This window comes from Lodderomyces elongisporus, chromosome 1 (genome assembly GCF_030384665.1).
Source record: "Lodderomyces elongisporus chromosome 1, complete sequence".
NCBI classification, from domain to species: Eukaryota; Fungi; Ascomycota; class Pichiomycetes; order Serinales; family Debaryomycetaceae; genus Lodderomyces; species Lodderomyces elongisporus.
This window is the reverse complement of record NC_083673.1, coordinates 730,423-1,579,246: the sequence shown is the minus strand read 5'-3', so window position 1 is coordinate 1,579,246 and position 848,824 is coordinate 730,423. Positions and strand designations below refer to the sequence as shown.

The window sequence follows — 848,824 nt, the reverse complement described above, 5'->3', positions numbered from 1 at the left end:
ACTTTATTTTGACAGATGTGAAATATAATGACTTTTTCCATAAAATGTTTTGATAATTTTGTACCTCATTCTTACAGAGACCGAATGGACAATTTCGGATTTAATCGCAGATAAAGCAATATGCGGGGTTCTATAGTTGAGTGGAAAAGAGAGGGAAAAAAAATATTAAAAAAAATTAAAATTAAAAGTGGAAACAAAAAGTAAATTGAATGAACGTGTATTCAACCATTATGTACAAATCATATCATGTTCATAAACCTTGTAGTATTGAACTACTACATTCAATTCCTTTCTTTCTTTTTTTTTCTCAAAACTCCGCACATATGGTAACAGAAGTATATATGGAAATTGTTTGGTTACTGGATTGAGCTGCAAATGAATGACAATTTTTAGCCTGCTCAGTTGTCGTCCAAAATTGTTATTTCCCATTTTCCATTTTCCATTTCCCATTTTCCATTTTCCAATTCCCTTTTTCCATTCTTCCTTCTTTTCTCTTTTCTACATATTCTTTTTGTTTCTTTTTTGCATCTTTGAAATTGCATCGAAAAGAAGACTGGGCCTGAGCGTTTAAAAAAAAAGACAGAATTCATTATCTCGATTTGTAGATAAAAAAAATTCACGGATATTCCCCTTTTGGAGTAACGTGGATTTGTAGGCGTTTGTTTGTTTGTTTGTTTGTATGTGTGTATCTCTCTCTCTGTCTCTCTCTCTCTCTCTTTTTTAATTTTTTCAATCTGCCATATTGGGATTCCCTTTGATTCCGCAACGGATAAATTGCAAACACTGTTGTAAAATGCTAACTATCCCAATGAGGAAATTTCTGTTCTAAAATTTATCCGCATTTTTTAACTTTCAACATTTACTCTGTAGGGAAAACTTTTTCTGAAACTTTGTAGGTTGCGGATAAACTTTTTAACAGTTTGAGAAATACATGGATAATATTGGGGCGGGGGGAAGGGTATTTCTTTTTTGTGTTCCCTTCAGAAGATGTGTTATTTTATTATCACGTGCATATCACATGGTATAGACAAGTTACATATAGATATATATATATTTCTGTATACTCTATAATTAATCGCACTTAATGGACACAGTGAAAGAAGCAGTTTGATTGTACCTATCTATTCTTCCACATCTATGTGTGCATATATATATGTACAAATACTGGCATGCATTTTCATGTAAAGTATGCATCCAAAAATTAAGATTGAACTTTCAATTCATCTTGGATACCCTTTATATTTTTACGTGTAATTTTTGCATATTTTAAAACCAAACTTGTTCTCGCAAAAAAAAAAAACAAAGAGGCCAAAAATAAGGAAAAGCATAAACACACACAGGTTGCAAAACCTATACAAATGTATTATTGGATACCTCTACACCCTAATCTGAGGATTACATGTCATCAGATTCTGTTTGAAAGAACCACTGTATCAAATGCAACTTTTGCGTTTTTTTTGCTTCCCGAACAAACAGGAAAGGAAGAAGGAAACAGAGCAATTAAAAAAAAAAAATAGATGAGAACAAAACTATACCTGACTTATTCCATATTTATCAAAAATCGCGGTGGAAAATAAAACTTGTGGTACAAATTGAGCCTAGTAAAAATAAATTACGTAATCCAACTGTTTCTCTCGCTCATTCCCTCTCTCTTACACACACACACGCCTTTGTCTCCCATCAATTATGGGTAAATACTCAATACATATATTTTCACACCTTTTACACAGTTGGTCATGTTGAGATATGAGAAGTTTACTAGTCAATAACTAGTAAATGGATTCAAATTGTATAGGCCACATGGTAGGTCACTAATCAAGTAACACAAAGAATTTATTAACTATAGCTCATATAATAAGGATTTTGCTTTCCCCCCCCCCCCAATATTTCTCCACTTTGACTGGTTTACATACTTGTACAAAGTATGGGCATGGCAAAGTGCGCTTTAAACACGCGTGTTACAGCCACGTGACTTGAAACTATATCTTGATTATCAATAGTTCACGACATCTATTATATATATATATATGTATATATATATATAGTAAATAATTGTTTCCCCTTCTCTCTACTCCATTTCTAAAAAGGTTGATGAAAAAACATACCAAAGAGAACTACAAATTACAAGTGTTTCAAGTGGAACACAAAAATATAACATTGAAACCATAACCACATATTCACCAGCACTATAAATAAATAAATAACAAAAAGAACAAGCAAACAAGCAAGCAAACAAACAAACAAACAAACAAACAAGCAAACAAGCAAATCAACTAGATTGAAACACGTGCTACTTGCTTTGTACACAAGTAATCGACCAGCAGCTTACCAATACCTTAAATCATCTTTTTGGTTTCCTCAACTGGCTCATAAACCAAATCTTTGTAGTTGGGGAAATGAGTAGCGTACCAGTACCAAACCTGACTCCAAGGGTATGATGTACTGTTCACTGCACCATTTGAATACCAAGAAACACAACCACCGAAAGCTGTACCAAATACACTCTTTTTTATCTCTTTTTGTATGGTGGTGAACCAATTATCATATGCCTCAGGTTTAACAACAACCGACTTTTTCTTACCTTGAAGCACCGGTTTGGCAACCTTTAAATAATAGTCAATACCATTTTCAATAGCCATAACCACAGATGAATGACCAGTAATGCAGTTTGGACCACCAATAATGAAGAAATTTGGAATCTTTTTAACCAACAAGGTACGGTACGCACTGACTCCATCTTTCCATACATTGGCCAACGACTCTCCGCTCTTGGTGAAAACTGGTAATGTAAAAGACTTGGACACCTTGTACCCAGTACAAGCAACAATAATGTCAGCAGGAACAAACCTTCCATCAGTAAGAACAACTCCATTTTCAACTACTTCCTTGATACCTTCATTTGTAACTTCAACTCTTGGATCATTCAAGCTCGGGACATACTTGTAATCCAAAATCAATCTCTTGCATCCAATCTTGTAGTCCGGAATAAGTTTGTCCTGAATTTCTTTGGGGACATTACTCTTTACATAATTAATTGAAGCTGCTGTGTTGGAACGACGGAGAAACCTAGAGACGAACCCATCTCCCTTAAACAATGGGAACTTCATCTCGCCAAAGAAAATGGCAAAATAACGAACAAAAAGCAAACCGTAGTAGTTGGAACACAATAAACCATAAAGCCAAAACAAGACTTTTGGGATTGGCGGCATGATATAATGTTTTGATCTTGCAATTTGCACAATGGAACCAACATTATACTGTGGATCATTCAACAATGGTGGAACAACTTGGTTTGCAGAACAACCATTACCAACTACAACAACTTTCTTGCCTCTGAAATCAACCGAATGGTCCCAGAGAGCCGAATGCATATAGACTCCCTTGAAATTTTCCAACCCTTTGGAATTCAATTGGTTAGGATAAACCAACTCGCCGGTACATCCAACAAGAACCTTGGCTTTATGCTCCAACTTTTGCCCAGTCTTGACATTGTGTGCATACAAAGTCCACAAGCCAGAATCTTCGTCAAAGACGCACTTGTCGATATATATTTGAAACTTTGCCTTTTCTCTCAATTTGAATTGGTCAACAATTCTCAACATATATTCCTCCATCTCGTACTGCGGTGGCTGAACTCTGCTCCAGTTTGTGGTCAACGCAAACGAGTATGAGTACCAAAGAGCCGGAATGTCGGAAGCACAGCCGGGGTAGGTGTTGGCGTACCAAGTACCACCAAAGTTGTCGTGTCTCTCAAAAATCACATAATCAGACTCTTTTAAATCCTTTTGAGTCTTGATTGCAGCACCAATACCACCAAAACCAGCACCTATAATGGCAACTTTGGAAGATGAATAAAGAGTTGGCAATTGTTCATTGATGTTATGCCTTGACGTTTCCTCTTCGCCTAAGATACCTTTAGATTCCTGGTAGCTAATTCTGAATTTCGAGGGATTCTTATGAGATTCTTTTGTTAAAGTGATTGTTGACATATTTAAGATGTGTAATTTGGTAGCAGCAAGTAAGTATATTAAATAGTCAATTTATCTTGATAGAGTACGCAAGTAAATAATCAGATGAGTTGGTTAAGAAGCAATAATGTCTTTGATAGCAATTTCATAATTTGCTAGAAATAAATGGTTGATTGAAGGGAGAATGTTGGCGTTTATATATTCACACCATGAACCCCCCCATTTGTTGACATTACTTCACTTTAACATTTAAGTTTGATGATATAGAATTATAATTAAGAAAAAAATTAGTGTACCTCAATTCTCCACAAGCCCATATATGGAATGCCGGTTATGAAATACCGGGTATAATCGCAAATAAAGATATTTTAGAGATATTCTTTTTTGTGGGGGGAGGAGGAAGGAGGAGGAGAAGGGTGGAGATTTTAACAAGAAAGAGCAAAAAATAAAATATAAAAAATAAAAAAAAAAAAAAAATAAACTTGTCAAATAAAACAATAGAATCAGCCACTAATTCTCTCTTTTTCTCCACCCCCCTCTTTTTCTCACTTCCTCACTTTCCCAGAACGCTACCCCTCAAATTGTTACCCCAATCGACTATACCCAACTGTTTGCCCCCCCCAATCGACATCCCCAAACCCAATATTCATAATCAACTATTCCCCCATTGAACCGATTCCTCAATAACTTACCCCAACCAAATTCTCCGATCTATAAATGCACGAGCAATCTCCCGCAACTGACAATTTCTTGAAAATTCTCCTGCAATCAATCACCTCAAAAACCTCTAAACTCAAACCTCAAGGCTTTTTTCTAACCCAAACCTTATCACCCCCACAAGCACCAACCAGCTCTGTATAGATCGATTGATTGATAGATAGATAGCAAATTACAATTTGCAGATAGTATTTACTCCGAAATACCTAATTTCTGATGTATGCATGTGTTTGTGGGTGTGTTTCCTTTTTATTTGTTTATTTATTAATTTTAGGTTATAATTTTGAAAGGGGTAACGGCTTGTATTTGAAAAGATGATAGAATTAAAAAAAAAAAACCAGCCGGTATAAGACACTTTTTAAACACCTCCACTTCGGTGAAATAATCCTTTTTCACGATTTTTTTTTTCTTCCTTTTCTCTATCGTAGTGACCAAAAGTGTACCTTCAACTGCTATTTCGAACTGTAGGATTAATTATAACCATCAGAGAGAAACTCCGATCTTTTTTTCCATTCTTTTTTTTTATTGTTGTTGTTGTTGTTTTTGTTTTTCTTCCCGTGTTCTGGTTTGAAACTTTTGGAAGCTTCAGTTTTTATACCGTTATTGATATCTTCATGGCTAATAGTATTGTTACCATGTTTAATTCTCCATAGAATTGAAGAATACATTTTATTCAAGCCAGGTGTGGCAATTTTCTTCTACTGCAATACATGTCCGAGAAAATTGTAAATGAATAAACGTTTGACCTTATTTCGGGCTCAAAAATCTCATGTCAAACACATCAGATAATCCACTGCATGCCATATAGCACGTGACAAAACAATTCAGACACGTTTCTATTTTATTTCCATATCATTTAACCTTCACTTTGATCTTTCCTTGGACTTCACTTTTTCCATCCAAACTTTGTCAATGCAGGATTACTTGCCGACTTATTGTCTTCCACGTTTTTTGATAATCAATTGGAACAATAGGAGTGACAGCAATTTTTATATTCTTCTTATCAGCGACCCAAAACACTGCCAGCTTCCTAAAATAGGGCTGATAAAGTTGGCATGTCTAGGTGTTTGCGGAAATCGTTTGTTAAATGGACCATCATCCAAGTTATTCAAGAGCAAGATTCTTAGGTTGGTCAAGAGATAGTTTTTGCAGAATATTTTTGCGCACGTGATCTCTGCACTTTTCTTTTTTACTTTTTTTTTTAATGGTTTTATTTTTTGTGTTTTTTTGTTTTTCATCGAAAGCAACAATGTACAGTTTCCTTGCCACAAACTTCAAAATGCCTTCTTCATTAGTCAACTCTGTGTATGTGCTTGATCTAAATCAAAGGAACCATACAATGTACATTTTTTTCCTAATCATAACCTTTTTTTTTTTTTGGTTGAAACAAAACATTTATTTGGTGGCAAAAAGACTTAGAGGCTAGTGTAAGTTTAATATGGCTGGAAAAGTCTACATATTTGATCTCTTTGTGCATTACATAATGATTATGTAACACACAATACTTTATCTTACATAATACGATTATCGCAACATTTTGTAAGCAAAGCTTGTTTAGGGTTTTTCTGTTTATCAAAACATACATATCTATCTTAAGCAGTGCGAGAGCAGCACAGACGTGGGTATAGAAGAGATATAGAAATCAATCCACTTGTCATTATTGACATACTCAGCTCTTACCTGTCTATTACTTGTTATTGATACACTACATATTAAATGAGTGGAAGATAGAAGCACCACTGATCGATACCAAAAGAAGATAACCGGTTTTTATATCCAACATTAGACAAATTTATATCATCTTGTTTTTTTTGTATTTTTTTTTTTGCTTTTTTTGCTTTTTTTGCTTTTTTTGCTTTGAAAAGATTACTTTTCACAAGCTTTCATTACTATATTATTTTGCATTCACATATTACAGTATAGCATATATACGGAATGTCTACAAGGCTTACCCCACTGCATTCCTCCCCGTCTCCATCTTCGCCTCCGATTTCGAGTTTGCGACCTAGAAAGAGGCACAGAGGTGATTCAACAAACAACTCAATCATTGAGATATCATCAACCGGGACCTCACCACAACAATCTCGTATAAGTAGCCTATCACACCCACAAACGATTAATTTGCAAGACTTTATCCTGGAAGAAAGGAGCCATGAAGGCGGCGGCGCACACGAAAATGGCGAAGACAACGAAACTGATGTGAACGATGACGATATTGAAATAGTTGCCGTCAGCTCAACACATCCAACTACACTGAGGTCTTTTAGAAATACTGTATCGACTCTGATACCACTGGTTTCTTTAGATAATGACACGTTCCCAGAATTTGTGAACAGTATACCGTCTCATAGACGAGATTCCAGTCGAGGCAGTGTTGCACCCAATGAACATTTACAAAGAAGGAGACGATTGAGAATGAGAAGGAGAAGAAGCAATTCCAATAGAGAGATATTTGTTGACGATGATATTGGAGACAATGGAGAGATAGTTTTTGACGACAACAACGATGGAGAATCCAATATTAATGATAACGATGAGGACGAGGATGGCAACGACAACATTGATGGGAGTGTAGTTGACTTAGTAAATGACGACAACGATGAGGACGACGATCTACAAATCACAGAAGTTAGACAAGTTGAGTATCCCCAAAATAATCAGTCTTTTATCCACACGCCTGTTGGACCATACCATTTTCAAGCAGATGAGACAGCGGACCCCCTGGCATGGGGTGCATTTTATAGGCAACATGGACAACACGGGCAGCACGTCAGTGTTGCTAATAACTCGAGATCAATGAGAAATACTTCTCCTTATTATCTATACAGCCATTCTCACCAGCCTACGAATACTCTATCCGACCCAGAAACGTCTCGACTATCTATTCCATTTGTGACAAACCAAAACCAAAACCAAAACCAAAACCAACAGCCACCAGCGGCAACGCTGCAATCTCGACAACAGCAACGACAACAACAACAACAACAGTCATCACTTTCTCGGCGACATTTACAACGTTCGCACTCTCGAAGGCAACATACCTTAACAGATCCTGATTACGTCCCGCATATTGTACAACCAGGTCAGGGACAGCCGCAGTTGCAACCGCAACCGCAACCTAATGCGCGTCGCCATTTTCATTTACCAAGCCTACAAAGATTTAGTGAGATGGTTATGGGTGACTATATCTCAGATCGTAATCGTTCTCGCCATCGTATGATGAGAAGTGCAAATGGAAGAAGGATCCCGCAGATATATAGAGAATTTATGTCACCGTCATGGCCACATTTGGCTCGATTTGAACATGAATTGGGGCGCTATGCAGAGTTTGAAATGGGATTTGGACTACAAGATGATATGAGCGAAGCAGAACAAAGTATTTTCCAAAGGATCGAGGAAGATAATAACCGAATTCTAGATGAAAGAGTGCAAAGAGAATCAGACTTTAATAAAAAATATTTGAAAGAAAAACAAGAAGCAGTGCAAAACGAGCAACTGAAAGGTACACACACCAACACCATCAAACCTAGTGAAACATTTGTATGTGAGCTTTGTGCTATAGTGCTTGGTGAGGGAGCCCCAGACGATTTCAAAAGCGACCCTATATACGACGAAAATTTTTCAATGTACGTGAAGCAGTATAAAGCACAAGCCCCATGGTTTTGCGTGCATCCGTTTACCCAGGTGGATATAGACTTGAGCAAACGGGTTTTTGTTGCCAAATGTGGTCACACATTCTGTGGACGATGTGTGAAGAATATCGGAAACAGGCCTTCAAGGGTAGCTAAAAAGGGCAACACCAATGTACTAAGCGTAAAGAATCCGGATGCGTATCAGCCCAGGGTATGTCCAGCTACAGACTGTGGTAAAAAGTTTACTGCCAAAGCATTTACTGAAATATACTTTTAATTCTTGGGAGCAAACTCAAAATAATATGTACATTATGGAAAGAAACGAAAGAAGACTGCAAAAAAAGAAAAGAAAAGAAAGAAAAAAAAAAAAACAAAGGCGAATCGGAACGAAAACAAAGAAGGAGCAGATAATGGAATGGAAAAGTTTAAAATAAACATCTTGTTATTTAAAGCTTCACGCTATATTACCCTCTGGCCTATAAATACGCAGTATTATTTCATAGTTCATTACTTTTTCAATACCAGCCATAAGGTCAATAGTCAAGAGATGCACGTTGCCATCATATCCATCTTCTCCAGTTAATACCTTTTGTACACGATTGCTTTCCCCGTACTCTCCTCCTGCAGAACTTTCCATCGTCTCGTTCGAATCTCTTGTTTGTATTCCAACTTCTTGCAACTCTGTCTCATGGGTTCCAAGTTCCTGTCCCAAAGCAGTTCTTCCTTCTAAAACTTCCAGATCCTCAACTATCCCCAGTAGGTAGTGGAAGATCAATTGCGTAGCAAATATAGCCAAATCAAATGCGACTATTTCAAATCGCAGCAGTGGAAGCTTTTCTCCGATAAACATAACATTCATTCCTCCATACAGGTACTCGTCTCCAAAAACTCCTACTTTTTGCGTCCTTACACCAAGGAGCAAATGCGATAAAAGACAAAATAAGTTTCCCAAGAGTAAACCTCTCAAACTGATCTTCACCATTGACCGTCGGTGTTCTCCACTTAGCAGCGCATTCTGCCCACTCATACCAAAATTTTGAATAATGTGATGTGGATCAATGGCTTTTATGCTTAAATGTACGACATATCGTATAATGAGCTTGAAAAAGGAAACATCCCGTAGGTATATAATGATGATGAGAACAACTTCAACCACTTGAATCGAGGATCGAAGATCGGATAAGAAATGCTTCTTACGTTTGTATAGCACACTTCGATTATTGCGTATTGTTTGATATACTGTAGGGTACTGCTGTGTATTGAAAGCTTGGAGCTCAGCCTCCAAACTTACATGCGAGGTTGCCATAATGAATAAATTGAAGGTCTAATTGATGGATTAAATGTTAGCTTGTGAAATTTAATTTCAATTTTTGGTTTTAATTTCAACTTTGTTTTATAGTCGACCAGGGTACATTAATCTTTTTATTTGTTAAGATCAGGACAAAAATATAGTACCAAAAAAATGGCAATAAACGGGGAAAAAAAGTGGAAGGGGGGAGGGAAAAGAAGGAGGATGTGAGGAGTTCCACTTTTATATACTGTTTTGCTTATATGTATAAAGATATCTTTTAAACCAGTTGATAGAAAGAACTACCGATTTTCTTTTGGTTGTAGCAGGTTTCACAACTAGCAGTCGGAGGTGCACCGCGCAATTATAGTATATACCGTACTGTTTTAATGTCGTGTCGCAATTTGTTTCTTACACAGCGTAAATAGCAAACACTGCACTCATATATATAATAAATATATATACATCTTTATATATATATTTTATATACATGTGTGCAGAGAAGTGTATGAAGAAAATTACAGTTCCCTCCATTAACTACCCGAAAAACAATACTTTTTGAACAATTTAAAGACCAGTTCAATAATCAAGTAATTGGATAAATTTTCAAACACTTTGTTGTATAGAATCATTAGCAAAAGAAGTGAGAAAAAAAAAAGGTTGGTTAGAGATATTATGGGATGAAGAGGGTGTGGAAAGTAGAAGGGAGACGGAGAGACTTTAGAAGATGGGAAAGCATTAATGAAAGTAGAATGATAAACTAACTATTTCCGGGTATTGAATGCAGCAACCAAATCGCCTCCAAGAATTTTTATTTGGTCAAAGACTGCTTCTTTATTCAACTCCACCTCATCTGCACTCTTTTCATCTTCTACTGGTGCAACATTCAATCCAGAGTTGACTCTGAATTTCTTTCTTCCCAAGGTCGACGGTACGAACAAACCGCCAATGACATTTTCATTCTTGGGACAAAGACCAGTAAACTTCTTGACCGAAAATATTATGCAGTTACCGAATTTGTCATTCAAATCCTTGACATATAATTGAATAGGGTCGTACTTGGATTCCAAGCTACTAGGATATGATGTTAATGGCTGAATCAAGTTTTTAAATGTATTTGGAGGCAAGACACCCGAACTGGTTGTAAGATTTTGTGGTTTAGCTTGGATTGTGAAGTCATAATCCTGCAACGCTGGAGTAAACAAAAGATCCAAATTGTTTTTGCTTATACCTTGGGTCTTTAGCAAGTTAAGTGCAACTCTAGAAAGTCCTGTTAATCGAGTAGCGATTGGTAATGTCAAATTACTCGACCAAAGTATACCCGACGGATCATCTTTAGTACCAACAAATAGTTGAGTCTTGATTCCGGACGGGTCGTTTTTTCTAATCTTGTTAAAGTTCTCCTCAATAACTCTGTAAGCCTGAATGGTGAGCTTGTCACTCAATTTACTATCATCTTCCGCAGTGGATTTGACCAAATCAAGAATAAGTGGTGCTTCTTTCCAATTCCAATTGGCCAAGAAATAAAGGGTTTGCAAAAACCCATTCTCAACTGAGTTTGGAATAGAATATGGTGCAGGATCAACAAATGATTTCAAAACAAGTAATTCAACCAACTCTTCATTAAAATGGGTAAGCAACAATTGCGAATCTAACCAGAGTTTGAACAAACGAACCGTCGGTGAAAAGTATTGGAAATGCTGCGCGAGCTGTGAAATTGTCCTGTTATGTTTAACTGCTCCTTGGTAAGCTCTCACAAAGCTCAAGTACACTTCTTGTACCAAAGCTTTCTGTTTTTCAGCATTAGACACTGCTCGAAGATACAACGTCTCATCTCTTTCCGTCAACACTTTTAGCCTAAAACCGTAACCTTCCGGAGTCAATATGTTCAATGCCGTAGTATCTTGATTGAACGGCACAGATTGGTCTTGTGTTACGAAACTATTGTAACCAGTATTTTGTAACTTCTCGCGTAATTGAAGCAATAATGCTGATTTTACCTTCTCAACTGCACTGATTTCATCTGGCCATCTAGAAGAAATCTCAAATTGGACGATGCAATCATTCCAGAAGTCTGGGTTGGATACTGCAAATGGAACCGGTTGCAAAACCGATGAATATCTCAACGACAGCGAAGCAGGCAATATACTCTTGACTCGCAAAGGTAAATCCAAATTACTCAAATTTTTTGACAAGGAGTCAAATGCAGTTCTCAATGCATTATAGCTCACCAACGAGTTTGTAACCTGGTTCGATGCCGTGGGCAATAATGGTACAGGTAATCTTTGCTCAAAATCCCCAACATTGGTACCAATCAACTGAGAAATCTCTGACGACAAGTGCAAATCAAGCGCATACTCTATAATCGAAACAATGATGGGGTTTTTGGTAGTTATTGACCACACGACACAATGATGAATACTACTATCCTTGAACCTCCTTAAAGAAGCCTTTTGACCCCAAAACAGTCTGAATCTCGCACCTTCCTCTTTTTCATTGTTGTTTGGACCTTTGGTGACCAATTTATCGACTTCGTCTGGATTCACTTGAAGACCAATAACAAAAGTATCACTCAGGTAAGTTGGTTTCCTCTTTGCAATGGAATAAGTTGTCGTTGGTTTTTCATTCTTGATATTGATATATGATACCCTGTTTCCCAAAGCATTCTCGAGAATAGTGTATAGCTTGTAGATGACAAAATTGTCAAATGATATAAATTTGATTTTCTCTGTTGCGCCAAATTGATCGTGTACATCTTCCGGTATATTCACTGTCAAGACTATATCATATCTCAAAGGTTCAAATGTTGATTTTTGCAACAAGATTGGATCAAATCGATCGCGCACAATATCCGTGAGCAAACTCATGGTTTGCACTGCTGTGTTTTGCAATGCGTCATATGATGCTGATGTCATCTTCCAAAGTACATTAAGTTTGGTATTTTTGTCAAAGATTGTGGGAACTCCAAAACCTTCTGGTTTGTACTTAGCAGGTACATTCTCTCCTCCTCCACCTCTTCCGATTTGAGAAGAGAAAGACAAGTAGCCTTTGCGTAAATTAGTTGTGGCAAGATACTGAATTGCACCTTTAAACAATTGGTATGAGGAGAATCCACTCATCAAAACTTTATTACCATTGACACCGCCTCCACTGAGCAATGCACTGAGTAAGATTGCAAACTCAAAATGTCCAAACCCCCCGTCATTGAACGATGAATTAAATCCACGCTGTTGCAACCATAGTCTCCCTAGTATACAAGCGTCTTTGAATGCCTCTGTTGACTTTTTCATTGCATACAAATACTTAAGATAATAGTCGTAGGATGATTGCGTAATGATGCTTGCATTATATATTGGTGTTGCTGGCAACTCTAGCAAGTCGGTTTGCACACGAATACAATTCTTATCGGGAAGTAATTTCTTATGATCAAACACACCAAAGGGGAAAGCCGCAATTAAGTTTATGGTGTATTTTGTTTTGAAAAAAATCAAGTCCTTTGGGTTCTCTGTCTTGATACTTTCAATTCGCAATACTGGATTCAATACGTCGTCGTTGAGGTAATGGTATGAGATTTTCACTGGCAAGTTATTTTTCTTGGTCAATGACATCAAATGATCAGCAAGGTATGCCAAGTAAAATGCTCTTTTGTATAATGCTCTATAATTTAAATAGTCCTTGGGTTGAAACATCTCCTTTGGCATTGTGACTGCCATCTCGATACTTGAGCCTTGATTAATACCGGTCTTGAGACCATACGATCCCACCAAGGATACTTCATCGGGTGTCTTGTACAGAAATTGGTATTTTACATTAGTGGGTTTTGGGTCAGGAAATGGGATTGCAATTTTCTTGGAATTGAACAAATGTTCAGCTTGTTGCAATGTCAAGTTTTCGGTTGATGGTATTTGTTTTATGAGATCATGTAAACGATGCAAGACTTTTTCCATTTTCTCCTCGTGGTGGCTCTTTACTTTCACTTCCTTCAACAACTCATCGATTTGAAGTTTGAAAATGTTGGACTTGAAAAGCTCTGCTGTTTCTCTAGCCATCTGAATATCCTGTGCCGTGAGCTGCTTTTTTTGTTTCTTTGTTGGTGGCTGGAGTGATTTTTCTTGCGCCTGATCGTCTTCCTCATCATCATCATCATCATCGCCATCGCCATCGCCATCTTCATCTTCATCTTCGTCTTCGTCTTCATCCTCCATCTCGTTATTATTATTATTATTATTATGATTATGATTATTATTATTATTATTATTTTTACGATGACTATCTCCAACATGGTGTCCATTTGCTTTAGCTCCATTCATGTCTTCTTCCCTATCTGAGAACGCCGTGAACTCATCTTCCTCTTGTACAGCCCCATCTCGCTGTTTCAAACCAATACTTTCTTTTGAGTTCTCTAGTGTTCTTTTGCCCATTATATCAAATACTTCGATGGAAACAAAAAAGGGTGGGACTCCTTAGTATTCAACTCTCTATGTACAAGTGAACAATTAAACTTATTATATTAATACAGTAAACTATGAGAAGGAGGAATGGATATAAATCTTGTTGTTCCTTTTCTATATTCCATATAATAAAAGGTTTTCTTTTTTATTTTTTTTGTTTTCCTTTTTTTTTTCTTTAAAAAAAAAAACTATTAGTGATGCTCAATTGTTTACCCTAATAACCTCTTTCAGATAAAACGCTTTTCTTTCTCTTTCTCTTTCTTTCTCTTTCTTTCTTTCTTTCTTTCTTTCTCGATGGAAATTGTAGAAAAGGAAAAAAAAAAAAAACAAGAGAGTACGAAGCTTTGTGTTCCAGTACTACAGTCACACACACACCGACACATTCACACCCACTCTCTCCATTGCTTGTTGTCCCAATAACTCAAATTTGTCAGATGGAGTTGCTACCAAGTGTTTCACTCTTTTTTTTTTTTTTATTTCTGACACTCTTTATGTTTTTTTCTTTGTACAAAAGTACACTACCCTCAAGTGGGTCTCCATCTCCTTGTGTTTTGCAAAAATAGAGAGAAAGAGAGAGAGAGAGAGAGAGAGAGAGAGAGAGTGTGTGTGTGTGTGTGTGTGTGTATGTGTAAATGTGTATGAATGTGTGTAAATTTATCTGAGTTTGTGCGTGTGTGCGTGCGAGTAAGAAATTGACTAGTCCCTGCTTATACGACAGGCCCGCTGCAACACTTCTCTAATCCTACGCGTCAACAGTAACTTGACATTACATTTTATATTTTTCCATACTACCTACCCCCCATACGACCACCTCAGATTTTAAACAGTAGTGACTGGATAACAAGAATATTCCAAACTTTTTCTTTCTTTTTTTTTTTAATTCTTTTGTTAGGTTCAATTGAGCAAAAATGTTTTACTCAGAGGAACTTGGGCTTCCCAGAACAGATCCAAGTCGCTGGCGGCTCCGTACCGATCCCCTTGGTCGAGAAACATGGCACTACCTCACTTCAAATGAGGCTAGCGAAGAGCCTCAGTCAACGTACGAGCAATGGTTACTCAACTCTCCAGATTTTCCAACACCACAGAGCTCAACACCTCAGACAGCAGGCGAGGCCGCTGAAAAGGGCGCAGAGTTTTTCAAGCTACTCCAACTTGACAATGGGATTTTCCCGTGCCAATACAAGGGCCCTATGTTTTTGAATATTGGATACGTTGGTGCCCACTATTTTTGTCAAACTCCAATACCAGAAGCTTTCAAGATTGAGTTGATACGTTATATTGTAAATTCGGCCCATCCAGTCGATGGTGGGTGGGGGTTGCATTCGGTTGACAAGTCAACATGTTTTGGAACTACAATGAACTACATATGTCTCAGGCTATTGGGTCTTCCCTCCGATCATCCAGTAATTATCAAAGCACGGAAAACATTGCACAAATTGGGTGGCGCCTTAAGGAATCCGCATTGGGGAAAGGCATGGCTCGCAATACTCAATCTCTATGATTGGGAAGGTGTCAATCCAGCGCCACCAGAGTTGTGGACCTTGCCATATGCACTTCCAATCCACCCGGGAAGGTGGTGGGTGCATACAAGAGCCATATATTTGCCATTGGGATATCTTTCTGCCAACAGAGTTCAGTGCAAATTGGACCCTCTACTAGAGCAATTGAGAAGCGAGATATACCTACCAAGTCAACTTCCTTATGAAACAATAAAGTTTGGTGATAACCGAAACAATGTTTGTGGCGTTGATTTGTACTATCCACATACAAAGATTCTAGACATGGCCAATTTCTTTTTGAGCAAGTGGGAAAAATTAAGACCACAATGGCTCCTAAACTGGGTCAATTCCAAAACCTATCCTTTAATTGAAAAAGAATACAAGAACACGGATTACTTGTGCATTGCCCCTGTTAGTTTTGCCCTCAATGTTGTAGTGACCTATTTCCATGAGGGTCCCAGGTCAAAAAACTTTGCCGGTTTGCAGCGCAGAATGAATGATATCATATTTCATGGGCCACAAGGTATGACAGTTATGGGTACCAACGGGGTGCAAACGTGGGATGCCGCGTTTATGGTGCAATATTTCTTTATGACCGGACTTGTAGACAAGCCTCAGTTTCAAGATATGATTAGAAAAGCCTATTTGTTCTTGGTGCGGTCGCAGTTTACTGAAAATTGTGTTGAAGGAAGCTTTAGAGATCGAAGAAAAGGAGCTTGGCCTTTCAGTACCAAAGACCAGGGCTATACAGTAAGCGATTGCACTGCTGAAGCGATGAAGGCCATTATTATGGTGAGAAATGATGAAAGATTTGCTGATATTAGAGACGAGATCAGAGATGTGGATTTGTACGAGGCAGTCGAGGTGTTGCTCCAAATACAAAATATTGGCGATTGGGAGTTTGGTTCATTTTCCACATATGAAGGTATCAAAGCCACTTTGTTGCTCGAAAAGCTCAACCCCGCCGAAGTGTTCAATAATATAATGGTGGAATATCCATATGTCGAGTGCACGGACTCGTCCGTTTTGGGCTTGACCTATTTTCACAAACATTACCCTGACTATAAACCTGAGTTGATTCAAAGGACAATTGCTAGTGCGATCCAGTATATTATTGGTGCTCAAGATAAGCATGATGGGTCATGGTATGGATGCTGGGGTATATGTTACACCTATGCCTCGATGTTTGCATTGGAAGCACTTGACAGTGTTGGTATGCACTATTCAAATTCTGCATCGGCCAAACGTGGGTGTGATTTCTTAATATCCAAACAATTGGAAGATGGTGGCTGGTCCGAATCCATGAAATCTTGTGAGACACACTCATATGTTAACGCTGAGAAATCGCTTGTTGTACAAACAGCGTGGGCATTGATTGGTTTGATTTTGGCCAAGTATCCACACAGAGAACCTATTGATAGAGGGATTAGGCTCTTGATGGACAGACAATTGCCGAGTGGCGAATGGAAGTTTGAAGATATAGAGGGTGTATTCAATCACAGCTGCGCTATTGAGTATCCTTCTTATAGATTTTTATTTCCCATCAAGGCTCTAGGTTTATACGAGAAAAGATATGGCAAATCCTAATAAATTATTTCACATAACGAACAAGCGATGAACGAAGTAAAAAAATAAAATAAAATAAAATAAACTGGGAAAAAATGTACTGTTTAAAATTAGCTGAAAAAAGAAATAGAAAAAAGAAATGGAAAACTATAATTAGTCGTAACATATGTATTTCAAAAGTCGTTAAATAATGGTTCTATTAGTAAAAAATTATAAAAATGTTTCAAAATAAAGGAACCCAAACTCCCCCCAGAGCGGATTCAATTATTGATAATATGATAATGATAATAAGGAAAAAAAAAATTAAAAAAAAATTGACAAAAATGAACAATAAGCATGAACAACTGAACAACTGAACAACAAAATAACAGCAATAGCAACAAAAACGGAACAAAAGAAAGATGAAGATTAATAGAAAATCAGTAAGTTGGACTTGAATTGGTAAGTAACCACCACTCCCATTCTTTGTAACAAGATGAGAATATAGTGATAATTACTCACTTTTTCTCCACACAAAGTAACATTCACACACACACACACACAGACTCTCTCTCTCTCTCTCTCTTTCTCTCTCTCTCGTCCCATTGTGAGTACTAGTTGTTACTCTTCCAATCTTCTTTACTCCTTCTTGGTCAATGGAAAGACATTTGCGCCAAAGTATGAGTTTTGCTTAGTGGCAACACCCGCAAAAGCATTGTAGAAGGCCAAAAATGCAGTGATGACGCCAAAGACACCACCAACTTTGGTGCAAACAACTTGTCCCGTGTAGTCACCTACGGCCAAAAAGATAAATGTGATGGTCAATGAGCAAAACAAAGTACAAAATGCCACCGAGGTCTTAAATGTCAACAAAGTAAGCATGAATGTAAAGATTGCCCAGCCCGTTAAAAAGATACCTGCGGCCTGGGTCAATTGTGCTGGATCGTCGGCATAAGCTGCTCTGATACCAAAGCTTGGAATGTAAATGGCTCCCCATGCCAACCAAAAAGCACCATAAGAGGTAAGTGCGGTACAACCAAAAGTGTTTCCAACGAAAAACTCCCAAATTCCTGCCAAAAACTGAGCCAAGCCACCATAGAAAACAGCCATACCGAGCACAGCGTTTGGCACGGTGATACCACCAACACGTGCGTTATAACAACACAAGATAAAGGTTGTGATACCAAACGCACAAAGACCCAAGGGACCTGGGTTTGCAAAACTGGTCTTTGGAGCAGGTGTGAATGGAGATTGCACGGTGAGTGGATCCATCAATGCCGCTTGTAATTCGTGTCTGTAGATTTTGAGTTTACCCAAAACCACATAGTCTCTGGCATCATTGCCTATTTCGACCCTTTGAATTGAAGAGTCCTCTGAGTAGGCATCTTTTGAGTGTGACGAAGTTGCTTCAACCATTGTGTATTATTGTGAAAACTGATTAGTGCTTTATGTTGAATGGTTTGGAAATTTAATAGTAGTTTTGTTCTTTAATTTTATTTTTTGTTTTTGTTCTTGTTCTTGTTCTACTTCTTAAGAATTGAAACAGTTAGAAAACAACAGTAATAACGACAACCAAATTGAAAAAGTATAAATTGAATATAGAAAAAAGAAAAAGGAAATCCAGAAAAAAAAGAAAACAGAATGAAGATGGATATGAAGTTGATCTTGGAGTGGGAAAGTCTGGGTGTTTTATAGATGGTCTTTTTTAAAAGTTCGACATCAGTATTTTAGTGGGAGATATAAAAGATGGGAAAAGCGATGGGAATGGCGGGGTATAGGGTATTATTTTCTTTTTTTTTTTTTTTGGATACCATTTGGTTGCAACCTTGATGCTGAAATCTGCCCCTTCAATATTATCATGGTAATCTAGTGAAGATCTTTGGCAATTAGATTAACAGGACTAAGTTATTTTGTTTACTTCTTCTTCTTGTTGTTGTTGTTGTTGTTGTTTACTTGCTTGTTTTTTTTTTAGTTTGTATCCCAAATAAATTATCAGGATACGAATAACGCCGTGTGGGTATCATCCTCTTCACTTTCTTTCTTTCTTTCTTTCCTTCTTTCTTTTGTTTCTATTTTTCTTAGCAGCTACTGTAATTATAAGTGTGTTATTTTATTTTTCTTTTGGATTTTGCAACTATTTCTTGAGAAATAAAAGAGGGGTTTAAAGATGCGCCAGCTGTAAAAGTTGCTGTTGTAGGTAGTGGTAGTGGTGGTAATGAGGGTAGTATTGGTGATGTTGGGAATTATAATTTCGATAATGGTGGTGTAGATGGTTGTTTTCTTTTTTTTTTCTTTTTTCTTTGTTGGTGGAGAGTGGGTAGAGGCCAAAATTATTACAATTGGTGAGCTTTTGAGTAAACGTGGCTACCATCTTGCTCCGCACTATGTAAATCTTAACTCCAGTTTTCTTGACCACCTGTAATTCATTTTATTTTTTCTTCTACGGTATTGAAAAGATAATATTTTGTTAGCTTGAACTCTTTAAGATTCTTTCCGGTTGCTGAAGATACGGGCCTTCTTTTTTTTTTTTTTCTTTGTCTTTAGTGACTATTTATTTGCTGAAAGTAATAGGTTTCTACACATCAACCTGCTGAGACTAGCAGCGTTGTGCATGTCACAGTGAGAAACAACTGGGAAGGTGGCAAAGAAAAAAATAATTGTTGAAACGCTTTTGTGTCACCTTCAGCCTTACCTAAGCAAAGGGCTGCAACAACTATAATTTTTATTTTTTTTATTTTTTTATTTTTTTATTTTTATTTTTTTTTATTTTTTATTATCTTCGTCTTTTTCGCCTCGGCAGACATGACTTGGACTTAAGAAATGCCATTAGGACTTAAACTAGCTTTGCTTAAGGAACAACAACATTAACTGATCAAGCAACCTCTACAAAGAAAGATATTGCCGAAAGAAAAAAGAATTAATGGTGGTAACAAGAACAATAGAACAATGAAAAAAAAAAGAAGAAAGAAGACGTGAGAAAAAAAAAGTGAGTTTGTGAAAGTTAGACAAGTTGGAAACTCATATAACCAACCTCGGAGTTTGTCGCACATGTTTCTTTCCTCCTTTGCTTGTTCATTGGCTATCGTTTAATAAGGTGCGCCTGAAGTCTTGGACCTGCGCTAAACTTTGATATTTGAGCTAAAAATAAAAGCGAAAATATAAATAAAAAAAATAAACAAAATTGCAAAACTACAAAGAAGAAATTGTATCCAACTATTTTTAATTTTTTTTTTTTTGATCTTTTTTTTTTCTATGACTTTTTCTTTGAGTTGTAATAGATGCTGGTTGTGGTGGTGCTGGTGGTGCTGGTTGTGGTGGTTTTGTTGATGATGGTTCTAATTGTGAAAACAAAATGGATTGTATTTACCTTGAAAAGGCAATACCAAGTCTTTTTTTTTCTCTTTTATTTTTATTTTTCTTTTTCTTTTTCTTGTTTTTCAGCTTTCGTCTCTTGATCTCAAATATTTTCTTGTCTGTACCTGCGAGTAAATGTCCGATGCACCCACCTACTGTGAGAATTTATTATTGATGGTCCTGGTCACTTCGGTAAAAGAGAGTTCATCACTAGTTTATCCCTCATTTAAAGTGGTGTCATAAACTCCTCAAACATTTATACAAAAATGTTTATAAGATATATACCAAAAAAAAAAAAAAAGGAACAAAAAGAACTAATCAAAGATTTGGATTGAGTGATCACCAACTAATATGCAGCCTAATATTTGCAAGAAAAAAATAAATAATGGAGACTCGGTGATCTCCAGTATCCCCTTGAACATTTGTTTGCTTGTTTGCTTGTTTAATTTGCCTTTTATCAGTTTCCGCTTTGTCTCAACAAAATTCAGCTTAGTTTATCCTTTTTCTAATCATAACCACTTGTCATTCTCCATTTCCTTTTCTCTTTTAGTTTGTTGTCGACAGCCTGACACTATGTAGATAAAATTACGTTCATACTACAAGGCAACAACAATAGCAGTGAAAATAATAATAATAGGAATAATAATAAAAGTAAACTCCGGAATCAAGGACATGCAAAGTCGAGATCATAGATTGGTAAACTTCTGGAATGTTTTGCTCTAAAATTTCCCATTATTTCGTAACCACTAACAACACGAACTCCAGCACCCACCCCCTCTTATAATCACGTGACCTCCTGGATGTAGCATAAGAAATTAATTTATGGACAAAAAAAATGTTAAATAATTAAATAAATAAAAAGAGAAAAAGAGAAAAAGAAGGAAGGAAGAAAAGAGGAAAAGTCCGTTGGGTGGGGTTGGTTTGTGGGGACCACCTCTTTGTCCATCCACTTGACTTTTTTTTTTCTTTCTTTTTCTTTTATTTTGGTAATACTGTCCTTTCAAAGAAAAGCGCCGTTTCGCCTCTTCGTTTTTCCCAATTGAAAACCCCCAATTCTACTACAAATATCTCTATTGCGGTGCTAGTCGGAGTTTTGAAAAAGATCTCCATTTCCAATACTGGAAGAAATAGATAACAATCTGTGCCACTTAGTAGTGTGAATAAACGAGGAGAAGCTAGAGATGAAAAAGAAAAGAAAAAGAAAAGAAAAAGAAAAGAAAAAGAAAAGAAAAAGAAAAGAAAAACCCTTTGTATTTGGTTCACTGGTACACTAGAAAAGTTCCACAAGGATACTTGAACTCATTTCTTGACATGAATCTTCCATGATTGTAAACACTTTCTTTCAAATCTTTGAGAACTTGTCCACTATTGTGTATTGAATAGTCCACTTGTTCTATTGATTCTTACGGACAATGCTATTCGGCACTATCATAAGTTGCGTGATTTTGCAATTACAAATTACTAAATCTAGTGTAGAATATCACCAACCATTTTTCTGGCTGCACTCAAAATAAAAGAATCCCCAAAATGTGAAAACCTGCTACTTTTTGATAGTCAACCATAATAACCAAATCAAATATTTGTTTGTTTGTTTGTTTGTTTGTTTGTTTGTTTGTTTTGTTTGTTTTTTTTTTTTCAAATCGCGTCAACTGTTTCCTTTAAATTTAAAGTTTCATCTTAAGGGATGACCATTTGCAGCGAGCGGCTAGTTTATAATATCCAACGACCTCAGTTTTAAACAAAATCCATAGGTGGTGGTATTATGACTGGTTCAGGTAACGATGCAATATCGCTGAATAACAGCTTCCCACAAAAATCTCCTTGTTTTTACTCACCACTATCGAGATAACCAGATTCCAAAAAGCAAAAAAAAGTAATCTGATATGTACCAGAATACGCAGACCGCATACTAGACTTTCTGGGATACTCATTAGTTTTCAGTTAAGATTTCAGATGAGACAAAGGTTGTGGCGCAGGACAGTTCCGATCAAGGTGACCAGGCTCTCCACATCTAAAACACTTGAACACTTTCTTAGAGACAAATGTCTTGGGATTCACAGGAATAGACTGGGTAGGAAAATCCATCCTCTCGTGTATAATGCGTTGCATATTTGTCAATGTAAAATCTTCCCAGCCAGTGCCATAAATATCATGATAAGCTCTAATGTATTCATCAACAGGAAAGCCTTCCTTCTTTAAAATCGCCAAATATACAATTAAATTGTAAGTTTCAAAACTAAACCGTTGTGCAACATTGATCATTACACGATCGTAAGCATTTTCCAAACTATCTATCGTTGAGCCTTCATTTTGCTTCCACGCACCTGTAAGAAGGTCATACATGATACTTATAGCAAATGGAACTGTAATGACTCCGTATATTGAGCGCAAATGCAAATACAATTCACGTCCAGTGCCATTAAACCTATTTACATCTCGAAGCACATAGCCACTTGCGGCGTCTCTAAGGACCAAATTGATAATACGATCAAGTAGGCGCATCGCATCCTTTCTGGTAGCATCATCCTCTCCCTCGATAAAAGATATCTCCCCATTCTCCAAATACGGAATCAAGTCAGGTGAAATCTCGTCGCATACATCTTTCAAAATCTTATGCCATTGAAAATAGTTAGCTGTTCCTGTGAGAAGTAAGTCGCCTGGAAAGTATGAGCTAGAACCGATAAAACCGCTCATGACCAGTTGCAAGTACTGTACTCGCCTTGTCATTTTAAACTACTTCTATGTTGTTATCGCAATATGCTAATTTCATAAAGCTGTAAAGAAATCAGAAAAAGAAAAGCTTGTGGGAGGGGGGGGTGGTAGCGAAAACACCTCATTATATATTTTCCATATTCCAATTTTTTATTTCTCCCCCTCCCCCCCCCCCCCCCCCCCCCTCCTCACTCCCTCACTCCCTCACTCAATTCCTCTATATATACTCGATTTGCATGATCAATACCACCTGAAAGTTCTTTTTATGTTATCAACGTTTACTCATTTAATAAAACTTTTCACATTTCTAGGATCGTTAATTTTTTGGTTCACTTCGATTACTAATTAATGTCTATTCACTTTTTCCTTTTTAGATCTTGTCATTGTTCGATCCAGTCCTACTCTTTACTATTAAAATTTACTCTTTACTACTCAAATTTACTGCCTACTACTCTTTTCTACTCTTTCAACTTATTATCCTTTTTTGCTTTTTTTAATTTTCATTTTTTATTTAGTTTTTGAACACTTGGGTTACCCATTAGATCCCTAACCATATACTATATGCATATCTAAGCTTAATACTAAGAGTGTTTGTGTTTTTTTTTCTTCCTTGTCCTCTCCTCATTTTCCAGCGGCCTAACAACGCCAATAAAGAAACAATACTTAATAGATTACAAATAATCCGTTTCTTAGTATAAAATTGGTTTCGCCAAAGATGGAGCAGAGGCGCGCGCCCGTGCACTTGCCCGTGCACTTCCCACTTGCACTTGCACACTCACATTTGCACACTCACATTTGCACGCACGCGGATAACGCAAGTGTTTCAAACAGAAAGTTCAACGCAAAAAAAAAAATTGGGCAAAACGGTAGCCACGAGCTTATCTTGAAACGCACGTATTTTGTATCCGTTGTGACAACTTCCTAGCATATAACATCAACATTAGCTAAAACGGAAGTTTAAAAACCAAATATCTGAATACACAAAGCATAAAGCATAAAGCAGAAAGCATAGCGCAAAAAAAAAAAGGAAGCTCTCTTTTGAAAACGCAATAACAAATGTCTGTGAAGATTACCGATAGGAAACAAGCGCTTGATTTGATAGTCGACAAATACGACTACTTCTTATTTGACTGTGATGGAGTCATTTGGCTTGGTGATCATCTATTACCATCGGTTAGCGAAACCTTGGAGTACCTCAGATCCAAGAATAAGACAATCATCTTTGTCACGAATAATTCTACAAAGTCGCGAGAGGACTACTTGAAGAAGTTTGAGAAAATGGGCATCAAGAATGTGAATAAGCTGGAACTCTTTGGATCTGCTTATGCTACAGCAATATATATAGACAAGATTCTCAAGTTGCCCAAGGACAAGCATGTGTGGGTTTTGGGAGAAGAAGGTATTGAGACCGAGTTGAAGGAAGTTGGGTACAAGACGCTTGGTGGAACAGATGCCAAGTTGGAAGAAGACGGGATCAATTTCAATCCAAACAATCCCATCTTGGATAACTTGGACTCGCAGGTGGGTGCTGTGGTGTGTGGGTTGACATTTAAAATCAATTATCTCAAACTCTCCATGACGATGCAGTACTTGCTCAAGGATAACAAGACGCTCCCTTTTATTGCAACAAATATTGATTCTACGTTCCCCATGAAGGGTAAGTTGTTGATTGGTGCAGGTTCGGTTATTGAGAGTGTTGCATACGCAAGTGGCAGACAGCCCGATGCTATATGCGGTAAACCCAACCAGAGTATGATGGATGCTGTTAAAGCGCAGTTACCGGGATTGAAAGAGAACCCAAAGCGAGGATTGATGGTGGGGGACAGGTTGAATACCGATATGAAGTTTGGTAGAGATGGTGGATTGGATACGTTATTAGTGTTGACAGGAATTGAAACCGAGGAGAATGTCAAGTCGTTGAAGGCAGGCGAAGCACCAACTTATTATGCTGATAAATTGGGTGATTTATACGAATTCACTCACTAGAAAGAAGGGGGAAAAATAAAGAAAAAAAAAAAAGAAAGAAGGAAAAATAAACATATAAATTGGAGTACTGGTATTGGCCAGAGTATTGTAGTGGAAGATAGATTGATAAAGATTTATAAATAGATTTATACACAAATTGATAAATGTATTGATAAACGTAACTAGAAATATTTGATTAGGCACAGGAATAAAAATAGAAATAGAAATAGGGATAGGGATAGAGACATAGACATAGACGGAGATAAAAAAATTAAAAATAGTTTTTAAAATTGTTTGGACTTGTGAACAAAGAGATCTAGATTCGAAATTTCTGCACGGACCTCACTTCCCTCCTTCTCTTCTCTTTTCTTCTTTTCTTCTCTTCTTTCCTCTCCTCCCTCCCCCCAAATGACGTCATGTGCCAATGTGTCAAATGTTATTGTTTCTCGTTTAGATTAAATGTGCTCGTTTTCCCTTTTCTTTTTTTTTTCTTTGTTCTATTTCTTTTCTTTTCTTTTCTTTTCGCTTTGGTAACGAATTGTTGAAGGAGAAGATTGCCAATTTCCGTTCCCACGGAGAATAAATAAAATGGTCAACCCGATAGTAAACCAAGAATGAGCAATAAAAAAAAAAATGTAGCCATCTATAATATCAGCCATAAGCAAGCAAAGTTTGCAGCGTTATTGGTTGATGGAGGTTTATTGTTTTCTAGTTGTTGTTGTTGTTGTTGTTGTTGTTGTTGTTGTTGTTGTTGTCGTTGTTGTTGTCGTTGTTGATGATTATTTTTAATTTTCTTCTTTCCTCCCATTCTTACTCTGTTATTCAAACAACCCTAGAGAGAAAGAGAGAGCAGATAACATATTCATTAATTTTACACTGGTTTAATTTTTCTTTTACAACTAACCATCGGTATCAGCAAATCAACAAACCAATTTTTGTAATACTCGGCATTATGCTTGATTTGTATTTTGTTTTTTTTTTTTTTTGCTTTCTAGCTGTGCCTACGACCACTTTATATATGTATATGTATATATATATACATATGTATGTATATGTTTAACCAGTTATATTCTTCTACGCACTTTGTCTTTTACTTTTAGTATAGGTTGTTTTCATTACCGCAATATTAATTTTTTTTTCTACTAGGTGACACTTGTTTGGTAATATCTTACCAACACCTTTGTTCCTTTCCACATTCACTCTCTTCCTCATTATATATTATTAATTTACACTTCAATGGTATTACCTTGAGACTAACAAAATGAAGTAGACCCAAAAGAAAAAAATGAAATGAAATGAAAGTAAAAATAAAAAAAAGGACAGTTTAAAAATAAAACAATATGGAAGAAGAAGGTGTGGTGTTGGTGGTAGTAAACCACAGTGTATCTTGGTTCTTACCAAAAACCCAGATTCTTAATGAGAATATGCTACCAACTGTTATGGTAATATAAATAAGCACACATAAATTAAAATAAGGGAAAAGAAACTCTGTCTCTCTCTCTCTTTCTCTCTCTCTCTCTTTCTGTGTGTGTGTCTGTGTGTGTGTTTGTATGTATATCACTCTGTATATAGTCCTGTGTGCGCGCTCTGTGACATCATCATACGAAATGCAAAGTTGGAAGCTGAACAAGAAATTTTTTTAATTTTTTAATTTTTTTTTTTTTTTTTTTTGAGCCCAAATAAAAAGAGAGAGAGAGACAGAGAGAGAGAGAGCGAAGAAAAAAATAAAGAATAAAAATAAAAAATAAAAAGCCCAAGACATCATCAACAATATTTACAGTTACTTCCTGCTCCCACTATTACCACTCCTACTTTTTAACCACGAGCTAAAAGCAACAAGTAGAAAGCAATATCACAAATACAGAGAACATTTGCCACGCTTTATCTTAGTGACTAATCAATAACACAACTGGCCCACTTTAGTCACTGGATACACTGCCGCATTTCAAACATCATACTCATCAGTTGAAACTTTTACTTTTTTTCTTTTTTTTTGTTAGAAAAAAAAATAGAATTCATTTGTCTGTGCTTTGCCTTTATTCCTTTATACCTTTATACCTTTTCCCTTTTTCCCTTTTTTTGTTTCTTTTAATTTTTTTTTTTTAGTTTTTTGTTTTTTGTTTTTTGATATTCACTTGGTAAAATTAGCTGAGGAATACAAAATTGGTCTAATCCTTTCCCCTTCCACCTTTTCAAAACAAAACTACAACCATCCCCAATTCTTTGTTGTTGTTTTTTTTTTCTTTTACCATCTCGACCGTCACCCTTTACACTTTACAGATCAAGCCCCTTTTCTTCCCTTGCCATAACTTTCCACAAACCACTTCTTTGAGTTTTCGTTTTGGACACCATACCCACGCAATTGTGATTATATCAGATTATTTTCTACCAAGTTGATCAAATCTTTCTTTTAATATAATATCATCGCAGGAGAAGCAGCAATATAGGACCACAATACCAGTTGAAGATACCAGAGGGCAAAATAAATAAGTAATTAACTATACTACAATTGGATCCAAACACAAGTCATCATTAAGACACTTTAACACACATAAGTGCCTAAACTGATACAAACACAGATACATATAAATTATACCTACATATATACATATATATAATGGCACCTACAGCAGAAAAAGAACAAAAGTTGAAAGACTCCAACTTGGTTGATTGGGCGGTGTTTTCGGAAATCTTACAGATGGATGAGGATGAAGAAGGGTTTTCACAACAATTGGTGGAAACCTTTGTTTCCCAAGTCGAAGAGACATTTGACACCATTCAACTCTACTTGAAGGAAAAAGATTTGGAACAGTTGAGCTCAACCGGCCACTTTCTTAAAGGATCTGCCGCTGCCTTGGGTTTAACCTCTATAGCAAGCCAGTGCGAAAGAATACAAAACTATGGCCACAAGCACAACTTTGACGACTTTCAATTACCAGCAAATACTCAAACACCAGATTCCAAAGAAGGCACGCTGAGCTTAAAAGAGAAACGGAGAGAAATTGACGAAAAAGTAGCAACCGTTACCTCAGACGAAGTCAACCCACACGACCACAAAACTCCAAAGGAAATTTCTACATCTTCCAACGGCGATGCTACTCTAAAGGATAAAAACACAGACAAGGACAACAAAATTAAGCAACTGCCTGCTTCAACAACAACAACAACAACAACATCACCACCTAAAACTGACCCTAAGACAAATGTTAAAACAGACGCTAAAACATCTTCTAGTATACCGGATGAGCTGAGCGATGACTTCTGGATCCTATTGATTGAAGATGCATTATCAAAGGCAAAAGATGGATTTGTCAAGAGTAAAAAAGCATTAGATGAATTTTTTGAATAGATTAAATTGCACACTTCCTTCTTTTAGTATCTCTGTTTCAATAACAATACACTTTTAATTAACCCTGTTGAAGTCCATTTTCCTTTTCTTTTTCTTTTTTTGTTTTTCCAAAAAAAAATATTAAAAAATTGGAAAAGAAAAATAAAAGGGAAAATCAAAGGCAAAAAAAAACATTTGCAACCAGGAGCTCTATACAAAACCACATATCGTCTTAGATTATCCTATTTCGTCTCTGCCGTCTCCTTGATTCCCTTTTCCTCCCTCCCCTTTCTTTCCTCCATTCTCATTCATTTACTAAAACATATCACCTCCTCAAAAATCTATCTCCTCCTCCTCCTCCTCCTCCTCTTTATCATCATCATTATCAAACTGTTTGTTTGTTTTTTTCCATTCTTCATCTTCTGCATTTGTGTACAGCATCTCAAGGGTGTTGCTTTTCAATTCTATTCTTTAAAATGCAAAACTGCATATACTCGACGTTGTAAGGAATCCATTTCCTTAAAGGTGTAGGAATGTATAGCATCTTCCCAAGCATATTATGCGAGCCATGAGGGTTGAGCAATTTATCGCATTGCAAAACATCCCACTCGTTATCAACACTCAAGTCAGGGTTAAGGAGTTGAGGCGTACTTTCTGATTGCGAATTGTCCACATAATAATCGCAAGTAGCAAGATCAACCACCTTATCAGGCTCGAATTTATTTTTATTGTTCATATTCATTGGGACAAATGTAGTAGAATCAACAATACTCTTCAGCTCATAAAAGTCACCTGGTAACAAGCCATCAAACCCGGATTCTACAAATTGTAATCTGTACCCATCTGGCAAAAAAAACGAGTTGGGAAAATGATACCATTCCTTACCCATACAAATATTCACCAGGTCTCCAGGTATAGATGGTAACTGTGCTAATTTGTAAAACACTTGTAAAGGAGCAGCATAGTTCTCCACTAAATTAAATATTCTAAGCACTGATATGGTAAACAACAACAAAACCGTGGCAATCTTTGCCACAAATTGCAAGCGTCTAGCCACAGATATTTTCTTTAAAACGTTGAATACTTTGGAAATGAAAATTGCCGCCAGGATTGAGACCAATGGATAAATAGGGTACATGAACCTTTCTTCCTTATGAGGTTGACTGAAAAAGATTGCATACCAAATAATCAACTGCAAAGAGACAAGCAATGAAAATTTTTTGAGGTTGGTGAATACCGGGTTGAACAAGGTTCCTGCTATGCTCAAGGGAACAATGGCATGGAAATTTAACGCCATATTCAACACATAATATGTCCATGGTTCTACTCCAAATATCTCAGGCCCTTCACCGTCGCCACCAAATACATTGTACAAAACAATGTTTGCAGGAATAAAGACCCACTTTTGTAAAAAATAAGAGTCAATCAATACCACGGGAACCATAATCGAAATTGCAACCACAAATACACTTACCAAGACCGAGGGACTGGTACTTTGTTTTGCAATTCTTGCTAAAATGTATAGCCCAATCGGAAGACCCAACGCCAAAGCAAAAGGCCATCCCAAAATTCCACCAATAAAGTAACATCCAACGGCCTTTATCAAATTTCTCTCTACGCTCTTATTCTGAACAGATTTTGTGGCAGAGAGCAAGTACGAATTCGCCAAAAGCGTGGTTTGCAAAGCCAACGAACTAGGTAATAGTGCAACACCACCATGGCTCATCCCGGGACTAATTGTGCTCAAAAAAATGCACCAATTGGCGACACTGGTAGAGAACTGGTTCATCGTGACGAAAAACTTGAGCTCGCATAAACTAGTGATACCTGCAAGCGCCACGATCCTAACGGCGTAGAATATATTCACAGGTGAGACACCAGCCAAAAATTGACAAGCTTTGCCAACAATATAATATGGTACTAAGTAGGCGTATGATCTTATGGAAAACTCTGGCGAATATTCCCATGTCTGCTTCCCAAAGCCTCGAAGTAGTAAATTCAATGGTTCCCAGTAGTTAAAAGTCTCGTCGCAATCCCCAATGATCATGTACAATGCAGAGTATAGTCGAAAAATCACATTTAGTAGGACCAATGCATACTGCAACCGTGTTAGCTTCGTCATTAAAAGTTGAAATTTGGATTTGAGTATACGCTTGTATATATTATTATATATTATTATATAAATTAGCTAAGAAGACAAAAAAGAAGCGAATAATTACGTGTGTCAAATATCAGGTACCATGTGAGAGGTAGGTTTGACTTTCGCAGTGTAACCAGAAGCGCAATACGTGTGTGATTATCAAGGACAATATACGAAAAGAGAAAAAGAAACAAAAATCGAAAATCGAAAATCGAAAATCGAAAAAAGATAATGGAAAAAAGGCAAAAGAATAAATATAGAGTAATACTAGCTTCACCTCGGTAGGTCTAATTCAAGATGCATTTACCCAAACTTATGGGATTCTAGATGTTTGGAGGTGGGCGTAAAAGTACTGGCAAATGTATTTTGGCTTTTGGCTTTTGGTTGTTCTTATTGTCGTCGTTGTTGTTGTTGTTGTTGTTGTTAATTGTTGATTTTTACTTTTCCCTTTTCCCTTTTACCTTTTACCTATTCCCTTTTCCTCTTTCCCTTATCCCTACTTCTTTTTCAATTACGTACAAGACAATAATATTTGCAACAAGAGTAAAGTAGTGGTAATAACCTTTATCTGGCATGAAAAACAAAAGTTCAATTACATGATTGACAAGCTGCCGTCAAGAAGCTTCTATAAGTGAAATTCATTTCTCAATTTGTTTCAAAATTATTGACTAAAACTGGTTTATATCTAACAATCGTATATTCGTACTCCGCTCGTGAAAAAAAAATTGTTTCTCTTGTTTTTCCTTCACCTTTTAATCCTCTGTTTCTTCTCAAAGCTCCTCCAGCTTCTTCTTCTTCTTCTTCTTCTTCTTTTTCTTCTTCTTCTTCTTCTTCTTCTTCTTCTTCTTCTTCTTCTTCCCCTCCTCGCCTTTCTCCGTCACTATACAAACCTTTTCTGACCTCCTTCATATTCTTCCCCTCGCGTCATACTTTTGTCCATTATAATCAAATATCCTTGGAGTCAATTCCAGCAGTGTACTTTGGAAATCTAAACTTGGATTTGTCGTTATACACCTCTTTGTCGAGCTCCTCGATAACTTTAGGATCGGTAGCACTTTCTCTAATAAGCTTCCTTCTCTCGACTTCGGCAAAGTAGCGTCGAGCCGTGTTTCTGTCGTCCTCTGCTAATAATAATGGTTCAAGGTGGAATCTTGCCCATCTTTTCTCCCTTGTTAGCTCTCTTTGTTCGCTTACTCCAAGATAGTATCTGTAGAAACCAAACGACATTACTCCAAATATACCCCAGAAGTATATCGAGGCTCTAAAACCTCTCAGTGGTAAGTTTCTCTTCCATTGAATAGGATCGTAGCCTCCAATAGGTGGTAAGTCTTGCATTGTAGTGGTTAAAGCGTTAGTGCTGATTTATCGATAATAATATTCAGATGTATTGGGATAACAACAACCCTTTCTGATGAACTGAATCGGTCAAATACTTGAGCGGTAGCGCTACTTTTTGTCAATTGGTAATAAAATTTTCCGTTACTACAATTGGTGAGCGAACACTAGCGAGTAGAGCTGTATAAGGCTTTCGGACACGACCAGAATATTTGCAATGCATTACAAGTTCAACTACCAAAAAATTAGATAACTAAACAGGACTAAACAGTACTAAACAATACAAAGCAAAGAGTTACAAGTTCTATTTTACACACATTCTCAAATCTGCATCAAACAAACATTTTTTATTACGTTGTTATTTATATAAACGTTTAAATTTCTCCATCCATCCTCTTCCTTTCTCATTTTATTTCTCTATCTTTCTACACGGGTGTAGCACATTCCCCAGAATTACTTAATGTCAAACACGCTCTTCAATTTCTTGATCAATAACCAATCATCTCTTGAAACAGTGTCACGGAATGCAGGATCTTTCAAAGTGTCAATTGATTTACGTGAGATCAATGAGTACAAGTTATCGGTCTCGTCAACATGACGACCCCAAGTTGGTTGTGCCGACGAAGGGTTTTCCAATCTCATAGCAACACCAGCGGCAGTCTGACCCTTTTTCACGGAATCAGCAGGTTTGTGATTCACCTCTAATGAAGTCACTTTACCCAAAACCATGATATTTGGTTGCTTGGTAACTGGGTCTTGACGAACGGCACAGATAGGAGTACCTATACGCACGGCACCCTCAACAACATCAACACCAATAATCATTGGGTTTCTCTTGTTGATGATTTGAATAGTCTTCAATACACATGGTAAAACAGCATACTCCATAAACTCCTTTCGACGTTGTTCCAACAATTTGTTCTGATAAGCAGTGAATGCATCAAACAAATGGTAAATAATGTCGGCATTGAAAATCTTGATGTTTTGCTCATCTGCATAATGCTCGGCTTCCTTGTCAACCTTGACATCGAAACACAACATTACTGCCAACTCTGGAGCCTTATCCAACATTGTGACTGCTTTCATCACATCTCTCTTGTAAACTGGACCCAAACCAATCGACATAACTGGAATCTTCATATCCTTAAGGAAATCTAACAAGGCCTCCAAAGATCCCAATGTAGATGCTTGAACAACCACACCTTTACCAGACGTATCAACAGAATCTAACAACCCGGTCAAATCGTCCATAACCTCTTCCATCATTTCTTCTTCATCATCGTCTTCACCAACAACCAACAAACGAGATCCAGCAACTGCTTTCTCCAAATCATTTGCAGCAATCTTGACACCCAATGCCGCCTTAACCTCTTTGTGATGCATATATTCTGACTTGATACGCAACTCCCTCGATGGTGGAGGCGTTAACAATGCCCTTACATTTGTGGCAATTGGTCCATTCAAACCGCATAGCACAATTCTGTCCCCCTCTCTTAACACACCATTGGACAACACCACATCAATTGTGTAACCGAAACCTTCAACAACCTTGACTTCCAAGATTGTAGCCTCCAATTTAGACAAGTACATCAATTGCTTCGACATTCTCTTTTGTGTCAACTCCAACAACAACCACAACAAATCTGGAACACCTTCTCCAGTGACTGCCGAGGTAGGCACAATAGACACGTATTTCGACATGTTCTTGTTTTGGAAATACAATTCAGAGTTCAATCCTTGCTCTGCAAGTGCCAACTTGATCTGTTCAAATCTGTTGTGGAACTCTTGTTGAACTGATTTTGATTGCTGGGCAAACGAATCTCGGAAAGAATTGTTTGGAATCTCCTTCCAGTCATATAACCTATCAATCTTGTTCAAAGCAACCACGAATGGAGCCTTACGGTCTCTAAGCAATCTGATGGACTCAAGAGTTTGTTGCTCAAGACCGTGCATAATATCAATAACCAAGATAGCAATATTACACAAGGAAGAACCACGCGATCTCAAGTTGGTAAAGGACTCGTGACCTGGTGTATCGATGATAAGTAAACCGGGGACTTCAAATAGTCCTTTTTCGTATTTGGCCATAACTGCAGTCTTTTGCTTGATAGCCTCAACAGGGAAATACGTAGCACCAATCTGTTGCGTGATACCACCAGCTTCACCACCTTGAACGTTGGTTTGACGAATTTTGTCTAATAATTTAGTCTTACCAGTATCGACGTGACCCAAGATACAACAGATAGGAGAACGCAATTCCTTTTCTGGTGCAGCTTCCGTCTTTTTGGAAACTGGTGCAGAGCGAGATCTTGATGTTTCTTGTTCTTTTGCTGTTGCTGTTGCTGCTTGAGCGGCGGCTTGAGCGGCAGCGTCGGCTGCTTCCTTCTCTTCGCGTGCACGCTTTTCTTGTTCGGCAATAACTGCTGCTGCTGCGGCGGCTTCAGCTTCCTTCTTCTTCCTCTTCTCATTCGATTCTTCACTCTCTTCAGGAGCGGCATTTGCTGCACTTTCGGAGTCTTCTTTGGTTTCAGCATCCCAGCTTTCAGTAACCTCGTTGTCTTCCTCAGCATCGTCATCCAAAGCCATTTTCTCCCAATCATCAACAAATGCCTCCTCCTCTTCATCATCTTCAGGCTTCTTCTCTTCAACAACCTTGCTCTGTTGAGGTTTCTGTGTGAATGTCTTTGGCTTAGATGACTTTTTCTTGGTGTAAACGACCTTCTTTGGTTTTTGTACTTCTCCCTCGTTGCCCTTTTGCAATCCAGGAACAATAACGTTTCCAGCTTGCAAAAGTTGAGCACGACGACGTTCTTGCAACTTCTTTTCTTCTTTTTGCTTCTTTGTCAATAACTTACCTTCTGCTTTCAATTGCTCCTTCTTCAATCTGTCACGCTCCTTCTTTGCAGCTTTAGCGGCTTCCTCTTTTGCGGCTTCTTCTGCTGCAAGTCTTTCTTTTTCTTGTATACGCTGCTCTTCTTCCTCTTCAAATCTCCTTTGCTCTTCCTCGAGTTGCTTTTTCAATTCCAATTGTTTCTTCAAAGCAGCGAGACCAGCTGGAGCCTTCTTACCTTTCTTTACTGACTTGGCCTTCTCTTCCTTTTGAGCTTCTGCATTTTGCGCAGCAGCAGATTCAGGTTCAGGTGTGGCTGACGCCGATGCTGATGCTGATGCTGATTTGGCAGCTGCGTTTTGCTTGTTTGCCTCTTTAATCTGCTCCTTTTGTTTTGCTTGTTGCTCCTTCTTCTTCTGGGCCAACTCCTTCTTTTTTTGTTTTTCTGCTTCCTTCTTCAACTTTTCCTTCTCTTTCTTGGACAAAATTTTTGGTACGCCATCGGAATCTGCTTTGCTCTTTTCCTCTTCCTTCTCGGCTTTCTTTTGCTTATTTTTACGAATCGATCCTAAAAAGTCTCCTGCAATATCATCAGCTGAGGCTTCTTGAGGTGTGCTTGAATCAGCGCCATCTGCTTCGTCCTTATTAGCGATTTCTTGAGATGGTGAAGATGAGCCTGTTTCTGGAGTTACACCAAATTCTTCAGCTTGTGGTTGCTCCCCCATATCCTCATCGTCCCAGAAGTCTCCTCCTGCTTTCTTATTACCCTTTTTACCCATGATATAAAAAAGTTGTCTATATTAGGTTCCTTTCTTTTTATATATCTCTCTAGCCTTTGTTTTATTCCTAATCAATAGAGCCTATCCTGCTCTATTTAAAAAATGTCAAGGGGAGGGGAATATAATGAATTGAAATGAAAATTGAAAAAAAGAAAGAAAGAAAGAGAAAAAAAAAAAAAAACTGACTTTAATGAAGTACCTATAGGCAAGCAAAACGTATGAAAAATTTCATGGAACAAAATCTAAAGTTGCATTTTCTCACCAAAAATTTTTTTTTTTTACTTTTTCAGCGCGCATCACACGACAATCGCTCCAATATTCTATTTTTTTTGTTTTTTTCATTTGGTTCTTCTTCATTTTACTTTGCTCTCTCCCTCTCTCTCTCTCTCTTAGCTTATACTCCTAATTTTGAAGAAGGTTGTTCTACTTCACTATTGTTTTGTTAGTAAATTAAATCAACAAATACTTCAAGATGACGACCGTGGAAAAAATCAAAGCCATCGAAGATGAAATGGCCAAGACGCAAAAGAACAAGGCCACATCTTTTCATTTGGGACAACTTAAAGCCAAGTTAGCGAAATTGAGAAGAGAGTTGCTCACCGATGGAAGTTCAGGTGGAGGAGGTGGAGCTGGTATTGGGTTTGATGTTCAGAGAACTGGTGTAGCTTCCATTGGGTTTGTTGGTTTTCCGTCGGTTGGTAAATCAACATTATTGTCTAAATTGACTGGTACGCATTCGGAAGCTGCAGCATACGAGTTTACAACTTTGACCACGGTGCCAGGTACCATCAAGTATAAGGGTGCCAAGATCCAGATGCTAGATTTGCCTGGTATCATTGAAGGTGCTAAGGACGGTAAAGGTAGGGGTAGACAGGTCATTGCCGTTGCACGTTCGGTCAATCTCTTGTTCTTGGTGCTAGATGTGAACAAACCTTTGCAGCATAAGAGAATTATAGAGCACGAGTTGGAAGGTATGGGTATCAGAATCAACAAGGAGCCGCCAAATATCGTGTTAACAAAGAAGGAGAAGGGAGGTATCAACATCACCAACACAGTTCCTCTTACACATCTAGATAATGATGAAATTAGAGCCGTCATGTCCGAGTATAAGATTAATAGTGCAAATATAGCATTTAGGTGCGATGCAACCGTTGACGACTTGATTGACGCTATAGAGTACAAGGCCAGGAAATATATACCTGCTATTTATGTGCTAAACAAGATCGACTCTTTCTCGATAGAGGAGTTGAACTTGTTGACCAAGATCCCCAACGCTGTTCCCATTTCATCTGGAAATGGATGGAATTTGGACGATTTGTTGGAGGAGATGTGGTCGAAATTGAAATTGGTGCGTGTATATACCAAACCCAAAGGTAAATTACCTGACTTTAACGAGCCAGTGGTGTTGAGGAGTGACCGTTGTACAGTCGAGGACTTTTGTAACTCGATTCACAAGTCCTTGGTCGACGATTTCAGGAATGCGCTTGTCTATGGTACCTCAGTGAAGCATCAGCCTCAAATTGTGGGTCTTGGCCACGAATTGGAGGACGAAGATGTGATTACAATTTTGAAGAAATAAGATGAGCTTTTTTTTTAGGGGGATGGTGTCTTCATTATATAGAGTTGTGTCGGTTTTTCTTTTCTTTTCTTTTCTTTTTATTTTTCTTTTTCTTTTTTTTTTTCATTCATTAGTTTTAATGACTTTTTGCAATAAATTCAATGGATCGAGACTCTTATCATTTGTAAGTGAAGCCTAATAGACACCATTGTAGGGAAAGAAAAATAGTGGAAACGCTTCTTAGTTGTCAACATATACAATCTCCTATATGTAGTGTCTACACCGCATTAAATACGGTTGCCATTACTACATTCCTTTGACTTGCACCTTTGCACCTTTTCTGGTAGGAGAAAAAGAAAAAATTTTCTAAGTAGCAGAGACACGAAAAAAATAAAAAAAAAAGTAAGAAGAAGAAGAGGAAGAAGAAGAAAAGAAAAAAAAAAAAAAGAATAAGAATAAGACAGGAAATACGACTTGATCTCAGTAACATCAACCGTAAGTTCACTTGGTTCCCCTACTTAAAAAACTTGAAAAAGAAAATAGCCAATCCAACCTTTTGAGTCCTCTTGAATCTACCAACGTGAGCGACCCAGTAAAGAACAGTGAAAACAACTTTTTATTCCAATCCCTGTTCTTTGTTGTTTTTTTCTTTTTTCCTTTTTTCCTTTTTTCCCTTTCCTTTACTAATTTGTTAGTTAGAGGATAGCGGCTCCGTGTGTTTTTTTGAGATCCTATTGTTAATTTTCATTAATTTTTTTTTTTTTTCTTTTTCTTTGCTGGTTTCTTTTACATTTCCATCCTAATTTCTTTCACCATTAGTACACAACACACGAGGAAAGAAGATGAGCGTTCTTCCAGCTGAGGTTCATGCAACTTTGACCAATTTATTGCACAGTCTTCTTTCTGACAACGTTTCAAGAAACGAAGCTGAAAAATCGCTTGAACTGGATTGGTCAAGTAAGCAAAATGTCGAACTATTACTTGTTTTCTTAGCAGAACAAGCGGGTCAGGGAGAAACCGATACCATTAAGGCATTTTCAGCGGTTTTATTCCGAAGAATTGCCATCAAATCACCCAAAGAGCTCACGAGCGTTACCGATAGAACTATTGGTGTTATTAGTGATCCAGCAAAAGCTCAAATTAGAACACTTTTGCTCCAAGGGTTTAGCTCGCCCCAGTCCAATCCTGTGAGGCACAAACTCTCGGATGCGATTTCGGAAGTGTCAAAGGAAGATTGCTCGCCACCAGGCAGTTGGAACGAGTTGATTCCTGCTTTGTTTGCAGCATCCAAAAACCCAGACCCAAGTTTCCGAGAGTCTGCGTTTAGAGTATTCTCCGCAACTCCAGAATTAGTTGACCATTCGTATTTGAACGAAGTGTTGCCAATTTACAATGCTGGATTTGAAGATGAAAGCGATGATGTGCGTATTGCGGCGTGTGCGGCATTTGTTGCATTTTTCAAAGAATTGCCCAAGAAAGCATGGCCCAGCTTGTCCCCATTATTGCCCAACTTGTTGAATTCTCTTCCAAGATTTTTGCAAAACGGACAAGACACGGCGTTGGCCTCTGTATTGGAGTCCTTGATTGACTTGGTCGAGTTGGCACCGAAAATGTTCAAGGATATGTTCCCCACAATTATTGATTTCTGTGCCGCTGTATCCAAAAACAATGAATTAGAATCGGCTACCAGAATGGCTTCATTGGAATTGCTCACTACTTTTTCAGAGGTGGCGCCAGCTATGTGTAAACGTACACCTTCTTACACGGAGCAAATCGTCCTCATTACTTTGTCGATGCTCACTGAGGTTTGTATTGACGATGACGATGCCGCTGAGTGGAACAACAATGATGATACTGAGGATGACGATGAAGAGCCAGAGTACGATGCTGCTAGACAAGCATTGGATCGTGTCAGTTTGAGACTCTCTGGCCAGTCCATGGCAGCACCATTATTTCAGTATTTGCCATCTATGATTCAGTCGCAAAATTGGAGGGAGCGTCAAGCAGCATTAATGGCCTTGTCCTCGGCTGCAGAAGGATGCTCCGATGTGTTGACTTCTGAAATACCCAAACTCTTGGATATGGTCTTGCCCACTATCAATGATGAGAATTCTAGAGTTGAGTATGCATGTTGTAATGCCTTGGGTCAAATGTCCACAGATTTTGCTGACATTATTCAAAGAACTTCAGGTGACAGAATATTACCAGCATTGATCTCCAAATTGACAAACAAATCAGTGCCAAGAGTGCAAGCACATGCTGCAGCTGCATTGGTAAATTTTTCTGAGGCCGCATCTAAGGAGATCTTGGAACCTTATTTAGATGATCTTTTGAACAATCTATTAGGTTTATTGCAATCTCCAAAGAGGTATGTGCAAGAGCAAGTCTTGACCACTATTGCCATAATCGCAGATGCTGCTCAAAAAACATTTGTCAAGTACTACGATACCTTGATGCCACTCTTAACCAATGTCTTGCAAACTGATATGGGTGACGAGAATAGACTACTCAAGGGAAAATGTATTGAGTGCTCTACATTAATTGCATTGGCTGTGGGTAAAGAAAAGTTTGAGCCTCATAGTCATGGTCTTATTCAGCTTTTTGGACACTTGCAACAAACTGCGACACAAGACGATGATCCAGTGAAACAGTATTTGGAGCAGGCTTGGGGTAGAATATCTAGGATTTTGGGTAAGGACTTTTTGCCTTATATCCCTTCCGTTTTACCACCTTTAATGGTTACAGCTAAAGCATCGCAGGACATTTCGTTGCTTGAAGAAGATGAGGCTGAGGAATATAGCAATAATGAAGAATGGGAAGTTATGAACTTGTCGGGCAAGTGGATTGCAGTGCACACTGCTGCATTAGATGACAAAGTTACGGCTATGGATTTACTTCGAACCTATGCTATCCAGCTTAAGGGTGATTTCTTTCCTTGGGTGAAGGAGATTGCGGAGGACATTGCGTTGCCTGGCTTGGACTTTTATTTGCATGATGGGGTTAGAGGCTCTGCTGCATTGACGCTAGCTTCTTTGTTGAGATGTGTTGTTCTTGCAAAAGGTAACGATTCCCAAGATGCGCATCTTCTTTGGTCAAAGATTTGCGATAAACTCACTGAAGTTTTAAAATCAGAGCCTGTTCCAGAGTTACTCGTTGCTTACTACACGGCTTTAGTTGAGTGTATAAACTCGTTGGCGGCGAACTCTATATCTTCCCACCAATTACAGGAACTAAGCACCACTATAAATACAAATATGGTTGAGATTAACGAGCGTATCAAGGCCAGAGATAATGAAGACGATGAATACACAGAAGATGTTGAGGAAGACGAAGAAGAGTACACCGATGAGGAATTGTTGGACGAGATCAACAAAGCCATTTCTGCCATCTTTAAGAATGCAAAAGCCAGCGCATTGGAAAATTTTCAAGGCTTGATTCCAACTGTCACTACATTTATCAACGACGAAAACTCAAGTTTGAAGTTGTGTGGGTTATGCATTGTATGTGACCTTTTGGAGCATGGTGGTCCTAATTCAGCCGTTTTCCAAGATTCATTCTTGGGTGTTTTGAGTAGCTCTTTGGCTTCTCCCCATGCTGGCGTACGTCAAGCAGGCGCATACGCTGTGGGTGTTGCAGCTCAGTTTGGTGGCGACAACTACGGTAACTTTTGCGTCAGCTGCTTGGAACTCATGTTCAAGATGTCGAGTGTTCCCGATGCACGCGCTGACGAGAATGTACATGCTACCGAAAATTCCATATCGGCAATTGCCAAAGTACTTCATAGATACTCAACCATGATTCCTAATATTGACACATTGCTTAACCAATGGATCAATTTGTTACCGGTTGTACAGGATGAAAGCGCTGCGCCATTTGCTTATGTCTTTCTCTCGGAGTTGATGGACAATAATCATAGCGTTATTCAACAAAATGTGCCAAAGGTGGTTGATTCGGTGATTCAAGCCTTGGCTCATGCGGCAATCTCGGGAAATACCGCAAACAAAATTGTGGCTTCTACAAGGCGGTTGTTGGGCTCTATCCCTCACGAAGAAGCAGTTGCATTGCTTCTGAAGAATCCTTCAAACATGGACGTTGTCAACAAATTCTTTAGCTAGCGTAGAATGTAGCTTAAATTTTTTTTTTATTCATAGCATTGTGCAATATACAATTTTAGACAATTACTTTAAAATCCTTTGTTTGTGTTGTTTGTATTGTAGTTAGTTTTTTCATTCACTTTGAAATTTTTTTCAAACTTTTCCTTTAAATATATCGAATGTGTTTTCGTTAAAAAAATAAAAATAAAAAAAAAAGAAAGAAGAAAGAGAGAGAGAAAACAAAAAATAAAGATATAGAGAGGGGGGAGAGGTTATCATCGCTTTCTTGTTTGAAGTTCTGCAATCGTAATTTTGAACATTGTGTGCATCCAACGATCTTTTTGTTTGGAGTTGAGTTGGGGTTTAAAGTTAAATCGTGATCGAGATTGAGATCAGACTCTGAATCAGGGTCAGAATTGAAATTAGAATTAAAAGTAGAATTGAAATCATATGCGCGCAGATTTGATCTCTCTGGAACTTTTAAGACCTACGAATTTGTTGACAGTCCCGAAAATAATATTCTACACCGCATATTCCGTATCAAGTTGAACATTCCTAATTTGTCTTTTTACTGTGATATTCAACAATGTCTACTCACGGAGACAATGAAATGACCCCTACTTCGTCTTCCTCATCAGTAAATAGTAACATAAACATACATAATGGAAGAGTGAAAAGAAAATCACTCTCTACGATTGAATCAAGTGTGACTCGACTCCTAGTTTCAACTAAGCATTTACTCGAGAGCTTGACTCAATGGGCAAGACAGGAGGCTGATGACAAGTTTGTTAGTGATGCTTATGTCAAGTTGGGAAATGACTTCCGAGCTGCGACAAAGGCATTCAACAACACCGGGATCGATGTTTCTGATCTTGGTAATGTGCCACAAGAATTAAGAGTTATATTGGAAGCAGCCTTGGGCGAACCTCCGTCTCAAGAGAGTTTGGATAGATTTTTGCCGGATATTAGAAATATCATTGTTACCTTACTCCAGAATCTCAAACTAAAGCAGAACAGGGCAAAAGCTATTTCTAATGAAAAGATGATGAGAGGGTCGATGGAAAGCTCCTCGTCAGCTGCCGAGTCCAACTCAATCAAAAATGTTGCTGCACCTCGCGATCATTCAGCAGAACAAGCTTCATCGGACACTAGCGCAGAAGGACGAGCGGCAATGAGAAAAAATAGGTACTTGTCTCCATCAGGTGCTGGTGATCAAGCCGATGCATTGACACGGCTACAAAACAAGGATGCTTTGCAACGGCGTGCAAGTAAACGTTATAGTGCTTATCAGTATGCAAAGCTCACCAATATATCCAATCCAAGTAACTACAAACCTTATGCAGAACTCGTTCCACCACCACCGCCTACTCCGCCCCAACCACATTCAGAACCACAACCACAACCACATTCAGAACCACAACCACAACCACATTCAGAACCACAACCACAACCACATTCAGAATCACAATCACAATTACAAACACAAACACCTCCCCAGTATTCGACTTTTGATTTGAACCCAAATTTGAGCTCTAAATCAAATAATATTGAGACAGGTTCTGCATCTATATCTAGGAATGTTCCATCAACAATACCGATTCATGAACATGCTGCCTCTGAAGGTGAAATAAATGTCTTTTTACAGATACATTCAACAACCAAAAAATGCCAATTGACTGTACCCCCAACTTTGGCTTCTATAAGACTTCAGTTTGTGGAGAAGTTTGCTTATTCGCCAGGCTCAGATAATTTTCCCGAAATTTACATCCAGGATCCTGCAAGCAAAGTATTCTACGAGCTTGAAGAACACTTACTATCCGACGTTCGTGTTGGATCTCTTTTAAGTCTAAAAGAAGACGAAGGAAAACTGAAAAAAGAAGAGGAAAGAGAAGAGGCGATGGAAAAAGAAAACAGTAAGCAAGCAAATGCATTGAGTGAACTCAACGCCAAATTTGAAAGCTTGTCTCAAAAATTAGGGGATATCAGTAATGACTTGGTTACCAAGATTGAAAATATAAAGTTATCAACAGATACTCCTATTTCTACTAATTCTGTTGCGGCTTCCAATACGGCATCTTTGTCTCCACCTTCATCTGCCCGCACTATAGGCGGTGCTTCGGACTCAGTTCATGGCGAGAAAGGGTCTAGTAGCTCAAACACAACGTCCATTTTGAAGAAGGAGCTTTTCAAGGTCGACAATGAACTAAGATCAATAAAACATTTAAACCGTTTATCACATGAGTCGTATACCAATACTTTAGCCTCGGTCCTTGGTAAGATGAAATTGTTGCAAGAAGCTAATCTTGAGTCCTCGCAAAGCTCAAACAGGCTATACATGGAATCTTGTCAGTCCAAGTTATCTGATGAGTCAGACAAGCTCTTAACCAAAGTTGATGATTTGCAAGATTTGATGGAAGAAGTACGCAAAGATGTTGCTCAAAGAGGTGTAAGGGTTGGCGAAAAGCAGCTTAAGTACATTGTTAAGGAAATACAGGATGCCAACAAAACCTTGCAACAGATGAGCACCTACATCACTAGCGAAAAGTCGACATGGAAAAAAATCTGGGAATCTGAGTTGGACAAGGTTTGTGAGGAGCAGCAATTTTTCAATTTGCAGGAAGATTTGACAAGGGATTTGCAAGATGATTTGAAAAAGATTCAGGAAACTTTTGATTTAGTAGAGCAGTGTTCAATCGAGCAAAGTAGAAGCGTATCGTCCAAGAGGAATAAAGTGGTGGCGAATATACCCATCCCCGAACCTGGCGAAAGTCTACATAACATTAAGGACCAGGTTCTAGTTGATATTATACAACTCAAGCCTGATCATGAGAGTAGGGTGGAAGCGATTGAGCGGGCGGAGAAGTTGCGCCAAAGGGAACGAGAATTGGCAAGAAACGATAAGTTCCAAGAAGAGTTGGGTGATTTTGTCGAGGATGGCAAGTTGAAAAAGTCTGGAGGAATTGAGGAGATTGAAAATATGCGAAAGCAACGAGACCAGGAAAACTTGAAGAGCTCTTTCGGAATCATTTAATGGTATGAGATGGTATAAGATGGTATAAGATGGTATAAGATGGTATGATTTTGCTTTTCTTTTTAATGAATGAATCAAAGAAGTGAATAAATGAATTAATAAATAGTAAAATGTCACATAGCAACTATACTTAACGTAAGTGTGCGATTGCTGTGAACTATAATTCGTTACCTTTGCGAGCTAGTACCAGCGAATAGATTTATGGTAGAAGGAGTGTATTCCGATAATGTGTTTCTGGATCTGACTACACTATGTTTATAGTAAAGCTCTTAATTTGTAAGGTGTAAGGTGTAAGTTACCTCATACCATCCGTTAGTGAAGGGGTTCGGAGTGGACGTCACTCCTTCCGAATATTCGCCGAATCGCGTTATAGTTGTTATGACCGTAAAATGTGTATTTTATCGATGTTCTCTATATATTTGACTGAGGTCTAAGATGCGACTTCTGTCTGCTACTTATATTCTGCAGTTTACACTAGAAATAATTGAAGTATCAGAGCATCCTTATTTTGGGTCTGACTCCCATTTCTGCTTTGTGGAAATATGGGCACATTGCGTCTCAGTTGAGTCGCTATGAGACAATTTTCCTCCCCCCCCCCCTCCACGAGGGCAAAGCTATGCGTTTGAAGATTTGTGGGTATTTTGAGTCTGTGGCGCTCGTCTCCCCCACCCCCACATTTGCTAGAAATGTAGGGTTAAAAACAATAGTAACATTATTTTGCCTAAGCGGAGGTGCCACCGCAACTTACACATTGGAAGTTCCCATATGGAATGAAATGTTTAACTACTATAGAAATCTGCGTGGAACCTTGTTGTCACTCGGGCATCGAAAGAAGTAGGTTCGGCACAAGCCTTGCTTGATTTTACTATATGGAGTAACCTACAACTTCTTCAATTATTACCTTGGAGTTTGAATTTGTCAATTTCAACTAACAAGTGTATCACCTGGGTGTAATTTGATTTTGACATTGCATTGTACACAAGTATTCTTCGTCTTTGTTGTGCATACTTTCCAATAACCAATTTTTTTTTTTTAGTTTGCTATCATTTTTCTTTTTTGTATATAGGATGGGGTCGATTCTGAAGTTTTAGTGTGACTCCACCTCAATTCCACGTTTAATGTGGCCTTTTTCATCAGGTCAATATAATGGTAAATCGGTCTTGACCGAACTTTCAATAAAATTCATTCGTGCAATATCACGTTCTTCTCTGAAACAAATTAGCATACTTCTTTACCATCACTTCGGATTTATTAAGCTTTAGTTGTTCGCCAGAGGAGGAGTATACGTGCCCATTCTTTATGAATACCAGTCCATCTCTAACCGCCCCACGGACACTATAACATTTTACTAATTTGTGGCCAAATTTTCCGCAGGCGGGACATGATTTGGTTGATCTAAGTGCAGGTTTCTTTGGTTTATCCAACAAGTGGATATGCGTTATTCTTTGTGTATATGTAACACTCACTGCTTCCCATATCTCACCAAAAGTTACTGCCATCTTCATAGCCAAAACCTGTTCTTGAGAACATTTCTTTATTAATTCAAGATGGGCCTTGATTTCAAAACCGTCCAATTCAACAATGGTGTTTATTTCTTGCTCTTTGGGTCTAGCAACTCTAACTATTGGTTTCATATAAGCTATAATTTGGTCCATAATTTCTTCGAGTTCTTCGAACAACATTTTAAAAAGTTGGACCCAAGTGATTAAAAGCAACTCTTTGCTTTCTTTCGTTCTAATGAAAACGTCCATTTCAGCGCAAATGGTTAGCATAGTACTCTTCGGGTCCCAACCCAGATGTATCACATCACTAATTACATCAATGATATCAATATTCTTGTCATCGATGATAAATACTTTCAATAGTGAGAATATAAGGTCGTACCTAATAGGTGATGATAAAAAATGCTTTAATAATTTACATGATGAGCGGACCACCATTGTTAAATCTGGTTTGTTCAACGATAGAGTTGCATCTAGTAATGTATCTCGTATCAAGTAGTCTGGAATGAAATAGGTGTGTTTATACCATACCAACCTCTTAAGCCAATAATAGAAACTGTCATAATCATCTCCTTTAAAAGTTGGGAATTTTGATTCATCAAACTTTTCTAACATCAACTCATCTGCCATGGACTTATTTAACTTTAAAGCTAAAGCTGTATAGTTGGCTATAAATACTTTTTCCACTTGTCGACTTCGGTATTGGATGTATGGTAATTCATTTGCCCTATCAGCATCGGTAAACTTTTTCCTGATATCATTGATATACGCACATGTTTCCTCATATCCTTCAACCATGATTTCTTGGAGGTCAAAATACTGGTTGTTAAGAGAATAATCATGTATGAATGTGGGTTGTAACATCATTTGTGATTCCGAAATTTCGTTAGGTCTTGTGATGCTTTGTGATGGGTCTCTAATCAATTGGAAATTGGAGTATGAGTTCATTTGGGCAGATTCACTCTCAGTGCTTGACCTAGTACTTGGATTCATCTCGATTTGCAGTAATTTCTGTACTAATGGTCTTAATGATTCGATTGCGTCACGGACCTCATTTGTCAATTGAGTAATCTGGTTTACCAAACAGGAATTACTGGGCCTGGTTGCATCTACTGTCGAACAGCTTTCATAAATCATACTTTTCTCATTTAAAACGTCTGTACTATCCATTGAACCAAGTCTATATCAAGTTTTCGATTGTATTTTGACTGACAAAAATCTACGTGTATATTGATGTGTGATCAGGAATTTATTTTATTTTTCCATCTATGATAATAAATTAAATTAAGTGTCACGTCAATTATCCCACATCATCGTTAACTTTGACGGCGCTGTGTTTATGGGTCAGGACGAAGTTAGCACTTTGTCGGTTTTGTGTCTCATTCGCGGTTGGGAAAACTTTTTTTTTTTTTGGACAACAGGTCGTTTCCCGTTAAAATTGTTATCACAAATATCCTGTTGTATGGCGACTAATGGCTGGTACAACTATTTTGTTTTCCGGCGGTGACAGGCAATGGTAGTGCCAAATTGAAAATTTTGGGTTCTTGTGTAAGTTCATACAATGTCTCATAGGATTCGGGCGAGGTCTAAGCTATATTAAGTTTGTAATCACATCACAATCATGAATGATTTTCTCTGTTGGGTATCAACTTTGTGCTTAATAAGCTTTCAGCAATTTTACCGTATACCGGCAGAAGCGAGTCTCCGGCACAACGTACCATACGGCGTAGTTTGATAGAGTTAGTTCTACCTGTAAATGATGGGTTTATTGACCGTCTCGTTACCATGATTCGGGTATATGTGAACTCAAGGAGTGGTTTCCCTGTGTAATAGTATGGTCGAAGCATCTTCGGCTTACCATCGACAGTAGTTATCTGTCTTTTTCCAAGTTCATGCCTGTGTTTGTTGTTTATTGGGTTATATGCACGTTCATGACCGTACCAATACCAGTTCGATAACTCCACCCACAATGACACCAAAATGTCACATAGTAAATATACTTAACGTAAGTGTGCGATTGCTGTGAACTATAATTCGTTACCTTTGTGTGCTAGTACCAGCGAATAGATTTCTGGTAGAAGGACTGTATTCCGATAATGTGTTTCTGAATCTGACTACACTATGTTTATAGTAAAGCTCTTAATTTGTAAGATTTAAGATGTAAGTTACCTCATACCATCCGTTAGTGAAGGGGTTCTGAGTGGACGTCACTCCTTCCGAATATTCACCGAATCGCGTTATAGTTGTTATGACCGTAAAATGTGTATTTTATCGATGTTCTCTATATATTTGACTGAGGTCTAAGATGCGACTTCTGTCTGCTATTTATATTCTGCAGTTTACACTAGAAATAATTGAAGTATCAGAGCATCCTTATTTTGGGTCTGACTCCCATTTCTGCTTTGTGGAAATATGGGCACATTGCGTCTCAGTTGAGTCGCTATGTGACACTCCTAGTATAGTTTTTTTTTCATTTTCTCTTCCTTATTTTCTGTTGTTGTTGTTGTTGTTTCTTTATTTAGAAGGAAACAAGCAATACAGGGTAATGGTTTACATCCAGCTATTGTTTGGTTTATGATGTGCGCCGTATCGTCTAGTATACATGTCAAATACAGCAGGAAATGGGTCGTTTTTACTCAAGACGATGGTCTGTTTACCCGTCAACTTCCCCTTCACCAAATTTGAGTCTATTAATGTCACAAGAAGGTTTTCCACGAATTGAATATCCTTTCCTGTAATTGGTATAATCTTTGTATCGAGACTTGAGGGACAGTTCATGAATTTCCAGATGCGTTTTAAATAGTTCCTGAAAATCAAAATCTCTGCACCATTTAATAAAAGCAATAGGTTTTTGTCCTTGAGGTAATCACGATGGTTGTTCAACACCAATTTGAAACTGTCGTAATCTCCCTTTGCAGTAGCTCTGAATAATTGCTCGTAGATAGACAAGATTTGTACAGCATAGCCATTCCCATTTTGCAACCGATGAAAAGTTGCAAAATTTGGCTTTTTACCAAGCACAAGGCTTATGGGTAGAAGAAGTTCAATGATCATGCTTTTATTTTTGGGACTAGAAGTATGAACAAGACACCATTCCAAATGCGCAAAACTTTCCAAGAGCTCATATTTCGTTAAATAGTACCTGGCAAGGTAGAATCTATATTTCAATTGGTCATTATGCAGAAAATCAGTAATCCTGAGACTGGTGTTACTCATGTTGCTAAAAATGTTGCGGCATAGTAGTGGGTTGTCTAGTTTCCAATAGATATAGCATAAATTGTTTCCTAAATATAGCATAATAGATTTTTTGTACTTGTTGGAGTCGTTTACTCGAATGTTATTGAATATTTTCAATAGCACGGCCGCCAAATAGTTTAGTCGGTATTTGCCGCCCTTTTCCTTGCCAAACATCTGTCGATCCAATTGCAAGGCCCATGGTAGCACCATTGCAATTGTGGCTTTGATACTATGTGATAGGAGCCATCCATACGTATTGTTGTTGAACGCAACCGATAAATCATTGAGGAATGTAGTGTATAGATCAAACGAGCTCAATACAGACCATGGATCCATTAGTGTGCAAATATTGATAAAGCTTGATACGACAGAGTCAAACGCTGGCCATTCTTCGCCGTATCTGGTTGTGAATGAATGGGACTTGCTTTGTTCAAATGATTCATTATATATAGAGACGATGTATTTGTTCTCCAGAGGATTGAGCGAAAACAAATTGGTCAAAGTTCGAATCCGGTCATCATCATTATTCAAAGTATAGGATGTGTCAATTTCATGAATAAACTGAGAAATACTCATCAAACCGGGGCCCAATGATAGTAAAAAAAACAAAATGTTGAGACGGGTTTAAAGCAGAAAAGAAAATGCAAAAGGTATGCTTTTGGCCTGTACCATAGTGGAGGGGAAACCGATTTTTCAGAAAAGCAAAATCATAAAACAAAAAACAAAAAAGAAAAAAGACGAGAGAGAGAGAGAGAGAGAGAGAGAGAGAGAAAGCGCACAAGCCGCACTTTGCATCCGTCTTTTTTTTGTTGTTGCTCTTTTTTGTTGTGCGTACGATCCATTCCATCACAAGCTTCTCTTTTCTACATGAGTAAAACCTCCTTTCTCATAAAAGCTTATACATCTCTTCTTATTATTTTTTTTCAAGAAGAGAATTTGAAAATCATAAAATACACCTCATAAATTATAGATCATAGATCATAAATTATAATTCATAAATCATACCGTTTTAATATGACCGAGCTCCAACAGGTCACATTCACGCCGGACGTACTTGCCCGTATTGCTCCCGATGTATCACTCCAAAGACATTTGGCTGTTGGTGTTAGGCCGAATTTGAGAAATGTTAATGAATATAGAGCTATAGAGTTTGGTGACAGCAAAAGTTTGGAAAATAGTTCTGATTTGGTGTTTGGGTCTTCGATCCTAAAGAGTGGTACAACTACAATAATAAATACATTGAGTTTGCTGATTGTGGAGAACCTCAACACTGGCTCTCTGGAACAGCAGAAGTATGCCACCATATATCCGCAAGTTGAAATACTACGGGGTAGGTCTGGTGCACCTACTGAAGAAGAGATGATTCTCAGTCAGGATCTTTTTTATTCCTTGAGGCACTGTCGTGTGATTCCAGCTCTGGCATTGAGAATTGACAATCTAGGTATCTTGGTAAAAGATGATGGTGAGCATGAAGATAAAGATGAGGATATGCAAGATGCAGAAGAGAAGAAGTCGGTTGGTGATCAAATTTTGTACCCTGACTTGGATGAGTCTCAATGGCAATATATCAACCTTTCGAGTTTGCATTCCAAGAGCCTTTCGTTTGCGGTTTTTCTGAGTATTAAAGTTTATCTGAGGGACATAAGCACGAATTCACTTTTTGATTTATGTTTTACTTCTTGCTTGAAAGCTCTTCAAGGGTTATCGCTTCCGCGTTGTTATGTCGACGACGCGCTTAGTGCCAAAATCTCTATTAGATCCCGGAAATCGAATGCTCGTGGAACCATGGAGAGTAGTCGAGGAAATGTGAAGTTGGATTTGCGTCAGGAGATGCAAACTTTGTTGCAATTGAATTTACCGCCACATACGGTGGCTAGTAATTTCGGTTTGATTGAGGATAACAACGGGCGAGTTATTATGTTGAGCGATTTGGAAGGAGAAGCTGAGGAATCCACAGTGTTATCGAGAATCTCCATCATCAATAACGACAAGAGTATCAACAAGATAAGTTTGGTGAGCAATGGAGCAATCACGTTAGATTCGTTACGAGAAGCTATTCACATTTCAAAAGCACGCTCAAAAGTTGCTTAAAAGTTGCTTAAAAGAAAGTTTTCTTCAATCTATAGAACTATGTTTACTCGAGTGAGTTGGTGGGGGGGGTATCCAAGGGTATTGAACCAAATGTTTTTGTTGAGGTTAGGCACCTACATTATTTTTTTTTTGAAGTAGAGTCTTTGGTTTAGTACTATCTTACTTAGACACTCCTTTTCATATGATTATGTATAGATGAGATAAGTAAAAGTACAAAGCAAATAAGTATATTCTACGTTGTATGAAACTAGATCAATTGTATTGGTTGTCAATGCTAATTATTCAGATTTTTCTCTGTAGTGTCTTGGATTTCATTGTTTTTTTGCTGCTCTGATATTTAGTCGCGTCTCGCACTAGCAAGAGTGGCGGCGACACAAGAATCTACGATGAAAATTGTCGCGAATCCTCCTGGATAGAGCGTGAGTAAATGTCGGTACCTGTCTGTCTGTATGTGTTTGTCTGTGTGTCTGTGTGTGTTTGTTTGTGAAGTCACGAGCAGAAGCATAAGTAGATAAGTATACAACAATGTTGAACAATATGAATTTAGAACCAGACAATTGGAAAGACAAGGATTGCAGTGATAAACTTACATCTGCACCATTACAATCATCATCATCATTATCATCATCACCAACAACAGCAGCAGCAGCAGCAGCAGCAGTAACACTAAATTCAGCTTCATCATCATCATCATCATCATCCACTGTGGATTCACTTAAACCTTTAAATGCAGATATGCCACCTATACAGGGAATTGAACAAAACAGTAACGACAGCAACGTTAACAACGTGAACAACGTTGACAACGTAATTACACAAAGTATGCAAACACTGGCACATTCTACAGGACTTGAATTTAATAATCGCAATGATATTCTTGCAAGAGATAATGCAACGGATGCTATGAACCACCGAGATGGTGAGGATGAATTGCGTGAGAAAAGAGATGTTGTTAGAAAACATTTGCATAATTTTGAGTGGAAAATCGGAGATGAGTGCTATATTGTGGAGGATGAATATTTGTCACGTTTTTTCAATTTGGAAACTTCTTCTTTTACCAACTTGAAGAATGCACTTGGTCCTGTCAATTCTCAAAGATTAGTTGATAGTTCAGGACAGTTATACTCTGAACAAGACGAATTAATAAAGACTGTACCCATCCCACAAACAGTATTTGATTGTTTATCAGCATGGTTTGGTATCGTGGGGCAACCAGTGGTTAGATCAATGATTTTTAACCCTGAAACGGGAAAATTGGAGGTGGAACGATGGCCCATTGTGTTTTTCTTGCACATTCTTGGCAAGAAACCTCAACAACTGCACTTTCGAAGTGGCAACCCTCGCCATCTTGGCCAATCCGATGATCAGCCCATTGTGGTTTCATTTTCTAGAACTCAAACATTTACACAATTGGCAAGATTCTTAATCCGATACGTTGCAAAGACAAGTATAGATGTTACTGACGATGTGAGGCTCTGGTTCTTTACAGATTCAAGGGAGGAAGAATTTACACATCACATAACGGTTGCAAAATTTGTTACTGAGCTTGAAAACAAAAGGTTAGTATTGCCGGGGATATATGACAAGACTTTGGAATCTGAAGGAGTAGTAAAGCCATTGTACCATATTCTTTTGGAAGTTAGAGACAAGAAACCAGGCGCCGGATTCCCAGTTGATACCTTTGTCAAGCAAAATTTAGAACTGCCAAATGAAACTTCTCGAGATGGAGTGGGACGCATGGGGTTTTCCAACTTGGGAAACACGTGCTATATGAACTCGGCTTTGCAATGTCTCCTTCATGTTCCTGAAGTCAATAAATATTTTCATTATGGAGTATATCGAAAAGAACTTAATGTTGACAATCCACTTGGATATCACGGAAACATAGCCAACTCCTTCGGAACCTTGTTGAAATCTGCATTTGACCCATTAAAGCACACCTCAAGTATACTGCCAAGGGATTTCAAGCTGACTATTGGCAGATATAGTTCTGTGTTTTCCGGATACCTCCAACAAGATTCTCAAGAGTTTCTCAGTTGGCTTTTAGATGCTCTTCACGAAGATTTGAATCGTATCAAGGCCAAGCCATATTGTGAGAAGCCTGAGCTCAACGATGATGAGATTAGTGACTGGAATGCAATAGTGAGGCTTGCTGACACATGCTGGAAGCAGCACTTGCAGAGAAATGACTCGGTAATAACCGATCTATTTACTGGTTTGTACCAGTCGACGCTTGTGTGCCCCGATTGTAACAAGACTTCAATTACATTTGATCCATTCAATGACTTGACCTTGCCATTGCCTATAAGCAAGAAATGGTACCACACTTTTACCATTGTTGATTTGTCGTCACTGAGACTACTTCCTACAAGGGTGATGCGGTTGGAGGTAGAGTTGCAAAAGACATCAAATTATGATGCATTGGTTGCATATTTGGCAAAGTACTTGAAAGTGCCTCTGTCTTTTTTGTTTATATATGAGCTTTTCCAAAATTCCATATACGCTGATTTTCAAGCAGACTACAACAAGAATAAGTTTATGCCGATTGGTGATATAATCAGAGATGCAGACGACATTTTGGTGTATATTATTCCTCATGATGTTGAAAATGATATTATATTACCAGTTTATAATGCAGTTGAGGATGAGGACAAACTGTACCAGATGGTGCACTACTTTGGGCTTCCGTTGTTTGTCACATTGGACAAGTCAAATCTTGCAAGTTTTGGCACGATCAAAAGAAAGCTTTTAGAAGTGAATTCTGCCTTAACCTCTATCGATCTCGTTGACGAGTATGAAAACCACAGGCAAAGACAAGATAATTTTGTTGCGAAAAGTTTATACCAAAAGCTGGATTTTGCAAGCAAGAGTGTGACAGAAGATGAAATGATCAATAGCGGCGAGGAAACTGATGACGATAGAAGCAGGAGTGAAGTTAATGGTGAGAGTAAGGGTGAGAGTGAGAATGGGTATGACAGTGATGTATCAATGGCAGACCCATATGTTAGAGCCGATTTTGGGTTTGATGTGTTGTATACAAAAGAACAAAACTATCGACTGAGCTCATATTTGCGTAATAGAGGCGGAATGGGACATGAGAGCCGCATGAAGCTGTCAAGTATTGTTGTTAATGTACCACTTCATAAGCCAAATATTAAAGATTTCAAAAAGTTGGTAAATACATTACCTGAGCTGAAGCGGAAATTTTACCTTCACGAGGTTAATGAAGCTCGTGGTATCGATCCACGAGAAAAAAGCCCTGTGCTGCTGTCAGAGACTCAATTGCAGACGCATTCGCAAACACAAACACAAACGCAAATGCCAGTACAGACTGATACTCAGACCCAATTGTTGGAGCAAGAGCTGGAGCAAAATAGTTTTCCACTAGTCAATCCTAATGAGACAACACAGGATGATTACGTCGTGGTTGAGAGAAGTGCAACAGGCGATGAGGAGAATACCGAACAAGGAGTCACCAACCAAACATCTTTTAATCGTCCTCTTCTACCTGAGCGAGTGCAGCAAATGTCTCAAATAAATCTGTCTGACGAAGATACCGAAAGCGAAGTAAATCTAGGCAGCTTATTTGGCTCAAGCTCAAATCTTCCACTCCCAAACTCTTCATCTTACTTTGACTCGACCAAGCCTTCCAACATCAATTCGCCAATAGAGATGAATGCAAATGAAATTGAGGTTAACGATTATTCAAATGGAAATTTAGTTGATGAGTATACTATCTTGGTATGCAAATGGGATGCTGAGGTTTATCAAAAATGCTTTACCAATGAGAACCCCATAATCTCGTCTAATTTGTCTTCATTGCCACAATTGCCCAACAAGGAGTTGGAACAAAACAAGGCAAAGTTCGAACGTCAGAGGAAAAGTAGAATATCATTGGCGGAATGTCTAAAGTACTTTAGCACCCCGGAGCTTTTGGGTGAACATGATTTGTGGTATTGTCCAAGATGCAAGGCTCATAAGCGTGCCACAAAAACAATCCAGCTATGGTCTGCGGGAGATATCCTCACTATTCATTTAAAGAGATTTCATAGTGCTCGTGCATTCAGCGACAAGATTGATGTTGTTATTGATTTTCCGATACTGGGCTTGGATATTAGCGATTTTGTTTCAAATCCAACAATTAAAAAGGAAGACTGTGTATATGATTTGATAGCTGTTGACAATCATTATGGTGGCCTTGGAGGTGGTCATTACACTGCTTCGGTAAAGAACTTTTGTGATGACAAATGGTACTATTTCAATGATAGTCGTGTTACGGAGATTAGTGACCCTGAAGAGGTGATTACGAGTGCCGCATACTTGTTGTTCTACCGGAAGAGGGCACCTAATGCAGATTTGGGAGGTGATAAATTATCCAGCATTATCTCTAACGAGGCGGAAGCGTTTAATAGTATGAAGGTAAGAAAGGAAGCAGCTATAAAGGATGTTGAGGGTCAAATTGAACTTTTTGCATCTGGATTGAAATTGGGAGCAGATGATTATGAAGAAAAATACGAGGATAATGAAAATGAAGAGAAGAAAAGTTGTAATTCCGATAATAAAGCATCTTCTAATGCATCGTCTACAAGCGATAGTGATCGAAATCAAGACAGAAATGACTATGAAGATGACGATGAAGAAGAGGAAGAAGAGGAAGAAGAGGAAGAAGATGATGATGATGATGATGATGATGATGCGACGCCTAATTTGAGGAAGCAACGCATTAACAGTAAGGATTATGGTAGTCTTCTGCAGATGAAGAGACAGAAAACGAAAAATTTGAGCACGCTGTCTAAACTTGAGGATGATAGTCCTGTTTCTGTTGAATTTGCTGGTGACACTCGTGATGCTGATAAGAAAGCCGTATAAACAACGATGCTCTATAGATTTTGCTACAACAAGAATTCAATGATAAGTGTTCATTTCGCAAATACTGTGCCATTACTAGATCTATATATTATGATTGATTCTGGTATCCTACTTGTAAAAAAAAAAATTGAAATAAATGATTAAAAAATAAAATAAAATAAAATAAAATAAAAATCAATCTGTTCGTCTTGGAATGTATAAAAACGAAAACTAAAAATTGAAATTAGATTTATAGTAAGCATTGACAAATTTCATGGCATACTCACTAAAGTTCCATCTCACGCGACGTGAAAAATCTCAAGAACTCAATTATAAGGCCCCGTAGTCCAAAAACATTTTAATTACTGAACGCTTATTCAATATTTTCTAAACTTGCATCTTGTGTCAGATCAGATCACTTGTTCAATTATTAAATAAATTATTGAATTACAAGATACCCGAAATCTGTACATGACATTACTTAGCGATATCAAGATTTCAGAGATTTCAGAGATTTCAGAGATTTCCAAGATCTGATGTATTGCAAGATTTTGTTATGCCGATATAACAAAAAAAAAAAGTGCATCCATACCTCAGAGATGTTAAGTATTGCACTAAGGGTTCACTTCTCAGCTTGGATCTTGTGTAACTTAGATTTTGTGTCCTAAAAAATTATATGTATATCACGTGATTTTGGTAGCAGATTGAGTTAACGGAAGTTAAAGACTAATTGACAGAATCGAGAGAATGGTAGTCGAAAATAAAGGAATTGATTGCACTTGCGTCCTAAAGCGGATATGAAAAAAAAAAAAAATTGTGTAAGGCACTTTAAGTGAGGTAAGGGCATACATAAGTGTACCCATACGAAAATAGGTAACTCAATTTTGTTTTTTTTTTATCATATCACATTAACGTTTTTCATCGTACATTTATTTGCAATTCCAGAACAAAAATAACAAAACAGAATCTTCCCCTTTTTCTTTTTCTTTTTTTTTTTGTAGTTAAAGAAATGAAAGGACGAAGGAAATAAGCATTGAACAAATTTTTTGGTATTATCGTAATTCCAATATTTTGGTTCTGTTTCTCTACAAATTGAATTAAAGAAAAAAAAAATTTCAATTTTGAGATATTGACTCCTCGTTCTAGAACTAGAGACTGCATGTGTCTGTGTAAAGAAGTCAGACATATTCTACTAATAACGAAAAAAAAAAACAACATGACAATCACTTTCTCTTCATCAAACAGAGCATGTGAAATCGAAAGAAGTGCAAACATCTTCTTATTGCTTACATTCATTTTGTTCATTCATTATTTATTTTCTTTTTATTTTTTATTTTCCTTCTCGCATGGACGAAAGGATCTACATTCCCAATTGGGAAGCACTGTTCACCTGTTTTTTTTTCTTCTTAAAATAAAAAATAAAAAAATAAAAAAAAATAAAAAAATAATAAAAAAATAAAAATACAATCACACGTTATCTCGCACCGCTACATATGGTAGCTTTAGTATTACTTATAAATCTTTGGTCTCTCATTGGTTGCAGATAAATCTAAAACTTAGATTGCAGATAACCACAAACAAAAAAAAAGAACAATTAACAAACATAGAGTGGGGAATCTGGGAAATGCAACAATATAACGCTGCTGGCTGCCCCCAACCCTACCTTTGTTACAATAGATAACCACTATAGCAAGTAATAGTAATCAAAGACAATAGTATCTCCACTGCGACATCCGTTTGACCTTTGAGAGCTGCAGTAATAGTAATAACAGTAATAGTAGTAATAGTAGTAGTAGTAGTAATGCTAGTGCTAGTGCTAGTGGTGTTGATGTTGGTGCTGGTGTTTGAACATGGTTGGCTCGCTCGTTTCCTTTTTTTGGCTTGAGTGGAGAACGAGGGCACGTTTCAACTATAATGTTAGCACAACAATAAAGTAGGTGCAACGGAGCAAAACGCACAGCCGCTGCTCCTCTCTAATGTTCCGTATTCTCCCTCATGCTCTCGACATTTGTAAATCCCAAAGTCTGTGGTCTGTAGCCTACAACCTACAAATTTAAATATCTAATCAGTTACATTGTCACCACTAACTGCCAAAAACAAGACCTTACTTAGTGTCGGATTAACCCTGACTCAATATTGGACTCAATTGTGGATTGATCCAATTCAATCGTATTGAAGTTCGAAGATAAATTAAAAAAAAAAAGAAGAAAAACTTCCTCTAAAAATGTAAACAAAATTCATTTTTTCTTTTTTTTTTTCATTTTTTTTTTCATTTTTTTTTTTCAAAACAAAAATCAATCACGCTCTTGTCCGCCCTCCCCACTCCTCCTCATGCACGTTATCGAAAACTCTCAATTTTGAAATAAATTTTCAGAAATGCTAATCTTTTCCACAACACCCATTCTTTGAAAAAAATTGGATATCTCTGAAATTTTCAAACTCCAAATATTTTCCTGTACTCTTATTTTCTCTTTCTTCCATCTTCTTTTTCTTTTTCTCTTTTTCTCTTTTTCCCTTTATTCTTTCTTCTATTCTTCACATTACTTCACCGCTTGATCAAAAGACTTTTACTTACATTCATTCAGGCTGGAACTGACTAGAGCGGGACTGAAGAAAAATATTACTACAAAGAACTTTATATACTCGATAATTGGTAATACCAAGAAATCCCACTTACTTACCCTTTCCTGATTTTTAGAACAATCCTAAAACTCCTCCTCCTCCTCGTCCTTGTTCTTATTTTACAAAATTTTGTGCTGTGACAGCAATTGATTTCAAACTTTAGCATAATCAAAACATAAAGTGACATTAAATGGGTCCAGCTGCTGTATCCTCTTCTTCCTACTTACCACAGAAAGAATTTGAGCATTACAATGTTTACAACTACGACGAAGTGCCAGAAAACAAGTCTTGGGCATCCTCGTTGCCTGTAGCCAAAGGGTTGTACAACCCTGAGTTGGAGAAAGATGCTTGTGGTGTTGGTTTCACTTGTCACTTGAAAGGTAGCCCCTCCCACAAAATCGTGTCGGATGCAAGAAACTTGCTTTGTAATATGACACACAGAGGTGGTGAGTTGAACCCCAAGGACGGTGATGGTGCTGGTTTGTTGAGTTCAATCCCACACAAATTTTTGAAAAGAGAATTCAAATACCACTGTAATGTCGACTTGCCAGAAAAGGGTCAATATGGTGTTGGTAACTTGTTCTTCAAAAAAGATGACGCTGTTTTTGAAAAATCGAAAAAGGCTTTTGAAAACATTGCCGAGTCCTTAGACTTGAAAGTCTTGGGTTGGAGAAGCGTGCCTCACGATTCTTCCATCTTGGGTCCAGCGGCTTTATCCAGAGAGCCTTATATCTTGCAACCAGCAGTTGCCATGAAGGAAGTCTTGAGTGAGACTTTGCTGGAGGAAGAGTTTTCCGCCAAATTTCAACAAGAGTTTGAAAAAAGGTTATTCATCTTGAGAAAGCAAGCTTCGCACACTATTGGTTTACACAATTGGTTCTACATTTGTTCGCTTTCTTCCAAAACCATTGTTTACAAGGGTCAATTGGCACCGAATCAGGTTTATGCTTACTATCACGATTTGGTTAATGCTGATTACGAGTCCCACTTTGCCTTGGTTCATTCAAGATTCTCAACAAACACTTTTCCATCTTGGGACAGGGCTCAACCTTTGAGATTGGCTGCCCACAATGGTGAAATTAACACACTTAGAGGAAACAAGAATTGGATGAGAGCAAAAGAAGGTGTGATGAAGTCAAAGTTGTTTGGGGACGAAATGGACAAGTTGTTTCCCATTATTGAAGAAGGTGGTTCAGACTCTGCTGCATTTGATAATGTTCTTGAATTGCTTGTTGTTAATGGCGTTGTTTCCTTGCCAGAAGCTGTCATGATGATGATCCCTGAAGCATGGCAGAATGATGAGTTCATTGACCCTAAAAAGAAGGCATTCTACGAATGGGCAGCCTGCTTGATGGAACCATGGGATGGACCTGCATTATTCACTTTTGCTGATGACAGATACTGTGGTGCAAACTTGGACCGTAATGGTTTGAGACCTTGCAGATACTATGTTACCGATGATGATCGTATGATTTGTGCTTCAGAAGTTGGTGTAATTGAGATTGAGCCAGAAAAGGTTTTGCAAAAAGGTAGATTACAACCGGGTAGAATGTTGTTGGTGGATACTAAAGAAGGAAGAATTGTTGATGACAAAGAGTTGAAGAGCAAAGTCTCCTCGAGGTTTGATTTCAAGAGCTGGGTATTGGCCAACATGATCACCTTAAACGACTTGACCACAAAGATCAAATCAAGAGGCATCAACATTGAAGGCTCACCAATGGACACTTCAGTGACAATTCAAAAAGACCCAAGGTTGGTTGCTTCGGGATACTCCCACGAGCAAGTCTTGTTTGTGTTGGCTCCAATGGCTGAGGGTAATGAAGCTTTGGGCTCTATGGGTAATGATAATGCTTTGGCTTGTATCTCCGAGCAACCCAAATTGTTGTATGAATACTTTCGTCAGTTGTTTGCTCAAGTGACCAACCCTCCAATCGACCCAATAAGAGAGAAAATTGTTATGTCATTGGAGTGCTACATTGGTCCGCAAGGAAATCTCTTGGAAATGAAACCCGACCAATTAAACAGGCTTCTTTTAAAGTCTCCAATCTTGGACAATTCAGAATTGCTTGCCATCAAGAATATTGAAAAAGTTTACCCAACTTGGTCTGTTGCCAACATCGACATTACTTTTGAAAAGAGTAAAGGTATTCAAGGATACACTGACACGATTGACAAGATCTGTCAAGAGGCATCAAAGGCAATTGCAGATGGCAACCAAATCATTATTTTGAGTGATGTTTTAACCGGTGCGGAGAGATTGCCAATTTCAGCATTGATTGCCGTGGGTGCAGTTCATCATCATCTTGTTAGACAAAAGCAGCGTTCCAAGGTTGCTTTGATCATTGAGACTCAAGAAGCTAAAGAGGTTCACCATTCTTGTTGTTTAGTTGGGTATGGTGCCGATGCAATTAACCCTTACTTGGCCATGGAAACTTTGGTAAGAATGAGACATCAAGGACTCTTGAAAGACACCACTTTAACCGACGAGAAGGTTATTGGCAACTACAAAAAATCCATTGATGCTGGAATATTGAAAGTCATGTCCAAGATGGGTATTTCCACTTTGGCATCGTACAAGGGTGCACAAATCTTTGAAGCTCTTGGTGTCGATAACTCAGTCATTGACAGATGTTTTGCCGGTACAGCTTCAAGAATTAAAGGTGTTACATTTGAGTACATTGCACAAGACGCGTTCACTTTGCATGAGAGAGGTTACCCTTCGAGAGATACTGTGAAGCCTATTGGGTTGCCTGAGACTGGTGAATACCATTGGAGAGATGGTGGTGATGCACATATCAACGACCCAGCAGCAATTGCCTCTTTGCAAGACGCTGTTCGTAACAAGAATGAAAAAGCATTTGACGCATATTGTAAAAAGGAGAATGAAGCTGTTCGAAACTGTACTTTGAGAGGTCTTTTGGACTTTGATTTCGAATCATCGACACCAGTGCCAATTGACCAGGTTGAACCATGGACCGAAATTGTTCGTCGTTTTTTTACCGGTGCTATGTCTTATGGGTCTATTTCAATGGAGTCACACTCGACTTTGGCGGTGGCAATGAATAGATTGGGAGGTAAATCCAATACCGGTGAAGGTGGTGAAGATGCTGCGAGATCACAGGTTAGTGAAAATGGTGATACCATGAGGTCTGCCATTAAGCAAGTTGCTTCTGGTAGATTTGGTGTTACATCATACTACTTGGCTGATGCCGATGAGTTACAAATCAAGATGGCTCAAGGTGCAAAACCGGGTGAAGGTGGTGAGCTTCCGGGACACAAAGTTTCCGCTGAAATTGGAAAGACAAGACACTCGACCCCTGGTGTTGGTTTGATCTCGCCACCTCCACATCATGATATTTACTCGATTGAAGATTTGAAACAACTCTTGTACGATTTGAAATGTTCAAATCCTAGAGCCAGAACTTCAGTGAAGTTGGTTTCGGAGGTTGGTGTGGGTATTGTTGCCGCTGGTGTTGCCAAGGCAGGTTCGGAGAACATTCTTGTTTCGGGTGGTGATGGTGGTACTGGTGCAGCAAAATTGACATCCATTAAATATGCTGGTTTGCCATGGGAATTAGGATTGGCTGAATCCCACCAAACATTGGTTCTTAACGATTTGAGAGGAAGAGTTGTTTTGCAGACTGATGGTCAATTGAGGACAGGTAGAGATATTGCAATTGCTTGTTTGTTGGGTGCCGAAGAATGGGGATTTGCCACAACACCTTTAATTGCAATGGGTTGTATTTACATGAGAAAATGTCACACTGGTGCATGTCCAGTTGGTATTGCCACCCAGGATCCTGAGTTGAGAAAGAAATTTGAAGGTACACCAGAGCACGTTATTAACTTTTTCTATTATATGGCTAATGACTTGAGACAATTTATGGCCAAGTTGGGTTTCAGAACCATTGCTGAGATGGTGGGTCGTGCTGAAAAATTGAAGGTGAGAGAGGATTCGCGCAACATCAAGAATGCCAACCTTGACTTGTCTCCAATTCTTACTCCAGCACACACCATTAGACCTGGTGTCGCTACTCATTGTGTTAGAAAGCAAGACCACAGATTGCATGTTAGGGTTGATAACAAGTTGATTGATGAGTCAGAGATGACCTTGGCAAAAGGTCTTCCAGTTACCATTGATTGTGATGTTGTCAATACTGATCGTTCCTTGGGAACAACTCTTTCCTACAGAGTCTCTAAAATCTTTGGGGAACAGGGCTTGCCGCATGATACTATCCATGTCAATGTTACTGGTTCAGCGGGACAGTCGTTTGGTGCATTCTTGGCGTCTGGTGTAACTTTGGAATTGGAAGGTGATGCTAATGATTATATTGGTAAAGGTTTATCTGGAGGTAGGATTATTGCTTACCCACCAAAGGAATCCAAATTCAAAGCTGAAGATCAAATAATTGCTGGTAACACTGCATTTTTTGGTGCGACATCTGGAACTGCATTTATTAGAGGTATTGCTGCAGAGCGTTTTGCAGTTAGAAACTCTGGTGCCATTATTGTCGCTGAAGGTACTGGTGATCATGGTTGTGAATATATGTCTGGTGGTAGAGTCGTTATCTTGGGCTCTACTGGAAGGAACTTTGCTTCAGGAATGTGTGGTGGTATTGCGTATGTCTTGGACATGGCGCAAGATTTCTCCGATAAGGTCAATAAGGCAAACGTTGAATTGTCACAGGTTACTGAAACCCAAGAGATTGCATTCTTGAGAAACTTGATTGAAGACCATCGTCATTACACGGGTTCGGAAGTGGCTGATCGTGTTTTGAATGAATTTAGCAGATACTTACCAAGATTTGTTAAAGTCTTGCCATTTGACTATAAAAAGGTTTTGGAGAAGGAAAAACAAGCTGCAGAAGAAGCCAAGAAGAAAGAGTTGAGTACTTTCTTGAAATCAATCAAAGAGGATCCCGAGTCCGATGTCACCAATGGTGAAGCCTACAAGATCAAGCATGGTCATGTTCATCGCGCTCACCGTAATGAAAAGGAACCAAAAGTTGCTGATGTTGAGGATACAATCTTTGACAATGATTTGGAGAAGAAGGCGCCAGCTAAATTGGACAAAGTGAGAGGTTTTATGAAGTATAAGCGTAGGAATGAGAAATACAGAGATTCCAAGGAAAGGACAAAAGATTGGAAAGAGATGACTTCGAGATTGACAAAGGATGAGTTGCATTACGAAACAGCTAGATGTATGGATTGTGGTGTTCCATTCTGTACTTCTGATACGGGATGTCCTATTTCCAATGTTATTCCAAAATGGAACGAGTTGGTGTTTTACAATAAATGGTGGGATGCGTTGCAAAGATTGTTGATGACCAACAATTTCCCTGAATTTACTGGTAGAATCTGTCCTGCACCATGTCAAGGAGCTTGTGTTTTGGGTATAAATGAGGATCCAGTCAATATCAAGTCTGTTGAGTGTGCAATTATTGACCATGGTTTCGAGAAAGGTTGGATTAAGCCAACACCTCCCGAGCATAGAACCGAAAGAAGCGTTGCTGTTATCGGCTCTGGTCCAGCTGGATTGGCTTGTGCAGACCAGTTGAACAAAGCTGGACACTCTGTTACTGTTTACGAGAGAAGCGATAGGCCAGGTGGGTTGTTGATGTATGGTATTCCCAACATGAAGTTGGACAAGGGAGTAGTCAAGAGGAGGACCGATTTGTTGGCTGCAGAAGGCATTGAATTTGTTTGCAATACCACTGTTGGTGAGGATATTACTGTTGAAGAATTGCAAGCTAAATATGATGCCGTTGTATTTGCTGTTGGTTCCACCATTCCAAGAGATTTGAAGATTCCCGGTAGAGAGTTGCAGAACATCAACTTTGCCATGCAATTGTTGCACAAGAACACCAAGGCTCTTTTGGAAGATCAATTGGCAGACATTCGTCAACAACTTGAAGGTAAACACGTTGTTGTTATTGGTGGAGGTGACACTGGTAATGATTGTTTGGGTACTTCGACTCGTCATGGAGCCAAATCGGTGACCAATTTCGAGTTGTTGCCACAACCACCTGCCACGAGACCCAAGGATAATCCATGGCCGCAATGGCCAAGGATCTTTAGAGTTGATTACGGTCACACTGAAGTCACCACTCATTACGGCAAAGACCCTAGGGAATACTCGATTTTGTCCAAGGAGTTTGTCGGTGATGACGAAGGTAAAGTTAAAGGTATCAAAACAGTTAGAGTTGAGTGGAAGCGTTCCGACCTGGGTGCATGGCAAATGGCGGAGGTGCCAGGCAGTGAGGAGTTTTTCCCTGCAGATGTTGTTTTGTTATCAATGGGTTTCATTGGTCCGGATGCCGATAACTTGAGCGTTGCTAAAACCAAGAGAGGAACAATTAATACAGTTAATCCTAATGTCTACAAGGTGGATGAAAATTCCAACTTGTTTGCTGCGGGAGATTGTAGAAGAGGACAGTCTTTAGTGGTTTGGGGTATTCAAGAAGGTAGACAATGTGCAAGAGAAGTTGATGAGTTTTTGATGGGAACCACTAGATTGCCAGGAAACGGATCTGTTGAGCAAAGAAATTATAAATTATTAGAGGAGTTTGCTGAAAAGGTTTAGATTTACAATGTGATATATATATATACATTATTATTATTATTATTCTTATCTATATGTAATAAAAAGAAATATCGTATACAAAAAAAAAACTTTGGCTTCTTTTAAATTGGTATCTTTTAGTATTGCTATTGTTGTTGTTGTTGTTACCCTTTTTTCGATTGGCAAAAAGAAAAAAGGTTTTAGTGAAGTAGGAGAAGAAGTGAAGCAGATTCTTTTTATAAAAAAAAAGAAGAGGAGGTTGAATAAAGTTTTTGCTTTCCACTTTCTATATGGCTTGTTGGTGTGCGTTTTCCGTATCAGACATGAAAGCGCAAATATTTATAATGTGCGCAAAATTGAGGTAGATAACTAAGCAAAAAAAAAATGAATATAGTAGCTTCTCTTGCTTCGTTTCTCTTTTGGGGGTTTTTTTTTTTGGTCTTTTTGGTTATTTTTTATCCTCTCTATTTGCTCAATGTCGAAGGAAACAACTGTTGTGCATGAGTTAGTAGCTCATTTCCTCAAAGAGAATAATTATGTTGATACCCTTGACCAATTTGAAAAAGAGCACGGTAAACAAATAGTATCCAATGCGCTTAATGAAGTGGAATCACTTGAGCTGATTGTGGAGGATAGACTCAATTTCAATCTACTTCAGGATAGGTTGAAAAATACATCGATTGATACTGGAATCTATGAGGAACTTCCAGTTGGTTTAAAGCAATTAGTCTCGGAAAGGTTTGAGAGTTGGCCGGTGCCTTATCCTCATGTTCCTCATGCTTTGGACACCAAATCCTTGATCATTTCTAGTGCGTATGATCCATATAATGGAAGTGTTTATTTTTCCTCGAATGATTCAAAGATTATTATTGTGAAGGATGGTGTAGTGGTGAAAACAGAGAGGTTTCTGGAGATTGTGAAGAAAGTCTTGGTTGTTGACGAGACGAAAGTTGCACTCATTGGAATGAGCGGGACAATGTACTTGAAAAGGAGCGGTTCACTTGAGCTGGTCTCGGAATTTTCTACCGGATCAAGGTTCATTGTTGATGCACAGCATATCAAGTACAAGGGAGTAGATTATATTGTTTTGCTAGCGTGGAATAATGTGTTGAAGTTGTTCAAAATTGGCAATGGCAAAGGCAAAGGCAATGATCAGAGTGAGCAAAGTAAGCTAGTCTCGGAGATGAAATTAAACCAACAAGGAACCTGTTTCAGTGTGGTTGAGTACCAAGGTCAATTGGTTTTGGTGTTGGGAAAACTTGAGAGCACATTGCTTGAAGTCTATACCTTGCAAGACGACACGGAGTTCCAGTTGAGGTATAAGATCTCCATAAATGATGCTGAATTTACAGCATCGAGTTTCTCTCCGCGGTGTATTATAGTAACCCCAAGTAGAGATTTGGGAACAGTTCCATTGATAGCAGTGGCCACGTCCCACGAACCGTATATGAGAATAATAGTTGTGTCACTTATTGAGTTTGGTGCCGCTTCTTCTGCATCAAACTCTATTAGTCGAAACCAGATTGTTCGAAATTTCAACACATTAGCGCCTCAAGATAAGTTTTCGCAACCTAAAATTGCGTGGCGGTTAGAGAAGGGAAGAGAGAATGAGAATCAAAAAGAGAATGAGAATGTGGATAGGAAAAGGGAAAGGGATGTGTGTGGACTATGGGTTATGGGCGATGATGGGGTGATGAGGGGTTTGGATGTTGTTGAGAGCAAGGTTGTAGTTGAGTTGAAAAGAGAGGATCTGGCGAAACAGAACTCGATTGGCCATTCTGGCAAGATCAGGGAGTTCATTGCGTATATCGATGAGAAGGGTGGTGAGAATGTAATTTCTGCAGGATTGGATCGTCAAATAATCCGATGGTCTATTGAATAGAGAAAAAGAGAGTTGGAACTTTTTATTTTGATACACTTTAATTTTCATTCAATATACTTTAGCTTTATATATCTTGAGTTTGCTTACCAAATAGATGTAGGAATTATGAAATGGAACCAATAGAATAATATTGATGTTTGGTGTATGTATGTATGTATGTCTACATACATACACGCACGTGACGACCTAGCAGAGTATAGCTTAGTTTGTAATAGATTCAAAGTTTTTACCTTTATATATATATATATATATTGTATTTTTTTTTATTGGGAAAATTGTTGGGTGGTATGCAACGTGTGTGTGTATGTGTGTGTGTGTATGGGACTAAAAAAAAAAAAATATGGAGCAAGTTTTATCCTTGTCCGTACCTTTTGATATTCAATGTTTTATTTTTATTTAGAGTTTTTTCTTACCTCGGCTATTTGGAATATTATTTTGTATATATTTTTATAGTTACACTTACACTTTACACATGTGGTGCGGACATATGAATAAACCCCTCTATTTTCCTCTGTATTTTTCACACACACACACACTCTCTCTCTCTCTCTCTCTTCTTCCCCCTCCTTCCCCCTCGCGCTCCCCTAGCGACCTTCGTTACCACTTTGCACTTCTCACCCCAACCGTTGAATATGTCAGTGTATGTATGGACGTATTATGTAATATATATATAATATATTAAATAAAGTATTATATAAAGTATTATATATAAAGTATTATATAGCAGAATGAGTCCAACGGTTGTCTAATATGTTGATGAGATTGGAGGCAAAGAAAGTAAGTGTTGTCTACTTAAAAAAAAAAATGGAACAAAGCCACATCATTTTCATTAGTTTTGCCAGAAACCAGCAAGACGTGAAATCCCCCGGTGATTGCTACAAATGTACCATGTATATTCGCTTTTCTTTTGCTTCTCTTTTGCTTCTCTTTATTTCTCCGCCTCATTACCCTTTTGTTCCTGTTTTTTATGATGTAATTTTGATCGGGGGGGGGAATACAAAAGGGAAATTTCAAGTTTTATTGGGAGTAGCTACCAACTGCTTTTTTACTCTTCTTCAATTTTATTTTATTTTTATTTTGTTTTTTTTGTTTTTTGTTTTTTGGCTTCTATTCGGGATCTCAGAATCTTTACACCAAATTATTTTTATTTTATTTTATAATTATTTTATTATTATTTTTTTTTAGTGTGTGTCCCTTTTTCTTTGTGGCTTCCCCACAATTTGTAAAGATTTTGCACTTCGAAGAAGCGTCCGAGGATAAACAAATAAAAATAAAATAAAAAAATGAAGAGGAAAAAGAAGAAACAAAAATAAAGAGGAAGAAAAAAGAAGAGGAAAAAGAGTCGTCCTTAGCTCTTGCTTCTATATACGGAGTGTGTGTCAGAAGACGTCATTTGTCGGTTACAAGGAGCCAACTTGCATCAAAAACTTGCTTTGAATCTCTTCTTTCTCTTCTACTTGCTTAGACACTTTATATTGTTTCTGCTAGATGATATCTGTTTCTATCTTCAAAGGTTTGTACATATCCATTTTCTTTGTCTTTCAATCTTTCCTTCCTTTTCCTCCCCCTCCCCCCACTCACTCACTCACTTAGTCACTGGTTTATAAAACGGTGTATGGAATTTTTTTATTATTTTATTTTAATTATTTTTTATTTTTTTATTTTATTTTTTTATTTTAATTATTTTATTTTTTTCCCCCATTTGATATTTGCCATGTCTGGATAAAGACCTGTGGATCCACAGAATATTTCACACGCTCATTTGCACTGATTCAATCTTCTTTCTACTTCTTCTTTCTACTTCTTCTTTCTCTTCCTCTTTCTCTTTCTCTTCCTCTTTCTCTTTCTCTTCCTCTTTCTCTTTCTCTTCCTCTTTCTCTTTCATTTCCTCACACTTTGTATCCATATCCACATCAAATCGTCTTTATCAATCATTTGAATAGACTCTACGACCAAGCTTACCACCCTTCACCCATTTCTTTTTTTATCAGATACGGGCTACCCAATTTTTTTCTTTTGCTTTTGTTTCTATTATTATTCTTCTTCCCCTCCCCCCGCTCCCCAGCCTTTACTCCCCACAACATTGATCTTTGGCGGTTCCTTCCTTTTTATTTAAATTTTTTTTTTATTTTGAAAATCACTTAATCGTATTTAAAGATATATATATACATATATATATATTTCTATTTCCCACAAGGCAGTCAAACACAGACTTTTTATTTTACCTCGGCAGTAAAAAAAAAAATACCGGCATTTAGATTCACCACTTTATCTAGTCAAAACATCCTTAGCCACACAGATCATCATATACAAGCACCACTTTCACCCCCACCACCACCACCACCACCCTCCCTAGAGCAAAAAAAAAAAAACAGATTTCATCATCGCTATATACTTTTACAAGATGTCCCTTTCTCCAATCGAAAAAGCTGCTTCTGGTGCTTTGGCATCGGCTATTGCCAATACGTTGGTTTACCCATTGGATTTGAGTAAAACCATTATCCAAACCCAGGTCAAGAAGCACAACCACAAATCGGCAAACCCCGCAGGCTCTGCAACTTTACCGAGCCCACCGCAATCAGAAACTTCCGACTTTGAAGACTCTATATTGAAGGATTCCCCCACCAAGGATAAGGATAGCGGCGAGTTAAAGTACAAAAACACAATCGATGTCTTGAGAAAAATCTACCAAAAGAAAGGAATTCTAGGCTGGTACCATGGTTTGCTTTCCACCGTAGTTGGCACCGCTGCTCAAAACTTTTCCTACTTTTATTGGTACTCCATTGTCAAGAAAGTATACGCCAATATCTACAAAAACATTTCAAACCACAAACCAAGCACCCTTACAGAGCTATTCCTTGGTGCAGTTGCCGCAGCAATATCACAATGTTTCACCATGCCAATCGGTGTCATAACCACACAGCAACAAACTGATAAACACCACAAGAACTTTGTGCAATTGATCAAAGAAATCTTGGACCAAGATGGAATCTCAGGATTATGGAGAGGATTAAGAGTCTCTTTAGTATTGTGTATCAACCCCTCAATCACATACGGTTCATATGAAAGGTTGAAGCAGGTGTTATATGGAAGCAAGGAATTCTTGGGACCTTTGGAAAGTTTCTCATTGGGTGTGTTGGCCAAGTCCTTGGCAACCGTAGCAACCCAACCATTGATTGTCTCAAAAGCCATGATTCAAAAGAAGGCTAAAAGCAAAAAACCAACAGATGCAACCGCAACCGCAACCGCAACCGCAACAACCGCAACCAGCAACAGTAATCTCGACAAACCACCCAAAAAGGATGAAGAGGATGAAGATGATGAAGATGAAGATATCAAGTTTGACCATTTCACCGATGCATTAGCCCACTTATGGCACACTGAAAAGCTCCATGGTCTTTATAAAGGTATTGCCCCACAATTGTTGAAGGGTGTCTTTGTCCAAGGATTATTGTTTATGTTTAAGGACCAAATCGATATGCTGTTCCTTTATTTATTATCCTTGATTAAAGGACAAAGAAAGCTCGTTAAAGGTTGATCTACTAAGGAAGTATGTGCACAACTTTATCGCAACTCATTGTATAGAACTACACAGGTTACATTTATTGATAGAAGCTTAGAAGTTTAGAGATTTCAATTGTTTTTTTTTTCCTTTTTTTTTCTTTTCTCTTTGGTTTCTCTTTGGTTTCAACTTTGATTATTAATCTCCAAGGTTCAACAAGTGCCAACCTTTAAAGAGTGTTCACTTCCATCTGTTCCCTTCTTTTATCATGTGATTAGCTATACCTTATTATTGCTTTGTTAAAAATAAAGAATAAAAAATAAAGAATAAAAAATAAAAAATAAAAAAAAATTACGAGACAGTATCAAACAATTGGAACAAACTCTCCTTCACTCGAGAGCTATTCAAGTTTTACTCAAATTTGCCCATGTTTGTCCATGTTTGCTCATGTTTGCCCATGTTCATCAGAATATTGCTCGCTGCAAAAACCCTAGTCTTCTTTGAGCATACAATGCCTATGTACCGTTTTTCACTATAGCAATATCATTATTATTACTACGAATGCAATTATAAGTTCTGATAATTTTATCTAAATCGTACCTTATCTTGCTTCAAACTACATCTAAAATGAATGTGTTTCAAAGTGTACAGGTGGCTCATGTGACTAAAAGTTTTTGTTCTTTTGTCAAGATCCTTGCAAATACAAAAAAAAAAAGAAAAGTATGTAAATAAACAAATAAACAAATAAGTAATTAAATAAGTAGAATTTTTCATTTGTTTTACTGAAAAGAAAAACGAGTCAATTTTTAGCTATTACAAACCTCAAAATCTAGAGTTGCATATCGTATTAAAAAAGTTCTTTTTTGTTGTTTTTTGTTTTTTGCAAAAAAATGCAATATAGGCAAATACATATAGAATGATGTTGGAGAGAATGAATAATAGAAGAAGAAAAATTAAATAAACTATACAAGCTTGACTAGCTTACCTTTTTCCTTTTTTTTTTGTCTTTTTCATTGTTTTCATTTCCTTCAATTTCTTCATTTCCTTCATTCCTCCTTACCCTCTCACAAGTACACTATCCATTAAAAGTCCTCAAAGAAATGTTGGTATGGGTCCTCGACTCCGCTTATTCCATAATCCAAATCCTTGTCCTCGGGGTATCGATCAAATTGCGAAGTATCACCCACTCCCGAGGTAATCGGCGGCTCGTATGGTGTCTCGATATCCCTTGATAGTAGTCTCTCCCAAATCACTTCTTTAAACCATGGATGGTTCTTCACATCACTGGATCCTCCTTGCAAATTACCTAATCGCTGAGTCAAATCCTTCACAATCAATTTCTGCAAAAGATCTAAAATATCAGGTGGCAAATAGTCGGGATATGTTATCGTTCCATTCAATATATTCTCATACGTCTTCATAGGTGTTGGGTCGTAGAATGGCGTGTACCCAGTAAGCATCTCAAAGATTAATATTCCAAACGACCACCAGTCCACTGATTTGTTGTAAGGCTTTGTCGCTACAACTTCAGGCGCAATATAGTCTGGAGTACCACATAGCGTGTACGTCACATCTGCGACTTCCTTGGCAAAACCAAAATCGGTCAACTTTATGTGTCCATTTTTATCAAGCAAAATGTTTTCGGGTTTCAAATCACGGTAAATAATGTCTAAATCGTGCAAATACTCAATCGCCAAAAAGGCCTCGGCAGCATAGAATTTGGCCACCGGCGTAGGGAACCGTTGCGACTTTCGCAATAACGAAAATAACTCACCCCCTTCAATATAATCCATAATCATAAATAAGTTGTGGCAATCATGGAAGGTACCCCACATTCGAATGATGAATGGATGCTGGGCAAGCTTGAGCATCCTTCGCTCATCATTCGTATGCTCAACTTGTTTCATATTCACAACCCTTTCTTTCTTCAACACTTTCATGGCATAGAATCGCCCATTGTGTATGGACCTCGTCAAATGCACCCGCCCAAAAGATCCAGTTCCCAACGTTCTTAAAATTTGAAAATCGTTCAAACTATACTTGCCCTTTGTTGTGGTATCTCGATATGCATGTCTAGATACTTTTTTACTCAAATTCGTTGAGTTTGGTGATTCTTTTGGTATATTTCCCTGCATCGTCACATCAGCGGTGGAAGTCTCGTTACTGTGACTACTGTTGTTTGCGGTAGTGGTGGTGGTAGTATTACTGCTACTGATATTATTATTATTATTATTGTTGTTGTCGGGCACAGTGTTACTTTGAACTCCGTTTCCCAGTAGGTTTGGCTTTCCTGAGTTATAGATTTGGTCGTACGGCCGTCCTGCAGCTCGACTAGAGCTTGATTCGTTCATTGAAGCTATGTCTTGGTCTTGTATCCCTTCCATCAATATTTATCAAGGTAGGTGCGATGGGTAGTGGTGGCAGCTTTTGTTTATGCTCTTATTCAAAATCAAATTAATTGATTAATCAATCAACCAATCAAATAATCAAACAATCAATACAACAGTTTATCAATATATCGATGTATCAGTGTATCAGTATATCAATCAAGAAAAGAATCTTTCACAATGTAGTTTTCTTCCCTCTTTGAAAATTGTTCTATACTGGTAAAAAAAAATTAAAAAAGAATTTAGAAAAAAAAAAAAAAAAGAACAAATCTGGTTCTTTTCAAAAGTAAAATTTTGGAGTGGCCCTCAACTCCATTTTCAGGAAGCGTATATATATTTCCTGTTGTTTGTGGGCCGAAAAAAAAAGAAAAATTATCTTTACACAATAGAGATTGTTCCGAGTGAGAAAATGCACAATTATGAGGTCATCTGCTAGTAGTAATAATAGCATTAACAGTGGGAAAAAGAAAAATTAAAAGGAAAAAAAAAAAAGACAAAGAGAAAGAGAACGAGAGAGAAAGAGAAAGAGAACGAGAGAAATGGAAATAGTTTAGCTCAACGGTAACGGCAGTATTAACAAGTATACTATTAATAGCGTCGACGACAAGTTCGCTCAAAAGTATATACATTATAGTAGTCTCACAAAGCTCTCGTCTCTTTTTATTATGTTATGGTTACTCTCCAGAAGGTGAGTTGGAATATTTGCAAAGGAAAACCTCTACAAGTTGGATTAGAACTACTACAACAAAGAGTGAGGACAAAAAGCCACCAACTTTGTAGCATCTAACGACATATCCACATCGTCAATTGCAAACAAATACACGCAACAAATGAGATATTACTTTGCTCCGTAACATAGTAGACGGAGGAAATTGCGTAAATTGAAATCCAAAGTTCACGGTATAGCTAAAAAGCAGAAAAAGCAAAAATAAAAATAAAAAAAAACGAAAAAAAAGTAAGAGAATATAAGTATATATTTATACATAAATAGAAGAGAAAAACAGAAAAAATTACAGAGCCTAAAAGACTGAAAGACTGAAAGCCTCGCTTATACTTTTTTGCTTCTCTTCTAGACATCCTCTATGGATTCTGCAGCACACGTCCCGTGTGGACGTACGGCAAAGCCTTCTTCCACCTTCCATTATTTCATCTAATTTTCTTTCTCTTCATCCTTTCTGATCCTTTTCCATAAGCATCGAGAAAGTTTTCTATAATCCTATTCTTACTTGAAAAACAACTGCAATATATATTCTTTGGTATCATTGTCCCAAAACCACCAAAAGGTATCACTCATTGTTCCTTCATCCTGAGGCTTATCGATTTCGAGGTCATTCGGTAGCACTATGGCTATGTTTTCATAGGGTTCGGCTGAGATGACTAAAACTTGGTTTTCATGTTCTTCCTTTTCGTTTAAATCTTCACTTGGTGGAATCTTTGAAGCAACGTACTTTGCAATCAGGTTCTGGTTTCGCGAACTAAGCTCAAAGTATGACATAAATCGATGCAACGGTTCATTTGTAGCTACTATATTGGGAAACTTGGCAGATACTAGAAAACCTAGCTTCAAAGTCTCTGGATGCTGTATTTTAACCACTTTAAATTCAGGCTGACCAATCTTTTTCCAACTTCGCTTCTCGACTCTACTTATGGATAGCTGTTCGCCAATTTTCTGTTCGTGCTGCTGCTGCTTGCGTTGCCTCTCGTCTAATATTCGTCTCCTCTCCAAGTTCAAATGATGCTTTCTACCTCCTAAATGGGATATGTATGAGGCTTCATTGTTGTGTGTCGTGAGACAAAGCTTGCATTCCAATAAACCCACATGGTTTCGAAACACATAAGGGTCATTATCCAAGTCCAAGACGTGGGTGGCTAAAAGTTCCTTTACCCTTCTCTTGGTGCTGATGTTGGCATCCTCTTTGCTCGCAATTCCTCCTGCACCCTTTTTAGAGTTGACTCTATCAGAATAGTCCATAACGAATCTTTGCTCAGTATAAAATACCTTTGCTTCTTTCCGTTCAGTGTTTAACTGGAAATCTTGTAAACAGTGGAAGTTTTTCTTTCACAAAAATAAAAATAAAATAAAAAAGAAAAACTAAAAAAAGATAAAAAGATAAAAAAGCAAGAGGGCTGGCAACGATGTGGTGTGCTCTTGAGTTAAGTTATACAAGATAGTGGTAAATTCACGCTTTGAAGCATCTCGTTGTTACTATGACTGCTTACTGCGGCGCTAACTAGAAATTCAGTTCTGTTTTTTTGCCTATCTTAGACGCGTTATTTTTTTCTCTCCCGCACACCCTCCCGGAATCTCATGAAATCCACTTAATTCAAAAAGGAAAAAAAAAAGAAAAGTATACAAGGATTAATTAGTGTTTTTCTTTTTGAGCATTCACCTTGAACAAAGTATCAATCAAGCTTGTGTTTTTTTTTTCCTATTTTTCTTTTCTTTGTTGTTGTTATCGTTGTTGTTGTTGTTGTTTTTATTTCTTCTACGGTTGATTAATTCAGTTTAAAAACCTTTTCCATCTAAAACAGTACCAACCCTGGAAAGATCAAAATATTAAAAAATGGACTCGCCTTTGAACATTGGAGATTTAACAACCAACTCCATTCAACAACGGTTGAATGATACTCATATCAATGCAATGTACTCGACAGAAGTGAACTCTGCTGTCCATGCGGGCACAAAGATGATTCAATTGACCATCCGGCTTGGTGAATCTTTGGAAAATCTTGAGAACACTGATACCAATATTACCACTATCACTGGTAATGTAACAGAGATTTTCGTACTAAGAAGGGTACAAGATTCGTATGTCAACGTTAGTCAGCTAATCAACATTCTTCAGGAACTCAAAATACTTTCGAAACAGCAGGCAAACAATTTCCTCAAGAATAGTGTTTTGTCGAGCCTAGAAGCCAGTATTTCGCTGTCGCACAATAATAACAATGCCATTACACATAATCACAACAACATTAGCAATAATAACCATAATCATAACCATAACCATAGCAATAACAATAACACCACCATTTTCAACAATAGCAGCAACTACCACTACAACAACAACAGTAATAGTAGTAGTAGTAGTAGTAGTAGCAATAACCAACCCAGGATTCTCAATCTTGAAAACCACGAAAATTCTGCTGTTAGAGGTGTATGGGTCCCATATGATATGGCTGTCAGGATTGTGTTGAAGTTTGATCTTTACGACTTGACAAAGGAATTATTTCTTATTGATGTACATGACTATGATTCCCTTCCAAAATATAAAAAAAGGGTTTTAGATACTGATGCTGAAGATGGCGGGTTCAACACTTCCATTGGGTCTCCGTTGAAGAAACAGAAAGTTGGAGAACTTCTGATAAGCAAAGTTCTGTTGCAGAGTAATGTTTCTGGAATCCCAGCTACTAATATCCCCGAAGGAGCTCAATTTCTTACCCATACTTTACCACCTTGCATGATAAACGATAGTCAATTGCATCTTGTGAATGCAGTGAAAGGAGTGTATGGTCGTGTGTTTAAGAAAGATGAGGAGCTTGCTGGTGGAGTCTCCCCGGAGGAGATTCAAAAGGAGTTTGCATCGTTATCTGGGGATTACCGCCTTGAAAATTTGAAAGATATACCATTGGATCAAAAGGGCCAAACTGCGCTCCATTTTGCGGCAACTCTTGCCTCGCTGAGTCTTGTTTCGTCTTTGATCACTTTAGAATTAGTATCGCCAACCAGGGGTAATGATTTGGGTGAGTCGCCTCTAGTTGCGTGTGTTAAAGTCACCAACGCAATGGAAAATGGGAATTTCAGCGATCTTTTGAAAAACTGGTTGCATTCGAATATCTGGTTGCTCGATAATGGGAATAGGACCATTTTGCATCATTTGGCTTTGCAAATTGGAGGAACCGATAGTTATGTTTTTTACTCTTCTGCACTTTGTGAGTATATTTACCAGCAGGGAGGGCCCATATTGAAGGCTTTTAAGAAATTAATCTTGAATGCGCAAGATGAGCATGGGATGACAGCATTGCACATTGCAGTTGAAAGGGAAGATAAATGGTTTGTGAAGTTGTTGATGGAAATGGGTGCAGATGCTTCGATTCCAAATAAGTTGCATATCAAATGTCTGGATTTTGAGATTTTGAATGTTGCTGCTGAACTGAACTACCAAGAACACATTTTTGATTTGGTGCGCACCCATCAAGAGATATTGGATGAGCAGACCCTTATAAATGGTTCTGTTCTTCCTGAACCCGAGGAACCAGAGCAAATATCAGTTACTGCTACCGCTACCGCTACGAGCACTAGTGGTAGTGGTAATGGTGGTAATGCACTCGCAACTAAAAATGATAACGATGAGAGTGGTAATGGTGGTAATGCACTCGCAACTAAAAATGATAACGATGAGAGTGGGAAAGGGTCGTTTGCGTCCAAATTGTTTCAGAACCTCCAGCATTTACTTGCAAATACTGAGCATGAATACTCGTCGATACTTAATTCCAAAAAGGAACACATCAAAGCGTTGAATCAGGAGTTACACGATATAACAATAGTAACCGCAAACAATAGGTTTCAAACAAAGAAGCTTGCCGATAACCTTGCCACTTTGGACAACCTCAAGCTCCAAGCTGCAAATGTCGCTGATAAAATAACCATGTCGAGACAAGAATCAGCTGGAGGTAACGAGATACCGTTCAATGAAAATGAGCACTATGATGCTGATGAGCCATTCTTGATTAAGCCTCTTTTCGATAGGCTTGCTGAAAACCAGCTGGTAGAGGAACTTAGAAACGATGAGTCTGTTTATAAGACTTTGCAGCCAACGAATATCTTGAAAGCTCGCATAAATGCATATAAACGCATGAACGAAACACTTGAGCAAGAGTTGCAGAGCCTTACGGATTATAGAGAGCTTACCTCCAAATTCAAAAATGTGGTGAGTATTTGCACCCACGTTGGAATCAATGATGTTGACGAACTTTTAGATGGGTTGTTAGAAGCAGTAGAGGGGCAGTAGAGAGGTAGGATAGGGGCAGTAGAGGAGCAGTAGAGGAATGGTTGAGGAATAGTAACGGGACAGTAGAGATTTAGCTTCTTCTTTTTAAAATAAACTTTACGTATTTTTTTTTCCGTCCAGAGCAATGATTAAGACTTGTTTCGTAGACTATACTAAACCCTCATATGTATTTAACGAGTTCATGATACCCGGATCAAGCTTCGCCAACTTTGTAAAGTCGGCCAAAGTTATTTCGTCTGTATCCTTATTCTTATTAAGCAATTTGAACCATTTTTCGGATCGAAGCTCAGGTGTCTTTTCATCATCCGGTAAGGACACCATAGGACCAATCATTGCGTATGTTGCACGAACAATCGGTAAGATATCGCTATAGCGTAGCCGTCCTGTCTTTCTGTAATCATACAATTGGAAACTCCACTTGATTTTCTGTTGTTCACTCCCTCGGCTCGCAATGCTCAATGCAACTATAAACTCTTTAAAGTCAATGTATTTCAGGCTATCCAAGTCAAACACCTGGAATAAGTAGTGACAGTATTCGGTTGGGTCGCCAAATGGAAAAAATTGTTTATAGACTTTTGCAAACTCCTCTTCTGATAGTTGTCCCGAAGGGCAATCTCGTAAAAAACCCTTGTACCATTGCTGAAGCTCTCGTTTGTCAAAATAAGTTGCGTCCCGAAGCTTTTTCAAGTCTTCTTTTGATAATTTAGAAACTGACTTTCCCATTTCTGTTTAGTTCTTCCTTCTTTTATATATTATGCTAGTGCAGGCAAAAATCTGAGGGAAAAAAAAAAAAAAAAAGAAGGAAAGGAAAATAAAGTAGAAGCAGATAGATATGATGGTGGGTAAATAGTACGTTAATTATTGATGTAGATGGAAAGGTAAACGTTGAATTCAAAGTTGAATTCAATTTTGATGTAGCTATAAATTGCTTTGTGAAGTTGTGTTTGGGTTCCTTTCGCGCTGGCTTTTTTTTTTCTTTCCTCTTTTTTGTTCTCTCTATCTAGTCAGCATGTGTACGTGGTGTGTATATTTGTGTGTACATTTGTGTGTACATTTGTGTGTACATTTGTGTGGGTATTTGCGGGCGAGTGTGTGGGGCGTACACATACACTTCACTTTGCTTCTCTCGCACTGATTTAAATTTCACTGTATACCTACCACGTCTACACTTTATTTCTCTTAGCCAAGTTGTGAAGTTGAAAAGTTGTAAATCTTTACAGTGCCAACAAGAATACTAAGATGATGTCCAAGAACTTTAGGTTCTCTGTGAGAACTTTTACAAACACAACAGCACGTCTTGCCAACTATGGAAAGCCGCAGAACCCACCTATTGATCCAACATTGCACATGAGAATCTCCCCTATTGAAAGGACAGGAGAAACTATCGACGTGAAACGTGCTAGATTAGTATACCAGTCAAGAAAAAGGGGGATCCTTGAGAGTGACTTGCTACTCAGCCGTTTTGCCAAAAAGTATCTCAAGCAAATGACCATGGAGGAGTTGGATGAATACGATAAGCTTTTGGACGAAGCCGATTGGGATATATATTACTGGGCCACGAAAAACTATGACACAACTCCATTACCAAAGAAGTGGGAAGACTCCAAGATCTTGAAGCTTTTGCAGAAGGAGGCAGAGAACGAAGAACGTGTCATTTTGAGGATGCCAGAGTTGGATGAAGGTGACTTTATAAATGGTGGGAAAGAGACCAGTCTGTCTGAAGTCAAAAACTAAAGTGAACTGCAAAAGCTATCGAGGAATGAAACACGCTTTTCTATATGTATGTACATATATGTAAATATATATATATATGCAATATATGCATATATAGCTATACGGATGAATGCAAAACATGTATGAGTAATTGCTAAGTATTTACTAGGCTTTGCAAAAGAATACAATTGCAAAAACAAGAAGAAAGTGGCAATTGGCTTGACCTTGAAGTCTTTCATATTCCAGAATACTGGGATACTCTGACATCTCTCTCCCTCCCCCCCCCCTTTCTCTCTCCTCAAGAGTTGAGCTTACAAAGTGATAAGAAAAGGAATTAAGTAGTGAAATAAAAGTGGTCTAGAAAGAGGTAAAGAACAAAAATCTCTTTTTAAGTCTTTAACAAGTATTAAAGTCAAACCTATCCTTGTTTATACTGATTGAAGCAGTTTCAATAAAATTTATAAACTCGTGGTGTTGGTTTAAAACACCAATTTAAAATTATTTCAGAGATGTTCTGAATTTGTTTTACAGAAATATAGCGCATCTTTTTTTTTTTTGGATGACCTCTTCTCTCTCACGTGATCTCTCTCGCATGGTAAGAAGGTCGGAGTGCATCATATAATTTTCTATACCTTTTATATCTCGATATACTTTCAGATTCAAAATTATCTTCATCATGTCTAAAAGTGCGGTTTGTAGAGTTAGTTTATTAATCTACTTGATTGTGTCCATGCTATAAGGACGGTATTATCTTGATGACCGGATATTTCTGACAAACTAAATTTTTTTTTCAACTCAAATTCGACCGAAAAATAGAAGAAAAAGTAGAGGAGAGGAGAAAAAATACAGTTCTAATATGTAATTTTTGCAACCAAGTTTTCTTTTTCATAACCAGACAATTTCCTATACTATCACTAAGTTGACGATTTCTTTTCTTCTTTTTCTTCTTTTTATCCTCTCTTTTTTGTATCCAAAGATTAAAGCTTAATAACTTGCTAGGGAGTGTTTATTAGATTGTGTGTATATGTGTGTGTGTGTGTGTGTGTGTGTTGTATGTTTGTATGTATAAGAAAAAGTCATTTACAATTCTTTGCTATCTAAAGGAAATCGCTTCTAAGAGAGAATTTCAGTCAGTGTGAGGAGGAAGTGCGAGGAGAAACATTCCTTTTTTTTATCTTTTTGTTAATCGTTTCCCCCCCCCCCCAACATTATGGCGTGGTGATTTTCTAGCGCGACAGCCACGGGAAAAACCACCATTGGAGATAACAATTGCACAAACTCAAGAGAATCAGACTCAGACTTAGATTCACACTTTCAAATACGGACACACAGACACACTCAGGTACAATTACAATTAAATATACAATTTCATATATACGCTCATCAATTGGATTTGCCAAAAAAAAAAGAAACAACACAGCCACAGAAAGTAATAACAACAACAACAACAACAGTAACAACAATGGGTATTGACCGAACTGATATTCCCGAGGAACTCAAAAGTGACAAAACTGTTACATCGTATATTCAAAGGGCAGCCGAGCTTAATGAGATCGAGCCCGTGATAAGTTTTTATTGCAAGATATTAGTTCTTCAGCATATACTAGACAAGAAATTGCACTTGCAAAGCAAAGCAAACGAAGGATTAACAATCAAGCTCTTGGAAGATACGGAGGCGACAAAGAATAGCGAAGAGGATGAGAACTTGAATACAGTGTTGAAGGATAAGAATTTGTCTTTTGGAGTAGTTTTGAAATTTGTTTATGAGTTGTTCAATTCTTGTCTTGCTGGGTTAAATCACTATACAGCAGAACAGAAAGCGCCACTTTTGGCCAAGTTTAAAGCCACGTTGGACTTTTTTGCATTGTTTGATATTTTCAAGAACTCCGAGGATACTCTTGAGTATGCCAAGTATACGGGAGGCAAGATAAATTCGTGGAGTGAATTTGAGCAGTTGAATAAGCAAAAAGTCAAGACATTGAAGTACCATATGACCAGGCTTATTAAGAATGAGGTACCGACTGTATACCTGGCTCCTATAAACGATGCTGATTTAGAGAAGGAGTTGGATGATGAAATTGCCAATTTAGGCAGTGACCAATCATTGCCTTCAACGCAACTCAAAGATGAGGATAAGTTTGACGAAACAGACGAAGCGGATAACGCAAACAAAAAGGATGAAGGAGAGGAGGGAAATGAAATTGGAGCTCACGAAGGGAGTCTTGAACGACAAAATAAGGCTATAGAGAGCAATGATGATTATTCTACAAAGTTGCCAGCACCTCCAACACTGGACTTGTTAGGCAATACCCATAGTAGCAAAGACACTTTTCCAGGTGATGGTATTAACGACGAGCATGATACTGGTATAGGTTATGGCGATAGTGATGGAAAAGAGGCACATAATAAAGGGAATGAACCAGCGACAAGTCTTCCTGGTGTTCCCCATTCTCAACCTCGTGATGACGAAGATGAGAACCCATTTGAACTACCAGGGGCACCAACATACCTACCAGACCAAGATTTGCTGAATATAAACAAAACCAATGCGATCCACGTGATTCCACGTCCGTCATTAGAAGAGTCACGAAGATCTCTGAGCAATGCAAAACCTACTCCTAGAAGGACTACTCTGGAGCAGCTGCTGGTACCTCAGAGACACCAAAAGCATATTACTAAGGAGAACATTAATGAGATATTGAATAGAGAAGAAGCCATTGCAAAGATACAAAAGCATACGAAATTTGCAAATTCCGCTTTGCAATTTGATGACTTGGGCGAGGCCGAGAAACAGTTGCTTGAGGGAATCGAGTTATTGCGCGTGTTAAGGGCACAGGAGCCAGAAGATTAATATCTTTGCAAAAACCTTTATTTCTTCATTTATTTTTTACTCATGGGCATTCTCCCCCTCATATAGTCTTAATTCATTTTCATCATTTTCATCATTTTTAATTGAACATTCAATTACTGTCAAATAAATAGCGCACTTATAAGACATTACTCTATGTATCTCAATATGTAGAAACACATTTGACTCGTAATCAAAGTTTTTCCGTAAATTACCGATTCGGATATGAATCCCTTTTTTGTATGACCGAACGCGGGGTAACGGTAGAAGCAGTGGATGCAAGGCACGGAAAAAGTGCTGACTGGGACAAACAACATGAACCACAGGAAAGAAAGAAGGAAAGAAGGAAAGAAAGAAAGAAAGAAAGAAAGGAAAGAAAGAAAGTGCATTTAAAGTTCGACTCCCTTAGAAGTACTTAGTGAAGTTGTGGTTATTGCCATTAGCGGACTTGCTGTACTTGATTAGGTCTGCTTCCACCTGCAACATGTAAATTCTTTATTTGCTATTTCTCGACATTATAATTATTTTTTCCCCCATAATGTTTTAACAGCTACTGATTTATAATGAACGTTGCTTCTTCCCTCCATCCTTTTCTATCTACTATGGTAAGCCATATGAAGAGCCCATCTAGCAAAGCAAAGCAAGGTAAAGTGAAGTAAAGCTGGGTAAAGCCTCCCCTTCCTTTTCTCTGCGCGATCCAGCATGCATTGGTGTTGCAATGTCAATAACAACACGACTGCAATTTAATGCGAGACACAGCCAAGGTCAAAAAAAGAGAACCGAAAAGAAATTTTTACTCCAGAAAAAGACATATAGGGATTAATCAATAATAAAAAATAATAAATAATAAATAATAAAATAATAATAATAATAAATAATAAATAAAAAATAATAATAAGAACAAGACAAGCATTGTTGACCAAAAGAAAAAAAAAATATTTATGAGTTTGGGGAGAGGGCCAAGTCAACAAGAAAGGGAAAGGCAAAGCGGAAAACAAATTGGTAAACAAATCATTACTGGTAAGTACTTGAGTGTTTTTATAAAAAGAAAGTCGGAAAGAAAGAGAATAAGAAAGGAATTACCAACGAACGAGTAAACGAACGAGCGAATCACCAAAAAAATCAAGAAGACCAAACGGTATCCGATAAAAAAACACACAAAAAGCAGATTTTGGATTCTATCAAGCGATTCGAACAATAAACTAAAGATCAAGTTTGCGGACAAAAAAAAAAAATTCCCACTTCTACTTTTATTACTAATATACCACTAACTTCACAGCCCCAAAAGCTTTGAAGTACTCACAGCCCCAAAGAATCCACAGCCTCAAAGCACTTGCAAGTGTCAAAAAAAAAAAACAACAACAACAACAACTACAACCACACATAAACCAAAAGAAAAGCGATAATAACAACGTGTTGTACTCGCCTGGTTTATCTTTAAAAGAAACTGTCCACTCATTGATACACTGCATGAAATCTTGAGACCATGAATATCGTCAAAAACAGAATTTCGTCGAGACAGAGTTCGCCTTTGCCAGGTGATAATGTGTCAAGGATACCCAGCAATGGCACATTTGATACTGCCGACCACGATGGACTTTCGCCTGAGTTAGTACCCATTGTTACCTTGTTGTCTTCACAGTCACATAGAAGGTACCATGAAGGTATATTCATGTTGTACTACGACTTGAATGGCGATGGTAAGCCAGCAGATCGTGAATGGAAGGAGATATATGGTATTTTGACCGGTAACCAGCTTGCGTATTGGGACGCTGCAAACTTGGCGCAGTTCAAGCAGAACCCCGAGGCACTACTGGAGTTTTCAGCAAAGCCAAACTATTTGAACTTTACCGATGCCATATACAACGCAATGCGAAGTTTGCCAGCTGCCAAACAAAACTTGGATAACGTCATCATTGTATCTACAACATTGAAGAACAGATACATATTGCAGTTCAAGTCTTACAAAGACCTCACGTATTGGTACGCTGCATTAAGATTGTCGAACTACGAGTATAAATCTCTACAGGAAGCATACACTGGCGCATTGCTTTCCGCACGAGGATCAAGACTTTCGGATATTAGAACGATTTTGGCGGAAAAAAGATTCGACCACGAGGATTGGGTTAGTTTACGATACGGCAGTGGTATGCCCTGGAAAAGGTGCTATGCTGTTGTTGAGCCATCGACATTGAAAAGAAAACAATTCACTGCAGGAAGAATATTGTTCTACGAAAATGAACAGAAAAAGAAGAAGGGTCTTGTGGCAGTGATAACAAACGCAACAGCGGTTACAGCAATATACCCACAGTCTCCCCAATTGATCGACCACTCTACTATGCTCAAGATGGAAGGTTATATCAATTTCATCTCGCCGTCCTTGTCTACAAAAATCAGCAAGAAAAGTGCCGAAGATTTTAGAGAAACTTCAGTGTTTCTTATGCCTGAGCAACACTCTGCAGTACCAGGCTTTGATACTTTGATTCGTTTTCTTATACCTCTATTGGACTCGTTTGGACTCTATGGCCGTCCGAAAAGATTGAAAGCAAATAGGAGCGATATCGATTCGTTGTTATTTGGCTTGCCCACTTTGCCCCGAGTGCATTATTTGGAGTTACAGGACGTGTTGGACTTGATTGAAAAGAGCGATTTCCTTCAATGGAACCTAAAGGCATGGAATAGCAACATCCAGTCAGTTTTGAAGGGCAAAATTGATCGTGGCTACGAGGGATGTGGAAGTCAACGAGGCTATACTGGTGCAGTCAACACTCTCAACAGCCCCGTTTTGTCCAGCTCTCCTAGAGTAGCGAGCGGACAAGCTGCTAGCCAGTTTCCTCCTGTCAAACAAGTGCCTTCGAATTTGTCACAAACCAGTTTCCCTCTGGGCTCTATGAATAATGATCAATATTTGAAAGATGGCGGAAAGGGGTTTGGTAAAAACTATAATGACCTCTCTGTAGGTACTAATCGGGATGGCGAAAGGTTGAGAAGCGGAGAGACGTTTGGTGCTGGTGGTGCTGGTGGTGCTGGTGGTGCTGGTGGTGCTGGTGGTGCTGGTGGTGCTGGTGGTGCTGGTGGTGCTGGTGGTGTTGGTGGTGTTGGTGGTGTTGGTGGTGTTGGTAGTGTTGGTGGTGCCGGACTATTAGACCCACAACAGTCAAAGCAACATCACAAATCGATTCAACTTGCAGAGATTTACCAAAAATATTCTGATTTAAAAACACCTTCTGACGATTTTCAAGGAAGAAACGAAGTTTTGAATGGATCAGAAGAACAATTGATTGAAAGCGAGTTACCAAAGAGCATGCGACAGATGGATTTGAATGCGAATGTGAACTCGAATAAGAATGCTTATCCAACCAACGACGATGGTTTATTTAGTGATGATGATGATGATGATGACGATGGCAGCGATTACAACAATGACGATGTTTTGGCAAACTCAAGTGATAACGCGAAGAACTCAAATAGATACTCAAAAACTACCGATTCTTCGGCAAGTTTACAAGTTCCCGGATTCCAGGAGCGGAATATCAGTTACTCGTCAGTTGTTTCACCCATGGCCCAATTTAATGATTTAAGAGATCAATACAAAAATGTCGAACCAAAGCAGGTACCGTTTTATGGTCTTGGGTCTGAGTCGCCAAATCCACTGCCTTCTAAAGATACCCAGTTTGGTGGTAGAATTGGTGAAATTGGATCAACACTGTCCTTGAAGACACAGGAAAGCGATACAAATTCATATACAAACACCGATCGCTCAGGAATCGCATCTACTGCAGCTGATGGAAGGAAACCTTTGCAAAATAACGCAGCAGCACCTTACCCGGTCAACAAGCCCAGATACATTTCCTCTCCAAACTCGTCCCAGAACAATGTGGGACAATTTTCTTCTAATGTATCCGAGCAATCTAAATTGGCACCTCCTAGAAATGAGTTGCAATACCCGGTTTCACCCAGTGCAAACCAGAAAAATAAAACCAGTAATGTTTTGCCTCAAACTGGCCAAAACATGGGCTCAAGCAATTATAACCTGTCACGCCCAGCGAATGCTCACCAACAACAATTGTATTCCCAATCGCAACCAAAATCTCACCCATACTCTCAATTGCAATCACAACAGCAGCAACCACAGTCACAACCACAGTCACAACCACGACAGATGCAAATGCAAATGCAAGGAAACACAAACTACCGCCCATACCATAGCTCGCTGCAGAATTCATTTCAACTGGGTCAAACTGCACCAATTACGCAAACGAACTCACAATACTCTCAACCAATGTCCACTAGACCTGTGCAACAAGGTATTGCTCCTGCTTCTGCTAGTAATCAGTTTGCACTGCGGTCTGCACCAAATCAAACTTTGAATTCCTCGCGTATTCCTCCACACGGGGCTCCAGCAGCAGCATTAGCAACTTCATCGGGCGTGACCCCGCAGCAAGGTCTGTCAAGTCACGGACGCGTACAGGGACAGGGAGGACAAAACTTTTCAAATATGCCTCCTTACCAACAGCAAAGGGCTAATCATCTGCAACAACGCATGCAAAACCAAGGCTATCAAAATGGCGTTCCACAAGCTAGCAATCACGGTCAGCACCACCTTCCAGCAGACCCAAATCTTCGTGGTTACGATGATCCCAGGTTTATATATTCGTACAATGGATCTACAGAGAACGTGTATAGGAAGCCTCCGCTGCTGCAAAGTTCTTCATCAGAACCTAGACACCCATATGCGCAAAACAGCGACCAATTCAATAACGGCAGCGTAAGGCGATACTGAATACATAGAGAGAAAATAGAATGAATAAGGAATGGAAACAACCATCTTCCCTCCCCTTCCCAACCTTCCCATGAAGAAGAAAAAACAAAAAAAAAGAAAACCTACAACACACATCTTTTCTGCTTAATCTTTTTTACTCTTTACTGTTGCATTGTCATTTACCTATATATAGTTCTGCAAACATAGTTTAGGTACAAGTCCCATTTTGTCAGTTTTTGATCGGTTTGTACCAGCCATTTGTAATAAACGGACTTTACACCACCCGTCTTCGAATTGCTCCATGATCATACATTTGTCTCCAACTTTTATTGATAACTCGTCAGGAAGCTGGCTCTGGTAGGCTCGGGTTACCACATAGACACTCTTATCATACGCATCGACTTTATTCTTAGCAGGAAACTGTGACAGATCGCGAGAATCCATAAAGTGAACTTCTCGCCCTGTAAAATCATTGCTGACTGCATCGCCTTTTCCTTTCAGTTTTCCTTTTCCATTTTCTTCTTCTCTTCCTCTTTCTTGCTTATCATTTTTGTTATTTGCATCTATTTCATGAGCCATAAAGTTATTCTTTCCTTTGGTCAAATGAAACTTTCGAAGCAGGGTGGGACTGGTAGATGTTGTGTTGGTTGATAAGTGTGGCAAGGATGTTCTTTGTTGCTGTACCTCGACATCTTCTCCTGCTTTTGAGTGTCGTTTGTCTCTTTTTGCCCACATGCTTAGACGCTTGAAAACCCCCTTCAGACTGTCGATGTTGTCGATGTTGTCGATGTTGCTGCTGCTGCTGTCGTTGTTGTTATTGTTATTGATATTGATACTCGCACCATAGTTTAATGGTTTGTGGTGCAGATACAGTTCAAGGTCCTTTGCCGTCTTTAAGTAGTTTGTTGGGGAAAACAAGTCGGCATATGGTTTCTCATTACCAGTATCTGTGCTTTGTTCTGATTTCTCAACAAAGTCAAAATTAAATCTTTTAGGCTCGCCTTCTATCCTAGTTATATTGGCAGATTGTGTTTGTTTGCGCAATCTGAGAAAATACCAGAATCCCAAGGCCATAAAAAATATAACAAATATTGCAATGGGGACGCCAACTGCAACCCCAACTTGTGTTGATTTTGATATTGGCATTGTTCCATTTTGCAATTTCTTTGAGTTCTGCGATGCATCTGCTGCCAAAGTTTCAGCCAAGTTGTTCTGATTCATTTCTTGAGACATCGTGGGTTGAGCTCGAGAAGTCTCGGTAGTATAGTCCAGGTCAAATTTGTTTATATCGGTAGTGGGTTGGGTATCACTTTCAGGTGCTATGGTCTCAATCAGCATCTGCAGCAGCAGCTGTAGCAGCAGCAGCAACAACACTGCGACTACTACGTCTTCTTCCGTGGCAACTGTGCTAGTTTCCAGAGTAGCCGTACTTCTACTCGACAACCATGTAGGCTCATCACCCAAAATTGCTGTTCTCCTTATCGTTGTTGTAATCATTTGATTGCGATTATTATGGTTGTTATGGTTTTTGTTGAAGTTGTCCTTGTCTATTCGTTGGTTCTAATTATGCAAATGTAAGCTTTCAGTGCAATCAGTGAAACCTGTGAGATCTACAAATCCATGTAATCAACATTCTCTGTAAGCTAAATGTATTTTATATGGAAAATCATCGCTAGATATACCCATAGTCCAGTCTTTTGAATTTGTTTTCGAGTAGTTTGAAAACAGTTTCAAAGTATTATACTCCTAGTTTACAAATTAATTTGCATGTAGTTGGCAGGTGGAAGACCCTCTGCTGCAAAAGTGGTTTTGTGTAACTGTTTCACATTTCCGTTTCAGAGCTTATTACCTTTACACATATGTACATACACACAGACATACACACACATATACACACACACATACACACACACATACACACACACATACACACACACATACACACACACATACACACACACATACACACACACATACACACACACATACACACACACATACACACACACATACACACACACATATTAACACTTGGAAATTTTTTTTTTTAATAGAATGGAAAGAATTGGGTGCAAAGCATTCTCCAGACCTACATACACGTATAAAGTTTTGTATTATATTTGCACTGCTTTATCTCTTCTATCAAAAATGTACGCCTATAACGGTAAGATAGTATCGTTCTCAGCCTGTTCCAATCTACTGCGCGGCATTTCGCACTCCTCACTAGTCAAATTCTCCCAATAAAGACGGAAGACAAGCCAAGCAAAAATGCAGCCAATCAATGACCCAAATATAATATCAAAGAAGTGGTGCCTATAGTCCTGGGTTCTGCTCAATGCTATGTATGTAGCCAATAATAGCGGAAGTGCGGCAAGGATGTATTTATAGACACTTTTGGGGCAATTGGATATTAACCTGTACTGTGCAAGGATCCATAGCGTCAAGTACGCAAACGCAACAAAGCTTATGGAAGAATGACCGGATGGGGTCGATCTCAATCCATCAAGCAAGACATTTGCGCCCAACGGCGCAGAACACGACGAAATATCCAAGAGCTTGTCGCTGTTCAATTCAGGCTTTATCCCGCATCTAGCCAAAAAGTCAGGCCTGGGTTGCGCTATCCAGTTCTTTAAGATATCTGTGACAGTTCCCGTTACACTAATTGCAATTGCCAACCCCAAAATAGCCACTTGCAATGTATGTAATGCATCCTCCTTTGATTTCGAACGTAAGTACACTTTTGAAACAGTGACAGCTGTAATGACAAATGACGGCACAAGTGTAGCCAAAGCTATACATTGCATGCCTGAGACTCGCTCCTCGACTGCGTAGGGGTGTTGTATGCTCAAATCAGATGGTGAAAACTGGCGATTGAATGGTTGTGCATGTTCAGCTATAAGGAAGAAATATGCAAATAAAATGCAAGCAGCAATCCAGTCTGGAATATAGTTCTTGAACTTGCGGCTTTGTACATAGCCTTTAATCTCAGATGTCAGTAAAAATACCATTTACGTTGAGATATTAGTCTTCTTTGTCTTCTTTATCTTCTTTATCTTCTTTATCTTCTTTATCTTTTTTAACTTCTTTGTCTTTGTTTTTAATTTCCCACAGCGCTGTGGATAATTGGTTATTTTGTTTTTCTGACACCAAAAATGCAAGAATTCTAATTCTACAAACCGCGATTTTTTTTTCTCCTTGAGTTACAGTTGATTGATTCAAAGTTGTCAAGGTACGACCTTGTCAAACCAAAGAACAACGGTATTTGAGGTGTACAAGTTGCGTTTTGATACACTCTCTAGTCTTTGCAGTTAAGTAAATGTGATTATACAATTTGCTCGAGGCTTCCAATAATTACAACTACAAATACAATTTAGGTCTTTGACTCCAATGTGCTTTCTTTTCTCTCCCATAGCAGCTTCTATTCTTCAGATGACTTTACTGCATATCCAAGTGGAGATATATATATGTGTACATAGCAATGTAATTGGAACCACGTACAAGGACCTGAAAATTACCCACTTTTTGTCTCGTCATTCATCTCACTTATGCAATTAAGGTGAATTGATGATGATCTCATTTATTTTTATCCAATTTATCTGTTCTCGATAAATATCTTCTACGATTAATTAATTAATTAATTAATTGCTTAATTGGTTGATTGATTGGTTGATTGATTGGTTGATTGATTGGTTGATTGATTGGATGACTATCAACTCTATGTATACAGAAAAATAACCAGTTGAGTACCAAAAAGTTTCTCATTGCACAGAGCTCGAGTGTAGTGATGACTTTATTGGGCAGGACGGCATCTCTTCACACCCAAACCTTGGTTTTCCTGTATATTTCAGCATTTGTTAAATGCTAAGAAAGCAAGAAAGAAAGAAAGGAAAAAAAAAAAATTTGTTGATTCTTCGTGTCGTGCGACCGCCGCCAATTTCCAGAACCAAAATCTCAATTTTCCCTAAGAATTTTTCACACAAAATTTTTCAACGACTTGGCCTCAGGGCAAAAAAAAAAAAAATATTAAAAGGAAGAAGAAAGCGATAGGATATTCTAAACTTCGACTTTACGACGTTACGATAACTAACTAAACATACAACATGCCAGTGGATCCAGAAAAATTAGCTAAATTGCAAAAGTCTACCGCCAAGAAGGTTGGAGGATCAAGAGTCAAAGCAAAGAAGGGAGTCAAGACCGAACAAGATGACACCAAATTGATTGAGACCTTGGGTAAATTGAAGGCTACTAAGATTGAAGGTGTTGAAGAAGCTAACTTTTTCAAAGACGACGGTAAGGTATTGCACTTCAACAGAGTTGGTGTGCAAGGTGCTCCAGCTGCAAACACTTTTGCCTTCACTGGTTACCCACAAGAAAAGAACATTACACAATTGATTCCTCAAATCTTGCCTCAATTGGGAGCTGAGAACCTTGAGATCTTGAGACAATTGGCAGAGCAAATCCAAGCCGGTAAGAACCCTAAAGATTTCGGTGCTGCTGGTGAGGCAGGTGCCACTGAAGAAGCTAACGAGGACATTCCAGACTTGGTTGACCAAAAATTCGACGACGTGGAGTAAACTAATAGCGGAGTTTGTTGATGTTGATCGTATTGTGTGTAAAAGACAAACACGATAAGGTAGAGATACAGATTTGATCGATACTTTAGTCATTTTAGATACTTGATGAATTGTTCAACTCAATTAATGTTAATTTTATTTTGCCATTTTGGCGTTGAAATGCCTCAAAATTAAAGTGATTTTTTTTTCTTTGTTCCTCTCTTTTCATTTCTTCATTTATATCTTTTTGGAAATAGGCACTGGGAACTATCTCAAATTGAAGCAATTGGTTTTCTTCTGTTTGTTGCAACTAGACATAATTAGTCTCGATAAGTTTTTCATCGATCGATACATTGTAGTTCCTTTGATTCACACACGATGTTTCTTGAACACGGTTTTATGGTTGACAAATTTCTCTTTGCAACCAGCATAAGCCCCCCTCTCCCCCATTTCTCTGCAACTGTGAAGAGCAACAACTTACAAACGTATGGTGGTCAAAACAACGGACGTTTTTATTCTGGAGCTTCGAATACAGAGCCTGCATGCGACCAGGTCGGACTCATACACGTACCTTAAATCCCATATACAAGTAAGGCGAGAAACATTACTCTTTTCAAGACACGAGTTATAGATTCTTCAAAGCGGTTTGCCATAGTAAAGACCTGTTAAACTTACTTGTCTCCACCAATATTATTTTTGAATTACAAAGCTACAAATACGATACTTGATGTGTGCTAGTTCATGGACCCATCGGGTAGTAGCCGAGAGGGATATAGATTCCTTCTACTTATAACTATATCAATTACGGAAAAGTCCGAATAGTCCCGCTTGAATGGCCTATTCTGGATACACGAATATTACTCCTCCCCCACCACTTTTCGCAGTTCAAATCCTTGAAATTCACATACTTGATACATTGCAAAATATCGCAAACCTTTAAAACTTCAAAAAGATCAAGAAAATAAACCACACAATCCACAAAACAAGACTGGTAGAGCACAAAGCTTATACAAATCAATGATACCAGTTACCAGATGATAGCAGAAGCATTTGAAAAGGAAACAACACAATATAGCACAACGAAAGAAATGATATACCACGCATCGCTCACGAAATCGGTACTCACGAGGTGCAATACTGCCTCATTTGTCCACTGTCCTCGCCAGCTAAACCACCAAGACTAACACCACCACCATCATCATCATCATCATCATCATTATTATTATTATTATTATAAACAACTGACAATAGAATTTCCGTTCCTATTCGAAAATCTATTGAAAAACTGATACACCATAAGGACAGTTTTCATTATACCAACCAAATTCTAAGTAAATAATCCCACGCAATTGTTCATCATGAAAATATCAAGGCACAACAAGGGTGAAATGATCAACGGATCAGTATTGCATGAGCTAAAGCTCTGGGAATCAAACTCGCTTCGGAAGAACAACAGCTACTCAACTGCTCTATATGCTTCTGGAAAATAGATAACGAGTAAACAACACAAGATATCCTTGCAGCACTCACATCAAAGTTCGTCTGATAAATGATGTTAGAAATTGACCTACCGTAAACGCACATGCAACTAAAATTCCTCAACAATGAAACAGAGAAAAGAACAAATTTTTTTTACAAAAGCTAAACTCACGGATATTGCCACACTGCAGCACTACACCATGAAACAGTTGTTGAATTTCTAGTCCGTCAATGTGAGTTGAAAAGTGATAACATTTCCACTCCACATGAGGTGTGAATATAGAAATGTAAATATGATTTAATGCGAAAAGTGATCTACATCTAGATGATGCACTGGCATCCCTCAGTTCGATAAAATGCATCGACAAAGAAATTATCGAATGTCTTTGAGCCATCCATACTATTAGAAAGACCTGAAACTCGTTTCGGGAACCGTACTAGCAAAACGTTCCAAATATCAGAAAATTACCAATTGACTACCAACACCAAAATATAAAACAACAACCATGATATATCTAAATGAAAAAATGCGAAAAACCTTTCAGATGAACTGTACACTTAAGCTCATACCCCAAATCGTAAATCTATATACAACGAAGTACTACTTGCATTTTCAAAACTATAATATATTCCACAATCTTAAAGTAATTAATTTCCCTTCAACTTAAAATTAAAATCATTTGTAACAAGAAAAACTTCTATATGTCACCTGCAAGGCAACAATTAAAAAAATAACATGATAGTATATAAGAATAGTTTGATGAAAATTATTCACATGTAATTGCATATTTAAAACTAACCTCTAAACTTTATGAAAAATAATTTGTTATCTATAAAAGAGGAACAACTCTATTTCGAACAAAAAAACAAATCAGTCCCCAACTCTATAACTGCTGCAGAATTAGAACGAACAACCAACTCATCTCAAAAATGTACAAACCGAATCATCACAAAACAACAACTAAATTGCAACGTATTAAGTAACCCAAAAAACAAAATAACCAAAAACATAAAATAGAATTAAAAACGAACTGATAGGAATTAAAGTTTCCAATTGCAAAATCACAACTATGACATCGTCATCATAATCGATTTAAAAACTAATTCAAATAAATTAACAGCTTAAAATTCAGCTGCATATCAATCGCGATTCATTCAAGTACTAAATATTTAGATTATTATACAAAAAGCAACGAATTATTCAATTCAAAAATGATGACATTTGGAGAGAATTGAAATACATTAAACAACTATCTTACAGTTCATTGATGTTTCCTAACTATCTCTCTTTCTAATGAAATAAATCTATCAACTTACTTAACATTTACTTTATTTTCACACCGTTACCACCCATGAAAGCATCCAAAATCTTGATAAAAGATTGCTTAAATAAACGTTTCCAATTCCAAGAGACATACTTATCTTCAATAGAAGTTATGATATAATGCAACTGTCCAATATCAAATTGGGGAACCCACATTTCAAAGAAAAGATAATAACTTTAAAACTATAAGTTCAAAGTTAATTAGTCAAATCGCCTTGTTTGGTATTCTGAGTAAATAAACTATTTTATCAACAAGCAGCTTCTAGATAAATATGTTGCTGATTGATTTTTCAGTTTATCATATGTATGAACAGAGTAGAATTTTTTGTACTTTAAGCCCCTACGCAAAGATTCAATAAATGCATAATTTTGAAACTCAAAGCTAATGCAAAATGCATAATTTACTCGAATTTATGATCGATGGGTTTATAATCCAATAAATATTCTACCAAAATATTCAATAATTTCTTCAGAGTTAAGCTTCAAGGGTAAATCCAAAAATATGTTGAAATCACACGGGGATACGGATACAAAACGAATGAAAAGCAAACGCCTCTTCCAAGAAATTTTCCATAAATGAATTATTTTACTACAGAAATAAAATTTTTGCTATTCATGTAGGTTAAACATTGATAATTAATGTGAAATATGTTGTATATGAAAAGGTTAGTATTTCCTTAAATTTATATCAGTCTCTAATTATTGCCTTCAAGAAATACTTACCTTCTTTCAGAATAGTTGCAGAGATGATTGAGCCTACACACCAGAGGTAGAAACTTACGAGGTATTTGTTTTACAACTGTCAATCATACCTCGTTTTGTAGCAGATAAAGATTAAGTTATAAATATCAATTTTTTGGGAGGATTTGAGATTCTCAAGGACTAGAAGTCCTTGCATTTACCGAGATTGGTAATTGTGTTGTACTCGTATTAGACCTACCATCTGCTTCTGGTTGTTTTCGATTTAAAAGTGGACTTCTCAACAGGTGCATCCTTCAAATTTCCTAATTACTTGTATGTTTGAGCACTACTATAGCTTGGTTACTTTGGTGTTTAGAAATACTCATAGCCATTAAAAGAAATATTTGGTTAGTTTCGAACGTGAATAACTGTGTGGTGCTCGAAGTTTGTTTACTTACAGCAAAGTTATTTATTTGCTTTTAAGTGGAGGTATATTGGTAATTAATAATATGAAAAACTTCTGGCCTGCGCGTGTTTCTGTGCTATACTTTTCGTTGTGCTTACAGCGTTGAATTCATTACTATCAACATTTTTAATTATTTCGTCTCACTGTTTGTATTAGGCCCTTAACAAGTTTATGTAGAATGGAGAATTGGTTATAAATTGTATCTCATGATTTTTGCTGTGTAGTTGCTATATGGTGGTCAGAACATCTGAAATATAGTTGTTTACTTCAGGGTTGATTGAAAGAATCGGTTCGTAATTTTGGTGTATATGGAAGGTTTGTATCTTATAGGGGGTTTATCATTCTCTGTTTCCAGGTACTCAGCTTAAGTGTTGGTGAATGTATTCTAAAGAGCCTCTTTTTATTGCACAATCTCAGGCAACTTCGGTTTGTCTTGTCTAGATTGAAAATTTGTAAATCGAGATTCTGAAATTTAACTCGTAAATAGATCGTATTTTATTGGCAATAGAATCGTTACGAGTGTAAATGCAATTTGCTTTTTGATTAAGTTTCTGCCACTATTTTCAGATACGGTATTGTGTTACACAGCGTCTGAAAAGAAATAATTGTTAAATGGGTTGTAGCACGAGCTATTTGAAAAAAAACATGTGTATTTGTTCTTAATCGAATGTCCCAAACTTAGTTTGTTGTCCAGTTCAGTATCCTTTGGTGAACAAGGCTCTTGAAGACATCTGAGAATTAACATCACTATTTGGATTTGTGTTGAATAGCTATGTTTATTTGTATTCTAAGCAAAGCTAATAAGGTATTTAATTTTGAATGAGTGGTGGAGAATCCTAAAAAAATTGCAGCCGGCAAAAGGAGTTCAATATGCTACATTTGGTTTGTTAAAAAACTCTTGCAGACGTGAATTTCACAAAAGAGAGTAAATTAGATGACAGAAAAGGAAGAAAGATATACTTTGAAAGTGTCAGAGAAAATACCAGAAGCCTAAGTTTTGGTCCTTGAAGCGTTCATGCAGTGATTGATGGTTTCAAGAACGAATTCAAGCCTTAGTAGCTCTTGTAGCAAGATTCGGGACATGAGGGCGTTGTGTGTTTTTGTAATTGCAAAAAAACTATATACCAAAAAGATTTTTTAAAGGCATTCTATAAAATTATATAGATGGATTAATAGCATTGATCATATCTATGTCCCTGTTGTAATACATAACAAGCATTTTATACTTAAATATGACACTGCGCTGCAAGTGAGCTCGATAAATCCAAAGACAATTGAAGGGTTGAAGGCTAAAATGACTGAATTATCACCACCGGTGAAAATAGTTGGGGTGAATAAAGACATATCACAGTAACAAGAGCCGTATAAATGGCCTCTTTAGAATCAACAACAACTTAGCATTGAGTTTAATGATAAAGATGAGCGAGAATTGCATTTTAAGGTGGATGGGAGAGTCATGAAGTATCCTATCAGGCGAATTGACACCTATAATTACATGATCGACGAATACGAAACTGTGCACTGCACTGATAACATTATTGGAGATTCATTGAAAGAAATGCTCCACCCTTCCTTTGAAGGCTCGGAGACGTCAGAAAGTGATATTGAATATTTTGTTACAAAGTGCAGTGCCATCACCGAAGTATTTTATGTCAAGGGTGGGAGTCCGGGAAGGTTGAAGTCCGAACTCCATGCACCTGTTCGAATAAAACTTCTGGATGAAGATGCAGTCTGGAGGTGCAAATCAGTTCCGCTAGGTAGCAAAAGGTAGGCAGCTGTTGAGATCCTATCGGAAATGTTGGCCCACGGGCAACTAGAGTTCAGCAGTGCCGTTTACCGGAATCCTTGGTTCTTGATACCAAAGAAAGATGGTAAATACCGAATGTTAATTGATTTACGAGAATTGAATAAGCATGTGGAGTTGGAAGGTGGTCATCCGCAATCAACCGAGGAATTGACTACGGAATTAAGCGGTCGGCTGTTTAACACGCTTATTGACGTGAAGAACGCTTACTTCCAGGTTCCTCTTGATCCGGAAACGAGTGATGTGACTAGTTTTAACAGTCCTTTAGGACTATTGAAGTATGCAGTACTTCCCCAAGGCTATATCAACCTGGTGAGCAGATTTAGCAGTATCTTACAACGAATTTTAGCTCCGGTAGCAAAGGATGTGTTATGTTTTATGGGTGATATAGCTATATCTGTGGACCGAAAGTGAACGAATGGACGGAAGCACTGATGAAGCAACATATGGATGTTGTATTGAAGGTTTTCGCCTTCTTGCTGGAGGCAGGACTCAAAATCAATCCTGCCGAATTGCGAGCAGAGGTCTCAGATTGCAACTTTCTTGGCTAATCCTTCACGTCAATAAGTGTGTTAAACAAGTGACCGCGCAATTCCATAGTTAATTGGTTAGTAGTTAATTGAGGATGGCCTCCTTCCAACTCAACATGTTTATTCAACTCTCGTAAATCAATCAACATCCGGTACTTACCATCCTTGTTAAGTATCAAGAACTGGGGGTTTCCATATACAGCATTGCTGAACTCAAGTTGTCCACGAGATAACGTCTTTAATAAAATCTCAAAGGCTGTTAATCTCTTGCTACCTAACGGGATTGATTTGCACCTCCAAACTGCATCTTTATCTCAAAGTTTTACCCGAACAGGTGCATGGGATTCGGACTTCAACCTGCCCGGACTACTACTTTTAACATAAAATATTTCAGTAATATCACTGCACTTCTTAACAAAATATTGAATGTGATCCGCAGATGCTTCCGACCCGGAAAATGCAGGTTGGAGCATCTCTTCAAAAGAATTTTCAGTGATGGCATCAGTGCAGTGTACAGTTGGACATTCGTCGCTCGTGTAATTTTTGGTGTCGATTTCTATGATAGGATACTTTATGACTCTCCTATCCACCTTAGAAAGAATATCGATGCGCAGTACGATACTATATCATACGACTGTCTCAATTAAGGTGCTCAATTTGGTATTGATCACTGATGCAAAAGCCAGTTGTCCGGGTAAGCTTGGCCAACATTCGGCAGGTCCATATCGAATAAGAAGGATAAAGAGCAGAGCTTCCTATCCTCAAAGTTTGAGTGTAATTCTCATCAGACGGTGTTACACCAGAAAAAAATGATCAAACCCTTCGTCTCTAGGTCTCTTGAACCATGATTCCTCATACCCGATTTCCACCTTCGTAAGTACCGATCTCTTCACTTTGTCTGTGTGAAAGAGGGGGGGGTTGGTGGTGCGTGAAACAATCCAATCCACGAAAACGGACTTGTGGAATATCTAGAAAACAAAAATTACATAAAAGTAACTTTCTTTTCTCGGAAAATTAGTGAGTACTTATAGTTTACGTACTATCTTCAGTGTAAAAATTTTTTCAAGCCAATTTCTTTGCACTTTGCAAGTAATCATCTCACCGAATCATCGCGCAAAGTAAAGCTTTTCCAACATATATGAACTGCCATAATTCTGTGTTTCATTCAATTTTTGGAAAGTTTTCCCGATTGTACCACATCAACAGTGATTATTTTGCCGCACACTTCGGCAGTAGTTGTCGTTTTAGTAAGACTTCTATTTTCGGTAACATTTGGTATCATTTATGAGATTTCCACCCAAGAGGGAGTGAGATCTTCTCATTCGTAAGCTCTTTGACGTTATGGGAACGGAAATGATATCTTTACATTCGTGTATTTTGTTTTCAGCATATCCCCTAGCTTGTCTTTTGGATAGGGTCTCTCGATCATATTTTATACTGGGTAGTGGACAACTTGATGGTCATTGCTCCTGCTAGGGACCACCATTTTGTCATATAGCAATGTCACTCTTTGTTAGTGTGCGACTGCTGTGCATTAGTATTTCCCTACCTAGCTCATTAGTACCAACGATTATACTTAACTACCAATTGACTATATTTGAAGGAAGAGAATTTGTATACGATTGTATACTGAGTGATTCAATTGTTTTTTCAAATGTAAGGTGTAAATTATCTGACACAATCTGTTGAGTGAAAGCATTCGGCAGTGTGGCCATTCTCTGCGAATACACGGTAAATTGCGTCTAACTAATGGTAACGGATAAAATTTGTATTTATCGATAATTCTATATGATTTGAAAGTAGTTTGAGATGCGACTCCTTATCCTCTAATTATGCTCTTCTTTCTACACTTAATTGTATTGTCTTCTGCCAAATCTGTCCATTTTTGAGTATGGCACGAATTCCCCACTTTGTAGAAATATGGGCACATTGCGAACAAGTTAAATGTTGCAATGTGACATTTGGTGTTCTTCAGCCCGTGCCAGGGAGAACAAAAAAAAAAAAGAAAAACAATTATGTTTTTAATGTAAATTTTTTTGGACATGTTTGGCCATAGTCGTTGTTCATAAGTCAGTAATATGGAATGGTGAGAGCCTTTCTCTAATTACGGCTTAAGCGTGTGTTGTGGGTGTCTAACGTTTCTGCTAAGCTGCTGTCTTAGTGTATGTTTGTGAATGTATTTCCATTTTTGGATGTTTGCTCAACTAACCAAAAGGGTTTTTCCAAGTCTTATAATACGACATGTCATCCATAAACGCAATTCACTTTTCTCAAAGTTTTTGGAAATTGTCATGACTCGCGAAGGTGTTTTTGGTCATATTTAGAAGTATGTTTGTTGTTGTTTCTTTCTATTCTTTTATATTCTTTTATATTCTTTTTCTATAACTGTTGGCAATGTGAAGCACGTTTCCATTTCGAACGAAACTGTTGCAAAAAAAAAAAAAAACAATAAAAAAGAGGAAATAGAGAGAAAAAATTTAAGGTGTAAGAAATTTGAACAAGACCACAAGATTTAATAGATCCAAATTAAAGTTAAAGGCTTCTGAACAGTGCAAGAAAAATAAATATTGTGGTTCTGCCCAAAAAAGATACTGGGATAAATCTGGCTACTACCCAATTAGAGAAGTAAGTGTATTAAAGTCATACAGTGCGTTTTGTTTTTATAGCAGAAGCGCCCCACGCCATCTCGCTTTCCATTTTTGATTTTTGATTTTTGACTTTGATTTTTGATTTTGATTCTCTTTCTCTTTCTCTTTCTCTTTTATATTTTTTCCAAATTTCCTTCGTATATATCAAAGATGGACATTTTGTTACTGGAAATTAGTTGAAGAAGTGTCTAATGTCTAGACTGGTAACATGTAAAATTTGTCTCTGATCATGTGATCAAACACTCTGTTCGTTTTTTTTTGTGTGTTGGGCTGAGCATACCCCTATTTTCATCTCAGAGCAATCTGACCCATCTCGCTGTCTTCCCCCTATTTCCACTGTTAGTAATTTCTTTATTTTTTAATTTTTATTTTTCGGTATATACATTTATTTTGTCTTACGTCCGTGAGTGTGGGGCGAAAAAAAAGGGGAAGAGAAGGAGAAAAGGAAAGTAAGTTTAGAATAAGGCGTATGGATGAGGCGGGATGGATAACCCAGATCCGAATTCCCCTATTTTGGCTTCTTTCAAACTTTTACTTTTCAGCCAATGCAGTTTTACAAAAGTCTATATAGATTTAGCTTCAAGAGTTTACAGGATCGGTGTTTACTTATATACGTGCCAGGCACTGTCCATTATGTGTGTTCGTGTGTGTGTGTGTGTGCATGAAGGTGCTGCTAGTGGTGTTGAGGAGAAGGGAGTTGGGGGGGGATTTGAGGTGGTGTTGGCCCAGACTTTCTTTGGAAAAGGGTTTAGCCGAGGAAAAATTGGCAACGACAGAGAACGGGAAATGAGCTAGAAAAAGGCGAGGAGGGGGTAGAGAGAGGGGGTAGAGAGAGGGGGGGGTGGTTAAAGAGAGAGAGAAATAGAGAGAAAAATAGAGAGAGGCTTGTCAGCTGCACATTTATTGTTTTTTAATTACACGCATTTGGATGCAACCATATGTATGTGATTTAAAACATTATGATTCAGTAGAGATTCTATCATCAATATTGATGGTTTTACTACCATTATTCGGGGATACAAAACAAGGGAAAGGTACAAATCACACCATCTGATCAGTCTCAGTCAATTCCCAAGACCTGTGATTCTTGGTAAGTTGCACTTGGTTGTAGATCGTTGTAGGTTAAGTTCTGGGTTATAAATGGGTCAGCCGAAGTTGCGTTGAAAAGGGAACCAGAGATAAGAGATAGGACATTTTTTAGTGAGACAACAACAACAACAACAACAACAACAACAATAGGAGTTTATCACCCACCCACCAAAATTTATTTATTTATTTATTTATTTTTTTATTTATTCCATATCGTTATTTTATATAGTTTATTTTCTTATTTCTATTTTTTATTTTTTAGTTTTTGTAAATTTACATGAGCTCATAGCCACGCTCGAGTGCAACTTAAACTAGAAGAATCAAACAATAAAAAACACCCGGGAAGAGCAATCTAGACTCAATTTACACGAGACAACTTTCACTTACTGATATCTTTGAATAGTCTCAATTTGTAGAATCTCACCAACACCAAAGTGTTACATCTATCGCCACACTTTTCTTTATTCAGCTCCATATCGAAGTCCAACACCCAGGTCCGAATTTAGAGATAGATTTAGATTTAGATTCAGCTTCAGCTTCAGCAGCAAACACAACCACTACCCCCACACACTAAATTATAAACATTACTATTTACTTCCTTGGGTATATTGTCGTACTACCAATATCACCTCATTCAATCAGCACAAGGTTCCCCACATCTACACGCTTGAACGCTTGTACGCTTGAACACCCCACACTCCACACTCCAGCCTTTGATTCGGTATTGAACGAAAGCTAGCGAGGATCTTGATAAAAATCAATAACCTGATACTTTCCAAAGATTGATTGAGAGATAACTTTCTAAGCACCATGGAGATGATCAGTGCTGAGTCAATTGACTTTCATCACCATTTACCACCATATAGATCACTATTGAACCCCAATGCAAGATATGACTACAGGTCTCACCAATTGGTTCCACTAACCCAAAACGATTTGAATTTACTACAATCTGTGTTTCGTAACAACAGGATGACCAATACTATGAATAATAATAATACTACTACTACTACGACGACTAACAACAACCAATACAAGAATAAGAACAAAAATACCATCTTTACCAGAAATAATAGGCGAAGAAATGAATCAAAAAACACTAACCTGAAAAGTCAGACAGAGGAACACTCTACTTCTAATGAACATTTGAAAATGAAATATAGGTCTTTGCTCAACGATGTTGGTCGAAGTCTTACCCTCAAATTGAGTAACAACAACCTTCTTGGAAATGTTAACCAAACAACTTCTTCATCTTCAGCTTCAGCATCATCCTCCTCCTCCTCATCCTCATCATCAGGGTCGTTATTAAATTCCTCCACACCTCTGGGTGCAGGCGGATACGGGGCACAACAACAGGGACAAGGGCAAGTTGAATCCATATCGAGGTCAAGCACCATATTTGCCAACCATTTTCTTTCTAAATCTTCAACTTTAAAATCTATACAAATCCCACATCGAGCTCCAAAAATCAAGCATGTTACCGAGTTGCCAATTGAAATCTTAAACTACATCTTTCAGTTTATCGACAACAAGGAAGATTACAAATGTTGTTTGCTCACTTGTAAGCTATTTTACCAGCTAGCCAAACCTTACTACTACGCAAACTTGTCGTTTTCTTCGACCTTTCGACTTGCTCAGTTTGTGACATACTTGAGATGCAACCCAGAAGTGGGGCAATACGTGTTGACTATCGACTTATCCGACATAAAGCCGGGCCTCGATGAGAATGAGGAGTCTGCAATTGGAGAAGCAGACGAGCATAACCATAACCAAAATCACAACCACAATAACAACCACAATAACAACCACAATATTAACGGGGTAGGAGAAGGTGCGAATGCAAATGAAGCCGAAAACATACCAAACCCTTCTTTGTCGTCTGCATCTACCAAACCATTTGGCCATAACAGAGTCTTGGCTGGCTGGAGAGACTGGAAGTTTAAGAATAATCCTTTATACACAGTACACCCCGCACCATTGATGAAGATTGCCTCCTCGTCACAAATTTCCGTGGTTTCGTCCAAATCAAACTCTTCGCATAAGTCATCCTCGTCATCATCACCCAAGAGATTAACCAAGCCCTTCAAGTATTTCAAGGCACGCAAAAGAAGCAAGTCATTTAGCGGATTCAATGAAAAGAATTCGGGTAAAAAGACAAGGCCACGGCTCGAAGTCCTTAAGTTGCAAATGGACGATATCTCTAAATCTGCCAGATTTGCCTCGCCGCCGCATCCAACTATTAACAAGTTTTTGCTCAATTATGCCAGCTCGAAAGATGTGCCAGTTGGATATGTGGTGCACATAATCAACTTGTGTCCCAATGTAGTGAGCTTGAATCTTGGTAATTTATCGTTGTCCACCGACTATGAGATCTCGCGAAAAGTAGCATCCAAATTCCAAACTTTCGACTTGCTAAACAACTACCCTCGTGATTTAGTCCACCGGATTGACCAGTGCATGAATTTCCACAATGGTGAAGCTGATCCAATAGGTGGAACATCATCAGCTAACGCCTCCACAATCAACGGCAAAGACAATTTGAGACAGATTCAGGGCTTTAAAAGCTCCTTTTTCAGGTCCCGGCAAATGAATGTATCCTCGGCATCCTCCGTTTACTCCATGACGACTTTCTCAAAGCCAATAAGAAAATACAATAGCTTGTTGCCTCCGCTGCCTTCGATGATTGCGGACATCTCATATTTGAAAAGAGGAGATGGCAAGGTTTTCCTTTCAGATTTGAATTTGAAATCAATCAATCATGACTATTTAAGGAAAGTTGATGAGCATGAGATTTTGTCGGCAATTGCAACTGTACACGGTAGGCGTGGCCGTTATCACAAGGCTTTCCAATCTTCGTTGGCAGGCGAAGAAGTGTTTGGTGGCTTGCTGTACTTGAATATGTCATCAATGATCTGGCTCAATCGTCTGATGATTGAAAAATTTCTTATCAATTTGCTCACGTACGAAACTGCATCAGAAGAAAGCGATGATCATTTTGGACAAGGGCTTAACAGCCAGAGTTTTGACGACGACAACTACACAAGCGGGGCAGATTCGTATAGCAACAGCGGTAATGGCGAAGGAAGGTATAGCCCCACAAAAGACTCTCGTTTGAATTTGGTGATTGACTTTTCAGACTCTGGAATGTACAAGAATTTAATATGGGCTCAAGAGATTGATTTGAGAACAGAGACGGGATGTAAATTAGCTAATCAAATCATTCGCAATGAATTATTAACCCCACAAGAGGAGGAGCTTGCTAGAGAAAGGGAAAGAAGAGGAAGAATGGGCGAGAACTACCTAGCATGAATACATAGATCTGTATAGCAAGATCAACATGTTTTAATCAATTTTTTGATACTCTTTATTTCTCTTTCCTCTCCTTTTCTTTCATTATCATTTTGGGTGCCAAGTAGCAAAGTTCTCCTTTGTTCTGTTCTGTTCTGTTCTGTTTTGTTTTGTTTTCTTCATTTCCATTAGAACGACTTTTCTACAGACTTCAAAAGGAGTTTTTTTTGTTTTGTTTGGAAACAAAATATAACAACAAAGAAGGATAATGTCCCAGTCTTCAGGTCATCACAATTTCATGGATCAGCCAGACCTAACCTTATAAGAATAAAAGTTAGCGGCGACCTCTAACCGCAATGGTTTTTAAGCTGGAGTCACGATATCAGGATCTCTCCCAAAGTCATGCTATATTCATCTAGGTAGCGTCGAAAGCTTAAAGCATCTGTAGCACATATGTTAACGCTAACTAAACGATGACATTAAACATTCAACACACCATGGTTACAGAAGAAGAAGAAGAAGAAGAAGAAGAAGAAGAAGAAGAAGAAGAAGAAGAAAGAAAAGAGGTTGGTGCAATATTTTTCTCTCATCGACAGAAATTTTTTATTGTCGCATTAGATTCTCTGAACTTTAGAAAGGAGTCAACATCTGGTAGCAACGACGCTACTGACGTACTTGCATTCTTTTGAAGCACCAAACGGAACAATTAGAGCTTCGATTCAACCATATGGAAACACGATCTTTCCTTTCGATTTTTTTTTTCTTTCCTCTTTGCTTTTTCTCACAACAAAGACTAATTGTCCAGAGCTATCATCAATGTCGAATCTATCTGCTCAACTTAGTGCATTTAAGAATAAGATCAAGAGCGGGCCCTCTGTGGCAGTGGCGAGGAAAGCCACGGCTCCGAAACCAGATACTTCGTCTCCATCTAATAATTCACCACATATTAATGGCGACACATCAACACCAGCATCAGCATCAAAATCTACGACAGCAGCAGTAGCAGCATCATCAGGGGAGATGGGGTCATCAAAGAGGCTTTTGCAGCCCGAATCACCCGCAGAGCTGTATAAGCGTCAAAAAATCACACATAACAATGCATCTGGATCTCATTTATCCACACAGTTACACCTTGCCGTGGAGTATATCAAGGAGCAGGATCATCCAGTCAGCATTGCCGAACTACAATCTATGCTTGCTGTGGACATAGAACATACGTTATTACCATTATTAAAGGAAATTGATCGAGTAAAGTTCACTGGAAGAACTTTTGAGTATGTGTCGCTACACAATATCAAGAGTGCCGATGATTTGCTTGAGTTCTTGAGAAAACAAACTACATCAAAGGGTATCTCAGTGAAGGAGTTGAAGGATGGATGGAGCGGATGTGTCCAAGCAATAGACAAATTAGAAGCCGAGAACAAAATATTGGTGTTGAGGAACAAGAAGGAGAATGCACCGCGACTAGTATGGGCAAATGCAGGCGGCGAGCTTGGCACTATAAGTGACGAGTTTAAGGATATGTGGGTAAATGTTAAGCTTCCTGACCCAGACTCCTTATATCAAAAGCTAATAGATCAAGGCTTGAAACCAACTGGCGCCGATCCAGCCCTTTTGAACAAACAGCCACAGCAGCAAGAGAAGAAGCAGAAGAAAGCTCGGAGGGGAAAGATTACAAATACCCATATGAAAGATATATTGAAAGATTATTCTCAACTAATGTGAGACAAAACGTAGTAGACTGGCTGAGAAGATGTGATAAAGGGAAGAGATGGAAGTAATAATAATGCAATAGTAAGGCAATAGTAAAGCAATAGTAAAGCAAGGCAAAGTAATGTAAAGCATTGAGTGAAATAGAAGGTGTAGGAGGGGCTTGACCTCCATTTTTGTACGCAAGGTAGCGGCCGCGCGTGTGTAAGGAATTTTTTTTTTTTTCTTTTTTTTAAGAAAACTATAATATCTCTAGATATATATGTATATATATATACATACCTATATTAAAAAAAAAATGTTGATCAATTGTGTGTTCCATCACAACATAGATTATAGATCAAACACACATTATATTCCAAGATGTCCAGTATGTATACACGAAAACAAAGTATAATTTATATGATAATAATGCTTTGAGATGCTTAGTAGCAGGAACTAACCATTATAAAGCCGATTTCAACGCCGTGGCAACCGAGTTTTGCAAGTTCTACTACAACCAATTCGACTCCGACAGAACACAGTTGGGTAACTTGTACAGACCAGAATCGATGTTGACTTTCGAAACCTCACAACTTCAAGGAGCTAGAGACATTGTGGAGAAGCTCAGCTCATTGCCATTCCAAAAAGTTGCACACAGAATCTCCACTTTGGATGCCCAACCTGCTTCTCCAAACGGAGACATCCTCGTGATGGTCACCGGTGAGTTACTCATTGATGAAGAACAAAACGCTCAGCGTTACTCACAAGTATTCCATTTGATCCCAGAGGGCTCATCATATTACGTGTTTAATGATATTTTTAGATTGAACTATTCTTAGACAACTTTTATATATATATATATATATAGAGAACTGCTGTGTATTGAGTGTATTTTTTTGTCTATATATATATGTACATGCATATATATATGTCTACATATATACATACTAATACAAGCTGAATCTAATTATTGACATGTTAAAGCTCGGGAATTGTAAGGAAAAAAGCTCTATATTTCAAAAGTTTTGGCTGTGCAAGTAAATAAGAAAATGAAAAGTCTGACTTTTAGCATTTTCTTTATGTACGGGTAAGTTAAGTAAAGTATGGTCCATAGTGGGGATAGTTAGATGCTACTGCTAGAGGCACGAATCAAAAATCCACGATTTTCTTCTTGACATACTAGTTGTTGGCTACATTGAAAGCAATGTGAAAGGAAAGAAACGAAGATGAAAAAGAAGAGATTGAAAATTCTGAAGGTGTACTGGGAGGAATTTTACTGCTCAAGACCGATAAGTTCTCGTCAGATTTTGTAAGCAATGTTTACCGATCTATTACGGTTTGTAAATTCGTTCAACTTCCTTTCTCTCGTCGTTGTCGTTTTCGTTGTCTTCCCCACACACCCACACGACTGACGATTAGTGTCTACCCAAAGCAATTGTCACTAGTTGCTAGTCATCTGTTGCCAAATATAACATCATTTCTTTCTTTCTTTTGTTTTTTTTTTTTTAAAACCGAAAAAAAAACTAATACACCCCGATCAGTATATAAATTTCTTTTTTAATTGTTCGTCACTATGAGCGATCCCAATCCGGTACCAAGAATCCCTCCAAGACCAACTTCGAGACAATCTAGTAAACCAAAACTTGCTAACAACTTAACGAGCGGAGAAGTAGAGCAGGTGGATACAAGCAAGGTACTCCCAGTTCCTACCGAAACGAGTACATTACCTGGTAGTCAATTGCTGCCAAATAATGATATGGATGCCTTAGATAGAACGCATTCAACTCTGGCCAAGCAAGGGGAAAATCCAGACTCTCCAAGCCAAGAAGCACCTGAGTTGAGCAGTTTCAGCAATCCAACTGGATTTGATAGAGAAAGTACCGATAATCAAATAGAATATGAAAATGATCTTCTTGAAACTGATGAGACCGAAACAGATATCGTGAAGGAAGAAAAAGAAAAAGAAAAAGAAGAAGAAGTTGAAGAAAGGGAAGAAGAACCAGAGGAAGAAAGAGAAGGAGTAAAGACGAGCGCTACAAATTTATACGAAGTTCCTGCTAATCGTTCGACCTCAACATTAACCTCTAGTCACACGAAAGATACAAATAATGATAAGGACGAAAGCAAGAAAGCTAAGGCAGAAATAGTTTCCAATTACGACGAGTCAATTGTGCCACCTAAAAGCCCATCTCAATTGATTGATGCCAATTTGACTCAATCTGCAAACATGCCTATTATACCAAGAAGACCACAGAAGAGAAGCTCTTCTCTGTTTAACAAGAACTCATTGGCTCTGGAGTCATCAACAAAATCTTCACAGGAAAACCTTATGCTGACTTTGACTAAGGAAAATGCTATTACTGACAATAGTAAAGACACAGAGCCAGACTCGAACATTGTAACTTCAGCTCAAGATGCAAAGGACAACGAAAAACAAATTTCAGATGATGAAGTATTAGAACCCGAATTTCAAAGTAACGACCTTGTTGCTCCAAGAACTCTGATCCAGCTGGGACCTCTAAAGGACTCTGAACAACAAAATATCGCTAGGGCTGTTGTTGATAATGTTAATAATGTTGATAATGTTGACGATGATGACGATGAAGAAGAAGAGGAAAATGAAAAGCCCATTTTAACTAGCATTACCCAAACCTCTTTCCCCAGCAAGATCCAGGAGGAGATCGACAGCCCCGTACCTAAAGAAAATGAACTCGGCGAAGTGGATAAAAACATCGAAAGGGATAAAAAATTGGATGCAGATTCAAAGTTGGAAACTTTGCAGGAAATTGAACCCAAGAGCAGAAATATTGAGAATGAAGATGAGGATAAATATGAAATTAGCAAAAGATCTGCTAACCGTAATGATTCTCAAGAAAAGATCGACGGGGATGTTGGCAATCATGATTTTGGAAAAGTTGATGAGAATCTCGCAGAGATGTCTGAGCTACTGAAATCTGAATCTAAATCTAGGGAAGAACAACTACAACTGAACCAAAAAACAATTCCCGTAATCCCAAGAAGACCTGCTAAAAAGGATCTGCAACTGGAGAAATCACAGAAAGCTCCTCCTCCACCAAAGCCTAAGAAATTATCGAGTAGAATTGCAGCTTTCCAAGAGCAACTCTTTAGTAATCCAAAAGCTAGTGACTCAAATTCAGATGAGAAACAATCTGCGGCACCAAGGGTACCACATTTTCAGAAATTTCAGGGACAAGGTATCCCATTGCCAGGATTGATGCGTCCACAAGGCGGTCTACCATTTGGGAAGCCAACTGCACGAAATGAAGAAAGGGGAACGGCAAAGGCAAAGGAGGAGGAAGATAAAGAAGACGAAGAAGGAGCAGGAGGAGGAGGAGGAGGAGGAAGAGAAGAAGAAGAAGAGGTAAAGGCAAGAGCCATTAAAAGTGTTGCGAGACGTACAGTGGGTCCAAGGGGTAAAAAGTTACCGAAATCCGTTACTCAAACTAAAATTGAACGTCTGAATCCACGGGAACCAGAACTGGGTCTGCTTTGGAAATGCAAGTTTGTCAAACAGGTTGAATCAAATACATCCGCTGTCAAAGAAGAATGTCAGAAAAATGATGAACAAATACATGACGATATAATTGATCCTAGCCTCAATAAAGAAGTGATTAGTAGTATGGATGTACCAGAAACATCACGAGAAAATCATGATGATCTTGTTGAAGACCCAGTTAACGTTGAAAAGCAAGACGAAGAAAAGGAAGAAGAAAAAGAAGAACAACAACAACAACAAGAACAACAAAAAGATGATGATGATGAGGAAGAAGAAGGACAACAACGAGAGAAGACAGGAACAGACGACGATGTTATCGAAAATAGCATTACCAATACCACCGATATACATACTGAGCAAGATCCGAGCTTCACACAGTCTGACGACTCTTTGGTCAGTTCCTAATCATGTAAACTTATAGTCAACGTATAGAAACCATTTATATATATACGTATATATCATCTCCTCATTGTACTTGCGAAAAACAAGTAAGAAATAATAAAGTTGCAAAATAAGTTTCAAAAAAAGTTGCAAAAAAAGAATAAGAAATAAAAAATGAAACAGAATTGTTGGTTGCATTTAAGCCGATGTTATGAAAATCGTGGTTTATATTGGTAGACCGAGTCCGCACTTTGCAGCAGACTAATATTCTCGCTAGAGTCAGGCTCTTCTTTAGCTGATTGCTTTTCCCCATTATTACCATGTTCATTATATAATTTGTTTCTGAGATTGTTGACTCTTGCAGTTATCTCATCTTGTCCGAACCCTTCATCCTCAAGCTCATCTTCGAGTTCAGCACATTGCACCTCAATTCTCCTCAAAACTTCACGCGAAAGCAAGCTAGATGTCGCCTCTGCTTGATTCTTTTCGAGCTTGCGTTTTTCTTCATTCCATGCTGCCTGCTTTTCCTTGAGCTCTCTTGCGGTGAAGTGCGCCAAGTTTTGGCTATCATTTGAGAAATTCTTTTGTACGTAACCAGATGATCCGGAGCCACGATTAGTATGAGAGGTATGCCCAACCACCATTCCTATTGAGTACCGAAAACCGAAATCGAAATAATACACCTCCTCTTTTTCTTACTATCCAAGTATAGCCTGAGATCAAAAGCGATTAAGGACGCGTAATTTTAGTAGATTTATGTGAGTCTATGTGTGTAAGTGTGTCAATTGAGTGGGGACGGGGGGGGGGGGGGGGGGAGGGGGCTAGAGATGGAAAGAGAGAGGGAGGAGAACAGAAATTTCAGAGATATATACGCCTCGCGTATCTATTTGCGCGTTCTTTTTTTTTCTCTTTTTTTTTTTATTTTATTTTAATTTTTGGAAAAGAGGAAATTTTGTCTCAACAGGAGAGTGAGAGAGGGACCTCCTCTCTATCTCGAACAATAACAACAATAATATAATCCATCAATCCTTGAAAATATACAGCTCACAACCCTCACCATCTCCCACCCACACCACATCTTCTTCACTCATCCCTTTTACCTTCCTCCTTTTTTATTATTTTTTTTTGTTCCCTCCAGTTCAGACGACGGTGCCCCAAATGAGGAGCAACGTACTTCAAAAGCTCTCCAGAAATAAGACTAAGATTGTGGTACTATTATGCGTGGTGGCATTATTGGCTTATACAGGAACATTTTCGGTATCAAACTATGATTTGAACTTAATCAACGATGAGCAAGAGCCCAAGTCAAACTCGTTTGTGAAAGTTCCTGGAGAAGATCAAAAAGACTACCAGCCATTAAAAGGTCAGTATGTGAACTCGAACCCAGATTCAAAGTCGAACTTGAACTCGAACTTGAACTCAAACTCAAACTCGAATTTTAAACAAGGACAAGCTGATCTGCGTGTTGAAGAAGTGCATAAATTCTGGGCCAAGATCTTCAAGATATACGATGAAAACAATATGGAATTGGGAGACTCCTCAGATAAACTTATTGAGTATACCCCTAAGGAAAACCAAATCGATGAGCCAGGAACAAAGAAGGCATTGCTTTCGCGTGCCAAGATCTCCGATGAAACAGTAGCTGCATTGAAGGAGAGACATTCGCGCGTTGTCAAAGGTCTCCCAGAACATTTGAGTGAATTGACGTACAAGAAAGGTACTACAGGTGTTGTCTTTATAGGAGGCGGTAAATTCTCGTGGTTGACGTATTTGGCCATTCTTGCATTGCGAGAAACTGGCACAAAATTACCAGTGGAGGTGGTTATGCCAGATGTACTGGAATACAACGAGGACAAACATTTTTGTGAGAAAATGTTACCTGAACTTGGAGCCAAGTGTTTGGTGGTTACAGAAGTCCTTGGAGATTTGGCAGTGAAAGATCGAAGCTTCAAGTCTTATCAATTCAAATCTATTGCGTTGGCCATATCTTCCTTCCAGCACATCCTACTTCTTGACTCAGACAATATGATTATTTCTAACCCAGAGCTCATATTCAGAAGCTCCCTTTATCTGACATATGGTATGATAACATGGCCCGATTATTGGAAAAGAACGATTTACCCCAAGTATTACGAAATTGCCGATCTTGAGGTAAATGAAAATAAACGTGCAAGAGTTAATAGGTTCCCACTATTTGAGCCAATCAACGACGAGAATGGGCTCTATGTCGAAAAGGGCGACCCTTCAGTTCCATTCCACGACTTGGAGAATGCTGTTCCTGACCTATCCACAGAGTCCGGGCAATTCATCATCAATAAGGGAACGCATGGCAAAACCATTCTTCTTTCATTATACTACAACATCTACGGGCCAAAGATCTTTTACAAGCTTTTCTCTTTGGGTGAACAGGGAGAAGGAGACAAGGACACATTTATCACTGCCGCAGCCGCCCTCAAACAACCACACTATCAAGTGAAGTCGTTTATAATGTCGCCAGGTTACTTTGACGATAACCATAAGTTCAACGGAGTGGCAATGGCGCAGAAAAACCCACTTGTTGATTACGAGAGGTTCCAAGACTTGATAGTTAAGCCATTCAAAAATGGCGGAGAGGTAACGCCTGTTGCAGACCAGATTGAAAGCCTTAATGTTTATGCAGATGACAAAAATGACCAATTCGGTAGCTACAACGGCATACCTGTATTTGCTATCCACTGTAATCACCCCAAGTTGGACCCTATCACTTACCTTTCAAGAGAAGATTTGTATGACAAGTCTGAGAACAAACTCAAGTACAGGCTCTACAATAAGATGAAATACAACAAGTCAATTGCATCTGGTAACAATGGCGCGTCTCAAAACCTTGAAATTGATTTCGAGTACGAGCAATGGTTGCACATCCATGAAACTTTATGCTTGAAAAAATACGAGTTCCAATATTTCAAGGGCCAAGACATGGATCAGCTTTGTGAATTTGCAAAGAATCAAGTAAACTGGTTAGCTCCTGATGAAACGTCCATGTAAAACATGTTAATAATACACACGCACACACACGCAATCTTGTAATTCTTTCTGTCTCAACTTTTTTTTTACTATTATTATTATTATTATCTCACTCTCGCTTTTCTTTCTGCTTATTCCATTTTTTTTGGTGTTGTGGGTCCATATTATTTCAAGATTAAAAAAAAAAAAACATAAAACATAAAACAAACAAAATCTAACATGCAATGTATTGACTAGACTAGGTGGACTAAGCTAAAAGAGACGAGGTTAGTTGTTGCATGGCTTCTATATCGCATGGGTTCAACATAAGAGATCGCTGAACATCACGCACCGTGCCTCCCTTTTTCATAGCCTCAGCATACTCATCCGCGGTAATCTTACTATCACCCAAATCAACAATCTTCTTTGCGATTCCACTATCTATATTTCTCCATATTTGATAACTCGAGGGAAATAAGAAGGCAGATCTGAGCCACGCTTCATTATAAGACTTGTCTCCTTCCCGTACACTAATCTCCTCTAAAATACGTGGTATATCACGACGTGTATCAGCAACAACCTCGGCTAAGCTCAAGTTTGATAACTCTTCTTTGATAGCTTCAAAGTATTCCTCTAAATTTTCCACTACTGAAATGGCGCCTAAAAGCACCACAAGTAGAGACGAAGATCCATACTCCTCTATATGTGCAAATAGCTGATCAACAGCGGCTTGTTTGCTCTGTGGAGAATCATGTGCATACAACATCTGCGCTACTAATGAAATTATTTCTGAGGATTGTGCATGGGAGTCCACAAGCACTCTTAGTTGCAGAACTGCATCCTCAAACTTCCCTGTAAAGTAGTATGCAAGACCTAAACAGATCCTTATATTTGCTTCCACCACAAGTGACTTTGACTCAAATTGCTCAACCTCTTGAACAATATCAATAACTTTATCATATTCCTGAAGACCCAAACTGATTCTGGCCATTTGACACTTACCGATTAAATAGTGCTCAAGAACATCAGAGTCTTCGGTTTCCTCATACATGGACTCATATAAGCTACAAAGCTTTTGGCACATCTCCAAAGCCGAATCATAATCTTTACACCGCTCTGCACTCTCAACACCGACTCTCAAAGCCCTTAACTCCTCAGGGTAAAGCTTGAGGTACTGATGCATTGCTTGGTTGCTTATACTCAATTCTTGAGCAGTTTCGATATCCTTTGGATTAATTGAAGTTTTTGCTTTTGAAGTAACGGACATTGCATACAAGAGTTGTGCTACTGCTGAACGTCCTTTTGACACCGTAAATGCGTGGGTATACTGCGCTTGAGCCTTGTTCAAATCACCTGAAAGCTCTTCTATCATGGCGTTTCCTAGCCAAGGTTGAGAATCTTGCGGAGTAACCGATTGTGCTCGCATAAAAGTCTCTTGTGCAAGCTGATAGTCTCCATGTTTGAGATAAAGAACTGCAAGGTTAACCCAAATACCTGCATCTTTCACCTCAAGGGACATACCTTTTATGTAGCAATGCTGAGCAATGAGAGGCTCTGTAAAGCTATACACATTCCCTAAAGCAATCCAAAAGCTTGCATTGTTGGACTCAATCTTTATCGCATGCTTCAAGTGCTTGATAGAAGCTTCGCGGTGTTTCTCAATTTTGTTATGTTGAAAAGACTCCAAATATGCTAATCCTAAATTGTAAAGTGCTGTTGCTTTCATAGCACGGTTAGCTTTCAATGGTAGGTGCTCAAGGCCCGCTGCGGCAGCCAAAACTACAAGCTTTCTTATTGCTTGTACCTTTTCTTTCGAGTTAGTACTAGTATCAGTAGTGGTAGCAATACTAGTACTAATACCATTAGAAGAAACACCAATGGCAGTGCAAATATCTTCAATGGAAACAAGATACTTTTCCAGCAAGGTAGCATCATTGTCCCATCCGCAATTTTTGAAAATCTGCAAAACTTGAATCAATGGCTCCGCTTGAATATACTCTTGAGCAATGGAAAGTACCCGTAAGATATCTCCAAGACGCTTCCAAGCTTTTTGTGAAGCTTTGTTTAAAGCTAACGATTGCTTTACAAAACCCAAAGATTTCAAAACAGCGTTGATTGCACGGCCAGTAAAGCCGAGTTGTAGAAACTTTTCGGCATTCTCAATATTGGCCTCGTAGATGGCACTTAGGATACACTCTTCATTTGGTTGTGATTCCAAAGCAGCATAAAGAAAACTTAAACCTTCGTTAAACTCTTTCATTTCGCACAACACATGGCCCAACATATATTTCACAGTCCACGAGTCCCCGTTATCAATGGTTAGGGCATGTCTAAAGACTTTGCTAGCTGCCTCGAGTCGGCCACAATTTGAATATGCTTCTCCTAGCCCAACCCAGCTCGCAAAGTCATTAGAATCTATCCGAAGAGCGTTTTGGAACCACTCAACAGCTTTAGCGTCATCTTGATCATTCAAGGCTCCACTGCCTAGCACCCTGTACGGCCATGCAGCATCTGGGATACCTCCTCGCATAATCAATCTTCTGGAATGTTCACTTGTCACCACTCGCTTTGCAAGCACTTGCGCCACATCCCATTCATTTTCAGCAGTAGCATGTTTCACAAGGTATCTTGCGGCCTCAATTTCGTTGGGATCCAAATCGAAAGCTTTGTAAAAGCACTTTTGAGCTCGCTTTACATCATTAAAGCTCTCGGCAAACAAAATACCAAGAAGCGTATATGAAGGAGCATACGCATCGTTGTCCTTTAGTGAAAGGATCAAATGCTTATAACATTCTTGCACTTGCTTTTCCGCCATATAGCTTTGTGCTATTCTCCAGTTTGCAATTGCTCGCACTTCTCGACTATGCAAGTCTCCTCCAACCACACTCTCAATAAACTTTTGTAGACCAGATCGTCCCTTTTCAGTTTGGCCCAACTTCACAAGACACCAACAATACTCAGATTTAGCCTCCAAGTTATCCGGGTGCTCCTCCACTACAGACTCAAGAATCGTGCGTGCTTCGGTTAGTGCCCCTCTTTCGACGCAGATCAAACCTTTACCAACTTTGGCTTCAACATTTGTCGAGTCAGATTCCAAAATCTTATCGTACAATTGAAGAGCTCGACTAAAATTCTTTGGTGCTTCATGGTACGTGTAAACGACAGCTAAAGAGCACAAGAAATCAATCTTGGTTTTTGGCAAGTCTAAACCAAATGTCCTTTGCATTTCTGCTAGAAGCCTGATTCCATCACGACACCTTTCTGATGCGGTATTATACTCACGAAGATGGATAAAAAAATGTATCAAAATCCTATTCGCAAGTACAGATTCTTTTGCCTTTGAATACCCAGTAAGCATAAGGTCAATCACCTCATCCTGCGGCATATATAAGGAGCTGAAGTCATTATTATCGTCATTTTCATCATCATCCACTAGCTCCTTAATTTCACTCAGTTCTGGCATTGTTTTTGATATAACAGATGGGTTTCTTTTCTGTTCTCCACCAGGAAAACTGAGCTCTTTTATAATTTTTTCTTTGTTGAAGGGCGAAATGTCACTCATCACAAATGCAAATAGAACCGGACCCAAGCTTTCGTTTTGAAACAATTGTAAATACTCAATTACAAACTCTTCGTCCAACATATCCAAAGATGCGATATCCATCCAGTCAAAGTAAAGATTCCAACAAAAAAGACTCTTTGTCTTGAGTAAAATCATATCCTCTACACTCTGTCTGATATCCAGTATCAAAGTCTGCTTTTCTGGTGACACTTTTAAAAGCTCGTACTTGAACTTTAAACACTTTTCTTTGTACTTCTGCCTCAATCCATCGTCATCGCAAATGTTTAAAAATGCATCGTATAATTCAAGCAAATCTGCTTTATTGTAAATTGACCACGCAAAGGCATCAAGTTTGGCTTTTTGGTCCAACGATAGAGTCTTTCCAAACTTTACACGTTCTTTAGACACTTGCGCAACCACATCCTTCTCAATCTGTTTTTGTTTGAAATCCAATAATTTCTTGTATGTGAAATCAGGATTTTCAATCGAGGTGCCTATAAGATCTCCTAGCTTAGTTCCAGGCAATATCGACCTTAAATAAAACTCAAATAGTTGATCATTATCCTTAACCTTGTGAGCATCCAAGTACTCTCTAAGTGTTTGCAAGAGATCAGCTATGGAGATCCCTTGATCGATATATATCTTACAAAGCGAAGTTAAAACATTAAAAAATGTTTCATAGTCATCTGAACTCTTGCTCAACTGTAAACATCCTTTCCAAGCTAACACGTTTGTTTCTTCAATCTGCGTTGCTTTTCGAAAAGATTGCATCGCCTTGGCCAAGTCCCCTATCAATTGATAAGCTTTTCCTTGGAAAACATATGCATAATATGACTTTGAATCTATTTTTAGCGCTTCGTTAGCATACTCTAGAGCCTCCTCCGGATCGTTCTGCTCCAATGCCCCCTTTGCTTGCTTGAGAAAGCTTTTGAGGGACGACATAAATGTAATAATGATGTGATAGAATGTGTAACTGGATCAAGAAGACTGGTGTTCCATAAAAGGAGTTTCTAAATCTGCAAATTTGAGATTCTGAAAATTCGATAGATTCGATAACTTCGATAAATTTGAGAATTTGCTGCAGTTTAGTGTTTTAGTATTTGCGCAACAAAAATTAATTTAAAAACCAAAAGTTTGGATAGTATCTGAGCCGCACAGTTATGTTATACATTTTTCAATACGTTAGCCCAAACGGATTGCTTTCGCTTCAAAATTTGATTGATACCTTCTGTCAATGTTAACGAATACACAAAACCTCTAAAAAGGTTATACAAAGAGTTGATAATGAGTATACCAACAAAGGAAAATTTTAAAAAAAAAGCTGGGAAGAGAAAACCGAAGAAAAAAAAGCTAAAGGAAACAAATATGAGATTTGAAAAGCGTTAGCAACTGGCAATCCAAAACATTTGGGTGAAAGTTCAGCAAAAAATAAAGAAAAGAAAAAGTGATTTGAATCTTGGGTTAATAAACGAATTGGCAACTTTCTTGAAATTTGGCTTGCTTCTATCCAATTTTTGTTCTCTCTCTATGTTTATTTTCTATATATTTTTTTCTTTTCCTGCTTTTCTTTGTACAAAAGTTTTGCAACCAATTTTGATTAGTATTCCAAAAAAAAAAGACAGATAAAAAAAAATACATGGACGTATAGGTAGAGATGAATGAAAATAACAATGAAGCAACCGAAGCTCAACTCTTTGCTACTGCCGTAATCCACTGGCTTTCAGAGTTTGCACAGAGTCCAATGGGTTCAGAGTCTAGATGGACAGTTTTAATGGATGCAGATGTTCTATATAAAGTATTCAGATATTTTATAGTGGGTGCACACGCTTCAGCCCACACTGATATTGATGCATCAATGAACATTGATGTCCATAAACATAGTGATACACACTATTCAAAGTGTCAAGAGCAAAATCACAATACAGAAGCATTAATCCACAATCTTAAAGGTACAGCATGCGACAAAATGCAACACATACCAACAAGAACGCTAGTACAAATCGATGCTTTGAATAGTCTTTTGCATGCCCATTTGAAAGCGAAAGTGCAAATGAATGCCCTTCCCAACTTAGATCTCTACAAACTTGTTTTATTTAAAGACTGCAAAGAGTTGGTTCACTTATGTCAGATGCTATTGGTTCTTGGCACTTATACATCCAAGGAGGCTACGTGTGGGCAGTCGTACATGGAATTCTTGACGGAAGAAGATAAAGAAGTCATTACAAAGCACAATATAACGCGAAATGTTCGCATGCAGAGTCATACAGAGTTGGGGCGAAAATTTCCCATCCAACCACATAGTAACTTTCAGAAAATGGGGTCCGAACCAGAACTCGTTCACGATAGTACCTCTAACAAAGGGTCCCATACTATTACCGAGGACGAGTACAGGGCGTTGAAATGGGAGAATGAGGTCTTTGAAAAGGTTATTGCTAACATGTCAATGAGGAAATCGAATTCCTCACGATAAAAACATATGTATATATATACATATATATATACATGCTTTTATTCTACTACTACTACTAGATCTAGTTAAATCTTGCAAGTACAGGTTTCAACACATCTTCATTATCATCAGCATCTCTTTCCATTCTCAAGCGCCTGGCTCTTGCCTCTTTTTCGTTTCTCAAATTCTTCTCGATCCTCAATTTCCTTTGATCAATAACATTCTCCCTCTTTCTTCTCAAATGTCGCCTCAATGCTGAATTTTTGCCCTTGACATCAGGCTTGACCTCCATCTTGTTTGCACTATTGGCATCACCACTAGCGCTTAAATCAGAAATCTCGCCCGGTTTCAAGCGGATGGATTTTGCCCGCTTATCAACAGTTCCAATCATGTTTGGATCAATGGATATGGAATCAGCTGGTAACTTGTTGAGCAAGGATCTAACCTCTTGTTCTTGCCTCTGTTTAGCAGATTCGTATGGATTGATCTCCAAGGCATCGAAGTTGGCTTCACCAGCACCAGGCACAATAAGCGAGTTGAACCCAGTTTGATGGCCAACACCAAGTATATCCTCAAATGGAGCAAACTTTACTTTGTCTACTTTTGAACCCGGGATTAAATGGTTCATATATGGGTCCAGCTGGTGTGCGCCTTTGAAAAGATCTTTCCATATGGTAACATGCGAGCTCCAACCAACTGACAAAAGACCCGTATCGGAAATGTCGAGCGAAGATGCTGGTGTTTGCGTGTAATAGTGGTCCAACTCTTTAAATTTACGCAAATCCCAAACTTTCATGGTTTTATCTGCTCCACTAACAACCATGTATTTACCTTCCCTATCTATTGCCAAGTCTCTAATCGGACCACGCGATGATTGCATCTTCACCAATGGTTCGGGTGCATTGGGTGACCATAAACTCACTTGGCCATTTCCATGGCCCAAGTGCATTATTGCATTCCAAGGGTTTTGCTTCATCGCCAAGGTGGGCCCCATTTTAGTTCTCAATTCGCTAACCAACTCACCAGTGGAAACATCGTGGTATTTCAAAAAACCCGTATGTCCTGCCCCAACAAGCAAAAAATGGTACGGTAAAAAATCAAGCAATGTGGACTCGATATGCTGTTTCAACCTATGGAGCTCTGTTCCTTCCTTGTCATATATAAAGGTATACTTTTTCTGTGCAACAGCAAAGTATTGTTCATTTTGCAAGTATTTCACCGCATGTACTGTTTCATTAAGATGCAACTCACAGTTCAAATGGCCAGTTCTCCAATCCATTGAAGCAACATGACCCTTCTTACCCCCGAGTAACAAGTCCCTTCCATTCCTAGAGTAGTCAAACTGGTACGGTCCAAACTCAGGTAATTTCAATTCAAATTTTTTCCGAGCAGTACTTGCATCCACAGCCTTCACAATTTCATCTTGTTTGAATTTGAAGGTTTTTTCCATGGGACCATCGGCCTCCAAGAACCCAGCCTCTTCAGGCAAAAGGTAGCTGGTCCCTGCAGCAGCAAGCTTAGCCTCTTTTTGTTCCCTATTTATTCGCTCCAATTTCGAGTTTAGTTTCTTGTCTTTAGAGAATTTGTGTTTTCTTCGCAGCAGGCTGCGGGCCACGGCGTTGCCGGGCTTTTCGTTTCTGGGTTCTGCCATGAAAAGAGGGATATGTCGAAATGAACTGTGGTGCGATGTGGTGTATACTCTGTGTTTATTGGGTATATTTTCTTTCTTTTTGATTAAAAAAAAAACAAACAAAAAAACTCAACTGCAATAATCCTTTCAAAAGCTGAAGCACGATTCTTAGTTGTGTAATTTTGTAGTCGTGATGATCATCACCAAGAAAGAAATTTATTGAAAAATAGGGTGAAATGTTTCTTAGCGCGCAATGAAGAAAAGAAAACAAAAAAAAAGAACAAATATTGCGCTACCCATCAAATTTATATATATATATATATATATATTTTGTTCACCATTCATCGCTAATCACAACCTTAAGCTTAAAGATGTGTTTGTTTAGAAAGGAAGAAGAAAAAGAAGAAGAAAAAGAAGAAGAAAAAGAAGAAGAAAAAGAAGAAGAAAAAGAAAACAAATTTAAAAGAAGTACACCTTTATAGGTTTATGATATCTTTGAAAAGTATCGCCATAAACACTAACACTGAATTGGAATTGTACCATAGAGTATATCCCCAACATCTTTTATAATATATATAGATATATATCAACAGATTGATGTCAGGAAAAATCAACAAAAAAAGTACAAAAAAAGAAATCTGATCAGCAAGTGAGTATTGAAATGCTTGCAAAGGAATACTAAGAATTGAAACTCATTTGTTATACTAAGTAAGCAATTATTGTAATTGGAAAATTGATAAGATGTGGTTCTTTCTTTCTTTCTTTCTTTGTTTTTTTTTTTTGGTTGGTCATACGTTTTCCAATTTAATCAACCAAATTTCCGTCCCCAAGCTCTTTCCCCTTTCTCTGTGCTTTGATGATGATAAATATCTTGGTCACTGTTTTCTCCAACCTCACCTCATTTTCTCAGCACACTACGCCGCACCCACCCTTTCTCCAACTTTCTTCTATTTTTTTTCATTTTTTTTTTCCTGCGAAACTCGTCCCGCCATTAGCAAGCCCCTCTTCCCTACTCTCACCCCTTACCCTTACCCTTCTTTCCCCCCCTCTCTCCTCCCTCCTCCCTCCTCCCTCGTATCTCTTCCGTCACTGATCTTTCCCCAACCACTCCTTTAATAACCCTCACTATATTGCTTACTTTTCTATTCCTTCCGTTCTTTCTCCTTCCCTTTTTAGTTTTTTATTTATAAATTCTCAAATCCCGCCATTAAAGTAGAACCAAATGTTCAAAACACGTCTTTTCTATAAATCATTTCCACGGCTATTCCACCGCTCAACTCAATTGAACGCATCGGGACCAAAAAAAGTTTTACGCTCGAGCATCATCCCTACACCCATTGGTATCATTACTGGTGTTTTCGCAGGAACAGTTTTTGGCTATTACTTGCTCGACTCTCGGTCCCTGATCCACGAGAAAGTCTTGTGTCCACTTATTCGTACTTTAACCGATGCCGAACAGGGTCATAAACTAGGTATTGCCTTTCTTAAGTATGGGTTATACCCCAGATTGCTCGACGATGGTATAAACGACCAAAGTGATGTATTGGGTGTCGAAGTGTTTGGCCACAAATTGAAGAACCCAATTGGGTTGGCTGCCGGTTTGGACAAGGATGGTGAAGTTATCGATCCACTTTTCAATTGTGGATTCTCGTATGTTGAAATTGGTTCAATTACCCCCGAGTCACAACCAGGAAACCCTAAACCAAGATTCTTTAGATTGCCAAGGGACGATGCTGTGATCAATAGATACGGATTCAACTCAACGGGACATTTCAATGTTATTGCAGGCTTGAAAGTGAGGTTTAGCAGGTTGTTGGAAAAATTCCAGCAAGGACATACACCCAATGAACATCCATTCTCCAACTCTTTTCAACAAGGCAAGATATTGGGTATCAATTTGGGTAAAAACAAACATGGCGATGAAATTGAAGATTACGTTCAAGGTGTATCGAGATTGGGGCCATACGCAGATGTCTTGATTGTCAATGTCTCATCTCCCAACACTCCAGGTTTAAGAGACCTCCAGAACGAAGCTAAGCTCACAAAATTGTTAAAGTCAGTGGTTACTGAGCGTAATGTATTGGGCACCAATTTGCTTGGCGCAAAGCCACCCATACTTGTCAAAGTAGCACCCGACTTATCAGAACCCGAGATTGAGTCAATTGCTAGTTCAGCTGTGCAAGCAAAAGTAGACGGTATCATATTATCAAACACAACTATCCAAAGACCTACAGATAAACTATTAACCACCAATTCCGACTTGGTCAACCAAACCGGTGGACTTTCTGGTAAACCTTTGAAAGAATTATCACTTGCTGCATTTAAAATACTTCGAAAGCATACAAAGGGAACCGGTTTAGTCTTGGTTGGTTGTGGAGGTATTTCCAGTGGTAAAGATGCTTTGGAGTTTGGTAAGGCCGGTGCTTCATTCATTGAACTATACACTGCTTTTGCTTACAAGGGACCGGGATTGGTTGCCAAAATAAGAGACGAGTTAGCTGCAGAATTGAGAAAAGAGGGTAAAACATGGCAACAACTAGTCGACGAGAACAAATAAGTATAACAACAACAGGAACAACAAGAACAACAAGAACAACAAGAACAACAACAACAACAACAAGAACATATAAAAAGCGGACTACTACTCAGTATCTTTTTTTTTACCGAGTCTTGCAAGATGAACAGCATGTGTGGGACTTTGCACCGTGTACAGAAAAGTACAACAAATTTCAAAAATATAAAAAAAAAAACAAAATTAGGAACAAATAAGAAACTAAAACTTATCGAGCTTCAAGACATATTGAACAACGCCAATATTTTGTAGTCATTTTTCAACAGCCTCATGGTTTTTTCTCTCAATCTCTAAAGTCAGAGCAAAAAGATTTTAACTTATTCAATAATTTATTTTTTATTATAAAAAAGAAATGTAATATAAAAGTTCTGTGAGTAGACTCTTTCAAAATCAACAAGAAACTGTAATGCTCATGATCAACATGGCGGCCATATATATTCTATACATATGTTGGCAGAAAAGAAAAAGTTAACAATACATGTAAATAGTTCTCTTATGTCAATAAAGTGTGGGTATAAGAAACTCAAAAAATAATAAAAAAATGATTGACAAATATGAACCAAAGCTGAATGTTGAAGACAAAAAAACAAAGTGCGTTCATAAGATCTGTTGATTTTCCTCATAACTGATTAGCATTTATTCGACCATCCAGTGGCCAATCTTTTGTTATTTACTTTCTTTTTTTTTTCTTCCTTTTCTTTTAAAAAAAAAATAATAGTAAAATGAAGAGCTTTTTCCATTTAATTCTTGCTCAAAGTCCGCCCAGCAGACTCTTATTGCTTCTTAAACTTCCTCTTTCCTCTTTCTTTTTCCTTTTCCTTGTCCAACTTGTCTTTGTCCTTGTCCTTGTCCTTGTCCTTTTTTGTATGGTGGCTTACATTTCCAAAAACAATGGTCACCTCACCATTTGCATCAGTCTTGACATGTGTCTTTAAATGCTGTGCTAAATTGTCCAGCCTTGAAAACTTTTTGTCACAGTATTTGCATTCGTATGGGCGAATATTGGAGTGTACAGAGCGTATATGTCGCTTGAGATGTTCTGATCTCTTAAACTGTTTTTCACAATTTGTACAAGGAAAGTTACCTTGGTTGTTTTGCACTATAACTGCTCCGACTGCCCCTGCCCCGCCTGCTTCATTATTGCTATTATCATTGCTACCATTGTTATTATTACCTTCATCAACATCACCGATATTGTCCCCACCACCATTATCAACTCCCTTTTTCCCAACATTAAAGTTGCCGCGTGGTACACCAGACAATTCTTTCTTCGTAAGGATGACGGTTTTTCTATCAGAGGTAGCTGGGTCAAACTGTGCGCTTGACGTTGGAGAGATAGAAGGTGAGTTTGTTATTAACGACGAGGATGAAGAAGAATTTCGCGTTCCAGCCAGCTCCTTTCTACTTGTCTCTTGGTGAAGACGCTGTGGTTTGTTTTCCTTGGTACTTACACCGACACCGGTTGTAGCAGCAGAGCTTTTCCTTCTCTTTTTCTTTTGTTGCGATGATTTTGTAAGAGAACCGCTTTCAATTGTTTCTTCAGATTCATTGATGTTTTCAAATTGGCCAGCTGCGAAAGTAAGCAACGAAGCTTGGAATGGGTTTATCCCTTGGCTTTGCAAAGCACGATATTGGAGTTCTTGCTCCTCAAGTAGTCTACTTCCAATAGATTGGTTCGTATTTGCTGATGCCACTGATGATGATGATAATGATGATGATGATGATGCTGCTGCTGCTGCTGCCGATGCAGATGCAGATGCAGATGACAACGACGATGATAAGGCAGTTGAGGAAGAGACACCAGAAAAAGATGCCAGATTATGACTAGTAGATTGAATGGAATTTCTTCTGGTCCCCCCTCTGCCACTGTGCATTCCATTCGAGTATGAATGCGAACGGGCTTTAGTGGGTCTAATGTTCATATTGTTGGGTCGCATGGTGGACGATTTCAATGATGATGATGGTGATGATGTTAAGTTACCACTATTTCCTAATTTAGAAATGACCGAGATAGGGTCAATGCCTTGGTCAAAATGCTCTACACCTTGCATTTCGCTAAAGTCATTCTCGCCTCCAGTAGCCGCGTTGGTACCATCGTTTGAACCATCGTTTGAACCATCGTTTGAACCACTGTTTGAGGTACTGGTCATGGCACCACCGGAAACATCATTTATAAAGTCTGTGTTGTCATTCGGCCAGAAAAAGTTATAGTTAAAGTTGAAGTCAAACTGAGAGGCGGAAAGACTTTTCGCATGTGATTTTGCATTGGACTCTAATGCTGGTGGAGGTGGTTGATTCAAAGGAAACTGTGTATGCATTGTCCACAGTTGAGACCTTGGCTGTGTGTTTTGAGTTGGAAGTTGTACCAACGGTTGAGATTGATCATGTGGTTGGTATCCCTGTTGCGGTTGTTGTTGTTGTTGTTGTTGTTGTTGTTGTTGCAGTAATTGTTGTTGCATTTGTTGACGTTGCAAACTACTATTCATGGTATTCTGATTTACACCAAAGACTGTGGTCAAACTAGGTGAACTCACTGACGTAGTAAATCTATGATTGACTAGTTGGCGTGGGTTTACTGTTGTTTCGGTTGGCTGCTCATCTGGATTTACATAATAGTCCACGCTGTTTCTTGTGGAATTTGCAACAGCAGCAGCAGCAGTGGCAGCTTCGATTGCATTCAAGTCCAAATTGATCAATCCAGTATTTTCATTGATTGAGACAGGTAAACTCGAGTTTTGAGTTTGAGTTTGAATTTCGGTTTGATTTTGTTGTTCCATTTGACTTTGCATTTGCAGCTGCAGGTATTCACCACTAGTGCCTGCATTAGTGAACTCGCCAACAAAGTCAAAATCAGGTTGTTTCAAGTCTTGAAAGTAAAATTGTAGCTGGGGTTGCTGCAGTTGGTATTGATTTGATCCAAACTGATTATTGCCCAGAATGTTATTGGTAGTTGCATACGCTGCAGTAGAAGAGACAGAGCTTGGAGTTCTCAAGCTAAGCAGTGTTAACTGATCAATTGGTAATGTGCTTGAATGTTGTCTCATCTGTTTGGGGAATTGCATATATTGTTGGACAGTTGGAGTTACAGGAAATTTGGAGTTTTCAGGCAAGTTGTTGATGCAAGCGGAGTGTTGTTGCTGTTGTTGCTGCTGTGACGATGAAGTCGAGGAGGCAGAGCTTATGGAAGCATTTGGTGTTGCAAAATAGCTGTTCAAAGAATTGTACGAGATGTTACTTGGTAAATCTTCTTCCAAATCAATCAATGCATTTGTGCTAAAGCTGTTGATAGAATTCTTGTTGCCTGTTTGCACAGAGTTGGCAGCTACTCCATTCTGGTACTGGTACTGGTGTTGTTGGTGCATAGGTTGCAGTATTTTGGCAAATGTCCTTTTAGTTTGTGATTCTGTTTGTTCATGGTGGTTATTTGGGCTCTGACTATGGTTTTCTACATTTGAAGAGCTGGAATTGGGATTGTCGACAATGGCTGTGCTCAAGTCTGTATCCACCACAATGCCTGGCTCAGTGGCCAATGTCGAGTTTGCTGATCCTAAATTGTAGTTGGTTTTGAAAAATGTCTCATTATTCAAGTCTAGAACAGTATCACTACTGACTGGTTGACTATAGGAGGATCTTCTGTCCGGGTGTTGTTGCAGTTGCTTCAGCAGTTGTTCTTGTTGTTGTTGTTGTTGTTGTTGTTGGTTATTTAGTTGCTGATGAGATGCTACTTCGTCAATTGGGCTATAGCCAATATTCATAATAAAAGCATCGTCATTATTTTGCTTGTTCTCTTTATGTGCTGATGAAGTGTTATTGGGAATTGTTTGGGATTTAGGTAATGTTGAAAGCATTGTCAAAAAAAAAATATATATATAAGAAAAATAAGGAATTTGTGGATAATAGCAATAGATTAAAATTCACTTGAAACTCAATAGTGTTTTGAAGTGAGTGCTTGAGTGTAGTTGTATTTGTCAAGAAGACGAGTCAATCGACAAATTGAAACTTGTCTGAACTGTTAGTAGGTGAATCAAACTGTTGAGTTTTTGATCGTGTACGGTTTTGTCAGTTGTTTGAGATATGGAAAAGGAAGTGGAAAAGGAGAAGGAGGAACAGAAGGTGGTTCCTGTTCTGTCTTTTGTTTGTTTTTTCTGTTTAAAAATAAATTTGGCTCTGGATAGTGCCAAGTAGTTATGAAGGCAATTGTTGTGTGTGTGTGTGTGTGTGTGGGGGGGGGAGGTGGTGGAAAATGGTGGAGAGTGGTAAAGAGTGGCAGTATCTATGTGTACTCTCTTGTCGCTAGCACTGATTGGTGAAAAAGGAGATATCTAAATAGTGGTGTATAATCTTGTTGGTTTCAAATCTGTAAGCTCTGAATATTTTATTCTCTTTGTATAGATTGTTGGAAAATGTGGTTGCAAGATTTGAGTGATTTTTCGATTGTATATGAATATATTTATATTCACTTCCACACAAGTACCTCTTTAAGTCCTCGTCTTTTTGTGTAGAAAAGAATAATAAAAAATAAAAAATAAAAAGAACAGATAAAGAATAATAAAAAAATAAAAAACAACAAAGCAAAAGTGTGTGGTATAGATCACATGTAGTTTATGTACAATGGACAAAGATAAGTTTGTCTGTCTGTCTGTCTGCAAGTAAGTAAGTAAGTTAGTTTGTGTGCTTGTGTACATACACAGTATTTTTAGTTAGTTAAGCTTACTATATATTGGTTTTGTGCTCTGTTGTACTCTAGTTTTTTTTTGCTTTGTTAATTGTTGTTTTTTTCATTTAAGTTTCTTAAATAAGAATTAGGATACACGTGGTAGCGTCAATACATATACACATATACACATAAACTCTTACTTTTATTTTATTTTATTTTATTTTATTTTATTTTATTTTATTTTATTTTATTTTATTTTATTTTATTTTATTTTATTTTATTTTATTTTATTTTATTTTATTTTATTTTATTTTATTTTATATTTTTTATAAATGATAATAACAAGTACAAATCTTATTTGTTCAACCACGAGTCTTTCGGTATGTGCGTTTGCTATATACCATACTGACTATATACTTTGTACTCAATATTTGTACACACCAACCAGAAACTGTTTTGGGGGCAATAGGTAACCAATTGATTAGGCTAGTGATTGCAATAATGATGCTGATTCTATAAATAAGTTGTAACAAAGGTACCACATAACTGGAGAAGAGAAGAAGAAAAAAGAAAATGAATAACAGCAACAACAACAACAACACAAGAACTGAACAACACAAGAATAGAATTGAATATAAAGTGGCTAGAGACTAAGTCACTCTTTATATTTTTGTCTGCAGCCAATCGGACTTAGTTCGCACACCAATTGAAGCATTCAGACAAAATTTTGTGTTTTTTCTTAAAAATAAATAAAATAAATTAAATAAATAAAAATAAATAAAAATAGAAATAGAAAGGAAAGACAATTAAGAGCAAAGAGTTACTGTCTCCGACAGTGTCTGTGTAATTGGTTAAAATTAGAATTAAAGAATTAAAAGAATTTAAAAAATATAAAAAAATATAAAACATGGCAGAAAAAAAAATAATCATAATATTACTTTAGAGTCCATGTCTGATGATAACATAGTCTCTATATTTTTACCTATGTATGTGTGTATCTATGTAGGTGTGGATGCACATACCTTGAAGAAACATAATAAGAATACTGCCACTCTATTCTACTTTTTTTTCAAACTCTAATTCTTTGTCTGTCTGTTTCACTCTGTGTGTGTGTGTGCGTGTGTGTGTGTGTGTGTGGGGTGGAAATATATAGTGGTAGTGTACCTTGCTACAAACTTCTTTGTTTCTGAGCTGTTTGGGGTAGAGTCTAGACTCTAAGAATAAGAATCTCTTGGAACAACACGAAACATCAACAGCTAACAACGTTTCCAGATTTTTGCCTTAAAAAAGAATAATTAGTATTGAGAGGAGAGAATCAAAATGAATTAAGGATGATAGAATATGATGGCTACTCCAGTGTCTACTCAACTTGAACTGAAACAAAATTATGGTATACTATGTACATGTGGAAAAGGGCCAAGTGTTTGAGTCAATCACATCTTTGCCATTGCCATTGCCATTGCCAATGCCATTGCTATTTTTTTTTTAATTCTTTATATATATTTTTTAATTTACTTTTCGTTTGGCAATTGCTCGTGGTTCAATTAGTTTCAGATTAAGATTTTTGAGCTTGAGTCGACATTTTCTAAATACTCTATTACACCACACATTTGTATTTGTTTTACAATCAACTATAATGTCTTCAAAAGTAGAGTTACGAGTGCGAGGCAAATCGAATATATATAGTTTAAGCTTGAAACCTTATAGGGAAGAGGACCCCCCCCCCCCCACCCCTCTCCTTTTCTTCGTTCCCTCCCCTCTTCTTCCCAATTTTCCAACAACTCGTTGAGGTGTGGGAAGAGGGAAACAGAGAAAGGAAAACAGAGAAAGGAAAAAGGAAAAAGAGCGGATTTACCATTTTCTCATACTCTTGCTTTCCGCAAGTCTCTGCTTATCTTCATTTGATTTAACATATTATCTTTGTTAACCTGAACACGAAAAGAGACAACCAAATGAAAGAAAAACAAAGCAAAAGAACAACAACAGCTGTAGAGAATTCCCGCGGTTTGGAGATTTCACAAAATTACTCAACACTATTCTACAATCCAGTTGATCAACACTAGAAGTTTTATCAAAAACCTTAATCAAATCAACAAAGGCTTAAAGAGCTTGCGTGGCTTTCCTTTTCCTTTTCCTTTCAACATTTTTTGTGCTTTCGTTTTTTGCTTAATTCCGAAACAGACGATAATCTGAACATTTGGTTTTGATTGGCGTTGGGACGCAGGACAAGTGAACAAAAGACTATAAATGGTAGCCACACACTTTTTCATGACTTTTATAACAAAGAGTATTTGCCGTCATTCCCTAACTTCTGTAGTCCGCCGAGATGTGTGTTTTGTCAAGAGACATAGTTGTTGCACAATTTCTATTTGCCACTTCTTCTTCTTCTTTGCTTGTTTTTCTTTTTGTTTCCAATTTCAATAGTGTTGCGGGTAACAAGGAACGAAAAGAATCTCAAATCTCGCTCTTATCGTGAATGCGCAGCGACAAGATTTGATAAACATGTGTCTAATTACCTTTCCTAAATAGGTATACATTTAACACAATATGCATTGTACTGCGAAAATTGAGAACTATAATGAAGAAAATTTAGAAAGATTTGATGTAAGCTTTTCCAATGCCAATCCACAATATTTCTTCTACTTCTTCTACTTCTTCATTCTCACTAGTCTTTGTCTTTGTCCTTGTCTATCTAGTCCATTGGTTAACTTTTGAAAATGCAGGTCATTCGAAAAAGTTTCAGAACCGTAATAAGACACAGGACAAGGAAAGGTACTCTTTTTTTTCCATCAAACACTCCTCAACAGAAACTATCCAATTTTCAAACAACTTTTCCCAACATCCACACACACACACACACACACACACACACACACACACACAGTAAGAGTGAGACAAAAAGATAGAAGATGGTGTATCCATACACATACTTTCTCAATTCTATTTTATATTAACCCCCCTTCTCCCCTCTCACAAAAAAAAAAAGAGTTATCTGCTGATTGTCAACAACTACTCATCTGAAATTGATTCTGATTCTCCGTTCCTTTCTGATCCCCGCACAGGACTGTATCAAACGTATTCTGCTAACAGCTTGTATACAACAAAATACAACATAGAAAACTAAAAGGTGGGGGTAATTAGAAGGACAAAGAAGTAAGAACAGAGAACCAAAAAAGTAAGAAAGCAAACAGAAAAGGTATAAGAGAGAGGAAGAGAATGAAAATCGAAAAAAGGAAAAAACACAAATCTTTTTTAATCGGCTTAATCAGCAAAAATCTTGGTTTAAACCAACTTTAACGCAAACATTCACAGCTCTCTTCTGCAACTTTCTCCTTACTTTCTCCTTACTTTCTTTTTCCAACTTTTACATCAATACAACAATTAAATGTTGTCGAACAAATAATTAAACTCATTAACCACTCTATAGCTACAAATGACTGTACATTCACCAAAACAAGACACCTTTATTTTTTTCTTCTATAAGGGAAAGAATTTCTCTCTACACCCTAGTCCCCACCCCTTTGTCCTGCCCTGTCCTGTCCTGTCTTGTCCTGTCCTGTGCAAATCCCTTTTTCTCTTTTACAACTCTTTTTAAAAGTTTTTAAACTCCCAGAAATTAAACCTCGTGATCAAGCATAACATACCTTTCGAAACCTATTTACTTTTTTTTGGATTTGGTTCCACCACCATTACCAGAATGTGTTCCATCTTGCAATAAAAATAATCCACTTCGTGTAATGGCATCACGAGCAGCAGAGTTTATATGTTTGAACCTGTCAGGCCCCAAGTGGATACCGCCAAACCATCTACTAACAACAACAATGACATTCCAAACATCCATCATCTGGAGCAAGTGCAAAAGCCTGCCACCCGCTGCAGTCTCACCATCGTCATCAAAATCCTGATACCGCGTACCACTATCTTTGTTTTGAATCCGCCAACTAGAAATATTGTGTGTCGCTTTAGCAATCTTTCTGTCACACAACAAAGTATCCAAATACCCACGTGCTTCATCCAAGGTGTTGGCCACACGGACATATGCAATGAAGGTCGAATGGCGATCAACTATAGGTTCGGAAGCAAACCAACCCTCAGTATAGTCTATCTGCCGTTGTTTCAGTTCTTTGACGTTGCCATTTCCATTTCCATTTCCATTTTCTTTGTAGTTGTAGTTGTAGTTGTAGTTGTCATTACTGTTACTGTTATTGCTACTCCGACTTTGACCCTCTTGTAAGCCAATACTTTGTTCCTCGTCCTCCTCTTCTCGCCGCAGTTCCCCCAGTGTCACTATGGACGCTTTACCTGTATTTCTCATCGCAGTTTGATTCTGTGCCTCCATTTGATCACGTTCTTTTACATACTCATCAAAAATTTCTTGTAAACGAGTCAATAATTCAAAAATCACTACTAGACCAGGTTGGAATGTCTCATCTAAAGCTCCTTGAATCTTTTTTTCCAAATACACAGTATCCGTAAACTTCCTCCCCTCACTCGTGTTTTCATTCTTGACAATCAATTGCAACAACTGCGGTTTTTCATCAGGGTAAAGGATGGGAAAATTCAATTGGAAACTGATCGATTCATGATTGGGTACAGAAAAAGCATAAATCTGTGGCAACTCATGTGTCACAGAGTCAGGATATATGGACACAATTGCACTAATTTCATCTTCTAACTCTTGAACCGTCATTCAAAAAAATAATGTTGATTTGTTCCGATCTCTTGATTGATACAAGTTTCTGAGCTTGAAAACGTCTACCAATATTTTGGCGTATTCTTCTCTCTCTCTCTTTCTCTCTTTCTCTCTCTCTGTGTGTGTTTTCACTTTTTACCAGATCAAGTTTTTTGTGCTGCAAAACACAACTTAACTATTGGTCAAACTTCAACTTCAATAGTCAAGTCCAACTCATCAAAACGAATTCCGCACCATCACATCACTTGTAACTTCCAACTACCACAACTACAGGTATTAGCATTAGCATCAGCATTGAAAGCAGCGTTACAATCAGCATTAGCATAAGCACAAGCACAAGCACAAGCACGAGCATTAGCATCCGCACCCGTGACTCTTACTTCTGCTGCTGCTGCTTTCTCAGTTATTGACGATTATGACACTGGCGGAAGAACTCAAATTAGAGGGCAATAAAGCCTTTCAACTCAAGCAGTACAAAAAGGCGGCCAAGATATACCGTGACGCAATCCAGTTGGATCTATATAATCCCGTCTTATACTCGAATCGAGCACAATGCTTCTTAAACCTACAAGATTACGAAAGAGCTTATAGGGATACTGTATCCGGCTTGAATCTTAGCGGCAATCAAACGAAACAATTAACTATAAAATTGCAATATCGAAAAGGTTTAGCACTCAAGGGTTTGCAAAGATGGGCAAAAGCAAAGATTGCGTTTGATGATGTTCTCAAGTTGGATCCAAATAATCAAGCAGCGAAAAACGAGTTGGATCAACTAGCAAACATAGCTAGTGATGCTATTGAAACTGAAACTACTACTGCTGCTATTGCCGATAGATGCAAAAATGGTGATGAACTGCGACAGGACATTAATATACAAGTGGAGAAAGTTGATACATTACCCCAAAAGTTTACTGATTTATTAAATAATAGACAAGCCTCGGAAGAAAAAAAACAAGAGAGGAAAAAAGAGGAAACATTACCACAAGTTTCAAGTCCAAGCTCTGCTGAGTTGAAACCCACTTCAATGGCAGTTGAAAGGGAAATCGAGAATATATTTGGCACCATGCGAAAACCAAAACCAACATTAGAGGCAAAAGTAACCTCATCTTCAACAGCACCAACTAGACCTCCTATACTGCATAATAACAATTCATCACTGCCTTCTTCTTCCTCTTCTTCTTCTTCTTCTTCTTTTTTTTCTTCCAACAATAATAAATCTAAAATTGCGAGCTTTGATGATTTGGATAAACTGCCCTTGAAATTATTGAGTGCTTTGAAAAACCTACCCCAGACAAAAAAGGCAAGTGCTTATAGATATGTACTTAAGCAGGAACCTCAAACGTACCAAACAATGTTCTCACAAGCAGGCATCGAGACTGATTTTTTGCAATTCTTTCTCGAGGCATCTGTATTCAGTTTAGGGAACGAAACTAGTCACCAACAGATACAGATACAGACACAGACACAGAAACAGCAACCGGAACAGCAAGGGCAGGTGGAGTTGATAGCAAATCACATCAGACAATTTGCAACATTCAAAAGATTTGATTTGGTCATGACTATGTGCGATGATGATTTGAAAAATGTCTTGTTACAAAAAATGGAGTCAATTAATCCAGAAACTGCATCTTCAATTAGCCAATATATTGTATAAAAAGTAGCGAACAAACCAGCATACATATATACAAATATACATACATATATACATACAAATATACATACATATATACATACATATATACATACATATATACATACAAATATACATACATATATACATACAAATATACATACAAATATACATACATATATACATACAAATATACATACATATATACATACATATATATATGTATATCACTAGGCGTATTTCGTTGATAACCAGCTTCCAAAGTAAACTAAGTTCTACTTTATAATTGGTATTATTAAGTATTATAATTATTATTAAGAATTATAACTATTATTAATTATTACAACTATTATTAAATATTCTATCTACATCTAACTTTCTAAGCCTTGGTTAATGCTTTAATCAAATCATTCTTTGCTTCCTCAGACAACCCTTCGGTAAACTCTTTCACGGCTGCCACGGCTGCTTCTGGGTTGGTCTTCATAGACTTCATAAGGTTTGAAAAGGTCGATTCGGCAGTTAATTCGTCGAGCCTCTTTGTCAATTTGGAGTGGTGCTCTTCAATCCAGGTACTTACTGCCTTATCATCATCATAGTCAACAGCAGGCATCCAACTCTTGAGTCTAGCAACTTTTTCCAACTTGGTGGCGTTTGGTGTTTGCTCACCAATGAGTCTCAAGACATACTCCTCATTGAGTCTTCTACGAAGTCTCCAGAAAAAGAATCTTCTTGCATTGACCCATTCCACCTCTTTCCTAATGACACCCTTGGCCAACATTCTTCCCGATCTATCATGCAAATCAGCAAATTGCACCGAGATTTGCGCATAGATTGGAAGCAATGCCTTTTCACGAGCCAGTATCTTGGCAGTGACTGTAGCGTGCTCCTCAGAAGACAATTTTGGATCGCTCAACTTGGACTTCAATTCACTATAAGTTGGGTCCAACCTTTGCATAGTTGCCAATAACTTGTCACGACGGTACTTGATACCAACCATTCCCTCTGGCTCCAAAACACCAGCTCTGGAATCAACATCGGCATACATTTCCATCATATCAGCATTGATAGTTGGATCAACAACAACCCAAGAACCACCTCTCAACTCACCATGGGGTGGGATATAAGTGAAGATGGGTTGTTTAAAGTCAACAAGCGCATCAACAATGAATGAACCATACTTCAAAACCTCATTGTACATATCCTTTTGACCACCAGAGAAACCTCTCCAGTTTGCGAAAATCATCAATGGTAATTGCTCACCGTTATTGAAATCATTGATTGCTTGAGCTGTTTTGAAAGCTGAGTTGGGGAACCAAACTTGACCAGCTTCTTGAACTAAAACCTCATTCGACTCTGGGTTTGCTGGATCTGCAGGAATCAAGTTTTCAATCATTCTAGTCTCAACACCAATAACACCCATTGGAATACCTCCAAGACGAGCTCTACCAACAACAACACCTTTAGCCCAACCAGATAATGTCTCTTGGAATGACCCTTTGTCAAAGAAACCAGATTCAAATTCACCATCAACTTCCTTACCTTCAAACATCCATCTAACGTTGAATGGTTCATTGCTTGGAGGGTAGTATTCGATATCTCTGTCCCAGGAGTCCTCGGAGTCAAGGATTGGAACTGGCATTCCACGTTTAGCAGGAACAAACGACAACCATTCAAGAATTTTTTCAACACCTTCCAAGTCATCGTTGGCAGTCAAATGCGAAACACCATTCTTGTACATGATTTGAGTACCACCAAGTTGCAAGTTAGAGGAGTAGACTTCTCTTCCCAAAAGCTTGTTGATTGCCGGAGCACCAGTCAAAATAATTGGCTGCCCTTCGATTTGAATGGCTCTTTGTCCAAGTCTGACCAAGTACGCACCAATACCAACCGATCTACACGTGACCAAGGTGATTGTAAAAATATCCTTGTATGCACGCGATGTAGCACCAGCAATCAAACCAGAACCCTTAAGACACTCAACACCCAAACCGTCTTCGGCACCAATAATGGTCTTGATAACATGACGCTCTTGTCCATTTTCAACAACACGTTCAGTAATCAAAGTATCACCTCTGCCATCTTCATCGATTGCCTTCTTGGCTTCGGGTGTCAAATACAAGTATTTGAATCCCTTTTCAGGAGCACCTTCAGTGTTCCAAGCAACTTGGAACAAAGGAATCAACTCTTCAGCAACACCAATTCTCGCACCCGAGTTGGCTGAAAGGTAGATTCTAGGAATTCCCATCTTTCTGGCCAACTCAGTACACCTGTTGAAATAGTTGTCTTCTTCTGGACCAAATGAACCAATCTTGAATGTGATATCATTAGCAACAATCACAAATTGACGTCCGCGAGGATATTCTGGTGTCTTTGCCGTGACCAAGAAACCAACCATACCAATCTTGTTGGAGCCAGGGTCTCTCAGCAATGCGGTTAATCCACCATTGTCGTCTGGAATCAACTCTTGAGATGTAAACACATCTGCTGGTGCCTTTTTACCATGTTTCTTCCATTGTGAAACAGCTGCTTGACGGAAAAGCTCTGGGAAATCGTAGACATATGTTGTACCCATATTGTGTGCTTTATAACGCTTTGGTTGCAAAGATTCCTTGACCGGGTAGGAAGTTGAAATAGGTCTCAAATGCATTGGACCAGGTTGGCCAATCGATTTAAAAACCCAGTTACCCTTTGGATTCTTGACCTCCATGTAAAGATCGGACTTGACAACATAACCAGAAACATTGTTGATGATTGCACGGAGTGGGAATGAATTACCGTTTTGGTCTGCACAAACAATTCTAATCTCAGCACCGGTAACACGCAATCTCCACAATCTTCTACCAAACCTCTCAAGGAAAGAAGCAAATGCTGCTTCAACATCAGCTGGTTGGACATTGAAAACGTTGGAAAAGTTGATGAAAATGTGGTTCAAATCCGAGTTGGAAGTATCAATAACCTCCAAAGAGTCCAAGATATCACTCATCAATCTATTGGATTCAGCAATCAAATATTCAGAAATACTGATATCATTCTTGATAACACCGGTTCTGATAATACCTCTAGTGAAAAATCTCTTATCAGATGGGGCAGCTTTACCAACGGCTTCGTAAACGTGGATGTTTCTGTTGTTGGTAAATATTGGCTTAATGTCGAAATTGGATAATCTTCCCAATTCCAATTGGAAAGCCAATGCAGGCTCAATGTGTCTAATAACCTTGTTTTCGGAATAGTCTGGACCTGTAAAGGTGTAGTATTTTGGATATGAACCAACATCATGGGCAAAGACAAATGATACACGACGAACACCAGCGGCCAAAAGTTCCTCCTTATACTCTGCTGTGATTTCATGCACACGAGCCAAGTACTCTTCTTCGCTCAAGTATCCATCGATGTTATTGACAACAATATTCAACACATTCAACAACTCTGGGTGGGTCTCGCTAGCTTGGAAAGTAATTCCATCAGTTGGCTCAATCTTCTCCAAAGCAGCACTCAACATCTCCTCGACATCGTCCAAGTGGCGGCATGGAACTAATAAACCAGTTCTTGTCAAGTGCTCAGTCTTTGCATCAACGACAAATGAAAGATCAGATACTGATGCGGCATGCTTCATAGCGGTGCTTTCTTCCTCAACATTTGGTTGCATAATGGTGTTGAACCTCGAGTTTGAAACATTCGACAACTTAAATTTCCATTCAATGATTGGCAAGCGGTCATGGAAGTGGTATTGAATCTCACCCAACTCGTAAGCTCTATAAGAACGTCTTACATAAACTTCTGCAGCGGCAATGGCAACCCACTCATCAGGGTTGACGAGGAACTGAGACAACACGTCAAAGACAACGTGCTTTGAGTCGACAACTTCTTGAATGATTTCCAATTTAGGTTCTCTGTGTTTGGCGTAAATCTCGCCATAAGAAGTTTCCAAAACAGAAGATCTCAAAATGTGCTCCAATTGGTCGGATCTCTCTTTAATAGATGGCAATGAGCATTGGATCAAAATTTCTCTAGCCTTCAATGCAACCTTGGAACATGCTCTTGAATCTAACAAAACCAATTTCTTTAATGCATCACGAATTGAAAAAGCAACAACTGAGTTTTCAAGCAACAATGGTTGGTACTCTTCCAAGATGGCAAGAATCAAATTGTTCTTTGCTGAAACTCTAGAGTGCGACAAAAGAATATTGATAACCTTTTTGAGGTCGGATTTGTATTCATCCCTCAACTTCAAGACAATATCGTCTTCCCTCACCTTTTCACCAAGGAACAAACTCTCGACATCGTAGTAATCATTAATCAAAGAGGCAAAGAAGTCGTACTCGTGTTCAACCAATCCATTCTGGTATCTTGTGGCAATACTGACTAATGGAGCCACTGTGTCCTTCATTGAAACCTCACTTGATTCTTCGACTGCCTTTTGAATCTGTTTTAAAATCTGGCGTGCGGGGAAATCAGCACCTCTGGTTTGAGTTCTCTCAATTAAAGCAGCCAAAGACTCGTTTAATTTGTGTGGAATTCTTGAGTGTAAAGCAGAAATGCTCAGTTGCCATTCTGAAAATGGTAATTCCTTGTTCTTCAATACTTCAACAATCTTCTTCAAGGTGGAGTTCATAATCACTTGGTTATCGTAACCTGCCAAAATGTTCTTCAACACATTTGAGTATTGAGTAAACTTGTGCACTGGTTTGTTACCTCTAACATTTGGGGCACCCAATTCAGGGAGTGTACCTTCAAAGGGTTTGGCGTGCTTCACTTTGCTTGGATCATCCAAGGCCAAAATTGCAAGCATATCACCAGCGTTAACAGTTGAACCTGGTTGTTGTATCAACTGCACAATACCGTCGTCTTGAGCAATAAGAGGCATACACATTTTCATAACTTCCACTTCGGCATATGGTTGTCCAGCACTAACATGGTCACCACTTTCAACCAAATATTTCACCAACTTACCTGGAGAAGGTGTACGCAATTGAGTTGGATCGCTTTCAACTTCCAAAAGACAAGTCTTGCCATCAACCGATAATCTTGTACCAGCAGCATCTTCCTTCCAGTACACAGCGTGTGATTTACCACCAAATGCACACAATAATCCACCATCGGATAATGGACGTGCTCCAACGGTACATCTTGATCCATTAAGGAATAATGTATAGTGGTCTTCTGACGATTTGGTTGCAGTAAACTTGTATCTTTCTCCCTCGTATATGAATTCGACAGGGAAAATGGTTCTCAAAAGGTCCTTGTGTGGAACTTGCCCTCTTTCCAAAGATTGAATGTATTCCTTCTTTTCTTCATCAGCTTGAATATGAGCTTTTGCAATGGCACCACACACAACAGCAACAAAACGTTCTGGTCTTTCTGCAGTTAATTTCTTGGTGATCAACTCATCCAACCATCCAGTGGTGATCTTGTTGTCTTCAAAGTCTGGAGTTTCCAACAACTTGATAAGGTATTCAACAGTAGTCTTGAAATCACCTCTAATGCTCAATTCTTTCAATGCAACAACCATATGTTTTCTTGAAGCTTGACGGTTTTCACCGAAAGCAAAAATGTGACCAAACTGGGAATCTGAAAAGGAATGGATTGAGGACTGGTTGGCAACAGAGAAGTAACCCCAAACGTTTGATGACGATCTAAAATTCAATTCGTGTAATGTACCACCACTTGGTTTGAAACCTTCACCTGGATCTTCTGATGTGATACGGCAAGCAGTACAGTGACCTTTTGCTGTTGGCCTACGCTGGCTAATCAAGGAGTCTTCGGTGCTAAATTCGAAATCAATCTCGGTGGCCAAGTGTGGGTCAGCTCCATAAAGGGTTCTAATGTCTCTGATACGGTGCATTGGGATACCCATAGCGATTTGCAATTGAGCAGCTGGTAAGTTGACACCAGTCACCATTTCCGTAGTTGGATGCTCAACTTGCAAACGGGGATTCAATTCAAGGAAATAGAATTTGTCATCCTTGTGCGAGTATAAATACTCAACGGTACCTGCACTCACGTACCCGACAAGTTTACCCAATCTGATGGCTGCATTTTCCATTGCAGTAAAAGTTTCCTTTTTGGCCACTGTAACGGGAGCCTCTTCAATAATCTTTTGATGTCTTCTCTGCACTGAACAGTCTCTTCCAAAAAGGGAGATATTTGTTCCGTATTGATCTGATAACAATTGCACTTCCAAATGTCTAGCATCGCCAGCCAACTGCATAATGAAAATGGGTGAACCTGGAATCTCGTTCTCAACTTGGTCGTAAGCGTGCTTAAAGTCTTCGGCTCTTTCAACTTTTCTGATACCTTTACCACCTCCACCTTCCGAAGCCTTGATCATGACTGGAAAACCAATTTTTTGTGCCTTTTCCAAACCATCTTCTGGGCCGGTACAGCAACCTTTAGAGTAAATCTCGTCACTAACGGAGACCAAACGAGTTTTTTCATCAACCTGCACTTCATCAACGCCTGTACCTGACCATGGGATACATGGGACATTGGCGTGTTGAGCAACTATTGTTGACGAAATCTTGTCACCCAACGATCTCATAGCTGAACCTGGAGGACCAATAAAGACAATCTTCTTTGGTGAGGCTGCCAATTTTTCGGGCAACAATGGGTTTTCTGAGGCGTGTCCCCAACCAGCCCAAACTGCATGGACGTTTGAGTTTTCGGCAATTTCAACAATCAAGTCGACATTGGCATAGTTGTTGTTGTTTGTGCCTCCGGGGACTTCGACAAACTGGTCTGCCATTCTGATATATTCTGCGTTTGCTTCCAAATCCTCTGGTGTTGCCATAACGGTGAATTGGATGGCTCTTTCGTCTCCAAATGTCTCATAAGCCCATTTTCTGACTGATCTGATTTCCTTGACTGCAGCAATACCGTTATTGGCAATCAAGACCTTGGTGATCACGGTGTGACCTTGGTGTGATTTGACAAAGTCGGTGACTTTGGATGGTTCTGCTTCGGTGACTGAATTTAGACCCAAGAAATGTGGTGCCAACGTACTGTGTAGAGAGGCATAGTCCAGGGAAATGCTCGGCGATGGTGAAATGTTTGACATGATGGAAGATGATGTGCGTTTAGTTGAAGGTGATATGTGTTTAGTAGTTGATGATGGTTTTAGTGGTGATGTGGATTTTGATATAGGAGATGATGTCGGAGTAGCAGAAAAAGAAAAGAAACGGGGTGTTCTTGCTCTATATCGGAAACAATTTAGTAAAGCTTTGTGTTTTGGCTTGATTATTCTACTAAATGACTTGTTAGTATACCTTCTTGTTAACCATAGGAATCGCATGTAAGAGCTTTAATGAGCTGACAAGAAGCAGCGGAGTTAATATATTTTGGAATGAAAGTTGTAAATAGATGTAGTGCACAACAAAAGAAAAAATAAATAAAACAAAACCCCCAATTAGTTCCACTGGTTGATGAGATCTCTTCGCCTACTGCTCCCGCGCTTACGGCGGGTATTATCTTCCATTCCTCGCACTGACCCCAACAAAAAATAAAAATTGAAAAATAAAAAAATAAAAATAAAAGAAAATAAGAATAAAAATAAAAGGAAATAATATATTGGGTCGCGGTAGTGTTTACACTAACAACACGAGAAGTCCCGCACTATGCAGGATGGAAGATCCTCGCCTTAGCACCAACCAGCGCCAACATTGGCTCTGAAACGATGTTGAAGAAATCAGTTGAAGAAATATTGGAAAAAGTAGTCGGTAATTAACCATTCTGACTATTGATTTTGATAGTCAGTTTGGCTTATTCCCGACTAGACAAGGTCTTTTTTTACTCTTCCCCTATCCCTCAATTATTGTTTCCTTCTCATCTCTTAATTTTATTTTGTAATTTGTATTTTGCATTTTTTTATCCTCTTCGTTGCTGTTCATGCAATTGTCTGCTCTGGAGTATATTGAAAAGGTTGTAGACATACCTGTATATATGTGAAACTAAACAAACGAGTAGATATTTTTTAATTTCTATGTTCTCCACTTGTATATAGATTCAATTGGAGTTATGTGGTGGTGAGTAGTTGGTTCTATTCCTAGTGATACTTGAACAAAAAGGAAAGAAAAAAATAAATAGGTTATACTCAATCTGAGACAGGGGGAGGGTTGGGGATAAGAAGAGGGGTATGAACTATTGTATTATAAGTAGTTTCTCAAGTATACTGGATGAACTCAAGAGATGAAACTTGTAGGAAAATTCAAAAAGTGTATCTCTGGTTTTTTCAAATGAGTCTCTCGGTGAGTTTATATATATATATGTATATATATATTATTATATGCTACTGGCAAGGAGAACTAAATAAATGTTGTAAATATCTGTTTAGTAGATACACATTGCTAGTGAATGTGGTAATGTAAATTTTTTTTTGGTTGGTTGGATGGACGGATCGTTAGTTGCATGCGTCTGCCACAATTACCCTCCATTATATTTCTTTATTTTATCTTTTATTTTTTATTTTTTTATTTCTGCTCTAACGTATACAAATATGTGTGTTGCCAGTATGTGTGTGTTGCCAGTGTGCCAGTGTACAAGTGTACAGGTGTACAAGTAAACCAGTAACAAAAGAAAAAACTCCGAGCATCTTTGTGTAACCTTTGAACAAAAAACAAAAAATTCTTGCAGCTCGATGTCCCGAGGAGGCATGTCGCCAACGAAAATTAGCACAGCATTATTTAGAGCAAAGAACAAAAAAAAAAAGGGAGAAAGAAAAAAAAAAAAAAGAAAAAAAGGAAAATGAAGGGTGTAAAATGTCTGGATCTTATCATGTATATCCCTCAATATGATATGATTCACTACGTTCTTACAAGTAAACGTTGTTCTCAAGTTGTTGTTTTTTTTTTGCCCGTTGTCCTACCTTTCTCTAAGGTATCTTGTAATCTTCTGTCTCGTTATCTGGGTTTTCCCCTGTGCCAAAAGTTCGCGCTCCTTCCTTGAAAATGTTGAGTTGATGAAAAGTTCCTGCATGCAGAACAAATTTTTTTTTTTTTGGCTTTTTTGGCTTTTTTGGTTGTTTTTTTTTTTGGCTCAGGTTTTTCTCATTCCCAAACTCCGAGCACAAGTACTCCTACTTGGCCACCAACTTATTTAATGTCAAAAGTGTTGGTTATAGTAGTAGATGAGGTCATTGTTGTCGTCACCACCTCTGCATTTGCATTCCTTCTACTGGGCCAAAGGATGTTTTTCCTTTTTTTTATCATGGTCGTGGGCTTTGTATTTGCCAGATAAAGAATATTGTGGGACAATTTTACCTAACTACCCATTAAGAAGAAAGAAAAATTTTTTATATCAAGGACTTTGACCTCAACCTCTGTTGAATAGACTACTAGAATGTAAAAACCCACAACTAACTAACTACCATTTTCTAATCTACATCCTCCTTCTTCATCTTCTTCTTATTCATCATTTATCTAGCATATCAACATGAAAATAGCTTATCTATGTGCATGTGTGCAAAATGGAGTTAGAGAATTAGAAAGAGATTTTGAGAATGAAATGAAAAATGAAAAATAAAAAACAAAAAATAAAAAATAAAAAATAAAAAAATTTTGTTGTGCGCGCAACCATCTGTGTTGGGTACCCTGTGCTTATATAATCAATTCCACCAAACATTTGAAATCTTTCTTATACTGCAAAAATCCATTGGCAAGGCGGCTATCATAAATCATGGCTCAAGAAATCTCAACAACCCCATTCCCCTTTCATGATTGCATCAGTATGGTTTAGAATATAGACAGATAAAACTAAAGTAGAACAAGAGAAAAAAAAAGAAAGAGAAAGAAGGAATTAAAAGAAAAGAGAAAGAAGGGAAAAAAAAAGTCTAGGGACAAAGGTGTATGAATTGCCCTAGACACAAGCACAATCATCCTCTTTCTCTTTAGATATCCGCTAAAAGCCTCTATATCTTTTAAATCATTGAGCTACCTCACCTCCTATGTTCGTATCTATACACCAATTCTCACTCTTTCTCACTAGACTCTATTTATAGCAAGGGCTCAAACTTGGGAATGGTATGTGCATGGTTACTTGGCAGCGAATCGGTAAGTTGCATAAAATTGTACCTCGTTATCGGTGCAGGAACAGCTCCTTCAAAACTACCATCAACCACCGGAGGTGGCAATATTACTCTTTGCAGATGATTCAAGGGAAAGGTACTACCACTACTAGTAGTAGTAGTAGTAGTAGTACTAGTACTACTGCTACTATGGCCACCAGCACCTCTGTTTAGACCTGAGATTGTACGGTGATTGTTCGTTGCGTGTCCGGAAAAGAATTGAATAGGCACCGAGATGCGTGTAGTAACAAACAACTCCACCACATGCCCATCGCCCCGAAACGCTCTTTCCAACTCCATGTCTGTTTGTATGAGCTTATCTTTGTGCCGCACATCTAACACAACATCATTCAACTTCAAGGCTGCCTTGATATTCTCAACAAGCTCATGGAGCCTAGGCGTGGCCGAGTTAATAGCCGGGTAGAGAAACTCCAAACACCGATTTAAAAACCTTACAATCACTTGCTTTTTATGCTGCTGCTGCTCGTGAAGATCCGATAGTGCTATTGTACTTGATGATCTTGTAGATGTCAATGGCGGAGTAGGGGTTGGTGTCCGTGTCTGTATATTATATGCATGTTTCTGTGAATCCTCGTGCACAGAACACATAGAGTTATTAACTGAATTATTCATTGATCTCGAGACACTGCCCACTTCACAAGAAGTTTGGAGCTTAGTAGCAACCTCAGCTAAATCACTCAACGACGAAGCACTTTCACGCACGACATTGAGAGCCAGACTAGAATGCTTGCTCAATAATGGATATTCTCGCACTATTGAAGTATGCAAAATCTCCGCCAATGGCTTGATCACTTCATCAAATCCAAAATCCTTCACAATACCACCCAATAGTGTATACAATGAAATAACTGCAACTTCATCATGAATCACATGTGCCATTTTAGGATCGAGTTCTCTAAAAAACTTTGCCAACGTTTTTTCTTGCGAAAACTTGTTCCTCAAATACTCCAACGACTGCTCATTAATGTTTTCAAACGATATTTCAAACACGTATGCAATGCACGCCGCCATAATCAGCTTACCCAAAATCTGAAGACTATGCGTCCGACGGTCGGTTAAAGTATCATTGCATGTCTTGGATCTCTCAATCTTGTTCATTATACTCATCTTGGCGGCATCTGTCACGTCATCCTTTCGCAACATGAGGTTGGATAACGGCGGTAACGTTGGCTTTGTCAAAATATCAATCGTGAGCTTGGCACCATCATTTGGCGTATATCGCTTCGACCTATCATAGTTAACATCGTACACATCTTCTTCATTCTGTACAATCTCTGACAAAAACTTGCTCTCTTGAGATGCACTATTGTTATTACTTTCTTTGCCAAGTTTGGCCTTCTTCTGTACATTTCCATTATGCTTTCCGCCGCCATTTGTAGTGCCATCACTCACAATTGGAGAGCTACTTCCACTTCCACCTCCACTTCCATCTACTTTCTTATGACTTCGTTTCCGATTCCTTCGAACACTCTGTACTGCCGCTCGCACTAGTTTATCAAAATCATCGACATAAGCCGGGCCATACAGAAACTCTATTCGCAAAGTCTCGGCAACTCTTCGAATATCCCGCTCTTGCTCACTTGCTTTCCGCGAACTCAAGTCTAGCGTATCGATGAGTTCTAGTCTTCTTGCACTAAACCTTTTCCATAGCCTATCATCGTAAAAGTTTAATTTATCACGTATAGCCTGAGTCACACCCAGCTTAGTCGTCTTTTCCTGTGCATGTTTTTGCTGATAAATATTGCTGGCGACGGTGTCGTTGCTATTGCTATTGCTGTTGCTACTGCCACTACCATTACTACTGTTGATCTGGTAGTTGTTAAATTGTTGTGTCGGTATAGCATTTATGGATTGATAGGCTCCATGCATCACTTGTGGCTAAAAAAAAAGATGATATTTCTTTCCAATTAGTTTATTTTGTAAAATTTAAAAGGTAAATGGAGGAGTTGCAAAAAAAAATAAAAAAAAAAACAGAAGATGGGAAAATTTGGATCAAACGAAATGGATAGACCTTTGATTCGGTATGACTCCGACAATGACTCTGAATCAATCTGTTTCGACTCAAATTTTGGAAAACGAGAAAGCGAGCGAGAGTACCCAAAAAAAAATAGAAAAAAAAAAAAGAAAAAAAGAAAAAAAGAAAAAAAGAAAAGACTCATAGTATGGAAATATTTGTTATTGATGTATGGTTGTCTTCTGAGTGTGCCCCAACAAAAGAAAAGTAAAAAAAGAGATTTGTAGCCGAATATGAATCATCATGAAAACAGAATTGAAGAATCATTATTGAAAGATGTTGTGAACTGTTCTAGAGATAGAAAGATAAAGTAAGATTTGTTTTGGTCTCTATGCTGTCTTTTAAAAATTTTCAGGAAATAGATTTCACTTGAATAGATTGGTAGTTCTGTGCGATAAGTTTGTTGGGTAATAAGTAGCAGCTTAAGTTGGTTTCAACTCCGAGAAGACATGACTCTTGCCTCTTGACTCTTGCCTTTTGACTCTTGCCTTTTGACTCTTGACTCCTTGTTTTCCTGACTCTTGACTCTTGACTCCTTGACCCTTGACCTGGGTCACTATCAATTTTTTTACTTCAATTTTAGTGCGAAAACGAAGCAAAAAAAAAAATTGAAAATAACAAAGAAAAAAAATGACAGTGAAATATTTATTGAGAAATTTAATTGAATAATATTGGCAATGTCGCTACCACTCATTTACTTTTAAACAAATAGGTGCTACCAAATGCTTTGACAAAAATACAAATGTGTTGACAAAATTCTGATTTCCAGTTACTAATAGAGTTCAGGGTTGTAATGTCTAGTAACATGTACATATAATGTAAATAGACAAGGACCATATTTTTCCATAACCTTATATGCATGATGGAAACTAAAGTAGTATACTTGTGGGGCAAATAAGGAACTCTACAATGAAATAATTTGCATTGTAATTTTGAATATTTTTCTTTCACCAACAGTGTTGTAGAGTATCAAAAACAACAACTACAACAACAGAAACAACAAAACAACTCAACTCTATGAAAGATGAATGAATAAAGCATAGTGTCAAATATAACTGATGTAGAAGTCAATGTTTTCTTTTTTTCTTTTTTGTTCCTTTTTGTTCCTTTTTGTTCTTTTCTCTAATTTTTCTTTTCTTTTCTTCTTCAACCAGAGCTAGTGTACAAAGATCGCTATTGTAGTTTAGCAAACCTATTGAATGGCACTCTCGCAGCATCTAAAGCACAAGCAAAAGACAAAAAAGAAAAGGATTTTCGTACAAATTGTTTTACAAAAACTGTACCTCCATTTTAAAATTATCTAGCGACGGACTCAGGTAAAGTGTCATTTGTTACTTGTTAATGATGTGCAACGTGAGTAATGTGGTAGTATTGTACGTATTTATTAGTAAGGCGAAAATAAAGGAGCACAGTAGTTATGACTAATTCGGCAATTCTCTCATGCTAACCGCGATGGCTAATCTAATTCTCTTTTTTTTTTCTTTTTTTTAATTTTTTTAATAAATTCGTTCACATATTGCGACTTCGTTGACCCGACCTTCGACGCCAAATTTATTTCAGCTTGGTCAGGAACACACTTGTGGTCTGTGTGATGAGTTTAGCTATATTGAATTTGTAACGCTTGAGTATTTTCCTAGCCACATTATTGCGTATATATATTTAAAATATATGGATATATATGGATATACCTAGTTAAGTATCTGCTATGACTCAATATTTCTTTCTTTATTCGCTTCCTCTAGACAAATTTAGTTTCAAATAGCCTTACACAAAGGGCTGGAAAACGGATATCCAGTATAAACATTCCTTACCTTTTGCTTTATTCTTTTTATTGTTAATTTTTATTTTTCTTTAGCCGCCGTAAGGTTATCTGGTACAAATCAAAAAATTTTCACACAAGTCGTGCACTTGTCCTCAACTCTTTCCGTTTCCTCTCTCCCCCCAGCCCAATTCACATAAATACCGTCCTTTTGACTCAATTTTGTTGAAATTTTTCCAATTCTCCTTTCTTTTTCTCTTTCTCTTCTTAGTTTTTGTTCTTAAGAAAATTATCATTCATTAATATTCACATACAAATAATCAATTACAATGTCAAAAGGAAAAGGTATGTCTTTTTATTTTTATTTTTTTTTTTTGAATCGTCATTTAATTGGAGAACTATAGTGAAACTCAAAAGAAAGTTGTCCACTATGAGTAACGCAATAGATTGTTTTTAATAATCTGGAAAATTCGTCATCAAAAGAATGGAAAGTAAAGAAGAATGTATTGTACTAACACCAACAACAACCATATAGTTTTACTTAGTTACTCAGGTGGTTTGGATACATCCGTCATTGCAGCTTGGTTGATCGAGCAAGATTACGAAGTTATTGCGTTCTTAGCCAACATTGGTCAAGAAGAAGACTTCGAAAAGGCTGAAAAGAAGGCACTTGCGATTGGATGCTCAAAATTCATTTTGGCAGATGTTCGTAAAGAGTTTGTTGAAAAAGTGTGCTACCCAGCCATTCAAACAAATGCCATCTACGAAAATACCTACCTTTTGGGTACTTCCTTGGCCAGACCAGTCATTGCACAAGCACTTATGAAAGTTGCCGAGGAGAATGGCTGTTTTGCTGTGAGTCACGGTTGTACCGGTAAAGGTAATGACCAAGTCAGATTCGAATTGAGTTTCTACGCCTTAAAGCCAGACGTTGTTGTTATTGCCCCATGGAGAGACCCTAAATTTTTCAACAGATTTGCCGGAAGAAAAGATCTTTTGGACTATGCAGCTTCCAAAAACATTCCAGTGGAACAAACCAAGGCCAAGCCATGGTCCACTGACGAAAACTTGGCACACATTTCGTTTGAGGCAGGTATCTTGGAAGACCCAAACACCACCCCACCAAAGGATATGTGGAAATTGACTGTTGACCCAACCGATGCTCCAGACAAGCCAGAGTCTTTCTCTGTTGTGTTTGAAAAAGGTTTACCAGTCAAATTGATTTTGGATGACCAGAAAAAGACAATCACCGACCCTGTCGAGTTATTTACCGAGGCAAATGCCTTGGCTAGAAGAAACGGTGTTGGTAGAATCGACATTGTTGAAAACAGATTTATCGGTATCAAATCTAGAGGATGTTACGAAACTCCAGGTTTGACCATCTTGAGACTTGCACACATTGACTTGGAAGGTTTGACTTTGGACCGTGAAGTTAGAGCCATTAGAGACCAATTTGTTACTCCAACATGGGCCAAGATCTTGTACAATGGTATGTACTTTACTCCAGAAGGTGAATACGTTAGATCAATGATCCAACCATCACAAAACACCGTTAACGGTACCGTCAGAGCTGCTTGTTACAAAGGATCGGTGACAATTTTGGGAAGATCTTCCGAAACCGAAAAATTGTACGACGAAACAGAATCTTCTATGGATGAATTGACTGGATTCTCACCAGAAGATACCTCGGGATTCATTGCAGTGCAAGCCATTAGAATTAAAAAGTATGGTGAAGCTGCTAGAGAAAAAGGTAAGCCATTGGAACTTTAAAGTAAGATACAGCAATTTTTCTTTGTTAATTTCGTGATACTTTTTTTTTTAAAAAATTTATATTGGCGAAGAGGAGCGGGGAAGGGAGGTGGTCAGTCTCTCTTCCCACTTCCCATTGGTTTTATTTGTCTATAAAACCTTTTAATTCATAGTTTGTATAATATCTTGGCCTTTTTGGAGGTTTTGGCTGTGTAATGCTTCTTTGTACAAAATTAATCTTTATTACTATTATTATTATTATTATTATTATTACTATTATTTATATACTTTCCTTCCATTTCCGCAAGTCCTCTATAAAGAGCAATGGCTTTTTGATACTACCAGGAATGCTTCGTTTCGCCACTTGGTTTGACAAACTCAAATTGTAGTGGTCGTTAAGATGTTTGATCCATAGATCCACTATTTCAATCGCAAGCACCTTATCATCTGCAACATCTTTGAGCATCTCTTCCTTGTGCTGGGAATAGTACCATGCACTCAACCATATGACTTTGTTGAACATGGGGAATCTAAACTTATTGGGCACTTTAGTAACACGCTCAATATCATATATCTTGAGCTGCATTTTCATATCCCTTAGTGTGAGGAAATTGCCTCCAAAGACTATCGAGTCTTGCGGGGTATGAACACAATGAATCCAACCGCTTGGGATAATGAACAAGTCACCGGGTTGCAAAGTGACTTTGAAACCGCCTAGCGGATGAACTTTTCGTTTATTGACAACTTTGCTATACTCTGGGAACCAAATAATGTTCTGTTTTGGTTCCATACACCACAAAGTGTAAAGAGCAAGATTATCATCTGTTGGAGGATAAAAAAGAAATGTCTTGCACCCTTTCAAAACATAGTAATAAACTGATGTACCGCCAAAGTCAATGTGAAAATCAGTAAAACAATCCTTTACCGACATTAAACAATATTTGGTCACTTTGCTCCGTTCTTGCTCATCCTTGGGGTCCCATACTTTGTCCACTAAATCCAAGTCGCGCACCATTTGGGGCCGAGTAAACGACGTGCCCAAGTTTTGAACACTTGAAATCTCCAACGATATCACGTTCCGTATTCGGTCTCGATATTCTTGCGCTGTATTGAAATATTCCTGCCATTGGGCCAACTTCCAAGAGGGAGAAACTCCTTGTTGTGAAATCACATCCATTACCTCAACAGGGGTATTTGCACCACAGCATTCAGTAATATAATCAATTGTAATTTTATTTCGATCCAAAGGAAGTTTCATTCCAACAATATCCAATTGAGCTTTTGGGATAAGAATCGGTCTTTCCATTCCCATTTTCAATGCAAATCCCTTTGTTAGTGTGGAACTTATCTCTATATTGGGCACGCTTTTCAATTCCAAAAAACTATGCAAGTGGTGATGGCTCTTTTTATCAAGCGCAATAGTCTGACCTTCATTGAGTGCCACATAGTCGACCGAAACTCTTGTTCTCTTGGACTGTCGTTTCAAAATCGATGGCCCTTTTAGTCGACTGCAATCACGACAATGGTAGGCTACGATAGACAGCACTTCATACTCTTTTAGCTTCAAGCATTGCGTGTGAAACCACTGTTTGCATTCTGAACATTGGATCCAAAGAACCTTCTCCGAATCTCTATCGGTACAAATGGGACATGTGTCTGTAGCTTTCATCATTGTTGAAGAGAAATAGAGAGATACCTTTTCAATGAAGAAAGAAAATTTTCTTTTTTTTTTTCCTTCAAGGTCCTAAATCCAAGATCCAAAAACTAATATCAAAACCAAAGAGAACAGCAACACACAGCAGCTTACTGATCAGTACATTTTTGATCAGTTGATCGTGTAGAGAGTTGGTTCTAGTTCAGCTGGAAGCACAGACAAATTGGGTTTAGTAAGGTAAGGTACTCTTGAACGAGTTTGTTGATCGATGCTGTAATTCTTTTTCAGTTTGTTTACCGAAATGTGGGGAGGAGAGAGAGCAGCGAAAGATTAGCTTTCTTTCTTTCTTTCTTTCTTTCTTTTTCTTCTTCTTTGAAGATTTTTGATTTTTTGATTTTTTGAATTTATTTGAAATTTTTCTTTTTTCTCCTTCTCTTCTATTTCGCACAAGTCTTTTGTCCTCTAAAAGCAAAGCACTCCACAATTTATTTCTTTATCAAATAGAATTCCACTTGTATCAACGACAATACCAAATTTTTATTTTTTTTGTTTTCATTGTTTCTTTTTTCCTTCCAATTTCACCTTTCACTTTTCTTTTTTCTTTATTGAATTTTTATTTCTTCTTCAACACCACTTCTATGTTATTGCGGAAGTCTTTTAGTACCAGGATCAAGTTCATATACCTTTGTAGAAGGTACTCATTCGTAGCCGATGCTGTGAACGAATGTCGGCAGCAACAAAAGTTTCTAGAAGAGTATAAAGTGAGAACAGTGTTGGAGCAACCCATCGTGCACTACTCAAAGAAGAATCTCCCACATTTCCTGGTGAACGAACTATATAATCAATCTGCGCGTCTTTCGCCATCTTTCATCTTACAGAATGCCAGAGAGACAATCGAGCAATTGTTGGTGTTCAACGCTCGCAGGTTAAAAGAGTTTCGCAAACTTCCTTACTTGGCAATCTTGAACCCTTCCATTCTGGAGAACTACGATGTATATTTAGAGCTGATGAGCAAGTTGCTAAATGCCAGCTTGTATACCCCACACACTTTGCAGGAGAATAAAGATTTCGCTGAGGAAGTTTTGACAAAGTTTATTGAGGCACATGCCGATACCTTACCAAGTCTATCCAAAGGCTTTAGGGAAGTGGAGAACTTGTTGACTCCCAGCCAAGTCAAACACTTTTTGGATAACCACCTTAAAGAGAGGATACGAATGAGACTTATTGCGCACCAGCACATTGAACTTACGAGGTCTTTGAACAACCCGGAAACATTTGTTCCTGGAGGAAAGTATAATGGTGTGATTAAATTGCTTAATGTGTTTGATGTGATAAAGAACAATGTGGAGCTTGTAAATGACATTACTATGTTGCAATACGACCAATCAGTAGCCGTCGAAATCGATTCGAATTTGAAGCCAGGCAATACTACGGGCTTGGCAACCACCACCACCACCACCTCCACCACCACCAACACAACAAAAGAAGGAGCCGAAGCAAGTCTGAATGGGGAACTCTTGTTTCCTTATATTGAATACCATCTTGACTATGTTTTTATGGAATTGCTTAAGAATTCATTCCGTGCACATATCGAAAACAAAGTTTTAGACCCCGTGCGAATCACCGTATCCATTACCGACTCCGACGCAAGCGGCATGGAAATTAGAATTAGGGATAAAGGTAAAGGGATTCCGACAAAGGAGCTAGACCATGTTTTCGACTATTCATTCACCACATACGAAGGTAACGAAGGTGAAGGATTCAAGACTTTAAATGTTCCTCCTGAAGAACTAGGCGGAGGAAAGAATGTTGCTGGTATGGGATTCGGATTGCCATTGGCAAAGCAGTACATTGAGGTATTCAACGAGGCAGTCGAGGGGCTGCATACATATGAGGCTGAAACAGGTAAGAGACGATCAAAGGGTCTGTTGAGCGTGCAAACTTACCCTGGATGGGGCACCGACGTCTATTTAAAGACAGCCAATATATAGTTCTCATTGGCTATGGCTTAATAGACCTTATTCATGCTACGCCATACAAGTAGTCTTTTTACAATCAATGCCGACCATGGAGTACTTGCGTGAATAGGTATCACGCTATCCAGAATAAACTATTCTTGACGCATTTTTCAGTCTTTTTTTTTTTAAAAATATTTTTTTAAATATTTTTTTAAATATTTTTTATTAATTTTTTTTTCTTTTTTTTTTTTTTTTGAATTATTTTTGTAAGTATATGTATCTTTTTTTTTTTTTTTTTTAATTTTTTTTTTTCACCTTTGTTTATCAACACAACAAGTTATTCAAATACAGAAAACAAACCAAGATTTTACGTCTTTGCATCATAATTGTTATCATTGTAAATACAAACACCAACACTAGTATTTCCACATTTATAACCACTTGCTCATAGCAACATCGCAATCAGGCACTTTAGCCAAGAAAGGAAAAAGATAACGAAAATTTATCAACTATAGTTGTCTATTATTTACCTACATAAGGATGGGGGATGTATATATCGTGTTTGACAGCATCACCACTTGCGACGACACGAATACCTATATTTCAAAAGACTCAACCGAATTGATATACCTTGCATGGTCTGTTATTGATGTTGCATCATTAGAGGTGTTGAGTTTTCAATCGACTTTTATAAAACCCCTGAATACACCAATCACGCAATTCTGTACCAGGAAATGTAACTTGACATGGGAGCATGTGAGAAACGCGGGGTCTTTTAAAGACGCGATTGACACTTTGGATACTTATATGAAACTGGAGATAATTGGGGAAAACAGAGAATTTACATTCATAGTCCTCGACGACTTCAAGTTGAAAGTTCAAGTCTCTAGAGAAGCTCGTGATAAAGGAGTTACACTACCACAGTATTTGCAGTTTCCCCGATATTTCGATCTACTGAAAGAGTACCTCAAATGGCAAAAACACACTGGTGAATATAAACTTGGGGATTCCAGTTTCAGTGCCAATACCAACGCCAGTATTAACGCAGGCTCAAATACGAGTGCAAGTGCAAGTCCACTGTTAGAGGAGATGAAAAATGCGTTGCAAATCGATGACACGTCTTTGAATGTACGTGATGAGAAACTAAGCAGTAGTACCGATAACAGCCATGAAGAACTGTTTGAATCAGTAAAGTTGATCACTAAACTTGCAATCGAGTTGTTAAAAAAAGTTTCAAAAAAGGAGCAAGAGAAGGAAGGAGGAAAAACACGGGAAGGCGAGGAGGAAATTGAAGAGGAAGAGGAAGAGGAAGAGGAAGAGGAAGAGGAAGAGGAAGAAGAAGAGGAAGAAAGTCAACTGCATGATCATCCGTTCACAAAACCTTATGATATTGCCCAGGATATGAAATCTTTTCTTGAAGAGCGGTCCGAAGTTCTATATCTAACTTCTTTGCCAAACGGAACTACGCATCTGGAATTAGAATATTGGTTTACCCAGTATGGGGGGCGTCCTGTTGCATTCTGGAAACTAGGCTATTTAGAGAATGCAAACACTAGTGGCTCAATCAATAGTAATGACGGGTTTGCGGTATTTGGTAGCCACGAGGAGACGATGGAAGCATTAAAAATGAACGGGAAAGTATTGAATGATGTAGCTATTGAAGTGCAGCCGTCGTCTTCCAAAATCCTTGATGCAGCGGGAGATTTGCTTGTACCGTTTCCATCTTCGAAAAATCGTCCTCGTCCCGGCGATTGGACATGTCCCTCATGTGGGTTTTCAAATTTTCAAAGAAGAACACAATGTTTCAGGTGCTCCTTCCCAGCTTCGAGTGCTGTTGCCATACAAGAGTCGATGCATACGAAAGCCGTGCCGGTGGCGTCTGGTAACCAATCTGCAAGCATAGAGAGCCGAAGAGATCCCAACGTGGGAAGCTATCAGGGTTTGCGCGAGCTGCAATCCAATATGTACACCGATCAAATCGAGACCAAGTTGGCAGAGTCCAAATCCAGCTCACCAGAACGCGACCCAGCACACAAGAGCACCAACAGGAATGGTAGTACACCCTCGATTGGTGTTACAAGTAATAACAAGAGCTTTTCAACGAATGCAAACACGCAAAAGCATTACAACAATAATGTACCCTTTCGCGCAGGTGACTGGAAATGCAACCTTTGTCAGTATCACAACTTTGCGAAAAATATGACCTGCCTCAAGTGCGGTGGGGCAACCAAGCCAATAGTTGATTATAATAATTTGCAAAGCACAAACTCAATCCATTCGGTCAACTCCACTGCAGCAGCAATAGCAGCAGCAACTGCTAGTGGACAGCCTTTGAACTTGAACAATAACTTGATCCATTTACATCAACAGCAGCACATCCATCAAAATTTACGAACTAGAGCTTTCCCACACCAGCAACACCAACAACACCAACAACACCAACAACACCAGCAACACCAACAACACCAACAATTCAATCACAGTTGTCATTACAATAATCTAAACTCTCAAAGTTCAGTCCTTCCAAATAATGTTCCCGTTGGTGCACCATTACTCAAAAACACCATTAGACACGATTCCAGCTACACAAATACACCGGGGGCTTCGCAAGCAGATTTATCGAGAATATTGATGCACCAGCATTTACAAAAACACAACAGGGAAAACTCACCGGCTCTAAATGATTACTCAAGAAATGCCGATAGCTTGAAAAATTAGCAAATGGACCACTGGGTAGTTTAATTGAATATATAATTTGTAATCTTTCAATATTTTTTAATTCACTAATTTAGGTTTTGATACTCCCAAGTATGACGAGTATGATGAATTAAGCATATCGAGGCATTTGTAGATTCAGTGACTTTCTTTTTTGTTTTTTTTTTTTGTTTCTTGTCTTTATGTTTTTGGTTTCTTGTCTTTATGTTTTTGGTTTCTTGTCTTTATGTTTCCTTGTCTTCATTAGTGGTTAAAATATTCACCTATTTACTTCCTCATTTTGTATTGTAAGCGCGTACAAAAGAGGTGGGAGGGAAGGGGGATTGTGTTGGCGGGTGGAAAATTCATTTATAGGACACGTCAAAAAATTAGCAAAAAAAAAAAAAAAACAAATTACAAACAAACATGGAGATCACCAGAGAGCCAGAGAGCGAGAATGGAATTTCAAAGACAGATAGTTGGAGAGTCAATTGCAAGTACAAAAACAGTTTACAAAAGTGGGTTTAATATTCTAATTGCCATTGCACCTTTAACCAATTTTTAGTAATACACCCAACGATGACGGCTAACAAATATTCGGTTATCTTGCCAACATACAATGAGAAAAGAAACCTTCCAATCTTGGTATACTTGTTGAACAAGACTTTCACTGAACATAAGTTGGAGTGGGAGGTGATTATAGTTGACGACAATTCTCCTGATGGCACACAAGAAGTGGCCAAGAAACTCATTGATATTTATGGCTCAAAGCATATTCAGTTGCGCCCTCGTGCCGGAAAATTGGGGCTTGGAACAGCCTATGTACACGGATTACAATATGTCACTGGTAATTTTGTCATTATCATGGATGCGGATTTCAGTCATCATCCTGAAGCTATTCCTGAATTTATTGCTAAACAGAAAACCGAGGATTACGATATTGTCACTGGAACCAGGTATGCAGGAAATGGTGGAGTTTACGGATGGGACTTTAAGAGAAAGTTGATTTCAAGAGGAGCCAACTTTTTAGCCACAGTTGTGTTGAGACCAAACGTTAGTGACTTGACGGGTAGTTTCAGGTTGTACAAGACAGATGTTTTGAAAAAAATTATTGATGTTACCCAGTCGAAAGGGTACGTGTTTCAGATGGAAATGATGGTGAGGGCAAGAAGTTTGGGGTTCACCGTGGGAGAAGTGCCCATCAGCTTTGTTGATAGGTTGTATGGTGAAAGTAAGCTAGGTGGAGACGAAATAGTCCTGTATGCCAAGGGAGTGTGGGCTTTATTTACCAGTGTTTAAGCACAGTCTTATTTTAAATTCCGTACAGTTTAATTTTCTATCTTTTTAATAGTACAAACAACGTAATGCCTGAGAGAACTGTGTACTTGAATCAAATTGACAGTTGTATACGTATGTGTATATGCGCATATCCAATCGATATATAGATATATTACATATATATATATATATATATATATATATATATTCGTATATGTACTTCAGAACACACTGGCCTCTTTACTGTAGCTCAATGAATGTGTTTTTCCACCTTAACAGATGTGAAAAAATTAAGAGACAATTAAAGGATTGACGTAGGACAGTGACCTTCGAGCCAAATTTAGCCTGGGGTGAGCGGAAATTTTCAAAACTTGAATGTTTCTTTCTCTTTTTTTTTTTTTCTATTTTCAGACGCGAGTTCATCACCCAACTGGAAGAAAGCTACCGCCGTTCTTAAACTTTATACTTCAAGTTTTAAGCTTCAACCCTCAACATACATTCATCCATCTCTCCGTCCATTTCTTTCTTCCTTTTACTTTTTTTTTATTTTTTATTTTTTTTATTTTTTTCAATAATAAAATTTCCATCAACAACACCGATCGATGGCAAAGGATACGTATTTGAAACGAATACTTGGTGAAAAAAGCTTAGACCGTGTTAAGCACACAAAGGTGCTAATGGTGGGAGCAGGCGGCATCGGTTGCGAACTATTGAAGAATTTGATTTTGTCCGCGTATGGTGAAGTTCATATTGTGGATCTCGATACGGTAACACTTTCCAATTTGAACCGTCAATTTCTATTCCGCAAGAAGGACATTGATAAATCCAAGTCACTTACGATTTCACAGGCAGTTGAATCTTTCAACTATTTTGGCACCAAACTTGTATCCTATCATGGCAGTATTATGGATACAAAGCAATTTCCAATTCAATGGTGGGAGCAATTTAGCATTATCTATAATGCTCTAGATAATGTTGAGGCAAGACAGCATGTCAACAAGATGTGCTTGCTTTTGAAAATCCCTTTAATGGATAGTGGAACAGAAGGCCTCAAGGGAAACATGTATCCCATTTACCCTGATTATACCGAGTGCTATGATTGTCAAGCCAAAACACTGCGCAAAACCTACCCTGTATGTACTATTAGATCAACGCCATCGCTTCCGGTGCATTGTATAACCTGGGCAAAGGAGTTTCTATTCAAGCAATTGTTTGACGAAGAAGAAATCGACATTGGGGCAGGCCAAAAAGGAGGTCTCAACGATGCAGATGCAATTGCGAAAGAATCGGACAATGCTGAGGAAATCAAGAACTTGACCCGAGAGGCAAACGAATTAGCTGATTTGCGTAAAACGGTCACAAGTGCGGAAACAGACGAGTTTGTATCTCATTTGATTAGAAAAATATTCATCACTGATATAGAACGTTTAGCACTGATTGATGAGCTTTGGAAGTCAAGAAAAAGACCAGTTCCTTTGGACTACACAGAATATGAAAGTTCTTTGCAGCGAATGTTACACAACCAGAGCAACAAAGAGGTTGAGGATGAGAACGATGTCGAAAACTATGACAAGAACAATGACAAGAACGTCAAGCATGATTCTATCTTGAGTGCCGACACGAAAAACTGGTCGATACTTGAGAATTTATATGTGGTGTACAAATCAAGTCAGAGTATCCAGAAAAGGATTTGTGAATTGAAAGAGCCGTTTGTATCGTTTGACAAGGATGACGAAGACGCGATGAACTTTGTTGCCGCGACGTCCAACTTGCGGTCACATATCTTCCACATTGGTACCATGTCCAAATTTGATATTAAGGAAATTGCTGGTAATATCATTCCTGCTATTGCAACGACCAATGCCCTAGTTTCCGGGTTCTCAGCAGCCATTGGCACCAACTTTTATAAATTCAATCTTGGAAACGAAAAGGGTAGGTTCAACTATGAGGAAATCTGCAAAAGCGCATATACAATGGCAACATCGCTCACACCTCAGCTGTATGTGATATCATCAACAGTGAGTGGTCCTCTTGCTGGGTGCCCAACAGAGGCAGGCACAGCTAGAGGAGTATTCAAAGTACGAGACAGCGATATGGGAAACTTAACTCTCAACTGGTTACTAGAACAATTGAAGGTGAGTTATGGCTACTCTAGGGATTCGATTTCTATACAAGCAGGGAAGATGAAACTTATTTACGATATTGATTTCGACGACTATGTCGAGGCCAAACTAAAAGATGTCCCTGGGTTCCAAAACCAGGCATTGATATTGATACAAGATGACGACGACCTCCTTGAAAAGTTGGAACTTTTGATTAATGTTGTAGATCCGGGTCCAGAAGGAGATTATAATGGCATTGTTCTGACAAAACTACCATCAGTTGTCGTAAACAGAATTGCTTCTTCCGAAGATGGGGCAAAAGAGTTGGAAGATAGTGATAGCGATGCCTTGGAAGTTATTGAAGACCAAAACTCTGGAGATTCCGATATTGAGATCATTGAAGATACAGACGTAGAACCAAACTTGAAGAAACGAAGGATTGCATAGGTTTAGATATATACTTATATTTATATATACAGAATACTTGTGGATTCAATTGTAAAGAAAAAACAGAGTGTAGTGTTGAGTGAGTAAAGCCTGAGTAAAGAAATTAGTTTAAACTATTCGTTTTTTTTACCAACTAGCTTCACCATTAGTTTTCCGTTAAACAAGAAAAGCCCCTTCCCCCCTCCCCCCCCCAAAGCCAAAAAAGAAAAGAAGAAATAAGGATTCGAGATTTTTCTAAACTGTAATTGCAGAGCGCAAGACGTGCATCTTAGTTATTCCTCTTTCTAGGTTTTATCAAACACTCACATTTAAATACATAGCAAAAGTGTAATTCAAGTAAAAGTAGGACAATTGACTTGAAAAAAAAAAGACTCAAAAAAAGGCTTGTTTTTTTTTTTCCCCCTTCTTTCTTTTTCTTTTTCTTTTTTGTTTCTGGTTTGATCAGTGGCTCAAGATGGATTAATTTGTACTTTAGTAAACAAAACCATTCTTTTAATCAAGTTAAGTCGTCTTATGGGGAGTTTTGAACATACCTTGCTACTGCTAAAGCGTACTGTTTACTTGCTACCATTATTGTGTAATACTGAATGTAATACTGTGTACTATGATACATTAGGGGGACACCAGTGTAGTGTCTCGTGCCTGAGCAATCTTTTTACACGACCTTTTCTTTTCTCAGTGGTCTCGAACATCATTATTCTCAAATCAAGGTTCATTTAACACACACACACACATATTAACATCCAACACCCAACTTCACGTATTTCTTCAACACTTTCACATTTTGTTAATCAAAAGTTCAAGCAATAGCTCAAGAAGTTTACAGATTGCTTTTAGTGTTGACGAATTGAGGATAGATAGATATACAACTTCACACACACACAAAAAAACGTATATATATTTTTATATATATATTTCTATTCATTTACATTTCAATAGTTTAATTACCTTCAATTGGAAAAAAAAATTTCATACAAGGGCACAGATGTCTTGGCAAGCATACACAGATAACTTGACTGCTACTGGCAAACTCGATAAAGCAGCATTGTACTCGAGAGCAGGTGACTCATTATGGGCTCAAACTGGATCATTCCAATTGCAACCAAACGAGATTACTGAGATTGCTAATGGATTTGACAATGCTTCCAACTTACAGAGTCATGGTTTACATGCACAAGGTCAGAAATACTTTTTGTTGAGAAACGATGATAGATCGATTTACGGTAAGCACGAAGCCGAGGGTTTGATTTGTGTTCGAACCAAGCAAGCGATATTGATTGCTCATTACCCTAGCGGAGTGCAACCTGGTGAAGCTACTACCATTGTTGAGAAATTGGCTGACTACTTGATTGGGGTAGGATACTAAGTGTTTGCAAACCTGGATCATAATTTGAACCTGTTATACCATTGTTTTAGATTGTGGAAATGAAAGAATAAAAAAATCATTTTCCTCTACATTTTTTTTTTATTTTCGTAAAAGCAAAAAGCTTTTTGTATGATCAACACTTGTATCTATCCATTTATCTCTAAGAGAAGCTGTTCTTTTTTTAAATTCTTTAATTTTTTGCAATCTTTTTTAATTCCATTTTTTTAACTCTTTTTTTTTTCAATTTTTTGTAATTTTTTTTGCCTTTTTCATACATCAATTGAACAACCAACTGACTCTTGCTTGCCACCATCAATGCGGCACGCCAAGTTCTGATATTTTTTGGTGTTTTTTTTTTATTTACTTTTTATTCAATTTTTTTCAAGTATATCTAAATCAAAATGCAATTGTTCAACCATTGCATTTGCATCTTCGCTGAATAACAATTCCTCCAAAATCTCGTTCACCATCTCATCTTAGAAGTGTGCCATGTTTGTGTTTATGCTCCAACTTGTCTTTTTAGCACCCAGAAGAAAAACAAAATAATAGGTGAGGCTTACCTAAGTTAGATCAGAGTAAGGGATAGCTTATAGTTATGAACATGAAAAAAACCCAAACAAGTTATCGATTTGTATAATTCATATATTTCATCAATTCAAGTAGTTGAACATAACAATGAAGAGAATTTATAGGTGAATTGTACTATCAAGTTGTACCAAGGTCATAGCAGTTGTCAATTAACCAATTCTCAAGACTAATACTGAATCAATTCAAATGTATACAAATAGAAATATTGATATATATGTAGATAAATTGACCGGATGAGAAGAAGGAGAATGAGAATAAGAATGAGAGGGAGAAGAAGGAGGATTAGACAAACTTATAGAAAAAATCAGGGTTGGTGATCACATGACACAAAATCTAGCGCGCAATTTATGCTCCATATTGCCGCGTGGGATCCGTTTGTTCACCGGTCGTGGCTTTTTTTTTTTTTTGCTTTTCTTGAATGAATCTGTCCCTGTCCCTGTCACTGTCCCTATACCTATCTCTTTAATTTTCTCTTTGTTCTGCCAGTTTGTTTTTTTATTTCATTTCTTGTCTTCTCTTTTAAATTCTTACCCTTCCTTTTTTTTCTGTTTCTTGTTCTATTTGGTTTGTTTTGCGGATTTAGCAAGAGTAATGATATTGATTGGAGAAAGAAGCCTGATATATTTGTTGAAAAAAAAAAAGAAACATGCCAAGCACAAAGGTAAGAGATAAGGGCTCTTGGATTTGACAGAAGTTAGGTCTCTTGACGTCATAAACTCACTATTGCTAACCGCCTTTTTAAAGAGTCGAATGACTTGATCATGAGCTCTTTCTTGTATGTTAAGAAAAAAAAAAAAAGAAAAGAAAAGAAACAGTAAGATTGATAGAGAGAGAGACAGAGAGACAGAGAGAGAGAGAGAGCAAAAGCAATCGAGAGAAATGAGTGTGGAGTCCAAGAAAAAAAAAAAAGAAAAAAAAAAAAAGAAATTGCGAAAGGCTTCTCTTCTTCAATTTGAAATTTTTCATTGGGTCAGACTATATCCATTAAACTGTACATATATAAGCATCCCTTTCTGTCATCTTGTTTGACATCTAAAGCTATACAAAGTCCGAAAGGAACTTTATAACCTATTCATATTCTTATATATATTCATATATATATTCATATATATATATATTCAGACATATCACCAATTGTCAAAGGGTAAATATCTACACGGCAATCCACTATTCCAATAGCATTTCATTTAGTGCAAAAAATAAGCAACATTTATAAAACCAAATCCACCAGAAGTCACAATATAGCATAAAACACAATGATGAAACACTTTCCAACAAACAACTTGTTGCTATTAGGCCCATTGTTTGTCATATGTACTGATTTTGCAGTTACAAAGTTTTCACAGAGCGGTGGACCCAAGAAGTTAGCAAGATCAGGAGGCTACCAGTCCTTATCACCATCGTCATCCACATCATCAAACTCACCTATATTCACATCCTCATACAATCCCCGTGCTTACAGGTCGAGTTGGGTACAGGATTGGGAAAACCCACGTGACGACTGATTTCGAATAACAGCATAGTTTTGAGACCAAGTTTGAGTTGGAGTTTGGACTGGTTCTTAATCGATATGTTTTTTTTTCAAATCCCACCCTTCCCCCATCTCCATTTTTACCATTTTTTTTCTTTGCATCTACATTCATTAAAACTGAGGAAACCGGTGATATCACACCTACTCCTTTCATATTCATTCAGTTAGGAATTCATTCATTTAATTAACTATTTATCCTTACATTCATTTAATTAACTATTCATCCTTACATTCATTGGGCTTCCTTGCTGGTAAAGGTTGCTTCTCAATCGACTGCATGCCTATTAATTGGCCTTCAATATGTATATAATTACACATATCTACAAGTTAACATATATGCATGTATACATAACTACATGTACACACATCCACACATCCACATCTATATATATATACATATATTTATATAGTTACACAATTTGATTAACTAATAAAAATAATTAGCATTATGATTTAACAATTAACTACTATCTATAAAATAATCCTGATGAGTAGAATAGCCCATATATCTCTATATACTTTGTAATCTGCTATCATTTGTTTAATTAAATGAAAATTGTTTTTTTAAAAGAGTAGTGGTGTTTACCCATACTGTATTAGTCAAAATCATCTAGTCCTGCATATACATCTCTTTTCGTGCCATTTTGTGGGTGGTAGTAATCAATTTTCACATAATTTTTTATTGGCCGCGAAACAATCGAATCCAAACCAAAACGACAGAGAGAGAAAGAGAAAGAGAAAGAGGGAGAGAGAGAGAAAGGACTACAGTAACAAGCTTCAAGCTCCCACTTATTGCCAAAGCCCGTTGTCAAAAAAAATAGTTGCTTCTACCACAGTCCATTATTTATAACAACGTCTACGTCAACGTTTAGATACACATCCATACCTGAAACAAACCACTATGCTTAGCAGACTGATACAACTCTCCGCCAAATCTCATGTACGTGTCTTGAGCCGTCAACACATTTCAAAGAGATTCAACTCATCACACAGCGACAACCACCACGATGATCACCACGGACACGGACACGCAACTGCAGAGGAAAAGCCCTTTGAAATCACCATTGCCAAAGTCTTTGGTCTTGCAGCCATCTTGGGTGGGTTAATCATGTACAAGAATAAAGATTCAACAGACTCTACATTGTTCAATTCACAATTATTCGAACAAGTTAGCAGTGGACAACGTGACTCCGCAAGAGCAGAGGCATACGAGAACAGGTATAAGGTTGGTTTTATGAAAAGCTTCATCAAGGACAATGGAGGAGAATTTGGAGAGCAAATGTACACCAGAGCCAAGGGCGATGACATCTGGAATTACACCGTCATCCCTGCCCACTCTCCATTTGGACAGCAAATTGGTGCCGGTATCAAATTGAATGAAGTAGGACCTAGAAGAGAAAGAGCTCCACGTTTTGCTCCCCTTCAAAAGACCGAACAGAGCTGAGGAGTTAATTTTGAGAAAACGGATAGAATGTTACAACCACAACAACCACAACAACAACAACAACAACAACAACACCATAAAAGGACATCGTTATTTCTTTAGCAATACATGTTGATTTGGAAAAGAAGACATTAGGGCACTCAAAATCATGGTATTTTGCAATGTCAACGTTTGTACTACTCTAAATTTGTAAACAATTTGCCAAACTCTAGAATTCTGTCTAAGCCTCTTGAAAAAACTCTGGAGCTCATCAAGTCAAAATTCTGTTTTTTTTTTTTAAAATAGACAAACATGCACTCCATTGAATCCTCTTTTTTTTATAGTACTTTGGTCATTTTCCAGCTCCTTCAATAGGTGTTCTGGAAAAAATAATGGATTATTCTGCACCTCTCCTTTACAAAGTACCATTTTTACATCTGCACACTCATATTAATACTCAAACTCAAACTCAAACTCAGGCTCGCACTCTCATCCACACCACCAATTGCAATTCCAAAAAAAAAACAACAAAAAAAAAACAACTCAAGAATTTGAAAAAGAGGGACTGAGAGAGAGAGAGAGAGAAAGCGATCGCTAATTGATATACCTAAAGCTTATACACCTCAAGCTTATACACTTATAACTAGATTCTTTCATTATACGAAATATAAACATGGTTCAAGCACACAACAATCCATGGGCCAAGCGTGATGCTTGGAGATACGAGGGCCAGTTTAGTCGGTACAACAGATTCAGAAATGCATTTCCAGGTTTGGGTATAGCTATTGTTGCATTTAGTGGCTATTGTCTAGCTGAGAAGTTCTTGTTCCCACCAAAACACGACGATCACCACGAAGCCGGTCACGAAGAGCACCACTAAGGAATACCAACACGTTTTAACTCGGAGTTTTAAGCTTTAAGTATTAAGTTGTTGCTGTTGCTGTTGATATAATCCACTTTTTTTTTTTTAAAAAAAAAGATCTATCGCTGCTCGAAACTTTCAGCAAATCATACAATTAGGTTTAACTCTTTCGTCAAGTTTATAAGTTTATCTTGCTTTGAAGAAAAGAGAGAGAAGAAGGATAAACGTTTTTATTATTACCTTGTACACTTTGCAATTTACACATTACATTATCGTATTTTGAAATACATGTATACTTACACATATATTACTTCTCCAAGATTCTCTTCATTTTCATTTCTATTATATACAATGCTCGACTCGTTTCCTCATGCGTCTTTTGCTGGACTCTGCTCCTCCTCTCCTTGCTGACTTTCAACTCCCTCTGATGGACCAGTTTGCAAAAAACTTCAAATATACTCACTTGTGCTGCCTCTACTTCTTCTCCACCCATTGAGCCAGCTGGTGCGTTGGATTTACTTCTGTTAGCTTCCAATACTTGTGTCTTTTCAGATGCAATCTTGACCCAGTCATCGATGTACTTTTGTTCAGTGGTCAAGTTCCAGTCCAAGTGAGTCGATTCGAAAACGGCACCATGCATTACACTCTCTTCCTTGGCCACATGGCTCTCCATCTCTTCAGCCATTCGCAACTTGTAATACTCAAACCTTGCAATGTCGTAAGCTTCAAAAACATCCTTCACTTCAGGGTCATTTTGCAAAATATACATTGTACGTTGAACAACCGACTCACCATCCAAAGGCTTGTAAAGTTGCAACATGCGTGACCAATCGCATTTACGCAGCACCTCGTCTCCACTATTTTCCACTAAAGTCTTTGGACGAGCATTTTCCCATGGGTGTCTCAAATGGAAATAGTCTCTGATTTCATCCTCGAGGAATTTCAACTTGGGAATCCTGTGAATCTTACGGTTCAAATTACCATTTTCCATCTTGCTTGCGCGTGTTTGGTATAACGCGGAAAGCGGTCTCTTTCTATCACGTTTTTTGAGCTCAAATTGATCATTTCTAGGGTCTTTGTTTTCCTTGCTTTGAATGTAAGGGACTTTGATAAGATTCTGTTTGGGTGGGTACTTGGCAACAACATCAAACCACAATGGTTTTCGTTTTAGCAACCCGCTCAAGAGATATGAAGATGCTCGTGAGACAACATTCACAGCATCGGTCTGAATCCTCATATTCGTGATGTTTCTTTAATTTCTTACAAGGGGACAATGATCTCCTGTCTTCAGTCTTCAGCTGTGTTGTAAACGTTGTTTTTTGCAAAAAAAAAAAAAAAAAAAAACTGATTTTGAAACTGAAACTGAGACTGAAAATGAAAATTTTTGGAAAACAACTTTGTGCACAGATTATTATTACTTTTTTTTTTCCCTCCCTCTTTCTCTGTGTATTACTTCTCTCTCTTTCTGTCTCTCTCTCTGCCTCTCTCTGCCTCTCTCTCTGCCTCTCTCTCTTCGTTTATCCATTACTGCACATTTTCCCAAAACATTTGCAACTTGAAGTATATAAAACCAGATATCACAGAAACTAGGAACAAGAAACTTCTGATTTTTGACTTACAAATTGTTGGCCCCATTGATTGACAAAAGATGATATGAATATCCTTAGACGAGCGAGGGCACACAGGGATATATCTGTGATAGAAAAGCCATTGGAAACTTTTGTCAAAAGAGTTCAGCTCGAGCGACTGCAAAACATCAAACCTTCATTAGAGTGTATCGACAAACTCATAGATGATAATTTAGCTTTCTTGGTTAAAAAATTCAAACTTGAGCCAGTTTATGACCAGTTTGAGTTGAGGCAACGTATATGGGATAAACTAAAGAGGAGCAAAGTTTCGGTCGATCCAAAATTAGTAGCTAGGAACAAACACTTTGTTCCACTGGATATTCTTTTCACTCCACAATACAATAGGTTTATGAAGGAATTATATCCACTTGATTATCATCATCAAGATCAACAACATCAACATCAGCAAAATCACCATCGACAATTGCAAAGTCATCTGTTGTTTCAACCTCGACAAAGGAGTTTTGATTTATTGTCCAACCACCAGAAGTACACAAGAATCAATCATGAGAAGCTATACCAACGATACTTGGATCTTCCAGCGCCAGCGCCTCGACATCTTCCTCACGATGTTCTCCAGGACTTCATAACCAGGTTTGCTCTCAATAACAACCGTTTTGTCGGTAAAGGTTATTTGTTGGATCGTAAACTACGAGAAGACCATGACACGTTTGTTCGCACAATTATCGCTCAAAACGAACGACGAAGGGAATATCGAAAAATGGTACAGAAAGTTTTTAAGGACTTGCGCAAATCGGGAATTGAAATTACAGAGCAGGAACAAGTGAGAATGATGTATTTGTCATACTTTAAGGACTCAGCAGCAGATATCTTATCTGGCATCGATTTTGAGTCTCCATCCAAAACCATTACTGATGAGAAATTGGGGTACAGGAAATTCACATTTGTCGAGTATAAGCAAATAATAGAAACTATTGGTGAGAGAAGCGATATTTATGGTATGCTTTTGTTTTTGGCAACAAGACATGATCGGTTTGATGTCATTGAAGATATTCTACCACGAGTTCAACTTGGCCAAATATTGGGCAAGCGAAATGAGGAAACCGATTTCAAAATGATTGATTCTGCACTTCTTAATTTGCTTAATTATTTTACCCACTATATCGATAGAAAAGATTATGTTACGTACTTGGCGAGAACAATTGAGGAAATAGCAAAACTTGAGGTTGCTAATGATAAAATTATCGAACATTTGCTAAAAGTGTTGACAATCTTGGATGTTGATAAAAACATCATAGACAATTTACGAGAGACGTTGGAAGTTGGTGAAAATCTTAATGAGACACGAGATATGCCACAGGAATGGCTTTATATATATACCAAGCTAAAAGTTCTTTGTAGCAAGAAAAACTAGTGAAGAAATATGGTTTTCTTTTAAAAGAAAATGAAAAAAATAGATAAATAATAATATTAAAGATACTAACGATATTATGTCTTGAATTTTGCTTCTCTTTTTTCTTTCCTTTCATTTTTTTTTTGCAGTGACTTGTTAATTGTCACTTTAGTGGTTATTTCTTCCCAATCCAAATAATGAACTTCGTGGTGTGGCAACAAAACTTTCAAAAACCAACAAGATCAACAACAACATGGTGACAATACCCATGAGCAAAGTTGAATTCATTTCAGCAAAGCAAATCATAATGATAATGATGGCAATCGGTAATCTCCATGCAATTCTAGCCTTTTGACCTATGATGAACAAACCTGGTTCGTCTCTACTTTTTTCAATCAAACCGAGAATAAACATGCAAAACAACGAAACACCAATACCGCCACCATAGAAGAAAGCCAAGGCATACATGTTGCGTTCTTCTTCCAGTTCCTCTGCTCGTTCGTGCAACTCTGTTCCGCTGTGTTTCTTTGTACTAGTATTGTCTAGAGCGCAGAGATCACCACCAGCATCCGCAGCCAAGACCAATGCTGCAATCAATGGGAGGTGGGTGTAAATAAAAGTTACGGCATGCCATCCACTATGACGCAAAGGATGAACGGCTCGTTGTGAAGTACCTCCGTATATATAGAGCCAAAAAAGACAGTATGCATCGGCAATCAAAAAAACACCACGGGCGTATTTGGCACTGAAACCCACACCCAAGGAACCAGTGGCGACAACTTTGTAGAGAAATTCACCAATTGCAATGGTTACGAATGTGCTGTAACGCTCCACTATGTGCTCGATGTTCAAAGCTGTTGACGTATTAAGTTGTAAAAGTTTCTTTGTCCATGGATGATAAGCAATTATGTAGCAAATTTGCTCGAGCGCAAAAAATACAAATGACAATGCAATCTTCACTCGAACAGGTACAAATATCACTGCCAACCAGCACAATGAGGTTACTAAAAGTGACGCTGAAAAAAGTATTTGTTGTACTCTATGCTCGGGGACATGGAAGGAATAGACCACCAATGAAACTGCCAATGAAAGTCTGCATAGCATATAAGGTACAATAACTACGGCTGCCTTGCTGTAGCTCTCCAACACTCCATAGTGACTGTTGACATACAATGTAAGCAAACATATGATCCAAAAGATGTAGAGCTTTTGGCTGAGATCTTCATTGTAGTAGTAGTTGATAAAGTCTTTGATATCTGACCAAACAGTCCAGATGGGGAAAAAGAATAATACGTATTTCAACAATGCCAAGCCACCTGCGTCCTCAGTAGCCTCACTTGCAAGGTTGGCAATCAAACCCACATATAAAAGGTCAAGAAACAATTCCAATCTACTTGATGTTCTTTCACCCTTTGTGCGAAACAAAACACCATCCTTGAAGTAGTTCAATGCATGTGGCTTTATGAACCAAAAGCTATCTTTTGGGGGTTTAATGTATTGGAACTCAATGTCTCCAAATTTACGTATGAATTCATCCTCGTCTTCGCTATCAGCAAGTTCCTGGTTAATCTCGGGCAAGTCTGAGGCATTCGTGGCACCCGAGCGCGATGGACGTACTCTCGAGCTATTTTCTGATGCATGTGGCTCCAAACCGTTACCAAGCCTGGCCTCCTCATCGCTTTGCCTCTCAAAGTGCTTATTGAGCGAGTTTTGGCTTCTTGTTTGGGAGGATGGACCGGTATTTATTGAGGACATATGTAGTGGTGACTGAGGTCAGAGAAGAACAGGTCGGGTAGAATTGAAAAGAAGAGGGATGTCAGTAGCCATTCTTTGAAGCTATATATATATATATAACAGTACACACATATATATATATATGTATCTTTATTTATTTTTAAGTATATACACCACTTGTGACTGTATTATTTGCCAGTTTGAGGTGGCTATTGTTCTTTCTCTTTCTCTCTCTCTCTTTCTCTCTCTCTTTCTCTTCCTATTAATTATTTTCTTGTTTGGAAGATTGGAGATGAAATTATGGGAGACATAGAACATTCAAAATATCCAGCAATAATTTTCACAAAGATATGTAGGAAATGTTAAGTCGACTCAAACTTGTGGCGTTTTGAAACATATATACTGGCCTTGTATCCTTTTTGTCCTTGTGATTAGTTTGTATATCTTACCTCTAGTGGTAATACCAGAAATTAGTAAATAAAACACATATTTTGATAAAAGAGGAAAAGCAGGATGGGGACAAAAGAAATAGAGAAGCAAATTAGTAAAGCATTAGTTACTGCCGTGGCATGCATGCACCAGGACTATTACACAGAGGTTCTTCATTAACAACAACAACAACAACAACAGCTGCAACTAGAACTAGAAACTGCAACAGTTGTGATATTTCTGTCACAAAGCCCACTACCACTACGATGCCACATATCCGCTTTTAAGGGTTTTTTTTGGATGGTTCGTTCAGAAACTCGGTATCGCCAGAACAAATGAATACTTCATACAAACTGCTCATCAATAACAGTTTGAGTTTGTCAAAAAGAAAACGTGTAACGCATACTTTGTCATTTGTCAAAAAGATTGGGTGTCAGACTAGATTTGAAAAAATTGTTAAAATTCCCTACCTCTATAATAAAAAAGAAAAGCAATGAAAAGAACAAAACATTGATTATATAAAAGAAACAAGACAGACTTTGTTTTAATCTCGACTGGTTATAGATTGTAAGTGTACGTTATCATACTTCTTTCCGAAAAAACACCTACCTCCTACCTCCCCACCTTCTTCCCTCACACCCTTGTTCTTATAATGTAAGCACATGTAACGAATGTCTCAGCACATAAATTATAATTTGCACACTTAGAGCATATATAAATATATGTATATACATATATACCTTCATAGATGTTGATGCTCCAATAACTTCAAGGTAAGAGGGGGGAATACAATACAAGAATGTGAAACTGTTAAGCTGTAACGACAAAATCAATCTTTCCCATTCTACTCCCCGTGCTTATCACATTTGCTCAAAGTGCAATGTTCTTATTGGTGGAATCTATTATTTATTAAAAAAAAAAATTACATTACCTTTTACAATTGCAAAAGCTAATAAATTCAACGGGCTCCCAACACAATATTAATAATTGCACCTTGAAAACAAACGACTAACGAGGAAAAAAAAAAAAAAAAAAAAAGAAAAAAATTTGGATGACATAATGAAAGCGATGAGATTACCTAATGAATTACAAAGCATGTCGGACTAATTAATCTTCAACAAGAACAGATAATCATTCACATCTGATAGCAGTCATCATTGACAACAACAACCACAACCACCACCACCACCACCACAACATATACATTTACACCAATTAGAAGGATAAGCCACAGATAAATAATAGAGATAAACAACATTATTCGAAATTAAATAGATACCAGCATACATATTTGTAAACGACTATTAGATTGAGCAAGGTTTGATTGAGAAATTGATTCATTGATTGGTTTCGGCACACGTACAGCAACTTCTTAAAAACGCATCTCATTTTTGAACTCGATTTTCATTCATTTGTCAACATTTTGCACCAAATATTATTTACGAATAGATCATTACTTCTTTTTTTTTTTGCCTTCTTTTGTTCTTCACCTGGTCTTTTAATTAATTTTCACGCTATAAATGTCGGCCTCTGAAATCAAACCACCAAACGATAAGGAGGAAGCTGAGAGTAATAATAATTACAACAATAATAATAATAATTTTAATAACAACAATAATAATAATAACAGCAACAACAACAACAACAGTAATAATAATATCGGTGATAACACTAATAATAACATTAATAATAACATTAATAATAATAACAACACTACTAAGGATACTAGTAATGATAATAATGGGAGCACATCTGGCACAAATAATTTTCTGAACAGTTTTCAAAATCAAAAGCCAAACACTCGTGGCAATGATCATCAACTACAATACGAAAACACATACCAGCATCAGGACCAGCTTTTACAAAACCCCAACGATAAGCACCACGAGTCCATTAGAAACTTGATTGCATCAAACTTTAAACAATCGGGTAATGCTTCTGGTATTGGCTCAACCTCAAAAACCAACTTTGGATCACGCAATACGGGCAAGCAAAGTACACTAGACAAACAAAGTACACCAGGCTTGAATAGAAATTTCCAGGACTATAATCCACCTTATAGCTCAAACTTAAAGCCATCCAACCTTAATTCGTCATTGGCATCACTGTCGCATGAAAACCCAATGTACGCACATCGCAAAAAATCAAATTCAATCAGTAATGGAGTGCTAGCACATAACAGAACTTTAAAGAAAGTATCTTTCTCAAACTTTAACTCGGGCTCTGCTTCCGCAGAGAACCACTCGCCAAACTCCTCGTCGATATCCTCTTCAAATATATCATTTGAAAATTCAGACGCCGAAGATTATGACGACGACGACGACGACCACGACGACAATGATGATGATGATGATGATGACAATGAGGAGGAGGAAGGGGACGACAATGACGACAATGACGACGGTTTCAATAATCACGATAATGATCGAAATAGCGAAGCTTGTACTCGTAATTCGAAGGTCGGAAACGCAAGAGATAATAGGTCAAACAAATTACTGTCATCTTCTGCCCCTGAATATGAGGCAGGCGACGTTGTGCTACGTAAACCGGATTTCCAAGGTTCAGATAATAGTTCTCAAAAGTCGCTGATATCGAAAAGCCCTACTACAAGGGCGGCTCTGCAAGGCCAGTTCTTTTTGAGTAATTCTGCATCGCCAGCAGATATTACTCCGAATTTGTCCCAGACTTCGTTGTCCAAAAAAATGCCCAAAACCGAAACCAAATCCAAATCCAAATCCAAATCCAAATCCAAATCCAAACAACGCGCTCAACGACATAGTTATGGAGGGGAGAAACTTGCATTGTCAAAATCATTAGATTCTACGTTGTTGGAACCTTGTGATTCAAATAGCTCTACAACTTCTTTACTTCCCGAGTTCAACAAAAGACCCTTGACAGATACGCCTATTGTTTCCAATATGGGCTCGCCAATAAGTAGAGAACTCTATAGCGACGACTATGATTATGAAGATGATGAAGGTGAAAAAGGCGAGACTAACGAAAACAACAACAACAACAACAACCAGAACCACAGAGAAAATAACGAAGAAGAAAATGGCAACAATCCACGTGCGGTATCGAGCAAAGAGTCTGAATCACAAGATTCAAACATTACACAGAGCGAGGGAAATAGAGTAAAGCGTATCTCGCATTTGAATCTTGCAGAACTTAACGACAACAAATCTCCGGACTCCTCTATTTCAGAAACTGAATCTTTAAGTCATGCAAGAAATGCAGCTGCTCATGTGGGTGCAGCACTTGCAGGGACACAAGATGCCACAATAAGCACTGGTATCCGGAGACCTAGTTTTGTTCCTGGAGGTTTTGAGACTGCTTCACAAGGATCAAAACATAAGGGTCCAAAAGTTTCAATAATGGAGCCAGACGATAGGTCGGGGCTGGTGAGTCCAATGAGTTCTATTTCGGAAACTCAAAAGAGAAAAATTGCTGAGCAAGAAACAAGGGAAAAGGATAGAGAGATTGAGCAAAGGCAACTAGATATTGAAAAAGAACAGGAACGTCTTAAGCATGAAGGAAAACGCATGACATCGGCAACTCCACCTGAGAATAGGTCGCTTACAATGAATAAGGAAATTAAAGACCATTTGTTGAAAGATGTTCCTGCAGACATGAAGGAGCAATTTGAGAAAACACCATCGATTGAGAAATTGAAAAATTTGCTCATGACCAAACCGCCACCTTCAGCAAGAAAGACATATACTTTGAACATCCCAGGTCAAACATCATCCAAAACATCGCCAGATGGTAAAATTGCATCAGTTGATGTTGGTTCGAAATTAGTCATTGTTATGGTTGGATTGCCTGCAAGAGGAAAATCATACATTACAAATAAATTAACGAGGTATCTAAACTGGCTTCAACATGATTGTCGAGTATTCAACGTTGGAAACACAAGAAGGAAGAGCAAGTTAAATGCAGGACCCGAGAAGAACCCGCTACCAGACTCTCATACTCCAACGGAAGCTCAATCACCAAATCAGCATCAAGTACTGAAAGGTAGTGCTGGGGGTGCAGCAGCAAGAGAAGGAGAGACAGCACCTGTGGCTACAGAACATGATGCGTCATTCTTTAATCCTGAGAATAAGGATAGTACGGCATTGAGGGAAAAATGGGCAATGGACACCTTGGAACAATTACTCGATTATGTCATCAATGGAAGTGGATCTGTGGGAATATTTGACGCAACCAATTCCACCAAGATGAGAAGAAAACGTGTGTTGAAGAGAATACAAGAAAGAAGTGGAGGAGAGTTGAAGGTATTGTTCCTTGAAAGTATTTGTAGTGACCCAAGCATCATTGAAAGCAATATTCGTTTGAAATTGAGTGGGCCTGACTATAAGAATATGGATCCCGAGTTGGCATTGAAGGACTTTGTTGGTAGACTTCACAATTATGAAAAAGCATATGAGACTATCGACGAAGAAGAAGAGAAAATTCCAGGGTACCAATATATCAAGATGATTGATGTTGGTAAGAAAGTTGTCAGTTATAATATCCAAGGTTTTCTTTCTTCCCAAACTGTTTACTTTTTGCTCAACTTTAACTTGTGTGAGAGGCAAATATGGATTACTCGACATGGAGAAAGTAAAGATAATCTAAGTGGTAAGATTGGTGGAGACTCGCATTTGACAAAGAGAGGATTGAAATTTTCAAAAGCTTTGGCCAAATTTATGAATTTCCAAAGACAGAATTTTAGGAAACAACAATTGGAGAGGTTTTCGTCGAGATTGGAGCTCAAGTATAACTCTATATTCAATGAAGATGATGTGGCGACATTAGATATGATACCCAATGAGCCCAATTTCTGCGTGTGGACATCAATGCTTGTTAGGTCTGTTGAAACGGGTCAATACTTTAATGACCAATTGTATTCAGTTAAGCAGATGAGGATGTTGAATGAACTTGGCGGTGGTAAATATGAAGGAATGACGTATGATGAGATTCAGAGGAAGCATCCGAGAGAATTCGACGCTAGATTGCACAATAAGTTAACATATAGGTACCCTGGAGTAGGAGGGGAGTCGTATTTGGATGTCTTAACCAGGCTAAGACCGTTGATTACCGAGCTTGAAAGAACCACTGATCACTTGTTGATTATTTCACACAGAGTAGTGTTGAGAATCTTACTTGCATATTTTTTAAACTTGGATAAGTCCGCTATTTGTGAGCTAGATGTTCCCTTGCATACTTTGTATTGTTTAGAGTCGAAACCATATGGAACCGATTACACAATGTACGAATATGACGAAGCTACTGATTGGTTTGTCAAGGCAGAGCCTGAGCATCAAAAGAATTTCAAGGAAGTTGGCGTTGTCTTTAGAGAACGTAAGTACTCCATTGTTCCCACGGCCCCACCTAGTCGCAACAGAATTGCTAGCCATGCAAATATTGGTGATCAATTGCACAATTTGAGACATGGACATGGTCATGGCCAGACTCAAGATCACAGTCATGCAACTTCAAACACCGCGTCTCCAGTTTTAGATCGTAGTAAGATGCAAGAATTCAATAATTTGCGCAACAGTTTTGCGTTAGGTTTACCTAATTCGATGCTGACTCGACCCACTTTGCTGGTTCGAGATGGAGATGACCAGGCTATAACTGCTAAGAATTTACAAGACTTGAAAAATTTGGAAAAGTCGTCTAGGAAATCAAAAGTTGTTGACCATGAATAAAAGACGTGATCCACGTGAGTAGAGAAATTATGTACCTACACCTGTATATGTATATTGATGAGCATATGTACATGTATGTTTGAATAAAATTTTGTTGTAAAGCTTTCGTTTTTCTCTTTTTTTCTCTTTTTTTTACTCTTTTTTTACTTTAAATTGGGTATTTTTTTTATGAAAAAAAAAGAATTGATGCATCACTTTTAGATGTTTAGCCAATTTGGTTTGCAAAATATATTGTAAAGATATTGTAAAGATATTGTAAAGATGTCGCAAAGATGTTGGAGGCTTCATGTGAAAATTGCTCAACAAAAGGTTTAAATTGCAAAGGTTCCATGAATCTTTCGCGATTCAACAATTTGTTTCATCAAAGAAATAAAAAAATAAAAGAGACTGATGGCTACATAATTAAATGTGGAGAGTTTTGTTACCATATTGATGATTGTGCTACGGCATTGAGCGTTACTTTCGAAAGAATTGAGATGGCCACTAGTCTGTTGCTGATAATTTTGGCGTTTTATGTTCACATTACTCAGCATTATCTACTAAGGGGGGATTATACCCCAAACAGGGAAAAAAGCGCATTCCTCTGACGATTATTCAAACGGAAGCATGGTAGCTCTCTGGCATAGATATGTGCGCATCGCACAATTAAAACTCTAAGGGTTTCAAACGATAATCTCCGCGGAATTTTCGTTTGCGCTTAAAGTTTCCAGCCAAAAAAAAATTATTTGGAAACGGAATTTGACGTATTTTATTAAAAACTGTGTACATATATATATATATATATATATGTGTGTATGCACACAATTTTTGATTCCATCTTCTTCCTTGTGACATGGCATTGGTGACCAAGGCAAAATCTAATTAAGGAGAAGTAAAAAAAAAGAAAAAGAAAAAGAGCAAACACTCCAATTTAAAACTAATACTTTTCCCTCACTTCAGATGCTGCATAGGTTTATCAGAGATAGTTTTTTTGGGCGAACCGTTTATCACTTGAGCCACAGGAAATTTTTCAGACATCCTGAAGAGCAAGAAGATTACCAAATACCTGATTTTTACTATCCACATTGTTGCAAAGAAAAAGATGTACCGCAAAGCAATAGCAAACGTCCTGTTGGAGCGGAAGGAATGCTGGAGCCTGCATCTGTTCTAGGTCAAGGGAGCAAGCAGGCTTCAAGCTCATCTCTTCAAACCGTTATAGCGCCACAATTTGACAGTGAGCTTTATAACAGCAAAGAATATATTATTGTTGATTGGAATGGACCAGATGATCTTGAGAATCCTCGTAACTGGTCGTGGTATGCCAAGACATTTTTCATTGGCCAAATATCACTCTTGACGATGGCGGTGTATATGGCATCCGCTTTGTATACGCCCGCATACCCAGATATGATGGAGGAACTAGGTTGGAGCGAGGTAGAACTATCACTTGGTGTTTTCTTGTTTGTTTTAGGTTATGGAATAGGCCCGCTTTTTTGGTCGCCTTTATCTGAAAACGTTGAAATGGGAAGAACATCGATATACATCTTTACTTTATTTATTTTTGCTGTTTTGCAGATTCCGACTGCCCTTACTACTACTGTAGGTGGATTTTGTGTCTTGAGATTCTTAGCTGGTTTTTTTGCTAGCCCTTGTTTATCCACTGGCGCCGCTAGTGTAGCAGATGTGACACATCCATGGAACTTGCCTCAATCATTGTCGGCCTGGTCGCTTGCTGCTGATGCGGGCCCTTCATTTGGGCCTTTTTTTGGTGCGATATTGACAGTGAAGGGAGGATGGAGATGGTGCTTTTGGTTTATCTTGATTGTTTCGGGATTTGTGTTACTTATTTTCATATTCTCCTTTCCTGAATCTTATGCACCAACATTATTGGCAAGACGAGCCAAGAGATTGAGGGCCATAACGGGTAATGACAAGATTACTAGTGTTGGGCTATTGGAGAATCATCACAAAAAGTTTAAAGAGATTGTTGTTGAAACATTATGGCGACCAATAGAAATTACTTTTATGGAGCCCGTGGTGTTGCTCATTGATCTTTATATTGCTTTGCTTTATTGTGTTATGTACTTGTTCTTTGAAGTATTTCCAGTATATTTTGTTGATAACAGAAATTTTACAACCATCGAGTTGGGGTTGTGTTATTTGGCCTTGATTGTTGGTGTATTTATTGCCTTGCTGTTTTACATCCCAGTGATGCGTCATTATTTCACAAAACCAATCATTAGGGGAGAACAAGTCTACCCTGAGGTATTTATTCCACTAGCGATTGTGGGAGGAGTGTTTCTTGCTGCTGGATTATTTATTTTTGGTTGGTCAGCAACAACATTCACTCATTGGATTGGGCCCTTGGTTGGAATAGCGATTGTCGGAATTAGTGTATTGTTATTGTTTCAAACGTTATTAAACTATTTGGGATATTCATTCAAGACCGAGTACCTAGCTTCTGTTTTTGCGTCAAATAATTTGGTGAGATCTATTCTGGCTTCTGTGTTTCCTATATTTGGCAAGGCTTTGTTTAACAATTTGTCAATCAAGGGCTATCCAGTCGGATGGGGTATCAGTGTGGTTGCATTTATTGCATTGGCAATGATTGCAATACCTGTACTTTTTTATTTGAATGGGCCAAAGTTGAGAGCGAGGTCTAAATACGCTAATGATTAATGTGTATAGAGATGGTCTTCAACATTTATCAACTTTTTTCATTTAATACTTTATTTATTTATTTATTTATTTAACGATGTGTATATTGACTTTAGAAACTAATAGAATTTTATTACAACCTAGATACTCGTCGACTGTTTCTGTCAACACACCTTCCGCGTCTGGCCCCCTCCTGGCCAAACCATGAGATGAAAGATTATTAACCGAATCAAAGGCCAAAAAAAAAGAAACAATTAACAACCTCCAAATGTTTTTTTGAGATCTCAAATCTGCTTAATTGGCGCCAATTTGAAAAAAGAAGCAAAAGGAAGAACAGATTTTGGCCATGAAAAATCTGAGATCCAGAGCAAAATTTTGGATTTTGTGTCACTTAAAAAACGAGATCCCATACAAACTTTATGTACTGCGGTATGGATTTTTCTCTCTTATATCTCGAACACAAAATCTTGGAACTCGGATCTCGCTTTGGGTGCTAGATACGACCGTTTGAATACACTAACCGATCCCGATAGATCCCGGTCGATTCCGATCGATCTCAATCGATTCCATTCGACACTTCCAATCGAAATTAATCATTATCAATGATTACAAGTTTTATTTTGTCTTTTCAATTTTTTACATCTTGTTGGTTTTTATTTTCAATTTAACAAAGGATAAGACCTTTCAAGAGATTGAGAAGATGGTTGGAGTCATCAAGCTTATTTGCTACTAAGGAATTGTAGATTTTTGAAAGAAAATGAATACTACTTCAATACTAGATTGCACTGATTAACAAAAAAAAGAAAAATTGTTTTGTCGGATTTCTAGCCAAAAAAATTTGGATCGATTTTTTTTTATTACTACACTTTTAAATAAAAGAGTAAAGAGTCATACTGCTCTGCATTTAAGTAAACCATTTTTCAGGGAGCAATCGAGATTTGGAAAAAAAATGTAAGAAATCAACAGCCCATGAACAATAAAGAAACAAGTACAATCCGTTTTTTTTTTTAATTCTCACTCTCACTCTCGCTCACTCACCCACTACCGCACCCTTATCTACTCTACTTTTTCCTTTCTATTCCATGGGTTGATATATTGAAAAACAGAAATAAAAACAGTTACCGGTTAATCAAACATTTAAGTGATGATTGCAAATTTTAGATCAGATGTGTGTGTGTGTGTGTGTTTTCACTCTGCTGCAAGAAGCGCCAAATAACTGCATTTTATGGTAAGACCTGGTACATCAATGCAGAGTTTACGTGCATGAATTTTGGTTTTCTGGTTTTCTGATTCTTTTTTGGTTTTCGGTTTAGGTCAACGGCTTAACAGCTTGTAGTTACTTTATCGTTTAATGTTCCTTCATTTCTTTATTTTAATCTCCTTTCCTTTCGATTCCTTTCCTTTCCATTACAGCAACCGTTTTATTTTTTTTTTTCAATTTAAGGGCTATTGCATATAGATAGCGATGGAACCCTGTGCAGGAACAATAGAGGCAAAAATTTGGTTGCTTCTACTCATATATGATCCTTTGGTTGGGGGGGGGGGGGGTGAAAAATAAGTTGTGAATTAGCTGCAACAAGGATAGTAAAGACGGGAAGGGAGAGAAAGAAGGTAGATGAAAGAAATGGAAAGGTGGACGACGGATGGTGTATTTAGATGTACTGAAAAAGTATATAATTTGTTCGATAAAAATGGGTTGGTTTATATAAAATTACCGTATTTTTGATGTCTTTGTCTACTCAAATTCAATTTCAAATTCAACAACAACAACAACAACAACAACAACAACCTACTGGATGACACATAGATTTTTGAGAGACAGCTTTGTTGCGAGATTAGTATACCATTTATCTGGTCATAAGTACTTTAGACACCCAGACGAGAAAGAAGATTACATCGTTCCAGAAAAGTATTATCCTGGATACTTTGAAAAAGAGAAGCGTGTAAGCGTTGGCAGCACTTCAGTTGTTGCTGGAAGTGACGATTTCGATCGTACAAAAGTTCAAGATGACGAACCGATTGAGTCTCAGGAGCCACAAGCACAACAAGAGCAAGAGCAAGAGCAAGAGCAAGAAGAAAAAGAAGGAGGAGGACAAGCACCTCGTGGTGTGTTGGACTCCCAGTCGTCAATGTTGACAACTGAGACCAAAGCTAATTTTACCAATGATGGCTACATTATTGTTGACTGGGAAGGTCCCGATGATCCAGATAATCCGTGTAATTGGCCGTGGTATGAGAAATCTTTTCTTATATTGGAGATTTCATTGTTGACCACTTCTGTATATATGGCATCTGCAGTGTATACACCGGGTATTGAGCAGATGCAGCAAGAGTTGGGATGGTCTACGGTTGAGTTGTCGTTGGGTGTTTTCCTATTTGTGTTGGGGTACGGCATTGGACCGCTATTGTGGTCACCGTTATCTGAGAATGCCATTTTTGGAAGGACTTCAATTTATATTGTGACACTATTTGTGTTTGTTGTATTGCAGATCCCTACTGCATTGACTCAAAATGTTGGTGGGTTTTGTATTTCGAGATTTCTTGCTGGTTTTTTTGGCAGTCCCTGTTTGGCTACTGGTGGTGCAAGTGTTGCCGATGTGACACATCCTTGGAATATACCCATATCTTTAGCGGTGTGGGCTATTGGTGCTGTAGCCGGCCCATCTATGGGTCCGTTTTTTGGCTCAATCTTGACCGTTAAAGGTGGGTGGAGGTGGTGTTTTTGGTTTATAATGATTATTTCTGGATTTGCATTAGCCGTTTTCAGTTTTTTGTTGCCCGAAACATATGCACCCACATTGTTGGCCAGGAAGGCCAAGAGGTTGCGGGCCAAGACGGGTAATCCCAAGATTACCAGTGCTGGAATATTGGAGAATGAGCTGAAAAGTTTCAAGCAGATATTGATTGAGACATTGTGGCGTCCAATTGAGATTACGGTGATGGAACCGGTTGTGTTGTTGATTGATATCTATATTGCCATGATCTATAGTATCTTGTATTTATTCTTTGAGGCTTTCCCTATATATTTTGTTGAGAATAGAGGGTTTACCTTGGTAGAGCTTGGATTGTGCTACTTGTCAATTTTAGTTGGTGTTTTGGTAACGGTTGTTTTTTATATTCCATTGATCCGCCACTTGTTTACCAAGCCGATATTGAACCATCAGCAAATATATCCCGAGGTGTTTATCCCATTGGCGATATTTGGCGGGTGTTTGCTTGCAGCAGGACTATTCATTTTTGCATGGTCGGCAACTACGTTTACGCACTGGATAGGTCCTTTGATAGGGGTGGCGATTATTGGTGGTGGTGCGTTTCTTATGTTCCAAACGCTTTTTAACTATATGAGTGCTTCGTTCAAGACCGAGTATATTGCATCGGTATATGCGTCAAATGATTTGGTGCGGTCTAGTGTCGCCTCGGTGTTTCCCATCTTTGGCTCTGCCTTGTTCAATAATCTAGCTATTGATAACTATCCTGTTGGGTGGGGTATGTGCTTGATAGCATTTATTGCAACAGGAATGATAGCCATCCCAGTGCTATTTTATTTAAACGGACCAAAGCTTAGGGCTAGGTCTAAGTATGCCAAAAGTGGATGAACCAAGGTAGTGAAAAAAAAATAAAATAAAAGTCGGTTCAAATCTGTATTTCACCCACCTGATCAAGCAATATAAGAACAAAAACAAAAAAAAAGAAAATTTTTAAAAAAAAATGCGTTTTTGCAACCGTTGGTCCTTACATGTCACGTGCGATATCGAATACTATTGTTGTACTATTTTTTTATTAGAAAGGATTTAGCATTGTGTAAGGATGTGACTTTATATTTATTTTATTATTTTTATTTTTATTTTATTTTATTTTATTTTTATTTTGGCTGAAATTCTTTCGGTCGACAGGCTCACGAATGTCACTACAAACTTTTACTTTTCTTGTATTGTGTCTCTCATACAATTTATATATATTGCCCAACGGATAAACTCTGAAGCCAATTGTTGTGTTCTTAGTATTTATTGTATAAATCTTTCTCTCTCCTCCCTCCAAAAAAAAAATTAATTAAAAACACCCAGTATTGGGAGGCTGATGCCGGGTAAAGGGATAGGTTTGAAGTGAAGTAAAAAAGAAGGATATTCATATTCATAAGACCTAATTTTTGTATACTTTAGAGCTTATAATTCAAGTTCCTTAACTTTGAATCTTTTTCTTTTTTTTCCTCTCTTTACAATGTTCTATGCTTTCTAGCTGATACTTGATATACCACCAGCAAGTGCATTTCAATATAATCTTTTAGTGACTACTCGTCTCTCTTTTTTATATTTCTTCTAGCAAAAAAGTTTTAGCTTAATCTTTTGCATCTGGACTACACACTATGATTACTAAGCTAGGACATGTGTTTACACTTGAGATAAAACAAAAAAAATAAAAGTAAACTGTTTTTAAAAGGATATGATAATAATAATGATAATGATATAGAGAGCAGCAAGCAACGATAAAGAGAGTACGAATAGATTGTTAATTTGTAATTTGTGTGTCTCTGTATCAAATTCATGGTAGCGTCGGCTGAATTAGTAATGGAAAAAAAAAAGATTAAAGGAAAAAGGAATTTGAAAGGAATTATTTTTTATTTTTTATTTTTTCTGTTGGTGAGGTGACGCATTATTATTATTATTCTCCCATGATATCCGATACATGGAAATTGAACAAAAAAAGAAAAAAAAAAAAAAAGAAAATGGAAGATTTGAAAGAAAGAGGGAGAGAGTGAGAGAGAGAGCAAAAAAAAAAATAATAATCCCCAGGAGGCAAGTTGGCGTAATTTAAAATTGCCATTTGAATTTTCATATCCTCCAACATTCCCTTCATTTTCTTCTCCTTCTTCCTCTTTTTTTTTTGCTTTCCTGCTTTCCTCCTCTTATTCCTCCTTCTTCTTTTTTCACATTTGCTCCATTCCTCAATTGACAATTAGTGCTTGAAGGAAACCCCCAATTTACACTTGAATTGAGAAATACTATATACCTGTGCCTTAACAACACCTAGACACACTAAAGTAATAATTACACCACCCTCCTCCCTTCCCCTCCTACACTAGCCATTAGCAACAATTGATCTCTTAAAAAAAAAAGAGAAAAGATCATTAGAAGCCGGAAACGTAAATAACCAAACAAGGATTAAGCAACTACAGTTTACCAACAACTAACTGTATACATACCTAAACTTGTCTATCTCCCCATTTCCAGATTCATATTCATACTCATATTAATATTAAAATAAAATTAAAATAAATTGAAATGACTGCATTTGGAAAATACTACACCATTGTTATTCTTGGAGCCAGTGGTGACTTGGCTGCCAAAAAGACTTTCCCAGCATTATACGGATTGTACAGAGAAAAACAATTGAGCCGCGACTGTCAGATTATTGGATACGCTAGATCAGACCTTAGTCCAGAGAAATTCCACGACAAGATCTCTCAACACCTCAAGGGTGGAGACGACGAGACCAAAAAGGGATTCTTGAAGCTTTGTACTTATGTCAGAGGCCAATACGACACCGACGAAGGCTACCAGAAATTAGAAAAGAGATGCACAGACTATGAAAGTCAACACTCTGATGAAAGACCAGAAAGATTATTCTACTTGGCCTTGCCTCCCTCCCAGTTCACCGAGGTATGTGAACACATCAAAAAGAATGTCTACCCAAAGAAGGACAATGGTATCATTAGAGTGGTTATCGAAAAACCATTTGGCCACGATTTGAAAAGTGCTAGAGAATTGCAAAACTCCATTGCTCCCTTGTTTAGCGAAGAGGAAATTTACAGAATTGACCACTACTTGGGTAAGGAAATGGTGAAAAACTTGCTTGTATTGAGATTTGGTAACGAATTGTTTAGCGGCGTTTGGAACAAGAGCCACATTGCCCTGATCCAAGTCAGCTTTAAAGAACCATTTGGAACCGAGGGAAGAGGCGGCTACTTTGACACCATTGGTATCATTAGAGACGTTATGCAAAACCACTTGTTGCAAATCTTGACTTTGTTAACCATGGACAGACCCGTCTCTTTTGATCCTGAAGCAGTAAGAGACGAGAAAGTGAAGGTATTGAAGGCATTTGACACTATTGACGCCAATGACGTGCTCGTGGGACAATACGACAAATCAGAAGACGGCAAGAAACCATCATACTTGGATGACGAAACCGTGGCCAAGGACTCAAAATGTATTACTTATTGTGCAATGGGTATCAAGATCCACAATGAGAGATGGGACGGCGTGCCAATGGTTTTGCGTGCTGGTAAGGCCTTGGATGAGGGTAAAGTGGAAATCAGAATCCAATTCAAACCTGTTGCTAGAGGCATGTTCAAAGATATCCACAGAAACGAATTGGTTATCAGAGTTCAACCAGACGAAGCCATCTACTTGAAGATCAACTCCAAGATCCCAGGTGTCTCAACAGAAACATCATTGACAGACTTGGACTTGACATATTCAAAACGATACTCCAAGGATTTCTGGATCCCAGAAGCCTACGAGTCCTTGTTGAGAGATGTCTTGCATGGCAACCACGCCAACTTTGTAAGAGACGACGAGTTGGATGTATCCTGGAAATTGTTCACGCCGTTCTTGGAGGCACTTGAAAATGATCCAAACTTGAACTTGGAGAAGTACCCATACGGATCTAAAGGACCAAAGGGGTTGAGAGATTTCTTGACAAAGCACGGTTACGTCTTTAACGAACCAGGTAGTTACCAATGGCCATTGACTGAGCCAGATGTCAAGGGAAAGATTTAGAGAAAATAAAAAAAGATGAAAAAAGAACAAAAAAACAGAACAGAAATAGACTTTTGGAATAACACCAATGAAGAAAAAGTAAATGCTTACCCGGAAAAGAGAGCCTAAATTTAAGAAAAGGAACAAAGAAAAAAAAAATAATATAGTAGAGCAACATATAGATATCTTACAGTTTCTCAATTTTCACAATTTTCACAATTTTCACAATTTTCTCATTTTTCCAACTCTCCACCTACTTTCCTCTTTTAAACTAACCATAAACAATTTACAACTACCAAGCCACCTCTATTTATTTTTTTAAAAGAAAAAAAAATTTTCAGATACATTTGCATTACAAACTCAACAAGTGCACAGAAGTTGTTACTGAGGTTAAGAAATCAAGGAAAACAAGCATTAAATATCATGATGAGGATCTTCATCTTCTCATAAACAAATGAGAAGAGGATAAAGAAAAAGAAAAAGAAAGACAAAAAAATTGATTCAAACCAACAAAGTTGACAGATTTAATCAGACATCCAAAGGAAGGTCGATTCGGCGGTCACCGACATACATGAATTAGGTTCGTGTTGTATGCTACCGAGGAAACTGCGAATGTTATGGTACGTTTTCATCACCTTAAATCTGTCAAAATTGCAAGAAAAAAAGAAAAAAAAAAAGAAATCAATTTCTCCTCTTCATCTTCCTCCTCCTATTTCTCTTCTCTTTATCCTCCTTCAATGATGTTTTTAAAAATTATTCTCCTTGCTCACCTCAATTCAAAAAAGTGAAAAAAACAAAATGTCTATTCACTTCCCCTTCAGTTGCTTTTGTTGTCGTTTGTAAAACACCACCACAAGATGGATACTTATTTTAAAAAAAACCGATCCTACCTTGCGATGAGTATCCTCCCACAAACCTTAAAAACTTTAATCATAACCACATCGAGAACGCATCAAAGATGCACCTCAACTCACAAAATCATAATCAATGTAGAAGAAATTTTTTTTTATTTTCTGATTCAATTTGAGCAAAAAAGATGAGAAAAGTTTGTTGATAGATCAGAAATGTAGATACTGGCAAGTATAAGCACACTAAGCCCGTTACACCCAGAAGGTGTAACAAGGAGAAGTGGCAGGTATTTGTCGTTGTCTGTATAAAATCATAGTCGAATCAGACTAGGAAAGAAGTGAACTAAAATTCATCATCTCAAACAAACCCTTCTCTTCATCTTCTTCACAAATGAATGAAAAAAAAGCAGAAAAAAAAATTTAATACATTGACTGTATACTTTGTGATTGTGGTAAGATCAAAGTAATTATATTGGAAAGTATTGTGGGTGAGTTTGGTTGAAATGAACTCATTGTATGGAGCTTTAGCTCCATCAATTCAGTTCACGACAACCTTAGGTTTTGAACTTGGTGATTGTGGTTATAAGAAGAAAAAAGTAAAAGAAGAAGAAGAAAGAGATGAGAAGAGGGATCAAATTTTTCTGGTGAATTCGAGCATTTATATAATTTTTTTTTTGCTCACTGGATGGTATATAATGCGATGGACGGGAGACTTATATGCAGGTAGAGAGACCATACAGACAAATATTTTCAGTTTATAAGTTTTGTGTATAACCTCACTGCCAGCACTGATTTTTGAAGTTCATCTCTAAAGAGGGAAAAGTTCCACGATTTTCCATCTGAGCTGGCAAGTTCAAAGCTAGGACCAAAATCTGGTGATCCATGAACAGCAGCAGTTCAACATGAACATTTTGACATTCTGGAAAAATGATTTTGAAAACATTGCTAGCTGTCTCTTTTTTTTTCACCAATTCACCAATTCACCACCTCACTAACTTATTTTTTCATTATTTACTTCTTTATTTATTTACTCTTTCCCCGACTCAGCACTCTACTGAAAACTAGAAACAAAGATTACAATAAAAAAAAAGAAACACACTAATCTAAACTCAACACCTAATCCAAGGCTGGTCCAATGGCCATGATTGCAAAATTGTTTTTATTAGCCTCGTCTGTATTGTCAATGTAAAATTGAATCTTATCTACAATTTTTTGCTCTTGAATCAAGTTTTCATTCGTCACATCACTTGCAGTTCCGAGATCTATAGGACCGTTTCGCCTTCCATCTAGTTCATACAAGTGATTGTCTTTGCCCTTTATGAATGAAATGAAATGGAATTCAACATTTGCTCCCGCCTCGGGTGCCTCGGTTTGTCCCTGTGATCCGTAATTCTCATCCAATTGAATTCTGCGTTCCAAATCTTCAATCAAAAGACTGGTCTCTTGAACGGATTTATTTGGACCCAAATTTGCAGTAATGTCGCTTATTATCAGATTGGAAATGTTCAAGTCAGATGGGAGGTTCGTGAGAATATGCAAAAGCGCATATAAGCCACATCCATTGCCAATGGTTTGCTTTAACCAGTTGATGTTGGGGTTGCTATTGTCGTAAACTCTTTTTTGTTGATCAGTTTCCTTCCTATATGACTCGTACCCTGGAGTTAAAGGAAATAACAAAATAATCCCAGATATTGGTTGTGGTAAAAATGCAATAAGATCAGGGTCCGTTAACGAGTAGACATCATGGAACTGCAAGAGTGGCGAGAGTCCCAACTTGTGTGCGAGATCAGAAAAGATCTGTGGATTAGACTCGAGTGGAATCACCAGCTTGGAGTCAGACATTGATGAAAAAAAAAATAAATTATACTAGCCAATTGAAATAATAAAACCAAAGAAAATAACTGTCCTATGGGTTTAAGTAATACAAAGAATAAATAAGTTTTGACTATTGAACGTTATTATCTAGTAATTGAAAAAGTGCACATGTGTGCATGTGTGTGTGCATGTGAGTGAGTGAGTGAGTGTGTGTGTGTGTGTCAAGGGACATGAGTCTCACATCTCACATAATAATAGTTGATGGCGGGGAAAGTTAAGATATTTAGTGTCGGAAAAAAACAAACGAGAATGACAACAACAGATTGTCGTGAATTACCTTGACTAAAAATATATCCTTTTTTTTTTCTTTTTCCCGCGACAGCGGTGAAAATCATCAACAAACCATCAACAAATCATTAGCGAGAGATTTAGCATTACTAATACACACATCGTGAGCTACGCGGCGTTATTTTTTGCAGTCAAACGACATAACAAACCATTAACCTAGTCAGTGAATACCACATATTAATACGATAGCTTTACTAGTCATCATTATCATTACCATTGTCGTTACCATAATCACTTAATATTGCCCTAAAAATAAAAGCTTCTCTCGATGAGAGGAAGGTCATACTATGCCGTAATCTCAATCTTATGGCTAGTATGCCTCAGTATTGTCTCTATATCTTATTACGTGCTGCCACAGGACCCTTTAGGAAATGAATATAATAGTGGAAATAATGAATACGTCAATAATCACAAGTCTAAGCTTTCCAACTACTGTCAGGCTTCAAAGATTATTGGCGATTTATTTACGGGGATAATCATTGCTTCGTTTTCATTCATTATAAAATTCATTTATCAATTAATCTTTGCAGCCACCTCAAGTTTTGTGTCATCAGCCGGCCTGATGTCATCCACTCCTATTCAATCACATTTCTTGACATTTTATTATCCAATAACGGAAGAATTGTTGAAACTTGGCTTAGTATTGTACCACGGCACAAAGGCATCATATCAATTAACACCTTTTGATATATGCCTCATCTGGGCTGGGTATACGCTACCTTCTTTAAGAGTATACTTGTACAGTCCGGAAAACTATGTTCAACATTATGCCAAATTTTTGCAGTATTACAACTTGTGGCTCAACCAGGACGCTTATCGGAATAGATACAGTGTAGATAATGACCAGGAAGTAACTGAGTTGTGGAAGACAATGCTTGTTGAAGGTAAAGTAGAGCCAAATGCTTTAGCAAGTGCAGGGTCAGGCAAAAATCAGTCTTTAAGGCACTCGACATCGAGTGAGGACTCTGGAAACACGATTATTAGTAAGATAGCCAGTAGGAAGTTGAGTTATAAAGTCTTGCCATCCGAGTTCAAAACAACTCGACAAACTGAATTCAATACATTGAGCCAAACAGATGAGTCAGTAAGATCATCAGTTGCTGTTATACCGCCATGTCCTGTTGATATTGCTCCTCCTTCTGCAGCAAGGCGGTTGTCATTTACAGAAGATGGCGGTGTCAAAAACTACAAATCGTGTTCTGATTTAATTCATAGGCTATACTCAGTGTCCCCTAAAGACACCTACCACTTAAATACCGCAGTTGCGATTGCTACTTTTGAGGATTTCGACGAGAATCCTCCACCAAAATCCATGGAGGGAACTCATTTCCCTGATCTAAAGCTAGCGGGACTAGCTAGAGATCATATATTACCTGAGGTGGAAGAAGTTTATGAGAATATTGATGAACTGCCGACAGATGTGGAATCATTGAATGGCCATTCTAGTGACAACGACGAAACTGAACCACAGTCGCAACAACAATCACAAAATAAATGCAACAGAGTACATTACACGAAAAGACAAATACTCATCAATCTTATAAACAGGTTGGCATGGCTTTTGCCACCGTTTTTACCAATACAGTCAGATATCAATGGTGCTGGTGTTACTTCTTCATCTTCTTCATCTTCTTCATCTTCTTCATCATCTTCTTCTTCATTCTCCACACCTTTCCCCCCTGACACTGCTATCCAAGTCAACGAGCGGTACCCTTTACTAAAGAGCAGTCTTTCGCACTATCGTCTAGGTCAAGAGCAACACGCTGATCTCGAAAACGGTACACATCTCATGCACAATGTTCAAACATTCCCCACACATACGAGCGGGTCCCATCGGGTTTTCCATTTCCAAGCGTTTATGTCTTACTATTATGACCTCTCACTTAGTCTGGTGACATTGGGATTTAGTCCCGATGCATGGTTCATGAGGTATGGCCAATTGATTGTTGATGCCTCATGGGGGTGGGTGCTTCTTGACGAGTTAAATTACTTGGTTTGGCAATTGCTTACTTTTATAATATTGGGGTTCTACGTTTTAAAATGTCCTAGTGATTTGAACACTGACATGATGCCCATTTCATCATGCATAGGTGTTCTTTTATCTGTGATTGTACCCAAGTTGTTTAAACTCAACTTTTTACATAATTGCATGTACGAATTTGATATTAGATTGGTGATGATATGCGAACTGTTGGTGAATTTGGGAATAATAATTATGATTCTAATTTGTCTATTTCTATTCTAAACATTTTAATAAATATTACACAATTGATCTCTTTATTTTTTTTATTTTTTGCTTTTTTAATTAAAAAAAGCTGTATGAAAATAAAAAAGAGCCTTTCTTTCTTTACTTATTCAATGATTTTCTCCTCACTTGGCTTAAAATTGTCTAAAAATTTTGGATTGATGTATGAAAAGTCTTTCATGTAAAATGTTTGCTTCAGAGATAAGTGACTAGCGTGCTGGTGTGGCGTAAACTCCATCTCGGTGAAGTCAGAATCAAAGTTTTCAGCTAATATAGGGTCGGTGATGATAGGCAATATTGGAGGTAAGAAATCATCATCATCATCATCATCATCATCATCATCATGTTTATTATCAAAGCTGTCAATAGTTTCCAATTTCCTCCAGTCAATGTGGCGAAAAAAATTGTGTTTTTTGAATCTTTCCCAGTCTTCATCGACATTTAATCTCTTGTTCGGGTCAACTTGCAATAATTTGCGTAATATATCCTTGGCATCTGTGCTTAAGTAAAACGGAAACTTTAAATTTTTCTTAAAATTTTTAATCTTTTGCAACACCTTGTCTGCATTCAGGCCGGGGAATGGCGGTGAGCCTGTAAGCAAGTCGAACGCGACGCATCCCAAGCTCCACCAATCAACAAGGTAATCGTATTCTTGGCCTTCAATGACTTCGGGTGCCATGTACTGAATTGTACCGGTCATCGAATTTAGTTTCTTGCTGGGGTCATCAGAATCTGGCGCAACTTTGCTCAAGCCAAAATCAGTCAAGACCAAGTCACCTCTAGCATTCAACATGCAATTTTCTGGTTTCAAGTCTCTGTAAATAACTTTGACTCTTGTGTGTAAGTAGTGGAGTGCCAAACTGCATTGTGCAATGTAGTAAGCGGCACTTTTTTCACTCATAAACTTTTCCATTGACAAGTGATGGAACAATTCCCCACCTTGTAAGTATTCTAGGATGAGGTACAACTTATTGTTGTCCTGAAAAGCATAGTATAGCTTGACAATGTTTGGGTGATTGACAATCTCCAAGATTTGTTTCTCACTAAGTGTACGTTGATAATTTTTCGCGTGCAATTTAGGTTCTGTTGTTGGTATTGTTGTTGGTATTGTTGCATTTGGGTCGGATTCTGGTACGTCGCCCTCATCTTGGTTGATGATAAGTGATGCCTTTTGTAGTTGTTTCAGCGCAAAGAGCTTGCCAGTACGTACTTCCCGTACAAGTAAAACTTTGCCGTATGATCCTTTCCCCAAGACTTTTATTGGCTCAAAATCAGTTAGTTTGGGTTTATAAATGGGAGCTTGCAGAGCCCGAATACTCTCTGTTCCATCAACAAATGTAGTGTTATCTATCACCAAGCTTGAGGATATAAAGTCTTCTTGTCCAATTCTGACCTCATACGAAGAGACTATTGAGGATTTGCGACGCGGTCTAGCAAAGGGTGGTCTTTGGCTAGAATCAAGGTTAGGTACTTGCAATTGCCGTAGGTCGCCATGTATCCTGATTGGCGCGCTCTCAGTAGGATAATAGTCTCGAACTGCATGGTTCTCGTTGAATCTATCGTCCTCATCACCTTGATCTTCGTCTACTTCTGGTATATCATTGTTATTGTTGCAATTCTTATCGTTGATGTCATTGTTTAAATCCTCAGTATCGAGTAGCTTATAGTTGAGTTGCATGTCGGGGTTATGGCGCAAACCTAGACTCAATTTGGATATACCATTTGCAAGCAGCTGTTGTTGTTGTTGCTGCTCGTAGCCATCCATATCAAATATATCGGCCATCTTGTATCCCGTTTAAAGTGCTAGTATATATATATATATATATATATATATATATATATATATGTAAATGTAAATGAATAAATAATTTAATAAATAAATTTATATGTTTTATGTGAAGAGTTAACTGCGAGTATGTTGTATCCGTATATGAAAAAAGTTGTGATTATGTCGAGCTTGTATCCTATTCTTGTTTAAATGGTCGTCATGGTTAGAATGTGGTGCAGTTCCATTTGAATCGGGCCCCGTGTCTACTCTTACAATTTATTGTTTAAAGCACCAACTTAAAAATCCTCGCAATATCCTTTTTCCTTCTGTTGTATAGTCTTTTTCTCTCTTCTTTACCCGCAACTCAAATTTAGAATGGAAAATTTCAAAAATAAAAAAATAAAAAAAAAATTAGAATTTAAAAATCCAAGACGCAGCACCGCAAGTCTCAGGTTAAAGCATGAGATCACGTGTTCACTTTGTTGTATTCCTGCTACTTCTATGCAAAATGTTAACATTCTGCATCACTCTATGTAAATACCGGGCCACGAGAATAAAGAATGGTTGTTTAGATGCAACAAGGAAAGTTTGGATTGAGTGAATGATGAAAAAAAAAAAACCAGAATGAACATGTAAGCAACAGTGATTGTATTGGAATTTTTTTACATTTTATTATATTAAAGCTCTTTGAATCGACATAAAGTCAATTACTAGTCAAGAGCACTTGTTTCCATAGCTGCTTTTTTTGTTCTTCATTATATTGCAGAGTTATATAATAGTGTTACATGATAGTGTTACATTACAGGCATTATATTTTATTATACAATAGCATATTCATGTCCTCCTCGGCCAATGTATTGCATTGCACATTTTAACGTCACTAAAATTGAGCCTTGATATACAATTTCCGTTTCAATTGCACATAATCCAAAAGCAAAGCGTCGCTGTTTATATAGATTTCTTGTGCTTGTCCAAATGCGTTCTTCTCACCTTCCGATAATGTTGGTGTGTATATACTAATGGGACTTTTGGTCTTTGTTGGACTTGCGGCTGCAATCGAGTTTGGTCTATGCCCACCAATACAGTCCTTTAATACAATAGGCTTCAAAGCTGGATCGCGAAAAAATATGCTCAACTTGACATCGTTAACGTTAATATCCTGTCGCTTGGTCATAATTTTAAAGAGAATAACGTTGATGAGCTCATTGATGTTTCGAAGTTTATCTTTTCTAAGCTTGATTGCAATGAAGTTTGCAGACTGGTTTAGTTGTTTACCATCTAATAGCAGTATCAGCAGCAGTTGCAGTTGCAGTTGCAGTGGCAATTGCAAAGGTGTATTGTATTCTTGAAGATAAATGTTTAGTTTCAAAATGGAATCGGCTTCAGAGGCGGGAGTGCTATGCACCAGATGTGAGCTAGGGTAAGCCGATGGCGGACCTGCAATCAGATGTCTATTACTAGCTTTTTTGCTGTTGCTTCTGCTTCTCGTGGGGGTAGTGTTAAAGTTGGTGTTACTGGTGTTACCAGTGGTACTGGTGTTACTAATGTTACTAGTGTTACTGGTGGTACTGGCAATATTAGAGTGGGAGCGGAGGGTTGAGCTTCGTCTTGGCGCAACTACAGACGGCTTTGAACTTGGGTTTGGTTCCGGGATTGGCATCACTACATCATTCGGGTATTGGCCTGGAGAGGAAACTTTTACTTCTGGAACTGACAGGTATCCATCAACAGAGCTATAGCGCTTCTCGCTTGACTTGTTTCGAATGGATGAGTTTGTGCTCTTTTCTCTTTTTGGGGTAGACAATGTTGTTGGACATGGTCGAGCTGGTGATCTAATAGGGATACTTGTGTCAAAGGAGTCAATTGTGGTGTCGTATACAGTAAAAGTCGAGTCATTGATGTCAATTTTTGAGACATCAATGAGATCAGAGTTATTGTTGGAAGGTGGGTAGCTTGACTGTGGAGTGTTTTGAAAAATATTATTTTGTGGTGAAAGTGATGAGGTTTTTGAAGATAAGGAAAGTGTCTTGATTTGTTTCTCCGAAAGGGTATCAAATCTGTTTAGTGCTGGAAATACAAATGTGTGAGTGGGCAGAGTCGTTGGTGTTGTTTGAAACTTCTGTGTCTTGTAAACAGTGCGATTAGTTTGTGGTTGTTGCTGCAATTCACCACCATAATGTTTTTTTAGGTCGTTTTCTTTTCCCAAATCAGTCAATTGTTTGCCAGTCGGCAGTGATTTTGTTGTGTGTCGTCCAAACATGCCTGATAGTCTTTTGAATATTCTTGAGGGTGATTTAATGTTTGGTTTTTCCTCTAATAATGATTCATTTTGTTGCTTCAAAAACGGTGAATGGGGTTCAAGGTAATTTGGTGGTAGACTCATGCGTTTAGTAGGAGTCTTTTTGAAATCAGTTTGGGGTGTTTTAAGCTCAAACATTGGTTCCTTGCAGGTGCTTATAAATATTTCATTTGTAGGTGTTTTTGGCGAAGGTGGTGCACTTGGTGTTTGCGAAAAGCTTGCACCATTAGCCATGGGCGTTCGCAATCCTGTTTTTAGAGGACTATTGTTGGTGCTGGGTTGCCTTTGCGGTTCTTTCATATTCCTCGTTGCTGATTTAGTAGTGGTGGTGGTAGTATTATTATTGATATTATTATTGATATTGTTATTTTTGTTGTTGTTATTATTATTAGTAGTAGTGGTGGTGGAGGGAGCAGTGGGTGATGTAGAGTTCACTGAACTCGGCAGATTTACTGAAAAAGTCAGTAGCCGATAAGTAAACTTTTGATATTTGAGGTTTTGGAGTTCCTTGGTATTGGAGCTGTCCAGGTCAGGCTCTTCGGGTAGTTCCAATGGCGGTGTAGTGTATAAGCTCATTGGCCTTGATCTGGTAGAATTATGAGGCTTTCCTGCCATATTTGCAGAAACCGTTGACATTTTAAATTAAGGTTAACCTTCTTCTTGTTAATTTTGAGTTTTCTTTTCTTTTCTTTTCATCCAAAAAAGAAGGATGAAAAGTTAAAAAAAAATATAAAAAAAAAAGAAACGAGAATCGAAAAGGAATCGAAAAGGAAACTAAAAGCAAAAGGGAAGGATCTAACCTTACGATAAAGTTGAGATGGTATGTTAAAAGTGGTTCGTTGATTTGGGAAAGGAAATGTGGTGGGAGTATATTATTGTAAATGTGTAGTCGTAAAGATTAATGTACTTTCCACAAGAAATTATTCCTTCTGTCTCTTGTTTCTTGTTTCTATAATTTGCTTTGAAAACAAAATAAGAAATAAGTATTTATCAACGGTGCTTTAATCGTTGAAGGTGTACTTTGGCCTGGGAATATTTTAAGGAGTTGTAGATTTGTGGTTTCACCCAAAAAAAAAAAAAGAAAAAAAAAAAGAATAAAATAAAGAATAAAATAAATCTTTGAAGAAAAAAAAAAGGAAAAAAAAAGAAATAAAGAAAAATAAAGTGAATGCTTAACCCGTGTGGCTGGCTTCTTGATTTCAGGTAAACTGATTCAGCTGAAGAAATAAAAAGTAGGGTGATAAACTATACTTGAAGTAGATTGACTGATGAAGAAATTTATTTTCTTTTCCTTCCTTTCTTTTGATTCTCTATCTTCTTTCTTGAGTTTGTGGATGTGGATGTGGTGGTGGTGGTGGGTAATGGTGGTTGTTTTCAAAAATAAAAGAAATGTCACGGACCTTTAAATGGAAATTATTCTTACTATCTTCATCTATTTATTATCAGCTGTTTAGTAAACTTTCTCTTCGTCTCCTCCCATTTTTTATTGATGTTTTTCTTCTTTTTTTTAAATTCAAGATGAAAATCAAAGACCAGATTTCGTGTCCAAGGGGCTGGAAAGTATTTTGGTGGACCGGAACTAGGTGTGATTTCATTTTTATTTTTATTTTTACTTTTATTTTATATATATATATGGAAGACCAAGTTCACCGGAACTGCAAGTGACTACAATATTCATAGAGGATTGACTGAGAGATCACCGTACCGAAATAGAAGAAAACAAGTAGTATGAGCTGAAACTCAAAGAAAAAATATCCATCCCCACAAAGTAAGAGCAAGAGCAAGAGCAAGAGCAAGAGCAAAACAAAGCAAGAGCAAAACAAAGCAAGAGCAAGAGCAAAAGAATTGGAAAGGAAAAGATGACAATGAAAGTAGGAAGCGTCTTTCTGCAACTGGTGCATCATTGTAGATCCATCTTGTAGCTTTATGTGCATCAGAGTGCTTACGAATTTGACAAAAATCTTTCCTTGCGCAACTCCTAACCCTTTTTACTCTCACTACAAGAATATTGTCTTCATCACTGATTGTGACTAGCATAGCAGAAGAATCGCCAAACAAAATGAAAAAAAAATATGCAAACAGAAACCAAAACAGAAACTAAAGCACTTATAATTTCCCTTCTTTTTTTATTTTTATTTTTTGGTTCATCCTGAGATATATTACCTCTCTGGTATAATTCCGTGAGTGGTCAGCTATTAGTTTTGCAGAAGAAAGAGTGATAGAGATAAAAACAGAGTCTTTGGGAAAGGGGAGGGTTTGCGTCAACATTGTGACTGGGACTATCAAGTATGAGGAGTTGCAAGAATTAGTTCTTCTTCTTTTTCTTCTTCTTTTTTGGCAAACCCTTTTAATTCTCTGTCTAGTTCATCTCTTTTCTCTTTTCTTCCCTTATTTCTTTTTTTTATTTTGTTTCTGCTTTTATTTCTGTCTCCAGGCTTAGCTCAGAATACTTTACTAAAAATTGGAAACTTTGCTTAAATTTCACTTCTATCTGCTTCAATCAACCTTGAAATCAACCTTGAAATCAACCTGGAAATTGACTTGCCTTGACCGGAACTGCCATTCTCTACTTTTTTTTTTTTTTGGACGTTTGGAGGGGAAAAAAAGGGATTCTCGTTTTGTGCAACATAAATCAACGATCGACACTTTTCTTTTCTTGAGTGGGAAAATAAAAATAAAAAATAAAAAAAAATAAAATAAAAAAATTAAAAAAAATAAAATAAAAATAAAAAATTAAATCGCTCCATTTGTTCCTTTCATATTCAAATCACATTCAACTACAGGAACAGCAACTTTCAGTAGTAAAGTCACCAGCTATGATGTTCAGACCAGTCAATGTTTATTTCGTGACTACTAATAATGTGTTACCAATCTCTGTTCTCTAACTCCAACTATATTTCTATTTCTGAAAAGAGAGAGAGAGAATAATCAACGAACAATTACTACTTTTAGTACCAGTCTCTCTTAGTGCTGGTTCCAACTTCGCTTAAAATTTCAGCGCTAGTGAATATAACCCGCCTTGTTGATTTCAAACAATTAGAAGTTGAAACAGAAAACTTGATCCGAATAAACAACAAAAGAAGAAGAAGAAATGGTGGAGAAGGAGAAGGAGGAGGAAAAAAACATAAAGGACCATATCTATTGTTCTCATCAAAACCAAAACTCAGCGTAAATCTAGAATTGCAATTATTCGCAACCATTGCGTAGATCTTACCTTCCGCTTCTGTTTCAGCAGTGCCAAAGAAAAAAAAAAGAACAAACAATCAAAAAAACACGAAAAAGGTGAATAAAACTGCATCTAATGCTAAAAAAAGAAAAAATGGAAAGGAAACTGGAAGATTCTCCTTCTGCCAACAAAGCAAACGACGGACAGTTTATGTTTTTTTTTTTGGTAATAAATTCTCAAAGTGAACCAAAACAAAAGAAGAAAGAAAGGAAAGAAAGAAGAAGAAGAAGAAGAAGAAGAAGGTTGCGGGGCGAAGGGGTGGAAATCCAAAAAAAAACATATATATATATATATATAACAAACTCTTACATCACTGTATATGTCAAATAATGCCTCTCTTGCATTTTAAGTTTGCTTGCCGCCTTTCACCTGAATTGGGCGATTCGTTTCATGTTTTTGGACAAAGCAAAGCAGAAAATGCTTCAATAAAGAAACTAGAGTAATAGCCAATGGAACTAATAGACAAAAAAAGAAGAAGAATATATATGTATTTATGTATATACTCATTTCAAAACTCTTTCAAAAGTCAGCAATTCATTTCGACATCATCCTCCCCCCTCCTTCCATTCCTTATCTTTTTGCCAACTTTCCAACCATTCATGAACAAAATGGAAAACAAAAATGGAAAAAAAAAATTGATAAACAAAATTGAAAATTGAAAATTAAAAATGAAGGTGAAACGCAAATCGTTATTAACTCCGCAGAACATTCGGATTTATACATTCTCTCTCTCTCTCTTTCTCTTTGCTATAAATCTTTTATATGCCCATGTTGTATATTTTATAACACAACATTTTTACTCAAGCAAGCAAAGCTTGGTTTTAACCACCATCATTATTAACAATTTTAAAAGGGTGGTTGATTACTTGTATTAAGCCTATTCTTTTTCTTTTTCTTTCTCTTTTTTTTTCTTCCTCTCTGTGTCACCTACATATATATTTATATACAAATCTGCTTACCCAAGTTAAAGAGAAAGCATTCGGTAGTTGTTGAGAATGTCTCAGCTGTAGACTTTGTTCTAATTTTTCATCCCGCCACGATACATAAAACACAAACCAAAGGAAAAGGAAAAGGAAAAAGAAAGGAAAAAGGGTGGACTCATGGCCGCTAGATGCGCCTAAGTATTCCATTTTGTGTTGGGAAGGAAAAAAGGAAGAAAGAGGCGGGGTAGTGCGAATTCTCGCCGCGATTGTGCCTTTGCATATCCATGCGCGTGCGTACTGTTGGACCAAAAGATAATCCATTTTTTCAAAAAAAAAAAATCAAAAAAAAAAAAAAGAAGAAAAGAAGAAAAAACATATTACTATTATTAAAGATTTAAATACTATTATGTCCTACAACTTGTTTAGATTATATAGCTATAGATATTAACCAAATTCATCATTGACTAACTCCTCTGCTATATCTTCTCATCAATTTTAAACTGCACTTGCGTTGACTCTTTATATACTTCAACAACGCATCATCATCTAGGAAATCTTCCTGGTTGTTGCACATGTTTGCAACCAGTGCATTTGCCTCATTATCACCATGCAAAACTGTAAACAGATAACGAGACCCAAGTGTATAATCCTTATATATCTTATAGCTCAACTCGCGTTTCAAATAGTCCAACGAATCCAATTTGCATTTATTTACCTTCATTACAATTATATCATTTGTCTGATTGTGCAAGAATATTTTGAGCTTAACAAATTCACCGCAACTCTTTTGCTGTAAAGACAAAACAGAATCAGACACAGATAACTCTGGCATTGACTTGAAATGAGACACAGCATGTTTTAATGAATCTTTTTTATTTCCGACATTCTCTGAATCTTCTGTGGCAGCAGTGGCAGTGGCAGTAGCAGTAGCAGCCGGAAAAACACAATTATTTTCACCACCGTTTGTGTCCTGTTTTGCACCCAACACTTGCGAGTTTGGTGTTTGGAAAACCAGTGAATTTGAACCTCTCTTTACTGTAAATGGCGGAATAGGATCTATGCATTGTTTGTGGTTCTTTTGTGGCAGTGACAAAGAAACTGAAGCTGCTCTTGACTCGGGTGTTGGAGTAGCTGCAATTGCTGGTAATGGAGGTGTAGTATATGCCGAAGTAGAGTACAAGTGCAGATTCACATCTGTAAAATTCTTGGTTGTTGGAGATGGCAAACTTGGTAGTGGGATTGAAGAGCAGCTCATTGTCTTTGGACACTTGCTATACTCTTTTGGTGATGTATTGGAATCCTTGGTTGGTGTTGTTAATGCACCCATGCTCTGGACAAAAGGAGACTTGTCATAATCAACAACACTAAATAGTTCATTGTGCATCGACATTGGTGTCAAAGGTGTACGCATTCCAGCCAGACCCAAACGACCATCCTCACTAGAACAGTGCAAATCATCTTCCTCACCAAGAGTATTGTTATAAGCCGCATTACCAACTTTTAAGCTATTAACCACATCGCCATCAAAACAGCTTTCAGAATCACTTTGAATTGAACTAAGACGTTTAGTTCTAGAATATGATCGTGATGTACTCCTTCTAGTGCTAGATCCAGGACTGGCTCGAGGTGAAGGCGTTGGCGAAGAGGGTGCACATTCACAACCAATATGTTGCGATGTAGAATTGCTAAATACCCTAGTCTTGCAATGCATACATCCCCCAACTATTGGTGTAGATAGTTTGTTTTCAATAAGATACGACTCTCTTCTGGGAAGCTTTGCCCCTTCATCCTCACGATCATAGCCTTCAATCAAGGAGGTGTAGCTCGTAAGCGTGCTTGAACTTTCCGAGGATACCATCCCCATCACTCGAGAATTGTCTTCAAAACTATTTACACTCTTAGTTGGAGTTGTTTTCAAAATATTTGGTGTGTCAGAATTGTTAGTGGCAAAAGCACCAGAAGAAGAAGCAGCAGCAGTGGCGACATTATTTTCATTAGCAGAGTCGGTGATTGCAGATTCGGCAAAAACTTTAGACATTTTATAAACTCTATTTTTCACAGGTGAGTGTTGAGTATGCTGAATTGTTTCCTCCACAAGGGAAAGAGGTTTGCCACTTGAATCACTAGAAATTTGTGTCGAATTCAAATTCAAATGTATGGGTTGTAAATGACTGATATTATTCAGTAGCTGAGTTTGCATTTGTCTTTGCGGCAGTCTGGGAGAAAATTCCCCTCTGTTTATATCTTTTGTCGCTTCAATCAACCTAAATGTTGGTGACAACCTGCTAAGAACAACCAAAGTAGCTAAATTATCATATGGTGTTTCAAACTTTATTTTTGCTTGATCGATAAAATTGGCAACTTCGTCCCTTAATTGGCCATGTTTTGATTGATGGCACATTTCCAAAAGTGCTTGCCAGTACTGCTCCAAGTTGCTGTCGAAGCTCTTCAATTGGGCTATATCCAATGACGTGACTCTTTGTTTTTGGTTATTATTGTGGTTATTGTTGTGGATATGGTTATGATTATAATTATGAATATGGTTAAGAACCGTATTATGTGAGGGTTGCAATTTGGGAAGCTGTGGTAATTGTGGTAGCAATGGCTCGCCCTTTCCGTATTTATGTTTATGCTGGTGTTGTGAGATGCATGATGCAAAAGCAGCCAAGTTCTCGTATGTCTTGCCCACAAAAATATACTTTGTGTTGTACGTCATTTTGATGCAGTGCCAAATCTTATTGGTCCTTGAATCGTGACATGTTGCATATACGTGGCATTCTGTTGGGAGATGGAATCCGCTTTCCAGATTGGTTAAAGTTATTGACTCATCCAAGGTATTAGTTTTGCATTCAACTTGAGGTGCAGCTCCTTCTGCTACATCATTATTTTCGCAATCTTGCAACCATTGTTTTGTAATTGGATTCTCGAGATCGTTCATGGCTATTTTCATATACGAAGCAGGGACAAGGCCAAATTTAGACTCATTATCCAATTCGCACACTTTTAACCAACCATCACCTTGCTTTTCCAAGAGTTTGAAGAAATCTTTGGGCTGCATTGATAACTCTACATCGGACTCGGCTTGGAATTCGAATTCGGACATCAAAATAATCTGTCTCAGCTCTAAAGTAGCCGCAACCGTAGCCGGAGCGGGTGCTCTTGGTTTAGTTTCCTGAATGTGTGTCAGCAGCAAAAGTGCATTCTGTGCATTCTGTGCTAACTCAAATTGTTCATTTGTTGTTAAAGGGTTGGAAATGACGATATTCCGCAAGTTGTTTTTGGCCTTGTGGTTTTTGGTTTTGAAAATGCTTGTTGCAATCATGGTGCTATGCGTCGTTATATGTTGTGGTATTTATTGGGGTAGGGGGTGGAGCCGGCGGTGCAAAGGGGAATATAAAAAGGAAGCTAAGGTAATGAAACGAAAAGAAAGATAAGAGAAAGAAAAAAAAAGAAAACACCAATCAGTAAAGGTCGTTAGCAAAAGGTTGAAATGATCTGATGTGGTTGTAACAAAAAAAGAAAAAAAGCAGGTTTCGTGAGAAGTGAACAAGCTAAATGAGAAATGAAATCCCAAGCGGGTTCTTTAAAGTTAAAGATGAAACTTGAATATTTGAACTTGAAGTGAAAGGGTATAAGTGAGGCAATCCAAACAACCAAAAATAATAATAAAAATAATAAACGAAAATAAACAAAATCCACAGAAAATGGTCAAAAAGTGCAAAAAAGAAAAATAAAACAAATGTATTCAAGGGAATGATTTCCTGGCTTTCTGTTTCTGTATTTGTTTACTTTGGTTGTTATACTGCTAAAATGTTTTGATCCGAAGAAGAAAAAAAAATTGGAAGTGCTATGACTTTTGACTTTTAAGTTTGATTTCAAATTTTATTCTCAACTTTGGATGTTGATCTTGATGCCAAATCAAGAAAATTACTGGAAAATTGGACAACAATGCTAGTAATGATAATAATACTAATGATAATATTATTATTATTATTATTATTGTAGTTGATGCCGCTGTCGTGAAGAAAATTGTGGATGGTTGGTGGATTGAGTGAATTGTTTTGTTTACAAGCCAATTGGATATAGCTAAAAACAATATTATATATGTCTTTTATGAAAAGTGGAAAAAGAAAAGATGTAAAAAAGAAAACAGAAAAAGCAAAAAAAAGAAAAAGAAAGAAAAAAATATTGCAAAATCTCAGACTGGTTAATTTCTCGAAAGATTTCTACGTATATATAAATTATATTGGTATATTCCTGCTATTACGTTTTCTTTCTTTCTTTCTTTCTTTTTTCTTTTTTGTTTTTTCCTTCTATTGCTTTAGGATTGCTTATGATAAAATGTTTATTATAAATTGTGAAGAGCAGAATATAAGGTAGATTATTGCAAGTCTGAAATTTAGCAGCCTCTAGAGCCACTCCCATACAATGCTGAATTGTGCTACTACTACTACTACTACTACTACTGGTTCTGTAAAAAATGGTGTTGTTGTTGTAAGAGATTAATTGAACAAAAATCTTGCAAAAAAAAAAAATTGTGAAATAAAATAAAAGAAAATGCATAAAGATGTCAAATGCACTAAAGTGAGCCCATAACATTACACAAACACAAAAGCACTATCGCAGCTCTATGCATCTTGTGCAATTTTTATCAACACTAAAAAAGAAAAGAAGCAACACATGACACAAAACTGACACAAAACATGACACAAAACGAACAGAAGTAGAAACAGAGAGATAACACCAACTGGTGACATTGTTACACAAACCCATCAACCGAGCTTCAACTTCTTACTTCCACTGCTGGCATGGTGCTACAGTACAATATACAGCCACTTTCATTCCTGACTTCCATTGCTTATATTTATAACTATCCCCATACAAGCTCATTCAGTCCCACTATTGTCAATATTATTTATTCTCGTAAGCTACTGAAATTCCACCACTTTCAAATAAAACTCTGTTTTTATCTTTTGTTATTTTTTTTTTTTTTAATTTTTTTTTTTTTGGTTGTTTTCCCTTCTCCAGCAAACATTATCTCGCCATGAGCTACACCGTATTGCACTTTGATGCCTACTTCTTTTGCTTTCTCTATTATGGTATATCAGCAAGCGCAAACATTGGATTGCATGAAATAAAAGCAATCCTTAATGAAAGTTGTAAGATGCGCTAACCCAGCTCCCCCTCCCCCTCGCCCTTCCCAACCCCAACTACATGATATCATTTGTTTGGAAACGAAAGTGAAAAACAAACGGGAAAACGATGGAGGGACTGTAACTAGCAGAGTTGTTTTTCTTTATTTTTAGAAACACGGTATATTGGCTTTATCCAATTAGCTACTCTTGACGCATTTATTGTTGATATCTATTTTTTAAATCACTTTTGTTTTATTTTTTTTTCAACTAAAGTGGTTGGAAACCAATACATATTGACTATGCTTTTGCAAAGAATTAGTTAAACGTATCATGGTGAAGTACAGTCATAAGAAAGCATTAGATTACAACCACTATCAACACAGAAGCCCAAGGAGTTCTTGTCTTGCTTCTTCTTCTTCTACTTCTTCTTCTTCTTCTTTTATATTCTTTTTTCTTTTCTTTTACTCAATAGTGGCCAATTGTGAAACCTTGCTTCTTCTTGCTCCCTGAAAAGAACAGATTTATACAATTCTTCAAATACATTTGTGGGTTGAGTAGAATACTACTACAAAGTATGGCGAGCAACCATGAACACAACTGAACCTAACCTGGTAAAATGCAAAAGCAAAAAAAAAAAAAGTAACTCTTGTTGGTTCCCTATATTAGATTCGCTTGCATCGTTTTCAGTCTTTTCAAATGTTTCTTAACCTTGTGTTCTTTTTTGCTCATTTAGCAGTATTCACCTCGCTTGCAATTGATGTTAGACATAAAGCAGGCGAGTCTCGTTATATTCACACATATACGAAAACACACATTTTTGGATAGAATATATTGTTCCAGCAACAAACATAGTTCCACAGACGTGAGATAAGTGATAGCATAAGTAAATGTGCCAACTGAAATCATATGAAATCAAAAGAAATCAAATGATTGGACAACTTATTTTCAAGGTAGATTGCGCTTATGTAGGCTTGAAATAAAGAAATAAAGTCAAATCTAATATCAGTCTACTTGATTGTTGGTTTGTTTGTATTTTTCTATTTTCTCCCCTTTAAATTTTTGGTAGCTATAGACACATTGTTTTTATATAGCTCAAATGGGCAAAAAAGTGCAGTTTGTATGCTTCCAAATATCAAAGGTCAGCAAACAGCCCCCCCCCCCCCCCCAAAAAAAAAAAAAAAGTGATCAAGCTGCACCACAGTCTCTAGTTGAGCTTAGTAAATTTGGAGAATAGTGTTGTAGTCCTTACTTTTCTCTCCGTTTTCACATGTCTTGCTACATTCAGGCATTTGCAAGTAATTTTGTTTCACTTCCAACTTCCACCCCTCCCTCATTCCCTCACAAACACATACACAAGCACACATACACACAATAGAGCGATTCTTCGTCAAACTTGTTTATTGTTTGCATGTTTTTGCTTCTTTTCTTTCTTTGTAGGCTATACGAACACACTTTTCATATTTGCACTTGCTCTTTATGTGGCGCCAATCTTTAGCAATTGTTGTCCAATTGTTGCCCAGAGGCGGTTTAATTCCAGCTATTGACGCCTCTGGGCCGCGGGCCAACCACCAAGCCTATCGCCAAAAAATATAAAAATAAGGAAAGAGAAAAGAAAAAAAAAGAAAGAGATAATCACTATGGCTATCATTACTAATACTACCTCTGACAAAATAGTGTGGAAGATCTTTCTTCCGTGCACTTGAAATTCTGGACCCTTTTGTTTACGGAAATTCCTCTTTGCTTTCATCTACAAAACGTTTTGATGAAGAAAGAACAAAAGAACAAAAGAACAAAAGAAAGAACAAAAAAAGAATGTAACGCAAATTCTCTTCAAGGTGTTAAAGATTAGGATAGTTTATGGTGTTTCTATTAGATAAATTTCGTAGTGGGAATATTTTTGTTTTCTAAATCACTTGTACAAAAATATATTGTGCTTCGGGTCGGTTTTTCATTACGTTATTGTGGTTGGTCTCAAGTCAAAAGACCTCACACAATCCTGACAATAGCACAGAGGTAAATTTGAATGGTGAAGAAAATTGACAATTGAAACCAAAAAAGGCAGACGGAGCGGATTTTATGCAGAGCGTCTATTTGATTTACTGTGTATTCACAATAACGTTGTTGAACCCTTCTCTCAATCATCAATACTCTTCGTTCCCCTCGATACTCCTCCACCTCTTCCAATCTATTGTTCCAATACATATTCATCTACTGTAAAGACAAAAAGCAGAAAGCAAAAAGCAAAAAACTAAAAGCAAAAAACTTAAAAAAAAAGAGGAAAGAAAAAAACAAAAAGAAGAAGAGAAAGAAGCTCGTTTGCAATACATAACGGTACAAGAATTATCTTCACCTTGGTGGTCAATCGAAAAGCCATAAAGTTATTGTGTTGTCTTTCTTGTTGTTGTTTTTGTTGTTTTTGTTGTTGTTTTTTTATTATTTTCTATTTTTGAATCCAATACTTGGTCAAGAAGGCTTTCCGAAAAGTACGCACAAGCATAGTTGTGAGCGCACGTTGAGGTACTTTTGGACTGCATCATTACTAGCTTTGACTCAGTTTTTTTTTTTTTTCTGGATTGCTTTCTTTTCAAGTTCTGGACTGTATTGGTTTGATTCCCTGCTCCAGCCACTATGATTTTCCTGTGGTACAAGGTTATATCACTGCAGACATCGTTCAAGCACACACCATATGCATTCCATCTTTTGTTTTTTTCTTTCTTTGCATTTCTGCTAAAAACTACAACTCTGCAACTTTTTTGCAGCTGTCACAGCAACATCCATTGCATCAACTGCACAACCTTGTATGCTAAAGACTTTTTAAAGTGCAAACTGTGTCGATCTTTACCTTTTAATTTCCATTTGCAGTTGCATTTGCAAAACTTAGCCTAGCTTAGTCTAGTCTTTGGCTAACCTTCGGTTAAGCTCAAAACTTTGCAATTTCCGAAAATCGCGGTAAGAAACAGGAATGTGATAAACACATTTGGAATGAAAATGGCATTAACAATTAGTGTATGTTATTATTTGGCCCTTCGTTCCCATTTTTCTTCTTTTTTTTTCCTTGCTAATCTATTCATCTTTTTCTTTTTTTTTAAAAAAAAAATTCATTTCCTAAGGGAAAGCACAATGTTAATCAGTTTATATTAGGCTTCATCAAGCTTTTTGATCTTGTAATTATAGAGTGGTATCTGGCTTTGTTCACGTGACTTTACTGATTCACACGCTTTACCAAATCAATTCATCTTCCAAACTCTTTTTTTTTTCTATTTTATTTTAGTTCATCTTAATTGTTTCTTATCTTCTTTTTTCTTTCTAACCGGCTCTAAACTTTACTACCGGCAAAACAAAACTATTGAAACACAGTGATATTACACATTTCGCTAAATGTTTCTAGTATAAAGTGACATACCCTTTTTGAAAAAACGTGGTGAATCTTGCCAGTTTAGGTTCTTGTTGTTGTTGTTGTTGTTGTTGTTGTTTTTCTTTTTTGTTTCATTCCTTTTTGAGTATGAGATACAGAATGTATTCCAGAAAACACAACATACAAAAAGAAGAACACATCTCGAAGTTACCAAAAAGAACAAACTTGATTGGTTGAAATATTGCAGGTTGTGCAAACACATGACAAGTCAAATACACATCTAAACGTGTCATATCACTATAACCTTTGCATTATTTTTTGTGTCCAGACACCGGAGTTATGAAACTTGGTTGATATAAGTTCCATTTACTCTTTTTATTGCATTCAATGCTTGTTTGAACAAACAGAAAATAGACAAACAGACTAAAATAAGATGTGAATCTACTTTTTTTTCATTTTAACCACTAGACTTTATCAAGAAAGAAATAAGATTGGGGTGTTCATTTGCTAAGCAATAATGCCAACACTAGCAAGCACCAAAAAGAAAAATAAAAAGAATTTTGAGATAATGAGCTCAAGAATAAGAACAAACCAAAATGTTGAATAAAAAACATCTGACTTGTGCATAGGATTTCCAACCTGATACTGCAACCTCCCATTTTCTTTTATTTTGCGTTCCACATACTGCATTGCCAACTCCATGCATTTATGCAACGTCAAAAACTAAACAAAAAAGAAAATTGAAAAAATAAAGAAAAATTTAAATAAACCAATTGAGCAAAGAGGTAAAATCAAAGGAATAGGAAAAAAGAAAGGTCTTCTTGACGTATATGTACGATTTAGATCAAACATGCGTTTCCGGAATCAACATTAAATAAAAATGAGGAAAAAAAAAGTATTGGCACGTCACAGGACTTTTCTTGCTACATGAATGGTTTGGAACATGATTGATGCACATAACAACTTACCTTCCCTCTCTCCCTCTCTCCCTCTCTCCCTCTCTCCCTCTCTCCCTTCTCACCACCAAAAGTTCAAATACGCATAAAAATCAGATCATTCAAGAAGGAACGATATATCCTTAGCGAGCCTAGAAGTAATGTTGCCATATTCTTAAATTATGTCTCTTTCCCAGTGTCGGCATGATGGCAAGAATTGTCTGATACTAAATGCAATGTTCCCATTGTTATTTTATTTCCTCCTTGTTTTTTTTGCTCTGTTACATTTATATATATTTCATATGTGTCAAATATGGGAAATAAAACCAATAATGGAAACAACAAAAGATAATTGACAAAAAAAAAAAAAAGAAAAAAGAAGTTGCAATTTTAGCATAGAGGTTTCAACTGCTTTAACAAGTAAACTTTTTCCGCTCAGACAAAACACGGACTTCTCCGTTGCTTCTTTAAACTTATAGAATTGTCAATAGTTCCGTCGGAAACACACTTTAGCATAAACAGGGTCAAAGAAGAGTAACTAAAACTTTTTTAAAATACTTTCAAAATTAAATAATAGTAGTAATACACATTAATACAAAATTGAATCGCCGTTATTGGTTTGTACGTCTGCGGTCAAACATTTGGAGGTAGTGGAGCCGGAAGGGAGGGAAGAAGAAAAAGACTTGCTTCTGCTTTATTTTCTGTTTTAATTTTTTAATTTTTTAATATTATTTTTATTCTTATTTTGTTCTTGTTATTATCATTTTATGGTTAACAAGTTTGACTCATGAGATCCTTAAGGCCACTTCATCATTGAATCTTAGAAATTCGGTAATGTTGAACTTTACAATATCAATATTCTCATAATTGTTCAAATTGGGCAATTTGATAAAGAGCTTTGTATAGTATACTCTCTGCTTCACTGAAATCTTAAGATCCTGAACACTCTTTATCTGCGCCTTATTCAATATAATGGCAAAAGTTTCGTTATTGAAATTGGAGATCTTACACTTGAGGTTTTGAGGCGGGGTGCGCGAATCGCCACCATTGCCACCACTGCCACTGCCGCCACTTGTACTTGTACTATTTACGCCATTTCCTTTAGTATACACAAAGGGGTTGTTTGATCCCATCTGCTGATGGTTTGGCGCTAAAGGAATCATACCTTGGTTCAGAGGAGAAAATGGTTGAGGATGTGATTTTTGACCCGATGGTGAATGTTGTTGTTGATATTGGTACTGTTGTGGAGGTATTGGGAATGTCTTGGGGGAATGCTTCAACGGAGACTGTGAAGTGTTGACTTGTGGTGGAAGCCCAGGTTTCGGGCTATAATGCATTTTGGGCGAGGCAATATTCGTGTTAATCAACTTTGGTGATCCTTTTGGTGGTGTGCCATACATTGGGTGGTTGTAAGGACCGGGTGGCACCATCTGAGAGGATTGGTGTGCTGTTTCCGGCACAGCAGGATGATGATGATGATGTTGTTGTTGTTGTTGTTGTTGCGGGTGCTGTTGCTTTTTAATTGCAACCGGTGTAGTTGACGACGCCGTTTTTTGACCATTCAAAAATGGATTCAGAGTCATGCTAAACTGTTGCAGCTTGGGTGTTTGCGTGAATGAAGAATTGTAGGCAGAATCGATTGAGGTATCTGGTGTACTCACAGGAAGTTCTCTTATGGGGGCCGCATCTGTTGGAGAAGACGATGAATTACTGCTAAAGGATGTTGTGTGTGCCAAACTAGCCTGGCTATGTTTTCGACTATTTTGGGCATGAGCTCCTTGCGTTGGCACACCTTGATTTGTCGCTGACTTTGAATCGGATCTATTGAGGCGCGGACTATTAAGTTTCAACGAGGGCTGCCTAGCTGAGGAAAAAACATGGGATGCTTGCTGGTAATTGTTGTAGATATTTTTGGACTTGCTTCTAGCTGGCAAATCTTCGTCGGCCAACTCGGTTAATTCGTCAAGATCTTCCGCCTCGTGATCACCATCAATATCGCTTCTATTTTGCTTCTTCAATTCTTCTTCCTTTGCCTTTGCCTCTCTTTCCAACTCTTCCTGTAGCTTGAGCTTCTTCTCATTGAAATCTTTAACTACATTGATTGATCCTGGAAGAAGTTTTTCATTAATCTCGTCATTGCTTAATATAGTGTCATTTTCCTCTCGGTGAAGAAGTTCCTCCTCTGAAATGCAAAACCCGGGCAAGTCCTTATAATCAGTGCTAAGCCAATCTACTAGCTGCTTTGAGGTTTGCAAATATTTGTTAAGGATGAGTTTATTAGTGTAAATGTTCAAATCATTGCATCTCTTCAACAACATTGTAACCTCTTGTAACTCATCCTCAATTCTAGCTCTTTGTCTTGCCTTTTCATCTACACTGTCATTATGGCTACCTTGGTCGTTATTTCTGTCGATGTTATTGTCTTTGTTATTGTTTTTGTCATTGACGTTATTACTGTCATTACTACTGCCAATAGCAGTTTTCTCTTCTTCAGCATTGGTCAAAGATTTTGTATTCGTTGGAATTGGCTCGGGCAACTTGGGCAACTTTAAGGTTTTCGCATCAGCGCTATCTTTTTTTCCAACATTCTCGACCAAATCTAACAAGTCAATATGTAAGTTATAGAAGTCTTGATAGTATCGACAAACGTGGGCTGTGGACTTGTCGCTGTACTCTATATCTAAGCGATACCAATATCTTTTTTTGTAGAGAAAGAAATTTGGTATTGAAGCTGATGTTGGATACGCTCTATTGTTGATGGTTTGGAATTTGGACTCGACTTTGTTGAATTGTAGGTCTAGGTACTTGTGGTCATTGATGATACTATACGTGTCTTGCGAGTGTAGCCAGTTTAAGGTGATTGGATGCACTGGATCGTTAACTACGATATCGACATAGGAAGCTGGTATTAAGCCTGGCGTGTGTAGTCTATCAATGTATTTGACTAGGATCCAGCCGTCCTTGGGTGTTGCCAATAATTTCAAGATATCACCAGTCTTTATGCTCAACTCATTTGAAGATTCTGCATTGAATGGGAATTTTGCTGCAAGAATTATGTTTGACTTTAAATCGGTTGTGATTTCTTCCTTGGTCTTGGGCCCTGAGATCTTAAGCGTCTTGAATGTTCTGGTTAGACCTTGCGCTTTGGATGAATGTTTGTCGCCGAGCAGATGGTCAGTATGTCGTTGTTGTTGTTGTGGTGGTGGTGGTGCTACTGCTGTTGTTGTTGCTGCTGCTGTTGAAATGATCATGTTATGTTTGCTTGGGTCAAAAGTGAGAGTGTTGGTGGTGCAAGGTGTCGGGTGATAAATGAGTGAGTTGTGGGAATGTGTAAAGGATACAACCGTTGTTTTATTCTCGAGTATTGTATTCTAGGTTTCAATTGACGAATCCTGGTGCAAAATTGTTGGATGGTGAGATTTCTGGAATGAACAAATGAAGGAAGAATAAAAGAATGTGTGATATTGGGTTGCTTTTTTCTTAAAAAAAAAAAAACTCTTGTGTATTTGTTTGTATACGTCAAAAGGCCGCTGAGGTCTATCTGTTTATTTGTTTGGGTTATCTCTTGAGTTATCTCTTGGGCTATCTTTTAAGAAGATGATAAAGAAAAAGAATGAATAAGACAACAGATTTGATAAACTTGTGCCGTTGGGATTGTGAACAAACCAAAAAATAAAAATAAAACAAAAACAAAAAAAAATATATAATTAAATAAAAACAAAGTTTAACTTCACCCAAATTGTAAATTTAAGTGATGGAAAGATAAAAAGATTGATAGGTTGAAGATCTCAAGTAGATTGAAGAAGATTAAAAGATAGCAAAGAGAAAGGAAAAGAAATCAAAAGAAAAGAAAAGGACCCGAGTATTTTTCACTTACGGCGCGTTCGTATTTTTGGTTTGTTTTTTTTCAAGATTAGTTCAGGTTCATCTTTTTCTTTTATTTGGCCCTTTTTTTTAAAAAAAATTTGTTTTACGATATAAAGTTGTTGTGTATGGGCATTAAGGTGATTGTGATACCATTTGGGAAGGATTTTCACCTTTTTCGGTAACCGCCTTTATGTTGAAGAAAGGTAAAACCAAAAAAAAAAATAAGAGTGTATATGTATCTTGTCTATTTGAGTTGAAAGAACTATGGACATTTTGAGATTGTGAATTAATGAAAATAAAAAAAACAACAGCAGCAAAATAAAACAAAACAAAACAAAACAAAAACAAGAATGGACACGTCGTGAATTTGGTATTTGGTGTTTTAGCTTTTCCATTGTTTTGCTTTCCTTAGCTTTTGTTTTTTGGTTCGTTTTAGTTTCAATACTGCATCCTTTTCCTCGAGAGTTAGTCAGCATTTCACTCCTGTCTTGTCTCTTTTCTCTTTTCTCATTCACCACTAACCACTGACCATTCCTTCTTTCATCACTTTTTGTTCATACCCAATAAACTATCATGCAAAGCATAAATAACGACATATTTGTTCTTTTCTTCAAAGTGTTTAGCCCCAATAATACAGATGTTTGATGTTGTTGGTGCCTCTTTTCCTTCAATTTTGAAATGAAAAAAAAAAAATTGTGTTAAACATTTTGACGCGTCTCTTCTTAAATTGTTCCTCTTTTGAGTGAGTGAGTGTGTGTGTGTGTAATTTTTTTCTGTCTCTTCTTTCATTTTTTTTTTGGGGGGGGGGGGGGGGCAGAAAAGGCTAAATAATCTTTCATTTCCCAAAACGTACAAATTCCGCTCCATATTTTGAACGCGTACAAAATGTTTGATTGAATAGGGGATTACCAAATACCAATAAAGGTGTGTTTATGGTTAATATGAATGGCCAATATGGTGTGTACGAAAATGACCAACCATCACTGGGTCAAAGATCAAAATAAACAAAAGTTGCAAAGGAGCAATAAAGAAAGGAAAAGAGAGAAAAAGAGGAGAGAGATAGAGACAAAGGATTGCCACTTCTTTCTTTAATAAAAACTTATTGCTCAATCCAATATAGAGCAATTTGGTATTGTTCATTGTAAATAAAAAGGTGCCAACTTGCCAGATAGTGTTTACCTCTCCAAACTTCTCCAAACTTCCATCAACGTTTCCATTTTTGATTCCTACTCCTTCCTTGTACCATAATCGATATCTCACTACAATGTATATATCTTATATTTGAAAAAGAAAATAAATAAATGTGCCCATCATGCGAACCAAATAAATCTACACGATGTATAACAATCAGATTTGTTGGATTATTAACAATGGACAAAAGGCTCTCACACCCCTCCCTTATTACAAAATAAAGGACTCAATTTCCTTCCGGCCATTTTTGCTTAACTGAACAGAGGTATTAATCAGTCTCGCTGGTAATCCAGAAGTGAGTTTAATATGTGAAGAGCAAAAGAAGAAGGAAAAGAAGGAAAAGGAAAAGGAAAAGGAGAAGAAAGATTGTAAAGAAAAATTTTTTTCCTTTTTTGAATTATTGTCCTTTGCCTTGTTTCCTTTCTTTTTTTTTTTTGTTTCTTTCTTCACTTCTTGGCTTCAATTAGTTTCATCTCTTCACGCACTCACCCACGCATCTCATCTTTTACATTGGTAAACTTCACACGACCAAAAGCAAGAGACAAATAAGTCGTGCAATTTGGCTCAGGTCGGATAAACTATATTCCATCAAGAGGAGGGAGAGGGGGAAGAGGAGCAGGAGAAAGGAAAGAAAGGTTCATGACCATCTAATATAAGGCTAGACCTCATTTCTTTTGGTTTAGACCTTGTCATAAAGAAAACTAAAGCATAGACTAGTGTTTAGATACATTAGAGCATACAAGAAAGACCTCAATGTTTAGTTTCCTTTCTTTTTTATTGTTTTTTTACTATTAAAAATTACAAAGACTTACTAAATTTTACAAAACAAACATAATAAACATAAAGCTGGAATCAAGAGCGCAAAAAAAAAAACAAAAATAGAAGGGGACAGAATGTCGAGTGCCAAGTTCAATAATATTAGCCAAAATTGTAGAATGCAAAGAACCTACTCTCTCTATATATATCTCATTTCGCCAAAAAAAAAGGGGAAAATTGAAAATATTAAAAAATAAATTAAAAAAATAAGGACCAATTACGAAACCACTTGAGACCTTGACCTTGACCTTATTTTCAGGGGTACCGATACTTTTCTTGCCTATAACAAATGCCCTCTTTCTCTCCCTCGTGGGAGAAATGTGTGTTTGTTTCAAACAACATTCCCATTTGAAAACCAAAGCAGTAGAAAAAAAAAAAAAGAAAAAAAAAAAGAAGAAAAAGGAAACCAAAAGCAACTGTTTTGATTAATTGGTTACCTCATTTTGTTTTACGAACTATTTCCAATTTTTTTTTTTCTTATAGTCTAACCAGCGAGAGTGGGAGATTAGTTCGAAGACTTATGTTTATCCATATCTTCCATTTTTAATTTGCTTATTCATTTTTTTTTAAGAAAAATTGTTTTGGTTAATCTTTTCTTTTTTTTTTGCTTCGATATAGGGCAAAGTTAGCTCTGAGCTGGGAAACGGTTTGTAGCATTCTTTCTCAAAACACTTTGTCTTTTTATGGAATAAGAGCTATTACAGAGAAAGACAACATTAGATTAGGAAAACATTGGCATTACCCGCCCTAACAAATCCTAGTAACAAAATTCATATTCAATGATTGCACATCCTCATCCCTCGCCAATAGTTATTCTGCATGTATCTGCCTCTGAACTTTTCTCTCTCTGTCTCTCTGTCTCTCTTTCTGTCATGTTCTATTCAGTACCCAGTAGAATAGCAATCCAGTACACTAAGCTTCAACTAAATTAAGAGTTTATCCTCCTGTTTCGCTCTTTTGTTTACCTTGTCGTTTTGTTCATTCTGTAACTTTGCATTCCCTCTTCGCATGCCACAAAATGAAAAATTCCAAGTTCTTTTTTTTATTTTCTTTTATTAGTTTTGTGTATTTTTCATTTTTTCAATTTCTTTAATTTTTAATTTTTTTTGATCAATTTGCACGACTCATGGAAGCTCAAGTAGACATCTAATAATACAAACTTATTAAACCTTGTGTGCCTTGCAGTATTAAGCGCGGTTCAGCCAATCAACAAAAAAATAAAATAATAATAATATATATTTAAACATATATACATATAGATTATAAAAATTAAAATTAATATTAAAAGTGAAATAGAAATAGAAATAGATTTAGAATTAGAAATAGAAATAGAAGTTGAAAGTGAAAAATTATTGATGGTTTTCTCTATAGACAATGCTTATTCTACAAGTATCCTCCGTTTCCCATTTTTTTTCCCTTTCTTGTGTCGGTATGGTTAGATGTGTTTTATATCAAGAATAGTTTTTTTTTCGCAATAAATATTGATAATAACAATAAAGGAGCAAAAAAAAGCTCTTACACATATACACACTTTTTGTGAAACTCTATTGTGGGTTCCTATGATTCTTGTTTGTGTGTATGTGTGGGGTGAGTGGATGCATTATCAGTTCAGCGTATACGGCATTTGGGAGTTTTTCGGAGAAATTTTGCAACTCCAACCTATTGTCCAGCAAGGTAAAAAGTGCTTTCAACAATGTTCATGTACTAAAAAAAAGTTGTTGTTTTCTGGGCGGTGTCTGGTCCTTAAATCCGGAAAAAAACCTATTTCGGGAAATATAGCGATGGTGAAAGCTACAGAAACATCGACAACGAGTTTTGCACGGCACAATTTTACTCCAATCACTATGGCGTAAATTGCGCAAACAAAGCAAACCGGATTGATATGGGTAATACTTTTATTTGCAAATAAACAGAATCGAAAACAAATGGGGGAGGAGGGGAGGAGGGGGAAATAGAATAAAAGTATAGAATAAATAACCTATAAAATGGACGAACCACCAAAAAAAAAATTTCACCTGGCCTGGAGTGACTCGCTTTTTTCTTTCCGCATGGAGTTGAGTCATGTAAGCCCCTTATCTCTTTGGTAAAAATGCGTCCTAAAAAAGTTTTGAGTAACCGAATCTGCTTTAGAACTATTATCATTACCATCACCTCTTTTGTATTCAGCTCAAACTGAAATTGGTACACAAACTATCCTGGTGTGTTTGTTTGTTTTTTTTTCTTCTTTTCTTCTTTGTTTTTTTACATAAATATTTGCATATCTACATATTATTGAGTCGATTTCATTACTACATTTCTTTTTGGCCCACAAAAACCGGCAAAGAAGTCGACGCCCTGTTGATCTTTGGCAATGCTTATTATTTATTTGTCTGTCTGTCTGTCTGTTCGTTTGTTTCTTTATTTCCAATTGCAACTTTCTTTTCTTTCTGTGGTTTTCCTAATTTTTTTTCCGAGAAATGTCTTTTTATGGTGTTTTGGGCATCGATTGATTCTCGTAAGTAAGAAAAGAAAAGGGTAGAATGTGAAGTTGGAAAGCTAGTTAAAGTGAAATTTACAACAACTAACCAGAATACAAAAAACCACGGCAAGTACTCATCTCTGCTCAGTTAATTCCGGTCGGTTTAATTTTGGTCTTTAGACTAGTACTGCTATAGCTTGATGGACTAATTTAGACTAGGTACCCTAAAAAACTATAAACATTAAAAAAAGTAACAAAGTAAAAAAAAAAATAATAATGGAGCTGGACAGAACTTAGGAGCAAAATAGGAAAAGGGCCAAAAGCAAAATTTACAAGCCCAAGCAAAGTCAATGTACATTGCCCATTGCCCATTGCCTTTGCCTTTACCATTGCAATCGACATGACAACATGTCAAATTGGAATTTTTTATTTTTTGTTTCCAAGCCAAGGCAGGGTCTAGGATTTACTAACCGTTTCAAAAGCAGACGCAGAAGGCGCGCGGGGAGGGGCGGGAGGAGGACGAAGAAAAGGCGGAAAGGGCGAGAGAGAGAGAGAGAGAGAGAGAGAGGCGAAGAACTATGATAGGCACACACACACACATACACAAACCTAATCATCCACTTGTGTCTTCAACAAGTATTGAGGGATATTCCAATTTTTTTTATTTTTCTAAAAGAACAAATTAATTCTGCGTTTGGTAAGGAAAAGGGATCCTTTATCCAGCATGCACACACCGTACCCAAGTACCCTACAAACTCCATTACAGTAGTTAGGCTCTGGTCGGATAAAAGCCGTCCGAACATCCGTGCTGCACAATAATGAATTTATAGTTGATGTTTTTTTTCTTTTTTAGTAAAAATTTTTTTTTCCCTTTTCCACAATCAACATCACCATTTTCCATATTCCAGCAAAAATCCACCAGGCTAATACAGCTACTACTAGTATTACACGTCTTGCCCTGTGAATAAAACGTTTGCTATAAGCAAATACCCTAAATTGCAAGAAAACAAAGCAAAAAAAAGATAATAAAAACAATCTGTACCCCGGGAGTACCGACCAGACCACATTCCACAAAAGAAAGGGGGTAATAAAAAAAAATATTAGATTAGTTTTCTTTCCTTCTTTTGTTTTTGGTTCTGTTTTTGTTTTTTAAATTTTAGTCAACAACTTTCAGGATAGATGGTCTTATCTATCTATACGAGAACTCTCTTGTGTTAGTATTCCATTATAGAGCCAATTGATCACCATCTCCATTCACCATCCTTCTTTTTTACATTTTTTTTCAATTCTCATCAATACTATTGTTACAATTATTGCGATGAGCAAGATATCTAATACTTTTCTGGAACTGAAAGTCCGCAAGTATCATTGAAAAGCAAACAAAAAAAAAGGACAATGGGGCTACTAATGAGATGGGTGTCAAATAATGAAAAAAACAAGTTTTTCAAAAAAAATTTTTTATTCATTCTTCAATTTTCAACATTGTTCATCAACAACACAAAAAAATTTAAAGTAATTTCAGAGAGTAGTCTTACGTAGCTTTACAAGCAAAAAACAACAAGGCAGGCTGGGACAGTCTGCAAACAATAAAACAATTCTGTTCAAAATTGTGTTGTCCATCACATGATGTCATGTTCGCGTTGAAGGTTTTAGTGCTATCCTTTTTTTTTTGGCCTCTTTATTTTTTTTTTAGTATAAAAAAGCTTTAGACTAAGTGTACTTTGACACAATAGAATGCGGGGTTTCTCGGCAAGAGGGGCACAAATGAGGGCTTGCTACAGAGACAAAAACCGGGAACAAAACTGAAGAGAAGAGAACATAGAGGGAAGAAGAATAGAGAGGAAGGAGAACAGAGTGGGAAGAAGAAGAAGAAGAAGAAGAAGAAGAAGAAGTAGAGAATGAGGAGAAGGACACGTAGACCTGTAGATGGATTTATGCATTTTTGTGTAGTTTGTGGGTCCCCCATCTCTCTTTCCAGCTGGCTAGACAAGATAAGACAGGACAAGACAAGTTTGGATAAACAAGGACCCGTAGACCGCCAATCAATCAATTAATGTTTTTCTTTTTCGTTCTTTCCACGCTGACTTATCGAATTCCACTTGTGCTGTACGCAAATCTCCCACAAAAGAGTTAGCATTGAAATAAAGGATTTAAGCTGTCCTGAATTATTTTGAGTTGTTGCTGTTGATGTTGAGTGGAACAAAAATGTACTGGCATGCTTTGATGAGTAACACACACGCACACACACAAAGTGTCAAATATTGGTTTTTGAAAAACATTAAACAAAAAAAAAAATAAAGAAAAGAGTGGCAGAACCAAGCCTTATCTCTACAATGCCATGTGTTGGAGGGGTTGCTGGTGTTGAGTGGACACACAAACAAGTTCAAACGGCATTTTGAAAAAAAAAAAGTATAATAACAAACAAACAAACAAACAAATCCTATTCTCTATCTCTTTTAATATTAACCAACCTTTGATAAACTATTTGTTTGTTTTGTTTTTTTAATTTTTTTTATTCAGAAAATAAAATTTTTGTTCATATTTTTCTTTTTCTTTTTCTTTTTTTGTTTTCAATTTTGTTCACAGTTACCGAATTCTTATAGTCTGAAGCTCGCAGTTTGTAGCCAATGCATGCTTGGGCAAAATAAAATGTTTGAGAGTGAGGAGTAAAGCATCTAATGGCAAGACAATAACTTGCTGATAAAGAAATAGACAAGTACTCCTGCTGCTGCTGCTGCTGCTATTAGCTGCGCCAAGCGGGTAAGATATAGTGAATAGTAAATAAAGTTACATATGTATAAATGTGTGAAAAACATATATGGACTGTGATGGTTTTTAGAAATGTTTAAATAAAACAATATTAAAAAAAGAAAAGCATGTGGAAAGAAGATAAAAGCGCTCAACATACAACCTCTTCATGTACCTCTGCACCCATATTTTGCTTTGCTTTGTTTTGTTTTGCTTTGTTTTGTAATGTTTTGCTGTCTTTCTCTCTCTTTTTTTTTAACTGCTCTTGTTTTGCAATCTGCAAGACAACAGGGTTTTTAGCTTTCAGCTCCTACCTTTCCATAAAGCTTCCAACCTCAACCTCTTCAAGAACATCTGTGAAAATTAGGGGTATAGAGTACAAAACCGCTTAAATGCATACAACCAAATGAATGTGTATACACATATTTGGGAGCCGAGAGGCCAGGGCGACAAAACCAATATCAGGACACACTTTGTAGCGCGGTAATATCAACACCACAACTAGAACTACACTTAGTATTACACTTAGTACTACACTTGGTACCACCTCCACTAGAATCACCGATTACTATTTACCAACCACCATTAGTCCAAGAATATATATCTATAATACCAAAGATATCAATAAATAAATTTTAAATTGAGTTATTAAAAAAAAAACAAGAACGAAACAGAAATTGGTACAAGATGAAGTACAAGACAAAGAGGTGAATTGAGAATAATGGACAAAAAAAAAAAGAGTGAAGATATAGAGTTATATCGGGCGTTTAATTTTGGCAAAGCAAGACAAGACAAGACAAGACAAAACAAGACAAAACAAGACAAGACAGAAAATTGCGCTGCCGTCATTTTAAACCGAGCTTTATTAACAATCCAACCATAATAATTCCTTAATCTTACCATACATGCATACTCGATATTGCTACTGCTGCTGCCTTTATTAAGAATGGTCTTACACAGTAATGGTTGTACTACATCCCAAAATAGAAATGCTCCTAAAGCCCAAAGAAAAAATGAGAGTAAAATTAATAAATTAAAAAAAAAAAATTAAAACGAAGAGAAAGTGCCAGTGTGGAGTCCACTCCATCATAAAAAAAAAATGTATGTCTGATGTCTGATTCCTTCAGTCGAACCATCCTGTACCTAATAGTATTCATCTTTCCCAACGTCACCAAACTCTTATATTAAACTCTGTTTCCCTTCCCTTTCTTGATTTTTTTGCTTCTTTGGCTAATTCGGCAAAAAAAAAAATTTTTTTTTCAGCAGTGCCCTTGCTCATCTCAAACTGATTTCGAAAAAGGAAACGAAGAATAATAAACAAATAAATTAAACTCTCACCAAGCCTAATTCCCAATATCATTTGCCACGTGAGGTTATACATAAACAGCAAGACAAAGAAACAAAGAAAGAAAGAAAGTAGGAAGAGCCACAAGAGCAGCACAAACAATATCAACACAACAATCAAACGGTCTTCCTATCGATTATTATTTCTACAGTGTAGAAATATAGAAAAAAAAAATAATATATGTGTATATACATACAAAAGACTGTCTTAACTGGCAAAAAGACGCAAATAAGCAATGAGCTGACAGTGTCTTATCGAGTCCACTTTGTGGTTGTCTTGTGCTGTAGCGACACGGACCTTACATCATAAGCATTGTACTGTACTGTACTGTACTGTATTATACTTTTCTATACTGTATTGTCTGGTATTGTATAGTATTGCATTGTACGAATTTTTCAGCTTCCGTGTTTTTTTTTTTTTTTTTCAACAAAGTATTTTGCACTAGTGTCTGTCCATCTTCAAGCCACCCTCCTCCACTTCAACTCTCTTTATTTTGGAACAGAAGACACTTTTGACCACCATGCATTCCCAACTTTACACCCTACCACTAGGCCCATACTATGCAATACATGTAAAATGTTCAAGAGGTTTGTGTTAGAAAAGAATTTTGGGCAACGACACAAATTTTTCAACTTTAAGCAGGAAGATCGAATGCATTCTTTTTTTAATTCCTTTTTTAATCTTTTTTATTTTTTCCTTTATTTTTCATTTTTTATTTTTTTTTTCTTTATTCCACTTATTCTTTGCACTTTTTGGTTCCAGTACCTTATACAGCCTCAACCACAGACTCAAAGGTAAAGGTAATTAATTAGTAAACAAAAGACACTTGGTTAGAAGGCTCTTGATTGTGTATTTGCTGCTTTGAGACTCTTTATTCCAAAAGGCAAAATTCACAAATGCAAGGTTTAATTCTGATAAGCCAATTTAGCAGCAACAGCTTCTCTTGTTCTATTTTTTTTTTTCAAGTCAATACTGGTGGTGGACCCCCTCCTCCTCTTCCTCCTCCTCCTCCTACCCATATATAAATTGGAACAAACATCATCCATTTTCAAAAAGCTATTTAAACTTACATAAACTACCCTAAATCCCTACTCCTTTTACCATTACTCAAACATTCACCCTTTCCTTTTCCATTGCAATTTCTTTTCTATTTTTTATTTCTTTCACTTTCATTCGGTTTACTTCGCTATCCTTGAGTGTTCTTTGGTATTCTTTGGTATTCTTTAACACTACTTGGTAATATTCGTTTCTTTTTCACAGACCCAAGCTACACACAATACTAATTGGCGGCTCATAATTTTCCCATTCAGCTCATTCTTTCATTTCAAATTCATCGGGCACCACATCATTAGTTTAATAACTATTAATTTTTTTTCTTTTTTCACTTTCAAGGGGAAAACCACAATCCAAGATTCCATGCAAAAACCCTATTCACTTTGTAATTGAATTGAGCTTAAGTTTTCTCAACAGATTACTTGTACTAGCAATTGCCTTGAAATTGACAACTCCGCTCATTACCCCTGCTTCCCCTCCCTCTACCCCACCACCTACCTACAAAAAGTCAATAGTGAATGTTATCATCGCTTTTGAAAGCGCATATGGATAGTTTGCACCACAGCCCATCATCTTCGCCATCTTCTCCAGGAGCTGACGATACAATTTGCTTAGATACCTCAATTGCCAACTCCTCCTCGCCTATCAAACCTTCGCCCAGCATGAATGCAACAGTACAAGCACTGGTACAGGCCAACAGAACCATATACGACATGGCAAATACCATGGCAAATACTATGCCAAATATTGATTACTATCAGTTGGACTTGGGGGCATTTGAGCAACAACAACTACAACAGCAGCAACAACAGCAACAGCAACAACAATTACAACAATTGCAAACTCAGATACAATTGCCGCCACAGTTTCAACACCATCACGACCTCCACCCACAACAACAACAGCAACATCAGCAGCAATTGCAATTGCAATTGCAGGTGCAATTGGACCAAAGCCAACACCAGTTGTCGACTTTAGATGACATGAACAAATCTCAAAATCTCACCACTTTGTTATCGACTTTACCTCGCCCGCCACCTATAAATATGGATCTACCGTCAAGAGCCTCATCAAGGATGTCGCAAAACACAGTTAACTTTCAAGGTCAATATTTGGATTCCAGACAGGTAGCACTTGATAACGAGCAATACGAGGTAACAAAACCTTACTTTGAAGACTTTCAACAACAACCCTTGAGTCAAGATTTGAGCCAGCTTTCAACCTTTCTGCAACCAGAGAGTTCTGGTCCCACACAACCTTCACATGATTCTTTGTCCTTTAGCAGAGAGGTTGCCAGAGATGTAAAAGGAGAAGAAGGAGAGGAAGAGAAAAAAAGAGAAGAAAAAGTTATAGATGCACCAGCGGGAGAGGAAGAAGGATCATTCACACAGCCACAAAACTTTTACAACCTCAGCGCCGTTGATCCCAATAATAGCTTTGTTTATTCCGTTTCAAATCAGTCTTTTGAAGGTTTTCACGATGAAAGCCAGCAATACGATGAAGAAGCGTTCAATGTATTTCAAATTGCAAATGCATCGATGGAGTCTTTACCTGTCAATAACCAGTTAAGAGGAGGTTTACACCATCAAGATTACCAACATTACCAGCATCACCACTACCACCCGCACCATCTCAACCAGAGTTTCCAATACCACGAGAATGTGCCCAATCACTACATACTACAAGTTGATGAGGCTTATGTTCAAACTAATTCACCACATGCTCTGGGCTCCCTCGAATTAACTCCCTCAGCCCAACGACAACTTTCCTTACCAAATCAAGATAGTTCAGGAAACTTTGATAGAGGTGTTGATGATGATAAAGATGAATTTATACCATTATCGTCTTCATCATCTGCTAATTTTCATTCCAATTTCAATTCTACACCGGTGCCACGTAGTACCCCTTTACGTCACGGCTCTCTTCCAACAGATACTCCATCCAGTAACCAGAGACCTCCCTATGCCAAACATTCTACTTTACACTCAACTCCTACATTGTTGTCGAGTCAGCACACGAATCGAATTGTCAAAAAGTCGTCCCTCTCAAGACTAAACACTTCTTCGAGGAAAAATTTAAACATGTTGCTGCAGTCATTGATAACACCAACAGAATCAACAACTTCTTCTCCCTTGTCTAATGCAGCGTTTAATCGATCATTGCAAAATCTAGCCACAAACCCACCTACATATTTGCAACAACCACAATCATCTGCCCCTTCTTCCGCTTCTTCTTCTTCAGCACCAGCATCAGCATCAATAGCTGTACCAATACCTGCATCAATACCTGCTTCTCTATCCGCACCGGCATCTGCAATTCAACTTCAGCATCCGCAACTTCCACACGCAGAAGGTCAGCATCCCCAAACACCTCTTCAGCTTCAGTCAGCAAGAATACCTTCGGATTCGTCAAACTCATCATCCACATTTTCCCGAGGCTTACCTGTGACAAACATATATCGCCACAATGAGTCTGACGGTTCTTCGAACTCGTCTTTTTACTCAGAGCCTTCATTGTTGGCACGTAAGAATGAGGCAAAGAATAAGGATTTGGGTACAAGAAATTTGAGAGCAAGAAAATCGAAAGCAAATTTGAAAAGTGCAAAGGAGGGCGTGAAAAAGGAGGTAAAGAATGTGCAAGCATCTTCAAAAACTGAACGTGCTTCGAAAAAAGCCGGTGCAAGTAAAGACAGATTAGCTAATGGCAACGTAATTGATAAAAACGTCAAAGGTGAGAGAAATGAAAAGGAAAAAAATAACGAGGAGGAGGAGCGGGAGGGGGAGCCGGAGGAGGAGAGGGCGGTGGTGGATGTTGTAGTAGATGCTCAGGAAAACTATTACGAGTCCTTTGATGATGATCCCGAGTATACCACCACTTTTCATCAGTCTTTGGACAGGAACCTGTCGATTCTTTATGACAAAGCGCAGCGCGCATCACAAGAAGGTAACGATAGACCCAAGAAATTTACTCGTAGAAGGTTACTACCTCGTTCCAAGAAGGGGTGTTGGATTTGTCGAATCAAACACTTGAAGTGCAACGAAGTCACACCCTCGTGCGGTGCCTGTGATAGATTTGGCATCACTTGTGATTATAGTGACACTAAGCCGGAGTATGTAACTAATCCAGTGTTGAGAGAAGAGAAATTGAAGGAGTTGGCAATGATAAGGAAGAATTTTCAAGCGCAAACCAGAGTTCCCAAAGGAAGAAAAAAAGCAAATTAATTAGTGAATTTTTCAGTTCAAACAATGACACCACAACCAGCAAGTACTTGGCTGCTTCATCGACTTGGTGTCGTTTTATTCGTATACATTTACATATATACATATATATGTATGTATGTATATATGTATGTATGTATATATATTAGAGAGTTATTTTTTTTTTAGATTCAGCGTGATCGCTGCTTAGCGATTGGTGCATTGAAAAGTTTTATAATAGAAGAGAGATTATTAAAGTAAAAACCACACGTAGGTTAAATAAAGAAAGCTTGAAAGGAACACGGGTGTTGATAAACTGACTTGTGCCGTATTTTAGGAAAAAGAAAACATTTGCTTTCAATTTGTCTTTTTATTTGTATCTAATTTATTGATATTTATTGGTATTTCTAGAAGCATTTTCCTTTTCTTTTCTTTTCTTTTGTGTGCTAATGCTAATTTTGGCACAGGATTTAATTTATGTCGTATTACGTCTTTACCACTCCTTCAATTTTTTATTTTTTAATTTTTTTTATTTTTTATTTTTTTTTAATTTTTTTTATTTTTATTTTTCTTCTTCTGCCCTGGCGAGAGCCCTTTATGCAACATTGCTAAAATTGTTGGCTAAACTCTGCCCTTTTATATTTTTTTAAATTTATTTATAATTTTTGACGAAGAATTACATCAACAAAAATATTTAGACGAAACCAACCACATTCTTGAGCTAGACGAGAAGATGTTCAGTCATTTCCTTTTGAGGCGGTTACCAGAACACTTGGTCATTTGCATCGAATGTTTTAGACGAGAATTTAAATGCCATAGAGTTAGTTTGCGGTACTAAGCAATTAAAAAACAAAAATAGAAAAGAAAGATCAAAAGATTAAGAGAATGAAAGAATGAAAAAGGAATACTTGAATTAAAAAAAAAAAACAAAGAAATAAAAATAGTATGGTATGACATTATGCCTCTATACCGCAATTTGCAAATAAATTGAAGCGTGAGAAGCTAAAGCAAAAAACAAAAAAAAGAAATGGAAAGAAACAAAGAAACAAAGAAACGTACAAAAATCATAAAATTCCGCTCAGTGATCTTTACAATATCGTTCTAGAATCTTGAATAAAAGAATGGATGAGTTCTCAGGATTTCCTTGGTGTTCAAATCGCATAAAAACAAATAGAAAAGCAAAAAAAAAAAAAGAAAGAGGAAAAAAATATAAAAATCCGGTATATTATTTCATTACTTATTCCCATTCGCTAACTGTAAGTTTCTTATCGATGATAGTTTCCATCTCATTTCTAGTAATTGCTCTAGTTCCGTCCTCGTCCGATAAGCTCTCAGATGTGGCATTTCCGTTTTCTAAAATATCATGGACATGGAATTTATACTCCACCATCGACACCATATTACCGGTAAAACCAATCCATGGCCCATCCAATGGTTCAAATAATGGTGGATACGTATAATCAGTGAACTGTTCGCGCTCTTCATCGAGAGTAGACTCTCGTCTTCTCGATGATTTACCCTTTGTTCGCCCCTCAGCATTTCTTCTTTCAGCACTCCTTCTTTCGGTACTTCCATGATCACCCTCGCCTCCTCCACTCCCATCATAAAGAACTGTACTTTCACCAACCGGTGCCTCATTTATATCATCTCCATCAACACTTGTCTCATGGTGATCAATCGCAGCTTGATTCACCGAAGTTTGTTCGCTATTGTTTTCACTTGAATGGAACAGTGTATCATCATTTTCAAAGACTTTGTCAAAGCGAGTCGGATTGAGAATAGCTCGTAATGCTATAAAGTCGGTTAATGGAACATAGTATTTTTCGAAATTGTACCAGACACAGAATGTAGCAATAATTGTGGGAACACACAATACAGAAAGTATTATAGCGCTGTCCAATGCCAATGTTCCGCACATAAACAATTGAAATATAACCAATCCAAGAATAACTCGTCTAAAAATCATTGGCCAAACTTTAGCAGTGGAATGTGGAGGATGGACAAAGTTGTAAACAAGCTGGTACTTGTATACAAAAAGCCCAAGAATGAAATAAACCAACCCACAAGTGACAATCTTTGTGGATACAACTGAGTAAATAAGAATGATCATAAAGATCATTATATGCTGCGGCTGATTAATTCCAAAGTCAAAAACTTGCGGCGTAAAGTAATACGCCCTATAATCCCTTGGGGTTCTCAATATCAATTTCTTAAAGAAGAATAATTTGCCCAAAATGTTCAAAAGGAGAAAATCGCTTACTTGCAACAACTTTACCGGAAACATGGTTACCCCTTGCAAGAGAATCAAGTCAACATAAAACAATGACATCCTTCGCAAGGATGTTGCCAATTGTGTTGCAATTTTTGTTGTGTCACTAATGTATGACATGTAATCCCAAAATGTTCCTGCGGCAACGTAGATCAAAAACAAGTTAAAAAATATAAAGAAAAAGTTTTTTGACAATGTTGACAACTCAACCTCGCTGTTGGAAGAGTAACCCTGATGTTGTGATAAAAAACGGTAGAAATATGGAAACAGGATATTCAAAAGTGTAAACAATAATGGTGGAAGAATACCTGTAACAAACGTGGTCAACCACTTTGATCTGCCAATGAAATCGCCAAGTTCTGGCCAGAACTTGCTAATCGTTTTCAAGTCAAGCAAAGATGTTAACGGAATAACTAGAAAAATAATGAAACCATAACTCAACACTATCATGAATGTGATCAAGTATGATTTAAGAAGTTTTTCGGAGTACGTAAGTTTCAAATTTGGCCATATAATATCCTTTGGTGCCGGTGCTAAGCTCACAATAAGCTTGTATACTCTAGGGTCGAGAATTGTTTGAGCTGCCATTTGCGCAGAAGCAACAGAGTCCATGGTGATGAACGCTGATGGAACTTGCTTAAACTCTTGGTGTTCTTTTGCATTGATGGTCGAAGTATCGGCATCAAACTTACGACGAGTCGCTCTGATATCATCATCCACCGACATCAACTCTTTCGAATAGTTGATTATATCGTCCTCAACATTTTGTTTATCTAATGGTTCGCTCCAGATTGGATTCACAGCTGGAATACGTTGTTGATTAAAAATGTCAATGTCTAACCTGTACTCAGAGGCATATGAGTATTCCAACTTTTTGATCAAATTTTTCCTCTTGTTTACTTCTTGTTGAAGAGGTGTCCAGTCATAGATCATTTTAACATCTTCAACTTTACCAATCCCCAAATCTTCAATAAATTGTTTTAATTTTTCTCTCTTTAGTAGCCTCTTTGGTATACCGTCTAATCTAATAGTTCTATCCGTTATCGAATCCTGCGACGCCAAGTACTTTTGTCTTGTTTTTAAAACTTTATCAGTAAAATCGTAGAGATAGTAGAAAACCACGATGGAAAAGACATAGGTGAATATCGGGTACACCCACAAGAAATGTGGGAAATCCTCATGGAAATCTGGGGGTTTAGTTGGCTTTGACTCCAGTACGTCGTCCTTATCATAATTCCCGGTAAAGTAGTAACGAATGGGGCTCAATATCCCCACTGAAAATATTGCCAAAATGAGAAAAATTCTTATCCCCATTTTGAAGAATGATATAAAGACATATGCATCCAACCCGGAGTACGATAGTATTTCGTCATCTGTGAGCTTGTAGATAACTTTCAACCAGCCAAATAAATTATCCGGTAGCGGTTTCAACAGCTTTGTACCTTGCTGGCGCAATGTTCGAACAGCATAAATGTGTGGCCACCTGTACCTCATTATGCAAAACAATAGGAATAACGCCACCCCTGATATTGTGGTCAAGACAAGTTGAGTAGTAAACACCCTCTGCGGTCCAGCTGTGTGGATGGGATCCGGCCCTTTATTATTACCAAAATTGGAGTCAACATAGTCGCCTTCGTCTATAATTTGCCAACCGATTCGCAATACACTCTGCAATTTCTCTGAAACCATGGTTTCCAAATGTTTAGTTGATGCAATTGAATGTGAATACTCAAAGTCAAACACAAACACAAACACAAAAAGAGACCCACACTTGATACAGAAGTAAGGCTTCGTTCAGTGATATATGTGGACTGAGACTTGTGGCTTTTAGATGAAGTGAGCTATATATATATATATATATCTGTGTGTGTGTAAATATTGTATTCTAATTTGTAGTCGTATAGCAAAGTTGACTGTGATAATTTTTTAGTGAGCGTGTGTGTGTGTGTGTTTTTGTTACCGAGATCAACCTCGTCTCAACTGATATTTCTATTTTCTCTGTCGCACATATGTGTACAGAGAGATACACCCAAACAATCGCTTTACTCTTTTTCTCTTTTCTCTTTTTTGCTCTCTTTTTCCTTCCAGTTCAATTCAGGTATTTTCGGAGACGCGCGCTTTTGGAATTAAAAAAAAAAAAAAAAAATAAAAAAGAGAAAGGAAATATATTTGCGCGACAGAATATAATCAGCTCTACTTTTGCAACCAAATTCCAAACATTCCAGCAAAGCTTTGAGACTAATTCAGCCAACCAGTTCTTCAATCAATGACATAAATAAGCAGCATAAGTGAGTATGAGAAAGAAGGGTTGAGATGAAATAAAAACATAAAGCAAACATGTGTACATATACATATATATATGGAGGTCTGTAACATCAATAATTGAACTTTGATTTTCGGATGCTTTTGATATTGAATGCAGTTCATTTTGGTTTAGTCCAGTTTAGTTCAGTTCAATCCAGCTTAGTTCAAATTTTCTTTTACAAGGAGCTAATCATATTGCATCATTCAGTAGCAAGATGATTATTTGAGGAAGAGAGGGAAGAAAACGGGCGCCGATTATGAGAACTTGAAGAGAGAGAGAGGATTACGAGAATCTGATAATAAGAGAAATGGATAGCATAGTGTGGCAGGGAGTAGCACAGAAGCGCAGAAGCACAGTAGCACATTATTAGCAGGACAAAAAATTTAAGACTAAGCCTTGCAAAACTATATTGTTGCAAGAATACCTAGTGGTTGTGCTCATTAACATTCTCTTTTCCTTCTTCTTCTTCTTCTTCTTCTTCTTCTTCTTCTTCTTCTTCTTCTTTTTCTTCTTCTTCTTTTTCTTCATTCAACCATTGCTGAAGCATTTGGGTTGGAATGCGCTAACTACTACTTGATGTTTGACCCTTCTCCCAAAGAAAAAAAAAAGAGACAAAAATTTGAGAAAGGAAACTTCTTCACCTTGCTGGTATACAGCAAACTCCTCTTATCCCCGACCCCAAAACCAAGAAGAGAGAAAAAAAAATAAAAAAATAAAAATAATAAAAAAGAATTATTACACAATGAAAGAGAGATTTTCAAGATAAAAAGCAAGGAAACAAAAATATTGTCTCTTTTGAAATTATAACCAGTTTCAATAATAAAAATAACACTATAGACTACCGCACCATACTTTATTTCAAAACCGACACTAAAATTGATACAGTACCCTTTTTTAAACCCCATAATCAGGCTGACCCATCACTTGAGTAGTTGCTAGTCTTTATTACGATTAATATTATTATTAATATTACTATTATAATTACCGCTATCACTTTTATTTTTTGTGAGTGTTGGTGTGTGTGTGATTCATTCTGTTACATTTGTTTTATTGCATTTTCATTGTTATTGACATATCCAATGAACCTTGGTGACCTGGATCCTAAACCCCAATGATAAGACTGTCAAACGGGGCCAACATATACAACAGGGGGTCCTCGTCCATAAATACGCAAGCGCAATTATCAAATCTACCCGGGCCACTGCCCCAGTCACAATCACGGTCACGGTCACGATCAAGACCAAGACTACCAACCTCTACCCCATCTGCAACAACAATTTCGATTGCATCAACAACGATTACTTTCCCCGAGTCTTCCAACCGAGACTACTTGGATGACGAACTTTCATCTATCTTGATTAATAGTGACCCTCTGGAATGCAATGAGACTTTTTCCATTTTCCTAAAATGCATCATCGATAACATCTACGTCGATACCGACAACACGCCAACATACCAGGACCTCAGTTTGTATGCGCTAAGATTGTTGGTGCTGAATATGTTTCTGAGAAACTATAAATACTGTGTTGGGAAGATATTGGCACTTTTGGAGACTTTTGCAGCAATCACAGAAGGAAGATTGGCTCTGTCTAATATTGGCATCAACACTATTTCCTCTTTGACAACAGCAGGAACCGAACATGATAATGATAACTATAATGATAAGGATAATGATAAGGATAAAGTAAGGTATGAAAGCGAGTGCTTGAAGGAATTCTTGTGCATCACATTGCTCTTGCTTTTGAAAATAAAGAATAGTACAAATGAAAAGGATATTGCAGATAATGCTAGTGGACTGAGTGGTGCTTCGTCTACTAGTACTGATACGTTGGATATTATTAGCATAGAGGAAGTATTTACCACGCTTCAGCAAGGCAATTTTTTCTCCATTTTATGCTACTTTATAACAGTACAAATTAAAGCAGTTGAGCAAAAGCAATCATCGTTTGTGATTTTAAAGTTTGGATGCGATTTAATGTTTGAGTATTTGTATTACATGGAAATTCTTTCGTCAAAGGAACTTTTGCTCCTCGCAAAGAGCGATAACAAGTTGGTGGGAACTACTATAAAACATTTACTTTCGTCTGAGCTGTTTAATGCTTATGACTTGGATAGTGATGATGAATTCCACGATGAGAGCCGACTTATTGCTTATGAAGAAATGAAACTCTTGCTACTTATCAACGAGCAGTTTTTGATGAGTTCATACTCCACTAACTCAGCGAATACCAATAAAGTATTTGAAGAGCTAATCCATAATCATCAAGATGCAAAGTCGAACGTCAACAATATTGTTGGGTTCATCAATCTCTTGATTTTTCATTTGAATCGAGAAGAGTCGCAAATAATCAAACTTTTAATACTCAAATTCTTGTATTTGGTGTTCACCACTTCCATGACTGCAAAGTTGATATATCGAAATGATTTGAAGATTTTGGTTGACATATTTATTCGTGAGTTGGATAATCTTATGGAGAAGGATACGATTCTAATTTTGACATACCTTCGAGTCCTTTATCCAATTCTAATGTTTTCAGAGCTAAACGAGTGCGGCAATTACAAAAGTGCAGATTTAGTAAATGTATTGGGCTACATCATCACAAACTCTGAATTGAAGCGCGAACGAAGTGAACATACCTTGATGCTGGACTTGGCCACAAAATGTATGAACATAAAGTGGTTGAAAAAGTCAGCATTGCAATGTGAAAGAAAAGTGGAATTACAAAGAAATCCGTCTCCGTCTGATGTACGCCCCAACTCTAGTAGCGGTTCTTCGGAAAGCAATTCGCCTGAATCTGAACAGCCACCTGCATTACCACTCTTTACGCGAGTTGCCTCAATGCGAACGTCAATGAGATCTGATTATCATAAGCATACAACGACGCATAATATCCTTGAAAGAAAGAATAGTGAAAAGAAATCAAAGCCAACATCACAAACTACTTCCCCAAATCTATTTGAAGAAAATAACAACAACGTGTTTCTCGCCCAATTTTCAAAACATGCAAATATTACAACAAATGAGACTTTTCCTTTTGAAGAGTCTCCACTATCAGCAAAAGATAAAGATGAAGATACGGGGCCAACCACAGATCAGGACCATAACCAAGACCATGACTATGATCAAAAGTGTCATGACACAAACATTTTGGATTTACCCAATGAATATCTTACATCCAAGCCATTACCCAAATTGCCCGTGCCGCAAAAGCTTCGTCATCAACTTTACAAGCTAGATGGTTCTGCTACGTCTTCTTCTAGCTCGATAAATTCAGACTCGTCTATAAAACGAAAAGCTTTAAAAAAGAAGGCTCCACCCCCACCACCTCCTCCTCCAAGAAGATCCAAATAAGAAAAAAATGAAGTATATAATTAGATTATTAGTTTGCAATAACGGTTGTAATTGCGATTTAATTTAGAGCACATTAATTAGTAATTGAATATTGAAAAAGGAAAGGAAAAAGAAAAAGGAAAGGAAAAAGAAAAAGAAAAGGAAAAGGAAAAAGAAAAAGAAAAGGAAAAGGAAAAAGAAAAAGAAAAAAAGATCTTATTTATTAGTTTGTCTAAATTGTAATATCTTCTTTGAAGCTGAGAACATCATCAAATCGCAATCCGTTGATCTCCGTTTTTTTATACGAATCCAATTCCTTTTTGAAAAGTTCTTCTTCCAACTCTTCTTCTTCTTCTTCTTGTTGCTCATTAAAATCGCTGGATGCCACAAGAATCAAACCTTGACTGCGAATGAGTGGAATCAACTTTGGGACTAGCTCTAGCAAATGCATAGAAGTTATGAGACCAAACAAGTTGTTGCTAACTGTGAAATTGACAGCTTCTTTAATTGAACGAATAATAACGTCCTGACGGTTCTTCAGACGCATTAAGTAGCGTTTTTCTTTCACGCCTCTCTGGTGGATCAACATTCCATTAGTGGACCTTTTTTCAAACTTACCCAACTTGCCGTTATAAGTAATTCCATTCATGATCAAAAAAACCGGGAAATTGGGCTGTTTCCAGTTCAAGATTTTACAAATCAAGGAATTGGAACTAAGGAAAATGATGGATCTAGATGCCGAACCTGGGAATCTTCGCTTTGATGGTTCCATGTGTTTAAAAACATCGTCCAAAGTAAAGTCAATAAAAGTATTGAGATTTTCCTTGACATTACTAACAAAGGGCAATGCCTCAAGCTCGTATGCCGATGGAAACACAAGCTCCAAGTTGAGGTTAATATCGGGACTCAAAACATCCAAGATAATGTCCAATGGTAGATATATGATGCGAAGTAATTTTTTGATCAACTGAATGTCCTTCACTGTCATTGCTGAAATGTCACTTAAAACCTTTGAGTAGTCAAATAGCTCATCGGTGACTGAAGTCAATTGTTCAAGGGATAAGTTTGGCAAGTACAAGTCTATCTTTTCTGTAATCGCTATTGCCCAGTGAGGGCAAACAACTGGAGTAGCGTCATTGAGCAAGCACACCTTGATTCGAAGATACTCTCCTGATAAAGAAGTCGCGGTAACAATTGAAGATGAAGGAACCTGCAGTACTGTCGAAAGATGTGCAGCTCCTATTGCACCACCACTACCAGCACTGGCACCAGCACCAGCAGTTGCAGCAAAAGAATTTGAAGCAACATTACCAGTAACATTACCCGTAACATTACCAGCAATATGACTAGCATTATGACTAGCATTATTCTTAGGTGATAAAAAGTTTTTTGGTGAGAGTCCGCCAGCCGCATTCAACTTCAATGCATGTTTGTTATTGACAAAACTTGTTGAGGATTTCCAATAAGTATCAAATTTAGAAGTTTCGAGTAATGTACTTGAAAAAGGAAAGATAATCTGAAAATTGAATCTCAACAGCCCGATATTTCTTAATCTCAAATCGAAAAGTGGAAGCTCAACTGAAGTTACCTCAGGTGAAGTAGTGTCGATATTGGAGAATGAAAGTGCTGTGGTTTTAGCAATAAGTCTAGTTCCAAATTTAGGGAAAATCTCAAAATCAATGCGAAAATCAGTTAAAGAGTCCACATCTGTTTGAAACACACAAGTTCCTCCACCATTCCCGGCTTTCTCTTCTAATGGCAATAAGATGTTTCTCGGCACAATATCAGAATTGCTTGAAGTTAGTGTAATTCGTCCAGGCTTCAAGTCGGTGATAGTGTTGTAAAGCTTGATAAACTCCAGATCATCATGTGGGAAAACAAGCTCAATAAGAACTTTTTGCTCCAAGAAATTGTGTCCATATCGGCGCAATGGCAAGATAGGAGGTGGCAATTGTAAGTCTGGTATGCTGTCCACATTTTGCTTCTCAACTGGATCACTGTCATCAGAGTCATCTTCTCTATTCGTAACAGCTTCAGTACTAAAGTCGCTACCATTAGTAGTAATTGTGCTTATTCCCGTCATTGGAGTAGTTTCTCCAATTTCAGCTCCGCCAGTAGTAATAGAAGAAGAAGAAGTACTTATTGCTGTTGTTTGTGGGAAATGCAATTGCAGTCCACGTCCTTCCCCACAAAGTCGTTTATCGTAGCTCAATAGTTCATTTATCACTTCAATATGTCCTTCCAATACAGAGTAGTACAATACATTAAACCCATCGCCATCAACAACATTCAATTTCGCACCATACTTGATCAATTCCTGAGTAGTTTTCACATGACCCTCGGATGCTGAATAGAAAATTGGTGTCCATTTGTTGAACCCATCTAGCTTATTCACCTCTGCGCCATATTGAATAAGTAACTCAATGAGTTTGTAATGACCGGCTCTAGACACTACATGCAAAGGCAAAAGACCCTCCACATCTCGCTGGTTAACTAACATTTTCATCAAATTCTTGGATGATTCGTTTGAAAGAAGGTACTCCAAGATTTTATAGTCGCCAAATTTACAAGCATAGTTTATTGGAAGATATTGGAGGGTATCCTTACTTGTTTCGGGAAAGGGGTTTGAACCCGATTTTACCAAAATCTTAACAATGTTGAGGTAGCCGTTTTTGATTGCCAACAAGAGGGGCGACATCGAGTCGTTGTCCACATCATCTATATGTTCTTTTGGAAATGAAGAAAGCAAAAGCTCAATAAGATCTCCTCGGTTGTTTTGAGCAGCGTAATGCAAACAGTTTCTGCCATTGAAATCCCTTCGCGTTAACAAGTTTCTAACTTCCAATTGGGTCAAGTTTTTCATCATGTACTCGACTATAAAGTTTCGTGAGTGGTTGATTGAGTCATTTAAATTAACAACTCTAACACCGTTGTTGATGACTACGTGGGACTCGTGGTGTGAGGTTGGTGCTATTGAACAACACTCGTGTATGATTGTCTTGTTGTTGTTAAAATCGTCGTTGATTATAGTAAAATCAACGTCATAATTGACAAGGTTGAGAAACGATTCCAAAAAGGAATCTGAAATTTTCAAATTCGCAATCGACAAGAGGAAAATCTTGGACACTTTGGACTTGACAATGGTGTTAAATCTGGTATCTGAAGTACTTGCTAAGCTAGAACCATTGACTTTGTCAATCCACCTGGCCAAGAGCGACATATCGGGATCCTTGATCGTGGCAATATTGACAAAACTTGCATAAAGCTCATCAACTTCATTGTTTGTTATTGGAGTACCCCCAATGGAAGAATGTCTCACAAATTCTGATTTCGGTTCATTATGGTTGATCAGCTTGTCAACATCGATACCTTCTTCTTTTAACAATATACTGGGCAGGTGCAGCAGCGAATTAAGCGCATACAGACTGTAATTGTTCAAGCACGTATAGTCACTATCCATAATGCTCTCTATGTCAAAGAGAGACTGCGTAACCAAGTCACTCAACTCATTGATTTCATTTCTGTGGAACACTGGTTGCACACTAACAGCAGTGCTTATGAATAATTCTTTTGTGTGCGATTTCGACCTCTTGTCCCATTTTTTAACCACTTTTGAAAACCCAGTCTCATTTAGTTCGATAAATTGTTGAAGCCTTATTAGATCTTGGTGGAGTTTCTTGAAGTTTTGATACAAATTGAGGAAGGATATCGAGTTGCGAAAGTCTGAGTTCATAGCTGATGATACCGCTGATGCTGATGCTGATGCCGATGCCGACGCTGATGCTGATGCTGATACCGACGCTGATTTTGACTTTGGGTCTGCTCCGCCGTTGTGCTGGTAATGTATATAATTGTACAATTTCCCAAATAGTTCATTTTTTTTCAACACCAACAAATCTAAATTCACTGCTAGGTTCGCTTGCTTTTCCAAATAAAACGAATTGACCTTGTCAAGTTCTCTTTCAACACGGAAAAAAAACGTCGCTTTGTTCTCCTTCAAAGCACGTTGAATATCGGTTGCACTTTCTCCACTAAAATTTGCCAAGAAGGCCGAGCCATTATTATCTGCATCCGTGCCATCACTTGCGGGCGTGGCTAATTGTTTGATTAATTTTTTGAGAGCCTTGTAGTCAATAAAGTGTCCAGAATATTCTGGAAGCTCTAGTTGTCTAGATGCAAGATATTTACCATACTTCATATTTGAAAAACCAACAGTCCGTTTAAACGATTATGTATGCCCAAGTAGATGATCTGAGTTTAAGCAACAATCTTGTGAAGGAGAAAAAATAAATTAAAATAGAAAGGCAATTGAGGATGTGGTAAAAGAAGAAAAAGAAAAGAAGAAGAGGGAAAACGGATGAAATATATCAAAAAAAGTAATTAATGATTGGTAGTGAATAAGTTTATTTGTTCAAAAAGCATATTGTTCAGACCTTGAATTTTGCAAGAAAAACCGTATTGTAGCATATTTATTTATTTATTTTTGTATCTCTTTTTTTTTCCGCTACTTATTCAGCTTGGAGTTAAATCGAGATAAAGTGAGTGAGATAAAGTGAGAGAGAAAGAAAGTGTGTGCGTGTGTGTGTGTGCGTGTGTGTGTTGAATGCCACACGTGGACCCATGGCTACCGCGTGTGCTAATCTGTTATATGCCAATTGTTGTTTGTATGCCCCCACCCACGCCTTCGGCCTTCATTACAGTCTCAAAGTTTGAATTCCAAACTCGCTTCTAAGCTCCTTCAACATTTTGTGCTTCAGAATCTTTCAAGGTGAGGTATAAATTTATTGCGCATTTCCCACTTTCAACTTATAATAATTGATTACTTGAATGTTATATAAACCTAAAAGATACGATTTTATCGATGCTCTGACTATGAAAGTATCGATGGCAAACACCAGAATTTAAAATTTGACACTTGACTTGAATGTGCATTGAAATTAACACTAGCACTTACACTTACATTTTTCACATTAAGCTTGAAGATGTTTCACAAGAAACCAATTCTTTTATTCTAACCTAGCTACTTTGCATTATACTCAATTTAATCCGACTTAGCAGCAGTAGAAGAACCATTACTCTTCTTGGCTTCATCGAAGTGCTCCTTGAACAAATCAGCGTTCTCCTTGTTTCCAAATCTAATTGCCAAGGTTTGAGCTTCTGGCTCTCCTTCAGAGACATCTGCAGTGACGTTGTACACCCATGATCTATCGCTTCCAATATTTGGTTTCAATTCGTAATCAGGAGAGATCAAGTGGTTTGCACAAATCTTTAAGGTCTTGTCTCTTCTCATAACAATTCTTGTCTTGCCTGTTTCTTTGTGCTTCAAGAACTTGACATCACCGGTACCTCTTTCCTTCCACTCTTTCAGGTCAGCGTGGAATCTGAACAACTTGGCGCGGACTTTGTAAACAACTTCTTCATCTTCTTCGTTGGTCTTCACATCAACTTTTTTGTCTAATTGGATAACTGGTGTGAATTCAACATCAACCTCTTCCTCATCGGCTTTATCGTCATCATCTTTGTCATCTTTCTTTGAAGATGATTCTTCGTCCTTCTTGTCGTCAGGTGTTGTAGTAGTAGTAGTAGTAGTAGTAGTTGGTTCCTCCTTCTTCTCCTTCTTGGCTCCAAACATGGAGAAAACGTTGGATGTTGGTGGCTTTGGCACACTTGATTCTTCTACAGAGGTTGGTTTTGTTTCTTCAGCTGACATCACGTAAATTGGTTATCTATGGTGAGTTTATATTATATGTTGTTTAACTTCTCTTTTTTTTTATCTATTTCCTGAAGTTGAGGGTGATTATTATAATGAATGCAAATTTTTGATCTCCAAGTCTGTGATTTTGGTTATGGTTTTACTTTTTTTTTTTTTTCTTTTGTCATTTTCTTTTTTATTTTTTTTTCTTTTGGCTTTCCCTCACCCTTCTTCGTCTTCGTCTTGTCGTCTTCTCTTCTTCTGTTTTTTTTTTTTCCTTCTTCATATTTGATTCTCACTAAAATTTTGTAAAGATTACGTAAGGACAAAGGCGAATATATACTACAACATTGTAGAAGAAAAGAAAAAAAGGGAAACGAAAACGAAAACGAAAGTCACAAGACTATAGGAATTGCAAGGTACACTTTTAGACATATAAAAGTTTCGTTGTACAAGTTCCCATCGATATTGTTACAGTTGATTTGATCAGATGCGGCTAATTCTATATGTATTTGTTCCTATTTACACCGTCTATAAATTCAGTTTGTTCTTATTTAAATTTTTTTTTTTCTTTTTCATTTTATTTAGTTTATAACTATTATTGAATTTGTTTTCTTGTTTTTTTTTAAAAGAAAATAAAGAATAAAGATTCTTTAATGTCTCTTCCTTTAGGTTCAGCCATATTTGTTGTTGTTTTTTGTTTGAAAAAAAAAATTTGTTCACAACCCTTGTTCTTTCTCTTTTGCTGTTGTTCTGTGTGTGTGTGTGTACTTTCTTTTTTTTCCTTGTTCCATTTATTTGGTTCTGGTTAAGACTGAGTTGGTCAACAATTCCAAAGCACTACGAGCATCTGACTCGGGTAATTGTCTCAAATTCTCCAATGCGCTCATGCAGTACTTTGTTGCCATTTCTCTGGTTTGTTCCAATCCTTTGTACTTTTGAACGGCATCTCTTGCAATCTCAACGTCGCCTGGTTGATTGAATTTTCTGGCAATAAGCTCGCCCAATTGCGGTTCTTTTTTCCATGCAAAGAGAATGGGTGCTGTTGCAAGACCCAATTTGAGGTCAGCTTGACTTGGTTTTCCAAATGTTGCATCTGAGCTTGTGTAGTCCAACATGTCATCAACAATCTGGAAGCAGAGCCCGAGGTTACGACCAAACTGATAACAGTTTTCTATAATGTCGTCTTGAGCGCCACTCAAGACTGCTGCTGCTCGACACGATTTGGACATGAGACTTGCTGTTTTCAAGTAGGTCTTGTGCAAATAGTACTCAAAAGCTGCTTGCACACTAATGTCGTGGTCAACGACATCACCCTCAACAGATGATGATGATGATGAAGAAGAGGAAGAGTGAGACGAAGAAACAGTGGTAGTTGAGGCTGGGGACACTGAATATTCGTGTTGCTTTGTAGGTACTTTTCCCGTTGGCTCGGGAACTCTTTTCAATTCGCCATCGTTATTGATCATGTTCAGTTCTTCTTTGCTGCTCATTACAGTATTTTTCAATTGCATAAATTCACCTTCGACCAAGTTGGCAATGGTTGTACTAAGCAACTCAATCACCTCGGGGTTCCTTAGTCTTGCAATGGCAACCGATGCTCTTCCCAATAAAAAGTCTCCCGCCAAGACAGCCATCTTATTGGTAAAGGCAACGTTTCCGCTAGGTCTACCTCTTCTGGAGTCAGAAAGATCAATCACATCGTCGTGCAATAAACTGGCAGTGTGTATCATTTCGACAATCTCGGCGAGTCTTCTTTGTTTTGGTAATATGCCATTCAATTTGTCAATTTCTGGCAACTGGTCCATTGGTTTGCTTAATGGGTCCAATATGATCTTGGGGTTGATTCCGTGCAATATGCGCAACGGGCTCAAACTGTCGTCGACGCTGTTGCCTGCAATGGACTCTTGGCCATACTGAGGGGTGCCTTTGATATGTGCTTGTTGAGTAACGTCGTATTCGTCAATGGGTATTCTTTGGCGTTCCAGACGAGGTATCTTCAGTAAGGCTTTACTCAAGATCAATACGATCAATGGTCGAACGTTTTTCCCTTCTGCTTCAAAGTAGTATGAGCTCACTCTGTTCAATGTAGGGTGGCCGGAGCCTATGAGGTTGGCTATTGATTTTGCCAAGTTGGACATTTCATGGCTCACGATGGAGAAGGGGTCCTGAAACTTGGAAGATGATGTTGGCGAGACTAACTTTTCAGCTGTCTCCACTGCAGTCTTGAAGGAACTATTGCTGTTTGTTGAGTATGAGGCTCGAGCAAGGTATGACGGTAGCGACCTTCTTAATAATCTAGAGCTCATTCTGGGCGTTTACTCAATGGTGGTTGGTTATAATGGTTTTCCTCCCAGTTCGTGTATGTATGTATGTATGTATATATATATACAAGTGTGTGTGTGTGTGTGAGAGAGTATAGAATACCAATTGGATATCAGCGTATAATGAGGTAACTTTCCACTTCGGAGAGAGGTTTTTGTTCCTGTGGTTGCTAAAAAAAAAAAAGTTGAAATTTCTGTTGTTAATTTTTCTCTTTCTCTTTCTTTCTCTCTTTCTTTGCTTGTTGCTTTGAATCTATAAATAAGTATATATAAGTATATATATATTTTTTTTTTCTGTCTCAAGAATATTGCACTGTGATTTCCAACTTGTTCTTGCGAGTATTAGGACAAACAAACAAAAAAAAACGCAAACAAAAAATTAATAGAGAGAGAGAGAGAGAAAATAATCACCAATGAGTGGAGCTCAGAGTTGGATCAATAAGAGAAAACAGGTTTATATTTATCCATACGCCCTATGAAACTGTTTACTATTGCTACCTTTTTTTTGTCTTTCTTTTTTTCTCTCTCTAGAATAAATCAATTTACATATATATATATGTGTGTGTGTGTTTCTTACAGTAGTTCAGATTTTTAGTTTTGGTTCGTATTGTATTGTACATTATTGTATTCTTATAGCAATTCCATCATTTTGTTTGAAATGGCTGCGAAATAATTTTTTTTTTTCAAACTCTTAGCACTACTCTAAACAGACCAACAATAATCTAAGCATAAAAACAAGGGAAAAGATGGGAGAAGAAGAGAAAACATAAAGGCATTGGAAAATTAGGTCAACACTTCTCGATGAGGTTCATACATATTACTTGAGCAATATGTTTCTAATCAACCTAATCCTATTCTTTTTTCTTTTTCTCTGTCTTCTTTTCTGTCTTGATCTTTATTTTCACCAGTATATATTTTGCCAGAGGGATGCACTATAAGGCGACTAGTAAAAACCTTAATAAGCAAATTGATTATGGAATGTTTAAGCCGTGGTCCATTACTAAAGGCGAAAACAAAAGTAACAGCAAAAGTGAAAATCCTCCAAAAAAAAATTAAATAACTAACTAATTAAATAAATGAACAAACAAACAAACCAAAAAGTAATAATAATAAATGAACTTACACGTCAATTAAGAAGTTGATTGATGTTTTTTTTCTTTCTTTCCCCTATACTGTTTGTCATTTTTTTCAAGTTAATGTGGACTCACCCTTCCGGATCAAACGGCGTATCGAGAAAGAGAAAGAGAAAGAGAAAGAAAAAGAGAGAGAAGTGGAGGGGCGAAGTCAACGCTCAGCCTATTCTTGGAAAGTCTATGCGCTCTTCTTTTCCTTTTGACGCAAAACAGAAAGAAAAAAAAAAAGTCAAAACAAAACACAATAGCAGTACCAGCAACACCAGCAACAGTGTTGTTGGTAGTGTTGGTTACTTTAGAAGGATATGTCTCCATCTGGTCTCTTTCTCTATTTTTTTTTTTGCAAAGTAAGACACTAAAAACAAGATAAAATAAGACAGAGCAACATTTAAACACGTATGGCGTTACAGAGAATTGTTGTTGTTTGTTTGTTTTTTTCCCTTTTGTCGACGCAGCACCTGTTATAAAGGCTGATGCAGCGCCTTGTCCTTCTCCCCCCCCTTCCCCTCCAAAAAAAAAAGAAAATTTTATCTTTATAATTTTTATAATTTTCTTTTTTGTCAACTTTTTCTACTGCGAATGCGTGTGCCGAAAAACAAGAATTTTGCACCAAAACCAAAGACTTTTCAAATATTAGATACCGTATATACACGTATACATATCTAAATGTATGTAAAAAATTTACAGCGAAATTTTTCGTCTTTCACTTTTTTTTTTTTCAAAAACTCGAGAAAAACAATAAAGTAAATACGTAGATACAAATATATATATATATATATATATTTCTTTTCCTTTTCTTTTCTTTTCTTTTCCTTTACAGACTCCACATTTTCATTTCTTCTTCTTTTATTAGACGTGAGGTGTAAATAGAATAGGAGCCATTGATTTCAATTGATATCTTTTAACTACTCAATTGATCTTCAAAACAGGACTTTTTCTTCTTTTTTTTTTTTTGAAAAAAAATAAACCCAAAAGAAGATGTTGAGCGACGTTTCTTTCATCAAAACACCCGCTGGCAAGCCTCAGCCTCCCAGTTCTAGCGAATCCGGAGTTAAGACTAGTGCCTCACCAACGATTAACAATGCACCATTACCAGCCGACGGGCCAGGATCAACATCGTTTTCAAACACCATCTTGTTCTCGATCTTGACCTTGGTACCCGCATACGTCTCGTACAAATTGGGCCTCGGGTTCAAAACATGGGTATTCTTCTTTATCGTGTTGGCTATTCCCATCTTGATGGCCTACTGGTCAATCATGTCGACTTTTTCACCAAGAATTAATGAAAAAGTAAAGTATCCAAACAGACCCATCTCGTACTACTTGGAATACCATACCCCCGAGTTGAAAGCCAAGTACCAAGATTCAAACAATGGACAAGGTAAAAAAATACCCATTGAAACTTTCCAGGAACTATACTTTGACGGCAAAGTCTCATTCAAGGGCGACTGTTTAGACGTTATGGAATACAAACACGACTGGGCCAACTTTAGATTCACTTTGGGCTTGTTTAGATTCTTTTTGTTTGGTATGATCCCCGAAGTTATCTTCCACTCCCAATCACAAGACGAGGAACAAGTTAGAGACCACTACGACAGAGGCGATGATTTTTACACTTGGTTCTTGGGCCCAAGAATGATTTACACTTCAGGTGTCATTAGCGACAATACTAGAGAAGAATCATTGGAAGAATTGCAAGACAACAAATTGAAGGTTATGGCAGAAAAAATTGACTTGAACGAGGGCGAATACGTCTTGGACATTGGTTGTGGATGGGGTACATGGGCTACCTATGCCTCCTCGCAATACGGCGCAAAAGTCACCGGTATCACTTTGGGTAGAAACCAAACCAAATGGGGTAACACCTTGTTGAAGGAATACGGCGTCTCACCAGAACAATCCAAGATTGTATGCTGCGACTACCGTGATGCACCACCTTCAGGTAAGGCCAATGGCAAATACGACAAGATCACTTCTGTTGAAATGGCCGAGCACGTTGGTATCAGAAGATTAACTGCTTACTTGGAACAATGCAGAGATGCATTGGAAGACGATGGATTGTTCTTTTTGCAATACTCGGGTTTGAGAAAAAACTGGCAATACGAGGACCTCGAATGGGGTTTGTTTATGAACAAGTACATCTTCCCAGGTGCAGATGCATCCACTCCATTGAGCTTTGTTGCCAGCTGTATGGAATCTGTCGGTTTTGAGATTGTTAGTGTTGACAATATCGGTGTGCACTACTCTGCCACTATTTGGAGATGGTACAGAAACTGGATAGGTAACAAGGACAAGGTTGTTAACAAGTATGGTGTCAAATGGTACAGAATATGGGAATTCTTTTTGTCAAGTTCCGTTGTTGCCTCAAGAAACGGTACTGCCACCTGTTATCAGTTTGTCTTGCGTAAGAACATCAACTCATACAGAAGAGTGGAATACGTTCCACAACAACAAGGTCTTCAAGGTGCTATAAAGGGTAATGGAACCCACACCAGCAAATGGGCCAAGGAGTTTAACAACTACTACGAATAGAGAAAGTGTTCAAAAAATGTGTGTGTATAAACATTTACATACGTATATATATATGTATATATGTATATATATTTGTGTGCAAATTCGAGTACAAGCGAAAAAAAAGCGAGGAGCGGGGTTGGGGAGAAAAAAAATAGAGAAAAGGACAAGTGGAAGTTTAGGAAAGCATCAATTGAGGCTGTTAGAGGATGATTTCGGTAATAAAAGTGAGATAAAAGTTTTGCAAAGTAGTTATCATTGGCTGAGAATGGACAAGTTGGAAGCCAAAAAAAAAAGGAGAAAGAGAAAATAATAATAAAAAAAGATGAATGGATGAATGAATGAATATATTTCGAGAATCAAAGAATAGATGAGAAGGCGCGGTGTATAGAAAAGATTTGAAGCTATATTTATAGAAAGAATCAACTTTTTTTTTGTCCATTACGTAGTCCCATAGATCAACGGTGTAACGGTCTTTAATTCTAAAAAGTTTGAATTTTCTTATGGAAAAGCACATCTTTCAACTATTCTTGAAACGTGTCGGGCATATATTCAAAAGTACCGAAATAAAAAAAATTAAACAACAACAGCAAATCAAGAGAAGGACTGCTACTTCTTCTTCTCTTACTCAGATTTATAATTATTATTATTATTATTAGTATTTTTTTATTTAAAAGAGAGAGAGAGAGAGGAAACAAATAGAAGCGCATTTTCCATATTTGGCAATATATATCGGTAGTTTATCTATAATTTAACTGTCGGCATTTTCCGTGGACTTTCATGATTCAGAGTCAAAAATCATGCACCATCAATCTTTCCCCCGTTCCTAAACACGTCATCCTACTTGCGACCCGGATGAGTGGAACCGATATAAGAAACGCACCAGCGCTGAATTATAGGGTCACATTTCATGAACTGATATATATTAAAAAGTGACGCAGAGTTTGTTTCAGGGTTTTTGCAAAAACAATCGCATGTACCGGGGGCGAGGGGAGGCCGAAGATGAAGGGCACGGTAGGACGGGACAGGGCAGGGCAGGACAGGGCAGATGAGAGGAGAGGAGAGGAGAGGAGAGGAGAGGAGAGGGCAGAGGAGAGGAGAGGAGAGGAGAGGAGAGGAGAGGAGAGGAGAGGAGAGGGCAGAGGAGAGAAGAGGAGAGGAGAAGAGGATACGGTGGTTAGTGGTTGGTGGTTGAAAGAGGTGAAGGAAAAAAGGAAACGGAAAGAAACGAAACTGTTTGAAGTTAGGTTCGAAATTGATACATTCTCTCTTTTTTATTTTTGTCTTGCTGAAGAAAAAAGTAAAAAAAAATTTGGAAAAAGTTATTAAACGAAATGGATACAGTCTTGCTGCATCATGATCCGATTGTTTGCTGGAGTCAAAGGAGGGGGGGGGTTTGAAAAGCGAAATACTCAAACTTATGGTTTTAAGTATAGACCAGAAAATACTGTATTATAACCACGAGGGAATTATCAATTACCAATTAGAACCTTTAATCTAATACTATTATTACTACTATTAGTATAATTCTTTTTTTTTTCCTGGTAATGTTCTATCTTTCGTAGCCGATCTACGCAGTTGAAGAGCCATCACGTATTCCATATATTCCCAACATAGTCTACCCATTGATAAACGGTTCTTGTTGTCTAATGTTTAAAGAAAAAGCGCAAAAAATATATATAGAACTGCTGTGGAACAGCGAAGCAAAAGGATATGGGCATAAAAGAAAACAAATAGCACTTGGTAGAGAAGTTGGAGGAGTCAAAATAAAAAAGTTTTATAGGAAAGAGAAATCGGTTACACAAAGCTGGAAACAGATGAACCTCGGTGACATCCGTTGGTGCGAATGTGAAATTTTCTTTGGCTGAGATAAGGGTACGCCAAAGACTAATAGAGGGCGAGAGAGGGCGAGAGAGAGAGAGAAAGATACCGACGAACTCATTCTCTTTGTGTGTGTATGTATATATACATTTTCCAATTTTTTGTAATTATTGCTAAGTAAAGTAGGATTGAATTAAGGCAAAAAAAAAACAGTACTTTGCTGTAATTCTCACTTGCTGATTAAAGAAGAATCAAAGGCAAAAATTCAAGTTTGACCTTCTCTTTGCCAGCTAGCTGTTTACCAGATATTAGCAACAGAAAACCATTTGCCGTGGGTTGAATAAGCGTGGGTTATAAAAAAGGAAAATCCGGGGTAACATTTTTGTATTTTTTTTTATTTTATTTTATTATTTTATTTATTTTTTTATTTAATTTTAATTTTTCAGCGTAGTAAGTGTTCATTTGTTTGTATGTTGAGCCATCATCCCTTGTGAGCGACTATCTGTCTCCCGCTGTGTGTGCTGGAACTAAAAAAGAAACAACAAATATTATACAATGTACATTGGCAAATATAGCCCATTCATTTATTTTTTAATTTTTTTATTTTTTTGGGGAAATGTCCGCTATTTGCAGGGAGTAAGGATTTTGCTCTTAACTATAATAGCACACACAAGCAACAACAGCAGCAGCATTATATCCAATTGTCGGTGATTTACCTCCAATAATATTTCTCAAATTTAATTGCAAAGGGTATAAATACTCGCTACATTTCTTCTCCCTAAAATTTCCACCCCTTTTTCCTCCTCTTCTTCTTCTTCTTCTCTTGCTCTTCTTTTCTTTTTCTCTTTTAATTCTTTCCATTATTCTTTTCAGTTCCAGAATACATCATATTATCTATATACTCTATTTTGTATTCACCTTACAACAATAATGTCTTCCCCATTCCCAAAAGTTGCAGATAAAGTCAAGGGCGTCCAAGTCCTTGGTCCAATCCCAGATAGCGCCAAACACATTTTCACACCAGAGGCATTGGCCTTTGTTGCCACATTACACCGTGGCTTTGGCAAGAGAAGACTCGAGTTGTTGGAAAACAGAGCCAAAGAGCAAGTCCTTAGAGACCAAGGTAAATTGCCAAACTTTCTTCCAGAGACTGAACACATTAGAAACGATCCTACTTGGACTGGCCCTCCATTGGCTCCAGGTTTGATTGACAGAAGATGTGAAATCACCGGTCCAACCGACAGAAAGATGGTTATCAATGCTTTGAACTCAAACACTGCCACCTATATGGCTGATTTCGAGGACTCTTTAACCCCAGCTTGGAAAAACTTGGTTGATGGTCAAGTTAACTTGTACGATGGTGTAAGAAGAAACTTGACGTATGAAACCAATGGTAAGAAATATGCATTGAATTTGGAAAAAGGCAGACACATTCCAACTTTGATTGTTAGACCAAGAGGCTGGCACTTGACTGAGAAACACGTTTTGGTTGATGGTGAAGCTGTTTCTGGTGGTATTTTTGACTTTGCCATTTACTTTTTCAACAATGCTTACGAGACTTTGAACAGAGGCTTTGGTCCTTACTTTTACTTGCCAAAAATGGAGCACCACTTGGAAGCCAAGTTGTGGAATGACATTTTCAACTACTCTCAAGACTACATTGGAATGAAGAGAGGTACAATCAGAGCTTCAGTGTTGATTGAGACCATCCCTGCAGTGTTTCAAATGGATGAGATCATTTACCAATTGAGAGAACATTCAGCTGGTTTGAATTGTGGTAGATGGGATTACATCTTTTCATACATCAAGTGTCTTAGAAACCACCCAGAGTTTATCCTTCCAGACAGATCGCAAGTCACCATGGCAGCTCCATTCATGTCCTCTTATGTTAAGCTCTTGGTGCACACCACACACAAGAGACAAGTTCACGCTTTGGGTGGTATGGCTGCTCAAATCCCAATTAAGGATGACGAGGCAAAAAACAAGCAAGTTTTGGAGAATGTTACCAAGGATAAATTGAGAGAGGTTACCTTGGGCTGTGACTCTTGTTGGGTTGCACACCCGGCATTAGTGCCAGTTGTCCTCAAGGTGTTTAACGAACACATGAAGGGACCAAACCAAATTGACTTGCCTCCAAAGGAGCCATTCAAGCCAATCACTCAAAGAGACTTGTTGAGCCCATTTGTTCCAGGTGGTGTTATTACCGAAAACGGTATCAGAGCCAATATCATCATTGGTATTTCGTACATTGAGGCATGGTTGAGAAACATTGGTTGTGTTCCAATCAACTACTTGATGGAAGATGCCGCTACTGCTGAAGTGTCAAGAACACAAATCTGGCAATGGGTGACCCACGGTGCAAAGACCAACACCGGTAAGTTGATCACCAAAGACTATGTGAAACAATTGTTGGACGAAGAATACGCCAAGTTGACAAAGAGTGCCAAGCCAGGTAACAAGTTTAAACAAGCCTTTGCTTACTTTGCACCAGAGGCACTCGGAGAGAAATACTCTGACTTTGTCACTACTTTGATCTACGATGACATCACCACCATTGGCAGAGCTATCCCAGGTGAGAAGTTGTAAGTGAAGTTATTGAGAAGGACGAGGCGCGGTGCGCTGAAGAAGGGGAGGAGGGGCAGAGAAAGCGCGGTATGGAATGCGGTAAAAGAAGAAAAAATTGTTATTTTTTTTTTCATTAGTTTCATTATACGAGAAAAGCTTACCGGTTTAACTTTTCACGAGAATGTCTATCACTTTCATTTTTTTTTATTTTCCATATAGTTTGACTATTTATTATATAGTACATAAGAATAACGGATTTTGAGATATAACTCACAACACACACACACACACATACACACACAAATATGTATATGTAAATATATATATGATAGGCGTGTGTGGTGATGGGCAGTTTGTAGTTTTGCATTCACGAGAGCATCTCTATTTTGGTTTTCTGTTCTAGTTTTCTGTTCTAGTTTTCTGTTCTAGTTTTTTTTTGTTCCATAATATTGAATTACTATATAACTTTCATTTTATTTTTGCCCCTTGATATCTACTTTCTGGCTCGATGAAATCTTCTCCCTCGCAGTACCCTTGGCACCTCTGGCATCAAATTCCCCATTATTTAAAAATACCGGTGCAAACTTGAGTTTCGTCAAATATTCTTCACACTGAGCTTCTTCAGCAAACATTAGAAACTGCGTCAAAAATTTTAACGAAACTTTTTGGTAGGCTTCGCAAATAGAGCCAAGTGCCAAGAGTCTTACTTTATCATCAAGGAAATTGGAAATCATATGCAATGCCAACTGCGTCGTTTCTAGATCCTTGTACTGCGACAATTCTTGGAAAAACAGGTAGCAATTATCAAGTAGTTTGTGATTGTTGCATGTGAACAATGTAGCAACTAGCTTCAAATGGTCCGAATCCTTTTCATTGACCTCGTAACTATGGTACTCTCGCAAAACCATGGTTTTCAATTTACAAATCTCACTATTGTTTTTTGTAATCATCATGTATATAATCTTGTAACATAGCATCTCAGCCTCCAGCGAAATGAATTTGTTGGAAAGCAAGTGGTTGGATGATCGTCGAAGATGATAAAGGTACTTTAGTTGAGTTTGACACTGATTGAATTCGCCCAAATCGTTATGCTTGATCGAGAATCGAGCATTCTGTTCATAAATGTATACAGTAAATTCATTTTTGATATGCTGTACTGTCAAGTCCTGTCTTATGGACTTTAACTGATTCTTGATATAGTCATAAGCCTTTTGTGGCGATTCCATCTCACTGTACTTGTTTTTAACAAAACCAATGCTTTGCTCCAACACTGATTGCGGTCTCACTTTAGCTGGATCCGGAGCTGAAGTAAGTCTCAAGTAATCCTTCTCAAGTGCCAAACACGTTCCAACAAATGCACCATTGCTGTCCGAGTTTGCGAATACACTGGTATTGTTAGTAAAAGTTGCACCCTTGTTGGCATTTTCAAAGCGCTCAAGACGCTGGCGTTTTCTTTCTTGAGAAATAAAATCATCATCTCTCTTGTTTTTTGCATTTACCGCCGCGTAGGATAAACGGCTGGGCTGAGATAATGAAGTATCGGAAGCAGAAGCAGAAGCAGAGGCAGAAGCGAAGAAAGTAGGAGAAGTGGGAGAATTAGACATAGATGCATTTTTCGATTGCTGTTGATAGAAACTCTCCAGTGGTGCAGTATCCACCACATACTGCGCATTGAGTTTTGTTGTTCGGTCTCCGTCAAATTGTGCAAACTCATCTTCCTTTGTAATCGCTATTTGCTTTTTTCTCTGCTTCTGTTTCAGTTTCAGTTTCAGTTTCAGTTTCGATTGTAGGTCTAAGTTCAATTCTTGATCGTTCTTCTGCAGTTCTCCAACAGTTCCCAGCTTTTGGCATTCAAGCTCAAGTGGCCCGCCACCGTCTAGCTCAGGTATTTTTTGCACAGCCCAATTGTTGGTCCATAAAAGTTCTTCTCTATATGCAATTTGTAACAATGTCCCCATTTGCTCTTTGGCAGTTGATTGATTATCTGGGTTGAGTCTTGATATACGCGCTAAGCTTTGTTCCACAAATACTTCAACTGAGCGTGGAATTGAAGAATTGGTTGGTGAAGAGCTACCTACCTGGGGTTGATGAGAGCTTTGCTTTTCAATACCACTCACGTTCATATCTAAATTGTTTTCTAATGTTGGTACTGATACTGATTTGTTAGTATGTTTAGATTTTGCATTTTTCAGTTGTAGCTGCAGTTGCAGTTGCAGTTGCAGCAGCAACAGGGTCAAAGAGTCACCAGCCAAGTTCAGTCGACGTGGAGGTGGTCCGCTTTCTTCGCGATCTTTACGGGAAAGCTTATTCAAGGTTATTGTTTTTGGGCCTTGTTCAGTAGTATATGTAGAAAATTCATCCGTGGGAGTTGCTATATTTTGCTGCATTCGTTCTGCGTACCTTAGATCTGCTGGACTATTTAAATTGTGCACTCCATTGTCGTAGGGTTGTTGATGATTCTGGTTCTGATCGTGATTGTGGTAAAGTGGATTGGTAGAGTTCGTTTTGCTTTTGTCGTTGTCGTTGCCGTTGCCGTTGCCTTTTCCTTTTCTTTTGCTTTTGCTATTGTCCATTAAATGAGACTTTCTTTTTTTTCCTACTTTAAGGCTGGTTGGTTGTACTTCATTATAATATTGGTTTGGCATCTTGTCAAAAAGCAGCAAGTTCAAAAGAGCAATGCTATTAAAAAAAAGTAGGAGTGAATATTGTAGTAATGAAATTTTAGTGTAAAAAGAACCGTTCCTCGTTGTTGCACTGTTTAGAAATAACTCAAGTTTTGATGTTGCAAAGGAAGGGGGGGGGTAATTGCAGTATTTGGTCTTATGATATTTGTATCACAACGATTATCGATCTATTAAGAAAAAAAACACAATAATCAACTTCTTGTTATATTTCACTGCAAAAATCTTATGTCGTCTCCAACTGTAATGTGTGTGTTGTGAGTATCGATGACAAAAAAAAAAATCCTTGATATTATCCTGATACCAGCTCTGCTCAAGTTTAGTTGACCATTGATATTTCTCTCCCTCGTTTCGCACTTGTCTCACCAAAATATTTACAAAAAAACAATCCTCAAGATCGCTTTCTCATTCTCCATTTTTTCTTTACCCCTTTACAAGGGAAAAAAAAGTGTCTAGTTTGAATGTAAAGCACTCATTCCTAACACACTCCAAGTATCAATTAGATGTTCAAATAGAATAACAAAAGTACAGAAATTATGTAGGAAATGATAGAGTTTCTTTTCACAGTTTTTTTCGTTTGGTTTTTCTTTTTTTGCTTTTGTTTGTTTAATTTACTGACTATCAAATTTAGTTCAAAGTGGTATTGGCATCCCACTATTTATTCTTTTACATAAAATAATAATTCCTTCAAAGTATTCACCAGCCTTTTCTTTAAAATCGATTTGTTGATAACCTTTATAGTAAAACAATAGTGTCAAATTCATCAAAACTAAAACTAATATGGCATTAGTAAAATGGATGTTTTGCTCAAAAAGCCCATTAATATTTGTACATCGATAACCTCGCATCTCTCACATATCTCACATCTCCATCTCTTAACGTACTGAACATGCTCGTATGCTCACACATGTCGGTGCTCTCAAATATTTGATCAATACTCTCTCTCTCTCTCTCTTTATTTTTCAACTCCCGGACCACAAAAGCGGTACTCGCCCCTCCCCCTCAATCGAGTTCTTGCAAAAAGAACAAAAAAACAAAAACGAAACTGTATCAGTATTCAACCAACAAAACAAAAGACAAAGGCAAAGATCAAGCCAATACCAAGCCAATACCAAGGGCAATTTCTATTCAACCAGGACCTGAAAATTTGTTCTATCAAATCCCAGTTTAATTTTGGGTCACATTCATACTTTTATATATATATATATATTTTTTTTTTATTTTATTATTTATTCCCGAATACTTTTTGAAATCAATTACAGCTAAGCTAGGTTACCAAATGCAAACCTTGTGGGTTTGTACGTTATTGTTTTGATTTACACTGCAAATGTCGCTGAAATCGTCAATATTCAGTACCAATAATCTCAATGCCCTGTCAAGACCGTACGGGAAGAAACCTTCACTGCTGAGACCATCTAGTCCTTATATCAATAATGCCAGCAAAAACACTATTTCTAACCACCACGAACACGTCCACGACCTCGGCGACTACCAACAACAACAACAACAACAATCAAAAACTACCATGCCAAATGCCAATGGGAAAGCAAAAATATCGAGTAAGTCCACACCCAATATATCCAACGGCAAGGATTCAACTGCATGGGACTTTCAGGAAATAATAGACAACTACGAGCACACGTACAGCTTACCACCAATATTATCTCCAAAACTTCCGAGTTTCTTCGAAAGTAATGAAACTTCATTTCCCGTAGGTACTCCCGATGATACTAATAGGAGTATCAAGAGATTAAAAACCGATAACAAGAATAACAGCTACATAGATCTATCTAAAAAGCCTCAAAGCTCAAATGCTATGTCAAAAAAATCACAGCCCTACACAAATGACGAAGATCAAGAAATGAGTCTGAAAGAAGATTTGAAAATGGAACGTCTGAAATCAAACAATAGAGCCAGTCTGCAAATTGAAGCTGGAACTGCTAATCTTCAAGACGAAGAATTACCTTTGTCAATGTTGTCACCTACTTTACCAGCGATTTTTAATAATCTGAATAGCCTGGAGCCAGCGTCACCTAGACCAACAACAACAACAACAACAACAACAACAACAGCATCGAAAACAAGACCAACAAAACTAGCTACTACTAAGAATAGTAACAGTTATAGTGAACGACAAATGAGAGAAGTAGTACAGAACAATGAAAATCACAAGGTGACTAGCAAGGACGAGAATTCAACTACAAAGGAAAAGAAGTATGCATTCGACAAAGACGCAAATAGGACTCAGGATCCACTGACCAAGATTCAAGATACTCACCAAACAAACAAAAAGAAACTAGAAGCGAACAAGGAACAGGATACCATGAGCTCAAACACCATAATAGCCCAGAAGGTCTCAAAACCGTCTTATTCAAAGGTTACAACAGCAGCAGGTTCGATCCAATGGATTAACAAAGTATATGATATTTCGAATCCTAGGTTTCTTGTGCGAATTGTTTTATTGAACAAGGTCAAGTATCTGAGACATTTTACTATTCCCCAAAAGGTGCATCCGCTGGACGGAGGCTATGGAAATGACGACGACGACGACGACGACGACGACGAGGATAATGATGATGACGATGATAATGATAGTGATCCAGTTAATAATCATCGTCATAATAAGAATACCAAACTTGATGGTGATAATGCAACCCAAGATCAGCATGTCAAAGCCAAAATGGAGGATATGCAGAATATTCATGGTGGTCTGAAAATAAACACAGATTCTACACCTGCTGATTCTGTAGCCTCTCCAAATTCAGTAAATGGCCAAAGCAAAATACCAGTTAGAAAGCGACACAAAATATATATTGAAAATGATTCATCTGACCTGGATAGTATACAACGGCCTTCTACGTCACGCCAAAAAAATAGTAAAGATCCAAGTCCAGAGCAAGAACAATCCCGTGCTTCATCAAGTAGTCTGAAAGACGCTTCAATTACAGCAAAGGCAATGGCAGAGCTTGACGAGGAGAGGCGCCGTTTTGCTCGCTTCAGACAAGCCAAGATGAAAGAAATTGAAGATATCGAAAGAGCAAATAAGGAGCTAGAAAAAAGATTGAAGCAAAGAGAAAGCGAGTTGCGCGATGAAAGTGAAAGATACCGACAACAACAGCAGAGTGCAAAAGAGATTAATATAACTGCACAAGGTTCGAACTTGAATTATGGCGAGAAACAATTATATCACAATTCATATATTGACGTATCAAATACTCAGCCAAACCTCAACTTGAGCCTATCTGAAAGTGAAACTTTGAATAGCAAATTGAAAGATAGGAGAGGATTTTGGCAGAACCAAGCCAAAAATCTTGCTTCACAATTTGGTACCCACAACCAATCTAGACTTTCTGGTTTGGTAAAGGATGCGGAAGTTATTACCCGCGTTTGTTGTATGGTTGATGTTGTATTGATGCAAATGGTTGCATGCGATTATGACGAGCGAAGCAAGATAGTTATGCGTGTTTTACCAAGTGAGAGATCGTGGATGAAGCTTGATACTGATGTAATTGAGTTTATCACTCAGATTACAGAGACAATAGAATATTTAAAGCCCGTTACTAACACCAAGACCAACACCAACACCAACAAGAACAACAAGAACAACAACAATTATAATCTACATGATGCTAATAGTGCATTAATTTTGAATTTCCTCAAGGTAATTCGATGTCTACTATACCAGCTTAGAGCTTTACTAAGTAAACACATTTGCATGATTCTTACAAGGGTCATTGATGATTACAGATTAAAGATTGCTAAATCTAATAACGATTATGCATTATTGAAAAAGATAATTGAGCTACAAGTACAGGAACGGGATTTGAAAACACTGCAAGCCGAACTATTTGCTAATGGACAGCCAACATTCTTGAGCTCTACTATAGAGTTTCATTTTCCAAACACATGGAGCAAAAGAAGCTTGGACATAACTGAGGTGCTGAGATGGGAGCGTGAACAGGCTTACAGTCAACAAAATTTGAAAAAACTGCATTTAAAACCATTGTGCAAAGGACAATGGGGTGATGGCGGTTTATTTTACTTGCCACTAGGACTATATTCGAGCTTAAGTGAGATGAGTAGTCTCTTGTATTTGATTACCCGAGAATTTATAGAAAAATGGAACCAAATGAATCTTGAGCGGGAGAGATGGGTGCTATATAGGTTACAATGCGGACCTCCAGATTAGAAAGCTTTACAATAAAATACTTTTCATTTCTCTTTAATCTGATTTTAGTCTCCAGTTTTTTTCTTTTCAAAAAAGCAAAAGCAAAAGCAAAAGCCAAAGCGAAAGCCAAAGCAAAAAGAAAAACAGAAAGAAAAAGAAGAAAAAAAAAACCATTAGATTGTTTGTCTTTCAAGGTTTTGGCAAGTTTTACTTCTAATTTTAATACTCTTTCATGCGAGTTACACTCTACATATACGGATTGGATGCTACAGATAGTATATATAAATATATATACATCTTCAAAACTAATTTATCTAAAGACTACGGAATCCTCACATACTTATCCTTATAGATCCAGCTATTCCCAATACTTTTGACACCGAAAATCTCAGCGCATCTCAACCATGCAGCTGCTTTGGGCAAATCTTTCTTTCTATGTTTCGATTTTGTGCTATAGATTTCACCCAATTGTTCCATTGCATCTATATTACCCATTGAGCCAGCTTTTGACAAACACATTATGCCGTTTTGTTCATCAGCCTTGGCAGTGGCGTGTGTGGCCGCACTTGACGAAGACGAAGATGATAGGGACGGGGAAGAAGATAAAGACAGGGAATTGCCCCAGCAGTTATACAAGTAAAGTCCTAGTTCGAAATAGCTCTGGGCTGTAATGTCAGATTTGCTCTTGTTTGCCGCATTGATCTTGTTGATTTGCGATTTGTTCATCAACTTGAATGAATGATATAATGACTCCGGATCCGTTCCATTTCTATAGCAGTCTGTAGAAGCTGTATTACTGAGGTTGGAGAATATCAATTGGCTCAAATCTTGTTGCTCCAATTTGTTCAATTTCGAAACAATGGCGGCTTTGTAAGACAGTGTTGACCCCGGCGCATCATCATTTTTATCATCATCATCAGAAAAAGAAGACGAAGACGAAGACGAAGAAGATATCGAGCCTATGAGGATGCATTTGGATAGCCATCTGATGGCTGATGCATGATTTTGTTTTACACCTTGACCATATTTTAACGCCATAGCATAAAGGTACATTGCCTTTGGGTAGTTATGAGGTTCGTTGGCTGCAATTTGTAATTGGTAAGATGCCTCTCGGTGCTTGTTAAGTGCTCGCAACTCCATTGCAATCACGGTTCTAGATACGGGGTCAAGTTCATTAGTGGATGCCGGTGCATGTGGGGCATCTTGATATTGATGTTGATGTTGATTATAATGTAGAGGATGACTATGATGATGATGATGATGTTGTTGTTGTTGTTGTAGTGGTAGGCTTGAACCCGAATTAGACCGGCTTGAGTTTGGCGAAGTGTACAGCAAGTCCAGTGATAACCTCTTTTGACGAGAGCTTTTCTGTGTATCAAAAGTAGAAATTGTCTTGACTGTCTGGTCTGATGATGATCTGGAGACGGAATGAGGTAGGAAATGGTGTTTAAGAGGCTTTTCAAACAGTAATATCTGATCATTCTCGTTTTCTTTAACTGTTAAGTATTCCATCTCGCTAATGGGAATACTTGATGTAGGATTGGACTGGTATTGGAAAGGTATAGGGTTTGCGGTGACAAAGGATGAGGTGTCTGTGATTGTTCCAAGTGTTTGAAGTGAATCTGATGATGACTGAGTTGAAGTCAAGGACCTACCACCCAAGCGATCATTTCCAGACAATAGCTGGGTCTTATCAATGACAATATTTGATGATGATTTTGGAATGGGCGTTTCCTTTAACAGTGCCATTTTTGATCGAATCGTCTCCGTCGAGTTGTTTGTGTTTCCATACACTGGATTTGCAGCAACAATCTTAATCTGTGGCTCTTTTTTTGAGTTTAGAATTGGCTGATTTTGCAACCGATTGATGTTTGAGGCTTGCGAATGGTTTCCGTACTGGTTTTGGTAATTATTGGAAGGGCCATCTTTATTGCGGAATCTCAGATTTTGGTTAGTGTCCACGGGTAATCGCCGACCATCCCAAGGTCGACTGTCGAGGCTATCTTGTACTGTATTCTGTATTGCATTCTGCAGCTGAAGGCGTTGATTCTGATGTTGCTTATGTAGTTGAGGAGTAGCTCGTAAGTTTCTAAGCGCATTTAATGTATTCAAAGGCTGCTGGTGGTGGTGGTGGTGTCGTTGTTGTTGTTGTTGTTGTTGCTGTTGTTGAAGTGCCTGAGATAGAATAATATTATTACTATTATTGTTACTATCATTCATTCGACTATCTCCGTTGTAATAACTCTCTCTTCTGGTTGATCTAATTGATTCATTATCAAAGTCTAGCCTATCAAGAAGTCTCTCGTTTGTGCTCACAGAGTCAAAGGAGTATACGCTATCTCTATCGGAAGTTCGAATCAGTAGTTGATCATTCATGGTGCGTAGATATGTATAAAGAATGAAACCAGAAACGCAAAAAAAATAAAAATAAATTAATGGTAATGAAACAGGAATAAGCAAAGGTGGATTCGATTTCAGAAAAAGCAACCAATGTTGATGTGGTCTTCTCAAAGTAATTCTACTCCATATATATATATATATATATATATATATATATATAGATAAATTGCTTAATTAATGTGTAAATATGGATATAACTAATCCTTTGTGGTTACTTTAATCAAAAGGGTATTGGAAAGATAAAGTGAATTGTAGGTGAGTTTTTACACCTCCTTTCTCCTCTTTGGTAAGAAAGTTTTAAATTGACATTGTTTGTGTTTCAAAATGGTGTGGGAATATTTCTTAAAAAAAAAAAACAAAAAAAAAAAAGAAAGCCAAAAAGAAAAAAAAAACTACCCTTTGTGCAGTACGCGTCAGCTCAAAAACCCCCTATTATCAGGATCTCTTAATTTTCTCTTTTAATTTTTTATTTCTTTTTTTTTCTGTAATAAATAATTAATCACGTGATTATATCAATTAGGCTATCTTTACACTCGGAAAAAATGGTAGTAGCTGGCTGTACTTGACATGCTTAACAGAAAGAGTAGCTTTGAAATAGTGTGAGTGGAAGAACGGGAAAGATAAAGGGAAAGAATAGAGCAATGTAATGGAAGGGAAGGGAAGGGGGGGTAAATTATCTTTAAAAGCACTTTGGGTTTGAGGTAACGACTTGTAAAGGACTTATTTACTTCAAAAAAAAAATAATAAAAAAAAAACAAAGAAGAAGAAGAAACAACGAAAGAAACAAGGAATTCACAATATTAGAGTTTGTGAAGCACTCCCATTATAAACATCCAAAAATAGAAACTGTAAATAGAAATCAACATGTGGACTATACAAAATCTTCTAACTTAGCCTCCTTCCTCCTACCCCCTTCACCCTTTCCCCATCACTTTTTTTGAAGCAGCTGTTTCTCTTTCTGGCGACACCCCTCCCTTCCTCCCTCCCGCCACCCTAACTCGGCACTCTCTCTTTTTTTCGTCATCATTTGTTCTCCCGTTATACTTCAAAATTTGTTGTAGATGATTTGCCTAAAAAAAGTATTTGAAAGCGTATATTCAAAAACAAATAGAGTGAGCAAGTGTTCTATTGATGCAAAACTACTACAGAAAAAAAGGCAAGAACAAGCAAAAAAATAACAAGCTACAACAACAACAACAACAACAGTAGATGATGGGGGAAGGAAGTCTTGTTACAGTGTTTTTTCCTTTAAACCTCTCTGTAGCAGTCTAATGAAATAAAAAAATAAAAAAAAATTGATGCAAATAAAAAGTTCAATCAATAAAAAAAATGTAAGAGAATTGCTTAGAATTGCACACCGCCACACGTGAGAGAGAGAGAAGGAGAGAGAGAGAAAGAGAAAGAAAAGGACAAGCAAACCTAGCAATACTAGTATAATAACCAGAACTAGTAGAAGAAAATATAAGAAGCAAAGGAATAATAACAACCACGACTAACTACGACCACTAATAAAAAAAATAATTACCTAAACAATAGAGAAAATCTCTTTTTTTACAATCAAAATCACACCTTAATCACCCCCCTTTTTTCCCCTTCCTTTTCCGTCTCTTTGCACATTAAAAAAATCAGAATAGCCTGATTTGTTTGGCAGACACATTGACCATCACATATCTATTTGTCAACTTCAAAGAAGAAAGTAAAAACTTGAATTTACTTGGCATCTTTATCAGTGGTTACCATCGTTACACTATACGATTCAAAATTCACTAACACTGATTTTCAATCTCCAAGCTCCATCTTTTTTTTTTTAAAACTATATACAATTTTCCAAAAGAATGGAATCTCTAAGAGATATATCGACAGGAACCGCGCCAACTAGTCTACTAACAGTTGGTATATTAGCATTGAGTTTGGCCTCGGGCGTCATCTTTTATAAGCTATACAATAAAAGTCGAGGCAAAAAAAAGGATGTGTACACCATTGGTATACTATTTCTCATTATTGCTTTCAATATCAACCTTTGGGTTTTTCTAATATGGTTCTTCAAAAGCGGTGCAGTCAACCAGTGGAGTATATTCCAAGACTCGGAAATCATCAAAACCATGCAAAGCCCACTCCACGATGAAATTCAAATGATAAAATATAAAAAGTTTGAAGTTCCCGGGTTCTCGTTCAAAAACCAAGAAGATGCCTTACCCTTGAAGAACAAAGAGCAAGACTCATCGAAAAAGAAGCAAGGACAAGGACAAGGACAAGGACAGGATGAAAGTGAGGAAGAGGATGATACAAATTTCCAATGTGATACCATCAAAATACAAAACAAGGCTCCCATTGAAGCTAGTGAAGCGTTCAATTTGAATCGTAATAGCGACCTACCACATTTGAGGAGACAATTACTTGAGCTATCACGATCGAATGACGTGTACAAATTATTTTTCCAAGATGGTGAGGATGAACTGGAGGAATCTATACTCAAAAACAAATGGTTTAAGTTTTGTGGCTCTGCAATCTGGATGAGCAAATACCAAGTTTATTTCATGGTCAACAGGATCGTCTATACAAAACTGGGTCAGCGAAACAACCCAACAATATCTGTTCTTTCAGCCCAAATATTTGATAGAAATTGGGCCGAATTAAAGGATTATCAATTTCCGGTATTGGACATTCGGTTCCCCACCATTTTACCACACGATATAGATGTGGGTACGAGAGATGAAAAGGTTGTTATCGGGAGCGAAGATCCAAGGATTATCCTAAAAGAGTACAAGGACGACGAATCTGGGAAGTTGATGCAGGAGCCAATAATTGTATTTAATGCGCGAAGAACAAAGATCAAATGGAGTCGAGGTATGCACATCTACCAACCATTTAGTGATCTACACAAGATAACTTTGCTATTCATTGAGGATAAAAAACGAAGCTTTATTGAAAAGAATTGGGCACCATTCATGGACTATGATGCAGGCTCAAACCCATCCAGCTCGCGCTCGGGATCCGCTTCGGGTTCTGCCTCAGGTTCCGGCTCAGGTTCCGGCTCAGATTCGAACTCAAACTCCGATAGTATAAATTTTATATACAATTTCAACCCACTAAGAATCATCAAATGTGACACCAACTCGGGTTTGTGTCGCAAAGTTTCGGGACCCCAGTTTAACCAACTAGATGCTAATGACAATGCAGGAAAGCTCCGTGGAGGTACCAACTTGGTTCGCATCCCTTCTTCTATTCTTCCTGAGCTGATCAAGTCCAATAATCGAAAATATTGGTTTGGAATTGCTCGTTCGCATAGTAAAAACTGCGGATGCTTACATGAACTATATCGTCCACATTTCTTCATAATGTCTCGAGACCTTGAACGTGAGTCTTCATACGAATTGAATTTTGTTAGTTCATTGGTTGATTTTAATATCAACCCAGAGACGTGGCTGGGTGACAATAGACGAACATGTTCAGATGGAAAATCGGTGTTGATTCCCAACTCCATTGCTTATTGGCACACTGATCAGAGTGGTCTGGGGGTATTTGGCGGAGATGACGTTGAAACCGAAAGAAAATTGGATTATATGGGTATAACATTCAGTGAGGCTGACCGAACTAATAAATTGATTCATGTTCGAGGTTTATTGGGATACATACAGCAAGCCTTGGCGGGTCCAGAGGTAGAAAGGAAAAAGGGCGAAAAGAAAAAGGGGAAGAAACAGGAACATGAAAAAGGCAAAGAGAGCGACTATTTATTTATTGAAAACAAATTGCTTGCAGAGTGTTCGACGTCGTTGTCTGCTCAATACTGTGACGCTTCAGAGAAATTATTAAGCTGGTGAAACAAAAAGATAAATGGAGCGGAAAAAAATACACGAAAGCACATAAATCGAATTTTATGAGTAAGAGCATGGTTAATTTTATCTGATAGGTTTTGTGTATATGTGTGAATGTATACTTGTATGTAAATAATTATTTTTTTATTTCTATGTCTGATTACCTGCACCAAAATATCCTACTAGTGCCAACCAACAAACTTATAGGTTCTTATTTTTCTCTTCTCTTCTCCTCTCTTCTCTTCTTTTCTTACTCTTATACAGAGTCATCCTCTGGCGGCATGGAATTGCCTCTCAAGGTCAATGGATAATGGCGTTCTTCCTCATCGTTATTGTCATCATCACCGGCACCCAATCCCAATTTGAATCCAACATAGTCATCCGTGTTCAAACCTTCCTGTGCTTCTTGTAAACTACCCAAATCTCCAGGAGTCATCAATCCAATTTTAGATCTTGGTGAACCTGGAACAGATAACGGTCTTGTCAACTTCAAATTCGATGAGTTATTGAATGGGTTAGCCCCATTCTTGAACTTGTCAGGGTATGCTCTCTTCAAACTCAATTGTCTTGCCTTGATGTACTCCAAGCCCATTCTCTTCCAGTCCAACAAGTCACTCAATCTCTCGGTTCTGTTTCTTTGGTTGATTCTTTGTCTTCTTGTCTTTTCACAGAAATCAAACATGTAATCAGTCAATTGGTCAATGGACTCGTCTACAGACTTCATTCTACGATCAACAATGTAGATACCATAGTCACTAGTGTTTTCAATCAAGTCTTCCATATAACAACCGAATCCCGACAAGTTTGTTGTAATGGATGGAATACCCATAACGGTACACTCGGCTGGAGTGTAACCCCATGGCTCATAGTATGACGGAAACACACCCAAATGACAACCACGAACAAATTCGTCATAGTCCAATGACAAGATTGGATTGTTTGCATTGAGAAACTCTGGGTGGAAAATAATCTTGACTCTATCCTCAGGACGATTGAACAATTGAACACGTCTAATCTGGTTCAAAATGGGGTCGGTGCTATCGTCAATCATATTGTGTGTCACAATTGGTGGCAAGCCGTCTCTCTTCAAGGCATAGATTCTTCTCTTCAACAAAACACGATCAGCTGGCTTGATTAATTCGTCAATGGACGGTACTTCGTTTGACTTGTCACCAGAAACGTGTTCAATGTTTGGGTATCTAGCACAGTGTTCAAAAAGACGATCACCAACTTTCTTTTGCACTTCTTCAATGGTAGATTCCAATTGCTTAATAACAGCTTGACCTTTCAAAGTCTCAACTGTATATGATTGAGTCTTTCCCGGCATAATAATGAATGCGACAACCGTCATTTTGGAACCGCTTTCTTTCAATCTGTGGTTCAACCTTGCCAAGGATTCAATGAAAAAGTCACAGCCTTTGTTTCTAAATTCATATCTACCAGCAATGAAAAAGTACAATGTGTTTTCCAAATCAAAATCGTAGTTTCCATAGAAATGACCCTTGATAAACTCATTGATCTTGGCCTTTTTAACCGCGTGCAAGTTTTGAAACTCGTGTACTGCTTGGAATTTCACCACATTCAATCCATTTGGCAACACGCCGTCTGGTTTTCTCTTCAACAAATGTTCACTTTCGAAAGCGGTAATGTGCGACACAGTGGTAAACACGTCAGCAGAGTGGGTAGCTGACCTCTCAATGCAATAACGGTGGTAGATACCTCTTTTTCCAGCTTCAGCATCTACATCAAAGTTTGCCAAGTTGTTATAAAAGTCTGTTGAGCCTGCGCAAAGATATCTTCCCAACAAGGTGGCGTGGGTGGTGAAGATGGTTGTCACGTCGATTCTTCTTTTGCGGCACAATGGCAAAGCGACACCGGCCAACCATTCGTGGAAATGGGCAATTACTGCTCTGTCTCTATCATTGTAGACCAACTCTCCCAAGAACCAAGCGACAATGTATCCTAGCAAGATGGCTTCATTGGTTTCAGAGTCGTGGTCTGGGGTTGGAATACCGGCAACGTTCCAAAGGTCTGCTTTCCATTCATTCAAGAACCCACCGGCAGACCAAATGTCAAACAAAAGAACCCGTGGAGCTCCTTCAATCAACCATCTACCGTAGAGCCATCGAATACCCTTGCTGGACATGGAGTCCAATGTCTGCTTGATCAATGGGTCCTTAACAGGCAACTCCTCAACTTCAATCTGTGCGGAGTGGTAGTTTAAGGGCCCAAGTAGAGTGTAGCGTTCTCTGTATTCTGCCACGGTGATTGGTGCTTTTGATTTTAGCACCGAGTAGATACCACCAACTTTGTGGGCAACCTCCGTAGCCACTTCAAAGAGCAAGTGGTTAGTAATGTCTCTAGTCATTGTTGTGTATAAATTTTTTTTTCTATTTTCTTCTTTTCTTGCAATTGTGTTGGACTAAACTTGAGAATGTGTTTGGTGTGTTTGTTTATAAAGCGATAAAGAGTGTTGCTTTATGGATGTACTGCTGTATGTATATTTTGTAGAAAAGTAAATGTGCTGGCCAATCCCAAAATTTTCTCTCTAAAAGTTTGTTTGTGGGGAGGTGGAGGGAAAAGGGAGAGGGGGGGGGGGGGAAGGAAAGAAGAAGTGGAAGACAGGTGGGCAGGTTAAGTTAAGAAGGGAATATGTTGAGTTGCGTGGATATGCAGTGCTAACTAATTTCTAAATTGGAGGAATTGAATCTTAGATATTGACAAATTGCAAACAGCCGTAACCTTTTACAAGACCTCTTCCAGAGTTTGATGAAATATTGTGAATATTGTATAACAGGGTTAAAAAAAAACAAAAAAAAAAAGTAGAACTAGAAAAGAGAATTGAAAAATGTGTAAAACACAAGTTCTTTTTATATAGAAAAAGTGTAATAGGTGAAAATATAAATTGGTGGATATAATAATCAATTTAAACCTCCTTACTAAACCTAGCCTCCCCACTCCCCACTCTTCACTCCCCGCCCCTCTCTTTTTCCTTCTCCCTCCAGCAACAAGTGGATGGGAAGATTAAATACTGTCGGTTACTTGTTGAGCGCAAGTGACTGATTATGTAATACTCCGTAGTAGTCACTTACGATGGTGGAGGATCCTCCGTCCACGCCTTTTCCTCCTCCTCCTCCTCCTCCTCCCTCCTCCCTTCTTCTTACTTCTCTATCGCCATTTTTTGTACTGCACACTTTCTTTTTCTCTCTCTCTCACTTCCCCTCCCCACTTCGCCAATTCCCCAAACGAGAAGAAGTTACACAGAGTCACAGAATAAATAAATAAATAAATATAAAATAAATAAATAAAAAGCAAAACAACATTGGTTCAATAAATAAATTTGTATATGTGGAATATAGAAGGAAAAAAAAAAAAAAAAAAGATTTAATAGTGTGTGGGGTTAGGGTTAGAGTGGAAATAACCAACAACAAAAGGCTGGCAAAAAAGCCATCGGATTATTTCACTGCAGACATTGCACAACTTCACACCTCTAAGTCTTCTTTCTCTCACCTACAAGCAAACACTTCTTATCTCTTACCTCTGCCATTATAAACAAACTCAGGAATAATTAAAATTGGGAAAGAAACAAGCATGACTTGCAAGTTATATTTATTGTACTACTAAAGTTATATTGGCAAGGTGAAAAAATAAATTAAATTAAATTAAATTAAATTAAATTAAATTTAACAAAATAAAATAGGATTTTTTTTTTCCATCTCTTGTCACTCGACTCACATTATTTGTTCCGTGATCGAAATAGTTGCTGACTTTAAAGCCGTATGTGTAGCAAAAACAAAAAGGAAAATGAAAAAAAAAAATTTGTTCTTTTCCCTTTAATCTATTCTGAAAAGACCTGTTAAGTCAGCTGTTTGGAAAGTTTACTTCTTACTTACATTTACCAAATATAATTAATGGCCCAAGACTATCATTGCCTACTTTTACATTCTCGTGGAATATTGCAGAGCAAAAAACAAAAAAAAAAAAACAAATAAAAATTAAATAATAAAATAATATAAAATGTTAATTAACAAAAGAACAATCCGGCATTGGCACCTTATTGCACGAGACACACCAAAACGCACCAATCACTCCACATTCCTCTACAATGTCCACTGACTAAAAAAAAATTAATAAAATCTATTGAGCTACCAACTGTATTAATCTAAAATAAAAATAAAAATAAAAATAAAAATAAAAATAAAAATAAATTAATTAGTTAATTAATTAATTAACTTTTTTGGGCACTCTAATTTCCATAATCAGCTAATTTGTTTAGTTAATTTTATCACATATATTTTACTTAAAAAAAAGCAAGGTGGGGGGGGGGGGGGGGGGGCGAGCAAAGAGGGTGACGAGGGTCGGAATAAACGTAAACAAGCCAACTCCGAATTTATTAAATTATCTTTCATTTCTTTTTTTTTTTTTTTTCTATTTGTTTTATTGTATTGTTTCCTTTTTTTTTTTAATATTCCAAGTCTATAAGAAAAGAAGAATTACTATACCTCTATTAACTCATCATCATCATCGTCATCTTCTTCTTCTTCGGAGTTTGTATTGGCAAATGTCAATGGCTGGGCAGTCTGTTTGAGATCAACATTACCAGGACCAAACCATTCTCCATCGCTATCTCCATCCTCTACAATAGCATCTTCGTCGTCATCGTCATCGTCACTTATTCTAACGAGCACATCATTGGCATTAGCACCATTGCTCTCGCCGCCCTCTTCACCAAACCCAGCTCCTTTCAAGTCTTTACTAACAGTCAAGAAAGTCAACAAGTAATCATTCTTTTTACCAACATTCACCACATCCTTGGCCACCTTATTCAAAAACCTTGACAAGAGCTTCAAGGATGCACGGAACTCAAACTTGTGCATATGCATATAAGTACCATGTTGGATAAGCAAATTCCTGATCCAGATCAAATAAAATTCCATATGTGGAGATTCATGCTTATTGAGCAACTCGCCAATAAAATTGAGCACACGATTGACATAGATTATTGGAATATCCTGACAAACTAATTTTATGTCTTGCAATGGAATATTCTCAATAACCCTATGCATAAGGTATACTTCATTAAGACGCAACGACATAATTAAGGCAACAAGATACTCTTTCTCTTTTAAAGACTCAATAGTAGCCTCGGGGGTAATATCAACATCCAAATCAAATGGATCAAACACAAGTTCTTGATTCACAGAGTAAATTAAAAGCCCTTCTGTAGTTGCTGCTGCAAAAGCAGAAGTTGTAGGAGAAAATTGCACCGAAGTAACTCTAACAGCTTGTCTTGTTCGACGCTCACTTGGATCTCCACCACGCTGTGATCCAGGAAGCGTATTGTCCATCCTATCCTCTAAATCACTATTCTCTCCATTTCTATCGATAAGGTCGGCATTAATCCCAGCATCAGTAATCTTGCTACTATTCAATTTTTGCAACGTTCCATCAATCGACATGTTTTGCGAAACAATAAACCTCTTTAGCAACACTTCATTATCAATATCATACATGCAGATTGAGTTATTGTTTCCAGCTGCTAATAATGTTAACCCATCAAACGAATAAACAATAGTATCAAAGTATTTACCACGATTCGAGTTCTTACTAACAAATTTATCATCGAGATACCTACCACTAATGATATCTTTACGACCATCAATGAGATGCAACTGCTTAGCATCCTCAATGTCGAAAATAGTAATATGACCATCCAACGTCGATACTGCAAGTTCTTTACAATCAGGACGCATGGTGAGACTAAGAACATCGCTCGAGATTTCAATTGGCTCAACCGTTTGGTTTCTAGAAAAAATATTCCAAATTCTAACCGTTTTATCCCAAGATGCAGACGCCAAGGTAGAATTCTCTTGACCAAAAGCAAGGCAAGAAATAGGTCCCTCGTGACCAGTTAATGAGTCCAACAACTGACCGGTTTGCACTGACCACACATAAATTTCAAAAGTATCCTGCGAACCACCAACTACAACTTCACCACTAGGATCAACTGCGAGACAATTGAATTGTACCCTTGATGTAGCAGTGAATGTCTTGAAATTTCTAAACCTAATTAAATCGTATGCTCGAATTGTACCATCTAATGAAGATGAAAACAAGACATGGCCCTTCTTGGCAAATTGCACCTGAGTTACTGCTGAGGTATGCTCAGTAAATGTCATAAGACAGAAACCAGACGCAACATCCCAGATCTTGATCTTACCATCATCAGATCCTGTAACTACCCTGGATCCATCTGGCGAGTAGCACAACGTGTTCATCGCGTCAAAGTGGCCCTGCTGTTTGAGGATATATGACTCGGATTGCCATTCATAAACCAAGAGTTGGCCAAGTTTCGATGAACCAAAGGCTAGCCATTCTCCAGTCTTGTTTATACTAACAGTATTGATTGTGTTTTGACCCATACTCAACAGTTGAATAAGATTAAACCCATCGCTGATTTCATAGATTCTAAATTCACCATTGGAAAAGCCAACAACTAGCAAGCTAGACAATGGGTGGAATGTAGCACAGTGAAGTTTTCCATCACCATAAAAAAAATTCTTTTCCGTAATTCGCCACTCACGTTTATCTTCTACTTCTTCTTCTTCTTCATCCTCTTCATCGCTAGCTGCTTCAGGAGACTCGGTATATTCCCATTTGAATAAAGCACCATCTTTACTCACTGTAAATATGATATCGTTGTCCTTGCTAAAAAAGGCATTAACAACATAATCCCTATGACCTGAGAAAGTACGAGCAACATCACGATCACTTGACTGCAATGAGTAGATTCTAGCAGTCATATCCTTACTTGTGCTTATAAAGTATTTAGAATCCTCTGACCACGAGATGCTCAACACATCATCGAAATGGCCCAGGTATATTCGATGCCTCACAAAAGGTGCAAACTGTCTATCCTCTGTAAAGTCTGGAGTTTTCCAGACTTGAATGAATCGACCAACAGCAACTGCAAAGTATTTGCCGCATGGACTGAAGCTGATATTGTGGACTTTTGATTTAAAATTGAAATGATGCAAAACAACACGCGAGACAAAGTTGACAAGAATTGCCCGTCCGTCTTCGTCTATTGAGATAAGTAATGTGTTTTGTCTGTTCAACGCAAGACATTGGATGTTCTTTCTGTGCTGGTAGTTAAAAGTAAAGGATTGTGATTTGATGAGGTCAAAGCAGGAAACTCTATTCCCAACAGGAGAAAGAAGTTTGGTTCCATCTTCTGTATAGACCAAGTTACCTCGCTTGTACACAGTTCCTAAAAGATTCGAGAACTTGAAATCTGACTTCATTGTTGCTCTGTATTAAACCAAAAGAAAAGGGCAACGGAAACAATAATAAAGGAAAAAGAAAAGAAAAAATAGGAAGGAAGGAAGGAAGGAATGATTGAATGAGGTAAAGGAAATCGTTGTGTGATGATGAATGATATACAGGTCTTCTCTTTTTTGCTTGTATTTCTTCTTGTTCTTCTTTCTTTCTTTCTATACTACTCACTCTCACTCTCACTCTCTAATTTTTCAGATCTTTGCGCAGGAAAAAAAAAAAATTGGCGATGGTCTTCGCGCTCACAAAGTTCAATGAGCTAGAGTATACAATGGAAGTTCTGGAAACATTTGGTTTTTTTCTTGTTGATTCTTTTAAATCAACAAGATTGAATATTACTACGCTAGACTATACTAGACCAGAGAAACCAAAACACAGCAAAGATGTCTGGGAATCTCTCAAGTAGGATTATGAATATGAATTTCATGCAAAAAGCTGATACACAGAAAAAGAAAGACCAGCGACAACAAGATGAGCATGCATCAAAAATCAAGGATACTTCAGAGTGGGAACTACCTAATCTGAAGCATATACTCAGAGTAGTATCAAGGCGACCCCGGGTAGAGTGTGTTGGGTATGGTAATATAATGAGTGATGCCAATTATTTTGCATCAAACAGGCGGCGGTCATGGGGCGGATCGTTACAAGTCGAAGAGGTGACGAGTGATAATCTGGAATTGAGCTCTGGCGGCGACTCTAAACCCAAAATCAATAAGAGGAAGGAAACTGGAAAACTGCAAGACCTTAGTTCTTTATGGCGTAAACGAAAAATAGACGATTCTGAAAACGGATTGAGTGGGAAGAAACGTAGTCATAGGAGTTAAGATGGGATGCTATAGATGTTGGAAATGGTAGACAAGAAGTAGGAAATTGAAAGCAAGATTGGGGAAAAGACATTTTTATATGATAAGACTTTAGTCACTTTACAAACTTTTGGAGCCAATTTTTTAATTTTGTATTTTTTCGTTTTTGTTTTTGAATTTTATGGGTTAAAAGTTTTAAAGTCTTTGGTTTATTCCTTTTTTGCGCCTACGCTTCGTATTCACAATAACCTTGCAATGCTTCTTTGTCTTTTTTTTTTGTCCATTTGAGAATAGAGGGTGAAGTACTAAAGATAAGGCAGCTGTAGTTTTGTAAGTTCAAGAGGAATATAGAATGCATTAATGGTTACAGATTTATTTGAATATATTTACATATATAGCTTAATATATGTATAGATATATAAATATATAAATATATATATGTGTGTGTGTGTGTATGTGTTTATATATACATTTATAGTACCTCACTTACTTCGAGGGCCATATGGAATATGAATTTTATATCAAGTATCTATACTGTAGTACATTGGTTTATCCGTACCAAAACCTGGTGGTTGGTGCTCAATGAGTGATTGCTCAGAGCAGAAACAAAATTAGACAAAGCATGGCTTATACTGGCCATTCGAGTCACTCTACAGTTTGCTTCCTGAATATCAAATATAATTATTGCCACAAAAAAAGAAAATAAAATTAAAAAGATTGGTAGAGCAAGACCGAGAGAGAGAAAGACTTAAAAATAAGAATTAAGAGAAAAAGTGTATGGTTGCTTATCTCGTTGCAATTGAAGGGGAGGGAGGAAATGGATGATAAAAACCGAGAGCAAGGCTAAGTTATTGGCAATTGAGAGTTGTCAGCAAATAAGTATTTATACTGGTACCTTCCTCCCCCCCCAATTAAATTTATAAGTACGAATGGTGAGACTAACAGTTGGATACAAACTGTTTGGTAGACTGTCTTTTATTTGTAGCCCCTTCTTTTGGTTTTGCTCTTTCGTTCTTGAACAACTTAAGCTTCTTCCTCTTCTTTTCCTTTTTTTTTTTTCTTTTGCAAATCTGTTTGTCAAATTGATCGTTCCTGAAGGTAGCTCAAAATTTCATGTTTCCGTAACAAATATTAACCTATTCTACATGCACTTGTTGGCCAAACAAAACAACAATAGCCACACACACACATAAACAGTCTCCTACATACTCTTCCTCTCTCTTTTTTTGAGATTTCTAACACAGACACGTTGAGATTTTGACAAAGAAGCAAAAGTTAAACAAAAAAAAAAAATACAAAAAGGAAAAGAGACAGAGATAGAGACAGAGAAGGAACCGAAAATAGCAAACGCAAAAAATTAAACGTACAAATTCACACTGGACCGAAACATAACATCTCTGAAATTTCATCTTCAACCTCTTTTCTTTTCCGTTTTTTTTTTCGACTCCCACAACAATAATTTTATCACTTCTTGAGGAAACGGGAAAAAAAATTAAGAAAGGAAAATAAAAGAAAACAAATTTCTTTCTAGCTTATCTTCTTCAATTGACTCAAGACCATCTGAATTTTCAATTTCTTTTTTATTTTATTTATTCATCAATTGACTCTAGTGAGACTTATCCTAGCAAATTATGGCTGACGTACCCGCACCAGATGCCGGTGGTGGAGCAACCAACGTATGTATATGTAGAGATAACTAGAAATACGATAGGACGAATCTGTTTCCATCAAGAAAAGTTGAATACTAACAGAAACAAAACACATCTTGTAAAGCCAAATGAAATGTTGGAAGCTCCTCATCAAGTTGACATTGAACAAAAGATATCACCTCAGGAAGCTTTAGAACCAGAAAAGGCTAAAGCAAACAAAATTGCAGAGAGGGAAAACGAGAATGAAAAACCAAGAGTTGTTGATGATGGCTATAACAATGGCATTCAACGCTCAACACTCGATCCAAAAGTGCAGCAAAACCAACACCAAAGGAATACCGCTGCACAGCCACAACAATTGGGTACCAGTGGAAGTTCCAATGGTTACGACAACAATGGAGGAGGAAATAAATCTCAGTATCCTTCACCTCAAGTCGACAGCCATCCCTCTCCACCAATTGGTGCTGCTGGACAACAAAAGAATGGAATTCAGCAGCCATTTGCACCGATCCAGGGGCTTAGTGCACCTAGAACTCCACCTCCCCAACAGGCGCCTCCTCAAGTTCCCCAACAGGTTTCTCAACAAGGAAAACAAAGTAATGGTGTTCCTCCCCAAGTACCTCAACAGGGAGCCTCGCCACAAGTTTTTAGACAACCACCTCCACAAGCGCACCCACAAGCTCCGCCGCAGGTACCTCAACAAATCCCACCTTATGTAGCTCAACAAGCACATAAACAAGCACATCAACAAGCACAAACTGGACAAGGCAATGGCGCACAACAGGTACCTCAAATTTCACCGATTGACTCGCGCAAGTCGGCAGCACCACAGACTCAACGTACTCCAAATGGAATTATTAGTCCCGTCTCGTCCACTACTGGTGTTGAAAAGCAAAGAACTTCAGACTCATACAAGTCCAGTACTAAATCTGTCAATGTCAATGTCAACCCCGAATCGACAAAGACAAGCGAAACAAAAGAAACAAAGGAAACAAAAGAGATAAAGGAGATTGAAGAAAAAAATGATTCACCTCTTGGTATCAAACAAAGCACCGGTAAATTGGTGCCTAGTGAAGATTTTGACATGTCTAATGTCAAAAGCAAACCACCTCCTAGGAAACCCGAGGACCCAACTTTTAGAGGCTGGAAAGAGGTTGGTGGGTACGAGGCTGATGATGCATTGACGGCTGCCGATGAATCGGTTGACTTGTTATCCAAAGGCTCAATCTTTGACCAGTACTTACCAGCAGCACTCTATGGAGACTGGTACCATAATGCAGGTTTCCTCATTGTTGGTGGTTTGTTGTCCTGGATAATTGGATGGTTTAGATTTTCGGTTGCTCCGTTATTTTTTGTTATGGTTGCTTTTGCCTTGGTGTATAGAGCTTCAGTCAAAAAATACAGAGGAGTATTGAGAGAAGCTGCGCAAAGAGAATTTTCTGTAAAACACATTGAAGACGATTACGAGACTATGGACTGGTGCAATTACTTTTTGGAAAAGTTTTGGTACTTTTTAGAGCCTTCAATTTCACAGATTGTGTGTGAACAGGCAAATCCTATTTTGGCTGAGTCGCCTATTCCAGCTTTTGTCAAGTCAATCTGGATTGATAGCTTTACTTTGGGAACAAAGCCACCAAGAATTGATAAGGTGAAAACATTGATTGGTACTGCGGATGATGTCGTTGTTATGGACTGGGGATTCTCTTTTACTCCAAATGCCAACGTCGACGCTAACAATAAACAATTGAAAAACAATGTTAATGAGAACATTGTTGTTAAAGCAACAATCTTTGGTGTCACAATCCCAGTAACAGTTGCTGATGTCTCATTTAGTGGTGTTGCAAGAATCAGAATGAGGATGATGTCTTCTTTCCCACACATTGAAACGGTTAATGTCTCGATGTTGGAACCACCAAAGTATGACTTCAACACAAAACTTTTGGGCGAATCTTCATGGTGGTGGGAAGTGTTATCTTTTCCCGGTTTGTATCCTTTGATAAATGAAATGGTTAAAAAGTATGTTGGCCCTATCTTATTTGATCCAATGTCTTTCCAATTGAATGTGCAGCAATTGTTGGCTGGTAATGCATTGGACTCGGCAATTGGTGTATTGGCTATTAATGCAGAATCAGCAAGAGGTTTGAAAGGCTTCAAGACTCTCGGAAACACTTTGGACCCATACTTGACATTTGGATTTAGAGATAAGGTCTTGGATAAGACCAAAGTCATTAGTGACACCAGCTCTCCTGAATGGAAGCAAATTGTTTACATTCCTATTTCATCATTATCGGAGCCATTGACAATCACAGTGGTTGATTTCAATGATTTCAGGAAAGATAGACAGGTTGGTGCTGTGCAATTTGATTTGGAATCCTTTGTTGATAACCCACATCAACCACACCTCACTGCGGCATTCTTGAGAAACAATAAACCTGTTGGTGAACTTAAATTTGGTATGAAGTACATGCCAACATTGATGCCAGTTAAGCAAGCCGATGGTGCTACAACACCACCACCAGACTTGAATACTGGTGTTGCCAGAATTGAGATTGTTGAAGCAAGACACTTGAAAGGTGGCGACAAAGGTGCGTCAACCAGTGCCGAGCTTTACTTGGACAACGAATCTGTTCTTCAAACTCCTGTGCAAAAGAACACAAACACTCCAGGTTGGGGCGCATCTGTTGAACGTATTGTTTTTAATCGTGCCAAGGCCAAGGCCAAGGTTATCCTTAGAGATAAACATGGTAAACCTGTTGGTCAAATTACTCATAGTTTGAATGAGTTGATTGACGCTACTCAAGTAGAACTGACTTGGTTCCCATTGAGTAGAGGAGGTGAGATTAGAATTCAAACTACTTGGAAATCGGTTGAGATGGAAGGCGCTAGCGGTGCTGGTGGATACACTCCACCTATTGGTGTTGTTAGAGTAGGAGTTGAGCATGCGGAAGATTTGAGAAACTTGGAAACAATTGGAAAGATTGATCCATATGCAAGGCTCTTGGTTAATGGATTTGAGCGTGCTAGAACTGCTGCTGTGGATTCATCGTTGAATCCAACTTGGAATGAAATCCACTATGTTAGTATTTCATCACCAAACCAAAAATTAACTATTGAAGTAATGGACGTTGAAGCACACTCGGCTGATAGGACTTTGGGCTCATTCGATGTTAAATTGAATGATTTCATACAAAAGGACGAGTTGGGTCAATACATTGAACACGTTGATAAAAAGCAGAGAACCTCCAAATTGATTCACAAAAAAGGTCCAAAAGGTTCAGTGACTTATACTTTGTCGTTTTACCCAGCATTACCTGTTATGACTCAACAAGATTATAGAGATGAAGCTGAGGAGAAGAAGAAGATTGAAGAAGAGAAGGCGAAGGAAGCAAAAGAAAATAAGGGCAAGCCTCCCAAGGATGCCAAAGACAAAGAGACAGAAGCTGAGAAAGAGGAGGAAAGCAAGACAGAAGAAACCATTGATGATGACGAGCAAGATGAAGACAATTATAGCCAGAAGCTTAGATTGGGTCTTGATGAATTGATTGCATACAAGAGTGGTATCATGGTGTTTGAGATTATGGAAGGATCCATCAGTAAAAGTGATACATTCTTGCAAGTTTATTCCTCGAACCAAGGTTATCCTGACTTTATAACCAAAGAGCTCAAGAAGAAGCAGAGCAAGATTGAAATCACTGGTGATACTGTAATTACTCAATTGGAGTGGGCAAAGACATGTTTCCGTCTTGTTAAGAACCGCGATGACAATCGTGTTGATAAATGTATTGCTGAAACTACGATCCCTACTTTGCAATTACTCAAAAATGGAAGTAAGCAACCAATGACTATTGAATTGGGAGAGAATGGATCCGGTAGTGCCTCATTCAAGATTTTGTTTTCTTGGATTCCACTCATCTATAAATCAGGCATTCCACCTCAAGATTCTATAGACAACTCTGGTATTCTCACGGTTGAAGTCCTCAATGCGAAAGGTTTGCCTTCAGCTGATAGAAATGGTAAATCTGACCCATACATGAAAGTGCATCTCAATAGTGAAGAAGATGCATTCTTGAAAACAAAGACCATCAAGAGGACACTTGAACCATCATGGAATCAGAAGGACCAAGTTGAGGTTGCTAACAAGTATGATTCAGTATTGAAATTTGTCTGTTGGGATTGGGATATGGCCAACCCCGACGACTTGTTAGGTATTGGTTATGTTGAATTGAGTGCTTACGATATGAAAGAGGGTTCAGTTGAAGTGGAGATTCCATTACAAGGTGAAGAAGGCGAGCCTGCTGGTACAGCATGGGCGAAATTGTCTTTTAAGCCAGAATTTGTTCTAAACGTCAAACCAAAGTCACAATCAGCAATTGGAACCGTTGGCCATGTAGGAAAAGGTGTTGGTAAAGGTGTTGGTCATGTTGGTAAAGGTGTTGGAAAGGGTGTTGGAACGGTTGGAAAGGGTGTCATTGGTGGGGGAATCAAAGGTATTAAGAAAGGATTGCATCTAGGGAGCCTGAAGTAGGTGAAAAGGTTACATCTGAGCTATTTCTTCCTTCCCGTTTTTCCCTCACTTTTCCTCACTTTTTAGGTCTTTTTTTCGATAATTACTATTCTTTTTTGTTTTTAGTAAAATATACTTTGTAACTTATATATATATATATATATATAACAGTTTTTTTAAGTTGACTATAAATATTATACTACCAAGTAAATTTAAAAGAACTGGACTGGAAAGTACTCGATACTCAGTTAACGACTGGTCACGACTACAAGTTGTCACCAAGTATGGACACAATGTGTATGGGTAATAACCATGTTTTTGTACAACCTATTATTGCAGTTTGTTCTCAGTTTGAAAATGTAAAATTAATAATTAAAAAAAGAAAAAGATTTTGAAAATTGAATAAAAAAATAAAACCAAATGTGTTTCCATAATAAAACTCATCTCAACTTTTGTGTTGTGAGATGAGCTACCTTTTTCTTCCAAACACACACAGAGAGAGTTTGTGTGAAAAAAAAAAAAAAAAAAAAAAAGAGAGAGAGAGAGAGAGAGAAAGAGAGAAGAAGAAGAAAAAAAAAAATCTCTATACTATCGCGAATTTTCGAAAAGCATCTCCTTTTACCACCAAAAAAAACAGTTCCTCTATACTAATTCTCCCTAATCATCTCTATCATCATCATCATCATTACCACTATCATAATCTAAACATCGTCATCGTCAGCACTACACCTAACCATGGATATCTCCAAGCCCGTTGGTTCGGAAATCACATCAGTTGATTTTGGTGTGCTATCAGATGCGGAAATACAAAAATTATCAGCCAAGCAAATATCCAACCCCATCGTCTTTGACAATTTGGGACATCCAGTAAATGGTGGTCTCTACGATCTTTCACTTGGTGCCTTTTTGAGAAATGTTTGTGCTACTTGTGGGTTGGATGAAAAGTTTTGTCCTGGACACATGGGTCACATTGATTTACCTGTGCCTGTTTACAACCCTATGTTTTTCAACCAACTATATATATTCTTAAGAAGTTCATGTTTATACTGTCATCACTTCAAAATGAATTGGCTTGAGGTAAACCTTTTCAAGTGCAAATTACAACTTATCCAATATGGTTTGTTGTTGGAATGTGTAGAATTGGAAAATATTTTGCCCTCTGGAAAATCAACAAAAGGAAGTATTGATGAAGTTGAGGAAGCAGAGGAGGGCGAAGGAGAAGAAGATGTGACAGGGGATGAAAAGACCAGAAGAGAGTTGATGGAAAAGAGAGAACAATTTGTGAAAAATGCCATTGCTGATGCATTGCGAGATGGTAGAACAACCCCTAAAGGTGTCATTACTGCATCAGTTGGTGAAGAAAGAAAAGCAGTCATTCACGATTTTTACAAAAGATTACTTGCCAGACCAAAATGTAGCAACTGTGGCATGTACTCGCCAAGCTTTAGGAAAGATGGGTTCACCAAAATCTTTGAGAATGCATTGAATGATAAACAAGTCTCAAACAATAGAGTTAAAGGCTTACAGCGACTCGATATGATTAGATCTAGCTCTGTTGGAAAAGAAGCTGTAAAAAAAGCTTCTAATGCTAGTGATATACCAAACATTAAGCACAAGGGTGGATCTAAGTACATGCTTGCATCTGAAGTTAGAAATATCATGAGGGCAGTATTTGAAAAAGAGCAAGCTGTTTTGCAAAAAGTTTTCCATTCTAGACCTTATCAACATGAACTTATTAAAGGAGACATTTTCTTTAAACAAGCACTTGTTGTGCCACCAACCAGATTCAGATTGCCTTCTAAATTAGGAGACCAGATCCATGAGAATGCTCAAAATGAGTCTCTCTCAAACATTTTGAAAACTTCGGCACTTATTAGAAACTTGAACGGTCAAATCTCACAAATGTACAAGGATAAGATCAGCGGGGAGCAGAAGAAAATTTTGTTCAATAGACTCATGAACTCGTTTGTTACTTTGCAAAATGATGTTAATGCATTTATTGACGCTACAAAGAACCAGAATGCACCAGCCGGGAAAGTACCTAATCCTGGTATCAAACAAGATTTGGAAAAGAAAGAAGGTTTGTTTAGAAAGCATATGATGGGTAAGAGAGTTAATTATGCAGCCCGTTCCGTTATCTCACCAGATCCAAACCTTGAGACCAATGAAATTGGTGTCCCACCGGTGTTTGCCAAAAAATTGACATACCCCGAGCCTGTAACGGCACATAATGCTGCAGAATTAAGACAAGCAGTCATTAATGGTCCGGACGTTTGGCCCGGTGCAGTTCAGATCCAGAATGAGGATGGTAAGCTTATCAATTTGACAGGAATGAGTGTTGAGCAAAGAAAAGCTTTGGCAAACCAGCTTTTGACACCCTCTGGTAATGCTCCAATTGTAGGTAAAAAAGTTTACAGACACGTTAAGAATAAGGACGTGGTGATTATGAATCGTCAACCAACATTGCATAAAGCTTCGATGATGGGTCACAAGGTTAGAGTCTTGCCAGGTGAAAAGACATTGAGATTGCACTATGCAAACACCGGTGCTTATAATGCCGATTTCGATGGTGACGAAATGAATATGCACTTTCCACAAAATGAAAATGCCAAAGCCGAAGCCTTGAACTTGGCAAACACTGATAGCCAGTATCTCACTCCTACTTCGGGTGCTCCTTTGAGAGGTTTAATTCAAGACCATATCTCTGCAGGTATCTGGCTCACAAGCAAAGATTCATTCTTTGATCGAGATACTTATCATCAACTAATCTATGGTTGTATCAGGCCAGAAGATGGTCATACAACACGTAACAGAATTATCACTGTTCCACCAGCTGTATTTAAGCCACAATTTTTGTGGACTGGTAAACAAGTTATTACCACAATTCTTCTCAATATCAAGCCTAATAATGTTCCCGGTGTCAACTTGATCTCTAAGAATAAGGTCAAGAGTGAGTATTGGAGCAAGGATAGTACTGAAAATGAAGTCATTTTCAAAAATGGTGAATTGTTGTGCGGTATTTTGGACAAGTCCCAATATGGTGCTTCACAGTATGGTATTGTCCACTCTTTACATGAAGTTTATGGGCCCGATGTTGCAGGAAAAGCATTGAGTGTGTTGGGTAGATTGTTTACCAATTTCAACACCATGTATGCATTGACATGTGGTATGGATGACTTGAGATTGACCGAAGAAGGTAATGCATGGAGAAACGATATTTTGAAACAGTCTGTTGATATTGGTAGAGTAGCAGCAACCGAAGTAACAAATTTGCTGCAGGATACTCCAAATGAAGACAAGGAGTTGAGAAGAAGACTTGAAGAGATTTTGAGAGATGACTCCAAATTGGGTATTCTTGATGCTATTACACAATCCAAGGTCAACACCATTACCTCGCAAGTTGTTTCCAAGTGTGTTCCCGATGGTACAATGAAAAAGTTCCCTTACAATGCGATGCAAGCAATGGCCTTGTCTGGTGCCAAGGGTTCGAATGTCAATGTTTCTCAAATTATGTGTCTTTTGGGTCAACAAGCCTTGGAAGGTAGAAGAGTACCGGTGATGGTTTCTGGAAAGACGTTGCCTTCATTTAAGTCATTTGAGACCGATGCTAGAGCAGGTGGTTACATCAAGCAAAGATTCTATTCTGGTATCAGGCCACAGGAGTATTATTTCCATTGTATGGCAGGTAGAGAAGGTTTGATTGATACTGCTGTGAAAACTTCGAGATCGGGTTACTTGCAGCGTTGTTTAACTAAACAATTGGAAGGTGTGCACGTCAACTACGACAACTCGGTGAGAGATGGTGACGGTACCATGATCCAATTCTTGTATGGTGGTGATTCCATCGACACTACCAAGAAATCTCACATGAACCAATTCAACTTTTGTTTGGAAAACTACGATGCATTATTAGCCAAATACAATCCTGGTGATATGGTGGATAATTTGGATACTACTGAAGCTTTGTCGTACTCTAAGAAGGTGAGAAAGTCATTGAAGAAGCAACAAAACATTCCGCATTATGAGCAAACAATAAAATACGACCCAGTGCTAAATGTCTACAACCCATCTAAATATCTTGGTTCTGTCTCAGAAAAATTCCAAGAGAATCTTGAGGCATTTGTGGACAAGAACCCAAATTTGTTTGCTCAAAGCAAGGAAGAGGCCAAGACCACTAATAAGTTAACAGAGAAGAAGTTTAGAGCTTTGATGCAATTGAAATATATGAGGTCCTTGGTGAATCCCGGTGAGTCTGTTGGTATTATTGCGTCTCAATCTATCGGTGAGCCCTCTACTCAAATGACGTTGAATACATTCCATTTTGCAGGACACGGTGCTGCAAATGTCACTTTGGGTATTCCTCGTATGAGAGAAATTATTATGACTGCTTCAGCTTCGATCAAGACGCCCCAGATGACATTGCCAATCTTGAACGACGTTACTGATGAACAAGCTGATGCATTTTGTAAATCGATTGCAAGAGTCGTTATGTCTGAGTTTGTTGATAATGTCACTGTTACTGAAACCACTTCACAAGATGCTAATGGTTCAAACAGTCGATCATACATTATTCGCTTGAACTTTTACACTAAAGACGAGTACGAAGCAGAGTACGACATTAGTCAAGAACAATTGGAACAAGTTGTTACTAGTACTTTTATCCATGCATTGGAAGCGCAAATCGTCAAGGAAGTGAAGAAGCAAAAGAAGCCTGAATACATGCCAACTGTTGGTAAATCAGCAGGCAAGACCGATATGGAGACTGTAAGTGGTAAGATTAAAGAATTGAGTGATGGTGAAGATGAGGATAACGAGGATGAAGATGAAGATGCAGAAGAAGAAGGGTTGAAGAATAAAAAGAAACAACAGGTGTCATACGATGGTCCAGATGATGATGAAGTTGAGACCATGAAGAGGGCTGAAGAGACCAGTGATGAAGAAATGGACGAAGGTGACACTTCTTCGTCTGATTCCGACTCTGACTCTGACTCTGATTCTGACTCTGATTCCGAGGATGTTGATATGGACAAGGACAACAAGAAAAATGAGTTGTCACGTCAAGCTAAAGATCGTCAGGCTGAAGTTATTGCTCAACACAACATGGTTGCGCAATTCAATTTTGATGACGACAATGGGGAATGGTGTGAGTTTAAGCTTGAGCTCAATGGTAATGAGACTCAAAAGTTGTTGATGGTCAATATTGTTGAGGAATTGTTGCGTAAAACCGTTGTGCGTGAAATTCCACATATCGGAAGATGTTTGCGCCCCGAGCCCGATGCGGCAACTGGTAAACGTGTGCTCACCACTGAAGGTGTCAATTTCAGAGCCATGTGGGACCAAGATGATTTCATCAATGTTAATGCCATTACTTCGAATGACATTGCTTCCGTGTTGCGCACGTATGGTGTTGAAGCCGCAAGAAACACTATTGTGAATGAGATTTACCGAGTGTTTGACACTTATGGTATCAGTGTGTCGCCACATCATTTAGAGTTGATTGCAGACATGATGACTCGTGAAGGTTCATACTTGGCCTTCAATAGACAAGGTATTGATTCCTCAACATCGAGTTTCATGAAGATGTCTTATGAAACCACATGTCAGTTCTTAACAAAGGCTGTCTTAGATGGCGATCGTGAAGAGTTGGAGAGTCCTTCGGCAAAGATTGTTATGGGTAAATTGTCAAATGTTGGTACTGGTTCCTTTGACGTTTTTGCTCAAATGCCAAAAATCGAACAGTAAACATTTAAAATAAGTAGGGTGTATGGGTAAACAATTTCATTTTTTTTTTAAATAGACTAAAATTTATATAAAATAGAGAAAAAACAAAAAAATAAAAGAAAACATTTAAGGATATAATCAGGGGGATGAGTGATTGTAGATTCTGAGCTTCAAACCTTTTTTGAAAGCTCTTAATAATGGAGATGTTTTTTCTATTCTGGAAATATGACATACTTTTTATTTATTTATTTATTTATTTATTTATTTAATTATTTATTTATGTATTTATGTATTTATGTATTTATGTATTTATGTATTTATGTATGTATTCATGTATTTATTGTTTAGTGTTTTGCCCAACACTGGTTGCAAACATTTTGGTAAGAATGAGTTCTCCACCACGAGAAGTGTGCGGTGTGAAAAAAAAATTCGATTTTGAAATTGTAACTAAACAACTGATAAAGATGAGGAGATGGTGCATGAAGAAATAAGGATGAGGATGGAAGGAGGGAAGGAGGGACAAGAGGTATACGAAGGTAAGCTTAAATTGGACAAAAAAAGAGGGAAAATCAAAGAGGAAAATCAAAGAGGAAAATCAAAGAGAAGAAAAAGATAATAGGCATATCATGAACATAACGATAACGAAAGTACGTTGGTTGGGCCAATGATAAATCTTATCTATTTTTGCAATTAGATACCTAGGGAAAAACATGCTTTGAATGGGTTTGTTTCAATTCAATGTCAACTGTGTTTGCTTACTCATGTATCTCCAGCTGGGTCTTGTTTTTTATTTCTATTCTTTCCTTTTTTTTGGGAAGGAGGGGGAGAGGAAAAGCTTCTGATAGCGATTTTGTGAGCTTGCATCAAATCCGGTAACCAACTCCACATATACAGCATGTTGAGGAGATACACAATATACTTTAGTATTGTGTATCTCTACACATTGTAAGCAGCTATAATGAGACTCAACACAAACGAGATTTTGAAGCTTGGCTTGTCGAATAACAATTGTTTAACGTCAACTCTTTCCTTGCCAATGGTGAAGATGTAGTTCCATGGGATGGTGATTATGTTTCTATTTTCCAAAAACTCCAAAAGAAAGAAGGAACTTAAGGAAACAAAAAGAAAGACTTGTGATAACTTACCCAAAATGATACCGAGGAACAAACCGGTCACTGAACCAAGTGTGAGTTCTTGATAGTTTAATGCACCATTGAATCTTGATTCAGTATAGCCAGCGGGGTTAACTTTGACGTCGTTGGAAACTTGTTGTCTAGGAGTCAAAATGGGCTGATTGTGAGCTGTTGCTACTGCATCATTGTAGATGGTTCTTGATAAACTGGACATAAGGAGGAACGATGCACCAGCACTGGCAAAAAGCAATTTGAATACTGAGGTTCTGGAGCTTCCCTCTTGTTGTTGGCCATAGCGTGAACGATAAGCTGCTTTGGCGATGGCAATTGTTCTTGCACTTGCTCTTGCTCTTGTTGGTGTAGTTGTTGGGATGGTAGAGATGGATCGAATGGTAGCTGGTAGGGTATTTGTTGGGGCGGCGCGGTTTGTTGGCAGCAACAATGAAAGTGTTCTTTTTGATGCAATTGAGCGGGCTAATAAAGTCTCGAATATTTGTGGTCTAAACATTTGGTTGGAGTTAGATGGTAAGGTGGGAAGGAGGGGCAGGGGGAGAAGTGAAATCAAGTTATATATGAAAAAGGAAGATAATTAATAATTGATGTGTTTGTTGTGATTACAAATATTTAAAGTATTGAAATGAGATGTTGGAATTGAAATTGGAATTGGAATTGGAATTGGAATCTTTATATTATAAGCCGGGGATTGGTATTGTGTTGTGGAGATAGCAATTGAAGACCCAACGTATGAGCAAAAAAAAAATAATATATATACATACAATTATCCGGATGACATATGTTCCATAACTCGCATTAAAACCGAACAAAAAATATGAATAAATAAATAATATAAATAATATAAATAGGTAGAGTACCCACTCCAAATAAAGAGTCTACAGCATAGTCCGTGAGTTGTTACATCGATATCTACAGCTACATATTTGTATATATTTGTATACATTTGTATATGTTTGTATACATTTGTATATGTTTGTATTTCTATCTATGCTTTGAGTGACTGCAATGGCTTCTTTGATTACTAGAGATGAGAGAGTAATGGAAAACAGAAGAGAAGCTACATACTTGGCAATGCTCGTGGTGTTGCTAAGGTTGACTATCTTTAGAAATGCTAATGATTTGGTTATAGCAAAGCGATGAGTCTTAATCTTCCCCAATTCTGTCTTGTTGGAAGAGAAACGGGAAAGAAAAGAAAAAAATTAAAATTAGAAATTCGAGATATTTGTAGAATTGTAGCACGTGACTCCTTCTCTGTTTTTTGGGAGAAGGAAAGAAACAATGTATGAGGTTACTGGTTAGTATTAATATTAAGACTAGAAAGTGGCAAAGTGTGTGACGAAGGAAAAGACGGAGAAACAACTGCGGGAAATATTTCCAAAACAAGCAAAACTTTACGGCTAGTTTTTATATATATATATATATGTATGGATGGGAGGGAAAGAGGGGGAAAAAATAAAAAGGAAGACGTGTGTTGTTGTTTTTTTCTTCTCAAATATTTGTTCTAGGCTTAATTTTTTTTTATAAAGAAAAGATTGTGGTTTACAATACCACTCTCAACCATTGAAAATGTGCTAAAGAGATGTTACAATAGAAACTATTTTGGCCATAAGGCAAAAATGGCAAAAATGGCAGAAATGGCAAAAAGTGGCAAAAAGAAAACTACGAGCTAAACTATTTGCACTGTCCATACAAAATAATCTCAAGGTAAAAAAAAAAAAAAGGCAAATTGATTGCATGTGCACTACCATACAATTCTTTCATAATAACCAAGGAGCGTATACTCTCTTGGGTAGGTGGAGTTTTAAAGATGTGAAGAATTTTGAGCGTATATTCTATATTGTAGATTATTTCAGCTTATATAAGATATTACAAATTTTAATAGCAAAGATTATATAAGGCTCTTTTCTTGTATCTATTTGCACGTACTTTTTTTTTATTCTTTTATTTTTTATTTTTTTTTTTTTATTTTTTATTTCATATTTTTTTTTTCTGGCTCTTTTTTTTTCCCCTCTAGCTCCTTACTCATCTTTCCTCACAGCCATTTTTTTTTTATTTTTTATTTAATTTTATTTTATTTTTATTTAGTTTTTTGTTTGATTTTCCACGGCAAGCATCCCCCTTTGTATTGGAATCACACATAGTTAGAGCAAGCACATACAATAATCAAAAGCCTTTTGAGTTCAGGTATATAATTCTAAGATTTCCCTTTTGCCTAGACATATTGAGACACATATTCTTTTTCCTTTCTCTTTCTCTTTTACTCTTTTACTTTTTACTTTTACATTTACTCTTTTTTTTTTCCGCCCTCCCTTTTCCACCTATCCCTTACACCTAGATAGTCTTACAAAAAACACTACCAAGTGTAAAGCATCTACTTACCCATCTTCATCTGTAATCTAAGAAGGGAGACTACAGTTTCATTACTAGTGGTCTACTACTTTCAAAGAATAGAGATTGAACTTTATTTACGTTTCTTTTTTTGTTTTCTTATAAAAAAGAAAAAGAAACAAAAAGAAACAAAAAGCAGAAAAGTTGCTTGATAGCACGGTAAGAAGCAATATCTTAGGATAAAGCTGGTCCTAGAAATTGGCTCAACCCAATATCTTTTTTTTTGCTGTGGCTTAATAGAAATTTATTTTTTACATTTTTTTTGGTTCTTTCAATTGAGAAAAGGAAGCAGAGTGGTGGGAAAGAAAAAAAAAACTTTGCAACCAAAATAAAGTGCCTCACTACACACAACTGCAACACCCTGTTTTTATTAGTGTTCCGACACGCTATATATATCGCTGATACTGGGCCCTCTAGTTTTAAGTACTTTATACCAACAGCTTGTTCTATTTTTATTCTAAGAGGTCCTTTATTTTGTTTTAAAGAAACGAGATTCTTTTTGCTGCTTTCAAAGTATTCGAAAAGGAAAAAAAAAGAAGAAGAAAAATAAATAAATAAAAATTAAAATTAAAAGAATAAAGTGCTGCAAAATTTATCCAATTGATCCAAAATCAATAAAAAAAGAGGAAAACAAGTGTGTTGCAAAGTTGATAATTTACAACCAAATCAATAATGAACATGTTTCAACAACAACAACAACAACAACTGCAGCAGCAGCAGCAACTGCAACTGCAATCTCTGTATGCGCACCATGATAGTTACGCCTCAAATTCAATGAATTATGCAAATGTCCCTACTCAGACACATATGCAAGGACTAGGGGCGGAGTCAATGTTCTTCAACCCCAACACTGCACAAGAAATTTGCCCTGGAATTTGGTTGGGACCATACACTTCTTTGCTCAATGATTACCAGCCGAATGGAAGCAGCTCTAGTTTTTTGACGGAAAAAAATGTCAAGATGATCATCAATTGCGGTTCAACTATGCAATTTCTCGACTTGGTGGAAAACTCGCCAAACGTATCTATATCTTCAGACATCATCATCCTAAGCTTGGACCCTGCGTTTGACTACCAGTCGGAATTGATTAAAACATTCAATACAAAGTTCAATCGAGTATTGCAAAACTATTTACTGTACTTTTATACCAATAACCCAGTGCTGAAAACCCTGATCCACAGTCTACCCCAATCACATGACCTAAACTTGAGCTCCCCAATTCTATCCGGCTCCAATTTGAAAATCCAATTCTTCAAGATTATCAGATTGATTTCATTGTTTAAACATGTGTTCAACCAAGATTTACAAGTATTGTTTCTTTCAGAAACTGGAAACTCAAACTTATCTTCCGGACTCTGCATTGCCTACTTGATGGATACATACAAGTATAACTTGCAAAATAGCTTCAAATTGCTACAACTGAAGAGACCTACAATCAGTGAATTGAGAACAAGCTATTACGAAGATTTACTAATTATTGAGAACTTGAAAAAGTTTTATTTGGAAAACATTGAATTGAAACTGCAGAATCCATCTTTGTTGGTGAGTAAGTTCAAGAGAGGGCAATGCGACATTGGCCAGGATGGACAAGATGTCGATGGTGACGACGACAATATGAGAGACGAAATATTGGTAGGAGCAGGAGCTGACAATTTTGGAAGAGGACTTGGAAGAAAACGGAGATTCCGTTAAAAAAAAAAAAAGAGAGAGAAACATTTTTTGAAAAATAAGTGCAACGCAAGAGGAGGAATGATATATGGTGTCACTTTGTCATTTTGATAAAACCACTCGTCTTATCCTTCTCCTCCTCCTCTTCTTTTTTTTTCTCCCTATATTTTTCGTTTCTGCACCAATTCCATTATAGTTTTCACCCTTTTTCTTTCAACACCAAAAAATCTATTTTTTTTTTTTAATTTGTCATAGAAATTAAAAAAATGAAGAGACGAAAAAAGGAAGCAAGGAAACTATTTTAAACTCTTTAATGAAAATATTAAATATATAAATTGTATAATTATTCACCATGAAATAAATGTATCATTATTAGCCAAGGTCTTCCATGTCAAACCCTCCTTCAAAACAAACATTGAAACGTAGTATCGACATCTTCCAAAAGCAAACAAAAAAAAAAATGAAAAAAAATAAAATAAAAGAAAGTGACCTTGAGAATCCTATTTTACTCGGGCACTTCCAACCCTACTCTGTTTGCAGTACGGTTGACATTTTCCTGTTGATCCATCATCAAACCAGGGTTGTACCTAACAAGCAAATCAAAGTATTCCCTTTGGTTTTGCAAATACGTGGCGACATTCTGTAAATTGTTCAATTCGTAACTCAGGTTGATACCTGGTTTGTCGTCGACTATATTGTTTAACAATTTCAAATCCTTTAATTCTGTGTTTTTCTTGCCCTCTGGGTTTGCCGCAAGCTCTTTTAGTTTAGCATCCATTTCGTTTGTCAGTTGGTTCTGTTTCTGAAGAAGATGCTTCTTGTATGTATATAATGCGTGGAGTTTTTTCGTTTCTTGCTTCGAGTGGAGTGCAAGATTTTTGTTTTCATAAGTTAGGAGCTCCTGTGAAATCTTGCGGTAGAGCTGCTTGAATGTTGGGAAAGTCTTTTGAGCAATTGTCATTTTGTCAAAAAATAAAAGAAAAGGGTATATATATATATAGGAACGAAAAAAAGTAGGTGGGAGGCTAATAAATTAACACTGATGGTTGTTAAAGGTTTGAATGGGTACTGGTGGTTTGTGTAGATGATATTGAAAAATGCGGTGCAGGCAAAGCGAAATGGAAGGATGAAGAAGCGGGAAAAAATGAAAATGTCGTGGTATATTTACGCGACAACCAAGTCAGAGAAAAAGAGAAAAAAAAACTATCACGTGTATTGCTGCACATGACCTTACCTGGCATATTTACAATCTCTCTTTGTTATATATACCGTGCAATATCCAATTTAAAAGTGATACTTATACAAAAACTTTCCAAGAAACAGGGGTAAAGAAATTAAAAAGCTTTAATATCAATTCTCAAATAAATTAAAAGTTGAAAAAAGGAATAAGAAGAGAGAGAAAGAACAAAAATAGGCTATTCAAACCAAATATAAAAGGAAGAAAATTTCTTCGTCTGCTTATTAAGAGAGTAAAAATTTCAGAAGAAAATCTCCTTGAAACAATTTTGCAGTCAAAATAATGCGAAAAAAGTAAAGTTAGTTGTAATTTACAGTACTCTAATTGTCCTCTACATGATTGATAACGTGTGGAAAGGTTCTTCTCAATACCAATCGAGAAAATGAGCCAACCGACGCTTCTACAAACAGTTGTTCTCACCAAGATGGTTATAAGAGTTTTTCACTTGGAGTCTTTGTTTCTTCTCTACATATTCAGTTTCCATCTCTACCTCTCCTTTTCCTTTTTTTTTGTTTGTTTGTTTCGGAATAAATATTGTGTATACCCGCGTGGTACAAAATCATCCTAATTTTGTATCATCTAGTAGGTTATATATATTTCAGTTTTATTTTGTTCGGAGTTTATATATAATAATTTTGACCAATCACAAAGCTCTATTACGTGTCAATACTCGAACAAAGTGTCTTCATCCTCAGTAAAGTTCGCACTTTTTTCGGAGTCGAAAAAAGAAAACAAAGATAAAAGAGCTCTGTGTTGTGTATTATTGTACGTAAAAAAACATATTTTGTCTCTGTCTTCGGTCCTAAAAATAATGACATACCAATTGGTAGCGCATACTAACTATAGAGCCGACTTTCTCCTTTTTCTTTTTCCTTTTCTTTTTGTGTTTCTTGCTTTAATTTCTGTTTATAATTTTCTCTTCTTCTTCTTCTTTTTTTTTTTTTAATTATTAATTATTTTTTTCTTTGTATTTTATTATATATTAGAAATATATATATATTTTTTTTTTAATTTTCTGAAGGAAAAATCTCAATCAACAGAAGCTCATTGTCACCAACACAACTGTTACTACTTTTACTTTTTTTTTTTAATACTACTACCACTTCTCTTTAAACCCAATACCTCATCTTCACCCACCAACAATTGATCCATACCATCATGCTTAGAACTGTTGTCAGACAAAGAGTATGTTTCTTCACACACACACACACACACACCAATCATTATAGTCTAATTGATGCCGAACTTTATTTGATTGAAGTCTTTTTTTTTTCTAATTATTTCCAAATGGGACTACTCCGAAGTTTATTTTGCAAAAAAATTGACATATGAACCTTTGGTAATTCAAGTGTCAGCTTCATTCTTATTTTCATCTGTTTTCTTTTCATCTTTGGTCATTCCGTCTTCTTTCTATTCTATGATTGTTCTTTTTTCTTTGAAGGAGAAAGGAAAGCTGGAGAATGGAGACTAGAGATTAGAGACCAGAGACTGGAGACCAGAGACCAGAGGCGGATGTGAGCAAAAAGAGTAAAACTTCTCGTCTCATTATTGTCTGTTCAAACGTTATTATCCATGGTTCAAGTGCATCTCTTCCCTAGTATAGTACTAACAGTATTAAAACTTTTTAGACAGCTATCCGTTCATTAGCTACATTTGCATCTCCAGAATCCGTCTTGCCTAAAAAATATGGCGGAAGATACACAGTCACTTTGATTCCAGGTGACGGTGCAGGTCAAGAAATCACCGACTCAGTCAAGACCATTTTCAAATCACAAAATGTTCCTGTTGATTGGGAAGTTGTCGAAGTTAGTGGTGTCGCTGACGGAGCAGGCCACCACGGTGTCGACGAAGCCGTTGAATCATTAAAGAGAAACAAAGTTGGTTTGAAGGGTATTCTTTACACCCCAACTGACAAGTCAGGCAAATCATTGAACGTTGCCTTGAGAAAAGAATTGGACATTTACGCTTCATTGGTGTTGATCAAAAACATTCCTGGTGTCAAGGGTATCTACGACGGTATTGACTTTGCCCTTGTCAGAGAAAACACCGAGGGTGAGTACTCTGGTTTGGAGCACCAATCATACCCTGGTGTCGTTGAATCGTTGAAAATCATGACCAGATTCAAGTCTGAGAGAATTGCTAAATTTGCTTTTGACTTTGCCGAAAAGAATAACAGAAAATTGGTTACTGCCATCCACAAGGCCAACATCATGAAGTTGGGTGATGGTCTTTTTAGACAAACCGTTAAAGACGTTGGTCAAGACTACAGTGGTATCGAGGTCAACGACTTGATTGTCGATAACGCCTCCATGCAAGCTGTTGCTAAGCCACAACAATTCGATGTCTTGGTCACTCCTAACTTGTACGGTTCCATCTTGTCCAACATTGGTGCTGCTTTGATTGGTGGTCCAGGTTTGGTCCCAGGTGCCAACTTTGGTAGAGAATACGCTGTTTTCGAACCAGGTTGTCGTCACGTTGGTTTGGACATCAAGGGTAAGAACACCGCTAACCCAACCGCAATGATCTTGTCTGCCGCTATGATGTTGAGACACTTGGGCTTGAACGAACAAGCCGACAAGATCTCCAAGGCTACATACGACGTAATCGAGGAGGGTAAGGTTAGAACCAGAGACATTGGTGGTAGTGCATCAACCACCGAGTTCACTGACGCCATTATTGAAAAGTTGGCATAAACAACCAAGTGGATGCATTATAGGTGATTTGTGAGATTTTTTTTTTTCTAGATAGAATTCAGAAACATTTCAATAAGAGATATAAGAAAACAAGTAAAAGAAAAAATGGATTGTAAGAAACTCTAGTTGAGATATGTATTTTTTTGAAAGCAGAAAAGAGGTGGAATTGGATTCATTGAAAAATAAGCAGTATGAAAAAAGGAAGTTTAGAATGCGGAGCACGTGAGACACCATGCAGTAGTCAGAATAGAGCGTAGCAGCGACGGACGGAAGAAAAAAAAAATTTACAGAGAGGAGGAAATGGAGTAAAAATCTAATTTAGTTCGATTGACTCCTCTAATATGGAGCCAGTAGCCTATTCTTTCTCACAAACAGTCGTTTCTTCAAACATCCTTTTTTTTGGTTCTTTTTCTCTTTTTCTCTTTTTCTTTTCATCATTAATTTTTTTTTTCTTACTTTCGTTAGCATTATCCATTCATTCAAAAGATTTTAATACATTACCACAGCTATACAAGAGTCTAATGCTCATTCTCCCACATCTGTTGTTGTTCTTTTCTTTTTCCTACTCTCATGATATCTTGATTTCTTGATTTCTTTTGTTTCCTGTATTTTTTTTTCGTCGTTCTCGCTTTCTCACTTTCTCGCTCTGTCCACCAACGACCAAAAAATTTCGCAATGCTTTAATATTTCACATACAGATTATATCTCCTCCTCCTCCTCCTCCTTTTCTTCTTCTTCTTTTTCTTTTTCTTTTCCGGCTTAACGGTTTCAATCGTTCAACTTTTTGTATACTAACCCCATCAGGGAAAGATAATAGAAAAAGTTCAATAGATTCACTTCACTTCACTTCAGTTTATTTCATTTTTTAATCATTTGAAATTTACGAAAAAAAAAACCAACCAACCAACAAAACCTTTTACATCCAAATTTATACATTCATATTTAGATTTTTTGTTCAAGTTCCATCATGTGTGACGTTGTTTTGGGATCCCAATGGGGAGACGAAGGTAAAGGTAAATTAGTCGACATCTTGTGTGATGACATCGATGTGTGTGCTCGTTGTGCAGGAGGTAACAATGCCGGCCACACCATTGTTGTTGACGGTAAAAAATTCGATTTCCACATGTTACCAAGTGGTTTAGTCAACCCCAAGTGTCAAAACCTTGTTGGATCAGGTGTGGTTATTCATGTTCCATCATTTTTTGAAGAGTTAAAAAACATTGAAGAAAAAGGGTTGCACTGTCGTGACAGATTAAAAGTTAGTTCAAGAGCTCATTTGGTGTTTGACTTTCACCAAAGAACCGATAAATTAAAAGAAGCTGAATTGTCGGAGAACAAAAAGAGTATCGGTACTACCGGTAAGGGTATTGGTCCAACTTATTCGACAAAAGCGTCCAGATCAGGAATTAGAGTCCACCACTTGGTGAACTCAAACCCAGAAGCATGGAATGAGTTCAAGACTAGGTACATGAGATTGGTTGAATCGAGACAAAAGAGATATGGTGAGTTTGACTATGACTACGAGGCGGAGTTGGCAAAGTATGAGAAATACAGAGAGGAGTTGAGACCATTTGTGGTTGACTCTGTTGAATTTATGCACGAAGCCATTGCCCAAAAGAAGAAAATTTTGGTTGAAGGTGCAAATGCACTTATGTTGGATATCGATTTCGGTACTTATCCATATGTCACCTCATCCTCAACCGGTATTGGTGGTGTGTTGACTGGTTTGGGAATTCCTCCAAAGACTATTAGAAACATCTATGGTGTCGTTAAGGCATACACCACTAGAGTTGGTGAAGGTCCTTTCCCAACAGAGCAATTGAACTCCGTAGGTGAAACATTGCAAGATGTTGGTGCCGAATATGGTGTCACTACGGGAAGAAAGAGAAGATGTGGTTGGTTAGATTTGGTTGTTTTGAAATACTCAACATTGATCAACGGTTACACTTCGTTAAACATCACCAAATTGGATGTCTTGGACAAGTTTAAGGAAATCCAAGTTGGTATTGCTTACAAATTGAACGGTAAGGAGTTGAAGTCCTTCCCTGAAGATTTGATTGATTTGGGAAATGTCGAAGTTGTTTACAAAACACTTCCTGGTTGGGAACAAGACATTACCAAGATCAAGAAGTACGAGGATTTGCCAGAGAATGCCAAGAATTACCTCAAGTACATTGAAGACTTTTTGGGTGTTCCTATTCAATGGGTTGGAACAGGTCCTGCTAGAGACTCGATGTTGGAAAAAAAGATTTAGAGAAGAAAAAGATAAAAAAAAAAACAAACTACAATTAGTGATCCACTTTTTGCGGCGATAAGGGAGAGAAAAGGGGGAAACTAGATATAGTTTGATATTTCGTAATTTTTGTTTGGTTTTTTTTTATGTTGTTTTTGTTTGTATATTCATGGATTGAATAATTCTATAAAAGAAAAAGACAATTTTGTAAATTTTTGTGAAAAAAACAGGAACTTGGGAAAAAAAAAGAAGTGTGAAGAGAAAATTTATACCCTATTTTGTTTCGTTTTGTTTTGTTATCTCACTGTATCTCATTTTATTTGAATCTTATTTGAATTTTATTTGAATCTTATTTGAATTTTATTTGAATCTTATTTTCAAAGTAGTGGTATCTGATTTGAACAATTTTGTTTACAACGATGACCGTTGAGTAAATAGTGAAGCACGCGCCGCTACCATTGTCAAGTTAATGAAATGGGTAGAGTGGCGGCTGGTTTGTTTCCAATTCTTGCAACCACTCCAAATCGCATATTTCTTACTAGAATCAAAAGTATTGCTTTTTGCCTACAATTATTCAATTTTGTTTACTACTTCTTATATATATATATAATTATCTGTTTTTTTCTGTCCTTTCCCATTGACTTGCTGTATTCAAAAATACCACTTTCTATTTGACAATGACCTATAAGCTTAGTTCTACGCTTTCTGGACATGACCAGGATGTCAAGAGCTTGGTTAGCACCATAATTCACGAATCGCCAGCTCTTGTGTCAGTTTCAAGAGATTCTACAACTCGAACATGGAAACAACCAAATACATCCACCAAGACAGCTTCTGAAATTGTATTTGTCTCTCCAACAAAGTCATTCCTAAATTCGGTTGCCGTAATTTCATTGCCACAACACCAAAACCACCAATTTATTGCTAGTGGTGGCCAAGATGCAATGATTTACCTTACAGACTTAAGCGAGCTCGAACCCCACGGATTAGACCAAGATGCCAAATTCCAGTTGATTGGCCACGAAGGGAATGTGTGTTCGATGCATTTTGCACATGGCGAGTTTGTGTCGTCGTCATGGGATACGACTGCTATTGTGTGGGATCTTGAACAGTTCACTCCAAAGTATGTGTTGAAAGGTCACGAGTCTTCAGTTTGGGACTGTAAAGTGCTCAACTCGAATCAGTTTTTGACCGCTTCGGCAGATCGGACAATCAGATTGTGGAATGCTGAACACGAGGTGCTCAAATACATAGGCCACACGGATGTCGTAAGGAAATTATTGGTGTTACCCAATGGCAAGGAATTTGTATCATGTTCAAACGATGGAACGATACGTATTTGGAACTTACAAACAGGGGTAAATGTCAAGACTCTCTATGGCCATGACTCATTTGTTTACGACTTGGAGCTTTTGCCCAATGGCAATTTGGTGTCAACAGGAGAAGATAGAACCGTAAGAATATGGGATTTAGGTGGAGGGAATAATGATGCATTACAAGTCATTACGTTGCCTTGCATTTCGGTATGGACAGTGGCTACACTTTCAAATGGCGATTTTGCTGTTGGTGGTTCCGATAATGAAATCAGGGTTTTTACACTAAATGATGAACGAACGGCAACAGAAGATGAGGTATCCGAATTTGCCAAAGCCGTGCAATCCGCATCAATATCTGAACAGTCCCTCGATGATTTGAAAAAAACAGACATTCCAGGGATAGAGGCTCTTTCAAGGCCTGGTAAGAAGGAAGGCTCAACAATTATGGTGAAGACCCCCGAGGGCATGATTGAAGCGCACCAATGGTCTGGCGGACAATGGCACAAGATTGGTGATGTGGTTGGAGGAGCCTCAAATTCAGGATCAAAAAAGGAATACCAAGGCAAGCAATACGACTATGTGTTTGACGTGGATATCAAGGATGGCGAGCCACCTTTGAAATTACCATACAACCTAAACCAGAACCCATACGTTGTAGCTGAGAAGTTTCTATCCGATAATGAGTTGCCTGCAACCTATACTGAAGAAGTGGTACGGTTTTTGGAAACAAATACCGCCGGAGCTAGTTTAAATGAAAGTTCAGTTGTTCGTAATAACAACCAACCTGGTAATGGTAGTGGAAATGAAAGTGAATTAATTGGACAGCAATATTTGAATGATCCATATTCTGATGCTTACAATAGGAAACATAAGCAAACAAAGAGCCCTGAAAAGATAGCCTTAACTTCAATAGTACCCGTTAAGACCTATATTAATTTCATTGACTTTAAAAAAGAAACCCTTGTGAATGGATTGAAAAAACTCAATCTGGCACAGGAATCACATAAATTGGGCGAAGAGGAAATATGCGATATCGAGAGAATTTTGGCAGGAAATTTCACTTCAACCGACGCTGTGACTATTGTTACAAAGTATTCAAAATATATCATAGAGAACTGGAAACCTTCATCTGTCCTTATTGCATTTGATTTGTTGAGAGTTGCCCTTTCAAGAATCACAACAGTGGATCTCCTAAAGTCCACTGCAGTTGCACACGATTTCTACTCCGAGCTTTCGAGAGGATTGGACATTGTGGATTCTTCCAACCCAGCGCTCTTGATGATGATTGTCAAAGTACTCAGCAATATTGTGGGTGACACTTTATTCCTTCAACTGTTTATCGATCCAGTGGGTGATAGCGAGTTTGAATACAATCCGATATTTAAGGAGTGCTTGTCAAGAATCTTGACTCAATTCGCGAAAATAGATACTGGCCACAAATTGTACAGTTCGTTGCTGATCGCTGTAGCCTCATTCATATTTGACTTATCCGTCTACCAAATCAAGACTCCTGGCTTGCTTAAATTCAAAGGTGACGACAAAGATTCAAGAATGGTTTCCGGTTTCACCGATGAGACAATCAATAAAATAGTAGAGTCCTCTTCGGAGGCGGCTTACAGGTTACTTGTAGCGTATGGAAATTTCAAATTCGCTGCTTCAGGTACTGCAAGTTCTATCAAGACTCCATTGCCTGAATGGGTGGAACACGCAGTTAAGATCTACTCATCAAAAAACGAAGTCAGATTTGAAGAGTTGGCAAAAGACATAAAGGCATTATAAATTTTTTCTTTTCTTTAGATAAAAGAAAGATGGTAAAGCAAAAAAGTAAAAAAGTAAAAAAGTAAAAAAGGCAAAAAGGCAAAAGTGTGTTATTTCAATTTAATTACTGGACAATAATAGCAGTACATATTTACTCTAGTTTTGAATCTAACTGTAGAACAACTCCGGCACCCTATTACTGTATTGCACCAACTTCTCGGCAGCATTCACATTCAAGTTGTCACTTAACTCAATCACTGAATACACTTGCACCTTTGTGTTCGATGAACTATTGCTGACCTTACCCACCACTTCATAGAACTTGTTTGATTGTAAAAGACTCTCGTTGCCATCTTCAGAAGTTGCAGCTGTCAAATCTAGTGTTACCGGGCCGTTGCTTGTAAGTATAGCTGATTGCAGATGAGCATCAAATGACTCGCATTTTCCAATTACGCGCACGAGTTTGTTCTGGTTTGCTTGCAAGAGTGTGGCATCTATTCTTCTCGTAGTTGCTTCCATAATTAATAATAAAAAAAAAATCAAAGGAAGATTTATATCAAAATGTGGTTATTAACAAGAAAATTGTTTGAAAGTTTCCTTGTGTTTTTGGGTGTAACTGAAACTGTAAGTGCTTGAGATTGATTGATAATGTTTAACAGTTCAAGTGTTTTGGTGCTGATTAGTTGAAGCGTCGAAGAGTTTGCACGCGTCTCAAAATTTACAAAATGTGCGCGCAAGTGGGTGGATATACTAATTCTCGCACTGGGATATTTTTCTTCTTTTCTTTTTTTTTTCTTCTTTTCTTCTATTTTTTAGACATACAGGGAAAGAGTGATGTTACTGATCAATCCTCTTTTATGACATGAATGCAAAATAGAGAGATATGAGTTTGGAGAAATGGAAAAAGAAAAAGAAGGACTGAAATAAAAAAAAGTACTGAATAATGTTCTTACTTTGCTATATGCGAATGAAAAGTTATTTGTCTAGTATATTTTTAATTACATACAAATATACATATAACTTATCCTAACATGCTTCTCTTTCGGCCTCGAAGACGCACTTCTTCGAGCCTTTTCATAGTCTCTGCGTATTTCTTTTTACCCGTCTTTTTGAATTCACTCAACTCGTGTGCAGCAGTGTAACCTTCTAAAAGCCAGGTGTTGTACAAATCTGCATAATCAGAATGGGTACTTAGAATTGCCCTCTCAAGCACATATAAATCAACTGCTTTGTCTTCAGGTAGGCCAGAGAAGGAAGATAATCCGAAATCAATCAACGCAGGCTGCCACTGTGTTTTTTCCAAAACCGAGGTTGGCTGTAATATAATGTTCGATGTGGTCAAGTCGCCGTGTATCATATCATTCATATGTAGACGACCTATAAGCACACCTACTTCTTTACATAGCTGCTGCACACTTTCGTCAGTACATTTTCCTTTATTTTCTGTTTTGCCATCATATTCGGATCTTTCCAAATACCAGAGCCAGTTCTTAAAAGAGCTTATAGTTCCGTTGGGAAGACTCTTTCCGAGATGCTCCATCCAAATAATCCCGTTGGCGAAATCACACAGTATTAATGATGGACATGGTATGCCCAATTTATTCAATTTGTACATAAACTTGGCTTCACCTGAAGTACGGGATTTCGTGATTTGTGCATCGATCTTTGGATGTCTGTAGGGCTTTGCTGGGCGATATTTGATTATAAATTCAGATTTGTTGGTTAGATGCGGCAGGTTCGAGTAAGGATGTGTCTTGGATTCAAACACCAAAGCTTCTGCACCTTGAGAAATGATCTTGAGATCAATGTTAGGTAAGTGTTTCTGTAATTGCAGTATCAAGGGCTCTGTCATGACTGCGATTGTCACCAACGTAGTTTCGATGCCTGGAATATATCTATTACAGTGAAACGAATTTCCAATGCTCGATGCTTGATAGTCGAAAATTTATAATTGATAAACATTTGTGTCTTACTCTTTAGTAGAGACCATTAGCGCACATGACATATCATACTTCAGACATCACACAAAACCCGAAACCGTAAACCCCCAATACCCAATACCCAATACACAATACGCAATCCCAAACACTCCACATATTCCCGAAAGACAACGGGCTTACATCAATCACCAGTAATAACGTTTTGCTTTACTTCATTAAATTGACTTGTCACTTTATTATACGTAAAAGAATCAATGACAGCTGACTCAACCTCCTCATATATAATTCCACCTTATCTACTCGATACATGCATTGGGCCACTATTACAACAACAAGTGGCTGAATTTAGCAAGGAGTTGAGCATTGAGAACGTCATTGATCCCAGCTCCCCATTCTACTCCAATGTTCCGGAAAGTTCCAACATATCTCTGCTCTCAACAACATCATCAACAACAACAACATCACTATCATCATCATCATCATTAGCGCCAACGACAATGAGAGTACAAAAGAACGAGCTTTTATTTCACACTGATCCACTTGTTAATGAGACGATAAAAGAGAAATTGATAAACAAGTTATCAATCATTGGAGTACTCGGCAACAATCCTATGGAATTCAATAGATTTGATGATAAATACCTTTTGGAGATGTATGAGATTTTCAAGCCTAGGATATTAGTGATTGATTCCGAATTAGAAGAGGAGGAAATCCAAAAGGATCCCATAGATGGAAAACCAGTTCAAGTACCTCGGTCTGTTTTTGCCTCTGAACAAATTGGCGAGATTAACTATAAAGGCATACATAGAGGACCAGAAAAAAAAGTAGCAACTACAAAAGAAGAAAGAAATCACATTTATAATGATACGTCTTATTATGCCAACGAATTAAAGTCAAAACCTTTGAAAGTGCTACTTAATAGGAATGAAGCTTCAAAACCGCTGCTGGTAAATGAAAAGATTTTGGCTACATCTGACGGTTCAAGATATTTGACATATCAATTGCCTACAAAATGGTCACCTCTCATACCCAACCCTTACCTCAACTATCTAAAGATGAAATACCATTTGCAAGTGACTAATGAAAATGGGTTTGCCACAATCAAGTTGAAAAGAAAAGGAGTTAACGGGAATAAAGAAACTCCAGAAGCGAAGGGAGGGGCTGATTTTGTGGATGATAAACACATAAATGACAGCTGGTATTACAATTTTATATCGGATGCACCAGTAAAATCCACCCAAGGGGTTTTTTACTACGAAATAGAAGTGGAAAATGTTCTGACGCAAGCTACTAATTTCCAATCAATAATTCATACAATTGATCCTTCCATGAGTATAAACTCGTCACTAGATTTGTTTACAGGGTTTACGAAAAGGCATATTATTTATGATTCCAATAAGGCCGTTTCAGTAGCAAATGACAAGCACGTTAAGAATATGGACTTGGAGAAGGTCAAACATAATGTCTTGTATGATATTGCAACTGAGGGGTTTAGTGTTGACGAGTTAAATTTGCTTCTTGGAAATAAACCAGGTGAATTAAAAGGCACGTTTGCCATTAATTTTGAGGATTCAAAGTTTTACAATTCAATGAAAATTTCCGATTCCTTACTGAGATCTCATATGATGAATATGAATAGGAGACTAAGCTCTACAGGACGAGCAAATCAGAATGTCGATTTGGACGAAGGTAAAATGTTTTTGGGAACAGAAGTTAAGACCGAGGTTTTTGAAAATTCTTCAACATCGAGCAAGATCCAAAAGTCCGATGTTGTGGGATGTGGAATCAATTTTGTGGATAAATCGGTTTTCTTTACCTTGAATGGTGTTTTGGCAAAGGTCATTACAGAGAAGGAATTGGTATCAAGTACCTCACCTGTGAATGATTTGTTTCATACTAAAGAGCCACACTCGTCATATCCTATCGAAATATACCCAATAATTGGTTTCCAGTTAAATAAATTGAATGAACTTGACAATTTGGGAATAAGCGACGCAAGTACTAGCAAAGTGATTACTAATTTGGGGTTTAAAGAGTTCAAATTTGATATCAAAGATTACATCAATAAAGTTAAGCTTCAAAACCAAGTGGATATTCACTTATCACAACTTGAGAAGATGAGACAGAAAAACTTCAATGGACAGGAAAACGCAGATTTAGATTGTGCAGTAGAAGACGCTCTATTGGGAGGCACTAGCAATTCAGATGTCTTGAACAAGATGATTAAAGAGTATTTAGTGTATCGAGGCCACACAGAAACCTTGAGTGCGTTTGAAAGTGATTTAAATGCCACTTCTTCAATACCCCTTTTAAAGGAATCGACTCAGCAAAACTCAACAGATGAAAAGGAGGATTTATTCAACAAGACCAATGGCAGCGAAAGAATACTTTATAAGAATCTTATTTTCAAAAACAAGTTTACTCAAGTATATGAATTACTAATAGCCAACAATGGTGAGTTAAAGCTCGACAATTCTGCACAAGAACTCAAGTTCAATTTATGCAAACTTGATTATTTGTATAAATTAAGAAAGTTTATTACTGCAAAATTAACCACTGAGAAATCATGGGAAAAGATACCAACAACGGCAAACAATCAAAATCACGAAAACCAAGATAGAATGCAAACTTTTTACGACGAAGCTGTGAGTTGCAGAAACAACATTTTAAACGAGTTTTCAAATGACTATTACAGAGCGATTATTGATGAGCTCACTCCACTTCTATTTGTGCAACTGCAAGCTGGACTTGACAGATTGCCAAGAACTAAGAAATTATTGGATGACTTTGAAAGTCAACGCAACGAGATGTTTGATTTAATAAATGAGATACTATTACGTAACGCTGGTTCAAAGAGGAAATCTTGTCTCGAACAAATATTTGAAGGTGTTGAGGTCAATATCAATGATCAGGCACGTGGTTTTGGTGATGGTCGTTTCACATTAGTGAATTTAGATAGAGATTATTATAACGAGATTTAGCAAGAAGAATAAATTACTTATAAACTGATATTAATTATTTGCATGTGTTTGGATAGACAAGACAACAAAAGAAGATATATATGTTAGATATATATATAACATATATATAACATATATATAACATATATATAACATATATACAACATGTATAATGCCCTTTTTTTATTTTCAACAAAATCAACACTTTTCCAATTTGCAGTTAACTAACAATTGCACAATTGGTGAAGAAACTCACCTGCTTGTCCTTTTGATTCCGCTCTCATGAGACTCTCACCAATTAAAAAACCATCAACATTATCTTCATATTTATATTTCTTGACGTCGTCGACCGAAGTTATTCCTGACAACGCAAGAATCAAGACATCACCACCTCGGCCATTCTGACTTCCCTTGGCATGCTCGACCAACAGACTTGTAGTGCCGAGATCGACATCAAAATTCGTCAAATTACGATTGTTGACACCTATAATCAACGGCTCGTTCGTTGACCCTTTGTACGTCAATTTCAAAGCTTGCTCCAATTCTGGACCATCGTTGACTTCCACTAGTGGTATCATGTCCAACTCTAATGAGTAACTGTATAATTCTTGTAACAACTCTTGATTGTTGAGCATTTTTACAATGAGTAGTACAGTATCGGCACCGGCTAATCGAGCCTCTAAGATCTGGTACTTGCTGAAAATAAACTCTTTTCTCAAAACTGCAGGTCTCTTGTAATTCTCTATGGTTTTTGTTTTTGGTCCATCTATAATTTGTCGAATCAAAGACAAGTCTTCTAAAGATCCTTTGAACCAATTAGGTTCGGTTAATACCGAAATTGTTGAGCAACCATTTATAGCATACGTCAATGCTTGAGAGCCAGCATGCGCACTCACATTAATATCGCCTTTAGAAGGACTGGCTCTCTTGAACTCCAGTAGAATCACCGTTTGCTTAAGAGCATCTTGTGTGTACTTTAAACGTTCGTAGAAATTTATGACTGGCGGAGCTGCTCCGAGGGACAAGGCTATTTCCAAATTTTGGAAAGAACGGCCAGGCAAATTCTCAATTACTTTATAATCTTCCTGTCTCTTATCATATATTGTTTTTAAAATGTTCTCGCCCTTGGTAAAATTATTAGCAGATCGAGTCTTTTTTGCTTGCATTCTATATGCCTCGTTTTCTTCCCAGGTGCCGCCAAAGATGCCCAATAGATTGTCAATCATAAGCTGGCCAGATTCTGTTAAAATAGATTCAGGGTGGAACTGCACACCTTCTATAGTATACTTCTTGTGTCTGACTCCCATAATCACATCAGGTTTTGTTTCAGTAACTGCTGTTACTTCCAAGCACTCTGGCAAAGTCTTTTCGCTTCCTGCAAGAGAATGGTACCTTGTTACCGCTACAGACTGTGGTATATCCTCAAACATTCCCTTGCTGTCGTGCTTAATGGTGGTGGTTTTTCCGTGAACAATCTCTCCGGCATAGGAAACATCACCTCCAAAGACATGGAAGATACACTCTTGACCCATACAAACACCAAAAATGGGTAATTTACCTTTAAAATGTCTAATGACATCACTGGAAATACCAGAATCCGTAACAGGATGGCCGGGACCAGGTGAAATGAATATGATATCTGGCTTGATTTTGTTTTCAATGGTTGCAATATCGATCTTATCATTTCTGTAAACATCAACTTTTCCACACCTTGGCGACTGGTGAAGGTACTGGTACAAGTTCCAGGTGAATGAATCGTAGTTATCAATCATAAGCACATGTCTCTTGATCGCCGATGTCCCCACTATAGCATTACCAGCAACAGCTGCAGTTGCGGATGCATTTGCAGTTGACGCTTTGGTTGTATTTTTTGTCGAGATTGTTGTCATTGACTCGTCTTGGTTGTGGTTGAGAACTAATGTAAGCATTTCATCATTACAACTTTTGGACCATAATATTATTTTTTTTTCAATTCAAACTGATCCCGCATTTAAATTTTATTTTTTTTTTCTCTGTTTCCAGTAGTTGAGTCATCGTCGGCTACTCATAGTGCCCATAGAACGAAGAGAATCAAACTTACCAAGATCTCTACAGTTGATGTAAAAAGTATTCTACACACATCTTTACAAACATCGAGGAAAATAATATGTATTGTATTTTATTGCTTTTGGTTTATTTTCTCTATTTAAACGTGTTTTTAACTCTAATTATAAAACTTTTGAATCTATGAATTTTTTTTTGTTTTTCAATCTTGATTTTGTTTTCAATAAAAATCTTTTGCCTCTTCCTTATTTCAGAATTCGTACCTCTTACTTCTTATTTCTTATTTCTTATACGGGCACTGATGGGTTCGTAATTCAACATATTGGTTGAATCAGTCTCGTATTCAACTCCGCTTAATAATGCCGAACTAATAAACTCTAATACCAACATAAATAGCGAGGAAAGCATAGCCAAGCAGTAGTTTGAGATTGAAACTCCAATGTCTAACCAAGAACCTTCCGTCCTCACCAAGAAAAAGAAATTCAACGACAAAAAGTCGCTCGTGGAGATAATCAAAGTTGAGATTGTAAACTTTTTAATTTCCAATTGGTGGTTCATGACGCCCAAACATGTAGAGAGCAAAGCATACGGAACCAAAAGCTTGATCATTAGCAATGCCCCCATCGCAAATGGATCAAATATCGGGATCAACCTGTAAACCGAGTCTAAAGAGAACGTCGAGATTGAGGCAATGTTTCCTGTACCAAAAAATGCAACCTGGAGAAAGAAAAAACCAATAATGGCTATCCGTATAATTTGAAGCCAGTATCCTTTTGGTAACGATCCTGTTTGTTCGCGTGCCAAGACCAATTCTTTATGAGGGATTTTGAGCAACTCTTCAATTGTGAGCCACTGAAGCAAGGTCAACGAGAACCCAACGTAAAACAAGAGTTCGAAGGATATGGTGAAAATGATAAATGTTGGAACAAATGTGAGGAATATTATCAACATTCTAACTCTATAGTTCTTTGAAGGGAAACGCAGGTGTAAGAGTGGGAGTATTACCAAGGTTGAAATAAATGTAATCCATCCTATTATTTGCGAGTGCAATGGCAATCCGTTCCTGGCTTGTAAAGATGAAACCGAGACGTTTGTGGCGTATAACATGATTGGAATAGCAATAATTTGGCCCAAGATCAAAGCTTTTTGCTGCGAATTTAAGTAGATTTTTCGCAAGATCGATTTGAATCCCAAAATTGCAATACCGAGTGAGATAATACCACCCAAGTCAATCAATAATAAGTTTTCCACTTTAACAGGGTCAAGATTGGTGAATGTGCACATAAATAAGCACGTCAAAAACCAAAGAGACTTCATCAAGCCTGATATTTTTTCCGATTTCAGAACAAATACTGGGTATATGCCAATGATACAAAAGATGATTGAAAACATCACACGCTCAAAAAATCCGTATGTGATACCTTCATACATGCCAATGAAACAGGTAAAGATCATAAATTTGGTTGATAAAGACACACCATGAAACATCTCGTTGATACCTTGGTAGAGAACTCGACGTTCATTAATTATTGTGTACCAGAAATATAATGGGAAAATAGTGTAAAAATAGTAGTTGATTGGAGAATCTTGATAGAATAACAAGTAAGCCATTGAAGTCCCAAGTACGATAAAGAATCCCATCAAGGGCACTGGGTTGTCCATTCTTCTGGTCTTATTATAACTATTAGTTTCTTTAGTTTCTTTATTTTCTTTAATTTCAGTTCTTCTCTCTTTCTCTTCCTTTTCGTTCCCAATTTTTTTACTCTTTTTACCTTCAATTTGCAAATGCTGGTCTAAAATAAATAATTTTAAAAACAACATAAATGAGAAAATGATCCATCCAACAAATCCAAATGTTACAATGGTCTTGAGTAGCGCCCAGTTGTATGTGGTTAGGTAATTGAGACCAAGAAGCGCTTTTTTCATCAATTCCTCGATCGTTTCAATTGTTAGTTTTTCAAGTTCTTCGTATTCACCTTTACCTTGTTCTTCTTCTTCTTCTTCTCCTCCTTCTCCTCCTCTTTTATTCGCATTTGCACCATTGCTCAGTAAAAGTTCAATCAAGCTTTCAATTTCCTTTTGGTATTCCTGAATTGTTTTTTCCTCAAATGGCTCAAAACCTTTAAAATTGTATTGATGTTCGCGAACCTCACGCTCCTTAACAATGTATTGCTCAACAATAGCCAATGCATTGGCATAAAGAGCTAAAGATTTAGTTTTGGCATCTGCATCAACGTACCCGAGGGGCAATTCTCCAACAGAGTTTGCAGGATAGTTTGCACCAATCAAATACGCCATAAGCGATGCAATATCGGCTTGGTTAACATCATTTCTTACCAAATGGTTTAATCTCCAGGTATCAAAATAAGTCTCTTCAAATCCACTGTTTACTGGATCTTGACGACGCAATTGTTCCTCAACATTCTTTAAGCCATTCAAATGAACAGGCTTCTTGATTCCAGCACCCCAAGCAATCAAGGGAGTTCTGGTATTATCTGGGTGTCCATCTCCATGTGACCCAAAATCGGACATTCCATGGTCAGCTGTAAATACGAATGCAGTGCGGTCATCACCAAAAAACTCATTTATTTGTGGAACAACTTTCTCCAACATGGTATCAATGTACTCAATGTTCTCATAGTATTCTGCTGAGTATGGACGATAAGCATGACCCGCGGTATCAGGACCAAGTAAATGCAAGAAAAAGACATTCCCATCTTGGTGCAATTCATCGTGTAGAGTTGCATTTGTAGTTGAATTTTGCAACAAATCATCGAAATGCTTAAATACAAATGAATCAAGTTCAATCGAGCTCTGTGTGAAATCTTCAAACTCGTGACCATACATACAAACATCTATCCGCCCTGGAACAACGCCATCTCCATACGCAAACATTGGCAAAATGTCGGGACTTCCAAAGGAATAAGTGTGCTTAGATTGATTAAAGAATGAATCGAAGTTCACAGGGTTCTCTTTCCATCCTTTAGTTACCGCGGAGACGTCTTCGTAAAAACCAGCAATCATGGCAACGTGACCTGGGCGAGATTCTGTTGGCATACGTGTCTTTGAAATGCCCCAAGTCCCATTGTTCAATGCCAAACTTCTCAAATATGGTGCCAAATACTTGGTTTCTCCAGTTCTAGGGTGCCTCAATTCCTGGAAAGTCTTATCAGCCCTTAAACCGTCTCCAACAATAAGAAATAGTCGTTTAGCTGGTGGATCATAAGTAGAGACGTGGTGGTCCATTCCGTGCACCAACGGCAGCACAAAGTAGATATCAAAGATTGACCATAAGTAAAAAAAGTGAAACAAAACTCCAACAGTGATTAACAACCACCTGTTTCTGTCCATTTTTTTTTTCTTTTTTTTTGTTTACTTAATCCAAGGTAAAAAGTGAGAGGAGATGTTTGATGAAAACAACAATGCAAAATCTGCTGCAATAGGACAAAGTTGTTAACGTGCTAATTCCTGATTCGACAAGTGTACTTAATAATCGATTGTCCTTTGATTTCGAATATTGTATTCTTGAAGAACCTGTTGTTGTAAAACGCGTGTAGCAAACAATGCTACCATGAACCAACAAGGTATCTAAAAAAAGAATTTGAAAAAAAAAAACAACAAAACCGCGGCTTCTTTTTCTTCTTACGATTAAAAAAAGATTTACGTGTCAATGTGAAAACAAGGTGGAATGAACGTTTTGAGTATCAACGATGGTTACAGAGAAAATACTGAATAAATTTCGGAGCTTAGCTCTTTCAAATTATGAATATATATATGTACTTACCAATATGCAAAAAAAAATTACATTGAAATTGAATGCATGCTCAAGTCCAGTTGAGATCATTCTTTTTGTATATTCCAATCCAATGACAGTTCTGAGCGTAGAGGTTCATGGTTTGCAGAAACACTCGTAAAGCAGTCTCATATTGTTGCATAACTTCCAAATCTTGTCTTATGCACATGTTATAAGTATTCAAATTAGTTAAACCAGAGGAAATGTCATTGATAAGTTCAAAAAACTGTGCATCTTTTCCCGTCCTTTCGTATTGGTACTGAACAATCAATTGCTTATATGCCAAAAAAGATCTTTGATAATCAAGCATCGAGGCTACGTATCGCTGCCATTTGCTTTTGGTTATTGTAGTAGGATCGAAGTTGGCCATTGGCGGTTTTGGAGCCATCAAATTTTGGACCTCAGGCGATGCATGTAAGTCTAGCTCGTTCAATTTTTGCCTCTTAGTCCCTGGGGAAACAGGAGTGTGACCACGAACAGTGGTTTTGTTTATTGGGGTTGACAATGTTTCTGGCTGAGATCTTCCATTGCTATAAACAAATTCTATCTCCAGTGGTTGTAATTTTCTATGAGCGTTCACTTTATTGTGTACTTTTCGACGGCCAATGTCGTTAATATTATCGTGATCGTGATCGTCGTCGTCGTTCATGTAATTGTTATTGTTATTATTGTTATTATTGTTGTGTCCTTCACCTTTATCATGGTCCCGCTCAATTGGCAAGGATTCGCGCAATTCGTGTATATCCACATCTTCAAATTCTCGGCCTAAGTTTTCACCAAGATTTTCCATATCAAAAGCAGAGGGAGTATCGGAAACAGTGAATTTTTGCCGCTTGTGTGCCAGCATAGAGGGTGACTTGGCAGGTTTCGACAAGGGAGAGATTTGAGGATGTTGATTAGGTTGGGTTTGACGATACAGTTGCAGCAGCTGCAGTGGCAGTAGCAGCGGCAGAGGCAGAGGCAGAGGCAGAATCAGTTTAGGCGGCTGGAGCTTAGACGAAGTCTTGCTCTGGTCTATGGGCTTTCGTGATGTCGAAACCGCACTAGCCCTAGGTGGTGGTTGTCGAGTTTTAACATTGAACGGGACATACTCATCATGCGAATCATCCGATAAATTAGTCAAGTCGATTCGAGTTGTTTCCGGAATATCGTCACCCTGACTCAACTTGTTGATTTTACCAGTTTCATTTAATTTATACCCTGATTCAAAGTGAGAATTCAATGGCACGATATTTTCTTTATCCCGACTCACATCCACATCCACATCCACAACCACAACCACATCCCCATGTAAGTCTGCATCTACATCCGCGTCTAGCTCCATGTTCCCTTGTGCTTCATTGTCTTCAACGAAATGGTTTGGTGTTTCAAGAATGGGAAACTTTTGATCATCTAAACGATCAAAGTTTTTTCTACTTTTATGCAGAGCCGACGGCAGTTGCTTCGTTTCTTGACGAATTCCTCGTTTTGCGTTTTTTTCAACTTTTTGTTGCTTTCTTTTGAACTTGTCCTCACTTCCAGAACTAAAATCTCTCTTGTTTGAATGTTGCTGTAAATTTTCCGGATCTTCACTATACAAACCATGCGCTCGTCTCAAAAACTCATTTGCAATTTCTGCCGCTTCTATTTTGCTTCTCCTTGCTTCCTTTGCTGCATTATATCCATTATCACAGTCTTTATCTGGATTTGTTTCTGAAGGTACATCTCGTGCTAGAGCTGGAGCTGGATCTGGTTCTGAGGAAGACGATGACAAAGAGTCAGTTTCTGGTTCTAAATCTGGCATATTTGGTTTCTTGTTACTCGACCTAGTGCCCTCTGAACCATTTTGATCTTGTCGCAGTAAAGATTCCTTTCTTGTTTGCGAGGTCTTGCCCTGTGTTTTCTGCAGCTCATCAGTCTTCTTAGCCATTCCTTCATCCTTTTGCTTTTGCTTTTGCTTTTGTCTTTGCGATTCCTTTTTTCTTAATTTTGCCTCTGCCTGAACTCGTTCATACATTTCCTGTTGTAAACGCTCCGCTTGTGCAGCAGCAGCTTTGGCTGCTTGTCTTTTTTGTTCCTGTGACTTTTGGAAAAAATGGTAATAGCTATATGTGGATGAGGATTGCGATTGAGATTGCGACCATTGTTGATGCTGGCCTGTTGTGTAAGGGTTCCCTCGAGCACTACCAGAAGTGGACGAGCCCTGTTCCCAATGTCTGCTATGAGACTCGCCACTAGAGGCATAGTTTTTTGTACTTGTATAGCTATAATATTGAGATGAGGCGTGATAGTTTGTTGTAGAGGAAGCTGTAGAAGATGTTTCTTGGTAATTATTAGAAACTTTGTTTTCATGATGGGCCCTGATGATTTCGTAAGCAGTGGTTATTTCTTTAAACTTTTCGTGGTGAGCTTGCAATGGCGTTTTGTCGGGATGATATTTCAAAGATAACTTCTTGTAAGCCTTTTTGATTTCATCAAAGGAAGTCGCAGGGGAAACTCCTAAAGATTGATAATGAGTAAGACTTGGCATAGACATGATCTATCAGAACGAATGATATTTGTAGATCTTGCACACGGTCTTTTGTTTTTTTAATCTCTTGTCACTTATTTGCAATACTGCTTTGCAAAAGAGCAAATCGAGTAAATTATAAATGAAAAGAAAAATAGACTCTCCACTATGATTGTTTTTTAAAAAATGATGAGTTAGTAACCGCTCCGAATATGCTGTGTAGTACCTCTAGGTCAGTAACTAGAGATACTTAAATCTATTTGCAAGAGTGGATCTCTCTTTGTCATTATCTTTTAGAACAATAAAACGCGAACCTCTATGTTTTTGATTCCTATAGGAAGCAAAAAATTTAAGGAATTTTTTTTTTAAAAAATAACACATATACAGAATTGAAAAAGAAAAAGAAAAAGAAAAAAAGAAAACATATAAGAAAAGGTGTCGTCATGCTTTGTGACAGAGTCTTAATGTTATCCTTTATAGAAGCCCATTGACCCGAGATTCTATATTTTAGTAATATAAGATTTGATAACTTCCATTGTGAAGAAGTGGAAAGGAAGAGAGGAACAGGTTGAAAATGAGAGGGGAGAGTTGAAAAGAGAAAAATCTTTAGATTGGTGATTTAGTGGATTATTGGCAACAACAGTATGATAATACGACGGTCTTTTTTCCCCTTTTTCTTTAACATGCCTTGATTTGTCTTCTTTCTATTTGTTTTGTTCAATCTTGTTCAATTTTTTTCAATTCTGATCTATAAAAGTCAAACACTATAATAATTCAAGTTTTGTTGTTGTGTTTCTTTGTTTCAAGTTTCTTCTCTTCTTTTTCATCTTTTTACCAAACTCTATGCAACTCTAGTCTTGCTTTATGTACAGAAACAAATTTAGATCATGATAATTCGTAATCATCAATCTTATTTCTATACTTGAGCAAATTGCGTTTGATCTTTGAATTATCAACCCATGTCAAGTAATCTTCCAAATTCCTTGTCACTAAATACGCAGGGTCTGTAATCACATTGGGCCCTACTCTTACATGTCCCTGTTCAACAAACTTCACTGCGTCGGTTAATGTCTCGGCCATCTTGAGTCGACACATCACAACACCAATCCGCCTTCGACAAAATGCGCTCACGGTAATTTTATTTTCAAGGTCACTTATTTTCGATTTGGTAGCCAACACCCCCATATTGTATAGTTTTTCTAGTAATAATTGTTCATGCTTGATGCGGAATGGGTCTGTAGCTTTGAGCAAGGATAACTTGTTGGCAAGCTTTCGCACATCACCACAGATCTTGTTGTACTTGTGATAATCTTCTCTATTTTGAATATGGTATGTTCGCATCACCTGAGTATCTCGATGCCCTTGGTCTTGCTTCCACTCTAAGAAGTCGACCTTTTTAAGGAGTTTTTGCTCATGATGTTTCAACGCTCTAACCATTTTTGTTGTATAAGGTGTGGTATAAGGTGTTGTAGTCGTAAAAGGTGTGGTGTATGATGCTTTAGATTATGCTTGGTGGAAAAGGGAAATTATCTTTTGAAGGAGATGAGGTTAAAGAAATTAAACGTTATGTATGAGAAAAACAATACTGGTAGCACACATTTGTATTTGTATCTGAATTTAAATTTGTGTGTGTGTATTTGTGTGTGTTTTTTTTAAGGCTCCTTCACTGTTAATTTTTTTTTTGTTGTTCTTTTTTTTTTTAATTACCTTTTCCTTTCCTTCATTTGAGTCTCTGTTGAATAATTTGCACCAAATTCGAGTTTGGAATTTTGGTGGTTAACAAATTTTCCAAACAGAGCATAGTCAAACCTCAACCGTTTTTGCACATCACAATTTTTTTTTTTTTAAAAAAAAGGAAAACATACACACAATATCTGAAACGCAACACTTTATCCTTAAGTTTCCTACACCCAAGATCAATAATGAATGTATTGAAAAGTATAGGGCGGGTTCATGCTCGTCTGTTTTCATCTACAGCTAAATGTTTATCATACATTGGTGAAAGACCTATTAAGCTAGCAAATGGAGTCAGCATGTCTGTTGAGTCGATCCCAATTGAATTTTGTAAGAAATTCACAAAGAGAAACGAAGTGTACAATTTGGATAGACAAGTTGTCGTACAAGGTCCATTAGGCTCAATCAAAACCGCCATTCCCGATTTCCTTCTCGTACGACCAGACCCAAAGGATCCTAACAGCATTTCAGTGAGAGTGAAAAGGACCAAAGACAAAACACAGAGATCATTATGGGGCACTATGCGTGCGTTACTTCAGAATGCTGTAACTGGTACCACAGAGGGTCATTTGTCTATTGTCAAATTTGTTGGTACTGGTTACAGAGCCATTTTGGAAAAAAATGAAAAGGGTGAAGATATTGTGGCCCTAAAATTGGGTTTTCCATACACACCAAAGATTAAAGTTCCCGCAGGATTGAAAGTCAGCACTCCTAACCCAGCCAGGTTGGTGATTGAAGGATGCGATAAGCAACAAGTGAAGTTATTTGCCGCAGTTATTAGAGAATATAAGAAACCAGAGCCATACAAGGGTAAAGGTATTTTTGTGGACAATGAGACCATTGTGCTAAAGGAAAAGAAACTTAAATAAATGGTGATCTTGGTAGTCAGTTGGACTTGGATAGAGAGATTGACATGTATATACAAAGAAACGATATCGACATAAACTTACAGTTGCAAAAAAAAAAAAACAAAAAAGAAAAAGACAAAGAAGAAGATGTATCGTAGCAGCCATTTGGTCCTTTCTGAGCAGTAATAGTAGTCCTACTTTTGGCTGTACCATTCTATATCTTGAGGTGTGTGTGCCAAAACACACACAAAAAAAAATAATAATAATACTAAATTTCTCTTCTGCTGTTTCTGCTGTTTCTGTTTTTTTTTTTTCTGTTTTTTTTTTTTTTCTCGCTTCCTTCTTCCTCTGTTCTCACGACTAAAATCAGTTTGACAAATATCTTCAAATTCAACTTGAAAAGCTTAAGCTTAGTACGAAAACAAGGCAGTCTTTTCTTTTTTTTTGTCATTTTTTTTTCAATTCTATTGGCTGACGATTAAACCAACACAGTCATTACGACCAATACCAATAACAATACCAAAACCAAAACCGATTACTACTACATAGTATTAGACCCATGTTTGGTATTTCACTGTTGAGGCTACATAATAACGTGCTTCCGGCATTTCAGCAGTCGGTGAGAACGGCTGCTCAAATCACATCGATTCACGCAGTCACATCCATCAAAACGGCACCATCTATCAAACAACATACTGTTGAACAAGGTAATGAAAGGAAACAGCTTCTTTCCCGACCAGGCTTGTTTGGTATCAAAAGAGGTATGATTACATGGTTTACTCCTAAAGGTGAGCAATTTGCTGCAACTGTAATTGAGATTGACTCCTGTGAAGTGATTGGACAAAAAACACGAGATCAACACGGATACGATGCGAACATCATTGGAACTATTGACAAATTAAAGAATTATCCAAGAGAAGCAGAACTTAAAATGTTTGAAGAAGCAGGAGTTTCGCCAAAACACAAGTTTGGGGAATTTAGAGTTCTTGACACAAACAATTTAATTCCCGTTGGAACTGAGTTGAAGGCTGACTACTTCTCAGTGGGACAAATGGTGGATATCAAAGGTATTACCAAAGGTAAAGGTTTTGCCGGTGTTATGAAACGTTGGAACTTTGCTGGTAACAACGCAACACACGGTGTTTCTAAAGCGCATAGAACACCAGGTTCCATGGGTGGTAACCAGAATCCAGGTAGAGTTTTACCAGGGAAAAAGATGCCGGGTAGAATGGGATGCGACAACAGAACTGAGTTCAACAAAGAAGTGCTACATGTCGATGGCGATGCAGGTCTTTTGATCGTCAAAGGCAATATACCAGGTCCAAACAAGAGTATAGTGAGAATTTCGGATGCCCTCAAGTTATACGGAAAGAGGCGGTTCCAAGTATTATCATAAAAGAATCGATAGGAAGGTGAAATTTTCCTTTTTGATGAAGGAGTTTGGTGAAATTGTTTTCGTAAGGCTGTAAATAGATATGTACTGCGAATAAATATGGAGTGGCATTAAACAAAAAAAAGTTTTTTGAGCAATGTAGGATAAACAGTCTTATCATTTCAACAATGATGTGCCTTATACATCAAACCTTATGCCTTGTAGCAATCGACAAATAAGATGTATACTTCATCCAGTCTCTGACATTAGTTGCATCTAATCTCACATCACAGGAAAAAAGTACAAATAAAAAAAAAACCTAATAAGAGTTTGCTCGAGAACCACATTTTTTTCAAGTTACAAATCACCTAACTTGTTGACCCCAAAAAAATGTGCTTAAAAAGCAAAAAAAAAAAAATCAAAACTAAATGATAAATATTCCAAAAATTAGATAATTGATACACCATTTGACTAACGGGAGACAATTCCCGGATGGTTCTGGGAAAAGGCAAGAACCATGTTCGTTGGAATTGATCTCCTGGCGATGAAGAGGGAAAAAAAGGAGAAAGGAAAGGAAAAAGAGAAGAGAAGAAAAGAAAAAAAAAAGACAAAAATTGAAGTTTATGTAATTTGTTTTTTTTTGGGGGCTTCAGTCGTTGAGTAAAATTTTTGATTCTACACACGAAGAAAGAAAAAAAAAATAAAAAGAAAATGTATGTTTCTGGCGCTACCAATCACAAAACAACAAATAAAAACCGTTGCAGTTTTCACTCTCCTCAATTATACGTGTTTGCTAGTTGTTGTTGTTTTTTTTTTAATTAATTTTTTTTTTCCATTTTTTTTCCATTTCTTTTCTATTTCTTTATCTTGTTTTTAATATAATCTAGCCTATACACTGTAGTCTACAAATATAGTGATTTAGCGGTAGTGGCGGTAGTAGCAGAAGCAACAACTGAGTCAACACCACCATCTCTCCACCAAAAGTCGATTCTAATCATCATCCATCTCAGAAGGCCTAATCAACCCACCAACTTGTAAATCTTGTTCTCTTTGTTTCTTCGCGCTCTCCAACTTCTCGAGCTCCTTGTCCTCGGCAAACAAGTAATCGGTTGGATCACCACCAAATTGCTTCAATTGCACAAGGAAGTCTCTCAATGTAGCTTTGAACTTGTTCAAGTCGTTGTAGTTTGAAGTCAAGACCTTAAGGAAACTGGTCAACTGGTCTGGCTGCAAGTTATCAAATGCACTAGAGAGTAATTGCGAAAGGTATTGTTTAAGGAAATCGGAGTTGGACGTTCCTTGGGGTGCTTGATCTGGGGTGTACAAGGGGTACTTTATCACACCATCTTGCACAACATGGATCAACTGTGCCAAGAGTTGTGCTTGGTACCTAAATCCTGCTTTGTGGTCAGGTTGGGTAAAGACATAAAATGTGTCTGACAAAATCTGGAAATAAAAGTTCTCGTAAAATGCCTTTGTAAATGGTGTATCACCAAGCTGTTCAACATTCTCGATCAAATCTAGTGTCAAAGATAAACCATTGTCTTCGACTTCTCTATTGTTGTGCTTGAATGCCCACAATGCAGCATTGATCAAAGATTGGAATGCATCACCTGATAATTGTAATAAACCTTGGAATGACCGTGCATTGATCTCTTTCAAAAGTTTGTAAAACTCGACTCTGTGTTCGGGATACTCGACAAAATCATTCTTGATCATGTCCAAGGTACACTCAAACACACTCTGCAAAATCAAAACAACGCCATCGGGAATCATATGTCCCACTTTGGCTGTCAATGCAGTTAAACATCTCAATACTTCGGCATCTCTTGCATCAGGAACATTAGAACTATAGTCATCCAATACAGCGCCAAACAATGGTTGAGTTAAATCTCGTACAATCTCTTCCAAATTATCAGCTTGATTAATATAAGTTTCAATCATCTTCAAGATCTCCTTCTTTATGGTACGCAAACCTCTAACCTTTGGTGTCTTTGTTGCAATTATTCCATCTTTTGCTACTGCATCGGATATCATGGACGAGACAGCCTTATAAAGCGACAACATGTCAACATACAATCCACCCAACTGGGAATAAAATGCAGGTCCCAAAGCCTTACAAACAGCAACGTTGGTCTTGATAATATTGGCAATAATCTTGACAGTTTCCGTGTTTGTTAACAATGTGGGATCTTGACCAGCTTGCTGGATAATCGCTGACCATGCCATGTTTGGCAACGCCATCAAATCACTCAACAATTTCTCTCTCGCAGCCTTGTCATTTTGTGCGCTAACAATGATACCACATGCCTCGTAAAAAGTGTGTACCTGTTGTGGCTGCAAGTCTTCAGTGATTGATTGAATTTCTCTGATAATCTCATTAATAAATGGTTCCCTCTCAGCTTGTTGGGTAACAACAAAGTGCTTCTTACACTTGTTTGTAATCTTGATAAATGTGTCACAAGCCATATCCTGAACACCTTCGTGCGTCTCGTGCATAAATTCAAATAATTTGTTTACAACAGTTTTGAGAAATTTCCAATGAGCTTTTAAAAATCTGGGGTATTGACCAACAATATACATGATGTTTGACGCAACAACAGCCTTGTTATCTTTACCTCTCTTCATTTCGGTAAGTGATAACAAATCCTTAATGACATTGACCAAGAATCTCTTTTCCATATCCTCATTCATTGCCCCTGATATCGAGCCAATGGCCCAACACAAGGTGTTGATATTTTGCCACGACCATTCTGATTCATCGATTTGACGAGCCAACTTCTCAATCATAATTTGTTCGGTATCAATGACATTCAAGTGCGTCAAATAAACCAACACTTCTCTCATGGACTTGTACAATTGAATAGTATCACTTTCCTTAACAAATTCACGTACAATTTCACCTTCATCGTTTTCAACAATCAACACTTCTTCGGGTCTTGCCATGTTTTCGATAATGACGAGTCTCAATTTGGACAAAACCTCAGCGTATTGATGTTGTCTCAAAGGGAATTTGGCCAAAAGCGCTGGATCTGGTGCACCACCCGAAGTACCGGGTCTCAATGAGCTTCCATAAGTCAATTGCATCATCGGACTAAGCTCATTATTTGGCAACTCCCTCGTTTCTTGGAAAAGCTGGTGAACAAATACTTGCCAGAAATCCAAACATGTCTTGAACAATTCTCTTTCCTCAATTCTTGACAATTGAAGCAAATAAAAGAGAGCATTTTGCAACAACTCTTTGGCTTCATCATGCTTCTCTAAAATTGCCAAATGGTTGCTCAAGTAGGTGCATAAAAACATTGCCAAATCTTGCAAAAATGATTGGTCTGCTGAAGAAGCAACTTTATAACTTTCTTTCAAGTTCGAGGTCAATGGCACAATTGTGTAAATTTGGTCCATTGCATTTTTAAAGTACAACAAGGTCTTTTCATTTGCTCCAGGGAGAGTGTTAATCTCTGTTAAACACTTCAAGGCAATTGCTCTGGTGTCAGCTGGTGCAAGGAACTTGGACGATAACAAGTCCAACAAATTTGTTTGATAGATGTAGTCAACTGGGATCCATTGGATATACCTCAAAAGTGCATTCAATGTTGCAATGATCAAAGATGACTTTGTAGTCTTGTCCAACACTTCATAACACAATTTGAAGATTTTTTCAAATTCGTTTCTCATACTAGTTTTCAACAGCTGGGCTTTGGCTTGGGTTAATTGATCTTGGCTATAGTCAAACACTTCTTCACTAAGCAATTTTAAAATAATCATATTGTTCTCGCATACATTGAACGATGATCTAGAACTTGCCACAATCTCGGGGATAAATTCTGGCCAATTGTGTGGCCATTCTTGTTTTAAAATCGACACCAAAGTCAAGTCGATTTTGTTTATGAGTGCTCTTTGGGTTTCAAATTCCGCTTCATCATTGCACAATGCAATGATCATATTCACGACAAAATTTCTAATCCCAATTCTTTCTTCTTCAGGAATTGTTTTCCATCTGTACTGGATTAATTTGTTTAGGCACGAAAGAGCGATATATTTCGATTGTGAGTTGTTTGAGTTGGACAAGATATTGTCAACAAACTTCCAAGATTCAGGGTTCTCTTGAAATTTGTTCAATACTGCCTGGGCTTGTTTCTGGTTTTCACCCGAACCTTTGTAAAAGGTGTCTACGGTTTGGTCAAAGATGTTGATATCCAAATCTGTTGAGAAATCCAAGATAGACTCCATGTTTTTTTTATGTTTTTTTTATGTTTTTTTTTCTTTCAATTATTTCGATTTAGTTTGAGGAAACCAATTTGGTGATCTGGCTAGCTTTGCAGACAAAAGTAGAAGTTAAAGGCCTTTCAAATGGGTCGATTGGATAAGAAAAAAGTAGTTGTAATAGTTGTGATGGCAGTGGATGGCGGTGGATGACAGTGGATGGCAGTGGATGGCAGTGGATGGAAGATGTTATTAAATGGCCAATGCGCGTTTAAATTATAATACTATGTGAAAGGCAAAAAAAAAAGGGGGGGCAGGAAAACTATAGACCTAAATGTATTGAGAATTGATTAGGTTTGCAAGTTTGGTAATAACCTTTCTAAGATTTGATAGCTGTAGACTTGTATCGGTGAATGAATGTTTTATATAAATATATATAAATATATATATTTTTCCCCTTTTACCAATGAGGCTGTTGTGTTTAGTTGCTTATTTTATGTCTCTCTTGTTTTCTTGTTCTCTGTTAATTAGAGGGAGGAAGAACGTGAGGAAGATCAATGAGCGTTAAAATAGTGTAAAAGTGCGAGTAAGATCGAATGAACCCGAAAGAAAAAAACAAAAAAATAAATGAAAAGAGAGAGAGAGAGGGGGGGGAGAGCGAGACTGACAGAAAAGTTGGGTGGATGCGTGAAAGAAGGAGTGAAGAAGTGAGGAAGACGCAGAGATCTCTCCTTCTATAGAAAAAAAAAATGACAGGTAGTGTACTTATGCACAGAACTGGTAAGAGTAAAGCGGCTTCCTAAGAACAGCATTTCCCTATCTTACGCTTCCCTCCCTATATTTTTCATTCCTCAACAAAAAAAGCAAAGAAAATGGTAGGAAATGGTGATGATTGTAGATGATAAATGAATATTTGTAAATAAATTTGTAGATAGAAATCTATGTAATTACAATCACTTAGTGATCAAAAGATGATTTTAAGATTAAGATTTGCCTTGGTGTAAAAATAGTTTACTTTTGCTAATATACAATTAAACCCATTACATTTATATATATATATGAAAGCAGACATTTTCTTTGGTTTTGCAACCAAAAATTTTGATTTAAAAGACAAAATTTTAAACAACAACAACAACAAAACAAAATGATTCAAATAGTTGATCATGTTCATTATGGATGGTTAGATACATTGTTTATCAATATTAGTGTTGCGGATCAAGACGAACGCAACTTACACGATGAATTTGAAATATTCTTCCAAACCAATCTTTGTCATAAATCTACTAGCATTATATTGGTGCTCATGCAACCAGATTGGAGGATTTTCAATTTTGTTCAATTACAGACTTTATTGTTGTGTGGTCACAATCGTGTTGCAATTACGTACCTCAAAGATACTGTTGCATTGCATAAATCACGATTAAACACGATTGTTACTACAGTGGACAAAATGCATGATATGATGCATTTGGAACGTGAATACTACTTGTCAAAACAACAATTGGCCTTTTTAATGTTAAACTTTCCTGGCCTTCTTGACCAATTAACACAAGGTTGCAAGGAAGAAATAGACATTCATAAAGTAGAATTGGCTTTTCTAACTTTAGTGTCAAAATATCCTTCAATCAAAACAATTAATCTCAAAAACTTTGGGCTAGAGAACAATTAGATAAATAAATACTCATTGTGTAAAGAGCTCGAGTAACAAAATCATGATAAAATAAGTAGTTTGTTTATTCAACCTAGATATAAATCGCAAGTTTAGAGATTAGTTAGTGCTCACAACTATGCTTAGTGGCCCCATTCGGCACTTTTTATTTGCTGGCAAATGCAACACCTTTGGAGATGTTTCCCTTCAATTGCTCAACGGCAACCTCCAACAATTTCTTCTCGTCAGCATTGACTTCATTCAAAATGTCATACTTAACTTCTTGAATACCATCTTTACCAAGAACCACTGGCAAGGAGAAAAAGTCCAAGCCGCTAACCAACTTCTTAGCCTCCTCGGCACCTTTAATCTTGGAGTCCAAATTCAAATAAGTACATTCAACAATTCCCGATTCACCACTAACAGCCTTCAAAATACGTTCAGCCAATCTGTAACCGGCATAAGCCATTGACAAAGTAGCAGAACCTGCACCATTCTTGGCTTGGACAACTTCATCACCACCAAATTGGACTCTGTGGATCAAAGCCTTCTTTTGCTCTTCATTCAACTCGTCATAGTACTTTTTTGTCTTACCAAGAGAGTACAATGGAACAATGGTCTCACCAGAGTGGCCACCAACAACTCTAACATCAAAGTCAGTTGGCTTGGTGTCAGTTGGGTACAATTGTGAGATAAAGGTGTTGGCTCTAACAATGTCCAAGGTAGTAACACCAAACAATCTTGCTGGGTCATAGACACCCTTCTTCTTCAATGTCTCTGCAAAAATTGGAACTGTAGAGTTAACTGGGTTAGAGATCACCAAGACAAAGGCCTTTGGGCTATTTTCAGCAATACCCTCAGCCAAACCTTGACAAATGGATGCATTAATGTTGAAAAGATCGTCTCTGGTCATACCTGGTTTTCTTGGGACACCTGCTGGGATGATAACAATGTCTGAGCCTTTCAATGCCTCAGCCAAAGCAGTCTTGTCCTCTTTTGAAGAGGGCAAGTGTGAAGAGGTTTTGGAGTTTGAGTTGATGTGACCCAAGTCAGCACCAACACCTGGCACATTGACAACATCAAACAATGCCAATTCATCAACAATTGGGTTCAATTTCACCAACAAGGATAATGGTTGACCAATACCACCTGCGGCACCTAAGACTGCTACTTTAACCATTGTGTAAAAGAATAAAAAATTAAAATTCTGTTTTCTTTTTTTTTTTAAAGATGATGTGTGAAGTGAAGTTCTTTTGTTTGAATAAGTTTTAAAAAATATATAAGCTATCAATTGGTATCAGCTTATAATTATTTTCTTGTAAATTTTCTATGAAGTTGAAAAAAAAAAAATAGAAAGGGAAAAGGAAGGCAAGAAAAGAGTTGTTGAAAAAAAAAAATTGGAGTGCTACTTTTCTGTACTTATATATAAATTACAATTGTTTTCTACTAATCAAATCTCGTGGAGAAATGTTGAACGTGTGGGTTGATAATCCTATACTGTGTTATTTATTTAATTATTTATTTAGTTTTGCTAATTTGTTTTTTTTTTATTTTTTTTCGTTAGTAGTTTAAAAAAGATTGTTACACAAAAGTATGAAGCTTTCGACTTTCCCCATATTTTCATTCATCCATCCACGGTATTGGCAAAGTACCGAGCTACCAAAATTAGATTATATAATACTAGTTTAGATATATTACTAAATACTTATGTAATAATATGAAAAGTCAAAGGGGTCAAAGGGTAAAAGGTGAGGGTAAAAGGGTATAAGGGTAAAAGAGTGAATGGGATAGAGTTGATATTTAAAAGGGGAACAAGTATAATCTCTACTGTAATTATTGGAACAAGTACCAATAATTGTTAATACTCTCAACTCTATTATCAATTGGTTCTACTATCGAGTTTTGGAGTAGGTGTGTGTTATATTTTATGGTTTTTGTCTCTATAATTCTTTTTTTTCTGTTGTCAATTATTTTTCAATTTCATATCCCGGAAACTGCCGTCCCCATACAAATTATTTCACAAGATTCTCCGGGACTTGAAAACTGGGGAGTTAGTACAGGGTGGAAGGGGGGGGGGAGGAGGAGGAGAAGGAGAAGGAGAAGGAGGAGTAGTAGGAGGGCTTGCAAGAGTGTTGATGAAGAAGAGCGGAGAGGAATTTCCTAGAATTCATAACCTTTACTCTAGAGCAACCAATGAAACCTTGCAAAAGAAAAAAACAAAAACAACGGTAATAACAACAACAACATCAACAACATCATAGTCAAAATTGGCAAGAAAAGCGAAAAATATAAATAGCACTGGCGTGTCCTTAATCATCTACTATGTCACTGAACATTGTGTTCAGAAATTAATCATAATTGCGGTTAGCTGAACTTAGAATTTGATACTAAACCAATCAATCAAAAAAAAATTTAAAAAAAAAAGAAGAAATGGATAAAAACGCAGATAAATGTACAAAAAAAAAAGAGAAGCTATAGACAACAACATAAGTTTGTCTGAATAACGTTGGAGTTATTATTCTCTTTTCTAACAACAAACTTTTCTGTTGTTGTTAGAAAAAAGACAGACCTTTTGCTTTATATACAGATTGTAAATCCATCCCCTCCTTTATCTTCCTTCTTCCTTCTTCCCTCTGCCTCTTTCTCCCCCTTCGCCCTCCCCACAATATAATGTTGATTTCGGTGCAGTACTCTTAATTTCAGTTATATTAGTGTGTAAATTTTTATTTTGTTTTTCCAACTTTCACTTCTCCTATCCTGTTAAGGAGAATGCAAAATTTCGCCCATTTTAGTTTTGCATGTTCCATTAGTGGAGACATTGCTACCAAATGGAAATTGTTTCATTTTTTTTTTTTTTTTTTTTGGGTTTGGCAAATTTGTTAGTCATGCGACTTTTCAGCTTTGGAATACAGCCCTCCAAAAAAAAGGAGTAAAGTAAAAATTAATGAAGTAAAGTATTGGGTAAACCTTTACTATGCGATGTAATCAACACACCTCAGACACCTGTCAACAGTTACATATTGCAAAACCTACCAAAATTTTTTTTTTGTGTTTGGATGTTTGTCAACATATTTGTGAATGGTTATAGCTGATGTTACTTTTTGGTGTTCTTCTCTATACCAAAATACTTCCGGCGGGGTTGTCGCACCATTTATCGGTAAGATTATGACATAATTCCGTGCAACTTGGTCAACTATTTCAAATACAAGAAAAAAAGAGAGAGAGAAAGAGAGAGAAAATCAATAACGTCAGGTTCTAAAAGAAAAGAAAACAAAATAAAACAAAACAAAACAAAACGAGACGATCAATCAATCAAACAAATCCAACGAAAATTAAATATTTCAAACATGGGGCTGGCAACATGTAACATTCACTAGCATGTGGCGGATCCTTTCGAGTAGATCTTTTCATTTAATCCTCTACCACCACCACCACTACTACTACTACTTTTTTCTCTTTCTTTCTTTCTTTCTTTCCCCACTTTTTTTTGTTCCATCTCTGATTATGTGCAATGAGGATGTAGAATTCCGTGTCTCCAGTCCAATAATTTTATCCTATTTACTTGTTTGCGTTTCAGTGTAAACTATTAAGTAGATTACGAGTGCAACATAGAACTTGGTCGTCATTCCTTAGAGTCATCCATCATCTCCATCAATGTGTTTCTACACATTTATACATTTGTAAATACGTATGTGTATATATAAGGATAGATAACCTTCTTTTTTTTCCAACGCATCTTAGTCAATAATTTATGACCAGAATCCATCATCCATAACCCATAACTTTTTTCAGCTATCTTTTCCATTATCTCAATCTTTTCTTTTTCCCCTCCCATTGCACACACACACACACACACACACACACACACACACACACCTTATTCTGAAAGCCAATATTATTATCTGTTATTATCAGCATCACCACTTTCAACCTTGAACCGTTACTGGGAAGAAGGTCACTTACAAGCCAAAATAAAATATAAAAAAATATATATATATAAAAAAATTAAAAAAATTAAACAAAACCAAAGTAAGAGAGAAGGTCCAGGATATCGGAGATAGTGAACACAAAAACCGTCTTAGTCGACGTCATACAACCTACAGATTTCGGGGCATTGCTGGAGATTGAAGAACCACATTTTCCTTTCCTTTTTCCTTTAATTTTCTATTTCTTTTTTTTTTTTCTTTTTCCTATTTTCCTCTTTTCTTGTTTTCTTATTTTCTTGTTCTTTTGAAAACATACCCATAAATATCAACTAATTTGTCCAGTCTAGAGTACTTCTTTTTCATCATTGCAAACCATCCATCTTTACCTTTGTTTTAAAGAGTTACATACACAGTACAATTTTATTTTTACTAGCTGCACCAACATCTACTCAAACATTACACACTAAACATCAAATATTAAACATAGTTCATTTAACAGTGAAAGAACGATACTCGACAACATGTCTTCTTCTTCTTCTTCTTCTTTTTCTACATCCCACAAAATGCCGCAGACGTTAGTTGAACCAGCTTCTCCATACGACGAATCGTCACCATTATCACCATTATCACCAACCGCCAAGTCCACTATTCAGACGGTTCCTGTATCACCTGGAAACACCGAGTCAAGTGCTGCAGAGGACTATACACCCACCAACAATAACGGACTCCACCCAGGATCAATTACCAATAGGCATCGCAGACAATCATCTACAAACTCTAGTGATGATGACCCGTACGCTTTGGCTGAGAAATACTATGGCGACCACAAGAAAAAGACTTTCAACAAAAACTCACCATTATCTCGAGTTAGAACATTTAGTACTTTCGAATCTAAAACATCAAGAAAGGAGTTTTTGAAGCAATTAAACGAATACAACGGAGTTTCGGGCTCTATTAGAGAAGAATCTGAACCTTCTTCTGGTACAGTTTCAAAAGCCCCTTCACCACCGGCACTGGCACCCCCACTTCCATCGATTAATGCTGATGCTAATGATAATGATAATGAGAATGATAATCCTAATCATGGTGGGGATAACAGGCAAACCAAAAAAGCCAATTTTAGTTTGAAAATCTCCAAAGATAATAATGTTGACGACGACGACTACGACGACGATACAGCTTCCGAGGGCGATGTAGACGATAATGGGGAAGCTGCACGGGAATTGTTTGGGAAAAAGAAACTATTCCGCCAACCACCCATAAGGGAAGTATCCCCAGACACAGCAACTCCTAGGAATTCCGGAATCTCTCAGGACGATATGACATCACTTCAACGAGAGACGTTTGACCATGTCAATGACAATATCAAAGAAGTCGATGAATTCAACAAACATTTGGATAACCACACGGTGCACACATTAAAGAAAAAACCATCCATCGTGCCTCTTTACGAGCATGGCGACAATATCTCTCAAGAGTCCATCAAACTGAACAACCGCATCAATTTGCGCAGGGCTTCAATGGATGATACAATGTTGCGTCCCAAAAAATACTACATCAGTGACGTCCAAGATACTATAAAGGAATTATTGGCAAATGAAGATACAGACAATAATTGCCAAATCACAATTGAAGATACAGGACCAAAGGTGTTGAGATTAGGTACCGCCAACTCCAATGGTTATAAACAGGCATCCGTACGTGGAACATACATGTTGAGCAACTTGTTGCAAGAATTGACCATAGCCAGTAGATTTGGTAGACACCAAATAGTTTTGGACGAGGCGAGATTAAATGAAAACCCCGTAGCAAGGATGAAGAGAATTATTTCCACTTCTTTCTGGAAGAGTTTAAGTAGGAGTGTTACTGCAGAGAATATTGTCGATATGTCACGGGACACAAAGATCAAGGAACATTGGGTCGATGAAGATGGTAACGTCCATGAGAACCAGGAGAGTCACAGAATTTATGTTCCACATGATCGAAAAGATCAATACGATTTTTTCAACAAGATTAAAAACTCAAGGAAAGATATCCACTTAGATGTTCAATATTTACCAAAGAAGATTGATGCTGATTATATCAAATCGATCAATAAGAAACCGGGACTTCTTGCACTCTCTGCAAAATCGAACCCCGAGGATCCTGCAAATCCGACAAGTTGGCCATATGTTGTTCCTGGTGGTCGTTTCAATGAACTATATGGTTGGGACTCATACATGGAGACCTTGGGATTGCTTACCGATGTCAAACCTGGCCAGAACTTGGACCATTTAGAGCTCGCAAGGGGTATGTGCGAGAATTTTATATATGAGATTAAGTACTACGGCAAGATCTTGAATGCTAATAGATCGTATTATTTGGGAAGGTCGCAACCTCCATTTTTAACAGATATGGCATTGAGAATCTTTAACAAGACCATTGAGGTAAGCCCCGAGTCTATGAATGATGCTATAGATTTCCTTAGAAGGTCAACGTTATCTGCTATCAAGGAGTATGAGACGGTATGGTGCTGTGAACCTAGACTCGACAAGAAGACGGGTCTATCATGTTATCACCCAGAGGGTAAAGGAATCCCACCTGAGACGGAAGCTTCACATTTCGACGCGGTATTGAAACCGTATGTTGAAAAGTACAAGATTACACAGCCTGAGTTTATTGAGAAATACAACAATGGCGAGATCAAAGAACCAGAGTTGGATGAGTACTTTTTACATGATAGGGCCGTGCGAGAATCTGGACATGATACATCGTACCGTTTAGAAGGTAAATGTGCTTATTTGGCTACAGTCGACCTCAATTCGTTGTTGTACAAGTATGAGAACGATATTGCATTTTTGTTGAGCACATTTTTCCATGATCAATTGGAAGATACCGATGGCAAATTGCATTCTTCGGAAATTTGGATCGAGAGGGCCAAAGAAAGGAAGCAAAATGTCGACAAGTATTTGTGGAATGAAAAGGACTCGATGTACTATGACTACAATGTTTATGAAGAGAAACAGGAAGATTACGAATCAGCTACAACTTTTTGGCCATTATATTCCAAACTTGCTTCTGATGAGCAAGCTGCTAAATTAGTGCATGATTCCATCCCCAAGTTTGAAGAACATGGTGGTTTGGTGGCTGGTACTTTGAAATCTAGAGGTGAAGTTGGTTTAAGTAGGCCATCTCGTCAATGGGACTATCCATTTGGATGGGCCCCACAACAGATCTTGGCATGGATCGGATTGGTAAATTATGGCTATATGGGTGTAGCAAGAAGATTAGCTTACCGCTGGCTATTTATGATGACCAAGTCTTTTGTTGACTACAATGGTGTCGTTGTGGAGAAGTATAATGTCACAAAAGGAGCTGTGCCACACAGAGTTGATGCTGAGTATGGTAACCAAGGGTTAGATTTTAAGGGCGTCGCCACTGAAGGTTTTGGTTGGGTTAATGCGTCGTACTTGATTGGATTGACGTTTTTGGATCTCTATGCTCAACGTGCTTTGGGAACATTGACCCCACCAAGAGTGTTTTTTAAAAACATGCATCCAACACAAAGGAAAGGATACGAATAGGAGGAGAGGGTCTTTTGTGAAGTTACAAACGCACATCAATTTTTTCCTTCAGTTTTTTCCTTCTTTTATTTACACCTCCTCATCACCATTTCGTTGTACAGTTCCTGCGTCGTATCTCACTGTGTTCCTTCCTTTTACGTATATATATATATATTTATTTTTATATATTTATAAACCTTATAGATTGATTACAATTTATAATTCCATTGACGAATACTTTTCCTTAATCTGTTCAAGTAATGTATAGGTTTTCGTTCCAATTTTTTATTTTGCTTTTTTGCTTTTTTGTTTTTTTGTTTTCTTTGTAATTTAGTATTTTTGAATTTGATTCTGCTTAGCTTTTGGAAATTGAGGCGCGCGCGGCGAGCACTAATTTATGCTTATCAAGAAATGATGTTTTTTTTCTTCTTTCATAAAAACAACAACAACAACAACAATAAGTATAGTAATAATAAAACAATAATCATTGACCAGAATATAGAGTTACATCAACCCGTGTTTTTCTCGTTTACACATCCGCACTTTTGCTGTTATTCTTTTTCTTCTTCTTTTATCTTATTTTTCTTTTTTTTTCTAGAAGAAGAACAAGAAAACTACAAATACATCCCCAACCCTCGGAACACGTGCTAGATACTCAAAGACTTACCATCAAATGTCCGATGGTACTGCTCATAATAGCGATTCTCGTGATGGAAACAATGATGATGATGATGTTATTTACTTGAATGTAGATTTCAGTGGTCCTGCAAGTTTGGAAGAAGATGGCGGTGCAATTAATCACGTGCAGGATCTTTTGGATGAACAAAATGATGTGAACATGGCTATGGCAGATAGTTCGGAAGCTGACTTGGAAGATGATTTGGAAGAATGGGAAGGATTTGGTGAGGATGTTGAAAAGGGTAGCGACCGACGCAGCAGCGATGATCATGTCGAAGAAAATGATAAAAGGAGCGCAGAAAGCGTGGAAAATACAAAGTCGAGTGTCAGAAAAGGATCGGGGGAACCAAGTCGCTATAGTCGAAACGACGTCAATGGTTGCAAAGATTCTGAAGGCTCTATAGTATTGGAAGAGTCTGATGGTGCAAGTCTGGATGAGAGCATTGGAGATGTCGAGGGGAATCTTATTCCACCGGCATCTCCAGAGGTTGTTGAAAAAACCAGACTGTTTCTTAAAAAACATGGAAGCGTGAGATTTCTTGAAACCTATCTACCTACAACTGCAACGGCAAGTGATATCGTAGGTCTTATATCCAAATTGGGGTTTGTGTTGAGGCAGCAGTCATATATGGAAGATGATAACAGAAACATTATGGAATATGTCAAGATATTACAGCATGCAATGACAAAAGTGAGTGCTGAAAGAGATCGACTACCAACTGCAAAGACTTTTGAAGATGCGTTGGATTTAATTCAAAAGAGTCACAAGATCTTGGTGATCACGGGGGCAGGGATTTCAACTAGTTTGGGTATACCTGATTTTCGATCCTCACAAGGTTTTTACTCTATGGTACAACATTTGGGACTAAGTGATCCACAGGAAGTATTTGACTTGCTCATTTTTAATTCTGATCCAAGCTTATTTTATTCCATAGCCCACATGGTGCTACCACCGGAAAACACATTTAGTCCGTTACATTCCTTCATTTATCTATTACAGCAAAAAGGGAAGCTATTGAGAAACTATACTCAAAATATTGATAATTTGGAGAGTTATGCCGGAATCGTACCTGAGAAGATGGTACAATGTCATGGGTCATTTGCTACTGCGACGTGTGTTACATGTCGAAACACCGTTGCTGGCGAAACTATTTTCAAAACCATAAGGCAAAAGGAAATTCCATATTGCCCTAGATGCGAGGCAAAGAAAAAGAGCATACTCAAGAAGAATGATGATTACTATTTTCCAGAGAGTTATGGAGTTTATAAGCCTGATATCACATTCTTTGGCGAAGCATTACCTTCGCGGTTCCATGATTTAATCAATACAGATATCTCCGAGTGTGACTTGTTAATCAGCATAGGTACGTCTTTAAAAGTGGCGCCTGTGGCAGATATCGTTGATAAAATTCCACAAAATATTCCTCAAATCTTGATCAATAGGGATCCAATTGACCATTGCAACTTCGATATCAGTCTCTTGGGGTATTGTGATGATGTTGCGGCTTTAATATCGCACCGTTTGGGTGATGATTGGAAATTACCTCACAAGGATTTTGATATAATCCGAGGTAAAGACGGTGAGAATTTGACAGTGCGATTGATCAATTCGCAGTTGCGAGAGTACAAAATCGAAAGCAATGATGCTGAGCAACGATCTAAGGAAGAACATATTGCTGAAGAGCACAACATGAATGTTTAAAAGGGTTCAGCTGGACTAATAAACCCTAATTTTGTTTCACACTTCTAATTTTCGTTATTAAATAAATATATTTATATCTCTCTCTTTCACACCTTTGAATGAATATATATATATATATATATACATAAGCCGAAAGGAAAATTGAAGTGGAAAGAATAAACAGCGGTAAGTTTCAATAAAAATAATTTAAGGCCATCCAGCGTAAATACATAAGGTATATAACGACAAAATGTCGTTTGTATAGAAATGCTTTATAGATATAATGTGTTATTTTCATAAAATAGTGGATCAAATGATTGATTTTTTTTTCTAGCACAATCTGGTAAATTATAAGATGTGATGCGCCATCTCGAAAACACCAAAATTTCCCGCGATTCGGGACTACAAATAGTTGTTGCAAGTTATCATCTCAAGAGTATAATAAAGAATACATAGTTTGGCGTGTTCCATTGGGGATATGTCTTTCTCAAAGTATTTAATGTTACTGGCTAGTCGAAAGGCAAACCCGGGAAGTTTATATAGAAGGTGTTTACACTGTTCCAGAATCACACTCAATTCAGGAAAACCTGAAGAATTAAAAACTTTAACGACAGAAGATTACGCCAGGGGATCAACAGGTTTACCTTTGCTTAATTTAAAAAGTTCAAACGACTTTAACAATACAAAAGAGGCCAATGATATTAGTAATGACGTGGATACTTTTAAACTAGATACAGAGAGGCAAGACACTGATGAGACAGAAATCATGAATTTTGACAAATTGACACAATTTATTCGAGATGCCTATAACAAGTCTGAAAAAACCGCAAACGCAAACGCAAATGCAAATTCAACAGCAAAATCAACAGCAAATACAACAGCAAATGCAGCAGCGGTAGCAGGGGTGAAATCCAGAGTAGATACAGATACATCCGGGACATTTGCAACTAATAGTACTGGAAGTGGTTCCAAGCAGTTAAATGTAAATTCATTGTTTGCGGAATATGAAGCACATTATACAAATTCTGATAGCCTGGCTTCTGCGCGAGGATACAAAGACAGCTTGCGAGTTCAAGGTACCACTCTGAAAGTTTATGAAGAGCTAGAAAGCCAAAGCAAGGATGCCTTAGGACCCACTCTCGATTTTATTGACAATGAGCTCAAAAATTCTTGCGAGGTGAACGAATACTATCTTAGTTTATTGAAGAATGCGAGCGTGCAGATTGATAAAGCTAGAGACAAACGAAATTTGAATGAACAGGTTTATCTTAGGCTGGTTCTTGCTTTGGATAGGAAACAGTGGAGCGACAAACATCAGGCAGTGGTTGATCAGATTGCCAAACAAAGCTTACTTTCACCCAAAGATCCTGTATTGAATGCCATTTCTCTTCCAATCATTACCAATCACATTTTCAAAATTTTGGGTTTCAGATTTTTTAATGGAGAGTTGTTAATGTCACTTTTCCATCTATTGAAAGAGAATGTCTATTTGCACACATTATGCTGCAATCAGGAAACATACAATCAAGTGCTAAAGATATGTTGGATCTATTATGGAAGTGTGGATCTCTTGCAGTTTGAAAAAGTCTTTGTCGAGATGAAATTCATGGGTTTCCCCGGAGATGTGTCTACTTGCAATATACTCAAAGTGGTAATTGATCAGTACAATGCTATGGCAAGAGGAAAATCCGTGCTCAACAAGTTTGGGGCGAGAGTTTTCACAAAGGACGACAATGCTAGAATTGATTTCTTCACTAGAGAATTTGAAGCACAAAGATTGAAGATTATAGAATCAAGGACATTAGACTCTACGGTAGCAAATACCAGAGCTAGATCGTTAGATTTTCTCCACGGAAATGATGTCAGGAAACAAACTTATACGTAGAATAAGAATACTTGTAGGATGTTAAAGTAATCTGTATATAATTTTTTTCCATACACCAATATATGTGTGTGTATATATATATATATATATATACGTATAGACAAATATATATTCTTAAGTGAGTATGTATATATATCTTTTTTATCTTTTTTTTTTTTTTTTTTCTTTCTCAGTATATTCATGTAAATCCGGTTAAAAAGAAAAGTAAAGTATGGCGGTACTAGAGGTCTTCAACTATAACCCTTATACACGACCTTGGATTGTTTATCTTCAAAAAAAAAAAACAGTGGAGACTATACTCTACTTTCCGTTTGCAAGTCTAGAAACTTAATCAACAAGTTCTTTGCGTTATTTTACAAACTTATTCAATTTGCTTCGAACAAGTTACTGAAATTATAATAACAAAAGATAATTTGTAATTTTTAACATCTTGTTTTCATATTTTGCTTAATTTTTAGAAAGAATCCTTTTTTTTTTATTTTTCGGCTATTGATATTAGAGCACCATGTCACAATTTGAATCGTTTCTCGAGAGCTATTCAGGGGGGAACTTTCCTCCAACAGATGCAACTGGCTTCAGTCACGACGAAAGGCAAGTAGGTAACAACACAATGAGTACTTTTAATAGCAACAGTAATAATGTTCACAACATCAATACCAATACCAATACCAATAATTATAACAATAACAATAACAATATGAATATTAAGCGCGAGGAGATTGACGAGTTTTTGAACAGTTCGGTTGATATCAAGCGACAGCTTTCTCAATCATTCGGAGGAGGAAGCGGAGGATCTACACACCATGGGGGTGTATCGAAACCCCAATCTCGGCGCAGCTCAGTTTACATCAAGTCCCAGGAAGGAAGCGATGCTGAAGATAATGAAGGTACCGAGGAAGACAAAGAACAGGGCAATGAAAGAAAGAGAAGGGATAATATCAATGACAAGATTCAAGAGTTATTGACACTAATACCCAGCGAATACTTTGCTACACCAGCGACAACTACAAACTCCGCAACGGGTAAGGACGAGTCCTTGATGAAGAAGGAAGCAAGTCCCAGCGCGGCTTCTCCCACTGATGACGATGTGAATAATACAGTAGCCAAAACCGGAACGAAGGATGGTAAACCGAACAAAGGGCAGATCTTGACGAAATCGGTTGAGTATCTACAAAACTTGCAGAATCTAATTGACGAGAATAATCGGAAGGAGGTAGAACTTATTATGAAATTGGAGACGCTCAAGTTGAAGAAACGAAACAATGGGAAAGTCCAGGATGGAGTTCCCATTAGGATAGGATACACCAGCGCGGAACGTGCCTTGGGGGAAATCGGCGTCGGTCCTTGCTCAGACGAATATTTCAAGAGTGTGCTTGTGAAAAGTGCCAACTCAAACAAATCTGGAAGGAAGAACAGCATTTGAGCAAAGCAAGAGCAAAAAGATGGGTTAAACCAAAAATTATTTCTTTTACGGGTAATCTTGACTTAAGTTAAGAAAATTTTTTTTAAGAAATGATGAAAGGATAAAACAATGGAAGGAAGAAAGGGAGGTAGAAAGGAAGGGGAAATATGATGATAACACAATAATTACTAATGCTAGAGAACCACGAAAGGAAAATCTACAACAACAACAACAACAACACAAAAACAATTACAAATCAAAAAACAACGTCTATATTTTAAAAAAAGAAATTATGATTTAAATGAATAGTGTCCTGTGTCCTGTGTCCTGTGTTCCGTGCCCCGTGTTCCAGAGCCTATTTCCTTGTGCTCTTTTATGTTTAAAAAATCATTCTTGTGGTTTCTTTATCCTTCCTAACCGTTCCAATGCATCTGCATTATCACGCAACATATATGCTGGTAAGTACCCATCGTTGTTTGGAAGTTTAAGTTTCGGATTCGGTACCGTTGTATCGATTCCACCTAGGCTCGTATAGCCCAAGTCATACAATTTACAGTACTCCACATCGGTTCCAATAAGAAAATCCCAAACTTCCGTATATTTCCAATCTAGAATAGGATGTATCCGCAAAAACTTTGGCCAGTCGTGGTCTGTGAATTGTTCTTCCTTAAGCGTACCGCCAAATGGATCGGAGTATCTGATACCCACAATCACAGATTTAATGTTAGTGTTGACCTCAGATAAGTAGTGCTCAAACCCTTGTTTCATAGAATCTTTTAATATAACGGGGTTCAAATAGTAGTATTCTGTAGATTGTTTGATGAAATCTGTTAACTGGGGAAAAGGCTTCTCGGCATTGACATACACGGAATCTAGTCTATAGTCAGCTGGAATAATTTCGTTGTCGTAAAAGTTGCCATTGTTGTGAGCGGTCAAGTACATTTTAAAGATCGTTGCCATCAAAAGAATTAACATCACGAGACAGTCTTTGCCCCCATTGTAAGAAATTGCGATTTCTTGAAGCCTAGAGTGGTTTGTTAGTATCATGCACGATATCACAGTTACACAATCATATTTGATTCACATCCAAATCCAAATCCACTTTCACTCCACTTTCACATCCACTTTCACTCCACTTTCACATCCACTTTCACATCCACTTTCACATCCACTTTCACTCCACTTTCACACGCTCTCCACTTTACTTCTTGTGTCATATACTACCAACACATAGTCGCCATTTTTTCTTCTCATAAAATACATACCCATGAAGATCAATAGAATTTTCTAGTCTTTGTATCGTTGCTTTCACTTTCTCCTTAACTGAATCCCTTAGTTTTGAGTCAAACATATAACCGGTGTGTCTACTTGGCACAAAGCCATGAGGTAGTTCATCAGTAAGGAAAGCCAGTACCAAGTTGTAGCATTCTTCACATCTCTTGAAAAAGCCTTGCTGTTGCGGGGTAATCTTCTGACTTGTCATATTTTGAATAGATATATGATTTCAATTATTCTTCTGACTGTGTCTCTTATGACTTTTAGTATGAGGGAAGTATAAGTCTGAAAAAAAAATGATTGAATAAAAAGAAGTGTTTGAATTAAACCCCCTGCACCAAAGATGTATATCGGAAATCAGGTTGAGTCGGTCGGAAAATTGGTTTGCGCTCAACAGTCGCAAATAGAGACTCAATTGTTTCGTATGATTTTCTACACACCTAAAAAAAAAATGGAAAAAATAAAAAATATTTGTGGGGAGGACGAAGAAGGAGGGGAAGGACAATACTTAGACTCCGCGCTCGGCTCTACAAATATTTTTCACCTCAGAAATTATTTGTATCGCTCCTTCGACAGAAGAGGTGTCAATGGACTTTTCTAGCAAAGAAAAATTTATTATTATTTAGACGTTACATCGTTGAGAAGCCGTTGGTTTCAGTCAATATGCAAAAGATTTAACTGAACTGAAGTATTTTGCTATTGTACCTAAATTTTTTTTTGGAGTCTTTATTTTATTTACATTATTAGTTTTGACTTTATTTCCATTCAATTTTTTTTTTCTTCAAAATCTTCTTCTTTCTTGAATTATCTATATTATTGATCTAGCTAAAACCACATATTTGAACAAAAAGAGAAAAAAAAGGAGGGGGAGGGGGGGGAAGGCAAAAGAAAGGATTCAAATCAAATACAAAGAAAAGGGGGACTATTTTTAACTAAAAAATTTGGCCATAGATTTTTTTTGCTTTTCCTTTCTTTCCTTTAAACGAGTCTTTACATCTTGCAACCCCTTTTTAATTGCTGCGTCATTCGGCTCCAAAGACAAAGCTTCTTCAAAATACTTTTGCGCCAGCTCTTCGTCCTTAGCCAAGAGGTATCCTGATGCTTTCCTGTACAAACCTTTAACCTTTGATTTATCATCAAGATCATCTGTCTCAAGTGCAGCGTTTGCGGTTCTAATGGCAGTTTTACCTTGCTTCAACTTTAATGCCACCAATGCCGCATTTAAATTACATGAAATTTTCAACTTGTTTCTTTGCAACAAGTCTGCTTCGCTCAAGTCATCGGGGAAATAGTCATCGATGTAACCAGATGCCTTGGAATATTTCTCTAAAGATTTCTCCAATTTTCCTTCCTTGAGAAGCTTAGTACCAATATCTTTCAATTTGCTAATGGCATCAAACACCGATTGTGGATTTTTCACATCAATATTGTCATTGTCTTGGAGAACTTCTTCGTAAACATCTCCGGTACCATCATCTGATCCAGAACCTGTTAATTGATAGTCTTTTGGCAATTGACCGCAATCGGTAATTTTCCATTCCTTCAAAGGCTTATCACCAGAATCTTTCTCACAACGCTCCATTTGGCGCACAATCGATTTACCTTGAATAACTTCACCAAACACGACATGCTTACCATTCAAATGTGGGGTGGGTACTGTGGTTATGAAAAATTGAGACCCATTGGTATTTGGACCTGCATTAGCCATCGACAAAAGGAATGGTCTGTCATGTAACTTTTCAAAGTTTTCGTCTTCAAATTTCTCCCCATAAATGGACTCACCACCAATTCCTGTCCCGTGAGTGAAATCACCACCTTGACACATAAAGTCTTTAATCACTCTGTGGAATATGGAGTCTTTATATGTCAATGGCTTTCCGGAAGTGGGAGAAACACCTTTTTCACCAGTGCATAGTTGTCTAAAATTTTCAGTGGTCTTGGGCACAATATCGTCGTATAATTTGAAAACGACACGGCCTTTTGGTTTCCCATCGTATGAAAGGTCAAAGTATACCAAACTATTTGTGTTTGCTGACATTAGACTTGAAAGTGTTTGTATTTGGTGTCAAGAAGAAAGACTTTAAATTGTGGATAGTTCTTTTCGGACCACCTATATACAAATGTAGATATACGGAAATATATATATATATATATATATATAAGTATGTATGTAAAACGTGTGTCAGTGTAATATATACTTGTGTAAAGTTATATGTTTCTTTATCGAGCGCATCGCTACCAAAGAACTTTCCAGAATGTGCCATGGAATAATATGATTTCATGTGCTGCTTACGTACTAAACCCAATCTATTAAAGGGGATAAGTGAAGAAGAGAATGGGACTAGATCGAAAAAAGTGATACTCTGGTTCGCTTCTCTACTTTCTCCTCTTTATATACATACATACAGGCGTGTGTATATATTTGTATATATTGGTATATATATGATATATTTGCATATGTGGGTTTTGTGTATTTGTGTATCGTTTGTTTTCAAACCTTGATACATACAAAACACTCAATATACTATTAGCTTTACATCACCCAGTATTCATGAGGAATTTCGTCATCTGAATCTGTATTCTCGCCTTCATCAACAAAAGCCTCTTCTTCATCTACTTCAGGATCTTCTTCAATATCATCAACCTCATCGACATCATCATCATCATCTTCTTCTTCAGCTTCCTCTTCTTGATCAAGAAGCATGCTATCATTATCCCCTTCATCCTCTGAGTTTATGGCTTCCCTTCTGCGCGACCGCTCGTAACGCGACTCGTCTTCTTCAGTAACCTCTTTCTCTCTACCGTTTCCAACACCGCCAGTACCTCCACCACTGCCAACACCTCCAATTCCATTGTTCAAATTATCCGGATTTAGATGTAGTTTCATCGCATTATTTTCAAACTTTTTGATACTTGTATCATTCTTATGCGTATCTAACTTCAACAAATAGCTTATCTGGAGGAAAGCCGTCCTTAGCTTTTCAAATGCTTCATTTTCCAGCACAATTTCCATCATATTATGAGAGAGACCATTCTTGTTAAATTTCAGTAAACGTTGTTCAGTAAAGTTATGTAATATATCAGTTATTGCATGCGTAAATCCATAGTCGTGAAGGTACTGAGCTCTGTCAAATACGGTCATTTCGTCCACAGCAGCAACAGCAGAGGCCGCAGCTTCTTTAGATTTATGAAATTCCAGATTTCTTCTCTCTAAAAGTCGCTGACGAGTAGGGTTGAATCCGTTTCTCTTATTTGCAATCGACTGATCTACAGTCTGATAAACTTCGTATATATCATAATCATTTGGATCATAGTACCCAACGGAAGATTTCCAAGTGAGATTACCAAGAATCCAACCAATAGATAGTTTGATAGAATTGAGGTTATTAGCCATGCGCAATAACTTAACATCAACTTTATTGTTACTACCCTTATTGCCATCATTGCCTTTGAATATTTGCTCAGCAGGTTGTTTTGGTAACTTGAATCTGAGGAATCGTAACCATACTCTCAAAATGTCATCACTAGGAAATAGCTCCTTCTCAAAATTTTCAACATTAGTGAACAAATGATCCTCGGTAAAATTTATGGCATTAATATACTTGACATAATCGTCATTGAGTAGTAACTCCGAAAGAATCGAATCATCAAACCAATCGGCCATATCTTTTGAGGATGGCAAGAATCCACGAACATTGACAAGACTTGCATAAACAAATTCATTCCAACCAAGCAACGACTGATGATGTGAAGCAAAATTCGTGCTATTAGTGTTTTCGCTTAATTGCTGTTGATTTATGGTATACTCCGTGGCGAATGATTTCTTTAATATTTCACACAAGGGAGGCGAGCCACCGGTAAAGTTACGCAATATCTCAAACGCAACAATCTTTTGTTGTATTCGAAGATACTGGATTTCAGATGCAGTATCTTCAAGATCATCACTCGATAATCCAAAAGATGCTTTCTCAAAAATGGAGCTTAGCGGAAGATAACTGATGGCTTCTTTCTTATTTTCGGCAGCTTCATTGAACATGAAATTCTTGATCACTTGTAATACTTTGAGTTGGACCACATTATTCTGACTAATTTCTTCAGCTGGCCACCTTTGAAAACTTTGCTCTGTATAGTATGAAGAGTTCAGGTATATTGTTGCCAAGCTTGACAAAAAATTTTCGTAACCAACAATCTTGTATCTAAAAGAACTGAAATCTAAAATTAGGTTGGCAAGCAACCCAATACACAACACTTTGTCCTCAACCATGCGCTGCTTAGTTTGTTTCGAACTAATATAATGTTTGTCATTATTACCACCAACGCTGTCGCTGTCGCCACTGCTGCTGCTGCTGCTGCTGTTGTTGTTGTTATTATTATTATTATTATTATTATTATTATTGTTGTTGTTGTTGATATTAAAGAGCATTTGTAGTTCCAGATCTATATTCTCAAAAAGATGAACAACCTCAAGTAAATCTGTAACAAATCCACCTGCAGCCATTTTCACATTGGTTTTCAGCACCAACGAGTCTGATTGAAACTGCAGATTTTCATCAATGTGACCCGTAATTAGTAAGACTTCTGAACTGATCGGTACCTTGCTCTCTGGTTCCGATAAAATGAAACTTTGAAAAGCATTGCATTCAACAAAAAAGGTGCGCATAGTGGAAACGGATCTTGAAATTGATCTGAGAAAGTAAAGACAATTGGTGTAAATGGGCGAGCACATAAGAGCACAAATGGCACCAAAGTTTTTTCCAAGCCATGTTAAATCCCTCTCTGGAAGCACACGATTTGATGAAGAGTTTTTAGTCAAAGACTTCAGAAGTAAATATGTCAAGTGCAATTGCTGGCAAAGAAAATGAAACGTATCAAATATTTCAAAGATGGTCTCAGGTAAATCGTGAGCATGAAATTGCAGGTAGCTAAAGATTTTATGGCGGCAATCTTCGCGATCACTCGTGATAACACTCAATAACAATAACGAGTCAGCTAACTCTTGCTCATGAACACCATTTTGGATGTTTGTAAAGTTCACCAAGAACTGACCATGCTTGGACTGCATTTTCAACTCCTTCAAATTTTTTAAAACCAGACTTTTTTTAAATGAAGATATTGACTTGTCGATGATTCTGTGATCCACATTTGTTTCAACAAGACGGTCTAATACTTTCAGACTACTTACTGATAAATCTGCTAAAATACGTGTAGCGGATTTTAATCCTATTGGCATTGTATGTCCTTTGTGAAAAATAAGCGCGGCACTACTTGGTCGATGCGTATCAACCCCGTTGAGTTTAGCAGATTCTATATGGTTAACCTCAAGACTAGAAATAATACTCGGAAGTATCTTTATTTGGTTTTTTAAAACTTGATTTGGGGATATAGAGTTCAGGTCTTTCCACTTATCCAATAGCATAACCAACAAGTTCAACACAGTCCATTTTACAGCATTTGAGTTTATTCTGAGAAACATTAGTAAAGTGAGGTAGACGTAAGGATGAATGTAAATGATGTTATTATTTGTATGCAAGTTCCCATTGGCGCTGCTGCTGCTGGAGCCGTTGCCGATGCCATTCTTTGTGTTATCTGTCGCTATATTGGCCTCGTTTCTGTCATTGCTCCAATTTATGGCAACTATTGGCAGGTAATCAGACGATTCATAATGCAGAAGGATCTGAACTACCCCTGTGATAACCTGAAGCAATAGTTCAAACGAGACTTGCGTGTCTATTTCCGTCGCATTCAATTCAAAAGTAGGTAGTGAATCTTCTTCAAAAATGGCTTTTTCACGCTCTCTATATTGATTCGCTTGACTCTTTTTCAAATGTGTATTAATTATGGCAATACAGTCAATATTTAAAATACTGATTAAAGCCATCAATACTACAAGTTTGGCATCCTTATTCACCGATGACTGCTCTTGGGCTTTTAAAGCCAAAGGTAACAACTGCAAGGCTTTTATGACAATCCGCGGTGAAATACCATTCATATTATCGTTGTCTCCATTGTTGCTGTTGCTGTTGTTGCTATGATTGTGGTCTGTCTCAATCAAGATAAGTGTGATAAATCTCCATATAACTTTTGCATCAAGGGGGTAATTTCTCAAGTTGTATAAGATCAAAAGAGTATCTAAAGAAGACTCCATTAATGAACAAATACGAGCTAAAATAGCATGATCTCTGAAGTTCACTTGAGTTGAGCTCCGTTTCTTCCCCAGTAGCAATTTAACTTGTTCTATACCACAAAAAAGTAAATCTATCAATGGGCTTATCGCATTCTCTATTTCTTTGATGGCTGGTGCTACAGAACTGTCACCTAATTCATCTACTTCGCTAATATGAAGGCAAAATATGTTGAGTATCACTGCTAGGTCAAAAAGTATTTCTAATAAACTGGAATCCTGTATTGTCTTATTTTCCTCAAAGTTCTTTACAGATTTGCTAAACGTTGCCACGAGAGTTTTTGTAAATGCTGAGTTCGTTGCTAGCTTGTGTTTGAGTTCATTGTTTCCTATAATATCCAGTCTTATTTTGATAAAGTCAAATAAACGCTCGTTGTTGCCCTCATCAGCCTCGTTCGTGACAATATCCATGGGCATACTGTTTGTTGCTATATTTATAGTTGTTGTGACTGTTATTGTTGTAGTTGAGGTTGTTGTTGTAGTTGAAGTTGAGGTTGTAGTTGAGGTTGAGGTTGAGGTTGAGGTTGTGGGTGTGTTTATAATTGTAGTTGCTATTGTGGCTGAGAACCAAGTGATGTTTAAATTTGGTTGTATTTTGACAGAAACTTAAGTTTGTTGCCCACACTTTGTGGCAGATAAAGAATGATAATGATAGCGAGTGAGAAACAAGGATATAAACGTCAAGAGAAATAGTACAAGAAATTAAAGGGGGTGCGGTTTACCTTCCATTCATTTTCTGTTCTCTACCCCTCAAGTTATCTCCCCAACAACATTTTCACGATCTTAAAGAAGTTTAAAGTAAGAAAAAAAAAACAGAAACACAACACGAAGACGCCAAAGTATAAGATTAGAGAAGTAAGATTTATTGGGTTCTGAAGCTCCTTGTGTCTGTATCGTTAAATATAATAGAACATTTATTAAAGCTTGGACTATTCAGAAAAAAAAGACAAAGACAACAACAACAACAAAATATAAATACAATAAAATGGGTCAACTGCTTAATGAACATTAAATCGACAGAATTGGGTAACATCTAATGCAATACTAAAACGTCCAAGTAATTTAAATTTTACTTCTCCAATGTTTTTGTGCTTCTGCAGCTGGTTTCCCGCGTTTTATATCTTCACTGACTCTTGTATCAGCTTCAACTCGCTTTGGAATGTATTCGAGAACTTCTGCAAGTTTATCGTTGTCTTCTAACTTAACAACACCATTCTTATCTGCAATTATGTAATCTCCGGGATTTATGGTCAAGATTTCTTCCCCGTCATTTGAAGCATCTTCGATACTTGCTACCTTGACTTGCAAGGGGACATTAACACCCACGACTTTGACCAATGGCCCTGGTGCACTTGTTCCCACACCATACGACCAAACAGGATACTTCAAGTCATTATGTTCATCCAAATCTCTAATGCGTCCTAAGATTACAGATCCATTTGCCTTTCTATATTGTGCACGTGTCGACATTAAGCCACCATAAAGGGCATTATTAACCTTGACATATGGTGCATTCACAGTCTGCAATTCCAATGGAAGTCCAATCATTACTATAGCATCTTCAGGAACTTCATCAATATATGCTTGTTTCACTGCTGGACGTGGGTCAGACTTTGGAGCGTAAAGAACTGTATATGCTTTGCCACACGCTGAGCTAGTTTCGTTGGGTACTGGTGATTGGTTGACCAAGTTTGGTATAAATCCACCATTTGCGATTCCGGCTTTATTCAAAGAGTCGGAGACATCACATGGTGTGAACCTCGAAAGGAACAGAACAACTTCTTTGGATGTCAATTGCTTTGCAGTGGATGGAATTGGTGGCATGTCGAATTGTATGTATCCAGTGGAAAAGTATGGAAAGAGACAATTTTTTTTAGGTCGTTCAAGTAAGGTTTGATGTGTTTGCTTTTTTTTTGGGTTTTTTTTTTGTTTGAAGAATATATTACTTGTGTCTAACCAAGTCTAGTCGAAGTATATGCGATACTAACTCCTGGCGTTCATTTTATTGTATGTGTATATATATATATATATATATGTATGTATGTGTGTACCTCAAAATTGACCCCGGATTTTTCCAATTTCTCCAATTTTTTTTTTATTATTTTTTTTTTTTTTCTTTTCATTTCTCTCTTCTTTCTTTTGCCAATCAGACAAATTACAACTACATGTTTAAAGCTTTTCTATTTCTTCTTTTTATTATTATTTTTTTGAAAAAAAAATCCATATTTAAAACTCTATTTACCATTCTACTGACTAATCATCTATGCTCAATCTCTTCTTGAGTTTGTCAAAAGTCTCTTTATTTACTCTTTCCGGTCCATCTGGTGCGCCATCCTCGATATCATCAGTCATTTTCCTCTCCTTCGGGACCTGAACCTTGTGTCCAACTTCATCTGGCTTTGTCTCATCCTCAACCGGAACCACATTCGTAGGAACACTATATATAGAGCCAAGTTCAGCTAAGAAGGTTGGTTTGAGTTGGTAGTCTCCAATAATGGTACCGTTATCAACTTTTGGATCCTTCAAGTCCCTCAAAATTGCCGTCAAAGTTTGCGGATGAACCATAGTTTTTTGCAATTCATGCTGCAGATTGTGTAGGTGATTAGCAGATTGACCCATTTGTGCCTTCACTTCCTTTTCACCCATATCATACTGAGCCTTTCTGGATCTTAACTGCCGCACAGCAAGAGCATTTAAATCGGACTTTGATAGTTTGTGTTCGTGTGTCTTGATTTGTTTACCCAACTTGTTAATAGAGTCAATAAAGCTTGGCTCGTAAGTTGAAGTTCCTAGCTCATGTGGATCGCCGCCGTCCTTACCTTCTGGTACTGTTTCTTGAGGTATTTGTTGCAGTTGCGGAAGTTGCACTTGTGGTGAGTTGAGTTTTTTATGCAAGTACGCAGGGTCAAAGGATGTTGAAGTGTTGGCACCAAATGCAGTTTCAGGCTGCTTGTCTTCAACATGTGTTGGTGCAGTGCCTTCAGAATTTGCTCCATTTAGAGGATATGATGTGTTAAGATGATGCAGTTCATTGCGAAGCAGTGATTGCGTTTGAGGTACTTGCTGCTGGTGCTGCTGCGGGTGCTGCTGGTGCTGATGAAGCAAGGGGTTTGCATTTGTACGATGGATTGGCTTTGTCAAGTTCTCTGATGCCGTCTTGGACAAAATCCTACCCGACTGTTTAGACGCAGAGGATCCCATGATGTGACTCGTAGTTTAATTAGAGCAAGGTGCTTCTGATGCTAAATATTTACTTTTCTTTTGCCTTTATATATATATATATATATGTATATATATATTTGCGTATATATATCTTTCAAACTTACTGCGCGGGAAGAAGAAGAAAAAAAAAAAATAAAAAACAAAGAAACAAATGGTAACTGCTGTGAATATAAGATCCATTTTTCATTAACAGAGATCGCTAGATATACTTTTTATCACATTTGAACATATACATATATATATACATATATGCGTAACTACGAGAGATCCAAGGTATATCAACTCTTGTCCTTTTTCTTCTTTTCCTTTTCCTTTTCCTTCTTATCTTTCTTGTCTTTTTTCTCTTTTTTCTCCTTCTTTTCTTTCTTTTCTTTTCTTTCCTTCTTGTCTTTCCTTGGTGAACCTTCGTCTTTGTCTACCTTAGCCCTTTTCAAGATTTTACCTTCCTCTATATCTCTACTCCTATCTTCTTCTTCTTCTTCTTCTTTTTCTTCTTTTTCATCATCTTCGTTTTTTTTTCTTTTCCCACTTTCTGCCATCAAACCGTAGTCTTTTTGACCATACCCTGTAGGAAAATGTCTCATTCTCAAACCTTCGATTTGCGGTACATCTTTTCGTGGCACAACCGCCTCTTCAAAGTTTATTTCAGGAATCTTTACTGTTTCTCGAATATTGTAGAATCTGGAAATCTTATACGATGTTGGCCTGAATGTATCGCTTTTGCCCGCTTTGAAGATTGTGTGCTTTTTATCTTCATCATCGTCACCGCTTGCAGCCTGTTTTCCAGCTGTGACTTCCTCACTTATTTCAAAAAGATGATCATTTACTTCAAAAGCTTCAGCTTTTTTGCTTTTCTTAAATGATATGGGCAAAGATTTCAATTTGTGAATTGGGAAGCCTTTAGGTGTTTTGATCAACCATACTTCTTTGTCGTTGTCTTTGATTTTTGGTAGTTTTTGTGAAGATGGTGTGCTAATTTTGGTGTAATGTTTTGGCGGCTGAAAAGACACGTCTTCGGTACCTGAATCCTCTAAATCAGAATCACCAACATATTCATTGGATTTATAGCTTGACTTGCCCATGGCTTGCAGTGTTGTAATTGTATTGAGTAATTCCAATGATGATGAGTAAAGCTAACTAAAGGCTAGAGGTATGCTATATCACTGGAGTTTGAAATCATCGTGCGAAGAGTTGATCAAAAAAAATTAGCCTGCACATAAAATTTGTATCAAGCGCTAGTATTGAACACTGTAAAGAGAAGAACAATCAAACACAAACAAACGAACGACAAAAAAAAAAACAACAGAAAGAGAAAAAGAAAAATGAAGGAAAGTAAATATAGGTCACCAGAATTGAGAACAACTCAACCTTGGTATAGAGACTGACATCTGGCGACTAGCTCATGAAAAAGAGATTGTCAATGGAAAGTTGTACCTTTTTATTTTTATCTTTATTTTTTTTGCTAAAGTGTACATCATTCCAAGATAAATAATTAGAATGCTCTGAAATTTTTTTTTCAATCAAGACACATTGAAAAACTAGTCCAGAATACCATTGCAGTTGAGACAAGTGTGAAAAGGGTTTGTTTCTACTTATTTTTTTTCTACTCTTTTCTTTTCCGTTATTTATCAAGAGAAATAAAAAGTTTAATCAAGTATATTAAACTATACGGGTATAACTATTATGTTACTATACATTTATAATATGTAACCTTCGAAAACTTGTTAAAAATTGGCAACGTGGAAGAATCTGAAAAGGACAATAATAAAAAAATTGAAATATGGCAAAACAAACAAACCAAACAAAAAAATAAAAATCAAACAGGGAAAGAATGGAAGAAACCAATCAAGTTATCAAACGATACAAGCAAGGAGTAGAACATGGGCTCTTTTTTTGTTCAATTACCAACCAAAAAGAGAGAACAACAAGTTGAACAATATTTGTTTCAAAATGCTTTCTCTCTTTTTCTCTGTTTCTCTCTCTTCTTTTTTTTTTTTTTTCGCAGCCGGAAGAGTGTAAGAAATAACCAACATATGCAAGACCATGTTCACCCAATTTTTTTTTTTCTTCAACAATTTCTTACTCTATATCATTAATGAGTCAAACTCACCAACTCAATGGTTAATAAATTCTCAATTGATTGTTGTTGCTCTTTTTTTTTTTTGTTTTTTTTTTTTACTTGAATAATCTCAATAATCTCTTGAAAATGCTCTCTCCGCTAAAGAGGTCGCCATTGTTAGTCTCTGGTGAGAATGAAACTGGAAGACTCAATTGCACCAACAACTTAACGTCGTAACCGGTTCCAACAGGACACTTGGTTTGGTTGGTTGGGTTGTGGTACAAGTCCCAGTCGCCGGTAGCATTGGCAGGGATAGTGCTGTTCTCCAAGGCCCTTCTAGCGAATCTGGATCTAGATTTGGAGGTGATGTTGCTAGCAGATCCTGAACTGTTTGAGGAAGAGTTGGAGTATGACAAAACTTCCGGACAAGCCAAAAAGTTGGTTGAGTTCAAGAAAGTTAACCATCCATTAGTGATACCGAAATGTTCACTTGCAGAGCCATTCTTGGTGGTGACTTCCAATTGGTGGGTCTTGTTGGAAACAACAACGTCGGTGATTGATGAGGAGTTTGAGCCATTGGTATTTGGCAAGTTCAAAATGTAACCCTTATCGGCTTCAATAGTACCGAAAAAGGCCTTGTCATCTGAACCCAATTTGATGGCAGTACCGTTGAACTTGACCAAGTGGGAATTGAATTTATCACCCTTGTGGATTGCAATCAATGAAAAGGTTGGCGATGAAGGCGCAAAGTATCTTTTGGCCAATGGAGCAGCCTCAACTTGTAAAAGCAAGCAGTAGACTGCCAACAACAAAGTAGAAATGAATTGCATTGTGATTTTGAAATCTGATTTAGAAAAATTTAAAGATGTAACTTCGTATTGCAACTATAACTAGTGGTTGGAATAAAGAAGAGAAACAAAAAAAGGAAAAGAAAAAGAAAAAGGAAAAGAAAATTACAATGAAAGAAGTTGCAAAATTACATTTAGAGAGATTGAAGCAAATATTTATACACATTTGGTTTCGGATGTATAGGGGAACAATAAATTGTGGTTGACGGTATCTTCGAGTAGCAATCAAGATGCAATTCAGTTTCGGGGGATACCACATCGCCCCGATTTGTATACTTTCCGAACCTACTACAACCCAAGTTTATGGTGGTTAGACAATTATTGAAGAATTTCAAAAAAAAAAAAAAAAATAAAGAAAAAAAAGCCGAATGGCAATGTTAAAAAAAAAAGTTAAAAAATTAAAAAATAAAATAAAAAAGAATTGCATAATGCTTATAGTTTTACACCATTAAGCGGTCCAGTTGCTGATGCTAGTACTACTGCTAGTGTCACTACTGTTGTTACTGTTACTGTTGCTGCTCCTTTTTTTTTTTCTTTTTCGTCTTCCAAACTATGTTTATGTACATATATAGATTATTTCATATTTCTATCTATGTGTGTAAACATAAATTGTACAAATGTTTTTTATATGCTGCTTTGGTACTTTTCGATTAGGTAAGCGAGATTTGTGTCATCGAAATGCACGATTTCTCATCCGAAGTTGGCGATGGGGGGAAGTAGATACCACCACTAAGCAAAAGAAAATAGAGAAGAACAAATAAAACACACCCACAAACACACCCACACACATGTATATCGAAGATTACCCTTTAACCCCCCTACCCCCACCCATGTGCTCTACCTCAGCAACGCTAAAGAGCAAAGTTAGAGAAACTGACCTTGTTCGTTTCTCAGTGGTAGCCGTAGCAACTAGTCATTGCAAGGTGAAAAAGAATTTTAGTTGCATTTGCTACTCGGTTAGAGCAGCTTATATTTGGGTACCAGTGTATATGAGGTGTATTATTCCTCGTCTTCTTCTTCCGACTTTAATAAAGCAATAGAAGCTTTTCGAGGAATCGATGCTTTTGTAAAGCCTAATGAAAAAAATCACAAAGAAAATGAAAATGAATTGTAAAAAAAAAATTGAAGTGGAATGAAAAATTCCCTCACAACAATGCTAACTAAACTAAAAGGCAAAACCCAAAACCAGACCTTCGCCTTGCTCAACAATATAGAAAGCACCCTTTTTTTTGTTTATTTTTTTTTTTTTTTACAATGAAAAATAACAGGAATAGGAAATGTTGAATAGCGAAGTTTAGAAGAAATTTAGGGGTACATAGTTGATATCAGGCGAATAAGACAACAATCAAAAACATTACACAAGTAGTTTGTCATTTTCTCAATTAGTGTACATCTCATCCCTAATAGGATAATTAATTGCTATCACAGTTTTAACTCATTCTACTTTCTATTTCCATTTCCATTTCCACTGGCGACTTCCTTCTTGAACGATCCAAATTGAAAATAGTCTTGACAATATAAAAAGTGAAATATAACATTTTTTTTTTCCAAAGCAATGTGATTTATGGTTATGAGTCTGGAAAAGGTTATACCAAGACTGAAGCCAATGGGTTTGTTAAAAGTTTAGATTGAAGAAAACCAATTCCAAAATAAAATAAAATAAAAAAATGAATGTAAAAGTAAAAGTAAAAGTAAAAGTCAGAAAAAAGAAGAATTTATAACCGACTTTGTTAGGCGCTAAGCTTAGGACCGAATCAAAGGCAGCAACTATAGCGTAGGAAGTTTACACTCTCTTTACAGACCATACGCCCCTATCCCCCATCCCCCATCCCCCTCCGAACCACATTTTTCTTACCCCAACGACATGTGATTGTTCATTAGCAGAAATTTCGAAATCTTTCGATATCTCTTCAGATTGTTGTATATTGCTTCGTTAAAAAAAAGAACTAGAGAAAAATAAAAAACCCCAATATCGGGGCCTAGTATGGAATGGTTGGGTATCTTTCTAGTAGCTATCAGGTCTAGACCATGGCGACTTCGGCTGAGATTACACATACTATACAAATAAAAGACAAAGCATATACCCTGCCAATATATCGAAAAGAAAAAAGAGAACAAAAAAATAAAATACACACACAACTTTATTATTCGCAATTTGATTACGATAGCAACAAAGAGATGGAAACTTAAAATTTTAAAAAAAAAAGTAAAAAAGAAGAAGAAACAGTAAGCAGATGTAAACCTGTTCCACTACTCCGCCTATTACTCTCTCTGTGAATAATTTAATTTTCAATTTTTCCAATTTTTTCAACCTTCTGTTTTCCTCTTCCAAAAGTTCTATGATATCATGAGCTATTACAAAGTCGTGTACATTGACTAACCAAGTAGTGTACTTGAAGAATACCAAACCAAAGAAACATGAAGAAGAAAAAAAATATAAAACGTTTTTCTTTTGTCAATTTGTTGCACAATTAATGATATGACGTCATTTCAAACAAAATAATTAAACAAAAAAAAAACCACCAAAAAAAAAGAGAAGAGTGAGAGAAAGATAAGTAGCAAGCACGTGATAAAGATAAACATGTGCACGTGATCAAAAGAATTTTGGTAGAGTTTATGTTGCTTCCAATATTTTTTTATTCTTTTGTATTTTCGCGTTTCTTTCCGATATTCCTCTATTCCTAACAATTTATTTTCATTGGTTCGGCCGAGGTCTTTAATCTATACCGTGAGTTTATATCACAAATAAAGCTTTGTACGAAAGTTTTAGATCCAACCGATATTGAAGAACACAAATTAAAGAACCGGTTCCGAGTCCCATAATTGCGACACAAACGAGAGGACCTAGGAACGTAGATACTATAGTCAATTTTAAACTCTATAACTGATATTAAATTACAATGAATGAACAAAGAGAAGACAAAGACAAAAACAAAAGCAAAAACAGAAAAAAAAAAGGAGAGCCAATTTTTCATAAACTAATACAGCGCAGGAAATACTGCAAATTCAACCGCTAGTGAAGAAATAATTTATAATAATAAAATGTACTTCTGTGGATAAAAATGGAGATAAGAAGGGTGTATGTTAATCAAAGAAGAAGAAGAAGAGCAAAAAGATCAGTAAACTATCCCAACGCGGTGTGGGATGGAATAACCAAAGAGACAGAAAAAAAAAAAGAAATCACAAACTAAACAGAGAATGTGTAATTGTTTGTTTATCAATTTATTTTTCATTCGTTGTTTTTTTTGTTCTACATTGTCAAGGATATTCCTTTCTTTTCTTTTTTTCTTTTCTTTAAATAAATGTACAAGATGAAATATTGTAACAAGTAGTAATAGTGTAATCACGCTTACAATTCGACACCTGGTGGACAGTTCAAAGCCTTCTTCAATGAACCGTAGATGGTGAATTGCAATGAGGTCAAGGTACCAACCATAACCAATCTTGTTGGCAAACCAGCGAATGAACCCTTGAATCCCAATTGCTTGGCCAATTGACCCAACAAACCAATGGTGGATTGACCTGGAGCCTTCTTGGTCTTGTTCACCTTGGACAACAAAGTGTCAGCTGGTTGAGAGACAATGGCAGCAGCACAACCGGCAATGATACCAGCACCCAAGTTAACAGCGGTTTGAGCACCGTTGGACAATTGGTTCTTTGGGGTTGGGATAGCAGTGTAGATGGCTTCGGCAGCTCTTTCAAAGACCAAAAACTTAGCAATGTTGTATGGAATTTGCTTGAACAAGATTGGTGTGAAACCATTGTAGAATGAACCAATACCTTCTTCCTTAGCGATTCTTGAGAAACCACCAATCAAACCATTGGCAAAAGTTGGTTGGGAAACCAATCTGATTCTGGTAGCTTCCAAAGGACACAAAGCAATATCAGCAAAGAATTCAGCCAAAGCAGATGAACCAATGTAGATGGAGTTCTTGTATTGTTTAGCAGTGTCGTAACCCAAGAAGCCAATAAATTGTTTCTTAAAGAATTCGTAACCACCAAATTTGAAAGCACCTTGCATGGAGTAACCCAAGACAGTTGGGCCCAAACCGGTCAACAAAGCACCAACACCCTCAGTTTTGATGATTTGCTTGAATGAACCAACCATACCCTTGTTGTAAACTTGTGGGTCTAATTGGATTCTGGTCTTGACGACATCAATTGGTGTCATAGCACCGTGGGTAAGACCACATCCCATAGCACCAGCTAAAGCAAACTTAGCATAGTCGGTGGCGGTATATTCAGGAACCTTTGGCACAGAAACGGCAGACATTATGAGTTTATGAATAGATTGGATGAACCTGTACTCGTTGGATGGAGAAAGAAAGAGAAAGAAAGAGGAAGAAAAAGGAAGAAAAAGAAAGAGAAGGGAAGGAAAGAAAGAAAGAAGGAAGAAAAAAAAAAAAGAGGGCGAATAGTCAGAACGTCAATGATTATAAATTTTTTTTTTCCCTCTTTTTTTTTTTTTCAGAGGAGAAAGACAATGCTCGCAGGAAAACGTTGTTGATTTCCCAATCTCTTTTATTTGTGTCTTTTAATTTTATTTTATTTAATTTTTTTATTTTAATTTTTGTATTTAATTTTCCTCTCTCTCTATGTAGTTCAAAACGCAATAAATATGTGAATTTCTTTTGTTACACAATTATCTCAAGTAGATTCACTAATATTGAACCGTACATAGATATAAATGTAGATGTAGATAAAGGGCTTTCGAGTATTTTCGGTGCACATATCCACGGTAATGACAAGCACACCCACTGGTCGATATAATAATATATAAAAAAAACAACAAAGAGACAAGTCATTGGTTGTACTAGAAGACGTTGCTCAGAGTGTTACAAAGAAAATTACTTCTGCATCAAGCAAAGGTCTTTCAGATATGTATGTATGGTATATTTGGTACAAGCAAGTGTGCGTGTAGTTCCCAAAACCCTTGGCGTGGGAAACGTGGAATTTTCGACCCGGCTGCAAATCGAAATTCGCTTTTATTGATATCTCGTTCCGTTCTGTTCTGTTCTGTTTTGTTCCGTTCTGTTTCGTTTCGTTTTGTTTCGTTTTGTTTCGTTTTGTTTCGTTTCGTTTCATTTCTTTTTTCTGTTTTCTTTTTTCAATTGTGTTTCACCGTGTTTTACCATAGCACATTGTAGTATTTATTATTTAAATTATTTTCCTTTGTGCGCATTTACTTTTTGCGCATTGTGATTGGCTACCGCGTCATTAGCATTTAAATAAAAGTTCCCACAACTTTTCAAATTCCTATTATACTGTTTTTTTCTTTTTTCTTTTTTTTTTTTTTGAGGGGAAGGACTTATTTTCTTTGTCAGTTCATACTTCAATACCACGATTCCTGCAACATACTTGGTTGTTGGTTAGTTTAAATATGTTTTGATATTTTCCCTTTTTTTTTTTGCAGCTGCTGTCTTCCAACTTTAAAATATAATCAATTTCGTAGTAAATGTTAGCCTAAGAATTAATCTTGAATAATAAATTTTTATGTACTTTTCTTCACTTTTCCACACCCGGAAGATCTAGGAGCTCGGAACCAAAAGGAAGAAGGCCAAATAGAAAAAAAATAAAACTTAACACCCACTACTACCACTACTACTACCACTACAAAACAAAATAAATATATACGAAAATAAAATGGAGTTGCAACATGTTGTGAAATACTTGCACATTTCATAGGTGCCATTGATATGATATAACCTTTAAATTTTGTATTTTTTTTTTGGCTCTTTTCTTTTCTTTCTTTTGGCGTCAAGATACATTCAAATTACACTCTTTATGTTTAGTTTTATATTTTGTTCAATTGATTCTTGTATTTGAAAAAAGTATATAGTGGTAGAGAAACATTCGATTGATTTTTTGCTGATGAGGTTGGGGGAGAAAAAGGAAAAGGGAAAAAGAAGGGTAAAACAACCTGAATGATGTATCACCGGTTTATATCCTGTACCTTCTTAGCATATAAAAATTTATACTCTATATACCTGCTTTCTGCACCTATTCATTAAATAGTTTGGAATGCTCAACAATCATTTGATATGGACACCAAGCTTTGCCAACTCATTTCTATTGCTCATTGCTGCCATAGCTGCTTTTTGTGAACTGCGTTGCTTCGACCTGTCGATTCCATAGCCCAATTTGACACCATTAAGTAAACACACTGAATGGAATTCCAGACCAACTTGTTTATCCTCATAGTTGGCCTTGAGCTGTAAAGGGCCAAGAATAGCATAAAATGTATTTTTAGCCAGCATATCAACATTCTCAAACGTAAGCGGAATCGTGGGAATGTTGGAAACATTGGTAATAGGATCAATCATAAATTGCTCGTTGATTTGCTGCTGAGATTGTTGCTGGTATTGCTGTTGGTATTGTTGTTGATGGTGTTGTTGGTGTTGTTGGTGTTGTTGGAAATCGGGAAATCGCAGCTCATATGTAAAGGGGTACAGTTGATTGGGACTAGCATTTACTGACTGGCCCAGGTATGCATCTGGTGCAATCAAATTACCAGGCTGAGCATGATGGTTCATTTTCGGTAATAATGGCAGACCGACTTCTTCAACAACTGGATACGAGTTGTGTTCAGCACCTAACTCGTTTCCCTTTTTGAGGTTTGGTGATATACAAGTTTCTGATGCCGAGGAGGTCTGTGGGTATATAATTTTACCAACCCCAGTACTCCCATGCTCCACTAATCTTTCTGAATTCTGTACATAGTTTCTTATAATCATTGTAAATATTTGCGCCACTTTTGCCTTGTCGCCTATAATACCCATCGCGGCTTTGTCTTGGGCCTCATCAAAATTATTCAGCGATGTACCTAGACCCAATATTACGTTATCCAATGAAATTTGCACAACAAAAGGATCACTCTGAATTTGAGTCACTCGCAAATCCAATTCCTTATAAGACAAATTATTCAAATTTGTAGCCAGTCTAAACAATGATTCAAGTTCAGCCATGGCAACCTTTTGTAATGGTTTCTCCGTGCCAATCAATTCGTTGATAATAGGCGCATACAACTTTTTGACCCACTCGCGTATCGAATCCAAGCTGTACTTTTCCTCTTGCAAACCAGCAATATATGCCAAAAACACATTACTCATAATGTCTATCTTTTCATCAACATCGGCCTCTTGTGAAAGATTATATTTCAACCAATCAATTAAGTTATAACCCATCGCAAACTTAGCAAGCAACTCTCTGGAAGTTAGTCTCTTTTGCATGTACAACAAATTTTCCAGATACTCGTCCTGTAGTTGTTCATCCAAAAGTTCAAACAATATCATATTCAATATATTTTTCCCACGCATTGCTAGTTTTGAATTATGGGAATTATTGAACTTCATAGGGGGCAGCTCTACAAAGTCAATAAGTTGTCGATACAGTTTATCCGTGGTAACACGTATTAGCAACTTCTGGTCTTTAATCTCTGGCAAAATTGGAGGATATGGGAGCAAATGTGCCTCATCGATTTTCACACCTGTAGCATATGATTTCTGTTGATCCACGCCCGACTTTCCTTCCCAAGGAACAATCAGCATAAATTCATCAAGTGCACGGTCATTCGTTGTCATGTTTTTGAAATTCAAATCACACAACTTTTGCAATAATGTCAACTTCAGTGACTCAAATAAAAGTTTCAATCTAATCGCAACCTTCAATTGCGGGGCAAATAGGACATCATTGAGGCGATCAACTGCAAATTTCAGAAAGTTTCCTTTCCCATTTACTCCACTAGCAACTTCAATCAATTGCTTATATCTATCAAGCGTTGGTGTCAATTGCAATAACTGTTTGAGCGAAGCTTGGATTTGTGAGATTGTGGCACGAAGTCTGATGAGTTCATCCACTACGTGTAAAAGACTAGTGCTGTCCAACACAGCTAGCTCATTCTTTGTATTTTCATTGTTGCTCTTATTTGCATCCTTATTTGATTTGATTGATTGATTACCATTCGATGTAGACATTTTGTCAGATGAGATATGTGCAGTGTGACTAGGTAGGGAAGGGGGGAAGCAGGGTAGACAGGTAGGGCAGTAAAGAAGAGGTTAAAGATGAAGCTTTAGATACGTGAGTATATTTTTTTGTTTTCCACAATTGGGTTCCAATCTAAAACCAGTTGTGAACAATGTAGTTTTTAAATTCAGATAACAAGTATCACCTGAGCAAGAAAAAAGAAGAAAAATTTAGTGAGAAATTGGATCAGTTGAATCTTTATTATAAGTATAGTATTATTGATTTTGGAAAGATCCGTTTGGCTTGCTTTTTTTTTTTCTAGAAATTGTCTTGAAAGCAACAAGAAATGATTTCGAAATTCAAGGGTTGTTGCAGAACTTTTTTGAGAATACCATATTGCGCGTTCTTTTTCTTACATTATTTTTTTAATTTTTTATTCTTTTTTGGTTTTCGTTTTCTTCTCTCAAAAGCACAGAGTGATATTTAGAATCCATGAGCCAACTAATGAATGCTAATTACCATAGTATCTCTTACTTATCAAAATCACCAAGGTAAAGTTTTTACATGTAAAACCAATCAAAGCCAAACAGAACACAACAGAACAAAATAAGGAGTAGAGTAATGAATTGATATATATATAATTTACATAAAAAAAAAACTTAACAATTTATAAATTAAACAAAAAACAGTAAATTCTAAGCTATCTAGTATCTATACTTTACAATATCTATTTAATCTTACCAAACTATTATTGAGTACCTCACCAAGCACACATACTCTCTATTTCTTTATTTTTTTGGCCTCTTTTTTTTTGGCTTTTGCTTCTGCAAATTTTGGTATCTGATCTTTTTCCACAGTTTGTTACGTGCTTGGAAAATATGAGCCACTGCTTGCGCCATTGGGCTCACTTGCTATAGGTCTCAGCAAACCACCCGCACTTGCATTTGCTGCCACGCCAACTGTATCAGGCGACTGGTGGTTTGGTGCAGTTCCTGCTGCAGATGACGGTGGCTGATTCTGGTATTGATGTTGTTGTTGTTGTTGTTGTAGCAGCAGCAGCAGAGGCAAATGCAGTGGTGGTCGAGGAGGTGCAGGTGGTGGAGCATTAAAACCACCGGTCCATTTTTGCTGTTGAGGTGGCAATGAAGAAGCTGAAGTATATATTGTCTGATTGTGACCTTGTTGTTGGTGGTGTGGCTGGCGTGGGGGATACGCATTGTTCCCTCCTACTTGATGAGAGTGTGCCAACTGCGAGTCATGTTGCGAATTTTGATTTTGAGCAACACTTGGTACAATGGACGTTGATGAAGAGTTTAAATCACCAATGCTGCTTGTTCCAGAGTTCAAAGCATTTGGAGCAGGAGTTGCTTGATTAGAGAACCCTTCGCTAATAGTCGGAATTGACCCAGCAGAATTGTTGCCGAACCAGTTATTTCCGGCATTGTTACCTGTACCAATCCCAGCACCGCTAACACTGCCTGCACCACCAAAACTATTTGAATGCGCAAGGGTCGAAGTTGTTGGAATTTTACCCGAGCTACTAGAATTGAAATGGCTCAATTTCCGATTGCTTCCAGATATAGAAGTACCTGCACTACTTACAGTGGGTATGCTGCTAGCACTTGATCCGAGAGTCGGAGCACCACTCATGCTTGTGCCGATAGATCCTGAGTGCTGAATCGGACCACCACTACCAGCTGAGCTGACTGATGTTCCATGTGGGTAGTGATCTGATGATGAGGTGGATGTGGATGTTGAGCCAATAGAACCGTATTGGAGTGAATGATTTGGTTGCCCTTGAGGCATCGGTGTAGGGACAGCCAGAATAGGTGCTTGGTTTTGTACATTGTACTGTTGTGGTTGGTAATGAGTTTGATATATATCTTGAGTATGCGACCCTACCGGAGGTTGAAAATTAGGTTGAACAAACTGGTTGAACTGTGGTTGTTGTGGAATCTGGTTTGAGCTGGAAAACTGTGATGGACCGTGTGGTGGCAAATGCGGCTGCTGTTGCTGTTGCTGCCGCTGGTTTTGATGATGATGATGATTATGTTGTTGTTGTTGTTGTAGCACTTGTTGCTGCTGTAGTTGGTGCTGGCCGTGTACAAAATAGGGATTGTGATTGTGCGCTGTTGTGTTATTAAAAGGGTACCCGTTGCCTCCTGTATTTTGTTGATGGTTCCCAAATGGATTGATAAAATTCACATCTCCGCTATTGTCGTCTTCTCTCTTTATCAGCTGAGTTTCATTAGCAAAATATTGCGGCGAGCCTTGGCGCTGATGCATTTGTTGCTGTTGTTGCTGGTATAGCAGAAGTTGTTGCGGTTGTTGATTTGGATTTTGAGGTGGTGCATGATATTGAGGCTGCAGTAGCAAACTCTGATTGAATCTATTATATCCTTGCTTTTGACTGAAATAGTCGGCACTATTACCCACAGATGTTGGTAGTGTTGATGGCATTGGTGGCTGCATCGAAGACATGTTCTGCAACTGATAATTATTATCAAGAAAGTAGAATGCCTCATCTTCAATGGGTACTTTACCACCCAATGAACTGTCCTTTACTGCATTCCACAATGCCGGAGATATCTGCACATTCCTATAATCCGACTCTGAAGGACGTTGAAGTTTCCCATTCATAACTTCCTGTGCATTATAATAACTGATCAAATGAACTGTTTGCTTCTCGTCTCGGCCATGCAAGTTTAAAGCTTTTGTCTTTGTAGTGAGCGACAATGTCTTTTTAATCAAGCCTTGGTCTTTGAATACATACGAAGTCACCAACGGACCACTAAGCAAGCTTTTCTGGTAATCAGTAGTATTGGAATTCCCATATGCGTTAGCAGCAGGAATGGAGTTTGCTGGGATCATGCTTTGTGGATACAGCGAAAGCAGTTGTTGTTGGTGTTGGTGTGGTTGGATGTGGTGTTGTTGTTCTTGACCACCGTGGTGAATACTAACTTCACTTCGAGGTAGTGGATGTAACAGTTGTAGTGCTTGTAAAGGGGGTGTTCGTCTTTGAGAATCCAATGGATCAACCAATTGTTCTTGGCTATTGCTGTTGTTGGCGCCAACACTGCTTGTGCTTGTTTTCCGCTTCTTCTTTTTCTTATCATCTTTGTCGTCTTTTGTGTTTTTATCTAGTTCGCGATACACCAAAAAGCGTCCCAAGATACGCGACGGCGACCATGCAGTTCCATCTGTCCATCTCTTAATCCCAGAATGTTCTTCAATGAATACAAACACGTTTCCCGACTGTATCAAATGTGGTCTTTCCTTTTCTTGCGGCCTTCGGGGTACTAACTCTACTTGCTTGTTCAAAGCCTGTTGTATAACCAATAAAGCATCTTTGGTAGACCCAATGTAGCCATGATATGTCGGCTGTATTTTTGTTGCAGACATACTAGGTGTTGTCGAATATGTTTGTGCGACTAATTTAAAAATTATTCCGGTTTGTTGTCTCAGTTTAATTTATTTTTAATTTTAATTTAATTTAATTTAATTTAATTTTTTTTTTCCTTTTGGCCTCCTGAGTTTTCGCAGCCGCTGTGTGATTAAGTGTGTTACTTCAATACACTTTTTGAAACCAGCAAAAAAAAATAAAAAATTAAAAAAAAAAATTTAAATAAAAATTTTGACAGCTTTGAAGTAATAAAATAAAAAGGTTTGTAGAACGAACCAAAAGAAAAGAAAAAAAAGAAGTTTTTGAAAACTCAATTGTAGGATGAAGTTGAAGACGTGACGAGGGTTTTATATGAATTTGTCTTTCTTCTTTCTCTTATTCTTAATCTTATTAGAATGTGGCGAGAAAGTAATAAAGCAAAGGAAAAAAAAAAAAAAATAGTTCAACCCTAAGCTTTGCTTTAAATTGATTGATGTAGCAAATATGTATCAAAAGCAAGTATATGTTTTGAACTTAATTAGGGGTAAGTTCAAAAGTAGAATGGATCTAGTGGGGTTTGTGATGAAAAGAAAATTGCCGGCCTTCTTGAGAACAAGGGTTCTTTCTTGGATAATTTGTCTATTTCTGTTTTATTCCTTTTTTTTATTTTCTTGAAAAAAAAAATAAAAAAATTAAAATTAAAAATTCAAAGTTGATAAAGTAATATTGGTAATTTAGTTTTTGTGCGCCGGACCAAAACCTCGGTGCTGCAATAATTTTTTTTATTTTTTTAATTCAATTGCAAATTTGAAAAAAAAATGAAAAAAAAAATATAATAATGATGATGAAAATATTGATAATAATGTTTTAAAGAACAAAATTGGAAGGCGCAAAGGGAAGAATAAACAGCAATTTATGGTCAATATAGAACCCTGTAAATACCGGAATTATAATATTTGGGGTATGTTACTGTTTTGCTGTTTTGCTGTGTTGATGTGTTGCTGTGTTGCTGTCTAGTTATTTTGTTCTGATTTATTGGCAACAATTGTTAATTTATGTGGTCCCAATTGATCAAGAATAAATTGTTTTGTGGTAATGACTAAATTGATATTGGTATATGTATGCAAATTGTGCTTGTGCAAAATTTGGCCCTATATTTCCACTTGAAATGTATGGTCTATGATTGTTTAAATTTCTTGACTCTTGGAGGAGAAGAAAAGCAAAAAAAATAAAAAAAATATAGATAGTGGTAATAAAAATATACTGAAATCGGAGCCCCACTAAATGTGCGTCAGTAAGCAAATAAAATATGTGTTGGGGGTGATGTAAGCTTTGCAAATATATTCAGCGTTTGGTTTAAAAAAAGCAAAAAAAAAACAAAAAAAAGCTGTATGAAAAAGTGTAAAAGTGGGGATATGATGTTGTAGTTGAAATTGAGGTTGAAGTTGAAGCTAGTGTGAAAGTTGATTTGATGGTTCCTGTATCAGTTTCAATTTCAATTTCAGTTTCAGTTTCAGTTTCAGTTGCTGTCAAAGTCAAAGTTAATGTTGAACTAAAGATATGAAGGTTTCTTTTAAATAGTCAAGTGGTTTTAGTGAACTTTGAGCTTGTATAAATACCTTTAGTTCTAGTCTATTATCTTATCAGGTAGTTTCTATGTCTTTCCAGTCTCTTTTTCTGCTATTTCTTTTTTCCTTGAAAGGGTAAAATTCGTTTGCAAGGGTTGAGTTTTTTCACCGTAATGGTAAACAATAATACGTGCTGAAATGCAGAAAAAAAGAGGGGGGAGGAGGTATGTAATTGAACCTGTTCAGTATTGCAAGCTGCTGACGCGGTGAAATAATTGCAAAAAAGAAATAAAAAAGATAACAAAAATTAAAGAAAAATTAAGCTAGCTTTTGTTGGCTTGGTGTTGTTTTTAATTTTTCAAATTTTTATTTTCAGTTTGTTTTATTTCCCTTGAGCCAAAAAAAAAACCTTGTCCTTTTATAAATAAAGTTGCAAATAGGGTAACTCTTAAGTTTGATGTTTATTTGTTGGCTTCTTTTTTTTTTCCAAATTCGGTTTAAGCTTGTATGTGTGCTTGTAGTACTTTAAAGTCGTATGATCCAAGAAGGTGATGTAAAGATATAACTTGTTGTAAGTTTATATGGAAATGATATCGACGACGAAAATAAAGTTCTAGGGTAAAAAGCACTGTGTGGATTGTAATGGATGTTGCAATAAACCAAAATTAAGAATAAAAATTAAAAAATAAAGATAAAAAATGAAAGGAAAACTCTTTCTCTGATTGCTCTGTATGAGTACGTTTATTTTTCTTTCTTCTTCTTTTGGGGGTAATCAAACTTTCTTGAATTGGACTGCTTGTTGTTGTTGGTGATGAATACAACTAGTGTTGACTGGTTAATGCTCTTGATATGTTTGATCTTGCCTTCTGCTGTTCTTGTTGCCAGCTGAGTGTTAGTTGGTCTTTGTTTACTACTATTATTATTATTATTATAATTATAATTAGTTTCTTTCTTTCTTTCTTTCTTTTGGGGGGTAGGTAGGTTTTTGTATTATGTTATTCTAAGTGTCTGCTGTGTTTTAGCTAGACATTGTCTTGGACAAGAAACTTGGGTTGGAGACGAGGACAAGTTTAGCTTTAAGATTTTTGTTTGTATATACTCCAAAATCTGTACAACCTTTCTTCTTTTTTTTTTCTTGCTTCTTTTGTTGATTTATTTGGGTCTTGCCAAACAATAAGTGTAATCAAAACAAAAGAATAAGCAAGTAGGTTGGATTGATGAATGAAATACAAATTGATTCTGAATCCTTTTTTAGTGAAATCTTGAGCAAAAAGTAGGAGTCGTTGTGGTTGCAATTGGTTGTATAAGGATTCACCAGTGGTTTCTGTATATCTGTCTATCAGGCAAAGTCAAGTCAGGTCTGGTCTGGTCTGGTCTGGTCTGGTCTGGTCAAGTCTGGTCAGGTTGAGCCGAGTCAAACACAAGGACTGTTTTGTTGTCAATGATTATAAGTATATGGATGTATGTTGTTTATAGTTCCAAAAGCTTAAAGTTTATTTATTTTCCTTTTCTTTTTTTGTTCTCCAATTGAGGATTCTGTTGCCGATACTTGCTTGTATTTAAATACTGCAAGGGAGGTGGAAAGGTGGGGTGGTGGGGAACAAAGGTGTTAAATTTGGACAAGCAGTAAGCAAATTAAGTAGCCACTATAGAAGGTAGTTGTAAGATTTCGGATTTATGATAGACCTTTGTTGAAGGTTGCCTCTATGTCTTAATACCCAAAAAAAAAGGAAAAAAAATTTTATTGCCCTTTGCTTTTGCTTGGTATCTTTCTTTCAAATAAAGAAGGATAAATAAAAAACAAAACAACAACAACAAGTATCAATGGGAAAGATAAATTGTTGAAGAATAGGTGAAGTGAAATAAATAAAAATAGTGAAAATAATACAAAACAAAAAAAAAAAAAAAAAAAACTAGGAATCCCAGGTTTATCGTAGCTTTCCGTTGGTCAAACAATTGTAACCAAGTTTTGTTCGTTTTTTATTTATTTATTTGTTTGGTTTGTTTATTTTTAATTTTTACTATTTCTTTTTCCTTCTGGTATCTTGTATTAATATTTGGTTTCCCTTTTTTTCCTAATAAATTTAGCCCTATATTTTGCTGGTAGTGGATGGCGGAATCAAAGGATCAACAATGGACGATAGAGTTACTGTGTTCTGGCTTTGTACTAGAAATGTACAAATTGCGTTTACTCCTGTGTAGTTTAGTAGCAGCACCAAGGGTGTATCGTACCAGTACTTTGTTTCCTTGTTTGTTTGTTTGTGTGGTTGTGTTTTTTTTTTTTCAATTCTATTGAAAATAAACAAGAAGAAGAAGGAACAAGATCTGCTTATTGTATGTGTGTCAGCTATTCTTGTCTGATGTTACCACACAGTACTTGTTTGGGTCTGTTTCTATTGGTTTGTGTCTGTCTGACTGTGTATATACTCTCCGTCTGTTTATACTGTCTGTCTGTGTTTTGTTTCACGGAAAGCAATGGAACGACACCCACTTGTGTATGATTTAAAAAACCTAAACTTTAATTTAGTGGTGGAGGAGGAGGAGGAGGTTGGGGAGGAGCAGAACACTCAATTGTGTGTTGGTGTGTCTTGGTGTAAAGGCTTTGGCTGTAACACTTTCTCCGTCTCTTAACCTTTTAACTCAAGAAATAAAGTTTGAGTTTGAGTTTTATTATTTTTTTGCCTTTTTGGCTATTTGTTGGCTATTATGGCTCATTTGAAAAACCTTAAACCGTCCTTTCCTACATATTTATATATTTCTATATTTGTGATATACACATATATTGGTTGGTAGGCATTTCAAGATGATGATGTGTGTTGTGTATGATAAGGACAATAGACAATAGAGTGTACGTCATATATTATTAAATTATTTATTTGGGGATGGGAGGAGTAAAGTAAAGGGAGTAGGGAGTAGACCTCCATAAACTTTTGTTTTTGTGACAGTTTTCTCTTGTAAGGACACACAAACACATACACACACACACACTCTTTCTCTCTCTCTCTCTCTCTCTGTCCTACTCATCTTCTTCATATGCTACAGTACTGTCTCCGCCTCAAACTTGTATACTACAAGTGATTTCACATTTCCGGTCTCGTTTCTGCTAAGGGTCACAACATGTAAGTGGTGGTGTTACATGACTTGGGTCTGTGCATAGTACAGTGAAAAAGACATTTACACACACACACACACACACACTTTGGAAATTCAATGTATTTCAAGAAATACCAAAAGTTACATAATCATTCTTCTTCTTCATCTTCTTCAATTAAGAATGAAAACTTTTTTTATCAGAATTAAATAAATAAAAAAATAAAAATTTAAATTAAATTTCAAAATTGAATTTTTTATAAAATTTGAAAGCGAGTTGAAATATATGCGTAAGTGCTTAAATGTACAAAACTAAAGCAAAAAGAAGTGTATGCGTCTCAACTCAATTGATTACGTAATTTGACTTGGACTGTATATGAAAATAAGGTTTAGCCATCATATGGTAGCTAAACCAAACCTTAATATGTCGAATGATTAATGTAAAGAGAAATAAAAAATGAACCTTTTTTAACTAAAATTTAATTTGGTTTTTTTTTCTTAGCCTAGAGCCTTCACTTTAACTTTTTTTAATTTGCAATTTAGTACGAAAATTTCAACATTTACAAACTTTGCATTATGTGCTTATAGCATTTAGTGCATATAATAATATTTTTTTAAATATGCAAGCAATGTTAATATATATCATGAATAATTTCTCGTCAAAGGATGAACCAAACAGAAGAGAAAACACCTTATCTTGATATTTGAGTGGCAACATCAACTACAACAACTACAAGAGCAACAAGAACAACAGTAGCAGTGGCAACCACTAGCAAGAGTAAATGGCAAATGGTGGTTGGATACATCATTTGTATCAACTATGTATCATACAATTGTTCACATTTCCGACCTTCCTAAATGCAAACAAGAAAGAGAACCACGAAGGAGAGAAATAAAGAAAAAAAAGATAATAAAACAATGCATACTTTCTAGTTGTTCTAGACAATACTTGACTCAGCTCAAACTAATACTCATGCTAATGCTTTTCTTTTTTACTCTTTTACTCTTTTGGTTTTCTACTTCAATGTTTTTGGGTACGGATACGGATCTCAGATCTGGTTACATAGCAATTAGCTACCACTACTCTCTAAATAAGTATATCACTGACTCAGTATATATAAGATATATATATGATATAATACTTCAATGCTGCAACCAAAATAAATATTTTGTGTAATGTACTTCTCTCTCTCTCTCTCTCTCTCTAAAGATTGTTATATTATTAATTCTCTGTACTGCCGCTTTCCCCTTTCTTCTTGTTACTGCTTATTTTTTTTTAATTATTCTCTCTTTCCCCTCCCCTTCCCCTTCCCCGTTTTAAGGTAGTGTGCATCGTACTAAAAAGAGAAAACAAAATAGCGCGATTTTCTTTCTTTTTTGTTTTTTTTCATTAATATTTTACTACAAATTTTGATTTATTATTTATTATTTTTTTTTTTACAAGTTGTTTATGAATCAATCAATTACTAGACATTATCCCCGTTTACGCTACTACCCCTCTTTTTACCCCCCCCCCTCTGCTCTTCTTCTCCTCACTCTAGGCGGAGTTACGAACAGATGACAATATCCATGACTTAGCAACAGTACTTGACTCTATCTACCTCTACAATTACTATTAATGTAAAACTAGTGAAAAGATTCACATATGTATATACTGCCAAAACACAAGGTACATAACACACAGATTGAAAAAAGGATCAAAAAGAACAAAAATTATTGGTCATCTGTTTTTTTTTTTGTTCTAGTAATTTTTCTTCTCTTACTCCTTTATTTTGAAGCTTTTGTCATAAAACCAAGTAGACTAGAAGCACTTGCACTGTAACCAAGTTTTCACTACATGTGTGTGTCTTATACTACTACATGTGTGTCTTAGACCCACTGCAAGGAAGAAGAAGAAATAGAACATAAAAATAAAACACATGGTCCAGAGTCTCTTTTTTGCCCTCTGTTGTTTATACTCTTTTTACTTTTACCACTACCGACATACAATATAGTAAGACTATAACCACTAAAGTACATTTAAAATTATGTTTAGGTAACCAGAATACTACAAGGTCCAGCATACGGAATACCGTGTCTCAAAATTAGATATACAGTGTGCACTAGTGTTTACTAGTGTGTATTAATAAATATATATATTTTTTTATTTTTTCATAGGAACAGAGGCGGGGACCAAAAAACACTATATGGCACAAGGCTACCCCCATCGAACGATTAAATACCATTTCTATTTCTATTTCTAATCCTTGTATACCAATTAACCTATCATAGCCTCTGTCTGCAGTGCTGTAAATCTAATCTCTTACAATCAGCATCAACACTAAGCTGGAACTGCTACTTTTTGGACATATATCTTCCATTGATCATAGCAAGTAAGAAGTCATCACCATACTTATGAATCAGCATGGAGGCGAGACGAGGCGAGGCGAGAGGGGACGATGAGACTCCTCCTCTACAAGTGTAACAAAACTTGTGCTTACCCACCAACAACACCTTCTAAAAGCAGAAACAAAAATAGTAAACAGAAATATATTGAAGTGAAAAAGTATAAATAAATAAAAAAATAAAATTCATTACTAGATCCGATATACATATATATATATATATGTGTGTAGATGTAGATGTCCTTTTGTAGTAATATATTTAGATGCCCTTCTGTAGTGCACCAACGTTTGTGTAATAGTACAAAATGGAAAATCACCGTGGGAAAAACCCGAGAGAGTTTAAATTAGAAATAAAATAAGGCATCTTATGTCCAGTGGGTTAACTTGATTATTAGTGACTCAATAATACAAGGTCTCAAACCACATCGGCAGTATAAATTTTGGCTTTTGACCTTCTCTTTCTCTCTCATTATATCTACTTGTATATGCCCAGCCTCTTATACATCTTTACCTTCCAAAACACCATAGGTATAAATACTTGGTTTCGGCTGATAGTTGTACTACTTATCTATTATTTTTACCTTGTCATTGCCAAATGGTGTAATGCAAAAAGGAAAAGTCATTCTGTTTTGCCTTCTGTTCCCATCCTCTCTATGTATATGTAATATGTATACATTGTGTTATGTTTCTGCATATCTTGTTGTTTCAACTCAGAGTACATACTTGCAAAATAAAACAAAGACCAAAACAGAATACGAACTTTTATTATTTTTTTTTTGATTCAAGTACAAGCCAGAGATTATGGTTTTGATTTGCTGTAGATAATGTTTCTTAAACGTTGTTGTTGTTGTTTTTTTGTCACACTTCATCAACAAGAGAAAAATTGAAAAAATATGAAAGACTTACACCCTCTTTCCAACCATCTTTTTTGCCCTTGATGTTTTAAAAGTACAACCGATTCATAACCAAGAACCTTTCCTCAATATTTTTTTGGGGTTGTTTGGGCATTTTTGTTTTCTTTTTTGCTTGAGTGCATCCATCACCAGATAAGAGCTGCGTGTTTTTCATCTGAAAAAAAGTGAAATAGCAAAAGAAAAAAAAAATGGTCCCACTATTTCACGTTCATCTTCTTCTTCGTCTACCTCTCACTGTTGATAAAAGAGGGAAGGTGACCGATGATGGAAGGAGATCCGGTCTTGTGCTGAGTTACAAAACAGAAGGAGATACGATTTGGTGAACGACCATACTATAAAAAATAAAAACAGAGCAAAAACCAAAAAGTTATTACAAAGGTTATTACAAAGGTTAATACAAAGTAAGAGTTGCACATTGGATGCAAGAATTTGCCAATTTTTCATAACTCCGTGCAAGCAGTTGGCACAAAAACATCATCAACAACAACAACAACAACAACAAAGAGATGAGTGTCCCCCACCCACACCCAACAAATATGAAAGAAAAAAAACAAAGAAAATCGAAAACAAAAAGAATAACAACTTGAAAATTGTACTGGCTCAACTAGAAACTACATATACTCCTCTACAATGTGGCTATGCCAAATGTCTTCTGCAAATATATTCCTTTCGTTTATCTTCTTTTTTTTATTTATTTTTCTGTTTCTAATCTAATTCACAGTGTGCAAAAAAATTTGATTTTTTTTCGAGCTCGAAAACATAAATTTGCTGTGCCTCGATAATTTGTGTGGCAAATGCATTGATTGGGAAACTAAGGCATATTTAATCAACAAGTCAGTGTGGATTGCACCCAAATATATAAACCACACTGCGCACTCAGACTCTACCAAGAAGAAACTCAAAAGAATACAAAATACACAAGGTACACCACCAAACAGCCAACTGTGCATTACCTTTAATTTGAGAAAAATTAAAAAAAAAAAAAGCTTTACCTTTACCTTTTAAGGCTAACATTGGACAATACCCTTGAAAGAATTAAAAAAAAAAACAACTACTTATAAACCAAAATGGCTTTTTAGTAATTCATTTGTAAGAATAGAAAATATGTATGAATTGGTAAGGAATGAATTGCACAAACAGAGGACTAAAGTCAAAAAGAGCTTAAAAGGAGGGAAGGAGACACGAAATAAAAAAATTAACCAACTAAATGCGGGCAAGGTTAAATAGCGGTGATGTGCCAATTACAAACACAGGTCTTAAAACCTCTCAAACTTCCAAAAAAGAAATAAGAATTGGACTAAAGAAAAAAAAAGCATAAAGTAAAAAGTAAAAAGTAAAAAAAAAAACTGAGCTGATGATTGATGATTCTAACACTGGCTTTAGCGTAGCTTTAAAACACGGCAGTACATGTCCAATGAACCCATTAGTTAGAGATTTGGATGGAAAGCAAAACTATAGGCAATGCCATTGTAAAAGAAAAATAAAGAAAAAAAAAAAGTAGACAAAGAATAGCAGTGACTGGATTATGGCAACAATCATACTGAGATCTAAGTATGAGTGAAAACCAATCTGTTTTACCTTTTTTTTGTTTCTTTTTCTAGATACAACAAACCTCTTACCTCGAAATAAACTACTAGATGTCTACCATATGCATTCACTACTTTATTATGTTCCGTCCTCTATCTCTTATCTCCTATCCATTATCCCTTATCCCCTTTCTCATGTCTCGTGTCCCTCATTTACTGCGCCTTGGTCGCACCTATGGTTAACATTTACCAAGTTGCAATCTCAAACACACACCATACATAGAAGGTCAAGGTGTTCTTTGCTATTTGTTTTTTGTTTATTGTTTTTCATATTTTGAGATTTGATTTAGCTTTTCCTTCAATCTGCATTGTGAATTAACTTCAATAGAGCTTCCTCTGCAAATAAACTTCTGCTATCTCTCATTCCCCCGCCTCTCTCGCAAAATACAAACTTGTATGTCAAGACTACTAAGTATCATTTAAAACTACAAAAGTGTAAAGTGTAAAGTGTAAAGAGATTAAAAAGCAAAATTTAAAGATAGAGGAAAGAAGAGAGCTAGAGAATGGGTGTGCATTATTACCCTGAACATAGTCCCCTTAATATGTTAACTTGAGCACAGTTATGAGAAGTGCAGCAGAAGATTTAATTCACCATTCGAGCTTCCATTACAACTATTTGTTTTGTTCTTCTTCAAACACTCTCCATTCTTGGAATGTCACTTATCCGCAAATACACTTTTAAAATAAGAAGAAGTAAAAAAAAAAAAGAAACAAACAGAATAGCACGAAAAATCATAAGACTAAATGATTGTGCGGAATACGAAACCCGTGACCCTAAACACACACACACACACACACACCCCTCCCCCGCGAATTCCGAGAATTGGAACAAAACAGAAGCCGAGAAAAAATTAAAAATAAAAAATATTAATGGAATTCACATATCCGCCAGCAAACTCTCAATCCCGCAGAAACACCTCCCTCTTCCGCCCTCCCATTTCCGGTTGCCACCATCAACTTTTTGTTTTCTTTGCTCTTCAAATAAAGAATTACCTTGCTTTACTTCATTTTGCTTTACTTGACTATGCTTTGCAACACCCTGCTCTTTTCCAGCTCTAATATTACCGATTCGACATTGCTCTGCCTTACCCTTTCTAGTTTGGCCTTCTAATCTTCGGAATTCTCATACTAGCGATTCCCTGAGATGCAGCTTTCTCTAATTAACCCAAGTCACATTTCCGAAATATATAATAATAATAATAACATACATGTTCATTTATATATATATATTATTGATTACTTTATTTGGACCGCACAGACTCATTCTACATTGTTTACATTTGACACTCTTATCTAGAATATATCGTAATAAGGGTGGCACATACATCTACTCTGAAAATCTCCTTAGTCTTCCACTGAAACTGATGTATTTTGGTTTGTTTTTCCAATTTTTTTTTTCTCAGACTATAAAGTTGCAAGAGGTATTTGCAACGGAAGTATGTATCATTTGTAAGCCATAATGAGCCTTTAAGCATATGAAACAAACGCACTTGTCAACTGTAACCCAGGAAAAGAGAAAAAAAGGACATAATGCATAAGAAAGTTGTAACTATCGAGGGGAAGTTGATTTGCCAAAGGGAATTAGAAAGCAAAAACAAAAACAAAAACAAAAACAAAAACAAAAAGAGTCTTTAGGACACCTGGAAAGAAAGGCGTCTTAGTCCCCACTTGAGATGGAAATGTGATTGTATCCAAAAGTAGATAAATACTATAAACACTATGAACCCAGGCTATTTTTTTTGCAATTTTTTTGCAATTTTTTTTTTTAATTGTGCAATTGAGCAAGTATGAAAGTGTGGAATTATGGCAATAGGAGATATACACTTTATTGGAGCAAAGAAGAATGCAAGTGTTTGTTTGGCATAGTTGCATTATCACGTACGCTAGAGACCTTGAGGTATACTGCAAAAGCCATAATGTATGCTCTATCTAAATACTAATCTGCTAGCAGAATTAGACTGCAAAAAATAGAACACTTTATGGAAATGTGCTTCCTTTGCAGTACACTAAGAAGCATTTTTTAAAACCCAATTTACATTTCCTAAAAATTAATGTCTCTACAATTGCAGAATTTAAAAAAAAAAATTAAAATTAAAAAAGATTGAAATAAACTGTCTAAAAATGAATGTTATTACCTAACAAAGGAGGCTTGGAGAACTCGGCATATATGATGGAAATGTGAAAACAAATTATTGTTTTTTTTTTTTTGAACACTTCGATAAAAGAAAATAAGAGAGAGGAAAAGAAGGCAAGCGTGTTGATAAGAAGGTAATGCGTTTTTGGTACTCTCAATTTGAGCATCCTAAAACTGTTGTCGTGGTAAAAAAAAAAAAAAAAACTAGGATCTCTCACAGTCAAAGCATTCAATCGTGAGCATTAACAAATCTATTCCTTTTGTTTTTTTTTTTTTTGTTTGAAAATGAATGAAAAAGGAAAGTGAAAAAAAAACCAATTTTTTAAAAAAACACTTACCAAGAAAAAGAGAATAAAGAACGAAACAAATTTATCACCATTCATTGGTCAATAATTACTAAGTTTTATTTTATATTTATTTTTATCGGAAAAATAAAAAGTAACTACTCTAACTTATACAGTTGTAAACCAACAACAAATAAAAGGAAAAGGAAAAGGAAAAGGAAAAGGAAAGGAAAATAAAAAAAAGACAATCAAATTGTAAAACGATAAATGAACTAAAGAAGTAAAGATAAACGATGCAAAGTATTAAATTATTTGTTTGATGACTAATGTTTTCCATTCATTATCATCATAACATTTTAGGAATAACTGTTCCCACGCGTAAATTAGTTGATTTCCTCTTGGAATCTTGATAAAGAATTAGTAGATCCATTTCCACCAGGACCTTGACCCATGACGTACTGCTGCATAATCAGATGTGGGTTCAATTGCTCGGTGCTTGTCCCAGCACCAAATGGTTGCTCTTGACTAGTTGCACTATCGTTGTAAAATTGATAGTTTGCAGGCAGAGCATAGTCGGTGGTATTGTAGTTGTTGCTTCTCAGCGTTGAACGTGGATGATTCATATCGTCACTTGGAAGAATAAACGACTCATCGTCATAATCACTTGGATGGAACTCATCATCCGAAGAAGACGCATTGGAAGGAGCATCAGAGGCATTATCATTATAATTTGATGATCCTTGCGTTTGATGTGATTGTTGTGATTGTTGTGGATAAACACCAGCAGTAGTATTGGTAGTAGGTACTGCTGATGCTGCTGCTGCAGATCCTGTGTCCACACCCACACCCACACCAGCGCCCATACCCCGATCCTGACTTGGACCCGTGGTTGCACCTACAGGCGCAGAATTGGAAGCAGCAGTTTGTTCACCAAATGGAGATTGTGCATCCTCTTCAAAATTAAAATCATTTGCATTTGCCAATGGGTGGCCGTAAGAATTCATCCTCGTGTGTCTAGGATCATATGGATGTTGTTGCTCTTGTGTCTGGGGTTGCACGGGAGACTGTGGGTCATAGTAGAAAGCACCTGCCGAGTTATCACCACCAGACATCGATGAAGTACGTGTAGACTTACCAAACATCATGGAGTTTCTATTTGTCCCCGAATTTGCTGTAGTTGCATTACCCGAAGAACGAAAGACTGAATCCAAGTTATTTGCATTGGTAACACCGCGGTATTCAAAATCGGTTGTTGCAGTGCTTCCTTCATCCTCATGGTTGCGGCGACCACCTTGCGGTGTGGCTCCATACGTTTGGTTTTCCAAATCACCAGTATCATTTCTTAATCTTCTAAATGTACCAATTGCACCAGCACCAATGCCAGCCCCTGCCCCAGCCCCTGCAACACCTGCTGCACCTGCACCAGCAGCTGCACTACCAGCACCGGCACTTCCAAGCAATTTAGTATGGTTCCCACCGTTAGCTCCAGCTCCATTACCTGCGCCAAACATTGATTTCAACCAGCTCAATTTTGATTGTTTCATGTTTTCATTGGCAGAGTCATGGAAGATGTGATCATTTTTGTCGTCAAACGAAGTGTCTTCTTCCTCATCGTCGCCGTTGGCGCCATCAGTGATGGCAGCACCACTATTAAAGTCTGGTGATTGGTTAGTGATGTTTCTTCTTCTACGTTTTTTGAAAAAGATAAAGATCACTGCCAAACATGCAATGAGGATAATACCACCAATCGAGCCAACCAAGCCTCCAATCAATTTAGAGTTTCTTTCAGCGACTGATCCAGTGTTGGCGGATACTACTGCTGAGGTGGGTATTGCAACTACTGTGGTGATGGTAGTATCGGCATTAGTAACAACCGATGTATATGAGGAGGTGAAAGAAGTGAGTTTGCTGTGAGGGCCAATAGAAGTTGTCAGGCTCTCATCGTTTGATGTTGTGGTGGATGTTTCACTTGTAGATGTTGGTGTTGTTGATGAGGAAGTGGTTCTTGTACGGCTTGATGAAGTGGTTGTAGCAGCAACTATCGAGGAGGAGGAGGAAGAAGAAGACGATGAAGATGATGAAGAGCGTGAAGAAGAAGAAGAGGACGATGAAGAGGATGATGCTTCTGATGATGAGGAGGAACTTGATGATTCCGACGAGCTCGACGATGATGGTGATGACGATGATGATGATTCTGGTTCTGATGATGAAGAGAAACTTGATGACTCTGGTGTAAACAGTGACAGTGAAAAAGATGATGATGATGATGATGAATCGGTTGACTCAGTCAGTGTTGCAAATTCCAGGGATGAACTTGGAAAAGAGCTGGATGAAACGCTTTCTGATGAACTTGAACTTGAACTTGAACTTGAAATTTCAGTGGAACTCTCACTAGAACTTGAGGATGAAACAAAAGCACTTGAGCTCTCGCTGCTAGTCTCCGAAGATGTGCTCTCGAATGTAGATGATGATGAAAACGTGGAGGAGCTTGACATTTCACTAGAAGAAGATGAAGAAGAAGAAGGAGGCGCCAGTGATGAAGATGAAGGAGTGGACTCACTTGCTGAGGAGGAAAATGATTCCATCGACGATGATAATGATGATGATATTATATCTGACAGAGAATTTTCTTGTTGCAGTTGTGAAGATGACACAAAGTCTGATGAAGATGAAGATGAAGATGGAGTCGAATTTGTCTCGGAGGCAGATGTTGGTGATGGTGAGTTTGAGCTCAGTGGGTCAATCACCGCACTACTTGGCTCGACAATCGATGTCAAGTTTGAATCCATGCTTGAGGAGCTCAGGCTCGTTGTGGGTGTATCACTGGTACTACCAGTGCTGCTACCAGTACTGCTAGTGGTGCTGCTAGTGGTGCTGCTAGTGGCACTACTTGATGTTGGTGTTGCTGTAGTTTCAGAGTTATCTATCGACGTTGATGACGAGGACGACGGCTGCTGCTGTTGCTGCTGCTGCGATGATGGCGGTGTTGAGTTGTTTGTCTCCGTAGAAGATGTGGGTGGTGTTGTATTTAATGACGACAGTGTGGAAGGTGATGAATTGTCGGTGGTGGTGGAGGGTGGTGGTGTTGTTGTTGTTGTTATTATAAAACTTGCACTACTGTTTATACTACCTATACTACCTATACTTGAGGAAGTAGGAGTTGTTAGTGGTGTAGTTTCTGTTGGTGAAGAAATTGTATATGTATTTGAAATTGTATTTGATGGAAACTGCGATTCTCCTTGACTTGAACTATGAGTTGTAGTTGTAGTGGGAGATGCAGACGAGGAAATTGAATTAAAATTAGAATTTAGTGTCTGTTTTTGTGAAGTATTTTCTGTCTGATTTTCTGATGTATTATTATTATAAGTAATATTATTTTCAGTTTGTGTGGCAGACAGTTGTGATGCGAATGGTGTGGTATTTGTTGCTGAATCGTTATCAGATTGGATATCTCGATTTTCTAGCGATGCCGAAGAAGAAGAAGAAGAAACTTTTGTAGAAGATGGTTTCAGAAAATTGGAGGCAGATGATGAAGAATTTGAAACTCTTCGAAACAAGGGTTTTATAAATGCATTATTCGATATGCGAAAGGAAAAGCGAAAGGGAAAGTCGTTTCTATTAATGAATTTCATCTCTTACAAATAGTCCTTTACTTACTCTTTTTCTCCTTCCCCCCCCCCTTCTCGTTGTGTATTTGTGTCTGTGTTTGTGTTTGTGAGTGTGTACAATACACTTTACTAGTTAGTATTGTGTATTGTGTATTTTAGAAAATAATTAGAAGAGCAAAAAAATATTCCACTTTTGTGTAATGTTTACCTATCTCTAATAATAGTCGAGGCAGACACTAACAGTCTGTTCTTGAAATTTTAGTGTCTGACTAATTTTATCTTGTATATATATATATAGATAACGGTAACAACGATGATGATGTTGTTGTTGATGTTGCTGTTCCCACCGTTACTTGATCTTTCTCTTCCTTTGTATTTGATGAGGTGATAAACATACAATTGATGATCGACTATCGGTCGAAGATTCTCTGTATTCTGTTTGTATGTCTCCTTCCCCTTAAATTTATTAGTTCACTATTTTATCCTCTTATTCTCTATTATTGTTTACTTTTCAAATTGAATATTAGTCGTAATGGTGATATGGATGTATAAACCTCAGCCTTGCGAATTGTTGCTTAACCTCTTTATCCACTATTAACCAACTTCCCTCTACTTTATTTTATTTTATTTTTCTTTTATTTTGTTTTCTTTTCTGGTCCAGTTTCCAGTTCCAACTTTTGTTTTCAAGTTAAATCTTCTGTTGCTCTATGAACCAAAAAAAAAATATACTTGGTTAAAGTATCTTACTCGAAATTGTGTAGTTCCTCGGTTTATCTATCAAAATTACTTTTTTTAGATTTGTTAAATGTGACCTTGTTAGTTGGAAATTAAGCCCACGTTGGGTAAAGGGTTCTTTCCTTTACTTTGCAAAACAGAAAATAAAATAAAATAAAGGAATTAAAAAAAATAAAGTTAAAAAAAAAAATGTCGGGAATTAAAGGGTGTGGCTACAGTGTCTGTCTGATTTGAAGTTCCTTCTTCAAAATTATTTTCTTTTGTTTTCTTTTTTTTCTTTCTCTGTTACTCCTCGAGAAAACAGACACACAGACACTTTTTGAGTTTTGTGTACCAAGGAAGTAGAGGAAATGAGCAACACTTTGTTTTTTTATTAAAGACTGAATTCTCTGTCTGTCTGTTTTGTTTTTTACTTCCATAGATTTTCCACTCCTTTCAGCTTTGTGTCCAATTTCACTTCTCTCTCTACATTGCTTTCCTTTCCTTTGTTGCTTTTGTTGCTTTGTTATATACTAATTGTCTGCGTCTCCCACCTTTTTTGAAATTTGGGGGGACGAGGAAAAGGTAAGGGGGAAGGGGGGGGTAAAAGCGAGGAACAAGAAAAGATGACTAAAAGAAGTTGAAGAAGAAGAAGAAGAAGAAGAAGAAAAAGATGATGATTTGCGTTTTGTCTCTTCTAAGGAAAAGGGCCAAGGACTTTCCCTTTCTTTTTTTTTTAACAAAAATTTACTTTCAACTGTTGGTACTAGATGACTGTTGTTGATGATGGTGATGTTGCTTTGGTATCCTTCTCCACTTTGTTTCTCAATATGGATTGAAAGAAAGATATAAATAAATTAATAAATAAATAAATGAAAAAATTACACCAATCTTGATCTATTCTTAGATCTAGGGATAGCAGATCTGTTTTCTATTTCCTTTTTTCTATTTCCTGTTTCTTTTTCTAAGTCCTTTTTGTTCAGTTAACTATATGGCTCTGCAAGATATTTGGCAAAGTTCGATAAATTTGTCTTTGTCAAAGGACAGGAAATCCTTTTTTGGGAGTTACAAAATCAAATCTCGAGATGCGCTTTTCCATGGTAAAATTTTATATCTGCATATTTCTTCTTATTTCTACTTTTTCTCTCTCTTTTTGTTGTAAAAAATTTAAAAATTATAAAAAAATAAAGGCAAACAGCAAAAACATTTAGTGTCTGATTTGATCTCATTATTTCAGACACAAGAAAAAAAAAGAAAGGGTAAATTTTTATAGCTGAGAGAATAGTCAAGTAGAATGCTACTTGTCTCTAAAGATTCATAATTGTCGCAAAGCTTCAAATTTTGTAGTGGAAGCAGTGTTTCAATGGTTGTAGGTATCAATTAAGTAAAGTATATGACCTGTTCCGTTTAAAGTCTTGGATAAGCTGTGTTGGACTATGTGTGTGGGTGTTGCGGCCAAAAGATTTACTGAATAATTTGTATACCCTTGATAATTACAAATCAACTGTTCTATGTCTGTTTGCATTACTTTTGAATACTTGGTACCTCTTTTCAACTTCACATTTCATCAATTGTGAGATTTGCAAACCAAGAAACGAAAAAAAAAGAATGGAACCAATTAGTGTCTGAAATAGCAGCTATAAAAGTGTCTGAAAATGCAAAGTGGCAAAAAGAAAGAATTGCAAAATATCAGCAGCTACTACAACAACAACTACAACAACAATTGCAATTGCAAAGAAATACAAGAAGAAGCTTTACTATGCAGCTCATTTCAATTCCGTTCGGTTAAACCTTCTACTCCTTCGAACCCACCCACCCTTATCCTTTGTCTTGTCTTATATTGTGTTGTACAAAGTTATATTTTTTTTACAAAGTTTATATGTTTCAATAGATCAACAAAAACTATTAAAGACGATATGTAGATTATGGATTATATTATCGATCACCAGTACTAGTTTCCGTTTTTTTTTTATTCTGTCCCGTCCTGTCCGTCCTTTATTACTCTTTTTTTTGGGCTTGATGTCGTTGTTAAAGGAATACAAACGGAAAAGACAAGGGTGGTTTTCTCTCAATAGATGACATTCCATACTTGTGTTGCGAATGTTCCAATCACTTTTTACTTTTTATCTTTTTATCCTTTCTCCAATATTAGAAATATACACTGATTATTTAGGGCTAAATCACCTGTTGTTATTGTTATACAAATATCGGACTTGGCATTGCACAGCTCATAAATTAATATGCTTTTCTTTTCGGTTTCAACACACAGAGAGAAAAACAGAGAGAGATGGCTCTCCCTTCTTTTCTCTCTCTTTCTAGAGTAAAATGATCTGAAGAGAACAGGAAATGAATTACTTGAGTTTATTTTGTATGAAACCACAAATTATGGCCCATACAAAGTTTACTCAGCTTGACCTAGGCTATCCATAAATACTGAAGTTATATCCACTTGAGAAAAATGAATATTCATGGGAAATTGACGCCGTTAAACGCTTTTTCTTGTACCCCATTCCGAACGTTCTCTAGTATGTACTTTGTGTGTATATTTGTATTTGTGTGTCTGTGTCGCATAACTCAAACTGCGACACTGTACTGTATGACACTACACTAAACAACACTAAATTACTATGTAAACTTTGTGGTATTTCTCTCGGTTAAATATGAGATTTCATGTGACAGAATTATCCCCACACTCACAAGGTAGCAAAATTAAAAATAAATAGAAAAATAGAAAAGTACAACCCTCCATTTGATTACCACCAACTTCCTCTCCTCCACATACTACCCTCCACTCACCACCACCAACTACAACAACAACAACATCATCATCATCACTCACCAACACATATACTATTATCCTCAACACACACACACATATATATAAATATATAAATATAGACACACAGATATTGTAAACTTCATCATGACGGTTGCTAATCCCAAACTACACGATAATACAATGGCCTTGTCCCTCCTCAAGGTATATCGAGCCAATCGATCATTGCTACTAAACACTGCATATATAGTGTTAATTACCGCAGCATTCACTGGTGCTGCAAGCACCGGTGGAAAAAACACACCCTCATCATCCAAGAATGACAAGTCGGATAAACAATTGGAACAAGATGTAAAATCCAAAAACAAACACCCAAAATTAACACGCCAGGCATTTGATCGGTTATTCAAGGCATGCGTCCCTTCGTTGGGCGACAAAAGTGTGCTCTACCTCTTGGCTCATTTGGTTTTGCTAGTCATTAGAGCAATGCTCACCATCAAAGTTGCCACATTGGATGGTCAACTAGTTGGCGCACTCGTCTCAAGAAGACTAAGAGTATTTAGCAAATACTTGCTCGCATGGCTTTTCATTGGCATACCAGCATCAGTAACCAATGCACTTATCACATGGACTAAATCCAACTTGAGTCAAAGCCTCCGAGAAAACATGAACAGATCCATCATCTCGGAATATTTACCAGATAATCTAGATGCAAACTACTACTCCTTGATCCACTTGAGCGGAAACAAAATCAAAGACCCAAACCAAAGAATCACCACAGATGTGTCAAGATTGGCATACGCACTAAGTAGTTTACCAGGCCAATTATTGAAACCTACATTGGACTTACTCTTGTGCGCAAGACAATTGAGCAAAAGTGGTGTAGGTAATGGCGAGGGAACATTGGCATTGGGTATTCTTGCCCACTTTTCAACAACCATTATAAGATTCTTTTCTCCGCCTTTTGCCAAATTGGCTAGTGAACGTGCAAACTTGGAAGGCCAATTAAGATCAGCACATTCTAAGATCGTGACCAACAATGAGGAAATTGCCTTTTTGAGAGGACACTATCGAGAATTGGACTATATTGACTACTGCTACTACACATTAGAGAGATTCTCCAAAGGCGAGTACTGGAAGAAAGCCATCCACGAGATTGCACAAACCTTTATTGTCAAGTACTTTTGGGGCGCTGCTGGCTTGGTTTTGTGTTCGGCACCAATCTTTATTGGCAAATATATTGGCGAGGCCGATGACAAGAACTCTGCCGGAAACTTTATCACAAATCGGAGATTACTTTTAAGTGCCTCAGACTCTTTGGATAGATTGATTTATGCGAGAAGATACCTCTTGCAAATTGTTGGCCATGCCACAAGAGTCTCTGACTTTCAAGATACTTTGGCAGATGTAGAAAAGAAAAAGAAAACAATCACATCCAATGTCAAATTTAATAACGATGAAATCAACTTTGACAAGGTCAGACTACTCACTCCGGCAGACGTTACATTGATTCCCTCACTCAGTTTTCAAATCAAATCTGGAGACCACTTGCTTATAGCAGGGCCCAATGGTTCTGGTAAATCCTCATTGTTTAGAATGCTTGGTGGGCTCTGGCCAGTTAAAGAAGGTGTCATTACCATTCCAACATCAGATAATATGTTTTATCTTCCACAAAGAGCATACTTGGTTCAAGGCTCGCTTCGTGAACAAATTTTATACCCACATGCACCAGACCAACAAAAGAAATCCGATGACGAACTTAAACAAATCTTGCGCGTGCTTAAACTCGACGACTTTGTAGATCAACTAGATGAGGTCAAGAGCTGGGACGAGGAAATGTCTACTGGTGCACAGCAAAGACTTGCAATGGCAAGATTATACTATCATGAGCCAAAGTTTGCTGTTCTAGACGAGTGTACCTCTGCAGTGAGTCCCGATATGGAACAATTCATGTATGAACATGCACAAGAGTTGGGTATCACTTTACTTTCTGTTGCACATAGACCTGCATTATGGCATTTCCACAAGTATTTGCTCAAGTTTGACGGCAAAGGTGGCTACTATTTTGGACCTTTGGATGCTGATAAGAGATTGAAATTAGAAAAGGAAAGAATAGCGTTGGAGAAAGTATTGAGGGATATGCCAGTGTTAAAGGAGAGATTGGCTGAGTTGAAAAAAGTTTCTCAAGTACAACACGAAAAATATCGTCACTAAGTAGATGGAACTGCCTTTTGCGTGTGTATGCTTTTTTTAAAATTTTATTTTTCTTTTTCTTTGATCCTTTTCGTTTCGTATACTGTTTACTCTATTAATTTGTTTTAGTTCCAGGAATGTTTTATTTTTTTTGTTGTTAATTTTAACTATAATTGTACTCTATTCACACTCTATTTATCTCTCATTATACACCTTGTTTCACCAGCTCTAGACAATAGCCTGCTGTGCTTCTATAATGTATACGTATATATATATATATATATATATATATATATAAGAACTTTTTCATCACTTGGTCAACAGTGTTTCTGTAAATTTTCCATCTTGTAGTAGTCCAGTCATAACTCTGGGCAAAATCTCCACTTGAAATGCTTCAAAGGGAAAGCTTTCACCATCCACAGATATGTAGTGATTCTTATTTCTGTTACTCACACGAGGTACGCACCTATAAGCCTTAACTTTTGCGTGTAGGACATTCTCATCATCAATGTGTTTGCCTTGTTCAACATTTAATAGGATTGAGGTTAGGCTCAACATCGATGTAGTGTGCGTATCAGTCACAATCATGTCCATATAACCATCGTTTGGAAGTGCAGCGGGGAAGAATTGGGCATCCAGTGATACATAGGGCATCTTACCCACATACAAAATATTGAGGTTTTCAGTAGTTAAATTTGGTAGTGTCTGCCACGTCAGCGGAAGAGGCTGGTCAAGTGACGGATAACAGAGTTGAAGGTTTTCTTGCGTGACTTGAGGAAGAAAACTATTGCTTGTGTGATCTTCTGAAGTGGTTGTGGTACCATTGAAATCGTCGCTACTGCTACCATTGACATGGGCCGCGGCAACGTTTGTGCTCTTGATGCCAGCTGCTTCTTCATTATTTTTTTGTTTTGTTTTTGACTTATTATCGGATTGTGACAAGTGTTGCTCAACATGCTGAGCAATGGCAGCTTTATCCCTTGTCCAAAACTCAACGTGCAAATCACATGGATAGGTTGCATTGGTCAATACTTTCTGAGCCACACCAATCTCGAATCTAATTGCGCCAAGCCATCGCAAATGCTCGGTTCCTATATCAGAGTCAGCAATAATACCATAACACTGACTGAGAAATGATAATTTTGTTGTCGAGCCTGATGGGCTGTCTTGTGTCTTTTGAGTAATTGCCATCAAGTCCATTTTGGATGGCTTTGACTTGAGCATCATCCAGGTGGCTATCTCGGGATACTTTGATCCGCCTAGAGTGCTTAAACTAAGTGCATTGCCTGATCCACAGGGTAACTGCGTAATTATAAGGTTATTAAAGGCTTCGAGTCCTTTATCGGGACGCTGGTATAGTCCGTTGATGACTTCATGCGGGATACCGTCACCAGAGCAACATACAACAACATCGTAATCTGACAATTTTAATTCTCTTGCAATATCTGTTGCGTGACCCGAATACTTTGTTTCTTGGTATGTTATTTTACATCGTGCAGCTTGTAGAATTGGTTTAATGTGGTTATTGTATATTTTTGTACCTTTTCCTTGGCCACCGTGTGGATTGATTAGTACGAGCACGCGTGGCTGTTGCATTACTGGGTAGTGGTAAGCTTTGTTCATTATATGGCTTACCAAGTTTTTGGCTTCACCATTAAACTTTGGTTGCAGCGGCTTGAAATTTTGAATCTGGACATTGATGGTATTGATTGTTACTTTAGTGGCTTTGCTAGAATATTCAGGGTGATTTGGTGTGACATATGTAATTGAAATTTCATCCGATCCATCGCTGTGTCCTTCGCTAGTGGAATTTTTCTGTTCCACGTACAATATGCACTTGTAAGCAATAAATTTTGGTATTGGGGCATGATGACTGGATACTGAAGATGGTCCAAAACCAATGCAGCTAGAAATTCCTCCAAAATAGCCACCATTTGTACTTTCCTCTTCTTCTTCTTCTTCACCTCTTCCTCTTCCTGCTTCTCCTAAATGCTCTCTTGTAGGTGACGAAAGCTGAGACTTGCTTTGTTTCCGCAGTTGTATAGCCGAATCTTGTTGGTTATTGATAACCACTCCTTGTGATGATAATGTAGCCAGCACAACGTCAATTTGTCGATAAAGTAATTGCTCCGAAGACATATTTGTGAAGAATCCAACAAACCGCAAAACCCAATGTTTGAAGAAATGAACAGTTGTAAAGAAAAAGTGGGTGATGATTTGATATGGTGGTTTTGACAAGTAGTATCTAAAACTAGACATATTTTATTTAATTTTCTCTTTGGGGAAAGGAAAAAAACGTAAAATAAAAAAATATAAAAAATAAAAAATAATAAAATATAATAAAATATCAAAAATCAAAAACAAACAAAATGTATGGAAGACAAAAATTAAAATTTATATAAAAAAAAAAAGAAAATAAAACAATTGCCTGTGTTTGTTATACTCTATATTACCCTGCAAAAAAGTAAAGTAGAATTAAATCACCAAAGATGAAAAAAACATAGACGAAAAGTGAAATTGATCAATGTGTCAAAGTATTGGTAGCTAAGTCCAGTGAAAGAGGCCGATGACTGAGAATAGTGGTTGTTGGACTTTGTGGCCGAATACTGATGCGGTTTTTGTTTCCTATTATGTTCCAGTCCGACCAAGGCTAATGAAATGCAAACGAAAAAAAAGAGAAAGTAAGTTTGGGATACTTGTACCTATATATATATATATATATATATATATGTATATTCATTATACTTAGTTTTGTTTGATTGTCCTATATTTTACAAAAATGGTACGTGTTTATGGAGACAGAAGCCCAAACTATTTATAGAGGCGCGGGGCAGGGGGAGGGGGAGGGAATGGGTATTAGCGTGTATTTAATACGAGGTGATAAGAGTAGTAGGGTTGGCTTAAGGTGAGAAATGGAGGAGGAGGGGGGCAGCGGAAGGCGAAGGGAGAGAAGGCAAAAATTTGGCCAAGGCGAAGCATGGAAGGTTATTAAAGCCAGGTTTGGTAAATCCTTATTCTCTTTTTCCATTTCTTTTTTTCTTTTTTGGTTTTAGTTTCTTAATTTTCATTTTGCTTTTTGTCTGTTCAAATTTATCCATTTATCTCATAACCTTATGGGCAATACGTTTTGTTGCTCAAGGTAAAGAAATATGTTGAGATCGTATACTTTTTTATGATTTGTTAGTTCAATTGTCATTTCGTGTGTTTTGACTGTTATAGTAAACTCTCTAACGCGTCTGCTTTATTTGATAAAAATTTTTATTTTTTTTAATGCCGATGGAGTTTTACGTAACACTAACCCCGAGGAAAAAAGTAATGGAAAAAGAGAACGAGAAAGAGAAGGCGAGTGTCTGTGTCTGTGTCTTTGTCTGTTTGTCTGTTTGTCTGTTTGTTATCTCGTGAGCTGTAGTGGTGATGGGGTGGGGGCGAAGAAAGGAGGCGCAAGGGAGGAGATGGAACGAGCACGAAATTGCAAGTCCACCTATTTCCGAGAAAAAAAAAGAAAGTTAGTACCAGAATATTACATTGCTGCAAATAGGGAAAAGTGTCATGCAAACCAAATGAATTCTCCTTATCAAAGTGCATCAACCTGAAATTTAACGTGGAGGGGAGAGGACTATGGAAAGCTATGGATACTTGGTATGGCTTATATTAGTCCAAAGCGATTACAATGAAATCGATACAGTCTAAGTCTAGTGTCAACGATAATGATTGCTATCTATATATGCAAGATCCTTTTGTTTACTCAAATTGAATTGCTCTTTCTTTTTACCACCCCACAAAAAAAAATGAATATGCAAAAAGCTAAAAACAAAAAACTAAAAATTAGAAATTAAGAAAAAAATAATAAGAAGCAATTGAATGGAAAAGCAAACATCACAATCAAATTTTACAATGAAACAAACAAAAAGAATCATAATGGACAAACAAGAATGACTATCCTGAACCTAGGGTACATATATATATATATCGTGTGGATTTTCCATAGGATCATTTAATTTCTTCTTGCGCACTAGAATACAAGTTCAAAAAGAAAAAGGATAACCGATTGTTGCAACCACCAATCCTAAACTTTCTTTGTTTGATCTTTCTTTCCATTTTTTTTTGCTTTCACAAATTAAACAACCAATTTTCAAGCTCTTACCTCCTTCTTTGAACCAACCCAAGTTTAATTCCCGGCCCCCCTCCCCAAAAAATAAAAGCATTTTCACCAAGATAAAACCATGGACAAGTTAAAACATTTTGTACACAAGCTTGATGGTTCAGAGACTTATTCCAAACGCGATTTGGAAAAGATTGCAGAAGCAACAAAAGTGCCCAACGCTCCAACGGCTCCCTTACAAGTGCAGATCTACTCATTCAACATACGTAATGCTACAAGCAAGTTAGCTGAAGGTGAGAAACCTTGGTCGGATAGAAAACATGGCGTGATTTCTCTCCTTAAACAAGGAACTTCAAATGCAAGCTTACCAACTATTATTGGGTTGCAAGAGGTTCTAATTGAGCAATTGACCGATATAATCCACGGATTGGGTCCTGGATGGACATATTTTGGTGTTGGTCGAAATGATGGATCGTCTAAAGGAGAGTTTGCACCAGTGATTTACAACACGCAAGACTGGGAGGCAGTGACTTCCAATACTTTTTGGTTGAGTGAAACACCTGGTAAACCAAGTAAGAGCTGGGACGCTGCCTTGAATCGTATTGTCACAAATGTGGTGTTGAAGAATAGAAAAGTAGAAGGAAAAACAATCAATTTCTTCAACACCCATTATGACCACAAGGGTAAAGTAGCAAGAGAAAAGTCCTCACTTTTGATTGAGAAATTGATGAAAGAAGCACCCGCTGGAAACCAGGTATTGACCGGTGACTTGAACTCAGAATTGAAAGACCCAGGCTACAAGACTCTTGATGCTTATTTGAAGGAGTCTGGGAAACATGCAACAAAAATCGAAGGTGACAGACGCACATGCACGGGATTCAAAGGTGATGGAGAATCAATTATTGATTTTATTTGGACTAGTCAAAACATTCCCATTTTGCAACACTGCACTATAAGTCAAGACTGCTGCGGATGTTTGTGTAGTGACCATCGCCCAGTCATTGCCATTATTGAAATCTAGACATCAAAGTATAGAGTTAAAGTCAAGAAAAATAAAGACATTTTTTGTTTTTTTTATAATTTTTTTTCTTTCTTTCTTTTTTTGCTTTTGATTTTAGAGTGACATATCGTTTACATCTAGGATGATTTACAATGTGCAAATGTAAGAAATTAGATGATTTATTTTCTATTTGTTTGTTTGTTTGTTTCATTGTTTTCTTTTTTCGTATAATCGTAAGCATTTATTTTTCGTTTTATTTTTTTTTTCATTTTTCTTTTTTTGGTTTGGTTCAGTTTTTGGCAGCCAAAACTCCAAGTTTGTTGACCATGCAGTCATTTCTTCATTACATCTGTATTCATCAGCTTTTCTTTGCTCTATTTGTTACTCCACCTATACTACGGTATGTTTGTGCTCTCAAGTTGCTTCATTACAACGATGAAAGTTTGCAGTCTACTTTCCACAAGTTAACTTCTCTTGACATATTCCACACATATTTCGATACGGAGATTGCACTTACCGCCAAAGATTTGTCCACCACAAATATAATACACATTGGGTCGACAAACTCGATAATATTTAATGAAAATATACTCAACACTGAAGACATGCCAAAATATATAGAGATTTCATATTCTAATGCGTCTACATCGTTGTCTCGCCAATTTGTAAATCAAAGAGCAATATTGGAATTGAGAGATTTGACCTCATTTACATGGACCCCACTAGGCGATTGTGTGACAAATTTTGCCGGAGATAAAGCAACTTACAAACAATCATGGTCTTTAGAACTAGATGTTGGGTTTGATTTCCGACTTGGGATAAGTGAGTTCTTTATCAATGCTGCACCGGGTGTAAAAAACGAATTTTTGGTGGGAAAGGGTGTAGGAGGAAGCTATTCGTGCGACTTGAAACCTGGTAAAACGCTACAGTTTGTGATAATGTACCAAAGGTATATGATCAATGGTGTAAAGCATAGATCTGTACAGAAAAGCACGAGAAACAAAGTTGTATATGGAGATTGGAAATTATTTGATGCATACGAACAAATTGCTAGAAACGAGATTCAAATCGCTTGTATAACCAATCCAAAGTATCTACAATGCAGTAGTATTTAAAAACTCTAACGATTTGAAAAAAACAAATGAGAAAAAGAGGGAGGGAAAAAAAAATATATACTATAATAAATATATAAGAAAAAGAGATGCAAACTGGTACTTTTGTTTCAATGTATTGATTGCTCTTCGTCTTCTTCGATTCCTATACATTACTGTTTACAAAACCTCTATTCGTCATCTTCCAAATCCTCTCCGCTCAAGGTAAATGGCTCTGGCACTGGTGCCTCAGTGATGTTCAATTGTCTCACTGTCTTGATGAATTCAGCCTTTTCCTCTGGTTTTGTGTCCTTCAAAACAATAATTCCTCCGCTGCCTTTAAACTTTCTAATAGGTACAAATCTATCATCCTTTATAAAGGATACATAATTAGCTTGTTGTGGCAAAACTCGCGACAAATTCTCAATCTTGTAGGCACTCTTGGTGTAGCGAACTGTGGCTGGTTGCTGCAGTGCTGGTTGGTGAGAGCCCAGATCTTCTTTGCCCTTGTTGTTCTTGCTCTCCTTTTCTTTCTCGTCTGTGCTTCTACCATCAACGCCTTTTTTCGTGTCAGATTCTTGCAGCTTGGTAGTGGTGATATTACTCTTCTTACCCTTTTCTTCCTTCTCGTCAACATCCATCACATGTTGTCCGTCTTCTTCATCTTTCTTGGATTGCTTCTGTTTGGCTCTGGTCTTGGCCCTTGCAGTAGTTGACAAAACAGCAGTAGCAAGCTTATCAGGTTGCTTCTCCTTCAGCTCTTCAATCTTGGGTGGATATTGAAACAACTCAGGGTTCGAATGGCAGTTTAATTCAAACTTGGGGATTTTCAAGTCGGAACCACGAACACCAATTATGGAAGTCGGCGAAAAGGATAAAGACAAGAAATGAGCCAATGGAAACCAATACCATGATTGAGCAAATATTGCCAACCCAACAATAGCGCCTGCATTCAAAGTCGTTGTCTGGGCATTCTCTAGATTAATTGTGACATTTCTTCCACCTGCATCAATTATACCTTGCGACAAAGTGGCACCAAATTTGGCCAATGCATCCTCATGCTTGTTTTTGATTGTGTCAGCATATTGAGTTGTAAATTGTTTTACTTTAGGATAGATAAATTCATTTTGCTGAATCAAAATCATTGCAGACGCCATCATGGCACCTTGTCTCACAAAATCAACTGAGTCCTTGGTCAATGGCTCAAGGACCTCTATGGCAGGCTCGTAAGCTCTTCCAGCACATGCAATACCCAAAGCCAAAGCAGTACCATACCTGACATGTGGGTTGTGTGACTGAGACAACAATTTAACCAATTGAGGGGCAGCAGTATAATCACGAATCAAAACAAAACCCAAGTTCATCACTGAAGCTCGTCTCACGTCATCGCTTGGATCAGACACAGCATAATGAAGTAATTTCTTGATTGCTGACTCGTTGGCTGTACCGGCAAATGCTAAACCGATAGTGAATGCACCACCATATCGCAAGATCGAAGACTCTTGTTGCATCAATTCGTCAATGATAAAGTTTGCTTTATCTTCACGTCCATATTGCACCAACGCAATACCAATAGCTAAGCCTCGAATGATATTTTCATGCTGAGTCTCTAGAGCATATGTAAGCATGTCACGAGTGGCTGCTTCATCTCCTGCACCAAGCTTAACCAAACCCATACCCAATGCAGCAGCTTGAGCCGAAATTGCAGAGTCGGAATAAAGAACAACTTTCAAAGACTCATAGAGCTCTTCTGATCTTGAGCCCATACCTGCAACACCAGCACCTAATGAAGCACCATGAAGTTGGATATCAATGTCGTTTGAACCTGCAGAATTACCATTGTTATCAATAAATTTTTTCAAAAATGGGGTCACTTCTCTTCCATGACCGGCAAAAATAAGCCCCAATGCAAAAAGAGATCCACCTTTAGTATGTGCGGCACTCGACGAACCAGGAAGGTATGGCTTTAAAATTGTACGACCTTGTGACAAATTGCCCATGTGAATAACTCCGAGTGCGGCTGTTGCGGAGAACTTTGACCAGTTTGTAGCTCTACCCAACCATTCCAAGTTCTTTCTAAAAAATGAATCATCTGTGGTTCCTGCATGCATGTATCCATTAGCAAATGTCACTGCAGAATGGAACACTGAGCTTCTACCATCAAGCAAGTTTTTCGTCTTGTTCAATATAGTGATATCGGTGTTATTATTTCTGTAAAGAAAAGTATTGTCAAAATCACACGTTGGCACACCAGAAAGAATGTTCAACACCTTGCGTGTAATCACATTGTCCGAGCTTGAATCTGTCGATAATGACTTCAAGACAGCGTCTAATAATTGCTGGGTCGCAGTATGAACCAAATCAAACGCCACTTGGTATGCTGTTAATTCCTCACTCTGTGCAATCAACTCCTTAAACAACTTTGTAGCCAATTCCGAATCGTTCAACTGAACTATGATTTTCGTGATTGTGAAAAAGTCTTGATGTTTTTTCAATCCCAAGAGTAATGAAATTAAGGAATTGAGCACTTTTGTCCGAAAACTTGGATTTTCAATGGTTGTGTTTGTACATTTCAAAACGTAACTGATCAAGCTCAATCCAGTCTCTTCATTCTGTGCAATTTGATCTTTCAATATAGACTCAACCAAATCTAGTCTGTACGCCTCCAATGCTATGCCGAGTGATAATTTTACCTCATTGGCATTAAGACATTTATCCAACATTCTTTCGTAGATAGATTTCAATCTTGGATCAATCACCACTGCTGAATCGTCAAACTTTTTTTGCGATAATGAGTTGTATAAATTAATACATTTGCTAACAATCGTCTCCATATATTGAGATTGCTCATCGACGTTGAATTCGTCACCTGCGTAGAGCGAATATTTCACAGATGCATCAAAGTCACCCAAATTGTAGTATACTTTTGAAATGACCAAGGCAGCAAGTGTTCTCTTTTCAAATGACTCGTCCTCGTATAATTCCTCTAGCTCGGTGATGCTGTTGGCAATTTCTGCCCATAATTGATCCACGACTTCGTTCAAAGATGACAATGCGTATGTCTTGACGCTCGTGTCTGGCTCTGTTAAGAGCGCCATATATGGAGCTGCTGAAACCAACGCCATTCTTGTATATCTATGTATATATATTTATATATATATGTATTCTCTTAATTGTAGTTAACTTCGTTTATTCTAGTTTCTAAAGCTTGTAACTCTTGAAATCAAACAAATTCAGTATACTGCTGGGGTGGTAGAAGTTCCTTTTAATTGTGTGTGTGTGTGTGTGTGTGTATATATATATATTTTTTTTGGGTTCGTCGCAAAATCAGCACCGATTAAATGCTGTCTCGCTTTCTTTCTCTCTTGTTTTATTGTTCTTCTTAAAAGAAAATCTGTTGCCACCAGATTTTGGAAAATTAAATTCAACTTCTCCAGTTTAAAACACTCGTGCGGTTTAAAGTGCGCTACCAGAAATCTTTTGTCAGTATATAATATTTTGTTGCAAAGTACAACAATACACGAAATACTTGTTTCAACACAATCTGATTCTACAAAAGAACCGAGCTGATATAAAAAATGGCAATTGGACGTGAATCGTTAATGAAAATCGAAATTGCTACTCCTAGTATTATTTAGTTAACTATTTAATTATTTAATTATTTATTTATTTATTTATTTATTTATTTGTATATATATATATATGTGGAATTAAAACTGGGAAAAAAATTGACAATTGCTCAAGGGTACAGAAAAGTATAAACAAGATTATTAACACAATCCACTAATTCTAATACAATAGACGAGTAGCAATCTTGTATGGGGTCTGTTCCAATTGCTCATACAAGGACTTGATATCACTGATATCGACATCTGAAATGTCTGCCATCAAGTATGCAATGTCGCCTTGTGAGTCACTAAATTGCTTCTCAATGTTGTGGTTGGATAAAATGTTGTTGACTGTCTTTAACACACCAGGAACATTGTGGTGGATGTACAATACTCTGACGACATTTTGTTGGTCCAAATCCAATGGTCTTAACGAGACCTCTGGGAAATTGACGGCACCTTGTGTGGTACCCTCATTGATGTATTTGGTTAAAGCGTTGGCCACTTCAACACCAATAGCAGATTGTGCTTCTTCTGTTGATCCACCAATGTGTGGAGTCAAAATCACATTTCTAAGTGAAGTCAATTCGCTAGCCCATCCATTCAAGTCGTCATTAAACAAACCTTCACCATTCTTTGCTGGTTCGTGTGGGTACACGTCCAATGCGGCACCAGCAATCTTACCGGCATTCATGGCTTGCACCAATGCTGCGATATCAACAACTGTACCTCTGGAAGCGTTGATAACATACGCGCCATCCTTCATAGCGGCGAATTGAGGAGCACTCAACAAGTTTTTGGTTTCTGGTGTGGCTGGCACGTGCAAAGTAACGAAATCGGCTCTCTTTAATAATTCGTCCAAGGTATCAACTTGTTTGGAGTTACCAAGAGCCATGATTGTGTTGACGTCATAGTAGATAACATTCATACCCATTGCCTCTGCAAGCACTGACAATTGTGAACCAATGTGACCATATCCCACAATTCCCAAGGTCTTGCCTCTAATTTCCCAACACTTGGCACTGACTTTGTTCCAAGTTCCAGTGTGCATCTCGATTGATCTGTCTCCCAATTGTCTGGCCAATGTGATAATCTCAGCAATGACCAACTCGGCAACAGATCTTGAGTTGGAAAAGGGCGAGTTGAAGACTGCAACACCCAACTTGGCAGCAAACTCCAAATCGACTTGGTTTGTTCCAATACAGAAACAACCAATAACCACCAAGTTCTTGGCTTGTTTCAAAACCTTTTCGGTCAATTTGGTTTTGGATCTGATACCAATGGCATGCACATCCTTAATCTTTTCAATCAACTCATCTTCTGGCAAAGAAGATTTGTAAAATTCAACTTGATAACCTTGTCCTTTGAATATGTTAATGGCAGTTTGGTTGACATTTTCCAACAACAAGATCTTGATGTCACCAGTTGAAAATGGTTTCAATGCCTTTGTTGGCTTTGAAGGGACATACTGGCTCAAGTATGAAGTGGTTGGAGATGTGGAGACAGCATTTGGAGAACCAGAAATGTTCATGGCCTGCTGAAAAGTATTAACAATCTGTTGAGGAGAAGACATTTCCAAAAAAAAAATAAGATATATATATATATGTATATGTATATGTATATGCTTTGAAGACCAATTATTAAACGATAAAAAGAAAAGAGTTACCTAATGTTCAAATCTTTTTTTCTTTTTTTCAAGAATATAAAATATGAATAATGTTGTTCTCTTTATAGAAATAGGAATAGTAAATATATCACTTCTGCTTCCTCCTCCACTTCTTCTTTCTTTCTTTTTATAAGATTTATTTTGCTTCTTAATTGTTGTATTTTTTTTTTTTTTCTTCTGTAAAAATTTATGTGGTGAGTAATAGTCTACTCAGTTACTTCTTGGCCTTTGTCGGCGACGTTGGTGACGCACAAGAAACTAATTTTTTTTTCCGGTACTTTTGAACGAGAAGTAAGTAAGAACTAGAGAAAATATGAGAGAGGAAAAAAAAGAGTGTGGCAGTAAAAAGGGGAGGGAGGGAGAGATGGAGAGAGTGTGTGGGTGTGTGTATGAATATAGTGACAGGTCACGTGACATCACCTAAAATTCAATTAAAAAAAATTAGAAAAGAAAAGAAAAAATTTTTCACATTTTCTCATCACAATGACTCAAATGCAGTTTTCCATTTTATCCTTTACTATTATTATGTAAATTGATTTTATTTTTGGGGGCTATTCTAGAAGTAGCAAAGACTTATTTAAAAGAGTAGACCTTGTATGATTGTATAAATCAATAGCTCCTCATCGTTCGCTAGTTGACAGTTTTTTGCTTTCTTGTTTTTTTTTGTAATTTCTTATATTCGAAAAGGGTAGGGCTGTAGAGTTCCTTATCGTAATTTTGCAATTACTGATTAGATAACGATCGTTTCTGACTTCTCCAACATGTGTGTGTGTGTTTCTTTTGGTGTTGTTTTTGTTTTAGTTTTTGTTTTTTTGAATTCTGACTCTGTTTTGAAAAAGAGCTACGCAAAGATTTGTATGTGTGTATATACAAAGTAAAACAAATGCAACAATTTTTTTATCCCGTTTTTTGTCCTGTTGTTGTTTCTCAAGTCCTTTCTTCAAGCTTATATCTTACACTAAACCCTGGGGTTATGGTTTATTGAACTGATAGCCTAATTACAATTCAACAAACTTCGTATACAGAAAATAAATTAAAAAAGAATAAGCAAAGTCTATTGGTTTGTGAAAGATTATTGATGATTGGCTATTGGGTAAAGAACCATATTGAAGAAAATAAAAGAAATTGGTCAATGTTAATAGTTCTCAATTTTTTCTCCTTTTTTGGCGCAAAAACTACAAAAAAAAATAATAATTAATAATAAAAGACTTTACGATGCCTTTGTAAGAACTGTGAAAAGTTAAGGTACATCAGGGTCCGATAATCATTGATATTGACATCTCCTTTTCTTTTGTCCCTCCATTTTGCATCAGTTCCGATTGAATGCTGATATAGTATCTACGTAATATGAGTGTATATCCACTTTTATTCTTTGTTTTTTCCTCCTGTTCCTTTACAAATAGGTTTTTTTGTTGTATGATTTCAACAAGGATAATTTTAAGTATTGTGAAAAATAATGTTGTATTCAAAAATATGCTCTAGAAGAAGATTGCTTTCACTACAATGTAGGAAATGGGAATTACAAAGACAAACAAGAAAAAAACAGTAAAAAGCAAAAAAACCAAGTGTATTCTGATTTGTCTTTGCTTGAATAAACCAATACAAGTATAGTAATCTTGTGTCTCTCTATACGTAATGCTATATAGTAGTATATCCAAGTGAGAGTTCCTAATACTTGTAGCCCTCAAATTGTTAAGCGGCCGTCGAGAAAGTACAAATGTTGGAAATCAAATTTTTATTTTTTTTTTATTTTTTATTTTTTTTATTTTATTTTATTTTATTTATTTTTCCAAACAGATTTTTCGCTGTTTTGGAAAGTATAACACATGATGCGTGTTGTATTTACAATTCAATGTTATTAATTTATGTAGACGAATGTGATTTTGACGAAGAGAATATATCAAACATACCGTACCTGAATGTTACAAGTTTAGACGATATCCTAATGTCTTCTTCTTTTAGTTTCCTTTATTTTTTTTTTCTTTCTTCTTTCTTAAAAGATCAACATAAAACAAGCCAACAAGCCAACAAGATTTCTCAAAATAAATCGGGATTCTCAAGATATAGGTGGTTCTTGTTTTTTCTTCCTTTTATTGGACCTGAGCTGTTGCTCGATTCTATAATCACATCACCTTTTTGACTATTTCCAACTTTTCCACTCCACCATACCTCCCCTACCTCCCTACCCCCCTTCTACCCCCCCTCCAAACATCTCTGTCCATATTTGTGCCCATTTAAAAAACTTGGCAACCAAAAAGAAAAAATCTCAACGTACGAGATGTCCCGTTTCAATTCAGAAACATACAATACTATTGATATTGAAAACGCGTCATTTAATCAAAATAATGATGATGCAAGCATAATTAATCAAAGTACTGGTAATTACCTCACATTGTCCAGCTCGCGTCAATCTGATGACCCAGCTGTTAACCAAGTAAATCAGAGTCTAAGCAATATCAGAGTCATTTGTCGATTCAGGCCAGAGAATAGTGCAGAGTTGGCCAGAGGACACTGTATAGCCACGTTTCCAAACCCACAAACAGTGGCTATACAAGGTGCTACAACCACAAACCATTTCACTTTTGATAGAGTATTTGAGCCACATGCTACACAGAATGACATTTATTTATTTTCAATTGCGGATATAGTTTCGGATATGTTTGCAGGAATCAATGGAACAGTTATAGCGTATGGCCAGACTGGCTCTGGAAAAACATACACAATGTTTGGAAATCAAATATATGACAACCACGACTATGAAGAAACCCATGGAATCATTCCTCGAATAGCCCACGATGTTTTTGAAAAAATTGGAGCTAGTGATAATCGAACTGAGTATACACTTTGTATCTCATTAATGGAGATTTATGTAGAACAAATCAGGGACTTACTAATTGACAAGTCGGATAAAGAAGAAGAGGAAGCAAAAGATCAACGGCAATATACCATACAAGAAGATAAAATCGATGGCATTGCCGTTAGCGGTCTAGTTCAAAAAGAAGTCTTGGACGAATTGCTGTTGGCGAAAATTGTCAACCAGGGATTGAATAAAAGACAAACGGCAAGTACTGGGATGAACACGGAAAGTTCACGATCTCATACTATATTGCAAATCCAATTACGACAAACAGATACTGTAACAGGGGTATCAAAACGATCGGTATTGAGCCTTGTAGATTTGGCGGGGTCGGAAAAAGTCCGCAAAACTGGAGCACAAGGCCAAACTTTGGAGGAGGCAAAGAAGATAAACAAATCACTTTCTGCATTGAGCAATGTAATTAACGCATTAACAGATGGGAGATCAACGCATATCCCATATCGAGATTCCAAATTGACTCGCATTTTGCAAGATTCATTGGGTGGGAACTCACGAACCTCACTAATTATAAATTGTTCGCCGTCCTCGGTAAACGAATTGGAAATACTTTCAACATTGAGGTTTGGTGCTCGAGCCAAGGCTATCAGAAACAATGTCCATGTGAATACTGAAGTAAGTCCCAATGCTATAAAGAAGAAATTTCATCATTTGGAAAAAGTAAATGTCCAGAACCAACTCTACATTAAGGACTTGGAAGACGAACTATCGCGATATCGACAAAGTCAAATACGGCCATTATCTTTGTCTAATGATGAGTTTGACGTGCTGCTGTTATTCTCTGGCACCAATAGTGATTCCATTTATAGCATCGACTCTACAGTAAGAACTGTTTCTCCTCGACAATCTGTTGCCAGGCTAAGCAGAATGCCATCAAGACTACCTATACCATCATCGCACATATCCTTGGCAAGTACATTGCGACCCACTTCCGCCAACTTTAACCGGCATTCAATTGCAAAAGTCTCGGTTGATGAAGAACTTGAACGACGCGATCGTAAAATTCAAGAGTTGGAGAATGTGATATTGAGTATGAAGATGCAAAATGTTGCCAATGCACACCAAGAAGAAAGCAAGTTGTTTTCATTAGAGACCTCGTTGCATAATATTGTTGCTAAGCTTAATGAAGCCGAGCTGGTTAACAATAATTTGAGAAAACATTTATTGATTAGTGAAAAAATCATTGAGAGCCGTGACGACAAGATTAGCAAACTTAAAATAGCGTTGAAGGATCAGCAATTGTTGATATCAAGGGAAACATTGGCGTTCAAGAACAGACTAGGCGACATATATCTGAAATTGAACGAAATGAGTGTTCTGAAAGAAGAAGAGATGAAGCAAAAAGAGTTGAAAACGCCGATTGAGTTGAATGAACAAAATGGGCTAAGCAAGACCAATAATGGAAAAGTTGGCGATTCCGCAATACATGGAGGAGTTGATGAAACTGAGTCAGCATCAGAGAAGACGATGGTGATTGCACCAGAACCCGTTGCTAAACTTAGAGGATCGCGTTTAAAATCAGCTAATGCAACAGATGATCAAGAGACAATATCGAACTTTGAGCCAGAGCCTGAATTTCTTGACATGTCGTTTGATTCTTCTGTCAATAATAATTCGCAATTCACAACGACAGAGCATCTGTTAGTTGACGACACTATAACCACCGATACATACAAAAGCATAGGCACAAGCACAGACAAAAGTACTGAGGAAAGTACTGAGAAAAGCACAGACAAAAGCATAGGCACAAGTACAGATGTAGGTGCAAATGTAAATACATCAACCAGTGCTGTCTCTGATTCCAACGCAGCTTTTATGTCTCGCGAATTTGCGAAAGAAGGATTCTCGATCTATTCCTCAGAAAAGCTTGACGCACCAAATGAGAAAGATGTCTTTACTGGTTTCCATCAAGAATATGTTTCCATTAATGAGTTTTTAAAAGAAAGTAGAAGAAGGTCTATTATGTCTACGAGGAGTGTTAGAAGTGCCAAAAGTGCCAAAAGTGTCAAAAGTGTCAAGAGCGGTAGGGATTCAGGACTAGGTAAGCTATCCTTATCGCCGTCATCACAGCAAGTCAATAACATTCAAGAGAATGACACGGATGAAATTGAAACATCGGGAATGTTTCGTGATGATAATAATGATTATAACGATTTCAATTACAATCATAATTGCAATGGAGATAATAAGACCAAGCAAAATGTGCCATTGGCTAAGGTAAACAAGAATGGAGAAAAACAACATCACAAGACTGGTCTTGGAATAAACTTGAGGCTAGGTAAATCTGTAAAGACTACAAGCTCATTAGGTTTATTCCAATAAGAGGAAAGAAATTAAATGCGAGATTGGGATATCTGGCAAATCAATCTTTTATATTTTGTCTTTTCACCATTGTTGTTTAACAAATCAAACACATTCTCTCTCTATGAATTTTAGTAATAATTTTTAAATATTGAACCATCAATTATAAGAACCTCTGATTACTAGTAGATATAATTCTTATTTTGTTTTGTTTTTTTAATTTTGTTAAAAAAATTAAAGAACAATCTAGTATCAATTGTTCTTGTTATGCAGATTGTTATAACAAAGAAATTTATATATTTCTGCTCAGTATGGTCTTTCTTGAGTTAAAGTGAAAAACAAAAAAAAAAAAAATTATTAAGAGTAGAGTGTATGCTCTTCACAATTGAGTACATTGCGAGAATACTACACATGATATTTAGAAGCTTATTACTTTTGAAATATATATATTTCATAATTTTTGTTGCTGCCAAAGAAGTTTATAAAGATGGTACTTACGACCAAGTACGAAATTTGAAGTTTGGTGAAACACCTGTTCACTCGTATACTTTTGCCAATATTAAACAATTTCAGTATTCAAAGTTTTGGCTGTCGCTTGCTGCAAAATCCGCGCTGCATACCAAACATAAGAATGCAAATACTTTTGATGTGACTGTGCATATAAACGAGACTAACACAACGTTGATACCAATCTGGCAAGAATTAGACAGTTTAAGAAAGAAGAGTGGGGAAGTAGTACAGTTTTATGAATTTGACCCCGGCGTTGAGTCTTTGGAATCGTTTTCAACCATTATACCAGTTTCCGGGTGTTTCACCATGCGGCGCAATAGTTATCAGACATTTGGTAATGAAAGTGGAGTAAAACTTGCAAATGTGGAGGCCGGTAAGGAAGGACAAAAAGGTAGAGAAGAAGAAGGAAAAGAAGAAGGAAAAGAAGAAGGAGAAGAAGGAGAAGAAGGAGAAGATGGAGAAGAAGGAGAAGATGGAGAAGAAGGAGAAGATGGAGAAGATGGAGAAGAAGATGGAGACGAAGGAAAAGAAGAAGGAGAAGATGAAGGAGAAGAAGAAAGAGAAGAAGAGAGAAAAGGAGTTGAAGAAAGTGAAAGTGATGATGAAGAGATTGACACGCCAAGCGCGTGTAGTATTTCCCACATTGAGGCCAGGGAAATCACACTTGATCTGCTGTTTGGACTTGCCTTTAGTCTAAAGTTGCTCACAGCAACCCTCGGCTTTGACTTTGGCATTGATGGACTTGGTGTTAGTTTTGTATTAAGCAACACCGTGACATGTCGAAGTGGTCCTGGTAAACTAACGACCGGGAATGGGACAGATTGGACGAGTGAAATCATTCAAATCCAAAAACGGTTACGATTTGTCTCTTTCCCCAACGCTCGATATCGAACTGTGGCTTGGCATAGAGCTAAAGAGGGCTGGCAAAAAGACCTGCGCGCACAAACACCTTGGAGCAAGTTGCACACTTTGTGGAAGTTCCCCAAAATGGGGTTATTGTTCTTTAATTTAAATGAAATGAAGTTTGAGAAGCTGTTTTGTGAAAGTCGCATTGAGCATTTGCAATGTCAAGCGCTTCTTAATAGAAGTTGAAAGTTGTTAATATCGAGCAAAGCCAGTCATTGGGAGATATTGTTTAGGCCATGTATTAGATAATTAAAAAAAAAATAACAAAAGGATAATCATAAAGCAAAAGATTCAATTAATATTAGGTATAAATTAGTATTATTAAAATAAACAGGAATAAAAAAAGGGAAGAAGGAAATTAGTAGAGAAGAAGAAATAAAGATACAGTTGTAGTAAACGAATTATACAAAAACAAAAAATCTATACCAACTCGAGTGTATTGAAGAAGTACCCATTTGATGATTTTTAGACACCTCTTTTTTTTTTCTCTTTTGGTTTTGGTTTTGGTTTTGTTTTTGGTTTTAATTTTTGAATTTAGTATTGTTTTCTTCTTATTCTTTTGGAGTTTGGTACACCTTTTCATTTATCTCTCATTTTATCACATACAAACACTAACACACACTTTTTTTATTCACCGCTGTGTTTTTTCTTTTTCTATCTCCTCGTTTATTTTCAATTGGAAGTTGGCGTTGGAAAGGAAGGAAGGAAGGAAGGATGGTGGGGAAGGGTCGTAAAGTTTTATATACTTACTTGTATGGCGAGCTTAAGGGGCGAAATAAAAAATTACTTGATTTTTTTTTTTTGATTTTTTTTTTGCTTATTTCACATTCTGTTCCGCTTACCTATTAGTTGGCTGAACATACGGCTGTGTACAAGACGACCAACTCTAATGCAGCAGTTCTGCCGTCTGACAAGGTTGTGTCAGTGGTAATGGTGCTTGTAGAGTAGTCACCAGCTGGGACGTTGACAAAGATGCTGGAGACATTTGGAGCAAGTGTTAATGAGCGAGTTGCGTCGTCATCATCATTGTCTTCTTCTTCTTCACCAGCGTCATCGCCACTTGATGCACTAGAAGTAGCTTCACTTGAAGCTGGTGCAGTGGTTGTTGGGGCCTGAGTTGGTGCAGATTCTGAGTTAGAGACAGATGCCGTGCTTTGTGACTCTTGTGCATCGCTAGATGGAGCTGCTGTGGCATCAGCACTACTGGTAGCTGCATCTGAGGATTCGGCTGGTACACTTGGTTGAGAAGATGGTGCAGCGGCATCAGAGGACTCATTACCATCAGTAATGGCAGATGCAGTGGCAGTTGTAGTTGCTGAGTCAGAGTCAGAGTCAGAGTCAGTTTCGGCGTCTGAACTTGTTTGTTGTGCATCGGTAGTGATTGGCACGGTGGTGGTTTCATACTCTGTAGTTGATGTTAATTGACCATTGGCGTCGGTCCAAACGTAAACAATACCGTTTATGAGAACTTCGCCTGGCACAGTTGTGGTTTGAACAACTTGAGGTGTTGATGTCACCGTGACTGTGGTCTCGTATGAGGTTGTGTCTTCGTCGGCGGCTTTCACCATCGAGTTTAATGCCAACAAAAGCAAGGGTGTTAATTTGAACGAATGCATTTTACAAGTGATAATTGATTTGTGCAGAATATGCGGAGTGGTGTGGAAACTGTATGTATGTATGTGTGTGTGTGTGTGTGGGGGATAGGAGGGAAGGAGAAAGTGAGCTCGACCTAGGGAGTTTGTTTTCTGATAATTTTTTTGTTCTTCTTTGAAGAATTAAAGTTGAATGGTTATAGACTGTAACAATTGTTGGTTGTGCAGTTTATCTATTCTAATTGTTTGGTCTTTAGACTCTAGTCTTTTCTATTTTTTTGGGGGTGGAAGTTGGTTATATAGATAAGCGATTGCAAAAAGACAAAAAGAAAAGGTAAATTTGTTTGCAAACAAGGTGGTGAAGATGAGTATTAGTGGTATCAAAAAGGTTGAATGAACTGAATTGTAAAGCTATGACCAAATAAGTTAATGGAAAATGAAAAGGAAATGGAAGAAGAAAGAAAAAAGTTCAAAAATATACTGGAAAAGTTCCATAGCCAGGCATGTGGGAAATCGTATAATTATATATACAAATACATGCAGATATATGAAAAGTGAACTATCAACACTTTCTTTCTTGCAATCCTATTTTCCTTTCCCCCCCTCCCCCCCACCTCTCCAAAATTAAAAAGATAAAAAAAAATAAAAATAAATAAATAGAGATTGAATTGGTATTATTTTCTTTGTGGTACAGGCTTTCCAGATTAGGTGAACTGTTTAGCTTTTCTTTTAACTATTATGCTTTTAACAATATGGGAACATGTTTGCCTTATGTGGTTTTTCTAGAGTATTGTATTGTATTGCTACTTCTTTTTTTGATAATTATTTACGGTTAGACAATTTGATTATTTTGATTATTTTGATTATGTTGAATGTTTTCGCATTTTGCATTTTGCATTTTGCGTTTTGTGTCGGGAGCTGAATTTGTTGATATTTTTTTTATTAAAATATTACACAAGAAGAGAACAGAGAACAGAGAACAGAGACAAAGTAAACAAAGTAAACAATACAAGAATACAATATCATTCACGAGTCTTTTAATTTTGCTTGGGAGTATAAGTGTGTAAAAGTTTGGATGGGTGAGCTACTGACTGGGCAAAGAAATTTGGTGAAAAGAGGGCTGCACAGTCCGTGAGAAATAGCTTCTCTCACTCACTCTTTTTATTTTTATTTTTATTCTTAATTCTTTTATTAAAAATTACTTGTCCTGTTCTTCTTATAATTATCATCAGAATTGGGTAAGGATTATGCTAAAAGGGGGTGGATGAGCCAGTAAATTAAAATACAAAAAAAAAAAGAAGAGAAATAGAGTGGAATGAAAAAATATGTACGTTTTGTTCTTTTTTCTTTTTCTTTGTTTATCTGCATAGTACTTTCGGGGGAACAGCTGTTGATGTTTGGTGAAGATGAAGAGGATGACATGTTGGAATCTACTATTCCTCTTGTCAATGATTCTATCTAGTTGTCTGCTTTTGATTCTTATTTTTCATTCCTTTCCTTTCCTTTCCTTTCTTTCAAATTAATTTAAGCGCTATGTTTTTCCAGTGTGCTTGCAGTGTGCTTGCAGATGGAAGCTGCGCAGATCTGGATCTTATGATTGATTGAAGTGATGGTCTGTCTTTGCAACGTACCAAAGGTTAAAACCGAAAGATTAGGACAAAGTACAAAAATATAGAAACAATAGAACCCAGCAAGATATAGAGAGAGAAAACTGTGCTGGACATAACTAGCTGATAAGTCTACATTTATGGCTTATTGAATGAGGTGACAAGAAGAATTATAGAAAAAGCAAAAAAGATTAAAAAATAATAAAAATAAAAATAAAAAAAATTAATTATTTTATTCAGGACCAGCAAAAAAAGAGCAAATAGGAAGCAACAGTACCAACTCAATTCAAAAGAGGGAAAACGTTTTAGAGTTATGGACATCTTAAAGGATAGACCCAAAGTCTGTAACCTTTTTTTTTGTTCTGTTTGCTTGTTTGTTTGTTATTACTACAGTTGCAATCAACTCCAATAAACCAACGAAAAAGAAAAGAAAAACAATTTTGGAAAACCATAACCACAACCACAATTACGACCACGTGAAGTAAATAATTTTATTTTATTTTCTTGACCTTTGGATGAAAATATGTGCACTCAAGAAAACTCACAGTTGGTACGCGTTGAAGATGAATGTTATGGTTTAAGTTATGGTTATGATTAGTATTTAGTCAAGAATTTAAGTTCTTTCTTGTTTTTTGGTGCTTGGTGCTTGTTGCTTTTCCCGTTTGCTATCTGTATTTCCATATATATATATATACATTTTTAGTATGTGTATGTGTATGTCTCTTGCTTATACAAGAGACCATTCTTTATTGAGGCTTTGGGTCCATCATGAAAGGTCTTACTTTTGGTTGTGGTTGTTGTTGTTGCTGTTGTTGTGGTTTGGGTTCTGGTTTGTGTCAACTTTGAGAATCAAAATAAAAAGAGACACAAAACCAAAAACAGATCGTAACCAGCAGTGCATCATCTCACATCGCCAACTGAAAGGAAGAAAAGAAAATAAAAATTAAAATAAAAAATTCATCACCATCAACAATGCTTTTCACTTCTCAACAAATAGCACAACAATGCATTACAATAAAACTACGACCTATTGCTATGGTTTACGAGCTATCACTCTTTCCTTTTTCATTTTTTAATTTATTTGCTTCCTTTAGTGTTAGTGTTTGTTTGTTTGTTTGTTTTTCCCTTTTCTCCTTTTTCTGTGATATCTACTAGCAGTGTGCAAAATCGCTAGCTATATTTTATAAACACTTCTACACTTGTTCTCATATCAGATAACATTTACTTATACCTTTCTTTACTTTGTTTTTCGAAGTCCTATATTCACTGAATTAAGAGTTAAGGCTTCCTTTCTTTTCTTTCCCATCTCTTTTCTTTTATAATTTTTTTTGTGAAAGGTATATACCTTGGTGAGCAACTGTAAACACCACTACAACCCAAGCCAAACTTCCTACTCAAATTGTGTTCTCCTTCTTTTTTTTAAAAAAAAAAACATCACCAGAAAAGATTACAGAAGCCTTTTGCAATTGAACGCGTATTCCGCATTGAGACAAAATGAAATTTACACAAAAAGCACAAAGCTTTCTATGAGTTCAAAGTGCGGAATACCTTTACCATTTGGAGAATTATCACCATCACCCATCACCCATCACCACAACTACAACTACACACAACGCAACCAGAACCATAACAACTATTATTACACTGACAACTACGAACAACAACAATTATATTCCACATTCTGCTCTTTTTTTTTTTCTAATTCTTAAATTTTTATTGGCACATTGCTTTTAAATGTAACTGCACAAACTTCTATCTCATTGTTGTTACCAAATATATTCTCTCCATCTCTCTCGCATAGCAAGTGGTACATTCAAACAAGCAACGCGTTTCTTTATCTTGTACATCTTGTTCATCTTGCTCATCATCTTCACTTACTACATATCCGTTAACGCACTCCCACTGATATCCGTTACAAGCAGTGAAATTTGTTGTTCTATTCTTTTCTTTCCAATGCATATTGCAACTAAGCATCATAAGCTTTCAATGATCGACGGCCACGTCATATATTTTGAAAGAACATTTTCTTTTCCTTTTTACTTTTATCAGATTCCATTGAATAGAAAAAAATTACTCAATAGTTGATAGAATTTACCCTATTTCCTATTGTTTTTGTCTCACCAAACACCACACCCTAACCGGGTGAACACCAACAAGTATACATTTTTATACTTTTGTAACATGTAAATATTTATTTATCATGGAAAAAAAAATAGTGACATGGTTACAGTGACAAATACGTTACTACTACTGCCAACACCACCACCACTTTTATCTGCAAAGAAACTGCGACAAATTACAAAACTTAGAGCCACACATCCAGCCAACTATTCTACCAGCCATGTGTCTAATAAGCCCACACCCTACAAGAACAATTTAAAAATTGCCTCTCAACAATTACTTTCACATGTCAAGAAACCTCGCTAGCTTCTAATGGCGGATAATTATTCTGCCTGCCTTCTTGTCTGCCATCTCAGTCTTTTCTTTTTCTTAATTTTGTACTTTCTGTAATTTTTAAATTTTGTGTTTCTACCAGACTAGAGTTTGTGCGCACCAAAATCACCATACATCAAACCATCAAAATCAGTTTATCGAGCCAGCCTTCTCCATACCTCTTTTGACACATTTCTTAAAATGATCAATAAAACGCTTGAAAATGCGATGACAGATAGTTTGTTAAACGTCTATTATGCACAAAAAAGAAAAAGAAAAAACTGAAAAGCAATTGGAAAAAAAAAACAAAAAAAGAACAAAAAAAGAAACAAAGACGGAAATGTTCCAAAAAGAAGTAGTCGTCTACATTGTTTGCATTACGAAACGAACGAAGAAAAGAAAGAACAAAAGAAAGAACAAAAGAGAGAAAGGAAAAACTGCTTTTGAGTTTCGGCTAGATTACGAACAAGTAAATAACATCTTTTTTTTTTGGCTCAACGTAGCTGATTCAAGAAGCTTATTGTTAACACGACAATATACATGACTTCATTGACTCCAAATGCTATCTATATATATATATATACTTATCAGTAGATGCATCAACAAAAAATTGGAATTTCCTCCTATCAAGTGAGGGAGGGGGACTGGTAATAACAAGAAACCAACGATGAACAATCAAACAGATTTCTCATTATGACTCCCATTTGAATTACCTGTCCCCAAATGTCAACCATGTAGCAGAGTTTGAATTGTAGAATTGGTGGAAGGAAGACAGGGAGGTAGAATACACACATTATAAAGTCAGCGAGCTTGCGGTGATGCCAAAACAACAACCTCACACAGGAATTTCTCAAACACCCAAATGAAATTATTGTAAACACCACAAACATCTTGGTGTGGACACTGGTAATATAAACAGTCCATATGTTCAACCTAACAAACTTGAGTGTTTGTGATTTACCTTTGTAAAGCTATAACACGCAGATGTCTCAAACAATCAAGCTAAAAAGCACTTTAGTCCCGAAATCAAAACTCAAAACTCCAAAAAAAAAAAATATTGAAAAAACAAAAACAGACAAGCAAGCAAAGATCCAACATTGCCAATATATTACCCAGAGGTTCTGGTCTTGACATTTTCAACACCCTTTTCCAACCTTGGGAATTCGGTTTGTAACTTATCACCAAGCACTTCTTGCAATTTTGCAAAACCTTGCATTTTACCTTTCAATCTGGCATTCAGCTTCGCTGAAACCTCAACAAACTCTCTAGTATAAATATCGGGGTTTCTTCCATCTTCAACATACGAAATAACATCAATAGGGATCTTGTAATCTTCAATCAGCTTAGGATCGACGTTCGAGAGATGTTTAAGCTGTCGTGTCAACTGTTGCATCTTGGACGAGAGAGCCGCGTTGGACTGAGGCGTACCCTGATTATCATGGACTAAAATTCCAACCTCAATGAATGACTCAATTATATTCGAGATCTGATCGGCAATCTCTATCAACTCTTTACTACTGTTATCATTAGGCACTAGTTGTGTTGTGGTCATTCTTGCAATGTCTCTTGTTATTGCTTATGAATACGACTGATTGATTAACACTGCTTTTTTAAGTGACAACAAGTTTAGAAGAATCTAGCGAATTTAGTGTATGTTAATTTTGGGCAGTCGCAATCAAGAATCTCACCCTGTTTCTTTCCCCCTGGTGTGTGTGACTCTAATTCCTTTTGATCTTTTGATTTTGATTTTGATTTTGATTTTGATTTTGATTAATTTTTTTAGTTTTCACTTCTTCCTACTCCTCCTCCTCTATTATTCTTACATTGGTGAATCTAAAACTTTTGTAACCCAAAAAGAAAAAAAAAAAAAGAATGAAAACAAAAACGAAAAAGGTAGCTTCTTAGACAACCAAATAGAACAGTGACAAATTGCAGCCTTTATTCTCTTGGAACGATAGGTATATCTATACATACATATATACACCATTGGATATAGAACATCACACAGTCTTTGCGAGAAAAACCAGTGCTCTTGTTGGAAGGGACCAAGATTCAAATATACTCTTTGACTTTACTTTATTATAGTGTTTTTTTTCTTGTTGTTTTTTTTGCAGTTAAACACATCACATTTCCATAATGTTTGTCAAGCTAAAATATAATCGAGCTAAATATGCAATGGCAAGAAGCCAGAATCCAGATATTTTCAGACCATTCCAATTCCCCATAGAGTCTCCGCCATCTAATAGTAGTCGAAAACGAAAGCGAAAAAGTCAGCCCAAAGTGAAAAAAGAGTCAAATCAAACACCCCCACCATTAGCTCATAATGCTGAATCTTCTTTGAATGTGCAAAATTTCCAGCAAAGTAAAGATACTTTGCTGAAACTCCCCAACACACATTATCTGACCATCCCATTAGAGGAATACTCGTCAACACCATTCACTTCTAGTCAGAAACCTGCAAAACCAATCTCCAATTACCAACACCAATTCCAAATAGTTTCACCTAGTCCGCAACCAGCAATACATACTGCGAGTCCCACCCCAACCCCTTCAAATTCAGCACCAGATGTTGTACCAGGTTCAGCACAAGATTCTGCACGAGATTCTGCACGAGATTCTGCACGAGATTCTGCACCAAGTTCTGCTTCAGTTCTTGCTTCCGTTAAAGTTCCTGATACAACTCCTGCTTATACAACTTCACCGATTCTGACTCCAAAGCCTACAAAGATTGTTAAATTCAACTATAATACATCGACTAACCAGATGCAAAGATCTCAAAAGTCTTACAATCATACAATAAAGCTACCGAGTGATACGTACCAAAAATTGAATTCAACCATACTTAGCAATACCCCGTCTCCGGTAAAATCTAAGACATTATCTTCAAAGAATTTAGCACTGGAAAGTATCCGAGCATCTAATTTCCAAGGAGAGCAAAGTCCCACAGCCACGCTGCCGTCCACATTCACCAGCCCTCCTATTAACACTACTACCGCTGATACTGCCACTACCACCGCTGATACTCCCTTTTTTGCCACTTCATCAACTGATACCACTACAAAGTCACCCACAAAAGTATGGAATGATAATAACAAGGTTGATCTAGAGTCCCGAGAAAGTTCTGATGCTAATGTATATGCTGTTTTGGGAGCACAACTCATTGGTGAACAAGATCAGGAAACTATCAAGAGTCTAGAAGGACAGACTCAGAGCGAATTTCGCAACACTAGTAATACTCAATTGGGTTTTGAGTCGGATGCACAACCGAAACTCGAAAACAACACAAATTCAGAATCAACAAGACAACTACTGCTCTCAACACTGGTATCCCCATCGCCAACGGTAGTCAACCCCGATATTAATGACGTAAACAATAAGAATAATAAGAATGATAATGATGGTGGTGACGATGTTGCAGCAGGTCCAAACACAAGTACTGCTGATAACTCACCAGTGGTAACAATTAACGCACCAGTACCACAGAGACCAGTTCCGACTGTACAAGCTTCTACCGCTGACTCCAATTATTTATCGTCGAGTTCATCGCGCGCATCTCTCTCAGCTTCAACAAGCCCAACCAGTACTCCATTGCCGGTACCCTCATCAATGCACACTAGTCGACATTCGTTAGAGCCAAACTTTCAACAGACTCCTCAACAGACTCCTCAACAGACCCCAAAGCCTACATCGGAACATACATTGGAATCTACATCGGAATTTTCACCGCAGTTACGTCCTAAATCCTCAACTCCATCGTGTGAGAATGCATTGGATGAGATGTTCAAATACTCTGGCTTTATCAAGGAAGCAGTTGGAGCTAGGAAGGGCAATTCCAATAAAAGTGGTTCTGAACGAAGCAGTAGAAATTCGGGACGAATTGGCTGCAATAAAGATTGTCAACCGTTGGTGGGAGGCACTACACCCCGTTATGATATCACAGCTCGTGGTAATGTTGGTAGAGATCAAGATCGTCTCCTGTCTTTAATGCAAATTGATGTTGATTGGCTCAAGGATACAATCACTGTTGCAAACAGATTGAGCTTCTTGAAGGATGTTTACAAGACAATTCAAAGCGTGAAAAGACAAAAGACAAAAGAGAAATAGTTTAATATTTTCATAGTTAAATAGTTAAATAGAATCTTGAGTAAGAATTAAGCAGCTAATCTTTTCTTCATGGCAATAGTCTCTAAAGTTTACTTCTTACGTGTGAAATATCTCATGCAAGTTTTATAACCCAGTTCTATTACAATTTTATTGTTCAATCAATTTTCATCCCTTTTTTTTTGTTTTGTTTTGTTTTGGGTATGTCGCAAGTAAACAACAACTTGCTGTATGTCAATCTATAATAAGGCCATGGACAAGAAAGTCCTTTCAAACGATAAATATCGAAATAGAAAGTTGAAAATTTCCAACTAAAGCTACAACTATTGTAAAGAAAAACATTGGAGAAAGGAAAAAGATGATGACGATGATGATGATGAGGATGAAAAAGGAGAATTGAATTTTTGTAAAAAATGAGAGAATATAATTGAGACATTTTGAATAAATAATCATATACATATAGACACAATGATTAGAATATTTAAGACCTGCATATAAACGAGAACAGAAAATGATAAACTCGACTACCATCAAACTCAACTTCAATAAACTGCTATAATGCAATAAATTACAAACACGCAATCTACATCAAATCCAACCAAAACATAGAGATTCAACTTTACTAAAGCATAAGATTTTACAACTGACAAGGATAAGTTTTGAAAAGGAAAACCAAAACAAAACAAAGTAAAATAAAGCAAACAAGAAAAAAAAAAGATTCCTTTGTTCAATTAATCTTTCGTTCTTTTTATCATTTTTTTGACCAATATCATTGTCTTTACAAAGCACAAGAAACATCATAGTTTATCTGGTCTTTAACAATTCACTAGAATTACCCCTCCCCCCCCCACTTTTCCCCTTTTTACCCTATTAAATTGCACAGCAGGAGAGTTATAAAATATGAAGCCGGTGGTGTCTACATTTCAAGCATACTGTTGCTTTGTCACATCTGCATTTGGCATTGCCATTCTTTCAGTCATTGGTTACTTGTTTCAAACGAATAGTGAATCGTTTATGGGATCGATAAATGACCCCGAGGATGGACCTGCTGTTGCCAAAACTGTGTTTGGTGCTGTATTTGTGTATATGGCTTTCTTTGTTTTTTGTGGGTTGCAGATATTGTTGATCAAGAGACAGTCGAGGATCCAATTATGATGAAAAAACACTAGAAGTGAATGCACAAACTGATACTTATTCTAATACATATATATATATATATATATGTTTGTTTGTTTATTCTGAGAGGTAGAGTAATATAAAGCTAATAAAAAAAACACATTGAGCTGGACCAGGTGTCTGCTCCGACATTTACCATCACTAAACCATACTATGCATGTAAAATACCTTTCTTTGATAACTTTAGTCTCTATTTAACTAGCTATAGCTTGGGCACGCTCTCAATGCCTTCTTTCCAAGTATGTTCATTCCAATCACATATCTTAATAGCAAGATTTCTCGTGCTCATAACTTCATCCTTTGTGGCCCCATTATTCAATGCTCCCTTCAAGTATCCTTTTAGTTGCGGATTGGTCTCTTGAGGCACAAGACATGCCACTAACACCAACGACGTTTTCTTATCGGTGAGTATTTTGTTGTAGCCAAGCAAGTACGCATAGATGTGATTGTTGACATAATACCACAAGTCAGGGTAGGCGTTAAGCATTTGCTTTCTAATCTTTTCACTTAACAGATTGGAAAATACTGTGTTCCATAACTTTGAGCCTGAAATAAGATTGGACTTGACTTGTTTAGCATTAACCGAGTCAGTGGTGATGGAACCAACTAATGTGTTTTTAGTCATGGTAGGAGATGGCGATGGCGATGGCGATGAGGAGGAAGTACTTGAGGCGGTGTGACCTGTACCATTTTCATTAGTCAATTTCTGCTCACCATTTGTAACTATATTAATTTCAAGACCTCTTTTATTTGAATCGTCAACAAGCCGACTGGGTGTTGCTGATTTTAATATAGTTAACGCATTGATTACCTTGGGCAAACCAACCATGGACGCTAGTTTTAAGCTCACTTCTTTCATTTGATCAACAATCAACTGTTGCTTTCTTCGCACGTCTTCGCCATTGGTGTATTTGAATGTTAAAGGAATCTTTTTATAGTACGTATAGGGAATCAAAATATCTGGTAATTTGACACCGGTGGGATACATCTTCACGCACCGTTGGCTGGACAATATCGAATCTTCTGCAAGTTTAAGCATGTATTCATTTTGCACAATCATTTCCTCGTCGCTGCAAAAGTCGAGCAACTGCTGTCTCAAAGCAAAGTGGAGGATAGCTGGTATATCATCAGTCAAGTTCAACTCGAGCAATGTCGCGGTAGCCATTAAAAACCATGTATCATGAAGATCGGGGTAGTGATATGCTAATCGGAGCAATCTCTCCGGTGTGAGAACAGTCATTTCACGATGTTTTGTGTATAAAGTAGTAAAGAATATAGCACAATTCAAAATAAGGTAAAGCTTGTATAACTTGTCCACAGTTGTATAGTTGAAATCAGCTATCGTCTAAACAGATTGTGCACTACTATCGTGAAGCCTCGGTCCTTTGTTCAAACACAGTGTATGTGTGTCTGATATTTATGGGGTAGAAGTCTCTACTTTTGTGATTTGTGTGAATTTGTACACGAATTTCTTATTCTCATTTTTAATTTTAAATTTAATTTTTTTTTTAGAAAAACCAAAAAAAAAAAAAATCACAAATCAAAATTCAAAAAAAGGAAGAAAAGAGGAATCCGGGGTAACCGTTGAAACAGAAACCAATGATTGGTAAATATTTAAAGGCATAAAGCCAACACCAACTTATATAAGTATTTTCATGTTGTTTTTATTTTGCTTTGTTTTTTTTTTTAAAAAAAAAGAGAATAATATACGTAATTTATCTTAAAACCACTAATGTGTTAGTGACCAAATCTCTATATTCCCCATTAACTAGCTGCTACAATTTAGCTACGCCTTCTTTACCATTCTTCCATTTTACACCACCGCTCCAATCACATATACTAAACACTAGATTTCGAACATCCTCCAACTCTTCCTTTGTAGCACCATTATTAACTGCGCCTTTTAAATGTCCTTTCAACTGAGGGTTCACATCCTGTGGTATTAAGCAAGCAACCACGCAAAGCGATGTTTCCTTTGCAGAGATAATCTTTGTAAAGCTAAGCAAAGGTGCATACACGTGGAGGTAAGCAAACTCCCATAAGTCGGGATATGCCGTTGCCATTTGGTTCTTAACTCTTGCGCTTATTTTTCCATAGACTTTTTGCCAAAAGCTTGAGCCCCTAGCCAAGTCCTGTACTATTTGTTGTCTATTGATAGATGCCTCAGATACTGGGCCATTGATTGTGTCTTCTGAGTTATCTTCAAAGCTCGTGCCGCACGCATCTTCACTGATAATGGATGCCGATGGCATATATCCTGGTCTAACAATGCATGGTCTTTCTGGGTATACACCAGGTTTAAGATTTGAGGGTGTCACAGTTTTCAATATCATCAATGCATTGATTGCTTTGGGTAACCCACTAAGAGCAATACTTTTCAAAATAACTTCTCTAAATCGCGAAGTCAACTCATCCTGCATGTGATGTATATCTTCGTTTTTGGAAAACTTGAATGCAAGTGGAAGTTCTTCATAATAGCCATGAGGAATTAAAACGTCAGGAAGATTAACACCAACAGCTGAGAGATCCTGGTACTTTTTTGCCGAATTAATTGAGTCCTGCGCAAGCCTTATAAGGTGATAGTCTGTAAGCAAACTAGATGATGAAGTGCCTGTGGGGGAGGGGTCTTCAAGTAATTGCTGACGTAATGCAAAATGGTAGACTTTGGGGATCTCCTGTGGCTGGTTAACAACCGTCAAGCAAGCAGTAGCAATGAGGTACCAGGTTGCTTTGAGGTGTGGATATTTATATGCAAGGCTAACTAATCTTTCTGCTGTTAAGATGCTCATGATGAATGATGGAAATAGGTGGGACGGGAGGAAGGAAGGGAAAAGTAAAGTAAAGAACAAAGAATATAAAGGCAAGGATGAAAAAAAAAATTATTATTTTTAAAGTGTGAGTTGTTCACGATGGATGGTTTGATATATGAAGTGTTGAAGAAAAACGGATGTGTGGATTTTGATTCCTGACTCCACTTTTCCAAAGCAAAAAAAAAAAAATACAGAATCATGATGTATGTATAATAACGAGACGTTAAAAAAAAGTGCTTGTGTGTGGGGGAGAGAAAGAGAATGAGTGAGAGAGTGAGAGAGAGTGAGAGAAGAAAAAATATCAGCGACAAGACAAAAATGAGAGCTAGAGTACTATTTATAGACAAATAGATCGATTGTAAGACTTACCTGTATACAAAAGTTAAACCATCATTTATCATCCCTATACTCTATTTATCATTTCTAATACTTGATCGTATCCAGGACTTGCCTATACTATCCTTTAATCTTTTGCCTTGCTCGCTGTTCCATGGTCCCATAGCCCAAAAATGCAGTAAACTGCTGAACACGGGCGCAATCTTTGAGTTAAACAACCGAAACGGAATCGTTTGATTCAGAGAATATTGTCTCGGCAAAGTATCACTAATCTCTTTTGTAATTTCACTTACAGACTTTTCTTCCAACAACTGTTTGAGTCGTATCAGATCTTCCATTTTGGAGTTTTGTTGACGGTTAATATAATCCTCTTTCTTGCTTAATACATTCTCCCATGGTCGCATCGAATCGTCTATAGGGACCCAACGACTTTGTTTTCTCCAAATATCAGAACCAACCATTTCCCTGATTCTTGACACAGCTCGCTTAAAGGCAAACTTTTCATCGTCTCCGGTAAAAACTTTAATATTTGCATAATTGCTTTTTCTTGCTACACCTTCTCTATAATTTTTTTCCTCGCTGTAAAACTCGGTATTCTCTTGATCATATGAGGCAATATTAGGCCTATATGGATTCTCCATAGCAATGGCAGTTTTGGCAAACATTTCTTCATCTTGAACTTCTAACCTATCCTCGTTCCCTTCAAATTTGAGATGGATCTTTAAGTACTCAATGAATTTATCATCCTCAACTTTTAATGCGTCGGGAAAGAATAAGTAGTCAACATCAACTTGGGACCTCATAAAAAACTGACATCGCGCTTCATATATGGCATCAAGCAAAGTGATAAACCTCCGTGCCTCGTTCTTCATTTTCGTCGTCATAATTGGTACATTGTCAAGAATGATTGTTCTGTACTTGGACGCAATGGTGATGTAATCGGATGCCGAGGTTAAACCTTGACATATCTCTTCAAACTCCAAATAACATATAGTGTCGTTGTGGAAGGTGAGTGGGATATGAGTATCTCGATTGTAAACCGTAACTTTTGATGGCCGACCTAGTTCCTTTATAGGTTTGGACATCTCCAGTGAATTTGGTGATATACCCAAGGCTTTAGTTTTGATCATTGTGTCCCATTCTTTCTCTTCGTTTGCATTATCCTTTTTCACCACCAAATATGGTTCCTGTGTAGATTCGCTAGCAAAATATGTACGATAATCTTTTCCCGACTTCATGTCAATAGAATTACATCTTGAATTCAAAATTCCCACAAAGCTTTTGAATTTGAGCTTGTGGAATTGTGTAGAGTAAAGCTCTTCGGGGAGTTTATTGGAAGTAGCAACCAATACCCCACCCAACTTGAAATAGAATGTAAACAAAATCTTGATTATATTGGCGCTTGCAATATCAGGTAGCACAAACTCATCAAGCATCAAAATCGTATTTTTCTGTATCATCTTTTGTGCAACTTCATATAAAATAAACTCATTCTCCATTGTATATTTAGAGCTATGTTTCTGGTCTAACGAATATTTATCCATTGTTCTGGATCGGTGTTGTTGGATTGTGTGCATTTCATTAAACACCCAAAGGATAAAATTGTTATAATGCCATCGCATTTTGGACTTGTGCGGTAACGACGAAGCAAATATATCCATCAACAAGGACTTCCCGGACCCTACATCGCCATTGATTAATAGTCCTTGCGGTGATGCGAAATTGCGCAACTCTTCTTCATCAGTCATAAATCTAATCATTGACTTTCTCTCCTTTTCTGGTGATTTTCTCAAGTACCGTAGGGGCAGTTTGGCATAACGGTCATGCTCTATTTGTCTCATTTCGATATCTCGTAAGATGAGACTCAATCTAATAGACAATTCCTCTGGCGGTGTATAGTCAATGACTCGGTGGTATAGTTTTTGAAACTCTTTCATGACGCGAAGCTGAGACTCGTCTTTTTCCAAAAGTCCCAGCAGAATATAGTTTTGGTAGATCACATATGGGTCAGTGATTGCAACGGATGTGCTGTTGGGCAGATGTTTAGGAAAATTTTCTTTATTTGTGGCAGTAAGTGCATGTGATTGTGGGTAAAGGGGAAGTCTACCATCAACTCCTTGAGTGCCACTTCCTAATATTGCTATAGAATAACAGCCACGTTGAAGGAATACTACATTCCAAAGTGTTGGAACTCTCATTGCAATATCAAGTTGGCGAAAATTCAATTTGACCCAAAAGTAAGAAGAAGAAGAAGAAGAAGAAGAAGAAGAAGAAGAAGAAGAAGAAGAAAGGAAAAAGGAAAAAGGAAAAAGGCAAAAGGCAAAAGGCAAAAAGAATGTGTATCTTATTCTGGTTGTAATAGCTATTTTTTGCTCCTCATTTTTATTTTTTTTGTAGCTTTCCGCTTTCTCTCTTGATTTTTCGTTTACCCATTTGATTTCAGTAATCTCTCTCTTTTATCTATTTGATCTACATTACACAAAAAAAATAACACAAGTTTTAGCAGAACGCTTCGTTGACATTATCGACATCGGAATATTCATGTACAAAAGAGCCAAAAAAAAAATGAAAACGAAAATGATAATGAAAAAGAAAAAGAACAAATAAATAAGTAAATAAATAAATAAAGCACAACAATAGCTATAACAAGAGATCACCTGACTACTTGACAAAATGGAAACATGAACTAAGCTTTATGGAGCTATTAAGCCAAAAAAAAAAAATAATACAAAGACGCAAATGTAGTATATTTTTGTTAATTTTTGTTTATTCTTGTTTATGTTTGTTTATTATAATTTCATTTTCATTTTGTTGCCATTCGAGCAAATTTACGTTCCAATGAATTTGATAGCCCATTCATCTCTTCATCGGTGCGACCATATAATTCAAACCACCACTTGACGTCGGCAGAATTAAAAAACACTACTCCGTTATTCTCACTATTATTGTTAACGACGTCGCTATCCTCGCCATCAACTGCGAATTCGCCAATCTTTGCTTGTATTTGTGCTTGTGTCAGCTGGTTACCTGCATATAAAGGGTTTTTAAACTCTTGCGGTCTTGAGTTGAAGTAGTCCCAAACTGAAACTGTAGACTCATCAACTTTATAAACTTGCCTCATTTCCCTCTCCGAGTCGCACAAAAACGACCCATATTGGCACGAATAATAATGGTAAAGCAACCTCTTCAAAAAACGTGAATTAAATTCAAAACAACTGGGCTTTTGGCGGTATATCTGATAGATGCAATCAAGGAATTGATGGAAAACTGGTGACCTTTCGCTACTGCCACTATATGTGCTTGATGAAAAAGATATACTCGACAGCGTCTTGTTTGAAGCCAGATCCTTAATAAAGGAATCACCAAACTCGTCTACTGGAAAATTTGACAATCCATTTTGTGCCGTGTTCTTCAAATCGCGAGCTGCTTTGGCTGCTTTTTGGAAAAACGATGACACGCTAGCAGCTGCATTACTAGAAAAGTCGGCGAGTGGTTTACTGTCCAACATTGTGGAATTTTCAGGTAGCAACTGTGTTTCCAACAATGATTGACCCCCAGTCACCGATTCAGATTGTTCCAATTCGGTATGGTTTGTATTAGTAGTACTAGTAGGAGTAGTAGTACTAGTACTAGTATTGGCGGAGTTGGGACCAGGGTACGTGTACTTTTCCTTTTTTGTAACAGCGCCTATGCAGCCACCATGATCAGCCCTTGTTTTAAACTTGAAACCAAAACTACCCCATTCCTTCTCAATAAGAATCATAAACCCCCTTGTTGTTCTATAATACGGGTCAAGGCATAGTTGCGCTAGTGCAGATACTTGTGAAGTCCTATCCCAACCATCAGAACAATGAATAATCACATTTGTGTTGTTTAAATGAATGGATTTGATTATTCGATCAACCGATTGAAGGATAATGGAAAGTCTATGCAACCACTGGGTCTTTGTTAATGCCTGTTGAAGCGCAGTCGAGGATGAACCATTTAGTTGCTTCATCAGCCGGTGTTTAAGTTGCTGCTGTTTTTCTCTTTGTTTTTGTTCTTTTTCTGTTTCTGTTTCTGTTTCTTTTTCTCTTTCTTTTTCTTTTTCTTCTTTTTTTTCATTTTCTTTTTCTATTTGGTCATCTTCATGTTGTGAGGACACCTTTGACGATTGATTTTGTGCCGGCAATAGCGACGCTTGAGGCGGCAGATATTTATCAAGATCATTAAGTATCGTAGTCAACTTATTCAAAGAGTCTCGTACAACATGGATATTATCAATGTTACAAAATATTTTATCCACTTGCCTAACATGTCGCGTGGTATTTAATGAGTTACCATTTCCATGTCCATTGTCTTTGCTATACGCATCGCTATGCAATTTTTTGTTTCTGTAATTGTCGACATTTTCGGTACCAGCTCCCAAGGCATGTTGAGCCATCGCGTTGGTGATTGGTCGAAGGTCAACAAGCAAATTACGTTGTGGCTGTTGCGACTGGTACTCGACATCACTATCGCTGTCCCTATCATTATTCTCACTATCCTCAGCTGTTGCTGCGATTCTTGAGTTTCTCTCCAACTCTTGCGAGTGGAAAATCTCTCCAATTAACTTCTCGTCTTGTATAGATCGGTTCTGCAAATTGAGACCAACCAAAGGTTGCGCACATCGAGCAATAACATTCCCGTTAACATTACCCTTGTGTTTGTACACCACGGCAGGAATTCTTTGCTTTGATCTAAACTTCCCAGCATGTTTCAAGACATTATCGGATATTGACCCGGGAACAATCATATACCGCGGATACGAAGGACAAAATTTGTAATCTTCATTAATGTTTGTCACCTGCCAGAACTTTCCATCTTTGGGTAGAAGTCCTAGCCTGTCGTATTCTTCAAAAGGGTCATACAAGTCCCAACCTTTCACTGGTAGGTTTTGTTCAATACTATTAGGCACGTACGAGTACGCATAGAACAGTTTGAGGCTATTGTTGTTGTTGTTGTTGTTGTTGTTGTTATTGTTGTTGCTGTTTTCAACCTTGCTCCTCGTGATCAATGAGCTCATCTTATTAAACACCTCACAGCATATCAAGTCATTTTTGAAATCAAAAGAAAAGTATGTAAAGTCCTTACATTGCAATCTAATATGCGAAGCACTATAATTGTCAAACCCTTCAAATTTCGGGGCTGTAGAGCCTATACTTTTCCGCAACGAGTTTGACGACGAATGACGGTCGTTACTATCATTAGATGGGTTGTTATTCAACCAAGTAGATCCGCGAGCTTTCGATATTCGTTCAATTATTGGATAGCATATCCAGATCTCTTTTTGTGGTGGAGGCTTTTGAGCCACTATTGATGATGGTGTGGCAGAAGTATTAGAATTAGTTGCTGTATTAGTACTAGTACTAGTATTTGTACTAGTATTTGTATCGGTAGTGGGCGATTGAAAAGTGAATACCAAGTGATACGACGATAAAATGAGTGTTCCCAAAATATGCAGCCCCCGTCGATTCAACACAACATTGTTGACTGTAAACACTTTCTCCATATCAATGACGGCAATAAGTCGATACCTGTAATATCAATCTCTGAGATAATTTATATAAATAAAAGTGTCTATAAGTAGGTCTTAATGTAAGTGATGCTTTGTGCTTTGTTCTAAACCCAGGACCCAGACTTTATAAAGAATTTTGCTGTATTTGTCGGATAGTGATGGAGAATTGTGGAGAGAAGAAAAGGAAAAAAATAATAAAAAAAATAAAAAAAAAAAAGTAAATACTGATAAGACTGCGCAACCTAAACTAAGCACTAGACGAAGCCAAGCACAACTTTGGTACTTCCTCGCATCAGAGATACATTGATAAGATTGTGATACAGATATAGTTTCGAAAATTGACAATATATATCTCGAAGAGTAATATGAAAGTAGAGCTCGGGTTTAAACAGTGTAAAGATAAAATAAAAATAAATGAAAAAAATTCAGAAAATATATAATAAATTGAGGAAAAAAAAGAAAAATCAGAAATTCTAAAGTAAATGCAAAGTCAATATATATATTAGCTTTTTAAATATCATTCGTATATAGAAAATGTAATCCATCTAATTGAATCCTTCATATCTGTATAGTTATCTTATAATCCCTCAAACTTCCTGATTCCATGCTCATGTTTTTGCATATTCCTCAATTGCTTTGCAGTAACTTTCTTCTCCTTTACTTTTTGTTTCTTAAATTGGGGCACCTCTTCTGCCTTTTCTTGTTCCTGCAAACTCTTGTTATTGTCATCTCCATCATCTTCTTTCTTTGATGGTTTAGTCAACTTATTGATATCTATCAGTTTCTTTTTTGGTTTGGTAATGACCTCGGAGAAATCTCTTCTCTTTCGTTTGAATGGTAGAATATATTCTGATTTCGTATTATCTTTATTTTCCTCATTTCTTGTACTTCCATCTGTTCCAACTGGAATATCTTCATCCTCTACATCTTCCCATTGCTCTTTGTCCAGTAATTCTTCACCATCGTCATTATTCTCAGAATCAAAATCCACAGAAGATATATCTGAAAAACTTTCCTCATCGCTACCACTATCAGTTCCACTGACACTATCTTCTTCTTCTTCTTCCTCCTCTTCCTCCTCCTCCTCCTCTTCTTGGTCATCTGAATACCTGTTTGACCAAATCTTCAAACTATCCATACCAGCAGAGATCAACCTATAATCATAATCAATGTCCAATACGCCAACCTCATCAACTGCGCCTGATTTACCACGTGCTACAGAATGTAACCTCGTCTCTACCACTCTACCTCTCTTGTAATTTACACGATGTAAAAGCCCCTCGCTGTCACCGCACCATACTGAACTTGCCATTCCATTCTCATCGTCATTGTTCATGGTTGGTACGATCGCGTCAATGGATGCGGTCTTGTTCACTTTAATCCTTGTCAATTGATCGGCTAATTTGTTTTTAGAATTCTTCCAAATGGTGATTATACCTTCGCCGTGACTCACCAATACCGTATCGTTCTTGTTTTCGCTCAATTCATCCGTAGTGTATGACATTGCTAATAATTCGTCTTCTTGGTCATCAGATTGGGTAATAATTCCCTTTCGTATATCAATGTGTGATAAGGTTGTTGAGCCCAAAGTGAGGTAGTGATATGGTGATACTGCAGGCATGCTAAGAATATGGTTGATAGAGTCATCGTGTGCCAGTTCGACTTTGAATTTGATTTTGTTTGTTCCGCCCAAGTTTGACGAATCATAGACCAAAACATGGCCGTCCTCGGTTCCAGACAAGAGGAACGGATGTGTAGTTGAATGACACAATTTGGTTAGTTTGTCCTTTGCGCTTGAATAATCAGCAACCACATCTACTTTCCCCACGACTTTACCTGTCTCTGTGGCAGCCTTCTTGATGATATTGTCGGTACCACAAGTATACAAGTAGTCTCCAAGGCAATCGGTCCTAGGGTCAAAAATTGCATGTCGACATGATCCCTTGTGCCTTTTTGTTTTCCAATTTGTCTGGACATTGACCAGGTCTTCGCCTTTGCTGGGCACATCCTTGATATCATTGAATGTCGTCCACCATTTACTCTTCAGTTGCGATACCGATTTGTTCACGTGTGTGATTGTTCCAGCCTCGTAAGCCTTTTGCTGGCGTTCAATGGCTTTTTCTCTATTCACTTGTTCAAGTTCCTCTAGCTTTTCGCCATTATATGAATTGCAATAGAGATGACCTGTGGCAAAACCCGAGATGAGCAATGGCTTTGTGGGATGAGCCGCAGTAGTGAATAACGGGTCAGTGAAGTTGAGTTCCAAAATAGGAGCTACCGACGATTCTAATACGTGAGCAGCATTGGAAGAATTATTCTTTTTTTTACCCATAATTCGTAAGTGGATAATAGTAAGAGAGGTTGAGGTTATAAAGATGATAATCGGATTTGAAGCCAGTTGATGAGCATTGGCTAAATTTCGAGATGGTTCTCAAAACGCGATTTTCGCACTCATTTTAATTTTTTTTCTATTATTTTGTTTTTGAATTTTTGAATTCTTTTTTTTTTTCCTTTTTTTATTTTCATTCGTACCTATATGAGTGAGTGCGATGGTGTGTGTGTGTCTGTGTGTGTGTCTGAGTGTGTGTGGGTTTGTGGGTTTAATCAATCCTTTAGCGTTGTGAGAAGATGTAATTGAATATCATGATTGAACTGGCAAAATACACACCATTAAGCTGCCATAAGTATTTTATAAAGATATATCACAGAATCAGTTGTTGTTTGCTCTTACTTTTTTTTTTTGTCTTCCTTTTCAAAAGAATGAAAGAATGACAAACGACACTAGAAGAGTATGAGTTGCTGAATCAGCTGTTAACTTTTTTTACTCCTCTACCTCTTTCTCCTTTTCCTGGTTCAATACTGTTTTGAACTCGATTTTCTTTTCTTCAATCACTTTTTTCAACTCTTCGATCCGTTTGAAATAAACCACATTGGCTAAACTTTCGGTGTCTCCAACGCCATATTTCGCAAGAAATCTTTTATACAAATCCTTCAACTGGTTCAATGTGTTGATTTTGATAATCTTCTCTTCTAGTCGGGTTGAGATGTGGTTTTTCCACTCGTCAAGAATTTTAGTTATTAGTTTGGGATCGGTCTTTTCCAAGTCTTCAATTGTAGCAATTTTGTTAATATGAAGAAGTTGTGATATGAGTAGTGTGTCCCGTAGTGTGTAGTTGTCTGGATTAGTGATCGATGTACTCATTATGGAATTATTCAGGCAAAACAAAGGTGGTAATATCAATGATAATGACAATGAAAAAAAAAAACACAAGCTCTCTGTGTAATCAAGTTGTGACTTACTTTCAATTGGACCCAATGCAAGCTAATCTAATCTAATCTCATTTATTTTCTAAACCGAAAGCGAAGAAAAGTAGGAATCAAAAAAAAATAATAAAAAAATAAAGGAAAAGAAAGACAAAGTGTAATTTTATTCACTACAGGGCAAGGTTGTGATGTAGAAGAAATATTCTCTATGCTTTTTTGTTCCCGCTCTGTCACTTTCTATTCAGTTAGATGTTCAAATTGTTGTTTGGTGTTGGTTAAAAGAACTTTTTGAATCGAGTAATACCGCGTGAATCACGATTGTATTAAATTTATGCTGTAAAGTTTGTTTACCAACTACGCATCCAAATTTTTTTTTTTTAATTTTTTTTATGCATTTTTTTTTGTGAGTAAGTTGTTTTGCAGCCTCTTGAGTATTGAAACACCGCCACTGATTGGTTTTGCAAAGAATACAAACATCTATATACATGCTAGGACAGAGAGAAAGGAAAGAGCTAGGAATTAGCAGGAGTGGAAGAAGCTTCTATATCATATCAAATACTGTATCTTTATACATATTTTTTCTTTTTCATGTTCTTCTTTAAATTTTGTTTCTTTTTCTGTTTTGGATGAGAATTGAATCATTTAAGATTCTTACTTCAACTAAGGTTTTGCACTCCTTCAACTTCTAGAATCTAATGTAAATTGAAAATATAGCTTTGTATATAAGAACTTTGCATTGTTTTTCTTTTTTTTTTTTGGTTTTTGGGGAAATTGGAAATTGCATTAGTCTTTGATGTAAGCTACTTTGTTTGGAGACTCTCTTTGTTTATCCTGTTTGGTCATGTTGTAAGGTTTACGTTTATTGCAATTGTATCTCTGACTGTAAAGCATGATATTTTTTGAACAAAACTACACGACCATAAAATTATTTCCTTTTCTTCTCTCTTTCATCTGTATGACGCTACCAAGTGTTGCTTTAACACACACAGAGATAAATTTGTTCACTCGTACACGCCTTTTCGAATTCTACTTTCAACAATTGCACCACTTTTCTCATCTCTTTTTCTTTCCTTCGTTTCTTTTCCCTCTTCTTCTTCTTCTTCTTCTTCTTCTTCTTCTTCTTCTTCTTCTTTTTCTTCTTCTTTTTCTTCTTCTTTTTCTTTTTTAGCTCTTTGATACGAATGCATTCTATTCACTGCACCATTTACTTTGGAGATGAATGAGTGGAGGGGAAAAGAATTGCTAGATCAAAGAATTCTTTCTATTCGAAAAATATACCTCATACTGAATTATGCTTTTTAATCTTTTTTTAAAAAAAAATAAACCTATGCATATTTTATTTGGACCTTGATTTTTCGATACAATTTTAATCCTTTTTGTTTATACCAGTTTTTTCTTTTTGCTCTTTTTAAAAACAAGAAGAGAAACGGGATGGAGAGGGTGATGGAGTAAATTTTTATAATGAATTTCAAAAAATTGAAATGTAGATGAATCCTGCTAGAGAGTACAGGTTTGAGATGAGTGTTGGAAGTAGATAGTTTATGAAGCAGGAAAATATTAGCTTCAATTCTTGTTGTAAGAAAGAAACAAATTAAGAACAATTCTTTTTGAATTGCAAACCAGCAAAAAAAAGCTCTTGTAACCATAATGTCTGTGCAGAATTAACTACTCTGCTCATAACACTCAACACTACACTACACTAGATAAACAATGAACGGATATAAGCCATGCTCACTTTGAGCCAATCAAAGCGCAAGGAATTACTATATAACGAAACCGACAAAAGTACAGCAAATCACAAATAACAAATGAAACTAGGTGTGGTTTTGGTTGTGTAGTCTCTATGTGGAATATACATACCTATATTTCTGTTTGATGTAAAAGAATTAAACAACTACAAAAAAAATAACAGCAAAGTTGAGACAAAAGACACCTTTGTTTGCGACAAACCAATGGTGATGAAAATCATCTCATTGGCGTATGTGGAAAAACCAAAAGGAAAAAACAGTACTACAAATGAATACATTTACTGGATCCTTTGTGCCATATCCCAAGTCTACTACTACAAGAGATACATGGAAGGATGTTGTTCGCTTTGTAATTAATTTGGCATATGGTGTTTGCAGCAATGAAACATCTTGTTGAAAGTGTGTGTGTGTGTGTTTTTTTCTTTTCATTTTTTATTTCTTGGTTCTTGTTCTAGAATTGTTTTGAAAGACAATTATTCGTATCGGCAATTCCTTTAAACTAGGGCACAAAATTGAAACGACAATAGCTATTGTTAATACAGAATATGTGTAAAGGAAGGAAGGTAAAGACATGGAAGAAGGGCAACTCAAGTCCATCTCCTTTGCGTCTCTTGGTTCAACATATGCCAAGTGGTTGACAAAACAAATATTGACGATGTTGAATAAGTGATTGATGCCGTATATCGATTACAAAAATGCAGTACAGATTTATGTATTGAGCATTTAGATAAGCCTCGTTTTCTTTTCACTGTTTTTTTTTTCCAACCTCATCTCTTGGCCCTATATTAGTCCTTGGAGTATTATAGTCTTATGCGGGGATCGGAATTACTGCTAGCAGAATGAGATATGGTTACAGTACGATATGATGAAAGCCAATGCCAAAAGACAAATCAAAATTAAAAAAAAATAATAAAAAACAACCAACCAACCAACCAACCAAGTAACAAATTTCCTACAAGTCGTTGAAACCACCTTACTTGCTTGCTTCTTTCTTCAACTATTTTGCTTCGGATTTTGAGCAAACGGAAATTAATTTTTTCTTTTTATTTTGTTGAATTGAAATTGCATCTCAGTGCAAATCTCCAAAGTATGAAGGAAAAAAAAAACGCCAAAAAAAAAAACGCCAAAAAAAAAAAATTCTGGTTTTAGGTGTAACAGTTTGAATGATTTTTGTTCAACATGCAAAGACAGTAAAATTTTCGTCAATTGTATGAAGAAAGAAACAATCAACTTAAAACAATCGAACAATAAAACAATAAGACAATATAAAACATCAAAAAACAAAATCAAACAATAGTTACAGACCTCACGCCAGCAATCTGCAAATACTGTTGTTCTTTTTTTTATTTTCTCTTTTTCTACAATATATATATTGGTGTTACAAAATTGCTCCAACTTCTTTTATTGTTCAAAAAAAATGCATCGCTAATATCCCGGTATTTGTGCAAATTGTCCTTTTGTTCTTTGTGTGAAGCAATTGTTAAAACCAAAGAGCAGAGCAAGAGGTTTAGACCAAGACAAATGTAATTCTCGACTTTTGGAATTAATCTTTGCTTTTTGGTTTTTTTTTAATTTTTGTATTCACTTTGACCAATTAAACAAGAGGTAGTGTGCTCCACACGGCGTCAGATTTTAAAAGTGGGAGTGGAAAGCTTAATATTGTGGGTAGGATGAATTACAATTAAACTCTAGAGTTCATAACCCATTGATAGAGGACATTGACGATCATTGAAAGACAATGCAGATGTCGACGTTGATGTTTGTATTGTCTACCCATTACGCCCCTACCACTACACTATGGAGACACTGCATCCCCCTCCCCACACACACACACACACTTACACACACACATACTTACACACACACACACCTCGTATTAGGTTAATCTAATTGCATCGTTCGAAATCGATTCGAGACTTGAGGCGGTTTGTAAGGCGAGTTAAGGCGGGAAAAGCTTGAAAAAAAAAAATTGAAAAATTCATCAACAACAATGTAAAGCACTTTTGATTTCTCTCTTTGTTTTTTATTTTCTTTTTAAACAGGGCAATAGACTACATGTGCTTGATTGAAGGCAAACACATTTGTTAATGGAAGCACTTCTATCATTATTGTTCCAAGATTGCTGTTTTTATAATTTTAATTTATTCTTTCTCTCTTTCTCTTTAGAGAATACTGGAACCTCAAGCTTCCACTGCATATGACACACTTCTACAAAAGCCAAAAAAAAAAGAAAAGAAAAGAAAAGAAAAGAACCAAAAGCTGAATAAAGAGTATACGGTGACAAAGAATTGCATTTATCAAAAGATCATTAATTCATTAAAGTGGTGTATACCTGTATATATATGTTCTATATTCTATATTCTAGAATACAAAGGGTCATTATAAAAAAAAACGGGGTTTTTTCTCTTTATTTCGTTAGATTCGTTAAGACATTTTCTAAAAAATAAGAAATTTAGTTTTGAAGGAAAAGAAATCATCATTCATCATAGTAAACTGGAAAAGTAGGATTCGTAAACATGTAGGTATTAACTCTCAGAAATCAGTAAATGAAAAGCACCGACTTTCCAAAACTTTCAAACTGGGACAAGTAAACCCATTTTCCACTCTACTGGGCACAACCCCAGAACCACTAAATCCCCTCTTTTTCATCATCTCGTTACTCTTTTCCTCTCTCATCAACCTTGGTCTCATGGAATTTCGACTATTATTCAACATCGAGTAATCAAAATCACGATTCAACTTTTCTTCAATCTTTAAAATCATTGTATCGATTTGGGCATCGCTGGCATCTTGCTGTAATTTCAAATTATCCAAGTCATAAGTAGAGCACCACCCACTAGCCTCGAGTTTTTCCCTGGTCTTGACGTATATATCATTCATTTGGATTTTTTGCAATTGAAGATAATTTGAATAGTCGAGAAGATCATCGAGATTGGTAAATTCTTCAATAGAGTTGACATGGTGGTGAGAAGCCAGGTTCATATTCATATTCAGGTTGATATTGTTGTTAGCCAGAGTTGATGATGTGCTTGTGGGAGACGTTGATGTCTCAGTGTGTGCAGTTGTATGATTTACACTAGAGTTTAGCGAGTCAAAATAACTCTGTTCCATATGCGTCATTGCCTCTCTATTTGAGTCGAGATTCTCACTAATGGTGATTATTGGTGAGGTTAAAGGTAATGAAGAGAATGGTGGCGGTGTGATTGGTGATATTCCATGGTAGCCTTGACTTGCTGCTCTTGCTCTTTTGGCGCGAAGGATCGAAGTGAGCGAGGATGTAGTAGATGTAGACGAAGATGACGAGTGTTGAATATGTGGTTGCTGCAGTTGCAGTTGCAGATGCAGATGCAGATGCAGATGTGAAATTGATGCATTGGAGAATGGATTACTATATGTTGTAGTAGTGTTACCATTTCTCAAGTTTAAGGTCTTCTCATCCACTTGCAAAGGTGTCAATGTGGATCTTAATGGTGTCGGGTTTGCTGTGTTTGAAGTTGCAGTTGCAGTTGTAGATGAAAACTGAGAAGGAGTAGTGTTGGTAGTGGTGTTGGTTGCTGCTGCTGCTGCTACTGCTGCTGTTGTTGTCGGTGGTGGTGGTATTGCTAGTGGGTTCAAGTTTGGAAATTTCGATCCGGTTGGTGTAGTGACATTACTTGACGAACTAGTGTTGCTGCTCAGACCAAGTGAAAGTTTTCTGATCCCGTTTGTCAAGTTTTTCAATTTCTTCAATGGACTTGTTTTTTCATTAGATGTGGAGGAAGCGCTGGTGTTACCACCTGCATTTGTTGCATTGGTTGTTCCAATGTTTGCACTTGAATTGTTGGTGCTATTTGCTATTGTATTTGAGTTGAATGATGCAATCAGTGCAGGTAGAGTTGGGATTGAGTTTGAGCTCAAGTTGTGACTAGAGTCGGTTTGCTTGATTGATGAAGTGGAGAGTGTTGGGAAAAAGTGTAGACTTGGGTGTTGCAAATGTGAATTCTTTAGCAGATTCAGGTGTTGGTTCAGTTGTTGGTGTTGTTGTTGTTGTTGTTGTTGGAGTTGAAGCTGGAGTTGAAATTCTTGGTCAATGAGGAGTGTTGGTGAGTCCAATGCATAGTTTGAAAAGGATGCTGCGTTATTCTTGTATATTGGTGTAAACTCTTGTGAAAAAAGACTGTGGTTGGAGCTTTCCAAGTTGTTGTTAATATTATTGGAATTATTAGTATTCATTGTTGTAAAGGTTTGTTCTTGGCTTAGTTTATGTGATAGGGTCATGTTGGATAGTTTGTCGTCATTTGAGTTTGTATGTTGATGCAACTGTGGGTTTGAAGCTGTGGATGGTGATTTCAAGTCTTCAATGGCATCAGGCAAGGGTGGCAATAAAACCTCTTGTGGAGGGAGATGCAGGCTTTGTTCCAAGTTTGATGTGGATACAGATGGTGTACTTTCAATCTGTACGTTATTTGACGATGAGTCTAGACTAATGTGGCTATTGAATTTAATCTGGTTTGTTGATGTTTTCGGTGTTAGGTTGTTTAGACTTGCAACGCTAGAGACTCGTATAGGTGTTTCAGCACGTTGCTGGTGTACTTCTTCCCTTTGTTCTGGTACTGGTACTGGTACTGGTACTTGTTCCAAATCTATTTCTGGCTCTGGTAAATGTGTATTAACAATTTGTTGTGGTATGCTAGTGATAATTGGCAGTGTTGACTGCTGCAAAAGGTGGTTGTTTACCCCCTCATTGTTTGATGTTTGCCTCCTAAGATCTTCATTTTCTTCTAGGACAATACCTAGTCCGCCAAAGTCACTCATTAAACTAGAAGTAGAAGAATGGTAACTAGGTTCTGAATGTTATGGTAGTAGTAGTAGTAGTACTTAGGTGCTTAGTGCTGTGTAAAAATGAAGAATAGCCAAAAACAAAACAAAAAAGGAAAAGAAATTAATATAGTTGGAAATAAGAAAGATACTGGGTATACCAATGTATTTATTTGATACTTTGTGAGTAGAGGTCGCAGACTAAAAGGAACAAAAGGAATTAAATATTGAAAATTGAAAATTGAAAAAAAAAATAAAAATAAAATAAAAGAGAAGTAAAAAGGAGAGTGAAAAAAAAAAAAAGAAAGGAAAAAAAAGAAAAAAAGAAAAAAGAAAAAAAGAAAATTCAATTGATAACGTAAGAGCCGCGAATAATCTGATGTAATGTGTGAGTGTGTAGGAGGGAGTGTGTCGAAGGGGGGGGGAAAGGTAAAAGAAAGGGGATGTCTGGCTGTGAGTGTGTAAGTGTGTGTGATGCTAGTTGATAGTGTAAGTTATCCTTGTTTGAATAAATAAGTGATTACAAAGTATTATACTTTAGGAGAAAATGTTGGGAGATGTAATGTAAGTAGGTAACTAAGTAAAAAAAAAAAAAAAAAATTTTCTTCTCTTAAAGGAAAAGAGATGTGGGTGATGGAGTGGCATTGGAAAAGAGTGGTTGATAATAAACTATGGATTCTCTTGCCACTTTCACTCACTCTAAATTTTATCAATCAATCTACCTACCAATCTACTTATCTATCAGGTATATCTACCCATCTTGTGCTACTGTGTGCTGCTGTGTTTTGCTGTGCTGTGTTCTGCTGCTCAATATTACAAAGTACAAGCAAAACTCTGTTGATGGGTCTTTTCATTCATTCATTTATTTTGTGTAATCTATTTTATATTTACTTTTGTGTTTCTAAAGTATTAACAATTTCCATAATTAGCCAATTCTACATCTCTGCATCTCCTTTTGCATCTCTACATTTGCATTTGCAGCTGACTGAAGTACAAAAACTAAGAGCTTTAGCAGAAAAGACACAAGACACACAAAAGTGAGTCCACTTTTTTTAATTCTAATTTTTAATTTTTAATTTATTTAATATTTGTAAGATATTATATAAGCATTTATTAGTATACTACTGGTAGCATAAGGTCGTGCAAACACCAGGACATTAAAGTATTTACTAGCAATAGTGCACGACCTATACTTATACATCTCTATGGAACATATACCAAAGTATATATATATATATATAGAACAGTATCACAACCAATTGTATACAAACATTAATAAATTATCATATTCAAAATACAACATATGGAGAAATAGTGTGTATGAGTGTGTGTGTGTATGAGTGTGTGTGTAAGAAAGATATTTTGCAATAATTACGCCGTATTAGCCTTATTTGTTAACAAAGAATAAGTTACACTCTTATATTTTTTAACCCTTCCTCTTTCTTTTTGCCTAACTCTCTTTCTCTCTCACTTCTCTCACTTTTCTTAAGCTAGCCTCTAGAACTTATTATATTGCTTTGGTGAAAGTTGTTATACTTCATACAGAAAAGAGAGTGACTATCAACAACTGAAAGGGTTGTTCATATTACCACAGATCCAAATATATATATATGGGGAGGGAAGGAGGGTTTTACTGCCTTTTTTCATAAAGAATTAAAGGAACACATATGAAATAGTTCTAGAGTCACATGCATTGATGATGATGATGATGATGGTACTGCTTCTGCATACAAGCTTTTTTGCCAATTGTGTAACAACTCTTCCTGTCTCTGTGTGTATGTGTCTCTGTGTGTCTCTCTCTTGATAAAAATAAAATAATAGTACAAAACAAAACAAAATTACTATAAATTAATACTACCAATAATTATTATAAGTTAACAATTGCATATTTATATATATATACAAAAAAAAAGAGAACTGAGCCTAAATCTAGATCCCCGAAGTATCACAAATCTGTTGTCTTTGACTTTGACTTTGTCTTTGTTATTGTCGTTTGCCCTCCTGGTTTATAGACACAAACAGTTGCAAATAGTGGAATAGGACTGAAATCTATATTTATATACATATATATATATATATATGTCTAAGCACTAAGAATAGAAATTAATTATATATATATATATATAGAAATATATATATAGATCACGTGCGTGTAACAGCTTACAGTTTTTTTACACTTTTTTTAAGTTAAAATTACTCTATACGGAACTAATTACGTTGGCAAGTGGGGAAGGAGAAAGAAGAAGAAGAAGGAGAAGGAGAAGGGGGGCGGTGGCAAAGAGGAAGGACTGTGTTATGAGGTCTATACCAACGGTCCTCGTCAATGTAAGTATAAGCAAGTTACCTCAAGAAATCAAAAGAAAAGAAATAAAAGAAATCAAAGAATAGTTTAAAGGCCAAGCCAAAAAAGTGTAGACGAGGCTAAGCAACGATGAGTAAACGAACTACCACCATCAACAGTACTGTACTTTACTTCGCTAGACTAAAGAAATCCAAAATTAGGCACTTTGCCACGCTCCTTATGTTTTTTTTTTTCCCCGCTTGTGGCTACGTCACTGTTTATACATTTTTAATTGACCGTTGTTTCAACAGTTATAGTTGCAATAGACAATGGAAAATGAGTCAACAACTAACTAGCGATTATTGGCAATTAACCGAGTATCCTGATTGAAGTGGCTTTTAATGTGAGTTGATAGTAGTTTATCGAACTTCCCCCCTCCCTCCCTCCAGTATCCGTTCATCATCTCTCTCTTTCCCTCTCTTGTTTCTCTCGTTGTTTCTTTTTCATTAGTTATAATTTTTGAACATCCTCGTGGCGAGTGGTGGGTGGTGGGGGGTGGTAGTATTAAGCGAGATTGCAGAGCATAATTGATTAATTCACGATGGCGCATTTGTGATTTGTGAATTTTACATACAAATACATTTAAATTATTTTGATTTTTGGTTTTTGAATACCTAAACAAGAGAGAAAGAGAGTGGTTGTTTAGTACACTATTGATTCTATCTGCTATAAATTCCAGTTTCTTAGGTTTTATTTTTTGTAATTGCAATTGTAAATGGTTATACACGTCGTTTTCCTAAAAGTAAAAGTAACAAAATGTCCAACACACACAAGTATCGGCTCGGTCTTGATGCCATCACTCTATACAGTCCAACAGTAAAAACAATTACAGTATAATTTTGTTTATATCTACTATATCTTTTGCTTTGCAAATTTTTCACCTCTTTGCATAAAACAGATTGCACCACAAAGTACCCAAACAAAACAAAGTAAAACAAAACACAAGACAAGACAAGACACCAAAAAAACAATAGCTTTGCAAATGTCGTTATGCATTTGGTTTGGTCCTATAACTTTAGTTTTAAAAAAAAACATAATAAAAACAAAATAGAGACACCAGTATAAGCTAGATACATAAAATGAAATGTAAGGAGCAGAGAAGACCGAATACAAAAAGGTAAATATATAGAAAGAAAGAAAGAAAGATGGATTTTAAAGCTGGTTCTAGATTTACTCTACCTGCTCAAAAGCATATAAAACTTCAATTTGATCTTTAACCAAATATTGGGTACAACCTACCATTCTGCTATAGTTTAATGAGTAAACCAAAAAACATAAAAGGTAATAAAAAGTGAAATATATATATATATATATACAAATGATTGATGAAATAGGGACACCTTATTTCCTCATACTACCACTACCCTCATCCCCCCTCCTCCTCATCTTCATCCTCAATAAGACTGCGAAAATGCCGTAAGCAAAACTAATTTTGTAACCCAACTGCATCCATCTTGACTATGTACTCAAGATAGAATCTTAAGCCATGAACCAACACAACAAAAAAAAAAACAATCTTAAAAAAGAAAATTAAATTACTTGCAAAGATTTACTCTTTGCTAATTTCTTTGATTCCATGTTCTATTCTGCTTCTTGCTCTGCTTCTTATATTAACTACTTTATTACTTACAGGAATATCTTATTCTTTTTTCCTAGTCCTTACTTACTAGGCTAAGACTTAATCAACAACCTTGCTATCTATAGCCCTAGCTTCTCCTTCCTTCTCCTCTTCTGGTCCAGTTTCAGCTTCTCTCATCTCATTCTTTTCTTCAGTCACATCAACATCTTGCTCTTCAGCCTCAGCTTTAGCTTCCCTCTTGGCCAACGAAGCCATATCAGGCAACTTGTGATTGGTTATAAAGGGAACCGCCAATGTAGTAATTGCAGCAAATCCAATACACATATAAAACACATTAGTAATACCCTTCATCATTATAGTCTTGACAAACTTCTGAGTAGTTGGATCCAATGTCTTGATAATGGCATTCGACGACATAATACTAGACAACTCCACATTGCCCAACCCCTCTATAATCTCCGGTGGCGCGGTTGCCATTGCCTTTCTAAAATTATTCTTCAATGAGGATGTGTATACGGCATCGGATAACGTTGCACCAGTAGCAGAAAGTATACAACGGAAGAAATTAACAAAAATAGTCGTCATAATCGTACCACCGGGCGTCTTTGGTGCTTTGATCTGTGCCGACATAAGTGCTGGTTGGAACTGGAGCCCAGTAGCAACACCAATAAGAATCAAGAAACCAACTTGCTGTGAAAACGAAGAATCTACTCTAAGTAATGCCAAAAGCCCAGCACCAATGGGAGCAAGTACACCAGAAACAATAGCCCATGGCTTAACAAACTTTAGTTTTTGAATCATTGCTCCCGAAACAATTGAAGAAATCACCACGGCAATAATACAAGGAAGTAAATGAAGTCCAGCTCCAATGGCACTTGCATCACGAATAACTTGGAAATACACGGCAGCATAAATCATCACACTGATAAATGCAGTGAAAATACCAGCAATCCCAAAACTTGAAGCAATAATCTGCGGAGTCATAATGACATCAGTAGCAATCACTTGGTTCTTGGAAAATCTGAAATTCCATATGCAAAAACAAATGATTAAAATGGGACCAAGAACAAAACACGAAATAACTGCACCGGAATCCCACGAAAAGTCAGACGATCCAAAAGTCAATGCTAAAAGAAACAACACACATCCGGCAATGAGCAAAAACGTACCAAAATAATCAAACTCTTTCAATTGTTGGAAATAGTTACCCTTGGGGGTAGGTGGACGGAAAGAGTACAAAAACACCACTAATGCCAAGCCACCGACTGGCAAATTAATATAAAATGCCCATCTCCAAGTAACATGAGTAGTAAATGCACCACCAATCAACGGACCCAATACTGACGCAACAGCAAAAGTAACCGACATGATAGCCATACCAATTGGCCTTTTGGGAATAGGCACAACCTCAGAAACAATAACAAAACTTAAACCCTGAATACCTGCGCCACCTATACCAGCAAGCACCCTTCCACCTATCAAGACATTCATTGTAGGTGCCAAAGCACACATAAGCGAACCAGCCTCAAATATAATCACTGCGGCAACCATGGTCCATCGCCTACCAAAAATAATTGACAATTTACCAAAAGGTTGAATAAACACCGCCATTGTTAATAAGAAACCCGAAGAAAGCCACCCAACATTCTCAAATGAATTGAATTTGTTACCAACAGTGGACAAAATTGTTGAAACGATAGTTTGATCCAATGCGAAAAGGAACATACAAAGGAAAAGCGAGACAAAACAAAGCACAAGCTTGATACCGTGAATGTACTGGTCTTCTCGATTAGTTCCATCACCTGCATCTGATTCCTTAAAATGATTGTGACTCTTTTGACTTTCAATATCAAGAGGCACTGGTCCTGCTTCTTTTTGCTCTATAACATTGTCGGCAGTGGTACCCGAGGACGAGGTTGAACTAAATCTGGATGATATAGAATCTTTAGTCATTACTTGTTCTATTGTGTTGTTAATTTTGTTGCTGTTGTTATTATTGTTGTTGTTGTTGTTGTTGTTAAAAATGTGTGTATTGTTATATGTATGTTTATGTTTATGTTTCGTTTTCTCGATCTTGTTCTTGTTCTTGTTCTTTGTAGTTTATTGGTTTGTGTTTGCCACTTTCGACTCTCTACAACCCTAGGTTAAGGATTCAAAAGACAAAGAGTTTAAAAAAAAAATAGAGGATACTTCATGTATTTATATGTTTTGAGATTCATCATTTGACATGAAACGCCATATTATGCAAAAAATCTATGAGTTCTTGTGCCGTGTAGAAAATTCTGAGCTAAGAAGCGGCTCGGAGTTAACGAATCGCAAAAGAAATAAAAAAATTTGTTAGCAAAGAACGGCTTTACTGGAAATATATACCTCACGCAACACCACAAAGCCAGCCGTGCGGATTTAATACAAAAATCGTATCTCGCACCAATCTCTTGCAATACACTATATGACATACTATTTTTGTATATATATAATTTTCCGAGATAGTATATAGGCATGACGGAAATAGTATATTGAGTCTTTTATTCTGGAATGACGACACTATGGGGAATAGTTGGAATACATGGGGTGTGTTTACAGTAGCAATTTTTGTTTTAGGAACTCGACGCGGACCCGAACGTGGCTTTTTCATCCTTTTGCCAAACAAATAGTAAATAGTTCATACAAATAAAAGCCAGTTTTAGCAAAGGTAAGAAAGAAAAAAGAAAAAAGAAAAAAGGAAAAAGGAAAAATAAGTAAGAGTCATAGACCTGGAAAGAGGCTTTTGCACAATAATTTTGTGACAGCTGAAGAAGCAAACTGTTTAATTTTACACTTGTGAGGTCGAGTATTTTACAGTTGTTCCGATAGACCGTACAGTTTGAGCTTGAACCGTTTTACTAAGCAAAGAGAAGAAAAAAAAAGAAAAGAAAAGAAAACACTTAACAATGCGAGAAGACTTACGGAAATACACAAACGCGCACATAATTCCGAATCTGGGATATCTTCCTTTTAGACTTTAGGAGCTATGTTTTGTTTTGTAAAATGATTAAAGGTATAAACTCGGTAAAGAAGAAAAACCCTTGAAGGATTCTTGCTTGGGGATAAAACAGAGTAATCTTATACAAGAGAAAAAATACTAAATTAAAAGGGTGGATGTAGTGGTTTGTGTTTTCCTTATTTTGTACTTTTTTGTTGTCATTCCCATAGGTTAGTAAATAGAGCAGAAGAAGAGTGTATTTTATAAACCTAGCTTCTCATTAATTCATTCAAAGCATTATTCCTACCCTCCTCCCCAACACCTTAACTAGTGTATTCTCAATCACAGGAGACATATTACACCAGCCTGAATCATATTGTATACTTATTGAAAACTCTGGCTTTATAAACAGAACATTATTGTTTTGCTCACGCAACAGGTAAACAAAGCAATAAAACAAAAAAACAAAAAAACAAAAAAATAAAAAAATAAAAAGATGAAAAAGCTACCCAGATTCGTGTAAGTATATATATTTTATTCTCTGCTTTTGCATTCGCTTTCGCTTCTATCAATCGTTGTAACCGTGCTGAAATATCAATAAATCGCAATCTTCAAGTTTGTCGTAAACCACCTTACCTTTCTTTTTCGCGGCATCAAACGTAAATTCCATAGGTAACAGTTAACATCGCTTAGAAGTTAAAGATAAAAAAATTGTTCTGGTATCAACAGAAGCAAACCATATTTTCAAAGTCAATTAGTCAATTTCGCATACTTTAACACTTCCATACTTATAGTTCGGTGCTGAACATTTTATCGTTTTCCCACCTTATCATCACACAATCATTTGCCCCCTGCCCCTTGCCCCCCTGCCTCTTCGCATCAAGTTTTTTAGACGAGCTCCTTTATTCGTGAGATTTCGTAATTCCAGAAATTCTTCCTCATTGGGTCATATTCATCTCTAAGCATCTCATACTGCGTAATGCATTTGTCGAATTGGTTCTTCTTCATAAATATCTTGGCCAAGAGCTCGATTGCAAATGTACTCTTGACATTATCTTGCTCAAAATCGGCAAACCCATTGGCAAATACTTCTAATTCACAGATATCCCTATCGAATTTGTCGTATATTCCATTTAAATAATCCCACGAGCTTGCGTTTTGAGGACACTCGGTGATTTTGTTCTTCACATACTCAATCTCCTTTTCAACCAAATCTTCACCATGCATCTCATTGCTATCATCTGTTCTGTAATCGCTAAAGTTTAGGAAAAACCGATGAGACCAAGCACTATTATTCAACAAATCTAGTTCAATACAACTATTGACAAACTCATGTTCTTTTACATCATTGAATAAATTAAACTTTTCAACCAACCATTTCCGATACGACCATACATGATGATTTTTGGAATCAGAGTCTAACATCGCCGCCATTATGGGAAACTCACGATGAGGATCAAATTGGACTTTCCGTTTAACCTCTTTCTCGTCCGCATTCTCAGCACTATTCTCCTCCATTGCTATAATCTCGTTGATAATCAATTGTCGATAGTTCCATATCTGAAAGTTTTTTTCATTGTCCAAAGCAATTTGCTCACACCAGTCTAGTTCATCATAATAATTGGTGTTTGGTAAATTCTTCAATATATTATATCGATATATCCATGTTGTATAATGCGATGCTAGTTTTTCAATACCCAATTCAGTAATATATTTGGCTCTTGGAGAATATTCATTGAGTTTCATAAGCGCAAGAAGCGTACCCATCACTTCTTTGTACTCTTGATCGTATAAAATTTGGCATAATTGCGGCGTTTCAGTGTTGAGACTCACCGGCTCAATATCTGAGTAATCAAATTCAGTCATTATTCAAAAAAATAAAAAGTGAAAAAGTGAAAGAAAAAGAAAAAGAAAAAGAAAAAAAAAAGAAAAGACAAAAGATTGAAGATTGAAGATTGAGCTTCTCAATAGATATCTATTGCTCCTAATGTGATTTGGTTCCAGTGATTGATACACATGCAACTGTGCCTTTTGATCTTTAATCAAAAAGTCGCTCATCATTTTCAAATGAGAAACATATACATGTGGTAGTGCCTTTGCGTCCGGGGAGTGCGGCCCTCTATTCTTTTCTCTCTCGTTTTTTACTGTTGACAATTCTTCAAAACAATTAAGTGGTTCTGCGTTTAAGGGAAAGAAAGTATTTGTAGAACCAGATGGAAGAAGGAATATCCTGGAACTTCTTTCTATAATTAAGCAGTAACTCATATCCACACGTCCCCTTCTTTTAAAAACACAATTGCTTTTTTCAATACTTGTGCATGCATACTTGTTAACATATCATTACATTCATTGCTAAATGCAAAACAATATATAACAGATCAAGTTCCTATCACCCTTTTTTTTGTCCAGCAACGGTTCATTCAAAATTTTTGAATCTTTTTCTTTTTGGTTTTTTTTTTCTTCTTCTTCTTCTTTTCTGCAATGCCAAATAGCTCGTACTTTACAGAACGAATACAGCCTATAATAGTTCTCCTTGCTGCTTGTTTTGTAATTCACACTTTTCTCAAGCTTATTTGCGGTCGACAGTCTCAATTGCCAATTTTAGTTACAACCTTTGCTTTTACGAATATGATTTCTCGTACTTCGACATTTAGATCGCTAGTGCTTTCTACTCATAAATATTTATCAGCATCTTCATCTGCAAAATTTAGCACCATTTCGCCTTTGTCATCATCATCATCATCAGATGGTTCAAATACGTTTCGTAGTTTGTCGCATGAGGACAAATTAGAAGTGTTGTCTGCAGTTAAATCATTAAAGGAGTACAAGAGAAACTCCGAGTCCGTTAATGAGAGGAGAAAAAAGCTATTTAAACTACTCGACTCTAAGCAACAAAACTTTGCCAAGGATGTTGGCTATGTCAAAAAGTTGAACAAAATCGACTCTGCAATTGTTGAAAACTATAAGCTTCTTGATCACGTAGCTGACCACGCTATAGCTAAATACGGCATTACGCAATCTGATTTTGCATTGCTTGACCAGTCCACCAAAAAGAGTACTTCAAGTGGTTCCAATTATCGTGTCATCGAGGCATTGGCACATTATCAACGTGACTGGCCACCTGGTCATGTTAGCTTGGAACTCTTGCCCATTTTTGAATACATTGCATCACAATTGGAATTGCTTATCATACCAGAAGAGAAAAAAGATACCGTTTTGGTGTTCCCTGGAAGTGGCTTGGGAAGATTGGCTTATGAGTTTAGCAAAGGCGGGTATGGTGCGGTATATGCCATCGAAAACTCCGGCTTGATGAATGCATTGGTTGACTATAATTTTGTTGCAGGAAAGCACAAGCAGGCAGATACATACACTGTTTATCCCTATATCCATACAAATTCAGATTTCTATACCACCGAATCGCAGTTTAGAACTTTTAAATATTCGCCTGTTGGTGAGGAAAAGAAACCCGAGGCTTTGCACAATGTTAATCAAAATTTCCTTGAGTTTGAAATACCTGATAGAGATAAATACAAGAATGTTGTTATTGTGTCTGTGTTTTTTTTGGATACTGCAGAGAATTTGTTTGCATACTTGGACAAAATAGAGAAATTGACAAAACCTGAAAATGGAAAAAAACATAGTTCAGGAGTACAACGCGGGTACTGGATAAATGCAGGACCATTGAAATATGGTTCTGCGGCACAAGTAGAGTTGAATGCTGATGAATTGGCCGATGTGCGTGATAAACTTGGGTGGGTGACTGCCAGCTCTGTTTACTCTGTATTTGACCCATTATCATTGGGCAACAAAACTGGCGTTGTGGGTTACTTGACCGATAAAGAGAGTATGTGGCAAGGGTATTACGGCCTAAACTTGTTTACAAGCTCTAGAAAGGAAAATAAATCATATAGAGATAACGAGTTATAATCCGAAATTGAAATTAAAGCTGAAATTGAAATTAAAGTTGAAACTAGAATTGCCTACTGAATGTCTTGTTTTTCTTTTCTAATTTCTTCTCCTCTTTTTTATTTTTGCCGAATCTTCTTGCTTGATGATGAAAAATTAGAAACAATTATAGTAACAAGTGCCTTTATTATTTGGATATATCTGATCCTTTATTGATCTGGACTCTCTTGTCCTCACCACCACTAATGAGTCCAATTTCGCTATCCCAACAAACATCAAATATTTTACTCTTTGTGCTGCCATCTTCTCGTGTAATTGTGTATAATGATTTGTCAGCTCTGATATCCCACACTTTAACAGTACCATCGTGTGAGCTGGATGCAAACATGTTGGAGTTGTGGGGAGAAGCGCTAAGACCCACTACAAAGTTTGTGTGGCCAACCAACTTTGTATTGACAACCTCTGAATTTGTGTTTGATGCAGAAACTCTTGGGTCATGCAAGTTAATGTGACGAGCTGAGGAACCCGTTGCTATTAAGTTCACTTGAGGTAACTGTAATATAGACAACAACGAAAACCCAGTGGTTCTGGTATCAACGCATCTCAGGGTGACCAAATCCCATGTCTTGATAGTATGATCCTGCGATACAGAATAACCAACTGTAGCGTCTAATTCGTCAAAGATCACACCCTCTACAGGCTCGGTATGGCCCAGTAACAAACTTAATGGAGAACGACGTCTAATGGTTGCATCCTGCAAAGCCAATTTCCTTCTCTTTTTGGATGATGTGGAAATCACGTTTGAGTCATATTCGGGAATGGAAATCTTTGCCATATCTTTATAGTTTGTCGACCAAAAACCGACATTTAAGTCGTAACCTGCACTCAATATACGCTTTGTTTGTTGGTTCACAGCAAGATCCACCACTGGAGCCTTGTGGCCTTCCAAAATGGCCAATGTCTTACCATCTTCAATCTTTTCCATGTCGTTATCGCCGTCATCACCTTCATTAGCTTCATTTTCCTCCTCATCTTCTTCGTTTTGATCAACTACACCTTCGTGTGCTGTCTTCCATAACCTAACCTGTTGATCATTCCCACAGGAAACTATTCTAGTTGGTGAAATCCATTTAACAGATTTGACCGCTGCCGAATGTCCCATATATTGTTTTTCCACTTTTCCCGACATATTGTATGTTTTCACTATACCATCATACGAACCACTCAATATTTTCGGATTAGTGATTGTTAGTTGTGATGATGTTACCGCAGACAGGTTTCTGTTGATTGAATCAAGCGAAGAGATCCAGTCATCATTTTGAAACGAGGCCTGAAAGCTTGGAGGAAGGATTGCTCGAGTATATTCAATTGTGAGAAAGGCTTCACTGGATAACCCGTTACGTGTTAAATAGTCGGATATGGAAGTTCGTAAAAGCTCGCCATTTATAAGAAAGTTAAAGGGTACTGGTTTTCGCTCCTCGTCGTCTTCACCTGATTCAGATTCTAATGCCTTTTGAGTTTCAAGCAAGTGATTCACGATCTCAGATAAACCATATCGCTTCAATGTAACTGGAACATAAAGCGGAGTCTCTTCAACCTTTAGACTTTCATCGGACTCGTTGGTCGTGAATTTGATTTTGATCTGGTTCTTATCGTCGGACATTGTAATGACGGTAGATGTGCAAGATTGTCTATAAACGAATAGTTGGGAGAAAAATTCGGTATTGTTGCCAATATTATTGTTGACTAAAGTTTATGTCTTTCCTCAACGATATGGTCTCAAGGTCATCGTGAAACCCGAAATTTTCCAAAAGGAGGCACTCATCTCAGAGCAGAAAAAGTCGCTACCAAAGAGGAAAAAAAAAAATCTACTTTGCTCGCATCAAACACGAGAAGTTTACGGAAAATGAAGCAAAACAAAGTAAAACAATGTTAAACAATGTTGAACAATGTTGAACAAAGTAAAACATACTTTCTGTTGTTTAGACTCTATATACATACAAAACTTATTTTGTTGTTTTTTTGCTTTCAACTTCATTTATTTATTCTTTTTGTTTTTTGTCCTTATTTTATGTATCTATTTGCTCATGATATTTAAAGCACCTCCTTTTCTTATTTTTTCCTTTTCTTATTTTTTTTTTTCAATTTTTTTGGGCCCAATTTTAAAATTCTCTCTTTAGGTCGCGGTTTTTTTCCATCTATCTCTCTCAACAAAGTCGTTCTTTAAACCTGGTAAAGATGTTTTAGCAACGAGTTTGCTGAAACTTCTTGCAATTAAGAGTCCCCAATTTGCCGACCTGACAAGATTATCCTCAGTCGAATTCAATTTCCTCATTCGAGACAATATAGGCAGTCGTCCAATCATAGAAACGGAGTGACATTGTCGTGAAAGCCAAGCTCGTTTTTGAAACACGCCAAAGTCTGAGATATAACCTTTAGTGAATAAATTTTTCAATGCTCTTTTGATTCGTTTCCATCTTCTGGCTCTGGTAATTCGTGGTGGTGGTAGAGACCTCATTCGGTTATAGATTATGTTTCTGAAGAATGTTTTTTTTATGGTTCTTTTCGTTTCTTTTGGAGTTTCTCACAAGAAATACAAAGGGTCTTGCAAGAAAGATTATTGAAAATATAGCAATCTCTGAGTAAAAAAAACCAGTTTGATGTTTCTTAATATCTTCCAATGTTAATATATGATGATACCAATAGAAATTGAAATGGTTGTAATTGTTGAACTAAGTTTAACCTAAAAATTTAAAAAATTATAAAATTATAAAAATATAAAAAAAAACATGAAGAGAAAAAATGAAAAAGAAAAAGGAAATCCCGAGAAAAAGTCAAAATTATGTATGTGTCTACAAGAAGGTAAGGACTTTGAATAAGAAATGGAAACTAATTGCTTTAATATTGCCATCAAATAGGTTACTGTTGTTGTGTGGTTTGTTTGTTTGTTTGTTTGTTTTTTGCAATTTGAATCTCACCATATCAAAATATCGGCAAAATCAGAGTATATAGTTTCAACTTTCCATTTTATATTTACCTTTTTTTTCAAAACATTACACTGCTAAATCTTGACATTTGTAACAAACAAAATCAAATTAGTTACAAATTAGTTAAATATCATATATCTTACTTTAGGTTCTCGAGTATATGATATAAAATGTTGTTGACAAACTATCACAGACTTGTTCCGATGGAATCTTGTAAGTTATCTCCTTCTTTCGCAGCCAAAAATAGGCTTCGCTACCAAGTTTACTGTGTTTCTTTTTTTTATTATTATTTTTTTTTTTTTTGTTTCTATTTTTTTTTCCTTTCATAAAGCTTTTCTTCAAGGCTGAATTTTTATATTGCAATGCGAGTGGAGGAGAAGGAGTCAAGTGATGAGATGAAAAATAAAATCCTTATCATTTTATACCTCTTTCCCGCTTCTCCCTCTTTTTTCCTCTTCTTCTTTCTTTTCTTCCTATTTTTTTTTCTTTTCCTTTCTTTTGCTGGTGGCATTATTCCCCTCCCATCCTTGTAAGCAAGTACACACCACCTTCTTTCATTCATTAATTTTCTTTATAATCAATGTCAGACAATCTTGAAGACGTTCCTATTGAAGTCTCAAAAGTTTTCGACACCATCTTGGTGTTGGACTTTGGTTCTCAATATTCCCACTTGATCACTCGTCGTTTGAGAGAATTTCAAGTTTATGCTGAAATGTTGCCATGTACCCAGAAAATCTCTGAATTGTCATGGAAACCAAAAGGTATAATTCTTTCAGGTGGTCCTTACTCTGTTTACGCAGAGGACGCTCCCCACGTTGACCACGATATCTTTAAGCTCGATGTTCCTATTTTGGGTATTTGTTACGGTATGCAAGAACTCGCTTGGATCAACGGAAAAGGTGTTGCAAGAGGTGACAAGAGAGAGTATGGACCTGCCACTTTGGATGTGAAAGACAAGAATTGTGCTTTGTTCAAAGGTGTCGACCATTCACAAGTTTGGATGTCCCACGGTGACAAGTTGCATGCATTACCAACCGGGTTTGAAATTGTGGCTACTTCAGAAAACTCTCCATACTGTGCTATCGCAAACGAAAAGGACCAAATTTACGGTATCCAATTCCACCCTGAGGTCACCCACACCATTCAAGGTAAACAGTTGTTGAAAAACTTTGCAGTTGATATCTGTAAAGCCAACACCAACTGGAGTATGGAAAACTTTATTGACACTGAGATTGCCAGAATCAGAAAGTTGGTTGGACCAACTGCTGAGGTTATTGGTGCCGTTTCTGGTGGTGTTGACTCAACTGTTGGAGCCAAGATTATGAAAGAGGCTATTGGTGACAGATTCCATGCCATCTATGTTGATAACGGTGTTATGAGATTGAATGAGACTGAAAGTGTTAAGAAGACATTGGACGAAGGTTTGGGAATCAATTTAACTGTGGTCGATGCTGGTGACTTGTTCCTTAGCAGATTGAAAGGTGTTACTGACCCTGAAAAGAAGAGAAAAATCATTGGAAATACATTTATTCATGTTTTTGAAGACGAGGCAGCCAAGATTAAACCACATGATGGCTCTGAAGTTGAATATCTCTTGCAAGGTACCTTGTACCCTGATGTTATTGAATCTATATCATTCAAAGGTCCATCACAAACAATCAAAACCCATCACAACGTTGGTGGTTTGTTGGAAAACATGAAATTGAAATTGATTGAACCATTGAGAGAATTGTTTAAAGATGAAGTTCGTCATTTGGGTGAATTATTGGGTGTTCCTCAAGATCTCGTTTGGAGACACCCATTCCCTGGTCCAGGTTTGGCTATTAGAGTTCTCGGTGAAGTGACCAAGGAACAAGTCAAGATTGCTCGTGAAGCTGACGCAATTTTCATTGAAGAAATCAAGAAAGCTGGTTTGTATAGACAAATTTCTCAAGCATTTGCAGCTTTGTTGCCAGTGAAATCTGTTGGTGTTATGGGTGACCAAAGAACCTACGAACAAGTTATTGCTTTGAGAGCTATTGAAACTGTTGATTTTATGACTGCAGATTGGTTCGTATTTGAAGCAGCATTCTTGAAGAAAGTTGCATCAAGAATTGTCAATGAAGTTGATGGTGTTGCACGTGTGACTTATGATATTACTTCTAAACCTCCTGCTACTGTTGAATGGGAGTAAACAACTTATGTATTTTTATAAAGACCATTCATCTTCTTTTAAAGAAAAAAAAAATAATAATAATAATAAAGAAAGAAAGAAAGATGGATAGAAAGAACGAATGAAAGCAAAAATTCTAAAGTCTAGAAATAAAAGACAAATAAAGTAAATATATAAATGCCTAAAAAAAAATACCAAATTATAGAACTTCGATGTCAAAAAGTCTTTGTCGTAGAACTGTTGCCACAATGTAATCTTCGTCGTGTGATACACTGAGATGAAATTCGTCGTTCTCTACTTTGAAATTATCATTCCAAATAAATGGTTTACCGTTATTGTCATGATATCGATACCATTCATTGAAATTGAACTGTTCTTGCTCATTAGGAGTCAATGTCTTGAACACCGCTTCCTTTGCGGCCCAGGATCCAGCTATGTATTGTACTTGTCTTTCGTTGTTCATGTTTTTGAATCGATGGGCTTCGTGTTTAGGATGAAGTATCCTTTGTGCCAATCGCACGCTAAACGCAGGGTTTTTACTCAATAATCTTTTAAACCGTGACCTTTTTACAATGTCGACCCCGATCCCTAGTGTAATCCCAACCTTTACCATATTTTCATATACCCGTATTCCTTTATCAACTGACAACTGCTCCGTAGCACTTTCGTGTACATATATATCTATATATATCTGCGTGTTTGTGGGTAATTCTGTGGGTGTATATGTATGTATCAAATAAACTATGACTCAACCGCTCATCACTTCGAAATGGTTAGCGCGCCGCGGCGGGCGGTTGAAAATTCAATTCGAACCGTTTATAATTTTTTATTTTTGAGAAAATGTAATTTTAGTGATTACCTACCAGTCACCGTGTACACACGCACAGAGACACACGCAAACATACACGCAAACGCTTATATCACTTGCATCCAAGGGGTCAAGTACAGTTCTCTTAAAAAAAATAAAAAAACATAAACATAAACATAAAGAACAGAATGGCATCGTCTATTAGTGGGCCCGTACCGTTGCCTCAATCGAGGTATGACTTAAGTAGCTACTGGGGCCGTGTTAAGCACTGTGCCCAAATTTCGGATCCCACAATGCTTCTCAACACCCCAAAGGACATTGAGAATTCGAAAAGGCAAATTTGGGACTACAAGAATGGAGTCGTGCCTTCAATGACTCCGGAGTTGTGGAGAGCAAAAAAAGTGTTGGATTCTACATTACACCCGGATACTGGTGAAACTGTTTTCTTACCTTTCAGAATGTCTTCTTGCGTGCTATCAAACTTAGTGGTTACTGCCGGGATGCTTACACCCAATTTAGGAACCGTGGGGACCTTATTTTGGCAAATTGCCAACCAGAGTTTGAACGTGGCAATCAATACCGCAAATTCCAACAAGTCTCATCCACTCACCACAAAACAAATTGTCACAAACTATACAATGGCTGTCACTGCCTCGTGTGGTGTAGCTCTTGGTTTAAATTCACTTGTACCCAGGTTGAAAAACATCAAGCCAAATACCAGAATGATTTTGGGAAGATTAGTACCGTTCGCTGCTGTAGTTTCTGCTGGTATTGCCAACGTTTTTTTGATGAGGAGCGAAGAGTTGAAGAAAGGAATATCCGTGTATGATAAAAAGGGTAACGAGGTGGGCAATTCCAAAACTGCTGCATGGTATGCTGTTGGTGAGACTGCGGCTAGTAGGGTTATAAATGCAACACCAATAATGGTTATTCCCCCTTTAATCCTAGTCAGATTACAAAAATCAAGACTTCTCAAGGGCAAATCGAAAACAGTTGAAACCTTGACAAATATTGGACTCATCTTTGTCACATCATTAATTGTTTTACCATTTGCGTTAGCTGTGTTTCCACAGCGTGAGACGATTTCCACGTCAAAATTGGAAGACAAATTTCACCACTTGACTACTAAAGATGGCGATAAGATTACTGAGGTAGAGTTTAATCGTGGGATTTAGAGATGTTTTAATTAATCGGCTTCATTCATCTTCATCAGAGATTGTGTATATAGTCTATTGATATCAATATTTTTTGTTTTCCTTCTTCTATGTTGCTTCCCTTTCAATATTAGTTTCTTTTTTTAAATACCTTTCTTTCATCTCCTTCGTCTTTGACCTCAATACTTTATTACCAAAACTTCCATCCAAGGACATTTTCAACTCCTAAATCATTCTCTATTTCCAAACGATTTTTATATCCACAAAACTTTGTTAATGAGAAAAGAAACTTTTCAGATTCTTGACAATCATCTTCAAATAACATTCCAACACCTTTACCGCCCAATGACGTTTCAAAACTCTCAAAACCTTCATTTTCGTATTCCTTCATTGCATTGTGGATAACAGACTTGTCTATACTCTCGTCTACCAATGTAATTGCACAGCCTCCACCTCCAGCGCCGGTCAATTTTGTTGCTCCGAGATTATACTTATCACTAATGATCTTTACCGTCTCCAAAGCTGGGTGTGATACACCTAAAGCGACGAGCAAACCGTGATTCATGTTGACCAACTTGCGCAAAGTAGCGGTCTCTTGTTTGCCAAACTGAGGTAGGTGCATAACTTCATATGCCTGTTCTGATATAAATTCAACTGCATTCAAAATGGGGTTCGTGATGTCTGGAAATTCTTTGGTCAATTCTCCAACACCGGCAACAAGTTTTGCCGTGCTCTTGGGTACTTTAGTGTTTGTCAATAACAATTTTATAGGAGGAAAATCTCTAATACTCGATCTCAAAGATGATTTTGTCGAGTTCAATATCCTTTGGTATTTCACTGCGCCTCCGTGTGTCGCCACTGCATTATCAATACCTGATGGGTTTCCGTGAAAACATTTTTCACCAATTAGTGACCAGTTATCTATAAAGTCTAGTTCAGGTATCTCAGATTCCAGAACATGGTCGTGGTTAGAAAGCTTGGGATCTTTTATCCAATTACCTAACTTCGATAATGCCGCTGAAAGACAAACCGCTGTGGACGCCGAAGAACCCAATCCTGCTCCTATCGGTAATGTAGACCTCACCACAAAAGTGTATCCTTGCAAATCTTGACTGCATAGATTGGTGTAAAGGTATAAGAAACAAAAACAAGCGATGTAGTGCACATTATCATCAAGATTTCTTAACAAGGGAGATAAGCTGTCAACTATTTCTGGATCAAGCTCTGCGGGAGGTTGTGGTTTCCCATTAGAGTCGGCTTTTACTTTAGCTTTAATAGTCTCCCAAGGTATACTTGAAATATCCCAAGAATGGTCTAGCCCTATGTCAGGAAACTTTAATCGCACCATGTTGGAGTCGCCTGTTGATGGAGTAACTAGTAGAAAACATCTCAAGCTAAGGGCAGCTGCAATTGCTGGTTTGCCATATACAGCGGCATGCTCCCCAAATATTATCACCTTTCCCGGTGCACTAACAACAAATTTTAGTGACTCTGCTATTTCAGTCGCCATAAAGATAGTTATCGTACAGGTGCCATACACTGTTATTATCAACTTGAGTGGTTGCAATTTTCCAGTTTTTTCTTCTAGTACCACTTACTCGCGACCTGAAATAAAAAAAAAAAAAGAAAAATAGAGAGAAACTGCAGAAAAGAAAAAATAGAAAAAAAAAAGAGGAAAACAAAGCAAAGCAAAGTGAAAATGCGCTAGCGAAAGAAAACGATGCACTTTGGATTTCGAGCGACAAAGAGAAGGACAAAGCACAACTTTCAAATACATCAATTTTTGAAATTAAACTTAATCCCGGAGTTATACTTCTAAGTCATTTTTTGAATCAACCAATTTCAGAATAGAATTAACCAAAAAGAAAAAGAAAAAAGAAAAAGAAAAAAACCAAGGAATATTATCTATAATTGACCGAGACGACAGGAAGAAGCATATAAGTTATTTGAGCAAAAATAAATGAAGCATGACTTCTAATGAATTAATATCTAAAATTGGTTCAAGTTCCGGTTCTGGAAAGACCAGTAAATTACCATTGAAACCAATCCAGCCGACGCAATACTGGACATTTGAAAATGCGCTAAGTTTAATTAAACATTGCCAAGATCCATACATTCTGGAAGCCTTGAATGAGTTCTTGCTCTTATCACAAAATATTATTACAACTCCGTTGCCATTTAAGAACGATCCAAATCACTCGAGTAAAATAAACTCTAAAACAAGGGAGATTTCTATAAGAGGGATTCTCTACACAGACATTACCGAGCAGAATATCAAGGATGCCGAGGAAATCCGCAAGATTTTACCATTTGATTTGGACATGAGAGAAATTGTGCGAGTCATTTCGCAAACATCCAAAAAAGTTCCTTCAAAAAATACTTTGCTGTCATTTGATGGTGGTGCTAGTAACTATATCAAGAGCAAATTAAGCGACGACAAAGAGCACAGGGATCATGCTAGGAGACTTACTTTATACATTTGGAGTATTCTACGAGAACAGAGGATCATCTTGAAAATTGCATGTGAATTGTTATTCAACAAGACTGATGAATATGCTTCGACTGTCATTCGCAATTTAGGCAAGGAAATTTTCTTGTCCAAAGATTATATTTCATCGTTGATTTCGTCAATTCAGCTGACTATAGAAGTATTGCTTACAGGCTCGTATTTAACCGGAAGGTCTGAAGATGTGGATGATACTATTGCCAATGAGACTGTATTGTTTTGCATTCAATCATGTAAAATCTTGTTTGAAGTAGCTCTTCAAAACCCACTAATTGATAAAGAAAATGTAACTGCGTGGTTTAAAATATTGAAGAAAACAGATTTTGGAGTTGCACTTGGCCCTAAACTCAAATATCACGAATCATATGAGGAATTACAAGCACTTTTTTCAGCAATAACAATTGAGTTTTTGGATTTGGAAAATAGTTATGATTTTGTCTCAGACGAAAACCAACGCCTGTTGTCATTTGTGGTGGACCCAAATGTTTTCAATTTTATCAATGATATCGTGACGAGCAGTTATTGCACTAATTCTATGATTATGTTTGCTTGGAAAATTATATTGTTGCGCAAATTTTATTTTTACCAAGAATTTCCAAATGCGCAAACATCTAGAGCTTTTGAAAATGTTTTCTCAAATTCTCAGATGCAAATTGCAATTGCTGATTTGGACAGCAAACTAACAACTTTAGAAGTTTATTTGAACTTGCAAAGAATCAATAAAATTTTGTGCCACGACAAGTCGTATCTGGCGGTGCTTTCTACTGTTATCACCTCGTCAATGCCGTTACTAGAGCTCACTCCAGAAATATCAGATTGTATTGCAAATGTGATGCGCAACTGTCCAAATGATGTCATTGAGAGTTTTTTCACTAGTGAAGCTACAACTGATGCTATCATCTTATCTCGAGCCAAATTTCCTTTACTCATCTCGCCTTACTTGAAATTAGCCTCCATAAATGGCAATTTTGCCTTGCACGAATTCAATTACCTCAAGTCTTATATACAAGATTTTGAGAAAGATGAGTTTGACAGAATCTACCAAATTGACGACCTGGATCCCAACTTGGTACGCATCAAGGAGGATGTGTTTGTGGCACCGCCATTTGAATCAAACAAAAAGATGACTATTTGTTTGGAAACAGGTACCAAAGCCAAACTTTTGCCCTCTAGCAAACCTGGTACGGTACTTGTCACATTCCTATACCAATACAATGGATGGGCATTTTTAGGCAGAGTGTTGCAGAATATTTTGAAACTAAACAAAATAGATCCTTTGCAAGAAGTGGTTCTAATTGACATTCTTAACTTAATGTACAGTGTTGCTGTTGATAACACCGATGATGGCACTGAATTGATTTTGGAGGCAATGTCTGCTTACACTGACCAAGCTGATGTTGTTGAGTTGATTTTGAGGCTTCTTGAGCTGGCTTTACGCGAAAGAAATGTCAAGTTACTGACGACGATAGTTCGCTTATTAACAAGCTTGGTTCCATTTGCATCTGATAGAATATGGTCACACTTGCGAAAATCGTCATTGTTTGCTGTGGAAGGAGGTGAAGGTAGAGCGCGGGCTATATTCAATGCTATTGAGCTGGTCAATGGCAATTACTCATTCTCCTTGTCCATAATACAACTTGCACAAGCTTTGGTATCCCAATCCATAAGCTTGAGCATAAATTCGTTGAATCTGAATATTAGGGAACAAATAATGACGAATATCGTTAGCCATTTGATTTTTCTTTTTGAAAATTTCAGCAACTGCAGATTCAATGTTTTTCTGGAAAGGTTGGAAATGGGAGTTTTGTTACTCGATATTTTCTCGACAATATTAACAACCACGTATGGTATTAAAAAATTCGATCAAGATTACAGCAAAAAAGGAATTGTGGGCCAAATTTTTCACACAGCTGCAAAATCAATCTTGGATTCCTTTTTAGCAGTAGATGTTGACTGTGCTAGCTCTGCTGCTGCGCCGATATTGAATACTTTAGGCAACGTGGCGTCAAATTTGGATCTGTACGAATTGGCGGATACTTCTGGATTTTGGTATGACACCTGGATCCGCTGCTGCTTTTCATTTGCGCAGTTATTACTCGACTATCGTACATACTTGAACTTGGAGCCATCAGCACTTGAAAAGGCACTCTATCACAAAGCCGCTGATCTTGTTACGATATTTGCCACTGTAGAATCATATGGGAAAATTGTGTTAGATCTTCTTTCAAGTTTGATTAAAAGTGGCAATTGGAAAGGAAAAGAAGGAATTTTCGAGCCGTCATTGCTTTCTCACCTCGGAACATATAATGCACAAATATTAAAAGATACAGTTGCTGCAGGTCTCAACAACACTTTTGACGACTACAAGATGAAAATCGCAATACATGATTTTATCTGCGCGGTAATGACTAGCAATCAAGAAGGGCTTGTTGTATTTTTCCACACGGGTAAAGATGCATTCATCACGACAAAAAAAGATGGCACTGACAAAGAGGGAGAAATAGTTGATGGAAAGGAAAAAACTTTGGGTCAAAACAATAACTCCCTTATTCAGTTATTAAAGAAAAATGTCAGAGAGATGAAGTATTACCCAAATTCCGTCAGCATTCATTTGGTCGATGCACTTGCTTTAGCGTGTAACTCGTGGACTACTGTAAGAGAATATAAGCATGATGACGAGTTTATCGAAAGCTTGATTGACCGGATTAAGCTTCAGATCACTGGTACCCCAACATCGCCCGAGGCATTCATCAGTCGGTGCTATGAAATCAAATTAGTTGCAAAGATTGCAGATATCTTGGCTCTTTATTTGTTCACCACGAAAAATGAAAAATGCGGGAAAAAAATAATTGATTTTGTTAATTCTGATGACTTTGTTGAGATTGCAGAGAAAAAGTTTGTAATTACGCATTACCAACCTACACTTTATGCAAATCTTCAAAACTCGTTCGAGCAAGCATTTCCCAATCTTGAACTTTCCCAATTTCTCAGTAAGCCACCAGCTAAGCGAAATAGGATTGGGGTTAATGTAATTTACAACTTGGCTTTAATGGATGAGTTTTTCAAAAATGAAAAAGATTGGGTACTGATTAGGGAGCAACTCATAGCTTCAAGTATAAACCTGCAATTTGTCACCTCGCAATTGGAAAGTGCCAAATCTTTTAGTGTTTTGATAACTAGTTTTTGCAGACGCTATGAGGGAGCATTTAATGAGCAATTGTTGAGTTTCGCAAATTTTCTTTTGTTAACTAATGTTAAAGAGAATAATTTACTGGATCAATTCAAGGAAATATATTTCGAGAGAATCGAGTTATCGTTTTACTTAATCTACTCCTTCTTTGTGACCAAAGATAAATCAAAGGTTCTGGACATTGATGTTTTTGATGTTATAAAGAGCTTGAGTTATTTGCTTTCCTCGAGACTTCAAGTTCAGTATCATCATCATCATCATCATCAAGAAACCTTGTCAGTTGAGGATCCAGTGCGTTCAAAGGAACTTTACAGGTTATTACTCAAAACAATATATTCTGCGTTGAGTCTTATAAAAGACAATATCAAAGTGATTACAGATTTTCTGAGTGTTTTTGGTGACTTGTTTGACTCAATTGTGATCAAGGGCATCAGACTGTTATCATTCGATATTCAAAATGAGGTTTATTATGCGCGTCTGGGAGAAGGCAAGGTTAACAAGTTGAAAATTGCATCAGCATTTGAAGATCTACAATTGATCCTCTCGATATTAAAAGTGTTTACCGGCCTCAAGAGTCATGGGGTGATCCTCATGCAAAAGATTGTGGAACTGATTGATGAATCTAGTACCGTAAAGACTTTGCTTCATATTTATGCAAACTCATTGTACCCTGAGTTGGATGACGAGTTTGCTATTGCGCAATTGAGCTTGGAATTTTTACGACAATTGATGTCTATTCCAGCACTTGCTAGAAGCATAGTCTCGGCTGGTTTGTACATTGCACTATTGGAAAGTCCCGTTTCTAGAGTGTTGCGTAATGGAGGAATGTCGATTACTAACGAACCCAAGCACTACCATCTTTGGGTAGATGGACTTTTACCAATTATAATAACAAACATTTCTGCTGTGGGGCCATCAATTTTTCCTGAAGTATGTGTTGTTTTAAGATTGTTGAGTAAGCAGGTTGAGTATGCACTAGGTAACTGGGCAAGAGGGGAAATTTCTACGGCCGCTGTTGCGGAAACAAGTCAACTTTTAGTGATATATGACCTTTTGAACTCGGTCGAGGTTACCGCTGAAGTAAAAATCAGTATTGGCGATTTTCCGGGCTTGAACACAGAGGAGAAAAGGGAAGAGTTGGTTGAGAGCTTGAATAATTTAACAAAGCATCCGAAATACTTGAGATCACGAATTGCTAAAAGTAATCCACACCAGGTGATTGATGATGATGTCGTGAATAACATAGTTGTTTCTATTAGAGAAATGGCAAATACACTTAATTAGAGATTTTGTGTGAGGAAGACATACGGAGAATATAAACCAAATAGTAAATGAAAGCAAAGCAAAGCAAAGCAAAAGCAAAATAGAGCAAAGCAAAATAGAGCAAAGCAAAAGCAAAATAGAGCTAAGCAAAAATATATAAAGTAATAAACCAAATGAAAGTGTAGTTTGTAAATTTTTATCATATTCTAACCACTAAAATTTATGCCTTCGGTTTGAAAAAATAGCTTCGATTAGTACCTACAGGGAACGCGGCATCAGGCTGCGCTGGATTATTGAGCTCCACGTTGAATTTCTCAACATAACCGGGCGTTTCTTTTAAAGTTGTATTTGTAATTGCCGGAATTTGCTTAATCTCACTACCATTTTTATTTCCCAGAACCAATTGTTTCCAGCTATCATGACAGCCTTGAACAATCTCCAATGTCTCGTTTGCATTTTTATACTTTCCTTCAAATGCAAACTTATTCTCTGGCTTTTCATCTGCCAACTTGTAATCCTTAAACCACTGTTTTGTGGCCTCGAGCAAGCCCGGGCATTTTTCTCTCAAATCGTCAATATCGTTGACTTCTGAAGCCAAAGAATCCTTGATATCTACTACAATTACCTTCCAGTCTAGCTCGCCATCGTCAATCAAGGCCAATGAGCCCAAGATCTTAACTCTTTTCACATCACCGGTTGAAAGTATATCTGAGCCAATCTCGCACACGTCAAGAGGATCATTATCACCAAACAAGTCATAGTGTTTTTCGGTGGGATCCTCCCATGTTTGAGGAAATGCGCCATAATTGTGGATATAGCCATGGTGTGGAAACAAATTCTTTACAAAGCGAACTTTGCCGTTTTTGGAATCCTGGACTATAGGGTTACCAGGCGCATTACGCAGAATTTCAAACTTGGCATTGGACCAACGTGGGATCTCACATACAAAGTTTGCTTCTTTTGCAACAAGATCGAGGCCGAGATCAATGTCATGGAAATAGGATATGATTTTGCCTGAGTCCGTAGTTGCGTAATTTGCATATGTCGCCGTGTATTTTGTACCTTGGTTTGTAGCTATAACTAGCGGTGCCGATTGGGGAGTCTTAATGGTGGTCTCATTTGGCGAAGATTCAGTTGTAGAGGCAGCTGCTGTAGAAGAAGAAGAAGAAGATGATGATGATGATGATGATGATGCCCCAGTGGTATGGTTAAATCGCAAGTGGTTGTTCGTCATAGATAGTCTCGATAGAGCATGATTATGTGAGTGCTCATTAATATGTGTTAAAACTCCCTTAGGCATTGACTTTGCCATTGACATTGTCATTATTCGTCTGGTAAAGAAAGATCTTATTGACATGTTGAAGCGTCTAAATAAATAATGTGGGGAAACAATAATTCATAAAATTTATCCGTTATCTGGGCACTATGGAAAATTCATTTGTGAGAGGGAAAAAGAGACATGAAAAATCGTGCCTCGGTTTCGAATTCAAGAGAAAAAAAAAATAAAAAAAATAAAAAAAAGAAAAAATAAAGAGCTATATATGTGTGTGGTAGCATTGGAACGAATTTTAATTTCAGCGACCAAATATACATTCATTGATTATCAATGGTCGACGGGATCAAGATGAAGAAAGAAGTATAAAAAAAAGGTGTTGCAAAGTATCATCAGTTGTTATATACGTAGAAATATATAGTATGAAACTTTACATCCTTAAAAAAGAAAAATGAATGTCAAGGAAAGGACGGGGGGTGGGTGAAAGAAAAAAAAATGAAATCTAATAAATACAAAAATACATGCAAAAGTATAAAAGTATGGAAGTTTGAAAGTATGAAAGTAAAACAACAAATTTTTTATAAGAAAAGCTGGTGTTCCTAATTTGGTGGCTTTCCATAAAAAACAATCTTGCCCTTGTCATTGAAACCTGCATTTTCATCGCTGATGTCAACAACGTCCTTCAAATTCTCAATTTCGATGGCTGCCAAGTTCATTGGGTCTCTTGGGATCCAGACTCCAGGACACTGTGCACTGATAGCAGGTGCGTCGTATGCATGTTTATCATCGGTCACCTCGGGTTCAATATTGTACAGTGCAGGCAAGAGCTTTTTTGCATGACGGTAATTGAGAAACACATCGGGACGAATAAACCTCACCAAGAAATTATCGCTCTGTGTGTACTTCCTATCACGATCGGCTAATAATGGCACCGCTGTAATCTTCAAATCATCAACATTGGCCTCAGGGTCACTATTTTTGAGTTCTTCCTTCACTTCGAATGTAAACTGGCGTTCTCTTTCTTGTTCATTCTCGTATTCTTTTTCAAATTTGGCATCGTACTTTTTCTTATACTTTTTGTTTTCCAAAATTTTTGATGCAAACTCGGATTTGCCAGAGAAAGAGGGAGTGCTTGAAACACCATCTAAAGCCCTCATACAGTCTAATGGAACCACAGTAAGCAACTGGTCAAATGCTTGACACATGTGAACGTTGATAAACACCGTTGCCACAATACCAACAACTTGCAAGACTATAGGGCCCCATCCTTTACCAACTGCAAATATACCAAGCATACATACTTGACCAATGTAAATACCGGTAAATGTTTGTAGCAATGCTCGTGGGTAGTGCTGACCACGTGCATCTGGTGAAGGAACAAACACATAAGTGAGGTTGTACATGTACGCAATATAAACAAGGAAAAACGCAACACATGCAAAGATAATGATCAATGGTGAAATAACAGAGTATATTAAAGTGATACAAGCCAACTGTGTAAACAAGGGGAAAACTGTACCCCAAGCAACAGAGCCCAACCCACTAAACCTGTTCCATTTTTTCCTCACGGTGTTATCCAAAATGTAACCCAAAATGTAGTAGAGGAACAAACCAACTATTTGGAATAATGCACCTCCTGCAATTGTCAAGCCCTGCAACATCAAATATGATATGTAGAAATTGGACGAAAGAGGTAATTTGTCTGCCAAAATGCTCATTGCTGAGGTTGGTTTTTCAATGATCTGGGTAACAGTGGCTGTGGCAGAAGATGCTAAAGCCGTAACCAAGAAACCATTAACCATTAAAAATCCAAAGTATGCATTTTGAGTGTACAACTCGATAGTTTGTACTGATACGCATCCGGAAATCTTTGCCATGGCACGGATAAACATGGGTAAAAGCATCATCAAAATAGATAACATTGCCGTTGGCAAAATACCCGTAACCAAACCGTATAATTGTTTTGGTAACCTTTCAATCCATCTGAGCCAGTGTAACTTATTTGTAAGGTATGTGAAATTGGAAATCACACCTACAAATGCAACCGGGATAGCCCAAAATATGATCAACGCAACAATTGCTGCAAATGCCAAGGATCTTCTAGTAATTCTTTCCCACCAGAATATACGCATATTTAGCCAATTGATGTCACCAGGCTCGTATCCAATATATGCGGGGCTCATCCTCATGGGACCATGACTTACAGTAGATTGGTATGCGACTTGAGCATAATATTGATTTTCAAACTCAACAAACACAGAATTGTATGGCTTCGTGCGTCTAAATTTCTTTTGTTGTTCTTTAACTTCTTTATTCAAGATTGGTATCTGTTCTTGACACCATCTTATAGTGTCTGTTTTTGCCGAAAAAAACCCGCCTGTTCTTGTTCTTGGACGCTTGCTTTCTGGAACGTATGCACTAATCTCATCCTCTGGTTCAAGCTTTATACCTTTTTTATCAGCCTTTCTCTTGGCCTTGACTGCCATTTTAAGCAATTTGTTTTCGGCATTCTCCAATTTAGTAACTACTTGTGCTCGCTCGTCAACTTTATGCTCCAAAAACCGCGATGTTCTGGCAACGTATATCCTCTTGATACCATTAAACACTTTGTACAATTGTTTTTCGTCTAATAGTTGGTCAGGCACGCCTTGGAACAACACGGTTCTCGACGATAATTTCATTGCATACTTGGGCGACGACAAAACGACATTTTTTAATGAATTATAAAAGAACAATTCCCTGTAAATGACAAACATAACTGCTCCATACCAAAACCAGCCAATGAACACGTGTGCATAATATCTATGTTTATCCTTGACATTTGCAATCGACAATTGATCAAATCCTTTGTTACCGTTTCCGTTGGCTGCATTGATTGGAAGGAGGACAATCCATGTCAACAAGCCAAACAAAAACAATAAACTAAATGTTCTAATATATCGCAAGAAAAAGTACCCATCCAAGCCAGATTGCTGTATAATGAACGAATCGTGTTTGTTCAATAATGCGAAAAGCCAAGTAAACGGATCGCGAGGAAGAGGTTTTGGTCTCTGATCTGCTGGCACGAGGTCTGCTGGTAATGATTTGGGACTATATGTTCTTCTGAATTTCAATCTTAAAAGAAGGAAACCCGTGACAAAGCACGAGAATAACACAATGTTTGCCACGAGCGATGACACCACCGTGGACGTGGACTGACTACTTGTAGCAACGGCCATGGTGATGTAAGTTTATCAAGGAAAAAAAAAAAAACTGGTGAAACGAACGTAGCTGGTGGAAACAAAAATGATGAATATAAGGTACTTTCAGCGATGAAAGGGAAAAGCAATTGCAAAAGTGAAAATAAGAATATGCTTTTATATATGTGTGTGTATATGTATATGTATATGAAAAACCAAAAAACCAAAAACCAAAAAAGAAAAAAAGAAAAAAGAAAAAATAAAGTATTCCTAATTTAATGAAATGTTTGGTATATAGTTGGTAAATGGTCTCAATTTTCCATATATTTGTTTAAGCAAACTCCCTTGAGTTGTAATGTAACAATCTTTTCCCGCTTTGTTTGTTGTTATGATCTGTGCAAAAAAAGAAAAAAACATTAAGAATAAAATAAAGACTTGTGATGATGAAATTCTGAAGGGTGTCACCAGAAGCAATTGTTTACTTTTACGTTTCTGACACACGTTATATGCAGTTTTTTGTTCGGCGGTGACACTTTTACCAAAACATAAAAAAAATAAGCGCAAGAAAAAAAAAAAAATATTTCACTTTTTAAATTTCTTTTGTTTATGTCACGTGACTATCTGATGAATCAGACGTAGCCGCTTACAGTTTGTAGTTTTTTTTTCCCCCTTACAGTTGCGTGAGACTCTAAAATTCTATTTAAATAAGTTTTCCATATACTCTGTTGATCTAGTTGTTGATTCCATAGTTGTTTCTGTTTTTTTTTTGTATTTTTTTTTTTGCAGGGATTTGTAAAAAAATAGCTCACTAAGTTTCGAACTAGCTGATGATATGCGCTAGTGGTCAATTCCTATATCTGCAATCAAGCAATTTTGAATTGATTCAAGTGGATAGTTTCAACAGAATGTGAATGCTAGTGGCTCTCCTATTTTATAAATATTTAATTCCCTTTCTTTTTCTTTTTTTTTCTTTTTTTTTGTCAGTATTTGACCTAAAGTGCTCGCGCAACACGCATGCACATTTAACTCCAAAAAATTTACACACAATTGAATACAATTGAATACGCTTATATAAATATACATATTTAACGAGTCGCCCCTTTTCTCTTTCTTACAAGGAGATACCAGCGTCCATTGCAACAACTGTACCAGTCAGTGTCGCTAACTTAGACAACAACACAAACTGTGCAGCACACTCGTCGATATCGGTGATCTTTTTTATGGGCGAGCTTTCCACTGCTGCGTTTTGTCTTTCCTCGCTAAATCTCTGTCCCCACTCTGTTAACAACATACCTGGGCAAACGGCATGTAATCGAACCTTGGGTCCTTGCGACTTGGCCAACATTTTTATAAGGTGGATCAAAGCTGCCTTGCTCACGGCATAAGGAATTGATGAGCCATAGCATATGCGTCCAGCAACAGAGGCACTAGCAATAAAAACCCCACCATCCTCATTCTTATCAAAATACGGCTTGGCCGCTTTGAACAAGTAATAGTGTGCTTTGACATTAGCTGAAAAAGTCCCATCCCAAAGTTCCTCGTCCATTCCTTCTAAATCAGAATAGTCGACAATTTTGGTCCAGCCGGCATTTGAAATGAGAATATCAATACCTCCCAACTCTTGAACAGTGATTTCCACCAACTTGTAAAGGTTCTTGGTATCAAAAATGTCTGCTTGTATAACAATTGCTTTGACACCATATTTGGTCTCAATCTCCTTGCTCAAAGTCTCTGCACGTTCCTTATTGTTAGAATAGTTTATAGCGATATTGACACCCTCGGCAGCCAATTGGTGAGCAACTGCTGCGCCTAAACCTGCACTTCCACCAGTGACCAATGCGTTTTTTCCTTGAAGATTGATCATTAGATTTGCAATAAGATATTCTTTATTTCTTTCTCTCTTTCTTTCTTTCAATTTTTTTCAGATATCTCTATATGTTCATGTGTGTTTTCGTGTACACTTAATTCGAATCAATGGTATCTAGTGGTCAGCATTTTGAATTCCGTATCCCTTAATCAGTCGCGGCTTAATTCCGTCTACTGGGCTGAAACGACACACGCAAGAATAAAAAAAAAAAGAAAAGAAAGAGGAGATTAATTGACGATTTTCGAAGGAGGTATACAACAGATCAGACAATATAGAAGACATAATTTACATGTTTTTGCGACACATTCTAAATTTGCGACACATTCTTAATTTGCGACATTGTTTGATGACAGAAGGCAAAGAAAACAAAAGAAGAAAAAAAAAAGAAATTAAGGAATGGCGAAAGGAGAGGGAGAGGGTGTATGTATGTATGTATGTATGTTGCGAGAGGTTGTAAAAACTCCATCAGTTTATTAGACAGCATCATATATATATATATATACATATATTAATAATCGTCAAATCCACCCTTTATTTCATTCAGGAAATTATTTCGCATAAGATCAGAGAGTACTCTTATTCAATAAACTGAAGACAATCATTAATATCATCATAATCATTACCTGTACTGTTATTACCAGATTATTGTTGCACTGGAATAAAGAAGACAAAGCTTTGCCCACATTTTATTCACCACCACTAAACAAGAGTGAAAGTTTTGACAAGTTGTCAAAACTTTTTAAAACTTCACACAGCATCTAGCGTCTACAACCCAGTACAAACTTTTCTATATACGCACTATAAAATACAAGATGATGTCAGCCAGCTTTCATTGGAAACATCGCAGCAACGAACAAGGTAAAAATCCGTTGGATAAGTCAGCTATGCCATCTTCAACACTGCACTACATGTCGACTAATAATAGTACTAATAACGGAACTGGTACTAGTACTAATACTAGTGGCAGTAGCAGTCACTATACCATAGCGCCACGAAGTTTCTCCGAAATGGTACCGTCACAACAACAACAACAACAAAATAAGAAAAGAAAACGTTATAGTGATGATGATAGCGAAACCCATAACGAAACCCATAGCGAAAACAACAATGATACAAGCCAAGAGCAATTCAAACCTCACAATCATCGTGATCAAACTGCCTCTGGGCTACTGCACTTGCAACAACAACAACTGCAACAACAACATTCACTGCTGCTGCTGCAACAGTTGCATTATTTCCATGGCAGTTCCAAAACAAAACGTACCAAGATCCCGAAAATAATTGGACAACCCCTCCCCACCAGTCGACTAATTGAATCGCTCGATAAGACACATTTAGAAAAATTGCTTCATTCTTTAATTGACATCCATCCAGAACTCAACAAGACCATTCAAAAGATCACTCCAAAACCTTCATTGGAAAATCTTCTTCTGATACTACAAGACAAACATGCTCAACTTATCGACCATCTTCCTTACAAATGCAGCGAGACGAGCGACTACTCGTACTTGAGAATTAAGCCGTATTTGCAAGAATTTCTTTCGTGTTTAGAGGATTACGTCCTCTACTATTTGCCCAGTAATAACTATAGTGAAACCAAACACAAATTGATTCAATCACTTAAATTTATAGACGAAGCAACGAGCACGATTCACAAGTTGCCCAATTTTACCAATTCTGAGTATCAGTATATGAGAAACCTTACTTATGAACAATTAATCAACTGCTGGTTGATCTTGGTCAACCAAGAAACGAACTGTGATACTGGCAATGGCCTTGACTACACGGAATTTCACAAGATTGTCGAAGAATTGGATTTGTTGGAAAGCTTAAAACAACATGGTGTGCAAAGTGGCCAGGAAGGGTTCAGTAAAGTGATTGAAGCCGTGCAAAATAAATTGGGACAAAATCAAATTTTGCTCAGCCGCCAATTTGGCATTGATTATGGTAATGACATGACAGTCAGTAGCAGCAACGGTAATAGAAGTGGTACTGGTGCTGGCTTTGGAGGTGGAGGTGGAGGTGCAAGTAGAAGTGGCAGTGGAAGTGGAACCAGTAGTAATGCTTTAAGCGACATGATTACTGTTGATTACTCACTGTATTCCTTGTCAAATCGTTCTGTATAAATTTTTTAATATTCATTTGCATTGTTTCTTTTTTATTTTACATAAAAATAGATTTCTTTTCTTTTTAGTTTAATTCTTTGTTTGTGTTGACGAGTGTAAATCCTTGCTTCTGTAATCACTGTGGAATCCTTTTGGGCCAAGCAATGTAGAGTTACAAAATATCAAATACATTTTAGAAATAATAACATAAAGTAATGGGTATATATATATTGATTTATATATATATTATATACTATTTACATAGACGGAAAAAAAAAACAAATTACTTAAAGGAAAAGAAAGGTAAAAGAGGTAAAAACACAAGAGAGGCAAAGACAAGCATAAAATGATAATAAATAAAAACCAAAAAAAAAAAAGAAAAGGAAAAGTAAAACAATAGGAAAAGATCAAATATTCTTTTTGAAAAAGAAACAAATCTTTCAATAAATAAACTATACTTTACCTTTCTTTTACTCACTTTACCTTTCTAATCACTTAATAGTAATCGTTTCCTTCGTACTCGCTGTCGCTAATATCGTAAGCGTCGCTATCCTCGTCATAATTCGAGATGCTATCCAAATCATAGTCAGCTTCATTAAACTCCTTAAACCGGTTTCTTTTCACCTCAACATCATCGGGTCCATTCAGAATGGATGCCGAGCCATCAACACCCCCTTCAACAGAATTTGTAAATCCGCCACCATTGGCCATCCTTTCGCCAAATACCGCATCATCGTCGTCGTAGTCTATTGCATCGTCCCCAACTTCTTCGATTTCTTTTTCTTCTGCTTCTATTTTCATCTCTTGCAAAATATCAAAACATTCACTAAGTAATGCACATAAAGCACCTTGGCCTTCAGGTACTGTTGTGTCAACGATAAATTTACCATCTTTACGTAAATTATCAATCGAAGCAAGCTTGAACTGGAACGGGTACAACTCGCGCAAATTGTTCACACCATCGACTCTCTTTAGCTCCAACAAGCACCTCTTAACAGTAGAGAGTTGGTTATGGATTGGTGTTAAACTTTCACTCACAGGTTCACTACTTTCAAGTAATTTATAAATCACTGAATAACAACGACGTAATAAGTAAAGCACCAATAATTGATATTTCCTCAATTTACCCTTTGGTGTTTGTTGTACCAACTTCATCCGCTGCTCATCGATGGATTTGAGACTTTTTTGGTAATTGTACAAGTCTGTTTCTCTTAATGTCCAACGTCTGGTGATTAATAGATTTTCCAATGTCAATTTAAGCTCCTGGAGCTGCTTGTAAATCAAATCGTACTGTTGTTTTAATTCAATCAAAGAACCCTCTTTTCCTTCTCCATCGTCCTCGATCGAAAGGTTGGCAAGTGATAACTCCTCGTCGTGCATTTGCAAATCTGCGAGTAAGTTTTTGCAATCATCAATCAACCCATTTATAACTGGTTGTATGGAATCCAATTGTTTTTCATCGAGTACCTCAGAACTATGAAACTTACCGTCACCTTCATCTCTCAAGTTCTCAACTTGTTTCAAGTCTTGCTTCAATCCCGAAATCTTGTCATTCAACTCCTGCTGTCTTTCGGAGCTACCGATATCTTGATAATCAGTGAGTAGATTCAATATTTGCTGTCGAATGTTAATCAATTCATGGTAAGTGGGTTCTAAATCCAGCGGCACATTCTTGAAATTGTCAACTAGCTCTGTGTATAGTCCCTCGCATCTATTCAATTTGTTTCGCAACAATGTCTCTTCAATCTGGTGACTCAGTAGTGCTCTTCCATCTTTCATTTCTTCATCTTCATCTTCAAATTTATCCTGGCTTGTGACAATGATGTCTCTAATCTCTTCAAGTCTAGTACCTACAGGTTTCAAGTCATCCATAGTGTAAACCTTGCATTCTTTTAAATGCGTCAACAATTTCATGACTGTACTCAAACTTGAATATGTTGCCGGTGCAAATTTGATCAATCCACACGTAACAAAGCACAAGCTCAATAATTGGAAGTTGTCATCAATGATAAGATCATTACCATTGGGGATTTGCAAAGTGATTCCTTTCAATTCCTCGTCTTTTCTTGTCAATTTCAACTCATTTATTGTGTTTAAAAACTGGTCGTAAATCTCATAAATCTGTTTTGAGCTAATGTATTTGGCCCTGTTGTTCTTCAACGAAAGCAATGTTTTGTACATGGAAAATAACTGGTCATAAATTTCTCTTTCAAATGATGGAACCGAGGAAGATGAGGATGATTGTTTATGAAAAGTGCCGCCGAGGGACACACTGGAGTTTGCATGTGACGAATGTTTGCTCAAGCTAGCAAAGGCAGAAGTGGCATTATTTGAAGATGACGCAGAGGGTGCATTTTGTAGTGCTGAGGTATACGAAGCAGGGTTTGATGAATTCATCAAAGTTGAAGAATTTGATTGTAATCTTTGTGGATTTGACGACGGACTGAGAAGATCAGAGGGTGTACCAGGTCTTGAATGTGGAGTGACTAGTCCTGAGTTTGTCATCAAAACAGGAATAAAGAAATTTAAAAAGAAGAAACGGTGTATTAGACAATTAGATGTAGTAGGAAAGTCTGGGTTTCTAGCTGTGTGAACAAGAATGTATGGGTATGTTGTGTGGTAATAGCTATTGGTTGCTATATATATATATGTGTGTGTGTGTGTATATATATAAATGTGTGCCACAAGGGTAACAGGATATAAATTTTCTGGGGTGTGACCGGAAATGAGTCTCTATCTATAGCTTTGTCGCTGTCTTTAGTCACTGTCGCAATTTCAATCTCTACGGTGAGTTGTGTTTTATTGATTTTCTTTTTTTTTTTTTTTTTTTTTCTGAATTTTTTTTTTTTTGCTTTCTTTCCTTGACCTCCTTTTGAAGGTAACTGCTCGGAGAAAATAGGAAAGTTTGCTTTTCCCGCCTTCCGTGCGCATTCCTAATAAACAAGGTTTTTACTCTTACCACTATTACCACTATTACCACTATTACTATTTAAACAATTATCATCATTACCACCACTGTTAGTACTGATACTACTAGTAAAGGCTTGTGATGGGTTCTAATGCAGATAATTTGCATGTAGGTGTTATCAAGCAGAATAAAATCATATTTTCAAAGTGAAGGCGGGGTCATAAACAGAAAATGATGTGAAAGGAAGGTTGGTAGAAATATATATCTACCTAATATACAACATGCATAAAGGTCATATGATTTGCACGCAAGTATTTTTACAATAACTAACTAACTATATATATACATATATATATAAATTGTCTCTGCCGTACAAGCACACGCATATATACATATACACAAACATACCTTTTTATATCAAATCATCAAAATCATCCTCGTCGTCGTCGTCGTCATCTTCATCTCCATCATCTTCATCTGCCTTAACTTTAGCATCCTGTTTTTTCTGTTCATTTTGTTCGTTTTGTCCATTTTGCTCGTTATGGTTGATTTGGTGATTTTGATCCTCTAAGCTATTACTATTACTATTATTATTGTTATTATTATTATGTTGTTCATTGACATGCTGGTCGTTATTAATATCCACATCCTCCATGTCGTCATCATCATCATCGTCATCTTCATCTTCTTCTTCGTCGTCGTCGTCGTCTTCTTCTTCCTCTTCTTGTTGTGCCAATTGAGCATAATAAGCTGCCAATGCATCTTGAGCTTCTCTATCCTTGGCTTCTGACGAAATTCCTAAAGCTGTACCGCCAGCTACACCAGCACCAAACGAAGAGGATGATGCACCTCCATTTGTTGGTTCTGGAGTTGGCAATACTGAGGACGCATCTGTAGTGTTGTTTTTTCCCTCTCCTTTTTCGCTTTTGATTTGTAAAGCAGGTGTCCCATCTTCGTTCTTGATGCCGCTAGTCATAGTCGTGTCTTTTTGTATATCTCCTTCTCCTTCTTCTGCTGCTGCTGCAGCTGCTGCTGCTACTGCTACTGCTACTTCATTGTCTTCTGGTTCATCTTTTACATAATCGACACTTTGTTGCTTATCAACGGTACTTGCAGTGTGCCATGAAGGTAATGCATTTTGTTCCAACTTTTGTCTTCTGCGCTCTTTCTCCAATTGCTCACGTTCATAATTCTCATCGTTTGCGGTGATTGAGACGTGCAATGTTGCTTGTGATCTTGCTGTAGCGTTTTGTAAGGATTGTGCATATGATCTTGATTTGGAGCTGACACGGTTCGACAAGGTGTATTGTGCTGTTGATGCTGATTGGGCTGGGATAGCCTGGAGTAAACTGCTTTCGAAATCATTGTCTTGAATTTTGTATTGGATCTCATCGATGATTTTGAGGTATTTGATGATGGGGTCTATTTGGGACATCAAGTCTTCCAACTTTTCTTGTTTTGCAATTGCTTGTTGTGAGGAGTCGTCTTCAATGAGGACACCTGAGCATACATCGCAAACAAACTCTGTCTTGTCCTCACTTAATAAGCTTATGGCGTCCAACTGTGATATTTTCTTGCCGCATCGTGGACACATGTATCCTTGTGGGTTTCCGTAATTGGACATTTCTTCTTTCAACAGGTTGACAAGGGTGTGAACTTTCCATTTTATCGAGTCGATAGCTTCGGTGATGTGGATGTAGAAGTAGGTACGAGTGATGTATTTCTGTTGGCCGTTATCTTCTCTTTGGACGTGTCTCACGAGTAGTCTATCTTCGACTAGTCTGTTGCACAAGGATCGCAACTCTTTTCTTTTGATTCCAATTAGATGTATCAAGTCGTCCTCGGATAGGACTGAATGGCGCAATACGGCATCAAGGATGAGGACATATGGGATACTGTAGAATCCTCGACTGACAAATCTGATGAGTGACCTAACTGAGTCGTCCATCAAAAAAAAAAAAGAAAAAAAAGAAAAGAAAGAAAAGAAAAAAAGAAAAGAAAGAAAAGAAAAAAAGAAAATGATAAAGGGATTGAAGGTGGTGGTGGTGTGTGTGTGTGTGGTACAAGTGGGAAAATGCAAGGAAAAAGGAATTTGGTGTAGAATTGAAATAAGGAAAATGTAGAACTTCAAAAAAATGATGCAGTATCAATGAAAGTGTGGAAAATATAAAGTTGGAATTTAATTTTCATCCTCTTGCTCTTGTTCTTGTTTCTGTTTCTGTTTCTGTTTCTGTTTCTGTTCTTTTTTTTTTCTAGTAGTAAAATCTTACCATGGTCGTGTGTGTTTTCTCAAAAAAAAAAATAAAGATTAAAATTAATAAAAAAAGAAAGAAAATATTAGTCACGTGATTAAACCGTATTTCGATTCTAGCATTTTTTTCATCAACTGTCTCTTTATTTTTAAAGAAACAAAATAGAGTAATGAATATTCTCTTCTATGTCTTTTCTTCAATGTGCAATAGCAACTGTTATTTGATTAAAAAGTATTTGAAGAGAATCTATTATGAAGAAGATGGAGGGAAAGTGATTGAGTTGGATTAGCCAATTAACCAACAAAGAGAGAAACTTGATGTTAGTTTTAGAGTTGAACAAAGACGAGGAAAGAAAGATGGTTTATGGTAACTAAGGAGAAGTGCAAAGAAAAAGTTATGTGCTATATACTCCTTCTTTTCTTGAGAAATGGTGGGGGGTGGGGGATATGAGGGGTTAGAGGAGGAAAAAGGATAAGGAAGAATGATTTCCCGTTAGATGCGATCAATACGGCAAACAATATCCAATGATTGGGAAGAGAAAAACGAAAAAAGCGTTGATGTTTAAATTTCAAGTGCCGGTTAGTTCACTTTCTCTGTCACTCCTGTTCACATTCCCTATAGAGTAAAATACCATGCATGCCAGATTGAAAGTAAAGTAAAGTAATATACATATGTACTTAAGATAACTTAAGAAAACAAAACATATAAGATAACTTAAGAAAACAAAACAGAACAAAGAGCGGAAAAGCGATAGAAAATAATAATAAAGAAAGTGTCAATGAAAGGCGCGTCCTATGGTTATAAAGAACAATGTGGATTTGGGCTCTTTGGCTATAAAGCAAAGTGGTTGCAATATCTCTATCTTTATCTCTCTTTCTCTCTTTCTTATACAAAAAGCAATATAAGCAAATAGAAAGAGAAGGAAAGAGAGAAAGAGAGAAAGTTCACCACATGATTCCAAACCACCAAAAAAAAAAGAAAAAAAAAAAAGGAAATGGAAGGAAAGGAGAGACAAAGAGAGAGACAAAGACAGAGTGTGTGTGAGAAATATAACGCGTTTTTGTGTAATTACTTCAAGTACTGGTGTAGAGTGCCTCCTTTTTTTAATATTTTTTTTTATTTTTTTATTTTTTTTTTTTAGCAATGTGTAAATTTTCATTTATTGTTATAATTATTAATAAAGTGGTAGTAACATATATTATAATAATAATAGCACGCGACGCGTCAAAAGAATATTTCGAATCTCGAGGAGCAGGGAGCCGTTCTCTCCATCAATTTACATTTTATTTTATTTTAATTTATTTTATTTTATTTTATTTTATTTATTACGTGTATACTATCCGAGCTCTACCAATATCATCTATTGAATCTTCAATTGATCAGTTTGTTTTAAAGCTGTAGTAGTTGTAGTACTTGTAGTGGTAATGGTTTTGCTTACAGTTGTTGTTGTTGTTGTTATTGGTGGTGGTGGTGAATTTGAGCTGATGCCCACTCTTTTCCACTATTCCTGCCTTTTCTCTTTTTTTCTCTCCCCATCTACTTGTGTGCTCATTTGCCTAAGTTACGTGCATTGGGAAAGGATGTGACGTGTGTTATTATTTGTTTCTGTGTATTTTCTTACAACAAACGGAATAAGGAGAAGGAGAAAGATGAAATTTATTTTTTATATTTATTTATTTTTTATTTTTATTTTTATTTATTTTTATTTTTATTATTTTATCTTAACCAGTCCTGCCTTAGCCATTGTGGTTGCAGAAGCAGCTGAATAGGTACTAGTAGCAGCGGTAGTAGTAGCTGTCACTGATAAAGTGGAGAGCAATGGTGTGTTCAATCCTGCTTCTTCTTCTTCTTTTCTTCTTCTTCTTTCCTCTTTCTTCTTCAATCTTCATAACCAGAATTTCAGATACAAGTGAAAGCTAATCATCATATATACCACGCAATCTACCCGCATCCTTATCTTTTGCATTAATTTTTTTTTTCCTTTTTTTTTTTACTTTCTTTTTTCTAAAAAAAAAACTTCGGCACGATTTGGCAGAATCTACAAAAAAAGACAAAAGGAAATAAAAAAGGGAAAAAAAATTTAAAAAGTTGACATCTTCCTGATACATCTTCATTTCGACCTCCACCCTCCACCTACATATATATATATATACAGATATATAAATAAATATACGCAGACAGAGCTTGCCTCAAAGCTTATCACGAAACAGGCATCGCCAACTACATCGCCAACTACATCGCCAGCTACATCGCCAACTACAGCTACTGGCCAGTTTCAACCCTTTGGCTACATATATATATATACAGAAAGTGTGTGCAATAGAGTAATAAGATAAAGGGGAAAAGGAAACACAGAGACACACACATACATACATACCCACATTACAATGTCCTTCTCCTCCGAAAGGTACGCGTCAGGTAGAGTGCCTTTACTGGACTCAACAAACTTCTACCCCGATATCTTCTCAGAACCAGCAATTGCGTCTTCTTCCTCTACTTCTTCATATTCACATTTACACTCACATTCATACTCATCATCTTTTGCTAATGCATCCTCCAACCCCTCCTACACAAGTAACACCACAACCACAAAAACACCTTCAAAAAACATCAATAATGGAAAACCATCCTCAAACACCCAGACTCCACTCTCCAACAACAACAACAGCAGCAGCAGCAACAGCAGCAAAAGAGTCACACATAGCCAAATCTACGATATCTTCAACACCCCCTTGAAATCAGTACACTTGGACCCAACAATCATCTCCAACTTTGATCAAAACTGCTTAATCAGAAACACATACCTATCGCCTGCACTATCTTCACCCCAACGACAAATAACAGACTCTGCGGAAAACACACTGAACTTTCCACTACAACTACAACTACAACCGCAATCTCAAACACAAACACAGATAGAGGTACAACCACAAACAAGTTTAGCGCCAACCTCACCAACAAAGAATAAAAAACCCAAGAGTGACACTACCACCACCACCACCACCACTACTCATACCCCATTCAGTCTCTACTCTGAGGAAAAACCACCCTACTCCTACGCTACACTCATTGGTATCTCCATACTATCCCATCCAGAAAAGAAACTAACATTGGCAAATATTTACTCATGGATATCAGACACTTTTAGATTCTACAAAAAGGAAGAGGTGGGCTGGCAAAACTCAATAAGACACAACCTATCCCTCAACAAGGCATTTGTTAAAGGAGAAAAGTCCAAAGACGGCAAGGGCCATTTCTGGTGTATCAAACCAGGATACGAAGAACAATTCCTTAAAAGCAGAAGCGTTAAAAAATCATCGTACCATGAAGTGATGGACCAGATCAGCTACGCAACAAAGATAAATGCTGCTATAGCAGCTAAAAAGGCTGCCGAGGCAAAAGCAAAAGCAAAAGCTGAAGCTGAAGCTGAGGCGGAAGCTAAATCAAAAGCAGAAGCTGAAGCTGAAGCGGAAGCGGAAGCTAAAGCCGAGACTAAAGCTGAAATGGAGTCAAAGTCAAATACTGAAACAGAAGAGACAAATGCAGGTGCAAATGCAGGTGCAAATGCCAAGAATGCAACACTAAACAATGCTAATACTGTTACTCCATATATAGATGGAAAGAAACGTAAAGTGAGGCAGAAGGAACCAAGAATACCAATCACGCTTTTATCATCACCTACATACGGTGACAATCAAAGTGTTGATAAAGATGATGCGAATGACAATAAACAAGATGATCATAATCAAGGAGGAAGAAAAGAGGAACAAGAGGAAGAGGAAGAAGAGGAGGGAAATCTTACAGTGCTTGATCCACCAATAAAGAAATTCAAATCTCAACAAAACACAAAGGATGACGATATCGATTCTGCATGGCAAATATTATCACAAACCGACCTGCCGATTAAACTACCACCTATAACGCTGCTACCTGAAGTGTCTTCGACACCGCAACTAGATAGTAATCCTCGATTTATCATTAATGACTCAGAACTAATGATGCAGAATTCACCAGAAAAACCAATGTTGGCAGAAAAAAATCTCACATATACTTCATCTTTTAGTTGTAATTCCAATTTTGAACTATCGCCATTGAGAACAAGTGAAACCGGGCCATTATTGGAACCACTCACACCTGCAAACCATTCAAGGTCGGCCTCAGCGGCTGGAAGCACTATATACAACCTGCATTATCATCAGCAACTGCAACTGCAACATCAACAACAACAACTGATACATCATAGTCTTCAACAACATCAACAACAACAACAACTGATACATCAACAACTGCAACTGCAACATTATCATCAACATCAACATCCTCAAGTCTTATTGCACCATAAATCGTGGACACCAAAATCAGTGAAGAAAAACCATGCGCAAACACCATTGAGAAATAGTATAAGAGCAACGGCTGTGGCTACACCACAAACTAATTCAACAATGAAGAAGTTTTGGAATAGTCCTTCGTACCTTGATGACCTCTACTTTAGTCCATCACTCAATATACAATTGCAATATTCGCACCAAACAATGCTACATCCATTAAGCAACAGCCTAGGAAGTAGCATCAACACTAGTGCAAATGCAGGAGCGCAACCATATCAACCAAACAACCATCATAATAGCTATCTACAACATTCGCGAACATCGTCAAGCACTGGTGCTTCGTCACACTCAAAGTTGAGTAATATAACAGGAACAAACTTGGCCTCCTACGATGATGATGAATTGGTTATGCGCAATTTAAATCATCCACAATTATCGATTCATCTGTCGCCAATCTTGAAGCGTGCGTTTTTAAGTGTTGATGATGAGGGTGATAATAAAGATGCCGAAGATGTTGAAAATGGGAACGTAGTAGGGTCGCGCAATAAGAATTTAATTCAGGATTTAAGGAATTTGCAGTAATAAATTAAAAATATATGGAATAATACATAGGTTAGAAGTTCAAGGGTTTTTTCAAATGTAAAATATAGATTTTTTTGATATATATGTATGTATGTGTATGGGATATAATATATGGGTAAATTACAGACACCAAACTTGTAATCTCTATTCGAGAGAGAAAAGAAATGAAAAGTATGTATTGACTAATCTGTAGAGGCGCAACCTCGACATCCACAAGTAACACACTCCACATCAACCTTGTCAACATCCGTGCTTTCTTCTTCTAAATCTTCCTCTTCGCCTTGGTCATTTTGATCATTTTGATCATTTTGCTCACCATTGGCATTCCCGCCTTTTTGTTCCCTTAGCTGTTTCCTATTCTTTCGTTTCAACAATTCAACTTTCGGCACTCGACAAACACAAACTGCTCCATTCCCTTGCCCCAGTCTATTGATGCACCCTAAACAACACAACTTTTCATATCCCCTCTTGCCCCACTTATTCAACAATTTCTCATCTACGTAATCCTGTACTTTTAACCACTCAAACAACTCTGGAGAAAGCTCGCCCTCGTCATTTTGTTGTTGAACAAATCGTGTGCAGTTATGCAAAAGACGAGTAATGGGCCATGTCAGCGAGATGCGTGATAGTGTGGTCTTTGAGTCTAGTGGTTGCAGTTGTGCATGTCGGAGTTTTTGCTTGTATTGATTTATGGTAGGAGCAATTTTAGAAAAATCCGCAGGCGGCAGACTATTCTTCTTTGGTTTCTTTGTAGATTTCGGCATTATTGAAGCTTGAAGTGATTGGTGTGCTTGTCAACTGGTGTTGGGAAAACAATCACAATGTTTTGAGTAAGGTTGTCAATTTTTATTTGTGATATCGCGAGATACTGTCTTGCGCTGCCGCTACTTTACTGCTGCACAGGGATTTTTATTTGGCGAGGGGCGCTGGAGGGGAGAGAGAGAGAGAGAGGAGAGAGCGGAGCGTATTAACGTAATAAAAAATCCCCCAAAAACGAAAATTAATAAATGACAAAGAATGAATAAAAGTGAACCATTTAGTTTTCAAAAAATAGAAGTAGCATAAATACTATCTCCATCTTTCTTTCCCATCGCTTATATAACAAGGTTTTGAAAAATTGAAAAAAAAAAAAAAAAAAAAAAAGAATTTAAAGTTTTTTGCATTTGGTGAAACTAAAAAGCATTGAGGCCATCTCAGAATTTTTGTACATCAAAAAAGAGAGATTGAAACAGACACGGAGAAAAAGATAGAGAGAGAGAAGATGTGTATGTGAAGTAGCAAAAAAAGAGTAAAGGAAAAAAGAATTACGGCAACTGCAGGATTTGAACCTGCGCGGGCAAAGCCCAACTGATATCACTGTCAAATTGCAAAGCACAATTTATTCGAGTCAGTCTCCTTAACCACTCGGACAAGTTACCTAAATTCCGTAAATTTTTATTACTCAGTAGTATGTATCAAACTTAATTCTATACACCTTTTTTTATTACAATTTTTGATCAAGGTTTCTTTGTGAAAATTTTCAAAATGTCTTGATTTCTGGTTCTGAAGTTGTAAGAAAAAGATGTTTATGCAATATATGGGCTTTTTATTTTCCTTCTTTATTAGATTCTTCTTTGTATAGAATATTCCCAAAAAAATTTCTTCTTCACATGGGGATTGGACAGTTACCGTGTTTATTTTTTTTATTTCGTAAAAAAGAAAGTGGTCATAGATCACAGATTCTTCAAAAACCTAGCTAAAAATTGATGTCCTTTGAATTAAAGGATCATTGCAGAATTAAAGAAATGTGCCAGTGACAAGTTTCTTTTGAGCAATCAAATAGTTTATAGTTTTGGCTTGTAAGTTTGTTTTTTGTTGATACTTCGATTTTGCTTTCCGTAAAGCCAATTACTAATTTTTAGGCACAATTTCGGAGCAAAATTAAAAGATATTTAAACAGGAGTTTACAAGTTTTTCCCAACAACAACAACCACCACAACAACAATAAACGAAAAGAGAAATAAAAGTAGGCATACCTATCAAAGATCGTAAACTCATTCATAAAGGTGAATACTCACATTGGTTTGTGTTGTTCCTTTCCCCTTCCAGTATATAGAGAATGTACCAAACAGGAAGAGAAAGATTGTGTGCGGGTGGGCGATAGTTGCAAATTAAAGAAAAACAAAATAAAACGGAAACAAAAAAGCAAACAAACTTAGAGCTTCACAACATGGACACATATTTAAGGCTGATTTTCCCTTCTCATATATGCGTATATATGTTTATGTATATATTTATATGTTTCAAGTCCACACCCATATACAATTATTAACCATGTATTTTGCGATAAAGAAACAACAATTCCATTTTTGGAGCCATTCCTCCAGGTGGCATCATGCTTTGAAAATATATTCAATGTACGCACTTTCTTAAGTTTCGGTACTTCTTCACCGTTTGTCGCCCTTTTTTTCTTTTTCTTTTTTTTTCTTTTCTTCGGTTTCTCCTTTTGGATTTGCAACCCAAACGGCATTTAATGTTCCATTTTTTTTTTTTTTTTAATTCTTATGTTTGTTTATATAAAAATTGCTTGACAATATCTCAAACTACAATTCATTGAACTTGAGTCCACCATTCATATAAAAGTACCATCTTTTCACTAATTTCAATAAACAAGACCTTTGTTTTTCGTTTTTCTTTTTTCATTTTTACTTTACCTATCAATATCAATATCTCCTCCTAATTAAACAACTCCTGAAAGCAAGCATGGAAGAATTGAAAGCTTATCGTCCAAAGACGAGTCCCGAGCTTGACCCATCAACGCTCTCCAACTATACTTGCTTCACAGTGAAACTCACCACACTTCATTTCGATATCGACTTTGAAAAGAAGATTGTATCGGGAAAAGTCAAATACGACTTATTGAACAAATCGGAGACGGATCATGTCGATTTGGACACCTCTTATCTCGACATTACCAAAGTTAGTATTCAAAACGAATCTTGTGATAATCAGTATAAACTACATTCTAGAAAAGAACCACTCGGGTCAAAATTACACATCCTGATCCCTGCATCTACTCCGAAAAATTTCCAACTCGAAATAGAATTTTCAACAACTTCGAAATGCACTGCATTACAATTTCTTGATAAAGAAGCAACAGATGGGAAAAATCACCCATACCTCTTTTGTCAATGCCAAGCAATCCATGCTCGTAGTCTTTTTCCTTCATTTGATACACCGGGAATCAAGTCACCATACAAGTTCTCAGCAAAATCTCCATTGAAAACATTGTTATCAGGATTGCTTATTAAGGAGGATAATGAAAACAACACTGTTTACTTTGAACAACCAGTGCCTATACCCTCGTACTTGGTTTCCATTGCGCTGGGAGACATTGCGCGGACATCAATTGGCCCTCGTAGTGATGTGATGACTGAACCTGTTAACTTGGCCAAATGCAAATGGGAATTTGAACGTGATATGGAAAACTTTATCCAGGTTGCTGAGAAATTGATCTTTGAATACGAATGGCAAAAATTTGATTCGTTGGTTTTACCAGCAAGTTTTCCCTATGGTGGCATGGAAATTCCCAACCTTTGCCAATTAACACCAACATTAATCTGCGGCGATCGCTCTTTGGTCAATGTTGTCGCACACGAATTGGCCCACTCATGGTCGGGAAACTTGGTGACTAATTGCTCTTGGGAACATTTTTGGTTAAATGAAGGATGGACAGTGTATCTCGAGAGAAGGATCCTCGAAGCCCTCGCAGTGATTGAAGCTAAACAACAGGGGAAAGGTGATAAAGAGGCACATTATTACGGTGAACAGGTGCGTCAGTTTAATGCAATCATTGGCTGGACTGATTTGGAAAATGATTTAAAGTCAATGGGCGATAATGTTGACAAATATTCTATATTGGTGCAAGACTTGAAAGGCAAAAAAAAGTGCCAAAAGAAAGATGAGAAAGAAGATAACCAAAGCAATGCTAGTCCGGATGATCCCGATGATGCTTTTTCAACAGTGCCATACGAAAAGGGGTTCAATTTGCTCTACTTGATTGAAAAGATTGTGGGAAAGGAAAAATTTGATCTTTTCATTCCTGCTTACTTTAGAGAATTTCGTTTCAAATCGCTCGACACTTTTCAATTTATTGACTATTTGTTTGATTTCTTTAAAGAAGATGCTGTTAAATTGGACCAAATTGAATGGAAAAAGTGGCTTTATGAGCCCGGCATGCCACCGATCGATCCCAAATTTGATACCACCTTGGCTCAAGCGTGCTATGATTTGGCAAAGAAATGTTATCAGTACGCATTGAGCGAAGATGACGAAAACGAATTTACACAGTTTAAATTAGTTGCAAATGAGATAAATGATTTCAGTCCAAGTCAAAACATAGTATTTCTTGACACATTGATTGCTTATGAAAAAGTTGCTGGCTTTTCATGGAAACAGCATAAAAAAACATTGAATCGTATGGCAACATTATACCACGACCAATATACAGAAACCCTGAATGCGGAAATCAAGTTCAGATGGTTTTACTTACAAGCTACAGGAGAAGTACTCGATTTTGAAGTTGCAATGGGTGAATTCTTGGGCACCATTGGTAGAATGAAATTTGTACGTCCCGGATATGCTTTGTTGAATAAAGTCAACCGCGAATTGGCTGTGAGATATTTCCAGAGATTTGAAAACAGGTACCATCCAATCTGCAAGGCCATGGTACGCAAGGATTTGCAACTAGATTAAAAAAAAAAAATGTATGTAAATCAGAAACAATTAATAGATTAAATAAGTAAATGAAAAAACAAAATGAATATAAAAGCATTGTTATGGCTACTCTTGTTATCATGGGTAAAAAAAAAGGATTAAAAGAGGCGTAGCACAAGGGCCCTTTTCTTTTCTTCTACTCTCTTTTCTGTCTTTTGTGTGTGTGTGTGTGTGTGTGTGTGTGTGTGTGTGTGTGTGTGTGTGTGTGTGTGTGTGACTCGCGCGGTTTTTCTTTTCTTTTTTTTTTTTTCGTTTTGAGAAAAGTAACTAAAAAGTTTCACGACACGTCGACAATTTTTTCCTGTCTCTTTTTTTTTTTTTTTCTTCTCACAAAAAAAACAAACAACATCAACAACAATAACAACAACCAGAAAAGAGAAAAGTGACAGAGAAAGAGAGAACACAATCTATACTTTGGTTCGATAAGACTTCTCACTCTCTCCCTCTATAATTTTATATACAAATACACATTCTTATATACCTTCTCTGAATACTTGAGAAAGGAGATTGAAACATAAAAAAACAAACAAACATTTAATTATCACCTCATACTTTCAATCTGTACAATCAGTACAACCTGCTCCACTAGTTCAATCTTTTTTTATTTATTTTCCAGACTTTATCTTCATTGAACTCTCACACCCTCCAGAACAATGTCACAGTATTTAAGCTTAGCAGTATGTTGAATTCAAAAACTAAAAACAAGAAAGAACAAACAAACAAAAAAAACAATAGAATATAGAAAATGAGATATAAAAATAGAGAATGATTATGGAATTCTTAGAAATACAGTTTTTTCTATTTTCAAATTATCTCTAGTCAGATGCATACTAACAATCCACTCCCCTTTCATAGCAATTTGGCAATGTGCAAGAGAGATTCAATATAGACAGACTCAAGTCTGACTTTGCGTCAGTTCAGCAAACAATTTCGAAGTTGCGTCCACCTCAAGAGTTTTTCGATTTCCGTCGTGTTTCCAAGCCAGCAAACTTTGGAGAAATTCAACAAAGAGTAAGCTATAATTTGGGTTATTTTTCGGCCAATTACTTGACTTTAGTAGGTGCATTGAGTGTTTACGCTCTTGTGACCAATTTATTGTTATTGTTTGTGTTGGGTTTTGTCATTTTGGGTGTATTTGGTATCAACAAGTTGGAAGGCCAAGATTTGACAACCCCATTTGGTAACATTACAACTTCACAGTTATACACTGGCTTATTGATTGTCGCTGTACCTTTGGGATTTTTAGCGAGTCCAGTGTCAACGTTGATGTGGTTGATTGGGCTGAGTATTGTTGGTGTTGGTGCTCACGCAACAATGATGGAGAAGCCTATTGAAACCGTATTTGAAGAAGAGGTTTGATTTTGGCTGGAGTTGTAATTCGAGAATTGAAACCGACATTGACAAATAAATAAATAAAGAAAGAAAGAAAGAAAGAAAATACAAACGAACAAACAAACAAACAAACAAACAAGTAAATAAAGAAAAGAATATTGATTTTGAAGTTTTTGTCTATAGCTAATATAAAATATCAATGTAGCTGGAGCAGAAAGGCAAGTGTAGCAGGACTGGGCAAGGAAATGTGCTATTACTAGAACGCGGCTGTGGTTTGAAAAATAATGAAAGAAAACAAAAAAAAAAAAAGCAAAACGGAACCACGAGTGGTGCAAGTCTCCCAGATTGTTAAAGACTTTGAAGTCAAAATGATCTGTTTTGTCAGCTTTGCTTTTGTAGTATTGAATGCTCAATCAGATAATAAAAAAAAGGAAAGAATAATTACAAGACTTGGCAACTACGGTTCTATTAGTACAGCTAAAATGCTAAATATGTATTAAACATCAACACAATCGAGCAAATGCTCTCTTTTCCTCTAGCTATTCTATACCGTCATTACCGATAAAATATCGGAAAACAAAAATACAAAAAAACAAACAGCTGAGAAAAGTGGGCAAACTCCCTCCAGATTCTTAAAGTACTCAAACTAAATTAGATACCCAACTTAGTTCTTCTCCAGTGTCTTCTCTTAGCATTGTATCTGATTTTGTTATCAGTTCTAAGTCTGATCCATTGTGGCAATGGTCTGTTTTGTTTTTGAGCCTTAGCCAATTTTTGCTTGGTCCTGAATGATTTTTGAGACTAAAAAAAAATAAAGAAAAAATGTTAGTAAATAACTTATAAATTGAACAAAAAAAAAGGTTGCAACAAATTCTAAAACGATGAATGCAAAAATGGATTTGAAATTAAATATATATCCACATCTGAAAAAATTCACACTGTTCTAGGTCGGAGTAGGTCTAATGACTTGATATCAAAAGAATAAAGAAGCTGAGCCATTTTATCCTCTCAGACATACACATGGTCATATTGGCTTTAAAAAAGCCAACTTTTCCTGAACTCTCCTCCCTTGTATTAGTGCAAAAATAGAATGATTCAAAATCATCATCAACGGGCAAAAGCCAATACTTTACACATTTCATGCGATTGAAATGCGAAAAAGGGAGAATAGAAGGCAGCACATGCAAGAGGGTAATAAAAGATCAATAGTCAATCTTCTATATTGTAAAGTTCCTAAGTTACCGCTGAATTTAGATCATGAACAAATAAATGGCCCCTTAGCCTTCCACATGATGATTATCCTCTTGTATTTTCCTTCAAAAAATTTTTTCTTGCTGGTAATACATTTATTTCATTCCATTTAGATTTCAATTTCAATTTCAATTTCCATTTCCATTTCCAATCCATAATCATCGTTTAAATCAATAAGCCAATAGGCACTTGTTGTCAAAAACCCATATCTTCTTTGTTGTACATACAGGCATCTTTGGTTCTGTTTTGGTGGTGAAATACAGTCTAAAACCTTGTGAAGGAAAATTTTCAAACTTCAGATTTCAGCCCAGAATGAAAAAGTAAAAAAAAAAAGTGGGAAAAAAAATCATTCTCGCAGCTAGTCATTGAATTTTTCCCATCCTCGAGAGTCACGTGATAATAAAATTCTTTTGTCAGTCTAGAGAGAGAAAGAGAGAGAGAGAGAGAAAAGAAGAGGAAGAGAAATACACTTGTCTAATTTTTTTTTTCAATTTTGTGTCAAGAAAGAGGGAAATCTGCGAAATTGAAAAATTTCATACTGGAAGAGTTAGAAGAGGTACCTGTTTTCAATTTATTTTACACAGTTACCATTTCCACAACCACCACCACCACAACAGTAACAACAGCAATATGACCAGAACCTCCGTTTTAGCAGATGCTTTGAATGCCATTAACAACGCCGAGAAGACCGGTAAGAGACAAGTTCTCATTAGACCATCATCAAAGGTTATTATCAGATTCCTCACTGTTATGCAAAAACACGGTTACATTGGTGAATTCGAATACATTGATGACCACAGATCAGGTAAGATTGTTGTTCAATTGAACGGTAGATTGAACAAGTGTGGTGTTATCTCACCAAGATTCAACGTCAAGATTGGTGACATTGAGAGATGGACTGACAACTTGTTGCCAGCTAGACAATTCGGTTACGTTATCTTGACCACTTCAGCTGGTATCATGGACCACGAAGAAGCCAGAAGAAAGCACGTTTCTGGTAAGATCTTGGGTTTCGTCTACTAAACGGGGATATTACACTAGTATCATTACATACATAAACATTGTACAATATACACCACGCACATAATACATTTTTATAGGAACTTGCTTGGAAGATACTTGCAAGCTCTACAACGTAGACTTTAGGATGCAAGAACATCATACACCCGTCCATCTCTACATAAATTCTGTTAATCATTCTTCTTATGTTACATATGGCTTGCCGTATGCAGCAAGCTGTTTGAACTTACCTCTAGTTGATTGTAAGCTACCTTTGTATAATGGTACCTATCTTTCGGTGGAACGTAATTAGGGCTTAGCCCTAAGTGTCGTGCGACACAGTGGCGCATTTTTTTTAATCCATATTTTCTCACTCTCTCACTCTCTCTTTCTCTCCAGATTTCCGACATTGAGGATACCCACGACACTCGATGAGACTAGGAAAAAATCGTGAAATATTTGATAGTTCCCTCCGGTAGATACTTGTTACATCAACACATATAGACCATCAACACAACATGTCAGCTGGTATGTCATTACAATAGAGGAAAGTACTGAAGGAACAAGTGAATTGCGAGAGACCATGTAATACCACCAAACAGATAGTGAGAAAGTAGAATAGTGAAAGACTTAAAGACTTCAAGAGTGAAATTGAGTGTGAAAGAGTAAAATACAAGGAGAAAGCTGAACAAGTAAACAGAGTGAGCGGCTACTTTATTCCAACTACAAGGGCTCTCAAGATACAGAAAAAAAGTGGGAGGGGAGTAGGCGTCGTCACTCCTATGGACCTACTATTTTCTTTATAGAGATTTTTTTTTTTGGGAGTGGCAGGGGGCAGATGCCTATGCTATTCTGCAATAATTGGCATATTGTTACCTATCTTTTTTTTTGTTTACGAGTCGTTCTCCTTTTCTTTTCATGCTTTTGCAATCACGAACCTATTAATTCCATTGATTGAGATAAAAATTAGTTTTTGGAGCATCGTCAGATGTATAAATTGAGGGTCTTTAAGTTTATGCAGAATTTATTTTAATCTTCTTTTCAGAGCTTTGGAGTCTTTCAAATCTTAGTGCAATTTTATATCATGGTTTAGTTTCGAGTCTCTTTACCAGATGATTTCGAGATAATTACTTTATTCACAAGTGTTTGAGTACTTTAAACTGGTTCTTTTTGATTCTTTTCAAACATAATCAATTTTAATGTCATTAGGATAATTTACTAACTTTTTTTTTTCTTTTTCAAATAGATCGTTCCCAAGTTTTCGGTGTCGCAAGAATTTTTGCTTCATTCAATGATACATTCGTGCATGTCACTGATTTGTCCGGTAAGGAAACCATTGCCAGAGTTACTGGTGGTATGAAAGTCAAGGCTGACAGAGATGAATCATCCCCATACGCTGCTATGTTGGCTGCCCAAGATGTTGCTGCTAAATGTAAGGAAGTTGGTATCACTGCCGTCCACATCAAATTGAGAGCTACTGGTGGTACTAAGACCAAGACCCCAGGTCCAGGTGGTCAATCCGCTTTGAGAGCTTTGGCTAGATCCGGTTTGAGAATTGGAAGAATCGAAGATGTTACCCCAGTTCCATCCGATTCCACCAGAAGAAAGGGTGGTAGAAGAGGTAGAAGATTATAGTTGTGCTGTTCTTTTTTTGCTGCAGAACTATTCTTCAACATATCTTTACGACCAAATTTTTACCCCTATAGCCATCATCCTCATAATGTATTTTAGTTTTAATATACACCCCTTATACTGTTAGCTATATCATTTCTCTTGTTCCATCAACTCGACTATAATCATGAAAACGACGTGAAATGTTGTCTCCTCTATTTTTTTTTTAGTTCCTTGTTTATTTTAATTTTTAAACCTTTTCTTGAAAACATATATCCTAAAATAATGTTAATTACATCATACACAATCGCTCAACGCTATTACACAATAAATATGCAAACGATACAATATTGAAGCTTATGGATTTTAAAAAGAAATCTATTTTGAAGAATGAAGAGGAGAGAGAAAGTAGAACAAAGATATGACTGTCGTTGAGATGTTGTTTATTGCTGCAAAAATGAATTGAACCATGAAACAAGACAACTTTCCTTTCCAAGAACAAGAGATTTAGCATATATCAAGAAACACTTTTAAGTTGGAAAGAGAAAACAAACAAAAAAATTAAAGTGTCTCTTTCTTAGCCTCGCAACTTATCCAAACTATTCTTTAAAGATTACTGAAAACTCTTGAGGTAGAGAATTTTTTTTTTTTTTTGGTTCAAATCGTATTGAAAGAATTAGATGCATTGATTAATACCATCACCAACACTGTTTCTCTTTCTTCTTTTCTTACAAACACAAGTTGCAACACGATGCTCCATATAAATTAGAGACACTGCTTAGAAATGGGCTGATGAGAAGTGAAAATTGGAGATGGTGTTCTATATAGTTGTTAGCACTTTCGCTTTTCAATACCCAATAGAGTTCAAATGTGCAAGCTAATGGTTTGCTTGAGGTAAATGAATTAAACAAATAAAGGGGGTGGGATGGAGAGAGAAAGAGAGAGAGAGAGAGAGAGAGAGAGAAAGGAACTCTAGAAATTTAACACCCCTTTAACCAATTAGTTTTTCCTATTCGAGTCAAGAGATCCGAGTCTTTTTTTTTTAATCTATTTATTTATTTATTTATTTCTTTCTTTCCTCAATGCAAGATATGTGATATGATAAGAAAAACAAGTTGAAAGTCCCGTTCCTATTACAATAGATGTCAGTTTCTATTTTGCGTATTAGATATCAAACATGCATACAGTTTACCAAATTGCTTATCAGTTACCATTCTTTGGTCTCTAATATATAAACATGGTTGATCTTGCCGTCCCTCGATTGAGAGGCAATAAGCAGTGGTTTTCAAAGTAACTGTACAACACAGTATACTATACAAAAACACATACAAAATAAAAAGAGAAGCTAGCTTTGTTCAATAAGATATGAATGAAATTTTATTCTTTACAAGTCTTTTGGCTTTAGTGATTCTTTTCAATTACAAAGGAGCTAAACATCTTTTTGAAACAAAATTTGGACAAGTCATTTCCCTTTGCCAGAATACAAAAGGCACTGCTGGAGAAAACAAGACAAGTTATGGCAATGACAATGGTGAAAATAAAGCTAAAAAAGGTTCGTATGGTAAGAATGAGTCTATTCCTAAACCAAAACCATTGATGATAACCCCAGAAGAGGTTGCGCGCTATGATGATCGACCATGGAGACCGTTTAGATGGCCCTACCATCAAACAATGTCGATTTTTAAGTTAGACATGGATCACTGGTTGGACATGGACAAGTACTATCAACATTACATCGACGAGAAGAAACGTATAAGGTTGACGTACGGCAAGGAGAACTTTGATTGTTTGCCGGAAGGGTACGATGCTGCTGTCGAATTGATGGAGACAGTAGTTGACCATATGATTTTAAGATACCCATTGCTTTTTACAGTTTTGAAAAACGGCGAATGGACAAAGCAAGGTAAAATTATCAAGAATGAAATAACTCAAGAAGTACTTGACATGACCAAACCATTGAAGCAAGATCCTTTGGTGTATGTTTCTAAACTAGCAAAAGAAGACTTTTATGTTGTGAAGCGCAATGAATCAGATGGCAAACACTATTTAGTTGCAGCAGCAGTTCCATTTCCAGGTGGTTCATTTGGAATCAATCAAAAAATTGGCAGGAATCTTGATGTTATCCATACTGATGTTCCATATTACGAAACCAAGTTGAAGAAATCAATGGAGCGTTGGTTTGAAAAAATGAGACCTGAGGACCCAGTGGAGAGGGCTAGCTGGTATATCACATGGGATACCAAGCTTAAAGTCAATAACATTTACCAAGTTCCCGAGTTTAAACCTAATTTGGACCTTGAAATTAAAGATACCGATCCACGTGAATTTAATGTACGTGTTGAAAGACAGACATTAAGGCGTTTACCTAAATCGCAGGCTATAATTTTTACAAACCATCCAGTCTTTTATTCCATTGAAGAGATGAAGGACGAGCCAATGATTCCATCACTTTTAAAGAAAATATTGTACGAAGGGCCAGAGGACATTTTAAAGTACAAAAATTTTCAAAAGATACGTGATCACTTATCTCCTTACTTGGATTCCTTGATAAAGAGGCAATTGGAATTGGGTATCATCAATGAGGACACTCCATTAAAGACTCAACCAAATTATCCGTTTGCCCATTGGGTGAAGGATAATTTGAATAGAAGCGATAGCGAAGGGTGGACCAACCCAAGCCCGGTTTATAACAAGTCAGATCTAAAGACCAAAAGTTTCGACCCAAATAAGCTTGCCGGAAATGAGTAATTTGCATTAGAGGTTGCTGGATGCCGGGTACTGGGTATTGGGTATTTGGGTATTTGGGTATTGGGTGTTTTGTGTTGGCAGTTCATAACAGGCAGTTGGTTCTTGGAGGTTGAAAGATTCAAAAGAATATAGATGTATAAAAAATAAATGGATTTCATCAAAAAAAAGAAGAAAAAGAACAACAACAACAACAACAACAACAAAATAAAGTCAGCGACAAGAGTGAAAAAAGAAAACAACAACAAAGTGCTTACTTAGGATTCCGTATTGTAAGTTTGTATTTGAAATAAACTCTTTTTTAATAATATAGTCTTTCGCATTCAAGCCCAGATATATCTATAGGGCTTTGAACAGAGCATAAATTACGGTCTGCATAACTGCCTAGTCTACAAATGGGCTTTGTACCTAAGTTGAACTTACTTCAGATCCACTTCACATTGACTGCAATAGTTTGATGAACAGAAATAGCTTGAGTATAAATCCCAGAATTGTCAGAGAGAAAGACGCTAAAGGAAATTAAAAAAAGAAATATAATAAAAAAAAAAAACTAAATTTTAAATACGGAATTCTCGCAATGCGGAAACGGAAGATCTGGGGTGGAGGGGGAGAAGAAACACAAAAGTTTCATTTAGGAAGGAATCTAAAAAACTAAAACTCCTCTGAATAGGCACACTCTGGTATAATCGAGAAGAGATTTCATATTTGACCAAAGAAAGAGCATACGGACTTTATATTTTGACATAATCACAATATCAAGCTAATTGGAGGTAAGCAGTATAAGTTTTTGAAAGAAATTCATAATTTTGCATATATTGCTCCACTTGGAAGCTTTTGGATAAATTGCTATTCTAGAGGGAGGCTTTAACCCAAATAAGTACAAAGAGGAGATATTCATTTACTATAGTAATTGGTAAATTTATATGTACTTTGATACAATTCATGAAAGCACAAGTAAACAGGTGGTGGAGATTATTTTTCTGCAAATTCAACTTGGCTCAATTTCGTACAATTCAACATAGCTCAATTGTGTTTAAATCACTACAGTTTCATCATTATCAAATAACTTTAAGAAGCTTGAAATAAGTTTTAATAAGTCTAAATTAACTTCCATTCATATTCTTTGAATTCACCCATAAAACTGTACTGAATAGAATAGAACAGAATAGAATAGGATATACAAATATATATATATATAAATATATATATTGTTACATATAGACTCAGCCAAAGAGAGATGCCCGTTTCAACAAAGCTAAGGAGCTTGATTCCGCCGTTTTCACTCAAAACAGTCATTGCATGTCTATTATGGTATACAGTTTCATCGGTGACATCTCAACTAACCAAACTAATTTTGACCAAGTTTACTTATCCATTGTTTTTATCACAATGTCAATTTTTGCTCGGCGCCACTTTGGCATTCTGTCTTATCACATTAGCAAGTTGGTATCCCTCGCTTGAGGAGTGTTTTCCCAAAGGTAGTCTTCCTGCGCAAAGTCGTCAGATGGAACCTATTCTATCACTCGCCATGTTACTCAAGATTCTTCCCCTTGGATTGTTCCAGTTTATTGGGAAATACTTGTCACTAAGTGCCACATCTTTAATACCGTTGGCAACCAACTCAAGCATCAAGGCGTTGAGCCCAATGTTGATTGTCCTTGGGTATAGGATTTTCTACAAAGTTGTGTTTCCCTTCATTACTTATGCATCATTAGTACCTTTGCTAGCGGGGGTTGTGCTCATCATCTCGTCCGATTCGGGGACAACTGGTTTGTTTATCAACGATAATAATGAACTTGATAGTAGACACATCAAGGGATTGACCTTTTGCCTCTTGAGTACAGTTGTTTTTGCTGCTCAGAACATATATGGTAAGCAATTAATTACTTGGGATAGCGACTACAAAATTCATAACCCAGCCTCCTTGGTGTTGAACACGGATCCATCAAGACCGTCTACTCCTATGCCATTTTCAATACACGTGGAAAAATCAACCACTCCAGTTGATTATTTTGATTCAAACATCGGAGCAAAGAACAATCACAACAACAACAACTACAATAACAATAACAACAACAACTACAACAACAACAATGATAACAACAACAATGATAACAACAATAATAACAATAACAATAATAACAACAAGAATAAAAATAAAAACTTTTTGTATGTACGACAGAGAACCAATTCACTTCACTTACCATATTCAACCTCAGATCTTACGTTGGATGAAATGAAAGAGAGCCACCTACTTGGATCACCACCAAGTGCACAGAATAGTAATAAAAATCCTAGCCATTCTTCTCCGTTTCCTTCATACGAAAACATGGCGTTGCAAAACAATACCAACGTAAACAATCCATTTGCTTATTTCATCAACAAGTTTGAATTGCATAAACTTGCCAAACCAGACAAGATGACAATTATTCTCTACTGTTCGTTAATCGGGTCCTCATTTTCCATAGGTGGGTTTGTTATGAACGAGTTGCCCAAAATGTATCGACAATTTAGTGATACTGAATTTGGTATGGAAGACACAATAGATACAGCTTCGGAGTTTCTAACCATTATGGTACTCATCTTTTTGGACAGTATCTCTCATTTTCTTCAAACGCTTTTGGCATTCCACCTTTTGGGTTCTATTCCGGCATTGTCATACTCAATTGCGTCAATGTTGAAGAGGATAGTGTTGATAACGATTAGTTTAATTGTCACCATAGGCTACTCCACCACCACTAAAGCTACCACTGCCATTTCCGCCACCAACTCGGATGATGGCGATCCAGTTGCAGTCATTGCACCTGTGCCTGGGAAAACTCACGTAAATATGCTTACCCGACAACAAGTTGCAGGTCTTGCACTTATCGCCATGGGATTATATTGTTATGACAGATGGGGGTCGCGAAGTTTAAAAAGTAGATAGATATTGCTTAAGTACAATGATTTAGAATAAATTTATAAATTTATAAATTTATACATTTTTGAAAACGTAAAAAAAGGGAAAAAGAGAAATTTTTATGAAAAGTATATAGAATGTCTGGAGGCTAGAATGCCCAGCTGGGACCTAGTTGTGAACGAACGAACAAATATTCATCCATTGCACAACCCCAACCACGCCCGCATTTTCCGTGACTAATAAGATCCTTCTTTCTTCGAAGAAAAAAAAAGAGACCACTAGTATTACTTTAGTATGCGTTGTAGAGAGTAACAATCGTAGTGAATAAGGTTCCAAAGTCCAACTGTAAAGTCTTCTTTCAGGAACAAAGAAATTGCCACCCTACAATAATACGCATACGTTGTACAATAGAGAAGAAAAGAAGAAGAAAAGAAAAAGAAAAGAAAAAGAAAAAGAGGAAAAGAAGTTGAAGAGATGGAATAAATTTTCATTGAAATTTTTGAGAACAAAAATATCATCGACAAAAAAAAAAAAAAAAAAAAAAAACAAAATTCAACAGACTTTGGAAAGCTTCCCATTAACAACTAATTGTAAGCTATGTGCAGGACATATAGAAAAGCCGCAAACACGTTTTCCAAAGCGGTTTTTTGAGATAGAGTGATTTAAATTTCACAACGTAATTGCTTATCAAGCTGAACCTCGAATCAATTTAAATTAAAGTTACTTAACAAAATGAGACATATTCAGTTGGCAATTATCTTATTTTCAATTATTACAACAACCTGCGCCCTTGGATTTAATGGGAAATTGGTTAATATTCCTGAAAGAGTCTCAGATATACCAAAAGATGTAACGACCAGCGCCAAGATCCCCAATATCCAGAATTTGGCTTATCGTACCAGGGTAGACTTGTATAGCCTCAATGATTCCAAGGATACAAAAAGTTTTAAGCCACAGAGGGCACTGGTGGATAAAAACAACAATTTTATATTTGAAGGACTAAATGAAGGCGAGTATCAATTGATTGTCAACTCTTACGATGTTACCTTCCATAACAACATCTACAGGATCAAAGTTGGCGATGATGAAATAATAGCTTTTGAAAATCCATTGGGATATGACAGTTATAATACTTCGTCAGCTACAAAGATCGATCATGACAAACCACTTCAACTAAGGTATAAAGAAACTAAGCAGTTCTACGAGAGGTCAGGAGGAACACTCGTGGATATGGCCATGAACAGCCCTTTTGGCTTTATATTCAAAAACAGAATGTATACTATCCTATTCACAGTGTGCTTGGCCATTATGGCTGCACCATATGTATTGCAATGGATCAACCCCGAATTAGCCGCCGAGTTGAATGAAGCGAAAGTTCAAATGTCAAACGAGAGACAGGGAGGAGAGAGCGCAAGGAGAGGCGCCATGGGCCAAGAAATACCAATTGAGAAAATCGAGAGTAACCAGAACTATGCAAGAAGTGGCAAAATTAGTAAGAGACGGCCGTGATCAAAACATGTCTATGTATTTGTATTGCAATAGTAATTTGACAGTAAAGTTGTCCATTAAAACACTTGTATTTGGTCCTTTTTTTATTTTCAATTTTGTTTTATTTTTTTTTTTTCAATTTCAGTTCCTACTTTTCATATTTTGTATTTTCAACACTATTCATTCTAGAAATGATAACGTATATATCTTTTGACCATTCAACTCTCCTATTTTTTTTTATTTTATTATTATTTTCATTCCACGAGCCCGATTTTCCTTGTATTCTTAGCTTTCTTCAATGCTCCATGCCTAACGTGTACACTCTTCCAGTTGAATCGCCAACAACTAGCTCAAATCTACCCCTGATTAGTCTCTCGTCCTCATCTACCTCGGTTCTTTTCAAAAATTGCAAAGCAGTGATATCACCCTTCAAATGGCGTAACTTGATTTCTTGTAATAATTTCAATTCCTGCGATGAGGGGCAGTCGAGCTCAAAAATTTTGACAGTTTTACCATAGCCAAAAGCAATATAGTCCTTAGACCAATAGGGTCGTTTTTGGCTACCAAATCCTTTGCTTGTACTGTAAAAAGAGTCCAGGTCAACGCCGAAAACTACAATGATTTCCTTATCGGAAGCTTCAACCTCAACCTCAACCTCAACTTCAGCCTCAGCCTCAGCCTCAGTTCCAACCCCAGTACCAAACTTGCTATTGCCCCCACTATTAATATCAACAACTCCTTCAAAAATAATGTCACCATTAATTTCAAATACTCGTAAGTAATGACTGCAGCCATTGTCTTTGGTCAATTTCAGGTTAACAACAGCAATATTTCCATTTTCATTGGACAAGGCTAACTTGTAATTCTCACCAGGAACCAAAAGTGCATTGGGTGAGACCAAGGTGCGAATATATCGCAAGTGCGCCAAGTCCCATACCAAAATAGTACCGCTTTTATCAATACTAACAGCAATTTTGAAGCTCTTGCTTAAAAGTACTTGAACCACTGCACTCACGTGTCCTCTCAATGTCGCTTTCGCATTTAATGAACATTTGGACCCAAAACTATTATATTCCCATGCAACAAGAAGCCCATCCTCGTCTCCAGTGAGGAACTCACCTTGTCCGATTGCTGCTACTGCAGTTACATCACATTGATGAATATCTTTAAACAAAGCATCATTGACCAATATCGATCCTCCCAAATTACTCGAACTCGGCGCTTTTCTTATAAGCATATGATATTCCGATGAAATACAATTATGGCGACCAACCCATCCAGATTTCCTAGTATCCCCTGACATAGCGGATAGAAATTCAAGTTTGCAAATAGGGGCTTTTAGTTTTGATTCAAAAACAGCCTCACGCTCTTCCTTTTTTGTCCACTGTATAGCGCTAGTATATTCGCTTGGCAGGTTTAAAACCTCTTTCTTAGGGTGTGATTTAAAAAATATTTGTTTTGGAGTTTGACCAAAATTATTAATCATTCCTATTGCTGCTCTTTTCTCAATTTCATTTTCAATATTATCGATATCTATAGCACCATTATAAGAAGCATGATGAAAAACATTCAAAGCTTTGACTGCTTCCAGTCCGCACTGTTTGCTTCCAAAAATTAAATCGATCCATTCATGCAAATGAGCTGAAACATAAGGACTCTCCAAGGCTTCTCGGTTCTTTTTGATGAATATATGCGGCTTACCTTCGGCCCATGGTGGTAGCTCCACATCGTTTACAATGTCGCCATTTTGAGAAGCCCCAAATTCATACTCATTACTGTTTATAAGAAACTCAGGTAAATAGTAGAATTCTGGGATCAATTCTCTCACATCAGTGGAATTATCCTGCGAAGCTGAAAGCCAAGCTTTTTCGACCGATTTAAATAACCTATCAGCGTGATCAAATTTTCCACCTTGCAAAAGCAAATAAGACTCAACAAATGGTTTCATTCTTATCAAAAACGAACTAACAATCATTGCCGAGGAATAGTGGGTACCATAATGGAAAGGTGGTACCACTTTATCGTCTAAGCTACTTAATGCATCGTATCGCTCTTGAAATTTGTAGGATCGCTCTAAGCTTTGCGCCCCCATTGGTTTAGAGAGGTCACGAAATGTTTTTGCATCTGAAAGATTTAATTTTGCGCTTGTGTAATTTGCAATTACCCAAGGAAACACAGGATACTGTGTCATATCATTATACGTACGACCAGCTAAAGTGTTTAAAATCATTAGGTAATAAAAGTTTGAAATTTCTCCCCGAACCCATTTTCGAGTCGCCAAATTAAAACCATTTTGAGAGCCACCGGGGCTGGCAAATGCAGATATCAATCTTGCGGTCAAACTTCCATCGTCATTAGTCAACGCATCAAGAAGATCTGGCATTTTACCATTTCCAGTAGCATGTGCTTTTAATTTCCCATATAGCAGATTGCGTTCTTTTACAGAAACACAAGTAATTAGCACACTTCCTCCATCGCTGAAAAATGCTTCAAACGCATTATCTCTAAAAAGAAACAGCCTCTTTGAAACAGCACTTAATTGGTCCAAAGACCAACTTTGCACCCCGTGAGCACTATCACTGCTGAAGATATTGTTGTTGCTCTTATTTGACGTGGAGTTTATATCGGATTGAGAGTTCACTAACCTCAAGACTGGATCTCTCTGTTCAATTGGTGCTTCGTTTACGTCTATGACATTACCATCTTTAGTAATAAAATAGTTTTCAATCAAATACAAATGATATTTGCCCAATATCATTAAACTTTCGGTGGGAACTAGACCCTTTACCTGACTAACGTTCCAAAGTGACATTATTTGATCGCCAAAGAAAAGCGCTCTGCATACTCTACGATTTCGATCTTCAAATGATTCATCGTATAGCTTCGGCCCTGTGCTGCTTGTAAAATCATCACCAGCATCAGTATCTTCCTTAATCTTGATCTTATTATTATTCTTGTTATTGTTATTGTTATTGTTATTACTGTTCATACTAGTAGTGTTCTCATCCTTTCCACCCAGTTCAAAATCATGAGACCCATTGTTGCTATTTGAGCGAGAGTGAGAAGGAGAATCGGAATTTCCAATGGTATTGAGAAGAAATGGTGATTGCAAGTACGACTCTTTGCTTCCAGAATCACCAGGCAAATCTATTTTCTCGCTCTTGTTATTCGCTCGATATTTTTGAATACCAATAAACTCTTGATAATTCAAAGGAAGATCCTCTGGATACAATAGTTTCCTCATGCGCTCATCATTTTCAATATTGCCAAGCATATACGTTGTTGTAGACGGCACTATTAGGTAGAGCAACCTTGTTGATTGTTTTTTGCGGTCCCAAAATCCCCTGACAATCCTGATTTCGTCATCATATGAATCTTGATTAGCCCGCTTCATTCTTAAAATTTCTGATTTGACAATTTGTGATTGTAGTTTTTGCGAACCTTCTTCAAAGTGAAGTAAATACATATCATTTTCCCTCACAACGCCTCTTTGAAATGCCACTTGGATCATATTAGACACTCGAAGAAAGTCTATTTGAGAATATTCCGTGATTAGTAGATTATGGATTTGTTGTATATTCCTGACAAAGGGTGATATTTTCTTTATCCTAGTCAATGTTTCGACATCATTCTTCAGAACCAAATCTTCAAACATTAAAGCAAACAGTCTCATATCACCATTCAACATTGCAAGTCCATCAATCATTGCCTCTTTTCGAAGAAGGAATATGGAGCGCAAAATTGCAAAAGACTCTTCCAAATGCAAGTATTGATCCTTGTATTTTGGAGAGGCAAGACATACTCCAAGGATGAGAATAACAACCTTTGCAAGCTGCAAACCAGTCAGGTTTTCTAAACTGGTAATGGTTTGTTGATGAAATAACATAGTTTTCAAAGTAGTACAATAATCATCGTCAGGTGTGGAATTGGAGAGTTCGTCAGTTTCGTAAACAAATTTCAAAAGATACTGTACAACGCATTCGCCCAAAATGTTTTTTTTTATATGAGTGTTGGACCCGGGAAACGATTCAAAAACCAAACATAGACATGATATGTATGCATGCATGTCGTTGAGAGACAACTCATATTTAGCTTTGTATAATTCTTCATAGTAGCCACTTATTATCATCCGTATGTTGTTCTCGAAATAGCGGCCTTTTGGTAAGTCAGTAGATTCCTTGAGAAATTCTCTTAAAAGTGGAAAAGTTTCTGCAATGACAAGATTAAATAGTATTTTTCTTTTAAAGTCTTGCATACTCTTAAAAATGGGTTCCAAATCAGCACTAGACAATTGCAAAAATAATGCATTTGCCATCAAATATATCAACTTGCTAAAAGTCTCTTTAGCACAAACGAGATCTTCTCCTTCATATCTTGTAAAACTCAATTTCAAAAGACACAAAAGATCTAAGCTTTTTTCTATTAGAATAGTGATGGAAAACATCCATTCCAATAGCATCGGCAGCTGCGCTAACCAATTGACATATTGCTCAACAGCGTAAACAACTTGGAGTTCTTTGATTTGACTGGAGTTTTGTCGAGAACCCAGTATTGGAGTCGGTGGATTGCTTCCCAACACGCTTAGCCGTGAAAGTGGAAGAGCAAGGAGATCATTTGTTAGCAGGATAAATTGCGGTATAAAGAAATCTTCATTGTTTTTAGTTTTTTGTCGAATGCTTCCAAGGTACATATCATTCTTTCCATGTTCTGTGTTTGGTAACGCGCTTTGAAACACACTCTTTAAAACAGGCTCATAACTCCACCATTTGTCAAGGTATTGTGCCAAAACCGCTTCACCATGATGGTTTTCAAAAAATTTTTCAGTGATACGCCGTCCATGTAGTCTTAAAAAGCGAGCCAAAAGTTTAATCGCAGAGATTACAACTGCTCCATCAGCTGTTTTGAGTAAAAGTATGATCCAATGCATTGTTATGCAGCGTGATAATTTCTTCACGATTTTTGTAGGTGTAGACGGAGAGCAAATGAAGCTCGTTAAAGACTCTAAGGCTTTGACTGCACACTTTAATGAAGAAGAACTGTTGTGTTTGTTAGACTTTGAAGAAAGTACAAACGCAATGTACGATGATAACGAAGCAGCAAAGCCGGCGGACTGGTCCACTTTCAATAACGCACTAATAGCACCTTCAACGCGCGTTTCTAGTATTAACGAAAACTCAGCATCGGTAGTCAGCTTCATGAATTGAATGAATTTTGCTCCAAACCCTATTTGCTTCAAAACAAAAATATTGTACAGTGCATATCGCGAATTGATCAACAGGCCTTCAAGTTGGGCCAAGACAAAAGCCATGTAGCTTGCGTTGCCAAGAAGCTCAAAATCTAGCAACAAGTTTTTTAGACAGTTGTGGTTGAGCAACATGAGATCATGATTGTCATGAATCGGACCATCAACGTTAATGAGAGCTAAAGTATTGTCATTAATAAGACCACAAAATTTAAAAAGAACATCAATGAGCCCCAGCAGATCAACTTTCATAGGTGAATCAATTTCAGCTTCAACTCCAAGTTGATATTTACTCTCACTAGCATGCAAAAGCGTGCTTTCAGTAACATGCTGCTCTGAAACATAATGATTAGAGTTTAGCCTGCGAAGTACAATTGCTAGCAACTTATAGCCGCCTCGATATTCAAATTCTTGTCGTATTTGCCAGCTGGATGCAATAACCTTAAGTAGCATGACCACACATAGATAATGAATTGAGTATTCAATGTTCGAATTGGCTACTGAAACATCATGTTCTAATAACTCAATAAGTATTTGGGAAATGTCTAAAGTGTACAATGCTCGATAAATGTTGGTTGGAAAGTGCATGGTTAAGTTCATGGAACGTGATGGTTTCTCAACAGGATTCTTTTCATCTTTAATTGTACTAGCAAACGTCAGTCGCAAGTAATCGTCGCTATCAAAAAGAACCCATTTTGGATCAATTGGATTCAAACTTTTTAATAAGCAATTTCGATCTTTAAGCCAGTCCATAAACGTGGACTGCAATTTGATACTAGCATCTGTATTGTATTTTCTGTCTTCGAATTGATTGTAACTTTGTTGATGTTGCGTGCGCCATTGTGGTTGCAGCTTAGATTTAGCTTTAGCTTTAAAATTCAGTTGTGTTTGTAGTTGAGGCTGCAGTTGTGGTTGTATTTGAGGCTGCAATTGAGGTTGTGATTGCGGTTGTGGTTGCGGTTGTGATTGCGGTTGGAGTTTCACATGTGAAAGTCGTCTATACGAGAGCGTTTTTGCAATTTCCACATAAGAATTGTGGTCAAGACGTTCAACCAACTTGCTGATGTTATATTCATCTGCAGTTCTAGGGTCCCAAGTAAAACCGGGGCCCATGTAGAACAATGTCAAAATCCATTCCCAACTCAACTTGCATTTTAGTACACAGCAAGTTCTCATTATCAATTCATTATCAACAATTTCACTCATTGTGTTTGTGTTGTTAGCGTCATATAAATCGTACATCATATTGTTCACGTTATTTTTAGCATTGTTTTCTCCAACGGAAATCTTATTCCAATTTGCAAACTCTCTTGAGAGATTCGAACACGGTACGCTTTCACAATATTGTCCGTTTACATACAAACTCAATGTCGCACTTTCGTAAACCACTGCAAGCTGAACAATATCAAGTGTTAGGTTCACTTGACGGTTGAAGTTGAACTGTGAGCGGGATCTTGTTTTTAAGTTTGCAATTTCAATGATTATTTGATTGAAGCCTGAAACACAAATACTCAAAGTTGTATTTGACTGCTCTGCCGTAGGATACGAACTTGTTAGCGTAAGAATTGTTGTTGAAGACCCATCAGATTCTTCGTGTTTGTTCAATTTGAGCCACAGATATATTGTGAATGCATCCTCCAAACCTTTTTGAATAGGAAAGTTGACCTGCAGAGACGATATCAGCATATACGGGTACAATCTCGAGTGTTCGTCACATAGTTCAATTATGAGTTGCAAGATTGTGAACTTGGCAACAGGATTGGATGTCTCACGCAAGAAATGCAACATGGTGCGAGTTCGTTCAACAGTGCAGCCAACTTCAAATAGACAAATAATCATTTGTTTATAATGCTGGGCAATTGTCTCCATTGCGTCTTCCTTGTCCTTGTCCTTGTCCTTTTCCGTATCCTCGTCATCGTTTTCATTCTCATTTTGGCCATAGTCTTCTTCGTCTTTGTCTTCATTTTCCCTTAGTTCTTGAAGTTGAAAGTTATCGGAGCTGATCAATTCGAGATACTTTCCAATAAGCAAATCTAGGTAACGAGAGTTTTGAATCTTTAATGTCACATCAAATGACATTGCCAAAAGAATTTGATCTAATGCTGCAACATTTGTATCATTGTTTTCACCTTCCCCGTTCAAAATAGATGATTCCAATACCACTTTTAGATTAAAGTCAAGGTCATCTGGTTGATTATTAGTGGTATCAATGTTTGTATCCAAAACGTCTTGTTTGAAATCATGATCCATAGCTTACATGTATAGAATAAAAACAATATAATAGTAGGTGTACATAAACAAGTAGGTATATGTATGTGTATATATTAGTGAAATGCCGGTTCTTTCACGATTGTGCCAGAGACAAATCTTGTATTAAATTCATGCTTTAACAGAGTTTGGTACTCTAAGCTCGATGTCGTCATAAAGTGTCTTATACATCGGAAGCGGGGGAGCACCGGATGGTAGCGCAAACATTATAGATACACATCTATATACACATATACACATCTATATACGCATATACTCGATATGCCGGGGGGCAATAAAGCGGAGACGGCGTTTAAAGTTTTACGAGAAAGCAAAAAGAAGAAAAGAGAAGGAAAGAGAGAGAAAAAGAATGTAAAGAAGTTAGTGGGTAACGAGTAATACAGGAAAAGCGGGGAAGAACTCGGACAAAAACAAGGAAAGCGTAAAAAAGCGTAAAAAAGGGTAAAGAAGGGTAAGGAAGGGTAAGGAACGGCAAGGTAAATTCCTAAAAAAAAAGAGCATTTTAGAGCTTGAGCCCATCAAGATTAGACACAGTCTTTTTTCATATTTCCAATGAAGGAGACATCAGAAATCTTAAATTTGAAAGGCATTGTTCAGTGCTTACTATATCCTTGATGTAGCTGACGAATATTAAATAGTATTTTCATATATATATATATATATATATATATATATGTATATATGTTTGTAGATCAACAAAGTCTAAACAACAACCTGGATTTCGAAATCTTCCTCTAATTCTGTATCTCGAACGCTAAGTTTCAAATCCAACTCTTCGTCATCAAAAATCAATTTGGCGCGCAGTGCTGCAGGTCCTTTAGGATCCAAGCCTTTACTATTTAAGTAAAATAACAAAATGTTTTGTAACTTTGTGGCTGGTGTCACATTGCACATAATCCGTTTATTGTCTTTTCCTTTAAGCCCAATAGCAAATACTCCATCATCTGCAATATTTGAGTTTGAGTTTGAGCTTGAGTTTGAGTTCGAGTTCAAGTTTAAGTTTGAACTTGGGTTTGTATTCACATTCGTGGCAGTATTTTGACTTTCCAGCACATCTTGTAGTACATCGTCTTCCTCGCTACTAAGATCCTCTTCCTCTGCTTCTACTACTTGCTCTTCTGCAGCAGTCTCATTCATGATAAAATTGTCAGTTGGTGTTGTAAACTCAGGGTATACCTGTAAGAAATTAGTGCTGGATTCTTTAGGAATCAAAAACACCAGCATCATTGTGGGAGGTATGTCCTCAATTTTCTCAAGTGCCGGATTAAACAGGCCACCTGGTAAAGGTATTCGAAGTGTACGAGGAGTAAAAAATGAATGGATAAGCGTCTTCCCCTCTACCCAAACTAGCGCACTCTCTTCATAATTATATCGTTGTAGCAAAATAGGCGGAAGTTGACGTGCATACGTCTTCCGGAAGAAGTCTACCGCTGATTGTAAGATCTTGTCAAATGATTTGAGACCTTTGCATCCAAGGTCTACTTGAACAGTCAAACCTTCGGGCACGGGTAGTTTAGACGAAACCCGTATTATGTATTTCCTTTTTCTTTCACTTGTCATATCAAAATCATAAAGGTCAGTTTGCAGTGGTGGAGTTTCAGATCTCAACAAACTGGTGCTGCTAGTTTTTGCTGGTTCGTAGTATTCTTCATCAGAGTCCTCTAATAGTGTCTTCTCTTTGGTATCTTTAACGGCATCGAGTTTAAGTTCTATCTCACGTTTAAGCAGTTCTTTATCAAATGAGGAGACACGCAGTGGCAGCAGCAGTTGTCGTTGCCGTTGGTGTTGTTGATGTTGATGTAGTTTTTGAAACAGCGGCAAATGGCTTTTCTCCTGTTGTAATTCATGTGACACCTTCTCAGTTTTCGTTGGCTCAACTTTAGTTATGATTTCCTCTATCTCGTCAACGCTATCACTCTTCAATACTACTTGATTGTCGTTAGATTTGTTTTGGTGTGAATCTTTAGATTGATTTAGTTCAAGTTTACGTAAGTTATTAGGATCTCGCTTTGACGTATATTCAGGGCTGTTTGATGGCTGATGATTCAACGCTGTTGTTGATTTTGGGTGTGGCACACCCGCTTTCTTCTTTTGCAGAAAAGACCCACCTAAACAAAAGAAATCATCATCAAATACAAGCTTTCTTTTGCGTTGAGTTCCTTGTGCAGACTTGGACGAGGTAGAATGGCCAGCAGAAGTATTTTCCTCTGTTTTTGGTGTACTTAGGTCGTTAGAGCTCATCGTTACCGTGATTAAAGTCTGATGTACAAAGTTCGAGGGGTTCGCGAATTCTCGAGAAAGCTTTTATTAGCTAGGCCAAGCTAGTTCAAAATAAAACGAAACTAATTATAAACAAATCAATACCTCTCCCCCCCCCGCCCCTCCTCAAGAAAAATGAAAGTCAAAAAAAAACAAAAAAAACAAAAAAACAAAAAAAACAAAGCAAATACAACAAAATTAAAACTAAAACTGAACCGAATAATTACGCACACGGACCCATTACATGGTCCAAGGTTGATGCGACTACGAGAATTCAATGTTCAGAGCGAACAGAGCGGAAAACTTTAAGAGCAAGTGCCTAACAAATTATGGCAACAACTCACTTCTTTACGAGGTTTTGAAAAAATATAAAGATGATTGGGAAAGATATATTTATCTTGTGGACGAACATTTGGTCGAGCGATTTGCAAAATTCTCATCAAGATATCATCTAACTTTTGCCAATGACATCGAAATCAACAGCATCAAGACTAAACAGGTCGATGAAATCTATTTCAATGCTCGTTTCAAGTCAAATTTGAAAATTAATGTGGTCATTGAACAAGAGGTGAATGAACACGAAAGAATATTAGATACACTTGAAACCATAAAAATTGCCGATAATGAAACAATCAAACGATTGGCATATGCAACTGCTGTGGGTGGTTGTATAACATCTATGCAATGGCTTCCCGAGAACCTTAAAAACTTTACAAGTGGAAAAAACACACATTATAATTATCTTGCAATTGGTGTGATTAATAGCGGCACTGAACTGCTTGAAAGAAAACTCGCTACTAGTAGAGAGATTTCAGTATTCAACAGCACTAAACCTTTCAAGAAGAAAAAACTTGAATCAGCTATCCAATTATGGAGGTATGATACCATCACAAATCAATTTACACTTCAACATATTATTATTACTCTGATTTATGGAGCAGTATCTGATATCAAATGGGCGCCCGTTTGCTCTAAATCGGAAGATATAATAGGCACTCTTGTTGCAACGTTTAAGGATGGAACTATTCGAGTCCTCAAGATTCCACATTCGCTAGCAAGGTACTCAGTATTGGCAGAATCATCCTTGACATTCTATTCCGACAAACATTCAAAAGAAGGAACCATTATAAACTCGAATTTAACTTGTTTTGCATTTCACGAAGAGGGTAAAATATTGGCAGGTACTGCAGATGGGTTTTTGATGGAATTTGAATTGTTTGAAACTGGTGCCGTGGAGAACGGTCCTTCATTGCCGCCGGTGCCTAATTACAAATTTTTTGTTTCCGATGGACCAATCACTCATATAGAATCGATGAAAACATTCTCGGGCGAGACAATAATATTGATCAATGGACAAGCGTTTCGAGGGACCGCTTTCATGTCTGAGAATCCAATTCAAGAAGCCTACTCCCCAGTGCATGAAAAGTCGAATGTTAAGCCCACATACAATTGTATATTACAGGATGTTTTGGTTGCGTATAATCTCGAGCTTGCAAAAATTCTCAACTTTAGGTCGCTTCAAGACGGCGCTGTTGAGATTATTAGAGTGAGCTCGCACATTTCGGCATGCAAGATGTCTGAGGTATTGGGCCATCCGTTTATGATTGCAGGAACTAGTGCTGGTGATGTAATATTGATGAACTACGCGCGAAAGCTATTTTCTAGGAGAGGCAAGAACAAGGTTCTTCAACCGTTGAAATTGTGGAAGCTCACGTGGGATACAAAAAGCCATTCTTTATCTATAAAGGGCAACTACGAACGCATTGAGGTTGAAAGTATTATACCAGCATCCTTTATGCCTCAAGAGGTTTTAGTCAATTCAGTTGCATGGAATGAGAATGCAGTTGGTTCATCGATATATGCAGTAGGTACAGCTTCCGGGCTACTAATAGTTGAACGTCTCGACCCAACGACGCATACATAGTTGAAGGGAGTTAGCAAAATAGTGCAGAAAATGGCAGAAAATGGCAGAAAATGGCAGAAAATGATGGAAAATGATGGAAAATGACGGAAAATGACGGAAAATGCAACGATGCAAAGACTATAAAACGTAGATAGTGAGACAAATATGGATAAAACAGAAAAAAAATAAAACGGTGTGCTGCCCTTACTTAGTACTTTGGAAATGCAGCATCAATATCTTCCGACCACTTATTCAAACCCCCAATGATATCCTTCGCATTTAAATACCCAGCTTCGATCAATTTTGCGGTTGCTAGTTGGGAATCGTTGCCGAACCTGCAGATTACATAAAGCTGGTCAGCCTTTGTAATATCTTGAGGCAAGAGCAGGTCTATTTTATCGTTATCACATTTACTAAAAACCAGCGGCCAATCGAGGTTGATCGAACCTGGTAAGTTTGTAATCTCAAACTGCTCCTTTGGTCTAACATCAATCAAAGTGTGTTCTCGAGACTGCGAGTTGAGCAATGATGAATATTCCTGCACTGTGATCCTGTACTTTTTTTGAAGTGGTGGATTCTTTTCGTCTATATGCCCACAAAATGATACATAATCAATACTTCCATTTTCTACCATCTCTTTAGTAATTTCTGGCCTGTCTCCGCAAACTTTACATGAAGACTGTTTTGGTCTCATTTTGAAAGTTTTCATTTGCTGTAATGGATAAGCAGAGTATGATGCAAGAAACGGCGTAAAATTCTCTCTTGTATAGGTACCCGTAAGTAGTTTAATGGTCTCCATGGCCATGGCAACTCCAACAAGTCCTATTGCTGGTCCAATGACTCCTCCATCAGAGCACGAAGTTATAGAGCTTGGCTCGGGCGCCTGTGGGTAAAAACATCTATAGCAAGGACCTACTTGGTCGTAGTTCAAAATTGTCAATTGACCTTCAGCCCTCAAGCCCGAACCGCTAACAATGGTCTTACCGAGTAAGACACATACATCATTTATCAAGTATCGTACGGCAGGATGGTCGGTACAATCTAATACCAAGTCGTATTTGTCAATGATTTCAAATGCATTAAAAACTGTTAACCTTTCGGGGTAGGTCTCCACTTTAACGAAAGGGTTCAAATCTTTCATACTTTGTTTTGCAGACTCACACTTGAGAATACCAACCAGGCTAGACTTGTGAATGATTTGTCTATGTAGATTACTCACGTCAACTGTATCATCGTCAATGATGCCTATCTCACCTATACCAGCAGCGCAAAGGTACTGCAAAGCAGGCGACCCCAAACCTCCTGCACCAACCACCAAAATTTTGGAGCTTCGTAGCTTTTTTTGAGCATTTAAGGATCCAAATTTGGGAACTATCATCTGCCTGCCATACCTTTTAAATTCTTCTAGTGACAAGGGTTCTTCATTTACCGAGTTGCTTTGTTGAAGTGAATGGCTACAAGATTGATTGTATCGCAGAGTATGCAACGATTGCAGTGCTACAGCTTTGAGCTGTTCATTTTCATTTTCAAGTTGCTGGATTCGTTGTAGTAGCTCCTCTTTGGACAAGTCCGTCATTGGTCTTATTTATTCACAGGAAAAGATAATCACGACTGCAAAATTTAGAAGATTTCCGTGAATTTTGCAAGGTAAATAAGAAGGCGATGCGCAAGTGTCACTTAGCGACTTAAGTAAGCCGCATTGTGCCATTATTTCTGTGAAACAGAAATTAGTGTCATTACCAATTATTCAGGATAATAGAGAAACAAATGAGTTAAGTTAATATAGAAGAATATAAATAGAGAGTAGAAGTTTGCACTTTAGACTTCTATCAAATTGTGTAGAATTATCGATAAATTACATATTTTACGGTCACAACAAGTTTAACGCAAATCAGTGAATATTGGTAGAGAATGGCCACTCTACTAATTCCTTTCACTTGAGTATTGTATGAGACAATTTACTTCTTACACTTAAGCACCGTACCATAATCATGGTAAAAACAGCTATGAAATCACGTAGTCAGAATATAGCCATTTAGGTTGTAAATAGAATAGCTGATACTAGTGAGCAGGTAGCGAGATTCTAGTGCACAGCAGCGGCACACTTATGTTGATTAACGCTGCTATGAGACAGGAAGGGGTGAAGAAAAAAGAACAACATTGAAACAAACAAAGAAGCAGAAAATGAAAGCGGCCGAATAACTACAAAATTGGTCACGTCATGAAGGACAAAGAGTATGTGAAAACAGTCTCAAGTAAGAAAGGAGCCTACGTTAAAAATAGTAATTGGCGTAATATCAACAATTATAAGTAGAAAGTTTACTTACCAGCTCTGAAGACATTTTTTTTTTTTTTGGTTTTTTTTTTTAACCTTCTTCTTTTTCCTAACTATACAATTTTTTGCTTGACAAAGAAAGATTTCAAGTGGCGCAATTGGTAAACACAAGTTCCAACCAAAACCACAAGTTGTACAATGGACCATTTAATAACTCTAGAGTTGGTAGATTCACTTTGGTCCCTGAATGCAGCCTCTCTTTCTCTCATTTGTTCTTGTTCCCAATGGATTTTGTTTAATTGATCGTACAAGTAATTAACTCTCTTTGTCAAGTTTTCAACTGAACGGGTTGACTTGGAGTCAACATAGTCGTGACTAGAGCCTTGTGCAACATCAAAGAAAATCCGGTGCACCTTGTTTCTTGTGTTGTCATTGTAAACTGGAGTTAAGCAAAACTTGTGTTCCCCGGACTCCAAAGATGTGAATGTAAACTCTCCATCGGGAGAAGATTTTTGATCAATCACTCTGTGGTCATTGTCAAATGTTTCCTATATCATTGTTAGTATAATAATCATTGGTGTAAAATATAAGCATTTGCATTCCTTGTCTCACAAAATAATACATACATCGATTGTGATTTGCACCTGTAAGTTTTTGTTCTTAAGATAATCGTTTGAATGATCATTTTTTTCATAAGCGTCGATTCTACCAACGACTAACGTGTCCTCTTGCAATTCCTCGAAAAAACATTTCGTTTCACCGGTTTTCACGTAAAAGTGCAATGCATTTGTTACATGAGCAAGCACCAAAAGTGCAATAACAAACTTGTTTGACAATAGTGCTAGCATCTGATTTTGTTGCAGTTGTTGATTTTTGAAGGTGTCCTTTTTTTTTGTAGAATCTCAAATGTCACCGTGATTCACAATTTGTCTCAACCTTCTTCCTTTCTCCTCACTGATTTGAAATTTTTCGGCCAAAAATTATTTTCAACTCCAACTAATGAACAGGTAATGTGTTTGCTACACAAAATAATAGTAGTAAAAAAAAAAAAGAAAAAAATAAAAAAAAATATATAAAAAAAACACAAAGATTCCTCTACACACGCGTTATTGATTTCAATTTTCTTCTTACTTCTTCCATAATGTTTGCTTTGTCTATTTTACCACAATACTTTACTCTACAAATATTATTGTCCAGTATACTTACACACCGATGCAAGAATCAATCATCCTTTTCGTTTGTTGACGAGTTTCTTCTTAACATGTTTCTTCATCTTCACCTTTCGTTTCTCTTGTTTGGCCAACTTGGCTGCTTCTTTCCTAGCTTTTTTCTCATCCTTATCTTCGTGCTTCTTCCCTTTCGGTTTGGCTTCGTCACGATCTTCCCAGTCCCCATCATCGTCATCCTCATCATCATCATCATCATCATCATCATCAGCAGCATCCTCCCCCTCCTCATTGTCCTCATGTTCATCATTTTCATCGCTGTTGTCGCCTTCATCATCACTACTTGAGTTACTGTTTATTTCTCCAGAATCATCTTCATCTGTATTCAAAGAGTCATTGTGATTATTACCCAGAGGATTTGTAACTTGCTTGTTCGATAAGCTACTCGTTACTGGTTCCTCATCATTGAGCAAACTCTTCTCCGTCGAGATAAGCTCTTTCATAGTATCAATTTTTCCCTCTGAAAACTTTTGAAAATCTCGCTCGTCTAACTGGTTCAAAGACCTCACGAGATGTAGCGAGCGGAAAACTTCATCCTCCATCTCTTGCTCAGTTGTAGTCTTTGGAGGCAAACTCTTCAAGTACTTTTCCAAGCTTGCGTCATCGCTTGTATCCACACCCAACTGTTTATCGGTAGCCGTTACGAACCCAAAAATCTGTTTCTCAGAATATACTTGTATACCACTCTTTTGAAAAAAATCATTAACGTTTTTTATGTCCATCCTCAAAAAGTCGAGTGCCATTGGATGATCCGGCTCGACCGACTGCGACACGTCAATTATATATAACTTGTCATCGTGCACTATGGAATTATATTCACTTAGATCAGCATGCACCAATCGACAACTAACGAAAAGTCTTCGAATACATAACAACATATCCTTGTAAAATCTGTAAACCTCTTCTTGGCTGTTGAATAGGTAATCTTTAAGTTTCGGCGACGGCTGACCATCTCCTTTTGTTAAGAACTCCATCACCAAAACGTGTGATTTGATTACATAAGGTTTAGGGCATGGCACTTGACTTTGATATATTCTGTTTAAATTACGAAACTCTTTTTCGGCCCAAATCTTGACCATTTTCCGGGGATTTCCTTGGTCTTTGGAGTTTCGAAGTCTAAAATCTCCATCAACGTATCGCTTTCGATCTTTAAATACAAGAATCGAGGTCTTGAAAATCTTTACTGCAAATTCTATGTTATTTTCGGGGTCATCATGGGTTCCGTGATACACATTGGCTTCTTTTCCCGTGCTTATACATCCGTTGATCCTAGACATGAGATCAGAATTGAATATCTTGCCCAAAAATCGAAGAGTTCGCGGGTCAAGGACTTGTTCAACTGTAGCTCTATTTGCACGGTCCTTGGTTATCTGTGGTCCCTTTTTGAATGGTTCGGTCTTGATCTTATCGGCATATTTTGTAACAATTGCTTCTTTCTCAGATGCTCCACGAGCAGCATCCCTATCGGTAATATTGTTGCTACTGCTTATAATGCTATCGTCATTGCCTTTGCCACTCGAAGGCTGCTCTTCAAAAGAGTCGTACTCAGAATCCAGATCCGAATCAATACGAAGCCTATCCATTTCTCTGTCTGTTTGTTTGTCAATCTTTCTTTTCTTTTCTTTTCTTTTCTTTTCTTTTCTTTGATTTTTTTATTTTGTTCCTTTGAATATCGACTTTGACACAATTTAATAAAGATAAACGCTCTTTTTGTTGTTTTTTTTTCAATTACTCTGTTTCTTTACTCGCGATAATACTTTTTTATTGCAAGATGAGGTTGCAAAAATAAAGAACAAAAATGAAGGAAAAAAAAAAAGGAAGAAGAAAACAAATTATTCGGGAACAGCTCTAAGCTAGACCGCTTTTACTTTTGATTCTCTCTCTCTCTCTTTTTTTTTTTTATTTTATTTTTTTACTTTTTTGAAACCGATCAAATCAAACATATAAACAAACATAACAATTCAAATTCATTCTTTTTTTTTTAAAAGAAAACAAAACCTAGTAGAAGTAAATAACACTTCACTAGAGTATAGAACTTTTTGTGAATAAACGACTTATTCTAAATAAACTATAAAATGACACTATCAGTTGCCTTACAGCGCTTGCTACCACAAGTATGTTTTCATCTTCTGTTTTTTTTTTCCCATATCTATCTATAATATGTTTTTTAAACGAAAAGGATATTGAAATGCAAGACAAGTTTTTTAATTTTTTTATTATTTTTTTTATATAAAAAGAGAATGCTTTGCTAACAAACTCCTTCATTTAGAAGTTCTTTGGTGTCCTTCCTTTGTTCATTGGAGTTGAAGTCATTTTGGGAATAACCATTTTGAACAAAGTCAGTGGATTATATGGAATATTATCCTTATTAACAGGTCACCCAATAAATTTTCTACAATGGCTTTACAACTTCCTATGTATTTTGCTGTTGCCAATATATGCCTCGGGGTTGATCAGTTTAGAACACAAATTCAAGAGTATTCGCAAAGTATCGCTTGCAACTATTGTTTATACTGTCGATACCATTATTGGAACGTTTTACACTATTTATTTTATATACTTTTGGTTTACAGAAGAAGATAATGATAACACTGGATATACTGGCGCCGGAAGTGCTGCTAGTTCCGCTAGTGCCGCAGGCGACGCTGTTGCAGCAGCAGCAGCAGATGCAGCAGCTCGAATGTTTTCGAAAAGACTGCCATCATCTTCCTTTTCGGAGGACACTTCTTTATCGCAGTCTGCATCACAAGGAAGAGAACTCTTTTTCATTTTCACTACAACAATTCTCACTGCGGCTGCGAGGTTTTACTTTACGCTCGTCATGTTGAGTTTCACGAAGATATTATTGAAGCAAGCATCAACAGAGTTGAGGTATAAGACTGTGGGGAGTGCAGCGGGCGCCAATAGCGAGTCAGATTTCATGATTGAAGATTCCCAAGAAGAAGAGGAAGAAATAACGCATACAAGTGGAATTTTGGGCGAAATTTACAAGTTCATGTATGATATTGAAATAAGGGCCAAGGATTTACTTGACGAATTGTTGAACTAGAGTTTTGAATAAAAATAGATTGAATGGTAAAAGTTGTTCCAATTTGGCCAAATTTGACAGCTTTGAATAGCCCATAATTATTGAGTTAACGATCAATCTTTTATTAAAGTTTTCTCATTCTTGTCTGTTTTTTCTTCTTCCTTTTCTTTTTGCATATACTACGAACCTCAATGTTGTTTAACTTTTAAAGATTTTTTGTCACAACTTCATTTTCTTTTTATTTTGGGCTTTTTTCTTTTTTTTTTTTCAAAATAGAAAAACGGATATGCTATACAAAATGCTCTCCGGTATTCTCTTTATGTCCCTTTATGTCTCTTTCCGTGATTTTCTAATTTCGAATTTAACGGATATGGAACAACTGCTACGAAAGCAATAACAGCAGCATCACTAATATATATACATACCAATGCGTGCAGACAAGGCAAATATCGGCCTCATTAAATGTCACCAAAAGAGATGTGTAGATATGAGTAGAACTTGCATTTTATTTTGTTTTAATTTTTTTAACGTGTGGGGGGGGGGGGGGGGGGGTGATGACTTTGATTATTCTAAATTTGATTTTCGTTTCTTTCGAGTTTGTATAACGTAACATGCGTTCAGAAATAGTCAGTTATGTATTTATATATTCCATGGAGTTTGTGCATTTAAATATGCAGCAAAATGTGGAGATCAGCAACCAAGAGTAGAAACCAATAGACACAGTTTGTTTTCTTTTCTTTTCTATTTTGTTTTTTTTTTTCACCCACCAAAACAATCCTTTCAATTGATAGAATGGGACAATCATCTAGTAGTGAGAATAATCATAAAACTTCAATAAATTTACAGCTATCGAGGGCCGAGGTTAATGAGTTGTTTCAAGCAAGATGTCTACAATTGCTTACACCAAAAACGTTAAGTTTTGTCAAATCTTTTTTGAAGCAGAGTTCGAATGATCCAGCAGCAAGTACACATTTATCATCAGCAAGGGTAGTCGAATGGAATCTCAATGGTTTTGAAGTAGACTCACGGGCTCGCGATGAACTCAAGGCGGCTGTCAATATACTATTTCGTATAATGAAATACATTGGCCAATTCCCATTTCCCAAGTTGAGCAGTAAAGACGATAGCGAGATCATATCTTTAACAGTGCAAGAGTTTGTTATAGCATCGGTATTTATTAGTGGGCGCTATAGGAAGCTTTTTGGCAACGATAATGGTGAAATTATTTGGAAATTCTTGTTCATTGCTCTTTCCCACCAATCGGATATGAATTTTTTCGAAGATGATCTGGATCACCTGTTTACAATTCCACTCAAATATCCTATTGAAGATGGAGACAGTATTGCTATTAAGGCGCAGAAAGTTGATTGGGGCGGTTTGGAGATTATAAAGAAGTTGAGCAATTTGGATATGAATCAGCTACAGTTACAACCAAGCCTCTTTCTAAATCTTACTACATTATTTTTGCTCACAGAATCTATACCAAATCAAAAACATAATAAGATGCATGACCAATTTGTTCACAACTTGACGACATGGAAAGATTTTCGCAAGTACTCTCTCGATTTGTTAAGATATATGAACAACGACTTGTCTAAAGATGATTTGAACAGTCAAACTTTGAGCTGGTCCGAGTTTTCACTGGGAATGAATAACTTACTTGCCCCATTTGTTGAAGTCAATTTGAGAAAAGTTGTTGAAAACAATGTATTGAACATTTCTTTACCGTTTTTTGAGACATCAGCAAATAGCAAAATGGATGGTACTGGGGATGAAGTTCCAAATGGAGCCACAACCGGAACCAAAACCACTATGAAAGAAAATGAGGGAGCTGGAGTTGAAGCTCAAAGTAAAGAGGAAACCAAGGTAGGTAATGATGTTGAATCGTCTTTTGGATCTAAATTGGTTTCTATTTCGCTAATTGCTTACATCTCATCCATGCTCCGAGGAATAGGAAGTACAATTGAAGTGACAAGATTCAACGCGATAAAGCTTTTTGCTGGTCTGGAAGCTGGGTTCTCGATAAGATCTCTTGAAAACAAAATATACAAATGGCACGCTCCAACTTTGCTATTTGTTAGCGGGAAAAGGATTAAACAGAGGACCATTGATACCAATCGTAGATATCAAGAATTTGACGAGACGTATCCCAAATTTTTTCAAGCAAACGAGGATTTGTTAAAATCATGGCAATATACCAATGATCGGATCACGTATTGCGTTCTAATTAACCAGCCTTGGCAGAACTCCAACAAGAAAAATTTTGGAGATGAAAAATCTCTCATACTCTCCCTTGAACCTAGAGCTGACTACTACACGAGTTTACACAGTGAAATTCTTAAAGGACAGCTGATATATTTCAATAATTCTGGTATGGGGCTCGGATTTGGAAATGCACAACCATTGAACAAAAGTAATAATAAAAAGTATTACCCGGGCGATGTTTCTTTAACCATAGAATCCAACCTAGAATTTGCTGTTTTCCGCCACTTAGGATCTCTGAGCACCAATGCCACAACTTACTTCAACAGGTCTAGACTGCCAAGTACAGTAGCCCATGAAGATTTTGAGGACCGATTTTTGATCACAGATTTGGAAGTCTGGGGTATTGGATCAAAAAAAGAACTAGAGGAGCAGCAAAGGCAGTGGAAATGGGAAGAGCAACAAGCAGAAGCTCGCCAAAGTGTGAATATACGTAACATGGGTGAGGAAAGGGCATTTTTGGAAATGGCTGGGTTGGTGGGAAATAACGGTAGCGGCGGATCTTTATAACTATTTAGTTGCATTTTAATTACATTTTAGTTACATTTTGGTTCCACTTTAATTGTATTTTGGTTGTATTCTGGTTGTATTTTGGTTCCACTTTGGTAGGATTTGGTAAGATTTGGTCGCTGTGCCACAAAAATGAAAATGTTCTCGGAGGATGAGTGCGGGTAGTTAATAACAAATATACGTTGAAATATACATATATATATTTATATAGATAAATATTTCCGTGGAAGGTGCGCGATGAGTATAGAATCTAGTGGAATTAACTAACCACTTGGCTAAATACATCATTTTACTAAAGGTAGACCTGTAAAAACAGCAAATGGCAAAACAAGACTCTACCAAGAATAAGGCGGGAAAGCCTTCTAAACTGAACAAGGATAGCAAGCCAGCTGTAAAGCCAGTTACTGAAGACGCTAGATTCAAATCTGTGCACAATGACCCTCGTTTCAAGTTTCCAAATTTTAAAAACTTAAAGGTTAAAGTAGACGACCGATTCAACAAGAAGGAATTGAAAAAACTTAATGCAGGTGCTTTGGGTAAGAGTGTTAAGATTGACAAATATGGAAGAAAGTTAAAGACTAAGGATAATAATTTGAGCAAATTTTACGAATACGAAAGCGATGAGGATGGAGATGAAATCCCAAAGGAAGGAATAGAAGAAGGAGAAAAAGAGGCAGATGAGAGTGAATCAGATAGTGAATCAGAAAGTGGTAGTTCTGATGAATCAGATGATGAGTCAAAAGACCAACCTCTTTTGAAGGGAAAGGAAAAGAACGATGTTGATGCTCTTGCAGAACAAATCAGGAAAGAAGAATCGGCATTAGACAGAGCAAGAGGTGAAGGATTAGGTACTTCTTCATCTTCAGAAGAAGATGACTCATCTGACTTGTCATCATCATCGTCATCGGATGACGAAGATGTCGCTTTCGAAGAGAGTGAGTCTGAGATTGAATTGGAGGAGACAAAACCAGAGGAGTCAGATCCCACAAGCTCATTTGCAGTTGTCAATATGGATTGGGACAATTTGCGTGCCGAGGATTTAATGGCTACTTTTGCATCATTTGCACCAAAAGGTGGTAAAATTGAGTCGGTTACAATCTACCCATCTGAATTTGGTAAAGAGCGGATGCAAAGAGAAGAAATAGAAGGGCCTCCAAAGGAATTGTTTAAAAACAAGAAAAAGAAATCCAAGTCCGGAAAAAGATCTAAAAATGGTTCTGATTCTAATTCTGATTCTGACTCTTCAGATGAGAGTGATTCTGATTTGGATTCTGATGTCGATATAAATGATCCCAAGCAATTGGAGAAAGTGACAAGAAAATTATATGAGCAGGATGATGGAAAGGAAGATTACGACAGTAAAGCTTTGCGTCGATACCAGTTGCAAAGATTAAGGTATTATTATGCAGTTGTTGTTTGTGATTCAGTGTCCACATCACAAGCAGTTTACGAGAAAGTCGATGGCACCGAGTACGAGTCAACGGCAAATATTTTCGATTTGAGATATATTCCTGAAGGCATGGAATTTGATGATGATGAAGCAAAGGACAGATGTACTAAAGTACCGTCAAAGTATCGCCCCGACTCACGATTTGTTACTGATGCGTTACAACACTCCAAAGTGAAGCTCACATGGGACGAAACGCCAAAAGAGCGTTTGCAGTTGTCGTCAAGACCATTATCGCAAAAGGAAATCGAGGAAAACGATTTCAAAGCGTATTTGGCCAGCGATTCCGATGATGATGGAGCTAGCGATAGAGAAGCTACCAAGGCTGGAGATTTGAGAAGTAAATACCAAAGTTTATTGGGAAATACGTTTCAAAGATTTGGAAAAGAACATAAAGGTGGCGATGGTAGTGATGATGAAGATGATATTGATATGGAAATCACTTTTGATCCAGGCTTAAAGGATGCCAAGGACGAGCAAAATGAAGAGGAGAAAGAAGAAACCACGATAGATGCATACAAGAGAAAAGAAAAAGAGAGAAGGCAAAGGAGATTGAACAAGTTCAAGGAGCAAAAAGAACAGACGGAACAAAAAAAACAGGAAGTTGTATCCGAACGTGACCAAGGAAATGGCCGTTTGAGGAACAAAAATAAGAACGCCCTGAAGATCCATGGAAGTGACAATCAATCGGAAGAGAGCTTTAGAGATGATTTGAAGAAGGATAAAACAAGAAAGGGTAAAAAGTCAAAACTGAAAAAGGGAGCAGCAGCAGCAGCAGCAGCAGCAGCAGAAGATGATGATGCAGAGCGCGATAATTTCAAAGCTGATCTTAGTGATCCAAGATTTAAAGAGATTTTTGAGAGTCATGATTTTGCCATTGATCCATCTAATAGTGAATTTAAACAAACAGAAACCACAAAAAAGATATTGCAAGAAAGAGCAAATAGAAGGAAACAGAACTCAGCTCCACAAAAGTCGGGATCTCTCAAGCATCAAGGGTCGAATAAACGAAAGGCTGCTGATGATGGTGGTAATGAGGGAGCAGATATAAAAGCTCTAGCTGCAAAACTCAAGAAAAAGAAAAGTAAACAATAGAGAATCCAATCCACGTTTAAGTGGTTTCCCACATTTTCTCTCTCCTGCCGTTTTTCTTTTTCTTTTTCTTTCGCTTTGGTAAGTAATATCTGACTGTTTTACATTCAATAATTTCAAATGCTTCTCATTTGTTTAATACAACTGAAGCTCAAACTACATACAAAAACGTTACATTCATCTATATAGAATAACAACTAATTATTAAATAGTTAAAACCTATATTTTTTTTAGAAAAAAGTAATTGAATAAAAACAAATGAACAAATAATTAAACAACTAATTAAACAACTAATTAAACAACTAATTAAACAAGTATTTAAACGATAACTCTATAAAAAACAATATAAAAATTTGTTCCCCTAATTGTCTCTGTTCATTTCTTTCTTTTTAAAGATAACTTAGTTCTGCTTCTAAGCTCTCAATCTGGCGAGTCAAGTCTTCCCGCGTTTTCTGTTGCTGTTGTAAAACATAATTCAAATGGTTCATATAAACCACGGATTTATTCAAAATGGCAGACTTGTTAGGTTTGGTATCCTTGACCTTTATTGAACCAATCAAGTCACTAAGATCATTGGATTCTACGCTATTTTTCCTTTGCAAAGTTTGCACTGCACACAATTGGGGATTTAGTAGTGAGGGCGGCACTATAATACCAAGCTCCTTTATACGCTCTTTTATCAAATCACGACGTCTTCGTTCAACTGCATTATGAAACTCTCTACGCCTTTTTAATTTCTCCTCCTTGGATAATTGTTTCGTCGGAACCGAGAGGTGCGTCGAGTCTCTCGTAGATGTTGATTGGCTGGATTTTCCTGGTACAGATGTGCTTAAAATTGACGACTGCGTTGGAGGAGGAGATAGTGCACCCCAATTCTCTTGCTTAAAACCATGGTTTGGGATTGAAGTACTCATAGCATTTGTCGGACCAGGGTCATATAAGTTAGCACGATAAGTGCGGTCGTTTGGTGGTGGTGAGTTTAGATATGAGCCACCATAGAAATCAGGCGATACATAAGACAGTGGATCTAATTGTGGAGATAGGTATGTATTATTTCCTGGCTGTTGGTTTGAGAGCAGTTGTTGAGGAATTTGGGCTGCATCTGAATAAGCTCCAGGTCCACTTATACTGCCATGTCTTGATATGTTAGGACTAAACATGTTTGAATTTGCAGTATTTTGGTCAAACCCTCCGTGTTCAGCTATCGATCGCAATGAGTTAAAGTGAGCGCCTGCTTTGTTAGGAGGTGAAAAATATTGCGGACTCAAATATGATGTGTCTTCAAAGTTTTTACCGGGAGATATTAGTTCATCAAGATTGGTTGAGTTGATAGGGTTGATATATGCCTGTGAACTTTGGAGCAAAGGTGATATTGGCTGAGGTGAAGAGCTTTGTTTGGCGCTCGCTTCAAATGGGGGCGAGTTTAGTTGTGGACCTAATATTGCTTGGGAAAATGCCACGTCGTCCAAAAATGGCTCATTGGTAAACGACCCTGGGTTAGAGTTTAAAAACTGGTTGGAGTCTGTAGAAAATTCCTGTTGAGATTGCCTAAATTGCTGAGGTTGTTGCCTCTGAATTGGACGTTGCGTTTGTTGAGGTTGTTGAGGTTGTTGAAATTGCTGTTGTTGCTGTGGTTGCTGTGGTTGCAGTTGCTGTGGTTGTTGGTAGTTCAGGTTTGCGCGTTGTTGCGGTTGTTGACTATATGTGAATCCCATGGGACTAAGGTAATCACCTCCAGCCTCAAACGTAGACTCATTGTTGTTTTCCAATTGTGCATCTAAATTGGTTTCGCCAAATTCTGCCAGTTGTTGCATAGGAAATCCAGAAACAGAGCCAACAGCGTCAACAGCGTCAACGGCATCAACAGTAGCAGCAGTAGCAGCAGTAGCAGCAGTAGCAGCAGTAGCATTAGGAGCAGTGGTTGAAGAAGTATTTCCAAAATTATTGTCATAGACATTAGAACTATTTTGCGTGTCATCGTAATCGTTAGCGGAATTACTTGAATTGTCGAACTTGAGCAAATTGTTTTTCCCGTCATTACTTGTGTAATTCAACTCATCAATCTCAGAGCCCGGTTTATTGATATCAAAATTAAAATAAGCTTCAGTATTTTGCAATTCATTTTCCAGCTGCTTATTCGTGTCCTGCGGTGACTTATTTTCATTTAGGTCCAATTGCAAAGGGTTATAAACAAAGTTTGGCAAATCGTTCAAGTTCTCTTCTAATGCATTCGCAGAGTTGCGAGCAAAAGTCCGTTCGTCAACGGAAGTGAAATCAGAAGGACTATCTTTTAAGAATTGATCCATTTTAATGTTGAAGGCTTTGCAGGAGATTTATGAGGTAAATATATAGTTGAATAGAGAGAAGGAAGAAGATATTTGAAAAACGAAAAACAAAAAAAAAAAACGCACACACACACACGGAGAAGGCACTTCTCGAATCTTGTAGTGAGCAATTAAAAATTGAGGGTGGGCAAATGTAACTCAAAACCTTCCTTTGAGTGGTTAATGTGGATGAAAGCGTAGTGAACTCTATTAAATAGGGGTATTTTCTGTGTTGCCGTTGTCGTTGTTGTTGTTATTGTTGTTGTTCGTAATTGGTAAAGGATCTTATAAGGGAAGGGGGTGTAGTTTAGGCGTTCTGACGTATTTTTGGCGGAATTGGTTCACTTTATTTATTTTCCTTTCTTTTCTTTTCTTTTTTATTTTTTAATTTTACCCTCGTTTCCAAATATAATTATTGTATCAACATATTCCTAATATAACCACAATTTTTCTGCAACGGATATATTGTTACTCTACCAACAGCTAGCGGTTCTTTATTGTTTTTTTTTATAATTATCATTTTTTGATTCTTTACTTTGTCTTTTACCTAATTCTTATCAACACAACTGGCAACTTCTCTGATATATATATATATACATATACATATACTTCATTATATCTGCATAGTTTTGCCTTATTATTATTATTATTATTACTACTACTACTAAAACTGGAGCGGAAACTTGAATTGGAACTGGAACTGGAACTGGAACTGGAACTGGAACTGAACCATCGTATTTACTATTCAAACTAAGGCCTTTACTACCTGTCGAATAATACATTAATTGGAAAACAAAACAAAACAAAACAAAACAAAACAAAACAAAACAAAACAAAACAAACAAAAATAAATAGAGAAATTACATTTACCCCATGGCCAACGGAAACACAGAAAACATATTTCGACAACTGTTTCAGAACTGGAACGCAAGAACTACATATTCTACAAACTCATCTAGCCGCGGCAATAGTGGTAGAGCACAGCCGATTCTTACCGAGTGGTCTGATTATATAAAGCTGGGTACGAACGACTTGTACAGCAGGCTTCCAACATCGGTGCAGGATGCGGTATCAAGCAATAGCGCTTCTGCGCCAGCACAAGAACCATCATGGTTCCAGCTATCGCGACTAGAACGTTTGATTGGGTTTGGGTGCTGTTTGGGTGCATCAATGCTTTGCTTTGTTTTATGCTTCTTTATGTTCCCAGTATTGGCTTTGCGGCCACGTAAGTTTGGTCTTTTATGGTCTGGCGGATCATTGTTGTTTGTTGTTTCCTTTGGTGTGTTGCAAGGACCTTATAGCTACATTGGCCATCTCTTGCTGCGGGAAAGAATCGTATTCACAGTTGTGTTTTTTTCATCTATATTGTTGACTATTTACTCAAGTGTGGTGCTAAAGAGCAGTATCTTGACAATATTCACAAGTATTATTGAGATTTTGGCTGTGTTGTACTACACAGTGAGCTATTTCCCATTTGGAGCTTCAACATTAACTTTCTTTACAAGTTATATAATGGGCTACGTTGGTGGACTCATTGGCGGGTTTTTGTAAAGCATAAGTTCATACTTTTGATTAATATATATATATAGCTAGGCTAGTATTAGACTATTAACTTTTTCTTCTCAATGATTTCTTTCTTTGCACTCAACTCTATCCTTTCTTATAATCCGCAATCTACTAACTTGCGCCTGTTTATCCACTTCGATTTACTTTTTTGTCTTATTATTCATTCATTCTTTCTTTCTTTCTTTCTTTCTCCCTTGTTTCATTAGATTTACAATTTCTCAGTTTCATATTGTTCCAATTCTTTCTTCAATTTCTCATGCAACTTGTTTAGCTTGTCAAAGTTTGTTTCTTGGGCAGGCCAGCCAACACCCAATCCTGTTTCTTCATCTCTCTTAGGAATCAAATGGAAATGGACGTGATCGACCACTTGGTGAGCAATTCTTCCATTGTTTTGCAAGATATTGTAACCTTCGCCCTCAGGAGTGTTATTGTCATCCAATTTCAAGACATGTGTCAATTTCTTAACCACAGGTAAGATGTCACTCAAGTATTCATCTGGAATATTGTGTAGTTTAGCACCATGGTATTTTGGAATAACCAATACGTGACCTTCAGCGGTTGGTTGAATATCCAAAAACGAGTAGCTCAATTTGGTCTCGATAAGCTTTAATGAGGGAATTTCTCCCTTGATGATTTTGCAAAAGATACAAGAAGCGTTTGATGCTGCCATTGTTATGTTCAAATTGTGTTTTAATTTTGGTGATAAGCCGGAAGTGGGAGTGGTGTGTGGGAAGAGAAGAGAGGGGGTTGGAAGGGGCGAGAAAATTATTTGAATTGGTATTAGTTGACTTGGAAAGTCCTTTTGCAATAAGTGGTATGTGTCTCCTTGTTTATTTCAAATAGTAAAGAGGAGTTGAAATGTATTTGCGAATTGAAGGAGGTGGGGGGGGGGGGGGGGGTCAGATGGCGCTACCGAATGCGGTCTACTTGAAAGTGGGGGAAAGGGGACGGAAGGGAAGCGAAGGGAAGCGAGGGGAAGGAATAGGGAAGGGTATGGAGGAAAAGCGTGGAGTTTCGTGTAGTGTTGTGTAAAGGAGTAGATATGAAGAGAAGCAATACATGTACCCGTTGGTAGTCTCTTTGCTGTTATAGGTGTGATTCTTGTTATGGCCCTCGCTGTCTATGGGCAGTAACTACTTTTACCTCTCCTTTTCCTTTTGGGATCGTACAATTAGAATCCGATACCTCTAATGATACTCTTCTCAACTCTAAACTCTGCTGTTTGAAATCTTATCAATACATTCCAAAAAGGAATATTTAAAAATGAATGGATAAATCTGTAGAACCATTATTAATCTCACACAAGCACGAAACTGCTTTATCTTTTCATCAAATCAATAATATCATGTCAAAGGATAGATTGACATTTTGTATGTTTGTGTGTGTGTGTGTGTGTGTGAAAGTGCAAAAAGCAAAGAATAGTAAAACAAAGGGATAGGTGATATGAGAAAGACATAAAAATGTAATTTTTTAAAAGAGTTTTTTTAAAAGAACTATAGAATCAAAAGTAGGGTAGAAGTAGGAAATACTGAGACTATTTATGGTAACTACTAAAGTCCCTTTTGCTGACAATAAATGATGTTGGAAGCAGTATCTGTATCTGTATCTGTATCAATACCTGCATCAGTATCTGTGTCGCAAAAGTTTTGGTGTCATTAAACTTTCATACATTTAAAAATGAGAGCAAAAAAAAAAAAATAAAGAAACAAAGCATGATTAAAACTCACGACACTGATCTGACTTTTTTTCTTCGTTGTGTGGGACTTTGGCGCCAACGCACTTTTGTAATTTCCAGTTTGCCATCAAATCGCCAAAATCTCATAATTGCCTTTCCATTTCCTTCTTTTCCCAACAAATTATACACACACTTTTTTTTTTTTGTTTTCGTTATTCAATTTTTATTTTAATCTTGTTTCATCTACAACTCGTTAATAATTAAACATAATCCAACAATGGCTGGTGAAGAAGATAAAAAACAGCATTACGACGCTTCAGGGGCGTCTGCCGTGGACGACAAAACAGCCACGGCAATTTTGAGAAGAAAGAAGAAAGATAACGCCTTGGTGGTGGATGATGCGACTAACGACGACAACTCTGTTATCACAATGTCATCGAACACCATGGAGCTCTTGCAATTGTTCCGTGGTGATACAGTGTTGGTCAAGGGTAAAAAGAGAAAAGATACTGTGCTAATCGTGTTGGCTGATGACGATATGGAGGATGGTATTGCCAGAGTCAATCGTTGTGTACGTAATAACTTGAGGATAAGATTGGGAGACATTGTTACTATTCACCCTTGTCCTGATATCAAGTACGCCAACAGAATTTCTGTGTTGCCTATCGCTGACACTGTCGAAGGCATTACTGGTTCCTTGTTTGACTTGTACTTGAAACCATATTTTGTTGAAGCTTATAGACCAGTTAGAAAAGGAGATTATTTTACCGTAAGAGGTGGTATGAGACAAGTTGAGTTCAAGGTTGTTGAGGTCGACCCCGAGGAAATTGCTATTGTGGCCCAAGACACTATTATCCATTGTGAGGGCGAACCTATTAACCGTGAAGACGAGGAAAACAACTTGAACGAAGTTGGTTATGATGACATTGGTGGATGCAAGAAGCAAATGGCACAAATCAGAGAGTTGGTTGAATTGCCATTGAGACACCCACAATTGTTCAAGTCCATTGGTATTAAGCCACCAAAGGGTATCTTGATGTATGGTCCTCCTGGTACAGGTAAGACCATTATGGCCAGAGCAGTTGCCAACGAGACTGGTGCATTCTTCTTTTTGATCAATGGTCCGGAAATTATGTCGAAGATGGCTGGTGAGTCTGAATCCAACTTGAGAAAGGCTTTTGAAGAAGCAGAAAAGAACTCTCCGTCTATCATTTTTATTGATGAGATTGACTCTATTGCACCAAAGAGAGACAAAACCAATGGTGAAGTTGAAAGAAGAGTTGTGTCGCAATTGTTAACACTTATGGATGGTATGAAGGCAAGATCCAATGTTGTAGTTATTGCTGCCACCAATAGACCAAACTCGATTGACCCAGCGTTGAGAAGATTTGGTAGGTTTGACAGAGAAGTCGACATTGGTGTACCAGATGCTGAAGGTCGTTTGGAAATTTTGAGAATTCACACAAAGAATATGAAATTGGCCGATGACGTTGATTTGGAAGCTATTGCTTCAGAGACGCATGGTTTTGTTGGTGCCGATGTTGCTTCATTGTGTTCTGAGGCTGCTATGCAACAAATTCGTGAAAAGATGGATCTTATCGACTTGGAGGAGGAGACTATTGACACTGAGGTCTTGAATTCGTTAAGCGTTTCTCAAGAGAATTTCAGATTTGCCCTTGGTAACTCCAATCCATCTGCTTTGCGTGAAACCGTTGTTGAAAATGTAAACGTTACTTGGGACGATATTGGTGGTTTGGACAACATCAAGAACGAGTTGAAAGAAACTGTTGAGTACCCCGTCTTGCACCCAGACCAATACCAAAAGTTTGGTTTGGCTCCAACCAAGGGTGTCTTATTCTTTGGTCCACCAGGTACTGGTAAGACCTTGTTGGCAAAAGCTGTTGCCACCGAAGTTTCTGCCAATTTCATTAGTGTTAAAGGTCCTGAGTTGTTAAGTATGTGGTATGGTGAATCTGAGTCTAATATTCGTGATATTTTTGACAAGGCTAGAGCTGCTGCTCCCACAGTTGTGTTTTTAGATGAGTTGGACTCCATCGCCAAGGCAAGAGGTGGTTCTAATGGTGATGCTGGTGGTGCTTCCGATAGGGTTGTTAATCAATTATTGACCGAGATGGATGGTATGAATGCAAAGAAGAATGTTTTCGTTATTGGTGCTACTAATAGACCAGACCAAATCGATCCTGCTTTGTTGAGACCAGGAAGATTGGACCAATTGATCTACGTTCCTTTGCCTGACGAACCAGCAAGATTGTCAATCTTGCAAGCACAATTGAGAAATACTCCATTAGAACCTGGCTTGGACTTGCAAGAAATTGCCAAGATCACCCACGGTTTCTCAGGTGCAGATTTGTCATATATTGTACAAAGATCGGCAAAGTTTGCTATTAAGGACTCTATTGAAGCACAAGTTCGAATCGACAAAGCCAAAGCTGCTAAAGAGGCCAAGGCTGCTGAAGCCAAGGGTGAAGACGTCGACATGAAGGTTGAAGATGCTGAAACCGAAGCTGTGGAAGAGGAAGATCCAGTTCCTTACATCACCAGAGCTCATTTCGAAGAAGCAATGAAGACTGCAAAGAGATCTGTTTCTGATGCTGAATTGCGTCGTTACGAAGCATATGCTCAGCAATTGCTGGCATCTAGAGGTCAATTTGCCAACTTTAGATTCAATGAAGGTGGCAGTAGTGCTGATGGTTCTGGTGCTAGTGGTGGTGGTGCTAATTCTGGCTCTGGTGCCGCTTTTGGCAGCGTCGAAGAAGAAGATGATTTATACAGTTGATTAAGTTTGATTCGCAGAAGCCAAATTTTTGGATCAAGTAAAGCTAAATAAAATATAATAAAGTATACTAAAGTACTTGCTTCCTATCAATCGGTGTAATTCTATTTATTTTGTGTTCTATACTATATTTTGTAGTGCAGTTCATCAACACCATCCATTTTTTTTGGCAATCTAACAGCAACCCCGAGAGGATAAATTTGCACATTGTTAATATCCCACACACCTTCTTTAAAGTAGATGTCTTTCTTTAAAAACTCAATAATTTCATCCTTATTATCAGCAACTAAATGGAATGTACTTCCAGCAAATTTGGTCTTGGATTCATCCGTATATATAGCACCAGCTGAGCGGACTGGGTTGGGGACATTGGCTGGAATATCTTTCACATGCTGAGCACGGACTTTAGAACGATCAGCGGTGGGCAAATCAAAGACAGTGACTAAATATTCTGTTGACATTGTTCTATGGAAATTGAGTAATGTGGTAGCTGTGGCTTTGTAAGTCTTGGAGAGTGGACGATATGTTGCTCTGTGAATAAATGTTCTGAGCATGTAGGATTGATGTTAGCGTCGTACGAGACAAGGGTTAATCTTTACCTGTAAGTTGTTGTTGTTGTTGTTGTTGTTGTTGTTGTTGTTGTTGTTGTTGTTGTTGTTGTTGTTGTTGTTGTTAGTTGTTAGTTGTTAGTTGCAAATGAAAAAGGTATTTGTGGGGTTAAAGAGGTGAGCTTTTTTTGAAAACTTGTCGAGCGAATTGGATTGCGCAAAGACTTTGGGCCGTGTAAGTGAGAGAGAATGTAAATATGGGGGAAACACAAGTACGATAGAACAAGTTGAGTAGGATTTTTTTTTCCACCCTTTTTTTTTATCTTTCATAATCTATTCTTTTTGATCTAATGATAAGTAGAGTCAACCACTTCATAGAGTATCAAAATAGTTATTTTGCATTTTCTAGAGGTAGGAAGTAGCTGGTTCAATAAAGATTTTTAATTTTTTTTGTAGAAAGAAGTTGAGGTTATTGAGTACATTTCTAATTCGATATCATCTGCTCCGTATTCTTTCCACATTGCTTTCGAGAGTAAACAATATCTGGATGACACTAAATAGCATCTAAAAAAAGTAAAAAAACAAAGACAAAAACAAATGGCCTTTCTAAAAATATGCCTTTGCAACTCTTAGTAAAATTGTATATCAAAAGTTTAAAACTATTCTTCGAGATCATTATTGGTGACTTTTATATTTTTGGTGTAAGAAAACTGCCTAACCTCGCAAAAATGCTTCTCAAGAATTTGAAGTCGTTGAATATTTGAAAAGTGAAAAAATCACAACTGCGAAAAGCAAAAGAAAAAAAAAAAATTGACAAAAAATGACAAAAACTGACAGAAAAAAAAAAACTGCCTTGGTCAGCTTCTGATCCTCACCACGGAAGATTTAAAACGTTGAAGTCACTGGAATCACTGAAATCACTGAAATCACTGGAACCACTAAATACGCAATGTCCAATATACTAGAGAAGTCTTTAGACGACATTATAGGAGAGAACAGGTCTAAGAGACGATCTGCTGCCCCACCTCGGAAAAGAGGTGGAAGAGGTGGATCATTTTCATCTAGAGCATCGTCGCTGCATTATCGATCTTCCTCGTATGATAGACATCCATATCGAAGACCACCGCCAGATTCGTCTCGTCAAGAGGCTGATGTTTATATTCCACGCTCATCTTCATCATCTTCGAATATTCCACGTGATGTTCTTCAATTGGCCGGTGGTAGACCAACCTTGAGACTTCGAAACATTCATCCCGAGCTCAATGGTCAGGATTTGAACAATTTATTCAGCACAATCAACGATGTTGATTTCATCAAGTTTGATGATGAAAATGATACTATTGCTTACATTTGTTTCCAAAATGACTGTGAACGATCCAATACGGAAGCGATCGCGAAGTATGATGGTAAGAAGGCTATGGGCCAGATCTTGGGCGTAGAGAATGCAAATGTCGTGAGCTTGGCAGAAAGAATTACTTTAGCACCAATTAGCGAACGAATTCGTGCCAGATCTAGATCACCTCCACCAAGAAGAGATGGAAGAGGAGGAAGAGGAGGAAGAGATGGAAGAGGAATAGCGAGAGAAGACAGAGGTGGTCCAAGAGGAGCCAGGGGAAACAGAAGTGGAAGAGGTGGAAGAGGTCCAAGGGGTCCAAGAAGTGGTAACAGAGGCGACAGTAACATTGGTGCCTCGAAAAAAACCGCAGAAGACTTGGACAAGGAGTTGAATGATTATATGGGTGTCAACAATGGAGAAGAATCTAATGGTGGAAAGAACACAGAACGTAATGGAAATGCTGAGGGTAGAGAAAGCAATGGTCAAAACCAAGATGGGATGACTTTGGATTAGGGTAAAGAGCAATCATATTAAGTGATTGTTTATTTGTTTTATGTTTTATGTTTTTCATTTGTGGTTTTTTTTTCCCTTTTGTTTTTTTTTCAAGAAAAGAGTAAACGAAATCGAAATACGAAACCAAAATACGAAACCAAAATACGAAACCAAAAAAATTAAAATTTTAATAAAAGTTGTCTGATGTAAAAATTATTAATAAATGAATATAAATTTGTCAAGTTTTCAACAAGTTCAGCTTTGCTCAGCCCATACCTTGGGTCAATTCAACCATTGAAACATAAATGTTTCTTGTCTTTCTTCTAAACGTCTTTCCATAGTAGAAGAATGGAATAATTCCAGCAATAGTGACAAAGTCAATCACCGCTAACGCAATATAAGTGTTTGTTGTACCTGAGCCATCTAGCCAGTACGAGCATGCAAATGTAAACACACAGGCCAAAGTGTTATTGATAATGGAAACACCCACCATTCCTTGGATAACAATGTCGGGGTACGCGTCCATCAAGTATGACATCGCAGTGTCACCAATGGAGCCCCATCCAAAACCTATGAAACCCAATCCAACATAAATACATTGCCATGGCCATTCTTTATCTGCACCAACTCCAAACATGATTAATCCAACTGGTGATATAATCAAAGTGATGAATAACAAATAAAGTCTATATTCAGGTTCCATTAACCCGCCATGTCTCTTGGCAATCCAAACGACATGCTTATCGGACAAGTACCCGGACATGATACATCCAATAACGGCACCAATAAGGGTCGCCACATTCATCACTGCCACGCCGGTTCCAGACTTGCTCCATGGTGGATCGTAGAAAAATGTATCCTGTGTAGTAAGGAAAAAAGTCATGTATGCGTCTTGCAACCCCCAAAGAAGGCCAGATAGCCAGACTGCTGGTAAGGTGAAAACTTTAAAGTAAACAACAAATCTCTTGATGTACTGCTTAAATCCGTAACCCTCCAAGTATGGAGCGGGGGTGATGAGTGCAATACGTTGACGGTAAGATTTCGGTTTCTCTGCATGGCTTTCGTCGTCAATCTTGATGACTTCTCTGGAGGTTTCATGACCAAGAAAACCATGTGCCGATTTCAGCTTCACATCTTGCAGCTTTTGCTCTTGACCACATCTTGAGTTTTGATAGAGGAATGAATTCTCTGCATTTTTTTCTTGCTCTTGCTCTTGCTCTTGCTCTTGCTCTAGTTCTTGTTGTTCTCCGTCGATTTTATCCTTTTCCAATTCATCTTGGCCAAATGATTTTTCGTCAATGACTTTGGCCTCGTAGATTCTATTGTATAATTGTCTATCAAACACAGTCTCTTCGCAGCCAAAATATATAACAAATACAGTAACACCGCAAATGATGGCACCCATCCAACCGACCCAACGGAATGAAAGATGCAATGAGATAATATGCGCGATCAAAGGGCCCAAGAACGAGCCCACAGAAGTGGCCAAGATATACAACGTCAAAACACTTCCCAAATCCTTTTGGAAGAAAACATCACTCAAGCTTTGTTGCACTTGAGCTTCGGCACAAGCTTCAGAGATACCAACAAACATTTGAGACCAAATGGTATCTGCAGTTCTTCTACTTAATGCAAACCACACACAGCCCAAAGTTCCACAAACTAGACATATCAAATAAGTGATACGTCTGCCGTATAATGATGATGCTGGTGCGAAAAATAGACATGACCAGCCAATGAAGATGAACAAAACACCGGCACCAGTATTCATTGCATCATACGAAATTCCGTAAATCTCATTGAGTGAATCTTGTGCTGCGCCGGCATCATTCGACGTAGCTGCGGTTAACGCAGTAATGAAGGACAAAAGGATCAAATGCCAAATCTTCCTCGAGTTTGACCAGTTCAAGGGGTCGTTTGGAGAGTCGGTTGGCTGTGGAAGTAAAACAAAGCCATTTTTGTCTCGCTTCAAGGATTTATTTGTCTTGATCGAGTCATCGTCTTCCTTTCTTCCAGTAAGGATGTTGGTGGTACCGGGAATAAACGTATCATCATAATACTCTGCCGGAACGGTGTTTCCCTCCCACTCAGCGGTTGAATACTCCATTGATAAAGTTAATCTATGTCTGTTAATATTATAAGGCGAATAGGTATTAGAAGAAAGCTGACTTATATTTTTTTCTTGTTGTTTAGGTTCGTTTAGGTTCGTTTAGGTTTTTTTGGTGTTCTTCTCTTATCTAGAAAAGAAGATATATATGAATGAATAAATATACTTTTGGAAAATGACTTGTATAAACTGATATCGATGTCAGCTTGACATCGTGTGACCTTTACTTATGAAATACTGGGAAGGAAAACTAATGCAAAAAAAAAAATAAAAAATTTCAAAGAAAAATAAAGCAATGGTGAAGAAACCTATTAACCTATCGATTGCGTTGTATTCGTGTTAGTGGTATATTGAAGTCTTGTTGATGGTTGTGGTATAAAACTTTAGGTGAAGTACTGTGTTGGTGTATAACGACCTTGTTTTGCAGCTATCTTTTTAAAACCTTCTTTGATCTTGAAATGGGAAGAAAAATATGTCAAAAGAAACAATAAATTAAAAAAAAAAGAAAGTTAAGAAAAATAAAAAAAGAACCAGTTGAATCCTCTTCTTGGCTTTTTTTTTTTTGGTTTGTTTCTTTTATTTTTTTTATTTTATTTATTTTTTTTTTTTTGCTTTTTGCTTTCTAAAAAAAGAAAGAGAAAAATTTTTCTTTCCTCACTCTCTTTTTCTTTTAGATGATTTCTGATTGTTTGCTGTCGTTAGCAAGATAAACTACGATAAGCAAATTAATTATTAATTATATATAGATTTGGAATACGAAATTTCAGTTCATTGAATTAGTTAAGTAAAAATGTTCATTATAAGTACTCATAGTGTACATATGCATACATACATGTATGTATATATATATATATATATATATATACTTGGAAACCTGTAGCATGACTCAGTTATCATACTGCTGTTGGTGTTCTGATTGCTCCCTTTGCTGCTGCTGTTGCAATTGCTGAGTCTTTTTCCACTCCAATAATGGTGCCAATTCCTCAATCTTACCCGACTTGTGTAAAATGAACGAATGCTCTAAGAGTTCATCTGTAGTGGCTCTATATCTCACGTCAACGCAAAGACATATCGATAAGAATTTCTTGATTGAATTGCTCAAAAGCTCTGGTTTCTTCAATTTCGGTGTTCCATTTGTCGCGATTAGATACAAAGCTTTCAATGGCTCTTCATTCAAATAAGGCGGTTCACCTTCAATCATCTCAATTGTCATAATACCAAGCGACCACACATCGACTTTCTCGTCATACTCCTTCTGTTTAACAACTTCAGGAGCCATCCAGTATGGTGTCCCCACCATAGTAGCCCTCTTATTTCTCTGATCCGTCAATTTAGCACAAAAACCAAAATCAGTAATCTTAACATTACCATGTGCATCCAACAAGACATTATCCGACTTGATATCACGATGAATGATATGTTTCTTGTGCAAATGCTGAAGCCCTTTTAATGTCTCAAAACAAATTGTAGCAATTTGCTTCTCACTCAATTTGAAATCATTATTCTCAATGATTTCCGTTAATGACCCACCTTCCATATATTCCATAATCACCCAGAGCTCCGTTTCCTTGCGTAAATACGAGTCTAGGAAGTTGACAATGTTTTTGTGTTGACTATCTTTCATCACCAAGATCTCATTGATTATAAGCTCTTTTCTTGGCTGCACATTCAAATCCATTTGCTTTATCGCAATTTTTTTTCGCTCGGAGATCATCTCGGCCAAATATACATTACCACTTGCACCTTGGCCAGCTTTCTCGATTATCTTGAATAATGGCTTAGGATCTGCGCTATTCACAACAGTTTTCAATTTGGCAATGATTTGCAAGTCATTGAGCCTCTCCCTCTCTTTCTTTAATTGCTTAGCTGTTTTGATCGGAGCAGGGCCGGTAGCTGGTTGAGTCACTGGTGTACCAGCCTTTTTGGGCTTTTCAATAGCACTTTGTTCTTGTTGCTGCTGCTGCTGCTGTTGTGTTTTGGGTTTCAAATGCAATGGCTGAATTGGTGAATCTCCTAAAGGATTGAGTGGTTTAGTCACCAGGTGCGCTGCTCCCGCTGGACCTTTCAAAAGAGAGTCATTGTAAGCAGAGGATTTAGTCTCATTGTAATTGTAGTCACTATTGTTGTTGTTCAATTGCTTTTGAGGTAATAAGGATGTCTTGGTAGGCGAGGTTTTGCCAGTTGTACCATATAGATTGATCTTGTTGAGCTTGACATCAGGGTGAATGTTTTGATTAGCCAATTTGTTAAATGAGGAGTTAGAAGGAGCTGATGATGAAGGTAGCGTTGGAGGGGTTTGTTTTGGGGCAGCAAAAGAAGATTGCTGCTGCTGCTGCTGTTGCTGCTGCAGTGATGTTGAACTAAATTGTTGCTTCAACAGACTTCCTTGCACATTTGAAGAAGAAGAAGAAGAAGAAGAGGCAGAAGCAGAAGCGGAAGCGGAAGAGGAAGATAACGATGATGCTTGAGGCGGAGGCGGTGGTGCTCGTCTTACTGGTATTAGATTATCTTCTTTTTGATGCGATGGCGACTCCTCTGCCTTGCTGAGGATATTGCTCAATGGCGAAAAGTTTTTCTCTTGTGCAAAAGTAGATTTGTTGTTTAAAGATGACGATGAGGATGCGCTAGTCAACTGCTGCTGTTGCTGTTGTTGTCTAGAAGGTGGTTTTGGTGCAACTCTACTTGGCTTGAATTGTGATGCATTGCTTTTAGATGGTGGTTTTGTCCATTCTTGTAAATTGGAGTTGTAGTCTGGAGCTCCCAATACCCTGTCGCTATTGTTGATCATGGGTGATCCCATGGGTGTCCCATTGTTGGATCCTCCGTTGATATCTGAATAAAACTCCAAAACTTCAATCACTGCCACAGGATCTTTTTTCCAATCTTCGTTTGTGATTTTAGAGTGTTGCAAGAGACTTTTCCAAGTCTCTGGTAAGCCAGTGAAATTTCCACTAGCTGGATCAAATCCAACGTGGACTTTATGAGTGAAATTGATGGGGCCAGATACATTTGCGCTTCCTCCATTCAATGTTGAGGAAGTAGTGGAAGATGATGCTAAAGAATTATTAGAACGTATTTTGTTATTGCCATTGAAACCACCACTTCCAATTCCATAGTCATTTCCATTGCCATTGCCATTGCCATTGCCGTTGCCGTTGCCACTATTTTTAAAGTTGAAACCCAATGATGACTGTGATGAAATTCCATTGGAGATAATTGACGATGACTGGCCGATTGGCACTGAGGGACACTTGGCTGCAAATGCATCCAACCAATCAGAGTAGTCGTTGCTATGTTTTATTGAAATTAGGATGGGTTTGCCATTGCTTTTCGGTACTATTTCAAAAGATTGTGCTGTTTTGTTGTGGCCAGTTTGCGGTTTCAACTGTATTGAGCTGATCAAGTTCAAGGGAAACGACAAGTCGGGTATGGGTTTATCTATTGGACTTGGTTCTGCTTTGTAAAAATTTAACGTTCGATCGTTGATATTCATAAATCGTTTGTTCCATCTAAAGGATGTGAATATACCATCGTCTTTGACGTGGACCCAGCCAGATTGACGTTTGTTTGAGCTGATGTTGACTTCTATTGGTCGTGGGGTTACACCAAATGGCAAAGAGGAAGAGTTTGAAGTTATTGCAGTTGGTGCTACTGTTGTTGATGATGTTGATGATGATGATGATGATGGTGGTGGTAATGATGTTGATGGTGTTGACGATGACGACACAAAGTTGGTTGGTGCCAGTATACTGTTATTCAGTACATTTCGTTGAGCACCTGTGAGGTGTTGGCGTGATTGTGTTGGTGGTGGTGGTGCTCGTCTATGATTTTTGAAATCGGACGTGTAGACACTAGTCATATTTTCTTAATGGTGGTAGTGTACTAGTTGTTGTTGTACTAGTTGTTGTACTAGTTGTTGTACTAGTTGTTGTTGTCGTGGTAGAAGTAGTGTTGGTGGTCTAGCAAACGCAGTAAATGTCAAAGTCTAAATCTAAATTTGAATCTGAGTTTGAAATTACAAGGTAATGTAATCGGATTGGTGATAACCTCTTCTTGTGGAAACCAAAAAAATAAAACAGATAAAGGAATGTCTTAGGTACTGTTGATGTAATTTTGGTGGATATATTGAGTTGTAAGAAAGAAGAAAAAGAAAAATTACTCGTCTAAGTCTCAAGAAATTAGCACTGATAGTATTTAATGTATGTAAATATATCAATATGTATTTGTATTTGTATTTGTATATGTGTGTATTTTGAACCAATATACTATAGCTATAATGCAATTAGGAACTGTATTCAAAAAAAAGAAAAAAAAAATATTATTCAATTTGGTATTAGACTTTGTTTCTCATAAAGGTCCTTTTGTGTTGCGGTAAGCTGGTACGCTGGTAAGTGACGGGTTTTTTTTTTGTTGATTTTTATTTTTATTTATTATATTTTATATTTTCTATTTACAGTTTGTACATCTCTTCTCAGCATGTATATATATATTATTTATACAACTTTGAAGTTGTTTTGAAGAGTATGTAAGACGAGTGTTTATAGTTGTTATTATATTCGTTTTGGTTTCTACATAAAAGGAAGAATAGAATATTTTATTTTATTTTTCTCTAGCACTTTTAGCTCTTCCATCTCTCTGTACATGAACGACTACTACTTCTCTACCTCGCCTTAGTTGTTCATCTGTTTCAATTACTCAATAATTCTGTAGTATATTGAAACATTTGTTGAAAACAAAAGTAGACTCTATGTTTCACACTCACACTCACACTCACACTCACCCTCGCTCAACACTATTGTACAAGTTTGTGAAAATTCGCCAACCATTTGAGTATTCACAAAAGAGCCGTTTCTCGGTTGTTTTTTTTTGTTTCTCTCACATTCTCTTTAATACATATGTATATATGTATATATACATGTGTGTGGGTGGGTGGGTATGTGTTTTGCTCTGAAAGGGGGGGCAGATTGGTGGGATGGGCATGCCATGAGCACACAAATTGGTGATGTTCGTGTAAAACCTTATTGTTCTTTCAACCACAAAGACAGAAAAGATAGAAAATAGAAAATAGAAAATAAAATAAAATAAAAAAAATAAATTTAAATTAAATAAAAAAACAGAAAACAATATTTTTATGTGTAAAAAGGATTGGAGTTCATAATTGAGAGGAATGTGGAAGTGTTAATGCAAAATAAGTTGGAGGGAGGAGTGGGAGGAGAGGACAGGAGATAGAGATAGAGATGGTGGGGGTACAAAAAGAGAAATTTCACATTAACGATAGCATACAGTTCATTCGAGAGAAGGTTACGATGTTATGAGGAGGAGGGGAGGGGAGGGGGGAAAGGGGGGAGAAAGAATCCCAAGGGTTCTCTGTCAGAACATTGTCACAGACTGTTGTTAATTATTATCGCCTACTTGTTGCAGCTTCTGTTTTGCTTCGCATCTCTTACTCTCTGCAACAACAGGTGACACAGTGTAAAGATTCTGCTGAGAATATCCATCTACTGCCAGGATACTCATCATCGGCACCATCATCATATTCTTGTTCCTATTCCTGTTCTTCTGTCTTTTGTCTTCTGTCTTCTGTCTTCTGTCTTCTGTCTTCTGTCTTCTTTCATTATTTGTTTCATTTTCAACAAAATGTGGAACAAGCTATAATTATACTCTATTAGGAATACTGAGACGCGTTTGTATCATTTTGTTGCTTAGTGCACTACAACCCATTTATCACAAATGCCTTTTTTTTCTCCCCCAAATTCTGAGCCACAAAATCAAAGTATTTATCTCATCAAAAAACAAAACAAAAAGAAAAAGAAAAAAAAACCGCCCCAAAAGCAAACGAAGAAAAGAAGTGAATAAATTCCTTGAAAAGAAAAGAGAAGAAGAAAAAAAAAGATATACATAAGAAATTCAAAGTGAGAGAACAAAGTGGCAGAAGTCAAGTCAAGTCAAGTCAAGGCAAGAAACGGTATTCTGGATGACAGAATGCAAGGAACCTCAATGATGAAACCCTGTTGACTAAGCCTTTGGCAGGAATGGGGTTAATCATTTTTTTTATGTTAAAACCCGTGCATTTAGATGACTTTATGAAAAATCCTCCTAGAAAAAAAGCCCATCTATATTAATGTAAACATAAATACAAGTATGTGCCTCTCGACATTACCAATCTTTATTTTGCTCTTTCTTTTGTTCTCCATTCTTTTTAGAAAACAAAAATTTGCACTCTAGTTGTTATCTTTACTTGAATATCCTTCTTTGCTTCATTTCCCGACAAAAAAAAGTAAAAAAAGTAAAGAAAAAAAAAATTCACAAACTTCAAAGAGAGAGGAGTAGACTAAAGCAAAATACAAAATTGTAACATGTTGATACAGGACATTCATATTAATAATCACATCTAACAGCTGCTTCTGCTACTCATTTCTTGAACGTTGTGTAAAAAACAAAAAAAGCTTGAGAGAAAACATTACACTTTTTTTTTCGTACTGATAAAGTTGCACCAAATAGTGCTCCAAAGTAATTACAAATACACTCACGTGACAAAGCCTCTGTGTTGATAGACGATTGGTGGAGAAATATAAAAATAAAAAAAAAAAGTAAGAAATTGGGGAGATGGTGGTAGTGTAAGTGAGGATATAGAAGGTACAAGTTCACCCACAAATCTAATTGTTCTTTTAAAAAAATTTTTTTATTTTATTTTTCATATATATATATTTACATAACAATCATCTTCTTTTCCTCTTTGAATCCTTGACGTGTAATATAGTTCCCAACGCACATGTGATTATTCAATCAACCATTTATCAATCATCCATTTATCAATCAACCATTTATTAACTAACCATTCATTGATTAACCATTCAACAACATTCGCATTAATAATAGCATTAATTGTTTAGCCTTTATTTTTTGTTTTTTTGGTGGCTATGCATAAATCTTGTGCTTCTTCTTTTTGCCCACACGTTTTCGGCAATTTAGGAGGAAATAATCCTTTTTTATACTACAATTACGTCAAGAGAAGCAACTAAGCGCACCAAAGTTTTAACAACAGCAAAAACGAAACCAACATTCAAAGTCAAACTCAAAGCCAAAGCCAAAAAACCATAAGCACAAACTAACAACAGAATATAAAGAAAAACTTGATTAGGAATAAACCAACTTCTTCTTCCTTTTTGCTTTCTTTCTTTTTTCTTTTTTTCTTTTTCTTTTTCTTATTCTGTTTTTTTTTTTTTTTTTATTTTTTTATTTTTTTTTTTACTTTTATCATTCACAGGTCTTCAAAGTATTAAAAACTCAGCACAAGTTGTTATCCTTCTCCACAAAAAAGTACTGGTTTGTTATTGGAAGTTGTGCTTGCGTGCTCGTGTCGATGATACTATTGATTTTGCGTCTGGGTGGTAGTATCGGGTTTATTAATAGTATTGGTAGTAGTATATGTAATAGTTTTTCCTGCAGCAGCATCACCACCACCACCACCACCACCAGCACGCAATTTGCATTAAACCACCAATTCCGCAAGTTTATCAATACCTTTGCATTCAAAACAGTATCAGGCCACTCGCACCACTCAGGCATTATCGTTGACAATACAAACACACCAATGACCTTTGAAGACTATGACGCAATGAAATACAGAAGATGGATTAATGTCGATGTTGAGAAACAACAGAATAAAGACGACCCCAACATTGATATCGACATCAACATCAACATAAATGTTGATACCAAAAATAGACACGGTGACCATGATGCTCACGACGAGAAGCTGAGGTTTTCCGTTATGTCATACAATTTGTTACTACGACATTATATGTGGCCACATGTCTACCAATCACTACCCCAAGAATACCTCGATTGGGACAGTTACCGATTTCCATTAATCAACAAAACTATTAAGCAAATGAATTGTGATATCATGTGCTTTCAGGAAATGGAATATTTCCTATACAAAAAATTCTGGAGCAAACTGTTTCCCACGAGTGAGTACGAAAGCTTCTTTATCCAAAAATCATCTATAAACCAGTCAAGGAGCAGCGAAAAAATTGACGGAGTGGGGATTTTTATCAACACCAAAAGGTTTCAAGTTTTGGATGAAAGAAAGATCAACTTTGCAAAGCTAGTGATGAAACACCAAACAAAATTCCAATTCACAAAGGACTTTGTATCGAGATTACTACCGAGAAACACCGTGGCTCTTATACTTAAATTACACGACAAATATACAGACAAGATTGTTTATGTGACAAACACTCATCTATACTGGTCACCCCAGTTCAATGATGTCAAGGTCCTTCAAACAAAATTACTTTTAGCTGAATTGAAAAATTACATCAAGGAAAACTACAAAGACGCTTCAGTAATCTTTTTAGGGGACCTAAATTCAAACTTCAATTCAGATGTCTACCGACTATTGAGCGAAGGTCTAGTTGATTTTACAACTGCAAAATCATTTTCAGGTAAAAATTATGGATTAGGCAACGCACTTATTGATCACAATGGCAAAATTCAAAGTCCATTCAACCTATCAAGTGCTTACCAAACATTAAAGGATACTAATATGCTCAATTTCACCAGTTTTGCACCATCATTTGCTGATGTCCTAGATCACATTTTTGTTAGTGAAAATATTCATGTGCACAAAGTGATAAGCGGGGTAGACAATGATTATTGCAAAAACCTACCAGTTAGAGGGTTCCCCAACGACCAATTCCCATCAGACCATATCCCAATAGCTGCAGAGGTAAGTTACCGATACTAACATGTGAAGGAATTGTAATAAGAATTTATAGAGCAATATATATATGTTTGTATATATGTTTGTATATATGTTTGTATGAGGCGACATCGAGACGTGGGTCGTGTGCGTTTGTAGAATTTTCTCCCATCATCAACACAGCTTCCATTTCTCACATACAAATAGATACATCAACATAAACACACACACACACACACAATCTCTTTCTCTCTTTCCCTCACTCTCAACGATCGAAAAAATTCCGAAGTGATCAAAGAATCAGCAAAATACAGTTTTAAAGAGTAAAATTCAACACTAAAAATAATAAACAACAACAACAACAAAAACAACAATACAAATCAAGACGTATCGAAAGAAATAGAATTTAATCACGTTTTTACAATCAAATTTTCTTCTTCTTTTCATTAATCCTTTTGGTTTCTTTTCCTTTTGTTTTTTATTTATTTATTTATTTTATTCTTTGGGGCATTGGATTTTCCAGCAGCTCATTTCAAACTTTGTTTTGTTTTCTCATTCCATCGCTTTTGTCGCAATAGGTGCTGATTTCATCGCAAATAAGAAAGACAAGAGCATACCAACAACAAACCAACAAACTTACAAACAGCTTAACAAAACAAGCTTAGAGATTTAGCTGGATCGGCTTTGAATAGAGACAATTTGTGGAAAAGGTAATTGCTCTATCATTGCCATTGTGATAAGCCATAGTCCATAAGCCATCAGATAAAGAATAGAGATCAAAGAGAAACATGAATTTAGGGAACAAGTTTCAGCACTCATCACAAGTCCAGGGCCAACCACAGTCTAATTTGCAAGCTCAACAAATATTGTTGCAACAACTTCACCAGGGCCAGTCCAATTTACAACAACTGCAAAACTCTTCTCAGCAACAGCAGCCACAAAACACGGGAGGAACTGGATTGGGAGCAGGCTTTCAACCGAACGAGATCTTCAATGATGGTTTAAACCAAAACTTGTTTCCAAACAACTTTCAAAGAAATCAATCGTCTTTGCAACAGCAACAGCCACAGCCACAAGCACAAAACCAACAGCAACAGTTTTTTCCGCAATTTCTGCATAACCAAAGCAACCAACTGAATGCAACGGCACATTCATTGATTGGCGGGATCCTGCAGTTACAGCAACAACAACAACAACAACAACAACAACAGCAGCAGCAGCAGCAGCCATACCAGTCAAATCCTTTGTCGCGCCAACTCCCACATCTTCAACAACCATTCTTTGGCCAGCAGCAACAACAACAGCAGCAGCAGCAGCCACCACAATTACAACAACAAAAGCAACTCTCTCAGCTCTCACATCTTTCGCAGCAACAGCAACAACAACAGCAGCAACAGCTTCAACAGCAATTGCAGATGCAAGCTGGTCAATTGCCAACAGTGAACTTGAAAAATAACATCCCTAATGGTCTCGCCAATAATTTGATGGTGGATACACCAAATACGATCTATTGGCAACATCAAGAACAGCTATGCCAGATATCACGAGCTACAAAAATACCGCATTCATACGCTAGGCAATATGCCTCAAACTCACGCAAATTGAAGAATCCATATAGCGATACCAAGTCTATAAGTTTGGTCGAGGCCACCAGAGCAATGATTGCAAGTGCGGAAGAGGAGGAGGAACGACAAAAAAGAAGTAGCCTGGCCAATAGCGATACACCACTTGCATCAAACTCTGCACTACTACATAACAAGAAGGTATCGCAGGAATTAGACGAAGACTCAATGGAGGAACAGCGTATGAGATTAAAGACTAAAGGTAGGCAATTGTGGTGTCAATTGGATCTAAGTGGTCAAGGCTTAGTTCAGCTCTCACCCAATTTGTTTCACTATGATTTTCTTGAATCCTTATACTTGAACAATAACAAGTTGACATCGGTGCCACCAGCTATTAGTAAATTGAGAAGTTTAAGAGTTCTTGACTTGTCAAATAACAAAATCAGCGAACTTCCTTCCGAGCTTGGGCTTTGTTTTAATATAAGATTTCTCTACTTGTTTGACAATAATATAAAAACCTTACCCAACTCGTTTGGTAATTTGATTGAACTTTTGTTCTTGGGGATTGAAGGAAATCCAATAGACATGAAAATTGCGAACATAATTGCCGAAAAGGGAACAAAGGAACTCATTGCTACTTTGAGAGACCAGCAAACTACGCTAAAGACACCAAAGCCAAGACCGTGGTTGAAGGTGGAGGATGATGGAGAAATTGTGGATTCACACGAGGTGTATAACCAACAGGATAATGACTCTTCTTCCAATCTGTTCACCATGCTTTCGTACAATACATTATGTCAGCATTATGCCACACCTAAGATGTACAAGTTCACCCCATCTTGGGCTTTGAATTGGGAGTATCGTAGAAATGCATTGGAGAAGGAGATTTTGCAGTATGGCACAGATATTATATGTATGCAAGAAGTTGAAACTAGAACATTTACAGAATTTTGGCTCCCGCTTTTGTCACAAAAAGGTTACAAAGGTTTGTTTCTTAACAAGACCAGGTCTAAAACCATGAATGAAAACGACTCAAAGAAAGTTGACGGTTGTGCAACTTTTTACAAGGTGGACAAATTTACATTGGTGCATAAACAAAACTTTGAATACAATAGTGTTTGCATGGGTTCCGAGAAGTACAAAAAGACAAAGGATATTTTTAATCGATTTATGAATAAAGATAATGTGGCACTAATCTCGTATTTACAACACAAGGAGACTGGTGAAAAAATATGTTTTGTCAATACACATTTACATTGGGATCCAGCATTCAATGATGTCAAGACTTTACAGATTGGTATACTTTTGGAAGAGTTGCAGGGTATAATCAAGAGATACCAGCATACCTCGTCAATGGAGGAAGTGAAGAACTCATCCCTCGTCATTTGCGGTGATTTTAACTCGGTTAAGGAATCTGCCGTATATCAATTATTCTCCACGGGCTCCTCACAAAGTCACGAGGACATGGCTGATAGAGATTATGGCAAATTCACCGAGTCGGGTTTCCACCATCCGTTCAAGTTAAAGTCGGCATATGAGCCAGTTGGTGAATTACCATTTACGAATCTTACACCAGCGTTTACTGATAATATTGATTATATATGGTATTCAACGTCAACATTAGGTGTCAAAGGTCTCCTTGGTAAAGTTGATGAAGAGTATGCGTCGAACTGTATTGGGTTTCCAGATGCAAACTTCCCATCAGATCATGTTCCTATTTTAGCCAAGTTCCAGATTAAAAAATCTGCACAGGGTCGTTGAATGGATGAGTGAGTGAGTGAGTGAGTGAGTGAGTGAATAGGTGACAGAATTATGGAGGAAGCGATGGAAGAAGAGGGTGTAAGAATATGATAGTTGTGTAGAATTTTAAAGATTAAAGAGAACCAAAAAAAAAGGTTTTTGTAAGATTTGTATTTCCTTCACCAAAGACTCCTTTATAGTATGATCTCGGACCGATTTTGTGTCTCTGAGATTCCTCACAGATTCCGCTGGAATCTCGGAAAAATTGCACAGTGCAGCCTCTTTTTTCTTTTTTTTTTTTTTTTTTTTTTTCCTTCTTTCTCCCAGTATTTCCAGCACCAATAGAGGTGAGGTGAGCCACGAGGCGCGTGGGGGATCGAGAAGAAAGAGGGCGGAAATGGTGGAGGGTAAACAAAAGATCTTCCGTGAACAATATGCTTAATGGTATCATTGCACATTTTTCAACAAATTATGTTTCTTCAATTTTCTATATTCTATTTTCTGTTTTTCTGTTTTTCTTCTTTTCCTTTTTCCTTTTTTCTTCTTTTCTATTTTCTTTTTACTGTAGTTTGCTTTGCAATTGTCATTTATTTTCAAGACATCTTTCGAATTTCTTCTTAAATTCTATAAGGAACATAACACTTTAGGTTTCCTTTTTCTTCTGTTTTTTCTTGATTTTTCATTTTTCGTATTCATCAACAATGTCACTTCTCATTCCTACTCAAGACGATTACAAAGATGCTCATGGCGATCCAGCTCAACAAGAAGAGTACTACAAATTGTGGGATAAACTTAGATTGGAAAGGAATTCCGATGGTCAATTGAAGTATCCGTGGGATTTTGAAGTTGTTCACGGCTTCTTTAAGCAAAGTGACCCAAAAACTGACGATTTAAACTTCAATTATGCTACTGACCATATGGGTCGTTTGAAATCGTGGCCAGCAATTATTTCTGAGTTGGTTGAGTTAAACAAGAATGCTCCAGATAACGTTGAGTACAAGTTGATTTTTTTGGCAAGACACGGAAACGGGTACCATAACGAGATTGTGACCAAATATGGTCTTGATGAATGGAATAGAGAATTACATAAATTGGGCGAGTATAACGGTATCAAATATGGACCAGATCCAGAATTGACCGAGTTGGGTTTGGCACAAGCCAAGGAAAATCATGATTTATGGGAAAATGAGTTGAAAGAAGGTGCTCCAATACCTAGTAAATTTTACGTTTCTCCATTACAAAGGTCTTGTAGAACATTACAGATCACCTGGGATGGGTTAAAACCAGAAGCGAAGCATCCACAAGTGCTCGAAAAGATTAGGGAGACAATTGGAAAGAATTTGTGCGACAAAAGATCTCCAAAGTCAGTTATAGACGAAAGATTTGGCAAATACGGATTTGAAACTGAGGGCGGTATAGTCGATGAAGAGGATATACTTTTCAAAACTGATAAGAGGGAGACGATGATAGAACAAACTTTAAGAATCATGGGTTTTTTACAAGATTTGTTTAACGAAGATTGTGATAAAGAACTGGGCAAAGTAGATAAAAAAGAGGCCGAGGAGAATATATTTATTTCAACTACTACCCATGCAGGAACCATTCGAGCATTTATCCTCGCCATTAACCATCGTAATTACACGATACCCACTGGTGGTATGCTTCCAGCAGTTGTGAAAGGAACAAAGAGACAATAATGGAGTGCCCTAAGTAGCAAACTTCAAGTTATAAAAAAAAATTTATAGATATTTTGAAAAGGACCCTTTTAAATTAGAGTAGCATCTGTACTTTTTGTCGCCTAATTTTTCCTTTTTGTTTTAATATTTTCATTTTCATTTTTTGAATGTCTGAAATCGGAGGGTGAGTGGATATAAGGATGGAGGGGAAGGAAGGCTATTAATAGAATATATATATATATATACAACTATATATAAATTAAGAACACATATTACACAAACTTTGATGTATTACAGAGGAAGGATTTCAAGATTGCTCTTGCCTATTTAGGACATCAATAACTCCACCGTGCGTATTAAATTCTTATCCTCGGAGATGGGGCACGAGGAAACCCTTTTAATCACTTTATCGATGTTGAACTGTATATATATATATATATTTATATCTACATGCAACAAATTTGGGAGAAATAGTAGTGATTTGTTACTATTCTGTCTACGTGGATTGAAAAAGAAAGTATACACACACAGAGACACATACACATACCCATTTTGGACAGCTAAATAGTGTTTGTTCTGTTTTTCTTTGTTTCATTTCCTTCTTTAAGCCTACCATTAGATAATCCTGAGGCTTAGGAACTCTCAGAATTTTTAGCTGTTTACGAAAACAAAATATCTACTTAAAGGGCTTTTCATTTCATTTCTTCCCTTACCTTTCCATTTATTTATTTTATTTTTTTTCCAACAATTCAGATTTCTGAAAAATCCACATCTTTGCACCTACACAATCCGCATCAGCTTTTGGTTCAATCAGTGTAGGATATCCTGTGTTTGTTAGGGCACCATTAAAAGGAAATTGATATTTATAAAAATACACATTTAATCATGAAGTTAATCCACGTGCTAAGCATAGCGGCGACTGTAATGTACCCTACAACAGCATTTTGGCCCTTTGATTCGGGGGATTCATCTTCTTCATCGTCAGCCACAGAAACAACGGGGGATAACTCGCCAACTGCAACCTCATCTGGCGATGGTGAAGCATGGTATCAAACATTGTTAAGCGGGTTCGGCATAGGAGGTGGCGATGAAAGTGGAAGTAGTGCTAGCGGCTCAGCTACGGAAACAGGCGCAGCAGCTACCGATGACTCAAACCCATACGCTCCTTACAATGCGACGTGCCCTTCTGGTCCTTTACTTAGAGAGGCTACAAAGATCTCAGATAACGAGGAAAATTACATTGAGAAAAGACATGAAATTACGAATGAAAATTTAATAAGCTTCCTCAAACGTGCCGACATTTCGGGCTTTGATCCGGAGTCATTTGTCAATGATAATGCCGATGAGCACAATATCACAATAGGCTTAGCGTTTAGTGGAGGTGGATATAGAGCAATGCTTTGTGGGGCAGGACAGTTACTCGCCACGGATGGTCGATTTCCAGATTCCAACGACCACGGGGTCGGTGGGCTTCTACAGGCAGCTACGTACTTGACGGGTTTATCTGGTGGTAACTGGTTAGTAGGGAGTTTAGTGATGAATAATTGGCTTTCTGTGGGTGATATCGTTAATGGTACTTCAGACATTTGGCAACTTGAAGACTCGATTTTGAATCCTAGCGGTATTCGAATTGACAAAACCATAGCTTACTATTATGGCTTGCGACAAGCAGTGTTAGCAAAACTGGGTGCGGGATTTGATACATCAATCACCGATATTTGGGGTAGAGCACTTTCGCATCAATTTTTTGAAGATGAAAGTGGCGGTGAAAATGTTACATGGTCCAGCGTGCGTAATATGTCACACTTTGAGGATCATACAATGCCGTATTTTTTGGTTGTTGCAAATGGGAGACAACCCAATACCTTGATTATAAATGAAAATAGTACGGTGGTGGAAATTTCTGCGTACGAATTGGGATCATGGGACAATTCATTAAAAGCGTTCACAGATGTGGAGTATTTGGGATCCAGTGTTGATGGCGGCAACCCAAACAATTCCAATGTTTGCGTGAAAAACTTTGACAATTCAGGCTATATTATGGGCACATCATCATCATTGTTCAACCAAATTGTTCTTCAGTTGGGTAATTATGATATAAACAGTGTTATCAAATCCATTTTGACCGATTTGTTGATGGACTTAAGTTACGAGCAAGCTGATATAGCTGCATATTCGCCAAATCCATTTTTTGGGTCACCATACGGGAACTCATCCGATATAGCTAACAATGATACCTTGTTTTTGGTGGATGGTGGAGAAGATCTTCAAAATGTTCCGTTTTATCCATTGATCCAAAATACTAGAGATGTTGACGTAATTTTTGCCTTTGACAATTCCGCAGATACTGATGATGCTTGGCCCAATGGAACATCCATTATGGAAACATACAAAAGACAGTTTTCTGTTCAAGGGAAGGGTACGCCTTTCCCATTTGTTCCTGATGTTGAAGGTTTTCTTGATGAAAATCTTCATTCGAAACCAGTATTTTTTGGCTGCAATGCTTCGGAGTTGGATAGTTTGATTGCATGGCACGGAAATAAAGACATCAATTCAACTGATGTGCCACTAGTTGTTTACATTTCAAACTTTAACCAGTCGTATTTTTCGAACTTTTCAACATTTAAGCTTTCCTATAAAGATGAAGAGAAATGGGGCACTATACAAAATGGCTTTGAAGTGATGTCGAGGAATAATTTGACAGATGACTCAGAGTGGCTCACTTGTGTAGGATGTGCTATTATCAGAAGACAGCAAGAACGATTTGGCCAGGAGCAAAGTGATGATTGTAAAAAATGCTTTGACGAGTATTGCTGGACTGGAGGCCCATCAAAAGCGGCTGCTGTTTCAAGTGTAGGCCAATTGAGCGAAATTACAGGAATAAATACTGATACGTCATCTACAGCCACGAGTACCGCAACCTCAGGTTCAGGTTCAGGTTCAGGCTCAGGCTCAGGTTCAGGACCAAGCTCTTCATCGAGCTCTAGTTCTACTTCTAGCAAACACAATGAAGGATTGCCGCTCAATGCCCCATCATCTTATATTTTGGTGATAGCTAATTTGATTTTTGGAGCCGTTATTGCATATTTATAGATGTTTCTTTTTTCCTTTGGTGATGCTTTTGTTTTCTTTTCTTCCATTATTACTATTACTATTATTATTATTTTAATTTTTTGTTTGTCTAGGCTTAATTATATTTAATTCTTTATTTCCTATCATAATGTGTATACACATACTTGTCTACAAATAAATTGGCACAAACACACACATATATGTATCGATGTATGTATCGATGTATGTATCGATGTATGTATCAATGTATGTATCAATGTATGTATCATTGTATGTATCAATGTATGTATCATTGTATGTATCAATGTATGCGTATATGGCTGTGTATGTATAAACTAGTAGTTGGGAGAACTTCTAGATTTGGGTCTCTTGAATTTTGCGAGCGCGACCTCATCGGACAAGGGCATCTGAAAATTTAAATATTCATGAAAGAGAGTATAATGCTTATACAATAAGTATTTCTCATCCTATCTCTTTCTTCTTCTTTTTTTTCTCCATCTTGTAATTTTTTTTTTCAGACAACACAGATCAAGATCTATCATCAAACTTAAAGTGTTATATAACCCACATAAATAGACAATGGTCAAGTCGTATAGTAGATACGATCAGGAAAAGGTGTTTGGTGTCATCACCTCACAATCAAATATATTATGGCTACCGCCCAGCGAGACCCAGTCGTCAACATCAGCAGGAAGAGCTGTAACATCTGGGTTAGAAGAAATATTAATATGGGATATCAAGACGGGAGAGCTTTTGCAAAGATTCAATGATGGATTGACACCGGGTGCTTCAAACTCGAGCACTACAGTGGCTCCCAGTCCCGTTACACACCTCTGTTTCCATCACCCCACAAATTTGATTGCAGCCGGGTACGCCGATGGTAGTATCAAGATATGGGATGTAAGTTCGCAGTCGGTGCTTATGACATTTGAAGGACACAAATCGAGTATTTCACAGCTCAAGTTTGACCGAAGCGGTACTAGATTAGTCAGTGGTTCCAATGACGCAAGCATTATACTATGGGACCTTGTTGGAGAATCAGGATTGTTCAAATTAAAGGGCCACAAGGGTCCCATTTCTGGTGTGCAATTTTTATCACAAAACGATAGCACAAATGATATTGATAGTATGGAAGACTATATCTTGAGTAGTTCAAGGGACGGAATGATCAAGTTGTGGGAATTAAAAAGCCAACAATGTATAGAGACTCACATGGCTCACAGCAGTGAATGCTGGTCTATGGCGGTGAATGGAACGAAGGACACTCTTTTGACAACAGGAAACAAAGACCAAGTAAAAGTATGGATTATTGATCTTGCACTTGATGACGGGGAGAAAATTACCGAGAGAGGCTCGTTTGAAAAGCAAAGCAGGGCCCGTGGTAATGAGATACATTTCAAGAATATCAAAAAAGGTGGCATTTTAGTAGAGTTATTTGCCATACAAAATGCCGATAGAACCATCGAAGTTTTTAGAGTACGATCAGAAGATGAGATGAAAAAAGGTATAAGTAAAAGAATGAAAAGATTAAAGGATAAAGGCATGGATGATGAAGAGATTTTGCAGTCTATACGAGATTCTGAAATCAGTATGCTTATAACACAATTTGCAACAATTAGGGCCTCTTCAAAAATCCAATCCTGCAACTGGGCCGGTACTGGAGGGAAAAAATTGGATATCCTTATTTCTTCAACAAACAATAGTATTGAATACGACTCTTTAATCACACCTGAAAACTTGAAGAAAGCGCAACCTACTGATGTACAAGCCAATAAGCTTTATCTGATTGAACAGTTGGGCCACAGGTTTGATATTAGAGCAATGGACATATCACCGGAGGATGACAAGCTATTGGCCACAGCTTCAAACGGGGAATTGAGAATATGGAACACCAGAACGTACAATGTGATACGATCCTTCACATTGGAAGGTGGGTATGCCTTGTGTTGTAAATTTTTACCTGGTGGCTCGTTGGTTGTTGTTGGTTTCAAAAATGGAGATCTCGAGCTTTATGATTTGACTACTTCATCTTTAGTAGACAGAGTAGAGAGGGCACACAGCTTGAATACAGGAACAGATGATAATAGTGCCGCTATATGGTCCATGGACTTGACATCAGATGGGAAAACATTGGTCACAGGTGGAAATGACAAGTGTGTCAAGTTTTGGAATTTAAAAGTTGTTCAAGACGTTGTCCCTGGAACCACTTCAGTGATCAATAAACTTAAATTTGTACACACCCAGACTTTGGATTTAAACGAAGATGTCTTGTGTGTTAGAATATCGCCGGATGATAAATACCTTGCTATATCTCTTCTCAACAATAATGTCCAAGTTGTGTTTTTGGATTCATTGAAACTATATCTCACATTATTTGGCCATAAGTTGCCAGTGCTATCAATCGATATCTCGGCTGACTCGAAGTTAGTTATTACATCTTCAGCAGATAAGAACATCAAGATTTGGGGTCTTGATTTCGGTGATTGCCACAAGTCAATTTTTGCCCACCAGGACTCGGTTATGAATGTGAAATTTATTGGTACTTCGCACAATTTCTTTTCAAGTGGTAAAGATGGATTGATCAAGTACTGGGACGGGGACAAGTTTGAGTGCATTCAGAAGCTACCCGCGCACCAAAGTGAAGTATGGTGTATGGCCATTAGTCGAAATGGGTTGTTTATGTGCTCAACATCACACGATCACTCGATTAGGCTCTGGTCTGCTACTAGCGACCAAGTCTTTCTTGAAGAAGAGCGTGAAAAGGAGTTGGATGAGATGTATGAAAACAAGTTGCTTAGTCAACTTGAAGGCGAGGAACCTGCTCACCCAAATAATGGGGGTGAGGACGGTGAAGGTGATGAGGAAGGTGGTAATGATCAAGTTGAGAGAGTGACAAAGCAGACGATGGAGACATTAAAGGCTGGTGAAAAATTAATGGAAGCGCTTGACTTGGGTGTTGAGGATCTTGAAAAGACCAAACTTTATGAATCGCAAGTAAAAGCTGGCCACAAGGATGCAGTTCGGGAAACTCCAAATGCTATCTTGTTGGCCTTGAACATGACGGGGCCACAATATGTACTAGATACACTTGTCAAGATCAAACCTTCACAATTTGACGATGCATTATTGGTGTTACCATTCTCTTATTGTCTCAAGTTGTTCCAAATGATTGAGATTTGGACCAACAAGGAAAATATTTCAAAGAATGTCACCAATCTTTCGCTCATATGCAGGGTTTTGTTTTTCGTTGTTTCCTCAAATTCGAAGGAATTGATCAGTCAAAAGGATCCAAACTTGAAGAATCAGTTGATTGCTGTTAAGGAACAATTGAGGTTGAATCTTTCCAGGACTTGCAAGACGTTGGGTGTCAACACCCAAGGTCTTCGCTTTTTAAAACAACAATGGAAATTGACGCATGGGACTGAATTTATTGATGAAGAAGAGCAAAGAAATTATGAAGACAAGCGAGCCATCAAGAGAGTCTATCAAACTATTTAATGCAAGTAAACTTTTAGACAAGTTGGTCTATACAGATATACATACATACATACATACATACATATATATATATATATATATATATATATATGAACTATTTTTGCCCTTTCCCCTATTAGATTATTCCTCTTTTTGTTTGATTTATTTCAGTTTTTTTCTATCTTTACTTTAAACTCTCCTTAAAACTAGTGATTATATTTTCTTGATCCTGATGTTTGTATGATTACTACTTGTTTTCAAGGAAATATGAATTGACTCTTTTTCTCTTTCCATTATGAAGTCGTTAGTGCATCTACTATTTCAATTCGCTAGATGTTTACCTAGCCATTAATGATTACTCAGTCTAGTAATTTTTTCTTTCAAATTTTTTTTTTTCTCTTCTTTTCTTCTCTTATTATATATTAATAAATATATAAATATATTTATTTATTTATTTACTTGCACTTTAATTTTTTTGCCTGTTCGCTCATAGTCCAAAATGTCGGAGCACCAAAAAAAAAAGAAATATCAATACTATTCACTAACTTCTATTGTGTACATACACAAATTTTAATTTTTTAATTCTTTTATTATTTTCTAGTAATATTATTCTTATTTATTATTTATTATTTATTATTTTTTTTATCACTCGTTCTAACGAAAACCACTCAGAGCTATTAATTACAGAAAAACAGCCAAAATCATCACGGCTGAAGAAAGGGTTACCAAGAAGAACCATCATCATTTGTCTTAAACCCCGTGAGCAGTATCAAAGATATACTCTTTATTCTTTATTCTTTCTATTTTCTTCTCTTTCATATTGTTTCCTACCTTATTTGTGTTGAAGAGGTTGGCATAATTTGTTGAAAGTTCTTCTACGCATCCGGATCAACCCCATCCAGAGACTAGTTTAATTGAGAAAATTGCAAAATGAACATCAATAATGTTCAACAACAGCAACAACAACAACAGCAGCAGCAGCAGCAAGGTGGCAATGGGAATGGTGCAAACTTCGGCAGGGCAACATCTTGGCAAGGGATGTATACCGGCGAGGAGAGACAACGGGTTGTGCTGATTATTATGAATACTTTATCGGACTTGCACGGTTCAAACCCTAGTTTTGATTTTCAACGATTGACCAAGATGGCTCAGGACTTTGAAAAAATTGTTTATGAGAAATCTCCATCTCGAGAAGAGTATTTGAAAGCTATTAAGCTGAAGGTGAATCAGCTCCGACTCCAAAAGCAACAATTGGGAGGCGGTGTTGCCAGCGGTACCGGTGGGGGTAATACTGGCGTTGGAAATATTGTTGGTGGAACTGCAGCGCAAAGTCTTCCCCAGCAACAACAACAACAGCAGCAGCAGCAGCAGGTTGTGCGTAATAATTTCAACAATAACGGTAACGGTAATGCCAACATCAGTCAAAATGCACAGTTTTTAAATCTGCAGGCCCAAGTAAGTGCTCAATCCCAAGCACAAATTCAAGCACGTCAGCAACAACTTCGCCAAATGGTCAACAAAAACCAACAGAACCAACAGAATCCCCAGGGCCAACAGAATGTGCTGATGCAGCAAAACCAGAGACCGCCTCAACAACATATGCCTCAAACGCAACCACTCTCTCAGCAACAACCACAACCACAACAGCAACCACAACCACAACAACAGGTGCGTGCTGGAAGTGGCAATGGCAATACTGCCGGGACCCAACAAGTGCCACCACAGTTGCTTCAGCTTATACGGAACTCACCTATTCCTCCTCCATTACTTAGCAAGATCCCGAACTTACCCAAAGGCATAACTACATGGAATCAAATATTTGACTGTATCAGACGTAAAGTCATTTCGCAGGATGTATTGCCCTTGATTCGGGATATCCATTCAACGCACATGCAACTCGTGATGCGCCAGCAACAACAAAAACAAAGTATGACCAATAATCCGAATGCCGTGACTGGAAGTGGAGGTGTTCCCGCAGCAGGAACCACGCAAATTGGACCAAATGCTGGTTCCGTAGATGCAAATTCATTGCAACTTTCTGGCAAGCAAACCAATAACGTAAACAATGTGAACTTGGGTAATTTGACGCCTCAACAACGCGAGCAATTTCTCCAAGGACAGAGGGTCTCTCAAAACCAACAAACTTCGTCCACTAATATTCCACCAAGTATGATGATAAATGCGGGATTGCAGCCACAACAGCAGCCACAATCAGTTCAGCCCACTCCAACAATGTCTTCTCAGAACTTTCAACAGCAAAAGCAACAGCAGTTCCAGCAACCTGTTCCTCAAGTACAGCAAACTCAACAGCTATCACAACCGCAGCAGCAACAGCAGCAGCAGATGCGCCAACAGCAAATCTCTCAACAAGCACCACCACCACCACCATCACAACAACAACAACAACAGCCGCAGCAACAGCAACAGCAGCAGCGACCACAAAGCGTACCACAGCCTCCACCGCAAGGTCAGGTTGGTCAAAAGCCTCCACAGTTTCAGATTACTCCACAGGATTTTGCAAAGTACTCGAATGATGCTTTAGCTGTTTTGAGTAGACTACAACAACAGAAGCAAATAGAAGGACAAATTGATAGCAATATGAGAGATACGTTTATTCGGAAGTACATTCTTCATCAAAAGACCCAACTATGGAAACAACACCAGGCTGCTCAGGGGAACACAGGTATGCTTGGTACCAATACGCAATCTCAAGCACCATTACAGCAACCTCAACAACCTCAACAACCTCAACCTCAACCACAGCCTCAACCACAGCTTCCGCCCCAACAGCAAGGACCACAACAGCAGCAAAATATATCTGGTTTTCAAGCTACCGCCCGTCCTTCTGCTCAATTTAATCAAGGAAATCCGGCATCAATGCAAAGCAATGTGCCACAATCTCTGCCTATGATGAATAACAATAACAACAACATTGTTAATTCCAACAATATGAATCCCCAGTTGAATAATAACGCTGTCATCAACCCTCATTCCTCACCTGTGATGCCTCAACACGCTATGAATCAAAACGTTGTTTCTGGTCCAGTTCCTATTAACCAACAGGGAAAATCATTGAACGGAAGGGTCGGTCCAGGAGGCAATATTGGCGTTGCCGCACTATTCCCTCCTTTAACGGATGAGGCCAAGCTTCGATTGAGACAGCTTATAGAAGAAGTTTCTCGGAATAATGTACTTTTGAAGGATGTTACTGGGCTTCTCTCCCAAAAAGACAAGACGAATGTTCGCAATGCGATGAATAGCATACAAGAGCAGTTTGGTAATGTTGATTCCATCATAAGTTATTTTTTCTTGCTTACAAAAAATGCAGAGGGTACTAAGAGATTGATTCAAATGAAGTATATGACCAAAAACATACTTGAGAATTTACACCGCGGCGTCTATTTAGCTGCTCCAGATTTATTAGAAAAGCTTCGAAATCAATATGCAAAATATTTTGATTATGTCAAGGAGCAGATCAATTTAAGACGTCAACAAGTTAGTGCCAATGCAAATGTTGGTGCAAGTGCTGTAGCTGATATGTCTCACCAATTAACACCTTCTTTACAGCCTCCACCCGTTAGACAAGTTCCTCAACAACTACAACAACAACCACCGCCATCATCACAGCAACAACAACAACAACAACAACAACAACATCAGCAGCAACAGCAACAGCAGCAGCAAGGTAATATTCTTACTACCGCTGCTAGACCAAGTCAGCCTTTCCCAAATCAGAATCCGCAATCATCACCGCAAATGTTTACACCTTCGTTACCACCGGCAGGATTACCACCGCAAAATTGGGCTAATGTACCAGGTGCTAATCCACTCATGGTGAACATGCAACAACATCCACCACCACAGTCCCAGCAGCAACCAAATATAGTGCCAAATACCTCGAATGTCCCTATTTCCACGATCCCACAAAAGGTGCCTGCGCCGCAAAGCAAGGCCAAGAAACCACCTCCAAAGAAGAAACGGACGAGTAGCGCTACAGCTGCTACACCTAATGCGTTGGCCTCTTCGATTAAAACTCCGCATAACGTGAATACACCCCAAATTCAGACATCAGGCCAATCACCGCAGACAAAGACTACTCCTTTGGGAGGATCTAATGCTGCTTCAGGTACAGTACCAACACCAAAGGCTACATCGAATGGTTCTGGTACTACTGTTGGGCTTGGTGGTGGTGCGACGGAAGCTACTACTTATGCAACAGCTCCTGAAATGGACATTTTTTCATCGTCGAGTGATCTGATTCAAAGAAAGGAACTTTCTGTAACTGATCCTGTACAGTTTTTTGCAGAGACAATGAAGAAGTTGTTGAATATTGAGCAAAATAGTGATGCAAGTGACCCAGATGAAACAGAGAAGTTCAAGGAAGAGAATGATTCAGCAGCAGTTCTTCTCGCCATTACTTCAAGTTTCAAACAAGTGCGCGGTATTGATGATATGTGTGTGGACAGTATCTTCTAGAATTTTCAAGTTTTACAAGTTTTACAAGTTTTACAAGTTTTTCAAGTTTTTCAAGTTTTTCAAGTTTCTCAAGTTTTTCAAGTTTCTCAAGTTTTATTGAGAAAATTACTTTGATTTATATGGCTTGGAAGGTATATATATATCTAATTATACAGTTGTAATCAATAACATTTAATCAAGTCTTGTAAAGTCGAGTAAGGTAAAAGTAGAGATAAAAGTGATATATAATATTAAAGTTGATTTTTGAAGAGATATGGAATAATGGGTACAAGAAAGTTGAAGTTAACACTACCAAATGTGATTGAGAAATACTCTCCGCATTCAATTTCGTCATCCTCTAGAAAGAGATTATACCGCCATCAATCCACTTTTATTTAAACACATAATGGCACCATTATTCGATCCCAAAGAGAAGCAAATATCAGTAGCATTTGTATGCTTGGGCAACATGTATGTAATACTAGTTGAAGAGAATAATACAAATTTTTGAAAGGATTGTCACCTTTTTTTCGTTTTTGTTCTTATTTTTTTAAGTCTTTTGAAAACTTGACAGTTAACTAACATTTCTTATTAGTTGTCGTTCGCCCATGGCAGAGGCTATATTTAAACACAAGGTGCAACAGTTGGGATATTCTTCGTATTTCAAAAATATAGAGTCTTTTGGCACTTCGGGATGGCATATAGGAGAGTCGCCAGACTCTAGGTCTTCGAGAACATGTCGTAAGCATGGCGTTCCTGTGAATCATTCAGCACAGCAAATCAGCTCAAAAGACTTTGATAGATTTGATTATGTAATTGGTATGGATGAGAGCAATTTGAGCGATTTGAAATATATGCAGTCAAAGAGTAGTAAGGATAAGGGTACACAAGTTGAGTTGTTTGGTAAATGGAGAAGTAATATGGAATTTGATAAGATTGTTGGTGATCCATACTATGGAGGAAACGATGGATTTGAATATAATTTCAAGCAAATCAATCATTTTGCCGAGGAGTTCTTGAAGCAAGAAGTAGGAACATTAGACTAGTCAAGTGGTAGTAATTGTCAGTAAGTGTTGCTATAAATATATATATACATATATATATATAATTCATTTACTTTATAGAGAATAGAATATACAGTAGTAGTAATAGTAACAACAGTAATAGTAACAGCAGCAGCAGTATCAATAGCAGAAATAAAAAAAAAGAAAAGAAAAGGTCAAGGATACAATAATATCACTTTTGGAGTTCAATATATGAAGTTTATGGCATTTTTTTTTCTTTCATAGAAAATCAAAAATTGATGATTTTGCTGATTTTGCTGATTTTGCTGATTTTGCTGATTTTGCTGATTTTGCTGAATTTTCTGATTCTGCTGGATTTGCTGAAAGGTGCTACTGAATGGTAGTGGATGGTAGTTGTTTTTTTGGTAGAGTTCTCACCATCAATTTTTACAACACAAAATGAGCCTTTGCAAAATTTAAAGATTACCTCCAACTCCCCACTTCACACGTCCAACACCATCTTTGTAGTAATCTCGACACCGAAATAGGAATATAAGCAAAAGAAGATTTAACTACGCAGAGGAGACACTGTTTACACCATGAGCGCGAGGAAGTTACAGCACGAGTTCGATAGGCTAAACAAGAAGATTGCGGAAGGGTTAGCTGCGTTTGAAGAAATCAAGGGCAAGATTCAAACTTGCGAAGTGCCAAGTCAACGCGAGAAACTCGAAAATGATCTCAAGAAAGAATTAAAGAAGTTGCAAAGGTGCAGGGATCAATTAAAGTTATGGCTTGGTGATAATGGTATTAAGCTAGATAAAAATTTGTTACAGGATAATCGGTCCAAGATTGAACAAGCGATGGATGACTTCAAGGAAGTTGAACGAAATTCCAAGATTAAGCAATTCTCAAACGAAGGGTTGGAAATGCAAAAAGAAACACAGAAGCAGTCGAGATTTGGAGATGTGGCCAAGGTTCAAGAAGCGTGTGATTATATATCTGATATTATCCAACAGTTGAACAACCAGAACGATGAGTTGGATCGAGAATTGGAGAGTTTATCACAACAAATGAAGAAGAAAGGTGGTCACTCTTCGACAACCCTGGCAACTATTGAAGATATTAAGTATAAAATTGATCGAAATAATACTCATATCGACAAGTTGGAAGGTGTATTGGAAGATTTAGAGAATGACAGATTGGACCCAGCAAAAATTGATGATGTTAAGGATGACTTGGATTATTATGTTGAGATGAACCAGGATGATGATTATGTTGAGTATGATGAATTCTACGATCAGTTGGAAGTTGCTGACGATGACGATGAAAATGACATTGAAATAGAAGGAAGTTTAGCACAAATGGCTACTGAGACGATTGAAGAAGAAGAAAGAAAGAGGTTGGAGTTGCAACAATTAGGAACTCAACAGTCGGAAGCTACAAGGGCAACCCACTCTGCTGCGTCTCAGACCGCAGGTACTACAACGGGTGCATCAGCTTCTGCATCTGCATCTGCATCCTCCGCGCTGTCGCATCCTCACCATTCTCATCACCCATCCTCCCATAGTGGAAAATCTTTATCTGTGTCTAATGAGCCACATTTGCAGGGACATGTATCATCAAGCAGTGGTGGATTGCACAATACTGCCAATGTTTCTGCGGCGCCAGTGAAGAAATTGAGGCATCAAACATCAAATGTCGCTCTTGCACCGGCACCACCACCTCCAATTACTAGTGGTAATTCGTACTCTAATGTTATAAAAGCTGCACAGGCTGCTCAGTTAAACAACAACAACAACAACAACAACAATAATAATAATATTAATACTACTACTACTAGTAGTAGTAACAACAATGGCAGCAGCAGCGGCATCAATGCTGCAAACGTCATTAGTGGCGGAGGAAACACTACAAGTCACACTAGTACACCTATTGTCAATAATAATGTACCGCTCGCAACAGCCTTGGCAAAAAGTGTTAACAATAACAACAATACCAACGTTGCAACCCCGGGCAAGGCGCAACCTCCTCCCGGGTTAGCGCATATTGCTTCTGCTAATAACGTCATCAATAATATTGCTAGATCTCAGTCGTCGTCACCGCTTCCGAGTCAAATTAAACTTCATAATCTTAATGATGGCGAGTTGTTGCGAAAAAAAGTGTCTAATGCATCTCAGCTGTCTACTGCAACCAATAATACCACTGGTAGTGCAACAAATGGTGATGGCACTGTGTATTTTGGCGACTCTATTAATCAGTTCACCAATGTTGCCAATAGCCGATTACAGGATCCGTTACCGTTCCAGTCGATTAGCAATCTTTTGGAGTCGTCCTTGTTGAATTGTCCGGATTCTTTTGATGCAGAGAAGCCGAGACAATATACACCAAAGACTGTGCACCCTTCACTGATTGATTATCCACAGGAGCCCATGTATGAGTTGAATAGTGTTCACTATATGCAAAAATTTGATGATGACTTGTTATTCTGTTGTTTTTACTATGGCGAGGATGGATGCATGGACAATTTTGCCAAGTGGAATGCTGCCAAAGAGTTGACTAAGAGAGGCTGGGTATTCAACGAGGAGTTGAGTCAATGGTGTCTTAAAAGTACTGGTAAGACAACTGGTAAAATAGGCAGATCTAGATCATCCTCTATAGCACCTACTGCGCTTGCAGGTGGCAATAGTGCATCTGATCAGTCTTTAACAGAGAACAATGGCGGAGGTGAGAAGGAGATGTATACAAAGTATTTTGATGAAAAGACTTGGTTGATTAGAAATTATAATTACCAGAAAGTATGAAGAAATAGGAGGTTGGTAGATATAGAATAGGGCGGATAAAAGAATAAAAGAATCAAAAAATAAAAGAATAAAAGAGCAAAAGAACTCTAAAAAAAAACGTAACTGTTACTTGACTTTGAAGTGAGACTCAAAAATAAAATAATAAAAAAAAAAACTGTAGTTGTAGTTATAATTGTATTTACTATAAAAAACAGTTGTAGCTGTCCAATTTGTGCAAGCCAATGTATGTGACCCCATATGTATAAAGCTGTTTTTTTGTTTCAGAAGTTGTTTATATTTTGTTAGTTGGTGTTTCAGAATATATATAGTTTGTGTCTACGCGTTTGAAACAACAATAGAATAGGAATAAAATAAAATAAAATAGTATAAATAAAATATGTATAAATTATTGTAGTATAAATTGATGCACTGGTGTTTGTAACTGGTAGCACACAATGTATTTTTTTATTTTTTATTTTTTTTTTTATTTTATTTTTTTTTGACTTTATTTTTAAATGCTTTTTGATATATATAGACGAAAAACAAACTTTGGATACGAAGTTGAACAAACTGATGAAATAGACCATGTACCTATCCCACTGGAAAGAGAAGAAAAATTCATGTCTATTTTTCATTTTCATTTTCTTCAATTTATTTATTTTTTTGCAACACGCCCGAAAATTGGATACCTGAGCAGTTCCTTTTTGCTTTTGAATCAAAATGTTGCAACAACCAACAACAAGTTAACTTTTGTATACATTTAATCTACTTTATTGTTTGCGTGCGCAAAGTCAAAAAAATAAATAAGTAAATAAATAAAAATACATAATAAGAAATAAAAAATAAAACATTAATTTATATTCAGTGATTCTAGACGTGCATTGAGTTAAACACCTCATGGAAAGGGTAAGTTTTTAGTCCCAGAATGTGTGCTGCGTGCCTTTGGCATCTAGTCAGTGCAAGTAACAATTAGACACAAAGAAAGGGAAAATAAAAATCAGGTGCGGATGGAGACTGGGACTGGTACTGGAACTGGGACTGGGACTGGGACGAAGGCTGAAGACTGAAGAGTAAAAAGATTTGATATTAAGACCAAATCGAAAGAAAATATGGCAAAAAAGAAAACGGCGAATAAAATCAACTATGAATTAGTAAACATCGATTATTTGCAGGTACCGAGATATTACAAAAGGTAAATGGTTTTTCAAACTGTGTTTTCCAAAGTAAATTTTGTTTCTTTTGTTTCTTTGTTTCTTTGTTTCTTTCTTTCCTCCCATCTTGTAGACTAAATCCAGTGAAATGGAATGAAAAAGACATGGATGGTTTACTCCTTCTGAAAGTATGGAACATCACACAAGTATAGGGGGCTATTGACAACCTTCTCCCTTTCCTCCTTTTTTTGTTCAAACTAGTGCTCTTTATATTGGCATACTTTACTATCGTGATCATCTTCTATTTTTACATTTTATATATTTATGATGTTTTAATTTTTTTAATTTTTTAATTTTTTTAATTTTTTAATTTTTTTAATTTTTTATTTTTATTTTATTTTTTTAATTTTTATTTTTATTTTTTATTTTTTATTTTTTTGAGAGTGCATATTTGAAGTTTGCAGATCCACATTTGATGATATCACTCCAAAGAGGCGGTAGACGAAGAAAGACAAAAAGACCAAAAAAAAAAGACAAAAAAGAGAGAGAGACACATCCTTAGATCTTTTCATTCACCTTGATTCTTCAGCTTTTGATCAGATACCTTAGCCTTATATCATCTGCTTTACCATTTGTGTTTTCCATCTATATTTTTTTTTTGTTCCGTTGAATGACCACCAAAACACAAGGAGATACCAAATATTTCACCAATACGCACTTTCCAACCCCTTACATTTGTACCTTACAACTTTTTAATTGATTTGATTTGGTTTTTTTTTTGTCTTTTTTTTCATTTTGCTCCTTTATCTTTTCTTTTCCACTTTTGGTTTTTATCATTATTTTCATTTTCATTTTCATTTTCATATCCTTGTTTACAAAACATCAGTAATCATAGTACCATGCAAATACTACAGACAAATGTATTCGAAAATCCCATTCCCAGCAACTTGTTGTTAAAAAGAGATGACAGTTCTGCTAGTTCCACAAGCACGAGTCCTTCTTCCACTATCACATCCAGCGATTCTAGCGCATCAAGTACATCGACGGGATGTCCAGTCCTAGGAGATTGTGTGTGTCCGAATAAAGACGAACAATGTGTACAAGTTGCAGCCACTGAATCTAGGTGTGCTTACAATAAATGCACCAAGATTGCAAGCTCGCTGAAACTAAACACCGGAGGAGTCGTTGGTGGTGTTATTGGTGGTGTGGCATTCATTGCCTTGGTTGCATTGTTCTTGTACTACTTCCTTATATATCGCAAAAAACACCCTTTGGAATTGGATGAAACCTATGATTATGACTATGAGTATGGCGATGAATATTACGACGACGATACTTTGGATGTCGACGGAGTTGGCATGGGTGCAAATGGACTCCATGGTGGTAGTGGTGCTGGTGGTGCTGGTAGTGGAGACCAAATGAGTGAAATTGCGTTGAAAAGATTAAATTCTGATCGGAAAATCCTGCAAAGAACCGATTTCGACCAGCTGAGTCGCGATGACGGATCGAATGGTGATACCAGGACAATTGGCGAGAAGAATTTATCACCAACTAGTGGGAAATTTAATACTAACAGTAATGGAGCGATGGGAGCCTTGGGAGCCTCGGGAGCCACAGGTGCCACAGGTGCCACAGGTGCCATGAGAGCCACGGGAGTAACAACTACTCCGTCTGCAGCAGGTGTTGCATCTCAACATCCACGCCCGCATCCACAGATGAGAAGAGGAGTGGTGAACAATCCAAGAAAGAATATGCGAAGAGTATCGTCGTACGAATCATTTACAAAACCCAGTGCAATAAAGCTGAAATCGAAACAACAACAAATATTAATGGCTCAGCAAAGACGAGCAAGACAGAAGAAGATTATACAGCAAGCTAACCAGCAGCTGCACCAATTACAACAACAACAACAGTTGCAGCAGTCGCAACAGCAGTCGCATTTGGGTCCAAATGGACCTAGTGGAGTGGATGATATTTATATGCAGCCATCAAATAGAAACTCTGTGGCCACTTCATTCTCCAATGCGTCGAATATTCTTCCTATTGCTTATATTGCTGGTGTCACAGTGCGGCCGACCCAGAAAAACACTCAGTCATTATATTCTTATGACTCGGACTCAATATTTTCTGATTTAAATACCATTGAAAATGCAAGTATTGTGAATGATGTTGTAATGGTGGGAAATAACCCCAAGCAAAGCAATGTGGACACTCATGAACCACCATCTCTGCATACTTCTCAAGGCCAACAAATAAATGGACCTGCAACTATGACGGCGATAAAAGCACAACCAAGACTAGTCAATGTGGATCGAATAGAAGAAGAGGAGGAGGAAGAGGAAGAAGAAGAAGAAGATGATGATGATAATGATTATAATGATTATGAAGGAGGGGAAGTTGTTGAGGGTCACTATGGTCAAAACTTTGGCAATCGCGGAACTGTGCAGGGATCGCAGAATATTATTCCGGTGAGAATAAATACAGTGACAGCAGGTAATGGTGCAGTTGATACGGACGATAGTGATGTTGATTCTGATATAGGTGAAATAACGCGTGCAACTTCTGTCAGGAGGACTACGAACAGTGCAAGTAATGCAAGTAAGGATACGCTAAAGAATAATTCGTTGCAAAACAGCAATTCCACCATGTACAATCGAGAGGTTATTATGGGAGCAAGTGGCAGTGACGATAATGATACGAATAGTGCATCGTATCCATCGATGGGAATGATGTCATATAATGAGAACAGAGACAGAGAGTCTACACGTGTTAGAGATAGTGCGCTTGATAGAGATAATGGATCAACTGTAGGGTCCTTTTTGTTTGATGTTGAGTTTGATGAGACACCACAAATACTTGCGCCAAAAAGAGTTTTGAGTAACCTTGAAGATGATTTCGAAGATGATGCCGCACTGAGGTCGAGTCCGTTCGCTGATCCGTAATTGTTTTTACATTTTTCACTTTTCAAGAAAAGAGAAAAACAAATATATTTCTTTTGGATAGGTATATTGATGACACTGTAATGTACTTATTCCTTTTTGGTTAGTTGTAATTTAGGGTTGTTTTTTATTGTTGTTCCTTTTCCCTATTTTTTATATAAATCTCTTTTTCTTTTTTTCTTTCTTGGTGGTTGTTCTATATTTATTCCTTGAAGAGAGTATAAGCAGACGCAAAAGAAGATTCCAAAACAAAGCTAAAAAAAAATTAAAATGGAAGAAGGAATTAAGCAAAAGGAAAAAGGTGAAAGGAAAAAGCTCTGATTTCTGATTCTCAGATTTATTTTGCAAAATAATTTGGTGAATCAAACAATAATTCCATTAAGTTAATCACGTGCACTGACGCTAGTTTAAAAATGGTGCTTATTGGTAATGTCACGTGTGCACTTGTAAGGATAGACTTTCCATAACCTTCTTTTTTTGCTCTCTCTCTCTCTCTCTCTTTAAAATTTAAATTTGTACCGGAAAACATGAAAACGAAGAAAGAAAAACCGTTGGGAGTATTGAAGAGAAAGAGGAAAAAGGAAAACGGAAAAAGAGAGGAAAAAGCGGTAAAGGAGCACAAACTGCCGAACATGTATAGCAGGTTAAACTCACTTTTTTTTTTAAAAATTTTGGGCTCTTTTATCTTTTGGTGAAGACACTTTTTATTTTCAATATACGGAGGAGACATTGGGTATTGGTATGCCACGCTCTTCCTCCCCTCCCCCCCCGCCCCCAGTTTCTTTCATTTCATTGGTCAATTGATCTAGGAGGATTCATTAGTGGAATTGGTTCAACAGCACCATAATTGTATTTTAGAAACAGTCTGTTATCGTGAAAAGAATTAAAAAACTGTATTTTCTTTTGTACCCTTAATTTTAGTTCCCAAAGTTTATTTGCCTAGTTGACCATGTGGGCTCTGTTTGATCATGTTTGCTATGCGCAATCGATGAGTTAATATGCGAAGAAAAAACTAAGACAAGAAGTTGCAAATGGTACTGGTACTGGTACTAGTACTGGTGCTGGTGCTGATGTTGGTAGTAAAAAAGTAGAGAAAGAAGAAGAAAAGAAAAATTTACAAGTAGAAGTTTCTTTACGTCATTATAATTGCTCTTTTGCTTATGCTACGGCACACACACAATTAATTAGCAATCCTGACTCTATACAATATTTGAACGGAAAAGGAATGGTTGATGTTTGTTTCCATTACCAACAGCCATGTAGCTAAGCGAAGGCACGGACTTCATAAGTAGTGTATTGTACTGTATTTTACTGAATTGTATCGGACTTTATCGTACTGTACCATACTGTATTGTACCATAAGGAAGTGTTTTAAAAAAAAACCATTCTGTTGAGGCCATTGATAAAAAATAAGAGAGAAATAAAGGAAAACAAATCGGAATCCGAAACTGAAACTAGTAAAAATATTCTTCAATCCATGTTGTAACAATCTTGGTTAGTCTCTATGACCAAAAGAATTGTTTCAGTCTTTTCCTACAAAAAACTCATATTAATTTCTCCCCCCCCCCCCCCCCCCATAGTTGCTCATTAGATTGTGCGGGTATTAAAATTTTGGGTCTTTTTTTTTTTGGGGGGGGGGGGGGGGGGGGGGAATTGAATAACTTGTAATTTATTAATAATAACTATGATTTTTTTTTTATATATAACTTATTTTATTTTATTTCATTTTTGCTTTGGCCAGTATCGAAATTTTCCAGCGAGATCGCTTTTACTCTAAATATTTCCCGTTACTTCCATTTTGCCTTCTTTCACTCCTTTTCCCTTCTCTTTTCTTCTTTTTCTTCTTCTCTTCTCCTTCTTTTTTTCATTAACATTAACCTTTTATTGAATTTTGGAGATATATATATATATATATACATACATACATACATACATATATCCATACTCAATTTCAATAAAAAATAATTTATACCCAATCAACTACACCGAGTGCTATATATCACACAACAACATAAAAAAAATGGCTCCATCTATTGACGAATTATCAGTCAGCACCATCAGAGGTTTGTCCGTTGACCAAGTCAATGCTGCTCAATCCGGTCACCCAGGTGCTCCATTGGGTTTGGCTCCAGCTGCTCACGCTCTTTGGAGAAAAATGAGGTTTAACCCACAAGACCCAAAATGGATCAACAGAGATAGATTTGTCTTGTCCAATGGTCACGCTTGTGCTTTGCTTTACTCACTTTTGGTTCTTTACGGTTACGACTTGACCGTGGATGACTTGAAACAATTTAGACAATTGAACTCAAAGACTCCAGGTCACCCAGAAAGATTGGACACTCCAGGTGTCGAAGTCACCTCGGGTCCATTGGGTCAAGGTATCTCAAACGCTGTTGGTATGGCTATTGCTCAAAAGCAATTGGCTGCTACCTACAACAAGCCAGACTTTCCAATCTCCGACTCAAAGGTTTACGCATTCATGGGTGATGGTTGTTTGATGGAGGGTGTTTCTTCCGAAGCCTCCTCATTGGCTGGTCACTTGCAATTGGACAACTTGATTGCCTTTTGGGATGACAACAGAATCTCTATTGACGGTGACACTGCTTGTGCATTCACTGAAAATGTCCCAGAAAGATACAGAGCTTACGGATGGCACATTTTGGAAGTTCCAGATGCTAACACCGATATCGATGCCATTTCCAAGGCCATTGACGAAGCCAAGACCATCAAGAACAAACCAGTCTTGATCAGATTGGTTACCACAATTGGTTACGGTTCTAAAGCTGCCGGTACCGGTGGTGTCCACGGTGCTCCATTGAAAGCTGACGACTTGAAGCAATTGAAGAAGTCATGGGGTTTTGACGAAGAGTCCAACTTTTACATCCCAGACGAAGTTGCCAACTATTTTGCCGAAAAAGTTGAATCAAACAAGAAGGAACAACAAGCTTGGGAGAAATTGTTTAACGAGTATAAACAAAAATACCCTAAGGAAGGTGCTGACTTGCAAAGAAGATTGGAAGGTAAATTCCCAGACGGATGGAAGGACAACATTCCAACTTTTACTGCTAAAGACAAGGCTCTTGCCACCAGAAAATTGTCGGAAGGAGTTTTGGACTACTTGTACGGTGTCCTCCCAGAATTGATTGGTGGTTCTGCTGATTTGACCGGTTCCAACTTGACCAGACCAGAAGCTTCTACTGATTTCCAACCACCATCAACCAACTTGGGTAACTACGGTGGTAGATACATCAGATACGGTGTCAGAGAACACGGTATGGGTGCCATCATGAATGGTATCGATACTTTTGGTGCTCACTCTAGAACATATGGTGGTACCTTTTTGAACTTTGTCTCTTATGCTGCTGGTGCCTTGAGGTTGTCAGCTTTGTCACACCAAGGTGTCATTTGGGTTGCTACCCACGACTCTATTGGTTTGGGTGAAGATGGACCAACACATCAACCTATTGAGACTTTGGCTCACTTTAGAGCTATTCCAAACTTGTCAGTTTGGAGACCAGCTGATGGTAATGAGGTTTCTGCTGCTTACATTGCTGCTATCGAAGCCGTTGACCATCCATCTGTCATTGCCTTGACCAGACAAAACGTTCCACACTTGGAGAACTCCAGTATCGAGCAAGCATTGAAGGGTGGTTACACTGTATGGCCAGTTGAAGACGGTAAGCCAGACCTCATCATTGTGTCTACCGGTTCTGAAGTCTCAATCTCAATTGATGCTGCTAAATTGTTAGCTAAGGAGAAGAACCAAAAAGTTGCTGTTGTCTCTATTCCAGACTTCCATACTTTTGACCAACAACCAATTGACTACAGATTGAGCATTTTGCCAGATGGCGTTCCAATCATGTCAGTTGAAGTATTGTCAACCTTTGGATGGTCAAAATACTCCCACGAACACTTTGGTTTGAACAGATTCGGTGCATCTGGTAAGGCTGCTGATTTGTACAAGTTCTTTGGCTTTACTCCAGAAGGTATTGCCGAGAGAGCTGAAAAGACTATCCAATTCTACAAGGGTAAAGTTGTTGGCTCACCAGTCCACACTGCTTTTGAAGAATTGAAGTAAATTTTCAGAGACTGACGAATAGTATTTAGGTTTTGTATTAAATATATTTCAATATATTCAATACATCCAAATTACATATACATACATATATTAATATATTTTTTTTAGATGAAAACAAAAAAACAAAAAAACAAAAACAAAAACAAAATTTATTTAATCAAGTATCGTAGTATATTAAAATCGTGCATATTATGGTTGAGTATTTGATATTCTACTTTACTTGGATGTATCAACAACATATCGACCAATAATCTTACCTTGTTCCATTAATTTGAAAACTCTTTCAAGCTCACTCAAGCCAACTATTTGTATAGGACATCTGATCAAACCTCTTGCAAAGAAATCAACTGCTTCATGAGTATCCCAATTTGTTCCCACATAGGAACCCTTCACGGTGATTTGTCTCAATACTGTGGGCAATATTGGTATTTTAATCTTGGCCTCTGCTGGTAAACCAATAAGCACCACTGTGCCGCGAGATCTAACAAAGTTGATGCTTTGTTGAATTGCAGCTTCAGAAGTGGAGACATTTAATGCTGCATGAGCGCCTCCGCCACTTCCCGAATGTTGGTGAACTTCCTTTACGACATCAGCACTTTTTGTGAAATCAATGTATACTTCTGCCCCTAAATCCTTAACAAACTTTTCCTTCTCGTTCGGCTCACCGCCACCATCGATTGCAATAACTCTCAAGCCTAAGGCTTTCGCATACTGCACGGCAAGCGAGCCCAATCCTCCTGCAGCACCGGAAATAACGACCCATTGACCAGGTTTCGCTAGTGATGCTTTTAAGCCCTTGTATACCGTTATGCCCGCACACAATATTGGTCCCACAGCAGGTAGATTTATATCACGTGGTAATTTTGTTGCCTGTAAGGCGTCAACGATGCAGTATTGCTGGAATGTGCCATTGATATGCACACCCGAGAGCCGAGAGTCTGCGCAAGCAGTCTCTTGTGATTGCTGACAATGCTCGCAGGTACCACACGTGTGATTAATGAGTTTGACACCAGCAAGGTCACCGATTTGCCAGTTTGTGACATTTGAGCCGAATCCAACAACGACTCCCGAACCTTCGTGGCCACCTACGAGTGGGAGATTAGGTAAAGTCTTGCCAAACTCACCTTTGTAGACGTGCAAGTCAGAGTGGCAAACTCCCGAGTAGTGAATGTTCACGAGAAGCTGGTTTGGCGCAGGTTTGGGCACGGGAATGGACTTGTACTCGAGTGGACCATTTAGAGTGGAAAAGATTACTGCTTTTTGAGTAGTTGGGATTTTAAATCTGTTCATCTTGGCCCTTTATTAAAAAAAGAATAAAAAAAAAATAATAATAATAATAGATGAAGAAAAAGAAAGCAAATTAGAAGGTGAAAACGATGATGAATAGTGATAGAAAGTGGAAGAAGAAAAGAAGTTACTTATAGACTCAATTGTAAATACAAGATTAAAGAGAAATATCGAGGTATTTTATAAAGAATTCTATACAAGGTATGGAATAGAGGGTGTGATATGGTTAGAGTACAAGTTCAATTTGTGGGGAAATAGGGGGGGAGAAAGGGGGGGAGTAAGGAAGGGTTTAATATGTAGGGAAGAAGATGGGGTAGAGAAAGGTGGGGTGAAGTGAAGTGGAGTAGAGTAGAGTAGAGTGAGGTAATGATAAAGTAGTATATAAGAGGGGAAGAAACTGGTGGAATGAGCTTATCTCCTTTCGGAGATAATGGCAGATTAAACTCATACGTCTGTTGATGGGAGCTGACTTGTCTGGAAGGTCATTTTGAGGGGAAAGGATCAATTATACCTTGATTCCTCTTTGGTATGGTAAAATTGAAAGATGGAAAATAAAAAACAGATGGTTTGTAATATATTCTTGAGAAGAAACTCGGTAAATCTTTGGCATCAACAGTGGAGTATGAATAGTATCTTTATTAACAATTTTTTGGCTCTCCTTTTGACGTAGCGCATGAATTGCGGGGAAGATGAAAGAGCTGGAGGAGCTGGAGGAAGAGGAAGAAGAAGAAGAAGAAGAAGAAGATTGATTGAATAGCAGAATTAGATTAGGAAAAAGAAGCACAATGTGTGTGTGTGTGTATGTGTGGAGTGGGGAGGTGAATGAAATGGGGAGATGAGGAAAATAAGAAAGGTGGAGAAGAGTAAAGGGTTATGTAACCTAATTGGTAAAAACTCACCCACATAATTTTGCGAAAACCAATTGGTTTTGCTTATTCCTTTTTGATCATGAGAATGGTCCATACCTATCAACTCTATTGCTTCTTCCTTAATAACTTGAGGGAATCTTACCAAAAAACAGAAATGACTTGGACTTCGAAGTCTTTAGAGTGAAAATAATATCTGAAGCAAAAAAAAAAAAAAAAAAAAATGTTGATGATGAAATAAAAGTGAAAAACAAAAAAAACAAAAAAACAAAATAATTATCGTAAACTAAAAGAACTATTGTCGCCAAACCTTTACACCTTAAATTTTAAATCAATTAATTTTTATTAATTTTTTTTTTTAATTTTGGCCATTTACCTTGATTTTTCTATTTCTTCAGTTGATTTTTGTTTTGAAAAGCTGTAAAGTGATGGGTACTGAAACATTTGCAGGGAAGGTCCAAGTGGTATGATTTTAGATTTTGTTGGTTTGTTTTTGCTGCGAAAAAAATAAAAATCAGCAACAAAGCAAAAAGAAAAACATACATAAAAAAAAAAAGGCAAAGACAAAGACAAATAAGGACAAATTAGACTCATTGGATTAAGAAGACAACAGAAGGGAATAATACCTCAACTACGCTCATACAATTCCCTTTTTTTTCGCAGCTAGTCTTGACATCAAAGGACCAAGTGACTAAGTTCTGTTACATCCAATAGTGTAACACTTATTACCACTATCAACAATACAATCCATTTGAGTTTACAACATTTCTTTTGTATATAAATATATATATATATATATATGACATTAACAAAACTACCGAAAGATGGAAAGGTCGCTGTACTAGGAGCTGGTATCCTGGGTCTTACATTTACATATTTTTTGAGCAAGTTAAGACCAGATTTACATTTCACAATCTATGAAAAGACTCAACGACCGGGAGGATGGATGTTTTCGCCAACATTGCACGTCAAGGATACCGGCGAGAAAATAATGCTTGAGAAGGGTCCAAGAACACTACGCGGAGTTAAGGATGGAAGCTTACTTATGATTGATATCTTGCAGAACTTGGGCCTCAAGAATCAGGTAGAGGTGATTAACAAATCAAGTCCAGCTAACAAAAAATATATTACTGATAGCCAGGGCGAGATAGTTCAAGTGCCAAACTCAATTGCAAGCACAGTCCAGTTTTTAAAACAGGTGAAGGCTTTCGACTGGAATCTTCTCAGAGGAATTGTTTTTGAACCTTTTGTCAAGCCCTACAATGGAGATGAAACTGTTGAACAATTTTTTAAGAGAAGGTTTAAAAGTACAATAATTACGGACAACGTTGCCAGTGCAATAATGCACGGAGTGTATGCAGGTGATATTGGCAAACTTAGTATCAAGAGTATTTTGCCTGCATTGAAAGAGATTGAACATGAATCTGGCTCAATAGTAAAGCATGTTTTGCAACAAATACTTAAACTGAAGACAAAGCCCAAGCCCAAGCTTAATGGTACAACAAAGGATGGTGAAATAGACAGTAAACAAAAAGTACAAAAACTCTCGGAGCTATTGCAAACCTACGAACAGTTGCTTTCACCGCATGCTAATTTACTACTGCTACAGACGCGGCTCAAAGATTACCCAATGATCAAATTACATGATGGTATGGATGCTCTTCCCAGACATTTAGCGCAATTCCTTATCCAAAATACAAATACCGTGATTAAGTATAATGCACCCATAGAATCATGCGATCCAGTATCGGGACTTGTAAATGGAGAAAAGTTTGATCATATACGAAGCACCATCAATACCCATAGCTTGGCCAACTCCTTACCAGCAAACAACCCATTGGTCCCACAGCTAAACTCTATTCAGTATGTCTCAATATTTTTGACAAACTTGTTTACACGGGAGCTGCTCTTGATACCGCAAGGAAAGCCGGGCTTTGGTTTCTTACGACCACGATACCGCAATGTTTCAAACAACCCACAAGCTCTATTAGGCACGATTTACGATTCAGACATTGAGAATCATGTGCAAGGTCTCTTTAACGATAGTAAACCAGTTCGCAACAAATATAACAAGATTACAATAATGATGGGTGGCCACTATTACTCGCATTGGAGCATCCCTTCGAATAAGTTGAATCTCAAAATTGTTGAAGATGTTTTAGCTGAAAAGTTGAAGGTTGATGTTTCGAGGTTGAATGTTAAAGCTATTACCATCAGTGAAGGCAAAAGGGATACGGAAATCGATACAATCAAGGATAATGATTTGGTAATAAGCTATAGTTTACATTCACAATGTATCCCTCAGTACAATCTTGGCTATCAAGAGACCAAAGAAAAAGTCCTTGAGATATTGAACAAAGAGAATTATAAACTTTCATTTGGAGGTACTGTATTTGCTGGAGGTCTTGGAGTTCCTGATTGTGTGGAAAGTTCACTTGTAGACGCATTGCAATTGAAATGAAATATTGAATAATAAAAACTTTTCATCTTTCGAAATATTCTTCATCTTCCTTCCCTATTTTTTCCCTTTCTTTTTCTAAAACAATCTTTTCGATTTTTATGAAGCAATTTCGATCACTTTTTTTCTGTTCATCTAATTAAGTCGGTCATTCATACAGTGGTAACACTTCTTCTTCTTCTTCTACTTCTAATTCTTCCTCCTCCTGTGCTTCTTCTTGATCACCATTTTGATCACCATTTTGATCACCATTTTCATTATCAGTTTCAACTTTATCCATATTTAGATTCTTTCCCCCGCTTAATGCATTTGCCACTACTTTCGACTCTTTAAGAGCATAACCAATCTTCAACGGCCTCTCAAAAAATTCTTCCTCTTGTAATGACCGTAATGCTAATTTTGCTGATTCCACCAGGCCAAATGCTATGAATGCATAACACTTGTATAATTTAATTGAGATAACATCTCCGAATGCTGAGAAAAGTATGTATAGATTGTGCACAAGGGATTGTTTATTCGCTTTGTTATCCAAGTTTTTCACGAATAGTGTGTGGGATGGCTTGAGGTTGTTCAAATCCAATTTAATTTTTTTGCTGGGGGTAGTGGTGTTGGTGGTGTTGGTGGTGTTGGTATCGACGTCGGTGTCGTTGTTGTCACGAGGTCGCTTCTCTGATGTCATTATAGGCTTTGAAAGTACAAATTGTGATGGGTTGTGGTGCCGAGTTTTAGTGATGGGCTTAACTGCTTAGTTCAAAAAGGTCCGCGAACTAACTCGCCGATGATCGAGAATTTTGAGTGTGTCCATATACAAATTCGCAGCCAATACCCAAAACCAAACTAACGCCAAAGAATTGATGCCAAAAAAAAAAAACGATTCAAATCAAATCAAAACAAAACAAAATAATAAAATAAAACCAAACTCAGTATTGATTGAATAAACAAATAAAAAAAAAAGTGATTTCTAATGAGTATCAGATAATTATTTTAATACTATAAAGCTTAAAACTAAGGATGTATGGTAATTCTGAATGAAATCGATTTGAACATTTTTACCATTCAAAGCTTAGTCACTAGCTATACCTTGTGCAAATCTACACGTTGAACTAGGTTGTACAAGAAGTGGAGGGTTGCAATAAAAGTTTCTTGAGAGATGGGTTGGGTAAAAACATGGACACTAAACAGAATTTGGGAGAAGAAGGAGGAATCAAAGGCAAGTTTGCCTTGTAACTACTCTTCTTAATTTTTCCCGCATCCTCTAACGATTGCATCAGCATCTTCTTTTATATATTATGGTTCTGCATTTCTTATTGCAAATCCTTGGTAATTAATTAGGATAATATACTCCCTCTTCCCACTTATATTGTTTAGCAAACGCTTTATTCCAGAGACACTGTAGGTGAAAGATATGTAGGTTCTAGTCGTCAATTATAAAACCGAGGAGGATATATGAATTGGAGCACCAGGTGCAAAAAAAATAGAAGAAATTACCAAAAAAATACCAAAAAAAGAAAGAAAACTGAAATTGGTGCAAGTGAAGGTATATCCAAAACAATGTGGAGAGAGAGAAAGCGAATAATGATAAATAAAAAAAGAGAGGCGAAGATCCAACAAACAGCAATCTAAAGACAAAGACCAAAGGGCGGTGGAATCACAAAGTATAGATAGCTAGTGTGATTGTGTGTTCTTGTGCTCTTATGTTCTCGTGTGCTTGTGTGTTTTTAGGTGGGTTGATGAGAAAGATGAAAGCTGTGCGTCTCTTTTCCAAACTCTTCACATTGTTTGCCCCGCTCATCCGTGACAGCATTTTCTGGAAGGAAAGAGGGGGGCGGAGGGGCGGAGGAGGGGAAAAAAAATCTGATGATGTCACAAGTTTTGTCCAATCTTTGCACATTTGTTGAATATATATTTTTTTAATCATACACACTCTTCTAACCATAGATCCATGATATAGATACATGCTATTTTATCGGATATAGATATGTATATACCTGACCCTTTTCTCTTCATAACAGTATACACAATTCACATGTATGAAAAGATAAGACGCCTTGAAGATTTAAAAGTAGATTGCTAAGCTTATGAATTGATTGGAAGACAAAGAAGAGCAAGAGCAAAGCAACAGAAAATTAAAAATAAAAAATAAAAAATAAAAAGTAAAATAAAAAAATAATAGTAATAATATTACAGAAACATATACGCACAACATCAACATATATATATACATATACATACACACACGAATTCATTAATACAGCAATACCCAAAAAAAAGGAGGGAAAAAGAAACTAGCAACGCTTTAGAAGTATAACCAAGCCACACTTTGGAAACCAACATTCCATTCCTTGTTTTTTTTTTTCTTTTTCATTTTCCTTCAATTGTTTCTTTTTGTTTTTTATACATATATTATATTGAAGACTCTATATTATCCAAGACAGTTCCAAAGCATACTTTGTACTTTGCACTCCATAACCCAATAGTAGTATAGAGGTCTATTACTTACACACAAACTAGAGTTTCCACTACTTAATTGCATAAAACTTTTAAAGAACTTGCTATAGACTTTTATTTTGCCATTACCATTACAACAACTCGAGCAAATTTACCACCAACAATATCACAATGAGTGAATCACCGCAAATAAGTGCGTCTTTGCTTCGTTTGAAGCTATTGGATGCTTTGAGAGGCGGCGACACTTTGAAGATTGACCTGATTGTTAACGAACTCAATTCGTCAAAAGCAAATATCCACAACCAAGAGTTGATCCAATTGAAAGAAACTATATTACACTATGCAGTTCAAGTTGCCAGTTTGAGCACAATCCAGTTTCTTATTCAAAATGCTTCCAAATACGGGTTGGATATCAACTCACAGGACCCTGAAGGCAATACCCCTTTGCATTTAGCAGCCATGGCGTCTAGACAGGATGTAGTCAAATATCTCTTGTCGTTGCCCGATATCAACGACACCATCGTGAATTTAAACAGAAACCAACCTGTGGAAGTTGCAAAAGATTTAAATCTAGCACAATTGATGCAGTTTGAAAGAGCAAAGTTTGTTGAGAAGTCAGCTAGTGACTTGCGCACCTATTTCAGCAAACGAGATTTCGATAACTTGGAAAGGTTATTGGTGTCGAATCCAAGAGCTTCTGAACTATTGGATATCAATGGAGCAGACCCCGAGACCGGCAACACTGTGCTCCATGAATTTATCAAGAAAGATGACTTGCAAATGTGCGATTGGATCTTGAAGCACGGCGGAGACCCATTCAAGCGCGATAAACGAGGTAGATTACCAATCGACCTAGTCAATTCTAAGGACGATGCATTACGCAAACTTCTCAAGGCTGCATCCAAGGACCAAACTATTATGGACCCTGTTGCTGCAACAAACGCCGCTGTGAAAACCGGTAGTGCGCCAGTCTATAAGGGCTATCTACGCAAATGGACTAATTTTGCATCAGGTTACAAGCTTAGGTATTTTGTTTTGGACGAACACGGAATCTTGTCTTACTACGCAAACCAAGATGATACTAGTAATGCATGTCGTGGATCTTTGAATCTTGGCTATGCGACTTTGCATCTCGACTCCTCGGAAAAAATGAAGTTTGAAATTTACGGTAAGAATGGGCTTAGATGGCATTTGAAGGCGAACCACCCTATTGAAACTAATAGGTGGGTTTGGACATTGCAAAATGCAATAACTATTGCGAAAGATAACCTCAAGAGACGACAAGGAGTGAAAAGGGCTCCTACTACTAGCAGTACTTCTACCTCGGTCTCATCTGGCGCAGGTGCTGGTGCAGGCGCAGGTGCAGGTGTCGCTGGTAATGCTATTGGAAGCAATTCACCGGAAGAATACTCATATGATGACAGTGAGTCAATCGAAAAAAAGAGACACCGTCTCAGAATTCCTGGAAGACGTAAGCATAAACGCAATGCCAGTCAAGCGTCAAACGCATCAACAGGTGAGCAAAACTTATCCAGGGCATCAACCGTCAAGAGCAATCTTAGCCACACTGAAGCACAGCAAATTACAGGTTTAGCTCCTCTCACAAATTTATCGGACTCAAAGGCTACTAGAGAGCAAACTCCTGACATCAATCACAGTGCACACGACACAGATAATGAGAATTTTGATTACGACGCCGACGAATTAGAAGGTGACGATTATGATAGTGACACTGAAGCATCAATTGACTTTGAGCAACTCAATGACGAGATTGCAACAATTAAGAGATCTTTGCAAATTGAATTGGCATCTTTGTTGGAATTGTTTGAGCGAGTGATGACCAGTGAGACTTTTGAACCACACACTAAACAAGCTGAGGTATGCATTGTTGGTAAGAATACAATCAAGGCTGTTCATGAACTTGTTGGAAAGTACAATTTAATTGTCGACTCGAGAGATGGTAAGTTGAAAAAGGACTTGGATAGACAGCACGAGGTTAACAAGCTTTGGGAAAAATCTATCAGGCAGTTGGAAAACGAAGTCAAGGCCAGAGAAGATAAATTGGCCGTTTTCCAAGGTCAAAGAAAACAATTGAGAAAATACTTATCTGGTGGTAGTGCCATTGTCAAATCAAGTGGAACCATTTCACCAGCACCTGGTGCTAGATCCAGTGCTGGTGTTGCGCCAATTGCTAAAGGTGAAGTGTTGGAAGAAAGCCCAGTCGATGAGGATCAACTTCAACAAGTCGATCACAAACTTGACGAAGTTGTACATCATCAAGGTGAGCAACAAATTCCACAAAACGTCATTGGAGAGTTATTGGGTGAAGACTCTGACGATGAGTTCTTTGATGCTGACGAATTTGAAGAAGAAGAAGCGGAAGAAGAAGCGGAAGAAGTAGAGGAGGCAAAAGAAATCGGTGACTATAATGATGATGCTGGTGCAGGTAATCTTGAACCACAACATTCAAGAGCTTCTATCAACCAAGATTTGCCAGTACCCGAAGAAAATACCACACAAGATAATTTAGAACAAAAGCATCAAGCCGTGGCCCCAGTTCAAGAAAGCAGAAGTCACCTTGAAACAGAGAATGGTCAGGGCGGAGTGACTGGAGACCAAAAAGATTTTGCTCCCGTTGGTGCAGCTGGTGTAGCTGGTGCAGCTGGTGTCGCTGGTGCAGTAGCTGTTGGTGCTTCCCATAACAATGATAGTGTTTCTCCTCGTAATGAAACATTGCAAGAAGAAAAGGTTACTCAAGACGCCGTACCACAGCAATCTCTGGTACAAGCACCCCCACCTTACACTTCATCTAACGAACCACATCAGTCAACAAATGAGAAACAACAAGAGGCTCAAACTTTACCGAGCGACGATGGCTTGAACCCAGTCCAAAAATCTATCAACCATCAGCTTCATCAAGAAGGTTCATTTTTGGGATACGAGAATCCGCCACGAACCAAGCTTTCCATGGATGAAGATAATAGACCAAAGGTTGGTTTATGGGGTATCTTGAAATCAATGATTGGTAAAGATATGACAAGAATGACTTTGCCAGTTTCATTCAACGAACCTACTTCATTGCTTCAGAGGTTGACTGAGGATATCGAGTACAACGATCTATTGAACATTGCAGCAGGCTATGACGATTCCACATTGAGATTAATTTATGTGGCAACTTTTGCTGCTACTGAGTACTCTTCGACTATTGATAGAATTGCCAAGCCTTTCAATCCATTATTGGGTGAAACTTATGAATACGCAAGACCCGATCAAAACTACCGATTGTTTGTGGAACAAGTGAGCCACCATCCTCCAATCAGTGCATGTCACGCATTGTCCCCAAAATGGGATTATTACGGAGAAAACGCTGTTGACTCCAAGTTTTCTGGTCGATCATTTGATTTTAAACACTTGGGTAAGATGTTTTGTGCGATTAGACCCGATAACGGAGTTAAGGACAAGAACGGGAAGGTTGTTGCTGAGGAATTGTACAGTTGGAAAAAGGTCAATACCGCTGTTGTTGGTATTATGATTGGTAATCCAACAGTTGACAATTACGGTAAGATGATTGTAACAAATCATACAACGGGGGACACCATAACAGTTGATATGAAACAACGTGGATGGAGAGCTTCTTCGGCATACCAATTGTCTGGACAAGCTTTGGATCGTAATGGTGTTCCGCAGTGGGCCATGGGTGGTCATTGGAACTCCAAGATTTTTGCGAAAAAGATTACCAAGGAGCAACAAGATGGAGGAAGTAGCGCCCAAAGGAAGATGTCGATTATTGAGGACCCTGATAAAGGTTCTGCAAAATCCACAGACCCATTTTCAGGGGCCAAGTTTTTAGTCTGGCAAGTTGCACCTCGACCTAAAGTTCCATTCAATTTAACAGCATTTGCGGTTACTTTGAATGGACTTGATGACAATTTAAAGAAGTGGATTGCCCCAACTGATACAAGGTTGAGACCAGATCAAAGAGATATGGAAGAAGGAAATTATGATCGCGCAGCCGATGAGAAACATAGAGTTGAGGTTAAACAAAGGCAAGCTAGGAAAAGAAGAGAAGAGAAAGGGGAGACTTACACTCCGAATTGGTTTACAAAGAAAAAACATCCAGTCACAGGCGATATGTTTTGGGATTACAATGGCAAATACTGGCCAGAGAGAAAGAACCATAATTTGGCCAATGCTGGAGACATTTTTTAAAAGAGTTCAGTTTCTAAAGCTGTATAAGCTCGATTTCTGTTTTTTTTTTCTTTGAATTTTTTTCTTTTGGGTCCCTGATTTTCTTTTTGATCCTTGTTCCTTTCTTCCTTTCTTCCTTTCCTGTACTTGGATTTAATTAAAATGTTCTAGAATACAATTTATATTTCTGTTTTGCGTCTTGCTGTTCTTCATAGAAAAATAATTTAATTTAAATACATAGAGATAAATTAAAGAAACAAACAAATCAAAGTAAAAGATGAAAAAATAAAACATTAAATTATTAGCTTATATTCTTTAAATAACTGTTCTTTAAATAAGTGTCTTGAAATAAACTCTTCAGTATCGAAGTTAATAACGAATAAATAAAAATTACAAAAACGGAAACAAGCGCTCTAAATGTTCAAATGTCGAATTCCCTGTATCCCATTGTGATATAACGAAACATCATCACTTGATTCATTATGAGGTATATCATTTAATGTAGTTGCAAATCTTGTGGCGGATGTATTTTGTGTTCGAATAGTGTCGGTACTCATCTGTTTGAGTAAAGGCAACCTTTGACTAAATGAGGCTTCTTGAGTTACTAGATTGCCCAATGCATCGTCGTCTTCAAGAGTAGCATCATTTTCATGATCATAAGCATCATCATCACCATCATCATCACCATCATCATCAACATCATCATCGTCACCATCAGAAGATTCGTTGATTTCATACACATCCGTAGCGTTGGGATCATCGGGTGCCAGTGCAGATATCAACGTGTTGGACGTTTCACTTCTTCTGGAAGACAACGCCTTATTGTTAAAAGAGATACGTGTGTTGGCTGACTCTTGTTCTTGCCCTTGTCCTTGTTCTTGTTCTTGTTCTTGCTCTTGCTCTTGCTCTTGCTCTTGTTCTTGTTCTTGTTCTTGCTCTTGCTCTTGTTCTTGTTCTTGTTCTTCTGCGGCATTTATTTCGGAAGGTACAACCTTGCTTACATCATTATCTTCATTATCGGAGATACTTTCGATGGCACAGCTTGAACCTGAGACACTTACAGCATCTGGAATGACTGAAGATGATGCCGGAGTCTCAGTAGCAGTATGATTAATCGACGATGACGATAAGTTGTCCAGTTGTATACTAACTTCATCAGAAGACGAAGAAGGTATTGTATGCGGAGCAGAAGGGCGCGAAAGCGGATCGGGCGATTGTGATGATTGTAGAGGAGATATTAAGTTACTGTTAAGTGGCAAGGATGATGGCGATGACTTATGCAAAAACGAATTCGAAAGGCTGTCCTTGATACTCGATTGTCTTCTTTGTGTTGGTTGTAATGAGGGAAAAGTTGTTGAATTAATGTTGATAATTTCATCAATTGTCGAACCAGCATCGCTTAGTGACTGTTGTTGCCCACCAAATGGTTGTCTTTCATACGCCGGTGCAGGCTCGTTTGGTGTAATCAATTGTATGGAAGGAACACGACTCAAGGGGTCCTCAGCAATAGATAACGTTCTCGTTAATGGTGATGATGGTGTAGATGTGGCTTCTTCAAATGATGGCAATTGGTCACCGTTGTCGTAAACACTACCTTGATCCCACTGCTTTATAGTTACACCATTATTACTATAACTCGGAGTATTGAATATAATACCATTATTGTTGGAATTCTTTTTGTTACTAACGATTGTACTGGTGATGGTATTCTGGTATTGATTACTGGCATCACCAACACTGATATGTCTAGGTGTGCTAATATCAAGTTCATCGTATTTGGGTAGTTGTATTGAGCCTTCATTACATTTCGAACTAAGCAAGATCAAAGGGGTATCAACAACAACTTCATAATGATGCATCTTGTAATCATCTTTTGGATCCGGTTTTGAAATTCTAAAGCACACTTGTAATCTGTGGTTGATCTGTATGTGTCTGTAATTGGAGTCCGGGTATAATGCTCTTGATTTCAAAGTATATCCATTCTTGATATTTTCTGGAGGTGAATGTTTCAATGCTAATTCATCAGTAAGAAATGATGATGAGTTGGGACCCGTCAACTCATGCGGACCAATCTCATCTACATTAGTTAAATTGGTCTCAAGTGCCCCAATAACTGGCGAAGAAGGGTTGAAAAAACCGCCATCCGGAATATTTTCTTGGACTATGGAGGCTTTACGAGATCCTGGAGTTGATGATGCTGCCGAAGAAGCGGATCTGCCACGCTCATAGGACTCATTCGAAGTAGACCCCGTCATCATTGATTTATCAGCCTTTGTCGTCAAAAAAGGCAACGCTATATTGATGTCCAAAGGCGATGCAACCATTGTTTTCTTTTCATCCTTGTTATTTTTTTTACGTAAAGAGGACTTTGTTTCTGCTCCTTTTACTTTTCCATTTCCGGTACCAGTTCCAATATCATTTTCTGGTTCATAGCATGAAAAAAGCAAATTGTTTTCTGGGCATTTAATCACTTCTTCTTTATAAGGGTCGCAAAAAGTGTTTGTAGATTGTTTGCTCTTAGTTTTCAATTCACACAAAGCAACCACTCTTTCTCTTACCTTGTTCTCTCTTGCAGGGTGTAAGCAGTAAGGATCTTCACTATCATAGTCATATTCTTTAGCCAAGTTTTTGGATACATATGTAATCCTTTCTAGTACATTGAATTTGATACGTTTAACAATGACATCTTTGACGAGTGGCACTAACTTAACGTTAACGACATGCTCCGAGCCTAAAGACACATATTTTCGTGGGAAAGTTATGATATAGTGCACAGAGTCATTCCATACTCGATTGACATAAATAGGTTTATCAGCTATTGAGTTGGCAAAATTAGGCGGTGTCCGTACCATGGGTAAGTTGTACGAGGCATTAACCTTCAATCTCCGACTCAACTTATCACTTATCTTGTTGAAATTCACCAGTAAATTGTGCATCAAACTGCCATTTATAGATACAATTGATGCGGGAATATGTTCTGGAAGTAATACAGGCAACAAAAACACATAAAGACCAGCTCGGTGTGTTTCAGGAATTGAATTCGTATTAGAATTATTAAAGGTGGAACTAATATTATGATTTGTATTTGAGTTTGTGTTTGTTATTGAGTGTGATGAGTGTGAAGATATTGCTGATTCTGTCAGTGCATTCTCAGCCAATTGTTCCTCAGACGAAAAATTTCCCTTCAACGAGTTATTCCACTCGTGAATATTAACTAGTTTGTATTCCCGTGTGCGTCTGGCCAAGTCTTCAGGTGCTATTCTCTTTACTCTACTTTTCAGTTCTCCTGACAGTGTTCCATTATCAATGTAATAATCTGCATTGTTTAAGCTAGTTGTCCATTCCATAGTTCCAATCTCAAACTTTTCTTTTGAATGCGAGCGATTATATGGATCTGAATTCGGCCACAAGATTTGAGTCACGGATTGAAATTTAATGCTCAAGTCTTTCACAGTTGTTTGGTCTTTTGTCAACTCAATGATGACGGCAAATGTGTGTGGAATTGGATTCTCTGAATCAATTTTAGTGCACAAATAGTTTGGCGAGCTAAACAGCTTCATCCTCTGGCGTAATGAGTTGTTTGGCTGAGTGAGTTTAGTACCTTCAGTGCCATCAATGACTTCTGTTGGGTTAGACGATGATAATGATGGAGCTTGCGCTGATTGCAGTGGTTGCAGCAGTTGCGGTGTTGAAATAGATATAATCGATGATCTTCGACTACCTGAGCTATTACTATAATTATTAGCGGTATCTTGCAAGAATGAGCTGGCTTCTCTTTGTTGACTACCTCCATTCTCCACATCTTCATATGTAAAGCTTGTAGAGCTTGCTGGGGGTAGGTAAATACAATCGTTTGAATTTGACACGTAAACTCTAATAGATTTGGAGGGTGACCCTTGCAACAATGTCTTTATTGGTATTGGCATTTGCAAGCCCAAGTCATGTAGCTCATTGAGTAATTTCTGCAGCAATATTTGGGTTGACTCATTGTGAAACAAATCTTTAGATTTCGATGATTTGAATATGCTGGATGGAGATAGCGCTCGTGCTGCGTGGGAATGCGACTGTGAGACTGAGGCTGAGACTGAGGCTGATGTTGACGCTGAAGTAGAGACCGATCTAGATCTGGATCTGAGGTTTGATCGACTGAGGTGTAAATGTCCATGTGACGACGAGTTAATTGCTGATGAGTCGTTCTTGTTGTTGCTATTATTATTGTTATTACTATTATTGTTATTATTGTTATGACTGTTTCCATGGATGAAGGAAAATGAAGTGGATCTTAATCTTGAAGATTCTCTTGGGGGAGTTATTCCCTTAATAATGTCCTGTCGAACATTATTATCATGATCGAGACTAAGTCGTCTAATTTTCCCTCGAGAATGATCGGTTGCATTCTCGGTGTGACTTGGATTTCTGTGTGGGTTGACTTTGCTTTTTAGCTTATCAAAGCTGAAACTCCCATGCATTGTGAGAATGGTGGATTTCTTTGTTGATGTTAAGTACTGGAGAAAAAAGAAAACTGGTTCTTGAAGATTCAGGCTAGTTAGTGTGTGTGTGTGTGTGTGTATATGTGTGTGTGTATATGTCCTTTGGGGAAGGAAAGGAAGGATGGAAAGAGTCAAGCAAGATAAAAATCTGTGGTCAATAGTTTTCACTAAAGTTGGATAATGATGGTGATATCACTGCGATATAGTTTGATAATGATTTCTCATAAAACTGGGGAAGCTGTAAGAAGGGAAAAGAAGAAAATTGCAAGGATATTATTTTGTATTTCGAATAGCACTATTGCTGGTAGTAAATGTGTTTTATTTAAGAAGATACCAATATTATATAACAGTGTACCTTTCCTTTATTTTTAACTTTTCTTTCTCCTTTTCTTATCTTTGTCTTTTTCTTTTTCTTTTTCTTTTCCTGTTTCGTTCTTTCTCTTTTTCTTTCTCTTTTTCGTTCTTTTTATTATTGATTACTTATTGTGTATTGTTTATAATATGATATTTGTACTGTATTGTACTTTTCTCTTCCCTTCTTTTGATTTGGTAACCTTAGGGGGAGGTGTGTAGTGGTTGGTTGAATTATAATGGTATATACTAAGGAGGGAGGTTACGTGTTGAGAATGTATCTAGGCAATAAGCGCAAATAATTTGTCACAAAAAACAAAAAATGAAAAACAAAAAAATAAAATAAAATAATAAAAAAAAAAGAAAACAAGAAATCCAAGTGGTGTGGTGTGGTGTGTGTGGGTGGTGTGAAATGCAGTGAAGTGGAGTAAAGTAAAGCGGTGTTGGAGTGCAGTGGAGCGAGAATAGGGGTGGATATAATTATAAGACACTTTTTTTTATTTCTTGCACTCTAATTGAAGAATGCTTTAACAAATAAGTGATAAATGATTGATAAATGATTCCAAAACTGTGATGGTGAGTATACAAATCGAGGGGGGGGGGGGGAGGAGTAGAAGAAAAATGGAAAACTGGTGGTGTGGGTGATACTTTTTCTTGGTAGTTTTTTTGATCACAAATTGTAGATTTGTAGATATGATTCTAAAATTGCAGTTTAGGTTTCTCTCTACTTTATATTTCTGATACCTGTATGTTGAAGGGCAAACAAGGGTATATGGGAAAGGGATGGAGAAATAAATGTGTTTGTCCTAAAGGTTGAATGTCCCAACGTCGAGATTTATTATAAAGTGATGTAGCAAACAAACAAAAAGGATGCGGTAGTAAGTAGAAAATCTAGAAGACGAAGAAGAAGAAGAAGAAGAAGAAGAAAAGAAGAAGAAGAAGAAGAAGAAGAAGAAGAAGAAGAAGAAGAAGAAGAAGAAGAAGAAGAAGAAGAAGAAGAAGAAGAAGAAGAAGAAGAAGAAGAAGAAGAAGAAGAAGAAGAAGAAGAAGAAGAAGAAGAAGAAGAAGAAGAAGAAGAAGAAGAAGAAGAAGAAGAAGAAGAAGAAGAAGAAGAAGAAGAAGAAGAAGAAGAAGAAGAAGAAGAAGAAGAAGAAGAAGAAGAAGAAGAAGAGGAAAAAAGTTGTAGTTGTGGTTGTGGTTGTGGTTTTGGTTGTAATTGTAAATGTGCGATATATCTCAAGGGTTTTGTTTCTATACTCTCTTTTTTTTTGGCCCAATGCAAAGAAGATTATCATAAGCTAGAAGAAGTCTTATCAGTCTCAGTCTCAGTCTCAGTCTTTGTCTGTGCCTACTCCGCCTATTGTAATCTCCTGTTGTCTTTATTTTCTTTTCTAATCTTTTACACTTTGTTTTTGATTTCGAGAGAAGGAGAGAACCTTATACTGAACTATGGACAACTCGAGAGATACTTATTCGTTTGAATAAATAGAAAAATACACCCATTTTCTTCCAAACAAATTTTAACTACTTTCAAACCCTCATAACAACTCTTTAGTTTCTACATGTATCATATATCTTCATCCCTTGCTGGTATATCTATTGTTACTGTTGTTTCCTTTTTTTTTTATTATTCTTTACTCTTTAAAAATAAAAGGATAGCGAAAAGGTAAAAAGATAAAGATAAATGTCCGCTTCATACAATCTTGGCCCTAAAACCACAGTTACAGCCCACTCTTCTGTCTCTTAGGGAATTGTCCTAACTTCCCTTTGCATTTCTTCATATTCAATATCTTTAACTTACATAAAACAGAGTCATCTTATGTTTTACTCTTTGATTTTTTTTTTTTTTGGTTTTTCCATTTCCGGTCTTTTTTTTTGTCAATTTAGTAAGCATGGAACGAACGGAGAATGTATCTTCCTAGTATCAATGTTGAATATCGTTTTATGGAAATTTCAAAGCTTCTATGCTTTACAAAGAACTGTTGACTTCAACTAAAGAATACTCATTACCCAGCCCAAACCTTATGTTTGATCTGCTGTTGCCGTTCTTCGTCCCCTTCCTCCCTCCCCTTACATTTCAAGTTTAATCACAATTGTTCAATGACAAACAACTAATTTCCAACTTTTGACTCTGTACAATGGTGTAGCTCTTTACCAACTGTTTGTCTGTGATATAGTTCTCTCTTTCTATTTTATATTTTATATTTTATATTTTCCAAAATTAAAAAAAAGAGAGAGAAAAAAAAAATTCATCAAAACATATATCCTGGGCTATGGCTCTTAGCACGGTGTACATTAATATATTGTCGCTTCCTTTACTAGTTTCTAATCTGATCTTTGCTGGTCCCAGGTCCAATGATCAACAAAAAACATTCTTTTTTTATTTTTTTACAAATACATGATTTTAATTAAAGAAACAACTATACTATGTTTTATAGTTCAACTTCTATAATCTTTTAAACTATTTATCCTTTATATCATACACCTGTTGTCAAATGTAATTTACTCCAATGGCAAACACGTGATTGCTTTCTTTATCTTGCTCTACCTCTTCTCATACTTTTTTTTTCTTCTTCTATACTTCTTGTTCTTTACTCTACTTCGTCATTATTATGTGCAATCTCTTCATCGCCAAGTCTTTGCAACACAACTTGGCCGTATTTTGTCAACTTGATGCTTTCACTCACATCCAAATCAAATAAACTTCTTTTTGGATCCCCCTTTGCACTCTTAACTCCACCATAACTCTCAGGTAACTCCTGTTTTGGCAACGTTTCCTTTAAATCCCCGTGATTCAATACTTGAAACTTCTTTAGCGTCTCGGCACTAATCACTCCAATAGTCTTGAAAAAAGTAAACACCCAACCCATGATCAAGGGAACATTAATAAAGTACTTGGTACTCAACAACTCGGGATAATTTTGTCCAAAAATCTCAATAATCTCCTTAGTCGCAGCTTTCATCCCAGGATCAATTCTAAACATCGAAACATTGTTATAATCATGAATCTGCGCAATCTTGTGGTTCTTGGAATCTGTAAAGTCAACAAGCTGCAAAGCCTTCTCCATCAACCCAATTCTCCAACGTAAAAACTGACTCCCTGGAAGATTCTTGCCTCTATTGTTACCACTACTGCTGCTGCTGCTGCTGCTGCTGTTGCTGTTGCTGCTGCTTTTAGCTAGTCCCTCTCTCTGTCCATCGTCTGCACCCTCGCCAAATTTTTGAAAAATCTTTTTGGGGCTTTTTAAATTACCATAAAGATTCCATGTAATAACATGGAGATTATCATTACCCGAAGCAAACTGGGTGATAACACCCAACTCATTCAATTCCTGGTGAAACTTTTCGTCAAATGCAGCATGTAATGGCTGAAATTCATTTCTCCAATTAAACGTAGCAATCAATCTCTTTGTTGCCAAGTCCAAGTCATAGTTATCTGCCGCAAGAAACTTTAACAAAATCTCATTACGCTTGGGGATATCAACATACTCCAAATCATCAGAATTGATCCTATATCCAAATATTTCATCATATGCTGGATTTTTTGTCTGCTTTAAAATATCAGGAACAGACGAGATAAGTTTGGTAAGTTTCTGAGCCTGTTCATCATTCAATTTGGTTGACTTGATGGTAGACTTTACATAGTATTGGGGGTTGTTGCTGCTGCTGGTGGCGCTTGTTGGGCTGGATCCAGCGGAATTAGCTGTTTGAGACTCCACGCTCTTATCTAGGCCTGTCTTCAGAGTTGAGTTCAGAGCCTGATTGTGTTTTTCGGCCGTAGTTGCAGTTGCAGTTGCACCTGCATCAGCTTTCTCAATTGATAGATTCTGGATTCCCTCGTCTACCTCAGGCATGGTTGATCAGTAGTTAACAAACAAGGATAAACAGAAGAAAAAAAAATAGGGAAAGTTTTGTAAATGAGCTGAAATGCAAAGTCAAACAATTGAAGCTTTTGCAAGGAGGAAGAAGAAGAAGAAGAAAAAAAAAATTTTAAAATAATATTGAACAGGAGAGGCTGTACTGTTTCAAAAATTGAAATATGGTTAGGTTCGAAACTAATTAATCAAAATCTAATATATATGTACTGTTGTTGTTGTTGTTGTTTTTTGTTCTATTTTTTTGTACTCCTTTCTTCGGGAACGTATACGGAGATATCGCTTTGCTCTTAAGGAAAACAGCTGATACGGCTTCTCTATCTAATAAGGATTCTTTAAAAACGCGCTAGTTGGAAATTGAATTTGGTCTTTCCTTACTTAACTTGTTTGTTTTTGCAATTTTTATCCTTTTACCATCTTGATTTCACAGAACAAAATTTACAAAAACAAAAAACAAAAATAACACTAACAGTACAAATGAAAAGGGGAAGGGAAAAGAAAAAGGAAAAGAAAAAGGAAAAGAAAAAGGAAAAGAAAAAGGAAAAGAAAAAGGAAAAGAAAAAAAAGGAAAAACATCTATTTCTCATTAAACGATTTTAAAATCATCAACTAGCTCAGTCAACTCAGAACCACTAACCTTTAAAACATTCTCCCTAAATTCACCTTTCAATCCTCTCTCGGCAAACTCAACAGCAATTCTACCCAAATCACTAGCTTCGATTGGTTGCAATAATGGAGCAAACCAAGTTCCTTTACAAAGTTTGCCAAACTTCACTGCCCAATCATTACCAAAACCCTTTGACTCGTTTCGCTCACCAAGTAAAACACCAGGCTGTAAAATTATCGTGTATGGGAACTTCAAGTCGATTATGGCATTCTCCAATTCTCCTTTTGTCTTCATGTACAAAAAAGGTGACTTGGCATTGGCACCATAAGACGAGACTAAAACACATACCTTGGCACCTGCTTCTTTTGCTGCTTTAGCACTTTCGTAATTGATGCCATAATCAATCTCTTTAAATTTCTCTGCCGATCCAGCATTGGCTCGAGTTGTACCAAATGCAGAGATGTAAGCCAAGGGTGCAGGTTCAAGATTACTTATAGCTTGTGGCCATTTGGACGAGTCAGTCTCAACAATGGTATCAATGCGTGGTGACTCGGTGGTACTAGCAGTGTTGGCAAACTCTGGCTTTCTTCTAGTAACAGTAAAAATCTTGGAAAAATCTTTTGAGGTTTGGGCAAATTTGACAACTTGGCCACCAACCAATCCAGTGGATCCTAGGATAAGTAAACTGTTGCTCATTATAACTCTAAGTCAATTGATATGTGTATGTATGAAAATATGAAAATATGAAAATATGTAGAAACAGATGGATGATTGTGTGTCTTTATGTGGTATTTGTGTGTATGAAGAGTTGGAAATGTGGTTATGAAGAATAAACAAAATTATACATATGTATATATATCATGGGCAATATACCTTGTAAGCAAGTTTATGATATGCTAAATGCGCGATCGTGAGGTCATCTTCAAGTACTGTGGCAAAGTAAGCTTTAAAGGGAGTGCGTGAGAATCGTGACAAGGCAATGTAAAATTTACGACAAAGAAAGATTGATAATATATATATATATATATATATATATATGTTTTTCCTCCTCCACTACAACAATAGAAACAGAAGAAGAATGAAAAGGACATATACATCGATTTATACACTGAATTTTATAGAAACAACAATTGTTGAACTATAGTTCTCACATAAAATTCTCCTTTCTCTTCTTCTTCTTTGTATAAAAACAATAAATTTTCAGTTTTCATTTAGGCAGGATGTAGTTTTATTTATTCTTGCCATGCTTTTATATTTTTTTTTGCATTCTTATTAACACAAGATATCTACATTTCTTTATCCACATAGAAGATTATGCTTCTACTCTGTTTTTTATTTAAAAAAAAAATATTTTAAAAGAAAAGAAGTAAAAAAATTATGTCTTGCTGCCTGGAACCAATTTGAATGATAAAATATCGTTTTTGCCAACATCCACAGTATCCTCTTCTCCAATCTTCATACCACCTACACCTTCAATGGCGGCGATGGTGACATCTCCCATGATTTTTCTTGCCACTGAAATCACCGGTGTTCCCCGTTTCACCAAGATACAATCGCGAAAGACGGAATCTCCAGAATTTCCTGTAAAGTTGTTTATATGTCTCACTGGATATACTGGAACCAACTCCAACAACTCCGCGGCAGCTTGTAATAACTGCACAACTCCAGTTGAGCCAAATCTATACAATACCAAATCTCTAATGTTCTCTATTCGGTTCATGAGTTTTTCATCGACATCGCGCAAATTGGGGTCATCTGGTAAATCTTCCTTTGTATCCACAAATTCCGTACCTGGATCATACTTTATGAAATTTTGTGCCACAAGTTTCCGCAAGAACACCTCTGTAATTGATGAGCATAGCACTGCCTTGCTTTTTGGGTATTTCAAAATGATTTTCGATACATTTTTATCGGCATCGGGATGGTCCATTTTGTTTAATGATAATACAGTGGGAAATTTCACCTCCATAAATGCACGCACAACATTTTCCAACATCTCGTCATCCCAATCTTGCAAAGGGGGTAGGTCTGGAATGAGGTCCAATGCTTGTCCAATAAGTTTCTTGTTAGCCACATATCCACCCAACTGTTGTCTCATGGTCTCTAATGTCGTTTGTTTTGTTGCAATATGTCGCCTCTTAACTGACCCCCATCTTTCTTTTAAGTTACCCAAAATCCAATAAAAAATTTCATTTTGTAACCAGTCAATATCATTTAGTGGATCGTAGCCTCTTGTCGCTTTACCCTCGGCATCAGTCGTACCACTTGCATCAACTATATGGATAAGGCAGTCTGCCTCAGTTAAATCACTAAGAAATTTATTTCCCAATCCACGGCCAAGGTGCGCATTGGGTACTAATCCTGCAACGTCAAGTAGCATAATGGGCACACCTCTTTTCCCGTTGCGACAATAGCCATAATTAGGTTTACATTTATCCTGCTTGCCAAATCTAGCACACGCGCAATCTATCTCAAGGTACCCAGTGGCTTTATTTGGATCTATGGTTGTGAATGGGAAAGCTCCGACTTTGGCATTGGCATCGGTCAATGCATTTAATGTGGTGGATTTCCCACTCGATGGTTTGCCAACCAAACCAATAACAATTTCCCTTCCCATAACTAGTTTCCATGCACTAGAATGTCAAACCTGGTTGATATAAGTTGGTTTCAATAAAGATGGTGCTGAAGAAGAAAGACAATAGGGATAAACCAAAAAAGAAAAAGAAAAAGAAGAAGAAGAAGAAGAAAGACTAAAATATTCAAAAAGAGGATAAAGAAAAGAAAATGGTTTATGTTTGATCCAAGTTGCAATTTTTCAGTCCAAGTGCGATAACAAAGTGCGCGAGACTATGTATGCCGAAGAGAAAATTAAGCTAGGCTAAGTCAAGTTACGTTAAGCTGAATTTTGAGTTGAGTTGAGAAAAAAAAAGATTGTTGTGAGTGATGACGTGATGGTAGCGCCAATGTCTGTTGTATAGCTTTCTTGATCGAAATACCTCTACTACGCTGATATAAAAAATTGTTTAGTTTTGGTTTCTCTTTGGGTTAATGAAGATTAACCTTTTTTTGAAGAAACAAAAAAGAAATGTAGAGGATGTGGATGGACGCAAATGAGGGAAAAGTGATGTTGAGTTAGAGCTTAAAGTGGCTATAGCGTAGTATGTAAAGCTTTTAGTATCTAGCAAGCTCCATCTGCTGCTAAATCTTATACGTGGCAAACAATGCAAAATCGTCGCTAATTCATGGACTATAGTTTTTTATAGCTATTTTCTCCCTAAACTAATCAAACATTCCCATACACCAATATCAAATGAGTATCTTTTACATTATTCCTATCACTTTAAACAACAACAATTGTGAAAAGTATCAAATTATGGAAAGAAACAAATTATGAAAAGAAACTCCGTTCACCAAAAAAAAAAAAGGACAAAAAAAAACAAGGCCCCAAGACCTGTATATAACACTCGCTAAAGCCTCCTGCTCCTCCTCCTTCTCCTCCTCGTACCTCCTCCTTATCCCCCCCTCCTTCCTCTTTTTTTTTAATTTCTTTGCAAAAGAGATTGTGAGTGCGAGTGCGAGAAAAAGACAGAGCGTCAAACAAGCAGATATAAACAGAACAACAAAATTGATTGTACATCAATATCAAGCACCACACTTAAATTCAAATTCAAATTCAAGTTCAATTACAGATCTCAATTTCAATTTCGATTTTAATTTCAAGTATAGCTGCACGTTGTCCAACATCCAATTTAATTACAGTCTCAATCATATTTGCAAATTAACAGCAGTTTTGAAAAAATGGCATTAGGAGAAACCATTACACAGAACGTTTTTGGCGGTCTTTCCAACGACTTTAAAAAGAAAAACTTTTCCCTATACGGACAATGGATTAGTATATTCACGATATTTCTATGCATTGCCCTTGGTATAGCCAACATCTTTCATTTCAATCTTGTGATTATTTTTTCAGTAATTTGTATTGTTCAAGGATTGATTGTTATATTTGTCGAGGTTCCCTTTTTGTTGAGAATCTGTCCATTAACCGACACTTTTACGAATTTCATCCGTAAGTTCGACGGTAATTTGCCACGCTGTGGGTTCTACTTGTTAAACGCGGTGATCCAATGGTTGAGTTGTACATTGCAGGCAACAAGTTTGATTGTTGTTGCCATTTTCTTTACTCTTGCGAGTGCATGTTACGCTTTGGCATATGCAAAGAACCAAGAGTATTTAAAGAGTTCCATAGATGTGACTGGTACGGGACAAGGCGGTGCTTTAGAAGCTCAAGTTGGTGAACACGTGGTAAGAAATGTGTTATAAGAGGAGTGAGCCAGCCAGGTACTAGAAAGCAAGAAAGAGGGCAATGAGAAAAAGATGAAAGGAGGAAAGAAAATATGGATGTGGATGTGGATGTGTGTGTGGATATGTATTGCCCGTGTGAGTCAAATATGTATGAAGAAGTTCTTATTACTCGTTCTTTATGCAATAACAAGAACGGCCATCAATAGCACTTTATAAATACATCTGTATTTAACTAATTGTAGTAACTTTAAACCATTGATAATGTAAATACATGTTGTTCATTAATTCTTTTTCAACCATAAAATCTTTGACAGTACTGTTGCAATGGTTTAGATTTTATTGCCGCCAGCGCGAGACAAAACAAAGAAACAAAATAAGAGAAGAGAGCAAGAAAAAAAAAAATGAGATTGCAAAACTAGCTAATATTGTTGAATTTTATCACAGAAATCGAAAAACACTGGTGACATTACTTTAAGCCAGAAAGAATCATTGCTCATTTAAAAGAAGAAAGTTGCAAAAACAAGCAAAGAAAGAAAGAAGAGAACAGAAAAGAGAACAGAAAAGAGAAAAGAAAAGAAAAAGAAGTAATATGTCTGTGGATGATTTATACGTTGAAGATACTTCGAAACAGAAACTCAAAAGACACAAATTTTCGTCAGAGCCAGCTTCAACTTCGCCAGTATCCTCATCTAAAACAACTACTTTGGGATCAACTTCAGAATCAACCTCAGTCTCAGCTGAGGCAGTAACTTCAAAGGAGGAGGCCTACCATCCAACTACTGTGTCTCTCAAAATAGAAGAAGTCACTGATGATCCGGATGAGCTCATTGACCTCAGGGGCGAGGGACGGTACTTTGGTGTGAGTGACCCGAAGAAAGAAGGTCCCATCTGTGATAATTGCCATAAGCGGGGTCACAAACGTGCCAACTGTAAAGTTGTTATTTGTCACAAATGTGGTAAAGTTGGCGATCATTATGAAACGCATTGTCCTACGACCTTGATATGTTTGAGGTGTGGTGAAAAGGGACATTATGTACTGGAGTGTAAGAGTAAGACTAGGAAACGACAATATTGTCGTACCTGTGATACTTTTCAACATGGTGATGAAAACTGTCCCACCATTTGGAGGTCTTATATCACAAATCCACAGTCTAGGGCTATGGATGAACAAGGGGAGAGTTCTGTATTGCCTGTAATTTGTTGCTACAATTGCGGATCAAAAGTACATTACGGAGATGAGTGCCCCGAGCCTAGATCGTCAAGGGTGCCAAATTTGGGCTCAGCATTTAGTGGAAACAATCTACCTAAACGATTGAGACCTTTGTATTTCTTGGGTTTGAAAAGAGATAGTGGCTACGATGAGTACGATCCGCTGAGAAGTAGACATGATTATGGCACCTATGATTCGTATGAAGCACATAAAAGGCCAAGTAGGGGATTCTATTCTTCAAATGGTGGAAACCTGAGCAGAACAAGTGGTATGAACCTTGGTGGCCACAGCATTAATCAAGCTCCTTCACATCATAGCTCGGGATATTACAGCAACAGCAATAACAACAATAGAAATTTCAGACCTAATGGTCCTTCTTCAGTTAGACGCAACCCTGACTCTTTACCAACGCGTCCCCGTACTTCTGGTGGAGTTGAGAATAGGAACTTTGGAGGTAATTATGCAAGAGATTACAACAGTACGGACGATCGACGGTCTGGCAGTCTGTTTCTGAATGGAAGTCATAGTTTCAAGGGCACGAATCTGTTACCAAAAGGGCCAACACGGTCCGGCACGATTAAAGGGAAAAAAGATATACTGCTGCTGTTGTTGCTGCTGCTGCTGGGAACAATTTCCAAACCTACAAGGTCTGGGTTGATTGAGGGTAGTAAGAATAAGTCAAAGAAAAATAAAGTAGTGTTTCCAAGATACTAAGAGATTGAAAAAAAAGAAAGAAAGAAAAATAGAAAGAGAAAAGAAAACAAAAAAAGAGAGACACGATCGCCAATTCAACTTTTTTAAATTTTATAGATAGATAGTCTGCATTGCCTAGTATTCATTCTGTACTAATACTCAAAATAGGTCATCACCAACAATTTAATATTTTTTTTGTGTGTAAATAAATGTGTTTATACTATTTTCTCTTATATCATCAAAGACAAGTACTCACAGTCACTTCAGCAAGATCTTTTTACTTTTGGTTTTCTTTTGGTTTTCATTTCTCCTTTCCCTCCCATCCTCGTGCACTCACTTTTCTAAGCCTTGTTTTCAAGTAAGTGTAAAACGCTAGTGAGTCCGTAATGAATTTCGTGATGTATGATTCTAAAGAATTCGTCATTCGGAATGAAATGAAATGAAATGAAATAATGAGATTGTTTAGTACTGCATATGGCAAAAGTTATCTATTTGATCAGTAAGCCATAGAAGCAATACACACAGTGCAGCAAAACAAAGCACAGCACAGCACGGTGCATTATATTAGAAGCCACAACAATAGAGAGTGACCTAGAACTGATGAAATTGTTAGTTGCTAAATCATATTGTTTTTTGTTGTTGTATTTTTTTTTTTTACTTTCCGCTGCTTTTGCCGAAATAAGACTTTGTAGTCAAATCTTCAAGAATTCACCAGATTATGGTATAATTTTTTTTATCCTTTTCTTTTTTTTTGGCCTTAATGTCCGGATCGAGAAACGGAAGCAAATGGTAGTGAAAAAAAAAGCAAAAGAATTATAGCGAGCGTGTCTGAGTGTCTGCGTGTCTGCAAAAGAGAGAGCAAAGGCAGCGGCGCTAAGAATTGAAAATATTACAAACCGTTGCCAATTGATTACATTTGTGCCTTCTCCTCACCTGGCAACTTCAAAATAAACAACAAAAAGTATAAAATTGAAGGGAAGAAAGATAAAGACAAGGACAAAGGAAGGAAACACAGACAAAGACAAAGCCAAAGCCAAATATATTCAGAGTCAACCGCAACTTCAAGCTACAATAAAAAATATTAGCACGTCCAGCATCTTTCATAACTAAACACATTACCCTTAGTTCTGGTGAAACCAAGCCACATGAGCACTGTTTTTCGAAAGATCAAGCTGTGTCTTTTAAATCTTTCAAACACTTTTTCACAAACTTTTTTCAAAAACTTTTTTAAATAGTATTCATACTATCAAGTTGTTTCTTGATTAACTAGCAACCATCTACCTAGTTATTACTTTTAAAGAAAAAAACTTCCATTTGTTTTTATATTAAAGTGACATCTTTTTTTTTTACATATTTCAACTTGAGAGGAAATTTCATACAATTTAGCATCAACCTCCCTTCTTTCATTATTTAATTCACCATCGAAATGTTCAATGAAACTCTTCCGGAGTCATGGACACACTATTTCCATTTCCCCAAGGGCAAGACTAAAGAGTACAGTGAACTACGCAACTATACTACTTACAAATACGGTATAATAACTACAGTATTACTTTGCTTTATTATTCTTTTCATACCCATTTATCACTATATCATCCTACACAATTATAGACTTAAATTCCACTTTCTAAAAAGGTTTTATACTAGACTCAATCATTACATCAAACATGACCACAAACCAAACTGTGCACAAGCCACATTTCGAGATAGATTCAACTCTCGAGCAGCGCAAGCGGTCAAATCGTTTGCATTCTATATTCTTTTGCATCTTTCGACAATAACGCAATTGATATTCTGGACAGCTTTTTTGTCGACAATGTCCCTTGTTGATATATATCATGGAGATCTCATCTTTTTAGCCAAGAGGTTGGGCAGAGTTGCCGCGAATTGCATGCCTACAGTCTTATTTTTGACATTGAGACCGTCTCCATTGCCCAATATCTTGTATCTCACGTTGATTCCAATCCATAAATGGCTAAGTCGATTGATTGTTTTGCAAAGCGTTTTGCACACCCTAATATATTTGGCTTATTTTGACTTCTCGCATACCTGGCAAAAAACGTGGAAGAAAGAAAACGTTTACGGGTGGGTTGCTTTATTGGGTTTTCTCGTGATTGTGGTCACGTCACTTTCAAGTTTTAGACGGCGATGGTACAAGATATTTTACATAATGCATTATTCGTGGACATGGATCATCGTTGCTTGCTTACAAATTCACGTGCGACCACAACCCTTCACATTCTACACTTTGGCCAATATCGCCATACTTGTGGGGCAAATTGCATATAGATGGCACCTCACACGTGTCTCGGTTCGTGGCGAAGTCAAAGTAATTGATGTGTCGCCAAACTTATCATTGGTAGAATTCCCCAATAGTCTCATCTCCAAACAGGCAACTGCTCCAGGCGCCCATATTCGATTAACTAATTATAGTTCAAGTTGGATTGTTAGGGTTTTTAAACAAATTATTCCAAATTATCATCCGTATACTTTAGTCTCCTTACCGCAGGATCGGTATCAGAGGCTCATCATTAGAAAGAGTAATTTCCAATTATTTGATGGGCATAAATACCTCATCACTGGAAGTTACGACCCACATTTGTTATTCATCAATTACAAATTATCCAACTCGATTGCGTCGGTAGCAACATCCAACAACTATACTAATAATCATAACAACAAGAATACATCAAAGAAAAACAAGTGGATGCTTTCCAAATTGCATGTTGATGCCAAAAGGATCTTGATTGTTGTTGGTGGGTCTGCTATATCATTTGCATTACCAATATTGCGAGCAATGAATTATCATGGTGTTCCTACAAAAGTTGTTTGGGTTATCAAAGATTTCAGAGACATTCTTGTACTTAATTACTTTGATGGGTTTATCCACGGTGAAGATTTTGAAATATTTGTCACTGGCTCTAATACATTGGATGAAAAGTCAATAACTTTGAAAAATTGCAAGTCCAACCTTAGCAAACGCTCAATTGGTGCATTGTCTGCTCACTATGATTTGGAAAATGAAAGAATCCCGCTTTTGGGTTCTAATGAACAAATAACCAGTTTGAACCAGGAAAATCAGGTCGAGGATGTTGATGTGGGTATCAACTCTGATGAAGAGGCTGATGCCATTGATGATGGCGATTCTGTTGCTTTTACTGATGCTGATTGCACTCATCACACTACGCACATGGGAATACAAACTTCAACACCCCGAAACAGGTGCCCTGACAACTCGGCTGTTTTATTTGATGATATAGATGATGTCTTGGAAAATGATGTATCCCAATTATTAGATAATCGATCTTTGAACTTTGGCTACGGCAGTAGCGGTAGCATCGGTAGTGGCAGTAATAACAACAGCAATGTTAATAATAATCATAACTATGCATATTATGACGAATTCGAAGTCACCAATGATACAATCAATCAACTTCCAAATGCACCACAATCACCACAACAAGATTCACATCTGCATTTGCATACACGCGCTTCTTCGCCTTTACAAGCAAGCTCACCAGCTGTTTCATCTGCACACGTTTCTCGTAGACCGTCCATGAATGAACCATTTATTCCCATATACTCAAGGTCTTCTCCGGCCCAAAGCATTTCCTGGATCTCACAATTTACTTCTCTTACTAGAAAACTCAATATCCAGCACAAGATCTATAAAGGGCGTCCCAAGTTGAATTATAGGTACTACAATTGGTGTATCAATGAAGGATTTACCCAATGTTCTGGGCCCACTTTGGATGAACATAATAATCTTGTATGTTGTCAAGACCTACCAAGAAACAAAGTCGTCGAGGAAGATTTAAATGCCGAAAAAATTTGGGTAATAGGAGCTGGACCAAAACAATTGGTGGAAAACGTTAAGCTTTGGTCGAGTGAAAATGGATTAAAGTTTCATGAAGAAGCATTTTATTCATGATTTTATTCATGATTTTATTCATGATTTTATTCATGATTTTATTGTTTTTGGAGCGAAGAAAGGCCGGAAGAGGGAAAGGGAGGGGGAAGTTTGAGGTGGTTAACGGTTTGCATTTATTTATTTTTTTTTGTCTTCCAAATTATTCCATGCTAGAGTTTTATGTCTATATGTTAGTTTTTTCTTTTTATCTTTATATTTGCATTTACACTTATAATGTATTTACGCTTATGTGTATCTATATATTGTATTTACATTTATGTACATATTGTATTGATTTGCGTCCTCTTTTTTTTTTTTTAATTCATTCAATTTAGTGATTGAAATATGTCACATGGTCGATATATGATTGACATATAATCAACATATGCATGCGTCATTCGATTGTCCTCTTATTATAATCAATTTTAACAAATGGAAGCTCACGCATAAAGCAAAAGCTTTGCAATACGTAGATCATCCTACTTCTTTCTTACTGAGTTCATCTCATCTTCGAAGTAACGACTTCGTTTGATTTCATCCTCAATAGCAGCTTGTTTGCTAATATTCATCTTTGCTGTATCCGTAGCAAACGTCACCCCAACAATGTTCCAACAAACAACCCACCATATCTTGTAAGTATTTCTGAAATATGCTGCATTTTTTCCGTGGTTATATTTATAGGACAATGCATAACCGGTCAATAAAGCAACCAATGTGCCTTGTAACATCCCCTTGAAGCCCGCTTGGTATAGTTGGTTTTGGAATCGTTGTTGTCTTTGCTGCTTGGTCTCGCTGAGAAGATCTTCACTTTGTGGCTCTGAAGTGGTCATTACATATAGTGAAAAACAATGGAAAGTAATCGGGGAAAAAAAAAATTTGGGAAAACAAAAAGAGGAGTGTGCTGAACTTGGGTGTATTTATTTCTTGGTCTTATTTGATTTTGTAAATTGGGTGATTCGGACCTTGCAAAATATGTAGAAATATAGAACCAACCGATAATTTGGGAAACGCAGATAGAAAGATAAATAAAAACTGATGGTGGTTTAATAGAAAACCTAAATGAATCAAATTACAAGTGTTTGATAAAAGAAAGATGGAACTTAATCACTGATGTAGAAACTATTTGAACTTTTTGCTTTAAAATATATATATATATATATATATATATATTATTAGATTGCTCGTGTGATATGCTTAATTGGATTCTGAAAAGCAAATAAAAATAAAAAAAGAGAGAGAGAGAGAGAAAGAGAGAGAAATAAAGGTGTGGTTCATTATTGATGGTTGTGGTGCATCATAGTGCATGGCTCTTTAGTCGGGCTATATAAAAGACTGGAGCAAAGAACGCTAAATGTCGGATCTACTTGTCCTGGGATGACCGACACAGCTGGTGCTACCACGAATACCGCTTTGGGAAATTGGTAAAGGAAAAAATAATCAAATGAATCTTTACAATTAAATTTGAATTTGAATTTGAATTTGGATTTGAATTTGGATTTGAATTTGGATTTGAATTTGGATTTGAATTTGGATTTGAATTTTCCCATGACAAAGAAAATTTTTACTTTCCTTTTGTTTTATTTTGGAAAGGGGTATCCTGGAAAAGAGGGAATTGCTATTGTTAAAAGAAGTGTCGAACTTTTTCTTTTTTTTTTTTTTCGATGTCTTGTTGACTGTCATTTAAAAGGTTTACTAGATTTGAATTTGGTAAGCTTTAGAGTTTTGGCACAATTTGCATATTTTTGAAGACAAAAACTTTTGGTGTAAGAAAATGTTTGCTTCTCTACGGAGGTACACATGTAATAAGTGAGATTCGTTGATGCAACATTTCATACGTTGTTTTTTGCTTACAACTACATTGATGCAAAAAAGAAAAAAAAGAAATAAAGAAAAGATAGGACAGGACAACGTTTAGACTAAATGTTTGAATCTTCAAGTCATAAAGATGTAAAGATACTGCTCTCTGGATAGAAATGGAAACGATTTTGTAACTTGTGTCTGTCCAGTACACAATTGTTAGTAAATAGGTAGCGCGACCTCATTTACTACTACTAGCCAATTTGTAGTTGCACTAACATTCCAAGAAGATACTCAGACATATCAAAAGGGACAGAATTCTGCTGTATTTTTATTTTATTTTTTTTATGCCTTTTTTACATTCTTTCTTACATTTTTTCATTTTTAATTTTATATAAAACACAAGCAAAACAAAAACGAAATAATTTCAATTTGAAGTAAATAGCAAATATCTATTTCCTTTTTTAAAATAACGATTTTTTGAAATTATCAACAGAATGTTCAGCTTGTCTACTACTGTGACGGGGCAAATGCTACGGATGCGTTTTGGCTCTTTACTTCGATGCTCACGTCGTACAGTAAAAACCTCACCCACTGATTGGGAACCAGTCACATCAGTTCCTGGTAATCTACGCACGATTGCACACCAAGCCAAGATGCCGTTTATTAGAAAAGCTTTACTACTGTTAATGCTTGCAATGCCTATAGTATCGTTTTGTTTGGGGTGCTGGCAGGTTAAGCGATTGAAATGGAAGACAGATCTTATTGCCAAGTGCGAGAATAATCTTGCTGCACCGGTCATTGAGAAAATACCACCAAATCTTGATGTTGATGTCATCAGTAAGGAGTTTGAATATAGAAGATTTAAATGCAAGGGACATTTTGATTATGATCAAGAAATGTTCTTGGGACCGAGATTGAAGGACGGTGTCGTGGGATACCTTGTGGTCACCCCGTTTATTCGTTCAGATGGCGGCGAGCCCATATTGATTGAAAGAGGGTGGATTCACAAGGATAAAGTTGTTCCAGGTACAAGATCCAAGGGCTACTTGTCACACTTGGCGTTCCCACAAGGCGAGATAGAAATCGAGGCTTTGTTCAGAAATATGCCTGAAAAATCAAAAATGCAATTCGACCATGAACCCGGCATGAAATTGTTCAACGTGATTGACGTACCCGCCATGGCGAAGCAAAGTGGGTCATTGCCAGTGTATTGTCAGATGATCTATGATTTAAATGACCATTTAGAGTATAAGAAGGGGAATGAAAATGGTACTAATAATGGTGATGGAAAACCACACTCAAAGTTTTGGAACGCGCTATTTTCTTCAGGCAAATCTGAATCTGTTCGAGACCAAGAATTTATTGCCCAGCATCAAGCTGACCACGATGAAACTTTTCAATACCAAGAGTTTCAATTTATACAGGAGGGTGTACCCATTGCTGCCAGACCTACAATCAAACTTTCAAATAATCATTTACAATACCTCATAACGTGGTTTGGGGTCTCAGCAGCAAGTACAGGATTGTTTTTGTGGTACTTGTGGAGAAGCAAAAACTATCAAAGTGCAGAAAAGATGATCGCCAAAAAGAGGCAAGAGATGAAGAAATTTTACTAACTCCACTTTTCCATATGGTTTACTTTTATTCCTTTTTACTAATATTTCATTTTTCTTTTTTTTTTCTTTCTTTTTTTTTTTATATATGTTCGTTTTGTAAATAGCCATTATAATATATATTGTATCCTTGATACTATATGGGTTTATTTATGTATATATTTTCAATTTGAAAAACTGAGTAATCCAAACATCACAACGACAAGTGACAAATCTCCCACGAAAATGCCCAATAGTTCCTTGTATCCTAATAATGTAGCCACCAAGGGTTCGTATCTCAGTAATTGTGGTACAAACATCGATAAGGTGCTGATTCCTTTCAAGATAAAACTCTTTTGGTTAGATGCATGGAATAATCCCAATTTTGTAAACAACAAGTAATAAGTTGCAATGATCACGACTTCAATTGAAGTGAAAATAGTCATAAATCCCAGCAATGGATATACTTCACTCAAGTCACGTACATATGCATGGTTTGATGCCGTGAATGATGGTATGGTGATAAAATGGTAGGCAAAATTGAAAATCGTGGCTAAAATTCTCACCACAAGGAATCTGAATTGCCATAATTGCTCTTGATATGTGTGGTATTTGGCCAAATCTGCTTGGTATTTCATCATCTCGGGACTGATGGATTCTGGAGGTGGTGAGTTTGGGGAGCCGGAAAACATGCTGTCGAAACCACCAAGGCCACCGTTGTTATCTCCGCCACCCATTGAATTGAACATTTTTAACATCTCGGCCATAGGATTGTTTTCACCATTGTTATCATTGTCGCAATTGTGTTGACTTTGTTGTTGCATAATCTTTTGGAACATCTCATCGAGATTGGGCTGCGAAGGATTATTACTGTCAAGACCGCTCAAGTTACCAAGTGCCAGAACACCACTATTATTCACGGCAACATCAGAAATATCTTGAATTTCTGGATCATCAAAGTCTGATATAGCAGATGAGACACCAGTACTAGTTGGTGTCGCTTTTGCTGCAGAAGGAGATACAGATGTAGCATTTGTGCTTGAATCTGTAACAGTGGCAGTATCAGTAGACTTTGTAGCTTTGTTTTCAAGAGCGGACGTGACAGCAGGAGGAGAGACGCTTTTGACAGATGAGCCTTGGCTCAAAATGGTGTTTAATCGATCACTGGCTTTGCCCTGTGCCATCTTGGCCAATCTTCTTTCTCTGAGTAATTTCCTCTTTTCAGCCTCCGTCAATTGCTTATCTGTTGTCTCGGACATCGTGCGGGTGCGTGTGTGTGTGTGTGTGTTTGTAATTGTAATTCCTTGCTATGTGAGTAATCTGAAATGTTCCTTCTTAATTGATGGGCTCAAGGCTGTACACGGGGGGGGGGGGGGGGGGGCGAAATAAGATTGAATACTGAGGCGTAAGGCATAGTGTTGTTGTTGTTTTTTTTTGTTTTCTAATTTTGTTTTATGAAAAACGAAAATTGGTGACTTGCGAGAGTATTCTTGTTACTTGTGTTGTGTACCGTAGAATGAAAGTTCCGCACAAAAACATAAAAAATCAGAAATCAGAAATCAGAAATCAGAAAACAAATGGAAACTCGTATTATAGAAAATATTTCACTTTATTAATACCCCAAACTGCAATTGATCCTTCTTATGAATTTGGAAGCTTCTAACAGTAACGAAAACCGTGCCATTTGCCACACCAGTAAATCCCTTGATGATGGTAATGGTCTTGATATTGTTAGCTCACTACCCAGAAATGATCACGAAAGACGGAGGCGCACAAGAATAATGAATTCGATCGATAATCTCGACTATTTGTTGATAATAGCTACAAGAGAAAAGAAAACAATTGAGCAAGTGAAATATGAGTTAAAGCTAAAACTAATACATGGTGATTAAGAGAAGGAAAGAAAAAGGAGGAAAGCAATTAAATAAGAAAACAAGATGAATATTTGTTTAGAAGGAAATAACAGGACAATGTCATTTTTTTTTTCCTAGCGAAATGGCGGTCGTTGTGAACTTTTCATAGGTCTTCTTGATGACGGTGGTGCCATTGCACTCCTTTTGGAAATCGGGTTCAAGTTGGTGCCACTACCACCGGTAACGATGTTATTATTGTTGTTAATCTGGTCATAAAGTCCCTTCATATAACGCGGAGGCTGGTTCAAATTTGGCCCTGTCTTTGGTGCTTCTCTTGTTGCTCCAATACTTCTTGCAATTGTAGGTTGAGGTATCCGCGATACTCGTCGAAAATCACCTTGGTTAGAAGCTGGCTTAGATACACGATAAGTAGTGTTTTCCTTGATGTTATTTGTTTGACCCCGTGCTCTTTTTGCAACGTCTGTTTTTGCTTGATTTTGTTTTGACTCTTGGGCCAATCTTGCTTTAAGATCTTGGTTCATTCGTTCTGCCTCGTCCAATCTTCTTTTTAATTCCATTACCTCGTCTTTCCTCTTTTTGTCGGCCTCAATTCTTGCCCACTCGTCTCTACTGGGCACAGATGCAAAATCCACACACCACATGGTAATTGAGAGTCCATAAAGAAAACTCGCAAATGATTCATTAAACAGTGACGATATCGCAGAATGAATTTGTTGGAGGTCGCGCATGTTGAGGTCTAGTTCCTCCATTGAATCAGCTATAGCTTTAAACTTTTCAACCATAAATGGTGAGTCCATGGGTAAATTGTTGGCATCAACGGGGTAATGGAAAGGTGACTGCGGGGTGAATTGTTGTTGATTCTGTTGTTGTGCTACACCAGAAGAGCGCCGAGAGTGTCGACGACTATGACGACGTGTATCTGTGCCAGGTGTTGTGGGTCGTGATGAAGACATTTGTGGTGGAAGGGAGAGCACGGGTGGCAAAGTTGGGACAGTCAATAATATTGACAATTTCAATCAAAAATATGTACTCTAACAAATTACGGTTGTAAAAAAAGAAAAAAAGAAGTGGATCGTTAATTCTTTTGTTTTTTGTTTTGTTTTGTTTTTTTAATTTTGTTTTATTTTATTTTATTTTATTTTGGTTGTTTTGTTTTTTCTTCATGTAAATTTTTCCTCTCTATGCGCGTCACTTTTATCAAATCCTTTAATAGAAATCTATTCAAAAGAAAAGAAAAAAAGAAAAATAGAAAAATAGAAAAAAATTGATTCGAGTGAATCATACTTTAAACAAACAAAAACCAAATGTATTATAACGAAATGAGCTTAAACCTCGAATGAGTAAAAAAAATGTATGCAACAAAAAGAACGGCACTTTGTATTATCCCTTTAGTGAACTAGAATATAACTTAAGCTAGATACCAGAACCTTTTTCTCTTTATCTTTTTTTTTTCTCCTTTTGTATGTTTCTTTTTCCACTTTTCCATTATTTATTGTATACAATATATCTTATTAATTTACAATAGTCGGATGATCTCTCCCCCTCCATCAATTCTTCTTCTTACTAATTCCTTTGAAATGTTCGGTTTTGTCATACTTGATACCAACAAACTTACCAGTACCGTCGTATACTTCCTCTTTCTTCAAGTAATCCAATGGAACTAATTTCGGCCAATCGACAAATTGGAACCCATTCTTGAAAATATATTGTAAACTTCTGATATTGAAAAAAAGTACCAACCCAATCAAGAACAAATTTTTAAAACTAAATAGCGAGCCCCGTGGTGAGTAAAGTATTGCAAGGAGGATCAAAAGTGAAGTTCCCATCAAATACGGCAATAATTGAAATATGGGTGCTTTTCTATCAATGAATGGTGATTTAACTGAATCTTGGAAAGGCTTGAACTTACCAAGAAACAAGTCATAAGAGTCTTGTCTGCTTCCATCGGCCAAATTGTTCTTATAGTAACGAGTGACAGAGTTGCAGAAATCATCAAATGCACCTTTATACGTTCTCTTGCCCAACCTAGTGAAATCAGTCTTTAACGCACCGGTACCAGAGTAGGCACAACTTACTGCATCTGCATTATCTGCCCAAAAGTTTTGGAAAAACAAATTGAATTTGGGATCAATTGCTTCAAATGGTTTACCATTGTAAATATAGCCCTGTTTCACCAATTGTGTTTGCAAAAACCAGCGACCAATTGTACCTTGAACAACATTGGTTCTATCCAAGCAATCCATACAATTTGTTCTAACAATCTTGTTTTGTAAACTAATAATTTGCTTTGTAGCAAGATCGATTTCAAAGTAATTATCAGAGGTATAGCCCAAGTTGGTCAAGCGTTCCAACAAGAGCCCAATTTTGTAAAATTTCATTCCTTTGCACTCGTGATGAAAATCGAAATAGATGTAATTAACGTGTTGGCGCAATTTCTCTGGTAAATTCTCCACTGCTTGTTCATAAGCATCCTTAACCGGCTTTTCATAACCCTTTTGGTTGACCAAATTGACAAGATAGTTGTCTCCATAAAGGGCAACTTGTTGGGCAAAGTGCCTTTCAGTTGCTTCTCTTGATGATTGAGAGCTTATTTCCAAATTTGGCTTGTACTTCAAGTTGTTCACTTCAGCCCAATAAACGGGTACAGAGCCTCTTGTTTGCAAAATTGAAAAGACGTGGTTTTCTTCTGAGGTGAATATCTGTTCAGTCTCGTTAAAGTTGGCAACATTTCCGTCAATGTCAATACCACGACGGAAATATCTGGTGCCTGCCCTCGAAGTTGAACGACGAGTTAACAAGGCAAATTGCAAGGACTTGCCATTAAACTTGGTCGAGTGTGATTTAAAGTAACCGTAAATAATTGGCGTGGTAAATTCAAACCCCAAGTCCACGTGGGCAATTGGTTCAGACAAGTATTTGTTCCACCAAAACCTGTCGTCAATTTTAGGGTGTTGATTAGTGAATTGTTTTTGTAATGAGTTGGTCAAGTCATATCTATTATGGATTGAGTAAAACAACGTGGCATTGCGCAACTGTTTATTCAAAAGTTCCAAATATTGCTTTTCTTCCGTGCTGGCACTAGTGTTGGAGAGTTGATTATGGCCCACAGCATAGATTCTGTATCCATCAATGGATGCAATGTCATTACCCAAGACTGAACCTGTAACGGAATGCTTGGTACCAACAATGACATATGCTCCAAGTTTCAATCGAATAAGACCTATAATGCATGAAATGACTTCTGGTTTAGTTTCTTGTGTATACCCAGCAGGGTAAGAGCTTGAGACTTCAATGGTGTTGCCATTATTTGCAATCAAGAGATATTTATTTGTGAGATTATTGTGGAAAATATGAGAGCCATCGCTTGTAGCCGAATGAGTCAATACCATTTTTTTCTTCAATCTTTTTGTTTTTTTTAATTGATTCTAGTTTATTTTGGACTAATGAAAAATGATTTTTTACTGGTGAATGTTATTATTGTGTGATTGTGTTGGTTGGTCTATATATAAATAAATACCAGTGGGGGTGGGCAAGGTGGAAAGAGGGTGGTGAAAAGTGGAAAGTGGAAAGTGGAAAATGTAGATTGTAAATGGATTAATGTGAAAATAAAGAAAATATCAAATTTATAATGGTATTGGTTGTAGTAGTTGATGGTTGACGATCCAGACACAATTTACCCAATTTGGTGTTGTTTTATTATTAATATTTTTTATTTATTATTATTATTATTTTTTTTTCTCTTTGATTCTGTTGATTTTTTTGCTTTCCTGGAAAATTAATCAACGTTTATAACAACGTTCGAATGTGGAAAAATAAATTGAATAATGAAATTAATAGAGAGTGAGTGAGTGAGTGAGTGAGCGAGTGTGAGAAAGAGAATTAGAGAAGAAGTGAACAATAGAAAGGGAAACAGAGATAGTATATACTTAACCATGGTAAATACAATATTAGTAAATTAGGACGATTGACACCGTTGTTGTTGAGAACAATGAATACTCTCTTAGTGACTTGGCCAATTTTATTGTAAAATAAAAGACAACTTGGAGATGAATGAACAAGCTTGTTGATATGCTTGTTGATACCAAATTTACCAAAAACAAATGTCGGAAATAGTCAAAGCTAAAGTGTTTTATTCACAGGGATAATAAAGATAAATTGCACGTGAAAAATAGAAGGAAAGAATTGACGAATTGCTCTGCATTTTTTTTCCTTCCTCTTTTCTTTCTCTTCTGTTTTTGGTTCCTTTTTTTTTTTTTTTTTGCAACCGATGCTGAGTGATTAATAGATATCGTTGAAATCTAGAGTTGTTCTCTACTTTGGTCTCTCAAGCTGAACTAATACAAGTTGGTGTATATATTTGCACACATTTCCCAATACTGTCTCACTGAATTTGGTTGGCATGGTGTAGAAAAGAAGTATGGAGACGGGAGAGACAAACAAAAAAAGGGCAAGAGACGCCAGCAAGTATTGTGCATTGAAGACTCCTTTATATTCTTTTTAATTTATCATTTAAAGAGTTGCAATTTGTTAAGAGTGTTTTGTTTTTTTTGGTTCCCAATGTCAAAACTTTCACTTTATCAATATTGTATATCGACAAAAATGGTGGCAACTAGAGCTCAAGTAATAGTATCTACATATACATATATATATGTGTGTGTAAGTGTCTGTAAGTGTGTGATTCAAAGAATCAAGTAAAGGATTAACTTATATGAGCAATAAAATAGGCAAGTAGAAAACAAGAATATCAATCGATTATTGACACTGGCACCAAATACGAGTTGAATATCAGGCAACAATACCATTTCACTGCAAACAGAAAATGACTGAAAACTATACAGTTTATCAGGTAGATTTAAAACATTTATATGTGATTAATTTTTCACTTTTTATAAAAACCATTTTGTGTGGATAGGTTGCATATGATACTCTTGCAATGCAAATAGTAGGACGGCCAACTAGCTGACTTTTTTGAGACTTCTTTGAGACATCTTTGAGACTACTCTGTACTTTCTGTTACTTTCTTTTAGGATTCTGTTGGTTGAAAACTGTTCACCTTGCCTTTCCATTGACGCTTGGCAAAACAATTAAGGTTTGCAATTCTATAGGTATTCTTGGAGGGGAGGAGCGGAGGGGGGGGGGTCATCTTTCTTATCTTCAGTGGTTCATTGAATCATAGTCAAATGTAAATTCAACAAAAGTTTTAATATGATAGTCACGTGATTACATTTGCCCTTCCTATTTCCTTTCTCCATGCTTCCTTCATCTCTTTCTGCCTATCCATTTTCTTTCTCTCTTTCTTTTTTTGTTTCCTTCTTTTATTTCGGAAGGAGGAACGGACAAAGGAAGTGTTGTTTTTTTTACTTTTATACAATGCTTATGAGTTACACGTTTTTCTTTTTGTAGTTGGAGCAATCATCAATAGTTTTTGCCAAATACTTGTATTTGTGCTTATATAATTAGTTTCAGGGTGTGTATCACCCCCACATGTCTCTACTTGGAGAGATGTGTGTAGGGCTCAATGCCACAAAACCAACAAAACTTCCTCTTGTCAACCAAGAGGACAATATTCTTTACAGCCGATAGTTTTTAGAGCAAAGAAACAAGGAAAGAAAGAAAGAAAGAAAGAAAGACGGGAACATAAAAGAAACAAAGGAAGATCAAAATTGAAAGTGAGCTACCAAAAGGTCTGTAACCAAGATTGACCATTGATAGTTTCGATTTGTGTCGTTATGTCCGAATATTTTTTCAGTATTTAATTCACAAACACTTCCACAGATATATTATACATTTAAAGCCTCGTCTCATTAGTGAATCCATTACATCATTTTTGTCGATTGTGTAGCAACTAAAGTAAATAAACACGGTGGATCTTTCATTTCATGAATTAGTAGTCATATCAGGATCATACTACATTAGCAAAAACAACGCAAGTTGAATGTAAATTTTTTTTTTATGGCAATACCCAAAGAGAAAACAAAGGGGTGTTCTTCTTTTTGAAAATAAAGATGAAATCTTAGACATGGGACCAGATACATTGTAAAGCAAATCAAAATATGCGAAAAAAAGAAAACAGAGGAAGTGAAGTAATGTAAAGTGAAGAAAACAGAGAGTAAATTTTGTGCACATAAAATGTTGTTCTATTCGAAAGGAGGGTAAAATGTGCATCTTGCATTTTGCATTTTGGCATTTGGCATTTTGCTATTTGGCGTATAAGGTTTTGCATTCAATATTTCATATAAATTTTATATTGGATAGGGGAGGAGGAGGAGGAAAAGGAGAGAGTACTAAGGTGGCTTTGTACAATAATAGAATAAGTGAAAAGTCGCACAATACCACCTGAATAGCAAGCTTCGGGGATAGCAGCAGCAGCAGCGGTGGTAGTACTAGTAGTAGTAGTAGTAGTAGTATTAGCAGTAGTAAAAATAGAACACACTAGACCTTTTCCATTGAGTTTTCCAATGACAATGTAAAAGAAATATATTTGTGTGTGAGGGTTAGATGGAGGGGTGGAGAATTAGGAAATGTAGGAAAAGTAGGGAAGAAAAAGGATGGACGAACCAGACAATATCGTTATATATAAACAGCAATTACAATCCACAATTTCCTTCTATTTTTTCAGTTTCCTTTACAATAATTTTTTTTTACCTTTTTTCTAATTTCTTAATTTCTTAATTTTTTAATTTTTGTTCGATTCAACATATACAATAAACAAACTGTCCCTAAACTTAACTTAAACTATACTAATCAATTACTTCACAATGGTTTTGAGCAAGCATATTAATTCCTTAGAATTGGAATCAACTATTTTGAAAAACTTACCAAAGGCCAGATTGGATAATTTGGAATACATTGACCAATACGATTCACAACGTTTGATTCCTCGTTTTGAAATTCCGTTCAAGTCTTCGGATGGTAGTTTGATTCACAAGTATTTAAATCAGGAATTGACGCTTGATGGTAATCCAACATTGAATCTTGCCTCATTTGTCAATACCTGGGTTGACCCAACACAAATTGAGATTGCAGTGGAGAATTTGACCAAGAATCTTGCTGATAATGATGAATACCCTTCATTGATTGATATCCAGGCCAGATGCATCACCATGTTGAGCAATTTATGGCATGCTCCCAGCAGGAAAGATGAGGCAGGAAACAAGATTGTGGACTCCATTGGAACTGCTACAACTGGGTCATCTGAAGCCATTATGTTGGCTGGGTTGGCATTGAAGAAGAGATGGCAAGAAAAAAGACTAGCTGAAGGTAAGGATATTAGTAAACCTAATATCTTGATGGCTACTTGTGCTCAAGTTGCATTGGAGAAATTTGCTGTTTATTTCGATGTCGAGAATAGATTGATTCCCATTTCACCCGAATCAGGTCATGTAATCGATACCAGCAAGATTCGGGAGAATATAGATGAGAATACCATTGGTATTTTTGTCATTCTTGGATCAACATTTACTGGTGCGTTTGAGCCAGTGGAGGAGATTGCGCAACTCTTGGATGAGCATGAGAAGGAGACTGGGTTGGACATTAGAATCCATGTTGATGGTGCAAGTGGTGGATTTGTTGCGCCATTTGCATTCCCCAATTTGAAGTGGGATTTCAGTATTGATAGAGTTGATTCGATTAATACTTCGGGCCACAAGTTTGGTATGACTTCGGTTGGTTTGGGTTGGGTTATATGGAAACATGCCGATTTATTGCCCAAGCAATTGAAGTTCAATTTGGACTATTTGGGTGGTGTAGAGGAGACTTTTGGCTTGAATTTCTCAAGACCGGGTTTCCCAGTGATTATGCAGTACTACAACTTTTTGACCTTGGGTAAAGAAGGGTATGCTGCTGTATTTGATGGATGTATGTCGAATGCTAGATTGTTGTCTGATTACTTGTCTGAGTCCAAATACTTTGAAGTAGTTTCCAACATTCACAAGAGGCTAGATGAAGCTGGTCAAAAGAAGGCATATACAAAGGAATCGCACCACCAATTGTCTGATATATGGACTATTAACCAACAATTTGAGCCTGGTTTGCCTGTTGTTGCATTTAGGTTCAGTAAAGAGTTTAGAGATAAGTACCCTGAAGTTCCTCAAGAGTTGTTTTCAACCTTGTTGCGTAAGCATGGCTACATTGTTCCAAACTACCATTTGCCACCAACCGAAAATGATGTTGAGATTTTGCGAGTTGTTGTGCGTAACTCAATGAGTTTGTCGCTTATGTCCAAGCTTGTGAGTGATTGTACAAAGTCTGCTGAGTTGTTGGTTAAAGCAGCGGAATTTGTGAGAAACTATGACCATACAAAGGCGGACAAGACACTGGAGCAAAGAACCGAGTCGATCCATGAGTTGTTGTTGACCATTGCTTCTGGTGGTACTGCGCAAGTAAAGAAGGAGCAACACGAAAAGACTGGTCATGAATCAGGTAAACACAAGACATCATACCGTGGAACATGTTAAACTGATATAGAAGGTAGCTTTTTCTTATTTATTATTTTTTTTTTTGAGGAGCTGGCTTTTTTACATATACTTGAATAATTTAAGTTAGAGAGATTTGGGTGAAGAAAAGAGAACTTTTTATTTTGTTATTTCTATTTCTTTTTTTTCTTTTTTGTAATATGTGTTGAACCAAAGGGTTTACCTGTAGAGAAGTAGAAAAGGATATGAAGATGTGAGGTTGAAGAAGAACAAGGTGGAAGAATGTATTTAATACTATCCTCTGTCTAAGTAATTCTCTTACTCTATTTTTTTATGACACAAAGTCTGTAAAGGGGAAAAAATTCCGAAACACGGGGCGGGGGAGAGGGGTGGGAGAAAGCAAAAGCATGCGAAAGAAGAAGGAAAGAAAGAAGGAAAAAAATGTGCAACTGTGTACGAGGAAAGAAGAAGAAAGAAGAATAATGGAGAATGGAGAATGGAGAATGGAGAATGGAGAATAAATGGCGAAATGAATAGAGAAATGGTGAGAGTTGTATGAGACCAGTGTTCCTTGCAACTGGAGCAATCTCAGTCAAGGACTACTTCACTCCTCCTTCCCCAATTCCTTCCATTCCATCCCCCCCCCCCCAAAAAAAAAAGAAACCTATCAAAAAATTATATAGTCATCCCTATTAATTGATCTATAAAAGTACGAGCATGGTGGCTAAAAGACAATGTGTGGGTTTGCTAAATTACAAATACAAATACAAATACAAATATATGGTGGTTATATATAAATGTAGCTGTGTACTATCATTTACACAGTTTCAGAGATTGTCCAACGTCTCTTCAACCTTATGATTGCTATTTCACATTTTCTTTTTTTTTTTTTTAATTTAATTTTATTTAATTTTGCCAAATCTTTGCCTTCCCTCTTCTTCTTCTTCTTCTTCTTTTAGTTCCACCTCTTTTTCAAAAGCCCATTCACAATTTAACTCTCTCCGTCTCTCTCACCCGCAAGCTTTACACTTTTTGATTTTATCACTCCATTTCTTATGCGTGTGTTGTGTTTAGTATAGGCATATAGAAATTAGATACATAGATATATTATATTATTGGTGTAAGTCACCTCTATTTTCTTACCTTGAACCTTCCCCTCCTTCTCCCCCCCCCCCCCTTTCCGTTGCAATACACTATTATCATCATCCTTAATAATTTAGTATAAAACCCATCTACAATCTCACAGTTTCTATAATTTTCCCTTTTCCTTTTTTCCTTTTTTCCTTTTTTCTTGTCTCTCTTTCCTTTCTTCTTTTTCCTCTTGATTCTCAAATATCATTTGATTAAGCAGAAAACTGATTAAACATACCATTTCTCAACACTCACTCCACCTCCCTTCCAATCACATACACTTCAAAAACGAATATTTTCTGTTTTTTTATTCAAAAGAGTACATTCAGCTACATAAAAAAAACAAACAATGCCTACAGCTACTACTGAGCAATTGAATGCATACAAGTTCACGTCAGTGATTACTTTACTTCTTTCCATCTATGGAAGCTTGACATACACTGGTATCCCAGAGGGTCACATTTCATTTACTCCATACACCTCCTCAGATTTCCTTCTTTTCATCTACTGGGGTGTTTTGTACTTGTGGCAAATTGTCTACATTGTACAAATTTTCTTCCCTGACGAATACAGAATCTCCATCATTTCTGTTGTCGGGTGGCATTTCCCAATCTTTAATGTCCTTACTTATATTTGGGCAGAGTTTTTCTCATCGGGCCACTTTTTCCTTTCTGAAATCACCTTGATTTTGAACTTTTTCAACATCTTGGTCTTGTACTTTGCACACAAGACCTTTAGCTTGAGACCATTGGGCAACTGGCTATTGATCCACGTCCCCATTGTAGCATTGCCAATGGCATGGTTGCTCAATGCAATCTTTTGGAATGGTGCTGTTTGGTTGCATATCCACAAGACTTGGGGCAGAATCTTGGCCAATGTGTTTATCTGGAACTTTTTGCTTGTGCCAGGCTTTTTCTTGTTGGTGTTTAACGATTGGGCCACTGGATTGGGTTTCTCCTACTTGTTGTTTGCTTTGGCTATTGGACAATTGGAGAATAAGGTGTTTGCCTTGCAATGGATCTTTGCCTTTACTATTGCCGGTATCTTGTTGGTCTGGAGTGTTGTTGCGGCAATTGTAGGTGGCATTAGACTGACTGCCGGTGAAAATGCACCATTATTGGTTGTCGAAGAAGAACAAACGGCATAAAGCAAAAAAGCGAAAACAAAACAAAACAAAACAAAATAAAATAATGGGGAGCTAGAAAAGATGGATGAAAGAGAATATATAGTAAAGAATTATTATGAAGGTGGATTATTAAAGACAAGGTGTGATGTTGAAAAGATTACAATGAAACTGGTTGTGTTTATAGTTTTAACTTTAAGACTTTTGAACTATCTGAATTTATCAAAGTATATGCGTAATTTCCCACCTGAAAAGAAAGAAAGAAAAAAAAAATGGAAGGAAAGATTGTTTTTTTTTTCAATGTCGATTCAGCTTTGTAACATACTCGAGCTTGCTAAAGTAAGCAATGACATCTGGCTTCACTGTTGGAACCACTTTTGGAACCACTATAGGTTCAAAAGTATAACAGACATGACTTTCATCAATTTGTTGAAAAAAAAATAAAGAGAAAAGAGAAAAATTGTAGTGTTTTACTTGATGTTTTCCTCTTTACCCCTAATTTATTTGAGAAAATTGCAGTACCAGGCTCATTGTGGTTTTGTAGCATCTTGCAGTTGAATTTTGTACTTGCATTTTGATAAAATGTTTATAATCGACATGCTTATCAAGTATTGTATTTCTCAAATTTTTTTTCTTTTTAGAATTGGTTTCTCTTTTCTTAGATCCATACAGGTTTTAGAAACATGTTTAAGTCCAGCTAAATCGAAATCAATTTTATAAAGAAATCCATCATTTGTCTTCTACTGGCATCGGTTTCAACTTTTTTAAATATTCTTGTCTCACCAACTCAGGGTGTTCATTTCTGATAACTGCATTATGCAATAGCAAATGTTTATGATGTGCTAGGGAAGCAAAAGTGTCATTGTATATTGTAGTTTGGAACTCTTTGCTTGTGGTATCTGAGTTGCCTATTCCATCGTATTTTGATTTGAGGAGCGCATATTGATGCTTTTCCCTAATCTTGTCTGCCATGTGAGAGAAGCAAAGAGGATAATGATAAGTGCAAAAAGTGTGGTGCGGTGTAGTGTGGTGTGCTAGTGTGTTTTTTTTCAAAAGTAGTTTTATCCCTGACTTTTTTGAAAATCAAGCAAAAGTTTTAGTTTGTGGAGGGGAAGGTTGATGCTATAATTGTTTGACAAGTGTGGAATTTGTATTTGCAAGTGAGATGTGAACTTTAAACTTTCAATAGAGGGAAAATTCAAATCATAAAGATTTATATTATCACGTGATGTCAAATTAGTTATTTATTTTTTTTTCAACGATACCCACTTTTAATCTGCAATTAGAGACTCTTGTAACTTTGAAATAAAGAAATTTAAAAAAGGTTGAAGATATAAAAGTATGCATCCACTTACCCAATGTTCCAATTACTTTTTTGTTAGAGTCATGAATTCTTCAAACAATTGTCTAGTTTTAGAAGCAAATGGATATAGATGTGGGGTTGGGAAGGACAAAGTGAAGGAACTTGCACCCCTCCAAGTTGCTAATTCAAGTTGCAAGATTATTTGAAACCTGCTCTTGTCAAACAATAATTGGTCCACACATTGTCCATTATTCAAAACGGACAATCAAACACTGAAACATTTATATATGTAAAAAGAATTAAACAAAACAAAACAAAACAAAACAAAACAAAACAAAACAAAACAAAACAAAAAGACTGACCAACTCTTTATCTATATCAGAGACTGCTACATATGTTCTGAGCCTTTTTTGTGCTTCCGATATTGTAGTCCTTTGTTCGTTTGTAATGCAACGTTGTCGTTGATGAATTCTTTTTTCATTTTTTATTTTTTATTTTTTGGAATATTATTTGTTTTTGCGTTACTTCATTTCCTTTTGCCAACTCCATCTTGTGGCTTGTTGTGTATTTTGAGTTACAAAACAAAGTTGATGAATCTGCTAACATTATCGATGGAGGGGAGGGGGGGAATTCTACCATTGTACTCTTGAGATGTTACGAATTTTAAAGAAAAGTAAATAAAATTAAAAAAAAGATAAAGAAGAGGGACAAGGAAAGGATTAGCTGAAATCATTATCCAGTACAAGATTTTAAGTAGATATAGTTATTCAAAGGCAAAATTAACAACTTAAAGCAGACGGCAATGGAGGGGGTGCTAGTAACTGTCATGTGGTGACGTATTTGGAAGACTAACTAGTGGACAAAAAGGGTGTTAGGGTTATGAACATCTTTCAAGTTTTTCAATCTTTTTCAATAAAGTTGAAAATATACAGTCTTGGTCTAAAGGAGGAAAAGTGGAGTTAAAAAATGAGGGGGAAAAGAAAAGTGTGCAATGGTTGGTGTCATACGAAAAGCAATGGCATTCTATAGTGCTTCTTACCAAGCTTACCATGATTACTGCTATTGTTCAGTAATACAATTACAAATATTTGTGTATAAATTTAATTTTTTTTTTTTTGATTTTTAATCTGTTTCTGTTTTTAGTTTTAGTATTGTTAATTATTTTTTATTGGCTACTGTTGGTGGAATCCAAGATGGTTGTGGGTTTATAGCGGAATTGTGGGACGATAGATGAAGTTATTTCTATTTTTTGTTTTTGTTTTGTTTTGTTTTTTGTTTTCTTTTCTTTTCAGTTGTAATTGGAGTTTCAAGTGGATGCTGGATGACAGAGTGGCATCTAGCAAGTGACAAGAGATACGTATGGTTTAGGTAATGGCTGGTGTCAAAGTCAGACCAAGCCCTGAAAATGTAAATTTCAAGGCTACTTATATCCTCCGATAACCGAAAATACAGTTATAAAAGTGTAATGCAGTGTAGTGCAATATTTTATAATGCATCCCCCGTTTCTAATCAGTAAGACTGTATACTGAAACAATAGAGTAAGTAAATTGAAAATAAATTGTACGATGAATTATAAATTGAAAAAAAGAGAGAGAATGGGTAGGTCTAAAAGGTGTAGAAGGTGTAGGTGTAGGTATAAGTATACGATGAGTAGGAGGTGTATAGCCATAGATAACAAAAATTGAAATTTCCATTTGCAAATAAAACTTTTTCTGCTGCTGCTGTTGTTGGATATTTTATATATATATATATATTTGGAGGAAGGGGTGGAGGGGGGGAGGCTTTGTACCAACCATATCAAATCATTAATCTCACCAAACCAATACAACAAGCAGCCCACTCCATCCGTGCACCTTTCATCACCTCCAATATTATAATTTCATCTAGACTGAGGAAGTACCCCATATATCAAATCATCTGTAAAACACTAGTTATTTATTGTTTGAACCAACCCCTTGTTTGTTTTATTTTTGTTTTATTATTTAATTTATTGTCAGAGATAAGTAGTGTTCGGTATGCTTATGTCTGAACAGTAATAGTGATATTACTTAGTTTTGTGTGTGAACTAAAGATATAACATTAGAACGTTATTATACTGAGAGTTAGTTGATCTAAAGCTATCTACTCTAAAGTTGTCCTCTAGAAGTATATATCGAGGAGGTCTATCTAACTGGGATCTTGGTGGCTATTTAAGCTCTTCTCAACAACCTCAGAAGACGTAGCACAATGTCTATCTCGGGAAAGTACCGGCTCTCTAATTGGCTAGCGTATATGCAGATCGCTAGTCTGATGCCCAGAGGCGGATAAACTCGGGATGACAAGATGGTACGGTCCTTCAGGTGTTCTACAAGAGGTTAGTAAAGGAGCTACCTATGGGTTGGTAGCGAGCTTAATCACCTCGTAGATGCCCTGTATGTGACATCCCCCCTAGGTTGCTTGAGGAGGAGTTACTAAATGACGGTCCTTGGTTGCCACAAGGGAAGGCATGGACTTTTCGCCAGCATAAGTAAGTTATAAATTTGGGTGTAGCCCAGGACTTAAAATTGGGGGCTGTTCGTTAAAAGGTGCCTTGTGATAAGGCGGTACCCTCTCCGCACCCCACTGAAAAAAAATTTGATAATGTATGTAATTTCAATGGACAATTTTTTGGAATGAATAATGCCCAACTGGTGTCAAAAAAAGTAGTAGGCCATTTATATGTGGCAAAGTAAATGCGCAATTGATTGTAAGCGCTGGATAATTCGTGACTTAAAGGCTGCAAAGTCGGTGATTCCCGGTAATACTCTCTAACGTGTCTGTAATTGATGTCACGAGAGTTATACACGATACCCCGGGGGTCGGGTTTCTTAAAGACAACACAAGGTGGACTGTGGCGATGACTAGTAGTGAGTGCCATCGTACCAAGTCCCAGCAATCCCGTTGTGCTGTTGGTGATAGCTAATTCAGCGGCCATAGCGGTTTTAGAAAGAGGCCGATTTGGTGGAAAAGGAGCAGTCCGGTTGATATTGACTCTGTGCTTATCTGGACGTGCAGGTGAAGATGTGATTTCAAGTTTCTGTGCTTTGTTTTCATCAATAATGTCTTTGAGTGTTTCTGGAGCTGTGTCAGGAGTTGTTTCTAAGTCCAGAGTACTAACGATAAGTTGATGATTTGTATCAGGAATATGTGTAATGGGTTTAAGCGCAGTGGCGGCAATTGGTGTGGGAGTGGTGGGTAAGTCCCGATAACAACGTGGTAAACCATTCCTTAAAAAGTGATGGACAGGAGGACGGCGACATGGTTTACCTTTAATGTTAGGTGGAACCAATTCATAAAAGCTTGAATCGAAAACGTAACAGAAATCCCAATAAGATGTGGTTTCTTTGTGGATTTGTTTGATAACTTTATGGATTGGTTTGTGCAGGAACGCGGTTCTTAAGAGTTGTACTATGACCGTATCAAAATTAGGTCTCAAGTAAGGTAAGGCGTCAAGTTCGCGAAGGAGTTGGAGCAACTCATGATAAGTTTTAACCGGAGTTGTTAAAGTAAGAGCTTTGTCATATGAGCGTTGGCAGTATTTGTCGTACACCGTGTCTGGTACGTTCCAACGTAACATGAAACTTAAGAAGCTCCATAAATGTTTTCTGCGTGTAATTTTTGAGCGAGCAGAGCGAAATTCAGCTAATTCTGACCAGTCGGCACGGTTGCCTGCGTCGACAATAGCTTGATAAAGATGAGCGGCATTAAATTGGACATACCGTATCTGTGGAATGAGGGTTTTAAGAAGTGTTTCCCTAGTTGTAAAGTCCAAATTACGAAGGCGATACCTTGTGTAACTGATGGTACCTATTGGCTTAGTATTTGACTGAGAAATTCGTAAATAACGCAAAAGCGTTGAAAAGCAAAAACGAAAAGGAAACTTGAGGGTTCGCCAGATCCAACCAAATAAGGTAGTCTTTGATTTTACAGGCTTAGCCTGGACTCGTTCATTCGTGTAGAAGATGAGGTTTGAGAGTCCGCGACTGTGGAAATTGTAGACTTGGTGTTGGTTGTTTTTGCTTGGTTTCTTGGTTCTCCTGTTGAAATGCCTTTTGACAATAGAAGAAAGAAGGTTATAGATTGTATTCAACACGGCGAACAGTGTGAAGATAAAGGTGAGAAGCGACCAGTAGTGGAAAATGTTATACCAATTGATTGAAATAAGAACGACTTTCGTAATTGCGTGCCAAAGGAGTGCGATCCAGGAAGGGGCAGTGTCGCTTAATTGGATTCCAGAAACGAGGTCTAAAATTGAAAATTCGGATAGAATACTTACGTCTAAGTTACGGAACGTCGTAGTGAAGTGTTTAGGTGTCAAGGTTTGACTAATTTGATTAGCTAATATTTTACTTGGGTCGTTAAGTGGGACTGTAAAAGTGATATTAGAATTGAGAAACCATTCGAATGGCAAGTGATTGATAAATATGTGGAGAACTTGTGGGCCAAGAGATGGCAGAATGTTTAAAAGAGGTTGGAGCAATGGTCGGGTGTTAGCGTTGGCGCTGACCATAGTGATGACTCCAATAATAAGGCAGATAATGATAGTGAAGCTGTCTGCGAGTTGGCGTAGTGTAGCTACGGACGATGTGTATCTGGTTAGGACCTCCATGTCAGAGATAAGTAGTGTTCGGTATGCTTATGTCTGAACAGTAATAGTGATATTACTTAGTTTTGTGTGTGAACTAAAGATATAACATTAGAACGTTATTATACTGAGAGTTAGTTGATCTAAAGCTATCTACTCTAAAGTTGTCCTCTAGAAGTATATATCGAGGAGGTCTATCTAACTGGGATCTTGGTGGCTATTTAAGCTCTTCTCAACAACCTCAGAAGACGTAGCACAATGTCTATCTCGGGAAAGTACCGGCTCTCTAATTGGCTAGCGTATATGCAGATCGCTAGTCTGATGCCCAGAGGCGGATAAACTCGGGATGACAAGATGGTACGGTCCTTCAGGTGTTCTACAAGAGGTTAGTAAAGGAGCTACCTATGGGTTGGTAGCGAGCTTAATCACCTCGTAGATGCCCTGTATGTGACATTTATTTTATTTTATTTTAATCTTTGTTCCTTCTATTGTTGAACAATAACAATACCACGAAGAAAAACATAATACAATCCTCATCGTCTTCCTTTACTGCTCAAGTATACTTCAGTTTGATTAATTTAACTAGGGGGGGTTTTGATTAGTTTATTCATTTTTTTTCTTTCTTTCTTCTCTCAAATCCATCCAAGGATTGAAGCTTTTATCATACTTTACTCGTATCTTTCACAAACCACGTTACAGTGTTTGACACTTTGCACTGCACAAGATAGGCCCCGACAAATCCATTATCAAAGATACTGTATCTTAACCTTTCAAGAAAAATTAAAATTAATTTAAAAAAAAAAAAAAAGGAAAAGAGTGAGAGCGAGAGAGAGGGGGGGGGAGAAAAATTAAAAGAGAAAAAAACAAAGAAGAAACGAACAAGAAAGAGCACAATCAAACCCGCTTTTTAGTCATCCCCATACTAGACCCTAATGACAATAACCATTAGCTCATCTTCAGAAAGCTCCTTATCAGATTCAACATCAAAGACCAGCCCTGCCTCGTTTATAATGGACTATAAATCTAATAACATGAACCATAGCCAACACCACAATCAAAATCATTACCCCGATAATCAACAAAATGCATCTTCATCTTTGCAACAACAACAACAACTGCAACAACTTCAACTGCAACAACAACTGCAACAACGACCTCCCAGACCCAAGAATGATGATGCCCCTTCAATATATGACCTTATCATGGATGACGACAACTCATCAATGGAAATTTTTAAAATGTATCTGCACAAATCGTATCTACCTCACAATCAACGAATCTCGAATATTGCATGGCGGATTCAGAATAAGAAAATGCTAACTGCAACCAGTAAGCCCATTCCCATTAATATCAATAATAATAGTGGCAGCAACAGCAACAGTAAAGGACGATCAAGGAGTGGTTCAATGGTCTCAAAACCCATGGCTCGGTCCAATTCAAATTCGAAATCAAATACAATAACAACTACGAGTGCAAGCATGGAAAATAAATTGCCCATTTTTGCCAACAATACAAGGCTACTACAAACAAAATTGTCTGACACCAACACAAATACAAACAAAAACAAAAACTCAAACACAAACACAAACACAAACACAAATGGGAATATCAAGAATAAAATTGAAAACACAAATGAAAAAACACCAGAACCCAATATCAATAACCCTAATATGGACGATTTTGATTACGTCGCACATATAAGAAGAATAAGCAAAACAGACCAGCCAAAGGATTTTGCTGATGAGGTCGAGAATGACTTATTCCTCTCCTCGTATATTGGCAACTTGTCCAATGGGATTGGAAGTACAAACCAAAATACAGCACCATCGTCAGTATCGACATCCTCCCCTGCATTCAATAAATTTAAACACCCACAAAATAGTTTCACCACAACTAATACGACAGGCACAAGTGGTAGTGGTAGTAGTAGTATTACGACAACGACCACAACACCGCCACCACCACCACCAGCAGCACCACCAGCAGCACCAGCCTCTACATCATCGTTATCGACATCGGCTCCCTTACTCAAAAGACTGAATAGTGCATCATTAAAAAGAAGGCTGACGATAAATTCAACAACCCCAAAGAAAATCCTCCAATGCACAAACTGTGAGACAAAGACTACACCGTTGTGGAGGAAGTCTAATAACGGCGACCTATTATGTAACGCGTGTGGATTGTTTTATAAGCTTCATGGTGTTTTAAGACCATTGAACAACAAGAACAAAGCAGGAAGCTCTAGCTCGGGTTTGAGTTCTGCTGAGGTTGCAAAAAAGAGAATGAATAATAACGATAGGAAAATTAGTAATGCCAATGTCAATTTGTTTAATGGAATGAATGTGAAGCTGCTGGGAAATCAATCTTTTTTACATCCACATCCACATCCTCATCCTCATCCTCATCCACCACCACAACAACCACCACAACAGCAACAGCAGCAACAACATGCCCCTAGTACGTTACATAAAAACTACATACAATCGCCAGCTCAGCACCAGTTCCATCAGCAATATAATCCAACATTTGAACAACAACTATCTAGGGAACAATTTCATGAACAGCCCCAACCCCAAAATCATCAACAACAATTTCCAAATATGGGACCGCCTCAATCACAAGACGATATAGACAAACTACTTAATATGAACCTTTTCCAGTCAGATTTTACCGATAGTCCTCAGGGTATGTTTCTCCAAGATTTTCAAAACCAGGCATCGCAAACATCGCAAACATCGCAGCCATCACAGCTATCACAGCCTCCGCCAACAAACTCATTTATTTCTTTTGGTCACCCGCAAGAGCATCATCAACTGCACGGACAAATACACCATCATATGGGTAATGTTGACAGCTACGACCAGCAACTGCAGGAACATCAACAAAATCGGTTTCACAATCTGCAACTACAAAATCAAGACCTTCATCACCAGCATCATGACGAGATAGACTTGCTAGAACCAGATGGCGGCCCTCCAGTTGATCCAATGAATGATTTAAATTGGCTACACTTTTGAATTTTCAATTGAAAGAATGCAAATCAAGGTATAAACCCCATATTTATCAAGTTAGGTAAATAACAGATTACTAAAGGCATTGTTAGAACTTATATTGTTGATTTTTTTGTTGTTGTTGTTGTTGTTTTTTGATCTAGTATTTTAAACATGTAGAGTAGATATATAAACGTGCTCTTTAGTACTTGGTATTAAGTAGTAAATTTAATCAATATAACTTTTTTGAATTCCCTTCGATATTTCTTCTTCTTCTCTCTCTCTCTCTCTCTCTCTTTCCCTCCCTTTATACTTTGTTTTTACCACCCCGCATTTTACAGGACGTTCTTTGGTAGCGCTGTATTTTTACTCCTCAGTACAACCCCCTTTTTGTTTTTGTCCTCACCCCTTACACCATTGAGTTTTGAGTGAGACCATGGACCAAACACCACATCGCCTCTAAAAATATTTCAAACTTGTGATATAGGTAACATACTCCATTTTGTAATGCTCTACAGAACAATACACTACTGAGGATTTCCAACCTAAGTAAAAAAAAGTCTTGAATACACATCATCATTCTTGTAATTTTTCACATGCATTGACTTTAGCTACATGTATTAAATAGAATGTCACTATTGAGTAATGATCTTGTGCTACTACTACTAGTACTAGTACTACTACTAATACTACTCCTCAACTACTCCTTTGCTTTTCGGATCTTGAGAACTCCACTTGATTCATATAAATCACATTTTGAAAAAAAAATTACTTATATATCTTTTATTAGATTTCCACTTTTAATTCCTTTTGGTATCTTTCTTTTGTGGGAAAGAAAATTACCAATCACATCTGCTTCATACTTTACTTTGACTCCAAGTCTCAGTCTTTCTTTCTTTTTCTTTTCCTTTTTCTTTCAATTTCATAGCTCAGCTGATTAGTTTTCAATACCTAGCTAAAGTACTAGGCTTTGAAAACCATAAAAGCAAACCTTTTCACGCTTTTGATTTGCTTACATCCAGTTTCATTTAGAAGATAAATAGAAACTATCAAAAGACTATATTAAAAGTTACGGAGGATAGAATGACTATCAGATCCAACAAATTGCGTCGCAAGGTGAATAGTGTTTCCCATAACAGCTTGAGCTACGTTAGTACTCCTGGATTTGATTCTGGCTCGTCACTCAAGAATTCCAATTCGAGTTCGAGCGCTAGCTCCAGCTTCAATTCACAATGCAGTTCCAATTGCAGTACCGATAATGGAAGTGGTACAAGCATCAAGCATAAGGCTGAATTGGAAGAAATTACTGATGAAACATTGGCCAAAGTGGAAAAGGAATTGATGATTGCTGGGGTGAATGGATTTTCAGATACTTCAGGTGCTTGCAATGAAGAGTTTGAGAATGGGCTGATTCGAGGTATTATGGGTAGTATCGAATCTGGGAAAGTATCAGACATCATTATAGAAGAAGAAGAAAATGAATTGGAGGTGGAAGAGAATTCAAATGATGACGCAAAAAAATATATAGACAAAGAATTTGGTGGTGGTGATGAGAAGAAGAAAGGGGAGGAGGAGGAGGAGGACAAAGAAGAGGATTCTCCTTGCATCAACACAGACGAAGAAGTAACCAAAGTTATGGAACAGTCTATGAGGTTGCGTGAAAGTTTTGCAAAGGAGAGGTCTGAGCCTGCATTTAACAATACTAACCGACTTGTATTTGATGATGGAGCAGTGTTTGGAATTGTTTCAGACTATACCAATGAATGTAGTTTACAACTAAACAGTATTAACAAAAATTTGGATGTTTCTAGTTTCCAAAAGTGGCTCGAAAAAGGCTTTGATAATAAGAATCGAAAGAGCAAAAAAGGAAACACGAGTATTAAAGCTAAAGGCATAGGAATTGAAGCACTTAGAGAATTAATTGAAACTATAAATAGTCTTTTCAGATTGGTGGTTGACTTTATATTTTCATTGTTTTCCCTTGCTTTATTTGGAATTAGATTTTGGATCGTTTTTGTTTTGACGTTGAAGGAGTTGGTATTTCAAACTAGTGATGATTTTAAAGCTATAATGAGCAGAAACAACAAAAAGTAACAATGAAGAGATTATATCTATATACAATTGCATATATCTATGTGAAGATAAATTGAAATAAAAAGGATTGGATTTTCTTAATCAATGTAGTTTAATTCATTTGAAAAAATTATATATATATATATATATTTATATATGAATTATAAAAAGAAATCTAAAAAGAAAAAAAAGAATCTAATTATCTAATTTACTTTACCAAATTCTCTTGCCATCAACTTATTCACTCGTAAAAGATAACTTGTTTGCCTGATTTCTTGGACTCTGCAATTGCATCGACTACTAATTTAGCCAAATCCTGGCCTGCTTTGTAGCTGACTTTATTGTAAGGAACATCGGAAATCTTCCCTGTTTTGTAAATCTCCACCAATTTCTCAACTGTGTCCTTCTTTAAATCCGGGTTGGCATATGTGTTTGCAGTTAACCAAAAAGATCTGGTTGATAAGTTCTTAAACAATTGTAATCTTGCATCATATTCAATCTTGGTACCGCCAACAACACCAAACGAGACTAAGGTACCATTTTTGGATAAACTCTTCACCAAGCTTGGGACAGTTGGGTCACTTGATCCATTCAATGCCAATCTGACATTGCCACCATTGGTGTATTTAGTGATATCAAAATCTTCCTTTGTAAACTCGGATTCGTTGATAACATGTTTTGCACCAAGTTTGATCAATTCATCAGTTACCTCCTGTGGTTTACCGTCTCTGATCACGGAAATGACATTGACATTGTATAATGCTTTGGCTAATTGGATGACAAATTTACTAACTTGTGAGTTACCTGAGTTTTGAACAATCCAATCATTGCCGCCTTTGGTGTCCCAGTCGGTGACATATTGGTTCAAGATCTGGTAAGCGGTGGACGGGTTGATGGAAATGGTGGAGGCTTGGTCAACAGAGATGCCATTGACTTTGATCAAATCTTTTGGCTCGGCAGTTGCATATGAGCGCCATGTACCAAAAGATGGGAGCAATGGAATGACGTGGTCGCCAACTTTAAACTCCGAACCTGCATCTGAACCTACGTGTACCACTTTGAAAACACCTTCGTTACCTCCAACACTTACTGGGTCATTTGGTGTGGTACCAAGATCGGTAAAACGTTTTGGTTCGTTGTAACCACCCACAATTTGACTTAAGTCGGCAGGATTAATTGGTGAGGCCAATGCTTTGAGAACCAATTGTGATGGCTTAACGGCATCAAAGTCAATCTTGAAGTTTGTTGGTTTGAGGACATTGGCAAAGTCGGAACCTGGAGTAGTATATGTAGCTGCTGTTCCTTCAACGGTTGACATTTTAGCTTGTGTAAAATTAGTACGTATATAAGTTAGAGTATACCTGGTGATATAAGTATTAACTCTAGATGTTAACAGTAGTGGATTATTGATTGGATTCTTCAATAAATTCTTGAATATTAACATTGGCAAGGGAGAAACGAGGGTTTTTATAGTTGTGGCGTTTATTTTATTTTTTTATTCTTTTATTTTTTTCCTTTTGTGAATTTGTTGCTTCGCGTGCCAAAGAAGAAGCAAGAAAAGAAAAGAAAAGAAAAGAAGAAGAAAAAAAGGAAAAAAAGAAACAAAGGAACAAAGGAACTCTGAGTCAAAGTAATGGGGAGTGTGTGTGTGTGTGTGTTTAGAGAGATGTGAATTGAGCTGCAATGTTTTATCAATATTGCTGTGGTTGCTAACAATTATCCTTAAATAATCCGGAAAAAGAATATTTTAAGAGAACTTCTCTGACTAGTTACATCATCGAGCAATTGCATATATACGTATAGGGAAGAATATGAGAAGAGTGAATAAACAAAGAGCAAAAGCTGTTTGATGCTTACTAATTCGCTTTCGGAGTTTAACAACAATATTTCAAAGCCCATACAACGTGCATATGCAGCTTTACTTCCTTCACCTTATTACCACCACTATTGTTACCACACCCTCATTCACTCTTTCTACTTTTTCTTTTTCATCTTCCCCAATATGTCAATGTGTCAATGAGCGAAGTTTTCTAATTTTTAAATGTGTTCTCTTCTTCTGTGAGTACAATTCCGCACTTCATTTCCGTTCATAAATTCCGTTCTTGATTCCGCTCTTGATTCCGCTCCTACATTTTGAAGCAACAAGTTTGAAGCTAAAAGCTATAAGCAAAAGGCAAAAAGCAAAAGCAAAAAGCAAAAAGCAAAAAGCTAAAAGCTAAGTTGAAAGAAAGGATGCAAAAAGCAAAGAGCTTCTATGTATGATGGTCAAAAAGGATAATAAAAGGATAAAGAAGAGAAAAACTTGCTCAAGAAAAGAGAATAGAAGAAAGAAAAGGTAAAAAAAGGTAAAAAAAAAGAAAAGAAACAAATAAGAGAACAAATTCATATTCTCCTCTTCTATTGTACCAAATACAAATTAATTTTACTGTTTTCCAATACTTAACCAAGGAAAAAAGTAGTTGTATATAGAATAAACTGGTTCTGTTTTTATTTCTTAAAGTAGATGCTGTGGTTAGGAATAAGGCGTGGTTTGTAGCTTTGTATATTCCGCTACTTTTAAAGTTGCAAATTCTTTAATTTTTTTCAGGATATATACTACAATTAAGGAAAAGACTAGGAAGTAAATCGGGGGAAACAAATTGATGAGGTCATTATAAAAGCATTGGGAGAAGCAAATGTATTGCATTCAACATTCAGTAATTCCTCTCTATATTCTTTTTTTTATTTTCCTTATTTTTGCTTCGTCTTCTTCACTTTTAAATGAGATTGAACGGGGACTCTCCATATGCATTGAATAGATTGCTAGAACCAAAATAAAAAAAACAAAATTAACACGTATGACTTATCAAAGCTTTTAATGGGTCTCTTCTCTATTAACACAAACGGTTTCAAACGATTGTTCATCATCTATGACGAAATAACTGAAATCACAAGAAAGGAAGATTAGAAAAAAAAAGAATATTAAGAAAAAAAAAATGGAAAATCAAGAAACTAATAGAAAACTTTAACGCAAAAGTTTGCTTTTTAGAGTGACTAGTGCTGTCTCATGCATTACTATTATTGTGATTACTTTGAAGCATAATTTATTGTTATTTGTTGTTATTTATTCTTATTTGTTGTGCTGGTGGTAGTGGTAGTACTAGTACTAGTAGTTAAGTAATTTTATCTATTCAACTAAATACAACCTCATTTCTCCACTAATTTCAGAAAGTGATATGGTTAAAGAAAAGAAAAAGGAGCAAAAACAAATCTTAGCATTGAACCAAGCTATTTACCCTTTCTCCATATAGGCTTCTCTACCTTTAAATTTATCATCTTACACAAGGTGTACAGTACAATACTTGATGAGCTAATTATGAAAAACCAAAGAAAAAAAAAAAAGGTAAAGATTGTGAGATGAGATGATGCTGGAAATAAGAGGAAAATTCGAAAAGAAGAACAGACATAGTTGGGATATGGTATAAAATTTATCAACTGCTACATATTTTTACATTCCTTCTAGTTGCAACTAACCTTCTTCCCTTCCTCCCCCCTCTCCCTTCCACCTCCCGGTTTCAATTGACACACTTACATTTGACTTTACCGGTAAATGCGTTGGCTGAATATATACGGTTTTTTTCACTCGATTGGACATGAATAATTAGGTTATATTTTTTAGAAATAAAAATTAATTCACAATGAAGAATCGAAAAGAAACAGGGGGTTTATACAAGAGTTCCATAAGTATGATACCATTGCATATTAGAAGTTTGGTTGCTAGTGACTGGTGATGGCTTGTATATATGTCGTACTTTGCAGAAATTTTCTCCGGCATATCCGTCAGTAACCAAACTCCAAAATGAGATGGTCAAAGTTCTTGAAACTTCCTCTGCATTTTCGGATTTAAAATTAAAAATAAAAAAATTTAAAAAGTTTAAAAGGAATAGGTGGCGCGATGGGGCTTTGTTTACAATTTGTACAAATCGGGATATAATTATGGAGCCGCTACCAATGACAATTATACATCAAAAATAAAAATAAAAATAAAAATAAAAATAAAAATAAAAATAAAAATAAAAATAAGAAAAGAAAAGCTGGCGAGAAAGTGATGCTAGTGCAATCAAACCTGTTTTGAGTTTAAAGATGGTTTGGTACATTGAGCCAGATACAAGAAACAATATAACAAGTAAGAACAATGTGGTTAATCAATCTGTGCATAGGTTTGACATTTGCAACGCAGATTGTAGACAAAACAAAAACTTTTTTCCTTTTCTCAAGAGAGAGCTCAAAACTATTTAGAGAACAATTTATATTCTTTAATGTCCCTTTTTCAAATTTTAGTTTTAAAATCCACCAAAATAATTACCAGCCTCAGAAACAATAACAATGATGATGATGATGAGTGGTGATACAAGTCTACTTTTCTCTCATTCACTCTTTTGCTTTCTCTTCTAAATTTTTTTTTGTCAAACAATAAAACAAACCCTTTGACTAATCTTTATACTAAAAAGAAAGTTGCAAAATTACATACAGTACAGATGCAACTACAGGTACAGGTACAGGTACAGAAACAGAGACAGGTCCAGGGACAATAACAAACACCAGTACAGCCCAATTGTATTTATTAAAAAGCGAATGCAGGAAACTCTTCATAAAGACAATACAGAAATTTGAAAAAAGAAAAAGGATCATTCAAGGTTGCTAGAAACAAAAACATACGTCACCGTGGGAAATTCAAATGCTGGGCTTCCAGTATTATTATTTTTTTTTCAGAAATAATAACCACTTCTTCTTTGTATAGTGTTTTAAATGAAATGGAGTGGTTAACAAAATAGGCTAAGAAATAAATGTATTATCCCATTGGTTCAATTGACCAAAAAACTAAAAAAAGAAAAGAAAAAGAAAAAGGAAAAATGATCAAAAATTATTTTATTCAGTTCTTGATATGGTATGCTATTGCCCAGTGGGGTGGAGGGTGATGATTGATGGTGGACATCATCAAAACAAAGGCTGTGGGATATAAATAACTCCGCACTCAACCTTTCCGCTGTTGTTGTTGTCGTTCTCTATTTTTATATATATATATATATATATTTTTATGGAAAAAAACCAAATAACAAAACAATCCGACAATACAATAATACTCCAAGCTATTTTTACATACATATATATATATATATATGCCATTGCCACTCCTTTCGTATATTCAATTGTACTAAATTTTACTATAAAACAACTGGTATATCCATATCGATAGACTAAAAGACCTACCTTTCACCCACTCCCCTTTCTGCCACAACTTTCGTTTCCTTTTCAACAACCAACTTATTCCAGATCTCTAAATTCATTTTCCCCAGCAGTTTTCCATTTCACTCTTCTTGCTCTGCTAACTAAATAAATATATACCTATATATATATATATCTCACGATATTGGACTTCTTTCATATTTCCTTGAAAAAAATAATCATCATTATTATCAACCACATACCATTATTGCAATAAATGGGTCTATTCTCCAGATTTAAAGGAGAAGATGCAAAAGCAAGTTTAGAGACATCACATCCTCCTCGGCCCTCTACTCATCAACCACACATGCTAAACCCATCAAGCATCGATCTTAGCCCTATCAGAGGTACCCACAATCGCACCAATACAGCTACTTCATACAATGAAAGCGAGTTCCTGTCAACCCCTTCAGCATCGTCATACACTTCAGCAGAGTCTATGGCATACCCTTCATCGCTTGTTTATAAAAGAGGTTCTGCTTCTGCTACCCACCCTCATCAACAACATCAACATCATCAACATCATCAACATCATCAACACCAACACCAACATCAGCAAAAACATCAGCATCAACATCAACACCAACATCATTCTCCAAAACAGAACAACCACATACCAACAGCATTGAGGCCAGGCTTCAATATCGATACAAATATTGAACACCACCATCAAGGAGAACGTAAAAGACTTCAAAGTACTCAGCACCTGGTAATGGAAGCAGCTCGTGATCCTCGCACACCAAGCCCTAACTACCATAACTATGACCACAACCACAACCACAACCAGCCTCAAACTCAAACTCAGAGCCCAGGACAACAACAATATACGACTATAAATGGAAGTGCTTTATTAAACAATGTTGCAGCATCACCATCGCCCACCATTTCCCCATCATCTACAAATCTCAACAAAACTCTGCACAAACCTCTGCCGCATCGCAAGCCCCCTGCACAAGAGTTACCACTTGCCATTCCAAGACCTACTACAACAGATTCAACAGGAGGAATAACAGAAACATTGCATTCCTCAGGATATATTGAGCGAGGTTCTTCAAACCCTATTAATGATTTGTCCGTGGATCCCGCAAAACAACGTTTAATGCCAAAAGAACCAATTGATAAACCCACAAGTTTACCTCAGGATAGTATGCACCACGAAATATCCTTCAACAGACAAGAGGAAAACAATATCTCTTTTGGCCCTAGTGATGCATCTGAATCTGCATCTGCATCTGTATCAACACCTGCTGCACCCATAGGCTATAGTGGCTATCAGCAACCACAGAATTTACCCCCTAATAGTAGTACGCTATTGTCTCAGTCAACAAGTTCCGACGAAGACGATGACAACGAAGATGACCTTAGTTCCACTTCATCCTTTCAACCTACTCAACACCCTATGTATGAGCAATGGAGATTATACTACCAGGCATTAGCATTACAACAACAGCAACAACAACAGCACCAGCAACAGATGCAAATGTACTACGCGCAAAATGGTGGGCACATTCCTCCCGGAACATACCCAATGATGAACTATAATCCAATGGCACAAATACCTCCGTATGTATATAATCCTTCAATGATGCAACAACAACAACAACAACAACAACAACAATCTTACAAATATGCAAACACGCATTCGGAACTTGGTAAACCTAATAAAGGGAATACACACAAAAAGGATCATTTAGCTAGCCAATTGGATAATGAGTCTTTGACATTGCATGACAAAAGTGGTATTGCAAACCATCCTGTTTCAAACTCGTGCACTGATACACGTTTGTCGACAAACGACGAAAACTTTCAAAATTCACCAAATGATTACTTGCAAGCATATGAACAAACCAAACAGAGATACAGAAACTCTACAACGGAGCAATTAGTCAATAACTCAAGAAGGTCAACGCTCAAGTCGAATAGATATTCCTCTGCTCCTAGCCATCATTCAGCAGTTAAAGAACATTTAAATAACACAGAAATCCCACTGTTGGATCAACAGCGAAAACAAAATAGAATTGCATCGTTGGAGCCTAATTTTAAACCCAATCCAGAACCCATTTACAACAGGGAAAATGATTATTATGACGACGACGACGATGATGATGATGATTATGACGAAGGTGTAGATGATACACTTCATTTTACCGAAGAACACATTGCAGAACCTCAACAAGGGCAGCAGTCACAGTCACAATCACAGTCACGCGAGGAATATCATGAGCAAGAAGAAGTAAATGGTATTATTCAGTCGACATCATCCATAAATCTCAATTCATCGAAGTCAACTGGTACTCGACAAATATCCGACTACAACAAGTTTCTTTTTGAAGATGATGAGGACGAAAGAGTAGAAGAGGAAGAAGTAGAAGAATACCAAGTAGAAGAAAATCAAGTAGACGGAGAGGAGAGGAACGGAACCGATTGGAAGCACAACAAAGTCAATGAGCCTAAAGATGACAATGAAACAACAATGGTTGTCGAAGCTGCTCTCCCAATTGAGTCACCAAAACTGTTGCTTAAAACCAACAATGAAGTGCTTATCAGCAGAAAAGACACGACATCATCGGAAGCATCATACAATTCAATACAAAGTGAAGGTAATTTCAAAGTTGGAAAATACCTTAAACCCGAACAAAGTCAAAGCCATGGTCAAAGCATTGGTCAAAGTCAAAGTCAAAGTCAAAGTCAAAGTCAAAAGCAGACAACTCAGCAAACTCAGCACACTCGTGGTAAAAGCAACGACAATCGAAAAAAGAGACAAAGTATGTTACCAAAAGGATTCTCTCTACCACCACTGGCAATGAACTTTCCTAATATGTCCATGCAAGATATGATGCAAACGAAGATGAATCCAATGATGCAAATGGAAATGGAAACGCAGATGCAGATGCCTCATGCGGCTCAATTCTCATCATCACTACCACCACCATCAGCAATGGGCATGGACATGGGTATGGGCGTGGGTATGGGTATGCCTTTTCCATACCCATACCTGATGAATCCAATGTTTTATCAAAATGCAGAGTATGGATCTGGTGCTAGAGCAGCTGGAAACCAATCGCAGTATAAAAGACAGAGTATTGCTGCGTGTGATAGTAACGGCATCAATCGTCAATCCATGATGTTTGATCCAACAATGTTTAACAACAAGCGTAACTCCATGCCCATGTTTGGAAATCAGATGCATCGTCAGATGGGTCAGGCATCCAAGCCAGACTTGGATTCAGTAACTATACGAAAGATTGACGAGTTTAAAAATTTGAGGGCTGAAATTGCCAGTGGGAAAAAATCAATGGAGTATAGATTGCTTTGGACTAAGATGTTGATAACCGCAACTAATTTCAAACTATACAAACACATTAATATCAAGGGTGAATACATCTCTATGGGAAACTCGGCGAAGTCCAATAGAGCAGCTTTTGTAAAGTCATCGACTCAACATATCCAAAAAATTATCAAAGAAATTCAAATAAACTCGCAACGTGCAAACAAAAAAAATGGTGAAAATGAAAATGCAAATGAAAATGAAAATGAAAATAAAGATGAAAACAACGTTAAAGTCGTAAAGGATACATTGAAATGCAAAGCATACTTTATATTTGCATGTTTGTTGAAGAACGACTTTTATGATGCCTATGGTGAAGATTTCGATATCAAGAAAAACATTCCACTCGCGATCGAATACTATGAAAAAGTGTTAAGCATTAATCCAAAGGACACTAGAGTGCTCTACAAATTAGGGGAAACGTTTGAGTATGAGTTTGAAGATAAAAAGGATTATGCCGTAGAATATTATATGAGATCGGCACAATATGGTTACGACAAGGCGCTGAAAAAATTAGCCAAGTTTGGCATCAATGTTGAATCTATATAGATGGACAATTTTATAGTTGTTAATTTCCGATTGCATTAACTTTTGATCAAGTCAAACCACACACTCTGTAGTAATTTCTGTATATATCTCATCTACATGAATTTATATTTATGTATTTATATTAATAGATAGATAGAAAGAGATAAGAATAGAGAAAACATGTTTGACAAGTGTAAAGCTTGCATTCTTTGAAAGCAAATATTAGTAACTCACAAATAACTTCTTACAACAAGAAGTCCTTTGTAGTGTAATGGCTATCACGGTTCGCTCTCACCGAGCAGATCGGGGTTCGATTCCCCGCAAGGGAGTTATTTAATAACTAGCTTTTATTTTTTTCCTTCCCTCAATATCATATTTTTTTTATTTTATTTAAAGGGTGAATTTCTACTTTTCTAAAAAAAGAAAAATATTCTACTGAAATTCATGCTAATTTTCATGATAAAGAAAGAGTTTAGTTCAAAATAACGAGTACTACAAGGTATCATCATAAAGGAAAGGAATTGGTTGTTGGTCATTTGAAAGTGGAATTTGATAACTAATTCTGTAATCAAGCGCCTATTGTTGGTGCGGAGCATAAATCAACTACGGCGTTTTCGTTACACAAAAATATTGACTGTTTATATGTTGATAACTTATCAACAAATCATCCAAATCATTTGCTCTTCACTAATAACTGTTCTGTTAAATTTTTTTTCTTCTTTCAGTTAACTACCATTATATATTACATTTTTTTTTTCCTTTCTTTCCTTCCTTATTTCCTTATTTCTTTCTATCTTTGCTTAACTTTTTTATTGTCGTACTACTTGGCCACTCAAAATCAAACATTATTTTGTGAGTTATTCCAAGCATAGCAGGGTTTTGCCAATAGAATATTCCCAATCTTATCATTTGAGAATAGGGAAAGAAAAATTAAAATAAACAAGTAACGTTCGATGTCTAAGCCAAAGGAGATAGTAAACACAAAGGAACGGAGAAGATCAATCGCTCTCCTCACAAGGCCCCTTTCACAGTCACCTTATACTCAAGGGATCCCTTTGTCGCAAGATGCTTCCCCACGAGGCTCTCAAAGCAGTTCATATGTGGCTAATGCTCCATTTATGCGAGGGCCAAGCTCATTATCGAATAGAGATCATAATCTTAGATCCCCTTCGGGGGTAGGGTTAGATAAATTAGATGAGAACAATGATTCCACAATAATGGATACTTCACCGTCTTCTGCCTCGGATATTACATCACAACACCCACCTTCGGCCATACCGTTGGATCGGGGCGACTTGAACAATGGTTTGGATGATCCAAAGTTAATCTCAAAGATTTCAAAACACTTGCCTAGTGATTTTGAAAGCTTAAATCAAGAAGGTGCTGACATCACAAGGGACTTGTATAAGATCCAGCAAGATGCGATTGAAAAACCTAAATTGAGAAGGCACAAGAGCTGTGATAGTGCAACGAGTAGCCTTGGACTGTCTAGGTCTAGAGCAGGGTCGTTTAACGTGCCTGGTGGTTTCAGAAGAGAATATTTAATTCACCAGCATGAGTCTCAGCAACAGCAGCAGCAGCAGCAGCAACAACAACAGCAACAACAACAACAACAACAACAACAACAGCGCCTGCTGTCGCTGTCGCTGCACCCAAGGCTGAGAAGAACACTGATGCTTAGTACCCATCCTTCAGTCTTTAACAATGGCGATAACATGGATAATAATCTGAAACATTTTGCAGATGACTCGTTCCGTACAATGACACCAAACTTTCTCACCAGAAATTTCATTGAGTTTTTAACCATGTATGGCCATTTTGCTGGTGAAGAATTGGAAGATGATGACAACATCATAAATCATTACAAGTTCAACCTCTCGGACGAGCAAACTCCTTTATTGGCTTCTCGAGAACAAGGTGAAATACCAAACTATAATCCCAAGGGCACTGCCACAGACAGAAAAGCTTATTTCTTGCTTTTAAAGGCTTTTGTTGGGACTGGAGTACTTTTCCTCCCACGTGCATTTGCCAATGGTGGATTGCTTTTTTCTATTGGCACTCTTGTTGGCTTTGCCATATTGTCTTGGTGGTGTTACTTGATATTGGTGTATAGCAAGATCACTACAAGAGTTTCAGGGTTTGCAGAAATCGGTTTGAAGTTGTATGGGCCATGGATGCAAAAATTGATTCTTTCATCAATTGTTATATCACAGATTGGTTTCGTTGCCGCGTATATTGTCTTTACTTCAGAAAATCTTCGAGCATTTATTGTTAACGTTTCAAGTTTCAAGACCCTGGAGTTGAACATTATTTGGTTTATTGGTTTTCAAGTATTATTAATCACGCCAATGAGTTTGGTTCGTGATATAACTAAACTTTCAATTGTGGCTGTTCTTGCTAATTTGTTTATTTTAACTGGGTTGGCCACTATACTTTACTTTATATTCTACGAATGGCTCGTATTGAACGATAGCCAATTTGGTCCCAATGTTGAGTATTTCTTTAACGAATCGGAGTTTTCGTTATTTATTGGAACAGCTATTTTTGCATTTGAAGGTATTGGTCTTATTATACCAATTCAGGAGTCCATGATTCATCCATTAAATTTCCCCAAGGTTCTTGCTCAAGTGATAACAACAATTGCCATCACTTTTATAGTGATTGGTACTTTGGGTTACGTGACATTTGGCGAGGATGTCCAAACTGTTATATTGCTCAATTTACCGCAAACTTCTCCGATGGTTATTCTTACACAATTTCTTTACTCGCTTGCTATACTTCTTCTGACTCCACTCCAATTATTTCCAGCGATTAGATTAATCGAGTCAAAGATTTTCAATTTCAGAAGCGGTAAGCTCTCACTTGGTGTCAAATGGTTAAAAAACTTATTTAGAACATTATTTGTTTTGCTCACTGCGTACATTGCATTCATTGGTGGTCAAAATTTAGACAAATTTGTCTCATTTGTAGGCTGCTTTGCATGCATCCCCTTGGTGTACATGTACCCACCAATGCTTCATTACAGAAGCTGTTGCAAAATAACACCAAATTTGACAGAAAATGAAAAAAGGAGGAGATACTGGTTGGGTAATTTAGATTTCCTCTTGGTGTTGATTGGCGGTGTTGCAATGATTTATACTACAGCACAAATCGTAGCTACTTAGAGCACATTTTATAAAAGATCTTATAAAAAATGTCATAGATATATACACATTTATAGAATTGAAATACGTTCCATTACTTAAACGCATCACATAGATAAATGTGATTACTGATAGAAGGATCAGTCTAATCAATATACACTTCTTTTTTCACTTTTCCATTTTTCCACTTTTCCACTTTTTCACTTTTTTAATTTTTTTACTTTTGTTTCTTTCCGTTTTCATCAAAAAACTCTTTAAATGATTTTCTCCAGTTGCTTACTTGCAAAATCACCGATTCATTAAACTTCAATCTCTCTTCGTCCAAACCTGCTCGGATATCCTTCAAATCTTTGATTGTTTCTTGTCTTTTTTTACTCCATTCCGGTACTTTTTCCTTCTCTGCAATTTCATACCTCAGCACAATATTTGCAAATGTACGGGGCATGAAATAATCCAATGCAACACCACCAAACAACAAAGGTGTTATGAATCTCACACCGATATTTCTGTTCCTTGCCAATATACTTCCAGTTAAGAAAGCTGTAAGTATATACATTCCATTGGGTAATATTGGCTCATTAACAATGCTATGGTATTCTTGCTTAATACTACTCCACTCGTTGCGCAATGCCAGTGATTGTGTCCCGAGTTCGGCTTCAAGGATTTGGAATTTGGTATTGAAAGAATGACGAATTTTGCTTGTCCATTGCTCAAGTAATGGTGTAGTACGGATCACCATACCGTCGATAAGAGAAACATCACCGTGTGGCTTGTCATCTTGAGCTTGCTGTGGTGTGAGTGGTTGGGTTGTCCCTGGCTTATTTGCAATTGGTGAGTCGTTTTCATAAAATGAACGTGCCATCGTAGAAGAAATATGAGTAATTGTGCAGTTTTTGTTAAACAGGGTCCAAAAAAAAGGTACGAGAATCAATCAAAGGGGATTAGATGTAATGTAAAGTGTAATACTTTAGGATGATTAGTTTAGAATTAGCGTAAAACTGGTATGGTTTAAGATTTGAATTATGAATGGTAATTCTCGTAGTGAATTTTCGTTTGTCCAGCCCAATCACGGAAAAAAGAAAAGGAAAAAAAATAAAAAAAATAAAAAAAAGGTAAAGATTAGAAAAAAAAACAACTGTTTGTTGCGAAATTCATTGATAAAAGGACAACCTTCACCAGTACATTTACGACAATCGATTATCTTACCAACATCAAATCAAATCAAACAATCTTAATGTGATATATCTTGCGTATATCTGAAGAAAGGACTTAAAAGAAGAGAAAAAAAAAACTGTATATTTTTTATTCATTTTAAATAAGTACTATAAAAGTAACAAACTATTTTTTTCTACCAAACAAACCCTTTTTCTTCTTACCTGTACTATTTCCGTCAGCTCCTCCTTTGTTTGAATCAGCAATTCCGCCAAGCGGTTTAGCATTACTATCATTATAACCTTGAGATACATTTTGATGAAGATTCTGTTGCTGTTGCTGTTGCGTTGGAACTTGTAGATGAATTTGTTGCTGTTCAGCAGATTCGTTGCTTGTTAATGGTGTATCGTTTGTATTTGTCGAAGATGATGAACTATTCATGTGCGGTGGCTGCAAATAATTCGACGAGGATGGGTTTTGTTGATGATTAGAAGGTGGTTGCAATTGCAGTTGCAGTTGCAGTTGTGCTGCTGGTGCACCATTAGGGTGGTTTTGCGACAGCAACATGTTGCTTGACGACTGTCTTGTATGGTTTGGCGATGAGTTCATTTGATTTGCCATGCTCACAGACTTTCTCGCACCTGGCAAGGGCATTCCACCTCTTCCTCCCATATCCAACCCATCTAAGTTTCCGTTGAATTGAGGCATGGCTGATTTACGAGCATTCTTTTTGGCGTTGGGTTTAAATCTGCCTTCAATGAATGGGTCAATTGGTGCAGCATTGTTGAAGCTAGCGGAATTACCAAACAGTTGTTGTTGTTGTTGTTGTTGCGATGGTGGTGGTTGCTTGTACTGTTGTTGATAATCCTTATAATTGCTCATTCCACCTGGCATAGAACTCAACCGTCTTGGTTGTGCTGGTTGTTGAAGCTGTTGAAATGGTTGAGGTTGTTGCGGTTGACCGTACCCATTCAATTGTGGTACAGATTGTTTATAATACTGCATGTTGGTGAAAGACCCGTTCAGTTTCAAGTTTGGGGGAAACTGGTTTGGTGGCATACCACCAGAAGGTAAGCCATGGGGCGGCTGTTGATCAGCATAACCGTTTGGTGCAGGTGGATAGTTTTGGGGTTGCTGGTTATAATATTGTTGCTGCAGTCTTTGCTGTTTTAGGGGAAATGGTGGTGCTTGTTGCGAGTAACCATATTGTTGCGCTGGGAAGGCCTGATTTTGTGGTTGCTGAGGCAACTGTGGCGGTCTTTGCCCTTGCTGATATTGTTGCAACTGTTGTTGTGATCCATTATATTGACTTTGGTCATACTCGTTATAACCAACACTACCATTTCTTTGTTGCTCTCTTGCCAATAATGCCTCTTCTCTTCTCTTGAGCTCCAACTCCTTTTCAAGTAAATGAGGTGGCATATCAACTGCATCAACAAACTCGCCAGGGGTTTGAGCAGAGGTCTGGGCCACAGGAGGATTAGCATGAGCGTTGGGGTGTGCAAGTGAATGTGAATTTGAATGTGAAGGGGTCGAACCAGAGTGTTGTTCAGCAATTGTAGGTGGTTTTTGACTCGCCATCTGTTTTCGTTGATCCTCTTCGCTGAGTGCATTACTGTATTGAACAATGTGACTAAGATCGGCAAGCCCATCCAGGGTCATCACCGAATCTCTATTGTTATAGGCATTGCTATTATTTCTAGCACTGCTTGGTGCCGGAATAGATGGCTGCTGAGTAGGCAAGGACTCTGGTGAATTGTTTTGCAACTTTTGTTTCAGGAACTGATCCTCCAATTGTCTTAATTTTTGATTATACTCTTCACTGAGTGCCTTGTGTTTAGCATCATGCTCATATTCCAACGATTTGGACTTGTTTTCAAACTCATATTGCAATTTGGAAAATTTGTTTTCCATATTCACTATATCTTGTTGAAGAGTTTTCAAATTAGTCTCCAGTTTGAAAACGTCATTTTCGATGCTGATCTTGGATACTTCGAGGTTTTGAATGGACTGAACAAGTTCTTGCTCTCTTTTGGACTTGGTCTGTATTTCAGCTTCCAATTGTTTAGCAGTCAGAGAAAGCGAGGTAACATCTGGGCCCTCGGACGTTTTCCTTTGAAAGAATAATGCTGAGTCGGTGTTAATTTTGCTAAATTGGCACATCATGGAGTATAGATTTTCCAAATATGGTGTGCGAAGGCCGCTATCGTCACTTAGCAAGATTGGCTGTAACAAAAGGAGATCAAGTTCCAAATCATAACGTTTGTAGTAGTTGTAAAATAAAGCTGGCGAGTTTATAAAACTTTCATTGCTCTTTGTCTCGGGAAAAATCTTGACCCAGCTTTTGAGTAAATTGGCTTCATTTTCAAACCCCTTCACTAGTTTGCAATCCATCTTCTTTATCAATTTGAACAACTCATTGATCAAACCGGTAATCAATGGTTTTGTCAATATTTGGTTCTGCAAAAGCTCGGGAAATTCAATTTCAAATAAAACCATCATTGGGCTAAATACTATTCGGGGCAATGCCAATTTCCACTGGTACGTCATGAACTCCTTTGTGTTCCCCGACTTGAGTAGACTAATACTTCCATTGCTGTTTTCCGAAATTGATTGCAAAAGTTTGTATACTTTTTGATAGTTTGGGTTCGAGGTCAATTTACTTGCCAGGCCCGAGCTGGTTCCAAAGTATATACGAGTGTCATTGCCTCTTACTTTGTGGTAAAAATGGTTTGTTGATACTTTTCGCACATCACTTTCATTCATTATTGACATAACACAAACTGCAGACGCAGTGGAGAAACTTGTTGATACAAATGGCTCCAAATTGATGTATCCGGTTGATTCTACCAAGACTAAGGTGTTTGGTTTGACAATATTGTTTAAACCAGAACATGTCGATTGAAAGTTTTGTAAGGAGTTGCAGCTCAATATGACGACATCGTATTTGCTACTGGTTGGAATTTGTTTTAGCGAGCGGAAAGTTTGCGTTGGATTGAATTGGGAGGAGCCTAGCTGTGCAGATTTAAAGAAAAATGGCGATTTTTCATCGACTTTGGCGTCGACTATAGTTACATCAATATGTTTAATCTGCGACAACCTCCATGCATAAAATGCCAAATTTGGATTTGAGCCAACTAAAAAAAAAGGGGGAGAAAAGTATTTGTTAGTAACTGATTAAAACATTCATACACAACCACACTCACATCTACCTATCTATCTATATATAGATGGATATATGGATATTCATATATATATATATATATATATGTGTGTGTGTGTGTGTTTGTGTGTGGTTGGGTAATCCTTCCGGCCATAAAGCTTGTTATTTTGGAATTGGTTTTTAAAAATCTAGAAATTTGATAGAGTCCATCCCAACCTTCACCCCAAGCTATAGGAATAGAAATAGAAATAAAAATGGAATTAAAAATTTGAAAACCTATTCTATTTCTACCAAATCCTCTTAAACTAAGAAGTACTCCTCAGGATGAACAGTAATGTAGTAAACCAGGGGAAGGGGAGGCAAAGGAAATATAAGATATTGCCTATATGTTTGATACTTCTTGTTGATACTGGCTCCCAATGAAAGATGAAGGAAAAGAAGGATAAAATGTAAATGTATATGTATACATTCAAAATATACTCAGCCTCGGTTGGAAAAAAAACAGAAAAAATAAAAAAGCAAACAAACAAACAAACAACAATTCGGGCCCAAAATGAAAAGGAATGTGTATGTACATACTAGCTATGATCTTAAGTTGTTGAGACATTGGTTGGTTGTGGCTATTGTATCACTAAGTCTTTGGCTATTTATATGTGTGTGTGTGTATTTTGTTGTATAAACGATGGTGGTTGATTTTGATTTTGATCAATAAGGTGTAAAAATGGGAAAGGAAATATTAATTTGGAGAAAGAAAAATAAAATAAAAAAATAAAAAAATTGGAAAAAAGAAAAGTGAGAGGCACTTGAACACTTTTAGCACACACTAAATCAAAATGATTGATAGTTTTTGCAATGTGGATTTTATTTATTTATTTTTTGATTTTATTTTATTTTTAATTTATTTTATGTTTATTTTTCCGCTTTTTGCTTTTCAAAATTTCTTCTTTTTTGTTTTCTTTGGGCACTTGTTGTTGTTAATGTTGTTAATGTTGTTGATGTTAATGATGCTATTGTTGTTGTTCTTTTACTCAGCACTGCTTATACTGCTGAATTTTTGCTGCCGGTCTTTTCAAAATGAGAGTTTTAGTTGTATATTTCAAATCTTGTTTGCTATGGTTGAACAACCGTCTTTTTAGCGAATATGTTGAAATACGAAAAAAAAAACAGAAACAGAAACAGAAACAAGCAATAAACTGAAGAACAAGAAAGAGAGAGAGAGAGAGAAGCGAATGTGTTGTTAAGAGGTTGTAGTTAATCCTAATATCTATTAGTCTACTCTATTACCTGTTTTGTTTTTGATTTTGATTTTGATTTTGATTTTGATTTTGTTCATTCTTCAAGACGATGTGTCCCTTACTTTGAAGTTTAGAAGTTGAGACTTAGAGCAAGAGGAACGAGATCTGTTGAGTTACACACTAAGGGTTGTTTTTTTTTTTTGATTGTATTTCATTTTCTTTTCTCCTACGTGTTTTGAATATATAGGCTTAGTAACCTAAATTAGTTTAATTAAACCGCTTTGAACAATTGAAATTTGCACTCTTTCTACCCATGTCATCCATTTAGAACTAGATATGTTGAATACCTTGGAGAAACCAATGCATACATACAGAAGATGGAAAGAGAGAGTGATTGTGTGATTGTGTTGTTGTGTGTTGTTGTGTGACTGTGTGCTTATTTGTTCGTTTGTTGTACGATGTGAGTCAGGGTAACTTAATTTTTTTTGCTAAATGACAATCTTTTTATTTGCTTTTAGAACAAATTTTTCCTCCGCCTCCCTCCCCCTCCAGCCAATTTCTTTAAAGTTGCTTTAAAGTTTGCTTTAACCAAAACATTGAGAGTGTTGCAACTACTACCTATACTCAATGATCTAGTGTCTTTTTGTCAAAATAAAAACCAAAACCAAAACCAAAACCAACACATAATAGAGAATCTAGTTATCTAATTTCAATACAAGTTTGACTTGGTCAAAATAGTGTACTGTAAACATGGCGTCGAAGGAGGATACAAAGAACAGAAGGGTGTGCTTTCCACCAACTATCTATGTGGCTTTGTTTTGTCTTATTCGTTCTGGTATGATTCCAACACTGAAAACTCGATAAACGAAGAAACGAAATTTTGTTTTCACCGTTCGCCCGTATTCCCGCATTCCCGTATTGCCGTATTGCCGCCTTCTCGCCTTCTCGCCTTCCAAAACAGGTTAACACTTGACTCCTTTTGAACCGCAAGCAAAAGAAGGAAGAAAAAACGAAACAAAAAAAGAGGAAACTTAACTGTGTGTCAAAAACACAGCAGGTTTATACAAAGCCTCAAATGTGCAGTTGAAGATTTTAAAACAATATTGCAAATGGACAACTTATGTATTTTGGTTTGCAAAGACACCCCCCAAAAAAAAGAACATATGGAAAATATCCTCCAAAAGATGAATTGAATCCAATACTCTTCTTTGTCTCATCACCATTATCTAAGCCTCGCGTGCCTTGTAGTAGACTAATCACTGACTTGTTAGCTAATAATTACCAACTGACTTGGGATTAAATCTTACAAACCCAAAGAAAAAAGAAAACATGCACCAATTGGGACACGAGCACTTCTGTCCCGTTATTGTTACCAGCAAAGTTAGTCGGCTCCACATTTCCAAAGATCATTCGTTTTTTATTTTTTTTGTTTCTTCGTTTTTTGGCTAAGGTTGTTGTTTTTTTTTATAACCGAAAGCCGTATCTTCCGCAAAGTTAGCCGAGATTGCAAAAAAGTCGCTGATAATATTAGACAAACATCCCCTTCTCTACCTCCCCCTCCTTTCCTTCCCCACGACCAAATGAATAGACATCAATTCCTTTTTTTTATTTGTCAATTGCAAGTACATATGTTCATATCTTTTAGCTAATTAAAGAAAAAAAGTACTAAAGAATAGAAGGGATAGATGGGATAGATGGGATAGAAGAGATTGATTTTGTAGACTAACAACACCTCAACTAGGACAAAGACACGAAAGAAAATACAAAATTTTGGTAAATCATGCCTGAAGCTTGCTCAGTAGCAATAGCCTCCTTTTACCCTTTCACTCTTTTGTTTGTTTGTTTGTTTATTTATTTATTTATTTCTTTTTTCCTTTCTCTATTTGCAAATGCTTTGTATATTACGTTTCTGCTATTCTTCAGTGGCTTATACATCCAATTTGAAAATGTGGCACAGTTGAGTCCAGTCAATATGTCAAATGGAAAGAAGTAAATCAATATTCAACTTTTGCTGCTGCTGCTGCTTAAAAAAAAAAGAAGAACAAAACGAAAAACTTAACACAAACACACGACCTACCTTTAGCTTTTCTTTTATTTCTCTGATTTACCAAATCAATTGGTAGCGGTATCAGAAGTAGTGTACATATTCCAATTTGTTCATGAAATGTGTTTTCTTTTTTCCTTTTCTTTTTTTTTTTATGTTTTGTGAGAGAAAAATCCCCTTTTGTATATATATAAATATTTTTTTCACACCTCAAGCTACTCCTACTTCATCTTTGAGTTTTATCTTCTTTTCCTTTCCTTTTCCTTTCCTTTTCCTTTCCTTTCCTTTCCTTTCCTTTCTTCTTCACCAACAATCCATCTCAACGGCGTCGTTTTTTGGCAATATTCTATTCGTAGTATATTTATACCATACACCATGCAATTAACTTGATAGCTGTTGGCAAGTGTTCATGCCGTGCTTCTTTTTCTTACACTTCATTTTTGTGGTGGTTAAAGACGAAAGACATTGCGTTCTTTTAGGCATGAATCGTAGTTATGGAATTGGAAAGTGAATGAGAAAATCATCAAGAAAGGGTGTATCTCCGGTTGATGAGCTAAGCTTTGATTCTTTCGGTCATAATCCCTTTCACATTTACATTTGATTACAACAACTGTAGGCTAAATATGTTCATGTATATACTAGGGAATACACACTTACTTATACAAATATTACAAACATTGAAATTACAAACATACACATACTTAGACAAGCATACACGTACATACACAAATTCCCAGTATGAACTTTTTGCACAGCTTCTATTGTGCTTTTTTGGTCTGTCTTTTATCTTTCTTTTAACCTCTTTTTCCAAATTTATCAAAGTACGGATGAACTGTTGAACTGTACTTTTTTGGTGGCATGCGCGTGGTAATGGCTAATACACGCGTAACCGTTTATTTTTTTTTATTTTGTATATTGTTTTAATTTCCAGTCTATTTACTCAAGTGTGTGTGTGCATTTTATTCACTAACACTTACTAACCTAACAAGTATACTCAATGCACTATGCCACGAGGACAGCTTATACTCATCGAAGGACTTGATCGTTCAGGAAAATCAACACAGGCATCACTACTTGTCTCGAAACTTGGTCATGCATCATCATCATCATCTCCTCCTTGTTCTTCGAAACTCTTAAAGTTCCCCGATAGAACAACACCTATTGGCAAATTGATCAATGAATACTTGACCAATAAGGAGTTTCAACTCGACGACCAAGCTGCACATTTACTATTCCTGGCCAATAGATGGGAGTTGAATCAGGAGATACACAACTTGTTGAACCAAGGATGCTTTGTTGTGTTGGACCGATATATCTACTCGGGGATTGCATACACTCTAGCTAAGAACAATCTAGATGATAGTGAAGCCAATACCTCAATCAGTCGAGGGAAGAAAAGCAGCAACTTGGCCAGTGTTGACTGGTTGCTTGGTCCAGATAAAGGTTTGCCAAAACCTGATTTGACCATGTTTCTCACATTGGACTTGGAAGAAATCAGCAAGAGAAAAGGCTGGGGAAACGAAAGATACGAACTCCAACAATTTCAAGCCAAAGTCAAACGATGCTTTTTGCAGATTTTAAATTCAAACCAAGACAAGAGCATCGAGATCCTCGACGTTGGAGAAAAGTCAATCGAAGAGGTGACTAATCAGCTTTGGGATGTTATAGTTTCCCACAATGCAAATACTTTGACAGAGAAGCCTATAGAATACATTTGAAGCTGGAAAGCTTTTTTAATGTAAATACTAATAATAACAATGTCAATAATAATAATAACGATAAAAAATAACAATGCTATGAGATTAAAATTAAACCCACAAAATGGAATACACGAGCTTTCATTCGCATTCATTCATTTTCATTCTCGTTCATTTGCAATCTTTCATTTTAGTCCGGTTTCTTTTACATGAAGAGACCTTTATCCTTTCCTCACCTACCTTCCCCCCTCCCCCTTCTCTCAATTTTTTTTTTTCTTTTTAATCTCGATCTAGTGTATCCAAATACTGTAGCCTGCTCAATATTTTATCCTTTGATATATCCTGCAACTCACCACCAAGATATATCTCATCTAGTATGTAATATAATTTGTAAAAATTAAACACCAAGTCCACTTCGCAAACGCTATCAAAGTAAACATCCAATATCTCAACGAAAAAGTGTAGACTCTCCAAATACGAAAGCTCCGAATCATCCAAGTCAATCAGTATTATGAAGTACAAACCAGCATAGCGTCTATAACAGAGTTTCATTGTATTCTGGTATAGCACAAAATTCGAGGATTGCTTAGAAGAATCCCTCAGCAGTATAAGCCGATGTATATCAGTTATATGCTGTTGCTTTTGCGACGCAGTGTAGATGCCGTTGTTGAACCATTTCACCAACCGAGACTTGCCTTGTCTATTAAGTACTAATATGAATTGGATCGCCATTGCAAGAAGAAAAGTTGCTACTATCAAAATCGTTGTATCTGATTTATGTATATATATATAGCAATTAATGGTGATTCTTTATTGTTTGTATGATTGTGTGAGTGTACGTTGATGATACACTGATACGTATATGAATTGATCCAGGAATTGTGTATTGGTTTTTACTTGTTATTTAATTTCGATTTCAATATTCATTCAATCTTTTCTTGGGGGAAAAGAATAAGGAGGTGAGAGCGCAAAAATAAGAAAATAGGCGGTAAGAATTTTGAGAAACTAACCGATATTTAAAAAAGAATAAAATCAAGAAAAATAAAATCAAAAAGAGAATATGCAAACAAATAGAGTAACAAGTTTGTATACCTTGCACTCGTGCCCAAACTAACAAAAGTAAAAAGAAAAAAAAATAAGGAAGGAGATTGCATTTTCAAAAGATTAGCAAAAGATTTGTTAAAGAATGAGTGATTACAGGGATTATATCAAGGAAGAAGACGAGGACGAGGACGAGGCCCTAGAAAATCACTCGGAATCATATAAGCAAACTGAAGTCCGTGAGGCAATCGCGTTTCTCATCGAGATTACCCCAGATTTATTACTCCATCCAACATCACCAGAAACTACACTTTCCACCAGCAATGAATCGTCAAAATTATTTGAACTACTATCGAGTATAAATGAGCTCATGCAGGACTTGATAAAGACTTCGAAAAACACAGGCGTGGGCCTATATTTCTACAACTGCCAAACCATATCACCACTACGCAAGATGCAAAACCCACCGGGCTTTAATAGATTGTTTTCACTAGACCCTGTGAATCTCCATCATATGAAAAGACTTAATGACGTAATCGATGATTTACAACGAGGGATCATAAGCTCGTTGCATGACGTGTTCAAGTACCAGCCAATGGAGGATGAAATACAATTAACCACAATAATGAACAAGATGATCGATGAGTTCATTGCCAAAAAAATGTTTAATAAACAAAGGTTGATTTGGATTACTACAAACGACCAGCCATACAAACACAATAAAACCAAGGAAGCTTTATGGAGGATCATTGATGATTATTATGCATATGGATTTTATATCGAGCCTTTTTTCATCAAACCGCTGGATAAGCGAGAGTTTGACTTCCAACCATTTAAGGATCTATTTATGAATACTGATTTTTTAAAAAAAAAGCAAACAACAACAATGAGTCAATTACCAGGTAGTAACGATGCAAAGGATGTTGGAGACGAGGCATATGCTAACGTAGGTGATGAAAAGTTTAATCACGAAAACACGGGGTTTTCCAAGAATAGTTTGGTGTTGCGAAAATCTATATTGGGCAGTCAAATTAGGAAAAGTATATTGGGTATTAAAGAGGTGAAACGCGTATTGTTTACATGCAATTTAATTTTGAGCGATGGTGGAACCTTGGGTGGTGGATTTGGATGCACAGTAAAAGGGTATCAATTGTATACACATGAAAAAGTAAGGAAACGAGATTTCTATGTTTATACGAGAGAAGAAACTATCATGAAAGTGTTTACAGAAACCAAGTTGGTTAAAGAAGGTGGTGTTACACCACCAAAAGTGATTGAGTTGAAAAAAGAGCCAAAGTTGAGTTTTAGTGAAAAGAAAGATGAAGCTGGGATTAGAAAAGGTTTTTTTGTTGGCGATAAAGATATCTTGCTTCTTGATAAGGAACAAATGGACTTTTTTAAAAATTATACATTTGACCATAGACAAGTCGAGGGAAGTCAGGCTGGGAAGAGTGGCGGTGATGATGATGATGATGATGATGACGAGGGCGATGATCATGAGGATGAGAATGAAAGAGGGGAGGGAAAACAAGAGCAGGATTATGCACTTTCACAAGCGTATTCGAAACCACCGTATCTTCAGCTTATTGGATTCCGTGATTTGAAACACTTTAATCCTTCTTTGTGGTGCGGTACTGCTGAGTTTGTTACTGCGGACGTTGCAGAAACAACAACACCTAATAACGAAGTTGTATTTACCAACTCATTACAAACTTTTGCTTCGCTTTATCGATCGTGTATTAGGCTTAAGAAATACCCTGTGGTGTTTGGGTGTACAAGGAAGAATATGCGCCCGTATTTGTATTCAATGTACCCAACCCGGTGTGCCCGGTCAACTAAAAATTATAAGAATGCAGATGACCAAGATGTTCTAGATGATCAAGATATTCAAGATGATCGAGACGGCACAGAGTTCCCTGAAGGCTTTGTACTTGTCAAGATGCCGTGGCTTGAAGATGTGCGAGCTTTGCCGGCAGAATATATCAAGAGTGTTTTGAATTCTAGCGAGAAGCTTGCACTAAAGACTGATTCAGTTTTGGTTTCTCAAATGACTCAATTGATCCAATCCAACAAGATGTCGTCATATGCTCCACGAGATTGGCCTAATCCATCATTGAACTATTTTTACAAAGTGCTTAAACATGAAGTACTTCAAACCGAGTTTTTTCCCAATGAGAGAACATTGACGAAGAATGATATTACCGTGCAGAAGCTTGCCGAATTGAAAAATCGTATGTCTGAGAGCGATAAGCTGCTAATTAAACGGATAAATGCACGTATTGGGGAATTGGGTGATTGTGTAAAGAAGCGGGTGTTGCAAGAGGATGTGTTGGTGGATGCAATAAATGAACAAGAGAGGGCTAAGAAACAAAAGTTGAGCAAGAAATCGGTTGTTGAGTTGAGTGAAGCAGATGTTCTTTTAGCATGGAAGAGCAATACACTAAATAACTTTACAATGGACCAGTTGAAAATGTTTAGGAAAAAATACCCAGATATCATGACTGCCGTGAAGAAACAAGATATGGTTGATAATATTGCTGCATATTTGGAAGAGAATAGAATGAAACATTAGGTATACCATTAGTTTAATCAACACGAATGGTTTTCTATTGGAAATTGTAAGCACCACGCGACATGAGCGAATCTATTTAAATAAAGCTGGTATAGAATTTATGACATTCAAAGAGTATTTTTCTATTTTTCTATTTTTCTATTTGGCTCTTTCCCCTTCTTGTTGTTCTCTTTTCTCTACTTTCTTACTTTTTGTTTTATTTATCTATTGATTCATTCATCTATTTTATTGTTGTTTGAGAATATTAAGCCGACGCTGCAGAAGCAATCCTGCTCTGAGTTTCAGCTATTTGTAACACAAAAAAAAAAAAAAAACAACTGTGTAGTAGGTGCATTTCTAAAGTGTACCTTATTTCCTTGTGTCTTAATGTTGACAGCAAAAGTAATTTAGGCGAAGCAAAGCAAAAACAAAGCAAGGCTGAGTATGTGGAGTTTTGAAAGTAAGGTACGCTGGCTCGAGTACTTTGTGGTGTTCTGGGTCTTACAAAGATACAAGAGAAGAAAAGAGGCGTGGAAAGAGAAGATGAAACAAAGAGTTGTTGCAAATAACAATTGTTGGACCTTGACTTCTTTTAATTTCCACTCCCCCCCTCCCCCCCCGCACACACACACCTTGTTCTCGTTAGATTTTAAAATCAAGAATGAAGATGCATTAATTATTCTGAAACTGTCGGGTGGTGGTTGAAGGAAATAGAATTGGAATATGTAACAAAACAAAACAACAGTAAACAAAAAAAAAAAAGAAAAAACAAACAAAGGTAAGCAAGAATACAATAAAAGTGTTGAAGAGATACGCTCAACACAAAGTCTTTTGGTAGTTGGAGAGTGTGCAAGAGGGAGGAAGCTAGGGTACGAAATATGGCGTGTGTGCGTGTGTATGTGTCTGTCTGTCTGTCTGTTTTTCAAGCAATTGAATCCTACAGCTGGTATTCCATGTAGAATACTGTATTTCAAAATAATTTGGCTTATTGGTACTCCACTCTCTTGTTTCTCTCATTTGTTCTTTCGCTATTTGAATGGCATGTGCTGATGGCGTTGTATATTTAATTACAAATCTGTTTATATATATATATATACAATATACATAAAGATGTAGTTGATGTTTGACACATCTGACGGAAATGGTCGCGTCTGGTACTCAATTTAATTTAATTTAATTTAATCTAATTTATTATTTTATTTTCTTTTTCTCTTGTTTTGTGTGTTGTACACACACGCGCGTGCGCATATATATATATATATATATATATCATGTTTCAGGTTGAGTTGCCGTCAAATGCAAAACTAATTGTGGATCGATAGGTGACAATGCTAATGATGACAGTAAGGAATTAATAAAAGAGAGTGAGAGTGAGTAAGAGCGAGATCTACGAGATGCGACATCTGGCAGAAACCCCAGTATATGAGTATGGGGGCACAAAGGTTTCAGCAAAAGTTAAACAGGTGCCAGTAGTTGATAAAATGTAACCCATTCTTTGCTATTTCTTTTTCTTTTTCTTTTTCATTTTGCTTTGTCCTGTTTTGTCTTGTTTTCTCTTGTTTGTTTGAAGGGGAAATGTGACAATTGCAGAGAAAGTTTCTTGTTTCAGCTTTAACCGCGGTCTCTTACATTGTCATCATTTATAATCATAATACATTTTCCGTCTATACTGGTATACCCTAGCTCTGGAAAGTACTTTCAACTAGGTAATTTAAAGATATAATAGCAATTAACCAACAACTTAACCTTTCTCTCTCGCACCAACAGTACTGTTTATCCCACTCTTCATCACCATCACCATCATCGTCATTATCTTTGTCATTATCAAACAGCAAAGGTATTGAAGTATTGAAATATTAACGATTTACAACGAATGATGGTCCTTAGTTTGTTTGCTTGTCACAAGGTTAGCTGCTAAAATTAAAATTTGTATATAACTTTTTGGTTTGTGTAACTTTGGTTAAAGGTCCTTCATAACAGTTTAGAGAGGAAATGAAGAAGAAAAAAAAAAACAGAAATTTATATTTTTTTTTTAAGGGGGGTTTAAAAGTTCTAGACTCCAAAGTCCCACATAGACAATTAGACAAGAACAGCAAGTGTCCCATCATCACTTGACAACAATAAAAAATTACACAAAGAGTAAAATATATATATAGAGAAATATAAAAATAAAATATAAAAATAAAATATAAAAATTAAATTAAACACATCTGTGCTACATCTGGGGCAAATAATCACGTATGGGATATTTTTAGAAGAACAGAGTATACAATTTTTTCTTTTCATCATCAACAACAGTAACAACTGTAACAGCAGCAACAGCATACAAGTGATGAAGTTGGTAGTCCCCTTTAGAAGGTTCATCTTCCAGCATACATCTGTGGACTACACTCACCCTAATGAATACTGGTGAACTCCTACATACCTTCCATTTATTCTATTTTTCTAAAACTCTATAGTAAAGACTGTAAAACACGGAAATTAAAAAATATAAAAAAATATAAAAAAATATAAAAAAATATAAAAAAATATAAAAATAAAAAATAAATAGAAATTTGGAACAGACACCAAAACTTTTATTTTTTATTTTTTTTTATTTTTTATTTTGTAAGAAAAAAAAAATAAAAAAATTAAAAATTTAAAATGATCGTTACAATGCAGGCGCTTCAAAGCTAAGCCGCTACAAAGACAAAGACTACAAAATGAAAGAGAGAGTCAGAGAGAGAGAATGAGAACCAAAAAAAAAAAAAACACTAAAGAAATTTAGCGACAGAGCAAAAGGACGTGAGACACCACAGACTGCAACGAATTTGCCATACTGCTGAAGATTAAACTACTCCTTTTTCCCTTCTACTTCCTGCCCTTTCCCCCTCCCACTCCTACTGAAGGAATAAGCACAGGCAAATTCTTGTTTTATATTTAGAAAGTTTTTGAAAACCAAAAAAAAGAACAGAATACAACAACAACAACAACAACAACAACAACAAGTCAAAGCCACCTCCCTTAGAAACTTCAAAAGCTCCAAAAAGCTTTAAAAAACCACCTTCAGCTTTATAACGGTACAACACCTTTACCATTAAACTTCAAAGCAGCTGCTAAAGAAATATCCTTTTTTTTTGAATCCCAATCTGTTTCTTAGGTTGTTTTAATTTTTATTTTTATTTATTTATTTATACATTACTTCTTTTCAATTTAGTTGTCATTTCATTAGAAAGTTCAGCAAGGGTAACAAGCAAAAGAAGACATAACGACACCATCATCTTCTACAACCAGTGAATCCAACATCCTATACAACCTATTTTCACTGGGTTTTCCACATATACCAACCAGCCAACCAACCAACCATATCTTGTTGTTTTCTTTGTTGTTTTTTTGTTATTTATTTGGATTTACCTCATTTCGTATTACTTTTTTGCTTTGGCACATCCACAAACTCGTCAAGCATCAAGACACATACAAAACGCCAATCCATACACATTAACATTCAAAACAATTACTAGCAAAGTGAAGTCCTCAGTTTCTTATTTTATTTTATAATTTTTTTGTCTCCCACACCAGTTCAACCCAGTTAGCACTTTTTTTTGTTTGCAATTTCAATTGAACCTAGCCCAACTCCCTTGCAATCCAAACCTACTGACAAAACAAATAAAAAAAAAGACCATATACCCACCCTTCTTCACTCCTATTGTTCCTACTTCAAGCACTCGCCTTCTCCCCCCTCCCCCTCCACTTTTTTACATTCCCCATTTACTTGCATGTCGAGTCCCTTTGTCTCAAGTTTCCAGCCCATCACAGGTCCATTTAACTCCATTTCAAATAGATACTGCGAAGAGTTTAAGTCAAACAATCAACACCAGAAACAAATATTGAAGCCAAACTTGAGTGTGCCAGCAGCAACAAAAACAGAGAGGAACCCTCTTTGCAAAAGTACCGGTGAACATTCAATGATGAGCGTGGATGGCCTTGTACACGAGTCTGCAACAACAGCTCCAGGCCAAAGCAAAGCACCAACTTTAAAAAAGCAATCATTAAACCTGCCTAGGTTACACAGTCCACATCGCCCTCAACACAATCTAAGGCGATACAGCTTTGAAGATTCCCAATCTGAATTTGGAGATGCACTAGAAGAAGAAGAGGAAGAAGAAAAAGAAGAAAAAGAAGAAAAGGTGAATGAGAGTAACGAACAACATCAAGATGAGCAGAATAAAGAAAATGCTTCAGACAGCTTGACTAGATCTCCTCCACCATTCCCAGCTTCGCAAGTAAATACACCAGATTACCATCTTCAAACTTCACTTGGCCAGATAAATGATGGTAGTAATAAACATTATAACATAAACAATAACAGCAACAACATAAACAACATGAACAACATGAACAATACACAAACTGCAACAACAGCAGCAGCAGCAGCAGCAGCAGCAGCAACACCTACATCTTCATTTCCACGACCTCCAACCAATATTCTTTCACACGGCTACCAATCATCAATCTCATCAGTATCCTCAAATGGATCCAGCCACTCATCACCCGGCCTACTAAACTATTCACCAAAACACTCTAGAAAATTCAATTCTTTCCATTTAAACAGAAACACAAAGAACTTGTCATTGAATCTAAATTCACACGATGCTAGTCGAGGATCTTCTTTAGATGCTTCCATATCATCAAGTCTCAAAAGACCACATTTCCAAAATAACGGAACAAACATGCTCTATACTGAAGACGCATTGCATACACCATCAGTAACACAAACACCTCCTAACCCACCTGCAATTGCCCAATTCCAATCATTATCAAATAGCGAAGAGCGTATTCGAACACGCAAATTCAAATTCCCCATGCCCCCTACGACAGAAAATGAGAATGATCAAATCTCATCCACGAGCAGTATACGCGACGGTTCCAATTTGTTTGCAAATGAGCATACATTGCCATCTAACTTTTTTCCAGACATGCAAGCACCCACGAATCTAAATCTTAATACAAATACAAATGCAAATGCAAATCTAAATACAAGCAAACACCCACACATGCAAACACTCCCTCAACCGCCGCCACCACCGCCATTTGCCCTTCATTCCAAATCATCGCCACTCTCAACACCTCCAATGTTGCAAAGTCCCACTCAGGCACATCACAATGCAACACCAACTAAGTTACTGCAGAATATCAAGAAAATGTCAATTGAATCGCCATTGGAGACAAACTTTAGCAAAGAAATTACACAGTCGACGCATTCACTGCAACTGCAACTGCAACTGCATCTGCAACAACTGTTTCTGCTGCCGATGCCGATGATGCACACGCCACAAAATATAACGTACAAATTTAAATCTATGATACCCGAGGAGTTGCAAGAATCGTCTGCAATCAATGCTTATCCCAAGGGCCCGAGAAACGTACTCAACGATTTGATTTTCCTCTACTCAGACCCCATCAACAAGATTGATCTCAATGATTATAACCTTGTAATTAATGTTGCTAAAGAATGCAAGAATTTATCGAGTACCTACCACAATCAACATTTGGGTGAACGAGAATATATCCACGTCCCATGGTCACACACCTCAAATATTTCTAAGGATTTGTCTTCAATCACGGAAAAGATTGACGAGTTCTACAGCAAGGGGTTAAAAGTCCTTGTGCACTGTCAATGCGGGGTTTCGAGGAGCGCTTGCGTCATTGTTGCATTCTACATGATGAAATTTGGAATGGGTGTTAATGAAGCTTATGAAATGTTGAAGAATGGCAACACCGAAAGAGTCATTAGCAAGGATATTGAACAAAAAGAGTTGGTGGTGGTGGTGGACAAGTGCGATCGGATATGTCCCAATATGAGTCTCATTTTTGAATTGATGGAGTTTGGAGATAAGCTTAATAAATTGGAGTTTAGCACTTCGCAATTATTGATTATGTCGCCGCTGCAGATCAACTTGTGAGAAATGTCATCGATCAGTCGAGATTCAAGCTAATTTAAAACAAAACGAAAAATGAAAATTAAAAATAAAACAGTAGTAATAAACAATAATGATACCCAGAATAAATGAACAAATAAACAAAGAACGTAAAGAGGAAGAAAAAAAGGAAAAGAAAAAGAAAAAGTAACCAGTCTACTGTAATTCCAACCTCTTTTTTTTACACTTTGTGAGTCCTAAGTAAAAACGAAAAAAAAAAAATTGATTTAAATGAAAAGAACAATTTCAGAAAAAGCAACCATTATCAAAAAAATACAACGAAGAAATACCACACTAAATATGACAAAGAGAGGAAGCGAAACAACAATTGTCCTTATTCCTAGTTCTCGTGGCTGCAAATACCTTTGGTCCCTTACCTGTGAATACTTTAGAGTAGGGTATTTGGTAATCTGGACACAGACACGACTTTTTTCAAAATGTTTAATGTGTAATATTTTGCTGGGAGTTAAAGATGGAAGAAGGGAAAAAAAAGCAAAGCAGAGATTTTGGTTGTCATAGCCAGAAAAAATATATGTATATAATGAGGGAGGAAGAGAGAGAGAGAAAGAGAGAAGGAGAAAAAGAGAGAAACAAAGAAACAAAGAAAGAAAGACTAGAAACTGATTGTTCGCATGTTTTCGCCTTTCGTTATACACAAGCAGTTGCTACCTTGTCTTATATAGGAGTGGAACAACGTAATTCTCATGTATTATGCTATATTATACGACTTACTAACCCTCCTTCTACAAGTACGTGAGAGGTGAAAACTTTTCCTATTCGGTTGGCATATTTATACCTTTTATCGCTCACGTGGTAGCGGTATATTACCAACACTCCCTTGGCGTAGTTTGTTATAGAAGTTTCTTATCATAATGGACTACGTCCTCATTGTCTTTGATGCATGCAAACATAAATATGGAATTCGAATAGTTCCTTTTTAAGATAGAAGTCAAAAGCGGTAACCATCTCTGTTTCTTGCAGAGCTAGTCATCATTAAAAAACATCTCCTAATTCGTTGAACAGGAATACTGAATATATGGATTACAACCTCGTTTACTTTTCTGTTCCCGAAGAAAGTAGGCCCCGAAACGATACATTGATGTCATTGTCAAAAGATAAGTTATGTTGACACGGAATCGATAGGAATATCGTTCAAGTGGGAAGGATAATCTTCAACTGTATGGAATTTCCTTGATGTTTAATCACGTACTCTCGGATAAGGAGTTAAAACTAAGGTGTCTCGACACATTTTATGTGTTCTTGTAAAATATGAAGGTGATTCCTTCAGGTGTGGTGTTGGGCGAAGATTGAGGTTGTGTTACGTATTGGTCTTTTGTATTGGACACTGTAACATCAGGGCCTGTCAACGCCGTGGGGTCTTCCGTGGGCACCTTCGTCCCAGGAATAGCATTGCTAGGGTGCTCGCCTGCAATGCCTCTCAAAACAGAGGTTGGGGTCTTCCGTGGGCACCTTCGTCCCAGGAATAGCATTGAAGATAATGAGTCTTCAATGCCTCTCGCTAGAGGTCGCGGTCTTCCTGTATTTCTCGCAGCCCAGGAATGGGATTATTATGAGGAAGCTGCTTTCCTCATGAGACTCAGTATGAATGAGTTCTCGGTTTGTTTAAGAACTTGATGACGGTAGGTTCTAGCTCTCTTCGCTATCCATTGCCCATGTTTGATAGATTCTTACTTTAAGTTAGCATCAGATGGATTCTAAGACACGCTCCCAATTCAGATCATCCTCATGTACAGTAATGAGTCTTTAACACGCCCAGTACTTTAACACCATACACCTCTGCTTCGATATAGCTACACTCTCCCTTGAATCTCATCACATCGCTGTTATGCTGCTGGTGAAATTCTTTGGTTGCATGGAGAAGTGAATAAGGTTTAGGCGTTCTTATTAAAGATGAACAACGCATGATATTGAAAAGGGGTAAGGGATGTCTTTATTGCTGAAATGTTTACTTTCAAGCATTCATTCCTTCTTCACTCAATCATTACGTTTTCCGGGATGTGCGCACGTGGTATAATCTCTTCTCCTTAGCTATTCAGCTTAGCTCAAACTCGACTCTTCCACTACTGTCTCCCTTGACACTTGTCTTGGCAGTGATTAGCTAGAGGCAAGAGTCTCCCTTATAGTGGTAGTGGAGTGTGACAGGCTGAAAGTAGCGAGTGTAATTGGCTATCTGATAAGCATTATCTTCGGACGGAAAGCATTGTCGAGAATGTAAAAACCTATCCGCATCTCGATCATTTGGGCATCTCATGGCGTATCTCCCTTGATTAAAATGACGACTAAAATAGTGGCGTGTTTCGTTATCAAAGGAACGAAATCGTCAAACTATCTTTGCGCTGACTTTAATCCCTAAGAAAAGAGTGCAAATTGAGATGTGATGGTTTTGTTGGGCGAAGTAACGTAAATGATAAACCGGTAAGAACATGGTCTCTCGTTAACTTCACGAACAATAAGAAATGGATGTTAGCCAAAGGAAGAACATCATGTTGATTTGTATCATTCTGTACTTTCCTTGGTTCTAACGTTAATTGGTTTCCATTGGCATTATCGCCTCAGGAATAATATGTAAGAATGGGGAGGTTTTAAGTTACCCCATTACCTCGCATTGAGGATTTTGGTTTTGGTTGTAGCTTAGCTTTTTAGCTACATTTGATGTGCCGGAATTCTGATGAGGGTTAATACCAAATATTTAAAATTCTGAGTTTTCAAATATGGCTAATTCTTCATTCAAATATCACTATCATAATAGTAGAAGGAAAAAACTCCCTTGAATGTCCAGCGATGTCTGTTTTCAAGCATACTGTGCTTGAGCAGTTTGTATTCGGTGGTGATTGTGTTGGTTGAGCAGGTATGGTTATGTCAATTTAATGGAAGATGTAATCACTGAGAAGCGTTTGCTCAACTCCCGTCTAATATACAGCAATATTGGCACTATCGACACTGTTGGCACTGTTGGCGCTATTGACACTGTTGGCACTGTTGGCGCTATTGACACTGTAGACTATACTGTCACTGTTGGCACTGTTGGCACTATTGACACTGTAGACTATACTGTCACTGTTGGCACTGTTGGCTCTACTGGCACTTTTTTCAGTGGTGACATTCTTGGGGCGTTTTGCCGTGGTGAGCTTGTCTCTCCCTTGACTCTAAAGCCATTTGTACCTTCAACATCAACTTGTCCGACCAAAAGAGGGTTTTCAGAAGTAAAACATATCCAGACAAAAACATTCAGTATATACTTCTAATCTGTTCGCATGTTTTCGCCTTTCGTTATACACAAGCAGTTGCTACCTTGTCTTATATAGGAGTGGAACAACGTAATTCTCATGTATTATGCTATATTATACGACTTACTAACCCTCCTTCTACAAGTACGTGAGAGGTGAAAACTTTTCCTATTCGGTTGGCATATTTATACCTTTTATCGCTCACGTGGTAGCGGTATATTACCAACACTGATTGTGTCCTTAAGTTAAAAGATTTAAAAAAAGGACAACACTCAGAGGTTTGAAACGTCCCAAACGAAATAACCAACAGAGAACCATAAAAAAATTTAGAAAAACACTGTATTGAGGATACACTCGTATACAAACTTGCTCTAAACAACAATATTCTACAGACAAAAGCGAGTGTTGCATTCATCTTTATTGTCCTTCCCTTCCAGCCCCATTCAGAATAGTTTAAGAAGGATATATCGTTTGAATCATAAATCAACATATTTTATTTGACAAGAAAGATCAACAGAATTATACTATAGGATTGTGATTATCCATATAAATTGTTTTTTATTTCCTTATTTCCTTATTTCCTTATTTGCACTTTTCACTTTTCACTTTTCACTTTTTACTTTTCGCTTCTTTGCTTTCATTTTTAATTCTGGTTTGGAGTTTTCTTTGAATAAACCAACAGTGAATGCACCATTGAAATCAATCAGAACCAAAAGAGAAGTGTCAAGTCATTTGCAATAATGTCATACAACAAACCTAATGGTTCAAGCCATTACACACCACGATTCAATGCATCATCGTCGTCCTCTTCATTTCGAAAAGACCCTGATCGCAAAGGAGGTGGAGGAGGAAATAATAACAGTAATGGAGGGCGGCTGTATGATTCTCGAGATAGAGATAGAGATAGAGACAGAGACAGAGACAGAGACAGAGACAGAGACAGAGACAGAGACAGAGACAGAGACCGCGATAGAGTACGCGAAAGAGATAGAGACATGATTTCATCATCATCAGCATTTCAATCCTCTTCGAAACCACCCAGGGAAAGAGACCTATATTTAGGCTCAGGGTACAAGTCGCGGTATGATCACTACTCAAAATCAAAACCCAAATCTTATTACAAGGGGAATACTGGCGGAGAACGAAAAGATAGAGGAGATAGAGGAGGCCAAAGAGGAAGTCAAAGAGAAGCAATGATTAGTGGAAGTTCATTTTCCCTGGATCGAAGAATTAGTGGTTCAGGAGGAGCAGGTGGGGGAGGTAGTGGAGCTGGAGGCGGAAGCCAGGGAGACACTTACTATGGAAATAGACGCAGGGTAGATAAGTATGCGTCCAGCTTTAGCTCGGCTGCTGTTGGAGGAAACAATAATAGTAATGCTAGTAAGAACAATACAAATACCAGCATAAGTGGTATGGGTGGCGGAACAGGACGAATAGAACGTACTGAAAAATACACATCAAGAAGCTATAATGGTAGTGGAAGTGGAAGCGGCAATGGCAATAACAATAACAATAGTAGGGATATGTTTAGTAAGCGGCTGACTACACCAGAGTACGATGGCAAAAGCAAATATGAATCAAGCATAAGGATCAACTCCAAAGATTATAAGTCGGAACCAAAGATTGAAAGCGAGAAAGAGAGAAAGCAGATTGAGGAGAAAGAGAAACTGAATGTTAGTGATTTAAAGGGAGAAAATCTTTTGTCGAAAAAGAGAAAGTCTTGGAGTGGGGACGATACAGAGCAAAAGAGCAGTATGGATAGATCACGAATATCAAAGTCTGAAGATTGTGAAGAAGAATCAATTAAGAAAAAGATGAACAATAGCAGAGACTACGTGGTTGGACAAGAAACTATTAAAAAGGAACATAAGGAGCAACCATTGTCAGACATCAAAATTAATGAACCGGTAGTTGTTTCGACTGCTACTAAAACGAAGGAAAATTTAAATTTCAGCCCAGATAATATTGAAGATAAAGCTTCTGAAAAGAAGGACAATGAATCAAATGATCCACCAGCTCCAGTAAAGAAAAGAACATCTTTTTCCGAATATATGAAATCGGCTAAAGAAAGAGCCAAGAGATTAACAGAGGAATCCAAAGAAGGCAATAAGGCAATCTTGGAAGAACAAAAACTCGATGATGAAAAACCAGCGCCTGAGAAAAGCTGTATTGACAACAAAGTCGCAGAAGAAATTAAAATTGGAAATATGGAAAAGAAATTTGAACATGTGCATGTTAAAGCTGCTGATCATGAAAAGAGTTTGAGCGAAGATAAGCACAAACAGCAATCCACGATAGGCCAAGATACTTTGATGAAGGAGAATCATGAACTGTCTATTCTGGAAAAGATCGCTGATGAAGTATCTGAAAAGACGAAGCTGAATGATGAGTTATTGGCTAAAGAACCACTCAAACTTAACAAACATGATACATTGGAATTAACAGAGGACCTGAAACCAAAGGAAAAAGACATAGTAATAAATAGTGACAAATCATCAGAAAAAGAAAAGAAATTAAACAACACCAATGATCCTTTAGCAAAGCATACACTTGGAGTGAAAAGCGAAGAAAAAGATGTTAGTGTCAATCATCATAACAACAACAACAACAACAACAACACTATCAGCACATCCACTATGAAACCATTACTAAAGGCAAATTCCGAAAATGATCATGATGGTCGTCTTGACGATGAAGTAAATGCAGAAGAGGATCTGTCTGAAGCTGAAACTGTTGTAGGATCGCCGCCTCGATTCCAGGTTTCGAGAAAACTAATGCGAAAGCGACCTCACGATAAGGAAAGATCCAAATTGAAGAGGAGAGCTGTTGCCATAAGCTCAGACGAAGAAGATGCCTTATTGGATTTGGCCACAAGTGAAAACCCATCCTCATTGCCAAAAAACCAACCGCAATTTCCTCAACAACAACCCCAACTGCCTCAACAACAACCGCAACTTCCTCAACAACAACCCCAACTGCCTCAACAACAACCGCAACAACTGCCACAACCACAACAACCACAACAAATGAAATCTGAAAAGAAACTTGTACCGGGCAAGTCTATTAAGAAAGCACCTTACAAAATTAAACGAGACTCAAGTGGAAGATCTTTACTTCAGCGAGCATGCAAAAAGGGAAATTTCGATGATGTCAAAGAATTTATCAACCGAGGCGCAAGCGCGAATGAAAAAGATTTTTGTGGCTTCACTTGTCTTCACGAAGCAGCACTCGAGGGTCATGATGAAATTGTGAAATTTCTTATCGAAAATGGTGCCGACGTTAATGCTAAAGCCGATGAAGCAGGTGACTGTGAAACTCCTTTAATTGATGCAGCCGAGAATAAACACCTTGGTACTGTAAAGATTTTATTAGAGCATGGCGCAGATCCAACGATTTTCAATATTGATGGATTCACTGCATTGACGAAAATCTATAACGAGCACGATGGCGAAGAAGGTTACGATGAGATAATCAAAGTGTTGGAGAAGGCTAATATTTCTTTAACTTCACGCCAGGTTGGTAAAAACTTGTCAAGAATAGGGTCTCCCTTACCCAATGTCGAAGTCAAAGATGATCCTAACGAAGCATATTTTGCCAATTTAATCAAACGCAAAGGCATATATAAATGGGCCGCGGAGAATCACAAGGAGTTTGTTGCTAATCATTTTGTCTCAGGAAACAGTCTTGAAGACAAACCAGACATTTTGATCATTGCTGCTAGGAACGGGCATTCAGAATTGATTGATATCATTTTGGGATTGAACCCAACACAGTACAACATTGATACCGAGAGCCCATGTGGAATCACAGCACTTTTGGCATCTATTGGTCGCGGCCATTCAGAGGTTGTCCATTCTCTTTTATCGAAAGGTGCTGACCCATTCAAGACTAGAAAGAAAGATGGCTTAAATGCATTGGAGATTGCTCAACACTCCCCTAGGTTTGATGTTGAGGAAATTGAAATGATTCAGAATTTCATGGAGAAAAAGAGCGGTACTAAAATTTTGTCAACTGTTCCATCAAGAATTGTTTCCAGGGTGACGTCCAGATCACTGTCAAAAGCACCCTCCGTACCCGTTTCTGAAGATGAGGATGATGAGGAAGAAGACGAGGAAGAGGAGGAAGAGAAGGAAAAGGAAGCGAAGGAGAGGGAGAAGAAGGATAATAACGAACAAAAGGTAGACATTCTACAAGGGTCATTAAGAACTGAGAAATCTTTAGAGTTGGAAGAATTCACAAAGTCAAAAGATCAGAAAAAGCTTAACAAGAGAATAGAAAGAAAGAATAATCATGATGGAAACAATGATTCACAAGATGATGTACAAAGCGTTGATAAAAATGACGTAATTAATGTTGATTTGAGCAAGAAGAACGCTAGTGCTAGTGAAAAAGACCTTGATGTAAATAAACAAGATCTCAAAACTAAGAATGAAAAGGGCAGCAGAACTTACGATACAATGGAAGTTGATGAGCAATATACTCAAGATGCACAAGGGAATGAGAATGATCAGGATGAAGATTTACAAGCAGAATTTAAGGATACACATGAAGAATCATCAAGGAAAAGAAAAGCTAATCATGGCTTGTCAGCTGAAGAGTCTTTTAGTTTCAAGAAAATCAAGTCTGAGAATTCTTCTAAAAACTCGGAATCGAAAGCGGTTTCATTACTGGGTTCCGCACCTGGCTCAACATCAGGAACGGCACCAGTTGTGACTTCAGCTTCAATATCATCACCTGCACCAGTTCTCTCACCCCTTCCTTTGCACAATCATGCGGTAGCCAAACTTTTTGATGATAATAAAGATCAACCGAAAACGCATACCAACGAGCGTTCTATATCTCCAAACTCTATCTTACCGGAAAAAGATGTTGGTCTCGCCAAAGAACGCTCGCCGTCGCCAGTACCTGTTATCAAGATTCTGGAGGAGCAAAAGGCCAAAAATGCTGAGGAAGCAAGAATTTGGCAGGAAAAAGCCGAGGCTAAAAAGAGAGCAAGAAGAGAGATGTTTTTAAAGTATGAAAAAGAACGTGAAATGAAGAGAAAAGAAGAGGAAGACAAAAGGCTCGAAGAAGAAAGAATTCAAGCCGAGTTAAAGAAACAAGAGGATCTTCGACAGGCATTGGAAGAAGAGGCAAGGCGCAAGGAACTTGAAGCACGCAAAACTGAGTTGAGAAAAATCAAAGCATTAGAGTACTATCCTATTGGATTAAAGCGTGTGAGGTTCAATTCCAAGCCAACTGAGTTTACAATTGCAAAGTACTTGCCATTATACATTTTTGTTATCAACGAGCATAAATTTGTGTTAGATCTCCACATCTCACTTCTCACGCTCACTCCCTTTGAAAATCTTTTAAGTTCTAGAGGCTCTGAGTCCAAGGTTTTACAAAATGAAATAGAATCAGCAGACAAATCTAAGTTGTGGAAATTGTACTATCCTTTGATCGGATTAGACACTAAGAAGCAACTGTATAATGGAACGTTGGATAGTAAACAAGAAGGAGAAAAATTATTTCAAAATTTGTCATTAAAGTTTGTCAAATACGATGATATCATGCCTGGCATTAAGGAAAAGTTTTCATTAGTTGCTGAAAAAATTGAAACTCTGACTTGCATAGAGGTTGATTTGAAATTCATGACTGGCTTTGATTATAGTGATGATTCGATAGTGAGAGACTTGCGCACTGGTAAGCTGGAGGAGTCACAACCAGCTAATTTAGGAAAATTTGTTCCACCAAGCTTGATGTATCGTAAGGATATTATAAAAACCCTTGGCTCGAGTCGCAGCCGATTGTGGTAAGCGGGTACCTCCAACAAATGGGTTGATCAGAGAGGCTTTTCATTCTATGTTATGTGTTGTTTATGTATTAATGTTGTATTATAATATATTTGTATTTATTGAGACTGGCTCTACGTTATACAATTGTATCCTAAAAATGAGGAAAAAAAAAATTAAGATTTTTCTTTGATGACTGAAACTGCATACACACAAAGGAAAAAAAAATAGGAAGGAAATCGATACAGAAAAGTTGCAAAAGTATCTCAAGATTCAAAAAAAAATATAAATAACACAGGTAGAGAAGAAGAAATAAATGATAACGACGTATACGCAACATCATGAGTCATGAGCATAAGTATGTTATAGTCTACATAAACTTTATTGTTGTTTTTATTATTTTACTTCGAATAAAGTGACTAACTTAAAGTGTTTTTTTTAGAGTACATCGGTCTGCTCTATTTAACGACAATGACAACTTCATGAGTTCAGACAATGAAGATCAACCATATATTGCGCCAAATATAGAGTTTGAATTTATTGAGGTTGATCAGGAAGACGAACAAGAACCATCACAGCAAAAGGAGACTGGAAAAGACCAGGGAGGGGAGGCAGAGGAAGCAGATCAAGAGTTTGATTTTCCATTATTTGCTAGTGCTGCTACTAGTGTCACTAATACTACTACTACTACTACAACAACAACAACAAATACTACGTGTCCTCATCTGCTAGTGGTCGAAGATAGAGGACGATCTACTATACAGAAGCCAATAGTACAAAAGATCTCATTACGTGAACATTCTGAAGAGCGCATAAACAATGAAAGACCGGAGTCTTTTTATTTTGCCAACTATACAGAACAAGAAAAGGCCCAATTCGCTACATGTGCTTTAACTGCGCAGGATATATACGATCAATTCTTCATTCGCAAGAGTAACTTTCGATGCCTCAACCTCAATGAATACAATGCCAAAGTAGAGGAAGAGAAAGCCAAGGCTAAAGCGAAAAGAAGAAACAGACCAGGAAAGAAAAAAAGAGAGAGTAAGGTACGATGTCGGGAACGTAGAGAAGAAAAAGCAAAGTTGATCAAACAAGCTGAGAAGGAACGAAAAAAGAAGGAGAAATATGAGAAATATGAAAAGTTCAAAGCAAGACGAGGTGGGTACGCTGGTGGACGAGGCGGTGGACGCGGTGGCAGAAAAGTATTCCAAAAATCGAGGGCCGGAAATGGAATCTCTAATGCTAGCGCAGGTGGTGGTCGGGATGGGAAAATAAGTAAACCAAAGTACAGAACAGAATAAATGCAAAAGCCGCACTTTTGGCTTTCTTTGATTGATGTAAAGAAATCAATAATTTTTTTTTTCCTCTTCTTCTTCTTCTTTTGTCTCTCGTGGTAAGGGTTGCGGATTTAGTGAGCACACCAAGACTTTCCATTTACAAGTGTAGAATCCTTTGTTCTTGTAAGATCTACCTTTGTTCCCTTTTTTTTCTTATTATTTTGCTCTTTTTACAATTGATCATGGTTGTCCCCACCAACTCTGCAACTAGTGCTAGCTCAGCCAATGCAGCTAATTTGACTACCACTGCTAATGAACTCGAAGATTTTGAAGCCTACCTCGAGTCTGATTTCAACGCCGTTAAATTCGCCGGTGACATTCTTTCCATCTCCAACGGTTCCGAAAACCCAGAGCTTGATCTTGCTACGCCTCTAAAGAAACTTAAATATGATTTGAATGAACTTGAGAAGCGAATGAAATCCATTTCATCGTCAAACTACGACTCTCTCATTAAGAATTTTTCTGAGATTGAACAGTATAGAAAAGTCACACAGGACCGGATCAACCCTGCTCTAAAGCAAATCAATAAACCATTTGAGAAAATCAAACATGAAGTGATTGAGCCATATGAAAAAGCTGTTAAGCTAAATAATGCATTGAAGAAAATGTGTACTACTGTGCTGTTGCTACGGAGCGTTGGTTTTTTCATTTTAATAATACAGCAACTAGAAGAAGTGCAATCAATGCTACTGAGCCTGGGTAGGGTGCAGAGTGACAGTGGAGATGTCATAAAGCTAAGTCGATTGCATAATCAATTGCAGAGTTTATATGAAGAACTGGCGAAGGAGAGTGGGAAAGACACTAGCGCTTTGAGTATAAAACTCGTACGAGATTATCGAACTACAGCAGACACTAGGAGACAAATACTCATTCAGGAGTGTTCAAACACAATAGGTACAGAGTTGGGTAAAGTTACTGGTTTGCATATCAAGAATACCAAGTTATACAACTCTTTACAAGCATTGTACATTTTAACTTCAAAAGAGTTTTTCATTGTGTTTGACAAGTCGAGTATTCAAAAACAAGTGACACTTAGCACTGGTCAACTATCCAAAGCATTGCAATCCCCTAGGAATTTTACGTCAATCTTGATGGAAACCAGGGAAAGCGCAATGGCTTATTTTGATAAATTGACAGACTTGTTGCGGAACTGGAAGTTTCATGTTCATGATGACACAGTGCCCATTACCCAAATTATACTAATGGAATTCAAAGTAGATGCTTTTTCTAAAATTTACTGGCAGCGATTGGCTCAACAATTTAAAAGAAATATAGTAGCTACAATGGCAAGAGGCGGGCCAATTTCTAAGAACTTGAAGGTATATAGTCAGGGTTTGAAAACCGCGGTTGCAGAAAAGATTACCAATGAGTTGGAGAAGACTTTGCTTTTAGATGCCTTGACCATGATTGATTATCAATAATGAATAACCAAAAGAAGCTCAATTAACGAGGAAGTAGAATGATACAACACCAGCGTAAATTGAAAAGCTGAGAGTGGAAATAAAGATAAAAAATAAAGAAAAACATATAAAGAAAAGTAATTGGAACAGAGAAATTCACAAAAATCAAAAGAATAATCTCAGATAATTTCAGACAAACTTTTAAAATCTTAAATAGTGTATATGAATCATTTGTTGTATAACTATATTACTGTACACCTTTCTGTTTTGCTAAAATTTACTGTGAAACCTTGGACTTTAACGAAGTCAAGAAATCTCTATATGATGGCTCGCTACCTGTCTTGTCCTCAACCAAGCAGCTTGATGCCCACATTCTCAAAGCCATAAGATCACGTTGTTGCGAGATTTCAATAGGTTCATTAGAAGAGGCGCCAACAACAACATATAAGTTCTTCCAAATAATAGAGTCGGGCTGCTCCCTAACTTTACCGATAATTTGGCGCACTCTGTAGTTAAATTCACTTTCCTCGATTGAATATTCTGGCAATTCGGTTTTACCGGTTGGGATCTCATACAAGTTCTCCGTGCCAAACACGTCTTGGATTAAACCAGGGACAACATTGCCCGATACCCAGAGGAACAATTCACTACCATTGTCAATGAGGTACAACCCGTAGTTCTCCCACGAAGACTTGGAGTCATTAATTGGCTCTGGTAACACAACGTCGACTTCTACACCTTGCTCGTCATTATCATCGTTTCCATCCTCTTCACTTTCTTCCTTGACACCTGGCAACCCACAAGAATCAGGCATGTTATGCAAGGAGTAAACGGTCGGATAAATAGATTTTATCAATTGAGGTATTGGCAATGATCCAAGATTGTTTAAAGCTGCAGCTCTATGGTCTGAAGGAACTCTATCGCTTCTGAATGCCAAGTTCTTGGTCAAACAGAATAATAATAATGGCAACATTCTCAAATTAGTGGAGATTTGCAATGGTGAGGCTCCAGAGACATTGCCAGCAACAAGCTCCTTCCTGTAGATATTCAAAATATCAACAACTCTTGAAATAAGGTACTCTCTGGCCTCTGGAAGTGACGAAGATAATGCCTTTTCAATAGCCTTGTGTGTGAAATAGTTTGTGATTGCTAATTGATCTGCAGATGCGTAAACATCGACAAGCTTCGACGAAGTAGGCAATGCCAAGTTCATAACTCTTATTCTTCTCTCACCAAATGATGTAGAGTGTAAGACTGCTGCTTGGAAGTATACCACTGGCTTATTGATCGTTTCTTCGATTGACATCTCAATGAGGTACGATTGATCTCTTGGGAAAGTAGGGAATGAACACAAGTCCGAGGATCTGTTGAAAAAGTTACCATAGAATGATGACATTCGGAACCCAGTTGAGCCTCTAACTCTCAACACGGCTTCTAAGGCAATGTCTTGAGATAAATGGTCGCTCACTTCCTTCGACAATTTGGCGACATCCTCGTACTTGTTGCTTGTCCAAGCAGGGTAAAAATGGGTTTGGCCTGCAGTGAATCTTGGCAAGTTGGCCAAGGTGGCAACATCTTGGTAAGCTGCTGAAGTCAAGAACAAGTCTACTGTCACTTGCGATGAATTACAGTTAACAGCAAATGACTTGTAGAAACTATCGGCAGGCGTTAATAATGCCTTAGCCTCTTTGGGCTTACCGGCAACGCTTGCTTCGTCTCTTACACTTAATTTGCCTTCACCAATGTTTGGCAAAGTAGCAGCAAAACATACCAACTTACCACCAACGTTGCTTATCAACTTGTGGCCTGCCTTCAATGCTGGACCCAAGGCAAAACCTTGATTGGCGGTGGACTCAAAGAATGAAGGGAAATCATAGAGCAATTTCTCAATTGCTTCCCTGTTCTCGTCCAAGTTGACCAACAATCCTCCTGGAGATGGCAAGAATGGCTCATCAATATCAGCTACAACCATTATCTCGGTACCATCCAAGCCTTCATTAAATCTAAAGTAGTGCAAGTTCGTGTCAACACCAATAAATGCGACCCTTGCTGTCTTGTTCTCATTTGGAATTCTGTCCAAACTCTCCAATATAGTTCTAGTGATTGTTCCTGTTAAGCCACTAGAAACGGCATGTACTGAAACATCAATGATAAAGACATAAACAATTGGTTGAGGAGCCCTGGCCATATACTCCTTTGGAGCAATAAATTCAACAACAGAGTGGTTGAGCTCAACACGGTCAAACTTGTTCTTAACTTGTCCGCTGATTTCATCATACTCGAATGCGCTAGGAATATCATTTAACAAGTTACAAAAGTTACATCTCCAACGTCTTCCATTCTCAGCCAAAGTAATGAAAGGATTGATGTAACCACGACAACGACGACATCTACTAATCACAGTATCACATGTGACTGGAACATTTTCATCCGGGATTTTCAAAGCATTATATGGCTTCACAACCAATGCCAAAGGAAGTTTTGATTTTTTCAATAGCGAAGAGTTGTTTGGCACGACATTCAAAGTAGACCTAAAATAGTCAGATGAAGCATTAGCCGTTTTGGAACCTGGAATAATAGTAGCGGTGTCGGCCAAAGTAATTGGTGGCGGCTGATATGACAATTCGGCAATAGGAGGTGGTAAGTCTCTTGACAAGTCTGTGGTATATAAAGCATTCAATTGCACACCACCTGCAAGATTACTTGCTTGTCCATATGCACCGTAAGAAGCAACTGGCTGAGCACCTGCACCAACTCCAACAGCAGGTGGAATACCGCCCATGCCTTGTCCGTAGATACCAGCTTGAGGTTGAGGTTGGTATGGATCATAGCTAAGCTGTGGGTTAACTTGAGGTGCTTGTTGTTGTTGTTGTTGTGTTTGCTGATATTGAGCCTGGGGGTATTGGGGCTGTTGAAACTGCTGCTGAGGCGTGCCAACAGCTGCACCATTACCAACGCTCATTTGCTGAAACTGGCCCAGTAATTGATCTGCGCCGTAAGCTGGTACTCCTGCTGCTGCTCCATATGCACCTTGAAATCCCGCTTGAGGTTGACCTGGCTGACCTGGTTGTTGTTGTTGTTGTTGGAATTGGCTCACGGGTGGACTAGAAATACCACTTGGCGCAGCAGCCGAGTACTGTGGTTGTGGGTATGCCCTTCTTCTGCCAGACATTTGCTACTGTGCTCTGATGTTAATTGAAGGGAGAAAGTTGGATATTGTAAATATAAGATTTAAAAGAGTGTTGACGACTACTTGATTTGTTGATCAATTTTTCAGTATGTGTTTCTAATTCTCTCTCTCAGACATTGACGCACACTCTCGCATTCTCTCGCACTTTCTCGCTTTGTTGTTTAGTTGTTTTACGTGGCACCTAACTTTACTCTACTCTACTCCACACGCAGCGTGGCAGTGTCATAAAAAAATTAACTTTCTTTATATAACGATAATGTCGCGACAATAACAATGCCATCCACTTTCATTTCATTTTATATTTTTGTCTTTTTTTTTTAATATTTATTATTCTTCTTCAATAAAAGCTATATATATATATATATATATATATATATACATATGTGAACATAAAATTACGCCAGCAACTATCTTCACGTGACTATGGCTAATCCTTAGCTTAGTCACTACGTGATTGCAAATTATTCATTACCAACAGGGAAGACTGCAGCTTGTACCAATATTTTGTTTTTTGTTTTTTGTTTTTTGTTTTTTGTTTTTTCTTTTCTTTCTCTTCATTCTGTAAACGCTCGTCTTTAACTTCCTTCCTTTCGATTTATTGAAACATTTACCTATTCAGTACTACAGCAATGGCTGATCCAGCAGAGATTACAGAATACGAGACATCTGACTTGTCCAAAAACACCAATATTGTCGATAATTCCCTCTCCCGAAAGCTTAAAGACGTGGCTGCGGGATTTGTCGGTGGAGCAACTCAGGTACTTATTGGTCAACCTGCAGACCTCGTCAAGATTCGACTTCAAACTACGTCGGCAACCTCTTCAATTCAAGTCATAAAAAATGTCGTGAAAAATGAGGGCCTTTTGGCGTTTTACAAGGGCACGTTACCTCCATTATTTGGTGTTGGAGTGTGCGTTTCGCTACAATTCTACGGGTTCCACGAAACAAAGAGACAGATTTTGCAATACACTGGTCAAAAACAGTTGGATCTTTGGCCACAGACATATATTGCAGGAGCAATGGCTGGTGTAGTCAATTCTCCAGTCACTTCTCCGGTAGAGCAATTGAGGATTCTTAGCCAATCGTCGAGTGGGAAGCTGATATCTATGAGCTCGACTGTCAAGGACATATTTGCCAAGCAAGGCCTCAGAGGTATTTATCGTGGATTTGACATTACATTACTTCGTGAATTTCAAGCATATGGAGTTTGGTTTTTGACGTACGAGACATTGATCAAACAAATTACCAACTACCATGGCTACAAAAGTAGAGATCAAATCAGCACACCCGAACTATTGGCAAGTGGTGCTTTGGCAGGTAATGCTCTTTGGTTGAGTTCATACCCACTTGATGTGATAAAATCAAATGTGCAAAGTGATGGGTGGGGTGTAAATAGTAAATTTGGTGGAAGCTCAATCAAGGCGGCAAAATACATCTTGGCCAATCATGGTTTCGTTGGATTTTGGCGTGGTATTGTGCCATGTTTGTTAAGAGCCGTTCCTTGTAGTGCAGGTACATTTGCAAGCGTTGAATTGGCTTTGCGTCTAATGGGTTAAAATTAAATAAACAAAACGAAGGAAAAAAAAAAAAGAGAAAGAAGCAAAATAAATACACGTAGTGGTCTATATATACTACCTTTTTTTTGGTCAGTGAATTAGCTGACTCGGTTCACAAGTTGCTGGATAGGAAGTCAATTCACTGTTTTATTGATGCGGTTCGTTCTTTCTGAACAAAACTGTTCTTTCTGTGCAAATCTCCAAAACTGTTTTGACGCGCATTTTGAAATTGCTGAGGGCTTGGTGGCGCAAGCACAAAACTCGATACTGAATTGCTTCGCGACAATGGAGGTGCCTCAGTCTTTGAGTTCAATCCAAGCATATGTTTCACTATGATGAGCATAATCAACCCGATTGTCAAGATTGAACCAGCAACTATAAAGACAATCCCTGGACGATGCAATTTGCTCAAAGCGAATTTATATACGGAAAGATAAAATATAGGTGTCACTAATGCAAACAAATTTCGAAGTAAAGAAGTTGCACCAAATAGCTCGCCAATTTTTGCTTCTGGGTAAAATTTGACTATTGACGAATTGATTGCAGGTCCAATTAAGGAACCAAATCCACATATAACGGTACATCCAAAAAAAACCATTGTAGTGGGAGCCAAGCTATAACCGATCAATCCCAAGATCTCGCAAACTAATCCTAGCGATAGCATTGAAAAATCAACCATATCGATTCTCTTTTTAAAGACTCTGAATCCAAAACCGTGTTGAAGGATTTTGTGATTGATAACCGGTGATAGTACAATCAACACCACGGCTTTACTTGCACATGCAACAGCGAGGAATTGGCCCAAGTTACTCTGATCCCAGTTGTAGCTGTAAATACCGTATAGAATCATAATCTCGCCAAACGAAATGGCCATCGTGGACATGAGACATTCTATGGAGACCAATACAATAATGGCAAATCTATCGCGTTTGATAGTATTAATATTTGATGCATTAACGAGTTCTCTCGGAATAATGAGCAACCTCAATGGCTTAAGAAAGTTTAATTGATCCATAACCAGCATCATGTTCCATTTAGGTTCAACAACAGTAACTGCCTCAGTATTGATATTCGACAAACTGACTCGGCTCAGTGATTGCGAAAGCGATCTTGATTTCTTTCGTGCCTTTTCCGATCTAGATTCGGGAAGTATGAAAATCGCCACCAACAAATCTACAAGAATCAACAAAATCTCAAGCTTCAAAGGAATAAACTCTTGACTTGCAATATCAATGTTTGCATAGTATTTCTGAGATATCGAGATCACAACATTACCGGCAAGAGGACCAACACTCAATCCAACAAACATTGCAGCGAGACTGAGTCCCAATGAGTAGATTCTTTGATGTGGTTCGACCACATCTGAAATATAGCAGTTATTCAACGCTATCAAGGACATGATACCACCACACAAATTTGTGGCTATTTCGCACGCAATCATTGGGTAAAACTGTAAGCTGTCAAAATTGTACATAATCAAAAACTTCAGTGCTTTACCAATGAGAAAACTTGCAATCAAGGCAACAACAAACACTTTTCTTCCATAAATATCACTCATTGGAGCTATTTTTCCTGATGAGATAAGCGTGATGATTGCTCCGGAAATGCTGTATCCCAATTGCAAGTCCGACATGAGCACTTGGGCGGAGTCTCTAGTACATCTCTCGGCGCCCAAGGCATTGCATGCAAGCTTCAAGGTGACTAGTTGTCTAGTTGACTCGGCACTCGAAGAGGCAAAGGCCAAAAGAAACGTGATTGATGCAATCATCAACACACTAGGTCTCTTGAACCAATGTGTCGCCTTGTTGAGAAGTCGTTGCTCCCGCAACCATATGACATCCTCATTGTGCTCATCTTCATCATATTCTTCGTCATTTTCAACGATCGCTTCATACACATCATTAGCAGCTTCTTCTAAATCATTGAGGGGTGGCTGATTGGCACGAGATCTATAACTGTCATTGCGACTGGATGGCTGTTGTTCATCATTGTCCGAATGTTTGAGTGGTAACAATGGATCAATCTCTGCTGTGGATTCATTTGTAATGCCTTGCAAAGACATTGTCAAAACCGTCTATTTGAAGCGCTTGACTTTGAGAAAAAAAAAAGGAATATATGCAAAAAATTAAGAATAGTTAGAAGAAAGAAAAGCGAAAAAATAATTGGTAATGAGGTTGGATAAAAAGAATGTGGCTTTCTTTTGTATTTATTTAAAGAAAAAAATTGATCAAGTCTGCTTTCTGTGAGGACAGAACCATATGGAATGGGGGAACACTAAGTAAAATTGTTTCAAGATATGGCAAACACCGGTGGTAATTCTGTATGTATGTAACTATGTATGTGTCTATATATTTCTTTCTCTCTTTCTCTCTCTTCCCCCTACTACACACTCATCTTCCTTTATATTTACATTTCAATACTCTCCATCATTGCTATCACTGATAAAATAAGTTGCTGATTTTGTGTGTCTCTTATTGTGTATATGTGCTTGCTGTTTGTGTCACAAATAAAAACACAGAGGAAAAAAAAAAGGAAATAAAAAAAGAAAAGAAGCAAAAAGGAGTGGCAGTGGTTACGGAATTTTGGAGCCGTTTGTATACTATCAGAACAATACAAAGCCACTCTTTGAAGGATAAAAAACAGGCTAAGGAAGAAAAAAAAAAGAGGAGGGGAGGAAGGGGCTAAAGGAGGTGGAGTCTTTTGAACACCACAGTAATCATTAATTTAGAATATGTGTTATAACAAAGACAGAAATCTAAGGGAAAAAAGAAAGTGAAGGATCAAAATTTTAATTCTTAATTGCATTACTACGGTTCTCAGGAGTATCGTCAAAAAAAAAAAAAAAATCGGGTAAGTCAATATCCGAGAGGGATTTAAAATATCCCGAGGTAGAGGTAAAAGGAAGAAATGTACAACTTTGAATCAATGGTTCTTATGCATAGCTCGATGATAAGAAAGTGAAGAATAACAGCCAATTAAGCTCGACTTAATATTCTAAGTTTACCTGGTTTCAATTTATTAGTCAAACTTCCAGCCCTTTACCCCCCCCCTCCCTCACCCCCTCGACTTTTATTTCATTTCTTTACTTCTCGATCCAACCTACGTTTAACTTTTTACTTTGTTCAAAATAAGAGCTTTAGTATTGATAATGTCATTGCCTTGGTACTCTAATCTATCGAACTTACTATAATATACTATGCTTTATGCAATGCAGGAGAATGATGCACTAAGTACTCTTCATGTGCAGTTTTGGAAGATATTGCAGAGTTTATATAATCAACTCTTACCTGGCTCAACTCCTTCATTGTGAATTCAAGATCTGCATCCTTTGCTTGGATCAAAAACTTTTCAAGGTCATTGATAAATGCATAGCACAACCCTCTATCGGATAATTCCAATGATTCTATTTTGTATTTCGTAGCTATTTTGCATAGTTGTGGACTATCTGATACTCGAGCGATTCTCAAAAACGCTGTTTGTAGTTTGTTCAACTCATCTTTGTGTTTACCCATAATAGTCTCTGCGACAAGTTTACGTCGGTGCATTGGTGTTGATTCCCAAATTGCAAAGCTTGTCTTGCAATCGTTTATACTTTCAATGTAATGTGTTTCGTCAAATTGTTTAAGGTACTGTAATGTAAATCTCCAAACTGTTCTTTCATAATTTCTAGGCAATTTCTTTTCCTTTATCAATGCCAAGTATGTTTCAATGTGAACCCTCAAATCATTCAAAATCGAAACTGGTTGTTTTAGCAGTTGATATTTCCGAAGCATCAAAATCCTAAACTTGACCACATTTAACCCTTTTAAAAATGGGATATTCTCGGGACGAGTAACATCAATGGGCAATTTTGACAAATTTATCAAATGAGGGTTTAATACAATATCACCAAGTACACGCAAGTTTAAACGTTCATGATGAATAAACAACTCAAGCAAGTCAATCAATGCTTTTTCACTCTGGATCTCCTTTATGTATAAACTCAATTTTTTGGGGTCTTTCTCATTTAACAATTTTGCTGCGTCAATTTCTGCGCCGACTCCAGAGACAAAGTCGAGTGTCAGAATGATGCCACGTAAAAGATGTCGCACGTCCGTCTTTCCTTCAAAGGCTGCTATTGGTGATGTTGTTAGTGTTGATGGTGCTTTCTTTGTAGCTCTTTGTTGAAATTGCTCAACTGCAGAACCTTTTGTGAATGCTTTGAATAACGATGGCTTGTATACAGACTGAGCATGGTTGATTGAGTTTGAGTTTGAGGCTAAGGCCATGGTCGTGCTTGTGGTTGTGGCCGAGGAGGTAGTCATAGACATATCTGTGTTATCTTTTCTGTGAAGTAAGTTTAAAGCTGCTGCCAATGACTCAGTCTCGTGTTGATGTATACCTCTACCGTGTCTCGTGTTTTTGCTTTTGATTTTATTTTTGTTCTTGCCCGGTGTCAGTGGGTGAGTAACTTTTGCTCTATCATCGCTCCAGAGATATCTAGTTATGAATCTCAAAGTAGACAGCGAAATGGGTACAGTGGTCTTGGTAGGTTGTCGTGTTAGCATCTTGGTCGTTGTCTTTAGATTGTAGATGTTATATATGCTTATCTATGGAAGAAAAAAAGAAAAGGCTCCTATCTCTTGTTAATCATTAAATATGGAAAAGACGAAGATGGAGCATGCGCATGAGCATGAGCAGGAGCAGGAAGGAGGTGTGGGAGGTGTAGGAGGTGTTTTGGGCTGTTGTAAGAAGGTCATGCAATTTGGTGAAGTTTGCACGACTTTTGTCTGCCCTCGTGTGCTGAACACTACATACATGTATATATATTTAAATATGTATATGATAATATTCATATACACATATCTGTGTGTAACTACAATCAAGGTAAAGAGCTCCTTGTTATATAACAAGCATAATTTTTCAAACGGTGTGAATGTAATAGCTTTTTCTTAAAATTAACTTAGTGTAATGAGATAATATACTAGTTGAGTCCGACTCAATGGTTGGCAAGAGGTGGGATATAAGATATAGTTTACTTTTGGAATATTTGCAACTCATAAAATGATTTGGGGAGAAGAAATATAAAGAAATTAAATTTGATTTTTCAACCAAAAAATGAGGAAAAAAGAAAAAAAGTAGGTTTGGGACTGAAGTGGGAACAAACGTGTAAGCAGTTTGAATATTGTGGAAATAATGCAGACATGTTAAGCTAAAGCTATTCTCTTGTTGAAATATAGAGTGTCTGATCTGGAATGATATGGAAAGACACATTGGAAGAAAACTTACATTGGATTAGTCTTTCTTTTGCTTTCTCTATTTACTCTCCACGTTTTATTTTTTACTATTGGGTTCGTGCTCCTCATAGTCTTTGTTACACTCCCCCGCCCCCAACCTCGCCAGTATTTGCCATTTTCGTTTCGCTACACGCACACACACACACGCGCGCGCGCTATCTTTCTCACTCTCAAGCACAGCATTAATTCGTACTCCGCGAAATTCCTTCCCCCCTCCCCACCTATCACCAAAATTATGTACCAAACATAACTGTGTTTTCAATATTTCAATTTTTCAGTATCAACTAATTGCGATATAAGTTGATATATATATATACATATATACATATATCTACGAGACCACATACATTCCCTAAATCATCTCATTTTTCACATTCTTTTATTTTAACTCACTTTTTTTTCGTTTTTTGCAAAAAAAAAATTAAAAGGTATCCACGTCGGTAAAGCTCCCGTTTATTATCAATTCTAGTGGTGTGTTGCAATGAAAGTTATTAGCGATAAAGCAGTCACCCAATTTTTAAACAAGTCACTCACTAAATCCACATTACTCAATGAGTTTGTGCCTACTTTGTTCAATGGTCTCAAGACATACTCACAGGATCCAGACCATATAGTGCCACCACGAATTGCACAACAATCAAACAACACTGAATCAGATACTACCCATGTTTACATGCCATGTATATCACCTGAGGAAGTTGGTATAAAAGTTATTAGTGGTGGTCAAGGAAACAACTCCAAAGGGTTGGGTTTTGTTGGATGTGTATTGGTAATGGATGAAGTGACTGGTGAGCTTAGAGCCGTGTTAAATGCAAATACACTAACTGCGTTTAGAACCGCATTGGCTAGTATATTGGGTTTGGTCAAAATAATTAGTCTTGACGAACAGTCTGAAATATTGCCTGAATTGACAGTATTTGGCGTGGGGTTGCAAGCTTATTGGCATGTCAAGTTGGCGCTTTCGCTATACGGGGACAAGATAAAGGTTGTCAATATCCTTAACCGATCTTTGGAAAATGCAGTGAAACTAAAAGAAAAATTTGAGAAAGAGGTTGACAATGTAGTGTTTAATGCATTTCTGTATCAAAGCAGTAAACAAGACGACTTTGTTAATCATATAAGGAACAGCTCAATTATATTTGGATGCACGCCAGCGACATCACCCATCATTAAGACAAGTTATATAAATCAAGACCCACAATGGCCCGTGTTTATTTCGTTGATTGGCTCGTATAAGCCGCATATGATTGAACTAGACTTGGGATTGGTTAAGCTGTTTAAAGACAAAGGTGTCAAGATAATTGTGGATTCCAAGGAGCATACATTACACGAGGCAGGAGAATTGATACAAGCAAATTATGTTCCTGATGATTTGGTTGAAATACATGAACTATACAATGAGCACATACCAAAGGTTACTGAAACTACATCCAACATCACTGTGCAGAAAATAGTTGGATTGTCAATTATGGATCTAGCAATGGCGAAATTAGTGTGCAACAAAATCAGTGATGAAAATGTGGTGGTTGTGCAAGACTTTTGAAGTGGAAAATAATATCAAGCAATAAATAAAATAAAATTAAAATTAAAATTAAAATAGAATAAAGAAATGAGCATTTGTTGTTGTTTTTTTTTGTTACTCTTTTTGTTTTTCACTTTTTTCTTTTATTATTCCCATTTGCATTTAACTCTAATGGCCCTATAGACTCCATGTGTGATAAAGGAATCCAACTTTTAATGTACATTTGGAGACGGATAATGGAGATAACTTTGAGTGTTTGGTTAATGGTTGAATACTTGGATTGTAGGGCTCATACCTGGGCAATTTGGCAATTTGGCGATTTGGCGATTTGGCGATTTCGCAGTTTTTTTTTCTTTGTTGCATTTTTGTACCACATTGTATGCCAAGCACTTGAGTAGTAGCAAGAGAAGTAATAATTGAAAACTCAACCTCTAAGCTTTAATGATCGATGACCAAAAAGAACAACAAGGGACGTTTGGTAAAGTGGGCGTAGTGTAAGCGCTACATCAGTAGCTATTTCAATAAAAAGGTTATACCTGCTAGAATAATCATAATGGAAAAGAAATAGAATACTGTTGGTAATAGGAAAATTAAAAACAGTGTTTAATAGACTCTAGGGATTCTGACAAATTCCTCGACTCTAAGTCGTTGAATTGTAAAAATTTGTAAATTTTCCCCATTTTACCTTTTGCTTTTCCTCTGTTTGTGTATCTGTCCTTCTTCTTCTTTTACTTCTTCTTTTACTTCTTCTTTTACTTCTCTTGGTATTACGCCTTATCTCTATTCAACAATATTTATTGTTTGTGTAGAGCTCCTCCAGCCTCCTTTGTGTTTTTGTGTTTTTGTGTGTTTGTGCTCAATTTTCTTGTAGAATGGGTTCTCTCTATTGTTTTCTTTGCATGACAAAATAAATACAATAAATACAATAAAAAAAAAGAAACAAAAACAAAAAAAAAAAAAAAAAGAGGAAGAGGAAGAAGAGAAAAAACAAGATTCCTGTTCTATAAATAATTCATAAGCCTTCAACCTCGTGTCTTATCAGTGGAGGAGTGCCATATCAGAATATATAGTGGAATTCAGTACACAACAACAAACGAGGAACATTTCATGATAACAAAACCAAGCTAAAACCAAGCTAAAAATCCAAATTTAAATTCCAGCACTCTTTTTTTTTGCTCTGTCAACACACCTAACGATTCTTTGACTCGGCAAGGTGGTTTAAAAATTATCGAAAACATCAAAAAGACAAGAAGAATAAGAAAAAAGAAGCCATGGTCAAATCTGAAAATTATCCTCTATTAGGAGGCGACTCGCTTCGATGCACAAACAAGTCACCTGCAAGCATCGCGAAACGACTCTCTATCATTTTGAACATCATCACCATAATCACTATAGCATATCTCTACTTTTACCACAATACAAACACAGATTCAGACAAGCATAGTGGCAGCCACAAACATGGACATGGCAAGTTTCATCATCATCATCATCATCATCCTCGCTCTAAGAAAAATGTTATTATGATGGTTACTGATGGTATGGGCCCTGCCAGTGTCTCGGCTGCTCGCTCATTCCGTCAATTTAGAGACAAATTGCCCATCAACGACGTATTAACAATTGACCAATACTTTATTGGAACTTCAAGGACGCGGTCATCGAGCTCGTTGGTGACAGATTCTGCTGCTGGTGCCACCGCTTTTTCATGTGCTTTGAAATCGTATAATGGAGCAATTGGTGTAGACCCCAAGAAAAACCCATGCGGCACCATACTCGAAGCATTGAAGTTGCAAGGTTACATGACTGGGTTGGTGGTGACAACGCGGATTACCGATGCAACACCAGCTGCTTTTTCATCGCATGCAGATTACCGATTCCAAGAAGATTTGATTGCTCAACACCAAATTGGGGAATATCCATTGGGCAGAGTTGTTGACTTGATTTTGGGTGGCGGAAGATGCCATTTCTTGCCTACTAGCGTTCCAGGTGGATGCAGAGCTGACGCAAGAAACTTGATTGATGAGACTCGCAAACTGGGTTGGTCTTATGTTGGCAACAGAAGTGAGTTTGACGCATTGCAAGGTGGTAAGAATGTAACCTTGCCATTGTTGGGATTACTTGCTGATACAGACATACCATATGATATTGATAGGGATCCTAAAGAATACCCATCTTTGGCAGAAGAGGTTGAAGTTGCATTAATTGCATTATCAGAAGCTACAAAGGACTCAGACCAAGGGTTTTTCTTATTGATTGAAGGTTCGAGAATTGACCATGCTGGACATCATAATGACCCTGCAGCACAGGTGAGGGAGGTATTGGCATACGACAAGGCATTTGCCAAGGTTATTGAGTTTATTAATACTTCAGATGTCGAAACAGTGGCAATTTCAACTAGTGACCATGAGACTGGCGGAATGGTGACTGCAAGACAAGTCACTGAGAATTATCCTGACTACTTATGGTACCCCGAAGTGTTACTAAACAGCTCTCACTCGGGAGAGTACTTGGCCCAGAAAATTTACGAAAAGCGTAATCAAAAAAGCCACGAATTGAAAAAGTTTATTAGAGAGGAGATTTTGAAATCAGATATGGGAGTAGAAGCGGACTCTGCGCATGACGACATCATTGATGAGATTGTCTCCAAGGCATCCAACCCCAATGAACTACTCTATGTGTTGAACAATATCATTTCGTTCCAGGCACAAATTGGATGGACGACACATGGACATTCTGCTGTTGATGTCAATATTTATGCACATACAAACTCTGAGCAAATCTTGCACAGGTTGAAGTCACACAAGCATGGTCTCTTTGGAAACCATGAAAACATTGAGATTGGGGCGTTTATGGAGTCATTGACCGGTTCTGATTTGAAGAATGTGACAAAGTTGATAAAGGATACCACACATGCTCCAGGTAAATCTGATGTGTTTATCGATGAATATCATGGGCATATCGTGCCACAGTAAAGTACACGAAGAAGAGGGAGAAGAAGAAGCTTCCAATAAAGATTGTGATTATTTTAGACAATTTGAAATCAACAAAAGTGCTCAAAAGCGCAAAATTGAGGAGTTTATAAAAAGTTTGTTTTTGCAGAATACATATAAATTAAACAATCAAAGAGATAAGAAAATGTATACATATATATATATTTATTCTCGAGTGCGTGTACGTATTCGGATAAATAAGTTGATTGTTCTCTTTCTAAATCTAATTCCCAACCGTTAGAGCCTAATTGTAAATTTTTCTTTTTTATTTATTAAACATATTTTTTTTTAGTCATATTCTTGAATAACGAGTTTAAACTTTTATCAAATAACTGGTTCCCGTGGTAATCTGTTGAGATCTCTTCGGGTATCTGTGTAACGATCTGCGTGCGGTAGTATGATAATATGATACACCCTATAAATTATTCATTAATTATCTATCCGCGGCTAATCAAAGTTCCATTCTCTTAATTTTTATTTTTTACTTTTTATTTTTTATTTTTTATTTTTTATTTCATTTAATTTTTTTGGCTTTCTCTTTTCCGATGCCAGTCCACGGAATTATACCAAGCGAAAAAAAAAAGAAATAGAGAGAGAGAGAGAGAACGAGAGAGCGAGGAAGACTTAGGCAGAGCGCAAACAGCCAATAGAAATTGATAATTACCCTCCCCCCAAAAAAAAACAAGTAATAATAAAAAGGCAAAAAAGAGTTATTATGCGCCGCCACACGAGCTGTTGCAATTTGAATAAAATATACACATTCACCAAAAGCGATTACGTCCGGAACACGGGATTGCAAAAGTTTGTCTGCTGTTTTAACCTTAAACAAGGTTCATGTGTAGACAAATGCAATTCTTCCATGGTGGTATTCATCCGGAATAGATAATTATTTGTTATTTGTTATTTGTTATATTATTACTTGTTATATTATTACTTGTTATATTTATTTTCCTTCGTCTTTTTCAACAACCAAAGGGAAGTCCATTCGGTTGTTATTTAAATTATATTCTAGTGCAGACTGCATACATTAAGATTTACGAAGTGATGAATACCCAGCAACCTTTCCCTATTGATCATTGCTGATTAACCCAGCAAAGTTCTATTAAATTACCCTTGAGCAACATCCACTTGTGCTACCACTTCTAATTTGCAATCCTGCTTCCATTCCCAACACAATTTCTAAATCCGTGCATTTGCTTTAGCCGGGACGTATTACGAAATATATGCACACTTAATTCTTTTCCCCCCCTTGCGCACAAGCCGGTAATTCTTCCATTTTGTTTTTATTTTTATTTTATTTTATTTTATTTTAATTTATTTTATTTTGCTCTATGGTTAGTAACATCATTAGCACATCCGTACAATAAACATGGAAAAAAAAAAACGAAACGATTGCAAATGGGAATATTGCAGCGGATACGGCTAATCAAATGGAACCTTGTAGAAAAAAGCAAACTTATCGGTACAAGGTGGTACGGGTAAGTACATAGTAATAGAGAATCCACAATTGTTGATGAAAGTATATAAATGACCATTGAGCTGCCCTATGATTAGGGAACTACATAGATATATATATATATATATATGTATAAGTCTCTATAGTGCATTTCCATAATCAATTCATCAAAGCTTTTTGGTCCCAATATTCATTATTCTTGCATTCATATATTCTTACATTTGATATTCTTACATTCTAATCATAGTTAAGTTAGTTTTGTTTTTGTTTTTTTTTTTTAGAATCTGCAAACTACACTGTTGAGAATCACCACTAACTATGCCGTCATCAATAACGTCATCATCGTCATCAACTAATAACAATTCTGACCTAGAATATGGTCATGTCACACCTTACCGTTTGAATGAGGTGGAACCAAAAGAAGACGAAGATAGAGAAAACAACGACCAGTCGTCAATTGTGTCTCTGGATACAGCTCAAGGATACGAGGGCGACTCAAACCTCAAATTGCATAAAACTGAAACCGAGAAATCGTTACGTGAATTGGGTATACGAAAAGATGTTCCACAACAAGACTTGAACCAAGCACCTGTGCTGGACCCTATTTTCCCCGAGGAATACGTCTTGGAAACGGAAACTGGTTTGGTCAAGGCCAAGACATTGGAAAGCTTAGGAAGAGAACCCACTAGAGGAACAAGAACACATAGCATAAACGATAAGACAGAGTTTGTCACATTCAAAATCGACGATCCTGAAAACCCGTTGAATTGGCCCATGTGGATCAAGTGGGTCTACACCGTATTGTTTTCATTTTCTGTCATCAGTGCTGCATATGGATCATCTTGCTTATCAGGGGGTTTGTTTACTATCAACGATAAATACGGTGTCTCAACTGAAGTTTCAACACTAACAGTCTCCTTGATGGTGCTTGGTTTCTGTGTTGGTCCATTACTTTGGGCTCCATTATCGGAACAAATAGGAAGAAGACCCGTATATATAATCAGTTTTGGCTTGTACACCATCTTCAATATCCCATGTGCATTATCTCCAAATATCGGTGGCTTGTTAGTATGCCGTTTCCTTTGTGGTGTCTTTGCTGCTAGTGCATTAACAAATGCCGGTGCAAGCTTGGTGGATATTCATAGTGACACGCGTGGATTGGCAATTGCCTTTTTCAGTTTCTGTCCATATAGTGGACCGGTTCTTGGTGGTGTCGTTAATGGATTCATCAGTGTTGGTACAAACAGATTTGACTTGATGGTTTGGGTCAACATGGCCTTTGCTGGGGTTATGTGGATCATTTTGGCTCTTATTCCAGAAACTTATGCCCCTGTTATCTTGAAAAAGAGGGCAAAGAAATTGAGAAAGGAAACAGGAAACCCACATATAATGACTGAACAAGAAGCATCACCCTTGTCATTTAAGGAAATGGTGAAATTGAACTTGTTGTTGCCATTAAAGTTTGTTGTTACAGAACCGGTCTTGGACCTTGTATGTGGCTATGTTGCATTGATCTACGCATTGCTTTACGCCTTCTTTTTTGCCTATCCATACATTTTCAATCAATTATACGGATACAAGGACAATAAAATTGGTCTTATGCTTATCCCAATCTTGATTGGCGCTGGTTTGGCAGTAACAACAACACCATTTTTGGAGAAACACTACATCAAAGTAACTACAAAACTTTACCTGGAAGGTAAGCCAGTGCCCCCAGAGTTGCGTCTTTGGGGTGCAATGATTGGTGCACCATTCCCAGCAATTGCATTGTTTATTTTGGGTGCCACTTCGTATAAACATATCATTTGGGTTGGCCCTGCATCATCCGGTATCGCATTTGGTTATGGAATGGTTTTGATCTACTACTCCTTGAATAACTACATCATTGATACATATGCTAAATACGCCGCTTCTGCATTAGCAACAAAAGTGTTTCTTAGAAGTACTGCAGGTGCTGCATTTCCACTTTTCGTTACATACATGTACGAAGGTCTCGGTTTACAATGGGCAAGTTGGTTGCTTGCTTTTGTCTCCTTGGCCAATGTGTTGATTCCATTTGCATTTTACAAGTATGGTAAAGTTTTAAGAGCTAAATGGTGTAAAGAAGACTACACTGTGCATAAAGATAACTTTTAAAGTTGAAAATTGTTTCTTTAAATAGACTAGTAATATAGAGAAAAATAAACTTTATTTAATAGGAAAAAATAAAATAAAAATAAAAATTAAAAGAAAAAGAAAAAGAAAAAACAGACTGTAGAAAACAAGTTTTGCTTGCAAATATATATAAAAAAAATAGGGTAAACGGGGTGAAGAAAAATTATGATGATGACGATGGTGGTGCCACCTGAAGTTTAAACGGTTGAGCTCTATGCTTAATACTTTAATGGAATATCTGCAATCTTTTCTGTAGTATCTTTCAAGTCAATGTCAGTGATTGCCTTTATAAATACACTGAAGTCGGTGTTTTGATGGAATCCTGCTAAACCGTCTTTAGTGTTCAAAACTTTTTGCTGCAAATAAGGTGCATTTGAGAATGCATATAACCCAACATCGACCCATGTATGGTCAGTTGAAGCCCAATTGGTCTTGGCTCTTGACGCAGTTAAATTGGAGAGTGCTACACTCAAGATAGTACCTCTATCGGTGTTCTCGCCAACCTCACCATCATCTCTTACCAAGTCTGCAATTCTATTGACTTCATCTTCAGTAAAGTTTGTCAACCCCAAACCATCCTGGATAATTGTGGTTCTGATAAACTCTTGTAATGCATCAGTATCTGTAAAGTTATCAAAATCAACAATCGAATCTGCCAAATACTCAGTTGAATGAGTGGCATTAACAATGGCTGAAAAGTCACTTCCCTTGGTATTCTTTAATGTTAATCCCCCGGTCTCATGGTCCGCAGTAGCGATGACTATCGTATCAACGTCAGAATTTTGAACAAACTTGTACACCTCGGCAATTGTCTCGTCGTACTCTAAAGTCTCATGAACGTGTGCGGGAGAGTCATTGGCATGGCCAGCATGGTCAATTCTTGAGGATTCAATGAGTAAGAAAAAACCTTGTTCTGAATCCCTAGTGGCATTTGATAATGCATTCAAAGCTACTCTAGTTTGCTCAACCAAATTGGGATGCTGCTCATCATCTCTATCAATCCTGTATGGGTATGATTCGTCATCAAACAATCCTAATAATGGCAAGGTAACATTTTTTCCCTCGTCCAAATTATCAAAACCAGCACGGTCTCCAATATATGTCCAAGTTCCGTTATTTTGCACCTCCTCGATCAAACTTCTGTTATCTTTTCTCAATCCACCTTCATTTACACCATAAAACCAGCCTCTGCCACCACCAAGAATCAAAGATGGCACGAATCCCAATGGGTGGATCTCACCAACCAATTGTTCGGCCAAGAGGTCTTGCGATGATCTCGAAATGGCATGAGAATACCAAACTGCAGGAGTAGCATCTGTAACAGTAGTTGTTACAACTAACCCAGTGGTATAGCCTTGCAATTTCAATGCCTCGCCCACTGCACCGAGAGCATGTTGATCAACATCGACCGAAATGGCACCATTATAAGTCTTTTGACCCGTTGCCAATGCGGTACCAGCGGCCGCTGAATCAGTAATTAAGGAACTGTTTGAGGATGTGCCCTGGGTGCCAATGTAATATTTATCCAATTCCAACAAGTCATTGTATGGAAGTTGATCAACGTATTGTCTATAAGCACGAGCTAAATTGACACCACTTGGCCCCAATCCATCGCCAACGAGGAAGATGATGTTTTTCTTAGTTTCAGCAGAATTGTCAACTGGTGCAGCAGATACAGCATCCAAAAACGATAAGTAGAGGGCAATTACCAATATGGAGATCTTGGAGAGTTTTGGAAATGAGAAGGCCATCTTAGAATTCAACTTGTTTGCTTATATTTTTTGTTTTTTTTTTTGGTAATTCCCGATCTGCTGAATATTAAATAAAGCATTAGGATGTATTTTTTGAGGAAAGTTGGGCCATACTTATACCCAAACTTAAAGTGATAATTGTTTGTTTGTTTGTTTGTTTGCTTGTTTTCTGCTTTGACAAGGAATAGAATAGAACAGAATAGAATAGACGTGGGTAAAATAAGTGTTTGGGGAGAGGAAGGGGGAGGAGGGTTGTATGAGAAACAATAGCTTTGCATAATTAGATCTCATTCATTTGTTTGCAACATGTGAACTTTACACACTTTCATTCATGATGAAGAGCCACATGGTCGTCAATTTCCAATAAGTTTACTAGGATTTCAAAGTAAACTTCATTACAAAATGAGCCCACGAGGGTCTTCTCTCAATCCAAACCGTCTATAAGTGACATGCATTTTATTCTATTTGTTTTGCAAAATGGTTTCTTCAATCAAAGAGAAAAAAATAAAATAAAATAAGGAAAATAGAAGCCACTGTTTTTGAAGTAGGGCCAAAACTATAGAAGCCAAAAGGAACGAAAGAAAATAAAAAAAAAAGGTGGGTTGGAAATGAAAACAAGTTTTTGAAAGGATTTCTTGGCAAGGCATTCTCGTCCTTTTAGCGTCCCACGAGGCCACTCATGTTATTATTCTTTTGTCTTCTGTTGTTGTTTTCTAATTTTTGTTTTTGAAGGTGCTTAATTGTGTCGTGTTGAGCAAGCAATGTTTATTCATTACTCCAATGTGGATTAGATTTGTAATTGCAAAAATGAAAAACTTGAAACTTGATCAATGTTAGACTTAATTTTATGAGTATGGTCGTATAGATATCGTGGAGGATAAACAAGTATCAATACTAATTTCAGATTAGAACATTGAACTTTTTTTTTGTTAACCTCTCCTCTAATAAAATGTTCCTGCGCAATTGTCCCAAATAGGAATAATAATTGAAAATTTCAAGTCCAGGTAGCAGAATCTAACAAGCTGCAAACTTGAAGACTGAGCAACATAATGATGAAAGTTGGAAAGGAAAAAAGGAAAAGAAGAAAAAACATACCTTGTCGATATCGTTCACAGCCTCAATACTAAGTCCAATTGTTTCACTTTGAAAGTAGAGTAGAACCATTCATTTGCAAACACGTGCTACATATTTCAGAACATAAACTGATCATATGTCTTCATTTTCGTCATAATGTGAACTTTACAAACCTTTCATAGTAATATTTCTTTTCCTATCGATCTTCTCCTCCTCCTCCCATACAATCAATAACTCACTCGCTCATGTAAACAAACCTTTAGCTATTACTTTACCCAATCTTTAAATTGCGTTTAAAACTTCTTGGCTTTCTATTGTACGTTTTCTTCTTGGCTGCAAAACTTACGCACATTGTTCATCCACATTTACCTTTTCAATTCTTCTTTGTTTTGGTAGTGGTTGCGCCAGCGACAAACGTTTTGGGTTCTGGGTCAAGTCAGAGCCGCACAACCTTTTTTCTTTCTTTTATCATTCCATTCCATTTTTATGTCTTCCATGTTTTTTTTAATAAAAATTTTGAAAAAAGATTTCACGTGACTACTAAATCATGTGACCTTTTCCCTTGTCGGAGACTTGTCTTTTATCCCCAGATTTGTGCGGACCGATTTCTCCGTAAAGTCAAGAAGAAGAAGAAAATAGTATACGATAATAAATATATTAGTTATATAAGTTATACACTAACTAATATAAGACAAAAGATATCCCCCTCGATACTTCCCCCTTTGCTTCTAGTTTTTTCATTTTTTTCATTTTTCATTTTTCATTTTCTCAGTTTTCCATTTTTCATTTTTCAGTTTTCTATTTTTCATTTTTCATTTTTCACTTTTCACTTTTCACTTTTACCATGGCATCAAGATGAGCAACTTCAAATATAGTAATTACACCGCATCAAACTTTTTTGCATTCAACTACGCTGGGTTTGCATGTATTGCCATTGTGGTTTTCCTCACAGCAACCCAACCATTTTATATTAAAGAGGTTATTGGAATTGAACCAAAACCGGGCTCAGAAAAGGATACGAAAATTGGCCACATTGTTGGTGCACTTGGGTTCTTTGATGAATTGACATCAATGATTTCTGCCCCGCTTCTTGGTGGATTGATAGACAAATTTGATGCTTTGGGATATGGTGGGTCCCGGATTGTTCAGAGCAGCAGCTTTATTGTGATTGCCTTGGGGTTGTTTGGATATGCTGTGTTCAATGGGTCCCTTGTTCCCGATATGTTTATACTGCGATGTATTTTTGCTTTGGGGGTCACAGCATGTATGAGTACAGTAACCGTAACTTTAAATGAAGTGGCGAGTTCGGATTTTGACTTTTCAAAGTTAATATTTTGGAGACCCGCCAGATTTAGTGGATATGAGCAAACAAATCAAAGCGAAGAAGTTGATACAATTTCAGCACCACCAAAAAAGAAAAGAATTGGTGGGTATGCAGGTGTTATGGGTATATGCACTGGTCTTGGTGCTATAGCTTCAGTGTCAATGTTTATCCCATTACCTCTTAAACTTTCAGACTGGCAAGGCTGGAGCATAAAGCAAAGCATCAGATCTTCCTACTTGGTGGTGATGTTTTTTGCTTTGATCTCATTGGTGGTGCTATTCTACTTCCTTTACGATACCAAATACGGAAATTCAACTGAAGAAGGTTTAAACGACGGAAGAGAAGAAAAGGCATTTGTACAAATCTTGAGTGAAGGATATAGGTTCTCCAAGGGCAACAAAAACGCTCAGTTGGCATGTGCGGGTGCTTTTGTTGCGCGTGCTACTACTGTGGGCACAGCAGCATTCATTCCTTTACTAGTCTACAATTATTTCTACTCCCAGGGTAAATGCAAAAGTAGTAGTTGGTCTGAAAAAGATAGTTGCTATGAAGGGTATCAGTTTGCAGCTATCTTGAATGGTGTAGCACAAACTGCTGCATTATTGACTGCACCATTGTGGGGCTACTTAGTCAACAAGCTTGGTAGAAGATCCATTGCGATTGCCTCCGGGGTCGGTGCCTTGGGTAACATTGCATTATCGTTTAATACAAACTTTGACTCTTATAATCCACAGACATTCTGGTGTTTCTTATTTGTTTGCATAATTGGCATTTCACAAATTGGGTTGATCATAAGCAGTATGAGTATATTGAGTGGAATTTCGGATGTGCACTCGATCATGGGATCCCTCAGTGGTCTTTATAGTTTCACGGGTGGTTTGGGTATTATGGTGATTACTTTACTTGGTGGTTTTATCTCAGATAGGTGGATCTTGGGCCCATTTTTTTTGTTAGGTATGTTTAACGTGGCACTTTTGGTGATCTACTTTGTTTCCAGTAAAGATACATTAAAATTGGAAGAAGAGAGTCCAGGTGAAAACATTAATGTTTAGATTGAAATTGTAGAAATTAGAGATTAGATAGAGAATATAGTAGATTTGTTTTATTGTCCCGCTTGGTTTTTATTTCATTCTTTTTTTCATGTTCTTTCTTAAATGTTAACCAAGTTTACTTTTTTTTTCATCAACCAAACTCTAAAAATGTAGTTTGCAGTAAAAGAAGTAAGAAATACAGAAGTTAAGGGATAGAAAATTTTAAGAATCTAAGACATGAAGACTAAAGTGTATTTGTTTGCTCTAGAATGCAAGAACAAAAAGAAAATGGGAAAAACCAACAAAATGAAAAGAACTGAAAACATTAAAAAGAAATGAAGAATATTGAAAAATAGTGAAAAATATTAAACAATTCATAGCGACTCATATTTTGTCAGTCTGTTTCCGGCCTCTTCCAGTGCTATAAAGTTTTAGTCGCGCAAACATCTAGCATTGTAGATTTTTTTTTTCGGGCCCACTACTACTACTACTATTACTACTACTACTACTACTATTAATATTATTGAATTATTATCCATTTTCTTTTTTTTTTTCTTTCCATAGTAAATCACCATAAAATCAAACACTAGCGAAATCTGCAAAAAGTTTTACTTCTTTTTTCTTGACCCAAATAAAGAAAGAAAAAAAAATTTCATTGTTTTTTTATTTTTGTTTGTTTGGAGGGCTTAGCAACTATCAATAACCATGATAGAGGTATTGATCACGGTCATTCCTTCTATATGTTGGCTTCTATATCGGTTCTATACTGTGTTGAGGACGCCAGTGGACAAGATCATCGAGGACCTCAACATCGAAATTCCACACATCCCCATAATATGTGTTGATTCGATTTCGGAATCCTTTATAGTGATCCATTGGGATGTGGACACTAGGGGTGATGAGAACTTGTACTACATTGTGATTATCAATGGTCAGGAAGCGGCAACTTTGACGTCGACTTCATGCAAGTTGAGAAACTTGGTACCCAAGCAAATGTATAGGATCGAAATAGTTGCAAGCAACACTATAACAAACTTCAAATCGAAGTCAGAGGCGATATATGTCGAGGCGTGTGACAAAAGTGAGATTGAAAAATTGACAAATGTTGAGACCTTGGAAGCGGAGATTATTGAGTCAAACTTGTACTACGATGATGAAATTACTGAAGATGAATCTTCGTCCAGTGGGTTGCAACAACTGCAGCAAGAATCTGATCAGAACCAGACCAAAACTCAAAAACTAGAACAAAAACAAGAACAAAAACTGCTGTTACAGTTGCTGTTACAGCGATTACCACCACTAGATTCCATCACTATTGACGGAATACGCAGTATCGATGACCCAAAGTTACTCAGTAATTATCTCGTTAAAGCACAAAATGAGTTGGTCAGAACCAACGCTGAGTTTAAAAGTTTTCAAAAGGACATTCAGAATGAGCATATTTTGTTACAGAAGGATCTCGCATATTACAAACATGAATTGGAAGAAGAGACGGATAGCAAGGTTAAAAAAGATCAAAACGTCAAGTCTTTGGAGAAATCGAAAAACAACCTCTCGTTTCAAAAATCAAAACTTCAAGCTCAACTTAATAGTATTAGAAATACAATAGCATTGCATAATTCGAAATTTCGTGAAAACGATTTGAAGATTAAAAAACTAAAGGATCGAAACTCGCACTTAGCAGAGATGGAGCAACATGAAAAGGAGAAAGTTGATAGAGAATTAAAAAACGTTGGAGACAAGACCTTGGGAGAACGAGTTGAGTATGAGAAAGTGGAGGAGAATATCAAAGCATTGATTGCTGAAAAGAAGGAGTCTATTGCAATATTGAATCAACTTAGACCATTAATTGACTTGTTCAACCTGACTAACCAAGCCAGTCTGACAAATGGGGGAAATAACACAAACACTGGCAATTTAAATAGTGGACATCATGAAAGCTCACCATCACCTGCGCCTGTTCAGAGTGCGACTGGAAATGGATCTGGCGCTGTAGGTGCTACTACTTCGAGCACAACACTGAATGCCAACTTTCCTGTGGTTTTCAACAAAGATGGATCCCTCACAAAGAATGCTTTTGATGCATTGCTCAAGATATTTCAGCTTATTCCCTCGTGGCAAGATGAAATCATGCATGAAATCAACAATTATCAAGAGTTTGAGAATCATTGGAGAGAAGCGTTTAAGAATGAGATCAGGAAATTTGTGTCTATACACCAGGCACTTGAGATTGCCAAGCTCAATAATGATGGCAACTACCAACCAGTGAAATTGACAGAGTATCAAGCCTCGATTGAGTTTGGTGGGTATAGCAATGCATTACCTAAACCAAAATTCAATCAAAACAGTAATGGCAGTGGCCACAACAGTGGAAATAGAAGTCATGTTTTGCAATCGTCGTCATCAGATTATGCGAAGAAGAATGAGAGAACCAATTTTGCCAACTACTATAGTCAAGTATACGCAAATGAAGGATCTGTTGATGCTTCACCTACAAGTGTCAATGCACCTGAACTATATCAACCAAGTCATTTTCCATATCAAAACCCCAACCACCAGCAACAGCAACAGCAACAACAGCAACAACAGCAGCAACAAATGCAAGTGCAAGTACAACCCCAGATGCCGATGCAACCTTCGCAAATTTATCAGGATTTTAATTCCAGTGACATGTCATCCTTGAACAATCAATCTGGATCATTTGCAACGAATCATCCTTACATTAGTTTGGAACAGATTAATGCTGCTACAACATCTGTACAGAATAGAGCGCTTGATGTGAGTTCGCCATTGTTGCACAATAGCAACATGTTGAATCTTGACCAGACATATGCTATGAGCAATGATGTTGTTTCCAATCTTGGTCTTAACCAAGGTGTACAAGCTTTCCCATATGACCAATTTCAACAACTGCAACAGCAGCAACAACAAGAGCATCACAATCAGAGTCAGAGTCAAAACCAAAGCTCGAACATGACGGCGTCACCTCTACCAATCCATATACTGTTACCTCTGGATTCTATTGGTTACAATGGTGATGCCATGAGTGGTGGAGTTTGTGCCGGTAATACGGCTACAACAGCCTCGGATTTGAATACCGGTTTGTATAATACCAATTATAATCATTCCGGAACGTTTGCACAGTCGGACTTGTGGAACCCGCAAACTACAAATATGAATATGAACATGAACATGAATATGAATGTGAGTTCATTTCATGATTTTTTGAATCCTAATTTGTCTGGTAGTGGTAGTAAGAGTTTCTTTGGTACTCCTTCAGGGAATATCTGGCAGGATGAAAGGGTGCAGAATGCAATAAGTCCAAGTACTGTAAACAATGTTGGTCACACGAGAAGTGTTTCTAGTAATGCGCAAATATGGAGAAATGATGTCAATGCTGCTAATTCGCTAGGGTTGGCTTCCTCATCTCCACATGGCAACTTTAGCACTTTTGGTGGGTTATCGGCAGCAGGTGCGGGTGTGGGTGTGGGATCAAGTGCGTCGCCATCTACAAAGAGAGAGTTTCAGCCGTTTGGAGATAGCATCCAATTGACAAGTTCAACAAATTCTACAAGTGCTACGGGTGCAGGTTTACAACATGGACAGAGTCAGAGTCAGAGTCAGAGTCAGAGCCAGAGTCAGAGTCAGAGTCAGAACTCGAATCTTCAACAGTACAATGATTATACCAAGTACAGTGACTATGTGGATTATAATGCTTATAGTAAATACGGTGAGTATGGTGATTTCCATGGGGCTTCCTCGCCTTTAGTGCACCAGCATGAATTGGAGCATACGGTTCATGAGCCTCATGAGGCATCAAGTCTCGATGTTGATGACCACTCAACAAATTGAACTACACTGTATATGAATAATATTTATTTTTGTTGAGTATTTAGTTATTTATTGTTTGTTGTTTAGGGCGTGTGGCGTGTGGGGTGGAGTGTATACATCTGTGTATAATTGTGTATATATATTTATATATATTTATATATATATTTATATGTATATACAGCAACAGAAGAAAAAAATAAGTAGGAAGATCTCGGCTATAGAAGGAAGGAGAGTATAAGGAAGAAAACAAAAAAAAACGCAATAATGTTGATTATTGTAGGCATTTAAGCAAGTAAGGGGCACAGGAAGTAGCAGATTATGAGGGAAATGGGGAGGCAAGGTTAAAGGGAATATTGTGAGGGTGAAACGTTATTAGCAATATAGAATTGGGGGGGGGGGGGGGGTAATTGGTGCTGTTGTTGGTGTTGTTGTTGAGTTGATACGATTGATTGTACCTTCTACCTTTGAGTACACTTCACAGCCACCAATATATTTCCCACTCTCGTTTTCCTTTCTAGTACAATTTAGTGTTTCTTACTCGACCAACTTGACGGCATAATTGAAACGATTTCCGAGGCATTTTACTTGACAAAGTGTTGGCGGGTAAAAGTTTGTGCTCTCTAATTTGTTTTTTTTTTGTTGTATTTTTTATTCTCGTTTTTTTTTTTTTCTTTGGGTTCCAATCCTCTGCGGCATTTCTGACCTGATGGCGTTTGAGGGATGTGACACAAAACTAAATTTTTATTTTTCTTTTTGTTTCCTCATTTTTTTTTTTTTTATTTTTTTTTTTATTTTTTTATTTTATTTTTTTATTTTATTTTTTTTTGTGGTTTTCTTTGCTATTATTTCTTACACTGATTATATGTGGCGTTGCTCGGAGTTCTCTACATAGTTGCTTTTATACCCAATTGCAAGGAAGATAAAAAAAAAGACTGCTTATTTTTTTGTCAAGGTATGTTTTATAAAGATTTCTCTCTGAAAAGGTCAATGTAAACCATTTTTTACCATATATATATATAACAGAAGCGTTAACTTGATAGCCAGAGTAGTTTCTTCTGGGCAAGCATCTCCACTTGTGCTGCTGCACTTTTTTTTTTTTTGATCTTTGGTCCTTGCTGTCAAAAAAATAAAATAAAAAAAAAAGAAGAAGAAGAACAAAAATTTCTTTTTTTTTTCTTTTTTTTTTTTTGCTCAGATGGAAAAATAAATAGCAACGGGTCACACAAAGCAGAAAGCATTATATTTGCAGGAGGAGAAAGAGCAGAGAGGGGAACAGAAGAATCTGCCAAAGGGCATTTTGGACATGCTTGTTCCAGAAATGGTATACCAGAACGAGCTCAGACTTGGAATGAGGAGGAAGATGAAGGACAAAGAAGAAGAAGAAGAAGAAGAAGAACAAGCAGAAACTCCTGTAGCAGCTGCAGCTAGGGTTAGAGCTGGAGCTGGAGCTGGAGCTGGAGCTGGAGCAGCAGATGTCTGATTACAAATTGTTATGCTGTAACAAAAACAGAAAATATTGTTCTTCACAAACCATCTCGTTTTTTCATATTTATAATCAAAGAAAGGTAACCATATATATATAAATATATATACACGATTCTTTAGTATTCTTTTCTTTTCCTTTTCACTCCTTGTTTTTTTTAAAATTTGGATTCTTGCTTTTTCAAATCTTGAGGTTTATCCGGTCTGAGATATTTTATTGACCGCTGACTCATTCTTACCAAAAAAAAAGAAAAAAGAAAAAAGAAAATAAAAAAGATCTTGTTGCATTACAATCTAGAATAAGTTCTATACATACCTATAAATATATATATATATTTATATATTTATATATTTATTAAGGAACTTTTTCTTTTTCTTCAATAATATCTTAAACCAAATACTACACCTTTGTTTATTTTGCATCGCAACAGATACACCTTGTATAATTTGTACTTCACTTGGTCAAATCAACTCACGCCACAATGACAGTTGACGAAGAAGAAACATTCAAAACATTCAACGAATTCAGAAGTGACACATTCACAGTGCCCACAAAGTCGATGATTGAAGCGGGCTTCATGAATGCGACATATGGTGACTCCGTATACTGCGAGGATGAATGCACCTTGGAATTGGAACTGCGGATGTGCCAAATTACTGGCAAAGAAGCCGCCCTTTTCTGCAGTAGTGGAACCATGTCGAATCAAATCGGACTTCGTGTCAACTTGATGCAACCCCCATATAGTATCCTATGCGACTATAGAGCACATGTGTTTTTACACGAGGCTGGAGGACTCGCAACCTTGAGTCAGGCTATGGTTCACCCAGTAATTCCTTCCAACGGAAACTACTTGACTTTTGAAGATGTCATTGCCAATGTCACCTTGGACGATGGTGACATCCACGCGGCACCAACTAAAGTGATATCATTGGAAAATACCTTGCACGGAATCATTATGCCAATCGAGGAGATTGCCAAGATTAGCAGATTCTGCAAACAAAACGATATAAAATTACATTTGGACGGAGCTAGATTGTGGAATGCCTCAGTAGCCACTGGAATTCCAATTATGGAGTACTGTTCATATTTCGACACTGTTTCCTTGTGTTTGTCCAAATCATTGGGTGCACCAATGGGATCGATATTGGTTGGCCCATCACAAGCAATCCGCAAGGCAAACCACTTTAAGAAACAAAATGGAGGTGGAATTAGACAATCAGGTATCATGGCTGCAATGGCTCTACATGCAATCAAGTACAACTTGCCCAAGATTGAGAAATCGCACGCATTTGCCAAAAGCATTGGCGACTTTTGCAATGAACACAATATCAAGTTGGAATCACCAGTGGATACAAACTTTGTATTTATAGATATCAAGGCAAACAAGATGGACGACAAGGTGCTAATTGATTTGGGTAAAAAACACAATGTCAAACTCATGGGTGGTCGAATTGCATGTCACTTTCAATTAAGTCCTCAAAGTGTTGAAAATGTAAAGAATTGTCTTTTGGAGTGTCAGCAGTATAGCTTGAAATGTCCTCATGTGCCCGATGGAAAGAATAATAAAAAAATGTACAACTTTGATGCTATTAAAGTTGCAACTGTTTAAAACAAAGAGTAATGAGCAGGTTTTATAGATTATTGTTTGATTCTTCTTTTCTATTTTCAAAAAAACAAGCAAATAGAAGAAAGAAAAAAGAAAAAAGAAAACAAAGGAAAACTAAAAATAGGTTTAATGTTGAATGACAAAAGTGTACTTATATATAATGGCCATTTGCATGAATTGTTTTGTATTTTATTTTGATTTTTCTGCTTGCTTTTTTGGGTTGTTTTTTTTGAAATCTTTTATTTCCTGTTCCGTTCTTTTCTTTTCAATTCTATTCTATCTGCTCAAAGTCTCCTCTCTAATCAATTTGTTTTTGAATCCATTTATCTACCAACAACTAACAAGCTTGATATATATACATACATACATAATGCAATTCTAGCATGGCACGTGGTCGGGGTAGATGAATAAGAAGAATGAATGAAGATAAAAAAAGAAAAAGAAAAGGGGGAAATACTTAATATATGAAAATAACAAGGAGGTAAAATAAAAAAGCCCCTCAACGATTCGTGTCATTCCATAAAGTATTTACAGTTGCCATAAAGGAAAAATTATAATCGCAAATCCTTGCAACTTGGCAACTTGGCAACTTGGCAACTTGGCAACTTGGCAACTTAACAACAGCTGTCAAATCAAAAGAACAAGAACCTTTGGAAAACTAATTGTTGTCAAGCTGTCTCTCGATGACTGTGACGACCATTTATATACAAATATTGCATTTGTTTGTCACTTGCTTCCAATAGTTTTGGACTCCTTTGGCCCAATTTTGTTTTGCTTTTGTCCACAGTCTTTGCTTATATGATCTGCTCTAAATCTTTTACTAATTAAATCCAATCCCTCAATTCTCTCTCTTTCTTTTTCTATCCTTCATATCCTTTAACTGAATTGAAAAAATTTGAGTTGTTGATAATACATTCTTTTATTGTAATTATTATTGTTATTATTTTTTCTCTCGCTCACTCTCTCCATATATATAATTCTTTTTTTTTTTTTGTCTTTTGAGCATAATGTTTATACTTTTCAGCAATCTATCACAGGCAGCTTATTGTTTATTCTATCAACCACAGTCACAGCTATTTATAAAGCAAATCAAAGTAGCACGTTTCAATTTCAAAAATAGTTTCGAGGTAGCTTTGAATTGCCTTGCTTTCTTACTCACCAGATAAGCCTCCTAAATTAAACTGTTTTCAGTTAATTACCTTACCCCACATACACTTACACTGACACTGACACACTACACTGACACTGACACACTACACTGACACTGACACTGCCACATAAAACCATTATGGCCAAGAAAGTTGCAAGCGAGCCGGTTCTTTCAGGACTAACTAATAACAAAGAGAACCACGATTCTGCAATAATCGATGATGAGTATGATGATATCAACGACAATGTCAGCAGAAGTGGGGGCAATAGTCTTTACTCATCGTCAAATGCAAGTCAATCACTGATACCTACAACGCCAACATTAACGAGGTCCGACTCTACGGCTTCGGTGCCTTTCTTGGACATGTCCAAACTCATGTTTGCCAATGACTTTGATTTTGGATTCAACTTGAACGACGTCAGCGATAAGACCAAGAAAAGAGTCAACAGCTTGAAAAATAAGACCAAGGAGAGATTGAGCATCTACAATAAAAGAGGCAACATTGAACTTGATAAATTGCAAGATGTCTTAAACCAAAGATTACTCAAATTTGACGAGCGGATTCACCGCAACCTCACTAGCTCATCAACAGAGAAGTTATTCTATGCCGTTAGTGTATTCCTTATAGCGTGTGCAGGGTTTGTGATTGGCAAGTACCCCGAGTATTTCCCTCATTTCCACACCGCTATTTTTGTTGTCCTTATGCCGATTAGATTTTACACTTATTTTAAGCAGTCCTTTCAGTTTTATTTGGCGGACTTGTGCTACTATGTCAACTTGTTGCTTATGCTCTTTATTTGGGTGTTTCCTCAATCACCTACATTATTCGTTTCAGTGTTTTCGTTATCGATGGGTACATTATCGTGGGCCGTTATCACCTGGAGAAACTCTTTGGTATTGCATTCAGTGGAAAAGACCACATCGTCTTTTATACACGTAATGCCGCCTGTTACAATGTTTGTTATGGTTCATGAACTTCCAACAGAATATATAGAGAAGGTTTATCCGGGAATTGCTGCGATAGATAGTTGGAATTTCATAACAAGTTTGGTGATAACATCGATGTATTATACCATTTGGCAAGTTAGTTATCACTATTTCATTACCATAAAGAAGAAGGACGAAATCGAGAAAGGTAAGGTGACTTCATTTAGCTATTTGAAAAAGAAAAACAGATCAACGCCTCTAGGAAGATTTGTCAATGGCTTACCATATTTGTGGATGCAGACTATGGCATTCACGCTTATTCAGTTTGGATACCAATTGCTCACCATGTTACCCTGTCCCATTTGGTTCAAGTATAAACATGCATGTGGCCTGTTTGTGTGCTTCATTTTTATATGGGCCAGCTATAACGGTGCTACTTGGTATATTGATGTGTTTGGCAAAAGATTGGAGAAAGAGGTTGCAAAGTTGAAAACTGAAGTTGGAAAGTTACAACAAGAGAATGAAAAATTGCAATTCTCGCCTGTGAATAGACCACAGAATCCTACTGATGAAAATGAGGATGTAAAATTTGAGGATTTAAACGGTGGATTAAGAGATCAGGGTCAATCGAAAACAACGGCAACGGCAACGGCAACGGCAACAGCAAATGCAAATACAAATGCAAATACAAAGATGCAACCAGAAACAGTTAAGCCTATTCATCCAACTACAGCTACTGGCAAGACAATCACCGAACAAAATCATTGATGTTAAAAATGCGGTGGTATACTTGTAATTGATTATTCATTTTATTCTCTACTTTGTCTAGTTATTTCGTTATTTTTTAAACTATTTATTGACAATATATGAAAAGTTGTAGCATTTTCCCCCTTCCCCTTCTTTATTTTCGTTTTCTTCTTATTTTTTTCCAATCTCAGTAGCAGGCTGATAAATTCATTGTAATTGGACTGTGGTGAGAATTATACTTCAGTCAAATGATCTACCCCTTCTTTGAATTCAACTTTAACATCCTACTCCAACTTTTTAGCATGCACGACCTATTGATGTACCAATTGGTTCTTGAAAAAAAAAAAAAAACTTACAAAAAAACATAGAACCAGGCGAGGAAAATGAGAAAAAAAAAAAAACCTACAAAAAAAATCATTTAAAAACATTTAGAGGAAAAAAAGAAAAATTTGTTAGTGAAAGAACATCCAAGTTGGTATTTGAACATAGCCAAGTCCGTACATTTACAAATACTTAAACAAATGTCTCAACTGGCGTCCAGTATGCTTCGAAGGTGTCTTCACACGACAACGAGGCTCTTGCAAAAGCAAAAGGGGGATAATACTAGTAAGAATACGGGGGATATTACCAAACACTTAAATCTCCTCAAATCATATTACAAACCAGAGTTGTTACAAAGTATTCAAATTGCTGAGTCTGTTGTACCAGCAAAAGACTATCTCGATCTCAAGTTACATGGCAGGGACGGTCTTTCCAGTGTTCCTCCCACAAACCTCAATTTTGATTACTCGCGGGATGATCCCGAATGGACAGAACCAATACTATATCCAAATCAAGGTTTAGGTCGTGTTCCATATCCACCAATTCCGCAAGTGGCATCCCCAGATCGTGATGATATGAAGATTAGGTTTGCAGAAGCAAGACACGGTCCCAATGATATTGCCAAGAATGTTTCTGTGGTGAAAAACAATCCTGAGATTGCTCGTGGATTGGCACAATTGACAGGGTTAGATGAACAATATATCAAGAATCTCTACGTTCGTGCCTTGGTGATGAAGCGTGTTGCCCAAAAGACATCTAAGGGTAATGTTCCCAGTTTCTGGGTCATGTCAGTTGCAGGAGATATGAATGGTATGATTGGACTTGGAATAGGAAAATCGAGAGATGGTATTAGAACTGCGGCCTCAAAAGCACATTGGCAAGCTGTGAAGAATATGCAAAAAATCAACAGATATGATAATAGAACTATTTTGCAATCTTTTGAAACTAAATACCACGGTGTGAAATTGAACTTCAAGCCTGCTCCTATCGGGTTCGGTTTGAGATGTAATCATATTGCATTTGAAATCTGCCAAGCAGCAGGTATAAAGGATATCAGAGGTAAGATTTTTGAATCAAGAAATCCATTTATGGTGGCAAAGGGATTCGTTGAAGCCTTGACCAAGCAAAAGACTATCCAAGAGTTGTCATTGAATAGAGGTAAGAAGATTGTAGAATTGAGAAAAGTCTATTACCAAGAATAATGAGAGAAACCAGTTTACTTGGTGGATGCACCTGTGTACTTGTGTACCTGTGTATATGAATGTGCATGTATATATATTTATATACGTATAGTATATGGTCCTATTTGTTTTTAGAGATGAAAGTTATTGTAAGCGTAAAGTAAGATGTTGGTGTCCTTAGAAGTAGAAAATACGCTTGCTCACTTTGTTCTCTTACAATTTGAATTCATGTTTTTGCAATGTGTGATGATATTTCTCGTTTTGTTACATTATGAGGCTCTCTCGTTTCTCTTCAATATTCTTCCTTTGTTTTGTCGTGTGAAATTTTTGACACTCTATTTTGTTTTTTAGTTATTTTTATTTATTTTTTTTTTTTCGATTTTTTATTTATAAACAAAAAAAAAAGTTCTTGATAAGATTTAGCCTCCCAGGAAACCAATTTTTTTTTTTTTTGCTACTAGATTAATAAAACATTTTCCTTCAACTTCAACTTCAACTTGTCTTCTCAAACCTTTCGTTGCCTAAGAACTATTGATCTGCATATCCAAAAACACTATTGCAGGTACAGTATCAAATAAATCAAAATCAAAATCATAATTGAAACTGTAAAATTGAAGAAACAAAATTACTTGTCATAAAAGATGGTTGTTGATACAGAATACTACGACTTACTTGGCATTGAAGTCACAGCTACTTCACTTGAAATCAAAAAAGCTTATAGAAAGGCGGCTATACGTTTGCACCCCGACAAGAATCCCAATGATCCGACCGCTGCTGCGAAATTCCAAGAAGTTGGTCAGGCATATCAGGTCTTGAGTGATGACGCATTGCGAGCCAAGTATGATAAGTATGGTAAACAGGAATCAATACCATCAGAAGGGTTTGAAGACCCAGCAGAGTTTTTCTCCATGATCTTTGGTGGAGAGGCATTCAAGGATTGGATCGGAGAGTTGAGTTTGCTTCAAGAATTGACAAAGTCTGCTGAACTCTCTGGATACGGCGATGATGATGATGATAATAATGGCAAAGATGACGTGACTAAGAAGGAGGAGAACGAAACTCAGGGGAAAAACGAAAAGAAAGAGGGATCAGGAGGAAACGAGAAAGGTGCAAAGGATTCAAAAAATACACCTACATATAGCGAACATGCAGCACAAGAATCACAGGATACCGATGAAAGACCATTTAGTTCTTCAAGTAACCAAAAACTACTTTCAAATGCGGCGCATGATGACACCAAGCTAACGCGCAAGGAACAAGAGGAGAAGAGGAGGAAGGAGGAGTTGGAAAAATTTGAAGAAGAGTGTAGGATAAAGAAGATTGAAACAAGGAATGAATTGGCTAAGAAGTTGATTGAGAAGCTTTCGCTATTGACGGAAACAGATATGAAAGACGATGTGGTAGAATCATTTAAAGCGAAAATTAAATATGAGGCCGAGTCACTCAAAATGGAGAGTTTTGGGTTGGAGATTTTGCACACCATTGGACTTGTATACAAAAGCAAATCCAAGATTTTACTAAAAAACCAAACATTTTTTGGGTGGGGTGGTTTATGGGCATCGGTCAAAGAGAAGGGTGGAGTTGTTAAAGATACTTTTAGAACGATTTCTGCGGCTCTTGATGCTCAACGAACAATGGAAGAATATGCGCAGATGCAACAGGACAATGAATATCATGCAAAGAAAGAGGCAGAGGAGGAGGAGATGAAAAAGAAGAATGCCGATGCGGAAAAGTCTAAATTACAAGAGCAACTAGATAAAGTACATCGCGAACAAGAAGAAGCACAAGCCAAGGAGACGTTAGGCGAGATTCCAAAGGAGACTTCTAAGGATACTGTAAACGAAACTTTAGGTGAGGATAGTAAAGGTCTGAAACCCCAAGCTGAACCAACAAAGCACACGGCCGAAGATTTGGCCGAGATGGAAAAGTTTTTGCTTGCTAAAGTGTTAGCGGCTGCATGGAATGGATCCAAGTTTGAGATCCAAGGAACTTTGCGTGCCGTCTGCGATTTGGTTTTAGATGATGAGGAAGTACCATTGGAAAAAAGAGTAGCGAGAGCTCAAGCGATGAAGTACATTGGTGAAGTCTTTTCCAGTATAACGAGGACAGAGGCCGAGGACGAAGAAGCAAGGGTATTTGAGGAATTAGTTGCTGAGGCTAGTAAAAAGAGAGAGAAAAAGAAGAAACCAAAGGCCGAAGCTAAGTAAATGTAAAAAAGTGGAACATTTGATAGGATTGAGTTTGTGTATGTGTATGTGTGTGTGTGTGTATGTGTTTTTTCTCTTTCAAATACATTAATTTGTAAATGAAAGGTGAAACCCTCCCCCCCCCCCCCCCCCCCCCGAAAACCATTTTTAGGTAAATTTGAGGAAAAAAAGAGGGAAAACAGAAGGGGAAGCGGTAAATTTCTCCACAAAGCACTAGTGTAGATTTGTATGTACCTTAAAGAAACCAGAAAAAAAGAAAAAAAGAAAAAAAAAAATTTGTAAACCAGAATGGTTAGTCCCTTCTAATGTGTGGAGATCAAAAGTTCGGCTCGGAAGGTCAATATCAAACAGTTCGTAACCTTTTCAGTATTTGACATTTTCTTTGTTTTTCGATGTTTTTCCTTTTTTCCTCTTTTTGTGTTTTTGTGTTTTTCTGTGTGTGTTGCCGTCAAAGACCATGCAAACACAGAAACAAGCACAAACACATACCTACACACTATATGTGTATATTTAACTCTCACTAACCCAACCTTTTTCTCCAAAACTCACGAGAGACAAGTAATGGCACAAAGTCGGATCGCCGAATGGGTCTTGGGTAAGAAGAAAAAAAAAATGCCTTAGGAACTCTTTTTATACAACAAGAGCCGTTTGTTCAAACGGCCTTTGTTTCCAAATACTGCTTTTGCTCTCCATATCATCACCATCATTACTACCATTACCATTACCAGCACCACTACCAGCATCTTCTTTGTTCATTTCTTCTTTTCTATTCAAGAATATACATTTTATTTTCTCTCAACTATCTTCTGCCACCTCGCTTCTCTTTTGCATTGCGGAAACAAATATTGCACTACTGTGAGCTTTCTTTTAGTATCTTGTGAAGACGAATAATATAATCAAAAGACAACCAGGGAAGGACTGAGAATGACAATGACTGCAACTGAATTAGTCAAAAACATTGCTCGAAAATCACACGAATTGGATCCATGTACGAGATCAAACTATTCCTCATTCAATGTTAATCACACAGAGTTGAAATTGTCAGTCGATTTCAGCAAAAAGAAAATCGATGGAGTTGTTAAATACGACTTAACTAATAAGAGCACCGCCTCAGCAACAGACGAAGTTGTACTCGACACAAGGGATTTGACTATCAAGTCCGTAAAAGTTAATGGTGCTGAAGTCAACTCATACGAATTGTCCCTGGCTGTACCTATTTACGGCTCGGCATTACATATCCCCCTTGCAGTCAACGACGCAAAAGTCAATACTACAAAGAAACTTGATGTGGAGATTGAATTTGAAACAACGGAAAAATGCACCGCAATCCAATTCATCGAAGGTGATACCGGTCCCTATGTGTTTTCGCAATGTCAAGCCATTCATGCTCGTTCACTTTTTCCTTGCTTCGACACCCCGGCAGTGAAGTCACCTTATAAATTCATTGGCATATCTTCCTCAAAAGTCACCATGTCTGGTCTTCCTCAACCAGATAATGGCACCACGGATAAATATGTTTTTAGCCAGCCTATTCCAATACCATCTTACCTCGTCTCCATCACCTCGGGAAATTTGGCCAAAGCTGCAATTGGTCCCAGATCGGATGTTTATAGCGAGGAGCCAAATCTTGCTGCTTGTCAATGGGAATTTGAAAAAGATATGGAAAACTACTTGCAAATTGCTGAATCACTCGTTTTTGATTACGAATGGGAAAGATTTGACTCATTAGTCTTGCCATCGAGTTTCCCCTATGGTGGTATGGAGATACCGAATATGACGCAATTGACACCTACATTGATTTGTGGAGACAGAACACAGACAAAAGTAATGGCTCATGAGTTGGCGCATTCATGGTCTGGGAACTTGGTGACAAATTGTTCATGGGAACACTTTTGGTTAAATGAAGGATGGACTGTATACCTTGAAAGGCGTATTGTTGGCGCTATTGCTCAGCGTGAAGCTAGCGCTAGTGGTAAGAGCGCAGAAGAAGCTGAAAAATATGGTGAACAAATGAGACATTTCAACTTGATTGGTGGATGGAACGCTCTTGTTGAAACTTGTGAAACGTTTGATCCAAAGTTTACCAAATTGGTTTGGGATTTGGAAAATGGGGATCCTGATGATGCATTCTCAAGAATTCCATACGAAAAAGGTTCATTTTTCTTGTTCAAATTGGAAAACAAATTGGGTGGAAAAAAGGAGTTTGATCCATTTGTGAAATTCTATTTCTCAAAGTTTAGGTACAAGTCCTTGAACTCTGCCGAGTTTGTTGAGACTTTGTACGAATTTTATGAGCCACGTGGTAAAAAGGAAATATTGGACTCTATAAATTGGGAAAGAGAACTTTTCGAGTCAGGTTTACCTGATAAGCCCGAACTTGATACCACATTGGCAGATGAAGTTTATGCATATGGTGACAAATGGGCTGAATATTTCGAAGCCGGAGATTTCCAAAGCGTGCCGTTCAATGAAACAGATATTGATAGTTTTGAAGGTGAGCAAAACATGTTATTGCTTGAGTACCTTGCAGATAAATTCAAAGCTATTGCTGGTGATGCTTCTGTATCGCCAGAGATTATAAAACAGTTTCCAAAAGTTTACCCTAAATTTGCTAATAGCAAGAATGGTGAAATTGTTTCCGCCTGGAACAATTTGCTCTTGAGTTATGGACAATATAAATCTGAAGATGCAGTCGTTCAAGAGTATGCTGAGTGGCTTGGCCACACTGGTAGAATGAAGTATGCACGTCCAGGCTACAAATTACTCAAGAATGGTATCAGTCGAGATTTTGCAATTGAAGTTTTCACCAAGTACAAGCAATTCTATCATCCTATTTGCAGAACCATGATAGAAAAAGATTTAGACTTGGCATAAGGAGGCACATTTGTGTTTATATAAGTATATATATGTATATATATATAATGAAGCTATTCATATAGTTTAGTGGTTGTTTCGTGGATTGCTTCGAAAGAACATTTTTTGAGGAAAAATAAAAAATAGAAATGGAAACAAACTGGTATGTTACTTTGATGCGTTAATGCTCTCTTTAATTAAAAATTACAATGAAATATATATATATATATATATATATATACATATATATAGATTGATGTATAGAAAATCAACGATTATTAGTATTAGTATGTTTTTCAGGGAGTTTGGGTTACGTTTGATGTGTTTGCAATGTCCTTCTTAAACTTGTCTAATCTCTTTTGATGGTCCTGGATGAACTTGATGACTTTTTTCCTGTTTTCCCTCAATATCTCATTACCATTGACATCAATACCGTCTAATCTCATTGTCTCTTTCAACAACATCTCTTCAAAGTAGTTGAATTTGAACTCTGCATCGTCTGCAGATAAGGTCTTGTAGTCCTCGATGTACTTGTCAATTTCGGGCACATATTCCAGCTCGACAAAATCCAAAATCTCTTGAATCTCTCGGTTTGCACGCTGGGCTTTGCTCAACTTCTTTTTTCCAGACTTTTTCTTGTGCTTTGATCCATCATTGGTTCCAGTGCTGGATCCATTGTGGTTGCTGTTTCTACCATTCTTTCTACCACCACCAGCGGCCTTGGATGCACCATAAACTAGCTTGTTGAGCACAATAATGGTAGCTACTGAAAATAAAGTCAACGAAACAGTAAGTGGATTGACTCTTAAATTCTTGAAATCATTAACAATTTCATCCACAGTGATCGACTTGGCGTAATCGATATGGGGTTGCAATTCTTCCAAGTTTGTTGGAATTTTTTGCTTTAGCACATCGATGTAATGTTGGACATCCTCTACTGAAGTGTGTACTACCTTTTTGACTTGGTCCATAGCAATGTGTCTTACTTGTGTTTGGCGGTGGAATCAACAAAGTGTAGGTGCAATACAAAACACACACACTCTATTTTTTTTTTGGTTTGTTTGTTTTGGAGGTTCGTCGTGTTATGGAATCACTTGACTGTCGAAATTGATTTTTCTGGAGAGGAAGAAAAAAAAAAGAGAGAGAGAAATGGAAACAGAAACACAGTTTGCGTTTGTAAATATTTTTTTTGCGCAATGAAAAAAATTAGAATCTGCCGGTAATTGTAGGAATGTCTTGTGAAGATTATAGAACCAGGCGGCGCTACCGCCTTCACTCTTCTTTTTTTTTTTTTGTTATATAAAAGGTTTATTCTTTTCAGTGACTTCAAGAATATACTTGAGAAAAATTGTGTTTCATTACAAAAAAAAGGAAAAAGACAAAGAAAACAAATGTAAACCTATACTACTAGAATAGCACCGAAACACTTTTTATCTTTTTTCTTTTTCTTTCTCTGGTTGTGTTTGAGTATTTAACATTGTTTTCAATTGCAAAGAATAATTTTTTTATTTGGTACTGGAAGTAGACGAAAAAATTGAGAACAGCAAAATAAACAAATCTTAAAACTTTCGTGTTTTAAAAAAATAGCATGGAAATGAATTAAAAAAAAAAACCCAGAAGCTTGCCATGTTTATAATACCTTGCTTGAAACAAAACTACAGGTAAAAGAAGCGTCTAATTGAATGCTGTTCCAAAGTTATTTTTAATAGATACAAGGTCTTTTGCACCCAAAAACCATCGTTGGCACTACCTAAGCCGCATGCACCTAAATATCCCATTAATTGAAAACACAAAAATCTCCATATTTGTTAATTGTTTCTCGATGAGGCTTTCCTTTGTACAAACTACTTTTAGTGAATATGTCTTTTCTATTTCTTTTTCTTTTCATTTTCTTTTTTTTCTTTTTTTGAATTTGCTTCTTCTTTACAATTACATTTAACAACTCTACACTATGTCCTTTAAATTTGAGTTTAATAATGACAACTCAAGTGACGATGAGTTCCCAACTACCGATTCGGCCTCATTGCTGAAACCAAAAGCTCCTGTTTTGCGAGCTTTGGATACTTTTGAGGTGCGCTCCGAGAATAAACCTCAATTGCACACACTTGAATCGCTTCTATCTACACTTAAAGATGTACGACTCACATTCGTTAATCATGTTACACCTGGTGGTAATGTTGTTTATCGCCGAGAATTGTATGATGTCAAGCATCAAGTCATGACTGAAGAAGAATCACCCACAAGTCAAGATTTGCAACAATTGTTAATCGAGGAGAATAGAGCTGACTTGCAGAGTAACGTTTATGAAGGTGGGTTCAAGAGTTGGGAGTGTTCATATGATGTTGTTGATAAGCTATCATCGTTGATAAATAATGAGAATGCCAACGCGACTAGCACCAGCGAAAACTCAACCCACAACAATAGTGGCGATAGTGATAATGAACTCGGTGGAGTGTTTGGCCTGAATATATTGGATATGGGATGTGGCACTGCTTTACCAGCATCATTTTTATTGATGAAGAAATATGAATTGTGCAATAAACAAAAGATGAAGTTGATATTGAGTGATTTTAACTACGATGTATTGAGATTGGTTACATTACCCAATCTCTTGATTCATTGGTGCTCGCAACTTCCAGTCAAAGAGTTGCACAAATTGACTACTGATGAAGAGAATACAAGATTCAACAATGATGAGGTAATGGTCACTGAGAGGCTTATACAGGCATTTGTGAAAAGCTTGCTGGAGTTTGGAGTTGAGCTAATCTTTATATCTGGCTCCTGGGGGCGAGAGTTTAATGAGATTGTTGAACTATATAGTGTTGACTTTATAATCAGTTCGGAAACGATTTACTCGCCTGTGACATTACCAATTGTTGCAGAATCAATCTTGGAGATATTCAACAAGCAGTTGCTACTGCAAAATAGTTCAAGCAACAAGCGCAAACACTGCACAGCTATTGTCGCAGCAAAGAGCATATACTTTGGAGTGGGTGGATCTGTGATTGAGTTCTTGACTTATCTCGAAAAGATAAAGAGTGAAGATAAAACTAACATTGGTATTGACGCAGAGGAGATCAATGATGCTCAATTGAAGAGGTCATTGATAACAATAGAGTATGGAAAATGATTATAAATAGACCCTTAATAGATTCTTGATAGAGTATTAATATCGCTGATGCCATATCAGTACAATTACCATTCTACTTCCAACTTTTGATATACTTTTTATTGAAACAATAGAAAATAAGAAAACAAAACAAAACAAAATTTTAAAGAAAGAAAGAAAGAAAGAAAGAAGCTATAGACCGTTGAGTAGATCTCTTAGGAGGCAAAAGATGCACAATCTTGTACAAGATATGTATATGAAGCTTTCGATGAATCATTCGATAAAGAGGTGGTCGATTGTTTAATCAATTATTTAATGACAAGGTGATGAAGCATCGAAAGAAAGAATGGGGAAGGAAATAAAAAGAACTACAACAGTAATGAAATAACACTCTACATTGGATGAAATGCAACTACCCTCCATTCTTCCTCACCCCGGAGACGACGCCATACTTATTTCGATTAAATATTATAAACACTTTTTGATTAGTGCTTGAACAAGAAAACTTCATATATAAAAGTAACAATTGTGAAATAAAAACCAAAAATTTATCCTTCGTCCTTCCTGCTCCACCACCTTCTCCATAAAAAAAAAGAATATATATAAAGGTAAAAGATTGAATCAAGAAATGAAATACAATTGAAGTAGAAACAGAATAGAAAATAAAGTAATTTTGAAAAAAAAAAAAAAAAACATAAAAATTAAAATAGATAAAAAATTCAAAATTCAAAGTCAAAATTATGACCTGATTTATGATGCTTCCCTCGCCAGAAGATCCTTTTTTTTTTTTGCTTTTGCTGTCTTTGTGTAACATATCTTGTCACATTATATATACAACCAACTAGAAATTGGACTAATAGAATCGAGTAAAAATAAATCTATAGGAAGTAAAATAGCAGTATACAATTTAAACAAGTTCTTCATCACCAGTCTACTTACAACCACTACCAGGAGACAAAAGGTATGTATTCGATCAACAGAGCTCAAGGTGAACACAATTGATCAGAACATTAGAGGGACATTACCACAGCGTATCAACAGATTGATCAAGGGATTCTTTACAAATAGAAGAGGAAGACAAAGTGAAAGCAAGAATGAAAAGCAGGCGTATAATCACGGTGCTTTCCCAAGGGTGGTTGCTACAGACCAATCTATAGTCTCCACAAATACAAACCGCCTGATCTGTTTAGAACTATTGCTACTATCCGCACCTTTCCTTCTCCTCCTCGTCCTCTTGTCAACGTTAGCAAATTGGAAATACACAAATGGTCTTTTATTACTATTTGGTTGTTTGCTTTTGTCTTTTGATGGTTACCTAAAGTCGTGTTCTCGTTCCCAAAATTTGTTTGTATGATGAGAGAGCATTCCCATCCATCCAATCATTTGATTTTGGTAAAGACACGTACTTTTTTTTCCCTCTATTTTGGCTCCCTTTCCAAATTTTTTTTTTTTTCTATTGCTTGAGAAGAAAATAAAGCAAAAAAATAAAAAATAAAAACTAGATAAAATTCAATGGTTGAGAGAGAATAGTGTTTGTGCGTGATAATAATAATGAGTGAGTGAGTGAGCGAGCGAGTCAAATGAAGAGAGATAGGCTCAGAGAGAGAGAGAGAGGCAGTGAAAAAAAAAGCATCTACAAAAACCACCAATAGCGCTTTTAGAAAACTAAGCTATACACACGCAATACAAAAAACCAGTTTGGACTACTTTACATCTTCCCCCTACTTTTACTTTTAACTTATTTTTTTTCCATACCAAACAGTTGTCGACACTTGTGCTTAATCATCTAAACCTGACGCTTAACTTATACTAACATACTCTATTCAGATCACATTGCATTCCATTACTTCACAACATTCAGACATTACCTACATTATATCAATATCTTTACATAAAATAAAATAAAAGAAAAGAAAAGAAAATCAAAAATGTTCAGAAACACATTGGTGAAACAATCTATCAGACTTAACAGCACAGTTGCCAAGTCATCAGCTCCAAGAGCCTTGTCCAACGCCTACATTGGTAAGTTGGAATCCAGATGGACCGCATTGCCAAAGGAAGACCAAAACACATTGATTGAAGAATTGAAAGCAAGAATGGAATTGCCATGGCAAGAATTGACTTCTGCCGAGAAGAAGGCTGCCTACTACATCTCCTTTGGTGAATGGGGTCCAAGAAGACCATTATACGCACCAGGTGAAAAATCCAGGATTTTCCAAATTGTTGCTGGTTCAGTTGTTGGTTCATTCCTCTTGTTCTTTGGTATCAAGGCTGTTTCTGCTCCATTGCCACAAAGTATGGAGAGAGAATGGATGGAAGCTTCTGATGAATACTTGAAATCCAAGAATGCTAATCCATTCACCGGTTACTCTCAAATTCAATAAACACGAGGTGTTTTTTAGGAGAGTAGAAGGGAAAAAATCAAAACCAAGGAGAATGGATCACAGGAGAGGAAAAGACTGTATGGCGCGCTTGCTTATTTCATTGTTTGTTTGTCTGTGTGTGTGTGTTTATATATGTCTTTTTCTTTTTCCTTTAATTTTATCAAATTCTTTTTTTTAAAAAAAAAACAAGAAATCAAGAGCGATTTCATAACGACTTTTCAACAAAATTGTAAAGATTGAGAATATCAATGCAAGAATTCACTTTGCTTGTTATTATCAGTTGACCAATTTGACGTTGAATATATTTATGTCACTTCAATATTTTTAATAAACGATTCAAAATACAAACATAAAAAAAAGACTGAGAAGGAGGGTGGGTAGAGTGCCATATCTCTGAAATAAAGCTGGTCATACATTCCTCTTTGCTTCTCTGAATGATGTTGTAAAATTGTTACATTTCAATGCTTCTTTCCCCTACATTGAACACAAGGAATTAGAACCAAAAGATTAAAGAGAAAAAAAAGGTAATAGTGAAAATGGTTCACCATGGCGAAACATTTGCCCAATCATATTTGGAAAATCAAACATTGCAGCGTATATCATTACCTCTACGTCTCCTATTCTCTCTCTTTTTTTTTAGTAATGTTTTGGCACACACACTGCAAAATTATCACATAGTCTCTGCCATTGGGGCCACTTTTACTACGGCAAACTAATAGTACTACTACTACTAATAATAATAATAATAATAATAATAATAATAATAATAATAATAATAACAAAGACACTTGTATGCCCTTCATTTATTAATAGTCCAATTCGAATCTATATAGATATTGAATCAACTCAAATTTATTTCTTTTTTCTATTCTTTTTCACTGATGTAATTTAAAAGAAACTAAAATGAAAGAACAAAAAAAATTTACACTTCACACCTTAACGGTATGCAGCATCAGCATCAATACAGTATTGCAATTCCTGTTCCCATTTGTCACCATTATCCAACAATTTCTCCTTGTTGTACAACAACTCCTCTCTGGTAGCGGTACTGTACTCGACATTTGGACTCTCGACAATGGCATCCACAGGACATGATTCCTGACAGTATCCACAGTAGATACACTTGGTCATATCAATATCGTACTTGTATGTTCTTCTTGAGCCATCTGCTCTTTCCTCAGCTTCAATGGTAATGGCTTGGGCAGGACAAATAGCCTCACACAATTTACAAGCAATACATCTCTCTTCACCCGATGGATATCTTCTCAATGCGTGCTCTCCACGGAACCTTGGCGAGATAGGACCTTTTTCAAATGGATAATAAATGGTGTATGGAGAACGAAAGTACATCTCAAGACAAATGTACATACCACGGAAAATTTCAGAAAGGAAAAAGTATTTGGTACCTTTCGACAATGCAGATTCTGAGCTTTCCTCCCATGTCTTTGGCTTTGGTTGACGAAAGTGTTTTGGCCATGCAGCTTGTGTGGATCCAGCAGTGGTCAAGTATTCTGTGGTCTCTGCTGCCAACGCAGGCTTGAAAACCGTTTGAGATGAAGAAAGTAATCGTACCGTGGTTCTAATACTGGAGCTGCTGGAAGGTGAGGATGATGTGAGGAATTGGTGTTGTTGGGCCTTGAGCAATGATCTGCCGTTTGTTATAAGTGGTCTAAACATGGTGTCTATATGAGTGTCTTGGAATGTATGCTATATGATGCAAAGAATCGAATAAAGGTTTACGTATATAGGTTCTTTGTAATGAGTATATTGGTTGATACTGTATCTTTACTTGATTAGCCCCCCCTGTAATGATGTGTTGGGATATTAGACAACAAATGAATATATGAAACCAAAAAACCTGATTATCTTCTTGTCACTCACTGGGAGAGGAAGGGAGATATCTATAAATTTTTAATGTTTGAAAAGTGAAAAGTAATAGTGAATGAGTGGTAGCTCCTTCTATAGAGGAAGAACAAATAATAATAATAATAAAAAAAAAGAAATAAAAAAAATAAGAGAGAGAAAGAGACAAAAAGAAACTGGTGGAGTCGAAGATAATGGCACTAAAAGGCGAAAGAGAAAGAAAACGACATAAGCAGAAAAACAACCCGCGTTCATTGGCTACATTCTGTATGCAGGATATATCGTAATATCACGTCCTATCCATCCTTTTTTTTTTGGTAATGGAAATACAGTATATTACACTTGGAAAAGAATAGCGTCAAGAGGGGTAGAATAGCATCCTATATTTGATTGATTTAGAAAGAGCAAGTAAAGCAAAATGAAAAGTTTCTATACTATTTCAATTTGAAAATAAGGAATTAGTCAATGATGAAGAGAAGAAGAAGAAAGAAAAAAAAATGAGACTAGCTGAATATCTAATGGTTTATTTTGCAATTCAATTGCCTTTTCTATAAAATATCCTTGTTTGCCATTAATTTTCCAACAATTAATCACGTACATATATATATATATGTATATATAAGCACACTCTCAAATTATTTCAAAGGTAAACTTCATCCTCTCATAAATCACCACTTTGAGCCCACCATTATTGCTGTTGCATCTGTAGGCTTCTCAATCTCGTTGAAATGTGTTTTGAACAATCTTTGTTCACTCACATCAAACTCCTTTTCAAACTCCTGGCTCCATTGTATAAACCCAGCAATCTCCTCAGGGTGTAATGACAAATCAAACATTGGCACACTGTTGTACTTCATCAACACTTCACTGACCCAGTCTTTATTCAGTACAACTGCTATCTTGACATCCGTCGTACTTGTTGCAGCATGTGCTGGTGCTGGTGCTGCTGGTGGTGTTGATGTTGGGGCTGGTGCGGCAATTTGTCCACCTCCATTTATGCAACCTTGTGGGCACGCCATGATCTCTACATAATCCACCTTTGAAGGATCAGCTATTTCTGCTGGGGCCATACTGCTGGCAGAGGCACCTGACGAGTCTTCAGATTTGCTCATCCTTGCCCTTCTTCGTGCCACTAAGGGGTTGACTTTGATTGCCAGACCGCCCACTTTATTATTGTTATTACCAGGTTTCAACTTTCTAACCAAATTCTGAATGTTTCTAAACCCATTCACTATGGCCGAGCTGGCAACTTGGTTTCCATTATGCAAAAGTCGCATCTCGTAAACATCTGTGTTTTTGCCCTGGAGAACCTTCATGCTGAAATCCTCTGGTCTATAATTTTGAGTGGTGATGAGTTGTTCTTGAAATAAACGTAGATAAGTATATGCATATCCCCCTGAAGATGATCCAGGATCATTTGACCATGAGTACTGCACAAACGGCCAATTTGTGGGAGCTGCTGATTTGTAAACCTCGGCAATATCCTTTCTTAGGAGTGTTTGAGGAATCACTTTCGGTACGAGCTGATATTTCCCCAATGACTCATCAATCAATGTGACCAACTCTCTCGCAGTAAGCACGCAATCCACATCAGGCACATTATCAGCGCCATCATGATTCGCAAACAATTCAGGCCTTGCGCTTTCTAATTTTTTATCAAAACATGGCATAATAGTTAAATGGTACACTTTGCTTTTCCCAATTCCACGTTCATAAGCAGTCAAGTTCTTCAATAAGCACCCCGTAATTTGTTGCGCTGACTTAACAGTCGAGATATATGGCAATACATATGGATGAGTCTTCTCTGCATACAAAACCCACCCAGGACAAATTGATGATAGCACTGGGTTTTTCAAATTTTCGCCAATAGTTTTTCCTTCTTCTTTCCTATGAATCATTCCCTGGGACTCATTGATGAGCGATAGTTTTCTTCCCAATGACGTACCAACAACATATTGAAATCCCATCTGGTTGACAAATAAATTAATAAGTAATTTATCCATTTCTTCAATAGACATATCGTACGCCATCGCTAGTGAGGCACGCAGTTGTTGGGATATACTCGCTACAAAGACTTTCTCAGTGCCACTCGCCAGAGATGACTCCTCCATTGCTTTAAGTAATTCATGATGGGAATGTTGCGCCACAAGAACTTCCTCTGCTGAGGTAATACAACCGGAGCATGCCAAACAGTCGGCGAGTGATATTTGTGCTGGAGTTAAAGCTGTGCTTGATGGATCAGCCTTGTTGATTTTAGTATCTATTTGAGAAATTTCGAGTGGATTACCTTGCGAGTCGATTTGGATTTCGACTTCACCAGTTTCAGAAATTGTTGATGATGAATCAACGTGTTGTGGATTTAGTTCAGATTTTGGTTGCGTAACGGGTTTGATACATGCTACACCAGGTGAGATAAAATCGTTCAAATCGTCAGCTGATAATATTGCACTCATTGCAATGTATTCGTGTGTATATGGATATATGTATATATGTGTGTGTGTGTGTTTATGTGTGATTCAAGATACGAATAAAACTATTTATATATACATATATATATATATATATTCGTGGGGTGTTGATAACAAAAATGGAGTGGAAAATAATGAAAAATGATGATAAATATTTATGATGATGTTGATTACTAACGCGTTATCTCTGATTACATATACATCGTTTATCAACGCTCTCATCTTCTCTCTCTCTCTCTCTGTCTCTCTCTCTTTTTTTTTCACCATTTTCTTTTTATGTCTCTGCCACTTTTTTGCTTTTGTGTCTGATTATCACGTGATAAGCTGTTAAAATTGTCAGAAATCACAAAAACAGAGATAAGCAAGATATAAGAAGATCAGCTTCATAAGAAGCAATTTTAGTGTTTCATGTAATTATATTTTTTTTCTTTTCTTTTCTTTTCTTTTGTTTTGTTTTGTTTTGTTTTGTTTTATTCAAATTTTCAAAACTTGATTCTTCGGGAAATCAGAAATTTATTTACTCTAGTATTCACTATAATCTATAATTACAGCCTATCTGTACCTTCGGGTGTAGTTATCCCATCTTCGTCTACCTCTCCGCCATCATCGATATCAAATCGGTTGTCTTCAGCACCACTCAAATCACCTAGTTCAAAATCGTCGTTATTTACGCTGGAATAAGCTGCAAAATTCCCTCCTCTCAATTCTCCGTCTTCATCGTAGCCCACCAATTTCAAGTAGAGCCAGATACTTAATTGGATCCACAAAAAGATCAAAAAGCCAGCTGAGGCGACAACCAATATATATGCTGAATGATCACTTCCCAAATCCTCGACCAATTGCAACTGTTCCTCAGTTGCACTCATAAACAATATTCCAGACAATGTTAAGCAAAATGGAGGCAAGTACTGGAAAGAAACAATTTTGCCCAGTGGTAGATGGCATGCTCTATCTTTGAGCACAAATGAGATTTCGATTATCCTTGTTACCCCGGCGCTCATCAAGGCCGTGCCAAACATTGCATGTACTCTTGTTGACACCTCAGAATGCTGAAAATGTTGGGACATTGACCATCCGGTGTATATAAGTAGTAATGATGGGACAAACGATCTCTTGTTATTCCTCGAAAGCCACATCCCTAGCAAGCCACCTCCCCACCAAATAATACCCATCGCGGTGTGCTGATAATCACCCATGTTCCATCCTTCACGTCCCCATCTATGCTCAGTGAAAGTATTGACTATACCCCACACCATCATCACTGTTGAATCATAAAATTCTTGGGATTGGAACTTGGCTGTGTTTGCATTTTGTTGATGTAGTTGGTGCTTGCGGATCCAGGGCACAACAAGCACAACCGATAAGATAAAAGAATACAAGATGAAAGCCGACCCCATGATTCCGTGGGCAATACATTGACCTGTGTGTTTACCATAACAGAATCCAAACAATGCAACGGGGGCCATGCACACCCTAACCCACCCGGTAAATACACATAACAACGAAAGAATCTTGTAGATCTTGTAATGAAGACCATACTCGTTATAGTGTTTGGCCAATTGAGGGTAAAATTTATTGATCACTAAATTGCTTCCATTAATCAATGTGCCCATAAATATGGTAATTCCAAGCAATATACTCAAGAACCAACTTGTACCTTTGGACGTTCGGTTCTCGTGGTTATCGACGTTATCTGGGAAATCCACAAACATGGACTCTATGACAGAGTAAGCGGTAGATATGTATTGCAAAAGAAGGGACCAGTGTAAACGGTTCGCCACAGCTAACGAAGTACTTATCGATGGTACTATAAGGAGAAGAAACAAAGTCAATATCCAATGAAAAGTCTTGGAGCCTGCATTGATAGGATGGAATTCAGGACGATCACCGTCGTCGCCCATATCCATATCTCTCTTTTTAATTGCGGCAACAAGGCTCACGCATAATAAAAGAGCAGTAGCTCTCTGTAGTATATCTTTTACCAGGTGCATTGATTAAGAAATTTTCTACCTGGTCGTTGGTTGCCAAAAGAAGAAAAAAATAAAAGAAATAATTGATGTGAATTATAATTATTACTCTCTGCTTTAGACTGCTTGTAAATATGAATGGAGAGGATGGTGAAATATAATTTTCTTCTCGGCTTTAGATCGCACTGTTAATAATCCGCCAAAAAAACAAAATGTATACATATACATATATATATATGTATATATAAAATAAAATTAAGTAAAATAATTAAGTAAAACAACGACCGATGTAAAAGAATTGCTTAAATTGATGTTTCTTCTATACATTTTTGTAGCTTCGAGAAGGAGCAGAAAAGGCTCATAACTGCACAACCACCTGATCAGTTCAGTCTCAGAAAAAAACTTCTTTTCCCTTTTCCTGTACCTCTGACTAGTACAAAATAGTTGTATTCAATATAGCCGTTATAAATCTAGAAAACCTTTGTAACTTTGTTTTTTTTTTAGTTTTTTTTTTTTCAAAGTGATCAATTCAACGTAGTTTCCTCTGTTCGTTTCTCCAAGATCCAGTTCAGCTTGTGTTTCAAAACTAAAGACTATTACTATATATATAAAGAGTAGAATAAATAAAATCGACAAAATATGACTGGAAAATTATTTGTAATGCACACTCTATCGGTACATTAATTTCTAAAAATGGAGTAAAAGTTTTGCTGCTCAACTTTTTAATTTTACCAAAAAGTGTTTTATAAAGCTTTGTATAAATGCAAGTTTATAAAGCTCTGTATAAATGTATGTATATGGATATATATATGGATATGTATACATATACAAAGTGAATTTCCATATGTGCATATGAATAATTAGTCACGTGATTTTGACACAGCTTTTTGCAATCTTTTTGAGCCTCCTACCTTTCTTTCCTTAGTTTCAAACAACTATTTATAATTTCCCAGTAATTAATGGCTTTGTCCGATATTATTAGTCCCGTAACTAAGATCCATTCTTCTATCCCATGTAACGACAAAGAACTGGCATAAACACACATATAAGAGGCCAAGCACAAATGTTGTTTCCAATTCACTCACCCCCCTCCCTCGCATAAGAACAAATGGAACCTGCCTTTGTTCGTGTAGCAAAAATAAAGAATAGATAATAATAGCTGAAAAATAATAATTAATGAAAAAATCGATAATCAATTAAAGGAAGAAAAAAAAGAGGGACGAAAAAGAAAGGTTAGAAAATGGTCTTGAGTAGAGAAGAAAAGTGCAAGTAAGTGAATACGAACTAATAAGCAGAAGGGGGGTAGAAAGGAAAGAAGCGAAAGAAGAGGCATGAAGAACACGAAAAAAAAAATTGAAATTTCTCTGATCCGATTGGTCACCATTAGCATAAAAAAAGCATGCTGTTGACATTGAACTAACCTGAATGGAACTTGAGACATTGATTAATGTTGATAGTACGTATTCATGTTAATTTCGATAATGTCGAGAGACAACGAAAAACTATATACAATTTCATTGTCCTTTTTTTTCATTTTTACTTTGTAGTGGTAGCAGTTGTAGTGAAAGTGAAAAGGTGAAAAAAAAAGAGATGGCAAAAACACACTCACTCACTCACTCATTAACAGAGACATTCAGACACACACACACATAGTTTTACTAATTGGGCAAAAACAAAAAAAAAAATATTATCATCATTATTGTTAGAAAACTGGGGAACACACTGCTGTTGTTGTTTTTTTCTTTTCTTTTCTTTTTTTTTTCCAAACTATCTCGATTTTCACTCAAATATTACAACTCGTCTTGAAGGTTTTTTAAGTAATTAGACTTCAACGTTACTAATCTTGAGGTGGAGAGACAAGTAGGGATTTATATTGACATATTTAGATAGGTAGAGTTGCGGCAAGTTAGTTCATAGTGGACGAGAACAAACTCATATACACTGTTGTCATTGAAAGGAAAGTCACATTAGAAACAAAAACAACAACAACAACAACAACAACAACAACAACAACAACAACAACAACAACAACAACAACAACAACAACAACAACAACAACAACAACAACAACAACAACAACAACAACAACAACAACAACAACAAAACAAAACAAAACAAAAACAACTAGTACAGGCAAAAGCTTATCCAACATTGTAACTATCTAAACACTATTGCAGATGCTTTCGATAAAACTGTTGTTTTGCGTTTTGCTATACTTTTTAACGTGTTCTCACCAGTATCACATTCCAACTAGAGACTATGAGAGAAATAACTACTTTGTTGTAGAGTTAAATACTACACACTCACAAAAACCATTGATAGATTTCATTTCTCAGTATAAAAATGACTATAAATTTGAACATCAAGTTAATTCCATGGACAATTTCTATGTTTTCAGTATAGACAAGTCACACCCCCACAATACAGTTTTGGGCAACCACAATTCAAACAATTACAAGTTATTGAAAAGATCGGAGGAATTTCAGGATGTTTATGACCATTTGACAAACAACGTACAGTCGCTTCATTTGTTGGAGCCCAAAAAGTTGAACAAGAGGTTACCAATCTTTCACCAGGAACTCGACTCAAGTATTGACACAAGAGATTCTGAACCACAAGCAGCTCAACAACAGTCGCCATCTGATAAAGCACACCAGAGATTGGCCGAAGTTGCATCCAAATTAGATATACACGATCCAGAGTTCTCCAAGCAATGGCATTTGCTCAACTTGCAATACCCCGGCCATGACATCAATGTTACTGGGTTATGGCTTGATGGTGTATTTGGAGAAGGAATCACCACTGCCATCATTGATGATGGCCTTGATGCAGAATCAGAGGATTTAAAAGACAATTTCAATGCCAAGGGATCATGGGATTTCAACGACAATGGTAACATCCCGTTACCAAGACTTTACGATGACTATCATGGAACAAGATGTGCTGGAGAAATTGCAGCAGTGAAAAATGACGTTTGTGGAGTGGGAGTCGCATACAAGTCAAAGGTTGCAGGAATAAGGATTTTATCTGGGGGAATTACTGCAGCTGAAGAAGCAGCAGCAATGGTGTTTGGACTCGATACAAACGATATATATTCATGCTCTTGGGGACCCACCGACAATGGAAAAACGTTGAGCGAACCAGAGAATATTGTTAAACAAGCAATGATCAGAGGTATCCAAGAGGGAAGAGACAATAAGGGTGCCATTTATGTGTTTGCCTCGGGTAATGGTGGAAGATATAGCGACTCTTGTAACTTTGATGGTTACACAAACTCAATTTACTCAATCACCATAGGTGCTATCGACTATAAAGGTGAGCATCCCATATATTCCGAAGCCTGCTCGGCTGTGATGGTTGTCACGTACTCCTCCGGTTCAGGGGAACATATACACACCACTGACATCAAGAAGAAATGTAGTGCGCTTCATGGAGGTACTTCCGCAGCTGCACCAATTGCCAGTGGAATTTATTCATTGATTTTAGGTGCCAATCCAAATTTGACATGGAGAGATTTGCAATATATCAATGTGCTTAGTGCGACACCAGTGAATGAGAACGATGGCAATTACCAAAAAACCGCATTGGGAAGATTGTATTCACACAGGTATGGTTACGGAAAGACCGATGCATACAAGATGGTTGAGTTTGCCAAAACTTGGAAGAATGTCAAGCCCCAATCTTGGTACTACAGTGATGTGGTTGAAGTCAACCAGAAAATATCACTTAATCATGGCAATTCAAACCTGGGCAAGCGAGATGGTGAAGGTGATGAAACCCCCACCAAGTTGATCAAGTCAACCGTCACGGTAACCAAGGACGACCTTGAGGTTATGAATGTTGAGAAGGTTGAGCATATTACTGTGAAGGTCAATATCAATTCTTCCTTTAGAGGTAAAGTTGGTGTTCGTTTAGTTTCACCACTGGGTGTGGTTTCAGACTTGGCAACATTTAGACCGGGCGATATGTCGAGCCGAGGATTCCAAGATTGGACTTTTATGTCTGTTGCACATTGGGGTGAGGATGGATTAGGTGAGTGGCAAATTGAAGTGTTTGCAGATGATTCTAGACCTGATTCGCTTGATATTGAGTTTAGAAATTGGCAATTTAGAATCTTTGGTGTGTCTATTGATGCCGATAAGGCAGAAAAGTATGAATTGCAAAAGGATTATGCACTTGTTAGAAGGGAAAGACTCGAGGAGAAGAAAGAAAAAGAGAAAGAAAAGGAAACTACAACTTCTTCTTCTTCTTCTTCTTCTAGTACTACTACCACCACTTCTTCGTCTTCAACCACGGAAACACCAACTCCAAGTACCACCAGTTCTTTGACAACCGAAAAACCTTCATCTACGGATACCACCTCTACCGATGCGGGTTCCTTGTCGTCGCCTGTTACTACACCTACTGACCACAACGAGGATCAAGTTGAAACAGGAGAGCCAGATGAACCAAGCGAAGGTAAAAATAGGGAAACTTCTGACCACACGGGGCAATATTTTATGGCCTTGGCTATTGTTGGTTTCATTATCATCATTTTGATAATGAAATATCACAAGTCGCCAACTTCCGGTCGTAGAAGACGTAGAAGAAATAACGAATTTGAGTTTGACATTATTCCTGGCGAAGATTATACCGACTCTGAGGATGAAGGTGATGATGACGATGACTCCGATCTCGAAGGCAGTGGAAGACGTGCTCAACGTGACCAGAACCAGCATCGTCGTGATCAAGATTCATTGGATTTAGGCCAACGGAATGATCTTGCTAGCGATAAGAGCTACAAGAAAAAAGATGATGAGGCAAGAGAACGACTTTTTGAACAATTCAATGCAGAAACATTGCCTGATTATGACGATGATAGAATGTTTGATATTGGCGGAGAAGAAGAGGAGGACGAGGACGAGCAAGGTTCAGCGAACGATGGTGATGATAGATTGACATCTTCATCGCAGCTGAAGAAGAGTGACGTAAAGAAGGAAACTATTTTTGATAGCGAGGTTGATGCAACAATCAATCTGGAGAGCGTGGAAAATAAAGCAGACGATGGACATTCGGAAGAAGGAAAATGATGATGAATCAAATTACATAATGAACCTCTTTATTTAATTTTTTTTTTCTTTTTCTTCACTAAGTTGCCTTCAAAACTGAAAGCGAATTCATAAATAGAGTAATATAGACTTTTGATGATTACAATCATTTTTGTATTTTTTTCTTTCTTTCTTTTTTAGAGAGACAGAGAGAGAGAAAGAGAAAGAGAGAGAGAAAGGTGTAGTTTGTGATTAATTTTCCATGTTTTTTGTTTTTGCTTGCTGTAGTTTGCGGATGTTACATGACTAAATCCGAATAATAGATTTCGGTTAAAAGGATGTGCGCAAGAGCAAAACGGCTGTTGTATTCATGCGACTGAAAGGTATAGCATTAAAGAAAGAGTGAATTGTTGGACGAAACAATAATTTTGTTATACAAACTTATTAAAGAAAGAAAGAAAGAAAGAAAGACAGAATTGCAAATATTATCATCAAAATATATATGTATTAAAATGGTTTATAACCAATGTTTTGTAAAAAAGAAAAAAGCAAGAAAGAAGATAAATCTCAGTAAAGAAAATGAAAAAAATTAAAACTATTTCATTAGTAGTATCAATATTTCTACTCTTTGTGTGAAATTATCGTGGTTTGTTGAATCATGGTAAACGATCCAGCGTCTATAAGCATCCAGAACCAAAATAATGAAAAAAAAATATTTGTATATAAAAGTTGTAGATTATAGGCAATGTTTCCCTTTGCCCATACATCTTGATTGGAAGTGAAAAGCCTTCTTCCAAGTTGTTTCCTTTTCTTTTTCTTAATGTGTTTATTGCTTTCTAATAGCAAAGCCAAAGATTTCACCAAGGAAGGAACCTTCGAATTTGCTTTCAAATTGTTGAGCACCGGCTTTGATTTCGGCCATGATCTTGGCTTCTTTTTCAGCAGCTGTCATTTTAACTGGCATCATTTTTGGATCGTGCGATATTAATGTTTTGGGATTAATGTGGAAATAGCTAGGATTGAAACAAAGTAACAATTATTTGCTTGCTTGCTTGCTTATTTGCTTGCTTGGAGTGTAATGAATGATAAAATTGAAATATATAAAAATTTGGTAATTACTTTTCAAAGTCGATTACAAGGAAATTTGACTGATATTTATACAATTTGCAAAAAGGTGAAATAACTATAACTCTCTTGCTTCGTTTCAAACTTGTTTACTAATTTATTATTTTTTTATTATTACTGGTGAGTAATAATGGAAAATGTCTATATTGACAGTTGCAAAAAGAGATGAAGAACTACTAAACAAAGGGAAAAAGAAGCAAAAAAAAAAGAAAATTTTTAAAGTTGAATATTGATGTGTGTGTGTATGTATGTGTGTAAAACTTTCTTTTGTTTTTGTGCTACATTTATCCACTTCGACTTCGGACATCAGGAAATGCTAACTATGTGTTACATAATAAATTATGTAATAAAACAAATAACAAAAGAGTTGTTCCGATATATTGGAAATCTCTATATTTTGGCGTCCTGCATTTTCTTAACCAAAAAAGAAATAAAGAGAAATTTTTCTCTTTTTTTTTTTTTTTTTTTTTTTTTTTTTGCAATGGGTGAATGGAAACAAGGAAGAAAGGAAGAGAGGGAAGTCCGATGAGTCAATACAAAAAAAAGTACCATTTGCCCGAAGCAAGCAACATCTGTCATGTACACCGAGAACCGGCTGCGAATCTATTTGGATATGTTTCTAGATTCAATTCATTGGATTCATTTAAGATTTCTGGAAAACCATTCCAAAGGGGAGAGGGGAAGGGGAGGAAAAAATTTGGGAAAGAAAGAAGAAAGAAGGAAGGGAAATGAAAAAAAAAAAATGGAAGAGGAAAACACAAAATATAAAATTGTAGAGTGGAAGACACTGTGCCATACCCAGTTAGGTTGGGAGAAAGGAAAAGAGGGGAAAGGTGACGATGAAGCCACACAAATTCATATATGCCAACACAGACACAGAACCGTAATCCATTAAAAGTTTTATAGCAGTAAAAAAAAAAAAAAATGAAAATGAAAATGAAAATGAAAAGAAAAGATTAAGTGGCACGCAATTCTGTGTAATGGCGAGGCTCGTGTCCGGATGCAAAAACACCGAAAATTCCTCCAATCGCGCGAAATTGTTTGCACCAATGAAGCGTGTGGGGCTATGTCTAAATGAAAACTGAACTGATGAAATAGACATAATCTCCAAAAAAGATTAAAAGAAAGAAAGAAAAAAGGAAAGAATACAAAATACTACAATCAATTTGTTGTCATTTCTCAGTGTAGAAGCGGTTGACACTAGACCGCGCCTAGCCTAACATAGAATTCAAATTACTTACTTTCCTATACCATAGCTACATTTAGTTTAGTAGGTTAGACCCATAGTCTGTAATTTGTATAGGTTTTTTTTTTCAATTTTATTTTTGATTTTTTAAGTTTATTTTGTTTCTTTGTTGGTTCATACAATTGAGCCATTTTTATTTATTTATTTTTATTTATTTTAGGTAGAGTATTAGAGTCACACGATGCAAAAGTATAAACCATCAAGCACATTGGATTCGTTACGAAACTGAAAGATTTTGTATCAGTAAATATCTGGTAAGAGTATTATAATGATGAAAACAACCTGGGATCCACGTTGTTCCGCGCAATTAAATGGGTAGATAAAATCTCGCAAAGGATTCCAGAGCAACAATGATGTAGTATTTTTTTGTCTATCGGGGACAAAGGGGTTGAGCTGGCACTAGTGGGTGCTATCGATCCCACATCCTTTAACCCCCCCCCTCCCCCCCCCCCCCCCCCAACTACCCCAACTACCCCAACCATACAACTTCTTGCAATATTTCCTGAACACCACCTAATAACTTCCTCCCACCCGTTTCGGAGATGGGGATGTTAATTTCAAGATGTTAGCTTGCTGCCTCGTTTCACTTTGCTCTTTCTATGTTGTTGTTGTTTTTTTTTTTTTGGTTGTTGGCTTATCTATTTAAGATAAAAGGGAAAATAAAAGTGGAGAGAATTGTGATTAAACAAATAATTGAAATTAAGAAAACAATAAGGAAAGAAGGAAGCAAAAAAGTGGAGTTAGAGAAGGAGGAATGAAGAAAAGAAAGAGAAGTTGCTTTTATTGTATCTAATAAAAAGCTAAGTGAAGAGATTTCAATGGCTTCATTGTCACGTGCTCTCAGAATACTTTTGGGTACAGGAGTGTGGTGTGAGCTTTTTATTCTTCTCTTACTCTGTCATCATTCTGTCAACCGTAAATCTAAACATTCGTTTTGATTATTTTTTATTTTTTAATTTTTTGTTTTTAACGCGCATAGTAAGGTTGTATAACTTTAGAATCCAATCCACACTACCACCAAACGAAAAGGGACTGCTTACGCCCAATTTCAAATTGATACAACACCATCTCTAGATTTTTCCTGACAAACTGGAATGTTGGAAGTTATTCCTGTAATATTCAATATACCATATTGAGTCCTAATTACTGTGCTGGATTTTTTTTTTATTTCTTTGGTTTGGCTCTTTTCCATCCTCTAATTATGCTGCATCTTTCTATTCTCTCTCTTTTTTTTTTGATTGAATCTACCACCAAATTATTGAAAAAAGTTTTTTTTTTTTCTTAAACCAAGCTTAATGACCTAAACAAATTGGTTTTGTAGATAATTGACCTATAATCGGCGGCGCTTCTTGCAATCAATTGTATAATATAGAAAAACATAACTGTCAATTGATCATTAAATCTAGATTGGTTATTTGATCAACTTATTTATCGTATCAACCAATGGTCCCATACAAGTTAGAAGACATACAAAACTTAGGTCCCACAAGAACCTGGAATAAAAAATAAAAAATAAAAAATAAAATAAAATTGCGCGACGGCAACAACAACAACAACAACAACAATTACACCTCACTTGAAACTCGGTGCCTTACAGGAAAAAAAAAAGTGCTTTATATAATTTGTTATTTTGATCTCCATTCAACAAGCTGTCAAAATCAAGCAATCTACCTAGACAATAGAAATAAAGAGGAAATTAACTAACCAACTAACCAACTAACTAACTATCTATATAATTGCTAAAAAAAAATTGTGCTAATGGAGACAGCGGAAGACTTGGAAAAAAGATTGGCCGAAGAAGTGGGAAGCTTGTCCACTAGGTTAGTCACTGCAGTCAATAGGCAAGTTGACTTGGAGGAAACAAATATCCAACTCCGCAAGCAGATAAGCAAACTTGAGGAAATGAACAAGTCGTTGATCAAGAATGACGAAAGTTATAAAATCATACTACCCAAGTACCTCAAATTACAAGACGACTTCAAGGATATAAATATCAAGAAAGAAGTTGCAGAATCTGAGAACACGAAATTGAAAGGCGAAGTCGAAGAATTGACAGCATCATTGTTTGACGAAGCAAACACAATGGTATCCAATGCTTCTAGGGAAACACACAATTTCAAAATTAAAAATAGAAAATTGTACGAGGAAATCGACGAAAAGAATATTATCATCGCCAACTTACAAGACCAATTGCATGATTTAAAACAGATGTTTATCAAGATTGAAGACCAACAACGGCTAATGGCGTACACAAATACAGGCCACAACACACCGAAAATGGAGAGCAATATGGAGTTTCCATCTCCAGGTGATGTTACCGGAGGTGATGTAGAGGGCGAAGATCACAAAGACAAACTTCAGCTTCATCTTCAGCAATTGGCCGATTGCTTATATTCACCACAAATTGCAGCAATCAGATTTGATCTCAACAACTACAACAAGGATTTCAAAGGTTTTATATACAATTTAATCAAACCAGACTTTCAATTTGATTTATCCCATTTGAAAAACCTTACATTCTTCAAGAATATATGGACGTACGAGATTGAAACTGCAGTGGGGTATATACCACCTTTACCTCAAACTTCGATCCTCAACCGATGGCAAAAGGGTAAGATTTTCTGGAACTCGCTTGTTGATGGACGTATTTCAATCGAGCCTATCAAAGGCTTTCATGAACGGAAACTGAATTTGGCATCTTCACAAAATGGCCCATTGAACAAGGAACTATTATCCATGGCAATTAGGGAACCGTGCAGCTTCTGTGGCGAGTTCCGCGATGAAGCTTATGAGCATTGCAGATTCCATACATGCAAAATCTACGATGTAGATGAGACAGTTATTGCACAGTACCCCTTGTGTAACTATTGCGTTATAAAATTACGCAACTTGTGTGACTTTTTCGCCAAGATCCGTTTGATTAGATCAAATATTTTCAAGTTGCATCCAAACGCTGCATTTGAAGAGTATGGCGGTACTGGAACCGGATCGTCGACTTTTTACAAGAGGACCAATTCCAGTCTGTCTACAACAGCCTCGACATTTGCAGCAATGACGTCAGCTTCATCTGCATCGTCTTCATCAGCGGCAGCAAAAGCAGAAAACCAAAACACATCTTCATCACCCAATTCATCTGGGTATGGGTATGGGTCTGGGTCAGGGAATAATAATTCACATGGTACCGATAACGATTTGATGAATGGCCATGTGCACGGAATCGATCTTGACGTGGCTGAGGAGTCTAAACTTATCAAAATTTATCTTATGCTAACATTGATTAGACTCAAAATATTCTGGGGTCGGTTGGGTGTATGGGACAATGTTGACCAAATTAATGAAGTTAATTTGGATGAAGTTAACCACGAGTTGTTTATTCACCTCATACCTGCATCAAAGAGGAAAAAATTGGTTCAAGATAGTTTGCCAAACTCTCCTAGACAAGGAACAGTACGAGAAAGCTTTGATAAGTCCCATACTAAAACTGTCAAAGAGCAAAAGACACTGGCCATTGATGGTGCTGATTCTAAAACCACTTCCACAATAATCAATGATGGCAATAGCGATCAAAACCATAGTGATCATAATAACCAACTGGCTCAATTGAACGAAGGACAGAATGATTCTGCCCCTCTGGAGAACAGTATTGATCAAACTGAAGACCAAACCACTATCGACGATCACGATATTCCCGGCAGTTTTATCTTTGACTCAGCACCTAATAATGATTTTGATAATCTGACCGTTACCGGAGTAGTAAACTTGAGTATCAATGCTGATGAAGACAAAGACACAAAGGATGAAGGAGAAAAGACTACAGGCGGAATAGAGAATGAAGAAGACCCTGTTAAGGCACCAAAATTGAGAATACCAATTGAAGATGACGAGTATGACGATGATACGGGAGACGAAGAATTTAAGGACTCAAGTAACGAAGTAAAATCTCGAATCTCTAGTCGCGGGGCGACTCCAAATAACGCCAATACACCAACAATTACGGCGGAGAAAGATTCTGGGTTGAAACGGAGCAAGTCTAAGAGCAAACAATTTAAAGAGAAGATTGACAAGGACTTGAACCAAACTTTGGAGATGTTGGCTGAAAATATGGAGGATATACAGTAGATGCAGTACTTAACTTTTAACAGGAGAAAATAAGAATGCTCGAAGAAAACAAGTGTATGTTTCTCTCCATTAAGTTTATAATTTCCTTTTCTTATTTTATTTTTGAAAGAAGAAAAAAGGAAAGAAAATATTGCACAGGATGATTCGTAATAGATATTAGATCGGCTATATATGTATATATATATATAAATAAAAAAAGCCTTGTTAATTTGGTAGCACTCAACTTTTTACAAAAAAAAAAAGGTGCTGGCTCTTTTGTGCTATAACGGATGTCTCAAAGGAGTAAAAAAAATCACAATTGACACATGCACATGCAAACTATTTGTCACCTGACTATATGCTGGATAGCAAGGCCATTCGACCAATATATTTCCGTATATGAAGATGCTGCTTCTCCATCTTTATCTAGGGTTATGCAAAAAAAAACATCATGCTACAATGAAGTAAGCTTTCTATTTGGAAAACCAGGAATAATTCTGAATAAATAATAGGAAAGAAGGAAAAGCGCAGTTGTTCGTTGTGGAGAATAATATAGCGTGAATCCACGTAAGAGTAGGCGTAGGGGTAGCTTGTAGCGCGTAGAGTAGAAATCACAAAGAAAAAAAAAAAAATTAAAACACGACCACCAGAGCGAGAAGAAAAAAAAAAATAAAAAAAGGATTCGTCTGTTGTATGAGAAATAATCAAGTGTTTGAGTTTTACTGCTATCGAATACAGCTAACGAGAGAGAAAGAGAACGTAAATAAGGGTGGAGTCTGAACAAGTAAAAATACCCCAACCACCATTGATCAATAAAGCACCAACATCAGTCTTTCTAACTTTACAGTTCAAAGAGGAAAAACAACGTTCTCAGCCACTATTTGTGAAACCAAGTTCTACATTGAAACACCTTTACATAAACAAACACTCACGCACACATACATACACAAATACACCTATATATTCATTGGTTTATCGATTGATTGATTTGTTCGTTGGCAAACAAATTAGCGACAACTTCCGATAGTATAAACAACTGTTTAGCTTCTGATTTTAAGTATTTGGATACCATCTCTAGTACACAAAATTGTTCTTTATTGCTTGCTTAACTTTTACATTCATATGGCGCTATAAATTATATTTTCAACAATTATGTCGTCAAATAGTAAGGCAAGTCACGGCAGCTCAAATAGAAAATCAACAAACTCAATCTTTAGTGTTATAAGAAATCGAGATAGCCAGAGGGATAAAGACAGGGAAAGAGACAGAGAGAGGGAAGCTCACACGAGGAACGAAAGTCAATCGGACTTTTCTTCAAGCGAAACCGCAAGTATACTTTCAGGAGGAACACAGTACTCTTCCAACAGCAGGAGACTGACACATAACAATCATCTGATCCAGTCTTTTCAGCAACAGCCTGGGCAACCTTTTCAGGAGCAGCTATACCACCTGCCACTGCAGATACTGCTTCTGCTGCATACTAACCCTTATCAAACTCAAACTCACACTTCTCCTTATACATCCACTTCTACTATCAATAATCATCATCACCCTCATGAACAACAACAACAACAACAACAACAGTCACCCTATGCTAGGAAATCATCAGTATACAGCATATCTACTCTTGGGTCCGGGAAGCCGTCTTCAATTAAACAGCACCCAGTCAACCCTTATGACACAACCGCTACTGGCGCTGGATTGAGCAGACAATCTACCAACTTCACATCCCCTAATGCATCCACAAGCTTAAGTCGAAAATCCACCAATGTATCAATTAATTCCCTTGGTCGTTCAACAAAGAATCCATATACAGATACATCTTCTTCCTATCCGGCTGCTTCCGTTTCTTCTTTGCAAGATAGCAATGGTAGCACCAACCACAATAACAATTATTATAATAATAATAATGCTAATAATAATAACAATATAATTGATAATTATAATAATAATAATAATAATAATTTTCCTTTAGAAAAACCGTCTCCGCTTGAGATCGACAGAATGTTTAAAAATTTACTAGAAAAATTAAACATCAAAGGAATGGCACCACAATCAGCACGAGAATTGTTAAACTCAGACACCGAACGCAAGTGGATGCTTTTAGTTCAAAATCACAAGGCAGAGCAGGAACGGCAGGTTCGCCATGCCAATGAAAAAGAAACCCATACACCGAAACTATATGCCCAATTATTGATACTGAAGAGCATAACAAAACAACAATTGAATGAATTGTGGGTGCAACTACGAAGCGAACCAATCAACTGGCTTAGGGTCTTTGTATATGACTGCCAAGGTGACACGCTATTGGCGACTACACTACTGAAACTTCATGAGGACATGGCTCAAAGAGGTGTTTCTAATATTGAGGATGAGAGGTTTGACGAAGAGCATTATATAATGAGATGTCTCAAATGTGTTTTGAACCAGAAACTTGGAGCAGAAAGGATTAGGACAGATGTTGATATATTTGTCAATGCTGTTTGCGGATGCTTATTATCACCAAGATTATTGACTAGAAAATTGGCTACTGATGCATTGACTTTTATCATCACATATAACTTGAAAGACAGCGGCAGGTACCACAAAGTTTTGAGGGCAATTGACTCACTCAACGACAAAGTTCGGTTCGATTTTGAGGAATATGATGAGAATAATTCAAATAAAAAGAGGCATCTTATAAGGAAACCACCACCAAGTCTTGGAAGTAAGAGGTTTGAAGTGTGGCTTAGTCTTGTTGAAAGAACAGTTGATGCCAAGGGTAAATTCAACTCAAATGTCGGAGAACGTGAAGAAGTGAGGTCTCAATATATTGGAACAACTTCAAAAGAAAATCATTTCCCGGATTATTGTATTGCGACGCTTTTGTTAATTAGCATTATTGTCCAATATGGAGCTGACTTTAGGGTTCGAATTCATTTGCGTGCTCAATTACAAGCTGCTGGTCTCAATAGGCTTCTTGCAAAATTTCAAGACTTGCGTTTAGAAAATTTGCTGAATATCTTGGATCAGTATCTTGATTTAGCTAGGGCAGATGAAGAGGAGATGAAATTTACTCAAAATATAGATGAGAACCTCAACTTCAATGACCCTGTTGAGTTGATGAGATCCTTGTGGGAGAACATACGTGACTCAGAAGCACAAGACCATTTTCTCAGTACAATCCAGCACTTATATTTGGCGCAAAGTGAACGGAAAAATGATCAAAGGGAATTGGGCCATAGCCTTAGGGTGCTTGACAATATCGTCCAAAATCTTTCTTCTGTCCAAACCAGTGATGAAAATACCGCCATCAACATTGCCATAAACAGATTGACATCGAGTATGAGTACCGATGATCAATATAGGAGAGCGCTTGAAGAGGTCAAATATTATCGTAAAGTTGCCGAAGAAGCTACAGCAGAACGCGACGAGATATCCAAGCAGCTTTCTATGGGTGCCGATGGGCTAATCACTAGCCTCACGAATGATCTTAAAGAGCGTGATTTGGTGATTTCAAGATTTCGTCGAATAAATGAGGAGACGCGCGAGGAGATGAATGAATTGAAAACCAAGTATATGAAGGAGAAACAGGAGCTGGAACTTGAGATGCGAGAGCTTCTCATCTTACTCAATAGCAGCGAATTAGAGACGAGCAAATCGCGGAAGGGGAAAACTACAACGGTATCACTTTCGACGTCTAATGCCGAATTGGCTGATAGATTGAAAAGGCAAATCCATCGTCGTCGAGCCGAATCCCGTTTGGATAATAAACAATTGGGTACTCAAGTCGAACCACTGAAGAGATTGCGCGCTTTGAGAGATCAAATGGGAGATATTGAGAATATGGCAAGGGAGTTGGAAATGACCGAGTTTGAAAATTACACTGGAGAAATAGCCGATGAGGCAAAATCACTTTCGGAGCCTGAAATTGCAGAAAGTGCCTCTGAATCTGAAGTTGAAGAAGGAAATAAGGAAGAAGAGGAAGAAGAAAACGAGGAAGAGGAGGAGAAAGAGGAGGAGGAAGAGGAAGAGGAAGAGGAAGAGAAACTTGAAGAGTTGTATCTACCACCAACTCCACCTTCACCTGAGAATAAGCGTCCAGTCAGAAGTGACGATCTTATAAAACTCGATAACCTTCGTAAAAAGCTTTCAAATCTTCAAGGCGAATCCAACGATATCATGAAATTCAACAGTAGCTCGATACTCAATAAACAAAAATATCTTGCAATGGAGAGGTTGCGTGAATTGGAGCAAAATTTTAAAGATTTCAATATCGACTTTTCACTTAGTGATGAGGACGACCAATTTGCATTCACCGAACTGGCTCAAGTTGATGATAATATGAAGGATAAAACGAAGGAAGTGTTGAGTGAAGTTGAGAGATTACGGAACGAGCTTAGAAAACAACTCGCCGCAGCCCAAAAAACAGCACAACAGAAGTCTTCCAAAACCCAAAAGTCCACGCTGAAACGTGACTCTATAATGAAGAAAATTGAAGACAAATATGTCAAAGGTCAAGTTAAAACAGAAAGTATGGGTACACCAGTTTCTGGCTCAGTATCCAAAGAATATAAAAAGGCTAACCGCACAACAACTATAGGTGGCATGGATCCACTGTTTTTGAAGGAACTAAGCAATAAAGTTAAGATGACAGAGGCAATTTCTACGTCATCAGATGTAAATGAAGAGGAAGGGTCGGTTTCATCTTCGAAGGGCCAAGTACATGATAAAGCCGTAGAAGAACCAAACCTGTCTGCAGGAATCACATCTGCTTCTTCTGTTCAAGAGAAATCATTACCATCAATACCACCACCACCGCCACCGCCACCTGCTCCACCACTTCCATCGTTCTCAAATGGAAAAGTCACTGGAGGTGTAGCTTCTCTGCTCCCACCACCACCTCCACCACCGTTACCACCTCTACTTTCTGGGTCCCAAAATAGTTTGGCCCCAGGACCACCACCTCCGCCTCCACCGCCTCCACCGCCTCCACCAGGCTTGTCTGTTGGGTCAAATATAGCTGGCCCACCTCCTCCGCCTCCACCTCCACCACCATTCCCTGCGTCTGCTTCTAAGACACGCAAATCTCCATTTGGCACACCTGAATCCTTGAGCTCACCCCAATTTGAGCATGTTCCTCGACCAAAGAGAAAACTAAAACAATTGCATTGGGAAAAAATTGATCATAATGAAGCTACTAGCTCTTTTTGGAAAAATCAATCCACTAGTACCTTAGCATCAGACTTGATGTCCAAGGGTGTATTTGATGAGATTGAAATTATTTTTGCTGCAAAGGAAATAAAGAAACTTGCCACAAAAAAGAAAGAGGATATAGATAAGATTTCTTTCTTGAGCAGAGACGTAGCTCAACAATTCAGCATCAATCTTCATGCTTTTAACCAATTGTCCGATGAGGAATTTGTGGCTAAAGTATTACGTTGTGATAAAGATATCATAACAAACCACTCAGTTTTGGAGTTTTTTGGCAAAGATGAAATTACGGAGATTACTAATTCAGCCGCACGAAATTTCGAGCCATACTCAACCGACTATAAGGTTGAAGATATCACGAAACCTGAAAAGGATCCGTCCGAATTGAAGAGACCCGACCGAATTTTCTTAGAATTGATGTACAATTTGCAACACTATTGGAAGTCGAGGAATAGAGCTTTGACTATTGTTGCGCACTATGAAAAGGATTACGAAGATTTGGTTTCGAAATTGAGGGCTATAGATGAGTCTGTCGACAGCATTAAAAACTCTAACAGCTTGAGAGGCGTTTTTGAAATCATCTTGACTGTAGGAAACTACATGAATGATACTTCCAAACAAGCAAAAGGTTTTAAACTCAATTCGTTGCAGAGATTGAGTTTTATGAAGGATGAAAAGAATAGTATGACGTTTTTACATTATGTTGAAAAATTGATCAGGACCCAGTACCCAGAGCTTCAACAATTTTTAGATGATCTTGCCAAATGTAATGATATTGCAAAATTCTCAATTGAAACCATTTACAACGATTGCAAGGATTATGCCCGGGCAGTCAAGAATATCCAAACCTCGATAGATATTGGGAATCTTTCAGACATTTCAAAGTTCCACCCTCTGGATAGGGTATTGAAAGTCGTGCTACCTACACTACCAAGAGCTAGTCATAAGGCGCAATTATTGATTGATCAAGCTAATTTCACTATAAAGCAATTCGACGACTTGATGATTTATTTTGGTGAAGACCCCTCTGACCAGTTTGTGAAAAACTCTTTTGTGAGCAAATTTACCAACTTCATGAGGGAGTATAAACGAGTTCAAGCCGAGAATGTGAAGCGCGAAGAAGAAATTCGCATATACGAACAAAGGAGAAAATTACTCGAGACACCTAAGAAACTGTCAGCTGAGCTGGGAGAAAGGCGAAACGACAATGCATCAGAGAATGACGAGGACAACGAAAATGGGGACGAAGGTGTCATGGACTCGTTATTGGAAAAATTGAAAGCAGCAGGGCCAGCCCGTGGAGAACCTACATCTGCTCGTAAGAAGGCAATGTTGAGAAGACAAATATTGGAAAACCAGCGCAAATTCGCCAACTCGTCTACTTCGCCTTCAAAAGATGGAAGAGATTCTGAAATGTCGGAAGATGACCTGACTTTACTACAAGAAAGCGAGAGTACTGATTCAGTAGACTCGAAACAAACTGAGGTGCGAAGTTCACGAGCAAAGAATTTATTACAAGAACTACGAGGCGCTAATGAGGATGACTCGGAAGAGTCAGTCTCATTGGCTCAGAAATATAGGCAAGAGAGGTTGAAGAAAAAACTGACAATTGATTCTTCTTCTTCTTCCTCTTCTTCTCCCTCTGCTGCTGCTGCTGCTGCTACAACTACAGCTACAACTAATATGGCCTCCGCTAACATCGACGCAACTACGCCCACGACTACAGATAACCATAACAATGGCGACAAAAGTGACAACGATGCCAATACCGACGCTACAAAAATTTTGGACTGAACTAAATAAACCATTTTATTTCTTTGTTTCCATTACCTTTCTTTTATAGACTAATTTTAGAAAATGCTACTGTTGATACCTCATCCAAATCATAATCAAGAACAATATTTTTTCTCTCTTTTTTCTGTTCAATAGTTTCATCTTCAAGTTTGTAATTTCTAACAAACTCAAAATAAGGCTTGTTTAACGAGTACAAGCCAGTTCCTGCCAACTTCCCTTTTAATGGACGATCTAATTTTTGCAAATATTCTTCAATCAGTATTTCAAATGAATTCCCTTTATTCTTTAAACTCTGGGTGATTAATTGCAACTCTTTACAATCTTCCTTGACGGATCGTAATGCAATGACCGATCCACTTACAGTGATACACAATATTGTTATGTCCTCGTCGGATTTCAGCATCTGATTTCCAATTTCCTTTGCTATCCACGGATTGTTCAATTTTGCAGCAAAAAGTTTTGCAATACCGGGGATCTTAAGATTCATATTAGAATTAAAGGTTCTTTGCTTATGGCTGATGCCCATCGCCAGCGACGATGAAAATGATAATGGTAATAATGGTAATGATGATGATGATGACGATGCAATATGACCATTTTGCATTATGGATATCTCACCGGTTAGCTTGTTGCTCCCAACAAGAGCAGTCTTGTAATTCAATTGATCCACATATGGCTTCAAGATTGTGTCATTTCTAACCGCAATAGTTTCCATCAGCTCTAAAGAAATTTGGAAAATCGAGTCAGTACTCGTACAAACCAAACCGATATCGTTTTGCACATGAAAGTTTGTGATTTCACTTGGAAACACACTATGAAGAATTGGAGTGGTGAATTTTTTTAAAGTTTCGTCATATGAAGTACACCATATTGAAGAGTCACCGGCAAAAAGAATTTGACCTCGCCATTGCCGAATATATTGCACCGGACAAGAATGCTCAAACAAGGTCAACTCAGATAATATCAACTGACTACTTTGCTCTTTGTTTAATCGATTTCTCTTTATGTCCAAAACCCTTACATAACCTATAGGTTTCATCGATTCATTATCAACGCAAGCAGTACCTACAAGATACTTGTGCGTTATTTTGTTGTTACGTTCAATCTCCCATACACAGAAACTAAGAAGCTTCTCATCCGGCTTAAACACCAGATCAACATGGCTGCTCCTACTTCTTCTTTTGGAAAAATGAATTTCTTCGACATGCTTGACAATTCGTAGTGTTTTTTTATCAACAAAATTTACTTTTTTCAAGGATGTGTTGGAGGTGCAAAAAATGGCAAATAATGAAAGTGCAGGTAAGAACTGAACTTTTGTTGAATTTTCTGAAACTCTAATACTTTTCGTCGAGAACCTTTTATACATAGAGACTTCTGTCAAGACGAGTCCGTTATTTCTAAACAATGCAAGTCGGCACCTCTTGTTAGTGACAGACGTGTTTCGCATATATAGCATCGATCCAATGGTTCTAGGTTGGAGTTCGTTAAAGTTGACTTTTTGCGGATACTTACCAACCTGAGGATCGTACAAAAATAACGACCCACAAGCAATAAATGTTATATTCAAGTCCACTTTGAGGAACAAAACACTTTGTTCGCCAATTTTCCAAAAATTTTGATACACAGGTTTTTTTTGACTATTGTCAAAACAAAATACAAATCCATTTTGCATTCCAACTAAAACAAGGTCATTATTGTTCTGAACGAAATCATTAGGAATGAAAAATTCCCTTGAAATGTTATCACACTGATGCGAGGAATCGCCAAACAGTTTCAAATGTACAATATTGCCAAGAGAGATCGAGTTTTTATCAATATTGTAAAACTCTAAAGTCCCTGCATACGTTCCTAAAACAAATCCCATACTATCTTTGTTGCGGTAAGATTTAAGCATAGAAGGATTAGAATCTAGATGAATCGTAGTCCAAAGGATAAAAATATCATCAACATTGGTATCGGTATCGGTATTGGTATTGATTTCCAATTCCAGTTTCTCGTTTGGGTCAGCAATAATGTATGCATAAAGAGTTGCACGTCCTTCGTTTGATTCTCCCACAAGTACCAAGATGCGGCCTATAACTTCGGCAAATAGGATAGTGTAATCAACTCCTTGTTGTAAGAACGTGTCAAATAGATTACTCAATATTATGGAATTGGATGAGATCTGTATTACCATCTCATCGTCCCCAAAGCCCATTGTCGATACAAATACTGTATCTGAAGTAATTCCAATTAATGGATCTTGTATTTCCATTACTGGGTCGATTTTGTCACTTTCATCAAGCTCAAGCAAAATGGTTTGAAAAGGCAACAGACAAAAGATGTAATATGTGTTATTTAATATCACCAGCCATGTCTTTCTTGCTTTTCTCCAGTCGGTATAAGTGCTTCTAAGCTTGCGGCCAGTATAACCATCATGAATTTGTGAGAGCGAGCGCTTGCGATTTAATCCAACAAGAGCCCAAAGTTCATCACATTCAGGTAGAGTCGAGTTCTTCGCTTGTTGCAGAGGAACCATAACACAATCTACTACGGGTGCCCATGCATCATAATTTTCTATTGTGCTGTGAATGTCAAATTTGTAGCTTTTTGAATCAGCTCTTTTCTTATCGCCATCTCCATCGTCACCATCGTCACCATCACCATCATCATTTTCATTATCTTTATCATCATTATAATCATTATCATCATCAGCAAAATTTTTCTCCTTGTTCTCCTTGCTCTCCTTTTTTTCATGTTTTTCACAAAGTCTTAGGATCTTGCCTCCACCACCGATGCTTGCGAATGACAAAATATAAAGTTTTGCATTGTTCGAGGCTTCAAATGTAAAGCTTGATATAGCATTTGTAACTTTAAATATTGGCTGTATGGAGACAAAATCATTATCAGCAACCACTACGGAGTACAATATTCCATCTTTTGTTGCAATTATCACTTCATCCAAACTTTGGTTCATGTTCATGTTTGTGTTGGTTGGATTTGAATTAGAACCCAATTTAACATCCAAATTTGTGTTTTTTGACATAAAAACTCTCGATTCTGGAACGTAAAAAGAGGTTGGAAATGATGTCCATGGGGCTCCTTTTGATTTGAATACGTGTTCAGCTGAAATTATATCATGAACTGTAAGAATCAACAAATTTGTCGGAGATACAAACAAGAAAGACCCGTTGTTGTTTAATGGTGCAATGAAGACAGGAATTTCAAAAGTATTCCGTAATGGTAATGTTGTTTTATCAATCCCGCGCTTGGGTCCATAAAAATTAGACCATGAATACAAGTTTATAAATAACCGCCTTTGCTCTGTAAACACAAGTGTTAAGAACATATCCGTTTGTGCTGCATATCGTGGCTCCAAAAAGCATGAATCAATCAAGGATCCACCTAGTGCAACGTTTAAATGACTTTCAAACACAATCCCACTCAGTGACTGTTTGGCTGTTGCATATAATCTGAAAGAGTCGGATGCAGAAAGCGAAACAGTGGCACTGCCCAGAATCGTTGATTTCAAGTCAAATCCACTAGTTTGTAGATCTATGTGGCTCTTGCCCTTGGATACCAAGTTCCACCATTGGATGATAAAGGGTTTAAACACCAAATGCATGTTTCTCTTATCGCAGATATCACAATAGTGATGGTGATTTTGGTGACAGCTGCAATGATGGTTATAACTGTAGTCTGAATCACTAACTTGTCTTGGAATGTGATATACACGCAAAAGAAGTAAGAACCCAGATGTTAATGTAATGGCGAGATGGTCTTCTTCTTGTGCAACACCGGCACGAACCCGGCAAAAAGACCTCACCGGTGCTTTCAATTTGTATTCTATATCGTCGACAACTAGGGACAGGTGCTTGACCAATACATTTACATCGTTGTAGATAGCACGATCGAAATTGTAATCTGTTGTGTTTGTTTCATTATGGTCAAACTCTTCGAGAATGTCCATTTCGTCGAAAACATCAGCTTGAGAGTCTTCTGTTGGAGCAGATATCAGTTGAAACTCGTCATCTTTGTACGTGCTGCTCGTCAGGCCTCTGAACTCCTTGTTTAGTCTTACTTTAAATTGAGGAAAAATTCCCAATATTGCTGAGGATGACACTAATGTTTGTTTGATAAATACTTCATGTTTGAAATTCCTATCCACAAACGCGTCCTCCAATTCCTTATATTTTGTACTCAGTTGTCGGTTGTCATTTTCAAAGGAATCTAACTTTACATCCATCCTTCCACAAGCTTCAGATGTAGCAGGTCCATGTATATGTAGTGTGTAGCACGGAACTATCTTTTGGTGACTTGAATTAACGCGAGCCACACTAAGAACCTTTGAGCGAACAATTACTTAAGCAAAGTAAAAATAAAAATGAAGATAAAAACAAAAGAATAAAGTCAAAACCCGCGCATGCTATAGTCGCGAGTGAAGCATACAATATTATGTCGCAATGAAATTATTTGCAACCATAAATGAACCTGCTTGTTTTGTGCACCAAATGGGAGGAAGAAGAAGAAGAAGAAGAAGAAGAAGAAGAGGCTTGATTAGCAAAATGAAGGAATACAAGAATGTGAGTCAGGGTTTGTGATACAACATAAACAATTGGATCGTTGTTCCAACATGCGTCCCGTGTTTAAGGAATTTTGGCTGCAGTATTGAAATTTGTTAACTGATCAAAACTTAGAGTACTTTGAATATTTTATTATGTTTATTGAAATTTCATCTTCTCCTCTTGCTCTCTATTGAACTTTACCTTCAACCATCAGCAAAGAAACTTTAAAGTCGAAGTCAAAGTCGAAGTCGAAGTCAAAGTAAAATCTAAAGTCGAACGCCGAAATAAGCTTTTTGAATTGTCAACTTCTTACACATCATTATCAAGTATATTAATCATTGCAAAGCTTCTTCTCTACATGCTTAGTAGTATAAGTTGATTTTCTAGTCAGAATTTTTTGGAGGGACATAAAGCAAGGCTAAGTAGTTGAAATTAACAGTAATCATTAGAGAAACCAAAGAAGAAAATGTTGCAAACTTTTGGGCTAAACAAAATTGGTTGGTGGAAACAATCACGTGGTAAAGAGTTAATAAGGTGAAGGGAGAAAATTTTTAAACTCGTTTTCACAAGTGCGAAAGCAGTCAACACAACTAATACACATACACACACACATATACACACACACACTAAAAAAAGAAGACACTTACAAGTACATTTGGTAGCGTCTTATTTTTTTGCTCTCGCGATGGAGTGAATAGACTTTTAAAAACTTTCTCTCAGAAATTTTTCTTTTTTTTTCCAACACTCAAGGTCCACTTATTTTTCTTCCTTCTTTCAAGAAACATAGCCATTAAGGCTATTGTCGTCACCATTGATATGAAAGTATGTTTTATTTACTTTAAATTTTTCCACTTTTGTAATGTTTTACAAAATCGGCGATGATTAATTGCATTTACCAATTGTTCCAACTGAATTTTCACAGGTTGACAATAAGCATTATCGTTAAGTTTCAGCCTTGTATGAGCCGATTTTTTATCCCTACACATTTACATATACATGAATCAAATTTTGTTTTCTTTTTTCTTTTTTATTTTTTTGAATTCAAAGTTCCTTTACTAACAATGGTTATTAGTGTATGTAACAACAAACAGATTGTCTCTATTATTTGATCAGATTTGAGGATGATTGATACCGACCGGGCGGACATAATTGGTTCCTTGCCCCTTCTCTTGTACAAATAGGGAGAAGGAGTCGCAGGTCTAGTGTACAAAATTTTGGACTTGTTGGCTATGGAATACTTGATGAAAGGTCGTTTTTTCTGAATACGATCTGATTTGAAATTTTTTATATTTTCTTTATTTTGTCTGGAGACAATGTAACTAACTCAAAGGTTTAGATTATATATGTTACTGCTAATACTGCTGCTATTTTTTTTTTCACTAGCTATGTTTGCTTTTGTTAGTGGCTACAAACGTCATTTTCATCATTCTTATATCAGCATACTTGTTGTTGCAAAAGGTTTCTATGATGATTTTTTACAATATTCACACTGTACTAGAAGTTTTACTTCAGTGACTACACCATAAAAAAACTGATTTAATGACTCTGATTGAAACTTTTGTTTTTTGCACCAGGTATGTGTGAGGATGATGTTTATAGCGACTAATAGGCTGAACGTATATAGTGAACATGTCGATATATATATATATGTATGTATAGACTCACTTTGATCTATCGATGAATGAATCATATATATAGAAAATGAACATTTTATAATTAGGCACTTTAATGAATGAATGAATGAATGAATGAATAGCATAATTGAACCAAATACTTTTCATCTCTGTGAAGTATCTCTTGAAGAAGATATTGTAGTCTTACTCTAAGTGTGCAATTTCGCCCAGGCTTCATAGTATGCACGAGAGTAATAGTAAGACAAATTATAAGCGCTTCGAAAATTTCCAAATTTGCAACACGTTATTTAACGTAAGATTTTATTTTCCAAGCACACACCTATTAGCCACGAAACCTTTCTTGTATATATACATTTATACACACATACACACATACATACATAGATACATAAATACATACGAACAAACGCTCACATAGGTTTACAGTTTTGAGAGCAGAACAAGAACAAGAAAAAGAAAAAGAACAAGAAGAAGAAGTGGAAGAAAGTTAACAAAGTTTGTCGTTGCAATGATTCGACTACGATGCCATAGTGTTTTCACCAGAGAGTTGTCTAGAAGACGAGAGATTGCTCTTCTTCTACAGAGACCATCGCACATCAGGAGAGCATTATCAATGGGATTATTGCGATCACGACCGCAGCCATTTTATGAAACATCAGAAAATTTTCTATTGAATCCATCGAGTATGTCAAAAAGTAATTGTTATTATCCAACATTATTCAACAAAAATCACACCCAGTTGAGGTTTGTTTCAAAATACTTATACCCATCTCCACCGCGTCAGGCGTTTTTTGAAAGTTTTTTAAGTGGCGGCTTTGCCAAGGCCAACAAGATCATATTCGGCGAAGACCATGACCGATATATTCAGTGGTTGAAAACCGCGAGCCTGTTTAGCAACAAGGATATTGCAATGATTCTTGATGACTTTGATCACATAGTCAAGGCATCCTACGAATTCAGAGCATCAGGGGTGAAAACTATAGCGAGCATATGGCAAGCTCTCAGCTCCCGAAGCCGCAACACTCTGGGAGTTCAGAGGCTTATGGAAGAAATTGTCAATAGGAGAGATCTTTTGTTGCGGCTTTTGCTTGCAACCGGAGAATATGAATTCTTCCAAACCAAAATCATGCCGGTAATTCTACAATATGTTCCATCGGAAAGCCTCAATTATTTGGATAGAGGATTACAGGCAGCTCGAGCAACATGGAATAGTTCAGAATCCGAGATCGACTTTGACCAAGAAGAAATGGAGAAATACTTGTCTTGTGAAGATATTCCTCTTGAGCAGCGAAGAGAATTTTTGAAATTACTAATCACGCCGGCCATGCGTGCAGCAAAACCCATGTACGTGAAGATTAAACTAGTTGGCCAGTTCCTAGATTTTGCAAACAAATTGGAATCAGAAGAATGGTTCAAGGATCCGAAACATACAGAATACGACGACATCTTTGTTTTAATTGGATTGGCTCCGGTCGATATCAGCCGCCTACATGGGTATCTACATGATCTTTTGGCCATTGTGGAGCTGAGGTTTGACAAAGAGGATACACGTTTGTTCTTTACGCATTTGATGAGAGTGTTAGTAGACAAGGCACCTTCAATTACAAACATCATATTCAAGTTCAAACTTAGTGAGAAAAAGAAGGCAGAAGATAAAACAGAGGATGCATTGAGTCCATTGGATTTAGCATATGCGATGAAAGCCCGTGCTAAATTTAATGAAGATGCAGTGTTTGATTTATTTCTGGAGCAATCAGTTTTGCAAGATGCACGGGTACAAGAGGAAATTTTTCTTAGTTTATGTGCCGAAAACAAGGATTGGAAGTCGTTACAAAAAAGATTTGAAATGATGGCTGGTAAGGAAGACTTGCCTAGTACTATTCATTATGGGATTGCGATACAAGCATTGGAATACCTAAAAGCCGATGTCCAGTTGGAGAAACTATATCGCCACATAAAAGCTCGCAAGATGAATGCCAATGCAGCCGTCTTCACTGCTTTGATGAAAATGAAATTGAGGCATGAGGATCAATCAGGTCTTGATAATCTCTTACAAGAGTATATAAGCTTGTCACAAGATAAATCTGCGCCTGCGCCCAACAAAGATGTACATGTCCTTGTTCCATTCACAATGAGGCTTTTCATGGAAAAACAAGACTATACTGAAGTCTTGCAAAGACTTCATAGCTATCTCGAAAACGAAGTCAAAACTGGTGTTAAATTTGTTTCGGACTCGTTTTTGTCAGAAGTGCTAATATATTTTGCAGACAATTGTGCGTTGAGAGAGTTTCAAAGATTGCGTAACTTGGTTAGCAGGTGTAATAGAGAGAGTTCTGAGTTTCACTCAGCAATAGTCCACGCATTATCTACGCTCGGAAGATTTGCAGAGGCAGAAGAAGTAGCATTTGAGGCACATGGAAACTCTGCAATTCCCTTTTTTGATTTCCGCATATATTCTTCGCAATTGCGCAACTACACAATGTGGCTACAACTGAACCCGCCATTAAACTTGAAACGTTCTATTGAGCGTCGTATATTTTTCATTCTTGCTAGTTGGTCAAACGAACACTATTCTATGTTCCAAGCACAAGTTGGTGGAGTTGAATTTTTAGCAGGAATAATGGATCTGTTGAACAATCAAGCTAAGCAATTTAGTAGAGAAAGAGGTATTCGAAAATTGAGGGGCCACCTGCGAAGGGCAGCAGCGACTGCTGCTTTAATCCAAGACCAGCGCCATATGAAATATGACATCGCGTTATTTTTACCTCTGTTGCGTTTGTATCTGAGCTTTGAGAAATTTAATCCACCTGAGGTTATGAGAATCCACAAACTAATGAAAGAGAGGAATATCCGTGTAACAGCAGAAGCTTATTACTACGTATTAGGGGCATTGACATATATGGATTCTAAGAAAGAGCCAACGTTTAGACGATCAAAACGTATGTTAGAGCAGCTTTTGCGTAATTACGGCGTTTTCGATGAAAATCCAGCTACAGACGTCAAATTAGATTTCCAACAGAATTGTGTTTCCTTATCAAAAGTTGTTCTCCAGTTCCAGAAGAATGTACCTGCAGAGATTGCAGATGAGATTGTTGAGCAATTTTTAGCTGGTTGCCAAAAGAAATTGAAAAAAGATGCATTTCCGTTGAAATTAAAGCTTCGAACAAATTCAATGCAAAGATTGATTTTGAAAAGAAAGAGCACGCAAGAGTATGCTCAATTTTTAACTGAAACGTATAATCAATACTCGGAAATGTTGAATTACATGCAAAATGTCTCACCAGAGAATGAGCCGTTTGTAATACCACCTTTCTTTAGTCGAGAATTTGGGGAAGTTTTGGTTGAAATGATACAAATGCATATGAATTTAAATGGCACGCTAGATGAAAAGTTGCAAAACGAGGTTCTCGATTTGTTATTGAAAGGAGTTACTATGCCAAATTCTGATTATAACAAACTCCTTGATACTTGTTTGAAGTCTCCGAATCGTGACCTCGATCGAATATTGAAAGTTATTGAAAAGTATCTCGCGGATACAAATCTTTCGGAATTAACCCGTTATCAAAAGAAAAGATTTTGTTATAAGCTTTGTATGTTGCACATGGCACTGAAATACGGCGATGAAGCGGTGGAGAAGAAATTTTCAATCCTTTCGAAATTTTATAATATTGAACCTTTAAATCAAACTCGTGAACAACTCGAACCTAAGGATTATATTATTAATTTTCTTAGGAGTAGTCGCGGGTACTTGTTCAATATAGGCGAAGATCCTTTTCTTGGAAGTTCAATGACTATATTTGAATTTATAGATTACTTTAACCCAAGTCGTCGTATCAAGGGACTCAATTTAGTTGCAAACACCTTTAGGACCATGAAAATCACACTTCAAAAAGAGATTATGGAGGGAAATTTAGATGTTCGATATCTAGAATTGAACTTTCCAAAGACTATGAAGTTGTATTCATCAAAGTCAGAGTTCTACGTAATGTTGAGTCGATTCAATTCTGAAATTGACCGTTACTATCGAACATTGGAAACCAAACTACCAGATAGGAACAAACTGAGGTTTGGAGATCAGAAAACTATAAGAATTGAAAAATCAAAGGATGTACTCAAATATCTATTACTAAAAACAGATAAAAATATTGATTTTTATATATCAAAAGATGCTAAACTTGATTTGACTCCAATGCTCCATTTCTCGCAGTTGTCACAGAAGTCACAGAAGTCACAGAGTTTGCATCAGTCAAATGAGCTGCGACATTTACGACAGATGCAACTACAGAATAGAGTCGAGAAGCGGGTGAAATCAGATTCGATTGGTGAACTGGGAAATACTTTTAACATGTAAATAGACGCATGTATTATAATTTTCTCCTTTTACTTTTAATTTTTTTACCTTCCCCCCCCCTCCAACTTATTTTTCTTTATAATTCAATTTGTTGAATTGATAGTTTATAATGTTATGTATTTGATATTTTCTCTAGTTTAGTTTTCCAAACCATTTAATATATATATATATATATATATACAGGTTTGTTCTCCTGAATTAAAACCTTTATTGATACTGAGTCCACTTTTTTTCAATTGATTTTATTTCATTTCACTTGATATGATTTATGAGAATTTTATATACTTTATCATTTAAAATTCATTATTTCTCGACTATTTGCTTGGCGGTAAAGGGAAATTAAAAGAGGCTACATCGCCCGTTTCTCCGAAAACTAATGGCCCAATATGTGGCTGGATATTCCACTCCAATCTCACAGTGGCATTTCTTTCTCTAAACCCCTTCTCAACATCCCAAACTGAATATTTACTTCTTTGGCCTTTTAAATCCAACACAGCATCATCTTTAGATTTAATGATTTTGTCCCAGAAAGTCACTTTGTTTAAACTACCATCAGATTTTCCCGGGTACTCAGCAGTCAAGTAGACAAAAACTTGTTTAGTATTCCAATTGAATAAATCACTGAGGTCTGTTTTTAAATCAAATGTTATTTTAGCATTTTCTTTCGGTTTTCGATTCACCGAGCCATATTGGAAGGAGTACTTAATGCTGGATTTGGGCTCGATGTTGGTGATTGAAGTTGTCGATAAATTCCATACATCATTCTGATACAATTGGAAAAAGGTGGCTAGAATAACAATTCCAGCTATAATACTAGCCGAAGTTAATGCCTGATTGGCAGCAGCCTGGACCCTTGTCACTAAATTAAACATCAAGTTATTAAACTGTGTAAGTGGCTTTCAGGTATTGTGCAATCAGTAATGACCTGTACTTGACTTGACTTGAATGAATGAATAATTAAATGAATAAATGAATATATGAATGGCCCTAGTAGTTACACGACAATTGAGTGCGTCTCTCTTAAACAACTACACATCCATAAACGCACCTACGCACAAACACATACACTCTCATTCCCGCACACTCTTCTCACGCTTGTACGTATACACACGCACACTTTCTCACTTTCTCTCTCTTCCTTTTTTTTCTTCTTCTTCTTTTCTTCTTCTTACGTTGGACCCGTTGACAAATTTTGGTAGCGATATCTTAGAGCAACACAGAGCCAGGAGTTTACGCGGCTCTAAGCTGTTTAACAAGACGAAAGTAAGCGCCACACTTTTTTAAGATAAGCCGAATGTTTTGTTTGTAAAGAGCCACCCTATTTTCTCGGACTATAAACACCGCTTTGTTTCTTACAAGACCCTACAAGCACACATACAAACTCACACACATAAATTGATTAATAAATCAACAAATTAACAAACAAAGAAACAAATTAATTAATAAATAAATAGATAGATAGACAGATAGATAGATAGACAGATTCATATATCAGAAAAGGCAATTAGTACACCGTAAGGAATAAGTATCTTCATTCAATTCAATAAGCATCTGTTTAAACGGATTAGTTTGCAGCATTTATTTACCTTACTAATTTCGATAATATGCCTTTGGAGGAGAAGCTACCGCTCTTGAATCCAATAGATGCAGAGAGTCAGGGATTACCAGCCAGCAGTTCAAAGTTAGATCCTTTAAAATACTTGCTTTACCCCTTCTCAACATGTATACCAAGGACGGAAGTAAACCAAGCAGTCCCCGATACTTGCAAAGATGAAAACAATTTTCGAAATGAGATAACTGAGAAAGATTCTTTGGATGACGAAAATAGCATGAATGACAAAGACGCGGAGAATGCGTTGGAATTTTTACCTGATCTACCATATGTTGTAAACCCCGTGATATTACCAGTTTCCAAAGACGATGCTGGCCTAAAGCTAAAGAAATTGAGGCGATATATGCTGAAGAATAAAATTGGAGTATATATTATTACTTCTGAGGATGAACATCAATCGGAATATACTGCCTTGGCTGACAGGCGACGCGAGTACATCTCTGGATTTACCGGGAGTGCTGGAGTAGTGTTGATTACTTTGACAAATCCGAGCACATTACAAGGTGATGCATATTTGTCTACCGATGGAAGGTACTTTCTCCAAGCAGAAAAGCAACTAGATGGGAGACACTGGAAGCTCATTAAGGAAGGGCAAAAGGGAGTTAAGCCATGGACTCAACTTGCCATTGAATTAGCTGCAAACAATACATTCAGCTCTGTTATCTCTTGCGACGGAAGGACGCTCAGCTTCGCAGTTGGTAACTTTTTCGAAAAACAAGCAAAAGCGCACAATTTCGCGTTTCGTCCATCGTTGCAGGCAAATCTTGTTGATCTCGTCTGGGGGAAGGAAAAGCCAACTAGATCACAACAACCTGTTTATGAGCTTGGATTGGAATATTCGGGAGAAGATACGAATGTGAAAGTTACAAGAATACGAACCACCATGCAGGAATTTGGTGCGTCTTTTTACATTTTGACTGAACTTGATAGCATAGCGTGGTTGTTCAACTTGAGATGTGATGACGATATTCCTTTTAGTCCAGTGTTTTTTGCTTATAGTGTTATCACTTTGTCTAAGGTTTATCTTTATATCAACCCTGTCAAGATTCCGAAAGATCATCACTCGTTACAGAAGCATTTGTCATCTGTGGATGGTTTGACTATCAAGGAATATAACCAGTTCTATTATGATATTTCTCAATTGAAGGCTGGTAATGATGAGAAGAAACCAACTATCGTACTCCCATCGCAATCGTCCACTCCGTATGCTTTGATGCAAGCAATCCCTTCATTATTCAAAATTATACACCATTCTATTGCTGCAAATTTAAAAACTTTCAAAAACAAGGTCGAATTATCGAACGCCAAGGTGGCTCAGCATAAAGACTCATTAGCTTTCATTATTTTTTCATCTTGGTTGCAACACCATCTTATTACAAAAAGGGCTAAAGTCTCCGAATACGATGCAGCTTGTAAAATATACGATATTCGACGCAAAATACCTAATTTTAAAGGATTGAGTTACGAGACAATCTCACTGTCTGGTGCAAATGCAGCAATTATTCATTATGCGCCAACCAAGGACGACAATGCTATCATTGATCCCAAGAAGGTGTACCTTATAGATTCAGGTGCACATTACCTTGAAGGAACAACAGATATAACACGCACTTATTATTTTGGCAGGGACGACGCCTCTTCAGACTATAAAAAGTATTACACTTTGGTGTTAAAGGGACATTTGGCTATAGCAACTGCAAGATTCCCGGCAGACTCTCCCAACACCGGAGTAATATTGGATGCATACTCTCGCCAACCGCTATGGAACCATGGCTTGGACTTTAACCATGGTGTTGGACATGGAATAGGGAGCTTTGGGCTAGTACACGAGGGACCATTCTATATTCTGACTGCATCCAGAGGCACGAATAATTCTAGTACTACAAATCTTTATAAACCAGGTGTCATTACTTCAAACGAACCAGGTTATTACATTGACGGTGAAGTCGGGTTCAGAATCGAGAGCGAAATAGAGATCATTGAACTCGATCAAGCATTTGGTAAAGCAAGGAATGGAAAACCTTATCTTGGATTCTCTTATTTGACAAAAGTTCCGTTTTGCCAGAATTTGATCGATAAGCAACACTTGTCGAGCGTCGAGCTAAAGTGGATCAACAGATACCACCAATCCATAAGAGAGCAGTTTGAAAAAGAATTATTGGAATTAGGAGAGCACAGAGCATTGGAATGGCTACGCAAAGAAACTGCTGCTATCATTTGAAAAAGTTTATAAAGGTTATTATTCATTCTCACTTCCTTTCTTGATTTTCATTTCTTTTTTTTTTTTTTCTTAAATAGATGAAGTATACAATCCTGGTGACTTAGTTCTCTCACTTTGTGGTCTCTTAAAAGCTAAGGGCTTGAAAGCCTTAGGCTTATTTAAAGTATAATGACCATTAATACGAGTCGTTGTCGTCGTTGCCCCTGTCGATGTCGCTGCCACACCCACACCCGCACCTGCACCCGCGCCCGAAACCCCAGATGTCGTTGAAACCTTATGAGAAATAAATGGGGAAATAGTTGGTACATGTAAGCTTGGTTTTGATTTTTGTACATCAGAAAAGGATGGCCTGCTAAGTTTGATCATGTGCGAGCTGACATTGGGGATTCTGGGGTTACTGATGTGGTTAGAATTGAAATTGGAGTTAATTAGAATAGAGGAAGGGGTCGTGGTTTTGGTATTCACAGGTCTCTGTAAAGTTTGACCTTCATTTGCGTTTATCTTTACCATTTTATTGGATGGGGAAATATCGGTAATATGGCTCCGTTTCTTGTTGGCCAGCAACAAGTTTTCAGTGTTGGAACTCTTTGTGAGCAAGTTGAATCCATTATAGGTTCGATCCAATAAACTTTTTACAATGTTAGTCACAACCTCATTTATAGTATCTTGATTTTGTTCTGCAGAATCGACAGAAACCAACGATATGGATGCAATCAACGCCGATATAGCAATAAAGTGAGCTGAAGTTTTCTTTCCCTCAGCATCTTTGAATAAAAGGCTGAAGACATCACCAATGGTTTTTGATAAAGCCTTTTCGTTGGAAAAATTAAATTTTGCAGATGCGGAAGATGATGGTGAAGAAGAGGAAAAAGAATCTTTCATTGTTGTTGGAGTAGTTGTAGTTGTAGTTGTAGTTGCTGTTTTTTCATTCTCTTTCTTGATAGTTGTAGCAGATGCTTCCGGGTCTAGACTAGCTTCGACTTTGTTTTCTTCGTTGAGAGGCTTAACCAGACGTCTCGCTTTTCTCTTTGAAAACTCTTCTTCAATCCAAGCGAGCTTTTCCCTACTGTCTTCAGAACCATATTTGGCATTTGCCTTTTTCACAACCCTCATTTTCAACTCATTGTCCTTATTTCTCTCGGCATTCTCTTCTCTCCATCGCTTTTTCCGTTCCCTATTACCCATACGTGTTCGTTTTCGAGCGTCAGGAGAATTTGAACGAAACGTATCAATCACTGCAATGATATCCGCAGTACAAACGGACGATGGAAACCCCCCAACCAACGTGTTCAATACAGAATTGCAGATAACTGATAGGTACTCAATTTTTTCTTCTGACAATTCTTGCTGGGGCGCAATAAAAGTGGAGGTAGGAGAGTCACTAAGTTTCCGTTGGAAATTATACAATAATGTCTCAGCCTTATCTTGGACTGGTTCACCCTCCAGGCTTTTGCTCAAAAAGGCGCAAGCTAATTGTATAGATTTATTAATGGTACTTTTTTCAAGCGGTGTGCAATTTTTCTTGAAAGTTTCAATTGTCATGGGACTTTTAAAAAATTGTGAGAGTGAACCGCCAGCGGCTATCTCTTCAGTTACTTGTCGAATTGCAAGAAGAATTTCAGAGTCAGTGAGCTCCCCACTATTGATTTTTGAGGTCAAAGTCTCCATTACAGATGAAATTTGCAATTTCACGTCTGCATTGGAAAAAAGTGATTTTTTAGTGACATCGGAAATAGTTGGACGTGTAATCTCCTTTAGCGGTGGGCGTTGAGACTGATGATGCCTTTCTTGCTGCTTCTGATTCTGTTGTTGTTCTTGTTGTTCTTGTTGTTGTTGTTGTTGTTGTTGCAGTTCTGTAGAATTGATTTGTTTCTTATTTGAAACTCTCTGTGACGAGTCGAGCGGAAAAGTCTGTTTTAATTCAGTCGGAACAAAGGTACTTGGTTTAAGCACTTGTTGATGTTTAGGAGTATCAATGAGAGCAGAATTTGCCTCGTTCGCTTTCAAGTTGTTCAAAGATGTCAGCAACGGTTTATTTGAACCTCCTTTTGCCATGTCACCTATACTACTTTTAATTATTTCTCCAATTTGTAGCAGCTCCAAGTCTGTACCCTCTTTGACGGAGCCCACAATCTGATTTGTTAAGGATGTAGGGGTTTGAGTTGGATCAGAAGCATGTGCAGGTTGACTGACATGAGATGGGGAGAGTCCTTGTCTCACTTGAACTGGTGATCCGCTTTCCTGGATCTCAGCATTCCTACCAACAGAAACATTGGTCTGTTGAGATTGTTGATCATAGAGCGAAGGTGTAGACAGTTTCGTAGGCAAATATTCCACACGGCTAGATGAACCGGCTGAAGTTGGAGCACGGTCAGTTGCGGAAGCAGGTGCTTGGGCATTCTTTAATGCAAATTCAAACGCACTCGAAATAGCCAACTCCATATCTTCGGTATTAATGTCAGTACTTCGTTTGGCCTTAAGTGCCTCTTGAATTGATTGAGCAATTACTTGATCCAAATCTTCATCATTTACTTTGTCACCTATTGTCAGGTTTTGATGTAGCATTGAGTGGTTATCTGAAGTAGTTGAGTATGCGTGTTGGACTGACTGTGTGGACTGCGCATTAACAGGTTCAATTAATTGTCCACTGCTCTTTGTATCGACGGGTACAGTATCGATTGATCGTGAAGGTAAGATCAGTTTGAAAGCATCTCCTATAGCTGCATCAAGATCAAGTTCGTCATCGTCAACATTATAGGCATTAGCACCATTCTGATTTCCAGTAGATTCAAGTGGTTTCGAGGCAGTTTCGGTTTCGGGGGCGGAAATGTTTTGGGTCAAGATGTTATTAGTTTCATTGGTGTCAACTCTCGTCTTTTCCAGAGAAGTACTAGATGGTTTTGAAAGTTCTCGGATGCCGAACACCAGACTCAAAGCTGATCCAATGACATTCTCCAAGTCATCATCATCATCTTCATCATCATCATTATTATTATTATTATTAGTATGATTGATAATAATATGATTATCATGACTATTATTGTTATTATTATTTTCATTATGGTTTGTATTATCAGCATCGGCACCACGTTCGCCACTATAACCATTTGAAGCCTGCTTCAAATTACCGTAAGAGTCATTGATAGTTTCAACAACACTATTTCGTGGTTTCTTTACCAGATTCTTGTCATTTTCAAAAATATAAGCCGCAGTAGTCGATTTTGTTTCAGAATTTGAGAAACTAGGTACAGCAGATTCTTCTTGAAAGTTCATGTTTGGGTCTTGTATAGTATTAGTTTGTGATGTTGATTCAGTGGGTGGAGGATTTTGAAGTTTGACATTATCAAACAACCCGCTAAAAGCAGAGCCAATTGCATTTTCAAGCTCGTCATCAAAATCTTCATGTTCATCTTGAGTTTGTCCGGTATTGGTAAAATGCGGTCGACCAGTGTCGGCATTTTCAGAATACGGCACCAGTTCAGATGATTTACTATCGCTTTTTGATTGCAACGATGCTTGAGCAGTTTTTGGTGAGACAATTGCCATCTCGGTAGAACTATCTGGCAACAGTCCTTTCTCCGTCACCTGCAAATCTGTTTCATCCTTATTTTCTTGACTTGTTTGAATAGGCTCTTGATTATGCGATAATTCTGGAGCCTGACCAAATATTCCATCAAGTGCATTGGCTATCGCACTTTCAAGATCGAGGTCATCCTCATTATTCAAATTGCCTGAATTTTGCTGCACATGGTTGTGATCATGATCGGCTACATTCAAATCTAGCTGATGCGACTTTTCTGCTTCTTGATACTGTAGTTGTTGTTCCACCAGCTGTGGTTGCCGATGATGATGATATTTTTGTTGTTGTTGTTGTTGTTGTTGTTGTTGTTGTTGTTGTTGTTGTTGTTGTTGTTGTTGTTGTTGTTGTTGTTGTTGTTGATATTGTTGTGGCTCGGCTTCGGATATCTTATCCTCGCCACCCATGTTCAATGTAGCTGTTTCTTTCGCTTCCTATTAGGTTTCTCCACTGTAGGTACTTGCACAGTTGCCAAAATGTCTAAAGAAAGAAATAATAACAATAGGAAATAAAAAATTGGCAGGGGGAAGATGAAAGATGGCACTGAGCTTGTTTACTACAACTAAACACACTTCTTACATTGTTTTATACATTGGTATATCCACCTGACCTATTGTTGTGGTCTTCAATCACATGGTAGCGTATAAACGTTTATTTCTAGTCAAGGTAGCGCACATACAAAAAAAACAATATAAAAGGAGCTCATCTTTTCAATTTTTTTTCTAAAATCTTTTTCCCCTTCTTTTTCTTTTTTCTTTGTCGACGTACTTCATAGGATCATTTCTATAGTAGACGTCCCTCTTTGACTCTTCAAAAGAGCCACTGAATCCAACTTGGTTGATGAGTTATGATTACCCTTACACCCTCAGAGTGAGAAACACAATTTTTGCTTGACTATGGTTCTCGATAATCTAGTCATCTAGTTTGTTTTGCCTTGTTAGCCAATTACTTTACTGTAATTGCGAAGGAGCAATGATCTTGACCTTTTTACTTTATGCCTTTTTGGGGGAAATTGTTTAAAGGTGGGTGTAAGTGGCTGTCTGACAAGTTTATACAAAAGAGACTTTTAATGACTGGTCGTTGAAAGTATCTCTTGTATGTAACTATAGTCAATTTGACCTCATGTTGTTTAGTCGACCACTTTTTAGATTGGCTGCTTTGGAAAGCGGTTATCAAGGATCAATCCGTCTAGCGATGGATGTTTTTTGATTGCACTTTTCGAATTGGCGTTTTTCGACTTTGTTTTAAGATTGTTGAAATGAATAATTAGCGACCTCATCTCTCATATGCAAGATTTTCTAGCTCATCGCTCTATTGTCACAGAGTAAACACCGCCCAGCTCGTTTTGTTTTGTTTTGTTTTCTCATTCTCATTCTCTCTTTCATCTTTCATTGCATCAGCGCTACCATTTGATTTTTTTGAATTGTTACAATCTTGATTTTTTTGAGTGAGTGAGTGAGTGAGTGACAGCTATAACATGTATTGGTGTTTGTTAGTTTTCCAGTTTATTGTGCTATAAAAGTCTATACTGAACTACCTGGATCCTTTGATGGGTACTCATAAAGTTTATAATAATCTACAACCTTGCCATTCAAGTTATTTTCACCATCAATTGGCAAGAAAAACACATTTCTCCACTTTATCTCCCCAATGACCCAAAAGTCCAACCAGTTTTGCTTCATACCATAATCGGTAGGAATAACTATATGAAGGGGATCATACTGTGTTTGACTATCTTTCTTGAATATAGAAGCAATGCTCATCTTGACAGTTAACACAAACTGATCGATTCCTAATAAATGCAAACATGTTTGGAAATCTTTGTGCTTGTGGTTCATGGACATTGTTGTTGAAGGTGCATTTCCAGCATTTTCAAATGTGTCAGGTACAGTGGCGTGGTTGAAGCGATGGCGGCTCGCTGCACGAGAGTTCAACGAGCTCAACTCCCATGTCGTAAGTCCCTTCAATATTTGGAATGTTTGAACAACGCAAAGGAATGCAATCCAGATGTATTGCATAAGACACCAAGCAATCAAGTTGAAATGGAATTGGTGATTCTTGTAACCATAACACAAGTCATCGCCGAGTAGCGAGCAAAAAAAGCTTTCATTCTCCTCATCATCGGAGTCGTATCCAGATTTGTCTTTCAAGTAGTCAAAATGTTTGATGGAAAGATACGTAAAAAGTAGGATTGCCACATTCAAAGCATAAACAAATGTAATGAAGAGTTTGTGATTTCGCACCCCAACCTCGTTATAAATCCAGGGGCAGTAGTGGTCAAATCTTGCCACTAATTTCTTATTGTGTTTTGAGAAACGAGAACGTAATGGCTTGCGCATAAAAGTGTTGACACAGAAATGGTCGGTATCAAACTTGCCAAGGGATATGAGATCCTTCATTTGTTGGTAAACTACAGCATTATCGGTTGGAATAGGAACAAAGCCAGGATTTATAAACATTGCTTTGAAAAACGACCAAACAAAAACTGTAATTACCACACCTAGCAAAACGTTTGCAATGAAATTTTTAAGCACAATGCTAGGAAGAATTCTTGTTAGCCAGACAATGATGCACCAAAATGCAGTAGCGGAGAAAATGCCAGCAAGGATGGGACTTTTTGGAAGTTCGTTGTCTCCATAAATATAAGTAGAAATGATAAAACGCTTGATCAAAAAAATCCCACCTGCAAACAACGACACTGCTAGAAAAAGTTTTGGAAAAGCGAGTCCAGTTGATGTTGTGCAAATTGCTAGTGCGGTTGGCAAAAGGATGTAAGGAGCAAGAAACGTAATAATCTTACCCATTCGTGGCTGTATCCAATTTTCTCTAAGTTTCCAATCATTTTTTGGATCTCTTCCGCACTCTAATAATACTTTTTTCCAAGTGAATAGACAATCCATGTCTTGTGCTACACCAAAACTATCTTTATTCTGATCATTTTTCACGTGTATGTCAGAGCCAGCTTCCAATAATGTCTTCATGACATTCTTGTAACCTCTCATGAATGACCAATGCAATGGAGTAAATTGCTGGTCATCAATCTTGGTGACATCAGCACCGTACTTGAGCAATGCAACGATTGAAAAAATGTCATTCTGGTAGCTTGCCCAATGCAAGGCTGTACGATTAGACCCATCCGGCTCATCGACATAAATCTTTTTAGTACTATTTTCATCACAACAGCTTGCCAATAAATAAGCAACTAGCATGATATTGGAACTATGAACAGCCAAATGCAACGCGTTGTACTCTTGTGCATCCCGCAAGTTCGGGTCAGCCAGTGTATTTGAGATCAAGTAGTCTACAATGTAAACTAAACCATTCCTGCATGCCCAATGAAGTGGAGTTGCATTTAATTCCCCACCTTTGATGTTTGGATCAGCTCCATTTTCAATCAAGGCTTTGACAACTTTTAGTCGATTATTGATACAAGCCCAATGCAAGCCAGTGATGCCATCATCTTTTGTTTCATTGACACCAACCGCATCGGTTGATATTAAATTTTGAACTGTATCGAGCTCGCCCTCTTGACAAGCATGAATGAACAAATCGAGGTCACTAGGAGGTTGATTTTGCTCCTGAGTAAAGTCCTGATTTATGTCCTGATGCTGATCCTGGGCATGCCCTTGATTCTGATCTTGGATATGTACCTGGTGCTGCTCGTGATGATTGTCTTCTTCCGACATCCAATCGCTTAATGAGATTGTAGAATTTAATATTGGAGGTTGAAGAAGATAAAAGAAAAAAAAATGAATAAAAGAAAAAAAGAGAAAAAATTAACATAAAGATACGAGAAAACAAGTTGGACCGATAAAGTTTTCTAAAGTGTGAGTATGTTTTTAACAGCGCGCGCCGCGCCTCGTTTTCGCGAACTAGTCATGACACCGTATAATAAAAGAGTAGTATAGGAAAATTAACAATAATAGCAAAGACGTAGAGCGAATGCATACTATAGAGGTACATTGAGAAAGCAGTGAAAATACGACAAAGGTACGGTATAGTCAAAGTTAAGAAGCTATTTCAAAGGTATATGCGAGACGGTTCGGAACTTGGTAGGAATTTTGGACTTGTAAAATTTTACAAATTTTAAAAAAATGATTTAATAACATATCTACATGATTAAACGTTCATGAAAAGTATAATCTTTTTTTAATTGTATTCTTACTTGTTTCTTCTTTTTTTCTTTTTTTCTTTTTTAGTGAAAAAGAAGATGTTAGAGGAATACATAGTTTGCTATCATTCAAATGAGCTTATTCTGTGGCTCTGTTCTTTTCATTGAGATCTCTTAAGTTCCGAATAGACCTCGTATCATCATTATCAACATCGCTGGGGTTCAATGAAGACGTAGTTACTGTAGCATTTGTCTGAGTAGTAGTTGCGGCTGAGCTGGTCCGCTTTGCGGTTGATGACTCAGACGAAGAACTGGTACTTCTTGGTTTTCTGTGCAATAATTCGAGCACTTGCTCACCAGCTTTGATTGCTCCAGGTTTCAACGTGTCATCGACAAAAGGGATGACTTTTTCCTTTAAAGTTTCATCCATAAAGGGCTGCACTTTGTCATTTATAAAACCAGGTCTCACCTCTTCCTGCGTGATTATACCCATATTTTTCTCACCAACTCTTATAAGGTGTTTCTCTAACAACAAGTAGTTTCTGGAATTAGCTTTATATCCAATCTCCACTATGCTTCCAACAAAGGGGATTAACCCCAATCCAAAATCAATGGCAATATTAAGAACAAATAACAACTGCAAATCCAACGGCAATCCATCATTGATTCTTCTTGCAAGCAAGAGCAAGTTGAGCGACCAATATGTCTGTATTACTGTACCCACCACAGGGATAATACTCACAAGATTTGTCCATCCGAATTGCACGCCAAACAATTTAAACCAATAGTCGTATCGATAAGCTTTCTTTTTGAATTGCTCTAAAACAGAAACATCCTGCTTGGAGATTCCTTCGGGAATTGGTCGAGGAACTTTTTTGTATTTTTTTTCGCCGTTTTTCTTGACATCGACTACGACATCTTGGTAATATGGGTCTTCAACGCCAAATCTATTCCATTGGTTATCTTTCAAAAGACGATTTGTAACCCACTTAACAATAAAACTAGACATTATTGTAGGAGAATAAAAGCTCTATTCTTGCAATATATATATATGTGTGTGTATAAATTTATGTATATATATATATATATGTATATATATAAATTATGGCACTTTGGATATGCCCGAGCAAGATGCTTAAAGAAAAATAGAAATATTCTCGGGTATTTATGTCTTAGATAACATTGCCTTCCAATTTCACTTTATTCCCTATTTCATTCCTATTCTATTCCTATTTTTTTTTGTTTAGGATTATTCCATATTTATTCCAATTCATATGACAATATAATAAGCGCATAGATGGATGGAGACCCCCGAGGTGGTTACAGTTAAAGTCTCTACATTGCTATCTGTCCATATGGTAGCACAAATCCGCAACTTTGTCTGTGGAATAGGTCTCACTATCTGTAGATTGCCCAATTACACAAAAAGCGTGGGAATAACGACTTAGCAATCTCATCCACATTTCGCCACTTGAGCTCCAACTCCCTCAATTATATATACATACATGTATATACACATATATATATATTTATACATATTTACAAGTGTATAGAAATTCAATACTAATAACTCTATTCCGATTAATCTCATCTTGTCCATATTTTTTATATCTCCGTCCTTTTATTTCAAATTTTTCTGAAGGTTTATTGCTTAGAAAGAAAGAAACCTCTGATTAATTTGCTTTGTCGTCCTCACTCTAGCTTTCTTCTACTTCCCCTCTTTCTTGTGCTTATTTTTGCACGCTCCAATTTCTTCACCCCTTTATTAATTTTGATTGCTAAATACTGAATTAAATATTACCCCAGCCAAAAAAATGATCTGCATATATTTCTAACACATTTTTCTACACATAGACATATGGATGAATATAGATACATACAAATATAAACAGATACAAATAACCATCGACCATTTTGGTGAATTCTCTGAAAAATTAAACAAGACATTTTCTTTTTTTAAAAAAATACATAACGGATTATAAAGAATTATAAAGAAAACAATTTTTTACTTCAATCTGGTACCTTAAGATAAGTAACAACTCCAACATCAAAGTATGGCAATTGTAAAGAGACTTTATATCAAGGCAAACAACAACTACGACTCCGATTTCCAGATTGTGCCGGTTAATACGAACCAGCCCTTGGAAATCGATTCAGATATAGGAATATTCAAACTTTTTGTCAATATCAAGAGCTTTGATGGTGCTAAACAGCACTTGTCAAATAGTTTACGCAATGAAGGCGAAGAGACTTTTTTGAATGGTGAAAAAATTGATTTTACGCATCCCAATGGCAAGACAGAAGATCCAATCCCCAATTTGAGGATTAGCGTTGAGTTTACTCCAAAAGAAGATATACCTGGCGGTGACTTGATTTTTGGTAATGATTTCACCTACTCAATTAAAGATTATGTACCAACTACATTACTAAATACTGGTCTCAAATTATTCAATTGGTTTGTTAACGATACCGTTAAAGGAGACGTTTACAACGAAAAACCTTATCTTTACGGCTTGGCCTTGAATAGTTTCAGCTACATTGGTATCGGTAAGTTGAACCCTCCTGGAATTGTCAATAATAAATCACATCCTATGAATTACAAGGAGAATTTGAATCAAGAGCTAAAAGACGTGCCAGAAGATTCCAATGGTAGAAAGAAATTTTTCAACACCAAGGAAAAATGTGACAAATTCACATTTCAAAAGGGTAAAGAATATGATTTCAGGTTCGATACTGATTTCCTCAAACTTGCCGACTCCAAATATTTAGTATCCATACCTAAATTTGATCTTGATGTTAGTCGCTATGCTAACGATACATTGAATAATGTCAACTGGGTGATCAAGCAGAAAGGGTATGATGGAGTCGGCGAAGGGAAATTGGGCTTAATTATCAACTTTGCTTTGAGCACGGAAGATGATAAAGATTAGGAAGCGTACTACCATTAGTTTTATACCTACATCGGCCATGGCAACTGAAACTACAATTATGATGAGAAATCTGAACTGGGAAACGAGAGCTGTAGCTGGGAAGTTGGAGTTAGAATTGGAATTAGAATCGGATATAGAGCCAAATTGATATAGATTGATAGAATATCACCTAATGAACTTGGATTTCTTTTATTCTTTTATTCTTTCTCTTCTCAAATCACTAAAAAGCTATGCAATGAAAATATTCAATCCATGCAAAATATTCCATAATCACTATTTAAGACGTTTTGTTGGAGGATGGTAGTTGTCTGACTGCCTGCGTTTTAGCGGAGCTAATAATAAAGAACTCGCGCACGTCACCTTTTTCTCTCTTTCACATTCATATATATACACACACACACACATATATATATATATATGTATGTATATATAAATAAAAATACTTTCTTCTTTTAAACAAAAGTATGGAAATGCGACAATGAACAAGTTGTACCTTCTAGGGATTACACATTTTTTTTTTCTTCTCAATTTTACAACTCTACATCCTCGAAAACATTATGCTTTCAAAATTGAAAAATATCGATGGTAAACCCATTCTTTCAAAAAAATCTAACAATGAAAATATAAACAGAAAACGGTCGATAGATAGTGATGATGACAATGAAGATGAAGTTGAAGTGAGAATTAAAAAAAGCACCGAAAAAAAAGCTAGGCAAAGAGTTCCAGAAGATGAAAGTAAAAAAAATCATAATGGTGATGGAAAGAGAGAAAACCACCGCAGGGAGAAACGAGCAAGGTTAGATTCCACATTAAATCAAGATGTTAAACTCATTCTCCCCAAACCAGTAAATACAAACCCTGCCAGTATACCGGAGCGGAAAAAATTTATCGAACGAATAGCTCAAATTCTTGTCAAGAAGAACCCAGACTTGAAGCAACCAAAAGCCCAGGCGATTGAGATTGAATTTGAAATTGCCCAAAAATCAACATTCCGGACATATGCTTCAACTCTCCGAAATGCTGTGTATAAGCTTCAACATCCAGAGAAGTTTGAAAAAAATAATGATGCGCAACTAAAGACAAAGGAAGAAGAGCTACGAATATTGCGATCGATGGTTATTCCAGTAACAAAATTAGAGAAATATGGATTTGTCATGAAAATACCTCCAAAGGAAGTAAACGAATCATTGACCAGAGAATGCCGTCGATGTGGTACAGTATTTAAACTTGATCAACAATTGGAACCCACTACTTGTATTTTCCATCATGGAAAATTACGGCGCCAACCAGGTACTAAAATAAAGTTTTATGATTGTTGTCGAGCACCTGAAGATGATAACAAACCGTGCGATGAGTCCAAACACCATGTTTTCCAAATCTCAAAACCAGAGGAAAAACAGGCTGTATTACCGTACACGTTAACCAAGGAAATATTTCAAGATAAAGCTCAATATAATGTGCTAGGTATTGATTGCGAGATGGGGTTCACGACAAAAGGCTTTGAGCTAATGCGAATTACCGCAGTGGACTATTTCACTGAAAAGACAGTATTAGATACATATGTGCTTCCTTATGGCGAGGTTGTTGATCTCAATACTAGGTATTCTGGTATTTCACAAATCAATGCAGATTTTGTCAGTTACAACCAAGCATTACAAGAATTAGGCGCAATAATGGATAAAGATACGATCTTGATCGGACACGGGTTGGAAAACGACATGAATGCCATGAGATTGATCCATGAACAAATTATCGATACATCGATATTGTATCCGAAATTTGAAACCAGTCCTACATTTAGATGGAGTTTAAAGGATTTAACATTTAAGTATTTGAGTAAAAATATACAAATAGGAGAACACGATAGTGCAGAGGATTCGGTCGCGGCAATACAAATTGTCAAGTATCATGTGAAGAAGGGAAACTCACCCTAATTGTGTTAAACTTAGTAGAAAGCTATGATTTTAGTATAGTTTTTTTTTTTTTTTTTGGGAAACCTACTACTATATAGCAAACAAAACAGAGAACACTGAGAGAAACCTAGCATTGTAGAACGAAACCAATTTTTTGATAGTATCAAATTGTAGAAACATTTTATGTTGATAGACGGCGGAAAGGTGAGTTTGTCGCACAAAAACGCGTTTACACGGGTCTTTCTCTCTTTTCCCTCAGTATAAAACAAAGTTACAAAAAGACGCGACATATATAATTCACGTTTTCCTTCTCTTTTGTTTTCCCTTCTTGTTTTTCCTTTTCGTTTCTGTTTGTTTTCGTTTCTGTTCCTGTTTGTTTATTGAATTGGTTTTTTTTTTTTACAGCCAAAACACCTGCACTCATTCTCTATTATATAACCGAAGCCAATTCCACGTGTATCAGTACCCTTCATCATTCTTTCCATCTTTTCCATCCTCTCTTCTTTATAATTTAATATCTTTACATTTCAGGTATCTTCTTCTTGATCTCGAACCCGATTTTGCTGTTGCATATACTGATTCATACACATGGCTAAGCTCACCACACCAATGAAAGCCTCCACAATGGCTTCTCAAAAAGCTCCTGGATCATCCTCTACAGCAAAAAAGAAACAACAATCTACATTAATGTCATTCTTCAAACCCATGGCTGCTAAATCCACACAAAGCTGTAGTTCAATGCAACCTCAATCAGTGGAAGAGCCAACGCAATCTAACAAAACAAAATCTAATTTAGCATCGTCTCCGTTGAACTCTAAATCAGCATTTATCAAACCAGACTTGTCGAGTGATAAGGAAAGTGACAAAGAAAACGATGAAATTATGGATAATACCATGCATGGCTATGAGAGTTCATATTCATCTCACACAACATCGCCTCTTGATTTCCACCAGCAGGTAAAACGGAGTTTTAATGCATCAAAGCTGAAGCAAGACACCTCTACAAAAACTCCCTTGAAAGAGCGCAGCACTGTAATGAACTCAAGCCCAGTAGCTAACCGAAGATTGGGTAAAAAAGTAAATTATGCAGAGTCGGATATTGATGATGATGATGATGATGAAGAAGTTGTTACTAGAGGCAAAAGGAGAAAAATTATGAGCGATGTTTCAGATAGTGACGAGGAGGATGAATTTAAACCAGATGACAATGACGATGACGCTGATGATGATGAAGATTTTAATGTTGATGACAACGCAATGGATGACTTTATTGACGATGACGAGCATGAGCCTTCTGACGATGAAGATTTAGTCAGAGACAAAGAAAAGGGCAATGTGAAAAGATCACGTAAGGGGCACCAGCAGCAACTGAACAAGTCGAGAAAACAACAGCAACAACAACAGCAACAACAACAACAACAACAAGAAGAAGAAGAAAAACTCAGAGATCCAATTAAACCTACAAACGCCGCACATATCACTGGTGTATCTTCAAAAAGTCTGTTTATGGAAAAGTTTAATGCTACTTCATTGTACAGTGCAGAGGATTACAAGCCTCAGCAATACCAATCAATTACATCAGCAACAACAAACGCTACTGCTACAAAGAAGAATTTTGCAAAAGAAAACGAGGAAAGGTACCAATGGTTGGTTAATATCAAAGATGCGCAAAAGAGAACACCTGATCATCCTGAGTACGATCCAAGAACATTATACATCCCACAGCTGGCATGGTCCAAATTCACCGCTTTTGAGAAACAGTATTGGGAGATCAAGTCTCAGATGTGGAATACTGTAGTGTTTTTCAAAAAAGGAAAATTTTACGAGTTGTACGAGAATGATGCTATAATTGCCAATACAAAATTCGATTTAAAGATTGCTGGTGGTGGAAGAGCCAATATGAAGCTAGCTGGTATACCAGAAATGTCTTTTGAACATTGGGCTAAGGAATTTATTAGCCATGGGTATAAAGTTGCCAAAGTAGATCAAAAGGAATCTATGTTGGCAAAGGAGATAAGAGGAGGAGCCCCAGGTGCAACTAAAGAGGAGAAAATTATCAAAAGAGAATTGACCGGAATCTTGACAGGCGGGACCTTGACGGACTTGGATATGATTTCTGATGATATGTCCACATACTGTCTCAGTATAAAGGAAGAGCAAATGGAAGATGGCAAAGGTAAAAAGTTTGGAGTTGCATTTGTCGATACCTCAACTTCTGAATTGAGTCTTATTGAGCTTGAAGATGATACCGAATGTACAAAATTGGACACTTTGGTTACTCAGATCAAGCCAAAAGAAATCATATGTGAAAAAGGGAATCTTTGTTCGATTGCCACTAAAATTTTGAAATTTTGTGCTCATTCTAAGCACCAAATTTGGAACCACATGAACCCAATAACAGAGTTCTGGGACGTTGATATTACCCTTGAGCAACTTGTTAAATCGAGATATTTTGAAGCTGAGAATTTAGATGATTTTTCAAAATATCCAGACGTTTTAGTCAAATTCAAAGAAAACCACGATGTTGCTTTTAACGCATTTGGAGGACTCTTGTCCTATTTGAAAACTTTGAAACTCGATCAAAGCATTATGAGTCTTGGCAATATCAAGGAGTACAAAATTTCATTGAATGCCAATTCGCACATGATTCTCGATGGTATTACGTTGAACAATTTGGAAATTTTGCACAACAATTACGATGGCGGTGACCAGGGAACTCTTTTCAAATTATTGAATCAAGCCACTACTCCATTTGGTAAGAGGCAATTGAAAAAATGGGTATTACATCCATTGATCAAAAGCGAGGATATCAATGCTAGGTTTGACTCAGTAGAATACTTGATGGGCGACGGTCTCGAATTAAGATCAATTTTGCAAGACACATTGGCCAATTTACCTGATTTAGAGAGGTTAATTGCTAGAATACACTCGGGAACATTGCGATTCAAGGAATTTCTTCGAGTTATTGAAAGTTTCGAAAAAATTGCAAAAGTGCTGTCACAACTACTGGAGTTCACAAATGTCGAGTGCGGAGTGTTGCACAAGTACTTGCGAAACTTTCCACAAGCCATGAGCTCACACATTGGTGAATGGGACGATGCCTTTGATAGAGTAGAGGCAAAACAAAACATCATTGTACCAGCAGCAGGTATTGATGAAGAGTTTGATAGTTCTATTTCCATCATCAACGACTTGGAAGCACAATTAAACCAGCAACTTAAGGAGTATAAACGTGAATATAGGTCGCAAGAGATATGCTATCGTGATTCAGGTAAAGAGGTTTATCTCATTGAGATGCCCGTTAAGGTGGCGAAGAACGTGCCACTGTCATGGCAAACAATGGGTGCTACGTCTAAAGTGAAACGGTTTTGGTCTCCAAAAGTTAAACAAATGGCTCGTAAATTAATGGAACAAAGGGAATTACACAAGTCTGTATGTGATACTTTGAAACAAAGGATGTACAACAAATTCGATAAGCATTACCAAACCTGGATGAAAGTGATCACGTGCATGGCTAATATTGATTGCATAGTTGCATTAACAAAAGTTTCCGAAACCATGGGGTTCCCATCCTGTCGTCCCGAATTTGTAGAGACTCAGCATGGTATGATTGATTTTAAGGAATTGAGGCATCCATGCTTTGTTGGCACCAAAGATTTCATACCAAACGACATCAAGCTTGGTGGTGATGATGAACCTAGTTTTGGGTTGCTCACGGGGGCCAATGCTGCTGGTAAGTCCACCATAATGAGAACTACGGCTCTTGCAGTTATCCTAAGCCAAATAGGTTGTTTCATCCCTGCAGAGCTGGCAAAATTGGCCCCCGTGGACCGAATTATGACGCGATTGGGTGCCAACGATAATATTATGCAGGGAAAGTCGACATTCTTTGTCGAATTATCTGAAACCAAAAAGATCTTGAGCAATGCCACACCTAGATCATTGGTGATTTTAGATGAGTTAGGTAGAGGCGGTTCCAGCTCTGATGGGTTCGCAGTGGCAGAGTCAGTTTTGCATCATTTGGCAACGCATTTGCAATCTATTGGTTTTTTCGCTACTCATTTCAATAGTTTAGGGTTGGCATTTGAAACACACCCACAGGTCAAGCCCATGAGGATGGCTATAATTGTAGACCAAACGTCACGAGAACTTACATTTTTGTACAAATTGGAAAGCGGAACAGCGCCAGGATCATTTGGTATGAATGTTGCATTAATGTGTGGAATCTCAAAGGAGATTGTCGATAACGCTGAAGTGGCCGCAAGAGAGTACGAAAAGTTTTCAAAGTTAAAAAGGGCCAAGGAAAATAAACAAGAAAATGAATGCGGAGAAGAAGCAGAAGCAGAAGCAGAAGCAGAAGCAGAAGCAGAAGCAGAAGCAGAAGCGGTAGCGGTAGCCAAAGCCACAGAGATTAGCCTTGGTTTGCAAAGTGACTGCATCTGGTACGGAGATAATAGAGTCCAGGAATTGGAAAGGGATATCCTTGTATACGATGAGACTGTTAAGTCGCGTGCACTATTCAATATCTACAAAATGATAGATGCATTGTAGACGCAATAGTTTAAAAAGTTAAAGCTCGTAAAACCGTGAATACCTGAAAATAGAAAATAAAAGAATGAAAATAAAAGAATGAAAATAAAAGAATGAAAATAAAAGAATGAAAATCAAAAAATGAAAAACAAAAGAAATGTAAGTTTTTAAACTGTATGGAAATTTAAATCAAGGATAGTCAGTGATGAACCCTCTCCCTTCCCTTAACAAAAATTGTCTCTATATTAGAAACTATTGGTGTTTCATTTGTATTAAATGCTGTCTCCAATTCTGTCTATACCACCTGTTGAATAGCAACGTTATTAGATATCATGTACCTAGCAATTAGACTTTACAATTACAATAGCAATAGCAATAGTAATGCAAAAAAAAAGGAAAAAAAAAAAAAAATAGAATAAAACCAGACCATAGCAAACTTGCAGAATCTCGCCAAAAGTGACACAAAACCAAACGAACAGCTTGCACTGAGTCTCTCCCTAACCTCGACCCCGACCCCATCTTTTGCTTTAATCTTTTTTGCTTCCAAAGAAACTTAATTATGGCTGTATACATGTATGAATTTTGAATGCGTGTATATAAAAGTCAGACCATCCGCCACCCATAACTTACTAACCACTACTTTTCAATTAAAAATTCCCTTTCCTTTTTTTCTTTCTTCTTCCTCTTTCCCCTTTCTCCTCTATATCCACCCTTTATTCAAATTGTGCTTCTTACAACTATCACGTTCAATTGAAATACATTAGTTGAATAAGTATACAATATCGTCAATAAAAATTTATCAATTACAAAATAATCAAAGATGTCTATCATTCAAGCATTGGGTTTAAACACCAGAGTTCCATACCACTTTTTATTCTATTCTTTCACATTTGGTGGTACAGCATTCTACTCGTACGTTGTTTCTCCAATCTTATTCAAGAAATTGAGTAGAGAAGAGTTTAGTACTGTTCAATCCAAGGTATTTCCATACTACTTCAAATATCAAATTACTTCACCTTTAATCTTGGCCTTGATCACACCATTTAACTATTGCCCATTCACATTGGGTGCATTGGCTGTCTCCTCATTTGCTGGTTTGATCAACTTGTTCTTTTTGGAACCAAAATGTCATGCCGTTAAGGAAGAAAGAACCAAATTGATTGCTATCAGCAAGGACAAGAAAGATAACGGCGAGCCAAGTGATGAGATGGTTGCTCTCAACAAGACTTTTGGTAGATGGCACGGATTGTCTACCTTGGTGAATATCGTTTCACTTGCCTCATTGGCCGTTTACGGTACTACTTTGGCAAAGGGTCTCAGTAAGCTCCACTACTAAAAGTGTATTTGATGTTGAGATCCCCACCCAAGTGAATAGTTTGTATATATAGATATACAACATATCTATTCTTATATATATATATATATATCTGTATACATGTAAGTATAAATGAATGAGCATATTCTACTTGTAAGTAAAAAGAAGAGAAAAAATAACATTATTCGGTGCTTATCAGGGAAAAATGCTTCAAAAATGCAAAAAAAATGTAGATATACGAATTGTTCACCAATGAACTAAATACTGAAGAAAAGCTTGATTTGAAAATTAAAGGTTTAAAAAGAAAAAAATACAGTTGGTACTTTGTTTTTCCACTCTTTCAGTTCACCGCAATATCGCGATTAATGATTAGTACGATTTCGAAAATATCACAGTCACGTGCACAATATCACGTGGTAAATGATTTAGCTTAACAATTCTATTAAGAATTCAAATTTTTCATATATGGTTACATATAGTTTATGACTGGCTACTAAAAAGTTTACCCGAAGAAGTACAAGATGATTGCATAACCTGCCCGAGCCGAACGGGATGATTTTGAAAATTCCTTCTTTATTTCATTTAGTTTTTCATTTTTTTTCTTTATTCTCGGTTTCTTTTTATAACATAATAAGAAAATAAAAAAAAAATTAATATATTTCCAACCTGTCATTAATGACAGCAAAAGGTACTTATATATTGTCGTTTGTTTGAAAATGCCAAAAAGCTCTGACTCACATTCTGTATTGTGGACCAAATGCCGTTTTTTTTTCTGTTTTTTTTTTTTTTTTTGCTTGTGTCATGCCACATATCCGCATTGCAACATTAGCCTTGTGCGGACTTTTTGGCGTACTAGCTGAAATTTTTTTTTTTTCTTTTTAATTTCGTTCTTTCTTTTGCTCTGTTTCGCAGTTGCAATTTTTCAAAAACGGAATTTGATTGCGAGAGAAGCAGAAATTTTGCTTTGTGTTACAGAAATCTTAGATGCAAAAATTTGGCAGGCAAGAGAAGTACTCCGGTTTCCTAAACCTGTGCGCAGAGGTACACTATTTTAGTGTCATCTATACCCTCCATAAATACTTCCTCTCTCTCCCCTTTCTACTTACTTGATCTATAATCCCGGTTGGGCTTGCAATAATCGAGATGGGGTGGGTAAGTTGAGTGCAACACTTTTTATTCTATTTCCTAAATTTTCTCCCTTCATTTTTTCTTTCTTCTTCTCCTTTTTCTTTCTTCTTCTCCTTCTTCTTCTTCATCTTCCTCTTTTTTAACATCTCATTTTATCTTATTTTACTTTGCAGTTTTCTTCGCTTTTTCTTTGCTTCAGCATATCCTTTATTTCCTTGAACCAAGATGAGTTTAAAGGATTCTAAACTCGAGGAAGGTTATGCTTCCACTACTGTTTCACAATTCCAAACACCAACCAAAGAATCGAGTCTAGGCAACACCGCGTCACATAGCGTGGAATCAGATGGCAAGAAAAAAAATCCATTCGTTTCATTTGCACATTCATTCAAAATAGATAAGAAATCTTATGTTGAAGGTGGGGTCGAGGTTATTACTCCCGAGGATACTCTTAAACCATACCAGGTCAATTTAATTGCACTTGCCTCATGTATCGGATCGGGTCTTTTCATTAGTAGTGGTTCCATTATTTCATCTGCAGGTGCTGGAGGTGCAGTGGTTGGTTACCTGATTGTTGCCGTATTAATCTTTTTGGTGTCCCAAAATTTGGGAGAGCTCACAAGTTTATACCCTGACGTCAAGGGAAATTTCTTGCATTACAATGCACGATTTATAGATGAGTCGTGGGCGTTTTCAATGAGCTGGACATATTGCTTACAATGGATTGTCACGGTTCCATTGTGTTTAGTGTCGGCCTCCATGACCATTCAATTTTGGAATGACGAAATAAACTCTGCAGCGTGGGTTGCAATCTTTTTTGTATTCATCTGCTGTACAAATATTTTTGGAGTCAAAGGATATGGTGTTTCTGAGAGTATATTTTCCGTGATCAAAGTTATTGCCATTGCGGGATTTTGTATTTTGGCAATTATTCTCATCACTGGAGGCGGCAAACAAGGGTACATTGGCGGTAAAAACTGGCATCCTCCATTTGTCCATGGAATCAGAGGTGTTATAAATACATTGGTGAATGCCGCTTTCAGTTTCTCAGGTACTGAATTGGCAGCTTTAGCTGCCGGAGAATCCTTAGATCCACGTAAAACTATGAAAAAAGCAGCAAAGCAAATGATCTGGAGAGTTGTGTTTTGCTACATGTTGACAATAATCTTGGTATGCTTCTTAGTGCCGTACAACGATCCCGACTTGTTGGGTAACTCCAACTCATCCGCTTCGCCTTTTGTTATAGCCATTAAGAATGGTGGTATCAAAGTTTTACCATCCATCTTCAACGTGGTAATCTTGTTTGCTGTATTATCTGTTGCCAATGCCAGTGTATTTGCCACATATAAAGCATTAGTTGAAATCGGTCAAAGTCGTGACGGACCTGCATTTTTAGCATACATGGATCGTAGTGGTAGACCAATTTTCTCGATCCTTATTGCCGTGGGCTTTGGCTTGATTGCTTTTGTTTGTGCCTCTGGTGCTGAAGAAACAGTTTTTGCGTGGTTGCTTTCTATTGCTGGATTATCATGTATATTCATGTGGTTTTCCATTTCGTTGGCGCAGGTCCGTGTTAATTACGCATGTAAAGTGCAAGGTATTAACTTGTATAAGCCATTCACATCGTTTGGTGGCGATTGGGGTGCTTATGCATCTATTTTGATAAACATCATCATCTTAATTGCACAATTCTACATTGCTTTGTACCCAATTGGAAGTCCTTCCTTGAAAGCATCAACATTTTTTGAGGCATACCTTTGTGCTCCAGTAGTGCTTGTATTATATGTGGGACACAAAATCTACTGTAAAAACTGGCGATTATACATCAAAGCCAAAGATATGGATTTGTTGACTGGAAAAAGTCATGTTGATGTGGATCTTATGAAACAAGAAGTTGAAGAGGAACAAAGAAGATGGGCACTGAGACCATTTTGGTATAAAGCTATCAACATCTGGTGCTAATATGTAGAATCTATCCCTTTGTATGACATGAGTAAAGAAGCAAAAATGTAATGATAAAATAATAATTTTAAACAAATCACATGATTATTACACAAGTAAGTAAATATTAAAACAGTAAAAAATAAGAGTGAATTACGGAAAGAAAGGAAGCAAGGAAAGAGGAGAAGGAAAATCGATTTGGTAGTACTCTCTCATTCTACTTTGTTCTTTATAAAGTAAAGGACGGGCGCGTGGATGTAGGTGTAAACAAAAAAGGCAGATGCGCATGGTATGTGTCTACGTGTTGTGAAACTTTTGTTTCTCTCTATTAATTCTCACTTTAGCTTCCATAGATCATGTGACTTCTTCCCTTTGTCAACTAAACTTTTGAGACCTTTTTCTTCGAGACCGTGACATTTAGAGTGGTGAAAGGGAAAAGGTTACAATAGACAACAACACAAATGAGCACCGTGCAGCTGCTCTTGGTCGATTTCAAATCTTTACTTCTGGAAAGTAAAAGAAGACATCCCGATGTTAAGCACTCCGTTGAAACAGTAGTGGAGCAATTGAAAGCGGAACCGGGTCACGAAAAACTTGAACAGATCAATCAACATGCACTTCAACATAATGTGGCACAGAGTTTGATCTCGGCATGCGTGACTGGCAATGTCAAGGTTAACAATGTTGCCATTCCAATACTACACCGCCTTTTGATGGCTCATTTTGTTCCCAAAGATGATTTGAAAAACTTGATCAATGCATTTTCCGAATCTGCACCTTTGTCAGTAGACATACAATTAAAGATTCTACAATGTATTCCGTCAATGATGCAAAACTACAAAGAATTCTTGTCAGGTGATCTTATTCTTGATTTAATTGACGTGTGCTCGAGCCTCACTTCAAGCAACAAGTCACCCATTGTACTGAATGCAGCATCGGCTGCATTACAGCAATTGGTGTCTGATATCTTTGACAAAGCAAGTGCTTCGGAAGATCGAAAGGATGTAATATTGGATTTGGAAGATGGAATAAAGGTTGAGGTTAATGAATCTTCGCATCAAGTCTATTTGATTCTTTCCGATTTAGCCAAGATTGTCAGTTACAAAAAGCCAACGTATATGAAGTTACTGACCCATATCAAGGCCATAACCGCTCTTGATATAATCGAGAACACCTTGCATGGCCATAAGGATCTTTTTCAAACACACCAAGAGTTGGCACATGTACTTCGTGCCGAGATTGTGCCTGCGATATTGAAAATATTAAATTCTCAAAACAAATCATATACACTTATCATTAGGGCTATTCGGATAATTCAAATTTTACTAAGCACTCAACTCGATATTTTGCAGATTGAGATTGAAATAATAATCTCGTATTTGAATCATTTGATTTTGGAGAATGATGATTCAGAACTGGTTCCGTTTTGGGAAAAAGTGCTTGTACTTGAGATGTACAGAAACTTGTTTCGCGAGTTCAATGTGATTAAGTCCATATTTGAAAACTATGACCATGACCATCAAAAGAAAAATGTGTTGAAAGAATTGCTAAATGTAGTAAATGCATATGTACAAAACAACAATACTTTTTTAGATGACATTGTTCGACCACCACGCTTATTATCAGAAGATCATGTTCATGGGTCTGGCCGTGATCATCGGAATAGTCATATCCAAGTTGATAAAACAGTTTATTATTTATCAAAAAAGAATTCTTCGTTAAAAACAGCAACTTTGGACCATTTGGATAAAACGGATGCTCCACTAGACATACCTCAAACCTACCCATTGTATTTGATTTTTGAAATTTTGCGATTATACTCACTGGGAATGTCCGCTTGTGTTTCAAACTTATCCACTGCTTCCTCGTCAAAAAAAGCAGAAGCCAATTTGGAAGCTGAGGTTGATTTTGCAAACTCGATTATTAAATCCACATCGAATGAAATAGCCTCACTTTTTCAACAATCCATATACACTGCTACTGATGACATATTGTTTCGTGAGACATTAAAGTCCTTGCAAATGTTGACACACTCTGTGGGTTTATTAGGAGTAGAGGATGTAAGAGATGATTTGCTTTTGATTTTGTCTAGAGCTTGCATCACAAATGTTAGTAAAATACAGGCGGAAGAGGATGAGAAAACCAAATCGATGATTGAAGAGCAAAGAAATCAAATCATATCCATTGGCGGCTCATTAGTTGATACTATCAGTGCAACAATTCACACACCAGATTTAGCGGTATCGACTGAAAATTTGCAAAAGCTGAATAGTTCATCAAACACTGCAACATCAGCAGCAGCAGCAGCAGCAGCAACAACAACAGCAGCTTTGCCCAGCAGCTCAAGAATTTTCAATCTGAGACATGTAATGTGTTTCAAGACATTGTCCAACCTAGCGACTTTACTAGGATCAACCTTACTGCAATCGTGGTCCATTATATGGATAACTTCGCAGTGGTTTGAGTATTTTGTTGAAGGGTCGGACGTTTTTAATGGCTCACACAATAATAGAAACGCATCGAAGACTACTAGAGGTGCACCGGGCGTGGCATTGTTGGAAAATTCTTCAAATTTTTCCTCAAGTCCTGAAGATATTACAAGACTTAATGAGGCTCATAGCAATATCATCACTAGTATTTTTGATATGCATCCACTTGCATTTCATAAAGTCTTGTTGAGCTTAACGGCTCTTTCTGATGCTGCTTTTCGGGAAAATCTTGAAGAATACTCTGTAATGGGACTCAAAGAGTCGCCATACAACAGAACGTATTACTTGCGAAGGATAATTGAGTTGGCGCAAATTAATCCTTCAAAGTTTCTTGTGCATGACAAAGAGATATGGAAACTATTGTCTAATTTTTTTACTGAGATCAGTTCTAGCCGGAAGTTACATCTGAATATGAGAGTGTTTGCAGCAAACTCTTTTGCGAGCATCTTGCAGACGATGGCTGATGAAGGTTTTAGTGAAAATATAAATGATGTGACAGAGAGTACGTCGCGAAAGTCGCTTGATGGCTTGCATTTGTGCCTAGAAAGAAACTTCAGTCAAGGTGTTCCAAACGAGTTTTTAATAAGTAATTGTGAGACAGAGATCCATCTTGTTGTTTTGCAAACGCTTCATCATTTGATTGAAAAATATGATTCCCGTTTTCAGCAATCTTGGAATCAAGTTTTTGAGATTTTAAATACTCCATTTAAAAGTGGTAAAGGTGCTAAAAAAGCCAACACAGACGAGAACAATAAAAATGATGAAACCGATAAAGCAGAAAGGACACCCGTTGAAGAGAATGTAAATGAAAAAAACCGGTACTTGGTTGAAAAGTCCTTTGAGACTTTGAAGTTGGTTCTTGATGAGTTTTTAACCACACTTCCTTTTAGGGAGTTGAAACAGCTCATTGATACTCTTGTTAATTTTGCTTACCAGATTTATGATTTGAACATTTCTTTTAGTTCGGTGAGCTATTTTTGGTTGATTAGTGATGCTTTGAAATCGAGACTTGATACCTTTAGGGCAAAGGATTTGACTTCTTTGAGTCAAGTAGATCTGATTGGGGATGTACTACGCTACATTGAGACCAATGATGAAGGATATGCGTCTTATTTTTGTCTTGACAATTACTTGTTGTATTGCTTAGCTAAATTGTCAAAAGATGAAAAAGATAGAGCTCAAGTGCGCGAAGGTGCTATTCAGACTTTTTTTCAAATTGTTGATGATCATGGAATTGTTTTGAAACAAAATTGGAGTATATTATATGCCATAGCTGTGCCATGTGTTGTGAAAATATATCCAGAGATTTACTCGCTGTCCTGGCTGGAAACTGTACGGTTATTGCTTGAAGGTGCCTCAACAATGTACCGCAAGTACTTTACGGTTCTTGGACAAGAGATGAAGCAGGACGAGCAAGAAACATTGGCTAAATGGCAAGTGTTGGTCGACTACATGCAAAAATTGTTGTCTTTGAATTCAGTGCAACTCAATTTGATCACTTTCCAAGCATTTCAGAATTTGATACGGACGCCATTTGAGATGAAATCCGAAAGATTGTCGGACTTGTTGTTTGAATTTTGGAGTGGGTTTAAATTTGAATACGATTTAGTTAATGTTGGTGAGTTCCAAGACTTGCTTGTTCAGTTTTTGAACAGTTTCCGCCTGTTGTATGAGATAATGCTTAATTTGTCATTATCGCAGACTGAAAAGGCAGTTGCGATATTAAACAGATGCGGAAGGTACCCAATCTTGCCACAACATCAAATGGATAACTTGAAACCATCCAAATTGCAAGCAGCGGTCTTGCAAATTATTGACGAAATCAAACTCGATGATTTGCAAATACAAGCTGCATTAGTTCAACTTTTAACAAATATCATAGTTTATCCCTTTGGTGTCAAATCTAGGATTGATCAGAAATTGCAGGGTAGTTCCGTGTTGAACAAAGCCTATGCTACTCCAACATTTGTTGCTGTAAGCCAGCAAGCGTTATTGTTGATGGAGAAAAAGTTTGATCGATTTGGTTATGCTGAACTTCTTTACGACGAACAAAATTTGGACAAGTGTATACGAGCACTTGACGAAGTAATAAGCAACAAGTTTGTGGGGTCCGGGAACAAGAATAACAAAGATAATAATAGTGAAGGAAGGATGTGGGTCATGAGTCAGACTTTATTAGAGAAGATTGTGAAAGCGACGTTGGAAAAGAAAAAAGGTAAGAACAGTAGTGACAGTAGTGGAGTAAATGAAAAAAGTGGCAAAAATGGAAACAGTGATGAGAACCATAGCAACGACAAGATTTTTACGAGTGGTTCATTTTGGCAATTAATCACTGAGTCTCTTCTTGGTATACTTGATAATGGCAGTGAAAATAGTAATGACCCAAATGACGAAACACTTAAAATTGAGCAGTTTTCACGGTTAAATTCTGTAATATTGCCCCATTTACTTGAACAAAATATACCCAACAGTGTTGACAAGTACTTGTCAAAGATTTATCAAATGTCATTTTTGTACGATGAGAATTTTATGGAGAAAACCATTTTAGTGGGTGAGGCTGTTACAGATGACAAAGATGCTATTGATAAATTGACTCTGTTTCAATTCAACCAATTCTTTGGTACCACTGAGTCATTGCATATATATCCAAACACCGAAATCAGAATGTATTGTTTAGAAGCGTTGTTTGAGTTTACTCAAATCGAGTCCGAATATAGGTTGCGTGCAGAGATACTTTTTTTACATAGAATTTGCTTTTCGTTGAGGCGAGTGATTGCTGACTTGAAGCTAGTCATGCAAAGACCATTGCCTCGGGTGCAAACAGAGGAAATGCGCGCAATTTGTAACTTGTTGGAGAAGATGGATGTTTCATTGGAAAACAAAGAAGAGTATTTGAAATTGAACAGGCTACTAATCCAGTTGATTCCGCATGCTTTCAAGTTAGAGAAATTGGGTGATAACTTAACTTGTATCTTGCAAAAATATCTGTGTTTGGACACAACTCATGGAAGATTAGTGAATGGGGATAGCATATAAGAGACAAAGAAGAAGAAGAAGAAGAAGAGGTTAAAAGAAATTAAATTTAATATTTCGTAATAATTTATTGTTCTATATTTAGAAGGATGCAGTGGAAAAATAAAAATAAAAAAAAAACCTTTTAATATTTGTCTTGACCTTATCGAATCTTTTGACGAACATCTGACGTAAATGTAGTTTCTTTTTTTCTTTTTTTCCCTTTTTTTTCGATCTGAACTTTTCTTTACAAATTACAGGATCGTGTATAGCTATAGTAAGAAATTCAAGTAGTTTATAGGTTTGACATGGCTTAACAGTGTTGTAGGTAAAGTGATTACATACCAACTTTTGTTGATTAGGTGTGAGAGACGCATTCATGGACACAAAAACGTGTTGTTGTGGTTGTTGTTGTTGTTGTTCTCTCTCTTTTTCATTTTATCCGAAAGGGAGAGAAAAAAAAATAGCAGTAGTAGCAGTGGCCAGAACAGTTAGCTTTATATATTACACTAACAATTTGTCGATTACCCTTAGTGTTTACAACAAATACATTTCAGATAAAGTAGTTGTGCCACCAGTACACCTTTGGCCAGCAGTGTCTATATTCTTCCAATGGATGAAATACCCAGAAGTAGTTTAGTCTCAATGATGTTCTAAAAAAAACAAAGTAGCAAAAATAAAAATGTTAAAGAAGAAAGGGAAAAAATAAAAGAAATTGAAGTAACAGAGGAAAATTTTAAATAAAAAATTTATAAAAAATAAAATATAAAAAAAAAATATAAATCAAAAATTACAAAGAGAGAAAAAAAAAAAGCAAAAAAAAATCAAACACCTGAAACTTCAATCGCCTCTTACTATTCCATCGAGATCCCAATTCTTTCCCTGCCATTTACCATCCCCTTTCTCCTTTACTGTTCCCTTTTCAGTTCTTTTTCTACAGTACTACAAAACAGATTTAGTTCAAGCATTTGTCCATTCGAAAAGTGTGTGTGAACAAAAAGAATCAGTTTTCCACAACATCGGATTAAGTGCACATGCAAATTTATTTATAGAATAACAGTGACAATCTCTTTGGTACCTTTTAGATCTACATAGTCAGTCCAACCTATACAACTAAGCAACATCCTCAAATACAATTGTTGAGTACCTTCTTTTTTTTAAATACAAACTTTCGCCTCACAACAACAACATCATCATCATCAATATCAACACCCAAACCAATTAATCTGTCCTTGTTCACCTTGATCAATACAGTTTCAACTTTTGCCTTTTTTCTCGAAATAAAAAGAAAAACAAAAAGAAAGGGAAACGAAAATTGAAAAAAAAAAAAAATCTAGAGAAATTTGAATTCACCTCTTGACAATTCATAGCCGCTATGTCTTATAATAGATCTAGTGTGAGTCCCAGTAGAGGGTACAGGGAGTTTGATCCAGAATCCGGAGATGGAATAGGTAGGAAAAAATCCCTTGTCAGACCAGAAAGGTCAAACCACCCAAGATATCAATATACACAGGCAGCTGCTAGTGAAGATGCCGGCCGCATCAAGGTCCAGGTCTCGTCCTCGGTTGATCCCCATGTCTCAAACGAATTGAGTCGATCAAGATCTCACTTGAGCGCATACACTTCCAACAGATCTGGACAAGCTGGGGTTGGTGAAGGAAGTGGTGCTGCCCAACATTTCCAACCACATCAACACAGCAATTTGCTGAACCAAATACATCCCGACGACGAAAACGAAGGTATTCCATTGATGGATATCCACGATGCTTCGCCTGGAGCAAGTCCTAGTACTCAGAATCTTAATGGCGGGAGAGAAGTTTATGGTTTGAATGATGAAGTCAACGACCAATCCAAGAGCAATGTCATTTCAAACGGTTTGCCAAGACCTCAAGTTCAAGGAACAAAAACCAGAAAGAAGAAACCAGGCAAAAAACATGATATCTATTTCTGGAAGGTGTACTGCTATGCCGTTACCTTTTGGGCACCAGCGCCTCTTTTGAAGTTGTTTGGCTTAAAGACAAAGGATCGTCAGTTTGCATGGAGGGAAAAGATGGGGTTGATTTCGTGTATTTTGTACATTGGTGCCTTTGTTGCATACTTGACATTTGGTTTCACCAAAACCGTTTGTTCAAAGCAACAGATTAGAACCAGAATCAACGAAGTCAATAGCGGGTACTTGATCATCAATGGAAGATCATTTGACTTGACCTCATCTCAGCATCCTGCTGCTGCCGGAATTGGTGAAGGTACAAACATTCTTTATCCTCCAATCAATGCTGGTGGTAAAGATGCATCGTTTTTGTTTCAAAATGTTAATGGAAACTGTAAAGGCTTAATAACCCCTAGGGATAATTGTTCAATTCCATACAATGATGACCAAGAATTGGCCTGGTATATGCCATGTCGTGTTTTTAGTCAGGATGGTTCAGACTCGGTTAATGATACCGAGGTGTACTACAATGGATGGGCTTGTCATACAAGTGAAGTTGCAAGACGAGCCTATTACAATTTGAAAGTCAATGGTGATGTTTATTTCACATGGGACGACATTAGAAACTCGTCGAGAAACTTGGTTGTTTACTCGGGAAGTGTTTTGGACTTGAACTTGATCAATTGGATCCTGACGGACGATGTTGAGTATCCAGAATTGTTTGACAAGTTGCGTGATGATCCAACTTATCAAGGACTTGATATCTCGATGGTGTTGACCAACCCAAGTGAGCGTCAAGCTGCGAGATGTTTGACCGAGATTGTCAAAGTCGGAGTCATTGATTCGGATACCATTGGATGTATTGCTTCAAGAATCGTGTTGATTGTTTCTTTGGTGTTTATTTTGTCAGTTGTTGTAGCAAAATTTATTATGGCATGTTGGTTTAGATGGGTCACCTCAAGAAAGCAAGGTGCAACTGAGTATGATAACAAGACCATGGTTGCTAGAAACCAAGAAATTGAACACTGGGTTGATAGCAATGATCCAATAGGTGCGCAAATTAAGACGGTGCCACCAAAGGCGAGGGCACAATACAAGACTGCAAAGACGAATAGACAAAGTGTTTTCCATAGGAGTCAAAAGCTTTCCCTTGGTCCAAATGCTGATTTATCACAATACTATGATAATCCGAATGCGCTTTCAAAAACGTTTAAATACACTACCATGTCGACTCAGGCTGCTTTATTGGGCCGCAATGGATATGGTAAGAAGTCGCAAGCTGGAAGTGGTAATGCAAGCAGAAAGATGTCGACCTTGTATTTGAATGATCAAGGCTCGTCTACTGATTTGTTAAATCGTCCTGTCTCTTCATATAACCCGTTTGAAGGCTATGAGGATCAGTCAGCTATAGTGCATGGACTTTCACCAGATATTATACATCCAGATATTGTACCTCAACCTCCCGTTGAGTATCAGCCATTTGGATTCCCCTTGGCGCACACGATTAATTTGGTTACCTGTTACTCTGAAGATGAGGATGGTATTCGTACAACTTTGGACTCGATTGCCACTACTGATTTTCCCAACTCGCACAAGTTGATCTTGGTGGTTTGTGATGGTTTGATTAAGGGTTCTGGTAATGATAGAACCACTCCGGAGATTGTTTTGGATATGATGTCTGATTTTACTGTTCCTCGCGACGAGGTTGAGCCCCACTCGTATGTTGCCGTTGCTCAAGGTTCTAAGCGTCATAATATGGCGAAAGTTTATGCCGGTTTTTACAATTACAACGACGAAACAGTGCCACCAGAGAAACAACAAAGAGTCCCTATGCTTGCTGTTGTAAAGTGTGGTACTCCCGAGGAAGCCAATTTACCAAAGCCAGGTAACAGAGGTAAACGTGATTCTCAAATAATTTTGATGTCGTTTTTGCAGAAAATTGTGTTTGATGAAAGAATGACCAGTTTGGAGTTTGAAATGTTACAAGCAATTTGGAGAATAACTGGGTTAATGGCTGAGTTTTACGAAATTGTTTTGATGGTGGATGCCGATACCAAGGTATTCCCTGACTCTTTAACACATATGGTTGCCGAGATGGTGAAGGACCCATCAGTTATGGGTCTCTGTGGTGAAACAAAGATTTCCAATAAGGCGCAAACATGGGTTACTGCTATTCAAGTGTTTGAGTACTATATTTCTCATCATCAAGCCAAGGCGTTTGAGTCTATTTTTGGTGGTGTCACGTGTCTTCCAGGATGTTTCTGTATGTACAGAATTAAAGCACCAAAAGGATCAGATGGATACTGGGTTCCAATTTTGGCGAATCCTGATATCGTTGAAAGGTACTCTGATAATGTTGTTGACACATTGCACAAGAAGAATTTGCTTCTCTTGGGTGAGGATAGATACTTGTCGTCATTGATGTTGAGAACATTCCCCAAAAGAAAACAGATTTTCATCCCCAAGGCTGCATGTAAGACTGTGGTTCCTGATAAGTTTAAGGTTTTGTTATCACAACGTCGTAGATGGATCAATTCCACGGTGCATAATTTAATGGAGCTTGTGCTAGTGAATGATTTGTGTGGTACCTTTTGTTTTTCTATGCAGTTTGTTATTTTTATTGAGTTGGTGGGTACTTTGGTTTTGCCTGCAGCTATTGCGTTTACCATCTATGTTATCATTGTTGCCATTGTTTCGAAGCCAACGCCAGTGATGTCATTGGTTCTTTTGGCCATTATCTTTGGCTTACCAGGTTGTCTTATTGTCATTACCATTTCATCCTTGTCCTACATTATTTATTTTATCATTTACTTGTTTGCATTGCCAATTTGGAATTTTGTCTTGCCCTCGTATGCATATTGGAAATTCGATGATTTCAGTTGGGGTGAAACGAGAACTGTTGCTGGTGAAGCCAAAGGAGATCATGGTGCCAACGAAGGTGTTTTCGATGCTTCTAAGATTAAGATGAGAAGGTGGAGAGAATGGGAGCGTGAGCGCAGAAGTGAGGAAAATGCACTTTTACAAGCTGCAGGGGATAATGGAAGCGGTAGTGGTTCTGGTGGACCATATGGTCATTCAGATGGTAGGAACTTGACTGTGCCATCGGCAGTCTGGGATCCAGCAAACAATGAGAAATTGATTGATGTCTATGACAATGAAGGTTCTTACACGGGATCTAGTTAGACTAAATAACAATACATGCAGTGTATAGTGTATGTTATAGCGTATACTATTATAGGTTGACCTATATATTTTATTATTTGTTGTATTTTTTTTTTACATCTTTGTATAGAAAAGGTAAGAAAAACAACAAGAACTAAAGAGAATACATATATATATATATATATATATATATATAAAGAAACAGAAACAGAAACGAAAAGAATATTCTTTAAAGATAGGCAAAGTAATATATTATTGATCTATACATTGTAAGAAGTGAAAAATAATAAAAATGTAAAGTGCAAATTTGCTTAAAATATGTTTATAAGTAGAAGTGAAAAATACTTGATTATTGAGTACTTTTTGAAAAGGAAATAAAGATTGGAAAAAGAAGAAAAAAGAAATCGTATCGTGCCCATAGTTGTTCAAATTGAGATGCTTATGGTGATCTAGACTCATTGTAGTGTAAGAACCCAGTTTTGGTTTTAGTTTGTCCTTTTCTTGTTTTGGGGTTTTTGAGGAGTGGTGATGGGAGAAGCAAGACTTGTCTGCTTTGCCAAACACTTTTCTATTTCTTGTTCTTGTTCTTGTTCTTCTTCTTCTTATATCCTCATTGACTTTGGCTCTACCAATCCGTATCTAAATTCAATGCTTATAGTCTCCAGAATAAATAGACAAATGCAGAGAATTGGATGTTTGTTAAAGTACCCAATTGGATAGTTGCAAAGTGAGGAGAAGGAGAAAAGGAAATGAACGTTGAAATGTTCTACAAATTTGAAAATTGTTGTGGTATCATTTGTAGATGTCGCATTATGTGTGTAATAAGTTTTGGTGGTGTTGGTTCTGTCTTTTTCTCTCTCTCTCAAAACTCAATTTTCATAGTGGTTGTAGAGTTTGTGGTCATTATGGATGCTCTTGAGCTTTGGAAATTTGAACTAGCTGAAGATGCGATGTCTGAAGAATTTGAAGATGAATTGGCTGAGGCACTCTTTTTCTGCAAATATATGTCCTTGAATTTTTTCAATCTCCATGAGTTCTTGACCTTTTTGATCAGTGGCTTGAATGCTGAGTTTGGATCTGCTAATGCGTACAACATGAGGTGGATTGGCAAATAAGTTGCTTTTTTTTCTCTTTTCTCTATTATAAAAAATATATGAAAAAAAAAAAAATTTTGTTCAACCGAATTTCGAAGTTGGTTTAACAAGCTCAAAGGAAAATGGAAAGATATAGAGTAAAAGGTAGATGAATGTGAGGGAAATTAGGTAAAACAAGCAAAGAGAAGGAAAAGTTCTTTTTTTTTATTTGGTTATAGAGCTTTCGAACAAGGAGAATTGAAATCCTTTTTATACTACTACTTGGAATGTCGTAGGCTGTCTATCTGAACTGGATACCCTCCTATTCCACTTCCATGCACCTTCCCTTCCCTTCCCTTCCCTTTACTTCCCTTTACTTCTTACACGGCCCTGCATTTTTCTATCTTTGTTTTTTTTAGAGGCTTTTATGAAATGTGGAATAATTAGTTTAATTAACAAAAAAAAAAAGAAAATTTTTATGCAATCGCTTAAAGTCTTCTTCATATCGATGAAAATTTAATAAAAGAGTAAGGAAGAAGAACAAGAAGAAGAAAGTGATGATGAAGGTACAGAATGCCTTGATCCTACTCTTTTTTTGTTTGTTCTTTTCCTGTTTCTTTTGTTGTTTGTATAACAATTCTTACATTCCAAAGTCTTACATTTTAAAATAGAAAAAAAAAATAAAAAAAATAAACCCTGGTTTGTATTGTGCATTAGGAGGTGTTGCATATGAGCAAATGAGAGGACAAAAGGGTAAATTTTTTTTTTCTTCAATATAATGGATGGGTCGTGGTTATCTGTCTGTTGTATTGTTTATTATTATTATTATCTTGTATTTGTTTTCCAATTTTTTTACCAAGCGTATTGTGTTGAAAATATGCTAAGACGCCTGTGAAAGAAGAAAATTGGAAAATGAAAAATGAAAAAATTATTGTGTTTGACAATATATAGAGGCAGGATGGAGAACAATAGACTGGCACTGTTGTATAGTATAAACTTTGGGCTCTAAAATGGTTAATACTAGATTGGCCCTAGTGGTGTGAAATAATGGTTTACTTTCATAACCTTTAGACGAAGATTGCTTTGCGTTTCACTTATTGTACACAACTTCATTCAGTTTTATCAGTGGTGTGTTGTTTTTGTTTGTTGTTCATTTTTTTTTTTGGTTGGCTGTGTTTGCTTTAGGGTTATTTGTTTTACCGAAACAATTGAGCAAAGCAGGGGGGAAGGGAAAAGCAGGGGGAGAAGAGTGAAGGTGAGGGACAAGAGAAGGTGGACAATAGTGTTTGAGTAAGCGAAAAGTTTGCAAAAGTTTATATCCTTCTTTTCCCCCACCACCATCCGAGTTCCAGATTCTCATTTCATCCACCAGCCCTTTCATTATATTTCTTTCTTGGTAGATGAGAAGACTTGAATGTCTCTTCTCTATTCACTTCCTTTTCTTCTTTTTTTTTTAATTTTCTTTTTTTTTTGGAAATTGAAATTAAATCATTGTAGAGATGTGTCCAGCATATTCTCTTAGGCTCTTTTTCAACCACAACTGGGACTGCAACTGAAACAGCACCAATGGTATACAAGAACCAAAAACCAAAAACGTTGGACGGAATCAAGAAAAAAAAAGTTTTTGATGTATTTTTTTCTCTTTCTCTTTTTTTGTGTGTGTGTGTCCTGTTTTTTTTTTTTCTTTAAGGATATGAAATTTCAGCTGCATGGTGTTTTGTGTTTTTGTATTTTTGTGTTCTTTTCACTTTAATGCCCTGCTTCTCTCGCTCGTTTAACCGTTGATTCTTTTTCTGTTTAAATTTTCCTTCTTGCTAAAAAGAAATAAGAAGAGAAGAGAAGCCAATGAAATTTTGATTCAAAATGATTTCTAATCCCTTTGGGGGTATCTATGGAAATTTTTTATTTTTTTAACTAATCATTACTACTTTCTTCCTTGGACTATATGTGACCTGAAATTCGTTCTATATTCCTTATTGGGTTGTTATTATTATTATTATTGTTATTATTATTTTTTAAAATAGCAAAAGAATGAAAGAAAAACATTACCAAAGGGGGGAGGCGTTCTTGCTAAGCGCTCTACCTTAGTTCGCCTCTTTCGCCTTGATCAACCCTTCTTTCCCAAAGAGTTGGAAGAAGAAGAAGAAGAAAATATATATATATAAGGAGTGATTAGATCAACATATGGGATCAACCCTGCGAAATACACCCTATGAAATTGGCTTCTAGAACCAATAACTCTGGAACTGAGAAACAAAATAATCATTCTCATGTTACAAGAACGATTTTACTCAAAATAACAAAAGAAAACCAATCAGGGTCAACAGATGTACCTATAGTTATATATGGCTCAATGGTCAAAGTGTAGTATGCCTCTATTTCTCTTTCTCATTCTCTCCAACCTCATATCCTGCATCTCTAATGGTATGATCGCACCCTTTTCATACTTGAAGTAGAGTTCACAAAAGGTTTATATATATATATATATATGTATATATGAATGATGGCTTTGTTCAACTATGAACGTGTGGTTTACTTTATAAAATCACAAAAGGATACAAAAAAAGAACACAAAATCAAACATTTATTTTTCTTTCCATTTGCTCTGCTATACATTTCTGCCCCCCATCTTCAAATATATATTGGGTCCTTGATTTATCAGCACCTATTTCTTCTTAAAAATAAATTTCGTATAAGCACATACACTTTAGGACTGTGAAAGATAAACAAGAACAAGTATACTTGAACTGAACCTACATCTTCACTTACTCTTTTAACAATCCCAATTACCAAAAAGGAAGAGCGAAGAGCGAAGATGAAGGAGAGATCAAAAAACGTTTGTGGAGAATTGAGTACATTGTGAGAAATGACGTAAGAAGGAAACAAATTGGTTAAAGAAGACTCAATATTGTGAAATAAAAGAAAAAGATAGAAAACATTTTAACCTCGGGGCTTCTATTGTCGTGCAAACAAGTGAACGGTATTCATTTTAAAATGTATAGTTTAGTTTTTTGCTTCGTTAATATGTTATTGTTCTTAACGACACGCACTTTGAGTGACGTGATTCACTCTCTCTAGCATAACCAGTTTAATATATATATTGTTTGACAATATCATCAACATAACAGAACTGGATCTTTCCAAGCTTTCTTTTTTTTTTTTGTATTAACGCTCTTTCCTACATCGGCTTAAACACTTCTCTCCTCCGGCTCATCACCCAAAGGAAACCAAAAGAAAAAATACACTAGAACCTACGTTACCTCAGATCTCTAGCGCCAAGAGCAACAAATGGATCTTATTTGCCAATTTGAAGTTATAGAGAAAAGAGAAACAACAGTACAAATACAAAAAAAAAACATATATGGTTAGAAAAAACTCTGTAGCAATTTCTTGAAACTTTACGAAATCTAGCAAATTCGTATCCTTTATTCTTGCCAGTTTTTCCTAAAAAAAAAAGGAAGTTCTGGTCACGTGATAGTCACTAATTTATTCTTTATTATTTTTTCTATATCTTTTTTTTTTTTTTGATCATAAGGAATAAAAATAAAAACAAAATTGGTGCAGGATACCCTACCCAGGGTCTCACAAAGGGACATTTACAATGTCTTTTCAAAGGTAATCTCCAACACACACCACTCCCATTCATTTTTCATATATTATATATACTGGAATTTCACAAAGCTCATATATGAGAGTCCAGCTACATCTCAAAGAATATTGTAACAGAAAGATATAATGATTTGTTTTATTTTTTTTTTTCTCTAATTAAACGTATATGTAAGGATTATAGAAATACGCATATATATATATATATATATATATATACATATGTATGTGTAAAGTAAAATTTGTGTTGCTAAAGAACTGAAGTGTGTAACGTTTTGGTAATTGTATATAGTCAAAGAACCGAGATTACTTTGCTAACCCTGCTGATGAAGAAATAAAATATAGCAAAAAAAAAAAACATTTTGACATTTTTTTTGAAAAAGAATGAAGAAAAAAAAAAACAAGCAAAACAAGTAAAAAGCTTGACATGAAGATGAATTCAATGTTGTGGAAACACATCATCTCTTCTTTTACTCGTCTTGTCTTTACAGAATCAAGAATAAAAGAAGTCTTCTTTTTTTTTGTCAAAAATGTATGCCTCTTCCCCCCAACCATCTTCATCTTCAATATCAATCTTTTATCATGCTTAGTAGTTTCTTCTAACTTTCAAAGAGGCAGCAGCAGAGTTGGAAGCAGCAACCAATTGGTTAAGGTTGGATGACAAACTACCAGTGTTGACTTGAGCAGCAGCAGCAGTGGCAGTAGCAGCACCATACTTGTCAACCAATGAGCTCAATGCGTTGGTGTTGCTTCCACCTGCAGCAGCAGCAGCAGCAGCAGCGGCAGCAGCTGATGTAGTAGCAACTGTAGCAACTGTAGTAGCAGCCTTGGTGGTGGCAGTTGTGGCTGGAGCAGCAGCGGCAGCGGCGGCAGCAGAAACAGATCTGGTAGAAACGGTGGAAGTACCAGTTGAAGATGATCCAGAGGCATTGTCAATCTCTGAAGCAGAAACTTGACCAGAGGTCAAAGCGTTACCCAAGAAGGAAGCAATGGCACCGGCCCATGTACCAGCATTGGCTTCAATGTATGACAAAGCAGAGTCCCACAAACCAGATGATTTGGCCCATGAGTAAACATCCTTGGCAACAACCAAACCAGTCTCAAAGGCTGAAGACAAGAAACTGACGGTAGCTTGTGGGTCAGCAAGGACCTTGTTGACCAATGAGGAAACGATACCTGAGTCCTTGATCTCGGTAACAATGAATGAGATAATTGAGGCCAAGTCTCTCTTGTCCAAGTATTCACCATCGGCAATGTCTCTTCTCATTGGAGCTGGAATAACAACATCTCTCTTGGCAGCAGCAGTTGAAGCAGTTGAGGATGAGGATGAACCACTCAACCATGAAGTGATCAAGTTAACGGCGGTACCAAAGATGGATTTGGCAACATTCAAGAATGCATTTCTCAAGTCGGCATCGTTTAAGAAATCGTTGAAAATAGTTCCCAACAAACCCGAGTTCCAGATAGCTTCAATCAAAGCTGGACCTTGAACAACAGCAGTTTGGATAGCTGATTGAATAATAGACTTGATTGAAGAAGAAATGGCAGAGTCGGTGGTCAAGGTGGTCCAAATGTCACTAATGATACCTGAGTTGGTCAAAGCAGTGATCAAGTCACCCAAAACTGAGTCAGCTCTCTTGTCGTGAGCAATCAATTCATCACCTGAAAGATATTCTCTCTTGGCTTGTTGAGTTTTGATTTCCTTCAAGATGGCCAAGACGTCGTTAACGTCAGCTCTCTTGACCAAGGTTTGTTCGGCGACAATAGCTGGAGCAGCGGAAACGAATGTGGATGAGGCTAAGATAGCACAAAGGGTAGCTTGTGAGAACTTCATTGTAATAATATATATATTTAGTTAGTGAGTTGAATTGAGTTGAGGCGAGGCGAGTTGAGCAATAAAGGTATGGGAAAAAATGTTATTGCTATTGTTGTTGTTGTTGTTCTTGTGTGGGTGTTTTAGTTTGTTGCAAGCTTAAGAAACTGGAAAGTAAGAAAAGGCTGCAAAAAAGATTGAAGGTGATAAAGTGAAGAAAAATAGATTAACCTGTAGTGGTATTTGGTAGCGAGTAAAGTAAGCTGTTGATGATAGAAGAAGAATGAAAGGAAGAAAAAAAAAATGGAATGAAAACCAATTCAAAACCCAAGGATATGTGCTTGCTTTTATATTGATTGTTGAAGGATGAGTTCCACCTATTTCATTATCTCTATCTTCTTCTTCTTCGTCTTCTTCTTCGAGGCAATCTGAATTTCATAGTTTTGCCGGATCTGTGTCGTTTACCGTCTCAATGTTCAATGCTCAAACAAGTATGGTTAACTAAAGACGGTAAAAATTCGTAAAAGTATTGTTAAAGAAATAAAAAAATTAGTTGCATTTCCTAATACGGTAATTTTTTTTTAATACTTTATTTTTTTTTTTTTTATACTTTTTTGCTGCGGTGAGAGGAGGACGAAAAGAAACAGCGACGAACAAGACGCACTTTGCACCAAATACCAGACACCACCAACCTGTCTCTCTCACTCTCCTTAGCAGACAATAGTACACAAACTTAAAAAATTTCAATTTCTAATTTTGCAACTTATACAGTGCTTCAATCACAACCATATACAGTAAAAGACAGATATGAAACAGCCACTCTATATTTTTCTATTTAATTTTTTTGGGAAATTGGGTGGGAGTGGGGGAAGGGGGGGATAATAACTAACCTTTCTGTCTCTGTTCTGTCCCCTTTCTACTTCCGCCTCTAATTTTTGGTATTTAAATACTTTAACTCTTTACAGTAATAGAGGAAAGGGATGTAATTTCAGATGTTTAATTCTGAGAGATGAATTTCAATATACAGTTGAGCCATAGTTGGTGACCGTGATGTTGGAGAAAAAATTCTTTGATCTTTAATTTTTGATTACCTAAATTTTAACCTAGATTAGAGTTTTCTAACCAATTTGGGTGAAAGGTTTGTTAAGGTGACGACAACAATAAAGGAAAACAGTTGCATAGTGTTGATCTTGAGGCTTTAATCTACCTTCTTTAACAACAAATCAAAAAGCAAAAGGACATTGCCCAAACTCAAGTTGCTCATATTGACATTAAAGGAAAAGGAAGTAGAGGGAGAATAGACAGCTAGTACAGCGAGTAACTCGACCAGAGAGAAATAATTGAAAATAAAAATAATGAATAAATTAATAGATATATGAAAAAAAAGAATGTATGGATTGTAGACTCTTTTTTTTTAACTTCGTCACTGAATAATTGAAGATAGATGCTAATAATCGGTTTTGCTAGTGAGTCTCTAACTCATAGAAATCCCTTCATCATCTTTATAATGTACACTTTGGCACTGTCTGACCCGTCTATCCCTTAAAACAAAAGAAAACAAAAGAGGGATATACAATTTACGAAATACCCGACTGTTTCAACTTGTTTGGTGGACCATAAACAATGGATATGAAACGTTTTTTTATTTTCAATAGATACTGCTAAAAAGTATTTCAATGGTGTGATACCAATTGTGTATGTTTGTAAGTGTGTGTGTAAGTGTGTGTGTAAGTGTGTGTGTAAGTGTGTGTGTAAGTGTGTGTTTTTCTTTTTATACAAAAACTTTTTGATTCCTCATGATATTATTCTTTGAAAAATGAACATTTTAACTCTTGAGTTTGTCGCAATTAAGTAAACAAAGGTTTCGAGCACCGGACTTCAGCATTAGACAAAAGCCAAGAAATTACGACTCAGATAGGAATTTAGGGGAGGGGATTGTTATTTTAAACTTCTGTGTGTGTGTGTGTGTGTGTTGGCATAGACTTTGTTCTCTTTTCCTCCTTGTGGATAACTTGATGAGAAAGGGATGACACCAAGGGTTTGTATCAGGCGTGTCTGCTTCTGTGTCTGTTTATGTCAAGTTAAATATAGAATCACTACCACTCTGAGTCATGTTACATTCTTCTCAAGGCGAATACAAATAAATAGTGGGGCATTCAAAGTTAAAATTTGAAAGGAAAATATAGAAATATAGAAAAAGAGAATAAGCACAAAAGAATAAAGCACCTGTATTCCTAACCCAATCTTCTCCACTTTGAAACAAGTTTGACATTCAGGGCACCACATACTATAGCAAAATCTTGCTTCAAGAAATGCAATAACTCAAACATAAAAAAAAAAATCAAGGAAACAGGGAATTTAGGTAAACTGCTAACTTTTTGTTTTGTTTTGTTTTGTTTTTTTGGACCACAGCAAATATGTCAACTTTGTTAGAGATCCAAAACTGTGGTTGCAATAGTTGGTAATGCTGAAACGAACTCTTGACTTTGTAGCTTTTAGGAGTGTTTATCCTATTTGCAACAAGAGGCCATCTCATTCGAACCTCTTGCTCTTGGCCCAATTCTTTCAAATATTATCTCTCTCTCTCTCTCTCATGTTCTCCTATTTTCCTCAACCCTTCCCATTTCTTCCAGTGAATTATTTAAGATTAATTGTAGGAATCAATATACTTGATGAAACAATAATTGACAATTTGCCAAACGTTTAGGTATCAAAATCTATTTCGAGAAATAGAAATAGGAATAAAAAAAGGATCCCAGTAGTGACTAAACCTTCTTAATTTCCCCCTTCCCATTCCCCCTATTCTTCTTCTCTTTAACAAAACAAAGTGGGGTGAGTGAGAGTGTGATTGTAACAATGACTGTAGCTGTTGCTGTAAATTTGAGTTGGAAAATGGAATTGGTTTACCAACCCCACCCCCACCCCCACTATTCCTTTTGCGGTGTTTATGCAGTCATAACAATTGTTGTTGTTTTTTTAGTTTATTCTCTATAAAGCTAAAACTCACATTGGGCGGGTAAATTGTCTTTATGATATTATGAAAAGGGTGCAAAAAATATGAAAAAATATGAAAAAAAGAGAAATATTGAAATGTTTTTGTCTCATTCAATCTCTTTACCGTTTACAGTAATAATTTGTCTGTTGGTTTCTTTGTTGGTAGGTTCTTATTTTTTTGCAGCCGCTACCTTTTTAATTTTTTTTTATTTTTTTTTCTTTTTTTTTATTTTTTTATTTTAATTATTTTAATTATTATTTTTATTTCCGCTCCGTCGTCTTGTCTCGTAATAAAAGAAATTGTAAACAATGTACGATTTTTACCTTATGCGAGTTTTGGATATTTATCTACATGTACCAAAAAAGCATTAGAAATGATTCCTATCAAGTTCACAACTACTCACGAAAAAGGAAAAAGAAAAAGGGACCCTAAGTTTACGTACTCCAAACTAGCCTTAAGTTAAAAACAGAAGCAGAAGCAGAAAGAATGAGTATTCCATACTTTTGTTTCTTTACAAGTAGACTAAATTCTTCTTTTACCCTCAACAAACATGCTATTTATTTCGTCGTAAATTTTACTGGCAATTAGTCAAGAGAGCCGTTTTGAATATTGTTTATTGTTCATCAGCTATTAACGGAAAGAGAAAAAATTCGAGTCACTCAAATTTCTTTTGAATTCCTTTTTTTTAACTTGAATTAAAAGCTCTGGTTATGAAGCTTTGTCTTGAATAAAAAATTTGGTTATGGAGTATGGAGTATATATATTAAATAGTTGTGGATGTATTAATATGTGGTCTTTTTCTTCCTTTTTCTTCTTTTCTTTTAAAAAAAAAAGGTTTTTGTTTCTTTTTACCCGAGAATGGTAAATCACTGCCAATTACGATTATAACGTTTGTGAATTAACTAAATGAAGCATTGGTGTTGGTGGTGTTGGTCTTTGATGGTATTGAAAAATGTGTTGTCAGATGAGGTTTGAAGAAGCAAGGTGTGGTAGCAACTGCCACAACTATTGCTCTTACTACTACTACTAGTAGTAGTTATTTCCGAATCTCACATCCACAGTTGAGTATGCACGCTGGCCCACCACTAATTTAATTTAAATCCTCTTTAATGGCTCTCTGTCTAGAAACTTTTATAAAAACAAAATAAATAATAATAATTAGAAGAAGAAGAAATAAGGATGAGTTTGGATAAATGCTGAGAGCGAATAAAAAAGGAAAAGAATAAATATATATATATATCACGTGATTATGCAAACGTGTATATAATCACGTGCTACTTTTTACCCTTTTGAAAGTGGGAATGAATGCTTTTCTATTTTTGCACCAATTTCAACCAAAAAGAAAATTATTTTTTTTAATTTTTTTCCCACAGAAAATCAGAATATAAAGTACACGCTCTAATACAACTCAACAATAACAGGAAGTAATCTACAGAGTTAAAAGATTTGAGCAAACCCCTATTGAAAGAAAAAAAAAAAAACTAACAAACTAACAAAACAGGATATGATACATATAAATTTGTAAAAGAGAATAGTCAGAAAATTAAAACTAGAGAAGGTGATGGAGTGGTAAGGAAGAGAAAGAGGGGTGTATACTGTAGATTAACAGATGTTTGTAGTATGTATTATTTGAACTTATTATCAAATGAACACGACTTACAACAATATGAGTACTTGCCTCAAGAGGTAATTGGTCTGTGTGGCTCTAACTGCCACACTCATCTATTCTCTCTTCTCTCTTCTTTCTTTTTAGTTTGTTAGTTTAACAGTTGTTTGGTTCCTTACACCAATTTATGCCCAATCTCACTCTATTCATTTGGAGAGATTGAAAATCGTGCATTTATCCAAAAAAGAAAAGAACAACAAAACTAGAATTATAGTTGTTGGCCCCATCCTCTATTTTTGTCTTTTATTTTTTTTTTCATTATTTTTTCATACATTTGCAGATGAATACATACATACATTCATGAATATAAATATAGATACAAAGTAAAAGATAAAAACACATCGCATTTTATGGCGACCTCATCGATTAGAAAAAAAAAAGGGGCCTGTACCAATGAAAAACAGTCCCTTTGTCATGTAAATTTTAATTGCAGTTTATTTTTTTTTTTTTTCTTTCTTCAATTCCATTGACACCACTCTGCAAATCATGATCTAGCTATGGAATCTTCGTAGTGAATCAAAAAACCTAGGACAAAAGAAAAAAAGGGAAAGGTTTTACATCAAATAGTTCATACCATGCGCAAGTTGCCAGTATATTAATAGGATCAATGGAATATAAACAAATCTAATGGCAAATACACTACAACGCGTAAGAGTTTCCATAACATTTATTTGTAGATAAATCACATATATATAAACACACACACGCATACATACACATACACAAGTAAATAATCCTACACACAGTAGATACTAAAGCCTTATTTGACCTGCCGTTGAGCAAAAATTTTCACAACATCAAAAGATGGGGCGAAGTCTTTGTTTTTTTTTTCTTTTCTTTTATTTTTTTTTTTCTTTTCTTTTATTTTCACTATATTTTTTTCACTATATTTTTTTACTTTTTTTTATTTATTTATTTATTTTTTTTTCACTATTTTTTTTGCAAATGTAACTAAGCAGAGATAGTGATTTAGTTATTAGTTGTGAATAATTGGGCAGTTTTCATAAAACCAAATTTAGTTTCTTCACTTTTGAAATTAGCTTTATATCTTACAATTTCCATTTCCTTTTTCTGTTTCTTTTTCTGATTTCTCCTTTTTTTTTGTTTGGTCTTTATAACTTAAGCTAACAAGAAATGAGTGTTGTTGAAGCTACCAGCAGTTCTGGCGTGGATTTCCCATCCACCGGTTCAACTGTGAAAAGAACAGGTAATGTTGCAACTTTGGATAATACCACATCTTCAAATTTGCAAACTATAGACACTAATGGCAAGGTATTCAAAGTTCCTGACTACACCATCAAGGAAATCTTACAGGCCATCCCAAAACACTGCTACGAAAGATCTTTGATTAGATCATTGGGGTATGTCGCAAGAGACATCACAATGATGTGCATTATTAGCTATGCTGGCCACTCCTTGATTCCCCAGCTTAGTATTGCAGGCCATGAAACCGTGTCTACTATTGCCAGAGGTGCTTTGTGGATGCTCCAATCCTATGCAATGGGATTGTTTGGCTTTGGCTTATGGATCTTGGCCCACGAGTGTGGCCATGGCGCATTCTCAGACTATACAAATGTCAATGATTTTATCGGTTGGATTTTGCATTCATACTTGATTGTTCCTTACTTTTCATGGAAATTCAGCCACAGCAAACACCACAAGGCCACAGGCCACTTGACCAAAGATATGGTGTTTGTTCCATACACCAAACAAGAATACTTGGAAAAAAACAAGGCTGAGAAACTTGCCGATATCATGGAAGAAAGTCCTATTTGGTCCTTTGCAACTTTGGTTTTCCAACAGTTGGGAGGCTTGCAATTATACTTGGCCACAAATGCCACTGGACAACCATACCCTGGATTCTCATGGTTTGCCAAGTCCCACTATGCGCCAGCTTCACCAGTATTTGACAAGCACCAATATTGGTACATTGTCTTGTCGGATATCGGAATCATTGCCGCATTCACTGTTGTCTACCAATGGTACAAGACTTTTGGGCTTTTCAACATGATGATCAATTGGTTTGTGCCATGGTTGTGGGTCAACCACTGGTTGGTATTTGTCACATTTTTGCAACACACTGACCCAACAATGCCACATTATACAGCTAAAGAATGGACTTTTGCTCGTGGTGCAGCAGCTACTATTGATCGTGATTTCGGCTTTATTGGCCAACACATTTTCCATGACATTATTGAGACCCACGTGTTGCACCATTACGTGTCAAGAATCCCATTCTACAATGCAAGAGAAGCTACAGATGCGATTAGAAAAGTCATGGGCGAACACTACAGATATGAAGGCGAGAATATGTGGTTTAGTTTATGGAAATGTATTAGAATGTGTCAATTTGTTGATGATGATTCCGAAGATGCAAAAGGTGTCATGATGTTTAGAAATGTTAATGGGTTGGGAGTCAAGCCAAAGGATTAGACAAGGACTCAAGATAAACAAAACAATCAAAAAGAATAAAGAAAAAAAGAGAAAAGAAAAAAGGAAAAAGGAAATATAATTAATTGTTTACTCGACTAAAGTCAACAAGTTAGACTTGCGCATAATGATGATACTATAGATTGCATAGAGAATAGGTTATAGGCATTCAAATACAAGTTTGGAAATGTAGTTTGCAAATATTCAACCATTTGTCACTCAATAGTTTGATGGGTTGAGGTTAGTAGAGGATATGACTATTGAAGCTTGCGCAATTGGTAGTTTTAAGTTTTGCAGCATATTTGAAATTTTTCAAAAAAAAAAAAAAAAAAAAAGAAAAGAAAAAAGAAACGAAAAAAAAAGAGAGAGAAAGAGACGAAATAAAACGAAACAAATCAAAAAAAAAACAAAAAAGAACAGAACAGAACAAGAAAAGCGCTTTTTTCAAAATCAATCTTTGTATCAAATATATATCTTGTAAATAACACATTACCAACCTTGACCTTTAAAAAAACAATATCACAACCTTGTTGAACATGACTAGTGTGCTACGAGGTGTTTTGAGGAACAGTTCTGTTCTTAAGAATTGCGTCAAACCACTCAAACCACTCAAATCATTAACTCCAGTTTCTTCACAAACCAGATCATTTGGTTCCACATCTTTGCTTTTCGAGGATATCAAGCAAAAACAACCACAAACTTATGAAGAAGAAAAAGTCATTATAGATGAAATGATCAAAAACTCTACTCCAGAAGATATTCAGGCTTCGAAGCGTATGAGAAATATTGGTATTTCTGCCCACATTGACTCGGGGAAAACTACATTTACTGAACGTGTCTTGTTCTACACCGGTAGAATCAAGGCAATTCACGAAGTGAGAGGTCGTGACTCTGTTGGTGCCAAGATGGACCATATGGACTTGGAAAGAGAAAAAGGTATCACTATCCAGTCTGCTGCAACTTACTGTTCATGGGATAAAGATGATCAATCTTATCATTTCAATTTGATTGATACACCAGGCCACATTGATTTCACTATTGAAGTCGAAAGAGCTTTGCGTGTTTTGGATGGTGCCGTGTTGGTTGTTTGTGCCGTTGCAGGTGTGCAATCACAAACAGTAACCGTTGATAGACAAATGCGTCGTTACAACATTCCAAGAGTCACTTTTATCAACAAAATGGATCGTATGGGTGCCAACCCATGGAGAGCTATCGAACAATTGAACTCGAAGTTAAAGTTACCAGCTGCAGCCATCCAAGTTCCAATTGGAGCAGAAGAAAACTTGCAAGGTGTTGTCAATATTATCGATCGCGTTGCTTTGTACAATGAAGGTCCACAAGGTGAAACCATTAGAAAAGCTGAAATCCCTGAAGAGTTGAAGGATTTGGTTGAAGAAAAGAGACTCCTTTTGATTGAAACTTTGGCTGACGTAGATGAAGAAATTGCCGATATCTATTTAGAAGGAGAAGAACCAACTGTGGAACAAATCAAAGCAGCCATTAGACGTGCCACTATTGGAAGAAAATTCACTCCGGTGTTGATGGGTTCAGCTTTAGCAAATAGAGGTGTTCAGCCAGTATTGGACTCTGTTGTTGACTACTTGCCACAACCAAATGAAGTGTTAAACACTGGTGTTGAAGTGCACAATGATGGTACAGAAACCCCAATCAACTTGGTTGCTTCTAGTGCAGCACCTTTTGTTGGTTTGGCATTCAAATTAGAAGAAGGACCATATGGTCAGTTGACATACATTAGAGTTTACCAAGGTAAGTTGAAGAAGGGTGCGTACATGACACACATCAAATCAGGTAAAAAAGTCAAGGTTGCAAGGTTGGTGAGAATGCACTCAAATGACATGGAAGACGTTGCCGAAGTCGGAAGTGGTGAAATCTGTGCTACATTTGGTATTGATTGTGCTTCAGGTGACACTTTTATCGGCCAGGGCTCAAAGCAAATTGCCATGAGTTCTATGTTTGTTCCTGAAGCCGTTATATCTTTAAGTATTGCTCCAAAGACAAAGGACAACGGTGCATTCTCAAAAGCCATGAATAGATTCCAAAAGGAAGATCCTACATTTAGAGTCCATTTCGACCCAGAATCAAAAGAAACAATTATCTCGGGTATGGGTGAGTTGCATTTGGAAATTTATGTCGAGAGAATCAAGAGAGAGTATGGTGTTGATTGTATTACTGGTAAGCCACAAGTCTCCTATAGGGAAACCATTACTACACCAACAGCATTTGACTACACCCACAAGAAACAATCTGGTGGTGCTGGTCAATATGGTAGAGTTATTGGTGAAATGAAACCAACGGAAAGTGCCAATGAAAACAAGTTCCAAACCGCTATTGTTGGTGGTAAAATCCCTGAGAAATTCTTGGCGGCATGTCAAAAGGGTTTCGATGATTGTTTGGAGAAGGGTCCATTGATTGGACATAAGGTTTTGGGTGTTGATATGCTTATTAATGATGGTGCTACACATATTGTTGATTCTTCGGAGTTGGCCTTTAGAACCGCAACACATGGTGCTTTCAAGCAAGCTTTCCAAAATGCCAATGCAGTGATTTTGGAACCTATAATGAGCGTTGAAATCACTGCACCAAACGAATTCCAAGGTGCCGTTGTTGGATTGGTGAATAAGTTGGGCGGTATGATTAATGAGACAACAAATGGTCCAGATGAATTTACCGTTAGTGCCGAGTGTTCGTTGAACACATTATTTGGATTTTCAACTAGTTTGAGAGCCTGTACCCAAGGTAAAGGCGAATTCTCAATGGAATTCTTGAAGTACTCACAAACTTCTCCACACTTGCAGAAACAATTGATCGCTGATTACCAAAAAGCTCAAGCAGCTAAGAATAAATAGATCACAATAATATACGCTTGTAAATAAGTAAATGGTTTTAGTTTTTATTTTGATTTTGAATAGAGAAAGTATCTAAATAAATGAATCTTAAAAGTTGGCTACCTAAAAATAATAAAAAAAAAAAACACAAATAAAGAAAAATTCAATTTGTAGAGTAAGAATGAAAAGATAGGTATAAAGAATAAAAATACGGATAATGTTGAAAAGTAAACATCAACCGCTACGGACTTATCAAGTTTCGAATCCTGATTTTTAATTTATATTAAAATAGTAAGCTAAGTTGTATTTGGAATGATGGATGCAGTGGTATGGCACAGGTTCAAAAGTGAAATAGTAGTAATATCAACCACTAGCGTATCCTCTATATGAAAGAACTCAACACATGGTTGCTCAAATCACTAAAGATGAAAAGTTGCAAAAGGTAATACACAATGGGAAAAAAAAAGTTGACTAAATTTATGATTATTCACTTATTTCCACATTTAAGCTTTGGCAGCAGCCTTCTTGGTTGCGTATCTTCTTTGCTTCTTCAAGACCATAACTTGGAATCTCTCAAAGTCGCTCAATTCTCTTCTTCTTTCTCTGGAAGCCAACTTCTTAGCCCAACCCAATGAAGCCCATTTGGAGTCAACGTCTGAAGCACCCCATTTCTTGTTGACGGTAGCAGTACGAGCACCTCTTGGCAAGTTTTGTAAGCTAAGTGGAGTCAAGACAACTCTGGCCAAAGAGACGGCTTGTCTTTGGATTTTTGGTCCATCAATGAGGGCACGCTTGTTGTCAATAATTTCAACAATGGTGGCGAGGTCCTTGTTGTTGACGAGAACAACGGTACCAACAGAAACAGTCCTGAATGATGGTGATTTGACGATGGTTTCTGAAGACATTATTATGGTGTTGTTGATGTATTTGATGAACTAAGTTGACCAGAATAGTAGTAGTAATAGTAGTACTAGTTTATGCCTCGATATTCAAAATCTCTCTCGCACTATACTCTTTTGTGAAAATTATTTTGGTGATGTTAGGGCTTTGCTAATCTCCCACTGTGAGATTATGTAAGCAAAAGAACGAGTGTGCGCACTTGCCCAACCGTACTGGCTACTTGTTCGCATATTGAAGGATAATTAGAAAGCTACAAAAAGTGAGAAAAGAAAAAAAAAACTAAATCACGTGTACAAAACTAGGGCTCTGATTTAACCTATTTCAAATGTTGAGAATGAAGCAACCAGGTGCGGCTTTTCTTTCCGGTACAATCCAGCTAGTCTCATACACATTGCACTTCATAATTTGTATATATATACACTTTTTTTCTTAGTATATGTATATGTATACTTAGATAACAGCAGGTAGTAAATGTTTAAAGCTAAGTTTATAATGAACTTTATCAGAATTGACCATCATACAATAAGCATCGAATCATAATTCTATGGTACAAGTGGACTTTTGTACATATGTCTTTGACATGTATGTTGCTCAACAACTAATACAATTCAGTACAATTCAATACAATATGATATAATTTGCATCAAGTGCTCCCCATGATTGAGACTGTTTGCAAAAAAAATACATCTTAGCCAGCACCTTCTTCAGAAGTGTTTGATTAAGGTGAGTTTTTTTTTGACAGAAGCTCATACAGTCAACTAATAATTATTATTACTATTCAATGATGATTTATAATTTGCGTTCTAGAGTGATTACATCCGAGACCCGCCAGTCTCAAGTATGGAGTATTCATGTCATGCGACCAATTTAACTACTGAAGAATAGTAATGTAATTGTTTTATTTATTCGAAACCTGACTGTTCCTCATGAGATATGGGGGCACTTGATGCCTACAATGTAGTCTTTAAGTTTCAATATACTTTTTTTTTTCTTCAAGTTAGGCGTTTCTACAAATCGCTTTAAATATGATAGAGGGGAATGTAAAGATGGAGGAGGAAGTGGAAGTGGAAATGGAAGTGTAGGTTACGTTATTGATGCAGCTGGGGAAGGTACTAGTTTGTAGGAAAGAGTCAATTCAATGGCTTATCGTTTTCTTTTTTTTTGGACTTATTGAATATAGAATGAAGTATCAAGGTCGTCACGTGAAAAAGTAGTCTAAGCAAGAAGATTACAAACAGAGTAGACATACGTTCATTTCGAAAAAAACCACAACCAAAATTAAACCAACAAATTGGAATATTTCATTAAACGTCTGAACAAAATCATGAGTCCTATGTATTTCTTTGTTTCTAATATGTAAGACCGTGGGAAATTGGTTATTAAAAAAATGTGTAATAGCTTTTATTTACTCTACAAAAAAGAAGGCGAGCTTGTCATCTTACCTTTTAATTTCGTGAACTTCTTAATACTGTAAATTAGATAAACACAATAGGATAGAAAGATGGTGTTATGGGGGTAAAGGAGAGAACATGCTAAAAAAAAATGGCAGTCTCGAAAAACGCGCGAAACAATTTAAAGAATAGTTTTTAGTTTTCATATTGGCAAACATTGACTCATCGCAAATCACCTGCTATACTTATCCTTTAGAAGCTACACCAAACTTCTTCATCTTTATATAGGAAAAGGAGGGGAAAGTTTATGATCTTTCGACAAAAGTTTCTGGTACTTTCTGCGATCACATTTTTTAGACCACGAACAATGAGTGCATCAGCTTCATCGGCTTCTCCAGCCTCTCCAACAGCAGCAGCAGCAGCAGCAGCAGCAACAACAACATCATCATTAGCTACAAAAAAGCCTCAAGTACAGCAACCTAAATGGCACCAACCTACTCGAGCATCAGCTGCTTCTGAGCTGTCCCCATTGAGAATCTACAATTCTTTAACTCGCTCAAAGGACGAGTTCATTTCGCTTCAACCTGGACAAGTAACATGGTACAGCTGTGGTCCAACAGTTTATGATCATTCTCACATGGGTCATGCTCGTAATTATGTTTCAACCGATATTTGCAGAAGAATTCTTCAGGATTACTTTGGATACAATGTCAAGTTTATCCAAAACGTTACGGACATTGATGACAAAATTATCATTGCTGCTAGACAACAATACTTATTCGATGAAAAGATTGCCAGTGTGTACACAGAAAAAAATGACGAACTCACCAACCAATCGAAGGTGTACCTCCAATATTACATTGAAAAAAACTTGCCTGAATTCTCAGGTGACGTTGAGAAGGATTTCTTGAATTGGACAAAGTCCATCAACAATTTAGAAGAATTGAAAGTACAGAAACCTAAATTGCCAATGTACTTGACTGCTGCCACCAAAGCTTACAATGCGATTTATGGCAATGGAACCAGCGAAAAAGTTGATTTTTCAAAGTATTTGTCTGACATCAAAGATGTTGCTGTTGTGTACTTGGACAAAGAGTTTGGCGCATCTGTCACTGATCCAGAAATATTCAAAAAATTGCCTGCATACTGGGAAAACAAGTATAATGAGGATATGGCCAAGTTGAACGTTCTTCCTCCAACAATCACTACACGAGTTTCTGAATACATTCCAGATATTGCCGAATATGTTGACAAGATCATCTCCAATGGGTATGCTTATCCTACAGAAGACGGTTCAGTATATTTCGATACTGTTAAATACGAGCACTCAAAGCACGATTATGCCAAGTTGCAACCATGGAACAAGGGAGATATGGCCTTAATCAATGATGGAGAAGGCTCGCTCAGTTTGGGAACCTCAAAGCGTAACCCCAGTGATTTTGCTTTGTGGAAGGCTTCGAAGCCAGGTGAGCCTTCATGGGACTCTAAATGGGGTAAGGGTAGACCCGGGTGGCACATTGAGTGTTCAGTGATGGCCTCAGATGTCGGTGGATCGCAATTGGATATTCACAGTGGTGGTGTGGACTTGTGTTTTCCCCACCATGACAATGAATTGGCCCAATCAGAAGCCTACTTTGATAACGATCAATGGATTAACTATTTCATGCATAACGGGCATTTGCATATTCAAGGACAGAAAATGTCTAAATCTTTGAAAAATTTTATCACAATTCAGGACGCATTGAAGGACTGTAGTGCGAGACAGTTGCGTTTAGTTTTCGCTGTTAGTTCGTGGGACAAGCCTTTGGATTTCAAGGATTCGTTAATCAGCGAAGTGAAATCGATCGAGTCAACATTCAACAAGTTTTTTTCAGTTGTTCGTGCGTTGATCAATGATTACAAGCATAAATTAGAAAAAGGTGACCACGTTAGTAAAAAATTTACTGAGGCGGAGAAGAATTTGTACTCGGAACTTGAGAAAACACAGTTAGCTGTGGATTCTGCTTTCTGTGACAATTTATCGAGTGGACAAGCAATAAGAGCGCTCCTCGACCTTGTTTCAAACGCAAACAGCTACATACAAGCCACTGCAAGTGGAAAAGTTGACCTTAAAGTTGAGATTTTGATTCTGGTTACAAATTATATACTGAAGATATTAGGCATTCTTGGTTTGGAGACCAGACCAGATGGCTTAGGTTGGGCAGACAGCAAAGTTGATGCCAAAGATTTAACAGGCGTAGGTACTGGAGCTGGTGCGTCATCAGGTTCGAATGAAGATACTATTTTGCCATATGTCAAGGCGTTGGCCCAATTCAGAGATACTGTGCGTGGATTGGCTATCGAAAAGGCGGATAATAGCAAATTCCTAATAGCCACAGATACAATTAGGTCGCAGCTCTTGCAACTAGGTGTCTCCTTAGATGATAGACCAGATGGTACATCGTTGGTGAAACTATTGGACGAAACTGAAAAGAAGCAATTGTTGGAGCAGCAAGAGCTCAAAAACAAGGCTTTGGCAGAAAAGGCGGCTAAGAAAAAGGAGCAAGAAGCATTGAAGGCAAAAAAGGAAGCCGAGAAATTGGCAAAGATGAAGATTGACCCAAAGGAAATGTTCAAAGATCCAAGTTTGTACAAGGAATACGATGAAAATGGAATCCCAACCATTGATATAAATGGAGAGGAGTTGAGCAAGAGTGCAAAGAAAAAGTTGCTCAAGCAATACCAGCAACAGGAGAAATTGTACAATGAGTATTTGAAAAGTAAGTAGAGATGTTCTTTAATGTCATTATTAATTTATGTTTTGCGTCTCTTTCTTTTTTTCCTACCACTTTTATTTTATTTTTTAATTTTATTTTTTAATTTATTTTTTGTTTGGTTCTTACAATAAAGAAAAAGTCTATCACATGATTTAGATACATGATGAAGGAGCTTCAGTTACACAACGGTTGTAGCAAATTTATATGTATATTTTCTTTTGACGTGTGTATTGGGTGAGTTGGTTTGAAAAATTGAAAGAGTTGCTCCGATCAACCACAAAAGAAGAAAAGAAAGAGAGAGAAAGATATAGAGGGATAGTGTGAGTGAGAAAGAGGGAGAAAAAGAAAAAAAAAAAAAAACTAAAAACAAGAGTAGGAACCGCTCTATGTCTTTGTCGTTTTTAATGCAATTGACTTGTCGCGTGGGGTCAAATTTCAGACAATGTAAACACCCATCAAGACGCGTCTGATATCCACCGATATCTGTATCAAGGCAAAAAAGAAGTTGGATGCAAATATAAATTAACTGGTATCTCTACATTATTCTAATATTATCTTGTAAACACATCACATCACAGCAATTATAATGGGTAGACTAATAGGTTTGGAGCTTGAGAATTTCAAATCGTATAAAGGCCGAACTGTTATCGGTCTAGGCTCGTCAAATTTTACATCAATCATTGGACCAAATGGTTCAGGAAAGTCCAATCTCATGGATGCAATTTCCTTTGCTTTGGGCCTCAGCTCGTCTCAATTACGATCACAATCAATGCGCGACTTGATATACCGAGGGCGCAGAAATAATAAGCATGTTTCTAGTGGTATAAATGAAAGTAATAACAACAAGGACAACAACAAGGACAACGACAAGGACAACGACGGTGGTTTTGGGGTGGAAAACGATGATACTACTAACCGTCAGATTCTTGAAGCCGACCCTACCACAGCATATGTTATGGCGATATATGAGAAAGATGATGGCGACATATTAAAGTTTAAAAGATCGATATCGACTAATGGCTCAACAGATTACCGTATCAATGGTAAATCGGTCACAAGACTCAGTTACACACTGACCTTGCAGCAAGAAAACATCTTGATCAAAGCACGCAATTTTTTGGTTTTCCAAGGAGATGTGGAACAAATTGCATCACAATCTCCCAAACATCTCACCACCATGATTGAAGAAATCAGTGGTTCCGGTGAATATGTGCAAGAATATGAACAATGCAAAGAGGAGTGGGAGAAAGCTAGAGAAGTTTCAAATAACGTATTTTCACGCAAGAGAACTTTAAACACGGAGTCAAAACAGTATAAAGAACAAGCTATTGAGCAACGCCAGTTTGAGTCCAATATAATACTTCGAAACGACCTTATTAAAAAAATTCACTTGTACAAACTTTATCATAATGAGAAGAAACGCAAAGATTTGCAAAAAAAGATGGATGTGAAAAATGAAGAGTTGAAGAATGCCAAATTGGAAAGATCCAAACTCGAGAGTTCATTAAAAGCATTAGCCGCGAGTCAGTCCAAATCAGTCTTGGAACTCAAACATCAGAAATCAGAAATCGAAAGATGCCTGGCCAGCATTGATTCTGGTAAACGAGACTTGATTCCAGTTGACACGAGCATCGACTCTTTGGTAAATAAAATTGAACTACTGAAACGAAAAATTGCCGATCTTGAAGAGGACTTGGATTCTCAAAAAGAACGCGTGCGCAATGCCAAACGTCAACTTGCAGAATCCAGAAAATTGTTTGATGCGTTTGAAGAGTCAGCCACAAAAGCTTCTAATGCTCAAGCGTCAATCAACATTACGTCTGAGGGCCGCTTAGAATACGAGCAATTGCGCTCCGAGTACTTGGCATCCGGAGGGTCTTCTTTGGAGGAACAAATTGCAATTTACACAAGTGAAAAGGATACCATACAAGCCAATCAGAAGAGCCTCGAATCTAAAAAGGCAACAGCAAATGATCGTGTTTTGGAGCTACATTCCAACCTTCGATCGGATTTGAAACCGCGACTAGCCGATTTGGAGAGTGAGCTTTCCAAGATTATTAATGAAAAAACGCAAAAATCTTTACTCCGCGATGACTTGATAGCCAAGAAGGATGCACACAACCAAGATTTGCTACAAATCAATACTAGATTAAGAGACACATTACTCAAATTAGAAGAACTGTCATTTAAGCAACGGGAGTCCAATAGACAAAAACAGTTGCATGAAAATGTGGCTACGTTAAAAAAAATGATGCCGGGCACTTCTGTGCGTGGTATTGTGCATGAATTATTGCGTCCTTCTCAGCAAAAATACGACCTTGCATTACTGACAATCCTTGGCAAGAATGGTGATGCAATAATTGTCGAGAGCTCTGCTATTGCTTTCAGGTGTGTTGAGATTCTTAAAGAAAGGCGTTCGGGAGTAGCAACATTTATTCCTTTAGATTCTATTGAAAATGATTCCATAAACATCAATTATTTGCGAACTATGTATAAGGACGCCGTGCCCGGTGTCGATGTGATCGAATATGATGATAAGTCTTTAGAGCCAGCAATCAAATATATTGTTGGTGATACATTAATTACCTCGGACATCAGCACAGCACGAGCATTGAGGTGGAACAACAACAACAACAACAACAACAGCAGTCAAAGCTTCCGAGGTAAGATTGTGACATTGCTGGGATCAATTATCCACAAGTCTGGTCAGATGACAGGTGGTGATCAAGGACAAAAGTCGTCAGCCAGTTTGAGTTGGGACAAGCAAGAATGGAAGCGATTAAATGAGCAAAAGGATTTTTATTTGAACCAACTCGCAAAATTGCTGGAACTGCAACCCAAGGAGATGGAGTTGAATTTGTTAACAGAGGAAATCAATCTGCTTGATGATAAGATACCGTTGCTCAAAAATCAGAAATCAAGTTTGGAAAGACTCATTAAGGATAGGGAAACCGAGGTTGAGTTTCATGCTAAGAACCTTACCGATATTCAAGAAGAAATTGATCGCGAATTGGATAAGGTGAATCACATTGATATAGCCACCTCTAGAGTGAATGAGCAGGTGCAAACTTTAAAGAATACAGTGTTTGCTGAATTTTGCAACAAGTATGGGCTTTTGAATGGTATTAAAGAGTATGAAGAACTCCACGGTTCACGGATGAGGATCCGTGCTAAAGAAAGATTACAATTCACAAAGGCAATTTCAGCATTGGAAAACAAGGAGTCCTTTGAGGAGGCAAAATGTGAAGAAATCGAAAAGAGGAAATCAATACTTCAAAATCAATTGGTAGACCATGAGGCTGATTTGAGTTCTTTACGAGAACAAAAAGCTGCCATGGAGGAACTGCTTGATAAATTTGAAGCTGAATTGCAGGTGCTTAATGAAGAAAAACAAAGGCTTCAGTCTACTCTAAATTCTCAATCCAAATCAGTCAAGTCCATAGAATCGGATGTGTCTGAACTATCAGTTGAAATTTCAACAATGGCTAAGCTGAGCATTCTGATTGAAGAGAATATTCTCAAGGTTGATACAGAGCGTGCAAACACATTGAGGAATTGTAAATTGCAAAATATAATTTTACCTTTACTTCGAGGAACACTTGACTCACTTTCTGTTCAATTGGAGCAACAAGATGTCAAGTCTTTTGTTTACGATGTCGAGGTTGATTATGAAATGCTTGATGACAAATACAAGGCTGCTTGCAACATCAGGTTGGAAATGGAATTAGAGACATTGTTGCAAAACACCATTGAGGTATTGGAACAATTGACACCAAATAGCAAAGCGATGGAAAGATTCAAGGATGTAGAAGCAAAACTTAGATCATATGACACTGAGTACAGTGCTGCTCGTCAAAGCGAAAGGCGGGCGTTTGAGAAATTCAAAAACGTCAAGGATAAGAGGTACGAAAAGTTTATGAGTGCTTTCAATCACATCTCAAGTCGCATTGATTCTATCTATAAAGAGCTTACCAAATCACGTATGTTTGAGATTGGAGGATCGGCTTATTTAATGCTTGAAGATGAGGAGGAGCCTTACTTGTTTGGCATCAAATACCATGCAGTGCCACCCATGAAAAGATTGGAAGATATGGAGTTACTTTCAGGAGGTGAAAAGACTATTGCAGCATTGGCATTGCTTTTTGCTATTCATTCCTTCCAACCAGCTCCCTTTTTTGTTTTAGACGAAGTGGATGCTGCTTTGGACAACAGTAACGTGGCGCGCATAGGCAATTTCATAAAGAACCATGCAGGCTCAGCACTCCAGTTTATTGTGATTTCTCTCAAGAGCAATCTTTATGAAAAATCCGATGCCTTGGTTGGTGTATACCGAGAGCAAGGCGAAAATACATCGAAAACAGTAACTCTTGATCTTGGTGAGTACCAAGACGAGGAAGTGTCGCTCAGACCCAATCCTATTACTGCCACTTCGTAGTTTTTTCAAAAACAAAAAAAATACAAAAAACCAAGAGAGAAACAAAATTGAAAGATTTCAATCAACTATTTGAGTTGTATATATATACATATGTATACCTATGTATATATACATATGTATATTTCCACTTGTTTATGAGATGGAGCTATAATATTTAATATGTTTTGAGGATGTCTGTAAATTTAAAGTGAGGATTTCCTCTTGCAGGCGGTCTTCAATAAAGGTGTAGGTTATCGCATATTGAAACCATGATAACATTGATTTCAAAATAATACAAAGCTTCGTCTTTGTATCCGTAGTTCTTTCTCCCCTCTTCGGTCAAGATCTCTGCGTGTTTTTTTTTTCATACACCACTTCAAGATGTAGTTTGAAATTCTCATGATGTGAGTATGTAGTATGAAACATACATTGTTACGTGCTTAAGGGGCTGCCAAGTCATTTAGCCGAGCATTGCAAAACATTGAAATTTCTTGCGATGTATAAAAAAAATTCCCTTATAAACGATATCAATAACATCCACACCAGTTACTAAAACCAAAACCAGAACTAAAAACAGCAGCAGCAGCAGCTACAACAAAAACAGCAAGAACAATTTACGCTTTTGTAATGTATCGACGATTTTACAATAAACATGTTATAAGCTATAGTTCTCACGTTCGACTATATGCCTCCGCATCACATGTGCCTCGTAAAGGGTCTACCAACATTTCGACTCTTTTAAAACCGTTTCACAAGCGAAAGCGTAGAAAAGACATTGCAGATCCAACTCATCCATCTCGAATATTGTTCTTGGATATCAAGCAATATTTGGAGAGCTGTTTAAGTTTGTATAACAAGAAAATTACCAGTGATGATGTAGAGAACCTGGAAAAGATGATAAAGGCTTTTTTACCAGCGCAACGAAAGGAAAAAGTATTGGAAAACATTAAAGTTACTGGAAATACTCATGATGGAGACGGGTTGGCTTTGGTTCCTAAATTACTTTACGCCAGTGAAGTTGAAGATTCTGAACTGTTGATGGGTAAGTTCACAGTTTTTATCATTCCCAAAACAATAATAGGAGATAAAGTGAATATCAAAATTAAGCTACATCATCAGTATTTTGCAGAAGGGGAGTTGCTCAAAGTGGTTAACTCGGGCACAAAGGAGTCAAGAAGGAATGACAAGCTCATTCTATGCAAACATTTTCATGAATGTAATGGGTGCCAATTTCAAATGTTATCTTATGAAGATCAATTGCATTATAAGCAACAATTGATTGCTAAAGCATACAAATTGTTTTATCCTAAGCTTGCAAGAGACCAAAGTTTTGGTTCGGTAATAGGCTCTCCACTACAATATGCATATAGGACCAAGATTAACCCGCACTGTACTTTGGAAGGCAACAACAAAAAATGCTCCACGATTGGGTTTCAACATGTAAATAACCAAGGCAAAGTAGATGTCGAACATTGTCCCATTGCAACTATTGAAATCAATGACAAATTGCAGCAAGCTCGCGAGCATTATATCGGAAAAAAGCATTTGACACAGCTAACACTTCGTCAGAGTTTAAGGGTCGACCACTCTACCGGCGAATTTTATCCAACTGCATTGGAAGGCCAAAAGACTGTGGTTACAGAGAGGATTGAGGACTTTGTCTACCAGTTTGAAAATAGCTGTTTTTTCCAAAATAATAATTCCATTCTATCAATGGTCTTGGATTATATGCGATTTCATATTAATCTGCTCGACAACAAAGTTGTGAACATTGTTGATACATACTGCGGTGTTGGCTTTTTTGGGATAGCATTATCCCAGTTACCCGACAATGTAAAGGTGTTTGGTATTGAGGTGAGTGATTCCAGTATCAAGTATGCGCAACACAATGCCAAGTTGAACGGTTTGGATCAGGAGAAAGTAAAATTTATTTTGGGAGATGCTTCGAAAATATTCAGTAACAAAGAGTTTAAAGATGACAACAACAGGTTCAAGATCAAAGGCGATGATAGTGTTGTTATAATTGATCCGTCTAGAAAGGGTTCTGATGAACAGTTCTTACGGCAACTCTTGGACTTTGAGCCTCGCATGATTATCTATGTGAGTTGCAATGTATTTACACAAGCTAGAGATTTGGCATTATTCGAAAAGTTGCAGTTGCAACTGCATCAAAACAAAAAACTCTACAATGTTGAACAAGTTACTGGATTTGATTTTTTTCCTCAAACTAAACACGTTGAATCAATAGCAGTACTCAAAAAAAAAAAACTATAGGTTATGAGTAGTAGTCTACACCTCAACATTCTTTAATAGCTCATCAATGACATCAAACATGGCGTCAACCCCCCACGAAACCCTCATTTCTTGTTTCTTAGTTGTAACCATGCCGCTATTTTTTACTCTCTCCTGCAAAAAATATTGCAAACCTCGTAATAATGTTGTTTCATCTTTGGCCTTGACTACTCGCTCAACTAGTAATTTATCATCAAAAAGCAAGTCAAGGTCATTCTTGTCGTTTAAGGAACCAAAGTTTGCGCTTGCATTCTTTTTCTTTGATTTTTTCCCCACCACATCCAAGAATTTTACTAACAATGCTTCAACAAAAATGATGGAATTAGAAGACGACGACAAAAAGTTTACGGTTTTTAGACTGTGCAATGGAATTGCATTTTCTGCAATCAAGTATCCAAAAAATCTTCCCAAATTAAGAACCTTTTTGAGTCTAGTCTCTTCATCAACTTCATTCAAATCCATAAAGTTTATATCCTCATTCTCTCCGTCGTCGTCATCACCATTATTATAATTACCACCGCTGCGATCATCTTGTCTATCGAGTCCTTTGACTACATCCCACAATATGAATTGGAAAGTCTTTCTAAACGAATGCGACTCGCAAAGATTGTTGGCCAAAAGTGCATAGTATGGATTGTAAGCGGTTTCCATTGTAGTACAATGAACCAAGACTTTTGGTATATCACGCTCTTGTGCTTTTTTCAAGGCTAGCTTATCCAACTTGGTCCGTGCGTCCATAAAATCAGTTGCCGAAACAATAGATATAAAGATGGCACGACGAATAGCAGTATTCATTCTTTGTGACTTGGCAAGTTCCATCCAGTTTGGCTCAGATGCATCCAATACATCTTTTACGGCTGATTCGTTAACTAATCCCAGACCCGATTGATCATTCGTTTCAGAGTCATGGCCCTTCCATGCAGATCCAACAAGCCACCACTTTCCTCTCGTATCGATACTTTCAATGTCTTCTAATGAAACTTGGATTGCATCATTACCACCAGATTTGCCTCCTATTGCACTCAAAACTTTTCTCAAACGTACGATTTGTTGGTAATTTGCTTCATTCAAAATCTTTAGTTTATTATTTTTTAATGACGAGATTGTTTCGACAAGAAATTGAACCCTTGTATTTCTAGAACTGCTTGGTAACGATGCATACTTTTCATTAAGCAAAGTAATTATTTGCTTTAATGATGAAGGACTTTCTGATCTCATTTGATTACCCGAATTTTGCACCAATCTCAAAAGCAAATCGGCATTTCGTTCATTCAAATTACTTATTAATAGCCTCACGATATCGTATATCAACTTTGAAGAAACCAAATGAAGCAGAAAAACTGATGACAAGAGTGAAATCAAGTTCGACGCTTCCTTAGAGTCCTGATTCGTGTGATGTGATTTAAATGATTCAATTAACTTTTGAATAAAAAATGCACCAAACTCAACTCCTTGTAATTTGTAAAGAGCGACAACGAGAGCTGCATGCAAGTACACAAAAGACTCAAGAAGACGGCCTTGTTGAATTATGCTTTCCAAAACTATACTCACAATCGCTTCATTCAAAATCTGTCTCGGATGTGTCATATATAATGCATTTATTTCATTGATAATAGAAGTGATATTTGCTTCTGAAAGCTTGTTCAATGAACCCTTTACCAGCCTTTTAATAGTAGCTTCTTCAGCCAGTGTCTCGGAAGATGACGATGCTGCTTCCATGGCCATCCTCCTTCGTAAAGCTGGAGGAATATATCTTTGTGTATCCCCAGAGTTTTCAGTCATAGTTTCATTTTCATCCAGGTCTCCATCATTTGCACTTGGAGGCAAATATGGGTTTTCTCTTTCATGTTCAAAATCGTCATTGTCGTCTGATGAAAATGTGGCATTGCTTGCATCGCTATCATCAAAATCAGAAACATCATCATTATCAACGTTACTGTTCATGTCGTTATTATCATCTCGAGAACCACTATCAAACTCCAAACCTTCCAAGAGATCTTCCAAACCATCGTCAAATTCCGACTTGGGTAATTTATCTCTCTTACTGATACCTAGTTTCTTCGCATAATAATCCAAGTCGTCATCAAGTGCGGTAGTTGGTGGTCGTGGTGGTGGTTGTAATGATGATTCTGATGGTAAGTTTGGGCGACCAGGTGACTGAGAATCATCTTCATACTTGTCTTCGTCAGAAGATTCAGGATCATCAAAATCTAAATCCAACCCATCCAAAATTCCACCAATCATGTCATCGTCGTCCTCTTTTATCAATTTAGAGTTTTTCCCGTTTTTAAGACCTAATTTTTTTGCGTAGTATGTCAAGTCATCATCAATCTTATCACCACCAAGATTACTGACAATTTCCGGCTGAGTAATTTTAAATCCCAGTGACGATTTCAAAATTGATTTTTTATTCTTTCGTTTTACTTGATCTTTCTTGACATCAGAATCACTAAACCCTTCAAATTCGCCTTCCGATTCACTAGAACTGGATGAGCTATTCTTGGTCTTTTGTTTTTGCAGTCGCGGCTGTTTTGTAGTAGTGGTCTCCAAAGAATCACTTTCTCCAGCCAAGTCATCGGAGATGTCATCATCCTCATCCAATAAATCGTCCTCCTTGACAATTCTAATTTCATTAGATTTGGATTTTCCGGATTTTCCCTTTGCTTCCTTGAGTTTTCGTAGTTGCTCAAGCGGATCTTCTTCTTCTTCTTCTTCCTCTTCTTCTGCAAAATTTTCGTCTTCCAAATTCAAATCCAAGTCTTGATCTTCCTCCATCAGGTCATCAACATCGAATTCCCCTTCACTGATTTCATCATCATTCAATTCAGATTCTTTGACAATCTTGATGTCATTTGAAGTTGATACACGTTTCCCATTCTTCATTTCCTTTAGTATACGAAGCTGTTCCATAGGGTCATCCTCTATTTTTTTAATTTTTGCAGCTTTGATCTTACGGAGCTGTTCCAAGGGGTCATGAACATTTTCCACCTCCTGACGTTTAGTAGCATGTGAAGCTTTTAAAGCTTTTGCATTTTTGGCCCCTTCAGCTGATTTCGCAGCTTTTATTTTTCGGAGTTGCTCCAATGGATCTTCATCCTCCTCGTCAGCTTCCTTGTCAGCTTCCTCGTCGCTATCTTTGCTGTCATTGTCTTTCTTACTAGGTTTCAGAATTGAGGTTCCTTTTCCATTCGAAACCGGTACTGTTTTCCTCGTGTGATTATTGTATTGCTTTTGCTTCTTCTTCAACCTTTCCTCTTTTCTCTTGTCCTTTCGCGATACTGCCTTAGGTGCTTTTCTTTTGCGTCCGTTTGTGGTGGTTTGGACACTATCGAATCGACTATCCTCTTTGGTGTTGTATTCTCCGTTTGCATTTTTTGCCTCGATCTGCTCTATAATCTGAGAAGGTAGACTAATACGACCAGCTCTACTCATACTTTGTCAAAAAAAAGAAAAAAAATAAAAAAATATATGAAACACAAGCCAAAACTCTTTTTTAATAAACTTTCGTCTACCAAATTTTCTTTATGTTTTTATGTAAAGAAAAAAAATTAAATAAAAAGGAAAAAAAACGATTTGCTTTAAGTTGTTTGGTTTAAAATCAATTTTCTTGAGATCCATATGTTACTTCTCGTGATGATCATCTTCGAGGCCTATGTAAAACAATTATAGATGCAATTTACATTTGGTAGCATAAATATATACATATCTATTTGTGTTTTCCTTTATGTATACATATATGTGTATATATATATATATATTTTTTATTTTTATTTTTATTTTTTATTTTTTTGCTGCTTATCGAAATATCTCAAATCAAAAAAAAAAAAAGAAAAAAAAAATTAAAAGGTGTTTAGCCACGGTTCACAATGGCAATTTTTAATTAGTTTGGAGAACTTGATGAAATTTGTTAATTTGATAAAATCCACCATCTTAGTTTAATACAAAAAGTATTTAAAACACTAGCACCTCCCTACTTACTATTGCTCCTTCAATATAATTAAAGCACCTCGTATACAGTAATATTCCAAACTTTACTACACCATGTTTGGTAAGCTCAAAATAGATCTTGGCAAATTCAAGATCGATATCAAACTACTTGGAGATTTGGTCATCCTTGCAGGTGCAAGTTTATCTGTCTATTATTTACTAAACGTCTTGATAAACGACTACTTAGACAATAGCATAAAAAACAAGCAAGCTGACAAGAAAGGTGCCAGCATATTGAAAAAAATCCAATCCAATAACCCTTCTTTAAAGAGTCTATCTCTCAATCAATATGAGAAGTCTTTGCTTAGCTCATTGGTAACTCCAGAAGAAATTTCGGTGACATTTGAAGATATTGGTGGGCTTCAAGATATTATAGATGAAATAAGGGAAGCAGTGATATTGCCATTGACCGATCCAGAATTGTTTGCAGTACATTCGGATTTGATAAGATCTCCAAAAGGTGTTTTGTTTTATGGTCCACCTGGTTGTGGAAAAACCATGTTGGCAAAAGCCATTGCTAAAGAGAGTGGAGCGTTTTTTCTTTCCATAAGGATGTCGACAATCATGGACAAATGGTATGGTGAGTCGAATAAGATCACTGATGCTATATTTTCATTAGCCAACAAATTGCAACCATGTATTATATTCATTGATGAGATTGACTCATTCTTGAGGGATAGATCTTCGAGTGATCATGAAGTTAGTGCAATGTTGAAAGCTGAATTTATGACGCTTTGGGATGGTCTCAAGTCCAATGGTCAAATTATGGTGCTTGGTGCTACTAATAGAAAGAATGATATCGACGAAGCCTTTTTAAGAAGAATGCCCAAGACTTTTGCTATTGGTAAGCCCAGTGCCGTGCAGCGAAAAGCTATCTTGTCCAAAATATTGAAAGATGCCAATTTAGATGAGAAGGATTTCGATATCGATTACTTGGTTAGCCATACGAATGGCTATAGTGGATCCGATTTGCGGGAATTGTGTCGAGAGGCAGCAATATTACCAGTTCGAGAATACATCAAAGAAAACTACGATCTCAAGAAGGGCAAGCTCGGTCGTGATGAAAATGATACCTTGCCTGTTCGTCCATTGCGGACATCGGATTTCACCAATGTGAAAAATGGATCACAATCGGCTATTCCAAGCTTAGCATTGGACTAAAGATGTCTTTTCTTGTCTTTTCTCGTCTTATCTTTTCTCTACTATTTTAAGCCTTAATACTGTGATGGAGTTGTAATATGCCAACAAAGGAAAAGGAAGTAGCAAATGTAGTTCAGTATTTCGGTGTTTTAGTATTTAGTAGTTAGTATTTAATATAAATTGACAATTAAAGACTACTTTGCTTTTATAATCTAGTAAATTTTAGCAAACTTTAGAGCTTGTAATCTGATGAAGTAATATAATCTCTAGCTATTGTCCACCACACAAAACACATGTGTCGTGTCGCAATCGTTGTGCGTGTTGTATTTTTCTTTTTGGTTTTCATTATTCTCATTTCTTGAGGAAAGGAGAAAAGAAAAAAAATTGTTTTCACGGACACATTCCTTCACATCGAATGCTTCTCATCATTCTCACAAATTTTTTTTTCAATTTGTTTTGTTTTGCTTTCGTTACCTTTTTCTTTTTCTTTTTCTTCTTTTCAATACTTTCAACACCACCACCACAACATTCAATCACAACAGTACTCAATAGGAGGCTATTATATAGAAATATATAGAGTCTAATATATATTGAGAAACAAAAAAAAAAACAAAGAAACTATACTTTATATTGCACATTTGCATTATGGGACATGGAATGATGAAAATGTGGTCCAAGTGACTTGATCAAGTCTCAAGTGTACCCTTTCCATCATCTTTATCCCTTTGGGCTCTCTTCTATTTTGTTGTTTTGATTTTTATATCAATTTCTTTCTTACTCTTATCAAAAAAAAAAACATAGGGGCCTCTTCGAAGATCCTTATACCTCGACCGTGGTATAATGATTCAAAGCGAGGCCCAAAGCAAAACCTTTCATTACTAGTTGTTTTTTTCCTTCTGCAAATTTAATTAAAAAAAAAATTACAATATGGGGAGGAGAACCTGATACCAATATCAATGATATCAGTTTCGAATTAGTATGAGACATTTTGGATCGAGTATACAACCAATTGAGGAAATACAAGAGAATATTGGATGTAAATTGAAAAAAAAAGAATAAGGGTATTACATGGTAAATTTACATATATACATATATATACATCTATGTATGTATTTGAAGTGATTTGGCCAAAGCAACGTCTGTTGCATTGTTGTATTAATGCATTTTGTTGTTGTAATTCTGTAGTATCTAAGAGATAACAAAGCAAGAGTAGTCTTGACGTAGGACGTGGAACCCGAGTAAAGTAATAATTCCCCATAATTTTGTTTTCTTCCTTTGTTTTGCCGCTATGAAACGCAAGTATTCAATAACAACCACTCTCAATATGCTCTTCCATTTCAATTTTGGCTAGTTCTATACAAACTTTGCAGATATCTTTCATTAAACAAATTGAACTAAAAAACAACTATTTTGTGGATGAACAAGTTTGACTTTTGAACCAGTTGCTGGAACCAAAGAAAGACGGGAAACAAAAAAGAACACCTCCAAATGTATGAGCTATCATATTTCTTGCAGCTTCTACATTTTCTCCCTTTAATTTTCTATATCTCTCAATATCATTTTCTTTTCTTTTTTTTTTTTTTTGTTTATTAAGGGGCCGCAAAAACAGGTAAAGGAGACACAGAATACCAATAGCGTTAAGATTGCGGTCCAACCACAACAACAATCTGGTGATGTCACATTCTTTTATACAGTTTCAAAAAAACAAAACAAAAAAAAAAAGTAAGCAAGAAAAAGAAGCAAAAGCAAAAGTAAAAGTAAAAGTAAAAGTAAAAAAGAAAACTTGATTAAACCCTTCTTTGTATTATCAATACTATTACCATTACTACTTCAATTCCATCACTTTTGCAATGATGAGATTAAAGATCTTGCGAGCATCTAGAATTAACCCTGCACTTCTGAGGCTAAGGCCCCCGCATCTTTACAGCATCAACAAAAGCCAGGCATTCCGATTCTATGCTACAGATATCGAAGATTTGAAACGACAATCGGATAGAACAGAGTCTGATAACTCTGCTTCAACTACCGGTGTCATTGATAAAGAAGCAAATGAAGTCTTGTTATATTATTCATTCTCCAATTCACGAAACTTTGTCAAACAGTACATTTCGAGATTTTTGCCATCAAAATTCTTAGGAGAGCAAGTCGAGGAAAAAGTCAAGGATGTGTCGTATCCATTACCCCAGAACTCTTCCATTACCGAAGTCTTGCATTTACCAAGAGATAGTGGAGCGTTTGTCAAGTTTAAATATTCGCCATCGTTAACCGCAAAGGAATTTATTCAGGATATCAGATCAAACATTGCAGAGTCAAATACTAAGCGGTACAGCAATATATTCATGAAGGCAATTGGCTTTGTTTGGGATAGATCTACCCAGGTTTACACGGTCAAGGGTGTTCCATGGATTGAGGACTTGAAAAGATTTCCGAGTCAGAAAATTGGTATAACTTATGAGGGCAATCCACTCACAGAAGAGGAATTGTATGTCCTTTTTAGACGTTATGGCCTAATTGATGATATTAAAGTTGAATCAACACAATCTTTTGTTCTTTTCGATACAGTTAGAGCAGCTATTTGTGCAAAACATTGTATTACGGGAATGCAATTGAATGGCGGGAAAACAACCATCCATATTCAGTACGTGCCTGTAAAGAAAACCAATTTCATTATTGAAATGATTTCTTCCCATACTAAAATTGCATTGCCCGTTATTTTAGCCCTTTTGGCAACATTTGCTGTTTTGATCTTTGATCCAATCAGAGAATGGTTTATTCAGTTGAAAATCACACGTGCTAGCCACTCTTTTGATGAGTTCAAGGAAAACAAATGGTTCAAAATTGTTTATATCCCATATAAACAACTCCTCAATGCAGTCTCTAGTGGTTACGATTATATTGACACACAATTGCATGAAGTAACCGGAATAAATAACGCTGATGAATGTCTGGATGACAATCAGGTTTTGCAAGAAAAGAATTGGGAGAGCAACATGTTTTGGAGAGAAAGATTCGAGAAGGCTAAGCAGTTGAAGCTCTGGATTATGGAAAACATTGATACATTTATCATCGTTAAGGGTCCCCAAGGGTCTGGTAAAGAAGAGTTTGTTGTTGATCATACTCTTATGGCAGATGCCAAGTTGAGAAAAAAAGTCTTGCTATTAGAGTGTGACGAATTGAGCAAAGCAAGATCAGAAAACAGTTTGATTGCTTCCACTGCATCTCAATTGGGTTATTTCCCTGTGTTTACATGGACGAATTCAATATCACAATTTATCGATTTAGGTTTGCAAGGTTTAACTGGACAAAAATCCGGATTAAGCGAGAGCAAAGAAACGCAGATCAAAAACATGTTTTCATTGGCAACACAAGCAATTAGGAGTTTAACAGATGGCGACTATAACAAGTACAAAACCAATATTGAAAAGAAGAATAGAAGATTAAAAGACGACGAAAAGATTGAAGTTTTAAGACTTGAAGAGTTTTTGGCGCAGCATCCGGAATCGAAACCAATTATTGTGATCAACAAGTTTGCACGGAAAGCTGATGTACTGAGCAATGACTTTATCTTTCCGTTAATTGCTGACTGGGCATCTGGGTTGATTCAAAATAATATCGCGCACGTTGTTTTTACAACGGCTGATGTTGGTTCCTTGCAGCATTTGAATGATGCATTGCCCAATCAAGTGTTTAAAAATATCTCACTCAGTGATGCTTCGATAGCTAGTTCCAAGCAATATATCTGTGATGCTTTAAAGATGAAGGACACTGCCACTTTGGATGATTGTATTGCCCCATTGGGTGGTAGAATGTTGGACTTGCAAGCCTTTATTCGTCGTATCAAGTCTGGTGAAGATCCACTGCAAGCAATCGATGAAATGGTCAACCAAGCAGCAGAATTGATCACCACATTCTTCCTACATGAACATAAATTCAGCAATGATGACAGTAATTGGAATCCATCGCAGGTGTGGTTAATAATGAAGCTCTTGTCAAAGAAAGACGTGATTGACTATGATAGTTTAATTAAGCTGCCTTTGTTTAAGCAATCAAAAGAGACATTGGACACGTTGTCCACCTTGGAGAAGTATGATCTTGTATCGTTAAAGAGGGAGAAGGGTGTTCTCAGCAAGATTCTGACTGGTCGACCTCTTTTTACAGCGGCTTTTGAGAATATTATTTCAGATGTAAGAATATGGAAGCTTTATGAGACTCAATATTTGCTCAACTTGGTTAGTCTTGAAGTTCAGAAGTTGACCAAGTTTGAAAATGAACTTACAACTATATACAAGATTAACAAATTGGATGGAAGAATCGATTACTTGTCGAAGAAGATTGATGAATCCAATCAAAAGATTGTTGACTATGAAAAGGAGATCAAGGATATCGCGGCATATAAAGGAGAGCCCAAACAACGCCACTCATTCTTGGGTATATTTTAGAGCTTGTATAGGTTAATTTTTACTTTGTTTTTTTTTTTAATTTTTTTTGGTACTTCATCACTGTATAGAAATGCTATAATAGTACAACTTTTGATGAAAAGCCTGACAAAAAAAAAAAAAGAAAGAAAACAAAACAAAACAAAACAAAAACAACAAAGAATAAAGAATAGGAAAATAAATATTTCAAACATTTATTATTATTTCTTACTACAGACTTGTAAACTACCATCTACATTTTCATTCGACTATTTCGACTATTGCTGCCATTAATGTTTATTCTACAAGTTTTGTTGTCATCATTTCGTAGACCATCCGCCTTCTAAACATTTTCATATCCTTTTGAGAATAATTCATAGTCTTATTTTCGACAATGTATCTAGATGCAGCACATACAAATACTCCACAGTCAAAGCCATTGCTTTGCTGAGGACATTTTATGTGAGATATTTGTTCATACAGTATTGGTTGTATGCCTAGTTGTTTTGCTTCCCCGTTCATATACATCTGCAAGTTTGAAACTGCTTGAGAATTGCCCATACCGGAGGAGTCCAAGGAATCATAGTATGTAATGGTTTTGGCGACATTGTCAATCACAGCTAATGCCCAATGTGTTTGACTTATATTTACTGGAACAATAACTTTTTCTTTTTTGAAGAGGTTTAATTTCCGCTTCTTGGCCCATTTCGCTACGCCCTGGTATCCTCTTCTTTCCAAGGTTGTATAGAAATGCGTGGTCCATCCGAAAACTTTGTCATTGCTTGCATCCATTAGTAAATTAATGTAGAAATCAATTACAATATCATTTAGCCAGTTGCCGTCTCTCAAAGTTAAAAGGTCTTCGACTTTCAAGTCAATGTTGAATTTCTCAATAACCAATTTGCGTGGGTCTGACTTCCAAATCTGATAAACTTGTTTGAGTTGCTGTTCAGTTAGACCCTTGACACCAACTTGAGACTCTTGTAATCTTTTTCTGGTTACAAATTCCTGGATCTTGGATTGCGCTTGCTCAACAGTAGAAGTTATTCCTTTTTTGGAAAGGCTGGAAATGAGGTTATCCAAGTAAGCTGTTGCTGAAGAGGTTGCATACGATGTGCCCTGTTCGGATGACCACTTTGGCTTTGTTTGTGCATAATATCTCATTATATGTTCCTTGTATTTGTCATTCGTTTTTTTGGGAGTTGCAATTGGGGTTGATGTGTTTCTGTACTGTTGCAAAAATGATGTTGCAGAGAGCAGTCTTTCAGAATGCAAGCCATTAGATGAATATTTTTGAGCTGGAAGTCGTGATGATATTAACAATGATGGTGGTGGTGGTAGTGATGATGATAGTCGAGGTGACATCGAGGACGGTATCAAAGCATTTTCATGTAACTTTTTTTGTGTATATCTTATGGGTTTGGCAATTGACAAGTCAGTTCCATATTGAGAGTTTGTAGATGTTGGTTTAGTTGTTGCAGTCGATCCCAACGCTAGCTTCTTTAATGCTAAAGCCCGAAGAGTCTCTCCAGTGTTGTCATTGTTTAATTGATGTGCCTTGAAAAAGGATTGGTTTGGTGTGGCAATAATGTTCCTACTGGCAGCGCCACTTTCGTCAACATCGTCGACATCTACTAGGATGCTGTTTTGTTGATACTGGCTTCTATTGTTATATTTCTTTCCAATGAGATGAAAATCATTTGTGAGTATATTTCTCTCTGCAATTAGTTCAATATCTGAGTCCGTTGCTGTTGCTGTTGCTGTTGCTGTTGAAGACGGCGAGTGGGGAAAGGTGTTGATGGAAAGTGTATTGATGTCAATTTCATTAGTGTCTATTTGCTCCTGCTGTGACAAATTGTGTTTTTTTTGGAAAAGCAAAAACAAAAGCAATTTTAAATTATGGAATATTTTCAAAATTGTATTCCAAATTGTATCTATTGAAAGAGTTTTCAATAACTCGGTACCATTTGTGTCAACTTCTTCTTTTAATGCTGTTGATTCCTGGCCAATTTGCAGTTGCTTGACTAAGTTGTGATGTCCATCATCGGTTATCGGCGGCAGCTCATTGAAGTATATTCTTTCATTTCTTATAATTGGGTTTGATGAGTTCATGAATTGTGGAGTAAGCCAAGTGGATAAATATAGTTTCCTCCTTTGCCTCCTCTTCCCTCTTCGTCTTCTTCCTATATCGATTTCCGCGTTCTTTGTAACTTTTTCTCTCTTTCTTCTTTTAATTTTCAAATTTTATTTTTTTTTTTTGGTTTCTTGTTCATCAAAGTTGCCGCACTTCCCAATTCTTAAAATTGCGGCGCGGGGTTTCTCTTTCTTATCTTTTTGTTTGTTTGTTCAAGTGTCTTGTGATGTTGTTATTTGAATACATGAAACTCACTTTTAGATCCAATCCAGTTTAGGAATTTGAGAATTCCAATGGTCTTGATTTTTTCATCTTTCTATTTTGTAGAGAATAACAAAAGAAAAAAGAAAAAGAATGAAGAGAAATAAGGTACTGGTGATCAAACATGTCACGTGCATGTTCAATGACTATTGGATGAGATGAATAAAACGTGAAAAGCTTTGCTTTGTCGCTTTTGTCGCTTTTTTGTGTGTCTCTAAGATATGTAGAAAAAGTTGCATAGCTTTCAGCTGGTAGATCTTATTTGGTAGTATTGAACATGGCATTGCTTTGGCTACTACTCCTTCTATATCGTTGTAGTTGACTCCTTACAAAGTAGCTTGCCACGTGGGTATAGTATAAAGATAAATGTACTATGGCTTCTTTGGTCTACACAAAAATTAATTAATGTAAACCACACCAGAGAAAAAAAGAAACACAAAGAAACACAAAGCAAAAAAAAAAAAAGGTTTAACAAAATTTAATAATGAACAGAAAACAAAGGGGAAAAAGAATGATAACAAGGGTAACAAGGGTAGAGATAAAGAAGAAAGAAACTCTACTTGCGGATGTAAACCATCACTCTTTACTTACAACAACGTTAACTTTGATATCTTCTTCATTCAATTGTCACCAATAATGTTAGATGTTTTGTTTTTTTTTTTTCATTTGCCTTTGTTCCCATCTTTGTATAATGAAAATACGAAAACTGAGTGCAACAATACTTGAAACAAATTGTTTTTTTTTTGTATCGATTATTCAGTCAAGGTTTAACAGTTCATTCTTTTGAGCAGACAAAGGGGAAAACAGATTTTTTAACCAACTTTCATTTAGGTGTTTTGTTGGTTTGCAAAAGTATATTAATAAAAAAATATGAAAAAAAAATATCTGGAATAAAATATCATTTGATATAGGCATCATCAATACAACATCAGCTACTATAACTACTGCTTCCTTCAATCTAAAACATAATGCAAACTCATATCTATTAGAAAGAAACAAGCAACGTGGGTCCTTCACCTCTACTTGAAACATTAATTACGTGGTTTACATTTAAGTCGGTCGACACACATTTGACACTAAAAAATATAAATAAAAATAAAAAATAAGCAGAAGAAGAAGCCGCTCTCCTTGATAATTAATTAATTGAAAGTTAATTGCAATTCTCTTTCAAAAAAAAAAAATGATAATAAATATTTTATTGTTAATGGTTAATGGTTAATGGTTAATGGCTAATGGTTAATGGCTAATGGTTAATAGCTAATTGTTCGTATACAATCTTTCCTGCTCTTTCGCTACCGTGGGTTTGCAATCTTGAGAAACATTTGGTGTCACAAAACCACAGAATAATAATTCTAAAACGCAATCAAACAATCAATTTTTTATCAAAACTGGGAATTGGTTACTCAGCGTTGCAACATGTTTAGTAACAGCACCTTCCTTTTATTTTTTGTTTTTTTTTTCTTTTGGCTCTTATTTTATTGTGAATTGCCCTCTTTTCCTTCATTTAGACTACAACAAACCCAACCATTCTAAGAAGAAAAAAGCATTTACACAGGCACTATTTTGTCATTGAACACTGGTCTGTTGTTTTTGGTTTTTTGGTTTTTTTGAGTTTTTGAGTTTTTCCCTTATTTCCCTTCTTTCCACCTTCTAATTTTACACGGCATTTTCGATCGTTATATTTGAAAATTAACTTTTCCACTATTTCCACTTTTATACTTTGATCTTTTCCCTTTTCCTTTTTTTTTTTTTGTTGTTGTTTTCTTTTTAACAATTTGATAATCCAGCTTGCTTGAAACTATGTCAGATAGTACGGATCCAAAAACACAGTCAACTGAGGATCCAAGCAGTTTAACTGTTCACGAGCAAGGACAAGAGCAGGGTAAGATGTTATTTGGAACCAAGTTGGAACACGAAACGTATCCTCCGTGGAAAGACTACTACATCAAATACAACCACTTGAAGAAACTCTTGAAAGAAGGTGTGATTTTGAAAAATAATTGGACTGACAAGGATGAACAAAACTTTGTTAGCGCTTTGGACGAAAACCTTGAAAAGGTCTTTTCTTTCCAACACAACAAGTTTGACGAATTGAGCGACGAGTTGAACAAATTGCAATCATTAACTGAGGTTGCAGATACATTTGATGTTGACTCCTTTGCCAAGAAACTCGACAATTTGTTGAATGAAGCGCAGAATCTAGAACACTTTCAAAGACTAAACTATACTGGTTTCATCAAAATCGTGAAAAAACACGATAGAATCCATCCAGAGTACTCGGTCAAGCCATTGCTCAATGTGAGATTGAAAAACTTGCCATTCCACTCAGAGGACTACTCGCCATTGTTGTACAAGATTGGTACCTTGTTTCAATTTTTAAGAGACAATTACGAAGTTGACCGCTCATTGTCCAAATTATCCTCATTCAATGATGGCGCTTTAAATGGCGAGTTTCAATCATTTAAATTTTGGATTCACCCTGACAATTTAATGGAAGTGAAAACCACAATCTTGAGACATTTACCTGTGTTAATTTACGATTCAAAAAACAAAAATGGAAATATCAACAACAATAACAACAACAACAACAACAACAACGGTGATGACGATGACGACGATGACGACGATGATGATGAATACGACGCAGATGGAAATAAAAGTCACAAGGTTACACAAACTGACCAAACCATCAATTGCTTGTATTTTGATAACGAACATTTTGACCTTTATAATCAGAAATTGACAAAGTTGAACAACTCGGCAACCTTGAGAATCAGGTGGATTGGAAAATTGTCTGATAAGCCCAAGATCACTATGGAAAAGAAGCAATTTGATGTCAATTCCAATTTCCACATTGATGACAAGATTGAGCTTAGACAGAAATATATCAATCAATTTGTGATTAGAAAGGATATTCCAAATAAATTTACAAAAATCAATGATGAGCAAACAGTCAAGAGCTTATTAAAGTTTATAGAAGAAAACAACTTGCAACCAATATTGAGGACCACTTACAAGAGAACTGCTTTCCAGATCCCTGGAGATGATAAGATTAGAATTATTATTGACTCAAACTTGACCTTTATAAGAGAAGATGCATTTGACTCTCAGCTCCCCATTAGAGACCCAAGCCAGTGGCATCGTTTGGACTTGGACAATGCTAAAAACACTCAACAATTTTTGAGAAAAGGTGAGTTCAACAAATTTCCATTCTCAACCATGGAAATCAAGATTAAGAAATCATCAGTAAAGAACTTTAAGAAATTACAGTGGATTAATGAGTTGATCAATAGTTCTCATTTGGTTAAGGAAATTCCAAACTTTTCCAAATTCATCCATGGTGTCGCTAGTTTATTTTTGGAGGATGACAAGTTGGATAATATCCCCTTGTGGTTCAATGAGTTGGAGGGTGACATTAATGATGATTTGCCCAAGATTGTTGCTCCACATGGCAAGTCCTCTAAAAACGACCAAATTGCTAAATTGACTGATGACGATAATCTTTCCAAATTCAAGTCGATGTTGATGAAAAATAGCTCATCCAATTTTCAACCAAGATCGGCCTCATTTTCAGGTAGTCTTTTATACAATAAAGGTGACGGTGATGATAATACCAACAATAAAGAACCAGAAAGTAGCAAAAAAATAGTTACCATCGATGAAGAGCTAGATGAGCCCGGTAGTTTCCCATCCAAATTGCAAAAGCCACAGCATCACCAGCAAATCAATATGACTACTGATGACCAGTCTTCTGACTTTGATGATATTGATGATGATGATGATGATGACGACGATGATGATGATGATGACGGCAATGAAAATAGTGGTTCCAGTAGGTCGAAATCATCAAGGTCATTGGGCAAATTAATAAATATACAAAACCAATTCTCGAAATTGGTGGATGTGTACTCTGAAGATGAAGAGATTGAACTACCTCCAGGAGTTGTTAAACCAGAACAGTGGATTAAAAATATGGGGCCATTAAGAATTGAGCCCAAGGTTTGGTTGGCAAACGAACGTACTTTTAACAGATGGTTGCATGTCACAGTATTGTTGTCTTCTTTGACATTTGTTATATACAATTCGACAAAGAATTCAAACTTTACACAATTGAGTTTATATTTGTCATGGTTTTATTTCCTATTGACGGTATTTAGTTGTCTTTGGGGATATTTCATGTATATGACCAGAAGAGGTATAATTATGGAGAGAAGCAGCAAACATTTGGACAATTCGATTGGTCCACTAGTTGTTGCCTTTGGATTGATGGTTGCGTTGATCTTGAACTTTATATTTGGATGGAAAAATATGCAGTTGAACACTAACTCTGAGTGGTATGCAAACAATCCAATGCACAAAAAAGTGCATGAGTTTGTCATTAATATGGTAAATTAAGTAAGAATATTGTTAATCATTATGTGTACTTTAGATTATGAATAAATTAAAAAAAAAAAAAGATAAGTAAAGTTTAACAAAACAGAAAGAAATTGGAATGAAAAAAAAAAATTCAATTGTTTAGAGCCCTTGCACATTCTCTCGGCTTTTTTTTCTGTTCTTTTTTTTTAAATTTGGTCATGACAAGTCAATCTTGAATCGGTTAAAGGTTGGTCATATTAATATTCAGAGAAAATTGTATATGCAATAATAGTCAATAATAGCTGTTGAACGGTAGATTTTGGTCACGTGATATTGATAACTCCTCAAAAGCTAGCGTGTTTTTTTTTTTCTTAACTTTTATGTCGTTGTTATTTTTACAGTTTTTTTTATTTTTTTTTTGAAAAAAGCCTCTCCTTGGTTTTCACACACGCATACTTGGCACACGAAGATACACAACGTTGAACAACAATCGCATTTGACAAATCTCCCAAGAATACCAATTCGCTAACAAAAAGAGAGATACCAGTCCATTTTTCATTGACCTAACTGCCCACAAACTATATCAAGAGAACCATCTGCCCTTTTCGCTTTTAACCGGTCTTTGCAAAAAAAAAAAGGGTAAATAAAGTAAAGGTTAAAACTCAACAAAGAAAACATAGAGAACAATGTCATTGAATACAACTTTATACACTATCTCGGCATTGCTAATACTAGACAATGAGGGAAACAGGTTGTTTGCAAAATACTATACTTCGTCTTTAGATGAACAACCACAACATAAAGAGTCAGGATCTAGTAAGTCAAAGACAAAATCGTCAACTGCGTCAACTTCTGCATCATCTCCGGCTCCTACATCACACTCGCCATCTACACAAAAGCAACAGCAACAACAGCAGCAGCAGCAACAACAACTGAAACAACAACAACAACAACTCAAATCAGAAAAGACTTTATTTTCCAAAATTAACAAAGTCAACCAGGATATCTTGCTTTATGACAATCAAATCATTGTATATAAGCAGATCAATGATGTTAGTATTATAATCACTTCACCAATCAACGAAAACGAATGTCTCATATATTCTACATTGAACAACTTGATTGAAGCATTGACGATTTTGCTCAACAGCACTGTGGATAAGCAAACGATTATCAATAATTACGATTTGGTGAGTTTGGCAATTGACGAGACAATTGACGATGGTATTATTATTGAGTATGACCCAGCGACTATTGTGAGTCGTGTCACGAATGCTCCGGTAAACAACCCAACTGTTGTTGACTTAAAGAATATCGACATAAGTGAAAAAGGATTGTTTAATGCATTGAGTTTTGCTGGTAAAAAGTTGGGAGAGAGGTTGCAACAAGGTTTGTAATTATGAATGGAAATTGAAAAAAAAAAAAAATATTGCAAGACAAAAAAATAAAAAAAAGAGGGTAACTATTTGATGAATATGTAGTTGAAAAACGGAGTGTATACTCTATAACAGAGGTTGTATGTAAGTTTTGACATTTTCCATATTTTTTTTCTCTTTTATACATGACATGTGGATAACTAAACTGCTTCAAAAGACTAATTATCTTGAGTTGAACATCTCTGTAGTTTTTGCCACACATTAATACTTTGTACTGTAAGTTCTACACTTTACCTATTTGTTGTACTTCAAGATAATTAAAACAAGTGACTGATACAAACACATCATGAGGTAACTTGATGTTGGGGTCCAACAAAAAAATCAAGTGCAGGGGGGTGGGGGGGTGTGAATAGTAGTAATCGTAATAATAATAATACCAAAAATGTTCATAAGTTGACAAAAGACTGATTGAGCTGAGTAGACGTTCAACTATATGAGGGTATTAGAAATGTCATACAAAGAATAAGCTATTGATTATGGGAACAACAAAGTAAGTAAATAATAAACACAAATAACTAACTGGAGCAATAAGGCTCTAGTTACAACAATCAACAATGAACCAAAAATTGCTAGCTTGTAGCATTATATTACAACATTTTCTTATTCTTTTTATTTTCTTATATCCTTTAATTTGGACCTATTCTTGATTCTCCTTATCAGAAGTTTGCAACACAAGCTTGATGGTATATAAAAAAAAAAAAAAAAAATCCAGTAAAAAAGAAGGAAACTGTTATATGTTTGAGATGATAATATGTTAATACCAATGATAGTGATAATTGAGAACTCGTAAATAGAAAACTTGTATAGCAGAGAAGAAAAAAAAAAAGAACAAAAACTCAAAACGAAAGAAAAAAACTTGGAGGACAAACAAGAACAAAATTTAAACGTGAAAAGTGCATTCTTGTGCGCAAATGACAAACTGCAAATTCTGCTATATTTTTTGAGCTTTGGAATATCCCAGCAATAATCAAAACATTATCAAGATCTACAAGTCACACGTTTAGCAAGGAAGTCGTTCTGGTAGATATGTCTGTTGAAGACTCGTTTAATTTTTCGTTGCTACGAATATCTATAGCCCAGATTCTTAAAGCACATGGATTTGATAAATGCAGGCCATCTCAAATCAACATCCTTGCTGATTTATACATTGGCTTTTTCAACAAGTTAGTGCAAGAATGTCTCAATTGCAGCCAAGCAAGGACACATACCAACCTGCCTGAGTTGCAAGACGTTGTGCAGTCCATGATCAATATTGGTCTCATCAAAACCAGCAATCCCTTGCTGGTTAATGATGATGTTTACAATCCTGAAGATGAAGAAAAACAATATAATACTAAATCGGTGTATTCGTTTCGAGATTGGGTATTACGAAGTTATGGCCATGCTACTACACATAAACTAAATCAAGTGCCGCAAAACTTGATTGATGCCATAATCGAGAAACGTAAGTTGGATAATGATGATGCTGGAGAAACTGCTGCGGAGAAGAGGAGAAGGAAGCATAAGGAGCGTCAAGAGTTTTATAATCAGTTAAAGTTGAACGACGATCAACAGAAACAAGCAGAAGAACATCATAGAAGGCAAGAAGAGGCTGAAGACAATAAACATCGTCAGCAGTTACAAAGAGAACGACAGCTGCAGCAGCAACTGCAACAACCGCAACAACCGCACAATAACGAAGATGTATTGAATGAAGGAGGAGAGTCGAATGGACTAGCAGTCAATGTAAAGACATCCACTTTACTGCAGAATAAACGGAGGATGACATGGTTGAACTATTTGTTAGAAAAAGACTTGAAGCTCGGGCATGATCTCAAGTTTCTTCATGCCAATGAGTACATATTAGATGAATTTCTCAAATTCCAAAACGATGAAAGTTTTCACCCGGCTGAGACTAATACAGATTTGAGTGAGTTGATCAAGGAAAGCGATGCACGAGATTATATTGTTAGTGAAATACCAAGGAGGAAAGAAGTTGGTGATGAGGCAAGGTTTGACTTTATTCATAGTAATGGTAATGGTGATGAAACTAATGATGGTAATACCGATTCGAGAGAAAAAGATCGAGGTGGACAGATGATGGGAAAATTAAGAGAAAAGCAACGTCGGATTAAAGAGGAGGATGCCTATAATCAGGAGCTTTTGGGAGGTGAAGAGAAAATGAGGCGGTTCTTGCCGTATAACGTGAAATACTCTGAAGTGTTATTGACTGATGATGTGGTGCTACCGTCATCTGAGGAAAAAGGAGATGTTGAGATGGGTGAGGGTAGCAGCGATGATGAACCACATGACAAAGTACACGAGGAAATACACGAGGAGACACGCGAAGAGACACACGAAGAAATGCAAGAAGGAGATTACGGTGGATATGAGGGTGCTGACCATAGTTTGCATGAACGGGAATTAGACGGTACTTTAGATATACATACAGAACAAGATAATTCTGGAGTGGGAATAGGAATAGGAATGGAAATGGGAATTGGAATGGACATGGATATGGATTTGGATATTGGAAATGGTGGTGGTGGTGATGATGATGACGATGTTGCGGACCATGAGCCTGTAGAAAATAGTTTTTTTTTGAGTTAATGATACATTAAATATTATTGTTACCGAGTAATTTGGGAAAAGTAAAATGATAAAGAAGCAGAGGGAAAGAGAAAGAGTCTGTGTCTGTGGGAGGTGGTAGTGGTGGTGGGGAGGGCGAGACAAAAGTAATTACAAGAGAATAAGAGATGTTGAGTTTTATATATATATATACATCACTCCTTTTTATGGTTTTTTTTTTGTTTTGTTTTGAACCCCACCTAACTTGGACAATACTATTGAGCCTTTTATCTTCTTCAATGGCATATGAAAAAAGGTTGATAAGGATGAATAGGGAAATAGAGTTATTGATTAAAGTAGGAGGTGTGGATGGGCGAAGATGGTGGCTGTGCATTTCTATTGTTTCTGGGGGGGTGAGGAATGGGGAGTGGAGATTGGAGGTAAAAGAGAAGAAACTTTGGTTAATCTTTCCTATCCCCTTAAATGTTTTTGTAACCATTTTTTGAGCGCAATAGTGTTGAGATCTTAAACGTCATTATACATTGATATGAAATACTATGCAATTGATTGTCGCTGCATTTGAGATGAAGTGGAAGGATAGTTTCCTGGGTATTCGAGAAATTAGATCCCTATAACCATTTGTTGGCTCTAGATTGGATTGTGGTGGTGGTAACTGGTTAGTTAGTTAGTTAGTTAGTTACCTTGTTGCTGTCGTCATTCTGCCTCGAAAGGATTGGAAATTAAACCTTACAATTGATAAGCATCGTGAGTTAATATGTACAGATATATATATATATATATATAAGAAGAAGAAAAAAAACAACAGAATAGAGTGAAATGAAGCAAATGTGGTTTTTAGAGAGTGAACACTGAGTTATGGTGAATGAGCAAAGAAATAGATGCAAAATTCGACATAAACAGAGGGAGTGGTTAAAGAGCGAAGTAGAGAAAGAAAGATCAAGAATTAGCAATGGACATACAATAGACATACAATGGACATACAATGCAACATAATAGGACAAACGCGTCTTTATTTTTTTTATTTTTTTTTTATTTTTTTTATTTTTTTTTTTGTTTGCAAATTGATTGTTTCCACTAAAGCTTCAATTACACTTCCTAAAGAAGAAAAATTATGTTTACGATGGATATGTTTGTCCATCACACCATGCTATGTCATGTTGTGTCATGCTGTGTTGTGTTATGAACCTAATAGATTGATGGGTTATACGGAGTTGCAAATCTCTACTTTCTGAACTGGAAATTGACCCAACATCAACAAATTAAGTATGATAAGAGAAATAGACGAGGGAGAAACGGAAGGTGAGGAAAGTGAAGAAGGTGAAGAGACTGCCGATAGCAAATGACAGGACAACGGGACAACGGGACAACAGGACAACAGGACAACAGGACAACAGGACAACAGGACAACAGGACAACGGGACAACGGGACAACGGGACAACTTCTGTTACTTCCACTTAACAACTTATAGGGGTTTTCCTATCAACGCTGTGTTTGTTGAACAACTTACAACAATGTTCACCATTTACCTATGTCCCTTTTTATTGCACCAAGTGACATATATATATATATATACGTATATACGTATATACTTAAACATACACTAAAGAAAGGGAATTTGCTTTGTCTTTTCTTTTAAGTTTTTTGTTTCTTAATTTTTGTCAAAGCAGGAACAAGATGTTTGTACCGTAGACTCCAAAAAGAAAAAGAAAGATTGGATCTGATAGACCCAGTCCCGTATGCTTGCTCCCATATTGTATATTGGAGAAAGAGCAGATGTGATACATGAGATAAACATTCTATTTTGTGTTGTTGTTGTTGTTCTTGTTGCTGCTGCTGCTAATGGTTTCAACTGAAGAAAAACAACACGTCTTCCACTAGAAGTATTATTTCCTTCCTTTTCCTTCCCCACCCCTCTCTACTCCCCCAACTTTTGACTATAATTAATTCAACAAAAAGCAACAACCTGAAAAATAAAAATAAATGAAAAATTAATATCACTATTGGTGGTGGTGTTGGTGGTGGTGTTGTTGTTGTTGTAGTTGTAGTTGTAGTTGTAGTTGTTACACAGATACTTTTAATGAGTAGAATTTTCACAATTTAGCCGCTATCTTTTTTTTTTTCCTCTAACAAAAACACCACCACTACCCACTACAAAACACAAAGCGAAAAAATATTAAGAAAAAAAAAAAGAGAAAATCCAGCAAAAAATACGCAGAGTCATGATTGCTTTTTTATTTTTTCTTATTTATTTTTTATTTTATTTTTATTTATTAATTAAAATTATTATTAGCACTCAGACTCCATTGGTTATTGTGGTTGAAGAAAGACAATAGTTCCTGGAATGTTGAAGCATATCTTGAGATATTAATTCACAATGACTGGAGAATGTACATACAATTTTATATATAAAGAGACAGATATAATCTCTCAATTTAGACACAAGTACAAATTTTGTTTCCACTTTTCTCTTTCCTTCCATTTTTCTTCTCTTACTCTTACTCTTACTCTTACTCTTTTCTACTTTGTTTATTTAGTTATTGAAATCCCAAATATAGAACAGGAACAAACCTTCATCCAAAGGAAACTAGAACTAAAAGCAAGAAAGAGAGAACTCAACGCGTATATTGCACAAGTATTTCAACACCACCCATTTCCACATTCAATCAACTTTGCAAAAAAAAAAAAAAAAAGAAAAAAATAAACACAAATAATCGAAAAGCAATACTAGCGATACCGAGTCAAGATCCATTTACAACCATCTTAACGACACTATTCCCATCTCTGACTATTACAAAAGAGAAGAATAGTACCTACACGATAAATTTCTCATTTGAAGAAAACTCAAAAAAAAGGAAAAGAAAAGAAAAAAAAGCACACGTCTCCCTTAGTCAAGAATACACGTGACTAGTCGCCACAACCCTTTAGCACCATTCTGACTTTGAATTTAAAATATATTTATAAACTTATATATTGATACGTTTTTCCCCAACCCTTCCTCCCTTACGCCCATTCCCCACCACCACCACCACCACCTTCCAGTTGACTGAAAACTTTTTTGCCATTCCCACCAATAATGATGACAAAGAATAAAAACAACAACCTTCATTTGAACTTGAACAGGCAAGACTTTAACCCAACACCAAATGGCAGCTTTAACTCAATACCTTTTACACCTATTGATCAGACTGTAAGCACACCTTTAGAAGCACCAGCACTGCCACACCCATACCAACACCCTCACCACCCACAGCCACCTCCATTGAAACACCAGACACTGTACTCGTTTTATCAAGCACCCTCGGCTCCAGCTGCTCCAGCTGCTCCGGTTGCACAACAGCAGCAGCAGCAACAACAGCAGCAACAACAACAACCGAGCTCACTTTACCAGCACCCAACGCATAATGAATCAGACGATATACTAACAGACATTGATGAGCCATTATCCTGTGGAGTAAGCAGATGCAACACTCAAAGCAGAAACTATAGTATCAACAATAACACTGGTAACTTGCCAATGTCGAATGGCCTTAAAAACTCATCTATATCCAACTTGTCACTAAACGAGATGAATGTAATGAATTACAATCTGCAACAACAACAGCAACAACAACAACAACAGCAACAACAGAATGCTGCTGCTTTGGCTGCAAGGTCTCGTTCGTCACTGGTGAATTTAAGAAAACAATCGCTTACGAGAAATAACTCAAACAATTGGCTACACGTGGGTAATATATACAATTTGAGACCTCATGGCCCCAATGCGCCTCACGGATCAACTGGTATTAGCGGCCAAGCAGAGTTTAATGTAAGCACAGACTCATTGATGGACTATGTTCCACAAACAATGATTAACAGAACATCGAACGCAAATGGAGGAGGTCCCTACTCACAATTGCCCCAATTACAAACCAATATCATCAATGGACACTTGAACTCAATGATGATGGACCACCATATAGATAATACGCCACCTGCATCACATAGAGGTTCAATCAACTCTACTGGCTCGCCAGTATCGCAACAATTTCAACAACAACAACAACAACTGCAACAACTGCAACAACAACAACAACAACAACAACAACAACAACAACAACAACAACAACAACAACAACAACAACAACAACAACAACAACTGCAACAACAACAGCAACAGCCTTCACAATATGATGCATCCTTCCAAAATCCCAATGATATCTATGCAAACTTGAGAAGAAACAAAAGCTCCTCATCTACCATGTCCTCATCATCGTCTTTGAGAGCAAATAGCCACCTACAAAACTCTATTAATATGGAAAGTGCAAATATTCAAGCCTTGAATGCACTAAATGGTCGGTCAGGCTCATCGTCAATTTCGTCACAAACATCTACCAACAGTAACAACAACAACAACAATTATTATGGTAGCGGTTTAGCATTAGACTCACCATTCTTATCGGCAACTACTCCAGGTGAAGAATATTTTGGCAGTGCAGGTGGTGTCAGTACTCCACAGCAACTGCAGCAACAAATGCCAGAAGACGGCGAATGCGAAAAAGTAAACATACCTGCACACGTTTCATTAAATGAAAAAAAGAGAGATTCTTTAAAGTTGAAAAGAGGCATCCATTAAAGGTTAGGCACAATGTTAGTTGGAAACTATAGCATTAAGATTTTTAAAAGTATTCAACAAAGAAAAAAAAAATGATTTTGATTTTTTATTATCATCATATTCATTTCTTTATATATAGGAAATAATGATATATAGGAGAAAAGTTGCATTAGTTTATAGACAATCGAGAATGACACTGTCAAACAACACCCCCCCCCCCCCCCCCCCCCGCAAGAAAAGAAGATTCTTTTTCCCTTAAGTTTGAAAATTAAACTTTTATTTGAGCGTATTTGCGAAATGGAGACAGCGAGCCCATCATCCGTATTGGAAAAAAATAACTTCTCTTTCTTTTCCCTCTTCTTCCATCCTTTCCCAAGTCCATTACATTGTCACTATCTTCCATTGGCTAAGAATCATACATGATCGATAATAAATACCCATGAATGAATGTAATATATGGATGATGAAAAATAAAAAATGAATCATGAAACATGAACGAAATGGAAAATTAAACTTCCTTTCAAACCTAGAAGAAATAATTAATTAATTAATTAAAACTCTTCAACTTTTAGCACCCAAATCAACAGAAGAAAAATGCTTGTCCAGCGAAAACTTTAATCTCTCTCTTTTTTAAAACACATTTTCAACACACAAATAGACTTTTTGCTTTCTTTACACTGCAACAGAGGACTTGCCCCAACCTTACCTCCTCTTTCATCAATTTTTGCCACTCTTGTCCAGCTCCTCATTTTTTTTTTTTGGCCAACTACTTTCTACCTCTTCTTTGAATTTAAACACAGCAGAATCCATTGAGCTAGCACAACGCGTAAACGCAAAACGCAGAGCACAGAACACAGAACACAGAACGCAGAACGCAAAACGCAAAACGCGTTAACCAAGACGTTGCAAGGAGACAACAGCGAATCATACCAACTATACACCTTTGCAAGCACATTGTACTCCATTTATAATTCTCCAAAGCACATTATAAACAAAGCCATAATTTCTCAAATCCTGGATATATTGACATCGCGTTGGATCAAACTTTGGAACAAGCGATCGCAACTGGTCAGGTGAGCTTAGTAGTCATTTGATAATTAATACTAGTGGTAGTAGGGGTGGACGAGATATGAATATATGGAAACAAGTCGTTAGATCAAGCTTATACAGACTACGACATAGACAAGATATGAGCTTCAGCTATAGAGGAAAATATATTCATTATCGACATTATGTCAAGTCTACCAAAAGAGGAGGTGAACCCGGAATGGCAAATGAAAATGAAGACGAAAATAAGGGAAACACGATAACTGATTCTCAACGCGTTGGGATGAGTAGTCTGGTAACATCTTCGATTCTGGAATCATCGCTGAGTTTGAATAGTGTACCACCTGATGTGAAGCAGATACCAGAAAACGGTCTAACTGATAATGAGACAGAATTAATTTATACTACGGTGGAAGCAGCTATGGGGAATTTACTGATACAGAATAAAGATGATCTACAAACTAGTCGACCGAGACAGAGTGGGCAGGTTTATGAAGAGAGTAACTGGTCCTCCACAAACAGCATTAACTCTAGTCTTTTGGAGAAGGAGGATGAAAGTGAAAGTTTATTTAATATTTCAAATCAATTTGCAAATTACAGTATTAGCCAAATTCGTGATTTTGAAGAAAGATTGGATCGCAATGAAGAACACGCGTATGTTCAATCGTTGATTAGTCAACTTGTCTATGCAGCAGAACCAAAGGTAAAGACAAGAGGCGCAAAGGGAAAGATCAAGAAAAAGTTGGACAACTTGAAAACTAGTCATCAAGACAACGTTAAGGACAAAGGTACGGACAAGGACAAGGACAAGGCCAAGGACAAGAACGTTGTTGGTGATGGAGAAGACCTTGATGATCTCGGCGAATCTCAACTATTACAGAATGAGAAATTAGTGCATATATATGAAAACTGGCATGTGCCACAGGATCAAAATTTACCCACAATGAATCCACTACACAACAGGGATGACTCTAGTCCTTTCCAATTCTATAAAAACAACAATACTGATAAGTCGATTACTCGAAATCCACGATTATCAACGACTAAAATGTTGATTGATAATTGGTGCCAGCTTCGAGAATATTATGAGGTGTTTTCAGGAAGTATCAGGACTGAGAATGAAGCCATGAATATTGGGAAACAACACCATGCAAACTTGGAAGAAGAAACACACCCGGAAATTTTAAAGGACTTGGGATCGATCAATGAGTTTATTGGGGTCAAGGTTGAAGAATTAAAGCATTTTTTGAAGCACAACAGTGTGCATGATGTGCAGAAGAACAATGAAATGGACAAATTTGAACTTGAAAAGGAATACGTTGCAAATAATACCATTTCGAAACAAAATTTGGAAGATTTATTACAAATAGAATCTGAGGATTTATTGGCGTTGGACTGGGCAGATCAAATAATCTATCGGCTATTTATTTTGTTGACAAGAAGTCATGCCAGAGAAGTTTTGGTGCATGGACACATTGATTTAAAAAGACACGAATTCTTAAGTCAACAATCTTATGAAGTGAAAGAAGCCAATGTTGACTACCAACTGAAGCTCCGTGATGCTATTTTGGTAAGTGGAGTGATTGATCTTTTAAAGCTTGCAAATCCAAATGATTTACATGATTACATCATGTTTGTTGAAGCAGGTAACATGATTGAATTTGAATTTGAGAAGGACCAAAATCAAACACCAATTATAGACCTCACGATATTTTTGACAGAAATGAAACTACTATTGAAGGAGTATAGCACTGCAAATTTATCGCTAACATTGTCGGATATCAAGACTAGGCAAAGAAATCTGTTGCCCAAACAAGAGTCTGTAATTGCTGGTGCTAAGTTGCAAACATTTTACTACCGCTACATGTTTGAAATCTTGGGATCTAATGAACATATGGGCTACGAGTTTCTTTTGAAGAATGCCAAGGCGCGAAATCTAGATGTTGACAAACCATTGAGCCCCTTGACTGTTTTGAAGATATTGGTTAAACATCACGACTTGTTCTATAAGGACTTTGTCAAGTTGAGTAGAGGCGAGCTGATTGGCCACGAGGCATTTGATGCGCATACATCTGCTTCTTCTTCATCATCATCTTTTTCTACTTCATCATCATCTTCATGCAGTTCTTCTACTTTTTCTGGTTTTCCCACTATTTCTACTAAAGCAAGAAAGCCATACCATTTCCATGCTTTGTTTCAAGATATAAACGAGTTCTCCTTTGTGAGCCCAGTAAATGATGGGTTTCTCAAAGGCTTAGAAGAATTGCAACTTGAACCTAAGTTTGACTTTGATCGATTTCTCAAACCATTGCTTAGATCATGGGTAACTCCACCTACATTACGATACTTTGCAGCTCGTGCGTCTCAATTTTATCGCATTTTGAACCCTTTTTTGGGTCCTGAAACAACTGTTGAGTATCATAATGCGTATTCGACACGGAATATGAAAACTATGGTTTATGAATACGACGAACAAGAGCTTCGAAATGAAGTTGAAAAAGCGTGTTTATTTTGGACTGGAGAAGCTGCGCCCAAGTTTGTCGATGATAGATCCAAATGCAAATTTTGCGATTTCAAATCGAAGTGTGCAGTAGCTAAAGGCGAATTGGTAGAGTTTGGAACTGGAGAAGAACTTGCAGGAGATGGCCAATTTCTAAGCTCTAAGCTGGTAGGTCCAATGTTGAGAAAGTTTCTCAATGAGAACCAGAGTGCTGATTTGAATAAACTACAGAATGAACTGGGAAATAGTAATGAGGGAGAACAGCCGCCGCTTGCTGTGTTCAATGATTGCTTGAAGCTGGGACAAGTAACTGTTCCTGGTTTATAATGCTAAGCTGTAGTATAAGCTTCAGATTTTTAGTATGTAGAAAATCATCTAGAGTCAGTTTTGTTTTTGTTTTTTTTTTTTGTTTACAATTTTTATGTTTACATATGTCTGTAACTTTGCTGTTTTTTTCTATTAGTCTTCCATTCTTAGGTTTTTGAGTCCATTTAAGGGTTTCTTCGATGTTCATCATAAGTTTATTTGATGGAGGCGGGTTATACACATTCACGATTGTTCAATTTTGTTTTTCGTTTTTCGTTTTTCGTGCTTTGGTACTTTGGTACTTTGGCACTTTGGCACTTTTGTATTGTAAACTGCAACAAAAGAGGATATTTGACAGTATAGATACAACCACCATTTACAAAGAAAGAGCAAAAAATGAAAAGGAAGGGGATGTAAGACATTATCAAAAGCATCAACACATTTTCCTCACCTCTTCAAAATTAAATTTAAATTTAAAAATTGAAGAATAGTGTGAAATGTTCTTATTTTCTTTCAAAAATAAAAAAAAAGAAGAAAAGAAAATACTTCTAAATGAGTAACGATGTTGATTCTTCTGCAAATGTCTTTAGAATACTACCTTGGTAGTATTCAGCCAATCTGGGGGATTCGTTTACCGATTACACCTAAATGATGGCATGCAATCGGAGATAAAGTCCCCTGGATTGGAATTTCGAAAAAGAAGAAGAAGAAGAAGAAAAGGAAGAAGAAAAGGAAAAGGAAGCAAAAGAAAAATAAAGAGAAGAGAAAAAAGATTTGGCGATGAGGTTCTTGCGCGTGGCTACCTACTACGCAAGGTAAGACTTTTGCAAGATTTAGAGGTTCAGCTATTTTACAATTGGTAGCTCTGTTTTTTATCATCTTACAACTTTAAACTTTTGGGTATAAGAATGGATTCTTATGCCATATACTAAACATCTCCAGCTTTTTTTTTGCTACTAAGTAAAGGTTAAGAGTAATAGAAAAAACATGTATATTTGTGTGTACGTGTGTATAGTTCTTTAGGAACTGAAAAGCAATAGCTGTTAGAAGAAAAGAATAGACAAGAAACTCCGACGTCTCCGGTGTATGCACTTATGTACTAAAGCAATTTGATTTGAAATAAATCAGTTGATAATTTTTTTTTTATCGCTAATTAATTACACCCCCACTTTTTCCCCACAGTGACAAAGTGAAAAATTAAAATAAGAAATAAAAAGTTATGGGCCATATGTCAAGAAGACGAAGAAGAAGAAGAAGAAGAAGAAGAAAAATCCAATAGAGTGGTAATGAGATTAAGAATAAGGAAGCTTGGTGCATAGTCATAAAGGGGTGGTGTGTTTAAACAAAGAATAATGTCTGATTAGGTGCAAGCAAGTGCAACTCCGAGATCGAACTTTGTCTGCAAAAATAAATAAAAAAGAAAAGAAAACAACTAAGATCATAAATCTGGCTGGAGAAATGGAGAGATGAATTGTTGTGGGGAGTGGGGATGGAGTAAAAGCATTTTAAGAAAAAAAAAATAAAGAAATAAAGAGTGATTTGTAGCGCTGGTAGTTCGAGGTGATAGAATTTATTCATTATAAAAAAGAAGCCCTTATTGTGGTAGTAGTAGTAGTAGTAGTAGTAATAATAGTAGTAGTAGTAGTAGTAGTAGTAGTAGTATGCCTCTCTCTCTATTTTTTTGGTCATACCCCAGATGCACATACATGTACACACTTTTGTTTGGACTCAGACATTTATACACAACATACAACATACAACATACACACTGTTTGTTCTCAGATGTACATTTTACTCCGGGTTTCTCCTAGTGGAAAAAGGGTCGATTTGTGGGGGGGAGGTGGGGGGGTAGTTAATGGTAAGGGTTGACTTAGCCAAGAAGAGTCTTGGCTAAGGTTGGATATAATATAAAATATAATATAATATACTAAAGACTTGTTTTCTCCCCCTTGGTATACAATCTTAGTTTTGGGTGCATTAACTGTTTAGAATATACCCAATACCAAAAAGTATATAGAGCATATGATCTTTATTTCGCGTTGAGTAGTTATGCTGCTTCGGTTATTTACTGTCTTCCTCTCGTCCAATCAGATGGTGCGAAAGCGGGATAAATATCAAAAGTAGACATAAATTATGAAAAAAATGATTAAAAAAAAAACAGAAAAACAAATTTAGAGGGAATCCGGCATATATTTAGTGTCTGTCCGTGATCAATTGTTTCAGACACTTTTTTTTTTCTCTCTCATTTTCATTCTTCTTTTCCGATGTGTTGATTGGAAGACAACGATTGTCGAAAATCCGGGGGAGTTGTAAACAGTTACAAAATCGGACACTTTTTTTTGTTTTCTGTTTTGCTTTCCTCTTCCTTCTTCATTTCTAACGTTTCCATTCCTCACACCCCTAGGTCCGAGGAAAAGGGAAATTGCAAAAGAAAAAAAAACATAAGATGTATTGTCACACACACACACACACACTCTCTCTCTCTCTCTCTCTCTCTCTCTGTCTCTCTGTCTATGTCTTAATCTTTTGTACTATTATTGCGAAAATACGATTTTCCGTGGAACGCAATATTGGACCTGGAGGTTAATGTCCGCAACCACACTTTCTAGCACAAGTTCATAGTTGTTGGCTTCCCGCTCACCATCGTTGTTGTCGTCGTTGTCGTCGTCCCATAAAATGCAGAAAAAAAAATTTCAAAATCAGTGTACTTAATAGTTCTGCCAGTGCTATATAAAAGAGATATAATTTTTTTTTGGGTAAGAACACCGGATCTGGAGAAGATACTCAATAACCCTCTCCTTTTTTTTTGTTAATAATTTTTTTAATAATTTGCATTGCACCAAGGTGGGTGCCGTTAAGTAAAAAACAATTGGATGCACTTGGAAAATCACATACTTTAAACATCTTTCTATAAACTATTCGTGTTTTAAATTTTAGTTTATTTTTATTCTTTTTCTTTAATGTATATTGTTGTACTACTTACTTCAATGACCATGATGGAAATTTGTACCAAGCTTTCCTTTGTGTAAAACTATTACAAATGCCTTAACCAAAGGGGTTTGTGTTTCTTCACATGTTTTGCCATTTCATTGGTTAATAATTTTATGTTGAACACTGGTAAGAAAAACACAATAACAATCTCTCTCTCTCTCTCTCTCTCTATGCCTCTACCTCTCTCTTATACTTCTCCTTTTTTTTTATATTTCTTCTATTTATGCTCGGTTGTAAAAAATAAAATTTGAAATTTAATACAAACAAGACATACATGTGTTAGAATCGTGACTTCCTTTTCTTTTTGTATACAGTGTTTATATATGTATACATGCCCAGGTAAGAACAATAAAACGACAAGACAAAGTATGGGGTTTGGAATTTTTGCTTCCTTAGTAACTTTTGCTTTTCATACATTTCATTTCTCTCTCCGTTGCATGTTCAATGACGACATTTATTTGCATCCGAACATAAAATAAAATAAATAAAAAAAAGATGGATATTTTTTTAAAAACCTTTTTTTTTCTTCAAATATTCTTATGTTTATATTTTGTTTTCGTAAACTGGAAATTAAAAGTATAGTTGATAGAGGTGGTTAGTGATATCATGATCATTGTATGTATATTAATGATTCTGTTCATCATATCACTACACTTTGTTTTTGGTGTAGAAGCTTTCTTTATCAGTGTGTCGTTAAGAGGAAACGGAATAAATTAAAAAAAAAACCGACATTTACTGATTATGTACGTAGCCATAAGCCGTGGTTTCTAATATAATATGGTGAAAGAAAGGTAGCAAAGACATAGAAAAAGAAAAAACTCCGACAATATTAGTACTTGTATTAATAGTAGTATTATTAATGTGCGACATTTCCCGAAAAACATAATAAGAAAAGAAAAGAGTGTCTGATTTTTTTATTTAGTTGTAATAGTTTTTTTTTTTTGTCTGATTTTTCATATGTATGTATATATTTTTTATATTGTCTTTATTTTATTTATATTTTTTAATTTCTAAATTTTAGTACGTTGCCACGACAGACATTTTTTTTTTCCTTTTTTTGTTTCTGCGTTGTTATTCCCGCATCTACTACTAAGCATACACAAACACACAAACACACTCAGACACTCACACCTTCAGTGTTTCCAAAACACTGACTTGAGATTTCAACTATCAATCTTTTGTATACTTCCTTATAATAAATTAAAATAAATAAATTAAATTAAAATAAAATAAAATAAAAAAAAACTTTGCTCAATTGTCAAGCTCAAGTATAAAAAAATTTCAAAATCCCTCCCCCCAGACCTTTTCTTCTCTCTTAACCTTTTATATTTCCCCATATTCTTGAAATTTTTTTTTCTTCTCTTTCTTTTTCTTTTTTCCTTTTCCCTTTTCCCTTTTCCCTTTCTTTTCCTTTGGTTTTCTAAAACTAGGACTGAATTGACCTATTACCTTCAGATTCTAATATCAATATAAAATATTCATTATATACAATGTCTTTGAGATCATTCCAACGTTCATCCAACTTGGCCAAGACTGCCTTGAGAACTTCAGTTAGATCATACGCTACTGCTGAACCAGTATGTACAATTTATTGCGAATTACAGAGGATTGGAAACAATTTTATGTATACATACTTGTACACATACTTGTATACATACTTGTATACATTGCAGTATACATTGCAGTATCCAAGTCACTGGCTTGGGTTTCCATCCTTTGCTTGGCCATGCTTTGTTTATTAATTTCTTTTCGTGTTGATTTGAATCAACATTTTGCTAGCTTATTACTAACACACTACCTCTCTCTCTCTTTATTCTAGACTTTGAAACAAAGATTGGAAGAAACTTTGCCAGAAAAAGCTGAGCAAATCAAGCAATTGAAGAAGGAACATGGTAAAACTGTTATTGGTGAAGTCTTGTTGGAACAAGCTTATGGTGGTATGAGAGGTATTAAAGGTTTGGTTTGGGAAGGTTCTGTTTTGGACCCAATTGAGGGAATCCGTTTCAGAGGCAGAACCATTCCAGACATTCAAAAAGAGTTGCCAAAAGCCCCAGGCGGTGAAGAACCATTGCCAGAAGCTTTGTTTTGGTTGTTGTTGACTGGTGAAGTCCCAACCGAAGCTCAAACCAAGGCTTTGTCCGAGGAATTGGCTGCTAGATCACAATTGCCAAAACACGTTGAAGAGATTATCGACAGATCTCCATCCCACTTGCACCCAATGGCTCAATTCTCCATTGCCGTTACCGCTTTGGAATCTGAATCCCAATTTGCTAAGGCTTACGCCAAGGGTGTCCACAAGAGCGAATACTGGAAATACACCTATGAGGACTCTATTGAGTTGTTGGCCAAATTGCCAACCATTGCTGCCAAGATTTACAGAAATGTTTTCCACGATGGTAAATTGCCAGCCCAAGTTGACGGTAAATTGGATTACGGTGCAAACTTGGCCAACATGTTGGGTTTTGGCGGTAACCAAGAATTTTTGGAATTGATGAGATTGTACTTGACAATCCACTCTGACCACGAAGGTGGTAACGTTTCAGCACACACCACCCACTTGGTTGGTTCAGCTTTGTCATCACCATTTTTGTCATTGGCTGCCGGTTTGAATGGTTTGGCTGGTCCATTGCACGGTAGAGCTAACCAAGAAGTTTTGGAATGGTTGTTCAAATTGAAGGAGGAATTGAAGGGTGACATTTCAAAAGAAGCTATCGAGAAGTACTTGTGGGAGACCCTTAACTCTGGTAGAGTTGTCCCAGGTTACGGTCACGCTGTCTTGAGAAAGACTGACCCAAGATACACTGCTCAAAGAGAATTTGCTTTGAAACACATGCCAGACTATGAATTGTTCAAGTTGGTTTCAAACATTTACGAAGTTGCCCCAGGTGTGTTGACCAAACACGGTAAGACCAAGAACCCATGGCCAAATGTCGACTCCCACTCTGGTGTCTTGTTGCAATACTATGGTTTGACTGAAGAATCATTCTACACCGTCTTGTTTGGTGTCTCTAGAGCATTTGGTGTCTTGCCACAATTGATCTTGGACAGAGCTGTCGGTATGCCAATTGAAAGACCAAAGTCATTCTCCACTGAAAAGTACATTGAATTGGTTAAAAACATCAAGGCTGGTAACTAAGCTTGAAGCAAAAGGACTATAATTGTTTATTTCTTTTCTTTTTGTTTTTTTTTTCATTATTATTAATTTTCACTTTCCTTTCCTTTGCGAAACAATTTTCTTTTAAATAGAAAAACAATGGAAAAAGAAAAGAAAGAAGAAAAGAAAGAAGAACAAAAAAAAAAGAGAGAGAAGAAGGCTATTTTCCCATGATGTATTTATTATAAATTATTTATAAGTTATTGTTTTGTAATGAAGAATTTACAGTATACAAAAAAGATGGCTTTCATGTAGTTTAGGTTCTCCGATATTGTCTATATGTATTTGGCATTTAAAACTTTAAAGGAAGATTTTTCCTCTTTTTTTTTTAATTTTTGCTCTTTATTTTTAATTTTCTTTTTAATTTTATTTTCTTTTTTTTTTTGTCCAAAAATTGTGTTCTTCATGAATTTTTGCAACAAAAATTTCCACCAAATCAAGTAATCAAAATAAATTTATCCAGAAGAAAAAAAAAAAAAAAAAAGAGTGTAAGAGAGGGATTCAGATAGACTGACACAGACAAAAAAAAAAAAGGGAAGCAAAAGACAAAAAGAAAAAAAAGAACCACCAGCAGTATCATCAACATCCTCTACATATGCCCGGACAAGTTTATACTAAAGCGGTGCGACGATTTAGCAAGGCTCCTCGTTGTCTCGAGGGTAAACCTGGCTATTCCAAAACTTTGAATCTTCCGAAAACTGCTTTTGGTCCAAAGATCCCTCGCGATAAAGTTAGGGACCAGCTTATAAAAGCTACTAGTGAAGACTTGTATAAATGGCAAGAATCAAGAGACAGCAATAGTACAAATGGCGAGTTTATACTACATGATGGTCCACCATATGCAAATGGTGACTTGCACATGGGTCATGCGTTGAATAAGATTTGTAAAGATATAATCAACCGTTTTCAGTTGATATATAATGGCAAAAAGATCAAGTATCAACCAGGTTGGGATTGTCATGGACTTCCAATTGAAATGAAAGTTGAAAACCAATTAAGCAATGCACAGTTCAAAGACCCTGTGGAAACAAGACGAGCGTGTAAAGAATGGGCACAGGCACAGATTGAAAATCAAAAAAGTCAGTTTCGCCAATTGGCCATAATGACGGACTTTGACAAACCCTACATAACAATGCAACACAAGTATGAGATAAACCAGTTGCGCGTTTTTATCAAGTTGGCTGAACTCGGACTCTTGTCTCAACAGTTGAAACCTGTTTGGTGGGGCTGTGAAACACAAACTGCCTTGGCGGAGGCAGAATTGGAGTACAATGATAATCACAAATCTGTGGCCATATATGTCAAATTCCCAATAGTGAGTGAAGGTTTAAAAAAATATATTCCTGAAAAACACCAGGAACAGGGGAAAAATTTGCATTTTTTAATTTGGACTTCGACACCATGGACTATACCAGCAAACAAGGCAATTTGTGCTAATAAAGATGTCATGTACACATTGATTACCAGCGATAAAGAGGTGTTGGTAGTTGCTGAGAACTTGGCGGATACCGTGATTGAGTTGGCACCTGATTCAAACTTTCAAAAAACAAATGTACAGATTCCAGGCTCGGAACTTGTTGGTGAACAATACATTAACCCAGCTAATGAAGATAATGTCAAAAGACCTGTTTTACATGGTGATCACGTGGTTGTCACCACGGGTACGGGACTTGTACATACAGCACCTGCACATGGACGCGACGACTATCTTGTAGCAAAGCATAACAATATCAGCCTTGAGGAGTCTATAGTGAATAATCAAGGAAGGTACGTTGAAGGGAAGAATAGTGGCTTGCCTCCAGGATTTGCAAAGTTGGCATCACACAAGGTGAATGAAGTCAAGACTAATATGCAATGTGTCGAGATTATGAAACTGCATAACATGATCTACCATATGAACAAAAGCTTCAAGCATTCATATCCTTATGACTGGAGATCTCTGACACCCGTGGTCCAAAGAGCTACCCCACAATGGTTTGTTAACGTGGAAAAAATCAAACCAGAAGCGTTGAAAGCATTAGAGAATGTTGAATTTTCGCCAGCCGGAGGATACAGCAGATTGAAAGCATTTGTAGAGAATAGGTCTGAATGGTGCATCTCTAGACAAAGGTGTTGGGGTGTACCTTTACCCATAGTCTACAATATTCAAACTAATGAGCCAGTTTTGGATCTTGAAGTTCTCGAGTACACTGTTGGCAAGATTGCAGAATTTGGCACAGATGAATGGTTTGTTAAAGAAAATGATATTGGTCGCTGGCTTCCAGACAAATTGGACGGTACCAAATATTACAAGGGACAAGATACGATGGATGTTTGGTTTGATTCTGGTACTTCATGGTCGACTTTGAGAAATGACATTAAAGAGTGCAACGATGTTGACGCCCCATTAGCTGATATATATCTTGAAGGTAGTGATCAACATCGCGGTTGGTTCCAGTCATCACTTCTCAACAAGATAATCTATTCTGGAGTTGTTCGCAAAGGAGTAGACGTTTTTGATGCAAAAGCGCCTTTCAAAACAGTTATCACACATGGCTTCATAACTGATGGAAAGGGCCAAAAGATGTCAAAATCGAAAGGCAATATATTTTCGCCCAAAGAAGCAATTGAAGGGTGTAAGAAACCATTAACGCCATATTTAGGTACCGATGGGTTGAGATTATGGGTGGCATCTTCCAATTACAAACAAGATGTCAGTTTCAACCCAGAAATTCTCAATAGAGTTTCCGATATGGGTAAGAAATATCGTCTCACTTTTAAATACATCTTGGGAAATCTTTATGGATTCAAGGAGGAGCAGGAGAAGGAGGGTTTAGCAAGCAACTATGACTTGTCATTACTTGATAGGTATGTTTTGCATACATTGTACACTTTGCAGCAGACCTGTTTTGATAATTATAGCGAGTACAATTTTTCAAGGGTGGTTAGTTCCATCAATGCACATGTCAATTCGGTTTTGAGTGCATTATACTTTGACGTCAGCAAAGATTGTCTTTATACCGATGCGTCAGACTCTCCTAGACGGAAGGCTATCCAGTTTGTCTTGAATGAGACTTTGAAGTGTTATATTCTAGCATTGGCACCAATACAACCATTACTTGTGCAAGAAGTGTGGAGCCAACATACAGGTCAAGAAGATGCGTCGCCATTTAAGCAACAGCAAGGGTATTTCAAAGTTCTGCAAAAGTATGAGAACCATGAGTTGGCTGAACAGTTCAACACCTTTTTCAATTTGAGGGACCTTGTGAACAAAGAGATTGAAATGTTGAAGGAGAATAAATTCTTCAAGAACAAGTTAGAGTTGGAGCTTCAATTTTACATTGATGACAAGAGCTCTAGCATGCACGGATTTTTGAAACAAGTAGAGACATACCTTGAAGACCTCTTCTTGGTTTCCAAGGTTTCTCTTTTAAATGAACCAATTGATGGTGATATGGTTCCAATTGAAATCAAGGGAGAGAAGATTCTGTTAAATATTACATTATCCGATCAACACAAATGTCCTAGGTGCTGGAAGTTCATTGCAGATGAAGAAGAAACCCTTTGTAAAAAATGTGATAGTGTTGTAAACACATAAAGTAGACTTTAATCCGTGTAAATAGATGTATAAAGATCTTTGATAGATTAAGAAAAGCATTGGATCTAATTGACGATTTCCAATATATTTTTCTTTTTTAAAAACACTAGAACTAATACCAGATGGAACAAATGAAATTGTAAAAAAAAAAGGCAATCAAAGCAAAAACAATTAAAATGAAGTAAAACAATAAATAAATGAATCAGATAGATGGAACCATTAAAAAATAAAAGAGGACTTCAGATATCAAGAAAATCCCCATATAGAAAAACACAAAAAAAGTACAAAATAAAAAAATAAAAATAAAAATAAAAATAAAAAGCGAAAAGCGAAAAGCGAAAAGCAAAAAGCAAAAAGCAAAAAGCGAAAAGCAAAAAGCAAAAAGGAAAGGAGAGGAAAACAGAACGGCTTTTTTAATAGTTCCGCTTTTCTTATACATACCATAAAGTACGCACTAGTACATGTCACTGGTTGGAAACATTCGGCAATGTCGTCGGTAAGAAAAGTAAACAACTATCTTGATCAGAAAAAGAGTTTGACAACTTCATATCTTGAGCTTGATAATGATCTTGACATATCACCAGAACAAGTGGAGAACTACTTGAACCTATTCTTCATTTTAAAGAAACTTGACGAGTACAAGTATGAATATACAGTTGCTAAATCGTATATTGATAGCCACAAGGATGGCACTATTTCAGTTGCAACTCAAGAATTGTTGAATGGAATAGAGCTGAAAATAAAGGCTATGGAGGATGAAATTGATATTCAGGAATTGATTTCAGAAGCACCAAAGTTATCAATCATTAGAAAACAATTGGAAGAAAATGCCATCGAAGGCGGCAAATTAATTTATTATAATGAGCAACTGAGGCCTGATATCAAGCAAAAATTTTTGGATGAACAAATGTACCAATTGAAAGCGTAGGAGACAAATGATGAAATAAAGATGAAATACAGATGAAATACGGATGAAATAATGATGAAATGGGGCTTAAAGGAGAAGCTAATACAAATTGAGGCACAACACATACTACAACATATACTACAGTATATACTATAGCATACACTACAATATATCCTATAACTTGTACCACTGCACATTCGTGGCAATCTATACCTGTAGTAATAATATTACAATATCTATACATCTGATTATAGTTCTCTACAACGCATATTCATGTCATTACTTTTTCCCACTCATTAATTGAGTCAACAATTGGGAACTTGATGATTGAGGGTTGACTGCCGCATTCATCGCATCATTTTGCATTCCGGGAACTTTAGTTGTAAATAAGCCTGGTGGTGGGGGCGTTGAGGTGTTCATTCTTCCTGTCTTGAGCATATTGATTTAATTTTGATTTTGATTTTGTTGTTGTTGTTGTTGTTGTTGTTGCTGTTGCAACTGTTGCTGTTGCAATTGAAGCAAAAGCAATTGCTGTTGCGCTTGTTTCTGTTGCTCCTCAGTCTTTTGTTGAATCTGTGCCATCGCAGCAATAGGTGTGTGTTGTTGTTGTTGTTGTTGCTGCTGTTGCTGTTGCTGTTGCTGACGTTGCAATAAAGATTGTTGTTGCACTATAGGGTGGTTTTGATAAGCCAAATGATAGTTTTTTATGGGCCTCAAAAGAAATCTCTCAATCACTTGACGTGCGATAACCTTTTCATCCTCTGGTTTTGTTTCATTACACAGTTCGCAATTAAATGAAAATAATGGAACTTTGTTACCTGTTGCCGAGCTCTTAAATTTGACAGTTTTGATTTCATCCAAATTCTTCAATTGCTCACCAAGTTGCTCAACAAACTGTAATACAAACGTGTCATCAGCACTAAGATCTTCAGTAGCTGGAGCTGCTTTTTGCACTTTTGAGCTTGAAACTCTACTCTTGAGCTCTTTACGTTGCTGCTTGTGATCTCTAGCAATCTCCGCCAAGGTTGGAAATGCTGCTGAATTAGCCAAAGGAATGTTGTTGTTGACTGTGGGAGAGTTTGTAGCAGATGCAGAGCTTGCCCAGTGTGCAGTTGCTGGAAGATGTTCTTTAGACTCAAAGTGTTGAGAATGCGGCTGTTGTTGTTGTTGCTGTTGCTGCTGTTGTTGTTGTTGTGGTTGATGTTGCTGTTGATGATGATGCGTAGATAAGGATGAAGAAGAAATTGCTGCGTGTGAATGTGGTTGCTGGTATTGGTGTACCTCTTCTTCTGACATTCCATTGAGAACGTGGTTTGGTATATAAGTCTCTTCACCAAAAGATGTTGTGTGTGCCCTCGAAGTCATGCCCATCTTGATACCCTGCTGCGTTGACAAATCCTTTCTCGTATATGAGTCTGCCTCTTCTCCGGGCTCATGCAAGAACATACAATTTGGGTTTGGACATGGGTGGCCACGCAAATACGAAGAACAGTATTTCGTAGTTCCATGAGCAGCCCGCAAAATTCTTCCGTCACAAAGAGACCCATCTAACTCTGTGATACAGTTCAAGGCATCTTCTTTTCTCGCAAAAGTAACATAAACCACCAATCCGGATCCTTGGTTGTTGTTGTTGTTGCTATTATTATTATTATTATGGTGGTGATGGTTGTGGTTCGATGTTGATGCTGATGAACCCGTGTTGGAAGGTGGATTCTTTCTATTAATGACTATTTTAGAAATCTTACCATATTGCCCAAAATACTTGTCAGATCTCAACAACGAATGCAATTCCTCGGGGTTACAAGGTGGATTCAATCCAGTGACATAAACCAAGTTCTTTTGGACAACTCTTAATCCAGACAAATGTTTCTTACTAGCCATATCCGTTTCTTTTCTTTCCTTTTCTCGTTGTTTCTTCTCCCGGTCACGTTTCTCCTTCTTTGCTTGTAATAATTTGATTTCCTCGGGACTGACCTTGATGTACACCACGCTTTCATCATCATATAATCTTCTACATCCGGGACATCTTCCATTCAATTCTGGGTTTTGTCTAATGTTGTGGTAGCAAAATTGACAAATCTGGTATCCACAAGGACATGGTTTGAAATTCCTATCGGAAATATCCATTTCCTCCACACATAATGGACTATACGTATCGTAGTTAGTAAATCTAATCCAATATAATCTAATCCAGTTTCATCATCCAATTTATGCTATGATTTATCAATTTTTATCATCAATCTCAAATTTAACTCTGTCAAGCCTAGGTAAAAGTCAAAGTCAAAGTCAAAGTCAAAGTCGAAACTAAACTAAACTAAGCTATGTGATCTTTCAAAAGAAAAAAAAAATCATCTCTCTCTCTCTTGTTTATTTTCTTGGTTTTGCCTACTATTATTCTATTGACTACATACCAGTATTCTTCTTCGTCGTCGCTTATGAATGAGTCGTCGGGTAAAATCATTGTTGATATGTTGATATGAGAGTTAATTAAATAGAAAAAGCTGATGTAAAATGACATAAGAAGAATACTAGTTTTCTTTTTTTTTGCCAACCGAGTGTGGATTTTACAACCAGGTTCTAAAAATTTGGCAGATCACACAAAACTGAGCACATCACACGACCTGGAGGCAACTGCTGTTGCTACTGCAAACCAATATGAGAGACTATACTTTTTGGGTGGTATGTTGCAAAAACCCCTTGCAAATAAAAATAAACCAGAAAAATGAAAAGGAAGAGGAAAGGAGGTAGAGGAAAAGATTGATAAGCTCATTAATTACTTTCAAGAGTATGAGATGATGGTAACTAACCAGCTGTTTAGTTGGTTAATTACTTAAAGTGTCGGTTTGTATTTGTAATAAAGTGCTGAGGTAACTGCAAAAATGTAGCAGCTGTTTACTAGTTACCAGAAATTCATTGTAACTTACCGTTAGAAGAATCGTTCATGTCAATCATTGATCAAAGAGCAGATGTGACAAAATTCATCAGTAAATTTGGTAGAATTACTACTCTCCAAAGCCCTTATTTTGTTGTTGTTGTTGTTGTTGTTGCCAGTTTGTCTGTTGTGTTTTTTATTTCATGTATTTCACCCTATCTTTCCAAGGACCATTCCTTTGCATACTTTTATTCCAGTAAAGTGCTGCTAAAATATCCTGCTAATACACACTATTGGGATCAGAAATTAATGAGTTAAAGAGGAAAAGAAAATCAAATAGAGTTGAAAAAAAAAAATAACCAAAAAAATGAGAATAGAAATAAAAATGAAAAATAAAAATAAAAATAAAAATAAAAATAAAAGTAGAAGTAAAAAAATTAGGGAACAGAAAGTTCAAATGATCTCTAAAACAGTTATACTCATATTCTTACATTCATAGCTACACTAAACACTTGTTTATTCATTTCGTTGATCCTTCTGCCAGACTGCATTCTAATCCCTTTACCTCTTTGTTCCTTCAACATAGATACACACACACACACACACACGTACCATCCACTAGCTCCCGATGTTTATTATTGATTTGTGGGAATCGATATTCACACCAGGCACTACACCGGCCTTGATCACTGCAACTCATGGGTCATTTATTTTGCTTATCAGTTCGCTACTAGTACTCATATATGTTACGAAATCTATACATTTTTTCAATTTGCTTGTGATTGCAGTATTGTTGTATGGAACGGTTATTTGGTTTATTTCAGAGCTACAAAAGGCGAAATTGCAGAGTAATGAGG

At 37.1% G+C, this 848,824-nt stretch overlaps 291 protein-coding genes and 2 non-coding genes across 293 annotated transcripts in view; 162 read left to right on the top strand and 131 right to left on the bottom strand. All coding sequences in view use genetic code 12, as the record gives it.

The window, feature by feature from the left end:
- Positions 1-2,336: 2,336 nt before the first annotated feature.
- PVL30_000561 (uncharacterized protein) lies at positions 2,337-3,989 on the bottom strand (the record flags this gene model as incomplete). Its single annotated transcript, XM_061119175.1, has 1 exon — positions 2,337-3,989. One exon carries the CDS (start codon positions 3,987-3,989, stop codon positions 2,337-2,339), a length of 1,653 nt encoding a protein of 550 aa, XP_060975158.1.
- Positions 3,990-6,620: 2,631 nt separating this feature from the next.
- Positions 6,621-8,594, top strand: PVL30_000560 (uncharacterized protein; the record flags this gene model as incomplete). Its single annotated transcript, XM_001528006.2, has 1 exon — positions 6,621-8,594. The coding sequence occupies one exon, from the start codon at positions 6,621-6,623 to the stop codon at positions 8,592-8,594; it is 1,974 nt and encodes a 657-aa protein (XP_001528056.2).
- A 177-nt stretch (positions 8,595-8,771) lies between these two features.
- PVL30_000559 (uncharacterized protein) lies at positions 8,772-9,623 on the bottom strand (the record flags this gene model as incomplete). The annotated part of the gene is made up of 1 exon (XM_001528005.1): positions 8,772-9,623. The coding sequence occupies one exon, from the start codon at positions 9,621-9,623 to the stop codon at positions 8,772-8,774; it is 852 nt and encodes a 283-aa protein (XP_001528055.2).
- Positions 9,624-10,369: 746 nt separating this feature from the next.
- Positions 10,370-14,026, bottom strand: UTP22 (U3 snoRNP protein; the record flags this gene model as incomplete). Its single annotated transcript, XM_001528004.2, has 1 exon — positions 10,370-14,026. One exon carries the CDS (start codon positions 14,024-14,026, stop codon positions 10,370-10,372), a length of 3,657 nt encoding a protein of 1,218 aa, XP_001528054.2.
- A 938-nt stretch (positions 14,027-14,964) lies between these two features.
- Positions 14,965-17,142, top strand: ERG7 (Lanosterol synthase (Oxidosqualene--lanosterol cyclase); the record flags this gene model as incomplete). The annotated part of the gene is made up of 1 exon (XM_001528003.2): positions 14,965-17,142. The coding sequence occupies one exon, from the start codon at positions 14,965-14,967 to the stop codon at positions 17,140-17,142; it is 2,178 nt and encodes a 725-aa protein (XP_001528053.2).
- A 597-nt stretch (positions 17,143-17,739) lies between these two features.
- On the bottom strand, positions 17,740-18,516 carry mug86_1 (Meiotically up-regulated protein 86 protein; the record flags this gene model as incomplete). Its single annotated transcript, XM_001528002.2, has 1 exon — positions 17,740-18,516. The coding sequence occupies one exon, from the start codon at positions 18,514-18,516 to the stop codon at positions 17,740-17,742; it is 777 nt and encodes a 258-aa protein (XP_001528052.1).
- Positions 18,517-22,395: 3,879 nt separating this feature from the next.
- Positions 22,396-23,181, bottom strand: PVL30_000555 (uncharacterized protein; the record flags this gene model as incomplete). The annotated part of the gene is made up of 1 exon (XM_001528001.2): positions 22,396-23,181. One exon carries the CDS (start codon positions 23,179-23,181, stop codon positions 22,396-22,398), a length of 786 nt encoding a protein of 261 aa, XP_001528051.2.
- A 1,041-nt stretch (positions 23,182-24,222) lies between these two features.
- pho2_1 (4-nitrophenylphosphatase) lies at positions 24,223-25,152 on the top strand (the record flags this gene model as incomplete). Its single annotated transcript, XM_001528000.2, has 1 exon — positions 24,223-25,152. One exon carries the CDS (start codon positions 24,223-24,225, stop codon positions 25,150-25,152), a length of 930 nt encoding a protein of 309 aa, XP_001528050.2.
- A 2,596-nt stretch (positions 25,153-27,748) lies between these two features.
- Positions 27,749-28,480, top strand: YPD1 (Phosphorelay intermediate protein; the record flags this gene model as incomplete). The annotated part of the gene is made up of 1 exon (XM_001527999.2): positions 27,749-28,480. One exon carries the CDS (start codon positions 27,749-27,751, stop codon positions 28,478-28,480), a length of 732 nt encoding a protein of 243 aa, XP_001528049.2.
- A 421-nt stretch (positions 28,481-28,901) lies between these two features.
- ALG9 (mannosyltransferase) lies at positions 28,902-30,581 on the bottom strand (the record flags this gene model as incomplete). Its single annotated transcript, XM_001527998.2, has 1 exon — positions 28,902-30,581. The coding sequence occupies one exon, from the start codon at positions 30,579-30,581 to the stop codon at positions 28,902-28,904; it is 1,680 nt and encodes a 559-aa protein (XP_001528048.2).
- A 963-nt stretch (positions 30,582-31,544) lies between these two features.
- Positions 31,545-32,278, bottom strand: PVL30_000551 (uncharacterized protein; the record flags this gene model as incomplete). The annotated part of the gene is made up of 3 exons (XM_061119174.1): positions 31,545-31,956; positions 32,161-32,168; positions 32,273-32,278. 3 exons carry the CDS (start codon positions 32,276-32,278, stop codon positions 31,545-31,547), a joined length of 426 nt encoding a protein of 141 aa, XP_060975157.1.
- A 109-nt stretch (positions 32,279-32,387) lies between these two features.
- On the bottom strand, positions 32,388-35,543 carry FUN12 (eukaryotic translation initiation factor 5B; the record flags this gene model as incomplete). Its single annotated transcript, XM_001527997.2, has 1 exon — positions 32,388-35,543. The coding sequence occupies one exon, from the start codon at positions 35,541-35,543 to the stop codon at positions 32,388-32,390; it is 3,156 nt and encodes a 1,051-aa protein (XP_001528047.2).
- Positions 35,544-36,015: 472 nt separating this feature from the next.
- Positions 36,016-37,122, top strand: RBG1 (GTP-binding protein rbg1; the record flags this gene model as incomplete). Its single annotated transcript, XM_001527996.2, has 1 exon — positions 36,016-37,122. The coding sequence occupies one exon, from the start codon at positions 36,016-36,018 to the stop codon at positions 37,120-37,122; it is 1,107 nt and encodes a 368-aa protein (XP_001528046.1).
- An 821-nt stretch (positions 37,123-37,943) lies between these two features.
- On the top strand, positions 37,944-41,216 carry PSE1 (importin subunit beta-3; the record flags this gene model as incomplete). Its single annotated transcript, XM_001527995.2, has 1 exon — positions 37,944-41,216. One exon carries the CDS (start codon positions 37,944-37,946, stop codon positions 41,214-41,216), a length of 3,273 nt encoding a protein of 1,090 aa, XP_001528045.2.
- A 565-nt stretch (positions 41,217-41,781) lies between these two features.
- Positions 41,782-44,226, top strand: BUD6 (Bud site selection protein 6; the record flags this gene model as incomplete). The annotated part of the gene is made up of 1 exon (XM_001527994.2): positions 41,782-44,226. One exon carries the CDS (start codon positions 41,782-41,784, stop codon positions 44,224-44,226), a length of 2,445 nt encoding a protein of 814 aa, XP_001528044.2.
- A 1,196-nt stretch (positions 44,227-45,422) lies between these two features.
- PVL30_000546 (uncharacterized protein) lies at positions 45,423-47,902 on the bottom strand (the record flags this gene model as incomplete). The annotated part of the gene is made up of 2 exons (XM_001527993.2): positions 45,423-46,908; positions 47,898-47,902. 2 exons carry the CDS (start codon positions 47,900-47,902, stop codon positions 45,423-45,425), a joined length of 1,491 nt encoding a protein of 496 aa, XP_001528043.2.
- Positions 47,903-48,278: 376 nt separating this feature from the next.
- Positions 48,279-49,541, bottom strand: PVL30_000545 (uncharacterized protein; the record flags this gene model as incomplete). Its single annotated transcript, XM_001527992.2, has 1 exon — positions 48,279-49,541. One exon carries the CDS (start codon positions 49,539-49,541, stop codon positions 48,279-48,281), a length of 1,263 nt encoding a protein of 420 aa, XP_001528042.2.
- Positions 49,542-49,979: 438 nt separating this feature from the next.
- Positions 49,980-51,056, top strand: PVL30_000544 (uncharacterized protein; the record flags this gene model as incomplete). Its single annotated transcript, XM_001527991.2, has 1 exon — positions 49,980-51,056. The coding sequence occupies one exon, from the start codon at positions 49,980-49,982 to the stop codon at positions 51,054-51,056; it is 1,077 nt and encodes a 358-aa protein (XP_001528041.2).
- Positions 51,057-51,593: 537 nt separating this feature from the next.
- On the top strand, positions 51,594-55,925 carry PVL30_000543 (uncharacterized protein; the record flags this gene model as incomplete). Its single annotated transcript, XM_001527990.2, has 1 exon — positions 51,594-55,925. One exon carries the CDS (start codon positions 51,594-51,596, stop codon positions 55,923-55,925), a length of 4,332 nt encoding a protein of 1,443 aa, XP_001528040.2.
- A 2,791-nt stretch (positions 55,926-58,716) lies between these two features.
- Positions 58,717-65,109, top strand: GLT1 (glutamate synthase [NADH]; the record flags this gene model as incomplete). The annotated part of the gene is made up of 1 exon (XM_001527989.2): positions 58,717-65,109. The coding sequence occupies one exon, from the start codon at positions 58,717-58,719 to the stop codon at positions 65,107-65,109; it is 6,393 nt and encodes a 2,130-aa protein (XP_001528039.2).
- Positions 65,110-65,563: 454 nt separating this feature from the next.
- PVL30_000541 (uncharacterized protein) lies at positions 65,564-66,970 on the top strand (the record flags this gene model as incomplete). Its single annotated transcript, XM_001527987.2, has 1 exon — positions 65,564-66,970. One exon carries the CDS (start codon positions 65,564-65,566, stop codon positions 66,968-66,970), a length of 1,407 nt encoding a protein of 468 aa, XP_001528037.2.
- Positions 66,971-69,374: 2,404 nt separating this feature from the next.
- ANT1 (ADP/ATP carrier protein) lies at positions 69,375-70,508 on the top strand (the record flags this gene model as incomplete). The annotated part of the gene is made up of 1 exon (XM_001527986.2): positions 69,375-70,508. One exon carries the CDS (start codon positions 69,375-69,377, stop codon positions 70,506-70,508), a length of 1,134 nt encoding a protein of 377 aa, XP_001528036.2.
- A 1,046-nt stretch (positions 70,509-71,554) lies between these two features.
- On the bottom strand, positions 71,555-72,823 carry PKA1 (camp-dependent protein kinase catalytic subunit; the record flags this gene model as incomplete). The annotated part of the gene is made up of 1 exon (XM_001527985.2): positions 71,555-72,823. One exon carries the CDS (start codon positions 72,821-72,823, stop codon positions 71,555-71,557), a length of 1,269 nt encoding a protein of 422 aa, XP_001528035.2.
- Positions 72,824-74,081: 1,258 nt separating this feature from the next.
- sap62 (CWF complex protein sap62) lies at positions 74,082-74,831 on the bottom strand (the record flags this gene model as incomplete). Its single annotated transcript, XM_001527983.2, has 1 exon — positions 74,082-74,831. The coding sequence occupies one exon, from the start codon at positions 74,829-74,831 to the stop codon at positions 74,082-74,084; it is 750 nt and encodes a 249-aa protein (XP_001528033.2).
- Positions 74,832-75,423: 592 nt separating this feature from the next.
- Positions 75,424-77,868, top strand: SWI6 (transcriptional regulator swi6; the record flags this gene model as incomplete). The annotated part of the gene is made up of 1 exon (XM_001527982.2): positions 75,424-77,868. One exon carries the CDS (start codon positions 75,424-75,426, stop codon positions 77,866-77,868), a length of 2,445 nt encoding a protein of 814 aa, XP_001528032.2.
- A 147-nt stretch (positions 77,869-78,015) lies between these two features.
- On the bottom strand, positions 78,016-78,591 carry ncs1 (Calcium-binding protein NCS-1; the record flags this gene model as incomplete). Its single annotated transcript, XM_001527981.2, has 1 exon — positions 78,016-78,591. The coding sequence occupies one exon, from the start codon at positions 78,589-78,591 to the stop codon at positions 78,016-78,018; it is 576 nt and encodes a 191-aa protein (XP_001528031.2).
- Positions 78,592-79,110: 519 nt separating this feature from the next.
- emi5 (Succinate dehydrogenase assembly factor 2 mitochondrial) lies at positions 79,111-79,602 on the top strand (the record flags this gene model as incomplete). Its single annotated transcript, XM_001527980.2, has 1 exon — positions 79,111-79,602. The coding sequence occupies one exon, from the start codon at positions 79,111-79,113 to the stop codon at positions 79,600-79,602; it is 492 nt and encodes a 163-aa protein (XP_001528030.2).
- A 1,441-nt stretch (positions 79,603-81,043) lies between these two features.
- PVL30_000534 (uncharacterized protein) lies at positions 81,044-82,432 on the top strand (the record flags this gene model as incomplete). Its single annotated transcript, XM_001527979.2, has 1 exon — positions 81,044-82,432. One exon carries the CDS (start codon positions 81,044-81,046, stop codon positions 82,430-82,432), a length of 1,389 nt encoding a protein of 462 aa, XP_001528029.2.
- Positions 82,433-83,915: 1,483 nt separating this feature from the next.
- PVL30_000533 (uncharacterized protein) lies at positions 83,916-87,212 on the top strand (the record flags this gene model as incomplete). Its single annotated transcript, XM_001527978.2, has 1 exon — positions 83,916-87,212. The coding sequence occupies one exon, from the start codon at positions 83,916-83,918 to the stop codon at positions 87,210-87,212; it is 3,297 nt and encodes a 1,098-aa protein (XP_001528028.2).
- Positions 87,213-87,374: 162 nt separating this feature from the next.
- On the bottom strand, positions 87,375-88,688 carry FUS1 (fus1 actin binding protein; the record flags this gene model as incomplete). Its single annotated transcript, XM_001527977.1, has 1 exon — positions 87,375-88,688. One exon carries the CDS (start codon positions 88,686-88,688, stop codon positions 87,375-87,377), a length of 1,314 nt encoding a protein of 437 aa, XP_001528027.2.
- A 659-nt stretch (positions 88,689-89,347) lies between these two features.
- On the bottom strand, positions 89,348-90,199 carry PVL30_000531 (uncharacterized protein; the record flags this gene model as incomplete). Its single annotated transcript, XM_001527976.2, has 1 exon — positions 89,348-90,199. One exon carries the CDS (start codon positions 90,197-90,199, stop codon positions 89,348-89,350), a length of 852 nt encoding a protein of 283 aa, XP_001528026.2.
- A 1,092-nt stretch (positions 90,200-91,291) lies between these two features.
- Positions 91,292-91,765, top strand: EGD1 (Nascent polypeptide-associated complex subunit beta; the record flags this gene model as incomplete). Its single annotated transcript, XM_001527975.2, has 1 exon — positions 91,292-91,765. One exon carries the CDS (start codon positions 91,292-91,294, stop codon positions 91,763-91,765), a length of 474 nt encoding a protein of 157 aa, XP_001528025.1.
- Positions 91,766-96,339: 4,574 nt separating this feature from the next.
- On the top strand, positions 96,340-97,465 carry PVL30_000529 (uncharacterized protein; the record flags this gene model as incomplete). Its single annotated transcript, XM_061119173.1, has 3 exons — positions 96,340-96,343; positions 96,492-96,499; positions 97,076-97,465. The coding sequence occupies 3 exons, from the start codon at positions 96,340-96,342 to the stop codon at positions 97,463-97,465; spliced, it is 402 nt and encodes a 133-aa protein (XP_060975156.1).
- A 580-nt stretch (positions 97,466-98,045) lies between these two features.
- On the bottom strand, positions 98,046-98,752 carry PVL30_000528 (uncharacterized protein; the record flags this gene model as incomplete). The annotated part of the gene is made up of 3 exons (XM_061119172.1): positions 98,046-98,298; positions 98,386-98,607; positions 98,700-98,752. 3 exons carry the CDS (start codon positions 98,750-98,752, stop codon positions 98,046-98,048), a joined length of 528 nt encoding a protein of 175 aa, XP_060975155.1.
- Positions 98,753-102,575: 3,823 nt separating this feature from the next.
- Positions 102,576-105,074, top strand: PVL30_000527 (uncharacterized protein; the record flags this gene model as incomplete). Its single annotated transcript, XM_001527971.2, has 1 exon — positions 102,576-105,074. One exon carries the CDS (start codon positions 102,576-102,578, stop codon positions 105,072-105,074), a length of 2,499 nt encoding a protein of 832 aa, XP_001528021.2.
- Positions 105,075-105,869: 795 nt separating this feature from the next.
- tfa2 (transcription factor TFIIE beta subunit, TFIIEB, Tfa2) lies at positions 105,870-106,778 on the top strand (the record flags this gene model as incomplete). The annotated part of the gene is made up of 1 exon (XM_001527970.2): positions 105,870-106,778. One exon carries the CDS (start codon positions 105,870-105,872, stop codon positions 106,776-106,778), a length of 909 nt encoding a protein of 302 aa, XP_001528020.2.
- Positions 106,779-107,126: 348 nt separating this feature from the next.
- On the top strand, positions 107,127-107,584 carry NTF2 (Nuclear transport factor 2; the record flags this gene model as incomplete). Its single annotated transcript, XM_001527969.2, has 2 exons — positions 107,127-107,133; positions 107,217-107,584. 2 exons carry the CDS (start codon positions 107,127-107,129, stop codon positions 107,582-107,584), a joined length of 375 nt encoding a protein of 124 aa, XP_001528019.2.
- A 734-nt stretch (positions 107,585-108,318) lies between these two features.
- On the top strand, positions 108,319-110,667 carry PVL30_000524 (uncharacterized protein; the record flags this gene model as incomplete). The annotated part of the gene is made up of 1 exon (XM_001527968.2): positions 108,319-110,667. One exon carries the CDS (start codon positions 108,319-108,321, stop codon positions 110,665-110,667), a length of 2,349 nt encoding a protein of 782 aa, XP_001528018.2.
- Positions 110,668-110,852: 185 nt separating this feature from the next.
- CWC21 (RNA-splicing factor) lies at positions 110,853-111,287 on the bottom strand (the record flags this gene model as incomplete). Its single annotated transcript, XM_001527967.1, has 1 exon — positions 110,853-111,287. The coding sequence occupies one exon, from the start codon at positions 111,285-111,287 to the stop codon at positions 110,853-110,855; it is 435 nt and encodes a 144-aa protein (XP_001528017.2).
- Positions 111,288-111,801: 514 nt separating this feature from the next.
- PVL30_000522 (uncharacterized protein) lies at positions 111,802-113,667 on the top strand (the record flags this gene model as incomplete). Its single annotated transcript, XM_001527966.1, has 1 exon — positions 111,802-113,667. One exon carries the CDS (start codon positions 111,802-111,804, stop codon positions 113,665-113,667), a length of 1,866 nt encoding a protein of 621 aa, XP_001528016.2.
- A 226-nt stretch (positions 113,668-113,893) lies between these two features.
- SKI3 (Superkiller protein 3) lies at positions 113,894-118,129 on the bottom strand (the record flags this gene model as incomplete). The annotated part of the gene is made up of 1 exon (XM_001527965.2): positions 113,894-118,129. The coding sequence occupies one exon, from the start codon at positions 118,127-118,129 to the stop codon at positions 113,894-113,896; it is 4,236 nt and encodes a 1,411-aa protein (XP_001528015.2).
- Positions 118,130-118,928: 799 nt separating this feature from the next.
- On the top strand, positions 118,929-119,657 carry PVL30_000520 (uncharacterized protein; the record flags this gene model as incomplete). The annotated part of the gene is made up of 1 exon (XM_001527964.2): positions 118,929-119,657. The coding sequence occupies one exon, from the start codon at positions 118,929-118,931 to the stop codon at positions 119,655-119,657; it is 729 nt and encodes a 242-aa protein (XP_001528014.2).
- Positions 119,658-119,718: 61 nt separating this feature from the next.
- utp7 (putative U3 small nucleolar RNA-associated protein 7) lies at positions 119,719-121,287 on the bottom strand (the record flags this gene model as incomplete). The annotated part of the gene is made up of 1 exon (XM_001527963.2): positions 119,719-121,287. One exon carries the CDS (start codon positions 121,285-121,287, stop codon positions 119,719-119,721), a length of 1,569 nt encoding a protein of 522 aa, XP_001528013.2.
- Positions 121,288-122,488: 1,201 nt separating this feature from the next.
- URA9 (Dihydroorotate dehydrogenase (quinone), mitochondrial) lies at positions 122,489-123,823 on the top strand (the record flags this gene model as incomplete). Its single annotated transcript, XM_001527962.2, has 1 exon — positions 122,489-123,823. One exon carries the CDS (start codon positions 122,489-122,491, stop codon positions 123,821-123,823), a length of 1,335 nt encoding a protein of 444 aa, XP_001528012.2.
- Positions 123,824-124,611: 788 nt separating this feature from the next.
- On the bottom strand, positions 124,612-127,686 carry MSN4 (zf-C2H2 Zinc finger, C2H2 type; the record flags this gene model as incomplete). The annotated part of the gene is made up of 1 exon (XM_001527960.2): positions 124,612-127,686. One exon carries the CDS (start codon positions 127,684-127,686, stop codon positions 124,612-124,614), a length of 3,075 nt encoding a protein of 1,024 aa, XP_001528010.2.
- Positions 127,687-132,153: 4,467 nt separating this feature from the next.
- PVL30_000516 (uncharacterized protein) lies at positions 132,154-133,185 on the bottom strand (the record flags this gene model as incomplete). Its single annotated transcript, XM_061119171.1, has 2 exons — positions 132,154-132,596; positions 132,690-133,185. 2 exons carry the CDS (start codon positions 133,183-133,185, stop codon positions 132,154-132,156), a joined length of 939 nt encoding a protein of 312 aa, XP_060975154.1.
- Positions 133,186-133,603: 418 nt separating this feature from the next.
- Positions 133,604-134,842, top strand: PVL30_000515 (uncharacterized protein; the record flags this gene model as incomplete). Its single annotated transcript, XM_001527958.2, has 1 exon — positions 133,604-134,842. The coding sequence occupies one exon, from the start codon at positions 133,604-133,606 to the stop codon at positions 134,840-134,842; it is 1,239 nt and encodes a 412-aa protein (XP_001528008.2).
- Positions 134,843-135,197: 355 nt separating this feature from the next.
- On the bottom strand, positions 135,198-141,872 carry ACC1 (acetyl-coenzyme-A carboxylase; the record flags this gene model as incomplete). The annotated part of the gene is made up of 1 exon (XM_001527957.2): positions 135,198-141,872. The coding sequence occupies one exon, from the start codon at positions 141,870-141,872 to the stop codon at positions 135,198-135,200; it is 6,675 nt and encodes a 2,224-aa protein (XP_001528007.2).
- A 2,928-nt stretch (positions 141,873-144,800) lies between these two features.
- On the bottom strand, positions 144,801-146,762 carry PVL30_000513 (uncharacterized protein; the record flags this gene model as incomplete). Its single annotated transcript, XM_001527956.2, has 1 exon — positions 144,801-146,762. The coding sequence occupies one exon, from the start codon at positions 146,760-146,762 to the stop codon at positions 144,801-144,803; it is 1,962 nt and encodes a 653-aa protein (XP_001528006.2).
- Positions 146,763-148,995: 2,233 nt separating this feature from the next.
- ARG1 (argininosuccinate synthetase) lies at positions 148,996-150,436 on the top strand (the record flags this gene model as incomplete). Its single annotated transcript, XM_001527955.2, has 2 exons — positions 148,996-149,011; positions 149,202-150,436. 2 exons carry the CDS (start codon positions 148,996-148,998, stop codon positions 150,434-150,436), a joined length of 1,251 nt encoding a protein of 416 aa, XP_001528005.2.
- A 259-nt stretch (positions 150,437-150,695) lies between these two features.
- On the bottom strand, positions 150,696-152,087 carry JHD1 (JmjC domain-containing histone demethylation protein 1; the record flags this gene model as incomplete). The annotated part of the gene is made up of 1 exon (XM_001527954.1): positions 150,696-152,087. The coding sequence occupies one exon, from the start codon at positions 152,085-152,087 to the stop codon at positions 150,696-150,698; it is 1,392 nt and encodes a 463-aa protein (XP_001528004.2).
- Positions 152,088-152,707: 620 nt separating this feature from the next.
- PVL30_000510 (uncharacterized protein) lies at positions 152,708-154,060 on the top strand (the record flags this gene model as incomplete). Its single annotated transcript, XM_001527953.2, has 1 exon — positions 152,708-154,060. The coding sequence occupies one exon, from the start codon at positions 152,708-152,710 to the stop codon at positions 154,058-154,060; it is 1,353 nt and encodes a 450-aa protein (XP_001528003.2).
- A 507-nt stretch (positions 154,061-154,567) lies between these two features.
- Positions 154,568-156,745, top strand: NRP1 (Asparagine-rich protein (ARP protein); the record flags this gene model as incomplete). The annotated part of the gene is made up of 1 exon (XM_001527952.1): positions 154,568-156,745. One exon carries the CDS (start codon positions 154,568-154,570, stop codon positions 156,743-156,745), a length of 2,178 nt encoding a protein of 725 aa, XP_001528002.2.
- Positions 156,746-157,300: 555 nt separating this feature from the next.
- Positions 157,301-158,020, top strand: DPM1 (dolichol-P-mannose synthesis; the record flags this gene model as incomplete). The annotated part of the gene is made up of 1 exon (XM_001527951.1): positions 157,301-158,020. The coding sequence occupies one exon, from the start codon at positions 157,301-157,303 to the stop codon at positions 158,018-158,020; it is 720 nt and encodes a 239-aa protein (XP_001528001.2).
- Positions 158,021-158,601: 581 nt separating this feature from the next.
- UBA2 (E1 ubiquitin-activating protein uba2) lies at positions 158,602-160,548 on the top strand (the record flags this gene model as incomplete). The annotated part of the gene is made up of 1 exon (XM_001527950.2): positions 158,602-160,548. One exon carries the CDS (start codon positions 158,602-158,604, stop codon positions 160,546-160,548), a length of 1,947 nt encoding a protein of 648 aa, XP_001528000.2.
- A 985-nt stretch (positions 160,549-161,533) lies between these two features.
- PFY1 (profilin, required for normal timing of actin polymerization in response to thermal stress) lies at positions 161,534-161,914 on the top strand (the record flags this gene model as incomplete). Its single annotated transcript, XM_001527949.2, has 1 exon — positions 161,534-161,914. The coding sequence occupies one exon, from the start codon at positions 161,534-161,536 to the stop codon at positions 161,912-161,914; it is 381 nt and encodes a 126-aa protein (XP_001527999.1).
- Positions 161,915-163,758: 1,844 nt separating this feature from the next.
- PVL30_000505 (uncharacterized protein) lies at positions 163,759-164,007 on the top strand (the record flags this gene model as incomplete). The annotated part of the gene is made up of 1 exon (XM_061119170.1): positions 163,759-164,007. The coding sequence occupies one exon, from the start codon at positions 163,759-163,761 to the stop codon at positions 164,005-164,007; it is 249 nt and encodes an 82-aa protein (XP_060975153.1).
- Positions 164,008-164,934: 927 nt separating this feature from the next.
- PVL30_000504 (uncharacterized protein) lies at positions 164,935-165,477 on the top strand (the record flags this gene model as incomplete). The annotated part of the gene is made up of 1 exon (XM_001527948.1): positions 164,935-165,477. One exon carries the CDS (start codon positions 164,935-164,937, stop codon positions 165,475-165,477), a length of 543 nt encoding a protein of 180 aa, XP_001527998.2.
- Positions 165,478-166,129: 652 nt separating this feature from the next.
- On the top strand, positions 166,130-166,336 carry PVL30_000503 (uncharacterized protein; the record flags this gene model as incomplete). Its single annotated transcript, XM_061119169.1, has 1 exon — positions 166,130-166,336. The coding sequence occupies one exon, from the start codon at positions 166,130-166,132 to the stop codon at positions 166,334-166,336; it is 207 nt and encodes a 68-aa protein (XP_060975152.1).
- A 289-nt stretch (positions 166,337-166,625) lies between these two features.
- RSM25 (mitochondrial ribosomal small subunit component) lies at positions 166,626-167,555 on the bottom strand (the record flags this gene model as incomplete). The annotated part of the gene is made up of 1 exon (XM_001527947.2): positions 166,626-167,555. One exon carries the CDS (start codon positions 167,553-167,555, stop codon positions 166,626-166,628), a length of 930 nt encoding a protein of 309 aa, XP_001527997.2.
- Positions 167,556-167,971: 416 nt separating this feature from the next.
- PVL30_000501 (uncharacterized protein) lies at positions 167,972-169,321 on the top strand (the record flags this gene model as incomplete). The annotated part of the gene is made up of 1 exon (XM_001527946.2): positions 167,972-169,321. One exon carries the CDS (start codon positions 167,972-167,974, stop codon positions 169,319-169,321), a length of 1,350 nt encoding a protein of 449 aa, XP_001527996.2.
- Positions 169,322-169,468: 147 nt separating this feature from the next.
- PVL30_000500 (uncharacterized protein) lies at positions 169,469-171,055 on the bottom strand (the record flags this gene model as incomplete). Its single annotated transcript, XM_001527945.1, has 1 exon — positions 169,469-171,055. The coding sequence occupies one exon, from the start codon at positions 171,053-171,055 to the stop codon at positions 169,469-169,471; it is 1,587 nt and encodes a 528-aa protein (XP_001527995.2).
- Positions 171,056-172,983: 1,928 nt separating this feature from the next.
- On the top strand, positions 172,984-177,159 carry PFK26 (6-phosphofructo-2-kinase; the record flags this gene model as incomplete). The annotated part of the gene is made up of 1 exon (XM_001527944.2): positions 172,984-177,159. One exon carries the CDS (start codon positions 172,984-172,986, stop codon positions 177,157-177,159), a length of 4,176 nt encoding a protein of 1,391 aa, XP_001527994.2.
- Positions 177,160-178,098: 939 nt separating this feature from the next.
- MDR1_2 (GTPase-activating protein) lies at positions 178,099-179,817 on the top strand (the record flags this gene model as incomplete). Its single annotated transcript, XM_001527943.2, has 1 exon — positions 178,099-179,817. One exon carries the CDS (start codon positions 178,099-178,101, stop codon positions 179,815-179,817), a length of 1,719 nt encoding a protein of 572 aa, XP_001527993.2.
- A 1,775-nt stretch (positions 179,818-181,592) lies between these two features.
- On the top strand, positions 181,593-183,392 carry MDR1_1 (GTPase-activating protein; the record flags this gene model as incomplete). Its single annotated transcript, XM_001527942.2, has 1 exon — positions 181,593-183,392. One exon carries the CDS (start codon positions 181,593-181,595, stop codon positions 183,390-183,392), a length of 1,800 nt encoding a protein of 599 aa, XP_001527992.2.
- A 1,683-nt stretch (positions 183,393-185,075) lies between these two features.
- ZWF1 (Glucose-6-phosphate 1-dehydrogenase) lies at positions 185,076-186,575 on the top strand (the record flags this gene model as incomplete). Its single annotated transcript, XM_001527941.2, has 1 exon — positions 185,076-186,575. The coding sequence occupies one exon, from the start codon at positions 185,076-185,078 to the stop codon at positions 186,573-186,575; it is 1,500 nt and encodes a 499-aa protein (XP_001527991.2).
- A 1,943-nt stretch (positions 186,576-188,518) lies between these two features.
- On the bottom strand, positions 188,519-189,244 carry YUH1 (ubiquitinyl hydrolase 1; the record flags this gene model as incomplete). Its single annotated transcript, XM_001527940.1, has 1 exon — positions 188,519-189,244. The coding sequence occupies one exon, from the start codon at positions 189,242-189,244 to the stop codon at positions 188,519-188,521; it is 726 nt and encodes a 241-aa protein (XP_001527990.2).
- Positions 189,245-189,833: 589 nt separating this feature from the next.
- PVL30_000494 (uncharacterized protein) lies at positions 189,834-191,810 on the top strand (the record flags this gene model as incomplete). Its single annotated transcript, XM_001527939.2, has 1 exon — positions 189,834-191,810. The coding sequence occupies one exon, from the start codon at positions 189,834-189,836 to the stop codon at positions 191,808-191,810; it is 1,977 nt and encodes a 658-aa protein (XP_001527989.2).
- A 106-nt stretch (positions 191,811-191,916) lies between these two features.
- On the bottom strand, positions 191,917-193,593 carry PVL30_000493 (uncharacterized protein; the record flags this gene model as incomplete). The annotated part of the gene is made up of 1 exon (XM_001527938.2): positions 191,917-193,593. The coding sequence occupies one exon, from the start codon at positions 193,591-193,593 to the stop codon at positions 191,917-191,919; it is 1,677 nt and encodes a 558-aa protein (XP_001527988.2).
- Positions 193,594-194,458: 865 nt separating this feature from the next.
- PVL30_000492 (uncharacterized protein) lies at positions 194,459-196,513 on the bottom strand (the record flags this gene model as incomplete). Its single annotated transcript, XM_001527937.2, has 1 exon — positions 194,459-196,513. One exon carries the CDS (start codon positions 196,511-196,513, stop codon positions 194,459-194,461), a length of 2,055 nt encoding a protein of 684 aa, XP_001527987.2.
- A 3,970-nt stretch (positions 196,514-200,483) lies between these two features.
- On the bottom strand, positions 200,484-203,348 carry PVL30_000491 (uncharacterized protein; the record flags this gene model as incomplete). Its single annotated transcript, XM_001527936.1, has 1 exon — positions 200,484-203,348. One exon carries the CDS (start codon positions 203,346-203,348, stop codon positions 200,484-200,486), a length of 2,865 nt encoding a protein of 954 aa, XP_001527986.2.
- A 6,888-nt stretch (positions 203,349-210,236) lies between these two features.
- Positions 210,237-212,702, bottom strand: PVL30_000490 (uncharacterized protein; the record flags this gene model as incomplete). Its single annotated transcript, XM_001527935.2, has 1 exon — positions 210,237-212,702. One exon carries the CDS (start codon positions 212,700-212,702, stop codon positions 210,237-210,239), a length of 2,466 nt encoding a protein of 821 aa, XP_001527985.2.
- A 10,772-nt stretch (positions 212,703-223,474) lies between these two features.
- Positions 223,475-226,150, top strand: UME6 (DNA-binding transcriptional regulator ume6; the record flags this gene model as incomplete). The annotated part of the gene is made up of 1 exon (XM_001527934.2): positions 223,475-226,150. One exon carries the CDS (start codon positions 223,475-223,477, stop codon positions 226,148-226,150), a length of 2,676 nt encoding a protein of 891 aa, XP_001527984.2.
- A 1,213-nt stretch (positions 226,151-227,363) lies between these two features.
- PVL30_000488 (uncharacterized protein) lies at positions 227,364-230,084 on the bottom strand (the record flags this gene model as incomplete). The annotated part of the gene is made up of 1 exon (XM_001527933.2): positions 227,364-230,084. The coding sequence occupies one exon, from the start codon at positions 230,082-230,084 to the stop codon at positions 227,364-227,366; it is 2,721 nt and encodes a 906-aa protein (XP_001527983.2).
- A 1,727-nt stretch (positions 230,085-231,811) lies between these two features.
- Positions 231,812-234,052, top strand: LDB17 (pre-rRNA processing; the record flags this gene model as incomplete). Its single annotated transcript, XM_001527932.2, has 1 exon — positions 231,812-234,052. The coding sequence occupies one exon, from the start codon at positions 231,812-231,814 to the stop codon at positions 234,050-234,052; it is 2,241 nt and encodes a 746-aa protein (XP_001527982.2).
- Positions 234,053-234,263: 211 nt separating this feature from the next.
- PHO81 (phosphate system positive regulatory protein pho81) lies at positions 234,264-238,229 on the bottom strand (the record flags this gene model as incomplete). The annotated part of the gene is made up of 1 exon (XM_001527931.2): positions 234,264-238,229. One exon carries the CDS (start codon positions 238,227-238,229, stop codon positions 234,264-234,266), a length of 3,966 nt encoding a protein of 1,321 aa, XP_001527981.2.
- Positions 238,230-239,072: 843 nt separating this feature from the next.
- YRB1 (Ran GTPase-binding protein yrb1) lies at positions 239,073-239,741 on the bottom strand (the record flags this gene model as incomplete). The annotated part of the gene is made up of 1 exon (XM_001527930.1): positions 239,073-239,741. The coding sequence occupies one exon, from the start codon at positions 239,739-239,741 to the stop codon at positions 239,073-239,075; it is 669 nt and encodes a 222-aa protein (XP_001527980.2).
- A 776-nt stretch (positions 239,742-240,517) lies between these two features.
- On the bottom strand, positions 240,518-242,032 carry COQ1 (coq1 putative hexaprenyl diphosphate synthase; the record flags this gene model as incomplete). Its single annotated transcript, XM_001527929.2, has 1 exon — positions 240,518-242,032. The coding sequence occupies one exon, from the start codon at positions 242,030-242,032 to the stop codon at positions 240,518-240,520; it is 1,515 nt and encodes a 504-aa protein (XP_001527979.2).
- A 2,126-nt stretch (positions 242,033-244,158) lies between these two features.
- Positions 244,159-245,712, top strand: MTS1 (Sphingolipid C9-methyltransferase; the record flags this gene model as incomplete). Its single annotated transcript, XM_001527927.2, has 1 exon — positions 244,159-245,712. One exon carries the CDS (start codon positions 244,159-244,161, stop codon positions 245,710-245,712), a length of 1,554 nt encoding a protein of 517 aa, XP_001527977.2.
- Positions 245,713-248,442: 2,730 nt separating this feature from the next.
- MLS1 (malate synthase 1) lies at positions 248,443-250,098 on the top strand (the record flags this gene model as incomplete). Its single annotated transcript, XM_001527926.2, has 1 exon — positions 248,443-250,098. One exon carries the CDS (start codon positions 248,443-248,445, stop codon positions 250,096-250,098), a length of 1,656 nt encoding a protein of 551 aa, XP_001527976.1.
- A 452-nt stretch (positions 250,099-250,550) lies between these two features.
- PVL30_000481 (uncharacterized protein) lies at positions 250,551-252,703 on the bottom strand (the record flags this gene model as incomplete). Its single annotated transcript, XM_061119168.1, has 2 exons — positions 250,551-252,627; positions 252,699-252,703. 2 exons carry the CDS (start codon positions 252,701-252,703, stop codon positions 250,551-250,553), a joined length of 2,082 nt encoding a protein of 693 aa, XP_060975151.1.
- A 1,382-nt stretch (positions 252,704-254,085) lies between these two features.
- PVL30_000480 (uncharacterized protein) lies at positions 254,086-256,947 on the top strand (the record flags this gene model as incomplete). The annotated part of the gene is made up of 1 exon (XM_001527923.2): positions 254,086-256,947. One exon carries the CDS (start codon positions 254,086-254,088, stop codon positions 256,945-256,947), a length of 2,862 nt encoding a protein of 953 aa, XP_001527973.2.
- A 300-nt stretch (positions 256,948-257,247) lies between these two features.
- On the bottom strand, positions 257,248-259,302 carry PVL30_000479 (uncharacterized protein; the record flags this gene model as incomplete). Its single annotated transcript, XM_001527922.2, has 1 exon — positions 257,248-259,302. One exon carries the CDS (start codon positions 259,300-259,302, stop codon positions 257,248-257,250), a length of 2,055 nt encoding a protein of 684 aa, XP_001527972.2.
- A 1,859-nt stretch (positions 259,303-261,161) lies between these two features.
- On the top strand, positions 261,162-263,147 carry BMT3_1 (Protein of unknown function (DUF3589); the record flags this gene model as incomplete). The annotated part of the gene is made up of 1 exon (XM_001527921.2): positions 261,162-263,147. One exon carries the CDS (start codon positions 261,162-261,164, stop codon positions 263,145-263,147), a length of 1,986 nt encoding a protein of 661 aa, XP_001527971.2.
- A 250-nt stretch (positions 263,148-263,397) lies between these two features.
- Positions 263,398-265,509, bottom strand: GSY1 (glycogen synthase; the record flags this gene model as incomplete). The annotated part of the gene is made up of 1 exon (XM_001527920.1): positions 263,398-265,509. The coding sequence occupies one exon, from the start codon at positions 265,507-265,509 to the stop codon at positions 263,398-263,400; it is 2,112 nt and encodes a 703-aa protein (XP_001527970.1).
- Positions 265,510-267,637: 2,128 nt separating this feature from the next.
- On the bottom strand, positions 267,638-270,445 carry PWP2 (U3 snoRNP protein; the record flags this gene model as incomplete). Its single annotated transcript, XM_001527919.1, has 1 exon — positions 267,638-270,445. The coding sequence occupies one exon, from the start codon at positions 270,443-270,445 to the stop codon at positions 267,638-267,640; it is 2,808 nt and encodes a 935-aa protein (XP_001527969.2).
- A 414-nt stretch (positions 270,446-270,859) lies between these two features.
- PVL30_000475 (uncharacterized protein) lies at positions 270,860-271,300 on the top strand (the record flags this gene model as incomplete). Its single annotated transcript, XM_001527918.1, has 1 exon — positions 270,860-271,300. One exon carries the CDS (start codon positions 270,860-270,862, stop codon positions 271,298-271,300), a length of 441 nt encoding a protein of 146 aa, XP_001527968.2.
- A 1,610-nt stretch (positions 271,301-272,910) lies between these two features.
- On the top strand, positions 272,911-277,453 carry TCB2 (Tricalbin-2; the record flags this gene model as incomplete). Its single annotated transcript, XM_001527915.2, has 2 exons — positions 272,911-272,955; positions 273,053-277,453. 2 exons carry the CDS (start codon positions 272,911-272,913, stop codon positions 277,451-277,453), a joined length of 4,446 nt encoding a protein of 1,481 aa, XP_001527965.2.
- Positions 277,454-278,167: 714 nt separating this feature from the next.
- Positions 278,168-283,174, top strand: PVL30_000473 (uncharacterized protein; the record flags this gene model as incomplete). The annotated part of the gene is made up of 1 exon (XM_001527914.2): positions 278,168-283,174. The coding sequence occupies one exon, from the start codon at positions 278,168-278,170 to the stop codon at positions 283,172-283,174; it is 5,007 nt and encodes a 1,668-aa protein (XP_001527964.2).
- A 915-nt stretch (positions 283,175-284,089) lies between these two features.
- Positions 284,090-284,794, bottom strand: PVL30_000472 (uncharacterized protein; the record flags this gene model as incomplete). The annotated part of the gene is made up of 1 exon (XM_001527913.1): positions 284,090-284,794. The coding sequence occupies one exon, from the start codon at positions 284,792-284,794 to the stop codon at positions 284,090-284,092; it is 705 nt and encodes a 234-aa protein (XP_001527963.2).
- Positions 284,795-287,463: 2,669 nt separating this feature from the next.
- Positions 287,464-288,381, top strand: PVL30_000471 (uncharacterized protein; the record flags this gene model as incomplete). Its single annotated transcript, XM_001527912.2, has 1 exon — positions 287,464-288,381. The coding sequence occupies one exon, from the start codon at positions 287,464-287,466 to the stop codon at positions 288,379-288,381; it is 918 nt and encodes a 305-aa protein (XP_001527962.2).
- Positions 288,382-288,862: 481 nt separating this feature from the next.
- Positions 288,863-289,318, bottom strand: PVL30_000470 (uncharacterized protein; the record flags this gene model as incomplete). The annotated part of the gene is made up of 1 exon (XM_001527911.1): positions 288,863-289,318. The coding sequence occupies one exon, from the start codon at positions 289,316-289,318 to the stop codon at positions 288,863-288,865; it is 456 nt and encodes a 151-aa protein (XP_001527961.2).
- A 1,434-nt stretch (positions 289,319-290,752) lies between these two features.
- IDH1 (isocitrate dehydrogenase (NAD(+)) idh1) lies at positions 290,753-292,287 on the top strand (the record flags this gene model as incomplete). Its single annotated transcript, XM_001527910.2, has 2 exons — positions 290,753-290,779; positions 291,223-292,287. The coding sequence occupies 2 exons, from the start codon at positions 290,753-290,755 to the stop codon at positions 292,285-292,287; spliced, it is 1,092 nt and encodes a 363-aa protein (XP_001527960.2).
- Positions 292,288-293,254: 967 nt separating this feature from the next.
- ADE12 (Adenylosuccinate synthase) lies at positions 293,255-294,541 on the top strand (the record flags this gene model as incomplete). Its single annotated transcript, XM_001527909.1, has 1 exon — positions 293,255-294,541. One exon carries the CDS (start codon positions 293,255-293,257, stop codon positions 294,539-294,541), a length of 1,287 nt encoding a protein of 428 aa, XP_001527959.1.
- Positions 294,542-295,197: 656 nt separating this feature from the next.
- lub1 (WD repeat protein Lub1) lies at positions 295,198-297,615 on the top strand (the record flags this gene model as incomplete). The annotated part of the gene is made up of 1 exon (XM_001527908.1): positions 295,198-297,615. One exon carries the CDS (start codon positions 295,198-295,200, stop codon positions 297,613-297,615), a length of 2,418 nt encoding a protein of 805 aa, XP_001527958.2.
- Positions 297,616-297,762: 147 nt separating this feature from the next.
- On the bottom strand, positions 297,763-298,113 carry PVL30_000466 (uncharacterized protein; the record flags this gene model as incomplete). The annotated part of the gene is made up of 1 exon (XM_001527907.1): positions 297,763-298,113. The coding sequence occupies one exon, from the start codon at positions 298,111-298,113 to the stop codon at positions 297,763-297,765; it is 351 nt and encodes a 116-aa protein (XP_001527957.2).
- Positions 298,114-298,615: 502 nt separating this feature from the next.
- On the bottom strand, positions 298,616-299,446 carry BUD32 (serine/threonine-protein kinase bud32; the record flags this gene model as incomplete). Its single annotated transcript, XM_001527906.1, has 1 exon — positions 298,616-299,446. The coding sequence occupies one exon, from the start codon at positions 299,444-299,446 to the stop codon at positions 298,616-298,618; it is 831 nt and encodes a 276-aa protein (XP_001527956.2).
- Positions 299,447-299,788: 342 nt separating this feature from the next.
- PVL30_000464 (uncharacterized protein) lies at positions 299,789-302,515 on the top strand (the record flags this gene model as incomplete). Its single annotated transcript, XM_001527905.1, has 1 exon — positions 299,789-302,515. One exon carries the CDS (start codon positions 299,789-299,791, stop codon positions 302,513-302,515), a length of 2,727 nt encoding a protein of 908 aa, XP_001527955.2.
- Positions 302,516-302,718: 203 nt separating this feature from the next.
- Positions 302,719-304,615, bottom strand: TRP3 (anthranilate synthase / indole-3-glycerol phosphate synthase; the record flags this gene model as incomplete). Its single annotated transcript, XM_001527904.2, has 3 exons — positions 302,719-304,409; positions 304,575-304,580; positions 304,612-304,615. 3 exons carry the CDS (start codon positions 304,613-304,615, stop codon positions 302,719-302,721), a joined length of 1,701 nt encoding a protein of 566 aa, XP_001527954.2.
- Positions 304,616-304,810: 195 nt separating this feature from the next.
- On the bottom strand, positions 304,811-307,888 carry MCD4 (Glycosyl phosphatidyl inositol anchor synthesis; the record flags this gene model as incomplete). The annotated part of the gene is made up of 1 exon (XM_001527903.1): positions 304,811-307,888. The coding sequence occupies one exon, from the start codon at positions 307,886-307,888 to the stop codon at positions 304,811-304,813; it is 3,078 nt and encodes a 1,025-aa protein (XP_001527953.2).
- Positions 307,889-308,361: 473 nt separating this feature from the next.
- JJJ2 (j-protein (type III)) lies at positions 308,362-310,845 on the bottom strand (the record flags this gene model as incomplete). The annotated part of the gene is made up of 1 exon (XM_001527902.2): positions 308,362-310,845. One exon carries the CDS (start codon positions 310,843-310,845, stop codon positions 308,362-308,364), a length of 2,484 nt encoding a protein of 827 aa, XP_001527952.2.
- Positions 310,846-311,703: 858 nt separating this feature from the next.
- IMP3 (Small subunit (SSU) processome component) lies at positions 311,704-312,255 on the bottom strand (the record flags this gene model as incomplete). Its single annotated transcript, XM_001527901.2, has 1 exon — positions 311,704-312,255. The coding sequence occupies one exon, from the start codon at positions 312,253-312,255 to the stop codon at positions 311,704-311,706; it is 552 nt and encodes a 183-aa protein (XP_001527951.2).
- A 485-nt stretch (positions 312,256-312,740) lies between these two features.
- On the top strand, positions 312,741-313,421 carry MRPL6 (54S ribosomal protein L6 mitochondrial; the record flags this gene model as incomplete). The annotated part of the gene is made up of 1 exon (XM_001527900.1): positions 312,741-313,421. The coding sequence occupies one exon, from the start codon at positions 312,741-312,743 to the stop codon at positions 313,419-313,421; it is 681 nt and encodes a 226-aa protein (XP_001527950.2).
- Positions 313,422-313,959: 538 nt separating this feature from the next.
- On the top strand, positions 313,960-314,796 carry PVL30_000458 (uncharacterized protein; the record flags this gene model as incomplete). Its single annotated transcript, XM_001527899.1, has 1 exon — positions 313,960-314,796. One exon carries the CDS (start codon positions 313,960-313,962, stop codon positions 314,794-314,796), a length of 837 nt encoding a protein of 278 aa, XP_001527949.2.
- A 966-nt stretch (positions 314,797-315,762) lies between these two features.
- On the bottom strand, positions 315,763-319,002 carry CRM1 (Karyopherin transporter; the record flags this gene model as incomplete). Its single annotated transcript, XM_001527898.2, has 1 exon — positions 315,763-319,002. The coding sequence occupies one exon, from the start codon at positions 319,000-319,002 to the stop codon at positions 315,763-315,765; it is 3,240 nt and encodes a 1,079-aa protein (XP_001527948.2).
- Positions 319,003-320,119: 1,117 nt separating this feature from the next.
- On the top strand, positions 320,120-320,644 carry PVL30_000456 (uncharacterized protein; the record flags this gene model as incomplete). Its single annotated transcript, XM_001527897.1, has 1 exon — positions 320,120-320,644. The coding sequence occupies one exon, from the start codon at positions 320,120-320,122 to the stop codon at positions 320,642-320,644; it is 525 nt and encodes a 174-aa protein (XP_001527947.1).
- A 145-nt stretch (positions 320,645-320,789) lies between these two features.
- On the bottom strand, positions 320,790-321,803 carry MDH1_1 (Malate dehydrogenase, cytoplasmic; the record flags this gene model as incomplete). The annotated part of the gene is made up of 1 exon (XM_001527896.1): positions 320,790-321,803. The coding sequence occupies one exon, from the start codon at positions 321,801-321,803 to the stop codon at positions 320,790-320,792; it is 1,014 nt and encodes a 337-aa protein (XP_001527946.1).
- A 3,309-nt stretch (positions 321,804-325,112) lies between these two features.
- On the top strand, positions 325,113-328,112 carry NTC1 (Cytosolic neutral trehalase; the record flags this gene model as incomplete). Its single annotated transcript, XM_001527895.2, has 1 exon — positions 325,113-328,112. One exon carries the CDS (start codon positions 325,113-325,115, stop codon positions 328,110-328,112), a length of 3,000 nt encoding a protein of 999 aa, XP_001527945.2.
- A 652-nt stretch (positions 328,113-328,764) lies between these two features.
- SIR2 (NAD-dependent histone deacetylase sir2) lies at positions 328,765-330,471 on the top strand (the record flags this gene model as incomplete). The annotated part of the gene is made up of 1 exon (XM_001527894.2): positions 328,765-330,471. The coding sequence occupies one exon, from the start codon at positions 328,765-328,767 to the stop codon at positions 330,469-330,471; it is 1,707 nt and encodes a 568-aa protein (XP_001527944.2).
- Positions 330,472-330,949: 478 nt separating this feature from the next.
- Positions 330,950-332,335, top strand: PVL30_000452 (uncharacterized protein; the record flags this gene model as incomplete). The annotated part of the gene is made up of 1 exon (XM_001527893.2): positions 330,950-332,335. One exon carries the CDS (start codon positions 330,950-330,952, stop codon positions 332,333-332,335), a length of 1,386 nt encoding a protein of 461 aa, XP_001527943.2.
- Positions 332,336-332,840: 505 nt separating this feature from the next.
- On the top strand, positions 332,841-333,758 carry RTG1 (retrograde regulation protein 1; the record flags this gene model as incomplete). The annotated part of the gene is made up of 1 exon (XM_001527892.1): positions 332,841-333,758. The coding sequence occupies one exon, from the start codon at positions 332,841-332,843 to the stop codon at positions 333,756-333,758; it is 918 nt and encodes a 305-aa protein (XP_001527942.1).
- Positions 333,759-334,124: 366 nt separating this feature from the next.
- On the bottom strand, positions 334,125-335,220 carry FAD1 (3'-phosphoadenosine 5'-phosphosulfate sulfotransferase; the record flags this gene model as incomplete). The annotated part of the gene is made up of 2 exons (XM_001527891.2): positions 334,125-334,761; positions 335,003-335,220. 2 exons carry the CDS (start codon positions 335,218-335,220, stop codon positions 334,125-334,127), a joined length of 855 nt encoding a protein of 284 aa, XP_001527941.2.
- A 720-nt stretch (positions 335,221-335,940) lies between these two features.
- Positions 335,941-337,050, bottom strand: CPR6 (peptidyl-prolyl cis-trans isomerase cpr6; the record flags this gene model as incomplete). Its single annotated transcript, XM_001527890.1, has 1 exon — positions 335,941-337,050. One exon carries the CDS (start codon positions 337,048-337,050, stop codon positions 335,941-335,943), a length of 1,110 nt encoding a protein of 369 aa, XP_001527940.2.
- A 495-nt stretch (positions 337,051-337,545) lies between these two features.
- Positions 337,546-341,610, bottom strand: PVL30_000448 (uncharacterized protein; the record flags this gene model as incomplete). Its single annotated transcript, XM_001527889.1, has 1 exon — positions 337,546-341,610. One exon carries the CDS (start codon positions 341,608-341,610, stop codon positions 337,546-337,548), a length of 4,065 nt encoding a protein of 1,354 aa, XP_001527939.2.
- Positions 341,611-342,255: 645 nt separating this feature from the next.
- PVL30_000447 (uncharacterized protein) lies at positions 342,256-343,017 on the bottom strand (the record flags this gene model as incomplete). Its single annotated transcript, XM_001527888.1, has 1 exon — positions 342,256-343,017. The coding sequence occupies one exon, from the start codon at positions 343,015-343,017 to the stop codon at positions 342,256-342,258; it is 762 nt and encodes a 253-aa protein (XP_001527938.2).
- A 429-nt stretch (positions 343,018-343,446) lies between these two features.
- Positions 343,447-344,394, bottom strand: PVL30_000446 (uncharacterized protein; the record flags this gene model as incomplete). The annotated part of the gene is made up of 1 exon (XM_001527887.1): positions 343,447-344,394. One exon carries the CDS (start codon positions 344,392-344,394, stop codon positions 343,447-343,449), a length of 948 nt encoding a protein of 315 aa, XP_001527937.2.
- A 299-nt stretch (positions 344,395-344,693) lies between these two features.
- On the bottom strand, positions 344,694-345,497 carry RPA34 (DNA-directed RNA polymerase I subunit; the record flags this gene model as incomplete). The annotated part of the gene is made up of 1 exon (XM_001527886.1): positions 344,694-345,497. The coding sequence occupies one exon, from the start codon at positions 345,495-345,497 to the stop codon at positions 344,694-344,696; it is 804 nt and encodes a 267-aa protein (XP_001527936.1).
- A 1,093-nt stretch (positions 345,498-346,590) lies between these two features.
- PVL30_000444 (uncharacterized protein) lies at positions 346,591-347,304 on the bottom strand (the record flags this gene model as incomplete). The annotated part of the gene is made up of 1 exon (XM_001527885.1): positions 346,591-347,304. One exon carries the CDS (start codon positions 347,302-347,304, stop codon positions 346,591-346,593), a length of 714 nt encoding a protein of 237 aa, XP_001527935.1.
- Positions 347,305-350,671: 3,367 nt separating this feature from the next.
- MIR1 (mitochondrial phosphate carrier protein) lies at positions 350,672-351,595 on the bottom strand (the record flags this gene model as incomplete). The annotated part of the gene is made up of 1 exon (XM_001527884.1): positions 350,672-351,595. One exon carries the CDS (start codon positions 351,593-351,595, stop codon positions 350,672-350,674), a length of 924 nt encoding a protein of 307 aa, XP_001527934.1.
- A 1,759-nt stretch (positions 351,596-353,354) lies between these two features.
- Positions 353,355-355,295, bottom strand: PVL30_000442 (uncharacterized protein; the record flags this gene model as incomplete). The annotated part of the gene is made up of 1 exon (XM_001527882.2): positions 353,355-355,295. The coding sequence occupies one exon, from the start codon at positions 355,293-355,295 to the stop codon at positions 353,355-353,357; it is 1,941 nt and encodes a 646-aa protein (XP_001527932.2).
- An 850-nt stretch (positions 355,296-356,145) lies between these two features.
- Positions 356,146-358,686, bottom strand: sge1 (Global transcription regulator sge1; the record flags this gene model as incomplete). The annotated part of the gene is made up of 1 exon (XM_001527881.1): positions 356,146-358,686. The coding sequence occupies one exon, from the start codon at positions 358,684-358,686 to the stop codon at positions 356,146-356,148; it is 2,541 nt and encodes an 846-aa protein (XP_001527931.2).
- Positions 358,687-371,009: 12,323 nt separating this feature from the next.
- On the bottom strand, positions 371,010-372,137 carry PVL30_000440 (uncharacterized protein; the record flags this gene model as incomplete). Its single annotated transcript, XM_001527880.2, has 1 exon — positions 371,010-372,137. The coding sequence occupies one exon, from the start codon at positions 372,135-372,137 to the stop codon at positions 371,010-371,012; it is 1,128 nt and encodes a 375-aa protein (XP_001527930.2).
- A 217-nt stretch (positions 372,138-372,354) lies between these two features.
- PVL30_000439 (uncharacterized protein) lies at positions 372,355-373,537 on the top strand (the record flags this gene model as incomplete). The annotated part of the gene is made up of 3 exons (XM_061119167.1): positions 372,355-372,529; positions 372,602-373,452; positions 373,508-373,537. 3 exons carry the CDS (start codon positions 372,355-372,357, stop codon positions 373,535-373,537), a joined length of 1,056 nt encoding a protein of 351 aa, XP_060975150.1.
- A 4,334-nt stretch (positions 373,538-377,871) lies between these two features.
- On the top strand, positions 377,872-379,938 carry PXA2 (ATP-binding cassette long-chain fatty acid transporter pxa2; the record flags this gene model as incomplete). Its single annotated transcript, XM_001527878.2, has 1 exon — positions 377,872-379,938. One exon carries the CDS (start codon positions 377,872-377,874, stop codon positions 379,936-379,938), a length of 2,067 nt encoding a protein of 688 aa, XP_001527928.1.
- A 288-nt stretch (positions 379,939-380,226) lies between these two features.
- Positions 380,227-382,056, bottom strand: LCB4 (sphinganine kinase lcb4; the record flags this gene model as incomplete). Its single annotated transcript, XM_001527877.2, has 1 exon — positions 380,227-382,056. The coding sequence occupies one exon, from the start codon at positions 382,054-382,056 to the stop codon at positions 380,227-380,229; it is 1,830 nt and encodes a 609-aa protein (XP_001527927.2).
- Positions 382,057-384,140: 2,084 nt separating this feature from the next.
- Positions 384,141-385,040, top strand: PVL30_000436 (uncharacterized protein; the record flags this gene model as incomplete). Its single annotated transcript, XM_001527876.1, has 1 exon — positions 384,141-385,040. One exon carries the CDS (start codon positions 384,141-384,143, stop codon positions 385,038-385,040), a length of 900 nt encoding a protein of 299 aa, XP_001527926.1.
- A 305-nt stretch (positions 385,041-385,345) lies between these two features.
- Positions 385,346-386,134, top strand: PVL30_000435 (uncharacterized protein; the record flags this gene model as incomplete). Its single annotated transcript, XM_001527875.2, has 1 exon — positions 385,346-386,134. One exon carries the CDS (start codon positions 385,346-385,348, stop codon positions 386,132-386,134), a length of 789 nt encoding a protein of 262 aa, XP_001527925.2.
- Positions 386,135-386,301: 167 nt separating this feature from the next.
- On the bottom strand, positions 386,302-389,235 carry RPN2 (proteasome regulatory particle base subunit; the record flags this gene model as incomplete). The annotated part of the gene is made up of 1 exon (XM_001527874.2): positions 386,302-389,235. One exon carries the CDS (start codon positions 389,233-389,235, stop codon positions 386,302-386,304), a length of 2,934 nt encoding a protein of 977 aa, XP_001527924.2.
- Positions 389,236-389,899: 664 nt separating this feature from the next.
- SER3 (Phosphoglycerate dehydrogenase ser3) lies at positions 389,900-391,249 on the bottom strand (the record flags this gene model as incomplete). The annotated part of the gene is made up of 1 exon (XM_001527873.2): positions 389,900-391,249. The coding sequence occupies one exon, from the start codon at positions 391,247-391,249 to the stop codon at positions 389,900-389,902; it is 1,350 nt and encodes a 449-aa protein (XP_001527923.2).
- Positions 391,250-393,662: 2,413 nt separating this feature from the next.
- PVL30_000432 (uncharacterized protein) lies at positions 393,663-396,581 on the top strand (the record flags this gene model as incomplete). Its single annotated transcript, XM_001527872.2, has 1 exon — positions 393,663-396,581. The coding sequence occupies one exon, from the start codon at positions 393,663-393,665 to the stop codon at positions 396,579-396,581; it is 2,919 nt and encodes a 972-aa protein (XP_001527922.2).
- A 390-nt stretch (positions 396,582-396,971) lies between these two features.
- Positions 396,972-398,162, top strand: PVL30_000431 (uncharacterized protein; the record flags this gene model as incomplete). Its single annotated transcript, XM_001527871.2, has 1 exon — positions 396,972-398,162. The coding sequence occupies one exon, from the start codon at positions 396,972-396,974 to the stop codon at positions 398,160-398,162; it is 1,191 nt and encodes a 396-aa protein (XP_001527921.2).
- Positions 398,163-398,821: 659 nt separating this feature from the next.
- PVL30_000430 (uncharacterized protein) lies at positions 398,822-399,592 on the bottom strand (the record flags this gene model as incomplete). Its single annotated transcript, XM_001527870.2, has 1 exon — positions 398,822-399,592. One exon carries the CDS (start codon positions 399,590-399,592, stop codon positions 398,822-398,824), a length of 771 nt encoding a protein of 256 aa, XP_001527920.2.
- A 5,124-nt stretch (positions 399,593-404,716) lies between these two features.
- NUT2 (RNA polymerase II mediator complex subunit) lies at positions 404,717-405,160 on the bottom strand (the record flags this gene model as incomplete). Its single annotated transcript, XM_001527869.1, has 1 exon — positions 404,717-405,160. The coding sequence occupies one exon, from the start codon at positions 405,158-405,160 to the stop codon at positions 404,717-404,719; it is 444 nt and encodes a 147-aa protein (XP_001527919.2).
- Positions 405,161-405,744: 584 nt separating this feature from the next.
- On the top strand, positions 405,745-407,712 carry PVL30_000428 (uncharacterized protein; the record flags this gene model as incomplete). The annotated part of the gene is made up of 1 exon (XM_001527868.2): positions 405,745-407,712. The coding sequence occupies one exon, from the start codon at positions 405,745-405,747 to the stop codon at positions 407,710-407,712; it is 1,968 nt and encodes a 655-aa protein (XP_001527918.2).
- An 897-nt stretch (positions 407,713-408,609) lies between these two features.
- On the top strand, positions 408,610-408,864 carry PVL30_000427 (uncharacterized protein; the record flags this gene model as incomplete). Its single annotated transcript, XM_061119166.1, has 1 exon — positions 408,610-408,864. One exon carries the CDS (start codon positions 408,610-408,612, stop codon positions 408,862-408,864), a length of 255 nt encoding a protein of 84 aa, XP_060975149.1.
- Positions 408,865-409,087: 223 nt separating this feature from the next.
- Positions 409,088-410,125, bottom strand: PVL30_000426 (uncharacterized protein; the record flags this gene model as incomplete). The annotated part of the gene is made up of 1 exon (XM_001527866.1): positions 409,088-410,125. The coding sequence occupies one exon, from the start codon at positions 410,123-410,125 to the stop codon at positions 409,088-409,090; it is 1,038 nt and encodes a 345-aa protein (XP_001527916.2).
- A 535-nt stretch (positions 410,126-410,660) lies between these two features.
- On the bottom strand, positions 410,661-411,674 carry PVL30_000425 (uncharacterized protein; the record flags this gene model as incomplete). Its single annotated transcript, XM_001527865.1, has 1 exon — positions 410,661-411,674. The coding sequence occupies one exon, from the start codon at positions 411,672-411,674 to the stop codon at positions 410,661-410,663; it is 1,014 nt and encodes a 337-aa protein (XP_001527915.1).
- Positions 411,675-412,105: 431 nt separating this feature from the next.
- On the bottom strand, positions 412,106-414,464 carry PVL30_000424 (uncharacterized protein; the record flags this gene model as incomplete). The annotated part of the gene is made up of 2 exons (XM_001527864.2): positions 412,106-414,162; positions 414,461-414,464. The coding sequence occupies 2 exons, from the start codon at positions 414,462-414,464 to the stop codon at positions 412,106-412,108; spliced, it is 2,061 nt and encodes a 686-aa protein (XP_001527914.2).
- A 370-nt stretch (positions 414,465-414,834) lies between these two features.
- On the bottom strand, positions 414,835-417,561 carry YMR1 (phosphatidylinositol-3-phosphatase ymr1; the record flags this gene model as incomplete). The annotated part of the gene is made up of 2 exons (XM_061119165.1): positions 414,835-415,986; positions 416,176-417,561. The coding sequence occupies 2 exons, from the start codon at positions 417,559-417,561 to the stop codon at positions 414,835-414,837; spliced, it is 2,538 nt and encodes an 845-aa protein (XP_060975148.1).
- Positions 417,562-418,144: 583 nt separating this feature from the next.
- JIP5 (WD repeat-containing protein jip5) lies at positions 418,145-419,899 on the bottom strand (the record flags this gene model as incomplete). Its single annotated transcript, XM_001527861.2, has 1 exon — positions 418,145-419,899. One exon carries the CDS (start codon positions 419,897-419,899, stop codon positions 418,145-418,147), a length of 1,755 nt encoding a protein of 584 aa, XP_001527911.2.
- Positions 419,900-420,388: 489 nt separating this feature from the next.
- Positions 420,389-420,769, bottom strand: PVL30_000421 (uncharacterized protein; the record flags this gene model as incomplete). The annotated part of the gene is made up of 1 exon (XM_001527860.1): positions 420,389-420,769. The coding sequence occupies one exon, from the start codon at positions 420,767-420,769 to the stop codon at positions 420,389-420,391; it is 381 nt and encodes a 126-aa protein (XP_001527910.1).
- A 4,342-nt stretch (positions 420,770-425,111) lies between these two features.
- Positions 425,112-427,373, bottom strand: PVL30_000420 (uncharacterized protein; the record flags this gene model as incomplete). Its single annotated transcript, XM_001527859.2, has 1 exon — positions 425,112-427,373. The coding sequence occupies one exon, from the start codon at positions 427,371-427,373 to the stop codon at positions 425,112-425,114; it is 2,262 nt and encodes a 753-aa protein (XP_001527909.2).
- Positions 427,374-431,395: 4,022 nt separating this feature from the next.
- PVL30_000419 (uncharacterized protein) lies at positions 431,396-433,249 on the bottom strand (the record flags this gene model as incomplete). Its single annotated transcript, XM_001527858.2, has 1 exon — positions 431,396-433,249. One exon carries the CDS (start codon positions 433,247-433,249, stop codon positions 431,396-431,398), a length of 1,854 nt encoding a protein of 617 aa, XP_001527908.1.
- Positions 433,250-435,146: 1,897 nt separating this feature from the next.
- On the bottom strand, positions 435,147-436,124 carry RAM2 (CAAX geranylgeranyltransferase alpha subunit; the record flags this gene model as incomplete). The annotated part of the gene is made up of 1 exon (XM_001527857.1): positions 435,147-436,124. One exon carries the CDS (start codon positions 436,122-436,124, stop codon positions 435,147-435,149), a length of 978 nt encoding a protein of 325 aa, XP_001527907.1.
- Positions 436,125-436,886: 762 nt separating this feature from the next.
- Positions 436,887-438,185, top strand: PVL30_000417 (uncharacterized protein; the record flags this gene model as incomplete). The annotated part of the gene is made up of 1 exon (XM_001527856.2): positions 436,887-438,185. One exon carries the CDS (start codon positions 436,887-436,889, stop codon positions 438,183-438,185), a length of 1,299 nt encoding a protein of 432 aa, XP_001527906.2.
- Positions 438,186-438,351: 166 nt separating this feature from the next.
- On the bottom strand, positions 438,352-439,827 carry YTM1 (ribosome biogenesis protein ytm1; the record flags this gene model as incomplete). Its single annotated transcript, XM_001527855.2, has 1 exon — positions 438,352-439,827. One exon carries the CDS (start codon positions 439,825-439,827, stop codon positions 438,352-438,354), a length of 1,476 nt encoding a protein of 491 aa, XP_001527905.2.
- A 513-nt stretch (positions 439,828-440,340) lies between these two features.
- Positions 440,341-440,682, bottom strand: PVL30_000415 (uncharacterized protein; the record flags this gene model as incomplete). Its single annotated transcript, XM_001527854.2, has 1 exon — positions 440,341-440,682. The coding sequence occupies one exon, from the start codon at positions 440,680-440,682 to the stop codon at positions 440,341-440,343; it is 342 nt and encodes a 113-aa protein (XP_001527904.2).
- Positions 440,683-441,731: 1,049 nt separating this feature from the next.
- On the top strand, positions 441,732-443,324 carry GUA1 (GMP synthase (glutamine-hydrolyzing); the record flags this gene model as incomplete). Its single annotated transcript, XM_001527853.1, has 1 exon — positions 441,732-443,324. The coding sequence occupies one exon, from the start codon at positions 441,732-441,734 to the stop codon at positions 443,322-443,324; it is 1,593 nt and encodes a 530-aa protein (XP_001527903.1).
- A 178-nt stretch (positions 443,325-443,502) lies between these two features.
- On the bottom strand, positions 443,503-443,916 carry PVL30_000413 (uncharacterized protein; the record flags this gene model as incomplete). The annotated part of the gene is made up of 1 exon (XM_001527852.1): positions 443,503-443,916. One exon carries the CDS (start codon positions 443,914-443,916, stop codon positions 443,503-443,505), a length of 414 nt encoding a protein of 137 aa, XP_001527902.1.
- A 383-nt stretch (positions 443,917-444,299) lies between these two features.
- Positions 444,300-445,286, top strand: FSF1 (Putative alpha-isopropylmalate carrier; the record flags this gene model as incomplete). Its single annotated transcript, XM_001527851.2, has 1 exon — positions 444,300-445,286. One exon carries the CDS (start codon positions 444,300-444,302, stop codon positions 445,284-445,286), a length of 987 nt encoding a protein of 328 aa, XP_001527901.1.
- A 169-nt stretch (positions 445,287-445,455) lies between these two features.
- ERG12 (Mevalonate kinase) lies at positions 445,456-446,775 on the bottom strand (the record flags this gene model as incomplete). The annotated part of the gene is made up of 1 exon (XM_001527850.1): positions 445,456-446,775. One exon carries the CDS (start codon positions 446,773-446,775, stop codon positions 445,456-445,458), a length of 1,320 nt encoding a protein of 439 aa, XP_001527900.2.
- Positions 446,776-447,232: 457 nt separating this feature from the next.
- PVL30_000410 (uncharacterized protein) lies at positions 447,233-452,245 on the top strand (the record flags this gene model as incomplete). Its single annotated transcript, XM_001527849.2, has 1 exon — positions 447,233-452,245. The coding sequence occupies one exon, from the start codon at positions 447,233-447,235 to the stop codon at positions 452,243-452,245; it is 5,013 nt and encodes a 1,670-aa protein (XP_001527899.2).
- Positions 452,246-452,444: 199 nt separating this feature from the next.
- Positions 452,445-453,542, bottom strand: PPA2 (inorganic pyrophosphatase; the record flags this gene model as incomplete). The annotated part of the gene is made up of 1 exon (XM_001527848.2): positions 452,445-453,542. The coding sequence occupies one exon, from the start codon at positions 453,540-453,542 to the stop codon at positions 452,445-452,447; it is 1,098 nt and encodes a 365-aa protein (XP_001527898.2).
- Positions 453,543-454,096: 554 nt separating this feature from the next.
- On the bottom strand, positions 454,097-456,715 carry PVL30_000408 (uncharacterized protein; the record flags this gene model as incomplete). Its single annotated transcript, XM_001527847.2, has 1 exon — positions 454,097-456,715. One exon carries the CDS (start codon positions 456,713-456,715, stop codon positions 454,097-454,099), a length of 2,619 nt encoding a protein of 872 aa, XP_001527897.2.
- A 1,072-nt stretch (positions 456,716-457,787) lies between these two features.
- PVL30_000407 (uncharacterized protein) lies at positions 457,788-458,540 on the bottom strand (the record flags this gene model as incomplete). The annotated part of the gene is made up of 1 exon (XM_001527846.2): positions 457,788-458,540. The coding sequence occupies one exon, from the start codon at positions 458,538-458,540 to the stop codon at positions 457,788-457,790; it is 753 nt and encodes a 250-aa protein (XP_001527896.2).
- An 815-nt stretch (positions 458,541-459,355) lies between these two features.
- Positions 459,356-460,669, top strand: STS1 (Tethering factor for nuclear proteasome sts1; the record flags this gene model as incomplete). Its single annotated transcript, XM_001527845.1, has 1 exon — positions 459,356-460,669. One exon carries the CDS (start codon positions 459,356-459,358, stop codon positions 460,667-460,669), a length of 1,314 nt encoding a protein of 437 aa, XP_001527895.2.
- A 474-nt stretch (positions 460,670-461,143) lies between these two features.
- PVL30_000405 (uncharacterized protein) lies at positions 461,144-463,153 on the bottom strand (the record flags this gene model as incomplete). The annotated part of the gene is made up of 1 exon (XM_001527844.2): positions 461,144-463,153. One exon carries the CDS (start codon positions 463,151-463,153, stop codon positions 461,144-461,146), a length of 2,010 nt encoding a protein of 669 aa, XP_001527894.2.
- An 815-nt stretch (positions 463,154-463,968) lies between these two features.
- Positions 463,969-465,504, bottom strand: PVL30_000404 (uncharacterized protein; the record flags this gene model as incomplete). Its single annotated transcript, XM_001527843.2, has 1 exon — positions 463,969-465,504. The coding sequence occupies one exon, from the start codon at positions 465,502-465,504 to the stop codon at positions 463,969-463,971; it is 1,536 nt and encodes a 511-aa protein (XP_001527893.2).
- Positions 465,505-468,195: 2,691 nt separating this feature from the next.
- Positions 468,196-470,718, top strand: HCM1 (Forkhead transcription factor; the record flags this gene model as incomplete). The annotated part of the gene is made up of 1 exon (XM_001527842.2): positions 468,196-470,718. The coding sequence occupies one exon, from the start codon at positions 468,196-468,198 to the stop codon at positions 470,716-470,718; it is 2,523 nt and encodes an 840-aa protein (XP_001527892.2).
- Positions 470,719-470,900: 182 nt separating this feature from the next.
- Positions 470,901-471,482, bottom strand: BUD31 (Component of the SF3b subcomplex of the U2 snRNP; the record flags this gene model as incomplete). Its single annotated transcript, XM_001527841.1, has 1 exon — positions 470,901-471,482. One exon carries the CDS (start codon positions 471,480-471,482, stop codon positions 470,901-470,903), a length of 582 nt encoding a protein of 193 aa, XP_001527891.2.
- Positions 471,483-472,025: 543 nt separating this feature from the next.
- PVL30_000401 lies at positions 472,026-472,136 on the bottom strand. The gene has a single exon. It is a non-coding gene; the product is annotated as a tRNA-Ser (tRNA).
- A 1,324-nt stretch (positions 472,137-473,460) lies between these two features.
- On the top strand, positions 473,461-475,452 carry LAP2_2 (Leucyl aminopeptidase yscIV; the record flags this gene model as incomplete). The annotated part of the gene is made up of 1 exon (XM_001527840.2): positions 473,461-475,452. The coding sequence occupies one exon, from the start codon at positions 473,461-473,463 to the stop codon at positions 475,450-475,452; it is 1,992 nt and encodes a 663-aa protein (XP_001527890.2).
- A 674-nt stretch (positions 475,453-476,126) lies between these two features.
- Positions 476,127-476,832, top strand: YIP3 (Prenylated Rab acceptor 1; the record flags this gene model as incomplete). Its single annotated transcript, XM_001527839.2, has 2 exons — positions 476,127-476,154; positions 476,363-476,832. The coding sequence occupies 2 exons, from the start codon at positions 476,127-476,129 to the stop codon at positions 476,830-476,832; spliced, it is 498 nt and encodes a 165-aa protein (XP_001527889.2).
- Positions 476,833-477,456: 624 nt separating this feature from the next.
- RPL39 (60S ribosomal protein L39) lies at positions 477,457-478,289 on the bottom strand (the record flags this gene model as incomplete). Its single annotated transcript, XM_061119164.1, has 2 exons — positions 477,457-477,606; positions 478,284-478,289. The coding sequence occupies 2 exons, from the start codon at positions 478,287-478,289 to the stop codon at positions 477,457-477,459; spliced, it is 156 nt and encodes a 51-aa protein (XP_060975147.1).
- Positions 478,290-478,686: 397 nt separating this feature from the next.
- On the top strand, positions 478,687-479,079 carry RPS22_1 (40S ribosomal protein S22; the record flags this gene model as incomplete). The annotated part of the gene is made up of 1 exon (XM_001527837.1): positions 478,687-479,079. One exon carries the CDS (start codon positions 478,687-478,689, stop codon positions 479,077-479,079), a length of 393 nt encoding a protein of 130 aa, XP_001527887.1.
- Positions 479,080-479,573: 494 nt separating this feature from the next.
- RPS14 (ribosomal protein S14, S11) lies at positions 479,574-480,690 on the top strand (the record flags this gene model as incomplete). Its single annotated transcript, XM_001527836.2, has 3 exons — positions 479,574-479,583; positions 480,101-480,142; positions 480,302-480,690. The coding sequence occupies 3 exons, from the start codon at positions 479,574-479,576 to the stop codon at positions 480,688-480,690; spliced, it is 441 nt and encodes a 146-aa protein (XP_001527886.2).
- Positions 480,691-482,031: 1,341 nt separating this feature from the next.
- PVL30_000395 (uncharacterized protein) lies at positions 482,032-483,414 on the top strand (the record flags this gene model as incomplete). The annotated part of the gene is made up of 1 exon (XM_001527835.2): positions 482,032-483,414. The coding sequence occupies one exon, from the start codon at positions 482,032-482,034 to the stop codon at positions 483,412-483,414; it is 1,383 nt and encodes a 460-aa protein (XP_001527885.1).
- A 1,234-nt stretch (positions 483,415-484,648) lies between these two features.
- On the top strand, positions 484,649-486,337 carry PVL30_000394 (uncharacterized protein; the record flags this gene model as incomplete). Its single annotated transcript, XM_001527834.2, has 1 exon — positions 484,649-486,337. One exon carries the CDS (start codon positions 484,649-484,651, stop codon positions 486,335-486,337), a length of 1,689 nt encoding a protein of 562 aa, XP_001527884.2.
- Positions 486,338-487,042: 705 nt separating this feature from the next.
- On the top strand, positions 487,043-487,819 carry PVL30_000393 (uncharacterized protein; the record flags this gene model as incomplete). Its single annotated transcript, XM_001527832.2, has 1 exon — positions 487,043-487,819. One exon carries the CDS (start codon positions 487,043-487,045, stop codon positions 487,817-487,819), a length of 777 nt encoding a protein of 258 aa, XP_001527882.2.
- A 274-nt stretch (positions 487,820-488,093) lies between these two features.
- Positions 488,094-495,290, bottom strand: BPH1 (beige protein-like 1; the record flags this gene model as incomplete). Its single annotated transcript, XM_001527831.2, has 1 exon — positions 488,094-495,290. The coding sequence occupies one exon, from the start codon at positions 495,288-495,290 to the stop codon at positions 488,094-488,096; it is 7,197 nt and encodes a 2,398-aa protein (XP_001527881.2).
- A 720-nt stretch (positions 495,291-496,010) lies between these two features.
- On the bottom strand, positions 496,011-497,549 carry ESC2 (the record flags this gene model as incomplete). The annotated part of the gene is made up of 1 exon (XM_001527830.2): positions 496,011-497,549. One exon carries the CDS (start codon positions 497,547-497,549, stop codon positions 496,011-496,013), a length of 1,539 nt encoding a protein of 512 aa, XP_001527880.2.
- A 295-nt stretch (positions 497,550-497,844) lies between these two features.
- PVL30_000390 (uncharacterized protein) lies at positions 497,845-499,491 on the top strand (the record flags this gene model as incomplete). Its single annotated transcript, XM_001527829.2, has 1 exon — positions 497,845-499,491. The coding sequence occupies one exon, from the start codon at positions 497,845-497,847 to the stop codon at positions 499,489-499,491; it is 1,647 nt and encodes a 548-aa protein (XP_001527879.2).
- A 187-nt stretch (positions 499,492-499,678) lies between these two features.
- On the bottom strand, positions 499,679-501,046 carry UBA4 (Urmylation protein; the record flags this gene model as incomplete). Its single annotated transcript, XM_001527828.2, has 1 exon — positions 499,679-501,046. The coding sequence occupies one exon, from the start codon at positions 501,044-501,046 to the stop codon at positions 499,679-499,681; it is 1,368 nt and encodes a 455-aa protein (XP_001527878.2).
- An 812-nt stretch (positions 501,047-501,858) lies between these two features.
- Positions 501,859-502,593, bottom strand: ERP5 (Putative member of the p24; the record flags this gene model as incomplete). Its single annotated transcript, XM_001527827.1, has 2 exons — positions 501,859-502,293; positions 502,372-502,593. The coding sequence occupies 2 exons, from the start codon at positions 502,591-502,593 to the stop codon at positions 501,859-501,861; spliced, it is 657 nt and encodes a 218-aa protein (XP_001527877.1).
- A 377-nt stretch (positions 502,594-502,970) lies between these two features.
- Positions 502,971-504,554, bottom strand: rio1 (Serine/threonine-protein kinase rio1; the record flags this gene model as incomplete). The annotated part of the gene is made up of 1 exon (XM_001527826.2): positions 502,971-504,554. One exon carries the CDS (start codon positions 504,552-504,554, stop codon positions 502,971-502,973), a length of 1,584 nt encoding a protein of 527 aa, XP_001527876.2.
- A 492-nt stretch (positions 504,555-505,046) lies between these two features.
- Positions 505,047-506,020, top strand: PVL30_000386 (uncharacterized protein; the record flags this gene model as incomplete). Its single annotated transcript, XM_001527825.2, has 2 exons — positions 505,047-505,085; positions 505,241-506,020. The coding sequence occupies 2 exons, from the start codon at positions 505,047-505,049 to the stop codon at positions 506,018-506,020; spliced, it is 819 nt and encodes a 272-aa protein (XP_001527875.2).
- Positions 506,021-506,791: 771 nt separating this feature from the next.
- RTC5 (Restriction of telomere capping protein 5) lies at positions 506,792-508,771 on the top strand (the record flags this gene model as incomplete). The annotated part of the gene is made up of 1 exon (XM_001527824.2): positions 506,792-508,771. One exon carries the CDS (start codon positions 506,792-506,794, stop codon positions 508,769-508,771), a length of 1,980 nt encoding a protein of 659 aa, XP_001527874.2.
- A 319-nt stretch (positions 508,772-509,090) lies between these two features.
- ESF1 (pre-rRNA-processing protein esf1) lies at positions 509,091-511,313 on the top strand (the record flags this gene model as incomplete). The annotated part of the gene is made up of 1 exon (XM_001527823.2): positions 509,091-511,313. One exon carries the CDS (start codon positions 509,091-509,093, stop codon positions 511,311-511,313), a length of 2,223 nt encoding a protein of 740 aa, XP_001527873.2.
- A 386-nt stretch (positions 511,314-511,699) lies between these two features.
- Positions 511,700-513,616, bottom strand: RTG3 (bHLH/Zip transcription factor; the record flags this gene model as incomplete). Its single annotated transcript, XM_001527822.2, has 1 exon — positions 511,700-513,616. The coding sequence occupies one exon, from the start codon at positions 513,614-513,616 to the stop codon at positions 511,700-511,702; it is 1,917 nt and encodes a 638-aa protein (XP_001527872.2).
- An 891-nt stretch (positions 513,617-514,507) lies between these two features.
- Positions 514,508-515,185, top strand: SFT2 (protein transport protein sft2; the record flags this gene model as incomplete). Its single annotated transcript, XM_001527821.2, has 1 exon — positions 514,508-515,185. One exon carries the CDS (start codon positions 514,508-514,510, stop codon positions 515,183-515,185), a length of 678 nt encoding a protein of 225 aa, XP_001527871.2.
- A 223-nt stretch (positions 515,186-515,408) lies between these two features.
- On the bottom strand, positions 515,409-515,870 carry HNT1 (Adenosine 5'-monophosphoramidase; the record flags this gene model as incomplete). The annotated part of the gene is made up of 1 exon (XM_001527820.2): positions 515,409-515,870. The coding sequence occupies one exon, from the start codon at positions 515,868-515,870 to the stop codon at positions 515,409-515,411; it is 462 nt and encodes a 153-aa protein (XP_001527870.1).
- Positions 515,871-517,152: 1,282 nt separating this feature from the next.
- CDC48 (AAA ATPase cdc48) lies at positions 517,153-519,672 on the top strand (the record flags this gene model as incomplete). Its single annotated transcript, XM_001527819.2, has 1 exon — positions 517,153-519,672. The coding sequence occupies one exon, from the start codon at positions 517,153-517,155 to the stop codon at positions 519,670-519,672; it is 2,520 nt and encodes an 839-aa protein (XP_001527869.2).
- A 122-nt stretch (positions 519,673-519,794) lies between these two features.
- Positions 519,795-520,223, bottom strand: PVL30_000379 (uncharacterized protein; the record flags this gene model as incomplete). The annotated part of the gene is made up of 1 exon (XM_001527818.1): positions 519,795-520,223. The coding sequence occupies one exon, from the start codon at positions 520,221-520,223 to the stop codon at positions 519,795-519,797; it is 429 nt and encodes a 142-aa protein (XP_001527868.2).
- A 943-nt stretch (positions 520,224-521,166) lies between these two features.
- PVL30_000378 (uncharacterized protein) lies at positions 521,167-522,066 on the top strand (the record flags this gene model as incomplete). The annotated part of the gene is made up of 1 exon (XM_001527817.1): positions 521,167-522,066. One exon carries the CDS (start codon positions 521,167-521,169, stop codon positions 522,064-522,066), a length of 900 nt encoding a protein of 299 aa, XP_001527867.2.
- Positions 522,067-522,310: 244 nt separating this feature from the next.
- Positions 522,311-524,152, bottom strand: PVL30_000377 (uncharacterized protein; the record flags this gene model as incomplete). The annotated part of the gene is made up of 1 exon (XM_001527816.2): positions 522,311-524,152. The coding sequence occupies one exon, from the start codon at positions 524,150-524,152 to the stop codon at positions 522,311-522,313; it is 1,842 nt and encodes a 613-aa protein (XP_001527866.2).
- Positions 524,153-525,038: 886 nt separating this feature from the next.
- CLA4 (Protein kinase) lies at positions 525,039-528,011 on the bottom strand (the record flags this gene model as incomplete). The annotated part of the gene is made up of 1 exon (XM_001527815.2): positions 525,039-528,011. One exon carries the CDS (start codon positions 528,009-528,011, stop codon positions 525,039-525,041), a length of 2,973 nt encoding a protein of 990 aa, XP_001527865.2.
- A 3,735-nt stretch (positions 528,012-531,746) lies between these two features.
- PVL30_000375 (uncharacterized protein) lies at positions 531,747-532,904 on the top strand (the record flags this gene model as incomplete). The annotated part of the gene is made up of 1 exon (XM_001527813.2): positions 531,747-532,904. The coding sequence occupies one exon, from the start codon at positions 531,747-531,749 to the stop codon at positions 532,902-532,904; it is 1,158 nt and encodes a 385-aa protein (XP_001527863.2).
- A 43-nt stretch (positions 532,905-532,947) lies between these two features.
- Positions 532,948-536,182, top strand: CCR4 (Glucose-repressible alcohol dehydrogenase transcriptional effector; the record flags this gene model as incomplete). Its single annotated transcript, XM_001527812.2, has 2 exons — positions 532,948-532,953; positions 533,633-536,182. The coding sequence occupies 2 exons, from the start codon at positions 532,948-532,950 to the stop codon at positions 536,180-536,182; spliced, it is 2,556 nt and encodes an 851-aa protein (XP_001527862.2).
- A 680-nt stretch (positions 536,183-536,862) lies between these two features.
- On the top strand, positions 536,863-537,858 carry PMU1_1 (putative phosphoglycerate mutase pmu1; the record flags this gene model as incomplete). The annotated part of the gene is made up of 1 exon (XM_001527811.1): positions 536,863-537,858. The coding sequence occupies one exon, from the start codon at positions 536,863-536,865 to the stop codon at positions 537,856-537,858; it is 996 nt and encodes a 331-aa protein (XP_001527861.2).
- An 864-nt stretch (positions 537,859-538,722) lies between these two features.
- PLB3_1 (Lysophospholipase 3) lies at positions 538,723-540,930 on the top strand (the record flags this gene model as incomplete). Its single annotated transcript, XM_001527810.2, has 1 exon — positions 538,723-540,930. The coding sequence occupies one exon, from the start codon at positions 538,723-538,725 to the stop codon at positions 540,928-540,930; it is 2,208 nt and encodes a 735-aa protein (XP_001527860.2).
- Positions 540,931-541,488: 558 nt separating this feature from the next.
- Positions 541,489-544,407, top strand: DIP2 (beta transducin; the record flags this gene model as incomplete). Its single annotated transcript, XM_001527809.2, has 1 exon — positions 541,489-544,407. The coding sequence occupies one exon, from the start codon at positions 541,489-541,491 to the stop codon at positions 544,405-544,407; it is 2,919 nt and encodes a 972-aa protein (XP_001527859.2).
- A 909-nt stretch (positions 544,408-545,316) lies between these two features.
- Positions 545,317-548,862, top strand: GAL11 (mediator complex subunit; the record flags this gene model as incomplete). The annotated part of the gene is made up of 1 exon (XM_001527808.2): positions 545,317-548,862. One exon carries the CDS (start codon positions 545,317-545,319, stop codon positions 548,860-548,862), a length of 3,546 nt encoding a protein of 1,181 aa, XP_001527858.2.
- A 385-nt stretch (positions 548,863-549,247) lies between these two features.
- Positions 549,248-549,887, top strand: stp1 (Low molecular weight phosphotyrosine protein phosphatase; the record flags this gene model as incomplete). The annotated part of the gene is made up of 2 exons (XM_001527807.2): positions 549,248-549,312; positions 549,437-549,887. The coding sequence occupies 2 exons, from the start codon at positions 549,248-549,250 to the stop codon at positions 549,885-549,887; spliced, it is 516 nt and encodes a 171-aa protein (XP_001527857.2).
- A 557-nt stretch (positions 549,888-550,444) lies between these two features.
- On the top strand, positions 550,445-552,646 carry NOT5 (general negative regulator of transcription subunit 5; the record flags this gene model as incomplete). The annotated part of the gene is made up of 1 exon (XM_001527806.2): positions 550,445-552,646. The coding sequence occupies one exon, from the start codon at positions 550,445-550,447 to the stop codon at positions 552,644-552,646; it is 2,202 nt and encodes a 733-aa protein (XP_001527856.2).
- A 2,029-nt stretch (positions 552,647-554,675) lies between these two features.
- OPY2 (overproduction-induced pheromone-resistant) lies at positions 554,676-556,718 on the top strand (the record flags this gene model as incomplete). The annotated part of the gene is made up of 1 exon (XM_001527805.2): positions 554,676-556,718. The coding sequence occupies one exon, from the start codon at positions 554,676-554,678 to the stop codon at positions 556,716-556,718; it is 2,043 nt and encodes a 680-aa protein (XP_001527855.2).
- Positions 556,719-558,735: 2,017 nt separating this feature from the next.
- TKL1 (Transketolase) lies at positions 558,736-560,793 on the top strand (the record flags this gene model as incomplete). Its single annotated transcript, XM_001527804.2, has 1 exon — positions 558,736-560,793. One exon carries the CDS (start codon positions 558,736-558,738, stop codon positions 560,791-560,793), a length of 2,058 nt encoding a protein of 685 aa, XP_001527854.1.
- Positions 560,794-561,009: 216 nt separating this feature from the next.
- On the bottom strand, positions 561,010-562,083 carry ADH1_1 (Alcohol dehydrogenase; the record flags this gene model as incomplete). The annotated part of the gene is made up of 1 exon (XM_001527803.2): positions 561,010-562,083. One exon carries the CDS (start codon positions 562,081-562,083, stop codon positions 561,010-561,012), a length of 1,074 nt encoding a protein of 357 aa, XP_001527853.2.
- A 1,662-nt stretch (positions 562,084-563,745) lies between these two features.
- Positions 563,746-565,407, top strand: HEM14 (oxygen-dependent protoporphyrinogen oxidase; the record flags this gene model as incomplete). Its single annotated transcript, XM_001527802.2, has 1 exon — positions 563,746-565,407. One exon carries the CDS (start codon positions 563,746-563,748, stop codon positions 565,405-565,407), a length of 1,662 nt encoding a protein of 553 aa, XP_001527852.2.
- A 145-nt stretch (positions 565,408-565,552) lies between these two features.
- PVL30_000363 (uncharacterized protein) lies at positions 565,553-566,083 on the bottom strand (the record flags this gene model as incomplete). Its single annotated transcript, XM_001527801.2, has 1 exon — positions 565,553-566,083. One exon carries the CDS (start codon positions 566,081-566,083, stop codon positions 565,553-565,555), a length of 531 nt encoding a protein of 176 aa, XP_001527851.2.
- A 1,940-nt stretch (positions 566,084-568,023) lies between these two features.
- On the top strand, positions 568,024-572,061 carry PVL30_000362 (uncharacterized protein; the record flags this gene model as incomplete). The annotated part of the gene is made up of 1 exon (XM_001527800.2): positions 568,024-572,061. The coding sequence occupies one exon, from the start codon at positions 568,024-568,026 to the stop codon at positions 572,059-572,061; it is 4,038 nt and encodes a 1,345-aa protein (XP_001527850.2).
- A 392-nt stretch (positions 572,062-572,453) lies between these two features.
- Positions 572,454-576,509, bottom strand: ECM21 (Plasma membrane proteins endocytosis; the record flags this gene model as incomplete). The annotated part of the gene is made up of 1 exon (XM_001527799.2): positions 572,454-576,509. One exon carries the CDS (start codon positions 576,507-576,509, stop codon positions 572,454-572,456), a length of 4,056 nt encoding a protein of 1,351 aa, XP_001527849.2.
- A 2,963-nt stretch (positions 576,510-579,472) lies between these two features.
- On the bottom strand, positions 579,473-580,735 carry SFH5 (Non-classical phosphatidylinositol transfer protein (PITP); the record flags this gene model as incomplete). The annotated part of the gene is made up of 1 exon (XM_001527798.2): positions 579,473-580,735. The coding sequence occupies one exon, from the start codon at positions 580,733-580,735 to the stop codon at positions 579,473-579,475; it is 1,263 nt and encodes a 420-aa protein (XP_001527848.2).
- Positions 580,736-581,342: 607 nt separating this feature from the next.
- On the bottom strand, positions 581,343-582,059 carry FMP52 (Protein fmp52, mitochondrial; the record flags this gene model as incomplete). Its single annotated transcript, XM_001527797.2, has 1 exon — positions 581,343-582,059. One exon carries the CDS (start codon positions 582,057-582,059, stop codon positions 581,343-581,345), a length of 717 nt encoding a protein of 238 aa, XP_001527847.1.
- A 679-nt stretch (positions 582,060-582,738) lies between these two features.
- PVL30_000358 (uncharacterized protein) lies at positions 582,739-584,660 on the bottom strand (the record flags this gene model as incomplete). The annotated part of the gene is made up of 2 exons (XM_001527796.2): positions 582,739-583,996; positions 584,653-584,660. The coding sequence occupies 2 exons, from the start codon at positions 584,658-584,660 to the stop codon at positions 582,739-582,741; spliced, it is 1,266 nt and encodes a 421-aa protein (XP_001527846.2).
- A 501-nt stretch (positions 584,661-585,161) lies between these two features.
- On the top strand, positions 585,162-585,683 carry TVP18 (Golgi apparatus membrane protein tvp18; the record flags this gene model as incomplete). Its single annotated transcript, XM_001527795.1, has 1 exon — positions 585,162-585,683. One exon carries the CDS (start codon positions 585,162-585,164, stop codon positions 585,681-585,683), a length of 522 nt encoding a protein of 173 aa, XP_001527845.1.
- Positions 585,684-586,254: 571 nt separating this feature from the next.
- Positions 586,255-587,589, top strand: PVL30_000356 (uncharacterized protein; the record flags this gene model as incomplete). The annotated part of the gene is made up of 1 exon (XM_001527794.1): positions 586,255-587,589. The coding sequence occupies one exon, from the start codon at positions 586,255-586,257 to the stop codon at positions 587,587-587,589; it is 1,335 nt and encodes a 444-aa protein (XP_001527844.2).
- A 1,405-nt stretch (positions 587,590-588,994) lies between these two features.
- On the top strand, positions 588,995-591,499 carry FRE8 (putative ferric reductase transmembrane component 8; the record flags this gene model as incomplete). Its single annotated transcript, XM_001527793.2, has 1 exon — positions 588,995-591,499. The coding sequence occupies one exon, from the start codon at positions 588,995-588,997 to the stop codon at positions 591,497-591,499; it is 2,505 nt and encodes an 834-aa protein (XP_001527843.2).
- A 458-nt stretch (positions 591,500-591,957) lies between these two features.
- On the bottom strand, positions 591,958-592,308 carry PVL30_000354 (uncharacterized protein; the record flags this gene model as incomplete). The annotated part of the gene is made up of 1 exon (XM_001527792.2): positions 591,958-592,308. The coding sequence occupies one exon, from the start codon at positions 592,306-592,308 to the stop codon at positions 591,958-591,960; it is 351 nt and encodes a 116-aa protein (XP_001527842.2).
- A 1,464-nt stretch (positions 592,309-593,772) lies between these two features.
- On the top strand, positions 593,773-594,894 carry SHY1 (surf-like protein; the record flags this gene model as incomplete). The annotated part of the gene is made up of 1 exon (XM_001527791.2): positions 593,773-594,894. The coding sequence occupies one exon, from the start codon at positions 593,773-593,775 to the stop codon at positions 594,892-594,894; it is 1,122 nt and encodes a 373-aa protein (XP_001527841.2).
- A 161-nt stretch (positions 594,895-595,055) lies between these two features.
- Positions 595,056-596,129, bottom strand: GET2 (GET complex subunit get2; the record flags this gene model as incomplete). The annotated part of the gene is made up of 1 exon (XM_001527790.2): positions 595,056-596,129. The coding sequence occupies one exon, from the start codon at positions 596,127-596,129 to the stop codon at positions 595,056-595,058; it is 1,074 nt and encodes a 357-aa protein (XP_001527840.2).
- Positions 596,130-596,857: 728 nt separating this feature from the next.
- Positions 596,858-597,697, bottom strand: DAM1 (DASH complex subunit dam1; the record flags this gene model as incomplete). The annotated part of the gene is made up of 1 exon (XM_001527789.2): positions 596,858-597,697. One exon carries the CDS (start codon positions 597,695-597,697, stop codon positions 596,858-596,860), a length of 840 nt encoding a protein of 279 aa, XP_001527839.2.
- Positions 597,698-598,291: 594 nt separating this feature from the next.
- On the bottom strand, positions 598,292-600,133 carry SAC1 (Phosphoinositide phosphatase sac1; the record flags this gene model as incomplete). The annotated part of the gene is made up of 1 exon (XM_001527788.2): positions 598,292-600,133. The coding sequence occupies one exon, from the start codon at positions 600,131-600,133 to the stop codon at positions 598,292-598,294; it is 1,842 nt and encodes a 613-aa protein (XP_001527838.1).
- Positions 600,134-603,502: 3,369 nt separating this feature from the next.
- On the top strand, positions 603,503-605,200 carry GAD1 (glutamate decarboxylase gad1; the record flags this gene model as incomplete). Its single annotated transcript, XM_001527787.2, has 1 exon — positions 603,503-605,200. The coding sequence occupies one exon, from the start codon at positions 603,503-603,505 to the stop codon at positions 605,198-605,200; it is 1,698 nt and encodes a 565-aa protein (XP_001527837.2).
- A 1,438-nt stretch (positions 605,201-606,638) lies between these two features.
- Positions 606,639-607,436, top strand: PVL30_000348 (uncharacterized protein; the record flags this gene model as incomplete). Its single annotated transcript, XM_001527786.2, has 1 exon — positions 606,639-607,436. One exon carries the CDS (start codon positions 606,639-606,641, stop codon positions 607,434-607,436), a length of 798 nt encoding a protein of 265 aa, XP_001527836.2.
- A 3,836-nt stretch (positions 607,437-611,272) lies between these two features.
- PVL30_000347 (uncharacterized protein) lies at positions 611,273-612,684 on the bottom strand (the record flags this gene model as incomplete). The annotated part of the gene is made up of 2 exons (XM_061119163.1): positions 611,273-612,530; positions 612,677-612,684. The coding sequence occupies 2 exons, from the start codon at positions 612,682-612,684 to the stop codon at positions 611,273-611,275; spliced, it is 1,266 nt and encodes a 421-aa protein (XP_060975146.1).
- Positions 612,685-614,250: 1,566 nt separating this feature from the next.
- Positions 614,251-616,335, top strand: PVL30_000346 (uncharacterized protein; the record flags this gene model as incomplete). The annotated part of the gene is made up of 1 exon (XM_001527783.2): positions 614,251-616,335. The coding sequence occupies one exon, from the start codon at positions 614,251-614,253 to the stop codon at positions 616,333-616,335; it is 2,085 nt and encodes a 694-aa protein (XP_001527833.2).
- A 1,056-nt stretch (positions 616,336-617,391) lies between these two features.
- PVL30_000345 (uncharacterized protein) lies at positions 617,392-618,402 on the top strand (the record flags this gene model as incomplete). The annotated part of the gene is made up of 1 exon (XM_001527782.2): positions 617,392-618,402. One exon carries the CDS (start codon positions 617,392-617,394, stop codon positions 618,400-618,402), a length of 1,011 nt encoding a protein of 336 aa, XP_001527832.2.
- A 220-nt stretch (positions 618,403-618,622) lies between these two features.
- On the bottom strand, positions 618,623-619,699 carry ETR1_1 (mitochondrial 2-enoyl thioester reductase; the record flags this gene model as incomplete). The annotated part of the gene is made up of 1 exon (XM_001527780.2): positions 618,623-619,699. The coding sequence occupies one exon, from the start codon at positions 619,697-619,699 to the stop codon at positions 618,623-618,625; it is 1,077 nt and encodes a 358-aa protein (XP_001527830.2).
- A 4,164-nt stretch (positions 619,700-623,863) lies between these two features.
- PVL30_000343 (uncharacterized protein) lies at positions 623,864-627,523 on the top strand (the record flags this gene model as incomplete). Its single annotated transcript, XM_001527779.2, has 1 exon — positions 623,864-627,523. One exon carries the CDS (start codon positions 623,864-623,866, stop codon positions 627,521-627,523), a length of 3,660 nt encoding a protein of 1,219 aa, XP_001527829.2.
- Positions 627,524-627,759: 236 nt separating this feature from the next.
- Positions 627,760-627,831, top strand: PVL30_000342. The gene has a single exon. It is a non-coding gene; the product is annotated as a tRNA-Glu (tRNA).
- A 624-nt stretch (positions 627,832-628,455) lies between these two features.
- AVT4 (vacuolar amino acid transporter 4) lies at positions 628,456-630,666 on the top strand (the record flags this gene model as incomplete). Its single annotated transcript, XM_001527778.2, has 1 exon — positions 628,456-630,666. The coding sequence occupies one exon, from the start codon at positions 628,456-628,458 to the stop codon at positions 630,664-630,666; it is 2,211 nt and encodes a 736-aa protein (XP_001527828.2).
- A 196-nt stretch (positions 630,667-630,862) lies between these two features.
- Positions 630,863-631,507, bottom strand: PVL30_000340 (uncharacterized protein; the record flags this gene model as incomplete). Its single annotated transcript, XM_001527777.2, has 1 exon — positions 630,863-631,507. The coding sequence occupies one exon, from the start codon at positions 631,505-631,507 to the stop codon at positions 630,863-630,865; it is 645 nt and encodes a 214-aa protein (XP_001527827.2).
- Positions 631,508-631,983: 476 nt separating this feature from the next.
- On the bottom strand, positions 631,984-635,567 carry PVL30_000339 (uncharacterized protein; the record flags this gene model as incomplete). The annotated part of the gene is made up of 2 exons (XM_001527776.2): positions 631,984-634,934; positions 635,540-635,567. The coding sequence occupies 2 exons, from the start codon at positions 635,565-635,567 to the stop codon at positions 631,984-631,986; spliced, it is 2,979 nt and encodes a 992-aa protein (XP_001527826.2).
- Positions 635,568-639,243: 3,676 nt separating this feature from the next.
- CDC8 (Thymidylate kinase) lies at positions 639,244-639,957 on the top strand (the record flags this gene model as incomplete). The annotated part of the gene is made up of 1 exon (XM_001527775.1): positions 639,244-639,957. The coding sequence occupies one exon, from the start codon at positions 639,244-639,246 to the stop codon at positions 639,955-639,957; it is 714 nt and encodes a 237-aa protein (XP_001527825.2).
- A 258-nt stretch (positions 639,958-640,215) lies between these two features.
- On the bottom strand, positions 640,216-640,668 carry aps2 (AP-2 complex subunit sigma; the record flags this gene model as incomplete). Its single annotated transcript, XM_001527774.1, has 1 exon — positions 640,216-640,668. One exon carries the CDS (start codon positions 640,666-640,668, stop codon positions 640,216-640,218), a length of 453 nt encoding a protein of 150 aa, XP_001527824.2.
- Positions 640,669-641,122: 454 nt separating this feature from the next.
- Positions 641,123-643,549, top strand: KU70 (ATP-dependent DNA helicase II subunit 1; the record flags this gene model as incomplete). Its single annotated transcript, XM_001527773.1, has 1 exon — positions 641,123-643,549. The coding sequence occupies one exon, from the start codon at positions 641,123-641,125 to the stop codon at positions 643,547-643,549; it is 2,427 nt and encodes an 808-aa protein (XP_001527823.2).
- Positions 643,550-647,283: 3,734 nt separating this feature from the next.
- CPP1 (tyrosine/serine/threonine protein phosphatase) lies at positions 647,284-649,470 on the top strand (the record flags this gene model as incomplete). Its single annotated transcript, XM_001527772.2, has 1 exon — positions 647,284-649,470. One exon carries the CDS (start codon positions 647,284-647,286, stop codon positions 649,468-649,470), a length of 2,187 nt encoding a protein of 728 aa, XP_001527822.2.
- Positions 649,471-650,735: 1,265 nt separating this feature from the next.
- Positions 650,736-651,409, bottom strand: PVL30_000334 (uncharacterized protein; the record flags this gene model as incomplete). Its single annotated transcript, XM_061119162.1, has 2 exons — positions 650,736-651,004; positions 651,238-651,409. The coding sequence occupies 2 exons, from the start codon at positions 651,407-651,409 to the stop codon at positions 650,736-650,738; spliced, it is 441 nt and encodes a 146-aa protein (XP_060975145.1).
- A 964-nt stretch (positions 651,410-652,373) lies between these two features.
- PVL30_000333 (uncharacterized protein) lies at positions 652,374-652,751 on the top strand (the record flags this gene model as incomplete). Its single annotated transcript, XM_001523319.2, has 1 exon — positions 652,374-652,751. One exon carries the CDS (start codon positions 652,374-652,376, stop codon positions 652,749-652,751), a length of 378 nt encoding a protein of 125 aa, XP_001523369.2.
- A 977-nt stretch (positions 652,752-653,728) lies between these two features.
- On the top strand, positions 653,729-658,531 carry PVL30_000332 (uncharacterized protein; the record flags this gene model as incomplete). Its single annotated transcript, XM_001527771.2, has 1 exon — positions 653,729-658,531. The coding sequence occupies one exon, from the start codon at positions 653,729-653,731 to the stop codon at positions 658,529-658,531; it is 4,803 nt and encodes a 1,600-aa protein (XP_001527821.2).
- Positions 658,532-658,848: 317 nt separating this feature from the next.
- Positions 658,849-659,808, top strand: PVL30_000331 (uncharacterized protein; the record flags this gene model as incomplete). The annotated part of the gene is made up of 2 exons (XM_001527770.2): positions 658,849-658,865; positions 658,950-659,808. 2 exons carry the CDS (start codon positions 658,849-658,851, stop codon positions 659,806-659,808), a joined length of 876 nt encoding a protein of 291 aa, XP_001527820.2.
- Positions 659,809-660,026: 218 nt separating this feature from the next.
- COG5 (Conserved oligomeric Golgi complex subunit) lies at positions 660,027-661,265 on the top strand (the record flags this gene model as incomplete). The annotated part of the gene is made up of 1 exon (XM_001527769.1): positions 660,027-661,265. The coding sequence occupies one exon, from the start codon at positions 660,027-660,029 to the stop codon at positions 661,263-661,265; it is 1,239 nt and encodes a 412-aa protein (XP_001527819.2).
- Positions 661,266-661,521: 256 nt separating this feature from the next.
- On the bottom strand, positions 661,522-664,416 carry SEC24 (COPII subunit; the record flags this gene model as incomplete). The annotated part of the gene is made up of 1 exon (XM_001527768.2): positions 661,522-664,416. One exon carries the CDS (start codon positions 664,414-664,416, stop codon positions 661,522-661,524), a length of 2,895 nt encoding a protein of 964 aa, XP_001527818.2.
- A 647-nt stretch (positions 664,417-665,063) lies between these two features.
- YMC1 (carrier protein ymc1) lies at positions 665,064-665,990 on the top strand (the record flags this gene model as incomplete). Its single annotated transcript, XM_001527767.1, has 1 exon — positions 665,064-665,990. One exon carries the CDS (start codon positions 665,064-665,066, stop codon positions 665,988-665,990), a length of 927 nt encoding a protein of 308 aa, XP_001527817.2.
- Positions 665,991-666,129: 139 nt separating this feature from the next.
- PVL30_000327 (uncharacterized protein) lies at positions 666,130-668,052 on the bottom strand (the record flags this gene model as incomplete). The annotated part of the gene is made up of 1 exon (XM_001527766.2): positions 666,130-668,052. One exon carries the CDS (start codon positions 668,050-668,052, stop codon positions 666,130-666,132), a length of 1,923 nt encoding a protein of 640 aa, XP_001527816.2.
- A 1,132-nt stretch (positions 668,053-669,184) lies between these two features.
- On the bottom strand, positions 669,185-670,537 carry PVL30_000326 (uncharacterized protein; the record flags this gene model as incomplete). The annotated part of the gene is made up of 1 exon (XM_001527765.2): positions 669,185-670,537. The coding sequence occupies one exon, from the start codon at positions 670,535-670,537 to the stop codon at positions 669,185-669,187; it is 1,353 nt and encodes a 450-aa protein (XP_001527815.2).
- A 1,210-nt stretch (positions 670,538-671,747) lies between these two features.
- On the top strand, positions 671,748-672,809 carry PVL30_000325 (uncharacterized protein; the record flags this gene model as incomplete). The annotated part of the gene is made up of 1 exon (XM_001527764.2): positions 671,748-672,809. One exon carries the CDS (start codon positions 671,748-671,750, stop codon positions 672,807-672,809), a length of 1,062 nt encoding a protein of 353 aa, XP_001527814.2.
- Positions 672,810-674,059: 1,250 nt separating this feature from the next.
- PHO8_2 (vacuolar alkaline phosphatase) lies at positions 674,060-675,757 on the top strand (the record flags this gene model as incomplete). Its single annotated transcript, XM_001527763.2, has 1 exon — positions 674,060-675,757. The coding sequence occupies one exon, from the start codon at positions 674,060-674,062 to the stop codon at positions 675,755-675,757; it is 1,698 nt and encodes a 565-aa protein (XP_001527813.2).
- Positions 675,758-677,549: 1,792 nt separating this feature from the next.
- On the top strand, positions 677,550-679,367 carry TPO3 (spermine transporter; the record flags this gene model as incomplete). The annotated part of the gene is made up of 1 exon (XM_001527762.2): positions 677,550-679,367. The coding sequence occupies one exon, from the start codon at positions 677,550-677,552 to the stop codon at positions 679,365-679,367; it is 1,818 nt and encodes a 605-aa protein (XP_001527812.2).
- A 236-nt stretch (positions 679,368-679,603) lies between these two features.
- PHO8_1 (vacuolar alkaline phosphatase) lies at positions 679,604-681,136 on the bottom strand (the record flags this gene model as incomplete). The annotated part of the gene is made up of 1 exon (XM_001527761.1): positions 679,604-681,136. One exon carries the CDS (start codon positions 681,134-681,136, stop codon positions 679,604-679,606), a length of 1,533 nt encoding a protein of 510 aa, XP_001527811.1.
- A 1,929-nt stretch (positions 681,137-683,065) lies between these two features.
- PVL30_000321 (uncharacterized protein) lies at positions 683,066-684,586 on the top strand (the record flags this gene model as incomplete). The annotated part of the gene is made up of 1 exon (XM_001527760.2): positions 683,066-684,586. The coding sequence occupies one exon, from the start codon at positions 683,066-683,068 to the stop codon at positions 684,584-684,586; it is 1,521 nt and encodes a 506-aa protein (XP_001527810.2).
- Positions 684,587-685,270: 684 nt separating this feature from the next.
- Positions 685,271-688,417, top strand: PVL30_000320 (uncharacterized protein; the record flags this gene model as incomplete). Its single annotated transcript, XM_001527759.2, has 1 exon — positions 685,271-688,417. One exon carries the CDS (start codon positions 685,271-685,273, stop codon positions 688,415-688,417), a length of 3,147 nt encoding a protein of 1,048 aa, XP_001527809.2.
- Positions 688,418-689,258: 841 nt separating this feature from the next.
- PVL30_000319 (uncharacterized protein) lies at positions 689,259-689,876 on the top strand (the record flags this gene model as incomplete). Its single annotated transcript, XM_061119161.1, has 2 exons — positions 689,259-689,265; positions 689,608-689,876. 2 exons carry the CDS (start codon positions 689,259-689,261, stop codon positions 689,874-689,876), a joined length of 276 nt encoding a protein of 91 aa, XP_060975144.1.
- Positions 689,877-690,360: 484 nt separating this feature from the next.
- GLY1_1 (Threonine aldolase) lies at positions 690,361-691,488 on the top strand (the record flags this gene model as incomplete). Its single annotated transcript, XM_001527758.1, has 1 exon — positions 690,361-691,488. One exon carries the CDS (start codon positions 690,361-690,363, stop codon positions 691,486-691,488), a length of 1,128 nt encoding a protein of 375 aa, XP_001527808.2.
- Positions 691,489-692,773: 1,285 nt separating this feature from the next.
- On the top strand, positions 692,774-694,330 carry PVL30_000317 (uncharacterized protein; the record flags this gene model as incomplete). Its single annotated transcript, XM_001527757.1, has 1 exon — positions 692,774-694,330. One exon carries the CDS (start codon positions 692,774-692,776, stop codon positions 694,328-694,330), a length of 1,557 nt encoding a protein of 518 aa, XP_001527807.2.
- A 500-nt stretch (positions 694,331-694,830) lies between these two features.
- On the top strand, positions 694,831-695,832 carry MRPS5 (28S ribosomal protein S5, mitochondrial; the record flags this gene model as incomplete). The annotated part of the gene is made up of 1 exon (XM_001527756.1): positions 694,831-695,832. One exon carries the CDS (start codon positions 694,831-694,833, stop codon positions 695,830-695,832), a length of 1,002 nt encoding a protein of 333 aa, XP_001527806.2.
- A 116-nt stretch (positions 695,833-695,948) lies between these two features.
- On the top strand, positions 695,949-698,018 carry DJP1 (X-domain of DnaJ-containing; the record flags this gene model as incomplete). Its single annotated transcript, XM_001527755.2, has 2 exons — positions 695,949-695,954; positions 696,453-698,018. The coding sequence occupies 2 exons, from the start codon at positions 695,949-695,951 to the stop codon at positions 698,016-698,018; spliced, it is 1,572 nt and encodes a 523-aa protein (XP_001527805.2).
- A 930-nt stretch (positions 698,019-698,948) lies between these two features.
- Positions 698,949-700,892, top strand: LAP2_1 (Leucyl aminopeptidase yscIV; the record flags this gene model as incomplete). Its single annotated transcript, XM_001527753.2, has 1 exon — positions 698,949-700,892. One exon carries the CDS (start codon positions 698,949-698,951, stop codon positions 700,890-700,892), a length of 1,944 nt encoding a protein of 647 aa, XP_001527803.2.
- A 275-nt stretch (positions 700,893-701,167) lies between these two features.
- On the bottom strand, positions 701,168-701,842 carry PVL30_000313 (uncharacterized protein; the record flags this gene model as incomplete). The annotated part of the gene is made up of 1 exon (XM_001527752.1): positions 701,168-701,842. The coding sequence occupies one exon, from the start codon at positions 701,840-701,842 to the stop codon at positions 701,168-701,170; it is 675 nt and encodes a 224-aa protein (XP_001527802.2).
- Positions 701,843-702,822: 980 nt separating this feature from the next.
- On the top strand, positions 702,823-704,001 carry PVL30_000312 (uncharacterized protein; the record flags this gene model as incomplete). Its single annotated transcript, XM_001527751.2, has 1 exon — positions 702,823-704,001. The coding sequence occupies one exon, from the start codon at positions 702,823-702,825 to the stop codon at positions 703,999-704,001; it is 1,179 nt and encodes a 392-aa protein (XP_001527801.2).
- A 1,530-nt stretch (positions 704,002-705,531) lies between these two features.
- On the top strand, positions 705,532-706,364 carry cox5 (Cytochrome c oxidase subunit 5B, mitochondrial; the record flags this gene model as incomplete). The annotated part of the gene is made up of 2 exons (XM_001527750.2): positions 705,532-705,539; positions 705,917-706,364. The coding sequence occupies 2 exons, from the start codon at positions 705,532-705,534 to the stop codon at positions 706,362-706,364; spliced, it is 456 nt and encodes a 151-aa protein (XP_001527800.2).
- Positions 706,365-707,300: 936 nt separating this feature from the next.
- Positions 707,301-708,041, bottom strand: NdufS8 (ndufs8, ubiquinone oxidoreductase 23 kd subunit; the record flags this gene model as incomplete). Its single annotated transcript, XM_001527749.1, has 1 exon — positions 707,301-708,041. The coding sequence occupies one exon, from the start codon at positions 708,039-708,041 to the stop codon at positions 707,301-707,303; it is 741 nt and encodes a 246-aa protein (XP_001527799.1).
- An 854-nt stretch (positions 708,042-708,895) lies between these two features.
- Positions 708,896-710,680, bottom strand: NAR1 (Cytosolic Fe-S cluster assembly factor nar1; the record flags this gene model as incomplete). The annotated part of the gene is made up of 1 exon (XM_001527748.1): positions 708,896-710,680. The coding sequence occupies one exon, from the start codon at positions 710,678-710,680 to the stop codon at positions 708,896-708,898; it is 1,785 nt and encodes a 594-aa protein (XP_001527798.2).
- Positions 710,681-711,240: 560 nt separating this feature from the next.
- On the bottom strand, positions 711,241-712,686 carry PVL30_000308 (uncharacterized protein; the record flags this gene model as incomplete). Its single annotated transcript, XM_001527747.1, has 1 exon — positions 711,241-712,686. The coding sequence occupies one exon, from the start codon at positions 712,684-712,686 to the stop codon at positions 711,241-711,243; it is 1,446 nt and encodes a 481-aa protein (XP_001527797.2).
- A 2,351-nt stretch (positions 712,687-715,037) lies between these two features.
- KEX2 (pheromone processing endoprotease) lies at positions 715,038-717,731 on the top strand (the record flags this gene model as incomplete). The annotated part of the gene is made up of 1 exon (XM_001527746.2): positions 715,038-717,731. One exon carries the CDS (start codon positions 715,038-715,040, stop codon positions 717,729-717,731), a length of 2,694 nt encoding a protein of 897 aa, XP_001527796.2.
- A 4,087-nt stretch (positions 717,732-721,818) lies between these two features.
- Positions 721,819-724,179, top strand: SEC2 (rab guanine nucleotide exchange factor S2; the record flags this gene model as incomplete). Its single annotated transcript, XM_001527745.2, has 1 exon — positions 721,819-724,179. One exon carries the CDS (start codon positions 721,819-721,821, stop codon positions 724,177-724,179), a length of 2,361 nt encoding a protein of 786 aa, XP_001527795.2.
- A 2,022-nt stretch (positions 724,180-726,201) lies between these two features.
- Positions 726,202-731,145, top strand: PVL30_000305 (uncharacterized protein; the record flags this gene model as incomplete). The annotated part of the gene is made up of 1 exon (XM_001527744.2): positions 726,202-731,145. One exon carries the CDS (start codon positions 726,202-726,204, stop codon positions 731,143-731,145), a length of 4,944 nt encoding a protein of 1,647 aa, XP_001527794.2.
- A 43-nt stretch (positions 731,146-731,188) lies between these two features.
- On the bottom strand, positions 731,189-735,370 carry PVL30_000304 (uncharacterized protein; the record flags this gene model as incomplete). Its single annotated transcript, XM_001527743.1, has 1 exon — positions 731,189-735,370. The coding sequence occupies one exon, from the start codon at positions 735,368-735,370 to the stop codon at positions 731,189-731,191; it is 4,182 nt and encodes a 1,393-aa protein (XP_001527793.2).
- Positions 735,371-737,831: 2,461 nt separating this feature from the next.
- PVL30_000303 (uncharacterized protein) lies at positions 737,832-741,674 on the top strand (the record flags this gene model as incomplete). The annotated part of the gene is made up of 1 exon (XM_001527742.2): positions 737,832-741,674. The coding sequence occupies one exon, from the start codon at positions 737,832-737,834 to the stop codon at positions 741,672-741,674; it is 3,843 nt and encodes a 1,280-aa protein (XP_001527792.2).
- Positions 741,675-741,988: 314 nt separating this feature from the next.
- Positions 741,989-742,546, bottom strand: SPC3 (Signal peptidase complex subunit; the record flags this gene model as incomplete). Its single annotated transcript, XM_001527741.1, has 1 exon — positions 741,989-742,546. The coding sequence occupies one exon, from the start codon at positions 742,544-742,546 to the stop codon at positions 741,989-741,991; it is 558 nt and encodes a 185-aa protein (XP_001527791.1).
- Positions 742,547-743,278: 732 nt separating this feature from the next.
- Positions 743,279-745,507, top strand: PVL30_000301 (uncharacterized protein; the record flags this gene model as incomplete). Its single annotated transcript, XM_001527740.1, has 1 exon — positions 743,279-745,507. The coding sequence occupies one exon, from the start codon at positions 743,279-743,281 to the stop codon at positions 745,505-745,507; it is 2,229 nt and encodes a 742-aa protein (XP_001527790.2).
- Positions 745,508-745,576: 69 nt separating this feature from the next.
- Positions 745,577-749,491, bottom strand: PVL30_000300 (uncharacterized protein; the record flags this gene model as incomplete). Its single annotated transcript, XM_001527739.1, has 1 exon — positions 745,577-749,491. The coding sequence occupies one exon, from the start codon at positions 749,489-749,491 to the stop codon at positions 745,577-745,579; it is 3,915 nt and encodes a 1,304-aa protein (XP_001527789.2).
- Positions 749,492-750,607: 1,116 nt separating this feature from the next.
- Positions 750,608-752,770, bottom strand: AKR1 (palmitoyltransferase akr1; the record flags this gene model as incomplete). The annotated part of the gene is made up of 1 exon (XM_001527738.1): positions 750,608-752,770. One exon carries the CDS (start codon positions 752,768-752,770, stop codon positions 750,608-750,610), a length of 2,163 nt encoding a protein of 720 aa, XP_001527788.2.
- Positions 752,771-753,334: 564 nt separating this feature from the next.
- PVL30_000298 (uncharacterized protein) lies at positions 753,335-754,204 on the bottom strand (the record flags this gene model as incomplete). The annotated part of the gene is made up of 1 exon (XM_001527737.1): positions 753,335-754,204. The coding sequence occupies one exon, from the start codon at positions 754,202-754,204 to the stop codon at positions 753,335-753,337; it is 870 nt and encodes a 289-aa protein (XP_001527787.1).
- A 1,045-nt stretch (positions 754,205-755,249) lies between these two features.
- PVL30_000297 (uncharacterized protein) lies at positions 755,250-756,125 on the top strand (the record flags this gene model as incomplete). Its single annotated transcript, XM_001527736.1, has 1 exon — positions 755,250-756,125. One exon carries the CDS (start codon positions 755,250-755,252, stop codon positions 756,123-756,125), a length of 876 nt encoding a protein of 291 aa, XP_001527786.1.
- A 557-nt stretch (positions 756,126-756,682) lies between these two features.
- REX3 (RNA exonuclease 3) lies at positions 756,683-758,059 on the top strand (the record flags this gene model as incomplete). The annotated part of the gene is made up of 1 exon (XM_001527735.2): positions 756,683-758,059. One exon carries the CDS (start codon positions 756,683-756,685, stop codon positions 758,057-758,059), a length of 1,377 nt encoding a protein of 458 aa, XP_001527785.1.
- Positions 758,060-758,626: 567 nt separating this feature from the next.
- On the top strand, positions 758,627-762,589 carry MSH6 (DNA mismatch repair protein msh6; the record flags this gene model as incomplete). The annotated part of the gene is made up of 1 exon (XM_001527734.2): positions 758,627-762,589. The coding sequence occupies one exon, from the start codon at positions 758,627-758,629 to the stop codon at positions 762,587-762,589; it is 3,963 nt and encodes a 1,320-aa protein (XP_001527784.2).
- A 799-nt stretch (positions 762,590-763,388) lies between these two features.
- PVL30_000294 (uncharacterized protein) lies at positions 763,389-763,904 on the top strand (the record flags this gene model as incomplete). Its single annotated transcript, XM_001527733.1, has 1 exon — positions 763,389-763,904. The coding sequence occupies one exon, from the start codon at positions 763,389-763,391 to the stop codon at positions 763,902-763,904; it is 516 nt and encodes a 171-aa protein (XP_001527783.1).
- A 1,122-nt stretch (positions 763,905-765,026) lies between these two features.
- On the top strand, positions 765,027-766,970 carry HIP1_1 (histidine permease; the record flags this gene model as incomplete). The annotated part of the gene is made up of 2 exons (XM_001527732.2): positions 765,027-765,035; positions 765,237-766,970. The coding sequence occupies 2 exons, from the start codon at positions 765,027-765,029 to the stop codon at positions 766,968-766,970; spliced, it is 1,743 nt and encodes a 580-aa protein (XP_001527782.2).
- A 440-nt stretch (positions 766,971-767,410) lies between these two features.
- MON2 (Endocytosis and vacuole integrity protein) lies at positions 767,411-772,474 on the top strand (the record flags this gene model as incomplete). The annotated part of the gene is made up of 1 exon (XM_001527731.2): positions 767,411-772,474. The coding sequence occupies one exon, from the start codon at positions 767,411-767,413 to the stop codon at positions 772,472-772,474; it is 5,064 nt and encodes a 1,687-aa protein (XP_001527781.2).
- A 1,351-nt stretch (positions 772,475-773,825) lies between these two features.
- CHS3 (Chitin synthase, class 3) lies at positions 773,826-777,563 on the top strand (the record flags this gene model as incomplete). The annotated part of the gene is made up of 1 exon (XM_001527729.2): positions 773,826-777,563. The coding sequence occupies one exon, from the start codon at positions 773,826-773,828 to the stop codon at positions 777,561-777,563; it is 3,738 nt and encodes a 1,245-aa protein (XP_001527779.2).
- Positions 777,564-778,404: 841 nt separating this feature from the next.
- Positions 778,405-778,638, bottom strand: PVL30_000290 (uncharacterized protein; the record flags this gene model as incomplete). Its single annotated transcript, XM_061119160.1, has 1 exon — positions 778,405-778,638. The coding sequence occupies one exon, from the start codon at positions 778,636-778,638 to the stop codon at positions 778,405-778,407; it is 234 nt and encodes a 77-aa protein (XP_060975143.1).
- Positions 778,639-782,807: 4,169 nt separating this feature from the next.
- Positions 782,808-784,055, bottom strand: PVL30_000289 (uncharacterized protein; the record flags this gene model as incomplete). Its single annotated transcript, XM_001527727.1, has 1 exon — positions 782,808-784,055. The coding sequence occupies one exon, from the start codon at positions 784,053-784,055 to the stop codon at positions 782,808-782,810; it is 1,248 nt and encodes a 415-aa protein (XP_001527777.1).
- A 5,774-nt stretch (positions 784,056-789,829) lies between these two features.
- On the top strand, positions 789,830-791,128 carry PVL30_000288 (uncharacterized protein; the record flags this gene model as incomplete). Its single annotated transcript, XM_001527726.2, has 1 exon — positions 789,830-791,128. One exon carries the CDS (start codon positions 789,830-789,832, stop codon positions 791,126-791,128), a length of 1,299 nt encoding a protein of 432 aa, XP_001527776.2.
- A 533-nt stretch (positions 791,129-791,661) lies between these two features.
- On the top strand, positions 791,662-793,992 carry MEF1 (Elongation factor G, mitochondrial; the record flags this gene model as incomplete). The annotated part of the gene is made up of 1 exon (XM_001527725.2): positions 791,662-793,992. The coding sequence occupies one exon, from the start codon at positions 791,662-791,664 to the stop codon at positions 793,990-793,992; it is 2,331 nt and encodes a 776-aa protein (XP_001527775.2).
- Positions 793,993-794,474: 482 nt separating this feature from the next.
- On the bottom strand, positions 794,475-794,876 carry PVL30_000286 (uncharacterized protein; the record flags this gene model as incomplete). Its single annotated transcript, XM_001527724.1, has 1 exon — positions 794,475-794,876. The coding sequence occupies one exon, from the start codon at positions 794,874-794,876 to the stop codon at positions 794,475-794,477; it is 402 nt and encodes a 133-aa protein (XP_001527774.1).
- Positions 794,877-796,629: 1,753 nt separating this feature from the next.
- On the top strand, positions 796,630-799,029 carry CYR1_1 (cysteinyl-tRNA synthetase; the record flags this gene model as incomplete). The annotated part of the gene is made up of 1 exon (XM_001527722.2): positions 796,630-799,029. One exon carries the CDS (start codon positions 796,630-796,632, stop codon positions 799,027-799,029), a length of 2,400 nt encoding a protein of 799 aa, XP_001527772.2.
- Positions 799,030-799,604: 575 nt separating this feature from the next.
- Positions 799,605-803,453, top strand: SMC1 (Structural maintenance of chromosomes protein 1; the record flags this gene model as incomplete). The annotated part of the gene is made up of 1 exon (XM_001527721.2): positions 799,605-803,453. The coding sequence occupies one exon, from the start codon at positions 799,605-799,607 to the stop codon at positions 803,451-803,453; it is 3,849 nt and encodes a 1,282-aa protein (XP_001527771.2).
- A 606-nt stretch (positions 803,454-804,059) lies between these two features.
- Positions 804,060-805,706, top strand: PVL30_000283 (uncharacterized protein; the record flags this gene model as incomplete). Its single annotated transcript, XM_001527720.2, has 1 exon — positions 804,060-805,706. The coding sequence occupies one exon, from the start codon at positions 804,060-804,062 to the stop codon at positions 805,704-805,706; it is 1,647 nt and encodes a 548-aa protein (XP_001527770.2).
- A 15-nt stretch (positions 805,707-805,721) lies between these two features.
- Positions 805,722-809,156, bottom strand: SGD1 (suppressor of glycerol defect; the record flags this gene model as incomplete). The annotated part of the gene is made up of 1 exon (XM_001527719.2): positions 805,722-809,156. The coding sequence occupies one exon, from the start codon at positions 809,154-809,156 to the stop codon at positions 805,722-805,724; it is 3,435 nt and encodes a 1,144-aa protein (XP_001527769.2).
- Positions 809,157-809,765: 609 nt separating this feature from the next.
- On the top strand, positions 809,766-810,872 carry MSP1 (mitochondrial dynamin GTPase Msp1; the record flags this gene model as incomplete). The annotated part of the gene is made up of 1 exon (XM_001527717.2): positions 809,766-810,872. The coding sequence occupies one exon, from the start codon at positions 809,766-809,768 to the stop codon at positions 810,870-810,872; it is 1,107 nt and encodes a 368-aa protein (XP_001527767.2).
- Positions 810,873-812,701: 1,829 nt separating this feature from the next.
- YME2 (mitochondrial escape protein 2) lies at positions 812,702-815,290 on the top strand (the record flags this gene model as incomplete). Its single annotated transcript, XM_001527716.2, has 1 exon — positions 812,702-815,290. One exon carries the CDS (start codon positions 812,702-812,704, stop codon positions 815,288-815,290), a length of 2,589 nt encoding a protein of 862 aa, XP_001527766.2.
- A 273-nt stretch (positions 815,291-815,563) lies between these two features.
- On the bottom strand, positions 815,564-817,378 carry PVL30_000279 (uncharacterized protein; the record flags this gene model as incomplete). The annotated part of the gene is made up of 1 exon (XM_001527715.2): positions 815,564-817,378. The coding sequence occupies one exon, from the start codon at positions 817,376-817,378 to the stop codon at positions 815,564-815,566; it is 1,815 nt and encodes a 604-aa protein (XP_001527765.2).
- Positions 817,379-819,461: 2,083 nt separating this feature from the next.
- VTC2 (Phosphate metabolism transcription protein) lies at positions 819,462-822,056 on the top strand (the record flags this gene model as incomplete). The annotated part of the gene is made up of 1 exon (XM_001527713.1): positions 819,462-822,056. One exon carries the CDS (start codon positions 819,462-819,464, stop codon positions 822,054-822,056), a length of 2,595 nt encoding a protein of 864 aa, XP_001527763.1.
- Positions 822,057-822,703: 647 nt separating this feature from the next.
- RET3 (Golgi-to-ER vesicle coat component) lies at positions 822,704-823,414 on the top strand (the record flags this gene model as incomplete). Its single annotated transcript, XM_001527712.2, has 1 exon — positions 822,704-823,414. One exon carries the CDS (start codon positions 822,704-822,706, stop codon positions 823,412-823,414), a length of 711 nt encoding a protein of 236 aa, XP_001527762.2.
- A 325-nt stretch (positions 823,415-823,739) lies between these two features.
- On the top strand, positions 823,740-826,042 carry PVL30_000276 (uncharacterized protein; the record flags this gene model as incomplete). The annotated part of the gene is made up of 2 exons (XM_001527711.2): positions 823,740-823,744; positions 824,446-826,042. The coding sequence occupies 2 exons, from the start codon at positions 823,740-823,742 to the stop codon at positions 826,040-826,042; spliced, it is 1,602 nt and encodes a 533-aa protein (XP_001527761.2).
- Positions 826,043-829,095: 3,053 nt separating this feature from the next.
- On the top strand, positions 829,096-830,634 carry PVL30_000275 (uncharacterized protein; the record flags this gene model as incomplete). The annotated part of the gene is made up of 1 exon (XM_001527710.1): positions 829,096-830,634. One exon carries the CDS (start codon positions 829,096-829,098, stop codon positions 830,632-830,634), a length of 1,539 nt encoding a protein of 512 aa, XP_001527760.2.
- A 1,168-nt stretch (positions 830,635-831,802) lies between these two features.
- EXO5 (Mitochondrial 5'-3' exonuclease and sliding exonuclease) lies at positions 831,803-834,487 on the top strand (the record flags this gene model as incomplete). Its single annotated transcript, XM_001527709.2, has 1 exon — positions 831,803-834,487. The coding sequence occupies one exon, from the start codon at positions 831,803-831,805 to the stop codon at positions 834,485-834,487; it is 2,685 nt and encodes an 894-aa protein (XP_001527759.2).
- Positions 834,488-838,947: 4,460 nt separating this feature from the next.
- On the top strand, positions 838,948-840,593 carry CIT1 (citrate (Si)-synthase; the record flags this gene model as incomplete). Its single annotated transcript, XM_001527708.2, has 2 exons — positions 838,948-839,034; positions 839,277-840,593. The coding sequence occupies 2 exons, from the start codon at positions 838,948-838,950 to the stop codon at positions 840,591-840,593; spliced, it is 1,404 nt and encodes a 467-aa protein (XP_001527758.2).
- Positions 840,594-841,206: 613 nt separating this feature from the next.
- ISM1 (isoleucine-tRNA ligase) lies at positions 841,207-844,188 on the top strand (the record flags this gene model as incomplete). The annotated part of the gene is made up of 1 exon (XM_001527707.2): positions 841,207-844,188. One exon carries the CDS (start codon positions 841,207-841,209, stop codon positions 844,186-844,188), a length of 2,982 nt encoding a protein of 993 aa, XP_001527757.2.
- A 487-nt stretch (positions 844,189-844,675) lies between these two features.
- PVL30_000271 (uncharacterized protein) lies at positions 844,676-845,116 on the top strand (the record flags this gene model as incomplete). The annotated part of the gene is made up of 1 exon (XM_001527706.1): positions 844,676-845,116. The coding sequence occupies one exon, from the start codon at positions 844,676-844,678 to the stop codon at positions 845,114-845,116; it is 441 nt and encodes a 146-aa protein (XP_001527756.2).
- A 423-nt stretch (positions 845,117-845,539) lies between these two features.
- Positions 845,540-847,556, bottom strand: NOT4 (transcriptional repressor general negative regulator of transcription subunit 4; the record flags this gene model as incomplete). Its single annotated transcript, XM_001527705.2, has 2 exons — positions 845,540-847,241; positions 847,507-847,556. The coding sequence occupies 2 exons, from the start codon at positions 847,554-847,556 to the stop codon at positions 845,540-845,542; spliced, it is 1,752 nt and encodes a 583-aa protein (XP_001527755.2).
- A 1,039-nt stretch (positions 847,557-848,595) lies between these two features.
- PKR1 (SMK killer toxin resistance protein) overlaps positions 848,596-848,824 on the top strand; it is a gene marked incomplete at both ends in the record, with an annotated part of 372 nt that continues 143 nt past the window's right edge. Inside the window, one exon of the mRNA XM_001527704.2 lies at positions 848,596-848,824. This exon is cut by the window's right edge and continues 143 nt beyond it. Coding sequence (XP_001527754.2) covers positions 848,596-848,824 — 229 coding nt within the window.